Below are 1,153,433 nucleotides of genomic sequence, written 5' to 3' on the forward strand. Positions count from 1 at the left end.
ACAAGGTCCCCCACCCCTTTGGGGCATACCCCAAAGAGTAAGGCCGCCGTTCACTGCCAGGATTACAGTACAGCAGTCTGTTCAGCGGCACCCAGTATGCCACCGGGCCTCTGCACCAAAAAAGAGATCAGTGCCCCCTCTGCCTCCCAGAATCTACTGGCTGGACAGGTCTGGCGTTTCATTGACTGTCTCGCAACCACTGTCAGACGATTGCTCTGATGTGACTGCCTCCACCAGCACCCTCGCCTCCTCCTTTTCCAGTTGCCTTTGCTCCACATCTAGTATACCACCCTGTAGAACCACAACTCATGTCTTTGAGCTCGTCTCCCTCCTGCGGCAGATGTCTCTCTTCTACAGTGTTTCCCTCCAGTGGGAACCCAACAGCTCGTTCAAGGGCTTCCCCGCACTGGGCACCTGAATGCTGCCATCTCCCTGAACATCCAACCAGTCCCAAACCACCTCCAGGGACATGAAGAAATGTGAGCGTCCCTCATGGTGACCTTCAGTTTGGCAGGGTACATAGAGCCACATGCATCGCAGTCCCAAAGCTCTCAGTTTTTGCTTTACTACCCCTTAAGTTTTTTTTTGCAGCTTCTGTACGTGTTTGGTGTATCCAGAAAGATTCTTATGACCCAGGCAATTAATAATTCAATCCATCAACTTGGTTCGTAGCCAGGGCAAATCGGATTTCTTCTCATTGCCAACATGCCCATATTAGGTGTATGCTGTCCTTTACAAATGCAAAACAGTATTATAAATAATTATATATTCTGTTAGCTTAGTAATCCTCCCTAAAATACAGTAATGTGTGTAGTTTAGTGTCCCTGGGATACAGTACTGGGTTGCAGGTGAGTGTGATTTGTTAGCATCTCTAAGGTTCTGTGTTGTGGCTTAGTTTTTCAGTGATGAAGTGTTATTTGGTGGAGCATAGTCCTCATAACGTGATGCTGAGTGGAGGGTTGTCTTAAGCTGTTGCCGCAAGTGAGTACCCCTTTAATTTAGTGCTTTGTGGTTTATCCCTAAGATGCTGTACAGTACTGTGGTCTGGTGTCTGTAAGGTGCAGTGCAGCGGGTGAGTGTACTTGGGAAACACTGCGTGTGGTGTAGTAGTGTCCCTCGTGTACAGTGTTCTGTATTTTGCAGTGAATGTAGTACATTCACTAGGATGCACTGTAGAGTAGCACAGTAGTACGTTTATAATACCAATGGTGACCAGTTGGCAAGAAAGTAAATTCAGGACAGTACAGTAGTAATTTAGGACAAAATGTCAAAATTCGTCACAAAATTCATTACAAAGGCCATTTTTATGGACATATCTGAAAATGTTGCACAATTATAAAATAGCTGGAAGAAGTACAAGCTAAAATAGGTTTATGTTCTTTAGTTCATATAACACATTGGAGTATTGAGCAAACATTCACACATAGCACGGCGTATTGAAAGATGAAAAAACTAGCAAAGGTATATACACCAAGCAGAATTTGACAACCGACATAAGGGGTAGTTTTCTCATTTCTATCCCAGTGCCATGATTGATAGTGCAAGAAACAGCACTGTGTTGCTGAATGTAGTCTTTGAGTTCCCAGGCAATAGAACTACTAGACAGTGTAAAAAACAGAAAGAAATGATGGTGAGAAAGGAGGAGAGGTCTATATACAGAGATGGAGAGAGAGAGAAGGTTAGAACAATGAGAGTGAACAGTGAGAGAAGAGGGAAGCATGCGAGGATCTGCCAGCTGAGAGAGAAAAAGAATGGATGGAAAAAAGAGAAAAGATGATTACGAAGATGGGGCAAAGAAAGAAACAAAAACAGATATAGAAAGATTGTGAGGGTGATAGAGCGAAGACTGAAAAGAGACAAAAAGGCAAAGGGGGGGCTATAAAATGTGGAGGGACATATAAAAGGCAAGGTAGGGGGAACCGAGAGAAAGCGTAGGGGCGAGGGAGAGAGGCAGAGATGAATAGCTTAAGAAAAGAGACTGAGAGGGTAAGAGGTTGAACAGGGAGTGACAGAGACAATGCAAGTGTTTACTTTGGAACGTGCATATCAGAGCTTTCAATCTAAATTCCAGTTCACCATATCCTTTCAAATATGGTGATGGTCTTCTTGTTTCTTTTCATGCAATGCAGCACAGCAACTTCACTTACTGCGTTGTGTTATGAAATATGCCCCTCAATGATTTAGTATGTGTCCAGAAATATATTTTGTGCAGTGCTCTGCTGCCTTTTGGCAAGGGTCACACTATTGAAATAACCTATACATACACACAGAAAATCACTGTTTATAAAAAAAAAAGGCTACTTTTCAAAGACTAATGGACAAACACAGCCAAAATTTCAGTGTGGAGCATTTGTCTGGCAGGTTACAGTGTGGCACTAGAAGATCTTAGGATTAATGAACACTGGTAATGTTATTTTAGGCATTTCTAAATCTGCTCTTTGCTGTTAACTGGAAAAGGTGAAATAAAAACTTTGCAGAAACAGAGGTTACCCAAAAATGTAATCCCTATATTCATAAGCTATCCCTTCTTACTAGTCTGTCCCATATTCAGTGCTTGAAGTGCTTTTGCATCAGGGCCCGGAGGACCGCACAGGCTGCAGGAATAATAGTTATGCCTAGAGGTGGGCGAGCCAACAAATTACCAGGATGAGCCTCTCATAGGCTAGCATGGGGAAGCTTTTTATACACTTTTAAGTGGTAATTCCCGATCAGGAAGAAGTAGCTTTGTCATGTTTGGAATGGTAATGATAAAACCTACGTACTGGTGTAGTTGGATTTTTCTTTACTATTTTAGAAATACCACTTTTAGAAAGTGGGCATTTCTTTGTGCTTATAACTCTGTGTGCTTTGCAGCCCGGCTCCAATTCATGTCAGGCATGGGTGACAGCTACACTTTGTGCATACTTTCCAGGCAGACACAATACAGGAAGGGATGGGTATGAGAGGGGATACATCTGCATTCATCTGCGTACAGATAGTCTTCCTGGCCTCGGAGAAGAGGTGGTTCATGTCAATAGGTTGTGTCCTGCCCTCACCAAAGGACTGAGTTACTCCCTGCTGATTGTCTGGAGCCAGGGCTGGGTCGCAAAGAATTGTTGTGCACTTCTAAGGGTTCCTTTAAAGTCACCCCTTCATCAAAGACATTTTTAGTATAAGTACTGGGTCTCTCACCTCATGTTTTTAGACACCGTGTGGCACTTGTAAGTAGATGCTGCTGGCTCTGCATGCAGCACATTGCCAGAGGACTCCTGTGCTGCCAGAAGGAACTGCCATTTGCACTACCTACCTTGCTGTGCTGACCTGCTAGGCTGCTGGAGGGACTGCCACTTTGCAACTAGACTCCAAGTGCGGGCCTGCTGCCTTACTTTGTGCCCCCAAGTGTTCGCCAAGGAGTCCTGTGCATGTTGAGCGCAGTTTATTGCTCTTTTGTGTTCTCCAGTCAGCAGGTGGTGAGCATTGTTACTTATCCTTGTGCTTGCAAATCCTTTGTGGTGAAGGTTGGCTGAGTTCTAATAAAAGGGATGTGCGGAGCGCTTCTCAGTTACTGCTAAGCAGTATTGGAAACAGGGGTGCCGTGTCAAGACACCTGCTTCCTTTCAAACATACTGCTGCCGTAAAGATGAGACCGCTGCAGTACCTCCCAGTGTGGCCCCGTCTAAGCCGTGTCCCTTTGCAAATGGGGGTGGGCCAGGAACCTGGGACTCACCAGCTCGGCTACACCCCCAGAACAGCACTCTGTGGATCCTGGCCATAATGGGTAAAATCAAGATGCGGCCCCCGTTACTGGGGACAACCTCCATTCTTGCAAAACCCCTTCCCTAGATCAACGATGCACTCTCCGAGGACCAGGAGAATCACTGCAGTGCAAGGGAAAGTCTCTACCGACCTCATTTCTGCCTTGTTCCTGTCAGGGAGACCAGATCCTCGGGGTCTGTGTGTGTTCCCAACATGTCCACCACTAGCACCAAGTCCAAGCAGGGGAAAAGGGGATTAGGACGGAACAGCTAGGAAGGAGACCTGTAGGAAACAAAAGGTTAAAACACACAATATCAAGATTATATCACATTGACATTTACTAGACTATGATTCTAAGCATTGTCATACTGTAACCATGGATAACTTAAGAAAGGACTAATAACTAGGCCTCAAGACTTCTGGTTACCTGTTAAGGAATCAAGAATGATTAATACAACTTCTCAATGAAACTTTTCATGAATTGTTACACATTGACTAGGAATATAAGAACCTTCTAGAATTATGTTTTCAAAATCAAACATGGTCTCTTGCATGAGGACAAAAAAAATAATCTGAACATTTCCTGAAACACAATAGGAATTGTATTAAGGACTTATTATGCACATATAATGTAACATCTAGAATTTTAATACCTAGTTTTAAATGCAGAAAAATGAATCGCGCACACTGCCGATTTCAACAAGAATATGCAAAGGCCATGAAATGATTGCGCACACTGCAAGCTTTCTTAAACATCAAGTTTTAAATGTGGGAATGAATCGCGCATCTTGCTGATTTGAATGCCACCATGTAAATGCCAAGAAATGGTTGCGCACAATTATTTATTATCAAGAGTTAAACACAAGGAATTAATCGCTCGTCTTGCCGATTCGAATGCCACCATGTAAATGCCAAGAAATGGTCACGCACAATGATTATCAAAGTTTTAATTGCAAGGAATGAATCGCGCGTCTTGCCGATTCGAATGCCACCATGCAAATGCCAACAAATGGTAGCGCACAATGAGTTTCAAGAGTTAAACACAAGGAATGAATCGTGCGTCTTGCCAATTCGAATGCCACCATGTAAATGCCAAGAAATGGTAGCGCACAATGAGTATCAAGAGTTAAACACAAGGAATGAATCGCGCTTCTTGCCGATTTGAATGCCAATATGTAAATGTCTAGAAATGGTCGCGCACACTGTTGCCAACCCGAATCTCAAAAGTCAAATGCCAAGAATGAATTGCGCGTCTTGCCGATTCAATTATCAACATGTAAATGCCAGAAACCAAGAGCATATTCACACGCACAAGGAAAAATCTTCCAATATGAAAACTAGGCCCAAGAACTCGAATGCCTTTGAAAACGGGATCGGGGGCCCAGCCCGACCTCCGTCTTACCGCCCTGATCAAGGATCACCAATACAATGAAGGGTAAGGCCTGGAAGATCAAGGTAGGCCTCCGGAACAGGAGCTCAGGAAATTGCTGCTGCTCTGCACCGGGACCTCTGAATAGTGAGCACATGGAGCTCGGCTGGCTCCATTATATAGAGTCTGGCCCAGCCCACAACCACACCCAGTCATTCTGCAGAGAAAGCTTCTAGAAGGCCCTGGAAAGGGACCACACACTGACACACTCTGGAAGCCTGCAGCAGTACATTGCAAATGAACAGTATTTACAATCACCTTGAATATAAGTTTTCAGGATTAAACTCTGCAATTAAAAAGGTTAAACGACAGCATATCAACATAATGCATGAATTACGTAATCTCATAAGTGTTGGGTTTTTGCATTCCAGTCTCTCGTAGAGCGCGCACTGCCCTGATGTTGACAGTTCCGCCCACCAGGAATCCCAGGGCCGATGTCATGGGCACTAACAACCTGGGATGGGGTGAGTCCGTCCCGAGCTCCTTTGTTGGTGATCCTGCTTTCTTTTGTGGCATCGACGGTGACCTGTGAGGACCCGTAAGGGCTCTGGGCTTGCCAGAACGTGGGACAACATACTTTCTCTACATAAAACCCCAAGGGGAGAGCGAGACTGCCTCCCGAGAGGAGGAACCCTGATAGTGACAGTCATGATACTTTCCTAGCTTACCGTACTTACACGAGCTTCTGTGGCATTACTGTATAATGATTAATAGGAGCACAGGTTCACCGTGCCCTATGGCTTAATGTGGATTTGTGTGTTTTAAAGCAAAGTTACAGTACTTGCACTAATGTGGTGATGCATGTGTTTTTTTTCATAATCTGCTGCTTTTCAGTCCCTAAGTAGTCACTAATATGTTGTTTTTGTCTTGCATTGTTCAAGATAGTGAGTACTATATAAGTGCATAATATTCACAGTATTTATGAACCATGTTGTTTTGGTCTGCTATATGTATATGTTATATAATCCTGTGTGGAGACTCTTATGTGGGGTGTTCATTGTGTTTCAGTGCGTGTGTTGCAGAAACGCTTTATACATTGCCTCTGATGATAAGCCAGCCTGCCCTGTGCCGAGCCACCAGAGAGTGAGCACAGGTTATCTTTGGTGTGTAAGTGACTTGCCCTGACTAGAGTGGGTTCTCCCTGGCTTAGGTGCATACCCTAGCCAACCAGAAACCCCATTTCTAACAGAAGGCATAATATGTTACCCACAGCATTCAATGTATGATAGGTCTAATGTTTGCCTGTTAAGGATGGTCACCAATCAGATCAGCGTTTGATGTCATTTAGACATATATTAGCACAGCGCCTGTTTAGTTGTACTTATGACAAAAGAAATAAAAACTAAAGTCCTTTGTCCCTGACCTTAAGAGATCACATCAAACCAGCGCAGAATGTGTTCCACTAGGTTTAGTTAGGCAAAAGGATACCCCAAAAAGCTAGTTAAACACTACACTCCAGCCAGGATTCCAGGGTGCTGCTAGTCGGAATCAATCCTCCAAAGGAAATGCCCTTTAGGTGGCATGCTGCTAGAATAAATATAATCTTAAAGAAACTGTGCCCATGCGTCACAGTGTGTGTCATAGTTTATTTCGTTTTGCAAAATCTAGTACCGTCTCAAGTGCATAGTGTACCTTTGTAGAACTGTGAATATATATGTAGGCCTTTATTGTGAACTGGCCCGTCCCATTGGATGGTAACCCGACCCAGCGTTATTGATTCATGCCAGTATCACCATCCCATTTACCGGCTATTAAACGTTTGAGGCCTGAAATGCGGAATAACATGCAAGACCCAGAAAAAACTGTTTTTTAAATGTAGTTTCCCAGATTTTCTGTCCTTTTAAGGTGCAGTTTTAATTATAATTATAATTGCGCAGTACGATTCAGAGTGAAATCCATGGTATTGTGCATGGATGTTGAAAAAATATTAACTGAAGTGGCAGTAGATCAGTGAATTGTATAGAGAAGGCAAGGGGTTCAGGCTAATCTGTGGTCCTGTGATGAAAGAGATTCAATTATTCCCCAATGAAGACTATTCCTAGCCAAAATACACTTCAACATGCTTCAGGTTAAGTGCATTAGTTCCTAACAGTAATTGTTGATTTCACAGGTTGTCTGATTTCAAGCGGGTCGTATTTAAGCTTGACGATACAGTGTGGCCCAAAATAGTATTTCCGCACACTTAAATCCTGAGATTATTTGATAACCCCATGAATAATGGCAATAATCACATAGATTTGTTTTTTTCTAGGTCAAAATCCACGTTTTTCCCTTTTTCCGTCTGGACTAATTATCTCATTTGCCACCTCTGATCAGATTTGAAATGGAAGCGGGTGTCAGGAACGAGGTGCTGAGGGTGCCAGTGGACGTTTGTGCAGAGAGTTTGTTTGCTAGCTAGACTGTTGGGTGAGGGACACCTGGGATCTCCTTGCAGTCGATTGCTTCGGCTATATTACCTGCTGTATTTTCCATCCGGTAAATTCCACTTTAAAATTCTGTACGGAGAGACCTGCCCAGTTAAACTTAGGCGGATTGGTTGCTGCCCTGTCAACCTTGTAATTTGTCGCTTGGCAGTATTTGTGTTCTTTACTCTCGATAGTGACAGCGCGTCCAGTCCTTGTAAATTACTTATACTTGGACACGCCGGAGGTCGGTGAACCTTTTGACCGGGTTGAGTTCTCCTCATCCAAAGAAATTGTCGGATCCCTCAAATCAGTGATCAATATTCATTTATAATCAATAACCAATACTCAATTAGTAATAAATCAACAATTAGTTAAACAGAAATCAGTAATTAGACACACCATGACCTTTCATTCATGAATAACCACACCTGTTTATTAAAAGTTAATGAGTTTATTTCCCTATATTAACAAAGATAACAGAATGTAAGTAAGTCTCAAAATCAAATGATATACATATACGAACATTACTGGCTGGCCATAGCGACGGAAGAAACGCAACCTACGTAAAACTAGAATAATCACACACTCTGATATAGCTATGCAAATTACTAATAAAAGTAACTGAAATTGACTAATTGCATACATCGGTCAGCATAACCAGATTTAATTCAGCATGGTGCATCAAATGAATACCTCATCTAACTTCTGATTAGCATTAGCATGTGGGGGCTTCACGCAAAATGAATTTAATCAACATAAATTTTGAAAACTTCTAGCTTAGGCTCTGTCAAAATAAGCAGTTGGTACCTAAGAAGGAAAACACAATGAATAATACATTTATCCTTTTATAATTACCAAATACAATCAGCATTCAAGGTAAGTCTTCTTCCTTCAGGTACTGGTTCGATCAGCATGGGGTAGACTTCAAGGGGGGGCAAAGTTAAGGCAAGTTTTCCTTGCAGCAGCAAGGAAAATAGGGGGCAAAAGTTATTGTATGGGCAAGGCAAAGTAAAGTTAAAGTTAAAGTCTCTAGGGTGAGAATTCTTTAAAGTCTTTCTCTCTGGGATAGAGAAAAAAACATCAGAGTGTCATCAAAATGGCTTCTCAATTCTGGCTTCAGAATGGCATCCAAGAAAATGGCTGGCTCCCCTTCGTCCGATGGGATTAAGTAAGAAAAGTTACAAATTCTTCAGGTTCTTCCACTGGAGGATCCATGGGGTGATTTCTTTTGACCAATGAATAGTGTCTTTTCTCTTAATACTCATCTACGCATAAGGTGTCCTTGGAGTTTTGGAACATAAGTAGCAACAAAGTTGCCAATTAATTCTACATCAGTGTCTTCATTGTCTGCACCTGCAGAAACTGACCTTGAGCTTCAAAGGGGATGAAAGTTGCCTAGCACGCAACTTTGAGATAAGTGTATTAGTCATTCTACTGGAAAAATACAGCTTTTAAATATTTAAACACGTCTTTTGTTAATACAAGTGGAAACCACGCTGTTAAAATTGAGACCGGGCAACTAGGCCAAAGTCTCTGCTAAATTTAAGCTAAGCATACAACAGTTTCAATGAGAAAATCATAGAATATAGCTGCAATATATGACATATTAATACATTTGTCGGTTTTCATGATTAATTAAGCTTGTTTATACTAATGGCAACCTACTTCGTGGGCACATTTTCTACATACATTATTTTTTCTTTGCTAAAATCACATTGTCTAATACGATTTTGTTACATGATATATAAATGTTTGTTAGTCTTTCTTTTTCTGCTTCATCAATCCCTCCTCTGATGACTAATTATGTCATCACATTAAATCTTCCTCCATGAATTTTATTTCATTTAAAATTCTGTTTAATAATTTTACTCCCTTTGATTTTTCCTTGTATAATTTTACCATTTCTTTGTGTTCTTTCTTTTCAATTCTTCTCTTGTTTCTTGATTTCAATATTTGAATAGCTTTCCATATTCCCCAAATACCTATTAAGCAAATTAGTATTATTAATATCCCTTTTACTATTTTCAGTAATATTCCGTTCCAAATGTTGCTGAGCCAATTTCCCATGGAAGCAAATCCTTTTCCAACTTTTTCCCATACTCCTGGTTCTTTCAGTTCTTTCAAATCTGTACTATTGTTAGTTACATTTGTGAGCATATTTCTAATTTGTTTACTGTTGTCTGGTATATATGAGCAACAGTGACGTGTACTAAGCATTTTGAAAACGCCGCCATTCTTTGCTAAAAGAATGTCTAAAGCAAACCGGTTTTGAAGAGTCATAGCTCTTTCTGCAGCAAGTTCAGTATCCATCAGGATCATTGCTCCTGAGAAATTTGTCAGCATGTTATCCACAATAGTAGACAACTTTCGTATTTTGATTGAATTCAATATAACTCCTACTGAAGGAATTATTGCTCCAAATATGTCTGCTACCACACCAGAAGCTGTCTCCCTTTTCTGAATACGATGTAATTCAGACAGCTTTGGAAATTTCTTTAAGTCATCTAGTTGATAAATCTTTGGAAATACTATTCCCAAATAACATCTCCCATACCATCCCTTTGGAAGACGATAATAGGCATTAAGTCCACAAATATAATATACCCCTGGAGTAGCTGGATCTAGTCCATTTAACATGAACGTCCATTTACTCTGGAATAAAAACACGTGTTTACATTCACTCGTTCCTACAAAGATTGTGTCATAATATGATTTAGGTCTATATATACAAAGTTTCCCTATATGTATTGCATCTAAAACTAATTTCCCTTGTGTCTTTATTGCGGCAAAAGCATAGTTATCTACAGATGTCCTTTTATGTAATTCTTTTTCTAATTTTTCCTTTATCATTTTCCTTCTATCTTCAGTGTGATCTAAAAAGCTTTTCTCTACGGGTGAAAGTAAGCATGTAAGGTTGTCTCTATGAGCGTGAACTGTGAAAAAAGGTGATAATGGTTCAAAGAAACCTCTAACTAATTTTATATAATAATCTCTTGCTGTTTTACTCAAGTACTCAATTATGGGGACATATGAAAATACGACATCATGATTGGAATAGAAGTATTGAATGTACTCCTGGCCATAAAATCTGGTTAATAACAAACTACATGTTATTCCATACGTAAGGGGCATGCTATGATATGTCACCCCTTCTATTACTGATGTAGGGACTTGTGTACATATATAACAATCATTGTCTCAACATACTCACTCAGCAAGCGATAGAAAACATTAGATGAGAGTTCTTTCTTGTCGTTAATATAGTCATGTAAATATTTTTCGTCTTGTTCGAGTTTCTTCAAAGAAGTTAATTCAGTAGTAGTTTTAAACGTAGAAGCATCATTCGCGTCTTTCATTCCCTCCATGCATTCCAAGAATTATTGCCATAATTATTAGTACACATGCAATTATTAGACCTATACACATGTATTTACAATATTTAATCTTATGTCCTTGTGTAGTATTGTCCGTCATGATCTATAGAGAATCAGAAAGTTGAAGATAGTTTATCAAATCAAATTCGCAGATATATATATATATATAGGATCAACAAGGTCAAAGTTCACACGGTTTTCTTTAGCAGCTTAGTCTCTTAACGGTTTAGCAGCTTTGTCTCAAAATCGGTTTCAAAAGTCAATCAGGTTATCAATGTCTTATCCGGTAATGTTCATGAAGTTCACTTTTCAAGTACCAAAGTGTCGTTCTGCTTCTCCATTTTCAAGGCTAAGAGATAGAAATTTGTCTGACCAATCCTTAGTGGCTGTGTATGCCCATTCTGGACCAGAACATCTTCTGTTCGCTATTCTTTTCCTTTTCAATTTTGCATCTCCTTTTGATTCCCTTTCGCTTATGTCTTGTTCTTTGGCTGTGTCTTTTTCTTCATTCAGTGTGGTTATGATAGACACTTCTTTTCTTTTCTCTTTCAATTCTGGCCATTTGTTTTCGATTAATGTTTCTTTAGTCTTTGATTTCACTGGTGATATGCTTTGCCTTCTTTTCGCGTTGTTTTCACCTGATGGACCTGCAACTGGTTCTGGAAGAATTGGAACAATTTAACTTTGCTCCGTCTTGTTTCCTTCACCTTGGAGGTTGGTCAGTTTTTCTCCTTGTTTTCCCGTATCGTCTGCTTCTGGGAAAGCCCTCCTCTTATTAGGCTCTCCTTCTTCTTCACCTGATATAGGATCTTTGTCACCTCCTGAGGCTTCTTCTCTGTTGTCCTCAAAAGGATTGACTGCGTCTTCCTCAGTGAATATTTCTTCTGTCTCAATTTCTTCTTGTTCGCTTTCAGTCTCTCTTCGTTCTGTCTCAGTGCCTGGTACTTTCCTGTTAGTTGTTGGTAATTTCAGTGCTTCAATTTCCTCTTCTGTGGGCCACGTCACCTCTTTCGTGTGACTGGCGTGACTCCAGTTGGGAACTCCCGCACACTTCACAGCGGTGGTAGTTGTCAGAATCACTTGAAAAGGTCCTTTCCAACGGGGTTCCAAGCACGACTTCCTCACATGCTTCTTTATCACAACCCAGACACCTGCTTTCAGGGTGTGTCCTGGACCTTGGATCTGTGGCAAGGTGGTTGCCTCTACCTGGTGAGAAAAAGAGCGGACCACATCAGCCAGACATTTGCAGTAATCCAATACCATATCATCTGTAATATTTACAAGGGCATTCACAGGAACTGCTGGAAGTCTCATGGCTCTGCCCATGAGAATTTCATGTGGTGATAGTCCAGTTTTTCTATCAGGTGTGTTTCATTGACATTAACACTAAAGGCAACGCATCAGGCCATTTCAAGTTTGTGGATGTGCATATTTTTGCCATTCTTGACTTCAGCATGCCATTCATTTGCTCCAATAGTCCTGATGCTTCAGGGCGGTAGCTACAATGCAATTTTTGTTCAATGTTCAATGCTGCACATATTAATTTGATTACTTCGTTATTGAAGTGACCTCCCCTATCTGATTCTAGAGAGATCGGAAATCCGAAATGTGATATTAGTTCTCTCAAGAGTAGTTTTGCAACTGTGAGACTGTCATTTCTGCGTGTAGGGTATGCTTCAATCCAGTGACTAAAAATGCACACAATCACCAACACATATTTCAAGCCTGCATGCATAGGCATCTCAATGAAATCCATTTCATCCTGCTGAACGGCCCACCTGCTCTTCCAATGTGGCTCAAATTTACTACGGTTCCCTTCCCTGCGTTCATTTGTTGGCAAATGACGCAACAATGGCAAACTGCTTCAGCAACTTGGCGAAATTTGGGATTAAACCAATCAATTTTGAATAATCTAATCATTGCATCTCTTCCAATGTGTGCTTGTCCGTGATATAGCCTAGCTATTTGCGTCAAAAGACTGTCAGGCAAAACCAATCTCCCTTCACTTGAAACCCACAAATCATCTGTTTTTTTTACGCACTGTAATTTACTCCATGACAGTTTTTCATCCTTACTAACATTATTTTGTAGGAATTTCAATTCTTCTAGTGTGTCTACAACTTTTAGAGCAAAGGCTTCATTTGGTTCAAGTTCTGGCTCATTTATTAAATGCCATTCGTCTCTGAGCAATATGCAGTTCAATGTGCAAAACCTTGCGACTTGACCTGCATATCCATTTCCCAAAGAAACGAAGTCTTGTGATTTTGAGTGTGCACTGCATTTTACCACTGCTACTTCTCCTGGCAACTGGATAGCATGTAACATCTCTCGTATTCTTTCACCATTTTTCACTGGTGATCCAGAAGAGGTCATAAAGCCTCTTTGTGACCACAATTGTCCAAAGTCACGCACTATTCCGAACCCGTACTGACTGTCAGTGTAAATGGTGACTTTCATTAATGCGGAAAGTTGGCAAGCTCTAGTAAGGGCTACTAGTTCCGCTACTTGTGCAGAGTAAATTCCTTTAAGCCAAGATGCTTCTAGAACACCAGTTATTGTACATACAGCATATCCTGCTTTCAATATTCCTAGTGCATCTCTCAAACATGAACCATCAACAAAAATGATCATTTTCTTCCAATCGAGTATCTTTGATATCAGGTCTTGGTTTAGTACAAAATTCAGTCACTTGAAGACAGTCATGCTCTATGTCTTCTGCATTTTCAATTTCAACATTTTCACTGGGAAACAAAGTTGCTGGATTTAATGTAGTGCATCTTTTTAACTGCACATCAGGTGATCCCAAAATTATTGTCTCGTACCTTGTAAGCCTAGCACCAGTCATGTGCTGTGTTCGGGAACGTGTCAAAAGTATTTCGACTGAGTGAGGGACCATAACTGTTAAAGGATGTCCCATCACTATTCCTTCACTTTGATTCAGGCTCATACCAACTGCTGCTACAGCACGCAAGCATCCTGGTAAGGCTGCTGCGACTGGATCCAAAGTAGCTGAAAAATATGCTACTGGTCTATTTACGCCACCATGGGCTTGAGTCAAGACAGACAAGCAACATGCATCACATTCATGACAAAACAAGGTGAAAGGCTTTGTGTAATCAGCCATACCTAAAGCTGGAGCTCTGCACATGCATTCATTTAATTCAATAAAGGCATCCATTTCATCTCTTTTCAACATTATTTCATCTTGCACATCTTTCTGGGTCAGTTTCAGTAAAGGTTTGGCTAGAGTTGAGAAATTGGGAATCCATTGGCGACAGTAGCCCACCATTCCCAAAAATTTTCTCACCTCTTTTCTTGTTTTGGGTGGACTCATTAGAAGTACAGTCGTTATTCTTTCTTTCATGATTTTTCTCGACCCTTTTTCTATTTGGTGACCCAAGTATTTTACTTTCTTTTGGCAGTATTGCAATTTCGAAGGAGACACTTTGTGTCCATTCCTTCCCAAATGATTCAGTAGGGCAATAGTGTCAACTGTACAGTCATTTTCTGTTTTGGATGCAATCAGTAAATCGTCAATATACTGTACTAAGGTTGATTCAAAAGGTAATTAGAATGATTCCAGATTTTTCTTTAGAATCTGATTGAAAATTGATGGTGACTCTGAAAACCCTTGAGGAATTCGACACCAACTGTAGACTCTATCCAGGAATTTGAAGCAAAAGAGAAATTGTCTGTCCTCATGAAGAGGCACAGAAAAGAATGCTTGTGACAAATCGACAACTGTGAACCACTGTGCATCACAGGGAATTTGAAACATTTTTACAGCTGGATTTGGTACTACGGGACAACCTTTGACTATTATGTCGTTTATTTTTCTCAAATCTTGAACAATTCGGACCTTTCCACTTGGTTTTATTAGTCCCATGATTGGTGAATTACATGGACTACTTAGTACTTCTTTCAGTACTCCCTGTTTCACAAATTCGTCAATGAGTTGGGCGACTTTCATGAGAGTATCTTGTGGCATATAGTATTGTGGAGTCTGAGGAAAATTGACATTAGGTTTTACAGTCACTCTCACTGGTTCTGCTCCTTTGATCAATCCTACTTCTTTCACTGTCATATCCCACACTTCCTTTTCAACAGTTTCTTGTAAATCAGCTGGAATATCTGCTTCAGTGAGCATAGGATAAAGAGTAATCAGGGGATACTCTTCATCAACAGTTTCCATTTATTCTTCTTCTTCTAAGCTGTCATCTTCTTCCTCATCACTGTTTGTCTGAATTTTAATTCCATTATGTGAGCACATAATCGAGCATCCTAGTTTGCATAATAAATCTCTTCCTAATAAGGATATTGGACTTGAGTCACACACCACAAATTTATGTAACCCTTGAAAGTTACCAGTTTTGACTTGCACTGGATCTGTAATTGGGTTTGTCAGATACTGATTTGCTACTCCCACTACTTGGCCTGTTCTCCCTGAAAGTGACAAATTTGGTACTTCGATACTTCTGACTGTAGAGCGTGTAGCTTCTGTGTCAACCAAAAATTAAACACTGTGACCCATAACTCATCCTTCCACATATGGTCCCTTTTGATCAACTTCCAAAGATGCTGCAAGCATACAATTTCCCCCCTCATCTGAACTTTCACTCTCCCATTCATTGTTTATTCCATTCTCACTGTGATATGGGAATTGGTGTACTGTGTTACTTTGATTCATTCCTTGACCTGTGACCTGTTGAGGAAGCATTACTTGTTGCTGATTCATTGGTGCTAAGGCTACTTGCATTTGCTGATTAGGTACCATAGGAAACTGCTGTTGCATTGGCTGTGATTGTACCATTTGTGCACGGGGCATTTGCACCTGCTGTTGTTGTATAGGTTGTAGACCTTGCATCTGATTTACATTATTTGGGAAATTTGGGTTTGGACCTCTCAATTTTGGTCCTCTCATATTCTGAAATGTATTGACATAATTGTTTTGCTGACCTACACCTTCCTGCACCAACATTGGGCACTCCTGTTTCCAATGTCCGACGATTCCGCACGTGTGACATGGCATTACTTTCTTCATTGACTGTATACCATTAGGAATCACAACAGTATTTAAATCAGGACCATTATTCACAAAACCTCCTCGGCCTCTGCCTCTCATCTGTGGCTGAAACATAGCATTTCCCTGCTGTTGCTGCTGCGGCAACTGTTGTTGGAAACCTTGCAAACCTGTCTGAGCTGCTCTAATCTGCATCACCATCACTTTTTCTTTCAACCTTTTCTGCTTTGTCTCAATCTCATCACTGCAGTATTTTGCATAGTTCAACACTTCATCGATCGATTTTGACTGCCAACAAATCAAATGCATTTTAATCATCTGGCTAATTTCGGGTCTCAATCCTTCCACAAATCTGAATACAAAATGGAGCATGTCCTTTGCCTCAATCGTTTCCGTGCCACTATAATGTTTAAATGCTTTCAACAACCTCTTATAATATGCATGTATCGACTCTTTAACTTCCTGTGCTGTTCTGTCAATTTTCTGCCAATCCACATTTTTCGACGCAACTTTTGTTTTCAGATACTCAATCACTTTATGGTATATGCTCATTACCCTAGGCGATGGTGCACCTGTGTCCTTATCCCTTTCTGGTTCACTTGTTGGCCAATCTACAGCCCTTTTACAATCTTCCCACAAATCTGCCGGAGCTACAATTTCGAATAAAGTATTCAGGTCTTCCCAAAGACATTTTGCGAGTTTCACAAATCTATCTGTTTGTTGATACCATTTGATCGGTTTCTCTCCTAACTTAGGGTAATCATTCGTAAAAGATTGAATACATGGTACATGGATAAGTTTTCCTCCTGCTGTTTCTCTCATTGGTAACATTGGTAAGATCACCATTCTCTTGTACTTTATCATTCTGATCCGGGGTACTTTCTTTCTTCTTATCCTTTTTCTTAACCCACCTACTCTCCCACTTGTCTAAACATCTCCAAACCTGCGCCCTTTGCAATATTTCTTTAAGGTGTGTTTTCATTCCTGCAGACCTCATGTGTTAAAAATCTTTTGCCTTAAAGTCTAACCTGTAACTTCTGCTCAAGTGCTTTGTTTTATTTGTGTCTATTTTGTGTCAGTCTGCAATTTCTTGTAGCCTCTTATGTAAGCTGCTCACTTCTCTTGTAATTCTAGGGCAAATGTATCTCAGCTCTTCTTCTGTGTATGATTCTAACCTGTTCAGACCCATCGTTCCAGGTACGAGTTCACCTGCTTCCATGCCCAATCTTATTTGATTCAAATATTCTTCTACTTTCCCCTTGGGTGTACTCTGTGAGGTATTCAGACTGTTCAACCATTGTGTTAACTGTTGTGTGTTTAGTCCCATTAATGTAGCATCTACGTCTACTGCTACTGATGGTTTCTGTAATATTTCTGTTCTTGAAGTTTGCAGTATTATTAGTGGTGGATTTGACCTTACCACAGTTGACGGAACACAAATTGGAATTGGACTAAATTCCAACAAAGACCCAGATCTATTTCAGAGTGTTCCTACGGGAGTCATTTCTTGGGTATTTTCTATATATCTTCTTCCTGTCTCATTCTGTGTCATTACACCTTGATCGCATACACTTGGCTTTGCTTGTATATATAATGGTACTGGCGTACCTACAGTGATAGGCAAAGATATTGCATCCGGATTCTGTCTGTTACCCAAATTCTGTGGCATGTTAATTCCCACATTATGGTTCATCATTGCTGACATGTCTTACTGTGTTTCTGCTGTTTGAATATACTTTGGCATTTCTTGCACCTGCTTTTGAGGCATCAAAATTTGTGTTGGTTCGGTTTGAATCAATGTCGGTCTTTGGTAATTCTGTCCTCTCTGTACCATTAAATTAGAAGCTGTTTCCAAATTATGCTCATCATAATAGCGTCTTTGGACCAGTGGCTGATAATCACTAACAGGTTCCAGTTTAGTCATGTCAGGATATATTCTCTGAACTTGTGGTATTTCTTGTGTAAAAGGCATATCAGGACTACTTTGCATCTGCAATTTTCTCAAATTCGGTGTTACAGTACCCTGTATTGGTTCTGGAGGGGCAGTACTAGTGCTTGGGCCCTTTTCGTTTTCCACATATGGTGGTGGACGGTCATTTAGCAATTGCAGAATTAATTCCTCATCATCTGATTCGTCTGACCTTTCCAAGGTTCTCTATCTTTAGACTGACTCCTGTTTGTTTTATGGGTAGCTTTCTTTCCTTCAATCTCTGCTTCGTCAGTAATTGCTGGAAACAATTTAACTCACTGCAATATATCTGATCTCCAAACCTTTTGAGCACTATCCCATCTAGCATCCGCTAGTGTCTTTTCTACTTTTCTCACTCTTGTCTCAAATTTCTTTTGTAGTTGCCTTCTAGCTATTTGTTCCCAAATTGCTAATGCTTCAAACTGTGCTGGTCTTGGAGGTATTTTCATGTCATATAGCGCAAATCTTAAATTCTCCAAAACTCTTAGATTAAATGTCCCATGGATAGGAAACGCTACACTTCCATGCTTTTCTGTTAATTTACACCATTGTTTTAACCAAAGACATGGTGTGACACCCTTTTCTTCAATTACAATGTAAGCTGGTGTACCCCCAGGCGGTGTTTCTTCTCCTACATTTGTTTTAATATATACATCTCCCCTCAAGGCACTCTTGAATGCTTTGAAAAATTTCATCTTTCCGTCTTTTATTTTCTCAAAAACGTAATCAATAAGTGACTTTAATTCCCAGAATACTCTTCGCTTGCCTTTCCCCCCCAATTGCGCTTCACAGACTGCGTCCAATCCGTGCGCGACCCTTCTCACCAACCAACCTATCCCAGCGCGGCTCCAGTGACGTCACACTCACACACTGCGGCTGACAAAGTCTTGCGACTTGTCCTCCTTCATTCCGCTTCACTCAAAACTAATTTTCTGCAATATATTGCGAGCACTAATCAAAAAGAAGAAAACAAATCTGTCGGTTTACTACAGGAAAGGTAATACAATCGCTTCAGAAACCTTAGCGATTTTTCACTCGCCTCTGCAGTTATTCCATCTTTCTCAGTTTCCCACTTTCGCAAGCAAAATTTGACCTGCAAACTTTACTCTCAACTGATCAATGAACTATTCTAGTGCACCTTAGAATTCGTCAAATCTCAAAGTCGAAAATGTTCTTTCATTCCTCAATATTCGTACTGACTTGTTGACCACGCCCGATCAACCAATTAAACCGAACAAATTACAACATCAATCAAGTGTCTCATACACTTTTTAAAATACTCCGGAGTCTCTTGACCTCGCAGGGCCCGTTTCAACATCAACAACCACGTGGACAATTTTTCCTGCACAAAGCGCTACACACATGAAGTTCGACAACTTCCCTACTTTCACACTTTGGAGCACCACTCCTCTAAAATTTTATTTGGAGTTTGTAACACCCTAAAAATCCTCACAAACTTCACAATTCATCAGCGGCACAAGCTATGCAAGCGCGAAACCCTAACTTCACTCATACTGCCACTAGAAACGCCGAAAATATTCTCACACCTCCATTTCCTCCATTCGCAAGCTCCGAGATTCCAGGAAAGTCATTGGGGATTTAGGGCATCATCATCTCCCCAACTTGTTTTATTAAAGAAAATTCTAACTTGAATCTGTCTATTGTTCGGATGGGGTCCCAAAGGGCCAAACCATCAAGCTCTGCTACCATCTACTGCTAGCGCGTACAGTCCTTGTAAATTACTTATACTTGGACACGCCGGAGGTCGGTGAACCTTTTGACCGGGTTGAGTTCTCCTCATCCAAAAACATTGTCGGATCCCTCAAATCAGTGTTCAATATTCATTTATAATCAATAACCAATGCTCAATTAGTAATCAATCAACAATTAGTGAAACAGAAATCAGTAATTAGACACACAATGACCTTTCAGTCATGAATAACCACACCTGTTTATTAAAAGTTAATGAGTTTATTTCCCTATATTAACAAATCTAACAGAATGTAAGTAAGTCTCAAAATCAAATGATATACATATACAAACATTACTGGCTGTCGATAGCTACGGAAGAAACGCAACCTACGTAAAACTAGAATAGTCACACACTCTGATATAGCTATGCAAATCACTAATAAAAGTAACTGTAATTGACTAATTGCATACATCGGTCAGCATAACAAGATTTAATTCACCATGGTGCATCAAATGAATACTTAAACTAACTTCTGATTAGCATTAGCATGTGGGGGCTTCATGCAAAATGAATTTAATCAACATAAATTTAGAAAACATCTAGCTTAGGCACTGTCAAAATAAGCAGTTGGTACTTAAGAAGGAAAACACAGTGAATAATACATTTATCCTTTTATAATTACCAAATACAATCAGCATTCAAGGTAAGTCTTCGTCCTTCAGGTACCGGTTCGATCAGCATGGGGTAGACTTCAAGGGGGGGCAAAGTTTAAGGCAAGTTTTCCTTGCAGCAGCAAGGAAATAGGGGGCAAAAGTTATTGTATGGGCAAGGCAAAGTAAAGTTAAAGTTAAAGTCTCTAGGGTGAGAATTCTTTAAAGTCTTTCTCTCTGGGATAGAGAAAAAAACATTAGAGTGCCATCAAAATGGCTTCTCAAATCTGGCTTCAGAATGGCATCCATGAAAATGGCTGGCTCCCCTTCGTCCGATGGGATTAAGAAAGAAAAGTTCCAAATTCTTCAGGTTCTTCCATTGGAGGGTCCATGGGGTGATTTCTTTTGACCAATGAATAGTGTCTTTTCTCTTAATACTCATCTACGCATAAGGTGTCCTTGGAGTTTTGGAACATAAGTAGCAACAAAGTTGCCAGTTAATTCTACATCAGTGTCTTCATTGTCTGCACCTGCAGAAACTGACCCTGAGCTTCAAAGGGGATGAAAGTTGCCTAGCACGCAACTTTGAGATAAGTGTATTAGTCATTCTACTGGAAAAATACAGCTTTTAAAGATTTAAACACGTCTTTTGTTAATACAAGAGAAAACCACGCAGTTAAAATTTAGACCAGGCAACTAGGCCAAAGCCTCTGCTAAATTTAAGCTAAGCATACAACAGTTTCAATGAGAAAATCATAGAATATAGCTGCAATTATGACATATTAATGCATTTGTCGGTTTTCGTGATTAATTAAGCTTGTTTATACTAATGGCGACCTACTTCGTGGGCACATTTTCTACATACATTATTTTTTCTTTGCTAAAATCACATTGTCTTATACGATTTTGTTACATGATATATAAATGTTTGTTAGTCTTTCTTTTTCTGCTTCATCAATAGCAGTGCACCGTTTGCATAACAAAGCCACAAGATGGCAGCATGCGACCTACAAACAGGTGGTACTTTCTACTTAGAAGACCCTTATTTTACAATGAATTAAACAGACCAAATAATGTAGACAGACCCCCGTCGTTGTCATTTTTACGCATTATATTTTCATGAATGCTCGATTTCGTTTCTCATATGTGTTTTAAATATTTTTAAAAAGGTACGGCAGGAGAGGTAAATCTTGTTTCGAAATTACAGCATTAGCTATAGTTGCCTTGGACTTTGGAAGGTCAAGTCGAATGGCTTAAAGTAGAAAGCATTGCAGCAGTCTCAGCTGCTGCTGTTTACTGCAGACAGCACCGAGAACGCGAAAATGCAAATATGTCGTTGACTTCCAGCGGTCTGTACTCTGGTTGCTGATTCATAAATCTTTTTCCAGGCGTAAGTGAGACTCGCACCTGGGAAAAGTAATAGCTTGCTCATGTGCGCTTTTAAAATTTGTGAACAGCTTATGTGTGTAGCAAAGTTGGTCCCTTTGATAAAGCTTTTTCTTTGAGTAGGTTGTTTTATTCCCTTTTAAAATGTGAATTACTGTTGGTTATCCTAACCTGATCTGCAAAGATATTTTTTTAGATTCAGAAGTAATCCTGGAAATGCATAAATTAATATAGTCATGCTCTATGTCTTCTGCATTTTCAATTTCAACATTTTCACTGGGAAACAAAGTTGCTGGATTTAATGTAGTGCATCTTTTTAACTGCACATCAGGTGATCCCAAAATTATTGTCTCGTACCTTGTAAGCCTAGCACCAGTCATGTGCTGTGTTCGGGAACGTGTCAAAAGTATTTCGACTGAGTGAGGGACCATAACTGTTAAAGGATGTCCCATCACTATTCCTTCACTTTGATTCAGGCTCATACCAACTGCTGCTACAGCACGCAAGCATCCTGGTAAGGCTGCTGCGACTGGATCCAAAGTAGCTGAAAAATATGCTACTGGTCTATTTACGCCACCATGGGCTTGAGTCAAGACAGACAAGCAACATGCATCACATTCATGACAAAACAAGGTGAAAGGCTTTGTGTAATCAGCCATACCTAAAGCTGGAGCTCTGCACATGCATTCCTTTAATTCAATAAAGGCATCCATTTCATCTCTTTTCAACATTATTTCATCTTGCACATCTTTCTGGGTCAGTTTCAGTAAAGGTTTGGCTAGAGTTGAGAAATTGGGAATCCATTGGCGACAGTAGCCCACCATTCCCAAAAATTTTCTCACCTCTTTTCTTGTTTTGGGTGGACTCATTAGAAGTACAGTCGTTATTCTTTCTTTCATGATTTTTCTCGACCCTTTTTCTATTTGGTGACCCAAGTATTTTACTTTCTTTTGGCAGTATTGCAATTTCGAAGGAGACACTTTGTGTCCATTCCTTCCCAAATGATTCAGTAGGGCAATAGTGTCAACTGTACAGTCATTTTCTGTTTTGGATGCAATCAGTAAATCGTCAATATACTGTACTAAGGTTGATTCAAAAGGTAATTAGAATGATTCCAGATTTTTCTTTAGAATCTGATTGAAAATTGATGGTGACTCTGAAAACCCTTGAGGAATTCGACACCAACTGTAGACTCTATCCAGGAATTTGAAGCAAAAGAGAAATTGTCTGTCCTCATGAAGAGGCACAGAAAAGAATGCTTGTGACAAATCGACAACTGTGAACCACTGTGCATCACAGGGAATTTGAAACATTTTTACAGCTGGATTTGGTACTACGGGACAACCTTTGACTATTATGTCGTTTATTTTTCTCAAATCTTGAACAATTCGGACCTTTCCACTTGGTTTTATTAGTCCCATGATTGGTGAATTACATGGACTACTTAGTACTTCTTTCAGTACTCCCTGTTTCACAAATTCGTCAATGAGTTGGGCGACTTTCATGAGAGTATCTTGTGGCATATAGTATTGTGGAGTCTGAGGAAAATTGACATTAGGTTTTACAGTCACTCTCACTGGTTCTGCTCCTTTGATCAATCCTACTTCTTTCACTGTCATATCCCACACTTCCTTTTCAACAGTTTCTTGTAAATCAGCTGGAATATCTGCTTCAGTGAGCATAGGATAAAGAGTAATCAGGGGATACTCTTCATCAACAGTTTCCATTTATTCTTCTTCTTCTAAGCTGTCCTCTTCTTCCTCATCACTGTTTGTCTGAATTTTAATTCCATTATGTGAGCACATAATCGAGCATCCTAGTTTGCATAATAAATCTCTTCCTAATAAGGATATTGGACTTGAGTCACACACCACAAATTTATGTAACCCTTGAAAGTTACCAGTTTTGACTTGCACTGGATCTGTAATTGGGTTTGTCAGATACTGATTTGCTACTCCCACTACTTGGCCTGTTCTCCCTGAAAGTGACAAATTTGGTACTTCGATACTTCTGACTGTAGAGCGTGTAGCTTCTGTGTCAACCAAAAATTAAACACTGTGACCCATAACTCATCCTTCCACATATGGTCCCTTTTGATCAACTTCCAAAGATGCTGCAAGCATACAATTTCCCCCCTCATCTGAACTTTCACTCTCCCATTCATTGTTTATTCCATTCTCACTGTGATATGGGAATTGGTGTACTGTGTTACTTTGATTCATTCCTTGACCTGTGACCTGTTGAGGAAGCATTACTTGTTGCTGATTCATTGGTGCTAAGGCTACTTGCATTTGCTGATTAGGTACCATAGGAAACTGCTGTTGCATTGGCTGTGATTGTACCATTTGTGCACGGGGCATTTGCACCTGCTGTTGTTGTATAGGTTGTAGACCTTGCATCTGATTTACATTATTTGGGAAATTTGGGTTTGGACCTCTCAATTTTGGTCCTCTCATATTCTGAAATGTATTGACATCATTGTTTTGCTGACCTACACCTTCCTGCACCAACATTGGGCACTCCTGTTTCCAATGTCCGACGATTCCGCACGTGTGACATGGCATTACTTTCTTCATTGACTGTATACCATTAGGAATCACAACAGTATTTAAATCAGGACCATTATTCACAAAACCTCCTCGGCCTCTGCCTCTCATCTGTGGCTGAAACATAGCATTTCCCTGCTGTTGCTGCTGCGGCAACTGTTGTTGGAAACCTTGCAAACCTGTCTGAGCTGCTCTAATCTGCATCACCATCACTTTTTCTTTCAACCTTTTCTGCTTTGTCTCAATCTCATCACTGCAGTATTTTGCATAGTTCAACACTTCATCGATCGATTTTGACTGCCAACAAATCAAATGCATTTTAATCATCTGGCTAATTTCGGGTCTCAATCCTTCCACAAATCTGAATACAAAATGGAGCATGTCCTTTGCCTCAATCGTTTCCGTGCCACTATAATGTTTAAATGCTTTCAACAACCTCTTATAATATGCATGTATCGACTCTTTAACTTCCTGTGCTGTTCTGTCAATTTTCTGCCAATCCACATTTTTCGACGCAACTTTTGTTTTCAGATACTCAATCACTTTATGGTATATGCTCATTACCCTAGGCGATGGTGCACCTGTGTCCTTATCCCTTTCTGGTTCACTTGTTGGCCAATCTACAGCCCTTTTACAATCTTCCCACAAATCTGCCGGAACTACAATTTCGAATAAAGTATTCAGGTCTTCCCAAAGACATTTTGCGAGTTTCACAAATCTATCTGTTTGTTGATACCATTTGATCGGTTTCTCTCCTAACTTAGGGTAATCATTCGTAAAAGATTGAATACATGGTACATGGATAAGTTTTCCTCCTGCTGTTTCTCTCATTGGTAACATTGGTAAGATCACCATTCTCTTGTACTTTATCATTCTGATCCGGGGTACTTTCTTTCTTCTTATCCTTTTTCTTAACCCACCTACTCTCCCACTTGTCTAAACATCTCCAAACCTGCGCACTTTGCAATATTTCTTTAAGGTGTGTTTTCATTCCTGCAGACCTCATGTGTTAAAAATCTTTTGCCTTAAAGTCTAACCTGTAACTTCTGCTCAAGTGCTTTGTTTTATTTGTGTCTATTTTGTGTCAGTCTGCAATTTCTTGTAGCCTCTTATGTAAGCTGCTCACTTCTCTTGTAATTCTAGGGCAAATGTATCTCAGCTCTTCTTCTGTGTATGATTCTAACCTGTTCAGACCCATCGTTCCAGGTACGAGTTCACCTGCTTCCATGCCCAATCTTATTTGATTCAAATATTCTTCTACTTTCCCCTTGGGTGTACTCTGTGGGGTATTCAGACTGTTCAACCATTGTGTTAACTGTTGTGTGTTTAGTCCCATTAATGTAGCATCTACGTCTACTGCTACTGATGGTTTCTGTAATATTTCTGTTCTTGAAGTTTGCAGTATTATTAGTGGTGGATTTGACCTTACCACAGTTGACGGAACACAAATTGGAATTGGACTAAATTCCAACAAAGACCCAGATCTATTTGAGAGTGTTCCTACGGGAGTCATTTCTTGGGTATTTTCTATATATCTTCTTCCTGTCTCATTCTGTGTCATTACACCTTGATCGCATACACTTGGCTTTGCTTGTATATATAATGGTACTGGCGTACCTACAGTGATAGGCAAAGATATTGCATCCGGATTCTGTCTGTTACCCAAATTCTGTGGCATGTTAATTCCCACATTATGGTTCATCATTGCTGACATGTCTTACTGTGTTTCTGCTGTTTGAATATACTTTGGCATTTCTTGCACCTGCTTTTGAGGCATCAAAATTTGTGTTGGTTCGGTTTGAATCAATGTCGGTCTTTGGTAATTCTGTCCTCTCTGTACCATTAAATTAGAAGCTGTTTCCAAATTATGCTCATCATAATAGCGTCTTTGGACCAGTGGCTGATAATCACTAACAGGTTCCAGTTTAGTCATGTCAGGATATATTCTCTGAACTTGTGGTATTTCTTGTGTAAAAGGCATATCAGGACTACTTTGCATCTGCAATTTTCTCAAATTCGGTGTTACAGTACCCTGTATTGGTTCTGGAGGGGCAGTACTAGTGCTTGGGCCCTTTTCGTTTTCCACATATGGTGGTGGACGGTCATTTAGCAATTGCAGAATTAATTCCTCATCATCTGATTCGTCTGACCTTTCCAAGGTTCTCTATCTTTAGACTGACTCCTGTTTGTTTTATGGGTAGCTTTCTTTCCTTCAATCTCTGCTTCGTCAGTAATTGCTGGAAACAATTTAACTCACTGCAATATATCTGATCTCCAAACCTTTTGAGCACTATCCCATCTAGCATCCGCTAGTGTCTTTTCTACTTTTCTCACTCTTGTCTCAAATTTCTTTTGTAGTTGCCTTCTAGCTATTTGTTCCCAAATTGCTAATGCTTCAAACTGTGCTGGTCTTGGAGGTATTTTCATGTCATATAGCGCAAATCTTAAATTCTCCAAAACTCTTAGATTAAATGTCCCATGGATAGGAAACGCTACACTTCCATGCTTTTCTGTTAATTTACACCATTGTTTTAACCAAAGACATGGTGTGACACCCTTTTCTTCAATTACAATGTAAGCTGGTGTACCCCCAGGCGGTGTTTCTTCTCCTACATTTGTTTTAATATATACATCTCCCCTCAAGGCACTCTTGAATGCTTTGAAAAATTTCATCTTTCCGTCTTTTATTTTCTCAAAAACGTAATCAATAAGTGACTTTAATTCCCAGAATACTCTTCGCTTGCCTTTCCCCCCCAATTGCGCTTCACAGACTGCGTCCAATCCGTGCGCGACCCTTCTCACCAACCAACCTATCCCAGCGCGGCTCCAGTGACGTCACACTCACACACTGCGGCTGACAAAGTCTTGCGACTTGTCCTCCTTCATTCCGCTTCACTCAAAACTAATTTTCTGCAATATATTGCGAGCACTAATCAAAAAGAAGAAAACAAATCTGTCGGTTTACTACAGGAAAGGTAATACAATCGCTTCAGAAACCTTAGCGATTTTTCACTCGCCTCGGCAGTTATTCCATCTTTCTCAGTTTCCCACTTTCGCAAGCAAAATTTGACCTGCAAACTTTACTCTCAACTGATCAATGAACTATTCTAGTGCACCTTAGAATTCGTCAAATCTCAAAGTCGAAAATGTTCTTTCATTCCTCAATATTCGTACTGACTTGTTGACCACGCCCGATCAACCAATTAAACCGAACAAATTACAACATCAATCAAGTGTCTCATACACTTTTTAAAATACTCCGGAGTCTCTTGACCTCGCAGGGCCCGTTTCAACATCAACAACCACGTGGACAATTTTTCCTGCACAAAGCGCTACACACATATGAAGTTCGACAACTTCCCTACTTTCACACTTTGGAGCACCACTCCTCTAAAATTTTATTTGGAGTTTGTAACACCCTAAAAATCCTCACAAACTTCACAATTCATCAGCGGCACAAGCTATGCAAGCGCGAAACCCTAACTTCACTCATACTGCCACTAGAAACGCCGAAAATATTCTCACACCTCCATTTCCTCCATTCGCAAGCTCCGAGATTCCAGGAAAGTCATTGGGGATTTAGGGCATCATCATCTCCCCAACTTGTTTTATTAAAGAAAATTCTAACTTGAATCTGTCTATTGTTCGGATGGGGTCCCAAAGGGCCAAACCATCAAGCTCTGCTACCATCTACTGCTAGCGCGTACAGTCCTTGTAAATTACTTATACTTGGACACGCCGGAGGTCGGTGAACCTTTTGACCGGGTTGAGTTCTCCTCATCCAAAAAAATTGTCGGATCCCTCAAATCAGTGTTCAATATTCATTTATAATCAATAACCAATGCTCAATTAGTAATCAATCAACAATTAGTGAAACAGAAATCAGTAATTAGACACACAATGACCTTTCAGTCATGAATAACCAAACCTGTTTATTAAAAGTTAATGAGTTTATTTCCCTATATTAACAAATCTAACAGAATGTAAGTAAGTCTCAAAATCAAATGATATACATATACAAACATTACTGGCTGTCCATAGCTACGGAAGAAACGCAACCTACGTAAAACTAGAATAGTCACACACTCTGATATAGCTATGCAAATCACTAACAAAAGTAACTGTAATTGACTAATTGCATACATCGGTCAGCATAACAAGATTTAATTCACCATGGTGCATCAAATGAATACTTAAACTAACTTCTGATTAGCATTAGAATGTGGGGGCTTCATGCAAAATGAATTTAATCAACATAAATTTAGAAAACATCTAGCTTAGGCACTGTCAAAATAAGCAGTTGGTACTTTAGAAGGAAAACACAGTGAATAATACATTTATCCTTTTATAATTACCAAATACAATCAGCATTCAAGGTAAGTCTTCGTCCTTCAGGTACCGGTTCGATCAGCATGGGGTAGACTTCAAGGGGGGGCAAAGTTTAAGGCAAGTTTTCCTTGCAGCAGCAAGGAAATAGGGGGCAAAAGTTATTGTATGGGCAAGGCAAAGTAAAGTTAAAGTTAAAGTCTCTAGGGTGAGAATTCTTTAAAGTCTTTCTCTCTGGGATAGAGAAAAAAACATTAGAGTGCCATCAAAATGGCTTCTCAAATCTGGCTTCAGAATGGCATCCATGAAAATGGCTGGCTCCCCTTCGTCCGATGGGATTAAGAAAGAAAAGTTCCAAATTCTTCAGGTTCTTCCATTGGAGGGTCCATGGGGTGATTTCTTTTGACCAAGGAATAGTGTCTTTTCTCTTAATACTCATCTACGCATAAGGTGTCCTTGGAGTTTTGGAACATAAGTAGCAACAAAGTTGCCAGTTAATTCTACATCAGTGTCTTCATTGTCTGCACCTGCAGAAACTGACCCTGAGCTTCAAAGGGGATGAAAGTTGCCTAGCACGCAACTTTGAGATAAGTGTATTAGTCATTCTACTGGAAAAATACAGCTTTTAAAGATTTAAACACGTCTTTTGTTAATACAAGAGAAAACCACGCAGTTAAAATTGAGACCAGGCAACTAGGCCAAAGCCTCTGCTAAATTTAAGCTAAGCATACAACAGTTTCAATGAGAAAATCATAGAATATAGCTGCAATTATGACATATTAATGCATTTGTCGGTTTTCGTGATTAATTAAGCTTGTTTATACTAATGGCGACCTACTTCGTGGGCACATTTTCTACATACATTATTTTTTCTTTGCTAAAATCACATTGTCTTATACGATTTTGTTACATGATATATAAATGTTTGTTAGTCTTTCTTTTTCTGCTTCATCAATAGCAGTGCACCGTTTGCATAACAAAGCCACAAGATGGCAGCATGCGACCTACAAACAGGTGGTACTTTCTACCTAGAAGACCCTTATTTTACAATGAATTAAACAGACCAAATAATGTAGACAGACCCCCGTCGTTGTCATTTTTACGCATTATATTTTCATGAATGCTCGATTTCGTTTCTCATATGTGTTTTAAATATTTTTAAAAAGGTACGGCAGGAGAGGTAAATCTTGTTTCGAAATTACAGCATTTGCTATAGTTGCCTTGGACTTTGGAAGGTCAAGTCGAATGGCTTAAAGTAGAAAGCATTGCAGCAGTCTCAGCTGCTGCTGTTTACTGCAGACAGCACCGAGAACGCGAAAATGCAAATATGTCGTTGACTTCCAGCGGTCTGTACTCTGGTTGCTGATTCATAAATCTTTTTCCAGGCGTAAGTGAGACTCGCACCTGGGAAAAGTAATAGCTTGCTCATGTGCGCTTTTAAAATTTGTGAACAGCTTATGTGTGTAGCAAAGTTGGTCCCTTTGATAAAGCTTTTTCTTTGAGTAGGTTGTTTTATTCCCTTTTAAAATGTGAATTACTGTTGGTTATCCTAACCTGATCTGCAAAGATATTTTTTTAGATTCAGAAGTAATCCTGGAAATGCATAAATTAATATATTATGTTACAGCTACTTACAGCAATTTATTTTAGAAAAGCACCTTGGTCTTCGTGAAAAAATACAGCAAAAGGCAGGAGTAAGTCTCAGCTACACCTAGACAAATATATGTGATTTAGGCCCATACGGGTGTGTTTTTTTTCCTATTGTGAGGCTGGTGCCCGTTTACAAAGGAGCGCTACATTAGTTATTCAAGGAAATACAATTGAAATGAGGAAAAAAATACATCTTTAATTGTCATACATTTCTCATTTTTAATTGCACCTCTTATGAACATCAGAAGGAGGCATATGTAAAAGGTGCAGAAAGTGTGGGATGCGAGCTAATATTTAAAGGTTTTTTTCAAACAGTGTCTAGATGGTAAACTCTTTTCAAGGAAGCCTTTTTTAGTTGGAGCCAACGTTAATTAAATGAAAAATTTGAAATGCCTCATCCCGATGCATGCATGCTTTATCTGTGCACTCCCCAACCAAAGGCAGAGAAAATCACGAGTAAACTAACGATTCCAGTACATAACATGCCTTTGTAGATGTAATTTAGGCCCAGGCAGATTGAAAATGCTTATGAGCCATAACAAAAAATTTAACAAGTACGACCTTCACGTTTGAGATGGACGGTGATCTGATGAAGAATGCTGAACCTGCTAAATATCGAGACCCCAGGATGTGTGCGACGTTTACTGGTTTCTGGATTGCCTCCTGAATATGAGTTTATGTTCTCGACTGTGCGAGAAACGCGGGAATCGGTGTTCGAGCACTGAATCCCACGGATTTCCTCTCATTCTGAAGACTTTTTCCTATCTGCATTTCGCCAGGTTGTGGTGTCTGGTAGTTTGTTTTTCGCCTAGGGGTTACACCTTCAAAAGTGCATAGCTTGAAGTGAGAGAAGGTTCCATGTGGGTTGCTTGTGCCTGGGGTGTCTTTGAATATACTCACCTGAACGTTTCTCCTGCTTCCTGTGATTTCACTAAGTTCAAATCACGGAGTGCTGCGCTCAAGCACAACTTCACATTGGCGACGAGAATGGGATGTGAATGTTGTATGATAATGTAGTATGTAAGGGTAGTGATTTATTGATTTGTGCATCCTTTATTCTTTCTCTTCCATGTTATGTGTATGTTTGATGTTTGACTGGGGTCGTAAATTCTCAGGATGTTGCAGGGGGTACTAGGACTGGTGGTTCAACCGGTTGCTGACTGACTCCAGGACCAGAAGGATGGTTGGGTTGTGGGTCTGATACTCATGAAGAAATACGCTTCATAGCACAATCTATTTGGGACTATGCGTCTTTTCTGTGCACAGTCCGACCCCCTTACATCCTTTTTAGGTCGCAGCATACCAGACAATGCAGGGGACATTCAGAGGGCTGATCTAGGAATGCATTCTGCCCGATTCTTGCCATTGGCTTTGTGGTTTGTAACATTTTTTGCTTTCCATTTGCTGGCTTTATTTTAGGCTGTCCAGCTTCAGTTCGGTACCTTCCCTTACCCAAACCTTTTTTTTTTTACAGTATCCTTCCGAGTGCCCCCTTTCTGTAACCAGACCTCTAATTTTGTTCTTATCTCATCACATTTGCTGTGTATTCAATGACTGAGGTCAAATGACATGCGCTGCTTTCCGAGGGCGCATGTTTATTTTTATTCCCCGACTTCAAAGTGAGAGGATTTATGTGACAATCTTGCTGGGTACACAGGGTAGGAAAGATTTTTTTTTCCAGCACACAACAACATTTAAATTAACTGTAATAAGTATTTCAGAATATATCAGAAATAGGGACACAAATAAAGAACAATTTGTGTAATTTCTGAAGTTTGTTTTGTAAACAAATACTTTAATTATTGTTAGAAATGGGGTCTCTGGTTGCCAGTGGTTTGCACCCTGTCCAAGTAGGACCCTCACTCTAGTCAGGGTAAGCGAATCATACAGATAAGACAACCCCTGCTCACCCCTTGGTATCTTGGCTCAAGCAGTTAGGCTTATCTCAGAGGCAATGTGTAAAGTATTTTTACACACACCCACAGTAAAAACACTACAAAAGGACTCCCACCAGTTTAGAAAAATAGCCAATATTTATCTAATACAATACCAAAATGTCTAAAATCTAACATACAGAAGTCAAAATATCTCTTATTAAAAGTTTAGGCAAGTCTTAATTATAGGAATCAATGGATGTATCTCTTTAGCGCAATGTACCTGGGATGCATCTATAACAAAGAAGATGCGGGCCACAGGGGAGGTGACACCCGGGAAAAGCAAAGCAATGGGTCATGTGTTTAATGCACAGGGGAGGTGCTGCGTCAATTCTTTCCTTGTAGGAAAGGTGATGCGTCAGTTTCTGGACATGCGACTTCAGTTCCTTACTGCAATGCAGGTTCAATGCAAAATTGGTGCGCATGGACGATGCGTGGAAAAGCAAGATGCGCTGTGGTGAAACAGGTGCTGCATCGACTCTGCAGACGTGAGACAGGTGCTGCATCGATTCTCCAGCCGCGGGGCAGGCGCTGCATCGATTCTTCCAGCATGGCGCATTGATGCGTGAATTCTCTCGTTCAACTCATCAGCTTGCACTTCCAGTGGTCCAGGAACTGCAGTTGACGCCACTTGGCAAGTAAGGACTCTCAACAGAAGAGCCCAGGCACTGACAGATTACATCTTTGATGTTCTTGAGACTTTTTTAACAGGAGGCAAGCTCAGTCTAAGCCCTTAGAGAACCTCTAGAATCAGGATGCAGAAAGCCAAGTCCAGTCCTTCCACTCCCAGGACAGAAGCAGCAGACTAGAGGTCAAGTACCTATACCCATTTCTATCTTTGAAGTAGGCAAACTTTAAAGTGAAGTCTTTGTAGTGCACAAGGCCCTGCCTTTCCTTGCCCTTCCCTGGTCTCAGACACACTACAGGGGGTTGTCGACTGTTTTGTGTGAAGACACAGCCCTATTGAGGTGCAAGTGTCAGCTCCTCCCTCCACTCTATCTCAGGAAGACCCAACAGCCTGGTGATGGGCCATCCGGATATGTAGGGCACACCTCAGCTCTCTTTGTGAGACTGTCTAGAGTCAATGCACAAATCAAATCATAAACATTTATAAAGCGCGCTACTCACCCGTGCGGGTCTCAAGGCGCTAGGGGGATGGGGTTACTGCTGCTCGAAGAGCCAGGTCTTGAGTTGCCTCCGTAATGCGGAGTGGTCCTGGGTGGTCCTGAGGTTGGTGGGGAGGGAATTCCATGTCTTGGCCGCCAGGTAGGAGAAGGACCTCCCACCCGCCGTGGTGCGGCGGATGCGAGGGACGGCGGCAAGAGCGAGGTTGGCGGAGCGACGTTGACGGGTGGGTGTGTAGAAACTGAGGCGGCGGTTGAGGTATTCGGGTCCCTTGTTGTGGAGGGCTTTGTGTGCGTGGGTGAGGATTCGGAAGGTGATCTTTTTGTTGACGGGAAGCTAGTGCAGGTGTCTCAGGCGGGCGGAGATGTGGCTGTTGCGGGGAATGTCGAGGATGAGGCGGGTGGAGGCGTTTTGAATTCGTTGCAGACGTTTCTGGAGTTTAGCGGTGGATCCTGCGTATAGGGTGTTGCCGTAGTCCAGGCGGATCGTGACGAGGGCGTGGGTCACGGTCTTTCTGGTGTCGGCGGGGATCCAACGGAAGATCTTTCAGAGCATGTGGAGGGTGAGGAAGCAGGAGGATGATACGGCATTGACTTGTTTGGTCATGGTGAGAAGTGGGTCCAGGATGAAGCCGAGGTTGCGTGCGTGGTCTGAGGGGGTTGGTGCGGTGCCAAGGGCCGTGGGCCACCAGGAGTCGTCCCAGGCGGTCGGGGTGTTTCCGAGGATGAGGACTTCCGTTTTGTCTGAGTTCAGTTTCATCCGGCTGAGTTTCATCCAATCTGCGACGTCTTTCATTCCATCTTGCAGGTTGGTCTTGGCGCTGGTGGGGTCCTTGGTGAGGGAAAGTATCAGCTGAGTGTCGTCAGCGTAGGAGGTGATGATGATGCTGTGTTTGCGTACGATGTCGGCGAGGGGGCTCATGTAGACATTGAAGAGAGTCAAGCTGAGCGAGGAGCCTTGTGGGACGCCGCAGATGATCTCAGTGGGGTCTGAGCGGAAAGGTGGGAGGTAGACTCTTTGGGAGCGGTTGGAGAGGAAGGAGGTGATCCAGTCCAGGGCCTGTCCTTGGATCCCGGTGGAGCGGAGGCGGGTTATTGGGGTGCGGTGGCAGACGGTGTCGAAGGCAGCCAAGAGGTCGAGGAGGATGAGGGCGACTGTTTCTCCGTTGTCCATCAGGGTTCTGATGTCGTCTGTGACTGAGATGAGGGCGGTTTCTGTGCTGTGATTGGCTCGGAATCGGGACTGAGAGGGGTCGAGTAGGTTGTTGTCTTCAAGGAAGTTGGTGAGTTGCTTGTTGACGGCCTTCTCAATGACTTTGGCAGGGAAGGGGAGGAGCAAGATGGAGCGGAAGTTCTTCAGGTCACTTGGGTCCGCCGTAGGTTTCTTCAGTAGGGCGTTGACTTCAGCGTGTTTCCAGCTCTCGGGGAAGGTGGCAGAAGAAAAAGAGCTGTTGATGATGGTGTGGAGATGCAGGGCGATGATGTCGTCGGCTTTGTTGAAGATGAAGTGTGGGCAGGGGTCCGATGGGGCACCGGAGTGGATGGAGTTCATGGTGGCTTTGGTCTCTTCCGTGTTGATGTGAGTCCAGGCGTTGAGGGAGATGGCTGGGGTTGTAGGTTCTGTGGTGGTTGGCTGGGTTTGGTGTCCGAAGCGACAAACAGACAAACAGAAGCGCCAAATTGCCATTAGTGATTGTTTATGTTTAGGAAGGGACACCTTCCCATGCATAAACAATCAAACCCCTCAATGCAGACTTCCTTGCATGATGGTGCAAGGATGCCTGCGTTGGAGCTAGGCAGCTCAAATAAGCGCAGGGGACAACACAGGGGTGAGCCGTATTCAATTAAATACAATGTTCCCAGTAGAGAGGGAGCCATGAAAGATGGAATCTATATTCTTCTAATCTAATTTTTGCCCCATCTCTTTGTTGCCTGTTCTTTCCAAAGTTTTGGAAAAGCATGTTAAAGCACACATCTGATAGAGACTTCTAGTTGCAGATTCCTTACCTTAGAATTTTACCCCAGGCGTCAGACTGGATCCAGAGATTTTTTTCTTCGAGTAATACCCTTGCATGTTGGTAGGTGGCGTCGGTTGACCCCGCAGGCGTCGTAGGCTTCGTGGTCGCTGTGATGATGTCAGGAGTAGTACATAGACGCCACCCTCGCGCTGTGACGTCAGTTCTTTTCTTTCCGCGCCACGCGCTAATCCGAGAGAGAGCTACCCTCTGCTATTTTTCGGGCGAATTTGACCATTTTGTCGATATTTTTTGGTGCGACCTTTGGTGCGTCGTGGCTGTCCCCGAAGACCGGGTTTCAGCCGTGCAAAGACTGCCACCGCATGATGTCGGTGACGGACCCTCATCGTGTCTGCCTGTGGTGCCTCAAGCGCGACCATGACCCGAAGTCGTGCTCCAAGTGCTGGGCGATGCATCAGAAGGCTTTGAGGGAGCGGTCCCTAAAGCTGATGGTGGCCCGGCACTCGACTACGCGTAGATCCTGATCTCGCTCGAGAGGAAGGTCTCGAGATCGGTCGCAGAGCCACCACCACTCGTCTTCTTCGAAATCTTCGGGTCAAGGTAAGAAGAAGACGTCGAAGAAGTCCCATTGCTCCCCGACTTCACCCTGTCGCTCGGTCGACGCGACGTAGGACGAGCGTCCACAAACTAGGCCTCCGTCCTTGGAGCCTACATCTGGGTCAACTCCGCGCTTCCCCGAGTTTCCCGGAGCCGGAGTGACCCCGCCCAACTCAAGGAGTTCTACGAGGCCATGCGCCTCATCTTTGGGCGTGCCGACCCTGATACGGTGCATTCAGGCCCAAGGGGCTTGGCTGAGGGGCCTTCGGGTTCCGTGCCGGCGGCTTCGGCCCCTGCCACTGAGGTCGTCTCCGGATCCGTGCGCTGATCTGCACTGATGCCGGTCGCACAGTCGAGAACCTTCCCCAGCACCGGGTCGTTTAGCGACGCTCCCGACGTCGGTAGTGCCCACTACCAACGCCGACCGATTCTCATTCCCGACGACTCGGAGTCGGAGCGGCATCAGGTGATGCCGCCATCGGCTTCGGTGGGCCCTATTCGCCCGAGGCCAGATTCTGACCCATTTTCCTATGGATACGAATACGGGGAGGAATTGGAGGGGTCCCTGGAATACCAGGAAGACCCTACTATGGACTGGGCACAGGACTTGGGCGAAGCCAGTGGTCTTGATACTTCTCCTGACTCTGGCATGCTGTCTCCTCATACCGTGGCTACGGCAGAGGGATCTACCTATGGTATGGTGGTTAGTAGGCCGGCTGAGGTCCTTGGCCTTGAGCTACCTACTGTTGAAGTCAGGTCTAACCTCCTGACGGAAGTGCTTCAGCCTGGGGCTTCTACATTTGAACCTCTTCTCCCATTTAATGAAGCCCTCACTGACGTCCTTTTGGGTACATGGTCCAAACCTAACACAGGGGCTCCTGTGAACAGGATGATCGCTCGCCGCCATCGGCCTGCGGCGAACGACCCGAAGTTCCTGTCCCAATATCCTACGCCTGAGAGTCTTATTATCCAGGCGTCCTCTTCTTCTGGCGCGTTCCCTTCCGCACCCCCGGATAGGGAATCCAAAAGGCTGGAGCAATTTTGTAAGAAGTTATTTTCTTCCTCCAGGCTCGCGCTGTGGTCCGTGAACACCGCATGCCTAATGGGCCATTATTCCCACTCCCTGTGGGATACGGTTGCGCAAGTCCTGCCGCAGATACCGGAGGAGGCCCATGCTATCGTCTCCCAAGCAGTCAAAGATGGGAGAGACGCAGCGAAGTTCACAATCCATTGTGGGCTGGATACGACCGACTCTCTGGGCAGATCGGTTGCTATGGCTGTGGCCTTACGGTGTCATGCCTGGTTACATACTTCTGGTTTCTCGGGGGATGTCCAACAGTCACTCACGGACATGCCCTTTGATGGAACCCGTCTCTTCGGAGACAAAGCGGACTCGGCCTTGGAGAGGTTCAAGGAGTCCAGGGCTACGGCTCGGTCCCTTGGCCTTTCTGCTGCCGCACGCCCTACACAGTCCACTTTTCGTCCCTTTCGTGACCACGGAAGGGGCGCCCTGGTGCGTCCTCAACCCAGCCACCGGGCCATGCACGCTGGACAGCCTATGCGTGGCCGGGGGCGCGGAATCCCACGTGGTCGTGGGTCAGGGAACCAGAGGTCTGTCCAGTCCACCCCTGCCCCTGCAGCAGCCTCCAAACCTTCCTTGTCCGTCCCCTCACTCCCGCCCAGTAGGTGGCAGAATCTGCCATCACCTGCCCCACTGGGAACATATCACCACGGACGGGTGGGTTTTGCAAATTATTCGGAAGGGCTACTCCCTCCCTTTCGAATCCGTACCACCACACTTGCCACCATCCCTCCATCCCCTTTCGGAGGATCATTTGGTGCTTCTCCACCAGGAAGTCACGGCTCTCTTGGGAAAGGGAGCTATAGAAAGGGTCCCTGTGGCAGAAGTAGGTTGTGGTTGTTATTCCCACTACTTTCTGATACCAAAGAAGGACAAAGGCTTGCGCCCTAATCTAGATCTTCGGGACCTGAACTACTTCCTCAAGAAGGAGAAGTTCAAAATGTGGCTCAGGTTCTGTCTGCCTTAGACCTGGGAGACTGGATGGTAGCGTTGGACTCGCAGGATGCTTATTTCCACATCCCCATCCTGCCTGCCCACAGACGTTACCTACGATTCGTGGTAGGTCACGAGCACATTCAGTTTAGCGTGCTCCCTTTCGGCCTTACCAGTGCCCCTCGGATGTTCACGAAAGTGATGGCGGTGGTTGCAGCGCATCTGCGCAGGTTTGGGGTCTCAGTCTTCCCCTGCCTAGATGACTGGCTGTTGAAGGTGCCTTCGCCCCAGACAGTTTTCTCACACCTCCAGACTAGGCGAACCTCCTGCACCAGCTGGGGTTCACTATCAACGTGCCGAAGTCACACCTGACTCCCTCTCAGACGCTCCCTTTTTTATTGGGGCAGTTCTGGACACAGTGCGGTTTCGGGCTTATCCTCCCCAAAAGTGAGTCCAAGACATTCAGGCTATGATTCTGATCTTTCAGCCTTGGTCTTGGGTTTCAGTGAGACAGACTCTGAGGCTGCTGGGCCTCTTGACCTCCTGCATCCTGCTAGTAACACATGCCAGGTGGCATATGCGGGCTCTGCAGTGGGACTTGAAGTTCCAGTGGGCGCAGCATCAGGGAAATCTCTCCGACATGGTCCAGATCTCGGAGGGGACTGCGAAAGACCTGCAGTGGTGGCTTTCGAATCCCAATTGGGTCAATGGAGAATCCCTCTCCCTTCCCCAACCAGATCTCTCAATAGTGACAGATGCGTCGCTTCTGGGTTGGGGCGGCCACATGGGAGAGGCGGAGATCAGAGGCCTCTGGTCTCCGGCGGAGTCGGGACTCCACATAAACATGCTGGAGCTCCGATCAATCAGACTTGTGTTGAAAGCATTCCTTCCCAAAGGGAAAGTGGTGCAGGTGTTCACGAACAACACTACCGCCATGTGGTACTCCAACAAACAAGGCGGGGTAGGGTCCTGGACTCTATGTCAGGAGGCACTACGCATCTGGACATGGCTGGAACATCAGGGCATTACCCTGATGGTTCAACATCTGGCAGGCTCTCTCAACGCCAGAACAGACGAACTCATCCGCCAACGCACTGTTGATCACGAATGGCGTCTCCATCCGGAGGTGATGCAAGGTCTCTTTCTCAAGTGCGGAGAGCCTTGGATAGATCTGTTCGCCTCCGCAGAGAATGCGCAATGTCAGCTATTTTGCGCGTTGGAGTTTCCAAGGCGGCACTCCTTGGGGACGCTTTTCGTCTCAAGTGGAACTCCGGCCTCCTTTACGCCTTCCCGCCTATCCCTCTTCTGCCCAGAGTTCTCAAGAAGATCAAGAGCAACCGGGCCCAAGTTATCTTGGTGGCTCCGGACTGGGCTCGAAGAGTGTGGTATCCAGAGCTACTGAGCATGTCCATCGATCCTCCACTCAGACTGCCTCTTCGGGTGGATCTTCTGTCGCAGCAGCAAGGGACGGTCCTCCACCCGAACCTGTCCAACCTCCGCCTTCATGTGTGGAGATTGAGTGGCAACAGTTGACGGCATTTGCCCTTCCACCCGAAGTCTGCAATGTTATCTTGGCAGCCAGGTGTCCCTCGACTAAAACTGTTTACGCCTGTCGTTGGAATAAATTTGTGGCATGGTGGACCAACAAGTCTGTTGACCTCCTATCTGCCCCTCTTTCAGAGGTTCTTCTATTCATTCTTTCCTTAGCACAGCAGTGCTCTGCATTGGGCACCCTTGAGGGGTATCTGTCTGCCATTTCCGCCTTTCTTAGGCTTCCTGATCAGCCATCACTCTTTAAATCTCCTCTTGTGAGTAAGTTCTTAAAGGGGCTCACCCACTTATTTCCCCCCACTCCCTTCATCATGCCTCAGTGGGATCTTAATCTTGTGCTTACTTTCTTGATGTGTACTCCCTTTGATCCTATGCATAATTGTCCCTTACGGCTCTTCCAATTCAAAACTGTCTTTCTTATTGCTATCACTTCTGCTTGCAGGGTGAGTAAGCTTCAGGCCCATTCTTCAAAGCCTCCGTACTTGTCCGTACTCCCCGACAAAGTGGTGTTACGCACTAGAGCTTCCGGGTGGACGATCAACTCTTTGTTGGCTATGTGGGTGCGAAGAAAGGGAAGGCGGTGCAGAAATGTAGAATCTCTCGATGGGTGCTTCTTTGCATCAAAATATGCTACGCTTTGGCAAAAAAGCAACCTCCTGATGGCTTGCGGGCTCATTCTACCAGGGCCACTGCTGCATCCACTGTGTTGGCATGCGGAGTTCCTGTCCTGGATATCTGTCAGGCAGCTACGTGGGCGTCTCTGCACACGTTTGCTAAGCATTACTGCCTGGACAGTCAGGTCCGTTGGGACGGCTACTTTGGTCGTTCGGTCCTGCAGGACTTCCTAGTATGATCTTAGTTCGCAGCCCACCACCGAGGATGGCATTGCTTGGGTATCTATTCTAAGGTAAGGAATCTGCAACTAGAAGTCTCTATCAGATGTACAAGTTACTTTCCTTCAGTAACTAAATATCTGGTAGAGACATATTCTAGTTGCAGATTCCTTACCGACCACCCATCCTCCCCGCTTGCGAACTGATTCCTAGGGACAGGGATTCCCCCCTTTCAGGTCCTTAGCTCTGGGGCATCAATATCAGTGTTCTTAGCGGCTCTGCGCTCTGGCGTGGAAAGTCGTAAAAAGAAACTGAAGTCACTGCAACGAGGGCGGCGACTATGTACTACTCCCGACGTCATCACGGCGACCACGACGCCTGCGGAGTCGACCGACGCCACCTACTGGCGCGCAAGGGTATTGCTCAAAGAAAAAATCTCCGGATCCAGTCTGACGCCTGGGGAAAATTCTAAGGTAAGGAATCTGCAACTAGAATATGGGGGTCATTACAACATTGGCGGTAAAAGCCGCTTACCGCTGTGCAGAAGACCGCCAACACACCGCCGTGGAAATCCACCTCAACTATTGCGACCCACATCTCGAAATCAGACAAAATCCAGACACCCACACAAGTCCGCCACACCAAAGGTCAGTGATAAACTGGCGAAAACAAAACCTCCACCGTCATGCCAACAGAAATATGCCCATGCTATCACGACCCACGAATCCACGCGGCGGTCTTTCATCCGCGGTATTCCAGTGGCGGTACACACCACCGCGCTCAAATTACACACACATCTCCAAAACACCACCACATTGGACAATTTGAAATTTGAAATACACCCACCTGATACACATACACACACCAGATACACATACACACACCACTCCCACACACCCAATACAATATAAAACACACACCCACATCACCCACAAACCCCTACTACCAATATTACAGAGAGAAGGCCAGAGAGAGACACCACCATCCACAAACTAGCATCCACAGGCACACAACACCATCACCCACATAACATCCACGCACCTCACACAACACACCACTAAATATCACCCCACACAGCACAACACACACCAACCCTCACATCACCCACACCACCCCATGGCACGGCAAAGACACCCCAGGTTCTCGGAGGAGGAGCTTAGGGTCATGGTGGAGGAAATCGTACGGGTAGAGCCACAGCTATTTGGAGCACAGGTGCAGCACACCTCCATAGCTAGGAAGATGGAGCTATGGCGAAGAATAGACGACAGGGTCAACGCAGTGGGACAGCACCCAAGAAATCGGGACAACATCAGGAAGAGGTGGAACGACCTACGGGGGAAGGTGCGTTTCGTGGTCTCCAGACACCACCTGCATCCTGAGGGCCTCGCAGGAATCGGTGGAGGAATGGACTCTGGTAAGTCAAATCTTAACTATCATATCCCCCACCCTACCTGCATGCTATCACATACCCCCACCCGCACCCCCAGCACCCCATCTCCTCACAAATGTCCCAACATCACAAACCACACATCCCAACACCAAGCCCTGCATGACACAACAAAGCATGGACACCCATCACTAAAGCATGCCCATTACACTCCCCTCAACCATCATCACACAAGCCCCCACACAGGAATGCTAGCACTGGGGTACGTGGTCACCCACCCATTGCACACCATGACACACACAGATGCAATAATCATGCTTTTCCACCCCTGCAGGACCACTACCCAATGTCACCAAACAGGAGGGTCCAGACATCTCCACCCCACCCACAGAAGAGGCCCACAGTGATGACAGCAGCTCTGTCCAACTGGATCTAGATAACCAGCCCGGACCATCGTGGGCCTCGGGACAGGCGGTTCCCCTCACACAGGCACAGCCCACCACAGACCTTCACCCTCTGGTAACACCAGCACAGCACCCACCTAGCGGGCCCATACCTCCGTCCCCAGGACACGTCAATCAGCTGTGTGTCCACCACTACAGGGAACCCAGGATAACCCACCACCCCAACAACAACAGGGACCTGGGGGTAGTGGCAGTGGGCACACGGTACAGGGGACGGAGGCACAGGAACACAGGGGAACTGGGAGGGCTGCCATGCGCAGGGGGCGGACAGGCCAAGGGAACCCACTCTCCACGAGGCCCTCTCCTCCATCATGGTAGCATACCACCACTCCCAGGAGACGATGGCAACGGTCCTGGCCAAGTTTCAGGAGACCCAGCGCATGCAGGAGGAACAGTATTTGGGGTTCAGGGAGGAACTCAGAACCATCAGCTCTGCCCTGGGCATCATCGTAGGGGTGCTGAAGGAAATACTTAACACCAGGAGGGACACTGTGGCACTCCAAGGGGCCCCTGACACTAGCATGGACGATGAACTGCCCACCACCTCCGCCGGCACTAGTGGACAGGAGGCACCGCCACTGGACCACCACAACAGCACCCCACCCCCTGCAGTTGGAGAACCACCCCGCAAGCGGTCCCTGAGATCCAGGAACAAGACAGAGCACGATGCCAAGACCCCCGCCAAGAAATGAGACCACCCTGATTGTCAAACCACTGTCACACTTTGTAACCCTGTCCATATTGGAACTGCCCCAGCTCCACTTCCTATGCCCATATGGGCAATGCACCTGTGAGACTAATAGACTGGACTCTGCCATGGACATTCCTCCACCATCACCCCTCACCATTTTACAACCCCCCTCCAATATTGAGCACTTCAATAAACACCCTTGAAGCACAAAACAATCTGGAGTCAGTCTGTGATTTCAAAAATGTGTATTAGCAATGACAGTGACAAAATGCGTTTTCAAATATAATGTCAACATACCTATGTCACACATCTCAAGTCCATGAGGAATCTAAGCAGATGACACACGTTGGAAACCACACCTGTGAAACCGTAAGGGAAATGTACAACTCAGTGACCATATACTGGTTGAAAGCGACAGACAGGATAGAGGTAGAAGTGTTACAGTACTTGTAGTAGGCAGGAATGTATTCTCACCTGTGTGTCACTGAAAATATTGATGGATAACTGAGTCCCTGTTGTCAATGCCTTCTTCCTCTGCTTCCTCCTCATCACTGTCCACTGGCTCCACAGCTGCCACAACACCGTCATCTGGACCATCCTCCTGCAGAAAAGGCACCTGTCATCGCAAAGCCAAGTTGTGAAGCATGCAGCTGGCCACGATGATCTGGCACACCTTCTCTGGTGAGTAGAATAGGGAACCACCTGTCAAATGGAGGCACCTGAACCTAGCCTTCAGGAGGCCGAAGGTGCGTTCGATCACCCTCCTAGTCCGCTCATGGGCTTCATTGTAGCCTTCCTCTGCCCTGGTCCTGGGATTCCTCACTGGGTTCAGTAGCCATGACAGGTTGGGTTAACTAGAGTCCCCTAATAGCCACACCCGGTGCCTCTGGAGTTGACCCATCACATAAGGGATGCTGCTATTCCGCAGGATGTAGGCGTCATGCACAGAGCCAGGGAACATAGCATTTACCTGGGAGATGTACTGGTCTCCCAAACATACCATCTGTACATTCATGGAATGATAACTCTACCGGTTCCTGTACACCTGTTCACTCCTGTGGGGGGGGACCAGAGCTACATGGGTCCCATCAATGGCACCTATGATGTTGGGGATATGTCCAAGGGCATAGAAGTCACCTTTCACTGTGGGCAAATCCTCCAACTGAGGGAAATCGATGTAGCTCCGTGTGTGTTTCAGCAGGGCAGACCACACTCTGGACAACACATTACAAAACATAGGCTGGGACATCCCTGATGCCATGGCCACTGTTGTTTGAAATGACCCACTTGCCAGGAAATGGAGCACTGATAGCACCTGCACTTGAGGGGGGATTCCTGTGGGATGGCGGATTGCTGACATCAGGTCTGGCTCCAACTGGGCACACAGTTCCTGGATTGTGGCACGGCCAAACCTTTGGGTGATGATCAAACTTCTTTCCTCCATTGTCGACAGGTCCACCAGCGGTCGGTACACCGGAGGATTCCGCCATCTCCTCACATGTCCCAGCGGACAGTGCCTAGAAAGGACAACAGCGACCACAGAGTGAAACAACTCAGAGGTATGTACCCACAGTCTACACAGAACACCATTCATACACAAAATGTGGTCTGTATTTGTGTTGTGAGACAAGGCCAAGGTATGTGTGATGCAGTTAATAACTAGGCCATGTGGGCCCCTGAAATGGCGGCTGCCTGACCTCTAAACTGGGACAATGGGATGTGAGGTAACTGCGCTGGCATTGTACACCGTCGCGGTAGGCGGTCGAAGACCGCAGCGCAATGCTGCATTGGTTAACATTGGACCCTATGGGTCCCAGGAACCAATGACGATGTATGCCGGCGGTGATGGTACGCACCGCCGCGGACGTGACCGCCATTTTCTATCTGTTGAATCACTCGATACCTGATCTTCGACAGGAGAGGACCTACACTGCAAGTGCTGCTATGACCTCGGTCTGGAAGAGACAATGGCTTGTGCGTCTGGGGAAAGGGCCCCTGCCTTCACTGCAAAGGAGTTGGAGAAGCTCGTCGACGGGGTCCTCCCCCAGTACACGCTAGTCTACGGTCCTCCAGACCAACAGGTAAGTACACAGGGAGCACGTTGTATGGGCTATGCCTGTGTGGACAGGGCTGGTTGTAAGAAGGAAGGGGGCACAGTTCTGCGTCGATGAAGGATTGTGAATGCATGTGCCACATGGCAAGGGTAGGGATGTGGACCACTCACTTAGACGGTGCAGTTGGTAATGACTTCTCTTCTTCCCCTGTACATGTCATGTAGGTCAGCGCCCACCAGAAGAAGGATATTTGGCGTGCCATCGCCAAGGACGTCCGGACCCGGGGGGTCCACCACAGACGGAGCACCCACTGCCGGAAAAGATGGGAGGACATTCGCCGCTGGAGCAAGAAGACGGCGGAGGCTCAGCTGGGGATGGCCTCCCAACGTGGGAGGGGTGCCCGTCGAACCATGATCCCCCTGATGTTCCGGATCCTGGCGGTGGCCTACCCTGAGTTGGATGGGCGCTTGAGGGCATCACAGCAGACACAAGGGGGTGAGTACAACATAATTCAGCGGACTTTGCACGCAGTGAAGGTGTCTGGGTGAGGGAGGAGGGCTGTGGGTTTCCCTAGGCCAGGGCGAGTTCCGTAGGCTAGGCCCCTCCGTAATGCAGGCCATGTGGCACCCCACCCCACCCCAACTCTGTAGAGTGCCAAGTACAGTTATTCATGCCCCTGTGTCATCTATGTGTGTAGATGTTGTCCATAGCCATGTAGGCCATATCCCAGGAATTGCATCTGTAGAGCCCAACAGCGCGACGTAGTGCAGGGGGCTGCTGTGTCTGTATTGTCTGCCAACGGTAGCGGTAAGCCATGCACTCAACCTGTCTTTCTTCTGTCGCCCCCCTCCCCTTTTTGTGGTCTCCCTGTTCTTGTGTGCATCAGCATCATCAGGCAGAGGTACAATGGCACCGGAGCACGAGGGAGCTGCATCCCACATGGCCATGGAGGGCCACAGCTCGGACTCAGAATACACCAGTGGGACGGAAGGCAAGGGGAGCACCACGGCGGTCACAGGATCTGCAACCAGCGACATGGACTCGTCCTCCAATGGGAGCTCCCTTGTGGTGGCCCCCACTTCTACAGGTACAGCCGCCACCCCCCCTACCAGCACCGCCCTCCCAGCAGCCCCTCAGCCTTCACCCCGTGCCCGCTCACCCAGGAGGGTGGGCATCACCTTCGTCCCAGACACCTCAGCCACTGCCCCTGTCACCTCTGCTGCCCTCAGTGAGGAGGCCATTGACCTCCTCAGGTCACTCACTGTTGGGCAGTCTACCATTTTGAATGCCATCCAGGCTGTAGAAAGGGAATTGTAACACACAAATGCATTCCTGGAGGGCATTCATTCTGGTCAGGCTGCCCTTCATCGAACCCTGCAAACTCTGGCCTCAGCACTGATGGCAGCCATTGTCCCTGTATCTAGCCACCCCCTTCCAACTACCTCCACCCAGACCCAATCCCCTGTACCCCAGCCTATCCCAAGCACACCATCAGACTAGCCTGCACACACCTCAACACACAAGGGAAGCTCAGGCAAACATAAGCACCACACATCCCACAGGCACTCACGCAAGCATCACACACATATAGACACACCAACATCCACTGGCTCCACTGTGTCCCCCTCCTCCTCGTCTCCCTCCTCCCTCTCAGTCTCGTCTACACTCACACCTACATGCACTACCACTACAGCCACTACGTCCCACACCAGCACACCCACCACCACACCCCGCTCATGTGCAGTCACCACCCCACTACCATTTCCACGTCCCCTGTGTCCTCTCCCAGTGTGTCTGTGATGCCCCCTCCCAAGATACACAAACGCAGGCACACACCCACCCAACAGCCATCCACCTCACGACAGCCTCCAGCCCATGCACCTGCACCCAAATCCACAAAAGTTACACCTCCTACAACCACCACCTCTTCCTCCACTCCCAAACCCCCTCCAGCTACCCGTCCCAGTGTCTCCAAACAACTTTTCCTGTCCCCCCTTAACCTATTGCCCCCCCTTCCAACTCTTGGGTACCGTACTAGCAACTCAACCAAAAAATCTCCGGGACCAGTGGTGCCTGTTGTTAAAGGTATGTGGAGTGCACCGGCCACCAGGACAGCCAGTGTGACACGGAGCCACAGCACAGCCAGTCCTCCCCCCTGTGAAGCACCGGAAGTTGGACAGTGCCCGGCGGGAGAGGGGGAAGACTCCAGCCAGCAAAGCCGCTCACAAGGGTCCCGGGGGAGTGTCGACTCAGCTGTGACTCCTCCCAAGGTGGGGAAGGAGCAGAAGAAATCTCCAAAGTCTGGGAGGATCAGCACGGCGGAGAAGACCGCCATCATCCCCGCTGCCCAGGAGGCCACCGCCAGCCCCATTGTCACTGGCCAGGAGGCCACTGCCAGAGTCACTGCCCAGGAGGCCAGCCCCATCGTCACTGGCCAGGAGGCCACCGCCAGAGTCACTGCCCAGGATGCCAGCCCCATTGTCACTGGCCAAGAGGCCACCGCCAGCCACAGCCCAGCTGGCCTGGAGGGCCCCGCAAGCCACAGCCCAGCTGACCCAATAAGGACCGCCAGCCACAGCCCTGCTGGGCAATGAAGGACCGCCTTGGCAAGGACTGCTGAACAGGCCAGGGACCGCTGATCAGGGCAAAGACCGCCATGGAATGCACCGCTGAACAGGTCTGACACTGGCAACTCAAGCACCGCTGAACAGGCCAGGGACCGCTGAACAGGTCAAAGACCGCCATGGAATGCACCGCTGAACAGGTCTGACCCTGGCAACTTAAGCACAGCTGAACAGGCCAGGGACCGCTGAACAAGGCAAAGACCGCCATGGAATGCACCGCTTGCCCATTTGCAGCAGGGGCAGTGACGCTACAGGGGCCGTCACGGGGTGTGTGCTGCACTCTGGGCACCAGTCCCCCCCCAGAACCAGTGGAGAAAGGCATCCACTACCTCAGTCCTTGGCAGGATGAAGCACTCTGGGCACAAACCCCCTCCAGAACCAGTGGAGAAAGGCATCCACTCCGTCTGTCCTGCACAGGATGAAGCACTCTGGGCACAAAGCCCCCTCCAGAACCAGTGGAGAAAGGCATCCACTCGGTCTGTCCTGCACAGGATGAAGCACTCTGGGCACAAAGCCCCCTCCAGAACCAGTGGAGAAATACATCCACTACCTCAGTCCTTGGCAGGATGAAGCACTGTGGGCACAAAGCCCCCTCCAGAAACAGTGGAGAAAGGCATCCACTACCTCAGTCCTTGGCAGGATGAAGCACTTTGGGCACAAAGCCCCCTCCAGAACCAGTGGAGAAAGGCATCCACTCCGTCTGTCTGTCAAGAGACTTGAGAGACTGTGGCTTTGCACTCCCCAGGATGGTACAGTGGGCAAACCACCCACTGCAGAGACTTGAGAGACTGTGGCTTTTCACTCCCCAGGATGGTACAGTGGGCAAACCACCCACTGCAGAGACTTGAGAGACTGTGGCTCTGCACTCCCCAGGATACATCAATGGGCATGGAGCCCCCTTGTGGATCTGGCGTGGTGCACTCATCCGGCTGAGGTGCCCCCCCTTCCCTTCCCCCTGAGGTGCCTGTTGTATTTCGATCTGATGCCCCTGCAGTGTTCTCTCCATTTTGATCGGGTATCTTGTGTGGGCCTCGCCCATGCCTTTTGGGCCCAGTGGTCCACGGACTATGAATGGTGCAATACCTGCACTACTAATCGTGGTGTATATTTTGTTTATGGTGTATATATATATTTTTGCCTACTTGATTTTAATATATTACAATGGTTCCACTAATTTCCTTTTGCCATTGTATTCTTCCGGGGGGTTGGGGGGTGTTACTGTAATGTATAGATATGCATTGGTGTGTGTGTTGTAGTGGGTGAGGGTCGGGGTGGGGGTTGGGATGTTGGTTGGTTGTGTGTCCCTCTGTTTTTGCCTCCCCCCTCCCCTATGTCGTAGGTGCAGTACTCACCGTGGTCTTCGCTGCCGGCGTTGATGATCCTCGTATAGGAGCAGGAAGACTATCGCAGGGAGAATATGGAGTTCCGGCTTCATGGTGCCCTCCTTCGTCGTCGATTGTGTAGAGGTGAGCATTTCCCCATCGAAATTCCTGTTTCTGCCGTGTTTTTATCCGCGGTGAATCCGCCCCGGAAAAGGTGGCGGATTGGTAGGTTGTTGTTAGAAATGGGGTCCTTGGTTGACAGTCAGGTTACCCCCTGTTCAAGCAAAGACCCTCACTCTAGTCAGGGTAAAAGAGAATCACCCTCAGCTAACCCCTGCTTACCCCCTTGGTAGCTTGGCAGAGCAGTAGGCTTAACCTCAGAGTGCTAGGCGTAAAGTATTTGTACCAACACACACAGTAACTCAATGAAAACACTACAAAATGACACAACACAGGTTTAGAAAAATAGGAAATATTTATCTAAACAAAACAAGACCAAAACGACAAAAATCCACCATACACAAGTCAAGTTATTAATTAAAAATCAAAAAGAGTCTTTAAGTAGTTTTAAAAACACACTAGCGCTGCTAGAGTGAAAATGTACCTAGTGTGCGTCAAAAATAACCCCGCACGGGCGGGCGTGCGTCGAAAATAACTCCGCACGGTGGTACTCGAGTCAAAAATCTAGCCGCACGATGAGTTGACGATCCAGCCGCGCAGGTTGCGATCTCCCAGCCTCCGTCAGCGATGCTGCGCGTCGTTTCTCCTGCTCCGTGCGTCGATTCTTCGGTCGCGTTTCCTGCGAGCGTCGTTTCTCAGCCGCGGAGCTGGCGGCGCGTCGTTTTTCAGCCGCCTATCGGATTCGCGTCGATCTTTTCCCCGCACGGCGCTCTGTGCGTGGATTTTCTTGTCTTTTAGGCTGCCAGCTTCTCCTTTCAGGGTCCCAGGACTGGATGGGCACCACAGGGCAGAGTAGGAGTCTCTCCAGAGGCTCCAGGTGCTGGCAGAGAGAAGTCTTTGCTGTCCCTGAGACTTCAAACAACAGGAGGCAAGCTCTAGATCAAGCCCTTGGAGATTTCTTCTCAAGATGAAGGCACACAAAGTCCAGTCTTTGCCCTCTTACTCTGGCAGAAGCAGCACTGCAGGAAAGCTCCACAAAGCACAGTCACAGGCAGGGCAGCACTTCCTCCTCAGCTAACAGCTCTTCTCCAGGCAGAGGTTCCTCTTGATTCCAGAAGTGTTTCTGAAGTCTGTAGATTTGGGTGCCCTTCTTATACCCATTTTAGTCTTTGAAGTCACCTTTCTTCAAAGGGGACTTACACCTACTTGTGAAATCCTGCCTTGCCCAGGCAAGGCCTCAGACACACACCAGGGGGTTGGAGCCGGCATTGTTAGAGGCAGGCACAGTCCTTTCAGATGAGAGTGACCACTCCACCCCTCCCTCCTAGCAGAGATGGCTAATCAGGAAATGCAGGTTACACCCCAGCTCCCTTTGTGTCACTGTCTGGTGTGAGGTGAAAAACAACCCAACTGTCAAACTGACCCAGACAGGGAATCCACAAACAAGGCAGAGTCACAGAATGGTTTAAGCAAGAAAATGCTCACTTTCTAAAAGTGGCATTTTCAAACGCACAATCTTAAAATCAACTTTACTAAAAGATGTATTTTAAATTGTGAGTTCAGGGACCCCAAACTCCACATGTCCATCTACTCTCTAGGGGAATCTACGCTTTAATCATATTTAAAGGTAGCCCCCATATTATCCTATGAGAGAGACAGTCCTTGCAACAGTGAAAAACGAATTTAGCAGTATTTCACTGTCAGGACATATAAACCACATTACTATATGTCCTACCTTATCCATACACTGCACCCTGCCCTTGGGGCTACCTAGGGCCTACCTTAGGGGTGCCTTACATGTAAGAAAAGGGAAGGTTTAGGCCTGGCAAGAGGGTACACTTGCCAAGTCGAATTTACAGTGTAAAAATACACACACAGATACTGCAGTGGCAGGTCTGAGACATGATTACAGAGCTGCTTATGTGGGTGGCACAACCAGTGCTGCAGGCCCACTAGTAGCATTTGATTTACAGGCCCTGGGCACCTCTAGTGCACTTTACTAGGGGCTTAATAGTAAAACAAATATGCCAATCATGGAGAACCAATTACGTACACATTTTAAACAGGAGCACTTGCACTTTAGCACTGGTTAGCAGTGGTAAAGTGCCCAGAGTAACAAACACAATAAAATCAGAGTCCAGCACACATCAACAACCTGGGGAACAGAGGCAAAAAGTTAAGGGAGACCACGCCAAGGATGAAAAGTCTAACACGTGTCCCCCCCAGCTAAAAGTGGGGAGCAACTACCCAACCTCATGGGAGTTCTCATCACTAAGGCGGAAGAACCTGGACAGACCATCAGCATTGGCGTGCTCTGTACCAGGACGATGTTCCACCGTAAAGTCCATCCCCTGTAGGGAAATGGACCACCTCAACAGTTTTGGATTCTCACCCCTCATCTGCATTAACCATCTGAGGGGCCTGTGGTCGGTCTGAACTCGGAAGTGAGTCCCAAACAAGTAGGGTCTTAGCTTCTTCAGTGCCCAGACCACAGCAAACGCTTCGCGTTCTATGGCACTCCACCTACGTTCCCTGGGTAGTAACCTCCTGCTAATGAAGGCTACGGGTTGATCTAGGCCCTCTTCATTAAGCTGTGAGAGTACTGCTCCAATACCATGCTCTGAGGCGTCTGTTTGCACAACAAACTCCTTGGAGTAGTCAGGTGCCTGCAGCACAGGTGCTGTGCACATGGCAGCCTTCAGGGCATCAAAAGCGTTCTGGCAAGCCTCTGTCCAGATCACTTTCTTGGGTTGCTTCTTGGAAGTCAACTCAGTTAAGGGGGTAACAATGGTACCATATCCCTTAACAAACCTTCGGTAATATCCTGTGAGACATAAAAAGGCTCTCACTTCAGTCTGGGTCTTGGGAGGCTCCCAAGCCAGAATCGTATCATTTTTAGGCTGTAGGGGGGCCACCTGGCCACTCCCCACCTGGTGTCCTAAGTACACCACAGAACCCTGCCCTATTTGGCACTTGCTCGCCTTAATAGTGAGGCCTGCCTTCTGCAGGGCCTCTAACACTCTCCAGAGGTGTTGCAGGTGTTCCTCCCATGTGGAACTAAACACAGCAATGTCATCCAGGTAGGCGGCACTGAACTCATCCAGTCCTGCCAACACCTGGTTGACCAACCTCTGAAAGGTGGCAGGGGCGTTCTTCATCCCAAAGGGCATCACATTGAAGTGGAAGTGCCCATCTGGGGTAGAGAATGCTGACCTCTCCTTTGCCCCCTCAGTTAAGGCAATCTGCCAGTACCCAGATGTTAAATCAAACGTACTGAGGTACTTGGCAGCTCCTAACCGATCAATGAGCTCATCAGCTCGGGGGATGGGGTGTGCGTCAGTCTTGCTGACCGCATTGAGACCCCGGTAGTCCACACAGAACCTAAGTTCTGGAGTGGCACCAGGAGCAGCAGCCTTTGGGACCAAGACCACTGGGCTGGCCCAAGGACTGCTGGAGCGCTCAATAACCCCTAGGGTTAACATTTTGGAGACTTCCTCCTTAATGCAAGCCCTGACCCTGTCAGTCACCCTGTAAACCTTATGTTTGACAGGTGTACTGTCCCCAGTGTCCACATCATGTGTACACAGGTGTGTGACTCCTGGGATCAGGGAAAACAGCGAGGCGAACTGTCCCAGCACGTGGCGACAGTCCCTCTGCTGTTCCTCAGTCAGGGAGGGGGAGAGGATCACTCCCTCCACAGACCCATCTTTCTCTCCTGCAGACAGGAGGTCAGGAAGAGGCTCACTCTCTTCCTCCACCCCGTCATCTGTCGCTAGGAGCATGGATAGCTCAGTTTGCTCAAAGTGTGGTTTGAGGCGGTTGACATGTAGGACCCTCAAAGGGTTCCTGGGGGATTGCCAGTCTACCAGATAGGTGACCTCGCTCTTTCTTTCCACCACCTCAAAAGGCCCAGTCCACTTATCTTGGAGAGCCCTAGGCTCCACTGGTGCCATGACCCACACTTTTTGTCCGGGCTGAAACTCAACCAGAGTGGCATTCTGGTCGTGCCACCGTTTCATATCCTCCTGGCTTGCTTCCAGGTTCTCCTGAGCGAGACTCCTGAAGTGGGCAGTCTGGTTTCTTAGTGCCAGCATGTAGCTAAGTACATCCTGGGGTGGTTTACTAGGAGCTTTCTCCAAAGCCTCCTTCACCAGACTGAGCGGTCCCCTCACAGGGTGGCCATAGATGAGCTCAAAGGGGCTAAAGCCATGTCCTTTTTGAGGCACCTCCCTGTAAGCGAACAGAAGGCATGGCAAGAGGACGTCCCACTTACGCCTCAAGGGCTCTAACAGGCCCTGAATCATGCCTTTCAAGGTGCGGTTGAATCTCTCAACCAGACCATTACTTTGGGGGTGGTAAGGGGTGGTGAACTTGTAGGTTACCCCACACACCTTCCACAGAGACTTCAAATAAGTGGATATGAAGTTTGTACCTCTATCAGATACTACCTCCTTGGGGAACCCCATGTGGGTAAAAACCCCCATCAAGGCACGTCACACCACAGTGGCAGTGACCGTCCTTAGAGGAATGACTTCTGGGTACCGTGTGGCATGGTCCACCAAGACCAGGATGAACCTGTTGCCCATGGCTGTCTTGGGATCCAGAGGCCCCACAATGTCAATTCCTACCCTTTCAAAGGGAGTACTGACTACAGGTAAAGGTTGGAGGGGAGCTTTGCATTTCGCCCCACTCTTGCCACTTGCCTTACAAGTCTGACAAGACCTACAATAAGCAGCTGACTGCTTGTGCATCAAGGGCCAGTAAAAGTGGGAGACAAGCCTCTTATAGGTCTTGTCCTGCCCTAGATGTCCTGCCAAAGGCACATCATAAGCCAAACCCAGTAGGAAGGCCCTGAAGCACTGGGGTACCACCAGCATACGAGCTGACCCAGGCTCAGGAACCTTAGGCTCACTATACAGGAGGCCATCCTCCCAGTAAATCAGGTGAGTACCTGGCGCCTCGCCAGCCGCCTGGGCTGCAGCCTGCTGCCGGAGCCCCTCAAGAGTAGGGCACTCCTTCTGCGCTGTGCAGAATGCTTCCCTGGTGGGTCCCCCTTCCTGCTGCCACTGTGACAGCTCAGGGACCTCCCCCAGTTCAGCCACCTGTTCCCCTGTAGGCTCCGGGGCATCACCCTCAGGCTCTGCCTCCTCCCGGACCGTGGGAACTTCTGGGGCCGGTTTCCCGCGCCCCCTGCCCTTCCTCTTCTTGGCGGTCCCCTGGGCCACTGTTTCAGGCTCCAGGGGCTCTTGACTACCCTGATTGGCTGCCATAGACCGGGTGGATACGCATACCCACCCAGGCAGACCCAACATCTCCAAGTGAGACCTGTGTTCCACCTCCTTCCAAGGGGAATCCTCCAGGTCGTTACCTAGCAAACAATCAACAGGCATGGTTGGACTCACAGCTACTTTCCAGGAACCTGAGACCCCCCCCATTCAAAAGGAACCTGCGCCACTCTGCAGAGGCGCTCAGAGTTGTCTACCGCAACTACTTGGTGAAGTACCCGGGGATCAATCTGCTCTTCAGACACCAGGTGACTCCTCACTGTAGTCACACTGGCTCCTGTGTCTCTCAGAGCCTCTACCCTCTGTCCATTGATGGTCACCCATTGCCTGTACTTCTTAGTGTTATCAGGCACTAGGTTTCTCTGGACCATCTCACTGTCCCCTAGTGAGACAAGGGTCATTTCTGCTGGTTCCCACCCACCTGAAACCAACTCCTCCCCAAGCGCTACACTGGCCAAACCCTGGGACGGTGCACCAGTGGGTGCCGGTGTACTTCTGGGGCATTTGGGGTCCCCCCTCACATGACCCACCTGGTCACATGCATAGCACTTACGTGGGGGACCACCTGCCACTGGCTTCCCTTTGGACAACCATGGCTTCTTTTCACTGGGGGGTTGGGAATCCTTACCCTGGGAATCAGTTTGGGGCCCTTTAGAGAACTCCCCCTGTTTGCCCTTACCCCCCCCCTTTCTTCTGAGAGGGACCCTGCCCACCCTTGGCGTGGTCTCCCCCATACCTCTTTTGGACCCTGGTGCTCTCCCAGCGGTCCGCTTCCTGTGCAAGCTTCCTGGGGTCAGTCAGCTTGCTGTCAATGAGGTGCTGGCGCAGCTCTGGAAAACATAAACTGTACAAGTGCTCCCAAGCAATTAAATTGTAAAGCCCCTCATACGTGTTTACCTTACTGCCCTTCACCCAACCATCCAGTGACCTGCAAAAAGAATCAACACATTCCAACCATGTTTGGGATTCCTTTCTCTTGTAGGATCTAAACTTCTCCTTGTACTGCTCAGGTGTGAGACCATACCTGGTAAGTAAGGCCTCCTTCATGACAGGGTAGGTGAGATCCTGAGCATCCCCTAAGGCTGTCAGTGTGTCCCTCCCCTCTGCCTCAAAATGCTTCCACAGGGCTGCCCCCCAATGAGCTTCAGGGACCAGGTTCATGTGGAGAGCTGACTCATAACCCTTGAACCACAAGCAGATATCATCATCCCTCTTATAATCCCTCACAAGGTTTTTTGGGATGTGTACCCTTCTCTCAGGCTGTACTGTAGGATTGCTGCCACCATCTCTACTGGACTGACTCCTCTGATCTATCTCTTTTAAACTGAGCTCATGAGCCATGGCTAACTTCCTTTCCTCAATGGCCAGCTTTCTCTGTTCCACCTCTAGACTGAGCTTTTTCAACTCCAATTGGTACTCCCTCTCTGCCTGTCTGTCCTGTAACTCTTCAGGTGTCAGACCCTTGGAGGATACACTGCTACTTGCCCTAGAGACTCCTTCCCTGGGAATAACAGGCCCCCCCAATACACCATTCTGTACTGATTGCTCTCTCTCCTCATCCTCATCCTCCTCATCCTCAGTGTGCCCTCCAGTGCTTCTGGTTGTCACCCAGGCCCTCAGCGCCTTTTTCAGCTCATCCTTCTTGGAAGAGCTCTTAATGGGACAACCAAAATTTTTACAAAACTGTTTTAGCTGAGCCTTGTTATAACTATCCAATTGTTTCAGGTCAAAAACAGCTTCAACTGGTGCATCTCCAAGTAGAGACATGATAAAAGGTTAAAAGAGTGCAAAGTTCCAAATGCAGAAAAGCAAGTTCTCAAATGAAGTTCCAGAAAAGTCAATCACTGGATCAGCGAAAAAAGAAACTGAATGCAGAGCAAAAACAGTCCAAATAGAAAAAAACAAAAATCACAAGACTAGTAGTATGTGGTCACGTAGTGGTCTGAGATCAAAACAGTAGTGTACACTTAATTACTGTATGTCAAGCACAAATACAAGTCCAAATCCCGACCGCTGATCACCAATGTTAGAAATGGGGTCCTTGGTTGACAGTCAGGTTACCCCCTGTTCAAGCAAAGACCCTCACTCTAGTCAGGGTAAAAGAGAATCACCCTCAGCTAACCCCTGCTTACCCCCTTGGTAGCTTGGCAGAGCAGTAGGCTTAACCTCAGAGTGCTAGGCGTAAAGTATTTGTACCAACACACACAGTAACTCAATGAAAACACTACAAAATGACACAACACAGGTTTAGAAAAATAGGAAATATTTATCTAAACAAAACAAGACCAAAACGACAAAAATCCACCATACACAAGTCAAGTTATTAATTAAAAATCAAAAAGAGTCTTTAAGTAGTTTTAAAAAGACACTAGCGCTGCTAGAGTGAAAATGTACCTGGTGTGCGTCAAAAATAACCCTGCACGGGCGGGCGTGCGTCGAAAATAACTCCGCACGGAGGTACTCGAGTCAAAAATCCAGCCGCACGATCAGTTGACGATCCAGCCACGCAGGTTGCGATCTCCCAGCCTCCGTCAGCGATGCTGCGCGTCGTTTCTCCTGCTCCGTGCGTCGATTCTTCGGTCGCGTTTCCTGCGAGCGTCGTTTCTCAGCCGCGGAGCTGGCGGCGCGTCGTTTTTCAGCCGCCTATCGGATTCGCGTCGATCTTTTCCCCGCACAGCGCTCTGTGCGTGGATTTTCTTGTCTTTTAGGCTGCCAGCTTCTCCTTTCAGGGTCCCAGGACTGGATGGGCACCACAGGGCAGAGTAGGAGTCTCTCCAGAGGCTCCAGGTGCTGGCAGAGAGAAGTCTTTGCTGTCCCTGAGACTTCAAACAACAGGAGGCAAGCTCTAGATCAAGCCCTTGGAGATTTCTTCTCAAGATGGAAGGCACACAAAGTCCAGTCTTTGCCCTCTTACTCTGGCAGAAGCAGCACTGCAGCAAAGCTCCACAAAGCACAGTCACAGGCAGGGCAGCACTTCCTCCTCAGCTAACAGCTCTTCTCCAGGCAGAGGTTCCTCTTGATTCCAGAAGTGTTTCTGAAGTCTGTAGATTTGGGTGCCCTTCTTATACCCATTTTAGTCTTTGAAGTCACCTTTCTTCAAAGGGGACTCACACCTACTTGTGAAATCCTGCCTTGCCCAGGCAAGGCCTCAGACACACACCAGGGGGTTGGAGCCGGCATTGTTAGAGGCAGGCACAGTCCTTTCAGATGAGAGTGACCACTCCACCCCTCCCTCCTAGCAGAGATGGCTAATAAGGAAATGCAGGTTACACCCCAGCTCCCTTTGTGTCACTGTCTGGTGTGAGGTGAAAAACAACCCAACTGTCAAACTGACCCAGACAGGGAATCCACAAACAAGGCAGAGTCACAGAATGGTTTAAGCAAGAAAATGCTCACTTTCTAAAAGTGGCATTTTCAAACGCACAATCTTAAAATCAACTTTACTAAAAGATGTATTTTTAAATTGTGAGTTCAGGGACCCCAAACTCCACATGTCCATCTACTCTCTAGGGGAATCTACGCTTTAATCATATTTAAAGGTAGCCCCCATATTATCCTATGAGAGAGACAGTACTTGCAACAGTGAAAAACGAATTTAGCAGTATTTCACTGTCAGGACATATAAACCACATTACTATATGTCCTACCTTATCCATACACTGCACCCTGCCCTTGGGGCTACCTAGGGCCTACCTTAGGGGTGCCTTACATGTAAGAAAAGGGAAGGTTTAGGCCTGGCAAGTGGGTACACTTGCCAAGTCGAATTTACAGTGTAAAAATACACACACAGACACTGCAGTGGCAGGTCTGAGACATGATTACAGAGCTGCTTATGTGGGTGGCACAACCAGTGCTGCAGGCCCACTAGTAGCATTTGATTTACAGGCCCTGGGCACCTCTAGTGCACTTTACTAGGGGCTTAATAGTAAAACAAATATGCCAATCATGGAGAACCAATTACGTACACATTTTAAACAGGAGCACTTGCACTTTAGCACTGGTTAGCAGTGGTAAAGTGCCCAGAGTAACAAACACAATAAAATCAGAGTCCAGCACACATCAACAACCTGGGGAACAGAGGCAAAAAGTTAAGGGAGACCACGCCAAGGATGAAAAGTCTAACAGTTGTGATACTGTGGGCGGTACATTGTCCTCCGCCTGTCTGTTGGCGGTGACCGCTGCGCTGTTTGTCTGTACCGCCGTGGCGGTCTGAGTGTTAAAGTGGCTATCTTTGTTGGCAGTTTCAGCCACGGTCATAATTCCAAATTTTTTACTGCCGGCCTGTTGGCGGGCTTACCGCCGATTTAACACCGCCCGCCAGGGTTGTAATGACCACCTATGTCTCTACCAGATATTGCGTTACCGAAGGTAAGTAACTTGTACTTCATCGCTTTTGCTGAGGCCCAAAATGTTTTCCATTCGTCACAGTCCGGTTTTAGGGTGGGACATAGCACTGAGTCTGCCCTGTTGGGCGTGACTGAACATCTAAGACAACACCTGGTTTATGGTGGTACTGCTGCACCCGTCCTGTTGGATTTGATTGTGGCACTCGAAACAGTATCCCACTCAATCCTGGTGGAATGATTCGGGGCACCTAGGCCTTAAAGTCCCACCTTTAAGATGGTTTGTCTCCTTTCTAATAGACTGTATGGTAGGAGGCTGGCCCTCTATGTTGTGTACAGAACTAGGCACACTGTGCAGGTGATCCAGGCAACCACACGTTGGTTTCCAGAGGTAAAAATTAGATCATGTAATGCTCTAATTTTAGAGGTTCCTTTGTTGAACAGTAAGGCCAATATTGGAGAAGTGCAAATCATTTGTTGTACTCGCAGTATCAAGCATGCAACTCACACATTCGAAGGAATAACTTGAGACCAATTTATTAAAAATACTTCAGATTTTTATATACATTTTAAGACCAAGATGATCAAAATTGGTTAGGTACTTTTTATCATATGGATTTTGGGGTTTTAAGAAACTCAGGCTTTCTGTGCATAATTACGCACCAAAGGAATCAATAAGCAGTCACTTTAAAAAATGCAAATACAATCACACAGTTGATTTACCAAGTTCCGCTATTGCAGGTTGGTCGAGCTCATCGGTGGGCACACTGTGCCAGCTGGAGAGGTTCGGGCGTCTTTCGGTTCCAGTGGGAGCAACATTGAAAAAGGCTCTTGGAGCTGGCGCAGAGCCACTGAGGGGGACCACATGGAAAAGGTCTGTTCTTGCATTAAAGGTGGTGCCTGAGGGTCCCCTTGGAGTGTCGGGTCGCAAGTGGTGAGGGACCCTTAGGGCACAGCTGGTTCTTTGGTGCAGGGCACAGGGCGGCCGGGTGCAGAGCATATTTGTGAGCCAGAGGCTGCGCGCAAAGGAGCCCTTTAGAGCTGGAGGTAGGTCTCTTTGTCGATCACTTATAGGACAACAGGGACACTCTGGCTGGATGTCCAATGTGTTCCTAAAGTCCCTCGACTAGGGTTTCCTAGGGTCCTTTTTCAGCTCTGGGCAAGCTAGTTTTCTTGGTGTCCGATGTCAGCTGACCAATACACAGGATATTAATAACGTCAAACTTGGCATACTTGCAGGGTTTGTCCTTGTGGTCATTGGTGTGTTGTCAAATCAAGCTCGTCTTCCAGTTTGGGAGATATTGGCTGGTCAGTGAAGTGACCCTTACTGGGTTGCTGGTTCTTGTTTTTTTGCAGAGTGGTACCTCCACTCTGGAGGGAGATCCTGGGCAATTGGTGAAGCCTGGAGGTCGTCTGGGTTCCTTGAGGTCAGCCCATTGTCCTGCTCCTCTGCAGCGCAGGTTGTCGGGTCCTGGGTGCAGCAGGCAGGGTTTGGTGCCTTTTTCCTGTGCAGCAGGTCCACAGTTCTCGTGCCTTGGTTCCACTTTGGGCTGGTTTTCTTTGTCCTTTCAAATCGGATTTCTTGGTCCAGGGATGCCCACTAAATACTGAATTTAGTGGGCATTTTAGGAGGAATCTGGTAGTGTCCAATGGGACACTTACCCCTGGGTGGCTACACCCACTATACTGAACACTTCCTGTGGGAAGGGTCACTTCCCTAAACCTAATGGCTATTTTACGTTCCATCGAAGATGGAAGAAAATGAAATGGAGGGTCCACCTCACAGGCAACACATTAGGGGTGGTGAATGCCAGGTGGATCCACTCTTCCTACACTTGGTGTGGTTTTGCGCTTTTGCTCCTGCCAAAAGTGTGAGGTTGCAAAGGGGGAGGTTTCTGCTGCTAGCAGCAGGCCTGGTGGTCGAGTTTCAAGGGCGGTGAGCCCTTTGAAGCTCACCACCAGGTCAGTGCTCATTCCTGAGGGAGAGGGTGTTAGCTCCTCCACCCAGGAAGGGCATTGTTTTACAAGCAGGAGAGACAGAGCTCTCCCCCAAGGTTTGTTTATTGGCTGTCAGGAGGTGGCATGCTGGAAAGAACCAGACAGCCAGGATAATTAGCTCATGTAAGTGGCACCTCTAAGATGACCCCTGGGTACATTTAGAGATAAATCCAATACTGGTACCAGTTTAGATGTATCATTATGAGTTGTTTGATACCAAACAACCCAGGGTTCAGAGTGGCCATCATGTAGCTGGGAAACTTGTGTTGATCAGTGTCCAGTACATGTATTAAAATGGCTACTCTGTTCACTCACTATGTCCCAGGTTTGGCAAAGACACAGAGGGGGCATATTGCTCAGGCAGCTATGCCCTCAAATATAACATGGAGCACCCTGCCTTAGGGCTGTAAGGACTGTCTGAGGGGTGTCTTACACATTGTAAAAATGTGTGGTGGACAGGGGACACAGTTAGTGTGCCATGTCGAGTTTGTGTTTTAGGTTTGTACCAGGACAATCAACTTGCAATGGCAGTGGTGAGTGCATCTGGATGCAACGCCATAGAGGGTGGCACAATCAGTGCTACTGCCCTCAGGGGCCTACCCATAGTACCCCATCCCCTGGGCACATAGGTACCCATCTACTAGGGACTTAATATGGTAGCTAAGGGTGTATCCAATTGTACCAATGCATCACAACAGTTTTAAGGAAAGAGCTCTGGCCCAGGAAATCTGGTTAGCAGGGGCCCTGGGCACTACAACCTTTATGCTACATCAAACATCAGGCAAAATGTGGGGGGCTAACCATGTCAAAAAGAGGCACTCGTCCCACACTACCACACAGATGAAAGAGGATGAGACCACCCTTTCACTAGTAAGACTTCATCATCTCAGTGGAAGAACCTGGAAAGGTCATCTGCCTTGGCATCGTAGTCCCAGGTCTGTGTTCAACTTGAAAGTCCACCCCCTGTAGGGAAATGGGCCACCTAAGCAGTTTGGGGTTTTCACCCTTCATTTGTTGTAGCCATCTGATAGGCCTGTGGTCAGTCTGAACTATGAAGTGAAAGCCAAACAGGTATGGCCTCAGCTTCTTCAGGGCCCAAAACACAGCAAAGGCTTACCTCTCTATGGCACTCGAATTTTGTTCCATAGGGAGTCGTTTCTTGATTATAAAAGCAACTGACTGATCATATCCATCATCATTTTTTCTGGGAAAGGACCACTCCAATACCCATTTCAAAGTCATCTGTTTGGACTATGAATTGCCTGGAGTAATCTGGTGCTTATAGAACTGGAACAGAGTACATAGCTTCCTTCAGAGTGTCAAAGGCCTTTTGACAACTCACTGTCCAGTTAACCTTTTTGTGTATATTCTTGGAGGTCAGCTATGTGAGGGGGCAACTATAGTGCTTCACAAACCTCCTATTGTACCCAGTCCAGCCAAGGAATGCCCTGACTTTTGTCTGGTTTGTGGGAGCTTCCCAAGCCAGAATAGTCTGAATTTTTGGTTGGAGGGGTCTCACTTGGCCTCCACCCACCAGGTGGGCCATGTAAATGACTTTCCCCTGCCCTATCTAGCACTAACTGACCTTGATAGTGAGGCCTGCCTTTGGCGGAGCCTCAAGGACCTTCCCTAGGTGGATCAGGTGATCCTGCCAGGTGGAACTAGAGACAGCTATGTCATCAAAGTAAGTTGCACTAAACGTTGCCAATCCAGCAAGGACTTGGTTCACCGGCCTTGGGAAGGTGGCAGGTGCATTATTTAGTGCAAAGGGCATAATAGTAAAATGGTAATGCCCACGAGGAGTAGAAAATGCTGACCTCTCTTTTGCTTCTGAGGTCAGGCCAATCTGCCAGTACCCAGATGTTAAATTGAAGGTACTCATATATTTGGTTGTCCCTAATCTGTCTATGAGCTCATCAGCTCTGTTTTGTCACAGAGTTGAGGCCCCTGTAGTCCACACAGAACCTCCTTTCCTTCATGAGGTCATAAGATTTAGAATTTGTCTCGTTCAGTGTCAGGAGCTTATCCCTGTACTTTCCTGAGAATAACTCCCACAACAGTGTGCCCCAATGTTTCCTTTTAATTTCCCACGAATGCAGGCTCTTTCAAAGGCAAAAATCATTTTACTATATCATCCCCTCCAGTGAATGGGAGGGACAACTCTTTTTGGGAGCTTAATATTGAAAGATTTCTCCCTCAACACTTGTATGCTGCCACCAGAGATGGGTCCTAAGCCCAACTCTTTTCTTTGTTTTTCTATTTCCAAAAGCTGACTTTCTAAGGCCAGTCTCGTGGTCAGCCTGGCAATGTCCAGGTCTACTTCTGTGGGTGCTATGGAGCTTCTTTTGGAAGAGGAGCTATTCTCATGCCCATTCTTCACAGGATCTTCACCCACCACAGACACATTATCGTCTTTGTCTGAGGGGTTATCATTTTCTTACCTGGCCTCCAGAAACGTACGTTTCTCCGCACTAGGACTCTTACCAGTACGAATTTGGTACAGTCTGCAGAGTCTTCTTAATTGGTCATGACTATATGCCTCATAAGGTTCCACGTCCAATTTTTGGGTTTTGGCCTCTGCATCTGAATTTTTTACTTTACTAAAGTTGGGACCATTTTCGAAATTTCGGCCCATATTTATACTTTTTTTGCGCCAAATTTGCTTCAGTTTGTGATGCAAAAGTGGCGCAAACTTACAAAATATAACTGTATTTTGTTAGTTCGTGCCGCTTTTGCATCAAAAAGTGACGCAAATGCGGCACAAAAAATGTATATATATGGGCCTTTGAATAACCTTTTTGTATACGCCAACTAAAGTCAGGAATTTTAAAACTTTTTGCTAGAGTTGTAGGGACCTAACCAGGGCTTTAACAATTATTAAAAAAAATTAGGAACAAATATTTAGTCAACTAAAAAGTAAAAAAAAAAAATTAGCTTAAGACAATGTGGAGAGTTATCCATGTTCTCACAAAATTGACATAGTGGTATCAGCAAATGCAAAGTCTTGGCCCTCTATGTAGTGTGCAAAACTAGGCACACTGTGCCGGGGGTCCAGGCAACCTCACATTGGTGTCCAGAGGTAAAAATTAGATCACCTAATGCTCTAATGTTTGAGGTAGCTTGGTGGGGCAGTTAGGCCAATCTTGGAGAAGTGCAAAGCATTTTTTTGTTCTCACAGTATCAATCATGCAACTCACACATTCGAAGGAATAATTCGTGACCAATTTATAAAACTACTTCAGATTTTTATATAAATTTTAAGATCAAGATTGTCAAAATTGGTTAAGTACGTTTTAAGATATGGATTTTTAAACTTTTAATAAATGCAGATTTTCTGTGCGTAATTACGCACCATAGGAATAAATAGGCAGTCACTTTTAGAAATGCATATAAAATCACACAGTTGGTTTACCATGTTCTGCTTTTGCAGGTTGGTCGAGGTCATCGGTGGGCACACTGTGCCAGCTGGAGAGGTTTGTGTGTCTCACGGTTCCGGCGGCAGCAGCGTTGAAAAGTATCTTAGAGCTGGTGGAGGGCTACTGAGGGAGACCACTTGGAAAAGAACTGTTCTTTCAGGTTTAAAGGTGGTGCCTGTGGGTTCCCCCTGGAGTGTTGAGGTCCCAAGGGGTGAGGGACCCTTGAGGCACAGCTAGTTCTTCATTGCAGGGCACAGGGTGGCCGGGTGCAGAGTGAATCGGTGAGACCGAGGATGTTTGCAAATGAGCCCTTTAAAGTTGGAGGTAGTTCTCTTTTTTTGTCGCTTACAGGACAGTGGGGGCATTCTGGCTGGAGGTCCAGGGTGTTCCTGATGTCCCTCGACTAGGGCTTCCTTCTGATCCTTTTTCAGCTCTGGGTGAGCTGGTTTTCTTGGTGTTCGATGCCAGCTGACCAATACCCAGGGTATTGGTACAGTACGGCCACTAGAGGGCACAGGGCCACCAAACTTGGCACACTTGCAAGGTTTGTCCTTGTGGTTGTCGGTGTTTTGATGGGTATGGCTGCATCTTCCGGTTCGGGAGATTTTGACTGTGTAGGGATAAATGATCTATGGAACTGCCACTATTGAGAAATGATATTTATCCCTACATGAGGAACATAAGCTACTCTTGTGCTATCAGTTGTTATTATATAATTGAATTTATTTGTTAGATTCACTTAAGCTTTGTTTTGGTTGATAAGTGATATTTATGATCAGACAATATTTGTAGGCTTGTGTTTGTCTTTGTTTGTGTTATGTTTCATTATTTCTTTATTATTAGTTGTTATGTTGTTCGTTTGTTGAAGTGATCATCATTAGTTTTATGTTGCACGTTTTTGTCTAGTAGTTATGTTTAGGAAATCGTGCCCAGGAGCCAGTAAATGTATTACATTTTGTATATGTTGAATAAATTATCTTTTTTTAAGAGTGTATCAGAACTATTGATGTGAATTTTTGTTAATAGGATAGGAGAGTCTCGCTGTTGTGAATTGAATTTTGTTCCCTGAAATACTTTCCATATCCTATCGGGGACCCCTTACGTTCTTTCATTTTCAGCTGATGCAAACTAATAGCCACAAGCCCTGTCCTCAGGAGTTCCTCAAGGCCTGGGTTCTGAGCTCACTGCTATTTAATATCTATGTGCTCCCCCTAGCAGACCTAATAGCGAGCTTCTGGCTCACCGTCTTTTCATAGGCAGATGACATGCAGATTATTTTCTCTCTGTCATCGGCCCAGTATTAGGACCCGTCGACTTTGAACCTGGGCTTGAGTAAAATCTTTGGATGGATGAATTAAAACTCTCTCAAGCTCAATGGCGATAAAACTGAGATCAAGGTTCAGGGTAAGAATGCCTCTCTCTGGGGCTCAAGACACTGGCCGGAATCCCTACGAACCCTGCCTATTCCGGTCACGAAGGTGAAAGAAAAACCTGGTCTTCGCTATTGATGACATGCTGACCATGAAATTTCAGGTGACTAAAGTAACTGCCACCTGCTTTGCTGTTCTGAGATGGCTAAAAAAGATCTTCTGACTAATCTCTTCTGCAGCTCAGAGGACCATAATCCAAGTTCTGATTATATCTAGACTGGATTACAGAAAAGTGTTCTATCTGGGCGAGGATAAGACAGCAATTAACCACTTACAGATAGTTAAAAATGCTGCTGCCAGAATGCACTTTCATTTACCAAAAATAGCCTCACTCTCTCATCTGCTGCAGGAATTATATTGGCTTAGGATCACTAAGCGTATTGAGTTCAAGGCACTCTGTTACATGTTTAAGGCCAAACAGAGCGTAGGACCATGCAACATTCAGGAATTGGTGAAAACATACCAGCCTACATTCTCTTTAAGATCTTCAAACCAATCTCTTTACACTACCGAGATTTCACCTCTGTCGGATGGAAGGTCACTCTTTTTCATACCTTGGCCCCAAACTTTGAAATACTCTTCCAGAAGCTCTAAGGAACTGTAATTCATTAATGACTTTTCGCAAAGGCCTGAAGACCATGCTTTTTTAAACTAACGGATTTGCACATCCTACCTAAACTTATCCTGTGCTGGGACATCCTTATTTGGGTAGCTGCGTGCATTACAAAACTCATAAATATTAATAACAATAAAAAATAAAAGACCTCGAAAAAGGTGTTTTCTTCTGGTAGTATGGCTCTGTAGTCAATCAACACAACCTGTCTGTTGGTACGGTACATTCATGCCTTAATGGACTTAGCTAAAGCAGTGATTCTGAAATTACCAGAGGATGTTCTGGGCCATGTTTCTGAGCTGCTGAACGACTGCCAGGCTTCTGCTTACCAGGTCATTCAGTTGGGCCTAGATATGGCTGATTCAGTTGCACAAGGAATGGGCACTTCAGCTGCTACATGTAGGCACGCATGGCTGCGAGGATCTGGATTCTCGCCATATTTGCAAAACACCTTGATGGATTTGTCTTTCAATGGGTCGAGACTGCTTGGCGCCAATGCCAATTGACCTTCCGAAAGATTCAAGAATAGCAAGGCAACTGCAAGGTCTTTGGGCCTTATATTGCACCCCAGGGATTACAGGTAGTTCCGTGGGTTTGATAGGAACTTCTCCTTTTGAGCAAGGCAGCAATACTTACTGCAACAGCTGGAGCAACAGCAGCCATCCAATTCCCTCTGTAGAAGGTATAAGGGACAGGGCAGAGATAGACAGTGAGGAGCTACCCATCAGCCATCGTGTTCCTCCCTTGCCAACGTCACAGGAAAGCAGCCCTAGTTTTTACACCTTAGAACATGCTTTCCCGGTGGGAGGAGGGGTGTCCCAGTTTCTACCACTATGGAGATCCTTAACATTGGATCAGTGGGTTTTAAATATTGTAGAAAATATGTAAATTCTACCCTTCTGAGAATTTCCCTCACCCTTTCCTTGCCAGCAAGGTTCTGGTTCCGGAGATCATTCTCTGCTCCTTCAACAGAAGGTCATATCCCTACTCCAAAAGAGTGCAGTAGAGTTGTTTCCAGAGCAGGAAATGTCAGGAATCCCCAAGGTGCCTCCTGCGTTATCTGTCAGCATCCCCAGGGATTAGGGTTAAATCATATCTCTGTTCTTGGTTAAAGCTTCATGTTTCGAAGTAAACATAATGCGCTGTGTTACACAATTTGTTTTATCAATGCTTGTTTGCTAATGTGAGCAGATGTAGACATGTGCTTCTAATTGGGTGTGGTGTAGACGTGCTTCTAATTGGGTGTGGTGATTCATCCACATGTGGAAACTTAACTGCTTTCCTGATTGGCTATAAATAGCGGAGTGAAGCATGCCTCCCTGCTTGGCTTTATTTTGCTTCCTGATCTCAGCATCTGATTTGGCAATCGAGCCCCTGCTGTCATCCTCATTTTCAGGACTTTTGAGGCAATTCTTTTCTTCATTCCTGTACCAGCTGACACCAGGCATTCCTCCAGTACTCCGGAAAAGACTGCAGCTAAGTGACAAGTATTCTCCAGGGAGTTTGTTATTTGAGCGCTGCGCTTTCCCAAAACAGCTGGTGTATTTCAGACCTCGTATTTTGGCAGAGTGCTTATCTTGAAGAGACAAATGCATTTTGGAACATTCTACATTATTATTGTAGTAACTTGCCTAAATGTGCTTCAGGAAATCTGCTTGAGCTTAAGTACTACAAAAAGTGACAGAGAAATGTTAAAAGAGCATTTACGTGACTTTTCTTTCTCTAATAGCATAATTCTTGGATTTAAATTGTCTCATTCATGCCTTTGTTTCAGGTTTGAGGAATTTGCCTTTGAAGGGTTTTTCACATACACAGTGAAACCAAACCAAACTGTGCCGCCCTAACTGTTTAAACCTATAGTGGACATTTGTATTTCTTGGATTGTTTTTGTTCCTTTTAGTTTAACCCTATGCATGCAGGAAAGTTATATGTGATATAATGAATGCCCTTGTTTGTCTTTCTTGTGCATGATAAGTTCAACCACAGTTCTAACTGTAGTGTGCAACAGTGAATCTCTGTGAAGCCAGCCTTAGTGTTGCAGTACTTATTGTTAGGAACTCAGTTTTGGTTTTTGGTAATGCAGTGTTAGTAATTGTGCCAACAGTTATTATTATCCAAGAAAAGTGCTGGAGCATCCCGGTGTTCTTCTACCGCTCCCGTGCCCATATCGGAAAGAGAGATTCAGTTTCAAGGAAGTTCAGTGCACTAACTCTATCACTCTGTCAACAACGACCTGCCCCCCCGAAGATACAGGGTGCCAGTCCTGAAAGTCCTGTGTCTGCTAGATCTGATAGTCTCCTACATTCTATTGGTCATCCGTGCATGCTGGCACATGAGGGCTCACCAGTGGTGCCTCCTCAGGCAGTGGTTTCAACACAACCGGGATCTCAGAGTTGGTCAGGATCTCCAGAATCACTGCAGTGGATCTTCGAAGGTGTGGTTGGCAGTCTGTCTCAAGGGAAGGTGTTTTGCCCTCCATCTCCAGTGGCCACAGTGATAATGGATGCCTCCTCTCTAGGATTTGGAGCTCATCTCGGGGATCCGAAATCAAAGGATTTTTTGTCTTTGGTCTCCAGAAGAACAATAGTTTCTTATCAATTTATTTTAATTTCAGGCGATATGTCTGGCTCCCAAGGCCTTCCTCCCTTGTATTTGCAGTCAGTTGATTCCGGTCTTTACAGAGAATACTACTTCAATGTGGTACATAAACAAACAAGGAGGAGTAGGGTTGAATCTTCCTTGCAGAGAGGCTCTGTGACTCTGGTCCTGGGCTCAGGATCATCAGTTTTGTTGGATGGCAAATGAGATGCAAGGTAGTGTTCCTGTGCTAAAACTGACTCTGTGGCTTTATCGCCGTATTTATCCCCCTGTGATAAAATCACACGGGGAGGAGGGGTCAAATAATGGTGCAAAGCCTGCTTTGCACCATTATTTAACGCCTGGGTCTGGGCAGGCGTTAGGGGACCTGTGGGCCTATTTCCATGGTGGAACACCATGGAATAAGCACACAGGTGGCCTCCCAGGCCCCAGGAACACCCCCACCCACACCTGAGGGACAGCAGAGGATGGGGAACCACATCCCAGGTAAGTATAGGTACGTACAGGTAAGTATTTTATTTTATCTTTTAAAGTGCCATTGGGGGCCCTAAATTCCCCCCCCTACATGGCACTGGGTGCAATGGCCGAACCCAGGGGACACTGATCCCCTGTGTTGGCCCTTGGGGTGGTGGGCATGACTCCTGTCTTTTCTAAGACAGGAGTCATGTGGTATGGATGGTTTTGCATCAGAAAATAATGCTAGGCTGGTTAGAGTCATTTTTTTTTACTCTAACCTGCCTAATGTCATTTTTTGGTGCAAAACCCCCTTCTACCATACCGCCACCCCACCCGGCTAATATAATTTTTGTTTTATGCTAGCCCACTCTTTGCACCGCTTGCACCATTCCATAAATATGATGCCCGGCTGGCGCTCAGGAATGGTGCAAGCCGGTGCAAAAACATTTTGATGCAAAACTGCGTTAGTGCATTTGTGCACCAAAAAGTATAAATATGCCCCTAAGTGTTAAGCCTCCCTTCACAACCTTTTACCCTGCTAAGTTGGTGTTAAGAACCAAGGCTGCTTTCCTGTCAAAGGTGTTAATTCCTTTCCACTTGGGTCAGTCTATCACCATTCCTACTTTTAATCCTCTTCCACATTCATCTAAAGCGGAGGAAAGATTTATTTGATTGGACCCCAAAGGACTGTTAGCTCTTATGTGGACAGAACTCTTGACTTTTGGCTGGATTATCAGCTGTTTGTTAGATCTGTGAGCCGGATGAAAGGAAAAGCAGTGCATAAAAGGACTTTGGGGGTCATTCCTACCCTGGCGGTCCGAGACCGCCAGGGTAGGGGACCGCGGATGCACCGCCAACAGGCTGGCGGTGCATCCAGGCCCATTCTGACCGCGGCGGTAAAGCCGCGGTCAGAAAAGGGAAACCGGCGGTTTCCCGCCGGTTTTCCCCTGGCCTGCAGAATCCCCCATGGCGGCGCTGCAGGCAGCGCCGCCATGGGGATTCTGACCCCCTTCCCGTCAGCCTGGTTCTGGCAGTTTTGACGCCCAAAACCAGGCTGGCGGGAACGGGTGTCGTGGGGCCCCTGGGGGCCCCTGCAGTGCCCATGCCAATGGCATGGGCACTGCAGGGGCCCCCTAACAGGGCCCCACATTGATTTCCAGTGTCTGCATAACAGACACTGGAAATCACGACGGGTGCAACTGCACCCGTCGCACAAAAGCAACTCCGCCGGCTCCATTCGTAGCCGGCTTCATCGTTGCTGTGGGTTTCCCGCTGGGCGGGCGGGCGGCCTTTTGGCGGTCGCCCGCCCGCCCAGCGGGAAAGCCAGAATGACCGCTTCCTCTGCATTAACATCTGCTAGCCATGGCTCACAAAGAACCTCCAGAGGTATTTCACTAGAGCTAAGTCTTAAATTTTTGCTTTATCTAGAGTTGCCCCTGTAGTTAACATCTGTAAAGCGGCAACTTGGGCCTCCCTTCACACTTTTGCGAAGCATTATTTTCTAGACTGTGAAGTGAGGCTGGACGGTCACTTTTCACGTTCTGTTTTGCATGATTTTTTGGTATGGCATACAGGCACCCTCCTCCGAGTGAGGAACTGCTTGGGTTCTCTATTCAAAAGTTGAAGAATATGCAGGTAGATGTATCCATCAGAAGAACAATTTACTTACCTTCAGTAATGCCTTTTCTGGTGGATACATTTTCTACCGGCGGATTCTCACCTCCCCATTGCTTATCTACATATACCAAAAAGAGTTTTGTATATATAATTTCAGTTTTATATGTAAATATTTGGTTTAAGGTTCTATGAACTGTGATTACCATTTTGAGTTAGTTCCACTTGTTTGCTTGGAAGGCACATAATAATGGAAAGTGATGGCAGGACATGAATGAGGGCTTCTTATGACTCTAGTGACAACCCACAAGGTTGCGTGTGGGGCCATGGGCATTGTGACATCCTCATCGACGTGAGAAAGATGTCAACAAAAGTTTTCATGGAATGCTGGTGCAGTGGGGATAATTAAAAGCTGAAGAATCCGCAGGTAGATATTGGATCCACCTGAAAAAGTGTTACCGAAGGTAAGTAACTTACTTCTGCTACACTCTATGCCACTATACACTGCAACACTCTATGCCAATGCACTACACCAGTCCACTTTACTCTATGCCTCTCCAATGTATGCCACTCTATGCAACTCCTCTCCATGCCACTCCAGTAGTCACTCTCTGCCACTTCACTCTACAACACTTTTCGCCATTCCACTCTAGGTCACTCCACATGACTCTTCTCTATGCCAATAACTTTTAGCCATGCTGAACAGTTGCCACGCTTGTGTACAACATGGCTAAAATACAGTGGCAAAGTCAAAAGCTCTTGCATAGGGAAGAGCTATTGGCTTTGCCAGTGCTTGTTGAAACCAGGAGTGGGGCATTTTTTTCAAGTCGTTGAGGCTGTATTATGAACGTTTATCTTGGTTTGATCAGAACCTCCAACAGGCCACATTGGAGTTGGACATTCCTCAGCTTTCCCTGAGTTAAGTGTGATGCCGGACATGGAGTGGAGGCTATGGTGGTTGTTTAACATACTTTATTAAACTGCTGCAACCTACTTGGGAGCATGCAATTGTTCTCTCATGATTATCCCCTCTAACCTCAGGGTTCCACGTGAATCAGCCAAAGTCCATTTGGACCTTCAAGAGCATGAGTTGATGGATCACGCCTTACAGTGCACAGCATCACGCACCAGCGGAGTGTCTGTTGTCAATCGCTGGCGCCCATTTACATTTTTTTATTGTAATCTGGATTGGTTTGTTTTACTTTGAAACTCATAGCATTTTTCATGCAAGGGTGTACAGTTGAGTGCTCTTTCGTTGCAGTGTACGACGACTGATTTCATACGGGCAGACAGCTGTCTATACCACAAGTGATACATGTTTAGCTGGAACATAAAAGCTTTTACTCTGCCTTAAGCGTTCTCTTTTGGTGTTCCACAGCAAATTTTTAAGTGAATTTTTTTAAACAAATGATGATGGCAACTCCTTAGGATGTTAATCAACCATCACCATTTCTGCAGAGACCAAGAAAGCATAATCTGAAATGTAAAGAATGGTTGCGCACTTTTATAAATTATCTGGCAGCCATTGATGCATGCGACTATGAGCCAACTAGGACATAAACCTTATTGTTCAACCACGTAGGCTTTGCTGGACAGAGAGTTTTTGATAACCGCCTTCAGATTACAGCGCCCTTTGGTGATAAAGTTGACTGGGATGTGTATTTAGAGTCAAAGGAAGGGATGGGAGACTACTCTGAGGAATCAAGTGTACAATTAGAATGTCACAATTGTTTTTCCCACATTTCTAGGCCATTCTAGCTTCTGATCTGATTTTGTCCTCATAGTCCTTCTTCTGTGTTGGTTGGTGCATGCAAATTGTAGACCTCTGTTCATTATGATGGTATACCAGTTTTGGTTTAGGTGTACAATTATATTTTGTAAGTTTGCGCCGCTTTTACGTCAAAAAATGACACAAAAGCAGCACACAAAAAGTATAAATATGTCCCCTAGAATCCCTAATGTGGAGCCCTCTGGACTGTTATTGCCATACTTTCAGATATAATTAAAAGATCAACCAACTCCTGAAGTAGGAAAAGTTGTAGAAGATCTCCTGCCAAAGCTGGTGACTTCTCTAGACTCCTTAGCAGAATGAAATTGATACATGGCGGATAGAAGTTCTCACTAGCTTCCCTTTCTGTTGCCCTGCAGCTGCCAACTCATGTAAGTAAGTGGTGTCATTACAGACTGTGTTGTGGGGAATTAAACAGGTCTCCCCCCTACCACACCTTCCTCTGATCTGGAGATGAAATCCTACACGACCAACAGCAACAACCAAGTTGAGCTGCTACTGAATTATACATTATTCAGAAGTAGTGGAAGGCAGTCCAATTTCCAAACCCCCCCACCTCTTCTTTGTGTGTCCAGCGGTGTACAGCAGTCTGAGTCTCCCATGTATGATAGTCACTCATTGGTCTAGGGCTGCTTTGGGGCCACATTGCACCAAAGGCTGCAGGGTGTTTGCATTACTCCCCTGTGTATGCCCCTCCAGAGTGAGAGGTGCAGTCTGAGCTAAAAATTGAGCTCCACACACTTTGTTGTGTGTGGAGCTCAGCTAAAAGTTCACACTGGATCAGTCACTTGACCTCTCCTCTTCCACACAACACATCAGATGGCAGAAAGTTGTGGGTGGGAGGAAAACAATCCATGCTGTGCTGGCTGGGCTTATAGGGAATTGGGCATGATGTTCACACTGAACCTATTGCAACCTAGCCATGGCATGCTAACTTGACATACAGAAAACGGGCCTGATGTACTAACTGGGCCTAATTAAAACTGATCACACTGAGAATTGGCCGGACCGTGCTGGATGAGTATACTGGAAGCTGCAAATTTTGTAGTAACTGTGCATGAAGAAATAATTACATAATATACTAGCTAGGTATAATGTAAACAGTGCATGCTGTGATAACTGGGCCTAATGGCTTTGGATGGGATGTGCTAAGTGAGCATAATGGAAATATACAGCGAGCAGCTAACAGAGCACACAGAAAACGAGCAATGAAGTTAAAATTATTTTTTACTAAAAGCACCATTTGTAATGCAGATGTACAAACGTACTCGCGGTGGACCTCTACAACCCCTGGAAGATATTGTTAGAAACATTTCAGTCACTGATCAGTGCTTTAGAATACGTTGTATGCCACCAGATTTTTCAAAAAATCATTGGAGCATATAGGCCTCCCTGTATAATAGTTTTTTTTTATCCTGTCAACAAGTGCGATTGTGCTCTAAAATGCCCACTTTCCACAAATTATTTAGGAGAACAAGTCGGCCTATAACTGATCAGTTCTGAAAAAGAAATTGCATCCGAATGTTTGCACAATTTCAAGGATGGGAAAACTTTGGGCCAGATTTAAGGAAAAGTGGCGCAGTGCGGTGCTGCGTCTAAATTGGCAGTGCTGCGCTGCGTCACTTTAGAAACACAGGGATGCGCCGTATTTAAGGGAATACAGTGCACCCCTGCTTTCACCCTGCGCTGGCGCTAAATTTAGCTGCCAGCGCCAATTCAGACATCCTTGCACCACTGTGCAAGGATGTCTGCGTTGAGGAGGGTGCTTGTTTATGTGCAGGAAGGTGTCCCTTCTTCCACATAAACAGTCACTAATGGCGCTTTGGCCCTTCTGTGTGTGCTGCAAAATGCAGCTCACACAGAAATGCCAAAGCATCATTTTCAAATGATTGTTTATGTGCGGGAAGGGACACCTTCCTGCACATAAACAATCATTTCTGGCATTTTGCTTTTTCTATGCATGCAGCAGAATGCAGCACGCATAGAAAAAGCAAAAAACTAAGAGGAATAAAAGTATTCCTCCTCGTTGCGCCCTACTAACGTCACTCCTAGGGATGGCGTTAGAATTTGTCACTGGCTCAGGTCTACAAAATTTCATAAATCTGAGGCACCGTCAAAATGCAATGGGTGTTGCTGTGGCACGCCCACAGCAACACCTATTGCACACCCCTTCCACGCATAGTGCTGATTGGGAAGAGGCCGTATTTACAAGGTGGCGTTAAACCACAAAAAGAGGCTTAACCCCACCTTGTAAATACAGCACTGTGCTTAGCGTCACAGGAGCTTCACAAAAAGTGATGCTCCTGTGGCGCTATCGGCCTATTAATACGGCCCTTTATGTGTTGCCAAGATATTGATGGGAGGCTGTGCAAATATTTTTTGTCATCTTGACTTTGAAAGGTTTATAGGTAACGGCTACACTGTTGGTATTGCAATATGAAGACTGAGCTAGTAAGCGTAGCACCTCTTGAATTGACTCTGATGGTCGGTCACTAATAGCTCAGCCTGCTCTGATTTTGAGTACGGTAACACTACAAATATGTGCATTTAAAATCATTAATCTTTAGGGGTGATTTCTTAATACCGGTTTAATTTGTAGGTTGTCTTGCTGTTCAGGGAACAAAAAAAGAGTCATTTTCATTGTAGGGCAATGTTAGTTGCATAAAGTACAGTCCTGTTCCCATGCCTAAGTGCCCATCTGCGAGTATCTTGTTTCTAATTTTGGCCCCAGGCTCATACTAATCTAGTGCACGCGAAGACCTACTTATGTCTATTTACATAAGTAAGGACCTCAGCCTCGAGTGGTGAAAAAGCAGGCACTCGTTTGTTGGACAGTGGACTACTGGCCGTGTCGTGGGATTACCATGTACAGCGGTTATAGCAGTGTACTGTGTTTTGTGAATTGGTAGTCGTAACCAGACATTTTTATCTGTGTCAGAAGAGTGGAGGTCTAGCGGCCAACTCGTGTGTATTTTCCCTGCTATTTGCTTTCTCAGTTCCTAGTGCAAACGTCCTAGTTTATGTTTGCATGTAAGTATGTCTGTGGTCTGCATGTTGCACAGCTAGCATGTATGCGTGAACTAGAGTAATGGAGGCTTATGGGTTACATTTTTTAAGCCCCTGGCCTCAAAATGGATATGAGGTTGTTTTTCCAAACAGTGGAAGCGTATTGTGACATTACTGAAGTTTAGGGAGGAAACCTAGATGCTAAAGTGTAGAAAGAGGAGTCAGGCTCCTTTTAGAAGTTCAGTTGATCATTTGCTGCAAGGAACTGCTAATTATCCCTCCTGAGCACTGAGATGAAGATCGTCAGAGTGAAGGTTGGGACTGCAGTCTCTGTTGTTCTGAGTGTCAAGGGTCCTTTAGGTAAGGCCAGTCGAATTTTTGCGTCCTGATCACTCTAAAAGAATGGTACTTTAGAGGAAGCCAGCCTTTAGTGTCTCTTCTAGATTGCTGTTAAGTGTGGCTGTTGATAGCCATGTGCAGAATGCACTTACTTCTTTGTACCTCTGTAGTGGAAGCTATAAATTGGATAAAACCCTGCTGTAAGGAGAATCTCTCTACACAAAGCGAGGTCTGGAAAATAGCCTGGAAAGGACACATGAAACAAGAACAAACTGGTTCTGAAAGTGCGTAAAGGAAATGCACATACCCTATCTGTGGTACCTGTCTAAAAGTTGGAGCTGTGAGCTGTAGGAGGCTGGACTGGCTTGTAGTGAGTACCAAGGGGTACTTACACCTTGCACCAGGCTCAGGTATCCCTTATTAGTGTAGAGGGATGTCTAGCAGCTTAGGCTGATAGAAAAGGTAGCTTAGCAGAGCATCTTAGGCTGAACTATGAGACGAGTGAAGCTCCTACAGTACCACTAGTGTCATATGCACAATATCATAAGAAAACACAATACATAGATATACTAAAAATAAAGGTACTTTATTTTTATGACAATATGCCAAAGTATCTCAGTGAGTACCCTCAGTATGAGGATAGCAAATATACACAAGATATATGTACACAATACCAAAATATGCAGTAATAGCAATAGAAAACAGTGCAAACAATGTATAGTTACAATAGGATGCAATGGGGACACATAGGGATAGGGGCAACACAAACCATATACTCCAAAAGTGGAATGGGAACCACGAATGGCCCCCACAACCTATGTGACCTTGTAGAGGGTCGCTGGGACTATTAGAAAATAGTAAGGGTTAGAAAAAAAGCCCACCCCAAGACCCTGAAAAGTGGGTGCAAAGTGCACCTAAGTTCCCCAAAGAGCACAGAAGTCGTGATAGGGGAATTCTGCAGGAAAGACCAACACCAGCAATGCAACAACAATGGATTTCCAGACAAGGGTACCTGTGGAACAAGGGCACCAAGTCCAAAAGTCACGATCAAGTCGGGAGTGGGCAGATGCCCAGGAAATGCCAGCTGTGGGTGCAAAGAAGCTGCCACCAGATGGTAGAAGCTGAGGATTCTGCACGAACGACAAGGGCTAGAAACTTCCCCTTTGGAGGATGGATGTCCCACATCATGAAGAGTCGTGCACAAGTGTTTCCCTCAGAAAGACTGCAAACAAGCCTTGCTAGCTGCAAGGGTCGCGGTTAGGGTTTTTGGATGCTGCTGTGGCCCAGGAGGGACCAGGATGTCACCAATTGCGTGAGGGGACAGAGGGGGCGTCCAGCAAGAGAAGGAGCCCACTCAGAAGCAAGCAGCACCTGCAGAAGTGCCGGAACAGGCACTACAAAGTGGAGTGAATCGGTGCTCACCCGAAGTTGCACAAGAGAGTCCCACGCCGCCGGAGGACAACTCAGGAGGTCGTGCAATGCAGGTTAGAGTGCCGGGGACCCAGGCTTGGCTGTGCACAAAGGAAATCCTCGGTGAGTATACAGGAGCCGGAGTAGCTGCAAAACACGCGGTTCCCAGCAATGCAGGCTGGCGTGGGGAGGCAAGGACTTACCTCCACCAAACTTGGACTGAAGAGTCACTGGACTGTGGGAGTCACTTGGACAGAGTTGCTGAGTTCAAGGGACCTCGCTCGTCGTGCTGAGAGGAGACCCAGAGGACCGGTGATGCAGTTCTTTGGTGCCTGCGGTTGCAGGGGGAAGATTCCGTCCACCCACGGGAGATTTCTTCGGAGCTTCTAGTGCAGAGAGGAGGCAGACTACCCCCACAGCATGCACCACAAGGAAAACAGTCGAGAAGGTGGCAGGATCAGCGTTACAAGGTCGCAGTAGTTGTCTTTGCTACTTTGCTGCAGTTTTGCAGGCTTTCAGCGCGGTCAGCAGTCAATTCCGTGGCAGAAGGTGAAGAGAGAGATGCAGAGGAACTCTGATGAGCTCTTGCATTCGTTATCTAAAGAATTCCCCAAAGCAGAGACCCTAAATAGCCAGAAAAGGAGGTTTGGCTACTTAGGAGAGAGGATAGGCTAGCAACACCTGAAGGAGCCTATCAGAAGGAGTCTCTGACGTCACCTGCTGGCCCTGGCCACTCAGAGCAGTCCAGTGTGCCAGCAGCACCTCTGTTTCCAAGATGGCAGAGGTCTGGAGCACACTGGAGGAGCTTTGGGCACCTCCCAGGGGAGGTGCAGGTCAGGGGAGTGGTCACTCCCCTTTCCTTTGTCCAGTTTCGCGCCAGAGCATGGCTGAGGGATCCCTGAACCAGTGTAGACTGGCTTATGCAGAGATGGGCACCATCTGTGCCCATCAAAGCATTTCCAGAGGCTGGGGGAGGCTACTCCTCCCCAGCCCTGACACCTTATTCCAAAGGGAGGGGTGTAACACCCTCTCTCTGAGGAAGTCCTTTGTTCTGCCTTCCTGGGCCAAGCCTGGCTGGACCCCAGGATGGCAGAAACCTGTCTGAGGGGTTGGCAGCAGCAGCAGCTGCAGTGAAACCCCGGGAAAGGTAGTTTGGCAGTACCCGGGTCTGTGCTAGAGACCCGGGGAATCATGGGATTGTCTCCCCAATACGAGGATGGCATTGGTGGGGCAATTCCATGATCCTAGACATGTTACATGGCAATATTCGGAGTTACCATTGTGAAGCTATACATAGGTAGTGACCTATGTATAGTGCACGCGTGTAATGGTGTCCCCGCACTCACAAAGCCCGGGGAATTGGCCCTGAACAATGTGGGGGCACCTTGGCTAGTGCCAGGGTGCCCACACACTAAGTAACTTAGCACCCAACCTTTACCAGGTAAAGGTTAGACATATAGGTGACTTATAAGTTACTTAAGTGCAGTGTAAAATGGCTGTGAAATAACGTGGACGTTATTTCACTCAGGCTGCAGTGGCAGGCCTGTGTACAAATTGTCAGAGCTCCCTATGGGTGGCAAAAGAAATGCTGCAGCCCATAGGGATCTCCTGGAACCCCAATACCCTGGGTACCTCAGTACCATATACTAGGGAATTATAAGGGTGTTCCAGTATGCCAATGTAAATTGGTAAAATTGGTCACTAACCTGTTAGTGACAATTTGGAAAGAAATGAGAGAGCATAACCACTGAGGTTCTGATTAGCAGAGCCTCAGTGAGACAGTTAGTCATAACACAGGTAACACATACAGGGCCCACTTATGAGCACTGGGGCCCTGGCTGGCAGGGTCCCAGTGACACATACAACTAAAACAACATATATACAGTGAAATATGGGGGTAACATGCCAGGCAAGATGGTACTTTCCTACACAACCCCCCCCCCCAAACGAAGGACAATAAGACTAGCCATGACCTGATGAGTCTTCATTGTCTAAGTGGAAATATCTGGAGAGTCCATCTGCATTGGAGTGGGTACTCCCAGGTCTATGTTCCACTGTATAATCCATTCCCTGTAGGGATATGGGCCACCTCAATAATTTAGGGTTTTCACCTTTCATTTGTTTTAGCCAAAGTAGAGGTTTGTGGTCTGTCTGAACAATTAAGTGAGTGCCAAACAGGTATGGCCTCAACTTCTTCAGTGCCCAGACCACAGCAAAGGCCTCCCTCTCTATGGCAGACCAACGCTTTTCTCTAGGGGTCAACCTCCTGCTGATAAAAGCAACAGGTTGATCCTGGCCCTCAGAATTAAGTTGTGATAAGACTGCCCCTACCCCTAATTCGGATGCATCAGTTTGGACAATGAATTTTTTGGAGTAACAGGGGCTTTTCAGGACAGGTGCAGAGCACATGGCCTGCTTAGCTCCTCAAAAGCTTTCTGACAGCTAGCTGTCCACAATACCTTTTTAGGCATTTTTTTAGATGTGAGGTCATTAAGAGGGGCTGCAATGGAGCCATAGTTCTTTATGAACCTCCTGTAATACCCAGTGAGGCCTAAGAAGGCTCTCACCTGGGTATAAGTTGTAGGGGGAATCCAATCTATAATAGTTTGGATTTTCCCCTGAAGTGGTGCAATCTGTTCTCCACCTACCAGGTGTCCCAGATAAACCACTTTCCCCTGCCCTATCTGGCACTTTGACGCCTTGATAGTGAGGCCTGCCTTCTGCAGGGCCTCCAAAACTTTCCATAGGTGGACCAGGTGATCATCCCAGCTGGAGCTAAAGACAGCTATATCGTCTAGATATGCTGCACTAAAAGCTTTCAGCCCTTGCAGGACTGTGTTCACCAACCTTTGAAAAGTGGCAGGTGCATTTTTCAATCCAAAAGGCATTACTGTGAATTGGTAATGGCCTCCAATGGTTGAAAATGCAGTTTTTGCTTTTGCATCCTCTGATAACTTGATCTGCCAATACCCTGCAGTCAAATCAAAGGTGCTTAGATACTTGGCAGATGCCAGTGTATCTATTAGCTCATCTGCCCTGGGTATAGGGTGAGCATCAGTTTTGGTTACCTGGTTGAGACCTCTATAGTCTACACAAAACCGCATTTCCTTTTTTCCATCCTTGGAATGAGGTTTTGGTATAAGTACCACAGGAGAGGCCAATGGACTTTCAGAGTGCTCAACCACTCCCAGTTCAAGCATTTTCTGCACTTCTTGCTTTATGCAGTCTCTGACATGGTCAGGCTGCCTATAGATCTTACTTTTGACAGGCAAGCTGTCTCCAGTATCTATAGTGTTCTCACACCAAGAAGTGGTGCCTGGCACAGTAGAGAAGAGTTCAGAAAACTGACCCAGGAGATTTATGCAGTGGTCTTTCTGCTCAGCAGTAAGACAATCTGCCAAAACTACACCTTCCACTAGAGCATCTTGTTCTGTGGAAGAGAAGAGATCAGGGAGAGGGTCACTCTCTTCTTCCTGTCCCTCATCTGTTGCCATGAGCAGGGTGAGATCAGCCCTGTCATAGTAGGGTTTCAGGCGATTGACATGGAGCACCCTAAGGGGACTCCTGGCAGTGCCTAAGTCAACTAAGTAGGTGACTTCACCCTTCTTTTCAACAATTATGTGGGGTCCACTCCATTTGTGTTGGAGTGCTCTTGGGGCCACAGGCTCCAAGACCCACACTTTCTGCCCTGGTTGGTACTGAACCAAAACAGCCTTCTGGTCATGCCATTGCTTTTGGAGCTCTTGGCTGGCCTGAAGGTTTTTACTGACCTTTTTCATGTACTCAGCCATCCTAGATCTGAGGCCAAGTACACAGTCCACTATGTCTTGCTTTGGAGCTTTTAAAGGTTGTTCCCAACCCTCCTTAACAAGTGTTAGAGGACCTCTTACAGGGTGTCCAAATAGGAGTTCAAAGGGGCTGAAGCCCACTCCTTTTTGGGGTACCTCCCTGTAAGCAAAAAGGAGGCAAGGTAACAGGATATCCCATCTCCTGCGGAGTTTTTCAGGGAGTCCCATTATCATACCTTTGAGAGTTTTGTTAAATCTCTCCACCAGTCCATTTGTTTGTGGATGATAGGGTGTGTGAACATGTATGTCACACCACATTCCTTCCACATGGCCTTTAAATAAGCAGACATGAAATTGCTTCCCCTGTCTGATACCACCTCTTTTGGGAAGCCCACCCTGGAAAAGATTCCCAGGAGGGCCTTTGCAACTGCAGGAGCTGTAGTGGTCCTTAGAGGAATTGCTTCAGGATATCTGGTGGCATGGTCCACTACCACCAAGATAAACCTATTGCCTGAAGCAGTAGGAGGGTCAAGGGGGCCAACTATGTCAACCCCTACCCTTTCAAAGGGAACCCCAACCACAGGCAGTGGGATAAGGGGTGCCTTTGGAGTGCCACCTGTCTTGCCACTGGCTTGACAGGTTTCACAGGACTTACAAAATTCTGTCCCAAGTTTTCATTTGCCCCAAATGTCCAGCTAAGGGAATGTCGTGGGCTAGAGTTAGGAGGAACTTTCTGTACTCCTGAGGAATCACCAATCTCCTGGCAGCTCCATGTTTTGGATCCTTTGCTTCAGTGTACAAGAGGTTGTCCTCCCAGTAAACTCTGTGAGAGTCACTGACATCCCCATTTGCTTGTTTGACAGCTTGCTGCCTTAGACCCTCTAGTGTGGGACAGGTATGCTGTGCCACACTCAGCTCCTCCCTGGCAGGCCCCCCTTCACCCAAAAGCTCAGCAGTGTCTGCTTCCAGCTCCTCTGGTGTAGGTTCTGCACAGGGTGGAAATTCTTCTTCCTCAGAAGTTAAATCCACTGTAGAGGGAGGGATAGTAGGTAGTGATTTACCTTTACTAACCCTAGCTTTAGGGAGCACTTGGTCCATTCTTCCAGGCTCCAAGTCACCCTGTCCTTTTTGCTTTTTGGCCTGAGCCCTGGTTAAAGCAAAAATATGCCCTGGAATGCCCAGCATTGCTGCATGAGCCTCCAACTCCACATCTGACCAAGCTGATGTCTCTAAATCATTTCCTAGTAGACAGTCTACAGGTAAATGTGAGGCAACCACAACTTTCTTTCGACCCATAAACCCCCCCCCACCAGTTGAGATTTACAACAGCCATGGGGTGGCTAAGTGTGTTGTTATGAGCATCGGTTACTTGGTACTGGTGACCAAGTAGGTGTTGTTCAGGGTGGACCAGTTTCTCTATTACCATGGTAACACTGGCACCTGTGTCCCTGTAGGCCTGAACCTCAACACCATTTATTAGGGGTAGTTGCTTGTACTTATCCATATTAAGGGGACAAGCAACCAAGGTGGCTAAATCAATAGCCCCCTCAGAGACTAACACAGCCTCTGGGTCTCCCTAACAAGACCAACCCCAACTAAATTACCAAAAGTGAGCCCAGCTACTCCCTTGGATTGGCTATTAGTAGGTTTGCTCCCACCACCACTGCTATTACTAGGGGCACTAGGTGTAGCAGCAGGGGTTGTAGTGGTAGGAGGCTTAGTGCTTTTCTTTGGACAACTGGGATCTGTTGTCCAATGGCCTTTTATTTTACATAAATAGAACCATGGTTTATTTTCTTTGTTTTGATTTGAAGAGGATTTGGGCCCACCACCCCCACCAGAGTGTTTTTGTGGGCCTGATGAAGACTCATTTTTAGATTTGTCCCCACCCTTGTCAGAAGACTTACCATCCTTCTTCTTTCCATCTTTGTCACACCCTGTATGAACTTTTCTGTTCACCCTTGTTCTGACCCATTTGTCTGCCTTCTTTCCCAATTCTTGGGGAGAGGTCAGATCAGAGTCCACCAGGTACTGGTGTAACGAATCAGACACACAATTATTAAGAATATGCTCTCTCAGGATTAAGTTATACAGGCTTTCATAGTCAGCAACTTTACTGCCATGTAACCACCCCTCCAAGGCCTTCACTGAATGGTCAACAAAGTCTACCCAGTCTTGTGAAGACTCCTTTTTGGCTTCTCTGAACTTCATCCTGTACTGTTCAGTGGTTAAGCCATAACCATCTAGGAGTGCATTCTTAAGAACTTTAAAATTATTGGCATCACTTTCTTTAACAGTAAGGAGCCTATCCCTACCCTTTCCACTGAAAGATAGCCATAGGATAGCAGCCCACTGCCTTTGAGGGACCTCCTGTACAACACAGGCCCTCTCAAATGCAGCAAACCACTTGTTAATGTCATCCCCCTCCTTGTAAGGGGGAACTATCTTGTGCAGATTCCTAGAATCATGCTCTTTTGCAGGATGACTATTTGGAATACTGCTGCTGCCACCATGGGTTTCAAAACCCAATTTCTGTCTTTCTCTTTCTATCTCTAAGGACTGCCTATCTAAATCCAGCTGTTGCTTCTTGAGCTTCAGCCTGGATTGTTCCACTCTCAATCTATTGAGCTCCCTTTCTAACACTCTGTCATCAGGGTGGGTGGGTTGGGCATGTCTTGAGACAGAAGAATGGTGAGAATGAACAGAGGGAGACCTGGCCCTAACAGATGGCACACTAGCATTCTGGCCTACAGAAGTGACACTTCTACTGTGATGAGAAACAACACTATTACTGTGATGTAAAGCAACACTCTTACTGTGATGTGAATTCACATCAGTACCAGCTATGCTAGGTGGCCTGCTAAGGAGCAGGTTGGAAAGATTCCCTCCCAAATCTTTTGCTAGGGGTGCCCCGGAATCAGAGTGGGAACCATCAGCTAATTTCTCACCAGAAGTGCCAACAAAAGTCTTGTCTTGTTCAACTAGCATGTTAACTAATAGTTCTCTAGAGGGATTCTTCCCTACCCCTAAACCTGTTTCTACACAGAGACTCCTTGCTGCCTTCCAGCTAAGGTGGTCATAAGCAGTCTTGGACAGATCAACAGTTTGGCTTGTGCCAGACATAATAGAAAGGTTTAAGGGACAGAAAAAGAAAGAAAAAAGTTTTCAGAACTTTTTAAAGGACAGAATAAAAACTTTAAAAAACATTTTAAGAACTTTTTGAAAGTTTAGAGGTACTTTTCAGCACTTAGTAAAGAAGTGAGAGAAGAAAAGCAACTTTTTGGTTAGGTGTACATACACTGAACTTGTTTTGTATATTTTTCTCTTATGAAAAGTACAATGACAAAAGTGGTAAGTAGTTGCAAAGTACTTATCCCACCGCTGCACAACCAATGTAGGAGGCTGGACTGGCTTGTAGTGAGTACCAAGGGGTACTTACACCTTGCACCAGGCCCAGGTATCCCTTATTAGTGTAGAGGGGTGTCTAGCAGCTTAGGCTGATAGAAAAGGTAGCTTAGCAGAGCAGCTTAGGCTGAACTAGGAGACGAGTGAAGCTCCTACAGTACCACTAGTGTCATATGCACAATATCATAACAAAACACAATACACAGATATACTAAAAATAAAGGTACTTTATTTTTATGACAATATGTCAAAGTATCTCAGTGAGTACCCTCAGTATGAGGATAGCAAATATACACAAGATATATGTACACAATACCAAAATATGCAGTAATAGCAATAGAAAACAGTACAAACAATGTATAGTCACAATAGAATGCAATGGGGGCACATAGGGATAGGGGCAACACAAACCATATACTCTAGAAGTGGAATGCGAACCACAAATGGACCCCAAACCTATGTGACCTCATAGAGGGTCGCTGGGACTGTAAGAAAACAGTGAGGGTTAGAAAAATAGCCCACCCCAAGACCCTGAAAAGTGGGTGCAAAGTGCACCTAAGTTCCCCAAAGAGCACAGAAGTCGTGATAGGGGAATTCTGCAGGAAAGACCAACACCAGCAATGCAACAATGATGGATTTCCAGACGAGGGTACCTGTGGAACAAGGGGACCAAGTCCAAAAGTCACGATCAAGTCGGGAGTGGGCAGATGCCCAGGAAATGCCAGCTGTGGGTGCAAAGAAGCTGCCACCGGATGGTAGAAGCTGAGGATTCTGCACAAACGACAAGGGCTTGAAACTTCCCCTTTGGAGGATGGATGTCCCACGTCGTGAAGAGTCGTGCAGAAGTGTTTTCCCCGCAGAAAGACCGCAAACAAACCTTGCTAGCTGCAAGGGTCGCGGTAAGGGTTTTTGGATGCTGCTGTGGCCCAGGAGGGACCAGGATGTCACCAATTGCGTGAGGGGACAGAGGGGGTGTCCAGCAAGAGAAGGAGCCCACTCAGAAGCAAGCAGCACCCGCAGAAGTGCCGAACAGGCACTACGAAGTGGAGTGAATCGGTGCTCACCGGAAGTTGCACAAGAGAGTCCCATGCCGCCGGAGGACAACTCAGGAGGTCGTGCAATGCAGGTTAGAGTGCCGGGGACCCAGGCTTGGCTGTGCACGAAGGAAATCCTCGGTGAGTGCACAGGAGCCGGAGTAGCTGCAAAACGCGCGGTTCCCAGCAATGCAGTCTGGCGTGGGGAGGCAAGGACTTACCTCCACCAAACTTGGACTGAAGAGTCACTGGACTGTGGGAGTCACTTGGACAGAGTTGCTGAGTTCAAGGGACCTCGCGCGTCGTGCTGAGAGGAGACCCAGAGGACCGGTGATGCAGTTCTTTGGTGCCTGCGGTTGCAGGGGGAAGATTCCGTCGACCCATGGGAGATTTCTTCGGAGCTTCTAGTGCAGAGAGGTGGCAGACTACCCCCACAGCATGCACCACCAGGAAAACAGTCGAGAAGGCGGCAGGATCAGCGTTACAAGGTCGCAGTAGTTGTCTTTGCTACTTTGTTGCAGTTTTGCAGGCTTTCAGCGCGGTCAGCAGTCGATTCCGTGGCAGAAGGTGAAGAGAGAGATGCAGAGGAACTCTGATGAGCTCTTGCATTCGTTATCTAAAGAATTCCCCAAAGCAGAGACCCTAAATAGCCAGAAAAGGAGGTTTGGCTACTTAGGAGAGAGGATAGGCTAGCAACACCTGAAAGAGCCTATCAGAAGGAGTCTCTGACGTCACCTGCTGGCCCTGGCCACTCAGAGCAGTCCAGTGTGCCAGCAGCACCTCTGTTTCCAAGATGGCAGAGGTCTGGAGCACACTGGAGGAGCTCTGGGCACCTCCCAGGGGAGGTGCAGGTCAGGGGAGTGGTCACTCCCCTTTCCTTTGTCCAGTTTCGTGCCAGAGCAGGGCTGAGGGATCCCTGAACCGGTGTAGACTGGCTTATGCAGAGATGGGCACCATCTGTGCCCATCAAAGCATTTCCAGAGGCTGGGGGAGGCTACTCCTCCCCAGCCCTGACACCTTATTCCAAAGGGAGAGGGTGTAACACCCTTTCTCTGAGGAAGTCCTTTGTTCTGCCTTCCTGGGCCAAGCCTGGCTGGACCCCAGGAGGGCAGAAACCTGTCTGAGCGGTTGGCAGCAGCAGCAGCTGCAGTGAAACCCCGGGAAAGGTAGTTTGGCAGTACCCGGGTCTGTGCTAGAGACCCGGGGAATCATGGGATTGTCTCCCCAATACCAGGATGGCATTGGTGGGGCAATTCCATGATCCTAGACATGTTACATGGCCATATTCGGAGTTACCATTGTGAAGCTATACATAGGTAGTGACCTATGTATAGTGCATGCGTGTAATAGTGTCCCCGCACTCACAAAGTCCGGGGAATTGGCCCTGAACAATGTGGGGGCACCTTGGCTAGTGCCAGGGTGTCCACACACTAAGTAACTTAGCACCCAACCTTTACCAGGTAAAGGTTAGACATATAGGTGACTTATAAGTTACTTAAGTGCAGTGTAAAATGGCTGTGAAATAACGTGGACGTTATTTCACTCAGGCTGCAGTGGCAGGCCTGTGTACGAATTGTCAGAGCTCCCTATGGGTGGCAAAAGAAATGCTGCAGCCCATAGGGATCTCCTGGAACCCCAATACCCTGGGTACCTCAGTACCATATACTAGGGAATTATAAGGGTGTTCCAGTATGCCAATGTAAATTGGTAAAATTGGTCACTAGCCTGTTAGTGACAATTTGGAAAGAAATGAGAGAGCATAACCACTGAGGTTCTGATTAGCAGAGCCTCAGTGAGACAGTTAGTCATAACACAGGTAACACATACAGGGCACACTTATGAGCACTGGGGCCCTGGCTGGCAGGGTCCCAGTGACACATACAACTAAAATAACATATATACAGTGAAATATGGGGGTAACATGCCAGGCAAATGGTACTTTCCTACATGAGCTCACTTGTTGTTCCAGCTCCAAGTTGTCTAGGACCAAGGAAGGGAGTGCTCCTGGTGCTAATCGGTTCCCCACCCTCTGCCATATTTACAAAGTGGGGCAATGCAGGCATTGCCCCACTTTGTAACTTCCTGTGCCACATTATACCTGTGCCAGGTATGATGTATGCACAGCTAGCGTTCCCACGCAGGAGGCTAAAAAAAAAAATGGTGCAGTGAGATTTACAAGATTTCACTGCACCATTCTAACATCCTTTGTAACGTCTCCTCAGGGCAGGCTTTAAAGTGATGCTAATGCATTAGCCTATGGGCCTCCCTGTGCTTTGCTGACTAGTGCCAACATTTTTGGCAGTAGTCCAGCAAAGCACCACAATAGAATAAAAAATTCTGAGGCTATTGTCCTAACGTGCGCCATGGTGTGCTGTATTGTAAATACAGCGCTACCATGGTGTAGTTAGGGGTGCGCAGGGCGACACAAAGAAACTGGCGCATCGGTGCCGATGCACCATTTTCTTGTAAATATGCACCTTAGTGTATGATGATAGTCAGCTTCCCAGATGTAAGGGGACATCACAGGGAGTCTGGTCAGAAATTAAGAGCTATCACTAAGTCTTGAAGCATCTGAAAGCTGACCTACCTAAGAGAAAGAAAGAAGTAGTGAACCAACCCTGCAGGAAGTGCTGACTACAAAACTGAAAAGAAGTAGTCAACCACCCATCCTAGTGATTGGATGTTCTTGGATTGGGGTATTCTCTCTCGCTGAAGTAGCTATCGCGTGGGACTGTCCTGAAGTGTGCCTGAATCGTTTTCATCACTGCAACTCTTCACGCCTCTAACCCGTAGAACTGACCTGAAATGTGCCCAGGTCGATGTGCCACCAAGACCTGAACACTTGTGTTTTGAAGTGGATCGAGACACTACAAGTTAGTGTTGTAGCCAGAGTAGACTGCATTGCTGCACCTACTGAAAAAGCTTGCGTAGCTCAAGCAACTGGCCCAGCATTGTGTGTGTGTGTGGAGTTGCTGCTAGAGATCAGCATGCAGTGGTCTGTGACCTCTGACTCCACTGACATCTTGCACCTAAAAGAGGGCCTGTGAAGCACAGAGTGGCACCAGAGCTTGCAGCCAGTCAGCGTTTGAGGAGTGGTCCTCTTATCTGCTGCACGCAGGCTGGACACTGGAGTGACGAAGCACCCACAACTGGCACGTCTGTCTCCTGGAGGAAGGGGGAGGGAACTAATCCATTCTGCGACCTGCAAGGAGGACTTACATTGGTGAGACAGTTAACACTGTGACTGAGGCTGTACATTTGAACAAACATCCTCTGCATAAGAGTAGCACCGCACCTGTATCTGAAACCTACCACACACACTTTACCTTGAGATAGAGAAAGAATGGGGGGACAAAGGAGGTCTTGAAACCTAGGTACAGTGACCCTGCCCTGGTGGTTATCTATAACTGCATTTTTAATGTGTAGTATTTCGTCTTTAAGTGTATTAAATACTTTATTTTATTTAAAAAGATAAGTACTGGGTTGGGCAATCAGTGATCGTGCTGCTGGGTAATTGTTTAGTGCTGAGATTGATGCACCCTCACACTACCTCCCTGAGAAGCCTGTGACTAATCTCTATTGCTGCATTGAGGGTCAAGTGCTAGAAGGGTTAATCTTGGCCCAGTTTGCAGAGGCATATTAGATGGACCCTGGCATATCAGAGGCAAATGACCACAGCCCTCACAATTGACACCCAATTACCCCTGCGTGCCCTGTGTCCCCTCAAACAGGATCTGACACTTATTTGTAGATGTATATTTGTTTTGTGTTACATAACACATTCAACTTCCAGTGCTGTCTTGAGACTTGGAAAGTACTCCCAGAAATAAATATAATTATTATTTCAGATACATATTTTATATAGTGTATTCTGGATAGTTAATAGCTAGCTACCTGAATGGCTTAAAATCAGGCCCTGCTGCCCATATTATGTACTTCTTCAAAAATCCAGCCTGTGGCTGAAATAGTGCCAGACCAAAATAGTTCCAGGCTAAAGTACAACCTGTTGGTGACAAAACCTAGAGTGGGCTTAAAGCCAACCCATTGCTTCCCCCTGCTTGTCATCCTCACTTGCTGCCTCTTCTTCTGTTTGTACCTCCTCGTGGATGCATTGCCTGTGTCCTTCCGCTACTCACATTTGATGCATTACATTTTTCCTTTTTGGTTAAGCACTCCTTAAGAATGCACTTATTTTCCAGGGGGCTCCCTTGAGTGCTTATCTTCCCCCCTCCAGAGCCCATATTGCTCTCTCACCTGTGTGCTTCTCACCCACGTCCCTCTGTATTGTGCTTCCCTCGTGTGCTTCTCCACCTGCATTACTGTCTTATTCGAGTATTTTCCCCAACAGTTCCACGTTCCTCTCTCTAACAAGTATAGTTCTTTTTCCCCTTTGTGCTACATGTTCCTCTTATGCCCGTATTGCTTTCCCCACTCTGCGTAATGCTTCCACCACACACATCCTCATTGTTGCTTCTGCACCTCATATTGCTTCACTTAGTATTGCCTCCTTCCTCACCTAGGCCCTCTGTGTTGCTTCCCCTTACCTGCACCCATCCTGGTGATCCCCTCCCCCCACCAACACCTCTAAACCAAAACAATTTTGGGCTACTTCTTTTTATTTTGCAGTTAACGGATCCAACATGGATCAGTAAATGACAATAAAAAAATTGCATGTCATTTCATAGATGTGTGCACCTACAAAATGAGGCGTCATAGTGCTTTTTTGCTTGCACTTTAGTCAAGCTGCAGAGCATCAGGGATGTTGTGCTGCACTGTTAAAACCTCTGGCAAATCCAATAGGTCTCAAAGGTGAGACATATTGTCTTTGTCAATGATTGCTTCATGCCTGTTATTAAAGCAATACTGTCGAATAAAGCATTGATGAATACTGGTAGTGTTTGCGGCACAGTTCCATGATGAGACGCGTGTGGACTAGGTAGAGAAAAGCCCTCAGCAGACCCACTCCTCCCATCGCTGTTGTCATTCTTTTTAACGCTAAACTCGACCTCCCCTAAAAATAATGTAAGTGTCCCCATACAGCAACAATATGGGAAGGGGATTCCATCATGTGTTTCTGGCTGGTTTAATTTGACTTCTTGAGTAGCACAATTTTTCAATTTGCCGTGAGTATCATCAGGTATTGAAACTTGGTCAGTTTGAACTTTCCAGTGCATACATTAGATGTGACCATAATCCGAAAAGTCAACATAAAATCGACAATTTGTTTTAATGACAATTTGTGAAAAAGGGGAGTCAACTGTCTTATAACTGCCTCCATCGTGCATTCAACAATAAGCTTACGATTGTTTTTTTATGACGGGTACTCTGCTTTAATTTTGCTTAGTCAGTAGAAATACTAGTAAACGAACAATACCTGGCCTATGAAAAACAAATAAATATGAAAATCGTAAAGGCTGCAAATGGTTGTATCGCTGGTGTTGGCACCGTGCACTGTAATCAAAGGTCACGGTCATCAACACATATATTTAGGCTGCATCAATATATTTGTAGACATGGCCATGGTTGGTTGTCTGTCGTGTCGGGTGGTGCTTTGTCAACAAATTTTGCTCCAGCAATTTCACCTAGGGCTTCAAACGAGCATGGGCCTCTGTCTGAAGAGCTCCGCTTCTGATTTTCTTAGTTTGTGGAGACCTGCAGCAGATATAAAATAAACTCAAGCTTCTAAGCGCCTCTGCAGATATACATAGGCCCGTATTTATACTCCGTTTGCGCCGAATTTGCGTCGTTTTTTTCGACGCAAATTCGGTGCAAAACTAACGCCATATTTATACTTTGGCGTTAGACGCGTCTAGCGCCAAAGTATGAAGAAAGAGCGTCATTTTTTTGCGTGAACGCCTTCCTTGCGTTAATGAGATGCAAGGAAGGCGTTCCCGTCTAAAAAAATGACGGTGACGCAAATGCGTCGTATTTATACTCCCGGGCAAAAATCACGCCCGGGAGGTGGCGGGTCAAAAAAACCCGCATTTGCGCCTGAATTTAACGCCTGGGTCAGGGTAGGCGTTAAGGGACCTGTGGGCTCAGAATGAGCCCACAGGTGCCCTCCCCTGCCCCCAGGGACATCCCCTGCCACCCCTGCCCACCCCAGGAGGACACCCAAGGATGGAGGGACCCATCCCAGTGAAGTACAGGTAAGTTCAGGTAAGTATAATTCTTTTTATTTTTTTATTTTTTTTGTGGCATAGGGGGGCCTTATTTGTGCCCCCCTACATGCCACTATGCCCAATGACCATGCCCAGGGGACACAAGTCCCCTGGGCATGGCCATTGGGCAAGGGGGCATGACTCCTGTCTTTACTAAGACAGGAGTCATGAAATGGCGTCTGGGCGTCGAAAAAATGGCGCAAATCGGGTTAAGACGATTTTTTTGCGTCAACCTGACTTGCGCCATTTTAAGACGCCCTAACGTCATTTTTTCCCAACGCCGGCGCTGCCTGGTCTACGTGTTTTTTTTCCACGCACACCAGGCAGCGCCGGTCTGATTGCGCCATCTAACGCCATTCCATAAATACGGCGCCCGCATGGCGCTTCAGAATGGCTAGACGGCGCAAAATTTTTTGACGCTAAACTGCGTTAGCGCAGTTTAGCGTCAAAAAGTATAAATATGGGCCATAGTGATTTCAAGAAATGTCAGTGCGTGGCAAACAGATGCATCGCCGGTTCTAACTTCACCAGAATCCTTACTATTTTACACATAGTTGTTGATTTACAAATGTTTGTGAAGCGCTGTAATGTCGCCTCGCATTACTTGGACCCATTGTAAAAGCAGTTTAAAAAAGTTAAAAGAAACAGTAAATGCTTAATTAAATGTAAGTGGTCAGGGAAGTCGGACTTTAACCTGATACAAGATGATACTCTTTCTGTATTCTTCTACTGCTGCCCTTTAGAAAATATTCTCAATTAAATGTCATTCTACAGTGGTATGCTTTATTTAAGGAGCTTTCTGACACGGGTGTTTGATTTCTGTTTTCGAGAAAGGATTCATCTTGTTCCAGTGTTCTGGTCACTGCACTCCCAGGTGGGTACCTCAATTTTCAACAATCTGAAACCTGGGATTTGGTCTTCTCCCCAAAAGGCTTTGTGGTTTGGTGCACAAATTGATTCTGGTCTCAATGTTTGATTGCCTGAAGGCAGTGATGTGATTTTATTGACGGTTTTTCATGGCCTCGCTTACTGAGATGTATACAAGCATGATTGTAGTCTCTCTGTAATGTCTTTTTGGAGGAAATAAAGTGTATGCGTGGTTGCAGTAAATAAGGGTTGCAAATAGCAATTCTATCTGTTATGGGGGTGAGGGAATGGAAGGATGTTATAACCATTCACATTTGAAAATCATAGCCTTTTCAATGGATCTGAATTGAATGTGAAAAACAAGGTATTTAACTTACCAAGAAAGTGAACCAAGGCCAACGGACTACTCAAATGGGCAGAGTTCAAGGATAGATCCACCAATCATGGAAGTGTTAGTTTTAGCCCTATTCAAGCAGGAGAAGGTTGTATTATTGGTGGTACACATGTTTGAGGCATTTGGTTACGCTTGGAAGACTACCTGAACCATTTGTCAGACAGATTAAATATTTGGTATACTTGCATATGGCAGTGAATCTCTTAGGACTTACTCAATAAAAGTATCTGGCTGATGTTGAACAGCAGTGGCCTGAGGGAAGAGCACTGTTGCATGCCACATGTATCCTTGCATGTTGTTGAATCTAAAGAATATTCCACACCTGTTCCTAAAATAGCATTTGCATGCTGCAGGGATCAAGAAGAACCTATGTGTGGCTAGCCTGCCTTCAAGCAGGGGCATAAGGAGTCTTTGCGTTTATATCAGTTTGAGTTGTTTCTCTTCCCATCTTCAGTTTGATACCAGACTGATGACTGCAGAAAATTGTGTTCCAGATGTCAATTTATAGCCTGGTAACATTGTTTCCAACATTTGCCCGGATTATGTACCTAGACGCTAGCTGTTAGTTTCAAAAGATTTGGTCATCGGTTTTCAATTTAGTTTAGAGAAAGACCCGATTAGGACCTGGTCTGTATGTACTTTGGCATCTTCTTCTTCTCACCGATTCCCTTGCAGAGCAGTTACCCACCACGCTTGTAGGGGAACATCCTTTACAAAGAAGGCTTAAGAACAAGAAGCTTTTACAACGAAGCCTGAATCCCAACGGAGGCGTTACAACGCCGGTTTTAACGATGAATAATTTTGGATCATGAATGGCAGTACAACGATAGCCTTTACAATAAAAAAACGAAGACAGGAGAGGTGCCGAGAGCAAAGTTGAGGAAACGCTGCTTAAGGACATGGGGGGAAAGGGGGCTACCCCTGGTGTGGGTCTTAAGGCTATGAGCTGGGAAGAAGCAATTTTAGGACTCAGGGTGTGCAACCCGTAAAGAGTTACATTCTCCCTCACAACGGATGGCAGACAGCAGCACGGTCCTTTAAACTTCCCACATGCGGCAAAATGTAGTTCTCTTTAACAGCAATTAACTTTCCTTTACTTGTGCGGCAACGGAACAGCGCGATAAGGATTGAGCAGAGTTGAGGAAACTGCTCAAGGACGCGGGGCAGGATCGCCTGGTTTGAGTCTTAAGAGCTCAGAGCTGCGGTAGGGGCAGTTTTAGTGCTAAGGGTGTTCGTACAGTAAAGTGTTCATTTCTTCCTCGCAACGGGAAATGGCAGACTGCAGCGCGGCCCATAAAACTTTCCACATGCTGCAAAATGCTGGTGATGAAGCAGAAAATGAAGGTTTTGATTTATTAACGCATAAACGTAGTGCTGACATAATCATGTGTGACATTAACCGAATTAATGAAGATTGTACGGGGACAAAATGTGCCCTCAGAGTAGTTTGCCATCATTTATACGCGTGCTTTATATAACGTGGTGTATTAGAATTGCACTAATCCGACATAATCATGAACGTGTGCTACGATTTGCTTATTTGAAATGCCTTAGCTTAGCATTACTTTAGCGGAGGCTTTGGCCTAGTTGCCTGGTCTCACGGTTTAGATGTTCGTATTTTTCCACTGTGCTATTAAACGTGTATTTCTGCTTGAAGCTGTACTTTTCCACAGAAACTGTTCACATGCTTATCTTAAAGTTAGTGCCAGCCTGGCATATTTTCTCTTTAATTCAAGGTCGACTTGCAGGTGCGGACAATGGAGGCTCTGAGAGTAAGCTAATCGAGAGACAATGTTGCAAATTACGTACCCATCTCCAAGGATAATGTATGCTTAAGTAAAAGCTTGAGAACTGTCGTTTTTGATTGGTCAATTTGAAGCTAACCTATGAACCCTCCAATGGAGACCCTACTGGACTTGAACGGTTGTCTATAAAACCCAGGTGCACAAGAGGAAAGCTCTCTATCTTCGGACATCCCGCCATTTTGACTTCGTAGCTACTATGGCCCATTTTGCTGCGACGCCATTTTGAGAAACTTTGATGCTTTCTCTAGTCGAGAGAACGAGACTTTAATGATTCTTGCCCTAGAGACTTTAACTTTGATTTGACCCTTTGCATGAAGTAGTAGTTTTACCTTGCCGCCGTGAGGCAATTGCCCCATCCACCCCTGCCCCTTTGTCCCGTCCCATGCTGATCGAGAAACGGTACCTGTGAGACGAAGACTTCATTGATTGCTGATCGGAATTGGTAATTATGAAAGGAAATTGTAAAATTGCATTGTGTTTCTTTTAGGTAACCAACTGCTGATTTTGATAAGGGCCCTAGCTAGGAGTTTTCCAAATTGATGTTGCCAAATTGTTTTTGCACGAAGTCCCACATGCTGATGCTAATTTGAGGCTAGACGAGGATTCCACAAGTTGCACGATGCAATTTGAGATCTTGTTATGCTGACTAAATGTACGCAATTAGCCCATTGCAGATTATCGTATTAGTGCTTTGCATTGCCACTATCGAATGCCTTGTGATTCAAATGCTACATAGATTACACTTGTTTCGACGTTATGGACAGCTATTAATGTTCATTTATGTTTATCATTTGGTGTTGAGACACATCTATATCGTGCTAGCTTTGTTAATATAGGGAAATAAATTCACTAACTTTGCAATAAACTGGTGTGGTTATTCCTGGCTGAAAGGTCAGGGTTCGCCGAAATGTATTCTGGATTAATTGTTAAGTGTTATGTTGTTCAAGGTGTTGCTTATGTTCGTTATTGATTATCGATACAAGGCGATTGATCGATTAAGAGTACAGAGAGTTCCCACTTAGTCAAAAGATTCAACGACCTAAAGAGCGTCCGAACGCAGGCAAATTGTTACCACGTTCCGCTCTATCAGTAGATGGTAGCAGAGGACGGTTACGTCTTTTGGGACCCTGTACCATTAGAGTACATGGTGTTGGATTAACGGTTACACATTTTGAGGCCTCATTCGAGAATTAGATTTTTCTTAGATAAAACTGACTGACAAAATGATGATGGGCTAGGTCCACCGCGACTTTCCCGGGATCTCGGAGCTTGCGAATGGAGAGAAAGGAGATGTGGAAACAGCGTCGGCGGTACTAGTGATGGTATGAGTGAAGTTGGGGTTTTGCGCTTGCACAGCTTATTGCCGCAGAGTGTGTGAAAAGGTTGCAAGGGTTTTCTTTTAAGGATAGCGGAGGTGCGGCTCCGAGTGTAGAAGTAGAGAAGTCGTCGAACTTCATAGAGATAGCGGAGGTGCGGCTCCGAGTGTGAGAGTAGGGAAGTCGTCGAACTTCATGTGGGTGTGGCGCTTTGTGCATAAAAAGGTCCACGTGGTTGTTGTTGTTGAGACGGGCCCTGCGAGGTCAAGAGACTCCGGAGTATGTTGATCCATGTTGTGGTCTGGGCGGTTTAGTAGGTTGATCGGGCGTGGTCAACGAGTGGGTACGTGTGTTAGGGAGTGATAGAAACTTCGACTTCGGGCTTTGACAAGATTCTAAGTGCACTAGAACAGATCATTGACAAGTTGAGAGTAGGTCTGCGGGTCAGATTTGCTTGCGAATGTGGGGATTGAGAAAGACGGAGTAGCGGCCGAGGCTGGTGAAAGAGATCGAATAGTGGCCGAGGTTAGTGAAAAGTCCCTAAGGTCCTGAAGCGGTTGTGTTACCCTTCCTGTAGTAAACCGACAGATCTGTTTTAGTTTTTGGTAGCTCGCGATACATGCAAAAAGTTGTTACGGGAGGAACTGAGTGAAGGAAGACTAGCCGCGAGGCTTTGTCAGCCGCAGTGTGTGAATGTGACGTCACTAAGAGCCGCGCTGGGATAGGTTGGTTGGAGAGAAGGGTCGCGCACGGATTGGACGCAGTCCGTGGCACTCGATTGGAAGGGGAAAGGCGGGTGAAGAGTATTCCGGGAATTAAAGTCACCTATTGATTACAAACTTAGTGGAATAAAAGTGACCTATTGATTATAAACCTTGTGAATTAAAAGACGAGAAAATGAAATTCCTTAAAGCATTCAGGAGTGCGATGAAGGGGGAGTCTTACATTAAAGCGAGCGTAGGAGAGGAGACGCCGCCCGAGGGCACACCAGCTTACATTGTAATGGAGGAAAAAGGGGTAGCTCCGTGTCTTTGGCTAAAGCAATGGCACAAGTGGACAGAGAAACATGGGAGCGTAGCATTCCCGATACATGGGACATTCAATATAAGGGTCCTAGAGAATTTGAGATTCACGATGTATGACATGAAGGTGCCTCCAAGGCCAGCACAGTTTGAGGCCCTAGCAATCTGGGAACTCATGGCTAGACAGCAACAGAAAAACAAGTTTGAAACAAGGATGAGGAAGGTAGAAAAGACACTAGCGGATGCTAGGTGGGATAATGCGCAGAAGGTGTGGAGGTCAGATGTATTGCAGGGAATAAAATTGTTCCCCGCAATTACTAAGGATGAAGAGGAGACAGGAAAGAAAGCTACCTGTAAGACAGACAGGAAGTGTTCCAAGGACAGAGAGGACGAGGAAAAGTTGAGGAGAGAAGAGGAGTTAGAGGATGAGGAGTTGATAATGCAATTGCTGAACGACCGTCCACCACCTTATGCAGAGAATGGACAAGGTCCAAGTACCAGTTCTGCCCCTCCGGCATCGGTACAGAACAGTGAAACGCAGAGTCAAGGAGCACCATCGGGATCTAAGGATCCGAGTTTACTGCTCACCCCGCAGATACCGCAGGTTAGGAGAATGTATCCAGATGTGCCCGTGTTGAAACCAGCAGAACATTATCAGCCGCAGATGCCAGGGTACTACAGCAGTGACAACAATGGAGGGATGATTCTAGATCCAACCGTAAGGGGCGTACAGAATGGTTACAACCCAACAATGGCACAAGCTGAATCAACTCAGTTTATGATGCCTCAAAAGCAGATGCAGGGAGGGAATGCTCATGCTCAAATGACGGGGAGTCAGATGGGCATGCCGGCAATGATGGCTCATAATATGGGGATGAACATGCCTCAGAATATGGGAAATGGACAGAATCCAGATGCAATATCACTGCCCATTACCGTAGGTCCAGTGGTACCTTTGTATAGTCAGCCTAACTTAGGTATGAGCAGTCAGGGACCAATGCTGCAGAATGGGACAGAAAGAAGGTGCATAGAAAACACTCCAGGGATAACCCCGATAGCGACTCAGCCAACTGGGTCTGGGTCCTTGATGGAGTTTAGTCCCGTATGCGCTCAGTCAACACTGGTGAGGTCGAGCCCCCCACTGATAATACCATTAACATCGAACACTGAAAAGTTGCCGCAACCATCGATGGCAGTCGATGTGAATGCTACCCTGATGGGAGTAAATGCGCAACAGTTGACACAGTGGTTCAACAGTCTAAATTCCACACAAAGTTCAGACAGTGGGAAAGGAGACGATTACTTGAGCAGGATGAGGCTGAACATGGAAGCACAAGAATTGGTGGAAGGGAATATGGGTGTGAACAGGTTAGAGTCCTACACGGAAGAGGAGTTGAGGTATCTATGTCCAAAGATCACGAAAGAAGTAAACAAGGTACATAAAAGTTTGCAGGAAGTAGCAGACAGGAACGGGATTGACATAGGCAAGACGAAACACTTGAGCAGGAGCTATAGGTTGGACTTTGGGATCACAGATTTTGAACACATGAGATCAGCAGGCATGAAGGCACACCTTAGAGAATTGTTGCAGAGTGCCCAAGTGTGGAGGTGCTTAGACAAGTGGGAAAGCAGATGGGTAAAGAGGAAGGATAAGAGGAGGGACAGTGCTACAGAGCATAATGAGAAAAGACCGCAGAGCAGCGAGACAGTAACCATGTTACCAATGAGGGAGACAGCAGGGGGAAAATTAGTACATGTACCATGGCACAGGAGCGATATTCAGTCTTTTACGAATGATTTTCCCAAACTGAGAGAGAAGCCGATTGAATGGTATCAACAGACTGATAGGTTTGTGAAGCTTGCAAAATGTCTCTGGGAAGACCTGAACACTCTATTCGAGATTGTGGTTCCGGCAGATTTGTGGGAGGATTGCAAAAGAGCTGTAGGTTGGCCGACAAGTGAACCAGAGAGAGACAAAGAGACGGGTGCACCATCACCTATGGTGATGTGTCTGTACTATAAGGTGATTGAGCATTTGAAGACGAAGGTTGCCGCGAAAAATGTGGATTGGCAGAAGATTGATCGAACTGCCCAAGAGGTTAAAGAATCGATTCATAGTTACTATGAGAGGTTGTTGAAGGCGTTCAAGAATTACAGTGGCACGGAAGCAATCGAGGCGAAAGATATGCTTCATTTTGTGTTCAGATTTGTGGAAGGGCTGAGACCAGAGATAAGTCAGATGATAAAATCGCATTTGATCTGCTGGCAGTCGAAACCGATTGATGAAGTCTTGACTTATGCGAAATACTGTAGCGACGAAATTGAGGTGAAACAGAAAAAGTTGAAAGAGAAGGTGATGATGATGCAGCTTAAGGCGGCTCAGACAGGCTTGCAAGGTCTGCAAGGACTGCAAGGGTTGCCAGGGATGCAAGGGTTCCAACAGCAGGTACCGCAACAACAGCCGCAGTTGCAGGGAAACATGGCGTTTCAGCAACAGCAGCCGCAGTTGCAAGGAAACATGGCGTTTCAGCCACAGGCCAGAGGCAGAGGCAGAGGAGGTTTTGTGAATAATGGTCCGGATTTGAACACTGTTGTGACGGGTGTGCAGGCAATGAAAAAGGTGATGCCGTGTCACCTGTGCGGAAACGTAGGTCATTGGAAACGCGAGTGCCCGATGGTGGTGCAGGAAGGTGCAGGTGCAGGTGTTGGTCAGCAAAACAATGATGTCAATGCATTTCAGACAATGAGAGGACCAAAAATGAGAGGTCCAAACCCAAATTTTCAGACCATAAATCAATTGCAGGGATTACAACCCATGCAGCCGCAGCAGATGCAGATGCCCCGTGTGCAGATGACGCAAATGCAGCCGATGCAACAGCAGTTACCTATGGTACCTAATCAGCAAATGCAAATACCTTTGGCACCAATGAGTCAGCAGCAAGTGATGGTTCCTCCGCAGGTAACGGGTCAGGTAATGAGTACAAATGGCACCGTACAACAGTTCCCATTACACAGTGAGAGTGGAATAAACAACGTATGGGAGAGTGAAAGCTCAGGGGAAGAAGGAGATTGTGTGCTTGCGGCATCCTTGGAAGTTGATCAAAGGGGTCCGTACGTAGAGGGAAGAGTAATGGGTCACCGTGTATCATTCTTGGTTGACACGGGAGCCACACGTTCAACAGTTAAGAGCAGTGAAGTACCAAATTTGCCACTCTCAGGGAGGACAGTTCAAGTGGTGGGAGTAGCAAACAGACACCTGACGAACCCGATTACAGATCCGGTTCCAGTCAACATTGGTAACTATCAAGGGGTACATCAGTTTGTGGTATGTGACTCAAGCCCGATTGCACTATTAGGAAGAGACCTGTTGTGCAAATTGGGTTGTTCGATAATGTGTTCAACCGAAGGAATAACAATAGAAACGAGCAATGATGGGGAAGAAGAGGACAGTATAGAGGGGGATGAGATGGAAACAGTCGATGAAGAGTATCCTCTGATTTGTCTCTTCCCGATGATAACTGAAGAAGACATCCCAGCAGAATTGCGGGAAACAGTCGGAAAGGAAGTGTGGGACATGACAGGGAAAGAGGTGGGATTGATGAAAGGAGTAGAACCAGTAAAAGTGATGGTAAAGCCCAATGCGATCTTTCCCCAGACCCCACAATACCACATGCCACAAGATACCCTCATGAAAGTTGCCCAACTTATTGACGAATTTGTGAAGCAGGGAGTACTGAAAGAAGTATTAAGCAGCCCATGTAATTCACCGATAATGGGACTAATAAAGCCAAGCGGGAAAGTCCGACTCGTACAGGATTTGAGAAAAATAAATGACATCATAATAAAGTGCTGCCCTGTCGTGCCGAACCCAGCTGTGATAATGTTTCAGATCCCTTGCGAAGCTGAGTGGTTCTCAGTCATCGATTTGTCACAAGCATTCTTTTCTGTACCTCTTCATGAGGACAGCCAATTCCTCTTTTGTTTCAAATTCCTAGACAGAGTGTACAGTTGGTGTCGAATTCCTCAAGGGTTTTCTGAGTCACCGTCAATATTCAATCAAGTCCTAAAGAAAGATTTGGAAGAATTAGAATTGCCGTTCGAGTCAACCCTAGTACAGTACATTGATGACTTACTGGTTGCATCAAAGACCGAAAGTGGCTGCACAGCCGATACCATTGCTCTGTTGAACCATTTGGGAAGGAATGGACACAAGGTGTCTCCTTCCAAACTGCAGTTCTGTCAGAAGAAAGTGAAATACTTGGGTCACCAGATAGAGAAAGGATCACGGAGAATAATGAAGGAAAGAATTACAAGTGTACTACAAATGAGTCCACCAAAGACAAGGAAGGAGGTGAGGAAGTTTTTGGGAATGGTGGGATACTGTCGCCAGTGGATTCCCAACTTCTCGTCTCTAGCAAAGCCTCTACTGAAATTGACTCAAAAGGATGCCTTGGATGAAATTGAGCTGAAAGGAGATGAAATGGATGCTTTTGTTGAATTAAAGGAATGCATGTGCAGGGCTCCAGCTTTAGGCATGCCTGATTACACGAAGCCTTTCACATTGTTTTGTCATGAACGTGATGCATGTTCTTTGTCTGTCTTGACCCAAGCCCATGGTGGCGTGAACAGACCAGTAGCGTATTTTTCAGCTACTTTGGATCCGGTTGCAGCAGCACTCCCAGGGTGTTTGCGCGCTGTAGCAGCAGTTGGTATCAGCCTCACTCAGAGTGAAGGAATAGTGATGGGACACCCAGTAACAGTCATGGTCCCTCACTCAGTTGAGATACTTTTGACCCGATCCCGAACGCAGCACATGACTGGAGCAAGACTCACAAGGTATGAAACGACTATTCTGGGCTCACCGAATGTGCAGCTGAAAAGGTGCACCACGTTGAATCCAGCTACCTTGCTTCCTGGAGAACACGCTGAAATTGAGAACGCTGAAGACGTCGAGCATGACTGCCTTCAGGTGACTGAATTTTGCACAAAACCCCGACCGGACATCAAGGATACAAAACTTGATGAAAATGACCAAATTCTTTTTGTTGATGGTTCATGTCTAAGAGATGGGATGGGAATTTTGAAAGCAGGATATGCTGTATGTACTGTAACAGGGGTCTTGGAAGCGGGATGGCTCCAAGGAGTCTATTCTGCACAAGTAGCAGAACTTGTAGCCCTTACTAGAGCATGTCAACTGTCTGCATTGATGAAAGTCACCATTTACACTGATAGTCAATATGGGTTTGGGATTGTGCATGACTTTGGACAACTGTGGTCACAGAGAGGTTTCCTGACTTCTTCAGGATCCCCAGTGAAAAATGGGGAGAGAATAAGGGAGTTGTTACATGCCATTCAAGTGCCAGCTGAAGTTGCAGTGGTAAAGTGCAGTGCTCACACGAAAGGACAGGACTATGTGTCTCTGGGAAATGCGTATGCGGATCAAGTCGCAAGATTTTGTGCCTTGAACTGTATATTACTGAGAGATGATTGGAATACAATAAGTGAACCAGAACTCGAACCAGCTGAAGCATTTGCCTTGAAGGTCGTAGATACAATAGAAGAGCTAAAAGCACTACAGAATAATGTCAGGGAGGATGAAAGAGATTCCTGGATTAAATCACAATGTATAAAGAGACAAGACGAGCTATGGGTTTCACATGAGGGAAAATTTGTTTTGCCAAACAGTCTCTTATCACAGCTTGCGCGGTTCTATCATGGGCAAGCTCACCTAGGGAGAGATGCCATGATAAGATTGTTCAAAACTGATTGGTTTAACCCCAGATTTCGTCAAGCTGCAGAAGCAGTTTGCCATCGATGTGTCACTTGCCAGCAGATGAACCCAGGAAAGGGAACAGTTGTGAACGCGAGTCACATTGGTAGGGCAAGCGGTCCTTTTAGTCGTATGCAGATGGACTTCATTGAGATGCCTGTGCATGGAGGTTTAAGATACGTGTTGGTGGTTGTGTGTATTTTTAGTCATTGGATTGAGGCATACCCCACACGTAGAAACGACAGCCTTACAGTTGCCAAGCTATTATTGAGGGAGTTAATACCACGTTTCGGATTCCCGATCTCTTTAGAATCAGATAGGGGAAGTCACTTCAATAACGAGGTGATAAAGTTACTCTGCGAAGCACTGAACATTGAGCAAAAGCTGCACTGTAGCTATCGCCCTGAAGCATCAGGACTGGTGGAGCAGATGAATGGTACGCTGAAATCAAGAATGGCAAAGATATGTGCATCGACAAATTTGAAATGGCCTGATGCATTGCCCTTAGTGCTAATGTCAATGAGAAACACTCCTGATAGAAAAACTGGACTGTCTCCGCACTAAATTCTCATGGGCAGGGCTATGAGACTTCCTGCAGTTCCCGCAAACATGCTTTTGAATATTACAGATGATATGGTGTTAGACTACTGCAAAGGTCTGGCTGACGTGGTTCGCTCTTTCTCTCACCAGGTGGAAGCGACCACCTTGCCACCGATCCAAGGTCCAGGACACGCACTGAAAGCAGGTGACTGGGTCGTGATAAAGAAGCACGTGAGGAAGTCGTGTCTGGAACCCCGTTGGAAAGGCCCTTTCCAAGTGATCCTGACGACAACTACCGCTGTGAAGTGTGCGGGGGTTCCCAACTGGATTCACGCCAGTCACACAAAGAAGGTGCTGTGTCCCACAGATGAGGAAGTTGAAGCGCTGAAACTACCTGTGCCTGATAAAACAGTGCCGAGTGCTGAGACAGAACAAAAGCGAACTGAAAGCGAACAAGCAACAACAGGAGAAAAAGAAATATTATTGGAGAACGAAGAGTCTGACTCGCTTGGGGAAGACCAAGGAGAAAGTTCAGACAGCGACGACGAAGCTGCAGGTGACAAAGAACCTGAAGCAGCTGAGGGTAGCAAAAAGCCTGAAGCAGCTGAAGGTGACAAGGAACCTGAAGCAGCTGAAAGTGATACAGAGCCTGAAGAAAGTAACGGTGACGAAGGGCTCGAAGAGAGTGAGAAGGCAGGAGAGCCTGAGCAGAAGGGGGCTTTCCCAGAAAAAGACGATACAGAAAAAGAAAGAGAAAGCGTGACCGATTCCCCTGAAGGTGGGGACAAGGAAGAGCAGAACGAAAGAGTTCAAACCTCTACAGAAAAGATCGCAGGTCCATCAAACGGACACGGTGCAAAAAGAAGACTAAGGCCCTCATTCTGACCTTGGCGGGCGGCGGAGGCCGCCCGCCAAAGTCCCGCCGTCAGGTTACCGTTCCGCGGTCGAAAGACCGCGGCGGTAATTCTGACTTTCCCGCTGGGCTGGCGGGCGGTCGCCTTCAGACCGCCAGCCAGCCCAGCGGGAAAGAGGCTTCCACGATGAAGCCGGCTCGGAATCGAGCCGGCGGAGTGGAAGCTGTGCGACGGGTGCAGTTGCACCCGTCGCGTATTTCACTGTCTGCGCAGCAGACAGTGAAATACATGTAGGGGCCCTCTTACGGGGGGCCCTGCAATGCCCATGCCAGTGGCATGGGCACTGCAGGGGCCCCCAGGGGCCCCGCGACCCCCCCTACCGCCATCCGGATCTCGGCGGTCCGACCGCCGGGATCTGGATGGCGGTAGTGGGGGTCGGAATCCCCGCGGCGGTGCAGCAAGCTGCGCCGCTGCGGAGGATTCAATGGGGCCGCGGTACACTGGCGAGACCCCGCCAGTGGTGCCGGTCCGACCGCGGCTTTACCGCCGCGGTCGGAATCCCCATTGGAGCACCGCCGGCCTGTCGGCGGTGCTCCCGCGGTCCTCCGCCCTGGCGGTCAAAGACGCCAGGGTCAGAATGAGGGCCTAAGTATCTCACCGATAAAAGAAAAGGGTAAAGAAGGTTTGAACGAAGGAGGAAGGCCAAAAGTGAAAGAGAAAAGAAAGGAAGTGACTGTCGTGGAACAATCGTCAAGTGAAGAAAAGGACTTGGCGAAGGAGGAGAGTGCCAGCGAAGCAGAATCGAAAAGAGAAGCAAAATTGAAAAGGAAAAGGATACCAAACAGGAGGTATTCCGGTCCTGAATGGGCATATGCAGTAAACGATGATTGGACTGATGAGTTTGTATCTCTAAGCATCGAGAACGAAGAAGAAGAAGAGATACCAATAGAAAAGAAAAGTTTCATAGACTCTGTTGATTGAAACGGTAGTAAATGGTATTGCTTGCTGCAATATAACGTGAGACAAACAACCAGCTGAGACATTGCTAAACCGAATTGAGACAAATGCTGCTAACCGATAAGTGACTGGCCTTTTGAAGAAGACGGTGTGAACATTGTGCTCGTTCAGCTTTGTAACTGAATTGCTAAGTAGTTTCATTTATAAGTGCTTCTAGCTCTCTGATTCTATACAGATCATGCCTAGGTACGCTATGCAGAATAATAGAAAGAAATATTGTAAATATGTCTGTATAGGTTTGGTACTAACATGTGTACTAATAATAATGGCAATTGTGTTTGGAATGCATGGAAAGGGTGAGAATGAGACTATTGCTGCTTCTACTATTGCTCCTGTTACTGTCACTGAACTAACACCATTGAAAAGACTAGCAATGGATGAGAGGCTCTTGCATGATAAGAAAGAGCTTTCGTATAACGTTTTCTATCGCTTATTAACAGAGTATGTTGAGACTATGGATGCGAAAGATTGTTATGTGTGTACCCAGATACCGACATCAGTAAAGGAAGGGGTGACTTATCACCACATGTAGTATAGTAATGTCTAGGTTTTATGGTCAAGCTAACATACAGTATTTTTACTCGAATTATGATGTTACATTTGCTTATGTTCCTATAATAACGCAGCTAAGCGAGACTGCAAAATATTGGGATTACAAAATTATGAGGGATTTTTTCGAGCCAATGCAACCTTTTGAAACGGCTCATGCTCATAGGGAGAACCTTACTTGCTCCGTCTCGCCTGTAGAAATAAGCTTTTTAGATCGCACAGATGATAGAAGGGCTCAAATGAAGGCGAAATTAGAAAAAGAGCTACATAAGAGGACTTCAGTAGATAATTATGACTTTGCTGCTATAAAGACACAAGGGAAAATTGCTTTAGATGCTTGGCATGTAGGGAAATTTTGTATATACCGGGGTGAATCTTATTATGACAATATTTTTGTAGGAGCGAGTGAATGCAAACATACGTTTATCTTTAAGGCCAAATGGACATTCATGATGGACGGACTTGACCCTGTCATTCCAGGGGTGTATTACATTTGTGGGCATAATGCCTATTATCGTCTTCCAAAGGGATGGTGGGGAAGATGTTATTTGGGTATAGTGTTTCCAAAGGTTTATCAACTGGATGACATATCGATGATTGAAAAGACACCTGGATCCCATTGTATCCAGAAAAGAGAGACCGCAGCTGCTGTGGTAGGTGACATATTTGGAGCCATGATTCCTTCATTAGGAGTTGTGCTGAATTCTATTAAGATACGAAAGTTGTCTACTATAGTGGATAACATGCTGACAAAGTTTTCAGGTGCTATAATCCTGATGGATGCTGAACTTGCAGCGGAAAGAGCTATGACTCTTCAAAATAGGCTTGCTTTAGACATTCTTTTAGCAAAGGATGGAGGCGTTTGCAAAATGATTGGTGCACGTCACTGCTGCACCTATATACCTGATAATAGTGTGAAGATTAAAACTATGCTTGCTAATCTAACAAAAGAAAGTGCAGATTTGAAAGAACTGAAAGAACCAGGAGTGTGGGAGAAGGTTGGAAAGGGACTTGCTTCAGTGGGACATTGGATTGGGGGAATTTGGAATGGAATATTATTGAAAATAATAGAAGGAATATTAATAGTGATAATTTGTGTATTTGGAATTTGGGGAATAAAAAGGGGAATAATAATGATTATGGAAAGAATTAAAAGAAGAAAGGAGGAGAAAATTATGAAAAGAATGGCAGAAGAATACAAAGCGCAAACTAGGGGAACTAAAAGGAAAAGGGAGCTGACAGAATTTTAATGGGATAAAATTTGTGGGCTAAAATCGTGTGATGACAAGTAGTCATCAGAGGAGGGATTGATGAAGCAGAAAATTAAGGTTTTGATTTATTAACGCATAAACGTAGTGCTGACATAATCATGTGTGACATTAACCGAATTAATGAAGATTGTACGGGGACAAAATGTGCACTCAGAGTAGTTTGCCATCATTTATACGCGTGCTTTATATAATGTGGTGTATTAGAATTGCACTAATCCGACATAATCATGAACGTGTGCTACGATTTGCTTATTTGAAATGCCTTAGCTTAGCATTACTTTAGCGGAGGCTTTGGCCTAGTTGCCTGGTCTCACGGTTTAGATGTTCGTATTTTTCCACTGTGCTATTAAACGTGTATTTCTGCTTGAAGCTGTACTTTTCCACAGAAACTGTTCACATGCTTATCTTAAAGTTAGTGCCAGCCTGGCATATTTTCTCTTTAATTCAAGGTCGACTTGCAGGTGCGGACAATGGAGGCTCTGAGAGTAAGCTAATCGAGAGACAATGTTGCAAATTACGTACCCATCTCCAAGGATAATGTATGCTTAAGTAAAAGCTTGAGAACTGTCGTTTTTGATTGGTCAATTTGAAGCTATGAACCCTCCAATGGAGACCCTACTGGACTTGAACGGTTGTCTATAAAACCCAGGTGCACGAGAGGAAAGCTCTCTATCTTCGGACATCCCGCCATTTTGACTTCGTAGCTACTATGGCCCATTTTGCTGCGACGCCATTTTGAGAAACTTTGATGCTTTCTCTAGTCGAGAGAAAGAGACTTTAATGATTCTTGCCCTAGAGACTTTAACTTTGATTTGACCCTTTGCATGAAGTAGTAGTTTTACCTTGCCGCCGTGAGGCAATTGCCCCATCCACCCCTGCCCCTTTGTCCCGTCCCATGCTGATCGAGAAACGGTACCTGTGAGACGAAGACTTCATTGATTGCTGATCGGAATTGGTAATTATGAAAGGAAATTGTAAAATTGCATTGTGTTTCTTTTAGGTAACCAACTGCTGATTTTGATAAGGACCCTAGCTAGGAGTTTTCCAAATTGATGTTGCCAAATTGTTTTTGCTTGAAGTCCCACATGCTGATGCTAATTTGAGGCTAGACGAGGATTCCACAAGTTGCACGATGCAATTTGAGATCTTGTTATGCTGACTAAATGTACGCAATTAGCCCATTGCAGATTATCGTATTAGTGCTTTGCATTGCCACTATCGAATGCCTTGTGATTCAAATGCTACATAGATTACACTTGTTTCGACGTTATGGACAGCTATTAATGATCATTTATGTTTATCATTTGGTGTTGAGACACATCTATATCGTGCTAGCTTTGTTAATATAGGGAAATAAATTCACTAACTTTGCAATAAACTGGTGTGGTTATTCCTGGCTGAAAGGTCAGGGTTCGCCGAAATGTATTCTGGATTAATTGTTAAGTGTTATGTTGTTCAAGGTGTTGCTTATGTTCGTTATTGATTATCGATACAAGGCGATTGATCGATTAAGAGTACAGAGAGTTCCCACTTAGTCAAAAGATTCATCGACCTAAAGAGCGTCCGAACGCAGGCAAATTGTTACCACGTTCCGCTCTATCACTGGTCTCCTTAAAAGCTATTAACTTTCTTTTGCTCAAGCAGAAACCTTTCAAGGCACTTACAATTGTATTTTGTAAGTTTGCGCCACTTTTGCATCAAAAAATGCAGCAAATGAAGCGTTAAAAAAGTATAAATATGGGCCTAGGTATTCCCTCAAATGTGTTTTAGTTTGATGCTTTTCGTTACGGGCAAAATAACATAGCCATTTTGCATTGAGGAACTTTGGGCAATATTACCTAACAGTAAGGTAGGACTATACGTTCATTATCTTACAACATAGGCATGTGGAACAGAAATATAACAGAAGTGCTTTTAAACTAATCAGTGCATTTCCATAAAGTGGTTATGTTCTTTGCTTATTTCAAACCTTCTCAAATGTGAAGTAGTAAGTGAATGTTTATTTGACTGCACATTACGTTTGAACAATTACTGCTGTTTAGTGCCATTTGTTGTTGTAAGGGTAATCATGATAAATGGACATATTAGCATGGCGTTCGTTGTTCCAGTACTTTCAGGGGTTCTGTATGTGATGGCGTGATATTTGTATTCTTCGTAGAATGTGGCGTAGTAATGACAGCTTTGTTGTTATGCGTTTGTTGTAAATGCCATCCGGATTTTGGCTTACGTTGTTGCGTCATACCTCCCAATTGTACATCCCAAAGGCTCTGTTGAGTTCACTCACAAAGGATTTGGCACTAATATTTTGTGCTCCATGACATGCTGGGGCTAGAGCAGGTATGTAGGAAATTCCAGACACCCCCAGGGGTGGCAACCTCAAGAACCTTGTCCTAAGACTAAGCTGGCACTAGGTAAAAATATTGGACACTCAGGCCCAACTTTTCAGTTCACCTCTGGACTTGGTGCTGCTTTGATGCAAGAAGGACCACTACTCTGTTGCCCTACTGCCCTGCTGCCTCAGTGAAGAAGACTGGACCTGCATCTTGAACCCAGGACCACCAGAGTCACTTGATGGGCTAGTTGGCTGGCCTCCTTATCACAACTTCCAGGACAGAAAAGGCTCCATCCACCTTGAACCTAGCACCTGCACTCTGTCTGCTGTGAGTCTTGCCCCCAAGTGGTGCCACTCTAGACCCCTGAAAGTGAGCCTGAAGTGCTTTGTCAGCCCACCTGTGGTCCAAGCAAAACCAACGTGGTGTGATGCATCTCAACCTCACATCTCCTCTGAACCACTGCTGCGTGAGGCATCCTCAGTGCTGGACCTTTCATTGCAGCTTCCTTGAATTGCCAAGGCCAGACACATCCTCGATGCAGGGCCTTGCATTACTGATTGGCTTATCAGAACCACTGCTTCATCACGCATCCTCCACGTGGGATCTTGCAACACTCCGCAACCCAGATTTAAAGTACTTTCTTCAGATGGCCTAACTTGGTCCCAGGTCCTGACCTGCGCTTTATTGCAGTCGGTTTGAACTTGCACCCTTCTCCCAGTCCAGCACAACCAGATTGCCAGAGTTGGCGCTTTGTGCCTTAGGCAGTATTTTCACTTAATTATCTCCAGTTCTACTGATTGGATTTTTGTCATTGGGGCCTGAAATAATTTATTAAACTTTACTCTGATTTTAAAAATTGGTGTGGGATTTTTCTTGTATTGTGTTTTCACGTTATTACTGTTTCAAGAGCTGCATAAATACTTTACACTTGCCAATATGTTAAGCCTGACTCCTGCTGTGCAAAGCTGTCAGAGGGATAAGCACAGGTTAATTTGGGATTTATTGTGGCTTCACTCTGACAGGAATTCTGCTTCCTGATTAGGGTCTCTGCCCCTCAACAAGAAACCCAGTTTCCTAGAGCATCCTACCACTGGTCCAAAACTGCCGACTAGGTGGAACAACTCTGATCAGGCCTACTCCTCATTTTTAAGAAATACAATTTCCCACCCTCTCCACACTTTCAGGAAAAAAACTCTCAAACAGTTTCTATGTGATCTAATCTAACAGAGAAAACTAAAGAAGTGGACATTTTGCCACACTCTATAAATCCTCTCTATAGTGATCAGGAGCATAATACCCTTTTGAACTCCTGTCCTTATCTTGACTAATATCTATAGCTAAGCTCACGTCTTTTCACCTCATGTACCAGAACTCTTAAAAAAGATTAACAATTCGCGAAACAGTGTGCCAGCCTTCCAATCACCACGACATGCATACATTCATGCAACCTACACCATGGACACTGTAGACTACTTACATTTTCACTTTCATGCCTTTTCTACCACAGTAAAAGCAGCCAAACATACACAGGATCTTCATTGGTCCTTTCAATAACTTTCCACTGGCCAAACTAAAATTATTGCACTGAAAAACAACATGACAGCTCTCATAATACTTATAACCTCACTGGCCATTTCTTACCCATACCACAAGATCTGACCCAAGAGGAAGTGCAGCTCTGCCAAAAACTAGCCCCTGCCACAATTAAGAATGTTTCCCCCACAAACTCTGCTTTCACCACCTTCAATAACTTTAGGATTCCTTTTCATCTTCAAGATGGGAAACAGGTATCACATACAAAAACCAAAACACAAAACTCTTATCCTCTTTCTTAATAATGAATACCAACTGTGTTGTTCATCAATCACAGTCTTTGCTTGCCACTGTCAAGCACTGTGTTAACTCAATCATTCCAAAACCTATCCTCCACTCACCAGAATTAGTCAATGACATTTGAAAATAACAAAACTTCCAACATCCATGCTTGTATCTCATATATTTTAACATATTCTCACTGGCAGTCACCACATGGTCAACTTTTCAACCTTTTCTCTCTCAAGGCCCTTTGCAATCCTTTCCTCAACCAAGCCCTCCTGATGATCCTATTTTGGCTAGAATCCTGGAAGAAGCGACTGATGGGGCAGTCTAGCCAATTTGTTACATTGGTAATGCCTCTAAACATCAAGCTACCATTACATCTCTCTTGAAACTGAACAAATTCCCTTTATCAAAAAGCTTCACTAAAATAAAATCCTTGCAACCTAAAAAGAACAACCACCAAGTTTCTGATAATTTGTAAAATCTGTGAAAAATCAATAGCATCTTAAGAACAGTGCTACAAACAACCTATTTCACTACTACATGCCGGAGTAAGCCAGTCAGTGCTTAATTTGAGCCAGTGGATTCCGGTGGGGGGCACTGGCACTTATTTTTGAGGGACAGCACTTGTTTTTCTGCTTCAAGCATTTACTGCGAGCAAAAGACACATATGGGAAGAATGTAGGAAGAGAAAAATGGCAATGCGTCACAAAGGGAGAAAGCAGAAAGCTGAAACAGTGAGCTGAAGGACAGCGAGTGTCTGTAAATGGATTAAAGAGGCCCAAGCTGGCTTTAGGATTACGCTTCCTCAGTATTCCGTGCTCGCACATTTAATTGCAAAAACTGTGAGTTTCAGAGGAGAGCTTGAGGACCAGCACATTTTATATTTACAAATTAAGCATAGAAGCCAGTTATATTGTGCAGAAGCAGCAACCATAATAATGGTTGATAATGGTGGCCGGTGCTTAATTTGTGAGAGAAAGAGTGTTGGTGCCAAAAAGTTGACAGCCGGTGCAATTAAACATCAGTGCACCAAATACCAAGGCTGGTAGTCTTAAATACACCTTATGCCACTTTAATCCATTGCCAGACACTCCCTGCCCCCGCATGTCACTCTTGTAGGTTTTAACTTTCTCACTATGTGATGGCTTTGACTTCTTTCTGATCTGTGTGTTTTCCCTTTGTTGCACTCAGTAAACATCTGACACAGAAAAATAAGATCTGGTACCCCAAAAATAAGTGCCATTGTCCCCCTTCCCCAGCCTAAATCAAGCACTGATGATGTCTCTTATTTACTAGGGCTCCTAGATCTTCCAGCTGCCTTTCATCCTGTTTACCATAGTAATTTCCTCTCCATCTTTATTCATGCATGGATTGTTAAGGGTGAGAGAGCATAACTTGGCTGTGCCATTGTGTGTCTTGAAACATGAAATGAAGGGGTGACTATTTTACTGTGTAACATAACAATGGTTTCCATTTAAATTTCATAGAAGTGCACATATAAATATAATGTTTCATGTATGCCACATAATCGTTTTGAAAGGATGTTTATGTCATAGTATTTTAGAAATATTATTCCTTATAATAATTTTATATTCAACATGACAGATGTATGGAAATCATTTAAACTGAAAGTGTATTCATATTCATTTACCTTAGCCAGAGTAAAGGCCCGCATTTTCCCTGTGTTCTAATCTTCAATGTGAAGTTTGCTTTTTGCATGTTTTTCTAAAGTTGCAGGGTTTCGATGTTAAAACATGATCCTAATGAGCGTGAGAGATAAGGGAGCCTGAGAGAAGCGCTATAAGGATGGAAGAAGTATCCTGATTTGGCAGTTATCACTTTGAAATTACTGAGCACAAGGGTGCACCCAGGCATATAGAAGAGACTTAGGGCCATATTTATACTTTTTGACGCACAACTGCGCCAACGCAGTTGTGCGTCAAAAATGTTAACGCCGGCTAACGCCATTCCAAAGTGCCATGCGGGCGCCTTATTTATGGAATGACGTTAGCCGGCGGAGCTGACTGGTGTGCGTCAAAAAAAATTACCCACACCAGGCAGCGTCGGCGTAGGGGAAAATGGAGCTTGGGCGTCAAAAAATGGGGCAAGTCGGTCTGAGGCAAAAAATCTGCCTCAACCCGATTAGCGCCATTTTTTTTTACTCCCACCCTCCATTGACATGACTCCTGTCTTAGCAAAGACAGGAGTCATGCCCCCTTGCCCAATGTCCATGCCCAGGGGACTTATGTCCCCTGGGCATGGTCATTGGGCATAGTGGCATGTAGGGGGGCACAAATCAGGCCCCCCTATGCCACAAAAAAATAACAAAAAAATTACTTACCTGAACTTACCTTAAGTTCCCTGGGATGGGTCCCTCCATCCTTGGGTGTCCTCCTGGGGTGGGCAAGGGTGGCAGGGGGTGTCCCTGGGGCATGGGAGGGCACCTCTGGGCTCCTTCCGAGCCCACAGGTCCCTTAACGCCTGCCCTGACCAGGCGCTAAAAAATGACGCAAAAGCGGCTGGACGTCATTTTTTTTGACCCGCCCACTCCCGTGCGCCATTTTTGCACGGGAGTTTAAATAAGGCGCACATGCCTTGGAGTCATTTTTTAGACGGGAACGCCTACCTTGCATATCATTAACGCAAAGTAGGTGTCCACGCTAAAAAATGACGCTAACTCCAAGATCTTTGGCGCTAGACGGGTCTAACGCCAAAGTATAAATATGGAGTTAGCTTTGCGTTGGATTTGCGTAAAAAAAAACGACGCAATTCCGTCGCAAACAGAGTATAAATATGCCCCTTAAAGTTACTATTTTAATTAAATGTTAGATTTACATTTTTGTTTTTCAGTGGAAGCGTTTGGCAGTGATGTCATTTTGGAAGGATTGATATTTAAGTGTGGTCTAGTTAGTGAAAGACTCAGACCCCCTTGCTCCTTTATGCAAAGCGGACCTCTCTGAGGCACAGACCTTATAGTTTAATTTCTATGTGGCTTCATGCCGCTAAACCTCTCTTGGTGGAATCTTCTACAGAAGTTCTGTTATACTGACCTTTTCTCTGGAAACCCGTCTAATATTAAAAACAGTAAGGAATCTAGATTCAATGGTTAGGCAGGAGAATTTGGTTTTGGATTTCAAACATCAAACACTTTTCTTGATTTTTAGCATTGTCGCTCTTGAAATATTGGTTCTGCACATGTTAATTAGATTCAATACAAGGCAATGTTTTAACTCTCCTTTAGTGATTCTGGATATCTATAACATGGTTCTGAGACTGATTTATATAAGTTTGACTTTGAGTCTGTGATAATGCCCTTTGAAACATTAAGTTAGTCTCTGAGATTGAATGTGTGACTATTTGGTTTCACTGTAAAAAATATGAATTATTTGATGTGACTCTCCTCACCCCTCGGAACAGAGAAAGAATAGATTAATCGGAGTCAGGACTTGGAGATGGAGTCCAAGTTGAATCAAGGGCTAGTTCTGGACTAGTTCTACCCCTTCATCTCTTCAAGGAAGCATGTTACCAAAATGAGGCCCTCCACCTCCTTTCATCTCCTGAGGGGTTCAACAGAGGTTTATTTGATCACCTATGCTTTTAAACTTTTACTTGGACTCACAATGAGGCTTTGTGAATCAGGATTCTGAAGCATGAATATGAAACCCACCTAAGCATAAAGGTTGCCTTCATTAATGAACCCAACGAAGTCAGAAAGAACCCAGGGCTTATGCTGGCAATCACAAAGTGGTCATTTGTCAGGTGATATCACTGTGATGTCATTTGTGATTTGTGAAAGCAGTGCACTGGCTTGGGTAATGGTTACAATATTTCAACGTAGGTGACAAATTCCAGTTTTTTTTTAATTTTTAGTCCATAATCATAATGTTGTTTTAATTGAAATATTTTAGGGGAAATTGTATATCAGTTTTAATTTACAGGTTGTTGGCTAGATATTAGTAAACTACCATAGCTTCCATATAATAACTTGTTTGTGAATATACTAACGTTTTTTGAGAATATCTTTCGTTTTAAGAAATTCTTTGGTCCTTGGCAAGAGTTGTGCTCCATCCTCCCCCACCCAGATAAAAGGGCCTACTAATCATGGATTTAGTCATTCCCTGATGGCTATGAGCTTTTGGTGTGGCTTTTGGCTATGTTGTATGTGCCCAGTCACCCTGCCTGATCTGTTTAATGCTTTGAGGACATCAATGGCATCTGTTGTTATGTGACATTAAATGTAACCAATGATGTAATAACTGATGTCACTTTTGTTGTAATTTATGTATGTAAAGAATTAATTAAAGACTGCTATGTGGTACATGGCATGACTGAACCACGCAGTGCACAGCCTATCATCATGGCAAATGTGCTCTGGTTGAAGTTGTGGCCACCAGTGACATCCTTAACCCAACTGCCGGCAAATATAGCCACTAAACGTGACCTTCGCCTGTGACCTCTGTGTCCTGGGGTAAGAGCATGGCATTCTGTCATTCTTAGACCATGAAAGGGCCTTCAGTGCGGGCTAATGTCCCCCAGGTCCAGAGCGTCAACTATAGTTACTCCCTGGGGCCAGAATCCCTAGTGCTGAAGCAGACTGGACTCTAATTGCAGGGTGGCACATTGGGCCCTGTGATGTGCCCTGTGCTCCTGACCACTGTGGGGCTGCACCCAATCACCTCAGGACATGGAAACCTATGGGTTAACAAAAGCAACCATAACTAGTAGCTAATGCAAACTGGGTGAACATATCAATGAAAGCATGTATAGATATGAACTTCCTTCTTATACATGAGCATTGTTCTGGTTACTTATTTTTTTTTCCAGTAGGAAGACCCGACTTTTTTGATCAGTTTTCTTTCTCTTGTGAATGGGGGTTCCTGTTTGTGCACTCCTTGGGATTATACAGTGAAAGTGACACTTTTGATACTGCTAAGAAATAGTCCATATTTTCTCCTTTCAGTGTTATAACCAAAGATCTCGTAGAACAAATATGGAGACTAAGGTAGATCTGTATGACTGTTTGGCATATTCATATAGCTGCTGTGCAGGGGGAACTTGTGACCCGTACTGTAAGGGTGCATATTTATGCCGCAGATACGTTTTCCTATGGTTTACAAACCAGGACTTCAAACGCTTGTAGCGATAAATGAACTATTAGGAACTCAGTACTCTAAAATTGTCAAATACTGGATCTCTGATATATCAGGTACACCACTTGCCGAACTGCTAAACAGTACGTCTTTACACAACCGGCTATTATCTTCCCTCGTGCACAGCCCTATAATACAATTAACTTATTCATAAATGCTAAACAATTAGAAGTGAACAACCCCTTACATCACGTATAGCACACAATGCACACATGAATAGGAATTAAATATTTCACTGGGAAAAAGAAAGTTACCCTTCTCAATTTTCTTAACCACTGTTCATTATATTTGGTCATTATTCAGTATGCAATACATATAAATTTTAATCAATTTTCTTCCATAAAATATTCTTTTCAAGTTTTTAATAACATTAATCTCACCCTTTTCAATCATATTACCAAGCATTCACACATTTGCTCAATATCACAGCCTAACACATTATATTTAAATAGAGTACTTTTGTCCCCTCTACTTCTTGAAGTAGAATATAATGCTCTAAACCCACACAAATATTAAATATTAACAAATATTCAAAAATACTGCTGCTTAAATACCTTGTCTCGTGTCATATGAAACAAAAGCATAATATAAAACGGCATTTTATCTCTATTTTCTCCTTCCTGACAAGACACAATTGTCCTTTTAAGCGTTGCCATTTGTAGGTATGTGTTTTGAAGAATGCAACCTTATGGCGATGAAACAGACCCTAGACAGCCTTAACATGAAGTCAAACACCAGATTTAAATATCTGTTTGCATATGCATAATTGTGACTTCTTAAGGTGTTTTTATACCACACATGTTTGACTTGAAGGAAAGGCGCTTACAAGTAACTGGAGGTATCCATATTGAACCATCGCCAGTTGCCTACAATCTTGTTCCCACACAGCAATGAACAATCAAGGTAATAAACCATAGATGATATGTGACGTTTCACCTGACGGCACATTAAATACATTTTTTCTTAACACATAACCGGGATTAAGTGGCAAGGGACATTATATGCACTATTAGTGAAACAATATGGTTTCCAAGGCACACTGATACACTGGTATTGAAATGATAACATTCTAATATATTATATGGCACTTTCTCTTTTGCAGTGCAGACTAGCAAAACAAAGAACATAAACATTAAGCAGTTTGGCTGAAAAAAACAAATATCTGATTTGAGGATAGGATGAACTTGGAGTTGAAATCAGGGTGCACGACTATTTTGTGTATTTTGCTAATTTCTAAACTTACTGTTCATGATATGGACACAAATACCCATTTTTAAAACAGTTGGCTTGTGTACTATGCAACCATGAGAAATAGGTGTGGTTCTGAGTTCAAAAGGTCCCACTGGTTTAAAGTATGGTATAAAAACATGCTGCCGTGGAACAGAGTAATCCTACTACTGCAAGTGTATCTTACACATATATGTTTCCTGCCACTGACTTAAGAGCACGGTTGCTTCTATGGGTGCTATTTTAACGTTAACCGCATTTAGAAATTAACCTTACAATGAGCAGCAGTACAGAGGTACCCACATATGACCTCTCCTGGAAACTAGCACATGCATCTAAAGAAAAAGGCAATTATTTTGCATTATTGACTCATTCCGAATGCCATTATTGCTAGAGTCATTTCCTTGAAAGTTGGTTATAGCGTTGTGCATTTCGTTTCAAGTGCAATAGTTGCAGTGGTATCCCACACTCAATTTCTGCAGAAAATGGAGGCGGGTGGCCGATCTTCATTAGGCCACCCACAAGCTCATTGGCTTTCAGGATCCAACTATAGCAACATGTGCCCTACTGACAGTGTTCATCACCCTCTACAGTGAAGGTCAATGCCCTCTTAACCTTGTCATGTTTGGACTGGAATTACACAAAATACTTTGCTTCCAATAAAGGAGAAAAGGTTGAACTTCCGGAGACCGCAGTTGAGACTTCGGTGAAGGAAGCAGAAGGAAAAAAACAAGGAGGACGGCAGTGTAGCGAATGGCAGCAAAAATCCAACTAGTGCTTTGGTCGACACGTGTAGATTGTGCAGTTATGAAGGATGCTGAGGGAAGTTTCCAGCAGATGTGACGTAGCCATGTCTGCTGTGTTTGCATGGAATAAAAGAGGTCAATGCTTACTTAAAGCAAAGGCAACCAGGCCCCTAAAATAAAGCATACCCAGTATGCTAAAGAAACTGTCTGAAACCTTGTAAAGTCAAGGGCTCTTGTAAAAAAAAAAAAAGGAGAAACAACAGGCCGAAATAAGAAACCATGGTAAAGTGTCCCTTTGACTGCCCCTGAAGAAGGGTTTCCGGGACTCACTCCCCCTCTTCCCTCATCTCCACCATGTCTGCCATTTCTTCGGTTTGTGGCATATCAGTCATCGCCGAGCCTTCCCCTTCCACGGCCTGTTCGGTCTCATTTCGTTTCTTCTTCTAAGGTGGAAAGGTAAAGGGATGCGGTAAGTTCTGGAATTTGACAATTCGAAAACAGGAAAAGTTGTTCAGCACAGCAATTCAAAGCATGTCAAAGGTGGTATTACAGAAAGTGCATAAGGAGCAAAGCAGGAAACAGCATATGTTTTGCAGGTAGATTTATCAACAGTCCGCAAAAGAGATTCAAATCTGTGCAAAGTGTTGATTTGTTACTTCCTTTCCAAAGCAAACACTTTTTTGTGCTGGAGTGGAGCCTAAAAGTAACACAAAGAACGCTTTGTGCTACATTGCATTATTTTGCATTAGTGGGGTGTCTCAAGGGTGGTACCTGACCACTCCCAGGCTCCCACCCACCACAGAGCTTAGCTCCAAACAAAATAATGCCTACTTGAAGCAGGCGTTAACTCGGAAAGTTGTTTTTATTTCTTCAAACTTTGCCAATGTGCAGGCTGAACAGTACACATACAATGTTTAAAAAGATTTAAAGTATATCTTAGCAAAGCATTTTTGTACTGAAGGGTACTCTTCCAGTACAAAATCAATGCTAGACATAATGCACACACACATTTGCGCTATGGTGCAAAGATGTGGGAATGGCGCTAGGCGGCCTAAACAAGCACCACCGCTGAAGAAGAGAGCAGCAGCTCCATATTTAAGTAGATATGGCATTGACCTGCTGTGCAGCTATTTGGTTGCAGTGCTGCATTGTGCTAGTTTATATTAAATCTCCCTCCAATCCCTGGGTAATTTGGTGCTCCAGAGGGAAGGTCCCATAGTAATAGGCGCCATTAGTACAATTCCTAGGTATTTTTATGTGCATAAGAAATACTGTATGTTTCATTAAAAAAAAAATGCTGCCTGCAAAGTGCTAACATTGGGGTGTGTGAAGTAGCCACGCTACGGCCCATATTTGAAACGACGCTACACCAAAATTGGCAGCACCGCGCTCTGTCATTTTCACAACACAAGGATGCACCGTATTTAAGTGAATATGGTGCACCCCTGTGTTGTCCCCTGCACTGGTGCTAAATTAAGCTGCCTGCACAAACGCAGGCATCCTTGCACCACAGTGCAAGGATGTCTGCGCTGAGGGGTCTGATTGTTTATTTGTGGGAAGGTTTTCCTTCCTGCACATAAACAATCACTAATGGCGATTTGGCACTTCTGTGTGTGCCGCAGAAAACGTCACACACAGAAGTGCCAAAGCGTCATTTTGAAATGATTGTTTATGTGCAGGAAGGGACACATTCCCGCACATAAACAATCACGTCTGGCATTTTGTTCTTTCTACAAGAACAAATTGAAAAAGCAAAAAATGAGAAGTAATAAAAGTATTCCTCCTCGTTATGCCTTGCTAACGCCACCCCTGGGGTGGGCGTTACATTTTGGCACTGCGTCAGGTGTACAAAATCTCATAAATCTGAAGCAGCATCAAGATGCAATGGGTGTTGCTGTGGCACGCCCACAGCAACACTCATTGCATGCCCCTCTGATGCAGAAAACTGTGTACGCTGGGCCCATATTTACAAGGAGGTGTAACACCACAAAAAGTGCCATTACACCTACTTGTAAATATGGAGCAGAGGTGGGCATCACCTAAAGAGACGCTTCAGTGGCGCTGGGGACTTCTAAATATGACCCTAAGTTTGTAATTTTGTACATGTATGTAATCAATGACCTCTAAAGTCAATTATTTCCCATTGTATTAGCAGGGATTGCCTTAAAGAGAGCCACACAAAAATCAGGGCATTCAAACAAAAGATTGAATCTTTCTTCATACCTACTAGAGGCTATTTTCTATTGAAAAATGGTAACACAACAGTTCTAGCCCTATACTAGCTTCCAAGTTTTTGTCATCCCTTTTCATCCCTTCAATTCCGATTATATTGTCCCCCTCATTATTCTCTCTTTTGTCTAGTTTATCTCCTCCCCTCTTCATGGCACCTTTTCAACTTTTCAGCCCTTATCCCTTCTTAGTTCATTTAGCTTTTCTCCCTCCCTGTCCTCTCTTCCACGCTGTGTTACTCTTGTTTCCTCTCTTCCTTCCCTTTTCCACCCTTAGCTGTTTTCCTGTGTTTTCCAAAACTTGTCACTTCCGTTTTCTTTTCTATGCTTCAGTTCCTCCATCTTCTATTTTCCTTGCCTTGTTTCTTCTTCTCAGTCCTGGTACCGTCTTCCTCTCCAGTCAAACATAAAAAAATATTTCTTCTTTTCAACCCTCCTCGTTTTCATCACTCACCTCTTACTTCTCCATTTTCTCACGTCCATCCTGCGTTCTTCTTTTAACTCTTTTCTGCTCTTTTCCCCATCTTTGTCCTTTACCTGTTTCTTATCTACATGGGCTGGCCAAGAGTTTTCAAAATTGAAGACACAACTCTGTGTCACTCTAGTTCACTTAGGCACTCATGCAATGCATATCAAACTTCACTAGAATACATATACAAATCCAGGTGCATTGAACCTCAGTGCTAGGAATCTGGGTTCACCATTAGCACCTGAACTTTAGGCGAGTGAGCCAGAAGGCTTCCTTTCATATGACACAGCTAAAGAGGTCTTGTCATACTAATCACTATTAAACACGGTATACTGCCACCACAATGCTACACGTGTGAACATGTGAAAGGGTCAGTAGTCCTCTTGTGTTTACGAAGGGTTCGCTTGGTGTGTCCCACTAGGTCTAGGACAGGTTCAGCACCTTCATAAGTCAAGTAAAGACATAGGCCTTCATGGACGGCTAGATCAGCATAAGGCTGGTGACAGAATCATAAAAGTCTGATACCCGATACTTGTAGGCAGGCATGCCAGTGACATTCCTATCCCAACAGTTCAAAGATAAAGCCCAGTTGGTCCACCACAGCCACTGCTAGATGAAACAGCATATAACACACTATTTAATTTAGTCTTTGCAGTAAAGTTGTAATTACAATAAAGATATATGAAAAAAACTTCAACAGATTTCAGAGGATGAAAATTGGTTTAAATAAATACGAAGTTGTATTTTCCATTTTGAGGCACTGGAAAAGAAGTGTCTAGTGGCATACTGGCCATAAGCTCAATCTGTCTAAGCACTTGATAGCTATTTAAGGCCCCCATTCTGGTTTAGGCCCCTTCAATTAAAGTCTTCCATTACTAGCTTATCTAAAGGAGAAATTTGCTTTCTCACTCCACCTTACAGCACACCTAGGCCCATATTTATACTTTTTTAGCGCCGCGTTTGCGCTGCTTTTCAACACAAAAATGGTGCAAACTTACAGAATACAATTGTATTTTGCAAGTTTGCACCGCTTTTGCGTCAAAAAAGTATGCAAATGGAGCGCCAAAAAAGTATAAATATGGGTCCTAGAGTGTTGCAGGCAGTTTTTGCCTCCCAGTTACCTCATAAACAGAGGCTGGCTCCTCCCAACAGATGCTAAGAATTATCAACTGCAAGGAGCAAATAGCCATGCTGTCCTTGCCTATGCTGGGCCGTTGTCATTCTGTATGTGACAGTACTTTTGGGCATAGTGCAACATTTGAGGATGTACAGGAGCAGCAAGCCAGTTTATCCAGTATTGGAACTTTCATAGATTTTCATGGTTGAATAATCCCCGTCGTCGAAGTGGGAGTCCTACGGTATTTTATAACGCAGTACATAATCATAATCATAATAACCATAGAGTTTACAATATAAACAGGCCTAAGTTTGGTAGACTGTCCATGTCATTTTAAAAAAATGGACCAAACTTGAACCATAACCAATCAGGCTACAGCACCCTCTAGAACACTCCCAAGAGAAGCTCCCTTCCTCAGATTTTCACCGCACGTCAAGTGTGAAGGGAGTCTCCCTGAACTCTGCTTAGTTCTTTCCACAGTCTTCTTCAGAGAAGGTTTGGACTTTCTTTATTTCCGAATGATGTCTTATTCTAAAGGCCTCTTTCATCCCTGTAAGACCTGTGGGAAAAAGAGAGTTCATGTGGAAGATCCACATAAAAACTGTATCTATTCCCTTCACCCTACTTATAAGGCCAAGGACTGCAAAATCTGTTGCAGCTTCCCACCAAAAACTCTGAGAGACAGAGAAGGCAGATTGTTATTGGGGCTACAGAAAACTAAAGCTCAGAAAACATCATCTGATGAGGACAGTGACTCTGTTCCTAAATCTCACAAGAGGGCTAGATCTCTTGAGGGAATTTCTGAGGAGAGCAGGAAGTCCCTCAAAATTCATGATCACTCTAAGAACTCAAGAGAGAAAAAGAAAAACAACTCTCTTCTGAGGTAGGTTCATCTGCTCCAGCTACCTCCTGTAAGCCACTAAAACAGAAGTGGCAAACATTTCCTGTTGTTTTGCCATTGACGACGAAGTCACCATCGCCGGCGACATAGTCGACGACCACCGTCATCACTGTATCGTCGATGAGACCATCCGTGTCGACGACAACATTCTCCACACTGGTGCCAATTTCATCTGCGAGACCCTCGGAGACGTCTAGGACTTCACCGGCGGTGCCAGCGACAGCATCACCACTGGTGACGCTCCCATCATCGACGCTCCCATCGTCGACACTCCCATCGTCGATGCTTTCATCGACGATATCTCCATCGTCGACCCTCCCGCCATTGACACTTCCACCGTCGAAGCTCCCATCAAGGAAATCAACATCGACGAGGATCAAGATGAAAACTTACCACAAACCCACCATGGCTTATGCAGCAAACATGTCACCTCTTCTTCCAAGTCACATTTTAGACATGGAGGACTCGGATGATGAAGGACCTTTTAGACAGGTTCATAGTCCCTCGGAGCTCCATGTGAAATATCAGACAGAGGAAGAATAATATTATGATGATGATTAAGGTCAACAGGTTGAGGGATACTATTGTGCACCCTCTACTCAGAAATACGCTGAGCACCACTATTATACGGACTACTATCGCCCGCAGGAGCAGGCAGTTATGCCTTGTTTGCTTATAGAGGATCTTCAGAACATGCTGGCGGATTACAGAGGGTGTTTTCTGCCACAGACAGAGGTACCACCATCTACTCCGCCAAGTACAGCTTCTGTTCTGCCACCAGAGATTCTACATCCAATAACACCCAGAATGACGCCACCACCACATGCTGCTCCTCTGCCTAGGAATGATCCTTCTACATCGGAGGATGAAACAAGGGAAGAAGGTGAATTACCATCTCAGCATGAAGAATGGTAGGATTATGTTATTCCTACTCCATCTCCTCCTCAATACCCTACAGCTGATTCCCCTCACGAAGACGTTGGTGGGGTTTCATTTTATTATCGAAAGGGCAGCAGAAAAGTTTCATTTACCCATCACAGTGAAGCATTCCGAATGCTTCTTGTATGATTTAAAAGATCAAGCGTGGAAATCAGTAAGGTCTATTCCTATCATTGACCACCTGTGGCAGGAGGGTGTCAGGACTATTAAGAACCCTGCTACGGTGTCAGCGGTCCTGCTAGCGGTCCTGGCAAGAAATATAGGGCTCCGGGTGATGCCCCTGCATGTCTCATGGGGCACCCTCAGCGGGACTCTGTGATATCACAGGCTGCACAGAGACGTTCTAAAAATCCAGCAGCCCCTATCTTAGTGCCACCAGACAGAGATGGTTGATGCCTTGACACGATAGGAAAAAGGTTTTCTCTCATGTTGGTTGTTACAGTAAGAGCTGCTAATGCCTTGGCTATCCTAGCAGGCTATGATAGGCAGATGTGGTCAGATATCAAGCCTTTGGTTGATCTCATCCCTGAGAAGCAGAGGCAGGAAGCAAAAAAGATCTTGCAGGAAGGAGAGCGAGCCTCTTCTGAGATGATTGATAATGCCATAGACATAGCCTCAACTGGGTTTTGGCAACTGGCAGGTGCTGCTGTTCTGAGGCACCAGGGCTGGCTGAAGGCCACTTCATTTTGACCTGAAGTGCAAACAAAGATTTTAGATATGGCATACGGGGGGACATGCTTTTTGACAAGCATATAGATGAGGCCCTTCTTGCCCATTAAAGCGGACACTGACACTGTTAAGTCCCTTGGCTCTTTATAATATAGAAAGCTACCTTTCTGAGGGGCAAGGGGCGTGGCTCTTCCTCCTACAGAGGATCTTATTTCAGTTTCCAGCCATTTCAACCTTATCGGCAATACAGACCATCACAGTCATACTGCCAACCAACTACGGCTGGTTTCTCTAGGCAGGGTGCCCTTCGGAAGTCTTCTCATTATCCCAGAGACACAGGAAGTAAACAATGACCCAGTAGAAGTACCAGCTACTCACCTGTTCCAGCATCAAGTAGGGGCAAATGTATCCAGATATCTCCACAATTGGAAAACTATCACCTCAGATCAATGGGTGTTAGACATAGTGGCTTATGGCCACACCCTAGAATTCACTATCAGGCCGCCAACCAGTCCCCAAAAAGGGGCACATTGCCCTCATCTTCACTGATTGAAAAAGGAGGTCAAATTGATGCTTCTCAAAGGAGCAACAGAAAAAGTTCCAGTGGCTCAGAGACGGAAAGGATTTGATTCCGTTTTTTTCCTTGTGCGAAAGAAAACAGTGAAAAGGAGACCTATTCTAGTCCTTCGACAACTTAACGAGTACCTCCGCAAACAAACTTTCAGAATGATCACTCTTTCAGACATATTAAACCTCCTGAGCAGCGGAGACTACAGTATATGACATCTCTGGACTTGGAGGACGCTTATTTTCATATCCCCATCCATCCCAAGCATCACAGATATCTCAGTTTCACAGTGACTGGTACTCACTATCAATTCTGAGTCCTCCCCTTCGTGCTCAGATCAGTTCCTCGCATATTCACCAAGTGTTTGGCACCAGTAGCAGCTGCTCTCAGGAAGTAGGGTCACCAGATCTTTCCATATCTAGACAACTAGCCTCTCAAGGTATCCACCACGCAAGGGACTTTAGCAGTGATAAAAGATTGCATTACACTTTTTCAAAGACTAGGTCTCACGCTCAATGTCAAGAAATCTTGCATAATACCCCCTCAGAGGATGACTTTTCTCAGAGCTATCCTGGACACGCAGCTGAACAAAGGTTTCCTTACACAGGAACGACAGGATCGTCTAGCATCTCTGGCCCAAATAATATAAAAAAGAAAGTTCATTTCAGTGAGGTTGTACAAATCGCTCCTGGGTATCTTCCACCACTAATCTGGTACCAAATGCTTGTCTCAAAATGAGACCGTTGCAGGAAGAATTGCAGGTTCAGTGGACCTAATCGCAGGTCTCGTTTGAGGATCGCATTCTGGTTACACCAAAAATAATAAAAGCACTGGGTTGGTGGGCTTACCAGTCTCATCTTTCTCAAGGCCTCACGTTCATTCAGTTAGTCGCACAATTTATAATTACCACAGACGCTTCCATGGAAGGATGGGGAGGGCATCTCCAAGATCTGCAAATCCTCGGGAAATGGTTAAGCCACCAAATATGGGCCTAAAGGACTATCTGGCACTCTGAGTGGAGAGGAGAAGGACTGGCTGCAGTGCATAACATAAAATGATGGGACCCCTTGCAAAATTTAAAAAGTAGCACCTGAGATGTCCATATCTCACAGATATTCATTTGCCTTGGGTTAAATGGGTGCCCCTGAAAGGGTGGGGGCACAACTGCACCACAGGGGCTGCACAGGCCAGTGGTACACCCCTGACTGTATGTGCATGAAGTCTGAACTACCCTTTCATCGGCTTAAGCAGGACCAATGTATAGTACCACCTTTCACACAGATCACATGAGTTATTTATTCTTTTCAGATATTCACTGTATCTCACATGCATATTTTACATGAGATTAAAAGAAACTGAGTATCACACATGTACTGGTACTCTTGGACACCGACTCTTTAACTTAATTTCCCAGCAGATCTCCATAGTTACTGAAAAGCATGGGGTTAATACACAACCCTAAGGTTCACCAAAGGACGAAGGTGAGGCCGGTGATTCAAAACACCCTGTGGACTACTTGAAAACAGTGAGTAACAAACATGACAGGTACTAGGATAGCACCCTTCTCAAAACTCATCAGGGTTTGTAAGATTTTCAGCAGTTCACTGTGGTTGATAGAATCAAATACCTTAGAGAGTTAAGGTAATGTAAGAGTGGGGTTCCCAAAAACCAGGAAGAGAGAGGTAGCATCCAACTTCCAATATTAGATAGGGGATTATGAATGTGAGTTAGCTTTTTCTAAAATGTGTGACTTGGATACTTTATAAAACCTGCAATATTATTCCCAGGGAAAGGCGGACACTGATTTCGGCCAAAAGAGAACCAAAGATTCTGGTTGGGATCAGCTGCACAGCTCTTAAGTTTCTTGTATCACAGTCAAAAAGTAAGCCCCACACAGGACAGAGAAGGATAATCCTTCCATTGCTCATCTGTAACTAGCTGTAGATGTAACATTGTGGTCAAAGAGAAAGAAATGGTTAGCTTGATTTATGAGATTTTGGGTGAGAAAACCTTTCCCCTTCTTTGCAATCAGCAACATTTCCATCTTTGTCAGTTGCCTTTTTATAGCTTCTAACAGAATGCCCTTAAGCAATTTGCTTTTTTCTTCCTCCCACTACATCATCGTTTGTCTGTAGTTGCAATTTCCTTAATATGACTAGGCACCTGCCTCGTAGTCATAAGTCTCAGCAGTAGCTTGCCTGGCTTATTCCCGCTCATCCATCATTACTTCTGACATGGCAAAATTTTTAGTACTGCCCCAAATGTCACAGTGAGCATCTATACATGACCGTTTATGCATTATGTTAATTAAAGTACTAATAGTTTGGTTGTGAAGTGATGCACTGAGAAGCCATATTATTGTACATTCACCATAGACTAATCACTTAAACGAAGGTGGTATTTAAATTAAATTATATGTTTGAAGGATTACCCTGTCATTTTATTATATTTTAGAGTTTAAACTAATAGTCTTTATCGAAATGGTATTGCATTTCTAATAATAAGTGTAATAAATTAGTATGCAAAAATAGAGAAATACAGTTCTGCACCACATTAATGGAAATTTATTGACAGTGTTATTTCATTTTAAAGTTACTGTAACATGAAAACTAATGATGAATTATTAATGCTGAATTTACAGTTTGCATATTAAAGTGTGTTTTATTTGGATGTATTAATGTGCTATTTTAATTCACTCGTATTAGTGTAAGTGAGGCCTGCTAGGCCCTGTACTTGTGACAGTTAAGAAAACGTCAATTCATCTTGCTAACGTGAACCTTTCTTTGGACTCCGTTCCCATGAGAAGGTTAGTTTGGTAATGGATGTCTATTGTTCTACACATAGAGAGTTGTGAGGAAATGTCCTTGGTCAGAGAACATCATGGACTGAGGACTGACAATTTAATGTTTGTTTCTATCTTGTGTGGAAGTGTACAGATGGACCCTGTTCTCATGACAAACCTGGGAAACCAAGTGGATGTTTCAAGTTGGAGTCAGATGATCAAGTTATGTTGGATGCTGTCCCTTCTACATCAAATGAACTCCTGCACTGATGAATCAGTTTTCCTATGAACTTTAAAATATTGATGCCTAGTTGGACTTTGGAATCCCTGGTGCTCTGAGAAGGACCCTTTTGCCCTTTATCCTGCCGCTGTTTGCTGAGTCTCTTGGACTCTTGAGACTACTGCCCTCTCTGCCCTTGCCCCTTTTTCGAATTTCCTGCTGAGACTTACAGATTTCTCCCTAACCCAAAGAAGAAGACTCTTGACCGAGCTTCTGACATGCTGACACTTTCCCCTTTTACTTACTTTTTGCCTATCATAGTTAGTAACTTTATGCCCGCGATTACCTTTTTCCAAATTCTTTTTGCAATTTTTACCTTTTGGCTGCATGTATTCCACCCTGCACATGTTAGCCGCTGATTGGCTAACCTGTAGGATTTCCCTTGTTCAAACTAAGCTGAACCTTAATGATTTGAATTGCCTTAATGCTTGTTAAAACTGAGCAACACTTGTGTTCTGTGCACCAGACCATTTTATTGATGTTCTCTATTGTTTTTGTTGAATTCCTAGTTCTCTTAATGTTAGTCGACCTGAACTCATTTAATCGCCTTGGTCAGCCTGATACTGTATCTTTATAATTTTGTCTAGAGAATTGTCTACATGACTTTGTGCTTATGTTTGTAACAAACCCCCTAACTTGTTTCTGACTGCAGTTGTCCTTGTATGGACATGCTGTGTTATTTGGTGCTACCATACTGTTATGCAGGATCCAAGGATCCGTTGATCTCGTCGGGCATTGATGCCTGCAAAGGATGAAAATGCTCCAGCACTTCTATGGAGTGAGCTCCATATGGGTGGCTTCACAACAACTTTGTTGTTTCTTTAGTATGTTACCAGAATATTGTGCCGTTAGTATCTGCCTTCTATGCATCCAAGGAGAGCAGATGTCTGAGCACAGCAAACTGGCAGAAGACTGCTGATTATTTGCTTAGACAAAAACTGAAGGCATGTGTCTTCTAATGATGTCATGACACTGAGCTGAAGCATGGCCAGTGATGCCACCATTTACCATTAAACAATGCATGTCTTTGCAATACAGAAAAATCATTTACATCATTATTAGCAGAATTCCTGAAGTCTTACACACATATCTATATACTTTTTCGGAGACTGGTGCTTCATCAATTTCTTTTCTCATAATATTTTTACCTTGTTCCAAAATATTGATTTATTTTCTTTATCAAGCAACATGATAAACAAGTACAGAATACCACAACACCTAAAGATAAGGAATATTGAAGGCAAAAGAAAATCTGCAGTCATTATTAGCAACAGAAAATTGGAAAGAAAGTTGTCAGGTATTGTTTTCTTACCTGTTTACGATATACATAAAAAGCTGCTATTGCAACCATTGTGGATTCTCCTATGAAGCCAGCTAAAAGGGACCCTACTCCGAGAGTGGCGCCATGGACACTGTTAAAAAAACAGTTTAATATTCATAATTTGAGTGAAGGAGAAATATTATTTTTACTTTTTATGTAGATGGTTAGGCTGTAAGATGAATGGCAATTTCCTAAAATAAATTCTGTGCATTTAACATTTTGATTGAACAAATATAAACCATTTTTTTCCTCAGCATTTGCTTTTAAAGGTGTCTGGGGAATAAAAGTGTCCATCAGCTGATTAATACCTGCAGATTCGCACAATCCCACATTATACAGTCAAGGGATTTTACAGATAAACACAAAATACAATTTAACAAGCCCTTCTCTGTGTCTAATGGTACAACCTTCAGTTAGTTTGTAGCACATTTGACTACCAGTTCATTCTCTTTTTGCAGGTTGGCCAACCTGTAAATATTTGTTGTTGCTTTACTTTGCAAAGGCTTCCCAGAGGCATCACTACAAAATCTCTCAGCAGAAGTCTTGAAGCTGTCCTCAGTCATGCTATGAACATCAACATTTTCAATTAAAGGTCAAATAACAGCACATTTATGGATTCTCTTCACTTGACTTTCATAGCCTCTGAAAATCAGGATTTAAATTCCCCATGGAGGGATTTCTTTAATAAGAGCTTTACTGAGAGCGAAGTCTTTCCTATTTGATTGTCACAGCACTTGCATGTAACTCTGGTGGATGACTGAGGAAAATCTGATGAGAATTAGATCTTGGTACTGCAAAATGGAGGGATGATCTTGGATAATAAAGGGTCAAATAACAAAACAACTTATGGGTACGGGAAGCAGTACTATAAAAGTACTCTCTTACATACCTTTGTGAATCAATTATTATTTACAAAATGCAAAGAGGACACAGTCCTTTCTGTTTGTATTAATTGTAAATGAATATGCATTACATATTCCCATTTTATTTTCATTTCAGTTGTTTTGGGGCCAAGTCACAAAAGTACGTAAGTATTACTTTACATGCCTTTGCGAATATGCCCATAAATATTCTAGTTTTGAGATGTCTGGGACTTTGTTTTTAGGCATACTACCTGCTTAATTTCTTGTGTGAATGGGATCCATCCAGCGGGGGATTTATTTAATATTAAAATCACCTCCAGTGATCAATGAACCACCTCTATGATATAATGAATTTTGCACTAAGCAATGGAAGAAAACTCACTTCCTCCTTATCTGTACCAATATTTCCAGGCCACAAAATCCTGATTTTAAGCTCTATATCTTCCATCTTTCTGTGTTCATCTAGAAATTACATTTATTTACAATGATTGTAATAACAGACAAATTGACCTGCTATATGACTTAGAACTGTACATTTAAAAAGCATTGACAAAGCCAATCTCTGGCATTAGCCATTAGCCCTTTTTGGCAGTGCTTGTTTTGTTCTGACACTAACTAAAAGTACAAATATTTTGGGTCTCAAAAAGCACACATAGCCATAATAGTCACAGGCACTCCATGGGGATACTATGTGTCTGGATGTGTTCCTTGTGAATGAGCAGAATGCCGTCATTCACAAGTAAGCTAGCCGGGCCTGAAGTGGGCTGACTCACTGCCTCATGCTGTAGTAAATGGAAAAAATATATGAATGACACAACAACAGACCAATGGATGAAGCACAGTAGCTGAAAGCCCCTACAGGTAAATAAATTATACATAATTTCGCTAAAAATAAAAGGTATTGGCTAACGCCAGACCTTAACATGAGGCTTCTCCTTCCTTGATATATTTAATTTTATCTGAGTTATGGTGAGAGTGCCTCTTGAGCTTGCTCAATTTTTACTTGTCACTTCTTGTTTGCCGGTTATCTCTTTTACGTGGCGTAGTCTAAAGGAAGGAGGATGAAGTTGGAATAAGGCCTGGCACCTATCATTTAATTAAGCATTTGGTATTTCGGAAATTGAATCAGATCTGATTTTACTGAAATACTTGTGGTAACATATTCAGACAACAGTATGCTGGACTGTGATCAGGGTTCACCTCAATATGTTCCTGTTTCCTCTACCACAGGTAGGCAGTAGAGTTGCAGGCTGAGTTTTCCCAGGGCCACCACCCACTGTTAAGTGCAGACTCCACAGGTATCTTATCTTCATCGGTCAAACTCCTGCAAAGGATATCTTATGAATGTCAAGCATCACACCATGCTGAATATGTCACAACCTCTTTCTGCAGGTGGTTCTGTAGGTAATGATTTATTTCACTTTGAAATCAGCACATGTTAAAATGTTTACTGGTGTCATTGCCACGACGGGCTACAATCAGTAAGTGAAACTAGCAAAAGAAAGTCCAAGAAAATAAAACTTCTAACTACAGTAAATAATTTGCGACTAAGAACGTGAAAAGGGAGGCCACATCAAAAAAATTACAGCTGATGTTAACACTAGGGACGATGGAGTCAAAGCAATGTTTCAATTCACTTTGTGCACGGAAGATCATGTTTAAATGTATAACGTACTAAAGTTTGCACCATATCAGAGAATGTTTGGTCATGTGACTAACTTAGTTGCTGAGAACTTGGTGGCCACAGTTCTGATGCTGGCTTACTCACTAAACCAAACTGTGACATCCTAAACAAACCAGTTATTAGAAACTGATGGCGCTTAGTGTAAAGCGACAAATATAAATATGGAACCATGTTTGAGTTCCTGGATTAGTGATACGAAGTTTCAACCAGTAAATGCTCAATGATGACATCTGCTATGACCTGTAGGTTATGAGTTTGAATCTTAGCAAGGCTAGTTTAACCCTCCAACCTTCTATGGTCAGTAAACTAAGCTGCATTACATTGGGTAACTTCTGCTTTTTATAACTCTGAGGGGCATATTTATACTTCCCTAGCACCACCCTGCACCACATTAACGTAATTATTTATGATGTTAATGTGGCTCAACGAGGCTGAAATCCCTGCACCGTATTTACAGAGTGTCACAATGCATGCATTGCGCCACTCAGTAACCCTTTGTTCTACATTCTGCCTGCGCAAGGTATAATGTATGCAAAGGGGGCGTTCCCCAGTTAGGGTGGCCAAAAACAAAAGGCACAAGGAAATCTATGAGATTTCATTGTGCCATTTTTTACGCCACTTATAGCGCCACTTATAGCGCCTGCTCAGAACTCAGAGTAGGCGTTAAAAGGGGGCTTCCATTCTTTAGAATGGGCCCCTATGTACTCTGCAGGAGTAGGGCCTACTTCTGCAGAGTACATCAATAGCGTCATGAAAAATGACACTATTGCCCCCTATCCTGCGTCATGGTGCGCCGTATTTTAAATACGGCACACACATGCTGGTGGTAGGGGTGTGCTAAGGGGCGCAGGGAAATTGGCATTGCGCTCAGTGCTGTGCAACTTTGCATAAATCTGCCCCTGAGAATGCAAAAAACTGTGATATGGGGTGCTTTGTAAAAGACAAGGTTTTGGGCTGGAAGAGACCAGAATCCATCAGGAGATATGAACCTATGGGACTGCAGCCAGTATTGTGGCTATTACCTTGTCGGGTTTCTAAAGCATCTGTGATCTCCATACCATTAAGATAGCCATGTGGCAGACCCTCACAGCATTGTGGCTCTCTGGCACTTATCTGAGGGCAAAGTCCCAGGGACCTAAAGGAAGCGGAGGAATAAAGATACAGTGACCTAAATGGAAGGGCAGTGATGCACTAAAAGAGTGGGAAGGGTCTTTGGTTGGCAGTCAGGTTACCCCCTGTCCAAGCAAGGGCCCTCACTCTAGTCAGGGTAAAGGAGAATCACCCTCAGTTAACCCCCGCTCACCCCCAAGGTAGCTTGGCACATGCAGGCATACTTAACTTCAGTCTAGGTGTAAAGTATTTGTACCAACACACACAGTAACTCTTTGAAAACACTACAAAATGACACGACACAGGCAAGTGTGCGTCGGAAAAGGGCAGCGTTGCGTTGATCTCACTCGTAAGCGAGACCGTGTGTCGTTCCTCCTCTGGTCAGGTTGGTGTGTGTCGTTTTCCCTCTCTGCAGGAGAGCGATGTGTTGATTCGGACAGGCACCTCGGGTACGGGCAGGCTTTGTATTGTTTTTCCACACCCAGCGAGGTTTGCGTTGAAAATCCTGCCGCACGGTATCAGCAAAACCGCGCTATGTGGGTTGCAATGTTATCAGCCTCCGTCAGCGGATGTTGCATGTTCTCCAGCCGCGTGCATCGATCTTCCAGCCGCGATTCAGGTGGAGCGGAGATTTCAGCCGCGAAGCCGGCGGCGGATCGTTTCTCAGCGGCGTCTCAAAAGGTGTGTCGAGTTTTCCCTGCACTGCGGTCTGTGCGTGGATTTTCAGTCTTAGTCTGTCAGCTTCACCTTTCAGGGGCCTAGGAACTGGATAGGGCACCACTTGGCAGGGCAGGAGTCTCAGCAGAGAGCCCGTGTGCTGGCAGGGGAAGTCTTTGATGGCCCTGAGACTTCAACAACATGAGGAAAGCTCAGTACAAGCTCTTGGAGATTTCTTCACAGGCAGGAATACATAATAAAGTCCAGTCTTTGTCCCCTTGCACAGGCAGAAGCAGAAACTGCAGGATAGCTCCACAAAGCACAGTCACAGGCAGGGCAGGACTTCTCCTCAGCTCTTCTCCAGACAGAGGTTCCTCTTGATTTCAAAAAGAGTGATCTAATTTTCAGGTGTTTGGGTGTCCTTCTTATACCCATTTCTGTCTTTGAAGTAGGCCTAGTTCAAAGGAAAGTTTCTCTTGTTTGTGAGACAAGGCCCCAGGCACACACCAGGGGGTTGGAGACTGCATTGTGTGAGGGGAGGCACAGCCCTTTCAGGTGTAAGTGACCACTCCTCCTCTCCCTCCTAGCACAGATGGCTCATCAGGATATGCAGGCTACACCCCAGCTCCCTTTGTGTCACTGTCTAGAGAGAAATGCAAACAGCCCAACCGTCAAACTAACCCAGACAGGGATTCCACAAACAGGCAGAGTCACAGTATGGTTTAAGCAAGAAAATGCCCACTTTCTAAAAGTGACATTTTCAAAAACACAAGCTCAAAACCAACTTTACTAAATTATGTTTTTTTAAATTGTGAGTTCAGAGACTCCAAACTCCACAGGTGCATCTGCTCCCAAAGGGAATCTACGCTTTAATCATATTTAAAGGCAGCCCCCATGTTAACCTACAGAGAGCTAGACCTTGAAACAGTGAAAAATGAATTTGGCAGTATTTCATTGTCAGGGCATATAAAATACATTAGTATATGTCCTACCTTAAACATACACTGCACCCTGCCCATGGGGCTACCTAGGGCCTACCTTAGGGGTGCCTTACATGTAAGAAAAGGGGAGGATTAGGCCTGGCAAGTGGGTACACTTGCCAAGTCGAATTGGCAGTTTAAAACTGCACACACAGACAGTGGCAGGTCTGAGACAGTACATGGCTACTAATGTGGGTGGCACAACCAGTGCTGCAGGCCCACTAGTAGCATTTGATTTACAGGCACTGGGCACCTGTAGTGCACTGTACTAGGGACTTACCAGTAAATCAAATATGCCAATCACGGAAAAGTCAATTACATACACATTTTATATAGGAGCACTTGCACTTTAGCACTGGATAGCAGTGATAAAGTGCCCAGAGTAACAAAAACAGCAAAAACAGAGTCCAGAACACATCAGCAACCTCGGAAACAGAGGCAAAAAGTTAGGGGAGACCACGCCAAGGATGCCAAGCCTAACACCCTCACTCTCCAGTAATTTATTGGAACAGAAAGAAGAGTGAGATTTTAAGGTGGTTAGTCTTAAAACAGTTATATTCTGAAAACATCGCCAACTTCCACCCGCAGGCGTAGGTTGGAAGTCTTAAGAAGGTTGGAAGTGGAGGCTTCACATTTGTCCTTTCTCTTTCACGAAGTTTTTTTTCAGGGGAATTTAGCTGGTTTCGGTGAGCGACAAAGAAAAGGCTATTGTACATCCCCTGACTTATTCGAGGTTTAGCAAGTGCTAACACCATTACATTTATTCAAAGAAAAGAATAAAGAAAATCTACCAACTCAGAACTGTGTTACACATGAACTGTCAGAAAGTTACTGTTTACAGGAATCAGTCTGAATTTGCAACTTACACCAAATTATCAAGCGGATGTGAACAACATTCTTATATTAGCAGCATCTATTAACTGGGTGAAATTTCGAGCGCTTTCAAAGCAATGCCGAATGTTTAGTATTTGTGTAGTGCTATAAAAACGCTCTTGCTAGACTTGCAGGAAGAAACAATGAATTAGCCACCAAGTCACCCAAGGTCCATAAAATTACACCAGTTATATACTGTACTATGATTCTAGCATAAGCTAAATGCAAACATGCGAATATTAAACTGATCATTTCACCCAGGAAAATTGGTTATTCTCAAAGACGCCTGGTGATTTCCTTAAAAAAGATCTGCACCGAATGTGACAGAAAAAGTGCACATGTGACGTTATGAAGACTAGAGCTTTTCCCATCTGATGGAGGCTTGCTCTGGTCAGACATCATGACATATTGGTGTTTCACTTACAGCGAAGCATAAGAATCTAGCAATAATGGCCTGATGTGCTAATACAGATACAGCTCAACTTCACCTTTGGATTACTGGAGAAATACCAGAAATGAGGAAACAATTAGCAAGAAATTCTGATAGGATGTTCACTGAATGTTTTGCTCACATTTTTGCTCAGTGCTTACAGCAGCAAAAAAGATGCTGCTGAAATTTTGCTGAAATATGGTGATACCATCCTCCTACTAGAAAATTTTACTTCTTTAAGGGCACAAAGTGCAGAAATACGATTTTCTCACCATCTGCACCCGAGAACAACATTTACTACTGCACACTGAATGGATTGATGTCTTGCTTCCTGGACAGGCGAAATGAATGGGCCCATCAGAGTATGCCTTTGAATTTTGCTTGCAAAAGCCCATATTTACTGATATTTTTTGTGATGTATGTCCCACTTTCTTGGTGCAGCCACGACCCAAAATGTATTCCAGGATTAACAAAGCCACAAAAAGCCCGATTTGCATCGTTTTATGTGGTTTTTTTTTAATACTATCACAAAGCAGCACGTAACAGTGCCTTGCTTTACTTTGCACCGGAGAGGCGTTACATGAGCAGAGCATGGGTGTTCCCATAAATCCATCCATGTATTTCGACTTAAACCCAGATTTACAAAGGTCTGTAAACCTGGGTTTGCCCCAAAATGGTGCATCTTCGTGAGGCTGGCATTATGAGGAGAAACGTTTTTATTTGTCCTCATTACTTCCTTGTTGCACGTTGGCTGCATTCTGCATCCCACATACAAAGACGAATAAGCCTCTAAGAATAGTTTTTTGTGCAGGAATGTGCCCCTTCTAGCACAAAAAGTATTCTGACCACAAGGACACCCTTCCATCATGGGGCAAGTGGCCTGCATTGGCGCTGGGCTACCCCACGTACACCACCGTGAGGTGGGAGCAGAAGTGCACAATAGCTTAGTAAACATGCCGCAGTTCTGTACTCTCTCTTTTACGGAAAGCAGCGAAGCAAGTTCCCTTGCTGCACTGCATTGCATGAAGGTTTAGTAGTAAATCTGGACATAGATGTATATGAACCCCCCACAACTCAATGTCCATTCACACTTTCTAATGAATGTGTGAGACTTCTAGCTGTCCTCGTTTAGATAAAAAGGAAAACATCCAAAATACTTCAAAATCACTACTATTGTTCATTAAAATAGATTTTATAAAAGTCTCACTGTGTTCAAATTAGTTTCTCTCTGGAACCTACCTCTGCCTCTGCCATGTTACTATTCTGTGGCTGCGGGTACAGCAGAAGGTAGATCAAATCCTAAGGCTCTTTCTGCAGAGTTGAGAATGACAGACAGCTCTCATCACACCTCTAGACTACATATGTGCAAACCTGACAGGAACCTAACTTCCGGTTCACACTGAAAAATAGTTTGTTTGAAAGAGTATGTAATTTGGGTGCTGCCTTTGTATGTACATATGTGTTTGTGTGTGTGTGTGTCTGTGAGATCAAAACTGCTTAGATGGGACTGAGGAGAGATATTAAAGCAACAACAAATATTTACCTAATTATGGGCCTGATTTAGGTTTCAGCAGACGAGTTACTCTGTCAAAACAGCAACTGATTTCTAGTCCGCTGAAATTAAAATCCCACTATATCCTATATAATCAGGCCCTATATCATTTAGTGTTTTGTTTGTGTTAGCTTGCAGAGAGCTCTTTATAGCTGTCCCAAAGTATGTAGGGACCCAATAAAATACAATCAGAAAAAGCAAACTGTTCCAAGCAGTTTGTCCTATTTGCTTAACTTCAGAATGGATAGCACTAGCAAAATAATTTCATTGAGAAATAAGAAAAAAACAGCATTGAGCCAATGCATGTATTTTTTGAATGTCAAATACAGAGTGCTGTATGTAAGTATGTATGTTGCAGGGAATGGTAAAAAGGAATGAAGGCCCAGTAGGCATTTGCATCCAGGAATCTGGCAACCTCACACTATATTTAAAAATTACAGTAGGCCATAATAAATTCCCATAATAATGAAGCAACTTGCAGCCTGATTTTGAGGATGAGGATAAGGGAAATCGACCAAAAAATGTCATATCTAAACTGCCAGCAGTTTACTAGCCAATGTAAGGTACTGAAGGTGAAAGACATGCTTAGTGAGAAGATACCTCCAGCTCAGCCATCTGGTCTGCCCAAGTCTGCTGTTCATTGTACCAGAGATGATGGGTGGCTCTTCCAATCTGCTCATTCTGCTTGACAGACCATGTGGGACCATGACAGTCCCACATGGTAATTGTGATAGATCTTTAGGAAAGGGTATGTAAATTGTTTCTGTCAGGTTGGTTACGTGCTCAAGCATGATGGAGTTACTACTGTGTGGGCAGTAAAGCTGTAACCCCTTCCATGTAGGCATTTTCACTGTCCACATGTCATGGCAAAATGTCCGCCATCAATGACAGACATTAGTGGATGTTCTGCTGAAAATAAATATCTTTTGTGGTGGCAGCTATAGAAACTTCATCAGAGACCTGACCGCTGCTCTCGCTGACAATCCTAAATATGGTGGCTTTTTGACCACCGTCATGGTGTATGAAGAGTTCCCAGACTTGAAATTTGACATTTATCAGTCAGTTTTTACTCAGAACCAGGTTTTCTATCAACACTTTTATTAAACTGTGGAGGACCACTGCAGAAATTAGAAGATACTAGAATATGCATTATTTTGACAATATATAACTACATTTTTACACTGTATGTTCAAGAATATTTCTTGTAGATTTCCTGTTGCCGCAAGTCCTTACTGTCTGGTGGTTGGGCTAGTGAACTTAATAGGGACACTTTCTTCTTTGGGGAAAAAAAAATTTGAAAACAATCACATTTTTACTCTTCATATTCCTCCACATTATGCCCACCATGTTAGGATTACAGATGTTATTTTAAACCTAGCCATTGTACAGGAGCAACAGTAAAGACACAATCAGCATGTGACAGGACAGTTAGCTGGTTTGAGGACTAGTACTACATCGTGATGCAGTGTTCTTTAAAGAAGACAGTCTTCTGCTCTTTCCTTCCTTTGAGTAGGGTTCGGGCAGTCTTGAAGAACAAATGTGCCACAGGTGCTTTTTTAAAGCTATTAGATCTGTGCCCTCAACTCGCTAAATCCAAAATGTTACATTTGTATGAGATAATGTTCCATGATTGTAAAACACAACAAGGCAGCAAGGGGTTCCATTAATATTAAAAGGCACAGGACTGAATATTTTTCATAATGTAACACACAATGAGTAACTTACAATATGCTTGTAAATGTAAATTGGGAGTAAGCTGTATCTTCTAATTTGTGAGTGTTCCATCCACTTTACTCATTGTGTTTAGGCTTCCCATCCTTTCCAAAGTGATCAGTGTGTGGCAAATTAATTTACTAAGAGGTCCTATCTCTGCTTTTTGATTCATGGCTTTTTTTCTGTTAATGGCATTTTGTTTTGCATTGTCAGGGGCAGAGGGTTGGCAGATCCTATGACGGCCTTGGGTGCAAGCTTGAATGGCTCCTACACAGTGATGATTACAAGTAAAGTCACAGTGTTTTCCTACTTCAACACATCCAGCCTGGCCCGAGCCTTCCCCCAGTTGGGGTGAAAGATAAAAGGAAGGGAGACCCAAGGGCATTCATGAATGCAGCATTGACACTATTCTACCAAGCTTCAACTGCCTGCCTGTAGCGCCCCTTGCCTTCGGGAGAGGAAGCAGGATGTGAGGCAGATGGAAGTGCAGACAGGCCTTTGAACTCAGACCCCTACACCCAGCTTTCTAGCCCAAGATCCAGGCATATGACCAGGACAGGAGAGCCACATTTAAAAAAAAAACTAATTATGTCTCTTCCAGACTGTTCCAGTACAGGGCAAAAAAAAGTCCACAAAGTTGACAAAGGCACCTCCTAAACAAAAAGGTGCCAAGGGCCAAGATATCTGTACAACTAGCTCTTGGTATACAGCTAGCATGGGTCTCAATGGGTGAGGACAGCATTACCTTATCCAATTAAACATGGACTCAAGCTTTCAGCCAAGCCTCAGATACCAACCTGAAATAGACTTGACAATATATATAGTCAAGCGAACAAATTCTCACTTTCTGAAGCTTCCTTTAATGATAGTGGCAATGAAAAATCCAATGAGACTTGAAAATAGTAGTGATTTTTTTGTTTTCTCAACTTTTGAATGGCCTTAGAATCTGTGGAATGTAACATATTATGAGCAAAGCTAAATAAAACGGGATTGGTCCTAGTATTCAAACTTTAATTTGACAAATAAACTTGGATGCCCGAACCAGAATCTTTAATAAAGATGCATATTTTTAAAAAACATCACCTTGATGTTGGATAAACTTGCTGTAGCCAGGGTATTTTGGCCAACAAGTATTTCTTCTTACCACTTTGAGTTCACTGCAGCCACAAATATTAAATTATGTGGATAAAAGCATAATAAACCACCAGGCTAAGGGATATGTGTACCCAACCCTTTAAAAGTTAAATATTTTAATACTTGCAAGGGAGTAACTGTCACACCAGGAGTAATACTGGTACCCTTATTGTGGGTCACTATTATTCAGTCTGAACAACCGTCATAACACTACTGGGTTGTTTGTCAAGCAGCAGTTGTTTGTCTCAGGGTTTCTTTATATATGTCTGTATGTGTGAGTGATGCTGTGCAGAATATTCTGGAATCAGTGCTGTCATACCTATGATCTAATTAATAGAATGTTGGTGAGGTGAATGTGACATAGTTGATAGTAGGGGTCAATTAACCACAAAGGACTTAAAGAGGTGTGTGAGCCTACAACCTTGCCATTTAGGCCCATATTTATACTTTTTGACGCACAACTGCGCCAACGCAGTTGTGCGTCAAAAATTTTACCGCCGGCTAACGCCATTCCAAAGCACCATGCGGGCGCCTTATTTATTGAATGACGTTAGCCGGCGCTGCGGACTGGTGTGCGTAAAAAAAAATGACTCACACCAGGCAGCGCCGGCGTAGGGGAAAATGGAGGTTGGGTGTCAAAAAATGGGGCAAGTCAGGTCTGAGGCAAAATTCAGGCCTCAACCCGATTTGCGCCATTTGTTTTGACGCCCAACCTCCATTGACATGACTCCTGTCTTAGCAAAGACAGGAGTCATGCCCCCTTGCCCAATGGCCATGCCATGGCATGGTCATTGGGCATAGTGGCATGTAGGGGGGCCCAAATCAGGCCCCCCTATGCCACAAAAAAAAACGAAAAAAATACTTACCCCAACTTACCTCAACTTCCCTGGGATGGGTCCCTCCATCCTTGGGTGTCCTCCTGGGGTGGGCAAGGGTGGCAGGGGGTGTCCCTGGGGGCATGGGAGGGCACCTCTGGGCTCATTCGGAGCCCACAGGTCCCTTAACGCCTGCCCTGACCCAGGCGTTAAAAAACGGCGCCCATCAGGCTGGGTGCCGTTTTTTAAGGCCTGCCCCCTCCTGTGCGTCAAAATGACGCCAGAGTATAAATATGGGGCACAGGCCTTAAAGTCATTTTTTGGAAGGGAACGCCTACCTTGCATATAATTAACGCGAGGCTGGTTACCCCTTCCAAAAAATGACGCACATGGTGGAACTTTGACGCCCGCGGGGTCGGACGTCAAAGTATAAATATGGGGCAGGGTTTGCGCCGATTGTGCGTCAAAAATTTTGACGCACATTTGGCGCAAACAGAGTATAAATATGCCCCCTAGTGCCTTCCACAATGACCTATCCAAAGAGCAATTGTTACAATCATGCCAAAAAGTAAGCTACTAAAGTACAAACAGAAGAAAACGTCTGGGTCTGCTGTATCTACTTGACTCTGCATTGCTTGCCAGATTAGGCAAACAGCTACATAATGTAGTCACCCTAGCAGAGGGACACTGAAGCAAACAGGGCCTCTGAATAGAGTTCTCCTGAATACCCAAAAGTTATTTCTCTAAGACAAAGCAATCCAAGAAGTAGACATATTTAATAAACGTGGCCTGACACCCTCCTCAACCTAGCATTGAGATCATTGAGAGGAAAGCAGAAGACATTGTGAGATTTATTAAAATGTATAGTGCCTAGATGACAGAATCCACTCATGGAATCATGAAGATCAAAGTTGACATCTTTTCACCTTATGGTGCCAAAGAGTAGGCTCCAAGGATAACTGAAAAATCTAGTTGTGCCCTTGAGAACACTCTGGAGAAATCTGTTGCAGATCTCACAGTTGTGCCCAGGCTCCTTACTGGAAGCCACATTTTGTTATTTTCCACTTGCAAGGCATCAATAAGATACACAGCAAAAAGAAGTATCGCCTAGAAAAATGGTCTAATTTATGTGTGCAGGGACAAATTTAGAAATTGAAGAAGAAAATAGCCCATTAAGATAAATACTGAGAATGAAGGGCCAGATGTATGACCATTTGGTATTGTGACTCACAATTCGCGAATTATTTTGATTCACAAATTGCGAGTCGTAATACCAAATGTCCAACAGTGTCTCCAGCACTGTTAACGATTCAAAGTGGGTCCCAAAGAGACCCACCTCATCAATATTCATGAGGCAGATTACAATTTGCGACCCACCGTGAATGGCTACAGTCACAGGGATGGTGGTCCCCGGCACCGGCAGACCACCATTTCTGTGCTTGCTTTTTAAATAAAAAATTTTTTGTAATACAGCCTGTTTTCCTTAGGAAAATGGGATGCATTACAACAAGAAAACTGAAAAGTTTTCTTTTCATTTTTTTAAGAGCAGGCAGTGGTCCTTAGGACCACTGCCTGCTCTTAAAAATGTTTGCCCCCATTTGCAAAAGGGAAGAGGTCCCTTGGGGGCCGTTTCCTGTTTGCGAATGGGTTACTACCAACTTGAAGTTGGTGGTAATTGAGAATGTTTTGCGACCGCATTCCCGGTTGCAAAACATCTTACATCCCCTGCCACTCGTTATTAGGAAGGGAAGCCCTTGGCATGCCCCTTCCTAATAGCAAGTCGCAAATCCATTTTGCCAGTTGGTAATAGGTTACCTACTAGCAAAATGAGGGTGGTACATGCCAAAAGACATTTTACCCGTCGCAAATGGTTAGAAATTAATGCCCAGATTTAAAAGAAAATGATGGAGTGCGACGCTCTGCCACATTTGGGAGCGTCGCGCTCCATCATTTTCAAACCGCAGGGTTACCCCGTATTTAATAGGATACAGCGCATTCCTGTGTTGCCCCATGTGCCGGCGCTAAATTTGCTATTGAATGCCAAGGCAGCCACCCTTGCACCATGGTGCAATGATGGCTGTGCTGTGGGGGGGATTGTTTTTGTGCAGGAAGGGATGCACAAAAACAATCTTCAGTGGCGATTTGCTCTTTCCATGCGTGCTGCAGAATGCAGCAAACATGGAAAGAGCAAAAAACAAGGAGAAATGAAAGCATTTCTCCTCGTTCCACCATGGCAAGCTAACATACATTTAAATCAAAGTAGTCAGTCGGTGATTCTTTATAGATATACGGCTAGTAGGATGCTTTCTGACTTTAGAATAAACATGCAACAAATAAATTAGTCAAGAAGGGTCAATGCATTTTCCATTTTTTGATGTAGTTAAGTCTGATAGGGGGCAATAACAATAGTTCATTGTGTGGTCAATACTAACCCACTTTTTCTTAAAAGGCACTGAAAATAGCTGTCTCTACTGCAAAGCAGATAGGATCATATTTACAAAACAATTAAATCTAAACATTGCAGGTTAACACCCATATCTGGATTCAGATTTATGACTTTCTAGAATTCAGGGGATTCTAATATAGGTCCAGGAATGCTTGAACATTCACTGCTTTCAAGGAGAACTTGCAATCATAAGCAGTTACACATGCTTACATTCATCGAATATACAGCTATGTGTCTGAAAATGCTTACCTTAAAGTCTGGAGTGGCTTGCGGTGCTAAAGAGGGGCGGGGGAGCGCACGCTTGTTGGGGAATTAAAAAACAAAAACTTACCTGAATCGTTGAGGCTGCCGCCATCACCACCACACTGCTCCTCTCCTGTGCAAACACGCTGCAGGCACAGGCTCCCAGCCTGCCCTGTGGCCAATCTTGACACTGCTCAAATCAGCCTTTGCCTGGTCTACCCAGCCCGGCAACATAGTGCTGGGGTGAAGAGAGCCTACCGAGACGGCCTCCCCCTCAGTGCTCATCACAGTCTGTGGCCCCTACCCTTTTTACCTAAAAACGATCATAAACATAGTTTATGATCGTTTTTTGGTAAAAGATTTGCAGCTGCGCCTGCCAGAAGTGCTTTTGAACTGTTTTCTTTTTTGCTCATCAAGGGGCCAAACTATTCCATTTGGAAAACTCTATTTGATTCTCCTCTGCAAATTTTAGAACTGTTCCATGCCCATTCTCACCCTGGAAAGAGGTTTATGTCTAGCTTTATCAGCAGTACATCTCCAACCATTTCCCGGGTAGGGATGGGCAGAGAAAATGTTTGTGAATACCCACAAAGCCACAAGCTTCTGCGTAAAGTTTTCAGAGTATCTCGGTCCTAGTAGGTCTACATCCAAACCATGAGAGCAGATGTACATAATAATGCACCACATTGGCAAAATATTAGGAGTACACTGATTTACCTCTGCAAGGTGTTCCCCTAGATTATCCAGCTCGGACTCTCGATGTAACAAAAAAACTTGACCAGAATATCGTGGCCAAATGATTGAAAGCAAAATAGGCAGAGATTTTCTATACTTAACTCCACATATATGTACCTTGGTGATATATGTATCTTCAAGATAATATATATTTTAGAGTAGAAAGTACATAGTACAGTATATAGAGGATTATATGCTCTTAGCTTTTCAAATGTTGACCCTTGATATTAGGTCCATCATATTTTGATATGATATTCCTGTACTCTATTTTCTGAAGTACAATCTAATTCCAAATTCACATTCACTGAGTTTCAGAAGGGATTTTCACTTACACGTCTAGCTTTCTGCACACTTAAGTTGAATGCACATGTGTAAAAGGGTTTGTTGGTCTGGAACATAGTTTGCATTCTCCCTTCGCGGTTTTTATTATTGACAAAGAACAGAAAATAAATTGAAGCAGATGAGAGGTGATCATATGAAGAAGTATAGTAAGGACAGTAGGAAGTCTGTGTTCAAAATACTTTTGGGGTATTGTTTAGGAGGTTCAGTCTCATAGAAGAGGATGATTCATCTAATGTGAATCCATGATAAACAGCAAGAAAATACCCAGAAGCCTCCCTATATGTCTAATGTTAGTGAATGAAACATGAGCCATGTTTCAATGAACTGCCCAGTGGACAGTGACATAAGGGATAAAGAGATACAGCCCTGTCATACACTTGAAGGATGACAGAGAGTGCAAATTCCTAAGTGTGATAAAATATAAGCTGATTATAATAAAAATACTGATGATTATTGTAATCAAAAGTAACACAGCAATGGCATATTAGATAATTATGGGATGATTAGCACATAATATAAAAAATCTACAACTATCTTATTCCTTAGACTAACTAAATCCCCAAGATTTTTACCAATTTTCCAGTTAGGTTTATGGTAAAAATGTTATCCCATTTTTCTCTTTCTTTCTCCATATAAATAAATTCCTAGTGTGGATATAACTTTCCTGCACACCCTCTGCAACATCTGATACTTAGGGCACTTTCATACACAATATGGACACTCTCTCCAGCAACTGTTTCTAGTACAGATCGATGTAAACATTGGGCATGAAAGGTAATGACAATATTTGGGAACATCAAAGAAATATGGCTTTGCAGGTGTTCATCATATTTTTATTGGCCACCCTAAACCTAAAATTGGTAACAGACATGTAATAAAAAAATAACTTTATGCATAGAACAGGGGACAATCCACCATGCTAATGATTTTTCTCCAGTCAAAAATGTGTTGAATGTTTGGAAAACTCTGCAAATCTTTATTCTTTGAATCAGGCATTGGTCTGTGAGACTAACTTCAATTTTTACATTATGAAATTAGCACTGCTATTTAACACAACAACTTTCATAACAAAGATGTTGAAGGAATTTTGTCAGTCATGTGCAGATAGCGATGGGAATTGAGAGCCTCGTTTGCCCACTTATTGTAAAATATCCACTTTGGTATATGCACAAAACAAGAGTGAAACAAAGTAAGCAAACTAATAACACATTTTCGTGAATTTCCATTCCCTTGCAAAAGAAGGGGGCTGTTTTAATGAACAGCAAGAAAAATTATCACAATTTAATTGCAGCCTTCACTGTAAAGTTAGTAGCATAGCTCTTTAACTTTGCTCATTCTACATTTTAATCGATGAGCAGTTCCATCACTTTTATCCCTATTTTCCATTGGCTCATCAGTGACAACATTACTTCAGATGATAGAGGGGTGCCACTTCGGCAGGAAGAGACCACTCATGGTGAAATGGCTAAAATGAACCGGAGGTAAAATGTATCTTCCAATCACTCCACGCAAACCGAAAGTAGCCCTAAGGATGCAGTCTTAACGAAGCAGGTAAGGCTATGAAATGCCCAGCAGTGCTTGAAAGTTGAGGGATTACGTCGGATCCCGGTTACAGAAGCTACTTCTGCTGAATTTGTACTGGTCATTTTCTTATGCCAGCACACATTTCAGCAGTGCCCAAATGTTTGTCTGTATTCTGTTCTCAGCAGCAACATGCAGGCTGCAAGAGGCAAGGGGCCAAGTTTCCAGAGGGGTCTAAACAAAGGCCTGATTCAATTGGCTAGCATCTCTCCTTTTGTTCCAGCCTAACACTGGATTGTAGCTATCTGAAGCCTAACACCTAGAGGTCAAAGCAATGGAAGAAAACACAGGAGCACCACGTTACCACTTCACAAGTACTTAAAAGGAACAAAGATTTGGAGGCAGGTTTTTAACTTTGTTCAACTCCCTATGTAAGAGATGTGTTTGCAGTGTAAAAATGTAAGATTCATCTGTCTGTATGAGTAATTACACAAATAATGATGTGTTTGGCACCTATTTTTTTTTAAATCTAATTCTTTTATAGTGTTGGTCATCCCAGTGTAGGTTGTCAGGGTGCTTACATCACACACAGAGGCACAATAAATCATACACATGCGTAAATCATTGTACAGGCAGTATTACATAAGACAACAAGGCTTTTAACTTATAAGGTGCAGGAATCACTTATCATCCATACTGGTAGAACTTATACATTAAGAATAAATAGTCAGGTAAACACCAAGTCAGGACATAAACCCTAACCTAGTGATTGTGGTTGTCTGTACTAAGACTTTATTACTTCCCCAAAGGAACTCTTTTTTAGAATCTTAGAATAACAACAGATTGGAAAAACAATAAGAACCTAACCCCATGGCTTACAGTTTGCATGCAGCTCCTTTATGCTGATAGAGCTCTGTACTATATACGAAGGCTTGCAATTTATGAAACCAAAGTTACACAATAATCTAAGTGTCAAAAGCAGTAGCCCACTTACTTATCTAAATAAAAAACAAATCTGTGATCTGCATGCCACATGAAGTGCTTTGCAGGATGCACATTAAACCTCTATGTTACTTTATGAGTCAGAACTGTGACTAACGAAACAGAGAACTCTCCCAGAACTGTGTTATCCATTAGAGTTATTTTACCGCTATTATAATCCTTTCAAAATTGCTGGGCACACAATAAATTCTGCAGGTGTCTCAACCCTATATGATATTATAAAATGCAGCCTCTTTGTCACAAATTAAGTAATCTAGAACACTGTCACATTTGCCAATATCCTTGCAGCAGATTACAAAAAAAAGCATAATTTGACAGTCAGACTCTGCGTGTCAAACACCACTCCATCCACTTTCCTCTGCCACACTTTGTCCCCCAATTTATGGGTTCCTGGAGTATTTTTTTCTAATTCCAGCACTGATGCCCAGTGATATATTCAGGATTCCATTTGAAGCATTCCCAACTGAATTGGTGCATTAAAACGAGGGGGCTCCATAAGAGAGACAGACATGAAAAACCCAGGAAGATGTATTAGGCTAGCAAATCCTATAAGGGATCAACTCGCATGCTTCATGCATTACACATATTTTTTCTAATGAGGCAAGATGCAGTAGTAAAATCAGTAAAGACTAGGGCTGTACCTTCAAGCTAGGAGAAAGACTTCACTAGAATTGCAAGTACAGCATTTAGGGTCACACTGCATACAAGCTGACAATCATGAACCACACATATTTATTTACAGAACACACCAAGATAAGCACAGTTCCATTCCATACTTGATAAATACATTCAAGCTCTAATGTAGGGTGTCCAATGTAGGTCAAAGAACAGTGCTTTAAGTGGGAAGACACATTAAGGTGTTTCTAAAAGGGGGTGGCCAAAGATGGGTATCTACGAATACTTTACAAGAGACACAGCCTATATAATTAATGGTGTGGCTTAAAACAGGAGAACCTGAAACATGTGAGACTACTTGCTACCTGACCAGTATTTGTATGCTTCTATGTAGCTTCTGTGACTTCATCCAAACATATCACACAACAACAGGCATACACACCTATAACACACCAGACCTATTGACTTTGCTGATACTTAGTAGCACTGATTTGTATTCAATATAAGGTTAATGAGCAGAAAAAGTCATATTGTTCTGAATTATCTTTGAACATATTTGAATTCTGAAAATACGGGAGTCTGAAAATATGAGGTTGTGAATTATCCATACCAAAGCTCTATACAGTATACAGGGTAGTTTCCTTCTGGGTGTTTCAGTCACTCCCTTCTCTTAATTTTGTTCTTCAATATGTCCCTCTGCTTTACATCTGACACCCATTACTCTCGCTACATCTCAGTCTGATGTTCTCCCATCTGCATATTTCACAGTTCATCCCCTTCTTCACCGGTGTCTTTTCAACCTCTGCTTCCTCAAGCAGGTCCTTTAGTCTACTCCACTTCACAATCTCACACACCTCTCACACATGCATACCTCGACACCTGTAAACACAGCATTTTATTTTCATTTTTACTAGCTGCAAAACTTCTTTAAAAAAGTGTCACATAGAAATATCTGGGCCCTGTTTGTGCATCTCATATTACAACGTTTATTTTACAAATTAAATATTTATGTGGTTTCTAACTAATCTGTAAAAGCGGTTCATCTAATTGTGCATTTTGTAAATTGTGTATGATCACTTGTGCATTTATTAAAGAACACTGTTTAATCCATGAAGCAGAGATGGCTTCTTGTTTTCCTCAACTTCTGATAGGTAAACTAATTTGAACACAGTTTTTACTCCAAAATCCGAGGGTATATTTACCAGTTTTCACACAATGCAATACAGCAAGACAACTATTAAGCTATGGAGCATTTCTTCTGCCTCCTCATGCTGGCGCACTTGTGGCAGCCTAGCACCAATGCGGGCACCCTTATGTCATGCTGCACGGGTGACTGCGTTATGAGCAGGATTATTTTTGTGCAGGAAGGGGCACCTTCCTCAGGCATATGTGGATACTGGCATATGTGGATACTGGGAACATTGGAAATCTAATGGAGGATGGGGTACGCATATCATAGGGATGACCAGGGTTGGCCTGGGAACTGGGAAAATCCTCTGGTATCCCAATGTCATAGTGCCAACACACGCAGTAGAAGGTAATCCAGTACCAGTTTTAAGTTTGGTTAAGGAATGATGGGGGCTCTACTCCCAATCCCTAGGAAACACAGATATCTGAAGGTTCCCCTTAATGTTTGTTATGTTGCAGGGCAGGCAATGACGGGGTGTCTGAGGCTAAGGTGCAGGACACAGGGCACCTCTTATAACTATGAGCTGTGAGTACTTTTTCTTCAGCTAGAATTTTTGGAAAGGAATTTAAAAAAATATTTATTTTTCGAGAATCACATTGTGATCTTGTTTCACATGCATCTTTTGTCTTCCTCCTTAGCTTTTAAAGGTTTGTTTTAACATTTTTTTAAATCCAATTGATGTAATTGTAACTTTTTTAGGTGTGGCCTAGAGACAGCTCTAGCTGTTTCACCAACGTCATGTAATCTAACAGAAATATAAATAAACAAATACACACGTATAATTACACAGAGTGGTATTAGGTCAGTTCTCTCTATTCGTTGATCTCTTCATCCGTCATTCATATTTGCGTCCACCCACCACAGCACAGAGTATGAGGCAGTAGGTAAGTTAACTTTCAGCCATTTGCTCTCTCCAGCATTTTACTTGATCACATGTGTACATCCACCGAAAAAGAAGTGACCTTTGGTGCCATGGCTGAAGGGCCAAAGCTTTACTTTGCGTATGGTCTTTCTTTCCCTTCTTTATCTTTTTTTACCATTATAATTTAAACTATGGGCCAGATGTATAAGCAAGTGGCGCACCAGTAAGGATGCGCCACTTTCCTTGCGTCACCCTTGTCCCTTCTAACGACACCATGTGTGCACCGTATTAATAATACGGCGCACCATAGCAATCGTTAGAACAATAGCTTCAAAATTGTTTATGATATTGTGGAGCTTTGCTACACTAGCATCAAAAACGTTGACTCTGGTGTAGCAAAGTACAAGGAGGCCCATTGATTTCAATTGGTCTGCTCTTTGTAGGCCTCCCAATGCCACAACGCCTCCCTCGCATACATTATGCCTGGTGCAGGCAGAATGTGGTGCAAGGATTTACAAAGTTAAGCAATCCATGCATTGTGCCTCTTTGTAAATATGGTGCTGAGAAAATTGCCTCCTTGAGCCACATTAGCGTAAACAAAATGACACAAATGTGGCGAAAGGAGGCGCTATTCCCTTGTAAATCTGGCCCTATGTCTTCAGGATAAAATAATTTAAAGCCAACAATACCCTTTCTTTGTGTCAGTAAGAATTATATTTTCCTATGTTATGTATTATCACTAAAAAAAGGTTTTATACCTGTTCTAAGTACACTACCTGCTAGGAAGCAGCCATGCTGGTATCTTACAATTATATGGAATGGGTATTTTTTCTCATTTAAAATGTTTGTCTAAAAGCAACATAATGGGGGCTCAAAACCATCAGGGCACCAAATCACTTGCAGGTGGTTTGTGACTTTAAATAGTCATTTGCTTTTGATTTTGTTTTGGACTACGTAGTTAGATGTCATACTGTTCATCTTTCATTATATCCAATCTTGTTGCCCAGTAGCCCACGCCACTGGATAATGGTCACCCTAATACAACACATATATTACCTGCAATACCTGATACAATATTTTAATGCTTTTGAGCCTCCTCAAATGAATGGAGCTCAGCTGGTCTGAAAACAGTTCGAATTTCAATTTTGCACCAAATAGTTAAACTTTGGTTTAACAACCGTGATCTATTTAAAAAAAAAAAAAAAAAAACTCTGAGTGAAGTACTTCTAAACTTCCACTGATGCTAAAGGCAAATAGGCGAGGGCATCGTCATGAACATTAACTACCAATTGTAGCGATATACTATTCATTATCTACAGCTGAGCTTGTCCTTCCTAGAGAGGTCATGTCCCAGCTCACTCTCTCTCTCTGATGGTGGCTTTTCCCTCCCTGATTTATCGGTAATGAGTAATTAAATTTTGTAGCCCAAGTAGATGTGAGATATGCAGAAATGTAATTTACCCCATATAAGGCAACACGATGAGACTGGTGATGAGGACGATAATTCGCAGCACAGAGCTTGGTGCCAGCACAAACGTCTTCTTCAGTGTCATTAACCAGCCGGTCAAGTGTGCACGAACTGTAACTGTATGGAAAAACATAGGAAGAACAAGACAAGGAGATATCAGAGCAGTCTGACCAACAACAGACCTACGTTTGAGGTTGTACTATGTTTTAAAACAAATGCTATTGAGATGAGTAAAGCCACTACAAGTAGTAGTATCAACTAAAGTAGATGTCAAAGCAGGATGATATAATGAACATACCCTGTAGTGGTGACTAACCACTTCTAGAATTTCAGGAGATTTGGACTTAAGTTATGAACAGTAATTATTTGACATTACAGGGCAAAATGTCCTCTTGTTCTGGGTTTTCTGTAGTTTCTTTTGTTCAAGTGAACTGCTGCCACCGTTTCAGATGAAGGATGCCTTCTACGGCCGAAAAAATGCTATCTTCAGTTGTTAAATATGTTCCACATGGCAAGTCCTACAATAATTTGATGGTGTAAAGAAACTGTACAAGATTTGTTCATGGCAATGGCACCTAATTTTTAGAGCCTCATTACAAGGTCCCTTGTAATTTTGATGAGAGGCACCGGGGTCACTGTTATCCCAACTCCAACCCCATCATCAGCTGTTTTTCACCTGGAAAATGTGGCTGCTTTCCACGTGAAATTCTAAGGTGCAATGAAGAATTACCAGTGGAATAGAGCCTGGAATTTCAGATTTCCTCTGCAATACATCATTACTGAGGGGACCCTTAATGCCTCCCTTGTAATCTCTATTATTAGTATTGGGAACTTTGCATGGGCAGATTTCCTCAGCCTCACAACAGGAATATCATTATCATTACCCTAATCGGAAGGTTATAAATCATTACCTTCTCAATTCTAGCTGAATATTCTAAGAGTGATAAAATATTCTCTAGAAAATGGAGAACACTCTTCTGACACTTTAACTTTTAAAAATATTTGTATTGTGTTTTTCTGCAAACAATACATGGTGTGTAACATCACAGCCAATAACCAGTCTATATGGGAATGAATGTACAGTTGTTCCGACTGGCAACAAGACAATACAGTGGTGGCGTATTCACCTTGAGTACTCGGAAGTACTCAGAAGGAGGCATGGCAGATCACAGAATTGTGTTGCATACCACACTGGGATAATCAGAAAGGAGGGTCTTCCACACTAGCATCCATATCTATTTTGCAATATTTGAGACAGGAGCCCCACACTTTAAAGAACTTCTTTGGGATCTCTCTCGCCTTGAAGGTAACCTTTTCTGCTGCCATATATAGGTCCATTCCTATCTTTCACTCACAAAGGGTGGGTGGTTCTGGAGTGCCCCAATACTTGGCTGTATTACTTTGTGCTACTATGAGACCAAAGTTACCAAAGAGGAGGTTGGCTCTTGGAACGTCCACCTCTGTTGTTATTCCTAACAGAATAAATTTGGGATCCAAAAGCAGGGTCTCTTAGTATTTCTTCTGCTGAATTGGGCCCCTTGAGTCTGTCGGTCTCCCCTCTCTCTCCTCACCTGTATCTTGGCTTGCCGGCCCTCTTCAGTAGGTGGCAGGGACTACAAAGCCTGCTCTGTCATGTTTGGCTCCCGCAGGTTGGGTTATCAACTTCGTACCAGAGAAAGACACTACTTCAGGGTCTCTCCAAAGACCATAACATCAGAGTGCACTGTTCCTTTGTTCCCCCTTCTGCCACAACTCTTAGTATCTTGCAGGTAGGAGTTCCAGATATGATCTTTTATATCAACTGGACACAGACTAAAACATATATTTCACTGCAAGGATACAATGTGCTATCAGGGTTGTGCTATACAGAGCTAGGGCTAACACCTGAAGGTAATCTTTAAATTCGAATTACAAAGGAAAACTGGAAATTCTCTCCTGTAGACTCATGTCTATGAAGTACATTTTAGGCTATCATGAAATTCACAAAGGATATTATGACTCTTCCCTTTAATCTTTGGCAGTCACAGTTATCCAGTAGTGTTTCTGGAGCTCTTTGTGAAAGTGATATTACTCCTATGCATAGCCATTTATACATGTGTAAATGTAGGAGGTGTATATATCTGTGTACCTAAACGTAATGCATCTGTGCATTTGCACTTAATATTTTTTTCTCTACAGAGAAAATATTTGCCTGTATGGAAAAACCTCTTCCAATACAGCCCAACCAATGTTGGGGGTGTTCTCTGTCCATTCCCACACTTGACAGAAACAAATCCCCAGCCATACCAAGAAGGAGAATTTTTGTGTCCAAAGTTTGTGAATGCCCACAAGCTTGCAGGTTAATAGATATTTACCTAATTAGTCAGGCATTTACCCTCACAACCCAGCCCTGTGAGCATATTTGGACAGACATAAAATTTACATTTTTATATACATTATTAATGTAGTTTTATGTGAGTAAAACCCACAGGGTCAATTTGCATGTTTCTAAACTGCAGACACAAGTTTAGGCTCTCAAATAAAGATATCTATGCACCAATGTTACATTTAGGTCTGTATATATGATTCTGAATCAAGTCTTGAGAATGTAAGATATGATGTACTTGCATTTTTCATTTAACTACGGAACAGTGCAAAAGCTTTTACTTTCCATTCAAATTGTGGTTTATCTGTGTACATGTTTAGGGGCATATTTATACTTGTTTTGTGCTGAATTTGCATCATTTTTTTACGCAAATTCGGTGCAAAACTAACTCCATATTTATACTTTGGCGCTAGACGGGTCTAGCGCCAAAGTTATGGAGTTAAAGTCATTTTGTGGACGTGGAAACTTACCTTGCATCAATGATATGCAAGGTAGGCGTTCCTGTGCAAAAATGACTCTATGGCCTTAGCGCCATATTTAACCCCCGTGCTAAAATCACACACGGGTGGAGGAGGGGTCAAATAATGGTGCAAAGCTAGCTTTGCACCATTATTTAACGCCTGGGTCAGGGCAGGCGTTAGGGGACCTGTGGGCCTATTTCCATGGTTGAACACCATGGAATAAGACCACAGGTGCCCTCCACAGGCCCCAGGGACACCCCCACCCACATCAGAGGGATAGAGGAGTTTGGGGTACCCCATCCCAGGTAAGTATAGGTAAGTACAGGTAAGTATTTTTTTTAAGTGCCTTTGGGGGCCCATATGGCACTGGATGCAATGGTCCCCTGTGCTGGCCATTTGGGTGGTGGGCATGACTCCTGTCTTTTCTAAGACGGGAGTCATGTGGTATGGATGGTTTCGCGTCAGAAAATGACGCTAGCTGGTTAGTCATTTTTTTTACTGTAACCTGCCTAAAGTCATTTTTTGGTGCAAAACCCCCTTATTCCAGACCGCCAGCCCCACCCGACTAACTTCATTTTTTTTTTTACGCTAGCCTACCCTTTGCATTGGCTTGCACCATTCCATAAATATGATGCCCAGCTGGTGCTCAAGAATGGTGCAAGCCGCTGCAAAACATTTTGATGCAAAACTGTGTTAGTGCAGTTTTGCACCAAAAAGTATAAATATGCCCCTAAATTATTTGAAAAGCGCACGTTCCCCCATTGGCAGCTTGGTATGAGCAATTCTAAAATCATCTGGGTTGAGGAGAGTTTTTAATATTTTCTTGAACAGTCCAAAGTTCGGGAGTGGCTGAGCTCCAGCTGCAGCTCACTCCAGAAATGGGTCCCTAAATCTTAAGAAGGGTCTGCCACCCCAGTGTAGACGTTTGAAATGAGTAATTCTAGGAATACAATAATTTTCTGAGATCAGAGATCCACCGCGTACATAGAGCAATATCAAGTTTTTTAAAAGCTGAGGTCCAGTGTGATAGTAAATCTGCCTCGCCATTCATTGTACAGCGTAATACAGCAATTTGTGACAGAAAGCCAGTGTAATCAACTATGCAGTGCGTTAAGACTGTGAAGTAACAGGTATTTGGAATTTCAGTTGAGCAAATGTTTTTCTGACTTTGATTACACTGATAGAAGACTGTTTTCTTCTTGTGCCTTTTGGGGTTTTTGATTGGTTAAATTAAAACCTCCGCAAGTATGCAATTAAATGACTAAACTACAATATTTCTAACAATACTTGCGTGCAGTAAAAATTGATCAAAAGTTGTTTTTTTTTTAAAGAAAATCAACAATACTCATAAACAGTGGGAGCATTTTGTTCGTTTCTTCTGCTCTGGCTATGGAAGCTTCACCTCTTTAGTCATTTACATAACGTGCATGATTATAAAGGAATTTAAAACGGGGCTGATACATCATGAAAAAAAGATTTAAAACGCCCACGTGTCTGGATAACACTTTATTAAAAGGCTTCAGGGAGCGCTTACTGCCTTCAGCAAATCAAACATATTTCCCTAATCTGGCGTTTGTAATGACTTTAAGAGAACCCTTGTGTAACCACGAAAGAGGTGCCCGAGTTTACAAGTCCAAATTCCAAGTGCATCATATGCAGGTGTTTTCCAGGAATGCGCTCCTAAATTGCCTGTTATGTAACAAAAAAATGAAAAAAGTTAATAGCTTCTTCACATAACATGCACTGATAAAGTGCAAGTTCATCCCTTGGTGCTTCTTGACACTGAATAAAAGGCGCTGATTTACACATCAGGTGCATTGTCGCAGAGTTCGCCACGTGGCACAGAGGGGCGGTTGGCGCAGGTGGGCGAAAGGGGCGTGCCCTGCCGCTCAGAAAAGGAGAAGAATGGAACACACAAGCAGTTCAGTACAATAAGAGGTGTGTGTTTTTCTTTGCAGGGCATGTAACTGCGCCTGTGCTGAGCGAGGTTCTCACTTGCCCCTGAGGCACAAGCGAGAGTGCTTATGTAATGGCAGGGGTATGTCCTCTTGTCAGTGCTAGTGGTATAATCAGCCATGGGGCGATTTGCGTGTGGCTCTGGGCGGGGTCAACACAGTGCCATAGGTTTCAATGGAAGGGGGCAGGTTATTTAAACACTGTCAACGTGCTACAGGGTGGTTGTTGGTCCTTAGGGGATTTCTCTGAATGTTTTTGCTGTTTTCTCCCAGTCTTTTGCTAATTCAATTTGTGAAGCCTTAAGGCTCTGGGCACTTTCCCACTGTACTGTTGGGGGAAACTGCACGTGCCCTGCCTACACATCTTAGGAGGGGGCGCTTACATAATGGGTTCAGGTGCTGTACCCTGGAGTGCCCTGCAAAATGGCGCACCAAATACCTGGGGTGGGTACAGCCCTGGCTACTAGTGGGACGTTGCACTGTTTGTGCTACCCACTAGAATAGCCCAGGAAAAATGTATCGGGCCTGCCAATGCAGGCCTGTGGAGGTGCAGTTGCACATGGGCTTATGTTGGCACTACTATCATCATAGCCAAAACTGAGAGGACCCCCTGCTACCACTACAGCACCCTCTGAAGGGTGGGGCAGGTGGTAGACGGAAGACTGGGCAGGTACACAGAGGTGTCCCATCTCCAGTAGAAAAGAAACCCTGAGTAAGTTCTCCCTACCTAGTGGGGGGTTCATCTCTTCCCATAGGTTTTTGATGATTACCTACCTGGTGGCCTTGGGCCCTTTACCCTGTCACTACAGTGTGGAGGTGGGTGTGCTTCCTATATATATGAGGAAGTAGCGCTGGCCAGTATGTGCATGCATGCCCACTGGCGTGCCAAACATGTGCTGAGCCTGTCATAGCAGGCCTATGTGTGCACTTGCCCCTTTGGCATGTTTAAATATGTCAAAGCAGGCCGGGGTATGTACACTAGCACCTATGGTGCTTTAAACCTGTATCCACCCTGTAGTAGCAGGCCTGTGTGAGCGCACTAGCACCTGAGGTGTTTTTAAATATGTATCCAGTCTCTCAAAGCAGGCCTAGGTGTGCATACTAGCACATATTGTGCTTGAAACATGCATCCCACATGACTTAGTAGGCCTGTGTGCGCACTTGCACCTATGGCGCTTTTAAACATGTGTCCAGCCTGCCAATACAGGTTTGTATGTGCGCAACGACACATATGCCCAGAGAGTGAAGAATACCCATGTGTGTTTTCACTACATAGGAGAGCTGGTCTTCCATAGGTTAACATGAGGGAAGTGTTACAATTACTTCTAGCTGCAACAGTGACTTGCAGCAAAGCAGCCTCATATTGTTCACTATAATTAGATTTGTCTTGACAAACCCCTTTCTATGGTAAAGGTGGTTATGTCAATAATTATGGAAAAATGCCACTTCTAAAAAGTGGGCATTTATGTGCCCTAAAGCACTTTGTGTGCCTTTTAATTCAACTCGAGTACACACTGAGGGATAGAGGAGCACATAAGTGCATTCCCCAATGACAGCTATAAAACTTGGGCACACAACTAGAACAAAGACATCTGCCATATGTGGGCCTATATGAGGGGGAGGGTCCGACACATGGCCTCTCGGAGCCAGATCATGGCCCCACTAAAGATTAAGATCTGCAATCCACAGTCCCATGGCAGACAGGACTGAAATTTAGGGGAGACATCTGTGGTTCAAACGGGAACCCACTGAAGCTCCCCCAAGTTCAAGGGCACATTACAGTATAACTAACTACTGGTGCCACATTGCAGAAGAGAAGAGATACACAGGCAGGACCGTGGTGCACACTGCCAGAAGAACCTGTTATGCACAAAGGAGTAATTACTCACCTAGAAAGGGACTGTGCACTCTTCCTGCATCGTGGCTGGCCTAGGCAAACTGGTTGCTGCTGTGTGGCATTCTGATGTGTGCTCTCCAAGGGCTTGTTTGCTTGCCCCCAGTTCTCTGTGGAGGTCTCAGGGACATCAAATACCTCCCGCAAGGGACATACATCTTCCACCTGTGTCATCTGGAAAGTGGTGCCCTCATAAGTGCCAACATTGTCTGCTGGCTGTCACCTGGTAGCAGCAGTGCGGGTGTGGAACTAAGTATTGCACCTGCAGATGGGATTTGCATGGTGTGGAGCCTTCAAAGTACTGCCCGCATTCAAGGAGTGTGGCCCTTCATCATGGAGCCACGACACGCACAAGTGTCTTGTTGGTAATGAGCTAATTCATCGGTTACGAGACCCCGCAAGGCCCACCTTTGTCGAGCGTGCCGCATTTCTCTCATGCGACACCCGACTACATGCTATTGTGTGCACTGTGGGATTCACTGGATACACCCCTCAGAGCTGGGGGGTTACTCGGAGCAGTGTTGCATTGTACCTCGTGCAGCACCTCTGAACTTGCGTCTCTCTGGGTAAACTGGAATTGCCTGCTGTGACTCAAGTCAACCATGCACCAGACATTGTGCCTCATTCCAGGGACGTACGGGATTGGAACTCTTTGTGTGTGGGCCGGAATTGTCTAGTGCAACTCAAGTCATCGTGAACCAGATGTTGTGCCTCATTCCAGGGAGGTACGGGATTGGAACTCTTCGTGTGTGGGCCGTATTTGTCTGGTGCGACTCAAGTCATTGTGCACCAGACATTGTGCCTAATTCCAGGGAGGTACAGGATTGGAACACTTCACGTTTGTGACTAAAATTGTCTGGTGTGACTTAAGTCATTGTGACACAGACATTTGCCTCATTCCAAGGAGGTACATCATTGGTGATTTTCCGTGCCTTTTCTGATTTGTCTGGTGCGGCTCAAGTCATCACGCGCCACACGCTGTGCCTCATTGCAGGGAGGCATGGAAATTGGCTACTCTTTGTGGATGATCGGAATCGCCTAGTGCGACTCAAGTCATCAAGCAACACACGGTGTGCCTCCTCCCAGGGAGGTGTGGATTTGGTAACTCTGTGCGCAACTTGAACTGTCCGGTCCGACTAAAGTCATTACGCCCCAGACTTTGTGCCCCCTTCCAGGGAGGTGCAGAAGTGGTAACTCTTTGTGTATTGGAGTGCCTGGTTTGGCTGGGCGCCATTGTGAACAGTGTGTGCCCCAAAGTGCTTTGCAGACCAGGGCCCACACCGGGAGGCACGGTGCAGAGACTCCTGAGGGAACTTTCTGAGTGGTGGCCAGACCTCCATTTGTCGACTGTTGCCTGATCAGCCGTTATCTCTGTCCCCCCCCCATCTTAGCTAAGAATCTGGAATAAGTGTAATTACGTCCACTAGTATCCGGGGAAATGGTGCGCTCATCTCTGGCTCATAGGTGGGGCAGGGTAGTAGGAACTGGTTGGATGGTGGGGGAAGATTTGGACCCAGGGGGGTCTGCGACCACGATGACGACTAACCTTCTGGATATCAGTGCACCCCATTAGGGTGCTGGGAGAGAATGTGTGAAAGTGCATGTTATACTAGCCTGCCTGATATCCACAGCACCGCTTAACGGTGCGTAGTGAGTGAGTGGGAGTGATTGCCAGTGATTGACTACTCCGCCCGGTAGTGTTGCCGTACGCGTTGATTCCTTCTCAGAGGACTATCACAGTGACATTGGGTTTTACTTGTGCGGCCTAGGCCACAGAGCTATTTAAAAGTGCTGCATTTCCCTGCATGTACACATTGCTGCTATAGTTCTGAACCGGGGTGCACCCTGTATCTGTGTGATATTGAATCGCTAGGGTAGGTCTCATGCTGACAACGTGTTGGCACTTCATGAGGGTGCTGAGAGAGAAAGTATTACTTTTCTCATGTGCGCGTACTGCTAATGTTGTTTTAACACAACTGGGCTTAGTACTGCTAGTGATATTTCTGAATGTGATTTATGCCCAGATTTATATAATGTTCATGTTGTGTTAACTAATGTGTGTGTTGAATACAAACGTTATTTACGTTCACCTCGTGTGAAGTCCCTTTTGTGACACGCAGTGTATTTGTTGTGTGGTAGTGCTGTGCCAAAGCTTTACACATTTCCCCTGTAAAAGGCAGGACTGCTCTCTGCCGAGCTACACAAATGTGAGTGCAGGTTATACAGTGAGTGTAATCACCCACCCCTGATGGGAGTGGTAGGCTCTGCCTGGCTAGGGCCTCACCTCAGCCAACCACAATGCACTGCCTCCAACAGTGGTGCATTCTGTAAAGAAACTCATGGGCTCCACCCTTCTTTTTTTTCAGCTCACGATTGAGGTTTGTGAGGGGGTGTGGAGGACTCCAACGAGCAGATACACTCACCAACCCCTACCCAGTTTTTTTTAACACCCAATCAGCAGTGAGTAGAATTTCATCAGAAGAGCAAATCAGCAGTATCCCTGCTTACTGGAGTGCATCACGTACAGCGCACTTGGGAGAGTCTCTCCCTCGTGGTAGTACTCCTGTCCTAGAAATCTGCAGCATGCCACGGTACTTTTCAAGACGAGGCCAGGAGCTGGAAACCCCTATAGTTATGAAGTTTCCCAGTGTCCAACTTAAAGTTCAGTTCTTTACATTTCTATTTAGAAATCACCATCTCTTGCATTCGTTTGTGTTGACTGATACAAGCCACGATGTTTTGTCCCCATCAGAGGCCTCGATCTTCATGCACTAAACAGGGCATCTTTTAGCCTTTCTTGTTAAGCTAAACATGCTTTTGGCCTGGCATCTCAATATACTAACATCATGCTGCTATTGGACTACTGGTGCTGCTCACAGTCCCAGCCAGCAACTTGTTGAATGTGGTACTCTACAGTGTGTTTTCAGACAAAAAACGTAAGGAGTGGTATTACATTCACAGATCTGCATTGGCCCCAACGTCCTGTGACTATGATTAAATGAATTACTGTCCCCGTTCCCAAAAATGAATGTGTCCTTGTGTATAATTCTTCATTTCAATTTCAGGAGATCTTAGCTTGGAAGAATAAGCTGTTGTGTGTTCATATAATGGTCTGTTATGCAGTTTTATTACTTCCTCTAATGGCAGTGAATACAACTGCATGAAATAAAGTGCATTACCGTTTCCAGCTTTCTGCTTTTATTTCTGTTACACTGGCCCTTTGAATAATTTGGTTTTATTATAGATATTATTATTATTTTGACAAATCAACTGCCTAATATTGTAAAATACTATTGTATTTTAAACAATAATTGAAGCATAGCTCGGTACTACAGTAACATCACCGAGCAGGACTCGGTGGGAGAACATCCTCAAGGATACATGACTGTTGTACAGAGCCAGACAGGATGTGTGTTTTCTGTTCATTATATGACCGCTCTCAATAAAGAGAGCCTTTGAGGGATTCGAATAATTGGGATAAATGTATGTGATCTAACTCTTTTATTGGGAACTCGTTATCATGATTTTCAGGTGTGGCCTAGAGACTGCTTTTATTTAATTGCTTTCTTTTTTGGGTTGTACAGAAAGAGAACATATTTACCAAACACAATTACCTGCACTCTTGCAAAATCGATGAACGTAATTACGTTCTACCACTTTGTAAGTTCACCATCCGCCACTGGTGGCACACCCTTTATTGGGCTCATCGACGCCAACCACTGCAGCGTGCCCCGTTTGCAGGAAATAAAATCGGCGTTCTGTGCAGGCTTGATCTCCCACCCGTCTGCCTTTCAATGTAGAGAACAGCAGCTCTCAAAGGAAGGGGTAGGATCCCCATGCAGGAAGGAAAAGTGAGTGTCTGCACCTGTTATTGGGATGACGTAGCCCTAGGGCATTTGACCTCCTCCCCAAGGTACCCCACAACTCTGCAATCCGTGAGTCTCCAGACAGCTTGCTTGCCCTTGTGTCTGTAATTCAGCAAGACCACCAGGTCGAAGGCACTCTTTCATTTTTCATCTAGCCACTCTTCATGCAAATCAGGCAATGTCTCTTTCAGATCGCGCCTGCGCACATTTTGAGCTGCCACCATCGATATTACAGAAGATGCTGCACTAACAAAAAGAGGGTTCAAAAGTTTGTTGCACCCTAAAAGAAATTTGCGCGGGACCTTGCTCAATGGTACTCATTCTGCTAACCTTAGAGGAAAGAGAGACTAAGTGGATTTTTGGGCTTCAAACCTTTATCCATGAGGTGAAGCATGAATTCCACAAGTGCAGTCTTTAGTCCAGTGACTCACCAGATCCAGCATTGTGATGGGGATGGTCAGTAAGTAGGAGACACTGCAGCGTCCACACTTGCATCTGCTCTAAACATACATTCACAATTCAGAAAACTGTAAATTTACCCTGTGGTTTTCACCCACAGAAAAATACATTAATATGATATAATTTTATGTATGTGCAAATGTGCTCATACGGCTGGGCTGTGGATGGAAATGTCTGACTAACTAGGTGAACATCCATTAATTTGCAAATTTGTGGGCATTCGCAAACTTTGGACAGGGAAATTTCCATCCTTGTTATAGTTTGAGATCTGTTTCTGCAGACTTGAAATTTTGGGGCAGTTTTATCAGGGCTTTGCTCTGACGCAAAGTCACAAAAAGTGACTCAAACTTGATGCAAAATCTTGATAGACTATGTACTAACAAGGGCAAATCTTGAGCAGCCCAAAAAGAACTCAAGGTAGCGCTTTACATTAATTTGTGCTATTTTCCATCAAGGAAGCATCTCAGGTTGGGTACATGAGAGTTTCCATGCAACCACCCTTGTTTTTGTACTCTAAGCTCTATCAACTGAAAATAATAGGCAGGGCTTCATGCTAAAAAATTCACCTCTTAGCGGCAGACATAAAGTTGAAGGAAAGTTTTCTTTTCTCTGACCTTTTCCATATTTGTATGTGTGCTGTACTGAACAGCACACATATGAACTTGGAAAAGTTTTAAACTATTTAAAGGCATAGCATTTTGCACTGGAAGTGTACCCTTCCAGTACCAAAGCTATGCTAGACATCACACACACCCTTTCAGTGAAGTGGAGGAGAGAGCAACAGTGCCATATTTTAGAAGATGTGGGGCTGTCCAGCTCTCTTCTTTTCCAGCAATGCAGCGCAGCAACATTGGTTGCTGTATTGTGTTGCATGAGTACTTAGCAAATTTGCCCCTTGAACTTTGGTTTAGCACTTCTTTTGCCAGTATTGTCTGAAGAACTCGATTGCGCCCTCTGACCTTAGATCCAGAGTCATGAGCTATATTTTCTACAAAATGGTAAGTGGTGGATGTCGTCATGTGGACTTAATAAGGTAATGCGCACTGACCAGCTCCCGTCTTGTGGCTGGTATTCTATAGTCCACCGATTGTAAAGCAATTAATCTCCATTATTTCCCTCCAAACTCCATTCCACCCCAACTCATTTTCTCTCTTTGTTGCTCTTGCTATTGTTTCTAACCATGCTATTATTTAAATGACTGCAGAGCTTTAAACCCCTCTGCCTCGCTATCACTATTGTTTGCTAAGTGGTAGGGAACAGGACAGAGCAAGGGAAGAACCCTGTGCAAAATTAGGCCCATATTTATACTTTTTTTACGCCGCAATTTTGTCACTTCTTGACGCAAAAGAGGCACAAACTTACAAAATATCATTGTATTTTGTATGTTTGCGCCGCTTTTGCGTCAAAAAGTGACGCAAATGCGGCACAAAAAAAGTTTAAATATGGGCCTTAGTCTCCAGCCCTTTGCTGAATTTTGTGTCTAAGCTGCTGAAGAATTTTAATAATTATCCTTTTCAAATAATGTTTGCTATTAAGGCGGCAAATGTCACAAAGTGAATTATCAACAGCTCCACAAAATTTCATCATTTTAATTTAAAATAATCATTAGTGACAAAAGTTGTTCTGAATCTTCAGAACTTTTGGAAATGCATCCATAATACAACAAACAGAATATGTTTCAAATGCAGGCACAACAATTAATAATTTCTCAAGGAAGTAGTTGGCCTTAAGAATAAGTAGGGGAAGGAGGCTTCTAACATAACGGAGGACCTTCCTTGGGATTTTAGAAAACACTCTGGCTAGTGTCCTTACCTGGAACTGGGAAGAAGGAGAATACACGCAAAGGTGCAACGCAGAGCTCAGCAAAGGCAAAGTCCACTCCAATTATGTCAATCAAAATCCTCTCAGACGCAGTGGGGGTCCAAAACATAAGGAAACAGAGCTAGAGAAGAGAAGCAAGAGGTAACTGGAAATTAACAAAGTACAATGCACCATTTTCTTCTAATCTGCACATGAAATTGATTCCTTCAGTCTTTCGTAGTTGGGTGCCCTGCCTTGTACATGACAAAAAACAAATCTTCTGTTTTAATAGCTGCCATTTATGCAAAGAGAACATCATTTCCGAAGGGAATTAGCGTGGCCTAAAACAGAGGAGTGGAATGTCTTTACATTCCAACAGTCATCACACAATGATCCAAGACATCATCAGTCTTCATGAAAAAAAAACTTATTCAAAACCCTGGAAAGTAATTGTGTCGATCTATAAACTTGAGGCATTATTCAGAAAGGTAAACATACATTTGTGTGTAAGTTTACACTTGCTGTGGTAACTTTACTACTTTTTGGTATTCACAAAATACAAGTGTAATTGTACTGCTAGTAAAATTATTAGTAGTTAAATTACTATCATAATTTGTGAATGCCAAAACAGTAGGAAAGTTACTAAATAAAGTGTAAACTTACACAAAAATGTAAGTTTACCTTTGCTAATCAGGATCCATGGTCCTGATTCACAAAGTTTTTTGTATGAGTATTTGTGTCTTACTCCTATCTTAGACGCGAGGTGTACTTAAATATCCAGGACTGGTACACAAAGCAGGGAAAGAAAGTAATGCCCAGGAGAAAACATGCTCAAGAAAACAGAAACTAAGCATTCCTGGAAACTCATGAATAAATCACACAGGACGGAGTAAGGCATTGTCATTCAAAGAAAATGCTTTGTGAATCGGGCTTGGATTTTCAGGTGTAACCCAACATATATTGGGTCCCGGAATTAGGACAAGATTCCCCTGCTTGTGCCTTCACTCTTACCGTTCATGAAGCGCTGCACATAGACCTTTTAAAGGTACATCTCGGGCTAATTAATGAAGATTTTGCTGTGACTTACACCTGGAGTATTATTTAACAGCTTCCTAAATCGTCCTATAGTCCCCCTTCAATATCCATTTAAAAGTTCACGCAATACAAATACATTAAATGGATTGTTTACATTTTAAATTTAAATTATATTCTACCAACGGTAAAGCACTAAACAGGAAGCTGGGAGTAGCTCCATTTTTTTGTTAAAAGCTTAATGGCCTTTGCACGTGGCCAGCACTGCAGAGAGTAATTCGAGCGTCCAGGGCCATCACAGGAGGAACAGAGGGAGCAGCGTGCTCTAGGGTGGAGCTTGGGAGTGCATGCTCCAGCACGTGTCTCGCTTGCGAGACTCTGCCATGTTCAGTACAGGGCTTGGAGCTCGCCTGCTGCTCATTTGATGGTTTGTGTGGCACTCTTCTTTACAGCCTGTAATTCGTCAAGGTACGCCTGGCATCACTTCCGTTTCCCTTTGTGGAGTAGGGATCAAGCACTAATTGATGCAACTTAATTAGTGCCCATCCGCTGCTCCTAAGGTGATTGAGGCATTGTTTTTTTTCATATTTGAGTGCCCCTCAAACAGAAGGCCTGTTTGTGACTGGCAAAAACGTGCCCAGCAGGCATAAAATTGCAAAGGTCTATTTTTAAAGCTAACTTTACTTTATTTTGCCAAGTCGTCTTTTCTCAGCTTCTTCTCATGTTTTCTTGTTTTCGCTTGTGGGCGCTGTTGTCAAAGGATGAGAATTAACTTGTTTGAAATATGCGAGACCCATTACATTTCAAATGCTTGTTTTAAAAGATTTTTACCTGCAAGCAAGCCTGGTGCCTTCATTTATAAGGAAGCCGCTTACTTGGCCGGCCCACTAGATGACATTAGTGCCATTTTATTCACTTCCCCTGAAGTACATTTTTTTTTACAAAACCTGGATCAGCTGCTTATGGCACCAGACAAAAATGGAAGATTAACCACAGGGTTCTGAATTAAGGTTTGACCCAAGGCTTCACACTTCTGAAAAGCTTCCAGGAGGCCTGTGAATTGGTACAGCATGTGAACATCTTTTGAATTCTTATAGTGATTATATGACAAGTGCTACCCTGCAACACTGCTTTTAGGAACTTGACATGTCTTACATGTTAGCCACCTAAATATTCTGGAGCCCGAAAAGAGGGTGTTGAGATGGCCTTTCCGTGTGGCTCCTTTTTACGGGCGAGCGCAAAGTGCTCCGTCCATAAAGTAATCTCTCTTTGGGCTTCAAACCACACCCAGCTCACGTCAGTCTTTCATTGGTTCCTGGGCTTGCTTTTTACAATCTGCTTGCTTTCATTTGTGAAAGGCATGCACATGGTCATGCCTTTTCCGGTGTTTAGCCCGTCTACACAGCACTGGTAAACTACTAGAAACATATGAGGCTTGATGTTTTGAGCCTGGTTTCTGGACTACTTTATCTGTTAATTTTCCCCGCAGCTCGATCGCACTGGGGTTTACATAGCGCGATCGCGCTCCGTTTTTTGGTTTTCAATTTCAGCGCAATCGTGCTGCATTTTACATAGCGCGATCGCGCTGTGTTTTTTTTCTTTTAATTTGTGTGGCAAGAAAAGTTAGGTTAGGAGTTTACAATGCAAATAGCTCCAACTCGAGCAAATGCGAGCCCCGTTGCATTGAAAATGCCTGTTGGTGTATGTACCCACACTCAGAAGGCCCATGACCTTGCTAGTGGGGGTGGGGGTGGGGGGAGCTGCCTGCAGGATTCATCAGGCAGAGGGAGTTTTCTAAAACGTTAGTAACAAGTAGTTATGAATCACTAAATACAGTTAAAATTTCCGAGCTAGGGAGGTTTTTTTGGGCAGGTGGGTGAGAGTTAACTCCTAATGTCCAGGAGGACTGCTTGATCCCTGTTTACTATACATATAAGCAAAATAACTATTCACTCCAAACCACCTGCAAGGAACATTTCTAAATACAGAAAGCATGAGCCACAAATGAGTCCTTGTCACATAACTAACCTTAGTAAGGCACCGCTTCACCCGAAAATTCTCGATAAAGCCAACGCGCTATCTACCAGACATACATAATGTGGCACCTCGTTTGGAGGAGCTCGTGAAATAGGGATTGTGCACACTTCAGTGATTCCGCTTTACATTTACGTTACGTTTTTGAGTAGGAACATCAAGTTAATGACCCGGATAATATGTTCTGCAAAATCAAATTACCTCACATCGTTGTATGCTGTGTAATCTCTGAAAAGGACAAGCTTCGCATGCAGATTACAAGATTTCATTTTTCATCAGCATGGCCTGGATACATGCCGCTGTTTAATTGAGAAATTGGTTACCTCTGAAAATTCCAGGTTATATTTTTAGGTCAGTCTGTAGGGTATGTTGTACACACACCTTGCTCCACCTATCAACTAGTATCTCAATTTAGTAACGTATGCACTTTATTTTGTCTTCTGGGTCATTCTTCTTTTAACTCTTATCTATTTAGCTGATCACTGCTGCTATATTCTAAATTATTGTGTTATTAAAAACACACTGAACCCCAAGTTCATGCAATTTTTAATTCCTGGTCCTCTGTGTCAGTTGATCCACAATTCAAATTCAGGGGAGCGACGAAAAAAACTCGTAAAGCGGTGTTTACTAAACGTATTTATATTATTTAATATATTTATATCATGCTAACATGTCGCCAATGAAACAACATTGCAGAAAAGAGTTCACATTTGTGTGTTTCTCAGCTGTAGTGGAGCTTGTACAGTTTTAGAAGGATGTCAGTCACGCGCTGCGTCAGTATCTTCTGGTTACCCATGTCAAACAGGATTACTTTAGAAGCTATCCCAGAGTCATCAGATGATCATCTAACTACTGTAGAAGTCATTTTCACATCATCAGACATCATCAAGCTCTGGAAGTCATCAGCAAAGTTTAGAAACTTGTGCTGGATGATTTGTGGATGATTGAAAATGAGTATCTGATGACTTCACAAGGTGTGACTATAGCTGATGACTTCAGGATGATTTAAAAACAAGTATCCAATTACTTCACAAGGTGTGACTATTCCTGATGACTTCAGGGTGATTTAAGAATGAGTATCTGATTACTTCACAAGGTGTGACTATTCCTGATGACTTCAGGATGATTTAAAAATGAGTATCTGACTACTTCACAAGTTGTGACTATTCCCACTGATTTTAGGAGGATTTAAAACTGAGTATCTGATCACTTCATCAGATCCAATTGTTCTTGATGATTTGGGGGTAATTTGAAAATAAACATCTGATGATTCCACAAGCATAATTTATTCTTAATGTGATGAAACTGCCCCTGATGTTTTGAAACAGATTTGCTGATTATCCCGAGAATATGCCCACTGGTTGGTTTCATTTTTTGGCAGAAAGGTCCAACTTTCTCTATGGTTTTAGTTTTTTTTGCTGATTACTACTTAGTGAGCACGATATAGGTATTAAATCAGTTTTCTTTAACTGTAAACTGAAATACAGTGTGTTCATGAGACTATATGAGAAAAGTCATAGGTAAATAGTTTTTTATTTTATTTTCTTTAACACAATTTACATAATTTCTATTTATAATAGCTGCTATTAACAATGTATATTGTGATAAAATGCTCAAAATGTTATAATTTGATTCCAATTTATCAATTGTAGGTGAAATTGCGTGTTGCAAGCATAACACATAATTCCCCAAATTAAGTGAATGATGTCGCTGTAATACAAATTTCTCTCAGGCCTAGTATATATATATGAAGCTTATATAGCACAAACCTGGCCAAAAGATAGAGGAGCACTGTACAGGAGCAAAGGCAAGAATACAGTCAAAAGACTGTAGTGGAGGAAAAGCTGACTTGTGGCAGTAGAGGTGGACTGTTATTGTCATGATGTAGTGTTCTTTAAAGAGGTGTGTCTTCAGCTGTTTCCAAAACTGAAGCATGGTTGGGATGGTCCTGATGGCGCTAGGGATGTCATTCTAGATAATGAGTGGACAAATGTAGCAGGCCTGCGGAATTGTTTTTTTCTTTTGTAACTACATTATCTCCAGTCTGATGGTGTCCTGACTACATGTGTGCTGAGAGTCATTGGAGGTGGTGAGCATTTGGCCAGCTGACTTTGAGGATGGTACAAGCTGGCAAGGGGGAACCAATGGAATTCCATCAGGGTAGAAGGTGATGTGGTCATATTTTTTAGGCCTCAATGAGGAATGCTAGAGCATACAGGATGCACAGCAGGGGGGTGCTGGGGGCAGTATGATATCTGGGGGGTGTTGAATAGGGTATTACAACCATCTGGATGTGAGAGGACAAAAACTGGGATAGCATTTCTGAAGTCACTTTCTCTTAAGAATGGTTTCACTTCCTTCAGTATGGATAGATGGACCTGGCCATCTTAGTTTTCTTAGCGATCAGTTTATTCAGAGTGAAGTCGGTGTCCAGAGTAAATCTGAATGACTTGAGCAAATGTTGGGGTTCAAATACGTCCATGCTCATGTCACTGTGCCAGATTTCCACTAGTTGTTGCTTGTTGTTCTTGACAAATAGTGGGAGTTCTGTCTTTGTGTGGTTGAGCATCAGATATATGTTCGACATCCATATCTTGATGAGGTAAAGAAAGTGTTTAATGTGTTGGATGGCTAGGGCACAGGATGACTGTGGGTCATCGTACTGCTGGGGAATTTCAATGTTGTTGATTTGGGGTATGGTCAAGTGACTCCTTAAGGAGGTTAAAATGACCCTATGAACAAGATGAGACCCTGGGGGATCCACAGGCGAAAGGGATCTTCTAGCAACATACATTGAGTTGCATTCATCAGAAGAGAAACCTACATGCTTTAAAGCATGAGCAAAGTGGGCTCTGGCCCAGGGCCCCAGCCTTTCAGAGGGCCCCCTGATAGAGTCAGCTTTGTTCTGCAGAGAGTCTTGCCATGATGCCCTTGAATAATACTTAAACAGAATATATTAAATACTGTTTTCCTTTCATTTATTTCATTTATTTTTTAATGTGGGTGATGTGTGAGCCTTTTACAGACATTTTGCAGAGAAATGTTGTGGTTATGATTCATGCAACATCCATATATTTTTTTTTATTTTAGATAAAACCATGACATGATATATGAGAAAAGGGAGGGTGTCACAGAGATCATTTGCAGTATTATTAGTGAGCTGCTGCTGTTACTATATTGAAAACATGTCTCTATCCCTGAATAGTGGATGTAGAAATATTTCGAATTTGGACGAGTATGTCTGTGCACTGTCAGTGACCTGGCCAAATATGTAATTAAAGCTGTAACTGGATCATAAATTCAAAGCTGTTTCAAAAAGGGGTCTCCAAAATACCTTTGGCTCAAGGCCCTGTAGGAGGCTGCCCTGGTTTGTAGTGGGTACCCTAGGTACTTACACCAGGTCCAGTTATCCCTTATTAGTGAAATGTAGTCAGTGTTCAAGCAGCTTAGGCTGTCTAGAGGTAACTGTAGCAGAGCAGCTTAGGCTGAACTAGGAGACATGCAAAGCTCCTGCAATAACACTATAGTTACGCAGTACTTATACACAATAAAAGACAATACCCAATGTTACCAAAAATAAAGTGTAGGAAAGTACCATCTTGCCTGGCATGTTACCCCCATATTTCACTGTATATATGTTGTTTTAGTGTATGTGTCACTGGGACCCTGCCAGCCAGGGCCCCAGTGCTCATAAGTGTGCCCTGTATGTGTTCCCTGTGTGATGACTAACTGTCTCACTGAGGCTCTGCTAATCAGAACCTCAGTGGTTATGCTCTCTCTGCTTTCTAAATTGTCACTAACAGGCTAGTGACCAATTTCACCAATTCACATTGGCATACTGGAACACCTTTATAATTCCCTAGTATATGGTACCGAGGTACCCAGGGTATTGGGGTTCCAGGAGATCCCTATGGCCTGCAGCATTTCTTTTGCCACCCATAGGGAGCTCTGCCAATTCTTACACAGGCCTGCCACTGCAGCCTGAGTGAAATAACGTCCACGTTATTTCGCAGCCATTTACCACTGCACTTAAGTAACTTATAAGTCACCTATATGTCTAACCTTCACCTGGTGAAGGTTGAGTGCTAAGTTACTCTCACTCTGAATCTCTTTCAGTCTCATGCTTAATCTATTTTGTTCTTAGTCAGTCTCTTAATCTAAGGGGCAGATTTAAGAAAAGTGGTGTTGCACCCAGTGCAGCGTCACTTTTCTTGCACCCCTTAGCACCCCCTTCCAACACCATATGTGCGCCGTATTTAAAATACAGCGCACCATGGCACAGGGAAGGGGGCAGTAGTGTCAAAACTTTTGATGCTCTTGATGTACTTTTCGGGGTTAGTGCCAAAATTTTGGTGCTAAACATGAACAGTACATAGGAGCCCATTATAAATAATGGTGTGCACCCTTTTAACGCCTGCTCTGAGCAGGCGTTAAAAATGCTGAAAAAAAAAGGCAAATCTTTTAGATTTCTTTGCGCCATTATTTCAGCCCCCTAACGGGGGAATGCCCCCCTTGCATACATTATGCCTAGTGCAGGCATAATGTGGTGCAAGGGGTTACAAAGTGGTGCAATGCATACATTGTGCCACTTTGTAAATCTGGTGCAGCAATTTTGGCCTTGTTGCGCCACATTAGCGTAAAAAGAAATGACACTAATGTGGGACAAGGAGGTGCTAGGCCCACTTAAATCTGGGCCTAAGACTCAGGCATCCTCCAAGTTATTCTCACTTTATCACTCCCAGCCTCTCAATTCCCAAATACTCTCAATCTGTCACTCTCAGTCCCAGACAATGTGCCACCCTTGGTTCAATTTATCCTCAGCTTAGTCGCTCTGAGTCTGTCATTCTCAGTCTCTTTCAGCCTCAAGCTCTTTCAGACAGGCAGAAACATATTTAGACACTGTGTGCTCATTTACTTGAGGTCAAAAACTTTTTCATGGACAGGTTGCTCCTATGTGTTGCTTTGCATTCTGGGATTTTTAATCCAAGAAAGAATGCAAATAATGAAAATACAAGTCCCACAATGCAATGTGTTTTTGAGCAAAAAAAAGCAGTTTAATTTGATCCCATTTGTGACTGCTGAAGCACACCTTAATTGCCCAACACATTTATTTATGTACCCTCCCCTAAAACAGCCTCTACAATTAGCACAATACACAACGTACTATTTTGCATACTTCTCACCAATGACCTTTGCAGTTTTTAAAGTGCATGTTTGTGCACCAAAATACTATACACAAGTTTAAAGGTGTTTTATTTCAAGGGACCTCTAAACAAGTAATTCATAAAATGAGAAAAAGCCTGCTGTCACTGGCTTCAAAGAAAGCCTCTGCTTTGATACGCACATCCGGTGGCGACGGAAGTACGTCCCTTACTGCGTCACCGTGTGAGAAAATCACATTGAGGGTAAGGAAGTTTAGGACAGGAGATGTTTTACGGAGATTAACTATGGCGTTTTCAAGCACTTTTGACTCTCTTCTGTTTGCCTCAAAATCGAGTTGCTCCAGCACCTGTTGCTCCAAGGAAGTTAAGCAAAAGATATCAGCAATCAGCCCGGTCGGATCTTTGTTAGAAATGCGTGTAAGTTGATAATTGTGGGGCGTGTTACTTTGCTATGCTGAGCAGAGTCTGTTTTAAACTCTGCAAATTTCTGCAGCAGCCTCCGTTCTTTTGATTTATGTGAAGAAAACTAACGGGGCTTTCATTTCATGTTGCAACCGAAGTTGAGCGCACGGCTTGGCTGTGGAGGAGTACACACAAATCTACCCAAATCTAGGCATCTGCAAAGTTAATCCTTTAAAATGGTATGCATTTTATTTCTGTACAGCCTGTGTGTCCCAATCACCTGTAGTTGTGTTCTCGATTGCTAGACACTCCACAGCAACAGCAAACTTGTTATTATTGTGCGTTCAACATTTAAGTAATGCATCCCCGTTTTTCATTCTTCTGTATATGTTAGTGTGCAGCAGGAGGAGAGAAGCGTACTACTTGATAGAACCTGCAGATATGTTGCACATTTGTATCACTACCGAATTTGGACAGTAAAGAGTACAGGTTTATGACAATCACTGCCACCTATATATTTCACAAATGTGTTCTATGGCATATGCAAGGGTCTCTCTGGCATCTGAGAATTGTGGGATAGTGCTGCCATACCTGCCACAGGCAAAGCTATTGTGAAAAGCTGCCCTTGACTTACCGTTCTGTCTGACATGAAGATGTAGCACATACACACTGTTAGACTTGCAGACCCAGCAAAGTCCCAAACTTGGTTTCACACACACACACCTACCTCTAGCACCAGAGACAAATATTCTACCAGTCTGCTTTTCCTCTTCACTCTCCTGTTTTGCTCCCCCCTTCCCTTCCCTCCACTCTCCTTTTGTGCTATTCCACCAATGATTTACTCTTTCCCATTTCACATGTATGCATATTTCTTGCTTTACTGTGTCCTCTTTAACTCCCTTGTCCTCTTTTTTCCTTTCCCACCTGTCTGTTTTTTCCTTACCTTCTCCACCCCAATGTTCCTTTCAATTTAATTTCCTCAGTTTTCTCTCCCTCCCTCACCATCCCTTCTCTGTCAAATCCACCTCCCACTTGACCACCTTCCTCCATATCCCTCTCTCACCCGTCTTTCATGGTTCTCCCCTCTTACATTAAGGGACTGTTACTAACTTTGCAAGAGACAGATGTGTAATCCGCTTCTATAAAGCTTCCATACACATACTAGCAATTGTTTTCTGAGGGTTTGTCCGGTTTCAATACCAATATATAGCATTCTGTTAAAATAACTAGAACCCCACTGCGTCAGCCTTGGCCCAAAAATATCACATAACATGGAATTCTGATCAGAAGAAACGATAGTGTGGTTTCTGACCCAGAAATCATCATACAATATAACTTAATTAACATTTGATAACTATGTCTGGTGATAGATGGCAGAGGTAGTTGTGTTAGTTTCCAAGTGCTGTAAATAACAGGTTACTTTTTAACTCTAGCATGGCATTCATTTTACCAATCTTAGAAGGATGGAAGACTAAGCTGGCACTGTGGGGATCCAGACTTATGACCTGAAGACTACCAGAACTCGACTACAAACTTTCCCTCATTGAATCATCTTTCCAATGTCAAATGAGAAGGTGTGTGATGAAGGGAGAAGGCTGATTGGACAGTCAAATGTGTGTGGCAGTGCCACCCAACAGATGACAAGAGGGGGGTGCCTGAAGGGACAGGTATGGATATCTTAGAGTGTGTGGTTCATGAAAAGGTGTGAGAGTGGAGGGTATTGCAACTGAAGGGCTGGTGTCAGGACATGGGATGTACAAATAGTAGTTTAATTGACAGGTTGACACAGTAGAAATTGGAAGAATAGGTAACAGTGTATCTGGGATAGGTGACAGTAGAAGAAAATTATAGTTGAGGGAAGGAACAGGTGTTGGGGTGACTTGATGGGAGCAGGTGCGTATGAGGTAGGACAGGGCTGTGAATTAATGGAATATCATAAGGGACATACACGGAATGAATCACAGCTTTGAGGCGGTAGCAAGGTGGCAGAGCGTAAGGGACAAACTGTGAAAGTTGATGGGTGACAGTGGAAAGGAGATAATCAGATAGGATGGAACGGATATTTCAAGTGACACAATATAGATAATAGGAATCAACCTGGAATGTCTAATGGGGGTTTGAAAGACGGAGTAAGAGAAAGGAGAGAATGGACGACTGGTCAGGGCAGGTGTTGGGTGACACAGAAAGGGGAATAGAAGGACTGGAGGAGATAAGTATGATATAAGGGCATGGTGGTTTGGTGGCACGACCAGAGGGAAAAAAGGTTGAGTACCAGGAGTGGACAGGTTAAGGCATGAGGGGAGTGAGCAATCTGATCTGGGCTGCATGTATGGCACCGAAGGACAGCACTTGATGATGGGATGGGTGGTAGAAGGGAGCTGCAAAAAGGAGGGGGTTGGGTGGGAGGGAGATGAAAGGGAGGTTTGACAGGAAGGTGTGTGTAATCAGGGGAGTAATCGTGACAAGATGTGGTGTACACAATGCTCATTTGTAGAAAACCTATAATGTACTTCTGTAACCATCTAAAGTATTTTTTCTCTTCCAGCACATTTGTATACGAAGCTGAAACTACATTTCAAAATCAAAGGAGCCTTATAAAGCAACATTCAAAGACAGAGAGCAGAGCTGTGTGCCTCAAGAGAGCAGGGTCTGCGATACCTTGGATAACGTAAGTGGCCACAGCACATGACCAGTGCCTCATATCAACATAGAGGAGGGTAAGTGCTACTTGGCTTGTTCCTGTCACAGCCTGCACTCAGGATCTCTTGCAAGTATTCATGCCCAATGCCTCTCCACACAGCTTGTTATAGTATCTCTCACTCACAGTATGATTCATCTCCAAATATTTTGTGTTTTCTAGTTACTTACAACAATATTGGAGCATGGCACGCAGTCAAAGCCTGCCATTCACTATGCCATTGAACTACACACATTGACATATTATAATATCCCTCTTAAACTCGTACACAGCCACTTACACCACCTGCTCAAAATACCCCTGATCTCTTACCACACATGGTTATCTGCTGCCTTTTACACCATATAATAACTTTCAGCTGCTTACACTACTCAGACCACCATTTATTTGCCTCCAGCCTCTGCAACATTTGTATATCTCACAACATTAATCACTTGTCTCACTGACTCATACAGTAACTCACCCCTGCAAGCAGTCATTATTTGGTATACCACTGGACTCTAATCATACCAGTTGGCCTCTCACAATACCGAACTGCCACCTGCAACATTACTAAGTGGCACCACTTTAAACTAGTAATACAGCCCGCAACACTTATCTGCTTATACCATTCACTTACCATCATTCACATATAGCACTCAGTTGCAACACTAAGAACGCGCACCAGATGCAATATCGCTCATCCGTGCCATCACCAATCACTCTCAACCTCCCAACACAGCACACATTCAGCCACATGTAACACCGGTGATCCACTGAGAAAACCAACATGCAGCTTGCGCTCAGTGTCACACCACTGATCACTCGCACTCAGATGGTTAGCATTTTAGGCAAAAAAATGAGCAACACATTTTCAAGTCATGGGCGTGCATTAGGGTTACTTCTAGGCTTTCCAGTTGACTTTAGCAGGGTGTAGGTCCTGAATATTGGAGAGGGAGAATCGTTATACCTTAATATCGTAGCCAAAATATTGCTAACAAAAATATCACTATGTAATCATTTACATATTTTCAGTACAAACTTTTTTTAGATACTTTATTTTTTTTAAATTCTTTACAAGAAAAAAAAAGAAACAGAGATCAAAGAGAAAACATGACACATAAGACCGGTGTCATCCTCGTCACATGGTGAAACATCAGGCTCATGAAGGAGAGAGAACAGTCCAACACATATGCGTGACACAAGTATACATAGTGACTGTCCACAGGGGGGTAGAGGGGGGGTGTCTCCCCCCATTTGCTCTCAAGTTGGGGGTCACATAAGTGATGTGTGCCATCCAGCAACAGTGCGGCATCCGCCCGAGACAGCAGTATAGTCCAAGTCCACTTACCCCCCCATCCTCACGAATGTTCCACCAAGAAGGCTGCCATATGTTTAGGGGCTGGAATGCAAGGGGCTGTAGGGAGGAACATAGGTCACTATTTGTATCACAATATATTAAATTGCGGATTCAGGCCTCCACCGCTGGGGCGGCCCTGGTCCCCCAGTGCACAGCTATCAGCCATTTAGCAAGCAGTAGCGCCAGGGGATGAACCTTCTGGTTGGTTTAGGGAGATCTGCAACATAGCCTAGCAGAGCCAGGAGGGGGTTGGGTTCCTTTGACGCCCCCACCATGCGGGAAAGATAGGAAAACACATCACCCCAATAATGTGCAATGATAGGACAAGACCACGTCAGATGTGTGAAGTCCACTTCAGGTGCCTGGCATTTGGGACAAGCGGGAAAGCAAGTGTTGTCAGTGCCGGGGAGTGCCACTGGGGTGACATATACTCGTTGGAGGAATTTATAATGAACTAGGCGATGGCGGCTATTTAGGGATATGCGGTGTGTCTGTATGCAGCAGGCCTTCCACATTTTACCTGATATGGGCCTCCCCAGGTCAGCCTCCCAGCGGCCACTGAGTCTAGGATCATGCACAGGAAGAAGCTCCAGGCATGCCGCGTACATTCGGGAGATCAACCTGGCTCCATCCGAGCTGTTAATCAACAGTGTGAGGGAGGTGGAGTCCTCTGGCGCTAGTGGGTAAGTAGGAATCAGAGAGCACAGCATGCTTTGTAATCAGGATAGAACAAAGTGATCCATGGCCCTGCCGCAGCAAAGCGGGTATCCGTCGTTCTAGAAAAGATGTGCCCGCTTGGAAACAAACCCCCCATAGTGTGCAGTGAGAGGTCCCTCAGAGTACGTTTCACCAGCACCTCCAGGGGTTATTGGCCAAGGGCAGGGCAGACGAGTACATGCATCCCCCATGAAGCATGCGGGCCAGCCGATGCCGGACCCAGCACACAGAGGAGACCATCTGCACATTCTTGGGGGCCATGGGGTACCCTTGTGGGAGCATTGTGCGTAACGCATGGGGAACACCAGATCTCTCTCAGGGATGTTAAATTGTAAGTGCGCATCGGGGTGATACCAGTGGAAGGAGAAACTACACTGCGCAACAAGGTAATACAAATGAAAATGCGGGAGTCCAAAGCCACCCCTTTCATAGGGAAGCACCAATGTGACTCATCTAATCAGTACATGTCCATTTTTCCAGATAAGCCTCAGCAGGAGTTGCCGCAGAGTAGGGAAAAAATTATTCATTAACGGGATAGGGATGTTCCAAAAGAGGTATAAGAAACGGAGGAGCACTATCATTTTAATTATCGCAATATGTCTGCTAGAGAACTCAGTAGTTTATACCAACGATCAGTTTGGGGTGTGAGCTTTTCCACCGCTGGCCCATAATTAAGATGGATAATTTGATCCTTATCTCGGTGGACAAATATACCTAAATACCTAACAGCGTCTTCACACCATTTCAAGGGATATTGCACCTCAAATGGTACCGCTGCGTCTGTGAGTGGAAAAAGCTCTGACTTTGCCTAATTGATCTGCAGTCCAGAGAAGACACCAAACCTGACAACCTCTGGCATCACATGGCCTAGATTGACCCTCGGGTGTTGGGCGAACAGCAGAAAGTCATCCGCATATAGTGAGACAAGCAGCGGCCCACTCTGAAATTATAGACCTCTTTGGAAATGTTTTTCCTGCAGTTGTCTGACCAGAGGATCTACTGCTATTATAAAAAGCAAGGGAGATAGTGGACAACCTTTATGAGTCCCCCTGGAGATACAAAATGGAGAGGTTATAGTGCCATTCACCCGTATCCTAGTGATAGGATCAGTATATAATAATTTGATCAGGGCTATGAAACCCAGAGGGAGCCCCAGTTTGTTTAGAGTAGCAAAAAGAAAGGGCCATTCAAGGGAGTCAAAAGCTTTTTCAGCATCCATCAGGGCAACAGCGGCAGGGGTAGCGGGGGAGATCCTATAAAGCACTGCGAACAATATACAAAGATTAATATCCATAGAGCGATAGGGGACAAAGCACGATTGCGCAGGGGAGATGATGCTGTCCAGCAGAAAAGAAAGCCAGACGGCCAGTAGTTCCCCCAAAATCTTAGGGTCAAAGTTCAGCAGTGAGATTGGTCGGTAGGTACAGTAATGGGGATCTTTATCCGGCTTAGGCAGTAGCGTGATAACCACCTCCCGCAGCGTCAGGCAGCTCTCCTAGCTCCAGGACCTCTTTATATACCTCTAAAAAGTGTGGGACCAGAATTTTTTTATAGTTTTATAAAATTCACCGGTGAAACCATCCAGCTCAGGAGCTTTAGAGGCACTCAGAGCATCAATAGCCTGCATGATCTCCTCTCAAATAAACAGCTCACTATGCAATTCTCGACGTGCTGCCGTGAGCCAAACCATGGCCACCTCCTCCAAGCATTGTGAAAGGAGTGAGGTGTCTTTGCCCTGCCGACTGCCATATAGTGCAGCATAGTATGCCAAAAGCTCTGCCTGCACCTCCCGAGTGCCCACCCTGCACTCCGCTCCCCCACGCACTGCTCAGTTATATATGTCATCGCACTAGGGGGGCAAAGGAGGTGCGCCAATGTACGTAGCGTGTTTTCAGAGGTAGAGAATCTCGCAGCCAGCGAAGTCCCGATATTCCTCCATGAGGGCGGCACGTCTAGTAAGATCTGCGTCGACAAACTCATCTGCCACAGTCTGGTCTAAAGTTAAAAGGGCAGCCTCAACTCGCGATATACCAGTGCGTATATCTCACAGCGTGCCACTATGCTTAGCTATGCATGAGCCCCGTATGAACACCTTAAAGGCCTCCCAAAGCACAACGTGTGTAGAGACAGTTCCTGCATTCAGAGCAAAATACTCTGTAATGGCCATCTGCAGGTCAGACCGGAATACAGCATCCTGGAGGGCCAGTGAAGGGAATCGCCATGGACACTCGCGCAGCCTGGAGTGGGGGATGGAGCAGGTCAAGATCACTGGGGAGTGATCTGATAGTGTGCGGGGTTGATGCATAACTGTAATAGACCATGTTGATACCGACGGGGACACCAACCAAAAATCTATGCGTGTCCATGTGTTATGTGGGTAGAGTAGTGAGTATAGGCCAGCGATGTCTGTGGCTGCAGGTGCCATGGATCGCGTAGTTGATGGGTGTCGCAGAGGTGTCACAGGATGCGCAGTGATTTGGGTTTTAATGTCGGGGTCTTGGCCATGGTGTTGCATGTGGGGTCCCAGATCATGTTAAAATCCCCCCAAAAATGATGCAGTCAGAGTCTGTGCTCTTAGGAGCTTGCTCCCTCCCAAAGGGTGCCCATACAGAAGCTCATAAGGGCTGAGGCCAACCCCCTTCTGCTGTACCTCCCTGTAGGCAAACCACACTTCTAAAAGTGGCATTTTCAAGCTTACAATGGAGCTTGCTCCCTCCCAGTAGGCTTTGCAATAGTGATAACCAAGTTTTACAGTATTTCAATATCAGGACATGTAAAGCACACCAGTACATGTCCTACCCTTTAAATGCACTGCACCCTGTCCACAGGGCTACATTGGGCCTACTTTTGGGGTGGCTTACATGTACATGTAGTAAAAGGTAAGGTTTGGGCCTGGTAAGTGGGTGCACATGCCAGGTCGAAATGACAGCTTAAAACTGCCCACACAGACACTGCAGTGGCATGTTTGAGACATATTTACAAGGCTACTCATGTGGGTGGCACAATCAGTGCTTCGAGCCCACCAGTAGTATTTGATTTACAGGCCCTCGGCACACAGGGGCTTACTAATAAATCAAATATACCAATCAATGATAAACCAATCACAAATGCAATTTAGACAGGGAGCACTTCCAGTTTAGCACTGGTCAGCAGAGGTAAAGTGCCCAGGGGCCTAAAGCCAGCAAAAACAAAATCGGCACAGGATCAAAAATGAGGTCAGAAGCAAAAAGACAAGAGAAACCATGCCAAGAACTGACAGGTCTAACACCCATTCTAGTTCTTCAGTGGCACGTTTGGCAGTGTGGAGGTTGAGAAGGAAGGGTTTAGAAGATTATGTCTTTCCATTCTGTAGCTAATTGTATTCAAGCCTCATGGAAAGCATGTACTAGACAAGTATATAATAATCATTGACCTCATTTTCAAAGTGGTGTGGTGGTTTTATACCCCCTAGGGACATCCTGCAAGTTTTTTATAGGATGGTTTTGACAAACTCTAACTCAACTTTGAACACACATTGCGCTGCCATTAAGGCTTTTCGTCCTCCACAAAGGTGTCTGAGATTAAAAATGAGATCTTTAGGCTTTTTAAGGTTTTGAAGGATTAAAACCTAGGGTTAGAACTATTTTTCCTAACTGGGATCTTTTGCTTGTCTAATAAATCTTACAGGATGCTCCTTTTGAGCATGTGAAGGAAGTTCGCCTTAATTTCCTGGCCTTAAAGGTTGTCCTTCCGATGGTCGCAGTTACGGATAGGCAGATCAGAGAATTGACTGCATTGAAGTGTTATCCTACTTATCATAGAATATTCAAGGATTGCATGGTTGTTAAAGGTGGGGGCTGCATTTTGCTCCAAATTGAACTTGACTTTTCATAGACCACAGGAGATAATGGCTCCAGAATTATCTTCTGACAGTAGGTTGGATCATGAGGAATCCCTCAATGTGGTCAGAGCTGTTTGGATTAAACTTTCTAGAACAAACAACTACAGGAAGAGTAATTTATTGTTTGTTATCTTTGGTCAGGCTTAAAAAAGGAGGGAAAACTTCCCTTTCAACTTTATGTCACTGAGCTAAGGGAGCAGATCCAATTTCATAATTTAATTCTGGTGTTAAGCTTCTAGGGTAAGTTCAGGCTCACTGGACAATGGGGATGGCTGCCTCATGGGCACAATTGGGTGATGTATTTTTCACTCACATTTGTGCAGCAGCGACTTGGGTAAGATAATCTACTTTTGTTAAACATTATAGGCTATATTTGGCCCAAGGTTCTGATTTCCAGTTTTGGTAGAGAGGTTCCCAATGGTAGAAATGCATTATTAACTGCTGAATATGGGACAATGTCATGTATAGCTTGATTTCCGTGTGTACCCATATGTTATCCACAATGGTATTGCTCTGGTATAACTGCAATAGTAAGCAATGGAACAACATTTGCAGATTGTAGGAAAGTAACCTCTTTTAAGCATGGTTACCTCCATTTTTTTTTGCTCATTTGTCAGTGTGTTTGACTGTGTTCACTGGGATCCTGCTAACCATGACCCCAGTGATTATGCTCTCTCCTTTCAAACTTGGTTACTTTAACCACTTACACCCCGCATTTGGCCTACTGGTACCCCCATGTAAGTCCCTAGTATATGGTACCCAGGTACCCAGGGCATTGGGCACCAGGGGACTCCCAAGGGGTACAGCATGTATTATGCCACCCATGGGGAGCCCATGCAAACTGTATCTGCAGGCCGGCCATTGCAACCTGTGTGAAAGTGTGCATGCACCCTTTTCACTACAGGTCACTGCACCAGGTCACTGTAAGTCACCCCTATGGAAGCCCCTCCTAGTCCAGAGGGCAGGGTGCAAGTACCTGTGTGTGAGGGCACCCCTGCACTAGCAGAGGTACCCTCACAAACCCCAGTTCTATTTTACTGGACTTTGTGAGTGCAGGGACGCCATTTTATGTGCGTACTAGACATAGGATAGCTCCTACCTATGTCCAGCTACATAATTTTATCTCCGAACTTAGTCATGTTTGGTATCAAACGTGTCAGAATCATACACCAATACTGTTGCCAGTATTGGAAGTATGATTAAATGCACTCTAGGGGCTCCTTAGAGGACCTCCATCATTGCTCCTACCAGTCTTCTTGGGTTGTCTGGGCAGCCCAAGCTGCTGCCACCCCTCAAACAGGTTTCTGTCCTCCTGCTGCTTGAACAGCCCAAGCCCAGGAAGGCAGAACAAAGGAATTCCTTTGGGAGAGGGGGATAACACCCTCTCCCTTTGGAAATAGGTGCTACCTGGCTTGGGAGGGGTAGCCTTCCCAAGCCACTGGTATGCTTTGAAGGGCACATTTGGTGCCCTCCATGCATAAACCAGTCTACACTGGTTCAGGGACCTCCAGTCCCTGCTGTGGCACAAAACTGGACAATGGAAAGGGGAATGACCACTCCCCTGTCCATCACCACCCCAGAGGTAGTGCCAGGGCTACTCCAGAGGGTCCCTGGGTTCTGACAACTTGAATCCAAGGTTTGCAGGGGCCTCTGGGAGCATCTGAGTGGCCAGGTCAGGCAGGTGACATCAGAGCCCCCTCCTGATAGGTGCTCACATGGCTAAGTGACCAGTCCCCCTTTCAGGGCTATTTAGTTGTCTCTCTCTTGGGTGGCTCCTCAGATTCAGCTTGCAAGATTCCAGTGTGACTCCTCTGCAATCTCTACTTCGACTTCTAGCCCCCGGAACCATGACTGGACCCTCCAGGAACCGACAATCTGCATCCGCAATGAAGATTCTGCTTGCAAAATTGTTTCCACGGCTGCTTCCAGCTTCTGCAACATTTCCACAGCTGTATGTCCTCTGAGGGCAGAAAGTCTTCAGCCTGCACGAGAAGGAAAAAGGAATCTCCCTTGGAGTGGAGGAGTCACTCCCGTCCATTCGCAGGCACCAACTGCAATAAAGACTGGATGACTGGATGCTTGGATCTCCTCTCATCCTGAGCTGCATGGATCCTGCATCACGGGTGGTGGTCCTGAGAAGTCCCCTTGGTCCTCTCTGCCAGCTGTCCTACTTTGGTGGAGGTAGCCCTTACCTTTCCACGCAGGACAGTACCCCTCTGCACTGCATCTCTTGCAGCTACCAAGCCTTGTTGGCATTTCCTCCAAGGGATCTTCAGGCTTCATGCATCCCCAGCCTCCAGCACTCTTCCTTGCGACGCACAGCCCTCTGCATGCTTCTCCTGTGGTGTGGGGCCCTTCTTTAGTTGTGCTGCGTGGGCTCCCCTGTGACTCCTGGTTCTTCTTCCAGTCGGTCTCCTGTGGGGGATGCCTCCTCTTCCATGGACTCTCTGCCTTGCTGATGATCCCCCTAGGACTCCCCCCCCCCCACCCCCATGGGCTCAGTCCTCCTGGACCTTGCTGGTCCCTGGAAGCTCCACTTCGTGTGTCACCGTGACTTCTGCCTTTGCCAAGACTTGTTGGTGGCTTTTCCATGCCACTGACTGACTGCAATCTGCTATCCAGCGTGGGACGTCGACTGCATCCTCCATGAACTCTTCACCTGCTCCAGGGTTGCATTCCTGACCGTCTTCGTCCTACCGTCGACCAACTCCTGCATCCACAGCTGGATGGGTAGTAGCTCCTGCTCCCCCTGGACTCCTCTGTGACTTCTGAATTTGGCCCCCTTCTTCCAGAGGTCTTCCTGTTCAGGAATCCACTGCTGGTTTCTTGCAGTCTTGTCTGGGTGTTGCATTCTCTTCTTTTTCTTTTTGGTTTGGGGAAAATCCAGTAATTTACTCCTTTCTTCCTGGTCGCTAGGGGACACTGTGGTACTTACCTTTGGGGTTTCCTAGTATCCCCAGCTGCTCTCAACACATTCCACTTACCTAGGTGGGGGTACTGCATTCGCATTCCATTTTTTTTGTATATGGTTTGGGCTTACTGGGGTAAGAATGCAGGAGGTCACTATTGTCTACTTCATTTGCACTGTTTTCTATCACTTTTTTTGCCTATTTCTGATTACTAGAGTACATATCTAGTGTGTTACTTACCTTCTATTGGAGGGGTACCTTGCTAGTACTTTTTCTTAATTGTGTAACTAAAATAAAGTACCTGTATGTTTGTAACACTGAGTGTTTTCTTTCAAGTGTGTAAGTGCTGTGTAACTACAGTGGTACTGCATGAGCTTTGCATGTCTCCTAGATAAGCCTTGGCTGCTCATCCACAGCTACCTCTAGAGAGCCTGGCCTCTAGACACTGTTTACACTACACTAACAGGAGATACCTGGACCTGGTATAAGATGTAAGTACCTTAGGTACCCACCACACACCATGCAGGCTTACTACATAAATGAGGAAGGTAATACCTTATCCGTAATCTTCATTACTTCACATTCCTTGTCCCATTACCCACATTCCTGTCAATGGCATTGTTAGTTCTGTTAGTTATGTGTATCTGATGTTGATTTCTAATCCTTCAGAAAGAATCCTAATACATGCTACCTACTTACTTTGGGGTTTTCAAGAACTTTGTTGTCTACAGTGGAGACAGTGTTTGGACATGATTGCAAGGCTCATATGGTGTGTTCTATTCTATATTGAACGCTGTTGCACTTATTTGAAGGCAGTGGATCAGATCCAAGCCTGGAAGCTATTGTGGCTGATGTGGGGGTGGCTGCATGTGCAACATCAGACTTTTTGGGGTCAGAAGCCCAAACCTGGTTGGAGCTTTCTGTGACTGGTTGGACTTCCAGTGAAGAACTGATAGAGAAAGCGGTCAACTCTTGAGTAATGTGAGGGGGGGAGGAGCAGAAGTGACAGTGTTTCTGGCTGAAGAAGTGTAGATATGGGAAGGATGGTCTTGAAGTGTGTGTCTGAAACTCACCGTAGACGCCAACCTCACTCTTAAGGAACACATTGCCATAAAACAAAATGGCCTGATACCAGCTCTCTCCGCTAACTAGAGTAAAGCTATTTCTTCCAGAAAGTGACTTCAGAACTGCAGTTCAAGCCCTCGTACTCTCATATCAGGATGGTGTACCATGCCCCACAGACTCCATACTGGTACCCATTGAGTGCATCCTACACACTATAGCAAGTCTCATTCTGGCCCTGAAGAAATATGATCACATCACCCCCATCCTTTTGGAGCTCCATTGGCTCCCCTTGCTGGCCAGCATCATATACAAATCCAGCTGCATCATTTACAAAGCCATCATGACCAACACTTCCAATTATATTGCAGAAAAGCTCACCCTCTCTTGTGTTTCTCAGCACACCCACAGCCGCGATACCATCAGACTGCAGACTGAAAAAGTGTGAAAAGAAATAACAAGGGGGCAAGTCTTTTACATCTATGCACCCAGGATCCGGAACAAAATCTCTGTATCCACCAGAACCGCCTCAACATTACTCCAATTTAGGAAAGATTTGAAAATTCCCCTCTTTATAGAACACCACATCACAATGCATTTACCACCCACAGCCTAGCTGCCTCTTCTGTCATTCATTGAGTTTATGATTGCCTTTGACCCTGTACAGCGCTCCACTACCTTTCGGCAAGGTTTTTGTTACAAAAGTACCATATACATACACATATACATACAATGAAGTGTTTAAATTGAGGTGCAGGTGAATGGATTGCGCTACCTGGGATGGGTGTGTCCAATCGCAGACCTCCTGATGTGCATTTAGGGAGGTGAGGGGCATAACAAATGTTATATTTCTGCAGTGAATGTAATAATATTGTGCAGCAGAGATTAGAGCTGGATAGGGTAGGTCATTCTGCAGCCCTGCAGGTCATCTAGGTCATGTTATGAGCTTATCTGGGGTTAGGCATTGCAGCAGCAGTTGCATAAGGTTGGCTATGAATGCTTGCAGTTATTGAAATTTTGCAAGTACAGGTGATCAATTTATCACTATTAACGAACACAAGGTAAGACACCAACATAAAGCTAGGCAGAACAGTCTATGTCAGCTTCTGAGTGAAGTGAAGATCATAGATACTCATGAGTATATTTATTAAAAGTGCTGCTGCACCTAGTGCTGCACCACTTTTCTTGTGCCCCTTAGGCCCCCTAACGCCACCATGTGTGCGCCGTATTTAACATATGGTGCACCATGGCGGTAGTTAGGGAATTAGTGTCCGAATTTTTGATGCTAGTTCGCCACTTTGCAGGATTAGCGAAAAAACTTTTGACGCTAATCCTGCAAAGTACCCAGAGGCCCATTGTAACCAATGGTAGCCTCCTTTTAATGCCTGATCAGAGCAGGCGTTAAAAGTGCCGGGAAAAATGAGGCAAAGAAATATTTTACATTTTTTCATGCCATTTTTTCGGCCCCCTAACAGAGGAATGCCCCCTTTGCATACATTATGTCTGGTGCAGGCATAATGTAGCACAAAGGGTTACAAATGGTGCAATGCATGCATTGCACCACTTTGTAAATATGGCACAGTGTTTTTGGCCATCTAACGCCACATTAGCGTAATAAAATGATGCTAATGTGTCGTTAGAATGGCTCTAGGCCCTCTTAAATCTGGGCCTCAGTCTTCAGTGCAAATAAGTACACACGCCGAGCACCTTCACAATCCTCATTCAAATCCCTCCAAAATATGACATTAGTATAATTAGGGGCATATTTATAAAATGTGGCCCTGCACCTGGTCCAGCACCACTTTTCTTGCACCTCTTAGCACCCCCTTAATGCCACCATCTGTGCGCTGTATTTAACATACGGCGCACCATGGAGGTAGTTAGGTAACAAGCGTCAGAATTGTTGACGCTAGTTCGGCGCTTTGCAGGATTAGTGTCAAAAATGTTTACGCTAATCCTGCAAAGCACCCAGAGGCCAACTGAAACCAAAGGTAGTCTCCTTTTAACACCTGCTCAGAGCAGGTGTTAAAAGTGCAGAAAATGATGACGCAAAGAAATCTCTTAAATTTCTTTGCACCATTTTTTTGGTCCCCTAAACGGGGGATGCACCATTTGCATATATTATGCTTAGTGCAGGCATAATGTAACGCCAAGGGTTACAAAGTGGCGCAATGCATGCGTTGTACCACTTTGTAAATATGCTCAGCGTTTTTGGCCACCTAACACCACATTTGCGTAAAACAAATGACGCTAATGTGTCGTTAAAATGGCGCTAGGCCCTCTTAAATCTGGGCCTTGGTTTTTACACAAACACTTAAGATTTAAGATCAGGGTCTGTATCATTACCCTACTTTATGTGCCTCACAGGCATAGGAGAGGTCTGTGCGATACTCTTTCACATCTTTAGTGCTTACACAGTATTTATATATACTTATATTATACTTATGGCAAGGTATCTTGTTATATATACCTATATTATACTTATATTATGTATTTCCGAGTTAGTGTATGAACTGCAGAGAGAAGAGACTTGGACACAGGGCAGTAATTCCCTGTGAGTGACCAAATTCTGCTGTTAGCAAAACATGAACTAACATGGAGATTTTTAGATTCCACCCAAACACATTTTTTAAAAACGTTTTGCAATGCACTCTATGAGAGTGCATTACACTGAACAGTCCCCCCCATTGCCCGTCTGTTGTTGTTTCTCACTCACCCTCTCTGCAGCTCCCCTGTATTGCTTTCCTCCACCTACTGTCTATTGTTTCTGTTTCTTCACTCCTCCCCTGCACCTCTCTCCTGTTGCTTGCCTCTGTCCCATTTTTTAGACATATTGCACAGCAGCCAGATGCTGCTCTGCAATATAGCTTAAAGAAAAAAAAAGCACTATGATGTGCTGAATGATAGCCATGTCATAGTGCTTGTACTTCTTTAGTTTAGGCTATGTTGCACAGCAGCCTACACTGCTGTGCAACATGTCTGAAAAAACTGACAAAGTCAGCAGCAGCGGCTCCTCCATTACGGCAGAGGAGCGTCGCGCCCCCACTGGCAGATCCAAAACTTGAAAAATAAAATGATAATAAACCTGTTTTATTATCTTTTTATTTTTCTTCACTGGGCCGAGTCTTGGGGGCTGGGTCATCATCCTAATGGCAGGCATGGAGGAGGAGTGGTGGCACTGCTGCAAGTGCGCATGTGGGTTTGGCCAGCCATCTGAGGATGGCCAAACTGATATGTGCACTTAGATGTCCCCAGCCCAGCTGTGTTGCCGGGTTGGAGACAGCAGGCACAAGCTCCCAGTCCCCATGGGAGCACAAATCCATCCAGCTCAGGCTAATCCCGGCGCTTCTCTCATGCTGCCAAAAGCATGACAGCAGCGTCTGGATTCGCCATTGGGAAGTCTGGGAGCCTGTACTACAGTGGAGCCAGAGGAGCAAAATAGCGGCGATGCGTTGGGAGGCAGGTAAGTTCTTTTTTTTTTTGTATTGTTATTGTCAATCCCCCCACCCTGCGTCCTCCTTCCCCACCACTTTTTCCTGACATCAGTCTCTAATGAACGTCAGTGGATCTCACATAGGCAAAACCTATTGGCTTTGCTAATGCTTGTTTGAGTTAACGTATGAGTTGGAGACTTGATAGAGAAACACACATACCCCGACTACACCATTGCAGTGTAGAAAATTAGATCATGACACGACCTCAGTAGTTAGAGAACCCAATTCAATGAGCTTCTTTATATTTGTCACGAAAGGAAAGGCACTGTGTCCAATTATTCGTGGTAAAATGATAAAGGAATGAGAAGACTCTATCAATGTAATCTATTTTTTCTGAAAATATGCTTTGTGCTAATGATAATACTCGTCTGTGGGATGGAAAAGTCGCTTGATCTTACATCCCATGTTAAGTTTTAATTTCTGCCTCCATACAGTAGAAAGGTTCAAGTTTGCATTAACTACACCGTGGCTGACCTAGTCTCTGGTGGATCAGACATGTTACGAAACAAGCTTCAGACAGTTCACGAGTGCGCACTGAAACATGCTCAGTTCCACAGTCCTTGCACAGTGACTCAGCAGCACGTACTCTGCCAACACACTGGGGTAAGAATGCAGGAAGAGAACATGGTTGACTGGGCAAATATAGCCAGTGACTGGCATTTGTTATTTTTTAGGTAACTGAAATCTGATTTCCCTCTGCTGACTACCCTAATACCGAAGCTGGAATTGCTGTTTAATGTTTTATCGTATAACCGAATGTAGGGGCTTGGAAACGTTTCAAACAGGATTCTCAAAATATTTTGACTAAAATGCTCCAAGTTTTACAGTCAGTTCTCAAGAAAACTAAATGAATATGTAGATACCTCCTGGTCTACCAGAGTGCCCAGGTGTAGAATATACATGTAGCAACAGATTTTGTATGTGCCTTTAAAAACTTTGCAATGTTGTACCTAGTACAAATGCATAGGGGATAAATACTGGTGCCACAAGAGGGCTGCCTATCTGATTCAGGGAAAACGAACACTGCATACATCATGCCAGCGGATATGATGCCAGTTTTCAATTAACATTCCCAGGCAAAAAGCCCATCACTGTTTCTGTGATAGTTATTTACCCACTGGAATTGGAGAAAACAAAATCCTGATGCTATTATAGTCAAAGACAGTTTCCTCTCTCCAAGGTTCTTGCAGTGGGCGATGCACCCCTAAGGTGAGAGCTATGGCAGAAGCATCAGAAACATCACCTCTACCTAGTGTCAAATTACAGGAAACCCCCAGAAAAATTACCTTTTTTTGTAAGTGGACAGGAAGAGCTAGAAATGCAAATGCAGCCTCGCCTTCAGTAAACAAAAGCAACACCCCGTCCCTGCTTCCAATGTACCTGTGTGATATTTCGGTTCCCTTTATAGTGGGAATGGGAATTATATAAGGGTTCTGCTGAAACACAATGGGTGTTGCTTATGGGAGGTCCGAAGTAGTAATCAGCTTGAGGTGCTTCTTAAATGTGCTAGAAATCTTCTCAATGGTTGATCGCTGCTGGGGGAAAAGTTAACGGTTTCTTATTGTGCCACAGAACTGCTCACTCCCTATTCTCTGGGCCTGTCCAGGATACCAGGCATCCTGCTGAAGGTGAGAGGACAGGAGCTGGTTACTCATTTCGCACCCGATAGACAAAGACCCATTATTACGAACTAATTACTTCCCTCAGCCCCTACTCCTACTTTGCCATACTTAACGGCTTGCCCCGTAGCACTGGAAATGCTTACTGGGAGCAGTGTACAAGTTGGTGACATGTTGGGACCTCGTAAGTGGAGGCCAATCCAAAGGCTGCCATGTGGGCATGATGCCCTGGGCGGAGATGAAAGTCCTGCTCACCCCTTTCACTTTTCCTGCTGGCAGTTATGGGAGTCTGCCACTTGTGAAGGAAAAATGCCTGCCAAGAATCTGTGGAGCTTATCTGCAGCACACTACACATATGTGGCAGGTAAACCAGCAGCTTCCTAGGCATCAACGCTGGTTGCTTTAGCCAGCCTCTTTTTCTCTTAGCGTTGTTGTTCTATGTTAGGGGCATATTTATAATGCCCTACTGCCACCTAGTGCCACACTAACGTCATTATTTTTTATGTTAATGAGGCCCAACAAGGCCAAAATCCTGTGTTGTATTTACAGAGTGGCGCAATGCATGCACTGCGCCACTCTGTAACCCTTTGCGCTACATTATGCTTGCGGCAGGCAAAATGTATGCAAAAGGGGTGAGCCGGAAAAATGGCGCAAGGAAATCTATGGGATTTCCTTGCACCATTTTTATGGCACTTTTAACGACTGCTCAGAGCAGGCATTAAAAGGGGGCTTTCATTCTTTAGAATGGGCCCCTATGTACTCTGCAGGAGTAGCGCCAACATTTTGGCGCTACTCCTGCAGAGTACATCTTGAGCGGCATGAAAAATGACACTATTGCCCCCTACCCTGCGCCATCGTGTGCCGTATTTTAAATACGACGCACACGTGGTGGTGGTAGGGGGGTGCTAAGGGGCACAGGGAAAGTGGCGATGCACTCTGTGCAGCGCCACTTTCCATAAATCAGTGTCTCTGTTTTTATTTCCCCATTTCTTTCCTCACTTTAATTTTCCACTTCTCATATTTTTTTATTTTTTATCTTAGTGTTCTACTTTTTCAGCAACCCTTTGCTCTCATTTTCTCTCTCCTCATTCTTCTATTGTTTCTTAATCTTCTCTGTACGTTTGGCCTCTGTCTATGTTTCTCTTTATCATGGCTGCATTTGTTCTTCAGCTGTTTGCTCAACCAACCTGTTCTGATTAGATTTTTTTGTTCAGTGTGCTGACCTATGCATGTTGAACACAACGGGCTGATTTTAAAGTGTAAGGGCCAGATGTAGGTAGCCGTTTGCATGGTGCAAACTGCAAAAAACACAGTTTGCGCCATGCAAACGGCCTAACGCGATGCACATTCACAAATTGCGAGTCGGTACCGACTCGTAATTTGTGAATGCAACTCGCAAATAGGAAGGGGTGTTCCCTTCCTATTTGCGACTCGCATCGCAATTCAGAATTGCTTTGTGACCGTGAATGCGGTCGCAAAGCAACTCGCAGTTACCACCAGTGTCACACTGGTGGTAACTCATTCGCAAAAGGGAAGGGGTCCCCAGGGGACCCCTTCCCCTTTGTGAATGTCAACAAATATATTTTTTCAGAGCAGGCAATGGTCCTATGGACCACTGCCTGCTCTGAAAAAACTAAACCAAATGGTTTCGGTATTTTTTTCATTTTGCAACTCGTTTTCCTTTAAGGAAAACGGGCTGCAAAATGAAAAAAAAAAACAGCTTTATTTAAAAAGCAGTCACAGACATGGAGGTCTGCTGACTTCAGCAGGCCACCATCCCTGTGAGTGCAGGGACTCGCTATGGGGTCGCAAAATGCGACCCACCTCATGACTATTGATGAGGTGGGTCTTTGCGACCCCATAGCGAGTCGCAGACGCTGTCTGAGTCACCGTTCTGCATCCGAGATTGCGACTCGGAAATTGCGAGTCGGACAGACTCGCAATTTACGAGTCGCAATCTCGGTGTTTGCTACATGTGGCCCTAAGTGTATTATTTATGCTAAACAAACTTGATTTGTGCTACTTCTCTAATAAACTTACCATGGATATAAGCAAGACGCAGGTAAAAAACAGTACTGACCATAGATAACATCTAGAAAAATTAAGTCTAACTGTGGTTGGTACATGCAAGTTCCCGGGTTCACTAGCCATACGGAATCATAATTTTGCACATCACGGGGAAATGGTTGCAAGAAACATGAAGGCCACAAGCTAGGCATTTACTCAAGGCTTTTAAAAGCAAAACTACCTACAGGATGCTGCCTTGCTTTTTTTGGATGGTCCACCTGATCTCAACCAAATTCAAAGCAGATACTTCTAGACAGCACCTGGGGGCATATTTATACTCTGTTTGCGCCGAATTTGCGTAATTTGTTTACCCTATTTTGGTGCAAACTTAACGCCATATTTATATTTTGACGCTAGACACGTCTAGCGTCAAAATATTGGAGTTTGCACCATTTTTTTGATGCGTGAACCTACCTTGCCTCAATGAGATGCAAGGAAGTCGTTCAACATCTAAAAAATGGTGCTATTCCCATAGCCCCATATTTATCCCCCATGCTAAAATGACGCACGGGTGGGAGTAGGAGCTGAGTAATGGTGCAAAGCTTGCTTTGTACCATTATTTAATGCCTGGGTCAGACCAGGCGTTAGGGGACCTGTGGACCCATTTCCATGCCTAAGTGCCATTGAATGGGCCCTCAGGTGCCCACCCCAAGCCTCAGGAACACCCCCACTCCCCAGAGGGACACCCGAGGATGGGGGACACTTGTTCCCTGTTCTGGTCATTGGTGTGGTGGACATGACTCCTGTCTTTCCTAAGACAGAAGTCATGCTTTTGGAGGTTGTGTACAAGAAAATGGCGCTAGTCTGGTTAGAGACATTTTTTTGCCTCTAACCAGGCTAGCATCATTTTTTGATGCGCAACCCCCTCCTTCCCTACCGCCACCCCCACCCGGCTAGCAACTTTTTAAAAGAAGTTAGCCCAAGTTTAGCGCCGGCTTGCACCATTCCTTTAATATGGCGCCCGGTTGGCACTGTTGAATGGCGCAAGCCGGGGCTATACTTTTTGCCGCAAAACTGTGTTTGCGCATTGGCGGCAAAAAGTATAATCTGGCCCTTGGTCTCTTATCTGGGATTGAGGTATTGAGCCAAGAGCTGAGGCTTGGTCTTTGAATTGTGCAGCTATGCATGGATAAATGTTCTTCAGAACCTACTTAATGGGTCAAGCTTTTTCTTCTCTTAGAAAATCACATAAGAGCCTATGCCCTGGGGGAATGCACAAATTAGCCAGTTATATTCAGGAACTTGGTTTAAGATACTTGAACGAGAGTGTGTGACCCCTAAATTGTGAAATATCCAATAAGGAAAGAAAGATTTTATTTCCCCTTTCCTTTAAAAAAGATGTAATCTATAATAACGAACAGATAGTTCTCAATAATATAGGTTTGTAAAAGAATACAAAAGAAACTAGATCATACATGCTCAGGTCCTAGTCTTAGACAACGTTTGATGATGATGCATCTAGGGCAGGTTACAGGTCAGTACTAAACAGATCAGGGTGCATTTTGCACGTTCAATGAGGAATACAACTTCCACAGACACAGTCCGAATTTTCTGTTCCATCTCCTCCCATGGTGCCTGAAATACATTCCCGCTACAAAATTGTATTTGTTCTCCGTATTTAAAACAAATGGTTTTAGTACTGTTCCTCAGGTTTGTAATTATTTGTAATCTCAGCACACAATCAATGGCTATTGAAGCTGGCAGTTTATTTTAAAGACGTTGATGTTGGTTGGGTCCCTTTTAAATTATCAACATGTATTTTGTATATTTTTATACATTTACTGACTATTAACTGTCTAATTAATGTAATTTAATATTATTTTTAATTTAATTTGTTGTCTTGGAAAGACATTAATTGTACTCCAGACATTAGTTACACATACCACAGGTGTTGCACTAGTGCATACTTGTATAAAGGTAGCTGAAGGTTGGCCTTTGCTAATGGTGCACGCTACTTGTTCGCTTGGCGCAATGTATGAAGTCTACTTTAAAATCTGATTCAGCTTCCTTTAATATGGATATCTCTTACATGAAGATCGAGGACACTTATGTTGTCCGTGGCTGGCCCTTTGATATCCCTGGCACTACTCCTGTTACACCTCATCTCAGGAGTCATGAAGGTAGCGAGTGTCAAAAACAGAAAAAGGGCATGGATCTTTCAGCCATGCCAATCTCCTGTAGTATGTATTCTTTCCCTTTTCCTAGCCCCCTCAGCAGCTAATTAGAGCCTTTTGAAGTGCTAAAAGTGCCACAAACAGTATACTCTCTGATGCCATTGGAAGTCAAAGATAACAGGATGATATGTCTGGTACCCTCATCATATAGGTGAATTGAAATCCTTCACCCCTGAGCTTTTCTTGATCCATGCTGAAAAAACCTATGGCCCAGATTCACAAGAAAATGATGGAGCGTGACACTGTGCCAAATTTTACAGTGGGGCGCTCCGTCATTTTCAAAACGCAGGGATGCGCCGTATTAACAACAATACGGCGCACCCCTGTGTTTCCCCCTGCTCTGGTGCTAAATTTGCTGCTGAGTGCCAATGCAGCCACCGTTGTGTCATGGTGCAAGGATGGTTGCGCTGCTGGGGAGATTGTTTTTGTGCAGGAAGGGACACCTTACAGCACAAAAACATTCTTCAATGGCCTTTTACTCTTTCTATGTGTGCTGAAGAATGCAGCACACATAGAAAGGGCAAAAAACAAGGAGAAATGAAAGTATTTCTCCTCTTTGTTCCACGCTAACGCCAGCCGTGGCATGGCTCAGATTTATGAAAACGTGTAAATCTGGGGCAGCGTCAAAATGCAATGGTGCTGCTGTTGCACATCCACAGCAACACCCATTGCACGCCCCTTCCACGCAAAGTGCTGCATGTGAAGGGGCCATAATTACAAGGTGGTATTAAGCCACAAAAAGTGGTTTAACTCTACCTTATAAATACAGTGCAGCGCATAGCGCAACCGGAGCATCACTAAAAGTGACACTCCGGTGGCAATAGGGCCTTGTAAATCTGGCCCTATGTTCTCAACTGAAACCCGTTTGAGGGGCATACCGATCTGAATATAACTTCAACACTCAAACGGAGGTAACAGATGCTCTAAACACCTTGATTCATATTGACATCTTTAAAACAAGTTTGGAGGGCTGATACACCATCACATTGATACATCCTATCGATCTACATTGTAATCCATTTAACTGCAAGGGTAGCAGAGTGCATCAGAAACAACACACAAGGGTACTTTGTCAACAAGAGATAAACATTAATTTAGAGAGACTGATGGACAAGAGAAAATGAAGAGATAGTTTCTGAAAAGGTATGCAATTAGAACACCTCAGAAGGACAAAGTTCTTGATAGTTGGCTAATATAAGGCTTGAATCAGTGCTTTTGATTATTTTTGTTTTTGAATCACAGGTAGTTGGTTTGATTTTTATCTCCTGGTGTCTTGTAATCCTTCTAAGAGGTGAAATGAAAATGTCACTTACCCAGTGTACATCTGTTCGTGGCATCAGTCGCAGTAGATTCGCATGTTCTGCAATAGCTCGCCATCTGGTGTTGGGCCGGAGTGTTACAAGTTGTTTTTCTTCGAAGAAGTCTTTCGAGTCACGGGACCGAGTGACTCCTCCTTTTGTCTCCATTGCGCATGGGCGTCGACTCCATCTTCGATTGTTTTTCCCCGCAGAGGGTGAGGTAGGAGTTGAATTGTAGTAATAATGCCCATGCAATGGAGTGTTTAAGTATGCACCTATTTAAGGTTGAGATGACACATATATAAATAATTGAAGGTAACTTCCAAACTGCTACAGGCTCCCGGGGAGGCGGGTGGGCACATGCGAATCTACTGCGACTGATGCCACGAACAGATGTACACTGGGTAAGTGACATTTTCAGTTCGATGGCATCTGTCGCTGTAGATACGCATGTTCTGCATAGACTAGTAAGCAGTTATTTCCCCAAAAGCGGTGGATCAGCCTGTAGGAGTGGAAGTAGTCTGAAATAATGTTCTTAATACAGCTTGACCTACTGTGGCTTGTTGTGCGGATAACACGTCTACACAGTAGTGCTTGGTGAATGTGTGAGGCGTAGACCATGTGGCTGCCTTACATATTTCTTGCATTGGGATGTTTCCTAGAAAGGCCATGGTAGCACCTTTCTTTCTGGTTGAGTGTGCCCTTGGTGTAATGGGCAGCTGTCGTTTAGCTTTAAGGTAGCAGATTTGGATGCATTTAACTATCCATCTGGCTATACCTTGTTTTGAAATTGGGTTTCCTGCATGAGGTTTTTGAAATGCAATAAAGAGTTGTTTAGTCTTTCTGATGTTTTTTGTTCTGTCAATGTAATACATCAATGCTCTTTTGACATCTAATGTATGTAGTGCCCTTTCAGCTACGGTATCTGGCTGTGGAAAGAACACTGGAAGTTCCACTGTTTGATTTAGATGGAACGGTGAAATAACCTTTGGCAAAAATTTAGGATTGGTCCTTAGGACGACTTTATTTTTGTGTAGTTGTATAAAAGGTTCCTGTATTGTAAACGCCTGAATCTCGCTTACTCTTCTTAGGGAAGTAATGGCGATGAGAAATGCCACCTTCCAGGTTAGGAACTGTATGTCGCAGGAGTGCATGGGTTCAAAAGGTGGACCCATAAGTCTAGTTAGGACAACATTTAGGTTCCATGAAGGAACAGGTAGTGTTCTTGGTGGTATAATTCTCCTAAGGCCCTCCATGAATGCTTTAATGACTGGTATCTTATATAGGGAAGTTGAATAGGTAGTCTGCAGGTATGCAGATATTGCTGCAAGGTGTATTTTAATGGAAGAGAAAGCTAGGTTAGATTTTTGTAAGTGAAGCAAGTAACCCACTACATGTTCTGGAGTTGTGTGTAATGGTTGTATTTGATTAATATGGCAGTAGCAAACAAACCTCTTCCATTTACTTGCATAGCAGTGCCTGGTGGATGGCCTTCTGGCTTGTTTTATGACTTCCATACATTCTTGGGTAAGTTGTAAGTGCCCGAATTCTAGGATTTCAGGAGCCAGATTGCTAGATTCAGCGATGCTGGATCTGGGTGTCTGATCTTTTGGTTGTGCTGTGTCAACAGATCTGGCCTGTTGGGCAATTTGATGCAGGGTACCACTGATAGGTCTAGCAGCGTTGTGTACCAGGGTTGCCTTGCCCAAGTTGGTGCTATCAATATGAGTTTGAGTTTGCTTTGACTGAGTTTGTTTACCAGGTAAGGAAGGAGAGGGAGAGGAGGAAAAGCGTAAGCAAATATCCCTGACCAGTTCATCCATAGGGCATTGCCTTGGGATTGTTTGTGTGGGTATCTGGATGCGAAGTTTTGGCATTTTGCGTTCTCCCTTGTCGCAAACAAGTCTATCTGAGGTGTTCCCCAGAGTTTGAAATAAGTGTTCAGAATTTGGGGGTGAATTTCCCATTCGTGGACCTGTTGATGATCTCGAGAGAGATTGTCTGCGAGTTGATTTTGGATCCCTGGTATAAACTGTGCTATTAGGCGAATTTGGTTGTGAATTGCCCAATGCCAAATTTTTTGTGCTAGCAGGCTTAACTGCGTGGAGTGCGTCCCCCCCTGCTTGTTTAGATAATACATTGTTGTCATGTTGTCTGTTTTGACGAGAATGTATTTGTGAACTATTATTGGTTGGAAAGCTTTTAGTGCTTGAAAAACTGCTAGAAGTTCTAGGTGATTGATATGCAGTTTTGTTTGATGTACGTTCCATTGTCCTTGTATGCTGTGTTGATCGAGGTGTGCTCCCCACCCTGTCATGGAAGCATCTGTTGTTATTACATATTGTGGCACTGGGTCTTGGAAAGGCCGCCCCTTGTTTAAATTTATGTTGTTCCACCACAGAAGCGAGAGGTAAGTTTGGCGGTCTATTAACACCAGATCTAGAAGGTGACCCTGTGCTTGAGACCACTGTGATGCTAGGCATTGTTGTAAGGGCCTCATGTGCAGTCTTGCGTTTGGGACAATGGCTATGCATGAAGACATCATGCCTAGGAGTTGTAATACCATCTTTGCCTGTATCTTTTGTGTTGGATACATGCGTTGTATGATGGTGTTGAAATTTAGAATTCTTTGTGGACTTGGAGTGGCTACTCCCTTTGATGTGTCTATTATGGCTCCTAGGTATTGTTGTACCTTGCGCGGCAGAATGTTGGATTTTGTAAAGTTGACGGTGAACCCGAGTTTGAAGAGGGTTTGTATGATCTGATTTGTGTGATTTGAGCACTGTCTGAACGAATGGGCCTTGATTAGCCAGTCGTCCAAATATGGGAACACATGTATTTGCTGCCTTCTTATGTGTGCAGCGACTACCGCTAGACATTTGGTAAAGACTCTTGGTGCGGTTGTTAATCCGAAAGGCAGTACCTTGAATTGGTAATGTATTCCTTTGAATACAAACCTTAGGTATTTCCTGTGCGATGGGTGTATTGATATATGGAAATAAGCATCCTTGAGGTCTAAAGTTGCCATGTAGTCGTGTAGTTTTAGCAATGGCAATACTTCTTGTAGTGTGACCATGTGGAAGTGGTCTGATTTGATGAAAGTGTTCACTACTCTGAGGTCTAGGATTGGTCTCAGTGTTTTGTCCTTCTTTGGTATCAGAAAGTACAGTGAGTAAACTCCTGTGTTTATTTGTGTGTTTGGCACTAATTCGATTGCATTCTTTTGCAATAGTGCCTGCACTTCTATCTCCAGGAGATTGGAATGGTGTGCTGTTAAATTTTGTGCTTTTGGTGGTATGTTTGGAGGAAATTGTAGAAATTCTATGCAATAACCATGTTGGATAATTGCTAGAACCCAAGTGTCTGTAGTGATTTTCTCCCATGCTTTGTAATAATGACCTATTCTTCCCCCCACTGGTGTTGTGTGGAGGGGGTGAGTGACATGTGAGTCACTGTTTAGTAGTAGGGGTTTTGGGGCTTTGAAATCTTCCTCTATTTCTAGGGAATTGCCCTCCTCTATATTGTCCCCGAAAACCTCCTCTATACTGTCCCTGGTAACTGGACGGTGTGGCTTGTGAGGTGCTGGCTTGTGTGCTTTGACCCCGAAACCCCCCTCGAAAGGGCGTTTTACGGAATGTGCTGTAATTCCCTCTGCTCTGCGGGGAGTAGAGTGCGCCCATGGCTTTGGCAGTGTCCGTATCTTTTTTGAGTTTCTCAATCGCTGTGTCCACTTCTGGACCGAACAGTTCTTTTTCATTAAAAGGCATATTGAGAACTGCTTGTTGAATCTCTGGTTTAAATCCAGACGTTCGGAGCCATGCATGCCTTCTGATAGTTACAGATGTATTAATTGTCCGTGCAGCTGTATCTGCAGCGTCCATGGAGGAGCGTATCTGGTTGTTGGAGATGGTCTGTCCCTCCTCAACCACTTGTTTTGCCCTATTTTGTAAGTCCTTGGGCAGATGTTCAATGAGATGTTGCATCTCGTCCCAGTGGGCTCTGTCATAGCGCGCAAGTAGTGCCTGGGAGTTCGCGATGCGCCACTGGTTTGCAGCTTGTGCTGCGACTCTTTTACCAGCTGCATCGAACTTGCGGCTTTCTTTATCTGGGGGTGGTGCATCTCCAGATGTGTGAGAGTTGGCCCTTTTCGTAGCTGCTCCTACAACGACAGAGTCTGGTGGCAGCTGTGTAGTGATAAAAACCGGGTCCGTAGGAGGCGCCTTATACTTTTTTTCCACCCTTGGTGTGATTGCCCTACTTTTGACCGGCTCCTTAAAGATGTCTTTTGCGTGCCGGAGCATACCAGGGAGCATAGGCAGGCTTTGGTATGAGCTGTGGGTGGAGGAGAGAGTGTTGAATAAGAAATCATCCTCGACCTGTTCTGAGTGGAGGCTTACGTTGTGAAATTGTGCTGCTCTAGCCACCACTTGAGAGTACGCGGTGCTGTCTTCTGGTGGAGATGGCTTTGTAGGGTATGCCTCCGGACTGTTATCTGACACTGGGGCATCGTATAGGTCCCATGCGTCCTGATCTTGGTCACCCTGGCTCATGGTGGTGTGAGCTGGGGAGTGTGATGGAGTTTGTGCTGGTGAAACGGTAATCACGGGCGGAGGAGAGGGTGGTGGGGTAACTCTTTTCACCACTTTTGGTTGTGGTGTTTGATCCGTCTGGAACTCCAACCTTCTCTTTCTCCTAATGGGGGGAAGGGTGCTTATTTTTCCTGTCCCCTGCTGAATGAAGATACGCTTTTGCGTATGGTCTACATCAGTTGCTTGTAGCTCTTCCTCAAACCTATGCTTCTGCATTTGGGAGGTTAGCGAGTGCTCTTCTGTATAAGAGCCTGAAGCTGGGTCGCTTGCAGTTTGTTTCGGCATCGAAACTTTGTCTGCGTGTTTTTTCGGCTCCGAGGTGACTTTTTTCCTTTTCGGGGCCGAAACCTCTCGGCGTCGATCTGTTTCGGTGCCGCTGTCTCGGCGTCGAGCCGTGTCCACACCGGCATCTCGGTGTCGAGGCTTGTCTCCAGCACTTTCTCGGTCCCGAGAAGGCTGCGTGCCGGTGTCTCGACCGGAGTCGGACGATCTCGGCACTGTTTTGGCCTTTTTCGGTGCCGACGGTCGGTCACCGAATTTATGGGTCGAGCCATGGCCTGGTGGCAGTGGCGTCCCCTGGGCCTTGTAAATGTTCCTCTGAGTGGATTTCGACGTCTTACTCACGGTTTGTGTATCGTCGAATCCTTCGGAGTCTGAGTCTTGGATCGAGAAGGTACCTTCCTCTTCCTGTTCCTCGAACTCCCGTTGGGCTGTCGGTGCGGACGCCATCTGAAGTCTTCTGGCTCGACGGTCTCGGAGTGTTTTTCGGGACCGGAACGCACGACAGGCCTCGCAGGTGTCTTCGCTGTGCTCAGGTGACAGGCACAGGTTGCAGACCAAGTGTTGGTCTGTGTAGGGGTATTTATTGTGGCATTTGGGGCAGAAACGGAACGGGGTCCGTTCCATCGGCGTTCTTCAGCACGCGGTCGGGCCGACCAGGCCCCGACGGAGGATCGAAAAACTACCCCGAAGGGCACCGGAGCTCTTCGATCTTCAATGCGGTGTGGAATCTAAGTACGCCGATCCCGAACGCAACAATACCGACGAAAATCTTCCGAAATTAGCTAATTTTCCGTTCCGAAACTCGGAGCGACAGGAACACGTCCGAACCCGATGGCGGAAAAAAAACAATCGAAGATGGAGTCGACGCCCATGCGCAATGGAGACAAAAGGAGGAGTCACTCGGTCCCGTGACTCGAAAGACTTCTTCGAAGAAAAACAACTTGTAACACTCCGGCCCAACACCAGATGGCGAGCTATTGCAGAACATGCGTATCTACAGCGACAGATGCCATCGAACATAATAATTCAGATAGGGAGGCTGTCCTCGGTTGATGGCTTTGTTTGTAATATAGCCGATTTTTACTTTGATTCTGGCTTCTAAGGGTAGTCAGTGGAGGTGTTTCAAAAAAAGGTAGTGTGTAGTGTCTTGCATGATTTAGAATAGAACCTTTCTGTCTTCCTGAGGACTCCATACCAATGTGACGTAATATAGCCTTAGAACCAGCCGTAGCAGGCTCTACCGGCTATTAAAGGCCCGCTCCCGCATTAAATGCCCGAGCCGAAGGCGAGGGCATTTAACAAGGGAAAGGGCCTTTAATAGCCAGTAAAGCCCGCTACGGCAGTTCTAAGGCTATTAGAACATTCTGCCACTCAGGGCAGAATGTTCTATTAGATCAAACAAATTGCTCACGGAGCCCGAGGGGATTAAAATCCCCTAGGGCTCCCTGAGGCTTTGTTCACAGCTGTTGCTGTGAACAAAGCGAACATTGGAATGTTGGCGCTGCGGGCTTTTACCGGCCAGTAAAAGCCTGCAGCACTCCATTGTTTTCAATGGAGCTGCCAACCTTCCAATGTTCTAATCACTAGAATAGAATTTAATGAAAGCTTGGCTTAGAATACTGCAATTCAGATACATGCAGAGGAATAAAGATGTGTGATTTACAGCTCAGTGTGTGGCCTAGTCATTCAGCGGGTGCCAGGCGAAAGTGCTCTCTTGGGAGAGTTTGCTTTGGTCTAAGTAAACTGCTTGTGCATGCCACGTATGCCTTCGTCTCAGTGCTGAGTCAATGGTTGGCATATGTGGAGTCAACGCACAACTCCAGCCGGTGTGAAGCATGACAATAGAAACAGAGCGTCACAGAAAAGTCTATGCATTGTTGGTCAAGAAAGGTCCTACAAAAAGGTACTACGCTGCCACACAAAATAAATGTATACAGTCTAGAGTGTTAACACTAAAGGCAGGTTCAACCAGGTTTACAAAGTGCAGTTAAACACAATTATCAGATACCAAATAGAGCTGCAAGACAGAGATCAATCAGGTGTAAGACAATACAAACTGAAATATAAAAAGAACAAATTCAATGACTTACTGAGCCCAATAAAGAGAGCCACTGCATCATGACCGACACTGGCCCCTAGAACAGTGCATGCGGTTGTGCTAAAGGAGTGGCAAATATCTAAAGTGCCCAGAAGTTCAGCAGAAGGCTGTTCTGCCGATGGAGCCCATCAAGGTTAATCTTGAGGCTGGCCCCTAGCAAGGCCAGCGCCAGGGCATGAATGAAACTGATACTGATTTCCAAGCAGAGAGGCTGGGGAAAACTCCAATTCCACACTGGTCTTTAATGCTGCCTTCCTCAAACCACCATTTCATACCGCCAAAAAGCAAAATATTGGTGCTAGATGGACTGCATGGATAGAGACATTCGAAGATTTCATAAATGCACTTGAAAAGACTGATAATAGGAAAATGATCAAATATCTAAAACATCTCGCTGGTAACGGTGTGTAGAAGTCATAAAGAACATGCCAAGAACTGACAAATAAATCATATACCATCAAATTAAGATGTGTTGATTCTCAAATTTAATCCAGTACCAAATGCTGAATATGAACAATATGTTTTCAGTCAAGAATGTCAAAGAGTTGGCGAAACAAATGATGAGTTCCCGAAAAGACTTGATACGTTCATCAAACACTGTGGGGGTCATTTCGACCTCGGCGGTCTTTTCACATGACCGCAGAGGGACCGCCGTGCTGAAGACCGCCAGTGGTGGCGTTTTTCCGCTCGGCGTATTATGACTGCTGGCAGCCTTCCGTCCTTTTCTGGACGGAGAGCCACCAGCAGCCATACTGGCGGACGGCGGGGAAGTTGCTCCACCTCCACCGCCCCGTCAACAGAATACCGCCCACCGAATCACGTTACGTGATTCGGCGTGGCGTGTTCTGTTGACGGGGTACTGGCGGCGGAGCAGCCCCCATGGACCCGTCCCCTCCCGGAAGATCAACGGACAAGGTAAGTTGATCGTCCGTTAGGGGAGGGGGTGGGGAGGTGTTGTGTGATGTGTGCGTGCATGGGGGTGTGCATGTGGGTATGTAGAGGGGGTGTGTGAGTGCGTGTATGCATGCAGGGGTGTAGTGTGAATGGAAATGTGTTTGTGTCTGTCTGTATGCATGTCTGTGTGCGTGTACATCTGAATGTGGGTGTGCGTGTATGACTGTGTGTGTCTGTTGGCATGTTTGTTCGTGTGTGTGCGGGAATGTGTGTTGGTGGTGTCTGCATGCGTGTCGGTTGTGTGTCTGTGTTGTGATGTCGGGGGTAGGGGTGGGGGGGGGGTCCTGCCACCTTTGGGAGGTTGCAGGGGGGTTGGGGGTGTCGGGGACGGACTCAGGGATGGGGGTGAGGGGTGGGCGACACCCCTATCAGTGCCAGGGAAGGAATTCCTTGGCACTGATAGTGCTTACCGCCATGGATTTCATGGCGGTTCCAAACCCCATGAAATCCATGGCGGTGAGCCGGGCCATGATGCCGCCGGTGGTCTTGTGACGGCCGCTGGGCTGGAGACCCAAGTCTCCAGCCCAGCGGTCGTCTCCGCCACGGCGGTCTGATCAGAGAAGTGGCGGATGACACCGCCATGGTCATAATTCCAATTTTTTTACCACCAGCCTGTTGGTGGTAAAACCGCCACTTCTCCATCAACCGCCAGGGTCGTAATGACCCCCTGTATGTTCAATGAATTTAACGATGAAGAAGCCATGAGGCTTAGAGTGATCAATGGATGCTTGACTGATTCATTCAGACAACGAATGCTGAGGGAAACTCTGCAGTGAGTGTTGATGGCTGCCAGAACTGAAGGGAGCCACACAGCTAAGATAACCAATGCTCACCCCATTGGTAGCTTGGCACGAGCAGTCAGGCTTATCTCAGAGGCAATGTGTAAAATATTTGTACACACACAGTAACACAGTGAAAACACTACAAAAGGACTCCACACCCGTTTAGAAAAATAGCCAGTGTTTATCTGAGTAAAACATGACCAAAACAACAAAATTCCAACATACACATGTAAAGATAAAAAATTTCAAAGGTTAAATCTTAGTAAAGCACCTAGAAACACAATAGCTCCAACTGGGGCTATCACAGCCTCTTGATGGAGTTGTTCCCAACAGTCCAACACCACTCGCGAGGGAGTGCGGGCCGGTCACGGAGTCATAAGGTCCCCAGTTACAGTACCTTTGGAAAATGAGGAAACCAAAACATTGCACTGAGTTGGGAGGTCAAGCGTTGCTGAAGCCGGAGCGGCATAGTTTCCTTACTGCAATGGGAGAGGTGAGGTGTTGATATCTTACTGTGAGGCAGGGGAGGTGAGACGTTGGTTCCTTGCAGTTGCAGGGGAAGTGATGTGGCGTCAGTGGCAAGGCAAAGGTTCCTTCTGATCCGGCAGGGTTGATGAATCCAGCAGGTCAAGTCGCGAGGGGTCAACTTTGCAGTGTGGAGACCACATCATGGGGCCACAGGTGCTGTGGCAGATTCAGATTCGGGTGTCCGGGAGGTCAGGGAGACGGCACTCAGGATTTACCCTGAAACAGGACTTTGGAGGTGCTTCAGCAGCATCGGGCATGCGGCATTGGTCAAAGTCATTGCATCAGTGGGGACCATGGCTCTGAGCCAGGCAACGGCGTGGAGTCGGACACCGGCGCCGGTTCTGAAGTTGCTCTGGAGTCGATGTACTTGGTTTTTTCTTGGTTGCATCAGAGCTCACTCCCAAGGGCCCAGCAGCTGGATTTGGCACAACCTGGTGAGTGAGGACTCTCAGCACAAGAGCCCAGGTGCCGGCAGATGAAGTCTTTGATGTCCCTGAGACTTCTAACATGAGGCAAGCTCGTTCAAGCCCTTGGAGAACCTCTGGAAGCAGGATATAGAAGTCCAGTCCTTTCACTCCCAGGACAGAAGCAGCAAGCAGCAGGCCAGCAAAGCAAAGCAACAGGCAGAGTGACAGCCCCCCTACAAAATCTAGCCCTTCTTCCTGGCAGAATATCCTCAGTCCAGAAGGATTCTAAAGTTGTGGTTTCAGATGTCCAATACTTATACTTATTTCTGCCTTTGAAGTAGGCAAACTTCAAAGGAAAGTCTTTGTAGTGCACAAGACCCTGCCCTGCCCTGGCCCCAGACACACTCCTGGGGATTGGAGACTGCTTTGTGTAAGAACAGGCACAGCCTTATTCACGTGCAAGTGTCAGCTCCTACCACCACTCTAGCCCAGGAAGACCCATCAGAATATGCAGGGCATACCTCAGCTCCGTTTGTGTGACTGTCTAGAGTGAATTCACAAACAACCCAACTGTCATCCTTACCCAGATGTATATTCCACAACTAGGCAAAGGCACAGAATGGTTAAGCAAGAAAATGCCCATTTTCTAAAAGTGGCATTTTCAAACTTACCATTTAAAATCCAACTTCACAAAAAGATGTATTTTTAAATTGTGAGTTCAGAGGTTCCAAACTCAAAATCTCCATTTGCTCTCAAGGGGAAATGACACTTAAAAGATATTTCAAGGCAATCCCCTTGTTACCCTATGAGAGAGATAGGCCTTGCAATAGTGTAAACTGAATTTAGCAGGATTTCACTATCAGGACATTTAAAACAAACCAGTACATGTCCTACCTTGTAAATATACTGCACCCTGCCCCTGGGGATGCCTTGGGCCTACCTTAGGGATGACTTACATCTAGTAAAAGGGAAGGTTTGAGCCAGGGAAGTGGGTGCACTTGCCAGGTCGAACTGGCAGTTAAAACTGCACACATAGACACTGAAGTGGTAGGTCTGAGACATGTTTCCAGGGCTATACATGTGGGTGACACAATCAGTGCTGCAGGCCCACTAAAATTTGATTTAAATGTCCTGGGCACAACTGGCGCACTGTACTAGGGACTTACTAGTAAATCAAATAGGCCAGTCATGGATAAACCAATCACCAATACCAGTTTGACAGAGAGCACTTGCACTTTTGCACTGGCCAGCAGTGGTAAAGTGCCTAGAGTCCTGAAGCCAACAAAAACAGGTCAGAAAAAAATAAGAAGGCAAAAAGTTTAGGGATGACCCTGCAAAAAGGGCCAGGTCCAACATTACACGTGAACTTGGGTGCTGCTGCACATGTGAGACTACCATCACCCGCAGCACAGTAACTGTGCACAGATAGCCTGGCACTGAGGGGACTCTGTAGGATTAGTTATTGACCTGGGGTATGCCTTATAATATTAGTCTACAGTCATAGGGAAGGTCAGTGTGGTTTACTGTCTTGTCTGCAGTGACACTTTAATTATACACATAGGGGGAAAACTGCCTTTGAGTACAGTTTTGCTTCCCTTTTCCTGCGAAGTCCAGTGACATATCAAAATGGGATGGAACATGTGCTCCAAAATCAAATCTGTGAGTTCAAAGAAGGTGCCTGTACACCTTTGGGTCATCCAACATTGTCATATTTGTCTGGCTCATCTCAAGATCACAGCCCAGGCCTTTTGTCGCCCTGTGGGGCAAAGTTAATTATATTTCTCCCTAGCAAAGGGAACAAAGGCCACCCAACACAAAAGGAGTAATTAACTGTACGTCCCTCAGCTCCTAAGGAGGAAATTATGGGGATAAAATATTTGAATCTGTTAATTACCTGTTACACTGTATAGGGCTGGGGATAGCCGACTGAACAAAGGAGGAAGCCCAGACAACTGGAGTCAATGCAGGTGGGGGCTTCTCATTGACATTCTTGTGGGAAATGCCCTGGCAGTGATGTCAGTAAGGGGTGTTGCTTAGACCCCAGGAACAGATGTGACCATTCCTGAACTGTCCCAGCATGCTGTGCAGGTGGGCTGGGACAGGGATGGCGAGGTGATGTGGCCTAGGATTGACCCTACGATTGACCAAGGGTGCTTGGCTTCTAGAACTCTTGCACAAGGAAGAGAAACAGCTGTGGTACTTTTTACGCTTTTCGCTGCTCGACACTGGGACTGCGGCAGCCAAGTACAAGTGGAAGGAGAAACCCCCTAATGCCAGAAGGACCAAGCACTCTGCCCCATTCGCCCCAGTTGACCCCAGGACCAGTGAGTCTTTCCAAGGGCCAGAGAAGCTGCCCCCCCACCACTAAACCCCATGAGGGCCAGCTGGGGGAAAGTCCTGGACTTCTGTGCCCAAAGACAAAGACTGGAGGAAACCTGGTGCAGGGAGCCAGTGAGGCCAGCTCCCTGCAAAATACACCACTTTGGAGGTAAAAAGATCTGCCTTTGGCGGCTAGAGCTTGGCATCAGGATTAAAGCAAGACCATGAACGTCAGAATTGGACCACTGGAGCCCTAGTTATGGCCTTTTTAAAGTAGGTGACCTTTGACCTTCTTCCAAGGTATGGAGAGTGTGGGGCTCCATCACATTATTTAAAAATACGCCAAGGGTGGTTCAGTATCCGGGGGGTCAATGCAAGCTCCTTAAATAACTATATTTGGAGGGAGGGTGTGTGCATGTGGCCCCCTCCCTTTGAACAGACCGCCCCCCAGAATCCCAATCTCCTAGGGGTCTGATGGAAGCAAGGGGCCTGGTATCCCAATTCCAATCCCCTGCATAACAAAAGACAATGGAGGAGTCCTGTCATGCACCCCCCCAAAGGCAGTGGCCTTACCCTCACTCCACGTGCCTGTATTTCGGGGAAGCGGGTGGCCCACCACAGACCAAACTCCCTGCCAGCATGGAGCGAGCAGGGGAAAACACAGCTGCTGACTCCTGTGCTGGCAACAAAAAGTGCTGGCCCAACGGGGAACCAGCAGGGGAAACCTGCTGGTGGACTTACTGATCTGCCTCCTACAAATGAATGCATGTTGGGTGTTGGGGTGGGACCAGGCACCCCCACAAATAAAGAAAACACAAAGGAAAGCGCTATACAGCTTTCCCCAGCACAGCAGGAGAGCCACTCGTAAAATATTCACTTCTCCAGGCAGACACACCCCATAATCCCATGTGGCTGGTTAAATTGCATATTTTTCTTACTTTATGGTGGCCCGAGGAAAACAGGGGCCTGACCAATGAATCTGGAAGTATTGTGGGGGCTGTAGGAGTTACAGCAGCTCCTAAGAAATAATGTTTGTAAAACTGACCCTATGTTTGCGGGTCAGGGAATCCATAACACTCTGGGATTGTCAAATAATTTCATAAGCATTCCTAAGGTAGAGCTTTTTGTTCTATAGCTGCGAGTGTAGTCCTTGCTAAGAGATTGTTCTATGGATGTGTTAAATGAGCTATCAAGATGTATAAGGATTTTTATGGTTCTATTTTATATGGCATGAATGTATATAAAAATAAAACAGACACGTTATGTCAAATTTTAAAACGTTTTAATGACATAAATACATTGGCAAGAGATTACTGATCAAGGTTAAAGTTTTTGGGAGGGGTATTAATTGCATTCACACACAAAATGATGGTGTGTTTAACATGTGCAATATTGTACCTGGTGAACCCTTGATAATACAAATAACCCTCCTATATTGTGAGGTGGTGTCTAGAATGGGGGGCGGGGTTGTGATATTGAGGGTCATGAGCCTACAGGGGTCAAATGTGATTTAATTGTCATCTAAAGTATTTTCAATCCGCCTTATGTATTTAATTGTTAAATTAATGGGTAGTCTTTAGTAGTGTGTGTAAGAAATGTATTTTTCCTTTCCTAAAGAAAAATCACAGACTAGACAATCATTTATTGAGTGCTAATATTGATTGCCAGCGAATGGTGATTACTAGCCCACACCACCTTCCCTGAGTAGGCTTTGGACTTGTCTGCTTCGCTACCTTGAGAGAGTCAGGTGCAAGCATGGGGTGCTTGGTTGCCCGTAAAAGGACATTGTGGACCTATTACTTCCACAGGCCTCACATACTGCACAACTAATAACCCAATTTCCTACAGTACTTTCTACTTGTGGTAACATTTGGTAGACAGTTGTTTCATAACTTTGAAGGCATATGGTAAAACATCAGGAATATTAGGAGGATAAACCTTTAAAAGTATGTCAATTTTTTGTCTGCCTGTGGAACTGAACAATAGAAGTAAATTACTACCTATTCTTGTGGCTTTAACCATTTGGATGTTTGCACATTCCTCTGTAGAGGACTTGTTTTGAATTAAAAGTCCTAAATATGTGTATTGAGACACTACTTCCAGTGATTGATTATTAAGAGAGACAGGATTTTCCAACTATCCTTAAAACAAATTAAACCATTTTCAAGACCAACTGGGGTGAGATCGAAATTGACACTATCATCCACACTCTTTAATAGGTTGATATTTCGAACACTCAAAGTAGAAGAATGAGTGTCTGCAGATTGTAGATACTGTGGAAGGTTGGCGATCCATAGTGAAAATAACAAAGGAGCCAGTACACATCTCTGTTTTTATCTATTTTCTACAGATACATTTCTAGAGTATTCGCTGGTAGTACTCAGAACATGTCTAAATTGGGGATTAGAGGGGCTCTGGATCAGCATGGCCCATATGACCGGAGGGATGCTCCATTCAGAAAGTTTAGACACTAATGCTGGCCAGTCTACTCAATCAACTTCTCTTACACTCAATAATTTCCTTGTAAAATACATATTTTTCTTTTATAGTGTCAAAAAACTAGCAATGTTATTGATTGTTGATATTCCTAGGTGAAATTATCATTGTTTGAAGGGAATTGGATTGTTGTCTGCAGATTAGGATTTTCGCAAGTAGGTTTCCTGCAATAACAAAGCTATTGGGAAATAATTCTGGTGCAGTTCTCCATTTCCCTTGTAAATAGGAAGAATTAAAGAACCTATCAAAGATGATGGTATAGTTAGAGACGCAATACAATACTTTCCTGTTCAGCAGCATTATCTCTGCCATAGATACTCTGCTAGATTTAACATGCTTATATATATATATATATATATATATATATATATATATATATATATATATATATATATTCACTGAAAAAAACAAAGGCTACAGGGGGACGCTATAGTTGGGAAATAGAATTTAAAAAAACATAGGAATTCACTTCGAAAACCAAATATTACAGGAGGGTTATAGTTAGGCGTTAGGCTCACATTTTAAACGTACAAAACCATAGAAATTCAGCTGTTAGACTTATTTCAAGTAATATATAACTTGTACCCTAAGGTAAAAGACTTATTTCAAGTAATATATAACTTGTACCCTAAGGTAACTATAACTTGTGCCCCCACAATGAACAGTTTTCTCATCAATAATGTTAATGCATATGGTACAGTGACAATATCAATGGTTTATAAAAAATGTTATGAATGCTGTAATATCTGGGTTAATAAGCAGTGCATGGCTAGGGTGTGAGTGGACCCCTCTGGGTCTCGAGGGCCATCACCTACCTGGGGCTATATTTAAAAAAATATTTGGGGGGGGTCTGCACGGATCCCTCCGGAGACCACCATCTCCCTGGGGCTACATTAAATTAATTTAAGGGTATCCTGCCCGGACCCCACCAGTCCCCAGGGACCAAGACCTTCCTGGGGCCATGTGGCCCCCCTCCCCAGACCGATTTTGACCCCAGGGACCACATTTTTTAAAAACAAAAATACTGTTTAGCCCTGGCGGGGTACTATGGGGACCCCTGGACCAAGGCTAAGAGGTTAGAGTATACATACCCTGCCCCACTTTCCTCTTTTTTATGGTTGTTTTGGCACTCGGGTGAAGCTGAGTCCCAAAATGGCTGCCAACACTTCTTGTTTAGTGTTGACAGCCAAATCAGATCTCTGCAGGAGATCTCCCTGGAACCACAGCCCTAGATATACAAATTTCTCTACCCTTTAATATCTTAGAAACTACTGAACAGATTTACATCAAATGTAAAAAGTGTGATCTGCGGCCCAAACGCTACCTTTTTGCCAAGTTTGCTGTAAATCTGTCCTGTGGTACAGGCTGCAGATGTGTCTGAATAGACTACGGGACTTAAAAGTTCTGTTTTGTTTCTTCATTCTCAGATTTAATTTTATTCTTTAGTTTCTCCTTATTTTTGCATCTTGCTTTCTTGATTCTTTTCTTGCCGCTTTTTTCCTCTTCCTCTCTTTCTCTTATACATTTTGGTTCCCTCCCACCTTTCACACTTTGGCTCCCTTCCATCTTTCCCTTAACAGAGCTCCCTCCCACAACCGCTTGCACTGACTCATTTTTCTCTATTACACCCTGTGTCTTTTTATTGTGTTGCATCCCAAGTGATCCTGTAAGAAAGAACAATGATCGTGCTGCCCTCTGTGTCAGTGGCAACTTCCCAACTTGCTGGTGCCACTAGAAGGCTGAAGGGCTAAGGAAGAGCACAGTCACATAAGATATTTTATAGATGTACAGGACAGTTTCCCTTACAGACTGCTGAGATATTGCTTTGTGTCCCTATTGGCCAGCGTGCCTCAGTATCTTCAAAGTGCCACACCGACCATAACATGCATTGCCTGCCATCCAGTACAGAGAGCACGGCTCAGGAATGTCTCTTCACTACTCTGGTAGCCTTAAAAATTCATACATATCGAGGTCACTGATTCTGCGTGACTGAATGAGTCAACTAGCTGAACTCTATAAACAAAAGGTCCCCTAGACTGAAATAATTCCCCATTTTCCACTTTGTGCTGAATATTGGTGTTAAGCTCAGGTTATATTTTTTATTGTACATTAGGTTCCTTAGTGCTTCAATCTGTTTCAGAGCATTATTACCCATAAAGAGAGAGAGGGGCCTGTGATACCCACACACGTTTCCCCTAACAAAATCACCTCCACAAAAATTGGTCTGTAGGTTTGTATGAGACGGCTCAGTGCCTTTGATGGGCTACTTGGACATCATAGATATCACAAGATATTAGGAGAAGACACCCCACCACGGTTTCATAGTGGCATGTTTCATCATTTGTGCCATTTCCTCATCTGAGTAGAGTAGTACCACCCAGCACTACCCTGCTCAACCGCTGTTTGGAGTTCGGTACTAAATATTTGTCTCTGAATAGAAATAGGGATCCAGCTGCTTTAAAAATACCTCGGGGTACACCCAAAGGATTTCTCCTTTATTCAAAGTGTATCCTGGGTACGGTCAAAAAATTACCTTTGGGTGTTTTTTGATGAACAAGATTCATACATCTATTATTATCCTGCCTACATGTTTCAGATGTCTTACATGCCCATGAGGCTCACAGCTTTCTTCATGACTTGGGAGGGATGCCTATTTACTTAATGCAACACTTTGTGTAGAAAAAAGAGGGGCATATGGTTGTCTTACCCGTCCTTGTGGCATATGAAATGACCTATGATGTCAAAAGAACAAATTACATAACACTTTTCAAGTATTAGTTAAGGGATGTTGAAAAAAACCATCCACAGTCCATGGTATTAAAATACACCACCCTGATCACTGCAATATTTCACTCCGTTGCACACCCAAACCACATCTGGTCACCAAAGCACAGCAATCCTGAAGATAGAACAATGAATGCTCATGACATACAATACATAGACCGCGTGTTCCTGATTAAAAAGTGTGATGAAGCACTAACCAGGGAACTCAGGAACTGGATGAATGACAGAAATGAATTTCGGAAATTCACTTTGACAATGAGTGAAGACGAACTGTTCTTTTTAGATCTTAAAATCAGTACATACTAAGGCCCTGATTTATACTTTTTGGTGCAAAACTGCAGTAACGCAGTTTTGCACCAAAAAGTTTGGCACCAGCTTGCACCATTTCTGTGCACCAGCCGGGCACCATATTCATGGAATGGTGCAAGCCGGTGCAAAGGGTAGGCTAGCATAAATAAAAATGACATTAGTCAGGTGGGGCTGGCGGTATGGAAGAAGGGGGTTTGCACCAAAAAATGATGTTAGGCAGGTTAGAGTAACAAAAAATGACTCTAACCTGCCTAGAGTCATTTTCTGATGCAAAACCATCCATACCACATGACTCCTGTCTTAGAAAAGACAGGAGTCATGCCCACCACCCCAATGGCCAGCACAGGGGACCAGGGTCCCCTGGGCATGGGCATTGCACCCAGTGCCATGTAGGCACTTTAGAAAAAAAATACTTACCTGTACATACCTATACTTACCTGGGATGGGGTCCCCCATCCTCTGTCGCTCTGGTGTGGGTGGGGGTGTCCCTGGGGCGCAAACTTACAAAATACAACTGTATTTTGTAAGTTTGCGTTGCTTTTTCGTCAAAAAAATGACGCAAATGCGGGGCAAAAAAAGTATAAATCAGGCCCCTATCTTTTTTTACAACCGACTGCAAAAACCTATTGAGATTTGAAGGTTTTCCTCAAGGTCACTAAGGGAAAACTATGTTTTGGTCAGTTTTTGAGATCGCGAAGAAACTGTACTATGAAAGAGGAATTTAAGAAACACATACAAAACCTATCCAAAAATTTAAGGATACGGGCTACCCTGAACAATTTAACCACCAGGTAATGAAACAAGTATAAAACATCTCTCAGAAAAAACTAGACTCTCCCATGAAAACTAGAGAACAAACTAATATGTGCAACTACATATAATACCCATTCCAATGGAATGATACAGATCAGATACAAACATTGGAAAATCTTGACATTAAATTTTTTCCTTCAAAAAGAAAGCATGCAATAAAGGATATAATAATCCCTACCAGACCTAGACCAGCTAATACCAATGCTAATTCAAGTATTAGAGCTACATTGAACCTCCAGCCCATCATAGGACATTCCCCATGTGGCAATTGTAACATATGTCCCCTCACAATAAAGGCCAAAGAACTCGATCTGAGCAAGCATACACCTTCCCTATTGAACAACCCACAATGGTGACTCTCAGAACATGATATACATCATGAGCTCCCCATGAAATCTGCAATATATTGGGATGACAACTAGGAAAATACGAACGGCGGAGTACGATTAGGATCAGAAAATACAAAACTAAACTGACTAGCCATTCCAAAAGTGACATGATATGGTCAGTAATAGAAAAAGTAACACCAAACACGAGCATCATCAATACTACATGACTTTATCATGAACATTGTTTCATATTGCGGTGAAAAATGCACACCAACAGGGGTTGAATGACAACATCTTATGAAGCCAACTACAACTTTAAAAATATGATTCCGACATGTACATGATCATTTTTCAGTATGAAGTGGCCACGCTACTGCACGTAAACAAATTGATAAGGCATGGGTGGTAAGAGGAGAGGGCCAAGAATACAAAGTTCTGGGCATGTCTCCTGCATGGTCTATTAAACAAGATTACTCTAAATCATGGATATTAATGTGTTTTGAAATGCTGAACAGTCAATCCTTAGAAGTTAGACGTGTGTCTGCCAATGAGTTGAGGGTCCATTTCACAGTTAACCCCTTGGTTTACCAAAATTAAAGAAATATGTAACCATTTTAAATACACAGAAGAGGCCGTGATGAGGGTTACAAAAATAACCAGTATCATCAGTGGCATAGAAAGCGAGCACGCCACTATTGCAAAGAAAGAAAGGTTTCCCCGGCATTATGCCTGGGTAGCAAAATACAGCAATTGTAACGGTCCAGAGGACCCCTTTATGCACCGGTGCCACTGCACCTGCTGCACCACCGATAGCTACACCATCGGGCATCATAATTTACTAAATTAATTAGCCAGTCAAAGTAAGGCTGTTTCTTAAATGCCAAGCTCGCAGGAAAATGAATGCCTGGATGGCAATTACCTGGGGCAATGTATAGTTTGAACACAACCATAGAATTTGATGCTAACAAACTAAAGGAAGTATCTATTTTTACTGCAATCATGGTGTTTACGTACTGCTCCAGTTAGTAGGCTTACCTAATAGAATTCCAAGATCACCTTTCGCATGAAATGTTTATAATATTGTAAACGAAATCCATTAAATTATGATCATTCTGACGAAATTACCTGCAAACAAATAATATTGGTTAAATTTGACATCGTACCCTGGTGTCAGCTTATTGGGGCCCGTAATGTTCTACAAGCTGAGCTTAAATTTATTATCAGGCGAGTAAATCCGTCCTCATCTCTAACCTTGAAGATGTGCTGGATGAACGGAGGGCTGTTGTCACTAATCCATCCACGTCTGTCTTTAGAACAGGGTATGGGGCATATTTATACTCTGTTTGCACCGAATTTGCCTCATTTTCTTTTACTCTAACTCGGTGCAAAACGAACTCCATATTTATACTTTGGCACTAGACCCGTTTAGCACCAAAGTTATGGAGTTAAAGTAATTTCTTGGAGGTGGAAACCTACCTTGCCTTAACGCCATATTTATACTCCCGTACATAACGTTCTGCTGAAGGATTAAAGTTGGTAGTCGTAAATACAGTATTATACAACAGAAAGCAGAATGGGTTTTGGGGGCAGCCGATAGTACAGAGGTCGCCCAAATTTGAAAATTGGGCTGATTTTGAGCTATGTTTGTTGGGCTGGGAAATAGACCATATATATACAACCATTTTGCCTCCTTCCACATTCCTTTTATAAGGTACCCGGTGGCCGATCAGGAATATTTTTCACAAAATATAAATACAATATAATTTTTCACTCACCAGCAAAATTTTGAGGATGGACAACGAGCCCATGCAGCAGGTGGTGCATTTGTTGAAGGAGGCAGGCAGAATGGATATGGTGGCGCCTGAGGCCCTAGAGGGCGTGAGGCCTCTGCCTCAGGTGATGGCGGGACTTGCCCCAGTGGTAATGGCGTGCTTGTCACCTTGTGGCAGGAACATGGCGGACGGACATCAGATGAGGGGCAGGGGGCACCTGCGTTCACAGGGGGTGGTAGTAAGCAGCAGGCACAGGCCGCGGGCCGCCCCTGGGGCGGCCTGTAGGCGGTGTTTAGAGTATTTAGTTGGGAGGGAGGGAGGGCAGGGCCACGAAAACTCACTCTGAGCCGGCAGCAGTGCTTGAAAGCACGCGGCCCGTGGCAAAAGAAACACAGGCCACCACCAACAGCCCCATGGATTCAAAAGAGGTGGGGGGCACAGTGGGATGGGCCCTGAGGAATAAACGCTCTGTATGCTACCGGAAAGCCCCAGAGGTGCCATTGGGGGATGTATATGGGCCCCCTCAGTCAGCATCAAGCAAAAATGGGACCACAGAAATAACCCCCAAGGGTGCAGGGGAAAACGTGGAGGAAACAGAGGGGGGCAATGAACCCTCATTGGATATACCAGATACGGCGCAGCAAGGCTCACAAAAGGTGGCTCACCCTCATGAAAGGGAGATAGGGGACACACCATGCGGGATAGTGGGGACACGTTTCGGGCTGGGAGGGCAGGGGGCCGAAAGGTCTAATGAGGATCACTCAAATCTGCTAAAAGGGTATGGAAATGGGGGGCTAGAAGAGGCAGGAGGTGAGTAGAGGGGGGGAATGGGCGGATCACATTTCTGTGGCTCCTACCTCCAGCGTCTTTGGAGAAGGATGGTTGGCTAGCCTGGGGATCAGGGCCCATTTGTCAGCGGAACATGGTTGGAGACACAGGCCTCATGGGCAGTGGGTGACACATCCACAGGTGGGTCAGTTAGGGAGTGGATAGTTATGGAACACGCAATGGCCCCCACAATTGGCCCCTCATTGGCACTGGTCGCAGTAGGTTTGGAGTAGAGTGGGGAGGAGATGGGGTGGAGGGTTGGGGAGAGGGGTCAGACCGGTAAAAACGCAAAGCCGTATTGGGCCAGAGGCACTGCATTCCACGGTGGGTTGACCAGGCGCATCCTCATACAGTCAGGCGCATTGAGGCGACCACTCATGGACAGGCGCGGAAAGCATCTTCGGGGGACAGGGTCAGGGTTTGGACAGGGGGCTCCGTTCAGGCATGAGAGCCTCATTCGGTAGGGCATCCCACTTCCCATCAGTGAGGGCCATTGGCAGTGGGTCCTGCGGCCAAGGGGGGACTGCGAGAGTAGGACAACTAACTCTGGCACACCGGTCATATTTGTTCATTCACAGGATCGGCAGGTAGGTGATCTATAAGACTCGGGAGAGCTGGGTATCAAATCAAATCATTAACATTTATAAAGCGCGCTACTCACCCGTGCGGGTCTCAAGGCGCTAGGGGAAAAAGGGGGGTTATCGCTGCTCGAACAGCCAGGTCTTTATGGGTCTTTTGCCCTGAGGAGAAGCGATGGCAGGGGACCGAACGGCCAGCAGGAGGGTGACATGGGACTTTAGCGACGCTGTCAAACAAAGATCATGGGTAGCCTCAGCAGTGCTACAAGCCGGACAGTATAGTATGAACCCTGGTGCACATCGGCATGAGGCGGCATAGGATTAGGTATGGCAGGGGGGAGGGCACGTAACGCCCCCGGGTCAAGCCACGATATGCGCAGTAGTGGTGAAAATGAGTGGGCAAAGGGTCCGGAACACAACTCTCATAGCCTGCTCCTGTTGGGGGTGGACACGCAGCTGGATTACATTGAGGACATCCTGGAATGAGGCGAGGTGATGGATGATGGCGCTCAGTTAGAGAAGGAGCTCAAGTGGTGGCAATCTGGGGCATGCGGGGCTAGCAGGGGGAGGGCCGATAATTAGGTTTTTCGCAGTGTTTTACAGGTAGCTCCTGCACAAAAGAGGCACAGCTTGGAGGCTGGCAGTGATAGACCTTTGTGACTGGTTAGGCGGCTGGATCTGGTTGATAAGAATGCCGGGAGGCATGGGGATTGATTTCCATTGGGGTGGATGAGCATGGGGGAACAGGCAAGGAGTGTTTGCACCTGTGCAAAGGCTTATATATCAAGGATACAGAGGTAGGTATGTAGGAGACAGGGAATGGGGGGACAGTACATTGGACACGTCAGGGGTGATAGCACAGGCCAAGTTGCAGGCTGACATAAGAGGAGTCACAATGGACAAGAAAGAATGAGCGAGAAAAGACGGGAACAGAGCAGGGACAGAGACGGAATAGGGAGGTTGCGTGTGGGAAAGCAAGGAGCTCAAAATTAAGAAATTGCCCTTTATGGGGGGGCAACAAAACCTTTGGGGGTGCATCTAATGTTAACCACCAAGGCGAAAATTTGGAAGGGGGAGTATGTAAAAATTTTCAAGCTCCTCCATAGGGAGCTTAGGGCACAAGAGGGGTCAAAGGAGGAGGAGGTGTACGATCTTTCGAAAAGGCCCAAGGTGCCTATGACGACTGAAAATTGGACCACTGCTTTTCTAATACTCGCAAGTGTTTTATGTGAAAAATACTCAGAGAGGTCTGAGGTGTTGTTCAATTTTATGGACATGTTCCGCAAGGCTCATATCATGTATTGGGGTTACACGTGGGCACAATATGATGATGAGTTCCGGGCACGCCTGGCGTGGGACCCTGGGCAAAATGGGTAGAAATTGATAAAGATCTGTGGCAGCAAACAATAGGACTGGCAAAATTTGGGAAGACTATTTTTACAGCCAGTGGCCTCCCAATAGGGTATGTCCCCTTTTAAGGCCTTCCCACCTGAGAGGGCGGGGTAGGGACAAAAGGACAAGTGAGGGCACTAGGGCCGGCTGGGATTTTAACAAAGGGCTCGGCACTTGGGAATATTGCAAGTTCAAGCACAAGTACTCAAAATGCTCAGGTCGTCACACACTTATACACTGTTACAGGGGCTGCAGACAATTTCAACAAGGTGACACTGGAATTCAAGCCAGGGTTTAAGGAAAGGCGAGTATAGCTAAAAATGCACAAGGGAATTTCCAGGGAGGTAGAGGATCTCATGGGTCCATAGAAAAAGGTTCATACGCCAACTGACAACTGACGGGGTGCGACTGGATTACTGGCTGACTTGTTACCCAGACAGGGAGGCAGCTAAGATGTTAAGTGATGGTTTTCACTAGGGATTCAGGCTGGGGTATGAGGGACTATGGACACGCAGGTGGGCAGAGAATCTCAAATCAGCAAAAACACACTGACAAGTCATACTGGAGAAATTGACCAAAGAAATACGGGAAGGGCGGATGGCCGGGCCTTTTGATGACTTCCCCTTGCCTGAATTGATTCTAATCTCTATTGGAGTGGTTCTCAAAAACAGGATGGCCAGTTCAGGCTTATTCAGCACTTGTCATGGCCTGAAACACAGTTTTTAAATGGCTTCATTGCGGAAAGGGCAGCATTGGTCTCCCATTCTTCAGTGGACGTCACTGTGTCAATAGCGAAATGAGTTGGTCAAGGGGCGCTCATGGCAAAATGTGACATAAAGTCCACATTTTAGTTATTGCCAGTACACCCAGGGGATTTCCCTCTGTTGGGAATACAGTTTGGAGAACAGTGTTATATAGACAATGCCCTACCCATGGGGTGCTCCATGTCTTGTGCCCTGTCTGAGTTTTTCAGCTCATTCTTATAATGGGTCTTTACACAGCACAAGAGTCAGTACACAGTTACACACTATCTAGATGGGTTTTTCTTTGTGGGTCAACCCGGTTCGACAGACTGCCAACAGCAGTTGGGACAGTTCCTGGAGTTCATGGGGGACTTAGGGGTGCCTTTGGCACCAGAAAAAACAATGGGGCCCACTACGGCCTTATCTTTCTTAGGGATTGAATTGGATTAATTGAGCATAGAAGCACAGCTACCCATGGATTAAAAGGTGCAGATGCAGCTATTACTGAACACTATGTTGACAAAAGAGAAAGTGACACTTCGGAACATGTAGGTTCTGCTTGGGCATCTGAACTTTGCAAGCAGAGTAGTTAGAGCGGGCAGGACCTTTTTCAGATGCCTCAGCCTATCTTTGACCGGTTTGTCTTAACCACATCATCATGTGAGGCTTTCAGCAGGGGCCAAGGAGGCCTGCGAATGTGATGCAAGTTCTTTGAAGACTTTAATGGAGTTCCCATGGGGGTGCCGAAGGAATGGGAGTGGGACATGCAGATTTACTCTGATGCAGCAGGTGGGCAGGGTTTTGGTCTATACTGGCAGGTTAGGTGGTGTGCAGATGAGTGGCCAGCTGCTTGGAGAAATGGGGCGGAGGAGTATTGCTTTTCTCGAGTGCTTTGCCCTGATAGCAGCAGTGACGCTATGGGGTCAGGAACTTGCACACCACAAGGTTTTCTTTCCGGTGGACAACATGGCAGTAGTTTTAATCTTTGGTAATCTGCCAGCTATGCCATGGTCCTCAAGCTATTACCGGTATTTCTGTTGCAGTGTCTGATGCATGATGCCATTTTTAAAGCACAGCACATTCCCAGACCGAACAATGACATTGTGGATGTTTTGTCTAGTTTGCACTGGGAGAGGTTCCATGGTCTGGCCACAGAGGCCGACAAGTTCAGAACCCGTATGTCAGCGTTTCTGTGGACCAAAGGAGAAAAAGGATGCTCCAGCTGGTTGTAGGGTCGTTGGCCAAATGCAAATAGCGATCATATGCCTAGGCATGGGAAGATTTCTTGCAGAGCGGGGCTCAGTGCAGGTTGGGAGGCTGGAGAAGAGAGGAGGATGTGGTCCAGTTCATTTTGTCAATGATTGAGACGGGCTTGTCGAGAGTGACAACTGTGGGAAAACTGGTGGTGGTTTCCATTCATGGGGAAGCTTTGCTGGTGGTATTCACCATCCACAGGGGAACTGGGTAGGAGGATACTGGAAGGTTGGGCTAGGGAGCAAGGAAAAGGGGGAAGAACAAGGCAGCCACTGACGAGGGGCTTACTTGGGACAGTGGTGTGGACTCTCCAGGCAGTGTGTAGAGACATGGAGGAAACCATAATATTCTCTTCTCTGATGTCCCAGTTGTTTTTCTGGGCCCTTCAAGTTTCTGAATTATTGGGCGGCAAAGGAAATGGAGGGGTGCAGTGGCAAGACGTTTCCTTGCCAGGGGGGAGGAGGGTGTCTGTCGAGCTGTGCTAGCGCAAGTCAAAAACGGATCAGAGTTCCTTGGAGAAAGTTGTGGTCATACCATTGTTCTCAGTGGTAGGTCTTTGCCTTATACAGTGGGGTGTCCAATGGCAGAAAATAACAGGGTCTTCGAGTGGGGCACCTCTGTAGCCCTGGTTACCCCTTTTCAGTTATTAGCAGTACTGCGCTAGGTGTTGGTCCATATTGGAGAGGAATCAGGTTCATATGGCATGCATTTGTTCAGGATTGAGGTGTTGAGGTGGCCACGGAAGCCACAAGGTGAAGTTGGGATGGTGAGAACATAATGGAATTGGGGAGATGGTCTTCATAGTGCTTCCATCACTATGTGCACTTGGGAAAATGGGAGTGCTGATTGAGAAGGAATTTCTTTCGTTGTGGCTCACATCTTTTTTGTCTTTTCAGGTGCTGTTGATGGCCCGGAAGTGGTAGAACTGTCGAGCTGTATCATAGGACACTCATTTATCAAATGGGCACAAAGACATGAACTTCAAAGAGGTCTTGGACCCAGTTTGGGGTTGGAAGAGAGCCTATATTCCGTGGCATGACATGGAAAGGGGGGCATGAGGTGGACGGATTTGTTGGCATGTCTGAACAGCTTGATTAAGAGGCATAGGTATCCAGACATTTTAGTGCTTCTCTTTGGGTGAAAATGATATGGTGATACGCAAGGGCTTAGCTTTGCTCAAGGAAATGAAAAAAAGACCTAAGGAGATTATGCTCCAGTGGTCGGGGTGCCACATTATGTGGACAGAATTTGTTCCGTGGAGGACGGTTTGAGGCATCCGTCCGTGATTGACAAGGAAAGGAGGAAGATCATTAATGAAATGTGTGTTTTTGGCAGGGAAGAAGGTTTCAGCAGGGTGGAAGATCCTGACTTGAGGTTCAATGTCGTTGAACTTTTTGGGGAGTACGGGGTTCATTTGTCTTGCTTCGGGGTGGAGCTGTACCTCATGCCGTTGCCCGAGGCCCATAGGGCCACATTGCATGTTCACAGTTGAAGGGTGTTTTTGTTTTTCCCTAGTTCAAATGGGAGGGGGTCTGAAAATGTTTTGATTTTCTGAGTGGCAGTTGGCCGTCATGTTGAAGAGGTTATAGAGCTATGTTGTTGTATTTACGTGAACAGGAGAAGGTAGGGATCTCAGATTTTTTTTTACATAGAGGAAACAAGGAATTAAGAGTTACACTGTAGGAAGGTAGTTTTGATAGTTATAAGTGCAGGTTAGGTGGGTAGGAGTCTAAAAGGTAAAAGTATGGCAGAATAGGAGTTAACAAGTTTTAAGAAATAAGTGTAAAGGGGGAACAGGTATTTTAGGGATGGGGGAACATTGGTCTTAGGTGGTTTGTGTCTAGTGAGGTTTAGTTTTGTAAAGGCAAAAGCCTAGGTTTGCATTTATGTGATGCACACCTGTGGTCAATAAAGGGGCCTTTTTCACACCAAATCAGTAGTTGGGTTTTTGTGCTGCCCCTTTCACCTAATGGGTTTTGGGGGCAGCCGATAGTAGGGAGGTCTGCCCACGGGTTGATTGGGTGGATAGGTGGCCTAATTTTGAAAATTGGGCTGTTTTTGGTTTATGTTTGTTGGGGTGGGAAATAGACCTTATATATATGCAGTCATTTTGCTCTCTTCCACATTCTTTTTATCAGGTACCTGGTGGCCGGTTAGTAATATTTTTCTCACCCCCCTTTCCCTGGAGCTTTTTGTGTTAGTATCAATTTTTCCTTTGTTTTTCAGGTTAGTTTTTCACTCAATGTCCATCCCTTAGGCTGACTTTAATTGGTTTTCGGTGTGCGAGGGATTTGGATTTTTGTGATGTTACATGCATTGTCGTTTGATGCAGGTGCATGGTGGTTGGCCGTCATGTTGACGAGATTATAGAGCTACGTTGTTGTTATTTACATGAACAGGAGAAGTTGGGGATCTCAACAGAAATTAAATATAGAGGAAACAAGGAATTAAGAGTAACACTGAAGGAAGGCAGTTAGGTAGATAGCTATAAGTACAGGTTAGGTGGGTAGGAGTCTTAAAGGTAAAAGAATAGCAGAATAGGAGTTAAGAAGTTTTGAGAAATATGTGTAAAGGGGGGTATTTTAGGGGTGGGCGAACAGTGGTCTTAGGTGGATCATGTCTAGTGAGGTTTAGTTTTGTAAAGGCAAAAGCCTAGTTTTGTACTTATGTGATGCGCACCTGTGATCAATAAAGCTGCCTTTTCCACACCAAAATGAGTAGTTGGGTTTTTGTGCTTCCCCTTTTCACCCAGTGGAACTTGTTGTTCAATTGTGATGGGGAATCTCATTTTATGGGTGCCCTTGTTTGTTTCTTCTCCTTTTAGCCATTTTAAATGGGGGATACTGCCTGGCTTTGCATGCAAAGTTTTTATATTTCTTGGGCATTTTTCCTCTTCATAGCTTTTGATGACCGCTAGGAGGATTTTTGTGTTTTCCTACTAGTTACATAAATCGTATTTGAGATTTGGTTATCTGATGTTCAAAAAAGAGAGTGGAAATGAAAATGAGTGGAAAGTGACGGCAGTGCACCTAACCTGTCACTCTGAATGGGTGCATTGTCCAGAAACAATACAAATTACCAGCATATGGCCTAGGGACCAATGATCAGCTAAGGCAGAGAAGCTAAGGGGAGTCTTTACAAGAATGTGGGGGGCATCATAGATGATGCGCCACTTTCTGTTCTCCCCCATACTGGCACCTAACAACACCATGATTGTGCCATATATATAATACGGTGCACCATGGCTGTCGTTAGCACAATAGCGTCAACATTTTTGATGCTATTGTTGCGCTTTGCTACTCTAGCCTCAAAAACTTTAAAGCCACGGCAGCAAAGCACTGGGAGGCCCATTGAGTATAATGGGTGCGTCATTTTAACATCTGCTCTGAGCAGGCATTAAAAATTACAGAAAAAATGGCGCCCTGAAATGTTGTAAATTTCACTGGTCCATTTTTTCAGGCCTCCCTGCGCCGAAACGCCCCCCTGGCATACATTATGACTGACATATGGCACTGCAGAAAAGACACCTGGCATTAAAAAAAATGACGCTATGGTGGCGCTAAGGTGGCACAAGGGGTTTGTAAATATGCCCTGAAGTGTTTTAAGTCTAATTGCTCATGTGAGTTTAGGCAAATCACATCCTCATAGCCTCATAAGTGATTTAACACAGTATCAGTCTGAGGTCTAGACTTCTTGTTCATGCTTCTGTAAGAAATCTGGTTACTGGTTGAGGGGGGTAAACCCTAGTCAATCAGCAACCTCAATTCTTGCCAAGGTGAAGTCACAAGTAAACCCCAAATTACCCTGTGGTGTCTTGGCACAGAGCAGTCAGGCTTACCTCAGAAGAAATGTGTAAAGTCTGTATGCAGAACTTCAAACCGTAATAAAGTGAAAACACCACACAAATAGAATCCCACAACAAATTGGAATTATAGAGTAAGTTTTAATTAAAAAACCAAGACCAAAACAACACAACTCAAACAGTAGAACCAGACATGTCATTTTCCAGATTTCAGTTAATATAGTGCCAATAAGCCCATAGCACCAACTGTGGATCGGAAATAATCACAAGTTCAGACTGACTGACGGTTACAGGGACCCATTTTGATCAGTTGAATACAGTACCATTTGTAGTTGTAGAGCTATGCAGGGTACCTGGTGGAGGATGCGAGCACGCAACAACAGCAATGCAAGGTCTGAGCAAGGAGATGCATTGTGCAGCGACGGTTCTCGGGAGCTGCAAAGGGCAATGCGAACTCCTTGTGTGGAGATGCGTTGCAGAGTGGTGGGTTCATAGAGCTGCATTGGGCGATGCCATGTCCTTCCATGGAGATGTATAGTGAAGCAGTGGTTCCGTTCAGCTGCACTAGGTCATGCAACCGTCCTTGTGTGGGGATGTGTTGCACAGCAGTGTTTCCAATGAGCTGTGAGGGGTAATGCAGAGTCGTTGCTTAGGGGAAGTCCACGGTTCTGCTGGGTCCACATATGGGCTGGCAGAGCACCTTCAGGCCCACTTTCAAGGGTTCCAGACTGGTATGGTACCACTGGCAGGGATGGACTCACAGTTGGCAAGTTACAAGAGACAAGCCCTTGGCATCACTCTGGTGGTCCTGGATCAAGGTGCAGGACCAGTCCTTCCCAGCAGTAGGGCAGAAATCCAGCAGGGCAGCAGTCCAACGTGGAAGCAGTCCTGTAGAGTGGCAGTCCTTCCAGCAATACAGCAGTCATTCTACCAGGCAGTCTTCCACAGGTCTAGAAGTTATTAGACTGACGAGTTTGTGTCTGAGGTCCAATATTCATATCTAGTGCCTTCTTTGAAGTGGGATAAGCTTCTAGAGAATTCCCTTTGAAGTTTTCCTGCCTCCCCTGGCTCTGGACTATCTAGAGGAAGCATTCAATCCTTTGTGTGAAGACAGAACACAGTTTAATCAGACGTAAGTGGGGCTGTGCCCAGGCCCCCCCCCAGTGATGGCCCATCCATGCACACCTAAGCTCTCTATTATTTGGGGCTGTCTGTCCCGTCCACATCCTGCTGGTGATGGCCCATCCAAGCACACCTATACTCTCTGTTGTTTGTGGCTGTCTGGGATGAATCCAGAAAGTCCAAATGCCAACTCTACCCAGTCTTGTGACTTAGGAGCAGGCTGCAGACTTTAAATTGCCAAGGCAGGAAATGCCAACTTTCCAAAAGGGCATTTTTAAAATTGTAATTCAAAATCTGACTTTATCATTAAAGAGGATTTTAAATTACATTCCAAAGACACCAAACATGAATTGTTTACCGCCTCCCAAATGGACATTATATCTTATTAAATGTAATTAGGTAACTCCAGTGTTATCCTATGGGAGAGGCAAGCCATGCAGTAGTGAAAAAAAAGTTCAGTGTTTTTCACAACCAGGACATATAAAACTTAATAGTACATGTCCTGGATTTTAAATATACAACACCCTGTCCTCTGGGCTGTGTAAGGCCTAACCTAGGTCTGTCTTATATGTATTAAATAGGAAGGTTTAGCCCTTGCAAGAGGTTTACTTTGCCAGATAGAAGTGGCAGTGTAAAACTGCACACACAGGCTGCAGTGGCAGCCCTTAGACAGGTTAGTGAGGTTTTTTAAGTGGGTGGCACCATAAGTGCTGCAGGCCCACTAGTAGTATTTAATTGCAAGTCTGGGTACATGTAGTGCCACCTTACTCAGACATACAGGTAAAATAAACATGCAAATTGAGTATAAGCCAATGTTACCATGTTTTTAGGGAGTGACCACACACACTTTAGCACTGGTTAGCAGTGGTAAATTGCACAGTGGTCTCAGGCCAACAAAATAAGATCAGACAATACATGAAGGGGTAAGGCAAAAGCCTGGGGGAAGACTACCCTAAGGCTGATAGGTCTATCAACCCCTTTCCAGGAAGTGGTATTTGGAATCGTATCACACAAAGTGTTTAAAAGGCCTCCTTAGGCACTGGAGTGGTGGGCTCAGAGATATCTAGTCTTTCCCCTGTGAGCCACCTCTTGAAAAGCAGGCCAGTCCCCCTGTGTTGAAAAGCTGACTAGCTGTTTCAAAACCCAGTTCAGCCATTCAATCCTGCACTATTCCCAGTGGAGGCTTGAATTTGTGCCAGGACTGGAGACAGATCATCATAGTTTTGCATAAACCAGCCCACTGTCATAATAACATGATAGGGCCCCTGGATTTCACTTAGACATTCCCTCACTGTAATCTAAGGCAGAACTGCCAATGACCTCTGAGAGTCTCAGTAAAATTGCAACTGAAAGACACTGTTGCATTACAGCAGGATGCTTAACCATACTAATGATGTATAGATTACTGAGAGGCTCAAAGTTTTTAGTTCAGCCTAATTTACACTTCTATTGACCTCAGCTGGGGAATGATCCTTGTATTAGAAAACAGTATCTGAGAAGGCCAGTATTAGAATAGAAGCACCTTAATCTCACTTTGAATTCAAGCTTATATCAAAAAAATACAAAAGAAGATTGGGTGACATTCCCAGGTTTTTCCAAATGTGTCATTGTTGAGTGTGCAATTCTGAGTTAGATAAGACAAAATGTATTATAGAATGCAAGTGAGATATTGTATTCACCGAAACAAATTACGTACTTTATGCGGTCCATGTCCTCCTAAATTCTTATACCTGGATAGTACTATTAGAGGACTTAAAACAGGCATTTCTGAACACATAGGCACCATCAAGTAAGCAGATGAGTGCTAGCCAATTGCAAAACACTTAAAATAGGAAAGTAATTTGCCACTAGAGAAATATGTAGGCATGAGCTCAAAAACTACTGACTAGTAAACCGAGAATTGCGAGTGAGATAACTTAAGTCCAAAATAATTTTCCTCTTATCTACCTGGCATCTTGGTGAGCTAAACATTGATAAATAACTGTAAGGAAATGCCTCCTTTGCATGGTTACCCCCTGACTTTTTGCCTTTGCTGATGCTAAGTTATGATTTGAAAGTGTGCTGGGACCCTGCTAACCAGGCCCCAGCACCAGTGTTCTTTACCTAAACTGTACCTTTGTCTCCACAATTGGCACAACCCTGGCACCCAGGAAAGTCCCTTGTAACTGGTACCCCTGGTACCAAGGGCCCTAGGACCCCTCACTCAGCACATACACACTGCTTGCCAGCTTGTGTGTGCTGCTGGGGAGAAAATGACTAAGTCGACATGGCACTCCCCTCAGAGTGCCATGCCAACCTCACACTGCCTGTGGCATAGGTAAGTCACCCCTCTAGCAGGCCTTACAGCCCTAAGGCAGGGTGCACTATACCACAGGTGAGGGCATATGTGCATGAGCACTATGCCCCTAAAGTGCCTAAACAAAACCTTAGACATTGTAAGTGCAGGGTAGCCATAAGAGTATATGGTCTGGGAGTCTGTCAAACACGAACTCCACAGCACCATAATGGCTACACTGAAAACTGGGAAGTTTGGTATCAAACTTCTCAGCACAAAAAAAGAAAACTGATGCCAGTGTGCACTTTATTGTAAAAATACACCCAGAGGACATCTTTGAGATGCCCCCTGAAAACATACCTGACTTCCAGTATGGGCTGACTAGTTTTTGCCAGCCTGCCACACACCAGACATGTTGCTCGCTACATGGGGAGAATGCCTTTGTCACTCTGTGGCCAGGAACAAAGCCTGTACTGGGTGGAGGTGCTTCTCATCTCCCCCTGCAGGGACTGTAACACCTGGAGGTGAGCCTCAAAGGCTCACCCCCTTTTTTACAGCGCCACAGGGCATCCCAGCTAGTGGAGATGCCCGCCCCTCCGGCCACTGCCCACACTTTTGGCGGCAAGGCTGTAGGAGATAATGAGAAAAACAAGGAGGAGTCACCCCCCAGTCAGGACAGCCCCTAAGGTGTCCTGAGCTGAGGTGACTCTACTTTTAGAAATCCTCCATCTTGTAGAAGGAGGATTCCCCCAATAGGATTAGGGATGTGCCCCCCTCCCCACAGGGAGGAGGCACAAAGAGGGTGTAGCCACCCTCAGGGCCAGTAGCCATTGGCTACTGCCCTCCCAGACCTAAACACACCCCTAAATTGAGTATTTATGGGCTCCCAGAACCGAGGAATATAGATTCCTGCAACCTAAAGAAGAAGAAGGACTGCTGACCTGAAGCCCTGCAGTGAAGACGGAGACGACAACTGATTTGGCCCCAGCCCCACCGGCCTGTCCCCCTACTTCAAAGAAAACTGCAACAGCGACGCATCCAACAGGGTCCAGCGACCTCTGAAGCCTCAGAGGACTACCCTGAATCTAAAGGACCAAGAAGATCCCGAGAACAGCAGCCCTGTTCAAGAAATTGCAACTTTCTGCAACAAAGAAACAACATTTGAAGACCACACGTTTCCCGCCGGAAGAGTGAGACTTTCCACTCTGCACCCAACGCCCCCGGCTCGACCTGCGGAAAACTAACACTACAGGGAGGACTACCCAGCGACTGCGAGCCCGTGAGTAACCAGAGTTGACCCCCCTGAGCCCCCACAGTGACGCCTGCAGAGGAAATCCAGAGGCTCCCCGTGACCGCGACTGCCTGCTTCAAGGAACCCGACGCCTGGAAACCACACTGCACCCGCAGCCCCCAGGACCTGAAGGAACCGAACTCCAGTGCAGGAGCGACCCCCAGGCGACCCTCTGCCTAGCCCAGGTGGTGGCTACCCCGAGGAGCCCCCCCTGTGCCTGCCTGTATCGTTGAAGGAACCCTCGGGTCTCCCCATTGATTCATATTAGAAACCAGATGCCTGTTTGCACTCTCCACCCGGCCGCCCCTGTGCTGCTGAGGGTGTACTTTCTGTGCCTGCTTGTGTCCCTCCCGGTGCCCTACAAAACCCCCCTGGTCTGCCCTCCGAAGACGCGGGTACTTACCTGCTGGCAGACTGGAACCGGGGCACCCCTATTTCCATTGAAGCCTATGTGTTTTGGGCACCACTTTGATCTCTGCACCTGACCGGCCCTGAGCTGCTGGTGTGGTAACTTTGGGGTTTCCTTGAACCCCCAACGGTGGGCTATCTTGGACCCAACTTTGAACCCTGTAAGTGTTTTACTTACCTGTGAACTTAACATTTACTTACCTCCCCCAGAAACTGTTGATTTTTGCAGTGTCCACTTTTAAAATAGCGTATTGCCATTTTTGTCAAAACTGTATATGCCATTGTGATTATTCAAAGTTCCTAGAATACCTGAGTGAAATACCTTTCATTTAAAGTATTGTTTGTAAATCTTGAACCTGTGGTTCTTAAAATAAACTAAGAAGAGATATTTTTCTATATAAAAACCTATTGGCCTGGAATTTGTCTTTGAGTGTGTGTTCCTCATTTATTGCCTGTGTGTGTACAGCAAATGCTTAACACTACCCTCTGATAAGCCTACTGCTCGACCATACTACCACAAAATAGAGCATTAGAATTATCTCTTTTAGCCACTATCTTACCTCTAAGGGGAACCCTTGGACTCTGTGCACACTATTTCTTACTTTGAAATAGTATATACAGAGCCAACTTCCTACAATAACTATATTATTTCTTATAACACTTTGTACCTTTGGATTGCAAAGTAATTCTCAACAATTAGCGGAGATATCTCTCTGAAATATTTCTTCCCATGATGCTATGGATGAAATGAATGTGTGAAACTGGATTGATATTTTTGACTACAATCTATATATTTTGTGTCATTGGTGATAGATATAATTTTACCAACATCATTTGCATCTAATTATTAGATTTGCAGACACCATAATACATAGAGATTAAATATAGGAATTTCAAGTATATTTTAAATAATAGAATAATGGTTTGTAATTGGCTATAATAACCCCTCCTTTTATGAATCTGCTCCGTGCCCTTTTTGGATTCACATTTGTACTTGGTCAGTAAAAACGTTTTTAAAGATAAAACGGTGGTGTGCTTGTTAACACTTTGAACTGCAATTTGGATGTGTCTTTTTAAAATCGGTATGATGAAATAAAGAATATTTTTGTATCTTACCATCATTATTAGTTACAGCGATTAAGCGGAGACTACAAATGCAAGGGGTGAGAAACTGACAAATGAGTATTAAGATTGACATTTTATAGGAGAAGAAGCAACATTTGAGCCTTATTACAACAACACCTATAACTGAAGAGTGGATACATATGTTGAGGGTAACGTTCAATCACACTGTGCCTGCAATGGTGTAGAAAAAAAGGTATAAAGCACTCTACATTAAGTTACAATTATATGACAGCATCATAATAACTTGTATTGAAGAGGGGAGTGCCTAGGTTCAAAACATCGTTACATATCCCCTAAGTACCCTGCTCTGCTGTTTGGAAACGTGGCGACTCTGACAAGGCGGAGATGCATAGTAACTAACAAGACTGTAACAATCAATTCTGCAGCACAAGAAAACGAAAAGCATGTGCAGCCTTTGGATATTAAGTAATGCAACATTGCTCTAAAAATGTCAAACATTGTCCTTATCTCATAAACAAAGCATTAACTGATACACAGTATAATGTTTATTACGTAGTTTTGTAACTGTTTTTACCACTCTGCATGACAAGCCACTCCTCTCCACGCCTGCTATTACCCCCCCATCTTATAAAAGCAAAGAAAGCTTCATTACCGTTAAGGACAGAGCCATGCAGACAAAGGTGAATTTCTTGATGTGTGTTTTGGAAACTGCGCTGCTGCTGCTGTTCTCCAATTTGTTGCTAGGGTTACTCTGGAGAAAGAGGAAACAAGACACTGACTTTAAGCACTCAATGGCATTTTATCACTTGTGGAGCACTAATGATTGCCTTTTTTAGGTCTGTGGAGAGTGCTATAGCGGTTAAATGCTATTTTGTCTGGAGTGCCGGAACTCCTTGTACTCTACCTGCATAAGAGAAGTCCAAAGAATGTCAGCTAATGCACATCTACTGTCTGGGTTTTGCAGTCCCCACCTCTCCTTCCAATTCCAGGCCTGTGTTTCCAAAATGGAACCCACAGGCCTACATGTTATCTACCATACACTGACACACACACACATCCCAGCACACAAACATAGATATCATGCACTGTCCACTAAACACAATCCATGTGTGCCAAGGGTGAGTTAAGTACACAGCCACAGAACTTTATATGAGTGTGCCAGTAGGCACCGGTCCCACGATACAGGTGAAAAGGCCAGTTCATCCTGCGGACCCGTATGAAACATAAAACAGGTTTGCTGCTACCACTGTGCTCATGTCACCTAACGCCTGGTAAGGGAAGTAGCTCCCAAATATCATGAGGGTAAGGCTTGGTGCACCCCTCCTAGTCCAACAAGATCACATTACCATGAGACATGCCCGGGTCATGGTGCATGCTACGATCTGTGCCCGCCCATAGTCAAAGTAATTACAAGGGGTCTAGATATCCATGCAACTAGGGCACTCAGGGCAGGGTTGCACACCTGTCAGGGGACTTTTCCATCCCATCAGCATCTATCTTGGATCAAAATGCATGCTTGTGCATAGGGTGTCTCATTCATGCCAAGCATAAGGAATTGTAAAGCTGAAATTGGCTGCAGAAACTCTTTGCATTTGGGTAACCATTCACAACAAACTGTGCCCCTGCATTGATGAAATTAGCGTTTTTTACGGAAGGTTTATATTAGCTGTAGCAAGGTGCTAAAACATAGGTGTTAGAAATGGGGTTTTTGGTTGGCAGTCAGGTTGCCCTCTGTCCAAGCAAGAACCCTCACTCTAGTCAGGGTAAGTCACACACAATCCAAATTATCCTGTGCCCACCCTCTGGTAGCTTGGCACGAGCAGTCAGGCTTAACTTAGAAGGCAATGTGTAAAGTATTTGTGCAATAAATCATACAATAACACCATATAGCACCACAAAAATACACCACACAGTGTTTGGAAAAATATATAATATTTATCTGGATAATTGTATGTCAAAACAAATGAAGATGCAATGTGAAATTCTAGAGATATCACTGAAAAGTGATATTAAGTGTCTTAAGTCTTTAGAAAGCAAACAAAGTCTCTTTCAAACACAAAGTACCTGGTTTACAGTGGAAAATCTCCGCAAAGGGCCGCAGAAGAAGAGATACGTGGAAAAATGATGTGTGTGTCGATTTCTCCCCTGCACACACGGACTTGCATCGTTATTTTTCACGCGGGGAAGTCGTGAGTCGTTTTCCGGTGCGCGGACAGTCTCTTTCTGTGGTTCGCGGGATTACCAGATGACCCGTGGTCTGTGCGTGGATTCTTTGGCTTGTTTTCCGGCTGTGCGTCGTTCCAGGAGGCTGTGCGTGGAATTTTCATTCTCACAGCAGGCGTCGCGTCGATTTCCCCTCTGGAAGTCGGGCAGCGTTGTCCGTGCGAGGCCGTGCGTCGAAGTTCTGGTCACCCCAAAGGCGTCGAGTCGATCAGCGTCAGTGTGCAGTGATTTTCTCGCCGCGGAGCAAGCTGTGCGTTGAAATTTCGGTGCACGAAGAGTCCAAATGAAAAAGAGAAGTCTTTTTGGTCCTGAGACTTCAGGGAACAGGAGGCAAGCTCTATCCAAGCCCTTGGTGAGCACTTTTACAGCCAGACAAAAGTTCAGCAAGGCAGCAGGCCAACAGCAAGGCAGCAGTCCTTTATAGAAAGCAGACAGGTGAGTCCTTTGAGCAGCCAGGCAGTTCTTCTGGTTCAGGTTTCTTCTCCAGCAAGTGTCTGAGGTGGTAGGGCAGAGGCCCTGTTTTATACCCAAATGTGCCATTGAAGTGGGGGAGACTTCAAAGAGTGGTTTAGAAGTGCACCAGGTCCCCTTTCAGTTCAATCCTGTCTGCCAAGGTACTAGTAGGGGGTGTGGCAGTCCTTTGTGTCAGAGCATGCCCTCCACCCTCCCAGCCCAAGAAGACCCATTCAAAGTGCAGATGTATGCAAGTGAGGCTGAGTACCCTGTGTTTGGGGTGTGTCTTAGTGAATGCACAAGAAGCTGTCAACTAAACCTAGCCAGACGTGGATTGTAAGGCACAGAAAGATTTAAGTGCAAAGAAATGCTCACTTTCTAAAATTGGCATTTCTAGACTAGTAATATTAAATCCGATTTCACCAGTCAGCTGGATTTTGTATTACCATTCTGGCCATACTAAATATGACCTTCCTGCTCCTTTCACATCAGCAGCTGCCACCTCAACAATGTATGAGGGCAGCCCCAATGTTAGCCTATGAAGGGAGCAGGCCTCACAGTAGTGTAAAAACGAATTTAGGAGTTTTACACTACCAGGACAAATAAACTACATAGATACATGTCCTGCCTTTTACCCACACAGCACCCTGCTCTAGGGGTTACCTAGGGCACACATTAGGGGTGACCTATGTGTAGAAAAAGGGGAGTTTTAGGCTTGGCAAGTACTTTTAAATGGCAAGTCGAAGTGGCAGTGAAACTGCACACACAGGCCTTGCAATGGTAGGCCTGAGACAAGAGGAAGTGGCTACTTAAGTGGGTGGCACAACCAGTGCTGCAGGCCCACTAGTAGCATTTAATCTACAGGCCCTAGGCACATACAGTGCACATTACTAGGGACTTATAGGTAAATTAAATAGTCCAATTGGGTATGATCCAATGTTACCATGTTTAAAGGGAGAGAGCATATGCACTTTAGCACTGGTTAGCAGTGGTAAAGTGCGCAGAGTCTAGAAACCAGCAAAAATGAGGTCAGAAAAAGAGAAGGAGGAAGGCAAAAAGTCTGGGGATAACCCTGCAGAAGGGCCATTTCCAACTTATCCCCCTTCCAGCCTAAAGCCAGGGTAGACTAATCAACACTCTGATGGACTTCCCTGCTTAAGGCGATAGAACATGGACAATGGCCCACTACTGCAGGGGCACTTGCCAGTTCTACGCCTTTCTGAACTCAGTGAGGCTTCTTTGTCTATACTCTCTGGGACCACTGATCTGGCCCATGGGGAACCCTTCTCATCATCTGAGGACCCCATCTGTAAAGCTCCTAACTTTAATTTGCTTACAGATGCATCCCAGTATGCAGACAGTACCAACATGGCCAACAAAGTGATGTGGCCCATTCCATTTCTTGGGTCTGACTTCTGTCCCCAACCCAGGGAAAACTCTGCCCACAAGGACAGAAGCCAAGAGATGCCACTGACAGCTGTCAGTGTCATGAGCCAGGCCCCAGGCCAGCCACTGCTAAGCGGAGACCCTGAGGGGGGCCGTTGGATGAGCTTCTCATCCAGCTGGGGGACTGGTAGGGAGCTCCCAAGGGGCTCCTGAAGCATCCCAGAATGGGGGGCAGTAGCCCCAGGGGTCTTGCACCCCTTCTCCATTCTCACCAGTTCAGGGGTGGATCCCTGATATCTGTCACTCAGCCCAGGGTCTGTATCCTGAGGCTGAACAGAGGACAAGGGTGAGTCCTTCCTCACCGTGCCTCCACATCTGGGCTCACATACCCTCCTCTCGGGAGTGGTAATGCCAGACATCGGAACTGTCAGTGCACCCTTAGGAGTCAACCCTCTCAGCTCTCTTGACACTAGGGGAACCTCATTCCCCAGAATGCAGTCAATGGGCAGCTGGGGACTAACTATGACCAGCCGCTGGGTCACCTCCCCACCCCATTCTAGGGACACCCGGGCTATGGGGCAGAAGAAATCTTCCCCAATGGCTGAAGTCACTCTACACACCTGTCCGGTGTACTGCTCTGGTGACACTAGTCTCTCGACAATCATGGTAAGACTAGCCCCTGTGTCTCTCAGAGCGGTGACTGGGACCCCATTCACTCCCACCTGGTGGAAGTGATGACTCCCACCCTCAGGGATCACCAGTTTACCCTCTGAGTCCACCTCCCAACTAAAGGAGATGAAGGCATGGTCTACAACCTTCCCCTGGGGACTACTTTCCCCTAAGGCCACATGGGCCATCCCTGTAGAGGTCCCAATACTGGGTGAGTTCTTTGGACAGACAGAGTCCCCCTTCCTGTGTCCTATCTGGGAACACTCAAAGCAGCGAGGCTGGGAATGGGATGCTTTGGGCCACTGCCCACCAGAACCACCACCCTGTTTTTCAGATGGGGCATGGGAACCCTTTCCTCCCCCGCACTCTGGGACTTGTCTGGGTCATCTCTAACCTCCCCCTCACTCTGTCAGGGGGGAACCGGAACCACCCTTTTCGGGGTCACTCCCAGATACCTTTTTGGACACCCTGGTCTAGTCCAGAGGTCCGCCTCCTCAGCAAGCTTCCTGGGATCAGTCAGCTTACTATCTACCAAGTGCTGGTGCAACTCTGTAAAAGAAATACTGAATATATGCTCTCTCAAAATCAAGTCATATAACACTTTGTAATCATCTACTTTGCTGCCCCGCACCCATCCATTCAGTGCCTTACTAGAAAAGTCAAATAAATCTACCCATGTTTGTGTGGATTGTTTGATGCTGTCCCTGAACCTCTGACGGTATCCCTCAGGGGTCAGCCCAAACTTGGCAAGTAAAATGGCTTTCTGAAGTGGGTATGTGTTGTGATCCTTTATGTCCAATGTGAGAAGTGTGTCCCTCCCCAAAGGTGGTACATAACCCCACATAGCTGTACCCCATTGCCCTTCAGGAACCTCATGAGCCCTTAGTGCAACTTCATAAGCAGCTGACCATTTATCTATGTCATCTCCCACCACAAAACTGGGCACCACATTTTTGGGTATACAAACCTTCTTTTCTCCAGCAGGTCCTGTCAGTACGCTGCCACCATTACTGCTGGATTCAGACTGTCTCGCCTTGATCTCCAGCTCCTTGAAACTCAGTTCATGAGCCAACAATAGTTTCTTTTCAGCCAAAGCTCTCTCAGCTGACACCTGTTTGGCTGCTCTTTCGGCCTCAGCTTGTTTGGCTTCTCTCTCTGCCCTCCTTTCCTCCTGTTGGGCCTCAATTTTCAGTTTTGCCATTTGCAATTGGAACTCCCTTTTCTCTGCGGTCAGGCTTTGCTCAGAGACACTGCTCCCTGGTCTGGAAGGGGGCACAATTGCAGTGGTAACATTACCCACTGATGGCAATAAATCCTCTGAGGGGCCATTATCTGGCTCATCTTCCTCATCATCCTCCTCTAAATGGGCTTCTGCCCAGGCCCTCAGCGCCACTTGAAAGTCCTCCTTTCTGGAGGCCCCTTGGGTGGGTACTCTCATCACCTTGCAGAATCGTCTTAGCTGTTTGACAGTATATGTCTCCAACAGGGCTAGGTCCAAATCCCCTGCTTGAGACCCAGCCAGAGACATGTTGAGTGAGGATTTAGATTTAGAAAATTGTCAGGAAAAAAACGAATCTGCAAAAGAGATAAAAATCAATTTGACCTTCAACTGTGGGTAGGTAGTGAAATACTTAGCCTCTGTATGTCACTGCACAAATACAAGTCCTATCCTCACCGCTGATCACCAATGTTAGAAATGGGTTTTTTGGTTGGCAGTCAGTTTGCCCTCTATCCAAGCAAGAACCCTCACTCTAGTCAGGGTAAGTCACACACAATCCAAATTATCCTGTGCCCACCCTCTGGTAGCTTGGCACGAGCAGTCAGGCTTAACTTAGAAGGCAATGTGTAAAGTATTTGTGCAATAAATCATACAATAACACCATATAGCACCACAAAAATACACCACACAGTGTTTGGAAAAATATATAATATTTATCTGGATAATTGTAGGTCAAAACGAATGAAGATGCAATGTGAAATTGTAGAGATATCACTGAAAAGTGATATTAAGTGTCTTAAGTCTTTAAAAAGCAAACAAAGGGGGTCATTCTGACCGCGGCGGTCGGCGGTCGCCGCCCGCCAAGCGGTTCCCGCCGAAAGACCGCTCTGCGGTCAAAAGACCACGGCGGCCATTCCGGCTTTCCCGCTGGGCCGGCGGGCGACCGCCAGAAGACCGCCGGCCGGCCCAGCGGTTCAGCCCCTTCAACAATGAAGCCGGCTCGGAATGGAGCCGGCGGAGTTGAAGGGGTGCGACGGGTGCAGTGGCACCCGTCGCGATTTTCACTGTCTGCACAGCAGACAGTGAAAATCTTTGTGGGGCCCTGTTAGGGGGCCCCTGCACTGCCCATGCCAGTGGCATGGGCAGTGCAGGGGCCCCCAGGGGCCCCACGGCACCCGTTCCCGCCATCCTTGTTCTGGCGGTGGACACTGCCAGAAACAGGCTGGCGGGAAGGCGGTCGGAATCCCCATGGCGGTGCTGCAAGCAGCGCCGCCATGGCGGATTCCCTGGGCCAGCGGGAAACCGGCGGGAAACCGCCGGCTCCCCTTTTCTGGCCGCGGCTTTACCGCCGCGGTCAGAATCGCCCAGGAAGCACCGCCAGCCTATTGGCGGTGCTTCCGCCGGACTCCGCCATGGCGGTCATGGACCGTCAAGGTCAGAATGACCCCCAAAGTCTCTTTCAAGCACAAAGTACCTGGTTTACATTGGAAAATCTCCGCAAAGGGCCGCAGAAGAAGAGATACGTGGAAAAATGGTGTGTGCGTCGATTTCTCCCCTACACACATGGAGTTGCGTCCTTATTTTTCACGCGGGGAAGTCGTGCGTCGTTTTCTGGCATGTGGACAGTCTTTTTCTGTGGTTCGCGGGATTACCAGATGTCCCGGGGTCTGTGCGTCGATTCTTCGGCTTGTTTTCCGGCTGCGCGTTGTTCCGGGAGGCTGTGCATGGAATTTTCGTTCTCACGGCAGGCGTTGCGTCTATTTCCCCTCTGGAAGTCAGGCGGCGTTGTCCTTTCGAGGCCGTGCGTCGAAGTTTCGGTCACCCCAAAGGCGTTGCGTCGATCAGCGTCGGTGTGCAGCGATTTTCTCGCCGCGGAGCAAGCTGTGTGTCGAAATTTTCAGTGCACGAAGAGTCCAAATGAAAAAGAGAAGTCTTTTTGGTCCTGAGACTTCAGGGAACAGGAGGCAAGCTCTATCCAAGCCCTTGGAGAGCACTTTTACAGCCAGACAAGAGTTCAGCAAGGCAGCAGGCCAACAGCAAGGCAGCAGTCCTTTGTAGAAAGCAGACAGGTGAGTCATTTGAGCAGCCAGGCAGTTCTTCTTGGCAGGATGTAGTTTCTGGTTCAGGTTTCTTCTCCAGCAAGTGTCTGGGGTGGTAGGACAGAGGCCCTGTTTTATACCCAAATGTGCCTTTGAAGTGGGGGAGATTTCAAAAAGTGGTTTAGAAGTGCACCAGGTCCCCTTTCAGTTCAATCCTGTCTGCCAGGGTCCCAGTAGGGGGTGTGGCAGTCCTTTGTGTCAGAGAAGGCCTTCCACCCTCCCAGCCCAGGAAGACCCATTCAAAATGCAGATGTATGTAAGTGAGGCTGAGTACCCTGTGTTTGGGGTGTGTCTGAGTGAATGCACAAGGAGCTGTCAACTAAACCTAGCCAGACGTGGATTGTAAGGCACAGAAAGATTTAAGTGCAAAGAAATGCTCACTTTCTAAAAGTGGCATTTCTAGACTAGTAATATTAAATCCGACTTCACCAGTCAGCTGGATTTTGTATTACCATTCTGGCCATACTAAATATGACCTTCCTGCTCCTTTCACATCAGCAGCTGCCACCTCAACAATGTATGAGGGCAGCCCCAATGTTAGCCTATGAATGGAGCAGGCCTCACAGTAGTGTAAAAACGAATTTAGGAGTTTTACACTACCAGGACATATAAACTACATAGGTACATGTCCTGCCTTATTCCCACACAGCACCCTGCTCTAGGGGTTACCTAGGGCACACATTAGGGGTGACTTATGTGTAGAAAAAGGGGAGTTTAAGCCTTGGCAAATACTTTTAAATGGCAAGTCGAAGTGGCAGTGAAACTGCACACACAGGCCTTGCAATGGCAGGCCTGAGACAAGGGGAAGTGGCTACTTAAGTGGGTGGCACAACCAGTGCTGCAGGCCCACTAGTAGCATTTAAACTACAGGCCCTAGGCACATGCAGTGCACATTACTAGGGACTTAAAGGTAAATTAAATAGTCCAATTGGGTATGATCCAATGATACCATGTTTAAAGGGAGAGAGCATATGCACTTTAGCACTGGTTAGCAGTGGTAAAGTGCGCAGAGTCTAGAAACCAGCAAAAATGAGGTCAGAAAAAGAGAAGGAGGAAGGCAAAAAGTCTGGGGATAACCCTGCAGAAGGGCCATTTCCAACAATAGGTCTAAAGGACAGGATTCTGATCATTTAAGAGGTTTTAAGTAAAAAATTGTATAGCCCCACAAAACGTTGACATCTACCTAAAATGAATGGTGTTATCTTTAGGTTTCTCTGAAATGCATGCAAAGTTAAAGGTGAGAGTAAAATAAGGAGGCATTGAGTTCTTTACGAAACTCAAAAGACATAAAATATTTGAGAACTTGTGGACTGGCATCAAAGTTACACAGCGCTCCCTTTCATTTCCAACAGGATCCTGAAAATCATGTTTCAAAACAGACTATTTAATATAAATGCTAACGGTGGTCCCAGGCCCCATTACTTTTGTATACTATATTTCATGGCCACTGTTGTTATCTAACGTCCACTTGTTACTAATTTCTGATGTAAAGAAACATATGCCCCTCTTCCCTTCATTTCAATAAACTGCATTTGGTTATTGGAATCTTTATTCCAGTTCTGAATTCCCAAATAAACTCTTAATTCACAAGTCTCTTGTAATGTCTCAAAAACTAATTTTCTAAAGAAACTAAATTTACATATTCGAAAGAAATTAAAGTTCTGTTCAACCAACTGTAACACGCAGACCTGTCCCAGAGTGCTTTGGGAAGGTAGAAAGACTGTGACGGGACCAACGCTGCCCAGGTGCCTCTGGCCAGGTCTGTCACACATCCTCCCCTAGCCCCGCCACTCCACACAGCACTGTCTGCACACTGAAATAAACAAACATGAACTGCCTATTAGGTAAGCACACTGACGACTTGAACAACAGCTTCTTATCTGACCAACAGCCGCAAATAAAACCTATTTATATTTCTTGTGGGACGTCAAAAGTGAATGGCATGCATGTAATCGCAGCTGTGAACAATTTAAGTTTAGCTCAACTTCCTGTTTCGTTCAGTTGCCACATTTTAAGCTGGGGTCTGTGGGATGCGTACTTTTTCCTCGCAGTGCAGTCTTAAAAAATACAGCAGACAGCTATGCGCATACCCTTGCACGTCTTGAAAAATTAACAACTGGGAGGATTTTAACAATATACTTTTTTCTGAAAAAGACCATCCCTGTTCAGTGGCACACGATTCCTTTTGAAAGATTCAGAGGGTTTGCATTTTTTTAGTGTTATTCTTGGCAATGTACAGAATGCATCCACTGGGGTTGAAATGTCCGGCCGCACACAACAGTGGGGACATGGTTGCACCAGCTATAGTTCCGCACCTTGGACCTCGGCTGCCAGGCTTGCTGAGGTGGCCAGGACTGGTTCTTGGTGGACTACTTGCTCCTGGTGGATTGTGGGCCAAGATGCAGTGGGTGACAAGTCACTGTGCTTTCTTTTCCATAGTGAGCTATGAAAAGGCTTTTGTACTTTTCTAATGTGATTGCAGTGCTGGATGCGCAGGCACAGATAGACCCAATGCCTCTAAAAGGGGCGCAGAGACGTACCCCACCCTTTCCGACATAGGTAGATTTCGGACCCATGTGTGTAGCCTTGGTTAGGGAAGCATGCACACTGCACAGCTTTTTGGATGCGAATTTTTGGAAATACTAATGGGGGAAAAGTCCAACTTTAGTAGATGAAAAACTGGGGTCAGCTAAGGTACCTGAGCAGTAATAAGAGGTTTTAATACCCGAGAATAAATGGTGGGAGTGGAAAAATGGCGGCATCACCCTAAAGTTTATGTCTTTGCCATTTGCCTGGAAAACTGAAAATCTAGCTAATTCCCCTTAGAATCAAGTAGAGGATGCCACTCAAATAAACCCACGCTTTAATTAGATGTTATAATTTAGAAATAAGATTGCCTTTTCAAGTGTGAAAAGCGAATGATCTTCGATTTCACACATTACAAGGCAACAAAAGCCTGAGCTGCAATACCTACATATGTTTTACACTTTTATATTACATACCTTGTCAAATGCAGGATAGACCGCTCGTATTTCTGTCAACCAGCCATATGGCATGTGTCCGACTGGGTAGGTTGCAGTTAGGATAGCTACAGCCTAAAAGATTAGAACAAATCAAAGTTATGAAATGAACTTGAAAAATTATTATATACCCTCATTAATTGTATCATATTTTAGCTCACAAGAGAAGATGCCCTTTATGAGGGGTGGGCTGACCCAAGTTAAGTGTGGCACCATATTCGAAACAAACTATCACAGAATTGAGGGGTACCATTTGCATAATTTGCCAGCAGTTGGCCAGGGCCTGAACCTGCCCACTTGCATCAACAACAAATTGTCTAGACAACCACTCAAAGGAAAATTTTGCTTTCGCATTGGAGGGTATCCTCATTGTGACAGCTGAAGAACGTTCAATGACCACAGCAACAAGCATTGGCAAAACCAATAGGTCTTGCCTATAAAAGAGCTATCGTCTTTTGGCAATGTGCTTTGCCATGTTGTACACCAGTGTGGCTGCTGTTCAGCATGGCTTGAAGGTAATGGGTTGGAGTGTCAGAGTGGAATGGGAGAGTAGAGAGTCATAGAGTGGATCTGTTGGAATGTCGCAGTGTGGAGTAGGAGGAGTTGAGTGTTGTAGAGTTGAGTAGAGTTCAATGGTTCAGTGGCTGAGTTTGTCGTGGAGTGGAATAGGGTGGAGTGGGTTGGAGTGAATTGAGGAGTGGTGTGGATTGTATTGGAGTTGAGTGGGGTATGGGTTTGGGTAGAGTAGGGTGGATTGGGGTGGTTTTGTGTGGGGTGGATTGGATTGGAGTGGATTGAAATGGGGTGAGGTGGAGGTGGATGGGATCGGGTAGATTTGAGTGGGGTGGATTTGATTGAATTGGGATGGGTGGTTTTGATTGTAGTGAGATGGGTGGGGGGGCTGGATTGTATTGGAGTGGAGTGAATTAGACTAGACTGGAGTGAGGTGAATTGAATTGGAGTGGGGTGGATTAGATAGGAGTGGGGTGAGGTGGGGTCAATTGGATTGGGGTTGGCTGGGTGGACTGGTTTTGGGTGGGCTGTATTGATCAGAATGGGTTGGACGGTACTTGGATCGGGTCGGTGTAGATTGAATTCGTATGGAGTGAGTGGATTGGAGTGAGTGTGGCGGACTGGAGTGAGTGTGGTGGATTGTGGTGGGGTGGATTGGATTGGGGTGGACTGAAATGTGGTTGGGTCTACTGGATTGGGGTGTGTTGGGCTGCAGTGGGATAGATTGGATTGGATTGGGGTGGGGTGGGGTGGATTGGATTGGTGTGGGTGGAATGAATTGGTGTGGGGTGGACTGACTGGAGATGGGTGTAGTGGATTGAAGTGGGGAAGATTAAGGGTGTTTGTAGTGGAGTGGGTTAATGTGGACTGGAGTGCAGTGGTTTAAAGTGTATTGTTTTGGAGTGGGGTGGATTGGACTGAAGTAAGTTGTATTGGGTGGCGGTGGACTTCATTGGAGTGCAGTGGACTGTAATGGGGTGGGTTGGATTGGAGTGCGGTGGGTTAGACTGGAGTGGGGTGGATTCATTGGACTGGAGTAGGATGTATTGGACTACAGTGGGGTGCATTGAACTGAAGTGGGATGGATTGGGCTGGAGTGGATTGGGGTGAATTGGATTGGGGTAAGGTTTATTGGATTGGAGTGGGGTGGACTGGATTGTTGTGAGGTGGATTAGAGTGGAGTGAATTGGGATGGAGTGGGGTGGATTGAATTGGGATGTGGTGAGGTGAACTGGAGTGGGGCGTATTGTTTTGTAGTGGAGGGGCGGAATGGAGTGGAACAGATTGTTCTGGAATGGAATGAGGCAGACTTGAGTGGGGCTGACTGGAATGAGGCAGATTGTTTTGGATTGAAGTGGGGCAGATGGGAGTGGGGCGAACTGGAGTGGGGCAGATTGTTTTGGATTGAAGTGTGGCAGATTGCAGTGAGGTGGACTGGAGTGGGTCAAATCGCTTTGGAATGGAGTGGGGCAGATTGTTTTGGATTGCAGTGGGGCTGATTGTAGTTGGGCGGATTGTTTTGGATAGCAGAGCAGCAGAATGAAGTGTGACAGATTGTTTTGGATTGGGGCTGACTGGAGTGGGGCAGATTGTTTTGAACTGGAGTAGGGAAGATTGTTTTGGACTGAAGTGGGGCAGATATGAGTGGGGGTAAAGGGGTGTGGGGCATATTGTTTTGGATTGGAGTGGGGCAGATTGGACTGGGGTGGATTATTTTGTACTGGAGTGGGGCAGATTGCTTTGGAGTAGTGTGGATTGTTTTTAATTAGAGTTGAGTGAATTGGAGTGGGGAAGATTAGAATGGGGTGGGTTGGGAGGATTGGAGTAGGGAGGGTTGGAGAGGATTGATTGGGGAGATTAGTTTGGATTGGCGTGGGGTGGATTGGGGTGTACTGCATGATTATGTGTTAAAGCATAATTTCAGAAATTACACATATTAAAGAAACAATGTCGCTTTGCAATATTTCATACACGTTAAACAACATCTTTTGAGAAGAGCACCCATGAGCAAAAACAAAAGAAAACATAAGTGGAAAATGGGAAAAGACGACTTGGCAAAATAAAATAAAGTTCGCTTTATAGAAATAAAACTTTGCAATCTTGTTTGTCCTGCTGGGCATGTTTCTGCCAGTCACCAGCTTTCTGTTTGCAAGACACTAGAAGTTAAAAAGAACAAAGTAGTACCTCTATCACGTTGGGAGTAGCAGATGAGCACTAATTAAGTTGAATCAATAAGTGCTTGGTCCCTGCTCCACACAGAAGAATGGAAATTATGCCAGGCTTACTCTGGCAAATTATGAAGCTGTAAAGAAGAGTGCCACACAAACTAACAAATGGTGAGTGACAGGCGGGCTCCAAGCCCTTTACTGTACACAACAGAGTCTTGCAAGTGGGACTCATTTCAGAGTTTAGATATAGTCAACGGTGCTGTGAACACAAATGAACAAGCAAACAATTCTATGGGGGAATTTACCCAGTGGCCTCTGTCTGACAGAAATCACAGTCCCACTGCATATATATTTGTGGCCACTGTAGTTACACACTGTAGGACACAAACAGCATCGTCTGCATGCTGTCTTCCATTCCGAGCAGCAAAGTGCAGGTGATTAAGATGCTTCTGTATTTTCAATTCCTATTCGGCCCACAACAAAGGGAGAATTTAAGGGGTAAGTAGCCCTCCTTTTGTTCAAGCAAGATCCTGGAGCCTATCACCTAGATGCCATTGAAATGGAGGAAAACTAAGGCACACCGCTTGATATCACTTCACAACAATATTAAGAGAAACACTGGAGGCAGGGCTTTGACTTTGTTCAACCCCTGCATATATAAGTGATATGCATTCACTGTAAGAATGTCAGATGTGTCTGCCTGACTGAGTAGTTACACAATTAACATATTAAATAACACCTACTCATTTATTTTTTAATTTAATTGTTTAATAGCGCTTCTCATCCCAAAGAAAGGGTGTCAGAGCACTTTGCATCTTACACACACATTATATGTACACTGTAATAAATCAAATGTGAAAATCAATCTACAAGACTTGTTACATAAGACAGTGAGAGTTACAAGGTTTAGGAGTCGCATCATCTTTGCTAATAGGCATTATATTTTAAGAGTGCATGGCCGTGAGAAACAGCAGGATTTAAAACGTAACACAATGGCTGGGGTTGTCTGCACTAATAAGAATTTGTTAGTACCCTAAGGGACCCTTTTTAGCAGGCGTCAAAAGACATCTGTTTGAGAAAAAAACACAATACGGATCCAAATCTATGCATTTCAGTTTACACGCAGCTCCTTGGTACTAATTCACAGCTCACTGGGTTATTTAAAAAGATTGCAATTTGTGAGCTGTAAGCTCTGTGCCAAAAGCAGTAATCCACTTAGCTCACTGCATAAAATAAAAATCTGTGACCTGCATGTTACACAATATGCTTTGCAGGAGATGCATTAACCCTCTATGCTACTTTATGAGTCATAAATGTGACTAGACAAAAAACAGAACTCTCCAGCAACTACACTAGTCATCTGAGCTATCCTGCCATTATTATTATCTACTGTGATTTGATGGGCAGACAAAGATCTCGTTATCAGGAGCCCAATACCATAAGATATGTTCAAATAAAACCTCTGTGACCAATTAGGCCAGAACATATTTACTGGCAAATATGTGATTATTGATAAATTCTTTGCAACAAAAAAAAAAATGTATAAGTTGACTGTCAAACTCTACTTTTCATGTCTCCACTCCTCGTTACTCCAACCCTTTCCATTGTCACTCATGGATGTAAATTTATGGGCTTTTAGAGTATTTTTTATCTGTCACCCCTGAGACAATGCATGATTTGTTGAGATGTACTTTCACTTAACATTACCTATGACAGGACCTCCACCCTGAGGCCTCCTGCCCTCCTCCCCACTCTGTCTCCCCTCTGCTGGGAAGATGCGGCCAAATTCCTCCTGCCCTGCATGAAAGAAACAGATAAATGCCATATTCCTTCAGGCTTTAGAGGTGCCTTTGAGCTTTGTCGCAAAAACAAGGATGTGTTTTTAAAATTAAGAAGAACGTCGCGACGGCGTGACAGTCCTCTGAATACCGGGACTGTGGGCGGAAAAACGGGATGTCTAGTTACCCTATTTCACCAAGTTTTAAAAAGTTTTAGATGTCAGTGACAACCATTGAAATAAATTAATTTACTCCAACAATGGACTTTTGCATAGCTGTTCGGCAATCTGGGTGTTTAAAACATTTGGGCTATTACTGCAAACGCAAAACTCAATAGTACCTCAGAAGGTCAAAATACGGAGTCTACAGCTGGAACATGAAGGCAGGGCATGCACTGCAGCGATCATCCCCTCAGCTTATGAAAAGCATGTCTTTAAAATGCAACACACACGTTTGCTAAATCTGCACTTCCACCATGGGTTATCATGAAAAATAGGAGTGACACAATCTTGTATTTTCTGTCAAGTGAAAAGAACAGGTGAAAATACTGAGTAGAGTGGGAATTATGCAATTATGCAAAACAGATATTGGGGCTGCTGGACGCCCCCGGAGTAAGTGGAGATCGCTCACGGCCAAAGGTCTCCAATAGGGTGACCACCAGTCCGTAAATTTCAAGGACAGCCCATAATTTAGGATTCGGGTCTATTGATGATTTTTTTCACGGACGCCTTTTGTCCCTAATTTTGGACATTGAAGGGAGCTGAGCTGACTCCCTGCAACATTCACAACAAGGGCCGGTTCGCACTTCTGCTGTGAACTCAGTGGCCTGTAGCAGCCTCTCCCCGGCCTTGCACAGACTTCTATTGGCTCATTATCACATACAGAGTGATAATGGACCTCGCCTTGCACTTACAGCATTTGCCAGGCCTCCTCCTGCCCCACCCTAGAGCATGGCACTCTGTTTTTATTCAGGGGCTGGCGTCACATCACCAGGGCCACACTCTGGGGAGGTGAAGAGAGGGTAGTTGCATTCTAACACTACTTACATGATTAAAGTACAGGAATAAGGTTAGGTGCCAACATTTTCTAGGCCATAATAAAAATATCAGTTTTAACTTTGGTGATTAGTGATTGTGTATCTGTTTGAGGGATCTGAGTTTCTTCTTGTCTGAGTTTTGATTCGTCATGGGATAGTGTACCTCCAGGGAAGCACAATGTGTGACCTACAGATCAAATAATTGTTTTTTTTTATGACGACCGCTCAGTGGGGTATTGTTTTTGTCACGGAGACATTTTTGTTAATTGCAGTTCATAAGATACAATCCTAGGCATGGGTATACAGCCTTTATTTTTTCATTTTAATCTTTCATTATTCTAAGGTTGCTAAATAGGATTCCTCTGGATTATAATATTTACTCATTAGCAAAAACAACTCCAATCTCTATGTTCTGTTTTATATCCTGAGTTTGTAATCCTACAGATTAGCACTCTTAACATATAATGCCCACCAGTATGGGTGACATGTGACTCCTACATTTTGTGGACCTCTTTGCTTGAGCAGTGACACTGAAATTATGCATTAGTGGAGAGACAAATTATACAGTAGGGTTGAGTAAATTATGCGTCACGAAAAGACAAATTATATGGCGTACTGTGACACATTTTGAGATAGTATTACTAAATTATTTTGTCATTTTTAAACTTGTTAACACATTCAGGGCATTAGTCGCACCCCATTGGTATCAGTTTAATACCCAAATATAGCAATAGATAACAGAAAGGTGACCAGTCCAGCTTTGTAAAGCGTATTCCACTGTGTGTAAACGTGTTGTTGCATTTTTTGTTAATTTTGAAGCATTTAAATTAAATCTGCAGAATATGTGGTAGATGTTGGATTATGTGGCAAAATCAGCACATCTATAATAATACAAAAATCGCCTCAGTCTCAGAAATGCATAATTCCAGTGACCCTGGTCTCAAGTAACATTTCCTATGCATTGGCTTACAAACTTATACAAGCTATTTTGTCTGCATAATATGTGTGGTATATGATGCATTCCGACCCCCTACTCTACCCTATATACTTGGAATGAGCAGCTCTGCAAAATAAATTAACTACACATGAGAGTGGGTCTATGTAGAGATTAGGGGCAGCATTGGAGGGTGGTACTGATTGAATCCTTGGAGAAGGAGGTTTTTCTGGGATCGGGGCACAACAACTATTCTCACACCATCCAGAACCAGCACTAAAGCCGGCCCTGTCAGGGGTGCACCTATCATTCCTACAGCCTGTGAGGTGTCCTAGGCCCTGAGGTAAAAGCACTCAACAGCTGATTTGGACGACTGGTAAGATGTCAGTGTATGAATGGAGGAATTCCATTTGATTGTAATCAGTGTTTCTGTGGAGTTTTTATTTCAAAATGTCAAGTTAACGGAGAATGAGGAGCACAAGTAGAAATGCCTACATAACATGATCAAAGTGTTCTGATCCCAGAATCTTCTAGTGCCACAATGTAACCTGCTGGACAAATGCGCTGCGCTGGTACCTTGGATGGATTTCTCCCTCATTCTTTTTTAAAAAGGCAACAGAGCACTATACAAGTTCCAAGACCAAATTTAAGTTTGGACACCTGAGCCAATTTATTGAGGGGTATATTTCCTAAAATTTCATGCAACACAGCTCAGTAAGTGAAGTTGCTGCGCTGTGTGAAAGGGAAACAGCACGGCAGCACCAGATTTTCAAAGATATGGTGCATTGGAAGTGGAATTGAAAGGTCTGACATGCAAGTTACAAAGTGAACCCTCACACCACTTCACTCCCTATTCAACCTCGTCTCTCTCAGTTCCCTTTTCTCTATCTCTTCCCTTCTCTCTTCTACCTAGCCATTAGTCTCGGTTCCCTCTACCTCACCTTTTATATGCCCTTTCCACCCTTTTTTTCTATTTTCAACCTTCTCTATGTCACCCTCAGCATCTCTCTGTATCTGCTTTCCTCTTCTCTCACTGTTCACTCTCACTGCTCCTACCTTCTGTCACTCCTTCTCTGTACATTAGCCTTGTTTCTTTCTCACGATCATTTTCCTCTTTTTTCTCTCTCTACTAGTGTTACTTTCTGTGAACTCTAAGTCTATGTTTAGCAACGGAGCCCTGCTTCTGGCATGATCATTCATGGTACTGGAGTAGAATTATGAAACTTGCCCCTTATGTCGGCTGCCAGATTCTGGTTGGAGTGTATATGTTTGTTATTTTTTTTCGTCTTTTAATCTGTCCAGTTATTTGTGAATGTTTGCTCAACACTCCAATGTGTAATACAAACTAAAGAGCATAAACCTATCTTGGCTTGGACTTCTGTTAGATGTCTATTTTATTATCGCGCAGCTTCCTCAGATGTGTCCGTAAAAATGACCTTTGGTCCTGAATTTTTGTCCTGACATTTTGACTCTTTTGTCCTGAATTTTAACTGTCAGTGTCCAGAATTTGCCGTCTTGCCAGATGGTCACCATACTGTCCAACCGCCATCCAATCTTGAAATGCTGGCAAACAATAAGTACATTTCTCAAAAGAAATCCTCCTACTGCTGTCTGAAACTTTGATATATTTTTTTCTGTGCATGTCCATAAGCTGTATATATATGCTGCAATAACCAATCAGTTAATAATAACTTGGGATAGCCAACAAAAATTACCACGAGGAGTTTTTGCATATTTTGACCTTTAGCCAATGGCATTTTTTAGTACTTCATTATTCCCAAAATATCTTTGCTATCATTGCAGTCAACTAAAAGGAAACCTCCGGCGTTAAATTAGCCGTTCTGGTCACAAACGAATGCCTGATACATAGAACTGTAAGCTTTGTCAGAACAGAGTTGGCTCTGTAGGGATCTGAACTGCAAAACAAAATGTTCATAGTGAGCGGGAACCCTCGGGAACCACCAGTGTTCTTTAAACACTAACGCAGTAGCACTAATATGCCAGTTAAATGGAATGAATAAGAAAGCTGTTCTTGTAATGATACATTATTCTATCACTATGAACTCAGGTGAACAATGAGGAAAATTAGTTAAAGGAGTAACGTTACTTGCACTTTGCAGGTCGTAGGGTAGCAGGGCTCACTTAAACTTTTAGCATTTCTAGGTCGAAAAAGCCAGTCCAATTACCTTGGGTAATATGAACAGCAGCTAATTACAGTTCTGAGGAAAAACAAAACTGAGCTGGGGCTGTGGAAGCACGAACTGTGCACGAACCGAGCACGAACCGAGCACAAGTGCAGCGCCACTTTCCCTGCGCCCCTTAGCACTCTTCTACCGCCACCATGTGTGCGCCGTAATTAAAATACGGTGCACGATGGCGCAGGGCAGGAGCCAATAGTGTAATTTTCCATGACACTATTGATGTACTCTGCAGGAGTAGCGCCAAAATATTGGTGCTACCCCTGCAGAGTACATAGGGCTCCATTCTAAAAAATGGAAGCCCCCTTTTAATTCCTGCTCTTGAGCAGGCGTTAAAAGTGCCGTAAAAATTGGTGAAAGGAATTTTCATAGATTTTCTTACACCATTTTTCCGGCTCCCCTAACGGTGGAATGCCCTCTTTGCGTACATTTTACCTGGCGCAAGCATAATGTAGCGCAAATGGTTACAGGGTGGCGCAATGCATGCATTTCGCCACCCTGTAAATATGGCGAAAAGATTTTGGCCTTGTTGGGCCATATTAACGTAAAAAATAATTTCATTAATTTGGCGCAAAGTGGCACTATTGGACTATAAATATCCCCCTATATTCCTCAAATTTCTTTGATTTTTACAATTTCTTTGGTATTCGTGGTGTACTGTCTACCCTCCATAAGTGTGCCGTAAATCAGACCACTTACTATCTGCCCTAGATCATTCCTTTCAGGCTAATGGTGCCCAAAAGACACATTTTGAAGGAAGTGGCCTACAATGCTACACAAAGGGCCTGATTACGACCTTGCAGATGGGATTACTCATCCCAAATGTGACATATATCCCACCTGCCATATAACAAGTTCCATTATATCCTATGAAACTTGGAATACGGTGGGCAGGATATCCGTCACATTTGGGACGGAGTAATCCCCTCTGCCGATGTCGTAATCAGGTCCAAAGGGTTTGAGAATGATAAACCAACTTCATGATGGATGTGACATACTGACCATGGAAAATTTAGCAGTATTTCTTATTTATGCCTTTAATTTCACCCTCCCACTAAAACTTCCAGTGCAGATGAATGAAGAAGCCCTTTACATTGACAAGTGATGAATGGGAGAGAAATGAAATCAAATACATTTTGGCTACGTGGATTAACTTGTAAGGAAATTATGATCGCATGGGTGCTTCTCCACCTGAAAGTGAATTAAGACCTCAAACTTCATTTCGAATCTCAGCCAAAATAGCCAGTAGGTAAATCAGTGAATTATGGAGATGTTTTCCCTGAGGGGTTCAGAGTGACATGAAAAAAACAAGAGCTAAGTTCGAGTTATTTCAGAACATCATAGTGTACAACTTTCCAGTAATTCACTTTTTATCCATTAAATTGTATTTTATGTATGGCCCCTAAAATCACATGCCTTTGCTTGAAACTCCCATGCAGAGGAGTAATGGAGAAGTCATATATAACATGATCACTCCTCCTTATACCAAGTGTAAATAAGCATTTGCAATGCAATGGGTCTTGCATTTGCTCGAGTTAGAGCTATAAGCATTGTAAACTCCTAACCGGACTTTTCTTGACACATACATTGAAAATGAAAAGTAAAACAGTTTCACATAAGCGAGACGATTCAAAGCATCATGGCCACCCTGAGCCTCAGCGTGAACGAGACACGCAAAAGGAAAAATAAGTTTGCTTGAAGTCAAACGTATTGGCAAACGTGCAATTAGCCATGTAACAGGGTAGATGTCCACGGCGGTAGCCAAACCACCCCCCCTGAGGGACAAACATAAAGCATTTCTCAATGTTAACAAAGGATTTTTGAAGGGCAATCCCATGAACAAGTGATAGTGATGGGATAGTGGGTGTGGTTAAAAGCCCAAATAGATAACAACACGTTGGAAAAGCAGTGCCTGCGCGCTGCAATGCTCTACCTAAAAAACATACCTGTCCTCCTCCCCCCCACCACTTCCCTTCCTTCTTTTACAGAAGGTCTCTTCTTTCCAGCATTGCTTTGACAGGCTCTTCGAGTGCCCTCCCAGAGCACCTTGGATTTCTTTTATGATTTAGCAACAGCAGGTAACAATTTAACAACTGCTGCTACCTCATAACAGTGAATTACCAGATTTAGACTCTGGCATTCACACCAGTGACTTCCAGTGAAAGCCACACATAACATTTGCATTTATGTAGTGCTGCCAGTCCGAAGCATGAGTATCCTTACTAGCCACAACAGGGATGTAGACCACAATATTTATAGATGTATGAATGAAACGCTAAGCCTCAAAATATATTCTGATTTAAATGCTTATGTAAGAAGAAAGTTAAACTGCAGAGCAATAAACTGTTCAGATATCGAGATGCACTTGTATGACTTTAAAAAATGCATAATGACTTTATCACCTAAGATAAGTTATTTCCCATGCATATCCTGGCATAACCTTTAGCACTCCAACTGTTACAGGAAGTTCAGCCACTGACACCACAGTCTATAAAACGCATCACTGCAATAGCTCCACCAACTAGTAGACGCTGAAACAGCCTAGTTTGTATTCAACGATTAGCTGTTGCCATTAAGTAAGCAATTATTGTTACTGTTACTATTAACAATCTATGTTTAGCACACAATCTTCCACTGTTAATACTTTTGTCATATTAGTCCATAAGTATTGTAGAGTAATCCAGCACTAGAACACACCTAGGTCACCCCTAGGTAAGGTAAGTCTAGGTATCCCTATGGGCAGGGTGCTGTGTAAATAAAAGGTAGGGCATGTACTTCTATGTTTTGCATGTCCTAGTAGTCACAGTCTATTTCATTCTTCACTACTGTGACGTGTGCTCCTCTCATAGGTTAGTATTGGCAATTCCCTTATACCCTTGACAGTGGTAATTACTGATCAGAAAGAAGTTGTTTTTTGTCTTGTGTGGTATGTTTGAAATGGTAATGATAAAATCTACTTACTGAGGTAGTTGGATTTTACATTACTGTTTTAGAAATGCCATTTTTAGAAAGTGGGCATTTCTCTGTGCTTATAACACTGTGTGCTTTGCAGCCTGTCTCCAATCCAAGTCTGGCCTTGGTGACAGCTGCATTTTGTACATACTTTCCAAACAGCCACAAGACAGGAAGGGTTGGGTGTGACAGGGGATACATCTGCATTCATCTGCATAGGCAGTCTTTCTGGACTAGGAGAGGGAGAGGTGGGTCACACTTAAATGTTAATAGGGTGGCCGGCCCTCACACAAGGGCTGATTTACCCCCTAATGTTCATTTTGAACTAGGGCTTGGCTGAAAGGGACTTTTGTGCACTCCAGAGGATCCTTTTGAAGTCACCCCTTCATCAAAGACATTTTGAATATAAGTACTGAGTACCTGGCTCCATGTTTTTAGACACTGCGTGGGACTTGTAACCAGATGCTGATGGCTCTACAAACTGCACATTGCCAGAGAACAGCTGTGATGCCAGGAGGAACCACCATTTGGACTACCTGCTTTGTTGTACTGGCCTGCTGTCTACCCACTTTGCAAGCCTGACTTCAAGTGCTGGCTTACCTTTCAGTCCCTCTGCAAGAGCTCCCCAAGGGGTTGTTGGCTTGCTCCCTGTTCACGGAATCTCAGGGCCATTAACGATTCTGCCTTTTTGCATTTTGCTTGTGAACAGTGCTGCATTTTGCTTGTGACCAGCGCTTCATTTGGCATGACTTGTGCTTCATTTTATGCTTGTGGCCAGCTTTATTTTTCTGGGTATCAGCACTTCATCAGCCGGAGACAGCATGTCCTGCCTGCCTTAAGTGCCAACACTGTGGTGGGGAACTCGCACTGGGACCGGTGTACCCACTCCTCCCCACTTGTGCCACACAGGCTCAGAGTCTGCAGGCCGCTCTACTGGAGAATATGCATTGCCTAAGGAACAGAAAGGCCCAAAAACGTCAGCACTGCCTTAGGGTGCGGAACCCAATGGGTTGTGATCATGCTCGTTGTCTGACACGAGTACCCCAGCGGTAGGGTGCAAACCCTTTTTTGTACCTGGGAGAGGCCGCCAGGCCCACCACCTTGATTCAGGTCCCCGCAGCCATGAGCCCACAGAGTAAGGTACTGTGAGCAAGTGAGGCTGCGATCTGCACTGGTTCCCGAGGGACCCATGGGGTACTTCTGTTGTCATATTTTCAAAAGTACAGGTTGCTTGTCTAATGCTTTGACCTTATTGTGGGCAACCTGCTCATCTTGAAAAGTGCTGACTGCATTCCTAATGTCATGATCATAGTATGTGTAATGTACATATCCTGAAAAGCACTGCTTGGTGACTATTCTTTGAAAGTTGATATCTCATGACTCAAGTATTGGATTATTGATGTTTTAATTTTGTTTTGATCAGGATAATGCATTACATACCAAGTATTTATGATTCATGCTGTTTTGATCTTGTCATATGTGCAATATATCATATACATATTTTTATATACTCCTGTGTAGAGTCTCTTTTGTGGTGAATTCACTGGGTTGCTGTGTGAGTGTGCTGCTCAAACGCTTTACATATTGCCACTGAAGATAAGCCTGACTGCTCTGCACCAATATACCAGAGGGTGAGCACAGGTTATCTTTGGTGGGTAACTTATTTGCCCTGACTAGAGTGGTGGGTTCAGCCTGGCGTAGGTGAATACCCTAGCCAACCAGAAGCCACATTTCTAACAGTAACCATTAAGTTATTTGAGCACTCTGCACAGGAGATCAAAGCAATAAATGGACCTAGCTCGAAGTTCACTAATGGAAGAGTCCTAGGCACACATACCCTTGCCTGTTTATTCTTGAACATAACTTGTTTGACATTTCCATCTAGACTGGGTGGCTAGGTGAAGTCCACTTAGTAAGTCTCAAACACGTCTGAGTCAGAGTTTTTGGTTTGATGACAGCCAGAAATCCCACACAGGCGAGAGTCACTGCTCATTCTTGCCAGCGCAAAGGCAAGACGGTGTGGTGTCAGCTAAAGTGAAGCAGGGCCTTTGATAGCTGCTGGTGCTACATCATAATTTAATTCCAACCCGCTTTGCCTGGGCTCGCACACAGCCTGTCAGAGCAGCTGTGGAGAACAGGGAGCAGAGCTCTTGAAGGTGGTGAGTGGTGGGATAGGTGGCAAGAGGACAGATTTTTTCCATTTGGGACAGGGAAGAGATGCAATGTTACGTATGACTCCCAATACACTCCTTTTCCCCTGTGTATAAGTTGTAAGTACAGGGCAGAGGATTTTGGGGCCATGCATACATACAATTGTAGATGGGTAAAAAGTAAATAACAGGTATTTTTTCACCTTATTGCTCTGAGTGACATGTTAGTCAACTCGAGCTTCACTCTCATTTTGTTTTTGATGTCTCGAGTTGCCTATCATGTCACTCCCTCGGTGAAAAAAAACATCTATAATTCTATATATTAGAAGAAATAATTAGTGTACTTAATATGAAAAAGATTAATTAGGAAAATGGTTGCTAATAATATCATAAACTATTCACTCAAATTTGCATTTATTTATGGAGAGAAATATAAATCTCCAGCCAGTTCTCCGAATGAAGCAGCAACTGCCCATTAAGGAAATCGCTATGTTTTCCATACTATCCATGTCATTGACCACTGCTTGTCCAATAAGAATGTTCTCTTCGAAATCAGGTGTCTTGCATACAGAGGCACTACCTGGTGGAGTCCGACATGCCTTATTAATCGCCCTACTGATGCTCAATTATTGGCATCTGTCCTAATGTTGACTCCAGGGCTTATAACACTGGGCTGAAACGTTGATTAAGAAAAAGCAAATAACTAAATGAAATAGGTGTAGCTCTCCAGACACTGTCCCTTTTTGGGCTGTCTCTCAGTAAATTACTGTTTGTTATTTGTCTTTTGAGTTAGGTGTTAATATTTTCCTAAGTATCCAAAGCATCCATAAAGATTCAGATCACTGTGCGGTCTGCAGCAAAAATACAAATCTACATTTTTGAGAGGTTATCTCACAACGCAACCAGACTTTCTCAAGTCTGGGTGGCCTGGAATTTTTCTCGGCTGAGCTGTTTCAAGGAAACTGTAGCTTCAGCGTTTGAAAAATGTCACAGCCGAGTTGGTGTTGGGTTTGCCACGTTATGCCCCTCCATCTATTGTGCTGGATTCCTTGCACTGGCTGCCACTTGCTAGAAGAATCTTTCTATATCATTGGGCTTAGCTGTCTCAAGCAGACATTTTCCCAATACTTCCCCAGCACAAGTGTAAGATTCAGTGAAGCCTTCTTATTTGTGGCCCCTGTGTTTAAGCGGGAATGTCTATGAAGTGGTCTTTTTCTGTAATTGCTGCTGAAATCTGGCACCTATGGTTCTCCCTTAGATCATTTCCCCCTGGGTCTGGAAAAAAGCCTTTCCAGAATTAGCTAAGCCACTCCTGGACATGTGCAATAGCTCTCTATTGCTCGTTCATAAGCCAGGTGGGTGGAAAAGCCCTTAGGGTCTCTCTCTGCTGAAAAAACCCAATGCCGATCTCTCTGTTCTGTCCAACTTTCAGACAATTTAATAGCTCCCTTTTCCGATAAAAAATCTAGAGAAGCATGCCAACAGACTCACGTTAGATTTCCTGGAGCAACACTGACTCATAGATTCCATGCAGTCTGGGTTTTGTGTGACACACAGCACAGAAACATCTCTGGTGTCGGTACTTGATGACCTTAGGATGTCGGCAGCTAGCAGGCAGTCTAAGACCCTGGTGCTATTGGGTCTATCTGCCATGTTGAGAACGTTCTCACACTTCATGCTGCTGGCTAGACTGTTAGAAACGGGTATCTGTGGCTCTACATTGCAATGGTGTAAATCGTATTTTGGGGGCTGATGTTAGGCTGACTTTGTGGCACCCTTTCAATCAGAATTGAAGGTGCTGAATCAGTAGTCCCTCAGGCGTCTGCAGTCATCCCCACCCAATGTGTTCATTGGCCAAATTTATAAGATTGTTTGGCATAAACTGTATGGATTACACAGATAACAACCATGTGGTGATCTCTATGGACAGATCGGGTGAGGCACCCCTTGACACTTTCCATCTTTTTACAAGGTCAATAACCATCTGGCCAAGGCAAAAATGATTTAACCTTTAACGCAGAGTAAACTGAGGTAATGTGGTTTAGCAATAACAGGATTGCCAACCCATTTCCTCCAAATTTCTGGCCTCCATTTTTGATTAATGTCCCCGCCATTTCAAGGTGGTATGGAACCTTGACTTTTTGCTAGATTTAATCCTTTCCCTCTCCAAACATGTTAACCACCTCTTCACCACTTGATTTTTTCTGCTTTGAGTATGTAAAAAGTTGCAACTGCTCTTGTTTTCTGTGCATCCGGTGGTGGTCCACCAGACTGTTTTGAGTCGACTGGACTACTGCAACGCTCTTTCTTGGCTCCCCTATGGGACTCCTGACAAGGCTTCAGCATTTGCAAAATGTCACAACTAATGCCTCTCCATCTATTGTGCTGGATTCATTTGCCACTTGCTAAAAGGATCAGCATCCCATGACATGTGGCCTAGCTGTTTTACGCTGACATTTTGCCAATACTCCTCCAGCAGAAATTTAAGATCCAGTGAAGCCTCCTTATTGATGGTCCCTAGGTGTAAGCGGCAATGCCTAAGAAGCGGTCTTTATCCGTTATTGCTGCTAAAATGTGGAACTCACTCCCAATCACACTGCGCAAAATGCAAGATCATTTACGTTTTTGCAAGGAGTTAAAAAGCTGACTTTGCACACAATAGACTCCAGTTAAAGATTATCATAAAGGTCCATGCTCTAGCGCCAAGACACCTGTATAGGCATTAGAGCACTCAAAATCTATTAACATATCACTGACATTGTTGAACAATTCTCTTTGCATTGTCTATATGGTCTATTTGTTGCCTAATTTTCATGATCAAGTGTATGAAATAATTGTATTGTTAAATCAAAACACATAATCGTGGCTTTCCCCCAAAAAGATTATGTGGGTCATTACGACCCCAGCGGTCAGTGTAATAGTGGCGGTAGTACCACCAACAGGCTGGCGGTGCATTAACACACAGACCACCACTACAGTCTCCAGCCCGGCGGCCATCACTAAGCCGCCCATGGCATTTTGACCCCACCCACCGCCATGGTTTCCGTGGCTTCTGTACCTCCACGAAAACCATGGAGGTAGGCACTATCAGTGCCAGGGAATTCCTTCACTGGCACTGATAGGGGTCTCCCCCGCCTCCCCTCCCCAGAGTCCTCCCCCACAATCCCCCTCCAGACCCCCCTCAACATATACACACATACATGCACATACATACACACCCATACACACACGCATTCCCACATTCAAACATGCATGCATACATTCATACACACTCACAGCAACACTCACTAACATACATCCAGGCACACACGCAATCACATGACACAACATGCACGTACACACACACCCATTCATCTACACATGCATTACAAACACATGCACGCATTCAAATACAGTTACACCCCCACCCCCACACACGCACACAACACCCTCCATTCCCCCCTCCTGTCGGAGAACCTGACTTACCTGCATGGCGACCTCCGGCAGGAGACTGGATGCGGCGCTGCTGCCAGCAGCAGTGTCTGCCAGCAAAACACTGGCAGGCCGTATCATGGCTCATGATACGGTCGGCAGTGTTCTGCTGGCATGGTGCTGCTGCTGGCAGCAGCGCCACCTTACCGCCGTCCGCCGCCATGACCGTAGCCAGAATTTCGCCAGCCTTCTAGTGGAATTCTGGCTACGGTCATAATTCGGTGGACGGTCTGTAGCCACAGCGATGGTATGTTGGTGGCTGTCACCGTGGCGGTAGGAGGCACTTGCCCTCAATCTTATAATGAAGGCCTATATAATTTAAATGTTTTGTTTCAGCGTTTACAAGTTCAAACATGTCAGCAATACATTACGAATTCAGCTTGTAAAATGTGCTCAGGTTCCCTTCAGTTTCACTTATATCTGCATAGTTCCCAGGGTTTCTATGCTGGTAAATTCTATCTTCCTGAATGTTGAATCCTGGAGACTCATACACACCTCTGTGGCTGCACCGCTGCCGCCCAGGTCTCGGGAGACAAAAAGATTGACAATCGGCCGACTGATCCGCTGCGTTGCTAATATTAACGCCAGAGGCCACCAGAAACTGAGCATCTTCCTGATTGTAGCATCTCCCTGCACAAGAAAGAGACAGACATTGGTTTTAAGTTGGGCAAATGGAACAAAACGCATGTCTTTCACATGCCAAACCAAACGGTCAGGTTATAAAAATAATTTTTGTAGAGAATAAAAATGTAGATATTTCACTGAGGAATCAGCATGCTACTCTATCCTAAGCACCAGCAGAACATCAAGCAACATATGGTACGGCCCACGCGCACAAGGAATACTACTCCTGCTCGGCCTGTCCGTAACTGTTGTTTTAGCCAACTTTTGTTACTTGGTCAATCAGACTGACTTCGCTCTAAGCATGCGCTCATCAAGATAAGAATAATCAGAATTGTACACAAATCTGTCAATTATATTATCAAACATACCACATTTTGAAAAGGTTATTATGGTTAATTTTCTGCTGGGTGGATCTTTGCCACAGCAGCGCCCTAAAACACTGCCAGGACATTAATTTAATGTCTTCCTATTTGCAGGGTTTCAGTGAAAGTCTTTTAGTTATCTCACCCCATGCATCGGAAAAGGACCTACCCCCATTTCAGGCCCGCTGTGGTCAGGGATGATGTCATGAATGTTCTTGTAGTAGCCTAGACATAAGGTGGTGCACCGCACGAGCGCCCCCATATACAAGGACAGGATAGGGATAAGAAGAGGCTCCACGCATTCGAGGTGACTGTGAAGCAGGATGGCCACAAACACCACCTGGAAAGCAAAGTGAGAAAGAAATGAGGTGAAGCAGTCTCGCCAATCTGCAGCAAATTTATACTCAAGCGCAATTAAAGCCGGGCTCTCCAACCTTTTTTTCCTAATAAGATATACATTTAAATCATCCTGAGTACTAACTATATTACCAGTGTTATACAACTTACCACTTCAGACAAGATTCTACACGTGGCCATTGCATGCAGGATTGCTAGCAGTGACCACCTTAGTGCAAGAGGCCACATGCTTTAATATAAAGAAAAAGCTTTATCAATTTTATTTTTGAATGCCTCTACATGGCTTAGCAGTTATACATGCAAGCCCCCTGGCAACTGGGAAAAACATCAGCAATAAGACTCCCCAACGCAGCATGAATGACCATTTAACTACCAACCTTAAATATATTTTTTCTCCAAACATCAACTTATCAATTTTGAAAATGTCCAGATTTCACTTTTAAATCACATCCTTTTCAGTTTTGGAAACATACATAATTCAACCAAACGAAAGTGTTTTGTTTACTAGGTAGGGCTGCACATAGGAGAGGTACTCTAGGGTAACTGGCGAGCTACCATCGGCTTCAGCTCCCGAGCTACTCAGTGGAGAACCCTGTGCTAAAGCTTCTACTAAAGGTGTTTAATAGTACAAAGGCAAAGGGAGTTCATTAGAGAAGAAGACTCTATATTTTGCAGCCATATTATTTAAGGTCTTAACATAACACTGTTCTTTGTTTTCACTCACTTTGTACTTGAAATGATTTCTAGAATAGATAATGTGCTTGACAGTCACAAAGTGCTACAACATTTTAAGAAAGTCATCACATTAAAAGCTATAAGCGGACAACGGTATAATAAATATAACGGTATAAAAAATATGATAAAGGTGTACAAAGTTGCAAAGCGTAACAGCGCGATTCAGCACATTTTTAAACTATAGATAGCTACATAGTTTGGGTGACCTACTGTAGTTAAAAATAAAATGGATAGCAGCTTCAGCAGCCCGTTCTAGCACTTACAGACAGCTCATGCTACTATTCCGCTACTAACAGGAAATGGCAGACAACTTGGCAGCTGTCCAACTCACCTCCTGGGCTGAGCTATATCACATTTGGCCCACTCCACCGGCCTGTCCACACACTGAGCCTACCGGTCTGGCCCACCTGAACCCACATAGAACACCCCACCATCATGATTCATTATACCACAAAGGTGCAATGGCCCAGATATCATTCCTGGGATCTAACATTGAGCATGCAAGGGTGCAGCCTTAAATATGGCAATATTTCTTCTATGGTCCCACACAAATTGTCTTGGAAGGCATACATAATTATGCAACACATGGTCAGAGAAAATCTAAAAACTATTAAAACTACCAATAAGTAGAAATCTGAAAGTCATGGCATGACTCATTGGAAATCCCTTCCTTTTCTTAACAATGGCAATAAACAGCATAATACACTATGGGCATCTGCATGTATAGTCGCTTACTGACCCTAGTCTACCACCCTTCACCAGTTCTTTGATCAGCCACAGGGAGCTGGGGCTTATTCACCTCGAGGACATTTTAAGGACACATCCAATGATGCTATGGTGAAGGATGTGGGTCAACAAGGCCCTTCCCTTAAATAGAATGCTAATTGAGGACTGCCTGTCTCTTTCTCAGTCCCTAGAAATTCTCTGCCTGAGGGGCATCAGGGATATGGCAGTGGCTCTGGGCAGGCGGGATTTGCTCGAAGACCCTTTATGCTCCTTGCCCACGATGCCCAAAAAACACTCAGGGATACATGTTAGACATATTGGGTGGATGGGAGATGGACAAAGGTGTCTGTACTTCCTTCTGTTGCCTTTTATATGCAGCTCAAGCCAATCAGGAACATTCAACCATTTCTGTTGCACGATACACAGCACTAAAAGCACTTTATTATGCTCAGGTTTCACATTAACTTATTGTATAGATTGGTTACTTTTCCCGAGGGCAATGATTGCTTGCACAACCTTTTGCCTTGTCCATGCTATTACCCATCAGCACAGAGCAAGTTACATTTAATTTTTTGGGCTTTTTATTCCTGTTATAGTTCCTTCGTTTTAAAGCCTTTATTAATTAAGCAATCCCTGTGTCACTGCACAGAAGCTTTGCACTTTCTACAATCCCTGGGTTCAAAGGAGATTGTTTTTGAAGCTGGTGCTTAAGGCAAGGTAATGGTTTGGACAGTCTCCTATAAAGTGATAAGCACTGTGGGCGCTTTGGTCTTAAATCTATTCAAGTCTTGCTATTTTTAAAGACTAGACACTTTTATATCATTGTTGCGATGTGCTGTAATTACTGTATTTTTAGCATTATTATGGTAGGTGTTTTATGCTCGGATCACCATTTTGCCGCAAGATGTAACATACCACACTCCACCCCTCCAGCCTTGTGGTATGACCTCCCACACAAGACAATGGCGAGTTTTTAAACGTGATGTGGTCATTTGCACAGCACTCGGAGACTGTGCTTTGTTTGCACTCTGATTTTATCTTTACTATGTGAACTTTGTATCAATCTGTATTGTTTTTATCATGCTTTGTTATAGTTGTTTGTATTTTACATTTAAGGTATATATTAGTATAACCAAATAAAGTTGATTTGGATTTAGCAGGAATTAACTACTTACACCTAAGAAAAGTCAAATAGAGTCCACATTGGTCTTCTACATTTACCAGAGCAGGCATTTAGATTGTGATTATAATGATCCACTTGTGTACACTGTTAAGACCTTGTAAAGTTAAGTTTTCCACTAGTTTATACTAAGCCTTGTAAAGTTAGGTTTTTGAATTTGAATGCATTCTCTGTAACTTAAGATTGCTGTCACATGGCTACCTCCCGGGGTCTTACAATGAATTCAATAACTTGTGTTCTCAAGTCATCCTCAGTTTGCCATTTCTCACTCTAATGCTGTACGACAGTGGCATTTGGTATTTTTCATCTAACCCTGCTACAGTACTGCGAGATGTGTTTTTTTGGTAGGTTTCACCTATGTATATGTGATGGGAGGGGCACAAAATATTGTTTATCACATATTATGAGTCACTATTGGAAAGAGCCCAATGTAAATATATTGTTTTCATATGAAAAAGTGTTGGTTTTATTGGTGGGTGTATCCACATGTATTGCAATTTGCACACTCAAAATGCTCAAGACGTGGCAAACCAAATTGTTATCTTAGTCTTTCTTGGTCTGTGTGTTGTTGGTAAGCATGTGCCAGCTGTGGCAGCACACTGTTCCTTTTAACTTTTTAGTGCTCTCAGAGGCAGTTTTATATTTCGTTCAGTCCTGATGACGACCCACTGATTGACATTAAAGTGTCGAAATGTCAACTTTACTCAAGTGGAAGAAACTTCTTAAAGTTCACATCATCGATCTTCCTTTGGTATAATACTTACACTTGGCCCGGCAACATCGGATGTCTTGACATTAGCTTTGCATCTTGACATTAGTTTTGTAACAGGGCCATAATCTCTCACTGTTAAAAAATGGTTCTGTTCACTAATTGTAGGATTTGTGTTGTTTACGCCCAGTCTTGGGCATTAGGCCATAGCCGCACTTACTTTCTCATTATGCCACAGTTTTTGAAAGCTGCTATTTTCAATAACATAGTGTTTTGTGTTTGATTTGTGTACTTTGAAAGTGCTGGTGATTTGTTTGTCGCATAAACATGATGCAGGCTAATGTTCATAAGTGAAACCACTATGTTGAGAGTGTATTGCATGTCTAACAGTCTTGTTTTATTGGCTTTATTGAAAATCACTGTGATTTTTAAAAAATTTACCAAAATTACCAATATTTATTATGCTTCTTGTTCCGTAATGGGCACCAGGGCAACAACTAATATTGGTCATATTTATTACCACAAATTTGAGTTAGAAACTACAACTAGTATATTTTGTTACTTTTGCATTACTGTATAAAAAACATGATCAAACTAGGGACCATATCACAAACACTGTTATATTAAAAAAGGGACAAATCATTTTCACCATTCTGCAGCTCGTAAAATATGGGTAACTGATTTTGCTTCGATCCATACGACAAAAAGACTTATGCACCGGTACAAAGATGGAAGAAAGTAATTATGGACACTCTTGAAACATGTCTATTGCTGGCAATTTATTCTAAATGAATAATATCAGTTATAACAAAAACACAGACTAAGAATAACGTTTAACCCCTTCGCTGCCAGGCCTTTTCCCCCTGAGGTGCCAAGCCTTTTTTTGTCTATTTGGGGCACTTCGCGCTTAGGCCCTCATAACTTTTTGTCCACATAAGCTACCCACACCAAATTTACGTCCTTTCCCCCCCCAAATCCTAGGGATTCTAGAGGTACCCAGACTTTGTGGGTTCCCCTGAAGGAGAACAAGAAATTAGCCAAAATACAGTGAAAAGTTCTTTTAAAAAAATAAATGGGAAAAAAGGGCTGCAGGAGAAGGCTTGTGGTTTTATTCCCTGAAAATTGCATCAACAAAGGGTTTGCTGTGCTAAAATCACCAGCTTCCCAGCTTTCAGAAACAGGCAGACTTGAATCAGAAAACCCATTTTTTCTACAAGATTTTGGCATTTTACTGGGACATACCCCATTTTTACAGTTTTTTGTGCTTTCAGACAGAAATGGGTATGAAACCAATGCTGTATCCCAGAAACCTAAAAAATTCTGAAAGGTAGGCAAAATTCTGAATTCAGCAATGGGTAATTTGTGTAGATACTACAAGCCTTTCCTACAGAAAATAACAACTGAAAAAAAAAAAAATGAAATTGAGGTAAAAAAACAGCAATTTTTCTCTACGTTTTACTTTGTAACTTTTTCATGCAATGTCAGATTTTTGAAAGCAATATACCTTTACGTCTGCTGGACTCTTCTGGTTGCAGGGATATATAGGGCTTGTAGGTTCATCAAGAACTCTAGGTACCCAGTGCCAATAAATGAGCTGCACCTTGCAATGGCTTTTCACTCTATACCGTGTAAACAGCAACTAATTTGCTGAAATATGAAGAGTGAAAAATTGATATCAAGAAAACCTTTGTATTTCCAAAATGGGCACAAGATAAGGTGTTGAGAAGCAGTGGTTATTTGCACATCTCTGAATTCCGGAGTGCCCATACTAGCATGTGAATTACAGGGCATTTCTCAATTACACGTCTTTTTTACACACTGTCTTACATTTGAAAGGGAAAAATGAAGAGAAAGACAAGAGGCAATAACACTTGTTTTGCTATTCTGTGTTCCCCAAGTCTCCCGATAAAAATGGTACCTCACTTGCGTGGGTAGGCCTCATGCTCGCGATAGAAAACGCAACACGGACACATCACATTGAAATCTGATATGTTTTTTGCAAAGTGCCTAGATGTAGATTTTGGCCTCTAGCTCAGCCGGCACCTAGGGAAACGTAGCAAACCTGCACATTTTTTAAAACTATACACCTAGGGGAATCCAAGATGGGGTGACTTGTGGGGCTCTCACTAGGTTTTGTTACCCAGAATCCTCTGTAAACCTCTAAATATGGCTAAAAAACACTAAAAAACACTTTCTCCTCAAATTTCGGTGACAGAAAGTTCTGGAATCTGAGAGGAGCCACAAATTTCCTTCCATTCAGTGTCCCCCCAAGTCTCCCGATAAAAATGATACCTCACTTGTGTGGGTAGCCCTAGCGCCCGTGACAGGAAATGCCCCAAAACACAACATGGACACATCACATTTTCCCAAAGAAAACAGAGGTGTTTTTTGCAAAGAGCCTACCTGTGGATTTTGGCCTCTAGCTCAGCCGGCACCTAGGGAAACCTACCAAACCTGTGCAATTCTGAAAAACAGACACCTAGGGAAATCGAAGATGGGGTAACTTGTGGGGCTCTGACCAGGTTCTGTTATCCAGAATCCTTTGCAAAACTCAAAATTTGGCTAAAAAAACACTTTCTCCTCACATTTCGGTGACAGAAAGTTCTGGAATCTGAGAGGAGCCACAAATTTCCTTCCACCCAGCGTTCCCCCAGGTCTCCTGATAAAAATGATACCTCACTTGTGTGGGTAGGCCTAGTGCCCATGAAGGGAAATGCCACAAAACACTATCTGGACACATAAAATTTATCAAATACAAAACTACCTGTTTTTTTTTTGGGGGGGGGGGGGGGGGGCAACCTGCGTTTTTGGTCCTGGGCTCAGCAGCAATCTAGGGAAACCTACCAGACCCTGACATTTCTGAAAACTAGACACCCGAGGGAGTCCAGTGAGGTGTGACTTGCGTGGATCCCCCAATGATTTCTTACCCATAATCCTCAGCAAACCTCAAATTTAGCTAAAAAAATTATTTTTTCCCACATTTCTGTGTGGGATCACCGCACTGAGACAAATTTCCTACCACCCAACGTTCCCCTCAGTCTCCCAGTAAAAATGATACCTCACTTGTGTAGGTGGGCCAAGTGCCTGTGACAGGGAAGAGCCAAAAACATGTTGAAATTGAGGGGGAACCAAAGCGGGCACAAAAGGGCAGTTTGAAAAAAAAATCTTTTAGGGTGACAAGTGCAGCAGAATTTTCATCAGTATAGATGGGAAAATGCTGGGTGGTAGGAATTTTGTGGATTTCTGCAGAATCCGGAAGGTTCCATCACAAAAATGTGGGAAAAATATGTGATTTTCAGCTAAGTTGGAGGTTTGCAGGGCATTGTGGGTAAGAAACTGGTGCGGGGTGCACGTGAAGCACACCACCCTGGAATCAACCAGATGTTTAGTTTTCAGATGTGTTTGGGTCTTGTGGATGTTTCTACATGGCAGCGTCCCAAAGTCAAAAAAGTGCAGCACTCACCATTCCAAGTTGGACAATTTTGAAAGTTACCAAGCTCTCATGGCCCAAATGTAAAACCAAAACCCAAAATAATCAAATGTCTTCTTGCTTTCCATGGGATAAAATGTTTTATTGTGCCGGGGGAGATCTGAAAGACTGTTACCCACTTCAGTTGAAGTGGGGGCATAACCAGGCCAATACTGGTTGGTAGCCACCACCCCAGATGTGGCCAACAGTAATGTGCCCCATGGGAATCGACCCTTGCACAAGGGGCGGCCCCCTCAAACAAAACACACACACCAATCCCTGGTGTCTAGTGGTTTCTGCACCCCAGGGGGAAGATTGGCCTAATTATATTAGGTCGATCTGCCCCCGGGGGGGCAGAAATGGCCAAGAAACAATTTGGCCCCCCAGGGAGCGACCCTTGCTGAAGGGGTCGCTCCCTAAACATAAAAGAAAAAAATCCCTGGTGTCTAGGGGGTTTTCTGCCCCCCCCCCCCGGGGGCAGATCGGCCTAATTCTATCATATTTCCTTTGCAGAGACATGAAAGGAAAGGAAAGGACTTTCCTTTCCTTTCATGTCTAGAAATGCTGGGCATTTCTCTTTCACAATCATGCTGTAAGCATGCTTCCAGCACGATGGGAGGTGACCTCTGATGAGGTCAGCACACTTTCGTGTGGTGATGTCATCAGACGTCACTGCGGGGGGTCGGGTGGAAGGGGAAGCAATTCCCCTTCCAGCCCTGACCTGCGGGGACGGGTAGTGCCCATCGGGGGGCACGCTAGGGCTTCCCCCGAGGGCCGGTATATGGAAGTAATGGTTACGTCCATGGCACCAAACAGGCGCAGACCTGGACGTAACCATTATGTCCATGGTGTCGAACCGGTTAAAAAAAAAATAGACGAAGGCGATATTCACTGTTTTTCCAATATGCATTAAAACAATTAAACTGATTTTCTTTCCTAATCCCATATTTTACACTTCAGTAAATTTCCTCTATTTATTCCATACACACAGCAATTCACGTACTTATTTTCTTCGTGCAAGCTTAAGGCAATAGATACTATGCAGTGCCATTTATGTCTTAGTTCATGGCCATTGGCAAAGGTAAGTAAGGTTGACAACTTTTTCTTACATAAATTGACATAACATGCACATTTGTGTCTTATTCTATAAGCTATCAGCAGGAGTTAGCCTTAGGTGTGACTTACATGCATTAAAAAGTAAGGCGAAGGCTTGTCAAAAGGGTTATTTTGACAGGTCTAAATGGCAGTTTAAAACTGTGGCAGTCCGGTAGGCCAGTTTTTACATTGCCACTATAGTGGATGAAACAATGAGTGCTGCAGCCCACTTGTAGTATTACACTTACAAGCCCTGGGTACATGTAGCTCAAGGGACTTACAAGTAAATTAAATGTGCCAATCAGGAGTGTGCCATTTTTAACATGTTTGAAAGAGAGAGCCACTAACCACTGGTTAGCAGAGATAAAGTGTGCAGAGTCCTGTAGCCAACAAAAATGGGTTCAGCTAAATAAGGCAAAACTCTGGGCGGATACCACAGAAAAGATGGTAATTTACAAAAATCCCCACTACTTGAACACTGAAGTGTCTAGTGAAGTGTGCTGAGTCACAATTTTCAAATGTGTGGTAATATAAATATTTAAATCACCTTTGTAGCACACTTTGTGGCCTCGATAGGTCTACAAGGAATATGATTTATATCTCTCTGGAGGTTCTGCAAGCTAATAATATGCTATTTCAATGGAAACTCACAGCTCTGTGGCCACTTCATAAGGTGACTGCAGCTAGTAAATTTACAGAATATAAGTTGTATATCGTCTTACTGATGGCCTTTGTTTTTCTGAAGGCTGGAGCTACACCATGGTCTTTTGGTGGCATTTCCAAACACATTTTGTGATGAAGATGGAAAGGGACTTGAAGATCACGCTCCAATTTTCTGATGCTGGTGAACCGAATTAGTAGAAGAAAATATAAAGCTGTCTTACCAGTGGAAATTAATGACCCTATTTTGGCATCTCCAAACACATATGCAATTTGGGCCATTGATGGAACCTTGCAAAAATTCCTACAGCCATCTTTCTTGCATCAGTGTTAAAGAGATCTCACGCCCTGTCATGCAGCTCATGTTTATCCCTCAAGGTACATTGTTGTCTTTCTTGAGTAGGACTTCTCAATGGTTTTGTAACTCATCCCATATCAGAACTTAGAGCCACTAGTGATGTTGTAAGTGAGATCAAAAACAGCACATTAAGGAGTTATGACTGAATAGTTCACATCATAACTGGCTAAATCCAGAAGTTTTTTCATTTTAGATAATCATAAGGGCCCATATGTCCGAAATTCAGATTTTGCAATTCCCACTAGCGAATCCATAGATACTGCTATTTTGGAATCGCGAAACAGAATGTTTGTAGACTGTGATTTCCTATTAGGGATTCCTACAGAGTTGCATTCGCTATTAGGAAATCACAATTTAGGAAATCTCACAATTTACACATATGGGCCAAAATGTATAGATTAAAATCACAAGCACAGTTAATATTACAAGATATTACAAATGCAGTTATAGTATATAACATTAAAGTTCAAGCTAAGGGAAATGACAATGTATCTTTCAAGCAGAGCCCAAAATGGCTGTGACTGCTATTTAAATGTAATCAATACAGCGGGGGAAAAAGGATTTCTTCTGTGTCATGAAAATGTTTCACTTCATTACTCATGTTTATATTGTTACACCAAAAACACTGTTCTAGAATAAGCAGTTATGTCAAGTCCCAAAGATATTTCTTTTAGGCCTGTTGCCTTTACTTTTATGGTGGCTCCTACCAACCCACCAGGGGCACTATTCACAAAGCTGAATATACATGTGCAGATTTACTCATGTGAATATTTAATACTACACCAAGTAGTAACTTTACACATAGTAGCAGGCCTAAAGAACATCTTGGACTCCTTCTGAACCCAGACATGGGCAAGAGGTAACTGCCTAATAGAAGGAGGCAGATCCAAGATGCTGCTGTTCAGACTGGATGCTGAGATCAAAGGCACTAATTTAGATGTATCAACACAGCAAACAGAACACAAGCATAGTGCAGCAAGGTTAAGTCAGAGACACAAAGGGTCCCTTTTGCACTGCAGCTTCTATCAAAAACTCCCCTAGCAGGATGATGGACTACCTGCTACAAGAGTTTGAGGTTTTCTGGCCCTTTACCTTTTCAGTTTGTAGCAGGTGTGAATAAGACAATATAATATGGACCTTTTATCCAACAAACCAGAAACTATCCTGCCTTTGCAATAGTTGATATGATTACTAACCAGGTGAACAGTACTTCTTATTGCCACCCAAAGTTCAAAAGGTTGAGTTGGCCCTCCTGGGATTCAAACTTGTGACCTTGAACAAGCAGTCCAGAACAGCATCACCTGGATTACCAACTTCGCCAACCACGTCACCCCAATCAAACAAGGGAGGACACTGCAGAGCCACCAGACAAGCCTGCTGGTACACGCCAGAACTCAGGACAATAAAACAGAGCTGCAAACTACTGAAGAGAAGATGATGCACCAGCCGAGACACCACAGACCAAGCCACTTTCAAGTCTGCCATAAACGAATACCACCAGCGACTCAGCGATGCTGAAAAAGCTGCAGTGACAAACCACACTGAAGCTAGCATTAAACACAACTCTTCAGCAATATTAGACTGGATGCAGGATACTGCTTTGCTAGCCGAATGGTGTATTGTTAAAAGGATATTGTTGTATGACGGCCACACATGCCATTACCATGAAAATCTTTACTGTGACTCTGCCTTTTCCACACAAGCCCCTACAACAAAAATTTTAGTTTTTCAAGGTAAGTATACATTGTTTATTCTATCTATCTATCTATCTATCTATCTATCTATCTATCTATCTATCTATCTATCTATCTATCTATCTATCTATCTATCTATCTATTCACTTAAAGAACCAAAGGGTACAGGAACGTTATAGTTAAGTTCTGAATTTACAAGCACAAAACTATAGAAATTCAGCAGCTATAGTTATAGTTATCTCTTTTAAAAAAAAAAAAAAATGTTTATTGAAGATGCACAGTGTACAAATACCAAAGCAGAAAGAAGGCTGAATAAATACAATGAATACATTAAATAAATACACATCATTACATACATTCAATTCATCAATCTACAGCAGACATCAAGACCACTGAGAGGGGGCGTATGAAATAGCCTGTCCACGACTATTAGAATACAAATAAAGTGCCAAAATTGAGCATAATTAAATAAATGAATAGATCCCCTACGAGCCTGATTCAATTATTGCCTGGCCACTGTGCAAACAGGGCCCAGATAGCTTCACCCAACCGTCTACGCCCGCGGCCCTTACACGCATAAGAGCCCATCTCTAAATAAAACAATGAGCACATCCGAGCCAGCCAATGGTTAAAAGTTGGTGGAGTTGACTCCAACCAATCAGATGCAATACAGCAGCGGGCCACAGACATGGCTAGAAACAAAAACCTCTGTGAATATTCTAGGGATACCACTCCATCAGTTCCAAGTAATACTAATTGCGGTGAAATTACCACCTCCCGATGGGTTAGCCTAGTTAAAAAGTTAGCCATATCAGTAACAAATTCATGTAGCCTGCTGCACTTAAAAAACATATGTACCAGGTCGGCCGATACACTCTTACATCTGGGACACACCACCCCCCTTGAGCTGCCCCAATTAAATAGCTTAGCGGGAGTATAATATAAGTGAAAAATAGTCTTATAATGTTGGGCTTGTGGCCCAGCAGATAATATAAAACGCAGTGCCATATCTAAAGAAGTACGTACTGCCACTTCAGAAGCTCCAATATTCCGAGCCCAGCTCTCCGCCTGTTTACTCAAGTAATCTGGCATTAAGTTCAAGAAGAGCGGATAAAGCGAGCAAACCCGCCATCTAGTGGAGTTATGAAGAACCTCCATAACTGGGATTCTATCCCCCACCTGGCCAGAAGCTGATCTAAAATGTACCCCCCAAAAATGTCTAATTTGCAAATAATTAAAAAAATCCTTGGTGTTTAATGAAAATTCACTTGTCAGTTCTTCAAAAGATTTAAGGTGGGTATTCCCATAGAAATCACCAATACACCGAACACCAAGCTGTGCCCACCTGGTACAGTATTCATCCTTAAAAATGTCAGGAAGTACCGACAAATTCAAAATTGGGGTGTAAAAATTGATCTGGCCAATTCCAATTTTTTTTTTAACATTGATCCAGACCTTAAATGCAGCCCAGACAGACTTGAACTTAACTTTTTTAAAGTAACTAGGCTCCACTGTTCTCAAGAAAGCTGCATTGGCATGACTTCCCCAAATCATATTATATATAGTAGGACACATTTCGCCAAAATCTCGATTATCAGCCTGTCGATTAATTAATGGTTGGATATATTGCAGTGCAGATACCCAGTAATAAAAAAGAAAATGAGGGGCCGCCCACCCCCCCCTCTCTCTGGGTAGCACTAAATACTTATATGCCCGCCGTACTTTTTTAAAAGACCAGATAAAACTAGTCGCTAAACTCTCCATATGCTTAAACCATTCTTTGTTAAATTCCAGCGGGATAGTGCGGAAAAAATATAGGACCCTAGGTAAAAAAAACATTTTAATAAGATTGCATCTACCAATGATTGTTAAATGCAGATTGTTCATATGATGCAACTCTTTCCTGGTTTTAGCTAAGACAGGAGCAAGATTGCTCTCTACTATCAAGTCCAAATTAACCGACAATCTGACACCTAGATAGGTCACTTGATTGGCCCTCCTGTTGTCTTCAATAATGGCCAACTCATTGCCCAATATTTGGCATTTACTCCTATTTAATGCATAGCCTGAGATTTGCCCAAACTCCGCAGCTAGTTTCTCTATTTGTTCGATCGCCTTCCCTGGTTCAGGAGTAGTGACGGCTATGTCATCAGCATATGCCAAAATTTTAAACCTGCCCTCCGCCATTACCATAGGCAAAATCAATGTACTTTGCAATAACTTCTGAATCAAGGGGTCTATATAGAGTGCAAACAATAAAGGGGAGCAGGGGCAGCCCTGCCTAGTTCCTCTTGTAATATAGAAGGGTTCTGAAATTGCCCCGGCTAATTGAATTCGAGCAAGGGGCTTCTGATATAAACCTTGTATAGCCTTAATAAAACCAGCCCCTATATTAACTTTACTGAGCACTGTCCATAAGTATTTCCAATTGACCCGATCAAAAGCCTTTTCGGCATCTAATAATATTAATGCCATAGGGGCCGCCATAGCCTGAGATGCATCTAACATGGTGATAACACAGCTAACATGATCGGCGGTCCCCCGCCCGGGAATAAACCCATGTTGCCAAGGGGAAACAAGCCCACCAATAACTCGACTAAGCCTAACCGCAAGGAATTTGGCATACCATTTGGCATCCGCGTTTATCAATGAGATAAGTCGGTAGGAGCCTGGTAAAAGTGAGTTCTTCTCTTTTTTTAAAAATATAACAATGTTAGCCTCCAGCCATGAGCCCGGCGCCCGCTCTCCAGCCTGTACTGACGTAAAGAGTGCCATGATATCATCCTTCAATTCCTCGAAAAAAGTTTTAAAGAATTCTATTGGGATCATATCAGGGCCAGTGGCTTTCCCATTAGATATAGCAGTTAGAGCCGAGATAATCTCATCCAACTCAATGGGGGCAGTCAACTGATAGCCCTCCTCCTGCGATAACTTTGGGCACGACATATCACTCAAATACTGAGCAATCTTTTCGTCTCTCTCATCCGAGAAAAGATTTTCCTGCTGGTACAATGTGGAATAATATTCTTTAAACACCTGTAATACTAACGTATCTCCATACACAATCTGCCCCAGCCTATCTTTAATTGCCAAAATGGCACTCCGAGCCGCCTTTTGTCTAGTCTTATATGCAAGCACCTTGCCCACCCTCTCATTAAACTCATAACATTCCTGCGTACGAATCTGGGCTTTAATGATGTCTTGGTCTAAATACAACTGAATGATCTTGGCCTTCATGACCGTCATCTTATCCAAAGTATCTTGTATTGGAGCATTATTCCTTGCAAGCACCACTATCTGACTCTCCAAAGAAGCCAATTCGGTCTGGGCCGCAGATATAGCTAGATGCCGTTGTTTCTCCCGCCTAAGGGCGTAGCTCAGAGTTTCCCCGCGGATAGCAGCCTTTAAAGCATCCCATAACACCCCCGGTGGAGCCGTACCCCTGTTAAAAACCCAAAACTCAGTTAGCCATACTTTCATCCGTGACACATAAACTGAGTCAAGCAGCAAGCCCCGGTCAAAAGACCAGGGTCTCAGATGTCGCTCCTTACACAAGTCCGAGAGTTGTACTACCAAGGGATTATGGTCAGATATAACCCTAGGGAATTTTTCCACCAGAATTCCTTCGCATAACGATGAAGACAGAAAAAAGTAGTCTAACCGGACAGACTTTCGGTGGGGGTATGAAAAGAAAGTGTAACCAGGATCCATAGGCATACAATGCTGCCATGCATCCACAAGACCATGAGTCTGCAGCAACATTTGTAAGGCGCGAAACACCTTCGGCTTTCGTCCGACGTATGAACCCTGATTCTGTAAGGGGATATTAGTCTCAGTATGTATATTAAAAACCCCACATACAATAAGCGGTAAGGCCCAGAGCGCAAGTTCAGTATTCAACATATTAATACCAGCCGGATCATCAACATTAGAGCCATAGATAGAACACACAGTAAAATTCGATTGTCCCATAACACACTCTATTATCACCCATCGGCCCATGTTATCAACCTTTTTCTTGACCACCTTAAGAAGATCTCGCCGTGTAAGTACTGCAACCCCTCTAGTGTTCGTATCTTGGGTGGTGTATGCGACTAATTGGAAACCAGGAAAATCCAACAAATACTTTTTAGCCGGGGTAACATGCGTTTCTTGCAAACAAATTATATCTGCCCTTAATGTTCTAAGCTCCTGAGTGGCAAGACGTCTTTTCCTAGAATCATTTAGCCCACATATATTTAAGGTGGCTACCCGTAAAACATTACGGTCCCCCATTGAAAACTGTAACAAATACACCCAAACTTACATCTTGTTTCATCATACACCTAATAATCTCCTGTGCCTTCAAATACATATTTCTGTGCATCTCCCATGCAAAACCTACCCAACCCCAACCCACCCCACCAATCACCTCCCCACCCACAAAAGGAAACCCTACCTCCCACCCACCACCCACCCAACCAGATGAGGCTTCCAGACTGTAGTCTGTAAGATGTATAAGCAGCCCTCCCCCCTTGAAGGGCCCCTGCATCAACTCCTGGATTAAGCAAATTGACTAACCAAAGAAAAAATTGTTTCCCCTAAAAGGACTAGACCCCCACAAACCAACCATTTGAATAAGAGCACCCCTCCTCCTCTTCTGCTCTCCCCAGGCAACCCACCTCTATCACCCGCCCCTTTCATTTTTCCTTTTCTTTTTTTAAATAAGCCCTGCTCTTTTTTTTTTTTTTTTTTACCATGTATCAACCATGTATCAACAGTTAAGTCAAAGACTGCAAGTACTCCTTGGCTTTGATCTCGGATGCAAACACTCGTATCATCCCATTATATATAGTCTTAAGTGGAGCCGGGGACAGTAGATAGGCTTCCGCTCCCTTCTCCTGGAAGGGGCTAATCAGTTGTCTCAAACGCCATCGTCTCTATACCGTAGCATGGCAGAAGTCGGGGCGGGAGAAGAATGTACAGCCCTCACAGCTAATCCTAGCATCAGGGCGGGCTTTCTCAAAAACTATTTGGCGCAACAGATAATTGCCAAAATAGACTATAAAGGCCCGAGGCTGTTGCTGGGCTGTTCCACTTGCTCCTGTTAATTGTTGATTCCTCAGACGTAGTGGAAACCGATGGGCTCTCTGTATCTCTTTCTCCCAGTCCCATCCAGTCTGCTCCGGGAGTGCTGCTTTAAGCAATCTAATTATAAAGGCTCTTGAGTCCTGCCCTTCTACACCTTCTTGTATCCCAATTAAGCGCAAGTTGTTACGACGTTGCCGGTTTTCAAAGTCCTCTACTTTCCACTGAATATCAGAGTTGACTCTCATGCATAGCGGCTTGTTTTGTCACTGCACCCAAATCTGATTCTAGTGCGTCCGCCCGGCACTCAATAGCAACAATCCACTCCCCAATTTCAGAGCATGTCTTCGCAACCTTACTGATTGCCACTTGTAGTTGCTTCGTGGCCACCCTGGCTTTCTTGCTGTCCCTCTGCGTTTGCTTATGCTGTGACGTGATGGTCTGATAAATAAGGTGCAGAGAAGGGGAAGGGGGCGCAGTCTCTACATTCAGAACATTAACCTCTGTTTGAGCTGGAGCCACTGAAAGATCACCCATACTTTGCAGCAGTTGTTGTGTTTCTGTGTAGTCCCAGGACATAGCTCTCGTCCTAGACACCTTCTTTTTTTTTTTTTTTTTTTTTCCCTCTTCTCACTGGACTCACCAGCCTTGTCTAGTCTTGTTACCTCAGTCTGCTTTGATTGGCGTTTGACTGTGGTGCCCCACAACACAGAAATAGGGGTTAAAGGCGCTGTAGAACTATCACAAGTCTCTGAGTCTATGGAGGGGCAGGTGCTGTCCTCATCCGAATCTTGAGATTGATCCGACAGGGAAAAAAAATTCTCCCCAACTTCACCCTGAGCTAATAAGTCCAGTCTACCCTGCCGGTAATCACGGATCGCCTCCAGAGTACAAGCCGGAGCTGACGGGTCGGTGCTTGGCAATAAGCATACTGCTGCTGCTGCTACTTGCTCGCAATACCCTGCCCCTGACACGACTTCTTGCGCCAGCCCTACATTGCTTTGAGACCCAGGGGCATATAACGGCAGGTCAATTTCCCCCTCAGATGCAGCTGCAAGCCCATTACCCCCTACACAAAAAACAGAAGCCTGTGGGGATCCCCCAGCACTGCAACTTACAGTTTGATGTACATCCAGAAAGCGGCTACCAACATTGGTTTTCACCTGAAGCGACCCTCCACTATCTGAGGAAGCCAGACATCCGGGACCAGTGCTGTCGCCATCCCCAGCCAATTCTGCTGCACCTCGTATAGGTCCAGTATCAGAGTCCTTTACAGTAGTGCTGCCCCCCGTAGGGGTACAGTTATGAAGGGCTTTAAACATCCGGGGTATAGTCACCACTTCCTCCTTTTCTCCAGTCTGTTTTGCGCCATTCTTTGCCTTGTACGTCTGCCCCAAAGCCGCAGAGTTCCCTGGGGCTGGCTGCCTGCCCTCAGGCACATTCTCACCACTGCCGGTGTTTCCAAAGCCGTTGTTCCTGGTGATCCCCCCCCGAACGAGGGGCTGGGGGTCCAGAGGTCGTCGTTCCTGCGACCCTGGTTTTAGCCGGCTGCCGCGTGCAGCTTTCGGGGCCATCCGCCGCTGTTTGCCGCGAGGGGGTAAGAAAATAGCAAATGTCCAAATGAGGAAGCCACGGCCGTTATGGCCGAAATCACCCAGGGAGCTCCTAATAAATCCGCCGATTCCACGCGCAATACTGCTCGGCAGGTGATTACTGCAGATGTAAGTGGGAATGCCTTCATCTGGAGCCGCCCGCATAATCCTCCCCGCGGGGGAAACAAAAACGCCGCACAGGAGCCGGGGGGAAGGAGAGCTTTCTGACCGCTAGCAACTCGCGGCCGCCATCTTGCCTCAAGCTAATTTACATAGTTATAGTTATCTCAAGTAACTATAAGTTGTGCCCTAAGGTAACTATAACATGCACAGTTATCTCATCAATAATTTTACTACTAATATTACTAATACTGATATTATTAATCACGTTATAAAATATGTCATGAGTGTTGTAATATCTGGGGTAATTAGTAGTGCATGGCGATAGCACAAGTTATAGTCACCTTAGGGCATGAGTTATAGTTACTTGAGATAACCATAACCATAAATGTTATAACGTCCCTGTAACCTTTGTTTTTTAAGTGAATTCCTAAGGTCTTTTAATCTTTTTCCCAACTATAGCATCCCTGTAACCTTTGGGTCTGTGAGTGAGTGCATGAGTGAGTGAGTGGGTCTGTGAGTGAGTGCAGAAGTGCCTCAGTGGGTCTGTGAGTGGGTGTGTGAGCGTCTGAGTGGGTCTGTGAGTGGGTGTGTTGGAGTGTCTGAGTGGGTCTGTGATTAGGTTTTTTGAGTTTCTGAGTGGGTCTGTAAGTGGATACGTGAGTGTCTGAGTGGGTCAGTGAGTGGGTATGTGAATCTCTGAGTGGGTCTGTGAGTGTGTGTGAGTCTACGAGTGGGTCTGTGAGTGTGTGCACGAGTCACTGAGTGGGTGTGGAGTGTCTGAGCGGGTCTGTGAGTGGGTGCGTGAGTGGGTCTGTGAATGTGTGCGTGAGTCTCTGAGTGGGTCTGTGAGTGCATGTATGAGTGTCTGAGTGAGTCTCTGAGTGTGTGCATGAGGTTCTGAGTGGTTCAGTGAATGTGTGCATTAGTCTCTGGGTGGGTCTGTGGGTGGGCGCATGAGTCTCTGAGTGTCACTGTGAGTGGGTGCATGAGTGTCTGATTGGATGTGTGAGTGGTTGCATGAGTGTCTGAGTTGTCTGTGAATGGGTGTGTGAATGGGTCAGTGGATCTGTGACTTGTGTGAGTGTTTGAGAGGGTTAGTTAGTGTGTGCTTAAGTCTCTGAGTGGGTCTGTGAATGGGTGTGTGAGTGGGTCTGTGTGTGAGTGTCTGAGTGAGGCTGTGGTTGTGTGTGTGAGTCTCTGTGTAGGTCTGTGAGTGGGTGTATGTGTCTGAGTGGGTCTGTGAGTGGGTGTGTGTGAGTCATTGAGTGGGTTAATGAGTGTCTGAGTGGGTTTGTGAGTGGCTGTGAAAATGTCTGAGTAGGTCAGTAATTGTGTGCATGAGTCTCTCAGTGGGTCTGTGAGTGGGTGCGTGAGTGTCTGAGTGGGTCAGTGAGTGTATGTGTCTCTAAGTGAGTCTGTGACTGGATGTATGAGTCTCTGCATGAGTGTGAGTGGGTGCGTTAGTGATTGATTGGGTCTTTGAGAGGGTGCATGAGGGCCTCAGTAGGTCTCTGAGAGGGTGCATTAGTGTCTGAGTGGGTCTGTGAGTGGCTGCATGACTCTCTATGTGGGCCTCTGAAAGGGTGCATGATTGTCTGAGTGAGTCTATGAGTGGGTACATGAGTGCTTGAATAGGTCAGTGAGTGAGTGCATTAGTGTCTGAGTGAGTGTGTAAATATTTTTTTTCCGTTCCTCGCTGATATTTGTGAATTCGTTGTAGTCTTACATGGGGGTGTGCTGAGCACTGTGATGAATTCGAGAATATCGCATGTATAAAAAACCTGTTTACTGACATTTTGAACATATAACGTGTGCCACAAACACCCCTAATATGCCGCTGATGCGGTCAGGGTACCTCTATCTTTACATCTTATGTCATATTTCCTGTTTGCTTGACCCATTAGATAAAATGGCGACTGCAACTTTATGCTCAGATTGCGGCCAGCCAATCATGGCATTCTTGTTGGCTCGTGCATTTGCGATTCGTTGGAACCCTTAATTTACACATTTGGATTTTCTTTAATTTCTCAAAAATTACTGAACAGATTTTCACTACATACAAAACATGCTTTCTAGACCAAAAGATGCCTTTTTGCCAAATTTGGTGTAGTTCTTTCCAGCAGTTCTGACTGTAGTCGTGTTCAAAATTCCTATGGAAGTTAACATGGGAAATGCATTTGTTTTTGCCCCTTCCTTTTTTTTGACCCCTGCTTGACGGATCTCCTAGAAACTTCCCATGTACAAACAAGCCCAGAGAGGACACTTTTTTGGGGGAAAATTTCATAAAGATTCATCAAATCTCATCAAAGATAGAGCCAAGTCAAAAAGCGCTTTTCCTATGGAAACTACATCCTAACTATAACTACCTACTGGTGACCGCCAGTACATAGTGTGTAAATATATAGCTATAGTTAGGACCTAAAAAAAGTGTTTTTTGATTTGCCTATATCTTTGGCATCGTTTGACAAATCTTCACAAAAGTTTCCAAAAAAAGTGTCAAGATCGGTCTTGTGCATGGAAAGTTTTGTGATGATCTGTCAAGCAGGAGCCGAGCAAAAGGGTGGGGGGGGCAAAAAAGTGTACTTTCCAAGTTAATTCCCATAGACTCTTTAGACACACCTGCAGCCCAAACTGCTGGATCTTGCATCTCGGGGTGACTACAAAAAACACAGTCTCCTGTGTTCCTAACTGAGGTGGGCCAGGCCCAGGGGGCATTTTGGCCTTATAAAATAGAGGAGGGGGGCACGTGGGGCCCACTCCTAGGGCTTACTACAGTCCCAGGGACCACCACCTCCCTGGGAAGAAATTTTCAACATACGCTGGAGGGCCATGGCCCCCCACACACTAGGGACCATCATCTCCCTGGGGGTACTTGTTAAATAAAATAATGGGGCACTCCTGCAGACCCCCTGTGCCCTGAGGGCCATCACCTCCCCGGGGCAATATGTCAATAAATGAATAGGAAGGAACCTGTAGAACCCCCCCTGGACCCTGGGAAGTGCCACCTCATCAGGGCTATTTGTCAAAAGAATTTGGGTACTTCTATCTATTTGGGACTAGAAATCCAAAAACATAGGGGGGATCCTGTGGACCCCAATCCAGGTTCTGAGGACTGCCACCTCCCTGGGGCTACAAAGAGATTTAAGAAGGGGACAAGTTGAAAAGATGGAGGGCAACCCCCCTTGTGGAGCCATACATGGCCCTGGAGACACCAATCCCTCAGGGCCGGCTCCTGCTATCTCCTCAGATATGTATATATTTTCAGCAAAAAAACTAAAATTACAGGGATGCTATAGTTAGGAAATAGAATTTTTAAAAAAAACTTAAAAATTCACAAAAAAAAACAAAGGCTACTGGGATGTTATAGTTAGTTTCAGATTTTATATGCACAAAATCATAGAAATTCAGCTTTTATAGTTAGAGTTGTTTCAAGTAACTATAAGTCGTACCCTAACATAACAATAACTCATGCCCTCACCATGCACAGTTTTCTCATCAATAAGTGTACAGCAAATCTTACAGCGATATTATCAATGATATCTATGATGTCATAGAACATGTCATGAGTGATGTAATATCTGGGGTAGTAAGCAGTGCATGGCGAGGGAGAAAGTTATAGTTACACCTCCCTATTGCTTTCCATGGTTCGTGCTGCACTGCCGTCCCGCTTGCCCTGTGTGGTGTGTTGTGCTGCTGAAACCCCTGATGCCTGCCCTGTGAGGTCAGTTTGGTGCCCCTACCCATCTCTCTCTTGTCCTCTGTTATCCGAGTTCATGTCCAAACCCCATTCCTCCTGCCCTCAGTGATCCACTGTATCATACTTGCTAACATTTTCAACTTGGTAAGAGGGAGATTTTTAAAATAAACTGGGAATTTATTTTTCCCTTCGACTTGCACTAAAAAAGAGGCACTTTTAGGCAGGAGACAGATAAAATAAAGTCCTTTTGGGCTTAAAAACATCAAGAGTCTCCTTCCTAAATTGGGTCTGGTGGCATGTACGCTTGTATTGCCACTGCGTCTTCCTTCTGCCCTCAATAGTCTGTTATATTGCAACAGCCTCTCTTGCCTGCCCTGCATGGTTAGTTTGTTGCCCCTGTCCTCCTTTCTCCTGCCATCCATGGTCCCTTGTGCTGCCACCACCACCCCCCACGCCCAGCGTGATCAACTTGTTGCCTCTGCACTCTCCTTCCTGCCCTCAATCATCTAAGTCTGTGCCCTTGACATCTGCCTCCCCTCAGTACTCTAATGAACAACTAGATTGCTAACATTGCATATTTATAACATTGTGGCATACCTGCCGTCATTTCATTTTGATGCAATCAAAACTGCAATACCTAAAGCATTTCCTTTACAAATTACAAAAATGAGAGAGTCTTATTCCCATAGAAATCATGGTCAGTGCACTAAAAAACTAAAATGAGGACATATTTTCTGCGTTCTCAAATAGCGACAAAGCACTTTTAAAATATTTGCTATCTTCATGTTTTGTTATCCAGTTGATCAGTTGATTATATGTAACAGTTAGGGGAGAGAATGTGGCGTTATGGCCAGAGCTGCAAACTTTGCAACTGGGTTCGAGTTTCGGTGTCAGCTCAACATACTGTGACTCTGGGCAAATCACTTAGGCCCATATTTATACTTTTTTAGTGCCGCATTTGCGTCATTTTTTTACACAAAAACGGCGCAAACTTGCAAAATACAATTGTATTTTGCAAGTTTGCGCCGTTTTTGCGTCAAAAAGCGGCACAAATGTGGCGCTAAAAAAGTATAAATATGGGCCTTAATGTCCCCATGCCTAAAGCCCAAAAGGAATGTGTCCTTGTGTAATGTAACTGATGCCCATGTAAAGCACTCCAATACCCCTGGGTCAAATCTGCACTCTATAAAACTGCAAAAACATTTGGGCTCTTTTTTCTCTGGTGGCCATCTTGGGAGACTTATTTGTTATAAATCTCCCTAATCTCCTCATTTATTGCAGTTTCCTCAGTCGAAATGCTTTAAGTTTTTTACTTCGATTGCATCAAGATGGCAGCCAGATGTGCAACACTTTTGGCATAAATTCAGAATGCTGGCATTCAAGTTACTCATTAGAATACTGCAGTGAACTGCTGATCACCACAGAGTTAACTGGCAGTATGTTGCTGGTGTTGAAAGTGCATGTTTCAGAATGTTTTAATGAAATGGAAGAGGAAAATATTTGAGAACTTAAAATGTGTCCTATTTTTTTCTTTCTACAGCACTAACTTTCTATGACAAAATGAAACCCCTAATTAAATGTTTTAAGTTTTGCCGGTCTGATTCAATCAAGATGGCTTTTGGTGTGCCACTCTTTTGTCATTAATAAGACTGTTAGTGCTCTAGTTGTTCTTTAGATCACTCTGGGAGGCTGCAGTAGAACACAAGGGAATCAAATGACATGCTGCTCCTGTTGAAAGTACATGTTTTATTGAGAATGTCAGACTTCATTCTCATATGGCTGAGAAAGATATTGTGAATTTACAGAAAATATGCACTCATTTTAACTTCTAGTGCACCTTTCATAACCTTTAAGGGAAAATCACTAGAAAACAGTTTTCTCTCGAAAATAAATAAAAGGCTTTTTCACAAGGTAAAATCACCCTAGCAACAAATATTGTAACTAAGGGCCAGATGTACGAAAAATACAGTTCGCGTTTTCGTAAGTGTGAATCTTTGCGGTTCACAATTACGAAATTGCAAACTGTGATGTACTACAGTGTGTTTAACACTGTTTGTGATTCCCAAGTGGGACGGAAGGGACTTGCCTCATCAATATTCATGAAGCAGGTTGCAATTGCAAGCCATTGGGAATGGCGGGAATGGCCAGCAATCACAGGGATGGTGGCCTGCTGAGGTCAGCAGATTATCATGTCTGTGACTGCTTTTTCATAAAAAGGACCACCGCCTTCTCTTAAAAGATGTTGCCGCCCCATTCACAAAGGGTAAGGGACCACTTCCTGTTTGCGAATAGTTACCACCTCCTTCACAGAGTCAGGAAAGTATGAATGTTTTGCACCCGCATTCCGGTCCCAAAACATTCATATATACCAGTGGAATGTGGAATTAGGAGGGGACGCCCTAAACAGGACCCTTCCTAATACCGAATCACAAAACCAAAATGTGATTCGGTAGCAAATTACTGAGTCACATTTTGCCTTAGCAAACGGCTGTTCTGGCCATTTGCGAATGGGAAAATGCTTTGTACATCTCACCCTTTATACATTCTTCTTTTTGTGACCCTCAAAGCCTGCCATTCACTAAAATGTATTTCATTGGGTGCTATCATGTATATTGGTCCCAAGATGGCTACCAACACTTTCTGGTTGAAGTGCTGAAAGCTGATCAGATCCCACGTTGAGATCTCTGCTTAGGCTCCGCCCAGATATCTATATTTATTTTTCTTTTAATATCTCAAAAACTACTGAATGAATTTACACCAAATCACACGCTTTCTACCCCAAGAGCTAGCTTTCTGTCAAATTTGGTGTAATTCCATCCAGCGGTTTGGGCTGAAGTCTTATTCAAAATCCCTATGGGAAAATGCATGGGGAAACAGCAGCAGCAGCAAAGAAAGGGAAATATATAGGGAGTGCCATTCTACCATCACATAAAAGGATTTTACAGCACATCAGAGCAATTAAGAACATGGACATGTATTATGCATCAGCTAAATATTTCTCTAAGGAACACGGAGGTGATGTAAACTTAATTAAATATTGATACATGGTTTTGCCTCAACACTAGCATAACTGGTCAACAGGTCCAGATAGATCTGGGTTTATGAGGACTGTAATGTAGTGATGAAGGCTCTAAAGATACCTTGGTTTAACTTACACTGTAGATAAAACAGAGAAATATAAATTGCATCCTTTTTCCACATGGAGCCCATGGAGTGATTTTCAGTGCAATACCCATATAGTGAGTGCTTAATAAATTCAGGACAATTGTGTCTATATGGCTCTAAATTTCCTGATGTTTCTCTTTCTATTGTTCCTTTTAGAATGGCCCATGTAGAACGTGTTGCAGAAGGACAAACAGGCCAATACTCTTGCGAGTCTCATCGGAAGGGCAGACTAAATGAGTGGGAGCACCTTTATAAGTATGCTGATTTAAAAAGACTACCTTTAAGATTGCATTGCACAGATACAGAAAAGATTGGAGTAGAACAAGATGCCCAAAATTGTGATTGTGTGTATTAGGGAGATGGTTGATTCCTCCATGCAGGCAAGACATAAAGGCATGCTGCTAATGTTTAGAACTCTAAGCACAAGGACGTGTGTTTTGTCACAACCAGGACAAGTAAATATTCTTCACACAAAAGCAGATCTGATTTAGATATTCAGGTATGTCGTCCTGACTCTCTGATACCCTCTCAAGTTGTAAGTGGATCTGGGTGCCACCTGCATACATCTCGAACTGGGAGTGATGATGTTAGGACATTGGTTTGCATGTAGCAATTTTAAGGACATTTTTAAGGGTAGGTGATACTGTTTAAGGGTAGCGAAATGTCCTTTAAATGTGGTGACTGATTAAAATGAAAGCATCAAATCTACTTGAATGACTAAGCATTTTCTTGAGGTTTTCAATGTCATACGTAGTATAGATGTTGAAATGTTTCATGATTACTAGCTGACCTAGGTTGATCATAGATAACTCTTTTGAAAATGGCTGGAATTGAATTATGTTGCAGCAGCCATACAATATCTTTCTGATTTCCAAGTTGCTGATTTTGAAGTTGTCTTTTGGAAATACTTCTGACAAACTACGGCTCCTAATTGATCTTATCACATATTTTCAGGAAACACAAAGATTTGTTTGTCCATTCGCAAATCGTGATTCTTTGGTATAATTAGGTTCTGGAAACCAGATTGAAACCGGAGCTTAAATTGAGGCAGTGTTTACCTATGCCGGCACCAGCACTTAACTATCAACACCGGCACTCGTGACAGTCCTCCACATAGTGGCGCTGTTAGTCTATTTGTGAGGCTAGCACATCAGCAGAGAATTTAACAATTCACTATTTCAATCAATCAGGAATTTGTAAAGCGCACTACTCACCGTGAAGGTCTCAAGGCGCTGAGGAGGGGAGGGCTAGGAAGGGGAGAGGTGTTGCTACTACTCAAACAGCCAAGTCTTGAGAAGTTTGCTGAAGGTAAGGAGGTCTTTGGTCTGGTGCAGGTGGGTGGGAAGAGTGTTCCATGTTTTGGCGGCGAGGTGCAGGAATGATCTATCGCTGGTTGTAGTTCTGCGGATGCGTGGGACGGTTGTGAGAGTGAGGCGGCAGAGCGGAGATGCCGGGTCGGGGTGTAGAAGGAGAGTTGTCTGTTGAGGTATTCTGGTCCGCTGATGTTCAGGCAGTGACGGGGGATGTCCAGGATGAGGCGTGCAAAGACGTTCTGGATGTGTTGCAGCCTCTTCTGGAGTTAGGCCGTGGTTCCTGCATAGAGGGCATTGCGGTAGTCCCGCTTGCTGCTTACGAGAGCTTGGTGACTGTTCTTCTGGTTTCGATGGGTATCTATTTGTAGATCTTTCAGAGCATGCGGAGGGTGTTGAAGCAGGAGGAGGAGATGGCGTTGACTTGCTGGGTCATGGATAGTGAGGGGACCAAGATGAATCCTAGGTTGCGTGCGTGGTTGGTGGGAGTCGGAGTGGTTCAGAGAGTGGCAGGCCACCAGAAGTCATCCCATGCGGAGGGGGTGGAGCTGAAGATGAGGAATTCCATCTTGTCGGAATTGAGTTTAAGGCAGCTGCTCTTCATCCATTCGCCGATGGCCTTTATTCCTTCGTGGAGGTAGGTCGTGGCGGAGTCCTTGGTGAAGGAGAGGATCAGCTGGGTGTTGTAGGTGTATGAGATGATGTTGAGGTTGTGGGATCGGGTGATGTTAGCGAGCGGGGCCATGTAGACGTTGAAGAGGGTCGGGCTGAGGGACGAACCCTGGGGTAGGCCGCAGATGATTTCGGTGGCCTTCGAGCAGAATGGGGGGATGCGGACTCTCTGAGTTCTGCTGGTGAGAAAGGAGGTGATCCAGTCAAGGGCTCTGTCGCGGATTTTAGCATTGCTGAGGCGAGTTTAGCAATGCAATATAAATCAAAACATTTATATCAGCATGTACAGGCCATTATTACAGCATGGGGTGGCATGAAATAGTCCACAAATCACACTTGTAGGAGGGAGATGGTTAGTAGTTGTGTCGGTACCGGCATTTGGCAGAGCTAGAGGTAATGGGTTACGGGCTGTAATGGCCTCCTGAGAAATACCCTGGTCCCTGACACTTAATTTTTTACAAATGAATCACTGAAAACGTATTAACTAGAGGTTGTTTCCAATTGATAGTCAGAAATGTCTTTACATTTTAAGTAGTAATGATTAATCTCTTATCCCCGGGGTTACATTGCAGGGAAAAACAACACTTTAAGAATTCTTGAAGCTTTGTGAATTATCTTACTTTATGTACATTTTCATGTCAAACATTATTAAAAAAAGCATTATTTCAGTTATTTGATACATTTAATGAAATATCAACAGTAGTGCAGACCATTAAGCAACACTCTTTTTTTCAAAGAATGAAACGTAGAGCTGTAGAAATAAAAGCAGTGCTTAATTCTTGCAGGGGCTTACACTAGGCAGCTCTGATACTAGTTTTTTGAGGACTTGGACATATGCCTTTTTTTATCAGATTTTGATTCAGAGCACTTGAGAGAAAGGCAGAAAGGGAAGAAAGGAGAAGAAAGAGGTAGCAAATCGGTAGTGAGGAAGAAAGTAGGAATGAAAAGGAATCTGCATGAGCAGTGCTTCATTTGAGCTGGTGGTTTCCGGTGGGAGGCACCAGCACTTATTTTTGGGGGCCGCCACTTATTTTTCTGCCTCAGGCATTTACTGAGAGCAAAAAACACATATGGGAAAACCTGCGGAAGAGAAAAACGAAAAGGCTTCACAAAGGGAGAAAGTAGAAAGCTGCAAAAGTGAGCCTAAGGGGCAGTGAGTAGCTATAAATGGATTAAAGAAGCGCAAAATGGCTTTAGGATTACGCTGCTTCAGTATTTCGTGCTTGCACATTTAATTGCAGCAGTCACGTTTCTCAGAGGCGAGCTTTGGGCACCGGCATTATTTAATTTACAAATAAATCACTGTGCATGAGTAAGATAAGGAGGCAGAAAGTGAAGGGTGGTGAAAGGAAGAGGCATGTACTGGAATTAAGAATAGTCAGTCTCAGTATTCATCAACTCTGGCATTCAGCAGCGCCGGTGGCATGCTCCCAAGAAACTCTTTGTGCCCTACAGTTATGTTTTCTGCAAATTAGCACTGACTAGCAGGTATGTAAAAAGTACATATCATTATCAAGTCATGCAAAGTGTGCTCAGTATAGACACCGCATGTTCAGAAAATGAGAAACCATAGCGAAAGTGATTCCAAAATGAACGGGTTTCACAAAAGGTCCAACTTGCTGACCAAAACACAATAAATGTTTATGACAACGTTGGTTCCTTATTCTATGATCCTAGCATAGTTTGGAATGCGTTGCGAGAGGAGAGCTTTTTCAATTTGATGTCAAGCCTGAGAGCGGACATTACATTAAGAATCTGAGACCCTGGGTAGGCAAGAAAGATTCAGAGCTGTACTAAAGTCCTTTAGTTTCGCAGTAAGTGCCACTCATGTAAAATTTCTCTGTTACAAATTTCAGCAAATCAAGCCTACCAAAGTTTAACAGGAGAAAATGTGAGGAAAACCTATACATGTGGGACTTGGTGGAGTAAACACAAGTTTGAAATGTAATTTTCCATTTAGCCTCACAAACTCAGAATAGATGGTAATTACGGCGACCAGTAAATAACTCACCCAAAGTTAACAGAATTTACTAGGTGCAGTAAATACTGTTCTGACATACTCACAGTCATGGCCTAATCGATTATCTAGAGTACCAGTCAATTTGCACAGTGGAAGAGTATAATTAATATAAAGTGTACACTGGCACTTGGTGATATATTTCTCTAGTGTCTGTACCCACCAGCACGTGAGAGCTACTGCTGGGGAAGTAGCTTGCTAGACACATCTGTTGCCTGGGAGGATATACCCCAGGGGAGGATTCTGCGGGAAGATGTAGCTATCAGAAGAAGAAGGTGCACCAACAACTTAACAGAATTAGGAAAATTAGAAGTAGTGATGGACTATTCTCTCTCTATGAATCCTCAAGTTAACCAAGTGATAAAATCTGCATTTCACATCGGAAGATCCAAGCAACCTCTTCTCTCGTAATGTCATGACTGGATCATGCAGTCTACCTCATGGGGTACCAGTCTCAAATTTGAGATGACTTCAATGAATCCACAAGACGGTGAAAACCTCTACAAGTAAACCTGAAAGACCACACCTCCCTTGTTCCATAGGTGTTTCACTGACAACCTGTTCCCAAAAAATCAACTTTTAAGATGTTGTGCATTACACACAAGCCAGCCATTGGCAACAGACCAATATTCCTACAGACAAAATGTAAAAGATTGTAGGACTTGGCTCTTCCTGCAGAGTCATCCTCAAACCTTTTGCTTTTACCCTTCTGTTTTCTGAACTTGTTTTTGTTGGCTTGTAGGATACTGTGCACTTTATCACTGCTAACCTATGCTAATATGCTTGTGTTCTCTCCCTTTAAACATGGCAAAATTGGTTTACACTCAATTGGAACATTTAATTTAGTTGTACCTGATAAAGTATTACTGCCTGTACCCAAGGCATGTAAATTAAGTGCTGCTCGTGGATGTCAAGCTCTTATTGTGCCACCCAATTAAGTAGCCTTTTGAACATGTTTCAGGCGTGTTATTACAGCCTCTGAGTGAAGTTTTAAACTGCCATTTCTACCTGGCAAAATAATCCCCTTTCAGGCCTAACTCTTCCTTTTTGAAACCCATGAGTCTCTTTAACGGTAGGTACCCTTCACATCCCATAAGGCAGGGTGCAGTGCATTTAACAAGTTGGACATGTGCTTTTAACTTTTAAATGTCCTGGTAGTGAAAACACTATTAAATTCGTTTTTCACCCTGCAAGGCCTACCTCTCCCATATGATAACATTGGCTTAACTTATTACATTTAGTAAGTGATGACTTTCAATTGGGAGCTAATAGAAATCTCAAGTTTGGTGTCTAAATATTTGTAAAATAATACCTTCCTTAATAGTAAATTTGGATTTTAAGTCACAATTCTGAAAATGTTACTCTTAAAAAGTTGACATTTTCTTGTCCCAAACATTTGGTCCTGCAGCTTATGTCGTAAGTCACATAACTTAGTGTAGCCTGAAGTTGGTCTTAGTGTAGTGCCCCCAGACAAAGGGGGAATAGGTGTTGGCAGGATAGGCCATCTCTGACTTGATAGGGGGGGCGGAACTGTGACCTACCATACTTGCACGCACAAAGACTCTGCCTCAGCATACTCACAAAGGGTTTGGCACTAGTCTTTTGTGCACCCAGACAGGCTGGGATCAGGACAGGGAGGCAGAAAATTCCAAGCACTTCTTAGGGTGGAAACCTCTAGAAGCTTCTCAAAAGCAACTTCAAAGCTGGCACCAAGTATTAGTTAGAACTTCAGACCCAGCTCTTCATTACACCTCTGGACCTGTGGCCTTTACAGAAGGATGCCCTGCTGCCTTGGTGCTGGAGGCTTGCCCTGCTTGCTTGGAAGGAAGACTGAACCTGCATCCTTCATCCAAGGCTGAAGGCGCCGCAAAGTTCAGCTGACTAACCTCTTGCTTTGAGCGTCAGAGACCTACTAAGCTCCAGAGACCTCTCTGCATCTGCCCAGCTGACTTGCTTCCTGGACATGCATGAGCCCTGCTGGCCTCTGTTAGAGTGAGTTCATGATCCCCAAGAGGTGCCCCTCTGGTCCTGAACCCTTGGTGCGGCATCAGTTGAACACCCCCTTCAAGGAAATGAGAAATCATGGAGTTTTGAGGGCTTCGCGACTGAGAAAGGGCCTGTTCATGCAAAGGTCTTGCTGCTCACACTGCCCACTAATGCAAAGCTTCTGTGTACCTGACTCTTGACATCACAGCGACACCCAGCAACATGAGATCTGCACTTCACGCTACAAAATCAACAAAAAAGCGGTGATATGAATTTCTAGCAATGTCCCTCCACGGTGCCTAGCTTGCTCTTCGTGCTACAGTGATGACCACCCGTGGCGCTCTCCCTGCTCCTCGTGGCCCTTCCACTGCGAACGGAACGCTTTGCGCTGGACTTTTGAAGGTATCTCTTTGAGCGGGACCAACCTTGTCCCTGTATTTGGCCCACACTCTATAGTGGTCGGCCTGAACTTGTGACTTTCACCTGGTTCACATGGTTATTTGGTCTCGTATGACCAGATAACCATGAGTGCTTTTTACTTTTTGGTGCTATACTTACCGGAAATCTTTGAAATTGCATGTCTTTGGTTCTACTGATAGGATTTTTGTCATTTTGGTGGCAAATAATAAATACATTTGACACTATATTCCTAAATTGGTGTGGTGTTTTTCTTATGTTGTGTTTCATGTTATTACTGTGTGAAGTGCTGCATAAACACTTTACAAATTGCCTCTAAGATAAGCCTGACTGCTTTGGGAAAACTACCAGGCTGCTAAGCAGAGGTTAATTTGGGGTCTGCTCGTGATTTACCCTCTTAAGAATTGTGGTTGCTGCTTGAATAGGGGTTTACTCCCCCCCCACCCCCCAAAAAAAAAAAAAACACCCTGAGACCGAATTTCCTACACGGAAAAAGACACTGTTCAAGAGGGGAACAGCTGCTAAATTTAAATTGTGGAAGTCACTTTTAGCAAGGATAAGAGTGATCAATAACAACCTTGTATTGAAGAGGATAGTGAAAACCTAGCTTTTTATTACCAACACATGTTTAGGAAGATGATGGAGACCTGGTTTTTAAACCTGAATTCATTTGACATTAACATACCAGTCTCAATTTTCAACCACTCAAACTGGATGGGAACCACTGGATCCTAGTTAGAGGTTCAAGAATACATAGCTCAAAAGCAAGATTAGTCACAGTTGAAAGTTGTAATGGCTTTTTTTTTTACACTAGGTGGAACAATTAAAAAACAACAAATCTGGTTACCTTTAATATGCCAGAACATAATATTATCAATTTCCAATAAATTTGACTTCAACAAACTGAATAATAATGAATCCTTATTATATAATTTTACACTCTGCATGACCACTGCATGTCTAATCTAAGTGATGTTCTGCAAGCCATTCATACTAAAAAGTAACTACAACTATAGCTGCAAGGGTGAGTGTTCTCTCTACTTTCAAAGGTTTAGAGGTCGTATTAAACATAAGTTCTTTACTATCGCTTGAAGCAACCACATTTAACAGCCTAATTGGCAATTTCATTATTTCCACATGTGAGTATCCATAACTAACATTGTGAAGAATGGTTCACAAAGGGCAAGACAACTGGTTGACAAACAACACAACAACAGTAGCATACATATGCCTGTCAAACTCCCTAATAGTTTGAAGCATTTCATATGTCAAAACTATTCACAATTCAACCTCCATATATATATGTATGATTGCACAATCGACCTGCATGAGATGCACATTGCAAAATGCATGATATTACTTTAAAAAGAGCATGCTAAATTGTAATCCTTATGCATGACTATTGGTCTAGAACTGGGATCCCATGAAGCAGTGTGCTTCTCAACAGCAAAGTGCTTTAGTGCCTCAGGGGTGGCACCCACTCTATAAATATTCATACCATGCCACTTTCCCTGACAAAGAAAGAACTAGGTTGTTGAAGAGGAGTAATGTGGAATGTACAAATGTAGCAGTGGCATCTGGTGGATAACAAATGTATAACGTGTGAGAAGTCCAGCCTATGTTTTAGCCACATTGCATAACAATCTTTAGCTTTTGGGAAGGCAGATCAGATACCAGTGTCTTTGTCAAATAATCCAACCTTTAGCGTCTGTCAGTCAACACAAAGCTTTTAGTGTTAAGGAACATGACTTAACATCTGTTTACTACATATTTTTATTATTTCTAAATATCTTCCTTCTGGTCATTGAAGCAGGAACTTTTACTTAAGGTGTTTTACAAATACTACTGAAGGCTATAAGAATTCAGATTCATTCTGCAGAGAGGCCTCTGCTTAGAAACAGCTGTCTCATTGCTGCAGAACACTGTCAATAAGTATGAAAGTCCAACAGGTTCATCGCAGTTTCAAAACAGGACTGAAAACTAAGCTCTTTCAATCAACTTATCAACAGGTGCTCCTCAAAGAGAAGAACAATGCTAACATTTTGTGAGAAAAGAGAGGAAAATGTTACTTACCCTGTATCCATCTACTTGTAGTGTGTAGTCCTGTAGATTCACATACGCTGCATACTCCTGCCTTCTAGAATACACTTTAAGTGATGTCATAATGACCAAGTTCAGACTGTATGATCTGTGTTCTACTTCCTTTCAGTGACTTCAGGTGGCTTGCCACTACAGCCACCCCTTCCCTTTTGTCCTGTTCTCTAGGTTCACTTATCAAAGTCTGTAAATTACATGTATATTCCAGTGTTATGTTATGTTATGTTGCATTTTGGTATGCAGATTTGCAGAGCACCTGGCACTGAGCAAGTGTGAGTTTAGGCACACCTAAGGCCTAGTAGGACTACTCTTCAACTTCTTGTGGAATTCAAGAGAGGTGAGGAGGAGGCTCTAATGTGTACAGGGAGAGTGTTCAATGCTTTAAGAGTGAAATAGGAGACGGTTAAACCACTGGATCTGGTTTTCCATAAGCGTGGGATTTGTGCAAGCAGCAGTCCAGATGAGCAGAGGTGTCTAGAAGGTTTGAGGAAGCAGATGCGATTGTTAAGGTATGTTGGGCCAGTGTTATGTAGTGCATTGAAAGTGTGGGTGTGGAATTTGAGGTGTGTTTCTTTGAGAATGGGGAGCCAGTGGAGCGCATTCAGGTGTGGTGTGATGTGAGTCACCCCACACTGCTGCCAACACTTCCTTTTCAATCACTGAAAATGTTTCCTCACACAGAATTAACGAACGAGAAGCATACGCTATAGTACATTCTTCACCCAAATTATTTAACTGTGTCAACACTGCACCCAAACCCTTGCCACTTACATTTGTGGTCACAACACTACAGGCATTGGTATCAAAACCTTGTAACGGTACAGCAGAACATATATCAGTTTTAATGTTCTCAAAATCCATCTGAAGTTCCTCATTCCAAGCGAACTCCTCTATTATCTTCAACAATCAACCCATGGGTTTTCATTGCAAAGTTCTGTACAAATGTGGAATAAAATTCCGCCAGGCCCAAAAACAATTTAAGTTCCTCCTTCGGTGTAGGAGTTGGGGCATTTTTCACAGCTTCAACTATTTTGTTCCTTAGAGAGAAGCCATCCTTCCCCACTTCATGTCCCAGATACGTTACTTAATTTACTGCAGTTTTGCATTTCTTCAATTCCACTGTCAATCCATTGTCATTCAGTGTTCTCAATACTTCTTCTAACTTGTTATCATGTTCCACTTTGTCTCTTCCTATTATTAAGATGCGATCTTGGAAGTATGTCACTCCATTGATCTTCTTAAACAGTTTATGCATTAACTGTTGGAACACAGCAATGCTGACACCAACCCAAACGGCATGCGCACACACCTATAAAAAACAAAAGGTGTGATAAACAACGTTAAACTTATACATTCAGGATGTAATTCTATCTGATGGTAAGCTGAAGTCAAGTCTATGGTAGAAAACCACTTCACACCCTTAGTTTGTGCCAAAAGTTCATCCATCTTTGGAAGTGGATGTTTCTCCACTACAATATTCTTCTTTAAATCTCTTAAATCGATCCATAGCCTCAACTCTCCATTAGGTTTCCGTGCTACAACCAGAGGTGCCAACCATTCCGCACTCTCCACAGGGTCTATGATTCCTTTTTGTTCCAACTTATCTATTTCCTCCATTACTTCTCTTTTTGTCCCCAATGGTATATTCCTTGCTTTGTGACATCCTGGTATAACTCCTTCCTTTAGCACAATCTTGTGTAAATATCCACGTAATTTTCATACCATTTTCCCAGAAAATACTTTGGGAAATATTTCCACCATTCTCTCACATACTGATATTGTCGGCTCATCCAGTGATAAAACTGGCTCTTTACTGTTAGGATCTAGTGTTATACCCAACTTTCCTTGGTCAATCCATCCTAACACCGAAGGTCTCTTTTTAGCTACTTATAATTTCCCCTGAGATTTCCTTCCTTGAAATTCAAATGTGACTATTTTATAACCCATCATGGGAATTTTTTCACCAGTGAATGTAACAGGATGAACATCCATAGTATTAAACTTTTCACCTAAAGCTTTTGCGAACTTTTCCTTCCATACTGATTGTTGTACAATAGTGTATGGTGACCCAGAGTCAGCTATTATATCAATGTCAACTCCACCAATTGTCATGTTGCACATGGGTCTCTTCTTATTCTCCCCATACACATCTAAAACTGCATAATCGCCAATACTCAATATGCCTTCTCCCATTTGTGACTCATCTCCCCTTCAAATTTGTCCTTTTCATCTTCCAAAACACAACGCACCGTCTCCTTGCTGTCTCTTCCTTTCCTCTGTCTGCATACTTTTGCAAAATGTCCCAAAATTCCACAATGTGAACACTTACTTTTCATCACCGGACAATTCTTATTTCTTGCAAAATGTCCCATGTTTTCACACCTAAAAGATTCTTGACCCTTAATGTTCACCTTCCTTCCACTATTGCTTCCGCTCCCTTTGAACAATTTATCAGTAGATTTCTCATTTGTCTTTTATTTACAAACATTAGTATTTGACACTTTGCAGACAGATTCTTCTCCATTTTCTCCCTTACGTGCGGCTTTCGCACATCTTTTTGAAAGTTCAGTTTTCTTTTTCTATGGCTATTATTTCTTTGAGTTGTGCTTCCCCACAACACCACAATTTTTCTTGTATGCTGTCATTATTCGAATACATATCTATTTGATCTCTAATTAGGTCTTCTTGTAATGCTCCAAGTTTACATGTTATCGCCAATATTCTTAAGGCAGATACATAATCCTCAATTGATACTGCCATATTTTGTTTCCTCTGAAATAAATTATATCTGTCAATAGCCACACATACTGTAGGTTGATAGTAAGCATCCAAATATTTTAGGTGTCTTTGAATGCATTGATGGTCCCCTCCGTTCTTTGTTTCTTCTCCATTTGATTATATAAACATAGCCCTTCTGGTCCTAAACTATGTAACAATATTTTTTATTCCTTTGAGAAGTGAATTCTTCTCCATATTTATCTTCAATTGCCGATAAATAGTTGCTAAAATATTCCTTCCAATCAGCCCATTTCATTTTTCGTTCTCCTGGATACGGAAGAAATGGTACAGGAGGTGGAAAACTTAAGTTCTGCATTGTTATTGGATAATGTTCCTTTATTTCCCTTCTATTCTTTCCCTTGGTTAAGTAGATATTCCTTTCAGCCTGTAACAATCTGAATAATTACTATACGTTCACTATACTTTCACCACTAAATGGCGTGTAAGTATAACTCTTCCACATATTGTCGTAGACTGTGTTCAAAAGACATCAATCCCCATGCGTTGTAGCTGCTTGGTAATGCGTGCCTAGCAACAGCTAACGCGCTTGGCTACAACATTCTCGCGCTGCACTCTAGGCTTATGATGAATATTTAATCCAGTATGTGTCTAAATCAATTTGTAGGCTAACCGCGATTGAAAGACTGAATACACCCGCGTTGTTTTTTTTTCCCCTTTTCCGCGTCCTATTCGATGTGTCTGATGCTCCATTTCAATCGTAATAGCGCTTCTGCATTCCGCTTGCTCTCCGCAGAAAGTGCTTCAGGGTTTTCCCAGGTCCCTCTTCCTTGTCTCGCACTCGTCGCCAATTTGTAGGAAAGGAAGACTCGTCAGGTAACTTCAAAGTTACTTTATTTATGAACAAGTGGCAAGCGGTACAACTCTCACATCTTCCCTGTTTCCCAGTTCAACTGACACACCCTCCTGAGCCCACATTCTCTTTCTGAATCTACCCACCTTGTTGCTACGTTACTTTACAGCAAGTAGCTACATAACAAATACCACAGGTGGGTGTTGGTCCTAGCTCTGTTGGCCACCAGGTAGAGTTCCACTGTAATGTGTTCATCCTGAAGATTACAATTTCGATCTTGTCAGTGTTCAGCTTTAGGCATTTGGTCTTCATCCAATGGATGATTTCAGTCATGCAGGCATTGAACTTGAGCCGGGCACTGAGCGTTTTGTCTGTAAGGGAGAGAATCATCAGACTAAGAGAGAACTTAGACATTAAGAGAGTAAATGATGCTGGCTAGATGGATTATTTATGCATTAAAGAAGGTCGGGCTCAGGAAGGATCCTTGCAGAACTCCACAGATGAGGTCATGCGCCTCTGAGGTATTCAGTACCAGACTGACTGACTGGGTCTTTCCAGTCCGAAAGGAGCAGATCCATTGGAGTACTTGTCCATGGATTCTGATGTTGTGTAGCGTTTGGATGAGGATAGGGTGGGAGACTGTGTCAAATGCTATGGGAGGTCCAGCAGGGTGAGGGCCGCTGTGTCTCCTCTGTCTAGAGTAATGAGAGTAATGTGAATGTCTTCCATTTCAGCAATAAGGCAGTTTCCATGCTGTGGTTGGGTCTCAAACCAGAATGAGTGGTCTCAAGTAATTGGTGGTCACTGAGGTGTCCGGTGAGGTGTCTGTTGACGATTTACTATAAGTCCTTGGCCGGGAATAGCATAAGGGAAATTGGTCTGTACTTGTCAAGCGTTGAAGGGTTCGCAGAAGGTTTCTTCAGCAATGGGAGGACAGTTGCATGTTTCCAAGCATCTGGGTAGGTCACAGAAGAGGTGGAGGCTTTCTGAATGGGAGTGAGTATGGCACTAATGGATTGCATTCCTCTGGAGTAGGCGTGGTGGGGCAGGGGTCTGATGGGGCCCCTGACTCAATGGGCTTCAGTGGCAGCAGTTTCTTCTGGGGTGATGATGGGCCAAGTGGTAAGCATTGGTTCATTTTATGTCAAGACAAGGAGGCTAGTATTATGCATAAGCCTTTTATTCACCACTTCTGTGCACCACCTTTAAAGACTTAGAGAACCAAATGAAGTCACAATAGCAAAGAATCATATCAGAACATATGACAACCGTCCTTTTCCTCTTTTGTTTGCTTCTTCTGTGCAGATAAGTATATTCTATGAATATTCTGATTTTTTGGATGATCGTGTTGATGGAGGATAAACAATAGTAGTTATAGAGAGATTTGGTGTTTCATACCCAATTTTGGGGTAAATGCTTTAATTTGCATATTAGTTCTGTGATCGGGTTATATTTCAGATTGTAATATATGGTGCAGGCTCTTTACATGTCAAGTTAGAGTAAAATATAGGTATGGTACAGTTTAATGCTTAGATGTATTGCCGATTTATTAGTTTACCTTCTTTATTAATGAGTATTGCGTGACAGTTGGGGCTTAAATTTCTCGAGCACGGTGAGGGCGCGTGTGCTCGGTAATGAAATGAAGCATCCAGCGTGCTCAACATGTTAATAAGAGTGCATCTGCGTGCAGTATCATCACAAAGCGTAGAACGTGCCCTTCGCGAGGGCAGCTTTTGAGGTGTTCAGCGTGCTTCTATGAGGAACAGCAATCTCTTCGTGAGCCATGTCGGAATGAAATTGACGCTCGGAGCAGCTTTGCTGGGATAGAGCATTTGGGTCTATTTCTTTAGGAAATATACCTCATATCTTAAACGAGTGACATTTTGACGTTAAGTATCGATTGTTCCTTGGCAACGGCTCATGTAGCATAAGGGAAAGGCCATTAGGATGAACAATCACTTTTTTTCAGTGAAAATTGAAGTACGGCTTGTGGTGTGGATGCAATTTAGGAGTTTTTGGAGGTAATTGTATATATAAAATAAGTAGCATAAGGAAAAGGAAGGGATGTTTGTCCCAGTATTAAAAAAAAAGAAATGATAACATATATAAAAAGATTATTATAGGGTTAATAAAACATTTTACAAAAAGAGGAGAAAAATGGCAGAAGAAAGTAATGTAGCTGGACAGGAGATTCAGGAGAAAGTGATAAGGAGATTAATCTTCCAGGAAGTTGGGGAGACAGTTTCTCTTTCTGATGATGAGGATACAGGGAAGAGAGGCCCAGGAGGCAGGTGTTTTTAAAAAAGGAAGCATATGTGAGAGGAGGACTTTGAAAAGGAATGTCCAGTAATTACAAATAAATTAATGACTGGTGTCCTAAGTGACACAGTGGAAAGGCAGGACAACCCTGCAAAAGAAATAGCCAGTAAACTTGGGTGGTATGATAAGGATTACTCAGATCTAATGGATGAGAATGTATTTGATATGGATAGTGACAATGAAATGGATACATTTAAAATGCTAAATTCATCAGATAAGGTGCAGAGGAAGCAGGTTAAGGATCCTTGGGTCATACTCTCTTTGAACCATCTGATGTTAGGAATCTGCATAGTGCGGAATGGTAGCCTATGCGTCATGTGGTTGAATATATGAAGCAAAAAATAAGAAAACCTCTGGAGAGGAATGAAAGAAATATAATGAGGGCTGAATGTTCACAGCCAGTAATTGGGGACAAAGACTCCATGACACCAAACCTGGATCCAGATTTGATTACATATTTGTTTAAACTAGGCCAAGATCCACGAAAAGGTTTGGAAAGATCCGTAAAACAGTGTGAAGATAGATTACTTGATGTTTTGTGGCCTTTAGCAAGAATTTTTGATATAGTGAAAGAGTCTTACGTTAAAGGAAAAGATTTATATATAAATGTATTACGAGGATGGAGCCAATGAGCAATTTGTTTTTTGGGAAATGCAAACACAGGACTTATAGCAGAAATAAGAAGGGCAATTCTTTTGAGGATAAGCCAGAAACAGGGAGACTTAGCAAGGAAAGAAACATCTGAAGAGACAAAAGGTCTTCATTTGGAGAAGGAATGATAAAGGCCTAGGGCAAATATTACCATACATTTACAGCCTTGGATAAGGCTCACTCCTAAATGAGGAACGTATTTAGAACTGGAAATTTATATGATAGGGTCGGAAAGGGCCAGTCTTTCAGCCGTACATTTTACAGAGGCCTGAGTGGTCATGGAAGAGGATCCTATCAAGGTAGCTTTTCCTCAAAATCTTTCTACCCGCAAAAAGGAAAAGGAGGTAGAGGCAGAGCAGGCCATGGACGTAGCCATGTTACCAGTTCAGGATCACAACCAGGACAGGGTGAGTATGAAGACTGGAATTGGTTTTTCCCAAGGAATAGTTGCAAGGAGACTAACACTTTTTTTAGACAATTGGAAGAAGATAACAAGAGATGGTTGGGTTTTGGAGACAGTGAAGAGTTATGTAATACAGTTTCAAGAGATTACACATCAGGACATAGAACCCAGAGAAATATGTTTTCAAGAAAAGATAAAAGAAGTTTGGAGAAAGGAAATTTATGGTATATTGGAAAAATGGGCAATTGTGGAAATTTGAGAAAGGGAATGAGTGTTAGTGAGTAAATTATTTGTAGTGGAAAAAAGAACAAGGTTTTGAGACCAGTGATACATTTGAGAAGTTTGAACAAATATGTGGTATGGAGACATTTCAAAATGGAGGGAATACATCTTCTGAGGGACATTCTTCAAGAGCAGGATTGGTTAGTGAAAATAGATCTGAAGGATGCTTATTTCATGATTCCCATGCAAAGCAGAGGTTTTTACAGTTCAGGTGGGAAGGACAATTATTCCAATTCACTTGTCTTCCTTTTGGTCTGTCTTTGGCACCTTGGTGTTTTACAGAGGTGATGAGGCAGAGGTAGGGTTACTGAGGGAAAGAGGAGTGAGATTGATTATCTATTTGGATGACATTTTGATCATGGGTCAAGAGAGGTCTTTACTATGAGTTTGAGTATTCTAGATGATCTGATATTTGTAATCAATCAGGAAAAGTCAGTTCTTATACCTTCTCGTAGGATGACGTTTTTAGGGTTTGTGATAGACACAAAGAAAGCACAATTACAGTTGCCAGTAAAGAAGATTTCTCTTTTAAAGAGGGAGATAAACAATATATTGAGGAAAATGAATATTACTTTGAGGGAACTGGCAAGGACAACTGGTTTACTTTCATCTTCAATTCAGGCTATTTTCCCAGGACCATTGAATTACAGAGCACTCCAACGAGTCACACCTTTAGCTTCAGTGAAAGGTTTATGGTATGAGGATATGATAAAGGTTTCAGAGGATGCTGTGAAAGAGTTGGAATGTTGATTAAAGAATCTGCAAGCATGGAATGGGAGAGCAATATTTGGTACAATGCCAGATTATGTTCTAGAGACAGATGCAAGTACAGTAGGTTGGGGTGCAGTAATGGAAAACCAATTGACAGGAGGGAAATGAAACATGAGAGAAAGAGAGGATCACATAAATTGTTTGGAACTGAAGGCTGGAGAGTTGGCAGTTTACATTTTAAGGGATCAATTGAAGGGGCGTTCAATCCTTCCAAGAATGGACAACATTTCACTTACAAAAACAAATTAGGAGGCAGAAGGTCAAAGAGACTTTCAGAAATAGCGAAATATTTTTGGGAGTTTTGCGTTTAACAAAAAATACAGGTAACGGCACAATATTTACCAGGGAAAGTGAATAGAAGAGCAGACTGGAGTTCCCGTGATATGTGGGATTACAGCGAATGGAAGATCATGCCTCAAGTTTTTCAAGAGATAGATAGAGTTTTGAGGCCAATAGAGATAGATCTTGTTGCTTCTCTTTTAACAAATCAGTTGGGGGATTATGTGAGTTGGCGTCCAGATCCAGGAGCAAAAGCAGTAGACGCATTCAGTTTGGATTGAAGCAAGTTTCTAGGTTATGCTTTTTCTCTGTTCTGTATGATTTAGAGAGTAGTTATGCAGGTGAGGAGAAAGAGATGTCATTGGTTTTGGTAACTTCATTTTAGACCACTCAGGCGTGGTATCCATCGTTTATGGAGCTAGTTGTAGAGGACCCAATTTTGATAGAAGCATGTGTAGGAAAGTCCTCCTTTTTGCCCTGGTCACCCCAAACGTTTTAGACAGATACTGGTGGTTACTGACTCTTGGCTGTGCCTTGGGTACTGCTTACCAGTCCTAGGGCCAGTGCTCAGTGGATATGCAAATTAGGCTAATTATAATTGGCAATATTAGCCTACCTAAAAGTCCCTAGTATATGGTAGTGCATGTAGGGTTAGGGACCCCAGCATAGGTAGTGCACCCATAGATGCACAACTGAGGTGCCCAGTGTCATTTTAAAGGCAGGCCCGCCTTGCTGGCTGCTTTTAAGCTAAGGTTACATGCAAATTCGACTGTGGAATTAAAAGTACTTCCAAAGTCTTAAACTACCTCATTTTTACATATACGTCACCCCTAAGGCGTTCCCTATGTGCCCCTAGGGCTGGGCGCCATGTAATTATAAGCAGGGACCTTATTAAAATAGTTTTATCAGCACTGGTGAGATAAACTAAAACCAGTTTCCCCTCATTGTAGTGAATGGCCTCCATAGGCTAGAATGAGGGGACTTTATTTTAATTCATAAAGTCCCCTTCAGTGTAAGATATATCAAGTTTGGTATCAAATCAATTGTTATACTAAATCCCACAACTTACAATTGTTGGATTTAATATAACTTGTTCAGGTAAAGAGTTTTAAATTATACCTAAAAAGTTGCCATCTTTAGCCATGTAGTGCTCTGCTCTGATTGGCCAGCCTCTGCTAGCCTGGCCAGGCTGCCTTGATGAGGTGAGAACACCTCAGCCTGGGCTGAACACAAAGAGATATGCCTGGGGAAGAGAACTTCCTACAGCAGATGGAGAAGCAGGAATGGGGAGGGCTGCCAAACTGGTCTTCAAAGGGAGGGAAGGACATTTGGAGCAACCTAGCACCTCCCTCACACCCTGTAAACCCAGACAATTAGGTGCCTCCTTGATTAGATTAGGAGAGGACAGGAGAGAGGTGTCTTTAGGATTTTTAGCTACACCATTGGGTGGGCTCAGCCAGCTGTAACCTCCAAAAATCAGTTTCAGCCATGATGGAATATTGCTCCCTGGGACTGATTTTTGCCACACCTCCCAGGAAGTGGTCATCACGGGGGAAGGAACCTGCACCTGATTGGAGAACAAAGACCCCCCTGTTCTTCACTCAGGAGCAAAGATAAAACTGGCAGAGCTGGACCCACACATCAGATCCCTACAAGGAATAACTACAGGAGAAAAAGGACTGCCCTGCTGGACCCCTGGCCTGCACCTGGACACTGCACTCTGGAGGACTGCACCAGCTGCACAATTGCGCTTCAACACAAGAAGGACTTTGCCTGGCTTCAACTGGTTCAAGGAGGTGCTCCCTGTTTGCCACAGGTGACAAATTGCTAACCAGAGTACTGACCACTGTCCAGTGGCCAATTTGGAGTTTGCCCCAGGTGCATTCTGAGAATTGTAGTCTGCACCTTCAAGGAGCATCTCAGAGCTTCTGGAACCTTGGGGTGAGCTGTGGACCTCAAAAGACCCTTAAAAGAACATCAGGGAGAAAATACAGAAGTTTGGAAAACTTTGGAGAACTTTTGGAAAAAAGCTCAATAAAGGGACTGACCCGCTGCGGCAACTCTAGCCAGCTTGCCTTAACCACGACCCGGCCTGACTTCGTTCGGGTGAAGAAAATCTCTGAAAAAGTGACTAAGTCCAAATGTAGAAAGTTGGCAGGGACCTCCCAGGCAGTGTATCCGGAGAGGGCTCCAAGGACGGCAGATCAAGATTCAGGTTTGCCCCAGTGGAAGGATTTTCATCTCGAAAAATTGTTTCTAAGCACTAAAAAGCATTAAATCTTTAAAAATTCAAATCTCCGGTTCCCTTTATCTGATTTTATTTGTTTTGGTGTCATTGTAAAGCTAAACATATTCCCTTATTTTGATAAATTGGTTTGGGATTTTAAAACTGTTTATTGTGTTTTATTTGATTACTGTTTTGTGATACCTGAATGCTTTACACTTTGTCTCCTAAGATAAGCCTTGCCGCTCATTGCCAAGCTACCAAGGGTTGAGCTGGAGTTCATTTATTGAGACCTAACTGAACCTTGTGGGGGTTAATGGCCTATTGCTAAGTGTAGGTACTTACCTGCCCTTATCAATAACCCATTTTCCAATAGCATGCAAGGTCTTTTCAAGGACGTAAATGATCAAGAACATCCTTTAGTAGAGTCAGGGATGTTCACCTTTCTAGTTTGGAAGATTTCAGGAGAAACCAGCATTTCAGAGAACTATCTGGAGAGGCTTCGGAGTTGTTATATGAATCATGGGCTCCAGGAACGAGGAAAAGATATCAGAGTGCATGGAATGTATGGGTATGTTGGTGCACGAAGAGGAATTTGGATCCTGTGAAAGCAGATGAAGTTATGATGGCAAATGTTTTGGCAGAACTGTTCAAGAAGGCCTTAGGTTATGGAACAATACATTATTATAGATCTGAGATTGCTGCGGGACATTGTTTGGTAGATGGTTCATCTATAGAGAAATATTAATTGATATGCAAGAGTTATGAAAGGGATGAGATTGAAAAGACCAGCCAAAACTAAATACAGCACATTAATGGATGTTAGATTGATATTTGGTTTATTTTAAAAATGGCCGTAAACTAAGTATTTTACTAACAAACAATTATCATGAAAAGTTGGAACTTTATTGTGTATGATTTCTTTTAAAAGAGTTGCTGAAGTTAAAGCTCTAGAGTTGTAAAGTAGCTTTTATAACCAGCAGACAATTTTATTTGAGATAAGGAAGAGAACAAAAACAATGACAGAAAGTATACTTTATCCAAAGTTTGATGAACATCCATATTTGTGTGTGGTAAGGTGTATTAGAGAGTATGAGACCAGAATGTGTGAGTTTACATCGGAAGGAACAAACCAACGTTTAATTTCGTATGTAAAACCATACAGAGCTGTGTCTACAGCTAAGATTGCTAGATGGGTGAAAAGTGTGATGTACACGGCTGGTATAAATTTAGAAAAGTTTCAAGCACATTCTCTAAGGGGAGCTATGGCTTCAAAAGCTTACATAAGAGGGGTAAGGATAGAAGAAATTATAAATGCAGGTGATTGGTCTAGTGATGAGATGTTTAGGAAATTTTATTTCAAACCAATTGAGCATGTGCCTGTTTTAGAAGTTTAAGCTTTAAACATGCATAATGCTAGCCTCCTGTTTTGAAATAGAATGGCGATGGTCAGATTTTTCACTGTATAAAGAATCAGGATTTTATTAAAGACAAGGAGGCTAGCATAATCCCTCTGCTCCTACCCTTGGGAGATTATTAGACTACACATCTTGGAGTTTTTAAGAGTAAGAACAATAATGTGAGAGGTGTAGACATTTATGTCTTTTGGTTTTTCCTCTTCTATGTTGAGCAAATATTTAAGCTATTGTTTGTTTTTTCAGACATATGAGAAGATGGGATATTTTTCTTTCAGCCAAGGAAAGAAAAGAGGAAGGGGGCTGTTGTCATGGGGTTATGTGTTCTGACATGATTCTTGGCTATTGTGGCTTCATTTGGGACTATAAGTCTTTAAAGGTGCTGCACAGAAGTGTTGAATAAAAGGCTTATGCATAATGCTAGCCTCTTTGACTTTAATAAAATCCAGATTCTCTATGCAGTGAAACGTCTGAGAATTTCAATCATGAGGCGTTTGTCAATGTCTGTCGGGTTTAGTTGTGGGCTACATTTGCTGTAAATGGCAGCAGCACTGTACATCTCTTCTTTACTTTGTGAAAAAGTGGATTTACCTATATCTGTTCCTTAAAACATATATGTGAACTCCGAAAACGCCAATGCTCACGTGTGAATTAAAGTGTACTGTTACATTTCACTATTGAATTGCTATGTCATTTTTATACCAAAGTAAATACCACTGAAATTAATATTCCTGTTCTAATACACATATTTTTAATGTACCGCAGCCATTTCATTTAATGTTGAACAATTGCACATTTACTGTACTGTGTAAGGCGTAGCTTTGTTCTGAGGTTGGTACGAAGAAGCAAGAATTTGACAAAATGGTGAGATTTGCGGTGCTTCTTTTATGAAGTTGTCAAGACCTTCTCATATTCCTTTACAGGAGAAGATATTGGCACCTCCTCATTAGTAGCTGTCAGTTAGTTTAATTTTCTATCACATGTTCCTGTTTCCATTGGCTTGTATTGAGAAAAATTGTCAAATATAATCAAAGAATGTGCAGATTTTAACATTCCCAACTGATTGAGGGAGGAGGCTCTGTTTGTTGAAAAGGCAACTGCCTTGCAGTATTTTTTCTTGCCAACTGGCTATTAGGCATTAAATGAACGTTAGGCTGTCCAGAGTGTTGTCTTTTTACACTTGTAACCTGTACTTATGTCTTGTACTTATTCATTATTTTATTTAATTCTTAATCAAATGTCTGTTGTATGACCATGTACCAGTTCTGGAATAAATATACTACTACATGGGTAGTGACAAGATACCTTCTAATGTGCGTCTGAGTCTGAAATACCCTTAAAAAATAGAAACTGTAATGCTTATGGTTTCCAGGTGCGCCCCGTCCTTTAAGGCGGAGGGGCCAAGCCCCCCTACCTTTTGCCCCTAATGAAGAGTGTCTGTCAGGCTGAGCAAAGGTCAGCCTGACAACACTCTTCATGTTCAGGTCAGGCAGCCAGGAGCAGACATGCGCGATTTGCGCAGACTCCTCGCTGCCTGAGCTGAACTTTGCTGGGCTGAAGAGGTCACAGCTCCTATGGGTGTGACCTCCTCGGCTCAGCAAAGGTACCTCGAGGCCCTCCCCCGGGTGACGAGGGAAGCGTCACCCATTAACTTCGGCCTGGGCGCTTCAAGTTTAAGCCCTGAAGTGCCCAGGGCGAGTGTCAATCAGTGAACTTCCGAGGCTGAAGGTAAGTGTGTGTGATCGTTTTAAATGAGTGAGTGCGTGCATGTATGTTTGAATGTTGATGAGTGTTGTTAATGGATGTGCGTGCATGCGTGTGTGAAAGTGTGAGTGTGCTTCCCACCCGACCACCTATCTGTTAAAACTGCCGGCCGCCACTGCTGGTTTCTTGGTGGGCAGGACACACAGTATTATTTTAAACTTGAACTTTAGAATTCATGGAAAGCCTTCCCATTAGAGTACTGTTTTAATCACTTTTGGAGAGTCCCCGCGTTAAGATCAGAGTAGCTTGTATAATGCACAGATGAGGAAATGCAGAAACAAAGTTTATTGGCAATCTAACAGCACAACGTCAAATCGTCAGCTCCCAGCATCAGTCGAAACTGCCTGACCTGGAATCCCACGTCCCCCAACATTCCCACTCTACCTTCTACCCCACAAATCTATGCAACCTAACACTGTGCCAATTCTTTGGTATCTTGAACTGTATGTGTCCGAGTCTTCTTTCTCTCAGACCTTCCTCTGATTTCTGAACTTCTCTTGACGAAACTTGTTGTCGTCTTTCAATATATTTTTTTCCTCAGATGGCCGAGGATTTGTTTATTATCTCTTATTTTTATTGAAGCTCAGAATAAATTGAACAATAATGCCCCATATGAATCACATTACCATAATGTTTTGGACATTATTGGAATTGCACTTTCAAACCTTCAAACAAAAAGAACTGACAGTTGTTTTGCACTGACATCTTCCATTGGTGTACTGAGCAGCTAATCTGATACAAGACAGTATACAAAAACCACACTGCAACAAAACCACAGCATACGGTGCAAGGCAGAGTCCATGATCACATATATTCTAGTGGAGTCAGACGTACTTCGATTTCTAAACCATACATGAAGAATTATGGATATAAAAAATATGCAGAGATGTTGTTTATATTCTACTCATTCTGCTGATTAAGCTTAGAACATGCCAGCGCCACCCAAATTAGTAGACTTTCCCGAGGGAGATGGAGTTTCTTCCTAGATCTTTATAAAACACTTAACTCACCGCCAGGCCGCAGACAAGTGTGGGCGACTAACCACTAATTTGTGGTTCCATCCCACTCAGGACAGTTGAGGTTTTAACAAAAATGTCCTTTTTATACCGAATCATATTTGAATGAGCTAAGCATCCATTTTTGACACTACCTAAATGCTACACCCTTCCTTCCCCCCCCCCCGAATGCGGCAGAGTGATGAAGGCCACTATATTGGTGTTTTTTTTGGGGCTGCACTATTCACTATTCCAGGGAGGGAAAAGGTTGTTTAGTAGGCCTTTAACTTGAGAGATGACTAGATATAAGGTACATCATTATCTCTATTAACCCAGTCTACCCCTTAAGGCTCAGTTACTTGTGCTAATTATGGTAGCAAGGTAGACTAGTTTGCAACGGTTTGTTTGGTGGAGTCAGGAGTTCCTTTCCTCGAACTGTGATTCCACCAAGTCCATCTTGAGTAAATGAGCAAATGTGTGTGTCTCAAATAACATATATTGTACTTGGTTGTGGTGTATGCTTTGCTAATAGCACGCTTTTATCAGATAAACACAAAAAAGCTATAGTTCAGAATTAGGATTTAGAATTAGATCCTTTTTCAAAAAGGGCATACTGAAATGTACTAGAGCAGCAACACAAGTTATTTGCCTTCCAGAATATGACTCAAAATGCAGCATTCACCTCATGTTGCATGTTTCAAATATATCAATACTGACTTGCAGTGAATTAAACCATTATGATCCTCCAGCTTCTGGCCAAATGAACTGGGGCAGTCACCAAAAATAGCTGAACAATTGTGAAATTTTGGAATCGTCATTGCATCTACATTTTCTGTGAATACTCAAGTGGCCAAGCTGTCAGAAGCAAATTTCTATACAATCACAACACTTTGACAGTGCTTGGATTTCCGCAAACAGTACAATCAATAACATCACTCATCTTCTCAAAACTTGAATATTCTAGCGAACTGTAGCTCAGCATTCGTCTCTCAACTGTGAGAAGGCTGCTAGTAATCCAAAAGTTGTCAGCAATGCTACTTCTAAATGTAAATATGAACCTTGAGGACCCCAGTCCTCAAGGCTTTACACAGGCTTCCAATTGCAAGGAGGCCCCCTCTCACGCTATTTTGTATCACACACAGAAGAATGAATGGAAAAGGACCAAAATACATTCAAGCAAAAATCACCACATACTCCCAACTGAGGAATTTACATTCTGTGCTGGAACCAGGTTTAAAAATTCCCTTTTAGAGGAAGACAACCACCAGTTTCACTACTTTCTCCATTCAGGCTGCAAAACTACAAAATTCCCTGTCTGTAAAGACCAAAGCTACTGAGAATCACTCAAAGACAGATTAAGACCTGTTTATTTCCAACGAATCCTACAGAGAATCTACATAACCTCAATGTCTACCCTCTCTCCCTACAGACAGATGTCCCTACAGTCCACACTGTGGAAACGTCAAATCAGCAAAATCCCTTTCACAAATCCCCTTACTAATCTCATAGAGAACCCCCTAAAAATGTGCCAATCATATATCAGGCGGAAACAAGTATATAACAGATTTACTGATTCTAATCCCAGCTAATACCCACTCCTTCAAACCTTAAGAGACAAACCTAAAGAACCAGCTTTCTGTACATACCAAATATAACCCAAAAACAGACAGCCTGTTATATCATAATCAACAGCCAATGGAACAACCAAAGATCCCAACAACATATTTCACCTGCTGAAGTGTAAGAACAATTAATCTTTCTTTTTTACAACGTATACATCCACAGATTTCCATATTTTCTCAAACAGCCTAACCCACCATATTACTAAAACTGTGTAGGAAAATTAACCTTGATTTTTCTGTCTATTTCCTTCTGAATGATCCTCTCCTTTCAGTCCATCCTCTGCATGTTTTTACTGCGTCTGAGTGTAGCCTACTATGTTACATGCTGGTCTCTCTCTATTATATCTCTGCAAACTGACCTCATCTTTCCCCGGAAACCACAAACATGCCTCTTATCTAACCATTCTTTGCAGTTTAACAATATATAAACTATTATAGCCTAACTACTCGTCCAATTTTCACTCATCACAACTCATCAATTCTTCTTATGTGTAATCTATCATTACCATTTAACACAAGCTAATCTTTGAATAATAATTTATTATCCAAACCAATTTATTGTTCATATGATGAATGATGTTGCAACATTTTCTATTTAGTAACTGTGCAACACCGAACTGAATCAAATGTATATTTTAATATTATATATGAGCTACTGGGAAAAATACATTTAACTTTCTTTCAACTAACTTGGCTAGTCAAAGAGGTAGAGCTTGCCTAATCCCGAAGAGTGCACAATTTCCCAGGGGACACATTAAGTAGGGTATTCAAAAAGCAGGCCAGCGAGTAGCAGGCCAAAATACTGTTCTGATGATCTACAAATATTTTGAAAGTCCTGATATAAGCCACCATCAGTATTATAGTGCGAAAGTAGGTTATCAGCTTCTAATATATCCTCTTATGTGTAGCCACAGTCTTTAGCAAAGTGAGACCATCAAAGTAGGAGATAAACAACTCCTCACTCTCAGAGTTCTAAAGAGGTAGTCCTCCAAAGGTGCATCACTGACGTTCACCACAACGTCCTCTCTCTCTACACAAATAATTTCTTCTGAACACCAACAGCTTCAATAGCACCATTATAGTCAGCCCCATTGGCACCTAAGAATATGTCAACCAAAAGGGGGCAAGCACTCTGGTGGGCTTCATGGATGTCTGTGCTAGACTCAATGGAGGTGCAACACTGGGGATGCTGGAATTGCCAAGCTTACAGGAACATGTTCCTTCTAGCAAAGCTGCCCAGAGGGTACAGGAAATATATTAAATAGAGCCAGCATATCAAGCCAGAAGGCCTTCAAGTGCATGGGATCAGGGTGTGGACCTGGAAACTAGGGTCTCAGCGTTTTTGCATCAGGATTTTATCCAATAATTAAGGAAGAGTCCAGCATTGGGGAACAGTGCTGAGACTTCAAACAATCCCAGAAGCGAGACTGTTTCCTCAAGAAAGAAGAGGACATCTCTTTCCTTTGGCAATTTTTATGTTTATTAATGGAAGATCTCTTAGGACACTGTCTCTTACAGAGTCAAGAATGAAACTGTTTTGTGGCACCAGGCAGCACTAAAGATATATTCCTGGGTAACGTTTTCCTGGACTTCCCTGAAGCCTGAAAAACGTGGGTATATGGATCCATCAGAAATGTATAATTTATGTCAAGTATTGCCTATACACACACTTATAAATTATAACAACATTGTTTTGCAAATTTACATGTTTAAAGTACTTAAGGTATAAAGTGTACTGTTTGTTGTATGTGAATAATAGAAACAAAGATTTTGGTAACAGGCTGCACCAGGTCTGGGCAGTGAATTTGCCTATGACCAACATCAGGCACAGAAGATGATGGTGGTTGGAAAGAAAACCACCATATTGAATATTTTAGTGTGGCACCCTAAGTGCAATGTGTATGCCCAGAATTGGGGCTTGTACTAATTGTGCCACTGAAACAAGGCTGCACCCAAATGAAGAGACACAAATAGGCTGAAGCTGGTCTTAGGTTGCTTGTGTTTCGGTTCAGAGAGGACCTGGCTTGATGATTTGGGCTGGACTGTTCCTATTGGAGCAGGACAAAGGCTGATTTGCATATGTCTGGGTCTGCTCTGAGGTGGCATGTGGGCAAATTAGTGATGGACTGGGGTGCAGCCCTGAATAATTACCAGCTGCTGAAATTAATTAAAACATTCCACACATCACTTTTATGTTTACTTCAGTGGAGCTCCCTAAGTGCAATAGGTATGCCCAGACGTGGTTCGGCTTGTCACTGTACCATGGGAATCAAGCTACACCTGACTGTAAAGACCCAAATAGGCAAAAAACGGTCTCTGATTGCGTATGGTCCAATTCAACCCCTTCGCTGCCAGGCCTTTTGCCTCTTAGGTGCCAAGCCTTTTTTGGCTGTTTGGGGCAGTTCGCTCTTAGGCTCTTATGACTTTTTGTCCACATAAACTACCCAAGCCAAATTTGTTTCCTTTTTTTCTAACATCCTAGGGATTCTAGAGGTACCCAGACTTTGTGGGTTCCCCTGCAGGAGACCAAGAAATTATCCAAAATACAGCAAAGATTTCGTTTTTTAAAAAACAAATGGGAAAAAAGGTCTGCAGAAGGATTGTGTTTTTTTCCCTGAAAACGGCATCAACAAAGGGTTTGAGGTGCTAAAATCATCATCTTCCCAGTTTTTAGGAACAGGCAGACTTAAATCAGAAAACCCTTTTTTTCAACACAATTTTGGCATTTTACTGGGACATACTTCATTTTTACTATTTTTTGTGCTTTCAGCCTCCTTTCAGTTAGTGACAGAAATGGGTGTGAAACCAATGCTGGATCCCAGAAAGCTAAACATTTTTGAAAAGTAGACAAAAGTCTGAATTCAGCAAGGGGTATTTTGTGTACATCCTACAAGGGTTTCCAACAGAAAATAACAGCTGAAATAAATAAATATTGAAATTGTGGTGAAAAAAACGTCTGCTGGACTCTTCTGGTTGCGGGGATATATAGGACTTGTAGGTTCATCAAGAACTCTAGGTACCTAGAGCCAATAAATGAGCTGCACCCTGCAGTGGGTTTTCATTCTATACGGGGTATACAGCAATTCATTTGCTGAAATATAAAGAGTGAAAAATAGGTATCAAGAAAACCTTTATATTTCCAAAATGGGCATAAGATAAGGTGTTGAGAAGCAGTGGTTTTTTGCACATCTCTGAATTCCATGGTGCCCATACTAGCATGTGAATTACAGGGCATTTCTCAAATAGAAGTCTTTTTTACACACTGTTTCACATTTGGAAGGAAAAGATATAGAGAAAGACAAGGGGCATTAACACTTGTTTTGCTATTCTGTGTTCCCCCAAGTCTCCCAATAAAAATGGTACATCACTTGCGTGGGTAGGCCTAATGGTCGCAATAGGAAAGGCAACATGTACACATCACATTTTTACATTGAAATCTGACATTTTTTTTAAATGTCCCTAGCTGTAGATTTTGGCCTCTAGCCCAACTGGCACCTAGGAAAACCTACCAAACCTGTGCTTTTTTAAAAACTAGACACCCAGTGAAATCCAGAATGGGGTGATTTGTGGGGCTCTCACCAAGTTCTGTTACACAGAATCCTTTGCAAACCTCAATATTTGGCCAGAAAACTCCTTTTCCTCACATTTTGGTGACAGAAAGTTCTGGAATCTGAGAGGAGCCACAAATTTCCTTCCACCCAGTGCTCCCCCAAGTCTCCCAATAAAAATGGTACCTCACTTGTGTGGGTAGGCCTAGCACCCGTGCAAGGAAATGCCCCCAAAACACTATCTGGACACATCAAAATGATCAAATATAAAACTACTTGTTTTTGCAGGGGTGCACCTGCATTTTTGGTCCTGGGCTCAGCAGCCATACAGGGAAACCTACCAAACCCAGACATTTCTGAAAACTAGACACCTGAGGGAGTCCAGGGAGGTGTGACTTACATGGATCCCACAGTGTTTTCTTACCCATAATCCTCAGCAAACCCCAAATTTAGCTGAAAAATCAATTTTTTTCCCACATTTCTGTGTGGGGTCACCTCACCGGGACAAATATCCTACCACCCACCGTTCCCCTCAGTCTCCCGGTAAAAATGATACCTCACTTGTGTAGGTGAGCCAAGTGCCTGTGCCAGGGAAGAGTTAAAAACATGTCGAAATTGAGGGGGAACTAAAGCGGGTCCAAAAGGGCAGTTTGAACAAACAAATTTTTAGGCTGACAAGTGGGGCAGAATTGTTATTGGTATAGATGAGACAATGCTGGGTGGTAGGAATTGTGTGGTTTCCTGCAGATTCCGGAAGGTTCCATCACAAAAAGTGAACAAATTTGTGATTTCCAGCAAAGTTGGAGGTTTGCAGAGCATTGTGGGTAAGAAAATGGTGCGGGTTCATGTGAAGCACACCACCCTGGACTCACCCAGATGTTTAGTTTTCAGATGTGTCTAGGTCTTGTGGATTTTTCTACATGGCAGCGTCCCAAAGTCCAAAAAGTACAGCCCTCACCATTCCAAATGGGAAGATTTTGAGAGCTAGCCAAGCTCTCATGGCCCAAATGTAAAACCAAAACCCAAAATAATCAAACGTCCTCTTGCTTGCCATGGGATAAGATGGTTTAGTGTGCGGGGGAGAGCTGAAAGACTGTTACCCCCTTCAGTTGAGGTGGGGGCATAACCATGCACATACTGATTGGTAGCCACCACCACACTATTTTTTCTTTTAGTTCCCTGGCATCTAGTAGACTTTCTGCCCCTACCCTGGTGTGTGGATTGGGGGTAATTTCCCCATCTGCCCACTGGTGGGCAGAACAACTTTGGCCTCATTTATTTGGGGGGGGGGTATGGCCATACACCCCACCCTCTTATTTTGAAGAAAAAAATTCTTCCCTGGTCTCTGGTGGGCTTTCTGCCCCCTTTGGGGGCAGTTGGCCTTCCAAAAATAGGCCAATCTGCCGCCAAGGGGGGCAGATATGGCCAACAGTAATGTGCCTGCATGGGGAGCGACCATTGCCCAAGGGGATTCTCTTACCCAGGTGATCGGCTGACACCTGTTCAGAATAAGTCAATAAGGACGCTCAATGAAGGACCACACGCCAATTAGGAATGCAATTTAGCTTTAGTAGAATTTCAGGTAAATGTAGGCATTTAGCACATTAACAATAGTGGAATAAGAATAGCAATGAAAAGCATCTATTTATATATAAGTACACTACAAACAGCATCTATGTATACGTATGAGCAAAGAGTTCATTGACAGAATAAGCTTGGAATAACTGTGTACCAAAATGTGTTACACTACGATGTTCAGGAAGTAAAATATAAATGAGTTGAATACTTCAGATAAGCTTTGATTTACTGCACACCAAAATGCATGTTTCAATTACTGCAGCAGGCTCACACTACGATGTTCAGTAAGCAAAATATAAATGAGCTGAATTCTTCAGATTAGCTTTGCTTAACTGTATACCAAAAAGTATGTTTCAATTACTGTAGCAGGCTCACACTATGATGTTTAGAAAGCAAAATATAAACGAGCTGAATACTTCAGATTATAAACACAGTGCAAGCATAATAATCTACCATAATAATAGAGCAGAGAAACAAAGGCCTTTCATCCCTGGGTGGAACTTAACTTAGTCAACGAAATGCTGGGAAGCCCTCTACCGCCCACTTGGACCTCTCTCCACCTCGAGCGTCACGGTCTCTGAACAGCACAACAGGGAGGCAGCTCTGGGTCTGAAGATGACAGTTTTCACAACTCCATCTGCGAAGTTCAATTCCCTCACCCGCCTTTCAGTGTTTAAGTAACCTGAAGCTTGGATTCTACCCCCTTCCAGTATTTTCTAGCTATGTTATCAGCACATGTCTCTTGGCTACCTTGCCATTCCCTGGCCATTGTTTTTATTCCATCCTTTACTGTGGTCTCGTTCTCAAGGTTGAGACTGAATCTCCTTCACAACCTGTTTCTCACACATGCAGCTGCAAATAAGTTTATCTTACGGAATGTCAAAAGAAAAAAACAAGCTTGAAAGCAAACATCGTGAATTTTTTCCACGTTGCTCTGGCTTCAGCAGGCATCACGCTCATCTACACTGTTCAAGCTAATTAACCCTTCGCGTCACAATGTCTTCCGCACCTTTCCCTATACTGATCAGGGCTGCCCCCCCAAACAAAACATGCACATACACACACACCAATCCCTGGTGCCTACGTGGTATCTGCCCCCCCCGGGCAGATCGCCTAATAGAAATAGGCCGATCTGCCCCCAAGGTGAGCAGAAATGGCCTAAATAAATTTGCTCCCCCAGGGGAGCGACCCTTGCCTAAGGGGTCGCTCCCCTTACGTGAACTTGGCGTTGAAAAAAAAAAAACTGGTGTCTAATGGTTTCTGACCCACTGGGGGCAGATTGACCTAATAAAAATAGGCCAATCTGCCCCCAAAGGGGGCAGAAATGGCCCAAATACAATTTGCCACCCAGGGGAGCGACCCTTGCCTAAGGAGTCGCTCGCCATATATAAAAAAATAAAAAAATAAAGTAAACAAAAGAAATATATATCCCTGGTGTCTAGGGGTTTCTGCCCCCCCCCCCCCGGGGGCAGGGCGGCCTAATTCTAATAGGCCGATCTGCCCCTGGTGGGGCAGAAATGGGCAAAAAATAATTTGCCTCCCTGGGGAGTGGCCCTTGCCTAAGGGGGCGCTCCCCTTACGCATACATATAAAAAAAAAAAATCCTGGTGTCTAGTGGGCATTTCTGCTGTCCGATCGTATCGCGGTCGGGCAGCAGAAATGCTGAGAAAGACATCAAAGGAAAGAAAAAGCCTTTCCTTTCCTTTGATGCCTTTCTCTGCCCCTCCACATGATCAGAGGAGAAATGCAAAACCAATTGGGCGCTGACTTCATCAGATGACATGGGGGGGTTCGGGGGGGGTTGGGCGTGGAAGAGGAAGCGATTCCCCTTCCATCGCAGCACTGGGGGCGCCGAGGCGAGGCTCATGGGGGGAGCGCTAACGCTCCGCCCATGAGCCAGTCTAAGGACATAACGGTTATGTCCTTGGTGCCTCAGTGCCGCAGCCAAGGACGTAACGTTACGTCCTTGGTTGCGAAGGGGTTAAAGAGGAGCGGACTTGGCAGATTTAGGCTGGACTGTTCCGACCAGAGCAGGACCAAGGCTGATTTGCACATGGCTAGCTCTAATATGACATGTCATGGTGGCAAAATAATGACGGATTGGGATGAAGCAAAGAGTAAATCACCAGTGGCTGAAATTAATTCATTCAAGTATTTCATCAACTGCTTTTTTGTTTACCATATTGAACAAGGCAGCTATCACACTTATTATGATTTATCATATACACAAAAAATCTGAAAGAAAAGACAGCAACTGAAGGAAAGGACCTCAAGGCAGTGACTAATTAGCAAACAAAAAAATAATAATAAGTGCAGAACCCTAACTTTTTCTTCCAAGTCTGCCACCACGGCTGCCAAATACCAAAGCTACTTAGTTTGGATTCTACCTCATGCCACATTCATTGACCACTCTGCACCTCCTAGCACTGTATCTCACTTTTGCAGGATCTTCGTCATATCTCTTTTTCCCTTTTCCTTGTTTTGTAGATCTTTGTTCCTCCTTCTTTTCCCCTTTTCTACATTTCTCTACCATGTCCTGGGTTAGAGTCTGGTGGTAAAAAATAAGTCCTACTCCTCAAAAATGACTGGCAGTGCTTACCACTTGCGGAGATAATAGAGACAGATGTGATAAATTGTCTTCTGCCAGAATCATCATGGGACTGAATAAATCTAATCAGCAAGAAGATCATGACCTACATATATTTGTTTGCTAGGTTTACTAAAATTCCCGTGGTGTATCGAAACTTGAGGGGGGGGGGTCCCTGCAAAATACATGGAGTGACTCCCCCACACGCTCTGGACCCAGTCAGGAGTTCTTAGGCCAGGGGCCCACCATCCGTGCATGGTGCCAGAGGGGGCCCATGGAGCTCAGGCCCCCTCGAACCGCAGGAGCTGTGAGGGCTATTGTTATGCCACTGTATACTTCATTCCATATAACTATACTTTGACAATATGTATAAGATGTAGATGTGGAGTTAAGAATAGTAAATATTTACTTACCAGTTCCTACTTAACCTGTTCCATGCTGAAGACAGTATGGTTTTGTCATCAACTGTGGTGGGCATGTGATGAGGACGGAACCATTCTATCCTCACACCCGCCCACGGGAGAAGTGCTGGTGCTCCCCCCAGGGCAGTTGCCTTTCACCCTCCCCACATGGGATGGCAGATGGCAGCGTAAGCACTTCTGCTGCCACCCTTGATTCCCCCCTTGACGATCCGATGACATAATCAAAAGATGCCCAAGGCACTGGAAGCATGTAGGTTTTTCCTGCCGGGGATAAGGAGTTTCCACCATGCACAGAGGCATCTGGGGAGAGAAAATAGTTTTTCCTCTCTCTGGATGTCTCTCTGCAGGGCATTGCTGCTGCACAATCACACATGGAGTCACGACCGTGCAGAAGCAATGCCCACACTAGCGCAAGGTATTTTATTTACAATAACGCTGAGTGGCTGCTTAGGCTAGGGCCAATCATAGCAGAGGAGGCAATGATTTTACCGTTTTCTGCACCCCTTGGGGGCAGACTGGCCTATTTTGAGGCAGTTTTCTGCTCTGCCCCCTCTGGGGGAAGATGGGCCCTATTTGGAGGCCAATCTGCCCCGGGAAGGCTGAAAACCCACTAGCGACAGGGATTTCTTAAAGTATTATGTTTAGGGATGGCCCCTTGGACAAGGGTTGCCCCAATGGGCCATAAATATTTGTGTTTGATTTCTTTTGCTGTGATGCCTGCTTGCGGTTTTGGCACTAGTAGATCTGCAGTTTGTGTAGACGCATGTGTTAGGTAAGAAAACGTTTTTGTACTATTTACTCTAAATGAGTATCATTTTCCTGCATGAATGTGTTTTTTGTAAATGGTGTAATAATAGCAGCATGTTTAGCTTCTGTTTTATTTCGTGTGAAGTTCTTGAATTTGTGCACAATATGTATTGTGTTGTCTTGTGAGTGATTTGTTTTTTGGTTTTACTTTCTAGTTGGATATTGTTGGTGCTTGCTGATTCTGTGCAGGGTAGGTTCTGGTGAGTCTAGCTGTCTCTGGCAAGTGAGTGGTATTGCTTTTGAGTATATAGGTCTTTGTGATAAAGCCACACTTTGTTTACTACTTATTTTACACAATGTTGATTGTAGTTGACTTAATTGTCAAGTTACTTTTATTAGTAAGGATTATGGCTAACCTCATGATGACCGCTCAGCAGGTTGTGGGTATGTTTTATGAATTTTGCTCTGACCATGATTATGAAACTGACACTGTATCTGAGGCAGAGGAGGAAGTGCAAGATTCTGGCAGTGAATTTTCTGTCCGAGAGGAATCACCTGATTAGTAAGCCACTTTCAGTGTGGAGGAAGTGCCTCTTTTAGAAGAGGACATTGATATGCCAAAAATGCAGCCAGAGGCAACTGGATTTCAGCCTTGGGTTGCAAGGTTTCCCGTTGGAAATGCTGAACTCTGGGATGCCCCAAACATGGAGCAGTCAGTGTTGCTGGCCTTTACTGATGCTACAGGGTGAGGGGTGAATACTGAAAACTTTTTGTCTATATAGTTCTTTCAGTTGTTTATGAACGATGTACTTATGGATGAGATTGTTTACCAGATTAATTTGTATTCTGAACAGTATTTGAGGGACAACAGTGCCAGACTTAAGCCCAAATGTACAGCTACCCGGTGGACTACCACATATCTGGAAGAGTTGAAGAAGTTCTTGGGTTTCACTTTTTTAATTGGCTTGATAAAGAACTGTCGATGTCTCCATATTGGTTTACTAGTCCCTTGATGGCAACAGCTATATTTCCTGGAACCATGAGTCATGATCGGTATTTGCTTCTGATTCGGATGCTGCATTTTGTTGATAATGCTTAAGCACTGCCACAAGATCACCCTGACTGTGACTGTCTTTTTAATTTAAGATCCAGCCTTCCAGGGAGAGAAGCAGCTGTTGATGAGTCTTTGGTCTTGTTCAAGGGCCATTTGGTTTTTAGGCAGTACATTCCTAGCAAGAGGTCATATTATGGAATTATGATGTACATGCTGTCTGAGAGTAGGACTGGATAGGTCTATAATTTCCGGGTCTACTATGGTAGGGAATCCATTATTGAATCTCCTGGTTGTCCATCCACTTTGGAGTTAGAGAGAAGATTGTGTGGGAACTTGGTAGAGGACTTTTTAACAAATGTCACCATTTCTATGTAGATAATGTCTACACTGATGTGCAATTGTTCAGGGAATTGGTCAAAGTGGACACTGTTGCTTGTGTCACAATCTGCTCTAACTGTTAAGGTAACACTAGAGCGCTTGTTTGTAAAAAAACCTAAGAGGGGCTGTGCAGTGCTTTGCGTAGTGGTGAACGTCTAGCTGTGAAATGTGCAGACAGGAGAGAAGTCTACATGCTTACTACCATGCATGATGAAAGTACTTCTGTGACTGCTTGGGGTCAGGTTGCTGAACTGCTCAAAGCTGTGTGCATTTTAGACTATAATAGCCACATGGTTGGTGTTGATAGCGTAGATCAGAGGTTGGAACCTTACATTGCTGTTCGTAAGGCTCACATTTGGTATAAGATGTTGGCTATCCATGTATTCCACTTAGCAACCTTTAATGCTTTTGCTGTCTTCAAGGAATGTTCTCCAGAGTCAAAGATGATATTTGTTCAGTTTCTGCAATCTGTATTAGGCACTCTTGTTGTGTTCCTTGAGTTGGCGTGGCGGAGGATGTGGCTAGATTGAAAGATCGCCACTTTGCTGATCACATTCCTCCCATGCCCAAAAAAGACTTTTCCAATAGAAGATGTAGAGCCTGTATGTAAAGAGATATGCCCTGACTGTCCTTCTAAACATGGGCTGTGTGAACCTGCATGTTTTAGACAGAACCACAGGGTAAACAGTTTTTGGGAGCAACCGTGAGCATAAAAGTGAACTGGTTAGTCTATATTGTTTTCTATTTTTTGTTCCGTTTCATTGTTGGCATTAGTGTGATGTATTTAGTTAGAGATGTTGTGTTTGTAGTTTTGTATTTACTTACAATTGGTATGTGTTTTCTTTTTTGTTAAAAAAATGTGATGGTCGTGTGCATGGAGTTACGCTTGGCTGGTGCTGTGCATGGGCTGGCGCTTGGCTGTCGGTGTGCGTGGACTGGTGCATAGCTGGAGATGTGTGAGGACTGATGCTTGGCTAGCAGTGTGTGTGAGTGGTGATTGGCTGACAGTGTGAGTAGTAACTTGCTGCTGGTCACTACACCCATGGCTAACCAAACCCCAGTCCACATACTCCGTCAGCCAGTGTGATTGCTGTGTCAGTCATGTGGATGTATGAAAGTGATGAGCCCTTGAATGGAGCTGTCTGTTGATGTGACAGTTGAAATGTGCTGGGCCTGCGGCTGGTGATGTGAATGGTGATGTATGTGTCACGTGTGAAAGGTGTGTGACTGCCCTGTAAATCGGTTGGTGCCCATTCGTGGCTTTACTGCTCACAAGCTGTGAGCCATTGGTTCACTTTTTTCACCTATCAATTATTAACGGTGCATTTCATTTTTGTGAAATCTCTTGTTAATAAAATATTATATATTGAACCATCACTCACCTTGATGCCAAATTCAAACAGTATGTGTGTGTACATGATGAATATATGGTTGTGCAGTTATAATTGTCTTTTCTGTCTGTCTCTGCCGGGTTTACATTGTCTCTTGCTGTGAATGCTGCAATGTGCTGGGCCCGCGGCGGGCAGTGTGAATGGTCTTGGGTGTGTCATGTATGAAAGCAGTGTGAATGGCCTGTAAATGGGTCGGTGCCTTGCCATGGCCTTACTGCTCACCAGCTGTGAGTCATTTGTTCAATGTTTTGATCTATCAGTAATTAACAGTCTTTTTCATTTTTGTGAAATCTTTTGTTAATAAAATGTAATATATTGAACCATCACTCACCATTGTGCTAGATCCAAAAACTATGTGCATGTAAAAAGAACAGTGGGTTGCCACAAGACATATTTATTCCACTTCTCCTCTTAGTTGGGAATTGAATTGACTAAAAAAACAGTTCTGCTGTAATCAGGCACTGAAGCCCACCCCTGACATGCTAGGTGTCTCAGGTGCGAACCCATTAATGAAGCATGCCACCACCTAAGTTGGTGGGTGAGGGGTCTTTTTTTAACAAAATAAAGGGTGTTTTTTTCTCACAATTTGATTGTTTGGGACATGACAGAAGTAAGAGACTTTGTAGCGTGCTCGCTTCTTATCTAGGGAAAATCTACCAAATCTAGATATGATTGAAAACTAGACATGCAGGGGAGTACAGGGTGGAGTGCCTCTTGAGGATCCCAACATCTTTTCTTAGCCACAATGCCCTGCAACTCTCAAAATGTGACTAAAACTACACATTTTGCATGCATTTCTGCATCATATTCTTCCAGAAACAGAAATAAACCACAACTTTCCTACCACCCAGCATTCCCTCAGCCTTCTAATAAAAATGATACCTCACTTGTGTGGGTGCCCAAGGTAGTTAGCCTAAAAAACATATGAAAAAAAGTTGCGCCTATGAACACGCTTTGGTGTCTCCTTAACCTTTATACATTTTTGTCCCTTTCTTGTCGCAGGCACTTGGCCCACCCACACAAGTGAGGTACATTTTTATCATGAAACCCAGAGGAACGCTGAGTGGTAGGAAATTTGCGGCTCCCCTCAGATTCCAGAACATTCCATCCCAGAAATGTGAGGAAAATGTGTTTTTGACACATTTTGAGGTTTGCAAGGGATTCTGGGTAGCAAAATGTGTCGAGAGCCCCCCATCCTGGATTTCACTAGGTGTCTAATTTTCAAAAATGCACTGGTTTGCTAGATTTCCATAGGTACTAGCTAGGCACATTGCAAAAAACTCATCAGTTTTCCAGTAGAAAAGTGTGATGTGTCTGTGGTGCATTTTGAGGCGCTTCCTGTCACGGACACTAGAGCTACCCACACAAGTGAGGTACCATTTTTATCAGGACACTTTGGGACATTCTGGGTGGAAGGAAGTTTGTAGATCCCTTGAGATTCCAGAAGTTTCCATCATAGAAATGTGAGGAAAATGTTATTTTTAGACCAATTTTGAGGTTTGCAAAGAATTCTAGGTGACAGAACCTGGTGACAGCCCCCACAAGTCACCCCATCCTGGATTCCCCTCGGTGTCTAGTGTTCATATATGTAGAGGTTTGCTAGGTTTCCCTAAGTGCCAGCTGATCTACAGCCCAAAATCCACAGCTAGGCACTTTGCAAAATCATGTCTGTTTTCAGTGGAAAAATGTGATGCGTCCATAGTGCATTTTGGGGCATTTTTATTGGGAGACTTAGGGGAATGCTAGGTGGAAGGAAGTTTGTGCTTGCCCTGGGATTCCAGAACTTTACATCATAGAAATGTGAGGAAAATTTGTATTTTTAGGTATGTTTTCAGGTTTGCAAAGAATTCTGGGTGAAAGAACCATGTGAGAGCCTCACAAGTCACCCTGCCCTGGATTCCCCTGGGTGTCTAGTTTTCAAATATGTATAAGTTTGCTATGTTTCCCTGAGTGTTGGATGAGCTAAAGCCCAAAATCCACATCTATGCACTTTGCAAAAAAAGTGTCTGTTTTCAGTGGAAAAATGTAATATGTCCATGTTGCGTTTTGGGGGTGTTTCCTGTCGTGGGCACTAGGCCTACCCACACAAGTGAGATACCATTTTTTTCAGAAAACTTGGGGGAATGCTGCGTGATAGGAGGTTTGTGACTCCCCTCAGATTCCAGAAATGTACATCATCGAAAATTGAGGAGAATGTGTTTTTTTAGATACATTTTGAGGTTTGCAAATGATTCAGGGTGACAAAACCTGGTGGGAGCCCCACAAGTCACCCCCATCCTCGATTCCACTAGGTGTCTAGTTTTCAAAAAGGCACAGGTGTGCTAGGTTTCCCTAAGTGCCGGCTGGACTTGGGGCAAAAATACACAGCTAGGCACTTTGCAAAAAAAATGTCAGTTTTCAGTTGAAAAATGTGATGTGTGCACATTGCAATTTTGGGCGTTTCCTGTCACAGGCACAAGGCCTGCCCACAGAAATGAGGTACCATTCTTATCAGGAGATTTGGGGGAACACAGAAAAGTGTTATTACACATTTTCTGTCTCTGTATTTGCACCTTCCAAATGTAAGACAGCGTGTAAGAAAGAAGTAATTTTGAGAAATGCCCTCTAATTCACATGCTAGTATATATAACCACAAATTCAGAGATGTGCAGATAACCACTGCTTCTAAAGTCCATATCTTGTGCCCATTTTGGAAATACATAGGTTTCCTTGAAACCTATTTTTTACTCTTTATAGTTTGCCAAATAAACTGCTGTATACCAGGTACACAATGAAAACCCATTGCAAGATGCAGCTAAGTTATTGGCTCTGGGTAGCTTGGGTTCTTGGACTACTTACAAACCCTACATATCCCAGAAACCAGAAGGGTCCAGAGGATGTAACAGTATATTGCTTTTAAAAATCTGCCATAGTTAGAAGAATTGACAGATGAAAACAGAGACATGAATGGCTGTTTTTTTAACTGAATTTCAATATTTTTTGATTCAACTGTAACTTTCTAGAGGAAAACCTTGAAGGATCTATACAAATGACCCTTTACTGAATTCAGAATTTTGTCTACCTTTCAGAAATGCATAGCTTTCCAGGATCCACTATTGGTTTCACACCCATTTTGTTGTGAGGTTAGTCGTTAGACACATACTCACACCAAAAACAGCAAATGGCTGGATTCCAAAGGTTGGGGATCCACTGTGTGAAAAGATTGCTGTAAAGAAAGAATTTGCCCCATCATTTAGAGCACCAGTTCCAATCCTGGGAATACACGGTACCAGAACTGACATACTACCATCGTTATCTGGTTCCAGGGAAAACCACTTTGTATCCATTGACAATGTCAAGTTACACCATGTGGCCAGTCCTATACAGTAGACTACGAGGAATCCTACACAGTTTCAGGACCCCTCTCACTGCCAGTCAGAATGTGACTCTCCAAGATTTAAACAACAATGATGAGACTTCCCCAAACCTGTGGAAGGTAGAAAATGATCTTTTATTAGTACCTATCTCTACACCATCAACAAGAAATGTCCAGAGTTCAGAGTAATTTTTCTCCAATTCTACACAAACAGATATAATCTTTTATCATGAACCACCAAGAGTTATATCTGCCAGCTCTCCTTCACCAGCTCAGGCTCCAGTATTTTCACAAACTGCTTCTAGATATTTTGCCAACATCAACAATTCTTTTTCAAACTTTTCAGCATCTTCTTCTGCACCTGTAGCAAGATCACGTAAGCTAGTCAATTGTCTTAAAACTCACTATTTGATTCACCCATGAAATTATCTGTAGATATTCCAAGCTTTGCTTGCCTTCCTTCTTTGGATTGGTTTCGTCATTGTTTTCCTTTCACTAATACATAGTCATTATCTTCCTGAATGTTCTGCTGTTGAACTGGTGGATGAGGTATTAAAACCTTACCTGTCTTCTCATAAGGTCCAAAGAGATTTAACCCTGGTGAACATTTCAGCCATGCCGATTCCTGATGGGATTGTTCGTAATAAAGTATCTTTTAATATATGTGGGCCCACAGAAGTGATTCATATTCCATATGTGTTTAAAGTTTCAATGAATGGTGTAATAACACCAGGGGGTGTTTCTGATGTTTGGGAGGAGAAAACAGTTAGTTGATTCTATGCTTTCTGAGCTGGAATCTTACACTGTATTTACAAGTAAAGATGTTTACCAAATATCTGCCAACTATGGTGAAATGTTCTGCTACCATCATTATGGACATCACTTTATACATAGAGCTAGTGCGCAGAGAACTGTTTTTAACTTTATGCAATGGGAACATTGTCCAACTCCACCAATGGGGAGCTCTAAAACTTATTTGGAAAAGTTTGCATACTTCAACAGGCATGATATAAAAAAAAATGAGACGTATTATTTTAAATTGCCTTCTACGAAGTTACAGAGTATCTTGTTAACTAACATCAAATAGATTTTTTAATGAAACAGTGCAACAAACAAGCTGTTTAGGACTAGCGAACGTTAGGTAAATGAATGCCCCCAGTATCCAGCCCCCGTCAAAATTTGTTAAATGGCAAAAGATTTTAAATGTTACTGAAGATCAGCTCTATGGGTGGGTCCAGAATGAAACATTTAACTCAACACTTTCAGGTCCAACCGGGTGGTTATTGTGGCCAGTGGACACAAATGGTTGTCACTCTTGTTTTGTAAATTCCACAGGGGGCTTTAGAATGAGTAGACCTGACCCTCGTTACATGTCTAACAAACACTCCAGTATTGTTACCACTCACAGCGTGGGAAAATTATGTCAACAATGTTTGAAAACATCCACACTAGAAGCTGTCAAAGAACACCGTAGCCTCCTATCTGAAAGCACAGATTTACAAGATTTTTTTGTCAGGTCTCCATAAGCGATGCACAAAGTGCCTCCTCTATGAAATTTATAATGAAATTTGGAAATCATCACAAATGGAAGCTGCTGCCTGGATAAGGCAAATAGATTAGGAAAATATCAGCATGTCACCTCACGAGACCTGCTTGCAGCGTTTCATTTTAATGCAGCAACAGCAAATGATGGCTAAGAAAGAAGCTACTTACGTAATGTTAAATATCGAGAAGTCAGAAAAATTGCCTTTTACTATGGCAGAAATACCATCTGCGGTTTGGTTAAAATATAGGGTTATCAATTTGCCCAGTGCAAAGTTACAATTAACCTCATGTTTAAAACACATTCCCGTAGGCATATTAGAGAAATTAGGAGACAGATGTATACAAAAAGTGTGGGAGCTTCCCTTCAAGTGCAAATGTTTCAATGGAATGAATGAGGTCTTTCTTAGCGGCAGCGAATGTGAGAATTCTGTAAGCCATTTGATGACTTGTAAACAGCTGTCTTTGCACCGAGGATGCAATGCTTCAGCTGCAAACTTAACTTGTTTTCTGAATGGGGTTGCTGTGCCTTTGATTTGCCCAGCTTTCCAGGTGCTATCAAACGGCAGCTACATCCTCCTGGATGGGGAGAACTGTTGCGGAATGCAAGCCGGAATTGCCTATGTCGTTTCAGTCAGTCTCCCAATTCAAGACTTGTTGCAGTATCATGCTCCTGCAGAAATGTTGCGTCACATCACAATGTCGAATGTACATTTTAACAAGCTGAGCAGAAGGAAAGCCCGTTTGTTCCAAAAACATGTGCCACCCTTAAGACCTATGATCTTCAAGCGGCAAGGTCATATGTGGAGATACAGTCCTTATTAAATACACATTTTCCTAAACATTTTGATTGGTCGCATATTTAATGTCTCTAACACCACTGGGATTGTACACTTCTTTAAGGTTGTTGGTTCTGAGTTTCCACCTTTCATACTATGTTTGGCATTATATCTTCAGCCATACACTCCATATTTTCGAGTGTTTTGGGGGGATTCACGGTTACTTTAGCGTTCATTGGTCGTATATTGCTGTTGCTATTTTTTCTTTACAATGGCTACCCCACCACAACAAGAAGGACTGATGGCGCTTCCACCAGCCCACTGTGTTATGATTGCATGAGGAAGTATTTCTTTGCACCAGTCCTGGAAGAACTAGAGTTCAACTGGTCTTTGTCATTTCGACCAGTCTTGAAAGATGCCAATGGTGCCAATTCAAACATGCACCAGACGTGTGTCTTGCTATGCAGTGCGCACCTTCTTTGGACCCAGGTCTGTTGTTATTCTTGATGAGGGCTCCTCACCAGACGGGCACATTGAGTTTGCGATTGCTACGAGAAGCTTCCTATGAGCCGCCATTTGTGGATCAAGCGGTGCAAGATGCTACTGCACCTGGAATTTTGCTGGATGCTGCCACTTTGGCCGGACCACTGGCTGAAGCACAGGAACGTGAGTGCTCCTCACCTTCTTCCTGACAAAACTGGTTAACTTGTCATCTGCCGAAGTGGAGTTCTCTCTAAATTCATTTACATTTAAAGACATTGGGAATTGTTTACAGGATCATGATTATTATCAATGATCTGATATTTTAAATTGCCCTTTTACATAACTTGGCTAAATCCTAGTAAGCCTGGGTTGTCAAGATAGATAATTTTATTTCCTATCATGTATATTTTTAGCATGTTTTTAACTAGTTTGCAGCAACATTAATTGTAGAACTCTTGAACTGGCAATGGGGAGGGAGTCAAGAGGTTAGTCGTTAGGCAATTACTCACACTTATTTTTAACTATTTTAGCTTAGGTCTGAGGCCTGTGACCCTCCATCGAGTCACTGGGCATTTAATTTCTTTTATTATTTTAGTGAGGCATCATTTTAGTGGTGATGTTTCATTATTCTTATCCCTTGTCCTTCTCTGCAGGACTTTGTTATTCATTGCTTTGCACAATATTTCGTCATATGCTCGCATCAAGGCTACATGTGATGTGTTCCAAGGAATTGTTGGCTCAGAGAATACTGGCCCATATTTATACTTTTTTGTGCCGCATTTCCATCATTTTTTGACGCGAAGGTGGTGCAAACTTACAAAATACAATTATATTTTGTACGTTTGTGCCGACTTTGCTTCAAATAAATATGGGCCTCAGTGTCTTACTTACATAAAAAGAGACGTGTTGTCACATATGGAAAGTTCCTAGAATAACACAATGTTTATTAGAAAACATCAGGCTGCCCTAGCATCCTTAAAGTGGACATTCCAGTCAGATCAGCATCTTATGCTGCCTGTCACCTTTGCAGTTTCAGCAGAAAGTTGGCGCTTCCTCTTCTGACGTGGAGGAGAATTTCCAGCAGGCTTACTGGCCTCTCCTTTACCTTCAGTACAGTTTTGGGGCTCATGCTAGACTCCTGGGACTAGATGGGTGGATTAGTGCTATCACTGCTACTTGTTCTCATGTAGGAATGTTAGTTGTGTGTGTAGGAATGTAGTGAAGCTATTTTAGCTATAACTCTGTGCACGTTAGTTTAACACACTAGGCCAAACCGCTGTGCACTCTAACCTAGATATATTTTATTCAGCTTTATTTTATTGTTACAATAGCCACTCTTACGGTCTTTTTTTATTTTCAGTTTATCAACTTGTTTTTCCTAAGCCAGCACAATGTTCTCAAACAAGACATTTTTGCTCACTCTGTACTTCTTCCAAGGCTACAGCACAGTACATTGCCGGTGAATGTGGTATAAGTTTAGTCTCCGACATTTGTAGAAAATACACATCTTTACATAGGGACATTTTCTCAGAACATCAGCTGTTTTATTATAAAAACACTTCTTTGTCCCTTAACATGCTAGAGGGAGATTCCAGCCAGAGACCCACGACTGTATGCTGATTGCCGAATGCTTCGCTACAGATGCTAACCAGACTGCAGGCCTTTGTTCAGGTATGGGGGATGATGTGTTCCCAGGGGAACCTGAAGGCAAGAATTAGAGCTTAACAGGCTGTGCTCTATTACAGCTTAGGTAGGAATTAGTCTATCAACTGTAGCGACAACATGATAGCATTAGTTCTATGCTTCACTCTCCTTGTTACCATTTTAATATTGTCATGCTGTGTCGTCCTGGTTATTGTAGCTCATGCTTTGCTATCTAAGATGCAATTGTTTTATTAAAATCATTATTAACACATATACTGCCTCTGTTTGTCATTTATATATGAGACTAAGGTAACTGAGAGAAACTGATGAAACCTGAATGACCACGCTTCCCTGAGAAACCAATTATGTCATGCGCTCGGCTGCCCAGTCATCCCTACCCTTGGGTGGAGATGAGGCACTGCTAGTTGGCCAGAGCAAACCCTGGGTTGGAACGACCGACGTCACCTGCAGTGGGTTAGACTCAGTCTCCCGCACTGAAGGCGATTCTGCCGCTCAAAATCCAGTAGACTCATTAGAATAATGAGAGCCTACTCTACAGGAATATTGGTAATACTATTGTGACAAATATGGGACTATTTCTATGTTTCACTTTCTTGGTTACCATTGTAAAAGTGTCTAGTTTCATCATCCTCATAATCACACTTCATGCCATAATAAGTAGAATGCATTTGCTTCAATAAATCCTATTGAACCTAGATATGCTTCTGCATGTCATTACATGTATGACACTTGTGTAACTGAGAGAACCGGGCATGATCTGTTTCCACCACGACCTTCCCGAGGAGTCTAAGTGTGTAATGAGATGGGCTGTCAATATCATTTTTACCTATGGTAACTGTGATGTGCTGTTAGGTTAGGCTGACAGCTGTCACACGATTTGGGATTAGACTCTGTCCCCCATACTTGGTGGTGCTGCCGTCCAAAACTCAGTCTTGTCATTTTGGCGAGAGCCTCACATCAATTTCTGTCACTAACTGGAAGGAGGTTAAAATCATAAAAATTAGGAAAAACGGGGTATGTCACAGTAAAATGCAAAACCTGTGTTGAATTTTTTTTTTTTTCTGATTCTAGTCTTCCTGTTCCTGAAAGCTGGGAAGATGGTGATTTTAGCACTGCAAACCCTTTGTTGATGCCATTTGAGGAGAAAACAAAACATACGCTTTCTTCTGCAGCACTTTTTTCCAATTTTCCCCCCAAAATCTAGCTGTATTTTGGCAAATTTCTTGGTCCAGTCGAGGGGAACCCACGAACCCTGGGCATCCTTAAAATCTCCAGGATGTTGGAAAAAAGGACGCAAATTTAGTGTGGATAGCTTATGTGGACAAAAAGGTACGAGGGCCTAAGCGTGAACTACCTCAAATAGCCCAAAAAAGGGTTAGCACAGGAGGGGGAAAAGGCTTAGCAAGGGGTTAAATTCATTATATTTTCTAGTGGTTATTTAGACCATACTATTTATGTACAACAGTATTTTTCCTTGATTTTCAGATTTGGAGCTGTGGATAGATAAATGATTCTGCTGCTTGAATTGGGTAGCCCACTGACTAATATCGTTCCACTGATAAGTTACACCACTCTGGACTACCGGGTACATATAACAAAGTCAGAAGATCAAATATGCTACAAACATAATGAAAGTGATTGTGGCAGTGACATTTGGAAGAAGAAATTGGGGGCAGAAAATACATCAGCACGTACACCAGTACCATGCCTCTGTTCCCTTGCTACAGGTCCATAGTTCTTCTCTGACTCCTGCTAAGTCTGCAACAAGCTGCTGTTGCTTGAAGATAACACATTTTTGCAATACAGACTCAGTGAAGAGTGAAACAAGAATGGGCATTCTTCTTAAACCTATTTGTGTTTGTAAGTCAAACTTGTGCAACTAGCCAGATCGATGAGCCTGACAAGTGGAGTGTAAGCTTTGCCCTGAGTCCCCTAGCAGCATGTACATTTTTTATTTTTCTCGATACCAAACACAACAATCATGTATGTGCATTGTGTGGTTTCTTGTAAATGGTATGAGACCCACAGCCAGGCTCTCCAGTCCTGAAGGACACACCAAATGTACTTCTCTTTAAGGCTAGCCTTAGCAGAGAAGAACTGGCAATGTGGGCAGCAAATGATCACTGCTGGAAGAATCCACTCCCCTACCTGTTCCCTTCAGTGAGAGAGTCACTCACAGGTCTTTCCTATTTAAAAAGGCTTCCTTTCAATAAGGTCCTTTGCTCCATCTATGTGGGACATGGATGGAGCTCCATTGCTTGCTCTGTAAAATGCTAGAAGGAATCGATTTTGGGACTCCTCCTGTGAGTGGATTACTGATAAAACGAATGTTGGAGATACGCCTGCCAGACAGGGATGTGAAGTGGAAGAAAGATAGGGAGCCCCTTTAAAGTAGGTCACGCTCCTGTTGTTGGAGGTTGGGTGACAGAAGTCACTTCTGCAGTTAATGAACAAGCCCCGCTCCTTTACAGCTCCATTCTTCCCCATAGGTGTTGCAAACAATTTGGGGTAATAACCAGGTGGGAAAATTTTGTCATTGTTTTTCATCACCTGCAGGAATGCCTAGGGAATGCCTGGCTCGAATGCACTTCCTGACAAATCTGCAGAGAAGCCTGTTTCAAAGTGGTCCACTCACCTGAAACCATGCATTACCCTTATCAGAAGTGGGCTCAGAGATACAAATTTGGGTCTACCAAACTAGCATAGTTACTGGGTAGCGACCTTAAGTCTGTGTTCCAGGGATATCTTACTATTTGCCCGTGCGCTGCACAGCAGTGTAGAGGAAAACGTCTATCTGAGTTCTATGGCTGTCCTTGACTACCAGATCCATTGCTGGTTGGGAGAAGGCATGACATTCAGCATTCTGCTTGAAGTGCTTCTTGAAAGTTTCTTGAGGGAAAGAGTCTGCTTGCTGAACTGAGACAGGGTATGCTCGAGGTATCCTCACAAAAGAATGCTGCCTGGAAAATAAATCCACAGTAGGAGGAGCTATGCAGGAACTATAAGCATATATCAAACACCCCTGTGTGGCACCTAGGGCAGTATCCAGTCTGTCAACTAATGTAGGTGAACTACTTTTTGTCACTGACTCTCAATGTGCCTCAGGGTGCCTTCGCAAGCGCCTTAAGCATGTGCAGCCCTCCGTTCTGGCCATAAGGTGTACTGGAGACATAGTCAGAGCAAAGTGACATTAAGTGCAATGGTCTGCTATTGTACCGCTGCAGCATTTGCATAGTTATATACACTAAAATCGTATGTGAGTGTTTCTGCCTCGCTTGCACAGAATAATTTAAATATGGGTGGCAGTGGTGAAATAGTGCCACAAAAAACCCAAGCACATGCCACCTTTTGGACCCGGAGTTCCTTGGGTGTGGGCACTCGGTAGCTTCTTTAGCCACTCACCAGACTACTACGATTGTTCCCCTTTTTCACTCAGTAACTCCCCCTTTGCCCTAAGAATCCCTAGTAATGTATGGATGGACCCATTTTTGTTGAGGATTCCTTGGACTGCAATGCCTCTGAAGGGTTACACAGAAGACTTCTAAGGCTCCAGAATTGGCGGCAACTCCCTGTTGCACTGGGCATCCACTTCCCTTTCCATAATTGATTCATGATCTAGTCCAGCTCTTTGTGCATCCATTGGATGACTGCAATCATGCAATAGAGCCAGTATACTCAGCTAGCCATAAAACACAGCAATGGACAGACTAGAAGTACAGCATGGAATTATCTTGTAAGGATCCCAGGGTGATAATTCACAAAAGATATTTAAAGTGAAAACATTTCCCCAAATCTTGTTGCTATACGAAACCCTGACATAAGATGATTGAAGCTAATATTCATGTGTAGTCATCCTTGCTTTATGTAGAATTAAACAGATGTCTTTTTCTAGGCGAAAATAAAGGCTAGTCACTGATTTTCGGAATCTCTAGTCCAAACCAAACTCCGCACTCAAGAGCACCTTGGATTACTCGGCCTAGCTGACTTGAGTGTCAAGTGCTAACTGAGTGCACTCTGTCCTCAGTTTTGGGCTCAACAGTAATGATAGCAGAAGTAAAAGTCCAACTGATATATTTGGAGCTAAGTGACGCCTGTTTGCCCTGTGACCCCCCCCAACTAATTCCCACCAGAGTTGAAAACTACTTTCCCACTGCACTTAGTTTGCACTGGTAAATTGAATTACTCACAAGGATAATTTAATGTGAGTAAATCAATTCCTGTAGGTAAGGAATGGGTATTCCAGGAATTGAGTTCCTTACAAGCTTGACAAATTGCATAGGTGGAAAGGGAAATGGAACATCACCCAAACTTGGAGGCAGAATAGGCAAAGGGACTTCTCCTAGGAGGAAACATATAACCCACAAAGCTCTTCCAGGATTACACTTGGAAAGGTGAATCTAGGGCAGTTGTCCATGTACGATCTGGAAGAATTTTGTGAATTTCATAAAAGAGAGCATTTGTACCCGGGTGAGATTAGGAACTTCTGGGTGCTGATTTACTCACTTCTGTATGAATGCAGAATAATATTTGTACCTGTATAAAATATTTTTTCAATTGAGAAAGTACTGCTTTATGACAACTGAAAGAATGCAACTTAATATTCCCGACTTTTACCTAACTCGCTCCTGTAGAATTCACTAACAGGAATGGCAGACTCAGGCACGGAGCTTCCTTTCTTTTTTCTTTAAATCGCTGCACCACATATTCATTTCTGGCTGAGTACTGTCATTTGAATTGTTTTTCTTTGGCTATTTCTTTGACACTGCTGTGGGAACACCAGCGTTTCCCTGCCTACTCTTAATTTTTTTAGCATAATATATGATTTCTGAGCATGAACATGCCATCCATTCCAATGTCTCCCATTCAGGCGGGAGACTACCGATTTCAAGGCTAGTCTCCCACCTCCTGATTCCTGCATGTAAAAATCTGATTTCACTGCGGGCTTCAGCTGAGAGGACCTGGTCTTGTGTAACTCAGAGTATGCACTGCCAGTAACCTGCTCCTACAGGCCAGTGCACAGCACTTGCATCACGCTCTTTCTGCCTGCTCTAGCGGTGTCTCCGTGCTCCTGACAGGTGAGGAAAAAAACATATATTTGCATATCTAATATCTGATCCTGCAGCAGCAGACTTGCAACTCCTGCACATAACAGTAACCCGATTCAGGCCCCAATAGACGTCAGTGGGGGAAATACATCCTCCTGATTTTTTTCTAGAAATCTCCCACTATTCTCTTCTAAAAGGTTGGCAGGTATGACACCAATGTGAGTAAACTACTTTTGTATTTACTTTCTTAAATCATGTGTATGTTCCACACCCCTTGTAGGAGGCTGGACTGGCTTGTAGTGGGTACCAAGGGGTACTTACACCTTGCACCAGGCCCAGGTATCCCTTATTAGTGTATAGGGTGTCTAGCAGCTTAGGCTGATAGATAATGGTAGCTTAGCAGAGCAGCTTAGGCTGAACTTGGAGACAAGTGAAGCTCCTAGAGTACCACTAGTGTCATATGCACAATATCATAAGAAAACACAATACACAGGTATACTAAAAATAAAGGTACTTTATTTTTATGACAATATGCCAAAAGTATCTCAGTGAGTACCCTCAGTATGAGGATAGCAAATATACACAAGATATATGTACACAATACCAAAAATATGCAGTATAGTATTAGAAAACAGTGCAAACAATGTGTAGTTACAATAGGATGCAATGGGGACACATAGGGATAGGGGCAAAAAAAAACACATACTCCAAAAGTGGAATGCGAACCACGAATGGACCCCAAACCTATGTGACCTTGTAGAGGGTCGCTGGGACTGTAAGAAAACAGTGAGGGTTAGAAAAATAGCCCACCCCAAGACCCTGAAAAGTGAGTGCAAAGTGCACTAAAGTTCCCTAAAGAGCACAGAAGTCGTGATAGGGGAATTCTGCAGGAAAGACCAAAACCAGCAATGCAACAACGATGGATTTCCAGACAAGGGTACCTGTGGAACAAGGGGACCAAGTCCAAAAGTCACAACCAAGTCGAGAGTGGGCAGATGCCCAGGAAATGCCAGCTGTGGGTGCAAAGAAGCTGCTACTGGACAGTAGAAGCTGAGGATTCTGCAGGAACGACAAGGGCTAGAAACTTCCCCTTTGGAGGATGGATGTCCCACGTTGTGAAGAGTCGTGCAGAAGTGTTTTCCTGAAGAAAGACCACAAACAAGCCTTGCTAGCTGCAAGTGGTGCAGTTAGGGTTTTTGGATGCTGCTGTGGCCCAGGAGGGACCAGGATGTCGCCAATTGCGTCAGGGGACAGAGGGGGCACCCAGCAAGACAAGGAGCCCTCTCAGAAGCAGGCAGCACCCGCAGAAGTGCCGGAACAGGCACTACGAACAGGATCGAAACGGTGCTCACCCGAAGTTGCACAAAGAAGTCCCACGCCGCCGGAGGACAACTCAGGAGGTCGTGCAATGCAGGTTAGAGTGCCGTGGACCCAGGCTTGGCTGTGCACAAAGGATTCCCTCGGAAAGTGCACAGGAGCCGGAGTAGCTGCAAAAGACACGGTTCCCAGCAATGCAGTCTGGCGTGGGGAGGCAAGGACTTACCTCCACCAAACTTGGACTGAAGAGTCACTGGACTGTGGGAGTCACTTGGACAGAGTTGCTGGATTCAAGGGACCTCGCTCGTCATGCTGAGAGGAGACCCAGGGGACCGGTAATGCAGTTCTTTGGTGCCTGCGGTTGCAGGGGGACGATTCCGTCGACCCACAGGAGATTTCTTCGGAGCTTCTAGTGCAGAGAGGAGGCAGACTACCCCCACAGCATGCACCACCAGGAAAACAGTCGAGAAGGCGGCAGGATCAGCGTTACAGAGTTGCGGTAGTCGTCTTCGCTACTTTGTTGCAGTTTTGCAGGCTTCAGGCGCGGTCAGCAGTCGATTCCTTGGCAGAAGGTAAAGAGAGAGATGCAGAGGAACTCGGATGAGCTCTTGCATTCGTTATCTAAGGAAATCCCCAAATAGCCAGAAAAGAGGGTTTGGCTACTTAGGAGAGAAGATAGGCTAGCAACACCTGAAGGAGCCTATCAGAAGGAGTCTCTGACGTCACCTGCTGGCCCTGGCCACTCAGAGCAGTCCAGTGTGCCAGCAGCACCTCTGTTTCCAAGATGGCAGAGGTCTGGAGCACACTGGAGGAGCTCTGGGCACCTCCCAGGGGAGGTGCAGGTCAGGGGAGTGGTCACTCCCCTTTCCTTTGTCCAGTTTTGCGCCAGAGCAGGGCAGAGGGGTCCCTGAACCGGTGTAGACTGGCTTACGCAGAAATGGGCACCATCTGTGCCCATGAAAGCATTTCCAGAGGCTGGGGGAGGCTACTCCTCCCCTGCCTTAACACCTTTTTCCAAAGGGAGAGGGTGTAACACCCTCTCTCTGAGGAAGTCCTTTGTTCTCCCATCCTGGGCCAAGCCTGGCTGGACCTCAGGAGGGCAGAAACCTGTCTGAGGGGTTGGCAGCAGCAGCAGCTGCAGTGAAACCCCTGAAAAGGCAGTTTGGCAGTACCTGGGTCTGTGCTACAGACCCGTGGGATAATGGGATTGTGTCAACAATGCCAGGATGGCATAGAGGGGGCAATTCCATGATCATAGACATGTTAAATGGCCATATTCGGAGTTACCATTGTGAAGCTACACATAGGTATTGACCTATGTGTAGTGCACGCTTGTAATGGTGTCCCCGCACTCACAAAGTCCGGGGAATTTGCCCTGAACAATGTGGGGGCACCTTGGCTAGTGCCAGGGTGCCCACACACTAAGTAACTTTGCACCTAACCTTTACCAGGTAAAGGTTAGACATATAGGTGACTTATAAGTTACTTAAGTGCAGTGGTAAATGGCTGTGAAATAACGTGGACGTTATTTCACTCATGCTGCAGGGGCAGGCCTGTGTAAGAATTGTCAGAGCTCCCTATGGGTGGCAAAAGAAATGCTGCAGCCCATAGGGATCTCCTGGAACCCCAATACCCTGGGTACCTCAGTACCATAAACTAGGGAATTATAAGGGTGTTCCAGTATGCCAATGTGAATTGGTGAAATTGGTCACTAGCCTGTTAGTGACAATTTGGAAAGAAATGAGAGAGCATAACCACTGAGGTTCTGGATAGCAGAGCCTCAGTGAGACAGTTAGTCATAACACAGGTAACACATTCAGGTAACCCTGGCTGGCAGGGTCCCAGTGACACATACAACTAAAACAACATATATACAGTGAAAAATGGGGATAACATTCCAGGCAAGATGGTACTTTCCTACACAACCCCCCCCAAACGAAGGACAATAAGACTAGTCATTACCTGATGGGTCTTCATTGTCTAAGTGGAAATATCTGGAGAGTCCATCTGCATTGGAGTGGGTACTCCCAGGTCTATGTTCCACTGTATAGTCCATTCCCTGTAGGCATATGGACCACCTCAACAATTTAGGATTTTCACCTTTCATTTGTTTTAGCCAAAGTAGAGGTTTGTGGTCTGTCTGAACAATGAAGTGAGTGCCAAACAGGTATGGCCTCAATTTCTTCAGTGCCCAGACCACAGCAAAGGCCTCCCTCTCTATGGCAGACCAACGCTTTTCTCTAGGGGTCAACATCCTGCTGATAAAAGCAACAGGTTGATCCTGGCCCTCAGAATTAAGTTGTGATAAGACTGCCCCTACCCCTAATTCAGATGCATCAGTTTGGACAATGAATTTTTTGGAGTAACAGGGGCTTTTCAGGACAGGTGCGGAGCACATGGCCTGCTTTAGCTCCTCAAAAGCTTTCTGACAGCTAGCTGTCCACAATACCTTCTTAGGCATTTTCTTTGAAGTGACGTCATTAAGAGGGGCTGCAATGGAGCCATAGTTCTTTATGAACCTCCTATAGTACCCAGTGAGGCCTAAAAAGGCTCTCACCTGAGTCTGAGTAGTAGGGGGAACCCAATCTATAATAGTTTGGATTTTCCCCTGAAGTGGTGCAATCTGTTCTCCACCTACCAGGTGTCCCAGATAAACCACCTTCCCCTGCCCTATCTGGCACTTTGAAGCCTTCATAGTGAGGCCTGCCTTTTGCAGGGCCTCCAAAACTTTCCATAGGTGGACCAGGTGATCATCCCAGCTGGAGCTAAAGACAGCTATATCATCTAGATATGCTGCACTAAAAGCTTCCAGCCCTTGCAGGACTGTGTTCACCAACCTTTGAAAAGTGGCAGGTGCATTTTTCAATCCAAAAGGCATTACTGTGAATTGGTAATGGCCTCCAATGGTTGAAAATGCAGTTTTTGCTTTTGCATCTTCTGATAATTTGATCTGCCAATACCCTGCAGTCAAATCAAAAGTGCTTAGATACTTGGCAGATGCCAGTGTATCTATGAGCTCATCTGCCCTGGGTATAGGGTGAGCATCAGTTTTGGTTACCTGGTTGAGACCTCTGTAGTCAACACAAAACCGCATTTCCTTCTTTCCATCCTTGGAATGAGGTTTTGGTACAAGTACCACAGGAGAGGCCCATGGACTTTCAGAGTGCTCAACCACTCCTAGTTCAAGCATTTTCTGCACCTCTTGCTTTATGCAGTCTCTGACATGGTCAGGATGCCTATAGATCTTACTTTTGACAGGCAAGCTGTCTCCAGTATCTATAGTGTGCTCACACCAAGAAGTGGTACCTGGCACAGTAGAGAAGAGTTCAGAAAATTGACCTAGGAGATTTATGCAGTGGTCCTTCTGCTCAGCAGTAAGACAATCTGCCAAAACTACACCTTCCACTAGAGCATCTTGTTCTGTGGAAGAGAAGAGATCAGGGAGAGGGTCACTCTCTTCTTCCTGTCCCTCATCAGTTGCCATGAGCAGGGTGAGATCAGCCCTGTCATAGTAGGGTTTTAGGCGATTGACATGGAGCACCCTAAGGGGGCTCCTGGCAGTGCCTAAGTCAACTAAGTAGGTGACTTCACCCTTTTTCTCAACAATTATGTGGGGTCCACTCCATTTATCTTGGAGTGCTCTTGGGGCCACAGGCTCCAAGACCCACACTTTCTGCCCTGGTTGGTACTGAACCAAAACAGCCTTCTGGTCATGCCATTGCTTTTGGAGCTCTTGGCTGGCCTGAAGGTTTTTACTGGCCTTTTTCATGTACTCGGCCATCCTTGATCTGAGGCCAAGTACATAGTCCACTATGTCTTGCTTTGGAGCTTTTAAAGGTTGTTCCCAACCCTCCTTAACAAGTGGTAGAAGATCTCTCACAGGGTGTCCAAATAGGAGTTCAAAGGGGCTGAAGCCCACTCCTTTTTGGGGTACTTCCCTGTAAGCAAAAAGGAGGCATGGTAAAAGGATATCCCATCTCCTGCGGAGTTTTTCAGGGAGTCCCATAATCATGCCTTTGAGAGCTTTGTTAAATCTCTCCACCAGTCCATTTGTTTGTGGATGATAGGGTGTGGTGAACTTGTATGTAACACCACACTCCTTCCACATGGCCTTTAAGTAAGCAGACATGAAATTGCTTCCCCTGTCTGATACCACCTCTTTTGGGAAGCCCACCCTGGAAAAGATTCCCAGGAGGGCCGTTGCCACTGCAGGAGCTGTAGTGGTCCTTAGAGAAATTGCTTCAGGATATCTGGTGGCATGGTCCACTACCACCAAGATAAACCTATTGCCTGAAGCAGTAGGAGGGTCAAGGGGCCAACTATGTCAACCCCTACCCTTTCAAAGGGAACCCCAACCACAGGCAGTGGGATAAGGGGTGCCTTTGGAGTGCCACCTGTCTTGCCACTGGCTTGACAGGTTTCAAAGGACTTACAAAATTATTTTGTGTCCTCTGACATTCTAGGCCAATGAAACAAGGGAACAAGCCTGTCCCAAGTTTTAATTTGCCCCAAATGTCCAGCTAAGGGAATGTCGTGGGCTAGAGTTAGGAGGAACTTTCTGTACTCCTAAGGAATCACCAATCTTTGGCAGTTCCAGGTTTTGGATCCCTTGCTTCAGTGTACAAGAGGTTGTCCTCCCAGTAAACTCTGTGAGAGTCACTGACATCCCCATTTGCTTGTTTGACAGCTTGCTGCCTTAGACCCTCTAGTGTGGGACAGGTATGCTGTGCCACACTCAGCTCCTCCCTGGCAGGCCCCCCTTCACCCAAAAGCTCAGCAGTGTCTGCTTCCAGCTCCTCTGGTATAGGTTCTGCACAGGGTGGAAATTCTTCTTCCTCAGAAGTAGAATCCACTGTAGAGGGAGGGATAGTAGGTAGTGCTTTACTTCTACTAGCCTTAGCTATAGGGAGCACTTGGTCCATTCTTCCAGGATCCAAGTCACCCTGTCCTTTTTGCTTTTTGGCCTGAGCCCTGGTTAAAGCAAAAATATGCCCTGGGATGCCCAGCATTGCTGCATGGGCCTCCAACTCCACATCTGACCAAGCTGATGTCTCTAAATCATTCCCTAGTAGACAGTCTACAGGTAAATCTGAGGCAACCACAACTTTCTTTGGACCAGTAACCCCCCCCCCCCCCAGTTGAGATTTACAACAGCCATGGGGTGGCTAAGTGTGATGTTGTGAGCATCGGTTACTTGGTACTGGTGACCAAGTAGGTGTTGTTCAGGGTGGACCAGTTTCTCTATTACCATTGTAACACTGGCACCTGTGTCCCTGTAGGCCTGAGCCTCACCACCATTTATTAGGGGTAGTTGCTTGTATTTATCCATGTTAAGGGGACAAGCAACTAAGGTGGCTAAATCAATAGCCCCCTCAGAGACTAACACAGCCTCTGTGGTCTCCCTAACAAGACCAACCCCAACTAAGTTACCAAAAGTGAGCCCAGCTACTCCCTTGGATTGGCTATTAGTAGGTTTGCTCCCACCACCACTGCTATTACTAGGGGCACTAGGTGTAGCAGCAGGGGTTGTAGTGGTAGGAGGCTTGGTGCTTTTCTTTGGACAACTGGGATCTGTTGTCCAATGGCCTTTTATTTTACATAAATAGCACCATGGTTTATTTTCTTTGTTTTGATTTGAAGAGGATTTGGGCCCACCACCCCCACCAGAGTGTTTTTGTGGGCCTGATGAAGACTCATTTTTAGATTTGTCCCCACCCTTGTCGGAAGACTTACCATCCTTCTTCTTGCCCTCTTTGTCACCCCCTTTATGAACTTTTCTGTTTACCCTTGTTCTGACCCATTTGTCTGCCTTCTTTCCCAATTCTTGGGGAGAGGTCAGATCAGAGTCCACCAGGTACTGGTGCAACAAATCAGACACACAATTATTAAGAATATGCTCTCTCAAGATTAAGTTATACAGGCTTTCATAATCAGTAACTTTACTGCCATGTAACCACCCCTCCAAGGCCTTCACTGAATGGTCAACAAAGTCTACCCAGTCTTGTGAAGACTCCTTTTTGGTTTCTCTGAACTTCATCCTATACTGTTCAGTGGTTAAGCCATAACCATCAAGGAGTGCATTCTTAAGAACTTTGAAAGCATTGGCTTCACTTTCTTTCACAGTAAGGAGCCTATCCCTACCTTTTCCACTAAATGATAGCCATAGGATAGCAGCCCACTGCCTTTGAGGGACATCCTGTACAACACAGGCCCTCTCAAGTGCAGCAAACCACTTGTTAATGTCATCCCCCTCCTTATAAGGGGGAACTATCTTGTGCAGATTCCTAGAATCACACTCTTTTGCAGGATGTCTATGGGGAATACTGCTGCTGCCACCATGGGTTTCTAAACCCAATTTCTGTCTTTCTCTTTCCACTTCTAAGGACTGTCTATCCAAATCCAGCTGTTGCTTTTTGAGCTTCAGTCTGGTTTGTTCCACTCTCAATCTATTGAGCTCCCTTTCTAACACTCTGTCATCAGGGTGGGTGGGTGGGACTTGCCTTGAAACAGAAGTATGGTGAGAATGAACAGAAGGAGACCTGTCCCTAACAGATGGCACCCTAACAGCTTGGCTAACAGAAACATCACTTCTACTATGATGAGAAGGAATACTCTTGCTATGATGTGGGACAACACTATCAGTATGGTGTGACTCTACATTAGTACCAGCTATGCTAGGTTGTCTGATAATGGGCAAGCTAGGAAGTTTCCTTTCTAAATATTTTGCTAGGGGTGCCCCAGGATCAGATTGGGAACTATCAGCTACTTTTTCAACAGAAGTGCCACCTCTGGCCTTATCCTGTTCAACAAGCATATTAACCAACAGTTCTCTAGAGGGATTCTTCCCTACACTTAAACCTCTTTCTATGCAGAGACTCCTTGCTCCTTTCCAGCTAAGGTGATCATAAGCAAGTTTGGACAGATCAACAGTTTGGCCTGTGCCAGACATTTTAGAAAGTGTTTAAGTGATAGAAAAAGTGAGAAAAAGTTTTTAGAACTTTTGGAAAGACAGAAAAAAAACATTTTAAACTTTTAAAGAACTTTTTGAAAGTTTAGAGGTACTTTTCAGCACTGAAAAGAACTGAGAGAAGAAAAGCAACAATTTTTGGTTAGGTGTACATACACTGAACTTGTTTTGTATATTTTTCTCTTATGAAAAGTACAATGACAAAAGTGGTAAGTAGTTGCAAAGTACTTATCCCACCGCTGCACAACCAATGTAGGAGGCTGGACTGGCTTGTAGTGGGTACCAAGGGGTACTTACACCTTGCACCAGGCCCAGGTACCCCTTATTAGTGTATAGGGTGTCTAGCAGCTTAGGCTGATAGATAATGGTAGCTTAGCAGAGCAGCTTAGGCTGAACTAGGAGACGAGTGAAGCTCCTACAGTACCACTAGTGTCATATGCACAATATCATAAGAAAACACAATACACAGATATACTAAAAATAAAGGTACTTTATTTTTATGACAATATGCCAAAAGTATCTCAGTGAGTACCCTCAGTATGAGGATAGCAAATATACACAAGATATATGTACACAATACCAAAAATATGCAGTATAGTATTAGAAAACAGTGCAAACAATGTGTAGTTACAATAGGATGCAATGGGGACACATAGGGATAGGGGCAACACAAACCATATACTCCAAAAGTGGAATGCGAACCACGAATGGACCCCAAACCTATGTGACCTTGTAGAGGGTCGCTGGGACTGTAAGAAAACAGTGAGGGTTAGAAAAATAGCCCACCCCAAGACCCTGAAAAGTGAGTGCAAAGTGCACTAAAGTTCCCCAAAGAGCACAGAAGTCGTGATAGGGGAATTCTGCAGGAAACACCAAAACCCGCAATACAGCAATGATGGATTTCCAGATGAGGGTACCTGTGGAACAAGGGGACCAAGTCCAAAAGTCACGACCAAGTCGAGAGTGGGCAGATGCCCAGGAAATGCCAGCTGTGGGTGCAAAGAAGCTGCTACTGGACAGTAGAAGCTGAGGATTCTGCAGGAACGACATGGGCTAGAAACTTCCCCTTTGGAGGATGGATGTCCCACGTTGTGAAGAGTCGTGCAGAAGTGTCTTCCTGAAGAAAGACCGCAAACAAGCCTTGCTAGCTGCAAGTTGTGCGGTTAGGGTTTTTGGATGCTGCTGTGGCCCAGGAGGGACCAGGATGTCGCCAATTGCGTCAGGGGACAGAGGGGGCGCCAGCAAGACAAGGTGCCCTCTCAGTGCCGGAACAGGCACTACGAAGAGGAGTGAAACGGTGCTCACCCGAAGTTGCACAAAGGAGTCCCACGCCGCCGGAGGCCAACTCAGGAGGTCGTGCGATGCAGGTTAGAGTGCCGTGGACCCAGGCTTGGCTGTGCACAAAGGATTCCCTCGGAAAGTGCACAGGAGCCGGAGTAGCTGCAAAAGACGCGGTTCCAAGCAATTCAGTCTGGCGTGGGGAGGCAAGGACTTACCTCCACCAAACTTGGACTGAAGAGTCACTGCACTGTGGGAGTCACTTGGACAGAGTTGCTGGATTCAAGGGACCTCGCTCGTCGTGCTGAGAGGAGACCCAGGGGACCGGTAATGCAGTTCTTTGGTGCCTGTGGTTGCAGGGGGACGATTCCGTCGACCCACGGGAGATTTCTTCGGAGCTTCTAGTGCAGAGAGGAGGCAGACTACCCCCACAGCATGCACCACCAGGAAAACAGTCGAGAAGGCGGCAGGATCAGCGTTACAGAGTTGCAGTAGTCGTCTTCGTTACTTTGTTGCAGTTTTGCAGGCTTCCAGCGCGGTCAGCAGTCGATTCCTTGGCAGAAGGTGAAGAGAGAGATGCAGAGGAACTCGGATGAGCTCTTGCATTCGTTATCTAAGGAAATCCCCAAAGCAGAGACCCTAAATAGCCAGAAAAGAGGGTTTGGCTACTTAGGAGAGAAGATAGGGTAGCAACACCTGAAGGAGCCTATCAGAAGGAGTCTCTGACGTCACCCGCTGGCCCTGGCCACTCAGAGCAGTCCAGTGTGCCAGCAGCACCTCTGTTTCCAAGATGGCAGAGGTCTGGAACACACTGAAGGAGCTCTGGGCACCTCCCAGGGGAGGTGCAGGTCAGGCGAGTGGTCACTCCCCTTTCCTTTGTCCAGTTTTGCGCCAGAGCAGGGCTGAGGGGTCCCTGAACCGGTGTAGACTGGCTTATGCAGAAATGGGCACCATCTGTGCCCATGAAAGCATTTTCAGAGGCTGTGGGGGGGGCTACTCCTCCCCTGCCTTAACACCTTTTTCCAAAGGGAGAGGGTGTAACACCCTCTCTCTGAGGAAGTCCTTTGTTCTGCCATCCTGGGCCAAGCCTGGCTGGACCCCAGGAGGGCAGAAACCTGTCTGAGGGGTTGGCAGCAGCAGCAGCTGCAGTGAAACCCCTGAAAAGGCAGTTTGGCAGTACCCGGGTCTGTGCTACAGACCCGTGGGATCATGGGATTGTGCCAACAATGCCAGGATGGCATAGAAGGGGCAATTCCATGATCATAGACATGTTACATGGCCATATTCGGAGTTACCATTGTGAAACTACACATAGGTATTGACCTATGTGTAGTGCACGCATGTAATGGTGTCCCCGCACTCACAAAGTCCGGGGAATTTGCCCTGAACAATGTGGGGGCACCTTGGCTAGTGCCAGGGTGCCCACACACTAAGTAACTTTGCACCTAACCTTTACCAGGTAAAGGTTAGACATATATGTGACTTATAAGTTACTTAAGTGCAATGGTAAATGGCTGTGAAATAACGTGGACGTTATTTCACTCAGGCTGCAGTGGCAGGCCTGTGTAAGAATTGTCAGAGCTCCCTATGGGTGGCAAAAGAAATGCTGCAGCCCCTAGGGATCTCATGGAACCCCAATACCCTGGGTACCTCAGTACCATATACTAGGAAATTATAAGGGTGTTCCAGTATGCCAATGTGAATTGGTGAAATTGGTCACTAGCCTGTTAGTGACAATTTGGAAAGAAATGTGAGAGCATAACCACTGAGGTTCTGGATAGCAGAGCCTCAGTGAGACAGTTAGTCATAACACAGGTAACACATTCAGGGCACACTTATGAGCACTGGGGCCCTGGCTGGCAGGGTCCCAGTGACACATACAACTAAAACAACATATATACAGTGAAAAATGGGGATAACATGCCAGGCAAGATGGTACTTTCCTACACCCCTTGTGCAGAGTTCTGAGCTATACATGTATTCACTGCTTACAATCTGTGCTGGTGGTTGGAGGTGGTGGTCACCACTGCTCATTTTTGAGGTCCTGGACTAATTTTTCATCATCCGGGGAAGAGAGATAACAGTGAAAAAGGAAGAATGAAGGAGTAATAGTATGCTAGGAAAAAAAGTGCAAAAGGAGAAATCAGGGGTGAAAAGGTACCTGCAAGAGTGAGATACAAATACAGGAAGTGTAATGGTGGAAGAAACCGGCTTGAGGTGGAATCAAGGGTAAGCAGGCTTGGAGTTCCGCAAACCTGTCATTCACCATTGCGCAGCTTCTAAGACAGGCTTTGAGCCACTGCATTTATTGCATTTTATGTTTTTTTAACTAGTTCAGCGATGGTTGTCACCTACCATGTGTTCTCATTGGATCGGACTGGGACAGCAAACAGATCCAGACACCAAAATAAAAGTGGCTCTCATTAGCGAAATAGAAAGCTAAGGCAGACTGCATGGATTTGGGCCTGCTGCAGGCAATGTTTGTTTTAATATCAGAAAAATCAGCAATAAAACTTTGCCCAGCAGAGAATAAAACAGGCCCGCAAACAACCCAAAAACCGGCCCACACACTGACCTAGGAGACCTTCCGTGGGCTGTGCCTGATTGCCCCATAGGCCTGTCCGACCCTGGCTCTGATCCATATTGTGCTCTTACTCCTGCTAAGCTTTCTTCTTAAGATCTGCCACAAAGCAATCTTCGGTCTATCCGTGCTCTTCTATATCCTTTCTTCTTTATTGTGTGCAGTGTCATCTTAAGGATATTGGGGACACCGGGCACGAAATATTGTGTGGGGCCCTGTTTGAAACAATTTCAACAATTTCAAATCTTTTGACCCAATATTTAATAATTCAAGGCCTGTTTTGCCTAGCAACATTGAATTGTATGTTAACATTTAAGATACAAACATTCACAGAAGTAAGCTGGTGAGAAAGTTCACTTTGCCAGGGGGCCTCATGAGAAGTGGCAATTGCCCACTTTGCCCATGCCATAAAACCCATCTGATTTTGTGCTGTGAAGCATGGCAACCAGTCTAACTCTACAAAAGCCACAACTATTGTCTTTGTCGATGTTTGTTTGCTCTGTAGGATATAAACAATATTTCTATTCTAAAAGTTTTCACTGATTTCGATCACCCTCTGGCACTGTAGCTGTATGACTAGTAAAACTGGAGCAAGAAAAGTGCACTACTGAGAAATCTTCAGGTACCACGTTAGAAACAATGAAACAAGTAAAAATATTTACTTAAGTAGCTCTCTTTGGGAAACGGCGGCCCATTTATATTTGTATTATGACTCGGGAGCGACTAAACCGAGAAAAAGGCAAACAGAGATTTCTGCCAAATGCCCTCTGCTCACCCTTATCAGTAGCTTATTGCATTCTTGCTCACACTCTGTCCTTGGAGCCTACCCTTAGAAAAAAGTCCCAGTACAGATCTGCTAAAATGTGTTCACTCTAAAATTTGTTTTATCTTACTTGCATAAAAAAGCAGCACTGGTTAGCCAGCTCGGGTGGTTTATCTTCCCAGACATACGCTTATATTTTCTTGTAAAATATGTATGTTTTTAATATAATTTTATCATTCACATTATAGTTTGTTGTAATGTTGTGACTAGTAGTGCAAGAGTCATGGGTGCAGCTTAGTCAGTAAGATGGGGGGAGGAGGGAGCTTCAGATTTTCCAACAATCAGGCTGCCATATGTTAAATACATTATACGACAAGTAGGATGCACGAGAGGGGTCTGGGGGGCAGTGGAAAGGGAGAGGAATGTAGGCTGGTAGGGGTACTGAGAGAAATCACTACGGGGCATGTTTACAAGAAAGTGTCACATCGGTCCGATACTCCACTTTTCTTGCGTCAGCCCTGCCCCACCTAATGACACCATGGTTGTGCTGTATTTACAATACGGCGCACCATGGAAGTCATTACGACAATAGCGTCAACATTTTTTATGCTATTGTGATGCTTTTCTGCACTAGCGTCAGCAAAGCACAGGGAGGCCCATTGATTAAAATGGGTGTGTCATTTTAACGCTTGCTCTGAGCAAGGGGGCACTAGGGGCTTGTAAATATGCCCCAAAGTTTTGTAACATAACCAACATTTTTGAGGACTTTCAAAGCAGATAGGGAGAGAGTGTGCATGCGTTTTCGTCTGTGTGTATGTGAAAGTTCCTGGTGAAATTCGGCAGACATCTCACCATACCCGACTAAAAGCACTTGTACCCAACTATTAACTCAAGGCTATGCCCTGGCAAGAGCAACAAAAGGCTCATTCATGTCACTATTCTGGGATGGGGTGAATTGTTGCATCCGCAGCCTCTAGCCTTCCCAGGCCTCCCCATCTGAATTGAAAGCTTCATTTGTTTGAAAAACAAACATACAAAAAGAGAAAAAAAAACAGTACAAGAGTTAGAAGTTTTTCAGAGGAGTCCGCCGCTGCGGGCGTCTCTTTCTTCTACCTCCCTACACTTCCTGTCTCTTTAAGTCACTCTCGCAGACCTCTTTACGCCACTCCTTTCTCCCTTTTGTCACTGTTGTCCTATCTATCCTCATTTTTACTCCTTGTTGTTTTGGGTCAAAGTTTAAAGATGGAAAATAAGTTCGTGGTGAGGAGGGAGGCAGGTCCATAAGGTCTTGAGATGGGACCACAAGTAACACAGATTCCGAAACAAGATGCTCCAACGTCCCGTTATTTAACAATTTCTTTGTACAAGGGATCAAAGCAAACAATCATTTGATCTTACACATTCAAGTTAACCAAACGTTAAGTTATACTTTTCATTCTGCGCTTCAATGTTATTTTTTACAAGCATATCATATAATAGATGAACCGAAAGTAAAGTGCAAGCGACAGATATAAAACTAGAATAATCGTGCATGGATTGGAACTGTCACTGCAACGTGGTCGTGTGAGTTAAAACAGTTAACTTTTCGTTGAGTTGGCACAAGTCTGTGCCAACGTTTGATTTATAAAAGAGGTCCCTACCTCGAATACTGTTAGAAACTGAAACCAGAACCTTCAATGAAATGATGTTATCAGATGCCAAGCTGATACTGCCCAGATGAACTAAGACTACAGTTGTGGTCGAGTTTTACATTTCTTGTCTTGGCACCTGGCTTGCCAAAAAGACCATCACCCCAAGTGGAAAATCTGACTGTGAGGTGTGCAATGACATCCCTTCTTCCTACCCATACCAGCCCACGTGGAGGGGGTTCTAACTCTTTCCAGCTCTCCATCCACATCCCAGTCTCCACCTGCCCAAAACCAGGTGCCTGATGCCCACATTACTGACTTTGGTCCTCCCCTTTAATTCCAATATCAACACGTCCTCTTCCCCACGTGCCTAATTTTCATGTCTCCCTCTGCAAGTGTTCAATCTCACCAACTCACAATTTTCATGTTTCTGATGGCACACACGTCAAATCTCTCGGGACTTCCCACATTCGGGTCTCTGTAGGTCCAGTCACCAATCGCTAAAATTCCACAACTACCTCTCTGTGCTAACATATTCATCATACCCTCCCATGGTGTCTGCTATACACACCTCCCCTTCACTAGGCATTCAAAATCGCTTTGCCTTTGTTCAATGTATACCTAATCCCCAGTCCTTCTCGTCTCCATTTGCTACTAGTTACCTTCCCTTACCACTTGAGTGGGTTGGTTGGCCCTTACCACTTAAGTTGAACACTGGTCCTGTAAGTCCTTTTCCATCGGCCCCTCCACCAACACATTATATGGAGACTTAAGTCAGATATGACATCAAGTAACCGCTAAAATTAAAAGGGGCTTGTTGAACGGTTTGTCACACCTTAATAATTTTAATTTTTAATTGCATCAGTGAACCATTCTGTGTCTGCCCTTTACTGTATTTCTGACTGTGACATCCAGGGAGGAAGGGTCTCTAAATATCACATCAACAATTCCTCGTGGAAAGAACACCATCCATCTGATCCAACACCAAGATTCATTCATGTTCTGGGGGTGTCAAAGAACAACAATGCTGACATGCTGAGCCCCCCCCACAACTCAGTATTCCTGGTACGGGCTGACCTTACCTGTGCTATGACATCAGTGATGGATGCGCAACCCACCAGGAAACTGTACTTGTGCTTGAGGAGAATGCCAGCATGCGTCCACGCCTGAAAGAAACAGAAAATTGAGGTTGAGTACAAATGACATTCTATATGACGTAATTCGTGGCCTCCTTCCACCAGCCTGCTGTACATGCACCGGAAAAAAACAGCAAATAGATGCTTTACTATGTGCCTTCAGTGCAAGCAAGGAACTGAACAAATCTATTCCGTGCACCTGTAGAAGCACTTTTGGGCAGCTATGGAGAGTGGCCTTTAACAAGAAGATGATTTGGGATACACAGTTGGGAAAAAGGATCCTGGGAGGGTGGGCTAGGAAAAGGTGTGTTGGACAGAGAACGTGAAGGCCTATTATGCTGGAATCGTTGGAAAAGATTGTTGTGTTAGAGGGGTGAAACCTGCATAAAGGAGGATGAAGCTGTGTTGTTTTCAGCTGTGAGGGTTTGGCTCTTTTTTGGGGCTTTTCATATTTGTGGGATCTTAGTGGGGCGCGCAGGATATCAGCGATATGGTGGAGCGATGGGAGGGACTGGTACTGATAATTAAGAAAAGCAAAACGGACCTGAGAGTGATGGAAAGGAGAGTGGTATTGTGCAAATATCCTGGGGCAGAGGTCTTTCGGTACGAGTGTGGGCAGCCTTGAAAAGAAGACTGGAAGTGGGAGTTTTTTTATATTTGGGCACAGTGATGGGTGAAGAGTGAAGAGTGACCATGCTTTGGCAGTTTTGGGGAAGGCATTGAGGGTAGTAGTATGGTTGGCAATGGAGTTTGGAACACATTCATTCAGAATAGGAATTGTTACAGAGGCATACATGTGGGGTTGTGGGATGGGACGGATTAAGGAAATTGGGGGGTGGAGGTCAGAGTGTTTTAAGAAGAATGTTCGCCCTGAGTGGGAGTTGCATTGATATGATGCTTCTGTTAATGTTTTTGTATATTTACATGTGACTGTAGGGAGGCATAGAAACAGGGTTGGTTTTGCTGCAGTACGGGCAGATTTACTCAGTGGGAGGGGGTCACTGAGTTTACAGTTATTTTCAGGTAAAGGTGTCATGTTAGCCTTAAGAGTCTGAGAAAGACAAAGACAAAAGGTGTTCCTGGGAGGTCAGTTGAGTAAAAAAAAGATGAATTTTAGGGGAGGGGCATGGTGTGGGGCATTCAGGAATATGATGTATTATTGAGGTTGACAAGTTTAGTATGTATGGCCTTTGCCACAGATTAATACTGTGATGTGCATCTGTGTCATTAAAGCAGTCTTTTGCACACACTTGTGGCGTCAGTAGTCACTGGAATGCGCAGTCTCATCTGATGAGGCATTCTGCCACAACGACAGAACATCTGAAGTCCCTTTTTTCAGGTTCTCTCCCTCTGTGCCTAACTGCGCTCTTTCTACCTCGACCACAACCAGCAAAACCCTACTATTTCTTATTTTTCTATCTGTCCATGGGCAGCCAGATAAGGAATTTGGGACCAATGAAAAAGTGATTAAATCCAGGTTAGCTGCACAATAGGCGTTTGTCAAGGAGATTCTTAAGGTTGATCCCTGTAGGACGGCTACATGGGTTTCTGCATCTACTTCCGTACAATATAAAAGTGCAGTGTGTAATAGGGCCATAACTGCACTGGGTTGGACTCTCTTGGTGGCTTCTGGAAACTGTCTTTCTGCATTGACACTGAAATAAATTATTAGGTTTTGGAGTTTTTGGAGGTCAGTGTGTTTTTGTTTCGAAGAGGCCTCAACTATTGTGATTGATGCTTTAGCATTTACTCATTGCTTAAGGAAGGGAATAACGAGAATAGGCAAGGCTTGTCAGCAACCAAGATGTCTGACACTCATTAGTGCTTGTCCTCACTTTACCTACCTGATACAATTTCCAACATCTCCATGGACCTAATACCTCTAACATGGTTTTTACAAGTGTCTCTTGCCCTCGGACACCCCTGGCATATGCCAGATTAGACTAAAAGGGCCACCTGAACATGTAGATGGTTTTGGACGATCACAACAGGCACCTGGATCTGAGGATGCCAATCTACTGAAAGATCTGCAGCACCAGCTAGATTATGGTGGCAAAAAGAAGTCTTCCACCAGAAGTCAATCTGACCCGTTACATGGCTCGATTGTGAGTGGATGCCACAGTGCTTGGTTCATACCTGGACTGAGAAATGAAGGAGAGCCAATGGTGGTATAGTACAGTCAGAAGCGTAGCGTTCTTCGTGAGGACCTGATATCCTCAGAATAAAGAGGTGAGAATAGGAGCTAGGAGTCCAAAGGTAGACACTATTTTGGGTGAGATGGGACAGACTCTTCCACTAATCCAAAACAACCTTTAACCTGCAAATATTGTGGTGGCATTGACAAGTTCCAACATGACATGCACACAGAAAATCTCAGGCTCACGTATACTAGACTTTGGTCTTTTGTACAATACTTGCCTGATGTTTTTGCTCTGCTATATACAGGTGGTTGCCCTGCTGGAATATAAAGACTAGTTTTATTTTCCTACTCATGTTAGTACCCGAAGCCAGTGGATTTGTTTCCATGGAGTGGTGTCCCCACTGTTTCTGTGCCCTTTCTTCCTCTTCTTCCTCACTCATGGTGACACTTCTTAGATAGTTAGGCTTCTTTCCTTCCTTTACTACAACTTCTATAAGTTTGATTAAGCCGGTGAGTCATGGATACTATATAGTGGACATTGGATTGCCACACATATGCAGGATACTCCTGTTGACATACATGGACACAAAAACTCCAAAGTCAATAATGATCTTGGTTTGTGCCTATCAATCACCTGGCCCATTCATGTTTGCTAGTCATGATATTGATTCATTTGACTTTCAGTGTATAATAAAAACGTACAATGGCAAAATATTTAATTAATCTTTATTCACAGAGGCTGTCACAGCTAAGTTGGAAAGACAGAGGTCTGAAAAGATATCTTGATCAATGGCAACAGATGTTAGACCACTGAGGTCAGACTTGGCTTCATTTCGAACTTGATTGGACACAACAAACGGGAGGTGGATATAGCAAAGAATCATATAGATCGTATTAGCACCTGACTTGGGACACGAACTACAGCACTTAACCAAGAAAACAATTGACTTTGAAGACGGAAGCCACAGAGATAATGGTGTCGAGAGTCGGATGACTTGCCTGCATTCCTTCATAACCGAACTAACAAAACTGACTTTTGACCCTAATTTAGAGTTCCATTACATTTTGGATTTGGTTCAGAAACACCACAATTTTAAGGACTGAAGATCAATTCCAGTATACTTTATGCACCATCTTCAGGCTGGACAGGTGATCTCATTAACAAAAAAGCAGAATGGCCTGCTCTTGTACAGGAATAATAAGATCTTTGTTACAGCTATTTTTTGGGTCTCTTCTACATCTGTCTGTTTAACAAAAACCTCTTGTGGGCCATAAAATAATTACAGTAGACTTTGAGCCTGTCACGTTCCCTTCATGTGTTTGTCCCTCCCTTGAGCACTGATTTTTTGCCATCAGGTGACTGGCTAACTTGCATCCTTTAAGGCAGTGGTCTCCAAACTTTTTAATGCCGCACCCCCCAGTTGAAAAAAAAAGAAATCATTTGGCCCCCTCATAATTTTTCAAAATTACTTGATAAAGATGGCAAAGTTTAAATAGGTCTAGACCTATTTAAACATTGCAGTTAAGTACTGATACCTTTTTAAAAATGAAATAACATGCTTCTGCTTAAAACAAAGGCCTGTTATCTGTATAATTTTTCTTTTGGCCCGAGTCTGCCGCCCCCCCTCTGATCACTTGAGGCCCCCCTAGAGGGGCCAGCCCCCCAGTTTGAAGACCTCTGCTTTAAGAGCTCACACAAGAGAGCTATTTTTTTTCTTTGAACACTGCATGGGGAGTGCAAGTTTTCTTGCTCCCTCCCCATGTGCTGCTTCCCCCTCACTTTTCTGGCCCTGCACTCTCTGTATTGCTCGCCACCTCACCCAGGACTTTGGTAAAAGCACAGCAACATGTATGTTTTTGCCAGGTTTGACTAAAGAGCAGCCTTTGAAATGGTTTCTTTTATCTCCTGGTCTGCACATGTTAAATGAAAGCTCAGAATGCACACAAATAAGCAGTTATAACTGGGTGGAGGGGCAGGATTTTGAAATCACTAAATTTGTTCAGGCAGAAGAATGACTAGAAACATGCCTGTTCTTCCAGGAGCCCAGCAATCTGCTCACTGGGCTGCTGCAGACACCAGGTAATTAAATGGCAATCATTTTCCTTTGAATTCCCACACTTTCTCGGACAGTTACTATGTTCTTTCAAGTACATGCAGTTAGTTCTCTGCTTTTTTGGGAGGGATTACGTGCAATAAGTTTCTCAAATTACTTTTAGACTTTCCATTGTAAAATTTGCAAAATAAACAATGTTGTTTATAAAGACGGAAGGGCATATTTATCATTGTGTTACTACACCCTAGAGCCACGCAAGGCAGAGCAAGGGCGACACAACAACAAAGTCAGATTTTCCAAGCTACACAAGTCCACAATGCGTAGCTCTGCATGGCTTGATAAAACTGGAATAACCAAGCCAGCGCAAATTGCCTGGTGCACCCATGGATTTTAGCACATTCCCAGATTTACCATTATCGGTAGACCTGGAAATGCGTAAAAATGCTAAGCCTCCCCATGGGAGTCACAACAAGAAGAAATATCTTTATTTCTCCTTGTTATTTCCTATTTCTATGTGTGACCCATTCTGCAGCACACATAGAAAGAGGAAAATGTCTCTCACGATTGTTTTTGTGCAGGAAGGTGTTCATTCCTGCACAAAAACAATTTTGCTTAAAATGCAGGCACCCTTGCACAAGGGTGCCTGCGTTGGCGCGAGGCAGCCAAAAGTGCACCATGGCATGGAGAGGACAGGTATGTGCTGTATAATGTTAAAAACAACGCCTTACTGCCATTTCCCTTTCAGTCAGTGCAGTGCAGCAAAGCGGCTTGCTGTGTTGTGTGAAAGTTTGCTAAACATGCACCTGAATACTTTATATTCAATATTCAGATTTGAGATATCTTAAGATATATGTGTTTATGTTTATTCCTATATCTGGATTGTTTTCTTTAATTTAACAATGCTCTGCAAACAATCTTTGTCAAAGCCAATAATTTAGTGCAAGTATTGTGAAGACAAGACCTACTGGTTTGCCAATGTTTGTGGTCATGAGACAGACATAAAAAGAAAAGTTTCTAGCTCTGTAGTCTTCACTTCGTAAATGGGACATTAAGTGCGGACTGCTGGATCCGTCCATTATGCTTATTATGATTATTATTTCAATCGAAAGAAAAACAAGGTATACAGGGAAGCAGGAGAATTAGAGACGTTTATGGTATCTGAAGGAGAGCATTCACAACTAAAAAGAGTGGCAAAAATACTGAAGAAATTCCACCAATAAAGAGAGAAGTCCTAATATCAGAGTCGCCATACAAGTTTGGGAAAAGAGTGGCTGGAATCAGTCACAAAATGGGTTGGCAAATGCCGGTCTAGAAAGTGAATGGCCCAGAGCAAAGTAGAAAAATCCATATAATCTATAAAATCCTAAAACACAGTGCATACAGGGCTGCTGCGGAAAATAGTGCAGCATGAACTCTTTATTCAGGGACTTGTTGAAAGATACACGCTACCATGCTGAATTAAAGAACCGGTAGCAGTGGACATTATAACCTTTTGCCTTTGAAGCAGTAAGTATCAATTTTGCCCATTGCGTTACAATATTCTTCCATTTTAAGAATTAGTGTAACACTGGTTTGATTTGATTGCTAGCTCTACACTCACCCTGAAAGCGATTCAAAGATTTGAAGGGTTCGCTACAAGGATAAGTTAGGATACATAACCAATATTTGTAAACCTATGCTAATTTGTATTCTTATCCATTCCTGGGGGAAGAGCAAGGGGCAATACTAGGAAGATTTGTTCTTCCATACAATGTTTAGATAAGTGATAAATACACGTAGCCCTATTGTTGCTTTCATTTTAGTTGACATGTGAAACTGGCCAAGGTCCCCAAATTCTTGCTGGTACATTATTGTTTTATCCTCTGCCTCTTTCCTTCTCCATTCTTTTTTTCCACTGTTGTCGACTGGGCTCTACCTTCATTGTCTGAATCAAAGAAGGCACCCATCATTAATTTATGAAGGTAGGATGGCCTACTGGAACTGCCACTCCTATCTTCTGACAAGGGTGGGTTACCACCCAACCCAACCAAACCATCTGTGTTTGTTTTTGTTGACGTGCCTACTCTATTGTTTCAAATACGATGGCATCAAAGGCACAACCAATGGCTTCTGTTCTAGGATTGAGTAGTACCTTACTTAGAAGCTAGTACCCCCCTAAGAATCCACTGTTAACTTAACATGTGTATTTGTAAAGCACATGTCAATCTAAATCGTGGGTCTCTTGGCACTGAAATAACAGATGCATGTTGTTCAACAGTTCAATGCTACTCATTTTATGAACCTTGGAAGGATGAGAGGCTGAGTGGACCCACTGGGACTCAAGCCTCTGTCCATGAGGTCAAACACAGATGCTTGGACTGAATCCATTATAGAGGGAGAGCTTTCGGAACATACACCCATTAAATTCAGTTGGGAGCTAAGTTGGGCCATGTGGTGCCACCATCTAAATGACAGAGGGAAATTACAACTAGACACAAAATACAGAGAAATCATCTGTAAAAGCAGATCTACGCATATACCTTGACTTAAATAAAGTCTCAGTGTCTTCAGTGTTGACCCTATGGGCAGCCGGAATGACAGTCATATAGGGAAACCTCATGAATGGCTTAGATGTGGGAAAATACAAAATGAAAAAGAGACACAAGCCACCATAGAAAGGGAGATCAAGAAAGTCCCAAACCTCTCTAATATACACCAACCTCCATATATTTTGATACCCTTAGAATGGAAGAAATGTTATCTCAGTGCCCTGTTTATATCAAACGAAGAACACACCCTCATCTGAGATAGTGCTATTATTATCAAGGGGCATAGATATGTTGTATTTTAGCTTTTAAACAGAGGGCATAGATGGGCTGTCTTTAAGCTTTTAAACAAAAGGAATCAATGTCCGCTATCCCTGACATTCTTGACAAATGCTCATAAAATTTGCACTCACCCTGTCAAAATCACAAAAACGTTTGTATCCTACTTTTGTCACCTACACCTTTCTAACCATGTTTTCTAATCATGTTTTCATATCGTGGATGGTAGAGTTTTTATAAGAGGCTGTGCTCCCTGTGCTGTCTAACGAGGGTGAGAGATTGCTAAAGGAGGAAATGACCACAGAACAGATATTGGAAGTTACATCTAATCCACTTTTTAGCAAAGCAATTGGTGGTGATAGATTACCTCACAAGTTCTACATGATCAGCAAAACTTTGTTTGCCCCAGAAAAGATACAACCTTTAAAGAAGCCAAAACCACTAGTAGAGTATGCAGAGAAATTAATAAGGCCCACTCAGAAGCCTATAAAGTAATTCTGAACTTCATTCAAGATTGTCAAGTGAGGTTTTGTCCTGAACATACATTTAAGAAATCATTTGTGATTACTTATTAACATATCCCGGCATGTCAACAATGTCTTAGAGGTCTACCAGAGAGAGCCTTTGACAGTTTTCTCTGGGGATTCCCTTTGAGGATAGTGAGAAAAGCAGATATTGGCCAAAGCTTTATTGCCAAGGTGAAATGGCTATACGTTGATCCATCTGCTCAAGTTGAATGCTGGAGTTTTGGGCACTCTTCCTCTCTACAGGGGCAAAAGGACAGTTGTCCTTTCTCCCAGCTCCTATTTGTTCTCACGCTCTAAACCCTGTAACCATCATCATGTGACAAGCTGAGAATCCCAATAGGGTAGACACTGCAGGGTGTTGCTATATTATTATGCTGTAATCAGATGACATTCTTACTCCGAGGAAACCAAGGACATCAATCCTTAACCTAATATTTGACAGCTTCAAGTACTTTTCAGGATGTAGGAGTAATTGGGAATAGAGTGAGGCTTGTAACCTATCCAAATGCATCACAAGGGTGGTGGTAACAAAGGGCTATGGGTTCACAGGACTATTGTCAAAACTACATTTTCAGTCCCTACATCAACAGATGTATGGTATAAATGGTTGACAAGAACCTGCAGCGTCTTAATGCAAAAACCTGTAAGGACTGTGCAAGGTTTTCCTCCCTGCAATTATCTCTTTAGGGATGAATACAAAGTGGAAAGATGGTAGTGGTTCTAAGGTAATACTATCTGCTGGTTATGATATTTCTTCCATTACTCAAACACCTACAATGACCATGGATAGGATTATTAAGGACCTCAAATTGGCAGGCAGGAAACCCAGACTTACCTTTGTCAAACTATATGCCGACGCGATCCTGGGGGAGGATATACTTTTTTTTTTTTTTTTACCAAAGGTGGGCCGCTAAAACCTTGACAACTAATTTATATGGCTCCAGATTGAGCAGATCTTCCAATGTGGACCACTATCAATATGATCTAGACATTGCACAAAACATGGCACAGATAACGATGGCGGACAGTGGGCAGGAAGTGCAAAGCTCATTGAAATAATTTATTACATTGTAGAGACTACATACACACAATCCAGCTTCTATCTCTTAGGATGGCTGTAGGAGGCTGGACTGGCTTGTAGTGAGTACCAAGGGGTACTTACACCTTGCACCAGGCCCAGGTATCCCTTATTAGTGTAGAGGGTTGTCTAGCAGCTTAGGCTGATAGAAAAGGTAGCTTAGCAGAGCAGCTTAGGCTGAACTAGGAGACGAGTGAAGCTCCTACAGTACCACTAGTGTCATATGCACAATATCATAAAAAAACACAATACACAGATATACTAAAAATAAAGGTATTTTATTTTTATGACAATATGCTAAAAGTATCTCAGTGAGTACCCTTAGTATGAGGATAGCAAATATACACAAGATATATGTACACAATACCAAAATATGCAGTAATAGCAATAGAAAACAGTGTAAACAATGTATAGTCACAATAGAGTGCAATGGGGGCCCATAGGGATAGGGGCAACACAAACCATATACTCTAGAAGTGGAATGCGAACCGCGAATGGACCCCAAACCTATGTGACCTTGTGACCTTGTAGAGGGTCGCTGGGACTGTAAGAAAACAGTGAGGGTTAGAAAAATAGCCGACCCCAAGACCCTGAAAAGTGGGTGCAAAGTGCACCTAAGTTCCCCAAAGAGCACAGAAGTCATGATACGGGAATTCTGCAGGAAAGACCAACACCAGCAATGCAACAACAATGGATTTCCAGACGAGAGTACCTGTGGAACAAGGGGACCAAGTCCAAAAGTCACGATCAAGTCGGGAGTGGGCAGATGCCCAGTAAATGCCAGCTGTGGGTGCAAAGAAGCTGCCACCAGATGGTAGAAGCTGAGGATTCTGCACCAACGACAAGGGCTAGAAACTTCCCCTTTGGAGGATGGATGTCCCACGTCGTGAAGAGTCGTACAGAAGTGTTTTCCCACAGAAAGACCGCAAACAAGCCTTGCTAGCTGCAAGGGTCGCGGTTAGGGTTTCTGGATGCTGCTGTGGCCCAGGAGGGACCAGGATGTCACCAATTGCGTGAGGGGACAGAGGGGGCGTCCAGCAAGACAAAGCGCCCACTCAGAAGCAAGCAGTACCCGCAGAAGTGCCGGAACAGACACTACAAAGTGGAGTGAATCGGTGCTCACCCGAAGTTGCACAAGAGAGTCCCACGCCACCGGAGGACAACTCAGGAGGTCGTGCAATGCAGGTTAGAGTGCCGGGGACCCAGGCTTGGCTGTGCACGAAGGAAATCCTCGGTGAGTGCACAGGAGCCGGAGTAGTTGCAAAACACGCGGTTCCCAGCAATGCAGTCTAGCGTGGGGAGGCAAGGACTTACCTCCACCAAACTTGGACTGAAGAGTCACTGGACTGTGGGAGTCACTTGGACAGAGTTGCTGAGTTCAAGGGACCTCGCTCGTCGTGCTGAGAGGAGACCCAGAGGACCGGTGATGCAGTTCTTTGGTGCCTGCGGTTGCAGGGGGAAGATTCCGTCGACCCTCAGGAGATTTCTTCGGAGCTTCTAGTGCAGAGAGGAGGCAGACTACCCCCACAGCATGCACCACCAGGAAAACAGTCAAGAAGGCGGCAGGATCAGCGTTACAATGTCGCAGTAGTCGTCTTTGCTACTTTGTTGCAGTTTTGCAGGCTTCCAGCGCGGTCAGCAGTCGATTCCTTGGCAGAAGGTGAAGAGAGAGATGCAGAGGAACTCTGATGAGCTCTTGCATTCGTTATCTAAGGAATTCCCCAAAGCAGAGACCCTAAATAGCCAGAAAAGGAGGTTTGGCTACCTAGGAGAGAGGATAGGCTAGCAACACCTGAAGGAGCCTATCAGAAGGAGTCTCTGACGTCACCTGCTGGCCCTGGCCACTCAGAGCAGTCCAGTGTGCCAGCAGCACCTCTGTTTCCAAGATGGCAGAGGTCTGGAGCACACTGGAGGAGCTCTGGGCACCTCCCAGGGGAGGTGCAGGTCAGGGGAGTGGTCACTCCCCTTTCCTTTGTCCAGTTTCGCGCCAGAGCAGGGCTGAGAGATCCCTGAACCGGTGTAGACTGGCTTATGCAGAGATGGGCACCATCTGTGCCCATCAAAGCATTTCCAGAGGCTGGGGGAGGCTACTCCTCCCCAGCCCTGACACCTTATTCCAAAGGGAGAGGGTGTAACACCCTCTCTCTGAGGAAGTCCTTTGTTCTGCCTTCCTGGGCCAAGCCTGGCTGTACACCAGGAGGGCAGAAACCTGTCTGAGGGGTTGGCAGCAGCAGCAGCTGCAGTGAAACCCCGGGAAAGGCAGTTTGGCAGTACCGGGGTCTGTGCTAGAGACCCGGGGAATCATGGGATTGTCTCCCCAATACCAGGATGGCATTGGTGGGGCAATTCCATGATCTTAGACATGTTACATGGCCATATTCGGAGTTACCATTGTGAAGCTATACATAGGTAGTGACCTATGTATAGTGCACGCGTGTAATGGTGTCCCCGCACTCACAAAGTCCGGGGAATTGGCCCTGAACAATGTGGGGGCACCTTGGCTAGTGCCAGGGTGCCCACACACTAAGTAACTTTGCACCTAACCTTTACCAGGTAAAGGTTAGACATATAGGTGACTTATAAGTTACTTAAGTACAGTGTAAAATGGCTGTGAAATAATGTGGACGTTATTTCACTCAGGCTGCAGTGGCAGGCCTGTGTAAGAATTGTCAGAGCTCCCTATGGGTGGCAAAAGAAATGCTGCAGCCCATAGGGATCTCCTGGAACCCCAATACCCTGGGTACCTTAGTACCATATACTAGGGAATTATAAGGGTGTTCCAGTATGCCAATGTAAATTGGTAAAATTGGTCACTAGCCTGTTAGTGACAATTTGGAAAGAAATGAGAGAGCATAACCACTGAGGTTCTAATTAGCAGAGCCTCAGTGAGACAGTTAGTCACTACACAGGGAACATATACAGGGCACACTTATGAGCACTGGGGCCCTGGCTGGCAGGGTCCCAGTGACACATACAACTAAAACAACATATATACAGTGAAATATGGGGGTAACATGCCAGGCAAGATGGTACTTTCCTACAATGGCTATTAGATAAAAGCACACAATCATATGAGATATGTTTTTCTCCACCTTACAGATCCCCCTCGGTTCCACTGCTCCTCCATTCCCACAACCCACGCACTCCCTCCCTGGACTGACCATACTTTATTGACTCACATAATAAATACCAGTGTCACTCACAATAATGGTACTTTCAAATGTTTTTTTAGTTGACATTAAGCACTTCTGGACTTAACAATGCTCATTCACCTAAGGTGGCACGTCTTCTCTACCTGCATCCAAAAGGTACCAAATGCATTCCCTCTGTAGTTGTTGTGTTACTTTTGCTATGTTAAGGGAGGTTTTCTTGATCACCCCGGATACTGCTGGAGTAAAAAAGGGTGGTGCCAGGTAAGGAGAGCACTCTCAGGGTGAGATAAGTGAAAAACAACTTATGTGCATGAAGCCAGCGGTTATCAGCATGCCTCAGTACTGTGGTAATGTACCAAGGAATGGGAGACAGTAGGTAATGAGGATTACCTCAAGAAATCTCAACAGTAACAATGAGAGCAGTGGTCTTGTATCAAACCCTTCTGGATTGACGATCACCAGGCCCTCTACCCTCTGCAGGCAGGGTTCAGGCAAGGGATTAGTACAACTAAGCAAGTCTTCAGGTTCCTACTAATCCATTGGAAAATAGTGGTTATTCAGAAGAGACATTTATATCTGGTTTTTTTTTTTGTCTTAAAGTCTGCATTTGACCTTTTGTCTCAAGATAAATTGTGGAGGGTTCTTCGAGCAGCGGGGTTCCACTTGATCTTTTGGATTTCTTGATTCACATCCAGCAGGATACATATGCCCAAGTGAGGTGGGGCTGGGATGGGGAACTGACTGAGTGGATAGACATCCGCCCCAACCTATTCTCTCTATAATTAAATGGGGTGGTACCTTTTGTCGAGGATGATCTAAATGATGCCCCTTGATTGGGAAGCATCACCTTTTATTATTTGCTGATGACAACCTTTTGATTTCAAAGACCCGTAGAGGCCTTCAATGCCTGGTTAATAAGTTTGAAGCATTTTGTGTTGAAAGGGGCCTCGTACTAAATCACTCCAATACAAAGTTTGTGGCTTTTACCCCCCATAAATCTTCCCGGGGTTCAATACCCATGAGTGGTAGCCCACTGGATAGAGTCAGCAAGTTTGATTACTTAGGAATTAGGATAAGTAAATCCATGCTGTGTTTGCCCCAGGTCCAGAAGAGCAGTTTGACCCTAACTAATTATTATGCTGATTATTCTAAGATATTATAAGTCCTCCCGAAAATAGATGTATCTCACCTGCAAGGTCTATAGGGCCAAGGTGGAGGATAGTGTTCTTTACAAGGCTGAACTATGGGGCAATTCATACCTGGCCATGGTTGGGGTGTCTGAGAATGTATGTTTGAGATCTCTAATTAACCTATCAAAGAATACCAATACCCTTAAGACGGGATATGGGCATTGACTCAATGACACATAAGGCCCAACTTAGACCTCTTTTATTTTGGAGAAAGTTGGAATATTCCCAAGACCTACAGGTGTATCATGGAGCTCTGGAAGATGTGACTTCCTTGGATAGCTTGGCTTAGGGGACTACTGGTCCCCCTTTGCATCTAAAATTTACCCCTCTAGAGCCAACCTTAAGGATGCTTTCTGTATGTTCATATACACCCAGGGAAATGAGCAAAGTACTTGGACGGTCTCTTACTTCAGCTTTTTTAGATTTTAAGCCTGACCCTGAATTTGAGCCTTTTTTAGATTATATTACCGTACAAGCTGCAAAGTACGTTTATTTGAAATTCTGCTATGGCACGTTACCTTTATTATCTTTACTAACAAAGTGGAATGCCCAAATTTCCAAACGTTCCACATGTCCAACTTGTTAGCAGGCAGAGGAAACATTGGCTCATTTTATCATTTTTTTTGCTCTGCCTATGCTGACTCCCGGAAAGCTTGGATTAAACCATTGTGTAGGAAGCTTGGCTGTAGATAGATTCAGGTTGCCATATGTCTTCTTCGCACCGAACCCCTGCAGGAGGTTGTGTGTGCAGTGTCGACATTTCTTAATTGGAGCTGGGTCATTAGGTCTAAAATGATGGAATGAGCTCTCGGAGACTGCTACATAAAGTTTCCACTTTGGTCAATTTTCTGCTAGTTTTGTTATGGCCATTTTACGATTCATAGTCCCTGCCCATATCACACAGATGTGTTATATCTGTAGTATATATTTGTATCTAATTTGTGTTTTATTCGGTTTATCCTATGCCAGCATTCACCTTTTTATACCTTTTTAAGATATTTATGATATATATATCGTCCGAGGTTCTTGTAGGGCTCATTGTACTAGTTTATGCTTTATCAGTACAACGTCTATTTTTATATTTTAACTGTGCGGCTTATTTTCGAGTACTCAGCACTTTTGTTTAGCCTTTTTAGGTGATGTATGTGCATTGTATTTGTTTCGTACTTTTATGGTTGGAAATATCGAATAAAAGTTACTGATGATAAAAACATCCTATAACCGCTTTGTGGCGTATCTTGTCATGAGCATTACATGTTTCTATATGCATCTCATGTAAAGTTGGATGGTACATTTTAACTTGAACAAGGTAAGATGAACTGCGAAGAAAACACAAGGAACATTGGCAGAGCTTAGTTTTGCTTTTGGCATTTCACAACAGTACTGAAAAATCATCCAAATGCAATCTAACAGCTCGGCCTGGAAACTGAAAGACAGATTTTGCTGTTATGTGCTAACATTCCTTATCTGATGCCATTTGCTCCTGTTAATTTACAGCATTTGTATGACAACAAACACTGCGACTGAGAATGCTGAGTGCATGTCCCTGGAGTTGGTGAAGCCAGCGACACTACAGGCAATGAAGACAGTTGTCTAGCCAAGAAAGAAGCTCAATACTTACAATAGCATCCATAAATGGGAAGGCCGCGAGGTACAGAAAGGCTTTCCTGGTTTTGCTTCCCACTGATTCGTCGACGTGGTGCAGCTTATTAATAATGTAGTATCCCAACTCGCTGTACGCTGCAGACAAAAAAAAAAGTTCACAGGTAAGCTAAGGGATACAGAGGTGGGAGCACAGATTATCCACTGCACAGAATGATAGGCAAGCAAGAATAAACGCCATTACGTCTGTAGGCAAATTTTCACTCACGTTTTCATATCCTAGAGATGAAATACATCTTTAAAGCGCCCAGTAGTTTTCTTTTCAATTTAACCATTGTACTTCGATGTGAAATATCCTGATGAAATTATTAGGAACATTAAAAAAATAGATTTCCATTATGCCTACCATGCCTCTTTATATTAAAGTTAATTAGTTAGAAAATGAGCTTTGCATATCAATTTCACTGTAGCAGGGTCACAAGGCAGCCCAAAGAGAAATGAAAACACAATCTGAGTATTAAAGTGACGAAACCAGCTCTAGGATTTCAAAGAATACTGTCAGGCTTGTCAACACTAGGGTGGCTTTCCCCTTAAATGTTTTGCCTCCTTATCTCCATTTTTGTGCTGAAATTCGTTTTTGTTTACCTTAGAATTGTGCATTTTACCACTACTAACCAGTGCTACATGGCTTGTGCCCCCTCCCTAAAAATGGTTTGTTTGGCTTTACCTGATTGGCATATTTAATGTACTTTTAAGTCCCTTATTGAGTGGTCTACCACATACCCGAGGCCTATAAATGAAATGCTATGAGTGGACCTACAGCACTTATTGTGCCACCCACTTATGTAGCTGCGTAAAACATGTCCCAGGCCTGCCATTGCTGCCTCAATGAAGTTTTAGAAAGTCAATTCGACGTGGAAATATAAGCCCCCTGCCAAGCCATAAACTCTAGTTTTATTGCATACACTTCACCTCTAAGGTATGACCTAGATAGCCCATGGGGAGGGTGGTTTTGTAAATAAAAGGCTGGGTATGTACTTTAAAGTCTTACATGTCCTACTACTGAAAAATGTTCAAGTTCTTTTTTCACTGCTGTGAGGCCTACCTGTTCCATAGGATAAAATTGGATTGTCTTACATTTAATAAATGCTAACTTTTGATTGGGTATATTATACAAAACAAGAGCAACCCAGATGTTAATGTGAACTTGGATATTGAAACTATAGTGCGCCTCATTACTCTATGAGTAAGTGTGTGTACATTGATGCCCTTAGTATCTATTTTGCAAACTTACTGTCCTGCCTTCAATAATCAGGTATCCCTATTCATTCCATATTTTAGGTACCATCCTGTGAGTATGATTTTTTAGTTGTTTTCGCACTTTGGGTGGGTGACAATTCAGTTGCCAATTCGTTGCCTTCCTTTTTCTCCTTTTTCATCCCAGTTACTTAAGACCTATCCTCGGCTTTAGTTCTGCTAATTTACTGGAAGTTCCCTAGGTCATTCCTAGTCCTGAAGGGACCCTCTTATCCTGCAGTAGGGATGAAATGCTGTCAACATTTCCACAGCCAGACCATTGCAAAGCAGAACATTATGTGAATCTAACTTAGTGTCTTTGTATTATCGGAGAGAAATATTGTATGTGGCTGTTTGATGAAACCAATGTATCAGTACCGCATGCACTGTTGTTGACGACTCTTTTTTGGTTATGGTATGTCACTTGGGGTTATGCACACTTCACACTAATTTCTTTACTCTGCATATAGAGCTGCATTCTCTATGCACAATAAATCAACCACCCTTGACAGGAGTGGTAGGTTCTACCTGGGTAGGGCCCCACCTCAGCCAACCAGAACGTGCCCACTCCAACACCTGCCCTTATCCCTTTGTGCCTGCAGTCTGTCTTGGGTCAAATGACTGGGTGTAACTGACAGACTTTGTGAATTCCTCTCAGACAGTTACACAAGTAGAGGGACTAGGTGTGTCTGAATAGGCCATTATGCCGGCAGGATGGTGTGTGGAGCTGAGCACAGTCTCAATTGCAACTGAATAGGCTGTGCTCTCCCTTCACACAAAGTACTTATCACCTTCACATTGTCACTGTAGCCAGTTTGGAGCCAAGGTAGAGGACTCCAGAAATTCCATGCACTTCAAAGAAACTTTCTAGAAGCCTCTCCCACTTTTCAAAGGGAAGGGCACCAGGGTGCTCTGAGAACCAGGAGGAAACCAGGACCAACCTGTTCGCCTATACGCCTGACATGCATCCCCAGTTGGACTGACTTCACAGCTTCGCCCACTATGATCTTCTCCACAGCAACAAATCCTGTTCAGTAGTCCTTCACCAAAGGGGCCCCTGGAACTGTCTTCGGCTACAGCCTTCTGCCTTGTCCAGCTGGAGATTTTCAACTTCCATAAAAACGACTAAGTCCAAACATAGAAATATTCACTGCAGCTTCAACCCAAGGCTTCCCAACAATGATCCTCCCTCCTCAAACACTGTCTGTAGCCTTGCCCTGCTGAACTTTATCTACCCTCTCAGAACATTTTTCTCAAAATCTGTTGTAAGTCCAAAGGTAAGTGCTGACCGGGCCCAATTCACTTCATGTATCCAAACCGCGATCCATCATGGTCAGCCATATTGACCTGGTCTTGCGCAAATAGATCCCCACAATTGGCACGTTGATCTTTTAGGTGCTAGTTTTTACACCAAACATTAAAAATGTATAGCTGCAGTTCTAATAATTCGATATTTGTTGTTTTGATATAAAATATTTTATTAAAATGTACTCTATTTTTTCTAAATTGGTGTGATATGTTTATTGTGTTTCTGTGTGTAAGGAAATGCCTCCTTGGCATGGTTACCCCCTGACTTTTTGCCTTTGCTGATGCTATGTTTTGAATTGAAAGTGTGCTGAGGCCTGCTAACCAGGCCCCAGCACCAGTGTTCTTTCCCTAACCTATCCTTTTGTTTTACACAATTGGCACACCCTGGTATCCAGGTAAGTCCCTTGTAACTGGTACCCCTGGTACCAAGGGTTCTGATGCCAGGGAAGGTCTCTAAGGGCTGCAGCATATCTTATGCCACCCTGGGGACCCCTCACTCAGCACAGACACAGTGCTTGCCAGCTTGTGTGTGCTGGTGAGGACAAAACGAGTAAGTCGACATGGCACTACCCTCAGGGTGCCATGCCAACCTCACACTGCCTATGCAGTATAGATAAGTCACCCCTCTAGCAGGCCTTACAGCCCTAAGGCAGGGTGCACTATACCATAGGTGAGGGCACCAGTGCATGAGCACTGTGCCCCTACAGTGTCTAAGCAAAACCTTAGACATTGTAAGTGCAGGGTAGCCATAAGAGTATATGGTCTGGGAGTCTGTCAAACACGAACTCCACAGCACCATAATGGCTACACTGAAAACTGGGAAGTTTGGTATCAAACTTCTCAGCACAATAAATGCACACTGATGCCAGTGTACATTTTATTGTGAAATACACCCCAGAGGGCACCTTAGAGGTGCCCCCTGAAACCTTAACCAACTACCTGTGTAGGCTGACTGGTTTTAGCAGCCTGCCACACTCGAGACATGTTGCTGGCCACATGGGGAGAGTGCCTTTGTCACTCTGTGGCCAGTAACAAAGCCTGCACTGGGTGGAGATGCTAACACCTCCCCCAGGCAGGAGCTGTAACACCTGGCGGTGAGCCTCAAAGGCTCACCCCCTTTGTTCCAGCACCACAGGGCACTCCAGCTAGTGGAGTTGCCTGCCCCCTCCGGCCACAGCCCCACTTTTGGCGGCAAGGCCGGAGGAATTAATGAGAAAAACAAGGAGGAGTCACTGGCCAGTCAGGACAGCCCCTAAGGTGTCCTGAGCTGAAGTGACTCTAACTTTTAGAAATCTTCCATCTTGCAGATGGAGGATTCCCCCAATAGGGATAGGAATGTGACCCCCTCCCCTTGGGAGGAGGCACAAAGAGGGTGTACCCACCCTCAGGGCTAGTAGCCATTGGCTACTAACCCCCCAGACCTAAACACGCCCTTAAATTTAGTATTTAAGGGCTCCCCTGAACCTAAGAATTTAGATTCCTGCAACTTAAAGAAGAAGAGGACTGCTGAGCTGAAAAACCCTGCAGAGAAGAAAAAGACACCAACTGCTTTGGCCCCAGCCCTACCGGCCTGTCTCCCTCCTTCAGAAGAAAACTGCTCCAGCGACGCTTTCCCCGGGACCAGCGACCTCTGAATCCTCAGAGGACTGCCCTGCTTCCAAAAGACCAAGAAACTCCCGACAACAGCGGCCCTGTTCAACAAAGACTGCAACTTTGTATCCAGAGGAGCAGATTTAAAGACCCCTGCAATCCCCAAAAGAAGCGTGAGACTTGCAACACTGCACCCGGCGACCCCGACTCGACTGGTGAAGAAACAACACCTGAGGGAGGACCCTCCGGCGACTCCGAGACTGTGAGTAACCAAAGTTATCCCCCCTGAGCCCCCACAGCGACGCCTGCAGAGGGAATCCCGAGGCTCCCCCTGACCGCGACTGCCTGACTCTAAAATCCCGACGCCTGGAAAAGACCCTGCATCCGCAGCCCCCAGGACCTGAAGGATCGGAACTCCAGTGCAGGAGTGACCCCCAGGAGGCCCTCTCCCTTGCCCAGGCGGTGGCTACCCCGAGGAGCCCCCCCTTGCCTGCATCACTGAAGAGACCCCTTGGTCTCTCATTGAAACCTATTGAAAACCCGACGCTTGTTTGCACACTGCACCCGGCCACCCCTGCGCTGCTGAGGGTGTACTTTTTGTGTGGACTTGTGTCCCCCCCGGTGCCCTACAAAACCCCCCTGGTCTGCCCTCCGAAGACGCGGGTACTTACCTGCTGGCAGACTGGAACCGGGGCACCCCCTTCTCCATTGAAGCCTATGTGTTTTGGGCACCACTTTGAACTCTGCACCTGACCGGCCCTGAGCTGCTGGTGTGGTAACTTTGGGGTTGCTTTGGACCCCCAACGGTGGGCTACCTTGGACCCCAAATTGAACCCCTTAGGTGGTTTACTTGCCTGCAAGAACTAACATTACTTTACCTCCCCCAGGAACTGTGAAAATTGCAGTGTCCACTTTTAAAACAGCTAAATGTGTTTTATGTAAAAAGTATATATGCTATTGTGATTATTCAAAGTTCCTAGAGTACTTACCTGCAATACCTTACAAATGAGATATTACATGTAGAATTTGAACCTGTGGTTCTTAAAATAAACTAAGAAAATATATTTTTCTATAACAAAAACCTATTGGCCTGGAATTGTTTCTGAGTGTGTGTTCCTCATTTATTGCCTGTGTGTATGTACAACAAATGCTTAACACTACTCCTTTGATAAGCCTACTGCTCGACCACACTACCACAAAATAGAGCATTAGTATTATCTCTTTTTGCTACTATCTTACCTCTAAGGGGAACCCTTGGACTCTGTGCATACTATTCCTTACTTTGAAATAGTGCATACAGAGCCAACTTCCTACACTGTGTTACTATTTGTGTGCTGTATAAATACTTTGCACATTCCCTCTAAGTTAAGGCTGACTGCTTCTTCTGTCAAGCTGCCCAGCGTTAAGCCCAGGTTACTTTAGTGACTTTTGTGGTTCATCCTACAAAGGATTGTGGCTTGACCAAGGCCCCCACCCCAATCAACAAAGAACCACATTTCTCACAAGGGCAAATTTTGTTTATTTGTTGGTCAAACTCTCCAAACTATCCACAGCATCAGCAGTTTACTGGACTTCCCGCCAAGGTCACGCACGTGCCGAAACAGGGTACAAACCGTCCTCTCACAGGCCTAGAGACACCCCATCTATAAGGCATAAAATCTTACCTTCCCACCAGAGGTTAGGTAACCAATTTATGGTTTACAGATATACCCAACCAAACAGGGAACACACAACCAAAATGAGGGGGAAAAGGAGAGACGGTCCATGAATATACATCACACTCTTGCCGCCTTTGCCTCAAGTTTCACATTCAACAAGTCTGCCAGTCATAATGACTAACAAGATGTAGGCAGTGGGGAGCATTTCCTGGCCCATGCACTGTATTAACCCATACCTTCCTCCAGACAGTCTGCCCTTGAGCATAATTTTATGGGCTCAGGTGCCAGTGGTAGGACAAGGGCAATGAAACTAGAGATTTCAAACTGCTGCTGACACCAGAAAATAGCCCTACATGTCAATGGTTAACATCTAAATGGAGAACGGAGGCATTATGACCCAAGCTCCAATGAAGAACATATGGCAGATGAGAGTCTTACCACAAGGTTGATACAAATCTGCTCTTATTGGCTCTAGTGCAAGGAGTGTGGGAAATGTACTTATGCAAAGAACACAACGTTAGTCCTCCATGTGTGGAGAACATCACCCACATATGGGTGTAATATGTTGGGATCCACCATCAGGCATACTATCTTGTGCCATTGCCAGGCAACTCAGGTCAAATCCATCAAAAATCAGATGTGGGAATGGAAGGCTGTTAGCGGTTCTTCACATATCCTCCCCGAAAATAACTGTCTACACAAAATGTGATGTTCCATTGGGTTTTTTCACCCATTGAGGATAAAAAAACATCAAAATTATTGATATTTATTCTTGTTTTATAAATATCACAAGGAGTATCCTTTTCGGGGCGCAGGGACCCTAACCCACCTAGGTGGCATGGTTCATAATCGGGCCATGCTCCATGCTGAGCATATAGTGCAATACCTAAAGGGCTACTCAAAAAGGGGCCTCTTCATCAGAGATCTTTTCTTGACCTTGTCCAAAAGAGTTGTGATGAATGAGTGATGACAGTGGGTGGTGGGTATAGTGAGAAAATTAAAATTGTCTACAGATGGCTTATATATACTGTTTTTATTGTCTGAAGATAATCTATGGCAAGGTTAAAAACTAGGGCAGACCAACTGAACATCAGTTATTCTTTGGTCCTTTGTGTGGTCGATTGGTTTCATGGTTTGCTGCACAGCTAGGTCAAATGGCTATCCCTTAGGGCCATTATATATGACTGTACTATCTTCTTATGTAACCCTATACCAGATGTTAAAGGCTTTGTCAATTTTTTAGATGTCTATATAAATATGGGTGAAGATCCCAAAAACGAATCCAGAATTTTGGCAAATCATGTTCCCCTAAATTGTTGAACCCATGTTATAGTTTGTCAGGCACCCTGTCAGATGTAGAGGACTTGGCACCCCTCTGAACACTGACTGTTTGTGGTAGGTGTGCCTGCAGTCTTGCCTACCCCAGTCCTCTGCTCCCAATTGATCTTAAACACACCTACTGTGAACACTCAGTGTACAGAGTGACTGCCAAGTCCCCCACCTTCCACAGGCCCTGACAAACCATGGCAAGGCTTCCTCTAGTTGCTTGCTATTATGCATCTACTAGCTTGGGGAAGATTAATCCATACCTTTCTTTACTACCAACAATTACTGAATTTTATGCTATTGTGCTCAGTTCTCTTTTTGATCCCAAGAGGTCTTTTAAGCATAGACGTGATTTACAAGATTCAAAATACTACAACATAACATACAAATGACCATGAAATTTCCCAAGGTATCTTATAACCATTGAGGCATAGGCACACTCCAGGAAGGCCCACTTTCCCCAACGCGAACAGGTTTACGCTGTTTTTTTGTTTGAAAAATTTCCATGATCAAAACTTCCAGGGGAGAAAATGCCCAATAAAATAGAACATTTTGTCAGTGACTGAGGAACAGGGAATTGAAGACTTGATAGCCCATACATGGTAAATCTAGGCCTCTAAAATGTACACAATGATTACAAAATCTACACTCAGATTATATATCCTGGTTCAACTCCAAATCTCAGTTGGGATTAGCAGGCATGCCACATGCCCCTCTTAAATGTCTACTCAGCATTTAGAAACACCTTAACACTTGTCCACAACAATAGGAACTCTCTGCTCATCTGACCTAAAGATTGCCCAAGGGCTGCAAAGTGTACCAGTTCGTAGTGCGTTCAACATCTAAACACTATTTTGCACTGCATTTGCTATGACTCTGACTGATGAATATTAATACTTGATTTGATAATGAAATGCAGTAATAAGATGCGTTCCATAGAACCTTTCTTTTTTTTGGAAATAGGAATGATTAGGCATTTTCTTCGTCTCCGGAACGGTCCAAATCAGAGAATGTAACATTTTTAGATTACGTTGGTGGTTGTAGGAAGGGAGGTGACAGTGTGTGTGTTTCCACTTTGTGTATTGAACAGGGCTTGACCTGCAAAGCCATTTTGCAATGGCAAACCCTATGTCTTTCTGACTTGCAAAATAGGTTTTGCGATGAATTCTGAGTCACAATTAGGAGGGGGCCTGGAAGGGATATGCCTTTTTAGCTGCACGTTGCAATCGTATGTGTTAATGGTTTGTGACTGCAGTTGAAGTAGCAAACCATTGATAAGTTATTGACACCACAGAGGAGGTAACAGCTGATTCAAAGAGGGGGTTACCCAATGCCACCAAGGGCAGTTTAAGCCATAGTCCAGGGACCACTGCCTACTCCTCCAGATGTAGTCTCAAATGGGAAACATTTTTAACACAGCACCAGACCATTAAGGAGCACAGGCTGGTTTTCCAGAAAGTTCTGGTCAGCTGTTCCTCTCAGGCCACTATTCCTGTGTTTAAATGATAATAGTGACTTGCCTAAATACTATTAATTAAGCAGGTTTTTCTGCAGACACTGTGACTGGAGATTTTTGCAACGTGACCTATCAGTACACAAATCACATCGCAAAATCAGAGGCAGGTCTCAAAAAGTTAATGCACAATTTGAAGCCAGTACATTGGGCCCACATTTTATTTTTTTTCTCTTGAAACACGTGCTTCTAAAGAGGACCTACTAGTGTTATTGTGAGTGCATCAGACCAGAGTGGAAATGTATTAAAATGTGACCCGATGCAGCCCAGTACCTAAGTTAGTGCCAGATGTACGAAAGGATTTTACCCATTCTGTGTCTATGGGAAAAAGCTTTCGTACATATGGCCCTTAGTGTGCTGCGTTGCATCAAAGGTAGAGTGAATAACAGTGACAATTTTACTAAATTATGACACTTTTTCTTTCCACCAGCACTGGCACACTTGAGGCTGTCACACGCAGAGCACACACCCTTGCACCACAGTGCAAGGCTGTGAGCATTCTGTTAAGCATAGCTTGTTTTTACTAAAAGGGCGGTCTTCAGGTACAAAAGCTGTGTTTTAACAGTTTTCCTACTTTGTATGAGTGCTCTACAGTGAGGCACGCATGCAACGTTTGAAAAGAATTGAGAAATTAAAACATTTGTACTTGAAAGTAAATACCAACACAGCCCTGTGCGCAGGGTATGCGTTACTTTTGTAATGCAAACCAGGTGCAAAATGTTATTAAATCTGGCTCGTTATGTGTAATGAACTAAGCTTATTCCCAAAGAGTTAAGATTCGATTTTACTTCCACATATTGCTACCCCGTGACGGGAATGTGTTCTCTAGTTTATAATCTCCCTTGCATTTCTTCCATAAACGTTTGAAAGCGGAAGCCAAGAAATCATGTGAACAAATTGTGAACTCTACTATACTTATGGATGCCTGAATACTTCCAGAGTGGAAAAACGTTGGCTAGTTAACTTTCACAACAGAAAGGAATCACTTTCTTCTACTATTAAAGTCTGAGAACTAAACAGAATAAAGAACATTCAGATCTGTGAGAGTTTCAAATTGTTTTTAGCTACTGTGTGTGTGGAGGGAAGAGGTATGGATTCAGGACATTTTCTTAATTTGGTAAACAACCATTTTGCCCTTTAGGAAGGTAAAATGGCTGCCGGCCAGATTAGCAAAACATCAGAAGCTCATTGGCTGGAAGTGTGTTTTAATAGCAGTTGTTTTTATATTTTTCAGAAGAAAAAAATAAAGTGAGGTTTTGAATACACTGTAATCAACGGAGATTTTTGACTCAATGCCTTGTATTTTTAGAAGCTTTATGATATTTTTCCTAACCATAAAAGCTCCATATGAATAAGCGCTTATCACAAGCTTTGCTCCTTGGCCCTCCTAGGGCTAAAGAATTCCTTGTACATCTTTTTTAATTCTCATATTGAATTCACTAGTGTACCACAGAAAAACAGTTCGATTGCTGGGCATCATTTGATTGAAAAAAACACTTACCATCAATTTACAATTCAAGGCCTTTGTTTTAAGCACCAACAAAGAGCCTTGCGCGAAAGATCTAAGTATTTTTTGATGGCTTGAAAGTAAACTATTCTGATTATGGTTCATTTAAAAAAAAAAAACTGAAAGGAATCCCAATAGGTGCCAAGTGTTTACACCCAATAAATCATGACCTAAGAAATTATTGACTGTGCTGAGCTATCGTTTATATACTTCCAAGTAACTCTATCCAAATAAGACATGCAAAATAGCATGCATTCCCCCACACAACCATTCATACCTTTTCAATATGCCACAGGTGGAGTTTGTGGGAGAATCTGGGAGTGTCTCTTATAATCTAAGATCCGAGGACTGCCATAAAAGATAACCTAATTCACTTCAATTATTCCGTCAGAGGATCAAACTATTAGAGTAAAAACAGCTGCTGAGCTTTTAGAGCTGTAAAGGTTGGGCGTGCACTGTGCACAAGATTTCCGGATTATAAGAAATAATCTGTAGGGGCTGTAGGGTAAATCATGTTTGATTAGCTTTACCGTCTCTAGAGCACGGGTATGTGTACAGGAGTTTTCAGATTTCTAGTGACTCAGGTGTACATAGAAATCCTTCAATCTTATGGGGAATGGCTTTGACGCAGTAAAGGTAAGCATCTGTGGTCATGGAGAAAAGAAACAGTGCTGCCTCCAGGGAAGTTTGTGATGGGTTCGCCACTCTGGAGCTGGATATCTGACAAGACAATGGACTGATCTCTTTGTGGCCAAAGGAATGAGTGTTCATCACAAAGGAAAGAGAACACTTTGCACAGTACATACCTGTCGAGCAAAAGTAGGCATATAGGTTGACTAAAATGGAAAACACACACTATTTCTTGTTCCACCCGTGGGGAGCCCATCATGGGGCCACCCACGAGTACATGATTTCCTCCCTTTACCTGTGGTCGGGTACGTTTTTGTTCACAGTTGTTCACAATGTTCAAAAGCAAAGTACAGCGTACCTAATATATGAGCTGTACCCAAGATGAGTAATACAAATTGAGGAAACAAGCTTAGGCTTGATCCATGGAAGACTGAGAGGATTGAGAAGATCAGCTTGGTTCCCTATACAGCAAAGAAGAAACCAACAGGGTAAGCATGGCAGCCAAGAGTGTTGCAAATCAAAGGCCATACAAAGTCAGAGGAAAAGCAAAGAATGAGAATTGAGAAATGGTTCAAGCTTCAAGCCAAGGATGAAAAGGAGCCAAGCAAGCAGAAGGACAATAATCAAACAGCAAGGAGGATCTACTCAGTGGCTGAGGGAAAACAGAGCTGACCTTGCTCATCACCCCAGTAGCAGTTACAAGCATCTGCTAATATGGTGCAGGGTCAGAAAGTGTAGATGGCACTGATAGGGTGACTTAAATGAAGAAATCTGCTACCCAGAGATGGCCTGTCCTTATAGTGGGCACTCCTTTGGTGATCTGAGCTACTGTATTTGGATGATCCTAGCAACGCCTCGGAGACCTAGCAGCAGCAACTCTTGTCTGGTCTTCGCTCCAGGAGTACTTGTGGGAAAACTCTTGGCAGCTGGGTTCACGAATAATATCTAGGGCCTCATTCACAAGCCCCTTGTGCCGCCGCTGCTTCATTTTCTTTTGACGCAGCTGCGCAGCTAGCAGCGCACTAAACTGCTTCATATTTACAAACTGACACATTGGGCCCAGTGCATCAGTTTGTAAAGCCCTGCATCACATTGTACCTGCACAAGGTAAAATATATGTAGGATAGCCATGTAGAATGGACAGAGTGAAATTTACAACTTTTCACTGCGTCACTCTATGACTTCACTTCATCACAATTTTACCGCCTGCTCACACCAGGCTTAAAATGGACAGAAGGCTTTTTCCAATAGGACTCTTCTCACATTACTCAAGTTGCGTCAGTTAAACAACGCAACTCCAGAAATGCGGCATTTTAATGCCAACAGATGTGTCCGAATTTCGGACGCATCTGTGAAAAGGTGCGCCATGGAGTTCTGTATTGTTTATACAGTGCATGCATACCGTCATTAGGGGATGTGCAGCAGGCACAAGAAATATGATGCATCGATGATGATGCATCAGTTTCTTGTAAAGGAATCCCTTAGTATTACAGGATACCCATCTGAAGGTCAAAATAGTCAAGTGAAACACAGAAATGCCAATTGCATTGGACTGTGAGCCTTACACAAAGCTCTAGCCTCCTTTCCAGAAGATTACACTGAGGGCAGCAGACCACACCAATTCAGAGTGTGGTAATCCTGTCCTGTTCAGAAAGAGCTCCACAATGTCAGCAGAGCAAGTGAGGACAGAGGCCAATCCATAGAACTAAGCCAGAGCTTCTCTATACATGCACAGCTCCAGATGAGGACTAACAGTTCCTGGGTCCCCCTTGGACACAGTGTTTTATCCAAAGCTGTGGCCCTTCTGAGGAGCTCAGCTGTCTGATGGTGTTCTCTGTACTTTCTGGACTTGAAATAGCAGTATCAGATTCCTGGAACCTTCTACTGAGTTTGCACACTCCTCAGCCACTCTCAGTTCTGCCTTAGCTGAGCAAACAATAGTCTAGAATCCATGGTCAGAAAAGCTGCTTTAGTCATGCCGACTTCCTATACACCAGGGATATTGAAACAATCTCTACCACACATAGATATGCAATCAATAGACGTTACATGTTATGGAGTTCACTTGTAGGCCACTAAGATTCCCTCATGATGGGTCACTCTTACGTGTCTCAACCCGAGTGATAGCCAGATAGTACAGAGCTTTGGGAAAGGTCTTTCACGGGGAGTGAACATCAAGACCCATGACAATGATGTGTTGGCAGGGTCCCATTGAGGAGGTGATGGACTTCACGACATGGGTTAACAATCTTGATCCTTATTTGAACTTTACCTCCTCGGTCTCTACCACCAAGATCACCTTCTTGGATCTGGTCATCAGTATTGATAGAGGCACACTAACGACCTGCACACATCACAAAACTACAGACCGAAATAGTTTATTACTCTACGACAGCTATCACCCAAAAGCACTTAGAGATAACCTACCATTTGGCCAATTGTTACGGTTACGCCGTAATTGTAGTAACATTCACTCTTTTGACACACAAGCTACAGAATTGAAACACAAACTATATGACCGTCACTATCCCACAAGAGTGGTTAATATTGCCTACAAACGTGCTAAATATAGTGATAGGGAGCTATTACTACAAACGGTACCTAGACGTGGAGATAACAAACTAACCTGTGTCACCACCTTTACACCACTGTCTAATACAGTCAAGAAAATCATCAACAAAAGATGGGAGATCCTCCTTAGTGGGGGTGAGAATATCCCAAAACCACTGTTTGCCTTCAGAAGGACTACCAACTTGAGAGACATACTGATTCATACCAGACCCAGACCCCGTGAGACATCAAGCAGACAAGGCACCCTTTGGGAGTTACCACCAGTGACGGGACATTTCCCTTGTGGGAATTGCAACGTGTGCTCTCTAACTAAACGAACAGACTCACTGGAACTCGTTCCAATTGGGCACTGGCGACTACTTAGACATACTAATTGTAACACCCGAAACTGCGTGTATTTGATAACATGCCCGTGTGGTCTACAATATGTAGGGATGACCACAAGAGCAGTCAAATTAAGAATCAATTAACACCGCAGTAATATTCGATGTGGACGCACTTCGACTAAACTAAGTATTCACTACATCGAAGTTCAGCATAGTCCGGATGACATGTGGTGGATAGTACTACAGACATGCCCACAGAGAGGCGCTGAGTCTCTCTTTGAGCTAGAACAACAGTGGGTATTTAAACTTGGGACCCACCGTAATGGTTTAAATGATGACATCCCATGGATTAATTTTTCCCCTTGATTTAGCACTATTGAGAAATCAACAAGGTAGTAGTTTCACTCATGTGAGTATAGATGTAAACCTTTGGTCTCACACCCTCTAAAGAAATGCACTGGATATTCATTCACTTTTTTCTGATATCCAGCGCGACCCTGGGCCCCTAGGTGACATGACCCCACCTTTACTCTACAATGGAAGGAGTACACTTAATCCAATTTACGCAGATGACGAATAGCCATTAACCTATACATTGGAATATCCAAGATATAGGACTGGACCTGCTAGCTTTACTTCATCAGACCATGTAGTCAGATTTTTTGAACATTGATATTTCACTGGACACGTCTTTTCTTCCATTCACCATAACACTAATATAGACGTTCCATCATGGCCGCCACGTTTCCTCCCGGCGTTACCAATAGAGTTCGCCGCTCACGTGTAACTGACGATGAGCTCCTTGCCGAGACGCGCACCCGTTGCTTAGCAACGCGCGAAGGAGCCGACTTCCGGGTCTGACTCCATTTATTTTTCTTCGACCGCGTCTCCCTTGTCATTTCGGGAGCGCGACCCGGGGTAGGTGGAAGTACCGTCTACCGGTCCTGACCAAGTAAGTGCTCTGAATGCCCACTTTTTTCAGCGTTTGATAGGGGAATGGAGTTTCGAGTATCGGTCACTCTGCGAGGCCGTTTCTCAAACTTGGCTTAAGAGGCACTATTTTGACTACCGCACAATGACTCTGCCCTTCTACTATTAACGAGGCAACTTAGGGTATTCACTGTGGTTGTATAAGACAATTATTTTACCAACCAGACAGTTCTGTCTCTTTATTTTTTGTCTCCTATAATGAGGTGGTTATTATATTTGACTATTAGGGACATAAACTACTAGTAATAGATCTATATTATGGATGCTTATGACAATTGCCCCTGAGTCTGTTATCATCCGTTTTAATTGATACACTCATTACAGAATGATGATTGAGTACTCGAAAATGTGGGGCTACTCTCTTTGTTTGATTGTTTTCCTATATATGTTGGGAACCGTACTCATGTGCACCAACTTTAGGGTGGTGCAGGATGTTCTGATGACTCTCAATTTTGTTCTGTTATTTTTTGTTTTTCTATATGATAATTAGTGTGTTATGTGGACCAGACCTATGGTCCGCGTGATCCCATGAAGCCCTATCTCAGAGTGGGAGGGTAAGCACATTTTGTTTGTTACACTGGCATGGGTGTGTTATCTTTATCACGATCACCGTGTGCCACACACATTGAATGTACATTCATTTAAATGTAATTCACGATACATTGACCAGAGCATTAACCAATGTTGTGATTTTCATACATTTCCAGGGCGACGAGTAGGCATGACATACTGGGTCATAAAGGACTCATGTAAGTGACTGACAACACTAAAACTCCCTTTCTTTTGATAGTCAGTTGGTATAGGCAAGAGCCATTGAAGTTTATTTTTGGAGAAGCGTTTTTTCACTAGGTCCTGAGGAAGCGTCGTTGGATCCTTTTGGACCTTATAGACGCGAAACATGTCAACCCATTTTTGAGGTGGGTCTTGCAGTTCCTTGACCATCTTGTTATGTGCAATACAGTTTGAGAGTGGTCGAACATTACTTCGATCCCACCCTCCTGGTTACAGTTTTAATCTTGGCCTGGACCCCGCATTAATAAAGATAGCTCTTAGCAAGGGTCGCTGAGCCAATTTTATCCTTCTATTTCTTTTCGTTCTCTCCTTTCTCCCTCTCTCCCTACTTACCTGCGGGAAAGGGTGGCATCATCAAAAAGATCTCCGGCAAAGAGCCCCCCGAAAGGGTGGTGCCCGTCAGACATTGAAGCGCCAGTCTGACGAGGAGCTGGTCCGATGATGAAGCATGACACCCAGTTGGGTGTGTGAGGACTCTTGCTCCTACTAAATAGGACCCCCTAGTACTCACCCTGTATTCTTCTTGCTCTTCAGGAACAGTGTATTACATTATTAGTAACTGTTATTGGAGGACATACACTGGACCTCAAAATCCTCCGAATCCCCTTAATTTTTGAAATGATGTGTTGTGCCCATGTTAAGAGACACCCAGAAGATCACAGGGTGATTGAAGTATACAGATCTTAAGCCTGCGCATGTTTGTGCCCATTAGCAGAGGAGCAGAAAAAGCCCTTGGAATATCAGCCCCGTCAGCTAAAGTAAGCCTGGATGGAGCTTCACACAATATTTTAGAGGTGCATATTTGATTTATTACAGTGGGTGGAGAAATAATACTCCTACATATGTGACATATCAGAAGGAAGCAGCTGCTTCTAAAAATAATACAAAATGAGAAAGCTGTTTGTGACTGGAGGTGGTGTGGGACATTTGAGAACACAGCTCACCATCCTGAAAGATCTGGCTCAGATTTGATTTGTTATCATGGCATGGAAGTGGATTAACTCTTTTTTGTGAGGATTAGCTCAGCATTTTGTGTTGCCTTCATGCTCATCTTATGTTATCCATCGTTTGTTTGGATTCATAACTTTTCCTTTTTAAATGCTTTTAAAATCTTGTCTGACTTTGGGCCATAACTTTCAACATTAGTTTCCACTTTGGTGCCCCCGGTTTCAGCTGTGGTTCACATTGTACTGTTATTCCAGATACGCAACCATATGGGTGCCTGGAGGTATGAATGCAGAATGGATGAATGCCAATCAGCTCAAACCTAGGCCCATATTTATACTTTTTTAGTGCCCCATTTGCGCCGCTTTTTGATGCAAAAACGGCGTTAACTTACAAAATACAATTGTATTTTGCAAGTTTGCGCCGCTTTTGTGTCAAAAAGCAGTGCAAATGTGGTGCTAAAAAAGTATAAATATGGGCCCCAGTGTCTGAAAAACATATGGAAGTATAGATGGGTACAGGGGTGTGGAATTTATTAAAATATCTACTTGTCCAGGGGACAGGTTGCTTCTCAAATCTACTTGTCCTGTAAAATGATCTACTTGTCCCTTTGGTGCCATGTAGTGTGGCGCCAAATTATGGCAGCAATCTCATTATGTAAGAGCTCTGATAATAACCTCTCTGATTATGCCAGGGCTACTACCATAGTAGGGCTTGAATACTTGCAGTTTCAATCCCTACTGTAGCAATTTCCTTATTTTGCCACCTTTCTGCAGATCTGCATACTGGGGCTGGAGGAAGCAGTAAGCAATAGTTCCAGGGCTGGAATGCCTTTGAGTCTGCAAACCTACTAACATGCATGTTTTAAAGATTTTCACCAGCTTCTTTCTAATATTTTCCCATAATAAGAAAGGTTGGACATTTACTCCTGACAATGGCAGAATTAGAACTTCTTCCAGGGTTGGGAAGAAAGTGGCTGGAGGGAAAATGAACTTGCAAATGCTCAATAGATTTTCACATGAGCAAATCTACACATGCGTATTTACCCATGCTAAAATACAGTTCACAAATATTTTATAGGGGTACGACATATACCATGGGTGCGCTTTTGTGACTTTCTTTAAGAATCTGGGGCCACATGTAGGTAGGTTCAGATTTGCGACCCGCAAATAGCGAGTCGCAATTTGCGAGTCGCAAATCCGAATGTAGGATGGTGTCCCTGACACTATCTGTGATTCGCAAGGGCTTCGCAAATGCCTACCTCATGAATAATCATGAGGTGGGTCGCAATTTGCGACCCCCTTGCGAATGGCGGCCCTCACAGGGATGGTGGCCTGCTGGAGACAGCAGACCACCATGTCTGTGACTGCTTTTCAATAAAGCAGTTTTTTGTTGTTGTATTGCAGCCCGTTTTCCTTAAAGGAAAACGAGATGCATTACAAAAATGAAAAATGAAACATTTTCGTTTCCTTTTTTCAGAGCAGGCAGTGGTCCTACGGACCACTGCCTGCTCTGAAAAAATGTTTACAGTGACATTCATAATGGGGAAGGGGTCCCATGGGGACCCCTTCCCTTTTGCGAAAGTGTTAGCACCCATTTGAAGTGGGTGCAAACTGCGATTGGTTTGCGCCCGCGTTCGCAGACCAATCCTACATTGCACTGCGAGTCGCAGTTAGGAGGGGAACACCCCTTCCTAACTGCGAGTCGCAAACCCGTTTTGCGATTCGGTAACCAGGTTACCGAATCGCAAAACTGGGTTTGTGCATCGCAATGTCGCACGTCGAAAGTCGCTGTTTGCGACATGCACAAAGCTACCTACATGTGGGTCTTGGTCCCTAATTAGGTCTGGTGTTAACAAAGACATTTTGTTTTTATTAAACTTCTATTTCTCTCTCTTTCGGCTGGATTTACTGTGAGTGATTGCATTCTGCTCTTCCACAAGGAGTAGTTTTGTTCAGTGTCAGGAACTACAGTGGCAATCAGTGACGTAACGAAACTGGAGGGTGCCCCTTTGCAAAGAACATGGAGGAGCCCCCTATCCAGACTCACTCAGGGCAGGTGCTGTGCTGAAGGGGCCCCCTGGAGGGCAGCTCCGGGGCCTTTGTTATGCCACTGGTGGCAATGTGTGCTTTTAGAGTGCAAAAACAGTTTTTTTTTTTTTGCCAGTGTTTGTTACAATGTTGAGGGGCTGGTAGCTCCCACAACAATAAAGTGTTACAAAAGCCATGTCAAAACAAGACACGCATTGATGAAACTAAAAGACTTATAAAAATATGTCAGATCAGTTGGCTTTGTCAGTGTTTGTTTATTTTCATGCTTCCCATAATCGTGTTGAAAATGGTTACACTTATTTTCCATTAGAAATATTTTTGGGAAATACTAGCATGCATCAAAACATTTTACTAAATGACACTTCATTTGCATCTAATCAGAGAGCATTCTGGGAGCATTATACTTAGCCTCATAGCCTAAACTTTTCAAACATGTGTATACACGGTTTTGTTTTATTTGTTCTGGAACCAACGTCAGTAGTGTAGTGTGACCTTAAAACATTTATTTACAGCACTCACCCTAGTAATGAAGGTTTTCAAATAATGAACCATAAATACAAGTTCGAACAGCATTATCTTTCGGAAAAACCACTCTCTGTAAACAGGCAGCCAAAGGGTTTGTGCTGCAGAGGGTTGGGCCTACTTGTCCCAAGGACAAAGTAAACATAAAAACTTGTTGCCCTTGACCCCCAACAAGATGTCTCAGGCGATAGGAGTTCCACATCCCTGGGGTAACTTTGAATAACAAGGATGTTATTCATTGCAGGGTTCTGAGTGACATCAAGTTGACAAGGCAGGCAAAATTCAAGCTATCTATGATGTCACTCAGAAGCCTGAGGGGAATAACATCCCTGTTATTCAGATTTTACTCAGCTGTAACTATATGTCATCTTCCCCTGCCTCCAATATGGATGCAGGGGCAAAGGAGTCATAGGGTTGCTATATACAACGTATATTAAAAAAGGAAATAAAACCTGCCTCCACCCTCGATATAGCCTCCGCTAAATTAACAAGCATTTACAATGCAACGGGTCTTGCGTTTGCTCATGTTAGAGCTGATCGCGTTGTAAACTCCTAACCCGACTTTTCACCTATCGGGCAAAAGTGCATTTATGTACATAACCCGAAAAAGGGAAATCAACTATGTAAAGCGCTCGACTTCTGCCAAGCGAGATCGCGCTCCTACATTAGAGAAAAAGAAGTCCACAAGCCGGATGGAAAACAGCGAGCCTTGCATGTTTTCTGTACTTGGTCGCTGCACTCGAGGAGGGCTAGCCACCGGAAAAGGCATGACCTATGCGTGCCTTCGACTAATGAAAGCAAGCAGATTTTATTAGGCAAGCCCACAAACCAATAAAAAACACTGACGTGAAGTTGACAGGGCTCCGAGCCCTTTTCTAAATACAAAAGAGTCTCGCTGCGATACGCATGCGCGAGCGCATGCAACGCAGGCTCGACCCTAAAAAACGAATTCCTAGGGCCATATTACAGTAAAGTGTTCCTGTTTGTGGTGTGGCACACCTTCATCTGGTTGTACCAGGCACAAACAGGAATAGTGCATACTATTACTGATAATGAGCTGCCCTAAAGCAACGGCAAGCTCAAGGTGCCCTGGGATAGCTCTTTAGTGAAAGACAGCCCAACTGACTAAGTCAGCTGGTTTGTCTTTCACAGTGGAGGGTGCACATGGCCTGCACTTTCAAGGGAGACAAAGATCCTTCTGCAGGTGGGTGTAGGGAGTGACTGTACCCTCTAGCAGAGCGTTGCCTGGGGGTGTCCACGGGACCCCATTTGTCCTCTTAGGATTGGTGGCTTCAGGGAGAACTTAATGGGTGCAACCTTCTTGTGGCCTATGGTAAGTGTACCTCCTTATAAATCATTTGTTTCTGCACCTACATCTATAATAAGGCATGGGCACAGAGGCAAAGCGTTTCCCTTATTTGCACGGAGCCATGTTCTCATGCAACTGAAAGAACATCCTTTTAGGGTACTGTTACGGTAAATGTGTGCCAGTGCTATATGTATTACAGAAGGGATGACACAAGCACCTGCAGCCACTTCTGTGATACCAAAATGACCTGTGTGCACAGAGAGTGGGGACACATACCCATTATTTTTCCAGGGCACTTTATGTAATTTGTCCTCTAGTCTCCTGTCATCCACCCACCACCATCTACACATTCTTTCCTCTCATTCCTCTCAAACTGAAAACAAAATTGCCTGGTACCCTGCCGCCCACCACACCATCTCTGTGCTGCCCTGCCCCACTCAGCCAAAAGCAGCACTCTCTCACTTAGAGAGTGGAGGACAAGTACAGCGCTGGCAATGGCTGTGTGATCTTAGTGAGCTTAGTAGTGTACGGCTCTGGAATCCATATGCAACAATGGATATTAATCATACACATCAAGTGAAAGATCTAGAGACCTCGGCATTGGTTGTAATCTTTTGAATATCACAAGCAAATTTCCAATGATAATACTGTTAAATATTTCCTCATTGCAAATACCAAGTGGCTTAATATCTGTTACCCCATGAATAAATCCAACCATATGAGCTTACAGTTAAAGACGAGAAATGTCATATAATACAAATGTTTTTTTGGAAAAGGTCCTTAATCTGAGAATATATGGCCATGCATTCCCCTTAAGGGGCCCTACTTCCATCATTGCATCTCAGAAGCTACATTAAAAAAAAAGAATGCGCAAGTCACACTCGCGGTTGGAGCAGGAACCAAAAGCAGTCCATAAATTTTTTTTCAAACCAGTCACACTCCCTTTCTCCCCTCTATCTAGCCTCCCATTCATCCTCTCTCCTTCTCTCCTCTCTCTTTCTCTCTCATATTCCTCTGCTGGGCCTCCTGCAATGTGCATAATGGAGCTGGAGAGAATGAAGAAAGTGCAGCTGTGGACCTTGAAAACAAGCACTGGCAAAGCCAGGGCCGGCTTTAGCGCTGGTGGCGCCCTGTGCAACAATCTTTTTTGGTGCCCCCGTTCCTGATGATCTCCTCCTCGGATACCCGCACAACCACCCAGGAAAAGTGACTCTCATCTCTCCAGAGCCCCTCTCTCACATACATTTTATTTGTTTTAAAGCTCTGGTAAAGGCTGGCTTTACTAATCCACTCAGCTATTAACATTAGGCAAAGATCTCCTCTTTGCAGCAGGCATATTAACCCTCTGCCCTACTTAGTGGAGAATCAAAACTGCCACTGGACAAAACTGGGCCCGCCAAAGCAAATAGGTCTTGCCTATGGGAGAGCTATTGGCTTTGTCAATAGGGTGGGAGTAGGTAATGGGAGTGGGCAGATGTTTGTAGATAAAGGGGTGCGGGTGTGATGGTAGGGTAACAGAAAAAGTAAGGAAAAAGTGCTATGAAGCGGTCAGCTCTGGTCGCTTCATAGCGTTTTTTCCCTTTTTATTGCTGGGATGGGGAAAAGAAACATGGATGGGAGGGTGAGACAGTGTTAGGGACAAGAATTAACAGATATGGGAGGGCAGGTGGGAGGGAGGGTTGGAGGGAAGGTGAAAAAAAAGCCCTATGAAGCAGCTAGCTTTTACAGCGACATAGCGCTTTATTTAAAAAAATAAATATTACCTGATATTATTAGATGGCAGCAGAGGGACACTAATTAAATTTATTTCATTTGTGCTTGGTCCCTGCGCCACCAAAAAGCGAAGCAAGTAATGCATGGCAAGTGCTGCCCAATTAGAAGGCAGCAAAGAGGAGTGACAACACGGCAAACCAATGGTAAGTAATCGACTGGTTTCAAGCCCCTTATAGAATACAACAGTCTAGCAAGAAAGAGTGCATGCTCAAGCAGGTGAGACCTAAAATAGCTCCCAATGACTCCAGCGCACCCTAGGAATTGCCCAATGAGGAAAATTGACAGACTGGCACTGGGCAGCTGGAGCGGCTGATTTTACAATATTATGTATATCACATCTTTATTGTCTAAATAAACACGAACCTAAGTATATTTCAACCTGAGAGGTATGCAGTGTAATTTAACATGGGAGGAAAAAGATACGCATGTAGTATTATAAGGGGGAAGGTGTAAGGGAGTTTCTCAACAACATTAATGCTTTAAGTACCCTTCTTAAGGTTAATTATCCCTTTATGCATCATCAACAATTTTCTGCACTAAACAAACTGTTTACATCGAGCGCCTTCTTTAGGACAGTGAGTTTCACACCTGACGAGTTTCCTATTATGAAGTTACAGCTCAGATCAGTAGTCCCACAGGTGTTGTTGGCTGTCTGTTTCTACGGGCCAGATGTAGGAAAATTCGCAATTTGCAATGCAGAACGGTGTCTCACACACCGTCTGCGAGTCGGTACGGGGTCGCAGAGACCCACCTCATTAATATTAATGAGGTGGGTCGCAAATTGCGGCCCCATACCGACTATAGGCACTCGCAAACATGGAGGCCTGCTGTAGTCAGCAGACCTCCATGTTCGTGACTGCTTTTAAATAAAGCAGGTTTTTTTTTTTAAGTGTAGTCCGTTTTCCTTAAAGGAAAACGAGCTGCACTTAAAAAAAAAAAACGAAACCTTTAGTTTCGGTATATTTTCAGGGCAGGTAGTGGTCCCTTGGACCACTACCTGCCCTGAAAAAATAGTTTTGGGTCCATTCACAAAGGGGAAGGGGTCCCATGGAGACCCCTTCCAATTTGCAAGTGGGTTACCATCCACTTCAAGTGGATGGTAACTGCGACACCATGCGGTCGCAAATGGTATTGCATACCACTACGAATCACAAATAGGAAGGGAACACCCCTTCCTATTTGTGATTCTGAAATGCATTATGCGAGTCGGTCCCGATTCGCAAAATGCATTTCTGCATTGGAAACACGCATTTGCGAGTCGCAAACGGCAGATTTTGCCGTTTGCGACTCGCAAAGTGTTTCCTGCATCTGGCCCCTATTCCCTTCCGCATCAGTCTCATTTTGATAGGAGTTCAGCTCATGCCATAGATTAGGAGTTATAGGCTGCACAGAGACCAATCCAATTGGCTCTCCTGCTCTCAGCATTTCCTAGGTATTTGCTAACGAAGCAATAACATCAAGGGGTGGCACTCATAGTTAGTTGTTGACCTGGGTACACAGGGCCATTTCTTCACTGCCAGGTGGACAACTATCATGGACGTCATTTAGGGGCCGCCAGGGGTCGCAGCTACGACCCTTGGTTTGCCCCTTGCAACCCCTGACACCGCCTTTGCAACCCCTGGCCCAGAGGTGGCAAAATGAGTGCCAGGGGCATTTAGGCAGCTCCTCCTTATCAACGTTAGTTCGGGTTGTATTCTTCACTGTATTGTCAATTTTTTATTACACTAATAGTGGATAATATATGCTATTTTTCACTATTAGTGTAATGAAAACGGAGGTCAATTAGCTGGAATAAGACCTTACGTGGTAGCTGAGGTAAGTATAAAAAAATGCTTTTTAAATGTCTGTTGTGTGTGTGCTTGCCGGTGAGAGTGTGTTTATGTGAGAGTGTGTATGTGTAAGCATGTGTGTGTGCGTGTGTGTGTGTGTGAGAGTAAAAGTGACGGTCAAAGGGCGTGTGATGCCACATCCGCTACCCCTGGCATTTTGGTGAATTGACATTCATGATAACTATATGAGAGAAGTTAATTTAAGAGAAGTTTTAATGAAGGATAACCAAGGTGCATGGCTGTTTGTAATTTCACAGGCCCAATACTGTCTTCCGGTTTCCTATAAAACACTGTCGGCAATATGCCTGTGCAACATTCCATTGAAATGCTTTGCAGTGGATAGTTCCTTCTTCAAGTAAAGAGTAGTACTCTAAATGTGTGTTCTGCTGCACTGGAACAGAGAGGCCTGCTGTATTAATAATGCCTCAATCCATGCTGCAAGAAGCATAGAATATGCAGGACCTGGGCACTCATGCAGCTGCTGTGTATTAATTAGGAGGCAACTATACATGCACGAGTTCATTTGTGAAATTTATATCTGTGCGTTGTGCAGTCATTACCTCTACGTCCCTCCTCCTTGACCGAAACCTCACGTCATGAGGTTATCCCCTATTCATGCAGGAAACAAAACAGGAAACACTCTTCAGGACCACCCACCCTCCCGGCCAGGCATATAACTACCTACCATTAGGAGGACTTCCTGTTTTGTTTCTTGTCCGGATGATGGGGCTAGCAGGTGATGCTGAGGTAACTACTGGGCTTTCACCTCCATCTTGTTGCAGGGCTCCCACTTTTGCTGGGTCTAGGGGACCCTGTGACCTCCGTGGGAGTGGCGAGTGAAGGCGGGACAGCTCTGGCTCCCGTGCTGTCGGCAGGTATATCTCAGCACTGGGTGCGACAGCGGCTTGGGGCTGCTGCTGGATGGATTTCCTGCTGTTGCCTGGTGCGCAGGGTTGTGCTCGGTCCGTGCTCGTGGGACAGTTGGAGCTCGTTTTTTGCTTGTTATCTGGGCGGCGGCAGGCAGTCCAGTTGCGCTTGTGGTGTGGGAGAGGTTGGGAGGTTTCCCATCACTGTTGGCAGCATGCGTCCTGTACAGAGTGAGGACAGGCGTTATGGTCGCTGGGCAGTCCCAACTAGTTCTGGCAGCAGGAGCCAGTGGTATGTGGAAGCCTTGCTCCCGTTTGTTGCCGCCTCATTTTCATGGTTCTGCCTCTGATTCAATCCTGGATGCCCACAGGGAAAGCCTGCTCCTTCCACAGTACTGGGAGCAGCAAGTGGTGGGTCAGCTGTTTTTCACACTCTGGCACAGTTAAAAGGCTGATGCTTGGGGGCAGTTGGCATGTTTTGTTCCTGTGTGTTTGTGGCTCCTGTTGCTCCTGCTTAATCATGGAGAAGCGTATGGCTAAGAGGAGGCATTGTTCCCCAAGCTCTTCTGATTCCTCTTCTTCCTCTTCTGCTGTGGGGTTGCCTTCTTCCCCTCCACCAAGCAAGACGAGGGTAGTCAAGGAGCAGAAGTTGGGATGTTTGATTATGGAGACCTTGTTCTCCTTAAAAAAGAAGAAGTCGGGTTCCCGGGCATTTCAGACACATGATTTGTACTTGGATAGGTCCAATTCCTCTTCCTTTAGGCCTCCTCCCACAGCGCTGACTGGAGGGGGAAGTATGTTTCAAAAGATCTGCTGCCTGCCTTGCTTGTTCATGTCCATGTCAATATGGGTTTCCCATAAGACGCTGTGCCTGGTACCTCTCAGTACTCTGTGTTGCCATAGTTTAAGAAGCTGCCTAGGGGGACCCTTCCACTGCATCAGTTTGTTCTAAATGCGATTTTGAATTCTTGGAAAGCTCCTGATCGTATTGCTCTACCTCGATTTATGGCCAAGCTTTGCCCCTTGGAAGACATGGAGGATAAATTGCCCTATTCCGTGGATGTGGATTCTGTGGTGGCCAGTCTTGTGGGTAGGTCCTCCATGGCAGAGGAAAACATCCTGAAGGATGGAGCTGACAAGAAGGTGGACTCATTGGTAAAGAAGGCTTACGCAGGTGTACATCTTGCTTTGTGGGCTAGTGTGTATGGGGCTTAGGTGGCTTAGTTTCTCTTGTCTGACTTTAAATCCCCGTGTTCCACAATGCAGGAGGGAGGATCATACACAGATCTCCTAGAGTCTATGGAACAGCAGGGGGAGTTTTTATCTGATATTGCGTTTGACTCTGTGAGGGCCTCTGCACTCTCCTGTGGTGCTTCAGTGGTGGCCTGTCATAACCTCTATTTGAATGGCTGGAATACAAATGCTGCCCAACGTTCCATGGCCTGTCTGCCTTCTTCGGGGGTCACGTCTTTTTGGGCATGAGTTGGAGGAGAAGTTGCACAGTGTGTTTAAGGAGAGGAAGCATTCTTTGTCATTCCGGCAGTCTCAGAAGTTCAGACCTTCCTTGGGGATCCACCTCCCAGTCTTTTAGGCAGCCTTCCCAAAGACAGTCTGAGTGGTGGGCTGTCAGAAATTCCATGCTAAAAGTTTGCCTGGGAAATTTGAGAAGAAATCCTGCCCTGAGGATGGCACTGACTTTCAGCGGTCCTGACTATGCCGCTGACACCCCTGGGGTTCTATCTGTAGTGGGAGGGAGACAATTGGTTTCAGGATGCTTGGCACCTTACCATGTTGGACAAGTGGGTACTGAACATTCTGGAGGTGGGCTACCAGATCGAGTTCCTTCACTGACCGATTCAATCTGGAACTGTGATGCCCCCTGTGCCGAAAGATCTGGTGAAACATCATGCCTTGTTGTCAGGAATCCAGTCCCTCCTTGTTCCCATTCCCCCTCCCCTGAGGGGCTTCGGCACGTACTCAATCATCTTTTTGGTTCCAAAGATGACGAGGAGTTTCGGGATTGTGATCAATCTGAAGGCCCTGAACATGCCGGTGCGGAAGATTCTGTTCAAAATGGAGACTCTGCAACACATTATCCCGTTCATTCAGAAGGACGCTGTCCTGGCCACATTGGATCTCCAGGATGCCTACTTTAATGTACTGGTTGCCCCGGAATCACGGCAGTTTCTGAGGTTTGCTGTAATGGGTCACTACTGGCAGTTTTGTTTCCTGCACTTCAGTCTTTCTTCATCCCCACGGGTGTTTACAAAGGTTGTGGCCCCGTTGGTGGCTTCTCGCCATCCTCATGGGATTTCCATATTCCTTTACTTGGACGATTGGCTTCTTCAGGCTCCATCCCTCCTGGTGTTCCGTTTACATCTGGAACAGACAATTCACATGCTAAACAACCATGGTTTCCTTCTGAATCTTCCCAAGTGCCATCTCCAGCCAGAAACCAGGAAGTTGTTTATCAGAGTAGACTTCAACATGGTTCTGGGCAAGGTGTTTCTGCTGCAATCACAGATTTTCAAGTTGCAGGGCCTGGTTCAGTCTTTGTTGAGTCAGTCGTCCTCCCCTCTGGACATGTGGATGGAAGTTCAGGGTCATATGACAGCAACGGTCTTCACTGTTGCTTGGGCACATCTTCATATGAGGCCATTGCTGTGGCATCTTTGCAAGTTCCTGACCCTGCCTGTGCTGACCCTGTCTCAGTTGGTATCTGTGTTCCAGGCAGTGATCCTCAGTTTGCAATAGTGGTTGGACACCTCAAATCTAGCCAAAGGGGTGTTGACGCATCCCTCTCTTCCAGTGGTGCTGGTGACGGATTCCAGCCTCTTGGGCTGGGGTGCTATGCTGGGCCCACATGTGGTGCAGGGACAGTGGCTTTCCATGGAGGCACATCATTCGTCCAATTGGACAGTTGTCAGCAGTGGACAGAGCCTTGTATCATTTTCAGGCTCACGTATTAGGTTGCAACGTGTTGGTTTGGTCGGACAACAGGGTGATTGTGGCCTACCTCAACCATCAGGACAGTACACACAGTTGGTCTCTGAATCTGGTGGCTTGCTCAATTGCACAGTGAGCAGAGCGTCATCTGCAATCCTTTCGTGCCCAGCATATCAGTGAATGGACAATGTAGTCGTGGACTATCTGAGTTGGAAGTTCCCATCTTCCCTGGACATGTGGCTCTCTCCTCAAGTGTTTTGCATGCTTTTCAGGAGGTTCGGGTGGACCCACCTGGATTTGTTTGTCCCCAAGTGGAATTCTCGTCTTCCCCTGTTCTGCACCAGGAGCCTGGTGGAAGGTGCTTGGGGGATGGGCGCTCTGTCAGTTTATTGGCCTCAGGGTCTGCTGTATGCTTTTTCTCCCTTTTCCCTTGTCCAAACCTTTCTACTGAAGGTGAGGCTGGAGGGGTCTCGGTGGTGACTGTCCTTCCTTACTGCCCCGCAGGTCCTAGTTCTTGTTGGTGAAGAGCCTAGTGGTTCTTCTTCCTTGGGTGCTCTTGTGGGTTCCCTTGCCCTTGAGGTATCTGGGTTCCTCTCTACTGATTTCCCTGATGCTTGCGGTCTGAATGTTGAATGGAGAGCTCTGCTGAAGGATGATTAGCCAGCTCATCTTGCGTCTTTGGTACAAGATTCTAGGAGGTGGTCTACTCTCTCCTCCTATTATAAGCATTGGGCTAATTTTGCTTCTTGGTGTCCCAGTCCCGCTTTTTCTCCTTTTTCTTGTCCAGTCTCTGCTCTTTTACAGTTTTTTGTGGACAGGTTCAGTAAGGGTTATGCCCTTTCCAACTTTATGAGTCAATGTGTGGGTATCTGGGCCTTTAGGGCTACTGACTCTTGGTCTGCCTCTGCTTCTACTTTGGTTTCTCAGTTGTTTCTGAGTTTTTTCCTTTCTGCTCTTGTGGTGAGATCATCTGTTCCTCCTTGGGACCTTTCGGTGGTTCTTCATGCACTTCAGTCTGCGCCTTTTGAACCCCTGTCTTCTGTTGATCTGAAGTTTCTGTCCTTTAAGGTGGCCTTTCTGGTGACTAATATTTCTGCAGGGCAGTTAGGGGAATTGACTGCTCTGCGCTTTTCTCCTTTTCTGAGATTTCTTGAGGATGCAGCGGTCCTCTGCCTGGATCCGGCTTTCATTTCTAAGGTTGCTTCCTGTTTCCTTTCTTTCTAGGAACTGATTTTTCCGGGCTTTTGTACTTGCCCTTCTTCTCCGAAAGAGGTTCTGCTCCACACTTTGGATGTCAAATGTGCCCTGGCTGTTTATGTGGAAATTACTGCCCCTTTGAGATACTCTGGCAGTCTTTTTGTGACTTTTGGGGTTGCTGGTCACGGTAAGACATCCTTCAAGTTGATGCTCTGCCACTGGCTTAAGTAGATGATTGCCCTGGCCTATGAAAGGGCAAGATTGCTTTGCCCTGTGTCCATCCAGGCTCAGTCCACTAGGGGTCTCTCGGCCTCCTAGGAGGCATTCCAAGGGGTCTCTTTGGCTGAAATTTGTAGGGCCAGTACCTGGGCTTCCGACTCCACTTTCATCAGACACTATTGGTTTAACTGTGCACAGCTGGCTGCTGGGAATTTTTGTCATGGGGTTCTGCAGGCAGTTGCTAGACCCCCTTTGTTCTGACTGTTTTTGTGTATTCATTAAAGCACTGCATTTCATTTCTGCTTGTGATGTGTGCTTCTTTTCTCTTTCCGGGCCTACACAAAGGCCTTCGTATGGGGTTTTGGTTTGGTGTGCCTCATGACGTAAGGAGTGGGTAGAGGAAGAGAAACGTAGAGGTAATGCCCAGATTACTTATCGGTAATCCTCATTACTCCTAGTCCTACTCATCCTCGACCCAGTACTGATTCCCTCCCACCCTCCCGGTTTCAGGCCTTTTTGTGGGTTTTGTATATCATGAAGTCCTTCAATTGGTAGGTAGTTTTATGCCTGACCGGTAGTGTGGGTGGGGTTGAAGAGTGCTTCCTGTTTTCTTTCCTGTCTGGATAGGGGATAACCTCATGACGTAAGGACTGGGTCGAGGATGAGTAGGACTATAAATTATGAAGATTACTGGTAAGAGATCAGGGCAGCACCGTCTGCTCAGCACAGCTTACTCAGTTAGATTTTTTAGTACAGTGTTGTGAATTGTTTATATAGTTTTCACAGTTGGCTTTCACTGAAGGAATACAAAACTGAAACAAAACTCAGTGCTCCGTACTTACATTCATAGTGTGATGAACTTTTGTAAAAATACAAAATTCAGAGTTGTACATTCATAGAGTGCAGAACCGCTAAAACTACGTCAGGTGCTAAATTATTACGAATTCAAGGAGTGCAGAAAAGAATGCATAATCTTTTATAATTATAGATTGTTGGTGAATGTATGCAGCGAGAAATGGTTTAAAACTGATAGGAACTGAAACCTGTTCGGCAGAGGGCAACAAAAGCTCCATCAAAAGTGCGAAAGAGATATGAGAGCAATCGGTTGTAACACAATGGTCGATTACACGCTCTTGCCTGGGCACTTTTAGTCTATGTCACTAATGCACTTCCCAAAGAACCTTCAAAATAGTATTTTTTTGTTTATTTTTCCAAATTATTGTTTGAGGGGGGGACTGCCAAACCACAAAGTAATTATGCCTTTAAAAACAAACACACTTTGATCACCAAAGGGAACCAAAAGCGAACTGTTTTGTTAATTGTATACAAGCAATGCTTGTGGAAAACCGCCAGACACCCATAATAATTATTTGTGACACAAATTAATTTGGCAAATATATTGCAAAGGAAATGCTTTCAAGTTAAACTTTTCATTACATTTGCAGCAAATGTTATTTTTGTCAAGATTTGCTACACTCTCAGATCAGCTGTCTCTAAAATGAAATTAATCTGCCCAACAAACTGCAAATACTCGTAAAAAGAGATATAAATAAATAGTAGTATGGAGCATATTTCTCTACTCGCCTGGTAACCCCGATGTTTTAGGAGACATGCAGAGATCACAGCACCGTCCACTTTTGAGCTTTAACTGCTGCTCTCTGGCACATTGTATGGTAATGGTCAGTTACTGTTGAACATCATGGAAAAAGAGATGAAGTTCATAATCTCCAAAGCCTTTAAGCAGAATCCCATAAGAGAAATACCTTTCCTTAGTGCTGGTTCGGAAAGGATTCATTTCTGGGAATTGGGTTGGAGCCAGCTTTCTGCCTTCCATATGTGGATTCGCGGGCAGATTGGGACAGGAAAGAGGTCCAGGCACCAAAATAAAAGTGGCCCACATTTGTTTAATAGACACCTAAAAAAGTGCCCTATGTCTGCAAACTGGGAAAGTCTTGAATTTGTAAAGGCTTGCTGTATTCATGTCTTGCAAGGTATGGATAATGCATGGATTTGCTTGCTACAGGCAATGTTTGTTTTAATGTCAGAGAAATCATTAGTAAAAACGGCCCAGCAAACCATAAAACATGTCCACAATCAGCCAAAATATGGTCTACTCTGACCTGTCAGACGAGCCCTTCTGGCACTGGCAACTTGTCCTATAGGCCAGTCCAACCCTGTTTGAATTTCTAATTTCAGAAAATGTTATTTGAAAATCTAATAGTAACTCTGGTACAAGCAGCAGAGACAGTTCAAATAGTCTTTTAGTACAACAAGAGTATTAGGGTAATATCACTTAAAGAAAAAAATGCAATAACATCACACACTAAAATGAGAGAGTAGTTGACTTTAGATAAATTGTGAAGAGAACCTAGTCCTCAAAAAATTGCAGATGTAATAAATATGATCACCGGTCTACACTCCTACATATGACATTTATTAATTTTAGAATATTGAAAGAGGGAATAGAGAAGATATAGGGATAAAAACAGTAAGACTAGAGCGCTTAGGAGAAGGGTGGACAGAAACAGGAGATTAAAGCTGGTGGCCTTGAAGTATGTCAATATACTCTGCTTAGAACAGATTAGTGCTTGAAACAGATTAAAAATCTTTATTTAGTATGTGAGTCATTTGTGTTTCATGGGTGCATGACTGCAATAGTTAGGCCCTTGAGGCTATAACGACAAGAGGAGATTTCATGTGTAGCTATTAACGCTAATGGAGCATAGAAGTGATCCCTACACGCCATGCTATCCATAGATGGGATATGCTGTTGTTGAAGGTTCCTTCCAATCAGAAATAAATGACATAAATCTACAGCCTGTATCTGATTTTAGGTAGAAATACCTGCCCTGTGGGTTAATTCTGTGGTTGAATGGTAGGGTCTACTCTTTCAGAGACTCAAAAACTTATGTGTTCCCCTTGTCTATTATTTATGAGGGTATTCCAAAGGATCAGTGGCCTGTTTAGCTTCCAAACTTGAGAACCTGACTTTGAAACTATCCTTTTGACGAGAAAGAACCACTATTTTATCTGAACTTTACTAGGTCAGTTTGAATTTTTCACATATAGCAACTTACTTTGAGTATGCTACCTGAATTCCCCATTCTAGTGACCAATCGGTTACGTTGAAAACTATGTCTGCAAGATTCTCAGGACCCTATGGCCCTCATTATTACGGGACGCAGTGGCAGTTTCACCGGTGATGGATCGGCGGTGAAGTCCACCAAATTAAGAGTTTGGCTGAAGCCAAACAGCCGATACTCTGCCAGTCCCACCTTTTTTCTGAAGTCCGCCGGGCTGGAGGTAAGCACTTCCAGCACAGCGGATGCCGTAATACCGCTAGCGGCATTACAACACGGGAGACCGTCAGCATTTTTCTGGCAGTCACACCGCCAGCAAAAGCTGTCAGTCTTGCATCCTGGTGACAGGAATAAGCACTCCTGTCTCCAGCATACACTCGCACACACGTCCACATACCTGCACACATGCACTCGCATACTCCCACACCCAAACAACCACAGCCCACTCACCCACGCACTTGCGTCATACACCCCCATTCACACTAACATACATACACAAACACCGCACTCATGCACGCATTCACTCCCCCCCTCCAGTGCATACATACATTCACAACCCCTATTCTTCCCCCCTCCAGCGCATACATACATTCACACTGCTACCCCTTCCAGCACACACATACATTCACACCCCCCTTGCCCCTGCACTGCATACAAGCACTCACCCGGTCTCCCCATCCACTGACATACACGCACCCGCTCTACCCATTTACTCACACCCCCCTCCCTGTTCCCTTACATACACATGCATACGCATACATGCACTCACCATTTCCATCCGCTCAATCGCACTCACGCACTCAGTCACTCACACCCGCACACAGGCACTCACGCACTCAACCCCCTCCCCATTCACACACCCACACCCCATCCACAAACACTCACACACCCCTCTCACCCCGTCCACAAACTCACACACCCCCTCACGCCACCCACAAACACTCACACCCCCTTCATCCCATCCACAGACACTCACACACCCCACCCCAGCCACAAACACTAATACACAGCCCTCACCCTGTCCACAATCACTCACCACACATGCAGACACGCACCCACAAACACACCTCCTCCCCTCAACATTCACACACGCACTCACACATTCACAAGCACACACACCCGCCTCCCCTGTCAGACGATCCAGTTACTACGTCCGTGGAGGAGGTCATCCAGGAGGGGACGGGTCCGGGACTTCTACCGCCGACAACACCCGCCATCAGGACACTGCCACACCATAATTAGGGTCGTAATATGGCTTGTGGCGTCCTTTTGGTGTGGCTGTGCTGGCAGTGGAACCGCCTCTAAATTGCTGACCGCCTGGTGTCAGAATTCTGCCTGATTTCGGGCGGAATTCCAAAATCAGTCGTAATAAGGCAGTCTAAAGACTGGAGGTCTTTTGCACCTGCGACTTCGGTGGTCTTATGAAAAGACCACTGAAGTCGTAATGAGGGCCTTAATTTCTGAATGGGTTTCGCTGTGAAAGTTTGCTGGAGGTTTTTCTTTTAGGATGCACTCAATATCTATTGTGTGTACTTAACGGAATAAGAATGTTGGCTGGTGGTGCTAGAACTAGGGGCAAGGGGGGTCTTTCAGCACACCCATGAAACTTGAAAGTATAGATGGAGAATGAACAATAAAGTGGTCTATCAATTTTTTTCTAATGGCAGAATTTGTTACACATTCTCTTCATCGTAAGTGAGGTAGCATTTTTGGCCAGCACCCACTCAAAGAATTGTTCCAGCATCAATGATGTTCGCTCCTTGTAGGCTGTGTATGCAAAGGAATTAATATTTCACTCACCACTGTGTCACTTCGTAGAGGCATTCTGATGTGTGTCGCATGTGCATAAAGGTAGGAAATATAATATGGTCTTTGCCTTACCAGAGAGGTCTAGAGAGAAACAGTTTACAAATGAAATAGAACAAAAACGGAAATATTGTGGGGACTTGAAAGCCAAAACACCAAAACTGAATAAAGAAAAATCTTATGTATCTAGGTCTCCTTTGCATGTTTAATATCATTTCTATTCAGGGGAAAACTTATATTTCTGCTCTGATGAGTGCAGCAGTAATACGGCATATGGTAATACCCCATGTAGTAATACCCCATCACGCTTAGCCAGCTAAATATTTCTAAAATGTACACGAGAACACTACTTAGAATGTAGGAAAAACAAGGGGCTTGTTCTGAGGGGTCAGTAAAAACCTGGAGAAGTATGTGAACAAGCACCTGTCCTCCTTCCTGGAGACGCATGCTGTCCTACATCTAACTCAAACTGGGTTTAGGCCAGACAGCAGCACAGAAATAGCTCTTTTAGCTGCTACGGAAGAACTAAAAGTGATACTCGAATAAGGCTGCTCAGCAGCTATGGTCCTGTTGGACCTGAGCTCAACATTCAACGCCATGTCACACCCTGTCCTAATTTATTTAAAGGCTAGAAGAGGCAGGGATTATTGTTAAATGGCTTTCAGCATTTCTAGAACCTAGGAGATTTCAGGTTCAGGAGGAGTCGTCATCCTCTGCAAATTACTCCCTAAAGTGTTGACTACCACAGGGCTCCTCATTAAGCCCCACTCTTTTCAACCTTTATGTATTCTCACTAGCGGAGCTAGTACAAACCCAGGGTCTTGCACTGGTCTCCTATGCAGATGACACACAGTTAGTCATCTCACCTTGGATGCAAACACATCGTCCAATGAACTACACACCTGTCTCGAACAGGTTACAAATTACGGCCCATATTTATACTTTTTTAGCGCTGCATATGCGCCGCTTTTTAACGCAAAAGTGGCGCAAATGTATAAAATACAATTGTATTTTGTAAGTTTGTGCTGTTTTTGCGTCATAAAATTACACAAATGCGCCACAAAAAAGTATAAATATGGGCCTAGATGTCTGCAACTGCTTAAATTTGAACAGGGAAAAACAGAAGGCTCTAGTTGTGGGAAACCGTGCCTCCTGCTGGATGGAGCTTAACTGGCCCAGTCCACTCCCATCCCCCTCATTCAAGAGTCTTGCATTCTGGATCGATGACTGGCTAACCAAGGTGATACAGGACAAGAAACTGCTTACATGCTATTTTGTACTTTCCAGAACCTTGAGAAAGCTGCTAAACTGGCTCCCTGCCCCACTCTAAAGAACGGTGATGCAGGGACTGATCAGTTCGCAACTTGACCATGGTAACTCCCTATACATAGCATACCTAGGGAGCACCAAATACGTAATAAAACGTCTGCGGGTAGTCCAGATCGCCATCACAACGACTCTTTACAAAATCCTCAAACACTTGCCAGCTGCATCAGCGTTAGTAGCCCTGCACTGGCTATCGATCTACAAGGGAATCCAGTTCAAAGGACTCTATTTGGTCCATTGCGCCATCCACAAGAAAGGTCCATAGCCTATTCAATGCTTAGTGACTCCTTTTACACTGAACAGATATTAGCTCTCTGAGGGCCTCAAACTACTGCATTTGCCAAGGGTCAAGAGAGCTTGATGCAGACGAATTTCCTTTGCATATCTGGCTCCTAAGTTGTCGAATGCTCTCCCAACTCACATCAGACTAGACCAATCAGAACTTAGGGGTATATTTATACTCTGTTTGCACTGAATTAGCGTCATTTTTTAAAATTCTAATTCGGTGCAAAACTAACTCCATATTTATACTTTGGCGCTAGACCCATCTAGCGCCAAATTTATGGAGTTAAAGTCATTGTTTGGACGTGGAAACCTACTGTGCCCTAATGAGATGCAAGGTAGGCGTTCCTGTGCAAAACATGACTCCATGGCCTTAACGCCATATTTACACTCCAGTGCAAAAATGGTGCACGGGAGGGAGGAGGGGTAAAAAAATGGTGCAAAGCTTGCTTTACCCCATTTTTTAACACCTGGGTCAGGGCAGGCATTAGGGGACCTGTGGGCCTATTTCCATGGTGGAACACCATAAAATAAGCCCCCAGGTGCCCTCCCCAGACCCCATGGTCACTCCCACCCACACCAGAGGGACAGCGGAGGATGGGAGACCCATCCCAGGTAAGTACAGGGAAGTATTTTATTTTATTTTTTAAAGTGCCATAGGAGGCCCTGAAATGGGCCCCCATACATGGCACAGGGTGCAATGGCCATGCCCAGGAGACCCTGGTCCCCTTTGCTGGCCATTGGGGTGGTGGGCATGACTCCTGTCTTTTCTAAGACAGGAGTCATGTGGTATGGATGGTTTTGCATCAGAAAATGACTAGGCAGGGGAGAGTCATTTTTTTTTTACTCTAACCTGCCTTGCATCATTTTTTGGTGCAAAACCCCGTCTTCCATACCGCCAGCCCCACCCAACTAACGTCATTTTTTTTACACTAGCCTACCCTTTGCATTGGCTTGCACTATTCTATAAATATGGTGCCCGACTGGTGCACAGAAATGGTGCACGTTTTGGTGCAAAACTGAGTTAGTGCAGTTTTGCCCCAAAAAGTATAAATCAGGGCCTTAGTTTCAGAAAACAGTTGAAAACTTTCCTATTCTAAATTCCACATATGGCATGGGAGCAGTACTGATAGCTTTGGATTATTACTAATGCTGGGAGGGCAGTTGGGTAGCAATTGCGCTCAATGCATGAAAGGGAAAAAAGAGTCAGTTAGTAAATTGTGGTTGTGGGTTGGGGAGCAGCAGAGGGCTGGATAGAGGTGTGTAGATGTTCACTTGTGAGATAAAGTCAAGATGAGAAGTATATATTTACAAGCAATATTGACTCACAATTGTACGCAATACTGCTGTGTGCGAGAAGAGGAAAGAAGCTTAATAGCACACATGATAACAGGAATGTTTGGTAATTCCCAAACAATACTTAAATCACTTGACATTATATATATCAAACACTTCCATTTAGCGTGCCGATCCTGCACCAGATCGTCGGCGGTGCTCGTCTACTGGCGTGCGCTACCTCGCCTAAATCTTCACACTTGGTTTCCTTTGTTAAGGAAGAGACAGCACTCCGTGGGCATCTTGGTTAGTTCGAATTTATTTGCACAAGAGAACGAGTTTCGGCGTTGCCGCCTTCATCAGCTTCTTGTTCGCCATTTTACTTTCCCTTTTATATATCATGTGATCGCTATGTTAAACCCCTACCATCATTTTCAACAATATATTTTATGATTGAACTCACTGCCATATATCGTTACTCTCTACTATATATGGAGGAAGCTTATAGACAATTAAATGACTCCACATGTTATGACAAGATAGACAAGAAATATGTGGAAAGTGTCAAACACAAGTTTGACATAAAACTACAGCAATGGAAAGATAAATGCTTAATTACTGAGGAGGAATTCAGATTTTTAACAGTAGATCATCCCAAATTACCTGTTTTTTACTTAATACCCAAAATACACAAGGATGCAGTCAAACCCCCTGGGAGACTTATAGTTTCAAGTAGAGTCAGTCTCTTCGAACCCTTATAGCAATACATAGATACGTTTTTGTACCCTCTGGTTGTGAATCTGTCATCTTACCTGAAAAACAGCACCGATTTCCTAAGAAGGATCTTTGATATTAGTTGGGAGGAGGATTTCCTCCTCATGACGTTAGATGTGACAGCATTGTATACGAGTATACCCCATGATTTGGGAACTAGAGCCATTGAATATTTCTTGAGAGTCAGACCTATCAGGTTTCTCCAACACAGCAAAATGTTAATGGATATGATCAACTGGTGTTTACGACATAACATGTTTTTTTACAATAATGAGATATTTGAACAAAAGTGCGGAACAGCTATGGGAACCTGTTTCGCACTGAGTTATGCAAATTTATACATGCGGTGGTGGGAAGAACAAGTATTAAACAATCCCCGCCAGACCAGTGGAGCCAACACATTGTACTGTGGTTAAGATACATAGACGATATTTTTATCATTTGGAAAGGAGACATGACTAGTGCGTTACAATTCTCACAAGATGTCAATAACAATAAGTGAAATTTGAAATTCATGAGTAAAGTACACCCAAGTGAAATTGAGTTTCTGGATGTGAGAGTGGTGGTAGAAAACAACAGGGTAGAGACTACAGTATTTAGAAAGCAAACCGCAGGCAATAGTATTTTACATGCCACCAGCCATCACCCACAACCATTGAAAGAAAGCATTCCCTTTGGCGAAATTTTGAGGGCCAAAAGAATATGCAGCACTGAGACCAAGTTCAAAGAAGTTCAGGCAGATATGAAAAAGAGGTTGCAGAATAGGGGTTATACCGATACGACACTCGAAATAGCCAGTAATAAAGGGAAATCCAGGGTTAGAGAAGATCTGTTGTTCCCTTCACATGAGAGAAAGAATAAAAGAAACAATGGTAAAAGTGTTGATAATATAGTGAGGTTTATCACAACATTCAATGTGGCACATGAACAAGTGCGCAAGTTATTGCAAAAGCATTGGCATGTATTGAGGAGCGATCCTGTAATAGGACAGAGATTAACAAGGAGACTGCAGATAACCTTCAGAAGGGGAAAATCTATGAAAGATGTTCTGGTTAAAAGTGACATTAGACAGTTGAGCAAACAGTCCACATGGCTTAACACACAGGACGTTTTTTTCAAGTGTACGAAATGTAAAGCATGTAAAAACGGAGAAAATATCAAAAATGTAACTATTGGCAACAGGATACTACATACCATAAAAGGGAGATATACATGTAAAAGTGACCATACAATTTACATTTTAAAATGCACGTGTCCTAAACTGTATGTGGGAAGTGCAAAGCTCCAGGCACATAGAAAAATTTTACAACATTTGAGAGCAATTGCCAAAAAGGATGACACATATCCTGTGGCCAGACACATGCATGAGACTCATGGAGGGAAAATAGAGGAGTTGCGTTACAATATAATTGATGGAATTGCTAGAGAGAGCAGAGGGGGAGATCGAGAGAAGAACTTACGCAAGTTAGAGTCGAGGTATATATTATCGCTTGACACTAAGGAACCAAATGGGTTGAATATCAGTGAGGAGTTATATATACATCTACATTAACGTACCAAAACAATAGGAACGTCATTGATTAATACTTGAGGTGGTAGAAGAAGTATTACACACCAGACATCAATATTAGAAATCACAAAAATGCTCACAAGATATATGGGAGAGGGATCTCCCATTCAAGCTCCCACAATACTCAGATGGGAAGGCCAAACTCAATTTAGGTACTATGGTTATACTAATATGAGCATTAATGATTAATAACGGTTTGTGTCGAAGGAGGACAACTAGCCGAAAGGGGAAAGTCAATTCTATTTAGTTGGGTATTTGGAAAGGCATAGGATAATTTCAATAAAATTGGTGTGGGAAATTTGAAACCGTGTTCACAATTGCAATGAGAGCCCAACATGATTTTAACCACCCAATGTACGACGAGTGAGTAGGAAGATTTTTATGTAACTTCTGGAAGGTAAAATATACACTTGTGCAATGCTTTTATATACCTATCAACGTCGTTATATACAAGCTGGGTAAGATCTGCGTAATTATTTTCGCAAATGAGGTGACCTGGATCAATTGTAGAGAGTAACAATATATGGTAGTGAGTTCAATCATAAAATATATTGTTGAAAATGATGGTAGGGGTTTAACATAGCGATCACATGATATATAAAAGGGAAAGTAAAATGGCGAACAAGAAGCTGATAAAGGCGGCAAAGCCGAAACGCGTTCTCTTGTGCAAATAAATTCGAACTAACCAAGATGCCCACGGAGTGCTGTCTCTTCCTTAACAAAGGAAACCAAGTGTGAAGAATATATATATATATATATATATATATATATATATATATATATATATATATATATATATATATATAAATGTATATATATTTATTTATATATACACACAATAGGCCCAGTAGAAGGCAACAGGCTGAAACGCGTCAGCTGGTGAAACTGTATTTTTGTATTTTCGCACATCTACATATGGAGCTGTCTTTGTTAATCTAATCTATCTATCTATCTATCTATCTATCTATCTATCTATCTATCTATCTATCTATCTATCTATCTTAGTGGCAGTCACCACTAGGTAGTTATACTTAGGACCTAGGCCCATATTTATGGAGAAAATGATGGCGTGCAACACTGCTCCAAAATTGGCAGTGCCGCACTTCGTAATTTTCATAACACAGGGATGCACTGTATTTAATTTAATACGGCACACCCCTGTGCTGTCCTCTGCGCTGGTGCTAAATTTAGCTGCCAGAGCCAACGGAGATATCCTTGCACCTTCGTGCAAGGATATCTGCGTTGAGGGGTGTGATTGTTTATGTGAGGGAAGGTGTCCCTTCCTGCACATAAAGAATAACTAATGGTGCTTTGGCACACACAGAAGTGCCAAAGCGTCATTTTCAAATGATTGTTTATGTGCAGGAAGGGACACCTTCCCGCACTTGAACAATAATTTCTGGCATTTTGCTCTTTATAAGTGTGCTGCAGAATGCAGCATGCATTAAAAAAGCAAAAAACAAGGTGGAATAAAAGTATTCCTCCTCGTTGCACCTTTCTAACGCCACCCCTGGGGTGGTGTTAGATTTTGGCGCTGCCTTAGGTTTACGAAATCTTGTGAATTTGAGGCAGTGTCAAAATGCAATGGGTGTTGCAGTTGCACACCAATAGCAACACCCACAGCACCCCCCTCTGACGCAGAAAACTGCGTCACAGGGGCCCATATTTACAAGGAGGCATAACGCCACCAAAAGTGTTGTTACACCTCCTTGTAAATTTGGAGCAGAGGCTTGCGCCACTAGAGCGTCATGTAAAGTGATGCTCCAGTGGCGCTAGGGGCTCTTAAATATGCCCCCTAGTTTCTATAGAGAAAGTGTTTTATTTTCTTGCCTATATCTTTGGTGCTGGTTGAGGAATCTTCCCAAGGCTTTCCAAAAAAATTTGGTAGTCACATCTGCTGCTGTCTGGAAAGTTTAGGGGTGATCCATCAAGCGAGTGCCGAGAAAAAAGGGGGGGCTCAAAACATGTTTGCCCCACTCAAATTTTCCATAGGGATTTTGAACAGCGATAGTGCCAAAACCACTGGATGGAATTACGCCAAATTTGGCAGAAAGGTAGCCCTTGGTCCAGAAAGCGACCTTTTTGTTATTTGATGTAAATCCATTCAGGAAGTTTTAGAGAAATGAAAGAAAATCCAAATTTGCATATATCGAGATGCAAAGGACTTGCAACCCCTCCCAATCTTGCGCTGATGTCTGATTGGCTGTCAACACTTCAAGAAGTAAGTGATGGCAGCCATCTTAGGACTCAGCTGAAGTCGAGCCCTAGAAAAAAAAAATGTAAAACAATAAAGAAAAGGGGCTAGGGTATGGACACCCTGATCCCGTACCTCTGGTAGTGGGGTCTCAGAGGGACCCCTCAGAGCTAAAAAGCATTTTGTAATTCTGAAGCCCCCAGATGGACCAAGTCCCGAGGGCATTGTTAATTTTAATGCAAGGGGGGCACTCAGCCCCTCACAACCCCAGGGACCACAACTTCCCTGGGGCTTTTATGAATTGTAAGGGTGCGGGCTGCACGGGCCCCCTCTGCAGCACCGGGACTGCCACCTCCAAGGGCTATAATGTAATTAATTGCCGGTTGGCCACATGGCACCCACGCAGCCCCGGGGACGACCACCTCCCAGGGGCTATAATGTAATTCAATGTGGGGGGCTGTGTGGCCCCTCCAAAGCCCCATGGACCACCACCTCCCTGGGCTATTTTCGTGGGAGGGGGGCAGTGCAGTCTCCTCTTGAGGAGACACTGATGGCCCTGGGACAGCTACCCGCTATGGCCAGCATCTGCTATGCCCCGGGATGCCCATCCCCGGGACATAGCTGTTTGCTGTGGCTTGGTGGCAGCTTTGATAACTGTCACCAAGCCACAGTAAACACTCTGCACCAACGAAGGGAGAGCTGTCAACTAGCTCTCCCTTCATTGGAGCAGAGGTTTCCTCTGTCTACCTGCCCACAGAGATGCAGGCAGAGAGACAGATGAAACATTGCTCTCACAGAAAGAAGAGCTGCTTGTGCCCTAAGGTAACTCTAACTTGCGTCCTCGCCATGCACTGCTATAGTTACCTTAGGGTACGAGTTATAGTTACTTGAGATAACTCTAACTATAACAAGTGAATTTCTATGGTTTTGTACGTTTAAAATGTGAGCCTAACTATAACGTCACTATCACCTTTGGTGTTTTAAGTGAATTTTTAGTTTTTTTCAAATTCTATTTCCTAACTATAATATCCTTTTAACCTTTATTATTTTCAGTGAATTTCTATGTTTTTTTTAATGTAAAGTCATTTTCATTACTAGATGTTAATTCAACCACTGCTGCGTATGGCCTTTGGCCGTACGCGGTGTCGGTTGGTTGAAGGGCCAGACTTGGGGCCAGGCCCTGCATGCAAGCACCATAACCACCCAACCCTGGGAGAGAGAGAGAGACAGAAATTGAGAGAGAGATATGCGATTTAGGCTTTGATGAATGATATACTTAGAATGAGATATTTCTGGACAAATTGAAAAGAAAAATGTTTTTGTCAATTAAAAATTGTGAGATCACCTTTCAGTATGTAACTTAAATATTTATAGTTGAAGTGAAACTAAAGAAAGTAATGATCACAGACTCACCTAGACTGTTACCCTTAACCTTCAGTTTGTATGTTTGAGACCTTATCCACTAGGCCAGAGGGGATGCCTTACTGTGCGTGCCCAGACTGAGCTGTGACATTCAACCCAGAGATTTTGAGGGGAAAAAGACTTTGAAGTTCCATCAGTAGGAATGTTTAACAGTCAAAACACCAGAAAATAAACATGTCATGAGATACTAGAATTTGAACCTTCAACCTACTGACAGTTCAAGATTTTTACCAGTAGGCCAGAAGTGACCCTTGCCTGCTGCCCATCATATCGTAAGTATAACATTAGTACCAAACATCTTGCCGGTTTGAAGCTTTTGAAGTAATTGCATGGAGTAACCATTGCAATAACAATCTCTCTCTCTCTCTTCCATCCCATTATGGATTGGATGGAAGAGACAGCGAAAGAGTGACAGGACTTTGGGGGGAGCCTGAAGGCCCTACGGTCCTAGCTGGCTCCACACGTCCAGCAGGAGCAGGCATTGCTATTTAAAGCAGCTGGAGCAACGTTTTCATCTGTTTCCCTGCACGCATATTTGTGTGCAAGGAAACAGATGAAAACTCTGCTTTCTGCAAGTAAGAGCTGTTTGACAGCTCTCTCTTGCAGAATGTGAAGTGTTTGCCGTGACTTGGAGGTAGCTGTCAAAGCAAACAGCTATGTTGTGAGCGTGGGCACCCAGGGACATGGCAGGAGCCAGCCCTGGGGCGTGGCGGTCCCCTGGGCCATCTATGGGTCCTAGAGGGGAGCCGCATGTCCCTCTTCCAGCCTAAAATAGCCCCAGGGAGATTGTGGTCTCCAGGGCCTGGGGTCTGCCATGACCCCCCTTCTGTCACATTCAATCAGCAGTGGCTTGAGGGGCTTTGTCGGGGCCAGGGCGTGGGGGTGCAGGAGAAATTAATTTAAAAAAAAATAAAAACACTTACCTAATTCGCTCTTGCGCCGCTCCTCTCCCGTCGCTGCTGCAGGCACAGGCTTCCACCCTGCCCTGCGCCAATCCTGACGCTCCTCAGAGCAGAGTCAGGATTGGCTGGGAGCGCCCAGCCAAGGTGCTCCCAGGCAGACTGGGAGCCTGTGCAGGCTCTCTCCAGCCCAGTAACTGTGTTCTGGGCTGGAAAGAGCCCTGTACGCATGTGTGTTTGGCTAGCCTGAGACGGCCGGCCAAACACGCATGCTCTCTCTGAGGGGAGTGCACAGTGCACTCCCCTCTGCTCCCCCCCTTTCACATGTAATGGATAATAAATAGAGTTTGTTATCCTTTCCTTGTGATGCTCCTCCACCCAAATGGTGGAGCCCGCCTGCGTTCTCTACCTTTTCTTCCAACTTCAAGATGTTGTGACGGTTCCCGATGTTGGCTCTTGAAGGCCGTGCTCTGTCTGAGATAAGGGCGAGCCTTTCCAGGGTGCTGCCAATGGAGAACTTCAGAGCAGACTGTGCCCTACAGAAGGAGTCCCAGAGAGGAAACAAAACATAAGGATAAACCCCTGCTGCAGGCAGAAACTCCTGAAGGTAGAAGGCCACAAAAGAAGGTCAAGGAGAGGCCTTTAGATTTCTACAAGGGGAAACCATAGAAGGAGATAGAATATAATAAAAAGCTAAAAAAGACTCCAAAAATGAACAGGCAGCACTAACAAGAACAAAGATACATTAGACAGGAGCAGAATGCACAAATGGGAGCAAGGACACAACAGCAGAAGCAAAGTGTTGCAATGCAAAGGAAATTAAAGACTACCCCCTTATCTATCCATAAAAAGGAAGTGACATAACAGGAGTCTATCTTGGATAGGGAAAACAGTAGTAAAGGAGATAGAAAAGGTCACCGTAATAGAATGGTGAACCCAAAACTATCACCCATGCATTCTGGGAACAAGATGGAAATATGGGAAGAAAACCAGCAAGAAACATGGCCCCCAAAAGCTGAGGTAAGTGCCTAGGACCCAAGATGGTATAAAGTAGGAGCCACAGTTCAAACTGGAGCAGCAGCAATCCAGGAACTTTAAACTACAGGCCGTGTGCAGACATGCAGCGTGCCGGACAAAACATAAAAGCAGGCACAGCGAAATTCATCCATTATGCCAAAACAACCAAAGCTGGCCACCCCACAGAATAGCTGCACCCCCCAAAAAGAAAAGGGAGGTGCCACGATCCACAGCGGCAAAGAGGGCAGCATCCCGGGCTGAACCATAGCCATGAAGCAATAGTAGGTCCCCCAAGCCAAGGTCCCGGGCTTAGCAGGGAAACACCAACAAGATCCGCAAACAAGAACGGGAGCATGAACGGAGTCAGCATCCTCCCAAGATCTGTCACTGGGAGGGTAGCCCTTCCAGCGAACCAGAAACTGCAAACGGTTCCTAAAGAACTGGGAGTCACAGATTTCCTGTACTTCATATTAGGGAACACTATCGAACAAGACAGGAGGACAAGAAAAATCCCTCCGACACGGGTCTGTGACATAGGGTTTCATTGTGAGGTATGAAACACAGGATGTACCTTCCAGGTACGTGGCAACTGTAGCTGAAAGGACACTGAGTTTATTACATGAGTGACCTTAAAGAGTCCATAAAAGTGGGGTTAGAACTTGCTAAGGGATAAATGATGAGACAAGAATTTGGATGAAAGCCAAACCTTATTGTTAACCTGATATGATAGGGACTGACGTCAAAGGGCATCAGCATACTTTTTCATTCTCTTTTTGACATCCTGCAGGTTGAGATTTATGCTGCACCTGACGGCTTGGAGATGTCTAATAAAATAAGCAGCTGCTGGAACAGAAACAGAGTCCTGTAAAACAGAAGGAAAAGCCCTAGGATGTTGGCCATCAAGACAGAAAAAGGGAGTGGCCTTAGATGCACTATGGACAGTGTTGTTATAGGAAAAATCTGCCAATGGCAAGTAGGATGACCAATCGCTTTGGTTTGAATTGCAGAAGAAGCTAAGATATTGTTCCAATCCATAATTTAGGCATTCAGTCGGACCATTGGTCTGAGGATGGAACCCTGAGGACAAGGTTACCTCTGTGTGAAGGAATTTACAGAAATGTTTCCGAAACCGTGATATATACTGTGGGCCTCGGTCAGATACAATAACTTGTGGTAGTCCATATAGGCAAAAGATCTCTTGCATAAAGATATTTCCTAATCCTCATGCAGAAGGTAGTTTACGTAAAGCTGTAAAATGTGCCATCTTGGAAAAGGAGGCTATAGTTACCATAATGACATAGTTTACTGCAGATGGAGGTAAGGAGGTAATGAAGTCAGTAGACACTGTACACCATGGTGCTGGAGGAACAGGCAAAGGCTGATGCAACCCCTACAGGTTTAGTATAAGGGGTCTTGGGTTGAGCACATATACACAGAAAGAGACGTAAGTCTCAGTATCTTCTCTTACTGACGGCCAACAAAAAGAGCGAAGTATCAATTGCAGGGTGGACTTGAAACTATGATGACAAGCAATTCGAGAGCCATGGCACATCTGTAAAGCCTCTAACTGTACCTTTTTAGTAGGGAGGTATAACGTCTTCTCTTTGCAATAGTGCATGTCATGGTGAATAAGTTGATTGGTTAGGTAAGTGTATTCCGATTGGACCATATTGAGGAATAACTGAACGGTGCCAATTATATGTTGAGGTTCTAAGATGTTTTGTTGTGGAAGGGTAAGACTTTCTGAATAACGACGGGATAGGGTGTCAGCCAGGTAGTTTTGAAATCCAGATTTACAGGAAATAGTGAAATCATATTGGCAAAAAAAGTATGCCCACCTGCCTGGCAACTGTTTCTGGCATTGGATGCTGCGAAGACACTGCAAATTTACCTAGTCTGTTTGGATTTCAAATGGGTCCTTGGTACCCATTAGGAACTGCCTCCACTCGCACCAGGCTATTTTTGTGGTTAACAGTTCTTATCCTAGAACGGAGTAATACCACTCAGAATCTGACAAAACATGTGACGTGTAGAAAACAGGGTGTTGTAGCCCATCATCTTCTTGTCTCTGAAGGAGAACAGCCCCTATTGCCCTGTCAGAAGTGTCGGTTTCTACAACATATTTCTTTGTAGTATCAGGGTGGTGTAAAATAGGTGCTTGAGTGAAAGCTTGTTTCAAGGATTGAAAAGTGTTTTCTGCAGCTTTGGTCCATTTTAACCCCTGCTGGAGAATTTCCTTTTTTGTTTGAGTAATGAAATTTGTTCGGTGGGCAAAGTTACCAATAAACTGGTGATAGAAATCCGACAGTCCCAGAAAACATTGTTTTTTTTAGTAGCAGAAGACGAATTCCCTGCGGTGGTGGGGGTGCAATACCAAGCTCTCTGGTTTCTGGAAGACTTCTGGAAACGTCTGGTAATGACTAGGTACCCCATATGATGTTGATGGAGTTACAAATGTCTTCTCTCACTAGTGACATCTCTTTGGGAGACCAATAGTTCTCAGTAGTAAAACAAAATTGTTGACAGAAATGGGATGATAGGGAGATGGTCCTTGTTTCCCAAATAATATAAGAATTATGTCTGATCAACCATGGCATCCCTAGTATCATGACATGATTAGGTGAAGGGATGAGGTCAAAGGCTTGGTTTCTTCCAAGCGTCTGCCATAATGATGGCGTCATTTCTTTAACTATTCCAGAAATAAAGGGGGTTCCATCTACTGTGTGTATTTGTTCTGGGGTATCTTTAGATATTCGACTTATCTCTTTTTTTTTTCATTGCCTATCTTTCATCCAGGCACATTCCGCTATCACCACAGTCAAAAAGTGAAAATACGTTTTCTTCTTTTCTATTGGGTAAACGCAGAAGCATAGGTAATAGAAAAAGAGAGTTGGAAGTTTCATTTGAGAAACAGATTGAAGGTATTCAAGATCTTCCCATCCTCTCCCTTTTTACATAGGATGGGATCTGGCATTTCCCGGCAGCCTAGATGGATGAGTAGGACAATTATGGACCATATGACCCAGAGCACCAAAATATAAGCACTGTCCTGACTTTCTCCTGTTTTCGCGTTCATTTTCGGATAGAGGTCCTCAAACCAGACCTATCTGCATTGGTTCCTCGCCAGTCGGAGGAAGCGTTTCAAGTTGGGACGCAATGGGTCAGTGCGTATTAGGACGCACCATTCCTGTATGTGGTGAGGCACGTGCTTTACGTCTCTCTAACGTTCATGGAGGTGATGTTCAATTGACAATGCTAGATCCATAAGACTAGACATGGTATCAGCTCGGGATGAATGCGCAAATTCATCTTTAATTTCCTCTAGCAGACTTCTGAGAAGAATGTTAGCAGAGTTCGTTCCACCCAAGTGGTTTCTGCAGCCAGTTGTCTAAAATGAGTTATGTATTGTAGGACATCCTGATTCCCTTGCTGGATCTCATACAAGGCCTTTTCTGCGGAGGTCTCTAAGCAGGGTCTATCAAACATGTGTTTTAAAGCAGCTACAAAGGTTGATTAATTGGACAATCGAGGTTCCTCAACTGCCACAAAAGGTGTCACCCAAACCAATGCTGGACCAGACAAAGCGCTAAGCAGAGACCCAACCTTGGTTCTTTCTTGTGAAAACTGAACTGGATGAAAAGCAAAGAACACTGTCACAGAATTCAGGAATTCCTTCAACTTGTTTGGATCATCAGATTTATGAGTTGTAGTAGTAGATACTGTTGGCACATCAGATGTCCTGGTTGCTAGGACTTGATGCAATGCTGCATTTTCATCTCACAGGTGTTGCAGTTCTTGAGCTTGTGTGGAACAGTCTGCATTAAGGTTTGTGCTGCCTCTGCTAACCCTTCTGGAGGTGCAGCTTGAGGTACATCCATACTGTCAGGATTAGAACGGGTTTTTGGACATTGTAATCTGTCACTTTCAGTACCTTTTCTTCTAACTTCAAGGTGTTGTGACAGTTCCGGATGTCTGCTCTTGAAGGTTATGGTCTGTCCAAAAAAGGGTGTAGCCATAGTGCTGCTGACAGAGAACGTCAGAGCTAACTGTGCCCTCCAGAAGGAGTCCCAAAGAGGAAAAATTCAGTAGGGAAAAATCTGTGCTGCAGGCAGGAACTTCTGAAGGAAGAAGGCCACAAAAGAAGGTCAAGAAGAGGCCTGTTGGTTTCAACAAGGGTAAACCAGAGCAGGAGACAGAATATAATAGAAGGATCAAAAAGACTCCAAAACAGAACAAGAAGCACCAACACAATGATACACCAGACAGGAGCAAAGACACACCAAACACAACACAGAGAGTGTTACATCCCAAAGGTGATTAAAGATTCAGCCCCTTATATACCCATAAAAAGGAAGTGCCATAACAGGAAGTAAAGAACGTCCATCACGGATAGGAAAAAAAGTAATAAAGGAGATAGAAAAGATTGCCATAATAGAATGGTGAACCCAAAACTATCCCCTATGCATTCTGGGAACAAGATGTAATTATGGGAAGAAGAAGAACCAGCAAGAGACATGGCCCCCAGGAGGTGAGGTAAGTGTCTAGGGCCCAAAATGGCATAATGTTGGAGTTGTGGTTTCAAAACTGAGCTGCGGCAATCCAGGAGCTTTAAACTACGGGCTGCCATGCGGACTCATGGCGCGCCTGACAAAACATAAATGCAGGCATCGCAGAATACATCTGCGATGCCAAAACAGCTAAGAGGGAGGCGCCACGGCAAAGAGGGCAGCATCGCCGGCTGATCTATAGCCTGCAAGATAACACTGTCACTATTTTAGCTCAGACCCAGGGCTGGGGGGGCGCACAGCTCCCCCACATTTTCTTTGATTAAAGCCTTGGGGAGATGGCGGTCCCTGGAGCTGCGGGGGTGTGTGCCCCCTCAAATTATATTTGATTAAAGCCTTTGGGGAGGTGACGGTTCCCGAGGCTGTGGTGGAGCCATGTTCCCAGGGCATTAAAATGCCCTAGAAAGGGGCCCCATGTGCCCTCCTCCTTTATTTCAAAATGCCCCTGGGACCTGGCCCACGCAGGGCTTCATATAAACAAGCACAAGTTTATATATATATATATGGGCTTTCAAAACAGCTCACTGCCCTTAAAGTTCCCTGGAGTGTACAGATGATACTTTTGGACATCATTGTTAATGACCTGTGATAAGATCCAAAATGTGTTCTAAAGTCAGAAAATTCAGAAAAACTATGCATAATTACACAAAATAGAAAAACACCATTCAGCAATATATTTAAGTGCAAAATGTGCCCTCAGGTCTTAACAGCATTTAGCATTGTATTTTAATGTGTCCTTTGGAAGCGATAATGCATTTCGTACTATAAAAAACTAAGCAAAAAGGCTCCTTGCGTTGTGGTTGTTCCCTTTGTTCCCACATTCTCACACTAAATTTTTGCCACGAATGACTGGCAATTGCAAGTCGTGGACAATGGCATCATTTTGAGAGTTTTGCGTCAAATTAAAGATTTTACATAGGTTACACCGCTTGGGCCTAATCAGAACCCAACTAATGGGAATATTGGATCTTGAAGACGTTAAAATCTACTACATGTTTTTGGACGTTACTTGTGCTATTTAGCTCCACCATCCATTAGGAATTTTAAAACAAGATGGTCACTGGAAATATCCACTTACTGCTTTTTTTTCTCTGGGGATGTGTTTCGATTAAATACATTTTCTCTTTTAAGGCTGTGAAAAATCCAGCTGAAACCTTTCTTGGTTAAATTAATGGCATGCAAAGAATAGAGGCACATCAGTTCTGTTAGAAAGCAGATATTTCATGTATTCAATTTTGCAAAGCCAATTTCATATTTACAGCGTGATTAGATAGGAAGAAAATTGCTTCCAAAAGAGCCTGTATGCAATGAACTGTTGTGTATAGTTAAGACTGACATTTAGGCCTTCAATTTGAGTTTGGCGGGCAGCGGAGGCCGCCCACCAAACTCTTTAGGATGGAAAACCGCCACTCTGGTTTTCCACCCACTGGCCCTTTTATGAGTTTCCTGCTCGGCCAGCGGGTTGAAACAGCTTTTCCACCCGGTGGCCCAGCCGGAAACAGGCCACAACATTGATGCCGGCTTCGAATCGAGCCGGTGGCAATGTGCAATGAGTTGGGTGAGACAGCCTGTAATTCAGGCAGTGAAAAGAGTAACGGGGTTGTCCTTGGGGCCCCTGCACTGTCCATGCCAAATGCATGGGAAGTATAGGGGCCCCCCAGGTCTCCGCCAAACTTTGCATGACGGTGGAACCGCCATGCAAAAGCCGGCAGAGAGGAGACTCATAATCCCCGTAATCTTATTGGTGGATTAAGACTGCCGGCACCGCCACACTGTTGACCGGTGGCAACCTGGTGGTGCCGGCAGTCGGACCATGTGGCTCTGCCACAGTCATAATGTGGAGGCCGGACCGCTGCTTTGGTGGCAGTCTGACCGCCAGACTAGTAACAAGGGCCTTGATGATTCTTTAGATGTTTTTTTTTACCAAGAATGGATTGCACATAATAGATAAATATGTTTATATTAATTTGCCCTTCTTTCCTTAACACTTGTCCAGCCTTATTGACAGGCTGTATTGTGTTTTTAATTTTCCACTCAAGTGTCAAGGTACGTTGCTTTATGGTGTGCTGTTTGAAAATATTAGTTTCCAAAACAAACAGCTACTGATTCAATGACTGAAAATTAAATTGTATCCAATTTGAACTGAATGTAAACATTACACTCCTAGAAACATTTCACAGTCTTTCTATTCTTTGACAAGAATATTCAAACTGACATCGTGCCAAAAAATTGCATCCCAGTCCTGAGCAGAAGCCAACAAAATGATGACATTTAGTAGGAAACTGGCCCTTGTTGCAGTTACCCCCACCCCACACACTTTTTGCCTGATATTGATGCTGACTTGACTGAGTGTGCTGGGATCCTGCTAACCAGGCCCCAGCACCAGTGTTCTTTCCCTAAAAATGTACCAATATTCCCACAATTGGCACACCTCTGGCACACATATAAATCCCTTGTAAATGGTACCAGTGGTACCAAGGGCCCTGTGGCCAGGGAGGGCCCTTAAGGGCTGCAGCATGTATTGTGTCACTTTAAGGGACCCCTCACCAAACCCATGCACACTGCCACTGTAGATTGTGTGTGTTGGTGGGTGAGAAAAAGGCAACGTTGACATGGCATCCCCCTCAGGGTGCCATGTCCACAAAACACTGCCTGTGGCATAGGTAAGTCACCCCTCTAGCAGGCCTAAGGCAGGGTGCACTATACCACAAGTGAGGGCATAGCTGCATGAGCAATATGCCCCTACACTGTCTAAGTCCATTCTTAGACATTGTAAGTGCAGTGTGGCTATATTAAGGATATGGTCTGGGAGTGTGTCATTACGAACTCCACAGTTCCATAATGGCTTCACTGACTACTGGGAAGTTTAGTATTAAACTTCTCAGCACAATAAACCCACACTGATGCCAGTGTTGAATTTACCCTAAGCACACAGAGGGCATCTTAGAGATGCCCCCTGTATTTTACCCAATCCTCTAGTGTAGGACCGACTGGTCTGTGCCAGCCTGCCACCAGCAGATAAGTTTCTGACCCCGTGAGGTGAGGGCCTTTGTGCTTTCTGAGGCCAGAAACCAAGCCTGAACTGTAACACCTGGTGGTGAGCCTCAAAGACTCAGGCCTTATGTTACAGTGCCCCAGGGCACTCCAGCTAGTGGAGATGCCCGCCCCTGGGATAAAGCCTCACTTTTGGCGGCAAGTTCAGCTGGAAACTTAAGAAAAACAAGGAATGACCACTTCAGCTGGGACCATCCCTAAGGTGTCCAGAGCTGAAGTGCCCCCCCTCCCTGCAGAATCCTCCATCTTGGTTTGGAGGACAGGGACCAATAGGGTAAGGTCTGTGTCCCCCTCCCCAAAGGGGGTGGACACAACTGCCGTCTGACCCCTGTAACACCCCTAAATCTTGTATTTAAGGTCTTCCCTGAACACAGCTTACTAGATTCCTGGTGACCACAAAAGAAGAAGAAGCACTGCATAGCTGAAATCCCAGCAGAGAAGAAGGACAACACAAACTGAATTGGCCCCAGCCCTACCGGCCTGTCTTCTGCTTCAGAGAACGTGCACAAAAAAAGCGACGCATCCAGCGGGGCCAGCGACCTCTGCCAAGCTACAGAGGACTGCCCTGTATCCCAGAGGATCAAGAACTCCTGAAGACAGCGGCACTGTCCACAAAGAACTTTCCAACAAGGGATTCCAGAGTCTTCCCGGATCCGTGAGTCCTGACCACCCTGCACCCGACACCTCCGGCCCGTGTCCAGGTGGTCTAACCAACTAGAGAGAGTACCCAGGTGATTGCAAGAAGGTGCCTACCCTGGGTTGACCTCTCCTGCTCTCCACAACAACACCTGCAGCGGGAATCCCGAGGATCCCCCCGACCGCGACAGCCCTGGATGAAGATATCCGATGCCTAAAAGGACCAGAAGCCCCCAGTCCTTGGAGAATCCATCCTCCAGTGCAGCTCTGTTCGGCAGGCAGCTCTCTTCGTTGTCCAAACTGACCCCCTGAACCTCGTTTGCAGCGTCTGAGTGACTCCCGGGCCCCCTCAGAGATCAGCATTGGGAGCCCGAAGTCCTGTTTGCACCTGCACCTGGCCGCCACTATGCTGCAGAGGGTGCATGTTTGGTGCCTACTTGTGGCCCGTCCAATGCTCCTCTAATCCCCCCGGTCTGCCCTCTGAGTCGTGGGAACTTACCTGCAGGCAGGCCCAATTCCGAGTACCCCCTTTCTCCATAGGAGCCCATGTTAAGTTTGCTCATTTTTTACCTCTGCAGGTGGCCAGCACGGTGTTGCTGGTGGTGGGTGTTTGAGGTTAGCTTGAACCCCAACCTGTGGACTTCTTAACCTCCAGAGACTGGAACTGTAAATGTTGTACTTACCTGCAAATTGATCTAACTTTTCTTCCTCCAAGGAACTGTTTCTGAAAATTGCACTGTAAAGTTTTAAAACAGTTTATTGCCAATATTTCAAAAACTGTATAACTTATCGATTTCAGACAACGTACTGTTGATACATGTGTGAAATACAAAACCATTGAAGTACTTACCTGCAACTTGATTCTTATGGTTCTAAAAATCCATTAAGAAAATATATTTTTGCTATATAAAAAAACATTGGTCTTGAGTTAAGTCATTGAATGGGTGTTCCTTCTATTTTCTGTGTGTGTACAACAAATGCTTTGAACTACCCTCTGATAAGTCTAACTGCTCGACCATACTACCACAAAAGAGAGCATTAGTATTATCTACTTTAGCCAATATTAAGCCTCTGGAGAACCCCTGGACTGGGTGCACCCTATATCTCATTTTGATATAGTATAAACAGAGCCAGCTTCCTATATTTTTTATTTCAGTTCTTCTTATTGTCGTATAATATTAACTAAGGTATTTTCACTCAACCAAAAATAAATACACATGCTGGAAAGATTAGTAAAATACCTCTCTCTCAGGTGCATTCAATTAGTTTTAAGTGCCACTCATGCCAGTGTAGAGTGGCAGAGTACTTTACATTGCACATACATTACATAGAGACAATCAATCATAGGTGTGTAAATCAGTTTATAAGAAATGTTACATAAGGCAGAGGATTACAAATTGGAGGAGTCGCATGTCATCCATACTGGTAGGCTGTATAGTTTAAGAGTGCTTTGTCTGGAGAAGCACAAACTCAGAATTTAAAATGTAACTTCATGGCTGGGGGTTCTCTTTACCAATAAGAATTGATTCTACCCAAGTGAACCCTTTTTGCAACATTACGATAATGAAAGATGAGGAAAACAACATAACTCTCTATTGTATACCTTGCAGTATGCATGCAGTTCTCTGATGACAACTAATAGCTTACTGTTCTATATTATAATTTTAAATTATAAAATGCAAGTAACAAAAGGACCTCTCTGACAAAAGCAGTTATGCATTGAAATATTTGCATTATATACACTTTGTGATCTGCATGGTACACATTCGTGGCAGCAGCCATCTTGACCCTCTGCGCTGTTTTAAAACTTCCACTAGAGAAAACTCTGATCTCTCTCAAGGCACAACATTAATCTCCAGAGTTATCTTAACCCCTTTGCTGCCAGGCCTTTTCCCCCTCAGGTGCCAGGCCTTTTTTTGGCTATTTGGGGCAGTTTGCGCTTAGGCCCTCATAACTTTTTGTCTACCTAAGCTACCCATGCCAAATTTGCATCCTTTTTGTCAACATCCCAGGGATTCTAGAGGTACCCAGAATGTGTGGGTTCCTCTGGAGGAGACCAAGAAATTAGCCAAATACAGCAAAAATGTAGTTTTTTTTAAAAACAAATGGGAAAAGGGACTGAAGAAGAAGGCTGGTGGTTTTTCCCCTGAAAATGGCATCAACAAAGGGTTTGTAGTGCTAAAATCATCATCTTCCCAGCTTTCAGGAACAGGCGGACTTGAATCAGAAAATCACATTTTTGGCATTTTACTGGGACATACCCTATTTTTACTATTTTTTATACTTTTAGCCTCCTTCCAGTTAGTGAGAGAAATAGGTGTGAAACCAATGCTGGATCCCAGAAAGCTTAATATTTCTGAAAAGTAGACACAATTCTGAATTTAGCAAGGAGTCATTTGTGTAGATCCTACAAGGTTTTCCTACAAAAAATAACAGCTGAAATAAAATAATATTGAAATTGAGGTGAAAGAAAGCAATTTTTCTCCACATTTTACTCTGTAACTTTTTCCTTTGTTGTCAGATTTTCAAAAATAATATACTGTTACGTCTGCTGGACTTTTCTTGTTGCAGGAATATATAGGGCCTTCATTTTTGGTCCTGGGCTCAGCAGCCATATAGGGAAACCTATCAAACCCAAACATTTCTGAAAACTAGACACCCGAGGGAGCCCAGGGAGGTGTGACTTGCGTGTATCCCCCAGTGTTTTCTTTCCAAGAATTCTCAGCAAACCTCAAATTTGGCTAAAAAAACACATTTTCCACACATTTCTGTGTGGGATTACCACCCCAGCACAAATTTCATACCACCCAACATCACCCTCAGTCTCCCGGTAAAAATTATACCTCACTTGTGTAGGTGGACCAAGTGCCTGTGACATGGAAGAGCCAAAAACATGTCAAAAATGAGGGGGAAACAAAGCGCGTCCAAAGGGCAGTTTGAAAAAAAATGTTTTGAGGCTAACAAGTGGGGCAGAATTTCTATTGGTATAGATGCGACCATGCTGGATGGTAGGAATTTTGTAGATCCCTTCAGATTCCGGAAGGTGCCATCACAGAAATGTGGGAAAATGTGTGATTTCAAGCAAAGTTGGAGGTTTGCAGGGCATTGTGGTTAAGAAAATGGTGTGGGTGCTATGAAGCACACCACCCTGGACTCACCTAGATGTTTAATTTTCAGATGTCTTTAGGTGTCATAGATTTTTCTACATGGCAGTGTCCCAAAGTCCGAAAAGGCAGCCCTCACCATTCCAAGTAGGATGATTTTGAGAGTTAGGCAAGCTCTCATGGCCCAAATGTAAAACCAAAACTCAAAATAATCAAATGTCCTCTTGCTTGCCGTGGAATAAGATGTTTTAGTGTGGGGGGGAGAGCTGTTACCCCCTTCAGTTGGGGTGGGGGCATAACCATGCCCATACAGGTTGGTATCCACCACTCCACTATTTTTTTTTTTTTTCCTGGCATCTAGTAGGCTTTCTGCCCCCCTGGGGAGTGGATCGGGGGTAATTGCCCCATCTGCCCACCGGTGGGCACAACAAATTTGTCCCCATTTGTTTTTGGGTGGGGGTATGGCCATGCCCAACCCTCTTTTTTTTAAAAGAATTCTTCCCTGGTCTCCGGTTGGCTTTCTGCCGCCCGGGGGAAGATGGGCCTTACAAAAACAGGCCGATCTGCCCCCAATGTGGGCAGAAATGGCCAACAGTAATGTGCCCCCATGAGGAGCGACCCTTGCCCAAAGGACTGCCCCCCCAAACAAAACACACACACGCACCAATCCCTGGTGCCTAAGTTGTTTCTGCCCCCCCAGGGGCAGATCGGCTTAACAGGAATAGGCCTGTCTACCGCCAAGGGGTGCAGAAATGGCCTAAAAATACATTCCCCCCCCCCCAGGGGAGTGACCCTTACCTAAGGGGTCACTCCCCTTGCGTGAAATTGTCGCAACAAAAACTAAAAATCCCTGGTGTCTAGTGGTTTCAGCCCCCTTTGGGGGCAGATTGGCCTACAAAAAATAGTCCGATCTGCTCTCAGAAATGCCCTAAAATAAATTTGCCCCACAGGGGAGCGACCCTTGCCTAAGGGATCACTTCCCATCTGTAAACTAAAAAAAAAAAAACCTGATGCCTAGTAGTTTTGGCCTAATTAAAATGGGATAAAATGGCTTAAAATAAATTAGCCCCCCCAAGAGGCACAACACTTGCCTAAGGGGTCGCTCCCCTTGCATGAAATTGAACTAAAAAATAAAATCCCTGGTGTCTAGTGGTTTCTGCCCCCAGGGGGGCAGATTGGACTAATGAAAATAGGCCAATCTGCCCCCAGGGGGGGCAGAAATGGCCTAAAGATAATTTGGCCCCAGGGGAGCGACCTTTGCCTAAGAGGTCGCTCCCCCACGAGTAAAAAATCAAACAGAAAAAAAATCCCTGGTGTCTAGATGTTTCTGCACACCTTCCCGGAGGGCAGAATAGGCAGGTAGGGCAGAAATGGCCTTAAAATAAGTTGCCCCCCTGGGGAGCGACCCTTGCCCAAGGGTTTGCTCCCCTCATGTCACTAACACAAAAAAAACTTCCAGCGCAGTGGGGGTTGCCTCTGATGAGGTCAGCGCGCGATCGCGCACTGATGTCATCAAACGTCACTGAGGAGGTTTGGGGTGAGGGCAGGGGCGAAATGGGAAGTGATTCCCCTTCCAGCCCTGCCCAACGGAGGGAGGTGCAAGGCCCCTAGGGGGAGCGCTAGTGCTTCCCCCGATGGCCCAGACCAGGACGAGGTGGTTACGTCCGTGGCGTCTGAGCACCACGGATGAGGATCAGATCACCTCGTCCTGGGCACCCAACGGGTTAACATATTTATTGTTGTCTTAAAATTTCAGGAGGCTGAGGCAAGGAACCCCGTGTACAGCTGACAGGAGGGTGAGGTGGATGGGATGCAAGAGGACCAGAATCGGTGAGAAAGGTAAGAACAGTGCTTATTTTGAGCCGGTGGCTTCTCTTGGGTGCTGCTAACACTTATTTTTCTGCTTCAGGCATTTATTGAGAGAGGGAAAAACACATTAACAGGAAAGTAGAGAGAAGGATTAAAAAACAACAGCCAGCAGGGGAGAGAGCAGCAACCTCTAAGATTGACATATAAGAGATGGCAGTGTCTAACAGTAGATTAAAGAAGCTTGCGCTGGATTCAGGACTATTCAGCCTTGGTTATCAGTGCACTGTAACTGGTGTGGAACCAGTGAAAGAAGTTATGAGATTTGGAGTGACGAGAGGTGAAGGGTAGTGTATAGATTAGAGACATGGATATAAGAGAGGTAGAACTATATAGAGAACATAAGCAGAGTGCACGGGCAGAGAAGCAAATGTGAGAGGTAGATGGAAGACAGCTGAATCACAAAAAGATGGTAAGAGGTTCAGGGTGGAAGACAGAAGGGGGAAGGAGGATGTTAGATGGGCAGAACCAGCAAGATACATTTTTGTTGGTTAGAGAGGAGAGATGAAGAGTCGATCAGTGAGGCAGTGGGTACAGAGGGGCAGAATCAGTAAGAGAAGGTAAACAGAAAGAGTGAAGGAGGAAGGGTAGAGGTGTATGAAACAGGGACAGAACCAGCAACAGCAGATAAAGTAAAGGGGAACGGGAAATGGATAGGTGGATTTAGGAGTGTAGAACCAGCAGAAAAGACAAATGGCTGGGTGGAGAGTTGAGATGTCAATAGTTGGGCAGGGAAGGCATATTTGGATGTAAGAGGAACAGGATCAGCTATTGAAGTTGAATGGTTGGATGGGAAATTGAGCGGTAAATGGTAGAGCATGAAGAGGAAAGATAGATGTAAGAGTGGCAGAACTAGAGAGAAGATAAGCGGGTGGGTGGGAGATATAACCACAGAATCCAGCCATTCTATTTCTGTCTTTTGAAATTATTAGATTTAGGAATGGTGTTAATGGAATGAAATACCAAAAAATGTCCTATGTGACTAATAATGCCCCAATCATTAACAAACATCTTACTATGTCTGTTTGTGCCCAACGTGTCCTGTGAAGTGATAAGGAATATAAGGCTACCCTGAAAAACGTAAGCGCTATGAGGCCCAGGGAAAAGGGCCCAGGCTTGGATAGGCAAGGAGCCCGAAAATCCAAAGTTGACTGATAGACCCATGGCTGGGGGCAGCTGGTGGGACACTTGTTTTTTTCCTGTTGCTAAACTGGCACATGGCCTGGACTGGCTTAGTCATTGGGCTCAACTCAAAAACCTATTGCAGACTTAGGGTTGGTATGCACAGATACGTTTGACAGCGTTCACAAAGTCCTCCATATCATTGTCATGTTCACAATGACAATCGGCCGACGTTGATGGGCACAGTGTCCATGTGCTTCCTCCTACAAAAACAATCCCAAAACTCAGAGAGTTGAAGCAAGGTCTGGGGAAAAGGCTACCTTACAGCAGAAGTTATAATTGATCTTGTGTGGGGTGTGAGGTGAGGTAAGGGATGGTGAGCGAACAAGGAAAGGAGGACCAGCTAAGGGATGGGGAGGCATTCCATAGAGTACATTAAAGCACCTGGACTGATCTGCCAATCATTGATGCTATACCAGTAGGTGTCCAGAATGTTCAAGGAGGCAGATCTTGCATTGGAGGTTAGAAAGTCCAAAAGGGTTGTTCATGCCTAGAGTGACTTGTGAATGATCGAAGGGGTCTTGCAGGAGTATTGCATACAGTTATCTTTTTAAGCAAAATTCAGGTGCAATTTGGTTATTAAATCTTAGACATCATATAAGTTGAGCAGCTTTGTCACTGCATTTTGGCAAGTGGCTTCCCTTTTTAAAATGGAAAATCTCTGGGATTTTGGAAGCTTTACTTTGCAAGTCACCCACCACCTCTCCCAACCTATACATATTCCACCTTGCTGGATTCCCTATACTTATAGGTGTAAACTGCATAGGGGGTCATTCCGACCTCAGCGGTCTTTTCAATAGACCGCCGAGGGACCGCCGTACGGAAGACCGCCAGTGCTGGCGGTCTTCCGCATGGGCCATTCTGACTGGTGGCAGCGCTCTGTCCGTTTCCGGCCGAAGGGCCGCCAACAGCCATACTGGCGGCAGGCGGGGAAGTGGAGGTAGCTCCACCTCCACCGCGACGCCAACAGAACACCACCCAGCGAATCACGACCTGTGATCCGCTGTGGCGGTGTTCTGTTGGCGTCGCGGTGTCGGCGGAGCTGCCCGTTCCCTCCCAGAGGATCACCAGGAACAGGTAAGGTGATCGTCCGCTAGGGTAGGGGGGTAGGGGGATGGAGGGGTGTTGTGAGTTGTGTGCGTGCATGGGGGTGTGCGTGTGTGTATATTGAGGGGGCGTGTGAATGCGTGCATGAATGCGGGGGGGTGTGTATGTGCATGATGAATGCGTGCATGAATGCGGGGGTGTGTGTATGTGCATGATGAATGCGTGCATGAATGCGGGGGGGGTGTGTATGTGCATGATGAATGCGTGCATGAATGCGGGGGGGTGTGTGTATGTGCATGAATGCGTGCCTGTATGTGTGTATGTGTGTGTATATGGTGGGGATTGGGGAGGGGGACGGGGGTCCTGCAACCTTTTGGGGGTGGCAGGGGTGGTGGGGGAGGGTAGGGGAGTGAGTCGGGGTGGGGGTTGGGGGTGGGGGAGACCCCTATCAGTGCCAGGATTGAATGGCGGTACCCAACCGCATGAAATCCATGGCGGTAAGCCGGGGTCAGGCGGGTTGGAATACCGCCGGCGGTATGTGACGACCCGTGGCGGTCGGAACGGTGAAGCGGCGGCTGACCATGGCGGTAACCGCCATGGTCAGAATACATGAAAAAAGACCGCCAGCCTGTTGGCGGTCTTACCGCCGCTTCACCGCCGACCGCCAGGGTCAGAATGACCCCCATAGTCTTTTATATTAAGTCCCACTTTCCATGCTGCTTTAATTTACTACTTGCCTGCTTATTGAGTGGCTAAGTTTAACTTTTGTTTTGCTAATTTGCTTTTCTTTTGCTGATGGCAAATTGTTGTTTAGTTTCAGCTATTTCTTCTTTTTGTCTTAAACTTAATTCAGCTCTTTGCATCTCCTAAAAATTGAGTTTGTGAGTAATTGATGTGTTTAGGTGCTCAGTGTGTTGCTGTGGTCCAGCATTTGGTGCTTTTACCTGCCAATATTTCACCACCCCACCTGTGTAAGACATCTGTGCTGTCTCCTCCTCTTATGTCTGGCAATCTGTGCTTTCTGTTCCGTGCTGCAATCCAGCAAGGTCACATGGACAAAATGAATCAAAAGCACAGTGTAGTGTATGTGAACACTTACCTATAAGAGTATGAAATACAGCTGCCACAGCACCAGCCACCATCATGCACAGAACTGCTTTTCTACGATCCCGCTTGCTGTTTACAAATACTAGGCCCACATTCTTGAAATCGCTCATTGGACCCGTGAAGAACTTCATGAGGGAGTAGGCCAGCCCATAGCTGGCCAGCATCTCAATCGCATCCTCCTTGACCGCTGCAATACCCCGATTCAAGGCCTGGTAAAAAGATGCAAAACACATTATCATTCATGTTTTAAAAAACTAAATCAGCAACCAACTAGAAAACAGAGTCACTCCTAATCTTGTGTGTCACTCAGCCACTAACTCCCTTAGATTACCCTGTCATCTGACGTTTTTACCATTACCTCGCCCTAGCAGGCTCAAATAAGTATTGGACGATTTCCTCCAGTGAATCCACTGATCTCATCCATGCATCTGTCTGAAAGCTTTACAACCCCACAGCTCCCTCACATCTGCTAAGCGAGTAACAAAATAAACATAAACATTTGCAATGCAATGGGTCTCGCGTTTGCTCGAGTTAGAGCTATTAGCGTTGTAAATTCCTCACTGGACTTTTCTCGCCACTTAAATTGTAAAATGAAAAGTATACCAGTTGACATAAACAAGTTGATTCAAAGTGTCATGGCTGCCATATGCATGAGAGCAAAGGAGAGAGACAATAAGAAAAAGAAGGTCGTTGGCAGTCAAATTATTGGTAGTGGTGCAATTATCCATGTAACAGGGGCAGTCTGCAAAGCTGTAACAAAACTACCTCAAGAAGGGACAAACGTACAGTATTTACAAATGATAACAAATGATTTTTGAAAGGCAAGCCCAGGAATGAGTGAAAGTGAAGGGCGTGCGGTGGGGGTGGTTAAAAACCCACTATACTTACACGTCAAAGCACTTGCATGGTCGACATAAAAACAAATGGGCAAAAGGATCTATGAGATCAATGGAAAAACAGGTCACGCAGTAACAGCAGTTCCTGTCAATGCTAGAAATGTCCACTGGGTCAACAGACATTTCTAAATTTAAAGGCTGGCACCTCTGTCAGGGTGACAGAATAAGTTATGCCATCGGCCTGGAGAAGGACTTGCAACCCTCCTATATTTACATGAAGCCCTCACACTTAAGTAAGGACAGTACACTAGTAGATTTTTTTAAATTGAGTTTGGGGAAATCCACAGAAATTGCACAAACAACCACTCAGTCTGTATTTAGTGATGATTCACAAACATTTGACCATATCTAACTTAAACCTGGGAACAGTTGTGAATCATGACAGTGGTGTGGTCATCATTTATGCTTGTCATTGTGAATTTGAACTCTGGTGTCCGAAACCGGCTAAAACCCAGATGGTATAGTGTTAGACCTAGCATCCTTGCCGCGGTTTCCCCCTAACTTTTTGCCTTCAGACCTCCTATTTTTGCAGAATTCCTTTTTGCTGGCCTTAGGATTCTGAGCACTTTACCACTGCTTGTACCCTTTCCCTAACACATGATAACATTGACATATACTCAAAAGTCCCTGTTAAAGTACACTACATGTGCCTGGGGCCTATAATTAAAAGCTACTATCACTGATTGGGCCACCCACTTAAGTAGCCCTTCAATCATGTGTCAGGCCTGCCTTTGCAAAGCCTATATGTGCTGTTTTGACCTGCCATTTTGACCTAGCAAAAACATTTTTTGCCAGGCCAAACCTTCCTTTTTAATATATATAAGTTAGACCCTAGGGTAGACCCTGGACAGCTCAGAGGACAGGTTTCAATGTATTAAAAAAATTCGGACTTCTACTTTTAAGTTTTACATATCCTGGTAGTGAAAAACTCTTAAATTCAATTTCCACTACTGCAAGGACTATCTCTCCTACAGGATAACATTGGAGTTAGCTTATTACATTTTATAAGAGTTGCCTTATTACATTTGATAAGTGTAACTACCAAATAGGAAGAAATAAACCCTTCATGTTTGGTGTCTCTGGAATCCTAAAATAAAATCATAAATTATTGTGAAGTGGGATTTTAAATTACAATTTTGAAAATGCCACTTTTAAAAAGCTTTTGTCACACTAAGTGCACTGGGTATGCCCAGACGTGGGTCCCGGGCTCACTATGTCACTGGATTCAAGCTAGCCTGGCTGATCAAGGTGATAGCCTGAAACTGTCCTAGGATGCTTGTTTCCAGTCCAGGGCGGATCTGGCCTGGCAGTTCGGGCTGGACTGTTCTCATGGGGAACAGGGTCAAGACTGATTTACATATGGCTGGGTCAAAACTCGGGTCGTATAGTGAGCAAAAGAATTGACGGATTAAACACAGATCTGTGACTAGGGGTGAATGTTTGATTGGTTCTGTATTCCGTCCATCATTTGTGTGTGTTTGATTTTGTCACCTTAAGTGCACGGAGTATGCCCAAAGGTAGATCCTGGGCTCACTATGCCACTGGATTCAAGCTAGCCTGGCAGATGAAGGGTGATCCCCTAAAACCGGTCCCAGGATTCTTGTTTCTGGTCCCGGGGGACCTGGCATGGCAGTTCAGGCTGGACTGTTCCCAGGGGGAACAGAGTCAAGACTGATTTACATTTGGCTGGGCCCAAACTGGGGTGGCATGGTAAGCAAAAGAATTGATGCGTTAAACCCAACCCAAATCTGTGACTGGGGTGAATGTTCAATTGGTTCCTCATTCCATCCATCATTTGTGTTTGTATACTTTTAAAAAGTTGCCATTTTCTTGCCTTAGCCATTTGGTGCCTGCAGCCAGTCTCTGTCACTTGACTGGGGGTAGTTGGCAGTTGGACTTTGTGTATTCCTACTAGACAGACACACACAATGGGAGCTTAGGTGTGATTTAATGAGCCATCTGGGGGAGGATATGAGGGAGAAACCTGACACAGCCTCACTTCACCTGAGTAGACTGTGTCCTGTCCACACACAAAGGCCTTAACAACATTGTTGTGTAACTCCAGCTAGCTTGGAGTCAAGGCAGGGGAGGCATGGAATTCCTTGCACTTCAAAGCCACTGTCTTGACATTTCTTCCAGCTCCCACACCAGGGCACCAAGGTATAAATACTGAACCTCAGACACCACCACTTCAGTAGAATGCTGGACTTGTGGATACTCTGCCAACAAGAAGGGCTGCTGAGCTGCTGAAGCCTGCCACTCTGCTAGACTGCACTCTGCTGGGCTCCTGCTTTGCTGTTCTGACCTATTACCTGCTGCCCCTTGCATGGGAGTGAGGAGGACTGGACCTGCATCTCTCCAACCCAGAACCCAGAGTGACTCAAAGGACTAGTTGGCTGGCCACCTCATCTCAGGGACACAATAGATTTCCACCCACACTGCTTCCGCATGTGGACTCTGTCATCTGTTAGTCTACCCTGCCTAGTGGTGCCACACTAGTCCTGGACCCTTGGAAGTGGGCCTAAGGTGCTTCCCAGTGGAACCGCCCACTCTTAATTGCTAAGTGGCGCATCCCTGAGCATAACCAAAGCATCTCCTTGGGTGAGCAACGCATCCTCGCGTAGAAGCCCCACTGTTGCATGGAATGGACCCGGCGCAGAGGACTCGCAACGCTGCCCCACCCAGCACCTTAAGTTCGACGCATCGCCTTTGGAACCACAACTGTGCAATACTTCCTCGGAACAGGTCCTCACTTTCCTTGTCAAAGGCAGCCTCAACGACGCCACAAAAGTTCCATATCACAGCTTCACCTCTTATCGAAAACAAAACACCGCCCTTGGTTGCACAACACATCCCTGACACCGGCCTTTGCATTACAAGCCCGGTTGACAGGATCCTCGATGTCAAAGCAACAGGACCTCGCACTGCAGCCTAGCTGCATCTCCCAATGCATTGCAACAGCTGTGCGATACATCTGCGACTCGGATCCACACAATATTCTTCAGCCAGGAATTAAGGTACTTTGTTCAGCAGCAGGCCTAACTGGGTTCCTGTAGCTAGCCCGCACCTCATCGCAGTCAGCCTGAACTTTTACCTTCGCCCAGGTCGATTGCAACCCGATATCCTCAGTTGGCACTTTTTGCTTTTAGGTGCTATATTACCATTTATTCTTTAAAAATTCAAAACTTGAGTTCTACTTGTCATTTTGTTCTTGTATTATTTATTAAATTAAGTTCTATTTTTCTAACTTGGTGTGGGATCCTTTTTGTGTGGTATTTTTACTCTGTTACTGTTTGAAGAATTGCATGAATACTTTACACATTGCCTTCAAGTTAAGCCTGACTTCTCTGTGCCAAGTTAACAAAAGGTGAGCACAGGTTAATTTGGGGTTTGATTGTGCCTTACCCTGACTAGAATTGTGGTTGCTGATTAGCCAGGGCTCACACCCCAGTCAACCAACACCCCAATGTCTCACTTTTTTGTATTTTATTCTGATTGGTTTCTCAGGTAAATGCACGGTTGCATCTTGTATCAGACTAAATGCTGCGCACACAACAATGACAAGTGAAGGAATTCGACATGGGTTTCTTTGAAATATCAACAGACAAGTGGTTGTTGTAGCTGTATCAACATAAATCATCAGGTATAAGATCCACTGGCAAGGTGGGTTGGGTCTAGACACATTGATTAAAAGAGACGCTGTACTGATGGATATTTTCCCTTATCGCCACATGTTTTCAGTCCTCCATTTCAGGAAATGAGCAGCAAAATCACAGAGGAGGGAATATGGTGTCCCTTCATGGAGAAAGATAATGTACTTTTCAGAAACACTGGACTAATTTGCAAACATATAAACGGAAAACTGTATAAAGATAAGTACCGTGCACAAGCTGAGAGTGCGGTGAGGATAGCTTTAGAACAGTATCCGGTAAAAGAAGCCAAAGGGCCAGAAACCGAAGTTTGGCCTTCTGACTGATATCTAATAATTACATTTCTCATGTCTATCATTTTCGTAAGTGCAGAGAATAATTTGGAATAGGATAAGGATTCCTTAAAAGTTCTCGATTTTAAATAGCAAAACAAATGGTACATGCTTATGTTGCGGTAGTAAGCTTGAAAATGAGCTTTTAACAGGGAAATGTTTATTGAAACTAGAATGAGAAACACTGGATTACACTGTTGGTTGCGGTAAAAAGAAAAAAACACTTATGAGATTAAGCATGTAGAATATTAGAAAACCCCCCACCAACATTCTGTCACTAAAAGAGAGAGATTTGTAACACTTTTCTCTTCAAGGGTCAATTGACAAGGGCGCATGATGTTTTTTTTATTTTTCATTAAATTTATTTATGATGAAACATTGGTCAATTGTCAGATCCAGTAGAACTGGATCATTCTGAATCTGATGCGTTTACGCTTAAATAAGGATTTGCTGCACTTGCCATATACTTTGCGGCATAATTTGTCGATTTCAAGAAAAACTTTTTTTCACCTTCCAGTGGATCAAAATAATGCTGCCAAGGAGTGCTGGGCATAATTTGCCTATTCCTGAACTATAATTTATATAACCCTGCAGCTTAATTTGGTAAACTATTGCCTCACAATCTTAATGGACCTAACAGTTAGAAAAGGCTGTGCCCAGTGGTTTGGAGGCTCTTATTAGGATGATAAAACCCATGTTTCACAGACTCACCTAAAATATTTTCTATATTTCATGGGTCTATTAGAAATATGGGCTACTTGAGCAATAAGAGCACCCAAACATATGATACATATTCATGTATACATAGACAGAGAGTCAGATGGACGATGAATAGATGATATTAATTTACAAAAAACACAGTTCAAGCACAGCTATGCTTTTAGATTAAAACAAAAAACACACTAAAAATCACAATTTTTGTTTAGCTATGCAATCTTTAACTCGCACAAGAGCCATGCAATCATAATTTGCATATCAAAAGTGATGCTTAAAACCTCACCTTTGATGTAACAGATGCAATTACAAATGGCATGGATAACCTTACATGGAAGACTATGTACTACATTAACACTATGAATGAGATGACTGTGAATGTAATTTATATTGGTTTGACTATATGCTGTTTTTTTATGATGTTGTGCTTTTAGGTGTTGTTACTTATTTGTATAAATATTGTGAGGCTATACGCACTGCATGTGATGTGCACGTTATGGTTTGCATGGATGATGTGTGAGTAATCGGTTATGAAATGCGAATTTCAGTTTTAGTTTATGACCATATGTGTACTTTAACTGTGTTTTTTTTAAGACAATATCTAAAGTTTTTAGGCTTTTTTAACAAAAGTTTAGATGTAGCTAATTAAATGTCCAACTTAATGTTTGTTCAGTGAATTTTTTATAACATACAACAGTTGTGAGCAGAATCTGGGCCCATCCCGCCATGGATGGACAATTCTCACTGTCCAAGGTCTTTGGGTGAAAAGGCATGGACTAGCCTCCCCTTTTTTGGATTTGCTGACCCGAAGATAGGGTTCATAAACCCACACAAACTCTTGGACCCCGTTTGTCCTCCTGTAAAATTTCTTAACTGAGTACTGTGTCCATTAACCCTGTGTGAGGTCCATAAAGCTTTTGTACAGGTTGACTTAGGGTTCACACATCTCACAGAGATCTAACAAGGGTTCAAGAGCCCGGGCCCCAATGTAGTGTTCACAAACCTTCTGGGTTTCTGTGCAGGCCACGAACCTTGACTCCTGGATCCAGGAACCCTACTGCGAAATCTATTTTGTTCCGACATTTTATGCTCAGGGGAAAGGTTTATTGGCCCCCCCACTTCCACCTTCACCAGTGTGTCAGGAGATGCTATTTCTACTCCCTTTAGGCTCATTTACATTTTCAGGATGCAAACACCAGGCCTTGTATTATGTGATGGTTGCCACCACAAAGGTTTCTCTGTTGTGGCCTGTCTACCAGAAGCTTAGGATCTGCGGATACAGCTATAGATTTGTGGATCTGAAATAGACAATGGGAAAAAGGCTCTGCCATCCAATCAGATTTTTTTAATTTTTTATTTAGTCCACATATGGTCTCTGGAATTAGGTTCATGAATAGTCTGCTGATTAACGGTCCACATATCTCTAACTTTTTGATCCTTCCAGTCCTAACCCAAACCATTTTAAACACTGATTTCTTGAAAACTACTGAGCCTATTTACACCAAGCCAGGCAAAGGTACTTATTTGAGTAAAGCTCTACTTTCAGGCAAATATGTTTTTAATTCTGTTTGGTACTCATTTCTTTACCTGAGAGCAAAAATTCCTCAGAGAGTTAGAATGTACAATGACACTTTTTTGCCCCCCCACTTCCCATTTCATAGAGCTGCACAAAACCTGCCATGCCAAACACAAGCCAGATGAACTTTTTTTTACAAGTTTCATGTACATTTGTTAAGCGGCACTAAAGTTATTAAGAAAATAAGAAAATGGCTTCTCAACAGAAACTATAAACTAACCATAACTGTATAGGTTGCTAGCAAGCTTGTCTTGGTCAGTGGTACCCACATCCTACTTCTTGATTGCCTCCTTTTATACCATTTACACAATCAATATCCCCTGCTCATAATAAAACTAATATCCCATTCCTGACAGGTGTATATATTTTATTATTTTTTGTAAGACTATTTGAGCTCATAAAATAATTGGCCTGACCCTGTATTCAAAGAAGAGTAAGAAGACATCCTGCCCCAGTCCACTGATTAAAGATAAAGTAACCCATGTCATTTACACACTATAGTGAGAGAGAGGCGTCTCTGCTTTCTTGTTCTCTCCACACACACCTCTGGCCCTCTTTTTCAAGAAAAGACACTGGAATGCATTTCAAATGTCAAGGCTTGGTCCATTTCCCACTTCCACTCCTCCCCTCTTCTCGAAACGTATCCTTTAATTAAATAAACTCTACATTGACAACTTCATGCATTCTCTCTTCGCATTCGATAGATCAGGTATGGCTCCCTATTTTCTACTTAGTTGTGTTAAAATATATTTTTGAATGGAGCAACGAATGAGGCTGTCACATTATCTTGTGTGTGTATGTGTGTGTAAGAGAGAGATAGGGAGAGAGAGAGAGCGAGAGAGAGAGAGCGCACCAATTCGTTTTTAGAAGGCAGAAATGGGGTTTTCGGTAAGAGGAGGCGATATTGGGTGGAATTTGTTTTCAACAAATGCATTTTTCACATTTACTAACCATAGAGTTTATTCCAGGCAGTGCACATCAACAACCATGCTGGGTTGTAAAGCAGGCTAAAGTGTGTTATGTTTGCAGGTGCCACGCATTTATGCCTGTTTCTTGTGTCAGGCCTACATTAGTCATCCATTTCTGAGTCGGAAAGTTTTGTGAATAAAACAAACAAGTGAACTTACAGCCAAAAAATGACGCTTCTTACACGTAGCATTGGAGAAACATGTTTTATAAATCAGGTTATGGCAGCCCTTATCCCAAACCAGACTGAAGAATAAAACAAAATAATTAGTAAAATACTATGCCAGGGAGTCTACTGGCACACGTATTCGAAACTAGCTAGGTAGGGTGCCGAGGGATGGTCTAGCTTCTGTGTGGTGGTCTCTGATTCTAGATAGTCTAAGCACACCCTCCATCCGCTTTAATGGATACAGCAACAGGTACAGAAAAAGCGGGTGCCGTGGAGGAGCAGCGAAAGCCTCTTACCATTAGGAGATTGAGATGCAACCTACACTGACTTATCCAGACTTAATTACAATATCAGACTCAAGCAGGCATGAAGATAACGAGTTTAGTTCCAGTGGAAGTGTTATTTCTCTTGTGGTTAGCAATATGTGCATCCAACTGGCAAATATGCCTCTCACTTTTATCACCGCCAGATGGAGATAACTGAATTTCATTTACCTTAATTGGACATTATGCTGCTAAGATGATATCAACCCTATATAGGAGCACTGCAGTAGTATTACAAGAAAATCTGTACACAATTACATGAAACCTGCAAATAAATGAGCATTTGTATTAAAGCAAAAATGTAGTCGTATGAAATGGTGTGTTCAGGTGGTAAAGCCATCTGAATTCATAGTTTTTTTGGAAAAGCAAAGAGGCATGAACTACTCATGCTACAATCCAATCACCTATACCATAGCCAAATAATTCAACACTGGGAAACCAGAATAGTCAGACCTGCCACTACATGGTAGTCATGTGATCTTCCAACTGTACAGGCTGTATAAGAAGGAACATTTTAAGATGAGTCCTCAAGTAATGAAAGCGGAGTTGGGAGCGATGGGATAGGGCTGGATTTATCCTATCTGTAATAGATCTCTTTACATGCACAACAGACCATTTGCATGCTCGCAAGCATGCAAAATGCCCAATGGATGGAGGCAGATCTGGATGCAGGTATGGGTGTAGGGATCCCGTCGTTTTGACACCCCAAAATGTACCTAAAGAAAACATCCACAACTTCATGGATTATAGTCAGCGTTAAACCTCAATTTCATGAGGCAAAATGTCCCTGAGGTAAGGCACCTCTCAACACATCATATATATCCGAAATGTAGGCAATTGAGTAAAAGGACCAACACAATACCTGAGTTCTCCGTTGGCAGAGTAGTTTAGATGATCTATTACAAAAATTCAAAAGTGCAGTACAGGGTAATTGCCAGGAAGGCTCTTGGCAAATAGAGCATTACAGAGAAGTGCAAAATCAAAAATATGTTAAGTTTCAAGTGGGCAGCAGAATCAAGAGAGAGACAGACAGCATCCCTAGTAGCACTGCAAAGTCTTCTGACTCATCCCCAAAAGCAAGAGTTTTTATAGATTATTTTTGCATATGAAATTACTAAATCTGCAAAATAATTGTGGTATGATCAAATGTGTTAAATTTTTAGCAAATAAGAGCACAGTCTTCTTAAGCGTCATATTGCCACTACATGACTATTGATTCTGCCCACTGTAATGCCATCAGGAAAGGGTGGAACAAACTAGAAACATGAACAACCGCAAGCTGTTATGAATGAATAAGGTACAGTGAGCTAGTGGAAAGGCCTTGAAGTAATAGCTGCAGTTTTGTGCCAGAGAAGGTTCATCAAGAACAGCATAAACAATGACAATGGACATTAACAAACATAATTCTGCTTGATTGTGTACTGCAGAAAAAACGAACAGTGAAATCTGCAGGGGGGAAAACAAGAGAGGCATTCATCTTGAACAATATGGCAGTTAGTCCCAAATTGAGACCTAGCTGACAGGGCAGAAAACACACTTCTCCAACAATCCCACATCAGCATGTAGATGGATAATCGAGTGGAAAACGACATTCTGTGCGTTATTAATAATGCGCAAACAGAGGCGCTGCTACATGCAGTGCAAACCAACTCCTCTACTATTTTACAGACAAGTAATACATGCGGAAACTGTTTATGTGGGGTGGTAAGGAATGGACTGTGATGAGAATATCATGCAAAGAGCTCTGTTAAAAAAGATTTGGTCATGCATAGGTCGGAGTAGACAGGGTGTTTTTGGAAAGGAACCCCAAGCTCTACTTACTTTATATGAAACACTCCTATAAATCGTTATTAAAAAAATAAAAGTGTTTCTGAGTGCTCAATGTATCATTTGTTCGGGGGTTTTGTATAGCACACCATGTACTAAACACGGTGTAGTGCCAGGCACTGTAGAGTGCAGACCGCAAATTCAAGAAATTGTGGTACCAGAATTTCTACCAAATGTTCCTCAAGAATACTGCTTGATATTAACTGCAGACAAAAATTGATTCGAAGTCTTTAGCAAAATACTGCTCTGAAAAGTTGGGTTTGCAAGAGTTTTCTAAAACTGAGAAGACTGAGTACTGACCTCAGGGTGGAATTCAATTAATTTTGTAGTTTGGATGCTTTGGAATTCTGGAAAAGCCTGCCCAAAGCTGTTTTGTGAGGTGTGAGATGGGGGTAATTGCTTAGCACGAATCAAGAAAACCCTTTCCTGGCTCATGGTTTCTGAGCAAACGTGTAAGTTAGAAATGCGGAATAGCAAAGGTAATCAGACCAGGAGACATCTATATGGCTACCCCTGATGTCCATCTCCCACTCTTCTCTGAGCATCACCATCAAAGAATTGCCTCTTTAATCAATAAGTAAACATTTCATAGCTCATTAAATGTACACTCTCAGCTTACCTACCCTTTGATTTAGTGTCACTGAGTCCTTTATAAACCTGGTTACCCAATTTTATGAAGTAGTGTATAATAGGTAAAATTACTTTTAAATGTTCTATCACTTATCTGTGTCAGGATATCTAGTTGTTTTGTACAACACTTCCAGGAGACCGATACCAAGAGCTAATAAAAAATATTTCAAAATCTTTAGTAAAACGTATGTAAATTGTTTCTAAGAACTACTAAGTTTTGAACTACATGAAAACAGAGCAACGGCAAAAGGGGTATTCCGTAAGTGTTTCTGTTCGCCAAAAATAGCATGTTCACAAACCTTTACGATACCTGGCTGTAAAGCCATACGTATGTCCTGTGGTTCAATTGTATTAATGTACTACAAGATAAATGGTTGCATTATAGAAATGCATAGCTGCGTAAAACAAATCTTGTATTTTTTAGGTTGTGGTGTTTCATAACTGCATGATCCAACATTTTTAAAACCATGCAATATTTTGTAAATGAAGATTAGCGCATCATCTCGATCACTGCTCAGTAGTAAAAGGCAAACAAATATTTATCTGTCTATCCATATAGATCTCTGTGTATGAGTATCATATACGCCACTGAGTCTGATCTGAGCAAGCAAACCTCGGAGATGTGTGTGCAACGTACTGGCCACAGGTTGCAACGTACTGGCAACAGGGTGCAACGTACTGGCCACAGGTTGCAACGTACTGGCCACAGGTTGCAACGTACTGGCAACAGGGTGAAACGTACTGCCACAGGGTGCAACGTACTGGCCACAGGTTGCAACGTACTGGCAACAGGGTGCAACGTACTGGCCACAGGTTGCAACGTCCTGCAACAGGGTGCAACGTACTGGCCACAGGGTGCAACGTACTGGCAACAGGGTGAAACGTACTGCCACAGGGTGCAACGTACTGGCCACAGGTTGCAACGTACTGGCAACAGGGTGCAACGTACTGGCCACAGGTTGCAACGTACTGGCAACAGGGTGCAACGTACTGGCCACAGGGTGCAACGTACTGGCCACAGGTTGCAACGTACTGGCCACAGGGTGAAACGTACTGGCCACAGGGTGCAACGTACTGGCCACAGGGTGAAACGTACTGGCCACAGGGTGCAACGTACTGGCCACAGGGTGCAACGTACTGGCCACAGGGTGCAACGTACTGGCCACAGGGTGAAACGTACTGGCCACAGGGTGCAACGTACTGGCCACAGGGTGCAACGTACTGGCCACAGGGTGCAACGTACTGGCCACAGGGTGCAACGTACTGGCCACAGGGTGCAACGTACTGGCAACAGGGTGAAACGTACTGCCACAGGGTGCAACGTACTGGCCACAGGGTGCAACGTACTGGCCACAGGGTGCAACGTACTGGCCACAGGTTGCAATCATAGTGAGATAGACCAGTAGGTCCACAAAAAAGCTACACAGATCTGTGTATGCCCTCTACATCAAATTTCCAACATAGCGAGGTAGCTCCCTCCCAGCAACAAAGTAACGTTTCGTGACCGGTGGTTAAAAACTGCACGTTTCCTCCATTTTTTGATATGTTTAAATGTATAAAAAAATCCTTTAGAAATTAAATAAAAACATGTTTAACTATCAATTAAGGGTGTACTTGGAAAAATATGAATGTATCTGTAAGTAGATGTCTGACACAATGTGTAAAGCGTTTTCTGAACATTTTAACATGCCTTCCCCCAACACACACACTCGCACACACACACACATATATTGACTCCGCCTCCAAGGCCCCTCGGAATTGTACCAAAGAATATAATTGCTGTACTAGTGTTTTTTTAACACTTCAGCAACTGTAAATATGGTTTTAAATTAAACAAGTTAATCAGCAACCACTATGCAGCGAAGGTCGTGGTGATCTCTGATTGCAAACCAAAACAGCTTTTGCTTGTGGAGGTTTATTGAGACTGTGCCCTCATTTATGGGCACTTACTGCACCCCCAATAATGGGCCACAGTGAAGGGAACGGTAAGGATGCTGTTGACAAAAAAAGTGCTGGCCTGGCTGTCTTGTCCTTTGCGTTTCATACCTCTGGCCTCGTCAGTATAAGTGCAGAGCTCAGGGTTCTCCTCAGGAGTCAGCCACTGGTGCTTCTGGATACAGGGGTTTCCAAATACCAGGAATGACTAGTCTTCTTTCCACTGCCTGTTTCTGGTACACTTATTGTCTCTATTGCTTTCTGAGGACCTGGTGCCGGGTTCCCTTGCAGGTTCATTTTTGGTTCCCAATTTCTCCCTTAGCATACTTTTCTGCCACATTTCACTCATCTCCTTCTCTCTCTCGCTCAGGCTCAAGTCTTATGATGAACAATATATACTGGTCCACACAAATTAAATGCCAGGGCCCCCACTGGCAACCACATGCTCCAATTAAATACCTCCCAGGCATATAATCGTCTAGTGATTTCTATGAAAGAAACTCATTGTACTTTCCTGTGCGCTCGTCGAGAGCCCAAAATTAATTTACCTTCATTCCTCAAAGTATCTTTATTTTTTAACTTCAGTGCAGTCCGTCTACCTGTACCAACAACTGAAATGTGCCGAATCACGAAACCCTGCAGAGTGAGTGTCAACTGCCTTATGCGGGAAGCGTGTGGAGGGGCATTTTCCATCACATGTCACAATCCCTCTGGTGTTTCTGCAGCTACTGTACACAAGCCAGACTTGCCCACATTCGACAACATTTAATTTCGTCTCACCTATTTTTCTATTTACTTTGAATAGTCTACTTTAGAATTGAACACTTTTTCACGCCCCTGGTCCTGCATAGTATTCAGATGTTCCTGTCGCTTTCAATGCGCACATTTTCTATTATGCGGGCCATGCATGAAATTATAGGCCACACGTAGCAGCATTTACTAAACTTTAGCTTTCAATTCTCAAACTGCGCCACTGTAGTTTGGAGTTCAGGCCCGGATCAGTGACATCTCAAGGGTCTTTTGGTCGTTGATGCAAACAAGGCAAAGAGCCCATCTCATCCTCGGTTGGATACAAAAAACTGCCTGCAGTGCTTTGGGCCCTTCATGTCGCCTGCCATGGTGCCACTGACCACAACAAGCTACACACCTTGGCTGCATCACATCAGGGTCACTACAATCATGAAGCAAGGAAGACCACAATATTTGAGAGGGTTGACAAACTGTTAAAAGGTAAGAAGGTAAAAATGTGGTAATGAAAGCAAATTCATAGTTACATAGAAAATACAGAAGCCGCAGAATCGTGTCATTCTGATGACGTTGCATATACTGGACATGGGGCGGTATTTTTGGTCTGTGCTAATTTTCACTCAGATGCTTTTTAAGACCACATTACATATTTGGTGGTTATTGTGATGCAGATCTTTTGTGGGGGTCAGTGCTGTGCAGGAAGCTCTCTTCATGCCTTTTCTTTTTGTAGCTAGTATCTCACACTCCTAATTCTCATTCTGGATAATGTATGAAAAATCTGATGAACCCTAGTTGAGCAGGGAAGGAGTGAGGGTGAACATTAGTGCACAAACCCCCTAACGAGTGCTATCTGAGGACCTGATGGTGTGTTCCCTTGAGACAATGGAAAATGTGCTAGGACCCTCTTCAGGAGCCCACTGCAGCTTGTGTCACCTTTGCCATTAACAGTACCAACAGAACTACTAACCATCACACCCCTACAAGTGAGACAATTCCGACTATTCCAGGCCCCCAGAATGGCTTGGCAGCAGATATTGGTCCTATTGAAGGTATATTGAAACCATCGACTTAAATTAAGCACTGCCTTTTGGGCATCACTGTGTGACCCCTCTACTACGGCTGTTGACCTGCCTGCAATCAGAGTGTGCCCCCGCATACACTTGCAATGCAGCCTCAATTAATTCCCTAACCACTGTGGCAGTGGCCTCTTTTGAAGTGTAGTTGAGGAGAGCGCCATCTTTAGTGTATAAACAGCCGAGGGAACGGCCCACGTTTTACCCTTTCGTATCCTAACAAGGTGGGAATTTCTCTAAGAGGTTGTGGTAGGGCATTGCCATAAAATCTTTAATGCTTAAAAATGAAGCAAACTTTATTTGCCAAATGAAAAGAATATTTTGTAAACGTATCTACAAGGTACTACGTGTTTCACTTTTATCTATTTTTACGCTCAATTACCTCTTTATGGGATTAAAACATGCATATAATTTACAAAAAGGGAATATGACACCTAAGCTGATATTTTATCATTTCTAAGTGTTATATTTATTCCACTTGTTTTTGTTTACAATTCATGAACTTTGGAAGAGCACTCAATGAGATGTGTTTAACATAAACATAAGCCTCGTGATCCATATAACTCTTTAGTGTTTCACAAAGTATCTTTGACTTTATATGTCATTACTGATACTAGCTCAACGAGTCTGAAATATAAACAATAGCAACTGAATATTTCATATTTTAAGACCATGGCACTCATCACGACTTCGGTGGTCTTTTCCAAAGACTGCTGAAGACGATGGTGCCAAGATGCCACCCTAATACGACTGATCTCTGAATTCCGCCTGAAATCGAGTGGAATTACGAGACCAGTCGGGCTGGCGGTCGATGGTGCAGAGGCAGTACCGCCACCGGTACCACCATGCTAAAAAGGGACCGCACACCATATTCCAACCCGTAATACGGTGTGGCACTGTCTAGATGGCGGAGCGCTGCCGGCGGCGGAAGCGCCAGGGGAGGGAGTGAGTGAGTGAGTGTGTGTGTGTGTGCGGGTGTGCGCAATTGAGTGCGTAAGTGTGATTGAGCAGGTGGAAGGGGAGAGTACGCGTATGAGTGTGCATGTGTATGTAAGTGGACGGGGAGGGAAGTGAGTGTGTGAGTGGACGGGGCGTGTGTTTGTGTGAGTGGACGGGGAGGGGAGTATGTGTTTGTGTGAGTGAACGAGGAGAGCAGGTGAGTGCGTGTATGCGGTTCAGGGGTGAGGGGAGTGTGAATGTATGTATGCATGGGGGTAAATGTATAGGCGGTGCAGGAGGAGGGGTGTGTGAATGTATGTATGCACTGGTTGGGAGGGGGTAGTGAATGTATGTATGTGGTACAGAGGGTGGGGAGGTGAATGTATGTATGCGCTGGGGAGGGGGATTGAATGCATGCATGAGTACGGTGTTTGTGTATTTAAGTGTGAATGGGGGTGTATGACACGAGTGTGTGGGTGAGTGGGGGTGTTTGTGTTTGGGAGTATGTGAGTGCATGTATGCGGGTATGTGGATGTGTGTGCGAGTGTATCCCGGCGACAGGGTGCAAGCTTTTTCTGGTGGTGCGACTGGCAGGAAAATGCTGGTGGTCTCCCGCCTCATGATACCACTAGCGGTATCATGCCATCCACCGCGATGGAGGTACTCACCTCCAGCCCAGCGGAAAGCGGTAATGTGGCGGCACGAGTGGAGGCTTGACAGTTTGGCTTCGGCCAAACCACCAAACGCCTAATTTGGCAGTATTCACTGCCAGCCCGTCGGCTGTGACACCGCAACAGCAGCCCTCGTGGTCTTCGGACCGCCTGGGTCGTAATGAAGGCCCATATCTGCAGTACTTAATTTTAGTTCAATTGCATGACAAATATTGGTATTTCATACTGCACAAATGATTAAATAATTATACATACATGCATGGTTCCTAGAATAAATTTCCACTCGAGCACTACTTAAAACTCCCAGATCTTTGCATCTATAGAAATTCAAGTACATAGATATTAATGTGTAGATTAGATATGGATTTGTATATTCTATAAATGTATGTTTATTAACTGTTGTTTGTGAAGCCACTCATACACACAGTTTTATAATGGAGCTTATTCACTGTGGCATTTTGGGGTGCCTAAATTAGTACTCCTGTGGAATAGTTTACATACTGTCACATGCCTTTGTGAAGTAAAACTGTAATAAAATGGAAACCATCAGGGGATAATCATTTACACTTAGTACGAACAGAAACAACTGTACTCTCTCTGCACTATTACACACTGTATTTTTCATTGGAACCCTGTTACAGGTTTCATATGATATGGCAGTGACTTCACTTCTTGGGACATCACTACACATTGCCTATGCTAAATTATTATTTGTGCAAATTATGACTTATGGACGACAAGAGATCTTGATCAACACCAAATCTGAAAATATTACACGTCTCCAATGTTGTGCCATCCCATTTCAATATGCTGACATGAGGAAGTGTTAAACACAGCCCATAGTGGCAGACAGGAAGTGATATATGAGTTGGAGCACTAAGAAAAATCTAATGGTGTTGTACCAAAAATAGGCCGGCACCAAGACACATTACTACGACAGAGATACTGCCACTGAGGCATGGGGGAAAATTCAGTAACCAAAGTAGGATTAACGCAAGCAATCAAAAAGTTACTATTGATGGACCCCCACTGATATTGCACAGTCTTAAAACAACAAAAAACCTTCAATCTGTGACAAAATTAAAGTGAAGGGAGGCTGGGACAGAGTTAAGTGCAATTGGCAAACATCAAGTAACACCATACCTACAATTCCAGTTAGAATATAGAAGAAACAATAGTCTCAGGAACTAGCTAAGAATATCCCACAGCAAGATGTGTTTACATGCTGCCAACATACAAGGAGGCAACACAGACATATAGTACACTCTATCCTTGCATTACATGGTATGCAGTGGCGTAACAAAGCTTGAGGGGCTGAACTGCAAAATACATGGAAGACCCCCCTCCCCATACCCAGCCAGGAGCTCTCAGGTCAGGGGGCCGCCGCTCATGCACAGTTCTGCAGGAGGCTCCCTGGAGCTCGCGGGGGCCAACACCGCAGGTACTACAGAGACTTTTGTTACACCACTGATGGCATGTACATTCATATAACAGCTTATCATACAAGCACAGGTTGCTTAAAAATCAAAAGGCCAAACTCCCAATGAAAGTATCTGTTCAGCAAGCAGTCAGGGAGACAAGCACTACATGGAAAACGAGAACTTAAACAAATTACTATTTTAAGTATATAGGGGAAGAAAGTAAGGACACACCAATATAGTTGCCAAGTATAAAACACTCCTAGGACCTGCAAGACTCAAAGATTGCCAGAATAACCCCTCAGTCTCCTCCACTTTACAAGATCTTCCTCTTATGAGACAATTCACCAGGTTCCATGACACATCAAACCTCACAAAATGCTATGTACATGACAAACACTGCACTGAACAAAATACCCATAACAGAACAAGGTTACACTAGCACATTATCATGGGCATGCTCTTCACAACCCATGACATCAGTTGTTCGCCCATTTCCTCGGGTATACCTCTAGGAGACGCAAATGTTGATTCTGTCATACAAAAAAGCTTTCAAACTAAAAAAGCATTCAAGAAAAATACAGACACGGAGCTGTCCACTGTGGGATGAAGTCGAATGGTAATGAAACCAACTAGGATCATTTTTATATGTGGCACTGCTCCACGGCATTCACAGAAAGCCCCTGAAATCACCACAAAGAAGCCTTTTGGTTTGTTAGAAGCAACTGTCTTTACTAAGCTGTAAAGCCATCTCTGGGTCAGGCAGCAAACAAACAGTCGAAATACGTACTTATATTAGCATTTATGCATGTAAAATGTCTTTCAGAATAGCTGTGAATATGAACAGAGCTTAAAATGTTGTGCTGGTTGCAGGTGATCAGGACTTACTTTTAATGACCAGACTTGGAGCAAAACATCGAAAGAAAGGAAAGAAGAAAAGAGAGGAAGAAAAGCATATATATAAATGGAAAATGCAGAGATGAAAAACAGTCTATAAGTGTATGGTGGTGGAAAAGTTAAAGCTAGACAGAGAGGGTATTTACCAGTACCCAGCGATTGAATTACATAAGAAAGTATAGGAACTGTGATCCTGAGAACAATGGGTCAGAGTCAGTGAGGCCGGGGTCAGACAAGTAGCTAAACAGACCAAAATATTCTGTAACTATTTTGTTGTCATTTCACCTACAAATAACTACGTATAACACATAGGCCCCCATTACGAGTCTGGGGGTCACTAGACCGCCAGACTCGAGGATTGCAGTCGGACTGCCGCCAATGCGTAGGTCCAAGCACCATATTTTAACTATGGCAGTCATGCCACGGTGGGACTGCCAGCAGTGCCAGGATTAGTGATGCCAGTGGTCTGGTGGTTGTGGCGGTCCTAATCCGCCAGAGCAGCGAGCAACGCTGCCCTGCGGATTATGACCTAATTCTCCGCCTTTTCAGCCATGAAAAGGCTGGCAGAGAACAGGTGAACGGGGCCGCAGGGGGACCCCTGCAATTCCCATGCACTTAGCATGGAGTGCAGGGGTCGCCCTGCCCAGCACTCCTGCAATGTTCACTGTCTGCTTTGTAGACAGTGAACATTGCGAGGGTGGTGGTGCACCCTGCATTCTACAGCATTGCAGCCAGCTCGATTACAAGCCAGAGACAGTGCTGTAGGCTGTTTCCCACTAGGCCATCGGGCAGAAACTCAGGTTTCCACCCGCTGACCTAGCGGGGAAACTTTTAATGGGCCAGGCGGGGAGGTAGCCAGTGTGGCGACAACCTCCCAAATAGAAGTTCGGCAGAAGGTGTAAACCGTCTGCCGAACTCATAATCAGGCCCATAATGTGCATACTTTAAATGAAAAATAAATCCCAGCTAAACTAATCTATGGGGAATGGATTATTGTGCTGGGAAAGCACAGTTGGTTAATGCAATCATTTCAGACATATCTGTAACCCGGAGTGGAGGTTTTGTTTTGAATACTGTTTCTTACATGTGTATTTGAAGTTCAATGCAGTCACTGCTTGTGACAGAATGCACTGTGAATATGTAAGTGGTTAGTTTAAAATGTTATATTATACACAGTGTAATATATGATCCACAGATAAAACCGCAGAAAAGAGGTTGCATACAGTATAAGTGAATATTCTGAAACATTTTCCTTTTATCCCTCCATCTGCCAAAAAGAATCTGGTGTAAGCTTTGATGACATCTAAAATGGACTATTGTAACTCTCTACTGATTGGAGAACAACATCTCACCCAGTGCCACTGCTCCTTCAGAATGCTGCTGTCAGAATGAATTTGGGCCTAAGGAGAGATCATCCTCATCTCACAACAACTACGGAAATTGGACTAGCAGCAAGTAAATACGAGAAGTTATTTCAAAGCTTTGTGTTTGTGCCATAAACCCGTGCATAATACTAGTCAGCCCATCTACGTGGCCTTTTTTCTTGCTATAGGCCCTCTAGAGATACATATTTACGATCTACACAGCATTTCCCTAGTCAATGTCTATAGATTTCAGAAAGCCAAAAAATGTGGCCACCTTCCGGTGGTGATTACATCTAAGACTTGGAATTCCTTACGTTTAGCTATTTGGTCACAACCGAACCTTTTGATCTTCAGGAAACAACTCAAAACGTATCTGTTAACCCTCAATTTGTAGCCTTAGCTGAGTATGCATTTAAATGGACTACTCGAAGCTATTTCCTTTTTCTTTGTATTTGGGAATCATTGGGGACGATTGGATTTACGCTGTATTTCCTCTATCCATCTGTTATGCTACTTAATGGTAAGTAGCTGTTTGTGATCTATAAATGGCTTCAGTCAATCAGTGGAAATGTGCAAAAAGACAGGGTTTGAGTACTCCGAAAGTTAGATTTTTAGTAATATGCAGACTGGACCTAAACCAAAACTTTGTTATATGTTTCCATGAAAGGGTGTATTCCTCAAGGGGAAAAAGTCTACATTATTTCCCCAAAACAGTACCTCTTTGTCACCATGATGCCTCAAATGATTCTATCAATGAATGTCTATAATGGCTCCCAAACAGTCTTTAGATTTTCTGATTAGCCAATCGAATACATGTATATTTTTTCCAAGTAAGAGGTAGGCACCCTGGCCAGAAGACTTGTTTCTGATTTGGCTCTCTGTCCTTTGTCTCCCTACATAGTGGAGGAGACTCCTTCCTTCCTTCTCAGCCAGAGACAACCCAATATCCGCGTTAACCATACTGGAGCAGTTATTTTTTGACATAGAATGGGAACTGTTTTGGTAAGATTAAAAAAGCTTGGGATGTGGTTCCCAGAAGACTCTGCCCACCTTGACCTCTGGGGGACCCCTAATAAGAACTTTGTTTTCCTGTACTAAAGCTTTTAACAAATTTAGCACGGAGTATGCAGTTTGATGAAACTACTAGAATACAAAGTGCGCACCTGCAATAAAAACAGTGGCAATTCACTTTAAAATAACATTTTTTGAATGGAAGTACGTTCAAGTTCATTTTTGAACAACTTTCTGGAGGCATTTATCTCATTTTGTCCACAAAAGGACATCTGGCAGCCGAGCCCAGAGTCCTTCTTCATTTAAACTTGGTTACCATAGAATACAGATTCACGAAAATCAACAGTGATTAAGGATGCTTGTCTAAAAAGGCCCCTTTGGGACTTTGAAGGTCACCCAGAAGCCTGAAAGTCAATAACGTAACTGAAGCCATGTCTCAGCTGACCTCGCTTTAGGGAATACCATATAGAAATAAGAACCAGGACCAAAGACCGGAACTGATGCGCAAGATACACTTAGGGCCGCATTGGTGCTTAATTTGAGCCGGTGGGGGACACCGGCAGTTATATTTGGGGGCCGGCACTTATTTTTCTGCACTAGGCATTTACTGCGAGCAAAATACACAAATGGGAAATACGGAGGAACGCGAAGACGGAAAAGCGTCAAAAAAGGGAGAAAGCAGAGAGCTGAAAGAGTGATCTGTAGGGGCAGGAGGTGCCTGTAAACGGACTAAAGAGGCCCGAGCTGGCTTTAGGATTAGCTGTTTTAGTATTCTGTGCTCGCACATTTGATTGTAGCAGCCGCGAGTTTCAGACGACAGCTCAGAGCACCGGCACGTTTTTATTTACAAATTTACCACTGATTAAGAGGTCCCAGGAATTTGGCCTGGTAATTCTGGCGTGCACCAGATTTACCAATGCGGTGGGCATCGGTAACATGGGAGCAGAATTACTGGAAATTTTAAATGGTCACCTTTAGAAACTAGGATTAGAAGGATTCCTCAATTCCCATTTTCGCCTTGTTTTTCAGCACTCAAAATCTCTGGGTGAAATATACTAGAACCGCTGCGTTCCTGCAGATTTTGTAATTATGATAAGGCGGGTAAAATCCTTTACCAGCCCCACTGGAATTGCATGGGGCTTACTCAATGAGATATTTAAATCTATATGAAGACTAACAGTGACGCGTGCTGTGACTGTGTCGTCACCTTAGCCCCTGAAGTGGCGCAGAGGGGGGGTGGGGGGGCGTGGATGGGGGATCCCCGAGCTCCAGAGGTGCCCCCTCAGCACAGTACCCTGGCCTAAAAACTCCTGATTCGGTCTGGTGGGGGCCCACCATGTGCCTTGCAGCAAGGCCCCTCACGTTTCTTTATGCCACTGGTGCCTGTCTAGTCCTACGTATTTCATTTCACTGAGCTCTATCCAATTTTGCCATACTAATGGTATTAACATATATTAAGAGCGATTATTTTGACTAGTGATAGTATAACTTAGTTTGCTCATGATTCGTAATGAAAAAAAATATCCAGTGCATGTTTCAAGATCATTAAAAAGGAATTTAAAACATCTAACAAAAAGTGTCATTTTCTGAACCTGCGCATAAGTGGTATGTTAGAGGTTAACTGAGGCTACGGGGGTGTTATAAACTGCAGGGCTTGTCCGGCAGCCTGCAATGAATGCCCACAGGTGTTGAGTCCAGAGCCTTTTGGAATGTGTTTCCCTGAAAGGAAACGCATTCACAGAGCACCAGTCCTGGAAGCCTGATTTCGGCATAACAAACACATTCATATTGAAAATTCAACACGCTACATAAATGTGCCATCAAAAAGTCTGGCATACGTGTTTGGGTTAGTTTGTCGAACAGGCTGCAGTACCGACTGCAAAGAAACACATATCCAAATGAGACCAAGACTGTGACAGCCGTAGCCACTTGCCAATGAGCCGTGTTACCAACCTGATGTTGTCAAACTGAGATCACTTGCGTGGAGCCGCAACTGAGAGATCTATTGCATTCAATGTACGTTAAAAAAATCTTTGGCCATCAATCAGAAATATTGCAATATTTGTTACCGCCATTACGATGTCAAAATTCGTCTTCAAGCTTATAACTAATATCAGTGCGGATCATTGTCTTATCCTGACTGTCAACATTACAGCGAGATGTCACTGAACTGACGGAATCACAGATTATTCCAAATGCCATGACCCCAGTGCAGGGGTGCCAAGTCTGCCATCACTGTGACACAGTCGTCTTTAAAGAGGTGCCTTGATGCTGCGTTTATACTGAGAACATCGTGCATCAGACGTAATTACGTAACTGTGCAGGTGTAAACATACAGACAAAATAAATTGTATATCTCTTTCACCAAAAGGCTGCTTTGATCATCTAAGAAGGATTTATGCGTTGTAGCTTTAGCTATATTTTCATAGAATCAGCCAAAAATACAAAGAACGTAGCTTCGACATAAGGCAAGTTATTAGCAAAGAGGTAAACTAAAAATACCCAGATTTACACTAGCAGCTATGTAAAGTTCCTGTTTTGTGTTCAGAAAGTATACGTGTACCAAAACACGCACAGGAAATATGTGGGAAAACTAATAGGGTGAACCTGTGGTTCTAAAAATTCTGGACCCATGTAATTTACTTTGCCACAGCAGTACGATTTTAGTATCAAAAGACCGATAATGACTAGTACACTAAGCATGAGCATTTTCGCTCAATTCCAGCAGCGTTTTCACCTCGAAATCACCATTTTCGTCCTGCACTCGTGGCTCCCATTTTATACACAGCAGCCATTTTTAAAAGTTGCCCTCACATAGGCTTATAATACAGTCAGATTTGATTCCAAGGACACGTACACCTTGATTGACTTCTCTCTGGCCTGGGCAAGCTGGAACCATTGCCTCAGGCCAAACCTGTTTGGTCAGTCCCTCTCCCAGTGGCCGAATCAGATAGCATCAAGGCACACCATGCCATAAAACCCTTATTATCGCTCACACACCCTGCCTAATCTTGCTCACACCTGCACCTGCTCTTTTCTTCTTCTTACTTTACGAGGGGGAGGTGCCCGTTTTTATTGGGGGTCCACACTTATCTGATGTAAAATACTAGGCCTTGCCGGGTAATTTATTATGGGTTGGATGACATGAAATATAAGGTTTCATCATGACACTGTTTTTTCCTTTGTAGTGAAAACATGTGAATGACCAACCAAAATGTCAAGAATGTTTGCCTGAAGCTTAAAAAACTGTATATAAGGAAACCTGACTTTGCATTGAAACACAGTCTCCTGAGAACATACAAATCGTGCTGTTGTACTTCTAGGACACTTGTCAATTGGTTGCAGCCAATAAATTCGATCTTTGACTTCACCTAGAAGACTCTGAGTTTCTGTAGTCTGAATCAGGAAAGTACCCGAGGTCTTTGGGTGTACCCTGGCACCGCTGGGTTACCGGATCAGTACCGGTTCTGAAAAACCCAGTACCTCAGTTGGCGCCCAAACGTGGGGCGATACCAGCGGTACCGGTCCAAGCCTGAGGTCCGTGGGGAGCTTCGTGTGAAAATTCTGGAGGAAGGCCGCCACTTCATCGACCCCTGCATGTCGACGTGGTCCGAAAGTCTTTGTTGCGAGGTTCCCCGCTTCCCGACGGCTATGAAGGACTGCTGCCCTGGCTATCGCCCTGATTTGGACCCTTGATTTTTGGTAGAGCGAAACGATAAGACGAGTCTTCTGGTGACGTCATTGATATTTTCAGTTAAGTATAAGTGGAGCGTCTCCCAGTCCTTAGTTGGACACTTGGTTTGGTCCTTAGTTGGACACTTGGTTTGGTCCTTAGTTGGACATTTGGTTTGGTATCCCTTTGGGATCACTTTGATTTGGAACTTGCAAGTACCAAAGCCGAAGGACTCGTGTATTCACGAGACTATCGTAAACGATAATCCTTTGAAGTTTGAAGCTAGACTAGTGAGCGAAGATGCCTGGTCTTAGCAGACTTGGAAATTTGTTTTGTCTTGGTTGTAAAAGGGACTCCCGGTTGGAGGACTCATGTCCGGTTCCTCCGATTGGAACTCCAACCTATGAACTATATGTGAAGCACGGAGTGGGCCCCATCACGTTTAATAAAGTATGGGTCCGCTATTCTTGGAAATAATTGAGAATTTTTTTTTTTTTTTTCTTGTAAATATGACTTACAACTAGGATCTGCAAACGGTTCTGTAAGTAAATTGCGACGGCGCTATTTATGAAAAATGGCTAAAGCGCGCTGTATTATGTGTACTGAGTGTTTTCTGTTTATATCTGAAATGAGCTCAATGTGTGTTTGTGGGTCTTCTTGATGTTTACAGTTTGTTAAGTAAAATGTTGGTTAATTAATATTAAGTAGAAACTTAGAAAAAATCCAGAAATGAACCATGTGATGTGCTAACATAGCTATATGTTGCTCTTTAATTTATAGAATGAGCAATTGTGCACATATACAAAACTGCCGTTAAATGCTTAATAAATTAGAAAACACATTCAATAGATATAAATAGGCCCCCCCCACCAAAAAAAAAACGAAATTATCTATTTTCAATTCAGCCAGCACTTTCCCAGTTAAACATGGGTGGAATTTTGCATAACCTTCCTTTTAAATGAAAGTGGCGCAAAAATGTGACGCATTTCAAGTTAGGCTTATGCGCTTAGGCTTGTGAGTTAATGTATCCCAAATAATAGGCAAGGGATGCAGCTTGCTTTTATATGTGGAATTATCACAAAAAAAAGAATAATTGGGTTTTTATTTTTTTTAATAGAAAATTATTAATTATGGAAAAATTATTTAAAAAAATAAGTGCCTTTCAAAATCGTTTTTTAATATTTATAATGCTTAATACCTATACTATGACCTCCTAACATTAAAATTTAATTCAAGTTATGTTGCACCACTAAAATGACATTTGAATGTGCAATTTTCCCTTGGCGCATGAGCAAATAAGCTCATTTCTATAAAGTATAAGTTAATATTTTCAATGGCTGACTCATGGATTGTGTAATAGACATTCTGGTAATGCATATTATGCAAGAAAATTGTAGGATATTGATTTTTTAATGCCTAAAATATCAAAGTCGATTTTGGGCAAAAGCACTGTTTAAACTGCATTTTCTTTCATTCAGAGTACTTTTTAAAGTGTCTCAGGCTTCAGTAAATGCATACATTTAGGTTTGATATATATTTGCAGGTTGTGCCTTCTTATGATTCAATGAGTCAATGTGCCAGTACAAAGGCTTGTTTTAATATCAAGGTTGAAGGTTCTAACTTCAGCTGGGCCTACTGAGACGTTCATTCATTCGAGGTTGATGAAATATGTACCATTGCATGGGATTGCAACAAGCATTTATTCTAACAACTGGTATGTGTGTTATTAAGGTTTGTGAATTATTCACAGTAAATGTAGTTTAATAATCTGGAAATAGAGATAGTTTTTTTTAGCGCCTAAAAAGGAAAAAATATATTTTTTAAATAGAGTGAATTATTGCAGGTTAGAAGGAAACTAGAAAGGCCTACTGTCTTTGACAGATTCAGAGTGGCAGAAGCTAGGAGAGCTACAGAGGCTGGCTCAAGTCATGCTGCTGAGATGCTATCTTTAGTTTTCCCATAAACAATGGAGGAGGCTGTCGTGTTGACACTTGTGACCTTTTAAATTAGGGCCTTGTCTCTGTAAAATGCAGAATGACCCTACGGGCCTCTAAAAGTGGGATTTCTGGTTTCTCCAGAAGAACATCAATACAATTAAAGAACTTAATTCCAAAGGGAAAATATAAAAAAAAGGGGTTTCTTCGAAAGTCCCAACATCATGTTAAATGCTCTGCAGAACTGATACATTTGTGTCTCCGCTCTAAAAAATAAAATGATGCCTGCTAGTTGCTTTTATTTGACAGAAAACAAAGTGTTGCATTAAGTCTTAGACAGAAAATAAGATGCAGCCCTTTTCTCAAATTTTGAAGGCTACATGCCTTAATGAGAACGATTTGCTAATTAAGACTTATTTTTCACAGTGGAAATTGTGGGTGCCAAATTAATATGGAGTGTCAGTGTAACAATTTTTACTTTTAGAAAGGTAAAACTAAGGTGGCTTGATGTTGCGAAGTAACTGACAAGAGGGTAACAGTTAAGTAATGGAAATGTATTTTCATGTATTTGGTCCTATCATGAATTGTTCTTGCTGGTCCTGTATGTTAGAAGAGAAACAGTAAAGTTATATTTGACAGCAGATTTCCATTGCCTGGTGATCTACTGTCAAAAGGAGGGTAAGGATTTTAAACCTGACAAATTAAACAGGCCCAAATATTGGGTTTTGGGCTGCAGGTTTACAGTGCATAAAGTACATGACATGGTGTTGTGTGTCACCGCTTATTCACACATGCTATTGTTTTGTCTATGCTTTTTGTGCTTGATACACAGCAAGTATATCTGATGGCTTGACGTTTTGTGCGTTTTTATTATTTTTTATTTGTTTTTTGCATGTTTGTTGCTGCTTTTGATACTATTACAAGCTCCCCTGTGTTGTGAGGGGATGGTCAAGACGATGCCCATCGCTACGCAACAGTTGGTTGAACTTGTTCTGGTTACTAAATTCCACAGATAATGATATTTCATGCTGTGAACATAAAAGACAACACTTCACCAGTGAATGTCTATTTGGCAATAATGGTATTGAAGGAAAATAAAAAGAGATATACAGGATCAAAGTGTGTCACCTGCAGTTAGTCACGTTACTGCCCCTTCCCTTAAAGGAACAGGCAGCCCTACATTTATGTATCCTCGATTGGACCTAAGGATGAAATTATAGATCTGTGACTCAAGGTGGCCTAATTTCTATATTACATTAGTTAATGATGTTGTGTTTCCTAAGTAGCATATGGCTTTCGTTCCTTAAAAGAAAACCAGGTTTTCATTTTTTCCTGAAGAAGGAACTGAAACATTAGCTAGGAGTACCGTATATGTTGTAGTCGCCAACGGTAGAGTTAAAATTTGTGTAACTTTGGCCTTTGTGTATCACCCGTACTCTCGGTGTTGTTTCACATGCCTGACTATCACCCAAATAATTTTTTTTGTTCTTCCTATAGATTTTTTCTTTTGTTACTTCCCCTGACCAATGTCGCATCATGCTTAGTTATTGAGATTTTAGCTATGTCCTAGTCCCATTTCTCTTTTTCGAATTCCTTTCACCAGTCAGCCCTTTTATTATTATTGATGTATTGTTCAGGTTCACATTTCCAGACTGCAGTGATGTACCAGGGACCCCCATGTTATGTATAATTCCCTTTGGTATGACCAGACTGGTTTTCAAGAATTTGCCTTAGGCCTGCTTCAATGTTTTCCAGCCTGACTGTCAGGGTAGCGATAGACTGGTTAACTGACTCAATATTATAGTAAGACAAGTTTTCCATCTCAATAGGAGATATCTTATGTTTACCTTTTTGAACATGACGAATTTTCAATGTCTATTTTAATTTGGTTTTCGGTTCCCTTCTGTTCCTGCTACTTTAATTTTTGGTGGGATCAGATGTGTCCTAATCATGCAAATATCAGGACCCTCTAGTTCTTGTCTTTTTGTTTGCACATTTGACTATTAGCCTGTGTATTGCATAGTGCACCTGATGCACAGTTTTTAAAGGAAGGTTTCTACATGTCCCTGATAATCGGTATCATGTGATTTCTCTATTGAGATGTTCTAAGGTAAGGAGGAACACCTAGACTTAATCATTGAGGCAAATATGTGTTTACCCCATTAGACAATGCCACTGTGTGAGGAAATCCATTCAGATAGAATTCTCATGTAGCTATAGATGGCAGAGAATAATGGAGAGAACCCAATTAAAGATGCTAGAGACCCTGTTTTGCCCTTCTGCCTTTGTCTTTGTATTTTATGCCCATGGTGTATGGCTACTCCTTTGAAGATTGCAGACCACCTGCTTGCAGTCCCCTTGTTAAAAACCATGAACTGTTTTTTTTACTAAATTGAAGGAAACTAACAACTGTGGCACATTTCCTACGTCACTAGATTCTGCGGGTATCAAGTCATAATAACCTGCAGGACATTGATTTAAGCCTAATTCCCATCAGTGACAGCTACAGATGAAAGATGGACGTCTTGGCCCTACAGTCTCAGCACCCAGAAAGTAGCAAAGCTGGACAGCGATCGCCAGCGCATGGTATCGTACTTGCTCCATCAGACGGCGTTGGACATCACAAAACCAAAGTTTCAGTGTAAAAGAGCTAAAGAGAAGGATTCCTGTTGTTGATGGCAGAGCTGTTTTGAGGTTTCATTTCTCTACCTGTCATGTGCTGGTAACCTCTGACAGTGTGCAATCCCTTGAGCCCCTTGGCCTGAGTTTTGGCCACACACCCCCTTTTCTTTGCTCCAACGGAAGAAGGGCAGTGCACCGGAGATTTCAAGTTTGGAAAAAGGCACTATATTGTGGTGCCCATGAAAGAGCAGCTTGAGCGTCCTCTGACACTAAATAATGAGTGTTGGAGTCTGAAAGTGCTGCTGAGCTTGAGCTATTTGCCAATTAATGGTGCTTGCCTCTGCATGAGATGATTTGTGCCCTTGATCAATGAAGAGCACATTGTTTGTAGTGTCTGCCACAGAGGAGAGACACTGGTGCATTGCTTTAAGACATTGAGACTTTCGAGTGAGCTGTGGGTGTTTGCCAGGAGGGCACTCCAACTAAGCAGTATTTTCTCACGAAGAGGCCTGAATTGAGAGGCCCATGCGAAAGAAAACAACAAAAGAAAATTTGATGGACAATAGAAGCCTGCCAGAGAGGCTTTTTGAACGGACTCTGGGCATAGTTGGTTTCACAAGAGGTTTCCGTGTGATTGTATAGACTAGGTGTTAGGAGACTGATTGTTTTGCTGGCATTGTTTTAAAGTACTATTCTGTTTAGTAAAAGCAGAATAAAGTCCATTTTCTGTGGAAAGAGTACCCCCTTTTCACCTTAGAGCATTGATGAGAGTCACCACTGTTCCACCTGAACATACAAAAATTACTGAAATGCAGAGGAGCCCTAAAAATGTTACTAGATAATTTTAGGATTTGCTTTTTGGTTAGGGTTGTGAAAAATTATTATTTCATAGTGGTCACTACTTTCTCCCGTTGTCTATATGTTCTTAATAACGTGTTTTCTAGTGTCTTTTAAACATGACGTTGTCATTTATGGGTAGGATTGTTTTTCTCTACTCAATTGACTTCTGAACCCACTTCCCAACCTATGTCTTTTCCTACTATTGTTTCTTTGCACTCTTTTCACCCTTTTCCTGAACATGAGCAGGTTAGAAGATCAGAATTCGTAAGCAATTCTTTTGTACAGCTTCTGCATCAACACTAGTTAGTAGTGAACATCACTAATTGTTGGGTGTGTGATCTTATGCCACCTACTGCAGATAGAGGTATTCCTTATTTTGTCCTGCCATATGTGGCCTTTTTGTGCTACTTCATGTTCGAGGACACCTGTCCAGAGAGAGTTACCAAGTACTAGAATTTTGCTCCAGCAACATCTCCATGGCCTTATAAACACAGACCTGGACTCAGATTAGCATGAGAATAGGTTTATTGCCTATGTAAGGGCAAAAGGAGGGTTTGTGGTTCTAAAAATTCTGAACCCATGTAATTTACTTTGCCACAGCAGTACGATTTTAGTATCAAAAGACCGATAATGACTAGTACACTAAGCATGAGCATTTTCGCTCAATTCCAGCAGCGTTTTCACCTCGAAATCGCCATTTTCGTCCTGCACTCGTGGCTCCCATTTTATACACAGCAGCCATTTTTAAAAGTTGCCCTCACATAGGCTTATAATACAGTCAGATTTGATTCCAAGGACACGTACACCTTGATTGACTTCTCTCTGGCCTGGGCAAGCTGGAACCATTGCCTCAGGCCAAACCTGTTTGGTCAGTCCCTCTCCCAGTGGCCGAATCAGATAGCATCAAGGCACACCATGCCATAAAACCCTTATTATCGCTCACACACCCTGCCTAATCTTGCTCACACCTGCACCTGCTCTTTTCTTCTTCTTACTTTACGAGGGGGAGGTGCCCGTTTTTATTGGGGGTCCACACTTATCTGATGTAAAATACTAGGCCTTGCCGGGTAATTTATTATGGGTTGGATGACATGAAATATAAGGTTTCATCATGACACTGTTTTTTCCTTTGTAGTGAAAACATGTGAATGACCAACCAAAATGTCAAGAATGTTTGCCTGAAGCTTAAAAAACTGTATATAAGGAAACCTGACTTTGCATTGAAACACAGTCTCCTGAGAACATACAAATCGTGCTGTTGTACTTCTAGGACACTTGTCAATTGGTTGCAGCCAATAAATTCGATCTTTGACTTCACCTAGAAGACTCTGAGTTTCTGTAGTCTGAATCAGGAAAGTACCCGAGGTCTTTGGGTGTACCCTGGCACCGCTGGGTTACCGGATCAGTACCGGTTCTGAAAAACCCAGTACCTCAAACCAAAGCCTGGGACCCACCTCTGGACATATGAAACGGAGATGGGCCTATTCTAAAAGCACATTCTTACCGCTTGTTCGAACCATGCAACATGCTACTCTCATGGTAGCTGGCTAGCAGAACCGGCGCTAATGGGGTCTGCTGGGTCCAGTGCAATGAGCCCACCGCAGTGCTTCCCTAGTGCAGCCACGGTGGGTAACAGATAACACAAACGCAGCTCTCTGATTTGCCTCTGCTTGTCTGCTTGCAGGACGACAATTACGTCTTGGCTACAGACAACTTTAACTTCAGTTACAAAGACCTGTTGATTCCAATACGTTACATATACACAGAGAGATGCAGGATGGCTCTGTTCTCTGTCTCACTTCACTCCTTCTGACTTAATGACTTTCAATCTTATCCATGTACTTTTTCCATCTGGTCCATTGAGATCTGACAGCATTTGGATTGATTCATGGATCCTTCCACCATTGACATCAGTCCTGTTCATGAAAGGGACTATTTTGCCTCCCTTTCTCTCTGTCTCCCCCTTGCTCCTGCTCCTCTCCTTGTTACACACTCCCTTTCCTCACCCCCTACTCAGCGTCCTCCTACCACCCAAAATCCTCTAGCTAAACTTTGGTCATCTGCAGCACTATTGGTTGACAGCCACCATAAACTAATGTCTTTAACCATTTCAAGATGGGCACCCATGTGTGCACATGAGCACGTATGTGCGAAATGCATCTGTGAATAATTTTGTTTATTTTTTTAGTAAATACCATTAGAAGTTCAATGCTGCAGATGTATGCACATTCACAGCAAACACCTTTCAATGTGGTAGCCCATCAGGAATTTACAAAGGGGTCCAGTGGGGCTGGCATTCTTGTATGTAAACCACTCCCGATGACTGCTGTGCAGCAGACTTGGACAGGTCCACATGGGAGATACGCTGAGTTATCAGGACAATGGGACGGCAAGTCCCTCAATATTGTTTCTCTCTATGTCCCTATTAAGCTTAACAACACTGCATTTGTGGACCTGGGCACCCCCCTTTCAGCTCCCTGAAGGTAGCCTATTATTAGGGGGTGATCTGAGCAACACTGTTTGAGAGGTGTCAGACTGATGGCCCTCTCAATCCCAGATGGCAACACTCTGCCCGCTGGGTGACTTTCTGTCGGCCTTTGGACTGCAAGATGTGTTGCGCACTCTCCATCCCACCCCACTGCAATACACGCTACTCTTGGGAGCGCACCGAAGCCTGTCACAAATTGACTTACATACTAACATTGACTAAAGACCTGCCTAATATTTGTGATGTGCAATACCTAGCCAGGGGCATATCTGACTCCTCCCCGGAGTGCGTTACCTACGCCCCCCTGGGCCACAGCAGAGGACGCAGAATAACACTTAACCCCTTGTACTTGAAAATAGCCCATATTTTACAAGTCCATCTGAGAAACTACAGAACACTACTGCCAAGAAATTCAGGGCTCAGTCACATCCTCACAGATGATGTGGGAGGCCTACAAAACGTCATTAGGGGTCAGGGTGTAGCACTAACAACAGGCCATAAAAAAGAAAAGCAAGCCCAGCTGGAACAACTCGAGACAGAAATTATTCAACTAGAGTCCCAGCAGGTGTCAGGCGACCAGGGTTACTCCCAAGACACACTCGCTCTCAAACAGGAGTATATGGATGTGGCAGCAGATGCTACCAGAAACCACTATCAAGCCTCTCAGCATTGCCTATGTAAAGTCGGGGACAGTGCCAGCAAATCACTAGCTTGGCTCGATAAGAAAGACACGGCATCTAGATGGGTCTTAGTGATCTGTGACACTTGAGACAAACTGACTAGGGACCGATAGGGTATAGCCAATGTGTTTGCAGACTACTACACTCAGCTCTACTTCCCAGCACAAACTGCCACCATTGGTGAATGTTGTGAACTTCCTGCAGACATTTGAATGCTGGAACGCTCTCAAGAAGGCAGGACAGCCCTAGAAAAAGGACTTGACGGCGATAGTAAATGGTGGTACATCAGCACCATTTCCCCTTTGGAGGGGTACCAGACAAGGTTGCCCGCTCTCTCCCCTGATCTTCGCCTTGATGTTGGAACCACTGGGGGTCTGGATTCGTAGGGATGCCTTGGTAAGGGGACTGAGATGGACTGCAGACTCCCTTTATGCAGATGACATCCTGCTCTATGTCGCTGATCCCCCTGTACACTGGACAGAATCATGCACATATTCGCAACATACCATGGATACTCCGGTCACACAATCAATTGGGATAAATCTTCAATCTATGTTCTCCCTGGGAGCCTCTGGTACTCTCTGATGAGTGTGGGGCCTGAGTGATAGTGGAAAGATTTAGCTTTTCAGGCATCTTTGTCACGAGAGATCCAGATGCGTTCTATGCACGTAACCTCAAACCTTCGTTACAGTGACTGCGGAGAGATCTGAAACACTGGAAAACACTGCCCCTCTCTTTGTAAAGAAAATCACTATTCAGAATGATGGCCCTCCCACGGTTCTTATACGCAATTCAAAACACACCCTACCCAAAACCACAATCCTTTTTCTGTGCCATAGATAACGAGGCCCACAAACTTCTTTGGGCTGGGGTCCCCTCATATAGCACTCCAGAAACTGATGAGGGACTGGAATGATGGGGGAATTGCCTTCCCTGTTATAAGGGAATACTACTGGGCGTCCCAATTAGTTGTTGTCAATCATTGGATGCACCTTCTGGAGGATAAGCCAGTATACAGAATGGACAGGAGGAACTTGCAACTGGAGGGATACTTGTGGGCCATCTATGAGGTGTCTAACCATACATCTCTCTATGACCCCACGGCCGTCACAGTTTCCCTGTGGTGCACAAGGCTGGTGACAAAGGGCTGGGTGGGAAAGAATACTCAGGCAATGCCCCTGTGGGATACAGCTTATCTGGGAACCCCCAGCTCTCCAGAAGTGGTTTGACAGGTGGGATCTTACTGGACTGTCCCAAGTGGGCGATTTGTGGAAGAATGGCTAGGTGCTACCCTTCTCAACACAGCAAAACAACTGTCAATTGGTGCCCACCGAGACCTGTTGGTATTGGCAGATCTGCCACACCTTATACAGAGTGATCCCTAAGGGAGAAGATCTTCCAGCGTCTTCCCCACTCGAGGACAGACTACTTGACAACTACTTGACTCGAAAGCAATTTCTCTCACATACCAAAAATTGTTAAACAATTCCGCTGACACCCTAACTTGACTAAGGGAGGCTCTGGAGAGGGACCTTGGAGCTATAGAGGAGGACGAGTGACCTGAAGCTTTGGTTTCCCCACATGAGGTCCATAGGAGTTACTATGCAGCCAAAACACTGCTGAAAATGGGTAAAGTTGACGCAAACACTCTGCCCCCAAAAATGCAGTCTACTGGGCACATTGTACCACATGATATGGGACTTTCAGTGCTTCAGGGATATTGTCTGGCAGTGGTAGCCAGCGGCAAGTGTGTGTGATGCTGAACTGGAGCTGGAAGTGAAATGGTGCCTCCTGAACATCTGGAGGGACAAAGATCTCACTCGCATGGGCTGTCTTTGGGTCACTTTGAGACTAATGGTAGCCAAACAAAACATAGCCAAACTTTGGGGAGCCGACACTGCACCACAGTTGGGGGACTGGAGGAGGGGGACTGGTGCGTGCAGGCTCAAAAGGTGGTCTATGACAGTAGAGGATGAATGCACAAATGGACCAAGTTGTGGGGAAAATGCAACGAATATCAGAGGCAGCTATGTACCCTGTATTGGATAATGCTCTAGGTGCCTGGGGAGGCTGGATATGCATGCAAATGTGAGGGTCACTGGAGGTGGGGCGGGGGATGGGTGAGCACTTACTGGCTATGCACTACGAACTGCCACCGTGGTGTTTAACAACATGCCTGTACCAACTGTCACCTGATTACATTTTGATTTATTTCTTACTAAAAAAGAATCTTAAAAAAAAGATGACCACTGGGATGCACGACATCTGCTGTGGCCACACTTTAAACATTTTATAATGCTTTAGAACCCATTCTTAAGGACCACTATGGATACACGCGCAATCGTCATGGCTGTTTAACCCAAAAATAGACCATTGGCAAAACCCATGCGTTTACCTGTCAAGATCTATTGGCTTTGCATATCCTTGAATTATTCTCCAGAAGTCTTTAGATCAAGAGTCATCAGTGTGCATGTTACCCGAGTGGTAAGTCTTAAAGGCCCAGCCGTTGAAGGTGATAGCAGAACATAATCTAGTTAACTATGTACAGTGAAACTGAATCATAATATACAAGCATACAGAATAACACATGAAAACTATTGTGCCACGGGCCAATTGAGAAAAACTTGCACCTTTCCCTGACCTATGTGGTGATTTATGAGCACGTTTCATTTATTGTGAAGCAGCTTTAAATATTTCAGTTGCCATACATGCAGATGGTGGGACTTGTTAACCTTTCACCAAATTGCAAGCTAGGCAGATGATGACTTGTTTGGTTTTAGCTCAATAACCACCCTTTGGAAAGTAGAGAAGTCTTTCTTTCTCACTTCGTTTTGTCCATGGTTTACCGCCTTAGATTACACGTCCCTTTTATTTAACTTAGTTTGTTTAAATTGTGGTTCCAGTGCATTTATTTTAGCAGTTTTACTTCATACTTTTATTGCAGAAAAATATCCAAGAATGAAGTGTCACCAAACAACAAGAATATATGTTTACCACGAAGCCTGCATTTCTCAGGTAGCTTAAGCTTGCGTGCTGCACAGCTGGCGGTGCTAATTTTACAAAAGCACCGTGAGTGAAGACCCATTTGGATTCCATTTGGAATCTAGAAGCAGTGCAGTCCTGAAGTCTACTAATATGTCCTGGGATCAGGTGCTATTGCCAATACGGGGCTCTGCTGCCTTTTCACTAGGTTTGTGTTATACAGATACCTCACACACTAATGTACATGGATCGATATTCATGCTATGGGGATGCAATGATTTCAAATGGTACACACAGAAGTATTGTTTGACAGACATGTTTCACAGGGAAAATCTTCATGTTTGATATCAAGCAGTGTGAGAGGTTAAAATGTTTAACTGCAGGCTTGCTAAGTTTGTTATTTTATCAACTACTGTTAATTTGGAATTCCTGATGCTTTTATGGAAGTAATTTACTGTTTGGCCTACATACTGTTTTTCACAGCTTTGTTGCTGGCTGTGGATAACAAGAGTGATGTAGGTGGACTGGCATGTAAGATACTTTCTTATGTATTAGGTTCTTCCTGTAACAGGAACTTGTTACTGATGATCCTCGTAAAAGGTATTCATGTAATGCGTGTTTTACAATCACAGCAATTAATCCATCCGTTTGTTACAGCATGTTTTACTACTACTCTCACAGTAAGTGCTCTTAATTTGGAAGCTCTGTGACAATCAATGACTGGATGTTTTAGAAAACACATTTTCGCAGTTTTTCAGAAAAGTACAAAATTGGAAATTACTTTTTGCATTATGTTTTGTAATATGGAGCTGATAGGTGATATAATCTACCACAAAAGGGATTATGTTACTTTTGTTTCCACTGTTGATGTTCATGATAGCTTCTTTAGGCAGCTGCAAAGATTATTCAATTTCTTGCTGTATGATATGAAAAGATAACGCTGTAGATAATGATACACTTCTCTCTTTGGCATTTCACATAAAGAGGGACCAGGTTGCAAGCGCTTAGCCTTGAACCTTCGTTCTGCCACCTCTCTCAGAGGCCTCCCTCAGACCATTGACAGAGCTGCCCCCTCATAGGCAGACCTCTTGCAGAACAGAAAAAACCCTCTTTGTACCATTATCGATTTTGCAATATAACCACCCATCTTCTACTTAGACAGGAGTCCTCAGCACTCCACTACTCAGCAGCTATTAGTAATTAAGGAAGCAGCATTTGGGAGCAATTCAATGAAGCCTGACACATACAATTCACAAAGGGATAGGGCCACTTTGCTGCTTTGGTCTTTGCCTTCATTACCGGTCATTCAGCAAAAACTCGCTAGTGTCTTCCTTCCATAAACCAAATAACCTCAAATGGGCAGTGTCACTGTGTGAGGCTACTACACCATGATGTCTCTGAAATGGAAGTGTGATTTGGTAAATCGGTGCCCATGCTTGTTATTGGCTTTGTGACCCTCTTTGTGATTGGAGACCAACCATTCCTGTGACTCTGTTACCTTCTGAGTGAAGTGCAGGCCATCACCCCTGAGAACTGTACGCCTTTGAATCACTGGTGCCCACTTACTTCCAGATCAGTAACACTCTGAGTAATTAGTGAACAGGGACCATTGTGACATTATGATTCTCTAAGTTATCAATGCCCGCCACACCTATAAAATTGCGATCGTAAAAGTGGTCTGTAGCCCATAATTTCTGTGATTCCTGCCACCCAATCACCACGTAATTGGAGAGATCAGTGCCCGCACACTCCCCAAACCACGAAAACCAAGCCTACAAATCAGGCTCAAAGTGTTAGTGTCACAATCCTGTTACTAACAGACACCACTCTATCCTTCTCAGCTACCTGTTCAAGTGTAGTGACCTCTACAGCAACTGACCATATACCCTGCACCACATATCACGTCACATATATATACGGACCACAGCTTTGCCTCAAAATACATCTACCACCCAACAAACCAGTCCAACAGAACATATCTCCCTGCAGTGACTAAACAACTATTAAATATGAAGAGGAACACACACAATAGGAGCAGATTACCTGTAATTTTAAAGAAGCTTTATTACTGTGACTTCCCTGAGCAGCTAGTCTCATTCCTGCCTAGCTCTAACTCCTCCTTCTCAAATCACAATAATACAGTGTTCTGTATTCCATATTCCTTTTACAGAACACTGTCTCAGCTCTCATTAACACATAAGTACACTCTTGTCAAAGCCTAAACCATAACACATGATACATGTAGGTACAAACATCCCTCATGCACCTAAACCAGCCTAAACCAGCCTATTATTTGAATGAAGTTCATAGCCAATTCTTTAACTGTGTACCTCAACCAGGGTCACAACAGCTTGTTCCTGATTCTTAGATCAACCTTCTATGACCTCAGAGTAACATCTCTCTACACTTAATGCTTACACATTTACTCAGAGTACCCTGACTTCAGACCTGGATAAAACCTCCCATTTGCAACTTGAAGAGTGGAGAAGGGCCCGAAGTCCTTGCTGTCTCAAAGAATGCCAGCTGGTAACCCAGATTTTACATTGCTATTTTACTCTGCAAACCGGGCTTACCTTCAAGACCACATCATCTGCCAATGCTTGCACCCCAACACCTGAGCTAAAGTGCACTCTACCTACTCTCCTCTAGTGGCACACATATTTTACAACCACCTATGTTGTCCTCTGATTTAATCATCTACTTTTCCAAAACCACTACGAAGTGAGCCATGCTCACCACTCTGCCCTCTTGTCTATTTCTTCGTTCACTGCCCATTCTGACTGATTTCTCCAACACCGGTTTGGATCTGATCTCCACACCCAAATATGCCATCCACCTTCTGACCTTTTCAGCTCCAAAAGAGTAAAAAATCTGACTATCAGTTCTCTTCTGTCTTATCTCCATTTTCACTCAATTACTGTTTTCCATCCTCTCTGCATCAAGCCTGCTCTCATACTGTATATTTTGATTAGGTTGGTCGGAAAGTGGTATACATTATTCCCTTTACTGAGTAGATCTGTTTATGATGCACACTTTTTTCTTTGCCAAACGCCTTGCTTCTTAAGGGTAACTAAATATTTGACTGAGTTGTGGCTTGCAGCTTACAACTGAACATAATTTTACTTGATTAAATGTAGGCAGCAACAGAGGGGTCTTATGGGGGGGGTGGGTACAATCCCTGAGACAAGTAGACACATTACACCAACAAAGAGCAGATATTCAGGCAAATGTATATGCTGGCCGTAAAAGTGCTCTTACCATCTATGTTAAGTGTCAAACGTTGCCTGTCATGGTGGGTACTACAGCCGTAAGTGTTATATGGGAGGTAACAAGCATGTTTGTATGGCCTGTATGATGAGCACAGTTTGAAAATAATAAAAAGAGTTATTAAAAAATGTAAGCAGCAACAATAATTGATATATAACATAATGCAATTTGCTGATAGATTCAAATACCACCAGTAAGCTTACGTGATCCAGTGCTTAATTTCAGCATGAGGTCGACGATTTCTTTTAAATGTGCAAGACAATCATTATACCAAAAACGTAATGTCCAGGATTTCAGCATGACCAACAGCCATTGAAACTGACAAGCTCATAAAGGTTGGGTGAAAAGGGGAAATTATTAGTTTAAGACACAATTTAAGACACGTTTTCGTTTTCCATTTACATTCGTATTTCCGCATATATTTCAATAAACTACATTATATTTGATCGTTTTAATGATTTTTAAAAGATCTAACCTTCTTTCAATAATAACTCAAATAAAAAGAAATGACATTTCACAGGAGAATAATATTATGTTTTTCTTGTTTGGCAGAAGCCAAACTTACAGCAAAGAACACTTCCCAAGTTGAGGATGCTTTACAACCAATACGGGCAACTTTCAACTTCTTCTAAAGAACATTTGCCAAGTTTTATCTTAAACTACTCACTACTATTTCTTTTACTTGAGAGTTATACTTGGAGCAATGGGCTGTCTGAAGATTCTCCTTTAAAAATATAGCAATAGCCATAAGGCCTAGTGGTGCTAAAGCACCTTTGTCCTCCATGCCCACATGGGCTGCTGTGAAACATGGTTGAAAGTATAGAAAATAATAATGCTATGACGGGGTTAATGCTGGCTGCATCATAGCACATTTTTTCTTTAATTTAAACCATGTTGCATGCAGCCCATGTCTAAAAAAATTGACAAAGCCAATAGATCTCACACAGGTAAAACCTATTGGCTTTTCCAATGCTTGTTATTTTTTTCTATTTTCTTTAGTAAAACAAAAAAATATTTGTAATCCATAACTTTGAATCAAAAATTGGTCTGCAGCTTAGACATGGCAGAGAATGAAGAAAACTCCTGCCCTAAGGCCAGGGTGTCCATCCCAAAGGTGTATCTTTCTGCCAGTTGGAGTCGGGCTGCTGCAACTTTGTGCTGGTGGGCTGCACTGGTGCCAGCTCTGGCTCCCTCTTTCAGCTGTCCCTGGCAGCTAGGGAGTGGGGGGGTGGTAGGGATGGGGGGCGCAGAGGGAGGGTGGGAAGAAGGGAAGCAGGGTGATGACCAGTGGAAATGAGGACCTTGGCCCCAGGCAACACTCAGCCCCTTGCCTCGGTCTCTCTTCTATGTGTACAAAGACGTGGGCCCTGTACATGGATATTATTTGCATATAAGGGATGTGTCCCTGGAAAAAATGGAAACTTGCAGCCAGAGGCCCATACTAAAGAACCTCTTTCCCCAGAGTCTCTAGAAAGAAAGTACTGTTATCAGGTACAATGTGGGGTGAGCATCTTCTGCTGAGTGGAAGTTCGTCAGCCACTACCACATACAGCTCTGGCCTGATTGAGTGTGTTACAGCCCGTTGGGATGCAAGGCTAGGAAATTTGTGAACATCACAGAATGCTCCTGATGAGGTGGTTTGCAGCTGCTAGTGCCCGGTTATAAAGAAGGGCTGCCCGAACCTGTTTGGAGGTGCAAATGAAGCAAGTGTGTACAAGGCAAAGGGTGTGGTTGGCAAACCGTAGCAATTTCAACAAGTAAACAAAAAAACGCTATGACGTGGCCAGCATTGACTGAGCTACAGCATTTTTTCCCTACTGCTACTAAATCACTGCCCCCGGGGTGGAAAAACAACAGACAGTGGGAGGAGGGTATCTGGGTTGAAGCAACACGAGGGAACTGCAGGTGAAGGGGTGGGAGAAGCAACAATGGACAGCAGGTGGACGGCTGGAGGTGGGGAGACCACACAGTGCCATGCACTCATATTGAGGTCATGGCACACAGTAAAAAAAATACCTGGAGCAGCCCATGGCCAGTGGAAGGGCACTGGCCACAAACAGGAAGCTGTGAAAGGTCATTGTTTCACGGCAGGGACAGAAGACCCAGGAAGAATGTGGGAGGAGTTGAACAGCCAGCGGGAAGCAGGAGGAGTGACCAGTGTGAGGCAAGGAAAGGCGAGTGACGTGAAAACCAACCAATGGTAAGCATGATAAATAGTAGGCGGGCCCAAAGCCGATTTTTAAGCTATTTTTTAAATGTAAAACATGCACACTGTAGGCGAAACCTAACAAAAAGAAATCTTTTCACCCTCATCTCCACTCACTATCACCAGATAACACCTTGTTTCTTGAAAAACTTGCAAAGACAGTTAATAGGTGGACTAGAATATATAGAGGCTTCAGAGAAGTCATTTATATGGCTGCAAATGAAAGCCATGTCAGCACCTATCAGTGTATTAACATTATCACATGAAGCAAATGCACCTACATTTGCTTTGCTCTTTAAAAATAGATCTTTTTAAATGTAGTAAGGCAGTTTACCTTTATCTTGTTTTAAAATCTATCTTGTAAATATGTGTCATTTAAAATCTGAAGTACCTCATAATCTGTTCAAAAGATACACGTAGATTTACAAAAGTTAAGCATTCTCTAAAGAATTCCTAACTATATGCATGATAATGCCTTATTTGCTTTTCTCTGTGTCTGTTTTCTTCCAAGTAAAAAATTATTGAATATTTATAAATGCATGCATTATTTTTTACATCAAGGCACACTACCTCCTCAAGGTACATCACGTCAAATATTGACTGTTGCTAAACATTGGGACAAACAATCTGATATGAAACTGACTATAAAAATAAACCCACACCAGTGAATGTAAAGGGTACAATAGGGTTGCTACATCACATCCTGTGACAATGTGTTCTCATTGCATACTGTCTTTGCTAATTACTCCAAGTGAGAAAACAGGGCTGATTGCAGAGGCCCCCTAACTTTTTGCCCCCATTTTCCACTTTTTGCTGGTGTTTTCCTGACTCTGATGGTGCCCTGGGTACTGCTAACCAGTCCCAGGGCCTGTGCTCTGTGTAAAATGGATATGCAAATTAGGCTAATTATAATTGGCTAAGTTAACCTACCTATAAGTCCCTAGTATATGGTAGGGCATGTAGGTTTAGGGACCACAGCATAGGTGGTGCACCCATAGGTGCACTGCTGAGGTGCCCAGTGTCATTTTGAAGGCAGGCCTGCCTTGCTGGCTGCTTTTAAATTAAAGTTATATGCAAATTCGACTTTGGAATTAAAAGTAGTTCCAAAGTCTTAAACTACCTTATTTTTACATATAAGTCACCCCTAAGGTGTGCCCTATGTGCCCCTAGGGCTGGGTGCCATGTAACTATAAGCAGGGACTTTATAAAAATAGTTTTATAAGGCCTGGTGAGGTAAAAACAGGCAAATTCGTTTTTCCCTCATTGTAGTAAATGGCCTTCATAGGCTAGAATGGGGAGACTTTATTTTAATGTTTAAAGTCTCCTTAAATGATGCATACCAAGAGTTTGGTATCAAATTAATTGTTGTAATAAATCCCACAACTTCCAGTTGTTGGATTTAATATAACTTGTTCAGGTAAAGAGTTTTAAACTTTACCTGAAAAGTTGCCAATTTCAGCCCTGCATTGTTTTTGCTGCTGTGCTCTGATTGGCCAGCCTCGAGCAGCTTGGCCAAGCTGCCTTGATGAGGTGTGAAGTGGCCTGGCTTCACACAAAGAAATGTGCCTGTGGGAAGGAATCTCCCCTCAGCAGATGGTGAGGCAGGAAGGGGGAGGGATGCCAAACTGGTCTTCAAAGGCAGAGAAGGACATTTGGAGCAACCAGCAACATCCCCACATCCTGCAACCCCAGACAACTAGGTGCCCCCTTGATTAGATTAGGAGAGGGCAGGAGAGGGGTGTGTTTATGATTTTTAGCCACACCAGTGGGTGGGCTCGGCCAGATGTAACCTCCAAAAATCAGATTCAGCCATGATGGATTTTTGGAGAATGCTGTCTCCTGTGATTGATTTTTGCCACAATTCCCAGGAAGTGGTCATCACAGGGGGAAGGACCCTGCACCTGATTGGAGAACCAGGACCCCCCTGCTTTTCACCCAGGAGCAAGGATAAAACTGGCAGACCTGCACCCACACCTCAGTTCCCTACCACATCCAACAAGGAAGAACAACAGAAGAAGAAGGACTGCCCTTCTGGACCCCTGGCCTGCACATGGAACCTGCACTCAGAAGGACTGCACCAGCTGCACACTTGGGCTTCACCACAAGAAGGACTTTGCCTGGCTTCAACTGGTTCAAGGAGGGACTCCCTGTTTGCTACAGGTGAAAAATTGCTAACCAGAGTCCCCTGCACCAACTCCTGAAGAAAGCGACCAGCTGACCACTGTCCAGTGGCCAAAAAGGAGTTTGCGCCAGGTGCATTCTGGGAGTTGTAGTCCGCACCCCCCAAGGACCATCTCAGAACTTCTGGACCCTTGGGGTGAGCTGTGGACACCAAAAGAACCTTAAAAGAACATCTGGGAGAAGCCCCAGAAGTTTGGAGAAGGTTGGACAACTTTTGAAAAAAAGCTCCATAGAGGGACCGACCCGCCGCGGCAACTCTAGCCGGCTTGCCTCAACCGCGACCCAGCCTGATTTGCTGGTTCGTCCCGGTAAAGAAAATTTCCGAAAAAGAGACTATGGGGGTCATTCCAACCCCGGTGGGCGGCGGGCGCCGCCCCCCTGGCGGGAACCGCCACTTGGCCGCTCCGCGGTCAAAAGACCATGGAGGCCATTCTGACTTTCCCGCTGGGCCGGCGGGCGCTCCCTAAAGGCCCTGCAACACAGAAGCCGGCTCCGAATGGAGCCGGCGGTGTTGCAGGGGTGCGACGGGTGCAGTTGCACCCGTCGCGATTTTCACTGTCTGCTATGCAGACAGTGAAAATCATGCTGAGGCCCTGTTAGGGGGCCCCTGCACTGCCCATGCCACTGGCATGGGCAGTGCAGGGGCCCCCAGGGGCCCCCAACACCCGTTCCCGCCATCCTGTTCCTGGCGGTAAAAACCGCCAGAAACAGGCTGGCGGGAAGGGGGTCGGAATCCCCATGGCGGCGCTGCTTGCAGCGCCGCCATGGAGGATTCTCCCAGCCGGGGGAAATCTGGCGGGAAACCGCCGGACCCGGCTGGGCGACCGCGGCTTAAAAGCCGCGGTCGGAATGCCAAATGAAGCACCGCCAGCCTGTTGGCGGTGCTTCCGACGACATCCACCCTGGTGGTCATAGACCGCCAGGGTTGGAATGAGGGCCTAAGTCCGAAGGTAAAAAGCTGACCGTGGACCTCCCTGCCAGCGTATCCGAGGAGGGCTCCATGGACGTCGGATCAAGATCCAGGTTTACCCCGGTCGAAGGATTTTCACCTCGAAAAAACGACTAAGACCGAAGGTAAAAATCTCCACAGAGGATTCCAGCATCGTGTATCCGGAGAAGGGCTCCAGGAGGTCGGATTGGACTGGCAGGTTCGTACCGCTGAAGAAAATCTTCGAAAAAAAAGACTAAGGGGGTTATTCTAACTTTGGAGGAGTGTTAATCCGTCCCAAAAGTGACGGTAAAGTGACGGATATACCACCAGCCGTATTACGAGTTCCATAGGATATAATGGACTCGTAATACGGCTGGTGGTAAATCCGTCACTTTTCCGTCACTTTTGGGACGGATTAACACCTCCTCCAAAGTTAGAATAACCCCCTAAGTGTGAAAGTAAACTTTTAACCGAGGCCTCCCGCGGCCTGTAGCCGAGCAGGGCTCCATCGCGGTCGGCCTTAAACTTTGACTTTGCCCCGGTCGAGGTGCAACCAGATGACCCGATTGGCGCTTTTTGTTTCTAGGCGCTAAAAAAAAAAAAATCTTTAAAAATTCATATCTCCGGTTCCCCTTATCCGATGTTATTCGTTTTGGTGTCATTTTAAAGATAAATATATAATCTATTTTTATAAAATGGTTTTGGATTTTTAAACTGTTTCCTGTGTTTTATTTGAATACTGTTTTGTGCTATTTGAATGCTTTACACTCTGTCTCCTAAGTTAAGCCTTGACGCTCGTTGCCAAGCTACCAAGGGTTGAGCTGGGGTTAATTTACTGAGACCTAACTGGACCTTAGTGGAGGTTAGTGGCCTATTGCTAAGTGTAGGTACCTACCTGCCCTTACCAATAACCCATTTTCCAACACTCCAACTATGTTAGGGCTTGCTCCCTGTTTCCTAGAAAATTAGCTTTGGTGCTGGTTGGGAATTACTATAAAAAATATCAAATGAAAGGTTCATATATGGTCCAAGGGTCTGCAGGAGTACAGTCATTCCTAGCTACTTCACATAGGTGATGATCTCTATTGTTCAGGTCACCCAGACTCTAGAGAATGAGTCCCATGACCAGGAATGGACCTGATTAATAATTGGTACATCTTGGGTTTTTGCGAAACGCCATCTTGAAGTAGTAATAAGTAAGCACAGTTCTGTAACTGAATAAATATCTCAGCATATGAATTAGAGGAATACGTAAACATACCATGTGAAGAAAATACATGCTGACTATTGATCGAGCTTTTCTTCCTTGGCAGGAATCAATGCTTGACGAGGGCAATAAATCTTTGGGGCCAGCATAAGGGTGTGGAGACAAATGATTACATTTCACAGCAAATCATGTTTAAACTAATGGTATGACCAATGTGGCCTCACAAGGAAAACTCCAGTCAGAAATAAAGTCAAGGGGTTTTATTACAAACTTAAAGCCATTTAGATAATTCTCAAAACAAAGTTATAAAGGTGCAAAATCACAAAGGGTTGACCTAAACGATGGCAAGATTCAAACAAACTAATATTAGCAGAACTAAACATTTGACAAAAACAACATAAAACATCAGAAGAATCACCTAATGTAGAAAAAATAAGCGCTGTACAGTTCTTACAAACACTGAGACAGTTTAAAATCATCTAAACTAATCTAGTTTAGAAAAGGGAAAACCTACAGATTAGCCCACCAGGGATTAACATGTGCTGGGCTAAACACCTGGGCAAAAAGAAAAAAAACACAAAAAGGACAAGAGAAATTTGGAAAGAATAAATCTGGGGTAACAGTTTACTAACAATAAAGGGACAAGGGGAAGTAAAAGGGAAGGCGCCAGCATTTCTGAAGTCAAGAGTCTTCTTCTCGGGGGTCAAGGAAAATATATCTAAGTCTTAGTGGTTTGATTAACATATGGCATAAACTGTCATGTATAGATGGTCATCGTGACATGAGGGACAGTACTAAAATGTCTGCTGCATCACTATATAAATCATTGTGCATCATATGATCCAATTCACAAACTTGTTATGTGAGAAAGATGTTTCTGGATTAGTGGTTAACCAGCTGGAGTTTTGAGAATGCTACTGTTTGCTTGATGATCAATACGCAACACATTTAGCTGCATTTTCTGAGTGTCTTAAAACCACATCTTTGACATTCAAATGTTATCTTTATAGCAGAGATAACAAGCTACCACTTGGTGACAGGCATCATGACCACAGAGGCCATTCTCTCCTGAGACAAAATAAGAAATCCTGCCAGGTTTACAAGCTAAATTTTGTGATATGGACTCTAGGCGCCAAGTCACAATGCCTTCAAAATTAAGCTTTGCTCTTTGTTTAAGACATTTTTTAAACAAGTAATTTACATTTCAACAAACTACATTTGCCTGAAATAAAGTGAATTAAAAGATATTTCTGTGAAACACGTTCTCTGCAAGAACTCTACTTAAGACAGTGGTGTATGTGCAGGGTCACTGGAATAATGTAGCAGGGAGGACCAAATTATGTGGCAGTGTTGACTAAATTATGCTGCAAGAAAAGGCATATTATGCAGCATAATGCAGCAGATTTTGTGATAGTATATATTTATTATTGTGTAATCTATTACCATAGCAGCACTGCAAGGACAAAGATTTCACCCTGCTACTACCAATTCAAACACACAACACAGCAATAAGCAGTTCAAAGATGACCAGTCAACCTTTGTAAAGGGCTGTCCACTATGCGGCGATGAGAGTAGGCATGTTTTTACTAACTTTTGATGTGTTTGAGCTAGAAACATTTGTTTTGTTAAAATCTGCACTTTATGCAGCAAATGATGGATTGTGTGGTAAACACTGCAAATCCATAATCTTACATAAAACGCTGCAGCTGCATAATTGCATAATTCCAGTGGCTCTATGTGTATCTTTATTATAAGCCTCATTTCCTGAGTAAATAAGTGGAACATGCCCTGTCTTCTCATCCCTAGCTCTTAATTGTTTTTTATTATACATGTACTTCAAATGCTTCCAGACACCATGTTTGCTATCAAATAAAATGAAAACAAATACACGAAACGGGTCCAAACATGGGTTTCCAGAAAGGAGAAGATGGTGAACGGGACACTGGCATGTACTGTCCATTCGCATGCCACGTTTTTCAAAATAAAATGTAATATAAGTATTGTGGTGAATTTTGAAGCATGCCCATATTTACCTAATCAATCCAGCATCTTTGTGTGCTGAGTGTATCTGGCCCCACCCCTGCAACTACTCAAACAAAAGTGGAGTAAAAGAGAATATCCCCAGGCTCCGAGGTTGTCAGAAAGGCTCCTTCCATCAGACTCCTTAATTCATGGATCAAGCCCCAACAAAGCTTTGACTCATCTCTGAAACACAGGTGTCAGAAGCTTTTGTTTCAGTGCAGTGTAGAACGCCATCTTAAAGATGTTTGTGGGCCGGTAAGACATAATTTGGACCCTGTTGTTCACCATAACTTTGAATTTATTACCTATTTTAGATCATTCAAGCCCTCATGTTAACCATAAAATACTGAATTATACAGAATTTCTGCTAAACCTCAATTTTCCCAGTGTCCACCATCCAAACAGAGTCAAAATAAAGCTTGAAGAAGCATTATTAAAGCCATTACTTTTTTTACTTGGATCTATATTTTTTGTCTTGCGACAACAACTTTTTAACTAGAATTTAGTGTATAACCTGCCTGTTCTTTTCACTGTAGAAAAAGAATGGTAAGGGTGACTTGGTGAAAGTTTAGTGGACTAGTGCATAATATTGAAAGTCATGCACATAAGGCAAGAAATTGTAGCTTTAATGGATGGATATTCCTAATCACAAATAAATCCCCTTCCCAACTATCACTGTTGTTGCAATCATAAAAAGCTCCTAGCGCCATTCCATTGGGAAAAATCTCATAACTTCCTATTTTATTCTATTATACTGCCTTGTCTCTCATCTCTACTTTCTAAGTGAACACGTCTATGGCTAGAGTGACTTACGCTGATTAACCAAATAAGAGGTAAGAGGTAGTGGGAGACAGGAGAAGGACAGCGGGTACTAAGAATGGCACACTGAGCAAGGTGAGGCAGAGGGAAAAAGTAGGTAGAGATGAGGTCGAGAGATATGTGGGTAGGAAGAGTTTTAGGCTAAAGGGAGAAAGGCAAGGGGGCCAGGGGTGGAGAGCTAGAGCTGAAAGAGAGCAATACTGCTAAATACATATTTAACATAACGCTTATCAACAAGGCTGGACTGGCCGTACCAAGCATCCAGTGTTTACCCAGGAGGCTGGATTTGTCGAGAGCAGGTTTTGTTACTAGGTGTCAGTTTTATAGTGGTGCAGCAGTTTTAAAAACACTGCAGAGTTCCTTGTATATCCAACAGTTTCCAGGCAACAATAAATGTGGCAAGATAAATCTTGTGTTTAATGTATCTGCTGGAGAGAGGTCGGGGTTTGGTATAGTGGCAGTTTTGACTCATCTGAAGTAGCGCAGAGGCTTAATATGCCTGCTGCAAAGAACGTGTACTAGGCAGATTACAGAATAGTATTTTATGTGCATAGCTCAATGGGATACTGCTTTTATCATAGAGGTCCTTTTGTTACTGTGCAGTTCATAAGTTACAATCATCATCTAGCACAGTGAGCTATGAACTACCATAAAAGAGCTGCATGCAAACTGCATGGTACAGGTTAGAAAGTTATGTTTTTTCCCCAGAATTTGATTATTCTAATATTGCTAAAAATGGGTTTGTTTGGGTAGAAATACATTGTTATTAGTAAAGTCAACTCTAACCACTGTATTACGTTCTGAATCCTGAGTTTATGCTTCCCCAGACCAAGCCTTGTTAAAAATGCCTGCCAGAATGGATAATATGTGAATCCTGCACCTTATAGTCCCCTTTGTCTTGTATAACATTCTCTATACATTGATTTACACACATATGATTCATTTTGTCTCTGTGTGCGTGTGTGTGTGTGTGTGTGCGTGATGTAAAGTGCTCCAACACTCTATGCTGGTAAGAGAGGCGCTATAAAACAAATTAAATATAAGTGAGAGAGGGGCTTTGAAGAGATGAGAGGCACTGTTAGCAGGTGATGGTGAGGTAATCATTGAAGGACCCCAATAAAGATTGCCGTATCATGGAGCACTGTAAGGTCATCATTTTCTGTGCTTTAAAAACAAAAATATTTGAACATATAAGGAAAATGTGTTGTAGAATGCACCTTTTTGCCATTTTGTCTGAAAATGTCTTGGGGGCGAGGGGAACCCCTATTGTAGTGGACAGGCTCCCTTGCTAGGTACCCTATGGAGGCTGGTTTGACAACATTTACCAGGGCTGCTTTAGGTTCCCAGTCCGGCCCTGCTTATTAACATCCACCAATGGTAACATAATCATAAACATTACGTGAACCGAAACACTAATTGAAGTTCGTGTTTAAATATAAAGCAAAACGTGCGAACTGCCGAGGAAAAGTTCATGCCTGTTAACATGGCGATGAAATAGTATACAAGTCACTTTATACGTAATGAAAGGGGCAGGGAAAGGACCATGTAATGTCTGAAATAATTCAAAAGGAATATAATTCTCAGTGTGGGACAGTGTCTACAGTGTGTAAGGGAGATGATTTATTTAGTAACCCCTTATCCTTCTTGATTCAACTGGACTGGCTTAAATATCCTTTTCTACATCCAGTCATTATTTTCTGTTCACCATTTCTGGATCTCAGCATTTCTTCTACCTTGTAATGCTTTCCGAACTTTGCCATTTTTAGGGTCGAGCCTGCGTTGCATGCGCTCGCGCATGCGGATCGCAGCGAGACGCTATAGTGTTTAGAAAAGGGCTCGGAGCCCTGTCAACATCACATCAGTGTTTTTCATTGGTTCGTGAGCTTGCCTAATAAAATCTGCTTGCTTTCATTAGTCGAAGGCATGCATACGTCATGCCTTTTCTGGTGGCTAGCCCTCCTCGAGCGCATCGACCAAGTACAGGAAACATGCGAGGCTTGCTGTTTTCTGTCCGGCTCGAGGACTACTTTTTCTCTAATTTACTAGCGCGATTTCGCTTGGCAGAAGTCGAGTGCTTTACATAGGTAATTGCACTTTTTCAGCAAATATACATAAATGCACTTTTGCCGATAGGTGAAAAGTCAGGTTAGGAGTTTACAACGCTATCAGCACTAACATGAGCAAACGCAAGACCCGTTGCATTGCAAATGCTTGTTTATCGTGGGCATGGCTCTATTTATTACCAAAATGGCTACATTTCTGGTGTTATTGACCATATACACGGTCCCTACCTCCTCTGAAAGACATTTCCCTCGAGGTCCAGTTTTGGGCCTGTTTCACGTCTGGCGGTTTGTAATGTTTGTACAGCTACTCTGGCTCTGGAATGGACATTATCCAAAATTGAGTCCCCTGTCCCTGGTAGTGAAATGTACATAGGTACCCTTAACTAAGTGGCTGAGAATGGATATAAAAGTTTAATAAATAGAGGAAGCCCCATTTCATTATGTCATGGTTTATTTACACAAAATATTCTAGAGATGTTTAGCCAGCATGATGTAGTACACAACCAAAAGAATGTTTGGGGGGTGTATCTACATCCACGTTTTGAGGTTTCAGCCAGTTTTGACATTCTTCTGAACGACTGTGAGGCATATTTAAGAACAGTGGCGCTACAGAGCGCCCCTTAGCGCCCCCGCAATGCCACCATGTGTACTGCGCACCATGGCAGTAGTTAGGGGACTAGCGTCAGAATTTTTTATGCTTGCCAGGCACTTTGCAGGATTAGTGCCAAAAATTCTGAAGCTAATCCTGTAAAGCACCCAGAGGCCCACTGTAACCATTCCTTTTAACGCCTGCTCTGAGCATGCATTAAAACTGCTGAAAAAAATGGCACAAGTTTCCTTGCACCATTTTTTGGCCCCCCCTAATGGAGGAAGGCCCCCTTTGCACTCATTATGCCTAGTGCAGGCATAATGTAGCACAAAGGGTAACAAAGTGGCGCAATGCATGCATTGTGCCACTTTGTACATATGGCACCGCGTTTTTGGCCTTCTAAAGCCACATTAGCATAAAAAATTATGCTTATGTGGCGTTGGAATGGCGCTAGGGGCTCTTAAATATGCCCCTGTATTTTTAACAGGGTCCACTTTTTACACATCAAACTGCAACGTGGATATGGACAATTGTTTCACAGTCTAGATCACAGAGTCTGCAATTTTGCATTTAAAGGGGGTTCTTCAATCATAAGTGGCATATATCAACCAGTCTATATTTCAAAAGCATACATTCTGGTATTAAAGACAGTGCCCTAAAGGTGACTAAACATACCACGGTGGGTTTGGGGTGGTAAATAATGTTCCTGTAACAAATGTTAGTGTTTTAATCTTTTTAACCTGGCTAAATCCTCCTCAAAGGTGTATTACTTAATACTGACTTTAACTTTGGTTTCTCAGGTTTGTTTTCTTCTTACTAGTCCAAATAACAAATGTTGAAATGGATGAATTATGACCCTGCTATCGACCCGCCACTGTAATATTTTCTCATCGGTGCTAGCTTATTGTTCAAGGTGGAGTAAGGCTTGCAAAGTAATTTTTGAACAAGGTTGCATTCCAATATATATCCAATCACTTAACACATTTGATGTAAAAAGATACGGCGGAAAAATGACAAATAACACTTTGCTGGTAAATACATACATTACTGGATTATAGGGTACACCACTACATTGGCTGGTGAAAGTTTCACACTGTGCCATGAAGGCAAGTACTTTTCCTCTGGATATTTAATCTAAGAGTTCTGGTTAAATGCTGAAATTAGGCCCATATTTATGGAAGCTTAGCGTGGCCTTAGTGCCATTGATTTTGGTGCCAAAGCGGCGCAAACCTAACTCCATATTTATATTTTTACTCTAGACCTGTCCAGCGTCAAAATATTGGAGTTAGCGCCATGTTTAGGATGTGCAAACCCACCATGCATAAATGAGATGCAAGGTAGACGTTCCCATCCTAGACATGATGCTAGCCCGAGGCGCCGTATCCAACTGCTGGCGCAGAAACAATGTGCGGGTGGGAGGCAGACCTAAATAATGCTGCTAAGCCCGCCTAGTGCCATTATTTAACGCCTGGGTCTGGCCAGTCGTTAGGGTGCAGGTCGGGCCATTTCCATGGTAAAACACCATAGAACGGGCAGAAAGATGCTCACCCCAAACCCTAGCAACACCACCACCCACACCACAGGGACACTACAGGAGGAGGAAGCCCATCCCAGGTAAATTGCAGGTAAGTGTTTGTCTATGTGTGTGGTGTGCCATTGGGGGCCCCTTACATGGGGCCCCCTGCCTGGCACTGGGTATTTTGGGCTTGCCCAGGGGACACTGGTCCCCTGTGGTGGGCATTCAGGTGGTGGGCATGACTCCTGTCTAAACTTAGGTCAGGTTTGATAGTGAGGCCCTTTTTTAGGTTGACCGCGCAAGCACTCTGACCTGCTGTAAGCATTGTGGGCTTTTAACCACGCCCATCACTTTCACTTGTTCGTGAGCTTGCCTTTCAAAAATCCCTTGATGTCATTGGTAAATGCTTTTTGTTTGTCCCCCCTTGAGGCTGTTTTTGTCACACCTTGCAGACTGCTCCTTTTACATGGATTATTGCATGATTGCTAATATACAAAACTATTTTTTTTGTCTCTCCCCTTTGTGCTGCATGGCGGCCATGGCACTCACAGCTTGATCAGGTACAACAACGTTAACTCGAATGGTGGTACTGGAGCACTGGTCACATTGTTCACAGTTACCTTTGTGGCTCTCCACTGAAAACACTTGAAATAAGTAAATGCTTTATGGGAAAACTGAATCCTCAAAGCAAAAGCGTCTCTCCCGGCACAGCGGGAGAGACGATACTACAATATTCAAGGCACTCGGGAAACTCGACCCATAATGCTTTGCAGGGCATTACTTTTACAAAATGTTTTGCTCATAACTCAGCCTGTGGTGGTCCTAGGACAATGGGACTGCCACAAAGACATTCACGACAACATGATCTTTCTGTCTACATCATCTTTAGGTCCTCACACTAGGTTACTGGGGATCCCAAAATAATAACCCCTCCCACCATTCAGTGTCTGTTTAAGCTTTCTTGCGGCTGGAGCTTTTGTGTTGCAGCTGGTAGTACTGTGTGTTTTGTGGTGTTTTTTGTAATATCATTGCTATAGACCTGCTACCACTGAAAATTCTGCAATGCACTATGCACCGAAGGGGCTAATTGTATAATTACATATCCATGTTTCTTGCAAATTATATTTTTATTGTGGTGTTCTCTAAGGGCTGTTCCAAACATTACAGTCATATCAACATATTAGAATATTCATGGAAGGGAAACTTTGCAGGGCATTAGTTTTACAAAACATTCTTGCTCATAACTCAGCCTCTTGTGGTTCAAGGGGACCACATTCAAAACACTGACCACAATGAGCTCTTTCTTTCTACAGCATCTCCTGGCACCACACTATGTGAGTGGGGACTCCAAAATAATAACCCTTCCTGCCAGTTGTTGTCTTTTTAAGTTCTCACATGGGTAGAACTTTTGCTTTACTGCTGAGAAAAGTTATGTTTTATCATCCTTGTTGGTAATATCATTGCAATAGTTCTGCTAGCCTTGAAAATGTCTAATGTGCTAAATATTGGTTATACTGCATTACATTCTCCTATTCTATTTTTCATGCGGTTATGCTCTCTAAGGGCTGACTGTGTGGTTACATGACTATGGGCCTGATTCTAACTTTGGAGGACGGTGTTAAACCGTCCCAAAAGTGGCGGATATACCACCTACCGTATTACGAGTTCCATAGGATATAATGGACTCGTAATACGGTAGGTGGTATATCCGCCACTTTTGGGACGGTTTAACACCGTCCTCCAAAGTTAGAATCAGGCCCTATGTTTCTTCTAGGGGCTGTTCTGAGCATTGAAATCAACATACTATATTATTCTCGGCACAAAAACTCTCCCCATAATGCTTTGCAGGGCATTCTTTTACAAAACACTTTTGCTCATAACTCAGCCTGTGGTGGTCCTAGGACAATGGGGCCACCTTCAAATGCTCTTTCTGTCTACATCATCTCTGAGTCCCAATACTGGGGTAGTGCAGACCCCAAAATCATAACCCCTCCCACCATTCAGTGTCTTTAAAACTTTCTCACGGCTCGAGCTTTTGTTTTACAGCTGGGAGAAGTTTTGTTTTAAAGACCTTGTTTGTAATATCATTGTTGTAAGTGTCCTAGCTCTAAAAGTGTCCCCTAGGGCCTAAGTATATGGTTGCACTGTATTACTTTCTCTTGTTTTTTTCATGGGATTAACTCTTCTACAGGCTAACAATATGGTTACATGACCATGTTACTTACACATTATATTTTTGTTATGGTGCTCTCTAGGGGCTGTTTTGAGCATTACAGTCTAATGCCAAAAGTTTATTTCTGATAAAGGTTTATATGATAATTGTATATGTTTTAATAATCTCTCCTTATTACGATTATGACCATAATTCAGGCCGACTTAACTTCCTTATTACACTATGACTAATTGAACACTCTTGATACTGTATGTTAGGTGACCCTTCTAGTTTATTTCTCCTCTATGGCTGTCTTGTTTCTTTTTTGGGGAATTGTGTTAACCAGCCAGCAGCTCTGATGTTGGGGACATGAAAGTGGTATTCTATTGAAATTAGCATGACAGATTTAAGTTAGGATGCTAAATGGCAACATTTTCATGTGCTGCTGCAGAAGTTAAATAGAAGTGCTTTAGTTATATGCAGGGCCACTGGAATTATATGGCAGGAAAAGATGAAATTATGAGGGAGGGTTGGCCAAATTATGTGGCTAGAAAAGTCCAGTTATGAATTTACAAGACCAATAGCTCTAACTCAAACAAATGTGAGATCTATTGCATTTCAAATGCTTGTCTCCTTTTTCCTCACACCCTACTTTGTTATTTTGGTAAATACTTTTCCCTGAGGGCGAGAGTAAACTTTTCAAATAATTTTGAAATAAATTCAGACCACTAAGATACCTATGTTAATGGATCTTATTCCCATGATGGCCATAATTGTAAGGACAACATCAAATACTGAATAATTAGCACTAGAATTGATTCTTTCCACTTTATTTTTTTTAAATATAAGCAATAGATTGATTCATTGGTCCCTTTTCCAGAACAGCAGCATTACTTTGTTATAACATTTCTATCAGCTGCAGAAAGTAGTCACTTTCTGAATGTGGCTCTGTATGAAAGTTTTTTTTTTTAAAGCTGTAGAATTTGTGATTTTGAAGTAGGAATTGCTGGATAATCTCCTTTGTAATGGCCATTCAGAACTCATAAGTCATGTGAGTGCAATGTTTCTCCCAAGGTCTCTCAAAAATTAGCCCTTAGGTAATGAGATCCTGATTGAGGAGGAATTGCCCAAAGCTGGTTTAAAGTATTAAGGGGCAGACTTATGATTAGGGGCGAAGCACTGAGTGCAGCTCCACTTTCCCTGCACCCCTCAGCACTCCCCTACCGCCACCATGTGTGCACCGTATTTAAAATACGGCACACCATGGTGCAGGGTAGGGGGCAATAGTGTCATTTCTCATGACGCTATTGATGTACTCTGCAGGAGTAGCACCAAAATATTGGCACTACTCCTGCAGAGTACATAGGGCCTCATTCTAAAGAATGGAAGCCCCCTTTTAACGCCTGCTCTTGAACATGCGTTAAAAGTGCAGTAAAAAATTCTGCAAAGAAATCTCATAGATTTGCTTATCGGGCGAACTCTCCCTTTGCATACATTATGCCTAGTGCAGGCATAATGTAGCGTAAAGGGTTACAGAGTGGTGCAATGCCACCCTTAGTCTGACCTTCATCAAATACTCTTGCAGCTGGCTGAAAATATTCTTTAAACTCAATCAAAGAGAATGCCTCTTCACACCAAATTTATTGAATAACAAGATTATCAAATCTTTGCCAAAATCTTACGCTCTCACCTTGTGACATATGTGCTAGACTGCTCACATTCTAAGGACAGAGGTTCAAGACAATTGCAGATCTTTCAGTATTGCAAAGTGCTCCATGTTGCATACTTCTTAATAATGCTGATGCTAGCCCAGGCCATTTGCAGTACTGTCCTGAATGATTTATTATTCTCCAACGTCTTCCTATATCATGATTGAGACATATGCTCCAGTTCAAATTATGGCCCTCTTTGTGGATGTTATCATTTTTTAGGACTGTGATAGGTACAGGATGAGATGGCTTTCTGTGCCCTTGTTTTGGAATTCTCATATTGCTCCACTAAGGACTAATGGAATAATGGAATATGGGGTAATAAAATGTTAGAATTAGCTACACTAGATTCATCCAAGATAATGATTCCCCAACTATCTAAAGACTGTTTTTCCATCAGGACAAGATTTACAGTTTCACTTGTGTCCCATATGACCAAGATTCTTTCATTTTGTTGATAATGACTGTCTGCCATGAATTGAATGTATAGGATGCAAGCAGAAGTTACATGTGCCAACCCCTCAATAGACCACAGTAGTTTCAGGGTATTCCATCTTTTCAATACAATTCATTTTGTCTGAGATGTCAATAGCTTTGTTCGAAAAAGTTTGTAGCTCATTAGGGTGATGCATAACTTCAGCTTGACTGAATATACAGTCATAACTATTTTTTTGCAAGGACAAAGATTTGGTTAAGATTTCTATACCAGGTATAGATGTAACACTCGGGGCTTTAACATCTGATTGTGGGAGCTGAGGAATTTTTTGAAGGGTGTTTTGTGCATCTAGACATGCTTTGCAATGTACATGATCTTTTTGTGCATCCAGCATTAATACTTTGTTAGTATCGGGTTCACTATAATTGATACCAGAAGTAGTTAATTTAGTCTGATGGCTAGATTTACACTTTTGCAAGAGATTATTTTGAGGGCTTTGGCTATGTGATGGAGAGCAAATTTAATTCTGAGTTTGCTGAGCTGATGGAAGTGAGGTAGTCAATGGGCAATGCCTCATTGAATTTATTTCAGCCATGGGACTAGTATTTATGGCATAGATTTTTTTTCTGCCTGTTCAAAAATTGGAAGCACGTTGGCAGTTGTTTTGTCACCATCTGACCTCGGAATCTTTTATCCATCAGAATTTTCCCTGCCTTTGTCAGTCTTTTCACTATCTTGTAGTCAACAGCTTTGATTTTACACAATTTTCGTAATGAAGAGTGATAAGGAATGTTGATGATCCTGTTATGGTCGTGATTAGTTGCTTTGGTGTTTCTATATGCAGAATTTCCTCAAATTGTGCTTGCTTGTATGCAAAAACCATGCATTTTGAATTTTTCAGTGCAGTATTGAGGAACCTGATGAAAGAGCAGGTTTTGGTTCTCCCTTTTTGTTTTTAAGGGAAGTAGCAGTATTATCCTGTATTTGTAAGTCCAACACCCCCATTTCCTTTCAGCCTGATAGAAGGCTCTCATCCAATTGTTGAGATTTTAATAATTTAATTTCCTGAACCAGATTGTTTGAGATGTTCAGGAGAGTTTCCAATGTTATAATTGGGGAACAGGGAAACGTTTTTGGAAGAGTTGAAGCTTCTGCAATTGCCCAATGTATTAGCTTATTTAACTGTTCCAATTTTGTTTCAATGCCAGCTATCTGAGTAGCAATAATATGTAATAGATCAATTTGGACTTCAAGCTTATCCAATTGAAAATGTAAAGATTTAACTGTAGCGTCAAGGGCATCAAGTATAGTGGACTGCAGTAAGCAAGGCCCTTCTGAATCCCATTGCTATTTTGTTAGCAAGTTGGAAAGTTATGGATCAAACCTGAGTTAAGCAATGAGTGTTTCTGAAGGCCATAAGAATTGAGCCATACGGGATGTGTACATTTTGGGCAATAGAATCATGGTAAGTATTTGATTGTGGCAGAATCAGTTCTGCAGATACATTCACAGAAAGAACCGGCTTAGTCAGATCCTTTGCATGTACTTGATATATACATGGATAGTGCTGGAATAATCGAGTTTCTGACATCCAATTTTTATTTGGATTATCTACCTTAAATTTTGAGACTTTTACAAAACATGGAAAACTTGATGGGATACCAGTTGACACCATTACTTTGTTGTCAGAAGGAACTTTGAAAGATTCACATGTTCCTGTTGAAGTAACCTTAGAGTGTCTTTTCTTTTTGAGTTTATTTCATAGAGGTATTGCTGTATGAATGCACCCCAACCTCATAATAAACAGTTAAGATGACAGCAAAAACAGATCTAACAACTCACACAGCACAACAGTGTGTCACACAATTTTGGCTGCCTTCACACGGTGACCTGGGGAGAAGCAAGAATCACATGGTGGCAGGCATGGTGAGCTGGAAACCACTGCAGAGAGTGGATTTCCAGCTCTTCATTTGAGGCTGCAAGCAGGCACTGTCCATTAAGGGATGGGAAAACACCCCCAGGCCATTATCAGTACCCTCAAAAACCATGGATCCTCATTTTTTGTAGTGAAAGGAGGAGGTCAATGGAGGCAAGGTAGGGTGAAGAAGGCCCCCTCGGGAAGTTCTTGGCATAAACCCCACCCCTTCCAAAGCCACATCCCTCCCTCACACTGCCGATTTTCTTCTCAAGTTGGCAGGCCTGCAAAAACAAGTTTGAGGGCCATCACCCTCCAATAAGGACAACTAATATTTTGGATTATCATGGTTCTATCATTTCAGTCCATGAAGGTGAGAAGGGCAATTTTTGTAGCACACTACCACATTTTCAGACCGGGGAAGGTAGGCTAAACATCACAAGCTGGAAACAGGGCCGCCAGAATGACCACAAACCTCCTGTCAGGTCTCCAACACATTACAGTTTGCACCTGGTTGGAGTCAAGCCCATGTAACCCCTGCCTCTCCGAGCCTCATCTGTAGCTTCCCCTGCTAGGCGAGACCTTGGAGGCCAGGGCGCTCAGTGCAGCCAGCAACGCACCAGGTAACAGGCGTGAGGACAGCTGACAGCAATCAGATATCCCTTGGACATGGCACGAGCCATCCAACTGCCCCAACCACTTCCACAGTGTGATAGAGGTCCTAACCTGGGGCTAGGAGCCCTCAGTGGTGGAGATAGAATACAAGCCAATTAGATTCTAGGACATGTAATGGTCAGTCTTTCATGAAAAGCAGTTCTGACTGCTCCCCGACTCAAGGAGATTGACATAACTGAGTAGGGAGAGCTGCAGAGATTTTCTGAAGCTACAAATTGAGACCTCTGAGTGGGGGCGGGGTGATGGAACGATGTGTGTTAACCTGAAATACTTCTGAGATTGTGAACCACCATAGGCAGAAATAGGATGTGCAATTCCAGTTTATAATGTAATGTGTTCTTATTTTAGGAAGGAGAATTAAACCTGAGTTATAACCAGGCCGCTGGTTGGTTAACTTCCATGGAGCCAGACTGTGAGTAGGTTACAGCCGAATGTTAACATAAAATGTGTTTTTTAACTATATGCTTTGAGTTGTGATGTCATGCTGCAGATTTTGGAATTCAAATCCATCGACATACTAATGATACAAATATTCCATGACTCATTAAAATACACATAATTTAAAAAGTCTGGATGTGCAGCACACATAACTTTAACCCTGTAGCAATAAGGAGTTGTTGCAATCGAGTCTCTAGAAGTGAATTTTAAGAGGAATATTCAGTGGGCAACAAGTAAAAGTGCTTGGGCCACTTACAAAGGCCATATAGAAATGTATTTTTGTATAGCGCTCGCACCAGAGGGGGATGACCCTTGCAATAACATGCTGTTTGTTTAACAGTTAATAAAACGGTGGCCTTTGAATGTTAGACAGCAAACAGGTTTGACACTCAATACCTGCTGTGCGCTACTAAAGAACTCATGAAAAGTGAAACATATGTGTGTGGGACTTTAAAAAAATTAATATTTAAAGAAACTAACAACGATGAAGCTTTGCTCCATTGAGAGAACTGAATTTTTGCAAGGAGAGACCACATTGACCTAAATGCACTTGGAGGGCTACTGAAGCTTGTTTCAATTTAAACTCACAGCTATTGGTGAGTCTCAGTCCTGTTTTGAGTGGAGCCACATGGAGGTTGTTTTGCATATATATATATATACAGGGAGTGCAGAATTATTAGGCAAGTTGTATTTTTGAGGATTAATTTTATTATTGAACAACAACCATGTTCTCAATGAACCCAAAAAACACATTAATATCAAAGCAGAATATTTTTGGAAGTAGTTTTTAGTTTTTTTTGAGTTTTAGCTATGTTAGGGGGATATCTGTGTGTGCAGGTGACTATTACTGTGCATAATTATTAGGCAACTTAACCAAAAAAAAATATATACCCATTTCAATTATTTATTATTACCAGTGAAACCAATATAACATCTCAACATTCACAAATATACATTTCTGACATTCAAAAACAAAACAAAAACAAATCAGTGACCAATATAGCCACCTTTCTTTGCAAGGACACTCAAAAGCCTGCCATCCATGGATTCTGTCAGTGTTTTGATCTGTTCACCATCAACATTGCGTGCAGCAGCAACCACAGCCTCCCAGACACTGTTCAGAGAGGTGTACTGTTTTCCCTCCTTGTAAATCTCACATTTGATGATGGACCACAGGTTCTCAATGGGGTTCAGATCAGGTGAACAAGGAGGCCATGTCATTAGATTTCCTTCTTGTATACCCTTTCTTGCCAGCCACGCTGTGGAGTACTTGGACGCGTGTGATGGAGCATTGTCCTGCATGAAAATCATGTTTTTCTTGAAGGATGCAGACTTCTTCCTGTACCACTGCTTGAAGAAGGTGTCTTCCAGGAACTGGCAGTAGGACTGGGAGTTGAGCTTGACTCCATCCTCAACCCGAAAAGGCCCCACAAGCTCATCTTTGATGATACCAGCCCAAACCAGTACTCCACCTCCATCTTGCTGGCGTCTGAGTCGGACTGGAGCTCTCTGCCCTTTACCAATCCAGCCACGGGCCCATCCATCTGGCCCATCAAGACTCACTCTCATTTCATCAGTCCATAAAACCTAAGAAAAATCAGTTTTGAGATATTTCTTGGCCCAGTCTTGACGTTTCAGCTTGTGTGTCTTGTTCAGTGGTGGTCGTCTTTCAGCCTTTCTTACCTTGGCCATGTCTCTGAGTATTGCACACCTTGTGCTTTTGGGCACTCCAGTGATGTTGCAGCTCTGAAATATGGCCAAACTGGTGGCAAGTGGCATCGTGGCAGCTGCACGCTTGACTTTTCTCAGTTCATGGGCAGTTATTTTGCGCCTTGGTTTTTCCACACGCTTCTTGCGACCCTGTTGACTATTTTGAATGAAACGCTTGATTGTTCGATGATCACGCTTCAGAAGCTTTGCAATTTTAAGAGTGCTGCATCCCTCTGCAAGATATCTCACTATTTTTGACTTTTCTGAGCCTGTCAAGTCCTTCTTTTGACCCATTTTGCCAAAGGAAAGGAAGTTGCCTAATAATTATGCACACCTGATATAGGGTGTTGATGTCCTTAGACCACACCCCTTCTCATTACAGAGATGCACATCACCTAATATGCTTAATTGGTAGTAGGCTTTCGAGCCTATACAGCTTGGAGTAAGACAACATGCATAAAGAGGATGATGTGGTCAAAATACTCATTTGCCTAATAATTCTGCACTCCCTGTATATATGTATATATATATATATATATATATATATATAGTCATATATATATATATACACATATATATATAACTATATATATATATATACATATATATATGGATAGATCTACACACACACACACACATATATATACATACACACATATATGTGTGTGTGTATGTAAGTGTGTGTTTATTAAATACACGATAAAAGTATTTTATATATATATATATATATATATATATATATATATATATAATCACTGAAAAAACAAAAAGTTACAAGGATGTTTTAGTTAGGAAATAGAATTTAAAAAACATGGAAATTCACTTACCAAAGCAAAGGGTACAGGGACTTTATTGTTAGGTTCACATTTTAAATGTACAAAACCATAAGAACTCACCTGTTATAGTTATCTCAAGTAACTATAACTTGTGCCCTAAGGTAACTATAACTCACGCCCCGCCGTGCACAGTTTTTTCATAAAAAATGTTACTGCAAATATTACATTGATATTATCAGTGATGTTATCAAAGATGTCATGAGTGCCATCATTTGTGGGGATAATTAGCAGTGGGCCGTGCACACCGGCAGTTGGCCACAGGGCCTGGAATGTGGCCAGTCCCTGAGCCAATTCCTATACCAACCAAATCCCACATGTCTGAAAAAAGGGTAAAAAGTTTAATGGTTTTCATAATGTATTATTCTATTTTATTTTATTAACCAGTTATGCTTACACGATTCGTAAATATGGGGAAAACAAGTGATTTTGTAAAGTGCACGCATATCATTGGTTGTTGATGTCACATGATGAGTTGAAAAAGGAGAGGCAAGACACTTGGGGGGTCATTACAACATTTGCGGTAAAAGCCGCTGACCGCCGTGCAGAAGACCGCCAACACACCGCCGTGGGCCCCTGAAATGCCGGGGAAATCCATCACAGCTATTATGACCCACATCCCGAAATCCAACAAAATTCAGACACCCACACAAGTCCACCACATCAAAGGTCAGTGATAAACTGGCGAAAACAAAACCAACACCGTCACTCCAACAGAAATATGCCCATGCTATCACGACCCGCGCTCTAAATACACACACATCTCCAAAACACCACCACATTGGACAATTCGATAGACACACACCTGAGACACATACATACACCACTCCCACACACTCAATACTATATAAAACACACACCCACATCACCCACAAACCCCTAAGACCAAAACTTCAGAAAGGCCAGAGAAAGACACCACCATCCACAAACTAGCAGCCACAGACACTCAACACCATCACCCACACTACTTCCACGCACAAAACACCACACACAACTACATATCACCACACATATCACCACATACACCACCCCACACATCACCTACACCACCCCATGGCACGGCAAAGACACCCCAGGTTCTCGGAGGAGGAGCTCAGGGTCATGGTGAAGGAAATCGTACGGGTATAGCCACAGCTATTTGGCTCACAGGTGCAGCACACCTCCATTGCTAGGAAGATGGAGCTATGGAGAAGAATAGTCGACAGGGTCAACGCAGTGGGACAGCACCCAAGAAATCGGGACGACATCAGGAAGAGGTGGAACGACCTATGGGGGAAGGTGCGTTCCGTGGTCTCCAGACACAACATCGTGGTACAGCGGACTGGCGGCGGACCCCCACCTCCTCCCCCACAACTAACAACATGGGAGGAGCAGGTCTTGACAATAATGCATCCTGAGGGCCTCGCAGGAGTCGGTGGAGGAATGGACTCTGGTAAGTCAAATCTTAACTATCATATCCCCCACCCTACCTGCATGCTATCACAGACCCCCACCCTCGCCCCCTCCCCTATCACTCCAACTCCTCACAAATGTACCAATATCACAAACCACCCATCCCAACACCAAGCCCTGCATGCAAAAAGCATGGACACCCATCACTAAAGCATGCCCACTGCACATACCCATAACACCACCCTCAACCATTATCACACAAGCCCACACACAGGAATGCCAGCACTGGGGTACACGGTCACCCACCCATTGCACACCATGAAACACACAGATGCAATAATCATGCCTTTCCACCCCTGCAGGACCACTACCCAACATCACCAGACAGGAGGGTCCAGACATCTCCACCCCACCCACAGAAGAGGCCCATAGTGATGACAGCAGCTCTGTCCAACTGGACCTAGATGACCAGCCCGGACCATCGTGGGCCTCGGGAAAGTCGGTTCCCCTCACACAGGCACAGCCCACCACAGACCTTCCACCCTCTGGTAACACCAGCTCAGCACCCACCCAGCGGGCCCATACCTCCGTCCCCAGGACACGTCAATCAGCTGTGTGTCCACCACTACAGGGAACCCAGGATAACCCACCACCCCAACAACAACAGGGACCTGGGGGCAGTGGTACTGGACACACAGTCCAGGGGACGGAGGCACAGGAACACTGGGGAACTGGGAGGGCTGCCGTGCGACAGGGGGCGGACAGGCCTAGGGAACCCACTCTCCACGAGGCCCTCTCCTCCATCATGGGAGCATACCGCCACTCCCAGGAGACGATGGCAACGGTCCTGGCCAAGTTTCAGGAGACCCAGCGCCTGCAGGAGGAACAGTATATGGGCTTCAGGGAGGAACTCAGAACCATCAGCACCGCCCTGGGCACCATCGTAGGGGTGCTGAAGGAGATACTCAACACCGGGAGGGACACTGTGGCACTCCAAGGGGCCCCTGACACTGGCCAGGACGATGAACTGCCCACCACCTCCGCCGGCGCTAGTGGACAGGAGGCACCGCCACAGGACCACCACACCAGCACCCCACCCCCTGCAGACGGAGAACCACCCCTCAAGCAGTCCCTGAGAACCAGGAACAAGACAGAGCACGATGGCAAGACCCCCGCCAAGAAATAAGACCACCCTGATTGTCATCCTACTGTCCCACTTTGTAACCCTGTCCATATTGGAACTGCCCCAGCTCCACTTCCTATGCCCATATGGGCAATGCACCTGTGAGACTCAAAGACTGGACTCTGCCATGGACAGTCCTCGACCATCACCCCTCACCATTTTACAACCCCCCTCCAATATTTAGCAATTAAATAAACACCCTTGAAGCACAAAACAACCTGGAGTCAGTCTGTGATTTAGAAAATGTATTATAGCAATGACAGTGACAAAATGCGTTCTCAAATGTAATTTCAACATACCTATGTCACACATCTCAAGTCCATGAGGAATCTAAGCAGATGACACACGTTGGAAACCACACCTGTGAAACCGTAATGGAAATGTACAACTCAGTTACCATATACTGGTTGAAATCAACAGACAGGATAGAGGTAGAAGTGTGAAAGTACTTGTAGTAGGCAGGAATGTATTCTCACCTGTGTGTCACTGGAAATATTCCTGGATAACTGAGTCCCTGTTGTCAATGTCTTCTTCCTCTGCTTCCTCCTCCTCACTGTCCACAGGATCCACAGCTGCCACAACACCGTCATCTGGACCATCCTCCTGCAGAAAAGGCACCTGGCGTCGCAAAGCCAAGTTGTGAAGCATACAGCAGGACACGATGATCTGGCATCCCTTCCTTGGTGAGTAGAATAGGGAACCCCCTGTCATATGGAGGCACCTGAACCTGGCCTTCAGGAGGCCGAAGGTGCGTTCTATCACCCTCCTAGTCCACCCATGGGCCTCATTGTAGCGTTCCTCTGCTCTGGTCCTGGGATTCCTCACTGGGGTCAGTAGCCATGACAGGTTGGGGTAACCAGAGTCCCCTAATAGCCACACCCGATGCCTCTGGAGTTGACCCATCACATAAGGGATGCTGCTATTCCGCAGGATGTAGGCGTCATGCACTGAGCCAGGGAACATAGCATTTACCTGGGAGATGTACTGGTCTGCCAAACATACCATCTGTACATTCATGGAATGATAACTCTTCCGGTTCCAGTACACCTGTTCACTCCTGTGGGGGGGACCAGAGCTACATGGGTCCCATCAATGGCACCTATGATGTTAGGGATATGTCCAAGGGCATAGAAGTCACCTTTCACTGTAGGCAATTCCTCCACCTGAGGGAAAACGATGTAGCTCCGCATTTGTTTCAGAAGGGCAGACAACACTCTGGACAACACGTTGGAAAACATAGGCTGGGACATCCCTGATGCCATGGCCACTGTTGTTTGAAATGACCCACTTTCAAGGAAATGGAGCACTGATAGCACCTGCACTTGAGGGGGGATTCCTGTGGGATGGCGGATTGCTGACATCAGATCAGGCTCCAACTGGGTACACAGTTCCTGGATTGTGGCACGGTCAAACCTGTAGGTGATGATTAAATGTCGCTCCTCCATTGTCAACAGGTCCACCAGCGGTCGGTACACCGGAGGATTCCGCCATCTCCTCACATGTCCCAGGGGACGGTACCTAGGAAGGATAACAGCGACCACAGAGTCAAACAACTCAGAGGTATGTACCCACAGTCTACACAGAACACGAAACATAATCCAAAAAGTTGCCTGTATGTGTGTTGAGTCTAGGCCTACATATGTGTGACGCAGTTGAAAATGAAGCCATGTGGGCCCCTGAAATGGCGGCTGCCTGACCTCTAAAGTGGGACAATGGGATGTGAGGTAACTGCGCTGGCGTTGTACACCGTCTCAGTAGGCGCAATGCTGCATTGGTTAACATTGGACCCTATGGGTCCCAGGAGACAATGACGAAGTGCGCCAGCAGTGATGGTACGCACCGCCGCGGACTTGACCACCATTTTCTATCTGTTCAATCACTCGATACCTGATCTTCGACCGGAGGGGACCTACACTGCAAGTGCTGCTGTGACCTCGGTCTGGAAGAGACAATGGCTTGTGCGTCTGGGGAAAGGGCCCCTGCCTTCACTGCACAGGAGTTGGAGAAGCTCGTGGACGGCAGTACACGCTACTCTACGATATTCCAGACCAACATGTAAGTACACAGGGAGCACATGGGCTATGCCTAAGTGGAGAGGGCTGGTTGTAAGAAGGAAGGGGCCACGGTTCTGCGTGCATGATGGACTGTGAATGCATGTGCCACATGGCAAGGGTAGGGATGGGGGCCACTCACTTCGACGGTGCAGTTGCTAATGACTTCTCTTCTTCCCCTGTACATTTCATTTAGGTCAGCGCCCACCAGAAGAAGGATATTTGGTGTGCCATCGCCAAGGACGTCCGGACCCTGGGGGTCCACCACAGATGGAGCACCCACTGCCGTAAAAGACGGGAGGACATTCGCCGCTGGAGCAAGAAGACGGCGGAGGCTCAGCTGGGGATGGCCTCCCAACGTGGGAGGGGTGCCCATCGCACCATGACCCCCCCTGATGTTCAGGATCCTGGCGGTGGCCTACCCAGAGTTGGATGTGCGCTTGAGGGCATCACAGCAGACACAAGGGGGTGATTACAACATCATTCTGCGGACTTTGCACGCAGTGAAGGTGTCTGGGTGGGGGAGGAGGGCTGTGGGTTCCCCTAGCCCAGGGCGAGTTCCGTAGGATAGGCCACTCCGTAATGCAGGCCATGTGGCACTCCACCCCAACTCTGTAGAGTGCCAAGTACAGGTATACATGCCCCTGTGTCATCTATGTGTGCAGATGTCGACCATAGCCATGTAGGCCATATCCCAGGAACTGCATCTGTAGAGCCCAACAGCGCGGCGTAGTGCAGGGGGCTGCTGTGTCTGTATTGTCCGCCAACGGTAGCGGTAAGCCATGCACTCAACCTGTCTTTCTTCTGTCGTCTCCTCCCTTTTTGTGGTCTCCTTGTTCTTGTGTGCATCAGCATCATCAGGCGGAGGTACAGTGGCACCGGAGCACGAGGGAGCTGCATCCCACATGGCCATGGAGGGCCACACCACGGACTCAGAATACACCAGTGGGACGGAGGGCGAGGGGAGCTTCACGGCGGGGACAGGATCAGCAACCAGCGACACAGACTCGTCCTCCGATGGGAGCTCCCTTGTGGTGGCGGCAAAATCTGTGCCCCCCACTTCTACAGGTACAGCCGCCACCCCCCTACCAGCACCGACCTCCCAGCAGGTCCTCAGCCTTCACCCGTGCCCGCTCACGCAGGAGGGTGGGCATCACCTTCGCCCCAGGCACCTCAGCCCCTGCCCCTGTCACCTCTGCTGCCCTCAGTGAGGAGGCCATTGACCTCCTCAGGTCACTCACTGTTGGGCAGTCTACCATTTTGAATGCCATCCAGGGTGTAGAAAGGGAATTGCAACACACTAATGCATTCCTGGAGGGCATTCATTCTGGTCAGGCTGCCCTTCATCGAACCCTGATAACTCTGGCCTCAGCACTGATGGCAGCCATTGTCCCTGTGTCTAGCCTCCCCCATCCAACTTCCTCCACCCAGACCCAATCCCCTGTACCCCTGCCTAACCCAAGCCCACCATCAGACCAGCATGCACACACCTCACCACACAAGGGAAGCTCAGGCAAACATAAGCACCACACATCCCACAGGCACTCACGCAAGCATCACACACATACAGACACACCAACATCCACTGCCTCCACTGTGTCCCCCTCCTCGTCGTCTCCCTCCTCCCTCCCAGTCTCATCTACACTCTCACCTGCATGCACTACCACTACAGCCACTAGGTCCCGCACCAGCACACCCACCACCACACCCCGCTCACGTACACTCACCACCCCCACTACCATTTACACGTCCCCTGTGTCCTCTCCCAGTGTGTCTGTGACACCCCCTCCCAAAGTACACAAACGCAGGCACACACCCACCCAACATACATCCACCTCACGACAGCCTACAGCGCATGCACCTGCACCCAAAGCCACAAAAGTTACACCTCCTACAACCACCTCCTCTTCCTCCACTCCCAGACCCCCTCCAGCTACCCGTCCCAGTGTTCCTAAGAAACTTTTCCTGACCAAGCTTAACCTCTTTCCCACCCCCCATCCAATTCATAGGTCCCGTACTAGCACCTCAGCCAAAAAATCCACGGGACCAGTGGTGCCTGTTGTTAGAGGAATGTGGAGTGCACCGGGCACCAGGGCAGCCAGTGTGACACGGAGCCCCAGCACAGTCAGTCCCCCCCCGTGAAGCACCAGAAGTTGGACAGTGCCCGGCGGGAGTGGGGGAAGACTCCAGCCAGCAAAGCCGCTCACAAGGGTCCCGGGGGGAGTGTCCACTCAGCTGTGACTCCTCCCAAGGTGGGGAAGGGGCAGAAGAAATCACCAAAGTCTGGGAGGAGCAGCACGGCGGAGAAGACCACCATCATCCCCGCTGCCCAGGAGGCCACCGCCAGCCCATTCGTCACTGGCCAGGAGGCCACCGCCAGAGTCAGTGCCCAGAAGGGCAGCCCGATCGTCAGTGGCCAGGAGGCCACCGCCAGAGTCAGTGCCCAGGAGGGCAGCCCAATCGTCGGTGGCCAGGAGGCCACCGCCAGAGTCAGTGCCCAGGAGGGCAGCCCAATTGTCGGTGGCCAGAAGGCCACCACCAGCCACAGCCCAGCTGTCCAGGAGGGCCCCGGCAGCCACAGCCCAGCTGCCCAATGAAGGACCGCCAGCCCCAGCCCAGCTGGGCAATGAAGGACCGCCATGGCAAGCACCGCTGAACAGGGCAAGCACCACTGAACAGGGGAAAGACCGCCAAGTCAAGCACCGCTGAACAGGGCAAGCACCGCTGAACAGGGCAAAGACCGCCATGGCAAGCACCGCTGAACAGGGCAAGCACCGCTGAACAGGGCAAAGACCGCCAAGTCAAGCACCGCTGAACAGGGCAAGCACCGCTGAACAGGGCAAAGACCGCCATGGCAAGCACCGCTGAACAGGGCAAGCACCGCTGAACAGGGCAAAGACTGCCATGGCAAGCAACGCTGAACAGGGCAAAGACCGCCAAGTCAAGCACCGCTGAACAGGGCAAGCACTGCTGAACAGGGCAAAGACCGCCATGGCAAGCACCGCTGAACAGGGCAAGCACCGCTGAACAGGGCAAAGACCGCCATGGCAAGCACCGCTGAACAGGTCAGAAACTTCAAACTCAAGCACCACTGAACAGGGCAAAGACCGCCATGGCAAGCACCGCTGAACAGGGCAAGCACCGCCGAACAGGGCAAAGACCGCTGAACAGGGCAAGGACCGCTGAACAGGGCAAGGACCGCCAAGTCAAGCACCGCTAGCCCATGAGCGGCAGGGGCAGTGACGCAACTGGGACCATCACGGGGAGAGTGATGCACTCTGGGCACCAGTCCCCCTCCAGAGCCAGTGGAGACATGCATCCACTACCTCTGTCCTGCACAGGATGAAGCACTCTGGGCACCAGTCCCCCTCCAGAACCAGTGGAGACATGCATCCACTCAGTCTGTCCTTGGCAGGATGAAGCACTCTGGGCACCAGTCCCCCTCCAGAACCAGTGGAGAAAGGCATCCACTCAGTCTGTCCTGCACAGGATGAAGCGCTCTGGACACCAGTCCCCCTCCAGAACTAGTGAAGAAAGGCATCCACTACCTCTGTCCTGCACAGGATGACGCACTCTGGGCACCAGTCTCCCTCCAGAACCAGTGGAGACTGTTCTCCACTTGAGAGACTGTGGCTTTGCACTCCCCAGGATTGAACAGTGGGCAAGCCACCCACTGTAGAGACTTGAGAGACTGTGGCTTTGCACTCCCCAGGATTGAACAGTGGGCAACCCACCCACTGTAGAGACTTGAGAGACTGTGGCTTTGCACTCCCCAGGATTGAACAGTGGGCAACCCACCTACTGTAGAGACTTGAGAGACTGTGGCTTTGCACTCCCCAGGATTGAACAGTGGGCAAACCACCCACTTGTTAGACTTGAGAGACTGTGGCTTTGCACTCCCCAGGATACATCAATGGGCATGGAGCCCCCTTGTAGATCTGGCGTGGTGCACTCATCCGGCTGAGGTGCCCCCCCTTCCATTCCCCCAGAGGTGCCTGTTGTATTTGTATCTGATGCCCCACCAGTGTTCTCTCCGTTTCTGGTCAGGTATCTTGTGTGGGCCTCGCCCATGCATTTCGGGCCCAGTGGTCCATGGACAATGACTTGTGCATTACCTGCACTACTAATCGTGGTGTATATTTTGTTTAATGTGTGTATATATATATATGTATATATTGGTTACTGTATTTTGATATATTATAATGGTTCCACTCATTTCTTTTGGTCTTTGCATTCTTCCTGGGGGTTGGTGGTTGTTACTGTAATGTTTGGATATGCATTGGTGTGTGTGTTGTAGTGGGTGAGGGTGGGGGTGGGGGTGTTACGTGTGTGTGTCCCTGTCTTTTGCCTCCCCCTCCCCTATGTCGTAGGTGCAGTACTCACCGTTGTCTTCGCCGCCGGCGTTGATGATCGTCGTACAGGAGCAGGAAGACTAGTGCAGGAAGTATATGGAGTTCCGGCTCCATGGTGTCCTCCTTCCTCGTGGAGTGTGTAGAGGTGAGCGTTTTCCCTTTGAAATGGCTGTTTCCGCCGTGTTTTTATCCACGGTGAATCCGCCCCGGAAAAGGTGGCGGATTGGTAGGTTGTGATACTGTGGGTGGTACATTGTCTTCCGCCTGTCTGTTGGCGGTGACCGCTGCGCTGTTTGTTTGTACCGCCGTGGCGGTAGGAGTGTTAAAGTGGCTGTCTTTGTTGGCGGTTTCCGCCACGGTCATAATTCCCATTTTTTTTCCGCCGGCCTGTTTGCGGTCTTACCGCCACTTTAACACCGTCCGCCAGGGTTGTAATGACCCCCTTGGTGCCAAAACGCGTTCTGTTTTTTGGTTCACACAATAAAGGTCTCTGCAAGCCCACAAAGTGCAGTCCTTCTCATTACTAAGAGGAGAGAGTGTGGAGTTTATGAGATGCTGCAGCGTGGCATTGTGACGAGCACCACCAACGGCATCGCCGCAGCAACAATTAAAGATATATATACACACAATAGCAGGTTTAAACATTTTAAGCAACACCGCTTTGCTGTGAAGGGTACTTGGACTAACTAATGTGTTTGGCAGGTTGCAGTTTTTAGGGTCGAGCCTGCAAGAGAAGTGCTTGAGAAGCTGCAGCGTGGCAGTGTGACGAGCACCACCAATGGCATTGCCGCAGCAACAATTGAAGATATATATATATATATATATATATATATATATATATACACAATAGCAGGTTTAAACATTTTAAGCAACACAGCTTTGCTGTGAAGGGTAGTTGGACTAACTAATGTGCTTGGCAGGTTGCAGTTTTTAGGGTGGAGCCTGCAAGATCCTGTGCTAGCGCATGGAGCACGCTTGCAAGACTCTACTGTTAACTAAAAAGGTCTTGGAGCCTGCCCTTTGCTTAGCATGTGTTGCTTTCCGTAGCACTCTTCTTTAAAGTCCTGTAATTCATGACTGTAAGCCAAGCATCATTTTAGTTCCTGTCTGTGGAGCAGGAACCAAGCACTGGCTGGTTAAACTTAATCAGTGCCTGTTCACTGCTTCCGATGTGATTGAAGTGCTTTTTTTTTACTTCTAGGCCCTTCAAACAGAAGACTTGTGTCTGGCAAAAACACAAAATTGCAATGTTTTATTTTTTTATAGTTAACTCTTTTGTTTTGTATTGCCAAGTCTTCTTTTTTCATTTTGCACTTATTTTCTGTTTTGCTTTTGCTTGTGAGCGCTGTTCTGAAAAGATTATGATTATCTTCTTCTGAATATTGCAAAGTGACATTGTTTCTTTCTTATATGTAATTTCCGAAATTATGCTTTTACACATAATCATGCATAACACCCAGTCCACCCCACTCCCATCCAATCTGCGCCACACCAATCCACACTGATCAACCTCACCTCACGCTACACTAATCCAGTCCACTCAATCCAATCCAACCCACTCAATCAAATTGACCCCAGCCCAATCCAATCCCCTCTACTCCAATCCACATCTCAATCCACTCCAATTCACTGCACTCCAATCTTCCCAACCCACCCCAAATCCAACCTGCCCCATCTGCCCCACTCCAATGTGCCCCACTCTAACCCAAAACAATCCACCCCACTTCAATCCCAAACAATCCGCCAATCTAAAAGAATCTGCCCACTCCAAAGGAAAACAATCTGCCCCACTCCAACCTGCCCCACTCCATCTAAAACAATCCAACACAATCTGCTCCACTCCAATCCAAAACAATCTGCCATGCTCCAGTCTAAAACAATTCGCCCCACTCCAATCTAAATCAATCTGCCCCACTCCAATCCAAAACATTCTGCCCCACTTCAGTCCAAAACAATCTGCGCCACTCCAATCCAGAAAACTCTGCTCCACTCCAGTCCAAACAATCTGCCCCACTTCAATCCAAAACAATCTGTCCCACGCTAATCCAAAATGATCTGACCCACTCCAATCCAAAACAATCTGTCCCACTCCAATCCAAAACAATTTGCCCTGCTCCAATCCAAACTAATCTGCCCCACTCTGATTCCAAATATTTCACCCCACTCCAATCCAAAACAACCTGATTCACTCCAAACCAAAACAATCTGACCCACTCTGTCTGCCCCGATCCAATCCAAAACAATGTGCCCCACTGCAATTGCCCCACGCCAATTCAAAACAATCTGTCCCATTCCAATCTAAAAAAATCTTTCACACCCCAATCGAAAAAAGAAATGGCCCACTCTAATCCAAAACAATCTGCCTCACTCCAATTTAAAACAATCGGCCCCACTCAATCTAAAACAACCTGTCACACTCCAATCCACCCCAATCCATCCCACCCCACTCAATCCAATCCACCTGACTCCATCCAATCGATCCCACTGCTATCTCATCCATTCTACTCCAGTCTGCCTCACCTCACCCCATGACAATCAACTGCACTCCAGTTCACTCCACTTCAGTCAACACCACCCCATCTAATCCACCAACCCCATCTAATCCACCCCACTCCATGCCAATCCAGTCTACTTCAATCCACCTCACTCTACCCCAAACCAATCGATCCCCACCCCAGTTCAGTCCACCACACTCCAATCCAATCTATCCAGCCCACCCCGATCCAGTCCAATCCACCCCACTCTATTCCAGTCCAATCTACCCCACTCCAATCCACTGACTCCAATCCACCTCACTCCAATCCACCCCACCTTACACCACTTCAATCCAATCCACCCCAGTCCAATCCAAACCACCTCACGGCATTTCAATCTAATTCACCCACTCCAGTCCAATCTAATTCACCATACTCCACTCCACCTCACTCTAATTCACCCCACTCAAAGCCACCCAATTCCAATCCAATCCACCGCACCCCAATTCAATCAACTCCACCCCAGTCCCATCAATTCAGGTCAATGCACTCACCCAAATCAATCATTCAATCAATCAATCAATCAATCAGTATTTGTTGGGTGCAGCTTATCACCCATGCAGGTATCCAGACACTGCAATACTGGTCCAGTCAAAGAGCCAGGTCTTAAGTTTCTCCCTGAAGTCTGCCAGCGTGGGAGATATTAAAAGGTTAAGTGGGAGGCATTTCCAGGATTTGGCGGCAAGGTGGTAGAAAGAGTATCCTCCACTGTGGCTGCGGTGGATGTTCGGTGTTTGTGCCAGGGCGAGAGATGCAGAGCAAAGGTTTCTGGATGATTGGTGTAAGTTCAGGTAGTAGTTAATGTATGCTGGTTCTTAGTTGTGGAGGGCTTTGCAGGTGTGTGTCAGTAGTTTGAATTGGCATCTTTTCTGCAATTCCCATTTAAGCAGGAACACAAGCAAACCCTGACTGGTTTTGGCCAACTTGGGCCTCATGGGTAGGATAGAGCTTGAGGTCCTATGTATAGCACACTTAGCACAGGAGCTTTGTCTGGGTATGCCCCTCATAATTATTGCATTGCACTGAGGAAAACAAAAAGTGATGGGTGGAATGTTTGAATTAATCTCATCCACTGGTAATTATATTGGGCAGCAACGTAGCCCTTGATTTTTGCCAATCATGCCGCCCCAGACCAGAACAGGCCTTTCTAGAATATCACAGTGGGCAAAAAAGAATAAACTGGAATGTTGCCCTGAGTGACTTACAGTGGCTGAGATTAATAGAAGAATTCCTTCCATCATTTTGTTCTCTGCTGCAAGGCCTGAAGGCAGGTTACTATCAGTGGTGGATACATGGATTTAAGGACCATATGAGGTGCAAGGAAATGTAAAATTGCAAATTAGACACATCTTGGCTTATTGGACCTGTGTGGCATTTCTATAAAGGATTTTTCCAAGGAACACCACAGGACTTCATGTGGAACACTTCCACACTGGTCACTTGTTATTAACATTGCTGAAAAACACATCTCTGATGCAGCATCGGCGGATCACTCTTTGAGTTTTTCCCTGTATGTCAGGCAGCGACCTGAAACACCCCTCTGCCTCCCTTGTAGCTCTTCTGGTGGTAGCCCTCACTGCAGAGGACCTGCAGTAAGGAGAAAGATGGTATAACGCTACCTTCACAGTCTGGCCTCAACATCCAAGAATCTTCAGATAAATCATAAGTCTTAGGACACAAGATTGCTCATTGAATAAAATATCTTGCTAGTGATGTCCTACAGCTTGCAGGTCACAAACCCTAAATCAAGTAGGGCCAACTCAGCCTTCCATCCTTCTGAAGGCACTAAAATGAATACCATTAAGTTGGGTAGTGGTAACATCCTGTTATTTAAAGATATTAGAAATGGCACAAATTCCAGAGAGAAACACTACATAAAAAGCAAGGTACTATTTGGTGGCAGCATCAACTTGGCACTAACCAAGCAGGTGTTGAAGAAGAGCTTCTGAACCTGCCTCCTCGTGATCAGAGGCATGCTGGCACCAGCGGACACACACTGTGCCTCAATACGTCCGAGTCAATGGTCATGCAGGCTTGGAATCCCACTCATGAATATTCATTAGTAGGCTAACTGTGCTTTGTTGTACTGGCATGTACTGGCAGCTCTCTGACAGTGCACACTGAGGGGGTCTTTATGGGTTCCGCAGACAGCTTTCACCGTCTGCCAAACGTCCGATGGGGAGGTTGCCACCACACTAGGTCAGCAGGTGGAAACCTGAGTTTTGACTCGCTTGCCAAGCAGGAAACAGGCTACAGCATTGTCTCCGGCTCGTAATTGAGCTAGCGGCAATGCTGTAGCCTGCGGGTGCACCAGCACCCTCGCAATGTTCACTGTCTATAAAGCAGACAGTAAACATTGCGATGGTGCTGGCCAGGGGGGCCCCTGCACTGCCCATGCCAAGTGCATGGGCAGTGCAGGGGCCCCCCTGAGGAGCCCTGAACCCGTTCTCCGCCAGCATTTTCATGGTGCTGGTACCGCCATGAAACTGCTGGCAGAGAAGGGGGTCGTAATCCCCAGGGCAGTGCTGCCCTGGTGGATTGGTACTGCCACCACCTCCAGACTGCCGGGATCTCTGATCCTGGTGGAGCTGGCAGTTACCTGGTGGCCCGACCACCAGGGTTGTAATGTGGCGCTCAGATCACCAGATTGGCGGCGGTCCGACTGTCACCCACGAGTCTGGTGGTCTAGTGACCGCCAGACTCGTAATGACCCTCAAAGTCTTAGTACTTTTTTGTACTGTAATTCCATTTTTATAGCACTTACTGCTCCTGACAAGGCATAGAGGCACTTTGGAAACCAGGTGATTTTTCGGTTATGCACAACTTGTATACATTGTTAATGATCTAGGGTTGGGAGAGGGCTGGGCAGTATGAGAGACAGTGTGTGTGTGTGTCTGTCAGAACTCCACAACAGATGGCATTTAATCAGCAGTGCTACACATTTGCCCTAAGCTGCTTTTCAGAAAGATAGGTTATCCCTCTCTGGTTATTTCGTGACTCAGCAGTAAAATGCTTCTCTCGAGTTATGTGAACCATATCAAAGGTGTATGACTTTCTCCTGATTTTGTGGCTTACTCTGCCTGTAATTAAGTGCCTCTAACCTCCAGGATGAAAGGGGCCACACAAAGCCCAGCTTGTCTGGCACATAGTGACTGTGGTGGAAAGTGCAGCGCCGGCACATGAGCTCATTTCATCATCTGAGTGATCTTCAGCGAGCCAGCCGCGCTCTGCGTCATGAAAAATGGATGTGATGTTCCCTGCGCAGGAAACTTACAGATTCAGGCAAGCCTCGTTAGTAAGGGTATTTTGACTCTTCCTGATGTACCGTCCTGAAGGATGCGACACATCCTTCCCTCTTGACAACCGACCCTTTGGTAAAAGAATAAATAAAGAAAAAAACACTTACCTTTCTTCCAGAGACACGTTAACCCGGCTGTGCCCTAGTGTATGGCCTACCTCTCTATGTATTTGAAAGGGGTCATTAACCCTAAATCAAACATGATAATAGAATACACTCCCTTTTCATCACTCCAATAATGTTCAACAACTATTTCAAAGCACATAAATTATAGCTCATTAGTGAACATTAGCTCCATGATAAATTACCTAATGAAAGCAGAATTCAAGCAGTGCTGCTTTGTTTTCTAAAGGCGCACCATGTCATGTTTTGTCTCCATCACAACCAATAATACTGAAAATTGCATAGGGCAGCTGGAAGACTTGTTATTTAAATACATTACTAGTAAAGCAGCAACATCCCTGAATGTTCCAAATGTAAAATGTTTACTGCAAGCATAAGACAGCCATTAAAGGCTAGTTTTTCTTTTTTCTTAGTTTATTTTTGTGGCATATGCTTGCAGTAGTTAAAAAATACCTATCCCACTTTCCTGCCAAAGCTAGGCCCTTTGGCTTTGCCAGTGTTTGCTTGTGAACGTCCCTCATTTACAGTTGTGAAAAATACTGAAGTTGTGCTAAATACATAAACAACCATACGACTTTTTTAGAATGTTAAACATAGTATAGTCATGAACAATTTTAACTAAACCACTCACCAAGGAAAAACCCATAAAATAATTGATGCCTAGTGAGGGTAACATATTGCACATAATTTGGTTTCACATGTTGACACTCTTACGTTCTGTAAGTCATGGCAAAGGCAGACCGAACATGTAGTACCTCCCAATGAACCTGAACTAGTTCTGATGTTCAAACATCTTTGAGGAGACTGCCGCAGCTACGAAGGCCTGGTCATTTATCCACCAAACGTGTTGCGTTTTATCAATAGGTGCATATACACATACTTCCCTGTGGTATAGGTACTTCCTGAGCCCAACAACAAGTGAAAGGCATAAGAGTCTGGATTGAGTGAAGGTTCTCCATTGAAAGTAGGGGCAGTGACCTTTGTTAAAATGTGTATTCTGTGCTAGTTGTCACAAACTAGCCTGCTTAACTATTACTTAGAGTAAACAATAAGAACAGCCATTAAGAATTTGGACAACGTTATGTCACTTTCACAATGTCGAAGTGTCCACTGACGACTACAGTAAGGTCAGCAGATACCCAGGTAACACTGACCCAAACCAGGAGACAAGTAATGCATATGGAAGATTTCAGAAGGGTGTGTGGGGAACAAGGATGTATCTACCAGACTGATATACTGCAGAGGAAAGAGGAAGAATGAGGGTGAATGAGCCCAAAGACTGCTATCCCTTCCACAAACCTTAATCATATTTAATTCGCAGCTTCATTGTTTTCATATTTTCAGAACTGAAACATTTTCAACTCTAATGATTAACAACAAAATCCCTGTTGGTGCTCCTTTATCTGTTACTGCTAACAAGTATGGCTGGCTTGTTTCTTGCGTACCTTCATTGTATGTCTGGATGCAGTAACAGAAAACAAACAGAGAAACACCCAAATATTGGCCATATAGCTTGTTGTGTCAAACATGTGTTTAGTTTGCATGTTTTGAGCCACAACCTAATTACATAGGCCATGCCTCTTAGAAAGGATTCTTAGTTACACTTAATTTAGAGACCCCACCTCCACAAATTACATCTCACTTAAAACACCTCACTTAGGGCCCGATGTAGCAAGCCGTTTGCATGTCGCAAACTGGAAAAACGCAGTTTGCACCATGCAAACGGCCTCCTGCAATGCTCATTCCCAAATTGCGAGTCGGTACCAACTCGCAATTTGGGAATGCGACTCGCAAATAGAAAGGGGTGTTCCCTTCCTATTTGCGACTCGCATCGCAATACAGACTTGCTTTGCGACCGCGAATGCGGTCGCAAAGCAACTCGCAGTTACCACCAGTGTCACACTGGTGGTAACTCATTCGCAAAAGGGAAGGGTACCCATGGGACCCCTTCCCCTTTGTGAATGTAGACAAAAATATTTTTTCAGAGCAGGCAGTGGTCCTATGGACCACTACCTACTCTGAAAAAACGAAACCAAATGGTTTCGGTATTTTTTCATTTTGCGACTCGTTTTCCTTTAAGGAAATGGGCTACAAAATGAAAAAAAAACAGCTTTATTTAAAAAGCAGTCACAGACATGGAGGTCTGCTGACTTCAGCAGGCCACCATCCCTGTGGGTGCAGGGACTCGCTATGGGGTCGCAAAAAGCGACCCACCTCATTAATATTAATGAGGTGGGTCTTTGCGACCCCATAGCGAGTCGCAGAAGGTGTCTGAGACACCATTCTGCATATGCTTTTGCGAGTCTGAAATTGCGAGTCGGTGCGACTCGCAATTTCAGACTCGCAAAAGCATATCTTGCTACATCTGGCCCTTAATCCTTTACTCAAGCCACTGTGCTGGATTTCAGGGAAGCAGTAGGTTCTCTTTCCAGCCACGGAGACAATCTTAGAGCTACTGCTGGCTTTGGGATTCTGAGGCTGTAGGCCCATGCACTGTTGTCTTGTCATCTCACCTTGTCAAGTAAGGCTTAAGCAGCACATAAATGGAAGCAACTGACACTAGTAAAAGGGTGACTACAGCAAGGAAGGCTACAATCAGCACACTGCTATGAAATAATTCTGAATCACAAGACTTATTTATGTATTTTTTAGTTACAAATTAAGCACAGCTGAAGTTTAGAATTTACATTGGCTAACTGATGCACATCTTTTCTCTGCACACCCAAGGCGTGATCTTGGAGAAAATAATACACTAAAAGAACAGAAAAAAACACATCCACCACTGGTCAATTGTTTCCAGTTGCGGTTATGTGGACTCTGAGTCCCAGATTTAGGACAAAGTGGTGCAGTGTTGCACTAAAAAATACTAGTGCCTCACTGCGCCACTTTTGAAATGCAGGGATGCACTCCATTTACAAGAATACAGCGCACTCCTGTGTTTCCTCCCTGCGCTGGTGCTGAATTAAGCTGCATGCGCCAACACAGGCATCCTTGTACCATAGTGCAAGGGTGTCTACGTTGAGTGGATTGATTGTTTACGTGCAGGAAGGGACAGCTTCCTGCACATAAACAATCTACAATAGCGATTTGGCACTTCAATGTGTGCTGCAAAATGCAGCACACAGAATTATCAAAGCTTTATTTTGGAATGATTGTTTATGTGCAGGACGGGACACCTTCCTGCACATAAACAATCATTCATGGCTGTTTGCTCTTTCTATGTGTGCTGCAGAATGCGGTAGTCTTGTATGTGGGTGCAGGGAGGGAAGGTATTGTTTTTCTCACACGTACATACTGTTGATGTCGTATTAACACTGTTGGGCCTCAAACTACTAGTGATTTTTTTTAATGTGGGGTGGTGTTAGTTTTTGGCGCTGCCTGAGATTTACACCACCTTGTAAATCTGGGGCAGCATCAAAAGCAATAGGTGTTACGCTGGAACGTCCACTGCAACACCCATTGCATGCAGAAAACTGTGTCTAAGGGTCCCATATTTACAAGAAGGTGTTAAGCCACAAAAAGTTTCTTAACGCCTCCTTGTAAATATGGTGCAGTGAAAAGCGCAGTGACGCTCGGTGGTGCTTGGGCTTTGTAAATCTGGCCCTGAATGTCAGGCCATTAGATCCCCTGCCACAGTAAAACAACCCAGCCTGCACATCACCAGGAAATGTGTAAAAAAGTGCTACAATGAAAGTCTGTCACGGTACCACAGCAAAATGAAGCTGCTGTTTGATTAAAATGAAGTGCTCTGTATGTGTTTTTTTTTTAGCTTGTCTCTGTTACCTAGCATCTCGAAATCAAAGCCGGTTTGATTCTAGGCAACTGAAATAAGAGATGTTACAATGAAGGACCAACATAAAAAAGTACTGTTCTCTGAGTTAACCATTAACAACTATTTTATAAGGCAATCAAGACATGCAATCTCTGCCTCTACTGAATAATCATGACATTGTGCTGGAAAACTTCAATTTTTCCACAAGACATGCCCTGTTGCTCAATTTCAGGCTTATATACACACACACATACACACCCTTATATATTTAGTGGAATCGAACAAAAACGTTGCCCACCTATGGTACCGGTGTTTGGTAGTAGGTGTTGGTGCCCGCTCGCTAATGCCTCTCACAATTCCTCTATTATCCAGAAACAAAACCTGCACTCCAGTAGGGTTCCTACAGTTTCGTTTATTGCTCCACCCAGTATGGATGGGAGGGGAAATATATGTATAGAAATAGTACCTGTGTAGTCATGGTTATGTTAGACTTTCCATTGAATAGCGTTTTTTTGTTTTGTTAATAACTTTAGTGCCATTTTGAGTTCTTCACGGTAAATATCGTGCAGATCCTTGAAATCAGTAACAAGAGCAAAAAAGGGTGGATCCTATAAGTGACAATTCTCGTTTAAAATCCCATAGGATTCTTTGCTTCTCAATATGGAAATAACGGATGAATAGAATTATTGTTGCATCCGCCATTACCCATCATGGAGCACTGAGTATGCTGCCTATAAAAATAAAGAAAAAAAGACACAAAAGTGCAGGATGGACTGGCTACGACCTTGACCTTGACCCCCACAGATCACCTGGGGACTCCCAAAGTGATGCCCCTGGCATTAAAATTAATATTAAAAACTATTCCTATTGTGGCATTTGCAAATCCTGCCCTAGGTTTATGAATTCTAGACCATATGTGGGTCCCGCAGACGGTCTTGGGATCTCATGATTTGTGAATTCAGTACATGGCTTGTGAATCCTGGAAAATAAAGTAATTTGGTGCAGTATAGCTGTGCCTTCGACTATGTGCAGTGGACGTTGGCTGCCCATGATGGTTTGAGTGCAAGGCCTGACCAAAAGACTGGGTGCAGCAGGGGTTGGCTGCCTCGACAGACCATTGTCATAAACCGTATTTTTGTGTTGTGTGATATGGACATTAGTCTGTTGTGAATTGTATTCCTAGCAATAATTCGTGAATATCAGTGTTGATTTGGTTTTAATTCATAACTATACCTGCATTTTAACAGTTTTTTCAATTGAACAAAAAATGACAGCCCCCAAACAACGCTGCCTTTCCTCAGAGAGAACCATATGATCTTCTCTGAATGGTTACAGGTTGAACTTAGTTTGAAACAAAGCTAATCTTAACCAAAGCCCAAAAGATGGGAACCCTTGTGTCTCCTGTACATGTCAGTACATGCTGATGCAATTTTGACCCGTCACTTTTGATATAAGCCACTCCTCAATGCCAAAGCGGAAAGAGCTTAATTTGGGAATCCATATAGAGTGTAAAAGTTGAGCAGGAGAGAATCTAAAAGGGGGCAACAAAGTCCTACACCTCAAAAGAATACAACCCAAATAGGCCCTTATTACAAGTCCCACTGTAATCTCGATGAGGCCATTAACATGAGTTACCAGCACCATCAGGATTGCATAGCCAGAGGTTATGCCATAGGGTTCAATGGTTTTCCCTGGGAAAGTAGCTAAAATGTCCAGGGGAAATTCCTGAAAAAAAGAGAAATTGACAAGGGAATCCAGCGTTGTATTCCTGTTTGCCCCTATAATTGCAACTTTTAACATACTGTAACTCCAAGGGCAGTTATAACTCCACGCTAGGTAAAAGTGGGTGGGATTAAGCCATTGTATGGCCTACTCCCCCTTAAAAGCATGATGCATTAGAGACTGCAGACATTGAAGAGTGGCTGAAGATGTCACTAATGTGTATCAGAAGCTGTGTTAAATTGCTTCAACTGTGTTAAATTACAGTGACAAAATCTACCAGAATCCAGATTCATCGTAGCCCAAAGGAATGATAAAGCCATAACACATAGCAGAAGAGTAAAGGCCTATCATCAATACCTTGCCAAAAGAAGATATTGTAAGAATAACCTTTGATTATTTTTATGCTAGACAATTCATGGCCACATCCAGCCCTATAAGTCTCTGGCGGAATGCACAGGAGCAGCGTGTGCTGTAAATGCCAGCTAATAAAAAAATATTGTATAACTTTTCCACAGAACATTCATACCAAGGCTTCGGCATTAGGCTTCCCACAGTGGCTCTGAACATCCGACAAAAGAACTTCAAAAAGGGGTAAACCCCATGGAGTATACAGGGAGGCCATATAACCATTTATATTCCAGAAAAGCATACTTCCAACCTTCACACACATAGCCCAAAGAGGAGTCGATCAGGGATTTAGGACAATCCTATAGTAAAAATCAGTGGGCACCTGAAGATACTGAATACTTTTACAGTCATTAATCATTTTGTTGAACAGTATTGACTAAAAAGGAGCAGCACACTGCCATATTATAGACTTATGGCCTCCTGCAGGGGGCTATACCTGTTGTTAAAGGCCCTTACCCTGAATTATAGGCCGAGGGAAAGAGCCTTTACCAAACCCTATAGCCTGAGGCAAAATAGCTATAAGGCTATTATAACATTCCACCAACTAAGGTAAGAATGTTCTGAATTAAAAAGGAAGAAGCATCAAGGCAAACGTTGAAATGTTGTCACTCCGTGCTTACACCAGCCATTATAAGCCCAGAGCTTCTCCATTGAGCTCTCTGTTAGCCTTTAGGAATGAGGCACGCGGGAACCGCCAGAAGACCGTACCGCGGTCAAAAGACCGCAGCGGTCATTCTGGGTTTCCCACTGGGCTGGCGGGCGACCCCCGAAAGTCCGCCCGCCAGCCCAGCGGGAAACACCCTTCCCAGGAGGACGCCGGCTCAGAATTGAGCCGGCGGAGTGGGAAGGTGCGACGGGTGCAGTTGCACCCGTCGCGAATTTCAGTGTCTGCTAGGCAGACACTGAAATTCCTTTTGGGGCCCACTTATGGGGGCCCCTGCAGTGCCCATGCCATTGGCATGGGCACTGCAGGGGCCCCCAGGGGCCCCGCGGCACCCCTACCGCCATCCTGTTCCCGGCGGGAGAACCGCCAGGAACAGCATGGCGGTAGGATGGAAGATTCTCACGGGCAGCGGAAAGTCGGCGGTACACCGCCGACTTTCCGTTTCTGGCCGCGGCTGAACCGCCGTGGTCAGAATGCCCAGCGGTGCATCGCCCTGGCGGTTTTTACCGCCAGGGTTAGAATGACCCCCAAAGTCTGGTGTGTGATGGCTTGAGTCGCACCAGACAATCCATTTGCACATGAAAAATTACCAATGTTGTGCCTCCCTGGAATGAGGCACAGCGTCTGGGCGTGCAATGGCTTGAGTCACACCAGACAGTCCTGCTGCTCGTGAAGAGTTACCAATGCAGCATCTCCATGGAATGAGACACCCCACTTGGTGCGCGATGACTTGTGTCACACCAGGCACTTCTGAACACACAATCAGTTCCCATTCCTTATCCCCCTGGAATGAGGCACAACATCTGGTATGCGATGACTTGAGCTGCAGCAGACAAATCCAGTCACACAGAGACACCAGTTCAGAGGTACCACATAAGGTAGAATGCGGTGCTGCTTCAGGTACGCCCCCACACCCGAGGGTCTCAACCAGTGACACAGACGCCACACGTAAAGAGCATGCAGTCGGTTGTCACATGAAAGAAATGCAACACACTCGTAGGTCCTGCAACCAGTAATCCGTTCACTACCAACCAAATGCTTATGTGTGACTTGGCCCCACGATGAAGGGCTGTACTTTGCAGGATCCACACCAGGCGAATCCGGTCTCCAGGCACGATTCTATGCTCACACTGCTGCTACCCAATGGAATCCAGCAGACTACACAGATGTGTAGGAGGGCACCGCTCTCCAGATTTCACGGTAGGAGGTATAGGTCCCTCAAAGTAACTGATGTCACTGAGACCTCCAGACAGAACAGAGGGCAAGCCAACAAGCCCTTGGAGAGCACACTTCATAGTGTCACAATGCAGCAAGCAGTGTGCCCAGGCCAACCCTGATGCAGGAAGGGTGCGCTATCCCTTCCTATGACAGTAAATACTCCTGGGCACAACAGATTCCTCTGGCAGTGTGCACCACACAGAGCAGGGGCTCCGTCCTGCTCTCCTGCAACTGTATGTCTGAATTGCTGAAGAGTGGTATCCCTAGATATACTCAAGTGTGCCTTTGAAGTTGGGGATGGTTATAAGAGTTCCTCTTTGAACCACACATGTCTCCCCTAACTTTCAGCCATGTCTGCCATGGGGCCACGGAATGTAGATCTTTATCTTTAGTGGAGCCATGATCTGACTCGGAGAGGACAAGTATCAAAACCTGTCTCCAATTTATCCAGCCAGGCCCTCAATTGACAGAGGTCTGTTGTTCCAGTTGCCCACATTTTATAGCTGTTGCTGGGGAATACACAGATGTGGTTTCCCCTAGCCTCCACTGGAATTAAATTTGAATTAAAAAGGCACACAAAAGGGATTTTGTAACATGAAAATGACCACTTTCTAGAAGTGGCATTTCCAAGGTATTACTGACAAAACCACCTTTACCATTGGAAAGGGTTAGCCTTTAGGAATAGTAGGATAGTAAATATTATGAGGCTGCTCCACTGCAATTAACTGTTGCAGCTAGGATTAATTATAAACCTTTCCTCATACTGACCTATCGGCTAGGCATCTCTTAATGGTAGTGAAAGCACTCATGGGTATTCTTCACTTTGAGGGGACCAGTGCTCTGGTGCATGCACAAGCCTGCAGGGCCAGGCTGGACACAAGCTTTCAGAACACCATAAGGGTGCAGGTGAGCCCATACAGGCCTGCTGTGCCAGGCTCAGTACATATATAAAAACTCTAATATGCAAGTGTGAACATACTGGCAAGTCGTGCCAGGCTCGGTTTACACATATGAAATAACAATGTGCAAGTGTGCACATACTGGCACCCATGCTAAGCCCAGTATATACGTGCAAACACCAAGGTGCAAGTGTGCACATATAGCTCAGCCAGGCCAGGCTCAGTATATACATGGAAAACAGCAATGTGCAAGTGTGCACTTATGGGTAAGCTAGGCCAGGCTCAGTATATACATGAAACACCAATGTGCAAGTATGCACATATAGGTAGGTGCTACTTCCTAACTTATGTAGGGGGGCACGCATGCACTTTCACACTGTACTTGCACTAGGAAAGTGCCCAGGGCCCTAAGAACACTCAAACAGGATCAGCAAAGACTCCTAGAAAATGCAAAAAAGTTTGGGGAACCACCATCCCTGCATGTCGGGTCTAACAACAGTTTTCTAAGAACAGGCCTGGCGTGATAATATGTCTAGAACTGAGGGTTGTCTCCATAACTCCTGGAATGGCAATACTAGTTACAATATCATGTACCTAGCATGACAGCCTTGAGCAGGGCACTGAGTGAAATGCGTGCAAAGTGCTGATAAAACGAACAACGCAAACAACTATGCCTTCTCAGAAAAAGGAGCTGAATAAAATATAAAAACAATGAGTTAAAAGCTTGCTGTGCTAAAAAACATCAAAAATAATAAAATTAAGAAAAGGTGCTTATGGGGGAAAGGACACAAGCTACGGGCCTGACCTAAAATAAGGGTGCCCCCAGCATAGGTACTTAGGGGACCCACAACTGTAGCTCGTAGAAGATAAAGTGAGAAAAGGGAGCAAAGTAAGTAAGAATGAGAGAGAAAAAGGAGCAAAAAGGACAGCAAGAAGAAAAAGGTTGCAAAACTAAAGAAATTGGACTGAAAGGGAGCATGAAGATGGGGAAGGGAGAGAGAAATAAGTGAACTTAAGATAGAAATGTTAAAGAGAAGGGTATATTGAGGAAAAGATCGGAGTAGAAGAGAGGAGAAATGATGAGGGAGAGAGGCAAAATGGAAGAAAAGAGGAGAAAAGAGGAGAGGGGGAAGTGGAGCAAGGAAAGGGGAAGAAAAAGAGAGGAATCACATTAAGGCAAATGAATAAGAGAGTGGGAAAGTAAGAATAAAAGTGGGTAGGAATGGGAGAAAGTGAATGGGGGATGGAGATAAAGAGTGATGGGCATAAGCAAGAGAGAGCAAAGGAAGAGGAACTCAGGAGCCATAAACAGCTATCAGCAGCAAGAACAGTAGCTGGGTGCGCACGGGCTCGGCTCAAGGTGCCCACTCTAAAATTCTTAAAATCTTCTATTACCATCTAGGGAACTGGCAGACCTATATTCCTTGCCTGTATTGCTATTGATGACACTCTTGCTACACCACTCACCCTGGTTTACACAGTTATACAGGCATCCCTTAAAATCATAGGTTATTTTTTGGCACACTCATTTTGATAAATCACAATCTGGCATAGAGCATCATGACTTTCATGTTTTTTCCAATTGTGCTACCATTTGGCTGCCAATTGCTCTTATGTTTGGCAGCTCCGGTAGGTAATTTTAACTGGATATTCCTCACCTTTATAATACCCCAGGTGCCTGACTGCGTCTGGAAAACTTTTGAACACAGCCCGGTGCAACCGTATTGTGCAGCTTCTCTTTGTCTCCTCTCCATCCTGGAAGGGACAGCTGGAACTGTATATAGATGCAAATCAAGCATGCTGGCATCTGTTCCTCCCTTCTTTCCATGCCTTTGTGTGCGAATCCAGAGCCAGCTCATCCTTTTGTTTCATCATTTGACAACTGCTTTCCAAAATGTTTCCAGTGTGCAAGGGAACATGTCCACTCCAAAAAATACAGGGTTTAATCTGACAGATCCCCACGAGGTGTGCCTCAGTTATCTGGTTTGGGCCACAACTGTGGGGAGTATGCCCTGATAACTGTACTTCGCTAAACACCACAGGACGTCACATAAGGTCCGTTATCGCTTGAAGTTGAAGTTGAGGAACCAGACTCATTCCCACTCCTGGAGTTGGTCCAGTGACAAGTCATCACCACATTACAAGTCTTCAGGTATGTCTATGTCAAAGAAGAAGGACAAGAAGTCCAAGCTTGCCTTGTCCCAGACTCCCCACTCTCCCTCTGAAAAGTCACAAGGACATCAAGGTTCCCTCCCAGGTCTTGCTGTTAGCCATGCTCCACATCTTTGGCACCCTACTGGCTCTCTCTGACAAGCGTCCGGAGCCCACAGATTCAAGGAGACCTCCAGTCAGGTCACTGCCAGTGGGTCTGCTCTTGGCACCATCTGTGCCTCTTGAACCCACTTTGGGGTCAGCTCCCACTACTAAGCCAACCTACACTTAAGCCATTGGCTGGAAACTTTCCCTGACAGGGGCTAGTATCACCCTGGACCTTCCATTGTAATCTAGTGACATTGGACATGCAGATCGCTTATTTCCATTTCCCTGTCCAGCAGACCCACATGTGCTACCTGCAGTTCAAAGCCACAAGCAGGTTCAGTTGGCCAGGTTTACTTTTGGCTTTGCAAGTACCTTTCAGGTGCTCCCAAAGGTGATGGTGGTGTTTGTTGCCCATCTTCAGAGGACCGGGCACCCATCTTCCCCTGTCTCGACGACTAGCTGTTGAAGACGGGCTCACTACAGTAATTTGTTGACCACATCCAGATGACGGAAAACCTTCTTACTTCATTGGGATTCATAATCAACCTACCAAAGTTACACCTGACTCCTTTGTAAAGGCTCCTCTTCATTGGAGCCACCCTGGATACAGTGCACCTTCGAGCCTACCCTCCAGATCAACAAGTCCTGGACAATTGGGCTGTTATCCCAATGTTTCAACCTCTGTTCAGAGTCTCAGTGACAATGGCTCTGTGGCCTCATGGTCTAATGGCCATCTTCTTGTTGGCCGTGCCAGGGCATATGCAAGCTCTGCAGTGGGACCTGAAGTCTCAGTGGGCCCTGTATCAAGGGTGGCTGCTCCACCACACCTAGACCAGTGACAGACATCTCTCCCTACCCCTACCCCACCCTACCCAGAGCTGACAGTGGTGATGGATGCTTTGCTGCTGGACTGTGGAGGTTATCTGGGGGAGGTGGAGCGATGAAGAACTCTGGTCTCCGATAGAGTCCCTCCTCTATATCAATTTGCTAGATTTGAAAGCCATTCACTGAGCTGAAGGCCTTCCTGGCGTCCATCAAGGAGAGGCTGGTACAGGTCCTCTCGGATATCACCAATGCCATGTGGTCCTGGATGTTGTGGTCGGAGGCCCTACACCTTCAGAACTGGTTGGATCATCAGGACATCTCCATGACAGTACACCTTCTGGGAGGATCTTTAAACACCAGAGCAGACAAACTGAGTCTGTGACATCTAGTGGATCATGACTGGTAGATGCACCCTTTAATGGAGTCGAGCATCTTCCAACAAAGGGGGTAACCATGGCTCAATCTCTACACCACAGCTAAGAATGCACTATGTCAATAATTTTGCATGTCTGAGTTTCCAAGAAGGTTTCTCTCAGAGATACATTCTGTTTAAAGTGAAGTGCTGTATGCCATCCCACCACTATCTCTCCTGCCTTAGTTCTGAAGATCAGGCACGACTGGGCACTAATCATCTTAGTGGCTTCAGATGGGCCAGGGGAGTGTGGTACTCAGAACTTCTGGACATGAGCGTCTGTCCTTCGATCAGGGTCCAGCTTGAGGAGCAGCAGGGCAGTGTCTTGCACCTGGGCTAAGGCACAGCAAGGCATTCTTAGTGGTGGAGGGAACTACATGGATGGCAACCACCTTAAACCTCTCTTAGGTGGACAGCAATGAAGGAATGTGGACTGCCTAAACTGGTCTTGATTCCTACAAAGTCTGTTCTACTTATCTCTCATCACTTCATGTACAAAGAAAGCATGCAACATGCAAATATAAACATGTAAAATTGCTAGTCATATATATCATATCTGCTCATTGTACACAGTCACATGGTGCTTGAATCCATCATATGAATTGCAATGCAGGACGGTATGTCACAGAGTCAGACATTCATAAGGCGTCAGTGACGTGTGAGAGGAGAAGCACCGAGCAACCATCGATATTTCCTTCAGAGATCAGTCAAACGACAAAGGCAAGGAGCCGTATCCATCTCACGCTGCAGAAAATCAATAGAAATGCGGCACGTGTAATCAATAGTTTATTTTCAAATGTGGTAGCAACCAAAGTGCGGGTGGGATGCGACTTTTCAAAATCTGTTTACAACACTTGTGCTCGTGAAGGGTCATTGCTGTCACCATTTATTTGTCTCACTCTTTAACGTGTAGGCAGCATTTTCACAGTAAACTGGAGTGGGTTGGGATCTATGAAAGGAGAGTGTAATTTTGTGTCAAAGTGTAATTTGTTACAGTTTCACAGGTTACAGTGCACACATGCATGTATGCTTTGGTCAAACTATGAGTTTCACAACTGCCAATTGTTAGTCATGGTGCAATGAGCTCCCCAGTTCTTTATGTTATTGGGTTGGTTGCCCCACCAGACATTTGGGGTATCACCTGCCACTGGTATTTCGTCTGAATTATTCTGAAATAATTTCTAAAAGGGTAAACAATTCTTCTCATTCCAGTGACAAGTCAACATCTGGAATATACAATACATGAGGGATTGATAATGCCATGATAATGATTATACATAAGGGATTGATAATGTCATGATAATGTCATTTTGGGTGGGACTCTAGTATCCTGCAGGGGAGAGTCCTGGCAGATCCACAGCCAGGACACCAGCCACCACTGCCTGGCCCAGGCACTGGAATGAAAGAGTGGGGACACGCAAGACATTCCAAATCAGGATCGAACAAAGATAGGCCACCAAGAAGTAGAGGAATAAATGTGTCAGGCAGGACATTCCTTATATATATAGAATACTTCAGCCCACTTACCTACCTCTGAGTCCTTTCATTGCCCCTTTGTGGAGGACATTACAGAAACTGTTCTAGTGGGTTGGACAGAATATAATGACTCTTCAAATGGGGAAAAATGCATTCAACAAGGGTAGTCAGTGGAAAGATCCAAGCATCAGTCAATTGAGAACAAAGTTGAAGTTAAATGTCCTTTTCAAATTGCAATGACAAAGACTAGCTCATGGGGTCTGTTTTCTTTCTACTACAACAGAACTGAAACATAGACTGACTAATGACCCATATAAGTGGCAGGCAACCCAGCAGTCTTAGGCCCATAATTATACTTTTTTTAGCGTCGCATTTGCGCTGCTTTTTTACGCAAAAACGGCGCAAACTTACAAAATACAATTGTATTTGAAAAGTTTGTGCCACTTTTGCGTCAAAAAATGACGCAAATGTGGCACTAAAAAGTTTAACTATGGGTCTTAATTTACTAAAAGCCTACTTTAGGTATTACTAAGAGTTTGGCAGACAGGGCACTCCATCAAAATTGTGGAGTATGCCCTGAGCATTGAATTACATGTACATTACATTCACTGGTACTCAAAACAAGATGGACAGGAACTAAGCCACATTTGAATGGAGTACCTTAAACTCAACTCTAAATAAGGCCCTTTAGTCTTGATTTTGCCTCGTGTCTCTTTCTTCCACCACCCTACAACTCCTGTCTCGTTATCTCACACTTATGGCTTCTTTTTCAACCCAGCTTTTAGGCCGGGCCAGAAACACTCTACAGCTCGACGTTTTACAAAACAAGAACAAAAACAGTACATACATATATACAGGGGCTTTTCGTCAGCCCACTTCACCCAGTGGTCTTTTTAAGTGTCATTCACAATTTTCTTCCACCTACATCAGCACAGAGCATGGGGCAATCGGTCAGCCCAATGTATTTACTGGCTGTCTTGCAATGTGAGTCAAGGTACCTTGCCTTATCAAATGTGCATAGCTGCCTGAGAATAAGTAGTTTCAGTGACAGGGCTGATGTGTCAGGGAGGCTGGGCCACTCCCTTGTTTACAGATTTTTGCATGTTTTGTATCATTCTAAGCCTAATATTCCTGCTTGTATTTCTTTTGCTCTGGGTAAAATTATGCTGATGAAAAATAGGTCCTGGTGCCTCACAATGATGGGCTGCTCTGGCTCAAGGACTGGTCTAAAGATCAAGCATATAACTCCGAACTTCGACGAGTTAATGTATGAACTTTACACAGTACAAGTCGGAAGCAAGGAGGAGAAATTGCCTCTCTATGTTTGCACTTTAGACACCTCACATGCTAAAGAACAAGCGCTCAGCTCTGCGCCGAGCCAGCATAGCCCATCCTGATAAGGCCCCTGATCTACTAACCTCAAAGGCAGTGTCATCACCTGCCACTACCGGAGCAAATTTAGCACTGCAACCAAGATACACGCACTACGAGTATTGTAAACTACCAACACACACAAAGCTAGAATTGTCCAGGAATGGGTGGCATCTGTGTTCCCTTTAGGCTGTGCGTGTGCATGCGCGTGCACAGTCTTGCCTTTCCCTGCGCCCAGACTGTCTCTGGGAACGCCCTGGCCACTTTCAGGACCAAAAGGGATAATAATAAAAGGACATTTCGCCGACCTGTGGCTGGTGTGAAAAATCCTCTTTTGTGTGTGTCTGCGCTGCAGGAGGTCAAGGACTCACGAAAGGCAAAGAGGCTGTTTCTTCGTTTAATTCAAGAATGGAGCATTTCAGTGTGAAATAAATGCCTTGAACTTGATTATTTTGTTTAAAGACTTGACAACTACTTTTTTTTTTTTTTAACCAAGCCTCTTTTTCATTCATTATCATATCAGAGGTCCTTCAAATACGTGATGTCAAGATGCCTATGAAACACAGCTAGTTTTAGGGTCAGCTATGTGTTCAACAATTTTCAGGCAACAGTAAAAATGTCAAGATAACTGGTTAATGTACCTGCTGGAGAGAAATTTGGAGTTTTGTCTATTGGTAGTTTTGACTCATCTAAGGTAGTGCTGTGGGTTAATATGCCTGCTGCAAAGAACTGCACCATGCAAATAGAACTGTATTTCAGGGGTGTGGAATTTATTAAAATATCTACTTGTCCAGGGGACAGGTTGCTTCTCAAATCTACTTGTCCTGTAAAAAGATCTACTTGTCCCTTTGGTGCCATGTAGTGTGGCGACAAATTATGGCAGCAATTAATAGCCTCTCTGATTATGCCAGGGCTACTACCATAGTAGGGCTTAAATACTTGGAGTTTCAATCCCTACTGTAGAAATTTCCTTATTTTGCCACCTTTCTGCAGATCTGCATACTGGGGCTGGAGGAAGCAGTAAGCAATAGTTCCAGGGCTGGAATGCCTTTGAGTCTGCAAACCTACTAACCTGCATGTTTTAAAGATTTTTAGCAGCTTCTCTCTAATATTTTCCCATAATAAGAAAGGTTGGACATTTACTCCTGACAATGGCAGAATTAGAACTTCTTCCAGGGTTGGGAAGAAAGTGGCTGGAGGGAAAATGAACTTGCAAATGCTCAATAGATTTTCACATGAGCAAATCTACACATCGTATTTACCCACGCTAAAATACAGTTCACAAATATTTTATAGGGGTACGACATATACCATGGGTGCACTTTTGTGACTTTCTTTAAGAATTTGGGGCCACAAGTAGGTAGGTTCAGATTTGTGACCTGCAAATTGCGAGTCGCAAATCCGAATGTAGGATGGTGTCCTTGACACCATCTGTGATTCGCAAGGGCTTCGCAAATGCCCACATCATGAATAATCATGAGGTGGGTCGCAATTTGCGACCCCCTCACGAATGGTGGCCTGCTGGAGACAGCAGACCACCATGTCTGTGACTGCTTTTCAATAAAGCAGTTTTTTTTGTAATGCAGCCCGTTTTCCTTAAAGGAAAAAGAGATGCATAACAAAAACGAAAAATGAAACGTTTTCGTTTCATTTTTTCAGAGCAGGCAGTGGTCCACAGGACCACTGCTTGCTCTGAAAAAATGTTTACAGTGACATTCACAATGGGAAAGGGGTCCCATGGGGATCCCTTCCCTTTTGCGAAAGTGTTAGCACCCATTTGAAATGGGTGCAAACTGCGATTGGTTTGCGCCCGCGGTCACAAAACAATCCTACATTGCACTGCAAGTTGCAATTAGGAAGGGAACACCCCTTACTAATTGCGAGTCACAAACCCGTTTTGTGATTCGGTAACCAGGTTACTGAATCGCAAAACTGGGTTTGTGCATCGCAATGTGCTTTTTGCATGTCGCAAACAGCGAAAGTCGCTGTTTGCGACATGCAAAAAGCTACCTAAATGTGGGTCTTGGTCCCTAATTAGGTCTGGTGTTAACAAAGACATTTTGTTTTTATTAAACTTCTATTTCTCTCTCTTTCGGCTGGCTTTACTGTGAGTGATCGCATTCTGCTCTTCCACAAGGAGCATATTGCCACACAAAGTAGTTTTGTTCAGTGTCAGGAACTACAGTGGCAATCAGTGACATAACGAAACTGGAGGGTGCCCCTTTGCAAAGAACATGGAGGAGCCCCCTCTCCAGACTCACTCAGGGCAGGTGCTGTGCTGACGGGGCCCCCTGGAGGGTGGCTGCGGGGCCTTTGTTATGCCGCTGGTGGCAACGTGTGCTTTAAGAGTTCAAAAACTTTTTGGGGGGGTTTTGCCAATGTTTGTTACAATGTTGAGGGCCTGGTAGCTCCCACAACAATAAAGTGTTACAAAAGCCATGTCAAAACAAGACACGCATTGATGAAACTAAAAGACTTATAAAAATATGTCAGATCAGTTGGTTTTGTCAGTGTTTGTTTATTTTCATGCTTCCCATAATCGTGTTGAAAATGGTTACACTGATTTTCCATTAGAAATATTTTTGGGAAATACTAGCATGCATCAACACATTTTACTAAATGACACTTCATTTGCATATAATCAGAGAGCATTCTGGGAGCATTATACTTAGCCTCTTAGCCTAAACTTTTCAAACATGTGTGTACACGTTTTTCTTTTTTGTACTGGAACCAACGTCAGTAGTGAAGTGTGACCTTAAAACATTTATTTACAGCACGCACCCTAATAATGAAGGCTTTCAAATAATGAACCATAAATACAAGTTCGAACAGCATTATCCTTTGGAAACACATTACCTCAACTGCAGAGAGTTCAACTCTCTGTAAACAGGCAGCCAAAGGGTTTGTGCTGCAGGGGGTTGGGCCTACTTGTCCCAAGGACAAAGTAAACATAAAAACTTGTTGCCCTTGACCCCAAACAAGATGTCCCGGGCGTTGGGCGATAGGAATTCCACATCCCTGTGTATTTATATGGATTGCTCAGTGAGTTACTGCTTTTGTTACAGACATTCTTTTGTTACTTGTAAATTCATAAGGTACAATTCAAATATAGCACAGTGACTTATGAATTATCAAAGCTGCTTGCAAACTGCATGGTATAGGTTAAAACCTAGGTTTTTTCCCAGTTTTTCATTATCCTAATGTTGCTAAAAAGAGTTTTGGGTGGAAATAGACTCTTATTAATAAAGCTAACCCCAACTACTGGGGCCAATCCCCACCACTGTGGCACGTTTTAAATCCTGAGCTTGTGCTTCTCCAAACTAAACAAACTTAAAATATCCTGCCTACTAGTATGGATGACGTGATTCCCACACCTTTTAATCCTCATTGTCTTATGTAACATTTTCTATAGACTGCTTTACACATTCATTGTCTCTGTATAATATGTGTGTGTGAAACGTAAAGTGCTCTAACACTCTACACTGGTGTGAGTAGTGCTATACAGCAAATTAAGGTGTGTGAGAGAGGGGCATTCAAGAGATGAAGGACACTGTTGGAGGGTGGTAGTGAGCGACTCCATGAAGAAGGAGGTCATTGGGGGTTTCGCCAAAAAAGACTGTCGCACCTGCGCCACCAAGGGCGCTATGGAAATAGTGTGTTGATCATCGTAGAAACATACCATATATATACCATGAGCTCAATGTTTGATAGGGCTGCTTTTTAGAGATTTGTACTTATCTCATTCCCATTAAGTCAGTTGGCACTTTTTTCCTTTTTATATGTAAACAAAATGTAAACAATTTGCAAAGGGTTTAATGGTGCCCCGTCAATTGATGTGTGAATTCATAGCTTGAATATATGATTTTTTAAACAAAATGTATAAAGTTTTTTATTTAAAATTGATTAACTATTTTTATCTTAATGTAGAATTATCATTGTTCTTGGCATTGATCTGGGCCGGGCCCTGCACATCTGCCAACAGCCACAGCTAGAGCTGGAAGAGCACAGATCCAAGATCTGTTTGTGCTGTGTGCCTTTTGGGAAAGGGCTAGGAAGTGTGATCAGTCAATGCTATAAAATTAGGGTTTTGCCTTAAAAATGAATCATGTTTCCCAAACAAGTCTCCCAGAAGAACAGGAGTCTACTCCAAGTCAGTCTAAAACTCCAGATTCCTGCCCTAGCCTTACGTTTAGCGCTGATATCACTAAAGTTAAAATAAAGACAGCTGTGCAGTATTGAAGGGCACAAGGCAGTATTTGAGTAAGTCTGATAAGGCAGGCCCTGCTTAGAGCATCTCAGTTATATCTAATCCACTGCTGAGGCTTCGGTCCCAGCCTCTCTCCTGAGGGTGCCCTTTACCACCTCACTCCATTGCCTCTTTTCTTCCACTGCCAGCAGCATCTCACTCATGCTCTATCTTCCCTCCACTCCTCAGAGTCCATCATACTTAAGAGCATCATAATGGGGCAGGGAGAGGACGACACATGTGTGTGGTCTTGGGAAGAGTTTCAGTGTCTTGTGGTGGCACCAGACCCGCAGAGGGCAGGTTGGGGAGAGCTCTGTTCTTGAATAGTGAGCCGTATTAAAGAAAATTTTGGGCTTGGGGTGTAAGGTAAGCCTTTAATCTGAGGTCGATAGACTGAGCATCAACGATTTCGGTAACAGTCCCTCAAGGTATAACATTTGGCTGTACGCTTCTGTGCAAATGAGAATGAGTAGCCAGGTATACAATAATCATTACCCATATGAAACAGAGTTCTGAGAATCAGTCTGCTCTCACTACAGGGAAGGAGTCAGCACTGGAGATATAGTTTGGAAGGCTGAGGCTCAGAGAGGGCCATGTCAGCACAAGGGCAGGGGTATGAAGGACTTATAGACTGGCTTACAAGGATCACAGAGAAGAAGCATGTCAGTACAATGGAGAACTCAGAGTGAATGAGGACATCAGAACTGGGCCCGGGAGGGCTCAGTGAAGGAACCTTAGCTCAAATGGATGCAGTTAGATCTATGTAAAGAGGGAGAACTCAGCACATGGGTCCCTAAGGCAGAGTTGCACTCCTACACAGTGCTGTGCACGTATTCCATCTGGTGAAATGCAGGGCATGCATGCGTGCACAGTGAGTGTTACTTGGATAGAGGGGCCTTCCGAGGCCTGGCACAGGCTGAAGGTACCCCCAGATGCATTGTGGCCAACGGGGGAAGGCTTGCAACCTAGGCCCCATATACCTATAATAGTTGGAAGACAGCAACCTGAGGTCAGGAGGTGCAAGAGATTGGATAATATCTCATAAGAGCCAAACGCTACTCAGAATGAGGGAGGTCATCAACGATGAGGGCTCTCATCTTGAGTGCACAGGCCAAACATTCATTCACCTGGTTTGTCGAGGAGCTTGTCTTGAGGTACAAAAGAGGTACAAAAGAAATAGGACAAGAGGATAGGATGGAAGTTGATAGATAAGGTGAACACGCAATGGAAATGAAGAAAAGCAGAAGGTTGGAACACAGTAGTTCTGGATAGAAAGAAGTTGGGAGGCAAAGTGGGCAACTATGAAGAAGTGATATTGAGGAAGGAAATAAGAAGTGGCACAGAAGGGTACAGTGAGAATGGGATATGAAGTAGAGAGAATAAAGTCAGGAGTGTCGTAGCGTTTGAAAATGGACAAAGCATGATGATAAAGATGGGAGAGTAGAGAAAAAGAGAAAGGAGAAAAGATTATAAAAACGGGGACTGGAAAGAAAGACAAGGTGCAGGATAGGAAAGCAGAATAATAGGAAGCACAGAATTAATAGAAAGATGGAGAGGGAAGAACATTTGGAGGAGAGGATGATGGACAGAGGGATTTGAATGTAAAGAGAAAAAGGGGCATGTATGGAGAGGATGACCTCTGAAAGTGATACAGTAAAAAGGAAGCTGCGAATAAGCAAGAAATGCTGAGGAAAAGAAAGAAAGGGATGTGAAACATAAAAAGGAGAGAAAAAAGGAAAAAAGGAGGAAGGCCAATAAGAACAATCATTAGGCGATCGGTAACCAGAGGGGAGGCAACAGGATTGAAAGGGACAATTAGAAGACTATCAGGGCAACATCAGTGCATTAGTTCAATAGGTTAATCTCCTAGGTAACGAAATTCATTAGTACAGTAGTTCAGTGGTTTTGCACATGATTGCTGCCTAAGAGCTGTCATCCAGGGAGGATTGTTTTGTAGTTGTGTTCTTCAAATGTAACAAATTGAAAACTTGAGTAAATCAGATTTTCAAAAAAGGAGATAGGTAGACAAAGATGACAACCAAAGAGGTCAGATATAAGCAACAAGATGAGTAGAAGCAAAGCATAGTCAAGATATTGATTTGATAAAGAAAGGGTAGACGGACAGAGAGGACATGAAGATTAGCGAGAATTTGGGGAAGAGAGCATAGTAGGGTGTAAATTGAAGAGAGAGGAGGCAGGATGAGGGAGTAGTAGAGGAGAATAAAATGGGAGAAAGAAAAGTGGGGAAGATAAGTTGCAAGGAAACAAGACAAAAATGTTAGAAAAAGAGAGGAACGAGGTAAGGACAAGTGAGAGAGATAGACTGGAAGTGGACAGAGATAGGAACATGTGTGAGGCTGAGATAAGAGATTCATGGTGATAGCAAAGTGACAGGAATAATATGGAGAATGATTAGGGTCGCAAGATTCAGTATCACCTGTACTCAGAGGTGCAAAGAGCTCACTGCGACCTTGTGAGGGATCTCTTTTAATACCAAGTCAAAGGTGAGGGGAGGTCAATCTTTTTCTGGTTTAAATTAAGACCAATGATACCTTTGCTGTGCCACAGAATTTGGTAGCTATTACACGGCACATACTTTCATATTAAATTGTTTCCTTCTTCAGTACACGCCATTGACTGTAGTGCAAAATGCACCTTTATTGAAGGAAAAAAAATTGAGGGAACATTGGTTGGCACTGTAGATATCTGTGTGTGACCTCTCGCTGACATATTTGAATTCAACCAGGGCACACTCAACCTTTCATCCTTCTGATGTCACTAAATTAGGTAGATCTGAGCAACGTCACCCGTTATTTAAATTACAACATAGCTGCAAGACTGTGTCAGCACAGCTACACAGGAAGAAAATTGTCATGGTTACAGAAACATAAGCCTGGTACAAATGCTGGTTGATGGTATCCTAAGAGCACAAATAAATTAAACTGCTTGTTCTTTTCTTTTCCTCATGAATGTACATAATAAAGTATGAAAGTGGGCTTCCTCTTATCAATGATTGCACTGTGCTGACTTCCGATGGAGGAATGCTTTTCCTGATACATCTTTCCATTGTGTTTTGTAATACTCCCTGGTAAACTTTCTAAAGGCCCTTTCTTCTGTCTGCTACCCATCATCTCCCTTGTTAATGATTTGATTGTGTGTCTGTAATTTCACAGGTTTTATAAGAAGTACGCAAATTGGAAATATTGACAGAACGGAAACTGATCTGGCACATGCCAGAAGATTGTTCAAATACAAGAGCGAGGGAATGCATGGCACAGGAAGATGTTAAGTATTTAGAGCCAAATGTGCAAAGCCTTTTTACATTGGAAAACAACCTGATTTGCAGAATCTGTCCGTTTGCAAATATAAAAAGGCATTTTTAAATTTAGAAAGGCCAAAGTGCGATTCGGTAGCCTGTTACCGAATTGCAATTTGGCTTGGGATTCGGTATTAGGAAGGGGTGTGTTTCGGATGTCAGTTCGTAATAACGAATCACAGTAGTATGTATGAACGTTTTGTGACCAAAATACAGTTGCAAAACATTAGTAACTTATCATTGGCAAATGGGAAAGGGTCCCCAATGGACTCACTCCCCTTTGTGAATGTTTGTAAAAAAATAATTTAAGAGCAGGCAGTGGTCCCAGGCACCACTTCCTGCTCTTAAAAATAAAAATAAAAGTTTCATTTTTTTTTAAACACATCCAAACACATCCATGGGTCGCAAACCAGGACCTACCTCATTCATTTCATGAGGTAGGTCTATTTGAGACCACTGGGAATCGCAAAATGTGCCAAAGCTCACAGTATGGTAATCTCAAACAATTATCTACGTATATTTTGCCCTCAGTAACTATACAACAAGGGAAAGAATCCAGTTAGGAGGCTGGAAGGATCTCAGACAATAAATAGTACACAAATAATTACAACACATGTGACAAGTGACAGGGCGTATTATAAATTCAATGTGATGGAGAAAAACGTATATTACTGCCAATTTGCAGAGAGGGCATTTCTCTTGTGCACAAACAGAAAAATTTACGAAGCGCTTATGGACACACCTCGTCTCACTAACAGAAGTGTTGATGGCATCAAAGTTCTTCAGATGTTCTTGTTTATTTGGGAGACTGAAGAGTTTTCTTATATGCGTAATCATAAAGGCTCTGCTCACAGAGCTACCCAAGCCAATTCATTCCCCAAGGGCTCAGTTATAACCGAACGTAATTATTAATCAGTGCTGGTTCCATCATCTTGATAAATGGCAGTTTCCAGAATTTTAATAAGGGGGAACCACTGCAGGTGCTGACACTTGCATCTGCCTTTGAAGTCCACTGTCCAAAGGATATGTTATAAGGGTTACATAGCATGGAAATCCAGAAGTAGTAATTACCGCCTCTTCTTACTGAAGATCTTTTTTAGTTAATGTGCTCTCAAAATTCATCAATTCTGGCCTGTCTGTGATATTTATGCTATAAATCGATACTGCCTGAATCTCATGCAGTGTCTGATGGAGACTCTCTGGCTACAACCAAGAAGTTCTCTTGCGACTTGATTCATACTGATGTGCTGCTCACTGCTATCCTTACGTAAATCACTTTGCAGCATTTAAATGTGAAATATTTTACAGGTCTGGAGACTTTTTTCCCAGGGGCCCACCAACATGAACTAGGTCGCATATATCCACAATTCTTGATTGGGAGGCTTCTGTGGGACATCTTGGGCGACATGCATGAAGCATTTTCCTAGTCGCGAAATGTTTGCAACTAGAAAAATGCTTTTTGGGATCTACAAAGCCCAAATCGCGATTTGGTTGCTTGCTACCGAATCGCAATTTGGGTTTTGTGATTCAGTATTAGGAAGAGACATGTTTAGGTGTCCCTTCTAAATACTGAATCTGAATGGTGGGTATGATTGTTTTGCGACCGTGAAAATAGGACTTGGTCCCAAAACTCAGTGCAACTTCCCACAACCTGCAACCACTGGCACAAATAAAGCACTGTTGCAATGCTGTCTGTTCTACATGGAGGCATTGGGCCATGTAGAACAGCTGCTCTTTTGTTGGGCACATTTGTGATACTGTTGGGTAACTTTGAGAAAGAGCAATGTACATTTGCACCCACAGATGTACAATAGAACTGCCACATAAACTACATTAGCACTGACTTGACAGTGCAAAACTGACTTCTTATACCAGTTAGTCAGTGCTAAATACACTGCTTCCATATATATGTGTACCGATGGCCTGTAAATCCAATGTTGCTAGTGGGCCTGCAGTACTGATTGTGCCACCCACATGAGTAGCCTTGTAAACATGTCTCAGACCTGCCACTGCAGCATCTGTGTGTGCAGTTTTAACTGCAAGTTCGACCTGGCAATTGCACCCACTTGCCAGGCCCAAATCTTCCTTTTTACTCAATGTAAGTCACCCCTAAGGTAGGCCCAAGGCAGCCCCATGGGCAGAGTGCAGTGTACTTAAAAGGTAGGACATGTATTGGTGGATTTTACATGCCCTGGTGAAATACTGCTAAATTTGTTTTTCACTACTGCAAGACCTTTATCTCTCATAGGTTAACATGAGATGTGCCTTGAATTCATTTTCAAGAGTAATTTCCCATTGTAGGCAGAGAGGGATATGAAGTTTGGGGTCTCTGAACTCACAATTTAAAAATACATCTTTTGGTGAAGTTGATTTTTAAATTGTAAGCTTGCAAATGGCACTTTTAGAAAGTGGGCATTGTCTTGCTTAGCCATTCTGTGCCTCTGCCTGTATGTGGAATACACATCTGGGTCAGGATGACAGTTGCACGGTTTGTGATTTCACTCTAAACAGTCACATAAAGGGAGCAGAGGTGTGCCCTGCATATCCTGATGGGTCTTCACGAGCTAGAGTGGTGGGAAGAGCTGACACTTGCCCCTGAATAGGGCTGTGCCTGTCCCTACACAAAGCAGTCTCCAACCCCCTGGAGTGTACCTGGGGTCACGGCAGGAAAGGCAGGGTCTTGTGCACTACAATGACTTTCCTCTGAGGCTTGCCTACTTCAAAGGCAGAAATGAGTATAAGTGCTCGGCCTCTGGGACCACAACTCCAGAACACTGCCAGGACACCATCAGACTGCAGACTAAGAATGGTAAAAAAGAAAGAATCAAGGCAGCAGGTGTTAGAAATGGGCTCCCTATTTGGCAGGGGTATGCACCCAGTCCAAGTAGGTCGATACATACTAAAAGATAACCTGTGTTCACCCTTTGGTAGCTTGGCACAGGGCAGTCAGGCTTATCTATAGAGGCACTGTGTAAAGTACTTGTGCAACACACTGACACACAGGGGTGAGTCCTCCGTTAGGGTGGAGGAGCGTTGTCCCCCCCCCCGCCAGCAGCCACTGCTGCAAATCACCTTTAACAAACGGAACGATAATAAACTATGTTTTTTATCGTTAACGGAACGAAAATAAACCATGTTTATTATTGTTTTGTTTGTTTAAGGGGTGGGCATTGGGGATGATGACGACAAGCGTAGTGCACTGTGCACTCCCCTCACTGCGCATGTATGCTTGGCCAGCCGTCTCGGACCAGCAAAATATACATGCGCAGCAGGCTCTCTCCAGGCCAGCAACACAGTTGCCGGCCTGGAGAGAGCAGGTACTGGCTCCCAGTCTTCCTGGGAGCACCCTCACTGGGTGCTCCCAGCCAATCCTAACGCTGCTTTGAGCAGCATCAGGATTGGCCACAGGGTAGGCTGGGAGCCTGTGCCTGCCTGGAGCGATGAGGGAAAGAGGGGCAGCGCAACGGAAGAGGTAAGTTTTAATTTTTTCATTGTATTTTTTATGAAATGTTAAACCCCCTGCACCCCTTTGCATGCAACACCCACCCGCACCTTCAGAAGGAAGCGAGACACAATCGCTCACACAGTAACCCAACGAAAACAGCACAAAAAGACTCCGCACAGGTTTAGAAAAATAGACAATAATTTTATAAATAAGTCAAGACCAAAACCAATAAGTAGAAGTTGAGTTATTAATTTTAGAAGAATAACAGAACTCTAGCGCTTAGAAGCAAACATCCCTTTAGGGGTTCCTTGAGGAGAGGCTGGACCGGGGCAAAGTCAACAGTTCAGGCCAACCACGAGGGAGTGTAGGCTGGGTACAGGAGCCATACAGGCCCAGCGAACAGAGTACTTTGATCCTGGTTGCACAAACGAGATGCGTTGATTTTCCTCATGCAGTGCTGGTGATGAGTCAGTTCTGAAGGCAAAGATTCAGTGCTGTGATGCATCTGTTCCAAAGCTGATGTGCCAGGTTTCTCCAGGCTGTAAAGGGATGCATCAATCTTCCTTTAGGAGTGGCGGTGATGCAATGGTACAGATGTGGTGTCGATGCAACGGTTCTGAAGCCGATGCACCATTTTTCTCCATGCCGTGAAGAGATACACCGATCTTCCTTCAGCAGTGGCTGCAATGCAGTGGTTTCGATGCGGCAAGGATGCAATGGCAAAAAGCTGTTTCAGAGTGCAATGCGTCGGTTCTACTCCCACAACACATTCAATGAGTTAATTGCTACTTCCAACAGGCAGGAGATGTGACAATTTCGCTGGTGCACGTATCTGGGTTCATTTCAAATTAACCAGGCACAAGAACAGGGGTAGAGACAAAAGGAGGCAAGCCAACAAGCCGTTGGAGATCACTTTGGGGTGCAAGGCAGAGTCCAGTTCTCTCTCATCAAGGTCACAGAGCAGCAGGCAGCAGGACAGCAAAGCAGAAAAGCAGTCCTTCCAGGTTAGCAGTCCAGCAGAATGACAATTGTTAAGCAACTCTTCTGGCAGAGTCCAGTTGTAGGTCCAGAGGTGTCTGATTTGGGGGGGGGGGGTCAGAGACCCAGTACTTATACCCAAATGTGCCTTTGAAGTGGGGGTGACTTTAAAGAAGGGTCTTTGAAGTGCACAAGGTCCATTTCTTCCTCTGCTCTGGCTCCAGACTAAACTAAAAAAAGACATCAATAACAGGCTAGGGTTAAGACTGACTAGGAAGTGGAACAAACATTTTAAGAAGTCTGTCAAAATGCAACCAAGCAAAGAAAAAAGGACTCAGGTGGACAAAAAGAGGAGGATCTTCCACCTTATATGCTCTTACAAATTTTGGGGGTTTGAAGCAAAATTTGAGAAGATGAGCAAATAATTCTAGAAGAGTGTCAAAGGAAAAGCTTTTGACGGATGTAATTAGGACCTGAGCCATTAATCGCTCTGTGGGAAAAGCACAGAAATGTAAAGACACATTATTTTCTACTGGGAGCCAGTGTAGAGTTTTGGGCCAGCTGCAAAGGATGAATAAAGTATTTGGGAAGTCCGAGGTAAATAGTAACCATGATCAGATCTTGAGATGGTCAATTAATGTGTGATAGTATTTCTGCAATGATCAGATACAAAATGAAGTTATTTCTGTGACATTTCATATGTAGGGTCAACTAGAGCAAACCTTATTGATCTGCAAAAATAATGTTAACTGTGAGTCTCAGTAGACACTATGATATCTTGATTTGTGGAAGGGAACTTGTAGGAAGTTGTCTCTGTATATCCTATCTCAAAGTAAGAGATAGTGTGCACAGAGTCTAAGGGTTCCCCTTAGAGGTAAGATAGTGGCAAAATTAGATAATTCTAATGCTCTATTTTGTGGTAGTGTGGTCGAGCAGTAGGCTTGTCAGAGGGTAGTGTTAAGCATTTGTTGTACACACACAGGCAATAAATGAGGAACACACACTCAAAGACTTAATTCCAGGTCAATAGTTTTTGTATAGAAAAATATATTTTCTTAATTTATTTTTAGAACCACAAGTTCAAGATTTGAGGAAAATACATAAAATGCAAGGTACTCCACATAGGTAAGTTAGGAACTTTGAATAGAGCAGTAACATACACAGTTTTAGTTAAAATGGCAATAAGCTATTTTAAAAGTGGACACTGCAAAAATCAACAGTTCCTGGGGGAGGTAAGTAATGGTTAGTTTGTCAGGTAAGTAAGACACTTACAAGTCTATGTTCCTGGGCATAGGCAACCCACCGTTGGGGGTTCAAAGCAAACCCCAAAGTTACCACACCAGCAGCACAGGGCCGGTCAGGTGCAGAGGTCAAAGAGGAGCCCAAAACACATAGGTGCCTATGAAGAACAGGGGTGCTCCGGTTCCAGTCTGCCAGCAGGTAAGTCCCTGTGTCCTCGGAGGGCAGACCAGGGGGGTTTTGTAGAGCACTGGGGGGACACAAGTAGGCACACAAAACACACCCTCAGCGGCACAGGGGCGGCTGGGTGCAGTGTGCAAAGTAGGCATCAGGTTTTGTATAGGATTCAATGGAGGGACCTGGGGGTCACTCTAGCAGTGCAGGCAGGGCACAGGGGGGCTTCTCGGGCCAGGCACCGACTGGGCTAGGCTGAGTGTCACCTAGTGGTCACTCCTGCACTGAGGTTCGGTTCCTTCTGGTCCTGGGGGCTGCGGGTGCAGTGCTTGGTCCAGGCGTCGGGTTCCTTGTTACAGGCAGTTGCAGTCAGGGGGAGCCTCTGGATTCTCTCTGCATGCGTCGCTGTGGGGCTCCAGGGGGGGTCGTCTCGGGCTACTCATGAGGTCGCAGTCAACTGGGAGTCCTCATTGTGGTATTGGTTCTATGGAACTCGAGCCGGGGGTGTCGGGTGCAGAGGGTGAAGTCTCACGCTTCTGGCGGGAAGAGTGAAGTCTTTAAAAGTTGCAAGAAAGTTGCAAAAGTTGTTTCTGTTGTTGAGCAGAGCCGCTGCTCACAGGAGTTTCTTGGTCCTTTGTTTCAGGGCAGTCCTCTGAGGCTTCAGAGGTCGCTGGTCCCTGTTGGATGCGTTGCTGTTGCAGTTTTCTTCGAGTCGGGAGACAGGACAGTTGGGCTGGGGCCAAAGCAGTTGTCTTCTCCGTCATCTCTGCAGGGCTTTCAGGTCAGCGGTCCTTCTTCTTGGTTCAGGTTGCAGGAATCTGATTTCCTGGGTTCTGGGTCTCCCCTAAATTCTGAATTTAGGAGTGTGTTTAGGTCAGGAGGACAGTAGACAATGGCTACTGTCCTTGAGGGTGGCTACACCCTCCTTGTGCCTTCTTCCTGAGTGGGGGGGGGGACATCCCTATTCCTATTGGGGGAATCCTCCAAAATCAAGATGGATGATTTCTAAAGGCAGGGGTCACCTCAGCTCAGGACACCTTAGGGGCTGTCCTGACTGGTGGGTGACTCCTCCTTGTTTTTCTCATTATCTCCCCTGGACTTGCTGCCAAAAGTGGGGGCTGTGTCCAGGGGGCAGGCATCTCCACTAGCTGGAGTGCCCTGGGGCATTGTAACACGAAGCCTGAGCCTTTGAGGCTCACTGCTAGGTGTTACAGTTCCTGCAGGGGGGAGGTGTAAAGCACCTCCACCCAGAGCAGGCTTTGTTTCTGGCCTCAGAGGGCACAAAGGCCCTCGCCCCAGGGGTTCAGAAACTCGTCTCTCAGCAACAGGCTGGCACAGACCAGTCAGCCCTTCACTGAACGATTGGGTAAAATACAGGGGGCATCTCTAAGATGCCCTCTGTGTGCATTTTTTAATAAATCCAACACTGGCATCAGTGTGGGTTTATTATTCTAAGAAGTCTGATACCAAACTTCCCAGTATTCAGTGTAGCCATTATGGAGCTGTGGAGTTCGTTTTGACAAACTCCCAGACCAATATGGCCACACTGTACTTACAATGTCTAAGAATAGACTTAAGCACTGTAGGGGCATATTGCTCATGCAGCTATGACCTCACCTGTGGTATAGTGCACCCTGCCTTAGGACTGTAAGGCCTGCTAGAGGGGTTACTTACCTATGCCACAGGAAGTATTTTGTGGGCATGGCATCCTGAGGGGGGTGCCATGCCGACTTTGCCTTTTTCTCCCCACCAACACACACAATCTACAAAGGCAGTGTGCATGTGTTAGGTGAGGGGTCCCTTAGGGTGGCACAACATATGCTGCAGCCCTTAGGGACCTTCCCTGGTCCAGGGGTGTGCCAATTGTGGAAACAATGGTACATTTTAAGTGAAAGAACACTGGTGCTGGGGCCTGGTTAGCAGGGTCCCAGCACACTTCTCAGTCAAGTCCGCATCAATATCAGGCAAAAAATGAGGGGTAACTGCAACAGGGAGCCATTTTCCTATGGAACTGAACATGGTTCTAGTGTGTTAGGCCACCAGCTAATGATCTAAATTCTAGCATGGTCAACGAAGATGACGATTTTGGTTTTATCCACATATAGCCCAAGGTAGTTACAGTTAATCTACTTCAAGCAGGTAGGAATGAAAATTAGCCTGAGTCTGGCTGGAAGGATGATAAATGCAAAGTATTATGTGATTGTCATCCGCACAGGTCATCACCCAAAAGCTAAATATCCCTTGAGCTGGACAGGGGGGAGGGGGACTTAGACATAAAGAAGAGTGGACAGCAATGATTAACCTTTAGGTACTTCGCAAAGTAAGTCTCACTGATACAAAGAAAGAGGGGCTGCTTGATGGCGGGCAGAAAGAAAAGATTTCAGTCAAGAGGCAGCCCTGACTTTTTTGCCGCTGTCATACATACAGATAATGAGGATGGAATATTGTGCAGCGTTGAAGACTGCTAAAAGACCAAAGATGACCAGTGGGGTCATACTTCCCTGGTCCACTATAAGCCTCAAAGTGTTGGCAACCGACAGCAGGGTTGACTCCGTGTTACTCATGAGGCAAAGGCATAAATGAATTGGATGAAGCATTTGTTTCTAGAATTGCAGAGATTTGCTCATAAACATATTCTTTAAGTATTTTAGAAAGGAGAGGAAGTAGAAACTGGGGAAGAAATTTGACAAGGCACTGAGGGTCATCTTAAGGTTTTTTAAGCAAAATGTTCTCCTGTGTTACGTCCATGAATCAGGAACTGTGACAGAGTTAATGGACAAAACGCACAATACCCTAAGTACAGAACTAATAGTGTTTGTAATGTGTTGTGAGATGTGATAGGGACACTGTACACGTGGGGACCCAGAACACATACATTTAAGCAATTTAACAGCAGAGTCAAGGGTAAGAGGAGAAAAATGGACGAGAGAGTTAGGAACAATATGCACCAGAGGCAGATAGTAGTTTGCTGAATCATAAAAACTACTGTCAGTACCAAACACAGCTTCGAGCTTTTAGCTGAATCAGGTCTACTCTACAAGAATTTAGAGCAGAAAAAGTAGCACAAGTAGATTTGATTTTCGAATGGAAGAAGTCAGACAAATTATAGAAGAGTTCTATGGAAGATTTTGAAGTGTCAACGGATTAAGGGGGAAAAGTTATTTAACAAGATTGAACAAATTTCTAGAAGAAATGGCTTGTCAAGAGACGGGAGATGAGTCTCAAGAAGATTGTGCTTTATGGATTGCTTTTTATAGCTTATAATTTCCAAAATATAATCAGACTTGACTATTGGATTACAATTATTGTGCCTCTGCAATTTGAATATTAATAATAATGAGCAGTCAATGTATGATGTTACCCTGAAAATTGAAGAGCTAAATTAGGAAGGTACATTTTGTAAAACTCACTTTGGGATCATAGGAAAGCCATCCCTTTTACTAGTATCCTTCTTCAGTACTGGTGCTCTGTATGACAATAACAAGAGACAGTCTAAAGTGCCACCAGTAACGGTGTGACTTACTGACTCTACAAATATCAAATACGGCCCACTTTCCAGGACAGCAAAGGGCACTTTGCCTAAGGCACCACAGGTCCTCTAACTGGCCATGTCAAACTCTCGTGATGCTGCTGAGTTTTTCTTCAGGAAATAAACCTGATGTGTCTCAATGTATATGTGTAGAGAATATATGAATATTACAATTTTCTTGGTACGTGATCTCAATTACTAAATGCTAATCAAAATGCCATGCCCAAAAACCGACCATGGGCACCCGCAGCACATGCAGTGCAGTGGTCCCAACTTTCAAAGAGGGCTTGATCCAACCAAACCCTTCATACGTATACGTGGCAGTGTGAGTTAGTGCTCAGTGCTAGATGTTGAGTCATTAAAAAGCTGGGGTTAGATTTTGCAAAAATTCTGTATGGGGTTTGCATCACTTTTTTTACATAGACCCAACGCAACATCCTTTGTGGTATTTACAAAACAACTCAAATGGTTATTTTCATTGCTTTGTAAACAAACAAAAAAGTAACACACTGAAGCACATTGCTTTACTTTGCTTTACTTGCTTTCAGGTAGCTATTTCATGGGTGGTGCACGGGCGTTCCTGTGCATCCACCCTTGGATTGTGAAACAACTCATATCTACAAACGAATGTACCGAAAGACATGGGTTTGCACCAAAATGGTGCACCTTCCTGACGCTGGTGTAATGAGGAGAAATACCTTTATCCTCATTATTTCCTTTTTGCATGTGTGCGCCATTCTGCATACATACAAAGAGGAAATAGACCCAAAGAATATTTTTGTGCAGGAAGGTACCCCTTTATGCACAAAAACTATCCTGACTTTTACGTAGGAACCCAAGCACTATGGCAGTAAGGTGTCTGCGTTGGTGCCAGGCAGCCAAAGTAGACCTTTGCATGGAGAGAGCAGAACTGCACCATTTCCATGGCATAATTCTACTCTCTTCTGTTGATGCATAGCAAATTTACTTGCTGCGATGCGTTGCATAAACGCTTTGTAAATCTGGTCCTAAAGGCAAGGAATCTCAGACCTGTTCTTACTTTTTACACAGAAAGCAGGGCCTGCCATGTTGCATGTTCCATTATGAAACTGTTGACATCATTTTTAAAACCGCATGCTGAGATTATCTGCAAATATCTGAGAACCGATTACAAAACCTGTAAACAATGCTTTACTATTGTATCTTAGTTATAATATGAATTTTTGAACTTTTTAACTTCTGGTGTTAAATACTTTATGATCATATTGTGGCTCGAAAGGAAACCTCCTGTGTTCCTAAGCACTTACATACATGCCAATATTTTAGAACAAAAAAGAGGGAGATTTGCCAAAAACGATCAGGGGAATGTATTTTCCCAAATAACTTTTATTGCAGCAGAGACAATTTTAGGCAGGGGACAACTAAAATGAAGCCATTTTTTGCTTCAAAAATCGTGAGTCTCCCAAGCGAATTTGGTCTGTTGGCATGTATGCATTTATCAACTACTGGCATAATCATCAACATACCTGATCATTTATTAAGTTCAGCCTATATCCTTGCTGTGTTCCCAAGAGACAAGGCAATCTCTTTCTCCCTACGAAGTCCACTTGTACTGGATGCCAAATAGCACAATTAATTAGGCTTTCTGAAGCGTGCAGAAGAAAGGTGTATATGAGTAAGAATGTCAATCCAAAAATTCTTGAGTTTAGCAAATTGAACATATGACTTGAAAAACGAAAGGTATTAGCTAGCAAAGTAAAAAATAGAAACAGCATCAGCATATTTAAAAAGGCCGTTTAAAGTAAATTGTAAAAAGATTAGGTAGCAATTACTTTCCTGTAGTCAGTGCTTCGCGTATAAAATAAAACATTAAGCAGTGTTATTCTTAGGAGCCAGAAGCCAACACTGGCAAATGCCACGTTTGCTGATTACATACGCTTCATAGCCTTGATTCCAGGTCATGCCTCTTTCTTCTTCCACTACACAGTTCCTCTCTCTTAACTTCACTCTTGTAGGCTCCTTTTCATCCTAGCTGTCTTCCTTTGTCACTGTTTCCCTACCTTTGTCTTCCTTCTTCTACCTTTTCTCTCTCCTATTCTAAGTCAGAAGCTAATGATGAACTGGTCCATAAGTGTTACATCATTCATGAAAAATATATTTTCCAGTTGCCTGGGAGACTTCAAAAGTGTCCTCTTTGTCAATTGGCATCTTCAACACTCACCTCCTCTCACTAGGTGACTGCCAACGAGTTGCAGTTGAGAGTTCCATATCTAAGCCTGTTGTATTCATCATAACCTGCAGCTCTCAAGTGATGGAGGCCTTTAGATCATTCACAGACCATCCTAAGCTGTATGACGAGAAAAGAATCGTCTCGGTATTCTTAAAACCAATTTCCTCACACTCTGGTCCCCAAAGCAGTATAATTCTACAGATATTGGATCAAGACACCCTTGCCACACCAAGAACAAATATTATTGGACTGTTTTGGACATTTGCCTGATTTCAGAACCATAGCTATCACTGTTTTTCTTAGTGAAGCTAAGGGTTCATACTCGTCCCTTGAGTACAGATACGCTATTAGGAGCTGCAGTGCTATTATCTCCTTAAACATCTCGTACAATTGGGTTAGAATGCATGTACACCCGAGCCAGGTGTCTTCAATCTGCTCATTTATTCTAAGGTCATAATTACCATTTCAGGGCTACCTGTCGTTCTTCTATCCCTTTTTAGCCAAAGCATTTGACAGCAGTTTCTTGCCTAGCAAGCCTGATAGACCAGGCTTCTGCTCTTTTGGCATGGCGAATCCAAGCCCCTTGGACCAACACTTTGAATGCTTCCCATTCAAATCTTATGCCACCAATGATGTCTAAAATTACTTTACTTTAATTGATATTGTCATCTCTGATGATGCCTTAAAATGGCAGGTCTGGGAGGGCTTCTATCCGAAGTCTGCATATCAATATACAGCATGTACCAAAAAACTGCGCAAGCTTTTCTCAAATTCTGTTAGCTCAGTCTTGGCAACTTTGTGTCCTGAGCCCAAGTTTGACAACTGCTCATGAACCACCGAACAGATTGATAAAAGTAACTCCAGGGAAATACTTATAAAACTTAACAGTCATTTGCAAAGCCAATAGATCTGACTTTGGCAAATACTTATTTAATTATGTATGTTTTACTACAAGCATATGCAATATGCAAAAAAAACTTCAACAGTAAAAACATATACAAATAAAGGAGAGACTCAGCAGTCCAGACACGCCACCCTTGGCACAAAAGTGTTTTCCTTTTCAGGTAGCTTTGCACATGTGGTCAGGCAAAAGGCCATAACTCACAGTGCAAGACAACCAATAAATTATGTAGTTCATTAATTTACCCATGCTGCTTGCAGTGGTAAATGTATGCAAATATAAATGACACATGAACAGACTAATGGTCAAAATGGGCAATTCGAAAGCCATGTATGCAAGAATATATCTATGTATATTTTTTGGGAAAATTAGGTTGATGGGACAGTCAATGGTGTCTGTAAAACAGGCCTATCAATGCAACAAAAACCATTAAAAGCTAGAACAGATCCACAATTAGCTAATTTCAATTTAAACAGACCCTAAAATGGATTTAAAGGTATTGCAATTTATTGGTGAGAAGCTGAAACTTCAGAATAGTGTAAGAATGTGAAATCAAATTGCTACAAAAATGAAAGCACCAGAACACTTATTCGACTGAGGAGGAGGAAATAAAGAAGACTAGTATAGGATGGACATATAATTTATTGTCTCATGTGCTGAATTTGAAATGATCTTTTATGTCATAGAGGTAAGATCTTTGATAATACTAAATAACCAATAAATGCACATGTAAAATAGTTGTTAACACACCTGCAGAAATAAAACAAAAATCACTGCAAGGTGACAAATATTTTAACCTGGTGTCAAAAAGGAACCGAGTACCACTAAGAATAAATAGTGGTTTCTTAGATCCACTGAGAGAAAGCGGATATTTATTGTTACCTACCTCAAAAGTGCTTTTTTTTATCGATATGGAAAGATGAAGACTCGGCGGGGGTGCCAGTCACCAGACATTCAGAAAGAAAGAAGGTATTAAAGTAAATCACTACACATGTGACTTTCTGGCCCTTATCACAGTGAACCTCAGATAAAAGAAAGCATTCACACACGTTAGAAGTCAATTGCCTGGTGGATAACACACTGTGCCAATTGGATGTATCAGCCAGCATCTCCTTTGCTGTCTTCCTTATGTATACTGGCATCCAGGACAAGGAAATCTGGCTACAGGAAGCAGTAAATGATAACATTTAGAGCACAAGAAACAAAGGGACATATTTTGAGTTTGACTGTTTTTCGAGTTAGCAAAAACCTGCTAAAATCCAGCATCTTCTTTGCTGTTGCGTACTGTTATTTACAGAGAGCACATTTCCATTGAATTTGTCACTACATTTGCATAGACATGTAGTTTTACCAGTAAAACTATACAACGCACAAACGATAATGTGTGGAAATTGGGTTTTAGTGAATATTTATTATTTGGGCATCATCAAGTAAAGTGTCTTGATTTGTTTTGATCTAATTAAAACCTTGGTTTATCAGACTTCAGAATTACAAAAAAGTGCTTCATTGTTCTCTCCTAATTGCCAATGTATCATGAAATACCTGTATAGTTAATTTACAGGTATTTGAATAATGAAGTGTGTTGGAAAAAACTAACATCTTTCTTGTACCCCAGTAGGATTGTCACCAGTTTCTGAATAGCAGCAATTCATCTGAAGACAAACCCTGACATTTAGCTTTTGTCTTTGAACACACAGCAGATGTGACAAGATAAACACAGTATTTAATTGCTCATTCATCTTCTGAACTCCAAAATGCACTCCCAGTACCCCTACATCCAGCTTCTATGCAGCAAGAGAGAAGTGATGTTCACATAATTCACAGTATCTGTCCGTAACACTTGAGGTGCTGTCAGACGCATTGACACAGGCTCTTGAAACTTTGTTGCCAATTTAAGTAAGGTAACACATCCCCTAATGGTGTTAGTGGTAGCACTGCAATCAATCTACAGTAGCACTACAAGTGTTGATGAATCACATTGGCCTGCTTCCACCTCCTCCAGACACAGGTGCCCTCGTACAGTGCCTTGACTTCCATCTTTGATCATGGTGTTGCTCTGTCTCGCAATATTGCTCTTTGACTCAGCTTTCTCTAAGGCTGTCCTTGTCCACCCCAGAAATGTAGTGTCTCCTGCTCCCATGAGCCTTACCGCAGCATGGCCATAGTCGCATAACAAGTTCCAGCTATGATTGCACCGTGATGGCAATGTAGATGAGGAGGTGAGATGTCATTAACAAGCAATGATTTGATTTCGGGTGCCCTTTTGACTGTGTTTTAGATTGTCTCTGGATGGTTAGTAATTAGCACCTGTGTGTTTACAATGACTGTGTTTAGGTATTGTGCTTTTATTGGTTTTGAACAGTGTGATGTCTATGTTGGCATAAATTTGATTTCACTTATTTTGGGAAAAGTAACAAAAATAAGTTCCTTGTTTAATCATTCTAAAGAGTAGACTGAGTACAGGGGTGCAAAATGCTGCTTAAAGTCACATAATTACTTTTTCTATTGCTGGTGTCTGTGCCATTCATTTCCTGCTCTTGTGCTAACCAGTGGCAGATTTCGGTCACAGCTTCCTTGCGTTTTTTTACCTCAGTACCCAAATACTTACAGATGAAATATAAAGCTCACAATGACCCGGATTAAAACAGTCAAAATCGCCTTCCATAGGTCCCCCCTAAGTTTGGCATAGATTATCCGACTTCTTGGAGACTATCAAAACACAAGGAAATCTATGACAGTTGTACTTTTCAATGAATAAACCTACTCAGAAAAATATACTCCTGCTTATTTCTTCAAGCAATGTACTTGTGAACACTTTTTTTCCTCTGTAAGGAAACTAGGTTTCTAGGCGGTATAGCTCATTCTCTCCGATGCCATGTGCTCTTTGCTCTTCAAGAATCCAACAACTGATTTTGAGAATATTGAATTAAAAAATGTACTGTAGTCAATTCTAAAGAAGTGTATTTAATTTTTGTTTGCAATATTTTGATGTACTACATTCTCCTTTGATCTGCTGTGAACACCTTTATTTAATACAGAACACTATGAGAATCATCAAGAACCCTGCACACTAAAAACGAGAGATATCCTGACCTTAATTAGATTGCACAAAATGTATAGTTTCAAAATGTGTAATTACGTCCTCTGTTTTAATCCATCTTTGTGAAGATTCATATTATCACTGCTCCTCCGGCGCAACTATTTGGAAGCCTCTGAAGAGGAAAAAGGAAACTGCAACAGACCGGATTTCAAGCAGAAGATTCACTTTATTGGGCCAAAAATGGATTTATTTTGTTTGTCTCTAGACAAAAACCTACCTTGCTTCATTGTAAACAGTTCCTCCATTTTTGATTTTTTCAGTCTCCCTCTTCAAATGTCAAAATGTTGGCATGTATGTATAAGGTGGTATAGTAAATACATCGGTTGGCTCAGTCTTAATTCAGAATGCTATTTGGAATTCATGATATATACTTTTTTTAAATTCATAGTACAAAGAAACACTACAGCCAGCTGGCCCAAATGATCTGTTGCGATTCATCCATTGACTTTCCCAGTGTACAGTTTCAGTGTGCTAAGAGATTAATAAGAAATGGTACCCCACCAGCAAATAGAGAATTGCTGAGAATTGTTCATAAATAATGTTCTCCTTGCCTATTTCGTGTAACTTTGTAGCTACTTCATTGGTCACACTTTTCTTTTAAATGCACAGTAGGTTTGAAAATAGTTGATAAACAGGCCAATATAAAGTCACAATTCCAAAAACACAATTTTGAATTGCAAGATTGGTAGAAATAAAATATTGAAAAATACATTTTGCTCTAGGTAAAATTATTGGCTTGCACCAAAGTGGGTTGACACTGACAACAACCTTGATAATATGTGAAAATTACAAAAAAACACTTATATTTGTAGCACATAAAGGAAATTAACAAAATTACTGTATAAAAATGGAAAAGCAATTGTTAAAAAGAACATTCCAATATTATTGCCAACCGTATTCTTGCAGTGCCCTTTACAGCTAGGAATACCAGAGTTGTGGTACCCGTGACTAAGGGAGTAGGTAGTTAGGAAAACAGGCATTGGCAAGGCATTGGCAAGGCCACTGCGTCACGCCTATACAAGAGTTATTGCTTGGAAATAATTTTTTGCTGTGTTGTACACCAGTGTGTCTGCTGTTCAGCATGGCTAAAAGTTAATGGCATGAAGTAAAATAATGTGGAGAGGGAGTAGGGTTGTAGAGTGGGTTTTGTTAGAGTAGAGTATTGTAGAGTGGAATAGGGGGAGTAGAGTTTCATAGAGTTGAGTAGAGTTCAGTGGTTCAGTGGCAGAAAGTGTCATAGAGGGCAGTATAATAATGTAGAGTGGAGTGGTCTACAGTGGAGATGGAGTGGGGTGGAATTGAGTGGAGTGGGTTGGAGTGGATTGAGGTAGTCTGGTGTATTGGATTAGAGTAGAGTGGGGTGGATTGGACTGGGGTAGAGTGGGGTGGACTGGGTAGAGTGGGGTGGATAGAAGTGGGAGGACTGGATGGGGTGCATTGAAGGGGGTGGACTGGAGTGAGGTGATCTGGATTGGGGTGGACTAGAGTGGGTAGATTAGATTGGATTTGGGTAGGTGGATTGAATTGGAGTGATAGGACTGGGGTGGAGTGGACTGGAATGGGAGGATCTGAATGGGGTGGGTGGATTGGATTGAATTGGGTGGTTTGGAGTGGGGTGAATTGGATGCAGGTGGAGTGGGGTGGATTAGATTGGAATGGAGTTGGGTGGATTAGATTGAACTGGAGTGGGGTGGATTGGGTTGGAGTGGGGTGGATTCAAGTGGATTGGACTGGGGTGGACTGGTCTGGATTTGAGTGGTCTGGATATGAGTGGGGTGGATTGTGGGGATTTTACTGGAGAGGAGTAGGGTGAATTGGAGTGAGGTAAATTTGATTGATGTTGGGTGGATTGGATTGGAGTGGGGTGGATTGGATTGGGGTGGGATGTACTTTTCGGAGTGAGGAGGATTTCTGGAGAGGGATGGCATGGATTGGGGTGGATTGGAGGGAGAGGAATTGGATTGGTGTGGGGTGGATTGGATTGGGGTGGATTAAGGCGAACTGGGTTGGAGTGGGATGGATTGGATTGAGGAGGATTGGAGTGGAATGGGTTGGAATTGATTTGAGTGGTTGGATTGATGTGAAATAGATTGGAGTGGGTTGAATTGGTGTAGGGTGGAATGAACTGGAGTGTGGTTGATTGGACAGGAGTTGGGTGGATTGTGGTGGATTAGTGTGGGGTGGAATAGATTGATGTGAGGTTGATTGGATTGGCGTGGGGTAGACTGAAATGGGCTATATTGGGTTGCTATGGGGTGGTTTAGAATGGGGTAGATTGTGGTGGATTGGAGAGGGGTAAAATGGGATGGAGTGGGTGGTCTGGACTGGTGTGAGGTAGATTGGCATGGGAAATACTGGACTGGACTGTACTGGATTGGTGTGTGATGGATTGGAGTGTGGTGGATTGGATGGGATTGGATTGGATTGGAGGGAGGTGGATTGAATTTGATTGGGTGGATTGGATTGGCATGGATTGGATTGGGGTGGATTGGAGTGGGACGGATGGATTGTGGTGGGACATATTGTTTTTGGAATGGAGTGGGACAGATTGTTCTGGATTGGAGTGAGGCGGATTGGAATAGATTATAGTGGGGCTGATTATTTGGGATTGCTGTCGGACAGATTGGATAGGGACAGTTTGTTTGGGATTGGAATGGGGCAGATGGTTTGGGATTAGATGGGGAAGATTGGGGGGGCACATTGCTTTGGATTGGAGTGGGGCCGATTGGAGTGGGGCAGATTGGAACAGACTGTTTTGGATTGGAGTGGGGCAGATTGGAGTGGGGGGATTGTTTTGGATTGAAGTGGGGCAGATTGTTTTGGGTTGGAGTGGGCAGATTGTTTTGGATTGGAAAGGAGTAGATTTGAGTAGGGTAGATTGTTTTTGATTCAGTAGGGCAGATTGTTCTGGATGGAGTGCAGCAGATTTTTAGATTGGAGTTGGGCAGATGTTTTAGATTTGAGTGGGGCAGATTGTTGTGGATTGGAGTGGGCCGGACTGGAGTGGGGCAGATTGTTTTTGATTGGAGTGTGGCAGACTGGAGTTGGGCACCTTGTTTTGGATTGGAGTTCTGGAATGGATTGGAATGGGGTGGACTGGAGTGTACTGCACAGTTCTGTATTAAAGCATAATTTTGGAAATTATACATAAGAAAGAAACAATGTTGCATTGCAATATTTAGAACAAGATAATCATAATCTCTTGAGAACAGTGACCACGAGTGAAAAACAAAAGAAGAGTGCACAGTGAGAAAAGAAGACTTGGCAAAATGAAAGAAAAGAGTTAACTATAGAAAATAAAACGTTGCCGTTTTGTTTGTCCTGCTGGGCACGTTTTTGCCAGTCACACGCCTTTTGTTTGCAGGGCCCTAGAAGTTAAAAAGAATTATCTCAATCACATCAGGAGCAATGGACGGGCACTTATTAAGTTGAATCAAGTCATTATTTGGTCCCTGCTACTCCACAGACAGGAACGGAAACAATGCTTGGCCTGCAGTGACGAATTACGAGGCTTTAAAGAAGAGTGCCACGCAAGCCAAGAAACGGTCAGCAGCGGGCAGGCTTCAATCCCTTTTTAGTTAACAACAGTCTCACAAGCGAGATGCATGCGCTAGCGCATGCTGTCGCAGGCTTGATCCTAGCAAGCCCTTTTTAAGTAACAACAGAGTTTCTCAAGCGAGGGGCCTGCACTAGTGCATGCTTTCACAGGTTCACCCTAAAAAAGGGAAGAAATTGGGGTACTAACATCAACACTCGAAGAAAGTAGCCAAGTACATAGGATAGAAAAAGGGGCATGAGAATAAGAGTTCAAGGTCCAGCTTGAATGTTAGATGAAACAGTTTTAAAGAGTCGAAAAACTATGTGCTTGACATTTTTCACATCATAACATAAAATTATCATTTGGATATTAATGCAGTTAATCAGCGGCGGTTTCTTCTTTAGGGCAGGAGAGGGTTGCCCCTCTGCCCCTGTGAGGCGTCCTAAACATGGAAACCAAAATGGCAATGAAATGATTTAATTGTCATTTTTGTTTTTTCGCTATGAAGTGTTGCAGCTGCCAGCCTGGTCCCAAGCAAGAAGCAATAGGGGTGTGTCGGCAGCAGAGAACTGGAGCAGTGGCTTGGCTGGATGTTCCAAAGTGCGCATGTTACTCTAGAGGGCTGTTTTGTGCCAGCCAAAGTGACATATGTACTTTGAAGCTCTCTAGTCAGAGACCAAGCACAGGCCTCCAGGGCCTGAAGGAGTGTTCAGCCAAGCCGCTTGACCCGATCCAGGCACTTCTCTCATGCTGGTGAACAGCATGAGAGAAGTGTCTGGATTGATTAGGGGATCATCCTTAGTGCATCAGATGGCAGAGGAACACCGAGGAGGATGTGGAGCTCGTTGGTAAGTACAATTTTGTTTTATTTATTAGGAATGCATGTGCAAGTAAGTTGGTAGTTATGTTTTTTAGGGGTTTTGGGTGGAGGGGTTGTTTTTATTTGGGCTTTTGGAGGGAGGGTTTGGTTGTTTATTACTTTTGGAGGGAGGGGTTGTTTAATTTGGGGTTTTAGGAAGCAGTGGGGCACTTTGCTCACCCCATCACTTGCTAAGGCTACCAGCCGCCCCTACTGTTGATGCTTTTATTTTGAAATCAACAATTTTGATGTTATAAATGTCGAGTGAACAGTCTGAAACTAAACTGACTAGTGCACCGGTTTATGGTTTACATGGGCGTAGTTTGGGGTGTTACACCTCCCTAATAAATTTATCTTGTCGGGTAATGTGAGGTGTCTGTTGGATTTCACCAAGAATTTTTACACACAGACAACAATGCACTCCCACACTCCCTCTTGTTTGGAAAGACTTCAAAAATTATTATGTGCCAGCATCATTGTTGGGAAATCTGAAGATCACCTCCAAACAAAGTACAGACCAAGCTACGCCCCAGATGGTTTATACATATTGCCAACAGAACATCTAGTGGAGCAGAAACAATGTCAACTAGCAAATTTCTGCGGAGTGAAAACGAAAGAAAAGAGGCACGTTGCTGCCAGTGGCGGTACAAAGGCCCCCGCGGTGCGGGGGGGGGGGGCGAGCTCCAGGGGGCCCCCTCGGCACAGTACCTCTGCACGTGCGGCAGGCCCCTGACCGGCTCCAGGGGGATGTGGCCCCCTCAAGGAACTTCGCAGGGGGGCCTCAAGTTACGTTACCCCACTGGTTTCTGCAACCTTCCTACAATGTCACAAGTGCCAAAGAATGCATGCAGGTGTGAAACTGCGCTTGAGAAGAAATGTAAGGCAAGCCTAGACAAGAGGACAATTTCCGGGGCATGGGAGCACCGCAGTTTGCGCGGCTCTGTAAAACTATAAACCATAAACCATAAATGGAAGCCTTCTGGCTTCTCGGGTTCACAAGCTCTTAAGGGCAATACATGTGTAACAAAGAAGTTCAGCTATTTATTTTACATACTGCAACTTGTACCCATTAGCACACCTTGTCCAATATGTAAACAGTGATCAATCTGGGGGTGAGAGAGAAGAGGTATTTCTCGTGTTTACCTGGAGCGGCCTCTAGATGGAAAGCAGCTTGTCGCCAAAAATAAAGGGTTTAGTCTAAAAATACAACATGGACCCGAACTCTTTGCCCTTTGCGGGGGTAAAATTGTCCCGTCAGACGATCGAAATTATATTTCTTGCATGTGGTCATGGAACTTCACAGTAATCTGCAAGTTAAGGCTGCCACTTTTTTTTAGAAAGAAAATCGTTTGGCTTTTCGTCTCGCTTTGCTATCCTGGGCCAGCCTAGACCTAGTAGGAAGAACGTTTTCAGGATTCTTCGGTTATTCTTCGGTCTCTGTTTGCTTTAATACTTTAAAACAAATTGGGAAGTTCTCAGATAGTTTTTTAAAAATCAAATTACTTTATGCATTCCCTGTTTTAGATTTATGTTTTAGAAGGTAAAATACTGGATGTGGCTGTTTTTTTCCCTAATATTTTTACCGGTGTGCCTTAAATACTAGGGCTCAGGACGTTAAAAAAAACTCAGGTTGCAACCCTACTTGCAATATCCGTATGGTTGGGTGTACATTATTACGTGTGCATATTTTGCAGGTGTCAAAAATATCTAGAGGAGCCACCCTCAAGCTGAGCCTGAACACAATTTCAAACAGGCTTTGGCTTGGCAAGTAGGCCATACAAAAATTAACTTATCATTTAAAATAAAGTAGATATACTTGCAACGAATAGGTACAGAAATACTTCTACGTTTTAAAGCACATTACAGGGAAATATGATTTTATTGGGGCAAAGTAAAGGTACTTTAGGCTTTGCATTTTTGTACCAAAAAGACATTGTTTAAACACGGAAGGGTGACTAAAACATAAAGAAGATAACGAATGAAAAGAAAAAACACCAGCAAAGTAAAGTATTGGCCCACCAGCCCTGGCACTGAAGTGTTCTTTTTTAGGTAGATGCATACATGTGATTATGAAAAAAATGCAGTCATTCACAGTGAAAGAGAGACAATGGCTGTAGTGATCTGACCCATAGCACCACGATATGGGCTGTGGTGGGTGAAACAAAATGTGTAGGACAGATGAACATACCAATGGATAACAAGAGCTGATCTAAAACCCTTCTAAGTAATGTTAATTGCACTTATATAGTGCTTACTATCCCTAAAGATGAATTGAAGTGCTTTACCCAAGGCCGCACTCTTCTCCGGAATTCAAGGTTAGTGGTAATATGTTCATTATATTTTTGATTACATGACACTTGCTTTTTTGTTAGGAAGGCTGTGAGCGGGCTCAGTCACGGGCTGCTCTCCATGGTGATGGCTGATATGGCTCTTCTGTTTGAATTATGTTAGATATTAAACTTCATATGCACTTTACCTTGTGGATTGTCTCTTGTGAATATTTTATAGTGCACCATCCCAAAACTAACAATTTTTCTTGACACAGTATGTGTTCTGCATGAAAGACGTTATGGCAATTAGATCCCACTCTTGGGTAATTTTCATGAACAATGGCTTCATAATTTGTACACACCATAAACGATGGGAAGATCCTTTCAATTTGTTGTAGTTAGTGATGCAGCTACTGGACACTGGAAACCTGTTTTGGTGCACGTTGAGGAGGACACAGGAAGCACTGACACAATAAGGTTGGTTTCTGTACCCTTCCTTAACACTTCTGCAAAAAAAGCACTGTCAGTGCAATGTACTTAATTACAGCATGGCAGAGTGGTGTGTTCTATGCAAACACATCATGGCCATGCAGGTGCAGTATGAACGCTGTTGGTAGCACTGACCCAAATGAAGCAGGAATTTTCCAAACACGAGGCTTACCTCTCCCTTGCGAAGGATTTTTGACAAAATACTTTTTCTTGGCTAAAGGGATAATCAGAGCCCAGGATGATTCAGTTTTGTAGCCCCATGAAAGATAACGGCATTTGAAGGGGGGTTTAGGTTTCTCTTTGGACTTGCTCTGAGCCCTAAATTATACCAATCAGAGATCTGCATAAAAATGGAGAGCGCCCCCACCCACCTGGGTGGGGCATGGCGTTTAGGACCCGGGACCACATTGGCCCGAGCCATAGCTGGATGTGTCGATATGCTGGCATCTCAGGCTGCTTAGAGTTCTTGTGAGATGTAGGGGAGGGGGTGACTGGAGGTCACAATGTCGCCAGGAATGTGGTCACTTCCTCCCATTGCCACCGCAAAGTGAAGGGTATAAATGTTACCCTCTCCCAGGATTCCACCTTTTGGAGTGGAATTTCATGACATCAGTGGACAGACAGGAGGTGTTTTTTTCCTTGCCACCCCACACTACATTCATGCAGGTGATCTCAAATCCTAAACTCACCCCTAGTCACCAGAGTGGTCCTCCAAAGCAGACTTCCTAGGACAGCATCCAGGAGAGGGTCCAGCAGTCCTGAGTGAACCAGAGGATGTACACACTGGCTTGGAGGCTAGGGCACACAGATCATCGGGGTGGGCACGGGCTACAGCTCCTGGCCACCCCTTTGCATCCCTGCAGGCAGCTTGGTGTTTGGGGTGCAGATCCCACTAATGAGGACAAGGGTACAGTGAAGTGGGATCGCCCCCTTTGGCTGCAGGCGAATACACGTGTGGTCCCATGGAGTTTGGGATTACGGATAGGCCCCAGTGTTGTTGATCAGAGATCATGTAATTCACTGTTAATCATTTGATGCTTTTATTTTCTCTTGTGTGTTTAATTCTTTGCGCTGTTTCACATGGATCTGCCATGAGTGCTTTATTGAGTGTGCTTTCATATTTAAATTGGTTGATTTACTTGTTTGCAATATATCCACTGCACTAACTCCATAAAATATCAGTACGTTCTATTGGGCCTCGTTTGGGTCTTGTTGGGGGGTTGGGTCAGACTTGGGGTATCTGGGTCCTATGGATCAACCTAATGGGACAGAAGAACACAAACAACAAACTCCAAAAGTGATTTTCCACTAACCTGGTGGTTTCAGTGGTTCTACCTCCTCATAAACATTTTAGAAACCCAACTAAGGCACCAATGAGCTCTAGTACTGGGCTGGGGTATAACAGAGGTCCCCTCAGTCCCTGCGGTGTCGGCGGCCCACAGGCTTAGCAATACAGGAAGGGGGCCCTCATCCCCTACTGATGTAAGTGTGGAGGCCCCTTTAGCATATCTTATGGAGGGGGCGGGGAACCTCACGTTTTTTTACACCACTGATACTTGGCTATCACAACTTTGTTTCCCACGAAACTTTAGAAGTTTGAGTTTGTTCAGTATAGGAGCCATTTCTTTCCGCTTTTCTACAGGGCTATTCATGTGCACCTATGGATGATGATTATATTTATACTTTTTCATTTCTCCTTGCTAAGTACTGTGGTATCGACAATCACTTGCACATTTTGGGTCACAGCAGCACTGGATATCCAACCACTAATAAAGTAAATGATTCAGATAATAAGAGGGCTGGCTAACCTAACTGAAATGTATATCTTTCATTACTTTTCCTGCCTTTTTTCGGAGATTTTGCGCATGATTAGGTATGAAAAGACTTCATAACGTCCTCCATTTGATTGTCAGACAACAATGAAATCTGATTATCTCCAAACCTTCAGGTAATTATCACAGATTGAAACACCATCTTTATAGTTACTGCAAGTTTCAAATTTTGTTTGTAAGGTTCTTCATAAAGATTGATGAAAACATCCCCAATGGATTCCCCCTGTATAACAATGTGTTTTGTTACCGTTTCCTCAAGTTTAGTGATATTATTCACAGATATGGGTACTGAACTGTCCCAAGTTAGCAGTTTCCAGATTGTTTCCTTCTCTTCCAACACATGTTGCCCGTGTGTCAGAGAATTATCTATTTTTGTGGACTTGATTACTGGCTGAGAGGAATATGTGACTGCTATTACAACATTTTCCTTGGATGTATTGTGCTCCCAGGTCATCCTTGGTACCCACAGCGGCATTGCTCTAAACAAAAGAAGGCTACTAAAGGAGTTAATGATCTTTTTCTTTTAGAGCTTTTGGAGCAAAATATTGTCAAAGTATGCCCGGACTCTGAAAATGGAACAATTTATGCAGCACCATTATCCTGGGCCACCAGCAACAAAACCCTTAACAAGATACATTATGGGTAATCGGGCCTTAACTATTTGGACAGTCAGTGGAGAGATATCCTGGTAATTCAGCTCAAATGAAATAGTGTCGTAGACAGTATCCACGGTGTTGCTTCATCCTGTCTGTCATCAAAGTGACTTCTGTTAAAGTTGCTTTCCACTTGTTGTGTGCAATAGGCAGAGAGCTATAATATTTTTTCCCGTTTTCCAAGGGCTAAAATTGTGGGTTTCATAGGGTCCATTCCGATTATTTGTTTTTTAGAGAGACTGTCTCACCAGCCTCACACAATACAAGAAAATAATTTACGAAAATTCCATATTCATAACATACATACAGCCTGTGGTGACAGGAATATCTGTGACCTGTAGAGGAGCACCGAATACGCCCTCATGGTGGGCACTGGACTCCAGTCCATGCCCTTAGTGCATCACCACACAATGCAGTAATTGCAGCATACCATGTTTTGGGAATAAGCAGTATGGCCAAATTTTTTGTCTGTCAAGAAGAGGCGAGAATACTAGCCACTCTTTTGTCAAGGTCTGCTATTATGTGAAAACCAGGACCTTGCACTACATTCTGTGTGACTGCGGATTGCTTGTCCATGCAGTGAATGTGTAGCACATGAATAGATTTAGGACTGAGTGTGCTGTGAAAGTCTGAGCACAAGGAACTGAGAGATCCATGTCGGATGCCCGTGGTTTAGCACAGCACAAGATGGAGGAAAACAACAGCTTCCCTCAGACAATGGAAGTCTACTGCATGCAAACCGTGTCCGGAGGGTTGAGACACAGACAGTAAAATGAAGAGAATGACGATGAAGGTAAGGCTTCCCTTCTGAATACTTACGAACACAATGTGGAATCCTTATTAGCAAATGGCTGCAAACATGCCTGACAAGGGGCTTGAGTCAGCCCTCCTGATCAATTGGTGAGTTGAGCCTTCTTTCACATTTTGATTCCGTTCACTACAGCGTAAGGGACCTCCAGCCACTGACTCTGCTTCACTGCGAGTAATGGTATTTAGCCTGATCTCATGTGCCCATCCACCTAAAAAGAAGTGCACTTCAGTGCCAGGGTTTTTTAAATCCATTACAGACTGCTGCCACTTCGTTTTTCTTTTCGTTCTTCACCCTTTTTCATGATTTTAGTCACCGATTATCCATAAACTATGTTAACATTTTACAGAAATTCAAAACCAATTTCTGTGCACCTATTTTCCTGTGATGTGCATGAAAACATAAAGGGTTCATCCATCTGTTCTAAAAACGACGCCTATTAAGAAGATCTCATTCTCTTCTATTAAGATTATATAATTGTTTTGTTTTTAATTTAATATTTTTATTAAATGCAAAAGGTTGCACACGGTTCCAAGTTCAGGTAGGAGCATGGTTTCTTTTATATATTTTTTTGTATGGAATTCAATAAAAAAAAAAATGTAACCATCACATCTGTATGAAAAGGCTGCATCTATTGGCTTTGCAAATGGTTGCTTGCTTTGCCAGGGCTCGGCCATGGTAGGCCGTGGCTCGCTTAGAGGGCTGGCTTGCAGCATCTTACTTCTGCTTTCAACACCTCTTCTCAGAGAGCGAACCATATATTCATATTTAATGAACAATGAATTGTCAATAATATCTGTCCCCTTTTTCTCAGAAGAGGTAGGACACACGAGCACCGATACACAAAAAACACGCTCATACTAACAGAAAAACACACCATCACTAGCCCTGATAAACACGTTCATTTGCACATTTACAATCGGTGTGGCGGCAACAGGGTGAGAAAGCATAGCAGATCTTTCTTATATTTCATGTGTGGAAGAACTTCTATCTAGATAAACTGCTATCTGTTCTTGTCAGATAGCCAGACTTTGAAATTGTTTCCATGGCTGCTCTACCAACACGCTAGGCCCAAATATAGTTTGCTTCAAAGCAATTAGATTATCCTTGTCTTTCCTTACAATTAAACCTCGCTGTGTTCCTTTTCTTTATTTCCCTTTTCTTGGGACACATTCAGCAGAGTTTGCTTTGTGTTTTCAAATTCTTGTGGTGCCACCCAAATGCAAACGGTATGATGAGCTGGATTTCAAAAGTATTTTGTAGTGCTAGTGTCCGGACATCATGTATTCCTGATGATGGCTACTAGTGTCTTGCATTACCTCCCGTCCCTCCCTCGCCTTCCTTTCCAACCAATGAGGCCTCCTACCTCCCCCTAGACCCTCCCTTCCCCTTTTATACCCCCCTCCCTATCCCCTCCTGTTCTGTTTGTCTAGCCCACGCTAGACGTTCCCTTTTTCTTACCTTCACGGCGGGGCCTGGGGGTCATCGGTGGAGGCACTCCTCGGGACGCGGAGCTCCGCGAGGAGTGCTGCGGCCGGGCGTGTCTTTGCTGAGCAGGCGGGGCTACTCGTAAGGCGCGTACTGGGAGGCGGCTGACTGGGTCAGCCGGCTCTCTGTGGCTGGGGCGTCGTGTTCCGGATTTCTGCACCACAGAGCCGCGGAGAGATGCCGGAGAGCATTTTTTGGGTTCTGTGAGGTAGGACGGGCGTTCTGCCCGCAGTTTTGTGGACAATGCTTAATTTCTTTGACCTTTATAGGGATTGGTGGATGGGTGTTGAGGGAGGTCCTGGGCCCTATATATTGGGAGTGTTTGAAGGTTGATGGCAGTGTGTTTGGATGCTATCATGCCAAAAGCTCCGGCTAAAAGACGAAGGATTGTTTCTTCTTCCTCCTCAGAGGAGGAGGGTGCTGCTGGCGTTTCCACCCCTGGGGGCTCCCAGTTTCAGGGTGGTAGTGCTGCACCCCTCATGTCCAGGAGGTGCAGGAGATGATCGAGGTGGCTGTTTCCAGGGCTCTTCAAGCGGGGTTGGCCAGGCCTGGTCAATCTAAAGTTGCCCATACTTCTGCATCGGCAGGGAAGTCCTCCTCAGATAGTGAGGAAGGGGAGGCTCCATCTACGTCCTCTGGGGGTAAATATGTCTCCAGAGAGGAGATGTGGGATGTGATGGCACATGTACGGGACAATTTGGGTTTTCCAGTGTTTCAACCTTCAAACTCTGACTCTCATTTATTTCCACAATATCAGACGCCTTCTAAATTTGCCATGCCTTTTCAGGGACCTGTGAAGGATATGGTGTTTCGAGAATGGAAGGATGTGGAAAAGGCTCAGGTTCCACGATTCCTGCAGAAACTGTATTTACTTGAGGGTGAGGAGGTGTTGCCTCCTTCGGTCCGCCTGTATTCAATTTTGGCTACCCTGATTGGCAAAACGGCAGTCAATCCGGAGGATTGTGTGCCTACGGATGCCACGGACCGTAAGGTGGATTCAGGGCTTAAGAGGGCTTTTGCGGCAGAGAATCTGGCTCTAAGGGCAGGTATATATTCTGCTTATGCGGCCCAGTCGTTGGTGCAGGACTTTGATAAGCTGGTGGTGGCTGTTCAGGAAGGGGCGGAATGTTCAGAGCTCCTAGCTGGTATGGAGCAGCAGGCCAGGTTGTTGGCAGATGTGGTCCGTACTTCGGCTCTGGCTTCTGGTGCTTTGATTGGGGCTCGTAGGTCCCTCTGGTTGCGATCCTGGAAAGCCGACCCGGGGGAGAAGGCTGCCTTGCTGAGACTGCCTTTTGAAGGTCGTAGCTTGTTTGGGGATCAATTACCGTCCATGCTTTCCAAAGCGTTTAAGGAGCGGAAGCATGCCTTGCCTTATAAAGGGGGATCAGCTTTGGGTAAAGGGTGGAAGAAACATTCCCGTTCTTCTCCTAAAAGTGATGCCATATCTTTTTCGTTTAGGAGACGTCGTTTTCAGCCGCGTTTTTCTCCTAAGAAGTCTGCTCCTTCGAACCGGGGTGGGTTAAAGAAGGGGTCCTGACAATCGCTGTGGGCCTGGCATAGGGCCGGTTGGGGGAAGGCTGAGACACTTTATTTCAACTTGGGAGGGGAGTGTCAACGATCATTGGGTGCTGGACATTGTGGCCAATGGTTATGTCATCGATTTTGTGGTGGTGCCTCCAGATTCGTGGGTACGTCCCACTCCTCTGCCTACAGGAGTGTCTCAGAGAAAGGCATTGTTGGACGGAGTCCGGGACTTGCTGGTCAAAGGGGCCATTTCCCGCGTTCCGCTGGAAGAAAGGGGACAGGGCACTTATTCTGTCTTGTTTCTTGTTCAGAAGGTATCAGGGGGGTTTCGACCGGTGCTCAATCTGAAGGACGTGAATGCTTGGATCAGGACGGTGCATTTCCGCATGCTGTCTATTCAGACTATCTTTCCATTAGTCAGTCAAGGGGACTTTCTGGTGTCGCTGGATCTGCAGGATGCTTACCTGCACGTGCCTGTGGCAAGGTCTTCGCAGAGGTTCCTGAGGTTTGCTGTGGATCAGGAACACTATCAGTTTTGCGTTCTACCTTTTGGCCTCAAGTCTTCTCCTCAGATTTTTACGAAGGTGCTGGCCCCCCCTGGTGGCTTTGCTACATTCAGAAGGGGTGTTTATTCATCCATATCTGGACGACATCTTGATTCATGCTCCCTCACGGGTCCTGTTGCAGAGGCAGGTGGCCCAAGTTCTGGTGGTCCTGCAAAACCACGGGTTTTTAATCAACTGGGAGAAATCAGATTTAGTTCCGTCCCAGGATCTGTTTTTTCTAGGGGCTCGGTTTCGGACTCTTCTTGGCTTGGTGACAGTGTCAGAAAAGAGGTTAGGGGTACTCCAGTCCTTGGTGAGAGGGTGGTGTTACAGACTGCCCCCGGGCTCTTCTATGGTTACGTCTGCAGGGTCATTTGGCGTCTGTGATATTTCTGGTCCCTTGGGCACGTTTCCATCTACTGTGCTTGATGACTTGGTTCTTGAGAAGGTGGGCGCCAGGGTCCGGTTCCCTGAGGACCAGGGTTCCGGGGTCCGGATTGATTTGCAGGGAGTTGAGATGGTGGTTGGATGCAGATCATCTTCGGGTAGGGGTCTCTTTGTCTCCTCTGAGCCCGGCGGTGGTGACTACGGATGCCAGCCTCTCCGGTTGGGGTGCGTGGATGGGGTCGGCTCAGATTCAGGGGTTCTGGTCCCCTCTGGAGGCGAGTCGGTCGTCGAATTGGCGCAAGTTGAGGGCTGTCTTGTTGGCTCTGATCCATTTCCAGGTGTCCATGAAGGGAGCAGCGGTTCTTGTTCGGACGGACAACTTAGTGGCCAAGGCTTATGTCAACCGGCAAGGGAGGACCAGGTCAAGGGCTTTATTCAGTCTGGCCAGGAGGATTTTTGTGTGGGCTCAGGAGTGGGTTCCTTCTCTCAGGGCTATGTACATTCGGGGGGTGGTCAATGTTCGGGCGGATCTGCTGAGCAGGGTGATTCCTTCCTCTCAACTTTTCTCCCCCCGGAAGTCTCTGTTTCTACATCTGGTTCGGCTCTGGGGGCTTCCAGTGCTGGATGTGTTTGCATCGCAGAAAACGCGAAGTTAGATCCCTTCTGATCTCGGTTTCGGTGTCCCCAAGCCTGGGAGGTGGACGGGATGTCGTGTCCTTGGCCAAGGGGCCTTTTCTATGCATTCCCACCGTTTCAGCTACTCAGGTCTTTTCTGTTGATGGTGCGGCTTCTGGGGGCCAGGGTTATCCTGATTGCGCCACTTTGGCCGCGGGCGAATTGGTTCCCGTTGTTGAGGCTGATGGCAGCTGGGCGGATGTGGCCTCTGCCTCTTTGTCCATCTCCCCTGGAGTTTCCCTGCCTCCTGATGGGGGTCATTGAGGAGGTTACACTTGACGGCCTGGAAGTTGAACGATGGAGTTTGACGGGTCTGGGCGTGCCCGTGGCTTTGAGTTCTACCTTATTGGCTTCCAGGCGGCGTTCCACTTTACTTTCCTATGGTAGGCAGTGGAGGGTTTTTTCTTCTTGGTGCTTGAGACATGAATTGGATCCTACCTGCACGTCTATCTTTGAGGTGATGCAGTTCCTGCAGGACGGTGCACAGTTGGGGTTGTCGGTGGCGTCTCTGCGGGTACAGTGGGCGGCTATTCAGGCCTTTAGAGGTCCGTGGCGTAATCTTCCAGATGAGGGGCGTTTGATGCCTAGATTTTTCAGGGGCTTCTTAATTTGTTTCCTCGCCCTGTACGTTCTTTTCCTTCATGGGATCTTTCTTTGGTTTTGGATGTTTTAACGGAGGCCCCTTTTGAACCTCTGGGGACTGTGATTTACGCCATCTTTCCTTGAAGACGTTCTTTTTGGTGGCCATTACTTCGGCTCGCCGTTTAGGGGAATTGGGGGCCTTGGCCTGTTCTTTTCCTTTTTGTAAAGTTTTTCAGGATCGGGTGGTTCTGATTCCGGTACCTTCCTTTGTCCCGAAAGTCAATTCCTCTTTCCATGCTCGCCAGGAGGTCATCCTTCCTTCATTTTGTCCGAATCCCTCCTCAGTGGAGGAGGTCCGTTTGCATTCGTTGGATGTACGCAGGGCTTTGTTGGAGTACCTGCGGGTGGTGGCTCCTTTCAGTAAGGGTCATTCGCTTTTTGTTAATTTCGGTCCGGCACGTAAAGGGGAGAAGCCTTCCACGTCTTCCTTGAGTCGGTGGGTGAGATCATTGATTCTGTTGGCTTATTCCTTGAAAGGGGTGGTTCCTCCTCAAGGGATTCAGGGTCGGTCTACCAGGGGTATGGCGGCTTCGGTGGCAGAGCTTCAGGGGACTTCAGTGGTGGAAATTTGTAGGGCCGCCACTTGGGCTTCTCCTTCGACGTTTGTTCGGCATTATAGGCTGTCGGACTTGGGTAGTTTGGAGTCGGTATTGGGTCACCGAGTCTTATCCTCTATGAGGTAATAGGGGTGGGGTTTTTGGTGGCCTTTGTGCAGGATAATAATAAACTTCTTGCAACTCAGGGTCCGTCTCCTGTGTTTTTCTTGCTATGTCTCATTGGTTGGAAAGGAAGGCGACGGAGGGACGGGAGGTAATGCATCCATTTTCTTGCGATAATGGCATTACTCCTAGTCCTACTCCCTCGCCTTCCTTTCCGTACCCTCCCGCCTTCCCAGTACGGACTGTCTGAGTTGCTGCTTGGGCTTGGTTTTTGTACAGGAGGGGGTAGGGGTGGGGGGGGGGGTTTAAAAGGGGAAGGGAGGGTCTAGGGGGTGGCATTCCATTCCATTGGTTGGAAAGGAAGGCGAGGGAGTAGGACTAGGAGTAATGCCATTATCACAAGAAAATGGACGCATTAAACACAATCAGCACACGGACAGCTCCTGAAAAACAGCTCTAAAGACAGGGAATGGCAGGCCTTTGAAAAGTAGGCAGGCACGGCGACAATTAGTTCATTCGGTTATCACGACTTTGGATGAGCCCATGGTGGGGCCATCTGCTAAGCATGCAAAATATCCAGAAAAAAACCCAGAAAGGACGAGATTCACAAAGACCCTGCTGTAACTTCTTCTTGTAGTTCTCCTGGCATACCCTTGAATAGAAAAAGTAAGGCAGAAGTACTTAAAGAGAAAGTCACATCTAGTGTTCCACAAAGTCTTTGGGAGCGGGCCCAAAGCGTCTTACTTTTACTAGTCTCCCCTTTATTATTTTATCAGAGTAACAGTGCTTGTGACACAGGCACTTCTTAGGTCAGCTTTCAGCTGTCTGTTTATGAAATAATAAGATTGTGAACCATATGAAAAACCTACAGCGCCATATGAAAAACCTACAGTGAGCTTAGAAACAGTCTTACCACTTACCACTTGTAGGCTTGCTGGTCACTCTCTTTTGCTTGCTTCGTGTTCAATTGCTCCCTTTCCTCTTCACGTGTTTATCCCTCGCTGGAGCCTAGCTTCTTTACCACTCTTTTTTATTGGATGACTTCCACCATTCCACGGCTTACATTCCTGGAACTTCAATTTTTATTTCAACACTCCCTGATAGGTCACGTTTTTTCAGCCCTCTTCTTTGCGTGATGCTTCTCTCACATCCCTCAAGAATTCCTTATTTCTTCCTCATTCCCATCCAGGCTTGTCAATTGTTTTCCCGACCCTTCCCTGGCTTTTGTTTTTTTATTTTTTTCCTCCCCTGAGTCCAGCAACATGACCCTCGATTGTTCTCTCGTCCTCCGCCCACTCCCCATTGCTTCACCCACCTGCTCCCACTCGACCTATACTCCATTGTTTGTCCACCCTGCAGTCCCTTTTACTTTTACTTTTTGGGTGGGTCGAACAGCTGCCATTTTCTAGCAGGTCACTGTGCATTACAAGACACTCTTTTACACTAGTAAATTCAGGCCCTGATTTATGACAAAGTGGCGTAGCGCGGTGCTGCTCCAAAAATAGCAGTGCTGCGCTGCACCACTTTTGAAACACAGGGATGTGCCGTGTTTACAGGAATATGGCGCACCCCTGCGTTTCCCCCTGCGCCGTGCACAATTAAGCTGCCTGCGCCAATGCAGGCATACTTGCACGATAGTGCACAGGTGTCTGCGTTGAGGGAATAGATTGTTTATGTGCAAGAAGGTGTCCCTTCCTGCACATTAACAATTTATAATGGTGGTTTGGCACTTCTATGTGTGCTGAAAAATGCAGCACACATAGAAGTACCAAAGCATAATTTTGGAATGACTGTTTATATGCAGGAAGGAACACCTTCCTGCACATAAACAATAATCCATGGCATTTTGCTCTTTCTATGCCTGCTGCAGAATGCAGCACACATGGAAAACGCAAAAGACGAGGAGGAATAAAAGCATTCCTCCTTGTTTTGCAATGCTAAAGCCACAGATCTATGATTCCTTGTAAATCTGGGACAGCATCAAAAGAAATGGGAATGCACACTGCAACACCCATTGCATTTCCCACTGACCCAGAAAACTGGATCGGAGGGGCCCATTTTTACAAGCAGGTGTAACACCACAAAAAGTAGTGCTACAAATCCTTGTAAATATGGAGCAGTGATTAGCGCCACCAGAGCTTCACGAAACGTGACACCTTGAAAGTGCTAGGGACTCTTAAATCTGCCACTTAGTTTCTTTTTAGTTACCAATCCAAGTAGCATCTGACATCTTCTATCAGTAAATAAAAACAAGCATTTGCAATGCAATGGGTCTCGCATTTCGCTCGACTTCTGCCAAGCGAGATTGCGCTGTGAAAAAAGAGAAAAAGTAGTCAAAAAATAGGACAGAAAACAGCGTGCCTCGTATGTTTTCAGTACTTGGTCGCTGCGCTCGAGGAGGGCTAACCACCGGAAAAGGCATGACGTATGCATGCCTTCCACTAATGAAAGCAAGCAGATTTTAAAAGGCAAGCCCATGAACCAATGAAAGACACTGACGTGACATGGACAGGGCTCCGAACCCTTTTCTAACAACTACAGTGTCTCCCAGTCAGTATGCATGCGCAAGCACCTAGGAATTAGCGTTGCTTTATAATTAAAGCTTTATATTGAAATTCTTCTTGACAATTAAAATGTCATGTGCATTGCATCTGAGTTCTCAGTTAAAATAAATGTTGGAATATAAAGCAACAGCCTGAACTGGATATTGTAGGTATTAGGAACTCGTCCAGGCACCTTGTTTCCAGAGATAAACTGAGTGCCTCTTCCATCTTGAAAAAACTGTTGTATTTCATCAGCGAGATGCAGTAATAGCACATAACAAATTCATGGATGACGATTCACCAAAATACCAGCGGTAGCAGAAGTGACATCACAAATGCTTTCACTTTAGTGACATCACACGAAGAAAATATTATATGCCCTTTGATCCTGACTCTTCCCAGGATGTAATGAATGAATGACAGAACTGATTTATAGAGAGTGCAGCTATTCCAAGACAGTATCCCAGCACTATTCTGCATGATTCAGAGCAGCTACTCACAGTAGGTTAGATGACTAGAGAAGTGTTTTCAGTTCCTTCCTGAAGCATGCTTCAGGCTGAATAGCTTGGAAAGAAAGCAGAAGGTCCTTCATGCTTTAGCTGCCAACACCCTTGAAGAGTGATTTCCAGATTTGACCATCGAATACCTCTAGCGGGAATATAATGGAGAATTCTCCTAATCAGGTAGCTGAGGCCTAGATTATAGAAGCCTCAACTGAAGAAAAGCAAGGGTTTATGTGAGACCCTTTTCTTAATGAGCAACAAGTGCAATTTCCGCAAATAAGAAGCCACTGAAACTTTCCTCGATAGGAATAAAATGAACTGGGCCACAGCGTTTTAGACTGTCTGAAGTTTCCTGATTTTATAGTCGGGTAACCCAATGTACAGGCAATTATATTAGTATAGCCTAGATGTGATCAGAGCATAGACTACTGTCCTGTGGGATTAATCTGGTAACAAGCCCAAGAATTTTTCTAATGGAACATAGCAGACCAAAACAAGTACCGGCTAGCAAGGTAATCCTGGTGTCCATGGATAGATTTTCAACTACTCTTAGCTGCCATGGCTTGAAAGCGGACAGGAATATCCTGAGGCCAAATAAAATTGGTCTGGAGGTCTCTTGCTTTACTGAACAGGAGTATCTCGGTTTTTATCTGCATTGCATTGGAGGAAACTATTCTGCACCCAATGGAAGACATCCATCAGACAGGAAGCAAAAAAAAGTTTTTATGGGAGGTTGAAAGATTAAAGGTGAGAAGCAGTTGTGTGTCGTCTGTATATAATATAGTCGCCAACCCATGAGATTCAATTAGAGTAGCAAGTTGGGAACTTGTAAATATTAAACAGGGTGGGGCTTAAGGAAGAGCAGTATGGCACTCCCAAAGAACACCTTGTCTACAAAGGAGAATGGGTGCGAGGCAGATTTCTTGTGATCTCCCTTCAAGGGAGGTCTTAAGTCAAAGCCATGCCAAATCCTCAAAATCTATATCTGCCAGCCTCTGCAAGAGCACTGGACGGGATGCCAAGCCAAAGGCCACAGACAGATCGAGCAGAATGAGGGCAAAACTTCCCCTCATCCAGTGCAAATTTAATGGCTTCAGACAATTCAAGGAGGGCCAATTGTGCGCTATAATGAGAAGACCTGACTGAGTGAGATGGAGGCACCTGCTAGTTTCTAAATAGTTGGATAATTGGGTGTTAACTACTTTCTCTAGTATTTGTGTTACTAGGGTAGCAGTGAAATAGGCTGGTAGTTGAAGAGAATGTTTGGATCAGCAGAAGGCTCTTTAGGAGTAGAATTAATCTTTCTTACTCTAACTCACTCATACTTTCTCACTCACTTGCATTACTATTACAATCACTCCCTCACTCTCACTCAGTCTCACTAATTCTCACTCACTGTGACCCACTCATTCTTACTCATTCACTTATGCTCCCTTTGAGTCATATTCAGTTACTCTTACTTATACTTTTTCAGACAATCACACCACATGCTCATTTAATCTCAATATCTTTGACTCATTCTTGCTCAGTTATACCAGAACCCTGCCACTCACTTTCACTCATTTTCACACACACTCAAACTTTCCCTCACATGTATTCTTATTCATTCACTCATAGTAAATTTAACTCACACATTCTCACTCACTCTGACTCTCCCATACAAACTTATTGAAACTCAATCTCACTCATTTTCACTTAATTTGTCACACATGCATCCATGCACATACAAACATGCATGCTCACACATATTCATGCGCAAGCACACATATAACATATATTTAAAACCATTATTTTGCTTACTTCAACTGCAACCTTAGGTCTCATTCCAGCTAACTGTGCTCACTTTTTTTTAACACTATTCGAAATAACTGGGCATTTTTTTCCTGATGGTTTAATAAAAATGGACACAAAGCAAGGTCACAAAGCTTTGACACCCCTGGGGTTTTGGCACTGGTTATGCAACCACTGAGGCTGGGTTGCAAATGTAGTGCCAGGGATAGCAAAGGCCAAGCAAATGACATCCATGTACAAATTGTGATAAACACCATCAGCTTTGATATACAGGGTCTACCAGCCAACCGTGTTCCAGTTTTCAAAAAACAGGGCTGGATCACAAAACGTTTTTCACTGATGCTATTGCATGACCCTGGTCATAAGTTAAGGCAGAGCTTTGTGCAAGCACTTTTTACCACCATATGATGAAAGAAAGTTTCTGGAGGTGGTACTATGTAACAAGAGTGTTTGTGCATATTTGACGAGTGGCATCTTATTGTGGTTGTGATGTGTTTTTTGTTCTTTATGCTGTATTATTGTAACATGATGCTGTGTTGTACTGTGGTTGTTGTGCTGTATTCTATTTTGACTGTTTCTTTGTGTTGTATCCTGTTGAGTTTTAAGTGAACTATGTGGCCTTGGAAATGTGTTATGGTCTGCTGTTTACTTCATTTTTGCCACCAAACTGAGCACATGCCTTAAACGATCTGGCGACGAGTAACTATTAGCTTCTGCCTAAGGCCAAAAACTATCACTGCTCCAGCTCTTCAGCTACTTAAGTTATCAATCAATCAGTGGAAGACCATACACCATATCACTTACAGTGGCAATGGAATTGCGAAGTTAAGTCACAGTCTCTACCTCAGTTCTGGACTCACTTGGTCTTAAGGAGTTGAGTTAGACATGTAGGCTCGTACTAACTTAGACAGTTGTAAATGGTTGCCTGTGAAAGGACTTTAAACGCATATATTGCTTTTGGCTGGAAACATAGCAGCATTTGTTGACATATCTAAAGTAAACAACTGAACATAAAAAATAAAAACACAAAGCAACATAAGGCCATATGTACCAACGCATTTTTCCATAGACACAGAATGGGTAAAACCCTTTGATACATCTGGCCAATAATAGCAAAATTAAAACACGACATGGCACATCACATGAAAACGGTCAAAAATTGAACTCAACACAACCTTCGCACAACAGAACAAAGTCACACAATGAAGCACAAAAACATAACTGCACAAAAAAACAACGGAACATACCAACACTACAGCAAACATGCAGAAATATTCTTGTCACTCTGTAACACCTCCAGAAACTTGCTTTAATAACATGGTGGTAAATGGTGTTAGCACCAATCTCTGCCTTCATATACCACGAAAGACAAGAAATAGCATTTGTTAAAAATGTTTTGTTATCCGGTCTTATGTCTTGAATTAGCACATGCAGTGCTTAGGTTATGTGATTTGGCTTAAGATATTTCTTAGCCTGGATTTGTAGCAGTGTTACCTTCATGGAATCAAAAGTTACCATTGTATGGGTCAGAGTGATAAAAACGTATCTCAAACACATAAGCAGCAAGACACTGGACAGGCTGCAAGCTCTGGTCTGCTCATTTTCATTGATATCAAAAAGTAAACATTAAGCTAGCTCTCATCTATTTCAAGTCATTGCATAGCAGTGCAGATCAGCCAGTCTCTGGGCTACAGCCTATGACACTAGGCGGGTACTAAACGAGGCAAGTTGTATCTGGCAGACAGGAACTGCACAGGATGAAGATCTTATGAGTCTTTACACAGAATATCAGAACTAAAAATATTGTGGGACAAAAATATTGGGAAGGTAAGTTTCTACAGGTAAGTAATGTTTTCCCATATATAACTCCACAAAAATGTACCTTGACCATATATATATATATATATATATATATATATATATATATATATAAAATATATATATATATATCTTATTATATATCTTCAAGGTGCGTAGATGTAGAACTAAGAATAGTAAATCTGTAATTACCTATTTACACTTACCTTCTCAATATTTTGGTCTTCGATGTCTTGGACACAATTTTCTATCCAAACAATATGCTTGGTTCTGATATACTGTCAGTGATCTGATCTTTTGATGTACGTATCAATGCTTTCCCTGGTTTGTAAGACCTTTCATAAAACGGGTTGCACTGAATCAAAAGCAGACCTTTCAACTCTCAAAGTGCAGAGAACATATTTCCAGCGAATTATTTGGAGGTTCTGCTCAGCCGATGCCCTTTACGGAGAGTGAAGTGTCTCAAGGCATTGGTGGCAGCCTCACAAGTTTTGTTTTTTTATATTGGAGGTGGGGAGGCGGTGAATTCAAAGTGCTTCGGCCTATGCTCAACACTAAGCCCGGCCATCTTTGAGGCCCCCTCATATGGTAAAAAATGTTCATAAGTTGGCAGGTCTGAAACAGGTGTGTGCACTTTTAAATTACTATCATTCTCAGTATGACGTGGCTGCGGTGTTAGTCATTCTGAACTTGTAATTTCTCGCAAATAATGGATCTTCCACTTAGTCGGTCGTTAGAGGTAAAAAAAAAGAATCTTTGCCTAGCAATCTCTCTCACGGCTGCTACTTCCGGTGCCATTTTTATGTCTCCGCCCTCTTCAATTAGAATTGGCCAGGTCATAAAAAGAGCTCTGTAAATTTTAAAGTCAAGATGACTTTGACTTGAAGTCAATACAGCGCCTCGTGGCTGGGATGAGACAGGCCCGGGGCTCGTTCAAATGACTTATTTAAACATCCTGTTGTGTGTCATCTGGAGTGCTTAAGTTATTGGTGGAGAAAAAACATAAGTGCACGGTTTAAACCTTAAACCTTTTTCCTTAGCCCGCAGCCCTCACTTGCTCTTGGTCAAATTCTGGGTCACCCCAAAATAAATGAGAGCTGGAGCGAATGACGGATAACACTATGGTCCCCCGAAGAGGGGTTGGCAGGTAGGGGTTCTCTATTGCCCTTTAAGTTCAGGAGGAGGTTACATGCGTTCACAACCCGGAAAAAATAGGCATGGAATGTGACTTATTATGTACAGATGATCCCTAATTCAGAGGTCTTCAAAATGTGGGGTGGGCTCCCCTAGGGGCAGCCTCAAGTGATCCCGGGGGAGCGTCAGGCTCTGGCCAAAAGCATAATTATGCTAATACAGAGCTTGATTTAAGCTTAAAAAATTGAGCAGCAGTAAACCGCTCTACAATGGGCCATCACTAAAATGTTTTGTCAATTGAAGCTGGGAGTATGTGTCAAAAGGAAAGGGACTCCAAATACTCTTCAAAACCCCCACCCCCACTTCTAATAATCACACTGGGGATAATGTTACATGTTAGTAAGGCCTGCCTGACCAAAATAGTATTTTTGGCATCATGTATTATTAAAACAGTAATAGAACTTACCTGTAATGTTTAAATAAGTGTAGACATATTTAAACATTGTCCATTCAAGAGAATAAATGTGAAGTATTCAGAGTAGGGCCCTATGATTTTGTTTTCCACTAGGGGGGCACGGCATTGAAAAGAACACTGCCCTAATTTCTTATTCTGATAAAGAGTGAACAGACAATGTTCTTGGCAACAGCAGCTATGAAGATGGAGGGACTTTAGGTAGAGGACTGTCCTAATGTCATCATCTATTTATCCCACCATTTAGAGACAGCCTCTTTGTCTCCATCAACACTGAAAAAGAACAGGTGAAAGGCGTTCCTTATCCTTCCGTAGTCTCATTTGTAGCTCAGAGCTATCCACATGTATCTAGTAGCTGGGCTCATGGCTATTGGTGACCGGAGCCTGCTGGCGCTTGTGCATGTTTAATAAAAGGGTAGGAGTATAGACCACTGGAAAACTCCTCATGTGACAGCATGCTTTGGTGAAAGGAAGAACATGTCGTTTTGCTGTGTTGTCTCTAGTAGAGCAACATTGGAATTCGATGCTGATGTTGTGCTCTCTGCCCCACATCACCTTCTATCCAAATGTGGTATGAGGGCAAACAAATTCACATTTCGTAAGATACCGCAAGTAATTCTCACCCACTTTGAGCTTTAATGTAAACTTCCTGAGGGTTGAGCATTTGCTACTCATCTCACTTCACCTTTACCAACACTTGTGCAAAGCTCTCCTTATCCCCACCTTTCTACAATAGAAGCAACTATCCAGTCTTTAAGTCATCTATTCAATGAGCATCACAGCCTGACAAGAGCTAAGGCCCATTTCAAATAGTTGCAGGCACGTGCCTGTGTGTACCTAAATTGTGCATTAACATGATCATTTAGATCTGACTGCTAAAAGAGAGAGCAAAATCATCAATGTGCAAAATACGTTTGTGCCGGGTGTTCCCAGGTATCTGCACCAATTTCAGGTTTCAGCTATTAACTGGGAATAACTAGTGCACACAGTATGTGTGTCAGTTTCATACGTATTATCAACACTAGTGAACCGTTTTGGGAGAACAGTTGCCACCAAGTAGGATCTGGTGAGAAATGCCAATGCAATTACAGTAGTTGGTGCAATTAGTGATCTTCTTCTGGGCACTAGGACTAAAATGGGCACACCTACAATTTTCGTCCATTTAAAAACTAAAGCCTATGGGTCTAAATGGAGTTGGGTATGCAAGGAGCTGTTTTTCAAGGTACAGTGTTCAGGGCACTGTGGGTGGGTCTCAGTAGTGCAGCCAGTGTGTCATGAGCTCAAGTGCAAGGTAGCAAGTCCCCCTCACCCCCCTGGGCTGCGGCCTGAATTATAAAACAAATCAATAATCACAGTTTAGTGAGCCACTCTGGCATCTGAGTCCGGTGCGTCTGCACCTGCTGCACGAACTGTAGCTATGCCCCTGGTGGGCCCATAGTAAAGCATGTTAGTGAGCAGCTTCCTCTGTGATGCTGTTCCTGTGACTTCAGCATCTTCCACAACTGGGATGTGCTGTTTGAGGAATCCTGGCGTCAGTCTCAAATTAGTGGATTTCTACAGCAAAAGAATCGCACCCGTGGCACACAACAACTAGTGCTTGATTTGTGTCAGGGTTGAAGGTGGTGGCACAGGTGCTTATTTTTGGGAACCAACCGGCTTGGCCCGTCCTTTAGGGCGGAGGGGACACGCCCCCCACCTTTTGCCCCTCATGAAGAGTGTCTGTCAGGCTGAACAAAGGTCAGCCTGACAGACACTCTTCATGTTCAGGTTAGGCAGCCAGAAGCAGACATGCGTGATTTGCGCAGACTCCTGGCTGCCTGAGCAGAACTTTGCTGGGCTGAGGAGATCACAGCTCCTATGGGCATGACCTCCTCTGCTCAGCAAAGGTGCCTCGAGGCCCTTCCCTGGGTGACGAGGAAAGCGTCACTCATTGACTTCGACCTGGGCGCTTCAGGTTTAAGCCCTGAAGCCCCCGGGCGAGTGTCAATCAGTGACACTTCGTCACAGAGTGGGGTGGGGTCAGCAGTCTCACTGACCCCATCCCTCTCTGTGACGAGGCTGGGACTGCTGCCTTCGCTCATTGGCTGACCTATGGTCAGCCAATGAGGGAAGGCAGCAGTCCCAACCCTCTTGGGACCTCCGAGGCTGAAGGTAAGTGTGTGTGTGTGATCTTTTAAAATGAATGTTTGGTGCGTGCGTGAGAATGTTATGAGTGTTGGTAATGGATGTGTGTGCTTGCGTGTGTGCGTGCATGTATGTGTGTGTGAAAGAATGAGTGTGTGTGTGCTTCCCGCCCACCCCCCTCTCTCCTAAAGCTGCTGGCCACCACTGGGAACCGAGACTTAATTTTCATCAGATTCTGACCCACAAGGGAGAAAAAATTGGAAGGGAAAGATAGGAAGGCAGTGACAAAAGGAGAAAGTATAGATGAAAAAAGAACCTGCATACGTGAGATAAAGAGACAGGCAGTGTAGGTTGCTACAAGAAAGGCGCACAGGAAGGAATCAAGACTCAGCCAGATTTGGCGGTGGGCACTCCGCACTCTTGTTATTACATATTAAGCATAGGGTATAATACACTCAGAGCTTCCAGTACCATGCAAATGTCCTCGTAATCCCGACAGTACTTGGGAAAACACCATCTGCTTGGAACACCTCGCGGTGGCGCGAGGTGCACATGGGCTTGCCAATGCCTTACCAACAGCTTGCTTACTAGTCCCCGACAGCAGGAAGCACTTGGCGTCTGCTTACCCTCAGAGTAATTAAGAAAACAGGAGATGGTGAAAGGAAGGAAAAATGAATAGTAAAAAAAATAACCATCGCTTGTTTGGACACATGACTAATCACAGAAGAGAGCTTTCCAAACAAACTATCCATGGTTTGTGTGGTCAGGATGTTGTGCGACCAAAACCTCTGGGATATTGTGGCATGTTAATCCGTGCTCTAAATTTAAAACATAGAGGAGGGACAAACACATCCTCAGTTTCTGCAGTCTGTGCTTATGACATTTCTGTTGTTTTGCCAGTTACTGAACTGGAATGATCTCTGGGCAAGAAAATATCTGCTACATACTTGGGGGATTTTGTGACTGTTAAGTCTGTGGTCTTCAGTACCACAACAACTACCTCCAATCAAATCTAAAACAGCTTATGTCTTGATCCCTATAACCAGCTCACCAGAAACAGGTGGCAGCTCTCTTTAAAACTGGCCAGTGCATGTTATGTGTGTGTTATGATTTTTAACATATCATCTAATATGATTCGAACACCGGGGCGGCTCCTTCTCAATGGCGAAGGAGCGTCGACCGCCTGGCTAAGCCAGAAGATAAAAGATAAAATTATATTTCATTATTGTTTTATCTTTTAGCTGCTGGCTCAGCTATCAGCAGGTGCAGGGAGGGGCTGGGCCTCGGGAGGGGGGGAGTGGAATCTGGGCACTAAGGGCGCATGCGTGTTTAGCCGGACTACGCAGTGTCTGGGCGGGAGAACAAGCTGCTCAGACCAATCCTGGCACTGCTTTCATGCTAGTATTAGCATGAGAGCAGCACCAGGATTGCTGAGAAACCTGTGCTTGTGTCCAAGTGAATGCCTGGACACCAGAAGAAGAGCAGAGGAGCAACGCAGTGGCAACAGGAACAGGTACGTCCCCCGCTCATCCATCCCCTTGAGATTTGCGGCAGCCACCGCTGCTCAAACACACTGGTGAGTAAAAAAGCGGCAATTACTTACCAGTGTACTTCTTTACTATGAACCCTAGTCTTGCTCGTCACAATCCTAATTAAGTAACTCATAATGCATCCGATTCACAAAGTATAAGTCTGAAAAGATGAGGATAGACTCCAGAGGCCTCCCTCCTACTTTTTGAGTAATTGCAAACTTCTACATGAATCAGAACTAATCACAGAGGTGCTCTGGGACACCTATTTTTTCAGGAATTTTCGAAATTTGCAAAATGTACCCATTCAAAGTCTGCATAAGCTTACTGTTGTAGCTTTCTGTTTATTTTTACTGATGTAGAAAAATGGTTTACCCACTGGAGAAACTCCTTCCCTTCTATTTGTCCTCCCATCCTAAAAAGGCACATATTCCTGCTTTTGACAGAATTTGAATTTATTTTATAGGTGCTTTCAGCATTCAAAGCTATCATTCACACCAACAATACAAAATATCAAATATTTATACAAAATGGTGTCAAAGAAACTAATTGGATAAACCCTTTTACAAATGAAAATTACATGCATAGTGCTTCCTGTGTTCTTCCTCCGTCTCTGTACATATAGATGTTTATGCAGATGTTATTCACATTACATTTAATTTATTCAAGCTGTTGGACATGACCCTCTCTGCAGAGTCACCCCCCAAATGCTTTGCCTTCTCCCTTCCTGTTTTCGGAACCCGTTTCTGTTGGCCTGTAACGACTCCCTGCTCTTTGCCACTGCTAACTAGTGCTAAAGTGCTTGTGCTCTCTCCTTTAAAACTGACAAAATTGGCTAACACCCAATTGACACATTTACTTATAAGTCCCTAGTCAAGTGATACTATGGTACCCAGGGCCTGTTAAATTAATGCTACTTGTGGCATGGCAAGCAAAAAACTGATGGATTAAACCCAGATCTGTGACTGGGGGGTGAATGTTTGATTTGCTCTGCATTCCGTCCATCATCTGTTGTTTTTACCTGTGGGCCGGCAGCACTGATTGTGCTACCCACTTAATTTGTTTTTTTTAAATTGTGAGGCCTGACATTGCCACCTGTGTGTGTAGTTTTAAACTGCCATTTTGACATGGCAAAATAAATCTTTTCCCAGGCCTAAACCTTCCTTTTTGATACATATAAGTAGGGCTCCCAGTTTTATGGTATTTATCTTTTTAACATTTCCGTCTGTATTTATCCATATTTATTTTTTACCCATCTTATTGGTATTTATCCATATTTATTTTGAGTTTTGAGAATAAATGAAGGTGTAAAATGGTATATATCCACATTCATTGAACTCTTAGATGTGCACCCATACGTGGAAGTCTGTTGTGTTTTATCAAATGCAGAAGCAACATATAACAAAACACTATACCCACAGGTGCATATTAGCGTTATACCACAAATATATGTTAACATATGCCTGTATTTAAGAAAATCTGAACCTGTCTTATAACTCCGTATCTGTCTTCCTGCTGCGCTTGTGCCTGGAATTCATGAAAGACAGCACAGTGAGACTTTTTAAAAAACACAATTTTCAGTATTTTTTAGATTTTAAAAATAAATACAGACAGGAAGTACATTGTGTTCGGTCTGTATTTATCTGTAAAAATCAGTAAAAATGGACAACTGGGAGCCTTACATATAAGTCACTCCTAGGGTAGGCCCTAAACAGCTCCTTTGGCAGGGTGCAGTGAATTTAAAAAGCCGGGCATGTACATTTAAGTTTTATGTATCCTGCTAGTGAAAAACTTTCAAAATCGTTTTTTACTACTGCAAGGCTTATCTCGCCCATAGGATAACATTGATTTATCTTTTTACATTTCATAAGTGATAACTTTCAATTGGGAGCAGGTAGAAATATTGAATTTGGTGTCTGGAGAACTGTAATTTGAAACTCTGTTTAATGGTAACGTTTGATTTTTAAGGTACAATTCAGAAAATGCAACTTTTTACAAGTGAATATGTGACAGAACAACTAGGTCCTAAACAACTATAGCCTAAACCACTACTGCTAAACAACTAAAAAGGTCTAAACAACAATTGTGCCTGAATAACAATTGCCTGAACAACTAATATATATATATATATATTCTAAACAACTAATAAACCATAAAAAAACAAAAAGAAAACCTTACCTTAAAATTAGTTGTTCAGGCAATTGTTATTCAGGCACAATTGTTGTTTAGACAGTAGTTGTTCAGTACTTAGTTGTAGAGACTTTTTAGTTGTTTAGCAGTAGTGGTTCAGGCAAGTAGTGGTTTAGACCTAGTTGTTCAGGATGTTTCCCTGCAGTTGGTCTTTGAGTATTACTCTCAGACAGTGAAAGAAAGGATGAACAGGTGTTGTCAGAATGGTAATTTCTTGCACGATGAGGGGGAGGAGCTGTCACATACTACGCTTGCACATCATAAAGACTCTGCCTCAGCACACTCACAAAGGGCTTCACACTAGTCTTTTGTACCCCTGGACAAGCTAGGGTCAATGCAGGGAGGAAGGAAATTCCAGGCACCTCTGTAGGGGAGGACTCCAGAAACGTCTCTCACTTCAAAGTGGGCACCAAGTATAAGCAATGGACCCTCAGACCCCACTTTTCAAATCACTTCAGGACTTGTGGACTCTGCCTTGAAGAAGAACTGCCCAGCTGTGAGGTCTCCCCTGTTGACCTTCTTGCTGACCAAGGACTACTCAACTGCCAAAGGCCTGTTGTTGCTGCACAAGGTCTCTTATGCTACTTTAAGCCGCCCTGCTGAACTGCCTGCGTGGACCCAGGACTCCAAGGAATCTGCCAGGGTCATTTGGCTGGCCTCCTGATCAAGCCACAGGGAGATAGCAGGCTTACTCGACATCTATGCATCTCCAAGCATCTCAACGCAGCCCACCAGCAACTCTGGCTCAGCACGACGTAGCTCATCCTTGACATTCCAGCACCAGTCCTCTTAAGCCCTGGAGGATTCATCGATGCTGATGCAGCCCGACGCGACAACAGCCCAACGCGACACATCTCGTCCTCTGCATCGACGCATCCCAGCGCTACAAGCCTCATTGGCTTCCTCCACAACAACTCAGAATCTCACATGGTAGCTGTACGTCGACAGTCATTGACTCCACCAGTGTGCAATGCATCTCGACCCCAGACCTTGAATTGCTGCTATTCGTCAACGGTTCCTTGATGCTGGCCTGCACAGCGTGATGCAAGGACTTTGTATCTCAAAGCTCAGGACTACACAGTACTTTTCAGCGGACTGAGCTCAATCCTGTATCCATACTGCGCTCCATAGAAGACAGCCTGAACTTCTGAGATGGACCTGGTCTACCGCAACCAGATAACCACAGTTCTCGATTTTCACACAACTTTTAAAATTTCATATCTCCAGCTCTACTAAATGAGTTTTTGTCATTTTGGTCTCAAATAATTTATCAATTGTAGCTAGATTTTTTCTGAATTGATGTAGGATTTTTCTTGTTTTGTAATGGCACTTTATTTCTGTTTTGTGTGCTGCATAAATAATGTACACATGGCCTTTAAGTTAAATCTGACTGCTTTTGTGCCAAGCTACCAAAAGGTTAAGCACAGGTTAATTTGGGGATTGCTTGTGTTTCACCCTGAAGAGAATAATGGATGCTGCTTGAGTACGGTTTCACCCCTTCAACCAGTAACTCTATTTCCTACATGAGCATTTTTTGCTGAGCTCCCAGCTTTCCACAAAAAATCTTCCCACACACTTAGTTGTTTCTTTGGAGTTATTGTTCAGCAGAAAGAACATGCAGCCCTCATAACTGTCCATTTTTTCCATCTCAAGCAAGCTTTTAAAGGTGTATACTCAAACCCTAGCACAAACGGGACTGTTCAGCAGGAATTGGCTCTAGCCTTTCACCTTCCCACATAAGCAGGTGTCAGCTCTTACTTGCTTCCTTAGCTTTAGAGCAGTGGTTCCCAACCTTTTGACTTCTGTGGACTCCCACTTTATCATTACTGGAACCCAGGGACCCCCACTAAATCATTATTGGAATCCAGGGACCCCGCCACTGAGTCATTACTGAAAGCTGGGTACCTAATCTGTTAATATTATTTAATTTTCTAGTCAGTCGCCGACCCCCTGATGAGGCTTCGCGGACCTCCGGAGGTCCCAGGACCACAGGTTGGGAACCACTGCTTTAGAGATTTGACAGATTTGTTAGATAAGGCTGTAAAACCGAAGATGGGGCAAAGAAGTCGGCTTGTCCTAATGCTAAAGGAATTCAAGAGAGTTCAGTCTCCTTTTTATTTCAAGTGTCATTTTTGTTATTGATTGTCTTGCTGACATTATTTGCAGCACCGGAATTGTTGGTGAGATGTCTAAGCCTAGTCTTGTGCTTTGTCTGGTCCAACATATCACAAAGTTTAATTTATTGGTGAGTTTAAAATGTTCTCTCCAGACTTTCTCGACTAGGGGCCAGATGTAGCAATAGAAAATTTTGCGACTTGCAATTTGCGAGTCTGACCGACTCGCAAATTGCAACTCGCAAAATTGTATGCAGAAAGGTGTCTCAGACACCTTCTGCGACTCGCTATGGGGTCGCAAAGACCCACCTCATGAATATTAATGAGGTGGGTCGCATTTTGCGACCCCATAGCGAGTCCATGCACTCACAGGGATGGTGGCCTGCTGGAAACAGCAGACCTCCATGTCTGTGACTGCTTTTTTAATAAAGCAGTTTTCTTTTTCTTTTTGCAGCCCGTTTTCCTTAAAGGAAAACGAGTTGCAAAAAGAAAAACTTCCGAAACCATTTGGTTTCGTTTTTTTCAGAGTAGGCAGTGGTCCATAGGACCACTGCCTGCACTGAAATGTTTTTTTTTTCGGCATTCACAAAGGGGATGGGGTCCCATGGGGCCCCTTTCCCTTTTGCGAATGTGTTACCACCAGTGTGACACTGGTGATAACTGCGAGTTGGTTTGCGACAACATTCGCGGTCACAAAGCAACTCAGCATGGCGATGCAGTCGCAAATAGGAAGGGAACACCCCTTCCTATTTGCGAGTCGAATCCTCAAATTGCGAGTCGGTACCGACTCGCAATTTGAGGTTGTGCATCGCGTTCGGCCTTTTGCATGCCGCAAACTGTGTTTTTTGCAGTTTGCGACATGCAAAAGGCTTCCTACATCTCGCCCTAGGTTATTTCCCGCCACTTTTAGCCTTTTCCTCCCATATTTTATAGGTGCCGTTTCCCATCTTCTCTGAATTGAAGGTAAACTAACATCTGTTTCTAAAGCAACGTTAGGAAAACCTGATGGTAACATTAGCAAAGACTTCCAAAACTTCCTTTCATGGGTTCCTATTTCTTTCTGCTTGTTTGTACAGTCCTCATAATTCCTCATCATAGGTTAGTTGGCTTCCTGTCTTGCCTGGATGACCCGGTTATTGTTTTTCAAGCAGTAATTTCCATGGGTGTGTGACATTTTGCTCCTGGCCCTGGAAGTTGGTAATGATTTGTCTATGACTGTCTGGATGTGTGCATCCCATTTAATGTTGCTAGAATCGACAGTCCCAGGTATGTGAATATTTCTACATCTTCCAGTCGTGTTATTTAATTTGAAGACATCGCCAGAATTTCTATTTTTTTCTGAAGATCATTACTTATTTTTTCTGTGTTTATGTTTAATCCATTTTCTTCGAAGTACTTCTCTACTGCCAAGAACTGTGCTTGGGGAGCATTTGTTGTCCTGGCAATAAGAATTGAGTAGTAGGGCTATTAAAGGGCAGGCACCTGAAAGCCTTTGATAGCCAAAACGTCAATGTTTGCCTTCAAAACTTCACTGTAAAGATCGTTTGAGTGCGGTGAGAAAAGTAAGGGCGCAAGTATACATCCTTATATTACTCCAATTAGGCTTTTAAAGCTTTGGCTAATCTGGTCTTTTTTGTTAAGAGTGACCTGTGATGTCATATTACTAACTTCTATCCAAGATAGAAGTGCCGGCTCTAGCCCCAACTCATTCAGCTTTTTCAATAGCCGTTGCGAAGGTATTAGGTCAAGAACTGCTGTGCGGTCCAGATAAATACACAAGTTGCCATTTTCTTTGCTGTACTGTATTTGTGAATAAAATGCAGAACAGTGAAAATCTGGTTCACTGTAGAAAGGCCTTCTCTGAACCCTCTTTGAATGGGGGTCATTATGTTTTCATTTCTGACCCATTCAATGAGGGCCTTGTGTAAACGTTTGCAAATGAGTTTGCAATCGATGGCAATTAGGCCAATAAGATTTTGGGTTGTTTGGGGGGCTTTTTTGTACATAAGTGCAATAATGATGTTCTGTCAAGATCCTGGGCAGATATCTGTTGTAGTAATTTCAATTAAAACTTCAGTTAGAATTGGTTGTCACCACACTTTGGTTTGTTTAAAGGTCTCTGCTGGTGTCATATTAGGCCTTGGTGCCATACATTTGCCAATTCATTTACTGCTGATGTCTTATTTTCCTTTGTGAAGACCTGCTTTTTACAGAGTATTGCATGCCTTTTCAATGTTGAAAATTACCTGCTAAATATTTGTGAACAATTACAATAGTATTCTTCTGGGATTCTTCTCCGCATTGTGGCTGGCCAGGAAACCTGGAAAGCTCCCTTCCTTGCCCTAAACCTAAATTTATGGCAGCGAAAAATCTGCACTACTGATGGATGTTCCACTATTGGAAACACAATATAAGATAGTAAAATTCCACAAACGTGTATGTGGCTCGAGATGTGGACTTAGCTGTTGCAAGTTGCTTTTTTCGTTGCACCTCAGGAATATGTGGGTGGCAGAAACCTTTGTCAGTTAGGTACCATGCGTATAGTGTGCAGGAATTGCATGCATGCAGTACTTAAGCCCCCTTCTTCTGAGAGAATGAGCAGTTCCTGCAGTGCCTGTTTCTATACTGCTCAACCGCTGGCAGAATGCAAGTCACGCTGCATCGGTATGCCTATAGAGGCAGTAGTTCTGCGTTCAACACTGCTCTGCCGACGCTAGGTAATAAGCACAACAGGTAACAGAACCCTCCATCACCATCACGACAAGCCCCATCTAAAGGCAGCATCTGCTTCTTTCTGCCTTACCCGAAAGCGGTGCAAGGCAAATCGGTACCATGCAAAAGATAACTTTGTTTCCTGTGGCACTCCCTTGTCATCCAGGAAAAAGACTATTTACATCTCCCGGCGGTAATATGGCAGTTTTTAGTGCCCCTTCTGGTAATCACTTAATGCTGCTGTCACATCTCACTTTATGGACACATCAACACTTTCTGGCGCACACCACATTTTGCATCCTGATCTTCATAATAACGCCTGCGCGCCTAAGAGAGGCAGGGCGAATGGCCTATACAGAGAAGAAAACAGAGTGCAACAGAGAATTCAATATAAATGGGGTTAGGAAAGGTTATAGGGTGGGGGCAGAGATTAGATGGTCAAAGGAGCCCAAGTAATATTAAAGGAATAGAGGAATGGGGTGGGGGTCAGAAAAGAACTCTGCAAGAGATGCTTAACAGGGTAAGCATGACACTACCAACCTGACCCGCAACAAAATATCATGCTGACATGCTTTTCAAATAGTGACATTGCCATAAGAAAGGCAAGAGAATAGGAAGATCCGGAGCAATTTACAGTACTAAAACATGTTTTGAATCAATTAAGGAAAAATGCAGGATCATCACAAACCAACATACTTGGAAACCATAATAAGGAATAACTTGTTTTTCCTTGTGGCACCTAGTAACTGCAGTTCTTGCTGTTAGTAAGCACTAGGAATGAAAGGTATTACAATTGCCCAGTAGAGCCCAAAGTAATCGCAATGTGGTCTACAAGGCCTTTCCAAAAACACTAATTGACACACTAGAATAAGTAGAGCACAAATCTACAAGACTAGCCCTTAACTGGACGAAATGTGATCACATTCAAATCCAATTTGAAACCACTAGGTAGCCCCCAATTGACACCAGGATTACATGTATGATAGGGTGCACTACTCGTAAAGCATTTTTAGAAATGAAACTGAGGGTCCATGCCACATTTCACCAACCTCAGATACGCCAAACACAACTCATCTAGCAGATGAAATTCATGGTATTCCTGACAAACAAATTTCTAGTACAAGGTTGTTCCTAAAAGACAAGATTGTTATTTGTAGCAACTGTAAATTTGCATGGCTTGAATCTCACTGCTTGTAATAAGTAGTGTAGCCAGGGTGCAGGAAGGAAATGAACCCACCTCCCCCCCGGTTGCTGTTTGAATGATGAAATACAAACATAATCAGGGGTCAGTGGTCCCTAAGGCCTCTGGACTGTGGTGCCACTGAACATGCTGTGCCACTGGAAGTTACGCACCTGCTTGTATTCCATAACTTAATTTTTTAGCACCCAAACTGTGTAACACCACCAGTGGGTGATCAATGGGATGAAAAACCCAGTAAAGGCTGTGGATAAATATCTTAAAGATTCTTCATTCTAACCTTAACTAATTATTATGAGCTGATTATAAATTTTACATCAACCATAACATGTCACCAAACCAACGTGAAAAGCAACAAAACAATGTCACAACAGTGCCTTTGCTTCCTTAAGCTGAGCTAGGGGAGTAACCTTAGAGCACCAAATTACTACACAAGGCTAAAAAATGTCTCTAAACAGCGTGGAGCAAGCACTAATGAAATCACAATTTGACTTTTCACACAATTCTCAATTTGTTGCATAATTTCTGTCTCTCTGGAGCAGGGATGTAATAGGGAACATACATCATCTGACTTTTCCCTCAATAGCTAATAAAATTAGGTTTTTATTCTATAAATAACCTTTAACCTTTAATAATCATATAACCAAAGATAGTCTAATAGTTCTTTTACTTACAATTATTTCATAGAACACCTCACAATGTCATCACCCATAAAACAATAAACATTTAAACAAATACATTTCTTGATTGGAATTTGGCAAGTGAACTGAGGACTCTATCAAATAAGAGGAACTGAAAGAAAATGGAAAGAAACTTGCAAATGTCCCTGTGTGTACTGGTGCTCTATCACTCTGTTACAGGCTCTATCTCACATGATAAAAATAAAGCATCAACCATACCACTATATTGTAAGGTAAGTAATGTGTAAAGAAATACTCACTTGCGCCCTAAGGTAACTATAACTTGCTTCTTTGCCATGCACAGCTAATTACTCCACATATTATGCCATTGATGAGATCTTGTATGGCATCTTTGATATCACTGCAATGTTTGCAATAACATTATTTACCCGAAAACTGCATGGCAAGGGCATGAGTTATAGTTACCTTAGGCCACGAGTTATAGTTACTTAAAAGAACTCTAACTATAACTGCTGAATTTCTATGGTTTTGTACTAGTAAATTCTGAATCTAACTATAACGTCCCTGTAACCTTTGTTTTTTTGTGAATATATATATATAGATATATATACCTACTGGTAGTCACCAGTAGGCAGTTATAGTTAGGATCACGTTTCCATAGAAAAGGCATTTTTTTTACTTGCCTTTATCTTTGGCGCCATTTGATGAATCTTCACAAACTTTTTCAAAAAAAGCTTGCCAGTGATTCTTGTTTCGCTTGAAAGTATGGGAGGATCTGTCAAGCGGGGCATTGAAAAAGGGGAGGGTGTCAAAAAAGGTGTGTTTCCCATATTAATTTCAATAGGGGTTTTGAACACGATTACTGCCCAAACCGCTCAAAGGAATTATCCCTAATTTGGCCGAAAGTTATCTTTTGGTCTGCAGATTACACTTAGTGTTATTTGGTTTCAATCTGTTCAGTAGTTTAAGAGAATTTAAAGGAATACCAAATTTGTATATCTAGGGCCATGGATCCTCACAGACGACTTCGTGAATAATAACAAGCTCATGCAGAGATCTGCAGAGCTCTGATTGGCTGCCAGCACTTCAACCAGGAAGTGTTGGCAGCCATCTTGGGACTCAGCTTTACTGAGTCCCTGAAAATAACTGGAAAAAAAGAAAAGGGACCAGGGTAGGGACACCCTGACATCTTAGCTCTGTTGCTAGGGTCCCTAACATCTGTGCCCTGCTGGGGACCCAGAGAGACCCCAGCAGGGCAAAAAAAACACTTGAATAAAATGTTGCAGTGAACTCACGACGATGTCACAAATTTGCAGCAACATTTTTAAAAAAAACAATTGCGGTCTCCTGCGCTTGTTTAAGTACAGCACCCAGGTGGGTCAGGTCCAGGGGCATATCAATAATAAAGGAAGGAGGCACCTGGGCCCCCTTCCTGGGCTTATTTATGCCCAGGGGACCGTCACCTCCACAGGGCTTATATTCAATGGTATGCAGGGGTGGCCGCATGGCCCCCTGCACCCCAAGGACTACCACCTTCCTTGGGCAAAATTGCTGAATTAGAGTAGGCCTCTGGGTCACGGCCTAAAGTAACTATAACTCAGGCCTTCGCCATGCACTGCAAATTACCCCAGATATTACAGCACTCATGACAACTTTTATAATGTTAATAAAAATATCAATTAAACATTAGTGGTCAAATTTTTGAAGAAAAACTGTGCAGGGCGGGGGCGCGAGTTATAGTTACCTCAGGCCACAAGTTATAGTTACTTGAAATAATTCTAACTATAACTGCTGAATTTCTCCAGTTTTGTGCGAGTAAATGCATAACCTAACTATAACATCCCTGTAACCTTTGTTTTTTAAAGTGAATTTCTACATATTTTTTTATTCTATTTCCTAACTATAATGCCCCTGTAACCTTTTGTTTTTTCAGTGTGTATATATACATATATATATATATATATATATATATACATATATATATATATATATATATATATAGAGAGAGAGAGAGAGAGAGAGAGAGAGAGAGAGAGAGAGAGAGAGAGAGAGAGAGAGAGAGATGATATAGTGATAGATAATGTATTGGATGTGATCCAACAATACATATTTATTACTCATAATCAAAAATGCTCCACAATGAGGAATGTTTATATTGCTACTGTTTGTCAACCAACAACAGTTTATAGAAAGTCCTCCTTCAGCATTTTATGACTTTTAGCCCACAGGCAGTAAAAGCTCACCCACACAGTGTTGCATGCCTCATCATAAAGTTTCTCATACCACAATGGGAACATTTTCTCACTCTCAATAAGAGTCAAAATTAAGACTCTTCATATAATGCATGAACAGTCTACATTTTGTCTCTCTTATTTTTAATCGTGGTAGGGAAGCATGAATAAAATAATTATTTCTACCTTTGACATATTTAATAGTCTTATAGCACCACATTATGGCACATCAAATACATTTATTGGGACAACAGAGTGACCACTAGCAAAAATACAGGGCACCTGACGGATAAAGCACACAGGAATACTGTACATAAAAATGCTTACAAAGTCTGCCTGCAATGTTGGATGGAGATCTCTATGATGAAGCATGCCGCGCTATGTGTGTGAGAATGTTATTGCCTTTGTGATGTCACAGACATTGCACAAAGCAGATACATAGGAAAGCGAAGGACTTGATGTGGAATATCAAACAGTGATACAGGGGCGGCTCCTCTGCAGTGGCGGAGGGGCGTCACCCTCCTGACTGAGCCAGCAGATGAAAAATAGAACAATAGCTTGCTATCGTTTTATTTTTCACCATTTTTTATCTGTTGGCTCAGCACAGTACAAGGAGCGGTGGAGCTGGGCCACGGGAGGTGGGAGGGAGAGGAGGGGAGAATGCACTAAGTGCGAATGTGTGTTTGGCCAGCTGTCTGAGGCCGGCCAAACACACATGCACACTTAGGTTTCTCCAACCTGGCTATATACACAGCTGGGCTGGAGAACAGCACAGACCCCAGGCTTGTGTTTTAGTGGCAGCGACAGATCAATCCTGGCGCTGCTTACATGCTATGCTTAGCATGTAAGCAGCGCCAGCATTGCTGCGTAGCCTGTGCTGGTGTCCCAGCGAATGCTGGGCCACCACAAGAGGAGCAAGGCGGCAGGAGACGGCGGTGGGAGATGGGAGGCACAAGTTAAGTGTTTTCTTTTTTTCTTTTTAAATGTTTTTTCCCTCGTCGTCCCCCGTTGCTCTCCCACTTGACATATGCAACAGCCGCCACTGCAGTGATATTATAACTGTCCAAAGGCTGACACATTTTCGTGTATAAGTGAATTGAGGCACCAGGTTCAAAAAGGCAGAAACAATTCTTGCGTTATTACATGATGAAATGTGCTGTTTGCAAGCAAACCAGGTTTTCCTTAAATTGAGTAAGGCTCCTTGGCTCAATACAATCTCTCTGACACAGCTTTTTTGCCTACACCCAAAATAAAAGTAAACAAATTCTCCAGTAAAAGGAAAACCTACTGTGGCTTAATGGAAATTGTCACTTTGTTACAAGTTTTTCACCAACAGGTATACAGTTTAATATTTTTAGCCTGACCAAGGCAGTGACTTGTCCGGTAAGTATGAAAAATGAGTCTGGTGGTCTAAGCCTGGCTTCTATTGCTTGTATGATCCCGTATCATTTGCTCGCCCACATCCAGAAAACCACACCCACCCGTTTAGGTACATCAGTAAATAATTGTCATGCACTAAAATGGATACCTAGGGAAATGGAATGCTAAATCTACCCCCCCACTCCCCGGATGGTGTTGCACCTCAGTGAGGTTGTTGTTAGCCCAAGAAGAAAACTTGTCAATTTGTTTGTTCATATAGTCAATGAATAGATTAACATTTTACCAAATATCTATGATGTGATAAAATACCCGAAACCTTCTACTAATAGGTCAAGTTACTGATGAATGGAACTTTTGAAATCCCTATAACTCGGACAAAAAGCAAAAAAAAAAAAAAAACATAACGCGCTCTCACAGAGGTGAGGCATTTATTTGGTTAACGATGCTACTTTATATAATAATATTTTTCATAAAAATTAGAAGAAATGTTTTTGAATACGACTGGCTGAGCAGTGCTGTGAAAAGTGGGAGTTTAATGAATTCTGAACAAACACCCAAAGTGAGAGTACTGCATATATTTATATGTATTTCATTTTGTATTGCTCTGTCATTCTTCGGGGACAGAAAAAGGCCGTTTTCACAATCCCATGCAGTAATTCTGTGCCTCTGGAGTCGGCGTTAGCTCGGTAACAGGAATGTAGGACCTCAAGCAATCTGCAGCCCGGCTATGCAGGGCGGAGACAAGTAAACCGGCATCCTTTTCATCTCCAGAATCTTTCCAGTGAAGCTTCTAGTACTGAGAACTGTAGCGTAGTTGTGAAAATCTGCCGCTTCATGCCCTGACGACGCCTGCGACCCAGGAGCTGAGCGGCTTTAAGCGTGCAGTGAAGTCTGACGCAGGATGACACATGCACCGCAAGAGGACTGCCTGCACTGTAACCCGATACAGATCTGACAGGCATGCGCCCGCAGCTGTGAACTCTTCGATTAGATTAAAACAGACTCAATGTAAAACGCTAAAATCGCTGTTGCCTTCACTGTTGCAGCTGCTCCAGTCCAGATTTTTTCTTTTAATTGTGAAAACTGCATGACCCCATTATCATGCCCGGGTTCCATATTAAGCCTCTTTTACAGCAGCTGGAAACTCACTGCTATGACATAGCAACAGTTGATAACAGCACTTGTTAACCACTGTTGATGTATCATAAAGGATTCGGGGAAGGCTGACAAGACTCTGAGGCTGGCAGCACTGCAACTGCTTGTTTGCTTTGACTGAAAACAGAAATCACACCTGCAAGGGGGGGGGGAGGGATGGGGGCAGTGGTTGGTTAAGGGTGGCAGGTAAGGTATTTTTTCACATCAGGGTTGGAGAGGCATGTTATGTATGGCATCTCATTACTCGTCTGCCCCTGTATAGCAGTTGAAAGCAGGAGAGGATGATTTGGGGGGCCATACACAACATACAATTATAGATGAGTAAAAAATGAGTTACGGAGACGTTTTTCACATCTGGGCTCTCAGTGACATACACAACTCGAGCTTCACTCTTGTTGCCTGTCTGATATCACTCAGAACCCTGATGTGAAAAACATCTTTGTAGTTCACGGTTACCCATCTATAATTCTATATTTGAAGCCAGGGCCACAAGTCTCACAATTCAAATGGAAAACCTGAGGTGGAGTAGATAGTTGGGCATGGTCCTGGAAAACCTGGCATGGTAAGTGTTGCCTGTCACAGGGTCTGGCACAGAGTTGGTTAGTAATTGAAAACCCTCAGATTTCCAGAAGTGGATTATTCTCTCACAACTTTGCAAGACAATTTCAATTTGCTTAAGTGACATTTCAATGTTTTAAATGTGCTGTCTGGCAAAGGTGGTGCTTTTAAAACTGTAGAAAGGCTCAATGGCATTTGGAATACTGGTGGGTCTTAGAGCTTCAGGAGTACTTTAACCCCTTCTTGAATCACTGCTGTGATTCAACATGCTTGACTACATAAACGGTGCACACTGACATGGAGTGCATGATTTGATACTGCTGTTGCATAGCTTTCTGGTGAGGCTGGTGAGGTCAGAGTAAAACCATCTCTCGTGTGACCAGATGACAAATGGGCAAAGGAGAGTTTGGACCCGTGCCACTGATTTAAATTGCACCTCATCACTCATAAACAACAGCCTGCACTACAGGGGCAAATACGTTGCATGCAAAACTCATTAAGTAATTGGTCCTCAATATCGAGGACAGAAAAAAAGCCTTCACATATCTCAGCTTCACAATATTGACTAATGCTATACCATCAAGGTAAGACTATTTAATAGGAAAGTATAGTTTTACTATTCTAGCCTCACATCTTCTTACCTTGACGACACAGTGCAAGTCAATTTTATGTAGCTGATACTTGTGCAGGTCCATATTAGAAACTCAGTAATCTGACTATCACCTAAATGCATCACTGTTAGACTCTAAAGGGCGTGATCAAAATCAAGCCACCATGATGGTAAATAGCAACAAACGAATAAAGGTAAAAAATGGTCTCCCCACTAGACCAACAGGAATTGCTGATGACATAACAACCATGGAAGGAGAGACCGAGGCCTGAATGAAAGGACAAATAGAGGCCTATTCCAGATGCAATTTTAAACTCTGCCTCCATCATGGCCTTTGATTCGTTATTACAATGCAATTAATTTTAGCTTCAATCAATCAATCAATCAATCATTACATTTATAAAGCGCACTATGTACCCGTCAGGGTTTCGAGGCGCTGGGGGGGGGGGGGTTGGGGGGGGGAGGTGAGCTGTTAGCGGTCGAAAAGCCAGGTCTTGAGGAGTCTCCTGAAGGTGAGGAGGTCCTGGGTCTGTCGTAGTGAGGTGGGGAGAGAGTTCCAGGTCTTGGCGGCGAGGAAGGAGAAGGATCTGCCGCCGGAGGTCTTGCGCTGGATCCTGGGGACGATGGCGAGGGCGAGATTGGCAGAGCAGAGTTGACGAGTGGGGGCGTAAAAGTTGAGTCTGGAGTTGAAGTAGGTAGGTCCGGTGTTGTGTAGAGCCTTGTGAGCGTGGGTGAGGAGTTTAAAGGTGATCCTCTTGTCCACGGGGAGCCAGTGGAGGTCCTTCAGGTGAGGGGAGATGTGACATCGACGGGGTATGTCGAGGATCAGGCGGGCGGGCTTCACTATCTACATACACATTTTTTATATTTTAAATCACAATAAGATGAACGTGAAATAATCAGTTTGCTATTGTTGAAGCAGATATGCTAATTAGAAATTATTAATGAATTTTTATGTGTTTGATTAACAAAAAGTTCATAGAGAAATTTATTGTAGAGAAAATAATGTGCACGTTTGAAAATGTGCCCACTGGGAGTGGTAGCCACTTAAACGAATTTATACTAAAATAATTAAAAATGCGTGAAATAATGGAAATGTGTAATATTAATAATGTAGTAATGTGCCATAATGAGATGTAATACCCATGTTTTGCATTATATTGTAGAAGCTAACTTACCCGAAGTTGTGGCCTAGTTTTGCCAGATCTCATGCAGAAGCCGAATTTCTAGGGCACTGTAGAGAAGCCAGTGCATTGAACTGTCTCTGAACTACTAAATGTTAAAGTTGCTTAGCTAGAATTTTCTGCACTGTACCGACGGACAGAAGATGATGGAAGCAAATTGCTACAATTATGTGTAGAGTAGACGAGATGTACTTTCCCAGGACTCAAACAACAGAGACACTGACTGAAGAGGAAGATGCAACATTTTCGATACCTGAAGAGCCAGATGATGAAGACATCGTACAGTGAACCGATCCATGAATTGAGAAAGACTAAATACTAGAACTCATAGATATGTAAAATAAAATGTATTGGGTAACGTCACATATGGAGGACTAATTGACCAATTAGAAATTAGTGGGATGGACTGAAAAACTCTAATAAAAAGTCATGACAAGGGCTAAATCTTCAGATGCGATGGGTGAATGCTGATGACGTCAGGAGACACGGTTCGAGATTCTGTCATTGGGCTCATGCTTTTGAGAGCCTGATGCGTTGCTGATCGATTGATGACCTGAAGACGAAGACTGACTTTGTTGGTGATCCATTCAGTGGATAGCTAGCTATGACAATGTGACTGATTAACTTTTATGCCTTTCCTTCTAGGTACAACTGCGCTGTTTTGTAGTTTTTCTTCTAGCTAGATCGTTTTCCAAATTCATGTTTCTTAAATTGTTTTTGCATGAAGTCCCACATGCTGATGCTAATCTAGGTTAGGTAGGGTTCTTTTGGGTGACGTTGACAGTGACAAATGATTGACGAACTGATTGCTGAACTTTGCTATTAATGTTAATATATTAATCTTTGTTGGATTATCCTGAAGCTTTTGAGCACATGTATTCTCAAGTCCTGATTAGATTATGTTATTGGTGGTCACTAATAAACTAATATTGAGTTGATTGAATAAAGTTTGAGTTAACCTCATGCACTAGAATTGTAACTAGTTGGGAAATAAAAATTGGTAAACATTTTTATTGAGTTGTGGTTATTTATGAATGTTGATATAATTGTTGAATGCTTAGTGTTTTTCTTAGTAGGTATTGATTGGTTATATTAAATATTGATAAAACTGGTCACTACATGGCTAGGATACTCCATGCGATCCAAAAGGTTCATCGGCCTGCACGCGTCCCCTTGTAAGTTTACATACTAAGGACCAGGTGCGCTTGCACTATCTAATGTTCTTCAAGTGATGTCTGAGATAGCTGTCATTGGATCTTACAGCAACAGCGGTTCTTCCCCCAGTAGATAGCGTGGTTGGATGGAGTACAAGAGTTGGTTCTTCTTCACTAACCCTTGAGAAATATATCAGTAAAGGATCCTCGATCACTGCCACTTCTTGGAATATTGGCAGATCGTGGGTGCTTAGTACATTACTCAGACTGCATAAACGATTCTCAATAATTAGAATGTATATTCATTCATGAAACATAGGTGTAAATCCCAATTCTGTGAAGGGTTTTGGCGTATCTGTTAAAACTGACATTATAAATGGGTGTGGTGAACAAAAATAAGTTTGGACAGCTGTTTCCACTGCTTCAAAAGTTGATAAAAAGGAAGCCCACATGGGTAAGTAATTTTCTTTTGTAATATGTAATGCAGAAGAAGGAGACTTGCTAGTTAGATTTGGTTATCCAGTACTTGCCAAAAAGTATCTCTGTGTGATAAATAACTTTTAAAAGAAACTCGATGTTTGAAAGCGGAACCACATAATTTGTAATTGCAGTGGTTGATCCTGTCAGGGGAGTTGGGAGGCAAGATATGGAACAGTGAAGAGGCAAACTTGAAGGCCACACACAACAGGTAGTTGATCAACAAGATAAACAAAAGTGAGGAGTTTGTAGGTAAATGCAAGTCCAGAATGTATTCCAGATGAAAAAGAGCACTTATTTAGATGCTAAGATACACAGAGTCTCTCCAAATCAATCACTGATATTTTAATTTCAGGACAATATATTGTTTTATGGATTTCACCTCAAATAAGTCACTTTTCTCAGTTCTGGATTAAAATGAGATGACATTTGAGAAATAATAGAGGTTCCCAAGTCTAAGGTAACAAACCTCTAGTGTGGTTTGAAGACATCTGGAGGGGTTGACCTGAATATTCAGTGACTCAGACATGTGTCTTTGTGTCTTCTATGGACAAAATTGCAGAGGAATCAACTGCCTTCATGAAGATTCATAATATGATGTTGTTCTGAAACTGTGTAGCAGAATCATAGAGCAAAATACTGCCCCCCCCCTCAATGCCAATAAATCGTTGCAACCCATAGGACCTGATTCACAAAGGTAAACTTAGATGTTTGGTCTAAACTTAGAACAAATGTCTAAGTTTACGACTTTGGGAAATCACAAAGGGCATTTACAAGTAGTATCTTTAGGTCTGTTCTTGGGGCAGAGATCCACCCCGAGTGCGGACCTTAAGATACTATCCGTAAATGTCCTTTGTGAATATCCAAAGTTGTAAACTTCGATTTTTGGTCTTACCTTTGTTAATCAAGCTCATAGGCTTTACACTGAATGTGAGCTCAGTAGAGGGTGTGGGGTCCTCGTGGAACAGGAGCTGCAGAGGACTGTGTTACGCCCCGTATACATTTTGGCCTGCAAACAAAGGTGGGACACTGGTAGAGGGCCTGGCACGGTTTATCGCTACTGTGAGTTAGAAAAGGAAAGGTACTCTGAGATAAATGCGGCACCTAGGATGACTAGGGCCCATCACAACAGATATAGCAAAAGAAAAAAAAGAAAGAAAAAAACAATACTACCAAAAATTAAAGACTAGGGTCCAAGTTCATTGGAATTTCCTATTCTGCTTGAAGAAACGTTTATACTTTTTTGTAATTCAGAAATAATCTAAGGATATTGCTGCAAAACGGTGCCTGTCGCACGTTCCAGGCGCATTCTGGGAAGGTTCTGTGAATTCCATTTTTTTTCACTTTTTCTGCTATTAGAACAATAGTAGGCAGGGTACAATTGCACACTGTAAAATGGCAGTGCCTTTGTAAAATAGCATTTTTTTTCTTCCACTCCTTATTTTTTTTTTGCCCCACAAGAAAAATATTTTTCACCACGGAGTAACCCCTCCAGCACCATCTCCGACGTTTTCCCAGGGTGGGAAAAGGAGGGAAAAGAAGTCTGCAAATAGCTACACGTTGACGTATTATGGGCATTCATAAACTATAAAGGTGAACCACGTCTCAACCACACACTTCCAAATCATAACATGGGATTTACCTTTGCGTAGTATTATGCTGTCATGTGCTAATACTGGTTGGGAGTAAACAGATTTAGGAGTGCAAGGTATCCTTTTGTGAATACCTTGCACTTTACAAGAGCAAGTAGCTCTGCAACGCAGGGCTGTTCAAACAAAATCAGTAAAAGGGATAGTTTGTGAGGTGACTTGGTAATTCACCTTTTACAAGGATGAATTCTTATAAATATTTAGGAACTCGATGTATGATTGTCTATCCTGGGTTGGGCTCCGATATCAGTTGGGAAACTGGCTATGCCTTTCATGGCTGGTTTACACCATTGTTATTGCAGAAGAGGGGACCGATTTTAGAACCCTTTTTATAGACACCTAAAGTTAAGATATGCCCTGTCATCACTTAGTGAGCTGTGGTATTGTTTCAGTAGTTTCCAAACGTTTGACTTCTGTGACTCCCCAATTTTTCATTACTGGAACCCAGGGACCACCACTGAATCATTATCGGAATCCAGGGACCCCCCACTGAGTCATTACTGAAAGCTGGGGACCTAATATGTTAATATGAAATAATTTTCGTAGCAGTGGCGGACCCCCTGAGGTGGCTTTGCGGACCCCCAGGGGGTTCCTGGACCACAGGTTGGGAACCACTGATTTAGAGGACTCGAAGATCACTTTGTGCATGGTGCCCTAGGCTGAGAAAAGGTCCTTTCAAAGAAATGATCGGGTTAAGTTGGATCCCGTCTTACGTGATTACTGAGCACTTCAGGCCACTCTAATATTTATTGAGTTTATTTTGTGCGCTACTTGACTTCTTGCTCTTCTGTTTTAAAGAGGGACTGGTCCTGTAACTGAAGCTCATGACATTTGCTTATTCCATTAGGCTCTATATTAAAAAATGTGAAATCATTTGGTTGGGGACTGATGACTACAGATTTCTGAGTGGAAAGAAATCTACAGCTCCATTATTTTTTGCATTCCGACTTAAGTATTCCACATAATAGGGGTCATTATGAACCTGGCGGAAGGCGGAGAAGCGGCGGTAAGACTGCCAACAGGCTGGGGGTCTTTTTTTTTGTATTATGACCATGGCGGTTACCGCCATGGTCATCCGCCGGTTCTCCGTTCCACCCACCAGGGCGGAGACGACCGCCGGGCTGGAGACCTGGGTCTCCAGCCCGGCGGGCGTCACTATTCCGCTGGCGGTATTTTGACCCAGCTTACCACCGTGGATTTCCTGCGGTTGGAACTGCCATGAAATCCATGGCGGTAAGCACTATCAGTGCCAGGGAATTCCTTCCCTGGCACTGATAGGGGTCTTCCCCACTCCCCACCCCCACCCGACTCCCTCCCCTACACCACCCACCACCGCTGCCACCCCCCAAAGGTGGCAGGGCCCCCCTCCCCACCCCGACCCCCAACATCACAGAAACTCACACACACACGACACTCACGCAGGCACCACCAACACACACACGCACCGACATACATGCCTACATCCACACACACAGTCAGACATGCACATACAAACATACACGCACACATCCATACAGACATACCCACAGACATACACGCACTCATTCCCAAAACACGCAACACCCCTGCAAGCATACACGCACTCACACACCCCCTCTACATACACAGACGCACACCCCCATGCACCCACACAACACACAACACCCTCTACCCCCTCCCCTAACGGACGATCGACTTACCTGTTCCGTCGATCCTCCGGGAGGGAACGGGAGCAATGGGGGCTGCTCTGCCAACACCACACCGCCAACAGAACACCGCCACGCCGAATCACAGGACGTGATTCGGTGGGCGATGTTCTGTTGGCGTGGCAGTGAAGGTGGAGCAACCTCCACTTCCCCTCGCCCGACAGTATGGCTGTTGGCGGCTCTCCGTCGGAAAAAGGATGGAGAGCAGCCAACAGTCATAATACGCCGAGTGGCAAACCGCCACTTCTGGCGGTCTTCCGCACGACGGTCCCTCGGCGGTCTTGTAAAAAGACCGCCGAGGTTGTAATGACCACCGATGTTTGCTGTCCCTCTCTAATAAGTCAACTCAGCGACCATTTATGGATTTTAGGATGAGGCCTAATAAAACCTGGTCGATGGAGGCTGTGTGGGCAAAAATTCATAGAGATGCCAGAAAGCAACAACATTTCATTCTAAACAAAGCCGGAGGGCATCGAAACAGCGTATTGATGCATTTTATCACTCTGTCAAAGGTCTTACAAAAGGAAATATTTTTTTTCACCTGCTGACACAGAGAAGAGCTTAGTTTGTTCTTTCTTCCTTCTTACCAGATTGTCCAGACACCAGGGCATAACAGTGAAATGGTGCACGTCTCATAAGTCGCAGTTCTGCAGAGGTGCACTGCCAGAAATTTCCAGGCTATGCGATGACATGACTTTCAGAGAGACAATTATGAGGGAGTGTGGACACCAGGCATTTTTGTTTTTAGTCTTTGTGATTGGTCGGGGAGGGAGAGTACACTGAGGGTGGTGGGTTAGAGGATATCTGTTTTTTAGGTCGAGCGTGCAAGTGCTTTGACCTCTTGTAAGTATTGTGGGCTTTTAACCACACCCATCTCACACGCCCCATCACTTGAACTCGTTCATGGGCTTGTTTTTCAAAAATCACTTATTGTCATTGGTAATTGCTTTACATTTGTCCACATTGAGGCTGTGTTTGTCATGCTTTGCAGACTGCCCCTCTTACATGGATTATTGCATGATTGCCAACATACTTCAATGTGGGAGAACTATTTCTTTTTTCTCTCCCCTTCCTGCAACATGGGAGCCACAGTGCTCACAGAGCTAACAGACACAACAGAGTGAACTTGATCGGTATTAGAGCTCTGGTCATATAGTTCACAGTTACCTAATCAGTCTCGTTTGTTGTGGCTCCCCCCTTAAAACACTTGAAATTGGTGAATGATTTACTAAAACAGAAATCCTCAAAGCGAAAGCGGCTCTCCTGGCACAACGGGAGAGGGAGAGCAGATACTACAATATTCACTGAACTCTGGAAACTCGCCCCATAAAGATTTGCAAGCATTTTGTTTCAAAACATTTTTGTTCAGAACTCAGCCTGTGGTGGTTCTAGGAAAATGGGACCACCACCAAAACTTTCAGCATGACACACTCTTTCTGTTTAGGTCATCTCTGGGTCCCCACACCCCAAAATAATAACCCCTCCCACCACTCAGTGTCTGTTTAACCTTTCTCATGGCTAGAACTTTTGTTTTACAGCTGAGAGTTGGCTGTCTTTTAAAGGCTTTCTTTGTAATTTCATTGTTACAGGTCTGTTAGTCCTGAATATGTATAATGTACTATGCTCTCTAGGGGCTGAATATATGGTTGCTCTGCATTACTTTCTGTCATTTGTTTGTGTGGTTATGCTTTTTTAGGGGCTAACTATACAAGTTACATGTCCATGTTTGGTACAAATGCTTTTTTCATTGTAGGGTCATCTAGGGGCTGTTCTAAGCATTCCAGCCATGTCAGCATATTAAAATATTTGTTGCACAGAAACTTGTCCCATAATGCTTTGCAGGGCATTACTTTTACATATAGCCTGTGGTGGTCCTAGTACAATAGGACCACCAGCAAAATGTTCAGAACAACGTGCTCTTTCTGTCTTCATCATCTTTGGGTCCTCACCCTATGTTAGTGAGGACTACAAAATAATAACCCCTACTACATTCATTTTCTTAAAAAGCTTTCTCACGACTGGAACTTTTGTTTTACGGCTGGGAGATGTTATGTTTTATGGGCTTTGTTTGTAATTTCATTGTAGTAGTTCTACTAGCCTTGAAAATGTGTAATGCACTATGTTTTCTAGGGGCTAAATATACAGTTATACTGCATAACCTTCTCTCATTCTTTTTTTTATGTAGTTATGCTATATAAGGGCCGACTGAATGGTTACAGGATCATGTTTCTTTCAAATGCTATTTTTATTGTGGTGTCTTCTGAGGGCTGTACTGAGCATTGCAGACAACATGCTATAATATTTGTGGCTTGAAAATCTGCCCCATTATGCTTTACAGGGCATTACTTTTACAATTTGTTTTTTGCTCCTAACACAGACTGTGGTGGGCCTAGGACAATGGGACCACTTTCAAAACAAACACTCTTTCTGTCTACATCACCTCTGGGTCCCCACAAAGGTTCGTGGGGACCCCAAAATAATACCCCTACCACCATACACTGTCTTTTGAGCTTTCACATGGCTACAAAGTTTGTATTACAGTTGGGAGAAGTTTTCTTTTAAATGCCTTTTTTAAATATCATTGCAGTAGGCCTGATAGCCCTAAAATTTACACTGCATTCATTTCTCCTGTCTGTTTTTTTCATTGGGTATCCCCTCTTGGGGCTATCCATCTGGTTACATGAACATGTTTCTTACAAATTATATTTTTGTTATGGTGCTGTCCAGATGCTGTTTTAAGCATTACAATTTAATGCCAAAGGTTTAGTTCTGATAAATGTTTTATTTGACAATTGTATATGTTTTAATAATCTCTCTTTATTACAATTATGACCACAATTCAGGCGACCTTAACATACGTGTTACACTATGACTGTTTGAATACTTTTGATATGTTTGGGTAGCCCTTCTAGTTTATTTCTCTCATTACTCCTCTCTGGCTGTCTTGTGTCTTTTTTGGGAAACTGTATTAGCCAGCCAGAAACTCTGACGGTGGGGTTTTGAAAGTGGTATTCTATTGGAATTAGCATGGTAGATTTAAATTAGGATGTTAAATGGCAACATTTTCTTTTTTGCTGCAGATAGAGGAAGAAGGTAAATGGAAGTGCTTTAGTTATAAGCAGGACCACTCAAATTATATGGCAGGAAAAGAAGAAATTATGAGGCAAGTCTCACCAATTTATGTAGCAAGAAAAGTCCAGTTATGAATTTACAATGCTAATAGCTATAACTCAGGCAAATGCAAGACCTATTGCATTGCGAATGCTTATTTTATTTTTTAATCTAAGAGATTTCTTTGCGTCATTTTTTTGGCACTTTTAACACCTGCTCAGAGCAGGCATTAAAAGGAGACACACCATTGTTTTCAATGGGCTTTGCAGGATTAGCGTCAACATTTTTTACGCTAGTCCTGCAAAGCTTCCAACTAGCGTTAAAAAAGTTGACGCTAGTTTCCCTAACTACCACCATGGTGTGCCATACCTTAGATACGGCACACACATGGTGACGTTAGGGGAGCATTAAGGGGCACAAGGAAAGTGGAGCTGCGGTGTGTGCAGCACCACTATCCTTAAATCAGGCCCTAAGATAGGTAATGGTGTATACAGGGAATGTTTTTATCTTGAGTTCTTAGTGATAACTTAGACAACTCAAATTTCTCTTTCATAACATTATTATTCACAGTTATCTATCTATAATTCTATGTGTCTACTGGTTGAATTTTTAGGCACTGTCCAAATGTTTGAGAATTATGCCGTAAATGCCTTGGCTCTCATCAGGGGCATTATTAATTTCCCACTTTAGCAGCTTGGGCAGGGGGTGGGTGTCACAAGGCAGTTTTGGTTAAGTGGCTCTGTTGACTCTGATCGAATGTTCTGGACTCCAGGCAGTTTTTAAACACATTACTTCTTGAGGTGAAAGGGAGGAAAGAAGGGATAGAGGAGTGAAGAGAAAGAAGAAAAGAGAGAGGATGGTTGGGTTAATGAATGCAACCTTGGATGGAGTGATGGACTGAGAGAAGGATGGAAATAGATAAGGATGGAGAGAGGATGATAGCTTGAGAGGAGGGTGTGAGGATATAGAAAACTGTGGATGGTTAGAAGGATGGATGAAGGTGAGAAACAACAGAGCAATGAATGGAAAATAGAAGGGTGGGTGATTGGTGGATGAAAAGGAAGGAAAAAGACATGTAAGGAGGGAGAAAAGAAAAGATTAATAATGAATGATGGAGATAAAAAGGTGGATTGATGGAGGGGCAGATGAAAAATGTACAGAATGGATGGAAAGAAAAAAGAAAAGACAGATGGAAAAAGACAGAAAGAAGGATGCAGAGAAGAAGGAAAGGTTAAGAATTTCAGAATTCCCTTAAGGTGAGCAACCCCCCTAACAACGGCCAGGTTGCTTGCCTCATCCACTTGTGCTCTGCAATTTGGGACATGGTTTGCTGTAGGGGGGTTGAGGGGCATTTTATTTTTCTGGCTACTCCCTAGTTTGTGATCATAAAGTAGCTAATATTTCATCAGCCGAATGTGTGTTTGCCTACCTCATTTTTAAATGAATTTGCATCATTGTTGAAAAAGCCAATTATCTGTCATACTAACTCCGTGGTTGTCTGCTGAGGACTTGCGTGCTGAGGATGAATGCAGCAAGTTGGTGGTAAGGAATCCACTCCTTGGGGTTGTATCCATACGTTGCATGTGCAGCTAGCGTACACCATATATCTGAAGTAAGCCACATTCTTGAATTAGGTGTGGAACGAAAATGCATGTAGCAGATCTGACAATTCACACTGTGCCACAGTGTCTCACACTATTTTGGATCCCTTCACATGGTCACCTAGTGAGGAGCCAATATCGCATGGTGGCATGAAAGGCGAGCTGAAAACCACTGCATAAAGTGGCTTTACAGCTCGCCTTCAGTGTTCTAAACACCTTGTGTCCTCTAAGGTGTGTGGAAAGATCCTGAGACATTGGCACCAGCCTCAGAAAGCTTTTGCTTTTTTCGTAATTTGGAGGGGTTGGATGGGGAGAATGGTTGAAAGTGCCTTTTAGGCAGTTCGTAGCATTAGATCCTGCCCCTCCAAGACCCCGTCCCCGTCTCACATGGTGAAATATTTTTTTTAAGTTGGTAGGTCTGATGAAGCCAATTGTCACTCCCCACCAGTACTGCTACTTAAGTGTAGGTTTAAGGCTAAAACGTTTGTGCTTTTAAACATTTCTGTCTGGTTGCTACCCCTAGCACCACGCCAGAAATCTTACTGATTTGTCAATGTTCCTTATTGGGATGTTTCAGGTGGGCCAATGAGGGGGTCAGGGGAATGAATGGCACACACACACAAGCTGGTTATGTGTAAACTGTTAAGTTTGTGAACAGGAGACTTGCAGGTTCTTATTAAACCAAACACATTCATCGAATAGAAACTGCAATTGGGGGGAGAGGTGCAGGCATACAAAAATGTTGCAGGGGTTCTGAGATTCCAGGACATATTAACCACTGATGCCCATACCGCAGATCACATCAAATTCTGGCAGTGGGCTGCTGGTAGAGGGCAGGTGTCAGAGCTTTGATTGATTGATATTTTCTCACCATCTCACACAAGACAGTGAGGGCAATTTTTCAGATTCTTTGACCATCTGGAATACTTCTTGAACTACAACTGTGCCGACATCATGGATTGGTGCTGCTTTGCGTCAACAGCTTACCACTTAATTAAACTTTTCTTTTTAAGTTAAGGTTTTTCCTGGACTGCGGAACTGTTTTCATGTTCTCATTACTTCATATGGGCCAAAATAGTTCTAGGCTGGAATTTGTTGTGAATTTTTCGTGTGACACAATGTAAGTAAACGAACAGCAGGCACCATGAAAATAGGCTAGCAAACACTACCCCACGCTATTCATCTCTTCAGACTGAATAGACATTTTCATGGAAACATAACCGTTTTTTCAATCATACCAAATCATCCAATTTCCAGGCAACAATCCTGTTTTTAAGAGGGATCACTGACAGAATATCAAAAACAAAAATATTGTGTGGTCAAAAATATTGAGGACCAAAATACTGAGAACTTAAGTGCAAATAGGTAAGTATAGATTTACTATTTTTAACGCCATTTCTATCTACCTTGAAGATATATATATCGTCAAGGTATATATATTTATCCTCAATATTTTTTACTCAATATTTTGCCTACACAATATTTTTTCTCTGATATTTTATCTAAAACCCTTTTAAGAGAGTATAATTTTTTTTTTTATAATTGCATTGTTTAAACCAAGTGTTATGAATCATGAAAAAGCCACCGTCCAGAGTATGGTTAATATTGTATTGTATTGTAATAGTATTTATATAGCGCTTACTACCCCTGACGAGGCGTTGAAGCGCTTTTGTAGCACGCTTCTCCGGAACCCTAAAGGAATTAGTCGTGGACTAGTATAGGGAAATATGAGTACGGTTTTAGTATTATAATGAGTTAATTTGAGCCGTGCATATTTGAGTTTGTTAGTTGGATTGACTGAAGTAATGGAGGGGTGGAGGAGGGAGGAATCCAGAAGTGTTAATTGGGAGTTTATAGTAATAGGATTTAGGCTTGGGATGAGTAAAGGGGGGATGGAGGAGGGAAGAGTCTGTGGAAAGGGTTAGGGAGATCATAGTAATAGGAGGGGTTTTGGATGAGTTAAAGGTGAGCTAAATGAGGGAGAATTTAGTAGGGTTGTTTGAGAGTTCATGGTAGTAAACTGAGGTTTGGGTGAGTTAGATGTGAAGGGGTGGGAAGAGCTAAGGCAGGATTATTTACAAGATGAAAGTAGTAGAATGGATTTGGGATGAGTAAGAGTGGGAATGGAGGATAGACTGATAGAGACATAACATATGGTGATGGGTAGACAAAGTAAAGCTTACAAGAGAGTAAAAATATAATATTTTCTATTTATAATTTTTAATATATATATATATATATATATATATATATATATATATGTATATATATATATATATATATATATATATATATATACACACATTTTGATCATTATTTTAATGTAATTTATTTATTCTTTATTAATATATATAGTTATATTTTTTTTAGATTTATTTATGACTTGAATTTTATTTATAGATTTTCTTTTATTTGTATTGAATTTGTTCTCTAGTACAGTAGAACTAGAGTAATAAATAAATAGATATGTAAGCACATAGTAAGGGAATATATGTCCAAGGAATATAATAATGGGTATAATATGAGAAGAAAAGTAGTATTGTATAAACACAGACTTTCAAGATTTGTAATATTTGAAGTTAATTAATAAGTGTGCTTTTCTAACATTTGTTTATCTTTACTCAATTTTCGAATAGCCAAATACCTATGATAACAAGCATTTGATCAGTGTGATATAAAATGAGAGCAGGGATTCATAAGTATCTAATATAACAACTTATCTAGGAGCTATGCAATGACCTATGAACATGTTAAGCTTAGAATAACATACACACACACATATATATATATATATATATATGTATATGCACGCATACATGAATACACACACATATACACACATATATGTACATACATATACATATTTAAACCGTGAGTAAATATACATTAGTTAAACAGGTTTAAAGAGTAAGTGTGTAGTTTATTGTTATGACATAGTAGCAATACATATTTTCTAAAGGACTATATATATCTCGAATATACACATAATCAGATAAAAAATATTTATCAACACAGGCATATGCAGTCCATAGCTGTTTGAATATGGCGGTTATGAAGAAAAGAGACTACTCTTGATTAGTCTTTTGAAGACAAGATAGCTATCTGTGGATCTTATAGTTGGGGGTAATGAATTCCATAGTTTGGCTGCTTGAACGGAAAAGGATGTACCACCTATAGTCTTTTTCTTGTATGGTGGTGTTCTAAGGCGGGGTGCCAATCTTGAGTGGAGGTTTCTTTGTTGAATGTATTTGGTTATTTTGTATGCAATTATCAGAAGTGGAACTATGGACCAGATTTATGAAAAGGTGGTGCTTCAGCTCTGATGCGCCACTTTTTCTGTATCCCCCTGACCGGCACCTAACAACACCATGGTTCAGCCATATTTAATATATGGCGCACCATGGTGGTAGTTAGAATAATAGAGTCAACATTTTTTACGCTATTGTGGCGCTTTGCTACACTAGCATCAAAAATATTGACGCTATTGTAGCAAAGTGCAAGGAGGCCCATTGATTGAAAATGGTGCATCATTTTAACGCCTGCTCTGAGCAAACGTTAAAAATGACAGAAAAAAATGACGCAGTGAAACCTGTTGAATTTCACTACGCCATTTTTTCGGGCCACCTAGCGCTGGAACGCCCACCTTGCATACACTATGCCTGGTGCAGGCATGATGTGGCGCTAGGGATTACAAAGTGGTGCATTGCATGCATTGCGCCACTTTGTAAATATGGCGCAGGGGAAATGCCACCTTAACACCACATTTGTGCCAAAAAATGATGCAAATTTGGCACAATGTGGCGCGAGGGGCTTCTTAAATTTGACCCTATGGGGGTTATTACAACATTGGAGGAGGTGTTAATCCGTCCCAAAAGTGACAGTAAAGTGACGGATATACCACCAGCTGTATTACGAGTCCATCAATCCTATGGAACTCGTAATACGGCTGGTGGTATATCCGTCACTTTACTGTCACTTTTGGGACGGATTAACACCTCCTCCAAAGTTGTAATAACCCCCTTTATATTTTGTTACTTCTGTTTATAGATCCTACAATGCTTTAAAAGACACTTCATTGAGCTTTGTTTTGCTTCTAGAGTTTTCATTCAACTTTCATTACGTTCTTGGATACCTTGACTCCAAAATTCTTGCTGAGGTTGTGGTTGAAAGTCATCTACAGTCATTGAGCTAAAACAGTTCTGTGTTTGGGCCCTCGATAACTTTATTTCCATGGGTAAAGGTGTGGTCACCTCATTACCAAGCGTTGCTCAAGTTTGATCATTCCTCCCCAAACTGGTTGAAAAAGTAAAATGAATTGGAAGTGGAGCCCCAAATTTTGATTAGTCTTACAAGTGAGAATTAGCACATTTGATGAAATTAAAGGAAGTGATGTTACACAAAATAGAATCGAAGACAACCGAGAAGTGTGGTAAGGGAAATTACAAAAAAATTAAATTAATGTAAAATGAATAAAATAGCGTTCAAAACTTTACTTAAGTTGAAAAACGGTTTTCGAAAGCCCTGAAGCAACATGCGGAGGAGTACAAAGCAGTTTATCCTATTAAATGAAGGGGCCTCGTGAATTCTTCCCCTTTAATGGGGTGGCTATCTTAAGCCCCCATATCTCCCAGGAGCGGACAATCATTTTTAGGCGGGAGACCTAATAAGCAATTCGATAACATCACAGGAAGTTATGATACGCAAACCGGCATCAAGACAATAGAAGTGTGATCGGGGAAACGAAAAAAAAATCAATATAAAATTCATAAAATAACTTCCAGTCGTGACTAACATTGACTCATGGCTTTCAAAAGTTGTGGAGCAGCATGCTGATGAGTCCAAAACAGTTCCCATTATCAAATGAATGTGTCTAGGATGTCTTTCTGAAGCCCCCACAGTTTCCAAGAGCTGGTATACACACACATGAACTCTGAACAGAGGGATCATCACAATTATTTTTCTAGCTGTTCTCACCAGGTGTCAGATTTAACCTGTTGTAGGAGCTCAACTCAAAGACCAAATGTGTCTCACTCGAAATGAGCGAGAATTGAGGTCTGGTTGAATACTTACACTTTTTATTTTATTTTATACAATTTTCATGACACCCTTATGAATGCTAATTTCATGAGATAATGCCAAGATTGTAGCTGCTGGAATATTGGCAATGTTAGTGAAACGTAGAAGATTGCTTTGAGCATGCTCCTCAGTGATGCATGCACGCTGACTTGAGATTTCCACAGTACATGACAAGGTGAACTAGGCAGCATGAAATTGTTGAACAAGCTTTTGTATATATCAGTGTAAACCAAGGCCCATATTTACGAGGGCCTAGCATCATCGTTGCTTCACCTTTTGTGATGCCACAATGGCACAAACCACAAATATCATATTTATGAAGCCATGCAAAACCACTTTATGTGGCTTTGCATGGCCTCATAAATATGGAATAAGGCAGATCTCTGCATTCCCTTACTCTAAGTTAGGGAGGAGTTCCATGGGTGTTGCGTGGTGTTAGGATGGGTCACGCAACAACCATGGATTTTGACGCATCCCCAGATTTACAAGACTTTGTAAACCTGGGGATGGGCCAAAAGGCAGCCAAAAGGGCACCAGCGCAGGGGGAAAAGAAAAAGGATTTCACAGTATGCTACAGATACAGCACATTCCTGCCCATTCCCTTTGATGGAGGGCAGTGCAGCAAGATGTGTTGCTGTGCTATCCTGCGCCAAAATCCCAAAAATATGGGCCCAAGTCCTTTGGCAGGAAAACAATGTGATTGTTCAAGTGGACAAATATGTTTTTGTAGAGGACACCCTACACCTAAAAAGGGGGGGGGGGGGGGCAGACTAAAATGCGCACTGCAATGCGTCTATGACCCCACAAGCTGTGAGTGATAAAAAAGTGGCTTTTTTTAAGTTGGAACCATACTAAGTATTTCAAAATGAAGTTAAAGGGTATTCATTTACTTTCTAGTTTGAAAATCCATGGGGCAGGAGGGTCATGGAGGAAAGGGAAAGGCAAGAGACCACATGTTATTTCTAAGATTGAGGTCTTTCAGCTAGGAAAAAAGAAAGCAGATTTGCATCAACATTTATAGCAACTTTTGAACAAAGTATAATAAATTGAACTAGAATGGGTTATACAGAAGTCACACTTCCTACTAGAGTCATGCTTTCTAGCTGGTTGTAAAATGCATGTGCTGAGGCCAGGATGACATTGATTCACAAGCATGTGTCACTGACTTGTGGTGACAGGTATGAAACTAAAAATTAAGTTTGAGAACACAGGCACATAAAGCCAGAGGGAACTACTGGAGGGAAATCAAAACAATGCTATATAGACAGAGGCATATTACTGCTTTACTATGAACAGGGAGAAAGAGGGATATTGGTGGCTGCAAGAATACATGGTTAAGCAGCTGGATGATGCATGGATAACATTCAAGGAATAAAAAGGCTGATCCATGCACCGAATACATGGATATAAACAGGGTGCTTAACTGCTTCTATAGAGGGATTGGGACCCTCTACCTAGCCCAAAAGCAGCCCTCATACAGTTGGTTATTTGTTTTTGGCAGGAATGGAAGGCAGAGATGCTTTCTAGCTCTTATTTCCCTTCCTGCTCGAATCTCAAACAGAGGATTTCAGGAACAACTAGGGCCCAAATTTAGGAGGGCCTAGTGCCTCCTTGCGTCACATTAGCATCATTTTTTATGATGCTAATGCGGCCTAACGAGGCCAAATTTGCAGCGCCATATTTACAAAGTGGTGCAATGCGCCATTTTTAACAGCTATTTTTAACGCCTGCTATGATGCAAGGGCAAATTTAAAGATGGTTACCAAGAATCACCCTAGAGATTGGGTTCGCGTAAAAGAAGCCAGAATAAGGTATAAAAGGACCCTGAGGGAAAGTAAGCTAACATATAAAGATAAAGCTTGGGAAGAGTTAGAGCGTGCTACAGCTTTGAAAGACCCCGGCCTGTTTTGGAAGGTGGTGAATAGAGGTGCCTTTGAAACAGAAACCTCTGAGGGCCTTGGATGTAATATAGCCCCGGAGGCCTGGGTAACTCATTTCTGTAGTATATTTGAGGGTACCCCCCTAAGTAATATGCGGGAGAATGTGTATGATGTGTATGTGGCTCCTAACCTAGCAATCAGATTCTCACTACAGGAGGTTATTGATGCGATACAGAGTTGTGCGCATAATAAAGCGCTGGGCCCGAACTCAATCCCGATGGACCTGTATAAAGCTAACCCTCAGTTATGGGCACCCATTCTCCTAAATGTTCTCAATGCAGCCGTCACTGTGGGCATTCCTGCCTCTTGGAGATCGGCATGCATAGTCCCAGTGTTTAAAAAGGGTGATCGAAATGATCCTAAGTCTTATCGCCCTATTTCACTGCTGGATTCCTCTGTGAAGATTCTGGGACGGATTATCCTAGGCCGTCTGGAGGCCTTGATGATAGGAAATGATATTTTAAGTCGGGAACAGTATGGCTTCAGGGAAGGCCTAGGCACGCAAGAACAGTGTCTCAATTTACTGATGATAATCAACAAATACACGCAGGCCAGGAAAGGTACCCTTTATCTTGCTTTTATGGACCTTAGCTGTGCTTTTGATAAAGTGAATCGGTCTTTATTATGGGAGAGGCTAACTCAGTCAGGGTTGGACCCTAATATTGTAGAGCTTCTCCGATATCTCCATTCAGGGACAGTGGCAAACGTGAGGGTGGGCCCAAATGGGGAATGCTCGGAGGCTTTCAAGCTTTCAAGGGGTGTGCGCCAGGGGTGTGTCTTGGCCCCTACCTTGTTCCTTCTATACACAAATGGACTGTCAGATTTTCTGATCGAACACTGCAGGGATGTCCCGAAGGTGAAGGGTATGGATATTCCTGTGCTGACGTATGCGGATGATGCGGTCCTTATGGCCCGCACGATGAATGGTCTCCGAGAATTAGTTAGAGTTTATGTTGTCTTTATGTCAGCTTTGGGACTGGAGGTCAATTTTAAGAAGTCGCACTTTATGGTTTGTGGTAAACCTATGAGTAGGGTGGGGGAGCTAAGGGTGGAGGATCAATTTATTAGTAGAGTCCATGAGTTCCCATACTTAGGGGTCATTTTTGATGATAAAGGATATTGGAAACCCTGTATTGCCAGAAGGATTGCGCTTTTTCATGCAACAGTTGGTGCAGCCTTTGATTTTGCGGCTAGGGTAGGTAGCAAACCTATCAAACCCCTGCTTGAAATAGATAGGCGGAAATGCCTACCAGTCCTTCTGTATGGCTCAGCACTTTGGGGGTTTAGGGATACCCGAGCCCTTATGGTGGAAGAAAATCGTTTCTGTAGAAGGCTTCTGGGTGTTGGACAAAATATTCCTGGATTTTGCCTTCACCTGGAACTGGACCTTGAGTATGTACAGGACACTACCCAGCTGGCTCCCCTTTTGTTATGGATTTCAGTTTGGAGTAACGAACATGCCTCTCTTAATAGGGATATCCTAAGGGATTGTTTGGCCTGCGACAATGTAAAGCATATTCCCTGGCTGTCGCACATAAGGAAGATGGCACATGATCTGGGGCGGCCTGAATTGTTTGATCATCCCGAGGACCTGACTAGCTATGATAAGAAATGGGTTAAGGATAACTTTCAGAGAATCCAGGAGACCAAGAGGGAGGGGGAGGCTCTAAGGAAAAAATCAATCAGGGAATTTACTATGCTAAAGATGTGGGTGGGTCCTGAGCAATATCTCTCAGAAATCAAGGATGTGAGGGAAAGGTCTCTCATAACTCGATTTCGCTTGGGGATCATTAGAAGTAATTTGTGCTTCCCCCTAAGTCAGTATGGGGAGAAATGTATTAGACCCTGCCCCTGTGATGGGGTGTCCCTTCAGACCTTGATCCATTTTACACCATTTTGTGTCTTTTATGCTCCATTTAGAACCCGATTTCTTCTACCGCTCCTTAGGCCCAAGGGTTTTGTGCAATACCGTCCTGCTTTCATGTCGCTGCAAATGGCCTCAGATGTACTGGTATGGAAGGGCCTGGGATCATTCCTGAAGGGAGCTACTACTTGGCGCAAAAATGTAGAATTTTTTTAATGATTTTTTCTTTTTTTTTCTCAGTTTTTATGAATGAGGTTTTTATCTCCTTCTGTTTTGTATTTTTATATATATATATATATATATATATATATATATATATATATATATATATATATATATTTATAATTATAAGTTCATGTTTTTATGATGGGTACTTTTATTATACATGGTTTTTATTGGTATTTTTACAATGTTTTGGTGATTATGTGTTGTAATGGATGATTTTTTTTTCATACCGAATAAAGCTGCTTCTTCTAACGCATACACAGAGCAGGCGTTAAAAGGGGGCATACGATTGTTTTCAATAGGCCCCTATGTACTCGGCAGGACTAGCGCCAAAATGTTGGCACTAATCCTGCAGAATACATCAATAGCGTAAAAAATGTTGATGCTATTGCCCCTACCCTGCGCAATGGTGCACCGTATTCTAAATACAGCACACACATAGTGGCGGTATCGGGGAGCTAAAGGGCGCATGTAAAGTGGTGCTGCATTGGATGCAGCACCACTATTCTTAAATTCGGGCCTAGGATTTCTGATTTGGCCCTTTGAAATATAGGGGAGAACATGGGCAATGGCACAACTCTGTCAGGTGCAAAATGAAGGCCCTGATTCTGAATTCAGGATTAAATTTCAAACTCTGCGCAAACATGAGTTTGCACAGGGACCATAATTCTGAATTTAACTGTGCAACCTTTCCTTTACATATTTTTCAAGGTAAAATATGGTGAAATGTATTGTTTGTAATTAACATACAAAAGGTAACGTATGATAAATACCAAATCCAGTGTTATGCTTCTTTCATAGAAGGGGAACTTGGAATAAGAGGTATTTACTCTTGTTGGTAAATACCCCCACTGATGTATCAGCATTTACTGGATATGTAAATACTCCACCCTATTCTGTCCTATTCACAATCAGTGCCTAAGTGGGAAAAGACAGAAATGGTACTGCTCAATGGTTATACTAAAGCAATGAACCAAACAAAGGTGCCCCACTGAAACATTACACTGAAACATCTAGGACACCTCATGAGCCCTAGCCTTTCAACAATAGGTATCCTGAAACTCGATAAGCTACTGTAAAAAACAGAACATAGGGCCTGATTTAGATATTGGTGGATGGGTTACTCCACCACAACAATGACGGATATCCTGTCTGCCGAAATCTAAATCCCATCATTTCCTTTGGGATTTAGATTTCAGAGGGAGGGATATCCGTCACCGTTGTGACCGAGTAACTCATCCGCCAATATCTAAATCAGGCCATAATCTACAATAGAAGGGGAAACTTTTCACTCACTGATGGGTATAAATGCTTTAGTGAAGATGATTTGGACAGAGCGTTAAACTACCTTTTTATTCCATTCTATGTGCATCTTCTGGGACATATTTTATTACATTCAATCTAAAGAATAGCCATTTCCTTTGGTGTAGAAAACATCTCAGGCTTTGGTATGGAGCATCTATAAGGTACAAATTAAGTTACGAGTCTTTAACTACCTAGCCCAAGATTGCATACATATGCCCATTGTTTAGCTCATAATACTAAGCTAATGGAAAAGGTACAGAAAGACCTCATGCCTAATCAAAGAAAATTACATACTCACACCATATACCACATTAAATAGGCCTCAGTTAAGGTGGAGTTGGAAGCTGAGTGACAGCCTCATGCAACTTACCTCCAGTAGCATTGATTTAAGTTATAGAACATGAAGATCATCCAAACAAGGCATTTCACAATGTTAAGGAAACCAGAACAAAAATGGGTGTATCACTAAGAAAGTGGAAATGGCAGTTGGCAGTACTGGTAATAGATTATATATTATATAGCACTTCCTACGTCAATCTTTTCGATTTTTTAAGCACTTTAAACAGCAGAAATTCCTAGGAACCCATTTAGTAGAACTTAATTTACCAAGAGCAGGGCTTTATTTCATGTTCTATTTATTGTCTGTAAAGTGTTTCCCTTCGTACACAAAACCATTCTCTTTACCTCCATTTCTTAATTCTGTTTGGTTGTATAGAAGAGGCCTCCAGAAACACCCATTGCCTGTCCACGTCCTCTTCTAAATTTCTTCTCTACTCTCTCTTAGGTTACCTGCCTTCATTTTCAAGCTTCCTCATCTCAGTTTTTTAATTATGTTTTGTAGGCTAAGTTTTCACACCCCAACAATTACACCACTCCACAGGGTCCTTTTTCCTCTGTTCTAGAGTAACTTTTGGGGGACCTGGTCATCCCTGTTAGGATCTTCTCCCATGAATCCTTCCACCTCTTTGCATGTGATAAGACCTTTGCCAAGTCTCTACTGAGACTCCACCGTTCCCCTCACTTGGAAACAAGCGCAGAATGTTCTTTTGTTGAACAAACCCACAGCTGATTCGGCTAGTCCTACTAGTTGCCATCCTATATCCCCTCCTCCCTTTTTGCATTAAAATCCTCTAAAAATAAATCAACAGTTAAATCTCGGCATTCCTTGAAGTCTATAACTTGCTAGTACTTCATACTACTGAATCAGTCTCCGTTTTGGGTGATCTGCAGTAAATAGTTGATTAGGGTGGCACTGCAGCCCTGATACGTTTGGATTTATCTACGGTTTTTGGTACAAAGTCACATCAAACTTTGATTTCTTGTATCTTTGCAGTTAGTTCACAACTAGCTCTTGCTTGGACTGCCTCTTATCTTACCAACAGGTCTCAAATTGCCTGGACTGCTCCATTTACCCTTACCCTTATACCTATTCTACACAGAGTTCCACAGAGGTCTGCCCTCGTTTCTACAATTCTCACCATCTATGTTACCCCTCTAGCAAAGCTTATTGACTCATGTGGCCTTACATAAACAACCTCTGGTGATGACATGTAGATCCTGGTTCACCTTAACTCGTTAAAGAGAGTGGTCCTGATTTAGAACTCTGTGGCAGATATCCCATCTGCCGAAATCTAAATCCAATTCAAGACATTGGGATTTAGATTTAAGCAGACGGGATATCAATCCCCGTTGTGATGGAGTAACCGGTCCGCTGAGTTCTAAATCATTTTCAGTGTCCAAAGACATTCTTGTCATCTTCCTCTTGGCTCTGATCCACTAAATACAACTTAATTCCCTCAGAATAAATATTGACAAAACACAAATTTTAATCACAGGATCTCCATAACTTTCCATATATCTGGACATCGAAATAGTGGCATGCAGAACTTACTCTGGGTTCCTCTTCAGTGACTTCTGTTAGGAAAATGAGTTGTATTTTTGACAGATCACATACACTCTCTCATCGCCAATGAACAAACTTTCTTCATCCTTTTTTTATTAAATTCAACTTCTCTGTAAAACTACTACATTTTCACCTCTCTCAGCTCACCAGATTTTTTCATCCTTTCCTGGACTGCTGTATTTCTTTGCATGCTGGTCTATCCACGACTTCATGAACTGGACTCTCTCACATCCAGAAAGTTTTGGCTTGGGTCATTTTTCAACTACTTCATCGGACTCATCTTCCTCCCTGTTCTCTTTCCTGCATGGTTTCCAGTCCCTTTTCACATAAAATTAAGGCTCTAGGCAGGAGTGGCTCGTGGAGCTAAACAGGGGCGGGGTGGAGCACACGGGGTGGGGTGGTAAAAGGGAATTCACTGTTTTTTAAAACGTACCTGTACCGCAGCCGCTGTCACCGCGCTGCTCTTTCCTGCACACAGGCTGCAGGCACAGGCTCCCAGCCTGCCCTGCGGGCAATCCAGATGCTGCTCAGAGCAGAGTTAGGATTGGCTGAGCCTGTGCCTGCTCTCTCCAGCCCAGCAACACAGTGCTGGGCTGGAGAGAGCCTACTGCGCATGTGCATTTAGTTGGCTTGAGACAGCCAGCCAAACATACATGCGCATTGGTGGGGAATGCTGTGCACTCCCCCTCAGTGCTTGTCACAGCCTGTAGCCCCACCCCTTTTACCAAAATAACGATAATAAACATGGTTTATTATCGTTTTTTGGTAAAAGGTTTGCTGCTGCTTCTGCTGGCAGGGGGTGATGATCCTGGCTCTCAGTCTGGTCCATCCTTTAAATTACACAGGTCTTATGTATCATTAGTTTTCTCGTCACACTGTTGCTTATGCTCTCCAATGACCTTATTGGCTTCTTGCAATCTCCAGAATTCATTGTGCTCATACAGGAGGTTGTTTCTTTTTGTTCCTGGTGGCCAGGGCCTGGAACGAGCTACCTCTCAATCTCCACTTGATCTGCAATCATGTGGCTTTTCGGAAGGTTTTAAAAAGGCATTTCTTTACTCTGACCTCTCAGCTGTAATCTCTCTAATCAGGTTCAAAACACCCAGTTATTATCTACCTTTATATTTTTCTAAGTCACAATGCCCTTTCTTGACTGACAGTACACTTTACAAATGTATTAGCATTACATAACCTTCGAGTCTAATAGTGGTGGAAAATAGATTGTCACACCATGTATTTTTCCATCCATGACATACTTGTTTTTTTCCAAAAGACTTCCATTTCAATTCCTCATTAATACAAATGTTAACAGTGCTTTGTGGACACCAAAAGTATAATTTAGGGCCATATGTATGAACTCATTTTCGCATAGACAGAAAATGTGTACAACTCTTTGATACATATGGCCCTTAATTCCTGGACCCAATACTGGATTTATTATCTAAATATCCCAAAAATCAATTAATTCAAAAACTTTTGCTTTTGTCACTGATTTACTTATATCTCACTTTGAGAAGAAAGAATTTCATCTAGAAGACATTATTTCAAAACCACCATTTATTTATTTATGCACCCTTATGGAGTGCACTCAACCAAATGGGATATCAGTGCACTGTAGAGTAAAACAACACAATGCCTACCATCATCACATATAACAAAAGTAACAACCATGTAACTGGAGCGATTAGGTACACCTAAGCATCAAAACCACAACAGGTCTCACCAGGAGGAAGGCGATACAAGACACAAAAGACCAGGAGGTAGGAAATAAACTAGGGAGTGGACAGTAGAGAGGAAGGCAAGAGTAAATTATTTGCCTCGAAATATATTGTAGAGGAAGCAATAAGAGAAGAGAATATTGATATGTAGAGAACAGAACCATTACTACAGTTGTCTGAAAAATAACGTTTTCATGTTTTTCTGAATTGGAGTAGGTTTTCTGAACATCTCAAATGACCCGGGAGAGAGATCCAGAGCTTTGGTGCTCTGCCTGAAAAGGAGTCCTTTGATGCTTTTTGAGTTATGTACTTGGTAGTTTCTAAAGTTATGTTTTGGGGATTCCTCAGGTTTCTTTGTTCCCCTCATTACGGGACGGCAGTGGAAAGATAAATTGGTTGCTGGAGATTAGCATAAGGGATACTGTTGTATGGCAACCATAAAACCACATAGGCATCAAAAGGTGTAGAAATCTTTGATTCTACTGAGTGTGCACCCTGATGCTCTGCTGAGACGTTAGGGCCCCGATTATAAGCAGGTCTGTAAATTGTGATCTGCTAAGCGCTGTGTGCAAATGGACACCAATTATAATTAGATAGGGGGTGAGGATTGGGGAACTGGAGCTCACTTTTATATTTCACACTTTTTTACACTCCATTATTAATCACGGTGCTCAGCTGGAGGATGTCCAACCTACACCCTCTACAAACCAAGGGGTTATACCAAAACTCAATGCCTCAAGCACAGGGTAAAAGTCCAAAAACAGAGTTCCGGCATAGAAACGTATTCTACCCTTGTCAATAGTCAGTGCAGAGTCTCCTTATTTGGTGTATTTTAGAAACTCACAGAATCTTCAAAGAGGCCCATATAATTACATACGACGCATACGTCTACTTGTCAAAGGATTGATAATCAGTTCTGGAGAGGCAACGTACTCTACCTGTATCAATAATTAGGGCATAGAGTCTCCTTATTCAGAACTTTTAACACCTCACAAAATCTTCATAGCGCTCATATAGTTTTCTTTAAGTACGGCTTGTGTGTCTATCTTTTATCAATCGAATAAGCACTAAGGAGCAGATTTATGGAAAGTAGCGCTGCACCGAGTGCAGCGCCACTTTCCCTGCACCCCTTAGCACCACCCTACCGCCACCATGTGTGCGCCGTATTTAAAATACAGCGCATCATGGAAAAGGGTAGGGGCAATAGCGTCATTATTCATGACGCTATTGATGTACTCTGCAGGAGTAGCATCAAAAAATTGGCGGTACTCCTGCAGATTACATGGCGCCCATTCAAAGAATGGAAGGCCTCTTTTAATGCCTGCTCTCGACAGGCGTTAAAAGTGCTGTGAAAAATGGCATAATGAAATCTCATAGATTTCCTTACGCCATTTTTCCGGCTACCCTAACAGGGGAGCTTGTGCAGGCATAATGTAGCGCAAAGGGTTACAGAGTGGTGCAATGCATGCATTGCGCCACCCTGTAAATAAGGCACTGGGATTTTTGCCTCATTGGGCCTCATTAACGTCAGAAACAATAACGTTAATGTGACGCAAGGTGGTGCTAGGGCAGTATAACTATGCCCCTAAGTTCGTGCCTTTTGCACTGTGTGCACTGCGCACCACGGTGTTTACATTCAGTGCACGTGCTGCATAAGTCACAAACTTACTGCTTGATCGATTGATCAATACAATAGAATACGGGTCTACGCCACAATCGATTCTGTGATGAAGTCGTAAGAGCTATATGCCCAAGATTACTAAACACATGTTGGCAAAGGGCAAATAATCCTACAAAAACCGGACCTGTGAACCTGAATGGACATTTGGTATTTTGAAACAAAAAAAATATTTTTGGACTTTTAGCACTGAGTTTGGGACACCAACTACAAGTTGTGCTTGAAACACCACAGCCCTCCATTTTGTCTCAAGGTAAACTACTGCTGATCAATCCTGAAGAAATCTAGCAAGGGAAAAGATCTGGTACGTGCAGAATTTGGAGTGGAAAGCACCAATTTTCCATGTAATTCCTACTTTTACTTGATAATACTCATTATACAAAGTATTTATGCACAAACTAAATACCACACTCCCATTTGCCCTACTCACAGGCAAGGCCTTTGTGTGCCAAAGCTACTACTAGTGCTTCATAGCAGAAATTGAAACTGTACAGTTGTGCAGTGCAATGACACTGCACAACAAGGCGGATGTACTCAGGTCAACATCTCACCTGTATTGATGTACTGCCAGAAAATCATACACTTATGCAAACCTAATCAGAAGTCTAAACACTTCTTGACCAGTTATGTAAGTTTATATTATCCCTGACAACCGTGTAAGTGTCAAGTTCAAGATCATCCTTAAATATAATGGTAGTAAGGTATTCTTGCACAGTACCTTAATATTCACTTTTTTATTAACTTTGGCCTGTGAATTACTCTCTACACTTACAATAAAGGGGAATTAGATTTCATGACTACATAGGTACAAACACAACAGAATTTATGATTACAAAAATTAAATTATCAAAGCTAAGACTGCCACTTATCTGAGAGATAGTATTAGTATTTCCTGGTGATAATTCCAGACGGTGTGTGATCACCTATTAACATTTTCATTTCCCACCCAGTACAGCTTACAGCTTGCCAGACTTTTGTTTTTTTCAAACATAATCATATATAATATGCTTAGCGAGGGGCTTCGAGCCAGACCTCATCATCTATTCGTCTGTTTAGCTGTCATTTACATTTTGCTCCCACCCAGTACAGCTTACAGCCCAGTTCAGTGGGTCAGCTACTTCAGGCACTGGCTCCATTCGCCGTGAGGGACGGCATTTTGCCGCATCACCTGGCATCAAGATTCAGTACCTTTGGTAGGCAAAAATTCTGACTCTACCGCCAAATCACTCTTCTTTAAGCAATTGTCTGTGACAGGATGTAGTTTAGAGCCTAGAAGGCGTCCCCTGCACATGAGAAAAATTTACATTTTGACGACAGCATCGACCCAAAGAGATGCTGCTGAGAATTGGCAGTGGCACCGCATCACTGCGTGCACAGTTTCCTTTGTTTACATTTTACCCATGACGTTGTTTTGTGGCTAAATCAATGGGGAAGGAGCACCAGACTCTCAAACTGCTTCTCGACCCATTGACATTTTTGGGATCTCTGGGGCTCTGACACTTGCAATCAATAGCTGCAAACTGACTTTTCGAGGGCTCACACATGTAAAGATTAATGTCTGAAAAGGCTTGATAAAATGGCGCTCATCTTGAGATGAAGAAAAGCATACGCCATCTTGAACTGGCAGCGCAGTGCTATGTATGCTTGTCTCTGATGCTTGTGTTTCCTTAGTTCGAGTTTCACCAAGAGGTGGCCAACGCGATTTAAAAGTAGTGGGGTGGATGGAATGGGTGTAGGGGGAGCGTGCGGGGGAGGGAGGCAGGGGGGATTTAATAATAAAACAAAAATAAAACTTACCTGGTGCTGGCGGCCTGCCTCACGCTTCTCTTCCTAGTCCCAGCAGCTTCACAGACTCCCTGTGCAATCTCAGCACAGCTCTCATGCTATTAACAAGCATGAGAGCAGTGCAGAGATTGGTCTGAGCGGGCTGGTTTACTGCTCGCTCAGGCACAGGGAGTCTGTGCTGTTTCTCCAACACGGCTGTCAAAATACAGCTGGGTTGGTGAAACCTAAGTGCGCATGTCGGTTTGGCCAACCAAAGACGACTGGACAAACAGACATGCACACTTAAGAGCACACACTACTGCACTCCTCCTCCCCACTCCCACGGCCCAGCCCCACTCCTTCCTGCACACACTGGCTCAGCCAGCAGCTGAAAAATAAAACAATATTAAAATATTGTTTTATTTTTCAGCTGTTGGTTCGAGCCAGTGGGGCGACACTCCTGTCTGTACACAGACAGGGGGGCGCACAGGCCTGTCTGTGTACAGGCTACACATGGGTCATTGTGGCTAAATCCTAAACAACTCATCCTTTCACAGCAGTTGCTCTCTGATTTTGCTAAACTGCATTTAAATCAGTTTTCCAGCTGCTTGTGTCCTGCTTGTAAAACCCAACCTCATCAACCCCCTCCATTCTCCCCTTTCTTTATCCAGCTCCCCAACCAGGCCCCTCACCTTCTATTTGGTGCTGGTGTCAAAGAGGTTCATGGAAGGTGGGCAAAAAGCGGAGAGATGTGTGCTCACGGCGGGCCTGTCACTGCTCTGAGCGAAATAGCCAGTAACTGACCTGTGCATACAGAAGAATCACCTACGCAGAAGACCAGCAGCAGCAGCAGGAGACATCAGCATACTGCCAGGGAAGTGGAGAAGATCATGGTCAGCAAAGAACTCTCCGTCCCTCCCCAGCAACCTTTCTTCTCTTTTTCTCTTGGGTAAAAGGAACAAACTGGGTCAGCGGGGGATGGGGATCAGGTCACAGCTAGAAAGTTACTTTATGCTAATTCTAGGTATTTATTATGTTCTGTATTTTCTTTTTATACTTTGGCACTTGGAAGATGCAAATTAAAAACATTTACAAAGTTAACACAAACTAGGGAAATATTTTTCCTCAAAAAGTATAGGCGGGAGCCAAATTTGGTTTTCCCCAAGTGACAATAAATTATGAATGATTGACTGTAATATTTAAACTATTGCGTAACATGTGCCACTGACACGTTTCTCAGTTAGCTTGTTTATATAGAAGCCAGCTGAGAAAAATGTCATCTAAAAAATGGTTATGCTGATGATTTAAAGGAAGCCTGATTACAACCAATCAGTGACCCTGTCCGTTGCCGAGTCTCTCGGCATGCCCTCTTGTGCCTAGAGTCCTGAATTGAAATTCACATTTCATCTGCTGGTTAAATAGGGATGAAAGGGGATCCGTGTTTTTTTATCACTGAAAGGTAGATAGTCTTCAGTATGTCTGAAAAACAGCATTGTGTTTTAAGTTCCTTCTCTTTCTGTCAAAACAAGTAATCAAGACTACCTTTCATACCCTTCACTTAATTTGTACATCTCTCAATATGGTCACATACGCCCACTTACAGCCATGTCTTTCACAAGGAAAAATACTGTGGTTCAAAGGCTAATATTTGCGTGCATGAAGCTAGTGTTTCTTGAAACACGAAAAAACTAACTGTAAACTGTGAGGAAAAGAACTTAAGGGAGAGGTCTGAGGCACACTAACACTCTGCTCACAGGTGCCTGAACATCTTAAAAATATTGCTGTGTTGGTCAGAATTAAGGCTGCTATTTTGCAATAAATGCTCCAGAAATAGCAAATCTTAATCAACACGTTCAATGTTTAATCAATTTGCTGACTTAACAGTGTTCTGATCCTATCTGTCCTCATGAGCACTTGTGTTTCTTGTTTTTCTAATGTTATCCATGTAATTATGTGTTTCTTATATATAGGACCAAAGACTATTTGTGAACTATTGGGCATGATTTTGAAGTCATCTGAAATTACTCAACTTTAAAGAAAATAAGCAGTGTCACTCTTTTAGGAAATACTGCAGCTGTGACCCCACAGCAAAGTCTGTCCGTTTTTGTAACTGTAGCTGATGTTGGTACTATCCAATGCCTCAAGGCACTATGGGGGGCATTCTGACCCTGGCGGTCACCGACCGACCGCCAGGGCCAACGACCGCGGAAGCACCGCCAACAGGCTGGCGGTGCTTCCATGGGCATTCTGACCGCGGCGGTACAGCCGCGGTCAGAAACGGGAAACCGGCGGTGTCCCGCCGGTTTCCCGCTGCCCCAGGGAATCCTCCACGGCGGCGCTGCAAGCAGCGCCGCCATGGGGATTCCGACCCCCTTACCGCCATCCTGTTCCTGGCGGCTTTTGCCGCCAGGAACAGGATGGCGGTAACGGGTGTCGTGGGGCCCCTGGGGGCCCCTGCAGTGCCCATGCCATTGGCATGGGCACTGCAGGGGCCCCCTAACAGGGCCCCACATTGATTTTCAGTGTCTGCCAAGCAGACACTGAAAATCGCGACGGGTGCCACTGCACCCGTCGCACGCCTTCAACTCCGCCGGCTCCATTCGGAGCCGGCTTCCTCGTTGAAGGCGCTTTCCCGCTGGGCCGGCAGGCGGCCTTCTGGCGGTCGCCCGCCAGCCCAGCGGGAAAGCCAGAATGGCCGCCGCGGTCATTTGACCGCGGTGCGGTCATTCGGCGGCTCCCGCCGGGCATGCGGTTACCGCCGCCGCCGGGAGTCGGAATGACCCCCCTATATCTCCTCTTTCTTCTTCACATGCTGTCCTTTTATCCCCTCTGCCCCTCTTGTCAGTGGTGAAACTGTGAGTCATCTGAGCAGCGATTGTGGACAAGGTCGATAAGTACTGCCACCTCAGCCCTCTCTCCATACTATTACTGCAACATGGAATGGAGGAGTATCATGAGCATTTGTTACTGTGCTAGTCCTTCCACACCAGGCTCCCCCGCAAATGAGCCAATGATGGCTACACCCCCATGGAAACGTAGGAAGTACTCCTGTGGGTTGGGTGGGGACTGTGTGAGAGCAGAGACCCAAGGGCAGGGCTGTGAACACAGGATACCTTTCTTGGCTGATTGTGAGGGAAACAGACCCTGCTGCTGTTCATAGTCCTCTACTGCCTACCTCGTGCCTGCCCTTTTTTAATGTAAACTTTAACTTCCGCGCGTGCCCTGTCTCTTTTCTGTGCATAAGTGAAGCTTGCACTGTTGCTGTATGTGTTGCATATGTTTTATCTCTTGTGAAAGATGATACTGCTGATTGTGTGCCGGATATGTATATGGGAAACTTGCATTACTGCTGTCTGACCTATAGCATTTCTATGTACAACAGAAGCATGCAATACTGCAGCGTGTACTGTGCATGTTCTGTATGTGGTGGAAGTTTCCTTTCACTGATTGTGAGGCAAGCCTGCACTGCTGTTTCTTTTCTGAGTGAAACAAACTTACACGGTTTGTCAGATCTGGATCTGATCTGTATATAGTGACACCTTAACTTAAACTGCTGATAACCAAACTGTGCCTATACTCTCTGCCACTAGACTGTATACTGCTGCTGTCCAATGCTGCACCTGTTCTTTGTAAGAGAGGTCTGAACTGTAGCTGCTTTTGCAGTCTCTCCTGTTTATGTGTGGAAGGACTGCACCGGTGCTGCGGATGCGGACAGCCATATACCCACAAGGGACGTCAACACTACTCCAATGTGCTGTACCTGTTTTATATATGTGAAGAATGCCTGTTTTGTTGATGCCCTGTTCTCTATCTGTTATCTGTCCATGAGGGAAGCTTGCAGTACCAGGTGTGATACCTGTTTTGTTGGTAGAATGATTTCCTTGTTGTTGAAAGGTTTGTGTGTGTGCGAGACTGACTTGTATTCTCATAATTTATAGCCGTTCCTGTTCTATCGACAAGAGGCTGATGTAGTCTAAATTTTAGCGTGTCCCTCTTGTCACAAAAGTCAGCAGTATGTGGCAGTTTAAGTCTTATGTTGATCAAAGCACTAATGATTTTAATGTAGAAACTGCACTGATACACAATTTAAATGTGCATTTGTTTACCCTGCTTTGTTTTTGGAAGCGTGAACACAGGCTTTAGAAAGCTGCAGTTTTATTTTTTATTACTTTTACCTTATAATAAGTATTTTTATGATTGCGAAAAAATACAAAAAGCTTACTTCCCAAGGCCATCTTACTAGCTTTGCTGATGCTTGTTTATGTTTCAGACTGGTGTTTCTCATCAGTTACTTATTATATGTTCACACAGTGGCACACATTTATTGCAAATGGTTGCAAACTTCGTTTTCGTGCAACGGCCAGAGGTTGAAGTGAGTGGGGAAGCATGGAAACTGAGTCCCATCATAAATTTCATTTTTTCTATCAAACAATGTCTCTACGCCTATTTACCTGGTCCAATTTTTTTTCTTTTTACAGAAAAACAACCTTTATGTTATTTTGTAATTGTACTTGACAGGTTGCTTTTTTTGCATAAACTGTCACCATGCTGCTCTTCCTGCCCTCATGTTACTGTACTATAACACTAAAAATATTTAGGCTCATTGGGTACAGAAAAGATTGTCCAGCACCACTCTGTGAGTTAGATACAAGAAACAGAGAACAAAGTGTGGGGGTTGGCTGCCTTATCTAACAGTCAAACACAGTGCATGTGATATGTGAGTGAGTTTTCTTGTCTCGCAGACACATTTGCAATGTATACGGAGATGTGAATCCTGCTTACTTGGCCTTTTTGAAATGTCTTCGAACCAATCTCTAGCGAACCCTAGCAGCAATTGTGGTGGCATTTAATCATGCAATCAAGACTTGTGTGACTGGCAGTCCTCGAACCTCACGTGTTTTTAAAAAGGATCCGTTTTCTGAAGGCCACAGTATTGCATTTAACTTTAGGTATAGTTCACACTGTCCACAATCCAAGGAATCTGGCAACCCAGACAAATGCTGACAATCAAAAATAGCTCTGCTGAGGACTTGAAACCAAACCGGTTAGAGACTTCCGTTTCTGGGTAGTCAGGTAGGATAGACCATGGGTTTCCAGCGTAGGTTCAGGAGGGCATGATCCATCCTTGGTTGTCAGGATAACACGGAAGAGAAATGTACATACATCGGATCTATATCAGTTACCCTGAAACCCGGGGAGGCTCTGACCTTCCTGAACAACAGTGGAGACTCTTGAGTAACAGTTATGTGGAGCAGAGTGTGGATATTCTTGTGCTCTGTTGTAGTTATTTGTTGACCTGCAGGAGCAAGGGAGTGGCCTAAGTGCCTTCGTGAACACACATTGCAGCTGGAAATCTTCACCCCCACTGCACATGGCACACTTGCTAATGGACAGATGGCTCAAGGCTCTCTCTGTGTACAGTGCCTCCACAAAACACAAAAGTCACCTTTTCACTTCATTTGGCTCCCGCAGGACACAAATCAACAGGGCACACAGCACACCTATACCTGTTTATGAGCACATCCTTTCATATTGTGCATATTTCATCGGTTCGCTACATGAACGAGACTTGCACAACGAGATACTGTTGTTACACACAGATACAGTCCAGTCTACCAGCATGTAAAGCAGTGGCGGCTGCCACCCAACGTGGGTAGCGGTGCGGGAGAGAGGTATGGGGGGACAGGGTGGGGGGGTGAAAAGAAAAAAAGAACAAAAAAGCTCACTTGTGGGGTAGGTTTGGGGGTTCATCTCCCCTCCGTCCTCGTCCTCTTCCTGTTCCCAGGCTCCCAGGCAATCATGATGCTGCTGTCACCAGCTTCAGCAGCGTCGTGATTGGTCTGAGCGGCCTGCTTCGCCGCTTACACTGTGAGTGGGAGCCTGGACATGTTCTCCACTCGGCTGTTCAATACAGCCTGATAGAGAACATGCAAAGTGCGCAAGTCTGTTTGGCCGGCCCAACACGGCCGGCCAAACAGACATGTGCACTTTACCCTCCTCTGGTCCCCTCCCTCCAGCCCCACCCGCCCCTTCTCCCAGGAAAAATAAAATGATACTAACATAGCGTTATTATCATTTTATTTTTCCTTTCCCCACAACCCAGTGGGGCGAGGCGGAGGAGCTGCCCCTGGCCTGATATAAAGTGTATGCCTGAGGATAATGTGTGAAAAATATATTGCAAAAGGCACACATGCCTAAGCAGACATGCAGCAAAGCAAGAAAAGTGCTTCTCGCAAGAACTGAACAATATTGGAGCCGCTCCCTTAAGAGAAACTCAGATTGTGCGTTATCACTTGCCCTGCACGGCACACGATACTTTTGCAGTCATAAAGTGTGATGATAACAAGTCAAAGCTATTTTTTACAAGGCATCTCATGTTTTTAAAGAAATAATCGGGTCACACCTGGAATCACAATGTGTCACACTAAAATACCTTCCGGTCACAAAGTTGATAAAACTGTGAAAGATGAGCCACGCACACAAAGCAAACAAGTTTCTCCTTACAAAGCAGTCATGAATGACATGGCGTTTCTTGTGAGGCGGGCTTCTGAATGGGCCAATGGGTGAGGACAAACTACTACAAATTGTTATGAGGCAGGCATTTCAAATACTAAAACAAACAATTGAAAACATCTGAAAAAGCTGTTGAGAGCCCGGTGGTTTAGCAAGGGTAAAACGGTCAGTAGTACAAGCAACGAAAATAGACCCCCTAACCACTAGTATGTAGTAAAATACGGGAACAATCCGGGTACAGTGCCCCCTCAGGCTCCGGTGCAACTGAACCTACTGCTCCAATGTCAGCTACGCCCTGTCAGGGTCTGATTTTACTTATACTTCAGGTTTCACTTGTGGGCACTTGGGGGGTAGGTTTGGGTGAGTAATGAACTAACCTTTCCTTCTGATGCACTGCAATTTCCCAGGGACCGGACAGTGGACTAATCCCATTGGACCTGACCAGGATGGTGGCCCCTGGTCTGTGCACCATCATGTATACTAGGCCACCCAGGGAGGCAGGGGTCACTCTAGGGATCAGAGGAAATCCAAGACGAAGCTGCCTAGTTTGAATAGGGTCTCATTTGCTGGCATAGAGTGCCAATAAAACTGTATCAAAGTAGTACAACATTAGGGCACACAATAGAGCATCTCCCAATCAGATAAAAAAATATCATTTCAGGAGGGCGTCAAGTTCCAGCTAGTCAGTCACAAATTTACATCATTTGTTGTTTATGCCGATGGTAAGAACTGATTGCCACTTTACATTACAAGTGACTGTGAAGGTTTATATTATTAATCTGATTTGTTTTAGGTGTCGAAATGTAGCGAAACCTTGTCAATCCGGAGCGATTCCAATGCTTACAGACTTTGGGGCTCATTTACAGTTTGGCGGTTTGGACCTTTCACCGAAAAGCGGTGGATGTCTTGCCCAACAAACTCACCTCCCTTCACTCTATACAGAGTCAGGGAAGCACCATGTTTCCAACAGTGGAGCCTACGCCAAAGCAAACCTTCAAACGATGGACCATGTGCCTCAGGCCATTCGTTTTATTTATAATGTTTTCCTGTTAAGGACTACCTCGTTGAAAAATGAAAATCAAATACATTCCCTACATGGACTAGAAGAAAACTCCTAGCACGTTAGGGTGACTTCTTGTTTTGTCTTTCAGTATCAAAGTCCTGTTTAGCAGTTTGAAGTGAGCAAAACATGGTATCATTTGATTTGTTGGCTCTACATGTACAATGAGATCCGGCTGGACTCACTAGTCTTTTTTTCAATAAATTATGCTACACGCTAAACTTTACAGCACTCTGATTGTATTTGTCCTCAGTGACCCATGCTTTCATCTTTCCCACAATCATAAAATCCACAGCACTGAGAGACTTTATAGAGGGCCTATGAAATGGCGGGAATGGGCCAGAATGCGATCTAAAAATACAATTGTGAGGTGCAGAACTCCATCATGCCAGGAGGCCAGTCCAGAACAATCATATGGCAGGAAAAGAGGTATTGTAAGTATATGTCTTCACTAAGAAATCTAAAAGAAATATGCAGAATATTCAAAACTATCAAACAGCAGAGGCCTGTGGAGAATGCAATCATTTGAGAATGAGAATGATACTAGCATAATGTTTGGGTGAAGGGTTGCTGAAAACTCCCTACAGTCCATACCCTCTTTTTTGACAAGAATTAGGGTGAAATAACATTTAGAAGACTTTATCCCTCGTTAGTAGCGGCCTTCTTAAACCCACAAAGTCAGATTCGATCTATACATAGAATGCAATTCTAATGTGCATGTACAATGTAAGAAATATGTCATCTAATTCTCTTGAGCTTGACTGGCCACCTTTTCATTGTTAAACGTGGGTTTCAGACATTCAAAGGATGGGAACCCCTCTTAGTTTCCTCAGTCATCCAATATCACAGATGCATGACAATTTCTGGATGTGTCTTTGTAGTGCTAATTTTCATAATGTGGCCTCTGGTGTGTTAATGAGAACGCCTTTGTGCTTTTACTTCAGTATAAACTAGCAAAAGCAGAACACCACGCATTTAAAGTGGAATGAAGAGAATGACATGTTCTCTTTCAAGAAAAACCATTACAGCTTGGCTCCAAAAATAATAAACGAGCTCTGGAAACACATTGCTTTCAGAGTGAACACATAGACTGCTGCACTTATATTAAGATTCTCTTTATTTTCTTTGTTTTGAAAGTTTCTATCCATTAGTTGCAACCAACTTATGTTTGCATTTCGGTTGTTAAAACAGCAGTTTCTTAAAATTGCATTTTATAAATCAAGGATCCCCGAAGATTTTTCATATGTTTTTTAAGATTCTAAGCCTACATAATTCCAAGTAAACATGTAAGTGCCTTCTTCTGAACCATGCCCATAATAAATATGTAAAACGCAGCCCTCCAGGGCTGTTTCGGTATGAGAAATTAGTGTTTTCACTAGACTCAGTGTGAACTAACCACACAGACACACCGTCAAACATAGCAGAAAGGATAACAACGTCCGCCTTTCACTTCATGATGGTTTATTTTCTGCTGAATAAACAAGTTGTTTATATTTATACAAATAACTGAAACTTAGTGACGTCGTGCAGTAGAAAAATGTAAGGAGTGACACAACCATGACTTCTTGACAAAACATATTTAATTTATTTCTTAATGTACTGAATATGTGTATATGTATATGGGAATATTTGTAACGGGTCTGTTTAGAGTTTAGCGAGTGGAATTATTGTCTGATTGTGTGGCAGATTTAAGTCCTGGCCCACACTGTTGGTGGAAATTGAACCTCATTTTTTAAAATCCTCGGAAACGCTGCCAAAATTGGATAATGGAATTTCCACCATCAATGCGGCCCAAAATTGTAGCATGTTGTTAATGTAACGTAATCCTGTCTCCCTAACATAATTAGGGGGGAGGGGGGGTCTGACCTGCTACATACAGAATATTCAGCTGTCAGTGAACTGGCCTGAATTGTCCATGGTGGTCTTTCACAATGCCTACTTTACCAAACATGCAGAATGGGGGAAGATTTAACAGTATTTTTTAGTGAAGTAAACACATCACTCTGATAGTGAAGATGGCAGCGTAGCATCTCTGTTGGTGAGTTGCCTTTCATGTAGGAGGCTCCTAATACCACTGCTTGACTGCCAGAGTAGAGTGACCACCTGGCAAGGAGGCATATCCAGGATGGGACAGTAAAGAATTCAGGACAAAGGGTCTAAGCTCAGGACAAACATTCAGGACTGAGGGTCAAAATTCATGACAAAGCGAGCGTGGCTGAGCGCCAGCCAAGATGGCCGCCAACTAGTGGAGCTCCGTGACTAGAAAACAATCTCCACTAAAATCTGCTTTAAAATCTGGGCCGCCCGCCACTGGAGAAGTCCCGGGTGCGATCAGGACGAAGGGGCCAAGGTTTGGAGGCTCCAGAGCTTAGTGGCCCGCTGAAGACTCGTGCGCGCCCGGCGGCCTGTAGAGAGCGGCTGCCGTGTGGAGCCTGAGGTGCAGGTGGACAGCTGGCCTGCTGACTCAATGAGTGCTTTGAGGACCGATGGGGAGCAGAGCGCCGAATCCGGGTACCCGCGTGTGCTGGAGCCCCCATGGCACGAAGCGGGGGTAGGCGACATCGGAGGCCTACGTTTTACCCCCAACCGGAACCAGCAGCTGTAGGATCGCAGTGAAGGGGGGGATGGTGGCCTAGTGCGGAGCAAGAGTAAACAGAGGTGGGGGGGCAGAACTGTGCTGGAAGACTGGGGTGAGATGAAGGAGGCACGGGAGGCGAGTGAGGTGTCCGTGCCTGCCGTCCGCCCCTGAGAGACCCAGTCTGATCCCTTGGAGGACACAGAGAGTATCCCACCTTGAGAGGGGCCCCACTGGCAGCTGCACCAGGCCCAGCGATGGCGTGCTGGCTGCGCTGGAGGGAGCATGGACCTCTGCTGGAGGGAGAATCTGGGCCGTTCACCTGAAATAATGGGCTGGCCAGCTGGTGACGCGGGGACGCGGGCCCCAGCTGGTGTGAGTGTCGGAGGAGAGCTGGCAGGACGCCGCTAGACTGGAGAGGAGTGTCCACTACAAATTGGGGGACCCACACCTGATGCAGACAGTTGGAGTGGTGAGGAACAGGAGATACCCCAGTCAGAGGACCATAAACGGACCCCTTAGGGGCCGTGAAGTTGGTGTGCCTCCAGTATGGTGAGAAACAAAGGATAGCTTACGTAGCAGACAAAGAAAATGGATAAGTATGCTGTCCCAAGGCAGGTGGGGGGACCCGCAACATTGGAAGATGTCGGGGGGGACAAGAGGCAGACGGGCCCACCAAGTGAACCCTAGCTGGGCACAATTATGGCAGCCATTCAAGACCTGAATGGAACGTTGGAGCCTAAACTTGACGCGGTTACAGTAGACATAACTCTCCTTCGTGCACACCTTAAGAGAGTAGCATAAAACGTCACAACCGTGGAGCCGGCTATTGCCCGTTTGCAGTCTACATCCAAGAGACTTGAGGACCAGGTACAATTTCTCACTACAGAACATGAGAGAATTGTGGTGCGCCTGGAGGATCAGGAGGGGAGGGCACAGAAAAACAATATTAGAGTGGTGGGGGTGTCAGAGAGTGCCGAGGGCCCGAGTGTTCAGCTCTTCCTGGAGTCCCTAATCACTGACCATCTTCGCCCTAAGAAACTATGTATGTTTTTCACCGTGGAACGGGCGCACAGGGCACCGGTCCTCCCCGAAGAGGGCCCCTCTGATGACAATTATCGAAAGACTATTCAACTATCGAGACAGAGATGCCATTCTGTAGGCTGGTAGATCCTGCAGAGATCTCCAGTATGAGGGTGCTATCGTCCGCTTTTTCCCAGACTTCACGCTCAGGACCCAGCGACAACGACCAAGTTTCCAAAAGGTCAAAAAAGCACTTTGAGACGTGAACTTAAATACATGATGATCTACCCGGTGCGCCTGCAAGGTGTTGCGGAGGACAGAACATGGCACTTTGAAGGGCCGGAGGAGACTTGGGAGGGGCTGGAGTCCTGGGCCTCGGGCCGCTCTAGCCGCAGGGGCGTCAGAGGAAGACAAGGTAAAAGGAGAAGGTGGACCCTCCCCCCTTTGCAGCGACAAGAATACAGAACTGGGGCAACGTGATCTCTGACATTATAAATGGCCAGCTCGGTATGGCCCATAGTGAAAAATGATAAGTCCAGATGCTGAAGATACTTTGGCTCTTACTGGAGACGTACTGGAATGATGTGCCTCCCTTGCCCCTTGGGCCGAAATAATGGCTGGAGCTACTGGCTGGGAACTGATGGTGGCTTCCAACACACTCAGACTCAACTCTGGCTGCTTGCCGGAGACCGGTCACACAGGGGAGAGGTATAAAATACAGATATGCTTCTTGGGGGATTGAACTGAATGCTAATAGTTAATTATGATGGTCAGACTTGGTGGCACACGCACACCCACACAACAGTTTGAGTTCTTTAGTGCGACAAGCGGTCCACGAGTTGGGGAGTGGGCAGTTCAAAGCCTGCTTTATGGGGTCGCAGGGTGGGGGGAGTTCCTATTGGGGGAATGTTCATCCACAGTTTAATGTTATATGATGTTTATATGCAATTGCACAGAAACAGGATGACCTGGGACACCACCTGGGCCGGGGGGCATATGAAGGAACATGGGGTAGGGGGTCAAGTGCGGTAACCCGCCTAGACTTAGAAAAGTTTGTTAATGGTAGACATGACGATGCGCACCCTTGAGGTCCTGACATTGAACATGAATGAACCTCGAAATAAACTGAGTACACTGTTCCAAAAGATCTATACGCAGGGACAAGAGGAGTCAGTACTTAGCAGGAGAGCCCTCAAGCATCTACTAGGATGCTAGGCATCATCATTGGGCTGTCTCCTCATCAGACCGGCACTGCAATGTCTGGCGGACCACCCCACACATAGTGGTGGCACTCAACCGGAGATGGTATGGCAGATCCAATTGGGTCTGCAGTACGTACTGACAAAAAGGGGAAGGACAGTGGAAGATAGGTTAAAATTGGCTCTGAGCCCCCTGGTACTCCACCTTTCCTTTTACTTTTTAGGAGTTGAGTGGGACATTATTCCCTTTAACAACTCCTTTATTTGTTTTTTAATCTTGGCCTGATCTTCATTTTGAGTGATTAAATTATGATGCCGGGGGCTCAGAGCCAATTTTAACCTATCTTCCACTCTCCTTCCCCTTTTTGTCAGTACGTACTGCAGACCCATTTGGATCTGCCATACCATCTCCGGTTGAGTGTCACCACTATGTGTGGGGTGGTCCGCCAGACATTGCAGTGCCGGTCTGATGAGGAGACAGCCCAATGATGATGCCGAGCATCCTAGTAGATGCTTGAGGGCTCTCCTGCTAAGTACTGACTCCTCTTGTCCCTGCGTATAGATCTTTTGGAACAGTGTACTCAGTTTATTTAGAGGTTCATGTTCAGGGAGATCGTACACTGGACCACAATTCTCCCAGTCCCTCTCTTGTTTTCATTGAACATGAATGGACTGGGCAATCGTGTCAAACACACCATAGTACTTCAATAACTGCAGCATAGCCCAGGCCTTGCACTTTTACAGGAAATGCATCTTAAAGGGAATCAGTACAGGGCCCTAGACAGATTTGGCTATCAGCTAGTAGCGCATGCAGGTTACACAGCGGACTCTAGGGGAGAAATTGCAGTCCTGAAGGTCCGATTCCATACTGAGGGAGAGGCGGAAGGTGATCTTCTCCACCAACTGTGCATAAAGCGGCAGGAATGGCATACACTAGCTGAACAACATGCACAGGCGTATGCGTTGGCATCTCAGCACCAATTATAGGATGTGGGTGATAAAGCCAATAAGCTACTTGCTTGGTTGTCCCGGAGGGACAGTGAACGATCATGGGTAAGGGAGATTGGGAACACTGAGGGTGCCCCTCCACAGATCATACTATGAGAGAGTTTATGCCTCGGCGACACAGATGACTGGGGAGGACTGCAGGGACCGTCTGCGTGACATATCACTGTCGGTGCTTTCAGAACAAGAAAGGGGAACACTAGATTCTGAGTTAACCGAGAAAGAAGTTGTTTCGGTGATGAGGGCGTTTCAAACAGGCAAGGAAGGGCCAAATGGAGTCCCAGCTGAGCTGTTTAAGTGCATGGGGAGCAAGGTTGGCAAGCACAAGTTGGCCAAGTTTCGAGTGTCGAGGGAGGTGGGGAGGCTGCCGGTAGAACTGCAACCATTGTTGTGATTCCGAAAAAAGGTAGGCCACCAGAGGGATGTGCCTTTTATAGGCCCATCTCACTTCTTAACGCAGAGGTTAAGGTCTTGGCAAGCAGATTGCGGGTAGGTATGGCAAAGTTTATCCACCCGGACCAGTCCGGCTTTATGCCGTCATGATGCACATGCCTGATTCTGCGGAGGCTCTATGTATTCCCTACATTTGACACAAAGCCAGACCAGTGAACAGGCAGCACTCCTTTCGCTGGATGCCAAAATGTCTTTTGACAGCGTGGAATGGCCCTACATTTTTGCACTCTTTAGAGGTTTGGTATGGGGCCACGATTCCTAGACTGGATCAGACTATTTTACTGGATCCGGTGGCCAGGGTGAGTGTCAATGCCGTGCTCTCACGACCCGTTGCCCTACATAGAGGCACCCGTCAGGGGTGCCCGCTCTCACCTATCCTGTTCGTGTTGGCGCTTGAGCCCTTAGTGGCGTGGATCCAGCAAGATCCCTTGATACGGTGTATAGATTCCAGTACAACATGTGAGGAGCGTATTTCCTTGTACACAGATGATATTTTGCTATATGCCACCAACCCCCGATGGTCCATAGATAGGATAATGCAGGTTCTCTGAGTATTTGGGGAACACTCGCTAACGGATTATTTGAGAGAAATCATTGGTCTTCCCCCTGGCGGGGCCCCCTCCCATCTTGCCCCCAGACTGCAAGGTTCCAATTTGCCAGGATAGCATTAAATATTTGGGAATATATGTTACTAGGAGCCAGGAGTGCTTCCTTGAATTAATCTTCAGCCTTAACTCGTTAGATTCCATACAGATGTGGCTATTTGGAGGATACCACCACTCCCCAAGATGGGCAGAGCAGCCATCTACAAAATGATGACACTGTCGCAACTGTTATATTTTTTTCAAAATACTCCTTATCGGATACCGACAGAGGTGTTTCAGCAACTGGACTGGGAAATCAGACTACTGCTATGGGACAGCGGTTGCTCCCGTGAGGCCCTGTAGAAGTTGAAACTGGTGTATATGAGGGTGGGCTGACACAATTGGTCACCATCAACGTCTGAGCCTTCGCTGACCAGGGAGACCCGGCGTTCCAGGTAGACAGAGAAATGATGGGTAGGAAGGGATATGAGGCTGCCCTATTTCACAGTGCGAGCCTGCGATCGGTGCCGATGCACACAGCAACGGTGGTGAGCGCTTGGCACAAGGCCACCTGTTACCTGGTGTGGGGATCTACTCTGATGGCTGGAACCCCATTGTTGTTTAGCGAATTATATGGAAGCCTTAGGACCCTGGGTGGGTTTCGCAAATGGTCTCTTCTGGGAATTGAACACCTGGGGAATGTCTGGAGGAGTCGGGCAGTGGTGACTTTTGAAGCCCTTCAGCAAGAGTATGCCCTGGCAGAAACCGAGTGATATAGGTACCTGAGGCTAAGAAATGCATTAAGACGACATGTCCCAGGAGTTGAGCAACTGCCGGACTCAGCCCCTCTTGAGGACCACCTGCTGCCAGAACCCCTGGAAGAAAAGGCCATATCTCTGCTGTATAATAAATTACTGTGCAAATCCCCAGACCCAATGATATCCTTCCGTGCAAAGTGGGAGGCAGACCTGGGAGCACTGGATGATGAGGACTGGGTGGAGGCGAGGCAGAGTCCTAGGGTGGAGGCGATCAGGGCCTGGTCAGGTTGATCCAGCTGTGAATCCTACACAGGGCATATTATTCCAGGGTTGTGCTATGTAAGGTGGGCATGGCACAGACCCCGCAGTGCCTGAGAGGCTGGGGGCAGGAAGGCACCTTCTATCACATTATATGGGCATGCCCTGTGATACAGGCTTTCTGGTAAGAGATCGCTGGGGTGATGGTTCTGACACTTGGGAAGGATGTCCCGTTGGATCCCAAGCTGCTCCTGCTCAACACAACAGGGGAAGAGTCCTGGCCAAAGTATCAGGGTTTATAGTTGCTATAGCGGCAGCAGTGGCTAAGCGCAATATAGCACAAATGTGGGGTGCTGAATCTCCGCCAAGTGTACCGGAGTGGCATACCGATCTGGACTGGTGCCGGGGTGTAGAGAGAGTAATTTACCAGTGCAGGGGTTGCCTCAAAAAGTGGGAGAAAATCTGGGGATGGTGGAAAGCCTATAGGAATTAGTAGTGATTCGCTAAAAGGGATTTCCCGGGTGGGTGGAGGGCCAACGTATCAAATATATTTACTTGGGTGATTCCCGACCAGAAAACTACACCTTGGGTAATGGCCGCAAATTGTATTCTGTCTCTGAGTGCTCGTTACCGGCTATGTTTTTTATTCCGACTTGTTACAATGTGCAATGGCTGTTTCGTTGTTTAAGAATTTTTTTTTATTTTTAAATCAGGACAAAAATTTAGGGCAAAAATTTAGGGCAAAAGGAGGAGCGGCCATACCTCACTAGTTTAGCAATGCACTGATTTACAATTTTTTTATATTGCATTACTTATTCATTGTGCTATGTATGAGATTGTCTCTAGGTATGCTACATTCACATGGTTAATGATGTCATTGTTCAGTAGTAAATCGATGCCCTTGAGCACGGTGTAAAGGGCAACACTCCTTCCCAAATAAACACAGTCTTTCTTGGAGAGAAAACAACAGCAACATTTTGATTATGTTTCTAAACATTTCAATATGCATTGCAAACAGTTTGGGAAACAATAAAGTAAGTGACTTTTTCACCTCCTTCTAGTTTAGGTAAGTTGAACAAACACACCTGGCCGATCTAATCCTCCACTAAACTTCAAGCCTAAAAATATTAATGAGACAGAGCAGATGGTGTGGGTGACAGTCTCACACCTCTCACACCATATGTCAGGATGTGAGGCACCCACAACTTGTCTGTAGTCGCACAGCACCAAGAAGGCCGACTGCTGCATCAGGGACTTTATATTTATCTTGGAACTGCAAGCCCGGACCACCAGACAAAGAGAATTAAGGAGCAGGATAAAGTGAAGATTAGATGGTAGATCCACTGCAACTGATCCAAAGGGTCATTGCTAAGAACCAGATAAATAAGATAGAGAAGGACAAGGCAGGACACTTCCTAAGATCAGATAGGCCCTCCACGAATACTCAAAGTTATTGCATATCTGGAGAGTAGCCTCAGCAGAGAGGCCAGAAACAGAAGTGTCACTGTCAAGTAGTTGAATAAGCAGCATCCTCCCACCCTGGCAAACACACCTGCTGATGCGATGGTCCTTGGATAGTACTTGTGGAGAGACGGTAGGGGCCAGCCCTTTGGAATGTTGGGCCCTGGGCAATTGCCCACTCTGTTCACATCTACAAATTGCTCTGCAGTTGAGCCAAGCCTGAACCAGTGGTCTGGTTCATCTATAAGTGCAAAAGAACATGCAGAATCTTCAAAATATTTGGTATACAAATCACTTAACAAACAAAATATAACAGCATGATAAAGACTTTAAAATGTAGAAAGTGTTTCTTTAACACATGGAAATGTTTCAATGTAGTACATTATATCACAACATTGCACTGACATTTTTTAGAATTTGAAGTTTCTAAACATGAACTTTAAAACATTTATTATCCCTCCCTTCTGACAAAGCATGAGTGAACAAAGTGTACGAATTGTCAAATGACCCTTATGTCATGGCTATTATTATTTTTATGGCTGGAGGAACATTACATGCATATACAAGTAAGTTTTTTACACATGATCCATCTTGAACTGAAATTCTTGAATGTGCTCTCAAATGTCACTATCAAGTAAACTAAACACATTAAGTAACTTGATTTGACTTAAATCACACAATTTAGTGATGCAGGTGGGCTGGGATTTGAACCCAGGTTCCTGGTCACACATAGTGCAACTGACTAGATTTCTGTTAGATAAATAGTACACTGCATTAAGTAAATACAGATCACAGGTTAATTTGACACAATGTCTTAAAAATGGTATATAGCGAAGGTGAGGGACTGAGGGCCAACATATGCTAACATCACTGGCTTTCTCAGTGATCGAAGGGCATTAAAAAAAGTATGGATACTGTGTTCCTGAGTGCAGTAGGGAGGGATGTGGTCAGTGGGCGTTGAGGCAGAATCAAAAGCGTAGCTAAAAAGAACAAAATATGCTGTGACTATTTTTTTTTATCTTTCACAATCAGGTATCTGTATATAAAATAATGCACACCTTAAATGAAAAGTAAATGCAAGTTTAAAGATAACAGTGGGAAATACGCTGTTTTATGTTATGAAACCTCTGTTGGTTAAAGTGATCACTGAAGATATATGTGTATGCAACCAGACGCCCACTGAACTGAATTCTGTTTGGTTCTGCAAGAAATAGACTTGTGTTTTTTCATTGCAGGGAGGTCCCTCCCCATCCCAGAAAGCACTGTGAATGTATAAGTCATTATTTTAAATTTGCATTACACACAGTATGAAATATGCTGCCACAAAATGTGGGCATAAAATTAGGTTAAAATTTAAAAAGCGTTTTCAAAGTGTACATTTTAGTAAGATGGAGAATGCACCTACTGCAAACGGTTTTGTAACTGCCCATTAAAAGCATGCACTCCACAACTCAGCTTGAAATACCCCCCACAATACCTCTCAAAAAGAATAAATATTTGTCTTCAGGCAGCTTAAAGTGACTCGATCAATTAACACCATCTCTGTTGCTACTAAGTGGCCTTTACATTTGCACATTAACCAACTTCACTGATCTGCATTACTTCTCAGGCAGCTAGCACCCTTTCAAGAAGGCTTGTTTCTTGTTTGTGTCTGCCCCTTCCTTGGGATCACAGCACAGGAGACCTTAACCGTAACATAGGTTTTTTAGAAAAAAGGCTAAAATTACTGACAAATGCCGTCTGTTGAAATCTTCATCACAGACAATGGATTTTGGTGTTAATTCAAGTCTGTGAAAATTACAGATGGGTGGTAATCCTATGCCAGAGGCGAAAATGGATGACCTTCCATTTTTAGTGAAGTCTCCCTAACCATTGTTCTCTGACGCAGACCATAACTGTGTCACCATTGTAAATTAAAGTGCTTCATATTTTGCTTTCAGTTGCTAAAAATGAATTTTTTTATGTTGCAGATGTTTGCAGATTATATAACTAAAGTGGCACGTGTATTCATGAATGATTCCATTGGCCCTGTGTATACATTTTTTCAAAACAGAGTTTTCCACAGAAAAAGGCTTTTAACAGCATGTTTTATGAACGTTAAATGGATTAGAGAGTTTCAGCAACAGACCATAAAACATTTGTTACTATCCACTTCAATACGATGAGGCTACTGCATTTTGTTTTTAAATGTATTCTGTCACACTGGCCATTATTAAACAGAATGCAGTACCTTTTTACATTTTAGTGTGTGTGGAGTATTTTGTGGTCATTCAGCAGGTAAAGTATTCTCAAGAACACAAAGTACAAGTTATGCAGAAATGCAATTATAAGCAGGCTTGGGAACCACCAGCTGCAATATGGCACGATTCCTATAGGGATATGGGTTGAAAACGTCAGTCGCCTGTGGTGACAAAAGTGCTTACACTGTATCCAAAACTAAACTTTTTAATTTTCTTACTAACTTTGCTAATGCAAAGTGCCCTCTCGCTTATCAACTCACCTTCTCTGCAACATAGACCTTGGACTCAAGGAGCTCCTTCCGTGGGGCGAGGGGGGAGGACGGCGGAATTGTACACTGTGTGATTTGGTCCCTTAGTGAACAGCGTCTGTGAACACGTATAGTAGTGCTAATTTATGTAGTCAAAAATGCTTTGGCGAATAAGTTCCACTGTTTTAAAACAAGAAAACTAAATTTAGCATGTAACTGAGTGCTTGTGCATGTTTTCGAAGCTTTTCAAGTTGTGATTCCTTTGCAACATTTGTAGAGTACAGGACGAAACGTGATACAAATTACAGGGACATATTGCAAACCACTCGTTGGTGCATACCTTATGTAAACAGAAAAGAAGGCATCCCTTGTGAACCTACAGAAAAATTATCCTGTGCAGTGAAATAAAAAGTTATGCAAAATTTTTCTATTAAAATGTTTGTCTCAAGGAAATCAGTGTATTTCGTTTGCAAATGTTTTGCGAATATGTTGTTTGGTAAGTACTGCAGCAAAAACGCAGTAGCCTTGCTGCAAAACTAATTTGACAAATCTAATATCACTCGTAGGCGAGAACTATTGGGTTTGTAATTTGTTTCTAGTCAAGTTCTACAGCAGCTCCGTTTTTCTTTGTTTTTTTTTAAAGCTATACCCCGGTCAACACTGGCCTCGCCATAGTATTTATTTTAACTTTCAACTATGCTGCACAACAGCAACACTTCTGTCCAACATGGCATAAAGACATTCATAAAGACAATCGTTTGGGCTAGGATTACAAAAACAGGGGCAAAGCAAGAACCAAGCAGGGATACGGCACGTTAAGGCATAGCGATCAAAAGACGTGCTAATCAAGGTGAGTCCTTGCGTAACAGCACTGCTTAGCTAGGTGGTGAAGTAAAAGTATGTTATGGGGAGTTCAGTGGAGTGCTCCCCCAAACTGTTATAACTTGGGGGCCGGGTAGTGGTAATGGTCCTTCTGGCAAAACGTTGCTTGTTGAAAGCTGAATGAATAGTCCGATGCCTAAAATGCCGGAATGGTTAAAGGACACTGTAACCTGTGAAATAACTGCAACTGACTTTGCCCTCATGCAGGTCCCAGCGTCCAGATCGTGTGATATCTGGGGCCCCCTTAGAAACGATCCTACTATGCAGGAAGGAGACATTGTGTAAAAAAAAATCAGTATTTACTTGCTACCTATATGCATTGTGGGTTAGGAGGTGCTGTAACCTGGAGTAACTTTTGTAACATTATTTGGCCTCTGGTTTGCCAAGTCCCTTTGAGAGACCATATGAGATTGTTTATAAATTCGCGGGTCACAGGATCTATAAACTGTTGCACATGTAGTGGTATCTTCTTCTGACATAGTGGTTTGGTTTGAGAGCCGGATGATCTAGTCCAAATTGCTGTTTTGTTAAGTGCATGATAGGGTTGTAACTGTTTTACATATGTTCTGCCTGTACAGGCTTGCTTTTTATGTTGAAAATCTAGATAAAGCTTTTAAAAAGTGTAAATTCATTAAGCAGACATAATAAAAGAGAACATTATTTTCAATATTCAACATAGCAGTGCTGATTAATATCCTTAAAGTTTTATAATTCAGAGTGAGGAAAACCAGCAGTGTACTTTTAAAGAATATGATTCCATGTGAGTGGACTCTACGTTAGGCAAAAGAAAATCAATGTTAATCAGGGGCAACGTATTCAGATTCAATCCCATCTATTAAATCTGTGAACGATCAACAAAGAAAAGAACATCCCATAGGTTCAATGTACACTGCCTCAATACTAAAAAATGAACATTCCTGTTAACAGGGATGAAAAAAGCAGCATTGCTCTGGCAAAAGCAGCCTGTGAAGATGAAGTGCTTGTGTCAGTCTATGGTTCAAATAAATGGACTGAAGAACAATACACATAAAACCATCCTCAACATCTTGTGATTTGTTTTTTTGGTTTAGGGGTTTCATATAGTGCGTGAGTGGACATGTACAGGCTCCAAGCACTCTGACATTAAACATGCAAATGCCAACAAAAGCGCAGAAACCTTGTCAACATTGTGTGTTATGGAGTATGCACTTGGAGGTGAAGCGCCCTCTCTAGTGCCCCGAATAACTTTTGTGAACCCTGTAAAACCAGATTATACACAAATGCCAAAAAAGAGCAGAAACCTGTCTTTACAGTGAACATCATGTCTTATGAAGTATGCACTTGGAGGTGATGTGACCTCTCTGGTGCCCCGATTAACTTTTGGGGACACAGTAAAGGCAGATTATATGCATATGTGAGCTGCATTGGACGAGGAACATCAGATGATTGTGAGCTCCATTTATTGGGTCCTAGTGTACAAATGGTCAAGTGGGGCGACTGTGGTTAACTGTGCACATCTTAGGCTAGAATTGAGGTCCTCTTGGTATTAATTTTCATAATACAAAGATTTCCCCAATATTCCTCACTGGCAGTCATAAAAAGCGTGTTTCATTAAGTGAAAGGTCACCACCTCAGCTTAAACAATCTGCAAGATAGTGTGTTGACTGCATGTGTCATATTTTGCCCAGATGCCTTTACTTATGTATCTAATGGAGCAAAGTGCACTACAGCTTTGTGCGGACTCTTCTAGGTGCTCTTATCAATGGACACTCAAGCACACAATTTGGCAGCTACATGCTACACACAGATTTCTATTGAACACTTTGAAAATGGTGCTGTAACGCATCATAAACAGTGACTGTGAAGTGAATCCATGTAGAGGCAAACAGCATGTAGGCTGGAAACAGCAGGTCCTTTTATGAAATCTTAAAAAATGGATGGGGTGTCACAACAAATGCATTACTTCCGTTCTGTGCATAGCTCCAGCATGCTGTACTCAACTGCAGCTGAGAGCAAAGGTCACACCTAAATTATTGAAGCTGCTCAGAGAGGTGTGGCAGCTGAAACCTGGTACAACTGGATCACATGGACTACTCTTTTGGAAACAGAGATTCCTGAAATTGAACACAAAAGGGCCCTGTCTGGATCTAGATAGCATTTCTGGACACTAAGCAATTTTGGACCAGGATATTTGCAAGTAGCCTGATAATGCATGTTAAATGAATTCATCTGTTTTGGGTGTCAGACTTTTCACAGTTTGCCTCTGTTCCTTGCTGTTTTAATATACAGCTGCGAAAGACAATATAAAACAAGCAGCGATGAGGGAGGGGGCATGGGCACGGAACAGGCAACTTCTGAAAACAGCTTCTTTTGTTTGATCTTGGTCTTTGAATGCTCAGCAAATGGCAGGAGATAAAAACAAGATTTAAAGGCCTGTTTACACAAACGGAGCACAGCTCGGAGCGAGTGAAAACAGGACAGATCGTGTGAATTGCTTTGTAAAACAGAAAAAAGTAGCACCTAAAACAGATGCTAAAATGAGACCTGTGGATTAATATAGTAATTAGCCCCTGCTGTCTGGAAGGGCTAAACAAAGGAAGAGGCATGATGCATGAATACCATGGATAAATGGGGAGAAAGAATAGGAGAGTGACGAGGGAGCCAGCAAATGGAAGCCTATGGGCAGGCTAAAGCCCACACAGTATATACAACATGTCTCGAAGAGACAGCACAAGTGCTATCTAGCGAAGACCTAATGAAAACTGATTGAGGATGTGACAGAACAAATAGCCTTAAAATGAGAAGAATAAAGCTCATTGAGTTTTACAACATAAAAGCTGCAGCAAATATCTCAGGGAGACCTTGGCTGGTATAGAAATCTAAAGAAAACACATTCATAAGGTAAAACATCACACTTAATAAGTCATCTGTCTCATCTGGAATGTTCTGCACACAATATGTACAATTGGTAGGTAGCAACTATGTGTACCTGCATAAATACAATCATACTCACCATCACACAAGATAGTGTTGCAACAGTGTTTATAAAAACAAAAATCAAAAAATGATTATGTTGTGTCATAATAAAATTGTAAAAAGCAAAAATAAAGCGTGCGGCATGGGTCTTGCAAAGCTATCTAGGTTGTACTAAAACTCCAAAGGGTAGCAGTACCAGACTAAGAAGGTACAATGATATCCCATGAAAGATTGACAACAATTGGACCCATGTTGTCTTCGGTTACGCTCCCCAGTGCATAGCCCACTAATGTGCTCCTCTAATGTGCCCTGTTGAAGCATTTTCCCACTGTCCTGGTAAATTCTTGGTTATGGCCTCTCCCTTACCTCAAACCAGTACTTAATATGTTAAAAAATAAGCTCCAATGCCAGGCACTGCTCAAGAGACCACTGCAGCTTACCCTACCACCTGCCAGTACAAATGCTCCCTTAAGCATTACACTCATACATATGTGATAGTTTGGACAATTCCAGGCCACCCAAAGCTGTAAGAATGGTCAGGATGTGGTAGAATTATTTTTAAATGTATGTTTAATTGTTAAACAGATGTGCTCTGCTCCAAAATAAAATAAATAGACAGCACCACTCGGCACTGGATTCCCAAAAATAAGTGCTAGTATTAATAATTAAGTTCCAGTGGCGATCAATAGCAAACACCAGCACAAATTAAGCATTGCCTCAGATTAGTGAATGAAGACTTGACTGGGAGTTGAAAGGAGAAGCCATGTCATGAATGGACCAGAAGGAAGAAGGGGGTATGGCACCAATTTAGAACCCTCGTCCCTAATGGTCCTTTCCTAGACTGGCCCTGCTGGGTCACAAAAAAAGAAGATACCTCAGTAGGACGGATAGTGAGATCCAGAGAAAGGGCTAGACAGGTCTCTAATTCACCAGGCATTTCCCCATTGGGCTGGAGCCCTTGTAGGGGGGTTTTGAAAGCTCAGGGCTGCTCTTGGTGCCTCTTTCCCTCAGAGGCACAAGCAGGCTTCAAGAGAGGGAGAGAGAAAAATAGGGAGGGGGAGGCAGAGAGAAGCCAATCAGAAAAAGAAAAGGGAGCAAGAGAAAGAGAGTGGGTGGATAGATGGATGCATGGGTGGATGGAAAGAGAAAGATTGTGTGAGGAAACAAAGAGCTGGGGCAATTTTGAGCACTTTTGCCATGGCTACTTTTAGTTCCTCATTCTGGCTCTGTTCAGAGTGAACAAGTGATCACAAATAATTTATCACAATAAATCTATCTGAGGAGCCCATGCTGATGAAATTATATTGTACATGTCACAGATTTGAGTCTGTTAGAGGACAGGTACACATTTACCCCTAACAACAGACAGTATAATGTTTAAAAAAACCCTCCAAGAACAGCCATAAGCTCTTATTAAAGTAAATTGTGTGATAACCTGGATTAACTGCTCAACTGCTGAAAAATCACAATGCCCCAAAGAAAGTGCCACCTTCTCCAATAATCTAATTCGCGAATGCTTGAAAGATCTAGTTTCACCTCAGTATAACTTTATGAAGGGATACAAATCTACAAAGAGAAATACTTGATAGATATCCCTGCAATTTGTTTCTGGACATCTTTTTACACTGCCAGTCTCACAAACGAAAAACACAATCAAAGATGTCTATTTGAATCACCACAGAGACTTATTGTGTGACCTAAACTTCTCTGTAGGGTCACCCCCAAATCTTTTGCCTTTTTCCCTCCACTTTTTGCTGAACTTGTTAACCAGTGCAAAGTGCTTGTGCTCTCTCATTTAAACACAGTTACATTGGCTTGAACCCATGTGGCATATTTAATTTACTTGTAGGTCCCTTGTAAAGTGTATACCATATATCCAGGGCCTGTAAATTAAATGCTACCAGTGGGCCTGCAGAACTTATTGTGCCACTGACTTAAGCTGCACCTTAACACATGTCCTATGCCTGCCATCACAGTCTGGATGCAGTCTTAAACTGCCATGTTGACTTGGCATTTAAACCCCCTTGCCAAGCCTTAAACCATTTTATTACATATGTCACCCCTAAGATAGGCCGTAGGTAGCCCATAAGGCAGGGTTCTATGTAATTAGAAGGTTGGACAATTACTTTTACATTTTACATGTCCTGGTTATGAAAAACTCCTACATTAATTTATCACTGCTAATAGGCCTATCCCTCTCAAGGGATAACATTTGGGACTCCTTATTACATTTAATAAGCTTCAATTTCCAATTGGGCGCAGGTAAATAAGTCATGTTTCGTGTCTTTGGAATTGTGGTGAAAAGCTCTATTTAATAATAAAGTCTGTTTTATAATCTCAATTTAAAAACAACACTTTTAGAAAGCTGGCATTTTTATGTTCTAGCCCTTTTGTCTCTGCACCCTGCCTTGGGTCACATGACTGGGTGTAACTGACAGACTTTGTGAATTCCTCTCAGACGGTTACACAGTAGATGGACTAGGTGTGCCTGAATGGGCCATCTGCTGAAAGGATGGGGAGGGCGGAGCTGAGCACAGCCCCACTTGCAACTGAATAGCCTGTGCTCTGCCTTCATACAAAGGGCCTAACAACCCCACATTTTCAATGTAGCCAGCTTGGAGCCAGGACAGGGAGGCAGGAAATTCCATGCGCCTCAAAGTCACTGTCTAGAAGCTTCTCCCACCTTCCAGAACCAGGACACCGGGTATGAAAAGGGGACCTCAGACACCAAGTTTTCAGTACACTTCTGGGCCAGTAGATATTCTCGAGGAAGGACTGCTCTGCTGCTGGAAGGACTGCCATTCTGCTGGACTTCTGAACTGAAGGACTGCTGTCCTGCTCCTCTCCTACCTTCTGCCTAGGTACAAGGGGTGGGTCTTCAACTATTCCAGGACCTCCAGAGTGACTCACAATGACTAGTTTGCTGGCCTCAAGTTCAAAGCTGAGGGACACAAAAAGCTCCACCATCATGAACCAGCACCTAGACCCAGCTTTAGTGAGTTCTGAACCCACAAGAGGTGTCCCACCACCCCGGACCCCTGGTTGTTGTGCTAAAGGTGTCCCAATATCCAAATCCCAAAACTGAGGACTTAGAAAATTTGGGGCAAAAACTGCTCTGAGAACCAGAAGGAGACTGGGAACATCTTGCTCGCCTATCCGTCAGAGGTGTATTGGAAGTCGGATTGACTTTGTGGCTTCTTCCACTATGTTCTTCTCCACAACAGCAAATCCTTTTCAGTGGTCCTTTGACAAAGGGGTATCAGGCCTTGAAGAACTGTCATATGCTACAGCCCTCTGCTTCACCCTGTTTAAGATTTTCGACTTCCATTTTAGAGACTCAGGCGAAGCGCAGAAATCTTCAACGCAGCTTTGACCCATGGCTACCTTAAGACGCGGCTCCCTTCTCAGACACCTCCTGATGCCTTGCCCCACTGAACTTTACCTTCTCAGAACATTTTTCTCAGAAACCTTTCTCTGAAGTTCAGCGCTGACCGGGCCAAATGCACTTCTTGTATCCGAACCGCACTCAGCCATATTTTTAAACTTTGACCCAGTTTCAATGACTAGATGTCAGAGGTTGGCGCTTTGATCCTTTAGGCACTAACTTTCACTAACAACTTTTAAAAATTGTAACTCCGGTTCTACTGATTGTATTTATATAATTGTCATGCCAAATTATATCCTAAAATTTACTCTGTTTTTCTAAATTGGTTTGGGATTTTTCTTGTGTTGTGTTTTCCGTTTATTACTTTTTGCGTCCTGTGTAAATACTTTGCACATGGCCTTTAAGTTAAGGCTGACTGCTTTTTTGTGACAAACTGCCTATGATTAAGCACAGGTTAATTTAGTCACATTTTGTGTTTCACCCTGCAGGGGACTGGGGCTGTTGCTTGACCAGGGTTTAGTCAACAAACAACCCAATTTCTAAAACTTATGAACAGAATCTGGAGAAGTTATCACAGAAGGATACCTTTGATGGTTCGTGAGGGATCAGGAGTTATAAAACATCTTTGACAGACTCTGGAGAAAAACAAGTCTTCCTGCTTCCAAGATTTAATATTTTGGGTACTTTAGCTCTGAAGATTACATGGGATCCCACCAGAGACCCTTGATGTGAAAGCTAGGGGCCATCAACAAAAGATCAGCACCCCTTTATGTTTTTCTGCAGCTGATATGATCACCTAAGAAAACCTATAATTCTATCAACTTGATTCTGGAGAAGAGGTAGCCCAGCATCTTCCTTTCCCTGTTTTCTGTACATTTGGAGGGTTTGTTGAATGATGCACAGATGGCGTGATGAATGATCCATCAGTAAATAGGAAGACATCATGTGATTTTGCTAACTAGGATGACATAGGCCGTCATTATGATACTGGCGGTTAAAACCGCCTACCGCCGCGGCGACGGCAGCCAAAAGACCGTCGCCGCGGGTACCAGCCATCAGTCGTATTATGACCACAGCCGGATTTCTGCCAGAAGGATGGTGGAAATCCAGCTGTGGCCATGCCGGCGGATGGCAGTAAGGTGGCACTGCTGCCTCAAGAAACGCCATGCCAGTAGACTGCCGCCAGCCATATTATGACCCATAATACGGCCTCGTGGTGTTCTGCAGGCAGTACTTACCGCCATATTACCGCCATATTACCACCGACCGCTGGGGTCCTAATGACCCCCATAATCTTATGACCACCTATCACAGTTTATGCTTATGATCAGATATGACCTCAGTACTACAATGGTGCTTTTGTTGGAAAATCAGTAAATGTTTGACAGGATAAGCCGCAACTGAAAATAAGGGGTTGCAATCGATTCATCATGTGCACTTTAATTTTGTAACAGAAAGCCGGGCAGATAAAAACCTGTCATTTGAGTGCCAACCTACAGCTACTATAAAATCAAGTCAGTGAACTGTAGTGCCTCTTTTCGATTAACTGAGCTTATAATAATACCTCCACTACTTCTAATAACTAGTCTACTTCCGCGCTGACTTTCCTTGATTTTCAGGCGCTTCTGAGTGAGCCATAAAGGTTACAAAATAAAGGTGCTTAGCAAATCTTTAGTCATAACGATGGGAACCACAGAAACCAGTTCTTGGGCGCGGGTAGGAGTTATGGGTTGTCACTGCATTGTAATTTCGATAAAACAATGGCCTGTTCTATTTTATTCAATTATTTATTTGACAAAATTATGCAGTGCATGATCACAAATGGTACTGATATGCTTTACATAGTAACATAAACTGCGACGTAAGGGTGTACACAAAACTAGTAAAAGCGCAGGCGAGGAGTAGGTGCAACGAAATATAAGAAGAACGTCAAGTTGGAGGCAGCAGAAGGGATGAATGGATAGGATGGGGAAAAGGAAACAAAGGGGAACACAGGGGGTACTTAATTTATTGGAGACTTTTTGTTTTTTTCAATGCCAATAAAGAATGCAAAAACAGTATAAATGCCTAGTCCATTGTTCAGCAGGTAGGCAGTGACTCATTTCGAAGCCTTCCATGCATGTGTTAACTATGTATGCCTCGATTTGTTTGCAGACACTGTAGACATTGTTCATCCTGTTTGATCAGTAGGCTACATTTTTAACGCAAATTTATTCCAGTCTCCATTGTTCCTCACGATATGCTTACTGCAAACAAAACAAGCATTTGCAATGCAATGGGTCTCGCGTTTGCTCAAGTTAAAGCTATTAGCACTGTAAGTTCCTAACTGGACTTTTTTTGCCCCATAAATAGAAAATTAAAAGGAAAACAGTTGACATAAGCAGGATGATTCAAAGCACCACAGATGCCATGAGCATGTTTGCAAAGGAGAGACACAAAAGGAAAAAGAAGTTCGCTCACAGCCGTATCAAAATCACCCCAAGAAGGGACAAACGTAAAGCATTGACCAGTGATAACAAATAATTTTTGAAAATGCAAGCCATGAACAAGTGATAGTGATGAGCATGCAGTGGGCATGATTAAAAGCCCAAAGATAGATTACAATAGGTCAAAGGCCTTGCACCCTCAACCTCAAAAATGACCCACTGGGCCATTAAAAAGGCACACACACTGATTCATGAGACCAGACCAATGGGCACTGCCTGTTTGCCCTATAGGCCTGTCCAACACTGCTGCAACAGTCATAACACTCTTCCAATTAGCAAACCACCATGGGCAGTATTATTCATGATACCGTTCTGCACCTCACACAGGCTCAGAAGAGGGCCCTACATCCTTTTCCAACACAACTGCACTGTCTCCAGCTCAGGCGCTAACTTGGTATCTGTAGGTGTTAGTAAAGGAGCTGTAGCTTGGAAACTGGGATCACAATGGAGCCACCGACTGTCAGATTGTACCAATATGGAAGTGGGCCACATTCATCCTTGTTCATCAAGTATTCATATACCTCTAGGAGGTCATGCATCCATGAAGTAGAAATGCTAATACTAGAAGGACCTACGAGGTCTTGCTTATTTCTTATGAAAGTCAAAATATCCCAATCAGGAAAAATAATGGCAATGCATGAGACAAGGCATATTACTTTAGGATCTTGAACATCAAATTAACACATTATTTAATTTGGATCTGCCATTAAAATGGCAATAAATAGTCAAAATTGCAAACCAAAGGCACAGGGTTTTCTGTAGAACAATGGACTTCATAGATGCCTGTGGATTTTTTAGATCCTTGCAGATTTTGGACATTTTGCTAAATGTCCTTAGCTTTTTCAAATGTTTAATTTTTTTTTGTATTTCTAGCTGAATTTGTGGCACTAAGACTATCTATAGAAACACCAGAAACTGTGCCAAGAAGGTGGGGCCACCACCCCAGTTCTTACATAGACCACAATACTGCAGCCAAGTGAGAGTTGTTTGATGTAGGCCCCTCATTAATTTTAGTATTTGCCAACAAATTTGATTCCGACTTTTTACCTTCATTCCCATAGATTTTAGGTACACTTTCCAAATTAAAGTAAAAATATTTTCCCAGATTTTCACTTATTTTCCTGCAGATCTAGACTGCCTTCATCTTTAAAGAAATCATTATAGCATTGCTCCTAGAGAGCTCATAGGCCCTGCATTCTCCATTTAGGTTAAAAAGTGACGCCTAATGCCTGTATACCTCGTTTCATCATTTGAGGTGAGGCTTGACTCCTGTGTACATTTAGACATACCTGCTAGTGGGGCAACGCTACTCTGGGATCCAAACATTTCATTTGGTCTTCTTCAGCTAATAATTGTTGCATTAATTAACAGCCCTATTTTCTGCACTTTAAGTATTACCACTGAGAATGTCTTACAATACTGTGGCAAAAGCGATGAATACAAATTTTATACTACCCTTTACTTTCTATTCAATTTAAATTGTGGGAAGTACATATGGTGCATATGATGTCACATGGTTATCTGTGCACAGCATTTGAAAGAGTGGAATCTATGTTGTAAAAAGTTATGTTTTCACCGCACAATATCTTCCTTCGAGCAAAGACTCTTAACTTGAGTAAGACTAATACTATGAGAACAGCTGGCCCCTTTGTTTTGCAAATCTCATCATGATATTGTGCTTTTGGTGGTTTCAGGAAGCTGTTTCTGTCTGTCTAAAAAGCTCATTAATAAATATTGAATGCATTTAATGCTTTTTCATACATAAAATGCTTTGAGACTCTGTGGCATGCAGTGCTACATGACTGTATAAAATAAAAATATATAAATCACAAGTGTATAAAATAAAAAAAATACAATAAATGAGCAAACACACTGGAAAGGCTATGTTTTATTGTGTCTCGCAAATAAGTGGAACCCCATAATCTGTGAAAAATACTAAAATTCCTGGCAACTACATCCAACATAGAGCAACGGCAGCAACAATATGCAGAATCTTCAATAAGGCATATACATTATTTTACCACTTTGAAACACCAACACATATAACTGTATGCTCAATGACGAGCCCTAAATGGCAACTAACAGTGCAGTACAGTCCGCAAAGAAACCCTAATGTGGACATACAGGCTGGGAAAAAGGTCAGGGAGACACTGACTCGAAAAACCTATGAGTCATGGGCATTGAAGTTGAGAGGCAGAATGCTGACATATGGAGGATGTCAAGGGTCTAACACATGCAAAAACAAGCACAGTTGCTGTAGAGGCCTCGGCGATAACAATGATGTGGACCTCGATTCAACAGAGAACAACCTTTATTTTCATTTCTCGCTCTCACCGCAACTGACCCCGCCTGTTCTGGGACATCCCTCTTTCCACACACTCAATGTCTGGCAGGGACTAAGTGGAGTCACCACAGAGGGCTTGACCTTTAGACTCCCCAGGATTCTGCCTCTTACATGGTGCCACCCGGAGAATGACACTACAGTCGCCAAATAAAGACTGAATAAAGAAGCAAACACACACTTCTATTTAATGACAGATTCAGCTGAAATCCGAGATGGCATCTCACCAATAAGCCCACCCTGAGGCACAACCCACATGTGAGTAATGTACTTCAAAAGCATACAGAGTACGGTGGAAGGGATGCTCTCTTAGCTTATTCCACAAACAGCTTTAATCAACGTGATCCACAGCTGTACTCAAATCTATGAGGTCCATGATATTTTGGCAGCACATCATAAGGCTGCACCTGAACCCACTGAGTGGTACCCCCTTGAGCTCATCCAACTAGGACAAAGGGTAGAATTATCATAACATAATTAAAAAATTCATAACTGGAAATTTCTGGCCACATAAACCAAAAATTAAAAGTAAAACAGTTGAAAGAAGCGAGCCGATTCAAAGCACCACGGCCGCTGTGAGAATTATTAGCTCCCTGCCTGAATATCTAGAAAGGATCCTGGCTGGGATGAAAGGCAAACCGAAACCAGATGGGCCATCACACACTGTAACAGGAAGAAGTGTGACCTAGTTTGATGGCCAACAGAAATGTTCTGGAATGTTCACTTAGTTAATAGGTCAGGGGAGGGAACCCTGCCCACAAAGGAGGGACGTTTCACAAAATGCACCAATAAAAATGAAGCATTAAGACAAACACAATAAAGAATGAAGAGCAAGAGTGGGCGTGGTTAAAAGCCCACAGAGAGATTACAACAGGCTCTAGAGCGCTTACGCGCTCGACCCTAAAAGTGGCCTGCCAATCCTCTGATAAGTGTAATAACAATACGCACTCGGTAGCTGCAATAACTTTGGGGAGGAGATGTGATCTAACGGCTACGCAACTGACCTTGGAGCCTGAATATCCAGGTTATAATCCCAATATTTCGACAACTGACCCACCTGCATGTGATCCTGGGCAATCACTCAAGTCCAGTCTCCTTCTTCACTTGTATGCACATTCATTCTGCAGCCCGGGACCTATGGAGCATTCACGTTATTGTGTACAGTGTTTCCAGTTCAAATGCTTTACTCGCAGCTACTGTCATAGGATTCAGCAGCATCCTCTAAAAGGATGAGATAGCAGTTAGTTTCTAGTGCTGTAAGCCCCAGAAGTATCAGAAATCTTCAGCCGCTGGAATGTTAAGTGCACAGGCGTCTTCAAGGTTTAATGGGAACGCTACGAACGAAGAGGCAGACTTCCGTTCCCCACCGGTGCCTTTTTGCCTTTTTAAGCCTTTTTAAGGCTTAGAGGATCTCAGACTTCAGTCATAACAAAACATTTGCTACAATGATCCTCAAATTGTGGGCACCGTTTCAGCTCCTGGGATAAATATAGCTGAGTAGACTGTGGTTGAAAGCATAAACAATAATCACACCAGGTAAAAGGACCAGACATGGGGAGATGCTTTAAGGCATCATGGCCAATGTGGGCAACTGCCAAGGGCCTCCTCTTTTAAGGGTAATGTAATGTGAGTAGGGCAGTCAAAATTCCTGTCAACAGCCTTACTCCTAAAAAAAATATATTTTTCTAATTTGACAGCCGAGCGCCCTAACAGAAGCTTAGGGCCAGTTTTACATAGGGGGTTATTACAACTTTGGAGGAAGTGTTAATCCGTCCCAAAAGTGACGGTAAAGTTACGAGTCCATTATATCCTATGGAACTCATAATACGGCTGGTGGTATATCCGTCACTTTACCGTCACTTTTGGGACGGATTAACACCTCCTCCAAAGTTGTAATAACCCCCTAAGTGTCTTCGCAGGGATAAATTCACAAAAAGTACCACAACCTCCTGTGAAGTTATTTATTTTCTAGTGTAAAAGGTATTTCTAGGAGCAGATAGCTCTTTGCGCTGCTGTGCGGGACTTTGGTTCATATGGGTATTATTCAGGGGTAAGTTGGACAGATTAGCACAAGCACCCACAGTTTTTAACGCAAAGCTTTACCGATTAAGATAACCAGGCCAGGCTTTGCTTCAAAAAAGAATGCCTCCTTGAAGGAGGCTCTAACATGGAGAAATGTTTTCATTTCTCCAAACATTTGACACATTGAATGCTTGCTGCACTCTCCAGCACACATACTATGTGAGGAATGTGTAAGGATTTGTCTTGGTTTAAGGATTTATACTGGAAGGGTATGTTTCCACTATGCTTCTTATGCTAGACAGCACACACGCCACGGTGTAAAGATTGTGTGGTACGAGGCAGACTGTTTGTGCACCAGCACAGGGATAGAAAGCAGAAGCAGGCCAATGCTTGGCAACTTCACCAACAATACAGTTTTACAAAAATCACAACAAAACAAAACTAGCATTGACAAAGCTGAAAGGCTGGCAGCAAACCCAGACCCATTGGCTTTGCCAATGCTCGCACTTCCATATCAGTCTGGATCCTTCCCCCTTTTGCTCTTCTACCCAACTCCCTACTCGCTTTTGTGAATTAAAGGTATTAAAACACTACAAAGCATCAAGTAGGCCTTACAATTAAAACAAAGTTTTGACAATGCATTTACCGTTATGAGCAGGTATGTTGAAATACATTACAATGCATTTTTAGGGAGGAAGGTTTAGAGATGATTAGTGTACCGGGTAATAAGGGTTTTTTGTGTTCAGGGAGGGCTAGGGTGTAGGAGTAGTAATGCATTTTTACGGCACAGGGGTAGGTAGTGCAGAGGGGCAATAATGGGTTTTTAGCACTCAAAAACGGATAGTGTATAAGGGTAGTAATGGGAAGTTAAGGGGTCAGGGATGGGTAGTTCTAAGAAGTAGTAATGGTTTTTAGGGTCGAGCCTGCGAGTGCATGCGCTTGCGCATGCGTCTCATATGCAAGAGGCTGTTGTGATCAGTAAGGGGCTTGGAGCTCGCCTGTCGCTCACCATTTGTTGGTATGCGTGGCACTCTTCTTTACAGCCTCGTAATTCCTCAGTGCATATCTGGCATCATTTCTGTTGCTCGGTGTAGAGCAGGGATCAAGCACTAATTGATTTCAACTTAATTAGTGCCCGTCCGCTGCTCCCGATGTGATTGAGGTACTATTTTGTTCTAACTGCGAGTGCCTCACAAACAGAAGGCTTGTGACTGGCAGAAATGTGCCCAGCAGGCAAAAAAAGGCAAAGTTTTATTTTTTAAAGGTAACTTTATTTGATTTGGTTAAGTCGTCTTTTCTCAGTTTTCACTCATGGGACTGGTGGTGCACAGGGGAAATAAGAACAGAGACAGTAATAGGTTTTTGGGTTCAGAGATTGGTAGTGCTGCAGCGTACATGTTTTTTTTGTTTCTGGAAGGGTAGTGTTGAGGGGTGGTAGGGAAATTTTAGGGTTTACAGGTGTGTTGTGTTTAGGGTTAGTGTGGATTATTTTTTAAATGCATAATTATGTGAATATGCGATTTAATGTAACATGTGGTCTTGGTTTGTATTGTAATGGCAAATGTCATTGTGGCACAGACTGAAAGTGTTGTCATTGTTTTGCATGCGTGGTAAGTGGTATGCGTGGTGTTGGTTGTAGTAAACCTATACTCTAATTAATCAATGAACTAACCACTTTGTAAGGCTAAAATCAGTATCATTATGTCCTATAGAAAACCGTGGAGGCTACACTGGCTTTGCATGAATGTGGCTGCTATTGTCATTGATCGGTCTTCTGATTTTTGTTAGTAACAACGAGTTAAGATACTGGTCTTCTATTCAAAACTTTCGATTCACTTAATTATACATGCATTACAAACTCATATCCTGACGTAGTATTATTGTTAAAAAAATATGTTAGTCTCCTTCAAATACTAAAATACGTCAGAGACATCAGAGTATAAAACATCTGTGGCATCGTTCCTACTGCCAATCTTTTTTAAAAATAATAATGAGCATTATGTGTTTCAGTACAATATGTATATTCCAGTTTTCAAAATGGAGGCACCAGTATGATGCCTTACTTATTGCTCCATGTCAAATATTTTCCTGCAAGTCATCTTTGTCTGATACATACATATAGTTACACACACACACAGACACACACACATCCTCCCCGTCACACATCAATCTCCCTTCACTACCCCTCTGCGAATGTGTGTGTCCTAGCAGAGTTTTTCTTGGGTAGGCCTAGGAGAACTTTTTTCCATTATTGTCATGTGGGAGTGGTCTGGCCCTGATGAGTATTTTGGTTCTTCTGCAATGCAATGAAGATGGGACAGAAGATAGCTCCCTTGTCCTATTTCACATATGTGGAGCAGTTCACGGTAGCTGAAAGCAGAGTCATGGCTCTTTGTCATAAGAACTGAGGTTCTCAACCCTAGAATAGGAGCTTTCATGACTTTGGGTGCTGCAAACCATGGGGCAGATTTTGTTCCCAAACAATTAGGCAATGACAGGGATCTGACCACAGAAATGGGATGAGGGTTTCGTCCATGGATTGCTTTCCCAAAGCCATCACCCATCCAGTAAAGCATGCTACAATCATTTTGTCTTGGCAATGGCAGAAGCACCGGGTTCTAGAGTGCATGGGGACAGAAGAAACACACACAAAGGATATGTCCTGTGTCCAGACGATGACATTGAGTAGCAGTTTCTGCAGAACATGGATAAGCAAAAGTAATCATGTTTTGCTCTGTCAAATGTCAGGCCCTAAAGAGAAGTTTGGTACTCAACCTTTTCCCCAGACATGCCACGTTTCTACCTCACAAAGGTACTGGGCAGCTCTGACATGCAGCTGACTTGTTCCTGCCTGGTTGTTGAATACTGTGTAACTGTCACCAGGCCACTGACCGCTTTCCCAACTGCTGGCTACAGATGAGGTGACATCTTGGGAGGTGAACATCATTACTCTTGATGATGAGGGACCTGGCTGCATGATCTGGAATTCTCATAATTACTAACTCTGCTAATTTATGCAGTATGCTTCCACTTTTGGTGCAGTTCTACTATTCTACTACTTGAGAAGATGCCACAGGAAGTCTCCTGCCATGGTGCGGTGGAAACTCGCAAAGAACCAGAGCAAAGGGGAAATGGTGCAGTCTCAGAATCCTAGCAGTTAGTCAGCTGCGTACCACAGTGTCCCCCCCAAATGAGAGACCACAAGGGCAGGACTAGGTATCTGGGCTGCATTTAAGCTTTGGAATGCAAGAAACACTTTCGCACAATGATTGTTGAGCTTTCTTTATCAATGTGTATAGATTGTCAAAGTTGGTCAGTGCACATTTGGGGCGGTGTAGGAGAAACCTGGAAATGCTATACAAGAATGTTTAGTGGACAGGGACAGCCTGAACCACCTGCAATACCTCGGCATTAGTCCGTGTGCATTCACAGGTTCCTTGTGCATGCATGCTCACTCCCGATGCACCAGAACTCATCATTTTTCTTCTTAACAGTGGCCCCCAAGAAGTGGACAATGCAAGTAAAAGGGGTGCCTAGAGAGCTTCACTTGATGTGTCAGATTACCGAGGCCATAAAATATCCAAGGGCAGCACAGCTGGTAGACTGAAGGTTGATGAAGAGCATTCAAGGCCAGTGTTTTGTCGCCAGAGAGGTCTACACATTTAATGAACTAGCTTTGGCTTGGCATTCTATGTGTGCATGGTATGCAGGGGGTACGTGTACTAGACTCTCCTCAAAGTAGTGTGAGAAGCCGGGTCAGTGGTGAGCTTCATGTGCTTCAGTATAGCTATTTTTAGGTCTCACCTACAAACAGCCTTTAGCTGTCTTTTGTTGAAAGACTTCTTGTGGAGCATACCAAATACTTACAGGGGGTTTTGTGTGCCAGCCCATTGCTTCTCACTGGTTGCTTTTCTTGTCACGCTCTTTTGATTGCTTCTTAGTCAGTGGCTTTTCTTGTGCTTGCCCCACCCTTGGAGCTTTTTTCCCATACTTTAAATTGGATGATTGTAACCTTCCACTGCTCACATTCCGATAACAACTTTGACCTTTTTCATTCAGCCCTCCATGAGAGCGCATATTTTTTCTTGTTTTTTCCCTTGTGTGATACTTCCGTCTCCCTGAAATACCCTTCCTCACACTCTTGATGCTGCCCTGCACCCCCTCCGTAAAAGCCCAACTACAGGTAGAGGTATAATTTTTCCATGTATGAATAAAGCGTAGATTTTAATGGTTGTTTTTGTTTTATATCCAGCATTCCACCTATTGCCAAAATGATAGGCGGGTCTTGGTATAAAAAGGCTTTTACACTGCTTGTGAAGAGGCTGCTTCTGGCCTCATTGAGCAGAGGCAGAAGGTGTAAATATTATGCCCGCAGAGGACCAAATGGCTTGAGCATGTTTTAGTTCTCTGTCCGGTGGAAAGTATTTCCTTTAAACTCTTACATGTACTTATTCTTTTTTAATTCTGTTCAGAGTTTCCTGCCTGAAATGTATTTGAAAGTAAACCATGCCATTTATAATGATTGAAAATATTTAATTCAGTGTATTGTTCCGAGGTATCTTAAAATATGGTTTTGCTTATCGGTCAGCTTTTTTAAGCGTTGTTTTCCTTTATATTTTTAAAACAATACTTTACAAACAAGCACTGGCAAAAACAATAGCTTGGCACTCACATTGATGATGAGACCTATTGCCTTTGTAATTCCTTATTCTTTTTTTTTTTTTACTATTTTGTGGAGTGCTGCAGCTCTATAGAGAGAAAACCCCAGATTTGTAAATATGTAGAAAGAAGTCTTTCCCTCCATGCATTTCATTCCCTCCTATAGACAAAAGTCACAAGTGATGACATTAAACAGGCAGGCAGAAGGAACGAGGATCCAGTTCAGTGTGTTGTTGTGCATTGCTCGTGTTTACTTTTTCAATCTATTGATGATTGAAAAGAGATAGGGCCAGAGCGGTCCAAACTTCACAGTTTCCCAAGATATAACAGGGATGTTTGTACTAAGGACTGTGAAGAAACACATGGTGTTTTGCGTCATGCTAGCTACTGCTTTTTAAGACTCAGCCACTGCAAGCTGCTGCACAGATCAATGTTACTGCCAAAATCGACATGCAATGAAAGTGTAAATTAGTTGCCGTTTTTAAATTTGATAAACAGCCACTGGAAACAAAAGCAGAGAGACTGCAGGGACAGGTGAGACGTTAAGAGGAATGGAGGTGAACGCATCAGAAGGAGGGGCATGAGAGAGGGGAATGGCCAAAAGGAAGAAGGGAGGGGTCCATTGAAAGAGGTGGGCCATAAAAGATGGTCGGGATGATGAGGATAATGGGGAGGTCAAAAGAAGGTGGGGGGCGGGGGGTGGAGAAGGTTTATAATGAAGGGGGAGGCATAACCATGAAAGGGAGGGGCATAATGGAAGGGGCAAGGGTAGGAGGAGGGTGAAGCTGAGTTTACTTTGCCTTTGGCCACGTTGGTGTTTTTTTCAAGTATACGTTTATTGTGGAAAATGTTGTGCTGCCGTTTTACAGCCTCCTTGGTCATTGCACTGGTTCTTTTGAGCAGCGCTGATCAGCTTCTATAAGTTAGTGTAGAGGTTCACGGCAGAGCTGCCTCACATTTTCACCAGTAGGGTGGAATGTTGGTGTTATTTGGGACTCACATATTACAATCCTTAGTTCTTTATTTACAAACTTAACTCATTCCAGGAGCTGCAGGCTTGAATTGAGCTAACACGCCTTAAAAGCAATGATTTATAAAACCATGCATCTGAAGTAGGTTGTACTTACTGGCATTTACAGTATGATCATTCTCTCAGGACTGCAGATCAGTATTAAGGCACCGTGACAGAGGTGCTTGACAGGACTACAGATTATCATTAACTTGTCACTGTATCATGTGCCAGGATTTCAGGTGGGGTAGCTCCTTCGTGAGTGGCCTGTGATGCAATTTCCTGTGATAGTATGATTGTGGTAAAGATCTTACGAGGACATTTCAGGTGGCAGCATTTAGTTTGGAAAACCTGAAACATCCCACATTTTTATTCACAAAATATTGACAAATATGGACTAGTAGCAATAGATTTGGAGTCCCTCGCCTCTTCGGCAGGGGTAGGGATCTATCAAGATTTGGGATGGCCTGTCAAATATCAGTTTTACTCTCTAGTTCCTGGGCAAAGCCAGAGAGATGTTCAGGGTAAGGGAGTGGGTAGCATAGCTTGCAGGCTGCGTTTTTTTAATATCACAGACTGAACTATGGAGCTTGTCATTATCTCTCCCCCTTGCAGCAGACTCTGGTTGGAAAAGGACTTGGTACAGGGCATTGCTAAGGCCAACGCCAGGCACTGCAGCCAGGGACCATGCTGAGATGCAGTTGAGCCCCAGGCACACTGGATTCTGTTGTTTATGGGGTAGGCACAGGAAACAGCCAAAGACCACGGTCAGTCAGCACAGACAGAGGCCTTGCACTACGGGGGCAGTCTATTTCCAGGATAAAAGTAAATGATAAAAAAACACTCAAAAGGCAATATAAAGTGACAGTGACGGCCTTTGCTACAATCATAAAATTTCATGTTATAAAAAAACCTAAAAATAAACTAGAAATTCTCCTAAACGTTTTCAGTTGAGGTGATATCATGGTTACATTAACACAATCATAAAGATCACTGAAAGTCTACAAATATGATCAAGTAAACATCAAAATCTACGCTAATGTACTGCTCAAGACCTCAAATGCATACTGAAATGGATGACATCGCAAATACCATCAGATATTTTTGATTTGCTGAGAATGTGTTCAGCAGTTTTTCAAAAGAAAAAAGTGCACATTTCTAGATCTATGTAATGCTGAGCTGGTAAAAGAGACAGCTTTTTAAAACTTACTTAAAGCCAAATTGGTTGAAACTCACTGCCATATGAAAATTGATACTGGTAGCTCATAAACCCAAAGAGCCTTGATTGGCTGAAAGAGGGATACCGTTTCCCGAGCTGGCCACCACTAGAGTTTGTGCAAGCTATGCTGCACGTGGGAACACTAAAGCGTTTGTGCAAACTATGCTGTATAGTGGGAACTCATATTTTGAGAGGTGCGCAGGAAACCTGCATATTAATATTTGATCGCTGTTACAGCAATGACTGCTACACAGATTTCAACCATTTGTGGCCTCGTGATAGAGGTTGTGAAGTAAATCAGCTCATTTATTTTCGAGTGAGTTATTCAAAAATGTAAAAAAAAGAGATTCAACAGAAAGAAGCACACCTATAGCATTTTCACAGAGTGGTTTCAATGCGTTTAAATTTGAATGACTGGGATGACTTCCAGGGCACAGTGGACCAGCACACAAACCAAGCTTCATCTGGTAGGCAAACAAAAAATTAGACATCTCTCCCCATCCACGATCATGTGATTCACAAACCAAGAACAAATGCTGGCTACCAGTGCTGAAAAAAACCTACTGGAGAGCCCACAGGGAGCTGGTCGCAAATTTACTTCAGGGGTTTGAAGACGCACCCTGGAGGGGTGAACATTTTGCAGTTCTTCAAGAAAAAGCATTAAAAAATCGATAAATGTACACAAAATGCATTCTTGTTTGGAGAAGCGATGCAGATAATGTTGAGTAAGTCAAATAAATTACGAATCAGAATGAACCGTTTCACAAAGCAAATTAAGATTGCAACCACATCAGAGTCACAAATCAGAAACCCCAGTTCATAAACAAGCCTTCTCATTACAGTGACTGAAATAAGTTCATGTTGACATACTGCTAGACATGGGTAGATATGGCTTGGAGACTTTGCTAAAATTAAGAAAAAACTATTGTGGTTGCAAAACTGCACCAAATGTCAGTGCAATCATGTATGATAAGGGCATTAAGGTTTAGACATAAAAGCTCAAAACCTATGCAAACGGCCTGTTATTGTTAGCCTCAAAATTATAATCACTAAGTACAGCGACATAGCTTAGACATTTAAACCGAGGTGACATGAGTCTGAGATTTCTTGACCATCTCAGCAATGCATTCAATAAAAAAAGGTGCGTTGAGCAGAGAAGGGTGGTTTACCAACAGGCGTTCAGAAGTAGAGGGCCAGAAGATTTAAAATTACATTGGGGTTAGAAGGGGCAGTGTTCTGTAAAGTAAACAACATTTGTGAAGCTCCTCAAATCTTTTCAAGCAGTTAGGTAAGGTTACCTGATGGCTGACTCCGTGCCACAAAGGACAAAATGCTACCATCCAGGACTTTCCTGTTACTCATCACTGCTACTTGCTTGTTTAAGTCAAATGGACATTGCACAGAACTGCGTCACTTGCAGGTTACAGGTTCTAATCCCAATGAGACAGTCCAGAAGGATTGAGTGTATGCTTCCGTGGTCAATAGTTAAACTTTGGGTCACTTGTTTCAAATCAAGTCGGCTAATAATGATCTCACTATATGATAATCAATTCATTGTTTACCCATAACGGGTGTTGTGAGGTGTGGTTTGAATGAGCTCCTCACAGGTGCATGGAGATGTATGTGTGTTTTGAGGGATACTGACTCCTTGGCAAATCTGAAACTGCCACGACAACATTTGACTGGAAGTCTGTGGTCCCAACTAATCTTGAATGTATTTGTTAGTGGAAGTGACGCTCCAAGCAACCCACCTACCTGAAGCTATACCCTGATAATGCACCTGAGAAAGAATAACAGAAGAATTGTTTTTACGAATTTGAGTGATTAACTGAATTTGAATCTGAAATTGTCATTACTAGAAAGATTTGCGCTGCTTTTTGTTTTTTTAATATTCTTACCACTCACCGCTTGATTATTTTATTCTTAAGGTGCTTCTTTCACCATTCTGGGGGACAGTTTTTCTGGAGGGCGGTCGGGAGGAGGCTTATTACTCTTTCCGGCGGTTTTCTCTACTTAGGATTCTTGGGGGCAGGAAGTTGGGCTGTCTAATACCCACTTCCGGTCTGCAGGTCGGCAATTACCGCGGTGTGCGGTATAGTTGTTCTGCCTCTTCTAGGGGGATAAAATGAGGGCTGAAACGCGGCCGCGCCGACAGAGGTGAGCGCGTTTTTTGTGTTCACTGCCGTTGTTTTCTCCATTCCCCAATCTCGTTTTAAGATTAATGTTTGTATTAAATGCTTTTAGTATTTTAATGAATTGTTTTTACGAATTTGAGTGATTAACTGAATTTGAATCTGAAATTGTCATTACTAGAAAGATTCGCGCTGCTTTTTGTTTTTTTAATATTCTTACCACTCACCGCTTGATTATTTTATTCTTAAGGTGCTTCTTTCACCATTCTGGGGGACAGTTTTTCTGGAGGGCGGTCGGGAGGAGGCTTATTACTCTTTCCGGCGGTTTTCTCTACTTAGGATTCTTGGGGGCAGGAAGTTGGGCTGTCTAGTACCCACTTCCGGTCTGCAGGTCGGCAATTACCGCGGTGTGCGGTATAGTTGTTCTGCCTCTTCTAGGGGGATAAAATGAGGGCTGAAACGCGGCCGCGCCGACAGAGGTGAGCGCGTTTTTTGTGTTCACTGCCGTTGTTTTCTCCATTCCCCAATCTCGTTTTAAGATTAATGTTTGTATTAAATGCTTTTAGTATTTTAATGAATTGTTTTTACGAATTTGAGTGATTAACTGAATTTGAATCTGAAATTGTCATTACTAGAAAGATTCGCGCTGCTTTTTGTTTTTTTAATATTCTTACCACTCACCGCTTGATTATTTTATTCTTAAGGTGCTTCTTTCACCATTCTGGGGGACAGTTTTTCTGGAGGGCGGTCGGGAGGAGGCTTATTACTCTTTCCGGCGGTTTTCTCTACTTAGGATTCTTGGGGGCAGGAAGTTGGGCTGTCTAGTACCCACTTCCGGTCTGCAGGTCGGCAATTACCGCGGTGTGCGGTATAGTTGTTCTGCCTCTTCTAGGGGGATAAAATGAGGGCTGAAACGCGGCCGCGCCGCTGGCGCGCCAAAGGCGTGCCAAAGGCAAGCCCGTCTGCGCCCGTCCGCGCCGGTACGGGCCGGAGGGACAGGGACCTTATGTCTTGCACTTCTAAGTACAGGTATACTATTACGGAACTTAAGAATTTGGCAGGCCCCCGATGTATGAACACACTCACTATGGATGCTGCTCATACCTGGAAATGTGCACAGTGTAATTGGAGTACATTAACTTCTTCTGTGGCGGGAAGGCAGACTACTCAGGGAGTGTGGGGAGGAGGAGGCAACAACATAGTACACGCCTCAGGCAAATGTACTAGTAACTTTAAATCGACGGGCACTTTTGCCCTTATTAATGCTAGATCCCTCCCCAAACACAAATTTGAAATTAATGAACTAATTTCCTCCCTGAATATTGACTGCCTTTTCCTGACAGAAACCTGGGCAAGGCCAGACTCTGATCCCGATTTTATTGCGGCGGCCCCCATGGGCTTTTCCTTCTATAGAGTGGATAGGAATTCAGGCAGAGGAGGTGGCTTGGCTATAATTTGTAGATCTGAGCTCACTTGTACCTGGAATAATGCTAGTCATATGCCGGAGGTCTGTGAAATTATGGCATTTAAACTTTCTTTAGGTAAATCCCTTATTTTTGAAGGCTTGTTAATCTACCGACCCCCCGGCCCCACTTCCAAGTTTCTTTCAAATTGGACTTCCTTATTGGAACCGTTAATGATGGCCTCTACTGCCATCATTTTAGGGGACTTTAATATTAATTTTGATAATATGACGGATCCGCGGGTGGTGGAATTCCTTAATTGGATGGCGGTCCTGGATTGGGTCCCTAAGAATGGGATGGCCACTCATAGAGCCGGCCATACCCTAGATGTGATTTTTGCCCACTCCGAGGTTGAAATTAATCTCCTAACATCCCCATTAGAATGGACGGATCACTTTCTCCTGACATTTAAATTTTTGGTCAGGCAGCAGCCTTCGATATCTACTCCCCAGAACAAATGGTTGAGACCATGGAAAAATATTAAATCAGAACCTTTAGCAATCGCATTAAGGCACAATTGGAATGACCCTAAGGTATCCACTCTACCCCCTCTTGCTAGATTTAATCAGGGCATCATTCAGGCAATGGACTCGCTAGCTCCGGCGAGGGCTGTGGCTCCTCGCGCTACAAAAAAACTTAATCAACCTTGGTTCTCTAAAGAGCTTAAAATATTACAAAGAAAATACCGGCAGAAAGAGCGCTGCTGGAAACTTAACCCTCGGGATGAGGAGAGAGCGAAACTTAAATCAGCTCTAAAAATTTACAAAGAAGCTTGTTTGATAGCTAAATCGGATTATTTCACACTTAAAATTAGCGAGGCGGCCAATTCCTCTAAGGAACTATTTAAAACTATCACTGCCCTCACCACCCCCCTAGATACTTCTAAAGGTGAAAATTCCCAAGACTTTTGCAACAAAGTGGCCAATTTTTTCGAACGTAAAATTCATAACATCTACTCTAGTTTTGAGTCGGACGATGAATATGTTAACCTATCTTTACGGTCAATTGTGCCCCCATGCCAGGGATTGACACCCCATGGGTCGCTGGATGAGCCTCATTTATTATCTAGGTTTAAATTGCCATCTAAAGAGGACATGCACAAGCTTTTACTTGAATGCAAATCTGGCTCCCCAACGGATCCTTGTCCTCCTGCTATCCTGCGACTTGTACCCGACTTAGTAGTACCTATGTTGACCCCTATTTTTCAGGAAGTTCTTATAACAGGTGTGTACCCCAAGGCATGGAAAGAAACTACGATCCTTCCTTTAAAAAAGAAGGAAACTGGCAAACCTGACGATTTGACTAATCTACGCCCTATAGCCCTTCTTCCCTTTGCGGCTAAAATGTTAGAAAAACATCTCAATAAAGGATTAGTTGATTTCCTATCAGCCACTAAGGGCTTAGACAGTGCGCAACATGGTTTTCGGAAATTGCATAGCACGGAATCGGCTCTCATTGCATCTTCCGACACCATTCGCAGATTGGTTGAGGAGGGCCAAGGGGTCTTTTTGGTTTTGCTAGATTTGTCTGCAGCATTTGATACCATCGCCCCTCATATTCTATTAGATCGTCTGCACCAGGCTGGTGTAAGAGATCAAGCTCTCAAACTGATTGAATCCTTTCTGTCCGACAGGTGGGCTACGGTTAGTAGTGGTGATTTCAGATCCCCAGCTTATCTGCTGCCGTGTGGGGTCCCTCAGGGCTCGTCACTCAGCCCTACGCTGTTTAATGTGTACGTGGCACCGCTGGCAGAATTAATTCGTACTTTCGGCTTCATTCCCACCTTGTATGCTGATGACACTCAGATCATCATCCCTATCGATAATGATTTAGAGAAAGTGGCTATCCGCTTTAATGCTTGTATGATAGCAGTAAACAATTGGATGAGAGCCAATTGGCTAAAACTCAATTGTGAAAAAACGGAAATCCTGTGTTTCGGGGTGAAAAGGGATCTCTGGTCTTCCATGTGGTGGCCGAAAGAATGCGGCACCCTCCCGGAGCCAGGATCCACCTCGAAAAACTTAGGGTTACTGTTTGATGACCAACTGTCATTTAAACCGCAGGTTAATCTGATAGTTAAGTCCTGTATGTGGATGCTGAAGAAATTAAAGAAAGTTTTCCCTTTTATTCCACCCTCCTGTAAAATTGCCGCTACTCTGGCTCTAGTCATTTCTCGACTGGACTATGGAAATGCGCTGCTGCTTAACCTGGATAAAGCATCCCTCAACAAGCTACAGGTGATGCAGAACACCGCGGCGAGGCTTGTACTGAAGTTACCTCGTGGGGCCTCTGCTAAGAGCTCCCTCAGAAGCCTTCATTGGCTTCCGGTAGCCCAGCGGCTTTCTTTCAAGGCACTCTGCATCACTCATAAAGCTGTCCATGGGATTGGGCCCAACGCTTTGACCTCCAAGCTACAATTTTATAGGCCTAATAGGCCGCTGCGATCTGCTTCTGCCTATCGAATTCAAACCTTCCGTACTAAGAAGGCGAAATGGGGAGATAAAGCGTTTACCATTGCGGCCGCCAAGATCTGGAATTCACTCCCGTTGAATTTTAGGCAAGAACATAACCATTTAAGATTTAGGAGATTGGTTAAAACGTGGCTCTTCCCGCAATAACTGGGGAGTCCCTTGGCACTTGGATTCTGCCCCACCTCAGTCAGCGCTTCGATGCCCACGGGTTGGAATGCGCTTTATAAATACGCTATACATACATACATACATACATACATTGAACTAAAATAAGGATCTCTTTTATTTTAAGCTTTATCTTCATGTCAATTTGGAGTATTACTACATTGCAGTTTTTGCTGTAACACGGAACATAAAATACCTATGGGAGTCTGCATGAAAGTTGCAACTTTTATGATCCCCACTTCAATCCTTGCCCTGCTGACAAGTCTCCATGACAGAATGAATCTGTGTAGATTTGGCAAATGGAGCCAAAGCCATAAGCAAGCTACAAATGACCATTGTCACCATAAATAGAGCTTCACTTACCCAGACTCAGAAATGTATGTACATATATCATTTACATACATCCACAGATATCCACTGATAATAATTTGCTTTTAAACAGCACTTAATATCATATCTGTAAATAGCAGGTATTGGTATTACTCTATTTAATTGTACTCAGTTTATAGACCACGGAAGATTGAAAGGCTGAGTTGTCTCAAGCACTATACTCTCTGTGTCATCTGACCAGCTTATAAAGATGCAGGCGCAGAAAGGTATTAAACAGAATCTATGCAACTCTGCCCAGTATAATATGATATTTATTACCATTGTTGAGCTTGGAAGGGGCTGTGATTCACAAGATGTAAAGCATGAATTGGGCAATGATGCCGCAACCCGTCCTCAACTTTGGCAATAGATGGCATATTACTCTGATGGCATCTACGTTTATCGTTTATGATATGCAGTTCTTTCATGTACATTAGTGAGAAACAAAGACAGTGAAGCACATGATGCAGCACCAGAACTAATAGTAGGCCTGTCTCTTCTGTACTAAGGGAATAACATGCAATTTAGACCTTGCACTATAGTGATAAAGGTGCGAGCGTGTGTTTATTAAGAAACCTGCGCCCAGTAACGTTGTATTGGGCACGTTTATTTTCACAGGCATTACATAAATACACAATGTTCAGTATTGCTCGTACGCACCTACAAATTGTGTGGATAATCTTTTACAACCTGATTGGTGAGAACTTTGATAGATTATACATTGAGAGGACAAGATACTTCTGTTTCATCTACAAAAATGGAACACCTCTATTGATTTTCATAATGTTTACAGTATACATCAGGGGTATCAAACCTTTTCTGTAGCAGGAGCTTCTTCTGATCAGTCAAAATCATCGTGAGCTACCGAAGGCTACACAACTCGCACATTATTACCAGACACCCCCACACCAAACTTCCTTAACTGTAAGCCTAATGTTAATAAGCCAGATACTATGGTCTGAATAAAATACTTTGACTAGGGGCACTATGGTCGGGCTGCCACATGTCAGTGAGGGCGTGGTCTTTGGGGATGCATGAACATGCGTGCATATGAATAGGATATATATGTATGGGTAGTTGAGAGCCGCTGTTGTATGTACTTGTGACACAGGGCATATCTTTCACCATCTGTGGCACCGTTACAAGTATTACACAAACATACAACCATGTACTTAAATGGGAGAAATTTAAAGCTCAAACATGTTCATAATATGGAATATTTTTCTGTACTTTAAATTTCTCCCATTTAAAAATGATTGTATTTTTCAGTTAGAACTATTGCACAGTGTTCTATTAACCACTGGAGCAAGAGGCCTGCTGTTTGTAACTTGTAACTTTGAAAAATAATTTTAGAAAATAAAAATGAAACCTTAATTATAAGGTAACTTTTCATTTGCATTTTCTCCAATTTAAAAACATTGAGATACAGAGTGGAAAGTCTCACGCTTCCGGCGGGAAACGTGTGGTCTTTAAAAGTTGCCTCTTTGTTGCAAAGTTGCAGTCTTTGTGGAACAGGGCCGCTGTCCTCAGGAGTTTCTTGGTCCTTTTAGATGCAGGGTAGTCCTCTGAGGCTTCAGAGGTCACTGGAGCCTGGGGGACGCGTCGCTGTTGCAGTTTTTCTTGAAGTGGGGAGACAGGCCGGTAGGGCTGGGGCCAAGGCAGTTGGTGTCTCCGTCTTTTCTGCAGGGCTTCAGGTCAGCAGTCCTTCTTCGTCTTCAGGTTGCAGGAATCTAGTTTCCTAGGTTCTAGGGTGCCCCTAAATACTGAATTTAGGGGTGTGTTTAGGTCTGGGAGGGCAGTAGCCAATGGCTACTGTCCTTGAGGGTGGCTACACCCTCTTTGTGCCTCCTCCCAGAGGGGAGGGGGGCACATCCCTATTCCTATTGGGGGAATCCTCCAAAATCAAGATGGAGGATTTCTAAAGGCAGGGATCACCTCGGCTCAGGACACCTTAGGGGCTGTCCTGACTGGTGGGTGACTCCTCCTTGTTTTTCTCATTATCTCCCCTGTACTTGCCGCCAAAAGTGGGGGCTGTGTCCAGGGGGCGGGCATCTCCACTAGCTGGAGTGTCCTGGGGCATTGTAACACGAAGCCTGAGCCTTTGAGGCTCACTGCTAGCTGTTACAGTTCCTGCAGGGGGGAGGTGTGACGCACCTCCACCCAGAGCAAGCTTTTGTTTCTGTCCTCAGAGAGCACAAAGGCCCTCACCACATGGGGTCAGAAACTCATCTTTCAGCAGCAGGCTGGCACAGACCAGTCAGTCCTGCACTGAACAATTGGGTAAAATACAGGGGGCTCTCTAAGATGCCCTCTGTGTGCATTGTTTAATAAATCCAACACTGACATCAGTGTGGGTTTATTATTCTGAGAAGTTTGATACCAAACTTCCCAGTATTCAGTGTAGCCATTATGGAGCTGTGGAGTTTGTTTTTGACAAACTCCCAGACCATATACTTAATATGGTCACACTGTACTTACAATGTCTAGGAATAGACTTAGACACTGTAGGAGCATATTGCTCATGCAGCTATGCCCTCACCTGTGGTATAGTGCACCCTGCTAGAGGGGTGACTTACCTATGCCACAGGCAGTATTTTATGGGCATGGCATCCTGAGGGGGATGCCATGTCTACTTTGCCTTTTTCTCCCCACCAACACACACAATCTACAATGGCAGTGTGCATGTGTTAGGTGAGGGGTCCCTTAGCGTGGCACAACATATGCTGCAGCCCTTAGGGACCTTCCCTGGCCACAGGGCCCTTGGTACCACTGGTACCTTTTACAAGGGACTTATCTGTGTGCCAGGGGTGTGCCAATTGTGGAAACAATGGTACATTTTAGGTGAAAGAACACTGGTGCTGGGGCCTGGTTAGCAGGGTCCCAGCACGCTTTTCAGTCAAGTCAGCATCAGTATCAGGCAAAAAGTGGGGGGTAACTGCAACAGGGAGCCATTTCCTTGCGCTCACACCCATCTTCTGCCCCTGTATGTAGATCTGTTGAAAGGTGGCAAAATAAGGGAGTTGCTAGTATTCAAACCTTACAAAAATATGAGCCCTGGCATAATCGGAGAGGCTATCATTCAGACCTCTTGTATAATGAGATTGCTGCCATAATATTTCACCGCAATACATAGCACCAAGGGGACAAGTGGATTTAGATTATGAAGCAACGTGTCCCGTGGACAAGCAAATATTTTATAATATTCCACACCTGGATCCATCTCACCCAAGTGGCAGCCCAGTGCATTATGAACCTATATGTTAGCCTTGGGTAAACTGAACATATTGTATTCTCCTTACTGAGATACAGCCTTCCAAATGAAAAGAACACTTTGACAACCCTTGCCTGAGTGTGTGCCAAAAGAATTTCTTCAAAACCTTCTAAAGAGGATCAAAATATCAGTTACTTCTGTATCGCACTCACCTGTGATAAGTCTATATAGAGCAATAGAAATGGCCTTATAAAAAAAAATAGTCCAACGTTTTGATGTGTTGGTTCTCATTTGTAATTACGTTCTGTGTAAAGCTATTTAACCCACGCCCCCCAATTTAAGTCTTGTCTGCATGCTAGAAAACTGCAGTATATATGAATGACTAGGGAAAATGTTGGCACTAAACTGATTGAGGTCACTCTGGTCTACACAAGTCTTACCAGAAGCTGAAGCTGACAATTTGAATGGGTAGCCCCATAAACATTCTAAGGGTAATACTGATAATCTAGTATGAGGTATTTGATCAGGCTTTCCAGTCTCCTGAGCCTCTTGTAAATGTGAGAACTGCAAATATAATCTGCACACTTCTACACATCCGTCCTGTAAACTGTGTGCATGTCTAAATTTGCTACCCCACACCATGTGCTGTAATTTTGAAATCTTTTGCCAGGAGTTTATATTTCAGCACCCCATAAACTCTAAACTAAGATCACTAAACCTCTGTCTAAAACTGTGTTCTTGGTAGCCTTTTGTGAACCGAACGGAAGGTACTGTTGTAGGAGGCTGGCCTGGTTTGTAGTGGCACTTACACCTTATACCTTATATATTTACCCATGGTTTTAATAATGTAGTGTATGTACATATATGTGTGTATTCATGTGTGTTTGTATGTGTGTGTGTGTATGTATATATATGTATGTATGTGTATATGTTTCTGTGCTTGGCATGTTCGTGGGTCATTGCATGGCTCCTGGGTGGGTTGTTATACTAGATATCTATGAATCCCTGCTCTCATCTTATCACACTTATCTACCCATCATCATATGTCATGTCTCTATCAAACTATCCTCCTTTCCCACTCTGACTCATCCCAAATCCTTTCTACTACTTTCCTCTCCTAAATAACTCTGCCTAAGCTCTTCCCTCCGCTTCCACATCTAACTCACCAAACTTCACTCTACTAGCATGACCTCCCACACAACCCTACTAAATTCTCCCTCATTTATCTCACCCTGCTACTATGCTCTCCCTAACCCTTCCACAGACTCTTCCCTCTTCCATCCCCCTTTACTCATCCCAAGGCTTTGGGTTGAGTAAATGAGGGATATACTCCCAATTAACTCTTCTGGATTTCTTTCCTCCTCCTCCCCTCCATTACTCCAGTCAATCTAACTAACAAACTCTCATATTCGCGGCTCAAATTAACTCATAATAATACTAAAACTGTACTCATATTTCCTGATACTAATCCATCACTAATTCTTGTTGGGTTCCAGAGTAGCGTGCTACTCACCGAAAAGCGATTTGACGCCTCGTCAGGGTAGTAAGCGCTATATTAATACTATTACAATACAATACATAATTTTGTTCCCACTTCCAATACTGAGTTGACAAGGACCTTTATTTAAGAGTTAAATACCTTAGTGCTTCAATTCTTCAACTCTGTGACCTCAGTCAAAAATATGACCCCAGCGCAGCCTTGTGATATTAAAGTAAAATAAGCATGCTTTCCCTTAACTTTAAAAAGAAAAATATGACCCTGTGCTTATTTAAAAATTAACTCCAGACTGTCAGCTACTCTGAAGGGGTTTGGGAGCTACTGGTAGCTTCGGATCCTCTGGTGGGAGACACCTGGTATACATGATACTGAACTAGAAGCACCCCCTTAGAATTTCATGTAAAGCTATTGTAACCAAACCAAAGACATGGGGCAATGACATCACAAAGTACTCTAAGGCAGTAAATCTTAACCTGTGGTCAGCGGACCCCTAGGGGTCTGCAACTTTAACAACACAAAAGGATGATGGACAGAGTGCTGAACAATGAAAACACTCACCCCCAGTCACAGACCTGGGTTAAATCCATTGTTCTTTTGCTCACCATGCCACCCTAGTTTGGACCCAGCCATATGCAAATCAGTCTTGACCCTGTTCCACATGGGAACAGTCCAGCGCGAACTGCCAGGCCAGGTCCTTCCTGGACCGGAAACAAACATCCTGGGACCAGTTTCAGGGTATCACCCGTCATCAGCCAGGCTAGCTTGAATCCAGTGGCACAGTGAGCAAGGTACCCATGCCTGGGCATACCCTTCCCACTTAGGGCAACTTTAGCAACACAAAAGAATGATGGACGGAGTGTTGAACAATGCAAACACTCACCCCCAATCACAGATCTGAGCTAAATCCATAGTTCTTTTGCTCACCAGACCACCCCAGTTTTGACCCTGCCGTATACAAATCAGTCTTGACCCTGTTCCACATGGAAACAGTCCAACCCAAGCTGCCAGGCCAGGTCCACCCTGGACTGGAAACAAGCATCCTGTGACCAGTTTCAGAATATTACACTTCATTAGCCAGGCTAGCTTGAATCCAGTGGCACAGTGAGCAAGGGACCCAAGTCTTGGCATACCCTTCCCACTTAAGGCAACTTTATCAACACAAAAGGATGATGGACGGAGTGCTGAACAATGCAAACACTCACCCCCAGTCACAGATCTGGGTTAAATCCATTGTTCTTTTGCTCACCATGCCACCGCAGTTTGGACCCGGCCATATGCAAATCAGTCTTGACCCTGTTCCACGTGGGAACAGTCCAGCCCAAACTGCCAGGCCAGGTCCTCCCATGGGGAACAGGGTCAATACTGATTTGCATATGGCTGGGTGTGAGCTGAAAATGGCATGGCAAGCGAAAAAACTGATGGATTAAACCCAGATCTGTGACTGGGGGTGAATGTTTGATTTGTTCTGCATTCTATCCATTTTCTGTTGTTTTTGGATTTGTCACCCCAAGTGGGAAGGGTATGCCCAGACGTGGGTCCCTTGCTTGCTATGCCACCAGATTCAAGGTAGCCTGGCTGATGAAGGGTGATATCCTGAAACTGGTCCCAGAATGCTTGTTTCTGGTCCAGGGAGAACCTGGCCTGGCAGTTCGAGCTGGACTGTTCCCATGGTGAGCAGGGTCAAGACTGATTTGCATATGGCTGGGTCTGAGCTGGAATGGCATGGTAAGCAAAAAAATGATGGATTAAACCCAGATCTGTGACTGGGGGCTGAATATTTGATTTGTTCTGCGTTCCATCTATTTTCTGTTCTTTTTGCATTAGGGGTCTGCAACTGCCTAGAAAATTAACTAATAATAGTAGACTGATTAACTGCACATAACAAGGCACAGCAGAAAATTTTAAAGATAAAAAAAAACTCTACAAATGTGAAGAAATTTTAAACTGGAGGCTAACATTAAATTGGTATCCTTAGATTGGTTTGTTGGAACAGTGCAGTTGCAGCAAACAGTATTATGGACGTTTAGTGACTTCAACTGAGGCACTAGCATGGCAAAGAGAGGTTGCACTAGGAGCTAAAAAGAGAAAGCGATATGGCGGAGCCTTGCTTATAGGTTTAGTCTATTAGAAATGAATCCAAATTCTGAAAAGCTCCAACCTTCTCATTAAAATTAAATTTTCGATTTGTGTTTTTGAGTTAAAGAAAATATTTCGTAATTTGTGTATTTGTTTGATGTATACTTTTTTCTGTAGCTTTGTATATTGTTTTAGGTTCACACCGTAGAAATAGTTTAGGCTGGGGTCCTAGCTTCTAGAAGTCAAACTACTAAGAACCTCTGCTCCAAGGCTCTAAACGAAATCAATTTTATAAGAGTCCTATAAAGTTTACATATATTTACCATCTGAACACATGAAGTGTAATCCCATGAGGTGAGAATCCATGTCAAATAAGAAAGCTCCTAGGCATAGATATCTTCATTCAGAACTAAACATTGTTCCTTTAACTGAGTGTTCTGGTGATTTAATAGAAAGAGGCGTGGTGCACAGATGGCATTCCATCACTACACTTGTGCATTCCAGGATGTTTCAGGAATTTGGAGTAAGGGTAATGATCAGATGTACCACGCCCTGTAGTCTGTTGTTCTCTAAAAATCCTTTAAAGCTGAGTGACGGCCGATGACACCCATCCGCCAACGCAAGCTCAAGGCTTTAGTAGGAACACCTGAAAGTAAAACCATAACGCATTCTGCAAATGACTGACCTACTGTGTCTAACAAAGGCTGCAGTATTAATTATCAGTCCATTAGCTTAAGTTCAAAGGCTGCATCTACGTTGGGATGAACAGCATATTTATGAAGCGATAACATCACGAAGAGGCAGTTCCGAAGAATCGCCGAAACGTAAATCTTAAATGCAATATGGACGATTCTATAACCAACCATTTGATGAAGAAAAGGCATTTGTGAGCCACCGTCACCCATACTAAACCTAACCTAGCCCAAAGCCCTCTATAATCCGAATTCATGCCTGCACCTCTGCACTCATTTAAACACCGTTAACTATTGTTTTACTGGCACACTCCTTTTTGCTGATAGAAAAGAAAACTCCAGTTATTTCAGTTTTCCTCATAGCTACCTAAAAATAAAATGAATTCCATCTTTTTTTATTCATAGCGGTTTCTTCCTAATGGCATTGTGAATACAAATATATTCAAATGACGTAATGCCACTCAAAGAAGCCTTTGTTTTGTGTAATGGATATTAATGGATTTTTTCAGCTAAAGTGATAGGAAATAGGGGTCAGAAGCCTTTTATCTACTGGATCCCCAACAATATATAACAGGAAAATGTGGGGGCCACAAACTCTCTGGGTTGGGTTTATAGCAGTAATGCCTTCCAAATTCGATATAACGCATACACCTGTTTTAAATGAGGAACCTGGATACATATTTAGTACAATCCAATCATAAGATGTTAATGCAAGAAGAGAGGCAGCTTTGGCAGGCGGAGATGGGGGAAAAGCCTGAAACTGCATTTTCTACTAGGAAAAGAGTATCCTAGACTTTGCAAAGCATGCATTATTAGATCTGTAGCAGCCTATGAGCAGTATGTATAATTTGGAATTGCTGATTACTTTTGTCAGATTACTTTTTTTATTGAAAAATAACCTTTATTTGCAGCTGACAATAACCATATATTATTCCACTTATAAATGACTCATTCGCAGGATAAAGTAATACAACCATTCAATCAATTGTAGCATTTCAAAATACTTTTCATAAAGGTACATAGTATCTTCTCTGTTATTTAGAACTGGTGCGTTGGAATGCACATCAAAGGTTTTATTCCTAGAAGCTGCACAGGACAAGAACACTAATAAAATATGATCAAAATATTTGATGGTAATGCCATAAATTGAAAACAATTTACTTGCAGCTAGATTCTTAAGTGGTGCGCTTGTTTTCAGTGATAGTTGTTATTTTTCACTAAAAGGAGGGCCCCCTAATCGGTTGAATTAATTAAATGGGGGTGGCAATGTAAATACTTGTATCTCTGCCACCAGGGTTAGGTCTGCCACTCTAGGGCCCATATTTATACTTTTTTAGCGCTGCATTTGCACCGCTTTTTGACGCAAAAGCGGCGCAAACTTACAAAATACAGTAGTATTTTGTAAGTTTGTGCCTATTTTGCGTCAAAAAAAATTACGCAAATGCAGCGCTAAATAAGTATAAATATGGGCCTAGGTATTTTACATACAGGCTCTAGGACCCAGATTATTTGATGTAAGAGAGACAGCCATATGACCCTGTAATTTGTAGGTGGCTTACAAAGGGTCTCAAAATATTTAAAGTATGTGCTTATAGCTGCCCCACAAACCAACCCGGAAATAAACTGCAAACATAAAATTTGTATTCCATAATAAATTGCAAACACAAATTGTTGCATTTGATAAGAAGTGCGATTTTAGTGCCAATGGTAACCCATGTTTGCTCAAGCAAGAAGCCACTGCTTGCATTTTGTTAAGATTAATTGATAAGTCATTCTGAGCGGTGGATTATCAGATGTCTAGTGATTTGTTGATGTCTGATCAAAGATCACGTCACCAGTATATTATAAACCTTGATCTTTGGCTGGGTCACAATTTCAGGGGAAATTATTTGCAGCAGGTACAAAGGGATCCAAAGGACTCAAAAATATGTTGAATAATGTTGTAGTTAGTATGCCACCCTGACATCCTGAATAAATAATTGGCATACAGAATTCACCACTCTGAATTCCATATGTTGAAATAACAACCCCGCTTTCACTGTTGAGATGGCTTAAGATAGCAGCTAGAGGAAATAAAAGTCACATTTTATCAACTTTCTCCACAGGAATCCAGAGACATTAGTGTCAAAGGCCTTAGTGAAATCCACATACACCCAATGCAGCAGTGATACACTGTCTTAGGACTTACTTTCTGGAAATCAAAATGCTTCCTCATGTACGTCATGGACTACACTTTCCAAAAATCCATTTGTGTCAAATGACGAACATTTTCAGATCAGTCGAGATATATAACTGAGGTACAACTCTGGCAAATGTGTTACTCTATGGGCCACAGCTTAGCCAGAATAGAATAGTTCCCAAGATTTGAGTGGTCCCCATTTTACCAGTGAAGCTGTCAGCAAGACCTACTATTACCAGTTCTTTAAATTACGCATATAGAAGGAGCTTTGTCTGCACCAAGGAGTATTTCTCTCTCACTTAGAGCTATGGGCTGTTTCGCCTATCATTTTGCTTCTAGGAAACACTTCCTTTTGAATCCATTAGAGAATGCTTTTCATCTATAATTATAACCTCAATCATCACACATTTTCTTACCTTCATTTATCTACTATAACTATTCTATACCAAAAGTGGTTATTTTTTGCTACTTTTTTCCAACTCTGACAAAGCAATGTACAGCATTTATGCATGCAACTTATTTAAATAGCATTTATGAATTCATTCTTTGCCTGTGCTGGCACACTAAAGCCAGGTCTATTGGCTTTGTCAATATATATTAAAGATTGGGAACAAACAATGACATCATCCAATTATCTAGAAATGTATACGTTTACAAATTTGAGTGTAAAGCGGAGTCAAATTCATTGGCCACCAAACTGGATGGGCTTTTAATACATTTGTTGAAGAACCATCAGGCCCCTTTACAGTAGACGATTTACTCCTAAGGAAGAGGTCATATACAAACTTAGCTGGAAGGGGTCACGATAGATCTATCTTAATGCCAAAGAGTAACACTGGTGGCAAACTATGAAACGTTCCAAAAAAATTCTTAATATATGTATTCTGAATTTATAGTGAATCAAATTCAACTAAGTTTAAAGATGATTAGCTACTAATACTGTTAGCAATGAAGACCAAAACAACTTGATGCCATAGTTATCAACTGCCAAAATGATACTGCTCATTCATTTAAGGCAGATGTTATTCTTTTTTTATTTGATAGTTTTCTTCAACATTTCTTAATTATTTGCTGTTGGCTCTTTCTATTATGATATGACGTGTTGCTTATTTACAAGGCTCCCAACAAATTCTCCTAGTTTACTTACACTGTTTTCAAATTTTAGAGCCAAACCAGTCCCTACACACCCTTTCACCCTTTTTGTGTGGATTTGTCTTTAAAAGAGATCATGTGTAAGATGGTTTGTCGTCATAACTGGAAGACAGTGATGTTGATGTCACCTGCACATTCTTTCCCACATCATCAGCAAAGAGGCCATTATGTTCTTCATTTGTAAATATTTAGCACACCCTTATTAATTGCACCACTGTTCAATTTTGGTGAACCATTGTTATTTTCGGGATAAGTTTAAATTCTGAGGGCGTTGATCACTTGCATGGAATAATTCAATATGGAAGCCCAAGCAATGACAAGAGAGTTCAATATCATCAAAGATATAATTAATAAATGCAAATTTAAAGACACAATATAAGATTGCAGCTGCTAGGGGAAATCCTACTGGATGTCCTGTTAGGATGGAGCAAATTATGGTTTTCAATACATGTCATAAACATATGCCCTTGTTTGTCATGTGTACGATCACCAAACTTAAGTCTGGGAATAAGCCACCTGGAGTCAACCACTTCAGCTATTGGACTTTCAAACTAGTATTGGCAATTTGGTATTAAAGCCACCTGTCCAAAGGCATTGGCCCACAGAACATGGTAAAAACACATAACTATGGATATGTTTCATCCAATAAATAAAAAGATGATCTGCTCCTTTCCCTTGTGGTATATGGATGTAAAAAACAATTGGATTGGATCCAGAGGAGCATTTAATGGCAGACATATGAATTACACTTGCTGCAGCAAACCGGAAGAATAAATGACAGTACACTGGAACAATAGATTCTAGGTAACTTGAGATAAGTATGGTCTACCTTACATGCCTGTAGTAGATTGGGAAAAATTGACTTTCAGTTAATAGTTTTAAGAGTGGCAATAGTCCATGTTTCCTGGACCATCACTATGTCAAAAAGTTCAAGAAACTCCAAGAATATGTTACTTTGCTATATTCTAGATGTTTTCTTAATCCTGGGATGTTCAAGGAGTGCAGCAACAAATGTACTTTCTCACATAAATGAGGACGTGTTCTGTATCCGGACTTTGATATTCCAGGAGACATTTTCAGCCTACGAGTTGCACCAAAAGTGGTTAACAGTTGAAGTTAAGTTTTTTTGCAGGGCAGAACATCCTCTAAGTTTAGTGAACTCTGATCTGTGACACACTTTTGGACACCACTGTATCAATTAACATTAGAGCTAGTGCTCTGATCATTGAGGCTGAAGTTCACATGGATTCTAGTGGCTAGAAAATAACATGCTTCAAAGTGAGGAAAGCATTATTCAGCAAATATTAAGGAAAAATCTTAGATAAGATTATTGGTGGGTGCCAACCTGCACAGAGGGGAGTTTTTATACACGGTCCATTTAGAAGTGACGAGATTTGAAGGAATGCAGGATGTGTGAACAAAACTAAAAGAATCTGTTCTAGGAGCTATATGCCAGGCAAGAACTAAAATGCAAGGGTAAAATCTTGTTATTACATCTAACGGAGGTAGCAAAAATAGATAAGGCAAATAAGTTGGCAATTCAGAAATACAAAGAATCATATAAGCAAGTGTATACCTTTAGACTTGCTTTTGCATACAGGCACAAACACACACACACAATTCTAGAGCTTCATCCTAATTGTTGAAGATAATCCTGTGATGCAAGCACAAATGCAAGTCACTGCACTTCACAAATACTAATCTGTTTACCCCTCTGGGTTTAGCATGATGTGAGCAAATACTTAAGATTCTGGAAAATTTTCATGGCATAGCGGATGCTGGAGAGGCAAGCCTCTGTACTTCTGGATCATTTGGCAGCCTTTAATACGGTCAACCGTGATAGGCTGCTCCATAACTTGGAACTTTACATGGGAGAAAGTGGTCAGATTACATGGGAGAAAGTGGTCACACCCTGTTCTGATTTGCATAACAAATTGCTATCAAGTCCTCATGATCAAGGGGCACAAATCTTAGAGGATTTCAATGCTGATTCCCCTGACTCCATTCTAAGATCCCATCCTTCTTAGTCTATACCTTCAATCTCTGAGTTTAGAGGTTGAAGGTATGGGTAGTGTGATACTTTGGGAGGTCCCGGAATCATTTATTGCCCTCAAAATGTGGTCCATTGCTATATGGCATGTTGCCTATCCAACACTAGAAAATTCGACAGCATACCATCTCCACTTCGATAGCTTCACTAACTTCCAATAGAAGCTAAGATTAAGTAGAAAAACAGATATCTGGCAAAAAAAAGCAGACTGCATGCACCACCCTTCCTTTCTCACAAATATACTCATACTATAAGGGGTCAAAAAAGTGCAGGAAAGAGAGAAAACTAACTAGTTCCGGAAGCACCTACGTACCAACCATCAAGCTTTGAACTAACTGTTCTGTGGAGCCATGTTGCCATTCTGGAGGACTCTCTATCAGCAATATCCAAAATGTCTTCCACATTTTTGGCTGTCAGGAAACAACTAACAGTGTACCCACCTGTCTTGTTCTCATTTGAATATCTAGTGATATCTGAAGCATCTTTCTGTTTAATACTGTTACACAACTCGTCTTCATTTTTAGGTCGAGCATAGCAGCGCGCAAGTGTTGTTTTTTTGCTGGAGCATAGCAGCGCGGAAGCGCTACTTTTTCGACTTGTTGGTATGTATCTGGGTTTTTAACCACGCCCACATCACACACATCAGTAACCCTCGTTTGCGGGCTTGACCTTCAAAAATCATTAGATGACATTGGTAAATGGTTTACCTTTGTCCCTCCTTGGGAATGTTTTGTTACCGCCTTGGCCATCGACCCTGTTACATGGCTAATTTCACTTTTGCCAATAAGTTTGACTGCAAGTGAACTTCTTTTTCCATTTGTGTGCTCCTTCACGCTGATGCTCATGGCGGCCGTAGCGCTGTGAATCGGCTCGCTTATGTGAAACTGTTTTACTTTTCATTTTCAATTTATGTGGCAAGAAAAGTCCAGTTAGGAGTTTAGAACGCTAATAGCTCTAACTCGATCAAATGCGAGACCCATTACATTGCAAATGCTTGTTTTTCTTTATGCATAGCAACTTTCGGCTGTCTATGGCACCTCACTGTGATGGTGATTTATATAAAACTGATGAATAAATTGTGTGTGTGCGTCACCTACAATCTGAATGAGGGAACAGAGAGCTAGACTTCAGTTTCCCTCTCAGATACCACTGGAGGTTTCAGCGAGAACTAGTGAGATGCCTCCCTAACGTGCAGTGAACGCCAGTGCTCTGCATGGGGGTTATTATTGTAGTATCTGGCAGGTTAACATGCACTGTGAAAAATATTATATAGTGAGGCTTCGGAACAGCAGGGAAGGAGGACACAGGCCCACGCTTCCATTCTGCATATCCACCTTCACACACAATCGAAGCTACCGAAATGGAGGACAGATTCAGCAACCTTAGCGGAGAAGACCGCCATTTCTCAAGAGGTGGTCCCGGAGATTAGATATTACAGGGGTACAACAGTAGAGACAGCGTCTTTTTTTCATTTAGGATGGCTACACCTCCTTCCAAAAGTGGGAAAGGACCGCTCTATCATGGGGCAGCACACCAAGACTACCATCTAATTCGGTATTAGAGAAGGGTCTTTGCAGCCCACTTTGTAACATATTGTGCTCTTGGCGCCCAAGTTTTGGTGTGTGTGGCAGAGGACAGTGGCCAAGACAAAATGATGCAACGTTGCAACGCCCCCCTCTCTCCCCCCCCACCACACACAGACACAAAAAGATGAGGGGACCCAGACACTCCCATATCTCACATATGTTAAAAGACCCGCAAGATGGTTCCCAGAAGGGTTCCCCACCCCCACGCCCACATTGTATTAACTGCAGGGGGTCTACTGTAGGCCCCTGCAGAACAGATGATGTAATCGGCCCGCGGGTCCTGTTGTGCACACGCCCAACTGACAGGACGTGCAGTTTTCAGGGAAGCGCTACACACAATACTCACATGCACTGAACAAGTTATTTATTCCCCTAGTATGAACATTGTAAGGACACTGTAGAGGTATAAGTTGAACTGCTAAACTCACATAAAACTTCAAATATGAACACAAGACCACCTGCATACATGATCGCATGTATAAAGCATCCCTGTGCTTAAAACGAGTATGTCCTCATTTACCGGAATCATGTAAAGATAAGCCACAGAAAAACAAAGGGATTGGGCACAGAAGGCCGCCGTAGCACAAAAGGTCCCCTGACCTGGTGAACTTAATAAATAGAGCATTCTCTGACAGTGCATCTGACCTACAGCGTGCCATTCTCTGCAGTGCCCTTTGTGCCCTCGTCGCTGTGTCATTATACAGCAGAAATCACCCCACACCCGGTGACAAAAGGGTTCGTGTCACTGTTGTTTACTTTGCTTTTGGGGACCCGTGTATTTTTCTTTCTTTTTTTGGTGTTGTTTAGGTTGGTGTTGGCATCACGTCATGGTTACTCTGTCCAGGTGCTGAGACTAAAGAAATATTCTCTTCATTGATTTCTGGCCTGTTTGTACCGCAGAATGGAACTTAATAACGGACAGAGCTGTGCCCACGAACGCCAAAACTCCGCCTCTCAGTAACACGCTGGTGTAGTCACAACACCACACTAGAAACGGTTTCTTGGCTATATGGAGGGTCTGACTTCGTTTGACACTGCAAGGGCGGGAAGCAGGGGGATGAGAAACGAAAACTGGGCACATTCGGGAGCTGGCAACAAAGAGGCAACTGTGGGAAAGGAAGCCAGTGAACAGCAGGCAGTCGGCAACCTCTCGCCCCATCAGTCAGCACGTTATCATTCCAGCGAGGCGGAGGCGAGTCCTGAACGGAATGAGCGACGGCGGTGCCAGCCTCTGGTCACAGTCCTGAGGCAAATGAGAAATAAACCCCGGCCTCTCTTTTAAGACAGCGCCGGAGCAAATAGTGCAATTTTGAATTTGCTGGGCTGCTGTGAGAGCATCTGCATTGCATCTGCATTAACAGTAGCGCGGGGTATTCAATGTACAGTGACGCGAAGCCGCGCCGTCGTGGTAGCAGGCGCTTTATACAAGTAAATTATTGTGAATATTATTAATATTATTATATTTGTTATCACTTATATAAGTGCAATTGGTAATAGAGGCACGAGAATTAGTTTAGGTAGTGGTTTAATAGCGACAGTGGTGATGGCAGAGATGATAGTGCTGTTGGTAGTAGTGATAGCAAGGACGGTAATGTTGGCGATAGTGGTGATGTTGGCAGCAGGGATGGTGGTAGTAGTGGTGGTGGGTTAACGGTGCCTGTGGTGTAGCAGCAATGGAAGTGACAGTACGTACGGTGGTGGCACTGACTGTGGTGGTGGTGGTGGGGCTGGAGGTGGAGGCGTCAGTGATTGTAAGCACGGTGGTAGTAGCGCTGGCAGTGGTAGCAGATCAATGTGTGCAGTGATGATGGTGTTGGTGGTGGTACCAGTGAAAGGAAGCACAGGTGATGTTGGTAGCTGCTGTGGCATTGGAAGATGCATTGGCAGTAGTGATTGTGGTGATGGTGTTAATATTGATGGTGGTAGAAGTAAGGGCGAAGGACGGACTGATGGCTTGCTGGCAGAAGCAGTGATCTACTATTGGTGGTAGCAGTAAGTGTTGATGGTGGTGGCTATAGAGCTCCCATAGTGATGGCAGTAAGAGTGCTGATGGTGGAATTTTAGGTTGTAGAGATGGTAGCGCTGGTGGCAATAGTTGTAGATGGCACTGCTAGTGTCGATGTAGGTGATGGCAGTGCAAGTGAGTGCAACAGGAGCAGTGGTGGTGTAGAAGTGGTGGTGTCAGCATGGTAGTGATGATGGTGGAACTAGTGGTGGCTGTTGTGATGTCGGTGCCGGTGGTAATACTGGCGGTGTAGTGGACCTACCAGTATTATAAGGGAGCACTGCAGCGGTGCCAATACCGAATACTTGGAAACAAGAGTAAGCATTCTAGTTCAAAAGTAATCGGGAAGAACAGTTACCCCAGTCATAAACATACCTCATTGAGCTATCCCAAGCAATTAACACACAATGTCTTAAGAATGACTCCTACGGTCAAAGTTGCCGCCTTTTTAGAAAATTAATATTGTTCTGCAAAAAGAGACAAGCTGGGTGTGCGCTTTAGTGTGGCCTCTGAGCTATTGCGGGTGTTATCTGTGGGAGCCGTGCAAAGGTGTGGGAGAGTAACGCCCAAGGGGTGTTCCACTCATTCAGTGAGGGTCCACGCAAGCCGCTGTGGCCTCTGTCCAAAGTCACTGTATGAGCTTGAAGCAGCACTGGACACAATGCGCTTAAACAAACTACTATCAATATTCCCCTCCTACAAGGCACATTTCCCATGTTCATAAAACACCAGGCCAATTTTTGCAAGATGATGCAAATGTCTCCAACTGAAGCAGGGGTATGCATTACTGGTTTGTTTAAAGATAAATTATCAAGACGACCCCTATCTGCGACAACTGAACTCTGGCACAAACATCACCAGCCAACTGGCTGCCAAGTCTAAAATAATCAAGCACCGGCACTTGAAGGGGGCCGGAGGCCGCTAAAGCCGGTGTAAGACAGATGGTTATTAAACGGGCCATAGGATTGGCTGCCGAGCCTGGGGAAGTTGGTGGTTCTGGGTGAACTAGTAATGTCTGTCAAACCCCAGCGTAAGTGTCTGTGTCAGGACAGCCATAATGACAGGGAATGTAATTAGGATTAGAGAACCACGGCTGCCTCGTGCACAGATTCTCAAGCAGCTTCTATATGTGTATGCTATAACAACGCTGTTGTATTACCATCAGATTGGCAACTCTTGCTAAAAAAGGAAAGCCATGATATTTACGCCCCTAAACCCCATCACCTCCACTCGCGTGTCCCAAAACATATCTTCTGAAGCATGACAAACCTATACCGGGCATTGGACTAACATGTCAATCTCATCCTTCAGCAATTCTAAATCTATAGCATTGGGTGGCTTTTGTTCAGGAAGGTGCGCTGCACTACTTGCATCAACCTGGCGTGACCATGCATGTGGCTGAATGATTTATTATATCGCCAATACTTTTACTGAAGTACAATATTTAGAAAAGCTTCTGCTTTGAAGCATAGTGCCAATGCCATATGATACATGAAGGCAACATTCTCGGAGGGAGCACGTGCATTCCATAGCATGTACTTATGTAAATAAGCGAGCTGAGGGGTGAATGGCAGGATGTAGATGTGATAAATTCATGCCAAAATTATCAGCAGCAGTCTAAACTCTGCTATCCTTCAGGTAAATGGCAGATATGTACTGCCCCTCCCCCTTCCAACCAGTGACAGAACAGAATAGTCTTGCTGTACATTACCTGCTCCCCAAAGTCGATGGCGATATTGGTGATACCCAGCGGCACCAGGAAGCGGATGAGGGGCCAGTAGGGCGTGAGGGCTGTGAACTGCACCATCGCTCAGATAAGACTCCTTTCTCCCCAGGGACTCACGGCACTGCTGCACAGAGAGGAGGAATGGGAGGCCGGCGGGTGTGCCCGGTGCGCCTCGGCCAGGCGGGAATAACGGTGCTCACCGGCGCCTGCCCTCCTTTAGCAGGGAAGCCCAGAGCTCCGGCCCTGCCCTGCTGCCCTCCCACACAGCAGTGACCCGCGGGAGGGGCACGGGGCAGCAGTGACGCCAGAAATTTCTGCTGACAGCTTTTCCATTGTGAACCCGGGAGGAGGGGGTGGGGAGCGCTAGTAAGGTGAAATCACCGGCAACAACACATGGCTGACACGGGGGGTGGGGGTGGGGGGAAGGGGGGAAGAAGGCAGCGGCCGGGGATAGGGCAGAAATAATTGAGGATCGACCCTGTTTTCAGTGTCTCTGCGGGCAGGATGTACACCGCGCAGTGGAAGAGGAGGAGGAGGAGGAGGAGGAAAAGATGCTGCTTGGCGCTGCAGAGGGCTGCGGTGAGACACCAGCCCCCGCTCACAGCCAACCACCGAATGTGAGCCTTGCCGTAGCTGACACGTGGGGTCGCACACAAACATAGTGACTACATGCACAGAGGCAGCGAAGACTGCAGCCGCGAGGAAGATGTCACTGCTCCCTCTAACGCCTCTTGCGAGGATTGCAGCTTGTCGCTGCTAACCTTACTCTAGAACTGGGAGACTTCATAGTAAATAACAGTTATGGACAGAAATGCTCACCCTGTCTGCACGCTCGTACTGTTATTTTTTATTGTCTGAGAATACGTCCAGGTGTGCAGTAGGGAATGCAGCTCAGTATGCCATATAATAGATCCATTACTGTGCGAAAGTGGGTGCCCCTCGCAGCACTTCATTGTACATCCACGATTGCCCCACAGAGCAAAACCATAATTGTGCCACAAAACCAGACCTTCTTTGTGCTACACACTATGCTCATCATTAAGCCACAAAATATTACCTTCTTTGCGACAAATATTCCCACCGACGAGGTGGAGAGTACAGGTGTCAACCTTTGAGCTACAAAGTGCACCAATAAAGATGTCACATAATATGCCCACTACTATGCCCCAGGTGCACTGTCAGCCCCAATGTTTTGCCAGAAACATTGGTAGTAAGTGCTCGCAGCTCCTCCTTAATCTCAAGGGGTATGATATCGTCTTAACAGGACTCTTACATCTACCCAGCCCTCCGAGTGGGACAGACCCATGCCTTCTTAACACTGCTACTACAACATAAAACCAACCATAACAACACTTCTTAGCAGATCTCCTGTATTTCTTCACATTGCTGCTATAACTTACATCCAACCTTCGCTTTATTTGAGCAGGTAGCTGCAGGTGGGGCCCACCAATGCTCAGATTTGGAGACTGAGACTTATTTTTAATCTTCAGACTTTGACCTACAGTAACACAGAGAAAAGCAGAAAACGCAGAGACAAGGAGGAAGAGAAGTAAAAGAAAATAGTGGCAAATGGAGAAAGAAGGGCTGCAAAAGGACCTAAAAGAGGTAGCTAAAGGCAAGGTCGGACTGGCCTGTAGGCAACGCAGGCAGTGCCGAAGGGATGGCTGATCTGACAAGTCAATGTGTGGGTCTTTTTTGGCAGCTTTGTGGGCCTGTTTTATTGTCAGATTGGGTGGTATCTCCTATCAATTTCCCTGATATTAAGACAAACTTGGTTGCAGCAACCTCAAAGTCATGCAGTCTTTCGTGCCTTGCAAAACAGGTATAAAGCATGTCTTTACAAGTTCATAACTACCCCAATTTGCAAACGTGGGCCACCTTTTAAGCTATCTAATTCACAGATAGGCTACTTTTATTTTGGCGCCTGGGTCTATTTTTTTGTCTCAGTGCCAACAATGTGCTTCCGAGAAAAAGTTTGGAAGAGGGCACTTCTTCTTTAACATCAAGCACTGAGTGTGACCCTATGGTTGCTTCTCAGTAGGGTGTAAAGCTTTTTATGGATAATTCCAGATCTTCTCATTCAAATAATATTGTAATGGAACAGTTTCAGAAACTTGTAGCATTGTATTTGTAATGTTATGTACATTTGTACAGCCTACTGTCACCCAAGAAGTATCCTGGTGTTGAGCAGGTTTGAATCTAGCCACACCAAGGGCCTAGTGGGACTACTCAACAAGCCAGGTCTTCAGCTTCTTGTGGTATTTAAGAAGTGAGGAGGAGGCTGTTCTTTGTAGTAGCAGGTCATTCCACGATATAGGAGCAATGTAGGAGAAGTCCCAAACAGCTACAAAAAGTGGCAGGCAGAATATCTTGCACTCTCTATTAGTATCCTCCACTCCTGGATGCCTCTCGAGTTCTTTGTTGTGTGCTACCTACGCACCAAGTGTCCATTTAGATTTGGGACACAGATTCATGTGTCCAGGATGGGACTGGTCTAATCCAGAATATGAGGATTTAGGCATATAAAATGCATTTTGAAACTACCAATTGAAGGGTCTTTTTTTGGATCAGAAAGGCAAGGAGTTGGAATTTGGTATTTGTGGAATGTTCAATGGATTATTGTCAGTTAGATTGAAATTCCCTGAAGAAGTTCACTGTTGTGAACGAAACACGTTGGCTGACAATTGGAATATGAATATGTTAAGTTCACTGTTGTGAACGAAACACGTTGGCTGACAATTGGAATATGAATAATGAAAACATAAAAGCTTTTCGGAAGGCACTATCGAGGAGGAAACAAGAAACTTGGGCAGTTGAATTGCACTTCCTTACCTATTATTGTGTTTTTTCTAGGGTGCACCACTGCATTTCAGAAACAATGTACGAGAAGCTCGACCACCAGATCATGTTTTCTGTATGCAATGGTTATGTGCAAGTAGGAGTCCGGATAAGTGGAGGTGTCTGGAAGGTTTGTGAAAGCAGATGCAATTGTTGAGGTATGCTGGGCTAGTGTTATTTAAAGCCATGAAAGTGTGGGTGAAAAGTTTGAATTGTGCTCATTTGGGAACCAGCACCAGTGGAGCTCCTTCAGGTGTGGTGTGATGTGAGTGCAGCATGGGAGGTTGTGGGTGATTCTGATCACCAAGTTCTAAATGGCTGCAGGCTTCTGGTGAGTGTGTGACTGATGTAGGTATAGAGGGTGTTCTCGTAGTCCAGGTTGCTTTGGGACCAGGGCATCCATGACGCTTTTACGGGTGCTTACTGGGAGCCATTTGAAAATCTTCCTCAGCATCTTCAAGGTACAGAAGCATGAGATGGTGATGACATTGACTTGGTCGGTTATATTGAGTTTGCGGTCGATGAATATTCCATGGTTCTTGGCATGAGTATTAGTTCTAGCTCTGTTGGCCACCAGTTAGAGTCCCACGGTTATGTGCTCTTCCCGAAGATCATTACTTTGGTCATGCCTGGTATTCAGCTTTAGACACTTGGGGCATATTTATTATGACCCTTGCACCACCATTGCATCACTTTTTGATGCACAACATTGGCACAAATCTTGTAAACATATCTATGAGGCCATGCAAAGCTGCTCTGTGTGGGTCTGAATGGCCTCATAAGTATGGAGTAAGGCAAGGCAGCACAAATTGCTGCATTGTCTTACTCTGCTCAAGGGAGGCGTTGCATGGGCATTGTGGTGGGTGTTCCCACATAACACCTTTGGATTTTGACACATCCCCAGATTTACCAACACTGGTAACCTCAGGATGCACCAAAATCCTATGCCTCCCCAGGGTAGGCGAAACAAGGAGAAATATCTTTATTTCTCCTCATTTTTTCCATTCTAAAGCACAGAAAGAAAGAGGGAAATGCCTCCCAGGATTTTTTTGTGTGCAGGAAGGTGTCCTTTCCTGCCCACAAACAATACTATATGCAACTCAGACATCCTTCCACCGTGGTGCAAGTGTGCCTGCATTGGCGCTAGGCAGCCAAAATGGCACCAGCACAGTCGGAAAGGACAGAAATGCACCATATTGCTTAAATATGTCTCACTCCTGCCCTTTCCCTTTAACACAGGACAGCACAGCAAGGATGACTTGTTACACTGCCTTGCAAGAAAAGCCCATAAATATTGGCCTTGGTCTTCATTCAGTGGTCAATTTTAGTCATTCAGACATTGACCCTGATACTGTCTAACTTGTCTGCGAGGGAGAGAATGAGTTCCATGTTGGTTTAGGAAAGGACATTGATATTGGGACAGCCGATGATGCTGGCTATGCATTGAAGATAGTCGGGCTGAAGGAGGATCCTTGCAAAACTATGCAAATTAAATTGCAGGCTTCCGAGGTATACAGTGCCAGGCTAACTGATTAAGGCTCTTCCAGTCATGAAGAAGCAGACCATTGAAGTAGTGTATATTGATTCCAATGCCACGTAGGCATTGGATGAGGATGGGGAGGGGGACTGTGTCAAATGCTATGGAGAGGTCAGGGTGGAAAAGGGCCACGTGTCTCCTCCATTCAGAGTCATGCGGATTTCATCAGTGGAGGTGAGAAATGGCAGTTTCTGTGCTTTGGTTGGTTCTGAAACCAGACTGGGTGGTATTTAGGTGGTGGTAGTCATGAAAGTATTCAGGGAGTTGTCTGTTGATGATTTTCTCTAAGACCTTGGCCAGGATTGGTAGCAGGAAGATCGGTATGTAGTTGGTGAGCATTGAAGGGTCCACAGAGGGTTTCTTCAGCAAAGGGAGGACAGTTACATGTTTTCAAGCATCTAGGAAGGTGGCAGAAGAGGTGAAAGCATTAAGAATGGGTGTGAGCATGGTGCTGATTGTTACAATTCTTTGGTGAAGGCTTAGTGGGAGCAAGGTTCAATGGGACCCCTCAGTAGATGGACTTCATGGTGGCAGCATTTTTGTTCTGGGGTGATGATGGATGATGTGGTTAACACTGGTTCTTTGGAGAACATCAGGAGGCACTTGGTGAGGTCTAGCAGGTCTGGTTAAGGATTGGAGTTGCTGTAAATGGTGGTGATTTGTTTGCTGTAGAATTGAGAATGATCATTGCAGAGGTCCTGCGAGGGGATGATTGAGATGAACGTGGCTATTGGTGAAGTTAAATCTTTCATAATGATGAAGACTTCTTTGCTTCTGTTGGTGCTGGCATCAATACAGTACAACAGAGAGGCACATTTGGACGTGCAGATCATTTGGTGGTACTGTCTTAGGGTGGACTTGAATGTGCTCCTGTCTGCATTGTCTTAGCCTGTTCTCCATTTGCACTTTAGTTGTTTGCAGTGGCTTTTCATCAGTCCAAGTTCCTCCATGTACCAGCTGGCCTGGGATTTTACTGTGCTGTTGCGTTTTAGGGGGGAAGTGAGTTGGTGCAGGAGATTATCGAATTATTGAAATTCTTAATGACTTTGGGGATGCTGTTGGTGTGTTCATGTCAGTGGGTTTTCAGAGTGGTGTTCCGGTTCTCATCAATGATGTTGTTCCAGTTTTGGCAGTGGTGCATGTGTGTTGTCTGGGATGGGGATGCTGACCTTGAGAAGGGCGCAGGCTTGTTGACTAAATTGTTCTATAAGGCAGTGAAAATAGGGACCAGGAGCACTGGCGATATGGGTAGGTCACTCATTGGGTGAGGCCCAGTTTCCAAGGTGTTCAATTAGTGTTTATGAATTGGGGTCGGCATAGTCTCCCAGGTCTCCAAGTAGAATGTAATTGCTAGCACTGAGGGCGCGTGAGGCGATGAAGTCCTTGATGATGTCAGTGAAGTTAATACACTGTCCTGAGGGTCTGTAGATGAGAGTGCTGCTTAGGGTTAAGTTGACTGTGACATGGAGCTTGAACAACAGGTGTTTCTTGTTTGAGGATTATGTTTTTGTGAATGTGATGCAGCTGATGTTGTTCTTGTGGAAGATGGCTGTTCCACTTCCAGGCTTGTGAAGTTTGTCTTGCCTGGCAATCTTGTTTTTTGTAGCCTGGGGTAGGGGGGTGGCTGTGGTGATGTCAGGTGCCGATGTATGGTTCGACCAGATTTCCATGAGTAAAAGAAGGTCCTGGGCATTGTCATGCAGTATGTTCCAGATCTCTGTGGTGCATTTGGTGAGTGAGCAGGCATTGAGGAGCATATGTGCAAGTGTGGAGTATTGTGTGGGTGGTTGGAGGACTGTGTGAGCGCAAAAGAGTGGGATTCGTGATGCTGCTGGTGCCTGTTCAGCTAATATTGGGTGTGGGTAAGAGCATAAAAATGTACAGGAAGCACAGGAGAATGCACCCTCAGTGTTGTGTGGTGCAGCGAATCAGCAGCGTATGGAGCTGCGTCTAGGGTTGAGGGCGACAAAGGTCTCAGCATGGTAGTGGTAGGAGGAAGGGCATTCAGGCGCAGACAAGCTAGCCTTTGGCATGTCAGTGGCATGGCTTCTGTGCACATCTGCTGCCCGTTAATGCTGTGGCCACTATTAAGTGGCTCCTGGGGGTATGATGTCACTTTTTGTGTGCATGGATGATGGGAGATCAAGTGATAACCCTTCCTGTGCTGATAGTTGATGGGAAATCCAGTGATGTACTTTCCCTTGAAGATGGATGGCGGGAAATCCAGTGATGTCACTTCCTGTGCAGGCAGATGATGGAAATTAGTCCTCTTGCTTGGTTTCTTCTTTGAAAGATAGTTTTGGCAGGAAACCAATGATGTCACTTCCTGTGGAGATGGCTTCTGGGAAATCAGTGATGTTACTTCCTGAGCAGATGGATGATGGGAAATCCAGTGATGTCACTTCCTGTGCAAATCGATCATAGCAAATGAGTCCTCCTGCTTGTCTTCTTCTTTTAAAGACAGTCAGGGTGGGAAGCCAGTGATGTCACTTCCTGTGGAGCTGGATGATGGAAAATCCAGTGATGTCACTTCCTGTACAGATGGATGATGGAAACTACAGTGATATGTCTTGTGGAGACGGATTATGGGAAATCCAGTGATATCACTTCCTGTGCATTGTCAACATCGTTCAGCATAGCTGTTATATTTTGAATGGAATAGACTATTCAAAATGCATTCAATGAACACATAATTACTCTACCTTTACACTAAGCGACACGTGAAAATCTCAATGAACAGTACCAGAACTTCTTAGAAGCTCAGTATTTTTTTTAACGTAGCAGCATAGGAACATCTGTACAGAGTTGTAGAACATATCATTAGGTTTGCATAACATCTCACTAGGAGTTCTATAACATCTCATCAGGGGTCGCAGAACCTGTCACTGGGATTGCCCAACATCTCAGCAGGGTTGCTGTATCTTTATTAATGCAACACTGATAGTTTTTGTAGTCTTATCAAAGAGATCATTTCTTCGATAGAAAAATTCCTCTTGTACAGCCCTGAGCTGGTAAGATGGCATAATCAGGGCAAGCATTTTTAACACACAGAACAGTTATAGGACAAGGAGCAGTACAAAATTCTCACACAAACACAGAACAGGTGCAGCACAGACATCAGCTGCAGAAGCTTATCAGTCCTCTCAGACACATTTGTAGACTTATGGTGGGCTCATTCCCCTTTAATAACTGGCAAACGAAAGTTGGCAACTCTGTGCAAGCCAGAAACCAAGAACGTAGAGGAGGTGATCAAGTATCCTGGGGTCAAGAATTTATTTCAATTAATAGTTCCAATTTGTATGTGTTGGACTTAGATTTGATGTTTATAGCTCATCAGCTTTAAGTTATCAAGATGAAAGTGCCTTTTCATGGCCTGTACAGAATACAAGGACATTTGATTTTCTAGAGCCATTTCTCAGTGAATTATTTTTTGCTGGTTTCCTGGAGCTCTCGATAGCTGTGGAAGGAATTTGAATGGTGCATCATAGCAGAGTTTCACAATCATGAATCATAGTCAAATGAACGCCGACAGAAAACATTTTGTAGTCTTGGGTTGTCCTAGCATGGACCAAGCTATTTCTGTAACCTGGGCAGATGTGGCTGTCCGGAAGAGGTGTTGTGAGTTCGAATAGTAATCCAATGGTTTTCTGCCAAAGTATGCGTTTTTACTCGAAAAAATATTCACATCTCAGCAGTATTTGGGTGATAATATTATTTAGATACTTTAATGATCTTCACAAAAGTATTTATGTTCATAGGTATAACTTGATATAAACCATATCTTGAATAAGGACTATGTTATTTGCTTAAATTATTCGTTTGTGTTAAAACATTTAGATTGATGATCATTTGCAAAGCACTATCACTGGTGTGAAGTGCAGGGCTGATGGTTTTATTTAAACACATAATTTTTCATCTACTTGCAATAAATGAATCACGGAAACGACTTATTTAAAATGTGCTTATATTTTAAATCAAATGATTATTTAATGTGAAGAGTGTACACTGCACTGCTGAATTTGTTTACATTACAAAATCTACAGCATAGCGTCTGGGTCCCATTGGAAGCTCCAGAAAGTAAACAGAGCTCCTAAATATACTGCTTACCTTCTGTTCTTGTATTGGCAGCCGGCGGTCATTGAAAGTGGTGCAGGGTAATAACTGCCTTGAATTGTAGCAAGTGAGTACAGTGAGTGGGCCAGAACTCTTCTAGGAGGGTTCAGTGAGTCAAATAGTGTACGTTAATTTAAAATTTTTCATGTAAATGTGCAAAAATGCCATAGGCTACACAAGCTGACCATTATGTCAAAAATTACCTCTGGTATGTCATGGCCAGCATTTTGTCATTGATGCCACTCTTACAGATGCCACAGTTGTTCTTTATTTCAAGAAAAACCTCCAATTTGACACCATTAGCATTTTTTCCATGGGTGACCCCATGCCCATAATGCACCAGCGGTTTGCAATGGCAGTCCCATATGTAAAATTTTGCTTTAGAATTCCAGTGTCAGTATTTTGTCACAGCTCCCTACCATTCCAATAATTACCTTCCGTGCCAGAGCATCTTGCCAAGCGTCCATCTGAAAGACAGTTTTTACTTTGAGTTGCCATGGCTAACTGCAGAAATAGAAGCATAGTGTACAATTCACACTCACACCCATTTACATTCACTCACTCATATTCTCCATCACTCACTCTCATTGCACCCTTTCATTCCCACTCATTCTGTAGCACTTACCTTTCGCTCACTCTCGTTTTCTCATTCAAATTCAATCTTTTGTAAATTACTCGTACTGTATCATTCATACTTGCTTGTACTCGCTCTCATTAACTCATTGTAACTTATTTTCACTCTTTGTGACTCACCCATTCTCACTCATTCATTCACACTCACTTGGTCTCACTCAAAGCACCACTACTCCCACTTATTCATACTTTCCAAATCACTTGTACCCATTCTTACTTACAAACACTCATTCTCACTTATTATCACTTTCTAATTCATAGTTACATTCATTCACTGTCATTCTCCCTGACTCTCCAGCTTCCCAACACATGCATTTGTATTCCTTCTCACTCACTTGCTCTCAATTTTACTCACACTCACTCATCCTCACTCAGTCTGGCTAACTCATGCTTACTCATTGATAGTCATTGTCACTCTTTTTCCTTCATCGCCTGTCACTCCTTCTCATTCACTTTCACTTACACACACAGGCCCACACGCTCACACATACAGACACACAGGCTCATGTATACACACACTCTCTCCCACAAGTACATACTTACCTATAAGCATACACACAACATTATCTGGTGCCAGTGAAAGTCTCATTCCTGCTTCTAGCGCCCCAGTGTTTTATTACACTAGCCGAATATTATTCACTACTAGTGTAATAGAAAGGCCAGAAAAGAAGCCTAATGGAGCCCCAATGCACATAAGGGTAAGCCACCCCTATGTTGTTGGTATTGCTTTTGCTATATCTGATGGAGCGCCAGATCTTGTAGATGGAAAGCCAGACATCAAAGCTGAGGCTCTTGGAAACCCCTAAATACTGTCCAGGTTTTTACCTTTACCACTCTTTACCATTGAATTGAATGCCACACCTGTCCTATCTTTACACCACATTATCTTTTACTGAAGGACCATTATCTATTCACCTGTCCTTCCTGCCCCAATCTTTGCTTGCCTCATCTTTACAGGCTGAACAGCCCTAACTAGGGTGAAACTGGTCCTAAGTTGCTAGTGTTCTGGTTCAGGGAGGACCTGGCCTGGCAGTTCGGGCTGGACTGCTTCCATGAGGGGCTGCATATGGCTGGGTCCAAACTGAGGTGGCATGTTGGGCAAAAAAAGATGAATTAGGATGTGCCCAAGCGATTACCAGAGGCTGAGATTAATGTAGGCATTCCATCCATCACCTTGTTGTTTTTACATTTTAAAAGCAAGCATACCAATCCTTGATTATGCCCTCCTTAGCGGGGTATTATGGCTTTCTCTCTGCACCCCTATCACAAGTGAGGGGAAGAGAAGGCAGGCCTTAAAAGGGCTGTTTCTGTACTAACCTGAATCTCACGAGAAGAGCTCATGTTACAATAGAAATCTTCATAAACCAGGAACCACTGCACTAGCGTGGACTTTAGTGGTAATATTCAGCGTGGAGTACAAAAAGTGTGCACAAAAATACCATCATTTAGTGGGGAGTCAGAGCCGTAGGATATAATTACTATTTCAAGATCTAACCTGCAGACCATGATTGTAGAGGCTGTCGCCTATGAACTTATGTAGCTAGCCACAAAAAGACAAAGGTTGGATTCCATTATGAAGATGAACAAGTGACTTTCCCAAAGGGTAAATACGTGCAGGGTGCACAACTCCAGGACATGTTAAAACACATAAGAGAAATGCTTGGCTTTGAATCTGCACCTCCGGCATCAGAGGAGGGATTCTATTCCCCAAAAAATGTTTAGTCTTCCTTTTTATAACGTTTTGAAATCTGTACTATTGAAAGAGTGGAAAGTTATAAACAAAGAGTGTTTCTAGGATGTTAAAGTAAAAGGTACCGTTTACAACAATTTGAGGAAGAGTTCCCGCAAGTGCCAGAAAGTAAATACAGTCCTCTCAGGCATGGCAAAAATATGACAATGCTAGTAACAATTAAACACCTGGGCCCTCATAAGTGCCATGGACCAGCAAGAAGAGAATAAGCATTTATTGATAAACTATTAGGAATGAGGCAACAGATCTCAGAGGATTTGTGAAAGTAAGACTCACATTTCGCTTCAAAACGAAGTGAGCAAAGTAAGCAAACAGGCACCATACATGAAATAAGGAGGCAAGTGAATCATCAGAAACATAAAGCGATTGCAATGCAAAGAAAATATTGCAACACATAGTGGTGGGGAAATGAACAATAATTGAGAGGAGGCATGTGGAACACTTCTTGACAAAGATTTCAAATAGAAAGTATAACCAACAGATCAAACGCCTATGTCTTTATTCTTCTGCGTGTAACTGCAAACTCAGCATTCTAAACCAAGCATTCATTGCATTCTGCTCTAACAACTGCATCACAGTTCTACGATGTCAGTTCTGAGCCAAAATAGTTCAATCATAAAACCTGCCATAGACTACCTCTCCCCCGCTGTTAAAAATTAAAAAAATAAATAAATCTGAATACACACATATATAAGCATGTACAACTACATGGCCTGATCTGGTTACGTAAGCTGGGAGCTGCATCTTCAGTGTCAGAGATTTTTGAAGACGGTGAAGAGGTAACAGCAGTCACTCAATTCTCAGGTTCACCATCTCGATTTGAAGACCGATGACTCAAAGGCCTAAAATGAGAAGAGTCTCTGGTAACAGACTTCCATAGCCCTAGGCAATAAGTATGTGGCCCTTGGTAAACACCAAGTGGAAACCTTCAGCATTATTTGGAGTATCATATTTCCTTTTTCGCATCTGTTGAGCGATTACTATATCTCCTCTCTTAAAAGTGACATTCTGTACATGTCGTCTATTGTCTGTATAGACTTTCATTTCCTGTTTGTTAACCAAGTCCCTTGTATGAATCATGTTCTCACTTCTTTCTCTCTGGTTGGGCCATTGAGGTAACTTGGTTGTCATTGCACTCCACATGAAAGTTGCAGGACTTTCACTTGTGGTTGAGTGTGATATTGAATGATAAGCTTGTAGGGTAGGATTTAAAGTTTTCAAACTGAGCTTCTCAATAGTTGCCCCCTGTACTGTTTTCTTTCACATACTCATGAAACGCTCAATGAGTCAGTTGGCCTGCGGACACAAAGGTGTACTCCTTTGATGTTTTACGTTAAGATGCTCCAGGAATTCTCAACTATTGAAAGGCGTGCCATTATCAGACTTCAAAGTGGCTGGAATGCCCTACGTTGCAAATATGTCATCTAGTCTCTCAATGACTCGTTCATGAGTTGTGGATGAGAGATCTTCGATTAATGGAAAACGTGAGTACTCATCCATTGTCCATTATCGAGGGGACCGAAAAAGTCAATGGCTATTCTCTCCCTTGCAGGCTTAGTATGTTAAGTAACATTTGTAGAAAGACAGTTGCATAGATTACAGGCCTTGTGTTCTTTTTCAACCCTCTCACCTAAGTACGGAAACCACAACCTGTCTCAGAGAGCTCTTTTCGTGGCAACAATACCATGATGTCCTTTGTGAGCAACTTCTATTATTTTCTGTTGGAGACCGTCCGGAATCAGGATTCTCGATCCTTGCAGTATAGCTCCCTCCTGAGTTATGGACAGTTCATCTTTGACATTTCTGTATTTTTGATAATCATCATCATTGGAGAGAGGTCAAGTGTGTTGGTTCCAGGACTGATGTGTAAATATATCCTTTAACTTCAGCATGTCACTATCATGATTTGTGGCAAAGATAATCTGGGCTTATGAGATAACAGCCGGTGTGTTTGATTTTACAATGAAATTAATGTAGGCTTCAGTTATCTTGGACGGAGTACCTTGACTTCATATAGGCACTCTGGATAAATAGTGGGCAGGATTTTGACCCTTCCCTGGATGATTGACAATTGTATAATTGTACTCTTGCAATCGTAGTCCCCATCATTCAACTCGAGGAGGCATCTTGGTCTTCAGATTGCCAAAGATAGTCAGTAAAGCTTGATGATCAGTTACCAGTGTAAACGGCTTTCCATACAGGATTACATGGAAATGTTCACAAGCCGATGCAGTGGCTAAACTTTCTCTTTCATGTTGTAAGCAAACATGTTCTGTTTGGGACAAACTTCTACTAGCATGTGCCACTATATGCCTGCAAGCATTTCAGTGTCCACTGTACTGTGCAAGGAAAGCGCCAAATCTGACTGGGCTAGCATCAATAACAACCTCTGAAGCTTGCCATTTCAGCAGAAGTTTCAATGGCTTGCTTGATTCTTTTAAAACTTCTCTCACATTCCTATGATCATTGAAATGAAACATTTTCTTTGTTAACTCTTGTAATGGAGCACTTACAGTGGCAGAGTCATGTATGTATCTTGAGGAGTAACTGGCTATGCAGATAAATGAAAATACCATAAAAACATCTTGTGGGGGATCAGCATTTGACAGTGCTTGTACTTTTGCAGGATCGGGAGTCATACTCCCATCAGAAAAGATATGGCGGAGAAATTTTAGCTTTGTCTTATGGAACTCAAATTGATTTGCATTCAGAGTCAAACCTGCATTAGTAAGTAAACAAAATACTTGTGTGAGAGCTCTATCATGCTCCTTCTGTGTAACTCGGAAAACAAATGTCATTGCTTGCTATAATTCAATGCATTCACAACAGGCTGAATGACATGTAGAATGATGTCTTGGAAAAGTTCTCCAGACACCAAAACTAAGGCCCTGATTTAGAACTCGGCGGAGTAGTTACTCCATCACAACTGTGACGAATAGTTAAACCATATTAAATGGGATTTAGATTTAGGCCAAAGAGATATCCGTCAATGTTGTGACGGAGTAACCTCTCCGCAGAGTTCTAAATCATGCCCTAAGGAGCTGATTGTGAGTTTGGCAGTCGGAAAAACTCCAGATGGGGAGACTGTCATACTGCTGGCGGGCTCCCCACCAGCCCTATTACGAGCTTTCCACTGAGGTGACTGGCAGAAACCAAGGTTTCTGCCCGTCATCTCAGTGGAAAACATGGGGTGGCATTGGACTCTGCTCCACATGGAAGCAAGTCCAATGCCGTCTCACAAGTGGCCCCTCTAGCACCCTCAGAATGTACACTGTCTGCACATGGTACTGGGTAGGGTTGCCCTTGCTCTGCCCACAACAATGTCGTGGGCAGTGCAGGCCCTCCCGAAGGCCCCCAGCACTTGTTCTCCACCAGCCTTTTCATGGCGGTTGAACCGCCATGAAAAGGCTGGCTGAGTACATGGTTGTAATCAGCACGGTGGCGCTGACTTCTGCTGATAATGAATGGTGTCAAATGCCCATTTATTTTCAATGTAATCTTTAGACAGTGTTTGCATGATTTTGGTGCTTTGACATGTCGACTTTGTTTTGACTGACATTCTTCTTCACATGCTGCTAATCCAATATGTACACAGTTCTCTGAGGTAAACATTCATGTAGCATAACCATCTTCCTGACTTTCACCTCACATTGAGGTGGGAGAACTGTTTGAGGATGATTTAGATGAAGATTTGGTTACTTTAGTGTCAGTTTGCCTCCACTGATATCACCGCTTGGCCTTGTGAGTTTACGTTGAGCGTTGCTTCTGGAACATTCTGTTGGCAGTTTAGTTTTCACACCATGACGCACATACTTTTTTGTTCACTTTACAAACCATCACAAAGTGGTTCTCTTCCCCACAGTCTTTACATATCTATCCAATGGCAGGACATGTACTTTCGTGTGAATACGAAAAACCACATCTAAAACATAACTTCTTCTTAAGTGTAGACATCACTTTGTGTCCTTAAGTTTTTTGCTTTGTCTTACTTTTCACACTCATTACTGATTCACTCTAGGCTCCTCCGGCTTCCATTCAGCAGCTTGTCTTTCAACACACTCTTCAGCTTTGGATGCCATTAGCACTTCTTCATCTGAACGAATCTGACAAACATCCATCAATAACTCTAAGACACATAGGCCCTCATTAAGAGACTAGCAGTCTTGAGACCGCCAGCCCCGTGGTGACCGCAACCCACTCAGCGGGACACATGCTCGACCCTATCTTCTCTGCAACAGCAACATCTCCTTCACCCACACCTCTGAACTACATTGGACTGACCACCACTGCGTCCACTTCTCCTTCACTAAACCCACTGAACACCCCCGAGCCCTGCGTAGAAGCTAGAACAAGGTTTCTGAAGACAAACTCACCACCGCCCTTCGCAAAACACCACCACCGACCTCCACGGATGCCAACAGATCAGCACGCAACCTCCACCTATGGATCTCCAACTGCGCCAACATACTGGCTACCCTCAAGAAACCCTCCAGCAAACAGCTCTCAAAGAAAGCCAGCTAGTTCTTCACCACCCCTCCAAGAGTCCAAGCACACCTGCAGATGGCTCAGGAGAAGATAGAGGAGCAACAAGACCCCAGCTCACCACGGAGCCTTCAAAACCGCCATCACCACACACCACTACCTCATCAGAGCCACAAAGAAAACTGCCATACAGGAATGTATCAACGCTAACGCACACAATAGCAAATAACTCTTTATGGTGATCAAATAATTTGATAAACCCAGCACGGATATCACAGACAACCCCTCCCAAGACGTCTGCGCCAACCTTGCCACCTTTTTCCACCGCAAGATCATACACATCTACAACAGCTTTGCAACCCAGGACCAACCCACCACACCTGCAACCAACGCACCCAAATGCTCCGGTTCTTAGCTGACCCTGCTCAACTGGACCACCCTCACCACTGACGACACCCTAGGATCATGAAAACAATCCACTCTGGAGCCCTGTCGGACCCCTGCCCCTACCACATCTTCAACCATCACCCCGAACTCTGCTGTACCATCAACTGCTCCATCAAGTCCGCCACCTTCCATGAAGACGGGAAACATGCAGAAATCAACCCGCTGCTGAAAAAACCCTCTGCCGGCAGACCTAAAATATTATAGACCCACCTTGCTGCTCCCTTTCCCAGCCAAAGTCATCAAGAAGGCCATCAATGCCCAACTCACCGAATTCATTGAAATTAACCATACCTTGGACCCCTCCCAATCAGGCATTAGAAGCAACACAACACAGAGACTGCACTCCTCGCCGCAATCAACGACATCCACACTCTACTCGACCAAGGCGAAATCGCAGCCCTTGTCCTCCTGGACCTCTATGCCTCATTTCACACCTTCTCCCACCACTCCCTCTGCACAAGACTCCAAGACTCCAGCATCCGCAGCAAAGCCTTAGAGTGGATCCTCTCCTTCCTCACTGGCAGAACCCTGAGTGCCAAGCTTCTACTTTTCTCCTCAGAACCTATAGAGATCAGTTACAGAGTTCCTCATGGCTCCTCACTGAGTTCCACCCTCTTCACAATCTACATGGCCCCGCTTGCAGACATCGCAAAAAACCCTGGACTCAAGACCTTCTCCCATGTAGAAGACACCCAGCTGATTCTCTCACTCACTGACAAACAAACAACCGTTGAGAGCAACTTTCACAAAGAGATGAAGGCAGTCGTCCCCTGGATGAAGGACAGCTGCCTTAAACTCAACTCCAACAAAACTGAAGTCCTCAATCTTGGCACCACCAATCTCTCTGCTGGGACGACTCCTGGTGGCCAGCAGTACTTGGAACCCCCCACACCCACCGTCCACACATGTAACCTCATCAGCATCCTCGATTCCTCGCTTGAAAATAACTGCCAAATCAATGCCGTCTGATCCTCCCGCTTCCACACACTCGACCTGCTTTGGAAGATTTTCAAGTGGATCCTCACGGAGTCCATGAGAATGGTCACCCAGGTGCTTGTCAACAGCAAGCTCGATTACGGCAAAGCACTCTACACCGGCATCACCCAAAACCTCCAAAAGAAATTGCAGAGAATCCACAATGCCTCGCTAGACTTATCCTGAACATCCCCTGCCACAGCCACATTTCCGGTCACCTTCACTGGCTTCCGATTAACAATAGAGCTCCACACAGAAGCCTACAAGCCCTCCACAACATCGAACCTGTGTACTTTAATTACTGCATATTATTCTACACACCCACCAGACATCTATGCTCCACCCATCTGGCCCTGGCCACTATCCCAAGGATCGGCAAGACCTTGGCCATGGGAAGATCCTTCTCCTACCTCGAGGCACAGACCTGGAACTTTCTACTGCTACATCTCAGGCAATCATCTTCACTGCCTCAATTCAGGAAGGACCTCAAGATCTGGCACTTCGACTGAACTGCACAACCCCCCCCCCCAGCACCTTGAGACACTAACGAGTGATTAGCTGCGTTCTACAAGAACCATTGATTGATTGATTGACTGACAGTCAGACCGCCGCACTCCAGGTGGTCTAACCACCACACAAAGTTGTAATGAGCCCCATTTCTTCTTCCTCATTGAATTAATTGAGCTAACAGTTTTTAATTTGTGTATCGTGTCTCTCACAAATTCATCAATTGTTTCATCACCCCCTTGGTGTTCTTGACAGAAATTTATCTTTCATAATCAACGTTTGGTACTGGATTGAATTTGAGATTCAACACTGTTTTAATCTGACGGTACGTGACTTCTTCGTAAGTTTTCAGCATTTTCTTTTTTACTTCTTTCACACCATTACCTGCAAGATTTTTAAGATATTTGATAATCTTCCTGTTATCAGTCTCTTCAAGTGCATCAATGAAATCATCCAATGTTTCTATCCAAATAGTCCATCTACCACTAATATTTTGCTTTTTGGCAGTATTGAAAGGTGTGGTGGTTTTAGGAAGGCAGCAGCATGGTAACTAGTTATGGGAGTGGTTGACTCTGAGGGTGGAGCTCTTTCAGAGGCTGGGTGCTGTCCACTAGGAACTGTGTTATCTTTGCCATCGCTGAGGCCCTGCGATGGATCAGCCTCCGGGTCATCTTGGACAGTTTTTGGGGCTGTGACCTCACTCTTGGTCTCCATCGGAGCCCTTTCACTTTTGGAGACCTCTGGAGTTGTTCTGAGCACCACCTGGCAGACTTGCTGGTGTGCTGTTTCAGGCATTGGACAGCTCAGTAAGCACAACCCTGTGCTTCTTCTTGGGTCCAGTTCTGAGGTTGTAAAGCTCCACTTCTCAAGAAACTGGTAAGTGTAATGACAGTATGCTCCCTTCTTACGTGTTCTGCCCTACAGTTCTTCTATATATTTTGTTAGCATTTGACTACAACAGTTTTTAGTGTTTCTTTTTTGTATCTGTATGTAACTACCTTTGCAGTAGCACTCCGTTTAATGTACAATTTTATCTTGCATGACATTGCAGTTCATGTATGTATGGCCTAACCAGCAGGATCTCCGCCAATGGCGGGTATATACTTTACAATGCTTTTGTCGTCTTTGGCTGCTTCACAGCAGTTGGAGCTGTGCTTTGACTCCACATGCATGAAGCGTTGATTCCGTACATCGGCAGCAACACACATGCCCCGCATTTTGCTTGGTCCATGGGAGAGCATGATTGTTCTTTGGTTTATTTATGCCCTATCTCATCACCAGTCCTAGCGTCCTCCGCAGCCTGTGTACCCACCAATGACCACGTCACACATGGAGGTGAATATTACACACCTTTATTTTTGTGTGTGTAACTGCATCACCATTCTAAACCAAGCTTTCATTGCATTCCACTCTAACAACTACATCACACTTCTAGGGAGTCTGTTCTGAGTCAAAAGGGTTTGATCATAAAACTTGCAAGACACTACAGTTAATGATTCTAGGCAATAGTTTGTGGGATTAACACATGGGAATAAATGTAGCTCAGATATGGCAGATGATTCTGGAGTAGTGGAGAGAGGTATTTACTTTTTTGCTATGAGTGCTTGGCAGTGGTAATTCAATAGTGCTGTTAAGGCTCTAATCCCATTTCTAACTATAAAAAAGGCGATAAGAACAAACCCTCAAAATATCCAGCTGGTGTTCTTTACTGATTTGTGGTTTTAAATATTTGCTGTGCATCTCCAATCTAATAACAGAAACATGTCATACTAAGCACTTGTAGCTGACTACATGTTAATTAATGGAATAGTATAAGAGAAAATGGGTATTGATAGAGTTGCCCACTGTCTCCTCTTTTGTTTGACTTAGCATTGGAAATCTTTGCCTTCCCATTGAGAAATGACAGACGATTCTCAGGTGATACTAATGATGGGTCAGACTATAAGATTCTATACTATGTAGACAGTGTTTTATTACTCTTGTCTATTCCCCAGGTGTTTATGGGATTTGCTTTGGAGCTAATGCAGAAATTTGGACACTTTGCTGGTAGTAAACTAAACATGTAAAATACAGAGCATGACATTTGTAGTACAAAAGGGCATTTAAAAAAAGGTAATTTAGTGGCTGAGAGGCATTGTTAGATTTTTGGGTGTAAAGGTTCTTCAAGATTCACATATCTCATGGATTATTTTTAGAAAGTTTGCTCCAAACATTGAAGAGGATTTTGAATGATGGGTTAGGGATGATACTTGTATCTGGGGGTAGGAAAACCATACTTAAAACATGTGCTTTTCCAATGTTCTTGTGTACTGTTTGCCTTATCAATAGAGATTTGAAGTTATGGTTGGTTTATATGTACAAATAGTACACAGACATATGTTTTCATCATTAATATGTTTCACCTTTCTGTTCTGTCTGCTGGATTCAAAACATGGTTACTCCACATAGTAATGCTAGTATTTCTGTAAACATTTTGTGTATGTCAAATCATTGCACATCTTTTCTGACATATTTCTTCCAATTGTCATAAAACATGGAGCCTCTGCTTAAAGTTGCCTTCATTTTATTATTTTATCTCAAATTTTATTTCGGCAAAAAATACATGACTTATTCTATTAAGTAATGTTTTTAGTTAAAATAATAATGTTACTGCGACAATAGAAAAAAATAGTGTGGATTATGATGGAAATTCTTGTGTTTTATGTTTTTTGTGCTCTGTCTAGGTCAGTCCCCATCAAAAGAAAATAGCATGGTGGGCCATTGCTAAGGGGTTTAGATAAAATATTGGGAAAAAATATTGTGTGTACACAAATATTGTGTCAAGAATATCGAGGACAAAAATATTGTGGTGGTAAGGTTCTATGGGTAAGCAAAGTTTTACTATATATAACTCCACATTTATGTACCTTGAAAATATACATATCTTCAAGGTAGATAGATGTGGAGGAGAGAACTGTAAATCTATAATTACTTATTTACACTTACCTTCTAAATATTTTGGTCCTTGATGTTTTTTACACAATATTCTGTCCACACAATATTGTTGTTACTAATATTCTGTCAGTGATCCATTGCTAGGTATTTGCAGACCATGGGGTCCATAAGGGCCGTAGCCTGCATTGTCATAAGTGGTGGGAGAACCTGAGATGCAAGACCAAGACTACAGCAGAGTCAGGCTGGGAAATTCTTCTAAGGAGAGGAAGTGGGTGCGGCGAACTTTGAACCCCTTGATGGCACACAACTTGGCAGTGGCCTACTCACAGCAGGATGGGGAGCTGAAGGCCATAAAGAACTACAACAACAGTGTATGGGTATGATTTGCCTTCTTATACTTTCAAGTCATCTGACAATTTTTGTATTTCACTACATGCAAGATGTACAAACACATTAAATGATAGTTTAGTTCTAATGATGTAAATGTTAGAGTTTTAAATAAAAGTTATAGATTTTGTTTCTTGGTTTATTGTGTTGTATACATTATGACATCTCATGTTCCTTATTCCAAGTACAATATTACCTATGAGACTTGTAATAAGGATTACAAGATGTTTGTAATGTATATCACACATCAAGCTATCACACAAAATCAACGTCATGCCTTCTGTTGCAGAAAAAAACCAAATAATACTATTATGGCTACAAACAAAAATAATGTGTGATATATAAAATGGTGTTGTACAGGCCTACATCAATGCTTAGGGCCTGATTCTAACTTTGGAGGACGGTGTTAAACCGTCCCAAAAGTGGCGGATATACCACCTACCGTATTACGAGTTCCATAGGATATAATGGACTCGTAATACGGTAGGTGGTATATCCGCCACTTTTGGGACGGTTTAACACCGTCCTCCAAAGTTAGAATCAGGCCCTTAGACTTTTACTTTACTGATGTAATTCTTGTTTGTGCCTAACCATAAAAGCTGGGTTATACCAGCAATATATTTGAGAAAAAAACAAGACTTGGTCCAAACTGAAACATTACCCCCACAAGAGTACTTTGATGGTTGGATATAATTAACCACAAATCATAGTTTCTTCATTTCCACAGCCGCAAATCCGATTCAGCCAAACAACATAATCCAGACTCCTGGAGCCCTGCTCGGTTACAGCTTAGAGCCTTGCCCTTCTGAGTACCCTACACTCTCAAAAGAATCACTAGGTCCAAAGCTAACTTTTACACCAGTACAAATGTGCTATTTGTATCTAACCTAGCCACTACTGCAGTAGCATTTAACTTGTGAGTTTGGTCAGGTCCAGCACATATATATAACAACATGCTCACACAGAGCTAACCACTTGGCACTTTATGCTTTTTGGCATTACAAAAACATCAAAAACAATGAGAATCTAATCTCTGGCTGGCCAACACAGATTTATTTGGTTGTGAAGTTATTTGATTGATGTTAATATTATATTTTTTAACAAATTATAGTGATTCGTTTATTGTGCTGGATTGTGTACATATTCACTGATTAATTGTAATGTTAATTAATGTGATATAAGCTTTCATTTATTATAATCTAACTTGAAATTTTACTGAGGGACTGATTTACATTTTCGATGGCGGGGTAGTACTTTACAAACTTGATGGATATCACATTTGCCATATTACAATGCACTTGCCATGACCGACAGCATATCCATCACATTTGTGAAAGAATAGCCCATCACCCAAAGTATAACACAAATCAAAAAGGTACAGACAAAATAACATACATCACAGTACATAAGCACATTTATGATTGAATCTTTGTCATTTAAGCATCCTCCAGAGCAAGAAAAGGAGATGTTGGGCAATCATGTGGGGAACAGGACATCTGCTGAAAGTCAGAAGGTAGATCCACCCACAATTGAGGGACCTAGAGGCATAGAGCATGACAAGGCTGGACAGGAGAACAATACATCTTCTGAGTCTCAGTCCACAACATTAATATAGCCCGAAGTGGTGGTGGAATCAAGAAAAACTGTGGTACAAATTACCTCAAATACCATCTGCAACCCTGCTGCTGACCAACATTCAGCCCATAAAAAGGCTTTATTCTCCTTTGCCGCTGGCACCCCAGCCCCTGCCCTGTCTAGCCAGCTGTGCTCCCTGAGGAGGCTGTGAATCTGCTTGGAAACCTTCCTGTAGGGCAGACTGAACTGATGTGTGCAACCAAGGCAATGTTGTTTTTCTGAATGGCATACACTTTGCCGTGTCTGCCATAGTGAGGCTTGGCCCAGACCAGAGCCACCTCAAACCACACAGTCCTCCAACCCCCAACAACTGCCCCTCCATCTATGGATACTCATCCCAATTTGAAACATTCCCTTTCACACACCTACCTTCCAAACACCATTCTGCCTCCCCTCCACAATTCATTCAAACACTAGCACAGCACCCAAATCCACATCCATACCAAAATTCCAACACTCACCCAAATGGACATTCTCACCAAAACACACCCACCCAAGTAAAAGCACCATCACCACTCCAGAACCTACCACTACACACAAACCCACACCCCCACCCAAAGCAAAACTCACATCCCAAAGCATCACCCGCGGGCGAGAACCCAACACCACTCACCAACCCACACCCTCACTCAAACCAAAACTCACACCCAAAGCAAGACCACCACCCCAGAACAAACTACCCTCCCACATTAACTCCTATGCCTAAACCTCTTACAAAAGAAGACCACACACCTACCCTTGAATTTTTGAGGTGCCTGAAGAACATCTGTTCATGGAGTGGAAACAACCCTATTAAGAGGAGGTATTGCACAATTGTGTATATTTGGAGGCAGAGACTGGAGACAAAAATGTATATAAGACATGTTCTTGCAAAACCGTTTTAGCACATTTTGGCCCTCATTCTGACCTTGGCGGGCGGCGGAGGCCGCCCGCCAAAGTCCCGCCGTCAGGTTACCGTTCCGCGGTCGAAAGACCGCGGCGGTAATTCTGACTTTCCCGCTGGGCTGGCGGGCGGTCTCCTTCAGACCGCCAGCCAGCCCAGCGGGAAAGAGGCTTCCACGATGAAGCCGGCTCGGAATCGAGCCGGCGGAGTGGAAGCTGTGCGACGGGTGCAGTTGCACCCGTCGCGTATTTCACTGTCTGCGCAGCAGACAGTGAAATACATGTAGGGGCCCTCTTACGGGGGCCCCTGCAATGCCCATGCCAGTGGCATGGGCACTGCAGGGGCCCCCAGGGGCCCCGTGACCCCCCCTACCGCCATCCGGATCTCGGCGGTCCGACCGCCGGGATCTGGATGGCGGTAGGGGGGGTCGGAATCCCCGCGGCGGTGCAGCAAGCTGCGCCGCCGCGGAGGATTCAATGGGGCCGCGGTACACTGGCGGGACCCCGCCAGTGGTGCCGGTCCGACTGCGGCTTTACCGCCGCGGTCGGAATCCCCATTGGAGCACCGCCGGCCTGTCGGCGGTGCTCCCGCGGTCCTCCGCCCTGGCGGTCAAAGACCGCCAGGGTCAGAATGAGGGCCTTTATATGTCAATACCGTATTTGGAGGAAGATTGTGTTTTTATATTCCCCCTTTTGTTACAGTTACCAAATAAACTGACATTATTTATAATTTACACATGGTTTGCTTTGTCCATAGTATATGACAGAATTCCATTCATAGGCATCCTTAAGATTCCGTGTGAAAAGTATATAAAACATGAAATGCCACAGTCATGTAAGTGTATGTATTTGACTGCTAAAAACATGAATAAATTAACCAAACCAAAGGCAACAGCATTCTATTTCCTTAGTTTAGCATTGCACATAAATTACATACTTTCAATATTATTTTTTTCCTTCAGAAAGTGCATGCATATCTACTTAGAAGGGTCCATGTTTTGTATTCTGACATCTTAACATCATGGACCTCATTATGAACACAGAGGGAAAGACCGCATCGTTGGCGGTAACTACCGCCAACAGGCTGGCAGTCTGCACGGCCAAATAATGAAGCACATGAAAAACAGGCAGCCTGAAAACCACTCACCACCAGCAGAGGAGTGGCAACAACGATGGAAGAGGCCAACCACAGGCTGATGGAAAGGCCCTACCCGCCCAACAAATAATGAAGCACAAGACCGCTGTCAGTTCTGGGGCAGGAACCACCTCCACTCAAAGCTTAGCGGAAACAAACCAAACAAAAGGAAACACTCACCGGAGGCACACACAACACACCGAAGCAGACATGGAGAGAGAATTGGAAATCATGCCAGTGCTCCTCCATGCAATAGACCTCCGCGACCATGACCGCCGACAAAGACGGTAAGTACTGCAACCTACCAAACATGGGAAGAAAGGGAACAGTTACATACCCATGCATTCCACCCACCCCGCAACACACCCACAAGACCTCACAACATCACAAGCCATAGACACCTGAGCAAGAGGTACTTACCCGACACAAGGCCCACACAACCGGCCCAAAGTACACACATGTGCACAATACTCCCCCACAATGAAACGATGAACCACGCATCCAGAGTGTGCCAACACTGGGCACACAAACCTTATTACCAATGTAATAACGGAATATACAAATTAAGCCATTGGCTAGTCCAACACAAAAAGGCTGATGGGCCCAAATGGCCCAAACTTGATTCCCACATGTGCACATGGTACTCCACCATAAAGGGACATCAATGGGGCAGCCAGGCACCTCAGGGAACACGGGCAGGAGGTGGCGGGGTGGGGACTTAAGTCTGGGAGGTGGGGCTTGTGCTTACATTTGGGAGGTGGAGGGGGGTTTGGGTTTAGCCTTGATAGGTGGGGGAGCAGACTTGGACCGGAGGTTAGCAGGTGGACCAGGGCCAGCACGTGGCTTCTTGCTCACAAGGGAAGGGGCACTGGAATGGGAAGGGTGGACGGGGCGGACTTGGACGTGGAAGGAGTGGACAGGGCAAGGAGGTGGGCATGTTTAGGGACAAGATGGGGTGGGCCAGTGGGTTCAAAAAGTTAAACACAGGACAGGACATTTTTTTTAGGGGCAGTCGGGGTGGACATGGAGGAAGGTGTGGTAGTGGAGGTGGAGGGAGTGGTTGTAACAGGTGTAGGTGTGCGTGACGTGGATGCAGGTGCCTGTACAGTAAGCTGAGGTGTGGTGGATGTGTGTTGGGTGGGTGTCTGGGAACGATTGAGTGTCTTGGGAGGACGGGGGTGAACACAGTGGGAAAAGAAAAGCTGCCAGTGTAAATGGATGTTGTCTGGGTGTCTGCAAGTTTGGTGAGTGTGCTGCAAGTGTCACTCCAAGTCGTTCTGGTGAGTGCAGGTGTGGTGTTTGGGGTGCATGACTGGATGTCTGATGTTGTGGTGAATGCAAGAATGGGGCCAGCAGCAGTGACTGGGGGTGCAGTGCTTGTGAGTGTGCATGTAGAGGTGACAGACAGGGATTCGGGAGAGGTGGACTCACTGGGGGAAGTGGATGTTGTTGTGTGTGCCTTTGTATGTTGGGTGTATGTATGCCTGTGGTGGGAAGCGTGGTGCTTGTGTTTCTCTGTATGTTTTTTGTGTATTGAGGTGTGCGCATGGCTGTCTGAACGTGTGCTTGGGATGGGTGAAGGGAGTGGGGTGCTGGAAAGGGTAGAGGTGGTTGGTGGGGGGACGGAAAGACCAGGGACACTGGCTACCATCAAAGAGGAGGCCAGAGCCTGAAAAGATTTCTGTATGCCGGACATGGCACTGTGAATGCCTTCCAGGTATGCATTGCATTGCTGCATCTGGGATGCTAGCTCCTGGATGGCATTCACGATGGCCCTACAGAGATGGTCCTCAGGAGGTCAATAGCCTCCGCAGTGAGGGCAGCAGAGCTGACTGGGGCTGGGGATGAGGTGCCTGGGTCGAAGGAGACACCCACCCTTCTGGGTGAGTGGGCATGGGCAACTGCGTGAGGAGCAACTGGGAGGGCAGTGATGGTATGGGGGTGGTGTAAGATGTCAAAGATTGGGTGGGCCCACTAGGGTCCGCCACCACCAGGGAGCTCCCATGGGAGGAGGTATCAGAGTCACTACCTCCAGTGATAGTAGCCTCCCCGTGGTACTCCCCTCACCCTCCAACCCACTGGTCCCCTTGGCATTGGTAGACTGTGCTTCCTTAGAACCGTGGGCCACTGCATCCCCACTCGCCGGTGCCACTATTCCCTTGCAACATGATGCTGATATACACAGACAACACAAGAGTACAGTGGTGGGAGACAAAACAGGAGAGAAATATGTGAACACTTGAATGGATGTACATATTTGGTTCACTCATACTCCCACCCAGCTAATACACCAACACGCAGCACCTACAGCTATAGTCATGCCTATCCCCCTGACTAGCGACCACAACCCTAGCATACAACCATCTCCTACATTACAGAAGGACCTGAGGATCTGCTGACCTGCCCTTAATCATCTAATTGCCCATAGGGGCCGTATTGCTATAAGACACCAGTTAGAGTCCCTGCCACTAGACAGCATACATACTACAGCACCCTCAGACATCCGTCAAGGAGGCAGAAAATGGTTTCGGTACTCACCTCCTGGTGTCTGCTGTGCAGCCTTCAAGCGCCCATCCAGGTCTGGGTATGCCACTGCCAGAATGCGTGCATTAAGGGGGTCAGTGCTTGAGGGGCACCCCTTTCTCGTTGGGAGGACTTCCCTAGCTGGGCCTCACAGGTCTTCTTGGCCCAGTGCCTCCGGTCCTACCACTGCTTCCTGCAGTGGGTGCTCTGCCGGTTGTAGACCCCAAGGGTCCGCACCTCCCTGGCGATGGCCTGTCAGAGTCCCCTCTTCTGATGGGCGCTGTTGGAAATGGGGTCTCAAGTTGGCAGTCGGTTTGCACCCTGTCCAAGTAGGGACCATCACTCTAGTCAGGATAAGGGAGAACCCTGATCAGATAACCCCTGCTCACCCCCTTGGTAGCTTGACACGAGCAGTCAGGCTTATCTCAGAAGCAATGTGTAAAGCATTTGCACATAACACACAGTAATAAGTGAAAACACTACAAAAGGACACCACACCAGTTTTAGAAAAATAGCCAATATTTGTCTATATAAAACAAGACCAAATACAATGAAACTCCAACATACAGTAATAAAAATATGAATTCTGCAAGATTTACTCAAAAATGCAGTTCCTTGAAGTCGATAGCTCCACCTGGGGCTATCATGGCGTCGGGGTCAGCAAAACCAGCAGTTCAGGTCGGCTGCGGCATTGCGGGCCAGCTACGGTGTCAGGAAGACCCGCAAACAGTACCTTGGAGTTGCAGGGTGTTGTGATCCTCACGGTGATCTCCGAAGAGCAGCGTCACGGTGTCTGTTCCAGAGTCAGTGCAGGAGTCATCAGGCCATTGAGGTCACACGCGGTGCTGATCGAAATTCAGGCTGATGAAGTCAGGTGCGCTGGCGTAGATGGCGTCTAGGCTGCAGTGCGAAGCGGGACGATGCAACATGTGGTGCCCACAGGTCACGGTGCTGGCAGCGGCTCGGTGACGGCATCCAGCGGCGTCGGTGGGACCAGGGCTGCGATGTGAAGCAGGGCGGTGCGACGTGTGGTGTCTGCAGGTCACGGTGCAGGAGTCATTGTCGTTGCTGAAGCCCTGTCGTCGGTAGGCCCAGGCCAGTGGTGCGGGATGGGACGATGCTTCGTGACCCTCACAAGCGGTGTCCACAGGCCACGGTGCAGGCAGGATGCCTGGTGATGACACAGGAGTCGATGATGCTGGCACTGGTGGACCGGGGCTGCGGTGTGTGACGGGACGGTGCTTCGTGTACCTCACGAGCAGTGTCTACAGGCCATGGTGCAGGCAGCAGCGCTGGTGTCTAGCAGGGGCAGCGGCGTCGGGGATGCCCAGGCTGTGGTGTGAGCAGGCGATGCCTGAGTGCGGGGCCCACAGGTCGGGATGCAAGCAGCGGCTCTGTGGAGCCGTCCAATGATGGCGCCGGGGAGACCAGGGTCACGGTGCGAAGCAGGGCAATGTGACTCCGTGTGACGTCGGTAGGTCACGGTGCAGGCCAGCGGCATCATTGACGGCATCGCTGTGGTTTCTCATCTTGAACAGCACAAAACACACAGGCCCTCATTACAACCCTGGCGGTCAAAGACCGCCAGGGCTGTTTTGGCGATTCCACCGCCAACAGGCTTGCGGTGCAATCTTGCCTCTTTCGACTGCGGCGGTTTTCCGCCACGGTGGTCCCGGCGGTTTTCCCCCACAGTGGTCCCGGCGGTTTTCCCCTACGGTGGTCCCGGCGGTTTTCCCCCACGGTGGTCCCGGCGGTTTTCCCCTATGGTGGTCCCGGCGGTTTTAATCCACCAGGGCAGCGCTGCTTGCAGCGCTGCCCAGGGGATTACGAGTCCCCTTCCCGCCAGCCTTTCCATGGAAGTAGGAACTGCCATGGAAAGGCTGGCGGGAAGGGGACTTGCGGGGCCCCTGGGGGCCCCTGCACTGCCCATGCACTTGGCATGGGCAGTGCAGGGGCCCCATACACAGGCTCACACTGCTTTTCACTCTCTGCACAGCAGAGAGTGAAAAGCGAAACGGGTGCAGCTGCACCCGTCGCACAGCCGCAACACCGCCAGCTCCATTTGGAGCAGGCTCCCATGTTGCGGCCCACATCCCCGCTGGGCCGGCGGGTGGAAACTCTGTTTCTGCCCAGCGGGGATGTCATAATGGGTACGGCGGTTGCCGTCTGCCAATGTTGTAATGAGGCCCACAGTTCCCAGTGCTGCAGGTCGAGGAAACTAATGTATTTGGTGTCCATGAGACTTCCAACCCGAGGCAAGCTCTACTCCAATCCTTTGGAGAATTATCTCAAGCAGGACACACAGCAAAGTTCACCCTTTGCACTCTTTTCAGGCAGAAGCAGCAACTGCGGGCCAGTCCAGCAAAGCAGCACAGCAAAGGGACAGTACTCCTCCTTCAGCTCTTTTCCTTGCAGAGGTTCCTCTTGATTCCAGAAAGATTCTAAAGTCTGTGGGTATATACCCATTTTGCCCTTTGAAGTAGGGAATCCACAAACAAGCAGAGTCACAGAAATGGTTTAAGGAAGAAAATGCTCACTTTCTAAAAGTGGCATTTTCTAACACACAATCTTAAAATCAACTTTACTAAAAGATGTATTTTTAAATTGTGAGCTCAGAGACCCCAAACTCCACATATCTATCCGCTCCCAAAGGGAGTCTACCCTTTAATCAGATTTAAAGGTAGCCCCCATGTTAACCTATGAGAGGGACATGCCTTCCAACAGTGAAAAACAAATTTAGCAGTATTTCACTGTCAGGACATATCAAACACAATACTATGGCCCTCATTACAACCCTGGCGTTAAAGGCTGCTGACCACTGTGCTGACGGCCGCCAACATACCGTGGCCGCAGCGGAAATCCGCTACAGGTATTATGACCCACATCTAGAAATCCGCTACAGTACAGACAACCACACAAGTCCACCACACCAAAGGTCAGTGATAAACTGGCGATAGGAAAGCCCACACCATTACGCCAACAGGAATACACCCACACTATCACGACCCACAAACCAACACCGCGGTCTTTCAACCGCGGTAAACCATTGGCGGTACACACTGCCGCGCTCAAAATACACACACACTTACAAAGCCACACCACATTGGACAATTCAAACTACACACACCTAACACACATACAGACACCACACCCACACACTCACACCATTATAAAACACCCACCCACATTATCCACAACCCCTTACAACAACATTTTTGGAAGAAGCAAAGAGAGAGAATAGCAAAGACAACACCAGCATCCAGAGGCACACAACACCATCACTCATATACCATCCACGCACCCCAACACATCACAGCACACATCACAGCAACCATCACCTCACACATCACCCATACCACATCATGGCACCTCAAAGACACCCCAGGATTTCTGAGGAGGAGCTCAGGGTCATGGTGGAGGAAATCATCGGGGTCGAGCCACAGCTATTCGGAACACAGGTGCAGCAGACATCCATTGCAAGGAAGATGGAGCTATAGCGGAGAATTGTCGACAGGGTCAACGCAGTGGGACAGCACCAAGAACATAGGATGACACCAGGAAGAGGTGGAATGACCTACGTGGCAAGGTGAGCTCCCTGGTATCCAGGCACCAGGTAGCCATACAGAGGACTGGCGGTGGAATCCCACCTCCTCCCCCACAACTAACAACATGGGAGGAGCAAGTCTTGACGATCGTGCATCCTGAGGGCTTCGCAGGAGAAGCAGGAGGACTGGACTCTGGTAAGTCAAATCTTTATTATTATATCCCCCACCCTCCCTGCATGCCATCACAAACACCTACCCCTACCCTCACACCCATCACCCCAACACCTCACAGATACCCCACTATCACAACCCACACATTCCAATACCAAGCCCTGAATGTCACAACAATGCATGGACACCCATCACAGACCTACATGGACACCCATCACCAAAGCATGTCCAGTAGAGAGACTCAGCCAGGGCACACAATCTCCACTCACACAAGGGCCAAGGCGATAATGCAAGCGATAATGCATTGCACAAGATGGCACACACAGATGCAATAACTATGCATTTACACTGCAACAGGACCCCTACCCAACGTCACCGGACAGGAGGTGCCAGCCATATCCAGTCCCCCCACAGAAGAGGCCCACAGTGACAACAGCAGCTCTGCACGCCTGGATCAAGATGACCAGCCCGGCCCATCAGGTACCTCTGGACAGTCGGTTCCCCTGCCACAGTCCCAAACCACCACTGAACCTCCCCCCTCAGGAAACACCACCACAGCACCCATCCAGTGGGCCCATGCTACCGTCCTCAGGACACGTCAATCAGCAGTGTGTCCACCACTACAGGGACCCCAGGCAAACCCACTAACCCAGGACAATCAGGGACCTGGGGTCAGTGGGAACACGGTTTAGGGGACAGAGGCACAGGATAACAGGGAAGCTGGGAGGACTGCTGTGCGACAGGGGGAGGACAGGCCCAGGGAACCCACTCCCCACGAGGCACTCTCCAACATCATGGGAGCATACCATCATTCCCAGGAGAGCACGGGCACGGTACTGGCCACGTTTCAGGAGACCCAGCAGCTGCAGGAGGAACAATACCTGGGGATCAGGGAGGACTTGAAGTCTATTAACACCACCATGATCACCACAGCAGGGGTGCTGGCAGACATGGCCAACACCATGAGGGAGACAGTGGCATACCACCAGGCCACTGACACCAGCTCGAACGATGAACAGCCCTCCACATCCGCCGGCGCTAGTCGTCAGGAGGTCCTGCCACAGGACCAACAGGCCACCAGCACCCCATCCCTGCAGAAGGAGAACCACCCCTGCGATCCCTGCGATCCAGGCACAAGACAGGGAACATTGTCAAGACCCCCGCCAGGAAATAACACTCTCCTGATTGTCACCCTTCGGTCCCACTATGTCACCCTGACCACCTTGAACTGCCATTGCTTCACTTCCTATGCCCGCTTGGACAATGCACCTGTGATACAAGGAGACTGGACTCTACCATGGATATTCCTCAACCATCACCGGAGCCCATTGCACATCCCCCTCCACTTATTAGCATGTAAATAAACACCCTTGAATCACAAAACAATCAGGAGTCAGTCTGCACTTTCACAAATGTGTTATTACAACCTCTTTGACAAATATCAATGTTAATGTTCATTTGCACATACCAAATATGACAGTTGTTGGGCAGCAGTGAACATAGCAGAAGGCAGAATGTGGTACCCAGATCTGTGAAAAGGAAAGCCAAAGCGAACTGTCAGAGTCCATACACAGAGGTAAAAAGGCAGACTTATACAATGTCCTACAGTAGTCTGATATGAGAGGAGCAGTGCCAGTCTCTTACCTGTGTCTCACTGGAAGTACTGCATGGTGATGTTTTTTCGGTTGTCAATATCTTCTTCTTCTACCTCCTCTTCTTTACTGTCCACAGGCTCCACAGCTGCCACAAAACCAACATCAGGTCCATCCTCATGCAGAAAAGGCACCTGGCGTTGCAAAGCCAGGTTGTGCAATATACAGCATGCCACGATTATCTGGCACACCTTCTTCGGTGAGTAGTATAGGGAGCCACCTGTTAAATGGAGGCACTGGAATCTGGCCTTCAGGAGGCCGAAAGTCCGCTCTAAATTCCTCCTAGTTCGCCCATGTGCCTCATTGTAGCATTCCTCTGCCCTTGTCCTGGGATTCCTCACTGGGGTCAGTAGCCATGACAGGTTGGGGTACCCAGAGTCACCTGCAAATGTAGAGGGATATCTGTTAGACATACACCAACCCTTAGGGACTATCTCATACCCAGACACCTATTAGTACTGTGTGGGGACCTTGGGCTCACCTATTAGCCACAAATGGTGCCTCTGGAGTTGGCCCATCACATAAGGGATGCTGCTATTCCTCACAATGTAAGTGTCATTCACTTAGCCAAGATACTTGGCATTCACATGAGAGATGTACTGGTCTGCCAAACACACCATCTGCACATTCATGGAATGGTAGCTTTTACGATTTCTGTACACCTGTTCATTCCTGCGGGGGGGGGGGGGGGCAAATGCCACATGTGTACCATCAATGGCACCAATGATGTTGGGGATATGTCCCAGGGCATAGAAGACACCTTTCACTGTGGGCAAATCCTCCACCTGGGGGAAAACTATGTAGCTGCGCATGTGTTTCAGCAGGGCATACAAAACTCTGGGCAACACGTTAGAGAACATTGGCTGTGACATCCCTGATGCCATGCCCACTGTTGTTTGAAAGGAACTACTTGCCAGGAAATGGAGCACTGACAGGACCTGCACGAGAGGGGGGGATACCTGTGGGATGGCGGATAGATGACATCAGGTCTGGGTCCAATTGGGCACACAGTTCTTGGATTGTGGCACGATCAAGTCTGTAGGTGATAATGATGTGTCTGTCTTCCATTGTCGACAGGTCCACCAGGGGTCTGTACACCGGAGGATGACACCATCTCATCATCTGCCCCGGCGGATATGCTCTATGAAGTAGAATGGTGAGCAGAGGGTCATGTACCACATAGGTTGCACAAGGGTGTTTAGCACTAATGTGATTTAATCGGTGTGTTGCGCTGTCTGTCCGTATTCCTGCCCAAATGTGCTGTGACGCAGATAGGTGCCCTGTCATGTGCCCCCCTGAAATGGCGGCTGACTGACAATTAAGGAGGGACAAGGGGAAATGAGGTAACTGCGCTGGCGTTGTGCTGGCTCGCGGTAGGCGGTCAAAGAATGCCGCTCAATTCAGCATTGGTTATCATTGGGCCCTACGGGTTCCAGGAGCCAATGAGGCTGTACGCCGTCAGTGACGGTACGCACCACCACGGACGTGATCGCCATTTTCTATCAGTTCACTTACTTGATACCTACCTTCAACAGGAGAGTGCCCACACTGCAAGTGCTGCTGTGACCTCAGTCTGGAAGCGACAATGGCTACAGTGTCTGGGGAATGGGCCCCTGCCTTCACCGCAGAGGAGTTGGACAAACTGGTGGATAGGGTCCTCCCCCAGTACACGCTACTCTACGGTCCTCAAGACAAACAGGTGAGTCCACTGTGAGCATGATGGATGGGACATGAATGTATGGAGTGGTCTGGATGGAAGATACATGTTGTGGGGGGGGGCTGTGGCCTGCATGTGAGGATGGTCAGTGTATGTGTTTTAGGGTGGGAACTGGTGGCCATTGAGTAAGAAGAACCGGACGGGGGAGTAAGTTCCATTCTTACTTTACCTTTCCTCTAGGTTAGCGACCACCAGAAGAAGGGTATTTGACGTGCCATCGCCAAGGAAGTGCAGACCCTGGGGGTCTATCATAGACGGAGCACCCACTGCAAGAGATGGGAGGACTTGCGCTGCTGGAGCAAGAAGACAGCAGAGGCCCAGCTGGGGATGGCCTCCCAACGTGGAAGGGGTGCCTGTCGCACCATGACCCCCCTGATGTTCCGGATCCTGGCGGTGGCATATCCGGAGTTGGATGGGCACTTGAGGGCATCAAAGCAGCCACAAGGGGGTGAGTACAGTCTCATTCAGCTAACTCCGCACTTTACGAGGTGTCTGGGTGGGGGATGTGGGCTGTGGGTTCCCCTAGGCCAGGGCGAACGTGGTAGGGTAGGTCCCTTGTTAGGCAGGCTCTGTGCCACTCCAACCCCAATAGTGGTAGTGGCCATCTACAATTAGTCAGGCTCCTGTGGGTTCCAGGTGTGCAGCAAATGGGGTTAGGCATAGTCCCCCATGGGCAGGTGATTTTCCTAAGAACTGTTAGTGCATGGGCTAGTGCATAGGGCTGCTCCCTGTGTGTTGTGTCCGCCAACGGTAGCAGTATTGCTGGCATTGACAATGTGTCTCCTCTGTCTTTCTCCCCCTTTTTGTTTTGTCACCCTGTCCTTGTGTGCATTAGCATCATCTGACGGAGGAGCAGTGGCACCGGAGCAGGAGAGAGCTGCAACCCACATGGCCCAGGAGGGTGAATGTACAGAGTCTGAAGGCACCAGTGGGACGGAGGGCAAGGGGAGCTCTACGACGGGGACAGGAGGGGACACCAGCGACAGCGACTCCCCCTCTGATGGGAGCTCCCTTGCAGTGGTAGGCAGATCTGTGCCCACCGCAACAACAGGTAGAGCCGCCACCCCCCCCACCAGCACCACCCTCCCAGCAGCCCCTCAGCGTGTTTCCCGTGCCCGCTCACCCAGGAGGGTGGGCATCTCCTTTGCCCCAGGCACCTCAGGCCCTGCCCCAGTCAGCCCTGCTGCCCTCAGTGAGGAGACTATTGATCTCCTGAGATCCCTCACTGTTGGGCAGTCATCCATACTGAATGCCATCCAGGGTGTAGAGAGACATTTGCAGCAAACAAATGCATACCTGGAGGGCATTCATTCTGGCGCGGCGGCCCAACAGAGAACATTTCAGGCTCTGGCCTCTGCACTGATGGCAGCCATTGTCCCTGTGTCCAGCCTCCCCCCTCCAACCTCCACTACCCAGACCCAATCCCCTCTACCTCAGCCTATCCCAAGCACACCATCAGACCAGCATGCACACACATCAACACACAAAAGTGGCTCAGGCAAACATAAGCACCACACATCTGACAGGCACTCACACAAGCACCATACCCATGCAGACACACCGTCATCCACTGCCTCCACTGTGTCCCCCTCCTCCACATCCTCCACCTCCCTCCCAGTCTCGTCTCCACTCACACCTGCATGCACTACATCCTTAGCCACTACCTCCATCACTAGAACGCCCATCACCACACACCGCTCACGTGCAATCACCACCCCCACTACCATTCACACGTCCCCCGTGTCCTCTCCCAGTGTGTCTGTGATCCTTCCTCCCAAAGTACACAAATGCCGGCACACACCCACTCAGCAGCCATCCACCTGACAACAGCCTCCAACCCATGCACCTTCACCCAAACTCGGCAAACGTACACCTCCTTTAACCACTCCCAAACCCCCTCCATCTTCCAGCCGCAGTGTTTATTTCTACCGCTGTGACGGTTGCAGTATTAAAGTGGCTGTCTATGTTGGCGGTTTTCGCCATGGTCGTGATTCCATTTATTTTTCGCCATGGTCGTAATACCGCCGCTTTATCACCGACCGCCAGGGTTGTAATGAGGGCCTATATGTCCTACCTTAACCATACACTGCACCCTGCCCTTGGGGCTACCTAGGGCCTACCTGAGGGGTGTCTTGCATGTAAGGAAAGGGAAGGTTTCGGCCTAGCAAGTGGGTACACTTACCAAGTCAAATTTACAGTTAAAAACTGCACACACAGACACTGCAGTGCAGGTCTGCAACATGATTACAGAGCTTATTATGTAGGTGCCACAACCAGTGCTGCAGGCCCACTAGTAGCATTTGATTTACAGGCCCTGGGCACTTCTAGTGCACATTACTAGGGACTTACTAGTAAATCAAATATGCCAATCATGGATAAATCAATCAACAATACAATTTATACAGAGAGCATATGCACTTTAGCACTGGTTAGCAGTGGGATTGTGCTCAGAGTTCAAAAGCCAACAGCAACTGGTCAGAAACAATAGGAGGCAGGAGGCAAAAAGATTGGGGATGACCCTGCAGAAGGGCAAATTCCAACAGACGTTGACCTGTAGGGGACACACTGAAAAGTAACACAGAGGTCAGACAATGCCCATTTGATACCGCTGGCTATACGTCTCCTATGGGACGGACACTGAACATCATTCCACCACCTCACTCACAAGGATTGTCAAACATTCAACACCAGTGCTATTACTAATCGTGCACACATGCATACAGGCATCTACCACCATCACACACATCCATGCACCCCATCCGCCTACTCACCTGCACCTCTGGTCGCCCATATAACTTGGCGTACAGGGGTAGGACCCTGTTCACCAGCTTCTCCAGCTCCTCCGTGGTGAAGGCCGAGGCCCTTTCCCCTGTGACTTGTGCCATTTGAGTAACCAGAGTCAGGAAACAGCAGTGCACTCAGTGGAGTACTTCCATGCACGGAATCCGGGAGTCAAGTGAATCTGGGGTGACAAAATGGCATACAGTCTGCGGCGGTGTCACCGCCACTGCCGGCGACGATCATGATAGGCCCATATTCCCCACTGACAACCATGCTAACCAATGAATGGGTGCACGGCGATGAACACCACCTTACGCCATTACAACAACCGCTAGCGGTATGAGGTCACTTCCACTGCTACACATCTGGATGGTATGGGGCTGCCATTTTGCAAGTACTACGCAGATATTTCCTGGTCATGGGCCCCATGCAGGCTCTTTGGACCCCAGCCCTCATTTGCGTGCCTAAATGACTATTTATTGCCCACAACATTCCAGATGTATCAGTTAAAACATGTCACTCCAGTTGTTCATCCTATAATGCTTATGTGTAACCTACATGTTGGACAGCAGTGTTTTATACACAACAGGTTGTGCAAATGAATGTGTGTCCTTCACATGTGTTCTCCACTCCTCCTAGGTACAGACCCATGTGGTGAGGGAGGGCCCCATCTGTGTACAGACCTCCTGTTGATTTGGAGACCATGGTGGAACATCACATCATCATCAAATACGGACTCACTTGTGGTACTATCCATGAACTTTGTGCATTACTGGATCCTGAGACCGGCAAATCAGAAATCAGCTTGCCATCCCTACTGAAGTGCAAGTTCTCTCTGTACTCCATTTCCTGGCCACGGTCTCATTTCAGGTGACAATGGGCAGGGGTGCAGGGTTCTCACAGCCAATAATTTGTCTTATCCTGTCCAAATTCCTGGATGCATTTGTACAATACCGGCAGACATATGTGAAGTTTGCCCAAAGGGCTGAACTCCCTGCCATCAAGTCAGACTTTTATGCCTTTGCCAACACTCCCCATGTGATAGGTACCATTGATGGCACCCACATAGCTCTCATCCCCCCAAGAGTAAGTGAACAGGTGTACAGAAACAGGAAGAGCTTCCACTCGATGAACATTCAATTGGTGTGTACTGCAGACCAGTACATTTCACATGTGAATGCCATGTTCCCAGGATCAGTCCATGATTCCTTTGTCCTGTGGAACAGAAGTGTGCCACACATAATGGATCAACTACAAGGGGACAGAGGATGGCTCACAGGTGAGTGTGTTTGACACTTTTTCTGTACATGGCTGATAGCCAGGCTGTCTGCAACTGATGGTAGGTTGTTACAGTGCTGTTTCACCAACTTTTGCAGGTGATTCTGGCTACCCCAACATGCATGGGCTCCTGACACCAGTGAGGAATCCTAGGACAGATGCAGAGAGGAATTACAAAGAGGCCCATGGACGTACTAGGAGGGGGATAGAGCGCACTATAGGTCTACTGAAGGCTAGATTCCATTGCCTCCATCTCTCTGGGGGATCCATGTGCTATGGCCCTGAGAAGGTGTGTAGAATACTGGTGCCCTGCTGTATGCTGCACAACGTGGCTGTGAGGAAATCCATCCCCCAACTGGAGGAGGAGGGTGCTGTATATCCAGAACTGCTTCCTCTGAGAGGGGATGTGAGTGATGGTGATGGTGATGATGAAGAGGGGGAAGATGTTCACTCCAGGAACCAACTGATCCAACTATACTTTAGTGACTATATGGTACTGTTCACTGTTGTCTGCACTGCATAGTGTCAGTCTGACTTATTCACAATGGGGATGCGGGGTCTGTAGTCATTGACACTGTTACATGAATTTCAGGTGCCATGTGCCACGATAAGCAACATGGTGTACATTTCTGTTTACTACACACAATGATGTGTGTGGGGTGCCATTCCTACAATAAAGGTATGATTTTTAATTTAACTGGAAAATGCATTTACACTTACAATTGATTCAACATAATGACAGGGGGCATATAAATTGGTGTACATGTATTTTAATTGTTGTCAGGGATGCAGTGGTGCTCTTTACAGTGCTAGGAAGTGGGCTGATGGTGGATGTCCATACTGGCTACATGGTCTCAGTGATTGGTGGCAGTGGGTATAGGTCCATCTGTACCTTCCAAGTTGTTGAGTTGCTGTTGGCTGGTGAGGATGGTAGCACAGTGGAACACTTGGGAGACAGTTCGTGTCAATGTCACTTCTTTGCGGGTGCCTTGGTCTTGGCAGGTGTTCCAGTGCCATATCTGGGTCTGATGGACCATTTGAGTGTCTGGTGCTGCACGGGTAGGGATGCTGGTCTCCTGTGTGTCCTTAGACAGTGGAACCAGTCCAGTTGCTGTTGCTGATGTTGATGGCAGGTCTGTGTCGTGGTCAGTGGTCTGGGCTTACTGGTTTGTGGGGGTCTCAGGCTGGGTTGGGTTGTGGTGCTGCAATATGGTCTCTTGATGTTGGTCTATCTGCAGCCCTTGGCTCTGCTCCACGGTAGCCAGAATCTGGCCCATCCTGTCTTGGGTATGGTGGCATGCTCCCAGGACCTCAGAGATCACCTCCTGGGCTGTAGCATCCATCCTTTGACCTTTCCCCCTGGGCCACTGATACCCTCCAACTGGGCCTAGCACCCTGTGCCTGTGTCCCCTGCACAGGTATGGTGGTACCACTTGTACTGGGACCCTCGTCATCCTGCCTTTGGCCTCTGTACTTGTGTTCCACCAGTCTGTGGCCTGGATACACTGGTGTGGGGTCGTTTGGCATGTGCAGATGTTGGTGGCTGGGTGGTAGGGGTGTCAGTGGTGTCCTGGGTGGGGCTGCTGGAGGGTGGCAGTCCAAGACTGTGTGCGGACCAGGGTATTCCTCAGTGCCCTCAGTTCCCTCTCCAGTGTCCTGAGTGTTGCCTTTGTCTCCATGTGGGGCACAGGCATGTCTTGTCAGGGTGGAGTTGGGTGGTGGTGCCTGTGTGTGTGAATGGACATGTATGTTATCTTTACTAATTCGGATGAGGTTGCACAACTCTGGCCTATTTTGTGCAGTTCTTTTCCCTGTTGGGCCATGCAGGGACCTTTTGTGGGGTTACCATTGCATTTTGCATGGGATGTGGTGGTGCACTGTGGGTGGTGTAGTGCCAATGTGATACCTTGCAGGGGTGGGTGGCTGTGCACAGTGGGAGGGATGTGGGCCTGTTAGTGGGTTTGTGGGTTTGTGGGCATGCAGGGTGACTGGATGTAGTGATTGTGGACTGGGTGGGGTAGTGGTCCTGGTGGTAGTTGGAGGGGTGGGGTGGTACATGCATTACAGGTGTGGTGCATATGAAGTAATTGTAGATGACTTACTTGAGTCCATTCCTCAGTGAGTCCAGTGAGGCCCTCAGGGTGCAGGATGGCCAGTATCTTTTCCTCCCAGTTGTTGTATTCAGGGGTTGTAGGTGGGGGTCCTCCCCGAGTCTTCTGTACCGCAATGTGGTGCCTGGATGCCATGGACCTCACCTTCCTGCGCAGGTATTTCCATCCATGCGAATGTCGTCCTTCGTGCGTGGATGGTTTCCCACTGCTTTGACTTTGTTCACTATTGTCTGCCATAACTCCATCTTCCTGGCGATAGGTGTGTGCTGGACCAGTGCCCCAAAGATTTGTGGCTCGACCTTGAGTATCTCATCCACCATTGTTCTTAGCTCCCTTTCTGTTAAGTGTGGGTGCTTAGGGGGTGCCATGGTGTCTTGTGGATGCTGTGTTGTGTGGATATTGGTGAGGGTGCTGTTGTGTGGTTAGGTGTGTGAGTTGTGTGATGTTGCGTTCATTGTTCGCGTGTAGTGTTGTCAGTCCGGCTTCTCCTATTGATAATGCAAAGGATTGTGGGGTGGGTCTGTGTGTGTTTTATAGTGTTGTGGATGTGTGTCAGGTGTGTGGGTTTCAAACTTGCCATTGTGTGTTTTTCTTGCTGTTGGGTACCAATGTTGGCTGTGGCGGTCTGAACCGCCAATGGTCATTCGGCGTCCACTAACTGCCGTGGTGATTTGTGCATCATTATTTGGAGGGCAGGGTATTTGTGTCCTTGGAGGTGGCGGGTGGGATGTGCAGCCTTTCCGCTGACAAGGCCCTGGCAGTGGCTGGTGGTAGGAGGGATTGCGGCGGATTCTGTTTTTGGCATCTTTATATGGCGGGTTTCTGTTCACCGCCAATGGCGGTCTTCTGTTCACTGTCGCCACGGCGGCTGACGGTGTTTACCGCCATGTTCATAATGACCTCCCCCATCTCTTAAGTGTACATTTAAATCAATGAGAGGTAAAACAGAATCGATATGTTGGCAAGTATTATTAATAAGATGATAAATTACATAAGTGTAATGTTTGATTTTATAGGTGTGATTATATCACTACATAGGATGATACTATCTTTAGAAACATTATGGCCCTCATTACAACCCTGGCAGATGGTGGTAAAGCAGCAGTAATACCGGCGGTAACAGGCCAGCGGAAAAAAAATGGAATCACGACCATGGCGGAAACCGCCAACATAGACAGCCACTTTAACACTCCGACCGCCACGGCGGTAGAAACAAACACCGCAGCGGTAACCGCCAATAGACAGGCAGAGGACAAAGTACCGCCCACTGTATAACAACAGGCCTATCCACCAACGATAACAAAAGCACGGCGGAAACAGTACACAGAAGGGAAACCACTCACCTCTCAACACCCAACGAGGAACCAGGATGCCATGGAGCCCGGACTACAGGTCCTGCCCATGATGGTCTTCCTCCTGCTCTATCAGGAGCAGGACAGACGCCGTCGATGACCACGGTGAGTACTGCACCTACAACACAGGGGAGGGGGGAGGAAAAAGAGAGTGACACACACATGCAACACGCAATACCCCCACCCCCACCCCCACCCTCACCCACAACACCATACACACAAATACATACAGCAACATTAAATACACACTCCCTCACCCCCTGGAAGAACGCGAGGACAAAATTAAATGATTGTAACGTTTGTAATCATGAAAAATCTGATAGTGAAAGTTAAAAATTCAGTATATGCAAATATGTACACCAACTACACAAGTCCGGATAGTGTACCGATCATTGTCCGTGGACCAGTGGTCCCAAAATGCATGGGCGAAGCCCACACAAGATACCTGACTCAAAACTGAGAGAACACTGCAGGGGCATCAGATTGAAAATAAACAGGCACCTCAGAGGGGAGGGAAAGGGGGCACCTCAGTCAGATGAACTCACAACACCACTGCTGCATGAGAGGGCTCCATGCCCATTGCTGTATCCTGGGGACTGCAAAGCCACAGTCTCTTAAGTGGTTTGCCCACTGCTGTGTCCTGGGGAGTGCAAAGCCACAGTCTCTCAAGTCTTTCCAGTGGGTGGTTTGCCCACTGCTTTATCCTGGTGAGTGCAAAGCCACAGTCTCTCAAGTCTTTCCAGTGGGTGGTTTGCCCACTGCTTTATCTTGGGGAGTGCAAAGCCACAGTCTCTCAAGTGGATAACAGTCTCCACTGGTTCTGGAGGGGGCCTTGTGCCCAGAGTGCTGCATCCTGCCAAGGACTGAGGTAGTGGATGTGATTCTCCACTGGTTCTGGAGGGGGCCTTATGCCCAGAGTGCTTCATCCTGCCAAGGACTGAAGTAGTGGATGCCTTTTTTCCACTGGTTCTGGAGGGGGCCTTGTGCCCAGAGTGCTTCATCCTGCCAAGGACTGAGGTAGTGGATGTGATTCTCCACTGGTTATGGAGGGGGCCTTGTGCCCAGAGTGCTTCATCCTGCCAAGGACTGAGGTAGTGGATGTGATTCTCCACTGGTTCTGGAGGGGGCATTGTGCCCAGAGTGCTTCATCCTGCCAAGGACTGAGGTAGTGGATGCCTTTCTCCACTGGTTTTGGAGGGGGCATGGTGCCCAGAGTGCTCCACATGCAGTGTGGCCAGTCCCATTCCCTCACCTGGGTGTGTGTGCCACAAGATTGCCTAGGAACAGGTAGCATGATACGCATTGGAGGCAGAGACATACCGCACACTGCTGCGGCTTCGCCTTCCACCTGCAGGTGCAAACAGTGATGGAAGTCATGCCTCATGGAAGCTGGGCAGGGTCCAGGAAGTCTCCTCCAGCCTCGGACGACTGACCACTGGGGATGGTAGCCATGTCAGCAGTGGTGCCACTGTCCGAGCACGTCACAGGGCTGGTGGCCGTGCTTGCGGCGGTGTCTGTGGCGGCGGTGCTGGTGGTGGTGCATGTGTCAGCACATGTTGAGGGACACAGCAGGACGTCTCCTGCAGCCTCGGACAGCTGCCCACTGGGGAAGATGCTGGGGACTGTTGCTGAGGCTGCAGACGTGCCGGTGCAGGTGGCTGTGCAGGTGGCAGTGCTGGTGGCGGTGCAGGTGGCGGGGCAGGTTGCGGTGTTCGCCGCCATACAGGTTGGTGTAGTCATGTACAGAAGGGGTGACACTAGTCCCTCAGTCAGTGCCACCGTGCCCTGTCCTGACCTGCTCTTCTGCTTTTGTCCCTTCCCTACCTTTGATGGTTCCGCAGGTGTCTTACAACTGTCCCCTTTTGTTTTGGCAGAGCCCTTGGTGGCTTCTCCCTCTGGGATGTGGGCACCTTCTTCACCTTGGCAGGTGGGTGAATGTCCTTGCCCTTGCTACATGGCACACTGGCAGCCCTGATGGGTGGTGCACTTGATGACCCCTCAGTTGCTGGCACCACTGTGCCTGGGGATTTGGTGGCTGAGGTGCTGGGCTGGGACCTGGAAAGCCTGGCCGTAGGGGAAGGACGGGGGGGTGAAGGGAAGAGGTCAAATTTTGCCAGGAAACGTTTTTTAGACACATTGGGACGGGAAGATGGAGGGGGTTTGGGAGTGGAGGAAGAGGTAGTAGTTGTAGGAGGTGTACGTTTGCTGAATTTGGGTGAAGGTGTATGGGCCGGAGGCTGTTGTGAGGTGGATGGCTGTTGGGTGGGTGTGTGCCTGTGTTTGTGTACTTTGGGAGGAGGGCTCACAGACACACTGGGAGAGGACACTGGGGATGTGTGCATGGTAGTGGGGGTGGTGATTGCAAGTGAGCGGTGTGTGGTGGTGGGCGTGCTGGTGATGGAGGTAGTAGCTGAGGATGTAGTGCATGCAGGTGTGAGTGGAGATGAGAGAGGGAGGGAGGAGGAGGACGTGGAGGAGGGGGACACAGTGGAGGCAGTGGATGTTGGTGTGTATGCATGGGTATGGTGTTTGTGTGAGTACCTGTGGGATGTGTGGTGCTTATGTTTGCCATGTCCACTGTTGTGTGCATGCTGGTCTGATGGTGTGCTTGGGGTAGGCTGAGGTACAGGGGATTGGGTCTGGGTGGAGGAAGTTGGAAGGGGGAGGCTGGACACAGGGACAATGGCTGCCATCAGTGCTGAGTCCAGAGCCTGAAATGCTCTCTGTTGGGCCGCCTGCCCAGAATGAATGCCCTCCAGGTATGCATTTGTTTATTGCAAATACCTCTCAACACCCTGGACGGCATTCAAAATGGTAGATTGCCCAACAGCAAGGGATCTCAGGAGGTCAATAACCTCCTCACTGAGGGTAGCAGGGCTGACTGGGACAGGGGCTGAGGTACCTCAGGCGAAGGAGATGCACACCCTCCTGGGTGGGCTGGCACCGGCACACGCTGAGGGGCTGCTGAGAGGGTGGTGCTGGTAGGGGGGTGGCGGCTGTACCTGTTGATGCGGTGGGCACAGAGGTGCTCCCCACCGCAAGGGAGTTCGCATCAGAGGAGGAGTCACTGTCACTGGTGTATGCTTCTGTCCCCGTCGTGGAGCTCCCCTCGCCCTCCGTCCCACTGATGGCTTCAGACTCAATTGCTTCACCCTCCAGGGCCAGGTTGGTTGCAGCTCCCTCCTGCTCCGGTGCCACTTCTCCTCCGCCAGATGATGCTATTGCACACACGAACAGGGAGACAAAAAAAAAGGGGCGGAAAGACAGAAGAAAAACATGTTCAGTGCATGCAACACCATTACCGTTGGGAGCAGCCCTCTGCACTAAGCCATGCACTAACAGTTCCTAGCAAATTCACATGCCCATGGCTTAAGAGGCCTAAGCTCAATTGCTGCACACCTGGAATTCAAAGGAGTCTGACTGGTGTGGATGGCTTTTACCACTAGTGGGGTTGGGGTGCCACAGAGCCTGCCTAACAAGGGACCTTGCTTACCAAGTTCGCCCTGGCCTAGGGGAACCCCTAGCCCACCTCCCCCATCCAGACACCTCGTAATGCACGCAGAGTCAGCTGAATGAGTGTATTCACCCCCTTGTGGCTGCTGTGATGCCCTCAAGCGCCCATCCAAGTCTGGATAGGCCACCGCCAGGATCCAGTACATCAGGGGGGTCATGGTGCGATGGGCACCCCTTCCACGTTGGGAGGCCATCCCCAGCTGGGCCTCCGCAGTCTTCTTGCTCCAGCAGCGCTGGTCCTCCCATCTTTTATGGCTGTGGGTGCTCCGTCTATGGTAGCCCCCCAGGGTCTGGACGTCCTTGGCGATGGCACGCCAAATACCCTTCTTCTGGTGGGCGCTGACCTAGAGGAAAGGTACAGGAGGAAAGGAAATTACTCACCCGTCCGGACCGTCATATTCATTGCCCACCAGTTCCCACCCATGCCCTGACGCACATACAATCACCATCCTCACATGCAGGCCTCAGCCCCCCCTAACATGCATCCACATCACTCCAAACAGGCATTGCCCACGCAGTATGCTCACAGTGTACTCACCTGTTTGTCTGGAGGACCGTACAGTTGCGTGTACTTGGGGAGGACCCTATCCACCAGTTTCTCCAACTCCTCAGAAGTGAAGGCAGGGGCCCTTTCCCCAGACACTGTAGCCATTGTCGCTTCCAGCCACAGGTCACAGCAGCACTTGCAGTGTAGGTCCTCTCCTGTTGAAGGTCAGGTATCACGTGAGTGAACAGTAGGAAAATATCGGTCACGTCCGCGGCGGTGCATACCGTCACCGCTGGCGTACATCGTCATTGTCTCCTGGGACCCATAGGGCCCAATGTTAACCAATGTTGAATTGCGCCGTGGTCTTTGACCGCCCACCGCAACGGTGTACAACGTCAGCGCAGTTACCTCATTTCCCCTTGTCCCACCTTACAGGTCAGGATGCCGCCATTTCAGGGGGCCACATGGGATGGATAAAAACTGTGTCACACCTATCTAGGCCGGGAATACAGGCAGATACCGGCACATTGCGATTTACCAACATTTCAGCAAATAACACATTGTGATACCTCAGTGTTGGATGACCCTCTGCTCGCTGTTTTCGTCCATAGGGCACGTCTGCTGGGTCAGGTGATGAGATGGCGGCATCCTGCGGTGTACAGACCCCTGGTGGACCTGTCTACAATGGTAGAGAGACACATCATAATCACATACAGACTTGATTGTGCAACAATCCTGGAACTGTGTGCCCAGTTGGAGCCAGACCTGATTTCAGCTATCCCCCATCCCACAGGAATCCCCCCTCTAGTGCAAGTTCTGTCTGTACTCCATTTCCTGGCCAGTGGATCTTTTCAAACAACAGTGGCCATGGCATCAGGGATGTCCCAGCCAATGTTCTCTAACATGTTGTCCACAGTGTTATCGGCCCTGCTGAAACACATGCGCAGCTACATCGTTTTCCCTCAAGTGGAGGATTTGCCCACAGTGAAAGGTGACTTCTATGCCCTGGGACATATCCCCAACATCATTGGTGCCATTGATGGTACACATGTGGCATTTGTACCCCCCTGCAGGAATGAACAAGTGTACAGAAACCAGAAAAGCTATCATTCGATGAATGTACAGATGGTGTGTTTGGCAGACCAGTACATCTCCCATGTGAATGCCAAGTATCCTGGCTCAGCGCATGATGCTTACATTTTGAGGAATAGCAGCATCCCTTATGTGATGGGGCAACTCTTGAGGCACCGTGTGTGGCTAATAGGTGAGACCAAGGTCCCAACACAGTTGACATTGGTGTCTGGGTGTGGGGTTAGTGTGTGTGTCTAACAGTTGTCCCTCGACATTTGCAGGTGACTCTGGTTACCCCAACCTGTCATGGCTACTGACCCCAGTGAGGAATCCCAGGACAAGGGCAGAGGAACGCTACAATGAGGCACATGGGCATACTAGGAGGATTATAGAACGCATATTTGGCCTCCTGAAGGCCAGATTCTGGTGCCTCCATCTGACAGGTTGCTTCCTATACTACTCACTGAAGAAGGTGGGCCAGATAATCGTGACCTGTTGTATGCTGCACAACCTGGCTTTGCGACGCCAGGTACCTTTTCTGCAGGAGGATGGGCCAGATGGTGGTCTTTTGGCAGCTGTGGAGCCTGTGAACAGTGAAGAAGAGGAGGCAGAAGAAGAAGATGTCAACAACCGAAATAACATCATCATGCAATACTTCCTTTGAGACACAGGTAAGAAGATGTAACTGCTTCCCACATCTCATACTATTGTTGGAGCTAGCAAAAGTCTGTCATTTTCACTCAGTGTATGGACCCTGAGTTGTTACTTTGCCTTTCCATTTCACAGATCTGGGTCCTACTTTGTGCCCTCTGCTATGTTTACTGCTGGCCTACAGCTGTGTTATATTGGTATGTGAACAAGTACATTGACATTGCTATATTCCCGAGGTTTTGCAATTACAAATTTGTGAAAGCACAGACAGACTCCAAATTGTTTTGTGATTGAAGTGTGTTCATTTCTGTGCACATAAATGGAGGGGTGTGTGAAATGGGCTGGGGTGATGTTGGAGGAATGTCCATGGCAGAGTCCAGTCTATTTGTTTCACAGGTGCATTGTCCAATGGGGCATAGGAAGTGAAGCAATGGCAGTTTAAGGTGGCCAGGGTGACAATGTAGGACAGAAGGGTGACATTCAGGGGGGTCTTATTTCCTGGCGGGGGTCTTGGCAATGTTCTCTGTCTTGTTCCTGGATCTCAGGGACCGTTTGCGGAGTGGTTCTCCATCTGCAGGGGGTGGGGTGCTGGTGGCCTGTTGTTCCTGTGGCGGTGCCTCCTGTCCACTAGCGCCAGTGGAGGTGGAGGGCTGTTCATCATCCAGGCTAGTGTCAGGGGCCCGTTGGTGTGCCACTGTGTCCCTCCTGGTGTTGAGAAGGTCTGCCAGCACTTTAAGTCCTCCCTGATCCCCAGGTAGTGTTCCTCCTGCAGCCCCTGGGTCTCCTGAAACCTGGCCAGTACTGTGCCCATTGTCTCCTGGGAATGGTGGTAAGCTCCCATGATGTTGGAGAGTGCCTCATGGAGAGTGGGTTTCCTGGGCCTGTCCTCCCTCTGTCGCACAGCAGTCCTCCCAGCTTTCCTGTTATCATGTGCCTCTGTCCCCAGAACCGTGTGCCCACTGCCACTGCCCCCAGGTCCCTGATCGTCCTGTGTTAGTGGGGTTGCCTGGTTTCCTTGTAGTGGTGGACACACTTCTGATTGATGTGTCCTGGGGACAGAGGGATGGACCTGCTGGGTGGGTACTGTGGTGGTGTTTCCTGAGGGGGGAGGTTCAGTGGTGGTCTGTGACTGTGTCAGGGGAACCGACTGTCCCGAGGTCCCTGATGGGCCGGGCTGGTCATCTTGATCCAGGCGTGCAGAGCTGCTGTCGTCACTGTGGGCCTCTTCTGTGGGGGGACTGGATATGTCTGGCACCTCCTGTCTGGTGACGTTGGGTAGGGGTCCTGTTGGGGTGTAAATGCATAGGTATTGTATCTGTGTGTGCCATCTTGTGCAATGGGTGAGTGACCCTCTACTCCTGTGCTTGCAGTATTGCCATGGCCCTTGTGTGATTGGTGATTTTGGGGCATGAGTGAGTCTCTCTACTGGACATGCTTTGGTGATGGGTGTCCATGCAATGGTGTTACATGCAGGGCTTGATTTCGGGATGTGTGGGTTGTTGGGGTGATGGGTGTGAGGGCGAGGGTGGGAGTATGTGATAGCATGCAGGTGGGGCGGGGGGGATAAAGTAGTAAAGATTTGCTGTACGAGAGTCCAGTCCTCCTGCTACTCCTGCAAGGCCCTCAGGATGCATGATCGCCTAGACTTGCTCCTCCCATGTTGTTAGTTGTGGGGGAGGAGGTGGGGGTCCACCGCCAGTCCTCTGTGCAGCAATCTGGTGTCTGGATACCACAGAACGTACCTTCCCCCGTAGGTCATTCCAACTCTTCCTGATGCCATCCCGTGTTCTTGGATGTTGTCCCACTGCGTTAACCCTGTCGACAATTCTGCACCATAGCTCCATCTTCCTTGCAATGGATGTCTGCTGCACCTGTGATCCGAATAGCTGTGGCTCTACCCGAACGATTTCCTGCATCATGACCCTGAGCTCCTCCTCAGAGAACCTGGGGTGTCTTTGAGGTGCCATGATGTGGTGTGTGTGATGTGGTGTCTGTTGTGATGTGTGAGGGGATGTGTTGATGTGTGTTGTTTGAAGTGCGTGGATGTTGTATGAGTGATGGTGTTGTGTGTCTGTGGATGCTGGTGTTGTGTTAGGTAGTCTCTCTCTCTGGCCTTCTTTCTGAATTTTGGTTATAAGGGTTTGTGGGTGATGTGGGTGTGTGTTTTATATTGGATTGGGTGTGTGGGTGCGGTGTGTGTATGTGTAGCAGGTGTGTTTATTTTGAATTGTCCAATATGGTTGTGTTTTGTAAATGTGTGAGTATTTTGAGCGCAACGGTGTGTACCGCTAATGGAATACTGTGGTTAAAAGGCCGCCGCGTTGATTCGTGGGTCGTGATAATGTGGGCGTATTCCTGTTGGCGTGACAGTGTAGGTTTTGGTATCGCCAGTTTATCACTGACCTTTGGTGTGTCGGATTTGTGTGGGTGTCTGTATAGTGGCGGATTCCGAGCTGTGAGTCATAATACCTGTAGCGGAATTCCGCTGCCACAACGGTATGTTGGTGGTCTTCTGCACGGCGGAAAGCGGGATTTACCGCCAGTGTTGTAATGAGGGCCAATGTGTATAAATATATGTAGACGGACATTTAACATTTATATGCATTATGTAAAAAAATATATATATATATATATATATATATATATATATATATATATATATATATATATATTTATATATGTGTATGTTGCAATGTTTTAAATTAAGACATACTACTGATGTGTGTAATCTGATATTTTGAGAGAGGCAAATCATGTTTTCGAAGGTGTCACACAAGTTAGGTGAGTATTATGTGCAATACCTTTATTTGCCCCAAACAACTTTCATACAAATATTCTAGTTTTGACGAGGTGTTTGTCAAAGGGTCAATGCATTCGTAACCACAATTACAAAAGTGCCTTCTTTTTATTAAAAAAAATAAACATTGATAAAAATGGTACTGTAAGGCACTTTCAAGCAACACTTTAAAAAAAATATAAACTACAAATATAATGAAATGGCAAACAACCCTTTAACACTTACTTATCAAAATGAACATGTAGGACAACTAAAGAATATTTAAGAAGGCAGACCATAACTATAGTGTATTTGTTTTTAACAGTAACAAAAAGTACATTTTGAAACAAGGAGCCATGTCAAATGTATACCACATAAAAAAACAAAATTAACTCAAATATGTCATCATCACTATAGCTCATCATCCATATTGAGCAGGAGCAAACCAAAGCTTTGAAGCATCAGGTGCATCTTTATTGGGTGACTGGATAAGGTAGCGTGGGCATGTTTGACATTTTTATAATTTCAAGTCTGCAAAGTCAGGTGTGGAGGGTTACCCACCATAGATACGTCAAGAGAAGCGAATTCAGTATTAAGTGGGAGGACTCATGGCACAACGACTCCGTCAGTTACATTTAGCTCAATACTCCATTGATAGATGAGAGAGATAGAGACAGCGGAATTTTGTTGGAGATTTATACATCATACCACTGAAATGAAAATTGGGCAGAGGGACACTCATGATGACCTATGATCCATCGTGGCTGCCCTGAAATCACACCTAAGTCTCAGTCAACCCTGAACAGAAACGTCTGATAGGCGCTTTATTATAGCCTTAGAACCCCCCTTAGCGGGCTCTACCGGCTATTAAAGGCCCGCTCCCACGTTAAGTGCCCGAGCCGAAGGCGAGTGCATTTAACAAGGGAAAGGGCCTTTAATAGCCGGTAGAGCCCGCTACGTCGGGTTCTAAGGCTATGAGAACATTCTGCCACTCAGGGCAGAATGTTCTATTAAATACAACAAATTGCTCACTGAGACCGAGGGGATTAAAATCCCCTCGGGGTCCGTGAGGCTTTGTTCACAGCTGTTGCTGTGAACAAAGCGAACATTGGAATGCTGGCGCTGAGGGCTTTTACCGGCCAGTAAAAGCCCGCAGCTCTCCATTGTTTTTAATGGAGCTGCCAACGTTCCAATGTTCTAATATGGCCTTAGAGCTCACCGTAGCGGGCTCTACCGGCCATTAAACGCCCATGTACATGGGAGCGGGCCTTTAATTGCCGCCAGAGCCCGCCGGGCTCTAAGGCTATTAGAACATTCTGCCACTAGAGGGCAGAATGTTCTAATAAATAAAACAAAGTCCTCACAAGCCCCAGGGGATTAATATCCACTCGGGCTCTATGAGGCTTTTGTTCACAGCTGCTGCTGTGAACAAAGAGAACATTGGAATGTTGACGCTTGGGCTTTTACTGGCCAGTAAAAGCCCAGAGCACTCCATTGTTTGCAATGGAGCTCCCAACATTCCAATGTTCTAATTATCCTTGGAACATTTTTCCCTAAAATATCTTGCTGGATTTTAGTCATTCTGGTGTCATTTTATCTAATTTAGAAACTGGTTGTGGGATTGTATTGTGTTGTGTTTGACCCCATTAGCTGTTTTGTTGCTAATAAAGATTTTAAATGTTTTCCTAATTTGAGCAGGTCTGCTCTGTTTCTTTGCTACGAAGGGGTAGAGACCATGCTTAAATTGCATCCTAGCCTAACACGTTTTTGGCCTTATTTCTTGTGGTGCGCTCACATACACCCACTTTATATCCTAGTTTCTTACATGGGGTATGTAACTTCTCTGATTAATGGAAATAGGGAGGTTGTCAACATAATTGGTGAGCTTTTACCAGGAGAATTGGCTACAGCTCTGAAAGTCTTATTTTCACGTTGATGAATCTGAGAAAGGCCATCAGGGGGATACCATTTTGGCGAAAGTCTGCATAAAATTATGTAAGGTATCTAATCTTACATTATATATTTCAGTAGATATATGATGTGGTAGTGTGCTAGTACCTCAGCATTTTATTTTCAAAATGATGAGCAGTATAAAATAACATCTACATATCAAATGTACAATACTTGTTAACAAGATCTCTAAACTGCTAAGGATGGTAGGAAGAGTGGAAAAATATAGGTGGAATGCAGCGGTGGAAAATGGAAGAAAATGAAGGGGTGGATCAATGGAGGAAAATGGAAAGGCGGATAAAGAGGTGGACAAATTGAGCTCAAATGGAGGAAATTGGAAGAGTGGAAAATGGATGTGTGTAAAAATGGAGCTAAAATGGAGGAAAATAGAGGGGTGAACATATGGAACTAAAATGCAGATAAAAAAGTGGAGTAGAAAAATGTAGTTAAATGGAGGAAAAATTGAGCTAAAATGGGAAAGTGGAAAAATGAAGCAGAAATGGTGGAAAATGGAGGGGTGGAAAAATCGAGCTCTAATGGAGGTGGTGAAATTGTAGCTAAAGTGGAAGAGAATGAATGGGCTCTATAAATGGAAGAAAATGGAAGAGTGAGTAAAAAGAGGGATGTTAAAACTGAGCTAAAATGGAGAAGTGAAAATTGGAAGAGGGTGGATAAAAAACTGGAGCCAAACACAGCTAAGGTGAAAAGTGTGAAAACTGAATTAAAGCAGAGGAGTGGAAATATAGGGCCTCATTAGGAGTTTGGCGGTCCCGGGACTACCATGGTGGTGGTGGCTGTCTGACCATCATTGGACTGGTGAATGTGACCGCCATATTACAATTTTAGCAGTTGTACCATCAGAGGACTGCCAGCAGTCTGCCGGCACATCTAGGCAGCACAGATCGCCATGTCACAAGGAAGCACAATCAGGCCAGCTGAGCCTGTGTTTCCGCCGGACTCAGTACAGGGTTGCACATCACCAATGTGACTGTGGCAGTCCAACCACCACATCCAACCACCACATAGCAGAAGGCGGAAACGGACACTCACCTGCAGGCAGCCTTACACGTCCGCTGCTGTCATGGAGCCATTCACAAACGTAATTCCCCTGCTGATGATCATCGATAGACAACAAAATCAACCTGCATTACCAACCTTAAAAACAACTTGTAGCACCAGCGAACACATCATGGGGGGGGCATGCCATGGGCAGCAGGTACACATTGCAAACAACACACACGTTCATCAAAACGGACACGTACAAGGTTACAATATGCACACTTTGGCCAGCACTTTCACATTGCACTGCAACACTACACAAAGCCACACAGCTCAGGCACAAGGAGACTGAAGGCCACACAACATTGTTACACACATCAACAACAACATACCTGCAGCACATAAACAAATACAGCTCATACACTCACATTCACCACTGGCCAGGGACTGTCTTTACATCTAACACATGTATGTATTGATGTGGCATGCAACACAAACAACACCACCAGTAAACTACCCTGCAAAGGACACAATTATCACACACAGCACAATGGCATGCACAATACGCAGAGAGACAAATAGACCAAGAACAACATGACAACTATACCTACATCATTGGAATGGGGCCATCTGGGACACCCAGTTAGGAGACTGCACTGGGACATAGAACACTTTCAACAGACCCCCAAACAACGTGTGCGCAGGAAATTGCCTTACCTGGGTCTCAGGGACAAACAATATTTAAACCAAATGGCATGCACATTTGCACAATGGGGAAGGGCAAGTCAACAAAGCACATACAACTCCTACTGCAGGGGACATATCTCTATAGGAACTAGCTGCAAGGGACACACACTGAAATGGACACATGCACAGGCAATGGCAAACACACCTAGCACAGTTTAACAAACTCCATGTCTGCACAAACAAAACTCAAGATGACACACATCACATGTATATATAAGCCATATCAATGGGACAAGTCTAACACCATACATGCTGACATTGACCAACACAAAAGGAAATACTTACCATACAAAACAGTACACAATGTCAACATACCACCATAGCATTTACACACACATATCTATACACACAACATAGGCCCATCTCTTGGGAACAACAGCACTACACACAAACCCACATACTGCAAACACAGCACACTGAGCACCAAACAGGCTCAAATACACAAAACTGGAGGAACACACCCAAAGTCACTCAGAGACAACATGAAGCTAGAAAAGGAATTGCAGGACAAATGTATACCCAAAAACCAACTGTTTGGATTTATTAACTAGTCAAACTATGAATGCCCGTTAATGGGAGTGTTGTGCCTGAACTTGACTCCCAACTGCCATGTAACCTTGTAACCACCTCCAAAGGGAGTGGCATCAAGAGGGACAGGCAGGCACCTCAGGCACCTCAGGGATTATCTGGGTAGGGGGGTGAGGTTATCAGATTTGGGAGGTGGGGTTTGGGCTTGAGCTTGGGAGGGGTGGGTTTCTTCTTTGGAGGGTGGGCTTCTTCAGGGGCAAGAGATATGACTACTTGCCTGAGGGGTGAGGGGAGATAGAAGGGACGGCCTTGGAGCTTGGTGGAGTCCTTCTGAGTCTGGGTTGGGGGAGGCAGGCCAAAGGTTAGGATCAAACAAAAAAATGATTTTTGAACACATCAGAAGGATGTTGGCATTTGGAGGTTGAGGGAGTAGTTGTCTGATGTGTAGGTGTGGATGTTGTGGGTGCATGCTTATAAAAGGTATTCTGTTGGGTTGAGTGAGGGTGTTTATGTGTCTTGGGTTTAGGGGGGTTGATCTGCTGGGGGATGCCTTGGTGGGTGGTGTCTGCGAGTAGGATGGGTGTGGTGGCTGTGTTAGTGACTGTTGCAGTGGTGTCTGTAGGTATGCTTGATGTTGTGTGTGTGTGGTGCTTGTGTTTGTGTCCGTTCTGTTTGTCTGTTGAGGTGGATGTCTGCAGATCTGTTTGTGTGGTTTGGGTAGGAAGGGAAAGGGGGTGTGTGGACTGGGAAGAGGAAGGTAGAGGGGAGATGAAGCTGAGGGGTGACTGGCTGCCATCAGTGTGGAGACCAGAGTCTGAAAAGATCTCTGTAGGCTAGTCATTGCACCATGAATGCCTTCCAGGAATACATTAGTCTGTTGGAGCTGACTTGCTGATGGCATTCACAATGCCTGTCTGACCCACAGAGATACTTCTCAAGCCCTTGTTAAGCCTGCTGCTGTCACTGAGGCAAAGGAGACACACACCCTCTTGAGTGAGCGGGCACGGGCAACTGAGTGTGGAGCAACAGGGAGGGCAGTGATTGAGCGGGTAGTTGCAGACAAGGATGATACAGGGGGATGCCCTAATGCAGTGGTTCCCAACCTTTTGATTTCTGTGGACCCCCACTTTAACATTAATGGAACCCAGGGACCCCCACTGAATCATCATTGGAATCCAGGGACCCCTGCCTTAGTCATTACTGGAAGCTGGGGACCTAATTTGTCAATATTTGTTAATATGTTTTTATTTTCTAGGCACTCGCGGACCCCCTGAGAAGGCTTCGCAGACCCCCAGGGGTCCCCGGACCACAGGTTGGGAACCACTGCCTAATGGGTTCAACACCACTAGAGAGTGGCCACTGGAGGAGGTATCTGAGGATGATGATGATGTCCCGGTCTCCCCCTGGCATTCCCCTCACCCTCCGGGCTACTGGGTCCCTCTATGTCGGTGGTCTCTTGACCCGAGGTCCCAGGGCCAAATGCTTCCCCACTTGGCTTTGTCCTGTCTCCTTTGATTGCCTGTGCTGATGCTGCAAAAAGAAAGAGAAATAGGGTCACAGCATGTCCATGAAAACACTTCAATCATAACTCTGATTGACAAACAATACCATCAAGTCAAGTAGGCCTCAGCAAAAACATATACCTAAGTGGCACATACATGTGCCAAAACATATGCATGCATGGCATCTGGAATTACAAAAGTTGCCCACAGGAAATTCAGGATCTCAGACAACTACAATTGAATGGCTGAAGTCTTGCAATCACAATAACCATATAATAACTAGAAGACCTCTCCATCCTCAACCCCGTGCCACATGCAGCAGACCTAAATTAACGTTTGTCATTGTAAAGTCCTTTCCCACATTTCACTCAAGGTCATGCACACATCTATTTGGCACATACATAATGTACCAACAATTATAAATTATGCCACGAAGTCCTGCTATGTTGGTTACAAAAGTGCAATATCCTGAAGTAGGTGACTTGGAAATACCCATGTCACACTGGAAACATTTCAACAATGTACACTTTAACAAGTGACACATGTCCCAATAAAGTCAAGTATGTGGTATCTAGGTTACTCAGATAGACCTCATATGTGCCATTGAAAAGAGCACTAGTAACATCAGGTTCAATATATCAGGGAGAGGTGTCTCCAGAATACAGAAAGCAATTAATCAGTGAGCCCCAGGATAGTCACCGCTAATGTCTGACACCAATTACAATGACTTTATCTGAGTGTTTCTGTAGTAACCATCTGTCTTTTGCATGTTGGAGAGACACAGAACTTTCAGTGACTAATACATGGACCTCAATCTGTTGTCCAATGGAAAGTAATATCACTATCCGCATCCTAGACATGCCAACCCTGGTGTCAGTCTGTGGGAGTATGCCTGTACCCAAACACATGTGATATCAACATGCACATTCACTCTCCCATTGATGCCACACCGACTGCATCTCCATGGCCTTGACTTTACATTCAGGCACACAAGGACACAATCTAGCCTTTGAGGAGGGAATATATGGTGAAGTACAGAGAAAACATGTGGACATGAGGCACTTACCTGTTGCTCTGGTGCACATAAAGCTGTTTATACAGGGTTAGGACCTCTGTGACTAGCCTCTCCAGCTCCTCCGGGGAGAAGGCAGGGGCCCTATCATCTTCTGAACATGGCATGATTGCTCCCAGAAGCAGTACATAGCAGCTCAGGTAATGGATGTCTTGCTGGCAGCAGTGTCAGGAGTCAAGTGAGGGATTTTGCAGAGCATGGTGGTCACGTCCACCATGTACATGGCTTTCACCACCGGCGGACACAGTCATTCACCTGCGACTGCCATTGGCATCAACCTTAGCCTGTGTCCGCCACGGTTGCAACCACCTACCACCATGACAACTTCTGCTGGCTGTCATGGGCAGTTCCCAATGTCCCGTGGAGTAGGTCAGGCAGCTGCCATTTTAGAGGCCTGAAATGCATTTTATGGCTCCAAACAATGTGTCACAAATCTGATAATGTTGTTTTTTCCAGTGATAAGTGATTGTCTTGGCCTGTCATGTAGGCCCTACTACTCAGACACCATTCTTGTACATTGTTAGGCACATATGGCAATTTGCTTTGGGGTACAGTACCCCCTTGACAAAGGTCATTTTAAAGCTTGGGACATGAAATCACAGTCTGAGTGGCTAATTTCATGTACAAATTGGTGATGCCAGATAGATGATGAATATACATGTGTTGCAAAGCAAAAAGGTAACATGTTACTTTTGTGTGATTAACAGTTGTGATGTGCACTGTGCATCATGTCCTCAACTTACGAAATGCCTTGTCACAGTTTGTCATAGGAATGCATCATGTATGTTGCAAGAGACACATTGAATGATGGCAAAAATCATTTCTTGCCATACATAGGTACTCAGGGAGGGGGAGGATCAGACAACCTCCTGTCTATTGTCCACTGCCAGATGTTCAGACCATGGAAGAATTCCACAATATCCAGATCTATGTTGTTGGTTGGAGCCAGATCTGATGCCTGCCATTCATCATCCAAATAGCATACCACCCTTTTCTCAAGTTATGGCAGTGTTGCACTTCCTGGCTAGAGGGTCCTTCCAAAATACAATGTTCAGTCTTGGTTTGTAGGATGTTCTCTCAGCAGTGTTGAAACACCTGGACAGCTACAGCTGGTTTCCTCAACATGAGGATTTCGCCCATGTGAAGGCTGAAGTTTATGGATTGGCACGTATCCCACATGTGGTGGGAGCCATTGATGATACACATGTTGCCTTAGTCCCACCCCATTGCAATGAACAAGTGCACCGCAATAGGAAGAACTTCCATTCCATCAATGACCAAATTGTTTGTTTGTGGGATCTCTGCATTTCACAGGTCTGTGCCCGTTATTCGGGTTCAGTCCATGATGTCTTTATTATACGGAACAGCGCAATCTCCCATGTGATGTCACAACTGTACCCAGAGAGGTCCTGGTTGGTTGGTAAGTCAAATATGTCATGTTTGTTTGTGTACAATATCTGCTGCAAAAATTCCGATGAGAGGGACTCATAGTTGCACATATGTCCCATTCCATTAACTCTACATACCCAAAATGTCCATGGTTATTGACACCGGTGAGGAACCCAACTACGGCAGGGGAAGTCCACTTCAGCGATGCCCATGGAAGAACATGGTGTGTCTTGGAGTAGGCTTTTGGGCTCCTGAAGGCCAGATTTAGGTGTCAGGACAAGACAGGTGGAGCCCTCCTCTACTCACCCGAAAAAGGATCATTGTGGCCTGATGAATGCTCCACAACATTGCCTTGCGAGGGCTTGCCATACATTCCGGATGAGGGGGGATAGGAGTGCCACCGAGTGAGAATCCTGAAATGTCGTGAGGATAACAGTGATGAAGAGGAAAGTGAAGATTTACGGGCAGATCTCATCAATCACTACATTACTTGAATGTAAGTATGTAGTTGTATGGGATTAATGTGACTGCATGAGGAACTGTAGTTGTCAGGATGTGTTGGTGATTGTAATAGGATGGACCCATAATCAGGGGCTGTTTGTGCCATGGTGTATGTTATGTTGACAGACCTAGTTTTGGTTTGTGATAAGGCTCAAGCTGGTGACAACATTCACAAATATGTTATCCTATTCTACAGGACGAGATCTGATAAAACCATTTCTTCCGTGGTCTGGGGGACGGTACCTTGGGACATCTAGCCTGACTCAACATGGTTCAGCCATTCTTGGCTATGACATTCCAGACATTTTATCAGGCTATGTGCTGTACAGTGTAATAAAATGTTTGGTGTGACCAAACACTTGTTTCATTGTGTTGCTAGTAATGCTCAGCATGACACTACTTGAGACATATCCCTTCTTCCATTACCATGTTGTGTCCACCTCATGTGCATCACATGGGCTTACATTTCAACATTTCAAAATGTGGCAAAGAAGGTAGCAGGTAATGATTTTGTGATTGTTGAGTTTATTGACATAGGTGCAGGAAATAATTGAGAGATGCAACAGAAAAGTAAAGTGGAGGAATCAGTCATGGTGCACACAATTATGTTAGTAAATGCCACAACATTTGAATTTCAAAGTCCAGTGTCTAACAACTATAAATCTTTGGCACACTAGGAAGTTTCTTCATGGAGAGGTAACTTGCTGGCAGTGGTTGATGTCTTGCCATCTGATGCTCCTGGATTCTTGGCTGGACATCTCCACTTGCTGGAAGGTTCAGCTGCTACAGAAGCAGCAGGGTCCGAGGCGAGTCTTTCCCCTGACAAGGCCCCCCTTCCAGTGGCTGCCACAGATGTTGAAGGGACTGGTGTTGCTTGGCCAAAGGAAGGGGTGTGATGTTGCTCACAGTCCCTGATCAGGGTACTTCTTACATCCCTGAACACTCCAGATAGGGAGGCCAGGATGGTGCTGGTGGTCTCCCACTTTTTCAGAGAGTCACAATGGAAGTGCCTCTGCAGCTGTTTGATCTCCCAGAATTCAGCAAGTACCTGGCCCATCACTCCTTGGCAATCTTGATGTTCTCCCAAGACTTGGCTGTTGGTGTCCTGGCTAGGACCATCCCCAGAATCCTCATGCTGCTGGCCCACAACATCCCTTCCATGTACCCTACCCCCATGTCCCTGAGCCCCTGGTACAGCTTGCCCCCTACCACTGGTTCAGTGCCATCATTGTCAAAGGTGTGCTGCTTTGATTCAGGATCCTGAATTTGGAGCACAAGATGGTTGTGACTGTTTTCGGGGCACAGGCTGGGGGGCGATTGGCTGCCTGCGGTATAGATGTAACTGGGCTGGGAGGAGTTTATGTGGTCACGATGAGGCTCACTGGTGTTGTCTGACCAGGTTGCCCTGATGGGCCCGGACTGCCCTAAACGTCCGAACATTTAGGAGTGGTGTCCTCACTGAGGGCTTCATCCATGGGGGTAGTGGCAGTCTCTTGAGTGGGCTCAGTGTTCTCAGTGGCAGCTAGACCTGTTGATGTAAGACATACAATTTTACAGGTTGTATTGTGACATCTACCTCCAATAGTTTACAATGACATTTAGTAAAGGCCATGTACACATTGGATTTGCAGATTTTCCTTATGTGACAGCTACACATGGTATAAATTGTATTGCCCTGACATTTGAGTAACATATCGACTCCATTTCAGTCAACCAACTGCAGAATGTATGAATTCATTAGCACATGAGAGGATGGTCATAGACTTATATTTTTGCCAGCAGTGCTTGCAAAACACAGGCTGGGCAGGATGTGGTTTAGATCATTTTAAGGACTAGTTGACGATTATGCAGGCAGACCCACAACCTTGTTGTATATGTTTGTGGCTACCCTCAGATTCTGTAACTTTCCATCATGGAAATGTGTGGTAAATGTGTGTTTTTGTTTTTTGTTTTTTTAAGACATATTTTGAGGTGTGCAGGGGGTTCTGGGAAACAGGACCAGGTGGGAGCCACACAAGTCACCCCATACTGGATTCCCCAGGGTGTCTAGTTTTTGGGGGTGTAAGGGTTTGCTAGGTTTCCCTAGGTGCCGACTGAACCAGGGCCCAAAATCCAGAGCTAGGCACATAGCAAAAAAAAGGGTCAGTTTTGGATGGAACAATGTGATGTGTCCACGTTGCATTTTGGGCCGTTTCCTGTCACGGGCACTAGGCTTACCCACACAAGTGAGGTACCATTTATATTGGGAGGCTTAGGGGAACACAGAATTATAGAACAAGTGTTATTACCAATTATTTGCATTTGCATCTTCCAAATGTAAGACAGTGTGTAAGAAAGAAGCCATTTTGAGAAATGCCCCGTAACTCACATGCTAGTATGGGTACCCACAAATTCAGAGATGTGAAAATAACCACTGCTTCTAAACTCCATACCCAGTGCCCATTTTGGAAATTCATAGGCTTCATTGATACCTATATTTCACTCTTTATATTTTGCCAAATGTATTTCTGTATGTCTGGTACACAATTAAAAACCATTGAAAGGTACAGTTCAGACACTGGCTCTGGATAACTAGGATTCTTGGATAACCTATAGCTCCTACACATCCCCGTGACCAGAAGGATACAGCGGACGTAACAGTATATTGCTTTTGAAAATCTGCCACAGTTAGAAGTTACAGATGAAAACGTAGACACAAATAGCTGTTTTTTTCAACTTGATTTCAATATTTGATGTCATTACTGGCATTGATTTCAACTCACATGCTACAACCATGCAGATGACACACAAATACTCCTTAAACTGGAATGCCCCAAAGACATTGGAAACTCACAAATCTTCAGTTGCCTCGGAGCCATTTATCAGTGGATGACTTGGAGCCAGATCAAACTGAATGCTTACAAAACGGAAATACTAACATGTAGCGACTTGAAAAATTCTGACATACTCTGAGCTTGGCCTCATGATCTGGGACGACCTTCGCAAGTATCTAAGGAAGTTAAAAACCTTGGAATTACCAAGGACTCCAAGTTAACAATGAAAGCTCAAGTGGTCAAATTAGCAAGATTAAGTTTCATCACCTTGAAAACTGTGAAATGCATTTTCCCCCACCTCAGATTTCCACACAAGGTCCAGGCTACTATCAGTCTTATACTATCTAAACTGGATTATGCCAATGGCCTCTACCATGGATCATCTCTATCTACTATGAAAAAACTACAATGCACCCAGAACTTGGCTGCCAGACACTTCTACATGTAAAGCTACAAGCCGACATGTCCCCTGCCTTGAGGGAACTACATTGGTTGCGGGTTGCCAGAAGATCCACCTTCAAGCTGATTTGGATCACCCACAAAGCAATACATGGAACAGGGCTGCTTTTCATCAGGAAAAAAATAACCAAATACATTCAACAAAGAAACCTTCATTCAGGATTGGCACCCTGCCATAAAACACCACCATACAAGAAAAAGACAATAGATGGTACATCCTTCTCTGTTCAAGCGACCAAACTATGGAATTCAGTACCCCCAAATATAAGATCCACGAATAACTAACTTATCTTCAGAAGACTACACAAGAGTTGGCTCTTTCCCTCATAACCACAATATCCAAACAGCAATGGACTGCATTTGCCAGCTTTGGTAAACATTTATAATCTGGTTATGTGTATATGTTTAAGAAATATGTATAATTAATATTTTATAATAACAAAATATATACATACTCTTTAAGCCTGTTTAACAAATGTGTATTTTACTCACAGTTAAATGTACATATGTGTGTATGGATATTTGTGTGCATATATGTATATATATAAGTTTTTATATTTATATATATATATATATATGTAGATTTTTCTATGCTTAACACGTTTATAGGTCATTGCATAGTTCCCATATAAATTGTTAGATTAGATACTTATGAATCTCTGTTTTCCTTTTATCTATCATAATGAGCAAATGTTATCTTAACTATTTATCTGCAAGAATTTCGCTATTGAAATATTGAGGCAAGGTAAATAATGTTAGAAAAGTACACAATTAAATTAACTTCCACTATTGTAAATCTCAAAAGTTTATACAATACAACTTTAAATCTCAAAATATTACATCCATTATTATGGGGGTCATTACAACATTGGTGGTAAAAGCCGTGCAGAAGACCGCCAATACACCGCCGCGGAATTCCACCACAGCTATTATGATCCACATCTCGGAATCTGCCGAAACTCAGACACCCACACAAAACCGCCACACCTAAGGTCAGTGATAAACTGGCGAAAACAAATCCTCCACCGTCACGCCATCAGAAACACGCCCATGCTATCACGACCCACGAATCCAGGCAGCGGTCTTTGAACCGCAGTATTCCATTGGCGGTACACACCGCCACGCTCAAAATACACACACATCTCCAAAACACCGCCACATTGGACAATTCAAAATACACACACCTGATACACATACAAACACCACTCCCACACACCAAACACAATATAAAACACACACCCACAAACCCCTATGACCAAAAATGATTGACGAAGGCCAGAGAGAGAGCACAGAATAGACAACCCCACCACACAGAGGCACACAACACCATCACCCACACAACATCCACGCACAAAATACCACACACCACTACACATCACCACACTCATCACTACATACACCCCACACACATCACCTACACCACCCCATGGCACGCCAAAGACACCCCAGGTTTTCGGAGGAGGAGCTCAGGGTTATGGTGGAGGAAATCGTACGGGTAGAGCCACAGCTATTTGGATCACAGGTGCAGCACACCTCTATAGCTAGGAAGATGAAGCTATAGCGGAGAATCGTCGACAGGGTCAACGCAGTGGGACAGCACCCAAGAAATCGGGAGGACATCAGGAAGAGGTGGAACGACCTACGGGGGAAGGTGCGTTCAGTGGTCTCCAGGCACAACATCGCGATTCAGCAGACTGGCGGCGGACCCCCACCTCCTCCCCCACAACTAACAACATGGGAGGAGCAGGTCTTGACCATTATGCATCCAGAGGGCCTCGGAGGAGTCGGTGGAGGAATGGACACTGGTAAGTCTAATCTTAACTATCATATCCCCACCCTACCTGCATGCTATCACACACCCCTACACTCACCCCCTCCCCTATCACTCCAACTCCTCACTAATGTACTAATAACACAAACCACCCATCCCAACACCAAGCCCTGCATGACACAACAAAGCATTGACACCCATCCCTAAAGCATGCCAACTGCACATACCCATAACACCCCCCAACCATCATCACACAAGCCCCCACACAGGAATGCTAGCAAAGGGGTACACGCTAACCCACCTATTGCACCACTACCTAACGTCACCAGACAGGAGGGTCCAGACATCTCCACCCCACCCACAGAAGAGGCCCACAGTGATGACAGCAGCACTGGCCAACTGGATCCAGATGACCAGCCCGGACCATCGTGGGCGTCGGGACAGTCGGTTCCCTTCGCACAGGCACAGCCCAACACTGACCTTCCACCCTCTGGTAACAACAGCACAGCACCCACCCAGCGGGCCCATACCTCCGTACCCAGGACACGTCAATCAGCTGTGTGTCCACCACTACGTGGAACCCAGGATAACCCACCACCCCAACAACAACAGGGACCTGGGGCCAGTGGCAGTGGGTGCACAGTCCAGGGGACGGAGGCACAGGAACACAGGGGAACTGGGAGGGCTGCTGTGCGACAGGGGGAGGACAGGCTCAGGGAACCCACTCTCCACGAGGCACTCCCCTCCATCATGGGAACCTACCACCACTCCCAGGAGACGATGGCTACGGTCCTGGCCAAGTTTCAGGCGACCCAGCGTCTGCAGGACGAACAGTATTTGGGGTTCAGGGAGGATCTCAGAACCATCAGCTCCGCCCTGGGCACCATCATAGGGGTGCTGAAGGACATACAGAAGACCATGAGGGACACCGTGGCACTCCAAGGGGCCCCTGACACTAGCCTGGACGATGAACTGCCCACCACCTCCGCCGGCGCTAGTGGACAGGACGCCCCACCACAGGACCACCACACCAGCACCCCACCCCCTGCAGACGGACAACCACCCCGCAAGCGGTCCCTGAGATCCAGGAACAGGACAGAGCAAGATGGCAAGACCCCCGCCAGGAAATGAGACCACCCTGATTGTCATCCCATTGTCCCACTTTGTCACCCTGTCCAGATTGGAACTGCCCCAGCTCCACTTCCTATGCCCATATGGGCAATGCACCTGTGAGACTAATAGACTGGACTCTGCCATGGACATTCCTCCACCATCACCCATCACCATTTTGGCACCCCCTCCAATAATTAGCACTTCAATAAACACACTTGAACCTCAAAAGAATCTGGAGTCAGTCTGTGATTTTGTAAATGTGTATTATCTATGACAATGACAAAATCCGTTCAAAAATGTAATGTAAACATACCTATGTAACACATCACAAGCCCATGAAGGATGCAAGCAGATGACACACGTTGGTAACCACACCTGTGAAACCGTAATGGAAATGTACCACTAAGTTAGCAAATACTGCTTCAAACTGACAGACAGGATAGAGGTAGAAGTGTGAAAGTAAATATAATAGTAAAAAAATAGTTCTCACCTGTGTGTCACTGGAAATATTGCTGTATGACAGAGTCCCTGTTATCAATGTCTTCTTCCTCTGCTTCCTCCTCATCACTGTCCACAGGCTCCACAGCTGGCACAACACCGTCATCTGGACCAGCCTCCTGCAGAAAAGGCACCTGGCGTCGCAAAGCAAGGTTGTGCAGCATACAGCAGGCGATGATGATCTGGCACACCTTCCTTGGTGAGTAGAATAGGGAACCACCAGTCATATGGAGGCACCTGAACCTGGCCTTCAGGAGGCCGAAGGTGCATTCGATCACCCTCCTAGTCCGCCCATGGGCCTCATTGTAGCGTTCCTCTGCCCTGGTCCTGGGATTCCTCACTGGGATCAATAGCCATGACAGGTTGGGGTAACCAGAGTCCCCTAATAGCCACACCCGGTGCCTCTGGAGTTGACCCATCACATAAGGGATGCTGCTATTCCGCAGGATGTAGGCGTCATGCACTGAGCCAGGGAACATAGCATTTACCTGCGAGATGTACTGGTCTGCCAAACATACCATCTGTACATTCATCGAACGATAACTCTTCCGGTTCCTGTACACCTGTTCACTCATGTGGGGGGGGACCAAAGCCACATGGGTACCATCAATGGCACCTATGATGTTAGGGATATGTCCCAGGGCATAGAAGTCACCTTTCACTGTAGCCAAATACTCCACCTGAGGGAAAACGATGTAGCTCCTCACGTGTTTCAGCAGGGTAGACAACACTCTGGACAATACGTTAGAAAACGTAGGCTGGGACATTCCTGATGCCATGGCCACTGTTGTCTGAAATGACCCACTTGCTAGGAAATGGAGTACTGCCAGCACCTGCACTTGAGGGGGGATACCTGTGGGATGGCGGATTGGTGACATCGGATCTGGCTCCAACTGGGTACACAGTTCCTGGATTGTGGCACGGTCAAACCTGTAGGTGATGATTAAATGGCACTCCTCCATTGTCAACAGGTCCACCAGCGGTCGGTACACCGGAGGATTCCGCCATCTCCTCACATGTCCCAGCTGACGGTGCCTAGGAAGGACAACAGCGACCACAGAGTCAACCAATTCTGAGGTATGTACCCACAGCTACACAGAACACGACACAAAATACAAAAATCTTCCTGTATGTGTGTTGAGTCCAGGCCTAGGTATGTGTGACGCAGTTGTAAATGAAGCCATGTGGGCCCCTTAAATGGCGGATTCCTGACCTCTAAAGTGGGACAATGGGATGTGAGGTAACTGCGCTGGCGTTGTACACCGTCGCGGTAGGCGGTCGAAGACCGCGGCGCAATGCTGCATTGGTTAACATTGGACCCTAAGGGTCCCAGGAGCCAATGACGAAGTGCGCCGGCGGTGATGATACGCACCGCCGCGGACGTCACCGCCGCGGACGTGACCACCATTTTCTATCTGTTCAATCAGTCGATACATGACCTTCAACAGGAGAGGACCTACACTGCAAGTGCTGCTGTGACCTCGGTCTGGAAGAGACAATGGCACGTGCGTCTGGGGAAAGGGCCCCTGCCTTCACTGCACAGGAGTTTGAGAAGCTCGTGGACCGGGACCTCCCCCAGTACACGCTACTCTACGGTCCTCCAGACCAACAGGTGAGTATATAGGGTGCAAGTTGTATGGGCTATGCCTGGGTGGAGAGGGCTGGATGTAAGTAGGAAGGGGGCAGAGTTATGCGAGCATGATGGACTGTGAATGCAAGTGCCACATGGCAAGGGTAGGGATGTGGGCCACTCACTTTGATGGTGCAGTTGGTAATGACTTCTCTTCTTTCCCTGTACATGTCATGTAGGTCAGCGCCCACCAGAAGAAGGATATTTGGCGTGCCATCGCCAAGGACGTCTGGACCCTGGGGGTGCACCAGAGACGGAGCACCCACTCCCGTAAAAGATGGGAGGACATTTGCCGCTGGAGAAAGAAGACGGCGGAGGCTCAGCTGGGGATGGCCTCCCAACGTGGGAGGGGTGCCCGTCGCACAATGACCCCCCCTGATGTTCCGGATCCTGGCGGTGGCCTACCCTGAGTTGGATGGGTGCATGAGGGCATCACAGCAGACACAAGGGGGTGAGTACACTCACATTCTCATGACTTTGCGTGCAGTGGAGGGGTCTGGGTGGGGGAGGAGGGCTGTGGGTTTCCCTAGGCCAGGGCGAGTTCCGTAGGCTAGGCCCCTCCGTAATGCAGGCAATGTGCCACTCCACCCCACCTCTGTGGAGTGCCAAAAACAGGTATACATGCCCCTGTGTCATCTATGTGGGCAGATGACACTCATAGGCAAGTAGGCCATATCCCAGGAACTGCATCTGTAGAGGCCAAGAGCACGGCGTAGTGCAGGGGGCAGCTGTATCTGTATTGTCCGCCAATTGTAGCGGTAAGCCATGCACTCAACCTGTCTTTCTTCTGTTTCCCCACCCCTTTTTGTGCTCTCCTTGTTCTTTTGTGCATCAGCATCATCAGGCGGAGGTACAGGGGCACCGGAGCACGAGGGGGCTGCGTCCCACATGGCCATGGAGGGCCACACCACGGACTCCGAATACACCAGTGGGACGGAGGGCGAGGGGAGCTTAACGGCGGTCAGCGGATCAGCGGATCAGCAAACAGCGACACGGACTCGTCCTCCGATGGGAGCTCCCTTGTGGTGGCGGCACCATCTGTGCCCCCCACTTCTACAGGTACAGCCGCCACCCGCCCACTACCAGCACCGCCCTCCCAGCAGCCCCTCAGCCTGCGCCCCGTGCCCGCTCATCCAGGAGGGTGGGCATCACCTTCGCCCCAGGCACCTCAGCCCCTGCCCCTGTCACCCCTGCTGCCCTCAGTGAGGAGGCCATTGACCTCCTTAGGTCACTCACTGTTGGGCAGTCTACCATTGTGAATGCCATCCAGGATGTAGAGAGGGAGTTGCAACACAGCAATGCATTCCTGGAGGGCATTCATTTTGGTCAGGCTGCCCATCATCGAGCCCTGCAATCTCACCACACATCCGACAGGCACTCACACAAGCATCACCCACATACAGACACAGCAACATCCACTGCCTCCACTGTGTCCCCCTCGTCGTCGTCTCCCTCCTCCCTCCCAGTGTAGTCTACACTCTCACCTGCATGCACTACCACAACAGCCACTAGGACTCGCACCAGAACACCCAGCACCACACCCCGCTCACCAGCACTTACCACCCCCACTACCATTTACACGTCCCCTGTGTCCTCTCCCAGTGTGTCTGTGACGCCCTCTCCCAAAGTACACAAACGCGGGCACACACACACCCAACATCCATCCACCTCACAACAGCCTCCAGAACATGCACCTGCACCCAAATCACCAAAAGTTACACCTCCTACAACCACCTCCTCTTCCTCCTCTCCCAGACCCCCTCCAGGTACCCGTCCCAGTGTTCACCAGAAACTTTTCCTGAGCAACCTTGACCTCTGTCCCATCACCCCCCCCTCCAATTCATAGGCCCCGTAGTAGCACCTGAGCCAAAAAGATTCTGGTACCAGTGGTGCCTGTTACAGGTATGTGGAGTGCACCGGGCACCAGGGCAGCCAGTGTGACACGGAGCCAAAGCACTGCCAGTCCACCCCCTGTGAAGCGCCAGAAGTTGGACAGGGCCCGACGGGAGAGGGGGAAGACACTTGCCGGCAAAGCCGCCCACAAGGGTCCCGGGGGGAGTGTTGAGTCAGCTGTGACTCCTCCCAATGTGGTGAAGGGGCAGAAGAAGTCTCCAAAGTCTGGGAAGAGCAGCAGGGCAGAGAAGGCCACCATCCTCCCCGCTGCCCAAGACACCACCGCCAGCCCCATCGTCACTGGTCAGAAGACCACCGCCGGAGTCAGTGCCCTGGAGGGCAGCACTATCGTCACTGGTCAGGAGACCACTGGCGGAGTCAGTGCCCAGGAGGCAGCACTACCGTCACTGGTCAGGAGACCACCGCACGAGTCAGTGCCCAGGAGGGCAGCACTATCGTCACTGGTCAGGAGACCATCGACGGAGTCAGTGCCCAGGAGGGGCCCGGCAGCCACAGCCCCGCTGGGCAATGAGGGACCGCCATGGCACACACCGCTGCACAGGTCAGAGACAGCAAAGTGAAGCACTGCTGAACAGGGCAAGCACCGCTGAACAGGGCAAAGACCGCCATGGCAAGCACCGCTGAACAGGGCAAAGACTGCCATGGCAAGCACCGCTGAACAGGGCAAAGACCGCTGAACAGGGCAAGCACCGCTGAACAGGGCAAAGACCGCTGAACAGGGCAGTCACCGCTGAACAGGGCAAAGACCGCCATGGCAAGCACCGCTGAACAGGGCAAAGACCGCCATGGCAAGCACCGCCAACTCAAGCACCGCTAGCCCATGAGCGGCAGGGGCAGTGACGCAACAGGGACCGTCACAGGGTGAGTGATGCACTCTGGGCACCAGTCCCCCTCCAGAACCAGTGAAGACTGTTATCCACTTGAGAGACTGTGGCTTTGCACTCCCCAGGATGGTACAGTGGGCAAACCACCCACTGTAGAGACTTGAGAGATTGTGGCTTTGCACTCCCGAGGATGGTACAGTGGGCAAATCACCCACTGTAGAGACTTGAGAGACTCTGGCTTTGCACTCCCCAGGATGGTACAGTGGGCAGCACTATCGTCACTGGTCAGTAGACCACCGCCAGAGTCAGTGCCCAGGAGGGCAGCACTATCGTCACTGGTCAGGAGACCACCGCCGGAGTCAGTGCCCAGGAGGGCAGCACTATCGTCACTGGTCAGGAGACTACCGCCAGAGTCAGTGCCCAGGAGGGCAGCACTATCGTCACTGGTCAGGAGACCACCGCCGGAGTCAGTGCCCAGGAGGGCCCCGGCAGCCACAGCCCCGCTGGGCAATGAGGGACCGCCATGGCACACAATTCTGCACAGGTCAGAGACAGCAAAGTCAAGCACCGCTGAACAGGGCAAGCACCGCTGAACAGGGCAAAGACCACCATGGCAAGCACCGCTGAACAGGGCAAAGACTGCCATGGCAAGCACCGCTGAACAGGGCAAAGACCGCTGAAAAGGGCAAAGACCGCCATGGCAAGCACCGCTGAACAGGGGAACAGGGGAAGCACTGCTGAACAGGGCAAACACCGCCATGGCAAGCACCGCTGAACAGGGCAAAGACCGCTGAACAGGGCAAGCACCGCTGAACAGGGCAAAGACTGCCATGGCAAGCACCGCTGAACAGGGCAAAGACCGCTGAACAGGGCAAGCACCGCTGAACAGGGCAAAGACCGCCATGGCAAGCACCGCTGAACAGGGCAAAGACCGCCATGGCAAGCACCGCTGAACAGGGCAAGCACCGCCAACTCAAGCACCGCTAGCCCATGAGCGGCAGGGGCAGTGACGCAACAGGGACCATCACGGGGTGAGTGATGCACTCTGGGCACCAGTCCCCCTGCAGAACCAGTGGAGACATGCATCCATTTAATCTATCCTGCACAGGATGAAGCACTCTGGGCACCAGTCCCCCTCCAGAACCAGTGGAGACATGCATCCACTCCGTCTGCCCTGCACAGGATGAAGCACTCTGGGCACCAGTCCCCCTCCAGAACCAGTGGAGAATGTTATCCACTTGAGAGACTGTGGCTTTGCACTCCCCAGGATGGTACAGTGGGCAAACCACCCACTGTAGAGACTTGAGAGACTGTGGCTTTGCACTCCCCAGGATACATCAATGGGCATGGAGCCCCGTCGTGGATCTGTCGTGGTGCAGTCATCCGGCTGAGGTGCCCACCCTTCCCTTCCCCCTGAAGTGCCTGTTGTATTTCTATCTGATGCCCCTGCAGTGTTCTCTCCGTTCCAGGACAGGTATCGTGTGTGGACCTCGCCCATGCATTTTGGGCCCAGTGGTCCACGAACATTGAAATGTGCATACCTGTACTACTAATTGTGATGTATATATTTGGAATGTGTATATATTGATGTATATATGAGCTTACTGTTTTTTGACACATTACAATGCTTGAACTCATTTCCTTTTGTCTTAGCATTCTTCTGGGGCGGGTTGGGGGTTGTTACTGTGATGTTCGGAAATGCATTGGTGTGTGTGTTGTAGTGGGTGAGGGTCGGGTTGGGGGTGGGGGTGTTGCATGTGTGTGTCCGTGACTTTTGCCTCCCCCCTCCCCTATGTCGTAGGTGCAGTACTCACCGTTGTCTTCGGCGCCGCCGTTGCTGATGTTCGTAGAGGAGCAGGAAGACAAGCGCAGGGAGTATTTGGAGTTCCGGCTCCATGGTGCCCTCCTTCCTCGTGGAGTTTGTTCAGGTGAGCGTTTTCCCATTGAAATGGCTGTTTCCGCCGTGTTTTATCCACTGTGAATCCGCCCCGGAAAAGGTGGCGGATTTGCCTGTTGTAATACTGTGGGCGGTACTTTGTCTTCCGCCTGTCTGTTGGCGGTGACCGCCGCGCTGCTTGTCTGTACCGCCGTGGCAGTCGGAGTGTTAAAGTGGCTGTCTATGTTGGCGGTTTCCGCCACGGTCATAATTCCCTTTTTTTTTCCACTGGCCTGTTTGCGGTATTACCGCCGCTTTAACACCGTCCGCCAGGGTTGTAATGACCCCCTATATTCCTTACACATATATTGCCTTACTATGTATTTACATATCTATTTATTTAATGTTCTAGTCCTAGTGTACAAGAGAAAAAAAAATACAAAATTACGCTCTTGTAAGCTTTACTCTGTCTCCCCATCAATCTATCCTCCATCTCTACTCTCTGACTCATCCCAAACCAATTCTACTACCATAATCTCCAAGATAACCCTACTTAAGTTCTTCTCTCCTCTACTGCTCCTGGCTCACCCAATACTTCAGTTTAATACTATGATCTCCCAAACAACCCTACTAAATTCCCTCATTTATCTCACCTTTGACTCATCCAAAACCCCTTCTATGGGTATGGTCTCCCTAACCCCTTTCTACAGACTCTTCCCTCCTCTCTCTCTCCTTTAGTCACCCCAAGCCTCATCCTATGACTATAAACTCCTACTTTACATTTCTGGATTCTTCCCTCCTCTATCCCTCCATTACTTTATTCAACCCAACTAACAAACTCAAATATCCTTGGCTCAAATTAACTCATACTAATACTAATACTGTACTCATATTTCTGTATACTAGTCCACCACTAATCCTTCAAGGTTCCAGAGTAGCGTGCTACTCACCGCAAAGTGCTTTGACTTCTCGTCAGGGTAGTAAGCGATATATAAATACAATTACAATATGTGATTGTTGTCAACATGTGGTCAGTGCATTGTGAATTTGTCTGCTGCCAATACCATTCAGGTGATGCCTCTTGAGGCCTTTGATATGTTTCTTGTTTTTTGTGCACAAAGGTTGAGCGGTCCTTCCTGTCTACAATATTTTAATCTTGGCTTAGCTGCTCAAAATGGATCTAGGTGGGTAGCCGCATCACAGAGTGTGCCATGATCTGTATCTTGGTTCCTTGTAGGTGGGTAAACTTAATTTGTGAGTTCACAGACAGATACACAATGTGATATGGACACTGGCCTGGTGAATGGAGTTACATGTACTGACCCTCCTGGGATCTACAGTTATGTCACTCAAAGTACTACACACAACATTATACATAGAACATCCTTTCAGGTGAGTACACTTCAATTGAAAATTAACGAACAAGGATATATGGACAGATGCACACTGGGCTTGTTTTTGGATTTGGAGAGACAGAGGCTCCTAGCCTTAGCAGTCATGTCACTCCCTGCACTTCATGCACTTGTTATATGTCATCCCCCCAGGTGTGTTCACTTCATGTGTAATTTCACAAAGAAGAGTATATAAGACACTGGACTGGTTGCAGCCATGTACCTCTCTGTAGTACACTGTAGGAAGCTGGCCTGGTGTGTGGTGGGTACCCAAGGTACTTACGCCTTGTACCAGGTCCAGAAATCTCCTCTTAGTGAAATGTAAGCAGTTTCTAGACCCAGGCTCTCTAGAGGTAGCTATGGATGAGCAGCCAAGGCGTATCTAGCAGACATGCAAAGCTCATGCAATACCACTGTAGTCACACAGCACTTACACACATGAAAGAAAACACTCAGTTGTACAAAAGTAAAGTTACTTTATTTTTGGAACACAATACCACAAATTACTAGAAGGGCAGCCCTCCAATAGAAGGTAAGTAACACACTAAATATATACACCAGTAATCAGAGATAGGCATAGAAAAGGTTAGAAAACAGTGCAAATAGCAATAAACAATAGGGACCCAAGGGGGAGCACAAAATGCGAACACAGGACCCCCACCTAGGTAAGTGGAATGTGTAGAGGGGAGCTGAGAGTACTAGAAAACCACAGAGATAGGTAACACAGTACCCACAGCAACTAGGAAAGCAGGAGTAAATCACTGGAATTTCCCCAAACCACCCAAAAGGAGGAAAATAAGAAAAATAAGACACAGAGACGAGACTGCAAGAAACCAGCAGTGGATTCCTGAAGAAGAGGACCTGTGGAGCGAGGGGACCAAGTCCAAAATTCACAGTGGAGTCCAGGAGGAGTAGGAAGCTACTACCCATCTAGCTGTACTTGCAGGAGTTGGTTGATGGTGAAGAAGAACAGGTCAGCACTGCAGCCCTGGAGCCAGAGAAAAGTTTGTGATAGATGCAGATGTCCCATGCTAGAGTGAAGATTGCAGACGGGTGTTGGTGCAGGAATTCCACCAACAAACCTTGGCAAGGCAAACTCACAGTTAGTAGACAAGTGGTGCTGCCAGGGACCAGCAAGGCACAGAAGGACTCAACCCATGAGGGGGAGTCACAGGGGACCATCAGCATTGCAGAGAGTAAACAGGAGCAGAGGCAGCACCCACAGGAATCACACAGGATGGGGACACAGAAGTTGCAGAAGGAGCCCATGCAGCACTACAGAAAAAGATCCCACGCTGAAGGAGAAGCACACAGAGGGCTGAGCGTCACAGGAAGGAGTGCTGGGAACTGGAGCTGCCCTTTACCTGAAGATCCCTTGGAGGAGATGCAAACAAGCCTTGACAGCTGCAAGAGACGTGGTGCACAGGGGTACTGTCCTGCGTGGGGAGGCAAGGGCTTACCTCCACCAAAGTTGGACAGTTGGCAGAGAGAACCAAGAGGACTACTCCAGACCACAACCCGTGATGCAGAATCCACTAAGCTCAAGATGAGCGGAGATCCACGCAGCCGGTCGTCATTTGCAGCAGGTGGCTGCGGATGCAGGGTAGTGAATCCTTCCCTCCAAGGGAGATTCCTTCTTCTTCTTGTGCAGGCTGAAGAGTTGTTGTCTTCTGAGGATGCACGGCCTGGGAAATGTTTCAAAGCTGGCAGGAGTCGTGGAAACATTATTGCAGAAGAGTCTTCTTTGTTGATTGCAGCGTTGTCGGTTCCTGAAGGGTCCAGTCACAGTTCCAGTGGCCAGACATCAAAGTGGAGGTTGCAGAGGAATCCTGCTGGAGTCTTGCAAGCTGAAACTGAGGACCCACCCAAGAGAGAGACATTAAATAGCCCAGAAAGGGGGTTGGTCACCTAACCAGGTGAGCACCTATCAGGAGGGGGCTCTGACATCATTTGCCTGCCTGGCCACTCAGATGCTCCCAGAGTTCCCTGCCAACCTTCGAAACAAGATGGCAGAACCCAGGAGCTCTGACCACCACCCCTGGGGTGGTGATGGACATGGGAGTGGTCACTCCACTGTCCACTGTCCAGTTTCACGCCAGAGCAGGGACTGAGGGTCCCTGAACCGGTGTGGACTGGTTTATGCATGGAGGGCACCAAATGTGCCATTGAAAGCACACCAGTAGCTTGGAGAGGCTACCTCTCCCAAGCCAGTCACACCTATTTCCAAAGGGAGAGTGTGTTACCTCCCTCTCCCAAAGGAAATCCTTTGTTCTGCCTTCCTGGGCTTGATCAACTCAAGCAGCAGAAGGGCAGAAACTTGTCTGAGGGGTGGCAGCAGCATGGGCTGCCCGGAAAACCCTGTAACACTGATGGTAGCATGCCCCCACAGTGCATGGAATCATATTTCCAATACTTGCAACAGTATTGGGGTATGATTCTGACATGTTTGATACCAAACATGCCCAGGTTCGGAGTTACCGTTATGTAGCTGGACATAGGTAGTGACCTATGTCCAGTACACACGTAAAATGGTGTCCCTGCACTCACACCGTCCAGGAAAATGGATCTGGAGTTTGTGGGGGCACCTCTGCTAATGCAGGGGTGCCCCCACACACAGGTCCTTGCACCCTGCCCTCTGGGCTGAGAGGGCCTACCTTAGAGGTGACTTACAGTGACCTGGTGCAGTGACCTGTAGTGAAAATGGGTGCATGCACTTGTTTCATGCAGACTGCAATGGCAGGCCTGCAGAGCCCTTTGCATGGGCTCCCTATGGGTGGCAGAATAACTGCTGCAGCCCATCGGGATCCCCTGGAACATCACTGCCCTGGGTACCTAGGTACCATATACTAGGGATTTACATAGGGGGACCAGTAAGTCAATTCTGGGAAGAAAAAGGTACGGTTTACAGGAGAGAGCATAACTACTGGAGTCTTGGTAAGCAGGATCCCAGTAGACACAGTCAAATATACCGACAACAGACAGAAAATGGGGGTAGCCATTCCAAGTAGGAGAAACTTTCCTACATACACACACTATACTGATGGCTTCCTCCCAGGTGAGTACAATTCAATGGTGATTTGGTACACAGGTGTATCTTACCGTAGAACACAGTTTTGGTGTTTGTAGTTGGGGGAGCAGTGCCTGCTGTGAGTTGCAGTCCTGTCGCTCTCACTGCTTCACAATACCTGACAGATGCCAACTCCCACAGTGAGTACACATCATTTGAAATTTGAAATACTGTTGTCTTCAGGGAAGACACTGTTCTGGTGTTTGTAGTGACAGTACCAGTGCCTCTTGGCCTTAGCAGTCCTGCCTGTGCATGTACTACACAAACACTAAACAGATGGTATCCTTCCAGGTGAGTACACTTCAATGGTGAGTTCAGAGACAAGAGTCATTGGAGCGGAGAACACTGTTGGCTGAGTGGAGTGACAGTACCAGTGCCTCCTGGTCTTAGCAGTGCTGTCAGTGCCTGTACTACACACACATTATAGAGATGTCATCCTTCCAGGTGAGTACACATCAATGGGGTGTTCAGGGACAAGGGTCATTGGAGCAGATAACACTGTGGTGGCTGAGTGGAGTGACATTACAAGTGCCTCTTGGCCTTAGAAGTCCTGTCAGTGCCTTACTACACACACGCTATACAGCTGTCTTCTTTCCAGGTGAATACACTTCAATGGTGAATTTAGGGACAAGGTTCATTGGAGCAGAGAACACTGTGGTGGCTGAGTGGAGTGACAGTACCAGTGTCTCCTGGCCTTAGCAGTCCTGTCAGTGCCTGTACTACACACACCCTTTACCGATGTCAATCTCTCAGGTGAGTACACTCCAATGAGGAGTTGACAAACAAGGTAATTTTGAGTAGGATACACTGTTCTGTTTTTTGTCAATGAAGAACAGTGCCTGCTGGGGCTTGTAGTGTTGTCAATCCCTCTACTACACTCACTATGCAGAGATGTTGCTATCCCAAGTGAGTCTACTTCACATGTGGGATGCCAGAAAGGGGTCTATAGACATGTGGGCACTGGGTTGGTGAAAGGGATGACAGTGAAGGTGTCAAAAGGTGAGCAATGAGCATGCGTGACAATACATTTTGGTGATATTTCAGTGCTGTGACATACCAGACTCCACTCCCCCAGGTATTCCTGTCAAGACCTTAGGATGTAGGATGGCCAAGACCTTCTCTTCCCAGGAAGTGAGTTGTAAGGGAGGGTGGGGGCCACCGCCAGTCTTCTGGATATGCAGCTGGTGCCTGGATGCCATGGAATGGACCTTCCCCCTGAGGTTGTTCCACCTCTTCCTGATGTCGTCCCTTGTGCACGGGGTGGGGCCTACAGAATTTACTTGTTTGACTAACCTTTGCCAAACTTCCATTTTCCTGGCAATAGCAGTGCTTTGGACTTGGACTCCAAATAAATGTGGATTTTTCTGGGGTGACATGGTTGGGATTAAAAAAAAAAGAAGTGGGAAATGAACAGGTGACGGTGAGTAAATGGGGTTAGGAAGTGCAAATGGATGTGATTGGAAAAAGGAGTGTGTTGAATGTGTGGGATATGCGCTTAGGGAAAGTTGTGGGGTGCCTAATATATGGTTTGGTAATTTTTTGATGTGGTCTGGCTTAGGTGTTTGGCATTGTAGATGCAAAGGATTGTGGTTAGTGAAGGGGTGTGTTTTATGGTGTGCTTTGCAGATGTGTTGGGTGTGGCAATGTGTGTCAGCTGTGTTGTTTTCAATCCATCCAATGCGCTGTTGTGTATTACTTTGTTGACCACAAAACGCTGTGGTTCGGACCACTATTGGTGGACCGCCATGGATGTCCGCCACTGCAACTTTTGACTTGTAATATGTTTGGTGGTTGGTTGACGGGCTGTCGGTACTGGTGGTCAAACCGCCTATTTTCCACAAATCAAAAGTACTGGCTGTGTGTGTTTTTTTTGCTTTAGTTTGGCGGTCATGCCTGTGTAACCTGTAATAAGGCGGTCTGTCTGACTGCCAACATGGTGGTCTTTTGGTGGCCGCCATTATAGCGGTCTGGTGGTCCGACCTCCAAACTTGTAATCAGGCCCATAGCCTGTCATCGTGGTTGAGTTTCAGGCCGTTCTTCTTCCACAATAGGCCTACAGAAAAAAGGTATCTGCTGAGGTCAAAGACAATAAGCGGTGACGTATCTGATTTTAAAATTCTTCATGCATCGAAACATTTCTTATTCTCCATATTGCAACAAATTGGTCTAATCCACTTCCTCCTAGGGTTGATATAGGCCAGACATAGGAACATGGCATGTGTGAGGTTTACTGTAGCATTTAAAGTGCATAGTGCACAATTAGTTTTTCCTTGAGCGGGGAGCAGGTTTCCAACTAGCCATGTACAAGTTAATCTGGAGAATGTCAAGCGGGAGCATCATATAAAGTATTTTTGCTAGTTGCTGCTGGACTTTATCCAAGTAAGATTCAAAGCATGGGAGAGGTTTAACACTTAAAATTTGTGCAGAGATCCTTCCCAGGCAAGAACTACAATGGATGCTATTTAATACATACACTCTCAATGAGTTGAGGTAATTCCAAAAGGAACTCAAGCCTAAGTTATTAGGTCAATTCTGAACATGGCATCACCATGGAAAAGTGACATAACTATTGAACCTCAAGTGTGCCCTTAGTCTCTTCATGTAACATGTGAGTTTGAGTGTAACCCAAAGTCTTACCCAGGATAGCGGTCTCAAGGCAGTTAAGTGTTCTATTCTCTTGATGCCAATAACATGGTACACTGGTATTGTGGGCGTACACTTAGGGAGGTGTAACAATATCCTTACAAGTTTGTTTTCACCTACAGTAAGTCCATATAAATAGTTCACCTCCTACAATTCTGCCCCATAAAGGACTGCTGTTTGGGCCCTATATTTGTAATCCTCCAAGGCGAGTGACACTGCCTTAGATATAGTGGCTTGGTGCTTTGTAGCAGTAGCCAATGAGAGCAGTTTTGGATGTATTTATTTGAGGTTTCCATGACAATTTTGCTTCTAACAATATGCCAAGGTAACTTAAATTAGTCACATGATTCAGTTGTTGAAAAACAAATATTTTCCTGTGATAGCTTATGGCCATATATTTTGTCTTGGTGGAGTATTTTCAAGACACAATAATTGTTGGAACTGTCTAGCAACCTTGACAATCTCTTTGGTGTCTGGGATAGCTTGATAGTGTCATCTGCAAAGAGTAACACAGGTACTGGGGCCCCACCTAGTTTTGGGGAGTCACGATTACACTTCTGCATATGCCACACAATTTCATTGACATATAGTGAAAAGAGAGTGGGTGCCAAAACACATTCCTGTCTCAGATCTCTTTTAATGGGTATGGCAGCTGTGATTTCACCACAAGGGCCCCAGTTTTACCTACTGACGGTCGCCAGTAGATAGTTATAGTTAGCATCTAGTTTCCATAGGAAAAGCATTTTAAAGAAAAAAGATTTATGTATATCTAGAGAGGTCGATCCACTGTGGTGGATCAGTGGATGCACATGCACTGAGCAATGCCATGATTGCCTACCACCACTTCAAACTGGAAGTGGTGACAACCATCTCGGAACTCAGAATCGGCTGAGTCCCAAGAAAAAACATGAAAAAAACAAAGGGAATATCCTGACCTCCTAGGCCTTGTGGTGGGGTCCCACATTCCATTAGGCCTGGGGCCAAACATTTTTTTTAAAAAATATGTTGCTGATGATCTGGTTTCACAACTAGACGGAAACACTGGCCTGAAGAGACACATACCTCTCTATTTTATCAGGGCCTATGATGCGAGCGGAAGGACGTCTTATCCCAATAGTAGATCCTCTAGAGGAATGCTCAGAGTTTATAGATCGAGTAACTAGATCTATGAACTCTGAGCTAGATCTATAAAATCTAAGCAATCCTCTGAAATGTAGCTGGTATTAAGAAAGAAAATCTAGAACCATGTCTGGCTCTCCTTTGTTAAGGATTTTGGAATTCTCTGTTTTAAGAAAACATGGGCCACTGACAGTTATCCTATTAATGGCTATACCATAAATGTTGATACACCAGCAGTTGCCTCCCTGGTAGGTGTAGGAAAAAGAGGTCACATAACATATATTACCACTGTTCTATCAGATAATATTTTTTATCAAAAGTTGGACTCACCATATTATCAGTTCATTGGTCTTAAAGTTGCCAGTGGTACACATTTGTATATTTTTAATAACATTTTTACCCCAGAGAAAGCTGTTGCGATTGATAGCATTGCAAAAGAATTGGAAACACTTTGCTCTGTGAAAGGTACAGATAATTTGGTGATTTGGGAAGTGGAAAGGGAGTATTGTAACACCCGGCTCTGTCCCCGTCCTGCTAGGAAAATATGTGGGTGTGTAGATCATCATGATCAGGGCCTATCTCACTTTGTTCATGATGTATATGGCAAGAAACTAAGAGATGCACTTTTTAATTTTGATTTAGCTTTTGCCAATAAGATCTCCTCTGACGTGCAGGCTCCTTTTGAGTCTACTTTTATGAGTAGAGACTGTAGCTCAACTGTAAATTCTATCCTAGTCACCTGTGCTTTTAGCTTTTTAATTATGTATTTGACCTTAGCGACCATAATGCACAAAATATTGATATCACTTTTCCGGATAACAAGGCAAAGACTAGTTGTGCCAATGATATAGAAGTGGCTACCTCAAATGATGTCAGGATTAAATGGAGCAATGACATCCCCAATATGTGCCTTAATGATGATCCCGAAGATGGGGATATTAAAAATGCTTTCCTAGGGATTGGCATTTTTGTTACAGCCAGACTGATAAGCAACCCAGTGAGATTGAGAAACGATAATGGATGGTTTGATTCCCACTGTACGAATGCTTAAAAAAATCTGAAGAAGGCAGTAAACAGATTGCCTGGAGTAAGTAATGCATGTAGGTGGGCATCTAAGACTGCACTGGCAAATAGGAAACAGGGAATTAAATCCAACACCTGGACAGCATTAATTAACCCCAGCAGATGTGGAGATAGCTGTGCTTTTTGGCAAATTGTCGATAATCCATATTTTTTAGAATCTGTCACTCCAACAATTGAAGTTGCCATACCCTAATAAGGCTTGGTGGCACGCTTTTCTAATATTTATGCCAATGATTTTGTACTTCTACAATGACCTTGAGGCAATGACCACTGTACATATTTTTCCAGAGACATACTGACTCAGTACAGTTCCAAGGCCATATAAGCTGGCATCTACTGTGTTGATAGAAGTGCAACCTTCCTGAAATGCATACAAAGCTGGAGCTGTCTCAATTACATTGTTTACTTTGTTAAAAACTTCTTCTTTTATAGCAGACTATTCTTTAGTAATATTCCTAACAGTTCTACTGCTTGAGCATTCCCTGGTACAAATCGCGCATAATACTCTCCTAGACCTAAAAAAGAACACAAGGCATCTCTATCTTCAATGGTTTGGCATCTTTGATGGCTCTCATAAGAGAACATTTTGGCTTGATTCTTGATGCTGTTATTTTGTGACCTCGGCATTATAATTAATTTGTTTCAAACCTGCATTTGTCACGTCTGATTGCCATACCCATGTAAGACAAAATTGTTGGTACTTGTCTGAGAATCTGGTTGTGTCTCTCAAGATTATCCACATATACAAGAATGTCATCTTGGTAAATCTGCATACCATCAAATAAATATGTCCAGAGAATCTGAAGAGCGTACAACCTTCGTGGCACCATTTGGTGCATACGGGTACCTGAGATTACCTTTCGGTTTGGCATCTGCTGCAAGTGTTGTCTAGAAGTTAATGGATAATCTGTTCTTTGGACAGATTTACTTGATGGTATGCAGATCTAAAATCGATTATTGAAAACCACTTGACCCCTCCTAGGTTAGCTAACAGCTCATGGATCTTAGGCAGGGGATGACAATCTACCAGTATGTCAGCATTTCAGACCTCTTACTTCAGCACAAAGTCTGATCTCGCCAGACTTTTTCTTTGTAACAACAATGGGTACAACCCATAATGAAGAATCACAAGGGTCAATTATCCCATGATCACACACATTTTTTAAAGTGCACTTCAGTTCTTCTCTGATACTAAGAGGAATGGGATGTACATTGGGATGTAGTGGACAAGTGTGGCACAATGTTTAGAGCCGCAGACCTCTGATGCAGAGATCAGGACCAGGACCAGGGTTCAATACCCATCTCGGCAGGTCTTGGGCTCAATTCCCTTGGACCAGATAATTTTCGTCTCAGTGCCTAATCTAATTAATTGGTCCCACTCTGTATCTCCACAACGGCCCTCACAGCGCTTGGATACCTGGCTTCACCCTGGGGCTGTCCAGGAGTGGACACTTCACAGGGAAAAGCCTGGAGGGGTTCCACAGCGGTATGCGTACAGTGACTTGAGACCCTAACGGGTGAGTAGTGCGCTATACAAGTGTGAAGTTTACAGTTTTTTACATTGTGAGTAACTGGTTGGGTGTGGGCTTTCAATCTGATGCAGTGTTCAAAACCCCATACTGTACTAATTTCATCTCTGAAAAGTTCACTGAATTCTTCCAAAAGACCTTTCAGAGGATCTTGCACGCAGCTGACATAATTAGTAAGTAACTGTCCAATTCTTACACGTGTGTCTGAACCAGGAACAAGATATAAACCCGTCAGTGCAAGATCTTGCCAACCTAATATGTTTTTACCTTTTACAGCTACGTAAATGACAGTTTACCTCCTCAGACAACTCACTTTTGAAATAAAGTTACCTAACACATCAATGTCTTTTACGCCAAACGCCTTTGGATTTAATCCGTAGGCTTTTAACATCCGTAGGCTGTTATTTCTCAGAAAATGCAGTGTCTCTAAGAATGGTGATCTGAGATCCCAAGTCAGCCATAACCTGTAACGGAATGTTCTAATTTGCAAATCACAACCATGACCTATAGTAGGGTTACCCACAGAATTACATTCTCAGTCAGTACTACCTTGTTCAGAGATTCTGCACACTAGTCAATTTCTACGTTACTTATTCTTATGGGTGCTTTGGCACTCTTGCATACTATTTGAAAGTGACCCATCTTCTTACAAAGTAGGCACTACTTGCCTACGGTGGGACAACCCAAAAAATTGCTAAGATGATTTTTGGACCCACATCTGAAGCACACATTTGTCATTTTCTTGTTTCTGTAATTGTTCGTATTTCCTTTTAAAGATACAGTGCACTTGTTGATCACAATCTTTAGAAACACTGTTGACTACAGTGTCGGCATCAAGTACTTTAGAAGAGTCCATGGACCTCTCAATACTTTTGGCAAAATCAATGACTTCCGCTAGTGATTGAATTTTGCACCTTAATAATATCTCCTGTATTTTTCTGGAGAAACAACTAAAGACAAATTGGTCGCAAATGTAAGTTTATAAATGTGCACCAAATTCACATGCTGCCGCAAAAATCCTGAGAGCTGAAATATACTTCTCCACGCCTTCCTCAGCAGGTTGTGTTTGTTTGAAAAAAATAATGTCTTTCTAACAAAATACTAGGGGCCATATTTATACTTTTCGACGCACAACTGCGCCAACGCAGTTGTGCGTCAAAAAATCTAACGCCGGCTAACGCCATTCTGAAGCGCCATGCGGGCGCCGTATTTATTCAATGACATTAGCCGGCGTTAGCTGGCGGAGCTGCCTGGTGTGCGTCAAAAAAAATGACTTACACCAGGCAGCGCCGGCATAGGGGAATATGGAGCTTGGGTGTGAAAAAATGGGGCAAGTCAGGCTGAGGCAAAATTTTCGCCTCAACCCGATTTGCGCCATTTTTTTGGACTCCCAACCCCCATTGAAATGACTCCTGTCTTAGCAAAGACAGGAGTCATGCCCCCTTGCCCAATGGCCATGCCCAGGGGACTTATGTCCCCTGGGCATGGTCAGTGGGCATAGTGGCATGTAGGGGGGCACAAATCAGGCCCCCCTATGCCACAAAAAAAAAAAAATACTTACCTGAACTTACCTTAACTTCCCTGGGATGGGTCCATCCATCCTTGGGCGTCCTCCTGGGGTGGGCAAGGGTGGCAGGGGGTGTCCCTGGGGGCATGGTAGGGCACCTCTGGGCTCCTTCCGAGCCCACAGGTCCCTTAACGCCTGCCCTGACCAGACGTTAAAAAACGACGCAAAAGCGGCTGGACGTCATTTTTTTTGACCCGCCTACTCCCGGGAGTCATTTTTGCCCGGGAGTGTAAATATGGCGCACATGCCTCGGAGTCATTTTTTAGACGGGAACGCCTACCTTGCATATCATTAACGCAAAGTAGGTGTCCACGCTAAAAAATGACGCAAACTCCATGAACTTTGGCGCTAGACGCACCTAACGCCAAAGTATAAATATGGAGTTAGTTTTGCGTCAGATTTGCGTAAAAAAAAACGACGCAATTCCGGTGCAAACAGAGTATAAATATGCCCCCAGGTTCCTCCAAAAACTGTTTGCGTTATCTTTCCACAGCCTCAATGTAAACATCGCATCATACCTCTCCTGATTGGCCTTGAGGTGCTTGAACTGTTGGTAAATTATCAAAGATTTGTTGAGCAGTTTGACCAAGACTGCTAAACAACAAAGCAAATTTTCTTTCAGGGCAAAATTTCCTGCATCAATTACGATGATACCATTTTCAAATAGTCTAAACAATTGGGGCCACTTAATTGATGGTTTGGGCAAGATAAAATTGGAGGTGGCTGTGCTACTTGTTGAAGGTTTGCTATTGCTAAGGAATAATGTGCACTGTTGGTTAAATATAAACATAATTTAACAGTACTTATAAACCAAATGATGATGGTAAATGCCCAATAATAGTAAATACAGCGGTTATAGCACAGCAGCAGATTGAAGCAAGAAGCTGAGAAAAGACTGAAGCCAAATGTCTCAAAATATTGTTAAACTGGGTATAAACGTCTCACGATACAGTCAAATGACGATTATATCGCTTGAAAATAAATATGTGATGTGGTTGAGTGGGTTGCACAAACCACCTGTCAAGCACCGTTTGAACCACAAGTTGCCAGTGCGACGTGCTGGGACAGCGTGAAATGTAATTAAGAGCAACCTGTTTTTAAAGGGCGGCTGCGTAGGACGTCATCCCATAGACAAGTTAGCATGCGTGTAAACATCCACTACGTTGATTTGCGGCATGGGAATTCATGGTCATCAACATGTGTGGGGCACACGCCGTAAGTAACTCATGCAGGTAGCGTGCCGTAAATAGCATGTGTAAGTAGTTAGCCATGTGTGCCAAAAAGCAGTACTTCTCTCATGAGTACCGTGCATGCTGAGGGATATGCAGGAACACTTGCATGATGCGTGACTCAAAAAAGGAACAAATGACCAGGGTGAAGGATTTCCGGAACACTGTGGCAGAAAAATGAGGAAGTGATCGAGGCTCAGTGGGCAAAGCTTACATTCTCCTCATCGCCAAGAATGTAATAAATCAAGAACAACATGCAGGTAAACTATATGCTCTTTATTTCTGGAGAGGAGTATTGCCCATGCCGCACTGCGATCCGGTCAGCACTGAGTCCAGCAGCAACTGTCAAAAGCTTCTCAAACTCCCACTCAACGTTCGCAGAGGACGTGCGCCACAATCAAAGAATAACAAGAGTTACATTACAGAAGATACATAACACATAGTAATGCCTAACTACCTCACTATACTCTGTCATGGCAATGAATCAATGTGGCTTCAGAAAAGGGATGGGTACTGTAGAACAGTCTCTTAGGGCCTCATTAGGAGTTTGGCAGTTGGTGGTCTTTCAAACGGTGCCAGGCCTACGGTTTCAAGTCCGCCGGATTAAAAGTTCCCAACAGAACTGGCGTGACTGATGAGGGGAGGCAGGGAACAGTATAATGATGCTCCTGCTAGCCATGCATGCCTACCTGTTGGCACGACAGGCAGACTGTGCCCCTGATCCACGTTGTGCATGGGACACAGTGCGGCCCCGAATTCCACTTTTTTTCGGGGGCCACACAGTCACCACCTCACCCTCAGTGGGGCTGTACCCTTGGTGCCCCCCATTTTTGGGCCCCTTACCTGACTGACCACCAAGCTTTCTATGTTGGTGGGATCGCTATTGAAAGCTTGGCGATTCTGCAGGTCATAATGGCCATGATGGTCCCAATACCGGGGACTCCAATATTGGCCGCCACAGTCAGGACCACTGCGGTTCCCTGCAGCACTGACTATGGTGGTGCCTACTGTCCGCTGGCTGTCTTCTGGTGGTCTGACTGCCAAACTTGTAATTCGCCAGTCCGATCCCCAAAGTTGCGGCCATCAGACCGCCACTGCTACCATGGTAGTCCCCAGATCGCCAAACTCTCTCCATTGCATTCAGTTGTGTAAATCATGATAAACTGTGGACTTTAGTGAATTGATTTAGTAACATCTATGTGAATGCTATGGCCAGAAAAAGGTTTATAATTAATGACAGGCCTGTGTTTTGGCCCCTTTTTTATTCACTCTTTATATTAATAATCTCAGCAGGTTGTTAGAAGAGAAAGGTTTTGATGTTCCACAATTTGGCCAAAAAGCCATACCTCTATTGTTGTATGCGGATTACACAGTACTTATGGCAGTCACCCCAAATGGATTACAGAACTTGATTAATCATTTTATGGCATATATGGCAGGGATAGATGTAAGAGTTAACTTGTCTAAAATTTTCATTATGAATTGTGGCTGTAACACTGATAAAGGTTTACGGTAGGAGACACTAAGCATGCAATATCTTCCACCTTTTCTTATCTGTGTTTACAGTTCATGGCTCCTGGGAACAGCTGTTACATCTAGAACCTTGCTGATGAACAAATCTACTGCAGAGTGCTGTACTGTCTATAAAGCAAAATGTACCTCATTTGCACAATATGGGTCTGGTGTATGGTGCTACATAAACTTAAGGAAGTTGCAACTCACAGAAAATGCATGCTTAAGGATGTACCTTGCAGTTCCAAATAGTGTATCTACCTATGTTTGCAGTAAAAAGTTTTGACTCCCCTTTTTAAAAGATCCCATTACGATTCTCTCTTTGTTATTGTAGTATACAATCTGGTCACAACCTGAGGCACTTCTAAATAGGCAAATAATTGCACACTGCTTCTCCCAGAATCATGCCTTGAGAATACCATGGTTTAAATATATCAAGGCGTTCTTTGATAGCTTGGGAAGAACAGCTTTTTTTAACAACCCATCACTCCAACCTCCCTGCTTCGTATCACTAGACCTGAGATTAACCAGCTAGCAGTGAACAAGTTTGAGTAGGACAGATTAACTAAGGATGTGTAAAGGTGAGTGTTCAACATTATAGTTTGCTGTGTACAAATAAAGATATCCAATTTTATCTGGAACAGGTTTACAAACCATCACAGATTTGTGCTGACCAGTTTTAAACTTAATATGATTCATTGGTCTATCTCTTTTCCTGGAGTAAATAATAGGATAACCAAATTGGTTAATTGCCTGTGTGACAGTGTTTCACAGCAATGAACACTGCACTTTACTCTGTTCTGTAAATTTTATTAATTCCAGTGCAAATTTTAAAGCCCTTATTACGGAAAATAAATTTTAGATTGTTCAGACCGGCATTGCGTTTTTGTAACAACTGGATTCCCATGAAGTCTGTTTTTCTGTCTACAAATTTCTGTGGAGGGCTATTTTGATATGCAAACAGTTTAGTGGGTAAGCTGCTATAAATGGAATGTCTCCTTCCTATACAATTGCATTATTGTATATTTATTGTGTTTTTAAATATGTACCTTTTATATACTCTCTCTTATGGAAATGTTATTATGGGAACTTTTATGGTTTTAATATAGAGAACGGAATAATGTATTTTCTGATTTCTGACTATCATTGTTGTATTGTTCAAGTACGCATTTGCAGAAGCGATACAAGAAAAGGGCCTAGCATAGCTGCAGCCATTGAAGTCATATCCACAAAATACAAACCCCTCAAAAAGTACAAAACAATTTTGGAACATAATTTTTAAACAAACTATTTCAGAGATTATGAAAACAACACATGATTTATCATTCTATTATGTACAAGGAGGTATAAGCTGATGTTAGAGACATTGGTAAAAGAACCCTACTATTTAAGATGTGGAGGCATTTAACATATAATTTCATGGATTTATTATAATAATTTCTAGATATTCTTAAAACATGGTACCATTGCACAAGCAAAGCCACATCCACAATGGTAATGCCGCACAAACCATTAGCCATATGGAGAACTCTTTATAGTGAGGGGAGTATGGTGAAAGTAAAGAAACTCCTTCTAATAAAGGTGATCTAAGCTGAAAGGGATTTTTACTACAGGTTACTAACATACTTTTCACAATGTAATATTTGTAAATATTAAGGGACAAATTATGAATTTGGTGGACGGAAAACTTCGTCTGCCAAACTCCCAGCAGGGTGGCCGCCGCCTATGTGGTGATCTCCCATTGAAGCTACTATGTGTTTCCTGCTAGGTCAGCGGGCAGAAACCTAAGTTTCCACCTGTTGGCCTAGCAGGTAACATGCTACAGCATTGTCTCTGGCTCGTAATCTAGCTGGCGACAATGCTGTTGCCTGCAAAGCAGACAGTGACCATTGCAATGGGGCTGGCCAAGGGTTCCCTGCACTGCCCATGCCAAGTTCATGTGCCCCCTTGGTCCCCTGCACCTGTTGAATGCCAGCCTTTTCATGGCGGTGCTACTGCCATGAAACCGCTGGCAGAGAACAAGGTCGTAATTCCCAGGGCAGAGCTGCTTGCAGAGCTGCCCTTGAAGATTATGATCACCGCCACCACCAGACCACTGGGATGCAAGATCCTGGCAGAGCTGGCAGTTCCCTGGCGGTCCGACTGCTAGGGTTGTAACGTGGCGGTCAGACTGCCCCATTGGCGGTGGTCCAGACCGCCACCGCGAGGGTGGAGGTTTATAGACCAGCATACTCGTATTGAGGCTTTAAGTATAAACATGATGTATATTTTAACTGCTTACAAGATTACAACAGTGTGGATGTCATGGGCAGCTTTTACAGTGAAGGATGAAGAAAAATACCAGTTCATCTGCACTAGAGGTTTGAAAAGATTTTAAAATAGCAAGGGGAAGTGGCAAAGTAAACAAGGTTTAATCAAGTGGGTCAGATATCCTATGAAACAGAAGAGTTGAATATGGGTTAGCGCTTTAAATGGCTTCTACGCTCTTAGGGCTCACAGTTGACAACATAATTTCATTTCACCTTATTTTACAATGGGCCAATGGACATGCTCTCTGACAATCAAATTTCTAATTTTAGTTTGAAACTGGCCGAGCCAAAAAAAAAAGAGACAAAAAGATTGCCCTCACCAAAATTCAGCATCCCTACACTTGGAATACTTTTGCTAGAGGAGAGGCTAATTTTACAATAAAGTGTGACCAGAAGGTCGAGTTATTCCACATGAGATTGCCTCACAATTATTACTCCACCGTTGCCACTGTGATAAAGGCCAACGTCCAAATCTTAGCCAGCATTGACACCTATTCAGTTATTCAGCTATTCATAGATAATTTTTGAAAAAATGTATTTTTTACAACTCCCCAACTTGATACTGGGATTACATGTACAGGAATATTAAGCAGGGTTTGGAAAAAGAGTACATCATATAAAAAGCACTGTACTACTAGAACCAATGTGCCTGATTCACACTTTTCAGTAAGCTTACATCTTGTAATAAGTTTACTATTTTCTGTATTTACAAACTCTGAGTGTAAACTCACTACAAATGTTATTACATATCTCTACCATTAGAGTAAAGCAACTGGCTTGACCTTGTGTGTGTGGGTGACATTCCTCCCTAAACACCTCACTGGCCTTCCCTAAGCCCCTCTTATTCCCTCCTATTCCTCTTCAGTAGAACGTCTGCTCTTTTCCCACCCTTTTTCCTGTGTCCCTCCCAAATTTACTACTAAAATCTATACTTACATGTGCAGAGACTCCAGTCGGGTGGTGAACTCCGTACACATAAGTATAGGTAACCCATACATTTTGTAGTAGTACAAAATGAACTACAATGTGCAGTTGAAAATCAAGCCCTATGTGTCCAGGTATTAATGGGGTGGGGGTCCAAACCCTCTATGCACATACAGATAATATAGAACTGCAAAGGGCTGTTCCACCTAACTGAGTTGTGTGCATGTGAATAAGAACAATAGCACAATAGTTAATATTCAATATAATATGCTTGATTATGTGCCAATTTGTAGGAGTTACTTTGATACCATGGCCCTCTTGATAGTCAATGACCAATCTCAGCTAGTGGCCTTTAAATATAGGAAAGTGATATTAAAGCTTCTTTTAGGGCCCCTGTGTGACAGAAAATATTAAAGGAAATCAATAATGTTTTCATGAAAACATCATTCGGCCCAGCCCTCGAAGAGAATATTACTGTCACTAGGCTAGTTATGGAATACCCTCATGACTTCAAGGCACCCCTATTATATACTCAAGGAAGAGTTGATTGGCCGGCATGTATAAAAAAAGAGAGGTGTGCATCAAAAGTTTCTAAAAACATCTATGAGCCAGCATAGAACAGTAAAGAATAACACAACGACAGCCTGGGTAAATATTTTTTAACTCAAAAGCAATTACCACGCCCTTTGTGCATTGTACTTACTGATAATGTGCCAAACTGGAGCTCAACTTGTACTCTCTCAACCCCATGCAGGACAGCTTTGAAAGTTGCTTCTTTAAAGAAGTCTCACTTGTAGTCAGTTTAACCCCACTGGCTCTAATAGATTATTGTGTCAGGGCCTACAGACACATACCTAGATCCTAAGAATACTCTTATGTCTAATCTGCAAAAATACAATAGTGAAAAGCACCAACATAGAAGATGAAGCCAATTCCATGATAATTCCATATGTTTTTTTTTTTTTTACCCAGGTAGACATTACCAATGGTGACGCCTCATTATCCAAAGTGACAATGTGTTTTCCTAGGGAGCCTACATTGGAGTATTCTCAATTGCTGCAACAAAGCCCTGGATACTCAGTTTTCAGTGGAGCTCTTCCACAAAACATATTTTCAAATTTCGAAGACAAGGAACTGGATGGCAACAATAAAGGCTTTGAAAAGAGGGCAAGCTTTGCATCCAGAAGTAAACATTTTAACTTCCTATGGTGTATAAATTCCTGTCTCACATTCCAAGATAAACTGCTCATCAACTGAATCAAATGTAAACTTTTCTGCAACAAAGGTTCTCTCTGTCTCCTCAACTGCAATGCTGAGCAATATAAACTGCGGTATGCTGTATGCTTGCTTATTTGGAAAAAGTGAAATGGTCACCTAGCATTAGCTTGGCACATGTTGAAGCTTTACAATTGTCAAATGTCTAGAATGCTACCGAGAGAGATACTCTGAAAATATTTAGTATTCCCACTGGCCAAGACCAAGAAAAAAGAAAAAATTTGGGACAGCTTCCAAAATCTAATGTAACTGGTTTTGTCAACATCACAGAATTTAGGTGCAAATCCTTTCAATTTCAAACACTGAGACATGTTCCATGAAGCAGCTGTGATTCCTGCAAAACCTCACACAACCAGGAATATCTTGGACTAATTTCAATAACCAGAAAGCATTTCCTGGACGGTGGTATTGTTATGGCAAAAGCAGTATATAGCTAGACACATTCTATGGAAGATATTGACCACTGTAACTTAATAAAAGTAGAAATATGAAAGATGAACTGTATTGTAAACAATCCCTGCCTGCGAATGTGAATATAGTTGTATTCTCTGTTGGACAATGTGATCCAAATAAAGCACACCATACAGATTTTGTTTGATTATCTTTAACATTTTTAAAATGGAAGCATTTCATAATTTCATTAGCAAACATAAACACACCAAGAAAGGATTTTTTTCAGGTGCTTATTCACTCAATACCCTATCTGTCAAGTTTAGTATAGAGGCGCATTTTTAAAACGTATTGGTACTATATGGAAGGAATTCATTGGCAGCTCTGTTTCATGAACTCCGGGGTCCTTACGAGATGTCTTTGTTATGCAGAAGTACCATGAATACACAGAGGCTTGATACAACTCTCCCAAAGGGTATTCAGACCCATAAAAATTCAGTTTGGATCATCTATACTCAAGGGAAAAGAGGAATGGGAAAGGAGAAACAAATAGTAGGTGCAAGGTTTTCTTCACATCAGACACATTTTGGTAAGCGCAAGTTTCGTATTCTGATCTGCAAAAGAAAATGTAAGTTATCAGTTTTCTTTTGACTACTATCATAAAATAGATTCTAATATCACTTTGTTTTAAATGAAACATACCTGGTTTACAAACACATCCTTCACAGCTAGTCTCCTTCAAATTCTTATAACATGTAAATGTATCCATAAACAAAAATATCACAGATATCACTTTTTAAACTTACATCTCCTATAGAGAGGATTACAAAACAGGCATGTTGAAGAACTCGCCTTAGATCTAACATTCTTTAGAAGAAAATCCAAATGAAATGCCACAGTATCATAAGAGATTAGTTAACAGCAATCACAACCTAGTAGAGTTAAAAAAATACGCAGACTGTCTAGTCCTTGACTTCTTATATAATTATTCCCATTTTATCAATGTTCATTCCATAAGATGAACAGAGGCATAAGCAAATTCTTTCAAGAGATTATTGAAGTGCAAGAAAAGACAGTCATATATGAAAGTACACCCTCCTATCGGGCTCCCAAGACCAGTATTAGTGGCAAGAGAAGCAGAAGTCCAACATGAAGAACAACTTGTGGGTCCAAAACCTACAAGTTTCCAAGACTCCAGCAGCAAGTTTAGAAAGCAATTTCCTTCACTTCACTTTCTCCTTTTACACTGAAGATTCAAGATGGCCACTACAACAAAATCTCAGGAGATGAGACTTCCATGTCTCGCGATATTTCATTTTAGCTTCACTTTCACTTTGTGGCATTCTTGTAAACATCAACCACCATCTAGGATGAGGCATGGCTGGAAACAAAGTCCTGCAATTGAAGAGTGTTAAGGAATTTTGCAGTAAGATTCCATTTCCTTTTATTACATCCTTGAGCCCACCTCTGTAAACAAGAAATTACCACCACATGGACCATATGACTGTCAAATCTATTAACTCACTGAACAAAAGACTGTGCAGAATATTTGGATCACATAGATTCATCAAACACTCTGAGTCTCCATCTTCACCCTTATTGTTTGTGCAGAAGAAAGAAGGTGATTTTCATACATGTTTTGACTGAACAGCCTTAAACAAAATAACTATTAAGAATCAATAGCCACTCCCTTTAATCTCAGTCCTGTAAGATCAAATAAAGGATGCTCAAATATTGACCAAAATAAAGCCAAAAGGTGCATTTCACTCATTTACGTACAAGAAGGTGATGAGTGGAAGACGGCGTTCAAAATTTGGTCCATTTGAGTATCTAGTTATGATATTTGGCTTATGCAATGCACCCACAGCTTTTCAACTTCCCTATAATTACCCTAGGTAGACTCCCTGTGGAAAAGTGCAGGAAAAGTTTAAAAAATGTATCCTAATAAAAAAAAAAATAGTGCAAACATTTTTATGTTAAATAATAATGTCAAAACATTTTAAATATGTATTTTATATGTAACAATAGAAAAATACTGCAGCACTATTACAGTTATTTTGGATTTATTATTTAATTAATTTAAATATATTACATTCCCATTATTTTTCTGAAGTAAAGGAAAACAAAACTATTTTTCGAATGCTTGAATTAGTAAGTACATACTTTTGATAGATTTGTAAACATTAAAATATTTTCTAAATATTTTTAGCAATTTTAAACTTTTTTAAATTACTTAATTTACTCTTGAATTATCTACTATGGGGTTTTATTTTAAGTCCCTATCCTCATTTTGTTATCTATGGGAGAGTGTTGCAGTGCCAGTGGTTGGCCATGCTTTTTGTAGTATGTTTGTAGTACTATCATAGTACTTTGAAAACTAGGAAATGTAGTTTGTGACTCAGGCCCTCAATCTTTAATGGCAGTACTTTTGCATAGCAACATTGGCACAGGACTTCTACGCTGTTGACTTATGTTGTTTAAAAGTTCATCAATAGAAAAGTCTGAGGTCAGTGGGGGCTTTAAACCCATATGTGGTAAGGGAGTTTCAGAGTTGAAGGATCATATATAGGCAACTATTTACTTTCCTTCAGACCTTGTCAACAATATTTTAAAAAGTTTTCTACAATGGTTCATCACACTTTGGTTTTGTCATGGAGTTTTATTTTTGTATGGTTCAAAATGTCTTCAATCTCAGCATTCAGGCACTGCTTTTCATTTTTTCTAATGTCCAATTCTTTTCACATAGGTGCCCCAACAGTTTGAAACTGTTTTTGGGATGCACTGCGTCACACCCTCACTCGCCAGCTGTCAGATTACAGCTCAGTTACTTTGTGGCAGGGGTCCACAATGCACTCGTCCATATGACTCATTTGTAAGTGCATTTCACAATGGTTAACAGTCTTTCTGTAATGGATGTGGTCCCTGAAAATCCCTTCAGGCTTAAGCTTGCGTAAAAATCTTTGTCAGAGTGTAGAACATAAAGGCCCTCATTAAGAGTTTGATGGTCAGACTGCCATAGTGGTGGTTGCCGAATGATCGCCATATTACTAGCTGCACAGGCAGGACCACCAAAAGCTGGCCAAAAATGCCAGATTGACAGTATTATTGAGGATGGGACATAGGCAGTCTGACCACTATCAGCGGCAGTCCGTTGACCAACCACTGACTGTATTACAAGTAAAATGTCACTATGGCAGTCAGCCACAGCGGTCCACCAATGGCAGTTTGAACCACGGTGGTTCGCGGTCACCAAAGTAATACACAACACCACACTAGATGGATTAGAAAACAACACAGATGACACCAACTGCCACACTCCACACACCTGCAAAGTATACTAAAAAACACACCCCTTCGCACACCACAATTCTTTGCATCTCCAACGCCAATCACAGAAGCAATAGTGCTTAAAAAAAACCTTCAGAATAGGCACCCCTCAAACTTTCCCCAAGCACATATCCCACACCCTCAACACACTTCTATTTCCAATCACATCCATTTGCACTTCCCAAATTCATAAACTCACCATCACCTGTTAACGTGCTCCTTTTTTTATCACCACCATGTCATTCCAGAAAAATTCCTGTTTCATTGAAGATGAGTTAAGAGTCATGGTGGATGAAATCATAAGATTAGAGCCACATTTATTTGGAGCCCAAGTACAAAACACAAATATCACCAAAAAAATGGAAATGTGGCAAAGGATAGTCGACAGAGTGAATTCTGTAGGTCCCAACCCAATCACAAAGGACGACATCAGGAAGAGGTGGAACGACCTCACGAGTATGGTCCGTTCCATAGCATCCACACACCAGCTACAGATCCAGAAGACTAGGGGTGGTTCCCCCGCCTTCCCTTACAATTCACATCCTGGGAGGATAAGGTCTTGGCTATTCTGCATCCTGAGGGCTTGACAGGAATACCTGGGGGAGTGGATTCTGGTAAGTTACAACACAATAATTTGCCACCAAACTTTATTGTTGTGCATGCTCACTGCTCACCTTTTGCCTCCTTCACTGTCACCCACTCACCAGCCCAGTGTCCACGTGTCCATAGACCCCTGTCTGGCAGGTATCTCACATGTGGGGTAGACCCACCTGAGGGAACAACATCTGTGTATAGTGTGTGTAGTACAGGGATTAACAGCACCCCAATTCCCAGCAGCCACTGTTCTACAATTCCAAAAACCAGAACAGTGTATCCTACTGCAAATTAACTTGTTTGTGTATATCTCCTGGGAGGATGACATGTGTATAATGTGTGTAATACAGGCACTGACAGGACTAACAAGGCCAGGAGGCACTGGTACTGTCACTCCCCTCAGCCACCACAGTGTTCTCTGCTCAAAGGAGCCTTGTCCCTGAACTCACCTGAAAGCAAGACATTTGCATAGTGTGTGTAGTACAGGCACTAACAGGACTGCTAAGACCAGGAGGCACTTATACTGAAACTCCACTCAGACACCACAGTGTTCTCTGCTCAAAAGAGTTTTGTCACTGAACTCACCATTGAAGTGTACTCACCTGAAAGCAAGATATTTGTATAGTGTGTGTAGTACAGGCACTGACAAGACTGCTAAGGCCGGGAGGCACTGTTACTGTCACTACAAACACCAGAACAGTGTCCTCTTCTCTAAACTCCACAGTACTTTTAAATCTCTTATGATGTGTACTCACTAGGGAAGTAGGCATCGGTCAAGTATTGGGGAGCAGTGAGTGTGGCAGGACCACAACTCACTGCACAAGGCACAAGTGCTAATGAATTCATACATCCTGCGCTGGTTGGCTAAAATGGAATTGGTATGTTTCACAAATGTCAGGTGAATCCAATTGATAGCATGTGTACTTGTCACATAAGGAAAACCTGCAAATCCAAGGTGTACACAGCTTTTGCTAAATGTCACTGCAAACTATTGGAGGTAAATATCACAATAGAACCTGTAACATTGTATCTCTCACATCAACAGATCGAGCTGCCACAGGGAACACTGAGCCCACTGAAGAGACTGCCACTACCCCCATGGATGATGCCCTCAGTGAGGACAACACTCCTGGATGTCTGGACATTGAATTCGGCTTTGGCCCATCAGGGTAAACTGGTCAGACAACACCAATGAGCCTCATCGTGATCTCATTGAGACCTCCCAGCCCGGTTGCGTCAACATCACAGGCAGCCATTCACCCTCCAACCTGTGTTCCTAGGACAGTGATAACCATCTCATGCCCCCGGTCCAGGATCCTGAGTCCAGCAACATACCTCTGACAATGATGTTCCTGGAACCAATGGAAGGGGGCAATCTGTGGCAAGGGTGTAGGCCTATGGGGATAGTGTGCATTGGAGAGATGTTGTGGCCAGTGGAATGAGGGCACTGGGGATGATCCTGGCCAGGGCACCATCAGCCAGGTCTTGGGAGCCTACTAAGAATCCCAAGGGGTGATGGGCCAGCTACTTACCAAACCTAAGGAAATGAAGCAGCTGCAGAGGGACTTCCATCGTGAGTCACTGGAAAATTGGGAGACCTTTAACAGCATCCTGGCCCTCCTATCAGGGGTGTTCAGGGAGATAAGCAACATCCTCACCAGAGACTGTGAGCGACACCTCATCCCTTCCTTTGGCCAAGCAACACCAGTCCCTTCAACATCTGTGGAAGCTAATGGAAGGGAGGCCTGCCTTTGTAGCAGCAGGCCCCCCGCAAGCGGGGACATCCAGAAAAGAATTGAGGAGCATCAGATGGCAAGACATCAGTCATTGCCAGCAAGTGACCTCTTCCTGCAGGAACTCCTTTGTGTGCACATGTTCACTCTGTTGATTGTTCTTCAACCACCTTCCATTTTCTAAGGTAGAGGACACTGGACTTTGGACTTTAAATGTTGTGGCATCTACTAAAATGATTACATCCACCATGACTGATCCCTTCACTTTCCTTTTGTGATGCATCACATTATTATTTCCTGCACCTGTGTCAATAAACATACATATCAGAAAATAATTTCCTGCTTGCTTTTGTTCCACATTTTGAAATGTTGAGATGTAAGCCCATGTGATGCACATGAGGAAGACACAAGATGGTAATGGGAGGAGGAATATGTCACAGGTAGTGTCATGCTGAGGATTACTATCAAAACACTGATACAAGTGTCTGATCACACCAAATATTTTAATGCACTGTACAGCACATATGCTGTCAAAATGTCTGGACTGTCATAGCCAAGAATAGTTGAACCATTTTGAGTCAGGGTAGATATACCAAGGAACAATCCCGCAGACCACAGAAGAAAGAGCTTAATCGGATGTCATCCCGTAGAATAGGCACTTCAGACTCCCATCCACCCACTGTTAAAGTTGGTTTGGCATACGACTAGGGATGGCCAGGGAGCTCTGCTGGCTAACGCTTGGAGCATAGAGTTCATCCAAAAACTCCGCTAGCACCGCCTGCGGAGCGGAGTTCACTCGGTGAACACTGTAACCCAGCTAGGGGCTACACAGCACAAGTGCAGAAAGTCTGCACTTATGCTGTGTAGCCCATAACTAGGCTGCAGTGCACACTGGCGACAGATCCAAGGTCCGGCCTCCCTCTGCCATCAGCCTGGGAGCGGGGGTCAGAGGGAGGCAGAGAGCCAGGCCATTGGGAAGGATGACGAGGACTCCCTGGAGGACCTAGGTAAGTCGTCGTCTGAATTCAGCCGAGGGCCATCGGCAGCAAAAGAAAGCTGCTGTTTCAGGCCTCTCGAGCACTGGCCTGACACATGTAAAGTGCACACAGGACAGGCTGGTGCGCAAGAGGCCTGAAAAGGCAGCTTTTACTGCCTATGGCCCTCTCCTGAATGCGCTCGATCTCAGAAGAGCTGAGGAGGCCTGACCCTGCTTAGCACTTCTGCGATTGGGCAAATTCAGGACTCCGGAGGTCATGGAATTCAGCTTCTGTGGAATTGCACAGAGTTTTTAATCAACTATGTGGAATTCCATGGAGTGGAACACCGTGAACTCTGCCCAGGCATTCCCAGGACGCATGCATCCTAAACCAACATTACCTGGATCAAACCATGTCACTCTGAAATGCCACATAAGGATGCCATGGTGAAGGTACCTGGATAAAAACAATACAAGGAGTTTGGGTTCCATTTCAAACATCAGTTGATACACTTACATTGCAATGAGACTGACACAAACCCAGCAGATAATCAAGGTAGTGAAATGTTCACGTCTGACTTAGCAAGTAACCCTTGGCTGTATACTTCGCAGCACAGGATCCCCTATCTTTCAGAAAAAAAAACTATTTGACACATCCTGACAACTATAGTTCCTCATATAGCCACAGTAATTGCATCACATTACATACTTATACTCAGGTAAAATAGTGATTGATGAAATCTGCCTGCAAGTCTTCACCTTCCTCCTCATCACTTTCATCCTCACTTATTGGAATTTCAGGATTCTCACCCAGTGGCACTGCTAGCTCCCCCTCATCTGGGGGAGCTAGCAGTGCCACTGGGTGGCATGGGATATTGCTCTGCAGTGCAATGTTGTGGAGCATGCAGCAGGCCACAATGATCTTACACATTTTGTTGCAGCAGACATTGCACACACACAAACAAGATATATGTGACTTACCAACAATCCAGGCCCTGTCTGGGTACAGTCTTGACATCAGCTGGGGGAATTGTGCTGTTCCACATGATAAAGGGATCATGAACTGAATCCGGATAATGGGCACAGACCTGTCAAATGTAGAGATCCCCCAAACAAATACCATTGATGGAATGGAAACTCTTTCTGTTGCAGTACATTTGTTCATTGCCATACGGTGGGACCAAGGCAACATGTGTACCATCAATAGCTCCCACCACATGTGGAATGTGTGCCAAACCATAGAAGTCAGCCTTCACATGGGCAAAATCCTCATGTTGAGGAAACAAGCTATATCTGTGCAGGTGTTTCAACATTGCTGAGAAAATGTCCTTCAAAATCAGACTGAACATTGGTTGGGACATCCTAGCAGATATTTTGGAAGACCCCTGTGGCCAGGAAGTGCAACACTGCCATAAACTGTGCAATGGATAGTGTGCTTGTTGGATGCCGAATGGCAGGTATCAGATCTGGCTCCAAGTGGTGACATAGGTCCACGATTGCTTGTTGATTCAGATGGTAGATCTGGATGATGTGGCATTCTTCCATGGTCTGAAGGTCTGTCAGTGGACGATAGATAGGAGGTTGTCTGATCCTGGTCCTCCCTGGGTACCTATGTTTCATAAGAAAGGAGTATTGCCATTATTCAATTTGTCCCTTGCAACATACAGGATGCATGTCAATGATAAAATGTGACAAGGCATTTAATAAGGTGTGGACGTGATACACAGTACACATCACAACTGATGATCACACATGCCACACATGTGTACACATCATGTATCTGGTCATCAACAATTTGTGCATTAAAGATGCCACTCTGACTGTGACTTGATGTCCAAAGCTTTAAAATTACCTTTGTTCAGGGGTGTGGGGGGCTGTTCCCCAATACAAGCTGCCATATTTTCCTAGCAATGTACAAAAATGGTGTTTGACCTGTAGGACCTACATGACAGTAGAAGACAAGCACTTATTACTGCAAATAAAAACTTTTTCGGAGGCGTGACACATTATTTGGAGCCATGTAATGTATCTCAGGCCTCTAAAATGGCAGATGCCTGACATACTCCATTGGATATAAGGAATCACCTGTGACCGCCGGCGGAAGTTGTCATGGTGGTAGGGGTTTTTAGCTGCGGCAGACACAGCCATAGGCTAATGTTGTTGCCATTGGCAGTTGCAGGCCAATAGTTGTGTCCGCCGGCGGTGATGGCCGCGTATGTGGTAGACGTGCCCGGCATAGTCTGCAAAATCCCTCACATGACTCCAGACACTGCTGCCAGCAAGACCTCCACTATCTGAGCTACTGTGTACCGCCTCTGGGAGCAATCATGCCATGTCCAGCAGGTGATAGGACCACAGCCTTCTCACCAGAGAAGTTGGAGAAGCTAGTGTCTGAGGACCTATCTCTGTATGGACAGCTCCATGGTGCACCAGAGGAGAAGGTAAATGCCTCATGTGCACATATTTTCTCTGTACTTCACCATATATTTCATGCTCACAGACTAGATTGTGCCCATGTGTGCTAGAATGTAAACAAACTCAAGGCCCTGTAGGTGTAGTCAGTGTGGCATCAATGGGAGAGTCAAAGGTCATGTTTTTGTGTCCAATGCCAGATGTTGAGTTCTAATACACTGTGGTGTGTGCATTAAGTGTTCCCTGATCCACTTTGTGTTGGATGCACATAACTAGTTGAGGTGACATTATAGCCATCCCTAGACATCTCTTACCTCAGCCTTGTAGCTTGAGCCGTGTATGCATGTTATATGTGTCAGTTGTGTGTGAAGTGAGCAATGTGTATATTTCCACAGCGATTTCAGACCATATCTGACCTTGCTAAACTGTTGCTTGTTAGGCATATCCAGACTCACCCTGCCTTTCAGGTTGCCACACACACACCATGTTCCAAATTGCTGTTGGCTACATGATGTATTGTCATGCATAGAAGTGATGGGAATGGAGTTTCATGTAGGCTCTGTCTGCTCAGCCTGCAGAGACCAGGGCCTGTGAAATGTATCTCACAGTATGGGTCCCTGTCTAGGCTAGTGTCAAATCACTTTTGCTATGAAACCCATGACACTGTGCCCACTCGCTCTGTCCCAGATGATCCTGTTTTGAGGCTAAATCTTGGTTTGGTGCTAATATGCGCATTAATGAGGCTCTTTTCTCTGATAAGAATGTAAATGTTTTTAGAGTTAATAATCTGTGACTAATGTGTACTTGCCATCATTGTCAATGTGTGTCTCTGACCCCTGACAGGTCCCTTTAACCCACAGCCCTGTTGTCTCCTTTATACAGGTAACATTTGTCCTGTGCAGGCTCATTGCATTTCTGTCATTTCAAAAGTGCAAACAGTGTGTTGTTTCTTGGGGACCCATGATATGTGACTCAGTAGTCTAGACATATTTCAGGAAATGGGCAATGCATGCCTATGTTGTTTTGAATGCAATCTATGTAATATGGACGCATATGGCCAAAAGTGTGCTCTGTGTTAATGATAAGACCCACAGAACACCACCTCCTGAAGTGGAATGAGTCTCCATTTGTATTTGCACATGTCCACACATGGATAGGCTATACTCTTTCTGTACCCCCCATGCCAGTCCCTTCATTGTTACTCATGTGTAATGTTTGAGTTTGTACCCTGGAAGTAGCCTGTAGGGACTGTATGCAGAGGACCCTTCTCACAGATTGTGTGTGTTTTGATGCAGTCATGTCTAAGAAGTCTACCTTTTAGAAGCCACAGAGGTGTGATGTGTCACATACTTTCTCAGGTCTCAGTCAGATTGCTAGATCATGTCCCACAAGATGTCCGTTGACCTACCTAGTCAGTGCAGGGCCTGAGCAGGCTGGTTGGTTGTCTCTTCAGATTGAGAAGTGTTTGTAGTCATGTCTCTGTACTCAATGGCTAGTATGTGCCACACTTGGGGAGTATTGGCAAAACAGAATGTTCTTAGCTTGGTATACTGACATGTAAGTGAGCCAGCCATTTTGGATAAGACTAGTGGACATAATTTCTTGTCTTGTCTTTTGCATCCATGCAGGTCAACGCCCATCAGAAGAAAGGGATATGGAGAGCCATTGCTAAGAAGGTGCTGACCCTGGGGGTCCGCAGCCGGTAGAGTGCCCACTGTCGTAAGAGGTAGGAGGACCCGAGATGCTGGAGCTGTCCTCCCAACGTGGGCGGGTGCCCGTTGGACCAGGACCCCGCTAATGGCCCACATTCTGGCGGTGGCCTACCCAGAACTTGATGAGGCATTTGAGGGCAGCACAGGAGCCACAAAGGGATGCATACACAGCAAATTCCTGTCTGTCCCATTGCCAGGTGATTGAGTGAGGTACTGACTGCTCGCCCCTGACAATGAGGGATGAGCCATGTGTCGCACAATATATGGGAGATTGTTTGTGGTGACATGTCAAGTGTATCAAACTGGTGTTCCTTTACTTTTTGTATCTGAGACCTAGGACAAAACTAGGGGGAATCCTCAAACCACTTTCTCTGCAGGGAGCACAAATGTCTGTATACAATGATCATTCATGTACTGTTTGTTGTTGAAATGGGTGTAATTTCTATCCAAGAGATCACTGCTCCTACAAGTTACAGCCCAAAGGAAAGTAGTTTATGGATCACTATGCTCTGCCATGTGTTTGGGTATTTGTGTGCATCTGCCACACAGAAGCAAGTTATCTTCAGTGTGTGATGGATACTGGTACCTCACTGCAGTATGTGATGTGTAGTTGTGCATCATGCATGTGACATGGCTTACTTGTTTAATAGTTTGCAGATGTAGCAAACTACTATCCCTTGGTAAGTGGGGAATGTCTATTGACATGAATGATGTGTCATCACTGTTGCCAACATTCCTTGTGCCTACATGTCAGCATGTGCCCCTTTTTCTTTAGGAAACATTTATAAATTGCAGTTTCATGCATGTTCTACCTATGTTGAAGGGATGATGTCTGTATTCCTTCACATATATGTGCATGGGGAACTGTTTGTAGAATTGTACAATGGGGTTACATTTCATCTTGTGCCACAGACAGGAGTGTGTCACCAGTGTTTATTGTCTGACAGGTGACTTCATGCCTCATTTGTCATATAGAACTGCAGCAACAAAGAGGCACATGAGAGGTAGGCCAAAAGTGTGCAACCACTTTGTGTATATTTATGCCCTTGACGTGGAATCATGTGGAAAAGTGCACTGCACATGTGTAATGGTTAAGGAGTGTGCCATGACTGTTGGCATGCATCATGGAGTGACTTGCAGTGATGCTGACATAACGTGTTTGGGTATAGTCATTCATCCGCAGACAGACACTAGGGTTGGCATGTCCAAGATATGGATAGTGATGTTGCTTCTCATTGGGCAAAGGGTTTAGGGCCTTCTATTAGTCCCTGCAAGTTCTGTGTCCCTCCAGCATGCAAAGGACAGATGGCTTCTACATAAACACTCAGAGGATGTCATTGTAATGGGTGTTAAACATTAGTGCTGATTATCCTGGGGCTTGCTAATTCCTTGCTTTGTGTATTCTGGAGACATCTCTCCCTGATATTTTGAACCTAACATTAACAATGTTCCTTTCAATGTTCCGTGTGTGAACTATCTGAGTAACATTAATACTACCTCCTTGGTTCTGTTGAGACAGATGTCACTTGATGAATTGAACATTGATGATATGTTTCCAGTGTGACGAGGGTATTTCCATGCCACCTACTCCAGGATATTGTACTTTTGTAAGCAACATAGCAGGATTTCAGTGCATCATTTCTCTTTGTTGGTTCATTACATATGTGCCAAATAGATGTGTGCATGACCTTCTGTGAGAGATGTGGGTATTGACTTTACAATGGGATACTATTGTCTGCCATTAGTTAACTGAGGTCTGCTACATGTGGGACAGCTTTGAGGATGAAGAGGTCTCCTAGTTGTTGTATGGTTATTGTGGTTCCAAGACTTCAGCCATGTTGTCTGAGATCCTGATTTTCCTGTTGGCAACATTAGTAAATCCGCATGCCATGCATGCATATGTTATGGCACATGTATGTGCCACTTATGTGCAAGTTTTTACTGGGGCTTACTTGACTTAATGGGATTGTTTGTCAATCAGAGTTGTGAATCAAGTGTCATCGTGGACATGTGATGACCCTATTCCTCTTTGTCCTTGCAGCATCAGCACTAGCAAGCAGAGGAGATGGGGCCGAGCTGAGTGGGAAAGCACCTGGCCACGGGACCTCGGGTGAAGACACCACAGACACACAGGGACCCAGTGGTCTGAAGGGCGAGTGGAGTGCAATGGGGGAGACTGGATCTATATCCTCATCATCTGATTTTCCTCCTCGAGTGGCCACTCCCTAGTGGTGAGGGACCCATCTGGCATACCCCTTGTAGGAAAGTGGCCTCTTTCTAGCATGGTTACTTCCACTTTTGGCCTGTTTGTCAGTGTGTTTGACTGTGTCTACTGGGATTCTGCTAACCAAGACCCCAGTAGTTATGCTCTCTCCCTTAAATGATGGTTGTGGGATACTGTTAATCCAGTATTTCACCCACAATTGACATACTGGTGCCCCCTTATATGTCCCTAGTATATGGTGCCTAGGTACCCAGGGCATTGGGGTTCCAGGGGATCCCTATGTGCTGCAGCATTTATATTGCCACCTATAGGGAACCCATGCAAAGGCTTCCGCACGACTGCTATTGCAGCCTGCATGAAAAGTTGCATGCACCTTTTCACTTCCATTTACACTGCATCAGGTCACTTATAAGTCACCCCTCTAGCAGGCTGTTCAGCCCTGATGGCAGGGTGCAGAGTACTTGCGTGTGAGGAACCCCTGCACTAGCAGAGGTGCCCCCACAATCTCCTGGACGATTTTCCTGGACTTCGTGAGTGCGGGGATGCCATTTAATGCATGTACCGAACACAGGTCATTACCTATGTCTAGCTACATTATGGTAACTCCGAACTTAGACATGTTTTGTATCAAACATGTTGGAATCATACCCCTATGCTTTTGCAAGCATTAGTTGTATGACTCCATGCACTCTGGGGGCTCCTTGGAGGCCCCCTAGTGTTGCCATTACAGCCTTCTGAGGTTTTCCAGGGAGCCCCAACTGGTGCCACCTCTCAGACAGGTTTATGCCCTCCTGTTGCTTGAGCAGTTCAAGCCCAGAAGGCAGAACAAAAGATTTCCTTTGGGAAAGGGGTGTTACACCCTCTCCCTTTGGAAATAGGTGTTGCAGGCTTGGGAGGGGGTAGCATCCCCAGGCCTCTGAAAGTGCTTTGAAGGGCACAGATGGTGGCTTCCTTGCATAATCCAGTCTATGCCAGTTCAGGGACCTCTAGTCCCTGCTCTGGCATGAAACTGGACAAAGGAAAGGGGAGTGATAACTCCCCTGTCAATCACCACCCCTGGTGTGATGCTCAGAGCTTATCCAGAAGGTCCCTAAGTTTTACCATCTTGGATTCCAAATTGGCAGGGCACTCTGGGAGCATCTGAGTGGCCAGTGCCAGCAGGTGAGTCAAAGCCCTCCCTTGATAGGTGCTTACCTGTTTAGCTGACCAATCCCCTTTTCAGGACTATTTAGAGTCCCTCTCTTGGGTGGTTCTTCAGATTTGGAGTGCAAGACTCCAGAAGGAATCCTCTGCATCCTTTACTTCACCTTCTCACCAAAGAAACTACACCTGGACTCTCCAGGAACTCTACAAGCTGCAACAAAGAAGCAAAGATGACTTCTGCAACATTGTATCTTCTGCTCCTGCCAGCAACTGCAATTGTTTCTCTGTTGGGTATCCTCAGAAGACAGCCTGTCTTCAGCCTGCACCAGAAGAACAAAAGAATCTCCCTTTGAGTGAAGGAGTCACTCCCCTGCTTCAGCAGGCACCCCTCTGCAGCGACGACTGGTGGCGTGGGTCACCTCTCCTGACGAAGTGCTGGATCCAGCATCATGGGTGGTGGACTGAAATGGTCCTGGCGGGCCTGACATCCTACTGTCCAACTTTGGTGGAGGTAAGAGCTTGCCTCCCCACGCAAGACAGTACCCTTGTGCACTGCATTTTTTGCAGTTGCCAAAGCTTGTTGGCATCCTTCCACGAAGTTCTTCATGCACCGTGCAGCTCTGGCCCCCAGCACTCAATCCTGTGACGCACAGCTTTCTGGGTGGTTCTCCGGTGGCGTAGGACCCTTTGTTGTAGTGCTGTGTGGGCCTCCTTTTGCACCTTCTTTGTCCCCGGGCTGTGGGACACCTGTGCATGCTGCCTGGTCTTCTCAGGGCTCTCTGAGTTGCTGAGAGCTCCCTCTGACTCCCCCTCCTGGGTAGAGTCCACCAGGTCCTTCCTTATCCCGGGCATTGCCGTTTTCTGCTAACCACTAGCTTTGCGACTGCCAAGGCTCGTTGGCTGAATCCAGCAACACAAACCAGTCTGCAGTCATCCATCCAGCGTGGGACATCATCTGCACCAACCAGTAACCTGCATCCATCTTCTTGGGTGCAGTACTGACTGGTGTTCTTCACCGGTGGTTCTTATTCTCATCCAGGTTAGCAGGGGCTCCTGTTCTCCCTGGACTCTTCAGTACTTCTTGGACTTGGTCCCCTTCTTCCACAGGTCTTCAGGTCCATGAATCCATCATTGGTGTCTTGTAGTCTCTTCTGGTTCTTGCAATATTTCTTTCTCATGTTCTTGTGTGTTCCAGGAAAGTTACTGTGATTTACCCCTGCTTTCCTGGGCTCTGGGGTGGGTTCTCTTACTTACCTTTGGTGTTTTCTAATACTCCTAGCGCCCCTCTACACACTACACTCACCTAGGTGGGAAACCGACTTTCGCATTCCACTTTCTTAGTATATGGTTTGTGTTCCCCCTAGGCCCATTTCTAACTATCGTGATTTTCACTATTTGCACTGTTTTCTAACTGTTTTTACAGCTATTTCTGCATACTAGTATTTATAATTTGTGTATTACTTACCTCCTAAGGGAGTATAGTCTCTATGGTATTTTTGGCATTTGTGTTACCAAACTAAAGTACCTTTATTTTTGTAACACTAAGTATTTTCTTTCATGTGTGTTAGTACTGTGTGACTACAGTGGTATTGCAAGAGCTTTACATGTCTCCTAGTTAGGCCTTGGCTGCTCATCCACACTACCCCTAGAGAGCCTGTCTTCTAGACACTGTCTACATTTCACTAATAAAGGTAAATGGAACTGGTATAAGGTGTAAGTACCGTAGGTACCCACTACAAACCAGGCCAGCCTCCTATACCCCTGTACCATCTTTGTCCATCACCCTCCATTCTATCATCACCCTCCCTGTTGCTACTCACCCAGTCAGCTGTGCCCACTCACCTAAGAGGTTGCGCATCTCCCTCACCACAGGCACCTCCACCCCAGCCCCTGTTACCCCTGCTGCCCTCATTGAGGAGGCTGTTAAACTCCTGAGGAGTATCTCATAGGGTCAGTCAGCCATTGTGAATGCCATTCAGGGATGGGCAACTCAGCTTCAACAGACTAATGCATTCCCGGAAGGCATTAATGGTGCAGTGGCTGGCCTACAGAGATATTTTCAGGCTCTGGCCTACTCACTGATGGCAGCCAGTCAGTCCCCACCTTCCGTCACCCCACCACCTCCCTCTACCCAATCAAAATCCCCCTCCCCTTACCTCTCCAAGGCACACAGACAGATCCTCAGACATCCACCTCAAAACCCAAGAGTAGCTCACACAAACACAAGCACCACGAAAACACCGGCACACACACAAACAACAGCCACCTACAGACACAACACTCACTACTTCCCTGGATACTCCCACCACCCCCAGCATCATAGACAGAACATCAAGCATACCCACAGGCACAACACCAACAGTCACAGGCATACCCAGTATACCTATAAAACCTGCAGACACCACTTCAGCAGACCCACAGACATCCACCACAAGCACCACACCTAAAGACACCACAACTACAGACAACACATGCATCTACCACATCCAGCCAATCCACAGTCACCACCCCAACAGACACACACACATCTGTAACTCCCACATCCCCCAGCACCTCTACCTCCTGTCCCCCCAAGACACCCAAACGCCTACACTCACCGGCCCAACAGACAGCAACCACACGTAGACATACCTCCAATAAGCACACATCCATGACATCCACACCTACACAGACTACAACTGAATCCTCAACCCGAAATCCCGACCCCCTTCTGTTGACTGTCACTGTGATTTTTTGTGTGTAACTTTAACCTTTGCCCTGTTACCCCCTTCAACCTCCAATGCCCCATCTGCCCTCTGTGCAAGTAGCCATATCTCTCCCCTGAAGAAGAAGCCCACCCCTCAGAAAGAGACCACCCCTCACAAGCCCAAGGCCAAAACCCCCCTCCCAAATATGATCCCCTCACCCCAGGATAATCCATGAGTTGCCTGCCTCCCCCCTTGATGTCCCTTCCTGTGGTGGTTCCCTGGCAGTTAGGAGTCAAGTTTTGGCACAATACTGTGCTATGATGCAGCATTGTGTAGAATGGGCAACGGCCTTCATTCAGAATCTTTTTTTATACTAAAACCAAAACAGTTTGTTGGTTTATTGGGTACACTTTTGTCCTGCAATTCCTTTTCTTGCTTTATGTTGCTCCTGAGTGACTTTGGTTGACTCCCATTGTGTGTGTTTGAGCCTGCGTGCTGCTCCTTGTGCTGTTGTTTGCAGTATGTGAGTTTGTGGCCAGTGCTGGTGTACCCCAAGAGAAGGGTATATGTTGTGTGTATAGGTATGTGTGTGTAAATACAATGGTGGTATAATGGCATTGTGTACTGTTTGGTATGGTGAGTATTTCTTTTTGTGTTGTCCAATGTGGGCATGCATGGTGTTAGACTTGTTCCCCAGATGTGGCTTGTGTATTCATGTTATGTGTGTTTGCATTTGCCTGTGCATGTGTCCATTTAGGTGTCTGTCCCTTGCAGCTAGTTTTTGTAGAGGTATGTCCCATGCAGTAGGAGTTGTATGTGCCCTGTTTACTTGCCCTTCCTGATTGTGCAGATGTGAATGACATTTGGGTTTAGTATTGTTTGTCCCTGAAACCCATGTGGGGCCATTTCCTGTGCACATGTTGTTTGTGGGACTTGTTTTAAGTGATATATGTCCGAGTGCAGTCTTCTTCTCTGGGTGTCCTAAATGGCCTCATCCCAATTGTGCAGTTACAGTTGGCATGTTGTTCTTTACTTTTTGCCTCTCTGTGTTTTGTGCATGCCATTGTGCTTCCATTGTGCTGTATGTGTGTTATGTGTGTGTCCATTGTAGGGTTGTTTAACGGTGGTGTTGTTTGTGTTGCATGTCACATCAATACATATGTGTGTGTATGTGAGGACCGTCCTTGGCCAGTGTGTAATGTGAGTGTGTGAGTTGTACTTGCATATGTGTTGTAGGTGTTTTGTTGTTGATGTGTATGGCAATGTTGTGTAGCTTTCAGTCTCCCTGTGCCTGAGCTGTGTGGCAGTGAGTATTTGTGTAGTGCTGCAGTGCAGTGTAAGAGTGCTGCCCAAAGAGGGCGTATTCTGACTGTGTAAGTGTCCCTGTTAATGTATGCTTGTGAGTGGGTGTAGCTTGAGACGTGTACCTACTGCCTGTGGCATGACATTCTATGCTGTGTAAGCTGGCGCTACAACCTGTTTTTAAGGTTATTGATAGAGGTAGGTGCGTGTACTTACGATTGCTGGCATCCACGTGGCGTTGATTTCATCATCTTTTGATGAGTATCAGCAGCGGCATGACATTTGTGAATGGCTCCGTAGTGGCATCGGATGTGTGAAGCTTGCTGCAGGTGACAGTCTCCCTTTATACTGTCCATTTCTGCCAGCTTGTACATGGTGGTTGTTCCACCACGGTCACATAGGTGGTGTGCAACCTTGTAATGGGTGCAGTTGTAAAACAGACTCCGCCAGCCTGTTTGTGCTTCCTCCTGACCATGGTGGTCTGTGCTGCCTGGTGGTGCCGGTGGACTGCAGGTGGTCTTTTTTTGGTACTGAGAGAGCGTAGTTTAAATAATATATACTAAAATAAAATGCTTAACGATGCTACATAGAAAACAACAATTATAGCGATTTTGCTTAAATGTGCACTTGAATTGTGACCACGGTGTGTGGCCACCAATGTATACGCAAACTAATAATGAGGAGTAAAAATTGTTTATGTTATGATTAATCAAGTTTATATTAACATTTATGTTATTGCATTTATATTGAAAATCTTATAGGCCTTAAGTTAGAGTGAGTTGTGGGTTTTTAGCTGCCTAGCTCTCATATTAAATGCATTTTTCAGTTTTTCCAGTGTGCAGACTCGCAAAGGGCCATGACCCTACAAATGTTATTTTTCTTCAACTTGGAAGATGAATGTATCTTTGTGATTCCGTTCCCAAGCGCATATTTGGTGCCTTGGTCTAAGATTTGTATACAAATTGAAACAAATGTAGATGAATGTAATGTACAAGGTAATTTAAACCGATGGACAATGGATCTGCTGACCCAAAAAGACGTGACAAATTGTGAAGTAATACCGGACGTGCCACCTCCGAAGACGTCAATTATGAAGACCAATCAAAATGTTATGAATAAATGCGGGGTGACAATTGGGATTACCTAATGTTTAATTTGATAGGTTAAAGATAGTGGGGTATAGTAAATGTCCAACAGAATTTTGGGGGAATGTACTACGAAAAAGGGATAAAAACCCATGTCACAGAAGGGTCATTAGAACTAGGTTGGGAATGCTATTGGTTTTATCCAGAAACTCAGTCACTCTGTTTGGTGACTTTTGAGACTTATTAAAACCGTGTTCACCCATAGACTGCCCATTTTACCCTTCTCCTCCTTATGAGGGAAGTTCCCTATGTCCTTTAGTTGAGCTTAGACTGATGGCGTTTTGACTGATGTCCTGAAAACGAAGACTGATCTTGTGTGCTGACCTAATCCTTGGAGGGTAATTATGACAATGCAATCTGTAATTTGTCTGTTTGCTTTTCCTTTCTAGGTACCAAGTGCTCATTTTGATAGAGACCATAGCTAGATGTTTTCCAAATTGGTGTTCTAAATTGTTTTGCATGAAGTCCAACATGCTGATGCTAATCAGTGGTTAGGACAGGGGTTCACTTAAACTGACGCAAATAGACAAACGACTGACATTATGCTATGTTGAACTGACGCGTATTTGACGCCTGCTGTATTCTGATCTATGTTTACACCGTGCTATGTTCTGATGTTTGTGATTCTTGCATTAATGAAATCTTATCACAGTTGCCATATCGTGACTATGCTATTATGCTTCTTGGTATTGAGATTAACTCTTTTGCTCGTAGATTGTAATCAATAGGGAATAAAATTCATTAAATTCTATTAAAGGTGTGGTTATTCATGGCTGAAAGGTCATGGTTGTGTCGACAAATTGATTAATGTCTTTAACCAAAGTAAAGTGCATTGTTGTGATAAATATTGATGACATTATTGATATATTGCTTGACATATTGTTTAGCTATCTCGTCCTACGGTGTCTCTCCACTGGGTCACAAGATTCATTAGCCTAAAACGAGTCCTAAAGTATAACAAATTTACATAAAGGGACGCATTATCAGTACGACTGCCAAACTCGAAATATGGCTGTCCGCCCGCCAGACCGACGGTTGTCAGACCTCTACCGCCACCATAACAGTCTGTGGAACACCAAAGTTGTAATGAAGCCCAAAGTGTCTAAGAGCCTGATTTAGAGTTTGGCAGATGTTATACTACATTACAAATGTGACGGATATTACTAGTGAATTATGTCCTATGACACTTGTAATATATTTGAAGGGATATCTGTCAAACTCTAAATCAGTCTGCAAGTTCCTAAGTGTTCTCCAGATGGAAATACCTCCAAAAGCTGCTATGGTAGACAACTTTCACAATCACATCAAAGTCTTTTTCATACCTGCCCAATTCTCCAAAGCCACCAGAGGGCTAATAGGATGGTAGTTCAAGATAATCTAGGACATGAGACCCCCTTGACAGTATAACAGCATCAACTGTGCTACATTCTGCATGCAAGCGATACTTGCTGTCAGAGATGAAGCTGCGAAGCCACCATTTGTTTTTCTGCTTTTGGTGTGAAAATTGTTCTTTAAGGTTCTGTACACTGCTCCTGCTCTCCTGTGAATAACAAGGGGCATTTGTCTGAAGGTTCCAAGGGCTGTGATTTCTGCTTTACTTTGTAAAAGATTAGCAGGATGTCTTGGACTGTCAACACCCTGCCCGTTGAAACGGATTTGGGAGAATTAATTGGTTCTATTAGCATAACAGTCATTCTATACCAGCTTGTATGACTTGGTGAACAGCTATAAGATTTTGGTCAATAGATCTTATGCCCTCTAAGTTGACAAACCAAAATTCTTCACAGTAGTCTGTTGTGCAAAATATTGCTATATTTCTCCAATACCTTCCTATGCTCTCTAGAAACAAAATAACTCAATCTCAATATTGGGCTTCAGGGGGTAATGCACTGATTGCAAATGTGTCATTATGGGAAGGTGTACTGTGGTACTGATAAACAGTCATTTTTATCTGACTGAATATGACAATTTTACCTTTCTTTAATTTATTGATTAAAATCCTTTTCTGATTGGCAGACCTAGTCCACCTATGCTTTGTGCTAGCTCAACAGTTTTTAGACTTTGATCTGAGATTACTGTGATGTGTCTTTGGAGCATTTGACACACACTGGCTCACTGAAGAACAGCCATTTGGTTTACCTACTTCTTTTATTTTGGCGGGCGCTTTTTCGCATGTATGGTTCTCTTTGCTTTGTAAGGTGGCGAGCATTTGAAATGCCTGTACTGTGGTTGAGTCCTAAACTCGTATTATGGGTTCATCTGTAGGTGATTTTAGTGTTTGCTGGTATGGCTTTTGGTGGTGTCACCAGGGATCTTTTTCAATATGATGTGGCTTAACAATAGAGGTCAACAGAAAGTATCTCCTGAACATTCTTTGCAAATCATGTTTTTGTCTGCTGTTTTTAAACCAAATAGTGCCCGCATTCTTTAGGGACACGTATCTTTGGGGTCAGTCTGAAATAATGCTCAAGGCTCACAAAGCTGGTTTGCCAGCTTCTAATACAACATTTTTTTAATCGTGTAACATTTGATTCTTGTTAGACCTGACAGCCTTAGGGTGGTCACCCCTACCTTTTTGCCTGCCTCCCTCCACTTTTTGGACAATGTTTTTGCTGGTTTGAGGACTCTGCGTACTTTGCCACTGCTAACCAGTACTAAAGTGCATATGCTCTCTCCCTTAAAACATTGTGACATTGGTTCATACCCAATTGGCTTATTTAATCTACTTGTAAGTCCCTAGTAAAGTGCACTACATGTGCCCAGGTCCTGTAGATTAAATGCTACTAGTGGGCCTGCAGCACTGATTGTGCCACCCACAAAAGTAGCCCCTTAACCATGCCTCAGGCCTGCCATTGCAAGGCCTGTGTGTGCAGTTTCACTTCCACTTCGACTTGGCATTTAAAAGTACTTGCCATGCCTTAAACTCCCCTTTTTCTACATTTGAGTCACAGGTAAGGTAGGCCCTAGGTAACCCTTAGGGCAGGGTGCTATGTAGGTAAAAGGCAGGACATACGTCTGTGTAGTTTATATGTCCTGGTAGTGCAGAACTCCTAAATGTGTTTTACACTACTGTGAGGCCTGCTCCTTTTCAAAGGCTAACATTAGGGCTACCCTCACATACTGTTTGACTGGTAGATTCTGATCTGAAAGGAGTAACAAGGTCACATTTAGTATGGCCAGAATGGTAATACAAAATCCTGCTGACTGGTGAGGTTGGATTTATTATTACTATTTTAGAAATGCCACTTTTAGAAAGTGAGCATTTCTCTGCACTTAAATCCTTCTGTGCCTTACAATCCATGTTTGGCTGGTTTACTTGACAGCTCCCTTGTGCATTTCACTCAGACAACCCCAAGCACAGGATGCTCAGTCACACCTGCACACATCTGCATACTGAATGGGCCTTCCTGGGCTGGTAGGGTGGAGGGCCTGACACTTACATGTCAAACAACAGTGGCCTGCCCTCACACAATGGTCTGCCAAACCCACTACTGGGACCCTGGCAGACAGGATGGAACCGAAAGGGGACCTTGTGCACTTCTAAGCCACTCTTTGAAGTCTCCCCCACTTCAAAGGCACATTTGGGTATTTAAACAGGGCCCCTGACTCTACCAACTCAGACAGTTCTGGACAAGATACCACTGGTGAAGAAACTCTGAACCAGATCCTGCAACCTGCGAAAAGGAACTGCCTGGCTGCCCAAAGGACTCACCTGACTGCTTTTCTACAAAGGACTGCTGCAGAAGTCTCAGGACCAAAAAGACTTCCTCCTGCAAAGAACTCCTTGTGCGGCAAAAATTTGATGCACAGCCTGCCAGAAACGACGCACAGCCTGCATCGCAGTGAGAAAATCACTGCACGCTGAACTGGAACGACGCAGCCCGGCTCCCTGGGAGGAGATCGATGCAGCGCCAGAGTTGTGACCGGAACTTCGAAACAGGGCCCACTGGATCAATGCATAGCTGAACCGGAACAACGCAGCCCAACTTCCTGCGAGAAGAATCGACGCAGCGCCTGCCGTGTGACAGCAATTTCCCCACATCGCCCACTGGATCGACGCAGCTCCTGTGACTTCGTCCTGCACACCCAGGATTTCTCCGAATTGCCCGCGGGGCATCTGAAAACCCGCAACCCGAAAAGGATCCAAGTCAGCGCACCGGAAACCGACGCAAAGCCTTCCCTGCATAGAATCTTTTTGACGCATTGTCTGTGTGCACCTGTAGAAACCGACGCACACCTCCCTATTTTCCACGCATCTCCTCCTCTGCGGTCCCTTGTGGAGAATTTGAATGCAAACCAGGTACCTTGTGCTTGCAAGAGACATTTGTTGCTTTTTAACGACTAAAGACTCCTTTTATCATTCTCCAAAGTGATATTTTAACGTATACTTATCAAATCTTGATCGTTTTGACCTGCATTTAACCAGATACATATTATATATTTTTCTAAACACTCTGTGGTGTATTTTTGTGGTGTTATACTGTGTTATTGCATGAGCTTTGCACAAATACTTTACACATTGCCTTCTAAGGTAAGCCAGACTGTTCAGTGCCAAGCTACCAGAGGGTGGGCACAGGATAATTTGGATTGTGTGTGACTTACCCTGACTAGAGTGAGGGTCCTTGCTTTGACAGGAGAGTAACCTGACTGCGAACAAAAGACCCCATTTCTAACAATTCTTTTCTTGGCTTTTTCTGTCAAAGTGAAAGTTCTCATTACCCTGTTCCTTTTGTTTTATTTTTCAGTTTCAAGATTTTAAATGTGCAGTTTTTAGCTTTGGACCTACAACTGAACTCCATCAGAAGTACTGCTTAAAGGCCTCATCTGCTCGACCTGGAAGGCCTGCTTTTCTCTTCTGTTGTCCTAGTGGCTGCTGTTCTCTGACTCTGCTGAAGAAGTGCGGGACTCTGCCTTCTATCTGAAGTGTGCTCCAAGGGCTTGTTGGCTTGCCTCCCGTTGCTTGGGACATTGCTCTTGGATCCAACGCTTTGTATTGAGAGCCCGATGCATCTGAACCGCGCTTCACTGACGCAGCAGTCACCAGAGGTCGACGTATCCCTTGACTGCATGCAGAAACCTGGTGCATCGCACTTCGGAACAAATGCATCGCAGCACCAGCGATGGGCTTTGGAACTGATGCATCACCATCACTGTGTGGGACAGATCGACCTATCGCTATCCCTGCGAGGGCCCAATCAACACATTTCACCATGCATTTTTCTATTGCGACCAGGAAAGGTAGTCAGCCTTCGCGCTATCGAGGTCAGCCCGAACTTGGACTTTGCCCCGGGCCAGCATGACCCAAAGTAACCCCTAAAGCGCTATTGGCTTCTTAGAGCTATTTTAATACTTATTCTTCTAAAATTCATAACTCGACTTCTCCTTATTGGATTTTTGTAATTTTGTTATTGAATTATTTAGAAAATTATTATCTATTTTTCTAAATCTGTGTGGAGTCTTTTTGTAGTGTTTTTATTTTGTTACTGTGTGTGAGTGTTGTACAAACACTTTACACATTGCGTCTTCAGAAAAGAGTAACTGACCTGTGCCAATCTACCAGAGGGTGAGCGTAGCCCACACTAGGTGTGTATCTAGCTTACCCTGACTAGAGAGGTGATTTCTGTTTGTATGGGGTGCATTCTCTGACAACCAGAAATCCCATTTCAAACACTGGGGAATGCCTCAAAATATATTTCACAAGCAGGAACTTGGGGCTTATGCATGTAAAGGAGGAGAGGAGCATATATGTGGAGAAGTAGAAAGTTATCTCTACCACAAGGCATTTATATATATTGCATACTGAATCAGAGAGATCGAGTTCTAGATCAAAAGTCAGAATTTCTGGGGTAGAATCTTTGAGGAATGTCTCAGGATGTTATTGCAACCATACTAGATAACTGAAAATCAGAGGCTCTAGGTTATATCTCTACTGGATCTGGCTGTTACAACTACGTGCTTTGACAATTGTGGGAAACCCTTTGAGGTCTACATCAGAACTCTGAATCTTAGTTCTAGGGTGTTTGGGAAAGGATTTATTTTTTATGGATAGGTTAATGTAAGGTTTACTATGTCAGCAATTTCAAAATCTACGTGTGGGCTTCTTTTAGCCACTGAAGGCCACTCACCTGTTTTGGGTATGGGAGTGCTGAAGTCCATCACTAGATCATCAATGGTTATGTGGATAAGATCTACTGTCTAAAGGACTGGAAAAATGTGCATTTAGTAAATTAGAATCAAGTACAGTATAGGCAGGTGTTTATCACTACGTTGCTAGTTAACTACTAGCAATTTTCATTGACCTTTTCACACCCTGCTTAAGAAAATATTGCATATAATAGGGGATTGCTTCATAGTGTAGTTCATAAACAATTTAGGAGGCTGGCCTGGCTTATAGTGGGTACCTGATGGTACTTACACCTTGTGCCAGGTCCAGTTATCCCTTATTAGTAGATAGTAGTGTTCTAGCAGCTTAGGTTGATAGAGGTAGCTATAGCAGAGCAGCTTAGGCTGAACAAGGAGTCATGCAAAGCTCCTACTATATCACTTATATCATATAGCACTATATCATAAGAATCACAATATTCAGAGTTACCAAAAATAAAGGTACTTTATTTTAGTGACAATGTGCCAAAGATATCTCAGAGGATATACTCCTTTAGGAGGTAAGTAAAATACACAAAATATACACACAAAACAAAATCAGGTAAGTAAACAGTTAGAAAAGTAGTACAAACACTGTAGAATACAATAGGATGCAATAGGCCTAGGGGCAAAACAAACCATATACTCCAAAAGTGGAATGCGAACCATAAATTGACCCCAGGCCTAGGGTAGTGTGTAGAGGGTCACTGGGAGTGTAAGAAAACACTAAGGGTATCCAGGATACCCCACCCCAAGACCCTAGAAAGTAGGAGTAAAGTTACCCTACTACCCCAGAAACACAGTAAAGTTGTGATACGGAATTCTGCAAAGGCAACAACTGACTGCAAAGCACTGAAGATGGATTCCTGGACCTGAGGACCTGCAAAGGAAGGAGACCAAGTCCAAGAGTCATGCAAGTGTCCGGGGGGGGCAGGAGCCCACTAAACCCCGGATGAAGGTGCAAAAGGCTGCCTCTGGGTGGAAGAAGCTGAAGAATCTGCAACAGCAGAAGGTGCCAGGAACTTGTCCTATGCACAGAAGATGTCCTGCGTCATGCTGGAGGATGCAGAGTTGTTTCCATGCAGAAAGACTGCAAACAAGCCTTGCTAGCTGCAAGAGTTACATTTAAAGAAAATGGGTGCTGCCTGGACCCAGGAAGGACCAGGAGGTCGCCCCTTAGGGGAGGAGACAGAGGGGGCGCTCAGCAGTACAGCGAGCCCATGCAAAAGCAGGCAGCACCCACAGAAGCACTTGAACAGGCATTCAAGAAATCTGAGCACAGCAGTCATCTCAACACTACAAAGGAGGGTCCCACGAAGCCGGTGGTCAACTCAGCAAATTGAGCAATGCAGGACCGAATAATGGGGACCTGGGCTATGCTGTGCATGAAGGATTCCTTGCAAAAGTGCACAGAAGCCCTAGCAGCTGCAGATCACGCAGTACACATGATTACTGTCTGGCGTGGGGAGGCAAGGACTTACATCCACCAAATTTGGACAGAAGGACCACTGGACTATTGAGGTCACTTGGATCCAGCTCCTGTGTTCCAAGGACCGCGCTCGTCAAGATGAGAGGGGACCCGTGATGAATACGTTTGGTGCCTGCGTTAGCAGGGGGAAGATTCCGTCGCCCCACAGGAGATTTCTTCTTGGCTTCCAGTGCAGGGTGAAGGCAGACAGCCCTCAGAGCATGCACCACCAGGAAACAGTCGAGAAAGCCGGCAGGATTAGGCGCTACAATGTTGCTGGTGGTCGTCTTGCTACTTTGTTGCGGTTTTGCAGGCGTCCTGGAGCAGTCAGCAGTCGATCATTGGCAGAAGTCAAAGAGGGAGATGCAGAGGAACTCTGGTTCGCTCTTGCATTCGTTATCTGAAGAGAAACCCACAGGAGAGACCCTAAATAGCCATCGGAGGAGGATTGGCCACCTAACCAGGTAGGCACCTATCAGGAGGGATCTCTGACCTTTACCTGCTGGCACTGGCCACTCAGAGGACTCCATTTTGCCCTCACACCTCTGCATTCAAGATGGCAGAGGTCTGGGACACACTGGAGGAGCTTTGGGCACCACCCCTGGAGTGGTGATGGAAAGGGGAGTGGTCACTCCCCTTTTCCTTGTCCAGTTTTGGCCATAGCAGGGGTTGGGGGAATCCCTGAACCGGTGTAGACTGGTTTATGCAAGGAGGGCACCATCTGTGCCCTTCAAAGCATTCCCAGAGGCCAGGAGAGGCTACTCCTCTCAGGCCCTTAACACCTATTTCCGAAGAGAGAGGGTGTAACACCCTCTCTCAGAGGACATCCTTTGTTCTGCCTTCATGGGACTGGGCTGCCCAGACCCCAGGAGATCAGAAGCCTGTTTGTGGGTTGGCAGAAGCGGTAGCTGCAGTGAAAACCCCAGAAAGTGAGTTTGGCGCTACCCGGGGTCCATGCTGGAGCCCTGGGGATGCATGGGATTGGCACCCCAATACCAGATTTGGCATGGGGGGACAATTCCATGATCTTAGACATGTTACATGGCCATGTTCGGAGTTAGCAATGTGAAGCTACATATAGGTATTGACCTATGTGTAGTGCACGCTTGTAATGGTGTCCCCGCACTCACAAAGTCCGTCGAAATTGCCCTGAACAATGTGCGGGAACCTTGGCTAGTGCCAGGGTGCCCTCACACTTAGTAACTTTGCACCTAACCTTCACTAAGTGAGGGTTAGACATATAGGTGACTTATAAGTTAAAATGGCTGTGAAATAATGTGGGCGTTATTTCACTCAGGCTGCAGTGGCAGTCCTGTGTAAGAATTGTCTGAGCTCCCTATGGGTGGCAAAAGAAATGCTGCAGCCCATAGGGATCTCCTGGAACTTCAATACCCTGGTTACCTAGGTACCATATACTAGGGATTTATAAAGGTGTTCCAGTGTGTCAATCGGAATTGGTAAAAATGGTCACAAGCCTGCAGTGACAATTTTAAAAGTGAGAGAGCATAAACACTGAGGTTCTGGTTAGCAGAGCCTTAGTGATACAGTTAGGCACAACACAGGGAACACATATAGGCCACAAACTATGAGCACTGGGGTCCTAGCTAGCAGAATCCCAGTGACACAGGCAAAAAGAAACTGACACTCAAGTAAAAATGGGAGTAACATGCCAGACAAGATGGTACTTTCCTACAAAACACACCTGATTTATCATTTTGTGAAGCACATTTTTGTTCGACCGTTTTTCATTTCTTGAGTGCATTGTCAATATTTCTGGGGCTGTTCTGATTCACAGCAACATCACACTTGCCTGCATCCTGATCTTTCATGGTATAGTTTTGTGATTAAAGAGCGATCTGAACACCTGTGAAGGAAATCTACAAATATATTACATTTCCACTATTAGATGACAATTTAGGGGGTCACAGGGGCTGAAGGGTGCTTGGTGTAGGTAGGCATATAAAGAGGTATTTGACAAAACTTTAAATAATGGCCTTGTAACAAAGCCTATGGGGCATATTTACAAGCCCCTTCGGCTGGATTAGCATAATTAATTTTTACGCTAATGCAGGGCTAAGGTGGCCTTTTCCCCATGCCATATTCACAAAGTGGCGTAATGCTTGCATTGCTCCACTTTGTAACCCCTTGAGCCACATTATGCCTGCACCAGGCATAGGGCCTCATTACAAGTTTGGCGGTAAAAAACGCCCACCGCCGCGGCGACAGCTGCCAAAAGACCATCGCCACGGCTACTAACCACCCGCCATATTATGACCACAGCCACAAGAATGGCGGAAATACGGCTGTGGCCATACCAGAGGATGGCAGTAAGGTGGCTCTGCTACCACCAGCAGCGCCGCGCCAGTAGACCGCTCCCAGCCATATTATGACCAACAATAGCGACTGGCGGTGTTCTGCTGGCATCCGCTGCTGGAAGTAGCAGAGCCCCGTCCGGTTTCCTGCCAGAGGACCCCTGGGATCAAGGTAAGTCAGGTCTCCGACAGGGGAGGGTGGTAGGGTGTGTTGTGTGGGGGGTGTGAATATATGTGGGTACATGAATGCAGGTGTGTGTTTAGTGTTGAATGCATGTGTGCATGTACAGACGTGTGAGTGCATGTATGTTGTGAAATGTGAATGCGTGTCTGCGTGTATGTTTGGAAGTGTGTGCGGATGTTTCTGTGATTGGATTTATGCATGCCTGTAAGCATGTGGGAATGGGTGTGTGTATGCATGTGTGTGTGCAGGGGTGTGAATGTAGGGAGGGGTGAAGGGGGTTTGGGGAGGCAGGGAGTGGGGGTGGGTGGCGTGGGGTAACTGGAGAGGAAGGGGGGAGAGACCCCTATCAGTGACAGGTTAGTAATTCCCTGTCACTGATACGGCCTACCGCCATGGTTTAAAACCATGGCGATAGGCAGGGTCATAATCCCGCAGGCGGCACAATGGCGGCTGCCGGGCCGGAGATGGATATCTGCAGCCTGCAGCTGTTACCGCCATGGCTGTCGGAGTGGTACATTGGCAGGTTGGCACCGGCCAACCCGCCAATGTCATAATACGGCGGTAAGTACCACCAACCTGTTGGCCGTACTTACCGCCACATTGTCGCCGACCGCAGGGTCATAGTGACCCCCATAATGTATGCAAGGAGGGTGTTTCCCCATTAGGAGGCCTGAAAAAATGGCACAGTGAAATTTACATTACACTGCACCATTTTAACTGTCCTTTTTAAAGCCTACTGAGATGAGGCGAAAAAATGACGCACCTTTTGAAATCAATGGGCCTCCCTGTGCTTTGCTGCCCTAGTGTCAAACTTTTTGATGCTGGTGTAGCAAAGCATCAAAAATTTTGACGCTATTGTGCTAACGACCGCCATGGTTTGTCGTACTGTAAATACGGTGCAAGCATTGTATTCTTAGGTGGCAGTAGGGGCACTCTAAAGCATAGCATAAACACTGATGCGCTACTTTTCTGTAAATATGTTCTATGTTTTGTGCCTATAGCAGGAGCTTGTCAAACACAGTCTAAATCGTTAAAGGTATTTGCATTTTCGTCTGTGCTTGAGTTCTCGCATAGATTGTCATTCAGTGTGTCAGTGTACGAAGTAGGCTGCTACTGTTTAAGCATACAAAAATGAGGGTGGTTTAAAACATATGAAACATTAACACCAAGTTCTAAAACCAATTTTGATAAGTCATATTCATAAGTTTACTTTTTTTTAAATGCTGAGTAAATACTGTATTAAAAACCCGCGCAGAACATGTTTGTTACAGAGGCACAATCAATATTCTGACATGGTACTAATGGGGTAAATGTTGTCCAGCCATATGCAATCTCAATCAAATTGTTCAGATTGTTTATCTAGTATAGGTGACTGACCTACATCATATTCGATAAATTCTTGCGTGGCCAACTATGTAACATTAGAAATCTGTTGTGAAACAATCAAGGTAGAAAAGCTTGAAGGCTCCTAGATGTGTACTAGGGTTACAGTGTTTTAAACCTTCTCGATAAAATGTTTCATTGACTGGCCACACTAATTTATAAAGACACCTTTTCTACAACGAGGCTGCGACAACACAGTAGATATATTTGGAATTTCCATATCGACTTCCAAAAAGCTCTCGTTATGCTTTTTTTTTTTATTTAAGCCCAGGCTGCTGCAAAGGATATACAGGCCCATATTTATACTTTTTGACGCACAACTGCGCCAACCCAGTTGTGTGTCAAAAATGTTACCGCCGGCTAACGCCATTCCAACGCGCCATGCGGGCGCCTTATTAATGGAATGACGTTAGCCGGCGCTGCGGACTGGTGTGCGTAAAAAAAAAAGACTCACACCAGGCAGCGCCGGCGTATGGGAAAATGGGGGTTGTGCGTCAAAAAACGGTGCAAGTCAGGTCTGAGGCAAAATTCAGGCCTCAAACTGGATTTGCGCCATTTTGTTTTGACGCCCAGCCTCCATTGACATGACTCCTGTCTTAGCAAAGACAGGAGTCATGCCCCCATGCCCAATGACCATGCCCAGGGGACTTATGTCCCCTGGGCATGGTCATTGGGCATAGTGGCATGTAGGGGGGGCCCAAATCAGGCCCCCCTATGCCACAAACAAAAATCGGAAAAAAATACTTACCCAAACTTACCTTTCCTTCCCTGGGATGGGTCCCTCCATCCTTGGGTGTCCTCCTGGGGTGGGCAAGGGTGGCAGGGGGTGTCCCTGGGGGCAGGGGAGGGCACCTCTGGGCTCCTTCTGAGCCCACAGGTCCCTTAACGCCTGCCCTGACCCAGGCGTTAAAAAACGGCGCCCATCAGGCTGTGCGCTGTTTTTTAAGTTAAGGCCCACCCCCTCCTGTGCGTCAAAATGACGCCAGAGTATAAATAAGGGGCACAGGCCTTAAAGTCATTTTTTGGAAGGGAACACCCACCTTGCATATAATTAACGCAAGGCTGGTTCCCCCTTCCAAAAATTGACGCACATGGTGGAATTTTGACGCCCGCGGGGTCGGACGTCAAAGTATAAATATGGGGCAGGGTTTGCGCCGATTGTGCGTCAATAATTTTGACGCACATTCGGCGCAAACAGAGTATAACTATGCCCCACAATGTTTTGTCGTTGTATCTTATTGAAAATCAGCATTAGCGAATGCAATTACAGTGTGGTTTGTTGACCTCCGCACAGTCAGACAGTAGCATCTTGTATGCAACAGCGAAGTCCGACAATCAAATAAAAAAGAAAAAAAACAAGTACAATGCACTAAATCAACTTTGCAGCCTTATGAAAAGTACAAGTCATTTACTTAAGAAACACAACTTTTACAGAGTGAATTAACATTATGTAAAGCAGACAACCGACATGTACAAAAGCTACAGCCTTAGCATATTACATTTAACACATTGCATTGGCCAATTTAAATAGCCACCCTTTAAACAATCAGGATGCCACTGCACTTTAGATACCATAACAAATTCGTCGCAAAGCGCCAAAATTGAGCCTCTAATTGATCTCTGAAACAAAAAAGCGAAATTTATGCTATATTCCGATCATAAACATTTTATGTTTTCGTTTTTCAATGGCAGACCGTGCTTGTCTCCTTCAAATGTAAAATCCAACAATTTACCTTTACTGCTTTATATTTTACAATAACACCGTGTATTATTTTCAGAACAGCAATTAATTTGGTTCTGGCTCAAACAAGTTCTCAGTGTATCTCACTGCTGTTTTATCATGTACTTAATTATCAATCCCTGCTGTACATGGCCTTAGGCTGTACACAGTGAGAGTTGGGCAAGACAGGTTTAGGCAAAGGACCTGGCCTATGGCCATGCCCTGAGCCCACCCACCATTAGCAGGCAACCCCTGCTGTACACAGCCTTCAGGACCAAAAGCCAGACCCTGCACCCAAATACAGGAGGTGCTGTGCATCCGGGGTGGGGCACAGATTCTGGCCTGCACCTAAAATGTCTAGTTATGATTCGGCTGCAACTTGTAAGTTGCATGCCATTTTTAGTGTTGTTTTCTCAGGCATGCCTTGAATTTTTCAACCATCTGGGTACCCTTAGCCACTTGTCTGAGGTCAGCTACCTTGGGCTTGTCCCCTCATGGCTGTTCGCTTTTTTTCCGCAGCTCCAAACTCGTTAGACAGATCCAACTCATGAGTTTCAAGATAGTGGGAAAAATGAGCCCTCAACCAGTGTGAGGAATTGGGTTGTTGGTTGACTGGGCTGTTATCCTTGATCAAGCAACAGGGAAAGTCCCTGTCGGGGTGAACCACAAAAAGTTACTAAATTAACCTGTGCTTAACCCTGGGTAGCTTGGCACAAAACGCAGTCAGGCTTATATTACGGATAATATGTAAACTATTTAAGCAGCACACAAACAGTAATTAAGTGAAACACGACACCAGAAAAATTACACACCAATTTAGAAAAATAGGGTAAATTGTAATAAGTTATTTGACACCAAGATAACAAAATCCAACCAGAAGAACTGGAGTTATTTTTTTTTTTAAATGTTCAGTAAAAAGTAGCCACTTAAAGATCAAAGTGCCAACTGTGGACATCTAGTCGCTCGAGCCCGAGTCAAAATCAAAAATTATGGCCAACTGTGATTGTGCCCTGGTCAGATACAAAAGATGGATTTGGCCCAGTTGGTGCTTACCTTCGGACTTAGGAGAAATTTTGGAGAAAAAGTTCAGAGAAGGTAAAGTTCAGTTGGGTAAGGCTGCAGGTGGTGTCCGAGGAAAGAACATCATTGCCTGGGAGCCACTGGACAAAGTTGCAGTGAAGATTTCTCCATTTGGACTTAGTCACTTTTTTGGAGGTCGAAAATCTCTAGTGGAACAAGGCAGGAGGCTGCAGCTGACAAGAGTTCTAGCAGCCTGGGAACCTTTTTGGTGAAGGACTGCTGAATAGGATTTGCTGCTGTGGAGAAGAATGTAGCAGGAGCGGCTGTGAAGTCACATTGGGCAGAGAGACAATCAGCTTGGTCTCGTTTTTCTCTTGGTTCTCAGAGCAGTTTTTAGCCAAACATTTTCAGTCTCAAGTTTTGGATTTTGGCTATTGGGCACGTTCAGCATCACCACCAAGAGTCCAGGACTAAAGGGACTCCACTTGTGAGGTTAGGCCTCACTCATGCTGTATCCAGGTCTGGGTTCAAGATGGTGGGAGCCTGTTATGTCCCTGTGGCTCGGAACAGAAGGTCAGCAAATCAGCCATTGGAGACACTCTGGTATCCCTGGGCTGAAGTGATGAAGCAGGGCTCAAACAGCAGGGCAGACCTTTGAGAGTTCAATACAGGCTCCACCGAGCAAAGCATTCCTTCCAGTTTCAGTAGAGTAGTCATGTGTAGTACACAGGAGGCCACAGCAGCAGACAGTCCTCTGAGGGTACTTCTGCAGGTCCACAAAGTGAACTGAAGAGTGGGTCTGAGGGTCTTAATTTTTATATCTACTGCCTTCTTTGAAGTAGAGGTTTCTAGGGTTTTCTTTCTGAAGTGTTTGGAATTTCTACTGCTGTGTCTCCAAGCTGGCTGCAGGGACAATGCAGCGGTGACAAGTCCTTTATGTGAAGGCAGGGCACAGCCTATACATTTACAAGTGGGGCTGGGCCAAGCTGCGCGCCCCCTTCCTGCCAGTCGATGGCCAGTTCAGGCACACCTAATCCCTCTAATATGTGAATATCTGGGAAGAAGAATTCAAAAAGTACAACTGCCAAGTGCATTCAGCCATGTGACCTAGGACAGGCTGCAGGCACCAAATAGCAAAGGAATGGCAAATGCCAACTTTCTACAAGTGGCATTTTCAAAATTGTGATTTAATATTCAATGTTATCATTAAAGAGGATTTTTAATTACAATTTCATAGATACCAAACATGAAATGCTTATCTCTTCCCAATCAAATGTTAGCACGTATTAAATTCAACAAGGTAACACAAAGTTATCCTATGTGCAGATAGGCCTCACAGTAGTGCAAAATGAATGTAAGAATTTTTCACTACCAGGACATGTAAAACGTAAAAGTACATGTCCAACCTTTTAATTGCAATGCACCTTAACCTATGGGTTACCTCAGGCTGCCTTAAAGGTGAGGTATATGCAATAAAAGGGGAAGTAAAGGCTTGGCAGGGAGGCTATCTTCCCAAGTCTAATTGGCAGTTTTGGCATGCCAAGTTTTGTGATAATCCTTCTACTGAAAATAAAAGTTAATGTGGGGGTAAAACTGCATTCAGGCTGCACTGGCAGGCCTGGGACATGCTTGAAGGGGATACTTGAGTGGGTGGCACAATATGTGCCGCAGGCCCACTAGTAGCATTTAATTTACAGGCTCTGGGCATTTGGAACATCACTCCACAAGGGACTAAGTGTAATTAAATATACCAATCAGGTGTAAGCCAATTTTACCATGTTTAAGGAGTGAGCACAGCAGTGGTAAAGTGCACAGAGTCCTAAGGCCAACCAAAATGAATTCAGAAAAATAGCAGGATTGAAGGGAAAAAGTTGGAGGTAACACTGCAAAGAGGCCCAAATCCTACAACCAGCCATTCACATTTTGTAAAACATTAAAAATTTGATTGACAAGATTTGTGAGGCATGACTCACAAGTTAAAGTGCAGAGATATGCAAAAGTGCTAGCCCTTTAAGTACCACTTGGTAACCTTTTAAAACACTTATATCTCAAAAACTACTGAACACATTTACACCAAACCAAATAAGTATTGCCTTCTGAGTAAAGTTCTAATTCCATATCACAAGTGCAAGTCCATTCTGCCATTCAGGCTGTAGCTGTGAGCACAATGTCCTGTGGGAGTAAAATGGCACAAGCACAAAGATATTTAAAATTGTGTGAGACTTTAATTCCTTCCACAACACTCGCTGTGCATTGCAATGAAGAGATGGCTAAACAGTTGCATAGCCCTTACCTGTAAGAACCCAGATGCTATGGCTGTGGTAATAAGTGTTAGTCTGGGCCTTTCAACACCCTGATGCCTTTGCTAGCCTACAGGAACCTTTCCTACACATTGTAATGGAGGACTTGTGTGAAGATCTAAATACTGGACCAAAATGAGGACTCTTCTGGGGACAAGGATCTATTTTCTGGCTAGAGGGCCTAGTGTTGTCACACAAAAGTCACATTGCTTTTTAGTTCACGTCTTGTAGATGACGTCACATCCTGATCAAATATAATGTCACTCCAGAAGACTGGGCTCTAGAAGTCCGTCACTTTTGAGGTGGAACCTCTCACTTTTAAAGTTGATTGAACGTATACTGGCGTTCTAATTATGTAGAGTTAATTTTACAGTTATTTAGTTATGTAGATCTTGGAAATTCGTAAGTTGTCTTGTTTTGCTGTACGCCAGGTTTGGCTCAATCTTCCTGCTTACTCTGAGACGCCAGCTGCCATAAAAAGAAGGGGAAAGCGTATTTTCTATTAAATTACACTTGTGGCCTCTTTATGAGGCTTCTGAAAGTTCCTGATAAGCCTTCTACTCAGAGGGCATCGGTAACCCTGAGTTTCCAAGGATTACATGTAGGATTCTGAGGGCCACATAGAAATAAGGTTTTACCCAGACAATATGTAATTCTGACGAAGATTCCATGGATTAATCCCCATTTCAATCCACTATTTTATACCGAGATTACAGTTGCCTTAAGTAAATGAAATCTCCGGGTGAAAGACAGGGTTTGTGGATTTAAAGTGGATCTTCCATTTCTAATGGCGCTGGTAACTCGTTTCGAACCCCATCAGAATCAAAGGGGAATTCATGATTATATTAAAAAACATAGGGATAAAGTATGTAAAACAAATATAAATATCTAAAACAACCCCTTTTAGTTATGTGCAATTTTTTAAAAACTTTTACGCGTAATGTGTTTTCTGTGCTCCGAATTATGCAGGGCTGCTATTTAACTAAGAGGTAAAAATGTTTATTGAAATACTTTAGAGCAATACAAGTAAAGTGGTATTTTAATTTCAGTATGGTTGAGGGCAAAGAGGAGGGGCTTAACTACCTTCAAATACTGGGTAGTTCAACGAACAGATAGGGGCAGTCACATTTATCATGATTTCCAAATATATGAGCTTTATCATATTTGAACTAGAAGGTTTTTTTTTAGTTCACAAATTGAGGTGAAACACATTAGTACATAGGGATTTCACAACACCCTCCATAAAAACACAATCCATGCCTGCGAAGTTTGACAGCCGCCATGATATTTAACAAACCAGAAGCAATATGACTTGTGAGTGAAGCATTTCCTATAGTTGTGACACACACTGTCCACATATTTCACAGGCATGGGTGAGACACATTTAACACTTGAATCTGGACTCTCACTAATAGTTAACTGACAGACATCTGCTTCTCCTTCCAATTTCTTTAGGTTCCATGACGCTCATATCCATTGCAAGCTCAAAACGTTTGCATCACGGACACATTTACTTAGCAGCATCCTAGATAGTGGGTTCTGGGAGATAATAGAAGATTTTGTACATAAAGTTAAGCCTTACATGTTGGAACCGCACAATTACATTTCACAATGGCAGATATAAATTTTTTAGGCACAAGGAGATAATGATGTGTCCTGCATCACAAGAGTTTCTGGATTGGAAGCTACGGCCACACATTCAAAAATAGATACTTTAGTTGTAACACTTCAGTTTCGCCTCTCAAGCCATTAAGCAATTAAAAACGCTGGCGCAGAAAGTTTAAAGCAGGTTAATAAATAGTTTTACAACATACTGAAAAACTGTTTCTAGTTCTGTTAGATCGGCTGTGTATTCAACATGCATGTGAAACACTACTGTTGCCTTTTACAAAGGGAACCCGTTCTTAAACTCTAGTTAATTGTTAATTTTGAATGATGTGAAAATGTATAAAGCGCACCAGAATGATATTTGTAAATTGTGTATTGTTGACCTGACTGACTAAACAAAAGAACATTTCCCGTGTTCGTTCATTGAAAATCTTCACAACTCAGTGGGCTCTCACACATGTAGTTACACCTCTTTTGACCCAAAATCTAAGATACATATTGCTTGTGTATACATTCTGTACATTTGGTAGATAATAATTCCAGTTTTGTATATCTAATTTAGTCACTGGCGAGTTTCCAAACCTTTGTTTCTGCAACTCTAGCAAAAACACCGTGAACAATGTCAGTGCGTGAAGTTCCAAAGGTTTTTTTTGTGTGCCTCATGGTTTTGTCCAAAAAAAGCAAAAATCCCTTGAATGTTTCGAGTTCATGAAAGCTGGATTTTCAAGTGAAAGTCAGGCCTTTTTGTGATTGTTTTGTGTCTGGGTGTAATATACATACATGCTCACAAGTTCCCTCTGCAGTCCTTGAGTGACGGATTTTGGGTGCTTACTGGGAGACATCCGAGGACTTCCTTGAGAAGTTTAAGAATGTGGAAGAAGATGGAAGTGACTGTGTTGACGTGCTTTGACATCGAGATATGGTTGTTGATCACAATGGATAGATTCCTTGCAGGGTTCAACGAGGTGGGTAGTGGTCCTAATTCAGAGGGGTCACCAGGTTGAGGACCAGCGGGAGGTGTCTTTCCTGAAGAGGACCACTTCTGTCTTGCAAGAGATGAGCTTCAGGCAGCTGGTCGCCATCCAGTGTGCTGCTTCAGACATTCAGCTGGTAAACTTCATCTGGGTGTTGGAGGTGTTGGAGGTGACGAGTATTAGGTTAGTCTCATGGTTTGGGTGTGACCTGTGAGAAAGGAGCTGATCCAACAGCTGTCAATTCCTATAGTTCTGGTATCTCTGAAGTGTTGGATGAGGATGGGGTGGGAGACAGTGTCAAAGGTGGCTGAGAGATCAAATAAGATTAGTGCTGCTGTGTCCCCTTCACCATGCGAAGACGAATGTCATCTGTGGCGACGATGAGGGCAGTCTTGGTGCAGGGGTTCAGGCTGAATCCTGATTGGGAGGGGTCTATGAGGTGGTTAGTGTCAAGGTGGTCGGTCAGTTGCTTTGTTGATGATTTTTTCAATTACTTTTTCTGGAAAGGGGAGAAGTGAAATGGGTCTGTAGTTCTCCAGAGTCTTCAGGTCCACTGAGAGTTTTTTTACGAGGGAGAAGATGGTGGCGTATTTTTATGAGGTCAAGAAGGTGACTGTGGTGAGAGAGAAATAGCATGAGGGCGGAGCACATGGAGTTGAGTACTTTGAGGAATCCGAAATAGGGGACAAAGCTCAGAGGGTGCTCCTGAGTAGATGCAATGCATTGTGGTTGTTTCCTGTGTAGAGAGTATATTCTATATTCGATTCTATACAGCACTTGTAGAGCACATGGCTATCCTGTAGCACAGAATCAGGAACAAGATTAGTGGGGATTTAAAAGAGCCCATCTCTGAATAGCCATGTTTTCAGGGCTTTCTGAAAATCGAGTTCCTTTTTAATTACTCTAATGCGGGGGAAAGACTATTCCACAATTTGGCAACACACAAAGAGATGATGGATGGAGTGCTGAAACTTATCAAACACTCAACCCTGCCACAGATATGGGTTAAATCCAACATTCTTTTGCTCACAATGCCATCCTGGTTTGGACACAGCCAAATGCAAATCATTCTTGACCCTCCAACATATTTCTAAATGACGAGTTTTAATGACCTCTCATGGTTAGTCCTCATCTCTAGCTCCGAGGATTGCAAGCATTGTGACAAGCTTTTATGTCAGGAGAATCACAAATTCATCTGATGACTGTAGGAGGCTGGCCTGGCTTGTAGTGGGTACCAAGGGGTACTTACACTCTGTACCAGGTCCAGTTATCCCTTATTAGTGTAGAAGAGGTGTTTCTAGCAGCTTAGGCTGGTAGAAGGTAGCTATAGCAGAGCAGCTTAGGCTGAACTAGGATACATGCAAAGCTCCTACTATACCACTGGTGTCATATGCACAATATCATAAGAAAACACAATACACAGATATACTAAAAATAAAGGTACTTTATTTTTATGACAATATGCCAAAAGTATCTCAGTGAGTACCCCCAGTATGAGGATGCCAAATATACACAATTATATGTACACAATACCAAAATTATGCAGTAATAGCAAAAGGAAGTAATGTAAGCAATGTAAAGTTACAGTAGATTGCAATAGGAGCACATAGGTATAGGGGCAACACAAACCATATACTCCAAAAGTGGAATGCGAACCACGAATGGACCCCAAACCTATGTGAGCTTGTAGAGGGTTGCTGGGACTGTAAGAAAACAGTGAGGGTTAGAAAAATATCCCACCCCAAGACCCTGAAAAGTAGGTGTAAAGTGCACCTATAACCCCCAGAAAGCACAGAAGTCGTGATGGGGGTTTCTGCAAGGAAGACCAACACCAGCAATGCAACCAAAGTGGATTTCCGGACCTGAGTACCTGTGGAACAAGGGGACCAAGCCCAAGAGTCGCGACAATGTCGAGATTGGGCTGATGCCCAGGAAATGCCAGCTGAGGGTGCAAAGAAGCTGCCACTGGATGGTAGAAGCTGTGGATTCTGCAAGAACAAAGAGGGCTAGCAACTTCCCCTTTGGAGGATGGATGTCCCACGCCATGAAGAAGCTTACATAGGAGTTTCCACGCAGTAAGACCGCAAACAAGCCTTGCTAGTTGCAAGGGTTGCGGTTTGGGTTTTTGGATGCTTCTGTGGCCCAGGAGGGACCAGGATGTTGTCACTTGGATGAGGAGACAGAGGGGGCACCCAGCAAGTAAGGGAGCCCTCACAGAAGCAGGCAGCACCCGCAGAAGAACCAGAACAGGCACTTGGAAGAGGAGTGAACCGGAGTCCACCTGAAGACACAAAAGGGAGTCCCACGACACCGGAGGACAACTCAGACGGTTGTGCACTGCAGGTTAGAGTGTCGGGGACCCAGGCTTGACTGTGCACGAAGGAAATCCTGGAAGAGTGCACAGGAGCCGGAGCAGCTGCAAATCACGCGGTACCCAGCAATGCAGTCTAGCGTGGGGAGGCAAGGACTTACCTCCACCAAACTTGGACTGAAGAGTCACTGGACTGTGGGAGTCACTTGGACAGAGTTGCTGAGTTCCAGGGACCACGCTCGTTGTGCTCAGAGGGGACCCAGAGGACCGGTGATGCAGTCTTTTGTTGCCTGCGGTTGCAGGGGGAAGATTCTGACGACCCAGGGGAGATTTCTTCAGAGCTCCTGGTGCAAGAAGGAGGCAGGCTACCCCCAGAGCATGCACCACCAGGAAACAGACAAGAAAGCCAGCAGGATGAAGCGATACAAGGTTGCAGTAGTCGTCTTTGCTACTTTGTTGTGGTTTTGCAGGCGTCCTGAGCAGTTAGCGGTCGATCCTTTGGAAGAAGGTGAAGAGAGAAGTGCAGAGGAACTCTGGTGAGCTCTTGCATTCGGTATCTGAAGAATTCCCCAAAGCAGAGACCCTAAATAGCCAGAAAAGGAGGTTTGGCTACCTAGGAAGGAGGATAGGCTAGTAACACAGGTAAGAGCCTATCAGAAGGAGTCTCTGACGTCACCTGCTGGCCCTGGCCACTCAGAGCAGTCCAGTGTGCCAGCCCACCTCTGAATCCAAGATGGCAGAGGTCTGGGGCACGCTGGAGGAGCTCTGGGCACCTCCCCTGGGAGGTGCAGGTCAGGGGAGTGGTCACTCCCCTTTCCTTTGTCCAGTTTCGCGCCAGAGCAGGGCTGGGGGATCCCTGAACCGGGGTAGACTGGCTTATGCAGAGATGGGCACCATCTGTGCCCATCAAAGCATTTCCAGAGGCTGGGGGAGGCTACTCCTCCCCAGCCCTGACACCTTTTTCCAAAGGGAGAGGGTGTAACACCCTCTCTCTGAGGAAGTCCTTTGTTCTGTCTTCCTGGGCCAGGCCTGGCTGGACCCCAGGAGGGCAGAAACCTGTTTGAGGGGTTGGCAGCAGCAGCAGCTGCAGTGAAACCCCGGGAAAGGTAGTTTGGCATTACCCAGGTCTGTGCTAGAGACTCGGGGGATCATGGAATTGTCTCCCCAATGCCAGAATGGCATTGGGGTGACAATTCCATGATCTTAGACATGTTACATGGCCATGTTCGGAGTTACCATTGTGACGCTGTACATAGGTAGTGACCTATGTACAGAGCGCGCGTGTAATGGTGTCCCCGCACTCACAAAGTCAGGGGAATTTGCCCTGAACGATGTGGGGGCACCTTGGCTAGTTCCAGGGTGCCCACACACTAAGTAACTTAGCACCCAACCTTCACCAGGTGAAGGTTAGACATATAGGTGACTTATAAGTTACTTAAGTGCAGTGGTAAATGGCTGTGAAATAAAGTGGACGTTATTTCACTCAGGCTGCAGTGGCAGGCCTGTGTAAGAATTGTCAGGGCTCCCTATGGGTGGCAAAAGAAATGCTGCAGCCCATAGGGATCTCCTGGAACCCCAATACCCTGGGTACCTCTTTACCATATACTAGGGAATTATAAGGGTGTTCCAGTATGCCAATGTGAATTGGTGAAATTGGTCACTAGCCTGTTAGTGACAATTTGGAAAGCAGAGAGAGCATAACCACTGAGGTTCTGGTTAGCAGAGCCTCAGTGAGACAGTTAGTCATCACACAGGGAACACATACAGGGCACACTTATGAGCACTGGGGCCCTGGCTGGCAGGGTCCCAGTGACACATACACTAAAACAACATATATACAGTGAAATATGGGGGTAACATGCCAGGCAAGATGGTACTTTCCTACAATGACCAACACTATCTATGTCATCGGAAAACAACCAAGTTAAATATTTAATAGAATCACACAACCTTTGGTCTTAAGAACTCATCATTTTATTTCACATCGTGGTCCTTTTTTGTGTAAAGCTGGGTCCACTCCCCTCTGAACCTGCAACTAATGATACTGAGTTTTTTCTTCTTCAAGTTGCTCACTAAATGTTGGCAAACCCCTTTGCTACAGTTTTTCTGTTCTCTTCTTGCAAAAGGTCCAAGTCTTTAGAATGTAGAAGTTTCAATATAATGACCATTCTTTCTAGCACTTATTTACAACAATTAACACATTTTCAAATCTTCACCTGCTTCCTAAGCCACATATCGTCTGTTTACTCATTATATCTTCTGTGTCCTCACTTCTTTTTTTATACTGCTGTGCAGTGGCATTGAGTGGTTTGATGACACCGATGAAGCAAAAGTGGAGCGCAAACAGAATATTATGTCTTGACACCCAAAGTGCTGGGTAAAGCCTGCTCATTGTTGCATTTTAAAAAGGAATGCCCTTTTGCTACTTTCAGTAACTCCCACAGTTTGGTGCTTTAACAGAAGGAATATATACTTCCTGTACAATATTATAAAGGTTCCAAGGTTTAAGACCATTTATGCAGGCATCACTTATCTCTAAATTTAAACTATGAGTAGTGTCATGTATATGTAATGCACAGGGAGAGTTCTATTTGCTCACCATGGTATCTGCCCCCATTGTGATGGCACATAAATATTCCTGACCATCTTCATTTTTCATGCATGAAACCTTTGCCCTCTCTAAAGCTGTAATTAATAGTGATTTAAAATGGTTTATATTCATCAATGTGATCTAATCCTATGTCTTGCAAACCTGGCATTATTTACCTTCTTTTCTAATGCCTTGTGCTGCGTCCTTTGTAAGTGGATGAAATTGGTTATCATTTATTTTATGTTGCACTGGAACATATTTTAAATTACATTGTTTTGTGTTACAGGGCTAACATATTGTAATTTAGTGCTTTTTCCCAATTAGAAATGTTAAAACTTCACAATATTTGGCCAAAAGGGCCACCACTGACATTTGGGCCCTGATTTATACTTTTTGGTGCAAAACTGCACTAACGCAGTTTTGCACCAAAAAGTTGAGCACCGACTTGCACCATTTCTGTGCACCAGCCGGGCACTATATTTATGGAATGGTGCAAGCCGGTGCAAAGGATAGGCTAGTGTAAAAAAAAAATGACGTTAGTCATGTGGGGCTGGAGGTATGGAAGAAGGGGGATTTGCACCAAAAAATGATGTTAGGCAGTTTAAAGTAAAAAACAATGGCCCATATTTATACTTTTTTAGTGCCGAATTTGCGCATTTTTAGATGCAAAAGCAGCGCAAACTTGCAAAATACAATTGTATTTTGTAAGTTTACGCCATTTTTGCGTCAAAAAGCAGCGCAAATGCAGCGCTAAAAAGGTATAAATATGGGCCAATGACTCTAACTTGCCTAGAGTCATTTTCTGATGCAAAACCATCCATACCACATGACTCCTGTCTTAGAAAAGAAAGGAGTCATGCCCACCACCCCAATGGTCAGCACCGGGGACCAGGATCCCCTGGGCATGGCTATTGCACTCTGTGCCATATATGGGGGCTAGCGCCAAAGTATGAATATGGAGTTAGTTTTGCATCAAATTAGAGTAAAAAAATGACACTAATTTGGTGCAAACACAGTATAAATATTCCCCCTAGAGGTGTTTACTGTCATTCTCCTCTAAAGTGTGTCTGTGTCCTCTGAAAGCTAGACTTCCAGCCACCTATATGTGAATAAAAATGATGAGCCTTCCTACAATGTATATTCGAAAGCTCACCTGGTCTGTGTAGTCTTTTTATTTTTGTGTTTCAGTGGTCTCATTTTGCAGCAATATTCTGTAGAGAACTGGAGCTGCCACATGTCAGCGCACCATTTCATGGTCTTAAAGTTTTTGAGAAATGCATTAGGTTTTTAAGACATGCATTTTTTAATGTATGTGGTATTCGTTCTACGAGAACCTCAATGAAAAACAGCAGAGGCTGTACAGGATCAAAGGAAAGAATACAACATACAAGTGATCTGAAAGGTAGCTAGTTTTTAGGTGTTACTGCATCATGGTACAGTGATCTTCAAAGAGGTACAGCTTCATCCATTTCCTGAATTGGACCAGATTGGTGAAGTTCAGATGGATACGGGGACATTGTTCCAGATCGTGGGAACACATATGGAAATAGCCTGTTGCGGGGATGAGTTTGTGTTGACTTTGTAAATGATGCAGCTGATGTTGAAGGTGATGCCGTCTGACAAGGGGAGCTACTGAAGTTCCATCAGGATGGATGTGATGTGATCATATTTCTTTAGGTCCTAGATGAGACGTGCTGTTGCATGAAAAATTTCTTTAAATGGGGAGATGGTGTGGAGTATATATAGGTGGTGGAGCAGAGTGTTACACCATCCAAATAAAAGAATACAAGTGCTTCAACATCACTTCTGAAGTCACTTTTTGAGAGGAACAATGTCACTTTCTTTTGCAGAGCGATCTGGCATGGGGCAGCCTTTGTTTTATTGGCAATGTGCTCGGGTGAGGTTGGTGTCCAGGTTAAGTACAAGTGACTTGGTAAGGTATGAAATGTAGGATTTGAAGCTGTTAAGGTTCATTTCATGATGTGAGGTTTGGACTGTTTCTTACTTGGTGTTCTTGGCAAGTAACAGTAATGCTGTGTTGGTGTGATTAAGCCTTAGAACAGTGCTGGGCAACCAGGTCTGGATGAGGTGCAGACAGAGTCTGAGATGTGCTTCGGTGTCTCTTAAATCAACATGCAGTGCTAACTGATATTATGCACATTTCCAATCTTCCAGCACTAACCAGGCTGTCAATACACACCATCTGATTTTAAAGAGTAGCTCAACCACAGTGGTGAAATCTGATGTTATGTTTTATTTATTTTGAAATAGTATGCTGAGGAAAGCACTGGCTGATTATTTTGTGGGAAGAGTCCATGAGGGTTCCCGGGAGCACTTTTAATAGCAAGCCTTTGTAGCACTGCCTCATGCCCTGGGTGTAAAAGAAATATTTATTGGAGGGGTATTTTCTTGCTTTGGCTCTTTACTGTAGTTTTATCGCTTCAGTCATAACTTGTTCAGTAACTGGAACAGTGATGAAGCTACTTGAATTTTAATGACATTCATTTATTGCTTTCAGTATTGCTTACATATACAGGCTGTAATATAAAGAGTTACTCTGGCTGAACAGATCGAACACCTGTTTTTTTGAGGTGCCTAAAGCCACTTCATATAACTCAGACTTTCTCTAAATTAATGCATGTAATGCAGACAGCACAAGTTAGAAACAATCAGGAGAGACTGCCTCTCTGTTTAAGACTTCTACTGTCTAAAGTTCATGCTTTAACTCTGAGAAATTGTCAGATGTATATGAACTTTAGAGACTTCAAACACAAACAAGCATTTGCAATGTAATAGGTCTTGCATTAGCTAGAGTTAGAGCTGTTGGCGTTGTAAATGATAATGACAACCTCTCATTTGGGACCTTATAAATATTTATCCACGGAGCACATTAAACCTTTATCAGAAATAAACTATGTTTGTGCATCCCTTCACATAATTGGCATTAGACTTTAATGATCTGAACAGCCCATACAGAGCACCACAGTAAAAATAGTATTTAGGAAAAAAAATGGTCATGTAAACATATATTCAGCCCCTAGAGGACATAATAACGTCAAAAAGAATGGTAAAGAATATTGAAGTTTAATGATATAATCAGGCCCTTGAAGGCATAGTGTATTACACAGTTTTAGGCCTAGCAGTCCATTTAAATATCATTTAACTGTGGAGTCACTGGCACAAGGGTGCAGTGCCACAGGTTGTTACTTGGTGTCCCTGTGGAGTCAATAGCAGAAGGTGCAGTACCACTGGTTCTGGCTAGATGTCCATGCAGAGTCAACAGCAGATGGTGCAGAACCACTGGTACAGCTAAACGTCCCTATAGAGTCAGCGACAGAATTTGCAGTATTACTGGTGGTGGCTAGATGTACCTGTCAAGCCAACTGAGTTAGTAGTGGCTTGGAGCAATTATCATTATTCAGCCCATAGAGAGCAAAGCGCAGGCAAAGCAAGGCTGTCAGAATATTATTACAAACAAGGACCTTATAGCACAAACTCCTCTCAGCTGCAAAAACAAACGTTTGAACTATGAGAGAATTTAAATATGCATGAAATGGTGGAAGAGTGTGACCGACAAGATAGCCTGAACAGAAAAAGCACATTGTTCTGAATGTTTTGGGGATGGTCCCATTGCCCTAGGACCACCACAAACCGAGTTGCGCACATATGTGTTGTAAAACTGAATGCCTACAAAGCATTATAGGGTGAGTTTCTGTGAATACATTAAACCTTTATCAAAAATAAACAATTAGTCAATTAATAGGAGGTGAAGTACCACTGGTGGTGACTTGAGATCCCTGTTGAAACCCACTAACTTAACAGTTTCATAGAACAATTTTTCTTTGAAGATCAACAGGATATATTAGTAGAACAAGAAGAGCTGTCAAAATACTATTACAAACAAAGCATTTTCAACATAAGATTCTCTCTATGATAGATAAAAAAAAAAAAAAACAATTAGAGAATTTAAACACACATTAAATGGTAGATGGTGGAAGAGGTTATGCTTTTTGGGCCCCCTCTCACCTAGTGTGACTCACAAGATGGCTTGACCAGAAAGAGCATATCCTTCTGAAGGTTTTGGGGATGGCCCCCTTGCCCTAGGACCACCACAAACTGAGTTATGGGCACACATCTATTGTAAAAGGAATGCCTGCAAAGCATTATGGGCTGAGTTCCTGTGAATACATGAAACCTTTTTTTAGAAATAAACTATGTTTGCTCATTAGCAAAAGGTGCAATACCACTGGGGGTGGCTAGATGTCCCTGTCGAGCCAAGTAATTTAGTAGTGCCTTGGAACACTTATCCTTTGCGCATAACACATTTGCAAGCCAAGCAGACCTGTCAAAACACAATTATAAACAACGTCTTTATAACACAAACTCCTCTCAGCTGTAAAAACATAAGTTTCAGCTACGAGGAATTTTAAATCCACAGGATGCCCTGATCAGAAAGAGTAGATCGTTCTGAATGTATTGGTGGTGGTCCCATTTCCCTAAGACCACCACAGGCTGAATTAGGGTAAAAAATGTGTTGTAAAACGAATGCCTGAAAAGCATTATGTGGTGAGTTTCCCCAAATGCAGTGAATATTGTAGTATCAGCTCTCCCGATGTGCCAGGAGAGCTGCTGTTGAGGGTTCATTCCTAGGTCGATTTCATACATATAAGCAACAAAGAAGTACAAAACGCAGGTACAACACAACTACTTTACTGATTATGTAAAGTAAGGACCAAGTGATAGGTAAATACATAAAGGAACCGTGCGCGAGTGAGCACGAGTGCTTACTGACAAACACAAGAGGCAGGAAACAAAGAAAAATAGTCCCTCCGAAGAACAGAAAAAACATTTTAGGCGTAAGTAAACTGTACTTGATCAGTGCTCCTCAGCCAAGTACAGAAAGTGAAGTATCGGCTGCCAAACCACTTAAAATGCCGCACAAACAGAGCGAGACTGCCATTAAACTATTGGAAGTTCAGGCAGGCAGGAGCAAATGCCTATAGTCTATGCAACAGCTCTTTCAGACAGCGCATGCGCGCTGTCTAGGCTCGACCTAAAAACTGGTGCTTGGCCCCGTGATCAGACAGTGAGTTCTTTGTGGTGCGGTCGCTAGAGTATTCATTTTTTTTGTTTCCTTAAATCATTGGCACCGTTGCCACATCTGGAACAGTCTTTGCACATCCTTCAGTTATCATTAGCAGTATTAACACGTGTTCAGTTTTTTCACTCACTTCAGCCACCACCATTTGCCCTAACACAACTGCTGTTCTCACTGCTGTGGAAGGTGACAGTGTGGGCACAACTAGTATACCTTCTTCAATTCTTTCAGTGTGATGCTGACATAATTGATTCTCTAGTTTTTAAGCAGACACATCGGTTAATCAGAGCACAGAAAACACTGTTTCTTTTTATGGAAATAACTGTTACCGTATAAATATTGCTTCTCCTGGTGCTGGTCTTTGTGACTAGAAGCCACAAAATCTTCTGATAGCGATGATACTCTGTGACAGCCTAAACGTAGTGTACTTTTATGAATACAAATTATGATCTTTTATGTGGTCAACAACCGGTCCAGAATTTCTTGGGCAGTCCATTATTTGAGGACACAATCTACTCTAAGTTCTTTAGTGACAGACTTTCCACAAAAAAATGAGTTAGCAGGACCAAGACTTGTGGCACCCAGGTGACAATAGTACAGGTAGAAACATATTATGTTAGTTAGAGGATAGAGGTTGGTAAACTGACTTTAGGGGAGCTTGTTTATGCATGACATGAGATTGGTTCGAAAAATGCTTTTTATTTGTATGTGATGAGGTTCCGAAGACAGGTTCTGGTACTTTACTGAGTGACTGGCTCCACATCAGGAATTTGCATTTGAGGTATGAAGCCTCAGAAATTACCCAAATTGTGAACAGTGCCTGTGTAGAAAGCGGTTTCTTCCATACTCGGGACTCAGCTACCTGACTAATTTCTCCATCAGTTTCGGTGATGTGCCTTTGACAATGGCATAGCCTGTGGCTACCTCTCCAATGTTTCACCTTCATTGCCCTTCCACCTGCCCTTCTGTTGCCCTCTGTTCTCCTCAATGCATCACAGTTCCATAACCTCTACAACCTTCACTTAAACTGTCCCTCTTGTGCTATCAAAGCCACCACCTAGGCCCTTGCTGAAGCCCTCTGCATCTAAGAGTGCAGTTGGTGACACTCTGCCATTCCAAGAATGATGGCCTATCGTTCTCTCCGGTGTTCTCCTTGCCATGTCCCTGGGTTTGGAAAATAGCAAGTCCAGCCCAGGACCAGACACTGTCCTACTTGGTGATACTGGCAGATGCTATGCTGAAGGTGGCATGAAATGGCAGTGAGCTGCAGTAGTCCTCAACAGTTTGCAGTTTAACTGCATACACAGTGGCAGACATGCTGTGGTTCTCCATTTTTAGGGTCGAGCCTGCGTTGCATGCGCTCGTGCATGCGTATCGCAGCGAGACACTTTAGTTATTAGAAAAGGGCTTGGAGCCCTGTCGACGTCACGTCAGTGTCTTTCATTGGTTCGTGGGCTTGCCTAGTAAAATCTGCTTGCTTTCATTAGTGGAAGGCATGCATAAGTCATGCCTTTTCCGGTGGCTAGCCCTCCTCGAGCGCAGAGTCCAAGTACAGAAAACATGCAAGGCTCGCTGTTTTCTGTCAGATCGTGTACTACTTTTTCTCTATTTTCCTAACGCGATTTCGCTTGGCAGAAGTCAAGCGCTTTACTCAGTTAATTTCACTTTTTCGGGTTACGTACTTAAAGGCACTTTTGCCGATAGATGAAAAGTCAGGTTAGGAGTTTACAACGCGATCAGCTCTAACATGAGCAAATGCGAGACCCGTTGCATTACAAATGCTTTTTATTTAATAACATTTCAAATTATACTAATACCCCTCTAGAGACAGCAATGCCAGAAATGTATGGCTACTGACATAATTAACTTTTCCTTGATTGCCTTGCCTCCTGAGATAGTCAATATGATTCTGCATTTACCGTTACACTTGAGTCTCATTTTGAGGTCAGTGAAGGGTCTTTCAACATTAACTTCCTCATCTTCATAGACTTCTCCCTGTATGATAATTGCCATATATTATGTAAAATGATCCTTTACAAATCAGTTTAACCATGCAAAATCATCATAGCATACTAAAAGTGCCAAATATGGTCCCTCAGATCTCTCATTGTCATTGAAGGTCTCACTTAACTTCCATATGTGGACCTTCCTGATGCCACTTTTTAATACAACTTCCACAACAACAAATACTTTATAGGTAGTATAGATACACTTTTGTCTGCTCCCATAGCGCCTTTAGCAGGTACACTACCTTATGCATTGTTAGTAGTTCAAAACTGCCAAACAATCAATCCATCCCAGAACTCATAGTAAATGGCATGCTTCATTAGTTGGCCATTAACAAGCCTGAGATTCAACAATTCAGAAGGTTTAGGAAAATAGAAATGGGTGGTGGGATAGCTGTCTATTGCAATTTAATCTCTTGCAAGGAACTACAAGGCCTATCCTATAACTCATTTGTGTAACGTTTTGCTAGATAAGTCACCAGACCAACAGCTACAATTGTCTGTGCTTTAACTGATCATGCTCTAAACACATGTGTCAAATCTTTCTTGTCTGACCTATTTACTTCACCCTCCCTACTCTATCTATCAGTTTCAAAACAAGCATTAATGTTTAGTGATCTGGACATCTGGGTAAAACAAATAAATACCTAGAACTTGGGAATAATCAAGGATGTGGATGATCTCAGTTTTTTTTAACTCATTTGCCCTTACTGTTTTCCCTGATACCTGAACTTTATCCTGTTAGATCTCAACATCTATACTGGTTGGACCATTTCTTGTTTAAAATCTTCATTGGAGGCACAAGCCATTACTGGTACAGTGTCACCTAACTGCTGGGAAAAATTTAAATAGAATCCATATTGACATTTAGAATAAAACCCTACTCATGATGTAAGGAATTAATGTGGAAGTTACTAATATACATGCATGTTGCTACCACTCATGAGTCGTGTATGCCCATCTCCAAATGCAACCCAAATTCTGTGAAGATCAACACATGGGTCAGCAAATTGAAAGTCTTTGTTGATTGACAGGACACTTGAAATATACTGGGGCAGTGAAAACAGTCACATTGCTTGTTGCCTGCTCTCTAGAGGCTACAAATCAGTCTGACCAAAAATAAGAATACTTCCAGCACTCTATTGCTGATAATCCCCCAAAGAGGAATAGCTATAAATGTCTGCTGTCACTTCTTGCCCTGCCCTCTGGCCAACTGCAGTGTTAATAAATGACACTGAACCATAAAACCATCGCCCAACAGGTCCTCACCCTGACCTAAACAGTTAAGAAGTGCTGCTCGAGGGAATTTCAGAAATCCCTTCATGCAATGTAACAAAACTTTTTGTGCATTATAATTAAAATCTGCATGTCAATTCTTATATCCTGGACCTAGGTAAAGAGGCAAGGACGACTGTGTTATAAGGTCATTAAGGGTGAATAAAATTAAGTTAAGACACAAGCTCCAAAAATAAAATAAATGGTAAAGAAATATGCATTATAGCACTGTAAATGGCATTTCTCCAGCTCAGCAAATAACGCATACTCAGGCTTTCACGGACGCCAACTGTCACAGGCAACTAATTTTGTACCTTCAAGGTGAGAACACAAACCCTTCACTTGGAGTAAGCCATCCTAAGACAAACACTTCTGAAAAATGTGTGCAGTAAAGGTGCATTTTCCCTACATACGTACTTTTGTTGTCTTGTGCACTTTCTGTTTCTTGTTAGCAGGGCCCCACAGATAGGCAGTTTATTACATAGCTAACATTTGTCTATAAGACGAAGATCATTGGATACCCAGCCTAGTGAGTGCAGTCATGCATTGGCTGGATGCCTGCTAATGCACCACACTCCACTGCACTCTTCTTCCATACAAGATACGTTACAGAGACAGGTATATCTGTAAACTATTGTACAGATAGAGATTGTACCTTAACGAGCCAGTGAAACAGCAATAACCGGCTTATAAATGCCAGGTAATGCATGTCAGAAGTGTCGGATCAGCATAAAACGTGTAAATATTAACTATTTCAGCTGATATTTCAGTTGATATTTAACCAACGAAAGCAGGTTGCAATAGTGCTTAGTTAAAGGCCCTTACTTAAATGTGATCTGTGCATGAAGCGGAAAGCACATCCAGCTTTACTAGAACAGATTCTTTCTTAGAAGTAAATGAAAGGATTTGTTCTCTTATCATCTTTATCTAATTCTGTCATTCTTACTTTCATCTTTTTACTAGATACAAGGCTTCTGCTTACTCCTAATGATATTCCTTCTTACTCTTGCAGCTCTTCACTATCTGTTACTATGCTACATACTCCTACTCTTACTTCTACTTCCTCCTTCTTACTCTTAATACTCCTCTTCTTACTTCTACTGAGTCCCTCCCACCTGTAGCAGTGGTTCCTGCTCTAACCTGCATTTCAGCAGAGAGAGAGATGGGAGCCTCAACTGCCACAGCTTTGCATGTGTGTGAAATGCAGGGATGGGAGTGAGGCGCAGGGCTTGGATAGCCATCTGAAAAAATGCTCAGAGGTTTGCACTGCCCTTCTTTTCCTTTAGGGAAAGCAGTGACCTGCCTGCTGCTGGAGGAAGGTTGGCTTCCTCAGCATCAGGTTCATTTCTCAGGGGATGTCATATTCTTAGTTTCCTGGCACTGAGATGGATAGTTTGAATAGGAAGGTACTCCTATTGCATTTCAGTTATAGCTCAGATATATATGGCATTCGGATACCATCTGCAACAGACTTGTCTACTGAAGGTCCTTCTGTGAATGTAGCCAGCACTGCCCTTTTCAGATGGCTGACATTAATGTCAGAATTCCCAAGAATTTTTAAATTGGCAGCTCTGTGGTTTTGTTATATTCTCTTCGTCAATTCAGGTGATTTTTCCAGTCCCGCTCCACTACAAAGGGCTTCAGCAATTGAAGGAAATGCACCTCAGAAGAGGTCTCTCCTATGCCCTCTCGCCAGAAGCCCAGATGGAGATGTGATGGTGGCTTGACCACATGCAGGCCTTTAATGGCAGAGCCATCTTTGGCACAAAACTGGATCTGGTCAAAGAATCAAACATAAGCCAGCAGGCCTGGGAAGCCTAGTGCGGGGATGTTACCACCGGAATTCCTTGGTCAAGCATGGAAGAGACTTTATACATGAATTACCTTGAGCTTTTAGCAGGATTGTTTGTGATCCGAAGTCTGGCGGGGAACCAAGCCGCTTTTTGCATCCTCTTGAAAATGAACAATGTGTTGGCAGTGTGGTACATAAATAGTCTGGGGCACTCGCCCCAAGGTCCTAGCAGATCTGGCCAGGGATTTTCAGAACCACTATCTGGAGAACAAGATCTCTCTCACAGAGAAATATCTCCCAGGTCATCTGAATCAGATAGCAGGTTGGCAGTCATGGGGATTCCAGCATCAGGAAGTTGGACCCAGCTCTCTTTCACATGATCATGTTCAAGTGGGGTCTATGCCAGTGGACCTCTTTGCCTTCAGACTAGATCATCAGCTACTCCTTTCCTTCAGTTGGCATCCAGATATTCTGGTGAAGGGACAGATGCCATCCTGAAGGACTGGAGCCAGTTTCAGGGTAATGCATTGTAGGAAGATGGCCTGGTGTGTGGTGGACACCTATGGTGTTTGCACCTTATACCATATCTAGGCAACTCCTATTATTGAATGAAGTCAGTGTCTAGGAAGCCAAGGACTAACAAGAGGACTTAGAAAGAAGAGGATTGGAAGAACAGGACTAGTCCGGTGGAAGCCAAGCATTGATTCCGGGAGAAAAGGACTTGAAAAAGAAGGGGACAGAGTCCAGTCCACACAGGAGTGTCCAGATGGGGCAGGAGCCAATACACACCCTTCTGCTGATGAAGAACCAGGTCAACGAGGGAAGATGAAGCTCAGCTGTGGAGCCCAGGAGCTGCAGAGACGTCCTTGGAGCAATGCAGATGATGTCCCACATCGGTCGCAGGATCGCTGTTGGTCAGTGGTCAGGAGGACCAGCAACAAGCCTTGGCAAATGCAAGTTGGAGCAAAAGAAGAGTTGCAGAGCTGAAGAGGACCAGCAAGGTCCAGGGGACTCAACCCTTGTAAGGGAGTCCAAGCTGACCCGCAGCAGTTGGGAGAACCAGCAGAAGCAATCACAGCCCCTACAGGAAACCCACTGGCAGCAAGCACAGTACATTGCAGTGAGGCCCAATCAGCACACCTGGAGAGGAGTCTCACATCGCTGGAGCAGCAGAGGATAGACTGTGGTGAAGGCTGGGACTACATGGAGCCTGAAGATCCCTTGGAGCAAGAGTCAACAAGCCTCGGTTGCTGCAAGAGTTGCAGTGCAAAGGGGTACTGCCCTGCAAGGCGAGGCAAGGGCTCACCATCTCTCAAGTTGGACAACATGCAGAGAGGACCAAGGAGACCACTCGGACCCACCACTTTTGTTGGAGATTCTTCCTGGAGCCGGATGGCAGACGATTCCAGCAGCTGGTCGTCATTCCCTTAGGTGCCTGCGAATGCAGATGAGTGACTCCTTCACTCCAAGGGAGATTCCTTCTTGCTTCTGTGGTGCAGCTGAAGTCTTTCCAACCCTGGGGGATGCACAGCCTTGGAATTGTTGTAGTTGCTGGAAGGAGCCGGAGAAACAATGTTGCAAGGTGAGGTCGTCTCAGGAGTTGCAGGCTTGTTTGGTTCCTGAAGAGTCCAGTTGCGGTTTAGGTGGCCAGGAGCAGAAGAGGTAATTGCAGAGGAGTCCCTGTGGTGTCCTGCATGCCGACTCTAGAGACCCCCACACAACGGATTCTTAAATAGTCCTACCAGTGGGGTTGGTCACTCTGCAGGGTGACCACCTAACAGAGGGGGCCACTGACGGCAGTCACCTGTCCTGACCAACCAGATGCTCCCAGTGGCCTCTGCACATCTTGTTTTCAAGATGGCAGAATCAAGAGGCCACCTGGATGAGCTCTGGTCACCACCCCTGGGGTGGTGATGGACAGGGGAGTGGTCACCCCCCTTTCCTTTGTGTGCTTTCGTGCCAGAGTAGGGACCTGGGCTCCCTGGAGTGGTGAAAACTGGATTATTTGAGGATGGCATAAAATGTGCCCTTCAAAGCGAGCTGGTGGCATGGGAAGGCTACCTCTCCCCATGTAACACCTATTTCCAAAGGAGAGCGTGTTGCCTCCCTCTCCCACACAAAATTCTTTGTTCTGGCTTTCCCTGATTGGGCTGGTCAAGCAGCAGGAGGACAGAAAACTGTCTGAGGAGCTGCAGCAGCATGGGCTGCCCGCATACCCTGCAAGACTGGCAAGAACAATACTGGGGGTCCTCTAAGGAGCCCGCAGAGTGCATGGAATCATGCCACCAATACTGGCATTAGTATTGTGGTATGATTCTGACATGTTTGATACCAAACATGCCTAGTTTTGGAGTTACCATTATGTAGTGAGTGACCCGTGGCCAGTACATGGATAAAATGGCTTCCCCGTACTTAAGAAGTCCAGTGCATTGGAACTGGAGTTCGTAGGGGGCACTTCTGCTCATACAGGAGTGCCCTCACACACAGGCTTCTGCACCCTCCCCTCTGGGTTAGGAGGGCCTAGCATAGGGGTGACTTACAATGACCTGGTGCAGTGGCCAGTAGTGAAAGGGTGCATGCACCTTTTCACACATGGTGCAATGGTAGGCCTGCAGGCATAGTTTGCATGGGCTCCCAAGAGTGGCATAATACATGCTGCAGCACTTGGGGGACCCCTGGTGTACCAATGCTCTGGGTACCTAAGTACATATACTAGAGACTTACAGGGGTACACCAGTGTGCCAATTGTGGGCTGTAAAGAGTACCAAAGCAACCAACTTTGGAGGAGAGAGCACAGTCACTGGGGTCCTGGTTAGGATGATCCCAGTGAAGACAGTCTAAGCACACCGATAAATAGGCAAAACGTGGGGGCAACCATACCAAAAATAGTGACTTTCCTATATACACACCCTCAAAACAAGAGAAATAAGACTAACCTTGCCAAGCTGAGTCTTCATTGTCTAAGTGAAAATAAATGGAGAGTCCATCTGCATTAGAGTAGTTACTCCCAGGTCTATGTTCCACTGTATAGTCCATTCCCTGTAGGGAGACGGACCACCTCAATAATTTAGTTTTTCCTCCTTTCATCTGTTTAAGCCATAGTAGGGAGTTCTGGTCTGTCTGAACAAGGAAGTGAGCACCAAACAGGTATGGCCTCAGCTTCTTTAAGGCCCAGACCACAGCAAAGACCTCCCTCTCAATGGCTGACCAATGCTTCTCTCTGGGGGTCAACTTTCTACTTACAAAAGCAACAGGTTGAACCTGACCCGAAAGGACTGCCCCTATCTCTGCCTCAGAAGCATCTGTTTGGACAGTGAATTGTTTGGAGTAATCAGGGCTTCTCAGAATGGGAGCCGAGCACATGGCCTGTTTCAGGCCATCAAAGGCCTTCTGGCAGCTAGCTTTCCACAAGACTTTCTTTAGCATCCTTTTGGATGTGAGGTCATTTAAGGGGGCTACAACGGAGCCAGACATTTTAACGCACCTCCTGTAGTATCCAGTCAGACCTAAGAAGGCTCTGACTTGGGTTTGAGTAGTAGGGGCAACCCAATCCAAGATTATCTGATTTTTGCCCTGGAGTGGCTGAATTTGGCCTCCACCTACCAGTTGGTCCAAATAAACCAGTTTGCCCTGCCCTATTTGGCATTTTGATGCCTTGATAGTGAGGCCTGCCTTTTTCAAGGCCTCAAGTAAATTTCCTCCCAGGTGGAGCTAAAGACAACTGTATCATCTAGATATGCTGCACTAAAGCTTCCCAGGCCTTGGAGAACCTTGTTCACCAACCTCTGAAATGTTGCAAGGGCATTCTTTAAACTAAAGGGCATCACTGTGAAGTGATAATGCCCACTAGGTGTTGAGAATGCTGTTTTAGGTTTGGCATACTCTGATAATTTGATCTGCCAGTATCCAAAAGTCAAATCAAAGGTGCTAAGATACTTGGCAACAGTCAGAGTATCTATCAGCTCATCTGCCCTAGCGATGGGATGGGCATCCGTCCTGGTGACTGTATTGAGGCCTCTGTAGTCAACACAGACCCTCATCTCTCTTTTACGATTTTGAGAGTGGAGCTTGGGCACAAAGACTACAGGACTAGCCCAGGGGTTGTCTGAACGCTCAATGACTCCTAAGTCAAGCAACTTTTGCACTTCTGGTTTGATGCATTCTATGACATGATCAGGCTGCCTATATATTTTGCTTTTTACAGGCAGACTGTCACCTGTGCCAATGGTGTGTTCACACCATGTGGTGTGACCAGGGTTGAGGGAAAGCAGTTCATAGAACTGACCCAAGAGATTCCTACAGTCATCCTTTTGCTGGTCGCAGAGGCAGTCAGCAAGAACTTCTCCCTCTACTAAGCCATCTGTTGGATTGTGAGAGAAGAGGTCAGGGAGATGGTCGCACTCTTCCTCCTGACCTTCCTAAGTGGCCATGAGCAGAGTCATGTCAGCCGTGTTGCAGTAGGGCTTAAGGCGATTCACATTAAGCACCCTGTGGGGACTTCTGGGAGTGCCTAGGTCCACCAAGTAGGCAACCTCACCTTTCTTCTCCACAATAGTGTGAGGATCACCCCGTTTATCCTGGAGTGCCCTGTGAGCCACAAGCTCCAGGATCCACACCTTTTGACCTAGCTGGTAAACAGTTGGTACAGCCTTTTGGTCATGCCACTGCTTTTGTAGTTCTTCGCTGGCCTCAAGGTTTTTAGATGCCTTCTTCATGTAAACAGCCATTCTGGATCTGAGGCCTAGTACATAAACTACTATGCCCTGTTTGGGGGGGTTTGCCTCACAAGGGCAAGTGGGCCCCTAATAGGATGTCCAAATAAAAGCTCAAAGGGCCTGTAGCCCACTCCCTTTTGCGGAACTTCCATGCAGGCGAAGAGGAGGCAAATCAATAGGACATTCCACCTCCTTCTGAGTTTTTCTGAGAGGTCCATGATCATGCCTTTGAGAGTTTTGTTGAATCTCTCAACTAACCCATTTGTTTGTTGGTGATAAGGGGTGGTGAATTTGTATGTTACATCACACTCATTTTATGTGTCTTTAAGGTATGCAGACATGACGTTGGCACCTCTGTGTGACACCACCTCCTCAGGAAAAACCCGCCCTGGAAAAGATTCCCAGACGGGCCTTGGCCACTGCAGGAGCTGTAGTGGTCCTAAGGGGAATTGCTTCTGGGTACCTGTGGGAATATTTATACTCTGCTTGCACCAAATTAGCGTCATTTTTTTAACTCTAATTTGATGCAAAACTAACTCCATATTTATACTTTGGCACTAGACCCGTCTAGCGTCAAATTTATGGAGTTAAAGTCATTTTTTGGACGTGGAAACCTACCTTGCCTTACTGAGGCGTTCCCGTGCAAAAAATTACTCTATGGCCTGAACATCATATTTATACTCCCATGCAAAAATGGTGCACGGTAGAGAGGAGGGGGACAAAAAATGATGCAAAGCTTGCTTTGCCCCATTTGTTAACGCCTGGGTCAGGGCAGGTGTTATGGAACCTGTGGGCCTATTTCCATGGTGGAACACCATGGAATAAGCCCACAGGTGCCCTCCCCAGACCCCAGGGACACCCCCACCCACACCAGAGGTACAGCAGAGGATGGGGGACCCCATCCCAGGTAAGTACAGGTAAGTATTTTTTTTTTTTAAGTGCCATAGGGGGCCCTGAAATGGGTCCTCATACATGGCACAGGGTACAATGGCCATGCCCAGGGGACCCTGGTCCCTTGTGCTGGCCATTGGGGTGGTGGGCATGACTCCTGTCTTTCCTAAGACAGGAGTCATGTGGTATGGATGGTTTTGCATTAGAAAATGTCTCTAGGCAGGTTTTTTTTTACTCTAACCTGCCTAACGTCATTTGTTTGGTGCAAAACCCCCTTCTTCCATATTGCCAGCCACACCGGACTAACGTCATTTTTTTTTTACACCAGCCTACCCTTTGCACCGGCTTGCGCCATTCCATATATATGGTGCCCACCTGGTGCACAGAAATGGTGCAAGCCAGCGCTAAACGTTTTGGTGCAAAACTGCGTTAGTGCAGTTTTGCACCAAAAGTATAAATCAGGGACCTGGTGTCATGGTCCACCACCACCATCACCAGTATAAACCTGTTCCTAGAAGCTGTTCGACGGTCCAGAGGGTCAACAATGTCCACCCATATGCTCTCAAAGGGTACGCCAGCCACTGCTAGTGTCGTAGTTTGGACTCTTGCTCTGAGCAAGACTGCTGGTCTCAGGATTACAGTACTTTCATTCGTAGGTGACTAAGGGGGTTATTACAACTTTGGAGGAGGCGTTAATCCGTCCCAAAAGTCACGGTAAAGTGACGGATATACCACCAGCCGTATTACGAGTCCATTATATCCTATGGAACTCGTAATACGGCTAGTGGTATATCCGTCACTTTACCGTCACTTTTGGGACAGATTAACACCTCCTCCAAAGTTGTAATAACCCCCTAAGTCTCTTCCTACAACTATTTGTAACCGTTGTCCAAACCTTACTGGCTTACTAGCAGTACCTCACCGAAAACACAATAGTAAAAGGTGATTTGTAGCAGTCGCTTACGCATGGACTCAAAATACAATATCTCAGGGTTGTCGTGGTTAAACTGAAATTACCCTTTTCTCACAGATTTATAATGTCTCATACAAACAAAGGCAATAACACAGATGCAGTAAAGTTATAATAGTTTTTATTCAACATAACTGCAATTTGTGTTAAGTTGCATGAACTGCAATGATTAGGATAATGAATATACCAAGCAACAGTATTGTAGAGAGGAGAGTCATTGTTATAAAGACCCCCACCATTATGCAATATAAGATAAAAATATATGTATATGTAAAAGATGAAATAAGCCCTAATACCCTAAGGAGAGTAGGTCTAACCTCCTACCTAAAAAGGAAGAGCTGGGTTCGTTAAACCTAATCTGCCAAAACCGTGTCCATGAGAGGAGCCCCCAACCCTTGTTACCTTGGAATGAGGTCTCTATCTCAGACTCCGCAGGGACACGAAGACTGGATCAGTGTCAAGATGACTGCAGCATCGGTATCAGCGATGGTGGCGATGCCCTCTGGTCGGAATCCCTCTGATTATCTGTCTAAAAGTGTGTTGTATTTATACAGATCTACAAGGTCGCCTGACATAAGTGTTATTCATAACAATAGATAACAGGCATGCTTGGGACGGCAATTAATATCAACAATCCCTCGAAAGTATAGAGAGGGAAAATCCCTAAGTGTGAATGCCTACTGTATGTTTGTCTTTCGTGCTTGATCTTGACGCCTTGGCGCAGTGACACTGATAATAGAACCCATAACAAGTGGCCTAACTATAAACAAGGCTGCCATTTTAAAGGAAATAAATAATTAAATGGACTAAGCCAGAGCAAGCTAAGTAGGTTAAAAGTCACTGGGTGACGGGGGCACGAGTTTACAAGCCTACGGCTAAGCTAACTCCTGTTAACCCGTTAAAACAAACTAGGATTCACTACACTAGTGGAACTTAGGGGGGTCTTTGGAGTGCCACCTGTCTTGCCACTGACTTGACAGGTTACACAGGAATGACAAAACTCCTTTGTATCCTCAGACATGTGGAGCCAGTGGAAGTGAGGGATAAGTCTGTCCCGAGTCTTGCTTTGCCCCAAAGGGCCTGCAAGCGGAATCTCATGTACTAAAGTCAACAGAAACTCCCTAAAAGTTTGAGGAATGGCCAGCCTCCTGGTGGTGCCAGGTTTGGGATCCCTTGCCTCAGAATAAAGGAGCTTGTTGTCCAGTAGACCCTAATGGTCCCACTGACATACCCTGTTTCCTGAGCTGCAGCTTGCTGCCTCAGACTTTCTAGAGTAAGACAGGACTACTGCTCTAGACTAATTTTTTCCTGGTGGGTTCCCCTGCACATAAGAGCTCAGGTGTGTCAGCCTTAAGTTCCTCTGGTGTAGGTTCCACCCAAAGAGCAGGTTACTCTTACTCGGGAGTGGGATACTCATTGGAAGTCTGAGCAGTAGGCAACTTTTTACCCTACCTGCCTCTCTTCTTGGGAGCTTCCTGAGCCATTTATCCAGGCTCCAGTGGTCCGTGCTCTCCATGTGTCTTGGCCTGGGCAAAGATGTGCCCAGGGATAGCCAGCATTGCTGCATGTGCTTCCAAATCCACTGCATCCCAAGCTGAAGTTGCCAAATCATCACCTAACAGACATGCTACAGGTAGGTCGGTGGATACCACAACTTTCTTTGGGGCATTAACCCCGTCAACCCAGCTAAAGTCAACAACCTCCATGGGGTGGCACTGAGTGTTGTTGTGAGCGTCATTAACTTGGTAGATGTGACCAAGTAGATGTTGTTCAGGTGACACCAGTTTTTAAGTCACCATGGTGACACTGGCACCTGTGTCCCTGTAGGCCCCAGCCTCAACACCTTTTATAAGGGGATACTGCTTGTACTTACCCATATTAAGGGGACAAGCAGCTAGGGTTGCAAGGTCAATGCCACTATCAGAGATAGTGCCTCTGTGGTCTCTCCGACTAACCCAGAGCCCACTACAGTCCCAGGGTGAGCTCAGCTATACTCTTGGACTAACTACAACTACCATTGTTATTGATACTGCTAGGGGCACTAGAGGTAGAAGTGGTAGTGGTAGTAGCAGGCTTGGGGCTCTTTTGAAGACAGGTGCAGTCATCTTCCCTATTGCCTTTCTGTCTACATATGTATCACCAAGGTTTCTTGTGGGAAGAGGAAGAAGACTTAGACCCAACCTCAGAAGAGTTTTGTGGGCATGAAAAAGACTGTTTCTTTTGTTTAGATTTGTCCCCACCCTTGTCCTGATTCTTGGAAGAATCCTTCTTTTAAGGGTCATCCCCTGTGGAAGTTTTCCTACCCATCCTGATGTGAACCCATTTGTCTGCCTTCTTACCCAATTCTTGGGGAGAGGTCAGATCTGAGTCCACCAGGGACTGATGCAGTTTATCAGATGTGCAGTTATTAAGATCATTTTCTCTCACAAGAAGATTATACAGGCCTTGAAAATCATGCACATTGCTGCCATTTAATCAACCTTTCATGTGTTTGACAGAGAAGTCTCATAAATCTACTCAATCCTGGGAGAGATCCTTCTTAGTCTCCCTGAATTTGATTCTGTACCCCTCTTAAGTGCCTCTAAGCTATCTGCATCCTCTTCTCTGACAGTAAGGAGTTTGTCCCTGTCTTTATCAGAAAAAGAAAGGCACAAGATGGCTGCACACTGTCTTCGAGGGACCAGCTGAACTTTACAGGCCCTCTCCAAGGCAGTGAACCACTTGTGGATATCATCACCAACCTTGTAAAGTGGGACAATTTTGCCTAGTTTCCTGAAGTCATAGGAGCCCCCCTGACCGTGGTGTCCCGAAAGTTCTTGCTGCCACCATGGGGTGTTAGCCTCAAATTCTTTCTCTCCCTCTTCACTGCCAAGACCTCCATCTCTAGGGCTAACTTCCTGCTGCGGCCTCAGTTTGGCCTGTCTAACTTCAAGCCCATATGCAAAAGATATCATCAGTGAATGTTTGCCACATCTTTGGCACACAGTGATGTTAGCTTTCTATGGGTTGCTGTGATAGATCCAGAGTTGCTCATATTGTGCGATAAACAGGATTGCTAGCTTCAGGACAGAAGGACCCTCTATTGCTACACCCTTGATTTGTAAGTAAAAGTCTCTATTGACCTTTAAAAAGTTACTTTTGAGTGCCTCTTCAGCTTGGTTCAAAATGAAACTGATGATTATTCTGTATGGTCTGATTTTTTGATCCAGTTAGAATTCCCACATTCCCAAAGCCTCATCCTGTGAAATGCTCATATGGAGGTTCTCTATATCAACAATAGGTCACCTTTGTCAATTTGAGTCAATAGGTAGGCCCTCCACATCTTTGATATCTGCTGTGGCAGAGATGAGTTCATTCTGGGAGTTACTTATTTAAGAAAGGAGTCTATGCATTTGGAGATTCAGCAAATAATCTCAACCTTATTCTATTGCACATCCTCGTGTTCTTAAGAAATTTTGGCAAGAAGTATACTGTTGACATTCATGAGGTGGTATTCTATAGAAAATCAAATTCTTTGTCACTCATCCAGCCGTACTCGACACCTTCATCTACTATAGCTGCAATAGCCAATCAAGGATGGATATTTTATTACTTTTTCCTAAGATCCTCTGCAGAATCTGTTCAGACCTACCCCATTATCAAAGGACCAGTTAAAAAGTCAAGCCAGGCTTCTGGGATTTAAATCTCTAGTGGACAAAAAGGCAGTTTTTCTAGTTCCTAAGCCCCGAGAAGAAACAATTGCATTGAATTATTTTCCTTGTACGAAAAGTGGACAGAAGACTCCCCCTAGTCCTGGACATAGAGAATTTGAACAATCATGTTCTACAGGACATCTTCACATTGATTTGAGTGCAGACAGTCATCCTGTTAATAGCAAGGGCCGTTAGTTGGCGACACTCGGCTTACAGGACGCTTACTTCCACATCCCAACTGCCAAATATTTTTTATTGTGTGGTTACTGAAAACACACCAATTAAAACACTATCAAAATAAACAAAACAGACAATACATAAAAAAACTATTTTTAGTGTTCTGAGCTTTGTGTGATTAAAATGACTTAGAGCCAGATGTATCAAGCGAATTTGCATTCGCAAACGGTGCGAATGGCCGTTTGCGAATGCAAAAATGCCTTTCATTATGTATGAAAGGCATTCGCTATGCAATTTTAGCGATTCCTTAAAATTACGAGGCCATTTAGAGAATCGCAAATTGCGATTCTCTAAAAAGGAAATCGCAAATAAGGAATCCTTATTTGTGATTTCTTAAGCACATGCATCAAGCTTTTCCTTAATGCGAATTAGGTATTAAGGAATCGCAATTACCACCAAGTAAATCTTGGTGGTAACCATGTGCAAATTTTTAAAATGCATTAAAAATGCATTTTTAAAATTGACGTGTAACGCACACATGACCCTTTGGCATGTGTGCGCCTTATATGTCCTGAAATATTTTTTTGAGGTGCAGCAGAGGGGGCCTTAGGCCCCTAGCACCCTGGGGTTTTGCATTTCGTTAAATTGCGAATTCCAGTTAGGAATTTGCTATTTGGGAAATGCAAAAAATTCACAAATATGGGCCTACAGGCCCATAGGTGCGAATGGGCTCAGAATCGCTATTTGCGATTCGGTAATAGCATTTGCGATTTTTAAGAAATCGCTATTACTGAATCGCAAATATGATACAAACCATTTTGCGCATCAGAAATAGCGAGTTCTTAAAAATCGCTATTAGAGATTCGCAAAGTGGTTTCTTCATACATCTGGCCCTTAGTGCTTGCCCATACTTAAGTTGTCAAATTACCGAGTCACATACTGAGTTACCTTTGTGATATTTCAATAGCTTAAAAATGTTAATGATTTCATTTACCAATTACATATTTATCAAAAAGTATGGAAGCTCTTCACTATAGACAAGTTTGCCATTCATTGGCATTAAACTAATAGAAATATAACAACAATGGTTGGGGGTGTGTGGCTGCGGAAGCAATGGCAGCAGATGTGAGTAGCTGAGCTCTACACGCCGATTACGCCCTGGTGCCAAAAACCTGAGTCCTGCGGTGGCCCGTGACCTGGGAAAGAAGACGCTGCCCACCACCCTAGGACCAACCTGCCTGTATGATCAGTGATGGCCCCGGAATGGCAGTGCTTCCACGAGACAGGTAGCAACCTACTTGGGCCTGCCTGGAGGTGTGCATGTAACATGTGGAGCGCACCCTCGGGCGACCATGCATCAGACATCCAACAAGGTCCCTTGGACCTCCTGACTGCACAGTATTCTAAATATTGGCTGCCCAAACCACTGCATCCACTAGTGATTGCAACACACTGCCTGGGTGCGGCACAACAACTGTCCCCTGCCTCGGGGAGGCAGCGGACAGGGCACAAACTGAGGCAGCGACTTGGCCCTCGATCATGACTCCTGGATGGCCTGCACCCAAATGCTGCGCGGCACAGCCCATAGTCTGTACACACATTGGGCGGCCATGACTGCGAGCAGATGAAAGCATATGCGAGACCGGATGCACACGCAGTCCCACTAAATATTTGCCTGCAATCTTAAGGAGTGGCCCACCAGAGGGTTGCATTGGGAAGAGAGATAGAGGACCTCTGTAATGTGCGGCCGTACTCGGGCCCTGACACCGACAATGCTGCCTGCAACAGCAGGCTGGTGCAGCGGAAGATAAGAGCTTATCTACTGCCCCACATCCGCGCAGTGACTGGGAGGACCACGGCCCATTGGTAGTCAAAGGCCTTAATATGTGAAGAGCACCCAGGGGCTCAGCTGTTGCCTGTGTTTACCGCCTACCACGGGGACTCTGATAAGTAGGAAGGTGCGACTTGTGAGAAGGGTCAGCTCACTGGGACACCCCTGATTGTTTGATTGACCTACTTGGCTGCTAATGCTTGTCAATTAATTGAGCTCTTTCTCCTAAGACTGGCACCCACTATTTCCCCATTGGGAGATCGGAAAGACACTCAGGTGAAGGGGGGAGGGGTGAACAGAGAATTTTAACCCCCTCCTTTAATTGTGGAGTACTGAATCATTCCATATTGAATGAGCGACCTCAGTGGGGATGCACTTTCTGCTTACCTTGCTGCTGGACTTGCTAACCCTCCTGCTGGGGTGGGACTATATCCCACAGAAGACACCTGCCATGCACGGAGTGAAGAAGGGGTACAGCTGACACACACTATAAATGTTTTATTCCACAGTGGCCGTGGCACTTGACTCACTCAGGCATCATAGCCCATGGGGAGCCGGGCCATCCCTCCGTCCATGGCCATAACAGTATAGCAGTGTGAAAAAGGAGGAATCCAACTTTGTGTGGGCCTGGAGAGGCACCTGGGTGGGCCGGGAAGACACCCCCCCTCCTTTATTTATCCACCTGATCGACATACCGGTAGAGGTGTCGGGACTGGCAACCTAGCACAACATGGGTAAACCCAGGGTAGGGAAGGGACAGGAGCCAGAAAAGACCCCAGAGGAGGCTGGAGGAGACACTCAGACTTAGGAGTCACAGACAACCTGTTAACGGCCCACACATCGGTGATCCTGGCAGCCATAGGAGAAACAAATCAAACACTAGAGGCACAGATGGTGACAGTGGTAAATGAAGTGGGCATCCTAAGCACAGAACATAAGAAACTCACAGAGAGAATTAAAGAGACAGAAAACAAGCTAGAGGTGACACACCTTACAGTACAAGCCCTTACAAGACATTGCACGCAGCTGGATCAGGGAATGGCAACACTTGCTGGCCACCTGAAGGCCGGGGAGTAGTGATCTAGGAGGCATAACATGTGCCTGATTGGAGTCCCTGAAAGGGCAGAGGGAAGAAGTGTTGAACTATTTGTGAAGAGTGGCTGGAAAAGTTGGTGCTCCAGGTTAAACATTTGTGATTTGTCTCTGTAGAATGAGTGCACCGAAACCCAACAAGGGCGCCAGCCGCTGGACAGCCGCCTTTTCCTATTATTGTATGCTTGATGAACTATTGAGGCCGAGATAATATTTTACAATTCTCATGCAGGCATGGCCCTTGGCTCATTGAGGAGCAAGAAGTAAACATGTACCCTGACTACACATACCAGATCCAGAAACAAAGGGGTACCTCTGTGCCTGTGAAAAAAGTGCTACACCAACTGGACTTCAAATATCCGCTTATCTTTCCTTCAAAGCTAAGAGTGGTGCACATGGACAAGGCCCACTTCTTGTTCACCACACAGGAAGCATGGAACTGGCTGGAGCAGCAAGGTCTATGGTCAGGGACAGCGGCAACACAAGAAGATAATTGAAAAAAGCAGCAGAGCCAGTGCAGGAGGAGGAAACTTACAGGCCACAGATCCTCCCTGACAAAAGCACAGATGAAAGCGGAGCAAGAACGGGCAGTGGCAGAGGTCAAGAACTGTAAGGAAGTACTGGACAGTAATAAATGGAGGACCATTGAACCTGTGGGAGGGGGTAGTGTCACGGATGCTGGGGACTCTTGGTCAGAAACTGAAGGTGAGCAAATGCCGGTATTTACCCCAATGACAGCGGACCAAATAAACTGAAGTTGGGAGTTCTCTGCCTCCACCTCTTCAATTTGTAGGTACAAATCTGGTCCAGCCTGAGAGAGGGAAACATGGACTGGTGCTGGGACCACATCGAGACTTATCTGAAATCTAACCGGAATGCACCGGGGAGGCAGGGCGAGAGAGGAAGTGGATGGAATTTATGCTACATTGAATTGCTTGCCATAACATCTGTCCAGCTTGCACCTGCACGTTTGCGCAAATAAAGTTCTATCATGTTGTTTGAGTTATGGGTACATACATACTGTGAACTGGTGAGGTGGTCATGTTCTCATTCACAACATGGTAAGGTAGAGTGGGTGGTAAGTTGGGGACAGTTAGCACCGATAAACATACAAGAAAGAACAATAAGGCAGGCAGGATAGACCAAACCCACCCACCGGGGGCTCAAATGACATGGCATGACTCAGACGCAATGTGATGGTCCAGGCACAGTCTTTGACTATAGTGTCCTGGAACGTCAATGGCCTTGATTAAAAGGGTGAAGAGCGGGTTGGTAACCAGGGCTTTCCACAGATATAAAGCCAATGTGTTGTTTTTACAAGAAACATTTATGGTAGATGCCCAGCATCAATCTCTTGGGATGGGCATATGTACAAAAGACATCTGGATCCAGAGGAGTGGCTCTCCTAATCTAGAAGTCAGTAACATTTCAAATCCTCCGTACATGTTTGGACACAGTGGGATGCTACACAGCTCTATTTGGGGACTGGGAAGGGGAGACAGTGGCCTTCCTCATTGTCTATGCTCCAGCAGGCCTCCAGTCTTCTTTGCAGTTCATGGTATGGCTTATTACTGAATTTCCACAAACACTGTCTATCGTAGGAGGGGGATTTTAACCTGGTACTTGGACAGAAGGAGCACCAAGCTGGAAAGAGAAAACACAAAGACGGAAACTAGAGGACTTTATGAATGCCTTTGGGTTGGAGGATATCTGGAGGTCCATGCATGGGCAGGAAAGGGAATTCTCATCAACTCGCACTCATACAACGTCATCCAGGTTGGACTGCTTCCTAACAACTGGGGATGCACTAGGCAGATTCACAGAAGCAAAATACGTGGCCCATGGTATATCTGACCATGCACCTACACAAATTACTCTCAATACCAATAAGAACAGGGAACCCCGAGAATGGTGGATGGACACTTGGTGACTGCTAGACAAGAAAGTAGTCAAGGCACTCCAAGAATCAAGCAAAATTTACTTTAAGGAAAGCATAGGCACAGTCAGGAGTGCATGCGTGTTATGGGAGGCATATAAGGCAACACTCAACAGGAGAAATAGGAGACAGAAGAGATAGACAACAGAGGCTAGAATCCCTAGAGTGAACAATACAGACACTGGAGAGAGACTGTAATGCTAACTCATACCTGGCCCATACACATGATCTGCAATGCACATGTATTGAATAGTAAGAGGTTGCACAACATGAAGTTAAGACCTTCTTGGCCAAACAAAAACACAAATATGAAGCAGACGATAAGGCCAGCAAACTACTAGCATGAATAGACAACTGTGTGCATGATAGCAGACATGTTCAAGAAATCCAACTGGAGACAGGGGTGGCAATCAGATGTAGCAAGCGCATATTGGCAGCTTTTGTGGCATACATGGTGCCCTTTTATGAGGCGAGGGTAGATGTATCAGAGGAGGAGGAGACAAAGAACTTTGTCAGGGTTTGTCCAGTCAGGACGTTGAACCTAGTACTGTGGGAAACACTGAAGGCTGACCTCACAGATGAGGAAATAGCAGCGGCCTTGGCTTAGCTGCAGGTAGGGAAAACCCCAGGACCTAGCGGTCTAGCAGTGGAATTTTTCTGCCAAATGGCTAAAAGACAGTACAAACCATTGCTCTCACTTTACCAAGAAGTCAGTACTGCAGGGGAACTGCTGATAGACACGTGCACTGCTACAATTGTTCTCATCCCTAAGTCTGGGAAACCGGCACATCAATGTGAGCCATACCAGCTGATATCCTTGCTGAATGCAGACACCAAAATCCTTTCAAATGTGCGAGCCGATAGGCTGCATGTGGTGATAACATACCTTTTACATGCAGAGCTGAAGGGCTTTATGTCCAGTCGATCAACAAAGCTGAATCTGTGATGCTTGCATAACAATATTATGCAATTGGGCAATGGGGGTGAACCATGGGCCATAGTGTCCCTGGACGCCAATAAAGCATTTGACTCAGTGGAATGGCCATGCCTCTTCTTACTCCTGGTAAGGATGGGGTTTGGCCCTAAATATATCAGTTTGATCAAACTGTTATATGAGAAGCCCTTGGCTTGAGTTAGGTTAAATAGCTGTCTCGCTGATGAATTTAGCATAGGGAGAGGCACATGGAAGGGATGCCCCCTCTACCCGATGCTCTTCCTGCTTGCGGTAGAACTCCTAGTGGAACTGTTGAGGGTTGATGCACAGATCTGGGGTGGATGGGAGACTCTGGATGGGAGGAGAGGGTGCTATATGTCAATGACATCCTCCTTTACGAGTTGGACACAAGCTGTTCACTGTCTTGCGTCTGGGAACTCTTTTGCATCTTTGGTAAATACACGGACTTCGCAATTAATTAGGAAAAGTCCCTCCTATATTCGATGGAAGGCTGGAGGCAGCAAACCGTAGTGCTCCTTTCTCTGAGAGTTCAAATATTTAGGCATTTGGGTCACCAGAAATATGACTTCCTTCATGCAAACAAATCTAGACCCACTTCTGCAATGGCTAGAAAAGGATTTCAGATATTGGTGTACGCTGTTCCTATCCTTACTGGGCAAGGCAGCTACATTCAAAATGATTGCCCTCCCTCATCTGCTTTACATGTTGCAGAATAGCCCATATGTGATTCCGGGGGTGTTTTTGAGTGCATGGATGCTCTGGTGAGGACACTACTGTGGGCCAGCAGACAACCACGTATAGCATTGTGGACCCTACAATGTTTAAATTTGAAGGGGATATAGCATTCCCTAAAATCAGAAAGTACTATGAAGCAGCAAATGTCTGCTGAATGAACAAGTGGGCTTATACCAACAGGAACGATCTTACTTTTCAAATGGATAGACAGGTAATGGGAAACCCAAGCTATTTGCATGCTCTTTATGGGGGCAAACTGAGTAAGCTGGCATGACTGGCGACAAACACATACAAAAAATATGGAAAATCCTGCTGCAGGAGATGGTCTAGGGGAAACGACTCACACCTTGCACACCACTTTGGGAAGGTACAAAGTTGCCACCAGTGACCATACTTGCGGGTTTTCAGGGCTGGGGCACAATAGATATCTCTACTCTGGCTCATGTTTGGGCCGCTAACATGGTAGTCCTGTTTGAAAACCTTCAGCATGAGTATAATATGTCAGCCACCCAATGGTTACGATACAGGCAGCTGTGACATTCATAGCTGAAGAGGAGGAAACCCAAGAGAAATCCCCACTGGAACAAAGGTTGCTAGATGGACACGTACAACACATGTTAATGTCCCCAACTTATGGGACACTGATGCGAAACACACAGAGGTCGTTTACACAAGTTAGGGACAGGTGAAAATAAGATATGGGTAATATCGAGAATGAGGACCGGCAGGAGGCACAGGGGTTTCCAGCCGAGGTAGCCATTAAAATTTCAAAATACTAAAGGCAACAGTGACTCCACTTAGCTGCACATCACTCCAATTTCATCAGATCATTTTTAACACAATCAAGGTCCTCTAACGCTATAACCCATCTGTTGCCATGATGTGTAGATGTGTAGACTGCATTCGGTAAACCTAAACCAGTTAATGTCAAAACAAAAATATTAGTGGAGCACACTAAAAATCAATTACCACGGGTCAAGTTGTTAGACTAATATTTTGGTTTAACCATAGAGATAATCCAATTAAGTTAACATATATCACAGAGAAATAACATACAGAATGTCAGTTGTTAAACATCAGGGTGCGAAACATTTTGTTCCTTTTGTTTAATATATTCGTTACAAAAATTACTCCTTACAAACGTTCATATTTGTGTAAACAATGATTGAAGATTTCAGGCTAATCAGCCTTTAGAGTTTTCAGCCAATAATTGAGGAGTTCAGCTGACACATGTTTCATCCCTTTACAGGACTTCCTCAAGGCTTGTTCTTGATATTAAGTACATCTTATCCAAAACGCCACACTGGTACTTGAATTAGAATGATTCTGTGCAATTCCAATTATGCGTGATGAATATTTCCATATTTCGACAAAGAATCCACTCTATTTAAATAACAGTCTACACTTCAAACGCTCATCTGTATGTATCCGTATCTTGGTCGCTATTTGCAAAACCCAGAGTAACACCTCCGGCGCACGGGAGCTATTAAAGACTGTTACTGTTAATTCAACTAAAATTGCTTTGCAGGACATATTATACCAGAACACTGCTCAACAAGATTGGGAGGGTCAGGGTCACGCGTTTTCGGAAGTGCGGACAAGATGGTACATTAATGCACACATGGTGGGACTGCCCAGGTATATGCCCATTCTGGAACTCTGAATGAGCTTCACTGGAGGGGGCAGTGGGAACGCTCAAAGATCTGACACCTTAGGTTGTCCTACTTAGAATCTGGGGACCCTCGACCTGTCGAGATAGCAGAAGCTTCTGGTAAAAAGTAGGTTTTATGGTTGCAAAAAGAGATATCGCCCAGAGCTGGGGAAGTGAGGCACCCTCATTAACTAGGAAATGGGAAGAAGGGGTTATTTGGTGTAAAACAATAGAACAAGAAGTCTACGGAGGCAAGGGCTGCACAAAGAAGTTTGAAAAGATCTTGGGACCCAGGAGGAGGTGATGAGGATTACCCTATACATTGACATGGGGCACTATATGGGAGGGAAGGGACGGACACTGAGGTACAATAATATAGGGGGGTGATCTCATTAAACTCAATGAGATTTATAACTGATTGTATCATGAACAGTCCCTCAGGGATTGTCATAGACTGTGGCAGAGGGGGTGCTAGGAAGTGGGGAGCATCAGTCCTGGAGCACATGCAATACTGAATCAAATGTAGTGGTGTCTGTTTACGCTTCTAATACTGGTTACTGCTTTATGAACAATGTTATGCTCTTATAAACTAAACTCTAATAAATAATATATTTAAAAAAAAACAATGGTTGAAGGCCTATACTTCATGCAACTGAAGTAATAAGATACTTGCCTGTTGCTAAAATTGTCACTTAGATCTGGCTCATACAAAGTTGCCCCTGTACAGTTTCTCTAGCTTGTCCAGTACCATGTGAAAAACTATATAAATCCACTTGCCAGTTGCAAGTGTGTTGAATTGGATCTCCTTTAAAGCCAATGTCTTATATTCAAACATCTGAAGGATTGCATTATAAGTTTGGTTCCTCCGAAGAAAGCTCCTAGAAGCACCAGATAAAGGGCCATTGAATATTGGCAGAGCGGCCATTTGCAATTTTGTTATTTACCTGCATACCTAACTTGTTGTTTAATCTCACACACATCAAATAGAGAAAAATGTAGCATTGTTAAATCCCTTTTCATTTTGAATGATGTCATGGCCACAAAGTAGGGTTGCATTTAATTTGGCCAAAAGTGACAATAAAATAGCAATGTGCTTTCCTTCAAGTGCATAAAGACTTGTCCAAGGCAAAGGAACATAAAAGCTGTGTTTTTTCACTTGTGCTTAAACTGGCTCTTGGAGGGAAAGAGTTCCCTGAATCTAACATCTTCAGAAGATCAAGTAATGTGATTATATTCTTAATGCTACTTTCATAAATCTCCTTGCAAGACTCAAATTAACTCCATATCGCTGCCCTAATTGTGCTCTGCTGGGCTGGTTTGCAGTTATGTTCCTGAAGCGTAGGACACTTGATTTGTCATGATTTCCTGTTAAATGGTTCCTGGCGAACAAAATTCCAAAGCACTCAGAGTGTGTTGAAGACGGACACTCATTTGATCAAAGATCACAGTGTTGTCCGCGTAAATTAATAAGTGTGTTTCCTCCGACTTAGGGCTGCAAGTTGATTGTGATATCAGCAACATAAAGACTAAAGAGCACTGGCAATAAGATGCTTGAGGCCCCTGACAATAAAGAACATTTTGGACAGGGATTGCCTGTCACCTAATTTCACTGTGACCCAGATATCAAAATACTAATTCTAGATGGCCGTTAGCATGCTGGAGTCTGAGCTCCACCCCTTAAATTTGTGCCAAAGGACATTTCAATCTATTGTATCAAATGTTGTATGCAGGTGTAAGGAAATGCCTCCTTGGCATGGTTACCCCCTGACATTTTGCCTTTTCTGATGCTAAGTTTTGATTTGAAAGTGTGCTGAGGCCTGCTAACCAGGCACCAGCACCAGTGTTCTTTCCCTAACCTATACTTTAGTTTCCACAATTGGCACACCCTGGCATCCAGGTAAGTCCCTTGTAACTGGTACCCCCGGTACCAAGGGCCCTGATGCCAGGGAAGGTCTCGAAGGGATGCAGCATGTCTTATGCCACCCTGGGGACCCCTCACTCAGCACAGACACACTGCTTGCCAGCTTGTGTGTGCTGGTGAGGACAAAACGAGTAAGTCGACATGGCACTCCCCTCAGGGTGCCATGCCAACCTCACACTGCCTATGCAGTATAGATAAGTCACCCCTCTAGCAGGCCTTACAGCCCTAAGGCAGGGTGCACTATACCATAGGTGAGGGCACCAGTGCATGAGCACTGTGCCCCTACAGTGTCCAAGCAAAACCTTAGACATTGTAAGTGCAGGGTAGCCATAAGAGTATATGGTCTGGGAGTCTGACATGCACAAACTCCACAGCACCATAATGGCTACACTGAAAACTGTGAAGTTGGTATCAAACTTCTCAGCACAATAAATGCACACTGATGCCAGTGTACATTTTATTGTAACATACACCCCAGAGGGCACCTTAGAGGTGCCCCCTGAAACCTTAACCGACTATCCGTGTAGAATGACTAGTTCTAGCAGCCTGCCACACACCAGACATGTTGCTGGCCACATGGGGAGAGTGCCTTTGTCACTCTGTGGCTAGTAACAAAGCCTGTACTGGGTGGAGGTGCTTTACACCTCCCCCTGCAGGAACTGTAACACCTGGCGGTGAGCCTCAAAGGCTCACCCCCTTTGTTACAGCACCACAGGGCACTCCAGCTAGTGGAGTTGCCCGCCCCCTCCTGCCACGGCCCCACTTTTGGCGGCAAGGCCAGAGGATTAATGAGAAAAACAAGGAGGAGTCACTGGCCAGTCAGGACAGCCCCTAAGGGGTCCTGAGCTGAGGTGACTCTGACTTTTAGAAATCCTCCATCTTGCAGATGGAGGATTCCCCCAATAGGAGTAGGGATGTGCCTCCCTCCCTCAGGGAGGAGGCACAAAGAAGGTGTACCCACCCTCAGGGCTAGTAGCCATTGGCTACTAACCCCCCAGACCTAAACATGCCCTTAAATTTTGTATTTAAGAGCTACCAAGAACCTAGGAACTCAGATTCCTGCAACCTAAGAAGAAGAGGACTGCTAAGCTGAAAAACCCTGCAGAGAAGACGGAGACACCAACTGCTTTGGCCCCAGCTCTACCGGCCTGTCTCCCCACTTCTAAAGACACTGCTCCAGCGACGCTTCCCCAGGGACCACCGACCTCTGAAGCCTCAGAGGACTGCCCTGCATCTAGAAGGACCAAGAACTCCAGAGGACAGCGGCTCTGTTCACCCAAGACTGCAACTTTGTAACAAAGGAGCAACTTTAAACCAACTCGCGTTTCCCGCCGGAAGCGTGAGACTTGCTACTCTGCACCCGATGCCCCAGGCTCGACTTGTGGAGAACAAACACTTCAGGGAGGACTCCCTGGTGACTGCGAGACCGTGAGTAGCCAGAGTTGCCCCCCCCTGAGCTCCCACAGTGACGCCTGCAGACCGCGACTGCCTGCTCCTCAGATCCCGACGCCTGGTAAAGACTCTGCACCCGCAGCCCCCAGAACCTGAAGGATCCGAACTCCAGTGCAGGAGTGACCCCCAGGAGGCCGTCTCCCTTGCCCAGGTGGTGGCTACCCCGAGGAGCCCCCCCCTTGCCTGCCTGCATCGCTGAAGAGACCCCTTGGTCTCCCATTGATTTCAATTACAAACCTGATGCTTGTTTGCACACTGCACCCGGCCGCCCCCGTGCCACTGAGGGTGTACTTTCTGTGTGGACTTGTGTCCACCCCCCGGTGCCCTACAAAACCACCCTGGTCTACCTTCCGAAGACGCAGGTACTTACCTGCAGGCAGACTGGAACCGGGGCACCCCCTTCTCCATTGAAGCCTATGCGTTTTGGGCACCACTTTGACCTCTGCACCTGACCGTCCCTGTGCTGCTGGTGTGCTAACTTTAGGGTTGCTCTGAACCCCCAACGGTGGGCTACCTTGGACCCAAACTTGAACCCCGTAGGTGGTTTACTTACCTGCAAAAACTAACAAACTCTTACTTCCCCCAGGAACTGTTGAAAAATTGCACTGTCTAGTTTTAAAATAGCTATATGTGATTTATGTGAAAACTGTATATGCTATTTTGCTAATTCAAAGTTCCTAAAGTACCTACCTGCAATACCTTTCATTTGAAGTATTACATGTAAATCTTGAACCTGTGGTTCTTAAAATAAACTAAGAAAATATATTTTTCTATACAAAAACCTATTGGCCTGGAATTGTCTCTGAGTGTGTGTTCCTCATTTATTGCCTGTGTGTGTACAACAAATGCTCAACACTACTCCTTTGATAAGCCTACTGCTCGACCACACTACCACAAAATAGAGCACTAGTATTATCTCTCTTTGCCACCATCTTACCTCTAAGGGGAACCCTTGGACTCTGTGCATACTATTCCTTACTTTGAAATAGTGCATACAGAGCCAACTTCCTACAGCAGGTCAATAAAACAGGTATAGAGGTTGTCCGTTGACGGCGCTGTATGTTTCCTTGCAATTATTGACAGTCATGATGCTGTCCATAGTGCCATAAGTATCTCTGAGGCCTGTTGCCTGTTCCTCAAATCATGTCTGTAAATCATTCAAAAGTAGGGTGGGATATTGTTTGGCCTCCATGTGCTGATCAATCTGGAGAGTCCGTGTTTCATGCGCTTCTGTGGAAGGAATCAACACATACAGTTCAAGCTCAGATTTTTGGAATGGCAACCTCTCCCAGAGTGTTCACAAATGTAGTCACCCCTATCAGTGGTTAACTTCATTTAAGAGATGCTTGTGTCTTCCCATATCTTGATGATTGCTGTTGTCTGCTCCTTCTCTCCTTCTCTCCTCAAGGCAATCAAAGATGTAGAGATGGTGATGACGAGACTAGAGAAGCTGGGTTTCATCATCAACTACAAGAAATACCATCTGCAACATCCCAGAATAAGCTATTAATTGGTGCCTAGTTCAGCACACAACTGAGGGGAGTGTTTATTCTCCATGCAAGAATTGTGTTAATTCACCACACTCTCGGACAACGTCTCACCCAACCAATGAGTATGATGAGGGTACTACGGTTGATGGCCACATCAAAAATCAGTTGTCTCATGGGCACATTACCATCTGTAGCCTTAGACAATTGTATATATTGATGCATTGACCCTCAAGCTCACAAAAGTCCATCACCTGATCCCAGTTCCCAGTAACATCCCAGATAAATCAGGAGTTGGGGTGGTAGTTAGTGGAAGGGAGTCTTTCGAAGGGTGTATTACTAACCTATCCTGAGCCATTTCAGCAGACCACAGATGTCACCTTTGATATAAGGGTGTGATTCTATTAGATCAGGAAAGGAGGGGTGCCTGGTCACAGGAAGAGAAGAAGCATTCATCCAACTGGAATGAGTTAACAGCTATGTGGAATGCTTTCCAGTCTTTCACCCTTTGGTTGGAAGGCAAGAACATCCTTATCAGGGCAGACAACCAAGTAAGAAGATTTTATCTCAACACTCAGACTAGCAAAAAGAGCAGGGATCTAAATATAGTGGCAAAACAGATCTTTGCATGGGCAGTGGCAGACTTGCGAGAGTTAATAGCCGGGTATATTCAGGGGAGGTTGAATTTCTTGCTCGACAGCCTGAGCTGCAATCTGCTGTCATCATTGAGCTACACACCTGGCTGCCCAGGAATTCAGTCAGAAAAGAAGTTCACTCCAGATTTGAAACCGCCTGGATAGATCTATTGTCATCTCTCCACAATGCAATGTTGTCAAACAATGGTGTTCACAAGCTTGGACATTAGATGTCATAGTGGTACATTAGCTCCAGGGGCTACTGTATGCCTTCCCACCAATTCCCCTCTCCTAAGGGTGCTTCAGAAGATTTGATAGGAGAGGACCTTTGTTATTGCTGGTAGCACCATTTTGGCCCTGGTGACCTTGGTTCTCCCTACTTATGAGCCTTTCCAGGAGAGAATACGTTTAACTGTCCCTCCAAACACCACCTTCCCGGTTCCCAGAACTGTCTTAAATCCAGGTTTTGTGCCTCACATTGGCGTCCTGGAACTTGAGCGTGTAAGTTTAGAAAGGATGGTGGTCTTCTTCACAAGGTTTGAGAACTCTTGTTGCATACAAGAAGAATTGGGGTACATTTAAGAAATAGTGTATGGCTAATCGTATAATTATTTAACAGTAGACCTATTTAAGATACCTTCACAAGGTTTTGAGAAAGCCTTCTACTCTTGTTGCATACAAGAAGAATTGGGGTACATTTAAGAAATATTGTATGGCTAAGGGCATAATTATTTAACAGTTGACCTATTTAAGATACTTGAATTCTTACAGGATGGGTTTTTGCAAGGGTTATCTCCGGCAACCTTATCTGCTCAGTGGGTGGCCATTAAAGCCCTTGACTAGGTGACGACTCCTCATAAATTTCTCTGTTAGTTTACATGTACTAAGAAGTTTTAGAGTCAAGAAATCTGAGGGTCTGAATCCTATACCTACTTGTATCCTATTCTGAGAGGCTTGCAGCAACAAACGTTTGAGTCTTTAGAACAGGCAGTTTGGGCATAGTTGTCTTCTGAGATGGCATTTTTTGTAGCTATCATGTCTGCAACAAGGTTAGGTAAATTGGGTGCATTGGTGATGTCTCACCAATACCTGATTTTTTTCAGACCTGGTTATCCTTTAACCAGATCCCAAGTATGTTTCTGAAAATCCATTAGCCTTTCCACCTAGCCCATGAGGTTACCCTCCAAGTCCTCCAATCAAAAGGTAATGGTCAGATTTCTTCTACATTGGATATTAGTAGAGGCATGACAATTTATTTGGAATGTACAAAAGAGTTCAGGTATTCCAATTCCCTGTCCATTTCTTACAGATCAGGAAGTACAGGGAAAAAAGGTAGCAACTCAAACGTTGAATGGGTGAGTACATCAGGTGATCTCCCAGTCATATAGATAAATAGGAGAGTTGATTTCATCTAATAAACAAGGGTATTTCACTAGAGCAGAATCTGCTTCATGCCAGAATGTGGAAAGGGCCTCCATGCAAGAAACATGTAGGGTTGTTACATGGTCATTGTGAGACCTGTCAGCCTTAGGGTAGTCTTTCCCCAAACTTTTTTCTTTCACTCTTCCTATTTTTCCGATTTTGTTTCTGTTGGCCTTAGGACCTTGGACTAGTTCTAAAGTGCTTGTGCCTGCTCCCTACACTATTGTAAATTTAACATCTGATTGGCATATTTAGTTCAATCAGTCAGTCAAATAACTTTATTCAGCGATTGCCATAAAAGTGTGAACCAGAACGCATTTACCGATCTATAAATAATATAAAACACAGATAAAACTTAAAAACCATTACTAAAAACACTGCATAAACATCCAATCTGAAACCCCATAACATAAACAAATAAGTATACGAAACATGAATAAAATCACAAAATCAGAAAAATACAAGTATTAGCTTAAAATGATAAACTATACATACATATAACAAATTTACAATGAAATAGGCCTTTTCCTGATTCTTAAAGAAGCTGTAACAAAATCTAATACATGATGACAAATTTGAATATCTGACAATCTCTGAAGATATAATAAAGCTTCCTTGTAGTGAATGGGTCTAAGAGGACGTAAAATGAGTAGAATAAAAGCCCCTCTAGGAGCAGCATATAAAGGGTAAAAAAGAGGAAAATGCGAGGTACTCTGAGTTGATTTGGAATCACAGGGACAAGGTGGTAAATCCTTTTTCCAAAGACATGGTTCGGGGAAAGCTACCTTAAAATGAATTAGATTAAGTCTAAAAAATGTTAAAAGAGAAATTATTCTAAAACTTGAGAACCAAGTCAAATAGGGTTCAAGGCATGGAACAGTCACAATCCGAGAATAGGAATCGAAAGATTTCAATTTCAGGGAACTATAAAATCTCAGCTCTGATATATGATTGGAATAAATAGACTTCAAAACAGACCTAGAGTTTGTAGTTAGCAAATGTGGTTCATCAAACATGTACCTAAGTCCTAGGTTCTCAAAGGATTTTCACGGAAACGTAAGCCAAGGGATCCTATTTGAATTTTCCAGTTGTAAACAATCAGAAATACAGTCTTGGACAAGTTTTGCCATAGGGATTGACCAACATCTGATCCAGAGCAGTAGGGGAGCTATAGAAACCCTATCCTCCAAAAAGCGCTGGCCAAGTTCTTCATGGCAGATGATGTTTGCGATGCATTTTGGAACCAACAATAATCTGCACAGGAATTTATTTTCAACGCTCTGGAGAGAGGGTATTTTGTTATAGCCCCAGACACCTGTCCCGTAAAGGACTGCTGCAGCGCACTTAGAGTTGTAGAGGGTTTTCATATGTGCAGAGGGTCTATGGCCTAGTTTGTTTGAAAAGCGAAATATCGCTTCATTATTCCTTATCAACTGTTGGAGCTTAAAATTAATGTGTGACTTCCAGGACAGAGAAGAACTCAAATACATGCCTAGATAACACAAATTATTGACCTTGTTTAAAATATGTCCTCCCATAATAAATTGTTTAGACTTTGTGTTACGTGGGCCACAGGTCATAACAAAAGTCTTGGGGTAATTTACTTTCAAATCGAGGTTCAACATAAAATTATAAAATGCATCCAATAGTCCCTGTAAACCATTTGCGGTACGAGCAATTAAAACTGAGTCATCAGCGTTTAATAAAACTGGCAGTAGTCTCTGGCCCATCTTCGGTACATCCTTTGCATGTTTTACCAGTGAGTCATAGAGCCCATTTATGTTTATCAGAAAAAGAAAGGGGGCTAAGATACATCCCTGTCTTACTCCCCTTGTTGACGGAATGGGAGAGGTTCTCTGCCCATGTGGGCCGGCCTGAACAGAAACCATTAGGTCTGTGTGAAGGCGTTTGATGAGCTCCAATAGGGACGGATCACAGCCTAAAGCTCCCAAAATTTGCCATAACTTTGACCTGTTGACCATATTAAAGGCACTAGTTAGATCAATAAAAGCCATATGAATGGACTCTTTTTTGACTGTCACATATTTACTGAGTATCAACTGCAGGTTTAAAACTTGCTCAACTGTGCCTACACCGGGTCTAAAACCAAATTGAATAGGAGATCAAATCTGGGCCTCGTCACCCAATCTTCTAACCGGGACAAGATCACACTACCTAAAATCTTTGCAGTCTCATCGATGAGAGAAATTGGTCTGTAAGAAGAAGGATCTTGTCTATTTCCTTTTTTGAAGATGGGGACAATAATAGCCGATTTCCATGAGATGGGCACGTTACTATTTGCCACACTATTCAACACATTGGTAACTAGCGGGCCCCAAAGGTCAATTTCTGATTTAAAAAGATCAGCGGGAACCCCGTCAGGGCCAGGAGCCTTTCCCTGCCTTGATCTGTTAATAGCGCTTAAAACCTCATGGAGATCAAAGGTAGTATTTGGGGCCTTAATATTAAAATCTAAAATAAAATGTGCAGAAGAATTATCTGTTATATGCAGATTCTCATGAATTTCTGAGCAAAAAACTTTCCTAAAATGAGTTACCCAGACGTCCTCAGCAATAAGACATTCATCGACCTTGGAGTGGTTATCAGAGAAGTAGGAGTGATTTATCACTTTCCAGAATTTAGAAGTATCCTTCAGCTCAGACGCAGCCAAAAGTTCGTCCCAGGCCTTAGACCTAATTTCGGATTTTCGTTTTTCAAGGGCGGCCTTATAGTCAGCTCTAGCTAATTTAACTAATTGACGGGAGAGAGGAACTGCTTTAAGAGCGTCTTTGAGTTTTCTGTGGGCGGTGAGCACACAGAATCAAACCACCTGTGGGCCACTGGCCCCTTCAAGGGCCTGTCCACCACCAAGGCACATGAAATATTAGTGCTTAAAGATTCAAATTCACGGACTATACGGTCAGGATCTAACTGTTGGGACAAACACATATGAATGGAGTCAGACCTACTTCTTACAATTTCCTGGTTAAAAATATTAGGATCTATTTTGTCCCATTTCAAACGTAGCCCACAATTTGGGTTATAGACAGTAGCAGCTCTCAAGCTTTTATTCTTAGGTGCCTGGTTAATTTTTAGGTCCAAAATAATACTAAGGGGGTTATGATCACTCGCACAATGAGGCATAATCTTAAATTCTTGAATTAAGTAAAAATCAGAGGAGCCAATAAGTATAAAGTCGATAATACTCCACTTCAAATTCCCTGTAAAGGTTGGTATATTACAGGCGTCAGGAGCCAATTTCACTATAACGTGAACCAAATCAAACTTACAAGTAAAAAGGTTCAAGGCGTCTCCTTCAATAGTATGATTGAAATTAATTAATGACTCTCTGCCCTCAGCAGGGAAGGCACACAGGTCCATCTGTTCCTTGCTACACAGAGGAGTATTGAAATCTCCCACCCATAGAATGATTAGGTCACTATTCTGCAAAACAAGAGATGAATCTATGAAGTCCGTTACCTCCTCCAAATGACCCATAAGAAAGACCCGAGGAATATTATTGTAAAAGTTTAAAATTAGGATGTCCTTTTGTCCTCTAATAGAAACTAAGACAACCATGAAATAAGGGGAAGACCAGATTAAGGACACATTTAAAAGCGGGAGATGTAAAGAAACAAGAACTAAAAGTCCGCCGTGCGCTCTCCCCATTTGGGAGGTTAGTGCTGGCTGACACAGAGACGTAAAACCGTTCAGAAGGAACGTATCTTTAGACCAGGTCTCCTGTAAGCAAATTATGTCGTGGGAGGAAATAAAGCTCTTCCAATCCGAATTGTCAATTTTAGATTGCAGCCCTGCTACGTTCCAGCTAAGCAGGGTTAGTGGTCTAGACACAGGACATAACATTAACATTTTAGTATTTATAGGAACTGGCAAATCCATTGCAGGCTTTTCTGTGTCCCAGGTACATTCAACATGGACGTTCCCAGCTTTCGGTCTGTCCAAGTTAAAAGAACAGTGGTGGACCAAAGCCGTTAGTCAATCGTTCTCGTCAAGGTGGTTAAGATTCGAAAACCGATTGCTAAAGGGTACATTTACCTGAAAATGAAACCTTTCTGGGTCTAGACTATGAATACTTGAATTAATAACAACGCGATTTGGTAAGAGCACAGGGTCGTAGAAATGACTCAGGGGATGTATTTGAATCCTGTTACTTGACATACTACAATGATCCAAGTTGGTCAAAAAATAGTCAACTGAACAAGGATTAGCAAAATTTAAAACAACATAATCTCCCTCCTCCATTTCCTTTGAATATCCAACCCTCCTCACTCTACGGGCCATAAGAATCTTATCATTGTGAAAGAAATTAGGTTTAAAATTAGAATTCAACCAGTGACCAGCTTTTCTGATTAGGGAGTGAGTATCTTCTTGTTTAGAACACTCCAAAGGAGGAACATTTGAAAGAACCAAAACATATGGATTGCAGTCAGGAGGTAAATTTAAAGAGTCTGCGTGGTTAGTAAATTTATTTGAACCATTGACTCGCAACCTAGAGGAATAAACTTCCCTTGTTGGCCCTAATGCAGGATCGTCAACTAAAATGTCTTGAACAGAAACGGCTTGTGGATCAAGCGAAGGATTACTTACTCCTTGGGGTACCAAGGTAGAAGGAGGGGTGGGTTGATAGGCTAATTCTGGGCTATGGTGTATACCCATACTTAATGGTCCTGGTTTAAAAAATGTAGATAGAGAACTGGTCACATCATTACAAAAGCAATCAAGCTTCCTAGTGATCAAAGTGATAAGTTTCGCCTCTAAAGTTGCACAAAAAGATTTGAGTGTCAAGTCAATAATACTAGAAAAGTCTTCAGGAGCATCCTTGCTCAGAGGACGTTCGGGGGAGGAAACCAAGTACATTGAGGCTTTGTCACTTTGAGCGGGAGGGTGGGTAGTCTCTTTTTGGAGTCCAAGGCCTTTTTTGTATTTTTGGGCTTTTTCCCAGCTCTCCTCTTCTTCAAGGGAGGTGAATCGGCTTGAGAACAAGAGCTTTCGAGAGGAGGAATAACTAATAGGGGAGGAGAATTAATTCGATCAGTGGTAGAGGAGGTGTATCGTCGCCCAATTGTCTGATATTCGAAGGCAGGATCGGTAATGAAGGACCGGTTCTTGGAAGAGTGGATATGTGGACGATACGTTCCAAAGGGGGGTGTTGTACAGTACTTTGGACAGCCCCAATCCTTTCTTCTACATGTTCAAGTTCAGATTCGATGGCCCCCATCACCGAAGATAAGTAACTAGTAATGGAGGACTGAAGGGAGGTGGGCCCGCCTTCCCCCTTTTGTACATTAATCTTTCTCTTCCGCATTATAAATAAATGGACTCACAAAGTACCTGACACAGCTCCCGGATGAATTTACCGCAGGCAGGAGGAGTAGACGTTAGAGGGGGGGCCCAGCCCAGCCTCTTCCGGTCGATGACGGGCAAAGGATGGGCCTGCCCTTGGCCCGGGCTTTGCCCGGGCGCCGCCCGCGCTCGTCCCGCGGGGCGGGATCGCTGTGAAATGTTTAAAAGGCTCCTGCCCTCTGGGAGTTCCTGCCACCGCCGCCTCCTCCTTCCCACAAAAATCAGCGCGTCCCGCAGGGCGGGAGCGCTGTGAAATGTTTAAAGGGCTCCTTCCCTCTGGGAGTTCCTGCCGCCGCCGCCTCCTCCTTCCCACAAAAAAACAGCACGTCCCCTTATTATATTATATATTTAGTTTACTTCTAAGTTCTTAGTGAAGTCATAGACCTTATAAAGGTAAATTTAATGCTACTAGTAGGCCTTTGAAAAATGCCCCAGGCCTGCCATTGCAGCCTGATAGCAGTTTTAAACTGCCAATTCAACTAGGCAAATTTACCCATTTGCCAAGCCTAAAACTCAATTTTTTATTACTTATGACATTCCTAATGTACGCTCTAGAGAGCCCAGAGGGCTGGGTTAATTGTAATTAAAACGTTTGACATGTATGTTTAAAGTTTTACTTGCCCTGGTAATGAAAAACTCACAAATTCATTTGTCACTACTGTGAGGCCTACATATCCCATAGGATAACATTGGGATACCTTATTACATTTAATAAGTAATAACTTTTGATTGGGAGTAGGTAGGAAAGTCATGTTTCATGTCTGAGGAATTATAATTTAAAACCCTCTTTAATGTGAAGTCAGATTTTAATTCACAATTCAGATAAATGGCACTTTTAAAAAGTTGGCATTTCTTGTCCTAACTATGTAGTGCCTGCAGGCGGCTCCTGGGCCACATGACTAGGTATAGTTGGCTGCTAATCTTTGTGTACTCTTCCCAGACAGTATCACAGTAGAGGGTCTGGGTGTTGGAAGGATGGGTATTCTCTGACAGGGTGGGGATGGAGCTGTCAGCTACCATTCTGCCCTTTAGAGACACCGGCCCAGCTCACACTTAAAGGACTTCACCTTAGCCTAGTATGCCACCAGACAGACTGGGACCAGGGCAGGGTGGCAGGAAATTTGAGACATGTCTGTAGGAGAAAACTCCAGAAGCTTCTCCTACTTCAAGGTGGGGATGGAGGGGACTCTCAGACCTACACTTCCGATCACTTCTGGATCTGTAGAAGACTCAGAACAAGGACTGTTTTGCTGCCCTGCAGCCTTGCTGCCCTGCTTGCATGAAGGACTGTTCTTCTGCCCTCCTGCCTGAAAAAGAAGGACTTGCTCTGCACCTTGAACCCAAGACTACCAGAGTGACTCCAAGTGCTAGTTGGATCTCCTCCTGTTCTGAGCTACAGGAACACAATGAGCACCAACACCCTTGAACCCTGCAACTGGACTCCTGCTGCAGTGAGTCCTAACCCCCCCCCCAAGTAGTGCCTCTCTAGTACTGGACCCTTAGAAGTGGGGATACAAATATGCTCTGTCTGCGCAGCTGTGGTCTCTATCAGAACCAACACAGCAGGACGCAACTGGATGCAGCCTTTGCAGCTCCTCACTGGAACCGATGAAGCACAATGCAACGTGACGCAGACCTAGCTATGCACTCCTCAGAGCTCCTCATTGGAACAGACTCAGCATGACACAACTCGACACAGGCCCCTTCACTGATCATCAGAACCAACACAGGCCCTCATTCTGACCTTGGCGGGCGGCGGAGGCCGCCCGCCAAAGTCCCGCCGTCAGGTTACCGTTCCGCGGTCGAAAGACCGCGGCGGTAATTCTGACTTTCCCGCTGGGCTGGCGGGCGGTCGCCTTCAGGCCGCCCGCCAGCCCAGCGGGAAAGAGGCTTCCACGATGAAGCCGGCTCGGAATCGAGCCGGCGGAGTGGAAGCTGTGCGACGGGTGCAGTTGCACCCGTCGCGTATTTCACTGTCTGCGCAGCAGACAGTGAAATACATTTAGGGGCCCTCTTACGGGGGCCCCTGCAATGCCCATGCCAGTGGCATGGGCACTGCAGGGGCCCCCAGGGGCCCCGCGACCCCCCCTACCGCCATCCGGTTCCCGGCGGTCGGACCGCCGGGATCTGGATGGCGGTAGGGGGGGTCAGAATCCCCTCGGCGGCGCAGCAAGCTGCGCCGCCTTGGAGGATTCAATGGGGCGGCGGTACACTGGCGGGAGACCGCCAGTGGTGCCGGTCCGACCGCGGCTTTACCGCCGCGGTCGGAATCCCCATTGGAGCACCGCCGGCCTGTCGGCGGTGCTCCCGCGGTCCTCCGCCCTGGCGGTCTTTGACCGCCAGGGTCAGAATGACCGCCAGAGTGTGATACATCTCATTGGAGGACACCTACATTGCTCCTCGAAACCTCCGCAGCATGGTGTCCCACATCAAGGACATAAGGTACAATTCTGTCTTCGTCCAGCACAATCAGGAAACCACAGTTGGTGATAGTTAGTGCATTTCAGCACTATTTTTATCAAAACCTTTAAAATGGCACATCTCCACTTTTGCTAATTGGATTTTTGTTTTGGTGTCAATTAGTTTATTAAAATGTACCCTTTTTTTCTAAATTGGTGTGGGGTTTTTCTTGTGTTGTATTTTCACTTTCTTACTATTTTTCTCCTGCTTATATACCTTACACATTGCCTCTAAGTTAAGCCTGACTACTTTTGTGCCATGCTACTAAAAGGTTAAGCACAGGTTAATTTAATTACTTTTTTTTTGTTCACCCTGAAAAAGGATTGTGGCTGTTGCTTGAAGAGGATTTCACCTTCCACACCCAACAACCCAGGTTCTCACAGTCATAACTCAACATCCTTGTAAAACCAATATTGGGTGGATATAGTGGCCTCTGGTCAATGTAATTTTGCAACTACTCTCGTAATGTCATAAATGAAGTAATTATTGAAGTGAATAGAAATGTTTTCAGCATCACTTCTTGTCCGTGTGAGAATGTTTCAGCGTGTTACATCCTCAAAAGGTAAGGAATCGATGAGTGGGGTAATGATTCAATTACTTTCCATTAATCTTCATTACCCCAATTCATTTTCCTCTTCATCCCAGTCCACATCCCCCTCCCTTCTGGCACCTCCAATAAGTTGAACTTGGTATATACAGGAGGGACTGGAGAAGAGGCATCTAATTGTGTCATAACAATCAAGCTAGAAGAGACACTAGACACCTCGGATTCTAGTCCGAAGCCATGGTAAACTTCTGTGGAAATACCTCACAAGGTGAGGACTGAGACGAGGTGGGATGAAGCATTATTTGTATTTTTGACAGTGCCCTATAGTCGCTATACGTTTGTCCTTTATTGATTCTTGGAAAATGTAAGGCACTTTATGTTATGGTGCTGAATAAGGAACACAAAACAGGAAACAATAGCATTATCACGAAATATGAGGAAAATATGCATGTTATTTACAAAAATGAAAACAAATCTATTGCATGTGTAACTCCATATATTTGTTGCTTTTGTGAATCCCATTTGCACTTGGGAAGCCATTTAAGAGCACTGGTAAAACATGCACATGAACACAAATCTTAAGCACAATGTTGCTTTCTTTAATTTTTCATAAATTATTGCTTTTTCCTTCACTTTCATCTCTGATAATAGCTTTGAATTCCAAATTTAAAAGATAACTTCTGCAGTAAAATACGCAATCCTTAATTTATATTTAATTATACAGCAAGTATGTACCTTTCAATATTTCATTCTGTGCAAACGATTACATGTTTATTGCTTGAAAGACATTGCTTTTTATCACAGATATTGAATAGACATTCATTATTGTGGTTTTGCTATGAATCAACACCAATGTATACATACATTTCTATCAATACTTAGTAAAGATTGTATTTCCGTTTCAGCAGTATAATCTGCCCACTCCAGTAAACCTAATGTACATGACAGAACTGATTGGTAATTACATCACTTCCTATGATATCACTTCATTTTGCAAACTGCTTATTTAAATTGGCTTCTCGAATCAAGGTCTATTAGAATAAGTCATACCTATTTGATTTAGGAGAACTTGAGACCTGTGTATGCAGGGCATCAGTTTACACAGTTTAGATAATCATCCACTCCAATGCAATTCAGGAATTTCCGATGATTTTTTCAAAACTTCACACTCGTTTATTCATTCTTACATATTAAAGGCCTCTGCTCATTTGAGCCAGAGTTTGCCGGTCATCACCAGGAGAGAGAGAGGCAGAAAAGAGAGAAAGAGGAGAAGAGAAAAACAGGAAAATAGGGACAAATGTAGAAAGCTGGGGTGAAAAAGAACCTGCAAGAGTAAGATAAGGAGGCAGGGAACTGAATCACAACACATTCTAGATGAAGTTGTTCCATGGTCATGGTGATAAATTAAGGCAATGTTTGGGGCAAACAACTTTCACCACCATAATATGAAAGCAAATTGTTGGAGGTAGTAATGGGCGGCCAATTTTTTTTGAGGAGGAGTACCTTTCTAAACGCGCATGCCAGGTTTAAAAAAAGGCATATGCGCACCTGTAAAATTTGTTGGGCGAAGAAAAGTTCACGTTCTTTTGTTTTATTGCAGAATTGCAGTTATCTCTGTTCCCTTGATGCAAGAAGGCGTGAAGAGTAGTTTTAAACATTATACTGGCTACAATCAGACATTCAGGTTGCTGCAAATGGTCACTAAGGTCTAGCACCTAATGGTAATGAAAGCCTTCTGCAACTATTAAAAGTATAAGACCAGTAGGTCTAAAACCAGGTCACACAAAACACCATAAATAGCACCTCAAGTGCTCAGTTTGTGTAATCCAACCCAGAAAGTGTAAGGTGGTGGAAGAAAAAGATATGAGATGTAATTAAGACCAGACAAACTTTGCATTGGGCAGTTCTGGCTTCTTGCACATATATGGTCAAAAACTTAGTTTCCTGCACATATTGAACTCAAAATAATAGTTACATTCAGATAATTCAGTGATTGTTTACTATAAAATGAGCACTTGACAAAAAATCAGGAATCATTTATTTCCATAAGCTTAGTTTAAAATACATTGTGAAGTAATGAACGAAAGAGTAATGTAAAAAAACATTAAATGAAAGTCGCCTAAGCCTTTATCCTCAAACTGGAAGCACATGCCTATATGTGGGAGGCAGGAAGCTGAGGATGTGGTGCGTGGAGGAGGATAGGGCGGGGTGTTTTCACGTCATTAGTTCAACTCAGCTGTGTTCCAGTCTGTTTGATATGCAGTCTTTGTAACCTCTTTTTCCCAGTGAATCACCCAACTTCCTTTCCCGCAGCGTGATTTTTTATTTGTAGGATCGCATGTCCGAATGAATAAACCACCAGACACAAGAGTCCAATTTTCCAGTAGGGCACATGGTCTGCCTTTTAATGGCAGCGCAGAATTTAGCCGGGAAGTTTCCAGAGCACATTTGCATACAAGTGTATGAAAACAATCTTGCATTCGAGATTCTGCCTTTAGCAGAATTATGCCAGGTAGGTAGGACTTCAAGTACCACAGTAGTACTTACAGTAGGAAATGGTCTATAAACATCTCAATTGTGGTCTTACATCCTTCATCCAGACTAGCCGCATTTTCAGGAATCTTGGTTTGGTCGTGCTTCAATGGTTGTGTTTAATTTAGTTTATTTTTCAACTCAAACCAATCTCATCTAAAAAATAATGAAAGCCACTTTAAATCCAATATTTATTCTTCCTTTCTGGTCATGCAAATTGCCATGCTGAGTGCATGTTTATTCTGTGCTAGAATAACAATATTTCACAATGGTGCATGCGCCACGTTGTAGTTTGTGGCTGGTATAGCAAAATAGTTTATGTCTAAAGTAGATGAAGGAAACAAAACAGCGACATACGAACTCTCTATAATGAACACTGGCTAGGTCAATACGCCCGGCCAATACGCCCTTGTTATATATGTTGTAAGTTGTAATTGCTAGTTTCGTTGAAAACAATGTTGAAAGAGATTGATATTGTGTTATATTTGTATTTAGGTATGTATTATATTTGAATTGTACATAGTAAAATGCAAATGCAAAACTTTAAAAATGAATTTTAATCAAATTGGGGTTTATTTTTTTTAATAAATATTGCTTAGATAGAGATTTTGTTTAGTTTAATTGTGCAAATATTTTAAATGTACATGAGTAGAAAGAATGGTGACCTAGCATTAGTAATAATGCTTTAGCTTTTTTCTTATATATAATTGTTGTTATATTTTTGAAGTAGGTGTGGAGTGCTAATAAGTGTTGAATTTGATAGGACCGTAATTTAAGTTGTTTAGTACTAATGTTTTGGAGGTAGGGAGAGGTTGTTGTGAGTGGTTGTTGTTTTTTGTTATTGTGTAATGCATGCTGCTGGTTAGTTTGCATTTTGTTGAATCAGTAGTTAACAAGCATTGGTAACCCCAATAGGTTTATTATCAAAAGTTTTTTACCGTTTTTATGGTAAGGTTTTGCAGCTGTCAATGCTGGTGGGGGAGGTGATGCTCCTCTGTCCTTTTGGAGGAGCTGCCCCTGGATAAAAGTTCAGATGACAGTTACACTGTCAAGCCAGACCTAAAAATCCATGCAGATTAATGACTGCCTTCTCCCATCCGTGGTGCTGCCAGAGAAAAACACCATCAATTAGCTAGTCATCTAAAACACTTTAACAGCATGGATAAATGATTACAGCTGTCTGGAGGGCAAGCACGTTTTTGTGAAAACACACAACTTCTTCCCAATCAAAATATGGACTCCTCTCCCTCAACATGTGTGCGAAGCCAAAGCCCCTCTCTTGTAATGCCCACATAATTGTCTGACGACTGCTATACTGTCAAGCCAGACCATAAAATGCAGTATCCTAACACTTTGTGAGGCTCAATACACTTTTCTGGGTAGTCTAGCTGCATTATTTACATAGTGCTTCTTACCTTTGGTGAGGCAATTAATCACTCTGATATTTGTCAAGGGCACCATTCGGACTGCATGGCTGAAATAGTTTGTGGTGTGGCCCATGTGAAGTAAGTTGAATAAGGGGTATGAGGTTTGATGACCTAGTGGGCACACAGTATGCTACGTTTTACACTGCTTAAGTAAGGGTTTTGCAGAGAATGGAAGAATAAACATAGCCACAAGTGCAGATATTTAACATTTTAGTTGATGTGCACTGAGGGCCATTATGGTATATGGAGCTCACTCTGTACCATGCAAAGGCCCAAAACATTGGAGACACTGTTAAAACACCTGGTAGTATTTTACGCGGTCTGCCCATGAACAAAGGGGCACAAAAGAAGAGCTACCCAGTTTATGCACTTATTTAAAAAATATATATTATAATTTGTTTTCCAGACAGCACATCAGTTATACAGAAAAGCAACTTTCAGGATGTTGGAAGTATCATTCCAGTGCCAGTACAGAGATAACAGGAACCATGAACAATAAACCCCCACACTCCCCACCACTCTCATCCAAACAGTAATCAGCCAATGCATATGCAGAGTAAAACAAAAGCATTAAATCCCCCACGTTAATACATCAGACCACAACCCATCCACATCCATTACAGCATATCATGTCTCTGACCCTCATCATCATCTGGTACTTCCAAAAAGTGATATTGCAGTCAACCACTCAAGATCTTACGGAACTTTCGGGCAACCCTGGTGGTGAGCATCACTTTTTCTGCTGCCATATATAGTTCCATGCCCCGCTTCCACTTCCTCAAAATCTGTAATTCCTGTGCACCCCACTAGCAAGCTATGCCCCTCTTTGCCACTACCAGACAGGGACCACAGAATAAGAGCTTAGCTTGGGGTAGATCAGTATTGTTGGGGATTCCCAAAAGGATGAATCTAGGGTCCAACAGGATTGGCTCTGAAAGGATCCCCTGGAATTCCTCAATATTCTCTGCCCAGTACTCCTGGATCAAAGGGCAGCCCCAAATTGTGTGAGTAAAGGAGCCATCCTCTCCTTGACACCTCAGAAAATGCGGATTCTGTGCCTTCCCCATAGCACACAACCTTTATCTATCATAATGCATTCTGTGCAAGATCTTAATATGGACTAAATGGAGCCGTGTTTTGATTTCCACTTCCCTTAGATGTATCAGTTCCACCTCCCAATCAATATCCTCCCAGTCTCCCACTTCTTCCACCCACTTTCCTCGCAGCCTAGTTAGGGTATCAGGCATGTTGTTGTTTATGGTTTTATAGGTAAGTGAGATCGCACCTCTGCCCAAATCCTCTGTGAGAAGCCACCCTTCTAACGGGGTGAACTCATGGATACACTCCCCGGGGAGTCCCTTTGCCTGCCAAGCATGCTATATCCGTGTGTAATGTAGAAATTGGTTGGCATTCAAGTCAAACACCCACTGAAAAGATGCAAAGGACATAATATTGACGCCCTCCAACAAGTCCTCAAACTTAGATATCCCGACAAGATCCCAGGATTGAAAGCCTTGCAGTTTCTGTAATTCTGGGAGCCTCTGTCCCTCTCATAAGGGAGTCTCCTGCGTGGGTCTATGGTACCATCCTAAAGTTTTCATGGCTTTACCCCAGGCTGCTAGGGCCACCAGGGTGGCCGGTAGGAGGCGCTACCTCCACCCGCCTCCATAGAGGTAATGTAAGGAGGATTTTGCCCCCCCACTGCGCTCATTCCAGTCAAAACGTTGAGTGATCCAATAGGGCAAAAGGCCAGTTATTAACATTAATTAAGTTGCCCGCCCAATAGTACACTTCTAGGTCAGGTAGGACTAGTCCTGCATTATACTGGTTATGTTGCAGGGTTTTCAGGACAATTCTAGGATGTTTTCAGTCCCACAACAAGAGTCCCATGTTCCTTGCAATTTTGGTGAAGGCATACAGCAGCTTTGGGAGGGAGATCATTTTGAACATGAATGCATGACCCATTAGTGTAAGGGGCAGCTACCTCCATCTCTCTGTCTCTTCTTGGCATGCCCCCACCACTCTCCCAAGATTCCAGGCAGAACAAAGGTCTTTCCTAAGCGTCGTAAATATACCCAGTTATTTAAAACCATCCTGTGCATGTGTCAAACACGGGCGTAATAAGGACACATACGTCTCTCCCTGTGAAATGCAGAGTACTGATCTGTCCCAGTTGATTCAATAACTGGAATAACTCCTATACTCCTCAAACAGTTGGAAGATTAAAGGTAGGGAATTTGTTGGTTCCGTAATATGTAAAAGAATGTCATCCATGTAAAGTGAAATCTTTTCCTCCACATCAGCCTCCCCTAAAATTTTGAAGCCATGGATTCCAGGATGGGATCTAACTACACATGCTAGTGACTCTATAGTGGGGACAAATAGGTGAGAGGAAAAGGGGCAGCCCTTCCTTGTACCTCTCCCAATAGGGAAATCAGAGGACAGGTTACCATTAACCCTGACTGTCATCATCGGCCCTCGTATAGTAGCCGCACCCACCCCCTGTAATGGGGACCAAACCCAAACTTCACCAGGGTGTGTTCCAGAAAGGGCCAGTGCACCACACCAAATGCCTTTTCAGTGTCAAGTTCTAAAAAGACGTGTGGCTTTGATCGGTCTCTTACATCATTCATCCAGTTGTGTGTGCGCCGCAGGTTATAGCGCTTCAACCTGTCCGGCATAAAGCAAGACTGGTTCCTGTAGATCAGAGGCGTGATAACGTGCAGGAGTCTAGTCGTCGATATTGTGGCCAAGATCTTAACCTCAATATTGAGGAGTGAAATCGGGTGGTAGGAGTCATAGCGCTCCCTTGGCCTACCATCTTTGTGAATTACCACTATAACCGCCCTTCTGAGGTCAGACGGAAGAACCCCCTGCTGCCTAGCTTCTAAGAACATATTCAATAGGAGGGGCCCAACTCTCCAGTTGATGCACTTTTGAACCACCAGCAGAGTTATGTATGGCATTCACCCAGATGAGACAGAAGAGAAATCCATTGGCTTTTGTAGGATGTTGTGTGAATATTAGTTTGTGTTATAGTGCAAAGGGTAAGCATGTGGGTAGTATGTAATTAGTATTGTGTTAGTTTAACTATAGGATTTCATAATTACTAGGATGCAGACCCTTGCAAGACGCTATTTCAAATTTAATCCGGATAGGTTGGATCTCTTCATTGTTGTCAAATTCAACTATTACATGACTTGTCTCCTTCTTTTTTACAAAACTGACACACTGCAGGCATGATATGTACACTTTACGGGGGTAGGATATGGTATGATTAAGGTATGGTATGTTTAGGTGGGAAAAGGAATGTTAGGTAGGATATGGGAGAGCGTGGGAAGGATGGAAAGGATGGAAAGGGTGGGGGAACATTAGGAAGGGTAGGAGAATGCTGTGTAGAGTAAGGGAGTTTGGGTATGGGGATTGGATTGGAGACTGAGCTGGCCAAGAGGGTTGAGTGAGTATGGCTGAGTAGGTAGAACAAATACACTACTAGTTAAACAGGGACAAGCCAAAGCTTTTTTCTAAAAACTAAGGTATGATGTCTGTTGTGTGCTGTTTTGTTCAGTTATGACATGAGATATTCACAGATAGCTAAAGCTTGATTGCAATTCAAGGACAGTTGAATAACATTATTATATGTTCTGCCATACTTGGTGAAAAATCTTTTCCATCTCAGTGGCTGTAAAGCCATTTCAAATATTTTGAGTTTAATCTGTTTTAATATTAAGAACCCATCAAGTCAGAAATGGACCTGAAAAAGTGTGACAAGCACACCCCGGTTGGTCATGCCAAGCCTTCATATCTGACAAAATACCAAACTGCAAGAGTAACCACAATTATACAAATTGAACATTCAGGTAACAAAATGAACACCAATGACATAATTTCAGATACCCCTGTAGAAAGAATGGAGAAGGCTAAAGCAGAGCGGCACAAACAGGTCATCACAGACTGCCACTATATTGAAAATCTGTGCCCTATTCGGATACAAATCCCCCTCCCTCCAAGTCAGGCCTTGTCAGAAATATAAAAAAACCTCCTAAGTTTTCATGAGATGATTCAGTGGCAACTACCACAATCATCTTCTTCTATCATACTTTATTCGACTCTTATGAACATAAAAGTCACAGGGAAACACACACAAATATTAAAAACAGAAATAAAATGCCACAGCAAACAGTTCATAATACCTAGAGCGTAATTAAAAATAAAAATGTAAATCGTATGAACAACCATTACATTAGCCGACTGGTGCAAATATTCAAAAGCAGCAATATGTGATTTAAAACCAAGTGCCCCCATAACGGGTGCAAAAACTGTCTTCTTTGAGCATTGTAGAAGGTGCAAAACAACATAAAGTGCATTGTGCTCTGTTCAGCTGGACATTCACAGTGGCAAGCAGGAAAAGATGGAAATCATCAATCAATCCCACATGCCAAATATAGCCCTCATTATGAACACGGCAGTAAAAACTGCTGTGTTCATGCTGGCGGTCAAAACACTGACCACCAGCGTCCCCGGATCCCTGCCGGCTGTATTAGGAACATTCCTGTGGTCCGGTGGGCGGAAACATTGTTTCTGCCCGCCGGCCCACAGGAAGGCCTGGCCGGGGCTTTGACGGTGGCTCCACATGGAGCCGCTGCCAATGCCTCTGTGCAGCGGATGCAGCTGCAGTGACCTGCGCAATGGGGCACTGCACCGGGCCCCTGCACTGCCCATGCCAAGTGCATGGGAGGTGCAAGGGCCTCCGGGGGGCCCCGGTGCACCCCTTCTGCCAGCCTTTCCCTGGCGGGCAAACCCACCAGGGAAAGGCTGGTGGCTGAGGAAACATTATCCGAGGGGCAGCACCGCTGCCCTGTTGGATAATGTTTCCGACCGCTGCCAGGCTGCCTGATGGAGGCAGCCTGGCGGTGAGTGAGGGCTGCCGATGATGGCCCTCATGGGGTACATTATGTGGCGATGTGGCCCGCCATGCCGGCTTGTAGTTTTACCCGCCACCACCGGCATGGCGGGCCACACCGCTGTGTTCCTAATGACCGCCTAAGTCAGCCCAGTAATATTGTTGGATGTCTGTAAATGCCCTTTTCCTCTGAGCTAAAGTCTGAAAGAAATACTACTCTCAACTCCCCATTGCACCACTCTCCATTGTACTGCTGGCGACAAAAGGTGATCCTGCATCTCCATTGTTTTATGCACTACCATAGCAGTTTATCAGGACATCGCAATATGGATGCTGACTCTTACCTCGCTTCTCCCATTGAGGCTGATTACAAGTATTTAATTGAACATGAATTAAATAAACTGAGACAATGGGATGGGGAAGGGACACAAACTCGAGCAGTCCTGCAGACTTCGAGTCCTTCCACAGTCTTTCTGCATTTGTTCACCACCCACAGTGGTATAATACTATCGGTAGTAACTGAAATTATTTGTTATAATTAGCACTATATGCCTATATACCTACTGAGTGAGTAATCACTCCAGTAGTAGATTCGGGGAAGAGGAAGAGATGGCAGTAGCAGGACTTCAGGAGCAGATGTCGTACCAGCAGGTAACAGCAATACTGAAGTTAGGTAGCCAGGCAGGATATCATCAGAAGGGAAAACAAAGGGAGCGACCCAGAAAATAAAGGTGAAAATGGAGTGTGAACTGGGTCACAAACTGGTAAGAAGCGGAGAAACTCAATAAAATTCACAGTCACCAGATGAAGAAAACGTAATTTTGCGCATGTTAAATACTGTCTCTTGCTCACTTAACCTGAAAGATTTTGCATCTGCCACCTTGGTTTGGGAAGGCTATATACTCAAGGCTGGCACCACATACAATGATGAAACATGAAGTATCTGGATAGCAATACAAGTCTACACAAGCTCCATGCTTTTCTTGCCGGTTATTAGCACATGTAGAATTTAGTAAGCTTCTTGCGATGAGATTGCTTAGCAAAATGGTGATATTGCCTTCGAATTCTGACATAGTGGCACCAGAACCTATCTTAGGTTGGTGCACTTTGGATGGGAGCCTGAAAGCTTTCACCACAATGTCAAAGGCGTAAACCTACTGCCCCCCTGACAGATAAATACTTTTTGATGCTCACCCAGAAGTAAATCAACTAGTACTGTGGCCTAGACTTCAAGGTCTTTGACATGAGAGCCCCTCCTCAATTGGTCCAAACCAAAGAGTTGCCCATAACTTTAGCCTTAAAAGATTGTGCCTCAAGAAAGTGAGCATCAAGTTCCGTTGATTTTGAGTCAACCAAACTGTCATGCAGATCCTTCACCAGGCACCAAGAATTTGTATTTTCCTGTATACATCAGCAATTCCTTCCTCCACTGTCACCACTGTTCTCAAAGCTTTTTAGACCTCCCTTGGTGCCAACTTAGCAGATCTACTTTCTTCCATTAGGTTTCTATGCAAGGCATGAATTGGTTGAAGCACTGCTTTTCGATGCACTTTCTGAGGCTCAAATAAGTTTTCCTTGCCTCTATGTTCACCATGCCTGCCTTCAAATTAGAGCCATGTCAGTTCAAGTGTTCACTACACCAATCAGGGGCAAGCCCTCCAGACTACCTAGTGGGGTGATCACAGAAGAAGCAAAGTCCTCGTGCAGGGTGATGCCTCAAGGGATCCAATGTATACTGCCAGGCCGTCCCTCTGGCTCCTCTGGAATTGGGTCTTATCTTCTTTGGTTTATCATCCAGGCTAACTACATTTGCCAGTGTGGGTTTTTCACACTGCAGACCAGGATATGGTGTGTCATATTAGGTAGCATGTAGACCTGCTGCACCCTCATGCATGTGAAAGGTGTCTCTGAGGCTGAGGGGCTCATCCAAGGGGCTGGCTCAACTGAAGAGACAGCAGTGGCCCCTCAATGGATAGCTCTAATGTGACACAGCAACTATTCTTCTGATGGAGTACAGTCAACCTCAGTTAAGTACCCGTTAGCCACCACAAATCTCCAAGCAAAAACCCAATATATGTGCTGGTCTTCCCCACAGCTTATCCCAGGTTGATAAGTATGCCTCACGTGGTTCTGGTGCGGCTGAGTAACCCAGAGAATGGGAGCTCAGTATGGGACTTCCGCAAAACATGATCACCATGGAGGATATCTCGAATACTATTAGAATTCTAACAATGAGAACCTCCAACTTGGCAGAGAAAGCATTTTAATTTTTTTAAAATACATAACTTCTGGTATGCCTAATTATTTTAAAGTGTAGTTTGTGATAACCTGTTAGAAATGGGGTCCTTGGTTGGCAGTCACGTTATCCCCTGTCCAAGCAAAGACCCTCTCTCTAGTCAGGTTAAGTCACATACAATCCAAATTATCCTGTGCCCACCCTCTGGTAGCTTGGCACAGAGCAGTCAGGCTTAACTGAGAGGCAATGTGTAAAGTATTTGTGCAATAAATCATGCAATAACACAGTATAAACATCATAAAAATACACCACACAGGTTTAGAAAAATATAGAATATTTATCTGGATAAAACAATGTCAAAACAATCAAGATTTGATAGGAACACCCCGAAATATCACTTTAGAAAATTATAAAAAGAGTCTTAAGTTCTTAAAAGCAATAAGTGTCTCTTGCAAGTACAAAGTACCTAGGGGCATATTTATACTCCGTCTGCGCCGAATGTGCGTCAAAAATTTTGACGCACAATCAGCGCAAACATTGCTGCATATTTAAACTTTGACGCCCGAGCCGCGGACGACAACTTTCCGCTGTGTGCGTAGTTTTTTGGATGCGGCAACCTGCCTTGCGTTAATTATATGAAAGGTAGGGGTTCCCGTAAAAAAAATGGCTTAAAGGGCTGTGCGTCGTATTTACGCTTTCGGGCAAAAATGACGCACGGCCGGGAGACGGAGCCAGAAAATGACGCACGCACAGCAACAACAAAAGCAGCTACAACAACACCAGCAGGGACCCCAAAGGCAGCGCAGAAGGCAGGAGAGGATATTCCGCCCAAGAACAACCCTTCAGGGCCTTAGGGAACACAACATCATACAGAGGTACCGGTTGAACTGGCAGGCCATTCAGCAGCTGCTGCGAAACATTGAACTGCAGTTGGCCCCCACTTTGGTGACACCCCACACCATCCCAACAGAAACAAAGCTGCTTGCCGTACTTCATATGCTGGCAAGTGGCTCTTTTCAAACAACTGGTGCCCTGATAGGTGGAATATCACAACCATCATTCTCTGCCTTTTTGCCCAAAGTACTGGATGCCATAATTCGACTGACACCCCGCCACATCTGCTTCCCTAACACACTGCAGAAGCAGCAGCAAACTAAACAGGGGTTCTAAGCAATCAGTGGCTTCCCACACGTCCTTGGTGCAATCGACTGCACACATGTACGCCTTGTGCCCCCTGTTGCAACTGAATCTTATTAATGTATGTTTGTTACTTGAATCCATTTAGTTGCCAGCTTCATGGTTGTCATTAGCAGTACCTCCAGTTCTAGTCAAAGAGAATAAATGTATTAAGTGTTGACCTTGGCAGCGTATTCTATCTGTCCTCACTCTGCCTCCTTTCTAGTCAGATCATATTTAGAGTAATACTGGTTTGATGCCTAACTACTGAGAACCCCTGCTGTTATTGCCTTGTATCATTAAATGCACAGGGTTTTAAATCTCTGATTATGACACTGTAATAGTCACAGCTCGTGTTTCAAAACTGGAATTTCATATTGGACCTGATATTCTTGGCTTGGTTTTCCCCCAATTGTATGACTTGAATCCTTCTGTTTTTGCTGAGTTTGTTTTTGCCGGCCTTAGGACTCTAAGCACTTTAACATTGCTAACCAATCCTGAAGTGAATATGCTCTCTCCCTAAAACATGGTAACATTGGCTCCCACCCGCTTGGCACATTTAATGTACTTGTAAGTCCAAACTAAAGTGGTACTACATGTACCCAGGTTCTGTAAATCAAATGTTGCCAGTGGGCCTGCAATACTCATTGTGCCACCCACTTAAGGAGCTTTTTGAGCATGCCTTGGATCTTCCATTCCAGCCTGGGTGTGCAGTTTTATACTGTCTTTTTAACCTGATGAGATAAACCTCTTGCAAGGCCTAAGCCTTACTTTTTAATACATGTATATAGGGTAGGACCTACATAGCCCAGAGTTCAGGGCTCAGTATTCTCAAAATGTTGGACATGTATGTTTATGTTTTACATGTCTTGGTAGTGAAAACTCTTTAACTCGGCCTTCACTACTGCAAAGCCTACCTCTCAAATAGGAGCTGCCTTATTACATTTAATAAGTGATAATGTTTAATTGGCAGTCACTAAGAATATTAAGCTTGATGTTTTAGGAATTGTAATTTAAACCCCTCTTTAATGGTAAAGCCAGATTTTAAGTCACAATTCTGAAAATGACACTTTTAGAAAGTTGGTATTTCCTTGTCCTAACTATTTGGTGCAAAAAGCCTGTGTACTGGATCACATGACTAGATAAATGAGTATTTTATTTGGTTCAGTTAATTAAATCCAAAATGCAAATTAAGTACATTAAAAATAGAATAATAAGATTACAATTAAAAACTCGTGTCCTAAGGACCCATAATATTGAAATTCCATATAAAGTGAACCAACATAAAATATATACACATAAAATAGCTGACCAGCCGCTGCACAAATAATCCAAATGTTCATGACCATGTCTGCCTTTTAGCTGTGGAGAGTATAAATTTCCCAAAGCGTACCGAGTACATGAGAAATGTAGTGGTCAGGCAGAATTTCAATGCTTCATTACAAGTATAGGCCCCATTCTGCAGAAACAATGATTTCAATAAAGTGTGATGTGCCATTGGAAATTCTGAGAAGCAGCATGACGTATGAAGTATGAACTCTCTTTCATACTCACAAAATCTGAAGGGCATGCTTTTAGGTGCTGAAGCCCAACCAGTGAGATACTCATTGATTGGAAGGACCATAAGTCATGCTCTAAGGATGCTGTGCCTGGTCTCCTTGTTTAGAGCACTCCCATTTCCTCATATGATTTTATGATGCTATGTTTTGTTGTCAAGTCAGCCTTTCTCGAGGCAAATGCAACCTGTTTCCTTAAAACTGATTTAACACTCGAGTAGGGAATGGTTAGAGTGGACAACATGTCCATGTTGACATCTAAATTTAGCATTCAGAAGGGGGCACTGAGGGGTAGCTGGTTACAGAGTCATGGCTGCAAGTTGTGAGGTTAATCAAAGAGCTTAGGGGGAGGAAGAACAATCGGGTTAGGCCTGCTGTCAGTCCCAAACCCAAACAGAAGACACACCAGCCACTGTGCTGGCTGCCTCTGAATCCTTGGCGGTCCTGCCCAGTGCACTGCTAACCAACTGCTTGCCTCCATGCAGCGCTCCACCGCTCCACTGCTCCCCGTGCAGTGACTCACCCCAATAGCTTCTACTCACAACAAACAGCCATTGCTGAATCTAAATCCAGGACTGCTATTCCAAGATATAAAGACCATGGATTACATGCAATGGTAAAAAAGGTTTGAAGAGCCTTTTTTAGAGTATCTGGTTTAGCTATTGGTATAGCATAGCAGTATTTGAAGAAAGCAGCCTTGCATTCAATATCCTGTACATTCTATCAAACCTCCAGGCAAATCAGAGAGCGGGAGGTATATTTTGGAAGCTGAAGCTGAAACAGCCTTCTGTAGGTGTTACGTTGAGACTTGTCCAAAATGGGGGATAGATTCCCTGGAAATGCATGACGGCCATAAGAAAGATTAGGTAGTAATTTTTCTTGAGTAACTCGCAAGATAGACTCTGCTGATGGTGAGTATAAATTATGGTATAGTCTATATAAAGAAAATGTTGCTACCTGTGCTTTCCTGCTAATGTTTTTTGAAGTGGGTGCTGGGTTAGCCTGTATCCATGAACAGGACCCCAAGATAGTTATATTTAATGTTTGAGAAATTGACTCCTAAACTTCCATCTTAGTGCCCTTTTGTGATTGTATCTGCCAAATATCATCACTTTCATTTTGTCTGGGAGTGCTACTAACGTATTCAACATGTTGTAGTTGTGGAGCTCAATAAGGACCCGCTGCAGACCCAATTATGTGTAATCCAAAATAATTAGGTCGTCTTAATACTGGATCATAGGGAGCCTAGCGGAGTAGATCTTTGGTGGGAAGGTATTTGCCTTATCCAGGAAGCAACCCATATCTGCTGTGTAAAGGTTGAACAGCATAGAGGCTAGGACACATACTTGCTTTAAGCCCTTTGTGGTCAAAATTTGTTTGGTAGCGGAGTTGTCTATGAGTGTTTTTACACAGACCAATGTATATGAATAGAGAAAAATAACTGATCTGAGTAGGAAAGCGGGAATGCCCCCTTCAGCTAGTTAAGCCCACAATTTGTTGCAATCAACCTCATCAAATTCTGCATTATAATTTACAACACACACGTAGAGTGGTGTCTGAGTTGGAAGGGAGGATTAGTAGGCCAGCAATGACAGGGACACTGGGCTGGCAGTTGTAGAGAAATGCTGTCTGAATCCAGTGTGGTAAAATGGTGTGATATTTGCTTCAGCCGCCCATGCCTCTAGTTCGTGAAATAGACTTTTCACATAAATTTTGGCATCAGCATCAAGTAGGGCGATTGACGAGTAATTTACTGGCATGTCATTTCCCCTATTTTTGGGAATGGGGTGAAGAGTGCATCCCTCCCAAGTTTGAGAGACCTCAGCTGATTGAGAGCTGTTCAAATACAAGGGGGTAGGTGACTTGACACAGAAATCCAGGTCTGCCTTGAGACGTACACATGGAAGACCATTGGGACTCTGAGCCCTATTGGCTCTTGTGGCCTTGGTAGCTTTATAGCCAGAAACATGGTTAAAGGCCAGGGACCAATCCTTCTCATTTTCAGTCCCACGATTGAAATCCTGCCATTTATGAGAGTCCCAGTGGCAGTCCAAAGAGCCAAGCTTCCAGGCTTCTTAGCTTGACTAGGCCTGAAAAGATTAATTTTGCAGTAGTAATAGAAAATTGTTTGTTTATTCTGTCCCCTCTGACCTAAATTCTTTACCTAGGCTGTTAACGTGAATGTTAAATGTCCTACTGTATTGTAGCAAGAGACTCGTTTTAGAAGCAACAATGTAACACTATTTGTTCTAGCTGTCAAACAGGACAGGAAACTTGTAGTTCTCATGTGAATTGTATTGGTTTCATTCCTTGTGTGCAGAGAGAAAGCATCTCAAGTAACAAATACCTAAAAAATGTCATATTATGGTAGTGCTAGGGCGCCTGGTCCTTAGTAAGTAAACGTACAAGGGGACGCGTATAGGTCGATGAACCTTTTAATTCGCATGGAGTATCCTAGCTATGGTGTAACCAATGTCATCAATAATCAATACACAAACCAATAACCAATAAGCAAAACATTAGTCCACAATTATGAGAACCACAACTCAATATACGTTTAGCAATTTTTATTTCCCTATTGTTTAAAATACTAAGTCATGAGGTTAATTCAAACTTTATTCAAATCCACTCAAGATTAATTCATTAGTGACCACTAATAACATAATCTAATCATAACATGAGAAAACATGCGTTCTAGTGCCTCAACATAACTAATAATGATGAATATATTAACATGAGTAGCAGAGTTCAGCAAATCAGTCCGTCAATCATTTGTAATCGTATATGTCAGCGTCTCAGAATAGGAACCCTACCTAATCCTGATTAGCATTAGCATGTGGGACTTCATGAGAAAACAGTTTAGAACATGAATTTGAAAACATCTAGCTTAGGAAAACTATTTAGACAGCGCAGTTGGTACCTGGAATGAAAAGGTATAAAAAAAATCAGTCACATTGTCATAGCTACCTATCCATGGTATGGATCATCAACAAAGTCAGTCTTCGTCTTCTGGTCATCAACTGATCAGCATCGCATCAGGCTCTCGAGCATGAGTCCAATAACAGAATCTTGAATTTCCTCGTATGTTCACGCCTAACCTCGAACATCTATTCTCTCCATTGGTTCTCCTATCTTCCCCTTTTGTCACACCATTAAATCAAAGTCACCCAAACTATCCCCCAATTCCTAATTGGTAAATTAGTCACCAGCTATGACTCTACCCAATAATTTCAGTTCTTCAAATCGATGTATTCTAGTATTACATGATTCTCAAGGTGTCGATTGGTTCACTGTACGATGTCTTTATCATCCGGATACCCAGGTATCAAAAATGTTGCATCTTCTTCTCCAGTCAGTGTCTCCATTGTTCGAGTCATGGGAAAGTACATCTCATCTGCTTTACACAGTACTTGTTACATTTATGATTCCATCATCTGCCCGTCGGTTCACGCATAGGATTTTTGCTGAGCAGATTTTATTAAACAATAAGCAGTTCAGGGTCAGTTCAGCACATTAGCTTCTCTACATGGCGCTAGCAATTTAGCTTCTGCATGAGGCCTGGCAAAACTAGGCCACAACTTCAGCTAAATTAAATCTACAATATAATGCCAACGATACGTTATATATCTCAATTTGACATATTACTACATTATTTTAATACATTTTCTATTTTTTCATACGTGTTATTCATTTTATCAGTACATTTTGTGAATCTTGTTGACCACTCTCTGAGGGCACATTTTCAAACGTGCACATTATTTTTCTACATTTTTTTCTCTACATTTTATTATTATTATTCAAATGCATAAACACTCATTAATATTTCTAATTAACATATTGACTTCAACATTAGTAGCGTGTAAACCATCCAATAACAATGCACTTTTGCTGGGAAGATTCAGAAAAGTAACACATTTCAATGGTGCCATATGCATTGATTGGATGCTGAAATTGACATCTGAAGTGCGCCCACCTGAAAGACCAATGAATGGATTGTGCCTATTTGTAGTTAGTGAGAGACTTTGAAACTTTGAGTTAGTTCTTCTCCTGCCTCGAAACTGTTCAGAACCATGTTTGAGCGGGTTGCCACTTTTCTATTCTCTCAGTCCCCTGATGAGTTTCCTCATCATAGACTTAACTGCCCTATTCTGTCATGTGGTTCGGCACTAATAAGGCCAACTAATTCTGAGCTGCTGATTTCTCCTATGTGCAGCCCGTGTTCTGCACTGCGTGATGCGGCTGTCAACTGACACCGGAGAAGGGGACTGTCCTGCCTGACAACTACTACTATCTGTGGTCCCATGAGAAGTATAACTAAATGTGGTTCCAGATCTTCCTTGCGGTTAGTTACTTACACCAGAATATTTTTTTTATAGTGAGCTATCCTAGTTAGATGTTTTTTCAAATTATTTTTGTCTTTCTTTTCCTTTTTCCTTTTTGCTTTCATCTGTATGTGTCAGCCTGTTCCCACACATGCAAGTCCAAATTCGTGTTAGTGATAGGAATGGCCCAGCTCTGAAATCTGAAATCTGAAATTGAATGTTAAACTGTATTTTGATGATTTACTGATGTCACCATCATGTGCTTTGAATTCTAACAACAATGTGCATATCTTCTTGTTGCTAATCTACATTATTCTTTTGGAGTGTCCAACAGTGTTGATCTTTAGTAGGGTACATTTTTTCAGACGTTTCGGTCTTCCTATGGTTTTCATGCATGTTTATAACTTAGTTTGGTGCGCCATATATGTGACATTGATTAGGGGATTGTAAGAAAGCTTTTGAAACTTTGTTCAATTTGGAGTTTGATTAGGTGTTAAATTGTTTATGATGTTTAGAATTGTTATGGTATAATGTAATTGATTTGTATTGAATGATTCTCACTAATACACTCTTAGCCAAGTCCAAGATTCAGTCAACCTCAAAAGGTGAGAGTAGTGATGGTTTCTCACCCACGCTCGTGGTTGTTGAATCCGGACCCGGAGAGAAGAAATCCCCAGGTGTGCACCAGCGGTTGCAAATTTCCCAAATTACAATGATTGTTTGGGGCTTGTCTCACTAAATGCAGGGCTCTAGTCAGCTTATTTTTAGCGGCCATCATACCTGAAGAGAGGCAAATATTATTTTTACAAGGTGAATCAAAGGTTGCTGGCTTATATTGCATGTGGTGATTGTACTGCAAGTAAAAGTCTAAATAGGTGTTTATAAAAAGTTCCCAGTTAGATATCAGAGATTGATGATGAATATTTGACCATTATAAAATGTGTACCCCAAACCGTTCTTCTGGGATCATTGTACACTCAGTGTACGCATTCGGATTTACTATGTGATTTAGGGGGTCATTCTGACCCCGGCGGTCTAAGACCGCCGGGGCCAGGGTCGGCGGGAGCACCGCCGACAGGCCGGCGGTGCCCCGCAGGGCATTCTGACCGCGGCGGTTCGGCCGCGGTCAGAAGAGGCAAACCGGCGGTCTCCCGCCGGTTTACCGCTGCCCTTAGAATCCCCCATGGCGGCGCAGCTTGCTGCGCCGCCATGGGGGATTCTGACACCCCCTACCGCCATCCTGTTCCTGGCGGTTCGCCCGCCAGGAACAGGATGGCGGTAGGGGGTGCCGCGGGGCCCCTGGGGGCCCCTGCCGTGCCCATGCCACTGGCATGGGCACGGCAGGGGCCCCCGTAAGAGGGCCCCACAAAGTATTTCAGTGTCTGCCTAGCAGACACTGAAATACGCGACGGGTGCAACTGCACCCGTCGCACCTTCCCACTCCGCCGGCTCAATTCTGAGCCGGCATCCTAGTGGGAAGGTTGATTTGCCCTGGGCTGGCGGGCGGCCTTTTGGCGGCCGCCCGCCAGCCCAGGGCAAATCTCAGAATCACCGCCGCGGTCTTTCGACCGCGGTGCGGTGTTCTGACGGCGGAACCTTGGCGGACGGCCTCCGCCGTCCGCCAAGGTTAGAATCAGCCCCTTAGTCTGTAAAGAATAATCTCTAGGAGTAGCACAAGGAGATGCTTCTTCCTGATTTATCACAGGGTAGTTTTTCCCTTTGGAAGTTAGTATCTCCATCCAGCGATGTAGTTGAGGTGAAGGCAGTTGTAAGGGGAGAGACCCTGGCAGTTAATTCACCATTTATTTTGCCCTTGTCAGGATTAGAAAAAGAGTGCTACAGCTATGAATCTACAGATTTGGGAATCATTCAGCGCATTGATTGTTTGACTATGCTTTTTTCTGTACATTATCCTCAAAGATTGAAAAAAGCTTACTGGTTAATTGGACAGGAGCCAGGAGCCTCCGATGCCTGGTCAGAATTCACCCCTGTTTTATCTTGTTTGTGGCCTTACATATCTTTTTTATTTGCCTTTTTGTCAATGAGGTACTAGTTTGACATTTCCGGGCTGCTGGTTTGCTGGCAACTCTTTCTGAGTTAGTAAATTGCTTGTTTTCAATGTTGCTGTCACAGGATCTGTTACTAATGTGGGGCCTGGTTTAGATCTTGACAGTAAAAGTCTTGCTGTTGGTTTTCCTCCTTCGCGGTCTGCCCGCTCAATTTAGATTGACGAGATTGATGAGATTGACGAGAGACCACCAGAGTCCCTCGGAGTACGCCAGAAATCTCCACCGCGTCAATAGCGCTATTGGATATATTGTTTGGAGGCGGGACTACAAGCCAATCACAATATGCCTTCCTGTCTGGCTTATTGGAAGAGAAATTAAGCAAAAACTCACCTTTTCTCCCATTTCCACTTCCGTTTTCGACTACCAGACTGGACAAGACCTGCTGTTGCTTCTGTCACTGGACCATGAAAGAAACACAACCCCATTGTTGCTGGACTCACAGGTAAGAATTCCACATTACTTGTGAAATTGTTTGGTCACTTAGCATTAGCATGGAACCAGTGCAGTAATATACATGTTACAGTAATATTTTTTAATACAACTTGTGACATGCATGTGCCTGTGGAACATCTGTGTCACACGTTAATGTAGATACACCTGTACAGTACATAAATCAATGATATACAACATTTTCATTTTGTTGCAAGTATGCATTACCAAATTAATGCTTGCAACAAAATAATAAGAACATCACAATAGTAAACTATGTCCATGTGCGTACTTTGAAATGGGACTTGTAAGTGAAATATAGTGCTTCCGGTTGTGAATGCGAGTCACTACATGTATATCACTGGAAAAACAATTCCATTCTAATGACACAATGAACTGTACTGCACTACACATGGTGAGACACACTGTGTGAAATTTGGGCTCAAGTCATCATACATGTACTCCTACTCTCGTGTATTCTTTTGGCAATGTAACTCATATGTGACAGTGACAAATGTTTGGGCTTGCTCTGTTGCACTTCACTAGTCTCCTGCCTATAATCCTCCTAATCAATGGGTATCTATTGGGCACATGTCTGGCACCTCAGAGCTTTTACATGGGAGGGGTGTGAGATGTCCTTAAAAGTGACTTCTGTTGACGCAGATATGCGAATTAAAAATTATTAATGAATGTTTATGTGTTTTGATTAACGAAAAGCTTGTAGAGAAATTAATTGTAGGGAAAATAATGTGCACGTTTGAAAATGTGCCCACGGGGTATGGCAGCCACTTATACGAAAGTTGTACTAAAATAAATAAAAATGTGGAAATAATGAAAATGTGTAAGAATAAGGTAGTAATATGTCATATTGAGATGTATAACCTACGTTTTGCATTCATTCATAGAATTAACTTAGCTGAAGTTATGGCCTAGTCTTTTCCAGGCCTCACACAAGAAGCTGAATTTCTAGCGCACTGCAGTGAAGCTGATGCATTAACCTGACCCTGAACCACCCTATGTTAAAGTTGCTTAGCTAGAATTTACTGCAATATACCGACGGACAGGAGATGATGAAGTCAAATTGATACAATTATGTGTAGAGTATTCTAAATGTACTTTTCCAGGACTTGAACAATGGGAGCACTGGCTGAAGAGGAACATGCAACATTTTCAATACCCGAAGAGCCGGACGATGAAGACATAGTACAGTGGACCAATCCATGAACTGAGAAAGAAGAAATATTAGAACTCATAGATTTGTAAAATTAATATCATAGGTTAGAGTCATATCTTCTGATTGACTGATCAATTAGGAATTAGGGAAACAGACTGAAAAACTCTAATAAAAAGTCATGACAAGGGGCTAAAATTTCAGATGCAGGAGAATTTAGAGAGATGCGCTGGGAGAATTGATGATGTCAGGAGGCGCGGTTCAAGATTCTGTCATTGGGCTCATACTCTTGAGAGCCTGCTGCGCTGCTGATCTATTTGATGACCTGAAGATGAAGACTGACTTTAGTGCTGATCCATTCTGTGGATAGGTAGCTATGAAAATGGGACTGACTAACCTTGTTCTTTTTCTTCTAGGTACCAACTGCGCTGTTTTATAGTTTTTCTCTTAGCTAGATGTTTTCCAAATTCATGTTTTCTAATTTGTTTTGCATGAAGTCCCACTTGGTAATGCCAATCTGGGCTAGTTAAGGGTCTTTCGGGTGACTTGACAGTGACAAATGATTGATGGACTGATTTGCTGAACTCTGCTATTCATGCTGCTATATTCATCCTTATTGGCTTATGTTGAACCATTTGAGCATATGTTTTCTTAAGTTTTGATTAGATTGTGTTATTGGTGGTTGCTAAGAAACTAATTCTGAGCTGATTAAATAAAGTTTGAGTTAACCAAATGCATTAGAATTGTAATTAATAGGGAAATAAAAATTGTTAAACGCTTCATTGTATTGTGCTTATTCATGAAATGATGGTTATAATTGTTTTATTAACTAATGGTTCTCCTAGTGGTTACTGATTGATTACACTAATTATTAATGCCATTGGTCACTACGTGATTAGGATACTCCATGCAATCCAAAAGGTTCATTGGCCTATATGCATCCCCGTGTAAGTTTACTTATTAACGACTAGACGCGTCAGCACTTCCAAAGATTATTACCTGTGGCAGATCAATTTATCTCAGCAGTTTGGAGATCAAGATGTAACTTATTTTAAAAGCGTAGCCTGCAGCTTCCTTACCCCAAGGTCTTCTTTAAAGTGCTTTGAATGGGACGGGAGCGGGTGCGCAAGCAGCACGTCTGGATAAATAATGTCTAGTGGGGACTTCACACAGTATGTCTAGTGGAAGTTTTTTTGCCCATCTTTGGGTGGAGAGAGTGACGATTCTGGTTCACAATCACATTCCAAATCACACATTGAGTTATGCGTTTCTTTAGGAGGAAGCAATGGCATTCTTGTTTGTCATTTGCTGTCATTGTCCTCTCCTGTGGCCATTCCTCCACTCACACTTGTTCTGAAACCTTTTGAGGATGTGGACCATGAGCTGCCCCCAAGGCTGTATCTTTTTATGTTGTTTCCTTAAAATATTCAGCAACTTTGTAGTCAGCCTTGGTGTGTGACGAGCTCAACGAGGCAGGCTGCCTTTCTACTGCTTGTTTTTGGCAAGGGCAGGCATTACATCTCAAGCTTGTGAAATGAAAGGAAGGTAAAGGTTGTGATACAAATTCTTACTGGAGTAGCAAGCATGGCTGTTGAACGAGTTGACTCACTGTCACCACCATAACTTCAATTTGAGGCTGAACAGGCAGAAGGAGAGATGGAGATGAGAGCAGAGGGGATTGTGAAGAGCTAGAATAGAATAGAGATGTTAGGCTAATTTTTCAGGGACCTATGCACATTATTCAAACATCTTGACCAGGGGTGAAATCACACTCCGCCCATCTTATGCAGATTTAGATTTAGTTTTTTTTTTTATGTGGAAAGTGACACACACTTGTTATTTCTTCTTGCCTCTGGCTGGGAAGCGACCCTACCCTACCCTGATCTCATGTTCCTAGAGAGATAAGGCCCATAGTAATTTTCCTAGGACTTATTCCTTTGGGTAGATTGATTAAGGTTACATGGAGATTGTCTGTCTTTATCACTCTGTGGGAGATAGTAGAAAATGACTACCAGCACAGCCACAGACTACACTGCAGCTGAATGCCTTACTTTGCCTCCGTCCCAGGTAGATGTTCAGTCCACACTTCCCAATTAGCATGCAGCCAGAGGGCAGATGGATGTTGGTGGATGGTAGTGCTTTGGGGAACCAGAAACACACTGGTGACAAATTAAGAAGGAGAGGGCTGTGCAGGGGCCTGAAGCGCAAAATAACAGAATGCTTTCAACTGATTCCGGCCCAATAAAAGATCCATGAAGGACTACAAAGAGTATGATACCCCCAGTTGTATTCTCACCAATGTCTGTAACATCTGTAACTTTGCCAGAGCAAAAGGCAGAAAACATCCTTACATCAAATGCAGTGCTGCAGCATGCAGCCACACCAATGTTGCCTTCCCTTTCAGGGACTACGTAGGTTTTAGCCCATTAATGGTGGGAGAATCCTCTAGGAAAGGCTACCAAGGCCCCTAATTAGAGGCACAAGTACACCAGCCACTACTACAGCACAACCCTTCAAAGGATAAAGGAGGAGATGGGGGAAAGGTGGGAGAGATCTGTGGTGAGAAAGCTGCCTATCATCTAGGTCAGCCGCTTTCATGCACTGCAGCTGAGTACCAAAGCTGCAGTGCCTAATGCCCTGTGGCTCGCCTTCCCCTCCTCGTTCCTTACGGATCCTTCCCACAGCAATCACCCACAGCAAATTGCTTGTGCTTCCAGGCACTCTAGGCATTCCAGCCCACACCTGGCAAACCACAGTCTGCCACCCGCAACCTGTAGCCCATGGCCCACAAACCTCACTGGCTCAGCAGCAGCTGTGGTAGGGCGATTGGTCGGTCGAGCGGTCATACGGAAGTGGCAGGTGTTATGAGGCAGATGCGAGGTTGGTGTACAACATCCACCTCCTCACAGACGTGACATGTCAACTGGATTGCGATATTTGGACATGGAGGGGGTCATTCAGACCCCGGCGGGCGGCGGGAGCCGCCCGCCTGGAGGGAGCCGCCAAATGGCCGTTCCGCGGTTGAAAGACCACGGAGGCCATTCTGGCTTTCCCGCTGGGCTGGCGGGCGACCGCCAGAAGGCCGCCCGCAAGCCCAGCGGGAAACCCCTCCCCACGAGGAAGCCGGCTCCGAATGGAGCCGGCGGAGTGGGTATGTGCGACGGGTGCAGTGGCACCCGTCGCGTATTTCAGTGTCTGCAACGCAGACACTGAAATACAAGGTGGGGCCCTCTTACGGGGGCCCCTGCAGTGCCCATGCCATTGGCATGGGCACTGCAGGGGCCCCCAGGGGCCCCACGACACCCCTCACCGCCATCCTGTTCCTGGCGGTCGGAGCCGCCAGGAACAGGATGGCGGTGAGGGGGTCGGAATCCCCCATGGCGGCGCAGCAAGCTGCGCCGCCATGGGGGATTCCCAGGGCAGCGGAAAACCGGCGGGAGACCGCCGGTTTTCCTTGTCTGACCGCGGCCAAACCGCCGCGGTCAGAATGCCCTGCGGGGCACCGCCAGCCTGTTGGCGGTGCTCCCGCATCCCCGGCCCCGGCGGTCCTTGACGGCCGGGGTCGGAATGACCCCCGGAGTGTTGTATGACATTTACATTCTATGGTGAAGTGGAAAAGTAGATTCTATCATTATTTAAAAAGCCATTCCGTTTTTAGGACAACAGGAACAATGTGATGTTAACATCATTATCAAATGTTTGTCAATACAGAAATTGTACTACTTTATGATGTGCGGAGTAGGTATATAATACAGTATGATCAGAGAGTTGATCTACATACTTGGTATGTGTAAATAATAGTAAATTAACTGTTGATAAACTTCTACATTAGATAAAAAGTAGTCATACATTGAAAACACCCTAAGTGACTTCATGTATTTATTTTAAAATACCATAAGTGTTGTCTACACACAACACGTACACACATTCGCAAAAATATTATGTGTGCAAAAGCCTCTAAAGTTCATTATTTATTTCATGTTGGTGAATGTAGAATTTATGCATACATGTATGTATTGATGCTGATAAAGATGGAGGCATTCATCTATCTGAATCTGAATGATTTCAGGTAATATGTGTAACTTAATTAGTCTCCTTTCTATCATATGAAAGGTCTTATGCCAATTACAATGTCTCAGCCATGTATGGTACTTAAGAATCTGCCCACTATGTGAATCAGATTTTGTGTGTGTCTAATGGCAATTCTTTAAATTTAGGAAATGTTTTTCATGATTGTTTCATCTTATGAACGTCAGTCACATATAGGCTTAGACTTTTTATTTTCACTTATCAGCATCCTCCAGAACAAGTGAAGGAGAGTTGGCCTTGAAGATGAAAACACCAAAACCGAGGGACCCAGCGACATAGAGGGTTTTGGGGCCAGGGAAGAGGACTTATGTTCATCAGACTCAGGGGCCTCCACATCAAACCAGCCCCTAGTGGTGGTTGACCCAACACCATCTCATGGATTTCCATCCTAGCCCACAACCACCAACAAGATCAGCACACGTCCTCCTGTTCTCCTCAACGTTGGCCACCACCTAGCCCCTAAAAGGGATGGGGGCTCCTTCGCCCCAGATACATAAGCTTCTGCCCCTGGCCATCCATCAATAAAGTCTGAAGAGGCTCTGGATGTGCTGTAAAGCACATCTGTTGTTCAGACTGCACTGTTATGTGCCAACTAGGGGGGCAGTCAGCAATTAACCTAGTTACTGGCCTTCCAGAATGGCATACACAGTGGAGTGTGTGCTACACAAAGAGGCATGGCATGCCTCAGACTCCCCTCAGACATCACTGATTCCCATCAACACTTGCCCCTTACCTTCAGGGTCCTTCCTCTTCACTATTTCATCCTCCCACCACTGTAACCCGACTAAGCATCTCTACACCAACAACTTCAACATTATGGGGGTCATTCTAACCCTGGCGGTCGTCGACCGCCAGGGCTAAAATGACGGGGGCACCGCCAACAGGCTGGCGGTGCCCCGCAGGGCATTCTGACCGCGGCGGTTCGGCCGCGGTCAGAAGTGGAAAACCGGCGGTCTCCCGCCGGTTTTCCGCTGCCCTTCTGAATCCTCCATGGCGGCGCAGCACGCTGCGCTGCCATGGGGATTCAGACACCCCATACCGCCATCCTGTTCCTGGCGGTTCGCCCGCCAGGAACAGGATGGCGGTATGGGGTGTCGTGGGGCCCCTGGGGGCCCCTGCAGTGCCCATGCCAATGGCATGGGCACTGCAGGGGCCCCTGTAAGAGGGTCCCACAATGAATTTCACTGTCTGCATTGCAGACAGTGAAATTCGCGACGGGTGCCACTGCACCCGTCGCACCTTCCCACTCCGCCGGCTCCATTCGGAGCCGGCGTCCTCGTGGGAAGGTTGTTTTACACTGGGCTGGCGGGCGGCCTTTTGGCGGTCGCCCGCCAGCCCAGTGTAAAACCCAGAATACCCGCAGCGGTCTAATGACCGCGGTGCGGTATTCTGGAGGGGGGAACTCTGGCCGGCGGCCTCCGCCGCCCGCCAGGGTGAGAATCACCCCCTATGTCTGGACGGAATAAGAATCAGAGGAATTTGTTAATGTCACGTTGCTTGTGTAATGCAGAACTACTTTCAAATTCTACTATTGCACCGGCAGAATTAATCTGCATTAATTATTAGTTTCTTAGAGAGCTGGAAGAGGGAGTAGTCCCCCTCTGTTTAAAACTTACTGCAGATTAAACTTTAATTTGCAGTTGTTTTTAAACTAGAGGGACTGCTCCCTCTTGTAGTTCTGTTTCAGAACGAACATTTATTGTGGTGTGCCCCCCTTGGCACCCTTGCATACTCTGCAGTAATTACTGGAGAGTATGAAATGGGGAAGAGTGGTATGTGCTGCAGTGATTTTTAAACATAGAGGGACTGCTCCCTCCTCCCATTCTGTTTAAAAATCACTGCAGAGCCTACCCGTATGTACACTCACATACTCTGTAGAGTATGTAAGGGTGCAGGGTGGTAGGCACTGCAGAATGATATGCAGAGGTTATTAAAGTTTAGAAACCACTTCATACTTCATTCAGTAGCGGCACCCATACAAACTCTGCTGTGATCACATTTGTGGATGCAAGGGTGCATTTTTCGCTAAGAAAATTGCGTTGAATGCCCACTAAGCTCCACAGTGGAGTTCTGTGAAATATCACAGAATTGTTATGCAATTCTATAGAATTTCACTGAATGAAATTCTGCCTATTATGCCCACCCCTAATTGTTATCAGCCAATAGGTACACACTCACACCCAAAAACTCAGACAAACTTGAACCCATAGGCATACACACAGGCACTTCTAGTAAGAAAAAGAAACATACACACAAACTTACATCTATATGCTCACAAAGTAACACCACATCCTCCACAACCTAAGACATATCCACAAGACACAATAAATCACGTACACCCATCCATTCACCAGTAATTTTTATTTTCAGGCTCACACCCATAACCACCACCACACCTTCAACCACCTCTTCAGCCTCAATCACCACAACACAGTCAACCACCTCTATACCCTCACCCACCACCACACCCTCTCCACTACCAAGACCTCAGCTACCACCACCCTCTACCACCACCATAAACTCTACCACCATCACAACCTCTACCACCACCCCAACGTCTACCAAACACACATCACACAACCAATGGTACACCACAGAAAAACACACACCCTCAGACAAATATGTACAATCACCCAAACAAGCCACACATCACAGAATCAACCACACTCAGACAAACACACACCATCACCCAAACAAACCACATTACAGAAACACATACCATCACCAAACAAACCACCCCACAGAAACACACAACCTCAGACAAACACACACCATCACCCAAACAAGCCACGTCACAAAAACGCACACTCTGTGGCGGTATATCTGCAAAAATAACATATTTATCCAAATCTGAACATTCACCCATATTACAGCACACATCCAAATACATACCTGAATCCACAACCACATATCATCCTAGGACTGTAGACACACTGTCAACCTTACAATAACACAACAACCCACCCACCACCAATGCAACAGTTCCAACACCTCTACTTCCTAAACATCTGCTACTCCCACTGCATCCATCCTTCCTCCGCACTCCCAAACCACCTCTACTCCTCCCAAGCCCCTCACGAAAAGCCCCACCCTTCATCCTGAATGGTTAACTGAGGTACCTGGATTCCATCTGTTCCTGATGTGACGTTTGCCCCCCTTGCGAGGAGGTTGTATTCGATAGTATGGACTTGGGGACAAGATGACAATATGTCATATGGAACACTACAACTCTATTATTTTTTGCATATATTCTTTATTTACGCCGATTCATTGATATTTCTGTTTTTGAGAGAACTATCTCAAAAGTTAATAAAAATTACTTAGATTAAAAACATGTTTATTTTTCTGATGTACATAGACACATTGCTCAGGATTAATTTGTTTGTCCAACATGGAAATGTTGAATTTGCATTTCATATATTTTGAAGTTTAAGTGAACATGTGCCCATCTGCTCTTACTACTAGTTTTCTATGTTGTTTGGACTCCATTATTGTATGCTACATCTAATCTTCTTTTCCTTTAGGATCATATCTGTTTATAAAGAAATTGTTTAGTGTTTTAGGGCATTGTTAACCTACTCTTACCAGTATTTCTTTGTATTTTAATTTGATTTTTACTTTTTGTAGTGGTTGGTGGATTAGAGTTTAAGTATGGACCTAATTATAATTTATTTTGCATTTCATTGCTTACAGCTCAGTACCTTTTCTACATGTTTCCATTTGCAATATTATCTTAGCATGTGCCCTAGATTTCCAAAGAGCCATTAAGCCAGTCGTCCCAAGCCAGTACTAGTAGTTATCAGTGCATGAAATACATGTTTTAGTGGTAGATGTTTTTAAAATTTCATTTAGGGCAGGGAAGGCATTGGATTAAATTAAATTTTGCTATTGTTTGCATTTCATTTTTTTGCAGAAAGTTTATAGATTGTGGGGTGATAACATTTGAAGGCATAGGAGGACGTAGTTTGACCATGTGTCTGTCTGGCAGCCATTTTGTCCATCTAGCCAGTGTCCCTTGCCATAGACTTGCATGTGATCTATGTTTTCCAGGCCTCCTTGCTCCTTGTTGTTGTTAACCATGTGCTTGGCTGGCAGCCATTTTATCCATGCAGCCAGTATTCCTTTGCTTAAGGCTTACATATGTTCTTTGTTTGCCATGCCTACTTGGTCCTTGTTGTTTGACCATGTGGCTGGCTAGCAGTCATTTTGTCCACACAGGCAGTGTCCCTTGCCATAAGCTTCCATGTGTTCTTTGTCCCTCCATGCTTCATCCTTGCTCTTTCTTGTTGTTCTTTGACCATGTGGCTGGCAGGCATTTTGTCTCTCCAGCCAGTGTCCTTTGCCATAGGCTTGCATGTGCTCTTTGTCTGCTATGCCTCCTTGCTCCTTGTTGTTGTTAACCATGTGCTTGGCTGGCAGCCATTTTATCCATGCAGTCAGTCTCCCTTGCAATAGGTTTGCATGTTTTCTTTGTTCTCTATGCTTACTTCTTTCTCCTTGTTGTTGTTTGACCATGTGGCTTATTTGCAGCCATTTTGTGCATGCACTGTGCAGCCAGTGTATCTTTGAGTTGGCATAGGCTTACATGCAAACATCATTAGTCATTGATCATTTTTTTTTTATTTTAAGTTTCTAGTTTTATTTTTTATTTTATTTTTTACATTTTTATTTTTAATTGTAATTTAATTGTATGCCACTTTTATTTCTCTTTTATAATTCTGTATTTTGCCTTGATCCATCCACCCGATCCATTCCTCTTTCCATCCTGTGGACCACTTTGCCGCCATAGGTTATTTTATTTAAAATATTATTCTATTTATCCATGCATCTCTCTCTGACTACTCCAGGTGTCTCCTAAAACAGATGTACATAAAGCAAAGAGCTAGATCTGCCTGTTGTGCTGTCTGATTTGAAATGTAATTTTTATGGTGTGGTTTGCCTTTACAATGGGTAATCAACCGTACTAAGATTGCATTTCTCAGTACTATTTGCAACCTGCATTATCCACATATTTTTCTTGCCTGGTTGTTCTTAGGTGTACAAGAGAAGAGACCCCACATCACCCTCAGTACTGCCAAAGTGAAGATCCTACAGTTACTTCGCACCACAGGCATCCAACTCTTTCACATGTGCGTTGTAGTGCCGCTGACAACCTAGAGCAAGTTAAGATGGCCCATAAGAAAGTTGCTCCCAAGAAAGTAGCCAGTGAGAAGAAGCAGATTTCCTCCAGTGGTGTGCCAACCACAACCTTTTTTGGGAAACTTGTGCCTGCTGCCAGACTGGCCTCTGGGGAGGAACCAGGGAACACTCCTGCATCAACAACAGCCCGAAATGGAAGGTTCCAAGCCAGACCTATTTTGCCAGAGTTGCTGCACCAACACTGCATCATGACTTGCTGCAATTGGTTGGACAAGCTTTGCAGCAAAGTGTTGTCCCCACTATCCACCTGATGACAGACAAGTGGACCAGTTGTCAGGTGACTGATTACACGTGCATCACTGCACACTGGATCTTTTTTGAGGGGGAAAGGGAAAAGCTATCTACAGGTTTTGGTCCTGAAGACAATTTTTAAGAGCATTTGGCGGCATGCAACAGTAGCCATGTTCGCCATTGAGAAGTCACACACAGCTGCAAACTTCTTGGAGGAATTTAATAGCAAGGTGTCTGAATGGCTGTGACCCAGAGGCCTTTGAGTTGGATTTATTGCCACAGACAATGGCAGTACCATAGTCAAGGCCATGGCAGACAGTAGCTATTTTCAGGGTCCTGTGTTTGGCACACTGCATCAACCTGGTTGTGAAAGACTTTCTTAAAAAAGAAGACATAGACAACAACATACGGACCACCTGCAGACGCATCTGCACTCATTTCAGTCATTCTTTTAAAGCCCAGAAACAGTTGTGGATTACTCAGCGTAATAACAGAGTACCAGTGAAAGCCCTTATACATGAGGTGCCAACATGTTGGAACTCAACCTATTATATGTCGCAACTTCTATTTGAGCAGTACAAACAGATTAATGACTATGTCATTGAAAGCGGAGCTGATGCAATTGGGAGAGCTATGACCATGGATGTGGGCAAATGGGGCCTAGCCAAATGCTTCACACAGATACTGCTCCATTTTGAGATTTTCACATGGGAAGTTAGCAAAGAGGACAGTACAATGGGCCAAGCTATTCTGTTATTGCATCCGCTGCAGGAGCAGGTAAAGAAGGTGTATGAAATGTTCGCATTTAGGGGTGTGAAAAAAAACCAGAAGCGCATGCCTTGCTTACTAGCCTAAGCTATCACTTAACTTGTAATTCAAGACTAGCCCTTGAAGGTACTCTGATATCCCTGTGTTCAAGATGAAGTAGCAGGTCCAGTTTGTCTTCCCCAGGCAGTTTGTCTTCCCCAGGCAAGAGGGCAGCAGGGCAGCAGGCAGTAATTCAGCAATGCAGCAGCAGTCTAACACAATGGCAGTCTTTTCAGCAGCACAGCAGTTCTTCCTTGTGGCACAGTATCCAAAGATCCAGAAGTGTACTGAAGAGTGGGTCAGAATGTCCCATTTTTATGCCCTTGTGCCCTTCTTCTGGAAGGTGGGAAAAGCTTCTGTAGAGGTCCTTTGAAGTGCATGGAATTTCCTGACTCCCCTCCCATGGCTCCAAGCTAGCTGCAGTAACAAAGTGTTTTTTTTTTGGCTCTTTGTGTGAAGGGAGAGCACAGGCTTTTCGGTTGCAAGTTGGGCTGTGCTCAGCTTTACCACCCCATCCTGCCAGCAGATGTCCCATCCAGGCACACCTAATCCCTCTATGGTGTGTCTGTCCGGGAGGAACTCACAAAGGGGGTGATTCTGATTCTGGCGGGCGGCGGAGGCCGCCCGCCAGAATTCCGCCCCCAAAATACCGCGCCGCGGTCAAAAGACCGCGGCGGGTATATCAAGTTTTCCCCTGGGCTGGCGGGCGGCCGCCAAAAGGCCGCCCGCCAGCCCAGGGGAAAACGACCTTCCCACGAGGATGCCGGCTCGTAATCGAGCCGGCGGAGTGGGAAGGTGCGACGGGTGCTACTGCACCCGTCGCGTATTTCACTGTCTGCCAAGCAGACAGTGAAATACTTGTAGGGGCCCTCTTACGGGGGCCCCTGCAGTGCCCATGCCAGAGGCATGGGCACTGCAGTGGCCCCCAGGGGCCCCACGACCCCCCCTACCGCCATCCGGTTCCCGGCGGGCGGACCGCCGGGAACTGGATGGCGGTAGGGGGGGTCGGAATCCCCTCGGCGGCGCAGCTAGCTGCGCCGCCTTGGAGGATTCAACAGGGCAGCGGTACACTGGCGGGAGACCGCCAGTGTTGCCGGTCTGACCGCGGCTTTACCGCCGCGGTCAGAATGCCCTGCGGGGCACCGCCGGCCTGTCGGCGGTGCTCCTGCCGACCCTGGCCCCGGCGGTCTAAGACCGCCGGGGTCAGAATCACCCCCAAAGTCTGTCAACTACACCCAGTCGTGAGATCCCAGACAGGTTGCAGTCACAAAGAGCTAAGGACATGAAAATGCCAACTTTCTAAAAGTGGCTTTTTCAAAATTGTAATGAAAAAATTGAGTTTACCATTACAGGGGTTTTATCATTACAATGTCAGAACAAACATGACATACCTACCTGCTCTCAACTGGATGTTACACTTATTAAATGTAATAAGAAATCCCCAAATGTTATTCTATGGGAGGGGTAGATCTCACAGTAGTGAAAACCTATTTTGGGGGTTTTCACTATCAGGACATGTAAAACGTTAAAGTCCATGTCAAACCTGTCAATTACACAGCACCCTGCCCTATGACCTGCCTAGTGACTACCTTAGTTGTGACATATATAATAAAAGGTGAGTTTAAGGCTTGCAAGGAGGATTTAATACCAAGTTGAAACAAAAGTTTTAAGCTGCATTCAGGCTCCAGTGGCAGGCCTGGGACATGTTTTAAGGTGCTACTTAAGTGGGTGGCACAATAAGTGCATCAGACCTACTACTAGCACTTGGTGTATGGTACACCACTTCACAAAGGACTTGCAAGTAAATCAAATAAGCCAATTTAATCATGCTTTAGAGGAATGAGCACTAGCATTGGTCAGCTGTGCTAAAGTGCACAGAGTCCTAAGGCCAACAAAAGCGATTTCAGCAAAAATAGGAGGAGTGAAAGCAAAATGTTTGGGAATAGCCCTGCAGAAAGAGCCAAGGTAGACTAATCAATACCTTGATGTGTTTCCCTGCTTAGGTGGTAGAACACAGATGGAGGCCTTGTTATGCAGGGGCACTTATCAGTTATATGCCTGTGAGAAAGTAGCTTCTTTCTAGCATGGTTACCCCCATTTTTGCCTTTGTCAGTGTTTAGCAGTGTGTTTTTACTGTCTCACTGGGATCATGCTACTCAGGACCCCAGTGCTCATAGTTTGTGGCCTATATGTTAGTATGTTTTACTGGGTTGTCAGTATGCTTGACTGTGTCACTGGAGTCCTGCTAACCAGAACTCCAGCGCTTATGCTCTCTCTGTTTCCAAAGTTTTCACTATAGTCTAGTGACTCCATATTCCAATCCAGATTGGCACACTGGACCCCCCTTATTAGTCCCTAGTAGATGGTACCTAGGTACCCAGCGCATTGGGGTTCCAGAAGATCCCTATGGGCTGCAGCATTTCTTTTTTGCCACACACAAGGAGCTCATACAAACACTTCTTCAGGACTGCCACTGCAGCCTGAGTGAAATAGTGCAAACACTATTTCACAGCCATTTTCACTACACAAGGTAACTCATAAGTCACCTATATGTCTAACCTTCAGTTACTGAAGGCTAGGTGCAAAGTTACTGTGTGTGAGGGCACCTTTGTACTAGCAAAGCTACCCCCACATTGTTCAGGACCAATTTCCCAGACGTCGTGAGTGCGGGGACACCATTAGAAGTGTGCACTACATATATGTCAATACATATTCCTAGCTTCACAATGGTATCTCCGAATATGGCCATGTGAGGTGTCTAAGATTGAGAAATGGTACCCCAATCCGATTCTGGTATTGTGGGGTCAATTCCATGCACCCTGGGGGCTTCACCATGGACCCCCAGTACTGCCAAACCAGTTTTCTGAGGTTTCCACTCAAGCCCCAGGTGCTGCCACCTCACAGACAGGTTTATGTCCTCCTGGGGGTTGAGCAGCTCAATCCCAGGAAGGCAGAACAATGCATTTCCTTTAGGAGAGGGGTGTTACAGTGTCTCCCATTGTAAATAGGTGTTACAGGCATGGGAGGGGTATCCTCCCAGAGCCTCTGGAAATGCTTTGAACGGCACAAACTGTGCCCTCCTTGAATAAGCCAGTCTACACCAGTTCAGGGACCCCCATGTCCCTGCTCTGGCGCAAAACTGGACAAAGGAAAAGGGAGTGACCACTCCCCTGTCCATCATCACCCCAAGGGTGGTGCCCATAGCTCCTCCAGAGTGTCCCTGGAGTTAGCCATCTTGGATTCTAAGGTGTGGGGACCCTCTGGGAGCATCTAAGTGGCCAGTGCCAGCAGGTGACATCGGAGACTCCTCCTGATAGGCCAATACCTGGTTAGGTTGCCAATCTCCCTCTCAGGGCTACTTAGGGCCTCTCCTGTGAGTGTTTCCTCAGATTCAGTTTGCAAGTCTCCACAAGGACTCCTCAGCATCCTCTGCTTCAGCTTCTGACCAACAGATCAACTGTAGACTTCTCCAGGAATGCTGTAACTGCAACACAGTATCCAGGAAGGCTACTGCAACTCTGTGACTTCAGCTCCTGCCAGCAAATGCAACGGTGTCCAGGTTGATCACGCTCTGAGGACTGCCTGTCTTCATTCTGCACCAGAAGGACTGAAGGAATCTGCTGTGGAGTGACAGAGTCACTTCCCTGCTTCAGCGGGCACACCTCTTCAACAACAACTGGTACTCTGGGACGTCTCTCCTGTCGATGAGCATGATCCCTGGAACACAGGTGGTAGACCGAAGTGATCCTGACTGCCCAAAGATCCAGCTGTCCAAATTTGGTGGAGGTTAGGGCTTCCCTCCCCGTGCCAGACAATACCCATGTGCACAGTCTGTTCTGCAGCACCTTGGGCTTCTGTGCACTTCTTCCAGAAACGTTTCATGCACAGAGTACCCCAGGTCCCCAGCACTCTATCCTGTGATGCTCAGCTCCCTGAGTTGTTCTCCGGCGATGTGGGATCCCTTGGTGTAGTGCTGCGATGACTGCATTTTGCAACTCGTTTGTTCCCGGGTTCTGGTTCTCCTGTGGGTGCTGCCTGGTCTTTTGAGGGTTCTCTAAAGTGTTGAGAGCCTCCTCTGTCTCCTCCCTCAGGTCCCTCCTGGGCCCAGGTAGCGCCTTTTTCCACCAACCGTGACATTTGCGTGAGCCAAGGCTCCAGACGAAATCCAGCATGAATCTAGCGACTTGATGTGGGACATCTCTTGCACCAAGCAGGAACCCACAACTGTCTTCTTTGGTGTATTTCAGATTTTTTCTTCCAACCGGAGAATCGACTTATGCACCTTCATCCTGGTTAGTAGGGGCTACTGTTCTTCGTGGACTCTTCATCGACTTCTGGACTTGGCCTCCTCTCTCCGCAGATCTTCAGGTCCAGGAATCCATCACTGGTGACTTGGAGTCTTGCTTGGTTTTTGCATAATCCTTTACCACAACTTCTGAGGAAACTTTCTGTACTTTACTCCTGTTTCCCTGGGCTCTGGGGTGGGTATTTCACTTACCTTTGGTGTTTTCCTACACTCCCAGCACCCCTCTGCACACTACACTTGCCTAGGGGGAAAAATGACATTCGCATTCCACTATTTTAGTATATGGTTTGAGTTGCCCCTAGGCTCATTGCAACCTATTGTGTGTGTATTTTACTGTTTGCACTATTGTATGACTGTTTACGTACCTGATTTTGGTTACTAGTGTATATATTGTGTATAATATTTATCTTCACAGGGAGTATAGCCTGTGTCACTAAAATAAAGTACCTTTATTTTTGGTAACACTGTGTATTGTCTTTCTTGTGTATCAGTACTGTGTGACTATCATGGTATTGGAAGAGCTTTGCATGTCTCCTAGTTCAGCCTTGGCTGCTCTGCTACAGCTACCTCTAGTCAGCCAAAACTGCTAGACACTGCCTACATTTCACTAAGGTGGGGTCACTGGACCTGTAATAAGGTATAAGTACCTCTGGTACCCACTACAAGCCAGTCCAGCTTCTCACAGTGCCTCCCTAAACAGAGTTGGGTACCTCTGTCTATGCTCTCCTGAGCCACTTAATTGACCCACGAAGAACCCTTCTAACCTGTGAAGCCCATCTGTAAAACACCTAAACTTGACTTGCTAACAGATGCATCTAGGTACAGTAGGTACCACCATGCCCAACAAAGTGATGTGGCCCATTCCACCCCTTGGATCAGACTTCTGTCCTCAACCCAATGGAAATTCTGCCCATAAGGACAACACCCAACAGAGGCCAATGAAAGCTGGCAGTGTCAAGAGACAGTATCCAGGCCATCCAACGTCCTCTGACCTTTGAGGTTTCTCAGAGTTGGGGGCAGTAACTGTGGATATTAGGCACCCTTCTTCCACTCTCCTTCCAAACACTTCAGGGATGATTGCCTGAGACTGGCTATTCATCCCAGGGTCTGTGTCCTGAAGCTGAACAGGTGGCTGGCTACCCCGGACTTCTGGGGGTAACCAACACCCCCTCAAGGGGTGACACACTCTCTGTGACGCAGGGGTCTGCCTGGTGCAGGTCTCTGCCCTCTGTGAACGCGGATGGAGTAGCTTCTGGTCAGAAGTGTTCTCACCATGGTCAATCTGGAGTGCTCCCTTCTCAGAGCTGGCAACCCCTCATCCACTGGTCATCTCACTGTGGACTGTTTCCAAATTTTACCTCTCTATCTGGGCCTCTGTATCCTCTCCTTGGGAGCAGTACCCCCAGAAACCACAGCTTTTGCAGCACCCTGGGTGGACGTCTCTCCTAACTCCCCTGACACCATGGAGCTCCCTCCAGGGAGTGGTCTCTTGGTACAGACCAGGTTCCCTTGCTTATCACCCAGCTAAAACCAATCCAAGCACTGGGGTTGGGAACAGGGCCCTCTATGCCTCCATCTACCATAACTTACCCTCCTGTCTTTAGAAGGGACATGGGAACACTCTCTCCCCTCAATATACTGGGACCTGTCTGGGTCACTGAGTAACTTCCCCTCACTTTGTTGGGGGGGGCTGTCCTGGACTACTCCTCTTGGGATCACTCCCCAACGCCTTCTCAGAAAATGTGGTAGTAACCCAGAGGTCTGCCTCCTTTGCAAGCTCCCTGGGGTCAGGAAGCTTGCAGTCAACCAGGTGCTGGCATAGCTCTATAAAATAGTGACTGAACATGTGCTCTCTGGCAATCACATTTTACAGTCCCTCTTATGTGTTTACCTCACTACCTTTCACCCAACCATGTAATGTCTTATACAAGTAATACAAAAAATCCCCCCAGGACTGGTGAACAGTTCTTGGCTGAACCTCAGCTTCTACTCTTCCGGGGTGAGGCCATATTTCTTGACAAGGGTCTCTTTCATGGGGGGATACCTTATTCTGTTCTTCTTCTCTAGGGATAATAGGGCATCCATCCCCTGAATAGGTATGTGCCTCCAGAGGCCAGTTCCCCAATTCCCCTCAGGAATCCTGCAAATCTCTATAACTACTTCATATTCCTCAAATCACCTATCTATGTTATCCCCCACCTCAAAGTCAGGCACCCTGTCCCTGGGTATGTGGATCCTTCCTTCACCACTGGACACTGCATTTTCGCTGCCACGATTCCTGCTGGACTCTGACAGCTCTTTTGCCTCCAAGTTCAGATCCTTTAGAGACAATTCATGAGAAACAACATTTTCTCTCATGTAAGGCTCTCTCTGCCTCAGCCTTTCTCTCCTTTGCAAAGGCTTTTTCAGCCTCAACTCTTCTCTCTTCTGCAGCCACACTGGCTAGCTGGAGCTGCAGGTCCCTCTAAGCCTGTCGGTCCTTCAACTCCTCGGGAGGAGGGTGTGGGAGGATACACTGCTTCCCGCATTGGATCCAGCAGGGGACTCCATCTCTATGTGCTCCACTCTCTCCTCTTGAGCCATTGCCAAGACATTTCCCTTCTCCACCTCATCCTTCTCAGGGTCATCATGATCTTAGTTCATTGGAGTTGCCCGATATCAGCATTTCACTGAAAACTATACAGATCCTCCCACAGGTGCCTCTTAGTGGACTTCTTCCTCAGGGCCAGCCCTCGCTCCTTGCAGAACTCCTTCAGCTCCCTCATATTGCAGTATAATAGGCACTCAGGGATCATTTACATACTGGCAAAGTATCACAGGTGCAACAGCAAAAGAGTCCTACATTTATGAAGGTGAGGCAGAGTCACATTTGAAAAGATGACCAATAGGGCGAAAAAGGAGAATTTAAAAAGGCTCAAACAGGTCTCAGATTATTTATCTGGGATTTTCAAGGTATCACAAGAACACAGCATGACACTGCACAAACACAAACCCTAATCCTCACTGCTGATCACCAATTGGAGAAAATAGGTTACTGGCAGAGAGGGTGAAACCACAATCCCTGTCAGGGTGAGGCACAAGCCAACCCTAAATAAACCTGTGCTCTACCCTCTGGTATATTGGTACAGAGCAGCCAGGCTTAACCTAGAGGCAAGTATTTGTGCAACCCAGTAATAAAGTGAAAACACAACACAAGAAAAACTTTACAGCCATTTGGAAAAATAGAGTCATTTTTAATAAATAAAACAGACCAAAACCACAGAAATCCAACCAGTAGGACCTGAGATATGTAATTTGAAAGGTTTTAGTGAAAATATTACCAGAAAGCACAAAGTGCCAACTGTGGTTATCTGGTCACACCTGACCAGGGCAAAGTCACAAGTTCAGGCAGACCAAGATGCAATGTGGGCTGGCTACAGGGACCCATTTAGGTCTGCTGAATACAGGACCTTAAATCCTGGTGGGCGATCTGAGTGGCATTGCTTTGCATCATCCAGCATTGGTTCCAAGGCAGCTGTGTGGGGGTGCTTTGGTGGGCATTGGATCCATTCAGGGGAGCTATAAGGCATAGCTTAGTGGAGATTTGCATTGCTTTGCATCAGTTCCAATGTGCTGACAGGTGTGCAGTGAGGCTATGCGGACCCAGTGTTGAATCTGATCTGGCTGTCAGCTGTTAGCTGTGTGGCAAGGCTTTGCAGGGCTTCACATCAGTTCCAATTGGCACCATAGCTGGGCTTGGCAGGGTCCAAGTAGGGGTGGCTCCACGTGTGAGGGCAGGACTCACAGATGACAGAATCCACTTGCAGTGTTCAAGGTTGTTGGAAGTCTGTTCTGTCTCTGAAGCTTCTGATCAGGAGGGCAGCCAACTAGCCCTGGGCAAAGTTACTCAGGTCCTGGGTTCAGAGGTGCAGGCCTAGTCCTTCTCACTGAGGCAAGAGGGCAACAGGCCTTCAGAGCAGCAGTCCAACAGAGTTTCAGTCCTTTCAGCAGCACAGCCGGTCCTTCTCCCTGGCAGTGTATCTACAGGTGCAGAGGGTGCTGGTAAAGTTGGTGTATATGCTCCACTATTCATAGCTGGTGCCCTTCCTGCGGAAGGTGGGAAACTCAAAGACAGGCTACAGGCACTAAATGGATATGGCAGAAAAATGTAAACTTTCTAAAAGTAGCATTTTCAAAACAGTACTTTAAAATCCAACTTCACCATAAATTATGATGTTTCATTGCGATTCCATAGACAACAAATATGAACTGTTAACCTGTTCCCATTTGGGAATTACAGCTAATTAAATGTAATAAGATAACTCCAATGTTATCCTATGGAGAGGTAGGCCTTGCAGTAGTGATGTACGAATTTAAGAGTTTTTTGCTACTTAAGTACATGCCTACATTTTTAAATACACTGCACCCTCCCCACTGGGCTGTTCAGGGCCTACCCTTGGGGTGACTTATATGTATGAAAAAAGAGGTTTGGGCCTGGCAAAAGGTTTAGTTTGCCAGGTCAGCATAGCAATTCAGACTTCACACACCAGCTGCAATGGCAGGCCTTAGATGTTTAAAGGGCTACTTAAGTGGGTTGCACAATCAGTGCTGTAGGTCCACTAGGGGCATTTAATTTGCAGGCCCTAGACACAAGGAGGGCTACTTTACTAAGCACTTACAAGTAAATTAAATATGCCAATTGGGTATAAGCCATTTTTTAAGGAGAGAGCATGAGCAGTGGTAAAATGCACAGAGTCCTAAAGCCAACAAAAATGAATTCAGCAAAAACAGGCAAAAGGTTTGGGGATGACCAAGGGCCCAGTCCAACAAAAGAAGGATGGAAGGTTGATTTTCAACATGCCTCTGCCAATATATAAATCATGCCCGTAGTCATTACATAAATATATTAAACTAAAGATTTGGATTTTCCAAATTTTCGGTTTGTTCCTAAATTTATTTTCGATGTGATGCGCTGAGAAGTGAATATGTACACAATTACACCAGCCATCAATCAACATAACATAAAGCGTAGTAAAGCAATGTAGAACAACATTCAGCTACATACCTATTTTGAACAAATTTGCAAAGATTAATAGTTATCTTCCAACATAGCCCTTTAACACAGTGGCTCCCAAACTGTGGTCCAGGGACCCCTGGGGGTCCGCAAAGCTTCTTAGGGGGTCCGCAACTGCTTATAAAATGAAATTATATTAACAGATGAGGTCCCCAGCTTTCAGTAATGACTCAGTGGAGGGTCTCCGGAATACAATAAAGTTTCAGTGGGGGTCCCCGGGCTCCAGTAATGATAAAGTGGGGGTCCACAGAAGTCAAAAGGTTGGGAATCACTGCTTTAACATACTACAGTGTTTACTCCACAGCATACAGACTGTTTCTGGGACGGCTTCTTGTTTTAAATCCATAATAAGGAAAACAAACAACTTTTCTATTACAAAATTAGGCCCATATTTATACTTTTTTAGTGCCGCATTTGCGTCATTTTTTGACGCAAAAGTGGTGCAAACTTACAAAACACAATTGTATTTTGTAAGTTTGTGCCGCTTTTAGGTCATAGAGCGGCGCAAATGCGGCGCTAAAAAAGTATAAATATGTGCCTTTTTTTTTGTAAGTTTGCGCCGCTTTTGCATCAAAAAATGACCCAAATGCAGCGCTAAAAAGGTGTAACTATGGGCCTTAGTGTTTTTACCCGTTACTCGACAACAGTAAAATTATTCCACCGAGAAACAGAAAGCTAAAATACAAAGTTCTAACTACTTATGTGGATCCTAAATTTAAAATTGTAACTAAGATAACATAAACATTTTGCAGGCATTGCACATGAAATAGTTCCCTAAGAGAAACACGTGTTTACAAGCGCTGTGAAGCACATGCTACAAAAACATAATAATGTCACATCACCGTGCGTTGGCAGCCTTAATGAGAGCCATCAGGAAAACTTTAAAAGATAATGCTTATTTTCTTGATTTATCTTAGGAAAACTAGGCAAGTTTTCCAAGAGCTATAATCACTACGGGCTTTCCTCCAGTGTGGGTTCAGCTGCTACACATTGTTATATTGTGCAGGCGGGAGTGTGGTCTCGCGGCCAGGACACAAAATAGGAAGCTAGCTAGACGCGAGTCCCGCCTTCTTGGGACCAGCCAATTTCTTTCTCTGAATTTCAGGCTACTCGATTGTAATAGTGTAAGGAAAACTGATTTAATAATTTTGCAAGTCTATGCCTAAGCTTTTTCACCCTGTGCCTCATTCACAAACAATAAAGTTGCTTCAATATGATATAATAACGCTATTTAATAAGTTCTGAAAAATTAAAAGGCCAATGCCTGGTGGAAAAGAATGTTCTCACATTGTCAGTTTGGCTTTATAGCTCACCTGGCGGTGTAGCATGTTAGGCTGCCACCTAGGTACTGTCTTGCAAAGACCTGCTTATGCCTCCTAACTTGGGGCGCCTCAGATATCCCCAACCATTGCTTTTCACCGAGGTGCAGTCATACAGGTAGTAGTCTCTCTGGCTCCATGGTTCCAGGAAGGAGTTGTGGGGTGAGTATAGCCTTTACTGTGTGCCCGCGCTCTAAGTAAAGGTCTCAGGGTGTGATTTTATTGAGTTTTAGATAGGGAGAAGCAGAAATCTCACCAAGCCCACAGTTCGTGAGTGGTTAAAAACATTGGCGGTGATCCATCGTTTAAAATATAGTCACCCATTTCTGTTTTTTCAGACAACAGCAAGTTGGATTGTAGGGCTTAAAGTTTTATTTTTAACATTTTCGTTATGGGCACTGCCAGAACCCCTTTACAGAGGACCATAGGTCAAACAAGAGTTTCTGGGCCTAATAGCGGGTGTTGAGTCCTTTTAGTCCTGGTGCTTTGGCCCGACATCCTGTGGGTCTTTTGTAACTAGGCTAAGTACCACCTCTTTAAGCTCTTCCTCAGGCTAGTGTTGGTCGAGCGGTCCAAGCTTTTTTGAGGGGGAGGTAGGTGTGAGGCATAACCAGGAGCAAGATTTAATGTATAAACTGATGCCACCATAAGGTGGTTGTCCAATCAAATATTTGCTTTTATGAATAAAATATATTTAATTTAAGCACACAAAGCATAGAGGCAACGCACTCAGGGCCATATTTACTGTATGACCCTAGTTGCATTGCTCTTGCACCACGTAACGTGGTGCATGAGTGAAGCAACTCCTAAGGCAGATTTATGAAGCCACTCAGCAAAAATTGCTGCGTTGCATTACTCTGCCCTAGGAAGGCGTTCCATGGGCGTTAGTGGGTGTTCCCACACAACTCCCATTGACTTTTACGCATTCTGAGATTTACAAGAAGTTGTAAACCTGGGAATGCGCCAAAATGCTACACCTTCCCAGGGGAGGCATAACAAGAAGAAATATTTTTATTTTTCCTTGTTACTTTCTCTTTCTATGCGTGCTGCATAGGAAGAGGAATATGCCCTACAGGATTGTTTTTGAGTAGGAAGGTGTCCCTTCTTGCATAAAAATAATCCAGCATCCAGTGCAGGCACCCTTGCATCATGGTGCAAGGATGCCTGCATTGGCGCTAGGCTGCCAAAAGGGCTGCAGTACAGGGGAAAAGGCAGGAATGTGCAGTACTCTTTCAAATGCTGCACATTCCTGCCCTTTCCCTGTGACGCAGTGCAGTGCGGCAAGGCACCTTGCTGTGCTATACTCCATCACTTTTCCAGAAATATGGCCCTCAACATTAATCACAGCCCCTTAAAGTCAGTGCTCTAACATCCTGGGAGATATCTCCAATTCCCTCAGTTTCCTTGAAGTGAAGCTGATTATTTCGTGTTATCTATATTGGAGGCAACTACTAGATGCAATGCAGCAAAATGAGTTTAATTAATTTAGTCCACCCAGATTTTTTTTTTTTTTTCATCACCTGGGTTTTTGGGCCTTGACTTTGGGTGAGTTTCACTACTTGAGTCTCACACACCGTAATCATATGGCAATTGGACTACATATCCAAAGTTTAGTCCCAGTGCCTATCTTTTAAGATAAGGCCAATGCGACACAGCTAGGATAAGGGGCACTGGGCTTGTTACATTTGAACATGTTTGCACACACATGCACATGTGTAAGCTGCTTGTGTGAGACTACCATTGTGTGCAGGCTGGTAATTGTGCACAGGTAGCCTGGCACAGAAGGGTTTCTACAGGGATAGATGTTGTCCTGGGGTAGGCCTTATAATATTAGTGGGCACTCATGGATAGGTCAGTAAGTTACTGGATTATCTGCAGTGCTACCTTATTATACACAGGGGGAATTCTGTCTCAAATTGCAGTCTCACTAGCCTTAGCCTGCATGGTCCAGTGAAATATCAAAATGGGGTGGAATATGCAAGCTGAGTTTGAATATGTAGGTTCTACATATACACCTTATGGATTATCAAGAATTTTCATATATCTCTGACTCTGTTCGGAATCAGATTCCAGGCCTTTTGTTCCCCTCCAGGGCCAAGTTAATTACTCTGTTACCCAGCAAAAAAGGCTTCCCTACCCAAAGGAGTTTCACTCACCTCCTGAGAAGGAAGTGGTGGGGAGGAAAATCTACATCTGGTAATTAGCTGTCACACTGTACTGGGGTTGGGATAGCCCAGGCCCACTGAACAAAGATGGAAGCCCAGACATTTGAGACCAACACAGGAGGGCCTCTCCTTTAAATTTTTGGTGGGAAGGGCCCTGGCAGTGATACCAGCTTGTGGTGGAGTTAAGGCCCTCAGAGGAGATGTGCACATAGACCACTTGTCACTGCCATATTGGAATGTACCAGAATGCAATCTTGTGTTAATCTACATGTCCGGCGACCCCATCCCTTAGACCACAAATGTCCAGCAAGGCTGGGAATGTTACTTGCCCCCTGAAACAGTGTCTGAGAGGCAGGGCACGCATGCCCCTCAGCCACCCTGCCCACACTTCTCTCAGGCAGGGGGACAGTGTTGTTTCTGTGCAGGTGGGAGCAAAGAACCAATTCTGCTCACCCAGTGGAAGCTGAATAGGATGCAGGTGGCTTCCATGCCTAATGTGGAGGGCATTCAGGGAGCAGGCCGGGTTGTGAGGTCTTAGGATCTTCCCACAGCCACCTATGTGAAATCTGTCTTGGTGCATCCCGGGCAACACAATTGAGGAAAGTAAAAAAAGAAGAAAAAAGACACAAGGACGTACACATGCAAACAAAAAGGAAGGAGATACAGATTAAAAATTCGTGCTTGTGGCAACAAGCACCCCATAAGGCCCTATGTGGCTCAAGTGGCTTCTGCTTTTGGCTTTGTCGTCTTCCCAAAATAGGGAGGGGCACCACCAATGTACCCAAAAAAAGTGTTTGGCGGCTTCAGGAGTACAGCAGAACCCCAGAAGTAACACTTTAAAAGTGCTCCTCCATCTCCCAGGCCTCAGGAAATGTGCCTGGTGAGACTTTTCAATATTTTACAGGCACTGTGGACTGGAGCTATTTTTTTTATTCTGAGAACTAGTAAGGACCTCTTTTGTTTGGTTTCATGTTTGCATTCAGTGTTGTCAAAAGGGGTTAAAGAAAGATGCAGACATGTTATGTTGGTTTTCAATACTTAAAAAAAAATGTTTTGCTGACAGTTATTTTGATTAACATTGCAATAAATTTTCTTAGCTATAATAAATGCATATAAACGTGGTTCTGGTTCTAGCAGCAAGATAGAGAGTTTTCACATGTTGTTATTAGCCTTTCAGTGGTGTGACCTGACACAGCATATACCTTGCCTTATGTATGTTTGAGTTGACCCTCTGACAAAGCCAATAGGCATGCCTGCTATACTGATGTAGCAACCCCAAAAAGTAAAACATTCTGGGTTATTGAGTTTGACACCCCCTTATATTGGGATTTTGTATAAGGTATAGGAGGACAGGCATTGTGATTGTGGGTGAAGTGACCCACTCGGAGTCAAATGTGACAGCAGAATGTCACCAAAAGTAGTTCTACCTACATTATGTATACATATTTGTAAATTAATGCCTAGTATTGAGTAGTGTGTGCATGAAGTAAATGTACTTTTCCTTTGTCAAAGAAAAAGCACAGACTGGACAATAACATAAAGAGTATTGTTAATGTGTGCCAGCGAATGGTGATTATTAGTCCACACCACACCCCCTGAGCAGGCTTTGGACTGCTCTGGTTCGCTACCCTGAGAGAGTCAAATGCTACAATGGGAGGCTTGGTTCCTAGTGAGTAGATAATCCTTCACCTACCACTTGTGCAGTCCTCAAATCCTGCACAGCTAGTAACCTAATGGTTGCATTTTAGTCCTAGGAGATGTACTGGCCAAAGGTATCATAGCCTTGCAGGCAGTCACAAAAAGTGCTTTGTAGTTTGTTCCATTCTCCCCAGTGTGCCCTTATGTTTCTTCTTTCAGGGTTGCCTCTTGGGCTGTATTTAACCAGCATGAATGTCAGGACTGGTACATAACAATGAGAAAATCATCCCTGGATGTCGTTTAGGGGTTGCCAGGGGTCACAGCTGCGACCCCTAGCTTGCCCCTTGCAACCCCTAGCACTGCCTCTGCAAACCCTGGCCTCAGAGGGGGTAAAATCAGTACCAGGAACACAACAGCAGCTCCACTTTCTTTGTTTTTTGTTAATTTTATATTACACTAATAGTGAATAATATGTTACTTTTCTCTATTGATGTGAGTAAAAGTAAAAGTGAAATGCTGTGTGATGTCACCTCCGCTACCCCTGGCAGTTCGGTGAATTGATGTTCATTAAATCAGCTGGTATTTTTGTCCATTTTTAATATAAACCAAAAGCACCAAATACAAGAAGAAACCAAACTAAAATGTATTTTGTTACTATCGGACACGAATCTTAATTTGTTTAATAAAACAGAGATAAGTGCATTGTAAAAGACATTTTACAGAATTTCATATTCACACACTAGCCCCTGGCCCTTTCATAAAGTCAGAGCATGAAGAAATATCCAATATTTTCCTATAAGAAGGTATCAAACCTGTTTGCTCCTTCATCATTACATAGCTGGAAATGTTTTAATTAGCTTTTGTGAAAGGATGCCTTTAAATGGCAGTGTTGTACCTGGTCCTTTTTGTAGGGTTGTCCCAAAACATTTTGTCTTCTTCCTCCTATTTTTGATGACTGTTTTTGTCGGCTTTAGGACTCTGAGCTAAATTGTATTGCTACTTGGTTTTTCCATGATTTGCATATTTGATTTATTAGGAATTCCCTAGTATAGTGCACTAGGTGTGCCCAGGGCCTGTAAATCAAATGCTATTAGTGGGCCTGCAGCACTGATTGTGACACTCACATTAGTAGCACTGCAAACATGTCTCTGGCCTGCCATTGAAGTGTCTGTGTGTGTAGTTTTAAACTGCCATTTTGAACTGGCAAGTGCACCCACTTCTTTTATTACCTGTAAGTCACCCCCAAAGTATGCCCAAGGAAACCCCATATGTACAGTGCAGAGTATTTAAAAGGTAGGAAATGTACTAGTGTGTTTTACATGGCCTGACAGTGAAATACTGCTAAATTAATTTTTCACTACTGCAAGACCGGTCCCTCCCATAGGGTAACATGGGGATTGCCTTGAAATACCTTGTAAGAGAAATTTCCCATTGGAAGCAGATAGAGATATGGAGGCCTCTTAACTCACAGTTTTAAAATACATATTTTGCTGAAGTTGGTTTTTGAATTGTAGGTCTGAAAATGCCACTTTTAGAAAGTGAGCATATTCTTGCTGACCCATTCTGTCAATCAGCCTGTCTGTGGAATACATGTCTGGGTCAGAATGACAGTTTGGCTGTTTGTTTATTCACTCTAGACTGTCGCACAAAAGGAGCTGAGGTGTGCCCTGCATATCCTGATGGCCCATCACAAGGCTGATGGTCCTTCCTGAGTTAGATTGGTGGGAGGATCTGGCACTTGCCCCTAAATTGGGCTGTGCCTGTCCTTACACAAAGCAGTCTCCAACCCCCTGGAGTTTGTCTGGGGCCAGAGCAGGGAAGGCAGGGCCATGTGCACTACACAAACTTCTCTTTGAAGTTTGCCTGCTTCAAAGACAGAAAAAGGTAAAAGTACTGGACCTTTGACACCACAGAGTTAGAACACTTCAGGACTGAGGATATTCTGCCAGGAAGAAAAGCTGGATGCTGTAGGAGGGACTGCTACTCTGCCTGTTGCTTTGTTGTGCTGTCCTGCTGCTTGCTGCTTCTGTTCTGGGAGTGAAAGGACTGGACTTTGCTTTCTGCATCCTGTTTTCCACAGTTCTCCAATGGCTTGAACTGAACTTGCCTCCTGTTAAGAATGTTAAGAAGTCTCAGTGCCATCAGAGACTTCACCTGCCAGTGCCTGGGCTCTCTTGCTGAGGCCCCTGACTTGTCAGGTGGTGCCAAATCCAGTTCCTGGGCCCTTGGTAGTGAGCTCTGGTACAACCAAGAAGAGACTGAGCACATCAACTCCAGAGCAACTTCAGAACTGGCCCAGCTCTCCAACTCCATGCCGCTGCCTGCACTGGAGCTGTGGTCACTGCTGAGTGCATACCATTTAATGCCTCTAACATTGGTTCAGCTATTGGTCGCCACCTGACGCTCTACGCTTCTTCCCGGCGTAGGATTCTACTTCCGCCTGACCTATGTGGAGACGTCTTTTGCCCATGTCTCCACTGATATCCCGGCGGGACACTTCCAGGAAATTGCTATCTTACGTTTGGCTAAGACAAGGGCCAGGTGTATGAATCTTGTGCCCACTTTACGTTTGACGGATCTTGGGAATACTCCCAGTAGGCACGCTCCCATTGTTTGTGGGGGTGCCCTACCAATCCTTAACAACTTCCAGAATGTTTGTATCATGGAGCAGTCCCACATCATATTTTTGAAGTCAGCGTCTCTGGTGTGACATTTTGGGCATCGCTGTGCCTCCCTTCCATAGATCACTTGGAGCCTGTGCGGGGTTAGTTATGTCATGTGTAATTTTATTGTACATACTTTAACCTAGTATTGCAGGATACTTTCTGGGGGTATGTGAGCATCTTGTCCCAGTCTTTGTCTGTTATTTCATGACTCAGCATCTTCTCCAAATGGGCTTTGTGCACGCACACGGGCAACCTTCCCATGCCTGCCAGTGCTTTGAAGATCCATGACACCCTTCATCTGGTTGGTCCTTATGAGAGTGTAGGTGTAGTACTGTGTGTTGTGGAGGCTCTTCTTTCCCCAATCCCCATAAGTCTTTGGAGGAGCGTACCAGCGCCTCAAATAACAGGAATTGGCCAGTGGGCAGTTGGAATTTGTCAACCAGGTCTTTTAGTGGGACAAGAATCCCCCTCTCAAAGCAATCTCCTGTCATCACTAGTCACATGGCGGTCCACATCTGCAGTTGAGTGTCTGTGAAGCTACTAACTGGTGACCCCTATAGTATTACCACCAATGTCAGTGTTCGTTCAAATATTGGGTCTCTTTGTGTCGGCACCACACCTCGGTGCCACCCATATAAGGCCACCTGAAGGAACACTCCCGGTTGATGGAGTTTGGTGTCATAACGGAGTAATTTAACTAGAAAGGTGTCTTAAGGCTAGTCCAATGCGGTCTAAAACTTGGTTTCTGGAGGTATTCATCTACCTAGTCACCCTCTGTAGCTGGGCAGCCAAGTAGTAGAGCTAGAAATCAGGCACTCCAAACCCGTCCAATGCTATTGGGCTAAGCAAAACCTAAACTGCAACTCTAAGTCTGGTCCCATTCCAAATTAGGTCTCTAAGTAATACATTGAGTTGTTTAAACCATGTTACTGGGAGTTTCACCAGGGTCTGTGCAAAGTAGTATAGAAGCCTGGAGCATCACCATCTTGGATAGTGCTATTTGGGCCTGGGTTAGTAGGCTCAAGATTCTCCAGAAGGCAACACCGGCTCACAGGGAGCACAGTGCCTGTCTACGATTCCTTCCTTCACATCTGCAAGATGGTGATACATTATAATTCCCAGATATTTAAAAGTCACTGGTGCCCATTGGAGCCCTTCAGGGAGATCTGATGGTAAAGGGGCATCCTGTGTACATGGGAACAGGTAGGTTATAGATTTATTGACCCGCAGGCCTGAGATCATGCTGAAGTTATCAAGGCCATGCCACTTGAGAGTTACAGTGGTATATCATCAGCGTACAGTCCCTCCACCGTGATACTATCCCCTTTCCCTTATTTGCCTAAAATGTTCCACTAGGGTCTGTATAGCCAGGGCGAATAAAAGGGGCAACAATGGGCAGCCTTGTCTTGTGCCATAGCATATGTTATACTCTTCTGAGATGATAGTATCTGTTTTAACCCTTGCCTTGGGGATTTCATACAGCAAGGTGATCCATCTAATCCAACCTTCACCCAGCGCATCGTCCGCATCACCCCCGCTATTTTACAGAATCAAAGGCCTGCTCGAAATCCACAGGCACAATATGTTCAGTTGGCTGTTAATGCAGCTCTGGGTGCTACAGTATGTAGTTGATTGAGGGACGTGCTCCACTGTTGGATAAAACCATTTTGGCCTTCATGAATGAGAGACTGCATGTGGGGAAGCAGCCTGGTCACTAAGATTTTGCTTAGGATTTTGAAATCCATGTTGAGCATAGATAACGGGTGAAAATATGTGACTGGGACTCCTGGTGCTGTAGTCTTGGTACCACTGTGGCACTCTTAGTACAGCAAGGCAAGCAGCCATGACTTAGGAACTTGGCATTTAATATTTCCAGTTTTGGGGCTAGCAGATTGGAATATGTTACATAAAACTCCAATGGGAGTCATTAAGGTCCCAGGGTTTTACCCATTGCCATTTCCTTGATAGCCTGCCTGATTTCTGGTGTCTTTATCGGCCCTCCTAATTCTGTCTGTGTTTCAGGGGGTAATGTAGTTAAGGGGAACCCATCTAAGAAATCATGCATAGTGCAGTCTAGCGGGGCAGTGGGGACACTGTACAGTGTCTTGTAGTTTCATCAGAATTCTCTGTTGATTTCCCTTGGTAGGTAAACATGTGTTCCTGTACCAGTTGTGAAGTGCATAATGTGGAAACCTCTGGATTTGGGCTTAATTAACCACACCAACAGCTTCCCCGATTTTCCTTCTTCCTCATGGACTCTACTGATGTATGTTTTTAGGTTCTTGGCACTTTAACTTTTCTAGTGTATGTACACATTGTTTATTTGCATCTAGTAGTCATTGGCATGTAATGTTGTCTGTGGTTGTGATGGTTTCTGATGTATGTAGTATTTTGTCTAGTGTGAGAAGTTCTGTGTTAAGTGCCCTAAAGATGCCCACAGACTGTCCCAGGCAGTGGCCGAGTATTATCACTTTGAATGCCTCCCATTCTAGCGAGTGGGAGGACACTGTATCTTGGTTGTTTGTGAAGCAGTCCACAATTACTGTGTGCAATGTCTCTCTATATCTCGGATCGTCCAGCGTCTCCGGCTGTAAAACCACTGGGGGATCACTTGTCTGTCCTCCAGTAGTCTAAAACCCTGGAGGACAGGACTGTGGTCTAACAGTGTTCGTCCCAAGATTCTGTAAGGACTATGCATCTTCTCTAGTGTTTGGACCATAGGAAAGTATCTAATCATGTGTGCAGAGCATAGATGGGGAAACAGAATGAGTAGTCCAATTCACTGCCATGTTGAATTCTCCAAATATCTACTATTTCCCATTGACGTTGCCAATCTACGAAGCCGGCAGCTAGCTTATGTGTGGAAGTTCCTGGTAAGGATGGTGTGGAGCAGTCCAGTGTTACATTTGAGACACAGTTGTAATCACCCCAAGCACCAGCATATTGCTTGCCAGGTGCCCCAAAGGTGTAGACAGGGACTGAAAGAATGTGAGTTGGTCATAGTTGGGCGCGCATATGCTGCCTAATGTGATTTCCTTTCCCATTAGTCTGTCTGTCACCAAAATATAACATTGTTCTTTGTCAACCAGTGAGTGTAATGATTCAAAGGGGACACTCGCCTGTATCCATAAGAGTGCCCCAAGGGCATAAGTAGAGTAGGAGGTGGTGAATAGTTGCCCCTGCCATCAACGGCGTAGCTGGTCTTTCTCTCCTCCCACTAGGTGTTTTTCCTGTATCATGGCTATTTGCACTCTTCTACGCTTCAAATACAGGTGGATAGAGTACCGCTTAGAGGTCGAACCCATTCCCCGTACATGCCAGGATATGCATTTCAATACATTACTCGCAAGCTCCACAGCCAATCAGTGTTTTCAGGTATTCTAATCCCTTCTGTGAATCGCATTGTGTGACTAACTAACCCTTGCGCTAAGTGTCTTGTTCCAAAGATGACTAAACAAAACTAAACCCAATTCAAAACTCCCTTTCCCCAGGACCAAACTCACAAACACCAGGAACCAAATGCAGCAAGTCAACTTCACCGACTCTTGCAGTTGGTCAAGTGAGAGGGTGCTGGAAAAGATGTCACAGGCTGCTCAGCGCAACCTGTGGAGCTGTCTCGGGGGGCCTTCAATTATTAGCATGGCCAAAAGTTGTCAATACCATGATTAACCCTCAGTGAAGACCTTGGCCTCATGGCGTGCGTGTACTTTAATAGCGGATGTTATTTGTGCGATATTCCTGCAGGAGTGGTTCCTAACTCCCATAGGCAGGGGGCAGACCGTGTGGTTCTCAAATATTGGTCCCCGCGGACAGCATGTGGGATCAAATCTTATTGTCTACTGATTGTGGTGTTACTCCGGGTAAGACCCCCTGCGTCAGGGTGGAGCCCTCAGTCCCCGAGTTGACTGGGAATTTATCCGATAGGGAGCTCTGGTCTGAGTCCGATCCTGTTTTGTTCATGATGGCTGCGCTGCCTGTAATGCTCAGATTCTTAGGAGTCTCCCTAGTGCCCATAGTTCTGGATCTTTTTCTCAGGCTCTTGTGATCTCCGCCCTTCTGTCTGCTGGTGTCGAGAGGGGCCATGCCGGATTTATACGATTTCTAGCCAATCCTATGCCGTTGCTGGATCCTGGTCAAAGTGAGTCTTGTCGTCCAGCATTATCTTGAGCTTGGCTGGAAACATTAGTGAATACTTGATCTCTTCATCTTGAAGTGCTTTTTTAACTGACAAGAAGGAGGCCCTTCTGGATTACACTGCTTTTGTAAAGTCAGGAAATAGTGTCACCTTCCTGTTCCCTATGGTGTACGGCCTGTCTTTTCTCATTCTCTGTAGAAGGGAGTCACTATCTTTGCAGTGTAAGAGTCTTGCACCAATTGTATGTGGAGGTCTGCCAGGTGGTGTGGGTCTGGCGGGGACCCTGTGGGTAGGCTGTATGGCAAAGAGGATGTCAAGCGTCCGTGGATACATGTGAAATCATCTGTCAGCCACTAACTACCTAAAAATTGATTACTAGTAATACATTTCTGTAAATGTCTATGAGCACATGAGTTGAACAGAAACACATCCTTCAACTGCCATGATCATGTGTGGAAAGTATCTGTAAGATTTGGGGTAAACATATTTTGATATGTGTGCCCCTAATGTGAGAAATTAGATGATGGTGCACATTTATGAACATTTTGCACTAGGTTTGAGTCACAAAAGTGACGGAAACTGGTCAAAATGTTTTTTTATTTACTTTCCAGCTCAATGACTGTTTTGCGTGGGAATGTTGCTTCAAAGTAATCCAAAGTAGCACTTTCTGATGCTTTGAGTTACACTGCATCAGGAGATATTTCCATGGGTGGTCCATTGGCATTCCCATGCTGACGCCCATGGTTTTGGATCAAAACCCTATTTACTGACATTAGTAGACAGGGTTTGTGCCCAAAAGTAACACAACTTTTGAAGCCGGGAGTAAAAAAGGAAATGCTTTATTTATCCTAATTGTTCCTACTTTGAATGTGTGCAGCACAGTACAACACACATCCGCAGTTGGAAAAGTTTTCAAGTTTGTCTAGTCATAGTATTTTGTACCGGAAGGATATCCTTCCAGTGTAAAAATCCTTCCAGTGTGAAACCCATGGTAGACATCAGGTATACATTCTTGCAGTATCGTGTAAACGTATATAGTGCTCAGCAGCATAATTGTGCACCAGCACTAGGAATAGAGAAGATTACTACAATACATTTGTAGAAATTATGCTTTCCCGCTGTTTCCCTGTCACACTGAAACTTAGGTGCTATGCTGTGTTGACATTTTTCTAAATCTTGGCCTGTATTTATGACTTGACATTCACCTTCTTAATGTCGCATGTAGTGGCCCCAACGTCATTTGACCTCACTTTCGTAGTGCCATTAGGGCTAATGATCATGTGATGTCACTTCTGCTACCATTGGCATTTTGGTGAACCATGTTCATGACTGTAGTCTGTGTGTTTTAGTCATGATGTTGTGGGATGAAAATTTGGGCTCTAAACTAAGAGAGAGATGAGGTCAGATGTTAATTGCTTACCTGGTACTTGTTAGTTAGATTAACTTCGCTTCCTCTACCAACCTTCTATTTTTGCATGAGATTTTTTAAATATATTTAATGTGGTAACAAGGGACTTGATTCACAATGGGACTTATGACTAGTGAAGTTATTAGAGGGGCAGTCCGTTGATTATGTCCTGCGTAAGGAGGCTTTGCGACAAGTGCGGGGACTCTGTGCTCGTAACTTTATGAGTCGTAAGACCCTTTGTGAATCTGGCCCTAGGTTTACAACCAGCATTTTATTATAAGAATGCTGAAGCAGTTATAACATGGTAACATAGTAACAATCATGTTATTTTTATAGAATACTGCGATTTGCATGTGGCTCGTATTGCTGCAAACTACAGTCATACTTCAGTTTTTAAAGGTGTGGACCCATCTTACCTGCTTTTCAGCCACTCCCTGTGCCATCAGTTTGTCCTAAGTTCAATAAAGTACATTCTAATTCATATGAAACCAATTCCTTCCACTGTTTTGCTTGTTTTCACCACAAACAAATGATTTTCATGTTTACATTGATGACTGGCTTTTGTGGAACACCAAGTTCATCCAGTTTGCATCTCTTTTAAACTCGTTGCACCCTGGGTTGGTGTCTTGCAAACCAGCTGTTAGCAGACGAGAACCTCCTATTTTGTGAAACCTGCTGTTGAAAGACTGTTGGCATTAAATTACACACTGTTGGTTTTGACTATTTCTGTCTGGCCAGCAAGGATAGGCACTTCTAGTACAACAATTAGAGAAGCATAGGCATCCTCTGGGTAAATCAGAAAAACGTACCAAATCTATACCTGTAAAAGTACATCTGTAGAAAATGCGAGTTATTGATTTTTTTGTAATTCACAAACGTTCTCAGCAGTACGCATGGAAAGCTGCACTAGGCACATTTAATCTGTACTACTGGGAAAGTCCAGTGCTATTTTCCCAAGTCTCTAATTTCCTAAACGTCTAATTGTACATACCGTACAAATATGCATAGGGGAAATGGTGGCATAGTACACTTGCACTTTTCCTCATATTTTCACAATGGAATAAGCCAATTCCGTACACTCCCACCAAACTGGAGTTGCGCTAAACCTTTTCTGGAGTAAGTCTCAAACTCTTTCCAATGAGGAAGTGGGGCGGATTTGAATTTGTGAATGAGTGAGTTCACAAACATACAAGGCTAACCTCGTCTTGTTCCATCATGCCCCCCGTTTCTCATCGTTAATCTGGGAAGCAGTAACACACATTTCTCACACTACTGGCAGAGAAACTTCCAGTACAAACTCCCATTTTTGCCTGCCAGGCTTGTTTTTGTGAATTTGTGGCAGCTGTAAGTGAAAGTAGTTTCATCTCATCTCTAAACATACATTCACTTATCAAAATTTATTTTTGAATCTGGTGCATTGTGAAAAAAAGAACAAAGATGAAGCGCTTGAAAACATAGTGCATCCTCGTTTGTGTTGTGTTAGGGTACTGGAATGTGCCAAAACCTGACACATTGTAAGGGGAGAAAAGGTTGTTAACCGAGTGGTACAGGCAATGACGTGAGAGAGAAAGTTAATAATGGAATCCAGGGGATGCGACTCGTGGTCAGAAAAACCAAGAAAGGTAAATTGTCTGCTGTCTCTCATTTGGTGGGCATACCAGTGTGCAGCCGTGCTCCCTATGCATAAAAAATTGGTGACAAGCAGGAAGTTTGTCCCGCCCGTGTTCCTGTTGGAAAACGACTCCTGAGTCCTGCGCCACACCTGGCCAGTGCCTGTGATTGCTCCTCTCAGCTTTCAAGCCCTGCCGGCATTATGGTCTGCAGCTACTCGTGCCGACTGAGGCAGGTGGCATCGACTGGTTCGTCCAGCCCACGAGAGGGGTGATTGTGTGTTCCTGGCTGGCACATTCATGTGGCTGCTTTCTGGCCTAATCAAGGTCACCTGCCTGTTGCTGCCCGTATACTCAAGAGGGTGAGTGCATGCCTGTCCTCTACAAGCCTGCTGCTGCCATTCTTTTGCAACCCCAGCAAAGGGGGAACTTGTGCCTGTGGTGTCTATGGAGCCTCGAGTTGTTCCCTACAAAATGAATTTCAACTGGTGGTACCTTCTCATATCAGAAGTAGCCCAGTGCATAGGTTGTGCTCCATTACTCTCCACACTGGACATGGTTGTAGTAGGTGGCTTCCATTGAGCCTTTTATCACAGAAGTCTCCCCCATCAGCCCAAGCAGCATGAAGGAAGGACTGGGTAAAGAGATTGAAAACCTATTTTGCTGCAATAGCATTTGAAAATGACTGCCGTGCCATGCTCCTGCACCTCGGAGATGCCGCCATGCCCAAGCTAGGGAAATCAGCGGTGGAAGAAGGCCTGACGTTTACATATGCCTTGCTGAAACGAGCACTTACAGTGCACTTCGAGCACTATGCAAGATTCCTCCTACGCCCAGCCAGACAGCTACTGAGGAATCGGTGGAGACTTTTTACGCTTGACTTAAAGAACTCGCTAACACCTGCACGCTTCCCACCACTGATGATGAAATTCTGGCACAGTTCACACAGGGCTGCTCATCAGTCAAACTAAGAGAGAACATTCTACATGTCCAGGGAATGTCAACTGCAGACATACTTACAGTGGGGAGGTCAAAAGAACATTCCAAAGTGTGTGCTACGCCCATGGATGCAGCTCTCCAATGGCAGGTAAAAACTGAACCCATTAATGTGGTGACGGCCACAGGAGCTAAGAAAAAAAGACCTGCTCTAGGTCCGCAACAAGTCCCAAAGTTTGTTATACTTGGAGAGGTCCCTACCTTCACCAGGGACTATGTCCTGCCCAAGGCAAGAGGTGCACCACATGCAACAAACTGAATCACTTTGCCAAGGTGTGTCGCTCATCCGCTCCACCAAAGGCAAGAAAACCGAAATCAGTCAATGCCATGTGGACCCCAGAGTCACTCAGGGATGACAAAGATATGGACGATGATGATGACAGAGAGGGAGTAGTCCATGTCATAAATGCCATGCAGCCAGGAGAGGTTTCCCGATGGTGCGCAGTGCAATATCAGATGATAAAGTCCCGGGCCTGATTGATACAGGGGCTTCAATAAACATTCTTGCACAGTCTCTACTGAAAACTCTTACCCCACAACCAGTCCTGCGCCCAACCACCACCCAGGTATTCACCTATGGCTCTTCAACCCCGCTACCACTGGCAGGGGTTTTCACCATGGAGATGTTCCTCAAATCTTATTCCACTCGTGCCAAAGTATACGTCACAAAGAATGGCTCTGGAATGCTACTTAACTGTCGCATAGCGGAGGAGCTACATCTTGTCACATTTGCTTTTACTGTACACATGGGGAGCATGAAAGACCTGTTGACTGATTTTGCACAGCTGTTACAAGTTATTGGCTGTCTCAAAGACCATCTCACACACCTCCATGTAAACAAATCCATTCATCTGGTTGCACTGAAGCTGGGTGTCCTTCCATATGCATCCAAAGGTGGAGGACGATCTGAGAAACTTAGAGCAGGCGGACATCATTGAAAAAGTAGATGATTCTACCCTTTGGGTCTCCCCGATTGTAGTCGCCCGTAAGCCCAAGCAGCCTGGAGAGGTCAGGATTTGGGTCAACATGTGGCTAACCAATCTGGCCTTCCGGCGTGAACACCACCTGATGACCATAGATGATATAGTTGCAGAAGTGAGTGGTTTAAGATGGTTCTCAAAGATGGATCTCCGAGCAGGATACCATCAACTGCTGCTAGCTGCTGAAATCCCATGCCATCACTACATTCTCCACGCACTTGAACCTCAGAAGGAACAAATGCCTCAGCTTCGGCATGTCCAGTGAGGCTGAGGTCTTTCAAGACACCATCCAGAGCATGCTGACTGGTCATGAAGGATTCATCAATGTCAGCGATTACATCCCAGTACAAGGTCCAACCATTGAACAATATCTATACCCTTTGAGAGCAACATTCAAACGACTGCACAATAGCAGACTTACGCTACACTGGGAAAAGTGTGCTTTTCTCCAAAAGGAAATTCCCTTTTTCAGCTACCGGTTCTCTGGACAGGGATTGATGCCTGATCCTGCCAAGGTTCTGGACATTCAGTCAGCACCTGCACCAAACAGCGTCACAGGGGTATGATGTTTCTTGAGGGATGGTCAGCTACTGTGGCTGATTCATTCAAAGTCTGACCACCCTCACAGTCCGTCTACAAGAAATGACATAAGCAAATACTCTCTGGGAATGGGGCCTGCCCAAGAGGAATCATTCCACGCAACCAAGTGGGCCTTATCTGCACACACCACATTGGTTTACTTTGAACCTTGCTGCAAATCCAAGTTACTTGTGGATGCCAGTCCCACTGGTTTGGGAGCTGTGCTCTCTCAAAAACAGGATGATGGTGAATGGGTTCCAAGAACGTACGCCAGTCATGCCCTCACAGACACAGAACAACATTATTCTTGAGAAGGAAGCCATTGCCGTTCACTGGTGGTGTAGTCATTTTCAACATTATTTATATGGCCAACCATTCATAGTTCACACTGACCACAAACTGTTGATAACTTTGTTCACACCATCTTCATCAAAACCACCTCCCAGAATAGAGAAATGGATCCTTCAACTACAGAAATACCGTTTTATAATGATCTATCATCCAGTGTCTCAAACTCCAGCGGACTACATCTCAAGGCACGCCAGACCAACCACTCTCAGGGAAGAACTGGATGCCGAAGACATCGATAAGTATGTGCGATTGGCCTACATCTCTGGATGACATCATAGCTGTCACCCAGTCTTACAACTGCATTCAGCTAGCAATATCAGCAGTAGTCTAAGGTAATTGACATACTCTTACTCACAATGCTACATGTAGAGCAGATGAAGCCTGGTCGACACTATCATCACTTCACAACATCTGGCATGAATTATTGATCTCTCCTGAAGGGTGTCTCCTAAGATGTCCCCGACCGGTAATCCTGGCATCTCTACAAAAGCAGGTGGTCGACCTAGCTCAGTCCGCGCAGCACAGAGCCTAGACATCCCTTTACATGGCACAGAACAAGTGCTGAATTTGGGAGTCTGCCTGATGGGCGGTACATGCTGGTGATCATAGACTATTTCTCCAAATACCCAGAAGTGGAGATTCTAGAGTCAATAACGTCAGCCCAGACCATACTACGGGTATAGAAAATTATGGCAAAACATGGCCTATTGAACAGATTCAGGACTGACAAAAATCCTTCCTTTTCTAGCCAAGAATTTCCAGAGTACCTTGCCTCCGAGGGGGATCCACTACAGGAAGATAAACTCTGGCTGGCCCCAAGCGAATGGTGAAGTAGAACATTTTATGAGGACATTAAATAAAGTTTGAGAATTGCATTAGCCAATGGCCAGAATGTGGAGTGTTCACTATATGCTTTCTTTCATGAATACAGCTCCACCCCTCATGCCATCACTGGAGTATCCCCAAGCGCTTTGCGCATCAACCGAATGGTTGGAGATACCATTCCACATGTGAGAGAAACGTCTGAAACCACTGAGAAGGTTGGGAAGGTGCTGCAGCAATGCCATGAATGGAATGAGAGCATGTCAAAGAGATGACAGCAAAGCTGAGACAGTTTCAAATAGGTGATCTAGTACTTGTCGAAAATCAGCATGCAGAAAACACTTTCCTTTTACCTTTTGAGATTGAGCCCCTGGAGAGTAAGGGGGTCATTCTGACCTCGGCGGTAAAAGCCGCTTACCGCCGGTCAGAAGGCCGCCACAATACCGCCGCGGCCAGCCGCCACGGACATTCTGACCCACAACTGCAAAACCTCTGAAAATCCGCCCTCCACTGCAGTCCGCCACATCAGCGGCCAGCGGTAAACTGGAGAAGACCAAACCTCCACCGCCACGCCAACAGAAATACGCCCATCCCATTATGACCCGCAAATCCACGCAGCGGTCATTCAACCGCGGTATTCCATTGGCGGTACACACCGCCGCGGTCAAAATACACACACCTTTACAAACCCCTACCACATTGGACAATTTGAAAGGCACACACCTGAAACCCATACACACACCACTCCCACACATCCAATACCATATAAAACACACACCCACATCACCCACAAACCCCTACCAACAAAAACCAGAGACGAAGGAGAGAGAGACACACATCAGAGAATAGATAGCCAGACACACAGAGGCACACCGCAACATCACACACACCACATAGAAGCACAAAGCACCACACACCAACACACACATCATCACATACACCACCCCACACCTCATACACACCACCCCATGGCACCACAAAGGCACCCACGCTTTTCGGACCAAGAACTCCGGGTCATGGTGGAGGAGATCATAAGAGTGGAACCCCAGCTCTTCGGCTCACAGGTCCAGCACACCACCATAGCGAGGAAGGCGGAGCTCTGGCAGCGGATCGTGGACAGGGTCAACGCGGTGGGACAGCATCCCAGAAATAGAGAGGACATCCGCAAACGATGGAACGTCCTACGGGGGAAGGTGTGCTCGATGGTCTCGCGAAACAACATCGCAGTGCAGAAGACTGGCGGGGGACCCCCACCCACTCCACCCGAATTCACAACATGGGAGCAGGAGGTACTCAACATCCTGCATCCTGATGGCCTCGCTGGAGTACACAGAGGAATGGACTCTGGTAAGTACAAGGCCAACCACTTCACCCCACCCCCAGCATGCTAACCCCCACCCTCACCCCCAACCCCCCAGCACACATCCTCCCTGAGAATGTCTCCCCAGCACAACCCACCCAACACCAACCCCTGCATGCCACCCCCAAACTATGGACACCCATCACCTAAGCATGACCACTGCACATACCCATCACCCCCCCCCACAAAACACCCTCACAACACCTCCCCCAAGGGAATGCCAGCACTGGGGGACAAGGGCACCTATAAAACGCAAGCTAATGCACACACAGAAACAATAACCATACCCTCTTACCCCATGCAGGACCCGAACGACAACACACCGGTCAGGAGGGACCAGAAATGTCCATCCCACCCCCGGAACAGGCCACTAGTGATGACAGCAGCTCTGTCGACCTGGAACCTGACGACCAGCCCAGACCATCGGGGACCTCTGGGCAGTCGGTTCCCCTCACCCAGACACAGGCCACTGCAGACCCAACCCCCTCTGGGAACAACCGCACAGCTCCCACCCAGCGGGCCCATGCCTCTGTCTCTAGGACAGGTCAAGCAGCGGTGTGTCTACCACTACAGGGCCCCCAGGGTAACCCACCAACCCAACAACAACAGGGACCTGGGGGCAGTGGGAGTGGGCACACCGTCCAGGGGACAGAGGCCCAGGGAAACAGGGCAACTCGGAGGGCTGCTGTGCGACAGGGGGGGAGGAGAGGCCCAGGGAACCCACTCTCCAAGAGGCCCTCACCACCATCATGGCTGCCTACCACCACTCACAAGAGACGATGGCGACGGTACTGGCCAGGTTCCAGGAGATCCAGGCACAGCAGGAGCAACGCTACATGGGGTTCAGCGACCAACTAACCAACATCTCAACCGCTATGGGGAGCATAGTCCAGGCCCTGAACCGCATAGAGGACACGTTTCGGGACCATGTGGCATCACACCGGGCCCCTGTCACTACCCAGGAACAGGAACAGCCTACCACCTCCGCCGGCGCTGGTGGACAGGAGGCCCCACCACAACGACAGCCCCCCAGAACCCCACCTCCTGCTGAACAACAACCGCCCCGCAAAAGGAGCCTGAGATCAAAAAAACCGACAGAGTAGGATGTCAAGTCCCCCGCCAGCATCACATACCCCCTGAAGTCCTCCCACTGTCCCACATGGCCACCCTGTCAAACCTTGAACTGCCCCTGCTCCATCCTGCCACAGGCGTATGGACAATGCACCTGTGAGACTGAGAACTGGACTCCGCCATGGACATTACTCCACCCCCACCCATCACTGTTTCACCATCATGTACCAATATCTATGCACTAATAATAAATCACACATTGCACTGAAATCAATCAGGACTCTGGCTGTCTTATTTACAAAAGTATGACACATTACATATCAATTACGTATTGTGAACATTGTGAATTACACATACCGAGGTAACTTAGCATTAGTCCATGGGCCAACCAAGCCGAGGTCACGCAGTGGCTCATACAGCACAGAAAAGGCAAGGGAAATTCAAACATCATGTCCATAGGTCTGGGGGGAAACCGACAAAGTTGAGATGCAGGAGGCTTTCAGGAAATGTAAAATGGCATGGGTGATCATTACCTGTGTGCTACTGGAAATACTGTGCTATTACTCTGTCCCTGTTGTCTGTGTCGTCCTCTGAGTCTTCCTCCTCTTCACTCTCCGCAGGCTCCACAGCTACTTCAACACCACCATCTGCACCATCCTCCTGCAGGAAAGGGACCTGACGTCGCAATGCCAGATTGTGAAGCATACAGCAGGCCACGATGATCTGGCACACCTTCTTTGGCGAGTACATCAGGGATCCCCCAGTCATATGCAGGCACCTAAACCTGGCCTTCAGGAGGCCAAAGGTCCTTTCGATGATCCTCCTAGTTCGCCCATGGGCCTCATTGTACCGTTCCTCTGCCCTGGTCCGGGGATTCCTTACCGGGGTCAGTAGCCAAGGCAGGTTGGGGTAACCAGAGTTACCTATTAGCCACACACGTTGTCTCTGTAGCTGCTCCATCACATAGGGGATGCTGCTATTTCGCATCACATACGCGTCATGCACTGACCCTGGGAACTTGGCATTTACATGGGAGATGTACTGGTCAGCCAAACAGACCACCTGGACATTCATCGAATGATAACTTTTTCTGTTTCGGTACACCTGCTCATCGTCTTTTGGGGGTACCAAAGCCACATGTGTCCCATCAATGGCACCAATGATGTTGGGGATATGTCCAAGGGCATAGAAATCACCCTTCACTGTAGGCAAGTCACCCTCCTCTGGCAAAATGATGTAGCTCCGCATGAGTTTCATCAGGGCAGACAACACTCTACTCAAAATCTTTGAAAACATAGGCTGAGACATTCCAGATGACATGGCCACTGTGGTCTGGAATGACCCACTCGCAAAAAAATGGAGGACTGACAAAACCTGCACCAGAGGGGGAATCCCCCCAGGGCTGGCTCCAGCTGGGCACACAGTTCATGGATAGTGGCTCGGTCAAGTCGGTATCGTAGTATGATGTGGCGTTCTTCCATTGTCGACAGGTCCACCAGCGGGCGGTACACGCGAGGATTCCTCCTTCTCATCGCAAGTCCCAGCGGACGGTGCCTAGGAAGGACAACATGGAGCACAGAGTCAGCCAAACCACAGGTACGTACAGACAGCTTGCACAGTTAAAGAATGGCAATGGGTTGAAAGGCGTGTATGTGTGGCAATGCAAGGCCTAGGCCTGTGTGTCACAGTCAAAATGTAAGCCATGTAGGCCCTTGAAATGGCGGCTGCCTGACCTGTGAAGTGGGACAATGGGATGTGAGGTCAATGCGCTGGCGGGGCACACCGTGGCGGTAGGCGGTCGAAGACCGCGGCGCAAAGCCGCATTGGTTAACATTGAGGCCTATGGGTTTCAGGAGCCAATGACGAAGTGCGCCGGCGGTCGCGGTACGCACCGCCGCAGTACGCACCGTCGCGGGGGTGACCGCCATTTTCTATCTGCTTAATCACTCGAGACCTGATCATCCACAGGAGAGGACCTATACTGCAAGTGCTGCTGTGACCTCGGTCTGGAAGATACAATGGCTGCTGCGACTGGGGAAAGGGCCCCTGCCTTCACGTCTGAAGAGTTGGAGAAGCTCGTGGATGGGGTCCTCCCCCAGTATGCGCTACTCTACGGTCCTCCAGACCAACAAGTGAGTACACCGGGTGCACATGGAATGGGCTATGCCTGTGTGGATTGGGGTGGATTTAAGTTGGTGGGGTGGGGGGCGAATGAGGAGTGCAACGCCCGACACATGAGAGCATGTGCCATATGGCAAAGTTGGTGGGGGGGGCCAATCACATCTAACATGCAGGTCATTGATGAATTCCTCCTTTCCACCCTGTACATGTCAAATAGGTCAGCGCCCATCAGAAGATCAAGATTTGGCGTGCCATCGCCAAGGAAGTTCGGAACTTGGGGGTCCACAACAGACGGGGCACCCACTGCCGCAAGAGGTGGGAGGACATCCGCCGCAGAACAAGGAAGACCGCAGAAACACTGCTGGGGATGGCCTCCCAACCTAGGAGGGGTGCCAGTCGCACCATGACCCCCCTGATGTCCCGGATCCTGGCGGTGGCTTACCCAGAATTGGATGGGCGCTTTAAGACATCACAGCAGACACAAGGGGGTGAGTATCAGCACATTCTCCTATCTTTCTGCGCAGTGGAGGCGTCTGGGTGGGGGAGGAGGGCTGTGGGTGACATTAGGCCAGGGCGCTTTCTGTAGTGTAGTCCTCTCCCTTAGGCATGGCCCTCTACCCCCGGCCCCCACCTCGGTAGGGTGACAAGTACAGCCATTGAAGGTCCTGCATCTCCCATGTGCGCGTTTGACGTCTCTTGGCCTGTTGTCCTAGTCAGTAGAACTGAGTAGTGTACCCCGAATGCGCGGCTTAGTGCATTAGGCTCCTGTGTCTGTCCTCTCCGCCAACGGTGTTGACATTGCATGCACTCAACCTGGTCTTCTTTTTTCTCCCCCCACCCTTTCTCTTCATCTTCTTGTGCATGTGTGCATTAGCATCATCAGGCGGAGGAGACTTGGCATCGGAGCACGAGGGAGCTGCAGGACACAAGGCCCCGGTGGGCCCAGGAACAGACACCGAGGGCACCAGTGATCCGGAGGGCGAGGGGAGCACCACGACGGGGACCGCTGGTGAGAGCAGCGAAAGCGACACGTCCTCGGACGGGAGCTCCCTAGCGGTGGCGGCAACATCCGTGCCCCCCGCCTCTACAGGTACAGCCGCCACCCAGCGCACCAGCCCCGCCCTCCCAGCAGCCCCTCAGTCTTCGCTCCGTGCCGGTTCGCCCATGAAGGCGCACGTCTCCTTCGCCCCAGGCACCTCAGCCCCTGCCCCTGTTGCCCCTGCTGCCCTCAGTGCGGAGCTCATTGACCTGGTAAGGACGCTCATTGTTGGGCAGACGACCCTTTTGAATGCCATCCAGGGTGTGCAAAGGGAGGTGCAACAGAGCAATGCGTACCTGGAGGGCATTCATTCGGGTCAGGCTGCCCATCAACGAGCGTTGACTGCTCTGGCCTCAGCACTGACGGCAGCCATTGTCCCTGTTTCCAGCCTCCCTCTTCTTACTGCCTCCAGCCTTTCTCTGTCTCCTGTCCCTCAGCCTATCCCATCCACACCATCAGACCAGCCTGCACACACCTCAACACCCAAGAGCAGCTCATCCAAACACAAGCACCACAGATCCCACAAACACTCACCCAAGCAACACCCAGATGCAGACATGCCAACAGCCACTGCCACCCCTGTATCCCCCTCCTCCTCGTCTCCCTCCTCCCTCCCTGTGACGTCTACACTCACACCTGCATGCACCCCAACATCAGCCAGTGCTTCCATCACCACCTCACCCTCCAGTACAGTCCACACTCGTGCAGTCACCACCCCCACTGCCATTTACACGTCCCCTGTGTCCTCTCCCACTGTGTCTGTCACCCCCTCTTCCAAGACACACAAACGCAGGCAGCCACCCACCAAACAGCCATCCACCTCACGACAGCCTACAGCACCAGCACCTTCACCCAATGACAGCACACCTGACTCTCCTACAACCACCTCCTCTACCTCCACTTCCATCTCCACTTCTCCTCCCTTTTACCTTGGCCCTAAAAAACTGTTCATGGCTAACCTTGACCTCTTTCCCCCCGATGAGCTCCCCCATCTATCTTCAAAGAGTCCCAAGAGCACCGCAGCCACCACCAGCCCAGCTTCGGGTGTCACTGTTGTGCATGGGTTCTGGAGCCCACCCTTTGCCAGCAGTGACACATCCATCAGCAGCAAGGACACGTCCAGCCCCCCCCGGCAAGAGGACCCGCAAAAACAAGGGCCGCCGTGCGAGGACCAACAGGGCTGCCCCCAAGGAGCAATGTGCGGCCACTTCACCACCCACACCATCTAGGGGAGGCAAGGGCCCGAGAGCCCCATCAAAGGAGCGGAAGGGCAGCAGGAGCGCGGAGAAGGTGGACCCCACATGCCACATCCCAGCTGGGAAGGAGGACACTAAGGAGGCCAGGAGTCCGTCCCCGAAGGGTCCAGAAACGTCACGGTCCGAGGGCGACTGAGACAGGAGTCCAGGCCAGGTCTGGCTCCCTTGACCTGCTGGATGAGCACCGCTGAACCGGGCCCGCGGTGCAGAAGAGCACCGCTGAACAGGGCCCCGCCGTGGAGATAGGCACCGCTGAACAGGGCCCGCGGTGCAGAAGAGCACCGCTGAACAGGGCCCCGCTGTGGAGATAGGCACCGCTGAACAGGGCACGCGGTGCAGAAGAGCACCGCTGAACAGGGCCCCGCCGTGGAGATAGGCACCGCTGAACAGGGCCCCGCCGTGGAGATAGGCACCGCTGAACCGGGCCCGCGGTGCAGAAGAGCACCGCTGAACAGGGCCCCGCCGTGGAGATAGGCACCGCTGAACAGGGCCCGCGGTGCAGAAGAGCACCGCTGAACAGGGCCCCGCCCTGGAGATAGGCACCGCTGAACAGGGCCCGCCGTGGAGATAGGCACCGCTGAACAGGGCCCGCGGTGCAGAAGAGCACCGCTGAACAGGGCCCCGCCGTGGAGATAGGCACCACTGAACAGGGCCCGCGGTGCAGAAGAGCACCGCTGAACAGGGCCCCGCCGTGGAGATAGGCACCGCTGAACAGGGCCCCGCCGTGGAGATAGGCACCGCTGAACAGGGCCCGCGGTGCAGAAGAGCACCGCTGAACAGGGCCCCGCCGTGGAGATAGGCACCGCTGAACAGGGCCCGCGGTGCAGAAGAGCACCGCTGAACAGGGCCCCGCCGTGGAGATAGGCACCGCTGAACAGGGCCCCGCCATCTCAAGCACCGCTCCGCTGGGCCCTTCATCTCAAGGACCGCTCCGCTGGGCACCGCCGTCTCAAGCACCGCTCCGCTGGGCCCTTCCTGTCATGCACCGCTCCGCTGGGCACCGCCGTCTCAAGCACCGCTCCGCTGGGCCCTTCCTGTCATGCACCGCTCCGCTGGGCACCGCCGTCTCAAGCACCGCTCCGCTGGGCCCTTCATCTCAAGCACCGCTCCGCTGGGCACCGCCGTCTCAAGCACCGCTCCGCTGGGCCCTTCCTGTCATGCACCGCTCCGCTGGGCACCGCCGTCTCAAGCACCGCTCCGCTGGGCCCTTCATCTCAAGCACCGCTCCGCTGGGCACCGCCGTCTCAAGCACCGCCCCGCTGGGCCCTTCCTGTCATGCACCGCTCCGCTGGGCACTGCCGTCTCAAGCACCGCTCCGCTGGGCCCTTCATCTCAAGCACCGCTCCGCTGGGCACCGCTGTCTCAAGCACCGCTCCGCTGGGCCCTTCATCTCAAGCACCGCTCCGCTGGGCACCGCTCCGCTGGGCCCTTCCTGTCATGCACCGCTCCGCTGGGCACCGCCGTCTCAAGCACCGCTCCGCTGGGCCCTTCATCTCAAGCACCGCTCCGCTGGGCACCGCCGTCTCAAGCACCGCTCTGCTGGGCCCTTCCTGTCATGCACCGCTCCGCTGGGCACCGCCGTCTCAAGCACCGCTCCGCTGGGCCCTTCATCTCAAGCACCGCTCCGCTGGGCACCGCCGTCTCAAGCACCGCTCCGCTGGGCTCTTCCTGTCATGCACCGCTCTGCTGGGCACCGCCGTCTCAAGCACCGCTCCGCTGGGCCCTTCATCTCAAGCTCCGCTGGGCACCGCCGTCTCAAGCACCGCTCCGCTGGGCCCTTCATCTCAAGCACCGCTCCGCTGGGCACCGCTGTCTCAATCACTGTTTATGGTTCACTGTGCCCACCATGCCTCCTCCTTGACCAGTGGAGACTGTCATCCACCTGATGGACTGTGGCTTTGCACTCCCCAGGATGGTCCAGTGGGCAGCCCACCCACTGTAGAGACATTGAGAGACTGTGGCTTTGCACTCCCCAGGATGGTCCAGTGGGCAGCCCACCCACTGTAGAGACTTTGAGAGACTGTGGCTTTGCACTCCCCAGGATGGTCCAGTGGGCAGCCCACCCACTGTAGAGACATTGAGAGACTGTGGCTTTGCACTCCCCAGGATGGTACAGTGGGCATGGTGGCTCCTCGTGGATCTGGCGTCGTGGGCTCATGTGGCTGTGGTGCCCCCCCCTTCCCTTCCCCCTGAGGTGCCTGTAGTTTTTACATCTGATGCCCCTGCAGTGTTCTCTCCAAAGGACTCAGGTCTCCTGTGTGGGCTTTGCCCTTATTTCTCAAGACTTTGGCCCACGGACATGATGAATTCGTAGGATGTGCAGGACTTGTTACTTCAGTTATACACTGATGTGTATGTCATTAGTTTTCTTGTGAATATCTTTCATGGTTGTACGATAATTTTCTGGAGCTTTTTGGTACATAAATATTTATTCCAAATTTGATTATGTCCTAGCATTTTTCAGGGGTGTTTGGGTGGTGTCACTGTGACTTGTTGCTCTGCATTGGTGTGTACATAGTTGGGGGTGGGGGGGGTCGCATATGTGTGTGCCCGTAACCTTTCGTCCTCCCCCTCCCGTGTGTCGTAGGTGCAGTACTCACCGTTGTCGTCTGCGCCGGACTTCGTACTCGTGGTAGATGGGAAGGTAGACGAGAGCAGGTAGGATGTTTAATTCGGGTTCCATGCTGTCCTCCTTCCTCCTGGAGAGCGTAGTGGTGAGCGTTTTCCCGTCCGTAGTCTGTTTCCGCCGTGTTTTTATCGGCGGTGCTCCCGCCCCGGAAAAGGTGGCGGATTGGTGAGTTGGAATAGTGTGGGCGGTACATTGGCTGCCGCCTGGCTGTTGGCGGTGACCGCCGTGCTGTTTGTTTGTACCGCCGTGGCGGTCGGAGTGTTAAAGTGGCTGTCTGTGTTGGCAGTTCCTGCCAGGCTCAGAATCCCATATTTTTTACCGCCAGCCTGTTGGCGGGTTGGCCGCCGCTTTAACACCGACCGCCAGGGTTAGAATCACCCCCTAAGTATGGTGAAAGGGACCGTGATCACGGCTTAACGACAAGGAGAACGAACAATGATAAATGTATTGTTCTTCAAACAATATCGACAACCTGAGCCGGACTCAGGAGGAACATCAGAGGTGCAGGTCCCGGAGCAAGTATTCTTCAATCAGTGGCAGAGTGTGGAGGAAAGGAGCCTGGTCCCATTTGGCAAGGCATGGGGAGGTATGGCTTACATTTTCAACCAGCAATCTCCAAGAAGCTGAAGGACTTTGTATCAATCTGAAAGTTGTTTTATTAACCTGCTTTGGTCATGGTGTCCACTGATATTTTTTTCTTCCCAATGGTACCTGTTATTCAAATGCTTGTACGTTAATGTTCTCTCACTTGATGACTGATAACATCTCTCTCTTTTGGCTGTCTAAGTATGAGACTGTTTGTATTTGATTTCATTGAGGTTTAGTGCACCTCCAGTTTTTGTTTTTGGTTCTGTTTTGGGTAAAGGAGGAATGTTGTGTTGGGATACTGGAATGTCCCAATGCCTGATACACTGTAAGGGGAGAAAAGGTAGTTAACCTCGTCACGGCATGGCCGAGTGGTACAGGACATGACGTGGGAGGGGAAGTTAGTAAAGGGACCCGGGGCCCGCACCTCATGGTCAGAAAAACCTGAGAGCTAAAGGGTCTGCTATTATTTGATGCGCAATTCAGTGTGCAGCCACGCTACTGTGTAGACGGAACAGTTTGCTTGTCCTATCAGTGAGTTTCTTTGTTATTAGCTGCACTTCCTTGAGTCCCATTAGTCTCCTGCATTCCAAATCTTCGTAAAACATGTTTCAGATGTGGCTATCATCAGTCGGCCTGGTATTATTTCCATTGGGCATTCGACCATTGAATCAGTTGCGCTTGCCGAAATTTAAAGGGGCGGGTGGCGCGGGGAGAATTAAATTAAATTAAAAAAAATAACACTTACCTGTGCTCCAGTGCCGCGACGCTCCTCTGCCTCCTCACCTCTCACTGTAGGCAGACACAGGCTACCAGCCCGCTGCAATAATCCTGACGCTGCTGTAACCAGCGTCAGTATTCGCAGGGAGCACCCGGCTGGGGTGCTCCCAGGCAGACTGGGAGCATGTGCAGGCTCTCTCCAGGCCAGCACTTGTATTGCTGGGCTGGAGAAAACCCACAGCGCATATGTGTTTGGCCGGCCCTAGATGGTTGGCCAAACACACATGCGCTCTGAGGGGGAAATGCTGTGCACTACCCCTCAGTGCACAGCACCCCTGTGGCCAGCCCCTTTTCCCAAAAAATAATCATAAACACAGTTTTTGATCTTTTTTGGGAAAAGGCTTGCAACAGCCGCTTCTGGCGGTAAGGGGGCGATGCTCCTTCGCCCCCTATGGAGGAACCACACCAGCATTGAAGGGCGGTATTTAAAAGACAGGGCTGCTGCTGGCACCCCTCTCAGCTTCTCCTGCTCCCCCAGTTGGAATTCAGCAGGCTGGGTGCTGGCTTTGGATGAGTGAAAAAATAAAAGTGAGGTGAGAGAGCGTGAATGAATGAATTAATTAATGAGCTAATGAATCAAGTGAACGGATTGGAGCTGGTTTGAACATTTTTTGCCAGGACTGCCGTTGGTTCCCAGTTCGGCCCTACCTATAGTCAACAAAGCCACACGTAAGCAGCATTGTACTTGCATTATGAAATAAATTATGAGCTTTTAGTTTGCAACATTAATTCTATAAATGTTATGCTCACATTATAATTTTGCTTACATAGAACTTAGAATTCTTCTTCTGCCTTGATTTTAGGATAAAAATGTTGAAGTGTCTTGAAATCGGAATATAAACTTTCTACGAGTCCTTACAGTAGATTATGTTATTATCATTTTACTCACCATACCCGTGAATCTGCCTAGTACTAGTTTAGATAAAATGCATAACTAAAAAGGCAAAAGTGCTAATAATAAATGTACATTTGCCACCAACTCATATGGCCCGTGCCGCCCACTAGGCACGCACACTTGTCCTTTTCCCTTGCAACACACTACTTTTTTAAGACGCACTCCCCTTTTTCACATTCTGGCTAGATCCCTAAATGAGGGAACCATGCCTTAATACTAAGCAACAGTGACTGATCATAGTGCCCAGTCTCCCAGTACTTGCGAGCAATTCAGTTCTCAGAAATAAAGAGGCTGTTCGTACAGACTGGCATTCGTAGACAGGCTTTCATAAAGATCATTTGAGTATCAGGGAATAACTAGGGCTTTATGCTGTACATGCAATACTGGTACGTGGAGGTTGGTACCTTGTGCCCATATCGATATTTACAACTCTTCTATGGACCTACTAGTAAGTGACAGACTCAAGGTTTGAGTGAAACCTCTTTTTGCTAGTCATGCCACGTGTGGACTTGCGCGCATGTGTCCGCCTTAAACAGAATAAACCTAATGAGCAAGTTGTGAAATTCTAGTGTACTGTACTGTTTGGACTGAAAGTTGTTTTGTGGCAACAAGAGAGGAGATTTACTTCAATAATGAAGTTATTGCTTGTGTCTGCTAGGTAGTGAGTGTGCTGTCCTCAGCTTTTCCTCTCATTTTGTCCATCTTTGTCACTGGTTGGAGCCTGTTAAATGTATGGACCTCCCACAGTGAAACATGTTTTCTCTCAGGTGGGGCAGCCACCCCTTTTCACGACTGCCTGGCACACTCTGGCATGGTACATGACACACAACCTTTCTACTGTTGTGGATATGTTTGTCCGTATGGTGCTTCCCCCTGAAACAATCACTGTTTTAGGTCTTCTGCAGTTATGATGTCACCTGAAAGCTGTTGAATTCGGTGTGTGTTGTCTCCCTATTTGATTGGCCTCATTGTGTTTGGTGTGCCTGATTCATTTAAGATACCAGGCAAGTGGTTTTCTTCTTTCCCCAGCGTTTTGCTGATTTTATTTGGGATCTTACTTTTCACACATTAGAGCTGCCTATATTCTTGAAAACAAAATCTCAAACAGTGAGAAACTACATGTGTAATGTGGTATCTTGTACTGCCAATGCTTATCACTTGTATTCAGGCACACAGACTGTTAGAAATGGGGGTCTCTATTTGGAAGTGGTTTGGACGTAGGAGCCATTACTCTAGTCAGTGTAAGGGAGCCACAAAGCTAAATAAACCCTGCTTAAGCTCTTGGTAAATTGGCATGAGCAGTCACACTTATATCAGAGGCATTGTGTAAAGTATTTGTAAACACACACACGCACACAGTGAAAGCACCAAAATGTACACTGTTATACCTGACAGCCTTAGGGTGGTCATCCCCCAACTTTCTGACTGCCTCCCCACACTTTTCTGACACTGTTTTTTCTGGTTTTAGGACTCTGTACACTTTACCACTGCTAACCGGTGCTAAAGTGCATATGCTCTCTCCCTTAAACATAGTAATATTGGTTCATCCCCAATTGGCATATTTAATTTACTTGTAAGTCCCTATTAAAGTGCATTACATGTGCCTAAGGCCTGTAAATTAAATGCTACAACTGGGCCTGCAGCACTGGTTGTGCCACCCACATATGTAGCCCTATAACCATGTCTCAGGCCTGCCATTGCAGGGCACACGGGCCCTGCTTCACTGCCTCTTCAACTTGGCATTTAAAAGTACTTGCCAAGCCTTAAAATCCCCTTTTTCTACATTTAAGTCACCCCTAAGGTAGGCCCTGGGTAACCCATAGGGTAGGGTGCTATGGAGGTAAAAGGCAGGACAGGTTCATATATGTTTCATCTGTCCTGGTAGTGGAAAACTCCTAAACTCCTACAATCATTTTCCACTACTGCAAGGCCTGCTCCTTTCATAGGATAGCACTAGGGATACCCTCATATACTGATTGAGTGGTTAATTCTGATCAAAAAGGGGTAGCCATATCATGTTTAGTATGGCCAGAATGGTAATAGAAATTCCTGCTTATTGGTAAGGTTGCATTTTGTATTACTATTTTAGAAATGCCACCTTTAGAAAGTAAACAATCACAAACTGAAATGGATGATAAGCAAAAAAAATGATGGATTAAACCCAGATCTGTGTCTGGGGTGAATGTTTTTGTTTGCTCTGCATTTCGTCCATCTTCTGTTGTTTTTGCGGTTGTTTTTGCCCTTTTAGAAAGTGAGCATTTCTCTGCACTTAAAATCCATCTGTGCCGAACAGCATGTCTCCAATCAATGTCTGGGCTGGGCTGGTTGCCAGCTTCCTTGTGCATTTCACCCAGACAACCTCAAATACAGGATAGTCAGTCACATCTGCACTCATCTGCATACTGAAAGGGTCTTCCTGGGCTAGAAGGGTGGAGGGCCTGACATTTACATTTCAAAGGCTAGTGGCCTTCCCTCACGCAATGGACTGCCTTCCCCCTACTGGGACCCTGGCAGACAGACATGCACTAAAGGGTACCTTCTGCACTTCAAAACCACTCTTTGTAGTCTCCCTCAAATCAAAGGCATTTTTAGGTATATAAACTGAGTCCCTGACCCCACCACATCAGACACTTCTGGACCTCAACCTGCAACCTGTCAAGAGGAACTGGCTGGCTGACCAAAGGACTCATCTGGACTGCTTTGCTGAGAAGGACTGCTGCCCTGCTGTTGCTCTGCTGCCCTCTTACTTTTCTGAGAAGTGCTCTCCAAGGGCTTGGATTCAGCTTGCCTCCTGTTTTCTGAAGTCTCAAAGCCAAAATACTTCATCTCTTCAGGAAACTCCTTGTGTGCTGAAAATCATCGCACAGCCTGCCGGAAATGATGAACAGCCGTTTTTTGCGACTGAGAAATTGCAGCACAGCTGAGCTGGAACGACGCGGCCTGACTTTCCAAGTGAAGATTCGATGCAGCACCTGCCTTGCGACCAGAAATTAGATGCACAGCCCTACCGGATTGAGGCACAGCTGAACCAGAACAACGCAGGCGATTTCCTGAGTGGAAAATCGACGCAGCGCCTGCCATGTGACCGAAAATTCAACGCATCGCCATACTGTAGCAACGCAACACCTGTGACTTTTTCCCGCATGCACAGGATATCTCCTAATCATTCCTGTCCGCCAAAATGATCCCCGCATCGCAGTGAGGAACCAAACCTGCGTGCCGAAAAAAGACTTAAAGCCCCTTGCTGTGTGGAAAGAAACAACGCATCATCTGTGCCGTGTAGGAAAATCTAACGCACACCCTATTTTTCCATGCATCTCCTCCTCTGTCTGCAGTGTCCGTGTGTAATATTTTTGACGCAAACCCGGTACTTTGTGTAAACAAGAGACAACTGTTGATTTCTAAGATTTATGACTCTTTTTAATCTTGCAAAAGTGATATCTCAACTTGTGCTTATTGGATCTTTATTGTTTTGACCATAATTTAACCAGATAAATATATATTTTTCTATACCTGTGTGGTGTATTTTTGTGGTGTTTTCACTGTGTTACTGTATGATTTATTGCCAAGCTACCAGAGGGTGGGCACAGGATAATTTGGATTGTGTGTGAAGTATTTGGTCAAGGGTGTGTACCTCTGCCAACTAGAGACCCCATTTCTAACATACACCACACCAGTTTGTAACAATATTCAATATTTATATGAATAAAACAAGACCAAAATGACAAAAATCCAATGAACACAAGTAATGATACCACTTTTTAAAGGTTTCAATGAGTCTTAATCCACAGGGATCAATGGTTGTACATTTTAAGCACAAAGTACCTGGGATGCGTCAAAAACAAAAACAATGCGGGCCGCAGGGGATTTGAGGGGCTGAAAAGCAAAGCAATGCTTTGGTTCCTTACTGTGCAGGGGAGGTGATGTGTCTATTCTTTCCTAACAGTAGAGGCAATGCGTTGGTTACTTACTGGCAGGGGAAGTGATGTGTTCATTCTTTCGTTGCAGGAAAGGCGATGCGTTGAATTCTGGACACAAGACCCTGCTTTTCCTGCCCTGGACCCAGACACACCGCAGGGGGTTGGGGACTGCTTTGTGTAAGGACAGGCATAGCCCTTTTCAGGTGCAAGTCTCAGCTCCTACAACTCTAGCTCAGGGGGACCCATCAGGATATGCAAGGCACACCTCAGGTGCCTTTGTGTGACTGTCTAGAGTGAATTCACAACCAGCCCAACTGTCATCCTGGCTCAGACATGTATTCCACAGAAAGGCAAAGGCACATAATGGTTAATCAAGAAAATACCCCAAAAGTGGCATTTTCAAATTTACAGTTTAAAAAACAACTTCACCAAAAGGTGTATTTTTAAATTAGGAGTTCAGAGACCCCACTTGGAAGACATTTCAAGGCAATCCCCATGTTAACCTATGTGAAAGATAGGCCTTGCAATAGTAAAAACAGAATTAAGCAGTATTTCACTATCAGGACACATAAAAAGCACCAGTACATATTCTACCTTTTAAATACACTGAACCCTACCTACGGGCTGCCTTGGACCTACTTTAGGGGGACTTACAAGTAGTAAAAGGAAAGGTATGGGCCTGGCAATCGGATGTACTTGTCAGGTCGAACTGGCAGTTTAAAACTGCACATAAAGATACTGAAGGGGCAGGTCTGAGACATGTTTGCCGGGCTACTCATGTGGGTGGCACAATCAGTGCTGCAGGTCCAATGGTAGCATTTGATTTACAGGCCCTGGGCACACATAGTGCACTTTACCAGGGTCTTTGCTAGTAAATCAAATATGCCAATCATGGAGAAACCAATCACCAATGCAATTTAGACACAGAGCATAGATCAGTTACATCTTAGCACTGGTCAGCAGTCCTCAAGCCGGCAAAAATAAAATGCTGCGCACAGTCAAAAACAGGAAGTCAGAGGTAAAACGTTTGGGGATAACCCTGAAAAAAGGGCCATTTCCAACACATACTATTTCTTGATCTTATTTACCACCTGTACAAAGTGTTTTGTGGCCTTCTGTAATGCTGTTTCGTTTACATCTAGCAGTAATTTGGCCTTTCCTCCAGTGGTAATCTTACCATTCTTTCAATAATAAAGCTCTGCTTTAGAAAATGTAGTAATGAAGAATCGATCAAAAAATCAGATTTGCTACTGCATCTCCAGAGATCAAAGCCCCATTGATGGGGAATGTCAGGTTTGCGATATAACTCTATCACCACTAAAGATGATGATGGATCAACTGTTCCAGTTAGAATCTTGGGTCCACCATCAAGCTTTATGGGGTCAGCACTGTTCCAGTTAGAATCTTGGGTCCACCATCAAGCTTTATGGGGTCAGCACTATGGAATAATGTTTCTGAAAGGGAGGTTGGTGGAGTCTAACACACAGAAAGGTAAGTTTTGTGTCCCTGCCTACTGGGAAACAAACCCTAATCTTGCGAAGGAGAAAGAACACTGGGCAGTGACAACGCCACCCCAATACTGGGGGAAGTGTTCCTTCAAGGGAGGCTTACTCATAGACATAGATTCACCAAAATGCCAGAGGTAGTGGAAGTGGCATTGCATGTCCTTTGACCTCCACTTTCACTCACACACACACACATACACACAAATTCACACTTACATACACTCTCACATAAACACACTCTCACCCGCAAGCATGCACACAACATACATTTGAAAGCATTTTTTACTTATCTCAGATGCCATGGAAGGGCATGGTCCATCTAAATGTGCTCCATTTTTCTTACATTAATAGTGAATATTATGTCATTATTCACTATTAGGGTAATTAAAAATTGACAGAAAACAAAGAGAGCACAGCATTAGCTGACGTCCAAAAGATTGAGCTGCCACTAGGCTCCTGGCACTGAATTTGCCACCTCTGAGGCCAGGGGACGGAAAGACAGGGCAAGGGCAAGCCAGCTGCGACCCCTGGCTACCCATAAATGACGTCCATGGACTTACTGTGATCACTATTCCTCCTCGGTCCCAATGGAAGCCATCATGTGCAGTTGGCCGTAGCGATTGTAAAATGTTAGAATTCAGGCTAAAAAATGATTTCACACAGCTACTTAATAAAAAAAAAAAATCCAGTTTAGTTTGTTAACGCGTCCGTCTATGTCAATTTATACACATCAGGACTCGTTTTAGGCCAATGAATCTTTGGGCCCAGTGGTGAGACACCGTAGGACGAGATAACTGATCAAAATATCAATCAATATGTCAATAACATTTGTCAACATTTAACACCAAAATATCTCTCACTTTAGACATAAACGAACATTCGGCGCAACCATGACCTTTCAGTCATGAATAACCACACCTTAATGGAGTTAATAAGTTTTATTCCCTATTGATTACAATCTAGTAGTAAAGGCATTAATCTCAAAGTCAATAAACATATAAGCACGATTACAAGATGGCAACCACAATAAGCTTTTGATAATGCAAAGATCACTAACATAGACAATCAGATAGATATAAGTAGATTATAACACATTGAACTTTCTAAGATACTAGTTCAGCATAGCACCACGTCAGTTTGTCAGTCAGAATGAATACCTCGTCTAACCTCTAATTAGCATTAGCATGTTGGGCGTCATGCAAAACAATTTTGAACACCAATTTGGAAAACTTCTAGCTAAGGTCTCTATCAAAACATACAGCAGTTGGTACCTAGAAAGAAAGGCAAAATGAATTCTCATTAGCAATTTTATAGTAATATAATTACCCTCCTCTGATTAAGTCAGCATTCAGGATCAGTCTTCGTCTTCAGGTCATCAGTTAGATCGCTGTCAATCTATCTAAGTTAGAGGCAAGAGACACTCTCCTCATAAGGAGAAAAGTGTAAGGGGCAGTAATAATGGCAAGGATGGTTTGTCTAAGTCTCAAGTCACAGAATAGTGTGACAGAGTTTCGGGATGTAATCAATATCATTCCCTACCTAATGCACCGTTATTTCCTGTGTCATGGGTTTTTATCCCTTTCTAGTAATTCATTCCCCCAAAATTCTATTGGTTAGTCAATACACCCCATCATTGTTAACCTATCAAATTATACATTAAGTAATGCATTTGTCATCTCTCGATAATATTTAGTCTTCTGATTGGTCTTCATAATCAGCCTTCCGTAGGTGGCATATCCGGGGTTACTTCATCAGCTTGGCACACATCTCAGGTTAAAAGTTCTCGTTCCCTCGTCTCATTGTCCTTGGAAGTATCTACGAATGTTTCGAAGCACAATCATTTTATACTAAAAGATGCTAGCATGCGGATGGGAAAATGTCCCTATGTTTCGAACTAATACAGAGAGAACAATAGCTGGGTCATGATCGTTTGCAAGTCAGCACACTGAAGAGACAGGAAAAATACGCTTTTAAATGAGAGCTACACAGCTTCTGCTTGGCTCATGCTAACTTAAGATATACGAGTTTTAATGAATGCCGTTTTATACGTTTTAATGTGCTCAGTTAGGCAAACTATAAACGATTATTCCTTACAGTTGACATTAGTTTATACATATGAACGATTCTCCATTTTTATGAATACGCTTTTAATGTATGTTTTATTAATACAGCATTGTTAGACATAAGCATTTCACGTCTATAATATGTAATATCAGATACGCTCTCTCAGTCCCTCCTCTGATGACGCTCGTCATCACAAATCTTCCAGGTTTTAACTTTTTACTTTACGCATAATGTGCATTTCAACATCTTTTCCTTTATGTGAGCTTTCCCATATTTCATTAAACATTTTCTCTCTTTCACTTTCTTCGTTTCTTTTGGTTCTGTTAGCCAAATTTCTTTTCACCTTTTCATTAATTTTGCATATTCCCCAAAATCCCAGTAAACAAATCAGAACAATTAATAATCCCATCATGATTTTTGCAAGTACCCCATTCCAAATGTTGGTAAACCAGCTTCCCACTCAGGCAATTCCCTTTCCAAATTTCTCCCAAACACCAAGTTCTTTTAGAGCCTTCAAATCTGTACTATCTCTAGTCAGGTTAGTAAGCATGCTTCTAATTTTCTTACTATTATCAGGTATATACGAGCAACAATGTCGCTCATTAAGCATTTTGCACACACCTCCACTCTTTGCTAAAAGAATGTCTAAAGCAAGCCGTTTTTGAAGAGTCATAGCTCTTTCTGCAGCAAGTTCTGTATCCATCAGAAGTATAGCTCCTGTGAAATTTGTCAGCATGTTATCCACAATAGTAGACAACTTTTGAATTTTCATAGAATTTTGAATAACCCCTACTGAAGGGATTATAGCTCCAAATATATCACCAATGACAGCCGCCACTGATTCTCGTTTTTGTCTGGTATGTTGTAATTCAGACGTTTTAGGTAGTTGTTTTAAGTCATCAATCTGGTAAATCTTTGGGAATATTATTCCCAAATAACATGTCTCATACCATCCCTTAGGGAGACGGTAATACGCATTTAACCCACAGATGTAATAGATTCCAGGAATCGCTGGGTCTTGTCCATTTAATATAAAGGTCCATTTGCTCTGAAACAAAAACACATGCCTACATTCACTCGTTCCTACAAACAAATTATCTTGATCAGATTTTGGTCTATATATACAGAGTCTACCTACGTGTAATGCATCTATAGCTAACTTGCCTTGTGTTTTAATTTCAGTATAAGCATAATCATTTGCATAAGTGCGTTTTTCTAAACCTTTTTCTAATCTTTCTTTTAATGCTTTGCGTCTATCATCTGTGTGATCTAAAAAGCTTTTCTCTACAGGAGACAGTAAGCATGTCAAGTTATTGCGATGTGCATAAGCAGTTCCAAATGTTAGTGTTGGCTCAAAGAATCCTCTAACTAATTTTATATCATGTTCTTTAGCTAACTTATTTAAGAATTCAATAACAGGCACAAAAGAAAACACAACATCCAAATTTGAATAAAAATATTGCACATGCTCTTGATTATAAAATCTTGTTAGTAGCAAGCTACAGCTGATCCCATACGTAAGAGGGAGGCTATGATAAGTAACTCCCTCCTGCACAGAGGAAGGAATTTTAGTGCATACATAACAGTCTTTCGCATTCATAGTTTCCACATACTCATTTAGTAGGCGATAGAAAACATTAGTAGAAAGCTCCCCGTTTGGATTAGTTCCCTCATGCAGATGTTTTGTGTCTTGCTCGAATTTCTCCCATGGTGATAGTTTATTAGTTGTAGTAGTAGTCTCAGGTTTTGAAGTTGCATTAGTAGTTTCACTCTCTCTCCATGGCATTCCTACAATCACTCCCACAATCATTATTGCACATACAGCACCTATCATAAGTCCTAACCAGCCACACACTTTACTTCCCTTGTTACTATAAGCCATGTTTGTATAGAATCAAACAGTAGATCAACAATCAACTCTAAGTAGCAAACTCTTTCTGCGTAATTTACAGCATCTTCACTCAATCCAGGACCCTTTTCGTCAATTCAGGTTAGCAGCTTGTCGTAATCAGGTTTCTATAAGTCAAATCCAGGTTTAATGTCACTTTCCGGTAGTTTTTTTTCTCTTCTCTAAGATTCTTGTTTTTAAGCTTTCACAATTTTTAATGTCTTTCTTCTTCAATTCTTTTTTTTTTTCTTGTTGTATTTTCTTCAGGTACCGTAGTACTGGCCTGGTATTTCTCGATCAAAACAGAACGCTAAGAATTCTTGTTGCCATTGAGCGGTTGTAGCGTATGCCCATTCAGGACCGGTATATCTTCTGTTTGCTATTCTTTTTCTTTTTATTCTTCGTTCACCTTGCTGTTCTCCTTCACTCAGATCGTCTGCTCGTGAGGTATCGCTTTCCTCTATTATTGTTTCGTTTGCTATTTCTCTTATTCTAAAGTGTGAATTGTCTGGCCAATTGTCACCTCTGTTCGTCTTACTTCGGTGTTTTCCTTCAGTACCTTGAACAGCACCCTCCTCTGGTAATATGGTGTTTTCTCCTGATAGGCTTGGAACTCGTTCGGCAGATCTTGATTCGTTCTGATTGAAATTTGACACTTCTTCGTCTCTCTCTCCTTGTTCAACACTGTATTCAGTTTCTGAATTGTATTCGTCTGCTTCTGGGAGAACCTCTCCTTGACTTTGTTCTCCTGCTGCCTCCACTGAGATTGGCACTTCGTCACCTCTCTCGAACTCTCTGATAGTTTGAGGGACACGGCTGTTCTCAGCGGGCTCTCCTGTAGTCTCAGATCCTTCTTGACTGATCTCTGATTCTGAGACTTCTCCTCTTGAGGTTGCTGCACCGGAATTTTCAAGTTCCTCTTCAACAGGACACGCTACCCTTTTTGTATGACTGGCATGTATCCAGTTGGGAACCCCGGCACACTTCACAGCAGTAGTGGTCGTCAATATCACTTGATATGGCCCTTTCCAACGCGGCTCAAGACACGATTTTCTTACGTGTTTCTTGACAACCACCCAATCTCCAGCTTGCAGAGAGTGTCCTGGTTCGCCGATTGGTGGTAACGTGTTAGCTTCCACCTGGTGAGAGAAAGAGCGAATCACGTCAGCCAAACTTTTGCAGTAATCCAACACCATATCATCTGTAATATTCACTAGTGCATTTGCAGGTACCGCCGGTAACCTCATTGCTCTGCCCATGAGGATTTCATGTGGGGACAATCCTGTTTTCTTATCTGGCGTGTTTCTCATAGACATCAGCACTAGAGGTAATGCATCTGGCCACTTCATGTTTGTTGCTGCACACATTTTTGCTATTCTTGATTTCAAAGTACCATTCATCTGTTCAACTAGTCCTGAAGCTTCAGGGCGATAGCTACAATGCAGCTTTTGTTCAATGTTGAGTGCGGCACACAGGAGTTTAATCACCTCATTGTCGAAGTGTCTTCCCCTATCTGATTCTATAGAAACCGGAAACTCGAACCTGGGTATTAATTCTCTGAGTAGTAGTTTTGCAACTGTAAGACTGTCATTCCTACGTGTGGGATATGCCTCAATCCAATGGCTAAAAACACACACAATCACCAGCACGTATCTCAGACCTCCACAAACAGGCATTTCAATTAAATCCATTTGTATCTTATTAAATGGAACACCAGCTCTCCCAATGTGGCTCAAAGTTACCACAGTTCCTTTTCCAGCGTTCATTTGTTGACAAATGACGCATCTGTGACAAGTAATTTCTGCGGCATGTCTGAATTTTGGATTGAACCAATCAATTTTAAATGATCTGATCATAGCATCTCTTCCCAAGTGAGCCTGCCCATGATACAATCGGGCAAATTGTGACAAAAGACTGTTTGGCAACACTAGTTTTCCCTCTCTTGATACCCAAATATCGTCTTCTCTCTGTACACACTGCATTTTCTGCCAAGAACGTTTTTCTTCCTTACCAACGTGGCTTTGTAGTGTCTTTAATTCGTCTAAGGTATCAACCACTCGTAATGCTAGACTTAAGGTTGTGTCATTCTCAGGTTGTGGTAACAGTTCCCATTGTTCTTTAAAAGATATACAGTTTAATGCACAAAATCTGGCAACCTGGTCTGCATAACCATTCCCCATTGACACAAAATCTTGTGATCTGGTGTGAGCACTGCATTTCACCACAGCAATTTCAAGAGGCAACTGAATCGCATGTAACAAATCTCTTATCTGTTCTCCATTTTTCACTGGTGAACCAGAGGATGTCATAAACCCTCTTTGTGACCAGAGTTGACCAAAATCATGCACAATTCCAAATCCGTATCTGCTGTCTGTATAGATTGTGACCTTTAAATTTACAGCAGCATGGCAGGCTTTTGTGAGAGCTATCAATTCTGCCACTTGTGCAGAAAACACTTTCTCGAGCCAGGAGGCTTCGACTATACCGGATATGGTACATACTGCATAACCAGCTCTCAAGGTTCCTGATGAATCTCTTAGACAGGACCCATCAACGAACATAATGTAATCGTTTTCCTTTAACTGGGTATCTTTTATATCTGAGCGAGGTTTGGTACTGAGCTCAGTTACCTCCAGACAATCATGCTCAAATTCTTCCCCATCTTTTATTTCTGTATTCTCAATGGGAAGTAGAGTTGCCGGGTTCAGTACAGTGCACCTTTTCAATGTGACATTTGGTGACCCCAGAATAATTGTCTCATATTTGGTAAGTCGGGCATTTGTCATGTGTTGTGTCTTAGTTCGTGTCAGCAGAATTTCAACAGAATGTGGCACCAATACTGTCAGGGGATATCCCATAACTATGCCCTCGCATTGTGAAAGGCTTTGACCAACTGCTGCGACTGCTCGCAAACAACCCGGTAAGGATGCTGCGACAGGGTCCAAAGTAGCCGAAAAATATGCTACAGGGCGATTTGCATCTCCATGGACCTGTGTTAAAACAGACAAAGAACAAGCATCACGTTCATGACAGAACAACAAAAATGGCTTCTCATAATCAGGCATTCCTAATGCTGGAGCTCTGCACATGCACTCTTTCAGCTCTAGAAATGACTCAAGCTCTTCTTTTGTCAATGTGATTGTGTATGGTTCATCCTTAACTTCCTTTCCTGTCAGCTTTGTTAATGGTTTTGAAATGATCGAGAAGTTGGGTATCCACTGGTGACAGTAGCCCACCATTCCCAAGAACATTCTGACATCTCTCTTTGTTGTTGGGGGATTCATTTGTAAAACAACTGTTATTCTCTCTTTGGATATTCTTCGAGACCCTTTCTCAATCAGATGCCCCAAATATTTTACTTCTTTTTGGCAGTACTGCAGCTTTTTAGGTGACACCTTATGTCCGTTTTTCCCTAAATGATTCAATAAGGCAATGGTATCATGTTTGCAGCTGTCTTTGGTTTTAGATGCAATCAACAAATCATCAATGTACTGCACAAGAGTCGAATTGTAAGGTAGCACAAGAGGTTCCAAATCCTTCTTCAATATCTGATTGAAGATGGATGGTGACTCAGAAAACCCCTGAGGAATTCTGCACCAACTGTATACCTTATCCAGGAACTTGAAACTGAACAAAAACTGGCTGTCCTCGTGAAGTGGAATCGAAAAAAACGCTTGTGATAGGTCTACTACGGTAAACCACTCAGCATCACAAGGAACCTGGTACATTATTACTGCTGGGTTGGGAACCACAGGGCAGCATTTTACCACGATTTCGTTTATTTTTCTCAAATCCTGCACAAATCGAACTTTCCCACAGGGCTTTCTCAAACCCATAATCGGAGAGTTACACGGACTACTCAGGACTTCTTTCAAAACTCCCTGTCTAAGAAAATCTGCAATTATCTGTGTCACTTCAATAAGGACATCCTGAGTCATGTGATATTGTGACATTTGTGGGAACACTGCATTCAGCTTTATCTGCACCTTGATTGGTTTTACTCCCTTTATTAATCCAACCTCCTTTCCAGTCAAATCCCACACTTTCTCTATCACCGATCCTTGCAGATCAGTAGGTAGATCGATCAAGGTGAACACTGGAAAAAGGGTAATTAGAGGGTAATCCTCATTCATCTCTCCTCCTTCTTCCATAAGCTGACCCTCATCTGCCTCGTCATCACTGTTTGTCTGAACCTCTATTCCACCATCGGAACAGGTAATTGAACATTTGGTTTTGCACAATAAGTCTCTTCCTAACAAGGATACTGGACTTGAATCGCACACAACAAATCTATGCAGGCCCTGGAAATTTCCAATTTCAACCTGCACTGGGTCAGTGATTGGATTAGTCAGGTACTGATTAGCCACACCAAGCACTCGTATGGTGCGCCCTGAGAGAGGTAATCTTGGTACCTCTGCACTGCGATCAGTAGAGCGTGTAGCTCCTGTATCAACTAAAAATGAGACTTTGTAGCCCATTACTTTTCCCTCCACATATGGGCCTCTCTGGTCTACCTCTAAGGATGCGGCGAGTCTGCAGTCTTCACTGTCTGAGCTATCATCTGACCAGTCCCCATTCATCTCATTTTCACCTCTTAGTGGGAATTGTTGTACAGTGTTGTTTTGATTTGTTACTTGACCTGTGACCTGTTGAGGAAGCATCACCTGTTGCTGTCCCATCGGAGCTAGGGTAACTGCATTTGCTGTCTAGGCACCATAGGGATCTGCTGTTGCATCGGTTGTACTGACACTGTTTGGAAACGCGGCATTTGCATTTGCTGCATAGGTTGCACCCCTGTCATTTGTACCAAATTATTTTGATAGTTCTGATTCGGGTGTCTCATTCTTGAACCTCGTGAATTTTGCAATGTACCGGCATTGATACTCTGCTGAACTGTACCATCCTGCATTATATTTGGACAATCCCGTTTCCAATGTCCCACGCCCCCGCACGCATGGCATGGTGACATCTTTTTCACTCCTTGACCATCACCTTGAACAATAACATTATTCATGTCTGCACCACGGTTCACAAACCCTCGACCTCTACCTCTCGGCTGTGCCTGAAACACACCATTCAATTGCGGTTGTTGCTGTATCATTTGTTGAACACCATTTCCCTGTATTCCAGCCTGTGCAGCTCTTATCTGCATCACCATCACCTTCTCCTTCAACTTTTTCTGCTTTAACTCAATTTCATCACTACAGTATTTCGCGTACTGTAATACTTCATCAATCGGTTTAGCTTGCCAACAAATCAAATGATTTTTAATCATTTGGCTGACCTCCGGTCTCAGCCCTTCGACAAATCTGAACACAAGATGATTCATGTCCTTCGGCTCAATTGTTTCAGTACCACTGTAATGTTTGAATGCCTTTAACAATCTTTCATAATATGCATGTATTGACTCTTTAACCTCTTGAGAGGTCCGGTCAATTTTCTGCCAATCAGTCACCTTCGGCGACACCTTTTGTTTCAAAAACTCAATTACTTTATGATAATATTTCATCACCTCTTCAGAAGGCGCTCCAGTCACTTTATCCCTTGCCGGTTCCTTTGTGGGCCAATCTACCCCTCTCTTGCATTCAAGCCATAAATCTGGCAGAACAATAATCTCAAACAAGGTATTTAAGTCTTCCCAGAGACACTTCGCAAGCTTTACGAATCTATCTGTCTGTTGATACCACTCGATCGGTTTTTCTCTTAACCTGGGATAATCATTCGTAAAGGACAAAATGTCTCCCCTGGACCAAGGCACATGCACCAAAACACCACCAGCTGTTTCTCTCATAGGTAGGATTTTCACTGTCTCTAAGTTTGGTGTGACTGTTGTTTCATTAGATACTGCACTATCTCTTTTTCCCTTATCTCTTTTCTTCATCCAGCGGCCTTCCCATTTCTCTAGTGCTCCCCAAATTTGTGCGCTTTGGAGCAGCTCTTTCAAATGTGTCTTCATGCCTGCAGATCTCATGTGCTCAAAATCTTTTGAGTCAAAATCTAATCTGTAACTCTGTTTCAAATGTTTTGTGTTCCCAATGTCGATATTGTATTTGTCTGCCAAATTCGTTAATTTCTGGTGTACTTTGCCTACCTCTTTGGTTATCTTTGGGCATAGGTACCTTAATTCTGCCTCAGTGTAAGGCTCCAACCTATTTACTCCCATTGGTCCATCCACCAATTCAGCAGCTTCTGCTCCTAGTCGTACTAGATTTAGGTATTCATCGTGTTTCTCTTTCTCAGGTTCGATTGCAGATGCTGTAGCCCTTTGTGATGTGCAGGTTTTCTCTAACCATTCATTTAACTGTTGTACTGTAAAACCCTGCAGTGAAATGTTCCCTGCATGTATCATTGGAGTGTATGAGGTATTTGTACTCATAGTTTGGGGAGTCAATACTCCCAATCCTGCTTGTCGCATTGCCTCAAGAGGTGCCCCTATTGGACTAAGGTCCATTAAGGGTCTTGATTGTTCAGAAGCCTGTCCTCCCTGTGTCACTATTTGTGGAGTTATAATAGGCCCTCCTCTTATCGTTTCATGAGTTAGGACTCCCTGTTCACACATCCTTGTTTTCTCCTGTGCATATAACGGCACCGGGGGACCAACTGTAATGGGTAGTGATATAGCGGCAGGTGTCTGGCCTGCTCCCAAGCTTCTTGGAGCTTCAACACCATAGGTCTGATTTAATAATCCTGGTGCAGGTTCTTTTAAAGGACCCGCTACTGGGTTATACCCAGGTATCAGTTTCGGCGGTTGTGACACTAACTGCGGAGTTGATTCAATCTGGACTAACCTTGGCTTTGTATATATCGGGTCTGGCTGCACCACCAAGTTCGTAGTAGTCTCAAGCACTGGAACATCAGGATAAATTCTTTTTATCTGTGGTGGAGGCTGTAACTGTATCGGCGGGTCTGGAGCAGTGGGTACACTGACACCATTCTGTATCAAAGCTGTATCGCTAGTCTGCACTGTATCACTAACACCCTTCTCTTTCGCCTGGTTCCCAAGATCCAAGCTAGTACTTGGAGCATTGTCGTTCACCGCGTAAGGTGGCGGACGATCATGTAACAGCCTATCCATAAACGCCTCATCATCTGAATCGTCCTCTTCTTCCCAAGATCTTTTATTCTCTTTGTTTTTGACTGGCTCTTTATCATTTTTGCAAGAAGCTTTCTTTCCCTGTGTTTCCTCTTCCTTGGTTATTGCCGGAAACAGCTTCAACCCATCCACTATTCCTCGTCTCCACATTTTGTTCTCATTATCCCACCTAGCCTCTGCATAGGATTTTTCGGCTCTTGTCAATCTCCTTTGAAATCTTTCTTGTCTATGTTTAAGAGCCATCAGGTCCCAAATTGCCAAAGCCTCATATTGTGCTGGTCGAGGAGGTGGTTGCTGCGTACTTAACATCCACCTCAGATTTTCTAAAACCTTTTGATTAAACGTTCCATGTTCGGGAAACGCTAGACACCCTTCTTTCTCTGTCAGTTTGCACCATTGTTTTATCCATAAACACGGTGCAACACCCTTTTCTTCCATAACCGTGTAAGCTGGTGTACCCTCAGGTGGTGTAGGTTCCCCATCAGTCGCAACGATATACACATCTCCTTTCAATGCGCTTTTAAATGCCTTAACAAAATTCATTTTATTTTATTTTTACTCAGAAACGGCTTTGTTCCCAGGACACTCTTCACCTACCCTTTGCTCAACCTATTGCCTCTCACGGACGGCAGCCAATCCGTGCGCGACCCCTCTCGACATCTGACCTATCCCAGCGCGGCACCACTGACGTCACACTCACACACACTGCAGCTGACAAAGTCTTGCGGCTTGTCCACACCTCACTAACTCCTTACAACTCATACAAACTAATGCAAATTATTGCTAGCACTTGAATGACAACACAAATCTGCCGGTTTACTACAGGAAGGGTAACACATTCGCTTCAGAACTTTACAGAGATTTCACTTGAAGCCTCGGCCGCTACTCTCTCCTTCTCAGTTCCCTCATACGCAAGCAGAATTCGTCCTGCAAATCCTACTCTCGACTTGTCAATGACTTCTTCTAGTGCACTTTAGAACTTGTCAAATCTCTATCGAAGGTTACACACATGCACTCGATCTGTCAACCACGCCCGATTGACCTACTAAACCGCACAGATTACAACATAAACCATTTTAACATCATACTCCGGAGTCTTAGACCTCAATAGGCCCGTATACAACAACCAACCACGTGGATAATTTTGAGCAACAAGCGCTGCATTCACATGAAGTACGCCGACTTCCCTACTCTCATGCTGTGGAGTACGCCCACTCCTTTTAAACAACCCTTAATTTGGCCTAATCACACTCAAGTATTCACAATCACCTGCAAAGTGCATAAGATTTAATAAGCGCAAAAGTCCCTAACCACACATACTATGGCGCCGAGAACATTCCCAACTCATTTAGGCAGGCTCCGAGATCCCGGGAAAGCCCATGGCAGATCTAGCAACTCATCATCTTTCCAATTTGCATTATCACAAGAAAACGATTGAACAGTGAAAACTCCATCCTAGGGCCCCCAAGGGCCAAACCGTACTCTGCTACCAGGACTGTTAACGCGTCCGTCTATGTCAATTTATACACATCAGGACTCGTTTTAGGCCAATGAATCTTTGGGCCCAGTGGTGAGACACCGTAGGACGAGATAACTGATCAAAATATCAATCAATATGTCAATAACATTTGTCAACATTTAACACCAAAATATCTCTCACTTTAGACATTAACGAACATTCGGCGCAACCATGACCTTTCAGTCATGAATAACCACACCTTAATGGAGTTAATAAGTTTTATTCCCTATTGATTACAATCTAGTAGTAAAGGCATTAATCTCAAAGTCAATAAACATATAAGCACGATTACAAGATGGCAACCACAATAAGCTTTTGATAATGCAAAGATCACTAACATAGACAATCAGATAGATATAAGTAGATTATAACACATTGAACTTTCTAAGATACTAGTTCAGCATAGCACCACGTCAGTCACGTCAGTTTGTCAGTCAGAATGAATACCTCGTCTAACCTCTAATTAGCATTAGCATGTTGGGCGTCATGCAAAACAATTTTGAACACCAATTTGGAAAACTTCTAGCTAAGGTCTCTATCAAAACATACAGCAGTTGGTACCTAGAAAGAAAGGCAAAATTAATTCTCATTAGCAATTTTATAATTACCCTCTTCTGATTAAGTCAGCATTCAGGATCAGTCTTCGTCTTCAGGTCATCAGTTAGATCGCCGTCAATCTATCTAAGTTAGAGGCAAGAGACACTCTCCTCATAAGGAGAAAAGTGTAAGGGGCAGTAATATGGGAAAGGATGGTTTGTCTAAGTCTCAAGTCACAGAATAGTGTGACAGAGTTTCGGGATGTAATCAATATCATTCCCTACCTAATGCACCGTTATTTCCTGTGTCATGGGTTTTTATCCCTTTCTAGTAATTCATTCCCCCAAAATTCTATTGGTTAGTCAATACACCCCATCATTTTTAACCTATCAAATTATACATTAAGTAATGCATTTGTCATCTCTCGATAATATTTAGTCTTCTGATTGGTCTTCATAATCAGCCTTCCGTAGGTGGCATATCCGGGGTTACTTCATCAGCTTGGCACACATCTCAGGTTAAAAGTTCTCGTTCCCTCGTCTCATTGTCCTTGGAAGTATCTACGAATGTTTCGAAGCACAATCATTTTATACTAAAAGATGCTAGCATGCGGATGGGAAAATGTCCCTATGTTTCGAACTAATACAGAGAGAACAATAGCTGGGTCATGATCGTTTGCAAGTCAGCACACTGAAGAGACAGGAAAAATACGCTTTTAAATGAGAGCTACACAGCTTCTGCTTGGCTCATGCTAACTTAAGATATACGAGTTTTAATGAATGCCGTTTTATACGTTTTAATGTGCTCAGTTAGGCAAACTATAAACGATTATTCCTTACAGTTGACATTAGTTTATACATATGAACGATGCTCCATTTTTATGAATACGCTTTTAATGTATGTTTTATTAATACAGCATTGTTAGACATAAGCATTTCACGTCTATAATATGTAATATCAGATACGCTCTCTCACGTTCATACAGTGAAATAACCGGCTCAGGTTCTATAGTCAGATATCGAAGACTGTAAGTTGTTTCCTCTTGTCTGGGTCAATTCCTGAGCGCCAGTTACCTGGAGAAAACTTATATTAAAATCTTCACCTCTCCACACAAAAAGGGACAAGTAGAGCACACGCAACAAAATCCTTCATTTCCCGACAAATGCTAACCTCCTCTCCTCTATTAAGGCGACCACCATGACATAGCAAACCGTGGGGGAGACGTGTCCATTTTTCAACAGAATTGGCGATCTTGCTTAGTCATTGTTCATTAGCTTTTCTTAATCCAGTATCCCGTCTTCAATTAACAAAGATCTTTGTCATAGGTCACCCTGTGTACATTTTGATATATCCTCTGATGCTCTGACGAACATTCGGAAAATGTGCACTTTAGTGATGCAACCAGTTTCCAAGGATGATTTAGGAAAAATATATTAACGAGGTCCTCGGTCATTCCCGTGTGGGCCGAGTCATCCCCGTCACGCACCAATCTTGCTCTTAATTATGCCTGTCTTTCTTCTATTTACCTAAAATGGGAAAAATATGATGCTTCCATTTTGCTAACAGCGGTGCAATTATCACTCTTTCACCTGCACACAGTGTTCGCTGGCTGAAATTTGACTTAAAAGCATACCATCGATAAAGTTATCTCACAACTACTTGTCATTTGTATGGATTATTTCATGCATTTTTTCTTTAAGAGGGAGTTTTGGTTATTGTGAGCATCATACTTTCAGGGGTTTAATTTGCATCAGAAATAGTTAAGAGGTCGAGTTTGATTTGTAAAAATATAAGTCCCATGGCCCAAGGTCTGCTACTACAGCTGGCAATACCCACTCCTGCCACTCTTGCCAAATTTCACCGGCAGCATTACTTAAAGAATCATGACATCTTGCACAATACCGGATCACCCCAAGCTTTAGGAAACGTCGGGAAGTGCTCGTTATATATGTTTCTTTTAGTACATTGAATTTTTAAACACTCTACTGACATATATTGCTTAAAAATAGAAAGCAACACCGGCACAAATAAACCATTGGCAGGGCCCCAAAATATGTCAAGGGGTCGTATTGCAGCCTGTTGCCTCCACCGTCACCATTCGCTACTGCTGCCAGCTTAACTGACTTAACCTGCTTGGGTAACCAACTGCAGCCGCCATCCCCGTCGAATGGAGGACCCCGTGGAGAGCAGACACAGTCCACGGGAGCTTTTGAGAAGGAGAAGTGAGGCAAGGAAGGCAGGATTGGGTAAGGCAATGTGGGGGAGAGACAATGGGAGGGGGTTATATAGGAGGTGCAGGGGAGGGACTGGCTGCTTCTGCGCTAGCCCATCGCACAGTTTGGAAGTTTGGCAGCCCACCCACCCTACAGACAAAGAAGCAAGAGGATAGGAGGATGGAATGGGTGGTTTGGATTGGACGTATGTGAGGGAGAGCACCAGTTAGGGCAGGTTGCTAAAAGAGGCTTAGAGGCAGTATATGGGGGAGGGTGGACAGTCAGATGCGGGCCTGGCCACCCTTCCAATGGGGAAAAAGAAGCAGGTGAAGGATGGGAGCGGGGAGGATGCCCAAAGCAGGTAGGGGATGAACGGAAAAGGGGATGTTTAGGGGACTGGAAGTAGAAAAGATAGGCTATGGGTGAAAAGGACGACTTGGGAGAAGCTTCAAAAGGGGTGAGGTTTAAAGTTGGAGTCTGATTTCGTTATGTTAAATGTTATGTATAAGATGCAATCCTGTCCTAAAAAATGGCCTTTTACACTATGTAGACTGTGTCACTTACTGCGTCCCAATGCTACAGCTGGAGCAACCCACTGACATCAGCAGCAGTTTCATAGCATCATAGTAATCAGATGAAAATGTGAGCCCATTATAAACAAATAAACCAAACGCACATTCTCAACCAATAATTAACAAAAGTCAAAAAATTACTATTATTGACAATTTTCAAACAGATAATCAGACCACTAACGTGTGGAATGTTACAAAAAACATAAAGTGGACTATTCTAAACTTGATGATAAGCCCTGCTCGCCAGTAATATACACAAACTCGCTTTCCTTTGAAGCTTGCCACGTTCCTGGCGCCATCTCAACCCTTTTAAGTAGTTTATTGTACCACTGATATCCATTAGATCACTCTCCCAATCATCCAACTTCACGCTCCTTTGACACAGGTGTCCGGTTATTTTCAGTTTGAATAATTTTTGCTTTGCAACATGAATATTTTGCAATTGAAACAATAATGCTGTTATATATAAAACTGAGGGCCTGATTTAGCACATTGCGGACAGGTTACTCCGTCACAATGGGGACGATATCCCATCTGCTGAAATCTAAATCCCGTAGGATAGAATGGGGTTTAGATTTTGAAGGATGGGATGTCTGCCACTGTTGTGACAGAGTAACCCGTCAGTGGAATTCTAAATCAGGCCCTATATTTTTCTAGCACAGGCTGAATAGACCTCAATTAGGCCTCAACTCCATTTTGGATTTAGAACAGGGGAGGCTCCTCCGCAGTGGCGGGCAGGCGTCGCCCCCACTTACTTAGCCAGCAGATGAAAAATAAAATGATAGCTTGCTATCATTTTATTTTTCATTTTTTATCTGCTGGCTCAGCCAGCAAGTGCAGGGAGAGGCGGGTTGGACCACTGGAGGTGGAAGAGGGAAGGAGGGTAGAGTGCACTAAGTGCACAAGGGTGTTTGGCCGGTTGTCTCAGTCCGGCTGTGTTTAACAGTCGAGCTCGAGAAACAGCACAGACCCTAGGCTTGTGTCTGAGCGGCAGTCACTGCCGCTCAGACCAATCCTGACGCTGCTTACATGCTATGTTTACCATGTGAGCAGCGCCAGGATTGCTGGGGAGCTTGTGCCTGTGCTGGTGTCCCAGCAAATGCTGGGATACCAGACAAAGAGGACGACGTACGAGGCAGCATGGTGCAGCGGCGACCATGAGGAGAACCGATAAGTGTGTTTTTTTTCTTTCTGTTTCTCCCGTCTCCGTCACTACTACCCACCCTCTTGACATATAAGGCGGCCACCACTGATTTAGAAGCAGCTATATTTTTGTCATCTTATTACTGCTGATTGACACCGCACCCAGTAAAATGTTCATTTATGCTTTTTAGTGGCACAATATTCTTGGAGAGCCTCAAAGGAAGATCTTTAGTTAAATTGTTGCACTCCAAAGTCTTTTGCTTTTTAGTTTACTGGGACTCTATTCATTCATAGGACTTCCATTGACTATGTAACCAGAATTGTTCTGACTCGTACAATGACATTAGGTCAGAAGGGACTTATTAGTATTCATTTAGAGGGCTAGTGCTAGGTTGGTGGTTTTAAATGGAGTTTTCAAAAAGATGTATTCTGGTTTGATATGTTGAAACATTTGCAAAACCTTTGCTGACTGGGCGATTTCCATTGCTTTTTATGGTGAATTTTGTTATTGAAGGATGTGTTTTGGAGGTGAGGCAGATCTTTTTTGTCTCTTCCCTGAGCTACTAGGTATGCCTTCACTTTTCTATTGATTTGCTGGACATTCTGTACATAGACTATTTTTCATGATGTTGCTTATGTTGCATCTATTTTAAATGCTGTTGACCTGCTATTAAATGCTGTTTCGAATCTTATCTTTGAGAGCACAGTTTTCCTAGATTCAGAACAGATAAAGACCAGACAAAATCAGTGATGTCTTCCTTGTGCTCACACAGAATAGGTACAGCATGGCAATGCCATTAAAATGTTCACATCCTCACACATACCCAAATCCATCACCTACTATTTTTTTAAATAGTTGTATTTGTTGCTATTTTGCTTAAATAAATATAAAGATAAAAAAACATGTAAATTGTTATTTACATTACACTGATGGGGGGTTATCTCTTGCATGCAGTATGCAATTTATTGGAACCTTCAGTTTACCCCTGACTGTATGTCTGGGGTTGAGAGTGCCTGTCATATGGTGACGACCTACGTTGCCTCTCCAACTAGCGTCCCATTGGTAATGTTTGTATTACTATGTGCATCATTGTGCGCTATACCACCTAAACAAACTTTATCATGTAACTGTGCCTCGGGGGAGGACGGGTCAGCTCTGGCATCCGAACGAGATCAACCGTGTGAACATCATACGGTTCAGGGTTGGGTTAAGCTTCGTCAGTACCTGTTCCCAGTAACCTTGGATGTGTGTGCACATCCAGATCATTTGTAGGAAGTCTGCATCCAGTGTCGCACAGTGTAGGCATGGTCTGGGGTCTCCCCTGTAAATTGTCCTGAGTCTGTGTGGTGTCAGATAAGTTTTGTGTAGTTATACTAGATGTACTTCAGTCAAGTATTGTGCAACACTTTTTGGGGATGAGTCAAGTAGCCTCCTCCATTATGGATCTGAAAGCTCCCAGCCCAGGTCCGTTGTATAGGACTCCCTGAAGACCCCCAGTGGCTTCCCAGCAGCTGAATTAATTGCATTATCGAACCTGGTAATCAGGTGACTCCCAGTCCCCATCTATTGCAGTAATTGCAAAAGCGGGTGGGTTGGTTGTTCCCCTTCTCCCTGTCCCCAGAGATCCCTGAGCATGCGCTTGAGTGCCTCGCACATGAGGAATTGAACTGCCAGGAGATTTGTCTGCTCCATCAGCCCCTGAAGTAAGATGAGCATGCCCAGATGGTTGCAATCGCCCATCTTCACTAACCCTGCCTCTTTCCAGGAATTTAATTGGCTAACCTTGAAGTACATAATCAGGGTAACATGTGGCAATCCCACCAGCGGTAGCTCTGGGGCGTAGGGTACCACACCCCAAGTCTGCCGGCAACAGAGGTGCCAGTAGCCCAGTGCAGTGGTCAAGAGTAACCCTGGCCATGGGATTCGCACTGTAGGTCATAGCAATGTCGCCAAGTGTCCCTTGATTGGGTTCAGTCCCAAGCAGGCTAAGCTCCAACAGCTCTGTCCCATCTAGCCAATGCGTGATTCACTGGAGCTATGAAATCAGAGAACCCCAAGCTCCCCCTCTAGGGGCGGGTGCTGCAGAGTCACACCTTATATCCACTACCGACTCCAACCCTATACCAATTCTCTCAGGAGAGAGTTCATCTGCGGAAACCACGACATTGGAATCTGGACCAGTAAGTTTGTGAAGTAATACAGCTGCTTGGGGAGCATGATCAACTTAGAAAATAAGATAAATGCAATAAATGGAAGTTTCAGAGATCTCCAAATGGAAACACAGGATTTCAGGGCATTACCGACGTTGCCTTCCAGTAGGTCAGAGGTTTCATGTTAAACTTGGATACCAAAGTATTTGAACATGTGAGATGTCCAAATTATATCAGATTAGCAGTCAGTATGTCAAGGGCCCCGTTGTACACCGGAAAAACACATGTCCTGGCCAGGTTGACCCAGAGGCTAGAAAGAGACCCATATTCCTTAAGGAGTTGAAAATTCAAGCCAATGTTGTCTTCCCAATTTTGCAGATAGATCAGTAGATCCTCTGCGTAGAGGGATATTATATGTTCTTCCCCCTCTACCATGAGGCCCCTGCCCTGGAGTCTCATCCTGATATACTCAGCCAGTGGCTCTATGGCCAGTGCAAACCGGAGGCGGGACAACTGACAAACTTGTCTAGTGTCATGGTAGATGTCATATGAGTCTGAAATAGTGCGGCTGATTTTTAGCTGAGCCAAAGGTCTTGTGTACAGTGGCCTCACCCAAGCCATCCAGCCCTCCCCAGTCCCATAGAGAGCATAGCAGCCTCCAAGAAGTCCCACCACACAGTGGCAAAGGCCTTCTCCTAGTCCACCGACACTATCACAGCCCGTGGGTGGTCCGACCTGTCCCGATTGTGTACTATGTTGTACAGCTGTCTAAGATTGAGGTAGGTGTTCTGCTCCATAAAAAACCTGTTCTGGTCAGGTGTATCAGTTCAGGCATATGTGGCATCAATCATGAGGACAGGGCCTTGCTCAGCACCCACAAATCAATATTAAGCATCAAGAGTGGACGGTAGTCTGTGGTGCTGGCCTCAGGGTCAGTGAACTACCAGGGCCTCTCTAATCGTGTCCATGAGTCTCCCCATCTCGCATGCCTCTTAATAGAGGTTCTAAAGCCGTGGTGCTAGTATCTCAATACACACCATGTAGAACTCAAGTGGTGGCTTTCATGCTGCCATGCCCTGAACAGTGGCTCCTATTTCTGGGGCCATAATTGGGCCCACCAACCCTACAACTTCTGCCTCCATGAGCCTCTGGAGCTTTACCTGTTCCAAGTCTTCACCAGGGTCTCCCTGCTGGCTCAGCTCCTGTAGCCCAAATACACTCATGTAGTAGTCCTGGAATATTGCATTAATGTCAGAAGGAGAGAAGAGTTTTACACCTTCTTGTGACTTCACTTGTGTGATGGGGAAGCACCTACCTTCTGGTCGAACCATCCATGCCAGCAACCGTCTGGCCTGCCGTCTTCCTCATGGGCACGGGCAATGTATCCTCTATAATCATGGCACCGCAGGCATTCCATCTTCATATTATATTGTTCCCAAGCCTCAAGCAGCTTAGGGAGAGCTTCTGGATCAGTACTTTGTGCATTGTCTAGGCAATGTAAAATGACATTAAGTTGCGACAACTCACAATGAAGCTCCCGACTGATCCCCACTGTTTGACTCAGGTAATGCCCTCGGACAACTGCCTTAAATACTTTCCACTCCCATAAGTTGGCTGAGGCCTTACCAGAGTGGTCTGCAAAGTAGTAGACTGTCTGATTGTGTATCATGTCTTGGATTGCAATATCCTCAAGGGCCGCCATATGTAGACAACAAGTCAGGATCGCTGAGCGTTCCTCTACTGGGATGAGAGTCTGCAGGAGGGGACTCCGGTCAGTTAACATTGTGCCTAGGTATTCTGTGTGTTTGACATATTGGCAAAGACCCCTGGAGAAAATATTCCTGTTCTAGTATTGAGTCTGTACATGCTGGACCAATATGAGCAGTCCCTATCGTGGGTATGTTGTGTGTGCCACTCATCCTTCATACCTCAGTGCATTATCCAGTCGCTCATGCCTTCTACCATCTTACATTTCTGCACCTAGGACAGTGGTGGAGCTGAGTGGTCCAATACTGTGTCCAGGACACAATTAAATTCCCCCTCCAAGTAGCAAGAGCCCTCTGAAAGTTGGCCTAACTGTGTCAAAAAAGATTCCAGGAAAATGAGATGATCCTGATTTGGGGCATATACGCATCCCAGCACCACCCATGTACTTCACAATCTTCCCTCCACCAGGACATCTCTACTCTCTTTGTCTGTTTTCACTACCATAGCTGTGAAAAGGACTCCTGCTCCTATCCACATAAATGCCCCTTGTGCAAACACCCAATAGGTGATGGCATGTTTCTGGCCCTGTCAGCAGCATTGTAATTGGTCAGCCTCTAATTTCGTGAGGTGGGTCTCCTGCAGCATGCTATGTACATCCCATGCTTTTTTAAGTACATTTGAAATTTGTGATGTTTGTTTGCTGCCCCCATGCCCCTTATGTTCAATGTCATGGGTTTAAACTTGTGTGGTGTTTATGTCATAGCATTGAACTCAGTGTGTGTCTGGTGTCTCGCCTCCTTCCCTATCCCCCACACAACGCTCCCTCCTGTGTCTGCCCTCCCTAGGCTGGAGTACATGATAAACTGACAAAAACAAGCAACTGCGAACTTGTATCTCAACTCCCCGGCCCAGGCCCTATGGCATCCCAGCAACGGCTGGCCACCCAAACTAGTCAAATCAAAGAAACCGTCATTGCCTTTGACCACCACAGCATGTCTATGGGATGTAAGGTGACGGTAGGCTCAACTTCCGGCCAGAACTGTTGTCTTACCACCCTGGCCTCCATGATGTATTCTGTTTTCCACCGAAAGACTTAGAGGGGCGAAGACCCCCCTCCTCCTTTGGATGATCTCATCTGACGTCTGTGGGGTGACTACCGGTGGATCAGTCTTTGTTTGATCTGGACCGTTGGATTCTGACCCCACCGAGCCTTGCCCTGAGACTGACTCCTCTTCATTTTCCATGACCTTGGCTTCCATTAGCTCTGCAACAATTGGCCACAGCCGCCACCCTGTCCCGGCCCACTTGAGGTCTGGAGGTCCTGGACAACATCCCATCCTGTTTGGCTTATAGGGGGTCACAGTTTTCTTCCTTGGCACTCTCCTCCCTTGGGTCTGGTCTGCGTGGGCCTTGGTTTTCCAGCACAGTCCTCTTCAATCCAGTACAAAGCTTTTTCTGGGTCCTGGAAGAAGTATGAGGCACTATCCTCCATGATTTTCAGTTTCTTTAGGAACATAAACCCAGACACTACTATATACATTACAGGCAGCCGTAGCGTAAGCTTCCAGCGCATACAAGGAAGGCAAATCATGAATCTCAGCTGCTGCTTTCAAAGACAGCACAGCTGTTAAGTGGGTTCATGTGATGTGTAGCATTCTAATTCCTTCAAGTAGTGGCTAACTACACTTTGTATGCTGTGACTTTTAAGCCCTCAGGGCCTCATATACAAGAGACCTGCGCCGCCGGAGCATCACTTTTCATGATGCTCAGTTGACGCAGTCCTCTCAATCACATCTGTGAGGTGACGCAAAGCCACCCTGCGTGGTTTCATAGATATGGAGTACGGCAAGGCAGCACAAAGCACCACCTTGCCTTACTCTACGTTAAGGAGGAGTTCCAGGGGCACTGCAGTGGATTTTTGCATGCAGCACCCATGAGTTTTGACACATTTGCAGATATACAAGGATCAGGGAATGCGTCAAAACAGTTTGTCTCCCCAAAGGGAGGTGTAACAAGGAGAAATAACATTATTATAAATACATGCTTAACAATTGTAGCATGTGTTAAGCATACATCACCGGGAGTATCACCAGCGCTATTGTCCCCAGATGAGGATGATTTTTCAAATAAAGTCACCTTGTGAGGGCCTCCTGCATCCCGGTGCTGCCTTTAGCACTAATACCATCCCTTTTCATTTGAGTTTTGAATAGCAACCACACTTTTTATTTTATTCACTCTATCATTTACAATGGTCAACAGCTTATTCATAGCATAAAATGTTCTGCAGTTTGATCCACCAGATGGACGTCTGTAGTTTTCAGTTTTGTGCTATAGTAAGTGCAACAGCAAAGAGAAGGCGTATAAACAATTTTCCATTGGGATTGTCAGTCAGTATGTGCTAATCTCTTGCGGTTCACCCAGAACTATAATCTTTAAGGTAAATGGAATGTGATCACCTTAATATGTGCTAAAATGTCTTCCCAGTTAGACTGAATATGAGTGCAGGACCACCACATATGTCTAATGGGTCTAGACATCCCACACCTCCTCCAGTTCACATCTGAGCCACCAAACACTTCTTTCAATCCATTGAGGTAAAATACCACCTGAATATTAATGTATTATTATTGGGAGAGAGGGGTGCAGCACATATATCAGACCATCTTGTTGTGTGAAAAAGGCTGCTTTATTGAAAAAGGTGCACAGTACAAACTCTTTCCTGGCAAACTGCCTTACAAAACTAAACCTAGCTAAACATCAACTGTATCTAATCACTGACTGCCACACCTACAGTTCAACCCACAAACCCAACCCACCTGCGCTATCTCATTTAACTGTAGTGCATTTCAACATTTTAAACTCCATACATTTCCCCTACAACCTATGACTGCCTGTTTGAACCACTAAGTGAGCAAACATTCTAACATGAAGCTTGAACTAACTGCCTACTATCCCCTTGGACCTGTTCATTAACTGGGAATGCCAACCAAACTTCTGACAAGTCCTGTAAAACTTTTCAGAACCCTTCAAGCACCTGTTCCAACCGACAACGTCACAGCCCGAAACCCTGTGCACTGGTATCAACAAAGGATCCTACAACTAAACAAAGCTGAAAACATGACACCCAGGGGGAAAAAAATAAAAAGGGTTGGGGGGGAGGGGGGGAGAAACATGCCAGCTCCCTGAAGCCCAACAGTCACCAGGTCACCTGCTAACAAAATGGTGAGGAAGAGCCCAGCTATGTAAGGTTGGGCTGGATTGGGCTACAAACCCATTCCATCACAAAATTGTAGCTCATGGGCTGCATCAAACTCCCAACCTGCCCAGGGGCAGACTTCCCAATGGTCGACTGCCCCCCAAACCCCTTTCTCGTTATGAAGAGAACATACAGATGTCTTAATGACTGTAGCACCTGTGTTGTGCCACATTCTGTCTGATAATTCGAAATTCAGGGCTCTTTCCCAATGACGCATATAAATGTTTTTCTTAGCAGGCACTAAGGAGTCAATGATTTTGTAAACATTGAAATCCTGTTCTTTGCTTCAATGTGGGCGAACAAAACCTGTATAGGATCCTGCTCCCTACCTCTCAATTCTCTAAGCATCCTTGAGCCTGCCCAGTGCACCAGTTATGTGAGGGGAACACTACCTGAGAGGTAGAGTCCAAATAAATCTATACATACTTCCCTGCTGGGGTGTTTTGAAACCTCCACTTTAGCAGCCTGAGAAGCGATGGGTGTCACTGTTAAATTCTCTGAAAGGTAAAATATTAAAAATTTTTGTTTATGGCTTAGTTGTCTTCCAACGGAGGTAATGGCCTCCAAACGGAAGCTCATAAATGTCACTGAAAGAGGAAAGTATGGTGGAGCTTTTGGGAGGGGGAACATATGGAATAATAAAAAGCATAGAACAAAGAAGGAGGTGGAGGTGGGAGATGAATTGATTTATGGACCAAAAAAGGGATGTCTGGAGAAAAAGAAAGGATAGATCTTGGGGCAGGGATAGAAAATGGATGCATGGATAAGAGAAGTAAGAAAAGAGGAGGAAAAAACATACAGTAGCATAGATGGATGAACTGAGATAATAAAATATGTCATTTGGCCACATTGGTGTCAGAATACCTTTGAGGGGCAGCAATCCTGAATGAATTCCAGGTTTGCTTGCTTCACTTGCTCTGTGTTCTTTCTGACATAGTTCAAAGTTGGGTATATTTTGTTTCTCTGACTACTCCACTTTTTCCATGCCTAGTAATTCCCCACCATAAAACAGATCACAAAAATATGGAGGATCATGCCCATTCCTGACTCCATTTGTGAAACTTGTATCAGTGACTCCTGGACAATAGTCAGGGTTGAAAATTATGAGCATTGATGGTGAGAGACATGTCATGTCACCACTCCGAGTTATGAGGTTCCAATACTCTAATAAGATTGACACGAAGGAAAGAGGTTTGGTGCCTGGGCCACTATGTCTAGGTGGACTGAAAAGGACACCCAGGATTTTGTGATAGACCAGCAATACCATTCTAAGGCAGAGAATAAATGAGATACATATTCATAGTGTTTGACATAAGAGAAACCCTTCCCTCCATCAACAGGCTGCATATACAGTTTGAGTTTGGATGTACATGAGGTGTTGTTGTGTCAGGTAAACAAACACAATGGGCCTCATTACGACAGGCTGGTGGTTTTTCAACAGCTAACATGGCAATAGCCACGGCCATGCCGCCGGCCCCTCCACTATACCGTGGTCATAATCCCCAGGGCAGGAGTCCACAAATGCCAGACTGGCCACGGCGGTAAACACCGCCATGGAAAGGCTGGCGGTAAGGGGGACTTGGGGTGCCCCTTGGGGCCCCTGCACTGCCCATGCACTTGGCATGGGCAGTGCAGGGGCCCCCAGGCATAGCCCCATCGCGCATTTCACTGCCCGCGATGGGTGCTACTGCACCCGCTGCACATCAGCATTGCCGCCCGGTCTATTATGAGCCGTCAGCAATGTTGATGTGACTTTTCCACTGGGCCAGCGGAAAGGTCGAAATAGGGAGCCAAAAATACTGCAAGCACTGGCGATATTCTGGCGCCCGCTGCCTCGGTGGTCTTCTGAGAAGACCGCTGAGGTTTTAATGAGGGCTAATGTTTGGGATCTGTTAGACCTGGCAGCTCTTGGTGTGGTTTCCCTGTACTTTTTTTGCTGCTGACCCCTGTTTGTGGATCCCGTGCTGCAATTCGTTTTGCTGGTTTTTATACTCTGGGCACTTTACCACTGCTAACCTGTGCTAAAGTGCAAGCGCTCTTTGTCTAAAAGATATTGGTAACTGGTTTTCCATAATTGGCACATTTGGTTTACAGGTAAGCCCCTAGTAAAGTGCACTATGTGGGCCCGGGGCATGTAAATCAAATGCTCCTAGTGGACCTATAGCATTGTATGTACCACCCACATGAGTAGCCCTATAAACATGTCTAAGGCCTGCCACTGCACTGTCTGTGTGTGCAGTTTTGCACTGTTAATTCGACCAGGCAAGTATACCCACACGCCAGACCCAAACCTTCCCTTTTTCTAAATATGTCACCCCTAATTAGTCCCTACGTAGCCCCATGGGCAGTGTGCAGTGTTTTTAAAAGGTAAGACATGTACTGGTGTGTTTTGGTTGTACGACGGAACACCGATTTCCTAAACAACTAGTGCCTTAACAACGAGGTCGGAACACCGACCTCGTTGCTACTACTAATGATTTTACCACAAATGCCTTAACAACGATTTTCGTTGTAAAGGCATTCCTGATAAAAGCATTACCCCCCCCAACCCCACCCCAAAACCTAAAACCCCCTGACCCCCCACCCCCTCCCCAAACCCCAAAACGCCCACCCCCCCAACCCCACCCCAAAACCTAAAACCCCCTAACCCCCCACCCCCTCCCAAAACCAAAAACGCCCCACCCCCCCAACCCCACCCCAAAACCTAAAACCCCACCCCTCCACAAAACCAAAAACGCCCCACCCCCCGAACCCCACCCCACCCCAAAACCTAAAATCCCCTAACCCCCGCCCCCTCCCCAAAACCAAAAACGCCCCACCCCCCCAACCCCACCCCAAAACCTAAAACCCCCGACCCCCTCCCCAAAACCAAAAACGCCCCACCCCAAAACCTAAAACCCCCTGACCCCCCACCCCTCCCCAAAACCAAAAACGCCCCACCCCCTCAACCCCACCCCAAAACCTAAAAACCCCTAACCCCCCACCCCCTCCCCAAAACCAAAAACGCCCCACCCCCCCAACCCCACCCCAAAACCTAAAACCCCCTGACCCCCCACCCCCTCCCCAAAACCAAAAACGTCCCACCCCCACTCCCTCCCCAAAACCTAAACCCACCACTTACCTTAGTCGACCCCTTCTCACCTGCGTCGTCCTCCTTCACCAACTCCCTTCTTTGTACCTTAACCACGCATGTTCGTTGTTCAGAACATACGTAGTTAAGGCACAAAATAATGGAGTCGTGGTTAAAAAAAGCGTTGTTGCGCTTTCGTTAACCACAACTTTCGTTAAAAAAAAGTCATAAAAAAGGATGTTTCCCATGTGTTTTACATGTCCTGATAGTGAAATACTGCTAAATGTGGTTTTCCCTATTGCAAGGTCTATCCCTCCCATTGGTTAACATGGGGATTGCCTTTTGATATCTTCGAAGTGAAGTTTACCATTGGGAGCAGATAGAGATTTGGAGTTTGGGGTCTCTAAACTCACAATTTCAAAATACATCTTTTGGTAGAGTTGGTTTTTAGATTGTCTGTTTGAAAATGTCACTTTTAGAAGGTAGGCATTTTCTTGCTTAACCACTCTGTGCCTCTGCCTGCCTGTGGAATCCACATCCGGGACTGAAAGTTGGGCTGTTTGTGTTCCCTCTATACAGTGACACAAAGGGAACTGAAGAGTGTCCTGCATATCCTGATGAGTCTCCTGGGCTAGAGTGGAGATGGAGGAGCTGTCACCTACACCTGAAAGGGCTGTGACAGTCCTCACACAATGCATTCTCCAACCCATTGGTGTGTGTCTGGGGCCAGGCTTGGGCAAGGCAGGATCTTGTGAACAACAGAGATTTTCCTTTGAAGTTTGCCTACTTCAAAGGCAGAAATGAGTATAAGTAGTGGACCTAAAACCTCAGATTTTCAAATTACTTCTAGATCAAGGGGATCCCCTGTCAAGGAGAAGAACTTGATGCTTGAGGTGGATCTGCCACTCTGCCTGTTGCTTTGCTGTGTTGGCTTGCTGCTGCTGCTTCTGCATTAAGAGGGAAAGAACTGGACTTTGCTTTCTAAAATCCTGCTTGTGAGGCTTCTCCACAGGCTTGGACTGAGGTTGCCCCCAGTTCTGAATTCTCAAGGACATCAAAGACTTTGTCTGCCAGTGCCTGGGCTCTTCTAGTGAGAGTCCTGATTTGCTAAGTGGTGCCAAATCCAGTCCCTGGGCACCTAGGAATTGGAAGCTGGTAACCTGTGCAGCAGAAAAATTGATGCAGTGCGTTCACCGTGGCTAAAAAATCGATGCTTCCCTGGTAAAATCAATGCAGTGCCACTTGCTGCCGTGCGTCCAGATTTTCCACGCATCGTCCCTGGGCATCAAAATCTTCAACATCACCGCTCGTACCTGAGGCTGCTTGTCTGGAAATCGACGCACTGCTTCCCTGTGAGGAAAGAATCAGCGCAACGCTTGCCCAGCAGAGACAGAATCGATGCACGGCCTCACTTGCGATTAAGGAATCAACTCATTGCTTGCTTGTCCGACACACACCTGTCTGTGCAGCTTTATTTTTTAAGCATACCAGGTACTTGGTTGTAAAACAACAAATCCATGCTGATTTCTACGGATTAAGATTCTTTTTACTTTCAAAATTCATATCTTTGCTTGTGTATGTTGGATCTTTGTTGTTTTGGTCTTGTTTGATTTAGATAAATATTGACTATGTTTCTAAACTGGTGTGGAATCCCTTTGTGGTGTTTTCACTGTGTTAATGTGTGTGTTTCTACAAATACTTTACACATTGCCTCTGAGATAAGCCTGACTGCTTGTGCCAAGCTACCAAGGGGGTGGGCAGGGTTATCTGAGCTGTGTAGCTTGCTTACACTGACTAGAGTGAGGGTTCATACTTGGACAGGGTGCAAACTGACTGCCAACTAGAGACCCCATTTCTAACAAGATCAAACATGATAACAAATTTACTAATCAATTTTGTGGCTTCAACCTGATAGCATTAAAGTTAATATGAAATAAATCCCACAGCTCTCCTTTGTCTAAAGATGCAAAACGCGTTTGTCTCTTATGCCTCTTATATTTTCTCTCATGACGGAATGTTTTCAAAATGTGATAACCAATAATCACAATACTGTTGGCATCTCCACAAAACAGTTGTCCTGGTTGCTGATTACATACTTTGCTTTATAAAAAACCAGCGATGTTGGTACCAGTCATCTTATCGGATCTTTCTACATAGTACTTGCAAACCTGAAATCAGGTTCCATGTTAAATCAATGCCCAGTGCATCTAATCAAACAGTTAATGCCAGAGATCCCTAGTCCATTAAGCACAATTTTTTATGCATTGTTAACTCAACATGTAGTTGCACCTGCATTCCAAAAGCAGTAGTGTGCTCTATTACTTTAAAAACAGTTCAGAATCTACGGCTTCCCTTTCACTATTACCACATCTCCCCACTAACAATGGTGTCCAAGTGAATGGAATGCTACATTACTGGAGATCAAATTACGTGAAAATAGTCAAGTGATATTCTTAATAGTAGCTCTGAAAAAATATTATGTGCCATGTTAACTAGCCAATGCAGTGTAATAGATGGCAACATTGTCAGTGATGTAATCTTGGTGGACCTCTTAATGGCTTTTCACAATGGTAACCAAAAGATCCTATGGGATTAACACGATGGACGATATTCAAACTGAAATGTTACCATTTACCTGGACTTCATTTTTATCTACACTCAATACTTCATCATACACCTTTCACCTTAGTGACGCTCTACTTCATTTGAGAAGTGCCACAAGGTTCTGTCCTCTCCCCCTCTCAAAGTAACACAATGCCAACCCTTGGCAAAACATAACCTCTGTAAGACTCCCTATTCTACATATAAGCAGATGATAAACAGATAACTTGGCTATCCTTTGGATGGGGAGGTAGTGTGTCAGCCCATTCTTTTCAACAATGTATGGGAGAGATCAGGGAATGGACAATAGTCGCTGAATCAAAATGATTTCTGATAAGACTGAGGCCTTTGTTGTGGGGTGTACTGCTAGTCCCTCAGCTTCCACATTTTACCTCAAACTTAGGAATAAGGGTACAAACCAAACTTGTTGGTAAACTTTGCAGATTTCAAATTTGGCATCTTGGGTATCTGCATTAACATCTTCCTGTTTTTACAATTATAGACTTTTTTTTAGATTTGCGCTATACAAATCCCACATATGTACACACACACATACCAAAATATACAGCATGGCAAAATCCTGTCTTACTGACTCAGGAGTGCATATGTTTGTGGTTTTGGCATTGTGGTTCTGGCCAGAATGGGTAGATATTCAAAGATGACCAATCTCCAGCAACCAACACTGCTATTCAAGTGAGGCACTACAAAGGAACAAAAGCGGACTCTTAGCATTTCAAATAGAAGAACAGTGAGAAACTCTTGACTCTGAGGAAAATCAGTGATCTAAAGGCAAAATCTCTATGTCAATTTACATCACTCTATCCCTTCGCTGGCTTCTGAGTCCAACTTATTTTAAAATTTACATAGCACACTCTCCAGGAACAGTGCAGGGATTTTTGGAGCTTTGTTTTAAATTGAATTGTTTGTTCAAACGTTACTTGAAAAGGCCATTCGCTTAGCATTCATCAGTGACTTCGAGCCACTATTAGATGTCTTCTGAGGGATCTCAACCTCGGCTGAACCTGGTCACTCTACCTCTCAAGTAACATCTGTCTTTTCATCACCAGTAATGGCTACTCAGGAAAGTCAGTTATCTATTGCACATGCGTTAATCTAGCATGGTCATCCAGTCAGCTTGAAACATTTCATTCTTTTTCATAACAGTTATAATTTGAATTATGCTAGCACTTGCAGCTAATTAATTATGTTTTCTTAGGCTTGTGCAAGAGGCATGGCCTCCTTACAGGCTGTGCATTATCATCCGAGATATAAATGAGTTATGAACAATATGCTTGAATAAATCTCAGCCACTGGTAATTACTCGGGCCTCATCCTCGTCTATCTTTATTTTGCACACAGAACTGTGATCCTGACTGGGCTTTAATTGTGGAAGCAAATCTTTGGCTGACACAGTGAGACAATCAGCTACCATTCTCCAGTCATTGAGTGTGGAACATACTCCTCCTAAGTCCCCTGGTCAACATCTTTTGCCCGCATCAGGCACCTGCATTTCTCCTACCAGCTCATTATCTAATTTGATAGCTATTGCCAGCTGGAATGTTGCAGTTACTAAGTCCTAGCTTGACGTGGTCTCCCAGTTCAGGAAACTTGGGTGCTAGAGCAGGTGTTTTGAAGTGAGTTTAAGAGTTTTGTGTTCCTGCAACTAGGTCTTCAGCTGGGCGTCCATCGGGTGGGCTGCTTTATTGGGTGAGTACCTCACTAACTTGCTCTGTAGCAGAACTCCAAAGAGGATTATCGGATATTCAAGGTCTAATTTTCTTCCCTAGGTTATGCCTCTCCTCCTTATCAACATTTACCACTGGAGTCTTGGGTATCAGCAAGAATCACACACTCCCCATTTGCTGCATAAAATCTTTGCCCATCACTTAGAGTCATATTATGTTATTGTGGCAGGTGACCTAAACCTCACATTCAAACCCAGTGGTATAACACAAGATCTATCTAGTGTGGAAGACCAAATGAGGGGAATTCCAAACCTAACCTCCCCAGAGAAGAGAAATCTCACAAGGCCTGCTCTTTAAGTGGTAGATCTTACCCTAGCCTACGGATTGTGAGCCTGTAACAGCCACTCACTTCTGATGTTACTCATGCTCCCACATTTAGAAGAGGGATGTATATTAGTTTTATTGACTAAACCATCCTCAATGCCAGGCTGTGGAGGCAGATAAAAGACATGACACTGCTAGAGCAGGATGAGAGAGATCATAATCCTTTAATACGAAGTATGAAGCAATTGATCTCCCTTGTTGCACCTCTTGCTTCTAAGATGTATGGCCAACAATTGGAGGTTAAGAACAATCATAGGAACGTGAAGTAGGAAGCGGTGTTTTCCTATCTAAATGTTCTCTCAGGCATGTATTCAGTGCATGCTTCCCACATGGAGGTCCTGCTTGACAACTGTGGGAACAAAGAAGCAATCATAGCTGAACATAAGAGAATATTTGAGTAGCTTAAAGATTTCTTCCTTAAAGAATTCATGAGATCCTCAGCAAAGAGTTCCATGAAAGGATGGTTCACTAACTCATATTGAAAGGCAAAGGCCAAGCTTCTTATAGCAAATAAAAAGGATCCAGCCAGGAGATAAGGGCATGCAGAGCTCAATATTGCCTTGAAATAAAACACAGCACAGTTGCATGGGATTGTAAAACTTGGTCAGATCTTCTAGAAGCCTCATTTAACAAAGACCTTACGAAATGTTGGAAATTTCTTAGTGCACGCTGTGGAAAATCTGAGAAGCCAGCAGAATAATCTATTCTGTCCTGTGAATGGGTTGCCCACTTTCGGAACCTTTTCTCCCATGTTAGCGAACCAGGTCCAGCCCCTACCTTCTTGGAGAGCACCTCTATGCCTAATCCACACTCTTCTCCTATAGTTTTTTTTTTCCAGCAGAGACTGCTCTTGCATTCACCTTATTGAAACAAGGAAAGGCCCCTGGATTAGATAAGATCCCAGCTGACCTTTTTAAATTAGATCCCACCGATTGGGTTCCTTATATCAATGTGGTCACAAATGCAATTGCAGCAGGAGTGGCCGGGCCTGTTACGTGGAAAAGGGCAGAGATCATCCCTGTTTTTAAGAAGGGGAGTCCTAGTACCCCATCATACTACCGCCCAATTACCCTCTTGGATAACCTCCAAAAGGTCTTTTATAAATATGTTTTGAAGTGGCTTTTGGACTGGACCAATAAAAACCATACTCTATCTGACCTACAGGCAGGCGTTAGGTAAAGGACTAGCTCAATAAACTAGGCCTTCTACTTCTTTTTGGTTAAGTAGAAGACTGTAGATATAGGTGCAATAGAACTTTTTTAGTGTTCATCAATGTCTGTGCTGCTTTTGATATGGTCCCTAGAAAGAAATTATGGGAGGTCCTACAAGGGACAGGGGCCCCCTGTAACTTGCTAAATATAACTATATGCCTTCATTAGGAGAGTTATGCTAGTGTTCATTGTGGCACAAGCGGGAGCTAACAAAAGCAATTCATATTGGCAAGGGTGTGTGCCAGGGCTGTGTCCTGGCACCTATTATCTTTCTTCTTTATATTAATAACTGTGTAAATTATTTGTTCAATTGTGCCAAGGACTCCCCTACCCTGGCATGACAGAAAGTTATGTCTCTCATTTTTTTTACGACACCATGTTATTGACCAAAACCAAGAAGGGCCTTCAAAACTTTGGGGATAATTTCAGCCTGTTCTGCTCCGAATACGGTCTTGAAATCAGTGCTACGAAAACTAAACAGATGACCTACTCCAGGAAGAAAAGGGTGACGGACAGTGTAAGTCTAGAAAAGGGAGTTCTGGAAAGAGTTGGGGAGTTTGACTACCTTCATCTGGCTGATTCTGCCTCTTGGGCCACACAGTCACATATGATAAATCACTTAGCCGGGGTAATTTTCAGGTTTGCAAAAAGGGCTTCTAAGATCGTGATTCTTCCAGCTATGGAAATCTACAAGATGCAAGCAAGGGGTGTGGCATTATATAGTGCTGCAGCATGGGGCCACTGTAAAATGGGTACCTTGGGCACCATTGAAAATAATGTAATTAGAGCCCTAATGGGTCTAGGGATGGGAATGCCCTTGGTGCCATTACATGGCACCTAGGTATCAACCCTGTTACGGAGCCGGCTGCTCTGAGGTCGCTATTCTGTTGGGTGCATATTTGGGCTACCGGAGAAATACATCACTATGGGGTGGGATAATAAAACTGCAATCATCTGTGAAGATTAAGAGGATAGCTTACGTTAAAAAAGCATGGGTATGTCTAGTCTTAGCCAACATTTGGGAAGATCCATCATTTATCCTGATCAACGCTGGCCCAATTGTCAAACTATGATTTTGAGACAGAGAGTTGTGGTCCATAATGAATTTTCCAGCTGCTTGGTCAGACTCATAAGACGTTTTGTATTGTATACATTTCTGCCTAAAGCAGAGGAATTTTTGAATTTTATTTATCCAGTGCGTGCCCATTCATTGTTTTTTTAAGGTTAGACATGGTACCCTTTAAACCGCAGCCTTCAGCATGCAACGCTAGCAAATCCAGGCACCCGGGTTGCTTTTCATGTATTTTCCTACATGAAAAAGAGGAACACCTGGTGTTTTTCTGTCCACAATATGCGAAACTCAGGAGGTAGATTGTCCCCTTATGCCGGTGTTTGAGCTTGACAGATCGAATACAAGTCCTTAGGATCTGTAAAAGCGATTATTCAACTGTAGTTTTGGCCGCTTTATCTAAATAGTTGTATGCAGCTTGGTCCATTATACAAAAGTTGTTGCCCCAGTCTTAATGAACCCTTGTGTCTTGAGATTGCCCATGCTAATTTCTAGTAAATTGTCAACATATTATTATTAATGTATTATTTGTGAACAAGTGGGGATCGTGGCGTTTTAGCTATGCATTATAATTACTTGCTATGTTTTATATTGTATTTTGAAATTTTATGATATGTTTTGATAACTTAAACTTTGGTGGTTAAGGTGAAACTATTCCTTGCTTTTTATGTCCATTCCGGGAAAAATACGTTTCATGTTGGGGAAATTCCTTTCAATAAACTCCTTCGAACCCTGGGGACATTTTTGACCATTGTTACAAACAATTCGTGCTTGGATGGCAGCTTTTTTATTTCATTAAATCTTGGTGTACTCATTGGGTGCGTAAAATCATTGAGATATATTGTAACTACCCTCAGCGTTATTACACTTGCGGTGTTCACTACCTTCTATATGGATGCTCCCTCCCCTTCTCGTCAATGGACTTCCATTACTATCCTTAAATTTGGAAAAGTGCTACAGCGCTGTATTTTTCATTTTCCACCGAAACCATAAATGTCTGGGGATATTTATTCAATGAAGATGGCTTGGGAATTACCCACTGTTGAGAAAAACTCCATGGGCACAAAGTTTTTCGAATCTGAATGAAGACCCTGTCAAATACCAAGGCCTAGCTTTTATTCATCTTCATGCCGCCTTCTTCCACCATCCTTCACCTCCAGTTTCTTTATCTCACCCTTGCAGCTTATTTTTAAAAGCTGCTATCTCCCTCTTCACTGTTAACCATCTTGTCTTTTCCTTCTCCGTTTCCCCCCTTTTTGTTTTTGGCTCTCGTGTGCTAGGTGGTTAGTTGCTGAAAAACAAGTACCCATCTCATCAAATGTGTGCTGCTGCACAGCACCTAAAAACACCAGCACAAATTAAGCACTCGACATATCCATCAATGTTTTTTGCGTACCTACATTGAACAGAGGTGGGCATCTGCAATGTAGCACAACTCTAGAGTTATCAGGGATCTGTGTACGTTGACCAGGGACAGCCGTACTCAGTTAACCTACACCCCTCTACCCACAACGATCTGAATTATTGAAACTGTTTGTCTTTTAAAATCCGGTTCAAGTTCTACCAATAATGTTTATGAGGCCGCCTGCCCACACTGAAGTATAAAAATATCTAGGAGGGTCACAAAAGCGCATGCTGCTTCCTACTTGTGGTTTTCCCTGGTACAGTTTTTGTCTGTTTTGTCATGGGCAGCTGTAAACTCGTTTGCTACCAAGTACTGATCCTGCCAAAAAAGCATGTTGGTTGCCCTCTTTCAGATTCAGGTTAAATGAGCAGCGTTTTCTTGGACTGGAAAAATAGGACAACCTCGTTTACTTGGCCTAGTAAATGCAGAAAGGATTACGTTTAGTTTTGTGAGGGTGAAAGACCGTCTCCTTGTACTGTGGTGCAAGAGCACCATTATTCGTTTTGTTATTTGTGTGTGCTTGCTGGGCCTCGAAGTGCTGCGAAGCAGCTTCAAGGGGACTGACTTGGCGCTATAGAGCACACCGACACATGCAAACACTTAAGGAATTTTAGAAAGCCGGTCTCGTGTACGGAAATACTGACAGGCACCGTTGACAAAAGAGCCACGGTATTACAAAGAGAGGCAGAAACAAGACCGGGCTGGCCTGACCGGGCATCGGGCACTTTCCCGGGAGGCTGGAAAGGTGGGGTCTGGTTTTGTTCTTGGGGCCAGTTTTGTTGGTGGAGACCGGTTTCCAGGTGACAGCGTGTTTCGCAAATTGCGTTTAAAAGCACCCAATGCAGAGTTCATTTTATATCCCACAGTTTCAGGTAACAATAAAAATGTCAAGATCACTCTAGTGATTAATGTTCCTGTTTGAGAGAGTTCGGAGCTCTTTCTAGTGGCAGTTTGGACTCACCTAAAGTAGCACAGAGGGTTAGCATGTCTTCTGCAAAGAAGATGTACCTAGCAGTTCACATAATTTTATTATGTGTAATAAGTCGGAGTTTTTTTATTACTGAAAATATAATAATGGTCTCAGACTCGAAAATCTCACAATTTGTATACCAGACTGGTAGTCTGACATGATACAGTACTGGAGTTAACTATCATGCAAAGGGCCGCGGCACTCTGAATGCAGGACCTACACAAGAAGCACTCCATTTATTGCCTCTGTATGTGTGTGTGATGTACAGTGCACCAACACCATACACTGGTACTTGAGGCGCTATAAAACAAATTAAATACATGCGTGAGAGGGGCTATAGAGGGATGAGGGCACTGTTGGAGAGTGATAGTGAGGAAATCTGTGGGGGAGGAGGTAATGGGGGGAGAAGGGTGAAAAAATATTGTTGCACGAAGTGCCCTCAGCGCTAAAGACAACCCTGCCGTGCCGCTTAAGTGAAGGATGCTATCATCCCTCCAAATGATCTTTCATTGTGTTCTCTGGTTCTTGACTGTGCTTAACAGAGAATGTTTCACTTATATTTGAATTACTATTTCTTGCTTCAGTTGTTAATTGTTGTGTTCTCTGTAAGAATATCTGTGGGAACGACTGGGTATACCGGTGCACTGCAAGGTCATCGTTTACTACACTTTAACAGCTAATGATGGAAAATGTGTTGTAGAATGCACATTTGTTCCTGTTTTTTCACCGATTTTTCTTGGGGGAAAACCCCCTCCACCAAACCTCATTGTAGTGCTCATGTCGCTTGCCATGCTAGCCACTGTACAGGGGCTGGTCTGACAAACATTGCCAGGGCTGCTTTGGGTTCCCAGTACAGCCCATAGTCTCTAGCAGAGGAGAAAAAAGCAATTAGTTCAAAGAAGAGAGAGATGCAGGCACCTACATTCACAAGGACCAATCGGTGGTTGCATGCCCTTATACCTGCGTACATGTGCTTATTGTTTTTGCGTGGAATTGGGAGGAACGTGACAGGGTTAATAAGATAAGAGAGCTGGTGTGTAAAGAAAGACGAAGCGAAATAAACACTGGATAATGGCGGTGCTCTTTTTAAAGTGAGAGGCGGTCTTTTCAAAGAGCCAGTCTAAGTCCAACCGAGGTTAGTTCAGGCAGATGTTCCCAGTTGTGTAGTAGGGGCAATGTTGTTACAACGATGTACAGAAAAAATAACCGCTTCTACTTAAGAATACTTTCTCCTCTAAATAGATTATGAGGTCACGGTCAAGATGTTGCTGTCATTCAAAAAAAGCAAACTAAGAATGGTCAGAACACCTGTTGAGGGCCAGTCACCCAATTACTGTAGTCACTGACCACAGGGACGTGTAATGCTTGTGGTCTGCCCGACTCTTACTGCTGACCTCTACGCTGGTGTCTGTTCTCTGCGGGCTTTATTTGCAGCACACCTTTTCATTATGGACCCGCCAATTCTAAAACTGACTGTGGCAAGCAATGCGGATAGTGCACAGCTAAAGAAGACCGGTATGAAGGAATTAATCCACTTTGGAAAATGGATTAAGTTTGCCATTTCCTTATTTAGAAGGAAGGGATGGTTGGAGGAACAACAAGAGTTCTGCTATTACAAGATCAACATTTACGAACTACAACATCCTGTTTTGTGTAACAAGTGGTGTTATGACTGATGTAGAGGGACACAGAGTGACCTGAAAAACACTAGGACTCCAGTCCACATGTGTCTGATTGTAAACATCTTCATTTCACTACATAAAATCCTGGTGGTTGGTTGAAACTTTGCCAAACCCATTTCTTCTATGGAGCACCACATCTATGGGCATTGTAGTCGAACTTGCAAATGAATAGCCTTCGTAATCTTTGTTGTTGTGAATTCGCCCACTAAACTGTTGCACTTCTTATACTGCTGTTGTAAACCCTCTGAATAACATCTGGTGAAAATGTTACTGTTTTACGTAATGCATTCCTATGGAGATCCCATTATAGTGTGAGTGACCAGTACTTTCAATTAGCGGCAGCGTTCTGATAGGCTTTTCCATACGCCTAATATGCAATAGTTTGTCAATCAAGCAGTTACTACGAACAAACATATGGATGGACAGTGGGGGTGGATCAGACTCTTAAGAATTTCTTGCATTATTTTACATCTGAAGGTAATACAAGGTGAGTGGATCTCCACTATGCAGCAGAATTAGCCAATAGCCATGCTCGCCTGTATGTATGGATATTATCCAAGTGTGCTTGCTGTGGTATATATATTTTTTCTGTCCATTTACTTTAGTACACTTGAACATTGCAAAAAGTGCTATTGGATGTAAATGGAACTCTGGAGCTGTCCAAGGTCACCAATATAAGCTATTCTAAGAAAAATTGCAAACCAGCTCCTTAACACATGAGGAGAAAAACATTTGTTCACAACACATTTTTGATTCTAATTAGAAGTGAAAGATTTAGATCAGGTATTTTGGGTTCATACCCTATTGCATATAGTTAACATCTCAGTATGGCTCATTATGAATCTTCAGATCTGCTTTCACTCAATCTGAGTTTTGATCTGTAAGCCATTGATATTTCAAAAATCGGCTATTGAAATTATTTTCTCACTGGAGCTAGAAAGGCTTCACAAGCACCTCTGAAAGCCACCCTTCATTCAGCCACTCGTCTAACACTAAACACCAGAAAATGTGCTCATATTACCCCATGTTGAGAGACCATCCCTGGTTTATTTGAGATTAAAAGTATTGGAATCCCTATCTTTATTTTCTAGTACACATTTCTTATGGGGCAAAAAATCTCAGGAGTGAAGAAGTCTACTACCTTGAAAACAAGAAATTTGAATACCACTAAGCTGCACACAAATTCTTCTCTGGCGTGGTCTCTATTATCTGGACCTCTGTCCCCAAGCTCAGATGGTAAGACTATTATATTTTCCTTAAAAACGTTTAGTTTTAAATACAAATAGTTTATCACTCACATTGGATCACCTTTGAATTTCAATTATTTCCTTTGCCTACACTTCATTCATTTCTGCCATTTAACGTTCTCTCTACCCAATGCATCTCAAGTTCGCTCTTCTTGCTCAAATATGCATTGTATGATAGTTATTTTTCTTCTAAGTTCTGAGTTGTACTCTAGTTGTTTCCTTAGGTAGGTTTCTCTGCTGCAAAACATGCTGACATCCTATGAGTAGAGTTACGCAATGTAGGAAACCTTCAATAAATGCTAGCTAGATTGTGAAATTATTTATCTGTAATGAAATTAGATTTTGACTGTTTTGCTTTCAGCAAGCCTGCCCCTTTATGGGACTTCCTTTTGGAAAAGAACTGAAATAACTGGAGCATCAATGCTCTGCTGCTGAACGTAGGTAGGGACTAAAAGTCCTAGGCTCCAAAGCGCCAGGAGGTGCTGTCATTCAACCTGGGGACAGGACACTTGAGACACGCTATATAGTGCTGCTCGAATTCCCACAGCGCGGGATACTCTGTTGCTGAATGTTGGTAAGAACTGCAGGTCCCAGGCTCCTAAGCGTCATAAGGCGCCGTCATTCAACTTGGGGTGACAACACTTGAAACGCACTATACAGCGCTGCCTTGATTACCGCAGTGCGAGATACTCTGGTGCTGGACGTTGGTAGGAACTGCAGGTTCCAGTCTCTCAATATCCAGGAGGTACCGTCATTCACCTGGAGGCAAAATGCTTGAAATCTGCTATAAAGCGTTGCCATGATTCCCGAAGGATGGGCTGCGAGCGGTCCATGCCAGCGCAAAGCCCTAACCAATGGCAGGCTCCTCCTGTGCCCATCAGCGGCAGGAGAAGGCAGGGCAGGGCCACCTCCTTTAATTCTGCCTTGTGGAAGCAGTGATGGGTAAGAGAAAGTCAACAAGCTCGTTGGATACAGATTTAGAATCTACAAGGGGTCCATGTAAGCGCTCATCTATTATTTCATGTCTTACCTCGACTGTGGGGGCCTTGAGTGAAGAAATTCAACACGTTGAACAAAGGCTTGGATGTGATGTCTATAACCCTATAAAGATTCCTGGCCCGCCAGCCCCTTATAATGACACTACATGTGATGTAGAGGGTTGTAAAATACTACAACTACAATGGAGGTGGGCAATAAATCGGTGTCAACTATCATTGAGAGATCTGGGCAGACTTCCCCACATACTTTAGTAGAGGCACAAACTTTAGTAGAGGCAGAGTCGAATTGTGGACTCCCTAAAGGTAGGCCGATCAATGGGAATGAAGAAAGGGAGGAAGTCCGTGAAATTGAAGGGCGCTTGGAGTGTTTTCTCTGCAACTTTTTCAATGCGAATAGGGATATCGGCCCGGGCAGCGGGTTGACAGAGGACACTCTTCCCTCATTGGACTTAAAAGTACTCGAGTTGTTCTTCAAATCTACTTTTGAACCCATGCTTAAATCTTTTTGTAATGACATTGTTAATATGTTCACAAAGACGATTGAAAGTGTACGTCCAAAGTTGGGTGCAACTGTATTCTTGTTGACAACATTTTTGAAAGCCACGGTAGCAGGGAGAAGGCTTGCCCAGATGTCTGATAATGAACAGTGGGGGCTGGTGTTGTTAAAGATACTGCAGGCTCGTTAGTGCTTACGGCCCACCCTGGGTTGGGTTCGCCTGCTATTTGTTCTGCTATGCTGGGGAAAAGCAGTGGGGTTTTGGGAACTGTACCCACCGCTCCCAGTAACCACTAAGCACAAAGTAGGGGCGTTTATCTGGCAACTCTCAGTACTCAGGAGAGACGAACGCCCTGGTCCACAGGGCTCCTTCTCCATCCAGATCGTAGGCTTCTGTTAAAAAGAATGAGTTAGTTGGTAGCACATCGAAGCTGCATCTTTCATCTGAGTCATTACCATTGGTTGTCATCTTGAGAGGAGTTACACCATTAAAAGGAGGGGTGTGAATGTACCCCAGAAATATTGTGCAAGGCGAGGCATTGGAATGACAACTGTATGTGGCAGGGCCAGCAAGCACCTTTGCACATAATAATGGCAAGAAGAGTGGGCTGGGTGGGGTCAAAGGAAAAAGATATTGAGGCAGATTGTATGTCCTAAATTTTAAGCACCAGGGATTTGTTAGGAATGTCCTACAGAAGAGACATGGGTGCAATGGAGTTGTCAGAGGTTTTAGGATTCCCCCCCTTGGTTACGATCCTGCCAGTAGACCCTTCATTAGGAACGAGAGGTGCAGACCAGATAATCATCTTGAGGTGGGGAGAAGGTATCAATTGAAGCCAATTCCATTAGCAAACAAGTTTCATCCTCCGAGTGGGCTACATGGCATTGATTGACTGACCTCAAGCGGGAAGGGGCTGACACAGACAGAAGTACACTGTAAAGTTAGGACAGGCCAAGATCAGGTGGTGAGTGACACAAACCAAGAAGCTTTGATAAAAATAGCTTGTTAGAACATAGCTGGTCTCTATTACAAGATAGACGATGAAAGGTGGATGAATTTCATAGGTGGCCACCAAATTGTAGCCCTCTTTGAGACCTGCTAGGTGGTGGCTTGTTTTTCATGAATGGGTTCCCCTCCTTTTCTTCTGCCACTATAAATTCTAATCGAGGTAGAGCTGGGGGCAGGGGTTACTCACCCTTGTCTCACTGGATACCCCCTGCTCCCCCAGCCTGATTGATTCTGGCTCTGAGAACCTGTTAGCTGTAAAAGTAGATGTTAAGACAGCACCCACTTTAGTTGTCATTAAAATGAATTATAATCCTTTTTGAGGTCAAATGATAATGAGCAACTGGTTAATTTAAAAATAATACTACAAACATTTGGTGAGGGACAGCACTCCCCATATTCAGTACTTATTGTCTGTGATTTCAATGTGCACATGTGCCAACTGGGATATGCAAATAGTGACGAGCACTCTTTTGAGCACCTAGAGTCTGCCTATTTTGAGCACACTATACAAGGGGAACTATTAGAGGTCATCCTTGTAAATTGTAATTTGGTGTGTCTTGAAAATGAGAGGTTGCAGGCCCCATTTCTTCCTTTACGGGGAGGGGTTGTAGCACCACAGTTGATTATATTTTAATTTCAGGTGCTGTGCGTGATAAGGTTAAACACTTTGATTCATATTAGGAGGCGTCAGTTTAGCGACCACAACGTTCATGTTTTTGAGCTAGATTGGGATGTAGGGGTAGAAGTCAGATCATGTGCCGGAGATGAAGGCAGGGAGATACGCTGTAAAGACCATAGCTGACCCATTAAATGGGATAAAATTATCCCAGATCATTTTGTCAGCAATCTTCACTGCTCTTGTGAATCTGATTTTAATACTTGCCTAGGCATGGAACAACCCAAAGAGGAGTTTCTAAATGCGTCCCAACAAATTTGTGGCCAGGTTACCAAAGAGCTTAGTAAGCCTGTAGGTAAGAGGGCGATAGAGGGGGAAAATGGTTTGACTAAACTTGTTCACAAGCCGACCAGGTTCTTATGAGAGCACTGAGTCAGACCCCTAGAAACAGTTGTAGGATTGTGAAGAGGAGAAAAATATACAAACAAACTCTGCCTGATAGGAAATCAGAAATTAAAAAGAGAACCTGGGATGATCTTTTGCAGGTTAGTGTACTGACTAATAGTGCAAAGTTTTGGGAGGTGGTTAATAGACCTTTTTTGGAAGGAATCTTGTAATGATGTAATGGACTGTTTCATTGTTGCAGATGGCTGGATCTTGCACTTTCAGAGTATGCATTAAAGCACTGCAGAAGAGATACAGACTGTAGAGGTGGAGGCACAGTGATGGGGCTATACTCTTGGTTTAAATGAGGTGGAAATATTTGTTGCAATTGCAACTCTGCCCAGTGGGAAGGCACTCGTCCTGATGCAGTGCCTGCTGATTTGTTTAAATCAGAACCACAAGTTTGGGCAAAAGTTTTAGGTCAGGTCAACAACGCTGTCTGTAGGAAAGGGATCCCACAATCCTCCTCTAAAGCCATCATTGTTCCCGTTTTTAAAAAAAGGGTTAAGATCACACCTAAAATGTTACTGCCCTATCTCACTTATTGAAACAACCGCGAAGACATTTGGGAAAGTCATTTTGTCCATGTTATTAGAGTGGCTTGGGCAAAACAATGTATTATCTGGACTTCAATATAGGCTCCGGCTGGGTAAAGGCACTTTGAATCAATGTCTCACCTCCAACTGATTATTGGAAAATATGTGTGGCAAAGAAAGATTTATTATATATGGCTTTTATGGATCTTACCTCAGCATTTAATCATGTGAATAGACCAAAATTGTGGAGGATGTTGACTGGCCTTGGGGTGGATCAAAATGTAGTGCTTTTTCTGTGTGATCTGCATTTTGGTCTCTGCTTCAATAAGGTATGACCAGAAAGAGCATCTGACAGAGTCTGTGAGCCTCTATGGGGGGGCAGGCAGGGTTGCATTCTAGCCCGCATTTTAGTTATTTAATATATTAACAATTTGGGCTTTGAGGTATGTGCAGCTTGCAAAGATATCCCAAGGGTTGGCTTTCAGTCAATTCCTGCTCTGCCTTATGCTCATGACACAGGGCTAATTTCTAGGCCCAGGGTGGGCTTGCAACAGTTGATTAGTTTGTGGTTATTAGGAGTGCCCTTGACTTGAGTACTAAGCATTTCAAATCACATACCATGGTCTGGGTAGTGAGAAAGCTCAGAAAAAATATTTTGGGGGTAAAGAGCTGGTTCAGGTCCCAACCTTTTCATACTCGGGGGATCTCTTTGATGAGAAGGATTTGTGGGGCTCACAAATGAAATTTAAAAAGGAATGTACTTTCGAGAGCCACAGCTGCAACTCTTGATTTTGACAAAAGGATGGGGGCAAAACCGATGCAGGCTGATCAAAGTTTATCAGAGTAAATGTATTCCAATAGGCTGTTATGGTTGTGATATATAGGGCACTGAGGACACAAGGGCTATTCAGACTGTAGAAAATAAATTCTTAAGACAACTGTTGGCTACCCCACAGTCAGTACCAACCTATGTTATACACAAAATGCTGGGGGTGAGGTACATTTGCGATCATTTGACTCTTGCGTCCTTGCTCAGGTAGATCAGGGTATGGTGTAACCCGGTGTTAATCCTTAATCAAGAAATCATTTTAGATGGATCCTAGACAGGGCGCTAAATTTCCAGTGAATTAAATATGTTAAGGAACTAACATGTAAACTGGGTCATCATGATTTATTTGAACATGGACATGGCATTACTAAGAGGGATTTGATTTTGGCTAAGAAGGATTTTGCCCATGTTGTGGGCTCCGAAGGGGGACGCATGAACTCAGCGAACCAACAGTTAAATTGCACCTCTTATTGAAAACTATTCCCTGATGGAGCCCTATCAGATCTCTGTCATGCTGTTCCAGCATTGATACTTGCTAATGAAATTTAGATGTAATCTCTTACATTGGTCTCTGGCTGTCCCTCAGGCGAAACACAGGGTGGAAGAGAGAGGCCCCTGTTCCTGCAGTGATCGTTCCTCACAAGACACAAAGCATTTTCTTTTCTTTTGTGAGCAGTACAGAGGGTTACAGCATCACTATATTTTGCTTTTAATAGGGGAACATCGATTCAAGCAAGTTAGGCAGCGTTGTTTTATTTGTAAATGTTAACAAGTTATTTTATTTGTTTTAACGTTGCAAGCTTTTGATAGGGGCAAGTAGGATCAGAAAGAGTTTGCCCAGATGAAATGCTGTTTTTATGTCATGAATGTTGGATATGGATTTTGCATCTGCCCTTTTTATTGTATTTTATCTGTTTATTTATTATAGTATGATATTGTATCGTAATGTTATTGAAATGTTATGCTTGATTTGTATTTATACTAACTGTGCGCTGGTATTGCTTCAATAGCCAAATAAAGCTTTTTGTTTAACATTTACAACTGAAGCATCCGTTTTTGGACCATGAATTTTAGCTGTTTGTCTTCGAAAATGAATTATTGTAGATGAAACTGCAATGTAAAATTTGATTACATTTCACCTGGTGATTAATATAGTTCCATGTGTCAAGGGCTGATGTTGCTTTTTTTTTCCAAAGTGCAGCTGTTTTATCTTAATTATTGTGAACTCTTGATGACAGTGGCATGTTTTAGTTCCAGGAAATTCACTTACAGTTGTGCTGGGCACGCGTTTTCTCTTCCAGGACAGGATTCCAAAAGGTTTCCACCAAGGTCGATGGGATCTTTGGACCCAGTGATGAATGTGATTAACAATATACAAATATACAATCATTCCAATCTCCATCAATATAACAACTAATCTAAACACCAGAACCAATGTGGCCATGGAAACATAACTATAATGAAAAGTTTCAAAGCTTTAATGTAATCACAAAGCTAAAGTCATGCATATAGTGTGTGAGACTAGATTATAAAAGTAAATGAAAACCATAGGCTGGCCAAATCTGCACAAGTTCTATCTACTCAGCATCAATACCACTAAACATTCAGAAGAATTATACACACAAATAATGATATAATTTGTGCAACAGAAACACATTTTAAATCACTAGATAGTGACATCAGTCAATGTCCGAGTTCACAGATCATTACATCAGTTTTTATGGGCAAGCTTCTCCCTACTGCTATCACAAATTAGGACAAGCATGTGTGGGAATAGGCTAACCCATGCGGGCAAAAGTAAGGAGAAAAGAAGACAAAAATAATTTGGTTGAATCATCTATCTCCAGTTTGATTAGACTCACTTAAAGACAAAACAAAGAGGTGTCAGCATAATGAACTAATTAAAATAAGGCAAGTGGACAAATAACATTGCAAATGTTTATACCTCTCCATCGATCAGCATACATTTCTGGTTTGTCAGCAGAACACTTCAGATTCAGCAGAATTCATCAGGAGTGTCATCAGGGGTAAGTGCAGAACACAAGCTGCACATCAGGAACATGCATGGTACAACTTAACAATAAGGAATTTAAGAGGAGACTTAACAAAATAAACATCAAGTGTGGACAAGTGGTAGCTTAACAGCATGGGAAGCAAAAAGGTATTGACTAATAGTTGCAAAAGTCTCTGCCTAACTAGAAATGTCCAAAGCAATTTGATTGGTCAACTGAGTAGGACCACATTTTGTAAAATAAAAATATCAAATGAGATTTAAAATGCTCATTAGATTTGCAACATTTCCAGATCTTCTCAGGGTAGGTATGAAGTCATCTCTCCTTCCGTATGACACCAGCAATAACTAGCAACTCTGTATATTAGTTGATACATTCCAAAATCTTCATATGGCTCACAACAGTTTCAACGATTAACATGAGACCAAAATGATTGAACAATGGGGATTTTCTGAGTGTTAACATTTCCAGCTCTCTATGTACCAATTCCAATGTTAGTGTGAAAAAGCTTACACATAATACAATAGAACTCTTTGCTAAACATGTGAGACAACGTAATGGAAAAATTCAGGTTAAAGGGAAAGAAATTATTCAGTTTTTTCATTTCTACTGCCATTATGAAACTTCAGGCCTGGTTATGCTAACACAAAAAATTAAGTGAATTAATATAACCATTAATAAAATATGCAAAATATGGAAACTCATGAATTTATCTCCCTAACAATATATCATAACATATGTAAAATATCCAGCTCTCTATGTACCAATTCCAATGTTAGTGGGAAAAGGCTTTACACATGATACAATAGAACTCTTTGCTAAACATGCGAGACAACCTAATGGAAAAATACAGGTAAAATGGAAAGTAATTATTCAGCGTTTTCATTTCTACTGCAATTATGAATCTTCAGGCCTAATTATGCTAACACAAAAAATTCAATGAATTAATATAACCATTAATAAAACATGTAAAATATGAAAACTCATGAATTTATCTTCCTAACAATATCTCATAAAATATGTAAAGCATTTCAATATTAATTGCAATCTTTGTTAATGAATTACACTAAATATGACTGAGACGTGAATGTGTAATTTTATACTAAAACCTCATATAAATCAACATAAATCGAAATCATTTCTATTCATAATCATTCAGTCTAATGATTAATTATTCTCAAACATTGTTATAAATCAGATTAGCATTTTATTAAACACAGTTTGGAACGTCTGCCATGGTAAGCACAATGTCCACCAATGGAAGGCACAATGTTCACCACAAGACAAAACGTGCACACTTTAAAATACATATAGGTGCATCTCAGGTTTTAAATGTGAATATAAAGTCACCTAATAGTGAGTTTTGTGTCACTAAAGCATTACCAAAATGTTTGCCCTAACAATCCCTCTTCTGACTGCAATTTATGCCGTCACAAAAAGGACACTCATAGACAATGAGAAAACTAAAAGCCTAGTTGTTTGATAACGTATGGGCCTTGGTCTACTGAAATTCGCAATTCTCTTTAGGTTATAATAACTGACCCTAATTTTCTCAATTTAAATTTCTTCCCTCCTCTGTTTATTTTTAGCTCTTTGTTTCTTCCAAAAATTATATGATTTGTAAATTCAAGCAACAATAATGCACACAGTCACAATCAATAAAGGTCTCAGGATCATTCTCACAATTTCCTTTCCTAAATCACCAAACCATGATCCAGATTCCCAGACATTTGTCTCCGTCAAATCTTTCAGGTTGTTTTTCATTTTTGTCATGTTTGATATGAATCCCCTTATCTCTTTACTGTTATCAGGGACAACTTTCTTATCTTGATGTTATTAAAAATCACACCAACAGATGGAATCCCTGCATCAAAAATGTCACCTGTAATCTCTGCTGCATTAGCTCTTCTCTTTGTCCTGGAATTAGATTTTCCTTTCCAGATTGGATTCAGAAGAAAACTACCCATAAATAGCATGTACCATACCAGCCTTTTGGCACTTTGTAATAGGCAGTCCTTCCAAATATGAAATAAACACCTGGTAAGGCGGGGTCTTGTCCATTTAACATAAAGTTCCAAGCACTCTTAAACAAAAACACCTCAACATTCATTAGCCCTTACAAATCTATTATCAGTCTTCAGCAGTCACTTGTCCATTCCTCACAGTTTGGATAGCTTGGACCCCGTTACTCACCAATTCTTACCTTAGCGGAACAGGCACTGTATCTTCAAGAGGACATGGAACTTTGTGTGTGTGGCTCGCATGAAGCCAGTTTGGAAGACCAGCACACTTCCCAGCTGTTGTAGTTACTAAGACAATTTGATACAGCCATTTCCAACATATCTCTAAGCATTTCTTTCTAATGTGTTTTTTTATGAAGATCCGCTCACCTGGACTCAAGTCGTGACACTGTTCCTATGGCAGTTGAACTGTTATTTCCTCCACCTGATGAGGCAAAGAGTCAACCACATCAGCTGGCCCTTTGCAATAATCCAGCACTAAGTCATCTGTAATGTTCAAAAGAGCATTTGCAGGCACAAGTGGAAGTCTCATGGCACGTCCCATGAGAATCTCATGTGGCGACAATCCTGCCTTTCTGTCAGGAGTGCTACGCATGCTCATCAGAACAAGCGGCAATGCTTCAGACCATTTTAATGTTGTAGAAACACACACCTTTGCCAATTGAGACTTTAAAGTTCCATTCATCTGCTCGACCAATTCAGGCACCTCTGGTCCGTAACTGCAGTGCAATCTTTGCTCAATTTGTAATGTGGCACACAGCAATTTGATAATCGCATTAATAAAATGAGATCCTCTTTCTACTTCCAAAGAAGCTGGGAATACGAACCTTGGGATCAACTCTCTCAACAACAGCTTTGCAACAGTGAGACTATCATTTCTGCATGTTGGATAAGCTTGAGAAGACACATACTATCACCAATACAAACTTCAGTCCATTGCATGCAGTCATTGCAAAGAAATCTAATTGCATTCTGTTGAAAGGTCCACTTGATCTACCTATGTAACTCAAATTAACCACAGTGTTTTTCAACATTCATCTGCTGACATGTTACATATCTATGACTCACTGCTTCTGCAACTAGTCTGAATCTGGGATTCTACTATGTCTGTTTAAATGTCCTAATCATTGTATCTCTGCCAAGATGCACTTGGCCATGATAATACCATTCTGTAGCACTGCTTTTCTTTCATTTGAAACCCAAACATCATCCTCATCTCTCTGAACACAACCTGCTTTACTCCAACCTCTGCATCCCACTTCAGAAACTTCCTCCTGTAATCTCCTAACCTCTCCCCAGGTGTCAATTGCTATCATGTCATCAGAAAACTTTGGTTTGTCTCGTTGGTGCTACTTCCATCACTCCATTCCACATTAAAGGATGTGCAATGGAGTGCACAGTGTCTGGCTACTTAATCAGACTAGGCATTGCCCAATGAGATATAATCACTTGACTTTTGATGTGCTGCACACTTTACAACTGCAATTTTGACTGGTAACTGTAATCCTTTCAACAACTGATAGATTCTTTCACCATTTCGGATTGGTGGTCCTGAATAGGTCATAAAACCTCTCTGGGACCACAACTGTCCGAAGTTGTGAACCACACCAACCCCATATTGACTATCAGTGAAAATGGTCACTTTGAGCTGTTCAGAGGCACACCATGCTCTAGGAAAAGCCACCAATTTGACTACTTGGGCTGAAACCACTGCTTGAAGCCATGAAGATTCTATCACTCTGAGATGTTGCAAACTGCATAACCAGCTCTCAGAGTTCCTTCATAATTTCTCAAAAAGGAGCTATTAACAAACATAACATAGTCATATTTGTTTAATGGGGTATCTTGGATCTCAGGTATAGGTTTGGTGCATAGTTCAGTCACATCAAGACAGTCATGTTTTACTTCATTTTCATCATTGGTGTTATCATTGACCACTGGTAAAAGTGTTGCTGGATTCAGAGCTGTACACCTTTTAATGTTCACATTGGGAGAGTCCAATATTAGAGTTTGATAACGGGTTAGGCGTGCATTGGCCAACTATTGGATTTTGGTTCTGGTCAAAAAACCACTATGGAGTGGGGAACAAAAACAGTCAGAGGATGACCCGACGGCAATGCCTTTGCACTGTCCAGTGCTGACACCAACAGCTGCAACTAATTTTAAAAAGCCAGGCAAAGCAGCAGCTGTGGTATCCAGTGTAAATAAGCAACTGGTCTGTTGACCCCTCCATGTAACTGTGTCAAAACAGAAAGTGAACAACCACCATGTTTATGGCAAAATAATGAACACATATTTATTGTAATCTGGCATTCCCAGAGTGGGGCACAGCACAGGCTTTCTCTCAGCTCAGTGAAGGCTTTCAAGTGTGTGTCATCGAATGGTGATCTCTTTGTGTGTCAATTTTTGTGAGGGCTTGGAAATTATTAAAAAGTTCAGAATACACTGATGGCAGTAGCCAACCACTCCCAGGAAATAAGGCAATGGTATTTCTCCTACTGGCTTCACATGTGTTAGGTGCAACCATCAAGTCATCAATCTAGTGAACTAAGACTGAATGAAATGGCATATTCAGAGACTCTTAATTCTTTTTCAAGATCTCATTGCAAATGGATGGGGACTAAGTATACCCCTCAGGAGTATGACACCAGGAAGATACATGGCTTATGGATTTAAATGAAAATAAAAATTGACTTTCCTTGTGGAGTGGAAAAGAAAAGAATGCCTGACACAAGTCAATACCAGAAAACCATTCCATTTCATAAGAGATCTGAAACAAATCACAGCAGGAATTTGTACCACAAGACAACATGGAAAGACAGACTTGTTCACTTTGTTTCAATTCTTGAACTATGCAGTATTTTCCATTCGGCTTCCACAGTCTAATAATAGGAGAATTATACTGACTTCCCATGACTTCCTTTAAAACTCCTACTTAACAAAATTTTCAATTACAGGTGTAATTCCTGTAATTACCTCTGGGGCCATATTATACTGAGGGATTTTAGGAAACACTGTGTTTGGCTTTACTGTTATTTTAACTGGCTCAGCACCACTGATGAGTATAATGTCTTTTCCTGAAAAATTCCAAACGTTCACCATCACCGTTCTCTGCAACTCCTCGGGCAAATCATTAACTGCTATTGCTGGAAATAATGAAATGAGAGGATACATCTCATCAAATTTGCTGGGCATCTCATCATCACTATTTGTTTGGATTGCTATTCCATTGTGACTACAACTGATGGAACAATTTAATTTGCACATTGGGTCACGTCCTAACAGACTCACAGGACTTGAATCGCAAACCACAAATTGATGCAAATCTTCAAAGGACCCTATTTTAACTGGAATATGATCCATGATTGGATTGTCAAATACTGATTTGCGACTCCTACCACCTGTACGTTTCTCCCTGACAAAGGCACGTATGGAACTTCTGCCATTCTGACAGTGGAACGTATTGCTCTAATGTCACCCAGGAATTAAACATCATGTCCCATCACATTGGTATTTACATAGGGACCACGCTGATCCACTTCTAGGGATGCAGTCAGTATACATTCCTCATCATCTGAGCTATCACCATGATATGTTTCAGGGAATTCATCATCACTGAAGTCAATCGATCAATATTGTGTGATTAACTGAGTCACTTTTGCATTTGCTTTCTGAGTCATATTTTGCTGAGGAAGCATCACTTGTTGCTTTTGCATCGGGGCTTGTGGAACCTGCATTTGCTGAGGGACTTGCATTTGTTGGGGAACCTGCATCTGTTGTGGGACATGCAATTGTGCCAATTCAGTAGGAACAGCCACATTTTTAATTCGGGGCCCTTGGACTGTCTGAATTTAAGCTTGACCACTGTCCACCATTTGCGTAACACCAACATTCTGCACCAAATTATTCACATTACTGTACAGACACTCCTGTCTCCAATGTCCAAGATTTATACAAGCATGACATGGAAGTATTTTCTTCATCGACTGCATGTCAACATCATTACCACTCTGATCCATTCAAATACAGTGTCCTCTTCCTCTGAACTGAGGCACATTGTTACCCTGCTTTTGCATACCATGTATCCCACTAGTGTTCACCTTTCCTTGCGGTCTCTGTGTTCCCGCTTGGGCAGATTTGATTTGCGTCACCATCACTTTCTCCTTTAACTTTTTCTGCTTCAATTCAATTTTCTCACTACAGTACCTAGCATACTGCAGCACTTTATTAATTGGTTTATTGTGCCAACAAATCAAATGACTCATACTGCTAATTTCGAGTTTCAATCCCTGCACAAATCTGAACACAAAGGCCCATATTTACACTTTTTGACACAAAACTGCTCAATCGCAGTTTTGCGCCAAAAAGTACAGCGCCGCTTGCATCATTCCAGAGCACCAGCAGGGCGCCAAATTTATGGAATCCTGCAAGCCGGTGAAAAGGGTGGATTAGCGTCTGGGAAAATGACGCTAGCCGGGTGGGGATGGCAGTATGGGGGAAGGGGGTTTTGCACCAAGAAAATTAGGCTAGGCTGGTTAGACGCAAAAAAAATGCTTTTACCAGCCTAGTGTCATTTCCTGATTCAAAACCATCCATACCACAGGACTCCTTTCTTATAAAATACAGGAGTCATACCCACCACCCCAATGGTCAGCACAGGGGACAAGGATCCCCTGGGCATGGTCATTGCACCCAGTGCCATGTAGTGGGATGCATTTCAGGGCCCCCAATGGCACTTAAAAAAAAGTCTTGAATACTTACCTCTACTTACCTTACTTACCTGGGTTGGGGTCCCCCCATCCTCTGGTGTCCCTCTGGTGTGGATGTTCCTGGGGCTTGGGGTGGGTATCTGTGGGATCTTTCCATGGTGTTTGACCATGGAAATGCGTCCACAGGTCCCCTTACGCCTGCCCTGCCCCAGGTGTTAAATAATGGTGCTAAGCAGGCTTACTGCCATTATTTAGGCCCGCCTCCCCCAATGCACCTTTTTTGTACAAGAGGATAAATAAGGTGCTAGAGGCTTTGAGTCATTTGTTGGAGAGGAACACCTACCTCGCATCTCATTGACGCAAGGTGGTTTCAAGCATCTAAAAAATGACTTTAACTCCAATATTTTGACACTAGACAGGTACAGCGTGAAAATTTAAATGTGTAGTTAAGTTTGCGCTAAATTTGCCAAACACAAATGACGCAAATTTAGCGCAGAGTATAAATATGCCCCAAAATGACTGATGTCTTTCGGCTCAATAACCTTAGAACCACTGTGCTGTTTAAACGCTTGCAACAGTCTCTAATAGTAAGCATTCATCGACTCCCTTGTTTCCTGTGCTGTCCTGTCACTCTTTTGCCAGTCAACATCTTTAGGGAAAAGTTTATTCTTCAGGATTCATCACTTTGTAATACACTTTCATCACCACAGCATACCTGTTACTGGATCTCTCAGCTGTTCACAAGTTGGCCAACCAACACTCTGCTTGCACTCAACCCACAAATTAACTGGAACCACAATGTTTAACAATCCTTCCCACAGACTTTTTGAAAGTTTCATGAATCTCTCTGTTTGCTTGTACCATTTTACCAGCTTCTGGCTCGATCTCGGGTAACCATTTGTGAATGGCAGTATATCACTTCTGCTCCAAGGGACATAGATATTATCTCAACTTGGTATCTCTCTCATTAGTGACATCTTTACACTCTCCTCAGCTAGATTTGCTCCAACCGGAGACAATTTCTGCTTGTGTTTCTTCTCTCTCTTTTCTTTGCCCATCTGCCTTCTCATTTATCTAATGCTCCCCATGTTTGAATATCTGTGATTAATTCTCTTTAATGTGCATTCTCATGCCTGGTGACCTCATGTTTGCAATGACCTTTGAACTGAATTCTAATCTGTAGCTTCTCTCTAAAGGTTTTGACTTGTCCAATTCAATCTCATATTTCTCTGCTAACTTGGCTAATTTCTCATAAGTCTGTCCTGCTTGGTGTGTGATATCCTTGCACATGAAGCGCAATTCATCTTCAGTGTAAGTATCTATTCTTTCCAATGCAAGTTTTCTTCAATTAATTCATTTAGTTTTAATATTAATCTTGGCAGATTCACTCTCCTATCTCTCTGTGGTCACTTCTAGTATGACACTATTGTTTGCTACGCCTGCTGCTCCACTCAGACTTTCCAACCACTGTCAGTTGCTGTGATGAAAATCCCTGCAGACTAATATTGTTTCTTTGTGTCAGGTTCTATGAGGGTAGTACATGGTAATCTCATAACCTGTTCTGGTGAAGGCATGTGTGAAACTGGAGTTCCTGGAGGACATCTCACATCTATTTTTGAACATGTTCGATCTAACATCTGGTTGGGACGTAGAATTGGCACATATGGCATAGCTGGAACAGATGTAGCTAACCTTTCCATTTCATAAATAGTTGAGCATGGTGAAACTACTTCAGACACAAGTTTAGGGGTCTGGAGGCTACTCACAGTGTTCCCTGAAGCATACACTGGGACAACTGGACCTATAGTTATGGGAACAGTTAATGCTTCTAGTCCTGTTAAATTCATCTAATTTTGCGAAGTCATGATCCCTGCACTTTGTTCTTCAATAATGTACCAAAAGTCTGTCCTGTGAGATTCAGGGCCATATTTGGGGTTGTCAAAACTGGAAAATAAATGGGCATGGTCTGTCTCTGGTTGAGATTCTGTGCAGATGCTGCCACTTTAGGTGTAGATTCCATTTGAATCATCACTGTATTTGGCACTGTCTGATTCATAACTAGGGATGTAATAAGGTGTGCTGTGCGAGCAATTGGAACTGCTAGATAAGTTGCAGGCACGTGTGTCACAGAACTGGTAGGTGAATTTGGGACTATATGAACTGGATTTTGTGAAACTGGAGCTGAAGGCACATTTGGGGCTACATTCTGTGCCGTCCTTTTAACAGCATGGTATAGCGGGGGCCAATTCATCAAAAGCTGACTTATAAACACATCTCCTGAGTCAGTGCCTTGTCCAACTGTCTTTCTATACTCATCTGCTTCCTGCTCTGTGTATCTGTCTGCTTCTTTTTCATTTCAGGTCTTGTATTTCCATCACCTTCTTCTGTTATGGCTGGAAACTATTTAACTCCTTCCAGCATATCTGATCTCCAAATTTTCTGTTCCTCATCCCATGTAGCTTCTGTCAATGTCTTTTCTGCTCTTCTCATTCTATTCTTAAATATTAGTGTTTCCTTTTGTATCGCCACTAGTTCTCAAATAGCCAGAGTTTCAAACTGTGGGGGCTTGGAGAAGGCTTTAATTTGCACAAAATTCTCCTCAAACTTTCTAGAATCCTCAAGTTAAAGTTTCCGTAACATGAAAAAGCCAATGAACTGATTTTTTTCTGTAATTTTACACCACTGCTTGACACATATGCATTCTGAAACTCCTATTGCTTTTATCATCTCATATGCTGGAGTTCCCTCATGTGTTGTTGACTCACCCTTCCTAATTTGAATAAACTCATCTCCTCGCAGAGCACATCTTAAAGCTTTGAAAGATTTTATTTTTACACTAATTTAATTTCACAATTACAAATTCTTAGAAAACCAGGAAGCAATCTTCAATCCTACAATCTTTTCCACAAGATGTCCTCAACCAATAACATCTCAGTACTGTCCACCAATACGTGCACATCTTTTCTCACTAACGAACCAATGCCAGCGTGGACCAAATTGCATCACTCTCACTTTATTCATACAGCTGCAAGTCGTTTCACAACTATCTCTTACACAACTATGCATACACACTCTAAATGCAATATATTGTGAGCATTAAAAACCAATAATCTGTCTGCTCACTACGGGTAGGACTCAAACGCCTTGAAAGCTGTACGCACTACACTTCTGACTATGGGTTTCTCATTTACACAAGGGTAACTTGGCCAGCAAATCTCACCCTGGTTGATACAGATCCTCCACGTGCACTAAGGATTCACCTAATACCAACCAACAACTCACACTCACTCAAGGAAAGGTACTGGTATAGTCAATGGTACTGCATGACCAATACCTCACTGCAGACAATAAATTATCCAAGTGTCTCCATAAAATTGTGCGCTAGTCTGGAGTCTTAGGCAGGGACAGACCCTTAAACAACAACAACCACTGTGTACATTTTTCAGCACCAAGTGCCACAATCACTTTGAGTACGACAACTCAACAAACACCTCACAACATCTCGCTTCACTGCAATTTTACCAAAAGTGCAGCAAGCGCAAAACCCTACTCACACAAATGGCGTACACTTTCAACACAAGGCTGGAATTTCATCAACCTCTCAAACTAACTTTAGAATAACTCACAGTGTGGAATACAATCACAACTATCCCTCCCAAGAGACATAATCATCACTCTACTACCAAATTTTGTCACTACTCTTAATACTAATCAAAATGTATGGTTCTCCCCTCCACATAGGACAACACCATAACTTTGTTACCAAGATCTGTGAGCACACGCTTCCACGGAGGTTAATGGGATCCTTGGGCCCAGTGAGAGTGTGGTTAACCATTTACAATTATTCCAATCTCCAGCAATACAACAACAAATGTAAACACCATAACCAATATGGCCATGGTAACAAAACTTCAATCAATGAAAAGTTTCAAAGCTTTATTATAACTACAAAGCCAAAGTCACGTAAATAGTGTGTAAGACTAGATTATGAAAAGTAAATGAAAACCATGGACTGGCAAAATCTGCAAAACAAGTTTCATCTACTCATCAGCAATACCATTAAACATTCCAGAAAATTAAATTCTTTACACAAGCAATGATATAATTTGTGCACCAGAAACGCATTTCAAATCCCTAGATAGTGACATCAATGGATATCCAAATTCACAGATCAATACATCATTTTTTATGGGCAAGGTACTCCCTACTACTATCACAAATTAGGACAAGCATGTGTGGGAACAGGCTCTCACAGGCAAAAGTAAAAAGAAAAGAAGAAAAACATAATTTGGAAGAATCATCTATCTCGGGTTAGGTTAGACTAACTTAAAGTAAAAATAAACAGGTGTCAGCATGCTAAACTAATTAAAATAAGGCAAGGGGACAAATAACATTGTAATTGTTTAGACCTCTCCCAGGATCAGCATACATTTCTGGTTCATCAGCAGAACACTTCAGATTCAGCAGAATTCATCAGGAGCGTTATCGGGAAAGTGCAGAGCACGACCTGCACTTTAGGAACATTCATGGGACGAGTTAACAATACAGAATTTAAGAGGGGATATTTCAAAATAAGCATCAAGTGGGGACTAAGTGTAGCTTCACAGCATAAGAAGGAAAAAGGTTGCTAATGTCTCTGCCTCACTAGAAATGTCCAAAGCAATTTGATTGTTCAATTGAGTAGGATCACGTTTCATAAAATAAAAATATCCAATGAAATTTAAAATGTCCATTAGGTTTGCAACATTTCCAGATCTTCTCAGGGCAGGTGTGAAGTCATCTCTCCTTCCGTACGACACCGGCAATAACTAGCAGCTCTGTACATCAGTTGATACATTCCAAAATCTTCCCATGGCTCACAACAGTTTCAACGATTCTTATGAGAACAAAATGATTAAGCAATGGGATCTGTCTTTATGTTAAAATCTCCAGCTCTTAATGTACCAATTCCAAGGTCAGTGGGATACGGCCTAAACATAATACAATAGAACTCTTTGCTAAACATGTGAGATAATCTAGTGGAAAAATTCAGGTTAAAGGGAAAGAAATGATTCAGCGTTTGCACTACTACTGCAAATATGAAACTTCAGGCCTAGTTATGCTAACACAAAAAGTCAATGAATTAATATAATTATTAATAAAACATCCAAAATATGACAACTCATGAATTTATCTCACTAATAATATATCATAAAATATATAATAGCATTTCAATATTAATTGCGCTCTTTGTTTATGAATTACATTAAATATGACTGAGATGTGCATTTATTTTATTGCACACATGTAACTTTAAACTAATAAACTCATATAAATCTACATAAATTATAAGTGATTCTATTCATAATATTTCAGTCTAATTAGTCTATTATTCTTAAACATTGTTATAATTCAGGTTAGCATTTTATTAAACATGGTTTAGCACAATGTCTGCCTTAGTAAGCACGATGTCCACCAATGGTAGCCACAATGTCCAACATAAGACAAAATGTGTACACTTTCAAATACATATTAGTGCATCTCAGTTAGGCTTTTAAATGTGAATATAAAGGCTCCTACTACTTACTTGTGTGCCACTAAAGCATTGCCAAAATGTTTGCCATCCCAGTGCCAGTAGACGTAGGCAGTAGTGGGCAATGTATGAACTCTTCAGCAGAGAACTCTTTATTGCAGTAGCAGATTAAAATCTCAAAGCATATCAAATTGAAGGCTAGATGATGCTCAATCCGCTATTTAGCTTGCACCATGAATTTAACCAAACCATATAAATACTGTTAGCATAACCTTTCAAGCCTTAAGACTATTGGAGCCTATGCTACATTGAACCAAGTGTAGACAGTGGTTTAGAGATGTAGATTTTCTTTTTATCTTGCTGTGACAATCTTGGTTGGGGTAGGAAAAGGACGAATAATGGAAAAATTAGGTGTATCACTTTCTGTGGTGAAAGAGACTCTTGGATGTACACATATTAAACCAGAAATAGGTCATACTGCTGCGTAGACTGAAAAGTGTGGAATGGAAATGGAATGGATATTCCTATTCATTTTGAAATACCTGCTGCTCTACTGAAGATTTCCATACTGCCTGACAGAGCCCTGTGGCAAAATGTGTATCCAGCTTTTCTTGAATCTCCTGCTTGAAAAGCACTTCAAAGGACTCCTACTAATAGTCACATACACAGGAGTCCTAGTTCTACCAGTGAAACCTACTTGCCTCTGTGAAACTGGAAAATCCTTGAAAAGAAAAACGCTGAGTATGCATAGTACTAAGCCAGTGGAACAGTCAGAAATGGACCTTTATCCCATCTATCTTTTTAGCGGTTTCCTCTGTGTCTGGAGCAGATAGACAGTGGCAGCTCCTTTGCTATGGCAGAGGAGCATTGCCCCCTGCCAGCAGCAGCAGCCAACCAAAAAATAAAAACGATAATAAACTATAGTTATTATAGTTTTTGTTTTTCAGGGGCGGCCACAGGCGATGAAAAGACAGAGGGGGAGTGCACAGCGCTTCCTCAGTGTGCATGTTTGTTTGTCCGTCCGTCTCGGGCTGGCCAAACACACATGCACACTGGGCGCTCTCCAATCCGGCACTGTGTTGCTGGGTTGGAGATAACAGGCAGAGGCTCCCACTTTGCCCCGGAGCGCCAAGCCAGGGCGCTCCGGCCAAACCTAACATTGCTTTCATGCTGCCAACAGCATGAAAGCAGCATTAGGTTTGGCAGCAGGGCAGGCTGGGAGCCTGCTGTGATGAGTATCAAGGAGCGGTGCGGCAGGGGCGTTGGCGGCAGCACGTGAGGTACGTTTCTTAATGTATTTATTTATTGTTTGTCGTTCCCTCTACCACCCCCGCAATGCACCACCCCACCCCTTTTGACTCTCATGAGCCGCGACTGCATACAGAATGTGTTGTGGACAAATGTGGTCAAAGGAAGCTGGTGTTACTGCAGGAAAATCCCATTAACCAATTGGAAAGACACTTTTTGTGGTGGACCTGAGCTGGATTTGTGGGAAGCCACCTGTAGCAAGGAAGAGTGGACTGGTGTTTCAGATAGAAGTTTAGAAGATTTAGATAGTTTAATCGAACTATATTTCAGCAGGAACGTTTCCTCTGGAGTTGAGTGATTGTAGTAAAAGTGAGAATATATTCACCTTGTAAAGATATCTTTCTTAAAAACATTATTCAGTCATACACAAGCAGCTCCATAAACTGTTTCCATTCAGAGTAACAAAGGGGGTGATTCTAACATTGGCGGGCGTCGGAGGCCGCCCACCAATGTTCCCCCTCCAAAATACCGCTCCGCGGTCAAAAGACCGCTGAGGGTATTTTGGGATTTGCCCTGGGCTGGCGGGCGGCCGCCAAAAGGCCGCCCGCCAGCCCAGGGCAAATCGACCTTCCCACGAGGACGCCGGCTCCGAATGGAGCCGGCGTAGTGGGAAGGTGCGACGGGTGCAGTTGCACCCGTCGCGTATTTCAGTGTCTGCTTTGCAGACACTGAAATACTTTGCGGAGCCCTCTTACGGGGGCCCCTGCAGTGCCCATGCCATGGGCACTGCAGGGGCCACCAGGGGCCCCGCGTCACCCCCTACCGCCATCCTGTTCCTGGCGGGAGACCCGCCAGGAACAGGATGGCGGTAGGGGGTGTCAGAATCCCCATGGCTGCGGAGCGTGCTCCGCAGCCATGGAGGATTCTGTAGGGCAGTGGTAAACCGGCGGGAGACCGCCGGTTTACCCTTTCTGGCCGCGGCTGAACCGCCGCGGTCAGAATGCCCTTGGGAGCACCGCCAGCCTGTTGGCGGTGCTCCCGTGGTCTGTGACCCTGGCGGTCACCGGCCGCCAGGGTCAGAATGACCACCAAAGTCATGCTCTGCAGCCTCCTGGCAATAAATTTCAGGAAAGAATTTGCCTCTGGACTGAATCAATCAAATTAAATCAGGGTTTATAAAGCACAACTACTCACGGGTAAGGGTCTTAAGGCTCTAAGGGGGTTCCTCCGCGAGCTTCAGTTAAAGAGCCAGGTTTTGAGGTCCGTCATGAATTGAGGTAGAGATGGTGACTGCTTGAGATGCAGGGGCATGGTGTTCCAGCTCTTTGCCGCGAGATAGTTGAAGGATCTTCCACCAGATGAGGTCTTCCGTATGTGGGGTAGGGTGACTAGTGCTTGTTGAGTAGAGCAGAGAGGTTTGGTGGGGGAGTAGAAGGTGATGTGGTGGTTGGGATAGGTGGGTTCTAGGTCATGGAGAGCCTTGTAAGCATGGACAAGGAGCTTGAAATTAATTATTTTCTCAATAGGAAGCCAGTGGAGGTCTCTTAGGTGATTGGAGATATGTTTGCTGCGGGGAATGTCCAGGATAAGTCTGTTGGAGGCATTTTGGATGTGCTGTAGTTTCTTCAGGGTCTTCTAGGTGGTATCGGTGTAGAGGGCATTGCCATGGTTGAGTCTGCTGGTAACCAGGGCCTGGGTTCCGGTTTTGCGGCAGCCTTTGGAATCCATTAACAGATCTTCCAGAGAGTGTGAAAGCAGGAGGATGCAAGTGAGTTGACTTGATGGGTCCTGGTGAACAATGAGTCCAGGATGAAGCTGAGGTTGTGTGAGTGGTTTGTTGGGGTTTGGTGGGGTTCCGAGGATCGATGGCCACCAGGAGTCATCCCAGGCTGATGTGTATGGTTCCAGGGGTTCCAGGATGAGGATCTTGGCCTTGTCAGAGTTGAGTTTGTGGCAGCTGTCCTTCACCAATCAGTCAGTAGTGGGGTTTTTGGTTAGTGAGATGATCAGCTGGGTATCATCGGCGTATGAGACAATATTCAGCCCAGGGTTCCTGGCGATGGATGTGAGCGGGGCATGTAGATGTTGAAGAGTGTTGTCAGGACTCGCACTCACACATGCACGCTTCTTGCTGCTCCCTGGCAAAATAAATCAGCATGTATGAAAAAAGATTAAACATGTCATGAATGTGTTTACAGCACAGCACTTCCCTGTAACTTGTGAGAAAAATGATCTTCCGTCTGAAGATTGAATATTACATTGCACATTTGTTTATATTGAAAAAAGCAAGTGTTGTCCCATTTGTGAATTGAATGCCAAGCGGTTTATGGAGACATCGAATTCCTCCATATGAATCATCAGAAATTTTTGATGTCTCATCACCAGCACAGCATCCACACCCCTAATGATTGATGACTCGTCACCAGCATGTGTCTGGTGACTCATCGCCAGCACACCAGTCTATAAATAGAACTGCAAGGTGTTTCCTGTGCTTGGCTTCGAGTCTTCCTTTGCTTGCATGTGTTCCCGGTTCAGCTGGAGTTCCATGATTCTTTCAGGAGTCTGTAGCCCCAATTACTCAATTGTTACGAAAAGGAGTACCTTTTAAGTGGACTCCTGAAGCACAACAAGCTTTTGACTCATTGAAAGAGAGTTTTACTACTGCACCCATATTAAGGCATCCTGACCCCTCGCTACCTTACCATGTAGAAGCAGATGCTTCACAAGTGACAGTAGGTGGAATCCTTTTGCATCGAGATTCTGAAACTGGGACTATTCATCCAATGGCCTTCTTTTCTAAAAATCTTTTACCTGCAGAACAAAACTATACAGTAGCGGCAAGAGAACTTCTAGCCATAACATTGGCCTTTCAAGAATGGAGACATCATTTGTGGGCAGCTCATTTTCCCATCACTATTTATTCAGATCATGAGAACTTATAGAACAAAGAAAATTCATCTGGGGTTGCTGGAAATGCTGCCAAAATCCTCTCAGGTCAAGAACCACTCACAGGCAAACAGGTGCATCTCCAAAGCTCGTCAGCTCACTGGCTCAAGGGAGCCTTTTAAACAGGAAGAGGGGTTGGGAGCACACTGCCTCACATCCCAGCACAGTTCGCCCCTTTGCATCCTGGGAAATACAGTTTAGAATTAGCGTTTACTTGAAAATGATCTTTAGTTTTTCACCAAAGTTGGTGCAGACATTGCTGTATATCTCTAGACCCATGTTTCTGGGTTTAGCCCTTCATCAGTAGAGAGTAGAGAACAAAGAAAATTAATCTGGGGTTGCTGGAAATGCTGCCAAAATCCTCTCAGGTTAAGTACCTCTCACAGGCACACAGGTGCATCTCCAAAGCTTGTCAGCTGACTTGCTCAAGGGAGCCTTTTAAACAGGAAGGGGGGTTGGGAGCACACTGCCTCACATCCCAGCACTGTTCACCACATTGCATCCTGGTAAATGCAGTTTACAATTAGCGCTTACTTGAAAATTATCTGTAGTTTTTCACCAAAGTTGGTGCAGACATTGCTGTATATCTCTAGACACATGTTTCTGGGTTTAACCCTTCATCAGTAGAGAGTAGAGAACAAAGAAAATTAATCTGGGGTTGCTGGAAGTGCTGCCAAAATCCTCTCAGGTCACGTACCACTCACAGGCACACAGGTGCATCTCCAAAACTCATCAGCTGACTGGCTCAACAGAGCCTTTTAAACAGGAAGGGGGGTTGGGAGCACACTGCCTCACATCCCAGCACAGTTTGCCCCTTTGCATCCTGGTAAATGCCGTTTACAATTAGCGCTTTCTTGAAAAGTATCTGTAGTTTTTCACCAAAGTCCAGTGTGTGCTTGTAACAATCCTTCACACACCACCCCCACAGGAAAACTCATTCCTCTACCAGTACTGCCAGCTCCATGGCATACTATTAGTATGGATTTTGTCACCAATCTCCCAAAAGATAAGGGGAATACATGTATACTAGTGGTAGTGGATTTATTCTAAAAAATGTCCCATTTTATTCCTCTCACTAAAATCCTAACTGCTAAAGGATTAGTTGAACCTTTTATAATGCAGATTGTCTGGCTTTATGGCCTGCCAACTGTAATTATGTCAAGGGACACAATTTGTGTCTAAATTTTGGTATTGTAGTGTGGTTAGTTTTACGTATTCATTGCGCTTTAGCTTCAGGCTTTAGGCCTTTGTGCATTTTGCCCTGAATATATTTTATTCATTTGCTAATAGCTTAGAGCTTCTGTGCACTTTGCTCTACATGCTTTTTATTAGGCTTCGTACTGTTATTTTTCAAATAGCCAGTTCTACGGTGTTATTTTTTATTCATATCACACTGTTTTGCCTACTTCAGCACTGGAGTTCTCCATAACATATTTACTCTGTGCTTCAGTCAAGGATACAGTCTGGTACATTGCCGATAGACGTGGTAAGAGTTTAGACTGGGCATTCCTGCGTAGGGACATTTTGTGATCACGCTGACATGTTAGTTATAAAATTACTTCCTTGTCCCCGTACACGCAAGAGGGAGATTCCGACCAGGGAACCACAACTTGACGCTGACTGCCTCGTTGCAGATGCTGAACCAAGATCACAGGTCTTTGCTCAGGTATGAGGGCTGATATCCCCATAGTGATTCTAATAGGCAAGCTAGAAGCTTAACATGCTGTGCTCTAGATAGAACAAGCAGAGGGAGAGTAGAAACTGTTTGACAATATGATAGCTTTGTTTTTATGTTTTACTCTCCTGGTAACTATCACAATCCTACTGTGTTGTATCGTTCTGGTTATTGCGGCTCACGCCTTAATATCTAAAATACAGTCGTTTTATTAAAACATTATATAAAACTTATACTGTCTTTGTCATTTGTATATGAGATCATATTGGAAATAAGAGAGTTGGTTTGGATCTGAGTAACCACGACTTCCCTGAGAAGTTCCAAAGATGTCATGCGCTCGGCTGCCAAATCATTCCTTCCACATGGGAGAAATGAGGCACTGCTAGTTAGCTGGAGCAAAAACCGGATTTAGGGTGACAGAGTTCTTTACACGTGGGTCAGACTCAGTCCCCCACACCGTTATCGATCCTGCTACCTAGAAATCCAGTAGTCTCATTTAGAATAATGAGAGCCCACGCGACATGGCGCCACCAACGTTTGGTCTGGCTCTAATGATTAGGTCCGACTGACTCTCTTGGTCTCATATATATTTTGACTCCTCGGTTCCATAAACGGAGACGTCCGTGGGGCTGAGGGCTTCCGCCACCACGGCATAGGTGCTTCCTATTGCTTAGTGGTCGGTTGTTCAAGCTTGAACTTTGAAAGGAAAAAACCCCGATATTGGTGTGCCTTCTCTGCCCTGCGGCTGTTTTTTATAAAATGGCGAATCCTAATGTAGTGAACATAGCAATTAATATGCGACATCCGCTCACGGGACATCTATTGACACATGGACTGACAGTCCAGGGGGGTCCGGTCACTTTTGTGGTGGACGCCCATGCAGCCTATAGAACGGAACTTTTTTATTCTTGGGTCGCTTTTCCAGCAGTGGATGGGGGAACAAATACTTTTCACGAATACACAGTTGCGAATGCCCCTGGACAATACAGGGCTTACGCTTATTTAGAAATACCTCTATCTTATCAAGAACACCATAATTGGCTTGATGGCGCCCTCCCACACACAATAGCACAAGTAAGGTTAGGTCCACTGAGTAATGATGGTCCTACCTGGCCTTTATTGGTTACATATACACCACATCCTGCGGTTGCTCAATTGGCAGTGGTTGAAGTTCGTCGTTTATATACAGCACACTTCAAAACACAAGCACCCACACAGCCAACATGCACACACAACAACATCCACTTCTCCCAGTGTCCCCACCTCTTCCACCTCCCTACCTGTCCCCTCTACATGCACACCCCCAGGCACTGCACCTTCATTCAATGTTGCTGAGCCTATTCCTGTAGTCACCACAATAGAACACATCCATACATGCACCCCAGGCACCACACCTGCACTCACTAAAACTACGTTAGTTGACACATGCAGCACCCTCACCAGACTTGCAGACACCCAGACAACATACATTCACACTGGCAGCCTGTCTTGTCCCACTGTGTCCACCCCCCCATCTAAGACACTCAACTGCACCAAAACACCCACCCATCACACATCCGCCACTCCTCAGCATACTGTCCAGTCACCTGCACCACATCACGCACACCTACACCACCTCCGACCACTCCCTCTACCTCCACTCCCACGCCCGCCTCCAAGCCCAACCTAATTGCACCAAAGAAACTTTTCCTCTCCCGTGCTGACCTCTTCCAACCCACTGGCCCACCCGTCTCATCCCTAAACATGCACACCTCCTTGCCCTGTCCACTCCTTCCATGTCAAAGCCCGCCCCTGTCCGCCCTTCACATCTCAGAGAGAAAGAAGCCCCGTGCTGAGCCTGTTCCATCTGCCTCCACCCGGTCCAAGCACACTCCCCCACCTTCCAAGGCCAAACCCAAACCCCCTCCACCTTCCGAACGAAAATCTAAGCCCCACCCCTGTCGTAAATCCCCACCCCCACCGCCCCCTGCTCCTGTTTCCTGAGGTGCCGGGATGCCCAATTGTTGCCCCGTCGTCGTCTTCGTCGGCGGTCTCGGTCGTGGAGGTATATGGCAAGGAGCAGGGCTGGCATGATCTGCAACTCTCTATCTATGTCTGCTTCGGCTTGTTGTGTGAGCCTCCGGTGAGTGTTTCCTCATATTTGGTTTGTTTCCACCTGGCTTTGCGTGGCGGTGGTTCCCGCCCCAGAACTGAGGACGGTCTAGTGGTTCATTATTTGATGGGCGGGTAGGGCCTTTCCGTCGGCCTGTGGGCGGGCTATGCCGTCGTTGTCGGCACTCCTCTGCTGGCGGTGAGTGGTTTTCAGGATGCCTGTGTTTCAGTTGGTTCATTATTTGGTGGTCCAGACTGCACATCTGTTGCCGGTTTTACCACCGCCGCTGGTGGCGCAGTGTTTACCTCCGTGTTCATAATGAGGGCCATAAGCTCCTTAATGCTAGGCATTTACCCCTCTTGGGGAAATGTTCCTATGAACACATAATGCTCTCTATGCTGGATTGATGAGGGCTGATAAAGAGGATTTTGATTTATTGGATTGTGTGCTTATCATAATGAACATCTTAACACGACAACAAAAATGCTGCACCTTGTAAAACCATATTTTTCTGTGCTTGGCTAAACTAGGCCCAAACTAGGTCTAGACTCCAATTTGGATTTCTGTCGCAGCCATGATGTGTTTCATTTCTCTGCTCATGACACATAGCAAAATGTGCATTAATACACAGCTTTGTGTTAATATAATGCCCTCAAGGAGCTCTAGAGCAAGGCTTTTGCTACTTTCAAGGGTTTTCCTCTCTGTATCTGCGTAGGCCTATTCATAAAAAAGAGGGTGCCTTTGTTTTTAGATTGTAACTTGATTTGTACTGACACATCCAATGCCATTAGCTCAAAAAAATTCTAATTTACATTTAGTATATAGTTTTAGGATGTGCTTGATGATTCTGTTTACATTTTGCATTCTGATTTGGTAATTTGTGTAGTGAGGAATGATGTATGATCACCTTCCGGTGACACTGTGACTTTTACTGTATATTTTCTATATAGAGGTGTGTTTTTAAGGATGAGCTAGGAGTTTGATTTACCCATCTTGGAGAGTGGACTCATGGTAGTCTGCCTCTTGGGTATTTGGACTAAATATAGAAGAAAAATTACAGTGTGGAAAAAATAATGTGTCAGGAATATGGAAGACAAAAATATTGTGAAGGTAAGTTTCTGTGGGTAAGCAAAGTTTTACTATAATTAACTCCACATCTGTGCACCTTGATGATGTATGTATGTCCAAGGTACATAAAGGGTGTAGTTAGGAATAGGAAATATATACATATCTTTTTGCATTTACCTTCTCAATATTTTGGTCTTCGATAACTTTGACATGATACTCTAGTCATACAGTATTGTTGTGATTGATATTCTGTCAGATAACCATCTCTTGATTTGGAAATAGAAATATTTTACTCTGAGACTCAAGTTATTGTAATTCTTTTTGATGCATTTGATTGAGCATAATGATAAATCCCTATATTGATTTGCATCTATTATTTTTTGCCTTCTGTATTGCACTTTAATAATTTCATAAACCTTCATGGTTTTGAACTTGAAAGCTCAAAGTCTCATTTTGCTTTGAGACTTTGGGCCTGATTTATATGTTGGAGGAGAGGGAACTCCATCTCAAAGGAGTTCCTTCCTTGCCAATATAGTGGTACACTCAATATATACATTAAAGGCCAACACACTCTGGCCTTCCAGTTAACAAAACACCCCTTTTATATGCTTATTTTTATATAGTGGAAGGTTGGGCCAGCTATGCATCTGTGTTAAAAGTCAATGTCCAAACGTAATGAGTGTTACCTCCAATTGGTTCTCTACAGTTTTTTTTATAGAGAAGTAGAGTCATTGATAACAGAGCCAATGATGAGGTTTCCTCTTAGTAGAATTGTTATTTCTTACTTGTGTTCCTTAACAGATACAGTACTTTCATAATCAGTACTTTTTGTTAACCAACAGGTGTTTCATCCTTTTAGACATGCAAGCCTAGGGCTTTTTTAAGGCTGTGATAATAAAACAGGTTCTATCCTATTCCATCTATATTCACATCAATTCTTATATGTTTGTGCCAGACTATTGTTCATTGTACTCCATTTCTGCTGTCCTTCTCTTGTTCACTTCAGCATGGGAGATGAGTCACATGGTGAGGGAGCATTATCTTTTCTATTATCTTTTTTTAAAATCCTGTTTTTGGATTTTATTTTTGAAAAGAAAAAACAAAACTGTTTAGTGCAGGGCTCCGACATGCTGGATGGAGCCCTACACAAAACAGTGAAATGTATTAACTGGAACCACGGTGAGAGTGGTTCCTGCCAGTGCTTTATAAATGACTGTCAGCTTGAAGGTCATTTATAAATCTGACAGTGGGGACCTTTGTCAGGGCGATGGAGGAATGTACTCTGTCCCCCCAGTGGAACAATGGCTCAACTGCCATGATTTAAATCAGGCCCTTATTTCATTACCTAAGCTGATTTATTTACTGTTAACCTGCTATCTGTAAGGACACAGAGTCACATTCAACTTGGGGTTAACACTGTCTTTGATCCTGCGTAGGTGCTATATCTTAGATTATCTGGTAAAATAGCATCAGCACTATTTTCTTATATCATCTCAAACAACGGCAAGTTGACAGTCCTAAAATGTCCTACTAACAGTGTGGTGTGAAACTGCACTTTATATATATATATATATATATATATATATATATATATATATATATATATATATATATATATATATATATATGTTTCAGAATTAGATCATAACTGCGGGGAGGTGTGCTATAAATGGATTGCAATTAAGAGGATGTATATCATAACTTTGGATTCCTGCAGAGACCATTTTGAACAGGTGTTTAAAAGCATAGCTGAGATAATCAGTATCTTGTGGCCAGATTGTCATAACTGATTGCAATGGCAAATGAGATATGGCTTATGCTGTCATTTAGCTTTCTGGCAAGTCCCACATAGATTTGCATAAGTTAAATAAAGAGGTAGAATAATGGATACACAAAAGCCCTGTACCAGAGAATTAACTGTATCTTCACTACCCAAGTCAGTCCAGAGACTTGAAGCTCATTCTTCCTTATCTGACTGCTCATGTCAATTTTGAGACTGGATGATCACCTATGGCAACAACAAAAGTCTCAAAAGAGCAAAGTGTCATGTTTTTACCAACTTATAAATTGTGACCTGTGTCTTGATCTAGGCTCCAGGGGTTATCTGTTTTTTCACACACAGTTTAAATCCACCAAACAGCATCTGCATTTGTAGAACAATCCATCACCAAACAATGAACATAAGAAAATATAAAGTACATGCTTAGTGTCTGTCAAATCTTTAAACTATTTCTCCTGATACCTTTGCACATAGACATTCTCCCGCATATCACAGACTACTCTGATTGCCAAATCCTTCTACCATCCTCAGTTTGTTATCCATTATCATTCCTGTTTATGGCCTTTCAAGTGTTACTGCATTGGGAGTTCAGGACTCTAGCACCTCAGGATAGAGACTTTCTGGGGTCACGTATGCCCATAAATTCCACAGCACTCAACCTAATACCATTGTACTTCTTATCTTCAGTGTGCCACCATAACTTGCCAGTATAGTCAACTTTGATTTGTGCTACCTGAGAAGACATAACTATTTTGTAATCAAGCCACCACCATAAAAGGTGTGAGCAGTCATCCCTACTTTGGTATAATTTGTACAAAAACCCAAGTTTAGGAATGAAACCTATTTTGTAAGACCAAATGGTTCAAGGTATATATGAATGTGATACCCCTCTTGTGATCAATGTACATGATTAAGAACACTGCTCAAATCCCTCAGGCATGGCACCAAACATATCCCATTTGGGCCACACTACATGCACACAGGCACAACTATACATTTATGCCCTGGCCTTTTGACAAAATGGACACAAGTGGAGCGTTGTGGGGTTGCACATGTGGCAGAAGCAGCTACACAGTGGCGAATGGTTGATTATGAAACTATGGGGCTCCTAGAAGCTCCAAACCACTATCTAGCACTTGGCCTCAGACCATGATACCTCTGTGCCAGACTTTAAATATCTTACACACACACACACACACACACACACATACACACAGTTTCAGGCATACAAGCAGACGTACACACACGCAGTTACAGGCATGCAGATATACACATGCACTCCCCAGCACACAGCCAAACATACACTTAGGCTTTGAAACACAAACACTTACCTGGAGAGGCCCATGACTTCTGACTTCTCCATCCATCTGCAGCATTCTAGAGCCAGACAAGCAACCTTCCATCTAATCAGAAGCTGGAATAGGGTTGAAGGTGCGAGGTAATCTTTTTTTTTCCTATTCCAGCTTCTGCTAGGGCTAGAGAGTATGATAGACAAGCCCTGAAGCTTTACTATCTGACATGCTGCACTGCATGATGCTAGTGCAGTATGTCAGATGATATGTATTGTGTATGTGTGAGGTCAGGCTATAAGAGCCTCCCCCCCGGACACATGCGCAGTAGAGCTAGTGGAGCCCTCTACTGCTGGCAAGGTTACATTACAGCTATTACTTGCAAACCATATGTGAATTTGTTTGTTTTCATATAAAGACTGCAACATGTCAAGCAGTAGTGGCACATTGAGGCAGTGGGCCGACACCCTGTCGCCCCCCGCAGAGGCACCCATTACTGCAGCTACACAAATGTTAAACATGGTAAAATTAAAAATGACCTGTCATTGTTGCCCAAGTCATTGCAGGCTTGGAGGTGGAGTTTTGAACATTGTGGTTCCTGGTGGGCGTTGCCTGGAATTACTGCTTACAAAAAAACAAGATGAGACCTACATTTGCCAAAATCCGATTCCTGCAATGTTCTCCCACCTTCAGTACAACAGTGCGATAACCATATGCCTGGGTTTTCTAAACAATTTGTCAATTCAAATTAGATAATGTTCAGGTAAATGTGATCTTTTTCTGCTAAAGTAGACTAGGGGAGGCTCTTTCGCTATGGCGAAGGAGCGTCACCCCCATGGCCAAGAGCCAGGAGATGAAAAATAAAATGACAGTTGCACTATCATTTTATTTTTCATCTGCTGGCTCAGCCAGCAGTACAAGGAGGGGCAGGGCAATGGGAGATGGAAGAGAGGAGGAAGAGAGAGTGTGCACCTAAGTGCGCATGTGTGTTTGGCTAGCCGTCTCAGGCCGGCCAAACACACATGCACACTTAATTTTCTCCAGCCTGGCTGTGCTGTGACTGCCACTCAGACCAATTCTGATGCTGATTTCATGCTATGTTTTGCATGAAAGCAGCATCAGGATTGCTGGATAGCCTGGGCTGGTGTCCCAGCAGATGCTGGGACACCATATGGATGGAAGAGGAGCTTGAGGCGGCAGGAGACGGAAACGGCGGTGAGGTAAGTTTATTTTATTTTTTACCTCTCCACCATCTCTGTCCCCTCCCTCCACCCCCACCCCTCCCCTTGAGATTTGCGACAGCCGCCACTGATGTGAACAATAATATTCCATGTATAGAATCCCCTTCACCCACACCTTGTTCAAAATGTACATATTCCAAGAGCTATCCAGTGATTTCTAAATGATGCACCTCTCTGCATACGTTTAGAGGTTCCAGAAAGCATGGGAAACAATGTAATCATCACTTCTTTGACAATGTTCTAAGATCTTACCCGTGCCTATGGCACTACTTGTAAGTGGCCTGGTATTGGATCCAAAAGTTATCCCATTTAATGAAATGGACACAGATATGTTTGGATTGTATCAAGTGCGATAATTGATGCTTATTAAACGTTTATTAGAAAGTGGGGTGTAACATGCTTTGTGCAACCAGATCTGCAGTGCCCAGCATTTACTGGTCATTTTGCCTTCTTTAACTTCCTGCAGGTTTGACCTGGCAATCTGTAATTGGGTGCAAACGTCAAGATGAAATTCAGATTCCTTGAAACATAATGCAGATTTGGTCCTTCAGTGTATAAGCATCAATATTTCATCTCTGTTTATAAAATGTTGAGTCTTTACATAATTATACTTGCAGACTAATGTGTGAATCAATAAGATAATAATATTATGTTTATGAAAATGTGACTAATTGAATGGCCATCATCCTATGTAAGGCCTATATTTTGTCCATGCCAACTTAAGCTGATAGAATTATTCTGTCTTTACAAGAGAGTGTGTTTCCTAACTAAAAGAAATGGTAGAAATGAATGTGTAATTAGTGGTCTCTGCTGGACTGAAGTAGAAGCAGATGCAAGGTCATTGTACAATGCAAGCTGTATAAAAATTTTCTAATGTGTTCCGTAGTTTGACTGACTTCATTGTTTGAAGATATGTTTCTAACTTGTATGTCTGTCCTCAAGGGTAAAGACATGGTGAAGTAACAAATTTTGCAATTGTTCTTCCTGTGACTTCGTATTTCTGTGAAGTGGAAGCAAAGGATCCACAGGTGAGGAGGAAGAAGAGGAAGTCTAGGATACTAAGGTATTAATTTAGATTTTGTCAATGGAAGAACAGCAAATGGAAGAGCTTGGAGTAAACTAATTGTATACTTTAGATATCTGTTAATGTTTTGACTGGTCATAACCTTCTCACCTCATGCTTTATCCAATCATTTTAATTTAACAATTTTAATTTAATGTTCAGTCACCATTGTTGGTGGGTCATTCTTCTTTGGGATTCTCGTGTATCCTGAGACTTAGAGATTATATTGCTTTATGAAGAACCTATGCTCAAATGGTTTAGTTTATCTTATAGTCCAAACTTCTAAACCATTACTGCTGTCCTTATTCCTGTTTCCTATCCTGATGTTGGTGGCTGATGTTGCTGTCCCACTGACGAAGCAGATGCTGTTGCTGATTATTGCAGTTTTGGTAATATATTAATTGTAAATGTTATTAGTCTTTTGTTTTTCAGGTACCAGCTGCAATTGCTTATTTACTGCTGCTTATTTTTGATAGCGCCATAGCTAGATGTTTTCTAAATTTGTGTTATTAAAACTTTTAAATTAAGCCCAACATGTCAATGCTAATTAGTGGTTACTGAGGCGTTGCTCACATGCTCATTAATTGTCTTTGATATTTCTTTGTCTTCTCATTATTCAGATGTATTCAATGTCTCTTGCTCATATTCTATTGCTATGGTTTTGTCTTATAACCATTGAGATAATTTGTCTTTTTCCATTGATTAAACTCAGGTATATACAGCGTTCAAATCAGCCTTTGTTGTCTCTCTTATGTATCATTTGTGTTTGAGAATTATTCTCGTGACCTTAGCGTTGTTAATATAGGGAAATAAATTATTATCTTCTTAATAAACTGGTGTGGTTATTGAGGTTGCATCAATTATCATCTATTATATGTGATGTTTATGACGTAGTTCGAATGACATTTTCTCAAAACAGATTTGGTTCGGTTCATTGAACTAGTGTGTGAAATCCACTATTCAGTCTAAAATATAGATAGGGTTTCTCCGCTTTAACACTGCCCAAATACCCTTACCCACCGCAAATCCTAACAATACCCTTGCCACCCAAAAACCCTTACTCACCCTAAACCCTAATATTGCCTTTAACCTTATATATATATATATATGTATATATATATATATATATATATATATAAATATATATATATATATATATATATATATATATATATATATATATATATTTCACATTTACATGTGTTATACTTACATTTTCGTTGTAAAGGCATGTGTGGAAAAGGATGTGGATGGTAAAAAGAAATGCGTGGTGAAGGCATTTGCGTTGTAATGGTTGAGTTGTAAAGGCAGTGAGTGGTAATGACTGCTTTTTAATTGCTGTTTCCCTTCGCAGTGTAATGTGCTTTGACGTGAGAACCAAAGTCAATTACAAGTTATTCAACCTTTCCCTTCCCAATGAAGGGATTGAGGAAACACCAGAAATGAAATGCTGGACATGGTCTGGCACTTTGAAGAGGAAAGGTAAGGCAACAGCCAAAGGGCACCTTTAACCAATGAAACAAAGTGACTACAAAAGGCTACAAAACTGTTAGAAAAACTGAAATATGTGTGAGTGAAACAACTCAGCACCTCAGAAATGCTAGGTTGCAGCACACAAACTTTCTGTAAGGTCAGTGGACTCTGCCTCGAGGTACTGCTACATTGAACTTCCAGGTAATAGGTGGTCAGACTTTCCCACCTTCAAACCCGGACCCATTGAAAATCTTTAGCCCATGTTCTTGGGGATGTCGGTCCACAGGTTTGGGAAATTAGTATCAAAGACATTCTTTGACTTAGCAGCATCTTTTCTCTAATTGGCGTTATGTTAAATAAATTTAAAAAAAAATTACTTACACGCTGCAAACAATTTCATTACTGTACATGAGGCTACCAATATGCAATTAACTTTATATTGCGGCCCCACCATGCAGCCTACATAAAAAAATGGGTTACTTACTGATTCAAAAAAAAACTCCCCAACAGATATATCAACCCTCTCAGCTATTCTATAATTCCAACCTAAACCAGAGATTGCAAACAATATGGAATATGGAAATGACATGTAAATAAGCGTATGATATAACAGAGACTGTCCACATTTTGATCTTGTTTACGATGGATTAGTGAAAGATATATCCAATGTAAATTGTGTCCTATTCTTACTTCCCTTCGAGTGCATCTAAAACACATATGCCCTACTCATCGATTTTTTCGGAAAGTCTTTTGCTGTATGGGGATTAAAACTGAAAGGCGATATTTTACTTTCAAAACGTGAATGTTCTGTTCAGGTAGATTGAATTTCCGCACAACAGTTAAGAATATGTGTATTTATATATTGTTTCATGTACACAAAAAGTGCCAGCCAGCATCCTTTCAGCCACAGCGCCCTGATCACTGCCAATTCCACATTCTTGATCTTCTGAGGGAACAGAGCATGTGACTTTGATTTCATTTTCCTCCGTCATCAATACCTCCGACACCCACTCATGAGAGGCTTTCCAGCATAATTCCTTGAACTTATCTATAAATATTTCATCAAGTCACATTGAGTGACTAATAAAAGCAGCAGATGTCTTTGAATTTTCCATATGGTGAGAACTACTCAATGAACTGAGGAGGTATGCACAATCAATATTTCCTACTGGGTGTCTAAGGCGTTTCTATTTTATTTCCTCATATTTGTTTCTGTTACTACAGCGTTTTCTGCTTACCTTGAGCTTACTTCCTTTGTTTCATTACATTTTATAAAAAGCTCCTCAGAATTGTTTTATTGTTGGAAGAGCCCTCTCCAAAGGGGTTCAGTACTGCTGAAGCAGATGTCTTAATTAGAAATTATTAATAATTGTTTACAGATTTTAAATAATGATTTATGTAGAAAAACAAATAACGTAAAAAAAGAATGTGCATGTTTGAAATTGGGACCTCGAATAATGGCCACCAGTGTTAACGAAATGTACTAAAATTATGATTAATCCACATGAAATATTAAAAATGTATTATATTAATGTAGTAATATGTCATATTAAGGGTTATGAATTATATTATTGCTAATCAATTGTAGGCCTTAACTTAGCAGGTGTCTTGGCCTGGTCTGCCAGGCCTCATGCAGAAATTGTGCTCCTTAGCGTTTAATATCAAATGCTGACAGAGTGAATTAACTGTGAAACGCTCATTGTTTTAAGAAAATGCTTTTCAGAAATGTTCTATAGAACAGATGGACAGGAGATGAAGTCTTCAGTAATGTATCTAATCGTGTGTAATGTGTATGAGATGTACTTTCCCGGGACGCAAACAATGAAGACACTGACTGGATTCGGAGATGCAACAAAATTGATACCTGACAAGCCGGATGATAACATCGTAAAGCAGACCAATCAACGACATGTGAACTGTGAAATATTAGAATTCATAGATTTGGTAAATGGACATTATTGGGCAGAGTAATAACGTACGATTAATTGAACAATTTGAAATTTGGGGATAGTTTGGGAAACTTTGATATAACAACGTGACAGAGGAGACCAGATTCACATTTTGAGGATATTCTAGTCAGACTTATTCTGATTTGTGAGGTGATATTTGGGAGAAGAGATGTGAGATTTTGTAATTGGGCTCATACTCTCTGAATGAGAGCCTGATGTTTTGCTGATCCATTGATGACCTGAGGATGAAGACTGATTCTGCTTGCTGACCCATACCATGGATAGGTAGATATGACAATATGACTGAATTGCATTTTCATGCCTTTTCTTTCTAGGCACCAACTGCGCTGTCTAAATATTTTCTTTAGCTAGATGTTTTTCCAAATTTGTGTTCTAAAATTATTTTGCATGAAGCCCAACATGCTGATGCTAATCTGTGTTAGTTGAGGTTACCCACGTGACGACTGACAAATTATAGAGAAAAAAGATTGACAGACTATTTTGCTGAACTTGATGGATATCCTAGCTATGCTGAATTGGGTTTTACTAATGTTCTGTGTTAATGCCTTAGAATGTCTTTTGATTCAAGCTTTGATTAGATCACGTCTTCTGCGACTTAACAAGCATTATTAAGATAGTTTGATTTGAGTTGATGATTGAGATTAATGACTTGGTATTGTTAACGAAAGGGTAATAAACTTACTAAACTTATAATAAAGATGTGGTTATTCATGGCTGAAGATCATGGTGTGTGAAGTTTACTGACTCCATTGATTATTGATTTGACTAATGGTCATTTATTGTGTGTCGATTATTTATTCTGTACTGAAACTATTGTAAGAACACCCTATACGAATCAAAAGGTTCATCGACCTATACGCGTCCCCTTGTAAGTTTACTTATTAAGGACTGATGCGCTAAGAGTTATGGTAGCAGAGGATGGTTAGTTTCTACAGAGGCTTGCCGTAGGTGTTCGACACAGAGTGACAGGTGTTGACATTTGCGCTAGAAGACTGATGGACAGGTGTTCCTAGTTATGGGAAAGGTTTAAATATTGATCAGTTAGCGAATTCAGTATTATTGAAATTTGGATTTTGTTTTTCAAAATATCATTTGTAGAGAGAATGATGTTCCCTTAAGCCCAGAAATTACTTTCCCAGATCCTGGATCCTGCTAGAAGTGTTGGGTATGTTCCTGGTGTTCCAGTGATAAAGTGAGAGGGATAGGTTGCTCTTGCACGGCTTATGCAAATCGCAGATGAATTGTGATTTATAGGAGGATTTAGGGAATTTGTGTACTCCAAATAAAGTTTTAGTAGGAGTGTGTGTACTCCGCAGTATGAGATAGGGGAGTCGTTGAACTTCATATGTGTGTGACACTTTGTGCTCAAAAATTGACCACGTGGTTGTTGATGTACGGAATCTGCTGTGGTCTAAGACTCCGGATTATACTGGAAAAGTGTATGAGACACTAGGTTATATGTTGTAATCTGTCTGGTGTAGTAGGTTGATCGGGCGTGGTCAACATGTCAGTGTGTGAGTAAAGTGGGTGAGAGGAACATTTTTGACCGAGATATGGCGAGTCCTATGTGCACCAGGACAGACCCATTGATCAGTTGAGAGTAAAATTTGCAGGTCGAATTTTGCCTGCGAATTTGTGAGACCGAGAAAGAGCTACATAAGTGAAATGGCCATCAGTGAAAATCCGTAAGGTTTCTGATACGATTGTGTTACCTTCCTGCAGTAAACCAGCAGATTTGTTTTTGGTTATCTGATTTTGGTTAGTGCTCGCAATAACTTGCATTAGTTTGGTGTGAATTGGTGTTTAGAAGGACAAGCCGCAAAACTTTGTCAGACGCAGTGTGTGTGTGAGTGTGACGACATTGGAGCCGTACTGGGATAGGTCGGTTAGCGAGAAGAGTCGCACACGGATTGGCAGCCGTCCGTGAGAGACAATTGGTTGAGAACACGGGTGAAAGGCATCTTGGGAGTAAAAGTCATTTCCTGATCTGAATTTCAATAAACAAAAGGTAGAGAAGATTAAGTTTTTCAAGGTGTTAAAGAGTGCCCTAAAGGAAGAAACTTACATTAAAGTGAGCGTAGAGGAGCCTACCCCGCCAGAGAATACTCCGCTTACATTGTAATGGAGGAGCGAGGTGTCGCTCCCTGTGTTTGGTTAAGGCAGTGGTGCAAGTTGACAGAGAAAAATGGGAGCTTAGCGTTTCCTGAGAATGCAATGTTCAATTTGAGAATTTTTTAGCAATTGCGAATGGCACTATATGAATTAAGGCCCCTTCTGAGACCAGCACAGTTTGAGGCATTAGGAGTTTGGAAGCTGGTAGCTAGACAGCAACAGCAAATGAAATTCGAAAGGAGAGTAAGAAAGGTAGAAAAATCATTAGCAGAAGCAAGATGGGATTGGGAGCAGGAGAAATGGAGAGCAGTGACATTGCAGGATGTTATCTTGTTTCCAGCAATTACGCAGGAAGATGAAACAGAAGGAAAGAAAGCAACTAGAAAGTCTAATAAGGGTTCATCTGAAAGTAAGGAAGCAAGAAAGTCTTCTATAGTAGAGGAGGACTCTGATACTGAGGACCTTGTTACACAAATACTGAGAGACAGCCCACCACCGTATAAAACGCATGACGATGGTCCGAGTACTATTGCTGATCCAACAGCCCCGACACAGGCAATGGGGACAGGGAGTCCGATACAGGTTAATACTAGCCAGACACAAGGTGTAGTGCAAGGACCTAATGTGTTGACTACTTCAGTAGTTTAGGCACAGATGCATCCGCCACCCATACAGGGAATCTACCCTGATTTGCCTCTCTAAGAGACAACTTCGAACTTAGTGGTGTCTTCGGAGCAAGTGGTTCCAAGGCCATTGTGGGTTCAGACTGAGCCGACTCTGATTTTGTTGCCCCAGGTACAGCCGCAGGGGAGGCTGAGGTTTACGCCAATGACAGGGACACAATCAGACTTGACACCGATTATGAATCAGAGCATGGGAGTTACTCTCTCCAATGTTCGGGGGCTAGATCAGCCCCAGATGCAATATCGCTGCTGATTACTGTTGGTCCAGTGGTACCATTATTTGTGCAGAAGAAACCAGGCATGAATGAGCAAGGAGATATGTCACAGGGTCTATTGAGGAGGGGACCAAATGAGCAAGTACAGGTTGTCTCTTCTATGGGTCAAACCTTTGATGGGTCAAGATCATTATTGGATCTCACCCCACTTTTTGCACTTCCAGATGCCATCAGAGCTTGAAATTATTGACACAACAGGCATCAAGTGCAGTGGTACAGCAGGTGCCACCAGTGAATGTGAGTAACATTTCGCTACCGGGACTGACAGCTCAGCAGTTGACTGAATGGTTGGACAAGCTGAATACTCAGCAGAATGCTTCCAAGGGTGAAGAGCAGATCAATTGTGTCAGACTAAGTATGGAAGCAAGTGAACTGGTTGACAGAACAATGGGGGTGAATAGATTGTAGCAGAGTTAAGATACTTATGCTCGAGAATTACAAGAGAGGTGAGCAAAGTACACCACAGATTAGCAGACTTGGCAGAGAAGCATGACATAGAAGTTGAGAAAATGAAGCATCTGAAGTGAAGCTACAGATTGGATTTTGAGGCAAAAGATTTTGAACACATGAGGTCATCCGGAAAGAAGGCACACCTAAGGAATTACTGCAGAGTGCTCAGGTTTGGGGAGCATTAGAGAAGTGGGAAGGCAGATGGGCAAAGAAGAAGTATAAAAAGAAACAAGATTCTCTAGAGTTGCCTGAGAATGTACAAGAGGGCAAGGATCCAGTAAAGATTTTACCGATTAGAGATATCCCAGGGGGACAGTTAGTTCATGTCCCTTGGGATAGGAGTGATATTCTATCATTCACAAAGGATTATCCAAAGCTAAGGAAAAAGCCGGTAGAGTGGTGTCAGCAGATGGACAGATTTGTGGTGAAGCTCTCGGAATGTTTGTGGGAAGACTTGAATACTTTACTGGAAATAGTGGTTCCGGCAGATTTGTGGGATGAGTGTAAAAGAGCTGTAGATTGGCCGACAAGCGAGCCAGAGAGGTGTAAGAGTACAGGTGCACCATCTCCTGAGGTAATGAAACATTATTATAAGGTGATTGAATTCCTGATGATGACGATTTCGCCCAAAAACATTGATTGGCAGAGAATTGACAGAACAGTGCAGGAGGTGAAGGAAATTATACATGCGTACTATGAGAGATTGTTGAAGGTATTTAAGGAGTATAGTGGCAAGGAAGCGATTGAGCCAAAAGACAAGTTGCATTTTGTGTTCAGGTTTGTGGAGGGACTGAGACCTGAGATAGGTCAGATGATTAAGAGTCACTTGATTGCTGGCAGGCGAAGCACTATGGATGAGGTGTTGCATTATGTGAAATACAGTCGTGATGAGATTGAATTGAAGCAGAAAAAGTTGAAAGAGAAGGTGATGGTGATATGGTGATGCAGATTAAGGCAGCTCAAACAGGAGTACAGGGGACTTTTGTGCAACAGATGCCACAGCAGCAGGGAAATGTCACGTTCCAGCCTCAGATGAGACGTAGAGGTCGAGGAGACAATATGAATCGTGTTCCCGGATTTGAATACTGTTGTGGTTCAAAGTGATGTGCAAGGAATGAAGAAGTTATTGCCGTGCCGCATTTTCAGGGCGGTGGGACACTGGAAGCGAGAGTGTCCGATGATGGTGCAAGAGGGTGTTGTTCAGCAAAGTAATGATGTCAATGCATTTCAGACTATGAGAGGTCTGAGATTAAGGGGTCCTAATCCAAATTCCCAGAATAATGTGAATCAAATGCAGAATTTTCAGCCTATGCAACAGGTGCAAATGCCCTGTACACAAGTGTCACAGTTGCATCCGATGCAGCAGGAGGTTACTTTGGTACATAGACAGCAAATGCAGATACCTCAAGCCCCGATGGAGCAGCAACAAATGATACTTTCTCAACAGGTCACAGGTCAGATACAAGACACAAGTAGTAATGCGGTGCACCAAATCCCGTTACACAGTGAGAATGAAATAAATGGTGACTGGATGAGCGATAGTTCTGATGAGGAGCCATGTGTGCTTGCGACTTCTCTAGAAGTAGATCAGAGAGAACCCTATGTGAGAGGAAAGGTTATGGGTAACAAAGTCTCATTTTTGGTAGACACAGGAGCTACACAAGTGAAGAAGTTCTGAATTTACCCATTTCAGGTCGAACAGTTTAGGTTGTGGGGGTAGCAAATCAGTATTTGACAAATCCGGTTACAGATCCAGTGCAAGCTGAAATTGGCAATTTCCAGGGACTGCATAAGTTTGTAGTCTGTGATTCATGCCCGGTATCCTTACTTGGAAGGGACTTGCTGTGTAAGATAAAGTGTTTGATTACTTGTTCAACTGACGGAATTGAGATCCAGACAAATAGTGATGATGAGGATGACACAGCCCCAGAGCCCGAATGTGAAACTACAAATGAGGAGTACCCCTTGATTGAGTTTTTCCCGATGTTCACAGTGAGAGAGCTTCATTCTGATTTGCAAGGAACGGTGCAAGAAAATGTGTGGGACTTGGAAGGGAAATAAGTGGGTTTAATCAAAGGAGTGGAGCTGATTAAGGTCACCTTAAAGCCAAATGTAGTGTTTCTGCAGCTTCCCCAGTATAACATAATGCAAGAAGTCCTGATGAAAGTGGCTCAGATAATTGCAGATTTTGTGAAGCAGGGAGTTTTGAAGGAGGTGTTAAGCAGCCCTTGTAATTCACCAATAATGGGTTTGAAGAAGCCATGTGGAAAAGTTCCAATTGTTGAGGATTTGAGAAAAATAAATGACATTGTGGTCAAGTGTTGTCCTGTAGCGCCCAACCCAGCTGTCATAATGTTCCAGATTCCATGCGATGCAGAGTGGTTCACAGTAGTTGATTTGTCACAGGCACTCTTTTCTGTACCTCTTCATTAGGATAGTCAATTTCTCTTCAGTTTCAAATTCCTTGATCGAGTCTACTGCTGGTGTAGACTTCCTCAAGAGTACACAGAGTCACCATCCTTGTTTAATCAGATCTTGAAAAAGAATTTGGAATCACTAGAATTGCCTTTCCAATCGATTCTGGGCATTGATGTACATTGATGACTTATTGATCACATCAAGGACAAGGAACGAGTGCAAGTACGTCTCGATTGCCCTATTGAATCATTTGGGAAAGTATGGTCACAAAGTGTCACCACTAAAGTTGCAGTATTGTCAGAAGGTAGCAAAGTATTTGGGGACCAGATTGAGAAAGGGTCGAGGAAAATATCCAGAGAAAGGATCACAGTGATACTGCAGATAAACCCCCCAACTTCACAGAGAGATGTTAGGATGTTCCTGGGAATGGTGGGTTATTGTCACCCATAGATTCCGAATTTTTCGGAAATCTCAAAACCATTGCAGAAATTGACCCATAAGGATGTCACAGACCCCATAGCATTAGATGAAGATCAGATGAAAGCGTTCACTGAACTGAGAGAGAGTTTGTGCAGAGCTCCAGCGTTGGGTATGCCTGATTACACAAAGCCATTCACATTGTTTTGTCATGAGCATGATGCATGTTCATTGTCTGTCTTGACTTGGCACCATGGAGGTGCTCATCGCTCAGTAGCATATTTTTCTGCTACTTTGGATCCAGTCGCAAAAGCCTTTTCAGGTTGTTTGCGTGCAGTTGTCGCAGTGGTCAGAGTCTTTCACAGTGTAAGGAGGAGTGATGGGATGTTACCTGACTGTAATGGTCCCTCACTTGATTGAGATTTTACTGACTAGGACGAAAGCCCAATACTTGACTGGTACTAGGTTGACTAGGTATGAGACGAATATTTTGAGATCACCAAACGTGACACTGAAAAGATGTACAGTGCTGAACCCGGCAACTTTAATTCTAAGTGATACTACTGAAATTGAGAAAGAGGAAGATGTTGAACATGATTGTCTCGAAGTGACTGAGTTGTGCACAAAACCAAGACCTGACATTAGAGATACCTGATTGGATGAAAATTACCAAATTATCTTTGTCGATGGTTCATGTCTGAGAGACAAGACAGGGACATTGGGAGCAGGATATGCTGTGTGCACGATTACAGGTACCTTGGAAGCTTCCTGGCTTCGAGGATTGTATTCTGCCCAGGTAGCGGAACTGGTCGCTTTTACTAGAGCGTTTCTGCTCAATTGAGAGTTACTATCTATACAGATAGCCAATATGGATTCAGAATAGTTCATGATTTTGGTCAATTGTGGTCACAGAGAGGTTTCTTGACCTCTTCCGGATCACCAGTGAGAAATGGCAAGAGAATAAAGAAGTTGTTATATGCAATTCAATTGCCTGAAGATATTGCTGTGGTGAAATGCAGTGCACATCTAAAGTTGCAGGACTATGGCCCTCATTACAACCCTGGTGGTCGGTGGAGAAATGGCGGTAATACTGCCAACAGGCCGGCGGGAAAGAAAATGGCATTACAAGCATGGCGGTGACTGCCATGCTAAACCGCCACTTCTTCACTCCGACCACCAAGGTGGTAACGACCCCTGGGCTGGAGACTTCGGTCTCCAGACTAGCGGCTGTCACTACACCACCGGTGGTATCATGACCCCGAATACCGCCATGGATTTCATATGGTTCTGTACCGCCACAAAATCCATGGCGGTAGGCACTACCAGTGCCAGGGAATTCCTTCCCTGGCACTGATAGGGGTCCCCCCCCCCCCACCTCGAGTCCTCACCATACACCCCCAACCCCTTACCACCCCCCAAAGGTGGCAGGACCCCCTCCCAACCCCCAACATCGACACACACCCCTACACGCACACAGACACTACAACTACACATACCCGCACACATACTAACAAACATTCCAACAGACACATACACAGTCATACATGCACACATACATACAGACATACACGCACACATACTCACAGACATACAAAAAGACAGACATGCACACATTTTCAAACACACAACACCCCGCATGCATACATGCACTCACACACCCCCTCTACACACTCACACTCACACCCCATGCACGCACACAACGCACAACACCTCCCTACCCCCCTCCGCTAACGGACGATCACCTTACCTGATCCGGTGATCCTCCGGGAGGGAACGGGATCCAATGGGGCTGCTCTGCCGCCAGCACCCCGTCATGACGTGATTCGGTAAGCAGTGTTCTGGTGTTCCGTCCGAAAAAGGACGGAGGGCTGCCAGCAGACATAATACTTTAACTCCATAAATTTGGCGCTAGACGGGTGTAGCACCAAAGTATCAATATGGAGTTAGTTTTGCACCAAATTAGAGTGAAAAAAATGACGCTAATTCAGTGCAAACAGAGTATAAATATGCCCCTTAGCGTCAAAACATGATGCTAATCTGGTTAGATTCATTTATTTGGACTCTAACCTGCCTAACGTAATTTTTTTTTTACTCTAGCCTACCCTTTGCACCGGCTTGTACCATTACATAAATATGGTGCCCAGGTGGTACACAGAAATGGTGCAAGCCGTTGCTAAATTTTTTGGTGCAAAACTGAGTTAATGCAGTTGTGCACCAAAAAGTATAAATAAGGGGCAATATTTTGTACGTTTGCGCCTTTTTTGCGTAAAAAAATGACGTTAATGCAGCGCAAAAAAAATATAAATCAGGGCCTTGGTGCTGGATGGGTCTAGCGCCAAAGTATAAATATGGAGTTAGTTTTGCACGACTTAGAGTAAAATAAAGGATGCTAATTTGGTGCAAACAGAATATAAATATGCCCCAGTGTATAAATACGCCCCTAAATATGGCACTAAGGCCATAGAGTCATTTTTTGCACGGGAACACCTACCTTGCATCTCATTAAGGCAAGGTAGGTCTCCACTGCCAAAAAATGACTTTAACTCCATAAATTTGGCGCTAGACGGGTCTAGCACCAAAGTATAAATATGGAATTAGTTTTGCACAACTTAGAGTAAAATAAATGATGCTAATTTGGTGCAAAAGGAGTATAAATATGCCCCAAGCTTCTTTAACCAGGAGTATATTCAGTACTTCTACTCGAACCATGATCTTTTGTTTTCATTTGTTCCTATAATTAGATATTTGAATAAAATAGCTAAGGATAATAACATAGTATTAGTTAGAGGATTATTTGAACCTACATTGACTTTTGGCACAGCCTATGTGCATAAGAATAACTTGACATGCTTGCTTACACCATTAGAGAAGAGCTTCTTAGATCAAACTGATGACAGAAGAAAGGCGCTAAAAGAAAAATTTGAAAAAGGCTTAAAGAAAAGAACTTACAAGAATGACTATGCTTATAGTGCGATTAAAGCACAAGGGAAATTAGCTTTAGATGCACTACACGTAGGGAAGCTTTGTATATATAGGAATAAATTGCACACTGACACTTTATTTGTGGGTACGAGTGAATCCAGGCATTTGTTTTTGTTTCAGAGTAAATGGACATTTATGTTGAATGGACAGGACCCTGCGATTCCAGGGTTATATTATATTTATGGACTTAATGCTTATTACCATCTTCCAGGAGGGTGGTATGGGATATGTTATTTGGGGATAGTTTTCCCAAAGATTTACCAGATGGAGGATTTGAAAAAGTTTCAGAAATTGACTGAATTACATCATAAGAGACAGAGGAGGAGTCCTCTTCTGCGATAGTGGGAGATTTATTTGGTGTGGTGATTCCTTCAGTGGGAGTCATCCTAAATTTGATCAAGATTCGAAAGTTGTCTACTATTATGGATAACATGCTGAGAAAGTTTTCAGGTGTTATACTCCTGATAGATACTGAATTATCTGCGGATAGAGCTATGACTCTTCAAAACCGTCTTGCTTTAGACATTCTTTTAGAAGGATGGCGGAGTCTGTAGAATGATCAATTCTAGGCATTGTTATTCATATATACCCGATAGAACTAAAGGGATAAGAGACTTATTTACTAATCTGACTAATTCAAGTGCTAATTTGAAAGAATTGAAAGAAGCAGGTGTTTGGGGAAAGGTTGGCAAAGGGTTTGCTTCAGTGGGAAATTGGCTCAGCAACATTTGGAATGGGGTACTATTGAAAACATTACAGGGAATATTAATTGTTGTGGTTTCTCTAATTGGGATATGGGGATTATGTATATTATGCAAAAGAATAAAATCGAAAAGGTCTAAGAATGATAAGAGGAAGTAAGAAAAGCAAATGGAAATAAATTACAGGGAAGATTCAAGGAGAAGACAGAATTTGGAAGAAATCAAATTATAAAAGTTGTGGGTGGAAATTAGTGTGATGATACATTTTGTCATCAGAGGAGGGATTGCTAGAGCAGGTGTTTTAATTAGAAATTATTAATGAGTGTTTATGTAATTTGATTAATGAATTATGTAGAAAATTAATAACGTGGAGAAAACAATTGCATGCAATGGAAAATGTGAGTAATACTTATGAAATAGTGAACATTTGTACTAGATTAATGTAGTAGTATGTCATATTAAGGGTTATGAAGTATGCTCTAGTTTTATTAATTTTAGGCCTTAATTTAGCAAGTGTCTTGGCCTAGTTTTGCCAGGCCTCATGCAGAAGCTGTATTTCTTAGCGGTTAATAGAAAATGCTGACAGAGTGAACTAAACTGTGAAATGTCCATTGTCTTGTTAAAAGTGCTTAACAGAAGCTTTTCCTGAGAGCAGACTAACAGGAGATGATGTTCCCGCTAGAGTAACAATTTGTGTTTAATGTTTGTGAGATGTACTTTCCCAGGACGAGAACAATGAAGACACTGTCTGGAGCTGAAGATGCAACAATATTGTTACCTGAGGAGCCGGATGATGAGGACATCGTAAAGTGAACCAATCAACTTCCTGAGAAGGGTGAAATATTAGAATTCACAGATATGGTATAGAAATATTATTGGGTAGAGTATAAACGTACGATTAACTGACCAATAGGGAATTAGGGGATAGTTTAGCTGTCTTTGATATAACAACGAGATAGGGGAGAATTGTTCAGACTAGAGATTTTGAGACCTCAGATTGAGAATTTGAGTCTAGAGACCAGATTCTGAGATTCAAGATTAATTCTGTCATCGGCCTTATACTCTCTGACTGAGAGCCTGATGTTTTGTTGATCGATTGTATGACTTGAGGACGAATACTGATTCCGTTTGCTGATCCATACCGTGGATAGGTAGGTATGACAAAATGTGACTGTTATGCATTTTATGCATTTTCTTTCTAGGTACCAACTGCGCTGTTTTGACAGATCCATAGTTAGATGTTTTCTAAGTTTGTGTTCTAAATTGTTTTGCATGAAGCCCAACATGCTGATTTTAATCTGACGTTAGTTGAGGGCATTCAAATTGACTGACGAATTACGGGGACAAATGTTTGACGAGTTATCTTGCTGAATTCTATGTATGTCATATCTTTATTGTAAGTGATTCCGCTAATGATTTGCATTGTAACACTAGAATGTGCTGTGATATAAGCTTTGATTAGATTGTGTTTCTTTCGCCGTTTCAGACAACCAGTATTGTTCATATCTGTGTTTCATTTGATATTGAGATTAATCTACATGACTTTCGTATTGTTAATATAATGGAAATAAAAGTACTAAACTGTACTAAAGGTGTCATTATTCATGACTGAATAGTCATGATGCATGACATTTACTGACTCCATTGATTACTGATTTTATTGATGACTAATGATTATTGATTATTGTGTATTGATTATTGATTATGTACTGGAGCTATGGTAATAACTTCTTAAACGAGTGAAAAGGTTCATCGACCTATTCGCATCCCCTTGCAAGTTTACGTATTAAGATCTGACGTGCTAACACAAGTTGTTTAGCGTTAATAGCCTCTGAAGCCCCCTGCAGTGGCATTTCTAGACATTAATTTTAGGACGCACACAAGGGGTTTCAGAAAAAAATTGATTGGCCGGCTACAGTGGAAAATCGCGTATGCGCTCCCACGTGTTTGTGTGTGCATGTGCCGGTATATATTTATATACATATAAATATAAATATATATATATATATATATATATATATATATATATATATATATATATATATGTGTGTGTATATATATATCTATATATCTCTCTCTCTCTCTCTCTCTATATATATATATATATATATGTATATACATATACAGATATATATATAATAAATGATATATATATAGATATATATATCTTTCCCCAAATGACCCCTATCTGGGCGCGCTCCATAAAGTTGATGCTCGTGACAGGGACGAACCAGCCCTGTAATCAATCCTCAACCAAATAACACAAAGTCATACATGGCACTCACGGGAATCCTTTTGTTTAATTTTTATTCTTTCATCAGAAAACAAGTAACCCAAACACCACCAATGCGTTTCAACCAACAAGGTCTTGACCACGGCGGACAAGTGATCCATTTTCACATAATTTATAGTTTCTCCTATTACATGCCATTATGGGGCATTATGGGATATGTAGTCACACCAAATAAAAAATATAATTATACCACTTAATAGTGAAAACAACTTACACTTATTACAAACCCCTATAACCACATACATAAAACAATACTAAATATATATTAAAAAAGTCCATAAAACAATTTTTTGACCTTTTCTCATTTGCAAACAACCCATCTTAATTTTTTTAAGTCTCACACAGCATTAATTAGAAAGAGAGGGAAAAGAAGAGGGGAGTTTTAGGAAAAGGTGGAAGAAAGGGGAAGAGGAGGGGGAAAGGGAAAAGGGGAGAAAGGGTGGGAGAAAGAGGGAAGGAGGGGGAAGAGGAAAGAGGGCACTGCCTTTATACCACTTTAATGCTGTCTCTCAATTGTATGGTTCAGATAGTATTCTCGCAATCTAATGTTCTCAAAAGGATTTTCCTTTGTAGGACTATCCCTTCTTTCCCAGCTGAGCTTTCTTACATTACACTGTGGTATTTATCATTTCTCTCAAAGTGATGATTCCACATAGTTAAATATGTTTCAAAAACCCAATCAAAATAACCAGAAACCAAATACAAATGTTCGGAGGGCAAGTTTTCTGGGAGAGAGTAAATATAGATTAGAGATGGCAATACAGTTCTTCATCCCCATTAATCCCATATGGGGTCTTGTTTTTTAATCTGATAATCAGCCTGGATTCTAGGCGTCTCAACCGTTGTACCCTGTCACCTCCTCTTTCATGTTGTTGAACCATGTATGCCAAAAAAATCTCATCTGCAGCCAATCAGCTCCCATGTGATTTTTCAAATGTTTAGTCATTACATAATTACTATCACTATTTTGTACTGCCCTAATGTGCTCTAAGATTAGTTTTTTAAAGGTCATATAGTGCTGCCCACATATCTCATGTCACAAAGACATTCGATCACATATACTACAAACGTAGTGTCACATTTAGGGCCTGATTCTAACTTTGGAGGACGGTGTTAAACCGTCCCAAAAGTGGGGGATATACCACCTACCGTATTACGAGTCCATTATATCCTATGGAACTCGTAATACGGTAGGTGGTATATCCGCCACTTTTGGGACGGTTTAACACCGTCCTCCAAAGTTAGAATCAGGCCCTTAATCCTTTCTTCAATTATGAAGTCTCTGCCCTGAGAATCCTCTATTTTCTTTCTGTTGCTACCAATTTTACATGCTTTGCATTTGTTACAACAGAAAAAACATTTTTGTGAAGTTGTTAACCAATTGGACACAGATGGTAATTCAAAATGACTTTTCACTAACTTGTCTTTCAAAGATGGTACCTTCCTATATGTTGCGTAGGGTTGTTCTCCCACTTTTGGACCAACCTCCATGTCTTTTTTTAAGTGCCAGTGTCTATTTAAAACATTCAAAATGTGTGCATTTTCCTTACTGTAACCAAATCAATCTCATCTTATCATCTTCCTGCACTGGCCTTTGATCTACCACTTGGACCAAAGTCTGTTTTCTAGATTTTTGTTTTGCTTTCTGTTTTCCTTGTTTTACATCTCTGCTCTTGTATCCCCTCACCAAAAACCTTCGTTCCATTTCTTCAAACTTATTTTCCATATCATCTGCATAGGAACCGTTTCTCTTTATCCTAATAAGTTCCCCATATGGGATACTTTTTAGGAGTGATTTAGTGTGGAAACTTGATCCTTGTATGATACTATTCGTAGCTGTTGGTTTGCAATACAGTGTTGTTTGCAGTGTGTTCTCTTCTATCTACACCTTAACATCTAAGAACTCTATAGAGACCTTACTCATTTTGTACGTAAATTGGAGTCCTATATTGTTACTATTTAGTTTATTAAAGAACTCCACAAACATATCTTTAGTGCCATTCCAGATTATGAACAGGTCATCTATATACCTTAACCAGACCAAAGCTTTCTCCATGTAATGTTAATTTTCTTCACCCCAAGCTATGCGCTTCTCCCACCATCCCATGGTTAGATTGCATACCTTGGAGAAAATGAAACTCCCATAGCAGTTCCACAAATTTGTTGGTAAATGTCATGGTTAAAGATAAATACATTGTTAAGCAAACATATTTCTATCATTTCACCTAACATTTCTGAATGTTTTAGGAAGTGAATATTTCTCTGTTGTAAACAATATTTCACTGCTTTCATTCCCAAATCATGAAATATTGATGTATACAGGGACACAACATCCATAGTGATTAATATATAATCTGCCTGCCATGTTATTCCTTCCAAAAGCCTTAGAAAATCTCCTGAGTCTTTTATATATGAGTTGAGATCCCTTACCATTGGTGCCAGAAAATAGTCTGCATATTCAGATACTTTTTCATATAGCGAACCACAGCTGGAAATAATAGGTCTCCCTGGAGGTTTGTTTAACGTCTTATGAATTTTTGGTAAAAAATACAGAGTGGGCAAAACTGGATTGTCGATCCTCATGAAATTGAGTTTGTCCTTACTAATCAATCCATCTACACACCACTTCTCCAATTTCTGATTTAGATCCAATTTCAAGTTATTCATTGGATTTTTTCTCAATTTGCAATAATTTGTTTTCACCTGGAGTTGTTTATAGGCCTCTTCTAGGTAGTCATTCCTGTTCCAAATCATAATATTTCCTCCTTTATCCGCCGGTTTTATCACTATATTGTGATTTGCCATTGATTACTTTAAGGCTTCCTGTTGTTCTTTCGTAAAATTTTCTTGTTATTTTTTATTGTTTCCATCATATTGGATTTTCTCCAAATCCATAACAACTTGATCATGAAACATGTCAATCTTATTTCCTGGTGTAAAGACTGGACAGAATTTAGATTTGGGTTTGAACTTCGTCTTCTCCCGTTGTTCAAAATCAATCCCCAATGTAGATAGTACTTGTGTTTCCGTCAGAGTTTCATCTTCTAAATTGTGCATTAAGTCATAAACCGTTTTCAAGTCAAACTTTTGTTCTGTTGTCATATCCGATTTCCAAGCCTCTTCCATTTGTCTTGTTGTATTAGTGTTCTTTGCTTTAGAAAAATATTTTGCCAATTTTAACTTCCCCACAAATTTATACAAGTCAATCCTTGTTTGTACAAAATCTTGGTGTTTTTCTGGGCAGAAACGTAGACCTTTCTGTAGGACACTTCTTTCCGTATTCGTTAATTAATAATTTGACAAATTCACAATCAGATTCTCCTCCTTTTCGGAACTAATTGGTATCTCCTTCAATTTCTCTTGCTGCATAAAATATCATCTTTTCCTCTTTCTCGTACTCCTTCTCGTTTTTCGGTATCCTTTGTTTCCTTTGTTCTTCCCCATCCTCGGCCTCTGCCTCTCCCTCTGTTCCTTGGTGTCTTTTGATCTAGGTACACTAACTTCATTTCATCTAAAAAAGTGGTATTTTTTCCACTAGTACTTGGTCCTTCACATTCACTTTGATCCATCTCTAACCCACTATTCTCCGTAACTTCAATCTCCTCCAAGTTGATTGCACCTGTATGTACTTGTTGTTTGAGAATATCAAACCTTTTGGCAAAGGTCAGAATACGGCCTGTTTCATAGTGTTTCTCATCTCTTAGGAATTTATTTCTCTTTCGATCTTCTATTTGATTTTCATACTTGTCCAAAGTCGTATTTAGCACTTTTAATTTTTTTTCTTGTTCTTCACCCTGATTTAATGCCTGTAATCTCGACTCTAAATCCTTTATACTGTCTCTTAGACTTAAAATATCCTTTTTGGCATACTTAATAATGATTCCCACCATATGCTTCGAACATTGCATGCTATTAGCACCCCATTCCTCTAACATCTCAGGACTTGTATCTGGGTGATTTGGAAGCGTAAAAACACGTAACCCCCTTGGGACCCTTTCCATTTGTCTATATTTATCCAAAGTGATAATTTCCCAGCTTTTTGAGATCTCTTTCTTCATCAGACATTCTAATTGTATGTATAGTTGTTTAATGTTATTCTTTGGTACTGGTATTCCATCTCCTTGGGGCATATTGGCCGTTTGTGATCCATTTACCTTACTAAAAGTAAGTTCTGCTTGTTGTATTCTTTTCACTGCCCTCTCTTCCATGTTTGCAAAAATTGATCCTCAAAGATTGGGTTTTTCTTTAGTCCAATATGAGTTACAGGTCACAAAATCACTATTATTGGGTATTCTCAATCTGATATTATTGTAGATTCATATATTTCATAAACACAGGAAAACCCGGGTTCCTTTTGAGCAACACTGTTTTATTGCACCTTCGAACCACTGTGAAAGGTGCACTTTAATTCCAAGATGGCGTCAAGACATGTGCCTGAGGCCCAATCCAGGCATCCATGATGGCGTCCAAACGGACCCCACAAGAACAATGCTTCAAATCAGCAGCTTGACCCAATTTATGGATTTCTCACTGGGACAACTTCATGAATCTGTATATAGAATATATATACATATACGTTCATGAGAGGTTTTCACGAATATTTACTTTGACTTCGTTCTATTTCTCTTTATTCCACCTGTTCAGGCCGTTATATCATATATTTGTTTATTGCTGTTGTGGAAGATCTAATAAAACACACGTACTGGTATATTTCACACATTACAGTGTGCATTAAATTGCGTGGAATATTGTAGAGACACACAATGGGATTTTTTGATTTTTTAAAATAAACTACAGGCTTCGTATCATCTTTTTTCAAATACTTTAATGTTCAGAAAATCCCTTGCTTCCTATCCTAAGCTGTTTAAAGAGTCGTCTGATTTATGTTGGCAGGCTGCCAAGATTACAAAGCAAAAGGAAACTGACATCAACCACTCGGATTATAGTCGAACGCCGTCGCTGTCTTTAAATCAGATTTACATCCAAACCCGTTGTCAGGGTTGGAAATGGCAATATGACTTGTTTAACATCTCAGGCAACTCGCGCCCACATATTGTTTTTTATCATGTTGCTCACACACGTGTTGTTAGTTTATTTAGGAGAGCCACTTACAATTTCAGAAGGCATGCCGATGTTATCTTAGTTACGCGGTGTGCCGAAAATCCCTTTAGAAAACGATTCGAATAAATATCCATCTCTCAAAAGTTTCATTCAATACGAATTGCTTAATATGCAACTTCAAACAGCAAATTCTTGGCTTTGCGGTCTCACACTTTCTCCACTCTTTATTCAGAATAGAATCTGAACCATACAATTGAGAGACAGCATTAAAGTGGTATAAAGGCAGTGCCCTCTTTCCCCTTCCCCCACTCTCCCCCCCTTCCCTCTTTCTCCCCCCCTTTCTCCTTTCTCCCCTTTTCCCTTTCCCCCTCCTCTTCCTCCTTCCTTCCCCCTCCCCCTTTTCTAACCCCCCTCTTCTTTTCCCTCTCTTTCTAATTAATGCTGTGTGAGACTTTAAAACTTTAAGATGGGTTGTTTGCAAATGAGAAAAGGTCAAACAATTGTTTTATGGATTTTTTTATATATATTAAGTATTGTTTTATGTATGTGGTTATAGGGGTTTGTAATAAGTGTAAGTTGTTTTCACTATTAAGTTGTATAATTATATTTTTAATTTGGTGTGTCTCCATATCCCATAATGCCCCATAACGGCATGTAACAGGAGAAACTATACATTTTGTGAAAATGGATCACTTGTCCGCCGTGGTCAAGACCTTGTTGGTTGAAACACGTTAGTGGTGTTTGAGTTACTTGTTTTATGATGAAAGAATACAAATTAAACAAAAGGATTCCTGTGAGTGCCATGCATGACTTTGTGTTATTTGGTTGAGGATTGATTACAGTGCTGGCCCGTCCCTGTCATGAGCACCAACTTTATGGAGCGCGCCCAGATAGTGGTCATTTGGGGAAAGATATACAGTATATATATATCTATATATATAACTGGAGTATATATATAGATATATATATCTATATATCTATATTTTTTGCTGAGACGACTTTGCGAAAAAAAGACAAACTCATTCAGGGAAATGCACAGCCCTGATTGGCTGCCAACATTTCCAACCCGGAAGTATTGGCAGCCATCTTGGGACTCGCCTTAAGCTGAGTCCCAGAAAAAAATCTCAAAAAGAAAGAAATGGGGCCAAGGTAGGTACACCCTTAACACTTAGCTCTGGTAGTGGCATCCCAGAGGGACCCCGCTAGAACAAAAAAGCATTTTTTTTACATTTTTTTGCTGTGAGTTTGCTCCTGAACTTTTTTTTTTTTAAGCCCTCAGGTGGGCTAGGTCCCAGGGGCATTTATTATTTTGAATGTTTGGAGGGGGAGATCTCCCAGCCTCCCCACAGGCCCGGGGACCAGCACCTCCTGTATGTGTGAGGGTGCCGTGCTGCCCCTGTGCCCCAGGGACCACCACCTCCCGGGGGGAAAATGCATTTTATGTGTGGGGGTGGCCCAACAGCCTCTTCTGTGCACCGGGGACCACCAATTCCCCGAGGCAATGTTAAATTCAATGAGGGGAAGGTTGCACGTCACAACATTGTATGCAGGTGCATCCCCGGGGACCACCACCTCCCTAGGGAAAAACAGACTATTGGAGGGGGGCCACACAGCACCCCTCTTGGAGCCACTGATAGCCCTGGGCACCGCCTACCCCAGGGCCAGCTCCTGCTATGTCCCAGGGTGCCCATCCCGGGAACATAGCTGTTGTGCCCTAAGATAACTATAACTTGTGCCCTCACCATGCACTCATAATTATCCCACAAATTACAGCGTTCATGACATCTTTGATAACATCACTTATAATATCAATGTAATATTTGCAGTATCATTTTTTATGAAAAAACTGTGCATGGAGGGTATGCAAGTTATAGTCACCTTAGGGCACAACTTATAGTTACTTGAGATAATTCTAAGTATATACGTTGAATTTGTATGGTTTTGTACATTTAAAATGGGAGCCTAACTATAGCTTTAACTATAAGGTCCCTGTAACCTTTGTTTTTTCAGTGAATATATATATATATATATATATATATATATATATATGGTCTTGTTGTGCATGGAAAGTTTCGGGGTGAGAAAAAGAGGGGGGGGGGGGCAAAAGAGTGTTTCCTAAATCATGAATCATGTTTGAGAGGAAACTATTTACTCATTATTTTCTAATAGAGGTTATGGAAGGTGATACAGAAGCTAAAATGGCTTAACTGTAGATTCACACTATCTTTCTTAGCCATAGGAGACGGAAGTCAGACATTTTCAATAAAACATATACTTCTAACAGAAGAAGACTGTTAGTTGATTCCCCTGTATTCTACTGCAGCCTCCCAGAATGGAAGCATCCTTAACAATGGGTCCTTAACAACGCAAATATTTCCTATGCGAGTGTAACATCCCTTGCTGGAAAAACATATGGCTTTTTCTGTGCCTTAACCACGCATGTGCTAAACTATGTATATGCGTGGTTAAGGCACAGAAAAAGCCATGCATTGTTTGGGAGAGGACACGGAGGACACAGTGAGGTATATGGGGCTGGGGATAGGGGCAATTTAAGGGAGGTGGGGTCTCAGGCGGGCTATTTTTTTTTTTTGTGGAGGGCGGGTGGTTTTTTTAATGGCCTAGAGTGGGGTTCAGGATATTTTTTTTTAGGATAGGAGTGGGGGTTTGGGTATTATTTTTTATTTAGGATGGGGCAGGGTAGTTTATTTTTAAAGGGTTGGGGAAGGTTTAAGGAAGGGCGGGAGGAGAAAGGAGAGAAGAGAAGGAAGGATCAGGAGAGGACACAATGAGGTAAGTGGGGTTGGGACAGGGTTGGTAGGTAGTTTTTAGCAGTGAGTGTTGATTTATGGCTTTTGTCAGGGACTTTAGTTTTTAGGGGCAGGGGTGGGTGGGTCGGGGTGTTTTATTTTAGGGTTCAAGGTGGGTGCGGGTGGTCAGGGTAATTTTGTTTTTAGGTGAGGGGTGGAAGGTTAGGAAAGTTTTTTTAGGGCTTAGGGTGGGTGATGGGTGATGGGTTCAGGGTAGTTTACTTTTTGGGGGAAGGTTTTAGGGCTCATGTCCGGTGGGGGTCGTTGGGGTAGTTTAGTTTTTCCGGGCTGGGGTGTGGAGTCAGGGTAATTTTTTAGGGCTCAGGGTGGGTGGGGGTTGGGGTAGTTTAGTTTTTGGGGTGTGGGTCAGGATAGGTTTTTTTTTTTTAGGGATCAGGGCAGGAGGGGGTTTCAGGATAGTTTAGTTTTATGGGGTGGGGTCATTTTTTTAGGGTCCAGGGAGGGTGTACTTTATTTTTTAGGGTCAGGGGTGGGGTTTTGGGATCATTTTTTGGGGGGGGAACAGGGCAGGTGGGGGGTCAGGGTAGGTTATCTATTAGCGGTGGTGGTAGTTTTGGGCCCCATTGCATTACAGAACCACGCATGCCGTTTCACATGTCGTTTCCACACATGCTTTTACTAGGCATGCTTTTACACTTAAATTAATTTTAATAGCATGCTTGGAAACTACACGGTCATGGTTCTGACTGCATTCATAAGGCATGTTTTGTTCTGGTATACGGTGTTCCATCATACAATCTCCCAGAGTGTTCTAAAGAACAACACGAGTGCTAACAGTTTTACTTAGGACAAAAGTGTGGCACACCTGAAGTCATCTTGATAGAATCAAACTGGTAAAACGTAAAACATTTAGTTTAGAAAGGAACAAATGAGGGGGTTCATTTTGTCATAGAAATTATGGTTAATGCTGTAGAAACAAAAATGTTGACACATTTTAAGTGAGTTCTAAAATACCTTACTGTTGTTCTTCCAATAGGAGCAGCCTGCCAGATGATTCCCCTGCTTTCAACTGCAGCCCCCCAGAGTGTTCTAAAGAACAACTAGAGCACAAACAGTCTTACTTATGAAAAAAGTATGGCCGCAAACCATCTTGATTGAGTCAAACTGATGAAACTGGTAAAACCTAAAACATTATGGGGGTCATTACGAGTCTGGCGGTCACTAGGCCACCAGACTTGCGGATGGTGGTTGGAGCGCCACCAATGCTGTGGTCTGAGTCCCACATTACTAACCAACAGCTCCGCCAGGGTTGGCGATCCTAGTGGTCTGGAGGTGGTTACGGGCCAAATCCACCAGGGCAGCGCTGCAAGCGACCCCATTCTCTGCCAGCGGTTTCATGGCGGTACCATTGCCATGAAAATGCCAGCGGACAACGGGTGCAGGGGCCCACCTGGCCAGCACCATCTCAGTGCTCACTGTCTGCAAAGCACATTATGAGGGTGCTTGTGCACCCTGCAGGCTTCAGCATTGTCCCCGCTTACTTATGTGCTGGAGGCAATGCTGCAGCCTGTTTCCTGCTAGGCCAGCGGGCGGAAACTTAGGTTTCTGCCCGCTGACCTGGCGGGAAAACTCTTATTAACTCTGGTGGAGAGGTCACCACCCTGTCAGGAGTTTGGCAGACGGAGGTTTCCGTGCGTCAAACTGAAAGTCTGGCCCTTAATTTGGGATGAAACTAAATAAGGGAGTTTATTTTGTCAGAGAAATTGTGGCTAGTGCTGTAGAAAGAAAAAGTTAGCACATGTTTAAGTGAGTTCTCAAATATCTTTCTCTTTCTATTTCAATAAAACATTCTGACATGTGGACTGAAACATGCACTTTCAAAGCCAGCAGCAGACTGCTAGTTAACTCTCTGGTGATCAGCAGCATTCTAATGAGCAACTAGAGTGCTAACATTCTGAATTCATGTCAAAAGTGTGGCACATCTGAATGCCATCTTGATGGGATCGCAGTTTCTACTGAGGATAGTGTAGTAATTAAGGAAATTAGGAAGCAAGGCCATGTGTCCAACACCCTCCACAGTGCATAGCAATGGGCATCTTACTTAACGTTAAAAAAAAACTAGAAATTCACTGGAAAAACCAAGGGTTACAGGGATGTTATAGTTAGGTTCAGATTTTGCATGCACAAAACCATAGAAATTCAGCTGATTCAGATTATTTCAAGAACTATAACTTATGCCCTAAGGTAACTCTAATTTGCACCCTCACTATGCCTGTACTTGCCAAGTGAGAGATGGGCAGTAGACAGTAGAGTCTGTGAGAAGATCTGCCACAATGGAAACTCTGCCCCACTTTTGTTAGGGTCTGCTGAATAGCCCTGACCAAGTAGGGAAGCCATCTAGACATTCTGGGAGCTGTCTAACACTGAGAGTTGTGATATACACAGATTCCGAGCGAGCGGGGAATCATATTGACCCCCACTGACCCCGGGGGATGCTGTTATGGGCCTCCACTTGCCAGCCACTCCACTTGTGGCTGTACCCTCTTGCAAGTTAATTACAACTAAGGAACACCTGCTGCAGACAAAGAAACTTTGCTGATACCCCTGGCACCCAGACAGCAACGTCAGGGGTCACTGAGGGAGAGGATAGTATGACATCCCCTATTCAACTCATATTTGATAAAATATTGGTAGCTATCGCTGATACCAAAGCTGTCCTCTAGCAAGTCATACGTGTGGTCTCAGTGAGACTAGGAATGTTTAGAGCGGAGCACCACAAACCAGCTGACACAGTGCAAGAGGCCGAAGTCGGGATTGAAATGCTGCGTCCAGCTGAACGTGGCCTGAACCAGCAAGTTGCACTGCTATCAGTTAGGGTATGAATATTGAAACATCATGCAGACTATGTGGAGGGCCGTAACCAGCAAAACAATGTTTGGATAGTGGGTTGCTCAGAAGGTGAGGAGGAAAACAACATGGTGAACTACCTCGAGAATTGTATGAAGACTACTGTTGCCTCCAATGATCTAACCCTCTTCTTTGCCCTAGAATGGGCCTGCCCATCCTCTAGCCCCTTGCCAAATAGCTGCACTTACGGGACAGTAATGGCTTGTTTCCGAGAACCTGCACAGATGGCCCTTACCAAGTTGGCAGTAGTAGTTTCTGGATTACATGGCTGCAGTCCAGGCCAAAAGAGCTTCATTCACCACAGTAAAGAGGGTACTTAGGGAGGTGGGACTCAAATATTCTTTAATGTTTCTGGCCAAGCTGAAAATTGTGCTAAATGGTACTACGCACTTCTGCGGAGAGCCTCAAGAAGCTTTGGATAGGCTGGAGGCATACAAAGCAGAAACCTTTTGGCAGAAAGTTGAGGACTACTGAGAGAAAACAAGCGTAGACCCAAAATTGACCCAGAAGGTCCAGAAGTAGAGGCATATTACAGATGGGGACTGAGTCACAGGTTGAGCAAGAAAGAGCGACTGAACTCCCAGCAGCATCAGAGATTGCGAAACAGACTGGATTGGAATCAGAGACAGGCTCCAGGTCAGAAAATCTTCAACAGACTCTGAGTCAGAGAAATCTACTCAGAATGAGGAAAGGCTCCCTGTGGTGACCCCACAAACAGTGCAAACTGTTCTGATAACACATCAATACATCCAAATTTGTCTGACATGCTATGACCTCCCAGATGGCAAGGATCTACAGGAGAGTTTTTGGGGAACAAGGTTCTTGTCCAGTGGAGAGGAGTTGGACTCCTTTGAGACTACCCCCAGAAGGGCAGTAGAGTGGGTGCTTAACATTATGCTTCATGACAGTACTGGACACTACCCAGATAGAAGGACACCAACTGGGCTTTCCTCGCATCTGGTGTAAGTACCTGTTGGGGCCAGAGCACTGGCTTGGTCCACGGATTAGGAAATCCTACACCCTACCACCTGACCTCTTGTAGGAGCCCGTGGAGCTTTGCTCATGACTGTTGGTTTTAATGGTCATAACTTGTTTGTGCAGACAGCCATTGCTGCTCGGCCCTGGGCACGGGGAGTTTGATGCTTGGGATTTAGTTTTGTCTTGTGGGCTCCCATGAACGGATTAAGGGGGGCATAGTCTCAGAGGCAGTTGGACCAGACTAGAGGTGGTCCATGTTCTGTTTTCTGAATGTCTAACAAAACACAAGGACTCTCTTGTTTCACCTGGAATGCCTGAGGGATGGGATCAGATATAAAGCGCCATAATAACCACTGGTATCTGCGGCGTAGAGGAGTCCATATAGTAATGTTGCAGGGACACACCTTAGGGGGGCAGAAGCGGATCACTTGTGCTATAGATGGCATGGGCAATTATACACCACGTCCTACTCTGCCTATGCAAGAGGGGCATTGATGTAAGTCAGAGTCTGAAACCCGTGAGAGGCAGTTTATTAGGGAGAGATGTGATGCTGAGAAGTGTGTATAAGCACAATCAAGACCAGCTTGCATTCCTCCAAAATCTTACAAGTCACGCTGGTATTACTGATTGGTAGAGACTTCCTTCTGGGAGGTGACTTTAACTGTGTTTTGGATGTCCTTCAAGATTGTTCTACACCCCCTCTTCAAGGTTCAAGGAGCACCAGCTCATACATTAGCAGCAGGGTTTAGAGATGGGTTACAACACTGGGATCTGACTAATATTTGGCGCACCCAGCATAGTCTTAATTGGGACTTCTCTTATTTCTCAAGTACTCATGCCCTTCACACCAGTTTAGATAGATTATGTGTGCCGAGAAGTTGTGCCAATATGTGACATTTACCAAATACCTGGGGTACACTCTCTCGGACCACAGCCCACTACACATATGTCTACGTCCACTAGATGACAGACCGGTGATCCTCTTGTGGCAGCTACAGCCACAGCACTAGAAGATGACAGCTATAGGGTGGCTACTACACAGTACTTCACTACAAATCAAGGTTAAGCATCTTCTGCCTTGATAGAATGTGAGTCCTTTAAGGTTGTGATTTGTGGTGATTGTATGGGTCTGTCAGTGTGTGTGTACGTAGGGAGTTACATGAGGAGTTACACTTTAGAAAATGCCCTAGTATCAGACCCTACTACCCCTCAAAAACTCTTAGATGCAAAGGAGCAATACAATACTCTCCTAGACAGACTGAGATGCCAAGGCTATAAGAACAATATAGCCAGAACCCGCGATGAGGAGGGTAAGTCTGGGAGACTGTTATCACAGCTTATTCATCCTGAACTGAGTGGCACACCCATTACACTTTTAACTACTACCTCAGGGGGCACACATTTACTCACCAGGACCTATTAATGATGAATTCGGATCTTATAATGAGGCCCTGTACTGTTGCCCAGAGACATTATCAGAATCCCTGTTGAGCACATTTCTAGATTGCATGCGCCTCCCAACCTTGCCTCCTGGGTCATGTACTTCATTAGGGGGACCAGTCACAGTTCCAGAAAAATATGACACACCATCAAAGAGATGGCATTGGGTAAAACACCTGGGCCAGATGGACTGCCAGTGGAATTTTATTCAACCTAGTGGGACTCTAGTCACAAAATTAGAAGTATTCTATGATGAGTTGCTGAGGTTGAGCTGCCTGCCTGATTCCACCATCCCCAAAACAAAAGCTTTGGGTGCACCTACTATAGCCTTTCACCCCTTATCTATAGTTAATATGGCCTTTAAGGTCCTTAGTAAGGTACTGGCAAATAGATTGCTTCCTTACATGCAAGTGTTAATTCATGAACATCAAAATGGTTTTATACCAAGCCACACTTGCCTTAACTTAAGACTCTACCATGTTTTATACCACCCGAGGTGCACAACCAGTCAGCTGTGATCCTAATGTCCGTTGACCTAGAGAAAGCTTTTGATCAATAAGATTGACCTTCCTAATGAAGGTCATGCAAAAGATGGACTTAGGGGAATAATGGATTTGATGGGTTACACTACTATATACAGAGCCAACAGCCAGGGTCAGGATGGGCTCCCTGATATCTGCCACATATGAGATATACAGAGGGACCAGACAGGGCTTCCCAATGTCACCCTTACTTTTAGCTCTGGCTATTGAACTGTTGGTGGAATTGTTAGGAAGAGAGGGGGAGGGTAGCAGCATTTTATTTGATGGACAGGAACATATTGTCTTACGATATGCAGATTATCTTCTGATGTATCTGGTTGATGGTCTAAGGGGGGGCGTGAGATGCGATTAATCGTCTTGAGGAATTTGGCAGAGTATCTGGCTTATGCCTTAATCATACTAAAACCTTTATATTATGCTGTGGGGAGGGCAGCCAGAGGCCACAGGATATCCCACAGGAGCTTCAGTGGTCTCCCACCTTCTTCATATACCTAGGTATCCAACTATATCACACTTTGGAGGACTTACAAGAGGGGAATCGGGGGGAAAATACTGTTCTTTTTAAGGGTTGTGTCACCTTCTGGAGATCCTTATGATTGTCATTGATGTCACGAATCATCGTCTCCGAGATGGTGATGCTCATTCACCTGCTTTATTTCTTTACAAACCTTCCAGTCCATATTTCTGTTGCATGGCATAAGCAGGTAGATGTCTTACTTCGTGAACTGAGCTGGGATGGCGCCTACATAGGGTATCCCTTGAGGTGATGTGACGCCCACCAGATGAGTGTGGCCTGCGGGTGCCGTACTTTGAGTTGTGCTACCTGGCAGCTCAACTGTAATGGATAGCCAGGTAGCTTGATGATTCCCAGTGCGGTACCCGGGAACTCGTGGGCCTGGCTCCTTACCAGGATCTTCTCCTGCCCCGGCTGCTGTATCCTGAAGAAGCCATCACATGACTGAGCACCCTGTTACGAGCTGCTCTTTACTCTTGCCGATGATGCCTGGTACGAACAGGGAAAACATTGCTGTATGCCCCTGCCTTGTCACTGGTAGGTCTCCCACATGGAAGCCCTTTCACTTGTGTTACATGAGCTCAGTTGTTAGATTGGATAGAAGCTGGATGCAACAGTAGGGGATTGCTTCTCATTGGGCACGCGCATACCGTTGGAGGAACTATTGGAACAATACGCTCTGCCCAGGGGTCAGTTCCTGACTTATGAGGCCCTAATGGGACCTTTGCAGATCTGTGGGACAATGGACGTGACATGCCTTACTTCATGCTTCACTTTAACTTTTACTCCCTATGGGTTCAGCCAAACAATTGATCACATGATTGTACTGTTCCCTGAATTACATGACAGCCTTGAGAGCGAGATGGGATACAATCCTGGGCTGCAAGATTACAGACAGGGAGTGGAGCAAAATAGTAGCCTGCCCAAAGAAAGTCTCACGTAACACGAGCTTCAAATATGCCCAATTTAATATTCTATATATAACATATTTTACGTGGAGACCCACAGGAATGCCCCAATATGTGCCCTATTCCCAGATATTCTGGACTGCGGTCCTCAATTAATTACACCTTACACTGGGGTGCACTATTCCATGCCAGATGTGGCCTGCCTCCAGGGAATATTCCCTATACCTAAGAAACGCAAAGTGGGATCTACATTTTTGGACCAGGCACTAGTGTTAGCCAAACATAGGATCTCAATGGCCTGGAAATTGGGCAAATGCCCCAAATTTGATACATACATGAAGGATGTTGTAGCCTGGGTGGAAGCGGAGGAGAGAGCTCTTCACATGAAGGACACCAGGAAAGTCTGGAGGAGCCCATTAGAAGGGCTACAGAAATTCTAGGGTTGGATTTGGGAACATCTGGGAGGTGCCTCAGATTCAGATCATGGTGCCTCTGACTACCCCATCCATTTCACACCTTGAGGAGGTCAGGCCTATCATCCCTTTCCCATGCCAGGACTCAGGGACTCATACTGCAGAACGTTATAATATGCAGATTAAAATCTGGTACCTATTGCCGAACAGCACTCCTACCATAACCACTCATAGAAACAGCCTATACCCCGAGCTATGTTTAGTCAGAATTATATTCCTTGTATTTATTAACTTTTTTAACTTGGCTATTGTATTGATTGTTACTATTCTTCACCTACTCTAAGAAATGTATTTCCCATGATTCAGCTAGCCCACTTTTCTCTTCCCCCTTCACTGCTGACACAGAGTTACCTGGGATATAAATTCACACACTACCTGAGAGTTACCTGAGCCCTAGTTCAGTCCTCACAGACACATTCGGGAAGGTACCATTCATATTGGATAATACATATAGACTCCTATAGACACCAATGAAACCTACAACCCTAATAGAAAAATGGGGTAATGCCATGGAAACTGTTCACCTATATCACCTTTGAAATGATACATTTGTTTGATATGCTACTGCCTTTGTTATCCTCCTTGATGGTGGTGATGTTATGGAATATGTAACAAACTGTTTCAGATGTTTAAAAAAGCCAATAAAGATATTTAAAGAAAACATGCAACAAGGGCTCACTATTTGTTTTTATTAATTTAACCAGATGACTCCATGCCGCCATGGACAGAATTATCCAGTCCCGGGCTTTTATTTAATAATATAATGCATGGTTTTAGTCTTGATTTACATTGATGACCACAGCTGGAATATAGCATTGGATTGCAAAATTTTGCAAACAGACAACCCAGTGCTGGACCATTGTGTCTCTTAGTACATAGGGTCTCATAGTAATCTTATAGTGGAAGCAATAAAGCTCATGGTTATAAGGCTTGACATTGTGGAGACAACTGGAATGATCAAAGCCAAGCATGAAAACATCAATAAATGTCAAATCACCATTCAAATAAATCGCCAAGCAACTTTGAGGTGCAGTGCTGTCAATACTGGTTATACTACAGCCCCTTCCCCCAATCCCTGCCTCGCTTCACTTAACCATCACTCTATAGACCCAGATTCCCTTCTCTATGTACTCCTACCAATGCCTCCATATCTCTTCACTGTTGCATTCCAATTTATTCTCAGAAACTCTTCACTGCCCCCTCTCTTCACTTCCCCTATATCTCTAAACTGTCACATCTGTTACTGCCTCTTCATCCATTTACTGCACTTATTTCTCCTCTGAACCTGGATCACTCCAATTCCTCCAAAATGTCTACATAGCCCCTTCATCTCTTCCCTGTTGCAGCTCTCCATTGCCCCTACATTTCTATGCTATTATACTTCTCTACAACTTTTGCAACTATTCACTGTCTCCTTTCTACCCTACCCCAGCATCTACTCATGGTCTCATCTTATTCTTAACATCTCTTCACTTTTCCATTTTTCTACACGCCATGAATCTCATCAGTGTCACATTGGTCTATAGCTTAAATATTGGCAGATTAGTGGGCAGACATAAAGGGAAAGAATGCTTTTGTTGGAGATGCAGTACCATTTGTTTCAAAGACAATAATTTCAACATCATAAACAGACCATAAGACTGAGCACTGCTCGCACCACAGGTAATATAGAAGTCCGTTTTTTTTACCACACACTTATCAGCAGCTTTTTAGATTAATTCTAAATACTCCTGAACTTCCAAAAAAAGAAGTATAGGAATAAATTAAAAAAGTGATTTCCAAGAGCACACAGTTTGGCCACCAGGCTAGGATAAAAACTATGTTGCCATGTCCCACATTTTCCAAGTAACCCACTAATCTACAACTGGGAGGAAGGGCAAGGGGCTTTCCTTCCCAGATAAATGTCACTACATTTTGGGCCTCTGGGAGCCCTCACCCAGGCACAGAAAGGGGAGGCATACCATGTGACGTGAAGGCCTTCACAACATGAATTGTGGTGCAGTATCTGTCAATCAATCAATGTATTCGTAGAGCGCGGCTATTTACCCGTTAGGTTCTCAAGGTGCTGGGAGGGGTGGGGGGGGGCAGTAAGTGAAGGTCAGAGGGGATCAGGTGAAGAGCCAAGTTTTGAGGTCTTTTCTGAATTGTGATAGAGTGGGAGATCTTCTGAGGTGGATAGGAAGGGAGTTCCAGGTCTTGGCGGCGTGGTGGGAGAAGAACTTTCCTCTGGCTGTGGCATTCCGGACACGTGGGACGGCGGCGAGGGCAAGGTCGGAGGAGTTGCCTGGTGGGCGTGTAGAAGTGGAGTCTTTGGTTGAGGTATTCTGGCACAGCGCTGTGGAGGGCTTTGTATGCGTGCGTGAGAAGTTTGAATGTGATTCTCTTGTTTATTGGGAGCCAGTGCAGGTCTCTCAGAAGGGTGGAGGTGTGGCTGTGTTTGGGGGCGTTCTTGATGAGATGGGCAGAGCTGTTCTGGATACGTTTTTGTCTTTTCTGTACCTTGGTGGTGGTTCCAGTGTAGAGGGCATCACCGTAGTCTAGGCGGCAGCTGATGAGGGCCTGGGTGACTGTTCTTTTGGATTCGGTTGGGATCCATTTGAAGATCTTCCGTGAGCATGCGCATGGTGTTGAAACAGGCGGAGGAGGCTGCCCTCACTTGACGGTACATCGAGAGTGCTGAGTCCAGGAATAAACCAAGGTTGTAGGCATGGTCGGTGGGGGCCTGAGCGCTTCAGAGGGTAGTGGGCCGCCTGGAGATGTTCCGGGCTGAGGAGTTGTTGCCGATGACGAGGACTTCTGTTTTTTCAGTATTTAGCTTGAGGCAGCTCTTCTTCATCCAGGCTGCGACTGCCTTCATTCTGTTGTGGAAGTTGGCTTTGGCTGTGAGCGGGACGTTGGTGAGGGAGATGATTAGTTGAGTGTTGTCGGCGTATGAGACGATGCTGAGTGTGTGGTGTCTGGCGATGGTGGCTAGGGGGGCAATGTAGAGGTTGAAGAGAGTTAGGATCAGAATGGAGCCACGCGGGATGCCGAAGATGATCTTGGTGGTCTCTGAGTAGAAGGGGGGAGACAGACTTTTAGGGTCCTGTCAGAGAGAAAGGAGGTGATCCATTCTAGTGCCTTGTCTCAGATACCGGCGTCATGGAGACGAGTCCGTAGGGTTCGGTGGGAGATGGTATTGAAGGTGGCAGACAGGTCAAGAAGGATGAGAGCCACACTCTCACCCCTGTCAAGAAGGATGCAAATGTCATCTGTGGCAACGAGGAGAGCGGTCTCGGTGCTGTGGTTGCTCTGGAATCCTGACTGAGAGGGGTCAAGGATATTGTAGAGTTCAATGTGTTTGGTGAGTTGTCTGTTGACAACTTTTTTGATGACCTTGGCTGGGAAGGGGAGTAGAGGGATAGGCCGGAAGTTCTTGAGGTCGTCTCGGTTTGCAGTTGGTTTCTTCAGTAAGGGCTTGATTTCGGCGTGTTTCCAGATTTCTGGGAAGGTGGCGGTTTCGAAGGAGCGGTTGATGATGTGCCAGGGCTTGGGTGCAGTGGTGCTGCTTGCTTTGTTGAAGATGTGGTGGGGGCAGGGATCGAAGAGAGAGCCGAAGTGGATGGAGTTCATGATGTTGAGGGTTTCCTCGTTGGAGATGTTGGCCCAGCAGCGTAGATGGTGGGAGTTTGGAGGAGCAACAGTGGTGGCTATGATGGAGTTGGGTGTGGGATGGTCCTGGGTCGGGAAGCTGTCGTAGATGTCTGCTATCTTGCAGTGGAAGTAGGTGGAGAGGTTGTTGCAGAGTTCTTGTGAGGGGAGGATGTCCGTGGAATTCGCTTTAGGGTTGGTCGGTTCGCTGATGATCGCAAACAGATCTTTTCTGTTGTGTGCACTGTTGTTGATGCATTCCTGGAAGCTGTTTCCCTTGGTGGTCCTGATGAGCTGATGGTGTGTGTTTAAGGCTTTTTCAGAGGCTTCATCGTTGGTAGGGGTCTTTTCAGTGCGCCGTTTCCTTTCAAGGCGTCTGCAGTTTTGTTTGGACTCCTTGAGGGCTGGGGTGAACTAGTTGGCTTTCATTGATGAGCGTCTGTTGGAGGGTTTATTGATGGGGGCTAAGGTGTTGGCGCAGTCTGAGATCCAATTGATGAGGTCCCGGGCAGCTGTGCTAGTGTTGAGGTCGACTGCGGGGTGAATTTTTGAGGCTGGTGAGTAACTGTGTACTATTTAGTCATTGTGCCCAGGCTGGGTGGCACTTAGGGTGGCCAGCTTTCCATTATCACTTTGCAGGACACTTTGCATGTTTTGAGACACTTTACATGTGTGTAGACATCAAAAGCAAGTAGAGTGACCATGAGTCACATAGGCGACCATCCTTAAAGATATAACAACTAGATATTGAGCTTATCGACTGCGATTACCATTCATACTATATTTGATTTCCAAATGTTTTCCCCCTTCCTGGAGTAAGTCATGACTGCTTGCCATTGTCACTTTTGAGAAATAAGTTTACAAAATGAAAAATGTTGTTACCCTAATAGAAAGAAATCATTTGAATCCCTAAAACATGAAGACTTCTGTATGTGTAAATATCCTGATGTGGATGGGCATTATAAAGGAGAAGGAATCCTGTCCTGCTATTGATGGGGTTGTTGGGTAAGCGCTTTCTCTATAGGGAAAACTTTTCTTAGCTGAGATAAAAAGGTAGCATGTGCATATGAACTCACCCTGTATTTATTTCACATGTGAAAATGTGCGTACATTTTGTCATGCAAAAATTTGAATCACAAAAAAAAAATCAGGTATACACCTACAAAAGTGCAATTTAGCACAGGTTTTGAGTCTTAACCTTGAATAAATGATCAGAAATCTACACCCATGAGAGGTCAGAAACACATTATAAGAATAGAAGCCAAGTCTTTGACAATATTAAAAATATGAATCTTTTGAATGTGGGCCATGTACTGTGCTTTTTTAAATCTACTTTTGTATAAATCCACAAAAATAGATTTCAAGAACAATAATAACTATTTACATAGTCATTATCTTAGGACAAAAGGCAATGTAGACATAACATCATGAGGAAGATGGGCACTAACTTTAAGTCTCTAATTGCACCCCTTTCATCCAGAAATCCTTTGCTCACTAAGGTTCTGATACTAAGTCAGCTTAACCACTGAGCTTATCCATGCAGTTGGACAACTTCAAAGTTCCTTCATCGCCACAGAATCTAGGAAATCTCACTGTACAAAAAATGACTTTGGTGTTACTTTTGACAACAACTCGTCCTTCACAAGCCTAATTGCTGATGCCACTTAAAGTTCCTAACACCATTTATGATTAATGTAAGGGGTTCTACCTCCTGACCAAGACTCCAAGTCTGTGTTGGTGTCAGCCACTTAAGGTTCTGTCTGGGCTAATGCAATGACTTCTACCCATAACTTACTTCAAAGGCCCTACATTTCAAAAGGCCCAGCACCAGATGTGCTGGGACATCCTTAGCCTGAAATGCACTGGCCATGTTGCTGAAGTGTTGAATGCCTTAAAACAACGCTCATCCAAGGAAAACACTGTTCACTTTTTGTAGTGGCCATAAAGGGTTATACAACAGCAGTCATGGATACTTCAGAAAGAGCTGCCAGACAAAATACTAAACTTCTGAGGTCGTAATTGACCTACCTCATCAATATTCATGTGGCAGGTCCCAATTTGCAACTTATTGAAAATGGGCAATAACCCAGGGATGGTGGTCTAAATAAATCAATTTTTTTTAAAACAAATTGCAGCCCGTTTTCCTTAACTGACAATGGAATGCGTTTCAAAAAGTAAAATAGAAAACAAAAAGAAAGCTTTTCAAGAGTAGGCAGTGGTCCACCGGACCACTGCCTGCTCTTAAAAAACATGTTCACTACCATTCACCATTCCCATTTCTGACTGGATTACCACATACTTGAAGGAGGTGGTAAACTGTGATTGTTTTGCAAGCGCATTCCGGTCTCTAATCAATTGTACATCCCCCTGCGACTTGCTATTAGGAAGGGATGCCCTTGGCACACCTCTTCCTAACAGCGACTCACAAACACTGCTTTACGGTTTGTACATGCCAGAGGCCATTTTAGCAGTCACAAACGGGCAAACTCTCTGTTTGCCACCACTTAAAATGGTCGTACATCTGGCCCTAAGACTTTTGTTCAGTGAACAAAAATAATAAAAGTCTTCTGATAGATAGTCCTCCATCTACATTCACGTTTCAACAACCTGCTATCAGGTTTGATAGCAATGATCGTCTAAGACTATGAAAAACACTCCATTTAAGGCTATCTTAATATATAGCCGGGATGGACCCACACTTTGTACTCTTCATCAATTCCTTAATAATTTTAAAACACTCTAATTTAAAACGAATAGAGTTGGAGTAACTCATATTGCTGCTCACACTATTGTCCCAGTGTTTTGCCCATTGGAACTATGGATTGATTTTCAGCACTTGGGTGGATAACTTCAACAGATCATAGAACTATTTGTTCCTCTTGATCCAAGAGAATCACAGGGTAACCAGCCAGTTCCTCTAAAGTTATTACTGGATGAATCCCACTCTGATCACAATTATGAGATTGACCCCCATGATAACCAAGAGAACTGCTTTGACCTTATATGTAATTGGATTGAAACATGGCTGTATAATCAAATTGTGAAAAAATGTTCATATGAGACCTGATAAGCAAAAGAAGAATTTGGGTTCTGAAATATTTTTATCAAATGTTCTCTTGAATACAAATGAAGAGTTAATTGTGATCCAGAATTTGAGATGGCCTTTTACTGCTGTCTTGAGCAGAATAAGAGGATAATCAGACTTAAGTAAAGATAAACTCTTCTCATGAATGGATCAAAAAGGTACTAGAATATCTTCAAACCACAGGATTACCCTGGGTGTAGATCAATGGAATTCAAGATATTTGGCCTACTTTAACCTAAGTGAGGAAGATAACATGATTCCATCCAAAAGATTTAGGGGCATATTTATATTTATACTTTGGCCCATATTTATACTTTTGGACGCAAAACTGCACCAAAGCAGCTTTGCGTCAAAAAGTTGAGCGCCGGCTTGCGTCATTCTAGAGCGCCAGCTGGGTGCCATATTTAAAGAATGGCGCAAGCTGGTGCAAAGCTTGGGCTAGCATTAAAAAAAGACGCTAACTGGGTGGGGGTGGGGGTGGCGGTATGGTAAAAAGAGGTTGTGTGTCAGAAAATGATTCTAGGCTGGTTAGCTGCAAAAATAATGCCACTAACCAGCCTAGCATCATTTCCTGACGCACAACCACAAAAAATTACTCCTGTCCTGTTAGTAAAGACTGGAGTCATGCCCACCACCCCAAAAGCTAGTACAGCGGACCAGTGTCTCCTGGGCATGGCCATAACACCCTGTGCCAGGCAGGGGGCCCCATGTAAAGGTAAAACAAATGACACTAAAATGGCGCAAAGTTTATATATGTCCCTATGCACCGTATTAGAGTCATTTCTTTGATGCTAAAACGTGACAAACTTAACTTCATATTTATATTTTGAAGCCAGACCCGTCTAGTGTCAAAATATTGGAGTTTGTGTCATTTTTTGGATGTGTGAACCCACCTTGCGTTAATGAGATGCAAGGTAGGCGTTCCCATCCAAAAAATGACGCTAAGCCCTTAGCTCCAAATTTATCTCCCTGTGCAAGAATGACGCACGGGTGGGAGGTGGAATCAAATAATGATGCTAAGCCTTCTTAGTGTCATTATTTAACACCTGGGGCAGACCAGGCGTTAAGATACCTGTGCACCCATATCCATGGTCAAATGCCATGGAATGGGCCCACAAGTGACCACCCCAAGCCCCAAGAACACCCCAACGCACACCAGAGGGACACCAGAGGATGCGGGACCACATCCCAGGAGAGTAAGTTAAGTATTTTTTTTTAAGTTCCATTGGAGGGCCTTACATGGGGCCTCTTGTGCTGACCATTGGGGTGGTGGATATGACTCCTGTCTTTACTAAGACAGGAGTGATTTTTGGGTGGTTGTGCGCCAGGAAATGACACTAGGCTGGTTAGCGGCATTATTTGTGCCACTAACCAGTCTAGAGTAATTTTCTGTTGCACAACCTCCTTTTCTCATACCGCCACCCCCACCTGGCTAGCTCTTTATTTTTCTACACTATCCCAAGCTTAGTGCCGGCTTGCACCATTCCTTAAATATGGCACCCAGGTGGCAGTCTAGAATGACTCAAGCTGGCGCTAAACGTTTTGACGCAAAACTGTGTTAGCGCATGTTTTGTGTTAAAAGGTATAAACATGGGCCTTATATCAGAATTATGAGGAGACTTTTGTAGTGATTTAGAGTCATATGAAAGTGGGGTATCTTCCAAAAATTGTTGCCTTGTGCACCTTGTTCACTTTTGTGTTTCACTTAGTCAATGCCCTAGTAGTGATGTGTATGCTCAGTTGTTGGTCCTCTGCACACAATGCCACAGACCTCATGTTACACCTCACTGCCCAAGACTAAGTTTCTGAAATTGGTCTAGGGTTGCTTGTGTTCCCATTGAGAGGAATCTAGGTATGGTAGTTCATGCTGGTCTGTTCCTTTTGGAGCAGGACCAAGACTGATTTGCATATAGCTGGTCTGTGTCTAGGGAAGGATAATAGGAGGGACATTATGGACTGGAATGCTGTCATGAGCAATTGCCAGTGATTGAGACTTTTTGCAAGCATTCCACCCATCACCTTTGTGTTTTTCTTGAAAGACTGTGCTAGTACAACCATGAAGTGGCCAGACAGAGGTCATTGGCTGTATTATTCTCTTTTTCAATGCACATATTAAGATATTTGGAGGGGGAGCATTGGCGGCAGCACATTCTGGTTGGCAAAATCACAGTATAACATGCGATCACCCTTGGGTAGCTTGGCACAACTTGCACAGAGCAGTCAGGCTTATCACAGAGGCAATGTGTAAAGCAATCGCACTAGTTACAAATCCCATCGGGCGTGTTGACGAGCCACACTTAACAATTCCGGTTGCACAAGGAGAGTTACTAGGTCTGCACCACCTGTACAAGGAAGTGCTGCATCTGGTGCACAAAGACTTGTACCTCCACAAAAATGAGGCACAATGTCGGGGGCCCGATGGCCTGGCAGACAATAACCAATTTAATTATGGAGCGTATATTCCAGCTTGTCTACCTGTAAGCGGCGAACCAAAAACTTGTCCTGCCTATTACACAGGCTCCTTGAGTTTCAGCAGTTCAGCCTACCAATACGAAATACCCACTAAAGATATTGCTTCATTTTTGGAGATTATGGCATCAATGAGCATATCCTTTCCATGGCAATCACGACAAAACTTTATCAGCTCCTCCGGGATTTCTCCTTTAAGAAATTTCCAGACTTGTCTGCCTCCGCAGCTTGGCATAGGCACAAATATAAAGGTTTAATAATTTACTTTTAAAATGCAGGCACTCCTTCAAGCCTTGTGCAACAATCAAAATTAAAACTTATTTTTAAAGGCTAGTTACATGTCTTCCATACTGTTGAAGCAGCAAAAGCTTTTCTGCATTCAATTCAGCACCCATACGGGAGTAGGAGGGTCATCAAAATGGGTGGAAGGGGGCTGCATTTATAAGGTACTCAATACACAGCTCATAACTATATGTTCATGAGATTCCCTTGGTGGTCATAGGTGGCAAACAGTGCCATGTCAAGGCACCGCTCTAGGGGTTGGGGGGATAGGTATAGCAAGGGAGGGGATTGGGGAGTTATTGGGTGGGGGGTTCCTGGTAGGGAGAGGGCCTATGACAGGTAGGGCTCCTGGTCTGTTAGGTTCAGGAAAGGGGGGTGGTTGGGTTGGTGAGGGGGAGCCCGGGGGGGCACAGGGGTGGTGTGTAGTGAAGGATGGAAAAGGAAGAAAAATGCAGCAGTTGTTACAAACCAGAATATACTCTCAACAATGTCTAGTCGCAAGTTGAAATGTGTTTAAAGTAACGTGAATGGCCTGAACAATAGACCAAAATGGCAAGGCATGCTAGCATGGCTCAGGTCTTTAGCAGCCGATGTAATTTCTTTACAGAAAACACACTTGAAGGTTAATGGGCACCTACCTCATATTCCAGCCTCTATCCAGTATGCGCTCTTTGCTTCCTCTCTGGCCTCGCAGCGGGGAGTCGCAATACTGATCGTGCATTCAGCACAATTCAAATAAGTGTCATGCATGATCCAGCGGCTAGATGGATCTGGGTTAAAACAGCATTCAATGTCAAAATGTGAATTCTTATCAACTACTATGGGCCTATTGAGGATTCACCCGCCTCTTTACAAGCACTTCTCACAATACTGCAATAGGTATCTGGTCACCTGATAATCGTAGGAGATTTTAATCTAATTCAGAGTATGGCCTGTGACACATCTCATCGGAGTAACTATCAGAATAAGTTGAAACTGATTCACACCTCACACACTTTGGTTCAAGATTGTGCTCTGATACATCCCTGGCTGGAAGTCATACAGTAACTCGTCAATATACATATTACTCCAAGCTCAATGATACAGCTTCACACAATTTACTTTTTCTTAATTTCCCACTCTCTTCCATGGGCTAATCCCAATATATTTGAACAATGCACATTCGGATCATTCATTAATTACCTTTGAGACAGCTTTAGCAACACCTTCATTCCAAAGATGAAGATGGAACTTTAATAAAGTACTACTTGCAGAGGAGCGCTGGCACGCACGCATGAGGGGGAGCTTAGATAAATTTTTAAACTTCAGTGCAGGTACAGCAACAGTTTTTCGAATATGGGAAGCCTCAAAGGCTTTCTTTAGAGGTCAAGCTATTGCCGTTCTGGCCGCACAAAAAGGGGATGAAAAAACTCTATGCTCCAAGCTACAGGACAGAGCAGACACTGCAACCATAGCATATACGCTGACCCCAAATGAAAGGACACAGGAAGAGTTGACATTGTCTAAAAGCAATTTTAAATCCTCTTCATCTCTAAAGAAATAGTGAATCACGGGTCTTATCTTCAGAAACAATATGAGAGCGAATGTATAGGTAAATATTTAGCCTGGTCTACAAAGCATAAGACTAAAAGTAATATTATTAAGTCAATTGGGGATCCACAGACCAATGTAACTTACTCCCAATTTTCAGAAGTAGCCCAGACATTTTTTGACTATTACGCCAGGCTATATTCCAAATCACACAGCCCTTCCCTAGAGGTTACTTGAAGAATGGTTAAGAGGTATTCAGCTTAAAAATGCAAAAACTGGCATCTGCACTAAGTGCAGCCATAACCACCCAGTAACTTTGACAGTAGTAATGCAAGCAATAGCGGCATCACCTAACTCTAAAGCAACTGGTAAAGGTGGCACACCCGCAGAGCCTTATATAGTCTTTTCCTCGCAGCTAGCACCATTTTTTGTTTGTTTCTTTATGAGATTATAAAGGGGTGCCCTATGCCATGTACTTTCATGGACGCCATCATCGTTTGTTTTTTAAATAAAGATCTGGGCTTGTATAGTCCTATAAGTCTTTTAAACAATGACAATAAACTCTTTACTAAAATTATGGCAAATAGAATAATGTCAGCTGCCCAGTCAATTATCCATAAAGATCAGAATGGTTTTCTTCCTAGTTATATTATACTAAGTTTTTGGTGCAGGTGATCAACTATTTTTCCCAGCAGAGCATCCTGGCTGCAGCCATAATGCTTGACGCAGAGCTTCCCTCGTGGCCAGTGGCCAGTTAGGAGTGCCAACGTAATCTGTGTCTGTGTCTGTGTCAGTAAAAATAAGTTAGGTCTGATCATCATTCATCAGGAACTTAACAAATTGCGATGAAGGGGTGCCTGTTCCCTCATGCCCTTACCTGATGTCCTGGTCTTCGAAGGAGGCGCTGTGTCCCTGAGGCAGCGGAACTGGCTGTGCTTGCGCTGCCGGTGTCGGGCTGTTTGAGCAGCCCGTTGCTGCCTCACTGTGAAGGAGCGGTGGCGGTGGTAGCTGAGTGCCGCGGAGGAGCGGTGGCAGCAGAGATATCTGCTGTGCCCTGCCGCAGGCACGCTCCAAAGCTCTACACTTTAGCGGCCGTCGAGAGGTGTTGCTTGGGGCAGTCCTTGTAGTGCTTGATTGCACATGGGCCTCGAGTTTCCTGGCTGTCCCCAGGGCAACACGGCTGCAGTCTGCTCAGCCGGAGCAGTCGGAAGACCCTCTGTATGTGGTGAGAGGCAGGGCTGGGAACAGAAAGACTCACGAGAAGGTAACGTCGTAGGTTATTTCCTGGTTAGTTGATTAAAGAAAAAAAAAACCAGGAAAACACTTGGACCACAACTAACGAATTGGGAAATACTACTGGACACAAGTAGTACTACTGAAACAGATCAAGTGAGTTACCACTTATACACGAGTAAAAAATAAAAATATATAAGAACACCGAATACAGTACAAATGAACCAAAGGAACTGTGATATACAGCCCCTGAAGAATCAGCACAGGCAAACACATCAGGACACTGTGATAGATATCACCAAATAGCACGTACTGCAAACGTAACAAAGTGGCAGTGAACTTTCCTACTATTACATAGCCACATGAGGCCACCTGTACGTTAACGTGATTGTGAAATAGTAACCTAGGAACAGACGCTATCATCCTCATATTTTTGCATCATGAATACCATAGGTGTGAACGATTTTGAAGTCACTGTGTACACTTCTACGCCATGGCACCCATGTCGTCAGTTCCTGAGCTAGAACCTTTTCTCGTAGAAGGTCCTCCTTCTGCCCAAGCGGCTAGGTGGAAGGAATGGGTGGATAGGTTGGAAACCTATTTTGCAGCCACGGCATTAGATAATGAGAGACATCATACCTAGACTGACTCACCTCCTTCCTTACCAACAGAACCCAAAAAGACCGCCTCACACCCTTCCAATCCTCCGCCACCAAAATCACATGCAGAGTCCCACAAGGCTCCTCCCTTAGCCCCACCCTCTTTAACATCTACATGGCCTCACTAGCCAACATCCTCAAACCCCACGGCACCACCATCCTCTCATACGCGGATGACACACAACTCATCTTTTGCCTCACCCGCAACCCCTCCACCGCCAAAACCAACCTACACGCTGCACTCCTTGACACCGCTGCTTGGATGACAGCCAACCACCTGAAACTCAACTCCAACAAAACCGAAATTATCATTTGTGGTCCTCACAAAAACACTTGGGATCCCTCTTGGTGGCCCACCACACTAGGCCCCGCACCCACCCCCGCAAACCACGCACGCAACCTCGGCATCATCATGGACCACTCCCTCTCTATGACCCATCAAATCAACGCTTCAACACACTCCGCACACTGAAGAAAACATTCAAATGGATCCCCACAGTGACCAGAAAGACAGTCACCCACGCTCTCATCAGCAGCAGGCTTGACTACAGCAAAGCCCTTTACGCCGGCACCACACAAAAACTCAAACTACAACGAATCCAGAACTCAGCAGCACGACTCATCCTCGACCTGCCCCGACATGAACACATCTCACCACACCTCAAATCCTTCCACTGGCTCCCCATAGACAAAAGGATCACCTTTAAGATCCTCATCCTTGCGCACAAATCCCTCCACAACACCGGCCCAACCTACCTCAACGAGAGAGTGATCTTCCACACTCCCACACGCCACCTCCGCTCCGCCGACCTCTCCCTCGCCTCAGTCCCCTGCATAAAACACACCACCACGGGGGCAGATCCTTCTCCTATCTGGCCCCCAAAGTCTGGAACTCCCTCCCCACCCACCTCCGCAAAACCCAGGACCTCCTACTCTTCAGAAAAAACCTTAAAACCTGGCTTTTCGAACAGTGATCTACCCTCCCCTCCCCCCCTCCAGCGCCTTGAGACCCTAACGGGTGAGTAGCACGCTCTATAAATCTCTTTGATTGATTGATTGATGCTTCTACAGTTAGGAGGTGCAGCCATTCATAAACTGGGCAGGTCCGTGGTTGAAGAGGACCCACCTTTCAATTACCTGTCGTTAAAAAGGGCTCTAACCACTAATTTTGAACCTCTAGCAAATCCGGACTATGAGCGTTTCTTGTTAAGGCAGGCTAGGCAACTCCCAAATGAGTTGGTCGATACATTCTATGCTAGGTTGAAGGAACTAGGACGCACTTGCACATTGTTGGAGGCTGAAGATGAAATTTGTGCGCAGTTCATACAGGGCTGTGCGTCTGTCAAGTTGCAAGAAAACATACTTCAGGTACCTGGGTATGTCGATGGCGAATATTCTTACAATGGGCTGATCCAAAGAACTGTCAAAAGTACGGGCAGCTTATATGGAAGCAGATCTGCAGACTCAGGTTAAGGTTGAACCTGTGAATGCAATCACTACAGCGGCCACGGAGAAGAAGAAAAGGCGGCAAAAGGTGACCACAAGCTCATAAACTTGCTTTTTGTGTGGTGGCTTGTTCCGTCATCAAGGTGTATGTCCGGCTAAAGGCAAGAAATGTTCAAGCTGCAGTAAAATGAATCATTTTGCTAAGGTTTGTCTGTCAGCTGCACGTGCAAAGTCCCAGAAATCCAAAACTGTCCATCTAGTGCAACCACCTGTAGTTGGGCTTAAAGACGACGATCTGGATGACGATGAAGAGGAAGAAGGAACTGTCAATGTGATTCACGCTCTGCAGCCTGGAGTGCTCCGTCTCTCTTGCAGGTCAGAATATTCATGCACTCATCGATACTGCTGCCTCCATTACCATACTGGTGCATTCACTCTTGAAAACTTTTCCCATTCAACCTCAGCTACAGCCAACCTCGACTCAAGTACATGCATTTGGGTCATCGCAACCGCTGCCACTAGCGGGGGTTTCACCACCACTTTATCCCATGAGGAGAGTTCAGTGCACACCAGAGTGTTTGTGACGAAGACTGGTTCTGGCATGTTATTGAGCTGCAGAACGGCTGAGCAATTAAACCTTGTGTCATTTGCTTTCAGTGTGCACCTTGGAACTGTGGAGAGCTTACTAGCTGAATCTGGGCATCTTTTTGAGGGAATTGGTTGTCAGGAAGACCGTGTGATAAAGTTACAGATTGATAAATCAATACAGCCAGTTGCATTGAAACACTGCGGGTTGGCATTCCATCTGCGTCCGAAGGTGGAAGAGGAACTCAGAAAGCTTGAGCAAGCTGACATAATTGAGAAGGTGGATGGTCCCACACCCTGGGTGTCACCGATCGTAATTGCACAGAAGCCCAAACAGCCAGGAGAGGTGAGGATCTGTGTTGACATGCACCTGCCAAATGTCGCCATTAAGCGAGAACGTCATTTGACATCTACTTTGGAAGACATAGTTGCTGAGGTGGCAGGATCACGATGGTTCTTGAAAATGGATCTGCGCGCTGGATATCATCAGCACATGCTAGATCCTGACTGTGTAGGCATAACCACTTTCTCTACTCATGTGGGTTTGAGAAGGTACAAGCGTTTGAGTTTTGGGATCTCCAGCGCAGCAGAAGTTTTTCAGGACACTATTTCAGGGGGGCTTGCTGGTCTACCTGGAGTTTTTAACGTCAGTGATGACATTCTAGTGCATGCCCCCACCATAGAGTTACATCTGAACCGTCTTCGAGTAACATTCCACAGGCTTAAAGAAAATGGTCTTACCTTTCACAGAGACCAGTGCCTTTTTACAGACTGAAGTGTTGTTCTTTGACTACCGTTTCGCTGGGGAAGGAGTCATGCGTGACCCTGCCAAAGTAAAAGACATTCGGTCCGCTGCAGCTCCCACCAATGTATCTGGTGTTCGCCGTTATTTGGGCATGATAAACTATTGTGGGCGTTTCATCAAACATTTAACAGCCTTGATGGCCCCGCTCAGAGACCTCATCAAGGCCAATGCGGTATGGGAGTGGGGACCTGAGCAAAATGCTTCGGTCCAAGCCACCAAGTCAGTATTGTCAGAGCACACACACACTGGTGTATTTCGATCCCCACAAAGAGTCGGAGTTATCTGTTGATGCCAGCCCCACTGGTTTGGGAGCAGTGTTAGCGCAGAAACAATTGGATGGGGAGTGGGCTCCGGTGGCTTATGCCAGCCGTGCATTGACAGAGACTGAAAAGCGATATTCTCAAATTGAGAAGGAGGTCATTGTGGTGCATTGGGGCTGCAGGCATTTTCACCTATACATATATGGACAGCCGTTCGTAGTGCATACTGATCATAAGCCATAAATACCACTGTTTAATGGATCTTCCTCCAAACCTCCACCACAAATAGAAAAGTGGATTCTGTAGTTGCAGGATTATTCTTTTCAAGTGGTATACAGGCCTGTCTATCTTAACCCAGCCGATTACCTGTCAAGACATGCTCGACCAGCTAATCCTCGAGAAATTGCAGATGCAAATGAAGTCGAGGAGTATGTGAGGCTGGTGGCAGAAAGATCTCACCCTTTACCTATTTCTATTGATGAAATCAAAGAGGCCATGGTTGGTGATGAGTGTCTACAGTTAGTGCTGTCCGCTGTGGAGTCTGGAAAGTGGCACAGTGTTCTTCAAAATGTGACTCTTAGGACAGCGGAGGCTAGATTGATGTTATCCTCGTTGCATAAGGTCAGAACTGAGATAGCCATATCTCCCGAAGGATGTTTGTTGAGAGCCCCAGATTGGTAATTCCTGTCTCTCTGCTGAACTCAGTAGTGGAGCTGGCACATTCATCACACCAGGGAATAGTCAGGACAAAATCATGGTTGAGAAGTGAGGTATGGTTCCCTGGGCTTGACGATCAATAGGAACGAGCAGTTCAGCAATGTGCGATGTGTCAAGCAGTTGGTCAAGCTGAGAGTCCTCATTCAGTGATCACTGAGGTCATAAATCCAGTACCGTGGTTTCAGGCCTGCGCCGATTTTGGAAGTTGCCAGATGGGCGTCACATTCTAGTAGTGATTGATGATTTCTCCAAATATCCTGAAGTGGAAATTGTAGAATCCCTTACTGCTTCTCAGATCATCCCTCATTTTGAAAAGATCATGGCCACCCATGGATTGACACAGGAACTACGCACAGATAATGGACCGCCATTTTTTAGTCAAGAGTTTGCTGAGTACCTACGATCTTGAGGAATCATTCACAAAAATCACTCTTCGTTGGCCTCAGGCCAATGGAGAAGTGGAAAGTTTCATGAGAACTCTCAACAAGGTGTTGAGGATCACAATAGAGGGTGGTCATAATGCTGACTGATATATTGTTTTCTGCGGGAGTATCGTCTCACTCCTCATGCCACCACGGTAGAGACACACAGCTCCTTGTGCATGAATTGACAAGTTCGAGACACTATTCCTCATGTTCACGAACCCTCTGAATTACATGATCGAGTAAGAGAAGCCCTTTCCAGCAGGGAAAGCAAGAATGACTGGATGTCAAGAAAGCGAAGAGCAAAGAAGAGGGACATCTGTGTGGGTGACTATGTTCTTGTGCACATTCAAAGAAGTGGAAGCAAGTTTTTGCTGCCTTTTGAAAAAGACCCATGTGTGGTGAGTGCCGTGAAAGGCACTATAGTTACTGCAAATATAAAACAGGCGACAATCACAAGAAACATTTCATTTTTTAAAGTATCCCATATGGCTGGTGGTGGAATGGAAATGGAGCTGGGTTTTTCTCCGGCCAGTTTGTGTGAAGATGGTGATGGAGAAAGTCAGGGTAGTTGTAGCGGTCGTTCACTGCTACCGAGCCCTGGAGTGGTGGTTTAAGATTCTCTGGTGATTGGTTGAGGGCGTGCAGATATGCCGAGCTAAGAAGTTACCCAATGTTCTGATCAGGTTATGCCTGGCTCTTTGCCAGTATGTTCATTACCTTCTAAGCAAGATGTGGAGCATCACAATTTATGTCCTTGACCACCAAGGTCAACCAGATTGCAAGGTTTTGTAGTGGACTAATCCTATGTGGGTTTTTTTCCCATGTGTTACATGGAGTGACTCTGTGTTATTGTGATTGTTTTATTATAATTTAATGTTTTATTTTGGGTAAAGGAGGAATGTTATGTTTATTGTGGGCCAGTCCACGATGCCCACTAATTGGGGAGATGACTGTAATCTCCACTTGAAACTGGCAGTCATAAAAAGGCCAAGGGAGTTTCCCTCGTGGCCAGTACCCAGTTAGGAGTGTCAGCGTAATCTGTGTCTGTGTCAGTAAAAATAAGTGAGGACCCATCATCATTCACCAATAAATTTAAACATCGAGGTTTGCCCTCTCGCGCTACAGTAGGAAAACGTGCGCTCTCACAAATTGGTAATATTTCGCTTATAAAAAATGAATATTCTTCCGCTATTTTTTGTTTATTTTTTTCTAACGTGGCAATGAAAATAACTAGGTTTATTTGACGCCATTGACCTAGAATTGTGCGCTTCTGTTGAGCAAAGGAAACATCCACAGGAAAAACTGCTGATCCCACAATTGCCTCAGGAGGAAGGTGGCTATTCCCACGCGGCATTATTAAACTGGTTGACGTTGACACTTATTTAACAAATAGATAGTGATGATAATTACTATGTGAATTTAATGCTGAAAGAAGCCAGCACTGACCTTTAATTGTTTGAACACATTTTCAGACTACCAAAGAGAACACGTTATAAGCTTCCCCAAATCATTGTCGACCGTTTCAATATCATTTGGTAAGAAATGTTTTTTTAAAACTGTGTACAGTCACATCTGAAACTATTTTCCACCTGGGAACTCTGTTTGAGCATCCCTCAGTACATACGTAACAGCTGGAGACCCTGGGCTATAGGCAACTTAGGGACTTCATCCACAATAACCACTTCATTACACGGCCAGATTTGTGATTAGAGCAACCGTCTATCAGCGCAACACTTTTTTTTTGTCTCTTCTCAAATGCAGAATTTTAGCTCTGGGTGCCCCACAGACATAAATGAAATGTCTGATAAAATAATTTAGTGCTATTTTATTTCATATTTAACTGGGGTTGGTAATTGGTATCGCATTCTACTTCAAAGTTTTTGTCCTAAATTGCTCTCTAACCATCTGGGTAGGACTAGTACTATAATCGATTCCAATATAAATTTGACGCAATGGCGCATTTTCAACCAGATCACTCAGCCAATTACAAGAGGATGGCTTTCTATTGAAAGTGGATGATTTATTACACACCTGATAAAAATGTTAAAAATGTACGATGGGACATTAGCAATACTCTTTCCAATGTGGGTTGGAGGGTGGGGATTGGCATCGTATAATTTTTTCCTGTACCTTTTTGGTACTCCTTTTGGTTCTAATAATTTATTCACCAAACAAGTACAGCTTTGTTACTTAGTCCACCCTCATGCCACTGCTGCCAGGAAGAGTCCAGCATACGATGTAGGCACAGACGAGGGCATTGCTCTCCAGATAATAGTGGCAGATGATGTAAGTCCCTTGCAAGAGGTCTTTGATGTTCCTGTGACCTCCGCAAAGAACAGGGGGCAGGCCAACCTGCCCTCGGTTACTAAAGAGCAGTAGTCAGTTGGCTCAGGCCAGCCACAATACAGGAAGGGTGCGTGGATCCCTTCCTTCGACAGTTATCCTCCTGGGCATAACTGCCCATACGTATCATGTGATCCAGCAGTATCGGTCTCGCAGCGCCGTAGATGCAACTCCCCCTGCTAACTGGTAGTACCCTAGGTATACTAAAGTATGCCTTTGAAGTTTGGGGTGGTTCAAAGGGGTCTCCTTTGAACCAGAGATGTCTCCCCTAAATTTCGTCCCTGACCACCCTGAGGCCATGTAGATCTTTATCTTTTGGGGGGCCATGAGTTAGCTCCGAGAGACCAAGTGTCAGAAACCTCTACGTCCAATTGATCTATCCCAGGCCCCAAATGGCAGGGGTCTGTTGTTCTGGATGCCAAAGTTTTAGAGCTATCGCTTGGGGAATGCACAGATGTGCTTTTACCCCACAGCCAGTGGAATGAAGCTGAATTCACAGGACACACAAAGCATTTTAGAACCTAGAAAGGTCCACTTTCTATAAGTGGCATTTCTATGGCTTTAATAACAAAATCACCTTTACCCTCAGAGGGTGTTTGTCATTCTGAATCCAATGACACTAAACATCATGAGGCTGCTTTCCTGTAATTCACTATTGCAGCCAGACCTAATAAGACTCTTTCTCCCATGTTACCTTAAGGCAAAGCAGCTCTCATGGGCAGTGTGAACACGCATGGGTATTCTGCACTTCCTGGGCACATGTGCCCTGGCGCACCTACAAGCATACAGAGGCAGAGTGGACACTTAGGTTAAAGTCACCGCAAAGGTGCAAGTGCCCCTATACTGGCCTGCACTGTCAAGCTCCGCCCCTATGTTAGAATACCGGTGTGCAAGTGTGCACACACTGGCAAGTGATGCCAGATCCAGTATCTATATAGGAAACCATCCGTGTGCCAGTATGCACACACAGGCTTGTGATGTCAGTCTCAATTTACACGTCAACACCCGTGTGCAAGGATGCATACACTGGCAAGTTGTGCCAGACTCATTATAGGTATGACACCCTGGTGCAAGTAGGCACCTAGAGGCCAGCTATGCCAACCTCAGGATATATAGGAACACCAACAGACTCATGGGCATAGAGAGGCCGACTAGACCAGGTTTAATATATATTCATATACCCCTATGCAAGGTGGCACATATTGGCAAGCTAGACCTGGCACAACATACAGGAAATCACCATTGTGTAGGACTCTACACATGGACTCTTGTGTCAGGGTCGCACCTCCAAAGGCCCTCTGGCACAAGTGCACACCCCTGGACCTGCCATAGTTGGTCCTGCCCATGTTGGTCAGTGCCATCGCTCATCCAATAGAGGACAGGCGCATACACTACCGCCCTGCACATACAGGTGAACAGTGCCCAGGGCCCAAAGGCCATTACTAGAAGACTGGCCCATCCCATAGCCGCATTCAACCCCCTAAGTAGGGGACACCCATGTGGGAGTTCTTCCCTGCCAGGGCAGAGTACACCTTTGTATACCTGCCCTGCCTTACGTCTACCACCTGCCCTATTTTTGGGGCCTCAAGGGGAGGCGCAAGACTGACACAGGGTTGGCCCCTACATAGGGGCTGCCACCCTGAGCACAGGAGCACTAGCGCCCCCAAAAGCCCATCCAGTTGGGCCTAAGACATGACTGACAGGGTACTTTAGGGGGTGGCACACACAGTGCGACGTCTCCCTAGTAGCCGTACCTGCCTTGGGTGTGTGGGGCACCTTTTTTACAGGGTCCTCCTAGGTACAGGACCTCAAGCATGCCCACACCTACCTGTTCCCAACATAGGAAGGAAGGAAGCGTGCACTTTCTCACTGCCATACAGTGGAGAAATGCCCACAGGCCTAAGGTCATGCACAGGGATTGAGCAAAGACTGGAGAAAAAAAAGAAAAAGTTTCAGGAAAATTCCCTAAGAAGTGCCAAGTCCAACTGGTTGGCTCATTGTAAAGTTTCATGATCTCTCCAGAAACCTTTAAGTATTCCAGTGACTGGTGGGCTCCAGTGTTGACCTCAAACTTCCACTTTTATTTCCAGCAGACTTGTTTTTCTCTATATCACTACATTCTGGTTTATTATTCTGTCTAAAAGACACCACAAATTTGGGCTTGCTTTATAGACTGTGTAATAAATGTGGTCTTTACTATCTTTTAGCATGGAATGTTATATTGAGGCAATAGGACTATGAATGTGATGCAGAGAACCGCTCAGTCTAGTCCCTCAACCAGTCACCAGTATTAGACTTTCTCAAATTGTACAAAAGCATAATCAACGAAGATTGTGCCATTGTTTTTTTTTAGCCTTTTTAAGATTTTACTACAGACTTTTATTTAAATATCTGTTGGGTGAATTTGCAGTAATAGACATGAACAAAGACCGTTTTGTTATTTTCAAGTCTTGGTATATTTATACTGGGCACCAAGTAACCTTTTCTCAGGATGACAAGCTGAGCTAAGCCTCCTCTATCTCAAAGGGAGTCAAATATGAAGGTTTTATAACACTCCATAGACGTACAGTAATATTGCATCCTGTACATTGCCTACCACTACATTGTCATGGTGAGTAAATAATTTTTAATTGTAACTTCACATCATCTACTTAACCTGATGATATATTGTATTACGTACGTGGCGATATAGTAGTTAGGCCATTGTATGGATGTATTATCATGGTCATGTGATATAACTTACACAAAATATTGGTGGTATATCTCTTGGGTTGTTCTTCAGGATGTCTTCCAAGTATCTTTGTTACAATATGGCCCAGACCCTCCATTGTAATTGCCAGAACTCACAGAGTAGTACAAGTTCAGCTCAATGTAGGGTATGAAAATACTAACCTGCACTTAATGTACCCAAGCCTAAGGTCATGGTTTGTGTCTAAGAAAAGGGATATGAAATTCCAAAACAGTTGAATAAGAAACACTCGAAAAATTACTTTTCCCTGCCTCTGTGTAACCTTATTAAGTGATCTCTCCTGAAACCTGGCTAGCAAAGGTTCAGTCTGTAGCAAATTTCATAGTGAGTTGGTGTTTGTAGAAGACATGGCAATCTGTTTTTGCAACACATTGACACCCCATGCTGTTTCACACTTCACTAGTTTTAAAAGCTAGTAATTATGCCTATCTTGCTGTTCTCTTCCTTTAAGGCCACATCTCTATGGAGTTCTGTCATTAAATCATATTCTGTGTTCAAGGTCTGGCTGCAGGCAGTTTTGGCTCTCTGATTGACCTTTTGCTACCACATCTTTAAAATGTAGCTAGAGTTATCTTTGGCTTTAACCAGAAGAGCATTTTTCCTGACCTCATGCTGTCGACTGTTTGGGGTATCATTCTACCTCCCCTAAAGTGCTTTGGTTGCCATGCAAGTCAGACTATTTATCATTCAACCATTGCACATTTTCTCACACTTGATTATTCATCTTATGCATGTAATACCACTACCACCAATACCCCACTAAAACCAACATCAGCAATAGCACCATCAATAACAATAACAATAACATTAACACACCAATAGCATTCAACTATCAATACTGTACCAACAATAACATCTACACTACCAGCAGCACCTTCAATACGTTCACAAAACTATGATCACCAAGCATTGGCAATGGCAATAAGTCTTCACTATGGTCTTTATAGTTAGACAGTAAGGATATGGTGCTCTTTGCCCTTGCATAATTGACACATTTTTATATGTACCTTTAAGATTTTGACTGTAGTTTTTGCATCACAATATGTTGTGCTGGGTTTTATAGGCCAAATGAGTTTAATAAACCTCTATAACCTCGGTTGATCTACCAGCACCAGATGGTTCAAAATGCTCCAGCCATACTTATTGTTTGACTTTCCTCAACCACAGCCTATCTCCTCTCACCACAGCAATCATCACTGGCTTCCAGTACATGAAAGAAACCAGTTAAATGCTGTCCTGATCACTTACAGAGCATTTTCTAAGAAAGGTTCTATGGGGGTCATTATGACCCCAGCGGACAGAGGTAAAATGGAGAAAAGTACTGCCAACAGGCTGGCGGTACTTTTCCCCATATTATGACATTGGAGGTCTGGCTTAAGCCAAACCGCCAATGTACCACACCGTCCACCACAGCGGTAACGACCGCCGGGCTGGAGACTTCAGTCTCCAGCCAGGAGGCCGTCACTAGCCCGCACACAGGATTATGACCCTGCCCACCACCATGGTTTTCATGGAATTAATTCCCTGTCACTGATGAGAGTCTTCCCCGCATCCCTCCCTTCCCCAGGTTTCCCTGCCAACCCCCTCCCTCTCCAGACCCCCCACAACATACACGCACCTTCACTCACCAACGTACACACGCATTCACACACTCATACCCACATTCATCCATTAAGTGCATGCATACATCCACACACACTGAGATACATACATGCACACATGCATGCACACAACACAACATACACGCACTCACACATCCATACACACACACACAGACAACATGCATCACACACCCGCATACACACACACACAGACATACACCCCCACCCCCACACACACATACAACACCCCCATCCCCTGTCGGAGCACCCAAATTACCTTATGTCAGGGAGTCCTAAGGCAGGAGACGGGGTGCTGTTGCCAGTAGCAGCGTCCGCCAGCAGAACACTGCCAGGCCGTATCATGTGTCATGATATGGCCTGCGGCGATCTACTGGCGTGGCGCTGCTGCTGGCAGCAGCGGCACCTCACCGCCATCTGCCAGCATGACCACAGATGGATTTCCATCATCCTTCTGGCAGAAATCCGGCTATGTTCCTAATCCGACTGACAGCTGTAGCCGCCGCGATGGTCTTTTGGCAGGCGTCGCCACGGCGGTAGGCAGTATATACCGTCAATGTTGAAATCAGGGCCTATAAATTTATACAGCTTAAGCCTTATGTTCCTCCTCACTCTATGAGACCTGCCTGTGCCAATCCCATCTAGTTCCCTTGATAGGCTCATGCTAGTCCCACCAACAAAGCAAGGGGAGGTGATGCTGCCACAGTTTATTCAATGTACATCATACACATAAACAACATATGCAGGTTGTAAGATCAGCTAAACTGAACGATAATGCATTCAGTCCTTTCAGTTCTTTGTGGTTATGTTGCTAGTCGCCAGTGTCCCAGCACAGCCTTTCTTTCTGAGGGCCCTGTGTCAGCACTACTGCGGCTAGGCTTCTCTTCCTACCAATCACAGTGTGTGTCCCGTTGGCCTTAACCAGGCTGCAAGTGCTGTGTCCGCCCGCTGCTAACCCCTGTTGGCCTCTGTATGCTCTCTCATATCCCTGCTGTAAGGCATCCCAAGGGCACTACCTGAGCAGCCCTTGTTTTTTCGTCTAGTGTGCTATCCATCTGGCTGAGCTCTCTCCGCCCAAACTCCCAGGCCAAAGATTATTCCAGCGCTGCTGATGTGGGTAGGTGGGTCAAAGCTGGCGGACGCAATGAGTTTGGGTGCTGTCTGCACTCCCTTAATGTGCAGCAAAGCCAGTTGTTTGCCCGCTCGACTGGCCAGTTTAAAGCATGCCAGCTAATCAGCGTGCCTATAATTCGTGGGCTGAGACCTCCAAGGGGCATCTGTTCACACCCTCGGGAGGCGTTTGGCGTGGGCCCCTCACTGATCCACTGTACGGCCTGTCCTGCAAACTTTCAGGCTATATTCACACAGTTCCGTAATTTATTTATATTAAAATCAACAACTCTGTTGCATACCAGAACATTTCATCTTGTATGTATGTATACGTCTTCTACTGTAGGACCCTGCGATTTCAGGGCACACCACGGATGCGGAACCCGTAATGTCAAATCCATAACACACAAGAGAATGCTGAGAACTCCGGTCCATAAAATAGACCACCATGCTTATGTGAAAATCAAAAGTGTGTTTGGTGAATATAGTGGTCTACAAAAAAAAAACGTGTTTTAGCGCTGCAATAATGGGCCTTGCTCACAGGTTGAAAAAAATATCGTTTACACTGAGAAAATAAGAGTGATACATTTTCAGCGAAATAAACAAAGGACACACTGTTAACTGAAAGAGGACACATAGTTACACTGCAAAGTTTACCTTCAACTGACGGCCACCTTAACACGTTTAAATAAATACATTTAGATCTATTAGACAACAGAATGTAAAAATGCCATATGGTATGTGCTCGAACCCCCAATTGACAACTGAATAAGCAAATAAATAACCACGTGGTGCCTTTATGTGCAGTTGTCACTAATATAGAAACTCCCATATCAAAAGTGCCAGCAGGCAATGGAGACTCACAGTCTGTGCTGTCACGTATTATCTTAAGTGAGTCCCTAGGGTCAAACATTACTGCCCCATTGGGCTAAAAAAGAGATAAATGTACATGTATAATGCTGGCAGGCAGGCCATGCATGCGAGATAGTGATAAAACTGTAATAATACTGCCATGAATACACAATACTGCCCCATCAGGTTGAAAGGCTGAAACACACAGGCCCATAGTAAATAACAATGACAATGTGCAAATATCTTAAACCATGCCGACCTGTACAGGCCCATCTTGCAAGCTCCAACCTAATTGGTAGTGAGAAGACAAATCATATCCAATGAAGTGTGTGAAGGACACAGTGTGTCAGTGGTTGACGTAGCAAAATAGACTAAATAAACATAAAAAATGAGGGAGCAGTAGATAGATCACCATGAATCGGAAAAGTATGTAGTAATGAACAATATAAAGATATCATAGCTCAATCGCCAAAGACCACCCTGCAGAATGTAGAGTGAAAGACCATCTTGTGGGACATCATACGAAAGGAGGGACTAAGCTAACTTTCAATGTCCACGAAAGAACCCAGCCCTAAGTGGAAACAAAAACTCAAAACACCATGCATTACAACAGAAACCCCGAACAACCTGCAAAATACGATGCATGATAAAATACAACGCAACAAGGAGAATCAGCAAACACATAGTGAAATATTTACACCCAAATACATATGGATACATCAGTAAAACTCCTGATTAATATCTAGCATGGATGCCGAAATGAAAAAATGGAAAAATAGAAAAAAGTTGAAAAATGAAAAAAAAGAGGAAAAGAAAAGTATTGGAATTGGGGTGGAGGGAGATGATGTTCAGGGACTATTGTAGGAATGTTAAGTTTTGGTGATGGAAAGCATGACAAAGAAGAAAAGCTAAATAACATTGAAACAATATTTCAACCATCCCTCAAATGCATGGTGTTTTCTTCCTCTGTGCTCAATCCGTTGAGGATTTTGGTCTCAAGTTCCAAAATCTATTTGGATTCAAGCTGCCTCAAGAGTCTAGGATGGTTCCCCCCTCTGTTACCTTCTGGTATCCGTTCTAAAGCAAAAAATCTGAGCAAGTTACTTTTGCTGCCATGACTACTGGCAAAATGCTATACAACTGGATACTGTTGCTTAAAATCCTGTTTGCATAAATATTTTCCTATATGTGTTTTTTTACTGAATGAACCATGCACCCTATTTATAGCTTTTCACAGGGTCAAATCAGAGCATAAACACAGAAATCTGATTTACAGTTTAACAATTTTTTGATAGTTCTTTATGTGTCTGTCAAAGGGGACAAATACTTTTTGACATCAACGCTTGATTTGCATGCTTTGTAGTCAGCATATTTGTAAAAACCCTTAGGTGCTTGTTTTGATTTATTTCTTGTTATGACCACCGCGTTCTTATATAATCTGTCCCAAAGGGAGAACCCCCTTCTATACGTGATACTAGGCTGTTGCCCCAGAAATTCTTATAAAGATGCTTCAGTGGACAAAACTCCTCAGTGTTTCTTTAAGATCTTACATACATCTTTAGAGTTCTGGCTAATTGTAGTTATGAACCTTGCTCCATTTTTGGCCTCATTGTTCTTATCGTGCTTCGGGGCTAAAAGATGTTCTTTGTTAATATTTTGGGCTCTTGTCAAAGCATTGTGAAAAACATTGTGCTTGTAACCTCTTTCCTTGAACCTCGCTACCATGATCTCATGTTCTGCTGTAAATGCTTCATCTGAGCTGCAGTTTCTGCGAGCTTTCTAAAACTCCCACACGGGATACTGTTTATGAGATTAGAAGGGTGCCTGCTTTGGTCATGAAGTGAAGAGTTGCCAGCTGTACTTTTCCTATCCAAATAGTAAGTGTGTTTGTGGTCCCTGACCTCCTCCATGGTATCAGAAATTCAATCCTGTCTTTGCTAATTGTACCTTCTATTCTCAAATTGAGGTTATTGTTGTCAAGCTTGGGGCTAAAGGCAGTAGCCTGAGCCTCATCCCCTTTCCAGATCAAAAAAAGGTCACCTATGTAACAAGACCAAAGGACAATGTGTGAATTGTACTCAACTACGGTTTTGGACACCTGCTGCTCCCACCACCCCATAAAAAGGTTTGGCACGCCTATTGTATCTTAATGAAACTTTCCCCCCAAAATTGCCAGTCACGTCAACTCATGTCTGGAAAATTTCAGAGTAATCAGTCCGGGGGGAGGGGCAAGAAAAATGGGGCCCCAAAACACTTTTTCCCTATTAATTTTTCCATAGGGATTTTGAACAGTGATGGTGCTGAAACCACTGAACGGAATTACACCAAAGTTGGCAGAAAGTTAGGTCCTGGTCCAGAAGTTACCTTTTTTGTTTTGATGTAATTTTGATCAGTACTTTTTGAAAAATTAAGCGGGAAACAAATTTGTATATATAGGGACATGAAGGATTCATGACTCCTCCCGATCTAGTGCTGAGATCTGATTGTCTGACAACAGTTCAACTAGGAAGCTGTTGAAGTGTTGTCAGCTATGTTGGGACTCAGCTTCAGAAAAAAGCTAAAAAATAAAGAAAAGGGGCCAGGGTATGAACACTCTGACTCCTTAGCTCTGGTAGTCCCAAAGGTCCCAGAGCTAAAAAGCATTAAAAAAACTTTTTTGCCACGGAATCATGACGGGGTCGCAAATCCTATGCAAAAGTGGATTAAAAAAACAAAGCACAGGCTCCCTCACTTCTTCATTTTAAAGCCCTGGGTGGGCCAAGTCCGTGGGCATTTGCAGATTGCCACAACCTCCCCCGGAGCTTATAAATAAAAAGTGGGGGGAGAGCCTCCCCTGCTGCCACAGGGAGCACCACCTACCCAGAGCTATAAATAATATGCGGGTGGGCAAGTGCCCCTCGCTGCCCCATGGACCACCACTTTCCCAGGGCAATTAATAATTATAATGCGTGGGAGTGGGCCCCTCCGCATGGACAACCACCTCCCGAGGGCTATCAATAAATATATTGCGGGGGAGGCCACAGGCCCTCGCTGCCCCGGAGATCACCACCTCCCCGAGGCAAATAGTTACAAAAGGAAAGGGGGGTTCCTTTGGGACCCTCAAGCCCCGGGAATCACCACTTCCCTGGGGAATCTAACATGTTGGAGGGGGGTTGTGTGGCTTCCCTTGTGGAGCCACTGATTGCCCTGGGGACGGCCACTCCCCAGGGTCAGCTCCTGCTATGTCCTGGGGTGCCCACCCCCAGGGCATAACTGTTTGCAGTGGCTTGATAACAGCTTTAAAGCTGCAGCCAAGCCACAGCAAACAGTCTGGTTTTTGACAGCAGGACCTGTCAAACAGTTTGACAGGTCCCGCTGTAAAAAAACGGACCTTTCATCTCTGTTCCCTGCAGGCAGGGTTGGGTGGTTAGGTGGGTTGGCTACAGGGTCTGGCTGTAGGCCAGGTCTTGTGTCCAACCACTGTTGTGCACAGCCAAAGGCCATGCGTGGTGATGGTTGGATTAATGTATAGGAATGAAAATTACTATACGTTAAAAAAAACCTGAGAAATTCACTGAAAAAACAAAGGTTACAGGTACATTAAATGTGGGAACTGCTAATTACTCCACAAATTACGGCACTCATGACATTTTTGATAATATCATTGATTATATCAATGTAGTGTTCGCAGTAACTTTTTTGCCAAAAAAATATGCATGGCTGGGGCAAGAGTTATAGTTACCTTCGGGCACAAGTCATAGTTACTTGAGGTAACTCTAACTATAACTGGTGAATTTCTGTGGTTTTGTACGTTTAAAATGTGAGCCTAACTATAATGTCCCTGTAACCTTTGTATTTTTCATTGACTATATATATATAAAAACAATGATTCCAATTATCCCATAGCTCGACATTGTAGACAATTTCATGAGGGGAAAGTTGATGGTATGTTATTTTTTGGGATTGACAGGGTGGTGTTATCCCCGCGAGGAGGAGACAGGGAACGGATGTTGAGGAAAATGGAATCAGAATATATCATCAGACTCAATAGTAGAGCCCCGTGGGGGCTGAACCAGGATGAAGAACTGTATGTACATGTGGGTTAATGGGTAATATAGTAGAACTAGGTGCTGTTTATGTAAGCTGGCACCAATACCCTCGTTTAGGAAATTAATTTGAATGTTTCTTTGTTATTATTAATATGCAATATATAATTTTTGATGATAATGGGAAAGTAGATACCATAGTGAGTAAAAAGTCTTGAAAATATATGATAATGAGAAAAAAAGAAAAAAAGAGGAAAAAGAGAAAAAGAGAAAGAAAAGTGATGTTATTTGGAAATTAATTATAGTCATGAGATTGAGATAATGAATTAATGATGGAGAAAATACTTTAAAAATTATAGTGGTTTATTTAGAATTTTTGGTGTTGAGGATTGTCAATTTGAATTATAGGATTTTTTCTATGTCTAATGGGAAACAGGATATAATGAGGGGGGGAGAGACGGTGCAGCTTGTATATGTTTAGTTGTAATAAGGTGGGCTTTGACAAAGACCGTTTTGGTTGAAACGCGTTAGCCCAGAACCTTTGGATTGATGTGATCGCGTTTTCGGTGTGAAATAAATCAATTATTGTGCAGCAGTACAGAGTGCCGGCGTTCTCTTTCAAGATTATAAACTGAAGGAAAAAACTGGATATGTATATATATATATATATATATATATATATTTGTATATACAGATACACGCACACACACACACACGTGGGAGCGCATTCGTGATTTTCCACTGTAGGGAGCCAATCTATTTTTTTCTAAAAACCCTTGTGTGCGCCCTAAAATTTATGTCTAGAAACGCCACTGCAGGGGGCTTAAGAGGCTATTAACTCTAAACAACTTGTATTAGCGTGTCAGACCTTAATAAGTAGTCTTACAAGTGGACGCGAATAGGTCGATGAACCTTTTGACTCGTTTAAGAAGTTCTCACCATAGCTCCAGTACATAATCAATAATCAATACACAATAATCAATAATCATCAGCAATCAATAAAATCAATAATCAATGGAGTCAGTAAATGTCACGCACCATGACCTCTCAGTCATGAATAACCACACCTTTAGTAAAGTTTAGTACTTTTATTTCCCTTATACTAACAATACTAAAGTAATGTAGATTAATCTCAATGTCAAATGAAACACATATATGAGCAATACTGGTTGTCCGAAGCGGCGAAAGAAACACAATCTAATCAAAGCTTGAATCACGACACATTCTAGTGCTACAATGTAAATCAGTGTAATTACATTCACCTGCACATTATCAGTCCCACCTGCAACCCAGCTCCAAAAACCTGATAAAAGCAGCACACAAACAAGGCTCTGGTTTCTCCACAACCATACTCTGCCTGCGTTCTCTGCAAATTCGAAAGCCATGATGCCCACTAGGGGGAAAATATACTATACAGAGGAGGAGACCACCATGATACTGAAATTTATTGTAAGGAACTACAAGAGACTGCACAGTATCCATCATACAGCAGCAGTTCCTCACAGATGGCAGCCCTGTGGCAGCAGTTTGCCACAGCGGTCACTGCTTTGGGGGAGGACATACGGACCATGAATGACATCAAGAAGAAGTAGCAGGATGAGAAGAGGAAAGTGAGGGAGAAGTACACCAGGATAGAGGTGGCCAGAGCTCTCCAAGGTGTGCAAACAGGAACCCATCTCCGACTCACCCCACTTGAGAGGGATGTCCTCTCCACCATAGACCCCCACCTCTTCTAGGGGCTGCCTGTGAGTGATGATCTCAATGAGGTGCCAGATAATATGTGATGATACTAACAATGACACCAAATGAGTAATGTTTGTGATACTTAAAAATGGTGACCATGAATGTTGTCCCAAGTAAGTGCAATCTGCATGGTGACTCAGACCCTCATGTGCCTCAACTAAAACATTGCACTACAAGTACCAGAATCCTTTGTGATGGCAATTGCAAATTACAGTCCCAAATAGTGGCCCATCACTGCTGCCTTCCACCTGACACTGGTAGATACCAGTGCTGCTGGCATGTAGATGCAAATGTGTAGTTATGTGACAGGTTGCACATAATCAAATATCTTGGTTTTGCCAGATGAGCTTTCACTTTTGTTGCCACATACAGCCAGAGAACAGTCACACACTGGATCACAGGTCTCTGCACCATCAGGGAGGCAACATCACAGAGCTCAACAACTTATTCCATCAGCATAAACTGCTACGTAAATAACCCCACGGGAGGGCATTATCTCCTACATTTTTATAAGTAAACTCATTGACATATTATATGGAATTCATAAAGTGTGCCAAACCTGGGAAATGAGCTAGGTAATGTTGTGTATCACATGTGTCAATTAGTGTGTTAACTAAACACACACATATCAATGTAGACCCTGTGACATTGTCCAGAAAGATTCAGCCTGCAGTGACCTCTGCAACATGCATGGGTGTGATGTCTGGTCAGGCCACACAATGGGTCGATGTCGTACACTGGTAAGGATACATGAAAATTACCTTACTAAATGCTTATGCTCCTAAACTTTGGTATAAATTTCAAGTCTATGGGGGTCATTCTAATCTTGGCGAGCGGCGGGAGCCGCCCGCCAAGCGGGAACCGCCAGAAGACCGTACTGCGGTCAAAAGACCACGGCGGTCATTCTGAGTTTCCTGCTGGGCTGGCGGGTGACCACCAGAAGGCCGCCCGCCAGCCCAGCGGGAAACCCCCTTCCACGAGGATGCCGGAGTGGAAAGGGTGCGACGGGTGCAGTTGCACCCATCGCGATTTTCAGTGTCTGCTATGCAGACACTGAAAATCTTTGTGGGGCCCTGTTAGGGGGCCCCTGCAGTGCCCATGCCATTGGCATGGGCACTGCAGGGGCCCCCAGGAGCCCCACGACACCCGTTCCTGCCAGCCAGGTTCTGGCGGTCAAAACCGCCAGAACCAGGCTGGCGGGAAGGGGGTCAGAATCCCGCGCCGCCATGGAGGATTCCTCAGGCCAGGAGAAAACCGGCGGGAAACCGCCAGCTTCCCTTTTCTGACCGCGGCTTTACTGCCGCGGTCAGAATTGGCCTGGATGCACCGCCAGCCTGTTGGCGGTGCATCCGCGGTCCCCGGCCCTGGCGCTCTATGACCGCCAGGGTCAGAATGACCGCCCATGTCTTACAAGTCATTATGTTTCACCTCAGGACGCATAAGGTATTTGTGCCTCTCCAGGTATACATTGTCTGGTCACTCTGGGGAAGTGTCACAGGTGACCCCAATGCTCATGGAATGTCACTCAAGTGCAGAGGGAGGCAACACAGTGAACGCACTCCAGGAGACCATTTCAAACCATGCACAGTGGCTTGTCGTGGCCACGTAGACATGATTTGCTGGTGTGTGCAGCTGAATTTGCACAATGAGTGACTATCTGGTGCCTTGAGGGGCTCATAAATCTGTCTGCAAGTCCATAATGGAGAGGATGAGTCACAACATGTGCCTAAGTTCATGACATGGATACTTGCTGACAAAATGCCAGGAAACAACAGCTAAAGTAATGAGGTGGATTAGAGGTGCGCTGATACCAGCAGGCTTTTATTTTGGGAGAGCCGTAGTGGCAGATAAGGTGGGTGTAGAGGAGGGGAAGCCTAGACATCTAGTGGTTGAACTGCACAATGTGAACACACTAAAGGTGGGGATCATGCCAGCTTTTCAAATTTACCAAATTATGGGATCCTAGAAAAAAGTTAATTTCACTTTGCCACCATGATCACAAATAAGTGAACTACCGAATAGAGGACTACAGAATGTGTGCTGTACATAACCGTATCCAGTGTCAGGTAAAATAGACCATGTTGTTGTAGACGCACATTGGAAACACAGGCCAAAGGAAAAGTGCAGAGCAGAAATGGCTGATGTCACAGTCCATCATTAGCAACGTTGTCCTGTTGGGGAAGGGGCTGAATAAATGTTACCCATACCTTGCTTAATAATTGTATATATCAAACATGTACTTTTCAATGTAATGAAAAAATCAGATGTGCAAAGTTGAACAAGCTCTGCATGTTCTGGAAGACTCCTTTACAAATTAGCAGATATGACATCATACTTCGGATGCATCATGTCAAGAAAATAAGGTATGTACAAAGGTAGCCAGTGATATCAATCATAGAGCTCTCATTAACCTCAAAATACATGATTGCCTCTAAGTGTGAAAACCTGGTTGAAATGAGGGCAGCCTGTAACTTGTAGATCACTGGTCCATTCCTCTGACATCTACATGGAGAATCATCACTATCATCTTTTGCACTTAGTAGTGGATATGTAAGTCACATTCAATTGCTTCAGTGATACGGATGACACCATCCAGAGGTTTAGGAGACATCCTGGCTGCAGCAGTCAAACACACCATCCGTCCATCATGTAAGTGTGCAATATAGTGCTGTAGTCTATTAATACCCTACCCATGAATATCAACCAAATCCATGTGGAAGGGGATGAGCAGATATTGCCATTTAAGTATTACATATGAAGTTGGTGTGTAAAATGTACCCAACAAGATCAGTGATGTATGTGCCAGGTGTGCATATTCACATACAATACATGCAAAACATTACCCATAGTGTTACTTCTTTCCAAAGCTGCTGGTTGAAAGACAATTTCTTCTGCTACACACACCTAAGGATCCCGGGCCTGCAGCCGAAATCTAAGTGGATCTCAACACCAAACAAATCTGTGGTTTCCTGTGGTGAGTTTGCTCTTGCATCATACATCTGCATTGAGCACCTCAATGCCACATTTTCAACTGTCACTTGTAGGTGTACATAGACCAGGTCATATGTGTAACATCCGATCATGTGAAGATAAGTTGACTCAATCCTTAAGTTACACCGCATGATAAGGCAAATACTTACCCTGTTGTAATCTCTGTTTTACAGGTGATGAGGAGGAAGAATCCAGTTTAGATGAAAGACCATCCACCAGTGACGGGTGACAGGCAATCCAGTAGGGAGAACCCCTTCCTCTCCTAAGCTGTCTTATCATCAACCAGAAAAGCACAGGAGAAGGAAGTAGTAGAGGAGGATGATCAGGGGAATTTCAAGAGATGTGGAGGCCAATCCCCTGACCACTCTTGTTGGCCCATGCAGCTTACCAACAAAACCCACATCTGCTGTGGTTGGCATGTTGCCTCCTCTGGCAGCCCAAATGATTGCCCATTCCCAACACACCCCAACCCAAACCTCACCTTCTCACTGTCTAACATTCAGGTCAGATATGTTGGTTTCCCTGCACACTCCTCTAATAGTGTCTCCCAAGTCTTCTCTCCATCATCTGAGGGACATGCCAGTACTAGTTAAGGGAAGGTAGGCCCTAGGCAGAACTCTCCTCCTTACAACTGCCCTCCTGCCACCCTCCTCTCTGCTGGTGGCCCTGCTGGTTTCATTTGAGGCAATCCCAGGTGTAGAGGGCTGGCTGATATTCATGTTGGAAGACAATGTTTTTCCAGCAGCAGGCAGATGTGAGGCAGGACATTTGTGACATAGGGGCTACATTGTCTGATATGTTTGCTTCACTAGAAGACATGCACCAGCTCCCACAGATGATGCACAGAATGAGCCATATGTTGGAGAGGATTGATACATCCTGGAAGAATATGGAGAAAAGGCTGAATGACATCATGGCCATACAGAGGGGCAAAAGTGCAAGACACCATGCACTGGCTATGAAGATGATGGAGGAGATACTCAAAATGATACTACATCCTTCACAGACAATGCATAGCTGGGAGCCAAAACATCTACCTGCAACATCCCACCCCCAAACCCTGGTTAGAAAACCCGTACAGGGACCCTAACAATCCACGATGGAAACACTACTCTTACACAAGCTCTCTATTGCACAGTCATTTCCTCTCCCTGTAGAGGGTCCGATACCAGCTGTCCAGGCAGATCCTCACACTGTACAGGGAACACCACCCCCTGTCCAGGCAGACCCCCACACTATAAAGGGAACACCACCCTGTGGCCAAAGGCAGAGTCCCACATTGTACACTGAACACCACCCCCTGTCCAGACAGATCCCCACACTGTACAGGGAACAACATCGCCTATCCAGGCAGACCACCACATTGTACAGGGAACACTACCCCCTGTCCAGGCAGACCACCACACTGTATAGGGAACACTGCCCTCTGCCAGGAAGACCCCCACACTGTACAGGGAACACCACCACCTGTCCAGAAATACCCCCATATTGTACAGGGAACACCACCCCCTGTCTAGGCTAACCCCACACTGTACATGAACCACACCCACCTGCAACTAAGAACCCCAGGAAACACGCCACATAACAACGATCCCCACCACCAAAACTGAGAAGACACAAGTAAAATCCCCTATGAGCAGAGTAACATATGTGTGCACAGCACTATGTAAATAAAATACATATCCCACATATAAATTGATGTTGAGCATTAGTTGATGATAGTTAAATGCTTAAGGTGGCTGTAGGCCCTATATGTGTCAACAACGTGGGTAACACATGCCCATCACTAGGACTATTTGTGCACGGTTGTGTCATGTGGAAGCCATGGCTAACTGACTCCAAACATATACTTCCATACTTTGGTCACAACACTTACAATGAACTATACAACACAGTTCTTTTTGTTTAATAAATATGATAGGAACTTTAAAAAATGACCATTGGGAAGGGAGAAACAAAATCAAATAATGCTTTTAACGAAGCATGGGTAGGGGACTTGGAGTATGGTTGGACAAAATAAATAAAACACGCGAGGAAGCGTCCAGGAAAATGGTCTATGTATAGGGGCAAACACAAATGCCCAGTCAAACTGTAATTTCCAGTCAAATGTCATCCTGGTCATCTACTTCTGTATGACAATCAGATCCTCTGCAGTGGTGGCCACTTCCTGGCTGGCCAGTGGAGGACCTGACACCCCACGGGACTGGGACACACTGGGGGTAGGAGGGGTACGGGGGGAAACAGAGTGGGAGGACAACAGGGAAACGCATGGCGGGTGGTATGGGAGGGACGCTAAGGCAGGGCTACTATCATAGCTGCACCCAAGGAAGTGAGGGTGGCATTGATTGCATCCAAGGAACGGGTCATCTCCTCTTGGGTCCTGTGCTGTACATTAATCAACTGCTGTACTAGCCAAGAAAAGATGCCCTCCCCCCCTCAGGTGCCACCATCCCTTCCTGGAATGCTGCCACAGGGGTCAGAACACAGGAAGGGGTTTGGATGGAACAAAAGGTATGTGGGGTGCTGGGACATGGAGACTCCTCAAGGGACTGAGGCAGGCACTTGGAGGGGGACTGGAGGCAAGGGTGTCAGCTGGGTGGCCCGATGGACTGGGGGCACCATATGGTAGGGAGGGGGTCGGAGCAGGCCCAGGTGTTGATGATTCCCCCTCTGGGGGCAACTCTGGCATGTCCAGTTCTGGGGGAGAGGCGAAATCCTCCACCCCCCAGCCAGAGGTGTCTAGGTCAAGCACCTCCAACAGTTTCTGCAGCCTCCACCAGGTTATTGTAAGCTGTTGTGTCCGGGTGGGTGCACTCCCCCTGCCTGTAGATGGTCCTTGTCCCTCCTCATTCTCCTCCTCTTCCTCTTCTGTGGGCAAAAGAGACCGTGCTCGCCAACATCCCCAGGAAGCTCTCCTCGGTCCCCGGTCCTCTCCCTGGTCTTCCTGGCAAACCAGGGTTCCTGAAATGGAAGTGAGAACATCATGTAGTTGTTGTACAATTCAGAGCAAGATACATGAGTACAAGAAGCAAGTGCTGACTGTGTTCTCCTTTGATCTCACTAACTAATTCCAGGTGACTTAGATCCCAGATGTATGTGTTCCATCACTGTGATGTCTAGACATACATCACACATTGACATCTGCCACAATTGCTGGGAATATACCCTTCTGTAATGACAATGCCTTTATTGCAATATATTGCAATATTGCAATATCCAGGCCAGATTCACAAAGTCCATAAAAGCTGTATGAGTGAAAAATTGGACAATAGTCAATTGTGCCAAGGGTTTCCTGTCCTTGCTACCTGGTCATCTTCCCAAGTCAGTCTACAAGTGAATTTGAGACTCAGGCCCTCATTACAACCCTGGTGGTAGGTGATAAAGTGGCAGTAATACCGCCAACAGGCAAGCGGTAAAAAAATGGGATCACGACCACAGCAGAAACCGCCAACACAGACAGCCACTTTAACACACCAACCGCAATGGCGATAGCAACAAACACCGCGGCGGTCACCACCAACAGACAGGCGGAAGACAATGTATCGCCCACCCCATTACAACCCGCCAATCCGCCAGCTTTTCCGGGGTGGTACCAACGCCATCAAAAGCATGGCAGAAACAGTGTTTGGAGGGGAAACCACTCACCTCTCGACACTCAACGAAGAACCAGGACGCCGTGGAGCCCGAGTTACAGGTCCTGCCCATGCTGGTCTACCTTCTCATATACCAGGAATGTCAAAGTTGGCGGTGACGACCACTGTGAGTACTGCACCTAGCACACAGGGGAGAGGGGGGAGGAAAAAGAGAGTGACACACACACGCAACACTCAACACCCCCACCCCCACCCTCACCCACAACACCATACACACAAACACATGCAGCAACAGTCCATTTATGCCCTGTAACCCCCTGGAAGAACGCAAGGACAAAAGGAATAGAGTCCAATCAATGATATATTAGAAACAGGCAGATTTACGTAACAAATAGAAAAACAGTATTTACAAATACTTACAATATATACAGAAGGCCGTACATTGTCCTTTGCAAATGTCCGTGGGCCACTGGGCCAAAAATCATGGGCCGAGCCCACACTTGACTCCTGCCTCAATACAGAGAGAACACTGCTGGGGCATTAGGTCATAAACACACTGGCACCTCAGGGGGACGGGGAAGTGGGGGCACCTCAGCCGGAAGATGGAATAACGCCACTGCTCCTGGAGGGGGCTACATGCCCACTGCTTGGTCCTGGGGAGTGCAAAGCCACAGTCTCTCAAGTGGGTGGTTTGCCCACTGCTTGGTCCTGTGGAGTGCAAAGCCACAATCTCTCAAGTCTCTCAAGTGGGTGGTTTGCCCACTGCTTGGTCCTGTGGAGTGCAAAGCCACAGTCTCCCAAGTGGGTGGTTTGCCCACTTCTTGCTCCTGGGGAGTGAAAAGCCACAGTCTTTCAAGCGGGTGGCTTCTCCACTGGTTCTGGAGGGGGCTTTGTGCCCAGTGTGTTTCATCCTGCCAAGGATAGGGTGAGTGGATGGCTTCTTCCACTGGTTCTGGAGGGGGCTTTGTGCCCAGTGTGCTTCATCCTGCCAAGGATAGGGTGAGTGGATGCATATCTCCACTGGTTCTGGAGGAGGCTTTGTGCCCAGTGTGCTTCATCCTGCCAATGATAAGGTGAGTGGATGCATACCTCCACTGGTTCTGGAGGGGGCTTTGTTCCCAGTGTGCCTAATCCTGCCAAGGAAAGGGTGAGTGGATGGCTTCTTCCACTGGTTCTGGAGGGGGCCTTGCACTCAGTAATGCAGCACTTGTGTTGTTGCAGTTCACATTACCTCACCTGGGTGTCTGAGACACGAGATTTGCAGGGACCGGGTAGCATGATACTCCATGGAGGCAGGGCCAGACTCCATCCTGCGGCAACCAAGGCTGCAAACTGGTGGTAGTGCTGGTGCTGGTGGGGGTGCTGCCAGTGGTGGTGGGAAGCTCCAGCCCGTCTCCTGCACCCTCGGACCTACGCACACTGGGGCTGCGGCTGCTGGAAGTGGTCCTACTATCAGCGGTGCAGGTGGCGGTGCTTGCGGTGGTGCTTGCGGCGGGGATGCTGGCGGTGCTGCTTGTGGTGCAGGTGCCGGTGGTGCCAGTGGTGGAGGGAGGCACCAGCCCGTCTCCTGTAGCCTCGGATGGTTGGCCACTGGGGATGCTGCTGCTGACAGTAGTGGTGGCAGCGGCGGTGCAGGTGGCGGTGCTTGCGACGGGGATGCTAGGGTGCTGGCCGTGGTACAGGTGGTGGGGCTGTCGGTTCTGATAGTGGCCACCAGGCCCTTACCTGGAGCCTCCGACACCTGAAGTGCCTTGGTTTGGCTTTTCTGCCCCTTCCTCACCTTGGCAGATGCTGCTGGGACCTTGGCTCTGGCAGCTGGAGTTTTGGAGGAGCCCTTGCTGGGTGGGTCATACTCCTTGCCCTTGCTGATTGCTGTCCCCCTTTTCACCTTGGCAGGTGGTGGAATAGTTTGGTCCTTTGCAGGGGTCGGTGGCACACTGGCTGGCCTGACGGGTGCCCCTTTTGATCCTCTGCGAGTTGTAGGTACCACAGCGGACTCCGACTTGGTGGCTGAGGTGCTGTCCTGGGTTCTGGGCACCCTGGCCTGAGGGGAAGGACAGGGGGTGAGGGGTAGGGAACAGGTCAATGTTTGCTAGGACAAGTTTTTTAGACACACTGGGACACGAAGATCGAAAGGGTTTGGGAGTGGAGGAAGAGGGAGTGGTTGAGGGAGGTGTCTGTCTGCTGAGTTTGGGTGAAGGTGCATGGGCTGGATGCTGTTGTGAGGTGGATGGCTGTTGGGTGGGTGGGTGTTTGCGTTTGTGTACTTTGGGAGGAGGGGTCACAGACACATCGGGAGACGACACAGGTGACGTGTACATGGTTGTGGGGGTGGTGACTGCTCGTGAGAGGTGTGTTGTGATGGGCGTGCTGGTGATGGAGGTAGATGATGAAGATGATGTGCATGCAGGTAGACACTACTGAGAGGGAGGTGGACGAAGAGGAGGAGGGGGACTCAGTGGAGGCAGTGGATGTTGGTGTGTTTGCATGGGTATGGTGCTTGTGTGAGTGCCTGTGAGATGAAGTGTGGTGCTTATGTTTGCCTGAGCCACTTTTATCTGGTGATTTGGGTGAATGCTGGTCTGAAGGTGTGCTTGGGATAGGCTGGGGTTGAGGGGATTGATTCAGGGTAGAGGAAGTTGGAGGGGGGAGGCTAGACACAGGGACAAGGGCTGCCATCAGTGCTGAGGCCAGAGCATGAAATGCTCTCTTTTGGGCTGCCACGCCTTAGTGAATGCCCTCCAGTTATGCATTTGTTTGTTGCAAATGCCTCTCGACACCCTGAATGGCATTCCGTATGGTTGACTGCCCAACAGTGAGGGATCTCAAGAGGTGAATAGCCTCCTCACCGAGGGCAGCAGGGCTGACTGGGGCAGGGCCTGAGGTGCCTGGGGCGAAGGAGATGCCCACCCTCCTGGGTGAGCGGGCACAGGAAACACGCTGAGGGGCTGATGGGGCGGCGGTGCTGGTAGGAGGGTGGCGGCTGTACATGTTGTTGGGGTGGGCACAGAGGTGTCCTCACCGCCAGGGAGCTTCCATCTGAGGAGTCGCTGTCTGTGGTCTCCCATCCTGTTCGCGTCGTGGTGCTCCCCTCACCCTCCATCCCACTGGTGCCCTCACTCTCAGTGGATTCGGCCTCCAGGCCCATGTGGGATGCAGCTCCCTCCGTCGCCGGTGCCTCTGCTCCTCCGCCAGATGATGCTAATGCACATAAGGACAAGGTGATAAAACAAAAAGGGGGGGGAAGAGACAGAGGAAACACTTGGTCAATGCCAGCAACACCACTACCGTTGGCGTACACAACACAAAGGGAGCGGCCCTATGCACTAGGCTATGCCCAACCATTTACTAAGACAGTCACCAGCCCATGGGGTACAATGCCTAACACCATCATGTGCACACCAGAAACCCACAGGACCCTGCCCAGTAGTAGATGCTCACTTACACTATTGGGGTAGGAGTGCTCCAGAGCCTGCCCAACAAGGGACCTACCCTGCCATGTTGGCCCTGGCCTAGCGGCACCCACAGCCTACAGCCTCCACCCAGGTACCTCCTAATGCATACAAAGTGAGGTTTCAGATTCTGTACTCACCTCCTCGTGGCTGCTTCGATGCCTTCAAGCGCTCATCCAACTCCGAATAGGCCACCGCCAGGATGCAGAACATCAGGGGAGTCATGGTGAGACCGGCACCCCTTCCTCATTGGGAGGCCAGCCCCAGCTGGGCCTCCACTGGCTTCTTTGCCCAGCGGTGCAGGTCCTCCCATTGTTTGCGCAGTGGGTGCTCTGCCTGTCAAAGCCCCCCAGGGTCCGCACCTCCTTGGCGATGGCACGCCAAATACCCTTTCTCTGGTGGGTGCTGACCTGGAGGAAAAAGGCAACAGAAATGGGAATTAGTCACCCGTCCGGACCATCAGACTCATTGCTCACCATATCCCACCCATCCCCTGACGCACATACATTGACCACCATACATGTAGCACTTTGCCCAGGACCCCTAACCCCCCCACATGTGGCTTACACACACAGCAATCCCTACATTCATGGCCCAAGCATCATGCTCACATTGTACTCACCTGTTTATCGGGAGGACTGTAGAGTAATGTGTACTGGGGAAGGACCCCATCCACCAGTTTCTCCAACTTCTCTGCAGTGAAGGCAGAGGCCCTTTCCCCAGACACATGAGCCATGGTCGATTCCAGACACAGGGCACAGCAGCACTTGCAGTGTAGGTCCTCTCCTGTTGTCAGGTAGCATGTGAGTGATTAGATAGAAAATGGCGGTGACGTTATATTGGGCCATAGGGCCCAATGATAACCAATGCGAATTTGCATGGTGGTCATCGACCGCCTACCGCGAAGGCGCATAACGCAAGCGCAATTAACTAATTTCTACTTGTCCCTCCACACAAGTCAGGCAGCCGCCATTTCAGGGGGGCACAGGGCATGGCGCCCAACTGTGTCACAGCAGCCATTGGCACATCAACTGAATCTCGAGTTCACATACTGTTTCTGTAAAGTAAACAAATCATCATTAGTGCAATAGATGTGTGAATATGACCTTCTGCTCACCGTTCTCTTCGATAGACTTCAACCGCTGAGGCTGAATATGAGATGGCGGCATCCCCAGTGTACAGACCCCTGATGGACCTTGCAAAAATGGAGGACAGACATATTATCATTACCTCCAGACTTGATCGTGCCACAATCCAAGAACTGTGTACCCAATTGGAGACAGAACTGATGTCAGCTATCCGCCAGCCCACAGGAATCCCCACTCTAGGTCAGGTCCTGTTAGTGCTCCATTTCCTGGCAAGTGGTTCCTTCCAAACAACAGAGCCATGGCATCAGGGATGTCTCAGCCAATGTTCTCTAACGTGTTGACCAGGGTGTTGTCTGCCCTGCTGAAACACATGCACAGCTACATCGTGTTCCCCCAGGTGGAGGATTTGGCCACAGTGAAGGCAGACTTATGCCCTGGGACATATCCCCAACATCATTGGTGCCATTGTTGGTACACATGTGGCCTTTGTCTCCCCTCCCGGAGAAATGAACAGGTTTACAGGAATAGAAAAAAGCTATCACTCTATGAATGTTCAGATGTTGTGTTTGGTGGACCAGTACATCTCCCATGTGAATGCCAACTATCCTGGCTCTGTGCATGACGCCCTTATCTTGAGGAATAGCAGTATCCCATATGTGATGGGCCAACTCCAGAGGCACCGGGTGTGGCTAATAGGTGAGCTAAAGGTCCCCACCCAGTATAAATTGGTGTATGGGTATGGGGTTGTCCCTAAGAATGAGTTTGTGGCTAACAGGTATCCCTCGATATTTGCAGGTGACTCTAGTTACCCCAACCTCTCATGGCTACTGACTCCAGTGAGGAATGCCAGGACAAGGGTAGAGGAATGTTACAATGAGGCACATGGGCGTACAGGGAGGATTATAGAAAGGACCTTCGGCCTCCTAAAGTCCAGGTTCTGGTGCCTCCATCTGACAGGTGGATCCCTGTACTACTCACCCAAGAAGGTGTGCCAGATCATCTTTGCATGTTACATGTTGCACAACCAGCGGGAGCACCGACTGAGCGCAGAAGGTGCGCCAAAGGTAAGCCCGTCTGCGCCCGTCCGCGCCTGGACCGCGCCCAGCGCCAGACCCCCTGGTCCTCGCCCTCGCCAGCACACCCTGCACAGCTACGATGCCAGAACCCTCCACGCACTCAACGCCGGCCGAAACACCGCCTGCTACCGAGCCACCCCGAGACGCACCCACGGACCCTTCACCTGCCTGACCTGCCGCTTCACCAGCCTACGACCCAACACTGCACCTACTAAACCGAGCCCCAGCAACAAACACCTGATGTGCATCCTGCTCAACACCCGCTCCGTTCACAGGCATGCCGTCGAACTCTGGAACCTCCTCGACTCGACAGCACCAGACATCGCCTTCCTGACGGAAACCTGGATGAACGCCTCCTCAGCACCCGACGTCGCCATCGCCGTCCCAGAAGGCTACAAAATCACCAGGAGGGACCGCGTCAACCAGACAGGAGGAGGCATCGCCATCATCCACAAGAACACCATCCGCATCACGACCAACTCTGATGACACCTTCACCTCCGCCGAACACCTCCACTTCCAGATACACACCAACCCCAAGACCACGCTCAGAGGCACCCTCATCTACAGACCACCGGGACCACGCACACAGTTCAGCGAAGACATCACAGACTTCGTCAGCCCCCACGCCATCAATTCCACCGACTACATCCTCCTGGGGGACCTCAACTTCCACCTGGAGGACGACAAGGACCGCAACACCACTGCTCTACTGGACAACCTGGCCAACCTCGGACTCAAGCAACTGGTAACCACCCCTACACACCACGCCGGCCACACGCTTGACCCAGTCTTCTCATCCAGCAAATATGTCACCTTCAGCCACTCCACCAATCTCCAGTGGACTGACCACAGCTGCGTCCACTTCAGCTTCAGTAAAACGACGACCCACCACCACCCTCAACAAACCCCCCGCAGGAGCTGGAACAAGATCACCGGCGACCAGCTCACCACCTTCCTCAGCCAGAACCCCCCCACCAGCTCAACGGACCCCAACGAAGCCGCCAACAACCTCACACAGTGGATCACCAACTGCGCAGACGCCCTCGCACCACTGAAGAAGAACCCCCCCAGCAGACGCAGCAGCAAGAAAGCCTCCTGGTTCACCGACGAGCTCATCACCTCCAAGAAGAACTGCCGCTCCCTGGAGGACACCTGGCGCACCAACCAGACCACAGACAACATGACGGCCCTCAAACACGCCACCCGCAAACACCACCAACTGATCCGCGCCACAAAGAAAACAGCCTTCAAGGAACGACTGGACAACAACACCCACAACAGCAAGGAACTCTTCAGCATCGTCAAAGAGCTCTCCAACCCCGACGCCGGAAACAATGACATCACTCCCTCGCAAGACCTCTGCGACTCCCTCGCAGCCTTCTTCCACGACAAGATCGCCAACATTCACAACAGCTTCGGCCCACCAACCACAAACCCCACCACCGAACCGATGCCCCCCACCGCCACCCTCCGCACCTGGACCCCAGTCAGCACCGAAGACACAACACGCACAATGAACACCATCCACTCCGGATCCCCTACGGACCCCTGCCCACACCACATCTTCAACACGGCTGACCACATCATCGCACCCCACCTCCGTGACATCGTCAACGCCTCCTTCAACACCGCCACCTTCCCGGAGTGCTGGAAACACGCCGAGATCAGTGCCCTGCTGAAGAAACCAACTGCAGACCCCTCCGACCTCAAGAACTACCGCCCCATCTCGCTCCTCCCGTTTCCTGCCAAAGTCATCGAGAAGACCGTCAACAGACAGCTAGCTGCCTTCCTCGAGACCAACGGATCCCTCGACCACTCGCAATCCGGCTTCCGAGCCAACCACAGCACGGAGACCGCCCTCATCGCAGCCACAGACGACATCAGATCCCTAATGGACAATGGGGAAACTGCGGCCCTCATCCTCCTGGACCTCTCCGCAGCGTTCGACACTGTCTGCCACCGCACCCTGGTACAGCGCCTGAACAACACCGGCATCCAGGGGAAGGCCCTGGAGTGGATCGCCTCATTCCTCGCCGGAAGAACCCAGAGAGTCCGCCTCCCCCCGTTCCGGTCAGCGGCCACCGAAGTCATCTGCGGAGTTCCACAAGGGTCATCGCTCAGCCCCACCCTCTTCAACGTCTATATGAGCCCCCTCGCAACCATCGCACGTCAACACAACCTCAAGATCATCACCTACGCCGACGACACCCAGCTGATCCTCTCCCTCACCAGCGACCCGGACGCCGCCAGAGCCAGCCTACACGAAGGGATGAAAGACGTCGCCGAATGGATGAAGAACAGCCGCCTGAAACTGAACTCAGACAAGACGGAGGTCCTCATCCTGGGATCATCACCATCCGCCTGGGACGACTCCTGGTGGCCCCCCGCCCTGGGAGCCACCCCCAAGCCAACGGACCACGCTCGCAACCTAGGCTTCATCCTGGACTCCTCCCTCTCGATGACCAGACAAGTCAACGCCGTCTCATCTTCATGCTTCAACACCCTGCGCATGCTTCGAAAGATCTTCCGGTGGATCCCCACCGAGACCAGGAAGACGGTCACCCAGGCCCTCGTCACCAGTCGGCTGGACTACGGGAACGCCCTCTACGCCGGCACCGCCGCCAAACTCCAGAAGAAACTCCAACGGATCCAGAACGCCTCAGCACGACTCATCCTGGACATCCCCCGACACAGCCACATCTCCGAACACCTGAGAGACCTGCACTGGCTCCCCGTCAACAAAAGAATCACGTTCCGACTCCTCACCCACGCACACAAGGCCCTCCACGACCTGGGCCCCAAGTTCCTCAACAGCCGCCTGACCTTCCACAAGCCCACCCGCCAGCTCCGCTCCGCCAGCCTCGCTCTCGCCACCGTCCCCCGCCTCCGCAGAGCCACCGCCGGAGGAAGATCCTTCTCCTACCTGGCAGCCAAGACATGGAACTCCCTCCCCATCCACCTCCGGACAACGCAAGACCATCTCGCCTTCAGGAAGCAACTCAAGACCTGGCTGTTCGAGCAGTAGCGTTTCCCCCCCCCCCCCCCCAGCGCCTTGAGACCCTCCGGGTGAGCAGTGCGCTATACAAATGCCTTTGATTGATTGCCTTTGATTGAACCTGGCCTTGAGACGCCAGGTGCCTTTTCTGCAGGAGGATGTGCCTGGAGATGGTCTTGTGGCAGCGGTGGAGCCTGTGGACAGTGAGGAAGAAGAGGAAGAAGGTGTGGACAACAGAACCAATATTCTGCAGTACTTCCAGTGACACACAGGTAAGCCACTGTAAGTTCACTTTACATTTCAGTTATCTGTTGGACATAAATTGAATAAAGAGTATTTTCTAGTCACTCTGGAATCACTTAAGTCAAGTGTCTTGAGCAAGAGTGGATCTGAAGTTGAGGCTTTCAGTGACTGGATCACAGAAAGTCTGGACATAGTTCTCCCCCTGAGGAAAAAGTCTGGTCCGTGGAGAACAACTATTGCCCCTTGTTTTACCCCCTCATTACTTCTCCTAAAAAGGGAATGTAAAAGGTTAGAAAGAACTTGGAGAAAGCTGTTTGTTTCAGCAGATAGGGAAGCTTACAAGTGGGCTATTAGAAGGTATCATGCTGAAATTAAGGAGGCACAGAGGGTTTTCTACCAGCAAATAATTTAGGGTGCGGCAGGTTCCCCCAAAGTAGTTTTCCATATATTAAAAGATATTCTACATCCGCTGGTGAAAGACAATCTTTTAGAGGGTTCCTTAGAACACAACAATTTACTAGCTGAATTTTTCCACCAAAATATTTTGGACATCTATGCCACTTTTGGGGAGAATAGTCCCTCACTGAAGGAGGAGGAGTTTGTTAATGGTGTTAATACAGCCTGTCATTCTCACTTTAACCCTCTTTCTCAAACTCAAGTGTTAAAGTTCCTGAGTGTCCTTAAATCAGGATCCCCCCTGGACCCTGTCCCTCCTCACATACTGGTGCAGGGGGCTGAAGTTATAGTCCTGATGTTGACACATTTACTTAATGATTCTCTTTCCGAAGGAGTAGTACATAGCTCTTGGAAGCATGCTATAGAGAAACCGCTATTAAAAAAATCTTCTCTTGATCCGACAGTGTTGAAGAATTTTAGACCCATTTCCCTTTTGCCAACCCCCGCTAAAATTCTGGATAAATACATCAATTGGCAACTTTCTACTTTTTTAGAAGAGAATGGGTTGCTCCATCCCACTCAGATGGGCTTTAGAACTGGTCACAGCACGGAAACTGCATTAATTGCGGTGACTGAAGAGGCCAGAAAGAGGGTAGACAAGGATCTTACCACAGATTATCATGCTGGACTTGAGCGCAGCTTTTGATACTGTAGACCACCAGGTTTTGATCCAGAGAATGAGGGAGTTCGGAATTAAGGAACAGGCACTTGCCTGGTTTACTTCCTTCTTACAAGACAGGTCCTTTCAGGTCCTAGATCGATCGTTCCTATCAAACAAACTGCAGTGCAGGTGTGGTGTACCTCAGGGCTCTGCCCTCAGTCCGACACTGTTTAACATCTATATGGCTCCCTTGGCCTCTTTGGTGGAGTCATTTGAGTTAGCTTTAGTGTCCTATGCTGATGACACCCAACTGGTTTTCCCTTTCTGCTAATGAGACCTCAGAAGGTGCCGCTTTCCGTACTTGTATGCAAGCGGTTAAAAGCTGGATGACTCAGAGTAAATTGCAACTAAATGAGGAGAAGACGGAAGTCATGATACTGGGCCCTGAACCAAGGCCTGGAATTTCGCGCACTTGTCCTTCGGCACTTAGTGAGTTCCCTCCTCCTAAAAAGCATGTTAAGAGCCTGGGGATCAGTTTGGATCCCCTTCTGACACTAGACCTGCAGGCTACGAACATATCTACTACTTGCTTTGCCTTATTGAGACGTCTTAGGAAGATTTTTGTTATTCTTCCAGCACTGGCTAGAAGACTTATTGTGCAAGCTATTATTCTTTCAAGGCTAGACTATGGGAATGGCTTTTTCCTAGGTTCCCCAGTAAATGTTAAAAAGAAATTACAGAGAGGTCAAAATGCTGCAGCTCGTTTATTACTGAACATCCCGAGAAGGTCTTCTGTGAATGCTGGCTTGGCGTCTTTACACTGGTTGCCTGTTATACAGCGGATCAAATTTAAGGCTCTATGTCATATCCACAGGTCTTTGCATGATAGAGGACCTATGCTCCTTAGGAATCTGGCCACCTTTTATTGGCCGAATAGAGATTTGAGATCTACTACTCTAGCTTTGGTAATCGTACCGAAAATAAAGAAAGCAAGATGGGGTGGGTCCTCTCTGAGGTTTTTAGGAGCTAAATTGTGGAACTCGCTTCCCCTTAGTCTTTGGCTGATGTAGCAAGAACTGGAATTTCGAAAGGCCTTGAAAACTTGGTTATTCTAGGTCCGTTTTTTTCTTATTCCTTTCTCGTTGCGTATCATTCTCATCCTCTCTGTGGTTAGGGTTTAGTAGCGCTGGGAAACCCGAGGGTAGTCATGCGCTCTATAAATTGTGTAACATAACATAACATTATACAAGGCAGCCTCTTTCCCTATGTCTATGGCTACTGACTGTACCCTTTGAAATCTCTATTTTCAGATTTCTGCGCCCCACTCTTACTCCTGCTATGTGTACTGCTGCCCACCAAAGGCCATCTTAAAGTATATTTCACTGTACATTTGAGTTGCAATGCTTTGATAATGTTGTACTAATACATTTGTGAATCATTTGACAGACTCCAGATTGGTATTTGTTCCTATGGTGTTTATTTAGGTGCTCATAAGTAGATGGGGATGTGTAAGGGTCTGGGCTGATGGTGGAGGAAAGTCCAGGTTAGAGTTCAGTCTAGGAAGGGGAGTAATGGCAGTTCAAGGTGGACAGGGTGACAGAGTGGGACAGAAGGGTGACAACCATGAGAGTCTCCTAGCTGGGGTCTTGGCAATGTTCTCTGGCTTCTGCCTGGATCGCAGGGACCGTTTGCTGGGTGGTTCTCCTTCTGCAGGGGGTGGGGTGCTGGTGGCCTGTTGGTCCTGTGGCTGGGCCTCCTGTCCACTAGCACCAGCGGAGGTGGAAGGCTGTTCCTTGTTTTGGCTAGTGTCAGGCGCCTGTTGTTGTGCCACTGCCTCCCTCTTGGTCTTGCCCATGTCAGCCAGTACCCCTGCAATGGTGACCAGGATGGTGTATATTTTTGTTAGGTCATCCCTGATCCCCAGGTACTGTCCCTCCTGCAGCCGCTGGGTCTCCTGCAACTTGGCCAGTATCTGGCCCATCGTCTCCTCGGATTGGTGGTATGCTCCCAGGTTGTTGGAGAGTGCCTCGTGGAAAGTGAGTTCCCTGGGTCTGTCCTCCCCCTGTCGCACAGCAGTCCTCCCAGCTTCCCTGTTGTCCTGTTGTCCCGTGCCTCTGTTCCCTGAACCAGGTGCCCACTGCCACTGACCCCAGGTCCCTGATCGTCCTGTGTTTGTGGGGTTGCCTGGTATACCTGTAGTGGTGGACACACTGCTGATTGACGTGTCCTGGGGACAGTGGCATGGGCCCGCTGGGTGGGTGCTGTGCTGGTGTTTCATGAGGGGGGAGGCTCTGTGGTGGGTTGGGACTGTGGCAGGGGAACCGACTGTCCAGATGTTCTGGATGGGCCAGGTTGGTCATCCTGATCCAGGCATGCAGAGCTGCTGTCGTCACTGTGGGCCTCTTCAGTGGGGGGGACTGGATGTGGCTGGCACCTCCTCTCTAGTGACGTGGAGTATGGGTCCTGTGGTGATGCAAATGCATTGTTAATATGTCTGCGTGTGCCATCTTGTACATGGGTGTGTTTCCCTGTATGATTGTGATTTTCCTGTCAGCTTGGCCTTGTGTGAGTGGTGAATTTGTGGGCTGGGTGAGTCTCTCTACTGGACATGCTGTGGTGATGGGTGTCCATGCAGGTCTGTGATGGGTGTCCATGCATTGGTGTTGCATGCAGGGATTGGTATTGGGATAGGTGGGTTGTGTTAGTGAGGTATATGTGAGGTGGTGGAGTGATGAGGGTGAAGGTAGGGGTAGGAGTTTGTGATGGCATGCAGGTAGGGTGGGGGATAAAGTAGTTAATATTTGACTTACCAGAATCCAGTCCTCCTACTACTCCTGCAAGGCCCTCAGGATGCATGATCGCCAAGACTTGCTCCTCCCATGATGTTAGTTGTAGGGTAGGAGGTGGGGGTCCACCTCCAGTCCTCTGTGCTGCTACCTGGTGTCTTGCTACCACGGAACGCACCTTCTCCTGTAGGTCGTTCCACCTTTCCCTGATGTCATCCCTGGTTTTTGGGTGCTGTCCCACGACGTTGACCCTGTCCACGATTCTCCGCCATAGTTCCATCTTCCTTGCAATGGACGTCTGCTGCACTTGTGATCCGAGAGCTGTGGCTCTACCCGGATAATTTCCTCCACCATGACCCTTAGCTTCTCAGAAAACCTGGGGTGTCTTTGGGGTGCCATGGATGTGGTGCGAGTGATATGTGTGAGGATGTGTGGGGTGATGTGTGGGGTGATGTGTTGGGGTTTATGCTGTGATGTGCGTGAATGGTGTATCGGACAGGAATAGGATTCCCTGGCTTATGTTTCTGCGAAACTCCTTTGAGAAGCTAGGGCTCAGGTATATGTTTGACGAACCCCATTTGCTAACTACAAATTCTAGGACTGTTTTGAAGTCAACTTATTCTGAGCACGTTTCAGAGTTGAGATTTTATAGTTTCCTGAAACTGAAATCCTTCGATCCCTACACTCGGATTGCGACTGCTCCATGCCTTGAACCCTATTTGACCTGAATTTCAAGTTTTAGAACAATTTCTCTTTAACAGTTTTTAGATTTAATCTTATTCATTTTAAGGTAGCCTTTCCTGAACCATGTTCTTGGAAAAAGGATTTACCACTCTGCCCCTGTGATTCAAAGTCAAATCAGAGTACCTTGCATTTTCTTCCATTCTGCCCTCTATATGCTGCTCCTAGAAGGGCTTTTATCCTACCCATTTTATGTCACCTTAGACCTATCCACTACAAGGAAGCTCTATTATATTTTCAGAGACTGTCAGATATTCAAATCTGTCATCATGTACTAGATTTTGTTACAGCTTCTTTAAGTCTTAGGAAAAGGTCTACTCCATTTTAAATTCATATATGTTAGTGAAAGTCTACTATTTTCAGATATTATCTGTATTTTTTGTGCTTCTGCTATTTCTTAATCATGTTTAGTATACTTATCTGCTATATGCCAAGGGGTTTTAGATCGGATGCTTATATGGTGTTCTTAGAAATTGTTTTATAGTTTTTAATTGTGTTTTATATTATTTATAGAGCGGTAATATGTGTTCTGGTTTGCACTTTTATGGCAATTGCCGAATAAAGTTATTCGACCGATATGTGTGAGGATGTGTGGGGTGATGTGTGGGGTGATGTGTTGGGGTTTATGCTGTGATGTGTGTGAATGGTGTATCGGTGATGGTGTTCTGTGCCTCTGATTGAGTGGGTGCTCCTGGCTTGTATCTCTCTGCTTGATATCTATTTTTTCGCTGTAAGAGGTTGTTGGTAATGTGAGTGTGTGTTTTATAGTGGTGTGGGTGTGTGGGTATGGTGTGTGTATGTGTGTCAGGTGTGTGTAGTTTGAATTGTCCAATGTGGGGTACTTTTGTAAGTGTGTGTGTATTTTGAGTGCGGCATTGTGTACCGCCAATGGTTTACCGCGTTTGAAAGACCGCCACGGTGATTCGTAGGTCGTGATACTGTGGGCATGTTCCTGTTGGTGTAACGGTGCGGGTTTTGCTATCGCCAGTTTATCACTGACCTTTGGTGTGACGGACTTGTGTGGGTGTCTGTATAGTGGCGGATTTCTCAGTGTGGGTCATAATACCCGTGGCGGAATACCGCCGGGGGCACGGTATGTTGGCAGCCGTCAGCACGGCGGTAGGCAGCATTTACCACCACGGTTGTAATGAGGGCCTCAGTCTGGATGGAGCAGTCCACCCCAAAGCATGTGTCCGTGATCAGCCTATCAAGTGCAAACATCATAGTCTCAAACTATTGCTTGTCATCTGATGTGTAGAATGGCCTGATTCCACATAAATGTTTGAATGGCTGTACATATAAAATACCAGCCCCTGGTTCTGACCTTTGCTAAGCTGTAAGTCTAAATATTGGAGGATCCCTGAAAATATATGCGACATTTGGCATGTCAAGACTGCCTGTCAGTGCTGTACCGCAGTTGGACACGTGTGCAAAGTTGGCTCAGCTAGCCAGACATTACATAGGGCATTCAAGCCACTGTTGTGAAGCATGCGCATTTTTTTCCTTTTGAAATATTGGTATCATTTTGTGTGAGACAAGTATTCAAAAGTCAGCTTTTACCCCAAGAGACATGAAATTATACTTTACACTGATAAAATGAAAAGCATGCATGATATGGTATTCAACACCAAAAATAAACGTCTTGACCCCACACTGGACAGTGTCTGGCACATCACTTTGCCATTGCACCCAGCAGTAATAAGGTCTTTGGTTCACCAATTGTGGGGTTGGCATTGCAGTTTCCGATATATTTGCAACAGTGATGGCTATTTGGCCTATAGTGGTCAGTACACTACAAGCCCCAGGATGCACTCTGATTACTGCTTCCAATGTGCTCCCATGGGGCATTAGCCTTATGACTGCTGCAGGACTTTGCTGGGAGTATGTGAAAAGAGACATGAAGGACACACAAAAAGCAGGCATGATACGCCATCTGACACCAAAAATGAGCGACTTGACCCCACACTCGACAGTGTCTGGACCATCCCTTTGCTATTGCACCCAGCAATGATTAGGCCCTTAGTATGCCAATCATTGGGTTGGCATTGCAGTTTCTCATATAATTGCAAGATTAATGGCTGTTTGCCCGGTAGTGGTCAGTATACTAAACGTCTCAGGATGCACTCCAATTAGTGCTTACAATGTGCTCCAATAGGGCATCAGCCTTATGACTGCTGCAGTAATTGCTCAGAATGTGTACATGGTGACATGTGATACATGTTGGTTCAACTCAGTCCCCACTCACTTTATACTAACAGGCACAGTATGCAGCCCAAGCACCTACCAGGTCTCTGCTGCTCCAATTCCTCCAGCTGGGGATGGAGGAACGGCAGGCTGTCCTCAGGACCCTCCTTTCAAGTGGTGTGAGGCAGGTCTGGTGCATGTGGGGCTGGGAAGACTGGCCCGATAGTTTGTGAGCCCTCAGTTGGGCCCAACGCTTCTGGTTCTTCCAGCTCTTGCGGCATGTCCTGAACCACCGGTGGTAGACGCCCACTGCACTGCAGTGCTGTGCAATCTCCTCCCAGAGTCAGGCAACCCTTGCATTGCTCAGCTAGTCCTATGGCCCCTTCATAAAGCTTAGGGTAATTGTCCAGCACTTCTCCCGTATAAAATGTCCAATTCACATTCGCAGAAGAGAGGTGCCCTCTCATCAACTTCCTCAGCCATGTTGGGGGCAGCTTGGGTAAGCGGAGCAGCAGGATGGCAGAGGATCCTATCAGGAGATGTGGATGGCTCAGAATGACAACAAAATGGCTTCCTGCAACTTCCTGCCTTGCATTTCCTGTGTGTAATTTCTCGGTCAAATACATTGGGTTCCGGCCCGTCTCTGAAATCTACGCCCCAAGTGCAGATCATCCACACCCAGAGTGTACGATTTGCATTAGGAGCATAGGATCCACATGTGGAGCGCAGGATCCGCATGTGGGGCGTAGGATCTACCATCAGAGTGAAATAAACAAAAAAGTCAGGTTTGACATCTGCAAACATGTGGAAGAAGGACAGGAAGACTAAGGGAGGAAAGGAAGGTTTTGTAGGTACACTGTACACCATAGCCCCTACTAGCATAATAATACATAAAGAATACGGAATAAATTGTGAAGATTGGAATATTGTGGACATTGGAGAGATGTGTGCCTTCTTTATGTATTATTATTGCTGTTGGCGATTTATCGTTGATATTGGGGTTTTGGGGTGTTTTTCCGTGGAAGTGCACCGTCTGAAAAATGGATAAGTATTGTGATTGAATTAAAATATACAAGTGACATGAAGCGCCATCATCCTTCAAACCACCCACCAAACGGAACACCTACTGGCATAGTTTACGCCATTGCATTGCATTATTGTACATGTGGTCAACATATCTTGCTTACATCTAAGTAGACTGTACTGTATCACCAAAGTAGGCACAGGTATTGATGTCAAAGCCTGGACACACAGTGCCAAGAACACCAAGGGCCAGTGATACTGAGCAAGACTGGGAACCCATAGTAGCACTGGCAAGTTTGTCATACCAGCCCGAACACAGAGACAGTAAACACAAGTCTGTGGATCATGCAGGATTGCTGCATTGTAGCTGGAGGAACATACTACAGCACAAATTCTGAACTAAAACACAGTAATGAGATCTTCCCTCACCCCTCCAGCCCCCCTAACAAAAGCAAAATAACCCCCCTGACCAGTCTGACCATGCCCACTTTTTACATTCTAGTGCAGAGACCCCTCAGTCATTGCGCTTGGGGAACAATCTTGACAATGGTACATCCAAGTGTGGGGGCTCATTGTGACTCAGACATTTTCATCCAACATCAGTATTGAACAGCACTCCAAATCCCCTTCAGTATATGGAGGGGCTGACATCCATTTCTTTTTCATTCAGGGTCTGACTCACCTCCAAGCAGGACACCCTGCCATCCTGCTGCACTGTTGAACCAACCTCTGTCAACATTGTTGAAAGATCTGTGGACGAGCCATCCACAAAGTCAGTCATACTGATCTGGACATACACACTGAGATGGTGTTTGTTATGTAGTCCCAGTATTATGTGGGCACTCACATGGCCCTGGGTGCAGCCCAGTCATATTGACAAATGAGTTGTTATACAGAGGCCACTCTATGTAGCACTGTGCAGATGTCAACCCGCATGCACATTTGAGGGGGAATTGAAGATGCCCTTGCTGGCTGGTGCAGTGTGTGACTAGACCCACCTGTAAAAGTATGTCTGTGTGGCATGTAGGGCCACCTGTCTCCCCTACAGGGGCTCCCATCAGGGTATGCACGGACAGTGGGCCACCTTCATGTGGCAGACTGTCAGAGCACCTCCTAACAGCTTCTTTGCCTCTGCATCCACATCTAATCTGTGCTGTGGCTTCTTTTCAAAGTTTTCTCCTCATCAGCATTGGGTTATGCACCTGTATCAATGAGTGTATACCCACTGGTGTTTTTGCAGGCACCATATCTCCATTAGCACCATCGGTTTTCCATAATGGGCAGCACAAGCATCTGCTGGCATTTCTGCACTACAGATGTGCCTTGGGGGTGCACAGTGCGGGTGCACATTCATGAAATATATCTGGGGCACTATGTAGGAGACAACCAATGGAGTTTATTCACAGCACGCTGCAGGGTTGTGTGTTTTGTAATCTTTTATAGTCCGAGATGTACCTTTGGAGCAGGGTATGTGTTAGACTATTACCTGCACACATAGTCACTGCCACTCCATGTCATATGCCTGTTGGTTTGACAGGAGACACTGACATGTCATCATTGGGTAACATGAGACCTGCATGTGTGATGCACTCTCAATTATACACAATACGAAATGGCTACACATTTAGAACACAACCAGTAGGTGTTAGTCTGATTCTCAAGGAAGACTGTGTTCATGGAGCCCTGCAAAATTTACATGGTTAATTCTTGATGTGCTGGTCTGGGTCAGATGATCATAATGTATTCATGGTCTTGCGGTCTCAGTCATTCCATGGGGAAACAGGGACAAAATGCCCAATCTCCACCATAATTCACCACAGGCCTGGAGTGGGACATCAGCTAGGAGCCTGGACTATCCAAATCTCAACACTGGTCCACTTGTTCCATGGTGCACCTACATCAGAGATATGGCCACACAACCATATGATTTGCCATGCACACACATACAAGGGGCCTGGGTAACAAGGGGCCTCTATCCCTGTGGCAGAGGACACACAGTTATAGTTAATTTACTGCACTTTGGGCAGGATCACTACAAGAGTGGCTTGGCTGGGAGATGCTCAAAGGTCACTGGAGACCCTCTGCGATGACTCCCTAGCAAAGAAATGGAGAGCTGTTAGGATCTTGAGATTGGCTGGGATGGCATGGGAGCGGCAGATGACAAAGTCAAGATCCTGTTCCCACTCACAAACCATTTCCAAGATGGTATCAGGGGTAAAACGGTATCTGGCCATGACATCTTGGCTGGACATCCCAAAGAGGTTAATCCTTTGTCTGAAGATCAGTAGAACTTCCTCTTCTGGAGTCATTGTTTGCAATAGGAGGTAGAACAGTCTCAGCAGAAAATGGAGTAAACCTACCCTCACAGTCATTCGCTGTTATAGTTAATGAAGCATCCTTTCCACACAATCCACTTGGGCAAACATCCTACATTTGAAAGTCCAATTTAGATCTCTCCCGATCTTTGACCCTTATAGCAATCCGTTTCTATATGACCCACGTGAGAAAGTCTGGGCTTCTGTAGAGTTCCAAAAGCAAGAAGCACTACTATGCCATTCATAAGCCGAAACTTTCTGAAGGTCGTGTCCAGTGTCAATAAACATTCCAAGAGAAATCTTGCACATAACCAGCCAATCGCACATATCTTCACTTCAGTAATATTCATGGGCTAACTCCTGTGACAGACTTGTGGAAATACAATTTGCCCACAATGTTTCTCTAATGGCTAGTGACGGAGGGATTTGATTTCGACATGCAGGATGTACGCTTCAAGTAGTAGTTAAATCACTCTGCCTGTCCGTTGCATAGTGGAATGTAAAGAACCACAATAGTATGTTCTATGTTATGACTTCTGAGAAAATCAAACATTTCAGAAGAAGTGAGTTGAACACCATTGTCCATAACAAGGGTTTTAGGGAACTCTCGTAGCTAAAGACCTCCATGAGAATTTGTAGCACTTACTGTGAGGCAGTTCTCTCAATGAACTTGACTTCTGGTCACTTTGAGAGATAATTGACCAAAACAGAAACATATTACATTAGTGATGGAAGTCTCTTGAAAGCTCTAGCAAGGGCCAAATCCAATTTATGTCACCAAAGTGGGTCAAAGGAACAGACTGCATAAGGGTTGTAAATGTTTAAAAATTATTGCCATATGCCATTCACACTTTAGACTCCCTTAAAAATTATAAGCTTCCACATCCATTTTAGGCCCGCATAATTGGATCCTTAGTAAGCTCTTCAAAGCTGACATAACCATAAGTCCTTCAAGACAAACATGAAGGATAATATAGCAAATGTCATGGGGACACGCACACACAGATCATTATGAAACACAAAAACAACAGCACCACTTACCTCAACTACTCAGGCGAAGGACTATAGGAGACCTGATAATCATGTTAATGAAGGACATCCTTGCTCTATGGATTTCTTCACTTGAGTCAATACTTCATCAACACAGGGATCTTCTGAAAGCCAGTCAAAACATCCCTGTGTTGGGCACATATGTCACTTACACTAGCAACAACATCAATCTCATCCTTTGTTGTCCCACACAACCCCTCATTCTGGTATGGTAAACATGATAAGCAATTTACAATTTAGTTCTTTTTCTCTGGAACATAGGAAATATTAAAACAATACTCTTGGAATTTAGAGCATAGTTTTAGTCTTGCTATAGGAACTGTGGACATCAAACCCTCACCAAGGGCAAAATATCGACCAGAGGGGTGTGATCTGTTTTTAATGTGAATTTGCTCCTCTAAATGGTGTGGCTGAAATGTTTGATTGCCAACACACATTTAGGCTGATGTTGAATGGCTGCATATTTTATTTCAGTCTCATTACTGGTTTCTAAGGCATAGGCCACCACCCATTTCCTTTCCCTGGTCATCTGGCAAGGACAGGCCTCATCCTAAAGAATCTGGCATCTACTGCTTTGATACATTTTTTCCCCAAGTATAGGGGTTACAAATTGGGAGCCAATGCAAAGTGTTGCTTTAGCTCTTGAAATGCCTCTGCTGCTAATTTTTTCACACAAAACCACTCCTTTGCATAATGCTTTTAACAACTGTTCCATAATGGTCACAAATGAGGCTCCAGAACATACGAGCTGGTTGAATGTGAGTGAGATTTGGCATCTCCTAGTGTGATTTTCTAGGGTGTGCATATGCCGGTGCTTACAAGCAGTCGCAGTCAGGGGATTGACATTCAGGTAGATTTGCTGTCACTCGAGTGGATTTTTTACTTGAAGGGCAAATAAATAAACTCCAGTGGTAGTGTGCTCTTATGCAACGCATGATGCAGTTTGCACTGATTTTCTGCACGGTATGTACTACTGGTGCTAATTGCGATGCAATCTGTATATTTGCCACCTACCGGAGAATCCATGGAATGTTGTGGAGTTTTTCTGTAACACCACAGAATTCTGCAAAGTGAAACTCCATGAGTTCTGCCCACCCTACACAAATCCTTCACAAATTTTGAATAATATTCGCACAGTCCTGTGAAGGACTTCAATTTCTCTTTATCTTCAGGTGGAGGTGCATTCCTGAGGGCACTAACCAAGGTTCTTTGGTTACGAATCCTTCACAAGAAATAGAATCTCCCAGGCAATCTTCCTGCTTCTGAAATTTTAAGAACTTCTAAGGAGACAAAGGGGGTCATTACGACCCTGGCGGTCATGGACCGCCAGGGCCGGGGACCACGGATGCACCGCCAACAGGCTGGCGGTGCATCCAGGCCAATTCTGACGCCGCGGTCAGAAAAGGGAAACCAGCGGTTTCCCGCCGTTTTTCCCCTGGCCTGAGGAATCCTGCATGGCGGCGCTGCAGGCAGCGCCGCCATGGGGATTCTGATCCCCTTACCGCCAGCCTGGTTCTGGCGGTTTTGACCGCCAGAACCTGGTTGGCGGTAACCGGTGTCGTGGGGCCCCTGGGGGCCCCACCAAGATTTTCAGTGTCTGCATAGCAGACACTGAAAATCGCGACGGGTGCAACTGCACCCGTCGCAACCTTTCCACTCCTCCGGCTCCATTCGGAGCCGGCATCCTCGTGGAAGGGGGTTTCCCGCTGGGCTGGCAGGCGGCCTTCTGGCGGTCGCCCGCCAGCCCAGCGGGAAACTCAGAATTACCGCGGTGGTCTTTTGACCGCGCAGCGGTATTCTGACGGCAGTACTTTGGCGGGCGGCCTCCGCCGCCAGCCAAAGTCAGAATGAGGCCCAAAGTCAGGCCTTTCTTCACATGCCTGGAACAAACTTTATGCAAACTTTCTTCATGCTGTAACTTGTCTTTGATAAAAACAAGAACATCAATTTTGACGCATTTAACATTGTCTTCCAGGTCCTTGAATATATAAAACATGGTGTGTTGGAAGATGTGTGCTGCTATTGTAAGGCTGAACGGCATCAAGTGGTACTGGAATAATCCAAATGGTGTCAAGAATGCAGTAAGTTGCTTTGATTACTCTGTCAATTCTACTTGGTAAATTGCCTGTTTCTAACCCAAAGTGGAGAAAAACGTAGCAGTATCCATCAGCGCGCAAATTTCACTTATCTTAGGCAAAGTATGTTTGTTGATAATTCAGTGTTCTCAAGCCCACACAGAGACATATTTTATTTATTTAAAGAGTTTTATAAAGCATAAATATGAACCTAGAGTATCAAGGCACTGTACATAAGGCAGAACAAAACAAAACATACACATAAACATAAATATGACATGTTACATTGCAGATACTCACCAAGCAACTGGAAATCAGTCACAAAACATTAAGTAGTTCTTCTAAAGATGTCCTCTGGGTCCTCAAGCTGATCCAGTTCAAGGGAACCAGATGATCATTGTTCTTGGCTGTTCTGTGTGGTGCTGTCCCCAGATATGTAATCAGAGTATAGTCCTAGGGGTCATCCTGGAAGTTAGACTGACTATGGTAGTCGCTGGTTATGTTAAAAATCTGTTCATTAGGATCCTTTAAACCTCTTTTGGGAAAATGAAGGTTGACCGGTTCAGCCGGGTTTTTAGTGTCAGAAAGATCAGTAGCCTAGGGGCACATCCTGAGAATGAGCACACATAGGTCTTTTGTTTCCTAAATCCGGTGGGCTCCAGTCGGAGGCAGCTTTCACTCTTCAGTGAGTGGCTGCCCCTTGATATTTGGATAGTTTTTGCTTCATTCTTGGGTTCATCGTAGTGCAAGTCTTTGCGAGTCAAGCTATTTTCAGCTGGGTCCTCGGTTTGAAAGGGAGCTGTTAGGAATGGGGTCTCTAGTTGGCAGAGGTATACCCCCTTGTCCAAATAAGGATCACAATCCTAGTCAGGGTAAGTTACACACAATCCAAATTATCCTCTACCCACCCTCTGGTAGCTTGGCACTGAGCAGTGAGGCTTAACTTAGAAGGCATTGTATAAAGTATTTGTGCAATAAATCATGCAATAACACAGTGAGAACAGGTTTAGAAAAATCTAAGATATTTCTCTGATTAAATTAAGGTCAAAACGATCAAGATTTGATAATCACAAGTTGAAAAATTACTTTTTGTAATGAAAGAAAGAAGAGTCTTTAGTTCTTAAAAGCAACAATTCTCTCTTGCAAGCACAGAGTACCTGGTTTGCGTCAAAATTACACACACGAAGACCTCAGAGAAGGAGATGCGTGGAAAAAGGTAGGTTTGCATCAGATTTCCGGGCGCACACAGATGACGTGCCGATTCTTTCCCACGTGGCAAGTGCTTTGCGTCGAATTCAGGTGGGCAGGCTTGAATCCTCTTTGCGATGTGGGGTCTTTTGATGATCTTGGAAGATGCGTGGAAATCCTGGGCGTGTGGGACAAAGTCACTTCTGTTGCGTCGATCCGGTGGGTGATGTACCGGAGTTTCTGTTGCACGGTTGGCGGTGCATCGATTCCTCTTGCGGAAAGTCTGGCTGCAGCATCCGGCTCGACTATGCATCGATCCAGTGGAATGTGCATCGAAGATCCGGTTGCCATGCTGGCGCTGCGTCGATCTCCACTCCGGGAGCTGGACTGTGTCGTTTCGGTTCGGCGATGCGGTGATCGCCGCACAAGGAGCTTCTTTGCAGAAATGAAGTCTTTTGGGCCCGGAGATTTCAGGAACAGGAGGCAAGCTCAATCCAAGCCCTTGGACAGCACTGCTCAGCAGATCCAGAGGCCAGCAAGGCAGCAGGGCAACAGCAAGGCAGCAGTCCTTTACAGCAAAGAAGTCCAGGTGAGTTTTGGGCAGCCAGGCAGCTTCTCTCGGCATGATGCAGGTTCTGGTGAAGAGTGTCTTTCCCAAGAAGTGTAGGAGCAGGGACCCAGTTCATATACCCAAAAGTGCCTTTGAAGTGGGGGAGAATTCAAAGAGTGGTTTTGAAGTGCACAAGGTCCCCTTTCAGTACAACCCCATCTGCCAGGGTCCCAGTAGGGGGCATGGCAGTCCATTACTTAAGGGCAGGCCACTGTCCTTTGAAATGTAAGTGTCAGGCCCTCCACCTTTCCAGTCCAGGAAGACCCATTCAGTATGCAGGTGTGTGCAGGTGTGACTGAGCATCCTGTGCTTGTGGTTGTCTGGGTGAAATGCACAGGGTAGCTGTCAACCAGCCAAGTCCAGATGTGGATTGGAGACAGGCTGTAAGGCACAGAAGGATTTTAAGTGCAGAGAAATGCTCACTTTCTAAAAGTGGCATTTCTAAAATAGTAATATAAACTCTAACCTCACCAGTCAGCAGGATTTTGTATTACTGTTCTAGCCATATTAAATATGACCTGTCTACCCCTTTCTGATCAGAACATACCACTCAAATAGTATGTGAGGGTAGCCCTAATGTAAGCCTATGAAAGGAGTAGGCCTCACAGTAGTGGAAAACAAATTTAGGAGTTTTCCACTACCAGGACATATAAAGCAATTAGGTATATGTCCTGCCTTTTACCTACACAGCACCCTGGCCTGTGGGTTACCTAGGGCCTATCTTAGGGGTGATTTATATGTAGAAAAAGGGGAGTTTCAGGCTTGGTGAGTACTTTTAAATGCCAAGTCGAAGTGGTAGTGAAACTGCACACACAGGCCTTGCAATGGCAGACCTGAGACATGGTTAAGGGGCTACTTATGTAGGTGGCACAATCAGTGCTGCAGGCCCACTAATAGCATTTAATTTACAGGCCCTGTGCACATGCAGTGCACTTTACTAGGGACTTGCAAGTAATTTAATATGCCAATTTGGTATGAGCCAATGTCACCATGTTTTAGGGGAGAGAGCATATGCACTTTAGCACTGGTTAGCAGTGGTAAAGTGTGCAGAGTCCTAATACCAGCAAAAACTGTGTCAAAAAGTGGAGGGAGGCAGGCAAAAAGTTGGGGGTGACCACCCTAAGGCTGTCACTGTCAGGTCTAACAGGAGCCAAATGAGAAACATTGGCGATGGGGTAATGAGGTCAAAGTGTCATGTGCCTGTAATCAGTGTCACGGTGTTGAGGGTTGCCTTGAGTGGAATCTTTCTCTACTTAGTAAGACCTGCTAAGGTCGCACAGCCATATTCAAGTCTGGAGACCACTAGGGATTGTACTGCTAATTTAGTCTGGTGGAGTTAAGAAAAGTTTTACTGTTTTCAAATCGTTAAGTTGGAATGATGCACTGCGTGCGAGTGCATTGACATGCGTATGCATGTCGAAATGTTTATCTGAGTTTATTACAAGGTATTTGGTTGATTCTATAATGACAGGCAGTTGCAGGCATCTAAGTGGTTGATCAATTCTTGGATAGGTGGAAAGCTGTTAGCAGGGGAGAAGAGTAGCAATTCTGTTTTCAGGGAGGTCAGCTTGAAGTGGGTTTGAGACAGCCAGGTTTGAATTTTTAGAGTATTGTTGAGTTGGATGACATCTTCCAGGGAGGATATCTTTGATTATAGCTGTGTATCATCTGCATACAAGTTATAAGCAAGTTTGAGTGCCAGAGGATTTCCGTCAGTGCTCTATATAGAGATTGAAGAGTGTTGGGGAGATGTTAGACCCTAGGGGTCTTCCATGTCTAAATAAGGAAGCATTTGATAGTGAGCTATCTAATCTGATTTGCTGTGAGCGGTTTTGTAAGAAAGATGTAAACCAGTTGAGTATGTTTTCTTAAAGCCCATTCTGGTTTTAAGAGTTCTAACAGACTGTTGTGTTCAACCGTGTCAAAGCTGACGGGAAGTTGAGGAGGATCAGTAGTCAGGAATCATTATGGTCGAGTATCTTCAGGACATCATCTGTGATTTGTATGATGGCTGGTTCTGTGCTGTGTCTGAATCCTGACTGAAATTTGTAGAGAAAGTTGAACTGTTTAATGTGCTGACACAGCTGGTTACGTACACATTTTTACAACAATTTGGTGAGGAAAGGGATGTTCAACAATGGATGAAAATTGTTCAAGACTGTGAGGACCCTGCCTGTGTATTCCACTAGGAGTGTCACTTGCACTATCTTCAGGCAGTTTGGTATTGTACCTTGATTTAACAATTAGTTTATGATTATCGTCAACACTGGGGACAAAAGGTGGCTGAGTTCCTATAGCATTACAGCAGGGATTGGGTCATTGAAATGTGATGATGGTTTCATAGAGATTCAGATCTTGCTAACCTCATCTTTGTTTAGTATTTTGAACTCCCTCCAAGTTATCTGGTTTTTAGCCTTTGATGGATGATTGATAATTTGATCCTGCTCTGGGGATGGAGATTTTCACTGTGTAGGAAAGTGTCACTCCCACCCACCATTTTGCCAGGTTTATGGTGCAGTTTCGACTGAAAGTACACTGGGTCATAACTGAATATGTCCCCAGTCCCAGATCCCCTTCTCTAAAATTGCACAGTTGTTTTTACTAATTGGCAAACGTTTAGTTGCCACTGTAAGTCACAAGTAAATGGTACTCCTGGTGCCTAGGGAATGGGGCACTAAAGGAAGGCCAGATGGCTGCAAAACAGATTGTGCTACCCTCAAGGACCCTCTCACCTAAGTGCACACAGTGCTGCCTTTGCAGGCTGTGTGTCTTGGTGCAGACCTAAAATAAAAACATGATATGGCAAACAGCCTTTTTGCCCTGTCACCTGCACGCTGCATGCAATATATGTAAGTCACCCCTCTGGCAGACCTTCTAGCAATAAAGGCAGGGTGCATTATATTACACGTGAGGTCATACTTGCATGAGCAGAAATGCCCCTTCTTTGTCTTTGTCGATTGTCAGACATAGTAAGTGAACAGTGCAGCCATTTTAAGTACATGTGCTGGACACTGGTCATTACGAGTTCCCCAGCTACATGATGACTTCACTGACAAAAGGGATGTTTGGTATCAAACATCTTGTATTAATAAACCTTCACTGAATCCAGGGATGGATTTATTAATACAAGCATTCAGAAGGCACCTAAGTGGTGCTCCCTTGAGCCCTACCAACTCCAGGAGTCGGCACTTACTGGTCTGAACCAATGCAGCCACTTCAGACAAAGTTCTGGCCCACTGTAGTGAGAGCCAATGCTCTTGATGGCTAAGAGAAAAGGCCTGCTCTGGGCAGAGGTGTGACCTCCTCTCTCAGGCAGGACGGACATTTCAGGGTGGGGAGCTTCAAAGGCCTTGAAATGTGACCCAGGCCTCTCCAAATGGTGGAGGAGGCCGACCCCCAGTTTCTGGCCCCACTTTTGGTGGCAGAACTGGCTGGAAAATTAGGTAAATTAGGAGGAGTGCCAATATCATGTCAGTCCCACCCATAGGATGTATGAGCTAGAGTGAACACTACTTTTTAAATTCATCCATCTTGCATGGAAGGAATTAGGCCAGTAGGGTTAGGGCTTTGCCACTTCCCAAATGGAAGTGGTCATAGGAGGGATGCAGTCATCCTAAAAGTGAGTAGCCCATTCTCTACCACCTGGCGCTCCCTGTGACACCCTTAAATTCTGAATTTAGGTGACACCCCTAACCCTAGAATTGGATTCCTGTTGACCTAAGAAAAGCCAGACAAAACAGGAGTCGACCAGCAGAGAAGACTGAAAACACCAACTGAGTTGGCTCCAGCCCTACTGGCCTGTCTGCAGCCTTCAAAGAAACCTGCACCCAGAAGACAACTGTCCTGCAGCCCAGTGACCTCTTAACCCTTAGGAGGACTGCTTGCCTTCAATAAAGAACAGGAACTCCAATGGACAGCGGACCTGTCAAAAAAAAACATCTCCAAAGAAGAAAGAAGTCTGCCTGAGGAACCACAAAACCGGTGCATGGAACCACCTGTGTACCCGACACCCACGGCCCAAGTCCAAGTGGCTAACCAATCCAGTGAAGGTTCCACAGTGCTTCTGATCCAGAGTCCATTGTGGGCTGACCTCTGCCGGACTCCACAGCAATACCTGCAACTTAGATCTGAGGGCGCCCCCTGACTGTAATCTGCCCGGTCAGCTGTATCAATGCCAAAAGACACCCCTGCACCCGGAGCCCCTGGGCCTTGGGGAGGTAGACCATTGGTGTCCCTATGGTCCATGGCATCTCAACTTACCTGGGCAGCTCTGGGTTGTGACCTCTCCCGGCCCCCTGGCCAGAGCCTGCAGCCCGTTTCTGAAAGTGATCTCCTGCTTTGACTAACATTGGTAGTCCAACTATGTGTTGGCACTCTGCACCTGGCCGCCCCTGTGACACTGAGGTGTAGGGTTGGTGCTGCCTTGTGACCCTCCTTGTCCTTGCTTCAACCCCAGGAGATCCACCCCTGACTCCACTCTACTTACCTGTAAACAGCACTGCTGTGGATACCCCCTATCTCCACTCAATAGCCCTGTGTTGACACTCTGAACCCGGCTGCCCCTGTGCCTCTAAGAGTGCAAGTTTGGTGCTGCCTTGTGGCACCCCCGGTGCTTGCCTTAACCCCTGGAGACGACCCTTTGACACTACCTTGTTTACCTTGGAGCAGTGTGTCTTCAGTCCCCCCAGTCTCCATTGACTAACATTGGGCACAGACTCCAACTTCAACCTTGGCGCCCAGCCGCCCCCATGCTGCTGTGGGTGCACACTTGTACCAACCTGTTATGTTATGTTATGTGACCTCATATAGCGTGTGGCTACCCGAAGGACTCCTAGCGCTGCAAGCTCAGACACTTGCAGTCGACATATGAAGAGGAAAAAGGATTATGCCTTGAAAAGCCATGTTTTCAAGGCCTTCCTGAAAGTTAGTTCGTGGCTGTTTGTGGTAAGCTCAATGGTAAGGAGTTCCATAACTTTGCCCCTTGATAATCCAGGGATCTTCCCCCCATTCTGGCCTTCTTCACTCTAGGGGTCACCGCTAGAAATGCTCTGGAGGACCTAAGCAACCTGCTTGGTAGGTAGAAGGAGGCTAGGGACCTCAGTAATGTCGGACCTCTATTGCGCAATGCTCTATGAATGTGGCACAGCAACTTAAATTCTATGTGTTTGGCCACAGGCAGCCAGGGGAGAGAGGAAATTCCTGCTTTTGCTGATTCACATCTTGGTATGTTTAGAAGCAGGAGGGCTGCGGCATTCTGAATTACCTGCAACTTTTTGACCACATATTCAGGCGCTCTGATATGCAGAGCTTTTCCGTAATCCAGACGTGAACCAATCAAGGCCTGTATAATGATCCTTTTGGCTACTAATGGAACCTTGCCTGGTGCTAGCCTGAAACCCTGAAGACTGGGGTTGTAAGTCTAGTACTTACCTGAGAAACTACATTGTTGTTTTGCTTCCATAGGCTAACATTGAAGACTCTGAAAATTGCACTGTCGCTTTTAGAAACAGCAAAGTATTTTTAATTCAAAAACTGCTTACCTTACAGTGACATTCTTTGGTTCACAGCATGCATAAAAGCAACTGTTATTTTTCTATATAGGTCTCTCAATTATTCTTTGGGTGTGTGTCTCATTTATTGTCTCTGTGAGTACAACAAATGCTTAACACATCTCCTTGAGAAGCCTAGCGGCTCGCCCACACTACCACAAGAAGGGCCCTAGACGTATCTGTTTCTGCCTCTGCAAACCTTTGGCAACCCACGGGACTCTCTGCACAGCGTACTTCATTTTACTGCACTATATAGAGAGCCCGCTTCCTACACATTAGAAAACCTAGTTGCTGGCATTCGTGACTTGTAACCTGTCACTAGTGTAATGATGCTATGCAGTTCTTAACAGAATGACCAGTCGTCATTAGTTTGACACCGGATGTGCACTCACTACATCCTCCGGCCAGGTGTGGCCAGAGGCTACAAAAAAAAGAGGGACAGACCTCATCGAATCTTCCACCCAAGTACCTGCACAATATGTGTAGTCAATTCATTGTTTGCCGCTCTCACTTCTGCACTACGCCCTGCTAAAGGGCCTGCCAGCCAGACTGTCACATTGGCAATGAAGGTTCCTTCCCAAGCACCCTGCCAATGAGCTGCCTGAATCGCAGTGAGCCATCTGCACTGGCATCGGCTACAGGTTGTCCCTGCATGCCTAAAGAGGCCTACCTGGCTTTGGCACCATGAACAGAACATCGCTGTCTTCCTCTATGGCCAGGAAACAGTTTCTGGAAGGCCTTGTAAGAAAGGGGAGAGTCTCCCCTTTCTTACGAGGCCTTCTGAAAGTGTTTCCTGGCCCCCGATCGCAGCTGTGCTGTGATCGGGGGCCAGGAAACACCACTAGATGCCAGGGATTTCTCTTGGGGGGGTCGGCCCCCTCAGAAAACGGGACGCCCCCCTCCCCCCCGGGGGCATATTTTTTTTTTTAAAAGGTAGGCGGCCCCTGGGGAGGGGGGGGGCGCAAGAGATTTATAAGGCCCGCTACTCACCCGTGAGGGTCTCAAGGCGCTGGGGGAGGGGGGGAGGGGCTGGGAGGACCACTGTTCGAAAAGCCAGGTTTTGAGGCCCTTCCTGAAAAGAAGTAGGTTTTGGGTCTTGCGAAGGTGGGTTGGGAAGGCGTTCCAGGTTTTGGGTGCAAGGTAGGAGAAGGATCTGCCCCCGTTGGTGGTGTGTTTGATGCGGGGACAGAGGCGAGAGAGAGGTCAGCTGAGCTGAGGTTTCGTGTGGGGTTGTGGAAGGTGACTCTCGTTGAGGTAGGCAGGGCCTGTGTTGTGGAGTGATTTGTGTGTGAGGATGAGGATCTTGAAGGTGATCCTTTTGTCAATGGGGAGCCAGTGGAGGGATTTGAGGTGTGGAGAGATGTGTTTGTGTCGGGGGAGGTCGAGGATGAGTCGTGGTGCTGAGTTCTGGATGCGCTGTAGTTTGCGCTTGAGTTGTAGAGTGGTGCCGGCGTAGAGGGCGTTTCCGTAATCAAGTCTGCTGCTGATGAGTGCGTGAGTGACAGTTTTTCTGGTCTCTGTGGGGATCCATTTGAATGTTTTTTTCAGTATATGGAGTGTGTTGAAGCATGAGGAGGTGAGAGTGTTGATTTGTTGGGTCATCGAGAGGGAGGAGTCTAGGATGATGCCGAGGTTGCATGCGTGGTTGGCGGGGGTGGGTGCAGGGCCTAGCGTGGTGGGCCATCATGAGGGGTCCCAGGTGTTTTTGTGTGGGCCAAAGAGGATTATTTTGGTTTTGCTTGAGTTGAGTTTCAGGTGGTTGGCTGTCATATATATATCACTTTTGTCAATATGTGTGTGGTTTCCCTGGGGGGAAAAGGGTCAGACTTGTCTAGTGGCAGTTTTAGTGCCATAAAGAAGCGCAGAAGGTTTATATGCATACTGCAAAGAGCAAATCTGTATTTTATGTAAATAGCTGAGTACATTAGTAAAGTCAGCCATTACCTGCACTATAATACCAATGAAATGTATGTGCGGGGTGGAGGGCGGCTATGGAGAGATGAAGGGCACTTTTGCTGGGTGGTAATGAGGGAATCCGAGGAGGAGGGAGTGGGAGCACCAATAATGATTGTTGGACTGGGCGCAGGAGGTGCTAAAGACTGACGAATGGTATGTGACAAGGTGTTTTTTGAGTGTCTTGAAAGAACGTGCTGATTGAGGGAAGAAGCGCAGGTAAGGTGGCCTCTACTGTTGCACGTATCTCACACACACCATCGATTTTGTGACTGTCTACGAAGGCTAGTGTTTTAGAGCAACAGTTTAGCCAATAGCCGAGATGGCATCTTGATGGATGACTGCTGCCTGCACTCGGGTTATAGAGGACAGCTCTGACATAGGATCAGAGACTGAGACATCAGATACTGAGACAGCATCTGAGGGGTAGGACAATGGCGCAGACTCTGGGAGTGATTTTTCAGTCAGAGGAGTCCCATTCGATAACTCCTCTTCCAGTACATTATGAGGGAGGTGATGAGGACAGTCCTGCTGTCCCTTCGCAAGCTGTTTGTGCATCTGGGTAATAGTGGGTTAGCCCAACCCAGAGAGCAGGTGAATGCGGCAGCAAGCAGAGAGAGAGAGAGTGCTCTCTTGGGAGCTCCCCAATTTAGTTCAGCCCCAAATTCCACCACCCAAATCGTATTGTGGAGACATCAAAATTATCTATGGCAAAAAAAACTGGTTTTGTAAGGCAGGCACCTATGTTTTTTGTCCTGGGTTCGGCGGCCATATAGAGAAACACACTAAAACCAAACATTTCTGGAAACTAGACATTCGGGGGAGTCCACAGAGGTGTGGATTCCCCAAAGTTTTCTTACCCAGAATACCCTGCAAAGCTGAAATGTTGAATAAAAACTCTATTTTTCTCGCATTTCTGTCACACAAACTACAGGAATATTCTGGGATCCACAAAATTCCTACCACCCAGTGACTCCTCACCTGTCCTGATAAAAACACTACCCCACTTGAGTGCCTACACCTAGTGCCTGCGTCAGGAATGCATCACCCCAGGGTCAACAGCTGCCTCATGTAAGGACCAACATTGACCGTTGTGTGATCTATTCCTGTCGCGGGCACCAGGCCTACACACACAAGTGAGGTATCATTTTTAACGGGAGACTTGGGGGAACGCTGGGTGGAAGGAACTTTGTGGCTCCTCTCAGATTCCAGAACTTTCTGTCACTGAAATGTGAGGAAAACGTGTTTTTTTAGTCACGTTTTGCAAAGGATTCTGGGTAACAGAACCTGGTCAGAGCCCCACAAGTCACCCCATCTTGGATTCCCCTAGGTCTCTAGTTTTCAAAAATGCACAGGTTTGGTAGGTTTCCCTATGTGCCGGCAGAGCTAAAGACCAAAATCTACAGGTAGGCACTTTGCAAGAAACAGCTCTGTTTTCTGTGAAAAAATGGGATGTGTCCACGTTGTTTTTTGGGGCATTTCCTGTTGTGGGCGCTAGGCCTACACACACAAGTGAGGTATCATTTTTATCGGGGGACTTGTGGGAACGCTGGGTGGAAGGAAATTTGTGGCTCCTCTCAGATTTCAGAACTTTCTGTCACTGAAATGTGAGGAAAACTTGCTTTTTTAGCCACGTTTTGAGGTTTGCAAAGGATTCTGGGTAACAGAACCTGGTCAGAGCCCCACAAGTCACCCCATCTTGGATTCCCCTAGGTCTCTTGTTTTCAAAAATGCACAGGTTTGGTAGGTTTCCCTATGTGCCGGCTGAGCTAGAGGCCAAAATCTACAGGTAGGCACTTTGCAAAAAACAGCTCTGTTTTCTGTCAAAAAAAATGGGATGTGTCCACGTTGTGCTTTGGGGCATTTCCTGTCGAGGCCTACCCACACAAGTGAGGTATAATTTTTATCGGGAGACTTGGGGGAACATAGAATAGCAAAACAAGTGTTATTGCCCCTTATCCTTCTCTACATTTTTTCCTTCCAAATAGAAGAGAGTGTGTAAAAAAGACGTCTATTTGAGAAATGCCCTGCAATTCACATGCTAGTATGTGCACCCCGGAATTCAGAGATGTGCAAATAACCACTGCTCCTCAAAACCTTATCTTGAGCCCATTTTGGAAATGCAAAGGTTTTCTTGATACCTATTTTTCACTTTTCATATTTCAGCAAATGAATTGCTGTATACCCAGTATAGAATGAAAACCAACTGCAGGGTGCAGCTCATTTATTGGCTCTGGGTACCTAGGGTTCTTGATGAACCTACAAGCCCTTTATATCCCGGCCACCAGAAGAGTCCAGCAGACAAAATGGTATATTGCTTTCAGAAATCTGACATCGCAGGAAAAAGTTACAGAGTAAAATATAAAGAAAAATGGCTGTTGTTTTCAGCTCAATTTCAATATTTGTTTATTTCAGCTGTTATTGTTTTGTGGGAAACCTTGTAGGATCTACACAAATGACCCCTTGCTGAATTCAGAATTTTGTCTAGTTTTCAGAAATGTTTAGCTGTCTGGGATCCAGCATTGGTTTCACACCCATTCCTGTCACTAACTGGAAGGAGGCTGAAAGTGCCACAAATAGTAAAAATGGGGTATGTCCCAGTAAAAAGCCAAATTTGTGTTGAAAAATGTGGTTTTCTGATTCAAGTCTGCCCTTTCCTGAAAAGTGGGAAGATAGTGATTTCAGCACCTGAAACCCTTTGTTGATGGCGTTTTCAGGGAAAAAACCACAAGCCTTCTTCGGCAGCCCTTTTTTCCAATTTTTTTTGGAAAAAACAAAATTTTCACTGTATTTTGGCAATTTTCTTGGTCTCCTCCAGGGGAAACCACGAACTCTGGGTACCATTAGAATCCCTAGGATGTTGGAAAAAAAGGACGCAAATTTGGCGTGGCTAGCTTATTTGGACAAAAAGTTATGAAGGCCTAAGTGCAAACTACCCCAAATAGCCAAAAAAGGGCTCAGCACTGTTGCGGGGGGGGGGGGGGGGGGGGTGAGGGGAAGGCCCAGCAGCTAAGAGGTTAAAGAAGTAGACCAGGAAATTGTACTTCTAAAAAATATTTGTGAATTTTATTTGTGCACGAGCAAAGATGCATGTGTAGATTTGCTCATGTGAAAATCTATTGAGAGTTTACAAGTTCACTCTCCCTGCAACCACTTTTTTCTCAATCCTGGAAGACCTTCTGCTTCTGCCTTTGTCCATAGTAAATTTCTAACTTTTCACAGTATGGAAAAAGAATAGAGAAGAGCGGGTGAAAATCCTTAAAACATGCAAGTTAGTAGGTTTGCACTGTCTCAATGAAATTTCAACCCTGGAACTATTGCTTTCTGCTTCCTTCAGCCCCAGTATATATATCTATGAAAAAGGTAACAAAGTAAGGAATTGCTATAGAAGGGCTTGAAATTGCTAGTATTCAAGTCCTACTATAGTATAAACCCTGGCAGAATCAGAGAGGCTATTATCAGTGCTCTTACATAATGAGATTGCTGCCATAATTTGTCATCGCACTACATGGCACCAAAGATCCCAGTAGATTTTTTTCCAGGACAACTAGATTTTGGAAGCAACCTGTCCCATGGACAAGTAGATGTTTTATTAAATTCTACACCCCTGTGTGGGCTATTAATTTGGGGAACCTCTGATTAAAGGTTTCCAGATTTGGTTGCATCTCTTGTACCAGTATGTTACCATGCCTGTAGATTGTATTTCTACTTCTGGACTAAAGAAGGGGGAGGTAGAGATAGATAATAGACTATGGGGTATCTTAGTGGAATTGAGACCTCAAGGAGTACTTGCACTGACTTTCCTGACCTTACTGTACAGCAAGTGAAGATCAGATCGGATTATATGGTTCCTTTTTACAAACACCGGTAGGTGTCAGAAATTAGTGTTTCCGGGAGGTCATTTAGTAGTCTGTGTTTATGTTGTTTTGATGCTTTCTTTGATTCCGTGGGTCTTTTTATGAAGAAGTTATGACTGGATTTTGAAAGCCATCTTTCTGGGGAAGAGTGGATCTGTTGAGTAAAGGTGGCTTGAGGTGTGTGTCATAGGTAGAATGCAAGCTTAAGTGGACTATATTTCTGTTACTTAGCATTTGTACTAACAGGACAATCAAGATGTTTTTCTCATTGTTAACCTAGTCCAGGCTTCTTCTGGTGTTGCCTAAACCACTGATTAGTGATTAAACCCATTCTCAATTTGAGTGTGTCTGATTCCATACTACGTCTGGGGTGTTTCACTCCCTATAGGATGAGAGTGTCATCTTGCTTTGTGTGTAGTGTGAGAGAGGGTTTGAGGCACGAGGTGCCCTATTATGTCAAGTTGGGATTTCCCATATACTTTATCCTTTAATTTTATCTAGACCAGTCAGTGTCTAGGGCACTGTTTCTGATTAGAAACTTAAATGTGCTCAAAATGTTGATTCATAATGTCATAATATCATTGCTATGACTGATTTCCCTCTGCCTCACTAAGACGTGGGATCATCTAAAGTTGTTTAATGTGTCACCAGTAACATTACTCCTATAATGCACTTTTTAGGTCTGTAGAAGAGTAGCTCTACTGCAATTTTGGCAGCGTTGGACCCCCCTTTCTGTTTCCTATCTCTAGCCTTGTGTCTCGGAGTTGCCCTTCTTCTTTTCCTGCCACCAAGTGAGGGTGTACTGAGATGCCTGTCACATTTCTGTAATGTAAATGGTTGGAACATAGAGCAAAGAAGGTGATTAGTCCTTCTACAGTTTTCAGCACCTTTTCTCATGAAGGGAGCCCAAAAATGGATGTCCACTACCCGAGGGAGCAACTCAAAGGGGTAGAGGGCTAAGATCTCAAACCAAAACATGTGTCCTGGTTTCCCTGGCGCCTGCCCCCACAATAGTGAGAAATGATGTCCATGTGGGACTTTTAAGTGCTATTATTTTTCCAAGCCAGAATGATTGGTGAAACCAGTCAGATGATTCTGTCTCCACTATGATTCTATCTCTTTGAAGATCTTCTAATAAGATTTGCACATCCTTGTGGCAGTATAGTGGCACTCCCTTTATTTTTTGCTTCACGATAGTTGTTCTGTGTCTGAGCTTAATGAGGGCCACAAAGACTTCAAGCTTGCATAGACCATTGTTGAATACCTTGTGAAATGACTCGTAGATATGAAGGCTATGTTATGATTGCAGGATAACTGCCAAAGGATTTGGTGCACATGGATTAAGTCTTATTTTAATGAGTCTTTCATCTTTCCATCCAAGGAACTATGCCGCCTTCTGTGCCACATAAATCTTAATCAATGATATCCATTTGAATCCACCACTACTAGGAAAGTAACCTATAAAGTCAATTCTGTATCCATCTAATATGTCCACCTTATTGCGAGGTTCGAAAAGACTATTAATTTTGTTTCCCAAAACAACCTTCCCTTGATTATAACGGTGAAGAGAAACCCAAAGTAAGCCATGGTGTAGACATCTTCACCAACATTTGTAAGGCACCCAGGTTGTGTTTTATCAGTATCATCCTCTTCCATGCTGTTCACACATTAAAGTACCAGGACCATATTTGTGTCATCTAATTTATGATCTGCATTGGAATCACTGACATATGGTGGCTGTTAGAAACCATAGCTACTCTTGGTTTCATATTGTGTGGCATTCCTTGTTGATCGCTAGGCACCCCTTGTATGATGCAATATGTCTATTGTTGCCGCAGAATTAACCCACCCTCCTGGGTTCATCTCTTCAGGTTCTGGCAGTTTTAAATCATGTTTATATGAAATTTACACTACTTATATTTGTTGCTCTTCTTTTATTTTTTTCTCTTATTAACTTTTTCAAACATGACGTTGCTCTATTGCTTTAGCTATCTTCATCACTTCCTGTAATGTATCCAATGACCCACATTCAGCCTTGAATCCTTTTACATTTCGTGTTTACAGTAAACTGATCCCTTAACATCACATCTACAGAGGTTCCAAAATTACAAGTTTTTGGTAGGATCATAAGAGCAGTTAAAAGCTCATTAAGTTTGCATTCTCCTTTTGCCTTCTGGTGCAAAATGATATTGCTCTAAAATAATGCTTATTGTGTGTGGACTTATTGAAGTAATTTACAAATCCAAACATCACCTCCTTATATTCATCAACAGTTGAAAAGAATATAAATTTTGCAACAGGAACAAGTTATATAACAAGTATAACAATTGTTTTGACTGTTGGTGGGAAACCAATATTAGTAACTCATATGTTGACAGCAACCTATTTACACATGAACGAATGTGTAGAATGTGGCAGAGTAATATCAGTAAAGAAATGAGTTCACACCATGAAATTTCAACGAGCAAAGTCTTTAAAATGACTTCTGTGAGATATTTGGGTATGAGTCGAGGGGGGTATGTACCCCCCTCAGGTAATAATCACAATCTTTAAAGCTGACCCCCTTAAAGACATAGGCCCATATTTATACTTTTTGACGCAAAACTGCGCCAACGCAGTTTTGCGTCAAAAAAATTAGCGCCGGCTAACGCCATTCTGAAGCGCCATGCGGGCGCCGTATTTATTGAATGACGTTAGCCGGCGTTAGCCGCCGGCGCCGTCTGGTGTGCGTTAAAAAAACGACGCACACCAGGCAGCGCCGGTGTAGGGGGATATGGGGCTTGGGCGTCAAGAAATGGGGCAAGTCAGGTTGAGGCAATTTTTTCGCCTCAACCCGATTTGCGCCATTTTTTTTCACTCCCAACCCCCATAGAAATGACTCCTGTCTTAGCAAAGACAGGAGTCATGCCCCCTTGCCCAATGGCCATGCCCAGGGGACTTCTGTCCCCTGGGCATGGTCTTTGGGCATAGTGGCATGTAGGGGGGCACAAATCAGGCCCCCCTATGCCACAAAAAAAACAAAAAAAACCCACTTACCTGAACTTACCTTAATGTCCCTGGGATGGGTCCCTCCAGCCTTGGGTGTCCTCCTGGGGTGGGCATGGGTGACAGGGGGTGTCCCTGGGGGCATGGGAGGGCACCTCTGGGCTCCTTCAGAGCCCACAGGTCCCTTAACGCCTGCCTTTTGCAGGTGCTAAAAAACGGCGCAAAAGCAGCCGTACGTCATTTTTTTTGACCCGCCCACTCCCGGGCGTGATTTTTGCCCGGGAGTATAAATCCGACGCACATGCCTCGGAGTCGATTTTTTAGACGGGAACGCCTACCTTGCATATAATTAACGCAAAGTAGGTGTCCACGCAAAAAAATGACGCTAACTCCATGGACATTGGCGCTAGACGCGTCTAACGGCAAAGTATAAATATGGAGTTAATTTTGCGTCGAAATTGCGTAAAAAAAAACGACGCAATTTCGGCGCAAACGGAGTATAAATATGCCCCATACTTTTTTAAAGACATGTTTTTATTAAAGGTGGTATATCACATTTCGGACAGTGTAAAATGAAGATTAGTATTATAATCAACAATATAACAGATTTTCACCAGGTATTCCAACATATATTGAATAAAAATGGTGAGGTAACCTCACACACTGGGAGTTAATGGCGAGCACATTAGAACTGCCTTGTCTGACACATGGTGACACATTCTCCAGGAAGCATCCATCTAGCAGCCTAGAAGTCCAGGACAATATCCCATTGAAACAGTATAGAGAAACCTAAGATCAACAATAGAAAAACAGGTGAAGAAACCAACAAGAACAGCAGCATAAACCCAGTGGCAGTCTCTCCCCATGACCCCCCAATCATCATCACAGGGAAGGAGAGTGGGAAAGGAACGCAGGGGACGGCAGGAGGAAACAGAGCCACAGAGAAAAATCTAATTAAATTCAATTAACCTGAGATTAACCCCCAGATAAGGTAGATGTGCCACATAACTTGAGACTGTGTAAACTAGTTACATAGCACTCCAACTGTATCAAAGTCAATAAACAACATAAGAAAAATAAATATTTAATAAATAATATATCACCAAAACGACAAAGTCCAAAGGGTTGGACCAAAGTTATGGATTTAGAAATATGAATTTAAAATTTGCACCAGAAAACATTATGGTCATCTGGCTGCTATTGACTGTGACTTGGGTAAGTTTTAATGCTAACTTCGATGGAGAGCTGGACAAGGACCAGGTTTGCCCCAGTAAATAAATTACTTTCACACTAAAAAAACAGTCTGTAGCAAAATGTCTTCAGTGGGGCAAGGCAGCAGGGTGTGGCTGAAGCAGAGCTAAATGACAATGTTCAAAGTCTTAGTGAAGCTGTTGATGAAGTCGAGAAAGCTCAGAGCATTAAATGTTCAGGTTTCACCCACAGACAACCCTCAACGTTGATTGGTCCTGTGAAACGTTCGATGATGGGACTTAGAAACTTTTCTGGAGTTAGGATTTCCTCAGCGGGGCAAAGTTGCAGGCTGTGGCTAAAGAGGGCTCCACGTTATTTGATACCAGTCAATGGTGGTCCTGCTGAATTAGATATGCTGATCTGGAGCATAATATGGCAGGTTGGTCCACATCCCACATAGGTTCTTAGTAGACAAAGTTGGCAAAAAGATTCCAAGTCACAGGTTTCAGGAAACTTTAGGAAGAGTACACTTTGACACTAGCCAAGGACCCAGGTCTTGGGGACAGCACTTAGGGCCATGACTCACTTCAGCAGAGTCCAGCAGTAATCCCCAGGGAAGGTCCAATTGATACTGGCCAGATGGAAATTCACAAAAGCTCTTGAAGCATGTTGTGTCTCTGTAGACCAAACAAGAGGTCAGCCTTATGGCCCTTGTAGTCCACATCTTTGTCCTGGGTACAAAAGGCGGAGCAGGTCCAGTTTACAGGGCTCTTCACAGATCACAGACATCAAGTCCAGTCCTCTTCTGGTCTTCTACAGGGCATAAAGTGATCTGCGAAGGAGAGTACTGGTGATGCCGCAGTTATATCCAGTGCCAGCATGTGAGTGGTGGAAACACCTTACCACTCCTTACCCAATGAGGTCTCAAAGTTCCCAGGGTGTTCATGCCATCTTATACAGCAGTGTATGTAGATGTTACTGCAGACAATCTCACAGTTCCCCTCTCTGCCCAAAACCTACATGTCAGAACCTTTCTTTCCCTGTGCAGAGCTCATGTGCTCACCTCACAGGTGTGGTTTGGGAAATGAGCAATCCCTTCAGTATGGTCACTCTAGAATAGTTATCGGACAAGCACCTTTCTCCCTGGATCAGTGAAATAAATGAAGAGGGCAGTCTCAGGTTTTAGCAACAGCTGCCTGTGATAAAGAAGGCCTACTTGAAATTAATCAGGAACTGGGCTCATCCCCCATGCCATTCTGTCATGAGGAGCACAACACCTACCTGCACTCAATGGCAATTGTCTCTGTCCTCACCACAGGAGAGCACTCAACTGCCAGATGACAGTTGGAATGCATTGAAAGGCCTTAGAAGCTTAAGGTAGGCTAACTGGTTACCGTTGTAAAAGTGTCACTTGTAAAATATTTATTACAATTTGACTTTACCAATGACTTGGGTTTGTAATAAATATATATTTTTTAAAGTCCAAGAATGAACACTGCAGTTGTACCCTAAAGGAAGGAAGCAATATTAATTTTAATGTTGTATCCTAGTACTTATGGAACTGATCAATCAATCAATCAATCAAGATTTGTAGAGCACACTTATCACCCGTGAGGGTATCGGGTGTTGGGATCTGCTGCACAGGGCTTCAGTCGAACAGCCAGATTTTGAGTCCCCTTCTGAATTTGTGGAGGGAGATGGGAGTTCTAAGGTGAATATGGAGGCTGTTCCAGGATTTTGCTACAAGGTAGGAGAAGGAGAAACCTCCACTCTTGTTGTGGTGGATGCAGGTTGAGTGTGAGGGAGAGAGAGAGATGGAGCACAGATGTCTGGCGAAGCAGTGGAAGTTCAGAGAGTGGTTGAGGTATGCTGTTCCTTGGTTGTGCAGGGCTTTTTAGGCACACTTCAGCAGCTTGAATTAGCATTGTTTGTTTACGGGAAGCCAGTGGACGTTACTCAGGTGGGGGATGATTTGAAATCTTTTTGTGAGGTATGCTGTGAGTCAGGTGTAGAGAGCATTATCATAGTCCACGTGGCTGGTGGTGAGGGCCTGTGTGACTGTTTGTCTGGTGGTGATTGGGAACCACTTGAAAATCTTACAGAGTATGCAGAGGTGAGGAAGCAGGGGGAGGAGAATGCATTGATCTTGTTCTTCATCTTGAGTTTGTTGTCAATGATGATACTGAGGTTTCAGGCATGGTCTGTGGGAGTGGTTCTAGGTCCGCGAGTCACCAGGAGTCATCCCACGTGAAGTGGTGTTTCAAAACATCAGGACCTCTGCTTTTTTTGGTGCTTTTGTCATCCTAAGTGGAAAGGGTATGCTCAGATGTGGGTTCCATCCAGGGAAGACCTGGATTGCCAGTTCAGGCTAGACTGTTCCCATGGGGAGCAGGGTCAAGGCTGATTTCCATATGGCTAGACCCAAATTAGGGTGGAATGGTGAGCCAACAAATCATGGATTAAACCAAGATCTGTGCTGGAGGGTGCATGTTTGCATTGTTCAGCATTCCATCCATCATCTGTCCTTTTTGCTTTTGCTGTTCAGTCTGAGATAAATGTCCTTAATCCAGTCGGTAAAGCTGTTCAGCAGAGGTGGAAGTTGGCTTTCACGGTTGAAGGTCCTTTGCGTAGGAGATTATGTTTAGTCTGTATTTTCTGATGATGTTGGCCACGGGGGTCATATTGGTGTTGAAGAGAGTGGGGCTGAGGAATGATCCTTAGGGAATGTTGCAGCTTATCTATTTGGGCTTTGAGGTGAAAGGAGAGAGGGTGACTCTTTGAGTACTGCTGGACAGGAAAGATGCGATCCATTACAGGGCATCGTCTCATATGCCGATCTGATGGAGCATCTTGAGCAGGGTGTGTTGGAAGGCCGTTGGAAGGTGAAGGAGGATCAGGGCAGCAAAGTCTCCTTGGTCCAAGAGGCGTCGGATATCATCCGTGGCAGCAATCAGGGCAATTTTGGTGCTTTGGTTAGAGCGCAATGCGGACTGGGATGCACCCAAGAGTTTGTTGTCTTTTAAGTATGCTGCAAGTTGTTGGTTCATGGCTTTCTTGAGTACTTTGGCTGGGAAGTGGAGCAGGGAGATCGGGCAGTAGTTTTTGAGTTTGTTGGGGTTGGCGGAGGGTTTCTGGGGGAAGTGTTTGATTCTGGCATGTTTCCAGTCTTCAGGGTAGATGGCAGAGGTGCTGGATGTTTTGAGGATGCAAGTGAGCTTGCTGCTGATGGTGCTGTTGCTGAGGTTGAATATATGGTGAGGGCACGGGCCTGTGGGGGATCCTGAATAGATGGAGCTAATAATGTCAGTGGTGTTTTGAGTGGTGAGCTGTTCTATCTAGTGATTCTTTTGTCGGTTGGGGGTGTCTGTGGGGTCAAAAAGGCTAAAGGTTCGAAGGGTGGTGGACTGGGGTGTGAAGTTACTATATATGGTGGATATTGTGTTGTGTTACTGGTCGCCGAGCTGTTGCTGATGGGTTGGAGAACTCCTTGACGATGTTGAAAAGAGTTCTTTGCTGTGGTTGGAGCTGGCTTGTATGGAAATGACTAAGGTGTGCCTTCTGGTGTATTTCAGGAGTTTGTGGTATTGGCTGAGTGTGTTCTTGAAGATGGTTCAGTCAGTGGGATCCGTGGTGGTGCACCATCTTCTTTCCAGTTGTTTGCAGTTGCACTTTGTGGTTCTGAGTTCTGGTGTGTACCTGCTGGCTTGTTTGGACAGTCTGTTAGGTTTAGAGGATTTACTGGGGGTGACTATGTCGGCACTGTTTGAGATCCAGGTGGTGAAGTTTTTAACAGCTTTTTTATGTCTGATGTGGTGTTAGGCTGGGGGAGGAGTTAAGGGCATTGATCCACTGGCAATCAAATATTTTGTTCCAGTTACAATGGGCAGTATAGAGTGGTCTTGCAGCTCAGCTGCGTGTTGCAGTGTTAGTGAAGTGGATGGTGGAGTGGTGAGTACAGGTGAGCTCAGTGGTGTGGCTGAATTTGACCCTGTTGCTGACTGTGAAGATGGGTTCAAGCGTGTTTCCCATGATGTGCGTAGGGCCTGTGACTGTTGAGGCCAAAGATGTTCATGCTATCGAGGAGGTTGGTGGTGTTGGCATTCTAGGAGGAAATTAAGGTCCCTGAGGAAGATGTAGTGTTCGGTGTTGATGGTTGGGGGGCAATGAGTTTGGCGATGGTGTCACAGAAGCTGGATCAGGGTCCTGGGTGTCTGTAAATGAGGATGCCTTTGATGGTAGTTTTGTCATTTACACTGAGCTGGAAGCTTAGGTTTTCCATGGATGGTGTGTCATTGTCCGTCATGGTGGTGCAGTGGATGGATTTGTTGTGTATTATGGTGATTCCACCTCCTAGTTTGTTGGTGCGGTTGGTGCTGGATGATCTTCTATCCATTGAGCATGACTGGGTACGGAGGTAGCAATGATCTAGGTCTCTGTGAGGAAGTTGATGTCAGGGTTGAAGGTGATGATGTTGTCCCATAATTCGGTTGTGTGCTTGCAAAGGGATCGGACGTTGAATAGGACGCAGTTGAGTTGGCGGGTAGTTGTGTTTGCCAGAGGTGAGGCAGAGGTGGGGTGCACTGGTGAGTTGATGTTGCAGGTGAAGCAGCAGTGGAGGCAGGTGAAGGGACCTACTGTGGAGTGAGGAGAGGTGTGGCAACTGTTCTTATTGTGGGGTTTGGTGTTGAGGGCAATGGACTCTGATCTGGAGTAACATTGGAAGGTGGAAGGTGGTCACCCGAAGTGGGACCGAACCGGAGGCCTTGAGGGCTGTAACAGCTGCACAGTCTGGAAGAGCTGGGTAGCTGAGGCAGCAGCAGTGGGGGGAGCTGCTCACAAGACCAGCAGGTCAAGAGCAACGGATAACCCTACTACAGTAAAAATATCCTTTTGGGCCTTTTCACTGTAAGGACATATTTAAAATTAGAATTTGACAAGTCCTGCGTTTAAATAATATGCACCCTGACTTTCAGGGTAGTATGGCCTACTTAGGGCTGACATCAATATTCAAAAGTGTTTAGGCCTGTTAAAAGGTTATTTTTGACATTTGATTGGCAGTTACATCCTGCACCACTGGGCTACACATGGCAAGTCTGCAGCCATGTTTGTCTTGTCACTGCATTGGATGGCATAGAATGTGCTGCAGCCTACAGGTTACATTTGACTTCCATGCCCTTGATACACTTAAGGTAGTATATAGTAGTTAAACATGCCATGTTGTAGTATATCAATTTTACCATGTTGAAATGAGGAGACAAGCAATTTACCATTGGTTAGCAGGGAGACAGAGCACATAGCTCTATAGACAGCAAAAATAGGGCTCAACAAGAAAATTCAGGGTGACCCTGTAGAAAGGGCAGATTGCTAAGAGCCTCACTGTGCAGTGGAACACATTTGTCCCATATACTACAACAGCAAAACAAGATGGCTGCTGAAAACCAAAATTTCATGGAATGCCAGTAGAACAAAGCTTTCAATCATGACTCAACATAAAGATGTCAGCTCTACCCACAGGTTTGCCCTCTGATAACCCTAAGGCTGCTACCTGTAGACACAGAAGTCAGCCCACACTTAAGGAGGGCCAGCGCAGTCAGTCAATCCTCAGCATAGATGGAGGAGTGGTGTCATGGAAGAATGAGCCGAATGGTCCTGAAGCAGTACTGTGCAACAGGATGCACAAGGATTTGAACAACTCACCCTCACAGTGCCTGCTGTTCCAGGTCCCACTGATCCAAAAATATGGTCAAGAAAAATCCAAAATTAAATGGATGACGAGTTCAAAAGTGTGTGTTCAGGCTCCAACTACAATAGGTGGACATTAAGGCCTTCTTTAGGACCTTGGCGGTAGAAACCGCCTACCGGCGCGGCGACGACCGCCAAAAGACCATCGCCACGGCTACCAGCCGTCCGCCATAAAATTACCATAGCTGGATTTCCACCAGATGTATGGCGGAAATCAGGCTGTGCCATGGACGGTGGTAAGATGGTGCTGCTGCCAGCAGCAGCGCCACCGCAGTAGTCTGCCGCTGGCCGTATTATGAGAATCAATACAGCCTGGTGGTGTTCTGCTGGTGAACGTTGGTGCTGGCAGCAGCGCCCCATCTCCTGTGGTGTAACACAGACCATCAAGAGCCCTCCAGTGACCTCCAGGAATGACTCAACAACTGTGACTTTCTTCTGCTTCTTTTCTTTTCCACAAGCAAAAGCCATTATCACATCCTCGCTATGAGGAGAACCTAGAAAAGATGGAACAGAGGAGAAGACAAGGACTTCCTCTAAATGCAGCTAAGGAGAAGCTTTGGCATTGGCAATCTTTCTCCATGCCACTTATTTATTAGCAAGAATAATTAACAGAACAAAGTATCTTACAGAGAAGCAATAGTTGTTGTGAGTGATGTGGTGAATGAAATGAGGAAACAAGACAATTGTTGGAAGAAACTGAAGTAGAATACTTGGCTGTTATGACTGTATTATAGGTGTAAAGTTGCATGAAACAGTTGAAGTATGATGGTTTCAGATCACAAAAGTTGAGACAGTTAGGGTCTGATTTAGAGTTTGGAGGACAAAGTTATGTCCATTGGAACTAACAAACTCCCAAAGTGGTGGCTAGTTTTTGAAAAAAATACTAATAGTACCCATACCCACAGTATGGGGGGGTCATTCGTTTCCTGTACATTACTGTCAGGTTTTTCCTGCTGTTGTGCGGACAGGAAAAAAGCCTTTGCAGTGTTCACCCTAAACAAAGAAGACAGATAAAGTCCTTCCTCTGACAAGCCCTACTCTGTTGGGCCCTTATGGAATTATTCTGTGCCAGAGCCAATAGGTGCTCCATTATTGGAATACTTATGTACCACCTGCCTCTAAATAAGGCAAATTAATGGTAAGTTTGACAGTGTTTAACTTTCGGTTGAGTTACTACAGCTAAGGTATAAATTAAGGGTCTGATGGAAAATTTGGCAGACTAGTCACTTCATCACAAGTGTGACGAGCTGCTAGCTCCTGGGAGTCCTGCTTTTTGTGGCTCTAAAGAATGCAAACAAGTGCTGATAACTTGACCGCTGTAGAGCAGTTCCAATACCTGGGTGCCAGCAGGAGTCAGACCTCCTTGAGGGAGTCCTCCTTTTCCAGCAGGTTAGGACTGCTCAATCCATCAGCAGGGACGTTGTCTTCAATTGGAGTCTTTCCAGCACCATGAATTTCTGAGGAAGTGGTGGCTGAGGTGCCAAATTTATCCTGTGAACTAGCCAGTCATGGGGAAAACTATGCAGTGTGGCCGGTAAAATTCCCTCACCTGGGTGTGTGTGCCCCGAGATTACCAAGGTACAGGTAGCATGATATGCCATGGAGGCAGCGACATACCCCACACTGCTGCGGCTTCGCATTCCACCTGCAGGTGCAAACAGTGATGGAAGTCATGCCTCATGAAAGCTGGCCAGGGTCCAGGAAGTCTCCTCCAGCCATGGACGACTGACCACTGGGGATGGTAGCCATGTCAGCGGTGGTGCCACTGTCTGAGCACTTAGCAGGGCTGGTTGGCGGTGCTTGCGGCGGTGTCTGTGGCGGCGGTGCTGGTGATTGTGCATGGGTCAGCACCTGCTGAGGGACACAGCAGGACGTCTCCAGCAGCCTCGGACAGCTGCCCACTGGTGATGAGGCTGGGGACTGTCGCTGAGGCTGTAAACGTGCCGGTGGCTGTGCAGGTGGCGGTGCAGGTGGCGGGGCAGGTGGCGGTTGTGGTGGCGGGGCAGCTTGCAGTGTTCGCCGCCGTACAGGTTGGTGTGGCCGTGGACAGAAGGTGTGACACTGGTCCCTCAGTCGGTGCCACCGTGCCCTGTCCTGGCCTGCTCTTCTGCTTTTGTCCCTTCCCCACCTTTGATGGTGCCGCAGTTGTCTTGCCACTATCCCCTTTTGTTTTTGCTGAGCCCTTGGTGGCTGCTAGGCGCAGCTTCTCCCTCTGGGATGTGGGCACCTTTTTCACCTTGGCAGGTGGCGGAATGTCCTTGCCCTCGCTACATGGCACACTGGCAGCCCTGATGGGTGGCGCACTCGATGACCCTGCAGTTGCTGGCACCACTGTGCCTGGGGATTTGGTGGCTGAGGTGTTGGGCTGGGACCTGGAAAGCCTGGCCCTAGGGTAAGGACGGGGGGAGAGGTGTAGGGAAGAGGTCAATGTATGCCAGGAAAGGTTTTTTAGACTCACTGGGATGGGTAGATAGAGGGGGTTTGGGAGTGGAGGAAGAGGTAGTGGTTGTAGGAGGTGTACGTCTGCTGAATTTGGGTGAAGGTGCATGGGCTGGATGCTGTTGTGAGGTGGATGGCTGTTGGCTGGGTGTGTGCCTGCTTTTGTGTACTTTGGGAGGAGGTCTCACTGACACACAGGGAGAGGACACTGGGGATGTATGAATGGTAGTGGGGGTGGTGAGTGCACGTGAGCGGTGTGTGGTGATGGGCATGCTGGTGATGGAGGTAGTGACTGAGGATGTAGTGCATGCAGGTGTGAGTGGAGACGAGACTGGGAGGGAGGAGGGAGACGTGGTGGAGGGGGACACAGTGGAGGAAGTGGATGTTGGTATGTGTGCATTGGTATGATGCTTGTGTGAGTGCCTGTGGGATGTGTGGTGCTTATGTTTGCCTGAGCCACTCTTGTGTGTTGATGTGTGTGCATGCTGGTCTGATGGTGTGCTTGGGATAGGCTGAGGTACAAGGGATTGGGTCTGGGTGGAGGAGGATGGAGGGGGGAGGCTGGGCACAGGGACAATGGCTGCCATCAGTGCTGAGGCCAGAGCCTGAAATGCTCTCTGTTGGGCTGCCTGGCCAGAATGAATGCTCTCCAGGTATGCATTTGTTTGTTGCAAATGCCTCTCAACACCCTGGATGGCATTCAGAATGGTAGACTGGCCAACAGTGAGGGATCTCAGGAGGTCAATAGCCTCCTCACTGAGGGCAGCAGGGCTGACTGGGGCAGGGCCTGAGGTGCCTGGGGCGAAGGAGATGCCCACCCTCCTGGGTGAGCGGGCAGGGGACACACGCTGAGGGGCTGCTGGGAGGGCGGTGATAGTAGGGGGGGTGGCAGCTGTACCTGTTGATGCGGTGGGCACAGAGGGGCCCGCCACCGCAAATGGAGCTCCCATCAGAGGAGGAGTCGCTGTCGCTGGTCTCTGCTCCTGTCCCCGCCGTGGAGGTCCCCTCGCCCTCTGTCCCACTGGTGGCTTCAGACTCCATTGCTTCACCCTCCATGGCCATGTGGGATGCAGGTCCCTCCTGCTCCGGTGCCAATGCTCCTCCGCCTGATGATGCTATTGCACACAAGAACAGGGAGACCACAAAAAGGGGGGAAAGACAGAAGAAAGACATGTTCAGTGCATGCAACACCACTACCGTTGGCGGACACAAGAGACAGTGAGCAGCCCTCTGCACTACGCCATGCACTTATAGTTCCTAGATTAATCACATGCCCATGGGGTACAAGACCTAAGCCCAATTGCTGTACACCTGGAAGTCACAGGAGCCTGACTAGGTGTAGATTGCTCTAACTACTAGTGGTGTTGGGTGCCACATAGCCTGCCTCACAAGGGACCTTGCCTACCAAGATTGCCCTGGCCTAGGTGTACCCACTGCCCACCTCCTCCGCCCAGACACCTCATAATGCGTGCAAAGTCAGCTGAATGAGAGTGTACTCACCCGCTTGTGGCTGCTGTGATGCCCTCAAGCGCCCATCCAACTCCGGATACGCCACCGGCAGGATCTGAAACATCAGGGGGGTCATGGTGCGACAGGCACCCCTCCCACGTTGGGAGGCCATACCCAGCTGGGCCTCCGCCGCCTTCTTGCTCCAGCGGCACAGGTCCTCCCATCTTTTATGGCAGTGGGTGCTCTGTCAGTGGTGGACCCCCATGGTCTGGACGTCCTTGGCGATGGCACGCCAAATTCCCTTCTTCTTGTGGGCGCTGACCTAGAGGAATGGTACAGGGGGAAAGGACATTACTTACCCGTCCGGGCCATCATTCTCATTTCCCTCCGTTCCCACCCTTGCCATGACGCACATACACTCCCCATCCGCACATGCAGGCCTCAGCCCCCCCATGTATCTTCCATCCACACCACTCAAAACAGGCATTGCCCATGCAGCATGCTCACAGTGTACTCACCTGTTTGTCTGGAGGACCGTACAGTTGTGTGTACTGGGGGAGGACCCCATGCACTAGTTTCTCCAACTCCTCCGAAGTGAAGGCAGGGGCCCTTTCCCCAGACACATGAGCCATCGTCGCTTCCAGACTGAGGTCACAGCAGCACTTGCAGTGTAGGTCCTCTCCTGTTGAAGGTCAGGTATCAAGTGAGTGAACAGATAGAAAATGGCGGTCACGTCCGTGGCGATGCGTTCCGTCACCACCGGCGTACATCGTCATTGGCTCCTCAGGCCCATAGGGCCCAATGTTAACCAAAGCAGAATTGCGCCACGCTCTTCGACCGCCCACCGTGACGGTGCACAACGCCAGCACAGTTACCTCATATCCCCTTGTCCCACCTTACAGGTCAGGCAGCCACCATTTCAGGGGGCCACATGGCATTAATAATAACTGCGTCACACCTAGGTAGGCCTGGAATACTCACAGTTACAGGCACATTGTGGTTTAATACATTTGTGCAAATTACATTTTGGGATACCTCAGTGTTGGCTGACTCTCTGCTCGCTGTTCTCCTCCATAGGGCATGTCTGCTGGGGCAGGTGATGAGATGGCGGCATTCTCCGGTGTACAGACCGCTGGTAGACCTGTCGACAATGGAAGAGAGACACATAATAGTCACATACAGACTTGATCTTGCAACAATCCAGGAACTGTGTGCCCAGTTGGAGCCAGACCTGATGTCAGCTATCCGCCATCCCACAGGGATACCCCCTCTAGTGCAGGTCCTGTCAGTACTCCATTTCCTGGCAAGTGGTTCCTTTCAAACAACAGTGGCCATTGCATCAGGGATGTCCCAGCCAATGTTCTCTAACTTGTTTTCCTGACTGTTGTCTGCCCTGCTGAAACACATGCGCAGCTACATCGTGTTTCCTCAGGTGGAGGATTTGCCTACAGTAAAAGGCGACTTCTATGCCCTGGGACATATCCCCAACATAATTGGTACAATTGATGGGACACATGTGGCATTGGTACCCCCCCGCAGGAGTGAACAGGTGTACAGAAACCAGAAGAGCTACCATCCTATGAATGTGCAGATGGTGTGTTTGGCAGACCAGTACATCTCCCATGTGAATGCCAAGTTTCCTGGCTCAGTGCATAACGCCTACATTTTGAGGAATAGCAGCATCCCTTATGTGATGGGGCAACTCCAGAGGCACTGTTTGTGGCTAATAGGTGAGGCCAAGGACCCAATACAGTGTGAATAGGTGTCTGGGTATGGGGTTGTCCCTAAGGGTTAGTATGTGTCTAACAGTTGTCCCTCGATATTTGCAGGTGACTCTGGTTACCCCAACCTGTCATGGCTATTGACCCCAGTGAGGAATCCCAGGACAAGGGCAGAGGAACGCTACAATGAGGCACATGGGCGAACTAGGAGGGTGATCAAACGAACCTTCGGCCTCCTGAATGCCAGATTCCGGTGCCTCCATATGACAGGTGGTTCCCTCTACTACTCACCAAAGAAGGTGGGCCAGATAATCGTGGCCTGCCTTATGCTGCACAACCTGGCTTTGCAACGGCAGGTGCCTTTTCTGCAGGAGGATGGGCCAGCTGGTGGTCTGGTGGCAGCTGTGAAGCCCATGGACAGTGAAGAAGAGGAGGCAGAAGAAGAGGATATCGACAACCGAAACAACATAATCATGCAATACTTCCAGTGAGACACAGGTAAGAAGATGTCACTGCCTCCCACATCTCATACAATTTCTGGAGCTAGCATAAGTCTGTATTTTTCACTCAGTGTATGGACCCTGACTTGTCACTTTGCCTTTCCATTTCACAGATGTGGGTCCCACTTTGTGCCCTCTGCTATATTTCCTCCAGGCCTGCAGCTGTGTAACATCAGTATGTGCACAAGTAAATTGACATTGCTATATTCCATGGTCATTGCAATTACACGTTTGTGAAAGCACAGAGTGACTCCAGATTGTTTTGTGATTGAATTGTGTTCACTTCTGTGCTAATAAATGGAGGGGGTTGTAAAATGGGCTGGGGTGATGGTGGAGGAATATCCATGGCAGAGTCCAGTCTATTTGTTTCACAGGTGCATTGTACAAAGGGGCATAGGAAGTGGAGCAATGGCAGTTGAAGGATGGACAGGGTGACATAGTGGGACAGTAGGGTGACATTCAGGGGGGTCTCATTTCCTGGCGGGGGTCTTGGCAATGTTCTCTGTCTTGTTCCTGGATCTCAGGGACCGTTTGCAGGGTGGTTCTCCATCTGCAGGGGGTGGGGTGCTGGTGTCGTGTTCCTGTGGCGGAGTATCCTGTCCACTAGAGCCGGCCGAGGTGGAGGGCTGTTCATAGTCCAGGCTAGTGTCAGGGGCCCCTTGTTGTGCCACTGTGTCTCTCCTGGTGTTGACAAGGTCTGCCAGCACCCCTGCAATTGTGACCAGGGTTTTGTTAATGGACTTCAAGTCCTCCCTGATCCCAAGGTAGTGTTCCTCCTGCAGCCGCTGGGTCTCCTGAAACTTGGCCAGTACCGTTGCCATCGTCTCCTGGGAATGATGGTAATCACCCATGATGTTGGAGAGTGCCTCGTGGAGAGTGGGTTCCCTGGGCCTGTCCTCCCCCTGTCGCACAGCAGTCCTCCCACCTTCCCTGTTTTCCTGTGCCTCTGTCCCCTGAACCATGTGCCCACTGCCACTGACCCCAGGTCCCTGATTGTCCGGTGTTAGTGGGGTTGCCTGGGTTCCCTGTAGTGGTGGACACACTGCTGATTGATGTGTCCTGGGGACAGAGGGATGGGCCCGCTGGGTGGGTGCTGTGCTGGTGTTTCCTGCGGGCGGAAGTTCAGTGGTGGTTTGCGACTGTGTCCGGAGGTCCCTGATGGGCCGGGCTGGTCATCTTGATCCAGTTGTGCAGAGCTGCTGTCATCACTGTAGGTCTCTTCTGTTGGGGGAACGGCTACGTCTGGCACCTCCTGTCCGGTGACGTTGGGTTGGGGTCCTGTAGGGGTGTAAAGGCATGATTATTGCATCTGTGAGTGCCAATGTATGCAATGGGTGAGTGACCCTGTACTCCAGTGCTTGCATTCTTGGCTTGGCCCTTGTGTGAGAGTTTGTTTGGGGTCTGTGTGGGTATCTGTAGTGGACATGCTTTGGTGATGGGTATCCATGCTTTGATGTTGCATGCAGTGCTTGGTATTGGGATGGCTGGGTTGTGATAGTGGGGCATATGTGAGGTGTTGGAGTGATGGGGTGAGGGTGAGGGTGTGGGTATGTGATGGCATGCAGGTGGGGTGGGGGATATGGTAATAAAGATTTGCCTTACCAGAGTCCAGTCCTCCTGCTACTCCTGCGAGGCCCTCAGGATGCAGTATTGCCAAGACGTGCTCCTCCCATGTTGTTAGTTGTGGGGGAGGAGGTGGGGGTCCACCGCCAGTCCTCTGAACAGCAATCTGGTGTCTGGAGACCACGGAACGCACCTTCCCTGTAGGTCGTTCCACCTCTTCCTGATGTCATCCTGTCTTCTTGGATGCTGTCACACTGCGTTGACCCTGTCGACAATTCTGCGCCATAGCTCCTTCTTCCTTGCAATGGAGGTGTGCTGCACCTGTGATCTGAATAGCTGTGGCTCTACCCGGACGATTTCCTCCACCATGACCCTGAGCTCCTCCTCAGAGAGCCTGGGGTGTCTTTGAGGTGCCATGATGTGGTGTGGGTGATGTGTGAGGTGGTGTGTGTTGTGATGTGTGAGGGGATGTGTTGTGTGTTGTGTGTTGTTTGAGGTGCGTGGATGTTGTGTAAGTGATGGTGTTGTGTGTCTGTGGATGCTGGTGTTGTTTTAGGTAGTGTCTCTCTCTGGCCTGCTTTCAAATTTCTGGTAGAAAGAGTTTGTGGGTAATGTGGGTGTGTGTTTTAAAGTGTTGTGAGTGTGTGGGTGTGGTGTGTGTATGTGTATCTGGTGTGTGTATTTCGAATTGTCCAATGTGGTTGTGTTTTGTATATGTGTGTGTATTTTGAGCGCAGCAGTGTGTACCGCCAATGGATTACTGACAGTTGAAAGACCGCCGCATTGATTTGTGGGTCATGATAGTGTGGGCGTATTCCTGTTGGCGTGGCGGTGGAGGTTTTGTTTTCGCCAGTTTATCACTGACCTTTGGTATGGTGGACTTGTGTGGGTGTCTGTATTATGGTGGATTCCGAGCTGTGGGTCGTAATAGCTGTAGCAGAATTCCGCGGCCGCAGCGGTATGTTGGCGGTCTTCTGCACGGCGGTCAGCGGCATTTACCGCCAGGGTTGTAATGAGGGCCTGTATGTTAAATACAAATACAATTTCTATCCTTACCGCTGATCACCAGTGTTAGAAATGGATCTCTGATTGGCAGTCAGTTTGCACTCTGTCCAAGCAGAGACCCTCACTCCTATCAGGGTAAGGGAGTTACACTCCTAAAACAACTCCTGCTCATCCCCTTGGTAGCTTGGCACAAGCACTCAGGTTTATCTCAAAGGCAATGTGTAAAGTATTTGTACCAACACACGCAGTAATACAGTAAAAACACTACAAAATGGACACCACACCAGTTTAGAAAAATAGGCAATAATTATCTAACTCAAGTAAAACCAAAACGACATAAATCCACATACACAAGTAAAGTTATGAATTTCTAAAGTAAAAAGAGTCTCACTCAATAAAAAACAAAGGAAACGTTATGTTTACACAAAGTATCTGGTTTGCTTAAAGAAAAAGATATGCACGGGTGAGTGTGTGCCAGAAAAGTCAGTAATGCGTTGGTTCCTTACTCACAAGTGAGGCCGTGCGTCTTTAATTCTCTGGTCTGGTAGGCGATGCGTAATTTTTTTCACCCGCAAGAGAGTGATGTGCCGATTTCCAGACGGGGCACCTCAGATCCGCGCAGGTTCACATTGATTTTGACGCTCAGCGCTGATGTGTGAGAAATCTGCCGCAGTGTGATGGAAAACCGTGCTGCGTGGGGTTTGCATCAATGTTAACCTCCGCAAGCAGGTGTTGCATCAAAAATTTCCCTGTACGGCTTCCTGTGCGTGAATTTCAGTCATTATTCCACCAGATTCACCTTTCAAGGGCCCAGGGATTGAATAGGGCACCACGTGACAAGGCAGGAGTCTTGGCAGAGTCCAGATGCTAGCAGAGGAAGTCTTTGATAGCCCTGGCACTTCAAAACAGGAGGCAAGCTCAGCCCAGGCTCCTGGAGACACCTCACAAGCAGGAATATACCACGAAGTCCAGTCTTTCTCCTCTTTCAGACAGGAGCAGCAACTGCAGGCTAACCTAGCAAAGTACAGTCACAGGCAGAGGGGAAGTACTCTTCCTCCAGTTCTTCAGCTCTTCTCCTTGGCAGAGGTTCCTTTTGGATCCAGACGTAATCTGAAAGTCTAGGGTTTTGGGTCCACTACTTATACCCTTTCTGCCTTTGATGTAGGCAAACTTCAAAGGAAAGTCTCTTTTATTCACAAGATCAAGCCTTGCCCAGGCCTGGCTCCAGACTCACACCAGGGGTTTGGAGACTGCTCTGTGTGAGGTCAGGCACAGCCCATTCAGGTGTAAGTGACCACTCCTCCCTCCATTCTAGCCAAGATGGCCCATCAGGATGTGCAGGCTACACCCCAGCTCCCTTTGTGTTACTGTCTAGTGGAGATTCACAAACAGCCCAACTGTTGGTCTGACCAAAGCAGGTCATACACAAGCATGCAGGGTCACAGAATGGGTTAAGCAAGAAAATATCAACTTTCTAAAAGTGGCATTTTCAAATTAACAATCTAAAAACCACCTTTACTAAAAGATTTATTTTTAAATTGTGAGTTCAGAGTCCCCAAACTCCATATTTCTATCTGCTTTCAAAAGGGAACTGTACTTTAAGGATATATAAAGGCAGCCTTCATGTTAACCTATGAGAGAGATAGGACTTGCAACAGTGAAAACCAAATTTGACACTATTTCACAGTTGGCATATTTAAAAACACTCCATTACTTGGCCTACTTTTAATATACACTGCACCCTGTCCATGGGGCTGCCTAGGGCCTACCTTAGGGATGCCTTGCATGTATAAAAATAGGAAGGTTTAGGCTTGGCAAGAGGGTACTCTTACCAAGTCGAATTGGAAGTTTGAAAAACTGCGCACACAGACACTGCAGTGGCAGGTCTGAGCCATGTCTTCAGGGCTACTCATGTGGGTGGCACAATCAGCGGTGCAGGTTCACTAGTAGCATTTGATTTACGGGCCTAGGCACTTCTAGTGCACTTTGCTACGGGCGTACTAGTAAATCAAATATGCCAATCATAGAAAAGTCAATTACACATCAAGTTCTCATATGGAGCACCTGCACCTTAGCACTGGTTAGCAATGGTAAAGTGCCCAGAGTAATAAAAACAGCAAAAATAGAGTCCAGCACAGAGTAACAACCTAGGAAGTAGAGGAAAAAGTTAGGGGAACCACACCAAGGATGCCAGGTCTTAGATCTGGTGCCATCAAAGGGCATGCCCATCAAGAAAGCTTGGACATCCCCTGAAAACTCAGACATCCTCAGCCAGGTGTGGCGCCTCAGACCACTGTCGACAAAACTGCTCTGCCTAATCAGTCAGTCTACCTAGTCTAGTTAGTTGTGTCCAGTCCACAATAAATTGTTAAGTTTGCTGTCTCCCATCAGCAACATCCTGAGAGAGTACAGCAAGGGTCTCCTTCGAGATCTGTGACCACTTGCACTACCATATCCCAAAACGTGTAGTAATAATGGCCCAAAATGCATGCAATATTTACGGACCTTAATGCAAGGCTGGTGGAAGAAAACATCTTCTTTCCAAGTGAGTCCAACGTTTTGGATCCCCTATCAGGGTAAGCGGAATGGAACGCACCCTGGTTGGTAAATACCTTTTAGGACTTCAGCCACTCTGAGCGCACATGTTTGAAATATTAATGTATGATTGACAGCAGTATTTTACAAGCTTTGAGTAATTTACACTTTTATCTGAGTTTACAACTTTTGTTCACAAAATCAGAATGCAAGTTACCACTAAATAAATGTTGTAGTAAGTCAAGCACTGCACATGGCCTATCACTAGTACTTCAACACCTTCCCTTAGAAAATAATGGAGGTAGGAAATTTAAATAAAACCCCATAGGAAATAATGTTATTTAAAACAGTTAAAACTTTAAATATATACAATTTAATAGTTAAAAGTATATCAATTAAGTCCATGTTTATTATCAACATTTGTTTGAAAAATATAACCAAATTAATTCTAATTAATTAATCATCAAACAGCTTTCTGCCTTTCTGCCACTAGGGCCCTAAAAGCACAAGTACAGAAATATAAGAACAGAATAAATAGTTAAAACTGCACAATTGACATAAAACGACAGAATATAAATACAAAGTAGTAAAAGCCTATATATGACAATATAAATGAGATACCTAGCATGACATCACACAAGCTTATCAGGTCATTCTATGAAGTTTCCACAATGCACACAGAAATGTAGCCACTAGTGAAAGACTGGGATCTCAGCTCACGTTTTGTAATTCCACATAATGTTTATGCATGCACAAGCTTCTACAAGTAGGAGCTAGCCATAGACTGCGTGGACGAGCATAGGCCGGGCAGGCAAAGAAGACATGGGCAAAACTCTCCACTGCGAGAATGCACGTTGGACAAATATCGGTGGACCCAGTAGACCAGTCTGCAGTAAAAGATCTCAGTGGGAGGTTGCCCATTCTGAACTGGAAGTAAAACTTTTGGTCTAAAGGTACTGTAATCAGATCCCAAAAGGGTTTATATTAGCTCATAGGCTTAAAATCTAAAATATCATAGGACTGCCTGGAAGAAACGGCCTTCCTGAAATCATTCATCATTACAGTTTCCCAGTAGAGTGACTTCAATGCATTCTTAGACAGGAAAGATGAAGAAGCGGGAAGGTCCCAGGAAGTTAACTGGCCGAGGAGATTGAGTGATATTTTTTTATATTCAAGAGCCTTGAGACTTTGCGAAATTGATCTACCTCCATAATGTCCTGTAATGCTAATGCATTGTGGCCTAATTCTGGAGTGGTCCACAGCCGCCCCTAGAAAAACAAGGGACGTAACCTAGCTTTACCCTCAAGACTTTTCATGCCCAAGCCGTAGCAAAGCAGGTGCAGAGGAGTACTAGGGGGAAGAGAGACAAGGTTGCAAATTAATTTGTTTTCCGCACCTTGTAAAAGGACCACATTTCACCCCATGTAGGGCAGAAGCCAAGGCCTTAGCCTTATAAATAAGAAGGGCCAGAGAGATTTGACTAGTAAAAGAAGAACAATATTCTTTAAAGAGAGTACCCGTTATTTGTCCAAGATTCATGGTGCCTTTTTCGAGATGGGGCTTACAGGACATGCTTTTGGAAAGCATAATGCCCAGATAGGTAAAGCAGTCCACCATGTCAAGGAGAACCACACCCCTGACAATATGGCCCTCATTAAGATGCCGAGGGCACCAGAAGACCGCCAGTGCTGGCGGTCTTCCGCTCGCTATAATATGGCTACTGCAGGATTTCCGCCACAATAAGGGTGGAAATCCGGCAGAAGCCATGCTGTCGGGCAAGGCGCCTGGGCGGTGCTATCACCTGCACCGACCCACCAGCCGGACACCACCAGCCGTATTTTGGCCATACAGACAGCCTGGCGGTGTCCTGCTGGCGGGGTGCTGCTGGCGGTAGCAGCGCCCCTTCCCGTTCCCGGCCGGATGACCACCTCACCAGGCAAGGTAAGTCAGGTGTCCATCAGGGGAGGGGGTGAATGGTAGGGGGTGTTGTGTGTGAGTGTGTGGTGTCTGCATGTGTGAATGAATGTGTGTGTGCATGTGTGTATGCATCTGTGAGTGTTGTGTGCGTGGTTGTATGCATTTGAGTGAATGCATGTATGTATGTTACAGTGAGTGCGTGTCTGCATGTCAATGTGTATCCATGTATGTGTGAATGAAGGTGTGTATGGATGAGTGTGTGTGAATGCATGTATGGATGTGGTGGTGCATGGGTGCATCCATTGTGCATGTGGGTGTGGGTGTGTGTGTGCATGATTGCAGGGAGGGGATTGGGGTGGTGTGAATCTAGTGCAGGCGGTGTGATTCTGGGGGGGTGATTCTCTTGGTGTGATTCCAGCGGGGTGGAGAGTTAGGAGATTGCTGGGGAGTTGGGGGGTTTGGGGATTGATGGAGGGGTGAGGGAGACTTCTACTGGTAACAGGGAAGGAATTCCCTGTCACTGGTAGCCCTACAGTTATGGTTTTCGTGGCAGTGGTACCGCTGAAAAAACCATGGCGGTAGGCCAGCTCATTATACCGCTGGCGGTCATGTGTGGACTGCTGGGTCGGAGATGCACATCTCCAGGCCGGCGGTTCATACCGCCATGGTGGTATGAGTGGTGATGTGGTGGGTTGGCTGCGGCCAACCCGCCACACTCATAATGTGGCGATATACAGTGCCAGCCTGTTGGTGGTGATATTGCCACATTAACCCTGGTGTTCAAAAGATGCCAGGGTTAAAATGAAGGCCTATGTTCCTTAAACGATCTGTGTGAAATGAACAACATCAGGCTGGTTTTATTTAAGTTGATCTCCAGACCCTGAGTGAGGCAGAACTCCCCAAAATGATGGAGAAGCTTTTGCAACCTGCTCGGGTTTTGGAGATCAACGAGGTGTTGTCTGCAGAATAGAAGTTTTGGATCCAGCCAACAAGGGGGCATCTTCTTCTACTGACAATAAAAAAGAAACAATGTCATGGATAGACAATGAGAAAAGTGTAGAGGGCCAAAACACAGCTTTGTCGAATGCCATCCAACACTGGGATTTTCTCAGTTAATTGATCCTGATTCCCCCACCTGATTTGTGCAAAGTTTTTCTTGTGAAGATGTCTAACCAGAGTTAGACCTCAGATTAGATGACATTTACATATTATGCAACACCTGCCAGAGTGTAAAGCGTGGCACCAAATCGAATGAGGTCTAAGATCCACAAACTCAACTTACAAAGAGCCCTGCACAGTAACAGTGTGGCAACACAGGCATCATAAAGAGTACTCCACCGCTGAGAATCCCAGTCCCTCTTGTCATGAATAATAGAAATGTAATAAGCAATGTATTCAAAATAAGCAAGTTCTCCTTCCTCAAGCCCTGCCAAAATGTCAATGACATCAGCATTAAGGGTGGTTAGAAAGTCTGGGTGATTGACCATTGGGCGCCATTCTAGATGGCACTAGTCTGAAGTCACTGCAACTACCCTGGTCAAAAGAAATGAGCCATGAGCTTAAAGGATGGACATAAATAACACAGTTAAGCCCAATGAGAGGGGATTATGATCATTATCAATCTGCTCAAGGGCAGACATATCAATGACAGATGACCAGAGCCTGAAATCAATTAGAATATCATCGATCCTACTAGTAGGAAATCATTTATTAAACATACAGGCCCCTGTTCTTTCAGAAGTTGTCCGGCCATTAGCAGCCCAAAGCCCGTATTCACTTGTGAGGGCCGTTAGCTGTAGGGTGACTTGTGTCCATCTGCGAACTGGGGCAATACACAATGAGGGATGGCTCATACCTGATTTTCACTGTGTGTTGAACTAACGTTGCCACCATCGAGAGGTTCGAATGAAGAATTGAAATTGCCTGCCACTATTAGGTGTTGCATGTGAGAAGACTAATCACAGTAGTTTCCTAATATTTGCAGAGTGCATGAAGTCCCCTCTTCCTTAGCCCCCCCCTCATATAAACATTGTAAATAAAAATAATCATCATTAGGCCAGATTTGCTAGTTCTCTCGAAGGGTATCCTGAGAAGCAACAAATAACTTGGGGCCACATGTACGAACACATTTTCCCATAGACATAGAATGGGTAAAACCCTTTGCTACATCTGGCCCTTGTTGGTCACTTGGCAATTTAAAGAAGCTCTGACTCATGTAACTAAATCCCCAGAAACCCTACCTCTATGACAAGAAACGGCAGGAACAAAGAAATTCAAATATCCAAGTTGATGGATTGGGTTGAGAGCCCAAGTTATTAGGACGAGACATATATTGTACTCCTTCACAAGGAAGGTCCAATCGGGTAGAACAAGTATGGACCATAGGGCAGCCAAATTCCATGATACAAGAACCAACTAGCTAGGGTCTGATTTTAAAAGTGATCCACTAATAATTTCAGATGGCTCATTCCGGAATATTGGAAAGTAAGGAAGGCCATAAATAGGGTTGGGATCTATAAGGACTGGAACACTAGAAAAAGGTGTAGTGTTAATCCCACAGTGATCAGTAAGTATTAAAAAGACATCATTGGGAGGAGAAATAGGAGTAATACCAAGATTACTACTCAACACTAGTGTGCAGTTCTTTCTGCAAGTAAAGGGCAAATGCTTAGACAAGTGCTGACTTGGGCTAGGCGAGTTTTCAGTCAGTCAATTTTGCTAAGTTACGAGGACCTTGTACCCATCCTAGGATGTGAATAAATGCCAGAAGAGTGACTTGTCCTCGTATATTTAAATTGATTGTAAGAATGGCGCAGAGGACAGGTCCTGACAACAAGTGCTACCAGGTTATGTGCAAAATCAATGTCACTAAGAGTCAGTTCAATCTTGTCAAAACTAGTACTAAGGCCCATAAGTCTTTTGGCACTGATGATGTCATCACATATTACAGAGCAGCAGCCCCTGACATGTTGAATTCAGTGGATCACCTTATTTTTTAGAGAATCTTTCCCTTCATCAATGTCATATGACCTCATCTATGGAATGTTCCCCATTGTGATGAAACCAAGTGAAGCTTGAAGGGTATTAGTGCTTGTGAGTGCAGAGAGATTAGGATTACTACCATGAGTGGCCCTATCACCCTGGGAGATAACTACCTCACAGGAATCATAAAGTTTGTGTGAATGGTGCACTCTAAGAGTGTTAAAATTGGATGTCTGGGGTACCAGCCCTAGGAGTCCCTGGCCTATATGCATAAGATGAAGAGCCTGCTGTGGACAATGAGAGCAGGCCTACTTTAGGAGGGCCATCCTACATGTTAGATATAACAATGGAAAACCTAGGGGGATAGGGTAGAACCTGTGAAGATTGATGTGGTCCTGCTGTAAGGGGGACAAATGGTAGAGGAGGGATAGGAAGTGTGGGAGTGGAAGGTCTAGAGGAAATGGGAAGTGAATCTTGGGAGGAAATTGGAAAAGGACACCTATTACACTCTAAAAGCGATTCAAAGTGGTGGTGAGGGAATAGATAAGTGAACTTAAAGTAGCCACTTCAGCCTTCAGATCTAGGACAAGGAAAGTGAGTGTTGGCTCACACAGGGATAAAGGATCTGCCGTGCTAGACTTAGAGACATAGCTTGGAGCTCAACCCACAACAGAAGTTGTAACTGTTACCTTCTCAGATGGAGACTATATCAGAGGCTCTGAAAGTGTGGTGTAGCGATTACAAGGAAAACCATAAACAAGGGAGCCGTGAGTTACAGTTGGATGGTAGACTGGAGTAGGCGATAAATATGAAACAGCTTTGAGGATGGCATGGGATTCACACTCCCGCTGACTGAGCTGGGTAAACATTCCTGAAATCCTTTTCTGGCTAGTGAAAAGAGGCTCAACAGAAGGGCTGGGGGGCAAAGGACTAAGTGAGGGCGAGGCAGATTCTAAAATCTGCTCTTGCGCTGTGAATATATGGTCAGTCCTCTCAAGGATGCAATTACCCCCAGCAGATTTAAGAGGCTTTTAAGGGTCTTTGTTTTATCCACCTCCCCCCTCCGAAGCCTTCCTTTTCTCTATGGAGCATGAAACATAAACCGCTAGGCAGCAAATGAACAACTAAATCAACCTTGTATAATCAGCCTCAATAGAAAGGGGATTTAAAAAGTCCTTCCCCCAATAGAGTGTGACAACGCCTCCTGGCACTTGGGATTCTAGGACCTGGAGCCCCCCTTAATCAGCTGCGATGCACCAGGCAGCAGGAGTTGGGGGAGCGCTTAATAGTGCAGATGAAGAGTCCTGCCCCAAAAGAGTGTGACGGCACCTCCTGGTGCTTGAGATCCCAGAACCTGGAGTCCCTCTTAATCAGCAGCAATGTCCGACGCAGCAGGAGTTTGGGTAGTGCTTCACAGCGCAGATGAAGAGTCCTGCCCCACAAGGGAGTGTGACGGTGCCTCCTGGCACTTGGGATCCTGGGATGTGGAGTCCTCCTTAATCAGCAGGAATGTTCCATGTTCCATGCAGCTGGTGTCAGGGCAGAACTTTAGAGCATGGATGAAGAGTCCTGCTACCAAGAGAGTGTGACGGCGCCTCCTGGCATTTGGGATCCTAGGACCTGGAGTCCCCCTTATTCAGCAATGATGTGCCACGCAGCGGGAGTCAGACAGTGATTTAGAGCACAGATGAAGAGTCCTGCCCCCAAGAGAGTGTGACGCTACCTCCTCAAAGGGAAGGAAAGCAATCCGGCTTTTGAAACGCCCACTAGACACCAGGGATTTTGTTTGTTTTTAGAACTTGGCAGAAGGGAGCGACCCCTTGGGCAAGGGTCGCTTCCAGGGGGGGCATTTTTTTGGAAGGCCTTTTCTGCAGATCGGCCTATTAATAGGCTGATCTGCCCAGGGGGGACAGAAACCACTAGACACCAGGGAGTTTTTTTTTTTACGTGAATTTCACCAATGTCACGCAAGGGGAGCGACCCCGTAGGCAAGGGTCGCTCCCGGGAGGGGTTGGGGGGGTCAAATTTAATTTAAGCCATTTTTGCCCCTCCCGGGGGAAGATCGGCCTATTGTTATTAGGCCGATATGCCCCCGGGGGGGCAGAAACCTCTAGGCGCCAGGGCAAATTTTTTTTTTTTGTGTTTTTCTTGTTTTTTTTTTAGATGGGGAGCTACCCATTAGGCAAGGGTCGCTCCCCTGGGGACCAGATTGGCCGATTTTAGGTCAATCTGCCCCCAAGGGGGCAGAAACCACTAGGCACCGGGGCTTTTTTTTTGCGCCAATGTCACGCAAGGGGAGTGACCCCGTAGGCAAGGGTTGCTCCCGAGGGGGGGTTGGGGGGGCAAATTTATTTTAGGCCATTTCTGCCCCCCCTGGGGCCAGCTGAGCTAGAGGCCAAAATCCACAGGTAGGCACTTTGCAAAAAACACCTCTGCTTTCTGTGAAAAAATGTGATGTGTCCACGTTGTGTTTTGGGCCATTTCCTTTCGTGGGCGCTAGGCCTACCCACACAAGTGAGGTACCATTTTTATCGGGAGACTTGAGGGAATGCTGGGTGGAAGGAAATTTGTGGCTCATATCAGATTCCAGAACTTTCTGTCACCGAAATGAGAGGAAAAAGTGTTTTTTAGCCAAATTATGAGGTTTGCAATGGATTCTGGGTAACAGAACCTGGTCAGAGCCCCACAAGTCACCCCATCTTGGATTCCCCTAGGTTTCTAGTTTTCAGAAATGCGCTGGTTTGCTAGGTTTCCCCAGGTGCCGGGTGAGCTAGAGGCCAAAATCCACAGGTAGGCACTGTTTTCTGTGAAAAAATGTGATGTGTCCATTTTGTGTTTTGGGCCATTTCCTTTCGTGGGCGCTAGGGCTACCCACACAAGTGAGGTATCATTTTTATCGGGAGACTTGGGGGAACGCTGGGTGGAAGGAAATTTGTGGCTCCTCTCAGATTCCAGAACTTTCTGTCACCGAAATGTGAGGAAAATTTTTTTTTTTAGCCAAATTCTGAGGTTTTCAAAGGATTCTGGGTAACAGAACCTGGTCAGAGCCCCACAAGTCACCCCATCTTGGATTCCCCTAGGTCTCTAGTTTTCAAAAAGGAACAGGTTAGGTAGGTTTCCCTAGGTGCCAGCTGAGCTAGAGGCCAAAATCTACAGGTAGGCACTTTGCAAAAAACATCTCTCTGTTTTCTGTCAAAATATCTGGTGTCCAGGTTGTGTTTTGGGGCATATCCTGTTGCAGGCGCTAGGCCTACCCACACAAGTGAGGTATCATTTTTATCGGGAGACTTGGGGGAACATAGAATAGCCGAACAATTGTTACTGCCCCTTGTCTTTCTCTACATTTTTTCCTTCCAAATATGAGAGAGTGCGTAAAAAAGACGTCTGTTTGAGAAATGCCCTGTAATTCACATGCTAGTATGGTCACCCCGGAATTCAGAGATGTGCAAATAACCACTGCTCCTCAACACCTTATCTTGTGCCCATTTTGGAAATACAAAGGTTTTCTTGATAGCTATTTTTCACTCTTTATATTTCAGCAAATGAATTGCTGCATACCCGGTATACAATGAAAACCCACGGCAGGGTGCAGCTCATTTATTGGCTCTGGGTACCTAGGGTTCTTGACGAACCTACAAGCCCTATATATCCCTGCAACCAGAAGAGTCCAGCAGACGTAACGGTATATTGTTTTCAAAAATCTGATATTGCAGGAAAAAGTTACAGAGTAAAACGTAGAGAGAAATTGCTGTTTTTTTCACCTCAATTTCAATATTCTTTTTTCAGTTGTTATTTTCTGTAGGAAACTCTTGTAGGATCCACACAAATTACCCCTTGCTGAATTCAGAATTGTGTCTACTTTTCAGAAATATTTAGGTTTCTGAGATCCAGCATTGGTTTCATGCCCATTTCTGTCACTGACTGGAAGGAGGCTGAAAGCACAAAAAATCGTAAAAATGGGGTATGTCCCAGTAAAATGCCAAATTTGTGTTGAAAAATTGGGTTTTCTGATTCAAGTCTGCCTGTTCCTGAAAGCTGGGAAGCTGGTGATTGTAGCACCGCAAACCCTTTGTTGATGCCATTTTAAAGAAAAAAACACAAGCCTTCTTCTGCAGCCACTTTTTCCCATTTTTTTGAATAAAACTAAATTTTCACTGTATTTTGCCTAATTTCTTGGCCTCCTTCAGGGGAACCCACAAAGTCTGGGTACCTCTAGAATCCCAAGGATGTTGGAAAAAAAGATGCAAATTTGGCTTGGCTAGCTTATGTGGACAAAAAGTTATGAGGGCTTAAGCGCGAACTGCCCCAAATAGCCGAAAAAAGGCCTGGCACAGGAGGGGGAAAACGCCTGGCAGCGAAGGGGTTAATCAGCAGCGATGTATATTTGTGTTTACATTGGAATTTACTTTCTAATTTACATTTCAGAAAAACAATTTTAATCTATTTTAATATATTTCCATTTTTATAGATTTATTTAACCAATTTAATTACTTTAGTGTAGCATTTATTTTATTTTGTTTTACATTTAAAACAAATACATAACATGAATTTACATTAATTTTATGATATACATTTTTTTATAGTTATTTTTGAGATAAATATTTTTCTTTATTTTTTCCTATAGTTTATTATGTGGAGAGCTGTGTCCAGACTGTGTCTGTGAAGAGGACCAGGTGAGAACCAAAAGATGGTCCAGGTAGGCTTCCCTCCCACCCTCACTCTCCTTTTCAGGGCCAGCATTTCCATTTTGCTTATGGAAGGCTTGCTTTCTCTTTCTCCCCTCCTGCCTCTTTCTGTGTTTCATCCTCTCTCCTTTGTTGCACACAGGAATGCACTGGCTAAATTCAGCCATGGTAAATTTTCTATAGAGCCAATCCAGGAGTGAAAGGGAATCAATGTGCATGCATGCACTGGTTTCTTTCAAACAGAGCCCAGAGATAATTAACAGGAATGCAAGCTCAAAAGCAAATGAAATGTAGCCAACTGGAGAGGAAAGCGAGAAGCAAAGGTGGCAAATTATTCATCGAGAGCAATCTGGACTGTTGCCCCACTCCTACAAGTAACTTTCAGCTCTTCATCCCTGAAAGTTAGCAGTGCAAGGGAGATTTGTATGTTTCCACCATGGGTAAGTACTGTAGAAGGATCATGCAGGATTCACAGGAGAGCAATCCATTGGTGTGCACTGGATACAGTGAGTCATTATGTGTGTCACCTGGTGGCACAGTATAGATGGTCAATAGCTCTCCTAGAAGTAACAATGTTGTTAATGAGGGAAGGGCCTGGAGTTCAAACAACAGAAAGAAAAAAAAATCTATAAACTACTCCATACTTTATGTTACTGCTCCTGCCTTTCTTACCTCTGAAATCATGGGATGAAAGGGTAAGCAAAGGGTTGCACCTCTGTCTCCAAGTAACCTCTAAATGATTCCCAGCAATCATGCTGGGTATGTAAGAAACACAGTGTCAATTAATTGTGTAATGCAGATCAATTTGGGCCAGATGTAGTAAACTAAAACTTTGCAACTTGCAAATTGGGAGTCAGACCGACTCGCAATTTGCAACTTGCAAAATGGGATGCAGAAAGGTGTCTCAGACACCTTCTGCGACTCGCTATGGGGTCGCAAAGACCCACCTCATCAATATTCATGAGGTGGGTCGCAGTTTGCGACCCCATAGCGAGTCCCTGCACTCACAGGGATGGTGGTTTGCTGTAGTCAGCAGACCTCCATGTCTGTGACTGCTTTTTCAATAAAGCAGTTTTTTCATTCATTTGTCCTTAAAGGAAAACGGGTTGCAAAATGAAAAAACTTCCGGAACCATTTGGTTTCGTTTTTTTCAGAGGACCACTTCCTGCTCTGAAAAAATATTTTTTCCCATGGGGGCCCCTTCCCTTTTGCGAATGTGTTACCACCAGTGTGACACTGGTGGTAACTGCGAGTTGGTTTGTGACCGCATTTGCAGTCACAAAGGAACTCAGCATGGCGATGCGGTCGCAAATAGGAAGGAAACACCCCTTCCTATTTGCGAGTCGCAACCCCAAATTGCGAGTCGGTACCAACACGCAATTTGAGGATGAGCATCGCGTTCGGCCTTTTGCATGCCGCAAACTGCGTTTTTCGCAGTTTGTGACATGCAAAAGGCTTCGTACATCTGGCCCCTAGTGAGATGAACAAGCCTGTTCAATGTAACTGTCCACAAAATGGCTTTCTGATAGACACTTCTTTCAGCAGATTCCTTACATTTGAAATTTCCCCCAGATGCCAGACTGGATCTGGAAACTTTTCCTGCAACAGCTCCCACTTGCTTCCAGTTGGCCACATTGGATTCTGCAGTGGCCTCCTCCCCGAGAGACGACACATACCTGTTTATAGGAGCCAGTTTGATGCCGTTGTCAGTTACTTTTTTTTACCCTTCAACCTGACCCCAGAGTATTGCTTTTACCTTTTGTAGGTGTCCTCAAACTCCCAAAACTTAACTTTAAGAGTGTGCATTGAAAACAATTTCTCCTCCAAAGACTACAGACTTTAGACTGTGATGCACCTACTGAAAAGAGATGCCTGTCATGGATTGCAGAAACCTCTGCCTTTGGTGCTCACGTTAGAAGCATGACTCAAAGTCCTATAACACGTGCTCCCTGATACACCCTAAAGGTATCAGAGAGAGTGAAATGAAGCTCTATGCCATTGAACACAAGAAGAGAGTTCTGTCACACTAGAAGTCCATTGCCTCCTCCTGGTCCAATTATTGATCCCAATCCATGTTGACATCCTTAAGTGAGTCCAGCATTAAGTCAAAGGACAAGTCTTGATGTGAGCACAAAAAAAACGAGCAGGATACCACATATAACAACCACCTCACCACCAGGGAGATATTGTTCATTCATCAGTTAGGGAAACAGATTCCACTGCTATTGTTCAACAACTCTGATGCCATTTAACAATCAGAGTGAATGTGCCCTGAATTTGTCAAGACTTTGTGACAGGTAGAGGCTTCTCAAGAGGCTATGCTGCAGCATTTTTGGATGATTCTGGGTCCCACTAGAGTGTCTTTGGGTCACATGGATCAGTCCAGGTCTCCAGCTGCATCTCCACTGACTGGATCCTCCTTGCTACCACCTGATCACGCTAGGTCCAGACCAAAACCCTTGCCAAAGCCAGGCCTTACCTCCACACTTTTGCACAGGGCCACAGCTGTTTCTGCTGATTCTGCCAGTTTCCGGGCAAGAGCTGAATTTGATTGGTTTGGCCTTTGCAATCATTAAAGACTCCTCTACAAAGCCCTTGCCTCAATGTCAGTATTGCAGACAGATGGAGGCTAATTTGGATCCGATTCTGATACTTTAAATAGCATTCAGAATGTTAGCCATGATAATGACGCTTACGAGGAGGTGGACAAATTGCTACCCCATTGCTACACTGAAGCTGATTTACATTTAGACTTACAAAATGAAAGTGACTATCACTCATGGGACAGATATGGCCTCACTATTTGGTCCCCTAACCAAAGAGACTGCCTCTTTTGTTTTATGCAATTTGCAGGGCCATGGAGTTGCAGTGGCCTCATTTGCAGCAATGGCCTACTTTGGAGACCAAGATGAATTTGCACACAGACATTTTGCACCAAGGTCCTTCAACAGCCAAACTAGTTCTGCCTTTCAATGAGACCCTGATGGAGGGCTGGAAGGCAGCCTGCTCCAAGCTTTGCTCAGCAGAGCCAGTCCGTCAACCTATTTCTAGGCACCAGAGGCCTGCCCTAAAGGACCATGCTGATTTGGGTTCATTTTAGTTCCTTGCTTGGGCACAACTATTTTAGCTTAGGCCTGTGGTCTGTGGTCTGTTACCTAGTTACATGCTTTTATTTCATTTATTCAGTTTAATTCATTTTAGCATGCCATGCTTTTAGTGGGGATGTTTTATTTTCCTAATCAGAAGCTATTCTGAAAAAGTGTTGTTGTTAGTTCTTTGCACATTTCACATCAGGCCTGTTGAACTGGAGACTTCCCGAGCTGAAACAGTGTTGAATATTCATGTTTAACAGCATACTCAACAGGCAGAAACTTGGAGTAGCGATGGGTACTTGTTTTGCCCCAAGTCTAGCTAACCTGTTTCTGGATGGTGGGAGGAACTCTTGTTCCAGGACACCAAGGATTTTCCTGCACTCCAACAGGTTATATTATGGTTGCAACACATTGACGATTTATTTGTGGTGTGGAAAGAGACTCAAGAAGAGGCTGAAAAATAGGTACAAAAATTAAACAACAATCCCCACAATTTGACAATTCCCCAGAGCATCAGTAAGAAAAGTGTGATTTAGTTAGATGTTGAAGTTGAAGTAGTGAATAACAAGGTTGAGACTAGGCTACATAGAAAATCCACTGCTGATAATAGCCTCTTACATGCTGTCAGCAGTCATCACACAAATTTGAGGTGTAGTATCCCTTTCAGGAAACTACTGCGATCAAAAAGAAATTAAAGAAATTGTAGCAGTGAAGACTCCTGTTTTAAGGAGGAAAGTGTCATGATTAAGAAGTTCAGAGAAAGAGGCTATCCCTAGTGGCTTCTAAATGAAGCTAATAAGAGAGTATGTAAATTTGAAACGCATGAGACCCTAGTTGAGAAGGAGAATACCACCACTGCTGATGAGAATCAAGATGGCTACGTGCCATAATGATGTTTAGCAATGAGGCCATGGAGAGTCAGGGGATTTTTTGCAAGCACTGGCAGTTAGTCAAAAATAACCCACACATTGGAAGAAGAATAGAGGAATGTCCCAATGTTACTTACAGAAAAAGAAGCAGTTTCAAAGACATGGTCATGCACAGTGATATTACTATAACAAAAAGTACGAGAGCCCATACCCTACAGGATTTCTTTCCATGTGGACATTGTCAGGCATGTAGTAACAGCAAGATGGTACAAAAAATGAGAAGAACCAATGGGAGTGGGGAATGAATTATCAAGTGATTCCTCACCTGTACTACTACATAAGTTATATATGTTTTTGAATGCCTATGCTGATTGAGATATACAGGAAGCACAACACTGATGGCCAAAAAGAAGTTAATGGAGCTTATGAGGGCCATTACTAATCCAGAGCCTCACTGTCCAGTAGTCAGACATTTTAAGGAGATACATGGTGGGAACAGTGCCTTTATGTCATTCTATGCTATTGAACACATAGCAATGAGTCCTAGAGGGGGCAACAGGACCTTATGATTGAGGCAGCAAGAATCCAAGTACATCTTGGAGTTCAAAACTAAGATCTCGACTGGCCTCAACTCTTATGAGGAACTGGGAATACACCTGTATGAGGAGAAATAGAATGGTTGCTTCCTCGCTTCATGTACCTTTTCTATACAGTAACTAAGCCATTCTGAAAATCATAGGGTGTTCTCTGTTTTAATGTATATAGAAACATATATACTATATACTATATTTCGTTTTGTAAGGCACAGGTGCTTGGGATGCACTGATATATGTTTTTATTGTTGTTATTGTTTCCATGTATTTTGAAGGGCCTATGAAAATGCATGGGGTTCACATGCATGATGGACTCTATATCTCTCTCGCACACCAACCCTATTAGTATTCTATCTTGCGGTGTCAGATAAGGTTTTTACTTCCTTCTGCTGCGTTCTCTTGGTTCCCCCTTTTCCCATCCCCCATGCAGTGTTTTCACACTATGGGGGTATTATGATACTCATGGTGTGGAGGAAGAGGTACAAGCATGAACTATGTTGGGATTTTCTCATACTAATACGTTACAGGGCCTTTTTATAGGGAGTATGTTCCTCCCTAATGACATCCATGCATACTACCTGTTTGTGATGCACCAAGTATTGTCCCTGGTGAGTTATACACTATTTCAGTTTTACTGGATAAGATGTATTGTACTATGGATGGTGAACACTGATGTACAACCCTTTTTTCGATTGATGTTAGTAGTCTACAGTTATGCTAAAACCACGATTTGAGATATTCACATGTAATTGTACACCATTTGAAACACATTATTCATGAACAAGAACTCTTATACATTCAAAACTGGCCACCAGTGTGTGGTGATGAGGAGAGTCCTTTGCCTATATCTATGTTACACTCTTATAGTTTCATCTGGTGCGACGTATTATAGCCTTAGAATCCGCTGTAGCGGGCTCTACCGGCTATTAAAGGCCCGCTCCCGCGTTCTGCGAGGGCCTTTAACAAGGGAGAGGGCCTTTAATAGTCGGTAGAGCCCGCTACGCGGGTTCTAAGGCTATTACAACATTCTGCCACTCAGGGCAGAATGTTCTATTAAATAAAACAAATTCCTCACGGAGCCCGAGGAGGTTTTAATCAGCTGTGAACAAAGCAAACATTGGAATGTTGGCGCTGCGGGCTTTTACCGGACAGTAAAAGCTTGCAGCACTCCATTTTTTCAATGGAGCTGCCAACGTTCCAATGTTCTAATAAGAAGTAGACAGGCAACAGAGAGGTCACTGTTTTGAACTGTTGGTACTGGGGGGCATACATGTTATGAACTACAATTGGACATTGACAAGTAATTGTATTCATCATTTGGATCTTTTTACATTCAAAGATAGCAGCCGATATGAGATGATTGGGGAGAGTCCTTGCTGTAAGAGGGTAAATATTATGTGATCAAGCCCGCTTGTTGGGGAAAACATGTCATGTTTGGCATGCAGTAAATCTGTTCCTGCACTGCAATCTCAAGTGAACATTTTATTTGATTGTTTGTGGATTTGTATATATTTTTTTGTAGTATGATATGGTGCTTTTAGGGGTTAAGGGTGGAGTGAATTTTAAGTGGTGAATATTTTAATTTAAATGTAATATAAACTATTTTAATGATATGCAAATTAACATGGTAACATTTATACATTTATTTTGTTAAAGTAATATTTATTCTAAATAATAGTTTTTAGTTTTTTAATGTGTAAATAAATTTATATATATATATATATATATATATAAATACTAAAACATATTTCATTGTAAATATTAAAATAATTATTTAAATTATAGAAGATTTGGTCAAATGTAAAATATAGCAAAAACAAATGAAATCATGTAAAATGCTAGTAAACTCATTTTTATATATACAGATATTTAATACTTTTTTGAGTTCCATTTAAAAAAACGAAGGACCGAAGGGCCTCAATACAAGTTTGGCGGTCCGATTGCCAACGGCCTGGTGGAACGGACCGCTGTATTAAGTGTTTGGATGTCGTACCCACAGAAGACCGCCAGCGGTCTGCCCCACCGACAGGCAGCACAGACTGCAGCGTTCACCAGGAGGTACAAACAGGCTGGCAGAACCTGTTTTTCTGCTGCACCCATTACGATGTTGCACACCGCCACGTGATTGTGGCAGTCCAACCACCAGGTCCCAGCAGGTGGAAACGGGCAGTATAAAGGGAGACACTCACCTGCAGGTAGCCTTACATGTCTGCAGCCGCCATGGAGCCATTCGAAATCCACACCTACCTGTAACATTCACCTCAAGAACAGAGTGTTGCACATTCTGACACAACATAGGGGGGCATGCCACAGGCAGCAGGTACACATCTCAATCCACATAAACCCACAAACATACATCAACGCAGACACCCACACAGTCAATATACACCACCTTTGGGCAGCACACTCACATGGACCTCAACTCTACACAGATACACACTGCCATACAGCTCAGGCACAGGGACAGTAAAGGCTACACAACATTGTCAAACACAGCACACCTACAGCACATATACAAATACAATGCATACACACACGTTCACAATTGGCCAGAAACTGTCCCCACAGACAACACACATATCTTTCTCTGTGGCATGTAACACAAACAACATCACCAGTAAACAAACTTGCAATGGACACATACATCACATTGCAACGGAAGCACAATGCCATGCACAACACAGAGAGAGATAAATACGTCAAGAACATCATCACAACTACATCTACATAATTTGGATGGGGCCGTTTGGGACACCCAGGCAAGGAGACTGCACTGGGCCAGAGAGCTCTCTCAGCAAGACCCTCAAACAAAATGTCCAAAGGAAATGGCCCCACATGGCTCACAGTGAAGACCATGCCAAAAACAATTGTCAAGCATAACTAAACAATGGTTAAGAGCAAGTCAACAAAACACAATCAACTCAGAGTGCATGTGACATACCTCAACATGAACCAACTGCAAGCGACACACAACTAAATTGAAACGTGCACAAGCAAATGCAAACACAGCTAGCACAACTGAACACACCCCATGTCTGCACAAAGAAAACTCAAGGTGACACACATCAGATACCATATCCATATCAGGGCCATATCTGGGGGGAAAGTCCAACACCATACGTGCCCATATTGCACAACACAATAAGGTATACTTAACATAACAAACACTACACAGTGTCACAAGACTAACAATGAAATCACATATACACAACACATGACCTCCTCCTTGGGGACACCAGCACTGAACACAAACTCACATACTGCAAACAATATCACATGGAGCAGCAAACAGGCTGAAACACACACAACTTCAGGCGCACAACCTAAGTCACTCAGGACAAACATAAAGCTAGAAAAGGAATTGCAGGACAAAGGTGTACTCAACAAAATACAACTTAAAGTGGAAGGCCATCGGCCAATCCTTTAGAAATGCCTTAATTGGCAATGAGTTGTGCCCCTACTTGACTCCTGACTGCCATGCAAGTTCCACAGAAAGGGGCATCAAGGGGGCATGCAGGCACCTCAGGGTTTTTCCAGTGGTCAGGGGTATTTGTGAAGGGTGGGCTTCCTATTGGGAGAGGAAGGCTTCTTCTTGTGGGGCAGAGTACCTGATGCATGGGGAGGCATTACGGGGGGCCTTAGAGGTGGAAGGGACAGGCTTGGGCTGGACAGAGGATCTTTTGGGTGTGGTACGGAGGAAGGACAGGGATGAGGTCACAGTCACAGAGGAACAATTTTTTAGGGTCATGGGGATAGTTACCAGGAGGTGATTGGGATCTGAAGCTAGAGGGAGTGGCTGTATAATGTGTAAGTTTCAATGTTGTGGGTGCATGCTTGTGGTAGGTATGCCTGTGTGTGCTGGGTGTCTGTTGGGTGGGTGAGTGAGAGCGTTTATGTGTCTTGGGCTTAGGGTGGGTAGAGGTAATGGGGGTTGCTATGGTGGGTGAGTGAGTGTCTGTTGGGGTGGTGACTGCAGGTATAGTGGATGTGCTGGATGTAGGGGTGTCTGTAGTTGTGGTGTCTGTGGGTTTGGTTATTGGGGTGGATGTCTGCGTGTCTACTGGTGTAGTGCCTGCAGGTAGGATGGTGTGGTGGCTGGATGAGTGACTGTTGAGGTGGTGTCTGCAGGTATGCTTGATGTTGTGTGTGTGATACTGGGGGTGGTGGGGTGTCAGGTGAAGTTGTGACTTCTGCTGTGTCTGCGGGTGGATGTTGTCTGTGTGTGCAGGTGTGTCTTGTGGTATTAGTGTGCGCTACCTTTGTCTGTTGAGGTGGATGCCTGAGGGTCTATCTGTGCGCTTTGAGTAGGTTGGGGAAGGGGAGACTTGGGCTGGGAAAAGGCAGTTGGAGGGGGGCTGGAAGGTGGGGGGTGACTAGCTGTCGTAAGTGTGGAGGCCAGAGCCTGAAAAGATCTCTGTAGGCCAGCCATTGCACTGTGAATGGCCTCCAGGAACATGTTTGTCTGTTCGAGTTGAGTTGCTAGTCCCTGAATAGCATTCACAATGACTGACTGGGGGTCAATAGCCTCTTCACTAAGTGCAGCAGGGGTAACAGGTTTGAGGCAGATGTGCCTGCAGCAAAAGACAGGCCCACCCTCTTGGATAAGAGGGTACAGCCAACTGGGTGGGGAGCAACAGGGAGCGTGGTGATGGGTCCGCCACTATTAGGAAGGATGATGAGGCAGATCTGGTTTCCTCCGTGGCACTCCCCTTGCCCTCTGGGCCACTAGGTCCCTCTGTGTCTGTTGTATTTTGACCCAATGTCCCGTGGCCAGATGCATCCCCACTCGGCTTGGCCCCGTCTCCTTCACCTGTCTGTGCTGACGCTGCAATAAGAAAGAGAATTACGGTCATTACATATACATGACAACCCTCAAACACAACTTTGAGTGACATACAGTACCATCATGTCAAATAGCACACTGAAAAACATGTTAATAAGTGGCACATTCATGTGTCATCACTTAAGTG

The 1,153,433-nt window shown here is 44.5% G+C and overlaps 1 protein-coding gene across 1 annotated transcript; it reads right to left on the bottom strand.

Annotated features, from left to right (window-relative positions):
• Nucleotides 1-116,615: 116,615 nt before the first annotated feature.
• Nucleotides 116,616-679,757, bottom strand: ANKH (ANKH inorganic pyrophosphate transport regulator). Its single transcript, XM_069219767.1, has 12 exons — nucleotides 679,157-679,757; nucleotides 426,526-426,742; nucleotides 365,183-365,301; nucleotides 350,563-350,646; nucleotides 261,102-261,272; nucleotides 260,442-260,576; nucleotides 242,729-242,821; nucleotides 232,330-232,428; nucleotides 164,562-164,691; nucleotides 151,743-151,866; nucleotides 129,507-129,606; nucleotides 116,616-118,684 (listed from the first exon to the last, which is right to left on the bottom strand). Exons 1-12 carry the CDS (start codon nucleotides 679,250-679,252, stop codon nucleotides 118,568-118,570), a joined length of 1,485 nt encoding a protein of 494 aa, XP_069075868.1. The 5' UTR covers nucleotides 679,253-679,757; the 3' UTR covers nucleotides 116,616-118,567.
• Nucleotides 679,758-1,153,433: the final 473,676 nt, after the last annotated feature.

Source organism: Pleurodeles waltl, chromosome 2_2, assembly GCF_031143425.1.
Source record: "Pleurodeles waltl isolate 20211129_DDA chromosome 2_2, aPleWal1.hap1.20221129, whole genome shotgun sequence".
Lineage (NCBI taxonomy): Eukaryota > Metazoa > Chordata > Amphibia > Caudata > Salamandridae > Pleurodeles > Pleurodeles waltl.

Bases quoted from the DNA above. Each gene is read 5' to 3' on its own strand.
- ANKH (XM_069219767.1), bottom strand. From the start codon at position 679,252: ATGGTGCAGTTCACAGCCCTCACGCCCTACTGGCCCCTCATCCGCTTC. The intron at 426,743-679,156 runs GTAATGTACAGC...TCTTTTTACCAG, and splicing joins CCATCGACTTTGGGGAGCAG to GCCTTGAATCGGGGTATTGC. The intron at 151,867-164,561 runs GTAAGGACACTA...TTTTCCATACAG, and splicing joins CTCCTTCTTCCCAGTTCCAG to TTACAGTTCGTGCACACTTG.